The sequence below is a fragment of the Prionailurus viverrinus genome, chromosome B1 (assembly GCF_022837055.1).
Source record: "Prionailurus viverrinus isolate Anna chromosome B1, UM_Priviv_1.0, whole genome shotgun sequence".
In the NCBI taxonomy this organism is placed as follows: Eukaryota; Metazoa; Chordata; class Mammalia; order Carnivora; family Felidae; genus Prionailurus; species Prionailurus viverrinus.
In genome coordinates this window covers 165,443,622-166,360,338 of record NC_062564.1, presented here as the reverse complement: position 1 = coordinate 166,360,338, position 916,717 = coordinate 165,443,622, and the positions used below count along the sequence as shown (strand labels likewise).

Here is a 916,717-nt window from a genome sequence, read left to right as displayed (position 1 = left end):
AAACCAAGCGTCAGTCAACCAATTGAGCCACCCAGGTGCCCTGGAGAAGCATCTTAAAGAAAATGAAACAGAGTGATGTAATAGAGAGGGATGGTGGAAATACACTTTACATTGGTCAAGGAGTACGTTGCCAAGAAGTGGCATGTACATGCAGGCATAAAAGAGGAGGAGACATGAAGGCAAACATCTGGGAAATGAGAGTTGCTATTACAACGTAGAGGCCCTGAAGCAGGAGAAAACCTGCCTTATTTAAGATAATAAACAGGGGTGCCTGGGTGGTTCAGTTGGTTAAGTGTCTGACTTTGGCTCAGGTCGTGATCTCATGGTTCAGGAGTTCAAGCCCCACATCAGGACTTGCGCTGATAGTGAGGGGTCTGCTTGGGATTCTCTCTCCCTCTTTCTCTGCCCCTCCCTTGCTCACACTTTCTCTCTCTCTCTCTCTCTCTCTCTCTCTCTCTCTCTCCCAAAATAAATAAATTAATTAAAATAAAAAGATAATAACCAAAGCCTGTATAGCCAGACCATACGCAGTAAGCAAGGGAAGCGTAATGGAGATGATGTCAGAGATATTTTTAATCAGCAAATTGGCGTGAACTAGTCTGCGTTTTTAAATGGTTATACTCTGGAAAGCATTTAGACTTTGGAAAACCAGCTCTCGGGTGCAAGAGTGAAAGCAGGAGAATCAGTTTGGAGGATATTCCTTTTTTTTTTTTTTTTGATGTTTATTTATATACTTTGAGACAGAGAGAGCATGAGATGGGTAGGGGAAGAGAGAGGGAATCCCACACCATCAGTGCAGAGCCTAACGTGGAGCTCTATCCCATGAACAAACAATGAGATCATGAATGACCTGAGCCAAAATCAAGAGTCAGACACTCAACCAACTGAGCCACCTGGGTGCCTCCAGACTAATCCTAACTAATGTAGGCATTTAAGTTGATATGACCTAATTTGCACGCATAGACTATAGAAATCTAGGGGCTTCGATGATGAGTGGTGGGAACCACATACAAATGGAAAGACTCAAAAGATATTTTGGGTAATGCATAGAATTGTTGAATCCTTGTACACCTCAGACTAATATAACACTGAATGTTAATTACACTTCACTAAAACAAGAAAAAAAAGAAACATTTAAAATCACAAAAAAATATGTATCTTTGGAACTAAGATCTATGGAATTTATGGTGGGCTGGATGCTTTGGAAAGAGAAAGAGGATGTAGAAGTAAAATGCAAACTATATGACAGGGTAAGGCATCTGTCCTCTCAGCCAGCTGGAGGCTGGGGACTCTGACCAAGAGATAGAGTCATAAGCTAGAGCTACTGTGTTAGTGAAACTTTTTGAGGAATGATGTGGAACAGTGGCTCTAGAGTCAGAGTCCATTTATATCCCTGTCACTTAACAGCTGCATGACTTTGCGTAAAGTGCTTAAATTCTCTGTACCTCAGTTTCCTTGACTGAAGATAGGAATAAAACTACTACCCACATAATAAAGTGTCCGTGAATTTAAAATGAAATAATGCAGGGGTGCCTGGGTGGCTCAGTCGCTTAAGCGTCCGACTTCAGCTCAGGCCACGATCTCGCGGTCTGTGAATTCGAGCCCCGCATCGCTTCTGTGCTGACAGCTCAGAGCCTGGAGCCTGCTTCAGATTCTATGTCTCCATCTCTCTGCCGCTCCCCTGCTTGCACTCTGTCTCTTCTCTCCCCCCCCCCTTTCAAAAATAAATACACGTTAAAAAATTTTTTAATGAAATAATGCATACACTGTGTTTAGCATAGCATGTAGAATGTAGTTCACCCATAGTAAAGATTACCTATTATCTTTTGCCAATACTAGTATTACTTGGAGCGCAAGTAGTATGCAGTCCTGGGAACAAAGTGAGATACATTCACAAATGTACACACATGTACACACATGCCCTGTGCTAATGGGTCTGGTGAGGGGCCCAGATAAGGAAAGTTCCAGAGAAAACTGGAGTTGATTCATCCCGTGAATTCCCATAAGTAACTGACTCTGGCAAGGGTGGACATAGATTGTGCCGATCATTCAGACACAAGGTAGGCATTATGGCAGAGACTGCTGCTTTCCCCCCCAGTATGTATCTTCTCTTTTATGAGTTAAATTGTCCCCCTTAAAATTCGTCTGTTGAAGTCATAAGACCCATCTCAGAATGTGACTATTTGGAGATAGGTCTCTATAGAGATAATCAAGTTAAACTGAGGTTGTTATGGTGCATCACAATCCAATATGACTAATGCCCTTATGAAAAGGGGAAATTTGGACACAGATACAAATTGAGGGAAGGCTATGTGAAGAGACACAGGGAGATAGCTTGGCTCTCCAAGCTGAGGAGAGAGGGCTGGACAGATCCTTCTCTAACAGCTGTTAGAATGAACCAACCCTGCGAACACTTGAATTTTTAATTTCTAGTCTTTAAATTTTTTAATGTTTATTTATTTTTGAGACAGAGAGACAGAGAATTAATGGGGGGAGGGTCAGAGAGAGAGAGAGACACGGAATCTGAAACAGGCTCCAGGCTCTGAGCTGTCAGAACAGAGCCTGACACGGGGCTCGCACTCATGGACCGCGAGATCATGACCTGAGCTGAAGTCGGACACTTAACTGACTGAGCCACCCAGGCACCCCTTAATTTCTAGTCTTTAGATCTGTGAGAATAAATCTCTTGTTTAAGCCCCCCATCTCAAGAGACTGATAAACCAGAATGTCCTGGGATAAGAATTGTTTCTCCTTAGGGCACTCTTTCTTGACCCACAAGTTCTTTAACCAAATCGTGGATTAGAAAGATGCTTAGTGAATGTAGGACTAAATGAATGAAAATGGAATACATCTAAAATACTTCCTTAAAATTGTAATGAACTCTAGTCTTTTTTCATTCCAGGAATGGGTAGGGTGAAAACAAAGCATCCTTTCCTCTTGACTAAAGAAAAAACTTGTTTCTTTGACTAGATACCGTACCCTTGTAGTTGCTTTATACAGACTCTTGACCAAGATTTAAGAAATACTTCTGTTCCAGAGGGTTACCCTGGGAATTCCTATTCCCCATCATTGTGGGTTGTCTTCCTAGTTAATTTCAAATGATTACTTTTTCCTTGTCCCTAAATTCTGGGGCTCCCTAGTTTTACTACCCATGAACTGACAACATTGGCTTCAGTAATTACAATTTCTGACAAATGTTCTAGGAATCAAAAGCTATTAACTCATTATTCAGAATTTATGGCACCCTTTAATAATAAAAAAATTGTCTGTAGCTTTCCACATCTATTTTCCCAGTTCAAACCTGCTTTTCCAGTTATCCTCTGACTTGAAGTTGACTAATTTGTTCATCATAATTAGATGTGTTGCAATGCAGATGTGCTTAGTGATTTGCATTGCAATCTATTTAAAATTATTCCTGTCCATAAATTGTTGAGAGGAAAGGGCCTTCCAAGTTTAAATGACTTTAATTATTATAACTGTACAGGAAATATTTAAATGTTATATTGGCATTGATTCTATTGCATTAGAAAAAGTTATGAATAGCTAATTTGTAAAGATTTGGGGGGTTCTGGGTTCAGTCTTGTCTGTATCAACTCAGATTTGGCTGCCTAGAGAAACAGTGTCTTAGAGGTCACTTGGATAAATGCCTCATCCTGGTGAATAAACATAATGAACTGAAGGTCTTTTGTTTTTTGAGCTTTGTACATAGTTAAGAAATGCTTTTAATATCTCCTTATTCCATTATTCTTTATCAAAAAATATTCTTGTAGCTTAAGGTATCTGAGTTCTCCATTAAAATGATCTTTGAAACAAATAGACATTTTGATTTAAAAAGGGCAATAGAGATCATACATAAGTTATTTCAGTGTAGCACTAAAAGATACAATATATTAAAAGCTCTGAAATTGCTCTGTGAAAGTGAAATACCTGGGTGAACTGCAATTTTGGACCTTAGATGGAATGCATTGTAATCCACACTACATCCTTAGGAGTGGCAGTCTTTTAGAATGGCATGTCAAGTGCTCAATTAGTCTTTCTGATGAAGATTCTATGCCTATAAGACCTCTCATTTCTCAGTTGGCACCTCCTTTAATCACTGTACGAAAATTCTCCACGTCTGTGAGCTCTTAGAATTTTAGCCAGTGCTTCTTAATCAAGATAGCACATTAGGGTCACTCCAGGGAATTTTTGAGTGATTGATTTTTCACTTAAAATGTGTCCAATTTTATTTTGTTTTGTTTTTGAAATAGCTTGGTAATTTACATACCAAAAAGCCCCACCATTTGAAGAACAGTTCAGGGAGGTTTACTGAATTTATACAGCTGTACAACCATTCCCACAATTTAGCTTGAGAAACTGCCATGGTCCTGCAAAATGTCCATTGTGTCTGTTTGTAGGCAATCATGTGGGAGCTTAAAAAAAAATAATATCCAGACCTCACCCCTTCTGCCAATAATAAAAGAATGTTACTGCAGGTAAAGCACCAGTATTATTTTGACAAAACACCCCGTGTGATTTAATGTAAACCAGTATTGAGATCCACTGATTTGGAAAAAAATTTGTAGAAAAGGTGAAGATTTGGAAAGCGAAGATGTAAACCCTTCGTAACCAAGAGATCTGGTCAGTCTAGACCAATGTTGTCACAACAACAGCACGATAAGAAAGACCTTTAGCACATTTAGAGAATGGTGGGTTTTGATCACTCTGCTATTCCTATTGCTTAGAATAGATTTTTCTAACTTTGAGTAGAATCTGCTCTCCTTTCTCCTGCAGCTCGCTCCATGTACACCTAGTTGGCCTAATGAATTCAAACGCATCCCCCAGAGAATTTTCATTACTGCCTCACTTGTGTTTCCATAACTCTGAACAAACTATCACAGTCCTTATTGCATTGCATGGCAGCTATTGGTTTATATTCTGGCTCTCCCATTTTTCTGAGACCTCCTTGAAAAGGAGAGGCCATGACACATTCATTTTAGCATTCTGGACAGCATCTGGCAGGAAGGAGGTTCCCCATAACTGTTTATTGAATTCAGAAAAGAAGTAAGTAATTTAAAAAAAAAAAAACAACAACACTGTAGGGAGCATAGGTAATGATTCACAACCTTGACTACAAATTAGAGTCAACTGAGGAGTTTTGCAGAATCCCTACAACCGATCAAATCACACCTAGAACAATGAAGTGAGAATTTCTAGGGATGGAACCCAGCAATATTTTTTTTCCAATGTGTAGCTGAACTTGAGAACCATGAGCTTAAAGCCTTAGAGGATGGTCCAAAATTACCTCTTTGACCAAAAATATCTCTGCCCCATTGTCTAAAATATATAAATTATTTGCTGTTACATTGACTGAAAAGAGCTCAGAAATACTTGTGGCTTAACAAATATCTGTTTAAAATATTACAAAGCCCTTAAGAGTCTCAAGAATGAGGGGGCACGTGGGTGGCTCAATCTGCTAAGGGTCCGACTTCAGTTCAGGTCACGATCTCACAGTTTGTGAGTCCGGGCCCTGCATCTTCCCTTTCATGGAAACAGAGATAGGGCTATCCTTTGGTGATTACATTTCAGAAACATAAATCACAAATTCTTGAGAAAGATATTCCTAAAGTGTAAAACTGGCAAGAGACTTTTCAAAAGATTTCCATCTCAAAGGGGAAAAGTAATTATAATTACAAGTTTTCCCAAAGAGAATGTTCTAGGAAAGTGGAAGTCAGGAGTTCAGTCAGGAAGAAGCCTCTCTATAACGTTTAGGCAAGCTGGAAAATGTTAAAATAGTCTTGGTCAAAGTCAAAATAAAACTGAAACTCTGAGACTGGTAAATAAGGTCAGGTCCAGAAGAGCTGCCAAAGAAATGCCTCAGCAAAGAGTTTTCAGCAGCGAAGTTTAGCATAAGGGGATTGGATATGCAGAAGAACCAAAGAGGAAAGCTAGCAAAGGGCTTGAGGAATTTCTGGAGATGATTAGAATATTTTGCAGCTTTCCCTGCACAGCCTGGTTGGTATCCAGCAAATGAGATGGAAGTGCATCCTTCAGCACGCTCTTCTTCCTTCAGGAACGCTCAGGTCCGTGTACCACCCTACCCTTCAGCGACTGAGGAAAATGCCCGCAGCTGCAATCCCCAACTGGCCTGAAAAGGTCCTTCTAACCCCCTAATCCGTCTGTTGGGGGAGGTCCATTTGAATGCAACTTCTGGCTCTCTATCCTGTAAATGTATTATCATCCCAAGCCTGTTACAACAGTAGAGGAAGGCACAGAGACATTTACGCTGCACTGGTTCCAACAAGGAGTGTGAGTTACAACTTGCTGGAATTGGGGGAGGTTTCTTTTGGTTTTGCCCTGGAATCACAGGAGTACTTTTTTTCTTTTCTGCATATTATGGTTCTTTTCCACCTTCTATCTGGCAGCTTCCCCTCCCTCATGGTTTCCACTCCTTCTGCTTCAGCACTTGAGTTTTTACCTTTAATCAGCTTGACTCAGCAAGTCTTAACCTCAGATCTGTGTCTTCAGGTATATATTTTCCGGTTTCTGCCAATTTACCATTCTTTTCATTGGCATTTAAAGATATTTTCTCATTGTATTTATTCTATTTTTGTGGTTCTTCCTGGGCAAAAGGTTATTTTAAAAATATCTTTGAAACTCAAGGAATTCTTTTTTTTTTTTTTTTTTTTTTTTTTTTAATTTTTTTTTTTTTTCAACTTTTTTAATTTATTTTTGGGACAGAGAGAGACAGAGCATGAACGGGGGAGGGGCAGAGAGAGAGGGAGACACAGAATCGGAAACAGGCTCCAGGCTCTGAGCCATCAGCCCAGAGCCCGACGCGGGGCTCGAACTCCCGGACCGCGAGATGGTGACCTGGCTGAAGTCGGACGCTTAACCGACTGCGCCACCCAGGCGCCCCATGAAACTCAAGGAATTCTAATGTCATAGGGGAGATATATTTTGTGAACCAGTTACCACAATATGAAGGGCATCCATATGATAGCATTCCATCAATAAAAGAATTATAAATGAAATAAGGTACGGTCATGTAATTGAGCACTGTAAAACGCTGCTTTTAAATAAACTTACTTACTATATCAGTGAGAATAGAACTAGATCTTAAAAATATAATGTTCAAAGAAACAACAGTGTTGGCCAGAGAAAGGGGACCCCTCGTGCACTGTTGGTGGGAATGCAAACTGGTGAGGCAGACAGTATGGAGCTTCCTCAAAACATTAAAGTAGAACTATCCTGTGATCCGTAGCTGCACTACTGGGTGTTTACCCAAAGAATACAAAAACACTAATTCAAAGGGATTTATGCACCCTGATGTTTATTCCAACATTATTTACAATAGCTAAACTGTGGAAGCAGCCCAAGTATCCATCAACTGATGAATGGATAAAGAAGATATGGCATATGTGCACAAAGAAATAAAAGAACAAATATTTCCAAAATATTTGGAAGAACAAAATATTTCCATTTGCAACAACATGGATGGATCTAGAGAGTATGATGGTAAGTGAAATAAGCCAGAGAAAGACAAGTACCAGATTATTTCACCTATAAGTGAACTTTAAGAAACAAAACAAATGAACAAAGGGAAAAAAAGAGAGAGACAAACCAAGAAACATACTCTTAACTATAGAGAAGGAATAGATGCTTACCAGAGGGGAGGTGGGTGAAATAGGGGAAGGGGATTAAGAGTACACTTATCTTGGGGCATCTGGGTGGCCCAGTCAGTTAAGCGTCCAACTCTTGATTTAGGCTCAGGTCATGATCTCAGGAACAGAGATCAAGCCCTGTGTTGGGCTTTATGCTGACAGTGCAGAGCCTGCTTGGAATTCTTTATCTTCCTCTTTCTCTGCCCCTCCCCATCTCAGGCTCTCCCTCTCTCTTTCTCCAAATAAATAAATAAACATTAAAAAAAAGAGCATACTTACCTTGATGAGCATTGAGTAATATATGGAACTGTTGAATCACTGTATGGTACCCCTGAAATTAATATAATATTGTATGTTAATTATACTGGAATTAAAATAAAAATATACACATAATGTTCAGTTAAAAAACAAGATGTGCAACTAAATACTGGCACACCATATAATAGTCATGTACATTAGTTAAAATACAAAAAGTAGCAGAGCATCATATAAATGTGTATTTTTTATGAAAGGATCTTGGAAGGTTATACAACATAAACATATAGCTTCTAGAAGCAGGACTTGGAGTAGTATTGAAGGGGACTTCAGTGATATCTTTAATATTTCATTAAAGAAATAAGAAATTAGAGGCCCATAATCCAAAATGATAACTATAATTCTGAAAAATAGAATATTGTAAGTTTGTTTTATGTTCTTTTTACTTGTCTAGATCATTTAAAATTACAAAAACAAAGCAATAATAAGGTCCATGACAGGTACAAGCCAGGAGTTAAGAAGAAAGAGAACTATCAGGGTGATCAGAGTCATTCTATTAAGGGAATAAGAAGGATTTGGGAGTTGGGTTGAATATTCATAGGCAGAAATGAATGAGCATAGCAATTTAATTGGAAGGAATCACACAAACCAAACAGGCAGATAATAAAATTCAATGTCAGAATATATCCAAAATAAGTACATTTTTAAATCAAAATTTGAGGCCAAGAATGAAGAAATTTCTATATATAGCATTGTGAGCAATATTCAGATCATAGTGAAGTGAGTATATTTCTCTAAGATAGCTCTTCTGTTGGTATTGTTAAGTTATGGAACAGAGCAAGAGGAAACAAGAACTGGGTCAGATAGTTACCATGGTAGAAGCCAAACTAACTTAGAAAGCATCTAATCTAACTTCCTCTTACAAAAGAAGAAATGGAGGCCCAGAAGTTAAAGTCACCATTGGTCAAATCCAATCCAGACTCTGACTATAATGCCAATGTCATCAGAACACAATAATACTAGTCATGTCTTGTTTTTCTACTGTAGTAAAACATTTATTTACTTTACATGCTGAAATGTAAGAAGAATGATACATAGAAATTATAATGTCTGCTCTAGACAGTGTTTTTAAAATTTCCAGGTAAAGCTGATACTTTCCTAATTCACTTTTGTTAAATCTGTTTTATTTTAATCTACTTTTATGCAAATAAATATTATTTTAAAAAACCAAAGAAATTTTAGCATGGATTAAACTATGTAAATTGAGAGCATATAAAAGAATAGCATAAGACCTCTGTCTTAGCATCTGTAAAAGCTGGCTTAACGGAATGTACACACACAAAAAATATTGTTAAGAATTCTTATAAAATCCCTATGGCAATGATAGCAAGTCAATTTTATGCACCCATTAATATTGAGGGGCCTCGTGAAGGACCACTCAGAAACTAGCAGGACTGCATAGAACATTAAACATCATTAGGGCCCTCTTTCAAGAAAAACAAACATAACAGAATTTGAAATTATAAAAGGATGCTCTACCAGACTCCTTTAATAAAGAATTTCACTAGGGCATTTGAAATAAAATTTGATTTATGGAACTTTGACAAAGACATAATGTTTAAGAAACATCACTTTGAGGGCACCTGGGTGGTTCAGTCGGTAAAGCCTCTGACTTCAGCTCAGTCATGATCTTGCAGTTTATGAGTTGGAGCCCTGCGTTGGGTTCTGTGCTGACAGCCAGAGCCTGGAGCCTGCTTCAGATTCTGTGTCTCCCTCTCTCTCTACCCCTCCCCTGCTCATGCTGTGAGTGTGTCTCTCTCTTTCAAAAATAAATAAACATTTATTAAAAAATAATTTAAAAAAAGAAACATCACTTTGGTAAACAGAGAAATAAATATTTATCTTGCTCCATACTCACTGTGGGTTGAGTAAATGTGTCTCCTAGATGACAGATGGTCCCAATTAATCTGAACATTAAACATTATACCCTGGGTAGATTTAAGCAATAACAGTTTTCAGAGGAATAGTCAATGCCAGCATGTGGTAGCAGAAACAGTTTTGGGCACAGCAAGGGATTCAGCTTGTTGGAGGTGTAACCAGCCCTCTTTCCCACCTCTCAATTCTATCTGATTGACAAGGGCAAGATATTTTCTAGATTCTTCCCTTCAGGTCTCAACTAATGATTCAGCAAATGCCCTGAATTTCCAATTGGAAGCTTCCAAATCAGTGGGAGATTTTTAATGTGGCCTGGGACCAAGTAAGTGAGAACAGGAAAGGCCTGCCTATACCTTGCCCTTCTGTTTTGGTAGTCCTTGTTAATAAAGATGATTCCCTTGGATTCCAAAGGGCCCTGGTTTGGCTGGGTGGTTTTTTTTGTTTGTTTGTTTGTTTGCTTTTTTTTTTTTTTTTTATTTGCTTACCAGAGCTTTCACAACTGTTTTAGCTGACCTTGGGATCTTATATTCCAAATTGTACTCTCAGCTTCCAAGATGAAGACATTGATCTTTTTTTTTTTAATTTTTAATGTATCTTAATGAAAGGGCGGGCCTACGCCAGCCGACTCCATCTTGTTCTGTGTCCTTCACCTTGACCACACCTCCTCCCCTTGAGTAAACCCTCCCTCACCTGCCAGACCCTTCCCCGGGACCCCTCCCCAGCCAATCGGCTGAGGCCATAGCCATTACCTCACCAACTGCCCCCAGGCCCCAATAAAACCTTTGTCCTTTTGAAACTCGCTCTCTTTCCCTGGTATCTCACCGCTGCGTCGGTGCAGGTAGGGGATTGAGCTCGAGCTAGCTCGAATAAAGGCTCTTTGCTTTTGCATCGGACTCGGCTCCCTAGTGGTCTTTGGGGATCACGAATTCTGGGCATAACATTAACAGTTTAAAAACAATGATAAAAGGAAGTTGTGATGGCTAATTTTATGTGCCAATTTGACTAGGCCACAGCACCCAGATATTTGGTCAAGCATTATTCTACATGTTTCTGCAAAAGTATTTTTAAAATAAGGTTAACTTTAAATCAGCAGATCTTGATTTAAAGAAATTAACCTCCATAATGAGGGTGGATCTCATTCAATCAGCTGAAAGCCTTAACAGAAAAAGACTGAGGGAGAATTCTGGCAGCAGATAACCTTTGCACTCACACTGCAAAATCAATTCTTCCATTGGTTTCCAGCCTGCTGCTGCAGGTTTTGGATCTCCACCACCCCACCCCCCCCACCACCAATTGTGTGAGCTATTTCCTTAAAATTTCTGTCTCCCAATATATATTTATACCATCATATTGGTTCTGTTCTCTGTAGAATCCTGACTATATTATACCACCATAGAGCTTGATAATAAACATCCCCAGCACCTTTGAAGTCCACTGTGTGCTCCTCTCTGGTCATGCTGACTTTCTATTGTGATTTGTTTCCTGGCACAGTAATTACCCCTTAACTGAGATTTGCTTTCCATGGTGTCAGTTACCTGCAGTCAACCATGGTCCGGTAGCAGAAGCTCCTCCTTCTGATGTATGGTCAGAAGGTCACTAGTAGCCTAACGCTATGTCATAGTGCCTCTGTCATTCACCTCACTTCATCTCATCACATAGACATTTTGTCATCTTACATCAACACAGGAAGAAGAAGAGTGAGTACAGTGCAATGATATTATGAGAGAGACCACGTTCACATAACTTGTTTTACAGTATAATTCTATTTTATTATTAGTTATGGTTGTTAACCTCTTACTGTTCCTATGTTATAAATTAAGCTTTATTGTAGGTCTGTATATATTGGAAAAAACATAGTATACATAGGGTTCAATACTATCTGCCCTTCCAGGCATTTCCTGGGGAGCCCAGAACATATCCCCCCACAGATAAGGGGAGGCTATTATTCAAAGAAGAGATTTGGTACAGAAAACAAACTGAGGGTCATTGGAAGGGTTGTGGGTGGGGTAAGAGACATTAAGGAAGACACTTGTTGGGATGAGCACTGGGTGTTATACGTAGGGGATGAATCACTGGATTCTACTCCTGAAATCATTATTGTACTATATGCTAACTAACTTGGATATAAATTAAAAAATAATTAAATTAAGTATTAAGTTAAATTTAAAAAAAGAAGAGATTTGGTACTTCACCCAATAGATGGCAGGAATGTCACTACATTCAGCATGAAAACTTGCACTGGGCTTAATGAAGTACCTAACTTAATGGTACTTCCTATCACCATTTAAGTCATGTACCATGTATAAGACCAAAAAAACAAAAAACAAAAACAAAACAACCAACTAGGATTCTGCTTATCAGCCTATCCAGGTCAGGGCTCTTCTGCAGAGCACAGGATCCTCTGACCAACCCCACTACTGCAGAGCAATAACATTCCTACTGGCCATGCAACCTACATTGTTGGATGGAGCTCATTTTTCTTCTCAAGGAAGATTTGACCTTGCAAAGACTCTTGAATGCATCCCTTCCTTTCCACACCACTGCCAGACCCTTGTTTCAGGCCTTTATTTCATCTCTCTCACACTGCAATGTCTATCCTGTCCAGTGTGTTTAATTTTTATTTATTTATTTATTTATTTATTTATTTATTTATTTATTTATTTTTGGGACAGAGAGAGACAGAGCATGAACGGGGGAGGGGCAGAGAGAGAGAGGGAGACACAGAATCGGAAACAGGCTCCAGGCTCTGAGCCATCAGCCCAGAGCCTGACGCGGGGCTCGAACTCACGGACCGCGAGATCGTGACCTGGCTGAAGTCGGACGCTTAACCGACTGCGCCACCCAGGCGCCCCCAGTGTGTTTAATTTGTTATGGCACAGAACCAACCACAACTCTTTTGCTCAAAAACCTTCACACTGGAGTCCTAATACTCTTTGTCTCCTCTACTCTGCACTGGTTTGACAAAAAGGTAAACAATTCTCAAACATGCCATATACTCCAATGCATTTGCATTTTCCTTCTTATTTGTCTGTTGTTTTGTATTTAGCCAGAGGCTTGACCCTTATTTTTCCATCAGTGCATTCCTACACATATCAGAAGCCCCACTCAAATCACAACCCCATATGAAACTTTTGCTAGTTCCGCTGTCCCATGAGAATTCCCTGTCTTTTACACTCCTATAACACCTGTTCCATACCTCTATAGTAAAGATATTTGTATACATTACATACAGTAAATGTATTAGTATTTCACAAACTGGTATTAAGGTTCTGTGGTGATATTTAAAGGGAGATGGGGAAGATAATTCTAATGAAAAGCACTCTCCTTGAGAGTCATCCAACCCCTACAAGGATTAAGATTTTTGCTAGGCCAGTCAAATCGGCCTGGAATTTCATCTTAGAATAACTAAATCCCAAGTTCTTCCTAGGTCTCCCATGGCAATAAATGTCTGCTGTGCTGCCCCACTCGTTTGCCAGACCTGCCTAGGCATGACCGAGCCGAGCCCCAGCTGTGGCCACAGCAGAGCCTGGTGGGGAAATAGAAAGGAGAAAAGGGAGGAGCAAGTGTAGAGAGAAGGGCACACTGCATTGGAGGTATCAAGGTGACATTGCTATCAGGAAGAGGTGGGGGGCAGACAACTGGAAATGCACACCTGCAGCTCAGCAAAGGGCAGAAAGCTTGGAAGTCCTCAGGCTGGAAACCATAACTACATTATCACAATGAATGAGCTACCAGGGCAGATCTTGGGAGAATTCATACACCTGAGGTAGAGAAGAAAGCAGATGAACCAGACAAGGGTCTTTATAAAAATCTTTTTTATCTAGGGGCGCCTGGGTGGCTCAGTTGGTTGAACATCCAACTTCACCACAGGTCATGATCTCAGGGTTTGTTGAGTTTGAGCCCCATGTCGGGCTCTGTGCTGACAGCTCGGAGCCTGGAGCCTGCTTCAGATTCTGTGTCTCCCTCTCTCTCTTCCCCTCCCCTACTCACACTCTGTCACTCTCCCTCTCTCAAAAATAAATGAACATTAAAATTTTTTAATGTTTTATTTAAAAAATGATTTAAAAAAAAAAAGAAGAAGAGAACCAGGAAGAACCACAGAACTCCCCCAAAGAACAGTTCCTAGTAGCAGGGAGTGGCTATCAAAGCCAGTTGTGACAATGGAGAATGGGAGAGATACAACTGAGTTTGACAATTGGAATTGTGACCATTGATAAGTTCAGGGGAGAAAAGAGTGAAATCAGATTGCAGGGGCTCAAGGAGTCAGGAAGCGATTAAGATATGTTCCAGTGAATCTTGGTAATGCGGAGAGAGAAAAAAAAAAAAACAGTTTGATCTGAAAGAATAGCAAGATCAAAAGAGAGCCTTCTCTATCATTTTCTCTTCTTTCTTCTCCTTCCTTCTCCCTTTCTCTCCCTTCCTACCTTCTTTCTCCTCCTCCTCTTCTTTGGTGTGGAGAACATATATATTCATCTCTAAATTAAATATACGTAGGTTGAAGGTCCAGTGAAAAGAAACAAGTTAATGATATAAAGAGGCAATAATGGGTACCATAAAGTTGTGGAAGGGGCAAGAGCCGGTGGCCAGAGATACCAACTTCGGAGAGAAATGAGCTTTTTTAGAGAAGGGAGAACCACTTACACAGAAATGCAGGAATGGAGAAAGAGTGAGAGGGAAGAGAAATAATGAGATTTATACATTGTGGTGCTTGGATCCACGTCAGCATGCTGTGGACTCCCTTCTAGTGAGTGGAGGTGGTGAGTTCAGGCTGTCATTTGGTGGGTGCTCAGTTAAGTGTTTGTCAGAAGAGGGGAGCTTGGCTGATAATGATAAGGAATCACTTAGGAATAAACAGAAAGTTTATCAAGAGTGTGGACTCCATTAACTTTTCAATTAGCTTACTTTCATAACATTCTGCTAACACAACCTGGAAACGTAAGAGGGGAGAAACAGCCGGTAGAGTCTCTGCATGGCTGGGAATTGATGGGATAGACTAGTAGTAGAAAAAGGGATGGAAGTGAGGGTTGACCATGATCAGGTAGAACACCCTTGAAATATGGAACCAGAAATATAAAAACATCATAGAGCTGGGCAACCTACACAGGCCAAAGCCACCAATATCCTGTGAAAATCTCCATGCTAGTAAAATGAATATGACCTATAAATCCCCAATGTGAAAGCTATTCCACCTCTAGCATGTTTCCTCTATCTGCAATGGTCTTACCCTTATTCATCCTTTCATTTGCCTGACTTCTCTTCATCCTTCACACTTTGGCTTGCTCTAACTTTGGCTGACAAGAGGATCAAGTGAGGTGATAGATGTAAACTACTAGAATAGTGCCTAACATAGAAATGTTTTACTGATGCTCAGTAAACGTCCAGGAAAGAAAAAAAAGAGACAAAAAATGCAGGATGATATTACTAAAACGCAGGATGATATTACCTACAAGAGATATGCCCTTATTGCTTGAGGCATTGACCTCTCCTTTTTTTTGTCCAGCAGTTAGTCAGGAAACCAATCCTGGGAAACATCATGATCTGTGCTTAAGTCACTCTCTGTTAATAAGTATAGAGAAAAAGAAATGGTGGTTTATGAATCCTAAAATCCGCTTGTGTATCACTTCAGGAAACATTGTTATATGTAGAATGTTTTGAGGCAAACAAACAAAAAACACCCTTATATATGTTCTATGCTAAAGCAGTGACCTGAAAGAATGAATGTTTCTCTTTCGCCTATATAACTGGATAAGAAGTATCAATGGTCATAGAAAAAATCATACTATTTTATAAAAATGTTTCCTGATAAATTCTTAGTCTACTGCTGCCATGCTAATCTTTGAATGTTTAAGAAAAAATAGGACAATAGAAGTCAGTGGATTAATAGCTATCACTTATTAAGCACCTATTACATGATGTGGTGTAGTCTTAATAACACTGTTGTAGATATTATTGGATTCATTTTACCTGTGGGGTTTAGAGATTGTACCTTAGATCATTTATCTAAAAATATGCAAAGCTAACATTTAAAGCCAGGTCAAACCTAGGCACTTGATTACTATGCCATGTTTCCTATTGGGAATTAATTATGAAGCCATTAGTTTTTTTGGTAATGTTTATTTATTTATTTTTTAGGGAGAGAGTGTGAGCAGGAGTGGAGCAGAGAGAGAAAGACAGAGAATCCCTAACAGGCCCCATGCTGCCAGCACAGAGCCCAAAGCAGGACTCAAACTCATGAACCATGAGATCATGACCTAAGCTGAAATCAAGAGTTGGATGCTGGGGCGCCTGGGTGGCGCAGTTGGTTAAGCGTCCGACTTCAGCCAGGTCACGATCTCGAGGTCCGTGAGTTCGAGCCCCGCGTCGAGCCCCGCGTCGAGCCCCGCGTCGAGCCCCGCGTCGAGCCCCGCGTCGAGCCCCGCGTCGAGCCCCGCGTCGAGCCCCGCGTCGAGCCCCGCGTCGAGCCCCGCGTCGAGCCCCGCGTCGGGCTCTGGGCTGATGGCTCAGAGCCTGGAGCCTGTTTCCGATTCTGTGTCTCCCTCTCTCTCTGCCCCTCCCCCGTTCATGCTCTGTCTCTCTCTGTCCCAAAAATAAATAAACGTTGAAAAAAGAGTTGGATGCTTAATCGACTGAGCCATACAAGTGCCCCGAAACCATTAGTTTTGAGATACTAATTACAAATAATTTGGAAAAGGTGAAATTTCCTTACATTTATATTGTATACTTTGAATATTAGTTTAAAAAAATCATCAGATGATGGGTACATTATATGAATTATAAGGAAGTAAATATATTGTTTGGCAATTAGCTAATGTGTTAAAGAAACTATGGATTTTTTCTTTCTTTCCTTTTACAAAATGGAAAGAACCCTTAAAAAAGTTATATATTAGAGGAACATTTGCAAAAACAAACTGAAGTCCACTTTAATAGTGGCCATTTGCAATGACATTCATAAATATTAATTTTTTAAACTTGACTGGATCTATTTAAATCATAAACAGGGTACATGTACCTTTCCTTGTCAAATGACACAGACATGAATAGAAAGCTAATAATTTCCCCACTCTTCAATCCTTCCCTTCTGAGTAAACAATTTTGATGTGTATCTCACCACATATTTTCTGTATTTACATAAAAATATACAAATATGTAAAGAGTACATGAGGACAAGTAATATTACCAAATGTTTCACATTATTCTGCAAAAATTTACCTAATTTTTTACTTTACTTTTACTTACAAAATATCACATTTTTAACTTAAATATTGCGTCAAATTGTCTCTAATCATTTAAATCTGAGCCAGTGATTCTCACCCTTGTTGCAGATTAGAGTCCCTCAGGGAACTTGAAAGAAAGGAATTGCCGGAGCCCCACCCCTATAGATTCCAGTTTAATTGGGCTGGGTTGAGCCTTGGCATCAAGCTCCCCTGTTGACTCTGAGGTGTAGCTAGTTAGAACCACTGATTTAAGCAATCCAAACAGGCGGCAAATACCAGCGGCCTGCCTGAATTGTCCTGGTATGCATCCTCCCAGGAAGGCCCTTCACGGAGCTTATAGCATGGGTGCTGACTGGGGAAACTCTGGGAGGCCCATCTTAAATTTCAAGTCTCCTCTGGAAGGTTGGCTATCAGATAGAAAATGTAATTTTAAGTTTAATCCTAAATCCTGTTAGGGACACTCACATGACTGCAAAAAGTGCTACCAAGGTTAGGAATTTTCAGAGGCCGCATAAATGCCAGTCTTCTTGAATCAACTGAATTTATTCCCAGGGTTGACTACACTCTATAGAGATTTGCCCTTGCCTGCAGAAGTTGCTTTCCAAGTTCTGCCATCACAGGAAGCCACACCCAGAACTTGTTTCTCCCCTCCGGGAGAGGCACGTTCCCAGTGAATGTAGGAACTTGTTTGGCCTCTCCAGTCTGGTCTGGGAGAGTCTGCAAACCTCCCAAGTGGCTCCACGGGTCTGCCCTGGAGAGCTCTTCCCTGTTAGTGAAACATTTGAAGGATCGTTAGTTTTCTTCACTTTGGCTGCGCATTTGAGCAACAGTTAAGAGAATGTAAGATAGATATACAAATGAGCTGTGGAGGTTTTGGCTCCTTTTGTTTCAGTGGGATAAAACAATTGGCAGTGATTATTAGTTTTTAGTCTGAATTATTGCCATTATTGGCTGTCTTTTCCCAAATCCCTTTTTTCCTTTCTCAAAGCAGTTAGTTGGTCAGAAGTTTTGAGGGACCAAATGGGTTGCTGGAATTTATTTAGGAGAAAAATATTTTTGCTTAAAGCCACAGACCATGGCAGGTATACGGACAAAGTACATTACACTGAGCGAGGCCAAATCAGAATTGTAGTCTTTTTCTCAATTCCTTTCCCAGTTATAAAACAATAACATTAAAAGTTTAGATTTGTTCCTTTTACCCCTCCAAAAAAATAACTGCCAAGCGCTTCAAGTCTGGATAAACGGCCGGGGTGGGACTGTAAAAGCTCTGGACCACCGGGGCCCGGGCCCTCTGCGGGCTGGCAGCTCCATGCTACAGCTGAGGCCGGGAAGCCAGCCTCCGCCACGCCACGCCCCCCTGCGTCACGGGAGGCGGGGCTGCCGGCGATTGGCTGTTCGCGGAAGCTCAGCTGCTCGGGATCCAGGCCAGGAGGGCTGGAGGAGCAAGGGGAGGAGGAGGAGGAGGTCGCGGCTTTGGCTCAGGCTTCAGCCGAGCGGTTTGCGGGCTGTCTTCTGAGAAGTGGTTTTTTTTTGTTTGTTGTTTTTTGTTTCCCCAAAAAGCAAATGGCTGGCAGAGACGCATAACCCGCCTCCACTCTTCGGATTTGTGTTGGGTTTTCTCTTGCACCTTGAGAGTCGTGATCGTCATGCTGTGATGTGTGCGGATGGAGGAATTGGTAAGGGTGAACGTGCGAACTCCTAGGTCTGTTTCCTTGACTTCTGTTTCACTTCTCACCCTGCTCCCCCTTCCCTTTCCCTCTTCCTCTCCCGCTTCCCCAATAATTGCTTTCAGGTTTGATGCAGTGCCTCAAAACTAGACTTTAGGTCTGTTGTTGAACTTAAAAAACAAAACAAAACCAAAACGGAGAGACCCCGTTTTCAGTTACTTGATTTTGATTGCAAAAGAGGAATTATTTTATCTATTCTGAATGCTGGGTTTTGTGATAAGGTAAATTATGCGCGCACACACTTGTCATCTCATTGTGAAATCCAGCAGTCTAAAGGCAATTTTGGCTTTGTCTCAAGGGTAAGGAAGACAATGGGGGTTGAAGTTGTAACCCAGTAGAAAAGCCGGGTTTATTCCTTAGGAAGGTGTTGTGTTGGAGTTTGCTCAGAAATGGTTTTAAAGGAGCGCTGCAGAAAAGCCCGCGTTCGTCCCCGCACACATTAACTTTGCAGAACTTAATGGTTTGAGGCATCCTTCCTCTTACGTTTTAAAACATAGTCATACTTTCCTATGTACAGCAGAGAGACATCAACTTGGTTAATGAAACCCTCCAGTTTGGAGAGTCAAGCCTTTCTGCTTTTAAAGGATATATTTAAACTATTCTTAATCATAAGGGCATGCTAACTCAGGTGTTTAGAATGTTATCTCAATAAGACCACAAAGTTTCTTGTTGCTTCTTTTCATGCTAGTTCTTTGCAAGGAGAAACAGTTCTGTAGTCTGAGAGCAAGCTTCTGAGTCTCATCAGCTCTAGAAGATTGATCCACAAGAATGGGGGCTCTTTGTCTACCAACTGATTGCTGTACTAGAAAAGTAACTATAGAGGAGAGAGTAATTTTTATATTGGGCTAGGTCAAATATCTGAAGAGTGCCATCATAAAAAAAAAAATCTTTGGCTTAAGAACAGGTGTGTGACATATGATCGTTGTAACACTGTAAACTCCTTCAGTGCCCCAGCGTGAGTCCTCACTCCACTCTACCCCAAGGGGTACTGTCTGCTCCTTCTGGACTCTCTTCTGTTCTCATTACAAATACATATTACATACTTATATTGGGATGATTTGTTTTTATGAAAATGTGGTCATACTACATATATTGAAAAGCAAATTGGCAACATGCAAAAAGTTTTAGGGAGTTAAAAAAAATAACACTAGCTGCTAATTTTTTAAATATTTATTTGAGAGAGAGAAAAAAAAACACGAGTGGGGGAGGGGCAAAGAGAGGGGGAGACAGAGAAATTGGAAGCAAGCTCCCCACTGTCAGCTCAGAGCCCAAAGCGGGGCTTGAACTCACCACGATGAGATCATGACCTGAACCAAAGTTGGAGGCTTAGCGGACTGAGCCACCAAGGTGCCCCAGCACTAGCTGCTAATTTAATTTGTTAAATTGTATACATAAATGGATAATCTACGCAGTCTAAAACCTGATTTCGGGAATGCTTGACCTTTGGATGGCAAGAATCAAATACTTTTTTAATACAATTACTTAATGATTAAATAGAAATTGAATAGGATATTGTTTATTTTGATGTCTGTAAAACGAAGGAAATGACTTATTGGCTAGACAAATAAACTTGTTAGAATCTATTTTTAAATTAAGAGGTCAAGAATGTTCACATACTGCAGGCTTCAGTACATGTCTCAGTTGTTGTCTGATCTAATTAGACATAGCCTTTTTGATGAAGGAAAATCAGAGAAAATGCTACAAGCAAAATCGCTTGGGAATAGCCCAAACCCAATGCAATGGTGAAGATACATTGAATAGTTTGTGCTTGTGAGAAGGAGAATCTGTGGATCAACTCTTGGAACAATAGTGTGTGTGCTGTCTCTATTCCTGGTCGTAGTTATAGCAGCTGAACAGCTTTCCTCATCACTTAAGAAGAGGTTTGATGTGAATGTACTCTCTTAAAGACGTTATTCCCTTCCTATTACCTTAGATGGATTTCTTTCACTTCAGAAACCATCTTAGCCATAGAAACGACACTTTTCATGGAGCTAGTGCCACCATTAGAGTAAGAAGTAACAGTGACACTAGTTTTGTTAAAGAGTTGTGACCTTCATGGAATCTTCTTTTGTGCTTCTAAATGAAGGGTATGTTCATGCAATGATATAAGCTGATAAAATGAGAGTATGTATTAAAACCTGTAAATCCTTTCAGGCTTTGACTCAGTCATACTGGGTCTAGAAATATATACCAAGGTAATCCTCTGAATTTTATATGAAGATTTATAAATATGTTCATTACAGTGAACATGAATGTAATACGAAAAAGAAGAATAAACCCTGCAATAGCAAAATACCGAAATTATCGTACTATATATCTATATTGATGCAATTCAGTTTCCAAAATAGTTTTGAAAAAAATTTCATTACTTAGAAAGTATTCTAAAAAGATAAAATATCATTTACTCACATATTCAGCTCTTACTATATATTAGGCATTGTTCTAAATTAAACATTGAACAAGACTGTTGTACTTCCTGTTTGTATACAAGTTCCTGTTTATATCAATGGATGTATTCACTGACATATATGAAAAAAAATTGGATTTCTAGGTGGTAGAGTTGTGGCTCTTTGAAAATATTCTTCTTCACATTCCCAAATCTTCTATAGTTACTATTATTTTAATAATCACAAAAATACTGTTTTGAAAAATGTTGCCAAGAGATACCAAAACCGAAATTAAAACTCTGAGGTCTATATTTTATATACTAGTAAACCCTTTTCAAAGGCTATTATAAACTGCAGTGAGACATAAATGAACACCCATGTGAAAAATTATGCCCAATGAAAAATAGACATAAATGGGCAATTCACAGGGGGAAAAAATGGACTTTTTTCAGGTCAGGAGGAGAGGGATGTTTACTAAGCACACTTTCACACATCACATCAGTAAACTTGGAAAGCAAATTAAAATGTGTGAAGTTGTTGGGAAGGAAGACTTTTTAATGATATGGAAATATGTTTAGGATAGGAGGAATGAAAAGTTACAGAATCTTACTTTTGAAAAAATCCAGTTTAATGCACAGAAACTACTTTATTGGTGGAGAGTAAACCAAATGGTGATGTTACTTATGTTTGGGTGATGGGATTATGGGTGATTTCTGTTTTTCTCATGGTATTCATCTGTAGTTTCTAAAATTTCTACAGTAAATATATTTTGGTTATCAGGGGAAAAAATTGCTATCCTAATAAATCAGTTTGTTCTAGAACGAAGAGTACATGGACGATATTCTCTTTGTTTTCTTTCACAAAGCCTATATAGTCTCAGGGTGTAATTCCGTGTCAAGTGTCATTGTTTCCGGATTATATTTGATGGTGAGAACATGTGAAATTAAAGGGAAATCTCAAGATAAAACTTATTCTAGTCACATTCACTCTAGTGCCCTCAGCTGTTTTCTGAAATAATAAGCGGTGTTGGACTGATGAAAGCTTTATTCCTATTCATGTCCGGTTGATCACATCTTCTTGGGGCCCAAGCTACTAGGCCTTAATTAAACACTTCTTAATTTCTTTTTCTAAAATCTACTCATTTCATTCAAGGCCTTTCTGAATGAGGAAGAGGAGTACATGTCTATATTTCTGTCAGCAACACAAATTTATAAAATTTCAACTCTGTATGTAGGAAAGGTAATAAAAAAATCATAATAGCTTAGTTATGAGAAAGAAGGTCAAAATCAGTTTTAAATTATCCAAAAATTTGGTGAAGTCTTTTTCTTCAAGGTATAGTTTTCATAACTAGCACTATTTAAAAACATTGTCATTTCCCTTACAGGCTATAATGATACCCTGAAGGTTATTGTTAAAAATCTTAATTTATAATATCTTTTCTTCACTAAAGTCTTTCCAAGACAGGTGTTCTCATATATTCTCTCTACTTACCTGTGATGCCCTTCAGCTAACAAATCAACATTTCTACCTTGTCAGGTTAGAAAAATGCCTGATTCTGAACTATTATTATACTTAAAAAAATTTTTTTTTTTTTTTTTTTTAAATTTTTTTTTTCAACGTTTTTTAATTTATTTTTGGGACAGAGAGAGACAGAGCATGAACGGGGGAGGGGCAGAGAGAGAGGGAGACACAGAATTGGAAACAGGCTCCAGGCTCCGAGCCGTCAGCCCAGAGCCTGACGCGGGGCTCGAACTCACGGACCGCAAGATCGTGACCTGGCTGAAGTCGGACGCTTAACCGACTGCGCCACCCAGGCGCCCCAAAAAAATTTTTTTAAATGTTTATTTTTGAGAGACAGACAGAGTGCAGGAGCGAGACACACACACAATCCAAAGCAGGCTCCAGCCTCTGAGCTGTCAGCACAGAGCCCGATGTGGGGCTCAAACCCATGAACCATGAAATCATGACCTAAGCTGAAGTCTGATGATGCTCAACCAACTGAGCCACCCAGGTGCCCCTGAACTATTATTATACTTTTAAGATTCCTAAACCAAGGACCTAGAGAAAAGTGAAATGTTTTCAGTAGGGCAGTGGTATTTTTTTTTAAATTTTTTTTAATGTTTATTTATTTCTGAGACAAAGAGAGACAGAGCATGAGTGAGGGAAGGGCAGAGAGAGAGGGAAACACAGAATCAGAAGCAGGCTCCAGGCTCTGAGCTGTCAGCACAGAGCCCGACCCGGGGCTCGAACTCACAAACCATGAGATCATGACCTGAGCCCAAGTCCGTCTCTCAACCGGCTGAGCCACCCAGGCGCCCCAAGGGCAGTGGTATTTTAAAAAACAATTCTTACTCAGAGTCCTAAGCTGTCTTTCCTCTCTCAAATTGTAACATTTCATTTGAGCTAAGTAATGCAAAAGAGAGTGAGTGTATTGTGGTCCCCAGTGCCCAATTAGTCACATTTTTTGCCTGCTTGATTTGGGTCATGGTCCAGATGGATGGGGTGATGGTAGGAATGTGTGGACAGAGTATGTCCTGTTAAGGAAGCAGTGTTGGTAACAGGCAGAGGACAGGAGGTATAGTGGGGAATATGAGCGTGGTTTCTGCCAGGTTGTTGGGGTGTCCTCGCCAGCCATTGGTGCTGCTGATGTCACGAATGTGCACTCCGAGATGCCTCTGGAAAGCTCTAGTAATCCCACTCCTTGTTAGGTTACTAGTCAACTGTGTTCGGAAGCACATTTTTTTCCTTTTTTCAGTCTAGCCTCCCTGCCTTTTCTCCCCCATTCCAATGTGCTTTCAACTTCTTGCAAAGAAATCCTTTAAATGTCCATGTCGTATCACATCCTCTTTTTTTTTTTAATTTTATTTTTAATTTTTTTAAATTTACATCTAAATTAGTTAGCATATAGTGCAACACTGATTTCAGGAGTAGATTCCTTAGTGCCCCCTACCCATTTAGCCCATCCCTCCTCCCACAACCCCTCCAGTAACCCTCAGTTTGTTCTCCATATTTGAGTCTCTTCTGTTTTGCCCCCCTCCCTGTTTTTATATTATTTTTGTTTCCCTTCCCTTATGTTCATCTGTTTTGTCTCTTAAAGTCCTCATATGAGTGAAGTCATATGGTTTTTGTCTTTCTCTGACTAATTTCACTTAGCATAATACCCTCCAGTTCCATCGTGTAGTTGCAAATGGCAAGATTTCTTCTTTTTGATTGCTGAGTAATACTCCATTGTATATATATACCACATCTTCTTTATCCATTCATCCATCGATGGACATTTGGGCTCTTTCCATACTTTGGCTATTGTTGATAGTGCTGCTATAAACATGGGGGTGCATGTGTCCCTTTGAAACAGCACACCTGTATCCCTAGGATAAATGCCTAGTAGTGCAATTGCTGGGTCATAGGGTAGTTCTATTTTTAGTTTTTTGAGGAACCTCCATACTGTTTTCCAGAGTGGCTGCACCAGCTTGCATTCCCATCGTATATCCTCTTCATATCTTCGATGATTTCCCATTTCCTTCAAAATAAGTATAAATTTTTCATCTTAGTAAGTAAGGACTTACATGGTCCTAACCTAGATTTCCATCTTTATTTTCCCTCACTCCTTAATGTGTACTTGCAACTCCAGCCATATTGAACTACTCACTGTTACTTAAATGAACACAGGGCTTTTCAGTCTCCTAGCCTTCATTCATAATATTTCTAAAATCTACAAATCTCTCCTGTCATTTCCCAGAGTTCATTTAACATGCCCTCTCTTCCCAGAAGTCTACCCTCCACTCCCTTTCTGTCTTCCAGCCTCATGTCATGTCCTCTCCTAGGACTTTCTGTTTTCTAAATTTATATACTGTATGATTACACTAGTGTTATCTTTTTGTTGTTGTTGTTGTTGTTGTTGAATTGAGTATGTTGACCTGCTCTGGGTACTTTTATTCATTCTCAAAGTACCCAGCACCGTGCCTAAGACAAGGTAAAATAAAGGAACACTAGAAGGTAAGCTCCTAGGAAGCAGAGATTTTTGTCTTTTGTTCCCTGATTTATTTCTGCTATCTGTAACATTGTTTGGCATATACTCGAAGCTCAGCAAACATTAGTTGGAAGAATGAAGTTATTCAGTATGTTAGACATAGTGCATTATTTAATAAACCTCTTTACAAAACTCTGTGAGGTAGGTAATGATTATTTCTACTTTACAGATATGGAAACTGAGACTCAGGAGCTAAGAGCTTGTGCTAAGTGGCAGACTGTCAATCTGAGCATCAGTGACACTTGAACTTGTTAGAGCTTGTGTTTTTCTACTAGCTGCAGATTGTTGCTGCACTTATTGCTGGTTTGAAAACAGCTAATTATATCATCACTTCTTGTTCAAGATGAATGTGCTTTAAAGGGTCAGTAGCATTGTGTTGATTGTTGGAGTTGACCATTTATTATGAATTCATTTTATAATCCCATTGAATATCATTAATTTCTTTTCAATACCGTTTACAGCTTTCATCTGTCCTTTATTGGTGTTTATATGCTATACCTTGTAATATAGGCATAAACGACAATTTATTGTATTAATTTTATTTTTCTGAAATGTTTATTTTGAGAGAGACAGAACTGAGCAGGGGAGGGGCAGAGAGAGAGAGAGAGAGAGGAGAGAGGAGAGAGACAGAATCCCAAGCAGTCTCCCCGCTGCCAGCACAGTCTTATGTGGGGCTCGATCCCATGAACCGTGAGATCAGCCAACACCAAGAGCAGGATGCCCAGCCAACTGAGCCACCCAGGTACCCCAAAGACAATTTAAATATACATGTCAAGACAATTAAAATTCAGGTATACCTCACTTTATTGTACTTGAACTTATCATGCTTCTCAGATGCTGAATTTTTTACAAATGGAAGGTTTATGGCAGTCCTGTGTCGAACAAGTCTGTCAGTGCCATTTTTCTAATAGCATTTGCTCATTTCATGTCTCTGTGTCACATTTTAGTAATTCTTGCCATATTTAAAACTTTTTCATTATTATAATATTTCATTACTATTGTATTTGTTATGGTGATCAGTGATCAGTAGTTTCTGGAGATGGAATCTACTGGCGAAGATGCTGTGAAGATAATTGAAATGACAACAAAGGATTTAGAATATTACATACACTTAGTTGATAAAGCAGTGGCAGAGTTTGAGAGGATTGATTCTAATTTTGAAAGAAGCCCTTCTTTGGGCAAAATGTTGACAAATAGCATTGCGTGCTACAGAGAAACATTTGTGAAAGGAAGAGTCAGTCGATACAGCAAATGTCATTGTTATATTAAGAAATTGCCACAGTCACTTTAACCTTCAGCCACTACTGCCCTGATCAGTCAGCAGCCATCAACATTGAGGCAAGACCCTTGACCAGCAAAAAGATGACAGCTTGGCTGGAAACTCAGATAATGGTTAGCATAATTTTAGCAATAAATCAGTTTTTAATTAAGACAGGCATTAAGGTATGTACATTGTTTATTTAAGGTATTTACATTCTTTTTGAGACATAATGCTATTTTGTACTTAATGGACTACAGTGTAATAAAAACATAACTTTTGAATACGCTGAGAAATCAAAAAATTCATTGGCTTACTGTACTGTAGTGTGTGGAACCAAACTGGAATATCTCCAAGGTATACTTGTAGTTGATGTATGTGATCTGTGCGTTCATTACATTAAGTCATGTGCTGAAGTCATTTTTAACCATTGTAAACTAATACTTCTCTGAAATACTTGTAACATATTTTAAGTCACCCAGCACTTCCAGAAGTGAATCTTTAAATAGTTTTTAGAAATTAATTAAATCTCATCCATTATACTGAAATCTCCTTTCTACAGTTCAGCTAAAGAAATGCCTGTCTTCATATATCCAGTGATACCATATACTTTTAGAGGAAACTATGTCTTAAAATTTTAGTCTTTTTTTTAAAAAAAAGTTTATTTATTTTGAGAGAGGAGCAGGAGAGGAGGAGAGAGGGAGAGGAGAGAATCCCAAGCAGGATTCATGCTGCCAGCATAGGGCCCCATGTGGGGCTCGATCCTACAAGCTGTGAGATCATGACCTGAGTCAAAATCAAGAGTCAGATGCCCAATGAACTGAGCCACCCAGACACTCCCAAATTTTAGTCTTTGATGTGTTTATTTGGTCTGTATTTATAACTCAAGTTAATAATCTGCAAAAAACCTTTGGAAAACAATTTAATGTAGTCAATTAACTTAACCTTTAGTTTTATAAGTATATACCATCTTTCAGAGTTAAATTCTTTCCATTTTAGCTACAAATAACTCCCTTCCCTATCCATTAATTTTTTCTCTTATTCCTCATTCTTTTATTTTCTTTGCCTTGATAAAATTTTCTGTGGTTACACATCCAGAAAATATTCCATTTCTTGTGTATAAAAGAGTAGTTTCACTAATTATTTGAACGACAGTAACATATACACTATTGGGCTAGAAATGATTAGTTGCATAAAAATATTTAGTCATAATGAATCTATGGAGAAAATATATTTATAAATTATAAATAAGTTTTTCCAGAGCAGATTTGAGCTGCCTAGGTCAATGATTTTCAGATTCTGGTACCCAGAATTGGCATCACTTAAACTTGTTAGAAATACAAATTCTCAGGCCCCACTGCAAACCTTTTGAATCTGAAACTGGAGAGTGTGTGTGTGTGTGTGTGTGTGTGTGTGTGTGTGCGCGCGCGCACGCACGTGCGTGCACAGGGGAAGAAGCCATGTTTTCACAAATTTCAGGTGATTCTGATCTGTGATAGTTTGAGAATACAGGCTTAGGGTAAGATCCTTAATGAGCAGGCCATAGTCACTGGGTTTTGGTGGACAGGTGCCTGGTCTGGTTTAAAAGGTCTTTGAAAAAGACAATTCCATGGACTCCTGTGTGCCATTTCAAATACTTGTGTGCTACTTGTGAGCTAGCTTCAAAAGATATAATTAAACATTTTTGTGTTTCATAAGACAAAAAGAGGGGGACATTTTTCTCATCCTTTGATCTTGGGTATATTTTTGGAGGATGATTAAAGAAAGAAAATATGAATCCTTATGACTCTCAGTAGGGAGTTTGTGCCTAGGGAATCAAGATTTCTTACCAGAGGTCCTGAGTGTCTTTGTGGAGGTGAGGAATGATATAGGTACCTACTTTGATCATTAAAGTTGTAATTAATTAATTATATATAGAGTCTCCACATAAAAGTATTTTCATAGTGCATCTTTACTGGCTGTATTCTTTTATTTATTTATTTTTTTTACGTTTATATATTTTGAGAGCGAGAGCAAGCCTGGGGAGGGGTGGGGTAGAGAGAGAGGCAGAGAATCCCAAGTAGGCTCCGTGCCATCAGCACAGACCCCGATGTGGGGCTTGAACCTACAAATTATGAGATTATGACCTGAGCCAAAACCAAGACTTGGACGCTCAACCGACTGAGCCACCAGGCACCCCATCCCTGATCTTAAATGTAGAAGCAAAGCGTTAACTTACTTGTATGCTTTTCTCTACCATAAGCATTTGGCTTTGTGATTAAAGTTGGGACATGTTTTGTGGGATTAGTTTGTATTCAGTGAATAGTTTTTCACTGAAATGAAGATATATTTTCTAATGATAAAGTGAGTATATATTTTCATGGATATGGACAGTTACAAAACATATTTAAAAGTTATCTATTAATATACTACCTCAAAATAACCAGTGTTTATGTTTTAAAAATATTTTATTCCAAATTTATGTATATAAAGAGTGTATGTGTGTGTGTGTGTGTGTATATATATATATATATATATATATTCATTCCACTTGAGTTCATAGTGATATACAGGTGTAAATAATGGATTAAAACCTTATAAACTTATAAAACCTTATAAACTTCAAAAATTCATTTGAATATTTTTTAAATATTATATTTCCATTTAGATACACCACAATTTAACAATTTCTCTTTTTCTCGGCTTTTGAATTCGTGCCCTTTCCAGTGCTGAGTTGATCATCTTTCTACTCAGGGCCGAGGACGATGAGCATTTTAAGGCGTATTACCTCTTGGCTCCAGAGAAGTGAAAAAGTGGGCTAGATTACCCCAGAACTGTATGAAAGCTTGCTTTCATTGAGCATTATGAATAAAGAAATTCTTTGCTACATTCAGTGCAAAAAATACTCTGTTTTAATTGCTTTTTTAAGGTTACTGGTGAAGTTGGAAATACTTTTTTCCTATGTATTTGCAGTTTGTCAGTGTCTACGTGTTTGTTCATGCCCTTCTAGCAAATATTTAAACCAGAAGTGAATAATTTTTTATATTGCTTTTATAAAATATCAATGTAAAAAGTAGGCCATTGTGAGTGCTAATAGGAAAATTTCATTTTCATTAGGATGAAAATGAAATAAGGCAGAGCTCACAAATTAGCTGTGAAAATTTTAAGGTAGATACAAATGTGAATAAATCAGTAATTTTAAACATAGGGTAAGCACACTATCATACAAAATTTTAGCAGGCATAAAATCTTATAGTCAAACTATGACTTAAATAACTTACGACATATTTATAAGTGTGCAATTTAGGAATTAATAAAAACCTACCTATATATGAATGAGTAATTAAACGGTAGTGGAGAGGATGGCTGGATTATTTTATGTGACTGCCACTAACTTGATGTATAATAATGGGTGAGTCAGTGTCTCTGAACCTCAGTTTTCTTGTGTATGAAGTATTTAGTTGGATATTTAAGATCTTTTCTAGCTTTAAATTATGAATTTTTTAAGTTGCTAAGTCTTATCACCTTTAAATGCTTTTCCTACTTAGTGAAATGTTGCCATCAAATGATTAATAAGTGCTCCATAATAGTAAGAATAGCTGCCACTTACTGATCAGGATTTGACCCCATGATTGCCTGAAAAGCTCTTTTTTCCACTCTGCTACTTTCCTCTCTCTCGAACAAATGTGATGGCTTGCTCTAGACGTGTATTCAGCAGTAACATTATTGGCATTTTAGGCCAATAATTCTTTGTTGTCGTAGGGGCTGTCCTGTGATTATAGTGGCATCCACGGCACCTATCCATTAGCACCCCCTCAGTTGTGACAACCGAAAATGCTTCCCGATACTGCAAATGTCCCCTGGGGAGGCAAAATTGTTCCTAGTTGAGAACCCCTAGTTTAATACAACCTAAGTCATCAATAGGACAAATATAATTATCTCAAGCAGAGGTAAGTGGCTTTAGGTCGTCTTGGATTACAGAAGACAAGGTAGAATAGACCAAGTAGGATCCCATCATTCAGTAATACTTATTGCACACTTACTGATTGCTTGACCTTTATCTTCTTGAGATTTTTCTTCTTTGGAGAACACTCATTTCTGGGATGCATAGTATATGACCATGAACCTTATTAGAGATTAGTTAATTTATTTAAAATATTTACTTAAAATACTTATTTAATTTATTTAAAAATATTCATTGGGGCGCCTGGGCGTCTGACTTTGTCTCAAGTCATGATCTCACGGTCCATAGGTTCGAGCCCCACATCGAGCTCTGTGCTGACAGCTTGGAGCCTGGAGCCTGCTTTGGATTCTGTGTCTCCCTCTCTCTCTGCCCCTCCCCTGCTCATGCTCTGTCTCTCTCTGTCACAAAAATAAACATTAACAATTTTTTTTTTAATATTCATTGAGTACTTGTCATGTGGTAGGCATTGTCTGGTTATTGGTTCAAACTGTAAATAGGATGGTCTTAATGGGGAAGCAGCTATTAAATAATTACAGTTCATTCCCCTCTTTCTTACTAACAGTCTTTTACAGCATGTATTTAGAATCACAATCCAGTGTGTTTATTATGTTTTACACACACAGCTTGTCACATAGAGCTAGAATTTGTTGTCCTTTGTGTGATGAATAAAGATACCACGCCATGAAATTTGTGTTCTGCTGTTTAGGAAGGTATTTTGGCTCTTGTTTTCAAAATGGGCACTTATCTGGGTGCTAACTTCATATCATAACTTACTTGTTTATTGATTAGGTTAGTGTTTTAATGTTCTTTGTATTTACCACTCTGAAACCTGGCCATAAACATGTCAAGGTTTGTCTCATGGAGGTTAATCTCTGAAGTATTTCAGGGAATGAGGGAATCTCATGAAGTTCATGCCTGATCCCTCTTCTGGGCTCTTTGTTCCTTGAGGGCAGGAATCATGGAATTTACATAGGACTTTTCATTATTGTGGTTGCAGTCCAGGAAAAGTGCCAGACTGGCACAGGGAACCCTTGGTGCCTGTTTATTAAACAGATAGAAGGAAAAGTGATCTCTGAACAGTGAAAATAGGTTTCACTAAATAAGCCATAAGTTTCTGTGTTCTGCTTCCTGAAGACCATTGAGGTCATTATTAATTCAATATTTAAGCATATTGATTTTCTAAGAGAGTTGGGAGTATGAGTTAAATTTTGATGAAGTCAGATATTTGGGCACCCAAGGGAGAAACCTATAAAGTCAGACATGAGCATTCAAAACAAGGAGGCCTTCAACTACTGAAAGAGAACTTATGGATGTGTTTCCAAACATCCTGAAGGCATCACTATATAGAACACTTTGCTGTAATGGTGCTTAGAATATTGGAACTGAATTCTCAGAAGAAAATTTACTTAAACTGTGTAAAATATAGGAAAATTCATTTATTTATTTTTGTTTTATTAAAACATTTTTTAATGTTTATTTTTGAGAGAGAGAGAGAAAGAGAGAGAGAGCACAGACAGGGGAGGGACAGAGAGAGGGAGACAGAATCCAAAGCAGGCTCCAGGCTCTGAGCTGTCAGCACAGAGCCCGATGCGAGGCTTGAACCCACGAACCGTGAGATCATGACCTGAGCCAAAGTCGGATGGTTAACTGACTGAGCCACCCAGGCACCCCTATTTTATTCTTTTTAAGTACAATGTTGTGAAAGCATGATTCTTCTTTGACAAAGTTGAATTGTTCAGTATAAATCCTGGGAAGCACTAACACGAACAAGGCAAAAATAAAGATGATCTGGAAGGGGATACAGTTTCTGAATACCAGATGTTACATAACAGAGGGAAAAACCATAAGTCTGTGTAGGATCAAACCTTGATTATCCAAAGTAGTGGTATATAAGAATGCACATAAATTCCAAAATAGTAATCAAGAAACAATTTATATTTAATTTTAAAAGGCAGTCACACACAGGGACTACACACACACACACACACACACACACACACACACACACTTATACTCCCCTGGTTTTAACACTCTTCACACTTCATCCTATTGTTTTTTTTCCCACTTTGTGTTTTTTCTAATTTTATTTTTTTAATTTTTTATTTAGTTATTTTTTTTTAAATATAATTTATTGTCAAGTTAGCTAACATACAGTGTATACAGTGTGTGCTCCTGGCTTTGGGAATAGATTCCCATGATTTATCGTTTACAGACAACACTCAGCGCTCATGCCAACAAGTGCTGTTCTCAATGCCCATAACCCATTCCCCCTACCCCCAGCCCCCATCAACCCTCAGTTTTCTCTCTGTATTTAAGAGTCTCTTATGGTTTGCCTCCCTCTCTGTTTGAAACTATTTTTCTCCCTTCCCTTCCCCCATGGTCTTCTGTTAAGTTTCTCAAATACCACATATGAGTGAAACATACGATATCTGTGTTTCTCTGACTGACTTATTTCACTTAGCATAATACCTTCCGGTTCCATCCACGTTGCTGCAAATGGCATGATTTCATTCTTTCTCATTGCCAAATAGTATTCCATTGTATATGTAAACCACATCTTCTTTATCCATTCATCAGTTGATGGACACTTGAGCTCTTTCCATAATTTGGCTATTGTTGATAGTGCTGCTGTAAACATTGTAGGTACATCAGCACTCCTATATCCTTGGGATAAATTCCTAGTAGTGCTATTGCTAGGTCATAGGGTAGTTCTATTTTTAATTTTTTGAGGAACCTCCACACTGTTTTCCAGAGAGGCTGTAACCAGTTTGCATTCCCACCAACAGTGCAACTGGGTTCCTGTTTCTCCACATCCTTGCCAACATCTGTTGTTTCGGAGTTGTTGATTTCAGCCACTCTGACTGGTGTGAGGTGGTATCTGAGTGTCATTTTGATTTGTATTTCCTTGATGATGGACAGTGTTGAGCATCTTTTCAAGTGTCTGTTGGCCATCTGGATGTCTTCTTTGGAAAAGTGTCTATTCATGTCTTTTGCCCATTTCTTCACTGGATTATTTATTTTTTTGGGTGTTGATTTTGATAAGTTCTTTATAGATTTTGGATACTAACCCTTTACCCAATAGGTCATTTGCACATGTCTTCTCCCATTCCTTTGGTTGCTTTTTAGTTATGCTGATTGTTCCTTTTGCTGTGCAGAAGCTTTTTATCTTGATGAGGTCCCAATAGTTGATTTTTGTTTTTGTTTCCCTTGCCTCTGGAGACATGTTGAGTACAAAGTTGCTGTAGCTGAGGTCAAAGAGGTTGCTGCCTGTTTTGTCCTATAGGGCTTTGATGGTTTCCTGTCTTACATTTAGGTCTTTCATCCATTTTGAGTTTATTTGTGTATGGTGTAAGAGAGTAGTCCAGTTTCATTCTTTTACATGTTGCTGTTTCATCCCAGATAAAATTGTTTTGGTACTTAAAGGGATAAACCTTAAGCTATGTGAAAAAAAATAGGTATTCAGAAAACTTCCTCCCTGAGAGTTTCACAACAAAGAAATTCAAATACCTGAGTAATTTTTAAAAATACGGTCTCCTTGTTTTATTTCCCTTTTTATGTCTACCTGTTGCAGAGTCTTGTTAGTGGTCATTTTAGGGTTACATGCCATAAATCTAAATCTGAAACTCTAATAACTTTAGCATGCACAATAAAAGATACAATGAGATCATGGAATAACTTATATACCTTATGGAAATGGTGTATACAAGATTGTCACAGATATTCCTCTTTTTGCTAAGTATGAGAGGTGGTACCTGATTCTTATGTTCATTCCACAGATATGCATTGAAATCTACTCTGTGCCTGGTACTTTGCAGGACTAGTCTGTATGAGTGAACAAAAAAGATAGAAATCCCTCCTCTAATGGAGAGGAGAGACAAGAGCTAAAATACAAAAATAATTTTATGATGTTGGAAATTGATGCAAAAGTTCTATGAAAAATAAAACTGGGAAGGAGAACAGGGATGGCTGAGGTGAGCCTGTGGCAGGTGGCATGAAGGAGGGGAGGAGCAATAGATTGGAGAGAACTGTGGCACCCGGGTGGCTCAGTCAGTTAAACATCTGGTTTTTGATATTGGCTCCGGTTAGGATCTTCCATTGGGGAGTTTTAGCCCCACGTTGGGCTCTGTGCTGGCAGCATGGAGTCCGCTTGGGATTCTATCTCTCCCTCCCTCCCTCCTTCTCTCTCTCTCTCTCTCTCTCTCTCTCTCTCTCTTCCCCTCCCCTGCTCATCTGTGCTCTGTCTCTCAAATAAACACTAAAAAAATAAATTGGAGAGGAGTTTGGGAGGCAGATACACGTGATGCTGACAGCTATTGTCATAATTAAGATGAGAGCCTCTAGAGAGTTTTAAATTGTAGAAAATTCAGGATGTAACTTAGGGTTTAGTGGTAGAGGTGATGCCATGTGGTGAGATTCTGGATTCAGCTGAATTTGCTGACTGACTATATGTGGGTTTTGAGGAAAGGACAGGACCCCAGGCTGAGGATCCGGAAGGATGGAGCTGCCATCAACTGATAGGGCTAATCTGCAGAGGAGGCAGAAGAGCACAGTTCTGTACATGTTACCATCTAGAGATGGGCTGCCTCGTTGGCAGGCAGATACAGGAGTCTGGAGTTTGGGGGAAGAGGTCTGAGCTGGAGGGCAGTTACATGGGGGGAACCTGTAGAAGTTCTGGTTTGATGGCCCTGGTTTCTCAGTACAGTAGAAACAAGGTCATCAGCAGGAAGAAAGTTAGGAGGGAGATATGGAAAGTTAGAGGAGAAGGTATGAAACAGTTGTCTATGAAAGTGGGAAAGTGAAGAGTTTGCAAATGCTGTGTGATTACCATCAGCAGGTGTGGCTGGCTGGTGGTCCATGGTCAGTAATTTAAAGTGACACCAGTGAGGGATGTTACACGTTTCTCTCTGACACTTTCAACTTGGAGGTACTAACTAGAACAGAGTATAACAGGGATCTGGATATAACTGATTTGAATAGAACTAGGATAAGAGTTTTGCCAAGAGAGGAAAGAAGAGCTAAGGGGTAGAGAGACTACAGAAGGAAATGATAACAGGGTTGACCACGAAATTGAATTTGGATGAGCAGGGAAGTGAGGCCATGCATGAAGGAGCAACAGTGAAAGACTGCAGTTTAGCTGCTTACAGGTCCCTGTGGGGGCAGATGATACTGAAGTCAGGTTAAAAATGAATCATTTAAAAGCAAATTTTATTTGTGTGTACTGAATCACGTTTCAAACATATGTAAAGATTGTTCTATTGAATGCATCAATAGAATGTTTTAAAATTAAATACAAATATTTGAACTTGTTAACTTTAGTTTTTCAAATGAAGTGTGTCTTTAGTTCTTTTTTTTTCCCTAAACGACGTTAAGTTCAGATTTTTTATACTCATCGTCTTCTTTCTTCCAACCCTCATGTTCTTTGGATTACGCTTGGGTAACCAACCACTCACCAAGCTATGTCCCTTGGGTAAATTTCTCAATCGCTCTGAGCCTCAGTTTTCTCATCCTAACATGGGGATAATTGTATGTCCTTTGTTGTAAGGATTAAAGTTACTGTATATTTATCCCCAGCACAGAACTTGGCATGTCTTTCTAAGTGGCAGATATTGTTATGATCTTAGGTTTATTGAATTAATATTTTATTAGAGTTGAATAACCAAATCTCAAAAACATGCTTTTCTGTCATCTTAATATTTAGGAGTACTATCTAGAATTACCAATGTCAAAACATAGTATTAAAAATTGTTATTAACTTTTAATATATGTTTTTTCAGCTTTAAGAATAGACAAAGACATATTAGGAACTAACCATGAGTATGGGTGAGCTTTTTTTTGGTTCCTAGTACCAGAGAGACATTCATACAACTGCAGCATTTTCCCTGCCCTTTTGCTAGCTTAAACCAGTTTTGAAGTCCAAGCATCAGCAAATGTAACTCATTTGGATGTGTGGTCCTTTCAAGAGAAAGTTGAGATACATCGAAGATGAGAGATGGTAAAGCTTTCAGAGTCTGAATGGATGAAAAAATATATATATATATATATATGCACACTCACATAAGAGAATTAAAGAATGTCTTATACTTAATGTATTTGGAAACATTAAGAATGAATAACTCTTCCCAGTATAAAACTATGCATCTAGGTACCACAGTCATATTTTGTATCTGTCTTCTTTTAAAATAAACATGTTGTCTTTGAAAATTCAACTGCAATGATATTAAACATGAGGACCCTCCATTGCTCTGGAGGGTTCCTTCCCTCAGTCTGATTTAGAGGCTGCTTCTGTGATGTAGAACAGTATTTTTTGTTTCTCTCCCCCTCCATCAGCCAGTGTCTGGTTTTCAGGTCATGGACTGAGTAAACGTGGCTTAAGCACTCCTTGTTTTTCTTAAAAAATTTTTTTTAAATGTTTGTGTGTGTGTGTGTGTGTGTGTGTGTGAGAGAGAGAGAGAGAGAGAGGGAGGGAGGGAGAGAGAGAGAGAGAGAGAGCGAGCAAGCTTGAGAGGGGCAGAGAGAGAGGGAGAGACAGAATCTTAAGCAGGCTCCAGACTCTGAGCTGTCAGCACAGAGCCCGACATGGGGCTCGAAACCACAGACCACAAGATCATGACCTGACCCGAAGTTGCATGCTTAATTGACTGAGCTACCCAGGTGCCCCTTTAAGCACTCTTTTCTAAAGATGCCTAAGGGCTATGTGCTTGAGTAGAGTTGACCTTTTCCTATTTAGGGTCCTAAAAAATGACAAAGCTCTCACAAAGATTTCTTCGTTAGTGGTAGAAGTGAAAGATACTATAAGTTAGTTTTTTATACTCCTATGTAGCACTTCCTCCCATGATAATAATCAGCAGTTATCGAAAGTAATTACTTCAGTTCATTGTTTTTGGTGACATATTCTCCTTGCCTGGCCTCTTGCATACATCTAAAAGAATATATACTTCGACTGGGGATTTAGTTCAAGAAGTTAAATTAATAGAGAATATTAAAGAGCACACGGAACTCCAAAATGACTTTATTTGGCAAATCTGATTCCTCTCACCTGGAGAGCACAGAGGATTATGGGACTTCATTATTCAAGATCCAGTTTTCCCACTAAATAAATTGACCCTTGTCATCACCAAACTTGTATTAGATCCATCTATGACTGTTCATATTTTTTCCAGTGATTATGTGGGGTGATGATCTCCTTTTGTAGATCACAGGATAGTAGTTACTAAAGGAGCCCTGCCAACCTGTCACTTTGGCCCCTGATATGACAAAGAAACCAGCAAAGATCTTACCAGCAAATGATCTTACTGCCATTGTTATTACCTGTCAGAGAGAATTGATCTCCTTGAGGGCAATAGGGCTCTTACAGAGAGAATTGAATAAGTTAGTCAGGGATGACCCAGATTGGAACAAGCCCAAGTTTTATCAGGGCTCATTGTGCTTCAGAGAGGGCTACCTGACACATCAAGGTCAAGGAGACTTTCATAGCTTGTAAGTTTCTACTGTGAACAGTTCCTATCTTATTCTCGGAAACTGATAGCTATAAAATTACTCTGTATTTTTTATTGACCCTACTAGATAACTTGACTTTCTTCCAAGATCTTGAACATGTAACAACTTTGATATTTTGTTAGGGTTTTCTTCTCTTAGTCGAGAAGAAGATTAGAAGTCTGTCAAGGCCGGGACTTACTGTTCTCCCTTGCTGAGCTTTTGGAAATGTTGGTTGAAACTGACTGTAACTATATTAAATCTGTAGAAAGAATTGATCCTGCAGGCCTCACCACCAACTTCTGTTTGTGCAGGTTGTCAAGTCACTGGTCATAGCCTTGGTCTATACAGTTAAAGGTGATGGGCTTGCTGGTAACAGGAGTGGTACCTAATAAACTGTTCACTCTTAATTTAAACTTCACATTTTGAAATAAACTGATTTAGCATAGAGTAGTGGTTCCCAAAGTATGGTTCAGGACCAGCAGCATCAACACTACCTGGAAATGTGTTAGACATGCAAATACTTGAACCCTCACCCCAGACCTGTGGAATCAGAAAGTCAGGGATGTGGTTCAGGACACTCTGATGCATGCTGGAGTTTGACAGCCACAAACAGAGCATCTTGACATGACTATACATAGGAATGTTTTTCTCTTTCAGGCAAGTGAGCTTATGTGTGTAATTCAAGTTGTTTGTTGGGTGGTGATGACCTCAGAAAGTTTTAAATGCTAACTGGGCCCAAGGGAATTCATTACTGCATATTTACCTTTGGTAATCTGCCTTGCTACAAACTTTTCATTAAGCATTCATTAAGGGAAACAGGGTTTTTGAGAACTGTTTGCTTTCAAGTACATTTGTATTCAAGAAGGAGCATAGTGCGATATGTTATTTTAGGTACGCTCTGTTATGAAGGATTTTTGTTTTTAATATCTTCTAGAAAAAATTTTATAATTAGAAATAATATAGTTTTAAATGATAATATTTGACTTTAAATTTTCTATAAAAGTAGTATTGTATAGTTGGAAAGGCATGACTTTGGAGTTAAAATTGCATGCCTTGAGTTATTATAAACCCTTCTTTGACTTTTTGTTTCTTACTTTGAAAAATAGAAGTCATAAATGACACTGGTAAATGTATTTCATAAAGAGTAGCCATGATAGAAATGTTAGTACTTATTTTATAAGCAATGCTTGGTTTACATTTCTTTCTTTCTTTCTTTCTTTCTTTCTTTCTTTCTTTCTTTCTGGGACAGCATGAGTGACTGTGAGCAGGGGAGAGAGAGAGAGAGAGAGAGAGAGAGAGAGAGAGAGAGAGAGAGAGAGAATCTTAAACAGACTCCATGCTTAGCACAGAGCCCGATGTGGGGCTCAATCCCAGGACCCTGGGATCACGACCTGAGCCGAAATCAAGAGTCGGATGCTCAACCGACTGAGCCACCCAGGCATCCCTATATTCCTTTATTGCTAATCTTAATTGGTTTTGTGCATAATGATCTCTTGTAGATTTTAGAACTTTATTGGTTTTTTCAGCTTCTGTGACTGAATGGAATATTGGATCATGTAGCATCACTCAGACCTAATGCTTAGGGCAACATTAGACGTTTGTAGCTATTAATTATAAATTCTCCCTTCAAAAACTTTATTTAAAAAATTATAAATCAATACATCTTCATTGTGCCAAAGATAAGAAAGAAGAGTTCATCTTCTATTCCCTTTGTATTCTCACTATCGATAACCGATAGTCATAGCCCTGTGTAAATAATTCTATACTTTTATCCATGTTCTTGCAAATGTATGTGAACATACACACAGTTTGTGTTATTAAGTGAAGCAAACCAAGGCCAGGCCAGTTGTGGATTCAACAGTGCATTAAGAAATACAAGCTAGGGGGGCGCCTGGGTGGCGCAGTCGTTTAAGCGTCCGACTTCAGCCAGGTCACGATCTCGCGGTCCGGGAGTTCGAGCCCCGCGTCAGGCTCTGGGCTGATGGCTCAGAGCCTGGAGCCTGTTTCTGATTCTGTGTCTCCCTCTCTCTCTGCCCCTCCCCCGTTCATGCTCTGTCTCTCGCTGTCCCAAAAATAAATAAATGTTGGAAAAAAAAAAAAAAGAAATACAAGCTAGGTCTGTGGAGCTGCAGTACACTAAGATAGCCCTTGATTCTCTAATCAAGGCTTGATAATATAATCTGTAGACCCTCATGTGCTGATGTGGCCCTTCTTCCAGCCTAAGAATTTGAAAAGGCAGTGGACTTCTGTTCCAGCATCTTGTGAACTGGCAGGCTCCACATTCCTTACAGCCGACAGCACTGCTAAACGGTCTTGTCTTCATGAGGAACTAAGGAGGTGACAAGAGCTGCACCGGCTTATGTGCATCCTAGATCTATGTATACCTTTGCCTATTTTGGTAGGTGGTAACTAAAGTGAAACTTCAACTGTGCCCACGTTTTTATTCTTACCATTCTTTGAATCCAGATCGGTCATTTTGGTCTGTACTTCATTCATGTTTATTAATTTTTGGTTTTGATCATTTCTATTTGCAGGTCTCCATTATTTCCTTTTTTTTTCCCTAACTATACATAATAGTCATTCGTTCAGGTCAATGGATGGATATATATAATTTTAAATAAATGTGTAATGTTCTGTAATGTGGATGTGTCCTAGTGTATGTATCGGCTCTTCCATAATTGAAGGACTCTCATGATATTTCCAAAACTGTTACTACAAAAAACAAACAAACCCCCAAAACTACAGTATACATTCTTGTACATATACCTATACCTATAGGTAAGACTCCCCAAAATGGAATTGCTGTGTCAATAGTTACATGTATTTTCAATTTTACTAGATATTGTTACTTTTTTTTTTTTTTTTGGTGGAGGGGAGATTTTAAGCAATTCATTTCCCATTGCCAGAGGATTTGTTTCCCCGTATCCTCACCAGCACTGACTACAAGAGAACTTTCCTAACCAAGAGAGAAGTTAACAATTTTGCCCAGCTAACAATAAGTGTTCTGAATTTTCTTCCAGTAAATTTACTATAATTTTTACATTTAAGTTTTAATCTACCTAGAGATTTTTTAAATCAAAAATTTATTAAAATATTTTGAAATAAAAATTTATTTATTTATTTATTTATTTATTTATTTATTTACGTTTATTTATTTTTGGGACAGAGAGAGACAGAGCATGAACAGGGGAGGGGCAGAGAGAGAGGGAGACACAGAATTGGAAACAGGCTCCAGGCTCTGAGCCATCAGCCCAGAGCCCGACGCGGGGCTCGAACTCACGGACCACAAGATCGTGACCTGGCTGAAGTCGGACGCTTAACCGACTGCACCACCCAGGCGCCCCTAAAAATTTATTTTTAAATGAGGTATAAAGGATTTTAGCTTTCTGGCTTTCAAGATGGATAACCATTTATTCAGGTATGTTAAGTCACCATTTTCCCACTGATTTGAAATCCCACAATTGGGATATTTGCCATATATTATCTTTCTGTTTATACAAGGATCTACTTTTGGGCCCTCTGCGCTAATTTTGTCTTGCCATTATAACAACCACAATTTAGTGGCTTAGTCCATGCCACTCATAAACGCTGGTTTATGAGTATAGTTCTGTTGATGAAAAGTCCAGGTATGGTGAGACTTGGTTCTTTGCTCAGGTTCTCAAAGGTTGAAATTAGTATGTCATCGAGGCTGAGTTCTTAACTGAAAACCCAGGAAGAATCTACTTCCAACTTTACTCAGGTTGTTGGCAGACCTTGGTTCTTTGCAGTAGTAGGACCTATGTCTCCATTTTCTTGCTGGCCGTCACTGGAAGGCTGCTCTCAACCCCTAGAGACAACCAGCAGCCATCCTTTTGCATTGTATTTAATTTGCTAGATTTTTATGAGTTTTTCCATCAATATTCCTAAGTAAAAGTGGTTTATAATTTTTTGTGGCAATTATAAAAAAGTTTGCACATGTTTTTAATATGTATAGATATTTATATTCTGGTGATAAATGGTTATTCACAGTGAAACTTTTTTATTTTTATTTTTTTTTACCATATAATTGCCTTGCTGTGAAGGAGTGTTGCAAGTTGGGTGTATATAGCATTTGGTTCATGTTAATCTCATACCCAGTCCTTCTCTCCCAGTATTCACGTGCGTTAAGAATCTTGACCTTTAGGGGGTGCCTGGGTGGCTCAGTTGGTTAAGTGGCTGACGACTTCTGCTGAGGCTCAGGTCATGATCTCCAGGTTGGTGGATTTGAGCCCCCTGTGGGGCTCTGCTGACAGCTCGGAGCCTGGAGCCTGATTCAGATTCTGTGTCTCCCTCTCTCTCTCCTCTCCCTCCCCACTCACACTCTACCTCTCTGTCTCTAAAAAATAAATAAACATTAAAAAAAAAAGCATCTTGACCTTTAGGCTCTATGATCATATTAATTAATTTTTAAATTCTAGATAAAATGCTAATGTCCGTTAGTGAAAGCAAAGTGTCCAGAGTCAGGTGTTTTTTGACATTGCATAATTTGGGTAATGTTGGGCTTCAAGTTTCCATGCTTAGCCTGGGAACATGCAGGCCTTTTCATATAGTTAATCTTTAATGGTATTTTTCCATCACTAACCAGCAGCAAGTTTGTTGTAACCCAAATTTTCACAAGTAGTAGTTTACTCCTAAAGTAAAAATGATGTTAGGCATGGAGACTTTAATAAAACCTAGGTAAATGTGTTTTTTTCCTTTTAAACGAAATACTAAATCTCCCTACCTTTAGGGACAGTAGCTCACTCACAAGTCAAGTATCTAGATCTGAAAATTCTTTCTGTTTCTAAGTGATGATAATTGAACTTTTAGCCTTTGGTTCTTTATATGTGTGTGTGTGTGTGTGTGTGTGTTTAATTTTGCTGTTAATTCTGAAGGCAGTGTTTCAATCAGTGGCAGAGTATTAGTCAAATAAAGCATGGGACCATTTTATGTATTAGCAGAACACCATGACAAATCAACTCTCTTTGGAGTGGGCTAAATCTTGGAATGATGAATGATGTTTTGAAAAATAGTAAAAATGCTTCATAGCACGTTGTTCTTTAGAGTTTTGTCTACTAGGTTACTCTGTTTACCCCTGGGAACAGCTGAGAAGAAGGTATTGCTATCGTCACATGGTTGGTTGCCTGGCAAACTCTCCAATTAAATGAAATGCAAAGTTGCTAAAGCTGAGTGTGAGTTATATACAGTTTAAGAAATTAAATATAGATCAATAATTGGGTATAGTTGTTACTGTCAACACTGTGCATATAAATTCTCAATATTTATGAATAAATGCTATAATTGAGAGAACATTTTCCAGATAATCACTACATTTTTTTTGCTTTACTTAGCTCTTAATTATGGTTCACACACCATTGTAAGGGCTTTACGTATATTAACTCAATTAATCCTCAGAACAACCCTTTGATCAAGGTTAGCTGGCAAGTGAAGGTGCCAGGAATTGATGTCAGCGTCTGGCTTTGGAGTCTATGCTCTTAATCACTACTATACTGCTTACTGGTCTTATAAAGCCAGTAGGAAAGAAAACGATGATTTTCTGCAAGAGTCTTTCAGGCTTGGAGAAGCAGATTCCTTCTATTAATAAAGGTAGAAGGAATGCAGTCACAAACTGACTGCTTCTGTTTTCTCAAACTTAAATCTTATTACTCCTGCTTCTAATGGAAGGAAAGCCCGGCTGAACCATGAAAGAGGAAATGGGGTGTTTCGTCTCCTTTCCCCATACTTCCTCGTTTCTATAAAATTCAATGATCAACAGTCATTTGTTGATCATCTAACTTTGGCCAAGCATTAGACTCTGTTGTGGAGTCTGGAAACAATTAGATGCGTTGCCGGACTTTGAAGAAAGAAGCTACCTGCTGCACCCTGAAACAAGTGGGGTGAATGAGCCAGGCTCAGCATTGTAATGGGAGCAGAGCAGGGAATGCCTTACTGTATCTCCTGTGTGGACCCTCCTCAGTTTCCCCCACTCCACAGTCAAACTAAAACGATGAATAGGGGCTGGTGCAGTGAGTGGATGAAATGATTGACCAGCCCTCCAGAAAGCAGCATTTGCAGAGATATGAGGTATAACCTGTGCTTTGCAACCTCCCTGATAAGTCATTTGGGTACTAGATTCCACATTCAGGGCTCCATTCTAGTTTCTTTTAATCAGGATATCCAGGGAAGGGGCCTAGGGAACTGTTACGACAGAAGCTTGGGAAACACCAAACAAGTGGAATACAGTTTGTTCGTGAACATAGTTTGAATTTTGGATAGAATGGTTGAGGATGAGATCGGGTGGTGTGGGGGTCATTTTATGTCATGCCTGTATTTTGTTAATGTTTGTTCTTCTATATGTATCCTACTTAGTGCTGGTTACTTGTCACGTATCTACAGGTGTATTGGACTGAGCATTTACTTAGAGTTGGACGACTATTTAATTTGAAAAGCAATATATTGAAAGATTGGATCTCAGCCCAATTTACAGGGTTTACAACCTTGATTCTGTATAACCTGAGAAATAGCCAAAGTGGAGAGTGAGAGTGGGGAATAGAATGAACAATGTTTGTCAACAGTGTGCCCCATGATTCTTCATGGTGTCTCATTTTTTTCATTGGCAAGCTGAGGTGCAGAGGTTAATTACATAGGTCACATACCTAATAAGTTATACAACTGATATATGAGCTGGAGTCTATAGAGCAGGAAGAATTTGATTTGTCAAAAAGTGGTAAACATTGTGCTTATTCACTCAATTAAAATAGATGAACCAGAAAATGCAGGGTTAGGGTCAGGGGTTATAGTAAAAAGGCTTCTGACAGTTGTTATCATGTGAAAATATGTGCCCGATATTTTGTTGTTTTTTTTTTTTATTTAAGAGAAACTAAATATCAGTATTTTTATGTGAATTTATATCTATTTGCAAAGGTTGGTCCTGTATCAGAAAACAAATTCTAATAATGTGTTTACCGACACCATGAATCAAGATACATCACTGGGTAGAATTTTGCTTAAAGGCCACTGGTTTGTGACCTCTAGATTAAATAATCTCTAAAGTCTAAGCTTTAAAATACTATGATTCATGCTGATTCTTAATGAGGTATGACTTACTCTGATTTGCTTTCCTTTTGATATCTTAAGTTTTGCTGTAGATTTATATGAACTATTATTAATAACAACCTTCTTTAAGCAATAATGTATTTTTAGCTTTGCTGGGATAAAGAAAGATTAAAAGGCTACCTTCTCCTGGCCATGATAGGAAGTGTTGCCATCCCTGAACATTCTAGTTCAGCTGCTGTTTTCCCCTGCCTTTCTGCCATAACAGAAAGTAGGTCTGTTCACTTCCGTGTAGACCTTCGACCCATTGTGGAGTCACATTCAATCATTGTCTTTCCAAAGTGTGTATAGCAACATACTAGTTAATCTCGAGACCAATTCAGTGCATTTTGACCAGTATTAAAATGGGAGAGAGACCAAACGAGAGTGAAAATAGAGTAGAATAGAACATGCATTGCAAGTAATAAGGATAAGAATTGTTTTATAACTTCTGTTTCAGCTGTGTTTGTATTTGTCTGTGTGGAGGTTCTAGGTTACATCACAGAACGTATTTCTCACCAGTCTGACAGTTGACAAATTTTGAAAATGCTCGAGCTAGAATGTCTAAGTAGATCCTTGGTCATTCCTGCTCGATATAAAGTGGTTTAAATTCTAAACTGGAAATTTGAAAGGATATTAACCACATCTTAATTACCTCTGCATCTGGTCTTTTTGCAATCCCATGAAGATGCTATTAGTGTCTCTGTCTTGTGTAGATCAGTCCTTTGATCCAGTATTCACTCTTCAGGAGAGAATGGCAGTGCTGAGGGGAAGGCATTACAAGATGAGTCACCTGGCCTTGGAGAGAAGGACAGAGATTCAATGGCTGAGGAGGATGCTGGGGAGGGCAACAGGCAGCCCCAATTCAGTCCTCACTAAAATTCCCTGGGATTGAGAACGGGGGAAGGGGAAACACAATACATGAGTAAATAGAGCCCCTAATGAAAGTGTTCTCATACCATTTATACCTTCAGCGGTTGGGTCATGTGTTTGTTTGATATGGAAAAAATTTAAACTTTACTATCCTTCCTGTTCTTTAAGACTTTCCAGAAGTTTATGAGGAGTGTTTCAGTGGGTGTCTGTTTGTTTTGCTAGATCACCTACACCTCCTGGATCTCAGCGCGTTTTGGACATGACTGAGTGTCTTCAGTGGGCCAGGTATCGCTGGCAGCGGCTGATGGGCAGCACACGCAGGGACGACGAGGAGAGGCCGTACAACTATTCCTCTCTGCTCGCCTGTGGGAGTGTGCCCTCTCACACTCCCAAACTGGCAGCAAAGCACCGCGTTGTTGTCCCCCACCTTCGGCCCTTCAAGGATGAGTATGAAAAGTTCTCTGGTACCTACGTCAATAACCGAATACGAACAACAAAGTACACACTTCTAAATTTTGTGCCAAGAAACTTATTTGAACAATTTCACAGGTACTTTTATTCTGTTTTTGAAAAAGAAGATTTTACGTTCTTTGTCATTCTGGTTGATACAAGAATTTTCATTTCTATAACGTAGGTTACCTAAGCCTGCGACTTGGGACATTTCCTTTGATGACTCTGGTAGAGTCTATTGTGAAAAGATGACCCCTCACGTTTACACAGCGCTTTACAATTGGTAAAATGCTTTCTCTTGACCAGGGAAGATACTGTTGTGTTCATATTCTAGATTAGGAAACAAAGTTCGATGCTGGGGTTTACCCATGGTCATGCCAGTGATAAGGAGCAGACCAGGAGCCATAGCTCTGAGTCTTTTCACACTTGCTTCCATGTTCTTTCCATTAGACCAAGCTGCATTTTATTTTCGCTTTTTCTTACTTGATTATAGGGGGAAATAGAGCTCTGAAGCAAATGCAGATATAAGATGTTACTAGGTGAAGCAACGACATAGTTCAGTTTAATATGTATTTATTGAAGCTCTCCTGTGAGTTTAGGCATTGAAGGAAATGTCTAAATGGTGCTCCTTTCCTAATGGAGTTTGCCATTCAGCCGAGGAAACAGGAGATGTATACAATGAAAAGACACAGTGGATGTGATGAGTGTTATAAAGTCCTACCAAGTAGGATGGAAGCCTCAAAATGAGCAATAGTAGAACAATAGAAGACGAAATGGCGTTGAAATTTAATTGTGGAGAGTGGGTGAGATTTTCAAGGCAAAGGTGTCGGCAAAGCACATTTCAGATGCAGGAAGGAATAGGAGTAAAAGCAGAAAGGCAGTAGCATAGATTTAACTGAGGCCTGGAATGTGGACCCTTCTGCCTGACACCCTTAGAAGCAAATAAAGGCAGAGAGAACATTTAGGAAGATTCCGTATATACTCTGGTGAGTGGTAAGACCTGAGCTTAGAAAAATGCGGGAATGAAAAGAATGATCTATTACAGATATTATGGGTTAGATACGGAGAATTAAGTAAAAAGATGGTGTGAACATTTTGATCTGAGTTAACCAGAAGGATTAGCAGAAGACAGGAATGAAAAGAAAGTTGGTTTGATTATTTTGTTTTTATAAATGTTGAGTTTGAGATGCTAATGTGTGAATAGAGAGATTCTCAGCATTCATTATTCATTCTACACATATTCATTTTCATTATTCACTCTACTTCGGTTCCACATGCATTTATTGAACGGTGGGTATGTTTACAGTATAGATGTGAATTTGTTGAATTAATGGCTTTAAATGCTATGGGTGAGTCTGTCTTTTATGAAGTTCATAATCTAGTACACTTGATGGAGCTAGAATCTGGAACTTGAACAGAGTCCAGGGCCAGTGTTGTAAGTTTGGATGCAGTCCACATGAAAACAATAGAAGCCAAAAAAGTAGCAAAAAGAGTTAAGAAAGAAATTTTCAGAGCAGAAGGAGTTAGAGGCGAGGAAGGGAGAAATGTGGGGAAATTATTTTGAGAAGTTTAATGGTTAATGGAGAAAATTCATGGTAAAAACTCAAGGGGCTATGCAGGATTGAGATTTTAAGGAAATGAGCCACTTGAATTTACCTTAGGGACCAGTGGAGAAGTATTTGAATATGTAAAATAAAGGAGTGGAGGAAGTTCCTGAAAAAGTGCATAGCCGAAGAGCTGAGATAGAAGGGTAGGTCTCCAGGGGAAAAAAACCCTCTCGGGCTTCTCTGTTTATTTTGAGCCTTGTTTGAATTTAATGTTCAGACTTGCAAAGTAACTTCTGAAGGCTAGAGAATTGGAGTTTTAAAAAATTTATTTCTACTATGTGTTAAACACTGAATTTCCTCTAAATTTCTAGAGCCTTTAAAATGAAAATAGTGTCTTCTGTTATGCTTTATGTCATGTTTTACACAACCCAAGACTATCCTGCTCCAATATTCACTATTATGTATTTAATAAAAACTACCTCCTATTTATTGAAGTAATGCCCTGAGCTGGATGTCTGCAGGAGTGACACATTGCTCAGATCCGTCAGGTTGTGCTAGTTATCTATTTCGTAGCATCGAAAATGAAACAGTAGAAATTCGTTGGAAGGCACCCTGTGGTATTGTTGCCTCTCTTGCTTTAAACTTGTATGTGATTTGTTAACACCTGCTTGTGTGTGTTTGGATTTGCAGAGCTGCCAATTTATATTTCCTGTTTCTAGCTGTCTTGAACTGGGTGCCTTTGGTCGAAGCCTTCCAAAAGGAAATTACGATGCTGCCTTTGGTGGTAGTCCTTACGATTATCGCAATTAAAGATGGTTTGGAAGATTACCGAAAATACAAGATTGACAAACAGATCAATAATTTAGTAACTAAAGTTTACAGTAGGTAAGTGGAACAGGAGCTGTGCTAGGGAATACCCATGTCTTAGAAATGTTACTTTTTTCCCCCTTAGATGTGTTCCCCCTTAGAATGTTACTTTTTTCCCCCTTAGATGTGATCAGGACCCTTTTTGGTGATGGTGGTGGTGGTGCTGTTTTCACCTAATATTTGTTGAAGACCTGCAGTGAGTTTAGTTCAGGTGTCATAGCAGAACCAAAATGTGTAAGATGGTCCTGATTTAGGATGGTCTGATTTAGGATTCTTTGACTTTACTGTGATACAAGGCAGTATGCATTCAGATTTCAAATTTAGACAGTTTCCCTGGGTGAGTGATGCGGTAGGATACTTTCATGATGCTGGACAGTAGCAGGGAGCCTCAGTTCCCAGTCAGCCCTGTGATCAGGGGGGGTACATAATTATTTTGTACCCATACAACATTCTGTTTTTCACTTTCAGTACTGTAGTCAATAAATTATGTGAGATATTCAACACTTCATTATATTTTAGTATATGTGCTGCCGAAGCGAGCACTAACACTTCATTATAAAATAGGCTTTGTGTTAGATGATTTTGCCCAACCATAGGCTCATAGGTAAGCATTCTGAGCACGTTTAAGGTAGGCTAGGTTAAACTATGATGTTCTGTAGGCTAGGGGTATTACATGCATTTTCAACCTACAGTATTTTCAACTTGCAATAGGTTTTTTGGGATGTAACCCTTTCATAAGTCAAGGAAGAGCTCTAAAAGTTGTTGTCAACCCAGGAGTTGATAAAGCAAAAGCTTCTATAATTTATTATAAGTGGAATTGAAAGCATTAAACTTCAAACCATAAGAAAGAAAGCAAGCAGATAGTTTTTAATACTGGATGTTATAATTTGGGATTAAGAAGAGGATGGAATAAGAAAAATATGAACGGATATGAAAACAAGATGGGATATGGAAGAAAAGACCAGAAGTACCTGTTGAGGAAAGGAATACTGAAAAATGGGGAAGAGTGGGGTTTTTTTGTTTGTTTGTTTGTTTTTAAAGATTTTATTTTTTTTTTTTTATTTTTTTTTTTATTTTTTTTAAACATTTTTTTAAAATTTTTTTTTCAAAGTTTATTTATTTTTTGGGGGACAGAGAGAGACAGAGCATGAACGGGGGAGGGGCAGAGAGAGAGGGAGACACAGAATCGGAAACAGGCTCCAGGCTCCGAGCCGTCAGCCCGGAGCCTGACGCGGGGCTCGAACTCACGGACCGCGAGATCGTGACCTGGCTGAAGTCGGACGCTTAACCGACTGCGCCACCCAGGCGCCCCAAAGATTTTATTTTTAAGTAATCTGTATAGCCAACGTGGGGCTCAAAATCACAACCCTGAAATCAAGAGTTGCATGCTGTACTGAATGAGTTAGCCAGGCACCCCAAGAGTGTTCTTTTTTGTACACAAAACTAGAGGCTTATAAAAGTCTTCCCACTGCAGCAGCAAAAGGTATTCATAATAGGTCTTTTCAGAAGCATATATGCTCTGTTGGAGACGTGTATCTCCAGTATTTATTAAACTGAAAGACTGTGTAGCTAAGAATAAAGTCTGTAAAGATGAGTTTTGAACTGTGCTGTATGTTGTAAATCTACATCTACAAATTATACCTACGATACTGGTATCCAGAGATAACTATAACACAGCTGTATATTCCTTTAAGTCCTGTGCTCATTGTGTACATGTGTTTTACAAAATTAAGATTGTGTTGCATATATTTTTATCCTAGTTGTTTTAGCTTAATACTGTACCACAAACATTTCCCATGTCTTTGTGAAGATGAAATTTTCATATTCCATACTTTTATGAAAATGAATTACAAAGTTGATAATATTCTCTGGCATTATGTTTCATGAGAAATGTATCTACTTTTTATTTTAAAATGCTCTTTTTAAAATTTTTTAATGTTTGTTTATTTGAGAGAGAGAGAGAGCATGAGCAGGGGGAGGGCCAGAGAGAAGGGGACGGAGGATCCAAAGCAGGCTCTGTACTGTCAGCACAGAGCCCGATGTGGGGCTTGAACTCATGAACTGTGAGATCATGACCTGAGTCAAAGCCAGACACTTAATTGACTGAGCCACCCAGGTGCCCCTGTATCTACTTTTTAAAAAGTCATCTTTAGGGGTGCCTGGGTGGCTGAGTCGGTTAAGTGTCTGACTCTTGATTTTGGCTCTGGCCATGATCTCCTGGTTCATAAGATCGAGCCCCATGTCAGGCTCTGCACTGACAGTGCAGAACCTGCTTGGGATTCTCTCTCTCCCTCTTTGTTTGCCTCTCTCTCTCTCACGTGTACATGCTCACTCTCTCTCGAAAATAAAATAAATAAACTTTAAAAAGTCATCACTAGAACAGATTTGTGAAATTCTGAATCTAATATGTTAATAGCTTTACAAACAAGTTTATAATGTTATTTATTTATTTATTCATTCATTCATTCATTCATTCATTCATTCTCGGGTAGGAGTGTTCTGAGGAAACAGAATATATTTTTTTTTTATTAAAAAAAAATTTTTTTTTAACGTTTATTTATTTTTGAGACAGAGAGAGACAGAGCATGAATGGGGGAGGGGCAGAGAGAGAGGGAGACACAGAATCTGAAACAGGCTCCAGGCTCTGAGCAGTCAGCACAGAGCCCAACGTGGGGCTCGAACTCACGGACCGCGAGATCGTGACCTGAGCTGAAGTCGGATGCTTAACCGACTGAGCCACCCAGGCGCCCCGGAAACAGAGTATATTAACTTGGCCTGAGGTAACCCACTAAAGGAGCCGTGATGAGAAATGAAGAGAGGGAGTGTTAGGCCTACTGTGAAGGGACTTTACCACCAGGCCACTGCTTGGACATTGCACTAGCCAGGGTTGTCCGGAGAAATAGAACAAATAGGAATGAGATTTATTATAAGGAATTCGCTCCTGTGATAAAAGAGGCCAAGAAACGCCAGCATCCACAAGCTGGAGTTTCTGGAAGGCCAGCAGCGCACTATGAAGGGCTGAGAGCCAGAGAATTGATAATGTAGATTATAGTGCAAGTCTGAAGGCCTGAGAACCAGGAATGCTGAGGTCAGACTATCAGTGTCCCAGCTCAAGCATCAGAAAGGCAGATAGTAAATTCAACCTTTCTCTGCCTTTTTGTTCTCAAGGGATTGGGTGAGGGCCATCTGCTTTACTCAGTTCACCAATTCAAATGCTATTTTCTCCCAGAAACACTCTCACAGACACACCCAGAAATAGTGTTCAACCAGTTTCTGGGCATCACTAGTGAAGTTGACATGTAAAATTAACCATCAGAGATGTTTTCCTTTAGTGGCAGAGAATTCATCTCTCTCTCTCTCTTTTTTAAAGTTTTTATTTAAATTCCAGTTAACATACAGTGTAATATTAGTTTTAGGTATACAATATAATGATTCAATAATTCCATAGATCACCTGGTGCTCAGCACAACACGTACCCTCCTTAACCCCCATCAGCTATTTAACCCATCCCCCTACCTACCTTCCCTCAGGGGTAACCATCATTTCTCTATAGTTAAAAGTCTGTTTCTTGGCTTGCCTGCTTCTCTCTTCCCCCCACTCCCTTCACCCCCTTTTGAGCAGAGAAGGAATGGGTGAAAGCTATGCTTTAGGAATATTGGTCTACTCAAGTCCTGGGAATAGCCTCTCCTAATAGAGTAGATCTGCCTCTGCAAATCATTCCAGAGCACTGCTGGGAGTAGATGCAAAGTACAGGAAGGGGTGCATACAGAGGTACTGTGAAGAAGAACCCAATTGAATTTGGTGAACTTCTGTGATTTTTGAGTAGAAGTACCGCTGATAGAAGTAGGGAGCATTACATTCACCTTAGGGGTAGGATGAGCTGGAAATGAGAGCAAGACAGGCATCCAAGTGGAAATGCCCCCCAGGCAAACAGGAACGTAGTGCAGAAGTTCTGGAAGGAAGGAAAAGCTATGATAAGAAATGTCAAAGTCATCAGTCTGTGTAGAGATGATTTTGAAGTGAGGAGTTGGACTTAAAGCCCTAAGGGAAAACAGATGAAGAGCTGAAAGGCTGAGCTTTGAGCCCAGAGGTAGGCAGGCACTTCTCAGCCCCTTGAGCAGACTTTCCAGGTTCCTTCGGGCAGATGTTGCCACTCCTTCTTCTGACATCTCAGAGCATTTGGTACATTTCTTGGATTGACGTTAGTGTTCTTATGTCGACTCTAAATTTTTAGATTGTAATTCTAAATTTGTCAGACTAGAGATTCTGTTCTAGTTACCAAGTCTGAATAAGAGACATGTAGGTTCAAAAGTCTAGTTTTATAATAAAAAGCAGTACATTTTGAACAAATTTTAGGCTCTTTTGGCTGACCAAAAGTTCAACCAGATGACATAATTTTTGTTGTTGTTGTTATTTAGTTTCAGGAGAAAAAGAACTCAAAGACTTGTCCTCATGGAATTGTCTTTAATTTTTTGTGAGCCACAGAGGAAATAGTTAGGCTGCTCTGATAAAGTGATACTTAAGCTAAAACCTGTGGGATTCTGAATTGCGTTCGTTATTAGAATTCTCCAGTGACTTTCTCAATATTTGTTTTAAAGATCTAGAAACAAAACAAAACAAATAACTTTTTTTTTCTCCTTTGTAAGATGATGTGACTTGTACTTAGATAAGGGAAAATTTGGTCTGTGTTTTTTTGTTTTTCTTATACTCTTGTCTATTTAAAGCGAACCAGGAAAAACTGTTGTATTGTGTAGAAAACTGAGAATAACAGTAAAAGCTCATGGTTTTTATTTTAAAGTTATGAGCGTTTTACTGAAACATTGGTATGAATCATTTGATGGTATTTGAGTCTTTATCATATGCCAAGGATAGGTGGTGTTGATACAACCTTACCCTTAAAAACTAACTGCAAGAAACAGTATTTTAGAATGATTATGCAATGAATCGAGATTTTGACCAATTTTAAGATTACCCAGAGTACCAAATTTAGCAAACAGGAAGAATGCTTCTTATAAGTATTTTTTAAATACAAGTTATTGTATATAAATAATTACTGACTTTTAGTGGTAGTTTAAAGTTGATAACATGTGTTTGTTTGCTTTTCTTTTAAAAAAAATTTTTTTAATGTTTATTTTTGAGAGAGGGAGACAGAGAGCAAGCAAGGAAGGGGCAGAGAGAGAGGGAGACACAGAATTCAAAGCAGGCTCCAGGCTCTGAGCTGTCAACACAGAGCCTGACGTGGGGCTTGAACTCATGAACTATGAGACCATGACCTGGGCTGAAGTTGGATGCTCAACTGACTGAGCCACCAGGCACCCCTGTTTGCTTTTCTAACTTGTTCTAAATAAACTGTAATTCTGATTTTCTCAGTTAGTAGCTGGATTACCTTAGGCACACTCCATAAGCTAGCGGAGCCCCAGTTCCCTTCATTAGGAATCTAATAGTAATAAAACAGTAAGCAATAAACTCAGCCCTTTCTAAGTCCTAAGTAAAGGTTTGCCATTATGATCATTTTTGTAGGCTAGTAGTAACTACTAGCTACAGTTGTCACATTATTAAGTCATTTAATCAACATCTGAGAACTCCTTAGGACACTGTTTTGTAAATATTAAAATTGCCTAGTGGGAGACCTGGTATGATTTTTTTCTAAGGTGTCCTTTTGGACATATTTTAGATATTTTCATACAAATTTAAAGATAAGATGCAGTATTCTATTTAATTGTTTATAGTCTATCTCAAGATGCCATTTTGTGATTGCATTTCAAAGTAGAATTAGGTAATTGTCTTTTTGTCTATTATTTTATGTAATTTTATTTTGTTTGGTGTTGCAGAAGAAATACTGCTTACCTTTTCCCCCCTCCCCTCACATTGTTCTTGGAACAAATTATAAGGATATAAAGAAATAAAAGTAGGCTCTAAGATCATGCCTTGTTGATTTAAACATGCTAACAACTTAAATTCCAATGAAATACAAAGGCATCACTTTAGAGAACAAATTATTCCTCAGCAAAATTAAGGTGAAGGTGGGAGCCATTAAATTGTACAAGCTTCTGGAAGAAGCATATTAACATTTTTGTGCAGATAATTTGATTCTTGTTTGTAATATGTGGTCTTTCACATGGTGCTTGTCTTTGGGCAAGTATCTTGGGAAATAACAAACACTAATATAGAAATTAAACATTTAAACTTTATTATACCTCAATTAAGTTGGAATTAGCTATTATGGAAAACCTAACTTTCTTAAGATTGCCTTTAAAATAGCAGCCATGTATAAGGTATTAAGATTTGTTTCAAGAGAATAGAAGTGTGTCAAAAACAAAACTACTGAAACCCAAGTGTTCAGGTGCCCAAGCTAGACCCCTGGAAATTGCCCCGGAGTCTCCCCCATTTCAGCTAGTCAGCAGCAGTCCTGAGGACCTGCTCTCTAGTGATTTCTTCTGACTTGAGCCTACAGTGTGCTTTGAGAAATCTGCCACCAGATTATCTCGGCTTGGTCTCCGGGAACCACCCAATAGTGACCATCACAAATTGCAGGGCCACGGAGCTGTTGGTGGTAAAATCTGTCATGATCCTGTGGAAGACTGTGCAATCCGAGGAGCTGCCTGACTGCTTATTTTCTTACATCACAATTAAAAATGCTATCATGAAGATGGCAGCATAGGAGGATGCTGGGCTCACCGCGTCCTGCTGATCGCTTAAATTCCACCCACATCTTCCTAAATTGCCCAGAAAACCGCCAGAAGACTAGCAGAATGGACTCTCCGGAGCCAAGCGTAGACAAGAGGCCCATGGAGGAGGGTCTGCCTCCCTCCCGGTGCTACAGGGCCCCTCCCGCAAGGGATCACCGACAGCAAAGCAAGCTAAGCCTGCCCCTCCCGCCCTTGTGCACCTTGCAGATCCACCCCAGCTAATATGCCAGATCCCCAGCACCACAAGCCTGGCAGTGTGCAAGTAGCCCAGACAGGGGCCACACCACTCCACAGTGAGTCCTGCCCCTGGGAGAGGAGAAGGTAAGGTACACACCAGTCTGACGATGGCCCCAGCGGTGGGCTGGGGGCAGACATCAAGTCTGACTGCGGCCCTGCCCACCAACACAAGTTACTCTGGACAGTACAGGGGAAGTGCCCTGCAGTTTGGAGCCATCTCAGAGACTACCCAAAATGACGAAATGAAAGAACTCTCCTCAAAAGAAACTCCAGAAACTCCAGCTAACAAATTGATCAAAAACAATTCAAGCAATATAACAGAACCAGAATTTAGACTAATAGTCATAAAATTAATCACTGGGCTTGAAAAAAGTATAGAGGACAGCAGAGAATCTATTGCTACAGAGATCAAGGGACTAAGGAATAGTCAGGAGGAGCTAAAAATGCTATAAATGAGGTGCAAAATAAAATGGAGGCGACCACAGCTCTTATTGAAGAGGCAGAGGAGAGAATAGGTGAATTAGAAGATAAAATTATGGAAAAAGAGGAAGCTGAGAAAAAGAGATAAAAAAAATTCAGGAGTATGAGGGGAGAATTAGAGAACTAAGTGATGCAATCAAATGGAACAATACCCATATAATAGGAATTCCACAAGAGGAAGAGAGAGAGAAAGGGGCTGAAGGTGTACTTGAATAAGTCATAGTTGAGAACTTCCCTGATCTGGGGAAGGAAAAAGGCATTGAAATCCAAGAGGCACAGAGAACTCCTTTCAGACGTAACTTGAATCGATCTTCTGCACAATATATCATAGTGAAACTGGCAAAATATAAGGATAAAGAGAAAATTCTGAAAGCAGCTAGGGTTAAACAGACTCTAACCTACAAAGGGGGACCCATAAGACTAGTGGCAGACCTATCTACTGAAACTTGGCAGGCCAGAAAGGAATGGCAGGAATTCTTCAGTGTGATGCACAGAAAAAATATGCAGCCAAGAATCCTTTATCCAGCAACTTTGTCACTCAGAATAGAAGGAGAGATAAAGGTCTTCCCAAACAAACAAAAACTGAAGGAATTTATCACCACTAAACCAGCCCTACAAGAGATCCTAAGGGGGATCCTGTGAGACAAAGTACCAGAGACATCACTACAAGCATGAAACCTACAGACATCACAATGACTCTAAACTCATATCTTTCAATAATAACACTGAATGTAAATGTACTAAATGCGCCAACCAAAAGACACAGGGTATCAGAATGGATAAAAACAAGACCCATCTGTTTGCTGTCTACAAGAGACTCATTTTAGACCTGAGGACACCTTCAGATTGAAAGTGAGGGGATGGAGAACTATCTATCATGCTACTGGAAGTCAAAAGAAAGCTGGAGTAGCCATACTTATATCAGACAAACTAGACTTTAAATTAAAGGCTGTATCCTGGGGCGCCTGGGTGGTGCAGTCGGTTAAGCGTCCGACTTCAGCCAGGTCACGATCTCGCGGTCCGTGAGTTCGAGCCCCGCCTCGGGCTCTGGGCTGATGGCTCAGAGCCTGGAGCCTGTTTCCAATTCTGTGTCTCCCTCTCTCTCTGCCCCTCCCCCGTTCATGCTCTGTCTCTCTCTGTCCCCAAAATAAATAAACGTTGAAAAAAAAAAAATTAAAAAAAAAAAAAAGGCTGTAACGAGATAGAGAAGGGCATTATATAATAATTACAGGGACTGCCCATTAGGAAGAGCTAACAATTGTAAATGTCTATGTGCCGAATACGGGAACCCCCAAATATATAAAACAATCACAAACATAAGCAACCTTATTGATAAGAATGTGGCAATTGCAGGGTACTTTAATACCCCACTTACAACAATGGATAGATCATCTAGACACAGGATCAATAAAAAAACAAGGGCCCTGTTGGAATGAGCACTGGGTGTTGTATGGAAACCAATTTGACAATAAATTTCATATATTGAAGAAAAAAAACAAAACAAGGGCCCTGAATGATACATTGGATCAGATGGACTTGACAGATATATTTAGAACTCTGCATCCCAAAGCAACAGAATGTACTTTCTTCTCAAGTGCACATGGAACATTCTCAAAGATAGGTCACATACTGGGTCACAAAAGAGCTCTTTATAAGTATAAAAGAATTGAGATCATACCATGCACACTTTCAGACCACAATGCTATGAAACTTGAAATCAACCATAGGAAAAAGTCTGGAAAACCTCCAAAAGCATGGAGGTTAAAGAACACCCTACTAAAGAATGAATGGGTCAACCAGGCAATTAGAGAAGAAATTAAAAAATATATAGAAACAAATGAAAATGAAAATACAACAATCCAAATGCTTTGGGATGCAATGAAGGCAGTCCTGAGAGGAAAATACATTGCAATCCAGGCCTATCTCAAGAAACAAGAAAAATCCCAAATACAAAATCTAACAGCACACCTAAAGGAAATAGAAGCAGAACAGCAAATACACCCTAAACCCAGCAGAAGAAGAGAAATAATAAAGACCAGAGCAGAAATAAACAATATAGAATCTAAAAAAACTGTAGAGCAGATCAACGAAACCAAGAGTTGGTTTTTTGAAAAAATAAACAAAATTGATAAACCTCTAGCCAGGCTTCTCAAAAAGAAAAGGGAGATGGCCCAAATAGATAAAATCATGAATTAAAATGGAATTATTACAACCAATCCCTCAGAAATATAAGCGATTATCAGGGAATACTTGAAAAATTATATGCCAACAAACTGGACAACCTGGAAGAAATGGACAAATTCCTAAACACCCACACCCTTCCAAAACTCAATCAGGAGGAAATAGAAAGCTTGAACAGACCCATAACCAGTGAAGAAATTGAATCAGTCATCAAAAATCTCCCAACAAATAAGAGTCCAGGACCAGATGGCTTCCCAGGGGAATTCTACCAGACGTTTAAAGCAGAGATAATACCTATCCTTCTTAAGCTGTTCCAAGAAATAGAAAGGGAAGGAAAACTTCCAGACTCATTCTATGAAGCCAGCATTACTTTGATTCCTAAACCAGACAGAGACCCAGCAAAAAAAGAGAACTACAGGCCAATATCCCTGATGAATATGGATGCAAAACTTCTCAATAAGATACTAGCAAATCGCATTCAACAGCATGTAAAAAGAATTATTCACCATGATCAAGTGGGATTCATTCCTGGGCTGCAGGGCTGGTTCAACATTGGCAAATCAATCAATGTGATACATCACATTAATAGAAGATAAGAACCATATGATCCTGTCAATCAATGCAGAAAAAGCATTTGACAAAATTCAGCATCCTTTCTTAATACAAACCCTCAAGAAAGTCGGGATAGAAGGAACCTACTTAAACATCATAAAAGCCATTTATGAAAGGCCCACAGCTAATATCATCCTCAATGGGGAAAAACTGAGAGCTTTCCCCCTGAGATCAGGGACACGACAGGGATGCCGACTCTCACCGCTGTTGTTTAACATAGTGTTGGAAGTTCTAGCATCAGCAATCAGACAACAAAAGGAAATCAAAGGCATCAAAATTGTCAAAGATGAAGTTAAGCTTTCACTTTTTGCAGATGACATGATATTATATGTGGAAAACCTGATAGACTCCACCAAAAGTCTGCTAGAACTGATACATGAATTCAGCAAAGTCGCAGGATACAAAATCAATGTACAGAAATCAGTTGCATTCTTATACACTAATAATAAAGCAACAGAAAGACAAATAAGGAAACTGATCCCATTCACAATTGCACCAAGAATCCTAAAATACCTAGGAATAAACCTAACCAAAGATGTAAAAGATCTGTATGCTGAAAACTATGGAAAGCTTATGAAGGAAATTGAAGAAGATATAAAGAAATGGGAAAACATTCCATGCTCATGGTTTGGAAGAATAAATATTGTTAAAATGTCAATACTATCCAAAGCTATCTACACATTCGATGCAATCCCAATCAAAATTGCACCAGCATTCTTCTTGAAACTAGAACAAGCAATCCTAAAATTTGTATGGAACCACAAAAGATCCTGAATAGCCAAAGTAATATTGAAGAAGACCAAAGCAGGAGGCATCACAATCCCAGACTTTAGCCTCTACTACAGAGCTGTAATCATCAAGACAGCATGGTATTGGCACAAAAACAGACACATAGACCAGTGGAATAGAATAGAGACTCCAGAATTGGACCCACAAAAGTATGGCCACCTAATCTTTGACAAAGCAGGAAAGAATATCCAATGGAAAAAGTCTGTTTAACAAATGGTGCTGTGAGAACTGGACGGCAACATGCAGAAGAATGAAACTAGACCACTTTCTCACACCATTCACAAAAATAAACTCAAAATGGATAAAGGACCTGAATGTGAGACAGGAAACCATCAAAACCCTAGAGGAGAAAGCAGGAAAAAACCTCTCTGACCTCAGCCACAGCAATTTCTTACTTGACACATCTCCAAAGGCAAGGGAATTAAAAGCAAAAATGAACTATTGGGACCTCATAAAGATAGAAGCTTCTGCACTACAAAGGAAACAATCAACAAAACTAAAAGGCAACCAATGGAATGGGAAAAGATATTTGCAAATGACACATCGGACAAAGGGCTAGTGTCCACAATCTATGAAGAACTCACCAAACTCCACACCCAAAAAGCAAATAATCCAGTGAAGAAATGGGCAGAAAACATGAATAGACACTTCTCTAACGAAGACATCCAGATGGCCAAGAGGCACATGAAAAGATGCTCAACGTCGTTCCTCATCAGGGAAATAGAAATCAAAACCACACTCAGATACCACCTCATGCCAGTCAGAGTGGCTAAAATGAACAAATCAAGAGATGATAGATGCTGGAGAGGATGTGGAGAAACGGGAACCCTCTTGCACTGGTGGTGGGAATGCAAACTGGTGCAGCCACTCTGGAAAACAGTGTGGAGGTTCCTCAAAAAATAGATCTATCCTATGACCCAGCAATAGCACTGCTAGGAATTTACCCTAGGGATACAGGAGTGCTGAGCATATAGGGGCACTTGTACCCCAATGTTTATAGCAGCACTTTCAACAATGGCCAAATTATGGAAAGAGCCTAAATGTCTATCAACTGACGAATGGATAAAGAAATTGTGGTTTATGTACACAATGGAATACTACGTGGCAATGAGAAAGAATGAAATATGGCTCTTGTAGCAACGTGGATGGAACTGGAGAGTGTTATGCTAAGTGAAATAAGTCATACAGAGAAAGACAGAGACCATATGTTTTCACTCCTATGTGGATCCTGAGAAACTTAAGACCATGGGGGAGGGGAAGGAAAAAAAAAAGTTAGGGAGGGATCCAAACCATAAGAGACTCTTAAAAGCTGAGAATAATCTGAGGGTTGGTGGGAGGTGGGAGAGAGGGGAGGGTGGGTGATGGGCACTGAATGAGGAGGGCACCTGTTGGGATGAGCACTGGGTGTTGTATGGAAACCAATTTGACAATAAATTTCATAGTAAAAAAATAAAAAAATAAAAATATTATGAAAAAAACCTAATCACTCAACAAATTTGAATGCCTACTCATTGTAAGCACTGAGAGATTTAGAGATTTAAACAAAAAATGGAAAAAAAGGTAAATACAATACCTTTCTTCCAGGAACCTACATTATTTTCTGATTTTGACAAATCACTGTGTTGGGACAAATGGGTGGCTCAGTCAGTTAAGCATCTGACTTCGGCTCAGATCATGGTCCCATGGTTTGTGAGTTCAAGCCCCACATCAGGCTCTCTGCTGTCAGCACAGAGCCTGCTTTGGATTCTCTGTCTCCCTCTCTCTCTGCCCCTCCCCTACATGCTCTCTCTCTCCCTCAAAAATAAATAAGCATTAAAAAATATATAATAAGAATCACTGTGTTGATTTTAGGAGTTTCAAAATAGTAATGTTAACATTTTAGGATTATCTCATAAATTCATAGGATTGCAGCAGTCTTAAAATGAGACTAAATATCAGTGACCTTCTAAAGTAATCTTTTGTGTGATATTTTCTAAAGTGATGGTTCTTGAAATTCACTTTCTAAACCGTTTTTTATTTGGCAGTCCTCAGTAAGTGACTATATATGTGGAGTGAATTCTCCTTCTTGAGAGGTGGGCCCTGGACCTATGGACCTTGTTTTAAGTCCCAGGACAAGTTTAGGAGCTGGGGGATCTTGAGAAGGTTACTTAACTTACCAAAACCAGTTTTTTCTAATTTGTAAAAGGTAGGGTAGGGGGCAGGGATCGTAATTCCTTCATAGTACTAACCACATAACATTGATACAAAAATTAAATCAGTTGGTGTGTATAAAGCATCTGATAAATTTTAGCTGCTGTTTATACAGTGATTATTATTTGATTATTGTAAATTTTTTAGTATTTTATGGGAAAAATGCTACATCAAAGAGAAATACTCAGAATCCTCTGTTCAAATTTGTTAAAGTAAGAAATAGAAGTTTACATCCTCCACTCTTTCTTCTTATGTCTCCCCTTCCTCCCAACCCCCACTCCAGTGTAATCACTGCTAATAGTCCAGTGTGTTCTTCCCCACGTTTCCCATGCTTATGTAGCAGAGCTGTTTGATCTTGAACTCTTAGAGAAGCAGAATTGGGTCTAGGAGTTTGCCTGAAGGAGGGATTGTGAAGGCTATGTCCTGTCCAGTGACAGTGGTTCAGGAGCACAAGCAAATAACTAGATGCAATAAATTCTACTTGTGTATTCAGGCTGTGGGAGAAGAAGAAGTTCCTTTTACTAGTTTTAATTCTTGATTGGGTAAGGAAATACAGCCTCGTTTTGAGTCTCCCATGATGATAAATCTTCAGAGCTAGTTAAATGTGGCAGTGAGCATTGTCACCAGCTTGCAGTTGGTTTCTCACACTGTGTTCTCTTGCCCTATGTCTTTGTACTCTGCCTAAGTACCCTGACTGATACACTGTTCCACTGTCTTCACCTCAGTCAGTCTTGATCATCCTATAAGACTCACCTCCTCCAGGACTAAACGCCCCAATGGTTGGCTTCCATAGTAGTAGTAGTAACCTGTACCTACAGACCTCTCTCTTAAGAAAGTACTGTTTGTGTCTCTTTTTCAAATTTCAACCATAACTTCAATAGGGTGGTGAACATATATTAACCATTTGTGTATTCTTAGCACCTAATATGGTAACTGGCATAAATTAACATCAGTATATGTTTATTGATCTGAATGAGCTAGCTGTTGGGCAAATTAGCTATTTTTTTTTTTTTTGAAATCCTGGTGTTTACTCCAAATAGGGGACAATGAAGTTAATTCAGTTATGAAATTGGCTTCATTTGAATTTCGTTCCAATGTAGAATAAATAAACTTGTCCTTCATAGGAATCCTACTTTTTATGTTTGAAAGAAAAATAAAATTCTTAACCCTAAGATTCAAGTCTGTCTTCTCTTCCTATCATCACACTTCACAAATTCTTAGCAAATTTTCCTCATAGCTTTCCTCATAGAAAAAGTAGAGGTCATTAAGCATGAATGTATGTATCCCAGATTCCTTTGTGCATCATTCACATTTATACCTACTTTCTTCTGACCTGAGATGAAGAACTAACTCCTTTCATTATAATAGTAACCCTTCATCTGTGTTCTTTTTTCCCTTTTTTTTCAGTTTTTTAAAATGTTTTATTTATTTTTGAGAGAGAGAGCATGCGTGCATGCAAGCGTGGGAGGGGCAGAGAGAGGGAAACACAGAATTCAAAGAGGGCTCTGGGCTCTTAGCTGTCAGCAGAGTCCAATCTGGGGCTTGAACCCACGGACTATAACCTGACCTGAGCCGAAGTTGTTTGACTGACCTACCCAGGTACCCCCTTTCATTTGTGTTCTTAATCCTATTCCTTGTTGTTTGTTTGTTTGTTTGTTTGTTTGTTTCTTTCTTTCTTTCTTTCTCTTCCTTTCTTTCTTTCTCTTTCTTCCTTTCTTTCTCTTTCTTTCTTTCTTTCTTTCTTTCTTTCTTTCTTTCATTTTTGAGGGAAAAAGCATGCATGCATGTGCTGTAGGGGGGGAGAGAGAGAGAATCTTAAGCAGGCTCCAGTGTGGAGCCCAACAGGGCCTTGATCTCACAACCATGAGATCCTGACCTGAGTCAAAATCAAGAGTCAAGCATTTGACTGACTGAGCCACCCAGGCACTTCTGTTTCTTGTTGTTTCTTCAAAACCTCAACCACCTTTCTTACTCTGTGTTCTATCTTCTACCTTGCCTTTTCCATAGACTCCTTCCCAACAGCCCATGTTCATGTCCAATTCTCTCATCCTTTGTCCTTTGACTTACCTTTCATTGCAGTGGCTACTTTTACCCCTTATTCCTTTCAGAGGCTAAACGTGACATGCTCTACTTCTTCAACCTTCAGGCATTCTTAGGTTCATGGAGGTCTTACTTTCTAATTCACACTCCCCAGCAACAATTTTACACCATCAGCCTTTTCCATAGTCAACAGACATCATAATAAATAAATGCTGTAGGAATGGCCCCTTTGCAGCTTCTTTTACTATGATGACTCCCTTTTTGAACTTTCCTTCTCCCTAGATTTCTGTGATATTGTTTTCTCTTGGGTCTCCTTCCAATTCTCTATCACCTTGACGTCTCTTTTCCTGAGGAATCTCATGTCCTTACCTGGTGTCTGACATAGGTGTCTCTGTACCTAGGACTTCCAAACTCACATCTGGAAATTCAGATCAGAACCCTCAAATTGCTGCACATCTTCAATTTATATCCCATTTCAGATAAAACCTTTCCAGTCTGAGTTTTTATTATCTGCCCTCTCATGTGACCAGTTGCTTCTAAAATTTGACACATGGCGAAAGGCACCATTCCTCATCCCATCAGGCAAGTTAGAAACCATAATGTCATCTTCTATAACTTCTTTACATGTAGTAAGTCATGAAATATGGTGTACTAAGTCGTAAAACATGTACTAAGTAGAAAAACCCAAACATGTCTTGATTTAATCTTGTATTTATCTCTGTTGCTATTGCCTTAATTTTGATCATCTTCATTCTTCTCCTGAATTATTTCAATAACTTTACATTGTTGTTTTGTTTTGTTTTGTTTTGTTTTGTTTTGGCCATTCCTACTCCAAATTAGCCTGACACCCAAAATCCATCCATTACTCTGTCACAGGAGTTAGCAAGTAGAGATAGTATCAAATCCTTCTGGTAAACCTTGTGGCTCCCCATTTTCTATGGAATGAAATCACTACTCTTAGAGTTGTAGGACTGAACCTTTGAAATATGACCCATGCCTGTGTTTTTGATCTTCTCTCTTACTTCCTTCCATGAAGAGTGAACTGGTGTATACAAACAGTAGGAAAAAAGGATGGTACAAACCATTGATTTGCCTTTCTCCTTACACTAACCAACTCTTTAGGTAATTGAGGATTTTCTTTTACTTGGATTCAACCTGGTGCATTAGGTATTTGGGGGAAAAGCGTCCTGAAAACGTACTTCTTAGGTATCCTTTTAAACTAAATATTTCTTGAGATAACGGATATAATTCCCTATAGCAGAAAGTGTACAAGCATTGGCCTAAGGTGGCATTTCTATTTGATTTGATGCATAATTTAGAATATAGCTGTCGCTCAGGCTTCTTTGACAATGAATTTGAATATTTAGCTCTATAAATGTAATTGAAGAGAAATCTATACTTTGGAAATAAGTGTATTTTTGTGACAATTACCAGTTGCATTGGTAGGCAATGGAGGAATGAGACAGACCTTCCTAATATTTGTTGATAGCTTTGTATATGAAATGCTGCTGAACTAGTCGATATGATGTTCTTTGATACAGATTTCCTCATTCTACTCTAAGGAAAATGCTTTGTGAAGCGTCATTCATGCTGGTTAGTATGAAAAGGCATGAGAAAAACTTTAACATAAAGCAGGGTATTTAAGGCAGACAATCTCAAACGATGTCTCTTTCCTTTAAAATGAATATATAAATGGGAAAACTACACTTTTGAAAAGACTTAAAATTTGCCATTGTTCTTTCTAATGATCAGCTACAGCAGACTCATGACTGTTTATCAGTATTTCCATTAAGTGATAGAGGCGTTAATAGCAGTATAATGATTTTTAAAACGCTGAGTATTTTATTTATTTCATTTTATTTTTTATTTCATTTCCTCGATGTTTTCTTTCATTATTCATCCTCTCCAAAGGATGGGAAGCTCCTTGAAAGTAGGTGGTATGTCTTGTGCACTTGTGAGTTCTTGATACCTGACCACAGGGCAGCACACAGTAATTGCCTTATGCGTGAATAAACTTATCAAACGTTAGTTTTATTCCAGAATTACTCTCAAGCAGCTTAATAGTTCAAAAATGTCAAGGACTAAAGAGCTGAAAAATGTGTTTTAGTAACTAAATAACTAAATTTTCAGGTGAAGCAAATTCTGGAATTTAGGTTTTCTCTGGCTTCCGTTTTAGCATTTAATGGATTAAAATTCACCCCAAGTGCTTAAAACATGCCTCAAATTATACACAAAACCTAAAAAATAAGATTATCTGTGTTTCTGTCTTAATATTCTCTTTACACTTCCTCTCCTCCCCCAATGTTAGGAAAGAGAAAAAATATGTCGACCAATGCTGGAAAGACGTTGCTGTTGGGGACTTCATTCGCCTTTCCTGTAATGAGGTTATTCCTGCAGACATGGTCTTACTCTTTTCCACCGATCCAGATGGAATCTGTCACATTGAGACTTCGGGTCTCGATGGAGAGAGCAATTTAAAACAGAGGCAGGTGGTTCGGGGATATGCAGAGCAGGTAAATACTGTGTTCTCACTTGGTGACTTATTAACATTTTTCCTTTCAGAAGATGACCGAGCTCATTTTTCACAGAGACAGAAAATGAGATTTTTAAATTTATTTTTACCATTACAAAATAGAAGCCCAGAGGGCTTAATCCATTTACAGATATCCCTGGTAGTGTTTTATAGATAATAGGCTGTAATGACTTTGAAGTTCACACATTTTAGTCTGGCGATCCTATATTTTTTGGAACTGAATTAAAGGAAACTAACAGAATTATTTTGCAATTTGGAAAATTATTTTGCAATGGAAACGATCACCTTCTGTTCCTACAATGTATAATTGCATACATACCCAGACCTTTTGAGACTTGTGTAGTTTCTCATGCCACAGGGCTTCTAGACTCTTCACCACACTGTGGCGAGGGAAACAAGAACTGTGAAGTTCTGTGAACATGAGTTTGAATGAATTCTAGCTCTCCTATTACATTATTGTGTGGCCTTGGGCAAGTCACTTATTTTGTGCCTCAGTTTATCTTAAAATAGAAATGACGATGCCTGTCTCATAGCATTGCTGTGAGATGTAAATGAAGTAATGTATGTAAAAATATCATGTACACTGCTTAAATATTAGTTTCCCTTCCCTGTCTCTGGAAGCACTTGAGATGAAGTTTTAAAAATTTAATAGTCTTTTTAAAACTGAACCATTAAGTCAGGTAACTGACTTAAACTGAACCATTAAGTTCGTAAACTAAAAAATGTTTTAGCCAAATAAATGCCCTGATCTTTAGTAAGTTTCATGATATGGTGTAACGTTGGGCCGTCTTTCTATCTATGGATTTAATTTAGATCCTGTGATTGATAAGCCTCTCAGCTTCGCATTGTCACTTTTGTGAACATTTATATTACTAAGACGTTTGTAAAAATCTTGTACAACTTGAGATTCCATTATATACTACTAAGTACCTATTCTGAAGGTAACACAGTTGATTAATCAGTACACTTTGGGATCAATTAAGGGTGAGTGCTCTGGAATCCCATGACCTAGATTATAATCCTGTTTCTAAACACCTCTTGTGTGGAGACCTAGAGCAAATTACTGATCTTCTCTCTGTGTCTCTTTCTTTATCTGTTAATTAGACCTAATTATAGCACCTACCTCATATTAAGAAACTAATATGTTTAAAGTACATAATAGAGATTCTACTACATCAAAAGAACTAAAAAAATAATGATTAGCAAATCAAATCATCTAATTATATAACTCATTTTCCATATGTTTTGCTGTGATACGTTAATACTTGATGAGATATATCAATACTAGTTTTTTTTTACTAGGCAAACATTCATATGAAAACAAGGGAATGAGATAAGGTTCCCCTGGCTTATTCTTAGTGAATCCATCCCTGTGTTCTATAAAAACATTTTGTTTATTTGCTCACGGGTTTCATAAAGCATACTAAAATTACCATTTAATCCATTAGAGAATTTTGTAAGATGCTGACGTCCAGCTTATTTTTAAATTTTTAAAGAAAATTTGCTGGGATAAATGCATAATGTGCTCTGAGTGTTCGCATACACATTTAATCTCCGAAAATCCCTACATGATAACAGAATAACAACAAAGTATTTTCAGCTTTTCAGTGATTTCTGCATAAAGGAGTGTTTGCTGTATGGATAGAAGGTCTTCTCTGCAGAGAGTCCTGCATGGATTCTAGTGTATGAACAAGACCTATAGATGTTTGTTAATGCTCCAGGACCGTCCCCATTCCACATATTCATTTATGATTATGCCTGTACTGTTCTTCATTTTCTTTATTTGGGCAATTTGTGACCTAAATTTTGTAGCAAGAATGCATTAGTTTTATCTTAAGAGCTGGTGAAAGGATAAACACTTAAATATCAAGGGTTTAACTTTGAATTTTTCTTGTGTCATGATTTTAAAATATGTAGATATGTGTGTGTGTGTATATATATGTATATATATATTTTTTGTTTGTTTTTAGGACTCTGAAGTTGATCCAGAGAAATTCTCCAGTAAGATAGAATGTGAAAGTCCAAACAATGACCTCAACAGATTCCGAGGCTACCTGTGAGTGATACATGACTTAACCTTCATTGGTATAAGTAGAATTATGTGTTGCAATTATATTTAACGCAATAATATTTTTTTGTGTGTATATCCAAATTAAATCACCAAAGGCCATGTGTTTAGTCACCTATTAATTTGTCTTTATTTTAATAATCTGGTAAATATTATTAACTGGGTGTTGTATGAAAGCCAATTTGACAATAAATTATATTTAAAAAAATAGGGGCGCCTGGGTGGCGCAGTCGGTTAAGCGTCCAACTTCAGCCAGGTCACTATCTCGCGGTCCGTGAGTTCGAGCCCCGTGTCAGGCTCTGGGCTGATGGCTCAGAGCCTGGAGCCTGTTTCCGATTCTGTGTCTCCCTCTCTCTCTGCCCCTCCCCCGTTCATGCTCTGTCTCTCTCTGTCCCAAAAATAAATAAACGTTGAAAAAAATAATAATAAAATAAAAACCATAACAAAAGCTTGTTCTTAAAATAATCACAAAATCTCGGTCAGTGGTGTAAGAATGTTTTACATGAGCTCTGTATTAAGCTTAAGACATGTTGTTTGGAAGGAGGGGCCTTCACAGAACTGGCAACCTAGGTGACATGATAGGATAGTGTCCTCCTGCAGAATTAGAGTATCAAGTGGATATTTCTGGTTGGCAAAAGTTAGCCAACGAATTGAAATGTGTAAGAAAAAGTATGGGAAGTCACAGCAGTGTTCATTCTGGAGCCCTCGAGGCATCTATATCCCTTTTGCAAGAGCAGCTAGAATTTGGTGTCTTACCTAATTTCAGCTACTTAAGTGCTTTATGCCTTGAACCAAGTTATTTACTCTTTTTGATCCTCAGTTCCCTGATTTTTAAGAGGAGAGGAGACAATCAGATCTACTTCATAGTAGTGATCTTATGAGAGAATGGTAAAGAAAATTTCCAACTCATTTTGGAGACCAGGATTATCCTGATACCATAAACATACAAAGACACTTATGGAAAGATCAGTGTCCTGCATGAACACAGATGCAAAATTATGGCAAATCAAATCCAACGATATATAAGAAGGATAATATATCATGACCCAGTGGGACCTATCCCAAAACTGCAGGTTGGTTTAATATTAGAAAAGCAGAGTGCTTGAGTGGCTCAGTCGGTTGAGTGTCCAACTCTTGATTTCAGCTCAGGTCATGATCCCAGGGTTGTGGGATTGAGCCCTGCGTCAGGCTCCACCCTGAGTGTGGAGCCTGCGTAAGATTTTCCCTCTCTTCCCCTCTTCCCCTGTCCCTTATTCTCATGCTCGCTCTCTCTCTCTCTCTCAAAAAAACAAACAAAAAACAACTTAATATTAGAAAGTCAAATGATGTAATCCACCATATTAACAAGCCTCAATTAACAAATTAAAAAAGAAAAACCCAAGTGATCATCTCATGAATGTAGACAAAGCATTTGACAAAATCTAACTTCTGTTCTTGCAAACTGGAACTAGAAAGGAACTCTCTCAACCTGGTACTGGCATATATGAAGAACCTACAGTTAGAATCATACTTAGTGGTGCAAGACTAAATGCTTTTAAATGTTTTTTTCCCTAAGATCAGGAACAAGACAAGGATATTTACTCTCACCACTTTTATTCAAGATTTCACTAGAGATTCTAGATTAGTGTAGTCAGGCAAGAAAAGGAAATAAAAGATTTCAACTAAAAAAGAAGTAAAACTGTTTATTATTCATAGATGGCTTGATGCTCTTTGTGGAAAAGCTGATAAAATCTATAAGAATTTAACAATTGGGCTTAACAATGTTGTAGGAAACAGATCAATATACAGAAATCCATTGTATTTCTATATACTAGCAATGAGCAATCAGATATTGAAATTTTTCAAAATACAACTTATGATAGCATCAGAAAAAATGAAATACCTGAGGCTAATCCTGACAAAAGTTGTGAAACACCTGCACACTCAAAACCATTGAACACTGCGGAAAGAAATGAAAGACCTAAATAAATGGAGCAATGTATGCTGTTCATGGGTTGAAAGACTCAGTATTGTTATGATTCAGTTTTTTTCCAAATCGATCTGTAGATTCAATGTAATCCTAATCAAAATCCCAGCATGTTTTTTTTAAAGAAATTGGCACGTTTATTTTAATTTTTTTTCCAAATCGATCTGTAGATTCAGTGTAATCCTAATCAAAATCCCAGCAGGGTTTTATTTTTTTTAAAGAAATTGACAAGTTTATTCTAAAATTTATATGGGGTTGCGAAGAACCTATATTACCTCAAAACAGCACTGAAACAGAACAGAGTGGGAGAGCCAACACCACCTGATTTCAAGACTTCTAGTAAAGTACAGTAATCAAATTAGCATCATTTTGGCATAAAGATAGACCAGCAGATCAGAAAAGATTAAAAGATTATAGAATCCAGAAATTGACCCACACATTTATGGACGATTGGTTTTTGTTGTCCATAAATGTGCCTTTGACAAAGGTACACACAAGCAATTTAGTGAAGCAAGGTTTTTCTTTTCAACAAATGATGCTAAAACGATTGGATATCCATATTGTAAAAAATAAACTTCAAGCCATACCTCTCACTGTTTAAAAAACTGAACTAAAAATGGCTTCTATAGTTTAATGTAAACCTAAGATTTGAAACTCCTTAAACATGGAGGAAACATAACAGAAATCTTTGCTATCTTCAGTTAGGCAAAGACTTCTCAGAACACCCAAAGCACAATAAAAGGACAAAAAAATACATAAAAGAACTTCAGAATCAAAATTAAAACCTTTTTCTCTTCAATGACACTATTAAGTGAATGAAAAGATAAGTAACAGATTGGAAGAAAATATTCTCAATGCGTGTAACTGATGTGTTCAGATTATACAAAGACATCTTAAAACCTGGTAATAAGGGGCGCCTGGGTGGCTCAGTTGGTTAAGTGTCCACCTTCAGCTCAGGTCATGATCTCATGGTTGCTAAGTTCAAGCCTTACATCCTCTGTCTGCTGTCAGTGCAGAGCCCGCTTTGGATCTTCTGTTTCCCTTTCTCTCTGCCCCTACCCTCTTGCGAGCATGTGTGCATGCTCTCTCTCTCCCTCAAAAATAAATAAACATTAAAAAAAAACCCTCAGTAATAAGAAAACAAACAATAAGTTTTAAAATAGTCCAAGTAATTTGAACAGACACTTCACCAAAAAACGTATATAGGTGACAAATAGCTGTATAGAAAGATACAAGTTAAAACCACAGAGCTACAACTACTAACAGTTCAAAAGACCCAACTATACCCAGTGCTGGTGAGTAAGTAGGAGAACTGGAGTGCCCACTTACTGCTTGTGGGAATATAAAGCAATTCAGCCACTTTAAAAAACAACTTGGAAGTTTCTTAAAAAGTTAAACATATGCCCACTGTATGATCTGGGTGTTCCACTCCTAGGTAGTTACCCATGAGAAAATAAAACATTTCTCGGTAGAGTAGTCTGTACACAAATATTCATAGCAGCTTTGTTTGTAATAGTCCAAAACTGGAAACAAGCCAAATACCATCAACAAGAGCATGGATGAACAAATTGTATATCCATACAGTGTATGGAATTCATTGCAGGGGGAATTCAGCAAAAGGAATTCACTGGTGCTACATGCTAAAATATGGATGCATCTCTGAATGTCATGTTCAGTGAAACAAGCCAGGCAGGAAAGAATATATACTCTATGGTTTGATTTATATAATTTCTTGAAAATAAACCTAATTTAAAGCAATAGAAAGCAGATAAGTGAGTGCCTTAACTAAATTTCTGGAACTGGACTCCTAGTCTACCTTGTCAGCCTCTCTCTTCATCCCCCTTGGACATATTTTTTTTTTCTTAATAGACACATTGGAACATCGTTTGCTGTTGTGAGTACTCAGTCTTGCCCTAGAACCCTTACCTACTTCTAAGGCCCCACTAGCCTCTTGGCTGTCCTAATTATCACTTGCCTCTGGATTCTCTGATGCCACGTTCACCTGCTCTTTGGTTTTTCCATTCGTGATGGGCTCCTCTGATGTCTGTCTGCTTCAACTGTGCTGCCTTACTTTCTGATTAGTCTGATCTGACCACTGGAATTGCCTTTCTCTTGGAATCCACAACTAAAGCTGCTCTCTGCTTCTTTTCCCTCCCTCAGATTCTGTCTTCCTCAGTAATTAGATTTTCCTGGGTCTGCTCTGTTGAAGCTTCTATTAAGCTGGCTTCAGCAACTTGCAAGGAAGCATTGAATGATAGAGTCAGCCCAGGTAGATAGAGTGATTTTTCTGTGGAATTATTTTTATCCACTAAGCTAACTCCTTATCCTTTACCTGCTTTGTGGTCTGTTTTCTAAAATCAACAAAAATTGAGATGCTCAGGCTCACTTTCTATATGGTGCCTTCTCTGATCTTACTCTCAGGTAGAGCTTTCTCCCTATTTGTGTCCACAGTGCATGTTGAATATCAAGTTTCTATTATAATATCTATAATTATTACACTTACATATTTCTGTATCAGTCACTTCCCCTTAGACCACAGGAGGCAAGACTATGTGTGTTTTTCTATTCCCAGCATCTGAGTGGGAATGCTGGGCCTGTAATAGATGTTGCCTAGTGATTTCAGGGGATGAGAGCTCTATGTGGACAGTCAGTGCTTCATATAGAGTCCAGAGGTCTCACATCATAAGTGCCAAATATCATATACCTGTCAAATGCAGGACCTGTTTAATATTTGGGCAGATGCTATTATGATAGAAGTTAGGCTTTGCTCTAATAACTAGTAACCTAGAGTGATGTAATGGTGAAAAATAAGGATCTGGTGGGGGGGGGTAGGAATTTTTAATCTTACTGAGGAACTTTGGAAATGGTTTCTATGTTGAATCTGTTCCTATAAAGGCTCTAGGGATAATGAATGTTATATTGATGAGGATTGTGTGGGGCTTGCCTGGGAACACTACATAGAAATGTTACTGTTGAACTTAAATTCTTCATCTGCGGGGGTGCTTGGGTGGCTCAGTTGGTTAAGCATCCGACTTCGGTTCAGGTCACGATCTCGCCATTTGTGAGTTCGAGCCCTGCGTTGGGCTCTGTGCTAACTGCTCAGAGCCTGGAAACTGCTTTGGATTCTGTGTCTCCTTCTGTCTCTGTCCCTCCCATCCTCATGCTCTGTCTCTCTCTGTCTCTCAATAATAAAATAAACGTTAAAAAATTTTTTTTATATAAAAAATTTTTCATCTGCAAAACCAGGAAGCAGAATTAAATTAAACCCAAGGACACTACACTATAGTTGTCTCTTTGTACCTAAAACCACATATGTGAAAGCATATAAACATAGATCTCCTAGAATAAGGTGTTTGCAAATTATAGGAGTGAAATGACACATCTGTTTCTTCCTCCTTTGTGGTATCCTTCTTTGAAGAGTTTTCCTTAGTAATTGCAGGTAGCAAGGATACCAGATAACAATTACAGTTCTCCTATATTTAAGAAAGAAGAAACAACTTATCAACTGAAGTATATTGCTTAGAAAGCAACCTAATTTTAATGCTGAAGTTAAGAGGGCATTTTCAAAATAGGTGAAATACATTACTTTTGCTTATTTAAAAAAAAAAGTCCAATTATTTTGCTCTTTATCTTTGCCACTGTTGTAACTTGATCAAGTAATTGCTTTGATAATCTTTAAACCATTTATTACAGAAACTTTCCAACAGGCAAAAGCAAAAAGAAAAATATAATGAACACTCATGGGCTTTCACCCAGATTTAACTATTTCATAATTTTGCCAGTTTTGTGTCCCCCCCCCCCCCCCCCCCCGGGCCCCATCACAGTTTACCACATTTACCAGGCTGCATCCTCGTGGTGGTAGTGAACATTGTTTTCTGGCCATCTGATTTCCTATAAACTGTCCAGGGACACTTTCAAATCTGATGAAGGACATAATTTCTTTTTCTACAAAATGATACACACACACACACACACACACACACACACTTACATGCAGGAAATATTGCATACAATTTCAAAGGCTTCATGGATCTCTTGATCTCCACCCCAGGTGGATTTGCTGTTAGAGATGCTTCATTAGGTACCTGTGGAAATAGGTACTTGCTATTGTGTATCATCTGGAGGCCTGTGATGTCCTCTGTCCCATTGGTGGTTCTATTAAGATTGGTGTTGTCAGCCATGCTCTTTCATTATAAAATCCTCAGGCTGTCACCTAGTGGGTTTAGCAGCCACAAATTACCATTCCCTAGAACAGTCCTTGATTCCATCCAGGTTGAAAATGGAATTTTTCTAATTCTATCAAGAACTTTTCCCTTGTCCGTTACTAAGTTACCTGAAACACAGTTTGTACTAGCAGTAGGTTCCTTATTTGGAATTTTTTTTTTTTTGAGGTTTTGTAGTATGAGAAGTTGACAAACGGGAATGATAGAAAATGATGGTAGTTGAGACTTGTTGCATCTTTTATCAAGCCAAAGCAAGATAAGAAAATCAAAGGCCCCAGAGATTTGAAACCTTTCTTGTGACCTGCTTGACTTAATACTCCAGTCAAGAAAACTCAGAATGCATGATTTTTATTTTTACATCCCCACTTTTGCTATTTAAAGATGAATCTCTATGCTATCTTTCTTATAGAGAACATTCCAACAGAGAACGCGTGGGTCTCAGTAAAGAAAATTTATTACTTAGAGGATGCACCATTAGGAACACAGAGGCTGTTGTGGGCATCGTGGTTTATGCAGGTTAGTTACACTTCTGATTTTCACTGTTGTCTCCTCTGTGTTTTTCTTCAAGTTAACATTTTTCATTTATTCAAAATGCAGTCTACAAAAGCAGAAAGGAAATTTTGTCTTCGTAAACTTAATCCTCGGTCTCTTTTTCTAAATGGATCACAAAAGCAAACTAAATTAACAAAATCTATTGTGCAATTACTCTTTATTAAATTATCTGCCACAGAGATTTAAAAATATGCTATTTGCTATCTGGCTTTAATTTGCAAATTTTCTGACATGTTACCTACGTAGGCCATGAAACCAAAGCAATGCTGAACAACAGTGGTCCAAGGTATAAGCGCAGCAAATTAGAAAGAAGAGCAAATACAGATGTCCTCTGGTGTGTCCTACTTTTGCTTGTGATGTGTTTAACTGGTGCATTGGGTAGGTAAATTTGATTTTTTTGCTGACGTCTTTTCAGCAAGGTATTTCTTTAAAAGTATTTTATTTTCAAAATATTGATGAATATTTGACTTCTGTAAAGGAGGTTTCATTCGCTATTCATTTTTTTTTCCTCACATCTTTATCTTTCTCAATCTCTGATCTGAAAAACATGAATGTTGATTATATCCAGTTACATGGGGCCACAGTAGTAAAGGGACCTGGCAAGAGATTTAAAGAGAGACCGAGACAGGAGAATTTGGAGCCTTTTGAATTTTAATTTGTTTTAAAAAATAAACAATGGGTCTTCAACCAAAATAAATACTTTTATTCCTCTTTAGGAATGAAGTTCTATATTTACATAGTGTATATGTAGCCTTCTTTTGATGTCTGTGTGTTTTTTGAAAGGTCATGGAATCTGGTTGAGTAGATATGAAAACATAATATTTTTTAATATCCCGGAGCCTGATGGACATGTCATATCACCAGTGTTGGCAGGATTCTATATGTTTTGGACCATGATCATTTTGTTACAGGTAATTTATGTTGAGTTCATCATAGACTTTTGAGGACTTTGTTACTTAATCCAACTACATTTGGTTTCTCACCCGTTATTTTCCCTCTCTAATATTTTTTAAATTGCTTGGTTCCTCTTAGGTCTTGATTCCCATTTCTCTCTATGTTTCCATTGAAATTGTGAAGCTTGGGCAGATATATTTTATTCAAAGTGATGTGGATTTCTACAATGAGAAAATGGATTCTACTATTCAGTGCCGGTCGCTGAACATCACCGAGGACCTTGGGCAGATTCAGTACCTCTTTTCTGATAAGACGGGAACTCTCACTGAGAATAAGATGGTTTTTCGAAGATGTAGTGTGGCAGGTTTTGATTATTGCCATGAAGAAAATGGTAAGTGTGGGTTTCTGTGAAAACCAACCTGAAGATTGGGCTTTTTGGCACCCACTTAAGTTTGATAATTCTAGGGACACCTGGGTGGCCCAGTCGGTTAAGCATCCGACTTCAGCTCAGGTCGTGATCCCACTGTTCAAGCCCCGTATCGGGCTCTGTGCAGACAGTGCAAGGTCTGCCTGACATTCCCTCTCTCTGCCCCTCCTCTGCTCTCTGTGTCTCTCAAAATAAATCAACTTAAAAAAAATTTTTTTTTAAATACATTGTATTTTCTCTTAGGCACATACATTTTTAAGCCAGGTTTTATTGTTACCTGTGAATGCAAGGGATAAAATGTTGAATGTTTATCACATAATCACTACACAAATGTAAAAAAATAGCTAGTCATACTGGATATGATGATACTCTGCCTTGTATTATCTTCTTTATTGCATTTTTGTTACAAAAACAATATTTTATAAAATCTCAGATAAGCTAAATGAGGAAAAATATAAAAGCCATAAGTAATCCCCACCAGAGTAGACCGCTGTTAACATTTCGTACATTTCTTTTGATTCTTCTTCTTGTACGCTTTATGTTTTTTAAACAAAAATGAAATTACAGTGTGCTTTTGCGTTTACAACCATTTTTCTGAAGACTTCGTCGTGACTGCCTTTCTGTTCTCTCCTTACTCTTCTAGAGGCTATGCTATATTGCACTGTAATAATTGCCAAAATTTATGTAAATAATCCACCATTAATTTTGGTTGTCAACATTTACTGTGGTAAGCAATGCTGCAGTGAACCTCACTAGCTAAACTTTCACACCTGTTTGTGAGAGGAGTGTCTTCCAAAATAGTTGACTATGTAGATCCCTATTTTCAAGTAACTTATGTAGTGTTTCACAAAATATGTGATGAGGAGCATCGCATCTTTTTTTTGTATTCGTAGCATTTCAAATTTTGTGTTTGTAGCATTTAAAAGGGCTGATATCAGCCCTTTCCCGCCACAGTTCCTGAGCACACACTTGGGCCCAGTGAGTGCTTCTCTTCTATAGCCCTTTATGCAGAGAAGGTACCAAGAGACTGAGAATCACGTGCTATCATGACTGAACTGTCTGTGGACCATGGAGTGTTGCACTGCTTCTGTAGGTACCAACATCGCCTGTAAACACTTCTCTACTACACATACATACAGAGATCCTGCTCTCTTTTCTGTAATAGTTTAAAAATAAGGACATGTATACACACTCTGATCGATGAAGGAGGGAGTAGTGGGGGCTACTTCTCTCCAGGATTTAACCCTAAGATATATTATTTTTACTGAAATTAAAGCTAGTTAACCCTTCAGGATTTGGGGGCAAAATCACTGCCTAGGAGATCTGTCCATAAAAAACATCACTGCTAGGAAATAGCCCCGTGCACATATGCATTTGAACTAAACACATCTGATGACACCATTTTATGTTTTAAAACCTTGCAACTTAGGAGCACCTGGTTGGCTCAGTTGGAAGAGTTTATGACTCTTGATCTTGAGGTTGTGAGTTCAAGCCCCACACTGAGTGTAGAGGTTACTTAAATAAATAAACTTAAAAAAAAAAATAAAACCCTGCAACTTAGAAATTTGGTTAATGAACTAAGTAGCATCAGCAACGCCTCAGTGTGTATTAAAAACACAGAATCTCAGGCTCCTCTTTAAAACTTCAATTAAAATCTTCATTTAACAATATTCCCAGGTGATTTATGTGTATATTAAAATTTTAAAGCAATCCTTTAAAAAATTACTGAAAGAGAATGTCTTTTTTAATAGTAATCTTTTTAGTTTAGAATAGCATTAGATTTATAGAAAAGTTGCAAAGATGCTTTTGAGGGTTCCGTTATGCACCCCTATCTTGTTTCCTCTGTCATTAACATCTTACATTAGTTGTATAATACATTTATGATAAGTAATAAACTAATATTGATATCATTATTAACTGAAATCCATACTTTATTCAGATTTCTTTAGTTTATACCTTTTTCTGTCTGAGGATCCCATCCAGACGACCATGTGACAGTCCTCATTTAGACTGCTCTAGATTTGAAAGCTTCTAAGGCTTTCTGTTTCTCGATGACCCTAGTTCTGAAGGGCACTATTCAGGGATTTTGTAGAATGTTTCTCAATTTGGGTTTGTCTAGAGAGTGCCTTTATGATGCGGTTTGTGAATCTGATCTACATGGTGAGAGCATTTAGTAGTTTTCAAGAACAAAGATTTTGGAATCAGGCCTCCTGAATCTGATTCCCATCTTTATTGCCTATGGGCTGTATGACTCTGGGCCAGTTACATAATTTCTCTGGGTCTCACTAAAAAGGATCCATAATAGTATTCATGAAGATAATTCATGAAAAGCCACTCAAAGCATGGCACAGAATAAATTCTTTGTAAGTATGAGCTGCCATTATTTTTGTCATTACAGTTGTCAAAGTAAGAAATAGATTTATCTTTTGAGGAGTTCATGGTCCGATATGGAAAACAGGCATGGAAACGTAAAAATATCTTACTTCGTCTCATAGGATGAAAATCTGGTGTTTTGGAGGTGATTTTAGCATTGATCAAGGTTTGGGACCTAGAAGGATATTGGGCAAGAAATTTTTGGAATGCTGGAAATGCGTAAGGAATCAGTTTAGAATAAAATATTTGTGTGTATCAAGGATACATGGATGATACAGTTGGCCGAAGCTTAGCTGAGCGTGCTGTTTATGAGCAGGTGAAAGTCGGGATGCTGGAAATGTTTGGGGGATTAGTTCATAGCAAAATGCTTGGAGGATAGGGGGATGATACAGTTGGGAGAAATCCATGTGCACATTGTGCTGTTCACCCTTGTTTTGGGCCCTTTGAGGAGCACATTGAAAAGTATGATCAACTTTTTGTTCCACAGATTTTTGCTCACTTCTTCCAAATATCAAATAAATGTAAGTAATAGGGCCTGAACAGGTTACTAGATATTTGAAGGAGGATTCAAAAGAGAAGATTAGGGATTAAATAAGAAAGAGAATTAAAGTAGTTAACCTAGCATCTAATCAGTACCTACCTTGATAGAAAGAATACATACTTTGCGTTTTCTCCTGTGAATTGGAAAGCAAGAATTCCTGCCCCACTCTGAGGCATTTATGGAACTAATTGAAACCTGTTTTAAGAGACATATGAAAAGTCTGCATGATCAGCTGGATAGATTAAAAAAATTTTTTTTAATGTTTACTTATTTTTGAAAGAGAGAGAGAGAGAGAGAGAGAGAGAGAGAGAGAGAGCGCGCGCGCCTGAGTGGGGGAGGGGCAGGGAGCGAAGAAGACACAGAATCTGAAACAGTCTCCAGGCTCCAAGCTGTCAGCACAGAGCCCGACACAGGGCTTGAACTCACCAACTCTGAGATCATGACCTAACCTGAAGTCAAAGGCTCAACCGACTGAGCCACCCAGGCGCCCCGGATAAATTTTTGTTTATCAGTATAGTAATAAGCTTTTCTTTCTCATACCCAATTTTTGATTTTTTTTAAGTTTATTTATTTCGAGAGAGAGACAGCATGCAAGCAGGGGAGGGCCAGTGAGAGAGAGGGAAAGAGAGAGAATCCCAAGCAGGCTCCATACTGTCAACACAGAGTCCGATACAGGGCTCAAACTTACAAAACTGTGTGGTCATGACCTGAGCCAAAACCAAGAGTTGGACGCTTAACTGACTGAGCCATCTCATACCCAATTTTTGAAAAACCTTCACTGAGTCTACAAGTATTACACCTATAGTTTTGTTTTCTGAATCAAATTATAGCTTTACTGTTCTGTTTCCTTCCCATAGCTTTTTACAAAATGATTAAAGGTTGCTGCATGTGTTCTTGAGTCCACTCTTCCAGAGTTATTTATTGAGCAAGTTTGTCCTGTCCTAAGGGCTGAGCTGTCTGGCATTATAGTAATTACACAGTTGCATGAGGACTGATTTCCCTAATGATGTACAGGAGAAATTCCTGAAGTATAAGCCTTTATGTTTCTATAGGTTTTGTAATATTGTAATTATTTATTTTTAAAATGGTATCACATCACCAATAAGTTTCTTTAGCTACTCAAGGATTTATCAACCTCAGCACTATTGCCATTTGGGGCTGCATTATTCTTTGAGATGGGTGCTGTTCTGTGCATTCCAAGATGTTTAGATGCCTCCATGGGCTCTGACCACTGAATGCCAATTGCACTCCTCCCCCAGTTATAACAACCAGACTGTGTACAGGCATTGCCAGATGTTCGCTGGGGGACAAATTCACCCATAGTTGAGAATGACTGAACTAACCTATACAGGTAACTGCCAAGGAGATATAACATAGTGGATACATGTACTGGCTTCAGGGTCAGGAAGACCTACATTTAAATCCCAACTCTACCCCCAACTAGCTGTTTAACCATGGTCAAAGTACTTAATCTCTCTGGCTCTTAGCCTCTCTTACCTGCAAAGTGAAACAGTGATAGTTCCTAACTGGTAGCATTATTTTTAAGATGAAAAGGGAAGATCTAGATACAGATATTTACATAAAGACCTAAACAGATGATTGATGAACAGGAAGTACTCAATAAATTTTTTTTTAATGTTTATTTATTTCTGAGACAGAGACAAAGCATGAGTGGGGGAGGGGAAGAGAGAGAGAGAGAGAGAGAGAGAGAGACAGAGACAGAATCAGAAGCAGGCTCCAGGCTCTGAGCTGTCAGCACAGAGCCTGACGCGGGGCTCGAACTCACAAACCATGAGATCGTGACCTGAGCCGAAGTCGGTCGCTCAACTGACTGAGCCACCCAGGCGCCCCAGGAAGTACTCAATAAATGTCAAGTCCCTACCCCACAACATTCCCTTGATTCTACGGATATTCCATTTATGTGTCTATTCAAACATGCATTCATTATTCATTTGATACATGTTTAAACTACAATACATGGACTCATTGAAATCAAGCAGGGAATATTGGTGTAAAATTATAAGGAATATCATGTTAACATGATTCAGAACATAACATTCTGAGCACTGTCTGTGAACTTTCTAGAACTGGATGTAAGACCGATGAATATTACTTTTGTGAAATGGGGAAAATTCATTTGATTTCTTTATTACTAAAATTGACGTATTAATAGTATCTGCCACAGAGGGTTGTCCTAGTTATTAAATGAGACAGATGCCTGGTGCATAGTAACATTCAGTACATTCAGTAGATAGAAGCTTTAAAGGCCCAGGGAGTGAGGGCCAGTATAGTTACAGAGGTCACCATTGAGGAACTGGCCTTTGAACTAAGCCTTCAAAGATGTTGAGGATTTATGTAAGCATAGAAAAAGAGAATGGATATTCTGGACAAGGGCACAGGTGAAAATGGAGAACTTCAGTATGTTTGGGATTCAGTAAGTGGATGGGTTTTTGAAGCTGAAAGGCCATACAGGGAAGCATTCTGTATTATTTAGTCAGAGAATATATTGAAACTTGCAGAACTGGAAAGGATCTTAAAGTCATTAAATCCAAATTGTTCATTCGGCCAGTAAGAAAACAGAGGCCCGGGAAGAGTTAAGTGATTTCCTAGAAAACACTGAGTCTTTGGAAGAGTTGGTTCTAGAACTCTGGATCACAACATTGCCTCTTAGCTTCTCTTTGTCCTTGAAAAATACAGATACAAACTATTGAACAGAATATGAAAATATTTTTTATTTTGAAATTAACTTGCCAAAAGCCATACTCTAAGTAGCTAGACTTGGCTTGAATGCAGCTAGCAATTCAGCAAGCACACATTGACTGATTGTTTACTCTGTACTCCTGGACATAATGATTAACAAGGCAGACAGGGGCCCTCTCACAGAGCTTCTGTTGAATAGTCACAAATTAATTCTTAAATCAAGAAAAATAAATAATGAAAAGTGCTTTTCAGAGAATTAAAATGAGATGATATGATATAGAATGATTGGAAGGCATTTTGGATTGGGTAGGGGAGCAAGGCCTTTCTAAGGGTTACAGCTTAGATCTGAATAACATAATCTTGAAGTTCAGATGCGAAAACCTACCAGTTACAGGCAGCAGCTAGTATAGAGGCTCTCAGGCTGAAATGAGCTTGGCAATTTTCAAAGTAAGAAAAGAAGGCCAGTGAGGCTGGATTTTAGTGGACATGTGGAGGAGGAAGGGGCAAGAAACTTCGAGAAGATCAGCAAAGGTCAGATCATTTTGAGCTATGTAAGCCAACATAAGGAAAATTTTGTGCAGGAGTAATGTGATCAGCTTTATATTTTAGGAAGATCACTGTAGCTACTGGTTAAGGAATGGAATGCCGAGGGGTAAGGAGACCAGTTATGAGGCTGTTAGCACTGGTCCAGTTGAGAGATGATGGTAGCTTGGGTTAAGGTAATGAAGATGGAGAGAATTCGAGATACTAGAGATATTTTGGATAAATAATGGACAGCTATTGGTGATGCTTTACAGCAAAACAAAACAGACAAACCAAAACAGACAAAACTCTCTGCATTTTTGGAGTTTATATTCTACTCGATGATTCAAAAAATAAATAAGATCTATAGTGTGTAGATGGTGGTAAGCTCTGAAGTGGTTATATCTGCAAAGTCTGCTGACAAGGGACATGCTAAGAGACTTGAGAAAGGTAAAGGAGTTAGCCATGCAGATAATCTGCTTGAAGAACCGAATAGACATCTAACTAGAAGTATCAAGTGGAGAGTTGGATATATATAGGAGTCTGGATTCCAGTTAGAAGTTGGAGTTGAAGATACAGGTTTAAAATCATGTGCACAGAGTTGGCATTTCAAATGTGGGACCAGGTGATATCACCAAGGAAGAGTGTATAGGTGGAGAAGGGAAGGAGCTCCTGCAGCAACCCAGTATTTGATTGAGGAGAAGATAGCAGGAGAAAATAAGAAGGAATAGCCACTGAAGTAGGAGGAAAAACAGGTACACATGGTGTCAGAGAAACCAAAAGAGCCATTTCAAGCAGAGAACGGTCACCTCTGTTGGATGTTGCTAAGGATGCATATACGATATGGACAGATGCAGTAATGGGATTTGATAATGTGGAACTCATGGGCAACCTTGCCAAAAGCAGTGTCAGTGGACAGACAGGGACAGAAAGCCATGAGATTGGTTGAGAGGAGCTTGGTGTAAGTGAAGGAGGGGAAAGTTGTAAACGTGAAGTCCTTGAGAAGGCCAGAGGAGTGGGAGGCAGATCATGAGTGGAGAGCTTGGCATTTGAAACTTTATCCATAGTAGTAGGAGGGTTTAGATACAGATGTGGATAGGTTGGTAGACTTGACGATAGGATAAGAAGGGAGTTGCTGTCTGATTGCTTTTACTTTTCCCAACGAGGTAAGTTCATGAAGGGAATCTGGAGAGGGGAGTTTGGAGGGCAGTTTTTGAAAAGGGAGGAGATGGTGTGGAATAGCTGTTTAAGTAAATGTCTGACATATTCAGTTTGCAAATGGTTCTTCTCAGGTAATGACCCAGTATGATTTTTTATCGCTCAGCCAAGAGGTTAGAGTCCTACCTGGAAGCTGCCTCTGAAGATGAAGATTCCATGGACACTCCCAGCGGCTCCCTCACCAATATGACAAAACCGAGGACCCCCAGCTGCAGGACAGTTCATAATGGGCCCTTGGGAAGTAAATCCTTGAATCATCTTGCTGGGAGCTGTTTAGCTGTGGGAAGTGGAGAAGGAACCAGTGAAGTGCCTCACTCCAGACAGGCTGCTTTCAGTAGCCCCATTGTAAGTGTGAATATGTGACTTGAATCTTGTATATCTATAATGAATAATGAAAGAACATCCCCCTAATTATGACAGAGCCAAACACTGTTGTCTTTTCTACCTGAGAAGAGACTACATAACTGTGGTTCAGTGTAGTTGCCCACACAAAATTAGAAATGTAAGCAAACAGTATCATAGCTTCCTAATTTGTGGGATACTTCAGTGTTGAGAGATAGTGTATCATTTCTGAAATAGCATAGTATTTCTGATCAGGGCCAATGGCGTCTAAGCCTAAAGAAGGCTGCCTTGGGGCGGCTCAGTTGGCTAAGTGTCCAACTCTTGATTTTGTCTCAGGTCATGATCTCAGGGTTGTGAAATCAAGCCCCGCATTGGGCTCTGCACTGAGCCTGGAACCTGGTTACCATTCTCTTCCCCCCCCCCGCCCCCGACTCTCTTCCCCCATGCTCATGCTCTCGTTCTCTCTCTCTCTCTCTGTCTCTGTCTCTGTTTCTGTCTCTCTGGAAAAACAAAAACAAAAACAGCTGCCTTGGGTTACAGACCATGACTCACTCTCAGAACCAGCAAAGGTTTCCAGAGTTATCTCATAGATAGCTAAGTATGTCTGAATGACATACGTACTGTCATTACCCTCCAAGGCCTTTTTTTTCTGCATTTTTCCCCCCAGTCCCACCAGACCTGTGTCCTCTTCCCCATTCTGAGTCCTCAGAATGACATTTTATGATATTTCTATTTTAGAGCTCATCTGGGTATCACTTGAGTTCCTGAGGGAAGTTTTGGAAGCTGTTTAGTTATACCCATTGACAAACCCATTTTGCTGAAGAAAAATCTAGAGGGCCATGTGGAAGATGAGAAAGAGGAATGATACTTACATGAAAGAATCAGAGTTCAAAAGTTTTGCTGTACTTAGAATTGTTTCTGTAAACCTTCAGCTGCCCTTTCTGCCTTCCACATCTCATTAACTCTGTGGTTTACCAAGACGAGGATTCCCCAGGCTTGAGACTGGCAACTGGTCTAAAGTAGGTGGCGTAACAAGAACAAATCCACTTTGGGGGAACTTTGTGTGTCTGCACTGAATTTATTGTATGGTTTTCGTAGCAGAGATGTGATCTGAGTAGATGCCAGTGGTCTCTTTTGTTCTGGAAAGGCCTTGAAGGGAATCTCCTGGCTCTTTTCAAAGTTGCCAGTAAAAATTTCAGGAGTGAGGGTAATCATTTCCGTGCAACTCATTTAGTTCATTCCTGTGGCACTGAAGATATAGCACCTGTCATATTGTATCTTGGCCACATGTCAGACTATCCCAAACATCTAGGCTTAATTTTTTTCCTCCAACTTCTGAAAGGAAAATAGGAAAAGAATGCATACAGCCTCTTCTGTGCATTCACTATAAGGCTGTATCAGAAATAGATATATATTTTTTTCTCTTTTTACCTATTCCTGTACTGATCTTTTACATTTTCCACCCACGCAGAGTTAACCACATGTTGACCCATGTTTACTTGGAAATAGGACATTGGTGACCCAGTGGGGTTGTGCCCTACCCACCCTCTCAGTTTCCTGATTTAGCCTCATCTCCTTGGAAAACAAGTGATGTTTCTTAAAGTCTGTTCTATTATCTGTACCATTTTCTCCATCTAACATTTTTTTCTTCCCATTGGCAACCTACCTCTGTCTACCAAATCTAACGAAACACTTATTTCTTATAAGACTATGTTAAATACTCTCTTCTGAAGACTTCCCAGACTCTCTTTTCTCAGCTTCTGAGTTCTGTGTACCCATTCCCTCCCTTCCTTAGTTCTCATTACGCAGGCCTTATTTATGCCCCTGAAATATGCCAATAGCTCCTTAAGAGCAAGAACTTAACATCTTGAATTCTCAAGATCTGTCTCAGGGACTCATGTGTCCATTCTCAATAAAGTAGTTTTGAAGGTTGTTAAGTGAAGGCTGCTTAACAGGCTCAGCCTCCCCACTCAGTGCATTTTGTTTTCACTTGCCCTTTACTTCAATGCCATGTGCCATTTTGATTGTAAAGATGCACTGGGGGTGTTTTGTGTTTTCAAAACCACACCATTATATATAGGATAAAGAGGTCTTCCTTGAAATATGAGATCATCTCACTCTTGCTCTAGACAAGTTGATTTTATCCTTTTGAGACTAAAGATTATTTTGAGAAAGCTATCGGTTCTTTGACCTGAAAAATTAGCATCTGTTAAATTTTTGCATCCAGTTCCAGAAGCCTGTCAGTGGAGCCCAGGTTAAGAGCACCAGCTTGAGAGCACACTGAGAGCTGTGATGTCTAGAAATGGAAAATTGTAAGCTAGCACCTTGCATGGAGATGCAAGTTAAGAGCCAGGGAGTAAGGATCCTAGGCGGGCTGCTGGCAAAAATATTCCAAGCTTTGGGAATTAACCTGTCATTGAAGCCCCAGGCTCCTGGGTTCATACTACCTACTTAGAAATAGAAACCTTTTCTTTGTAAGCCAAGGTTGTTTATGCTTCTTTCATCCTCTTTATGTTTTTGTTCAACAGGAGTGCTGTTTGTTCTACCCAGGTGACTATTCTCTTAGATCTCTATGTGGCTTTCCTTTCTGTCACTGAGATCTCAGCTTTAGTGTCACCTCTTCAGTAAACCTTCCCTACCACCTAATCCAGAGTTCTTTCCACTCCTCCTGTCTCTCTCTGTCTCAATCTAGAAGCATCTTATTTGTTAGTTTTGGTTTATAGGTTGTTTTATAGGTTAGTTTTTATATCTGCTATCTCCCCTAACTAGAATGTGAGCTGCACGCAAGCCAGGATCATATCTGTCCTATGCATCCCTCTGTCCTTGAGGAGTGCCTGATGCCATAGATGCAACAATGAATATTTATGGGATGAATGAATGAATGAATGAATGAATAGATTAATGAAAAACAATGGCAAAATACTAGACACAGGGATGTAAAATGAGTAAGACATGTCCTTATCCTTCAGTTTTGTTTCTAGGCAGAGGAGGCAGACATAAAAATAAATAAAAACAATCCTATATTAAAGATGCAGTAATAGTGGGTGAACCCAAAGTATAGTGAGGGCACAAAGAATGGAGTGTTCAACTCTCAAGGGAGGAGGAGGGATCAAGAAGGGCTGCAGAAAAGAGGTAAAACTTGAGTTAGGATTAAACTAATAAGGAGGGATTTACAGAGCAGAAAAGAAAGCAACCTCAAGCCCAAAAGACCTAGACTTTGCAGCAATAAAAATGAAAATTGGGGTAAGAGAAATGGACCTGAAGAGAGAGGGTCAGTAATTGATAAACATAGGTGGGAAATAAAGCCAGAAAAGGTGGGGGAGGTGGCCGAGAATTACTAAACAGGAAGCATGATTCGAAGGAAAGCCACTAAGTTTAAATTGATATTTAAACATGTCTTAGAGAGGGGCGCCTGGGTGGCTCAGTTGGTTAAGTGTCTGGCTTTGGCTCAGGTCATGATCTTGTGGTTCTTGAGTTCGAGCCCCGCATCAGCTCTGTGCTGACAGCTCAGAGCCTAGAGCCTGCTTCAGATTCTGTGTCTTTCTGTCTGTCTCCCTCCCTCCCTCTCTCTCTCTCTCTCTCTCTCTCTCTCTCTTTCTTTCTCAAAAATAAATAAATATTAGAAAAAAATTTTTAAACATTTCTTAAGAGTTCCACTCTGTAATGTTTTTTTGTTTTTTGTTTTGTTTTGTTTTTGTTTTTGACTTAGTGCACATTAGCATTCTGAGATGCCTCTGGAAATATTTTCTAACTCATGGGATCTCACAAGCAATAGATGACAGTATATTTGCCAAATATCATGTGACGAGTTTCCCAAGCATCCCTTGCTGACTAAGCATTGAGTAAGAAAGAAGTCTCTCAAACATTACCACTGTCTTCTATTGACTTTGGCAAGGAGGTCCTGAGGAAAGGATTATTCTCTGAGTAACTGAGGGCCCAGACACTGGCTCAGTGTTACTGTGTACGTGAGATGCATGAGGAAATATGGCTGACTCACTAGTGAACAGCCATCAGGATATTAGTGCCTATGAACTCCACCAAGCTATGTCTCATATCACAGGATAGTAGATGTTGATGTATTTAAATAGAAATTTGAGAATGCTTTGTGACAGCATATAGTTTGGACCCATTGTGAGCCTGGTGATCTGCCTATAGGTTCCTGTTGTACGGGTATCACCTCACTCATTATCTCATTGACTTTATACAGCCACCCTGTGAGGTAGGTGTTATTTTTACCATTACTCAGAAGAAGAAAATGAAGCTCGGGGAGTGAAGCACGCTGCCTGAGGATAGCAGCGACTATGCAGTGAGTCCAGGATCTAAACTCAAACTCATGCGATTTTTCAGCCTGTGCTGTTTTCTTATTAAGCCTACGCTAGTTCTCCCCAAACTAAGCATAAAATACAAGCCATGGTCTTTTGAGCCTAATATCACACGTCTCACATCTCCACCGTTTTCTCCTATCTCTAAATCACCTCTCCTGGCTTCCTGCAGTCAGTATGCCAACCGACTACATGCACGACTTCTCTAGAATACAATGGCATTTTAGTGAAATTTGATTTGTAGTTGATGAACCCTCTTTTGATTCATCTGAAAAATTTCTAAAGCAGTTGTCTACATGTGACTGTTTTATAAACCATTTTCTAGCACAACTTTCTTTTGTTAAAACTAGTACTCTTCAGTAAATGTGAGAAGCACTGTGTTAAAATGGATATGTAGTTTTTTCAATAGCAGAACTTCTTAGAGCTAATTTGTACTAAGAATATTTTTTTAAAATTTTTTTTAATTAAAAAAAAATTTTTTTTAACGTTTTTATTTTTGAGACAGAGAGAGACAGAGCATGAATGGGGGAGGGTCAGAAAGAGAGGGAGACACAGCATCTGAAACAGGCTCCAGGCTCTGAGCTGTGCTGACAGCTCACGGACTGTGAGATCATGACCTAAGCCGAAGTTGGACGCTTAACCGACTGAGCCACCCAGGCGCCCCTTTTTTTTACTTTTTTAATATTTATTTTAGGGAGAAAGAGAGCGAGCGAGCACAAGTAGGGGAAGGGCAGAGAGAGGGGGACAGAGGATCTGAAACAGGCTCCATGCTGTTAGCAGAGAGCCAGATGTGGAGCTCAGACTCAAGAACCGTGAGATCATGACCTGAGCTGAAGTCAAGAGTTGGACGCTTAACCGACTGAACCACCCTATGCTAAGAATCTTTAAGAGGAGGGCACAGGGCATATATTGCCAATATATTTGATGATCAGAAATATCTTGGAGGGGCTCCTGGGTGGCTCAGTCAGTTGAGCATCCAACTTTGGCTTAGGTCACAATCTCACATTCGTGGGTTCAAGTCCCTGCATCGGGCTCTGTGCTAACAGCTCAGAACCTGGTGCCTGCTTTGGGATTCTGTGTCTTCCTCTCTCTCTGCCCCTCCCGTGCTCATGCTCTCTTTCTTTCTCAAAAAATAAAATGAAAATGTTAAAAAAAAGAGAAAAATCTCTTGGAGGAACCCTCATTATTGTCATGTATATTACTAGGTAATATTCTTTATATATGTTTGCCTGCTCATACTAGTGTTTATTTTGGAGAGGTTCTTTTGTTTGTTTCTGTTTTTGTTTTTATTATAGTAATGATTTGAACTATAAAATTTTTTGTATTAACCATAAAATAACATGGTATGAATAATGTCCTCACTTTTAAAAGAGGTGGTACTCATCAGTTGTTAGATGAATCATCAGTTGCTGTTGGATGCTCTGGAAACTGTATTTTTTTTTTCTTTTCAAATTTTTATTTAAATTCTAATTAGTTGATATACAATGCAATGTTGGTTTCAGGAGTAGAATTCAGTGATTCATTACTTACATACACCATCCAGTGTTCATCATAACTAAGTGCCCTTCTTAATGCCCACCACCTATCTAGCTCACCCCCCACCCAACCCCCCTCCGTCAACCCTCAGTTTGTTCTCTATCAACAAAAATCTCTTATGGTTTATTTCCCTCTCTTCCTTTCCCCCTTCCCATATGTTTATCTGTTTTGTTTCTTAAATTCCACATATGACTGAAGTCATACAGTATTTGTCTTTTCCTGACTGACTTATTTTGCTTAGCATTATATACTCCAGCTTCATCCATGCTGTTGCAAATGGCAAGATTTCATTCTTTTTGATGGCTGAATAATATCCCATTGTTTATATATACCACCTCTTCTTTATCCATTCATCAGTCAGTGGACATTTGGGCTCTCTCCATAGTTTGGCTATTGTTGATAGTACTGCTGTAAGTATTGGGGTGCATATACTCCTCCAAATCTGTATTTTTGTATCCTTTGGATAAATACCTGGTAGTGCAATTGCTATGTCATAGGGTAGTTCTGTTTTTAACTTTTTGAGGAACCTTGATACTGTTTTGCAGAGCGGCTGCACCAGTTTGCATTCCCACCAACGGTGCAATAGAATTCCCCTTTCTCCACATCCTTACCAACACCTGTTGTTTCTTGTGTTAATTTTAGTCATTCTGACAGGCGTGAGGGGGTGTCTCATTGTAGTTTTGATTTGTATTTCCTTGATGATGAGTGATGTTGAGCATCTTTTCATGTGTCTGTTAGCCATCTGGATGTCTTCTTTGGAAAAGTGTCTATTCATGTCTTTTGCTCCTTTCTTCACTGGATTATTTTTTTTTTTTGAATGTTGAGTTTGATAAGTTCTTTATAGATTGTGGATACTAATCCTTTATCTGATATGTCGTTTGCAAATATCTTCTCCCATTCCGTCGGTTGTCTTTTAGTTTTGTTGATTTTTTTTTTCCTTCTCTGTGCAGAAGCTTTTTATCTTGATGAACTCCCAATAGTTCACTTTTGTCAACTATGTATTTCAAAATAGAAAAACAGTCAACTAGATTTTGGTGGAAGGCATTGTTCCTATCTCCTTTTGAATTTTTTTTTTTAATTTTTTTTTTCAACGTTTATTTATTTTTGGGACAGAGAGAGACAGAGCATGAACGGGGGAGGGGCAGACAGAGAGGGAGACACAGAATCGGAAACAGGCTCCAGGCTCTGAGCCATCAGCCCAGAGCCTGACGCGGGGCTCGAACTCATGGACCGCGAGATCGTGACCTGGCTGAAGTCGGACGCTCAACCGACTGCGCCACATAGGCGCCCCTCTCCTTTTGAATTTAAGTTAATAGTCAAGGTGTTCTCCATCAGTATTGTGCATTCTGGATTTTCCTTTTTTTTTTTTTTTTTTTTTTTTTGGTCTGTTATTTTCCTATTCTCACTTCCCATGATGCCATGTTAAATGTTTTTTAGAAGAGTAAAGTTTACTATCTCATTGTGCATAGAGTGTGGTTATAAAAGCTACTTCTCATGTAAATTTAAAGCTCTCATTTTTAGATACTTAACATAACAACACTTTTTCTAATTGGGTTTTCAGGAAACAGATGTGGTACCAGACACCAGGCTTTTGGACAAATTTAATCAGATTACACCTCAACTTTTTACACCACTAGATGAGACTGCCCCAAATCCACCACTGGAGACTTTGTATATCATTGACTTCTTTATTGCATTGGCAATTTGCAACACTGTAGTGGTTTCTGCTCCTAACCAACCACGACAAAAGGTAAAGTCTCTAATGCAAACAAGTATCACCTTCTAGAAGAGAACTTTGGGTTTAAATGTACTTGTACTGGCCTTGTTATGTAGATAATAATTAACACTATTACTAATGATAATAATAATAGCAGTTAACACACACCACTTAATCTGTGTTCCGGACATATGTTCTAAGTGATTTACTGGTATTAACATGTGCAATCCTCCGAACAACTTCCTAAGTTGGGTAATATTACTCCACTATTCCATTTTGCCATTGAGGTTAAGTAACTATCCTGGGGTCACAGAGCCAGTATGTGGGGGAAGCAGGATTTGAACCCATGAAATAGGACTCAGTGCTGCTCTACTATTTTGCCTCTAGAAGGATAGCTGATGAGAACAGTTCTTCTGGAATGTGGCTGTGCTCATTTTGCAGTTTCCTTACCCAATCAAAGCTTCTTTGAGGCTTCTGAGACCTCCAACGTCATATGCACTACATCAGGCAAAATTTAAAGTATTAGATTCATTATCATGTTTCACGATGGGGTACCTTTTTCATGTACCAGTTGGGTTAGTTCTAACTCAATTTAAAATCCAGCACATTTATAGTGTACCAAGATTCTGCAGTTCCCACAAAAGCTAGATTTAAAAGGCCTATTTGTAGCTTAGAATTTATGGAAAAATTCACTTTCAATTAAAAAGAAAAACTTGTTTTAAAGACTGGTGATTCACCACATGCTGTGCTGTGTTCCTCGTGCGAAGAACTCTCTTCCCTTTTGCACACACCCACTTAAATTCAGTTTGCAGCACAACCCAGTTACATTTTAATTTCCCATCAGATCATCTTTTTTTGGCAAATTCAGAGGTGGTCAACTTTACCATAAAAATAACTTATTTCCAATTAAGCTTTTATCAGAAAACTGTTTTTAATAACGTTTTCAATTAGAGAGTTGCTCTTTGGAGCATTTTTTCCTCCTCGTGTAACAGTTTTTCTCGTGCATCTGTATCCAAAGTAGGCATCTTCTGGTGTTTTTTTGTTTGAAAATGTTGTTGCCTTATCCCCAAAGAATAGGATATGCTGTTGTCTGCAAGAAAATCTCTAGAGCTATAAAAGCCTAAGCTTTATGATATTTTGAGGTAATGAGAGGCCATGACTAATAAGTTAATCAGAATCTGTCAGGAATATGAAAACCTCATCTGTGGTTGTTTCTCTTCATTTCTGAGTTGCTGATAAGTCTGAAAATTGACCAGCATAGGTGTCTCCAACTATCCAAAGATTAATAATGTTTAGGAAAACACTTCCATATTTTGGGCTTTTCAGAATGAGAAAATTTTAGGGTTTAATTGGCCTTCATAATTAATATTAAACTCTAAGTTTAATCACTGATAAAAGTTGAGAGCTAGAAAAGAAAATAAGTCTACAAATTAGAAAAAAATATGTAATAGAAATTCACATTCACTGTGAATTTCTGCTAATAAGCTAATAATTTCTGCTGATAACACTTTAAGTGACTTTGTTCACTGGCCTTTTTAAAACAACAGAAAAAGTCATGGTAACAATCTTATAGAATCTGAAAAATAAAAGAGGAAAACAACCCATTTTGTTAATCTTTTAGCTTTCTTTCAATGTTTTAAATGCATATTATCACTCATTTGTTCTTATGTTCATACAATTTTCATTTTTATGTTGTTCACATGAATTTTATATTTTAAAGCTTTACCAATTTTACCCCATAGGCTTTATAAACTTTATTTTGTAACGACTGTATAACATTTCAGGAAGATTTTTCCGCTTTGCTATTTTTGAATACTTAATTCGCTTATAATTTTTAAATTGCTATTGCTAGGATGTACATGATAAAGATTATGGATCACCTATATTTTAAGTTATTCATTAGGAAAAATTGCTTTAATATGCCCACTGCTGGCAATATTGGCATTTTATATCTTTTGCTATTATTTGCCAAATTTATTTCTAAATGGTTGTAGAAATTTTTAGTGCCATCAACGTTAGCACATCTTTTTCATTATGGCCATTTTAATTTTTGTTAATGTTTTCTGGGACAGTTTTTTTTTTAATGTTTATTTATTTTGAGAGAGAGAGAGAGAGAGAGAGAGAGAGAGAGAGAGAGAGAGAGAAAGAACATGAGGAGGGAAGGGGCAGACAAAGGCAGAGAGAGAATCCCAAGCAGGCTCTGTGCTGCCAGCATGAAGCCTGATGCGGGGCTCAACCTCCCAAACCTTGAGATCATGACCTGGGCTGAAATCAAGAGTCGGACACTTAACCAACTGCGCCACCCAGGCACCCCTTTTCTGGGGCAGTTTTAAGTATGAAGAAGCAGGCTGCTAGTTATTTAAGGAGGGGTAATTCTTACCTACTTTTTTCCTGGTTTGACTTCAACATGGTTATGAACTGCTTTTGACTATATGATGGAGACCCTCCCAAATTGTCTTCCCTAGATTGGACTCTCATCACTGAGTGGAATGCCTATCAAGTCCTTGGAAGAGATTAAAAACCTCTTCCAGAGATTGTCTGTGCGAAGATCAAGTTCGCCGTCACTTGCCAGTGGGAAAGAGCCATCTTCTGGGATCCCAAGTGCCTTTGTGAGCAGACTCTCTCTCTTTAGTCGAATGAAACTGGCTTCACCTGTGGAGGAAGAGGTCTCCCAAACTAGCGAGAGCCCTCGGGACTCTAGTAATTCTGCTCGCCCTACAGAGACTGAGAAACAGAACTGTGATGCAGGCCTCACCGATGGCAAGGTGGAATGCTCCCCTGGACAGCCGTTGGCCTCCAGCCTGTGTTATGAGGCTGAGAGTCCAGACGAAGCGGCCTTGGTGTATGCCGCCCGGGCTTACCAATGCACTTTACGGTCCCGGACACCAGAGCAGGTCATGGTGGACTTCGCTGCTTTGGGGCCATTAACGTTTCAACTCCTGCACATCCTGCCCTTCGACTCAGTAAGAAAAAGAATGTCTGTTGTTGTTCGACACCCCCTTTCCAACCAAGTCGTGGTATACACAAAGGGTGCGGATTCTGTAATCATGGAGTTGCTCTCTGTGGCTTCCCCGGGTGAGTTCATACAGAACTGAAAGCGGGGATATGAAGGGCTCAGAAATTCAAAGGCCACTCCAGATGGTTTTATAAAGACAAGCAAGTGGATATTTGGGGGATCAGCTGCACTTGGCAAAGTAGGGGAAGCTGCCTAGGATTTGGTGAGAAAGCATGTTAAGTCTGGGGGCTATACAGACCTGGGTGCAGATCTGACCTACGTCTTGGTAAAGTTACCTACTACTCTGTGCCTAAGTGTTCAATAAATGGGGATTGTAGTACCTTTTTTGTAGGTTCCTCAGAGGTTTAATGACACGCCATATCCAGTATATGGAGAGCCTTTGTCCAGTGCCTACCAAATGGCAGGTGTTCAGTGAATGGCAGATAGCATTATTATAGTTACTGTTACTACTGTTATTGATGGTGTGGGAATGGTGTTTGTATTAAGTTCATGGTGCTTTTCCCCAGGGAGGAAGGAACAAGGGAAAGCTTTATTCTGAGGGTCCCTTTAATAAATGCACAGTTGGGACTCAAAACTACAAGGTCTTTTGTTTGTTGTGGGGTAAGCCACCATTGTTTGTAAAACTTTGTCTTTAATTGGGCAGCCTGGAGGGAATACTTGTGTTTTGTTAATTATTTCAGATGGAGCAAGTCTGGAAAAACAACAGATGATAATAAGAGAGAAAACCCAGAAACACTTGGACGACTATGCCAAACGAGGCCTACGCACGTTATGTATAGCGAAGAAGGTGAGGCTCTCAGGCGCATCTTCTTTATTCTTCCACCGTGTAGCCATCGTTTAATGACGAGCATGTGTCAAACCCTGGTCCGGATAATTGGCAAAGCCCCTGGATCATGGGCTTTCTGTTCACAGCTTCTCCCTTCCATATGTATTGGCTGCTTGGAGTTTGTTCTCCAAAGTAGTGTTTTGCTTGGAGAACAAGCCACAAGGGTACCTAAAAGTTCTGTTCTCTGAGTTCTCATGTGCTGTGTTAGAAACCAGAGTATCAATTTCCGTGTGTCATTCTGGGCTCTAGCGAGTATGAAAGACAGGGATGTACAGGTAGATCAAAGTATCAGTGCATTAGTTGCCATCCATTATAATTTTTAAATACGAGGCTCTCCAGGAAGCCTGAATTGGAGACTGTAGCGAGCACCTAAGACAAATGTAGGGATCGCTCATTTCTGTAGAAATTTATAGTGCCATCAACGTTAGCACATCTTTCAAATTCTAGTTCTGACGAGCTGCATTAGGGAAGCTGGGATCCATTGCAGACTCTTAGTCATTATTTAGTCACCCAGCTGCATATAGAATCAAAAGCCTGCTCCACACAAAGTTGTAAGAAAAATGGAGAGTTTCAAGATGAAAGCAAAAGGAGAGAATGCTGCCTTTTCAAGTGGAATGATCCTGTCCCTGATAAAAATGCAGCCCAATAGATGTCAGATTTTTCCTAAGTCAGATTACCTTGTGAGTGAGAATAAGTAGATAGAGAAGTTGCCTCACCCCCTCCACCTCACGTTGCTTTTTGAGAACCGAAATGTGGATTTCTCCCTCTATGGCAACCTGAAGAAAGAGGAAAATGTATCATTGGTTCCTTCTCCAGGAATTTCATTTAATATTTTTGGAAGAGTACTTCCTTGCTCCACTCATACAGCTCCCTCTCTCTTTTCACCTTTACAAATAACTAACTCCACAAACTAACCGTCAAAAGATATTAGCGGTGCTGTTGGCTATGTAATACCTCAAACTGAGCAGTCCTGACACCACTTTCTCAACTGCACCATTAGAATCTTTCTAGATTTAACTGCCACGTGGAGACCTCTTCCAACTGCGTACCCCCTGGGTTAATTAAAGAAATTAACCCACTCTCATCATGTATGATGCCTAGAATTTCCAAGAACTACTGAGCTATCGTGTCCATCCATTATCAGTGTTAAAGAAGTCTGACCATAGAGCTTGGGAAGGTTGTGACCAGGTGGTGTGAGAACCTGGCATAAGTATGTCTAGAGAGAGGAATACCGAAAACAGGTTGATGGCTTGGTATTCAGCTAGTGGTCAGTCCTGGTGGGATCCCACAAGATGATCTGGCCTGTCTCATAGCTCTTTTTACCCCCCTAGGTCATGAGTGACACTGAATACGCAGAGTGGCTGAGGAACCACTTTTTAGCAGAAACCAGCATTGACCACAGGGAAGAGTTACTCCTTGAATCTGCCATGAGGTTGGAGAACAAGCTAACTTTACTTGGTAGGTAGACTCTTGTGTTGTCTGAACGGACAATTTTGAAAAACACTGGCTCTCTCTAAGTAAGTTAGTCACCAGTGGTTTTTTCCCCCCTACTTTGATCTAATAGAGCACATAGTTCTGTCTACCGTGTCCAGTCTGATCTCTACCCGGTTTCCAATTCTTTTCATTCTGTTTTCCGCTGCAGTGAACTAGACTCCATTTATGGTGGGATCAGGGTGGTCGTCCTTAAGAAGATCATTTAAAACCTTATCACTTTAACTTAGAATACCAAGTCAAATAAATATCCTGGTTCCCCCTGGTTCAAGAGGACTTCCAGCTTTAAGTTTCTTGCCAGGCCTTGGATAAGGTACTTAATATGTGTTGTCTCTTTGAACCTTCACAACAAATCTCTAAATTATTTGGAGGAAACTTGGGGCACAGAGCAGCTCATTGACTTGTTCCAAGTCACACTAACGGCTGATAGAGCTGCGGAGAAACTCGGGTCTACCTAGCAACAGGGCCTGTGTGCTTTGTATGTACCTGCAACTGGACCAATGAAATTTTCTCTCTTCTCTTACTTCCTGATTGCTGGTAAAAGTTGCACAAACGACACCTCTTGTCTCAGACTGAGCTGTGCCTTGAAATCATCTGGGGCACTTTAAGATACTAGTGCAGGACACCTGGGTGGTGCAATCGGTTAAGCATCCCACCTTGGCTCAGGTCATGATCTCAGTTTGTGAGTTTGAGCCCCCGTGTCAGGCTCTCTGCTGACAGCACAGTACCTGCTTCAGAGCCTCCCTCTCCTCTCTCTCTGCCCCTCACCCGCACTCATGCACTCTCTCTCTCTATCAAAAATAAATAAACATTTAAAAAAGTTAAAAAAGGGCACCTGGGTGGCTCAGTTGGTTAAGTGTCCGACTTTAGCTCAGGTCATGATCTCACAGTTCATAGGTATGAGCCCCGCATTGGGCTCTATGCTGACAGCTCAGAACCTGGAACCTGCCTCAGATTCTGTGTCTCCCTCTCTCTGCCCCTCCCCACTAGCACTCTGTCTCTCTCTCTCTCAAAAATATATAAACATTAAGAAAAATTTTTTAATAAAAAAACCTGCATCCTATTCTCAGGGATTCTGATTCAGTTGGTCTGATGTGTGACTGGGACATTGGAATTTTCAAAAGATCCCCAAGGAATGCTGAGCCAGCCAAGGTTGAGAACCACTGTCTCCGAGTCTGGACATCTAGATTCTAATCTAAGTGCTAACATAGCAAGAGACCAGCATCGGAGCTCCATTCCTCTGGTTCAGAGAAAAACAATGATCCCACTTTGTGTCGAGTCACTAGAGTAATAGTGCTGTCCTACGTCATTTCTTTGTGACAGCATCAGTTGTATGGGTCTACCTCTCCTTGTCTGAAATTCCAAACTCAAAAACGCTCTGTGGGTTTAGTGCCAGAACTCATTTGGCTATAAAAATCAGGTCTGGTCTGATAAACTTTTGTAAGTCTTTATTTTCCTAACTAGTGTGAACATTTGAAAGTTTTCCACAGAAATATTAATATGTTTGGTTATCAGATACTTCAAAATATGATAGATGCACTATATTACCTTCATAAAATATGAAAAAATTTGAATTCCAAAACTTACCTGGCCCCGGTTGTTTTAGCAAAAGGAATTATGGACTTCTAATATCTATTTTTAATGCTGTTTCATAATATAAGCCACTTATTGGCAAGAACATTCTTTGAAAGCCTGTCCTTACCCTTGGGAGTGTCACAGAATTACAAAATCTTAGAGAAAGGTTGCATAAGTAACTGAAACGAGTCCCCCTCAATTTACGGAGAGGAAAGCTAGCCACAAGGAAAACAAGTAAGTTTAATAAGCTCATTGATTCCTAAGGCTTCCCTCCCAGAATATTACTTTGTATATGATTTTGGTCTGGGTCCACACTTCTTTGAATCTCTGGAAGCTGCTGGCACAGTTCGGGTAGTTCAGGATTGGGTTGACAAACAGATACAGTTCACTTATAGCCTAGGTGAGCTCCTACTGGCTTCAGTTTCTCACAGGCTCTGTTGCACTTTGGCTATCTTTTAGGTGCTACTGGCATTGAAGACCGTCTGCAGGAGGGAGTCCCCGAGTCTATAGAAGCCCTTCAAAAAGCTGGCATCAAGATCTGGATGCTGACAGGGGACAAGCAGGAGACAGCTGTCAACATAGCTTATGCATGCAAACTACTGGAGCCAGATGACAAGCTCTTTATCCTCAATACCCAGAGTAAAGTATGTGTAATGAGATTGAGTCTTTTTTTTTTTTTTTTCATAGCCAAGGGAGCATTTGTGATTTGATGAATGGAAGGAGGAAAAAAAAACCAATAATCATTAGCTCCTTGATAATTACTTCTTCTATCCAGCAACCTAGCTTGTGCTTGGGAAGGTACCATAGTTCTTCTAAAGGCTTCATGGTTTAACATGATTCAAAGAAATTGTTGCTATAAAAGTTGCCTTTTTGTTTTCTATCTGCTTTCCCTTACCCCCCATTGGATTTCCAGGGATCTGATAAGATTTAGCCCATAATGAAAAACTATGTAAAATTCTTGGACAGGAATATACCTCTGTTTCAAGTTGAGGGGAAGTGATGATTTCTGTCAGAATTAGGTGAGTAAATTGGTATTTTTATGGTTAATTCCAAAAATAGACTCTCGGGATAATTATGCCCTCTAGTGGTAATTCTTAGATAGTACCGTTGAGAATGTCAAGTTTGTAGAACTGTTTTAAGGAAAGGGAATTTTTTTTTTTTTTCCTTAAGGAGTTTAAGAGGTTTGGATACAGCTTATTTTTTTTTTTTTTTTATAATTGTCCCTGCCCCACCTCCCATTAAATTCTAACACAAATTTCTAATGAGTTGAATGGGGTTTTTTTTTTGTTTGTTTTTAATTTTCCAGTATAGTAATAACCTCTGAGATTTGTGCATGCCGCTTAATTAGCTTGGAAAACCTTTCTCCCTCCTTCCTCAAAGTCAGACTTCATCAGTGGCATCCATACTCTGCCAGCAACCCGCCTCTCAGAAATCCTCTGGAGCTTCTCATCTGGATCACATCTTGGGGCTGTCACGGGCTGCCATGTTTGGTTAGCCATGTTATTATGGTCGGGCCTCAGTCAATACCTAACCAGATCATATATTTTAAGGAAAGAGAACTTTCCTTTTCAACACAGGGTGGGTTCTCCTTGGCAGTTGGCTGTGATCCAGAGACCCATAACCACAACCTCCAGCCAGCTCCTAGTACCAGCCAGGTCTGAGCACAAGAAAATTGTCATTAGTCATTTTGGCCACTAAAATGGATGTGCCCTAAGGCTGGTAAGACCCTGGTTCATTTACTTGGTCTGCCAGTGATCAGGTATGTGACCTTGGAGAGTTTTCTTCTGGACCTTTTCCCTAACCTGTGATGTGAGAGTAACATCTATTTCATAGGGTCATTGTAGGCATTAAATGAGAAAATATAAACTATAAATTAAACATGTAGTACCTGTCAGAAAGGGTTCAATTACCATTGAAAAGGAAGTCAGTTCTTTTTATTTGATTTCAACTTTGACTTTTTTTTTTTTTTTTTTTTTTTTTCAACGTTTATTTATTTTTGGGACAGAGAGAGACAGAGCATGAACGGGGGAGGGGCAGAGAGAGAGGGAGACACAGAATCGGAAACAGGCTCCAGGCTCTGAGCCATCAGCCCAGAGCCTGACGCGGGGCTCGAACTCCCGGACCGCGAGATCGTGACCTGGCTGAAGTCGGACGCTTAACCGACTGCGCCACCCAGGCGCCCCTCAACTTTGACATTTTTATGAGCAGTAAAATCCATAGGATCATAGAGCTTATTTGTAAATACACAATTATAGTTGAAGATATTTAAAGTTACCAATTCAAGAAGTCTTTATAGAGTAGCCACCGTGGACTGTTCTAAATGCAAAAAATACATTTTTTTTTTTAATTATCAAAAGCTGTTCCACCTATGTGAATTTTCCAGGTAACTAACAGAGCACAGTGAACACAATTTAGTTTTATGGTGACTCAAGTCCATCCATATAAAATGCCAGGCACATAGTAGGGGCTAAGTCACTATATTATTTTCATTTTTCCCCCCATTCTCCTCTATTCATCAGGAGATGCTAAGAATTAAAAAAGAAAGATCACGGAACCTGGTTGGCCAGTTAGTGAAGAAATTGCTTCTGTGACATTCTAAGTGAGCCACCTGGAAACCAGTAGAATATCTGGTCATTTCTGTAGTGTAGTACTTCAGCTTTACAAATTTCTATCAACTCTTGTTCCTAAATCTGCAAGTTAGATTACAGTAAATGTCGCCACTTATAAACTTTACGTAGTTTCCATTCTCATAAAAGTCCTGGGTCTGTTTTTTTGGGGGGGAAAGGTTAATATAACTATATATTGGATTCTTTATTGCCTTTTGATATATAAAGGCCTTTCAGGATTCATCATTTAATTTTTAAGTTTTGTTTTTATTATTTCACTTATAATTTTTTCCTGAGATAGTAACTTTATTTTCATGCTGGTTAGAATCCATAGAAGGCTTTCTTATTCGTGATCTTACTTGACAGTTACAACAAGGACACAGATCAGGTAAAATTATCCTCATTTTTATAGCCTGAAACTCCAAAAGGTTGTGGTTTGTCTACTCACAGCTGATTACTTGTCAAGCATACATTTTGTATTGAATTACATATTATATAATCTATATCTATCTGTAGTTATTCTCATTATTCGTGGAGTTAAGTTCTATACAGTTGCTGCAAATGCTGTATTAGTGAATACTGAACCAAACGTAGTATTAGGTTGCCATAAGCCTCTGGTCACAACATTGTATCAACCAATCAATATAGAACCTTGTTCCGTGCGTGTTTCTGTTTAAAAACAATTTATTGTATGTATTATAACATTGAATTTATGGCCAATCACAACCTAGGGGTACATAGGACCCCTAGACAGCACTGTGCACTTCAGCAGCGCTATGCTTGGAGGCCATTTTATTTTTAAAAAAAATTTTTTTTTTCAACATTTATTTATTTTTGGGACAGAGAGAGACAGAGCATGAACGGGGGAGGGGCAGAGAGAGAGGGAGACACAGAATCGGAAACAGGCTCCAGGCTCTGAGCCATCAGCCCGGAGCCTGACGTGGGGCTCGAACTCACGGACTGCGAGATCGTGACCTGGTTGAAGTCGGACGCTTAACCGACTGCGCCACCCAGGCGCCCCTTGGAGGCCATTTTAAACAGTGAAATTAACAAGAAGCACAAACATACAGAAAATGTGTCACCAAACAGTGAAAAGGACACTTATTTACAGTACAGGAGCTGACATAAGATAGAGCATCACCTTGTTCAGTTTCGGCTGGAGTCATATCACGTGACTCAAAAAATTTCTATCTGTGCATGTTTACCAATGACCATGAAAGCACTACAAGTATTGATTGTGGGATTACAGATAAATTTTAGCAAGTAGGTGAATTCACAGATATGGAATCTGCAAATAATGAAAATTGAGTGTATATATGTATTTCTATAACGAAAATGTAATTTATAGAACTAAATGCATGCTCAAATAAGAGGATAAAAATGTCTATAATCATTCTATAAACATAAAACTACAGATAATTTATGTTCATATTTTAGAAGGCTTCCACTCAAGCCTGTATTCTGTGCACCCTGAGCATACAAGGACTGTCGTTATGTATCGTATAGTATTGTAATTGTATTTTTTCACTTAACAAATGCCATTAAGTATCATCTCATGTTAATAGACTCGCTGATTTTCAGTGACTCAAGGGTATGTTACCATCTGAATATATCGTTTTAATGTAACCAAAGTCTAGAAGGTTTTTTAAAATAACTTTTTACTATTATATGTTGAGCCTATAAAGGGCATATTTGATTCACCTTTGTATACTTTTCCTCAGAAGCTTTTGACATGTATGGGACCTGTGAGTGAGGGGATCTCTTACGAATGAACTCTTTCAGTCTTTTTTTTTTTTTCTTTTTCTTTCAGTCTTAATGTCTAAACTTAAATGCAGTGCTCGTGGATTTTGTTAGGCTCTGTCCTTAGTGGTCACTTGACACAATAATTTCTGGGTAATTTTATTGTCAGTCTTCTTGAGTAGAATCCATCCAATGAGTATTTATTGAGTGTCTGATGTGACCCTCTCTCAGGCATTGTGAAGGCTTCAAAAGTAAATTAAAAATGATATCTGTCTTCATGGTACTTCTTAACTATGTGGGGTGAAGAGAGTGGAGGGATGTACACAGACCAAACGTGACAAGCACCACTGAAAACATCCCAACCAGAACATAAGCTCGATGAGGGCAGGGGTCTTCTTGTGCTCATTGGCCAATCCCCAGTGCCTAGGATGTTTTCTAGTACAAAGTGGTTTCTCAATAAACCACTGTGAATGAATGAATGTTGAGTCCAAAAGAAGATAAAAATAGTAACTATTATTTTTTAAATTCTGTGTCATGCCTTACACTAGGAACTTTGCACACATTATTTCACTTCTTCTTGACAATGATGTTATAATGTGTAGACATTTGCATTTTCTGATGAGAAAGCTGAGGTTCAGAGAGGTTACATAATTTTCCTAATGTCAAGCAGATAGTAAATGGTAGAAAAAGACCAAAGAACTCTCGGGAGTCACTGTTTGAGAAGGTAAATTGTACAAATAAATAAATTCTCAGCTATTTTTAGTTGCAGAATTGGGGATGAGAGGTCTCTTCCATCCTATTAACTGATCTCCTCCCTCCTCCCTCCTCCCCCCCCACCCCCCGATCTCTGTGGAAAAGCTGGGAGGTCTTCAAAAGTAACGGGTTGAGGAAGTACCTGGGGTTGCCTTTATACAGCAGTTGCTAAAGAATGACAATGATAAATTTAGCTGGGTATGGCCACCAAGGGAGCCCTAAGGCCAAGTGTCTTTGCCTCTTGTTTCAAGGATGCCTGTGAGATGCTGATGAGCACAATTTTGAAGGAACTTCAGAAGAAGAATCCAGCCTGTCCAGAGCAAGCATTGTTAAGTGAGGGCTTACACCAGTCCCCAGCCACACAGGACTCAGGGCTGCGGGCTGGACTCATCATCAATGGGAAGACCCTGGAGTTCGCCCTGCAGGAGAGTCTGCAGAAGCAGTTCCTGGAGCTGACTGCCTGCTGTCAAGCTGTGGTCTGCTGCCGAGCCACCCCCCTGCAGAAAAGCGAGGTAGTGAAGTTGGTGCGCAACCATCTCCAGGTGATGACGCTGGCCATCGGTGAGTGGGGATGGAACCGGCCGCGTGCTCCTCACTTTCATGCCACGCTAGGGGCTGATCCTTCTGTTCCATCCTTCCTTCTGTACTTCTGTCTACCCTTCTGTCTGTCTGTCCTTTCCCTCCCCCACTTTCCTTCTCCCTTTCCTCTCTGCTTCCTCCCTATCCTCCACTCCTTCCCTTCTTGCCTTCATCACCTTTTTGACCACTTGCTTCGAACCACATGGTAGGGATGTGATGCGGAAAACAACATAGTAGGACTTTGGGTTACATGTGAGATCCCCAAATCAACTAAGTTAAGGAGGGTAAATGTACTGAATTATAAAACTGGAAAATCTAGGGGTTCTACCTTCAGAAAAGTTAAATTTAGGGACATGAACAAATCATTTATTTATTCATTCAACAAATATTTATCGAGTGCCTTCTGTGTACCAGACATTTTTCTAGGCACTGGAGATAAAGGAGTATATAAATTGACAAAGTACTTTTTCCTAAGGAGCTTATATCCACTAGAAGGCATATGGTAAAAAATGAAACAAAACAAAAAAGCCATACATATATATCAGATAGTGACAAACTATTAAAAAAAATAAAGCAGAGCCGGGAGACGTAGAGCACTAGGGGAGGGAGAGGGGTTGCTAGCTTAAATGTTTTTCAGAGACAATCTCTGAAGTTTGCAGGTGGGCAGAGACTTGAAGAGAATGATCAGGGAGCCGCGGAGATCTGAGGGGAGAACATTCCTGGTGAGGGTAGTGAAAGTGAAGACTGTGGGCTAAATTTGGGGTGCCTCAAGACCCAAGCAGGTTGAGCAAAGGGAAGAGTTTTCTAGGTGAGTGATGGGCAGAGAGGTGGCAGGTGGCCAAATCACGTAGGGTCCTGGAGGCCATTATACGTTTTTGGCTTTTATCTGAGGAGGTAGGGAGTCTTGGGAGAACTTTGAACAGAGAAGGAAAATGATCTGCTTTAAATTTAAGAGGATCACATGGCTACTGTGTTGAGAGTAACTGTTGGATGCAAGGACATAGGTAAAGAGGCTACTGGAATGGAGAGTTGGGAGGCTACTGGAATAATTCAGGCAATTCAGGTGGTGGTGGCTTGAGCCCAGATGAGACATGAAACACGGTCAGCTAATAGACATGGTTTGGAAAAAGAGCTGGTGACACATGCTGATGAATTTCATGTGTTGTATGATAGAAGGCGTTAAAGGAAACAAGAAGATTTTTGTCTCTGAGAGCAGAGGGATGGAACCAGGAGGGCAGGGGAATCAGGAACTGGGACACACGCATCTGAAATTTGAACAGGTCCATAGAGATCTGAGCAGGGATGTGTCAGGTGGGCAGCTCGATAGGAAGTCTGGAATTTAGAAGTCTGGAATTTAGCAGTGAGGGATTGGCTGGAGATACAAACTGGGGAATTATAAGCCTAGATGATACTTAATGTCTGGCTAGTAGATGCGACCCCCAAAATATGAGTATAGATGGAAGAGAGAAGCTGTGTGAGATTAAGCTCTGAGATACCGCAGTGTTCAGAAATGGCAAGATGAGGACTCAGCCATCTCTTGTAGCCTCTGTTTTTACCTGGATTGCTTTCAGTCTCAGGTAGCTTCTCCCCTCAGCGTGCTTGCTGATACAGCTGCCCAAAATTCCTAGGTTTACATCCTATCCTGTTAGCAACCTGAGTGAAAAGATAGCAACTCTTTTCAAGTTGCTGGAGTAAAGAATCAGGATGAGAGTGGAATTTTGTTCAGCTGTCTTATTGAATGAACATAAAAATGAATGAATTGTTCAAGCCCCTGGATCCAGATGTTCCTGAGGCTAGAACTTCTGGATATGTCAATTACATCATTGGAGTCAGGTGCCCATCTCTGAGCCAATCACCAAGGCCAGGAAACAGATGATGCTAATTGTCTAGATCTGGGTGACTTGCCGTCCTACATCTGGGGTTTTTGGTTCATCCCTAATAAATCACATGGACTCAGAGTTCCCAAGCAAAATCAGGATACTGTTACCAGAAAACAGTGAATGATCAGTGGGCATTTGGGGACAACAAATGGTCATTACCAACAGGAATGTAATACTTCCCCTAAGAAGCTGCCAGTGTGTGGGGCGCCTGGGTGGCTCAGTCGGTTGAGCGTCCGACTTCAGCTCAGGTCATGATCTCGCGGTCTGTGACTTCAAGCCCCGCGTCGGGCTCTGTGCTGACCGCTCAGAGCCTGGAGCCTGTTTCAGATTCTGTGTCTCCCTCTCTCTTTGACCCTCCCCCCGTTCATGCTGTCTCTCCCTGTCTCAAAAATAAATAAACGTCAAAAAAAATTTTTAAAAAAAAGAAGCTGCCAGTGTGTTGGGGAGACCAAGAAATATGTAGCAGTCGTAATATCATATGATAGAGAAACGCAGGGTGGTGCCGGAGTCTAAGGAAGAGGCATCTGACCTAAAGGGAGGATGAGAAGGATCTCCCAGAGGAACTGACCTCTAAGCTGAGGGCAAGAGCAATTGAAATCCAGCCACATGAGGTGGGGTGGTGAAGGCAGTGTTACAGGATACGGAAACTGCATGAGCAGTGGCTGGAAGGAGCCAATTTTCCAATATCTGGAAAATTGAAAGTAAAGTGAGTGGCACGGAAAAAGGGGAGATAAGTCCAGAAAGGTTGCCTTAGCGGGAAGGATTTTTAAGGATTTTAAGTGTCGAATTTGGAATCCTTCCTCATGGCAGTGGGATGCCGCGCTTCATTTCTCTTTAACTGGCTTCCAGGTCATTTGCAGACCTAGGATCAACGTTGAAGGATTTGTTTGCTTGGGTGGTCGCTGTTGCTTTGCAAAAAGTCTGTATCTTTTCTTTACCCTTCATACGTTTCTCAGCTTTTCTTCTGTCTCCTGAAGGTGATGGTGCCAATGATGTCAGCATGATACAGGTGGCAGACATTGGGATGGGGATCTCCGGTCAAGAAGGCATGCAGGTGAGTGGACGCCGTCCACCCATGTGCCACAGACTTCACCTGCCTACTCCAGGGCAACGTCTTTTCACAGTAAAATCTCTGTTGTAGAGTGAGGCTGGCTGTGACTAGATCAGGAGTGGGAGGCTGGAAGACAGGGAGTTGGTCTCTGCATTCATTCATTATCTACTGTGTGGGTGTTGGGGTATTTTCCTGGGTAATTTTAACCATGTGGTTCCCTTGTTCAGTTTAAAACATATATCTCATCGGGGCGCCTGGGTGGCTCAGTGGGTCAAACGTCCGACTTCAGCTCAGGTCATGATCTCGTGGCCTGTGAGTTTGAGCCTGTCGTCGGGCTCTGTGCTGACATCTTGGAGCCTGGAGCCTGCTTCGGATTCTGTGTCTCCCCGTCTCCCTGCCCCTCCCATGCTCATGCTCTGTCTTTCAATAATAAATAAATGTTAAAAAATTTTTTTTAAATATTGTTCATCTAGAACATAAAAATATATATATTTAGTCCTGCAATAGCTGTGTGGCTTTTTTTTTTTAATTTTAAAGATATTTTCTTATGGTTTTATTTTATTTTTTTAATTTAAATTCAAGTTAATCAGCATGCACTGTAGTCTTGGCCTCAAGAGTAGAACCCAGTGATTCGTCTCTTATATATGACACCCAGTGTGTATCCCCAAAATTGCCCTCCTTAATGCCCATCACCCCATTAGCTTATCCCCCCACTCACCTCCCCTCCAGCAGCCCTCAGTTTATTCTAGCTGTGTGACTTTTGACACTGGTGAGAGCTACTAAGGATTTGAATAAAAGACCTACAGACCTAAAGAGGAAAGGAGGGAGATAATATTTGAGAGGGAGGGGGGTGCTCTTTGTGTGTGTGTGTGTGTGTGTGTGTGTGTGTGTGTGTGTGTGTGTATGTGTGTGTGTACACGTGTGAATATTAGATCGTGTTTTAGGCACAAAATTCAGATAAAAGCTTGTCCAAAGACTGCTTTTCATGTATAGAGCAAATGCTGTTAGAGAAAGATAGGATAGAGGCTTAGGGTTTCCAGAGAATTGTAAATTATGACATTCTCTCCAACAGTTGAGAAATTCAGTGATCTCTTTGCCTGGCACATTCTACATTGTTACATAGTGTCAAGACTACAATACTTTTAATATTCTTCCCAGTGAGGGAGAAGCAGATGCATATTGTGATGCATGGCATTCTTGCTACGGGAGCTCCTTTCCAGAAAAGTACATTTGCTGAAATTGGGTCGAGTGGTAACCAAAGAGAAGTCTTGTTTCATGTGACCAGACTGGAAAGCTGAATAGTAACTCCAGGCAGACCATCAAGTCTCTGTGTTCATGAGTTTTGTTTGTTTCGGTTTGGTTTGGCTTCGTCTGGTCTTCGTGTAACGTTTAAACAACAGATCGGACCAGTTGGAGCCTGCCTGATGATGGTCAGGCTGTCATGCTGTGTCTGTTTTAACACATTTGATTGCTCAGGGTGGCATTCTCTCCCCCTTGTCTCTGCAGGCTGTGATGGCCAGTGATTTTGCCATTTCTCAGTTCAAGCATCTCAGCAAGCTCCTCCTTGTCCACGGGCACTGGTGCTATACACGGCTTTCCAACATGATTCTGTATTTTTTCTACAAGAACGTGGTACGTAGCTCCAGACAATCTGTCCCTTCCCCCTTTACACTTTCTTATTCTGCTAGCATAAGGGATGAGGAGGAAATGCCCCCACGTTAAGCGGCTCTGCTTGCTGATGTTTGGGGAGCAGCCAGGAGCACTCCTGCTGCCTTACCAGAAATAATCTGCAAATGTGCTCCGTTTCAGCTGCTGACAGCAAATTGCTAGCCTTGTCCGTCTGCTGGCGTTTTCTATTCCCTATGCTTCTAAATTCAATTAAGTCCTGTCTGGTTCATTTAAGACCTAATTTTTGACCTTCCATGAAAAGGTAGTGACAAGCAGAATTATGAAATGTTTAGTGCCGTCTGTCAGTAGAGAATGAAAATGTTTTCTTCCATTTTACAGAAGATACCAAAAAATACCTGGGGTCCTCAAACCGATGTCCCATGTTGTATGTGGAAGACACAGATGCCAGGGACAACCCAGTTATCATGCCTTAGCCTGTAGCTGGCTAACACTCAGAAATGAAGAATTCTCTGGCAAACCTGTAAAATGTATTTGTGGTTGAGAGTTATTTGATGGCCAAGGAACTTAATTTTGATTATATAGTTCCTAAAGGGGCAGAATTTGATGAGAATCCGAGCTTCTGATCTTTGACATACCATTTAAATTTCAGTCTCCTCCTTTATAAGATCGTGGTGACCTCAGATTGCTTCGCTTCACTTAAGTTCCTTCCAGGCAGAGTGATTATGTAAATATGTCATGATTTTTAGACTAAATTTATTCCCAGCCTTCAAAAAGTCCATAGGCAGTGCATTAATAGTAAACATAAATTTACATCACTCTATTGAAATACCACCTTTAGGAAAAAAATAACTTCAGTAGGTCATTTTTCAGATACTCCAGATGTGTAATTTAGATCCATGTATCTGTGTGTGTGTGTCTGTCTGTCTGTTGGTCAGCAGAACATTTTTTTTTTCTTTTGTCCTGTAGCACAATTAGCTTTTTTAAAATTCTGGGGCTTAATGCTCACTGACTTCTAGGGAGGAACTGCCTTCCCAAGTTTTTTTTTTTAAATACTTTTGCATTTTTTTTGCTCGGAGCTTGGAGCCTGCTTCGGGTTCTGTGTCTCCTTTGCTCTCTGCCCCTCCCCTGCTTGTGCTCTCACTCTGTGTCTCAAAAATAAATAAATGTAAAAAAAAAATTGTAAATACTTTTGCATTTTCCTACCTTCTCCTCTTGTGGTGCAGCTCCTCTTTCCCCATAAAGCCCAGATTAAACCCAAGGGTTAAGAAACACTACTGTCAGAAAGAGAGGTGACGTATATTTTCAGAGAGTGGGGCAGTGTTTATTAGTAGAGACTGTCACCAGGGAACAAAGATGGAACAGAGACGGAAAGGCGGCTTTCTGCTGTGGAACCCTTGATGGCCATTCCCACTGATAACCTCACAATTTGTCTCTACCTCTTTTGTACCTAGCAAAACAGTGAATGCTTTGTAAACTACAGAGAAAAAGGCCCAGTACCAGAAGCCATTCAAGTAATGTATGTTTCTGAGACTGTGGTTCTTGGATCTGAGAAAACTTTTGAGATACTGATGAAGACTATGAATTCACTCCCCAAAACACATGCACCAAATTAATACATTTTCAGGAGCAGGGTGTGGTGTATGTGCATAGACCCTAGACTTAAGGATTATTCTAAGGATTGTGGCCCCTACCCTAAAGTATTCTAGTGTGTCTAGAATGCCAACAATAACATCTCAATATGTTTAAGGCACTCTACAGGTCATGGGCACTTTCTGAGTTGATCTTGATATCAAGCTTTGAGGTGGTATAATTCTCATTTTTCAGATGAGGAAACCAAAAATTCAGAGGGGTTGGGAAAATGGCTTAAAGTGAAAAAAGCAATATGAAGTGTCCTCAGGCCTTGAAGAGGACCCCTAAATCTCGGTCCAGTGCCCTTTCCTGTGGCCTGCCTTGCTTGAGGGCGTGGAACTTTTGCCATAGTGGTCTTTAGTTCATTTGAGAAAAATATTGGAGGAAACACCGTAGGATGTATGTGTCTCGCCTCTAGGGTGACGACCTGTCCTGATTTGCCAGGGGCTATGTCAGTTTTAGCAGTGAGAGTCCCTGTCCTGGGAAACTCCTCAGTCCAAAACTAAGTGGGATGGTTGGCTACCCTGCTGGCACCACTAAACACATAATTTTAAACCATGAAAGCAAGAGAATGAATATTTGTTGTGTGCATGCTTCATACCAGGCACTGGGCTAGGGTCTCTTCGTGTAGAAGAGATTCCTCAGTTTGAAAACTGGCTCTGCTGCTTACCAGCCAGGTAACTCTGTGCAGATTCCTCAGCCTCTCTCTGCCTCAGTTTCCTCGTCCGTAAAATAGGACACCGATAATTCCCAAGTTGTTAGGAAGCTTGAGCAAATCATTTGTAAAGCTCTTAGAACAGTGCTAGGACCACACAGTAAGTGGCATGTGTGTGTTCATGTGTGTATGTAAGTACGTGTGCGTGTGTATGTGTTTCACTTAAACATTTACCTAAAAGGGACGCCAAGGTAAGTTGTGGTCTTCCATTCTGTAAGTGAGGGAACTACACCGAGGGAGAGGCGGAGATTACACAGCTGAAAATGGCAGCATGTGGCTGGTGCGGTGACGGCACACGTTGCTGTTTCTAAGATGCAAATGTCGCTCTTTGTGTCCGTAGGCCTATGTGAACCTCCTTTTCTGGTACCAGTTCTTTTGTGGATTTTCAGGAACATCCATGACTGACTACTGGGTTTTGATCTTGTTCAACCTCCTTTTCACTTCCGCTCCTCCTGTCATTTATGGTGTTTTGGAGAAAGATGTGTCTGCAGAGACCCTCATGCAACTGCCCGAACTTTACAAGAGTGGTCAGAAATCAGAGGTAGGTGCTAAAGCAAAAATGCTTGGACCAGCGCACATCCATTGTCAAAGCCAGGGCATTTTCCAGTCAGCGCAGCTCAAATATTGTGGTACATTCAGGACTATTTAAAACAATTTGAATTAGGGGGCGCCTGGGTGGCTCAGCCGGTTGAGCATCCAACTCTTGATTTTGGCTCATGTCATGATCTCACGGTTTGTGGGATCCAGGCCCACGTAAGGTTCTGTGCTGACAGCATGGAGCCTGCTTAGGATTCTCTCTCCCTCTCTCTCTGCCCCTCCCCCGATTGTGCACATGCCTGTGTGCTTTCTCTCTCTCTCTCTCTCTCTCTCTCTCTCTCAAACGTTATTTAATGTTTAAATAAACATTAAAAAAAACCTATTTGGATTATATGGTTGTTTCAGAAGATCTCTGTTAACAGAGATAACAGGAAGATATTAAGTTACTTGCTTCTGAGATGAACAGAGGTAAAACTATGAAAAGCCTTAGGTACTTCTATGAAGAAATCTGGTGTTTAGACCTCACAGCTAATAATGTCTAGTATTTGTGGGGCGACTGGTGTCTCGGTTGGTTGAGTGGCCGACGTTGACTCAGGTCATGATCTTGTGGTCCGTGAGTTCGAGCCCCACGTCGGGCTCTGTGCTGTCAGCCTGAAGCCTGCTTTGGATTCTGTGTCTCCCTCTCTCTCTGCTCCTCCCCTGCTTGTGCTCTATCTCTCTCTGTCTCTCAAAAATAAATAAATGTTAAAAAAAATTTTTTTTTTAAATAATGTCTAGTATTTGCTAAACCTCACTGTGCCATCTCTTGTGCAAGCTACTGAACATTCCATCTCATTTATCTCCACAAAACATGTTGAGGGAGAACCTCAAAAATCTTGCAGCTGGACAAATGGCAGAGCCAGGATGTGACTCCTTCTTAGTCTGGTTCCAAAGCCAAAATCAAATTCTTCATGTTCTACTGTCATGCAAAATAGTGGCTTGTTCTGACTGGCTCCCTCTACTTAAAACCATGCCCCGCCTCTACTTACTTGATCTTCGTGCTGTCAGTCTACCGATGGATCATTTATGTATGTCCCCACTTTCCAGTCTTCTCTCACTGCCCTCATTGCCTCCCACCCAGAATATTGTGGTTGCTGATTAACTGGGCTAGCTGTCTCAGAACTCTTTTCTTTCTTTTTTCTTTTTTATTTGAGAGAGAGAGAGTGCATGAGCAGGGAAGAGGGGCGGAGGGAGAGAGAGAATCTTTTTTTTTTTTAAGTGTATTTATTTATTTTGAGAGAGCACAAACTGGGGAGGGGCAGAGAGAGAGGGAGAGAGAGAATCCCAAGCAGGCTCCACACTGTCAGCGTGGAGCTCAGTGGCGGGGCTCGATCCCACTACCCTGGGATCATGACCTGAGCTTAGATCAAGAGTCAGGTGCTCAACCAACCAAGCCTCCCAGGCCCCCCAAAACTCTTTTCTTTCTAATTTCTCTTCTACAAAATTAATAGTAATTAATGTAGCACTTATGAACATTTTTGTAAATGCCTCCTATATGCCAGGCACTAAGTCCTTAATATACATAAATCTAACCTCAAAATGACCCTATAAGTAAGTGCTATCTTTATCCACACTGTAGGTGAGGAAGGTCAGGCACAAGAAGGTCCCTTCAGTAATCTGCCATGTCACAGTGTTCATGAGCGGTACAGGTGAACTCTGGATCTCTAGCCCTTCCTGTCCACCATTATGCTATGTGGCAGAAAGAACACTGATGCTGTCTTCAGTCCTTGGGTCACCCCCTGCCTCCACATGCTATTTAATGCCAAGAATCCAAAGTGCTTTCACAGGTGCATTGTTGGGATCACAGGGACTGAGGCCGGCCAGGAGCCTGTAGACACCTGTAAGTGGACAAAGCTGAGGGGTCCGTGTAGTCAGATAGTCTGTCTTGAAAGAAGACTCTGTTACTCAAGACTCTTTCAGTTGCAAGTGACAGAAACCAACTCGAACTGGCTTAATAAAAAAGGGAAGTTTATTGGCTTAATAAACTTTTGCATAGCTGCAAAATCCACAGGTAATGATGACAGAACACTGTTACTCTTGAAGCAACTCTAAATGTCCAGGTTAGGACTCACTGGCCTAGCTTGAGTCTCATGCCTTTTCGTTTTCTCCTTGACCAAGGCTGGGACAGTTATCATTTGTGAGGACAGAGCTGAATCACATGGACAGGATTGGAAAGAAGGGTGTCCTATAGAAGTACTGGACAGACAAAAATCAGACCCACCATAAGAAATCTCTGTGTTGTGCTTCACCCACTGTTCTAAAGACACTGACCCAGATCAGTTAAAAATAATGCTGAGTTTATGTTTAAATTCTGAGTGTTTAAATTCTGGTTCTGTGCTGTGTGACCGTGGTAAATTGTTTAACTTGCTTGCATTTCTGTTTCTTTATAGAGATGGTATGAGGATTGAGGAAGATAAAAAGTTCCATCCACATGAAGCTCTCAGTATTGTTATTTTTACTCTCCAGAATTAACCAGAAATTTGAGGAAATCTCAAATGTAAAATATGTTTATTTTCCTCAGTCTAACTTTATCCTGACTTGAACTTCCTTTCCAGGCTGGGGAGTAAGTTAATGTCCACAGGCTACCTGCAGTAGGCAACACAGAGAAGTCACACGTTCATCTTTCAGGGGAGAAGAAATCCTCATAATCCTTTAATACCATCCAATCCATTTGGATCAAGGAGCTAAATAGGGTTTTCCTAAAGGAATCCAGTCTGACTTAAAGTTGAAGGCCAGGATGCAGGAATGTATGGTTGATATTAATGAAGCTTGTCCTGTACCCCTTACCTAAATGAAATTCCAAGTCCATTGGGGAAAGAGAGTTGAGGGGGGAACGTTCAAAATTTTTGTAGCTGGCATTTTAAAAGCCCATTTGTACAGACTTTGGTTGGTTCTTACCCTTGGAAGAGTTGAGGTCATTGTTTCCTATTGTTGAACCCTGTTATCAATCCTTTGCACACATTGTTCTATTGAGTTGGCCAGTTTTATAATACATGGTAATAGCAAGAGGATTCCCAGCATGTGGCTATTGATAGAAGGTCATTGATTTCATTGAGTTTACCTTCCAGAGGAGTTGTCCTTTCTTTGAACTTGGTCTTCAAATGAATTCTGTTTTATGCTTGAGCCAGTTCCTGCCTTCAGCATCATGAAACATACTCTCCGAGGTTTCAGAATCTTCCCCTGAGGGAGATGATGTGGAGGGCTGTAGCAGAGGCTTCCCTTCCAAGAAACAATCATCTGTTAACCATCTCTCATCACCCACACAGTCATCTTTTCTGGCTTGGACTTCATGTCCACATTTTCCCTTTCGGTTTCCAAGAGATCCGATGAGTTCATCTCTTTAGCCTCTCATTCATCTTTTACCCTTCTCTACTTCCCAAGTCCCCTTACTCACGTAACTGCTGTGGAGTAATTGTGCTTTTACCTTATTTGAGCTAGGATTTTTGAGCAACTTCCATTCATCCAGAAGCATGAAGTTACATTTTAGCTTATCCCCAAATTGTTTTCTCTTGTCTAGTGGCATTTTGGTTGCCCCTTTGGTTCTGCTGCATTCTCTTCTATCATTTGATTGTGCTTCTGCTTAGATTTTATGGACATTTGGATGATGAAAGGCTGGTAAAATATCCTATCATTTTTAAGGAGGAAATAGTAAAAGACACACAAGAAAAAGGAACAGGACAGTGTAATAAAAGGAACAATAATAGTAATAAGATCAGAAACAATAAATCCTCATTGTTTTGATTTTCCGGAGGACAAAGAGATCCTTTTAAAAAAGGATAGATTTTAAAACTCTAAGTGTAGTCTATTGAAGAATAAAAGAGTGTATATGGAGAATTTGTGTATTTCTAAAACTTTGTTATTTAGAAGACATTGGTTATTTTCAAGGAAATTTCAGCCTTTTCGTATTTGGAAGGAAATGAGAATGAGAACATGATAAGAAAAGAGAAGACTAGGGCAGGGATATAATACATGTGTTGCCATTTTTATCCATGGCAGACATCACCGATGGACCATAGCACTCTATTGTTCCTCCTGGGTCTGAATGCAGCCTCAGAATCGTTCTGCACACACATCAACATTCAGTCAGAGGTGGCTCTTGTTTGAAAAAGTGTTTTCAAGTAGAGATTAGTGTCTCTGCTTGAACTTTTTTGTTATAAGCTTTTGGTAAGAAGCAGTTTAACACATGCAAAACTATATAGGAATAGTTTATTAATCCAGCAAATATTTACTGAGTACTTGATAGGTACCAGGTACTGTTTTAATCACTTGAATAAAAAAAAAATCAAAGCCCCACTGTATGTAGTTTGCATTTTGTTGAATGACCCATTAGGTACACAAATATAGTTATCGCCAATGGTGATGAGAGATGTTTCTTGTTGGAGAAAAAGAGTGCGTGCACACACCCAAGCGGGAGAGGGAGAGAATCTTAAGCAGACTCTGTGCTAAGCACGGAGCCCACTGTGGGGCTTGCCCAAGGTTGATCAAAAGATATGAGTGACATGAGCGGAACAGAGTTCCTTTATGGATTTTTTTCACCTAGGAATTTATTCAACTGTCACACCTTATTTGTTCACCACTGTTTACAAATTCCCATGAAGGGAATATAGTCTTCTTAGAGAAGCAAAAGTAAGTATTGGCTTGTGTTGTTCCTTGACTTTGCTTTGACCCATTTTAATCTTGATCCCTCCACAATATCTGTTTCCTTTTCAGGCATACTTACCCCTTACCTTCTGGATCACCTTGTTGGATGCCTTTTATCAAAGCCTGGTCTGCTTCTTTGTGCCTTATTATGTGAGTCCCCGTTCACTCAAAGAATATGCTATTAATGAATCAACGAGGCTTCTTTGTTGCCAGTATAAACACACAGGATGGATATATTAGGGTAGATTGCTCATATAATCAAGTTGATTATTAGCTGACTAAATTATAATGTCCCCCCGAAAATGTTAGATAATGGATTAAGTTTGGAGATAAGTACCTAGTTGACTCCTCTTGTGTCTCCTTTTTAGCCCTGTACTGCTTGATCAGTTTTGCAAATGACCTGAATAAAATTGAGAGTCCAGGCATATAATGAGATGAGTCAAAATCAGAAAGGCAAAGTCAGAATATGAGATTTATTATTAGTGCTGGGCTGATGATATTCATAGTATTAAATTTAAGTTCTTATTCATAGTCTCTTCAAAACTAAAAAACCTGTTTCACAGGTGAGGAATAGAAGAAATGTGACTAAGGAAAGAACGTGTAAAAATGAACTTTAAAATTTTGCCAGCACCAAGCACAAAACATGATGTAACTGCCCACCCATACACAGCCCTACCCAGAAGAAAACACTAGTTTGATCATAGATTGGTGTTAACAAAACACACAGTGTTAAGAATGAGAAAGGTTATAGTCTCTAAGTTAACAACTTCTATTCTTTAGTTATTTATTTAAATAAAATGACTTGAATTTGCCCAGCTAGAATATTCCAGGTTTACGGCATTTCAAGGGAATACAGATAAGGCAATCTGAAGTGTAAAGCAGAGGAGAACAATTATGAAATGCCAGAAATTGTGAAATGTCAGAAAATAGTGTCATTCAAAGAATACTTTAAGGACTTGAGGACATATACGTAGGAGAGGAGGGGATATTTACTTAGCAGAGATATATACTCAAGATAGCCTTAATAGCTGCCTCAGAGGCTTGCAGCTCTGTTCAATGGGACATATTTCCTATATTTCTATACTTCAAAGAGCTGGGAGAGTAAGTACAAGGTTCTGGGAGGATGAATTATGACTCAGGATAAAGAGGCATTCCAACTGAAAAGTTCAGAGATTAGACGGCCTAGCTAAGAGTCAGTCTCTCTCTTCTGGAAATGTTCGAGTTTATCCTAAATGACCCGTTGTTGAAGAAGGGACCCATTCACAGTTGAGCTATACAATAAAGGAATGGTATTCACACCACTGAATGTGACAACTCTCCTGCATCACCGCCTGTTGTCCTTTTTGTAGACCTACCAGGGCTCAGACATTGACATCTTTGCATTTGGAAACCCCCTGAACACAGCTGCTCTGTTCATCATTATCCTCCACCTGGTGATTGAAAGCAACAGTTTGGTGAGTGGTTTTCCTGCCTCTGAATTGGGCTGAAACTGTGCTTGGGGAAGTGTCTTCTATTAGCAGTGACCCTACTTAAACCCTTCATGCCTAGAAGACACATGTTAACAAGAGTAATGATTCCCAATAAGAGGGGTGATTCATGGCTACTCTTGTTGACTGTTGAGTGCCATTATGTTGAGCTCAATATATAGCCAGGGAAAGTGGGAGATACCTACCTGGTCCCCTTGGTGGTAGCCATGATGGATGGTTCATGGAGGCTTGAATCCGGCTGGAGAAATAATTGATGGCCAATACTCTTCAAGATGGCCAACATTATTAGATATTGCTGATGTCTTGCAACTCAACTAAAAAGAGGGGTTGTGCCATAATCCTGGTATACTGACTTTAGTAAGTGATGATTTTATCATAACAAAATTTCTCATGATACAGGAACATATTATCTTTCCTCCAGAATTTTTACTGTTCATTTAAATCTAGGTCTTTTTTATCTTATTTGCTGACTTAATGATAAAGTTAGGTCTCTTCATCAAAATGATTGTACTGTAGCTCTCTGCAGCAAAGCTAATGTGTATGATTCAGATCATGAGAGCTTGGTTATAAACCTTCCTTTGCAGGTGAACATTTTACCCAACTCTGAAGAATAAACTGCCTCTGTGATTATTGATGCCAGTTCCTCATTTCCGTTGGCATCATCTTTGCTATAGTCTAAGCCACTATCATCTCTTCCTGGACTATTGTACAGCCTCCTTAGTCTTCCCACCAACCTCTACTCTTGACTCCTCTAGCCGTCCTCTGCAAAACAACCAGAATCATCCTTTTGGAACACAAACCATGTCTTGTTGCTGTCCTTTGGGTAAAACCCCTCAGTGATTTCCTACTGTACTTGGAATAAAATTGAAAAGCCCTAAGATGGCCTACAAGACTTCATGCAGTGATACCTCTCCTTTTCTCTCCAATCACATTTCCACTGGAAACACACTGTCCCTTTTCAGTGGCTCCGATACAGTGAGCTCCTTACCTTATTGGGTCCTTAGCATTCACCATACCTCCTGAGGGGAGTATTCTTATTCCCTTGGTTCCCCACACTTTTCCCAGCTCAAATATTATTTTGGGTCTCAGCAAAAATGCTGCTTTCCCCAGGGGCCCTTCCCTAACCATCCATTGTCTCATGCCATCCGTTTGCTTTTATCCATGACCCTAATAATAATTTCTTACTATTCAGCAGTTACGTGATTGTCTGATTCATGTTTACCTTCTGCCTTAAACTATAATCTCTGTGAGGACAGAGTTCATATTTATTTTGTTGACCACTGTATACCAGAATCTAGGACAAGACTGGCATATCGTAGGTGCTTAAAAATATTTGAATGGATAAACAAATAATTAAATCACTAACCAGTATTTAGAGTGTTTTTACCACCCTGGTAGTGAATGCATTTCACACAGGAATAGCTGAATGAGGTTATAGTTGAAATGTTATGTGCAGTTATATTGTAAAATTATTTATAATAAATTCTAAAGTAGAGCTGAATATTTCTGGCATCACTTCCTTTGCTTACAACCTTCTATAATCAAACTGTACAAGCCCAAAGTATAGTAAAAGGTTAATATCTGAAAATACCAGGTAGGGAGACTAAAGGGAATTCTAGAACTAAAATATTTGGCATTGTTTTAGTATCTATTTGATTTCATTTTTAAACAATTTTGTAGGCACTCTTAGTTACTACCCAAGGGATTGTCATAGGTTCTAGCATTTATTAGCGTTTCAAAGGATCTAATGGATCAAGTGTGTCCGTTTGAGTTCACTGGTTATGAACAGCAACCTGAGCAAATAGAAAAGTTATTAAAAATATACTGAAGAACGATGATAAAATCAAACCAAACCATCCTGAGAAACGAGAGTGGCTCCAGACATCCAGGAAACAAACTAACGGACAAGATTGCTCTGCTCTGAATTGGCTATAGTCATTTTCTTTCTGCTCTTGCCTCACTGTGCTCCAAGTTTAGTCCCTGGTGACAGAATTCTGTTTCCTTAGCTTCAGTCCTAGACTTTGGCTAGAGGAGGGATATCGTGCCAAGACTGTGCACAATGTCGGGCTGAGAAGGAAGAAAGTGAAAGCCAGGCGCCAAGAAAAACAGTGTTTGCTATTCATATAGCAAATAGTGTCCTTTATAGGACGCATCATTAAACTTTTTTCTCATGCCAGGGGACGCTAGAGCTCACAGCCTTGGAGAGTCCCTTGTCAGTAAGAGTCAGCCATTGGGAGGGTGTGAAGCACCCTCATCTCATTGTCACCCCCCACCTCCCTGTTTTCACCCAGTGTCTCTTGACTCTAACTGTATCAACTTCTGTAAATGTGCCAACCATCAAGTTGCTGTCTCACTTGCCAAACGCACATCCTTAGGGAAAAAAATTCAGGCAGTAGCGTTCAGTGGGAAGGAAAGACATCTGAGAAAGAAAGACAAAAGATAACAAATCATTGCCTCAGAGGCATGATGACCATCAGGATGTAGCCAACACTTTCTGAGCAGTTTGTACATTTTACACAAAATGAGCAGTCTTTGCGATGCGTGTGAAGATGTCTACCTTGGGGAAATACTTTGCAGAATTAAGAGAGAAAAGGAGAAAATTATAGCCTTAGAAAATATTACTGAAGGCAGTGCTTCCCCGCAAAAGCATAACCTTTTCCACCATGGTATACACTATGATCTTAGGTGGTAGTATCTACTGCACTAAATAACACTGAATACCCCACCGTGGCAATTTCCCTTTGTAACAAAGGTCAGACTGTAGACTCGGCAGTTATGATAATACGTAATGGCGACATTGCATTTAAGGAAGTCATCTACTTGTTTTTCGAAATGAAGTTACTTAAATAGTAAGCCAGTTTAAGGGAAATACTAAGAGGGGCACCTGGATGGTTCAGTGGGTTAAGCCTCCGACCTCGGCTCAGTTCATGAGTTTGAGCCCTGCGTCGGCTCTGTGCTGATGAGGTGGAGCCTGCTTGGGATTCTCTGTCTCCCTCTGTCTCTGCCTCTACCCCACTCTCACTCTCTCTCTCAAAATAAATAAATAAACTTAAAAAAAAATATATATATATATATTAAGAAAAATTCCAAGCTATCCACAGATACAAAGGTGGCTAGGTTACAGTGTGAAGAAAAAGATTTGTTTCTTGTTCATATAAAGTCAGCTGAGGTTCCAGATAGCTCTAGAGTACTTGTTCTCTGAGTGGGGGGCTGAGTGCCCTGGCTATGTCTTGTAGCTTTACCATCTGGAATTGTCCCCAAGAGGGGGATCTTCTTGATCAACATGGAAGGAAAGGAGACCGCATGGGAAATTGCACACCAGCTCTTCCATGCCTCTAACCTGGACATTTTGCATCTCTCTTCCATTCACATTTCATTGGTCAAAGCAGGATATATGGCCATACTTAATTTCAAGGGGATGAGGAAATGCAATCCTTCCACGTGCTTATGATGGGAAGAAATTCGAATATTGGTGAGGAACAGTAATGTCTGCCAGCCCTGTGAATGGGTAAAGTTTGAGGACTGAAGTATAACTTAATGAAGAAACAGACCAATTAGTGACTGTATTAAAAAGAGAGAGAGAGAATGCGACACCTTATGGTGCGTGGACAATATAAAATAGTCATCAGAATCAACCTGTTGGCATTTGACTTAGCTTTACAGAATTTCAACAGTGATATGAACTGTTCACAAAAGATGCTCTCATCTCTTTGGTATTTTGTGTTTTGTTCTCTAAGGTTTGTGACGCTTATTCATTGCTCAGACATGTTGTCTCTTCAGCAGAACAGAGTGCATCGGGGTGCAAAACCCTGTCAGTGAGAGAGTGTTCATTTCCCCTGCTTTTCATGTCTTGCAGACCTGGATCCACATGCTGGTCATCGTTGGTAGTGTCTTGTCTTATTTTCTCTTTGCCTTGGCGTTTGGAGCCATGTGTGTGACTTGCAACCCGCCATCCAACCCCCACTGGATCATGCAGGAGCACATGCTGGATCCAGTGTTCTACTTGGTTTGTGTCCTCGCAACCTGCGTCGCCCTTCTGCCAAGGTATGGTGTCTTATCATCAAGAGAGTAAGTGAGATCACAGGCTGAGAATTCTTCAGGCAACTGCTGAGAATGGATGGCAGACCGTCCTGTTTACTAGTGGAGAGGTCAGCCTGTGTACTAGTTAAAACATTGGTGTGTTAGCTCCTTTACCAGAGAACAAATATGGTTTAAGCGAACTGGAAGGGATAGGTCTCTCTCGTGGAAAATTCTGACTGGTTGACAGTCCCCAAAGATGGGGCAGCTTCACCCACAAGGTTATATGAGGATCCTTTCCTCTGTCCTTTTGTTCTGCCAACCCCCACGGGTGTTGCCCTTATCTGCATGATTGAAGGTGACTCACCCTCAGCCCATTCACCTCCCTGCCTGCAGGAGGGAGAAAGAGAGAAAATGGAGTGCGAGCAGCTTTCTTCTTCTTCCTTTTTTTTTTTTTTTTTTTTTTTATGCAGAAGTGACCCAGAAGTTGCTCATATCCCCTTAACTAGAACTTAAGTATCTGGACTCTGAGTGACTAAAATCTGAGTGTTTTTAAAAGGAAAAAGGGGAGAATGCATACTGAGGGACAGCATTGGTCTTTCTACAGCCTATAACTGCTGAAAACTTAATCTGAGTTAGTTACCTTTCCCATTTTAGTTTAAATGGAATTTCTAATAATGTACAGGATGGAACTGGCTAAGAAGTATACGTGGGTTTTTAATCTATAGCTCTTTCTCTTTATATTTTTATAAAATTTATCTGTTTAGCTGGAAACACTTTGCCAAATAGTTGTTCTACCTTTGTAAACATGGTGTGAGAGTCAAATGGTGATTTCAGATGATTCTTTAAGAGAGCTGACAAACTGACTCCCAGGCCAAATCTGACCCGCTGCCTGGTTTTAAAAGTAAATAAAGTTTCGTTGGAACATAGACATACTTATTTATGAGTTATCTATGGCTGATTTCGCACTACGGTAGCAGAGTCCAGTAGTTCCAACAGAGACCGTCTGGCTTGCAAAGCCTGAAATATTACTATCTGGCCCGGCGGAAGAAAGTTGGCCACCCCAAGTTTGTAACACCAATGTAAGACAGCATGAGCACAAACTCTGTTACTGATGGGCATTCCTTCTAGAAATGCGTAAGAAAAGCCCTCTTGAGTCCTTCTATGGTGTTTACGATTGTGTACTTGACAGTATTACTGCTCAACTGAGATGCTTCCATGCTACTCACTGTGATTACCAGCTTTCAGATCAAAAACTAACAAGGTGATTCCCACCAACAGTGCAAGAGGGTTCCCGTTTCTTCACATCCTCTCCAGCATCTATAATCTCCTGATCTGTTCATTTTAGCCACTCTGACTGGCGCCAGGTGCACTGTTGGTGGGAACGCAAACTGGTACAGCCACTCTGGAAAACAGTGTGGTGGTTCCTCAAAAAATTATAAATAGATCTACCCTATAACCCAGCAATAGCACTGCTAGGAATTTACCCAAGGGATACAGGAGTGCTGATGCAGAGGGGCGCTTGTACCCCAGTGTTTATAGCAGCACTTTCAACAATAGCCAAATTATGGAAAGAGCCTAAATGTCCATCAACTGTCCATAAAGAAGATGTGGTTTATATATACAGTGGAATACTCTTTGGCAATGAGAAAGAATGAGAGAGAGAAAGAATGGCCATTTGTAGCAACATGGATGGAACTGGAGAGTGTTGTGCTAAGTGAAATAAGTCAGGCAGAGAAAGATACCGTATGTTTTCACTTATATGTAGATCCTGAGAAACTTAACAGAGAACTATGGGGGAGGGGAAGGGGGGGGAAATTACAAAGAGGGAAGGAGGCAAACCGTAAGATACTCTAAAATGCTGAGAATAAACTGAGGGTCGATGGGGGGCGCGGGGGAGGGGAAAGTGGGTGATGGCCATTGAGGAAGGCACCTGTTGGGATGAGCACTGGGTGTTGTATGGAAACCAATTTGACAATAAATTTCATATAAAAAAATAAATAAAAGAAGAAACAAAACAAAACTAAAATGAAAAAATAAATAAATAGAATAAAAACTAACAAGATGAGCTTGTAGAATTTACGAGGACACAATTCCTAAAAAGTTATAGCCCGAAAAGAAAAATCCTCCCAATTGTACCACTAAGAGTACAATTCTATCTGACATTGTCGTGGTAGGCTGAAAAAAGTGACCCCTAAAATATACCCATGCCCTAATCCCTGGAACCTGTGAATGTTGAGTTTTTTGCTTATGCAGATGTGATTAAGGATACTGAGATGGGGAGATTATCCTGTATCATCTGGGTGGGCCCTAAATGGGGAGATTATCCCGTATTATCTGGGTGGGCCCTAAATGCAGTCGTAAGTATCCTTATGAGAGAGAGGCAGAGGACAATTTGACACAAGCAGTTATGAGAAAGCACTCCAGCCAGAGTGGCAGAGATTCCTTGGCTACAGGCTAAGGAATGCCAGCACTTATCAGAAGCTGGAAGAGACAAGGACTGGATTCCCCTCTAGAACCTTTATAAGTTGCATGGCCTTTCCTCCACCTAGATTTTGGTTCAGTGAACCAATGCCAGAATTTTTGGCCTCCAGCGGGTACATGGGTAGCTCAGTAGGTTAAGCATCCAACTTTTGATTTTGGCTCAGGTCAGGATCTCATGGTTCATGAGTTTGAGCCCTGAGTCAGGCTCAGTGCTGACAGCACGAAGCCTACTTGGGATTCTCTCTCCCTCTGTCTCTGCCCTCCCCAGTTGTGCTCTCTCTTTCAAAATAAATAAACTTAAAACAAAAACAAAAACTCTTGGCCTTCAGAACTGTGGGAAGAAAGTTTGGTCGTTCTAAGCCATCAAGTTGATGGTAATTGGTTACAACGGCCCTAGGAAACTAACAGACTTTGATATGGGGAAGATGGGTGTTGCTATCACAAATACCTAAACATGTGAAGGTGGCTTGGAAACTGGAGAATGGGCAGAGACTGGAAGAATTTAGAGGTACCTGATAGAAAAATGCTAGACTTCTTTAAACAGACTGTAGATAATCAGGGACATTAAAGTTCCTGCTGGTGGAGATTCAGAAGCAAGTGAGAAGCACGGGTTGAAAAAACCATATCATCTTAGAAAATACATAGACGGTCTTAAACAGAATGTTCCTAGAAATGTGGGTGTTAAAGGCACTGGTGAGGAGTTAGAAAGAAATGAGGAACATGGTATTGGAAGTTTGAGGGAAGGGGATCTTTGCAATGTAGTGGCAGAAAACGTACCCAAAGTGTGTTCTGTTATGTAGAAAAGAGAATTGCTGAACTATGAACTTGGATATTTAGTGTCGAAGATTTGGCCTGGTTTCTGCATGCTGCTTTGAGTAAAATATGAGAGAAAATAGACTGAGGGAAGGCCTGTTAAACCCAGAGAAGCTAGATTTAGAAAATTCTCAGCCTATCCAGATTTTAAAAGTTGTTACAATTAAGAGATTGGCTTTGGGGAATATGCTCTAGAGAAAAGGGGAACTGTGGCCGGACAACCTTTTGCTGGTGCTGAAGAGATCAGGTCTGTGACTTCTGGATCCCTTCAGCCATCTTGACAGCCACCAGGAAAGGAGATGGGGTTATATAGGAAAGATCTGTGGAGGACCCTCAATTAATGGCGTAACTCTGCATGACATATATATTGGAGACCCACAAGGTTTATGAGACTCCTGTACCAGCATAAACACTGCCAGCTTGGACTGAAAGGGACAAGTTTGTAGCAATGTGTCATAGTACTCACGGGAAACTAAGTAAGAGCTAGCATTTTTTGAATGCTTACTATGTGCCAACACTCTGTCTGCTTTCCATGTATTAACTTATCTAACAGCCTATGATCTAGCAGTGTCGGCACCTCTCCTGCTAAGATTTTATTTTTTTATTGATTTGACAAGCACTTTTAGGGCACTCACTGTTTTCCAAGTGCTTTTACAAATATCAACTTATTTAATATTGTTAGTGCCTCCATTTTATAGTTTGCTTATCTTTTCCTTTTACCTCAGGAAGACAAATGGCCACCAGACCCTTTTACTTTTTCTAATTGGTGACTATTTTTTGTGTCCCTGTGCTACATTTGAGGTGAATGTAACTCTGTGGTGCTTTTTTGTAACCTAGGTTTGTATACCGAGTTCTTCAGGGATCCCTATTTCCATCTCCAGTTCTAAGGGCGAAGCACTTTGACAGACTGACTCCAGAGGAGAGGACTAAAGCTCTCAAGAAGTGGGCAGAGGCTGGAAAGATGGGCCAAGTGACACCCAAGAATGCTGAACACTCAGACTCCAAGTCAGAGAAAAGAGCTAAGTCTGGCCCTGCTGACAGCTTTGCAATGATGTCAGCACCTTCTCGTCCTGTTGACCAGGGAGACTTCTCTGTCCATGAAACTGCTTTGGACTCAGACTACTGTGAAACCAAGGCCTCAGGGATGGCTGGGCCCCCAAAGGGTTAAAAAAAAAAAAAGCATTGTAGCCTCCTTGGAGTTGCAAGTATTCCCTCAGATTTGGAAGAGGGACCTTGAAGAGGCACCTCTATCAAGAATGAAATGGATTTTTCCCTAAGGGACATGAACATTCATTCTACTGTGCTTGGAAAAGCCAATGTGATGACCTTTATCATATGTTTGTAGATACATTTGTAAAAGGACTTGGAGTGTGACCTGAACAGAGTTTAGGGAAGTGAAATACTTAATTCAGAATCAAATGCTTTTATGAAACTTTTTGGACTTTGTAAAAGCTCTTTTATTGTCTTACAAGTGCAGACATTCTTAAGGGATTCCTTTGAGATGTATTTATTTAATTGGGAGATCTCCGATTCCAGGGAAGTGTTTTCAATGAGCAGACTCCAATCTGAATTGTTTTAAATGAAGAAAAAGTAGTTTTCAGATCAGTTAGAACTCCAAAGAGAAAAAAATGTTACATATAAATGGTTCACTTCCAGAAACAAAATTCAAAGAACCTTCTAATGACAGTGTACCTAAAATAGGGTAATAGCTATACTATTTGAAATGGAGTTAGTGATTATTAGTAGCTTATTTCATGCAGGAAGATGCCTTTGGTCGCCTGCAGATGTTAGGCATATCTTTCTGCTCATGTCAGTGTTCTCTTGAGGGGGAGTCTTCATTGGGAAAGGGCAGAGGGATGCCAGGGTTCCGTAGGAATGTGTTTCTCTCTCAGCTTTCAGTCAAAAGACAACCTTTTATGAGGTCTGCCTCTATGCAGCTGTTGTCAGTTGGGACACAGACCATAGGTAGGGGCAGACAGAATCAGCTGAGTCTCTAGCCTATTTGGCAATTTCTTGTATTCTAAAACTTACAATCGAAAGCCTGATCAAAATGAGACAATCAATTTCAAAACAGTCTTTCAGAGACCATTTGAGGGTTCATGGTCCTTACAGAATCCTACAAATTCTCTGGTGTTACAACTTTTAAAAGTGATTTACTGTGAATTGGGACTGATACAGGTGGTTCTCAGAAGGATTTCATGAGGTTCTTAGAAAACTTCATTTTTTAAATATATTTTAGGACAGGAATGTCCATAGCAAGTTACTTGCTGTTGCAAATCATGTATGCTGGCTTTAGTTGGAACAAAGTGTAGTTTACCAAGTAAGCCCAGGTATTATAAGATCATCTATTCTTGTTGAGTTCTTTTTAAAATTCAGTATCTATTCATCTGAACATTGTCAGCCACTAGTCACCCAGAATCTCCTTCCTGAAATCTCCATGCTAATATTCTCTGTCTGTATCAAGGTCTTATGACTATTAATCTGTTATTCTCAGGGCTTGATATTTTCCTGATACCTACTTTCCTGGTCTGACATTTTTTTTTTTTTATAACTGTCTGATGCTACTACAAATAGTCTTTTATACAGACTGATTTCTAGAACTTTCAAAATCCCACATGGATATTAGAGGTTGCTTTCTGCTTTCTTAATGATTTTTTTAAAATTGTTTAATAAATAATTTGTACAAAAAACTGTCATCATTCCTGTAGATACCACTGAACCTAATAGTAATTGTTACCTGAGCTTAGAAGGAAGCTCTTAAAGCACACCTTTTACCAGAATATTGTAGTGACCTTTTCTTATATGGAAAAATCAGTAATGTCATAGCAGCTGGCATTCATTCTCTGAATATAAATAAAGGGTTAGAATGTAAAGAGAAAAGAATAAGCCAAGAAGACTAAGAAAAAAAGTTAAGTTTCCAGATGTCAAGTATCCGTACGTAAGAGTAGAAGAAACTCGAGTGTTCATGTTATGTGTCCGCAATCTCTTATCCACAATTCTAAAATCCCAAGAGGTCTGAAACGTGAGGGTTTTTTCATAAGTTAGGCACAAATTAAATGTACCAGACAGATGTAAAACTATTTATTCAGTATAATTATTCAGGTGTTTTGCTACAAAAATGTATAACTGGGTGCTAAACTGTATTGTATCTTTTAGATTCTGAAAAATTCAGGATTCTGTCACACAGCTAGCCCTCAGGCAAAAAAAGATTTGGGATCCATATCAAGCCCTTAACAGGCCTCATTTACAAGTGAGTAACCTTTACACAAAGTTACTGCATTTTGGTGTTCAATATATTTTCCCAAATTTGAGGGATCATTGTTCTTTATAGCCAGAAAAAAATGGTTAATAATGTGTATTTTGAGGTATAATTTTATCCCAAAAGATTTATAAAAGAATTATTCCAGGCTCCCAAAATGTACTCTGTAGACATGAAAGATCCTTGGACTCTTACCAGGATCAAAGTTTTCTTTGGACACTTAAGTAACCTGAGACTATTAGCAACCTTTCACTTCAAAAAGCCATCCGTTACCTAAAATAAAAGAGCACGTTCCTGTGAGAGGGAGTCCAAGACAGGTAAATTCAGGTTGGTAGGCGGCTGGGGCCAACAATTATGGTGGGAGACACAGTTTCCTGGGACTTTCCATCCATGTTCTATGTCCAATAAAAAAATAAAAAAAAAAAAAAAGGATTGTACCACTTTATTTGTATTGCAGGTTATTTAAAATAAGTACAACAGGTACACTTGACTGAACAGAAGTTGAGCAAGGCTAAAAGTTATTACATTAAGTATGCACCTACAACTATAACAAAACTGACATAATGTTCTTAAACTTTCATACAATTGTGACTGCAATTCCGTTGCTGGATTTCACATTCTGAGTAGGTTCACACAAACTAGAGACTAGGAGAGGAATAACACGGAACGTGTCAAGACAACTTTTTGAAACTGAAATATGTGGGCACATAGAAAAGAGTAGAAAAATACATGTATAAAATAGCAGGTAGTGTCTGCTGAGGCAGTCCGGGTTGCTTGCTGGTGAAGGTTAGTAGGGAACCCTACTTGCTCAAAAGGCATTTGGATGTTGCAAAATGAACGCCTAACTAAATTACTTCCGTGTGAAAATCTATATTTTGGAGCTTTTTAGTGGGGAGAGATTGATGTGCATAAAGTGGCCTAGTGCTTAAAAGCAGTAAAAAAAATTTTGTTTTAATCATCAACAGGAGGAAATGGCAACAACACCAGATAGGAAACATGTTTCAAGGACAAAATGTGGTACTCCAGGCAAACTTTCACCGTGCTTTGAGATGCGGTTCTGCGACTCTATTGTTATGGGTGAACACAGGACAATTGGAAAATATGGAATTGGAGGTCGGGTGCAATTTAATTTTCCTCTTCCAAAATTGAATCTCTCCAGTCTAAAGCGAGTTCTCCTTTGGCAAGCTTTAATCTCCATTCATTGTCACACAGGCAAAACAAAATGTTTTCCACGAATATGCTTCTAGTTGTTAAAATCTCAGTCAGCCGATACACAATGAACAAACCCCAGCTCTGGAGAAGCTTTTGTGGAGACTTTTCTATAAAGCAACATCCTTGATTTGAGTTCAGAGCGTGCAGTCCTCTATGGGAGTGCTAATGTTGATGTCTGAAGAACTTTGTGTTCAAAATGTCCTTCCATTTCAGCTACCGCAGTGGATGCTACTTGTCTTTTATATCTGTCCGTCATAGGTTCTCAGAATTATGCAAACTTGAGAAGAGTAACAGTAAATCATTTAAGCTTGTAAATTATCCTGGCTTTTTAATAAATCAAAAGCAAGTCTCCAGCATTAATATTGCAATTTGCCACTGTGCTCAAGAAACAAAAACCGGCAAAGATTAATCATCCTGGATCTCAAGGTCCTCTTTGTGACTGAAAGAGAATTTTCCATAACCTGCTCCCCTAGCACCTGTCATATTCCAGGGCTGATAAATTTTGTGCTAAGGTCAAGGTTAGGCCTGGCAAGAGAACAAAATCTGCTTTTCTTTTTTTTTTTTTTTTTTTTTAAGACTTCATTAAACTTGAAATAAGAGAAAACTAAAGTTGAAAAAAAAACTGAATAAAATTAGACCAAAACAAACATGAAAATTTGCAGTGCACTGCCGAGCATCCCGGTCCACGGAAAGTGCTTCCATTCAGCTGTCTGCGGGAAGCACTCCACAGTCAAAAAGGCCATTTTCTTTGAATGTAGCTGGCAAAAGTCTCTGATCATCTTTGGGATTAGTTTAGGAGGAAGGTATGGATGTATATTTGTCTTTCAATCCACTCGACGAAGTAGGACACATTGCTATAAACCCCAGGCCCCAGGACTTTGGAAAAGCACACGGAGCCCCATGAGGTTAAACCAAATAATGTCCACCGTCCTCCAGGCCGCTCACAAACAAGTGGCCCGCCGCTGTCACCCTGTAATGAATAGCAGTGCACATTAGTCACTGGTATTTCGGAACCCTCATGGCGTCTGTGTTATCCTGAGGGTGCAATAAAGCCAAACCCAGCTTAACCAACTTCTTGGAAAGTTCTAACAAAGCTTTCATTGCCAACTGGTGGAGGGAGCGTGCTTTCGACCTACGCAAGTGGAACTTGCACTTCCACTCTGATCTTGAAAAAAACGGAGGTGCCTTGGGAAAGGACTACATTCTTTTTTTTCCCCCAAGAAATCAGAAGATTTCTCAGTTATTTCCTGTGCTAAATTCAAATAGGTCATAATTTCTTTTTAAATGGGTGTATCAGAACTAATATTCTGCTAGTTTGATCTCATTCTTTAACTTTGAGTCATTTTATAAATGTGGAAAGTACCCAAATGGGACATTCAAAGATGTGATTTTCTCCACAAAGCATTACTAGAAAAATACTCCAGAATAACCCTATTTTCAAGATTCATGCTCCATTAATGTGTGCATTCAGTAAAAGACACTGACAACTTGCTTGATTTCTTAATAGTTTTTAGGACCGTTCCAATTAGTATGCTTGAATGGAAAACACCACATAAGAATTATTTCCGGCAAGGTATTTTGTGGATAGCTTGTATTCTCTTTCACGTGCGTGGGGATTTTCGTTCTTGACATCTAACTTCAGGTGTTGCAGTTCTTCTGCCCACATGTAATTAAGACACTATGACTTTATAAATGTTACTATTTGTTACATCTGAAAAGATCAGAGATTAAGTGCATTCCACACTGCCTCAAAAGAGAGGGATGGATACCTTGTAAAATAAGGAAGTAAGTGTGGAAATTCATAGTGGGAGTTTACCAATAATCCTTGCCCTGTAAAAATTTCAGACTTAGAATTACCTAGATGGTCTTCCCGCTCGGGTCATGTTGGAGAAAAACAATAATTATGTTTATTGATGCCTCCTCTAAACCCTTGCCCTCGGATTAGCTCATTTAATCCTCATGAAACCCCTATGAGTTGACAATAATTATAATATGCGTGTTGGAGGCAATGAGCCTGAAGCATAGGTGTGTAACGTGTGCGTTGGCAGAGTTAGCGTTAGACGCAGGCGTCCTGACACCATGACTCCAGCTCCATAACTACTTCTCAGAAGTGTCAGCAACCACTACTGCTATTGGAAATAGAGTTTTGACTGTGCTGTGGGCTTTTGTGGCAATGGCGATCCTTACGTTCCTAACTTAGCAATGCCGTAAGCCTGAATAGTAAGGATAGACCTTGCAAGAGGCTGAATAAACCGTTCTGCCTGGAAGCCTCATGGAGTTTTTTAAAGCAAAATTTACTAGAAAAATTTTATCAAATTCCACAATTGTTTTATCTCCCCTTAGGTAAAGGCAAGAGTAAAATGCTGACTTATTTAGGATAAGCTGTTTATTATGCCAGAGTGTTATTAAAGTTGGACGTGCCTACGTTGCCTCTAAAAAAGAAGCCTCTGCAGAGAAGAGAATGGAAAGGGGTACGCGGTAACTTGGGAATTCGGTATACTGAAAGATGCTGCCAATAAAATCAAATGTAACTAGCATTTCTAAAAAAAATGAGACGTGTACAGATCAGCATCTCTGTACTTTCAGATCAGGAATTTAGCCAAATAACTATTCAACATCTACTCTGCAAGATTCTGTGCTAGGGTATATGCAGACGAAGAAGGCATGATTTTTTTTGTCCCAGAGAGGTCACAAGTCTGCTTGGGTACCAAGCATAACTCTACTTGAAAGCCAGGACTAAGGACCATGACGAAGGAGTCTTCAAAGGAGTGAGCGATTACTGCCAGCTGGAGAAGAACAAAAGTGCCTTCCCAAGATGTGGATTTTGAGTTAAGCGTCATGAGGCAAATAAACAAGTGTCAGGTGGAAAGCAAGAGAGGAGAAAGAAGCAATTCAAATACAAGGGATTATACAGCAAAAAGGCATAATTTGCTCTTTTTTGGTCCTCTTCCTTTTCATAATATTGGGCGTTAGGCCAAAGTTTATGTTTGGCTTCAGTATTGATCCCCATGATTTATTTCTAGACCTTAACAGAAGGGTCTAACAGCTTCCAATGTATGCTATGGATGTAATTGAGGAAGATAACGAGAGGTTCTGGTAAATAATCTTGCTCCAGACCTGGGGGAAAAGTAGCTTTTGATTATTTGTTTTGTTCTGTATGCTCCCTGGGGATGTATTATAGAGTATCTGGTATGCATTTAAGATACCCACAGTGTTGAACTCCTAGGACCTAGTTCCTACCAGGCGACATGATATGAACATGCCTGTGCCTGTGCTTGGGCTTCAATTCTCTTTCAAAGAACACCTCCCTTCTTCTCCTTTAGCAATTACCAAGGGATGAAGAGGCACTAATTTGGGGTGGGTCTCCGAATGGTGTTGGGAACAGGGAGAAATGTATACACACTCATCACTGTTACCAGGAGAGTGTAGCGGTTGAGCACTTAGACCCTGAAGCTGGACTTCCTGAGTTCATATCCTCACTCTGTCACCTTCATGCTGGGTGATATGGGGTCAATTACTTAACCTCTCTGCTCCCTTGTCGTCTTGATTTGTAAAATAGCAAAAACAATGATAGTGCCCCAAGCGTTGATTGTGAGGATTAAATGAGTTATTAAAAAGCACTTGGAAGAGATACTGGAACACAACAAGCACCAACCAATAGATACTGATGCTAAAGGTACAATTCATTGAGTGAGTTGGACATCACACACAGATAGGTGAAAGGGCTTTCACATACATGGACGTGGGTAATCATCAAACACCCTGAATATTAGAATCAGCCCCATCTTATGAGAAAACTTTCTAGAGAAACTTCTCCAGGTCACTTTGTTCTTACAGGCAGAGATAGGACCCAACCCAAAACTTTCAGGTTGCACATTCTGTGTCCCAAGACCCACACCAAGCTGCCTTCCCAAACACTTTTTTTTTTTTTGGCTTGGGAAATCAAACCTGGGCCTCTCGTATGAAGGTAGGAATTCTTCCACTGCTGCCCGCCTCATTTGGACAATTCGTGGTCAGGAAGCAGAAGAGACTGTGGCCTTGGTGAAACTCCAGAGGAGGTGCCTGCCTCCCTCTTTCCCATGACAACTAAAGAATCACCACTGGGCCATTTCCAGTCCCCTGATTTGCCCGTTTTGAAATAGGCCACTGAGAATGTCCTTTTGTTATGTCGTGTGAGTGGTAATGACATTGTTGATCTCTTGTCAATTCTAAAATGTGAGGGGCAATCTGATTTACTGAACAGCAGTGAAATAACAAAGGTCTTCCATAGCAGTTGCACTCTGTTGTAAACTTCTTTGAAGCAGAAAGAGAAATTCACAATCCAATTTACAACTGCACCGAAAATTGTAAGATACCAGGAATAAACTTAACCAGAGAGGTGAAAGACCTATACTCTGAAAACTATAAAACATTGATGAAAGAAATTGAAGATGACACAAAGAAATGGAAAGATGTTCCACGATCTTGGATTGAAAGAACAAATATTATTAAAATGTCCATACCACCTACAGCAGTCTACAGATTTAATGCAATCTCTATCAAAATACCAACAGCATTTTTCACAAAACCAGAACAAACAATCCTAAAATTTATATGGAACCACAAAAGACCTTGAATAACCAATGCAATTTTGAAAAAGAAAAACAAACCTGAAAGTTTCACAATTTCAGACTTCAAGTTATATTTCAAAGCTGTAGTGATCAAAACAGTATGGTCCTGGCACAAAAACAGACACATTTATCAATAGAACAGAATAGAAAACGCAGAAATAAACCCACAATTATATGGTCAATAAATCTTCAACAAAACAGGAAAGAATATCCAATGGGAAAAAGTCTCTTCAACAAATGGTGCTGGGAAAACTAGTCAGCATGTACATGCCCAGGCAGTAATGTTTCTGACATTGGCCACAGCAACATTTTTCTAGATATGTCTCTTGAGGGAAAGGAAATAAAAGCAAAAATAAAAATGAACTATTAGAGCCACATCAAAATAAAAAGCTTCTGCACAGCGAAGGAAACAATCAACAAAACTAAAAAACCGCCTATGGAATGGGAGAAGATATTTGCAAACGACAAATCCAATAAAGGGTTAGTATCCAAAATATATAAAGAACTGATACAACTCAACACCCACAACACAAATAACCCAATTGAAAAATAGGCAGAAGACATGAACAGACATTTTTCCAAAGAACACATCCAGATGGCCAACAGACACATGAAAAGATGTTCAACATCCTTCATCATCAGGAAAACACAAATCAAAACTACAGTGAGGATATTGAACCAGCCCTGCATCCCAGGTATAAATCCCACTTGGTTGTGGTGAATAATTCTTTTAATGTATTGTTGGATCTGGTTGGCTAGTATCTTGTTGAGGATTTTTGCATCCATGTTCACCAGGGAAATTGGTCTGTAGTTTTCCTTTTTAGTGGGGTTTTTGTCTGGTTTTGGAATCAAGGTAATGCTCGCTTCACAGAATAGTTTGGAAGTTTTCCTTCCATTTCTATTTTTTTGGAATAGCCTCAAAAGAATAGGTGTTAACTTTTCTTATGTCAATAAAAGAAAGGACAAGAAACACATGATCCTCTCAATAGATGCAGAGAAAGAATTTGACAAAATACAGCATACTTTCTTGATAAAAACCCTCAAGAAAGTAGAGATGGTAGGCTCAAACTTCAAGATCATAAAAGCCATATATGAAAGACCCACTGCTAATATCATCATCAATGGGGAAACACTGAGAGCTTTCCTCTTATGGTCAGGAATACGACAAGAATGTCTACTATCACCACTGTTATTCAACATAGTATTGGAGTCTTAGCCTCAGCAATAAGACAACACAAAGGAATAAAAGGCATCCAAGTCAGCCAGGAGGAAGTCAAACTTTCACTCTTCGCAGATAACATGATACTCTATATAGAAAACCCAAAAGATTCCACCAAAAAACTGCTAGAACTGATCCATGAGTTCAGCAAAGTCACAGGATATGAAATCAGTGCACAGAAATCAGTACCATTCCTATACACCAATAATGAAGCAACAGAAAGAGAAATCACTGAATCGATTCCATTTACAATTGCACCAAAAACCATAAAATACCTAGGAATAAACATAAGCAAAGAGGCAAAAAACCTGTATACTGAAAATTATAGACAGCTTATGAAAGAAGTTGAAGAAGACACAAAAAAATGGAAAAAGATTCCATTCTCCTGATTGGAAGAACAAATATTGTTAAAATGTCGATACTACCCAAAGCAATCTACATATTCAATGCAATCCCTATCAAAATGACACCAGCATTCTGCACAGAGCTAGAACAAACAATCCTAAAATTTGTATGGACTCAGAAAAGATCCTGAATAGCCAAAGCAATCTTGAAAAAGAAAACCAAAGCAGGAGGCATCACAATCCCAGACTTTAAGCTATACTAGAAAGCTGTAATCATCAAGACAGTATGATACTGGCACAAGAACAGACACTCAGATCAATGGAACAGAATAGAGAACCCAGAAATTTACCCAAAAACCTACGGTCAACTAATCTTTGACAAAGCAGGGAAGAATATCCAATGGAATAAAGACAGTCTAGTCTCTTCAGCAAGTGGTGCTGGGAAAACTGGACAGCGACATGCAGAAAAATTAACCTGGACCACTTTCTTACACCATATACAAAAATAAACTCAAAATGGATGAAAGACCTAAACGTAAGACAGGAAGCCATCAAAATCCTAGAGGAGAAAGCAGGCAAAAACTTCTTTGACTCGCCCACAGCAACTTCTTAATACGTCTCCAGAGGCAAGGGAAAAAAAAGCAAAAATGAATTATTGGGACCTCATCAAAATAAAAAGCTTCTACACAGCAAAGGAAACAATCAGCAAAACTAAAAGGCAACTGATGGAATGGGAGATGACATATCAGATAAAGGGTTAGTATCCAAAATCTATAAAGAACTTATTAAACTCAACCCCCCCAAAACAAATAATCCAGTGAAGAAATGGGCAAAAGACATGAATAGACACTTCTCCAAAGACATCCAGATGGCCAACCGACACATAAAAAATGCTCAACATCACTCATCATCAGGGGAATACAAATCAAAACCACAAAGTGATACCACCTCACACCAGTCAGAATGGAAAATATTAACAACTCAGGCAACAACAGGTGTTGGCGAGGATGTGGAGAAAGAGGATCTCTTTTGCGTTGTTGATGGGAATGCAAACTGGTGCAGCCACTCTGGAAAACAGTATGGTGATTCCTCAAAAACTTAAAACAGAACTTCCCTACGACCCAGCAATTGAACTACTAGGTATATATTCAATGGATACAGGTGTGCTGTTTTGAAGAGGCACATGCACCCCCATGTTTATAGCAGCACTATCGACCATAGCCAAAGTATGGAAAGAGCCCAAATATCCATTGATAGATGAATGGATAAAGAAGATGTAGTATACACACACACACACACACACACACACACACACACACACACAATGGAGTATTACTCGGCAATAAAAAAGAATGAAATCTTGCCATTTGCAACTACGTGGATGGGACTAGAGGGTTTCAATGTGAGCGAAATTAGAGAAAGACAAATATCATATGACTTCAATCATATGAGGAATTTAAGATACAAAACAGATGAACATAAGGGAAGGGAACAAAAATAATATAAAAATAGGGAGAAGGACAAAACATAAGACAAAACATTAAATATGGAGAACAAATAGAGGGTGGCTGGAGGGGTTGTGGGAGGGGGGATGGGCTAAATGCGTAAGAAGCATTAAGGAATCTATTCTTGAAATCACTGTTGCACTATATGCTAACTAACTTGGATGTAAATTTAAAAATTAATTAATTAATTAATTTTTAAAAAACTACAGGGGTGCCAGCGTGGCTCAGTCGGTTAAACGTCTGACTTTGGCTCAGGTCATGATCTCACGGTTTGTGAGTTTGAGCCCCGCGTTGGGCTCTGTGCTGTCAGTTCGGAGCCTGGAGCCTGCTTTGGATTCTGTGTCTCCCTCTCTCTCTCTGGCCCTCCGCCACTCACACTCTGCCTCTCAAAAAATGAATAAACATTAAAAAATTTTTTTAAAAACTACAACGAGGTATCACCTTACACCTGTCAGAATGGCTAAAATCAAAAACACAAGAAACGAGTTAGTGAGGATATGGAGAAAAAGGGACACTCTTGCACTGTTGGTGGGAATGCAAACTGATGCAACCATTGTGGAAAGCAATATGGGGGTTCCTCAAAATGGTAAAAATAGAACTATCCTAAGTTCCAGTAATAGCACTACTGAGTATTTATCCAAAGAATAAAAAACACTAATTCAAAGGGATGCATTCACCCTGATGTTTATAACAGCATTATTTGCAATAGCCAAGTTGTGGAAGCAGTCCAAGTGTTCACTGATTGATGAATGGATAAAGAAGATATGGTATTTATCTTGGAATATGGATATCTTGGAATATGGAATATCATTCAGCCATAAAAAGCATGAAATCTTGCCTTTTGCAATGACCCGGATGGAGCAAGAGAGTATAATGCTAAGCAAGGTAACTCAGTCAGAGAAAGACAGATACCATATGATTTCACTCATATGTGAAATATAAGAAACAACACAAACAAAGGGGAAAAAAAGACAAGTCAAGAAAGAGACTCTTAATTATAAAGAATAAACTGATGAGGGGAGGTGGGGAGGGGGATGGGTGAAATCAGTGGTGGAGATTAAGGAGTGCACATGTGATGAGCCCAGGGTGATGAATGGAATTGTTGAATCACTTGTACACTTGAAACTAGTATAACATTGTATGTTAACTATGCTGGAATTAAAATTTTTAAATGGAAAGAAAAAAATTAACTCTTTTGTCCTTCCCTGGTTTCTAGTTCAACATAATATTCAATGAATGTTTATTATATAGAAATAAAAACGCCTCCCTGTATTGCTAAGATAGCATGCTCAGGAAACTACTGCGACCAGGAATCCTGGGTGTCGAAAGCAATCAACTCAGGAGCAATCAACTCTTGAGACAAAGGTAGTTCTCTCACACAGCCTGGAAGGTGGGATGTGGTGTGTGCTTTAACGCCGTCACCCTGATGGCTGAAAACATCCTTTGGTGCTCCTCTGCTGTGGGCAGGGAGGGGAGGTGGGGAGGGGCAGCCTGGTTGGAGCCATGATTACCACTAGCTCCTCACAGAACCTTGTTTGCGCTAGCTGCTGAGATGGGCCAGACAACTGCTTTTCTTCGTTTTGCCGACCCAGGGTGCTGTTCCCCATGCAGTAGATGAGAAAGCTGAGGGCAACCTGAGTGAAGGGCATGGAGGTAGTTAGGGGGATCACTCGGGTACTGGATAAAGTACATACTGTGAATAATTAAACATTTGGTAATAAGCAATCTTCAAAAAGCATTCCCAAAGGGCCACAAATGAATCATAACAAGTTTATATGGACCCATCGACATTACTGCTGAACTGAATCTCCTCAGTAACCAGAAAGCAATTTACCATGCACGAGTCGACTGTGCCGGACTCATAGCCGGCACATATCATCCGGGTGGTGATGGTCTTCATGTCAAAGTAGGACTGGCATTGCTCCAGAGAGATGATGCGGACTTCTCCCTCTTGCAGCTTAAAAGGCACTAGATTTTTTTAAAAAGAAGAAACACAATATATAAGAGGGTAAAATGACTCAAAGATGAGGCTAGCCATATATGAAATGATTACATCTGTATACCAAGAGAACCATAATCTTTACTTAAAGTGTCATCTCAAAGACAAGTCTTGTTTGGCGTCAGAATCTTCCAATTAGAAGTGTTGACAGCAATCATCTCATCAAACCCCTTTATTTTACCAATGGGAAAACTGAGGTACAGACTGGTCAAGTAACTTGCTTAGGTAACTTGGCTCGTGCTTCCCACCCTCCCTTAATATATCCTGCAACAAGAACAACAACTACTAAAATGAAAAGGGAAATAATCAAGCCAAAGCACTGCCCCCAGATGCGAGGCTGCTGGATCAGTGTCAGCGGAGCATGCCAGCCCCCTTCTGCTAAGGTACAGAACACCATCTGGTCTAACAGGGGAATGATTGCTCTATCTTAGGTTTACAGAATACGTCTCATCATGTACTGCCATAGCCATTACTGGAGGTAAGAACCTTTAATCCTAGAGGAGATGACAGGGAGATGTCGAAAGGGACAAAGCCATCCCTACTGTCAGCAGAGGGAACATGTGAATTCCATCTTGTTTCTACATTGTCACAGAATAATAACGGATTTCTTGGAGCATAATCTTTTGTTGTTTAGACCTTCTACCAAATTATACACATTGTTCTCCTTTTAGATAGTGATGGTAAAGCAGTGCCTATGTACAGGACAGCTTATAGGAAGAAAGAGTCATGTATGGGAAAAATCAGTGTGACGGGAACAGTTTCAATGAATTGTGCAAAGAATAGTGATAAGAACCAACACCAACATTTACTGGGTACAGGCCAGGACCTGATCTCGGCATTTTCTGGGCCTCTTGTCTTTAATCTTTGCAATAATCCTGTAAAATAGACAGTTGCTATTATTTTTTTCCATTTTAGAGTAAGCTAGAAAGTCAGGGTCAATCAAACCTTTCTAACTGAATTTGGACCCCTGGTCTTCATGCCATGCCATATATGTGGTCTGTGTGATGCTACATGATTGCTGTGAGTTTGATGTGGATATTGTGGAAACACAAGTAGACGCAATATAAAGCATATTCTGCTGCTATATCACATCACGGTACTAATTATAGCTTTGAAAAACCAAGAGCCACAGGGATCATGACATCGTATGTCTGACACTGCCTTCAAAGGTCTTCCATGGGAGCTCTTCCGATGGCATTGACTCATTTCTATCGTTTGACTTTTTCTTTCTGTCCTCAAGTGATCACATAGAAAAGAAACTCAACTTAGCCCATAACTTTTCTGACTAAATTTTGAGGAGAAGAAAAAAACTGTCATTCAAATCGGCAGTTGCTAACATAGATAACAGGATATCAATATACATCGCATTCCCGAGAGCCGTGCTGGTGTTCTTGATACAGTTGGGGTGGCCAGCACTTACTGTAAAGCAAATGCCTCACTGATTACATTCTTATTCTAAACTTTTAACAGGTCCAACAAAATGAGAGAATCCGTTATGGGGGCTGGGAGTAGGCAGTACCAATTGCTTAATTTTTGTGTTTTGTAGGTTTCAAGAATCTAGAGAGCCCAACTATTTTAATCAATTTAAACAGGCAAATGGCAAATCAGGTTTCCTTCTGGAAGGACTTACAGCTTGTTATGGATGTTGACAAGACCATGTCATAACAGAGAATTGGAAACGTGACCATGCAGCCTGACCGCAAGACTGAAACTGCCTGATCTCCAGAGAGGGGGCTCCCAGTGAGAGTGAGTTGGCCTGCAGAGTGCAAATCAACGGTAGAGACGGTCTGAAGCCAGGAAGATAAGCCTTATCTCACAGGGCATCCCCAGGGCATCGGCAGCGGCTCCCTGGAGAAAGAATCTGGGGTGCAGAGAAGGATTTTGGAGGCTGCATGTGAGCCTGGCAGGTTCAACTACCATGAGGTGCTGACACCTCCATGTGCGTGGCAGGTGGGTGTGACACGTGCACCTCGTCTTTGCTATTTGTGGTTACGCTTTTAGAAGTGAAAATGGGAAACTGGTGCCAATGGCTGGGCGGTAATACAGTGTTTTCCAGGGACAAACTGAAAGGCAAGTGCTCCTGAGGACGGTGGCTTACTTTTGTTGCCCATATGCCCCCAGCCTGTGATGTAGCAGTATGTATCCGGTTCCAAGGACTGCTCCGTGCCGGGTAAGCAGACCGGCCGCACGTAGATGGTTTCATTGATGTCTTCGCTTAGCTCCACTATGCTGATGTCGTAGTCGACCACAGCTCGACTGTAGCGAGGGTGCAGGATGATGGTCCTCACCAGGCGCGTCTGCATAAATGTCGACGGGTGGTCTAGGTTGTTGATGCCAAAAACCACTTTCCAGACGGCAGCGCTCTCTCTCCTAAAATGATGAATTCAAGAGCTATTGGCTTAAACTCAAATTTACATTTTAAAATGTACATGCAAATTTTTTTAAAAAATTATTTTGAGGGGCGCCTGGGTGGCGCAGTCGGTTAAGCGTCCGACTTCAGCCAGGTCACGATCTCGCGGTCTGGGAGTTCGAGCCCCGCGTCAGGCTCTGGGCTGATGGCTCAGAGCCTGGAGCCTGTTTCCGATTCTGTGTCTCCCTCTCTCTCTGCCCCTCCCCCGTTCATGCTCTGTCTCTGTCCCAAAAATAAATAAACGTTGAAAAAAAAATTAAAAAAAAATTATTTATTTTGACAGAGAAAGAGAGAGAGAGAGAGTGAGGAGGGACAGGGAGAGAAGGAGAAAGATAGAATCCCAAGCAGGCTCCGTGCTGTCAGCACAGAGCCCGACATGGGGCTCGAACTCATGAACCTTGAGATCATGACCTGAGCTGAAACCAAGAGCCAGACGCTTAACGGACTGAGCCACCCAGATACCCCTAAAATGTACATGTGATTTTTAAAAATATTTTGTTTATGTAAATAATGGCTCTTTCCCTGCACCTCTATAATGGCCTGAGTTAATTTGTAAATAGGTATTCTTGTAGAAAGAAAAGCTCGTGTTTCTAGAATGGGGCTGTTTTGGAAAGCAAAATTTGTTCAATTTGGAAGGCAGCCAGGGTGGTTTCTTGCTTCAATGAGTGGGAGAAATAATAAAAAGACATGAAGAAGAAAGAGGAAATTCTGGGGCATGGAGAGTCCTGAAAGGTAAGTGAGTAAAGTGTTTTAAGGTGGGAGTTGACTAGAATAATCCCAGCAAGTGCTCAAAAACAATGCAGTCTTGTGAGCCTGACCACCGGAAGTTATGGTAACCTTTTTAAGCCTTTGGCTTGAAATTTTCAAAAGGTTCTTCCAAAAACTTGCCATGTCTTGGAGGCACTTGCTGCTTCTTGGAGGAATTTCTTAGTCTTGGCTTTTTATTCTCCTCCCTTTTTATTTTACCTCTTGTCTCCTCTTCTTCTCTGCTCTCAAGTCTATGTCAAAATGCCCCAGGGCTCTACTGTCAGTCTTCTTATTTCATACTCATCCCCTTGAAGATTTCATCTAGTCCAATGGTTTTAAATGCCACCAAATCCTGGTAACTCCCAAACATGTATCTCTAGCTCTCCCCTCCCCCATGAGCTACAAATTTGAATAGAGAATCATCTACTCAACACATTTGCTTGTATATTCAACAATAGCTAAGATTTTTTTAGTGCTTACCACATTTTTGACAGTGTTCTAAGCATTCAGAATGCATTTTACAGGTATTTAGTACTTATAACCATGTGACACAGTTGAAATGTCTTTCTCTTATCTCAACATCCTCTGCATCAGCAAATCTTCACCATTTCACTTTCAAATATACCCTGAATCTTGATGTTTCTCCCTCTTCCACAATCTATCTTAATGTAACCACTGCCAAGTGCTTGGACCACTGCAATGGCCTCCCAAAAGAAGGCCCTTCTACCCTTAGCCCCCTGAGCTCATTCTCCTCATGGCAGCAGAGTGATCTTTTTAAAAACAACATTAGAGGGGCACCTGGGTGGCTTACTCAGTTAAGTGTCTCACTCTTGATTTGGGTTCTGGTCATGATCTCACAGTTCATGAGTTCAAGCCAGTGCAGGGATCACTTGGGGTTCTCTCTCTCTGCTCCTCCCCTGCTCTCTCTCACTCTCTCTCTCTAAAAATAAATAAATAAATATTTTAAAAATTTATATTGAGTCCATCTCATGCTCATAATTCTCCAGGGAAATTGAATCACACTGGAGACCTTGTAGACTTCTCCCCATGGCCCCTGAGCTGACTTGCTCCATTCCAACCCCAAGAACTTTCTAGTTTCAGACATGCTGAGGATATCCTCAACTCAGAGGCTCTTCCCTTTCTGTTCTCTCAGCTCCCATATGGTTCCCACCTTAACTCCTCTTCTTTGAGGTCTCAGCTCAAACACCACCTTCTCATAGCTGTCCTCCTTGGCCACCCAGTCTAAGCTCTATTCTGTCTCCATCACTCTCTACTCTTGACCCTGCTTTAATTTTTATCTCATTGGTATCAATGACATCAACACAGCTGTTTGTCTATCCTCTGCCTTGCACCCAGCATAGAAGTTCCATGAGGCCAGGGACTTGGTTGGTCTTATTCAGTGCTGTATTCACAGGCCCCATGAGCTAGTATGTAGCAGGTTCTCAACAAGTATTTGCTTAATGGTGGCTCAATGCACGTAAACACTAGTAAAAACATTTACTAATGGCCATCTAGGCAAAGTCTATTCTTCGTCAACCCTTCCCCACCCTCTCTACCTTTCCCAGTCCCTCCTCCTCCAGAATAGGCCAGGAGCAGAGGAGTGGAGAGGACCACAGTGCTAGCAGAGCTTTCCTAGTGGACACCCCCTTACATGGTGTTAGCATAAGTGAGCCATGTCAACTGTCCCCACTTGGGAGCTTGCTCAACTAAAGCAGGTTGATTTGACCCACTAGAGAGTTGTTTTTCAATCCAGGCTGAACGCTGAATCATGTGGGGAACTCTTAAATACTGATTTTCTGGGCATCACCCCACATCAGTTGAAAGCTTTAGGCTAGGTGGGGCATGGGAATCAATATTTTTAAGAGCTCTCAATGGACTCTCTGACAAAAACTCACCCACATTCCTTCTTTCCTTTGCATGCTTTTCTTTACTGTGTTTTCACGCATGGCAAAGATTCAAAGAGTTGGTATTTCAGGAGGGTTAGGAAAGAAGTGGCCAAGGTCAGCATTCAAACTGTTTACAGCTTTGCTGGATTCTTGGAGTACACTCTACTAAATGACTCTTCTAAAAAACGTAGTCCATGAGTTCTATCCTTTTACCATTGTAAAGAAAAATAATTTTAGGCTATATGAACAGGAATTGATGTCATTCTTCGAATGCAGATATAGATATTAGCTATCAACATGTAGATAGGTATAGATATATAGATAGTTATAGACATATAGCACTCCTCCATGCCAAACATGGTGCTAGGGATTACAATAAGCAAGATATGATTCCTGCTCGACAAACTTCAGAATTGAGTGAAGATGAACAATTAAAGAAACAATCATAGTAAAATGTAGGAAGTGATACCTCATGAGCATTTCAAGATGATATTACAGAAGAATTATTTTTCATTAAAGAAGGCTATCACTCAAAGAATATGTCTTTCTTTCTCTTCCTCCCTCCCTCCCTTCCTTCCTCCTCTCCATCCTCCCTCCTTTCCTCCCTTCCCTCTCCCTCCCTCCTTACCTTCTTTTCTTCTTTCTTTCCTCCCTCCTTTTCTTCTTCCCTCTCTCCTTTCCTTTCCCCCTCTCCCTCCCTTCTTTCCTTCCTTCCTTCCTTCCTTCCTTCCTTCCTTCCTTCCCTCTCCCCACTTTTCTCTCTCCCTCCTTTCCTTCTTTCTCTTTCTCTCTCCTCCTTCCCCCTCCCCTTCCTTTCCTCCCTTCTGTCCCTCTTTCACTTCCTCCCTTCCTTTCCTCCTTCCCTTGTTCCTTCCATTTTTCCATCCTACAGAAGTAAGTGCATGACCATTTGAGAAATTCAATATTCCTTTGAGATTCTATCATTTAAGGCATCTGAAATCAAGCAACAATTTATTTCAAATTTATGCTTAGTTAATAGCTCCTTGCCCTTGATTCAGAGCTACTAAATTTTGTTTATAACAAATACTCATCCATTTGCTTAAATCATAAGCAGTATTTCAAATAATTGAACACTGCAAATTATTTGTAACAAGATGAAGTAGCATCAATTTCAGACTTAATTACTGTATTGTGCTTAATATAATTCTAACAGTGAAAAGTAAAACTGCTAAATTTTATTAACCCGTATCTAGTAGTTTCTTGCTACATAAGTTACGGTCTTTTTGGCATTAACATCCACCAAAAACAAACAGAGTAACACAGGAAATTCACATAATTTTTGTAATCTGTGAGATATTGTTCTTTTTACTTTTTGTTATGAGTGTGATGGAAAAAAATAAAGTCTCTTTTAATGTTTTTTTTTTTCCCCAAGGCTGGAAAAAAACAGGAAAATCACAAGCTGTTGTTTGAAATGGACATGTGAAGTGAGGGAATTGTGTATAAATGGTAAATGGGCATATTAAACACATGCTGGAAAGAATGAGTCAGGAATAATAGCAGAGACAACCCCGTGTTGGTGGAAGCAAAAAGAGGAAAGAAAATTTAGAGTTTCATGAATGCCACGGGAGTCTAGTTTCAGTTCAAAATTACCCTGTGGAGAAACACATAAGAACAAGGAGGTTCTTGGGGCGCCTGGGTGGCGCAGTCGGTTAAGCTTCCGACTTCAGCCAGGTCACGATCTTGCACTCCGTGAGTTCGAGCCCCGCGTCAGGCTCTGGGCTGATGGCTCAGAGCCTGGAGCCTGTTTCCGATTCTGTGTCTCTCTCTCTCTCTCTGTCCCTCCCCGGTTCATGCTCTGTCTCTCTCAGTCCCAAAAATAAATAAACGTTGAAAAAAAAAAATTAAAAAGAACAAGGAGGTTCACCTGGGCGGTTTAGTGAAGCATTTGAATGACAAAAGAAAAAAAGCCAATTATAGAAGCTGAAAATCTTCAGCAAAAGGAGGATTTTTTTCAAACTGAGCTGTCAGACATCAAAGCATCAGTACAGAGAGCTGGTGCATCCTTAAAGAAGTTTCTGCAGAGACCCGTCATGTTCTGGGAGGGATGAAGCAGGCAGAGAGGAAGCCCAGTGAAAATCCACCAATCAAATGAAAATGGCAGATGGGGCACCTGGGTGGCTCAGTCGGTTAAGCTCCAACTCTTGATTTAGGCTCAGGTCAGGATCTCAGGGTCTTGAGACCTAGCCCCATGATGAGCCCCACACTGGGCTTTGTGCTGGGCATGGAGCCTGCTTAAGACTCTCTCTCTCTCTCTCTCTCTCTCTCTCTCTCTCTCTCTCTTTCTGTCTGTCTCTCTCTCTCCCCTCTCATTGCCCCTCCCCCAACCCATGCATGTGTGCACTCTCACTTTCTCTTAAAAAAATGGCTGAGGAAGACATTAAGAGACCCCTTTTCTCCTTTCATTCTTGCCCCAGATGTTATTTCCTTGTCTGAAATTCATATTTAAGGTCTAATTTGCTTCATGCCTATATGACTGCTTTAATAATGGATACACTCTACAGAGAACATTGAGATGATATGATTTTCACCTAGAATTCTTCAAACATCAGCTCTAGAGAGAAAGCCCAGCTTTGTACACATCTCAGATGACATTCAGGAAAATTTACACGAAATTGCAGGCACAATGTCTCTGGTCATCAGAACTGGTCACTTTGGTTTATAATTTGCCACCCTGAATTCTAGTTTAGACACAAAAATGCCACATTTTTACTTAATTCAGCTAGCCAGCTTTAGAGATTTTCTAACTTCTTCTCTTAAGAGCACAACATTTCCCTTTCTTTCACCCTTTCTGATTTTGCTTTAATATCTTATATTTAATATTTACCATTTTAAGAAAAGAAAGCTAATATTTATAATTAACACCTGTGATAGAAGTCACCCTAGTTTTACAAGTCTTACTACAGAAATAGCACAGCTAAGTGGTGATTTTGGAGGTAGTTTGAAGGGGACCAAATTTGCACTAAGTAAAGAAATATCACACGATGGCATCATTGTTGTTCTACATATCTTACAAACCTCTTTTAATATTGTACTCTGTCCTTGGTATTTCTAAAGAATTCTCTGCAACACTCCTGGTAAACAGACTTTAGACTAGGGTGATCGCAGAGTGAATGTGTGAAGGGACTGGATACAGGTCATAAGTACAGTGTGTCAATCATAGGCTCTGTCTACCGTCCACATCTCAGCTCCTGCTTATTGCTGTCATGTTGGAATGCTTGGTGTAACCTGACCTTTTATTTTTTTGAATGTTCAAGGGAAGCCAGAGTGCTGGATTCCTTTTATGGAATCCACAGTTTTAAATGCTGGCCAAACAACAGCAATACAATAGGCAAAAAAAAAAAAAACCCAACAACCTGGATTTTATTAGTGTAAGAGTTCTACTTTATAGCTTTCCAAGTATTTCTATACACAATGTTTCAAGCTATCTTCTTACCAACTGCGAGATGTAAATAGGAATTCGAATTCCATTTTAGAGAAGAGAAAGCAGTGACTCACAGCAGATGAGTGACTCATCTAAAGTCACAGAGATAGTAAATGATGGTGATAGACCAGGATGCTGGTCCTTTAAACCCCTAGAGCACACCCTTTCTACCAAACTTCTCTGAAACAAAGAGAAAGATCTACAGGCATCTACATAGGAATCAGGTACTGGCCACAGGAAAGCATGTAACATGGTGGAGACTCACTGGTGAGATAGCAGGAAGATACCTTCTTTTTCCTGAACATATCATCCCGCCATGATGGGGAGCTAGCCACCAGCGGTAAAATTACAGAAGGTGAAAAATCCTGTTATCCCAGGGTCCAAAAAAGCAAGAGAAGGGGGAAGTCAGATACATATCATAGACATTCAAGAATCAGATTTCAGAATGTTTTGGAAAAAAAAGGCAGACATGATAGTGTGCCCTGGGACTCTTAAAACAAGTATAACTCAGGAGACATGAGAGAATTAAAGCGCCAAATTCTGATGCTACTGTCACAAGTGACTGCAGTAAGAAAATGAAGAGTCATCTAAAAAGCAAATGTGACTGCACACGGATCCCAGAGCTTTGCAACTGGAAACTATCACAAAAGACTGGCATGAAAGCATAGTAACTACTGGAAAGTCTTTGTCATAGGCTGAGCAGTGGTTTGTTTAAGTAGGAAAAAAGTAGGAAAATAAAAATGGCTTCTCTGCAAAATAATGTGCAAGAACAAGGAAAGGGGAAAATTTCTGTCTGTGGCAAATAATATTACTAAAGAACTAAGACAAAACAGAACTACTGGAAGTTTCCTTTGCTTCCAGTTTCTCCATTCAAAGAGAATGTTCTTCAGACAATATGCAGAAGATTCATCTTTCCATTTGATAAAACATACAGGGGCTTAATACATTACAATGTTGAACAGATGTGTGGTCTAAGATTTGGGAGGACTCAGTGAGATGTCATTGACCTTCTGTGAGATATATTAACATTTCTAGTTCCACACAAGTTATAGTCCTAACTACTCAAACAATTGCATCTTTGAAACATCTAGAAGATGAGTGGCTGAAAGAAATGAAAACACAAGGATGAGGAAGACAGTTCATGCCCTCATGGAGCTTTTATTCTACTTAAAGAATATATAAAGAAGTAAGATTATCTCAGGCACTTAAAAGTGACAAAATAGGAGAACTTGACAGATGACTGAAGGGGGTGGGGGTTCACTGTATCCAAGATGGTTAGGGAAGGCCTTTGACAGAGCCATACTTAAATAGAGACTTTAATAACCAGAAGGAGGTAGCTTTGTGGCTCTAACTGTGAAAACAGCAAGTTCAAGTGTCCTAAGGTGGATATGAGCTTGGAGGATTTCAGGGACACGAAGAAGGCTAGATGTCTGCAGCCCAGTGAACCATGGGAGTATAGGGGAAGATGTAGTCCAAGAAGTAGGACTAGATCTTGAAAGGCTATGATGAGAAGATTTTAGTCTTGCTACAATGGGAAGCCATTGTGAAATTTTAAGTAGGGGGAGCGACATGGTCTGATTTACATTTTAGAAAGATCACTATCTCACTGTGTGGATGATAGACAATAAGGGAACAAGAGACCAGTCCAAAAGACCAGACAGGAAACTGTTTTAATTGTTGTTATGGATTGATTGTGTTTCTCTCTCAAATCCATATGTTGAAGTCTTAACCATGGGTACATCAGAATATGACCTTTTTGGAGATAAGGTCTTTACAGAGATAATCAAGTTAAAATGAGGTCATTAGGATGGGCCCTAATCCAATGACTGCTGCCGTTATAAAAAGGGGAAACTGTAGATAGGGATGCACACCAAGGGAACACTATGTGAAGACAAAGGCAGAGATTTGTGTGATGCTTCCACAAACCAAAGGATACCAGAGATTGACAGCAACCACCAGGATCTAGGTGAGAGGCATTCTCTCCCAGCCTTCAGAAAGGACCAACCCTTCTCATATCTTGATCTTGGACTTCTAGCCTTCAGCACTGTTAGACAATAAACATCTGTTGCTCAAACCACCCAGTTTATGGTATTTGGTTATGGCAGCCCTAGAAAACTAATACAATAGTGAAGACCTGCTATGATAATGACTTGGACTAGGAATATAGGGTGAAGATGGTGAGAAATGGGTGGGTTAGAGATATTTTGGAAGAAGAGCCTACAGAAATTATTATTAGAGTAAATGTGAGAGGAATTAAGGATAATTCCTAGGTATGGTGAACCAATGGATCATGATGATTTTTACTGAGATGGGGTAAGTTTGTGAAGCACACAATTATTTGATCAGTGGGAGAGGCAAGAAATCAAGTTTTGTTTTGGCCTCGTAAAGCAGGATGTTTATTACATATTCAAATGGACATCTCATCTAAGCAGTTAGTTATACATGTTTAAAGTCAATGGGTAGTAGTGAGGGGTGGGAAGAATCTGGGCTGGGATGGAGATATATGTTTGGAAGTCATGAACAAATATGTGATATTCATATTTTATATTAAAATGTGATATTCAAAATGATATTCATGTCAATACTTGATCTTCATATTTGCTCACATATGAACACATATTTAAACCATATTATTAGATGAGCGTAGATGGATAAGAAAGCCAAAAATTGGGCCCTTGTCTTAGCTTGGGATGGTATAATAAATTACCGTAGACTGACTGACTTAAATAATACACATTTACTTCTCATAATTCTAAAGGCCAGAAGTCTGAGATCAAGGGGATAGCATGGTTAGCTCCTGGTGAAGACCCTCTTCCTACTTTATAGACAGCAGTCTTCTTGTAACCTCATATGGCAGAAAAAGGTGGCAAGCTCACTTTCTTTTCCTGTAAGGACATTATTCCTATTATGGGGCTTCTACTTTCATGATTTAATTATCTCCCAACAACCCCACCTCCTAACTTCATCTAATTAGTTTCAACATATGAATTTGGAGGGGAAACAAAGCCTGAGGTCCATAATAGCTCAGGAGCACTAAAGCACTCAGTGGCCTAAAAAAGGAAGAGATGGAAAAAGAGAAATAGGTAGGTCAGTGAAATAAGAGGAAAACAAGAACATTTTTGTTATTCTAAAATAAAAGTGAAGAAAGTATTTCAAGAAAGATGTAGTGATGAAATACTAGGGAGGGTTCCAATAAGTTGGAAACTGAAAAGTCACCATTGAATATGGCAAGATGGAAGTCATCAAAGACTTTGATAAGTGCCATTTTTGTGGTGACCCTGATGAGAACTCTACCAGTGTGGGTTGAGGAGAAAATGAAAAGTGAAAAAGGGGAGATAGTGACTGTGCCGAAGTCTTTTAGGAGTTTTACTGTGAACAGTAGCCAAAATGGCCAGTAGTTGAAGAGAGATGGAAAGTCAAGAGAAGGGGGCTCAAGTTAGAGATATCAAGGCATGTTTGTCGAAGAGAATGACCCAGCAAAAAAGGGAGAAACTGATGATACAAAACAGAAATGATGATTTTAAAAATAAAGTCTTGAAAAAGATGAAGGAGGACATGATTGTCTTAAACAGAAATAGACACATCTTCCACCATAACTCAGGGGAGAGTAGGGGATATGGCCATATTTACAGGCAATTTGTTGGGATTAAGGATGAGGCAAGGTGGACTATATGGCAGTGTCTGTTCTCTCCATGAAGCATGAGGTGAGACCAATGGAGGGTGAAGAGGATTTGGGGAGAGAGGAGAACATGTCAGATAGTTGTCTCTGAGGGTAGAAAAGTGATCTTACTATGGAAGTAGATTAGAAGTGTCCCACATTGTTAGATGCTCATTTGAGACTCATGATTACACATTTTATGTGAACTCAGCAGTTGGGCGTGTGATATTCTTCAGCAATGTGGTTAGCTGTTCAGGTGCAGATGCAGAGTACATAGTAGGTGGCACGACTAGAAGAAACAAGTAAGTAACTACAAAGCTTAAGAGAGGAGGAGCTCCCATTTTCAGTGAGCCCCAGAAACTATGAGGTTTGGCCCATATTTTAAGCCCACTTCTGACTACATCCTAGACCCAGATATTTTCCACTGGAGAGAAGAGGGGAGAGAATATCTCCATAGGAGGCAGCACAGTGGCAAGAATGGAGTCAGGTCCTTGTCACCAAGGACTTTTCAAAACTACACTTGCTTATTCTTCAGTGACACTGGAAAACAGCACCCCAGGGGACATATGGATCCAAAATGGAGAATTTCTGCTTTACTGGGCACTATTACTGATGGGAGTGGATAAAATTCCTCAAGGGAATAGAACAGAAAAAAAAACTGTGAATTACTGGCACAGTTCATAGGCACCTAGAGATAAAGAGGGAATCATGAGGACACAACATGATTTAACTTTTAATAAAAAGTCAGACCAAACCTCTCACTTCCTTTTCTGAGTGCAGGAACAGACTGTTAGATTAGGAGACCTGGGTGAGCACAGTGACTTTGTTCTATGGAGAATGAGAGAGGGAGCTCTCCAGAAGGATGTAGAAAGATGACAGAGTAATATTAAAAGTCTAGCTGACGTTGAATGTCAGGGATGGTGCTGATCTCCACTCTTGGGTAATGTCCCCCCTCAATTCCGAAAAGCAAGAATATTAGGATCAGAAGATGAGGTATTTGCATTGACTCAGTTTTGGATATCTGCCTGGTCTGAATGGCAGGCAAATCCAGGGACAAAGACATTGAAAGTCTGGGTGAGAGGACTGAAGTGATTAGCCTGGCACACAAAGTTAACTGTGAAGAGGAGGGCATGAGAAGACTAGGGGACTGAAATCACTGGGGAACACGTGCAGACTAGCAGCCACAGTCCTGTTGGACAGAAGAGTTGGTTGGGTGAAATCACAGCATGGGTAACGTGGTGGGGTTAAGGGTTTTGGTCATCCAGTGAGGTGACCATTTTTTATGCGCATTTCCTGGTGAGCAATTAGATGCTTCTGACAATTGCCACTTGTGTGCCAGCCTAGGAAGTCCAGCCTTAAGTCTTTCAGAGGCAAGAGAAGGCAAGAACAATGCATGTGAAATTACTCCTGAAAGTCAAAGTCTTTCTTGTTCAGAACTGTTGAAGTTGAGTTGTTATTAGGGCATACGGGCCTTGGTCTGATCAGCTTAGTAACTCATGTTTTTAATTTTCATTTGGGATTTTTAAATACTTTTTCATAAAAGAGAAAAACAAACCTGTCTTTTTGGTTTTTTTCTTTCTACCAATATAATTTAAAAAGACAGGCTTGATAAGACCTACAGATGGATCATGCTGGGCCTTGCCAAAGTATGGGATCACAGTGTGAAGTAAAGCCCATTAATTGCAGCAGTTGATGACTCCAGCAGGGAATAGGGCTTACAATGAGACGTTCTCAAAGCTTGCCGGCCACTGGAGAGATTGTAAAATTGAATCAGTTATTAGCACATATTCAGGAGAAGGCTTATTTGAAGTTGGGCAATTTCTAGCTTTTTATGGACAGACCAGATCCCTCTTGAGAGTTGTGTTAAGTCTAGTGTTCCATGAAATTTCACCAAGACCTTTGATATTATATCCATTTCCTTAATTGTAAACACATATTTCTTTTCGAATGCAAGGTTTCTTCTTAACTTTGCAGAGCTGTCAATGACAGAGGAAGCTTGGATACCACATATGGAAATGACAAAAGTGGTTTATGAACCTGGTTTAGCTAGCACGTAAAGAGTACTGTTGGATTTGTTTAGGTGATCATCTTTTGATGAATGTAATCTTGCTAGTACCATCTTCTGCTTATCACGGAGCTATACACCAAAACTGGGAAAGGCATCTGGAAACATCTGGCCCCTTCCAAAGCAATAACATTGTAGTGTATTTTCCTGACATACTACACAGACTTTTCCAATTGCTTTGGGTCTTACACACTAAAAGTTCTCAAGAGGAGGTACTGGTTTGATTTTTTTTATATTTTCTTTTCCCCAAACGAGCAATCAACTGGAAATACACGTTTCCATTTTACAATTGTACTCTAATTACTCGTTTAAATGTCTGTCTCCTTACTAGGTTAGCACTTCAAGGAAGGAAACATGTATTCATCTCTGTAACCCCCATGTAGAGCTGAATATATATGCTGGGACTGTAGCCCATAGCAACAAGGACCAGTAGGTGAGTAGCTGTGCTTGAGAAGGTGTATTGCAGTATTGCTAAAATGGTAGCAAAGTGGGACTAACCTGAACGTCCATCGACTAGGGGATAATGGAAAAAGTTATGGTAAATCTATATAATGGAATATCATTTAGGTTTGAAAAAGAGTGAGGGAGAGCCACGTCTATTAACCTAGAAAAAGAGTGAGGGAGAGCCACGTCTATTAACCTAGAGGGAGGTCCATGATATATTATCAAATGAGAAAAACAACTTAACAAACAAAAGCACAGAGTATGATTCCAAATCGTAGAAGTAAACAGTGGCACCCTGCGAAAAGTCTATGTGTTCACAGCTGTGAAGGAACACTCCCTCGGCTATCACAGGGGTTACTGTGGAAGACGATGAGAAGGGAGAAGACAAAAATACAGCAAATCTGTAAAATACACAAAAATACACAAAATGTAAAGATACTCATGCGATACTGCAAAGGGAAAAGGTAGAATGCACGTTTTCAGCAGTAATTTTTTAAAAGAACAGTTGACCTTTATCGAGAGCTTACTGATCAATGTCAGGCATGGTTCTCAAGGCTTTGCATAAGACTATTTCACTTACTGCCCGCACCAGCCCTGTGAGGTAGGGACTATTATTTCCCTCATGTCATAAGTGAAAAAACTGTGGCCCAGAGAGGTTAATGAATTGACCCGTGACGACACAGCAAGTGGCAATGCTAAGAAAAAATATGAATAAGCAAAAAAAAAAAAAAAAAGAGAGAGAGAGAGAGAGAAGAAATTGCATTTTTTTTTCTAGAAATTAAGCTGATCAAATGAAAAGAATCAATTTGGTCAGGTGATAGAACTATGAGTTATTTTGTCTTGAATATTTGCTATTATTTAATATTTAATTTTACTTTGGAGTAAAGTAAAATTATTAAAAATAAATAGAAAAAAGGTGTGGTGATTTTAAAACATGCCGTCAAATCTTCCTCCTACTGAGAGGAGAGTTCCTTGCTTCTTCCCTTTGGAGCTGAGCGGGGCTTGTGGGGGCTCCGACCAACCACAGAGGTGAGGTACCTGCCTCTTTGTGTGTTTTTGGAGGCTAGGTCAAAAAAGGCAACACACCTTCCTCCCAGCTCCCTTTCTGAGCAGCTGGTTCTGGGGGACCAGCCACCATGGTGTTGAGTCCCACATGGAGATAGATGTACTAAGGCCCCAGCCAACAGGCAGCATCGACTGCCTGCCTTCTAGCCCTCAGCCTTAGAATCTTTCAACCAAGGCCCCAGACATTGATGATCAGAGACAAACTGCGCTGGCTATGTCAGCTCCAAACGTCTGACCCCCAGAATTGGATTTTTTGTTTGTTTGTTGTTGTTACTGTTTGATTTGGGGTGTTTTTTTTTGTTCTTTTTCTTTCTTTGTTTTTTTTTTTTTTTTTTTTTTTTGTTTTGTTTTGTTTTTTGGTTTTTTGGCTCCTAAAATACACAGTCGATAGAACAGGTGCAGTGGTATTTGTCAATTTAGGGTAGGGTTCCCCTTTATCTTATTTTTCTAGTCCCTTCAGGCATCTTGTGATGATGAATTTTATATGCCAATGAAATTTGGGCCATGGTGCCCAAATATTTGGTGAAACATTGTTCTGGATGCTTTCGTGAAGGTATCTTGGGCAAGATTAACATTTAAATTGGTGGACTTTGGGGGCGCCTGGGTGGCGCAGTCGGTTAAGCGTCCGACTTCAGCCAGGTCACGATCTCGCGGTCCGTGAGTTCGAGCCCCACGTCAGTCTCTGGGCTGATGGCTCAGAGCCTGGAGCCTGTTTCTGATTCTGTGTCTCCCTCTCTCTCTGCCCCTCCCCTGTTCATGCTCTGTCTCTCTCTGTCCCAAAAATAAATAAACGTTGAAAAAAAAATAAATAAATTGGTGGACTTTGAATAAAGCAGATTACCCTCCATAATATGATTATCCTCATCCCATAAACTGGAGACTTTAAGAGAACAAAGACAGGTCTCCCCTGAGCAAGAAGAAATTCAGCCAGCAGTCTGCCTTCGCATTCAAACTGAACCTCTCCCTGAGACTCTAGGCTGCCAATCTACACCATTAGGTTTTGGACCCACCAGCACCCGCACAATCATATGAGACAATTTCTTAAAATAATTTTACCCCTCCTCTCTCATTCTCTGAGAACCCTAATACACATATTGGGGGTACCTTTAACTCTGCTTCTCAAACTCCTCACAAATCCTTCCAGCTAACCTCACTATAGGAAACATAAATCCCCTCTGTTGAACTTCAGATGTAGTTGACATATTTAAGGGGGCTGGAAAAGAGACTAATGCTAGCTGGAGGGCTAACCTTCTAAACCTCTTTCTTCCACTTCCCCCCTCTTTAGGGAAAAATCATAAACAATATGATTGCCAGTAAGTGATCAGCACATACATAGGATGACAACATCAAGGATAGGAAAATCTAAGCAGATCAAGGAAGTAAATCAACTGTGGCTTCTGCACTGAAGTGGCTTCGCAGAATTATATAAGACACTAAGAATGCCCGAGTGACAGAATGATCAGGTTGAGGCAAAGCCGAAGGATGGAGCTTACCCCTCAAAGCAGTGGGCAACCGTCAGGACCCACTTCTTGGCAATGAGGACACAGCCACAAATGTGTCCACTGGGTTCACTCTGCAGGGAACACTGCCATGGCCATCTTCCAGGACGACTCGTTCGACCCCCAAGGATCCTCTTGTTCATTCGGGCAGCAGGGCGGCGCCCACAGTCTACCAGGGAGCAGGAAAGACAGCGGGTGATTCACCAACAAGCCCAGCTCCATGCTTGGATCTTTGCTGTTAAGTGCAAGTTATTGTTTTTGCCCTGAGCCAACCCAGTTAAGTTCGTATTCCATTGCTACACCACTAATTCTCTCACCTTGTTTAGTACACAGAAGAGAGATCTTACTTCCGCTATGACAAGGCTGCCTAGATTTGGAAACATAAAATGGCATAGTGTTAAGTCACATATTTATCACTCACTTCAAACACTTTACCACCGAAAAGCAAGACATAGGTTCTACTGTTCCCAGAGGTTGTATTCTTTGAGTAATGATTATCTGTACTGGTGCAGGAATTCTTGAGGCAGGGCTATTGTCAAATACCATCTTGGAAATGACAGCATATGGAGGATGTTTACTTTTTTTTTTTTTTTTAGTTTATTTAATATCATCATAATATATTTTCACATGTGTGGGAAAAGAAACTACTTTTAGCAAAGTCTCCCACATCATCTTGGTTGGTGGCACCGCCCAGAATATTGACTCAGACCATAATTTTCTTTTTTTTTCTTTTTTTTTAATATGAAATTTATTGTCAAATTGGTTTCCATAAAACACTCAGTGCTCATCCCAACAGGTGCCCTCCTCAATGCCCATCACCCAATTTCCCCTCCCTGCCACCCCCTTCAGCCCTCAGTTTATTCTCAGTTTTTAAGAGTCTTATGTCAAACCATAATTTTCAAAGTAAGGAGAGGAAGGCAAGGGAATTGGGTGATTTCTTAGAATCTCTAGTGAGAAAGGAGCATGTCAGATTTTTATGCTTAGGGAGAGGGTGTGGATGTTCAAAACAAGTTGCAAATAGTTTAGAAAGATAAAATATTACTTCAGAAAGTTAGAGAACAGATAAAGGAATTGAATATTTAGACTGGAAAAGATTCATGAAGATACTTGTAATAATAAAATGTGGATCTAGGGCACCTGCCTGGGTGACTCAGTTGGTTGAACATCCAACTCGGTTTTGGCTCAGGTCATGATCTCACAGTTTCGTGGGTTCGAACCCCACATCAGGCTCTGTGCTGGCAGTGAGAAGCCTGCTTGGGATTCTCTCTCTCCCTCTCTCTCTCTGGCTCTCTCTCTCTCTTTCTCTCAAAATAAGTAAACTTAAAATAAAATTTTAATGTGGATCTATGATTGGCTGACAAGAAGAAGGGAGTTAAATTTATTCCATGTAACTCTAGATGGCAGGATCAGAACCAGTCAGTAGAATTACAGGAATAATGGGTTCAGTAAAGAAAGACTTTTCTAAAAACCAGGGTTAACCTTTAAAGGTAAGAACATGGGCCATGTTTAAGCATCTATCAATGTGACTGCACAAGAGAATTCAGTGTAGGGAATATTAAGTTTCAATCACAGAGTTTTCTTTCAACCATGAAGCATTTATTCACAGTATACATTTAAAAAAACAAAAGATACTTTGAGACTGTCAATGGGGCGCCTCGGTGGTTCAGTCAGTTAAGCAGTTAGGCTACTGACTCAGTTTTGACGGTTTTTGCTTTAGTATATATGATCTCATGGTTTCATAAGTTTAAGCCCCGCATCGAGCTCTGTACTGGGGGCATGGAGCCTGTTTGGCATTCTCTCTCTCTTGCTCTCTCTCTGCCCCTCCCCCACTATGTCTCTGTCTCTTTCAAAACTAAATAAACTTTAAAAAATTAAAAAAAAATACCGTGACATGCTTAGAATCCTAGACCTCTCAGAAAAAAAGAAGTATCCCTAAATATGCCATGTCCACATTCCCTTTTGAGGATCTGCTATATTTTCATTTCTTGGTAAATTTGCATGGGGATATGTGTAATTATTTGTATCAATGAGTTATATAATTCAGAAAACACATGTTTGCTTTTTGCCTTCCCACAACCTGAAGTCCTGTCTCCTACTTACTCTCTATCTTGTTATCTTTAATTTCTTTGTAGTATTTCCAAATATCTGAAATTTATTTTGTTTACTAGCTTATAGTTTCTCTGTCTACCTATACAATGTAGGTTTTTTAAGACCAGAGCAAGTGGACTTTCAAGGCTACTCGATTATAATTTCATTTTGTGTCAATTTTTCCCTCAGACTCTCCAAGTTTGATCAGTTCTCATCACTTCAGTTCCCTCCTAACTAGTTCCATGTAGCATCTGTAGGATATTAGACATGAGAATTTACTTTGGATAGGATTTGAAAAAGCTCCAAAATTAGAATCTAAGTTCCTCTTCCTTCACCATAATAGTTTCTGTAATCTTCATTAAAGAAAAATGTAATTAGCAAGAGAAAAGAATCTGTGTCTAGAAAGAAGAGATAAAGCAAAACAATGTTGAAATATGAAGGCCAATCACCATTCTATGGAAGTTCTTTATTGATGTGATACATTTGGATTATGCTAAATTAGAAACAGGAGAAAGCCCCTGATGATAGATTCCTGCTCCATAATCCACTCTACACAGCTCTTGTGAAGACTGTCTTACCCTTTTACCAGCAGTTCATGCAAAGTGGTCCCATTGAGGCTCTCCCAGTTGGAGTGTAACGTCAGCCACTCCTGGTCTTGCTCCTGTCCCTGTACCAATTTAGTCACAGATGGTTCTCTAATAGAAGGACAAATAACAATGAAATATTCAAAGCACAGTGATCTTTGACAGGCCATATCATTATTTAACACTCATTCTCTTTCAAAAAGAAACATTACAGGGGCGCCTGGGTGGCTCAGTTGGTTGACAGACCGACTTCGGCTCAGGTCATGATCTCATGGTTTGTGAGTTCGAGCCCCGCGTCGGGCTCTGTTCTGACAGCTCAGAGCCTGGAGCCTGCTTCTGATTCTGTGTCTCCTTCTCTCTCTGCCCCTCCCTCACTCATGCTCTGTCTCTCTCTGTCTCAGAAATAAACATTAAAAAATTTTTTTTAAAACAAACAAAAAAACCTAAAAAGAAACATTACATTATAAGTCAATATTTCAAGAGGGGGGGGGGGTTGTATTAGAAATTTGGCACGGAATGTGATCAATAGAAGAGGAAGCTACTAAAAGTATATACTAAAGCAATAAAAATCTCAACTGTTACAGCTGTTTTAATCATGCTCTCCACTGACATGTACTTGAACTTTGTGAGGTGTTCGAATTCTAACGTATATGACATAAAAGTTCCAATATCTCAAAAACAAGAGCAACTTCGGGCAGGGATCAAAAAAAGCAAGATAAAATTTATCTTCCTGGGATTTTTTTCTCCTCTCTTCTTGCCCAATGTAATCCTGCAATGCAGCGATACCTTAAAATGAAGTAAATACAGTAAAAACTAAAGAAGTAAATAAGTAAATTGATTGCTATGTAATATCTATTCAGACAGCACAAAACTGTAATGATTTTTCTCAACATACTATAAAATCTTTATGCACCAAAAGTCAGGAAAAACTCTGGAAAATAGAAATGGGAGTTAAACACTATTATTTTCCTCTTTACCTGTCTTCTTAATCAACTTCTATGAATCCTTTTCTGTGAATGTCTTATTCAATCATTCAAGTACATATGGTTACACCACATCCAAGATTGAAAACCTTGGGTTTTCAATCCAAAGATTGAAAATTGGGGTTCAAAAGTATGCAGGTTTTATGTAAAATATTCTATTCTTCATGAAATAATTGGCTCTTTTAGGCCATCTGTATTTGCCGAAAACCTTTTGCAGTTCCATCACCTGAAGCCCCAGGGTAGATGAGGTGGAGGAATGAATTTAGACAGGAGGAAGGAGGGCTGCTTCTAAACCTGGAAGGAAGATGATACTTTGCTGAAGTTGGAGGGGAGTAGAGACTTCAAATCAGATAGCCTCTATCTTTCTTTCCAAGTAAAAGGTGAGCTCCTCAGATGAAAGTTGGGGATGTCAGGGGCTCATGATGACAAGGAAAGTGACAGGTATATGGATTCGTTCCCTGGTGGAAGTGTTTGAAGAAACACATCAAAGATAACTGAGGACAATGGCAACAGCACTGAGGGTTCAAATGAACCTGGAAATCCTGAAATTGTGCCAGCATCAAGTCTTCATGCTTAGTGACTTTCTTTTCCAATAACAGATGGATGACACTTTTTGAAAAAAAAGAGGGGGTGGTGTAGAGGGCACAAAAGGGAAGCAAAGTTCGGTTCAGTGGCATTGAAAGGGAAATGAACATTGCAGCTGATTATTATTTAAAAATTATTTCTAAAATTTTCACTTTATGAGATTTAACTAATCTCATCATAGAAAACAAAAGGAACAAAACCTTCCCCAAATCCTGTTACTTTTAAAAAGAGGGAAACCCTCTAAAGAGAACTGATGACAGAATAAGAGCCAAAGAAAAAAACAAAACAGAGCCCTTAATAATGAATGGATTCTAATCACTGGATGTTAAAGCAAAGAGCATGCACCCTGACCACACTTTAAGAAGAGTTCCACCAGATTTAAATTTAGTTAGAAACTTGAATGAACTGTGAGGTCGTTGAAGAGTTCACAAAACCTACTGCAAAATGAGGGTTTTCCTTGTCCTTGACCAAAATGAGAGTATGGCTTTCTGTTAATCTCAGAAGTTGCGTATGTGGAGGCATAGTGAGAGGGAAACTTTCAATGTCAGACAGAGGTCACAAATACCACTGACAGTATTTCTCCTGATACCTGCATCCTGAGAATTATGTTCTGTGGTAGAACAACTTGGGAGCCTCCTAACTCCAGGCATTTTACTGGCCAAAAGACAAAGGAAGATAAGCATCAGATTAAATTTGTTGTTTAAGTCATTCTTTAGGCAGGTATTTATAAGGCAAAAGGGATTTGCACAGGGAGGTCTATTCAGCATAGGATTTGCACCGATGGTGGATAGAAAAATCATTGCAAAGGAAACTTCAGTCTTTCAATCTGCAAGGCAACTTCAGTTACCCTGAAAAAAGGTCTCCACAGAGCAAGGCACATGGGATGTTTCTGCATTTCATTCATTAATCTCCAACAAGAAAGGCAATTTAGTCTGAATCTCTCACTTACATCAAGTGGAAAATATAAGAAATTCATCATCAAGGAGAGGGGAATGTCATTACAAAAATTAGTTTCCCATGAAATTCTTAAATACTAGAATGCTTTTCATACACAAAAAACAAATCTTTCAGCCCCAGAAATGCCATTCTATGGCTCATTAAAAAAAATATCAGGAAATCCATATGGTTGTATTTCTGCCATCATACAGAATCTGAGCATCTGTGTGATTTCAATTTTTAAAATTTTTTCTTTAGATAATTTTTAAAATTAAAAAATACTTATACCTGGAAAAAATAATACAAATTATACAGTGAAAAAATATTCTTCCCATTCCAGATGTATAGAAACAACCTCCATAAGTAGCATCTGAGAGTATCCTTGCCAAGCTTTAGCTGTAATTCATGTATATATACATAGATTTTTTTAGTCCATACACCTTGTTTTCTGTTGTATTTTTTTTTAATCTACACACCTTGTTCTGTGTTGTACTGATGATATTTTTATTTAGTGATTTATCTTGGAAGGCTTTCCGTAAAAATAGTTAACGTTTGTCAACTGCACTATTTTATCTTCTTTAATCCTCTCAACAATGTTGGAAAGGAGGCATCATTATTCCCTTTTTCGGAGATGAAAAAATTCAGGTAAAAAGAGAGTAAGTACCTTGCCCAAGGTCACACAGTGACTAGATGGCAGAACTGGGATTTGAATCCTGGTGGTCTGATGACAGAGGACCACTCCTAACACTTCGAACACCACGTGGTCCCTCTTCATTAACAACACATGCTGTGTTCTTTTTACAGCTGCAGAGTTTTACCATTATATGGATGTACATACATTTACTTACCCAGCCCACTATTAACCCACAGGTAGGCTGTTTCCAATTTTTTTTACAACAAAAAACAGCAGTTAACCCTTTTAACTGTTCACCTTTGCCTACATGCACAGTTTCCCAAAATAAAAATAATTTCCTAGATATAAAAGTATCAAATCAAAATGGAAATCTTTGCCTCGCAGTATGGATTTTCCCTTCAAACACTAATGGCAATTTACATACTCATCAAGAATATATGTGTAAGGACTTTTTAACTTTTATAACTATGCACAAAGTGTAAATCATGCTATTAAAAGGTATCTGGAACTTAGCTGCTCAAATTTGGCTTGACAGTCGGTAGTGATTTTGACTTACCTTTTTCCATATTTTACCAAATTAAAGAAAGTCTGTTGGGTAGACAGCGAAAGAGCAAAACCCATTTTACTAGTAATTAGGCATCAAAGTCACTGTATCCTAAGAAAGTGTGTGCAGGGAATATAATCAACCCTGAATGTTTCTATAGCAGCCATGAAATCATATACAGAGAAAGAAAATAAGGGACAATCTAATCCAGTGCCCTCATTTGACAGCCTGACAGTCTGAGAAAACTGAGACACAGATACAGACCCATCCCAAACATTCGTGGGGGCCAAACATTTGTGAGTAAGGGTACAAATGGAGGCCCACATAAGATATGTCTACATATTTAGATGTTATAAATCAAATTCACAAGTTGTTAAAGAACATGTCTTCTATCTTCCCTTTTTTTTTCCCCCAAGATTTTATTTAAATTCAAGTTACTGAACATATAGTGTAGTATTAGTTTCAGGAATAGAATTTAATGAGTCGTGGTTCACATATAACACCCAGCACTCATGACAAGTGCCCTCCATAATGCCCATCCCCCATTTAGCCTCACTATCCTCCCCTCCAGTAACCCTCGGTTTGTTCTCTATATTTAAGAGTTTCTTATGGTTTGCCTCCCTCTCTGTTTTTTACCTTATTTTACTTTTCCTTCCCTTCCCCTGTGTTCACCTGTTTCTATCTTGCCATCTTGACCAACGTATCTTTTAGGCTCGGAATATAGGATTTTGGCCTCTTTGGAACAGTGGTTTCAAACCTTGGCATTCATCATCACCTGGAGGACCCGTTACAACAAAGCTTGCTGGCCCCACTCCCAGATTCCCTGATTCAGTAAGTCTGAGATGGGGCCACAAAGGCTACCCTTCTAACAAGATCCCAGGTGATGCGGCCGCCGCTGGTCTGGGACCACACTTTGAAGACATTGCTTCAGATAGCAGACCAGGCTCCAGGTGGGCAAGACAGACTCCTTGCCCCATGGGGTGAGGCATGGCTGGGGAGGAAGGCCGGAGTGTTCACTCTAAATCAGGGTTTCTTATCCTCGACACTGTTGACATTTTAGACCAGATAATTACTCACTGTGCGGAGTCGTCTGGTGCTCTTTAGGATGTTTAGTGTCATCCCTGGCTTCTACCCACGAGATGCTAGTAGCCACCCCTGGACTGACAATTAAAAGGGTCTTACAGACGTTTCCAAATGCTGCTTGAGGGGCAAAGTTAAGCCTGGTGGAGAACCACTGATCTAAATCATGGAGCCCAGGGCCAGGGCCCTCTGCTTTGGGTCGAGGGGCAGTACTGCACAGAAAAGCAAAAGGATTTCCAAATTTGCTTCTTGAATTGTGTGGCCATAAGACATATATATATTTAAAAATGTATAATTCTTCCTCTGCCCCCAAAAATGAGAAGATAGAACTTCTCCAGAATTCTAAAACATCTTGACATTTTGAAAGGAATGACACATGGATGCATTTCAAGGCTTAGGTGAGCAACCAGATCTCTAGATAGTCGGACCTGTCCTCCCACACTGAAGACACCCAGTGTTCAGTAATAAGGCATTCAATGCTTGTGTTATCCTTATGTTGGGGTTGCTTACTTAAACAATGAAGGTCAGCACAAATTCCCAGAAACCAAGGGCTTCTTCACTTTTGGCAGCAAGAGAACAGGGGAGGAATTACCTAGAAAGGTTACACATTTCAGTAGCAGGGCAAAGTTTGTTCTCTTGTGGCTACTGCTGGGGAAAAATAATCTGAGTTTTCATCTTCAATACTAACAGTTGGTCTTGAAATATAAATGTCTAGTGTAGTAGACAAAATATGTTATTTGCTCTTCTAAATATCCTGTTCAGAACTTGGAACGTCTCCACTAAACATTTAGCTCTCTGAATTCAGGAATATTTTCATGAACACTGTCACATTATTATCTCTGTTTGGTTTCTATAGACTAGACATGTTATTAAAAAATTAGGGGCGCCTGGGTGGCGCAGTCGGTTAAGCGTCCGACTTCAGCCAGGTCACGATCTCGCGGTCCGGGAGTTCGAGCCCCACGTCAGGCTCTGGGCTGACGGCTCAGAGCCTGGAGCCTGTTTCCGATTCTGTGTCTCCTTCTCTCTCTGCCCCTCCCCCGTTCATGCTCTGTCTCTCTCTTTCCCAAAAATAAATAAACGTTGAAAAAAAAATTAGTTAAATTATTTTGTCAAATAGAAAGATGACCTGGAAATTCTGACAAGAAAGCATAATAGGTTTAAAACAAAGCAGGAATGAGTATCACTATAGAGTCATTTGTCTGGTAAGTTAGCTCAGCTTATGCTTTATACAGGAAAACTTCCCCCTGGTAGTAATGTTTAAAGGACAGCATAAAGTCTGAGTTAATTTTTCCAGTAAACTCAGTATTTCTAAAAATATTTTTGTTGAAATCCTAACTGAAGACATATCATTTTATTCATTGGTCTGTCTCAGAGGTAGAGTATAAGAACTGTATGAGGCAATGAGCTATAGGTCCAAGTGACAAAAACTATCCCCAAGCAGAGAGGAGAATGTTATGAATTTAAATTAAATCACAGTATTGATATTTCATAAAATTTAAACATCAATAAAACTAGGTATTTAATCCATATTTATCTAAAATTATAACATGAAGTAAAATATAAGTTTATAAAATATAACTATTAACTATACATTATTCTAACATAAGTTAGAAAATAAAATTAATATCGAATGCCTGGGTGGCTCAGATTCTCTCTCTCTCTCTGCCCCTTCCTTGCTCTTGCATGTGTGTGCACTCTCTAAGTTAAATTAAGTTAAATTAAATTAATTTTAAAAAGTATTGTTGAAAATAAACACATCATTAAAAGTGAAACCATCAACCAATCATAAAAATTTTTAATTAAAATGTCATTAGATCGTTTTTAAAATTCAATCTTATGAAGCAAACGGAGTACATGGGGTCAAGTGGTAAGTACACTTTTGAGCAAAAGTGTCTGCCTCTTTCAGAATGCACACTAGCCCAGGGCACTTGCATGGCTCAGTTGGTTAAGCATCCAACTTTGGCTCAGGTCATGATCTCACAGCTTGTGAGTTTGAGTCCTGTGTCAGGCTCTGTGCCGACAGCCTGGAGCCTCCTTCAGATTTTGTGCGCATCTCTCTCTGCCCCTCTCTGGCTCATGCACTCTCTCTCTTTCTCTCTCAAATATAAATAAACATTAAAAAAATAAATTATTTAAACAGAAAGAATCTACACTATCCAACTCTTTCCTTCGGTCCTTTGGTCTATTTTATGCAGAAATTTCCATGGCTTTTTTGATAACTTGCAGAAAACCTTTGGAAAATTTTTTAAACTCTTTTTAAGAAACAGATTCAACATTTTATTGAGAGTGGCTTGAGTTTAGTTTCAAAGAAAGTGTTTCCTCTTTGTCTCCACTTTTCAGTTGATCAATATAAAAGCAGAGATTACCAATTTCAACTACAATACGCCATTTTTTTGTTCCGTTAATTCAGAAAGACTGTGAGCCAGAGTAGGATTAATTTTTCTAACAGAAGTCTTGCTTTGTCAAGTGCCTGTTTCTTCCGCCTCTTGAAAACTATAGAAGTATAGAAAATACCCCTTTATTCAATTAAGACAGACTATGTCTCTGGATAGAAGATAAAATAATACAAACTTCAGGGATTTAAGTATATATATATATATATACACACACACACACACACACACACACACATACACTGAGGTTTTTATATGTATATTATATATACATATTTATTTTATATATACATATTATATATACATATATACATGTGTGTATAAGTGTACGCTTACATATGTATATGTATATATATACATATATATTAAGTATATATATGTACATATTTTTTTTTCATGTATATATTCAGTTACTAGTTTTACACAAACAAACAAACAAACAAAAAACCTCAGGATTTTAGCCCCTAAAATACCACTGGAATATCTGAGTATGAAAACCTAGAAATGTAATCAATTTCTAAGGAGATGTGGATGGTCTTCAGAAAAGTGGGTGCCAGAGAACCAAGAGCCCTCAGGACCCTCTACCTCTCATCTACCCTCTTCTGTGAGAAGAAGCAGGAGGTGACGTGAGGGTGGCTTTATTGTCTCCATGTGACTTTCCACAAACCAGAGGACAGCTTGCCTGCTCTTCTAAACCCAAATTCATTCATCTTCGTGAACAAAAAGGAAAGAAGTCTCTTCTTCTAGCTCAACCAAAACCAAATCTCGTTGAAGAACTTTAAGTATCCCAAATCCAATCACTGTGACCTAGAAGTGAAGTCCTTTGATTGGTTCAGCTTGGGTTAGGTCCCTCCCCCTCAACCAGTCACTGAGGCCAAGAAGAGTGGTTCATGTACAAAATGGCAGCTCCCATTTGGATCCCAAGGATAGAATGAGGAGTGAAGCAAGTCCCCGAAAGGAAGGGATACAGGGAAGCAACTTAATAAATGTCTGCTACAAGTGATTTTAATTGAAATTTTTTACTTAAAAGATGATTATGCCTCAGAGTCAAGATTCTACATGTTCCTTTGTTACTGTTTAGAAGAGGTAGGAAGGATAAAAACTTGGGTAGAAATTAGATTTGACTTATGTTCATAAATGAAATACTGGGTTACTCCGTAAGTGTTCAAGCTGATAATGTTGTAAGGTGAATTGGATCTCAGGAGGAACATTATCCTGGCAGAATTAAACAAATGATGCAGTCAGATGGACAAAGGCTAAACCTGATGACTATGGGGTTAATAAGGTGTAATGCGAATGGAGACAACACAAGGGTGTTGTATTTAGACGCAGTCCCTTCCTCAAGGGGCTATTATTTTAGTTAGAGAAACAAATAACAAACATGTTAAAAATAATTTCTAATACTGTGCTTTGAAGAAAGCAAAATAAGCAGAGAGTGACTTGGTGTGGGTGAAAGCTGCTTCAACTAGGGTTGCTAAGGAAGGCCTAAGTGTTTGATGTACGAGCTAAGACGACATGAATGATGAGAGGGAGGTGACCACATAAAGGTCTACAGATCAGCATTCCAAGCAGGAAGAACAATGAGGGCAAAAGCCCCTGAGGTGGAAATGGGTTTTCAGTTTGAACATCAGTAATAAGGTCATCGTGTCTAAAGTTCACGGACACGCGGAGAATGCTAGAAAAGAGGGAGGGAGGGGCCAGTGTCTTACAGGCCAGAGTAAGAATTGGATTTTGAGCCCAAACTATATAAATAATAAGAAAAGACTAGTGGGTTTGCCATGCAGATAATGTCATTGCTGATTGTCAGTCTTGTCTTGGAGGTAAAAGCCGGTCAAACTGCAGTAAGTTTGAAAGACACTATGAAAAAGGTAACAGATCTAAAGTTAGTCATCACCAGGAGTCTTCTGGTAAAAGTTCCAAAATGAGTAAGCTGCCAGATAAGGACTTCTAACAGAAAGAATACAGGCCTCTTTGGTCAATTATTGATGGATTATCTTAAATCACGTTCTTAACTTCCCAGAACTCACTCATATTTATGTCCAATGGCAATGCTATATTCATTATGATGACTGGGGAATCCAAGTCCCCCAGAGACATTATGGAGATGCATTTTTTCCATTCTAGAATCTTCTGGCTCACATCAGCCCTGGTATTTTTGGCTAAAAGCTGAGTCTTGACAGTACTTAATTCTGGAGAACCATCTGTTGGTTTTAAAAATCAGGATATGAGTCCATTCTCCACTGATAAACTCTTCACCACAAAATGGAATGTAAGAGAGTAAAAAACAATCTGATTAATTCAGAATTTCACATAGTTCCATTCTAATTAATAACGGCAAATTTCTCTATACCACTGAGAAGTTTCCTTTTAAGTTCATAAAATATTCATTAACTCTACCAACACAGTTTGAGATTCAGTTTGCTAGATTTTTTTTTTTAACGTTTATTTATTTTTGAGACAGAGAGAGACAGAGCATGAATGGGGGAGGGTCACAGAGAGAGAGAGGGAGACACAGAATCTGAAACAGGCTCCAGGCTCTGAGCTGTCAGCACAGAGCCCGACGCGGGGCTCAAACTCACGGACCGGGAGATCATGACCTGAGCCGAAGTGGGCCGCTCAACCGACTGAGCCACCCAGGCACCCCGAGATTCAGTTTTCTAACAAATATCTAAATTCTTGGTAGAGCCTGCTGTTGGCGATCATACAGCAATGCTTTCAGGACAACTGATAGACTTCCCTTGCTTTGTTTATTAAAGCCTCATACCCAGTAGTCTCATGGAAGAACTTAAAAAAACACTTTTACTTCCTTTAGGATACAGCACTTCTTCGCGAAATTATTCCTCATCCTCACTCCAGAATAACACGTTCCAGGGAACGATACACTCACACTCTGGACTATCTGATTTTCTTCTCACCCAGGCAGTCACTTAACCAGCTTCTTGGAAATGTGTAGGATTGAATTCCCTGTGCCCAAGCTACGTGCCTGCCAGAAAAACCGTGAAGCTGCTGTGTGAAAGAAAACAACTTTTTATGGATGTGCTTCAGCTAACTTCTACTCAGAATATGCCTACCATCTACTTATTACTATAAGTGGCTTTTTGAAAACCGAAAAGCACTTACATTGTTGTCCTGCATGCATGATGAATTTTCTCCACTGCTGCACCTCCTCACTACTATCTACTTAAAAATCCCACAATGGGGGCGTCTAGGTGGCTCAATCAGTTAAGTGGCTGATTCTTGATTTTGGCTCAGGTTTGTGAGATCCAGCCCTGTGTCAGGCTCCACGCTGACAGCATAGAGTCTGCTTGGGATTCTCTCTCTCCCTCTCTCTCTGCTCCTCCCCTGCTCACACTTGCTCGCTCTCTCTCTCAAAATAAATAAATCGACTTTTAAAAAAATGCCACAATGATAAGATCATTAGGTGGTATGGTACTAAGACTTGCACCAAAAATCCTGAAGGGAGCAATACTAAAAGGGATTTATGTTTAAGAAGCTGGTTGGCCACATCAATCGGGTCACGTTTATTGATTAACTGGATGTACAGAGGATCTACTCCCCACGAGGCCCTTTGCCTTTGCTTGGAATTGCATCCCGGCACCATATTTTTCTGTGACCTAGCAAAGTTCCTTGATCTAAGCCTCAGTTTCCTCATACATAAAGTAGAAATAATAATGCTATGTCTACTGCGAGATTATAGTGTGGATAAATTGGGTTGATATATATCAAGGACTCAGAGCAGCCTGGCACACAATGAAAATTAGCCATTACTATTTTGTATAACCTTTCTGGGAAATAAGATAAAGAATAAAAAAATAAAAGTAAAATGGTATGGCATTGTAGAATTAAGAGGGAAATTGTGTAATACCAATTCTTATGTACCACAGAAAGTATAGAGAGGAAAAAAAGACATGCAGATGAGAAAGTCTTCACAGATGTCATGGGGCTTGAGTGAGGCCCTGAGAATTTGGAGAGGAAATGTATGGACATTTATGGACAAAGACACAGAAGCAGGAAAGAATGTGCCCGTGGAACACGGATAAAAGACAAGTCAGTCTTGAAAGAGAAGGAGCGTATAAAGGGGTCCAAAGTTAAAGACAGATGAAATAGTTTATGGTGAGTCCACTAATTGGGGAAAATAGTCCAAACATTTTGGTTAAAAAAAAAAATATGTGAAATGAAAGATTTTTCCAGAGAAATTATTTATTTCTACCTTCATCTATTCAGTCTTCTATAACAAATTACCATAGCCTGGGTGGCTTGCAAACAACAGAAATTTATTTTCCACAGTTCTGGAAGTTGAGAAATCCAAGACCAAGGTCTTGGCAGATTTGGTGTCTGGTAAATACCCACTTCCTTGTTTATAATAAGATGGCCATCTTCTTGCTGGGTCATCACATGGTGGAAGGGGTGAAAGAGCTCTCTGGGGTTTCTTTTACAAGGACACTAATTCCATTCATGTGGGCTCCACTCTCATGACCCAAACACTTCCCAAAGGCCCCACCTCCTAATACCATTACTTGACATTAGGAATTAACATATGAATTTGGAGGAACACAAACATACAACAGCAATTGAACATGATGTTCCTACTATGGCAGGTAGGTCCCTATTAATAATTTATCCACGGGATACTGAGTGCTTCCCAGGAAATGGAGGCACCAAACATTTCCTAATCCTACTTCCACCACCAACCACTACTCACATTTCTATGCTCCTCTTTACAACAAAATCCCTCCAAAAAGTTCTTTTTTAAAAAAAAAAAAATTTAATGTTTATTTATTTCTGAGACAGAGAGAGACAGAGCATGAGTGGGGGAGGGGCAGAGAGAGAGGGGACACAGAATCTGAAGCAGGCTCCAGGCTCTGAGCTGTCAGCACAGAGCCCGACGCGGGGCTCGAACTCACAAACCGAGAGATCATGACCTGAGCCGAAGCCGGACGCTCAACCGGCTGAGACACCCAGGTGGCCCCCTCCAAAAAGTTCTATACTATCTTTTATTTCTCTCCTTTCACTATCTTATGTTTTTGCCCCACCCACTCCGCTAAAACTACTCATGCCAATGACATGCACATTGCTGAAACCAAAAGTCAGTTTTCAGCCCTCATTTTACTTGACTTCTCAGCAACTTTTAACACAACTGACCGTTGCTTCTGCCTTGATACACTTTCTTCCCTTGGTTTCCAGGATATCACATCCTCCTACCCCTGGGTTGTCCTCTCTCATCTCCTTTGGCTTTACTACTTCTCTTCTCCCACCCTCTTAATGTTAGGGCTCAGCTCTTGGTCTTATCTTCTCTATCTAAACTCGCTCTTAGGGCATCAGGGTGGCTCAGTCAGGTAAGCATCAGACTTCAGGTCAGGTCATGATCTCGCTATTTGTGACTTTGAGGCCTGCATCAGGCTCTGTGCTGACAGCTCAGAGCCTGGAACCTGCTTCAGGTTCTGTGTCTCCTTCTCTCTCTCTGCCCCTCCCCCACTCACGCTCTATCTCTCTCTCTATCAAAAATAAATATGCATTAAGAAAAATTAAAAAATAAATACATAAATTCACTCTCTTGATTATGTCACCAGTCCCATAAATTTATACTGTCTGTATCCAGGTGACTTTCAAATATATAGCTCTAGCTCAAACATCTCTAATAAACTCCAGACTTGAGGGGCACCTGGATGGCTCAGTCAGGTAAGCATTAAACTTCAGCTGAGATCATGATCTCATGGTTCGTGAGTTACAGAGCTCCATATTGGACTCTGTGCTGTCAGCACAGAACCTGCTTTGGATCCTCTGTCTCCCTCTCTCTCTCTCTGCCCCTCCCCAGTCTGCATTCTCTCTCTCACTCTCAAAAGTAAGTAAAACTTAAAAACAAAGAAACAAACAAACAAACAAAAACTTCAGATGGCTTTCCAGGGGAATTCTACCAAACATTTAAGGAAGAGTTAACACCTATTCTGTTCCAAAAGATAGAAATGGAAGGAAAACTTCTAAACTCTTTCCATGAAGCCAGCATTACCTTGATTCCAAAACCAGACAGAGACCCCAAGTGGGATTTATACCTGGGATGCAGGGCTGGTTCAATATCCGCAAAACAATTAACATGGTTTATCACATCAATAAAAGAAAGTACAAGAACCGTATGATCCTCCAATAGATGCAGAGAAAGCATTTGACAAAATACAGCATCGTTTCTTGATAAAAACCCTCAAGAAAGTGGGGATAGAAGGAGCATACCTCGAGATCATAAAAGCCATATATGAACGACCCAACACTAATATCATCCTCAATGGGGAAAAACTGAGAGCTTTCCCCGTAAGGTCAGGAACAAGACAGGGATGTCCATTCTCGCCACTGTTATTCAACATACTATTGGAAGTCTTACCCTCTGCAATCAGACAACACAAAGAAATAAAAGGCATTCAAATCGGCCGGGAGGAGGTCAAATTGTCACTCTTCGCAGATGACGTGATATTCTACATGGAAAACCCAAAAGATTCCACCAAAAAACTGTTAGAACTGGTTCATGAATTCATCACAGTTATAGGATATAAAATCAATGCACAGAAATGCATTGCATTCCTATTCACCAACAATGAAGCAACAGAAAGAGAAATCAAGGAATCGATCCCATTTACAATTGCACCAAAGACCATAAAATACCCAGGAATAAATCTAACCAAAGACGTGAAAACTCTATACACTGAAAACTATAGAAAGCATATGAAAGAAATTGAAGAATACACACACAAAAAAAGGAAAAAAAGATTCCATGATCCTGAATAGGAAGAATATTTTAAGTAAAACTTAAATATTGTTAAAATGTCGATACTACCCAAACAATCTACATATTCAATGCAATCCCTATCAAAGTAACACCAGCATTCTGCACAGAGTTAGAACAAATAATCCTAAAATTTGTATGGACCCAGAAAAGACCCTAAATAGCCAAAGCAATCTTGAAAAAGAAAACCAAAGCAGGAGGCATCACAATCCCGGACTTCAAGCTATACTAGAAAGCTGTAATCATCAAGACAGTATGGTACTGGCACAAGAACAGACACTCAGATCAATGGAACAGAATAGAGAACCCAGAAATGAACCCACAAACCTAATCTTTGACAAAGATTAATCTAATCTTTGACAAAGCAGGGAAGAATATCCAATGGAATAAAGACAGTCTCTTCAGCAAGTGGTACTGGGAAAACTGGACAGCAACATGCAGAAAAATTAACCTGGACTACTTTCTTACACCATACACAAAAATAAACTCAAAACGGATGAAAGACCTGAATGTAAGACAGGAAGCCATGAAAATCCTAGAGGAGAAAGCAGGCAAAACTTCTTTGATCTTGGCCACAGCAACATCTTACTCAACATGTCTCCGGGGGCAAGTGAAACAAAAGCAAAAATGAACTACTGGGACCTCATCAAAATAAAAAGCTTCTGCACAGTGAAGAAAACAATCAGCAAAACTAAAAGGCAACTGACAGAACAGGAGAAGATATTTGCAAACGACATATCAGATAACGGGTTAGTATCCAAAATCTATAAAGAACTTACCAGATTCAACCCCCAAAATACAAATAATCCAGTGAAGAAATGGGCAAAAGACATGAATAGACACTTCTCTAGAGAAGGCATCCAGATGGCCAACCAACACATTAAAATGCTCAACATCACTCATCATCAGGGAAATATAAATCAAAACCACAATGAGATACCACCTTACACCTGTCAGAATGGCTAACATTAACAATTCAGGCAACAACAGATGTTGGCAAGGATGTGGAGAAAGAGGATCTCTTTTGCATTGTTGGTGGGAATGCAAGCTGGTGCAGCCACTCTGGAAAATAGTATGATGGTTCCTCAAAAACATAAAATAGAACTACCCTACAACCCAGCAATTGCACTACTAGGTATTTATCCAAGGGATACAGGTGTGGGGTTTCAAAGGGACATATGCACCCCAATGTTTATAGCAGCACTATCAACAATAGCCAAAGTATGGAAAGAACCCCAATGTCCATCGATGGATAAATGGGTAAAGAAGATGTGGTATATATATATATATATATATATATATATATACACAATGGAGTATTACTCAGCAATCAAAAAGAATGAAATCTTGCCATTTGCAACCACATGGATGGAACTGGAGGGTATTATGTTAAGCGAAATTAGTCAGAGAAAGACAAATATCATATGACTTCACTCATATGAGGACTTTAAGAGACAAAACAGATGAACATGAGGGAAGGGAAACAAAAATAGTATAAAAACAAGGAGGGGGACAAAACATAAGAGACTCTTAAATATGGAGAACAAACTGAGGGTTATTGGAGGGGTTGTGGGAGGAGGGATGGGCTAAATGGGTAAGGGGCACTAAGGAATCTACTCTTGAAATCATTGTTGCACTATATGCTAACTAATTTGGATGCAAATTTTTAAAAAATTTTTAAAAAGCAACTTTAAACTCCAGACTAGAGTCCATTTGGCTAATAGACATCCCAAATTTCACAAGATCACAGAACTGATCTTTCTCCCCAGACCTGCTCCATCTACAGTCTTCCCCATCTCAGTTTACCACAATACTATCTTTACAGTTGCTTGAGTCAAAAAAAAAAACTTTTCAGTCATTCGTGACTCTTCTCAATCTCCAATCAATATCCAATCTGTCAGGGAGTCCTGTTGGCTCCACTTTTTAAAATATATCCAGGATTAAATCATTTATCACCATGTTCTCTGCTACCATTCTGATCTGAGCCACCCAAATGTCTTACTTGGATGACTTCAGTGGCCTCCTAACTAGTCTTGCTGCTTCTACTCTTGCCTTCCTACGGCATATTCTCAATAACAACCAGAGTGATACCTTTTAGTCATAAAATGGCTAAAATAAAAAGTAAATAATAACAAGTATTGACACGGATATGGAGAAATTGGAACCCTCATGCAGTGCTGGGAAAAGTATAATGTGGTGCAGCCCTTTTGGAAGACAGTTTGGCAGTTCTTCAAAAAATTAAAAATCTGACCTAGCAATTTTAGTCCTGAGTCTACACCCAGGAGAAACCAAAAACATACATTCACACAAAACTTGTACATCAATGTTCTTAGCAACATTTTCAAGCCAAAAAAATGGAAACAACCCAAATATCCATCGATTGAGGAATGGATAATCAAAGTGTGGATATGTCTACACAATGGAATATTAGTCAGCCATAGATAGGAATGAAGCACTGATACATATTATAAAACATAGATAAACCTTGAAAACATTATGCCAAGTGAAAGAGACCAGACAAAAAAAGGCATATATTAGATGATTCTGTTTTTATGAAACGTGCACAATGGGCAAGTCTCTAGAAGCAGAAAGTCGTGTTTGTCAGGGGTTTAGGGAGGAGAAACGGGGAATGACTGTTAGAGGCATGGGGTTTCTTTTCCAAGTGATGAAATGTTTAGGAATCAGTGGTGATGACTGCACAATATTGTGAATATATTAAAAATGACTGAATTGTACACTTTTAAAGAGTGAATTTTATGGTATATGAATTATATTGTATATTTTTAAAAAAGACCATAAGGATTCAAGCTTCTTTTCCATGGTTTCCTTGTACAGGACCAGCAGCCTGGGCTGAATCTACTACCACACAGGATTTAGTCTTGTCTTTGAGCTTCACGAGTTTCATGGAAGTCAATCAATAAGGAAACCATCCTTATGTGACAAATGGAATCTGAAGTTAGAAGATTTTCCCTGGAAGTACACTTCCGGGAAAAATTTCGATATAAATCCTTTTATCAGCGACTCTCAGGTAATACAATTGAGGCTATCTTTGTGGTTTAGCCCAAAATAAAGAAATATTCTTTGGAAGCCTGGTGCTTCTATTGACCAACTCTAAAACATTAGGACACAAAATCAAACTTCAACCAATCCCACATAGGAATTTTTGTCAAAGTAGAATAGCCTATTTCCAGATGATCTGGTTTTATATAAAGTTTATGAAGCCAAGGGACACCGAGAATCACATTCTCTTAGACCAACTTTCTCAAATACCAGATGTCTGAGCTGAACATTTGGCAAGTATTAGAGGGCAGTCTAAATTCTGATTTGTATTGTTGATTAAATAAATGTCCATATGTTTCTAATACTGGGCATGTAGGTAGCAAAGTCAATATACTGTCATGAGAATTAGGGGCTGATTTATATCCTTGTCTAATCAAATAGTCATCATACTTCCAGGCTGGGGTGAACTCATGATATCTGCAGATGGGCGTAAAAAGTTGTACAGATTCAGCAAAGAACTCTCAATCTTCTCATTTGGGCAAGCACTTAGTTGAGAGCTGAGCATTTGTGCTGTTAGACATGGAAGGTGTAATTTGCATCTGAAAAACTCCAAGTGTAGGTTTTTTAATCAACTGCCTCTATCATGAAAGTATTTCAATAGAAGCCCTGCAAAACATGTAATTCGGTCTAGACTTACATTTTGATAAACTAACTCCAACCTGTACCCTCCCTGCATTTGGAGTTAAAGTATATTAGTTTGGGACACTACACTACAACGTTATTCTCTATAAATGTTTACTGAATGACTAAATGAATGACTTAATAAATGTATATTATAATATCAAGACAATGATAGAGTTGAATATTTTTCTTACATACTTCTAATAGGTATGCCAGGTGCTATGCTGTACATGAACCATTCTCAGATGACAAAGAGTCTGGAAGTTTTTTCCAACAACTTTATGTTCTAGGTTGTTTCCTTATGTGTCTTCCCCACTACATGGTAAGCTCTTTGATGATATTTTCACCCCTGCATCCTCCACATAATGCCTACTCTAGTTCAAGGCCCATAAGCAGATTCTCAAAACAACAACAACAACAACAACAACAAAACAAAACAAAACAAAAACCCAATAGGAAAGACATACTGAATAGAACTAATTGGGGTTGTGCTTTAAGCTTCAAGTTTCTGGGTGTAAAGCATGTTTGAAGGTATAAAGACAGACCTACTCCACTCCAGAAGCTTAAAGAGGACAGCTATAATGTTTTCCCTTCCTTTGGCAGCTGGAGTGTAGGTCAATGACTAATCATGGCCAGACAGACCTTTCTGTAGGGACTTTGAATCTAGAGGAAATGACTCAGATGCAGGGTTACTTAGAGTTTGAGGCATCAGTGGCAGAACTGTGAATTCACAGTACAGCTGCGACTCACCAGAGACAGTGGGAACAGAGCAGATTCCTAAGTAGCCCATTCCTACTGTAGGAATCAATGGCCTCTTCTTGCCCATTATCTTCATTCCTGCCCCAGCCTGGCTCTCCAGACTTCTGTCAATTCACGATCTACCCAAGAAAACTGAAGAGTTCTCTTGACGGCAATCAGAAAGTACAAAAATACTAAGGTTACCCTTCCTACTCATTTCCTTCAAAGACTTATCACTACTTACCCATTAACTCACTCAAATAATGCTTATGGTTTTCCAGCCACACTGCTCTCTCAGACTTTCCTAGCCTTTCTGTGAAATAAAGGTATGTTTAAAAAAAAATCTAAATGTCTTTTTCCATTTTAAATATCTAATATATTGAAATAACATTTTCCCACTATTTTAAGGAAATGAAGAAAGTAGCGTAAGAAATGTAAAAAAAAAAATCCAATATGCATACAATAGCCAAAGATGGCAACCACCAAAATGTGCCTCGTTGGATGAACAGATTTAAAAATGTGGTGTATCCATGCAATGTAATATTTTTTCAGCCATAAACAGCAATGAAATGCTGGTCCATAGTTGTATAAAAACACTATGCTAAGTGAAAGAAGCCAGATAATGGAGATGGTTGCATAGCATTGTGAATACACTAAATGCCACTGAATTTACCCTTTAAAATGGTTAAGATGGTGAGTTATGTTATATGTATCTCATCAAAACAAAAAACGAAAATCCAATATACAAAAAAATTAGAAGAGATATCAAAGAGAATATTTAAAACAAGATCCCTTCTGTTTATAATAGAGCAGGGTGGCCTGTCGGAAGAATTTTTCGGCTGGCAAAATCTTTGCGGTTGCGACTTTTCCTCAGAACTCTCAACAGAGTTATCGATCATTATGTTAATCCAGTTTTCATATTAAGAAATAACCTATGTTTTGGTGAGAGGAAAATAAAGCTCATTCAAAAGGCTTTTCACTTATCTCTGATCACAGTCACATACCATTTCATTTAGATATCCGTAAGGATGTTGTGAAAATGAAGTATAATTTAATGGATCTTGATGGATATAATTTTTCCGCTCTGGCAAAGTTGAAAGTTCTTTCTTACATAGTAGCATCAGTTACTCAACTTTCCAAAGATGTAAGACTTTACATGGGGAAAATAGGCTGAAGATACTGGGATTTATGTCACTCTTCAAACTGAGATAACAAAAATGCGCTGCTAGTTTCTATCCCATAATTCATAGCTCATTATTGAAAAATTGTTTCAAGTTTGTTCAGTGGAATCCTGGGAAATGACATTTACTCAATTTTTTATTCTAGAATTTTAATATTTGTTTGTCTTTTATTTCCATCATTTCCACATTTCCCCCCAAATCTCACATACAGCAGGGGTAAAAAAATATATATGTGAATACATATCCTCACATATACATCTAAGACCCTCAGTTATTGCTTTCCATCCCCAACAGAACTGAAAAAGAAAACCCCACAACATAGCAAGTATCCAACTTTCAAAGTATAGGTTTCAGTCTATTTGTATCAAAGCCAGAGTTAGTGTCTTTTCATTCTACTAAGGAGCCAAAATGGCAAATTATTTCCTGATTTACGTTTCCTAATTACTACTGAGGGTAAAGTGAAATGCCGTCAACTTTAAGTTCTATTTCTCAACTTATTAAAAAATGTGTGTTGCTTAAAAAGAAATTTTCAGTACCTCTTGGGAGAAAAACCTCAATATTTCCCCATCCAGGTTGCTTGGAGGAAACCGTCTTAATGCTTTTGCAAACACTCAAAGTGTTTCCTTTCAGAAGTTGTTAAAATACAATTACTGCATTTACATGTAGTGAGAGGCTTCATCAAAGTGGCTTTTCACCGCAGCCTCTTCAGAGCAGGTGCCTGTCATTAAATATGGTTCTCTCACCTGATTCATTTCCCATGCTCTGGAGGGCTCTATGTGAGAACACTAACTCACTCTGCATTCATAAGGAAGATGTTATTGCCAATTCCACGAAGCCTTCTGAGAAACTCATCAGTGCTACAAACTACTGACCTTACCCTAAACCCATCTGTTTGCAGGCTAGCTGACTCAACGTCTCCTGCCAGCCATCCGCACACACGTGGTGTTCTTTGGCAGATCTGTGAGCCGTCAGGAATGAGGAGGAGCTCACATTTTTAGAGAGGGTCACTGCAGAGAAAAAAAAGAAAGGGAAAACCCTAATTAGAAACATTTCTGCTCAGGAAACCAAAGGCTAACTTAACATGCTTTTGCTTTGCTTGCGTTTGTGTTTCATTGTTTTAATTAAGAACCACTTGATGAGTGCTTGCCCTGTGCTTAGCACTGCTCTCAGTGTTGTGGAAGACTGCAAAAAGTGAATTAGAAATGTTCTCTGCCCTCCAGGAACCACAGGCTCTAGTGAAAGACATGGGCAGTTCTTAACTTTTCTTTACGACTTACAAGACGACCAGAGGCAGCACTCAAATCCCTTGAGTTTATCCAGTGATTTGCACAGCTATCAGGGGTTAGTTGTCACTTTGTTCATTTCATTTCCTTTCAAGAGAGTATGTGAGAAGGCAAGGGTAGGCAAGCGATGTTAAGTTAGGACTAATTTGGTATATGCTCTAATTCCTATTTTACAATAGAGCATCCTCTCTACTTCCTACGCCATAGATTACTTGTGAAACACTGTGCAATTAATCACAGCACAAATGATGATCATGGTGTGGCCAGATGATGCAAAAGACTGAAATAAGAGCTCAGTGAATGGAAGGATGATGAGTATGGAACAACAGAATTAATCAAACCCAAGATTACAAACTGCAACACTGGATACTGGTGGGAGATGCCTTTAGGTCCTGTCCATGTAAGGAGCTAGGTAGATATCTATTTCCTTTGGATCTAGAGCAAGAGCACAGGGAAGACGGAAGACCCGCTTTTTTAAAAATAATCAATAATAATTTATTTCAAAACTTTGAATATAGTTTGTTGGATTTTCCATTAGCATTTTACATTTTTTTCTCTTTATTTTCCTCCAAGATTTTATTTAAATTCAACTTAGTTAACATACAGTGTGGTATTAGTTTTAGGAGTAGAATCTAGTGATTCATCACTTACATGCAACACTCAGTGCTCATCACAAGAAGCACCCTCCTTAATGCCCATCACCCACTTAGCCCATCCCCCCACCACCTCCCCTCCATCAGCCCTCAGTGTGTTCTCTATCATTAAGTCTCTTATGGTTTGTCTCCCTCTCTGTTTTTATAGTATTTTAATTTTCCGTCCCTTCCCCTGTGTTCATCTGTTTTGTTCCTTCAACTCCACATGAGTGAAATCATACGATATTTGTCTTTTCCTGACTTATTTCACTTAGCGTAACACATTCTAGCTCCATCCACTTTGTTGCAAACGGCAAGATTTCATTCTTTCTGATTGCCAAGTAATACTCCATTGTATATACATACCAGCTCTTCTTTATCCATTCATCGGTCAATGGACATTTGGGCTTTTTCTATAATTTGGCTATTATTGATAAAGCTGCTATAAACATTGGGGTGCCTGTGCCCCTCTGAATCAGTACTTTTGTATCCTTTGGATAAATACCTAGTAGTGCAATCGCTGCATTGTAGGGTAGTTCTATTTTTAACTTTTTGAAGAACCTCCATATTGTTTTCCAGAGTGGCTGTACCAGTCTGCATTCCTACCAACCAGTGTTAAGAAGGTTCCCCTTTCTCCGCATCCTTGTCAACATCTGTTGTTTCCTGAGTTGTTAATTTTAGCCATTCTGACAGGTGTAAGGTAGTATCTCATAGTTTTGATTTGTATTTCCCGGATGATGAGTGATGTTGAGCATTTTTTCATGTGCCTTAGCCATTTGTATGTATTCTTTGGAGAAATGTCTATTCATGTGGAAGACCCACTCTAATACCCTATTCCAGGAGGTGTCCGTGATATCAGAATGACAGAATATTAATAATTGTTGAAGCTGGGTGATAATAAAGAGTCTAAAAATTGTATTCTAGCAGCTATATGGTCATAACAATTTAAACCCAGATGTTTTTACATATAATATGGACATTTCAAATAACAAAATAACTTAGGGGGAAATGTTCTGTGTGTTGGAAATAACATCTCTGAATCACTACTGCCAGCTGTTATCATAGTAAAACAAAACAGATGAAATTGGTCAGTAAATTCTGTGAAGTCACTTAGGACTTATTAAGCTTAAATAGCTGATAGGTGTTCCAGTGAGTGGCCAATGGCAGAAACACACAGCTCACCACAGTCCCACTCATCAGAACTGTCCAAGCAGTCGGCTTCACCATCGCACCAGCGCTCACGGGACACACACTCATGGTTCGCGCATTCGAGTTCATCGTCTTGGCAAAATGCTGGCATGGGGAACAAGAAGCGAGACGATGGAAACATTAAACAAGTGTGATCATCATTCACATGCACATTATCATCTGTCAGCAGGAGCAGGGAAGGAAGAAAAGCTGCGGGTCCCTGAGGCCTCCAAACAGGTTTCAGGACAGAATAACTGAATTGGTAAAAACTCCTATCACAGATGCCAATCCATGCAAATAGCGAGCATTTAAATGATACTACCATCTCCAAGTCACTAAATTGTCTAGTTCTGACACCAGGATTGTAAAAGTGGTACCCAGAGCAGCAGAACTTCCAAAGATTGAGAGAACAGCATTAAAATCTGCTGTGGCATGAGGCCAGCACTGGGGATGAGAATGAAGTGACCACAAGATGGAAACCAGCTCTGTCCACATACATGGATAATGTTTATTCTTTAAAAATCTCTACTATTAAATGACTCCCTGAATCACATACTAATTCTGCTGGGTTTTTAAATCATAGTGACACTCCTTGATTGCCCGCCTGCCTAACATCCATTTCCTTTCTTCCTCCTTTTTTAAGGGAACCTGATTCTGTTCAGCTTCCCACAGCTCCAGAAGATCCTGACTAGTGTAAGTGGGACATTGCATTTTCTAGCTACAACTATTTTTTTTCTGAGTATAGTTACTAACCCAATGGAAAAGATGGGACCCAAGATCAGAGTTCTGGCCTACCATTTCTTGGGTTGTGCTTTCCAAGATAGTTCCTACCCAAACCCTGCTGGCCAGATCATGCATCCCAACCTGGGACAGGGGCAGCCTGAAGGAAACAGCACTTTTTCTAATTGGTTTTCACTAAGGGGTGCTTCTTTTTGCAATCCAGCTATTTAGGTGGTATCTTTTCTAATTCACACAAAGACCCCTGAATGCTAGCTGGAACCTTGTTCAAAGTTGGCCAATCTGAGTGAACGCTTAAGTGATATTCCAGAGATGAGGGCAAGGTCATCATCACTCCTTCTCACTGGATATGATCAAGAAAGCATGGCATCTCAGTTGCTCTTGGCAGCCATCTTTTGACTCTCGCAGATCTAGTCTGAAGTCAAGCTGAACTTAAAGAATCTAAGAAGAGGTGCTGAACTCCAACATCTAGCCTCAAGAATCCTTCCTGTACTTGACTTTGAAAATGATAATACAAGACAGTGATACATATGATATAAAATAAAATAAAATAAAATAAAATAAAAGTCTTCACTGTTTAAGTCAGCCTGAGCTGGGCTTTCTGTTACTAGTAGATAAAATATCTTGAGAGATCATTTTTTTCTGGTTCTAAAACTAGTGGCCATTCATTTAGAAAATGTAGAAAAGACAGAAAAGCAAAAACACTTAATAATCCCACCACCTAGAGATAAGAACTGTAAACTGTTTCTTGTGACTTTCTGATCTTTTCCTATATGTGGGTATCAGCACTTTAAAAATTCACGACAATAGTGCACATAATACTTTATATTTTGTTTTATTTGCCTAATGACATGTAATGAACCCAGGAGAAATTATTCTTTCCATTTGATTTTCCAAATGCATATTATTGCATTTTAGGGTTGTATTTTCTGTCCCCTTTTTTTATATAGTTGGATAAAATTATAATTTTTCCATATGATAAATAATACTAGAATAATATCACTGTGCATATAATTTACACGTTATGTTCTTGCATATATTTTTATAAGTGGAGATTTGTTCGTAAGATCTGAACATACTAAAAGCTTTTGATACATATTTCCAAATTTCTAGATTATATTCAAAATTAGAGGTAATCAGTGTTTAACATATAAAAAGTTGTGTTGGTCAATTCAAGGTAAGCACTTACAACAGTTTTTCTCATCCATGGCATCAGGGCAGTCTGGGAACCCATCACAGATAACTGTGTGCTTCAAACATTGTTTATTGGATGGACATTCCCAAAGATCTCTCTCTTTACAACCTGAAGACAGAAGAAAAGGTTATTTGCAATAGATGTGGAGATAAAAATACTGATGGATTTGATGAAGCAACGTAGAAAAATTATAGCACAAAGTCATGATTTCTTTCTTCTTAAAAAGTCTTGACTTCTGGGGGTGCCTGGGTGGCTCAGTCAGTTAAGTGTCTGACTCTTGATTTTGGCTCAGGTCATGATCTCACGGTTCGTGAGATGGAGCCCCACGTCAGGCTCTGCGCTGGCAGCATGGAGCCTGCTTGGGATTCTCTCTCTCCCTCTCTCTCTGCCCCTCCCCCACTCACATGCTCATTCTCTCTCTCCTCTCTTTCTCTCTCAAAATAAATAAATAAACATTTTTTAAAAAGGCTTGGCTTGACTTCTGTATACCATGAAAACTGTAATTTTTAGAGCAGAAATATTCGATAATCTCCATGCTGCAATATAAATAGGACAGCTTTCCTAAGAGAAGATCAAAAGTGACATATGGGAAAAGGGGGAAAAAATGGAAAAACAGCTATACACTGACACTCATCTTTAGCTATTCTTTTTGCCTTTGGAGTCCATTTGCCAATGCATTAGACTCAACTATGAAATGATAACTTATGCTTTAAGTAAATATGCTAACACCTAGTGATTTAGATGCATATTATCTTAAAAATGTAATTTCAGTCAACAAATAGAAAGGCCATCTGTGTGTTTAGTAAGAGGCACCTCCTATGCCAAATAGCAACAAAATTAATTTATTTTTATTTTTTAAAATTTTTAATGTTTATTTATTTATTCATTTATTTTAAATATATGAAATTTATTGTCAAATTGGTTTCCATACAACACCCAGTGCTCATCCCAAAAAGTGCCCTCTTCAATATCCATCACCCACCCACCCCTCCCTCCCACCCCCCATCAGCCCTCAGTTTGTTCTCAGTTTTTAAGAGTCTCTTATGCTTTGGCTTTCTCCCACTCTAACCTCTCTTTTTTTTTTTCCTTCCTCTCCCCCATGGGTTCCTGTTAAGTTTCTCAGGATCCACATAAGAGTGAAACCATATGGTATCTGTCTTTCTCTGTATGGCTTATTTCACTTAGCATCACACTCTCCATTTCCGTCCACGTTGCTACAAAGGGCCATATTTCATTCTTTCTCATTGCCACATAGTACTCCATTGTGTATGTAAACCACAATTTCTTTATCCATTCATCAGTCCAACAAAATTCATTTAAAAGCCAGGTACAAAAGCTGTTACCTCAGTAACATAGTCTAAGAGATCTAAGGATGTCAACTTCATCAATTAATAGGAGAGATGAACGTAATTTGCACAAGATCAGGACCATAAGCTTGAACTGTAATTTGCCTATTTAATAGCAAGAACTTGCAATGAACTTTAAAAATGCCATTTGCATCAAAGGCAGTGCGTTTCATTCATCTGCTGAAACATGCCAAGAGTCTAATGCATTCTTGTCACTCCAGTGGGATCCATGGTCCTTACTAGGCTGCCAGGTCCACGAAGGAGGAGTCCCCATGCTGTTCATCTTTGGCTTCCCGCCGCCCCCCCCCCCCCCCCCCCCCCCGCCCCACATATCACAATAGCCCTTGGCAGGCCTTCAACACATGTGCATTTTAAATGATGGGGGTTGGGAGGGAGGAGAGGGTGGGTGATGGGCACTGAGGAGGGCACCTGTTGGGATGAGCACTGGGTGTTGTATGGAAACCAATTTGACAATAAATTTCATATTAAAATAAATAAACAAACAAACAAACAAATGTAGGGAACAGAAAGTCTCTTCACTTCCCAGGAAAAGATCATTTAGTTTAAGGTGAGTGAAATGCAAAGCAGCGATCAAATAAGGACTTTCTTAAAAGAGACTATTTCCTGTTTGACCTACTACAAATAATTCAGAGAAATTTTGTGGGTGATTGACTCAGCTTTCTTGGAATCTGTTATAAGAAAAAAAAATCTGCTCTTATCAAAATTTTCATTGAAAACAGTAACCAAAATAAGTCACTAGAAGAGAAATTTTTATTATGAGCTACAATTAGATTTAAAGTGTTTCACCATTCAAAACTCTAGGAAATGAACAGTGAGGGTGTTTCACTAGCGGTACATCTGGAACAGTCTTAGGCCCAGAGATGTCTATTCTAGGAACTCATGGGTATATTATGGAGTTTCAGCTAGCAGAGGATACAGACATCATCTGGAGTGTTCTGACAATAACAGTCTCATCAGTCTCATTACAAACGTCACCACTTGCCAGCAGAGGATGAGAGAAAACAGCATGAGCCTTTCTGATTATTCACAAGGTACCCTTCCTAAAAGTCCGGAGAATGTGGACTTTTGGAATGGGCCATGAACGACCACAGAAGTAGATTTTCTGGGACATCCATAAGGCCTGAATTCTTAACAGTAATAATAATAATAATGATAGAATTCATTATCCACTACATATACACATTATAAATATTCGTTTTTTAAAAAAATATTCAGGGCTCAAATTTCTTTCTTTCTTTCTTTCTTTCTTTCTTTCTTTCTTTCCTATTCTTTTTTAGAGAGAGAGAGAGCTCAAGAAGGGCAGAGAAAGAGAGAGAAAGAGACAGCAAATCTCAAGCAGGCTCCATGCTCAGCAGGGAGCCTGACACGGGGCTCAATCCCATGACTCTGGGATCATGACCTGAGCTGAAATCAAGAGTCGGATGCTGAACCAATCGAGCGACCCAGGCTCCCCAGTTTTATTTCTTATAATAACACCACAATATCAGTATGTCAGGTGATGATCATTGTTTTATAAGTGAGAAAAATGACATTTAGAGAAAATAAACCAACTGTTCCAAATCACAGCCTTACAGAGAAAGATCCAGTTGGGATCTAGGTGCAAGTCTTTAGCTGTAGTCCTCTGTAAAATGAGAATGTACCATACACATAAGGGGTAGAAAGCAATTTGAGTCCTACCTCTAATTTCACTAGCTGTGTGACTTTGGATAGGTTACTTAACCTCTCTGAACCTCAGTTTCAATATCTATAAAATAGTAATAATAATGCCTGCTACGTAGGGTTGCTATACAGATTAAATGAGTATGAGCATTATCCTCTGTATCGTCTCTTTTCTCATAGAAGTTTGTGTGGCCTAATACCTCTTTTGTGGAGTTATGATGAGCATAAATGAAGTAGGATGAACAGGTCAAGACATTAGTCACATGGAAGATAGTATTCTTATTTTGCAAAGAAACCACTCTTTTTAAAGTGATGTTTTTGGTGTAATTATGTTTTAAACGTATGCTTTAAAATGAAGAGTGTGCCTCCACTAAAAATTAAAGACATTATGGGGGTGCTTGGGTGACTCAGTCGGTTAAGCATCGGACTTCAGCTCAGGTCATGATCTCATGGTTTGTGGGTTCGAGTCCAGTGCTGGGCTCTGTGCTGATAGCTCAGAGCCTGGAGCCTGCTTCGGATTCTGTGTCCCGTCTCTCTCTGCCCCTCCCCTGCTCATGCTCTGTCTCTCTTTCTCTCTCAAAAACAAATGAGCATTTAAAAAATTTAAAAAATATATAGACAGATATGGATGGAGTGGGATGTTTAATGGAGTTTCAGGTCATGAAACCAAATAATTATTTATGTCAGAATGCTCACCACCACCACAGAGATCATGACAACACCCACTCCTGGAGGCCATGGTGTGTGGCTAAAGTAACCAAGCCATCCCAGCTTACCCAAGACCTCCTGTTCTGAGCACTAACTGTCCCTCAGTCCAAAAACCTCCCCTGGTCCCAGGCAAACCAGATGCTTCTTTGCCCTACGTGTGCTAAGTTTGCGCTGTGTCGTTCGCTTACTCTAGCTTTCGTCTTCACAAAGACTCTGTGAAGCAGCAGGCTTCCCTGCCAGAGGCAGGTCCCACCTGAACTAGAGCACCGTTGGTTTTTTGGTCTCTCTACCGAAAACGTTGTCATCATCAATAAAGGCAGCAAACCACCTTAAAGTGGATGCTTCTTATATTGGAAGGATGCCCCAGGCAAATATAAGGTGAGTAGGTGGGCTCATTAGGTCTGCTAAGTTGAACTGTAAGAAGTAAAACCTAACATCAGGGAGGGCCGCCTGGGTGGCTCAGTTGGTTAAGCGTCCCAATTGCGCTCAGGTCATAATCTCACAGTTTGTGGGTCCGGGCTCCACATCGGACTCTGGGTTGACAGCTCAGAGACTGGAGCTTGCTTCGGATTCTGAGTGTCTCTCCCTCCCCGTTCGCACTTTCTCTCTCTCTCTCAAAAATAAATGAACATTAAAATTTTTTATTTTTTAAAAAGATGAGGCAGGTGAATCTGGGTCCTGGAGCTGCTGGGGCTGGGACAGTCTGGATGCAGCCATGTTGGGCTGGCATCGGAAGCTGCAGCGGCGAGGCTCAAGGTCCCTACAGAGCATGCAACACTGGGATATGGAAACCTGGGAGATGGAACACTGGGAGATGCAACCCTGGGAGATGGAACCCTGGGAGATGGAACCCTGGGAGATGCAACCCTGGGAGATGGAACTCTGGGAGATGGAACCCTGGGAGATGCAACCCTGGGAGATGCAACCCTGGGAGATGGAACCCTGGGAGATGCAACCCTGGGAGATGGAACTCTGGGAGATGGAACCCTGGGAGATGCAACCCTGGGAGATGGAACCCTGGGAGATGCAACCCTGGGAGATGGAACCCTGGGAGATGCAACCCTGGGAGATGGAACCCTGGGAGATGCAACCCTGGGAGATGGAACCCTGGGAGATGCAACCCTGGGAGATGGAACCCTGGGAGATGGAACCCTGGGAGATGCAACCCTGGGAGATGGAACTCTGGGAGATGGAACCCTGGGAGATGCAACCCTGGGAGATGCAACCCTGGGAGATGCCACCCTGGGAGATGGAACCCTGGGAGATGCCACCCTGGGAGATGGAACCCTGGGAGATGGAACCCTGGGAGATGCAACCCTGGGAGATGGAACTCTGGGAGATGGAACCCTGGGAGATGCCACCCTGGGAGATGCAACCCTGGGAGATGGAACCCTGGGAGATGCAACCCTGGGAGATGGAACCCTGGGAGATGCAACCCTGGGAGATGGAACCCTGGGAGATGCCACCCTGGGAGATGGAACCCTGGGAGATGGAACCCTGGGAGATGCAACCCTGGGAGATGCCACCCTGGGAGATGGAACCCTGGGAGATGGAACCCTGGGAGATGCAACCCTGGGAGATGGAACCCTGGGAGATGCAACCCTGGGAGATGGAACTCTGGGAGATGGAACCCTGGGAGATGCAACCCTGGGAGATGGAACCCTGGGAGATGCAACCCTGGGAGATGGAACCCTGGGAGATGCAACCCTGGGAGATGGAACCCTGGGAGATGCCACCCTGGGAGATGGAACCCTGGGAGATGGAACCCTGGGAGATGCAACCCTGGGAGATGCCACCCTGGGAGATGGAACCCTGGGAGATGCCACCCTGGGAGATGGAACCCTGGGAGATGGAACCCTGGGAGATGCAACCCTGGGAGATGCCACCCTGGGAGATGCAACCCTGGGAGATGGAACCCTGGGAGATGGAACCCTGGGAGATGGAACCCTGGGAGATGGAACTGCAATCTCAAGGACCAGCGGCAGCACCTGTAGAACAGCAACACCAGCACAAACCATAGGGCTCATGGTTCCTCATCAGCTCCTCCCAACTCCTCCCCCATTTAGGGGTGACATCCCCATGTCACCTTCTTCAACATATGCTGGCTTAGGACCCTCTGAGGAGGCAGGATGGGGGAATGGAAAGGCTTTAAACTGCAGGCTGGGGGCCCCCTTCCATGACTCATCCTGGAGGGAGATGGGGACATCTGCCTCCAGGTAAGTCTACCTCCAGGATGAGACAGCTCCCTGCTGCTGGTGTTTACGATGCGAACCAGCGGCTCTGCCCAGCTCGCACTTCGGACATGACATGCCAGCCTCATCTCCTCTGCCATAAACAAGACCTTGGTCCGTCTGAAACAAGACCAAGCAAGACAGGACTCCTCCCCTCCAGGGAAATCCCCCGGGTGACCTTTGAGTTGCCCCCTGGATATGCTAGCACCATGGCAGATGGGTGCTTGGTTATTGCCTTCTGAGGAATGAATAAAGGCACAGAATAAACATTCCAAGCTCTGGAGGATAAAGTGGGCATTCTCTACGTTTTGCAGGTGAGGAAACTGAGGCCCAGAGAAATTAAGTGACTGGCCAAAAGTCACATAGTCTCTAGGAGCTGAGCTGGAATTTAAATTTCACTCTTATGTGGAGCCTGAGAAATTTAACAGAAGACCATGAGGGAGGGGAAGAAAAAAAAGGGGGGGGTTAGAGAGGGAGGGAACCAAAGCATAAGAGACTCTTAAAAACTGAGAATAAACTGAGGGTTGATGGGGGGGTAGGACGGAGGGGAGGGTGGGTGATGCGTACTGAGGAGGGCACCTGTTGGGATGAGCACTGGGTGTTGTATGCGAACAACATAAATTTCATATTAATAAAAAAAATCCAAGTCTAGGTCTACACAGAGCACCCCCGAAATTTTAGGCTGCCTGTCCAAGATGCCAAATGAAATAAATAGCTAAACAGTGAACCAAGTAGCAAAATATCAAAAGAGAAAGCCATTTGTGAGTATCCAACATGATACAGACATAGTGACTCGAACTCTCTTTCGGCCAGTTACAGAGCACAGTCGGGGTCATCCACAAGCAAAGAGAAAGAGAGGCCTGGAGACTACTATTTGCTAAAAATGCCACGCAAGCCATTCTCTTTGAGAAGTCATAGAAATACTATTAAAGAATCCAAATGGATAGGAAAATAGGTCTTTTGGAAAACTTTAAAAATCAAGCTGTACACCCCACAAATATCAGAGTCAGAGGCTTTGATTGCAGCACAAAGGGGTTTTGATCCCAAGAAAAGATTATATTTGAAGATTTTATTTTATTTGAGCCCAGTGATTTTTTTTTAAGATTTCTTTAAAGGTTTATTCATTTTTCAGAGCCAGAACATGAGGTGGGGAGGGGCAGAGAGAGAGGGAGACACAGAATCTGAAGCAGGCTCCAGGCTCTGAGCTGTCAACACGGCCCGACACAGGGCTTGAACCCACAGACCGTGAGATCATGAACTGAGCTAAAGTCACATGCCTAACCGACTGAGCCACCCAGGCGCCCCATTGAGCCCAGTGATTTTCAATCACTTGAAGATAAACAGGAAGGCACTTAATGACACCTGAGTATTTGTATTGTCGTCAGTCTTTCTGCATATGGTGTATATCCTTATACACAGAACAGCGATCAATTAGTAATCGTGATGCTGTATTTATGTCATAAAGGGTTTTATGTCTACAGTATACATAATGAAACTGTCTTAGCCGTATTCCCATTTAACTGCCCCATTGAGAAGACATGCTGCCCCCATCACAGACCAGGTACCACCTGGCTCCTGCTGGTTGGTAGCCCAGCCAAAGCATGGACATAGGCTTAGCAAACTCTAACCTCAGTCTCACGAACTCAAATCTATGCATGAAGGCAAAACCCAGAAATGCAATCCATTGTTATTTCCCTCAGCTCTCTTTTATGCCATTCCTGTTCATTTCTTTGCCCAGATCGTCACCTTTTTCTTCATGGCTTAGATATCAGTGCTTGGAAAAGGTTATGCTGAAAATCAACTTATTTCAAGTTGCTAGTTTAACAGACAGTTCCGTCCACATGGCGGACAGTGTTTTCACAGTGTTTCACAGTGTTTTCAACGGTTGTTTACATTAGCAATTACACAACCAAAACAAACTTTAACGGGGCGTCTGGGTGGCTCAGTCGATTGAGCGTGAGACTTGGGCTCAGGCCATGATCTCCTGGTCTGTGAGTTCGAGCCCCGCATCGGGCTCTGGTCTGACAGCTCAGAGCCCGGAGCCTGCTTCGGATTCTGTGTCTCCCTGTCTCTCTGCCCCTCCCCCACTCATGCCCTGTCTCTCTCTGTCAAAAAATAAACAAACATTAAAAAAAATTTTTTTGAAAAAAAAAAAAAACTATAACAAAAATTTACCACCAGAGCAGATGACACTTCAGAGCAACACTGGTCGTTGCTAAATTCTAACGCATGTACAGGTACCCCCCCCTTTTTCGAAAGTTCACATCACACCACTTCGCTTTTAGGAAAAGATCTACATTAGCAACTGTTTTTACTGACCCCGAGCAATCTGAAGAGGATTGTGCCTTTCACGAGAAACAGCGGAAAGGAAAACAGGAAAACAGCTTCAGCGAGTGAAAAAGGAAAAGAGCTTCAGCATTGGTTTTGCCGCCAGGCTTTACGCAGGCAGCGTGCAGGCCGAGCAGCGAGTAGCGCCCCCCAGCTCCTTCCCTGGGAACTACACTCAGCCTCTCAGCGTCAAGCCACGGAAGCTTTGATGTTTCTCTCTCTGCTTTGTCCTGATTTATTTTGTATACCCACTAGCAAGATGTGTGGTGGGTATTAGAAAGCCTAAGGGAGGATATTTTTAGGCTCTGGGAATACTCAAAATTTTTTTCTACATAAATTAATGGCAATTGCTTCTTCACTTCACACAATTTTGGCTTAGGAAAGTTTTTATAGGAATGCTGTACTTCCGGATCGCAGGGGAAGTCTGTATTTTAAAAGCATAGTTATAAATGGTGTGCTTCGGCTACCATGTTTTCCTCCTGCGGATTTGCCAAAGAAACACAAAATAAATTTCCAACGCGTCAATTATTTTGTAAATAAATAAATCCTGTTTTGAGAGGAAAACCCTACAGTGTTTTTAGAAGTTCTGGAGGATCCGCAGTGTGTGCCAGTGAATGGTTGTCACATTATTCAGTAAAGCCCAAGCCATTAAGTGCGTTAAGCTTCACAATGGACAGAATAAATCAAAACCGCCTGAAGCTTGAGGTGAAACCCGGCTTCACTGGGGCTGGTGTTTGCATTGCTGGATGGTGACATGCATGGCCATGGAACCAGAGGGCCAGACTGAGAAGATGAGAAATGGAAGCTGGGTGGTAGTGCTTCATCGGGCCCTCCTCCACAGGACTTCTTTATTTCATCTTAAGTGTCTTATTCTCTCAGAGTAACGGACATGCCCATTCAAGTGTGTACATACATCCCAAAGGGAAATAAATATATGCAAAATTTCTGTCATTGGTCACTTTGAAAAACTTAGTAAGAGCTTTCTCATAACTAACTACTGTTGGAGCAATTAATGTAAATCCGAATGTATTAATTTCTCTCCCATTTTTAACTTTCCTTACCTAGAGCTCTCAGTAGTGCCATCAATATATTGAGTGCTGATAGAGAGATTCGACAACAGATTGTATCATTCTGGTGTGAATTGACTGCCTTTAATTGAGTGAATAAAGTTTTGATAAAAACTCCTTGCTAAACTAGAAACCTGGCAGTTTAGGGTCATTTAAACCCTACAGAGCTTTGAATTTCTTTTTGCAAAACATATTCTAGGACTCAGACCATTTAAAACTAAGTTTTTACATTTCTCAAAGATTTAGTCCCCTACTGATACATTTAGTCCCCTACTTAGATTTAGGTCGAGCCACCCCAGTAGAGTGCCATGTAACCTCTTTAAGTCATCAAAGCTAATCTAGTTTAAATTGCATCTCATAATACCATAACACACTGAAGTCATAGTTTAGCAAACAAATCCAATAGATTCTCGACAAATGACTTATATAAGGGATATTCAATGAGTTTGGATTTATTTCTCCACATAAAGACCACAAACAAGCAAACAACAGTAGCTTCTCTCTAAGAGAATTACCCCTGGTCATTGGATCATCATCCTGACAGCCCTAATTATCTAGAAGATGCACTTGTCCATATTTATAACAACTGATAGGATTTCAGTTTATTGCTTGTGACATTTGTCTAGACCAGAAGGACAACGTCTACTACAGAAAATTCATTTTGGGAAGCCAGGCAATAGCTCGTATTTCAAAGGCCAAAAGAATAAAATGAATTCAAAAGATGTATTGCCTCGTGTGGTTTAGTGACAGAAAGTGTCAATTCATTCTTAAGCAGAACAAGGTAAATAATCATAGCCAAACTATTCTTTGGATAGCTTTTCAATCATTTTGCTTTATTCTAGAATATTGCTTAGTAAAGAGTATTGCCCGCTTTCTATTGCCTGACACATTCTGAGGTTACAAGTACAGAGGTTTGCAGGGAAATAAAATGGGAATTAGCTTCACTCAAATTACCATTGGCATTTCTGGCCTTTCCACTGGTGATTTTGGAACTCCACGAAGAAACGTCAGAAAGAGTTTTATCCTTTGCCGACAGAAACAAAATCAGAGAGGGCATGGAAACGAATTCCAATTAAATTTGAACGTTGGAGCCTGAACTCTGTCTGTGTACCTTAGATGCCTCTTTAGCAACATGGAAATCATATGCAAAGACACTGTTATTCTGACTTTTAAACAGAGGACAACTGCTTTAACGTTTCTAATCATAAAAATAATCCCTTGCATTTGTGAAGTGCTTCTCCTTTTACTAGGGACATATATCAGCAAGGTCATAAACGGAAGTATAATTTAGGGAAAATCAATAGAGTTAACAGGAAAAATACCTACTGAGTCATACCTTGCCATTTGGTAATATTAAAAGTAAATGCATTAGCATTCGATCCTTATCCCTGCCCATGACTATCAGAACAGCTCACATTTTTAAATACAGGCCTTTATCCTAGCCAGGCATTAACGTATATTCCAGAAAAGTGTCATCTCACACGCATACCGCAGTTTTCTTCATCACTGTCATCGTCACAGTCAGCCTGGCCATCACACCTTCTAGAAGCCAGAACACACCGTCCAGAGCCACACTTGAAGTGACTAGGTGAGCATTCTGTTAAAAACAATAAGCCACTTTATTGTCGCTGGACAGAAAACCTGGAAGCATCAACTGATCTATCCATTTACGGGTGGGCTATTGCCAAGGAGCTATTCCTGAAGAGAAGATGGTCTTCCACAAAGCTGAGCCAACCAAAGGTAGCTTGGCTTTCTCTGCTTGCTGATGGGGATCTTTTTCCTTCACCCTTGGCATCGTCTCTCCCGTCAGTTGTTTAGTGTCTTTATGCTTTCCAGCAATTAACTACCTTCCCGAATGGACAACCATGTCCATTCCACGGATTGTCAGAGCCTGAAATAGCCCATGGAGCCAATGCTTCTAATGACACCTTGATGTGTCCAACTGTTTCCAGTTCTAATCCTTCCACCAGGTGGGCAGGTCCCGGATTCCCTTTCTCTACCTGATGATCCTATGTTGCCAAGGTCTCTAAAAACTTTAAAGTAACCAAGGCTCGATGTTCACCATTACCTACAGGAACCCTAGTATAAAAGCCGCCTATAATGGGCTCTGTGAGTTGAGTATGGTCAAGATAAATACCTGGAATATTACATACATCTCTGCAATTTGTTTTTAAAATGAAGACAGCGTTTAACAGATCAGCACCACATTCTTCAACGAATCAAGTTCATAGACTCACTCACCCATGCCGCCTGATCGACAACTAAATAAAACACAGCAAGAACAATAACAACCGGGAAACTCAAGAAGGGAGCTGATCTATTCGTCCATGTTAGATACCCGGCAGTAATTGATTTAAAAATTAACCTTCCACATCTTCATCAGGCATTAGGCAAGTTTGGTTGTCTGAATTTTCCTCTGGAAATTGACTGCAATCTGTGTCTTCAGGCCACTGCAGGCCCACGATCCCAAGAACAGACTCACAGTGTTCTTTGGAGTGCTCACACAGTGCTCTGAAAGAGAAAGAAAGAGTAAACATGAGTAACAGAAATAGCTACGTCTGAAATGGTATGTCAGGAATATACGTAGGGTTCTAATTCTGCACAAGTGTGGGTCTATGTGTGTATCTGGTGTGTGTATATACCAGTATAGATGCACAGATACGTAACAGATATTTGGGAAAACAAAAAGAGTAATACCTCCACAAGGGAAATGCATGCCAGCAACACAATTTCACCAAAAGAAACTTCGTTGCAGAAATAGAAATAAATGTTTGCTGTGTGTGTTTTTATTGAAATGTATTTCACATATAACATGATGTATATTTAAGGTGTAAAACATGTTGATTTGATAACATTTATATACTACAATGTGATGATAGAACCTCTATCACATCACATAATTACCATTTCTCTTTAGTGGTTGAAAAATTAAGATCCAGATTCTTAGGAAGCTTGATGATTATAATACAATACTGTTGTCTATATTCGCTATATTGTGCATAAGATCTCCAGGATCTATATATCAACTAGTCGCAAGTTTACGTGCTTGAACAGCATCCAGAACACAGATACCCTTCTGTTCTCTCTTCTGTCTTCCAAGAAGACACATTCTCCAATGCTTTTATTCCGAGTCAGGAAGTTCCCAGCATCGGTTTGGAGAGTCGGCCACCAAGGGTCATGGCATCTATACCATACCCTCAACCGCAGAGTTCTCTCCCTTTGGCGAACAGCCATGGGAGCCATTCCATGTGCCAGCTTGGCTTACCCAAGGCACTGTCATCATCACTTCAACTTGGATCAGTGGTGTTGACAAGTTTGGCACCTCCCCCCAAACCCATCTACACTGAGCTCAAGTTGGCTAAAATAAAATGTGTTCATTTCTTTTTGAAAGAAAACATACACTAAGCATTGTGCTAGGTGCTTCCATTTGTGTTATCACATTTGTACAAAGCATATATATATGTGTATATATATATATATTTTTTTTCTTCTTTTGAGGGGGGGGAGAGAGAGAGAGAGAGAGAGAGAGAGAGAGAGCACGTGTGTGCCAGTGGGGGAGGGGCAGAGGGAGAGGAAGAGAATCCTAAGCAGCCTCCACGCCCAGTGCTGAACCCTTCTCAGGACTCAGTCTCACAACCATGATCGTGACCTGAGCCAAAATCAAGAGTCCGATGCCCAACCTACTGAGCCACCCACGCGCCCCTGTACAAAGTGAGGTATCAGCCTGTCTCACAGGAGATTTCTTTACTTCCGGTGGGGGAAGAATGGTCTTGCCTCACTACATTACCAAGAAATGAGTTACATAATTAAAAAAGAAAAAGAAACATAACCAAAGAAGTTTCAGGCAAATTTTTTATTTCCTTTCCAATGTATTATTTATTTTCAGAAGTTTTCAACTTTAAACTATTAATTTCAACAAAGGTCTTGGTCTCTCCCTCAATAAAATGGGGCAGGCCTTCTAGAAGGGTCAGCTCCAGTCTGGCCAGAAACTGGTAGGGAAAGGTTGACAATAGAATGGGGTAAAATTTCAGAGAAAACTCTGTCTACATTTACTCTTGCACAAGGCAGAGCATAATTTAATGCTGGTTTAGCCTCAGAATTTGGGGCAACAACAGAGCCATGGCATTTCCACATTAGTTTTGCAAAAATGGGAAATTCAAAAGTGTCCAATAACCCTCTGTTAGACTGAAGAGTGTTATTGTAGATTTATAAAAAATGTATATGACTTAATTGCTGCGATTTTAAATTAGCCATAGGATACCTAATTACATGGAACATTGTCTAGTGCCTGACTCTACCACTTCCTACTTTTTCCATAAAATGGAAATAACACAAGAATACATTAAAATAAAACAACAGTAGTGCAATAAGACAATACAATCAAAATAAGACAATGCAGCCACAGGCAGCAGCCTTGATGGTAGGGCCCTCTCTCAGGACATTTTGAGAAGGAGACAGCAGAAGTACCCTAACATATTTAACACGTTGTAAGGACTCGAAAATGTTAAGTTTTTCAGGCTCGAAAGATTTTTTTAAGAATTAAAATGTTAATTTTTAATATTTAGTATTTTTAATATTTATTCATTTTTGAGAGAGAGAGGGAGACAGAGGGTGCGTGGAGGTGGGGCAGAGAGAGAGAGAGACATGGAATCTGAAGCAGGCTCCAGGCTCCGAGCTGTCAGCACAGAGCCTGATGGGGTGGGGGTGGGGCTCAAATCTACAAATCCTAAGATCATGACCTGAGCGGAAGTCCTGACACTTCACCGATGAGCCACCCAGGTCCCCTTTAAAGACTTTTTTTAATGTTTACTTTGGAAAGAGAGAGAGAGAAGGAGTGCATGCATGCGTAGAAGGGGAGGGGTAGAGAGAGAGGGGGACAGAGGATCCCAAACAGGCTCTGCACTGACAGCAAAGAGCCTGATGAGGGACTGGAACCCACGAATGGTGAGATCATGATCTGAGCCGAGGTCAGACGCTGAACTGACTGAGCCACCCAGGCGCCCCTTAAAATTTTATTTTTTAATTATGAGTCAGGGGGCGCCTGGGTGGCTCAGTCAGTTAGGCGTCTGACCTTGGCTCAGGTCATGATCTCATAGTTCATGGGTTCGAGCCCCGCATCAGGCTGACTGCTGTCAGTCAGTCAGTGCAGAGCCTGGAGCCTGCTTCCGACTCTATGTCTCCCTCTCTCTGCCCCTCCCCTACTCGCTCTCTCTCTCAGAAATAAATAAACGTTAAAAAATTTTTTCATGAAATTTTAAGATCAATAAACAAGATTGGCAAAAGCAACGTTGCTTCATGAACATATCAGTATATTATTCTTGAACGAACATAAAAAAATCTTACGAACAAATAACCAAAATGCAAAAGTCATTTTGAAAGCCACTGAAAATGACAGATGTACTTGTAGATACGAGAAACAGAACGAAAGTGTCTGAAGAAAGTTCACTAAAATGTTGATTGAATAACATTTCAGTCTCATCTTGGGCGTTTTAATATGAAACATAAGCCCTGAAATTATAAATCATATGTGCATGTTAATTTGTTCCAGAGAATACTGCATTAGGGACATTTTTTACACATATGAAAAGAAAATCAAGGCAAACATTTTTAACGTATCATCAGAAGTGATTATTCACTATCCTTGACCTTGCTTAGCAAAAGTGGAATAAAATTGAGAAATAAATTTTTCACATAAAATGGGTAGACGTTTTATTAGCGATACTTTAAAAGGCATTTTCCAGAAGTTTCCAGAATTATGTCTGCACAAGGCAACATTAACTTTTACTCTGGTTATCTAGTTCCCCAACTCATTTTGAAATTTTATTGCTTCCTGTCCTCTATAGATGCCCCCTCCTTGTCATCGCTTGATATTGGGTATTTAACTTATTGTTTTCCCATCTGTCCACTATATTGATATCACTGCTTTTTCTTAAAGTTCTAAGCGACTTCTGATCCCAGCATAGAGCTTCCGTAGTTACCACTCACATTTGGACAAGCACATCTGTATATTCACCCCTGATGGAAAACAGTGCGAGGAGTGCAGTGGCCCGCCTGTGTGACCACCTCTTGGAAGGGCGCCATCTCTGACGACGTCACAACCTACGGCACAGGACAGGAACTGCCTGCCACCAGACAGTAGTGTTCCTCTCCTGCCATCAGAGCTGGTGTTCATCAGATCTGCCAGTCAGAAGGTGCCACCCTGATGCACGTTCATTTACTCTCCCAACGACCCTACCCAACAACCTACTCTCTTGATTTCACAGACAGGAGTAGAAGAGCCAACGCTGAGAGAGACGGGGAAATCTGTCCCCGGCCACGGGGCAGCGAAGGAGAGCCAGGACGTGGCCCAGACAGTGGACTGCAGAGTAGTGCTCTTACCCCGAAGTGGGGTATCGCTCGTTCTCAATCCAAGCCGCAAGCTTGAAATTCTGCCCCTTATTTCATCCCAGCAAGCAGGAAAACGTCAGCAACGTGCGTCCCTTGTCCAACCTTCAGGCCACTCCTTATGTAATGTCCCTAACTTTTTTTTTTAATTTTTATTTATTTATTTTTTTTTTAATTTTTTTTTTCAACGTTTATTTATTTTTGGGACAGAGAGAGACAGAGCATGAGCGGGGGAGGGGCAGAGAGAGAGGGAGACACAGAATCGGAAACAGGCTCCAGGCTCTGAGCCATCAGCCCAGAGCCCGACGCGGGGCTCGAACTCACGGACCGCGAGATCGTGACCTGGCTGAAGTCGGACGCTTAACCGACTGCGCCACCCAGGCGCCCCAATTTTTATTTATTTTTGAGAGAGAGAGAGTGCAAGCAGGGGAGGGGCAGAGAGAGGAACGGAGGATCCGAAGCAGGCTCTGCCATGATAGCAGTGAGCCCGACGTGAGGCTTGAACTCACAAATCGCGAGATGATCATGTTCCACTGACTGTGCCATCCGGGTGCCCCTATGTCTCTAACTTTTGAGTGCTATCAGGAGGGCGCATTTTGCTTATTTACTTTTAATGTAACTTATTGTCAAGTTAGCTAACATACAGTGCACACACTGTGCTCTTGGTTTCGGGGGTAGATTCCCGTGATTCATCACTTATATACAACACCCAATGCTCATCCCAACAAGTACCCTCCTCAATGCCCATCACCCATTCTCCCCACTCCCTTAGCATCTCCCCCCAATCAACCCTCAAGTTTGTTCTCTGTATTTAAGAGTCTCTAATGGTCTGCCTCCCTCACACTCTGTTTGTAACTATTTTTCCCCCTTTCCCTCCCCCATGGTCTTCTTTTCAGTTTCTCAAGTTCCACATATGAGTGAAAACTTTTGATATCTGTCTTTCTCCAACTGACTTATTTCACTTAGCATAATACTCTCCAGTTCCACCCACATTGTTGCAAATGGCCAGATTTCATTCTTTCTCATTGCCAAATAGTATTCCCTTGAATACATAAACCACATCTACTTTATCCATTCATCAGTTGATGAACACTTGGGCTCTTTCCATGATTTGGCTATTGTTGCAAACGCTGCTGTAAACATTGGGGTACATGTGAGGAGGCAGCATTTTATTTTATTTTATTTTATTTTATTTTCTTAAATGTTTATTTATTTTTGAGAGAGACACAGAGCACAAGCAGGGGAGGGGCAGAGAGAGAGGGAGACACAGAATCCGAAGCAGGCTCCAGGCTCCGAGCTGCCAGCACAGAGCCCAACGTGGGCCTCAAACCCACTGACCGCGAGATCATGACCTGAGCCAAAGTTGGACACTTGACTGACTGAGCCACCCAGGCGCCCTAGGAGGCAGCATTTTAAATACATCCACGTTGCCAGAGAAAGAGGCAGATACACTCCATCTTCCGTTAACTCACATTTTAGAACACTTCTTGATCCACCAAAATGAAACGTGGATGATCTTATTGGATTAAAGTCTGTGAACTACTATCAAAGGTAGTTCATGCCTCCGCTGTGTGGTACTTCAGCAGTTACTTCTTACTCAAATATTCATTTTAGAATTCCTACTTCTTTACCATTTAAATGTATAATTTGTTAAATACAGAGCTCCTTAGCAACATAGACTTTGTCTAAACTCAAACTTAGTCTCTGCTCCCTTGGTTCTCCCTGAGGGGAAGTGAGGGTGCTTGGGGGAGACCCCACTGTGTTACCTGCAAGGTGGAATACGCTGGCTTGTGTTCACATCACACTTTGGTACCAAGATGGTGCAAGCAAAGAACATGAGGTATTTGTAACAGTTGGTTTGAACAAGTGCAGGGAAAAGAGAGGACTCCCAGCTGATGGAGGCTTCTTTTTGAGTCCTGTGGCCAAGGTAATTTGGATAATTTGTATGGTTGTAGGGCAAATTCATGCAGAGTTCCAACGTAATTGGTTCACATTGACCTAACAAGAAAACAAAACACACATATAGGTATGTATCTATATATCTATGTCTACATCTATACCTATAGTAAATTTCATATGTAAAACAATTTCTTAAAAACTTACAAAATTGAAATATATCTTACCTTCTTTAAAAAAAAAAAAACCAAGACTGGAATGCAAACAGTATATAACTTGCATCAAAAGGTAAATCATTTGGTTGAAGAACTCCCAAACCAGGAATCATTTCTGTATAGGCAGCTGCTAGCACAGTGCCCAGTATGCATGTCATAGAAAGTCTTTTTTCATTTTTCCCTTGGCTCAATCTATCTGAAGGTGACACTCTTTTTTTTTTAAATTTTTTTTAACGTTTATTTATTTTTGAGACAGAGAGAGACAGAGCATGAACGGGGGAGGGTCAGAGAGAGGGAGACACAGAATCCGAAACAGGCTCCAGGCTCTGAGCTGTCAGCACAAAGCCTGACATGGGGCTCGAACTCATGGACCACGAGATCATGACCTGAGCCGAAATCGGCCGCTTAACCGACTGAGACACCCTGGCGCCCCAAGGTGACGTTCTTTTAGGTTTCCTTTTACCCATTTTGTCTTCTGATTTATTACTTCCTTTTTTGTTTTGTCTTTTTTTTTTTTTTTTTTTTTTTTTTTTCAACGTTTATTTATTTTTGGGACAGAGAGAGACAGAGCATGAACGGGGGAGGGGCAGAGAGAGAGGGAGACACAGAATCGGAAACAGGTTCCAGGCTCTGAGCCATCAGCCCAGAGCCCGACGCGGGGCTCGAACTCACAGACCGCGAGATCGTGACCTGGCTGAAGTCGGACGCTTAACCGACTGCGCCACCCAGGCGCCCCTTTTGTTTTGTCTTTAAGTAGATTTCATGACCAGTGCAGAGCCCTACGTGGGGCTTGAACTCATGACCCTGAGATTCCAAACCTGAACTGGGATCTGTAAGATCAAGACTTGAGCTGAGATCAAGCGTTGGACACTTAACCAACTGAGCCACCCAGGACCAAAGTGTAATGCTGTAAAGTTGGCATGAGAATGAATACAGGGTGGAGAGAAGAGAAAGACACAGAGGAGGTGTGGGGCTGGTTCAGTTTATCATGTCCATTGATTTATAAAGAGGGGTAACATTAAATATTTGGATTTCATATTACAAAAGATGAATATTCCTCATAACAATAAAAACAATGCAAGATGTGCAAACAAAAAGTTCATGGTCTCCCTGCCCTCCTTCCTCTCACTGACCCTCAAAGCCAACAGACTGGGTTTGAGCCTTCCATGCCTTTCACTGGCTCGTACAAGCAGTTACATACAAGCATTTACATACAGGCATTTACATACAGCATTTACATACATGCATTTACATACAAGCATTTACATAGAAGCATTTACACACATAGAAAGAGGTTGCTTGCTTGCTTCTGCCAGAGTGGAATTATACCATTCCTATGATTCCTCAATTCACTTTTGTTGCTTAATTATTAATCATGACCATCATATAAGTCAGTAGATGCAACTCGAACCATATTTTTCCTAATTTCTTTAGTGTAATTTTACAAAAATGGGATGACTCACATGAATTTTTGATGCAGTCTTTTTCTTTTCTTGTGTAAACCTTTCTAGCTTTTCCTCTACCGCCCTATCAAGTTTTAACTTTTTATTGGTATATTTTATTATATGACTAGCAGACCTTTCACATGGATATTTTTTTCTTTTCTGTATGTGGAAACTATATCGCTAATGATTTGAGATGAGATAGAAGCTTTCGGTGTTTCCGAGCCAAGGAAGATGAAAGGGTGAAGTTGTGATCATACATTATTCTGGAGATCTCTACTGAACGTGGTAAGGGCAACCGAATCTTGTTAAGGAATTCTCCATAGAGTGCTAAGCAATATAAACTCTCAAAATATCTATCAACCTCACGTTCTATGATTTACAGCATCAATAAGCTTTTTTATCTTAAGGATTATTCACTCTCACTAGTTTGATTTATGACAGCCACTAGAGGGCAGTCGTGTCACAAACGTGAAGACGTTTAATCCTGCAGGACTGTTTTCAATGCGAGTTTGATGCCGTGCTCATTAGCACATTTTCCTGAACATAGATGAGATTTAATAAATACCTGTTGAAAAAAAAATTGATCCTAACTGAGTCTTAATGATATCCCACTTTTCAAAGTCTGAAAACATGTTTGTTAAATTCAACCTAAAGAGGGGATTGTTAACTAAATGATGTTACATCCTTGCCACGATGAAGCCATTGGAAATCGTGTATTTTTTTAATGTTTATTTTCGAGAGAGAGAGAGACAGAGTGGGGGCGGGGAGGGGCAGACACACAATCTGAAGCAGCCTCCAGGCTCTGAGCTGTCAGCACAGAGCCTGATGCAGGGCTCAAACTCAGGAACTGAGATCGTGACTTGAGTGAAGTGAACCGCGTAACTGACTGAGCCACCGAGGCGCCCATGGAAATCATGTATTAAATGGTCATTTACATGAGAAAAACGGCACTTTCAACGTCTACTGGCATATACAATATTCTAAGATTCATCTTTGCCTCAAACTCTATATTTATTTTTATCATTATTTTTAGTGGTTTGATGAGTTTTATAAGGTGAACATCCGTGTACCTACCACCCAAATCAAGAAATTGAACTTTGCCAGACATCCCAGATGACCCTCCATATACCCTATCTTCTATCAAGCTTCTCCTTTCTCCGCAGAGTAGCAACTGAGTTCATAGTTGTCACCTTAGTCTTCTTACAGTTTTATTACCTAAGTGTGCACTTCACCCTAAATACTAGAGTTAAGCCTTGCTCATTTTTTAAAACTTGTTTTGTCTTCCCCTCCATCCTTTAATTTTGTTCAAATTTTTTAAATATTTTTTTTTTTATTTTGAGAGAAGAGAGAGTGTGCACTGGTGAGCAGGGAAGGGACAGAGGAAGGAAAGAGAGAGAGAGAGAGAGAGAGAGAGAGAGAATCCCAAGCAGGCTCCATGCTCAGCACAGGATGAGATCACAACTCTGAGATCACAACCTGAGCTGAAATCAAGAGTCAGATGCTTAGTCGACTGACCCATCTGGACGCCCATCCTTTATTTTTAATTAAAGTTTAACTATGGAAGAACCCAGAGATTCGAACTGTAGAGTGTCCCAGAGTTTGACTTTGCTGACTACTCAGTCCTGGTGAAGTTAAATATATTCCTCTGCTACTCTTATTTCCAGAACATGGGCAGCTGAATGCAGAGGGCTGATCAGGCTTCATCCCTTAGGTAACGCTATAGGTGCTATGGTGTTCTTTCATCAGAAGGCAAAGTATAACTGATTTCTCTCCTTTTGTGACGTCAGCAGCTGTAGATGCTCAATGCCTTGACCCATTAATTCACTGATTAATGTTGCCAAATAGTAACCAATCAGTGTCACTATATGGTAATATTCTAATTTAATCATTTAGTTTTCACTCATTAGTTGAGAATACTTTTAGAAAGAGACCATTCCTCTCATCTACCATTTGCTCCCAAGGACTAAAGTCCTTAACCCTTATGGTGTTTGGTTCCTTTACCACATCCCTATACTATCTGTTCCTTCCAACTGGAGATTGCAAGGAGAGGACAGTAAATTGGGAGGTCAGTAGGAAGCTATGTAAAGAACAAAGCGGTCCATTGCTTCTTCAGCATTGGAGGGGAAAAAAGGCATGAGTAAACATGTAGAAGTAACAGTTGATGGAACACTATGGGGAACCTGAGAGTCCCTGGGCTATGACAGTCATACCTGGCTTCATACAGCCATGGTGCTCATGGGCACAGAGAGTGGGAGGAAGGACACATGCCCAGGAGCTGCTCTTTCCACAGGGTTCCCCGGCTGTCTGGATTGCACACCACCACGTGGAAGTGAGGATTAGTATCCCACACCCTGCTCCTACCCCCTAAGGAAGAATGTGTCTGTATTTTGCCTCAAGGAGGTATTAAAGGTTTGGGATTGTGAGTGGATGTGGGAATACTGTGATACTTCAAGCCTCTCCGTAAACAATATCATCAGAGATGTGGGTTTTAGGGTTTTTTTTTTAACTGTAGGTATTTCTGGGAGTCTGAGATAAGCCATGGACTTCTCCACTGAAAACTTTGAAAACTATGAAGACTTTTTTATATTCAGTTTCAGGGATGTCCCATACCCTTGCAGCCTAGCCATGGACAAACCACTAAGCTAATAATTCTCAACCTTGGCTGCCTATTGGAGTCACCAGGAAATTTAAAAAATACTGATGCCCGGGTCCCAGTTAGTATATCTTCAGAGACCATTAGTAAGTTATATATTATGGGATAGCAAGAACAAGTGTCTTCAAGAACCAGAATCCCAGCAACTCCAGTAACAGGCTGACTCCATCAGACAGAATATCCACATTCTTCAAACTCATACTTCCATTAGTATGGAGCTAGAGAAAGACAGTGCTGTGTAGTTGTGCCTCAGAATCTAGGTAACTATAGTCTCTCTAGCGGTAAAGATCTTCAAATAACTAATCACATATTCAAATGCATGACGTTTTCTGAGAGAAGATGCTCCTCGACCAACTTTACAGACATCATGAAGCTCTTTGAAAAATGAGAAAAAAAACATCTTTACTTTCAATTGGAAGTTAGGGATATAAACTATTTTTAATAACAGAGAAGGAGTGAGGGACCAATGACCAGCCCAGTGCCTGGAACTCAGAAGAGGGGATGATCAAATGTCTGCTGAATATATATGGAAGAAGCTGGCGAGAATATTTGTGGTGAGTGAAGAAGCTGATGAGACCGTGAAGTGCTAAGGACATTGTATTTAAGGAACATGAAGAGAAGGGTGCCTGGGTGACTCAGTGAGTTAAGCATCCCTTGATTTTAATTCTGGTCACGATCTCACAGTTCATAGGATCAAGCCCCACCTCAGGCTTCACACTAAGGCTTCAGCACAGAGCCTGCTTGGGATTCTCTCTCTCCCTTTTTCTCTCTGCTCCTCCCCCACACTTGCTCTCTCTCTCTCTCAAAAAAATAATAAATAAGCATCCAAAAAAGAACATAAAGATAAAACTCACACAGTATACCTGAGTGGAAAGATGGCACTATGTTCTCCCATACTGAAAAGTTGTCTCCAGGAAGGCAGAAATCATGTCGCCCTTCTTCACCATTAAAGTGCCTGGTGCCCATCCCAGAGCCTGGAACATTGTCTGCACGCTATAAATACCAGTAGGCTATGAGCCAGAGTTATCTAGTGCCCTTCTTTCCACTTCTCTTTTTGACAGGTGTAACATATTTTTAAATTTTATATTTTGACACATTTCAAAAATGGAGAAAATAGGACAACATACGCTCAATTCCTCCCCACCCAAATTTGACACAGGCTCACAGTGCCCTTTCAACTTTTTTTGAATCTAACACAAAGTGCCATTCCATGTCGGACAACCCCCAAAACCAATAATAAACACATATCTTTGAGATGACACTGTCATTGTTTAAAATTACTTACACCAAGGTAAAGGTGTAGTAAAGAAACAATCCTGAAAAAGTTCCAGAGCAGATTGGGAGATAAAGCAACGTGAAATGGACCCAGCACATACAGATACAGATACAGATACAGATACAGATACAGATACAGATACATACATGCATATGAACACACACTTATTTACATCAGTTTAGAGTGAGGAAAATGGCAGTATGTCTTAATGGTTACATTAATATCTATCTCAACCGTTCTCTCATATGGAAATGGAAATGGAAAAGGCTTGGGGATTGTGCTTTTCCCCAAACAGGTATTAAGTGCTCATGAAAATAAACAAAAACTCCTCAGTCTGGGTTTTTCACTGGCTGCCTCCCTCACATCCCTGTGGGTACAGGAGCAGCCCCTATAAGCTCTACAGTGACGCAGAAAGGTCACTGCGTAAAACTAGAACCTGAACTTTTCGGCCTTTCGTCTGGGAGATAACCTTTATACTTTCTTGTAAACGAACAGCTGACAGACCTGCTTCTAAACCTCAAGCCCCAAGCTGAAGATGAGGCCACAAGTTGATTATAAAAAGTGAAAAAAGCAGAATATGAAAGCGGAGCCCACAAATAAGAGTTCATTGCTAGAAATCAGAGTCTTTTGGGGTTTTCTGATTCATTTTCAATTTCCCACGAGAGTCTATACAGCCGTCTGCAATCCCTGCCCCTTCTCTCTTCCCCAGGAGTTCCCTCTCCTGAAAGCTTCTTTTGAGAAAGCCACCTGTTTCCACCATTCGGCACCAAAGCAAATTTACATAACAGCCTCAAGATCATTACAGGCCAGCAAAGTTCCCGGAAAGGTGAGAATACATCTTATTAGGAGAACAGACCCGCCACGGTTTTAGGTGGCTGTTTAGATGAACTTCACATTCCCTTCTTGGATAAAGTTTCTATTTTTGAAGCTGTGCTTTCAAACGGACGAAAGATAGCATCTGCCCATAGATGGAGCCAAGAACGTAATACATAGGAGCTGATGTTGAATCGAAAATAATGGTAATGATATTAAGCAAGGTGGATTTATAGGCCGTTCACAATGACACATTTGTTTCTGATTTAAGTTAACTAAGACCATTTTGTTTCTTTTCCGCTACCACATGCAACCTTTAAAAAAGAAATATGTATATAAATGTACACACACACACACACACACACACACACTTGGAGGGATTCCAGATTTCAACATTTTAATGTCAATTCAGAAGAAAACAGCCAAAGGCACATCCTGACATGATGATCGCATTTGTCAGCTGCTGTACTCACTACAGTTATTTAGACTGTTGTTCGGGTCACAAAGGGAGCTACCGCCACATGAATCAAGGCAGGAATTGTAGAGGCATCTTTGGTCGCCTTCTTGACATGGAGTCTGACCTACAGAGGGGGGGGAAAGGCACATTTGCTTTCATCATCTGTAAAGTCCTGACACGGGGATAGAAAGTATCAAGAACGTCTGGTGGAGCGGAGGAATGACACAACTTTAATTCCCTTCCAATTTCTCCAAAAATATTGAACACATGTTAAATATGTAACTTCTGGATTAATTGTCCTGGCAACTAAATACAACACTGTTACTCCAAAAAGGATTCTGTAGGAATGAAGAAATAAGAGGCAACCTAGCCTACAAAACAGGTGGTTGTTACTTTTAACGGGGGGAAAAGGTGTTTTATGTTTACATGGGTGAATAAACTTGATTACAGAATAAAATTTAGATGGTTGGAGAGAAAGTCCAAGATAATGATCTTGGAATTTTGAGTATCAAATGCTATTATTTTAAGGACTCATTTGCACCCAACTCTATTCTTCCCTGTAAGGAAAATGCTTTCCCTAAAAATAAATAGGGCATCAACACCAATACAGTAAGGATACTTTATCATGGTGCAAATCTTATGCAGCTGCTATCCATATTTTCTGTATGTCTTTGGAAAGTATCACTGGCCTAGCTATGATGACCTGAGCATTGGGTTTCTTGTTTCCAAATGAATGAAAGCAGTAACATCAGCCTAATGGCTTTTCCTTAAGGTTTGCAGAAAGGAAACTGCTTTTCCCATTGATTTCCTGGTCATTTGTAGGTTAAATGGATAGGGTAATAAATTACTACCCATTCTCTCTCTACCTCTTGCTCATTATGGTCAGTTACTTTCATATATGTCATCTAGAATCTAGAAAATCTTGCAAGGCATTTTTAAGTATAAATAACAGTATATGTGTACATAAAATCATTCTTATCTATAATTCTCAGATAATGTTTATTATATTGGACTCTTTCCTTCCCATTAATGTGCAACAGTATATATCACAGCCTTCAAAGAAAACAGATACCACTCCTTTTTTTTTTTTTTTTAATATCATCAGGGTCAAACCACTTTTGCAAGGTAAGCCAGGCTAATATCAATGCATCCAGTCTCTTAAAGAATTTTAATAAGACAACCTGCATTCATTATTTCAGCTGATATTGAGCGTCTGCTATGTGACAAGCTTAGGTGACAGGCTAGGCATGAGGCATTAAAAAATAAAAGAAGTGAAATGGCTTATACTCCACCTAAGCATGTGGCCATGAATAGAACCTTACACACACAGCTAAGCCGTGTGATCACTGTGTATGTAAGGTATATGTAAGGCAGTAGAAGCAAACTAGGACAATAAGGAGAGAGCTTCTCAAAGGAGTTTTTAAGGCAGGTGGGTTAAGTTGGCATAAGAAGGTAGAATGGGGTGGGGCGCCTGGGTGGCTCAGTCGGTTAAGCGTCCGACTTCGGCTCAGGTCATGATCTCACAGTTCAATTCGTGAGTTTGAGCTCTATATCGGGCTCTGTGCTGACAGCTCGGAGCCTGGAGCCTGCTTTGGATTCTGTGTCTCTGTCTCTCTCTGCCCCTCCCCCACTTGCGCGCATGCTCTCTCTCTCTCTCTCTCTCTCTCTCTCAAAAATAAATAAAAATTTAAAAATAAAAAATAAATAAAAGAAAGAAGGTAGAATGGTTTCCCAAGCAGAAAGCAGAAGACACAAAGGCTGGAGTGGGGAGGGCACAGGTTGGCATCACTGGAGCTTCGGGGAGACTAGACAACAGGGCTGAGAAGGGAGCCTGAGGGCTGTAGAGGCCTGAATCTTGAATGGGGCCCAAAGGCCTGGGCGGCTTCTACTTCCCTCCCCAGTCTTCCTAGCAGAGCCGGCCTGGGATACTGGTGACAACATTCTGGAGTAGCACCTTCCCCCTTCACTCCTGGCTCTAATCATAGTGGCCTTCTCCTGGTATCTACATATATGCCTTGTTCCTCTCCTCCCTGGGACCTTCGGACAAGCGGATCCCCGTGTCCAAAGTGCTTTCTCCAGTCCCACCTTACTTCATTAAGTCAGCTCCACTCATTCCTCACATCTCAGCTCCAACGTCTCTTCCTCAGGGAAACTTCCCTAAGGCCCTGTCCCAGCGCATGCATCCCATATACAGCACAAAGCTCCCTGAACTTTCCCTCCTGGCCCATGTCACTCCATGGTAGACACTGACTTACACAATTGTTTGTGTCATGCCAGTCTTCCCCAGGGGCCTGCAGACTCCATGACCTATTTCGCCTGCCACCAGATTCCCAGTGGTTGACCACATATTAGCACCACAATATACATGTATTAAGTCAGATTCATTAGATTAAGTAATATGAAGATGGTAAAAATGTTACTTTTGATCCACTGTATTGCATGACTTTCTTACATCTCACATGTGCTAGGAAATAGTTTATAAATCTTGCCATTGCATAGTAAAGAATCCAAAATTGTCTCAAAGACAGATGAATTATGTCGAAAGAAAGAACAATTTGATCCAAAGGGAGGTGCTTGGCTGATATGCACATCATAACTCATGGCTAGAAAAGAATCTGCTTCTGAATGCTAAAATTGGTAAAATGAAGTACTCGTTACCTGATTTCTTAGGTACTACATCTGTGATTAAAAGTACCTCTTTTTAGGCCTGGAATGCTTTTTCATTGAAGTTATTCTAAGGATCAATATTCATTATGACAAAATTAATTTAGCTACATGTGACCAACCTCATTGGCCAATTTGTGATATACGCAGCCCAAGACATGTTTTAACACAACAGTCGTGTGATAATAATAGCTCATGTTTATTGAGTGTTCACGATGTGCCAGCCCTCTGAGTAGGTATTACTCTGAGTTTACAGGCACAGAGGCTGAGACACAACAGAGTTCAGTTACCAGCCCGAAGTCACCTACAGCCACATTCTTTTTTTTTTTTTTTTTTTTTTAAGTAGGCTTCACACCCAGAATGGAGCCCAATGCAGGGCTTGAACTCACGACCCTCAGAACAAGACCTGAGTCCCCCAGAGCTGAGATCAAGAGTCAGATGCTCAACTGAGCCACCCAGGCATCCCATCCAGCAGCCACATTGTTAATGACTAGGCTATGCCGGTGAGTGGCAAGGACATTACAAACAAATGTAGTGATTTTTAAGTCAAGGGCTCTTCTTTTCTGACAGAAATAGACACAGTTTAAAAACCAACTTATTTGATTTTCTTTTCGAGTTTCACAGAAGACATCAGTGACCCTTTTCAAGTGTAGTTGAGTATGTTACTTGTTAATGTGAGGTATGGAACTGCTTCTCTGTGATCGATCACTGAATTCTACTCCTGAAAACAATATTACACTATATGTTAATTAACTAGAATTTAAATAACGACTCGAAATAAAAAAATAAATGAAAATAAAATGACACGGCAGGGCACACAAAAAAAGAGAGAGAAACTGTTTCTCTGCACATAGTTATTTTAGAAGGCAATCACATTTTTTATTTGTTTGTTTGTTTTTACTTATTTATTTTTGAGATAGGGAAAGAGAGAAAATCTCAAGCAGGCTTGGAACTGTCAGCACAGAACCCAACATGGGGCTCAATCTTGTGAACCACGAGATCGTAAATCTCAGCGGAAATCAAGAGTTGGGCGCTTAACCAACTGAGCCACCGAGGCACCCGGGGAGGCTGTCACGTTTGATTTCAGAAGCCAGCTCCTCCTAATTGTAACCTAATGTAATTTAACAGAATACTACAGACTCAACTTTTCTTTGATCATCGTGTTGACTTTCCCCATAAGACAGATCACTGAATCTCCCATGCTGTTTAAGTGTTCAACCTCCACCGTCTATCCTGAGGGAGGACTGTTCAGTGCAAGATGCTGGGGAATTATACTGACCACAAGGAAGGGTTTTACGGCCAGCCAGTGCTGTGAGCCATGCTGAGCCGGGCAATCTGGAATTGTTTATGTGGAAATCCTACGTAAGCATTAGGTAACTCCCAACTCTTTGCTCCGTTCCCAGGGAAAAGTCCGCGGGTGAGGAATGCTCTCACACTTACTGTCGCCGCAGTTCTCCTCATCAGAGCCGTCCCTGCAGTCCTCGTCTCCGTCACACTGGAAAGAGCTAGGGATACACTGTCCGCTCCTGCACTCCATCAGACCCTGGCTGTGACAAGCTGCGGAGGCCAGAATAATATTCGCTGCACTGATTTGTACTTCTGTCTGCGGATCGTAGATAGGATTCCCGCTTATCTGGCATTACCAAGAAATGAAACGTTCTATCTGCATGTTCCACATAAATGAACGAATGTGTCATTAATTTGTTTCATTCCACGTGTTTTGGGAATGGGAAGTTTTCTTTTGAGGCTCTCTCTTGCCGTGTGAAATAGCACTTACTAAAAACTAACGTTTTCTTGATAAGGGCAGGGTGAGAAATTGTCTTAAGGATGATAGTAACTTTATTACAAATATAAAAGCTATAATTTATTAAAGGCTTAGCAGATGGCAATAACTGTGCTAGCAGTATCATGTATCTAATCTCAGATCCTCATAACAGACTTGCAAAGTAGATATTATCAACCTTGTATAGAATAAGGAAACTAAAGTCTAGAGAGGTTAGCGTCCGTCTCAGAGCCACAAGGCTGTTGAAAGCTGGTGCCGGAATGTGAAGGCAAGCTTCTCTGACTCAAAGCCCAAACATTTCATTTTATTCCAATCTCACCTAATGGGCCAACGAAGTGACGTATGTGAAAGAATTTGCATAGTACCCCGCACATAATAAACGCCTTATTTCAAAACTGCTTATAACATCTGATGTTTGATAGGGATGGTCTAGTGGCTACTAACCTTCCAGTTCCTGAAGGCTGTCTAAATTCTATCCCTATTGTCTTTTCGAGCATCAGAAACCCATTCATGTAACCTCAGCCTTCACTGAGTTACTGTCTAATATTAAAGCTCCATATGCTTGAACTGAGGCTGAACACCAGAATCGGTAGACCTGAGTACCATGTCCTTGCTTTCCCAGGATCCATCGAGATACTGTCCACTCTGTTTGACTATGTCCACCAGCAAGGACTCAGTTCCAAGTCAATTCAGGGAAAGGGAAAGCTGGGTATTGCATTTGTTAATTAATTCAGATGGCTTTTCTTCTGTCAAAATAAAACCCATATGACCCATATTTCTATTTTTGCCTCAAATTATAGGCAAATTAAATATTCAATCTTATATGTATCCATTTGCCTATTTTTATTAGACAGCAAAAGATGGAATAAAAACTTTAATTGGTTTGAACATGCACCAAATGCATCATATTAACTCCTTCAGGTCAATACTATTCTCGTTTAACATCTAGCTTCTACTATTCCAGACTGTCTACTCACCCAGAAACACAACAGCCCGTAAAGTTGTAGTTATTATCATGTGCTCTATGTAACCCTAGGAACACTGAAGGCTTTCTTCTCTCTGGCAATCCTCTCCATGTTCTCCCACAAATAGTGACTGAGAGCATGTTTGGAGGTTCCTTCAGGGAAGCTTAGTCACTCAAACATAGCTTGCAGAAAAGGAGTCCCCCAGTCTTTGGGAAGAACATCCTCTTTGACAAAGTTACAGATGCAGAAAGGAGATGCGTGGCCAGTGAGACAGAAAGCAGACACCGGCCTGGCCAGAGCAGCCAAATTAAGCTTGGAGTTCTGGGGAGACACATGTGGAAGCCAGATACGTGACACTGTTATTGCCATCACACCGCTCAATTATTATCTTCATAGATTAGAAGCAAAGTACAGCGATCTTCCCTTCGAGTGCTGGACACTATATTTGTCTAAACAGGCAGAAAGGAAAAAATCAGCAAATGGAAATCCGCAGGGCACTTACAGCAATTGACCTCGTCGGACTTATCCACACAGTCATGGTCACCGTCACAAACCCACTCTATTGCAATGCAGCGCCCATCTCCACAGCGATGCTCCTTTGTGGGATTACAATCTGGAGGAAACAAAAACTCAGGGGGATGTAGAGAACCAGCACGACAAAGACTTAGAGCTGAATGACTCATGATTCCAGCTGAAGAGAGTCTGTTCCAATTGTTCAGATACCTTCAATGCTTTCTCTATGGTGGCTCCGGCACAATTAAAATGCCACCTCCTACCCAAGCATGTGACCCACTGGCCACCATCACTGTCTGTTTTTCAAATGAGTAACAACCGGGCAGCTTTCTCAGGACCCATGGGTTGTTCCTGTTTTTGTTTTGTTGTTGTTTTCTTTCCTTATGAAAAATTTTTATTTTTACATTGGCTAACATAAACAGACCTGTGATGCGGGTTTCACAATGTAGATAGCTGATTTGATTTGTGAGGACTCTACCATGTATCTAAGAATTGTAACCTACCTCTCTCTAATAAATTGGGAAGGCAAATATCTCCTGTCATCTTTCCTGATGCTAAGCTTAGGCTTTTTATTAAACTATCTTAATATATAATTCATATTGGGAAAAAAAACTCCTGGGTAAGAAATGCAGAATATTTATATTTTTTTCATGATCCTTTTTAGCCTAGATTTAACCTCTTCCCTAAACTATACATTCCTGAAGAAAAAAAAGAGAGGGAATTAAGTCAAGTTTCTTCTCACAGAGAGCAGACTCTGTGGGATTCCTTACCATGAGATGTGGAAAATATAATACTTAATATAAGTAACCACTTAACAGATGTGTGTGGATTCGTGGATAACAGATTCAATAACGAGGAACAATTATGAGTATCCACTGAGAGAGTACCATTGTCGTTGCCAGACTCATGGAGCAACCATGGATCTGAAAGGTCATACTGCAGCAATAAAGTAAGGTATAGTATATGGAAGATGAAGTGCTGAGAAAAGAAGAAAGACACAATAGATGGGATACATGTGCAGAAACCAGAAGAAGCACCACGTGCTCAGCTTGCTAATAATGATGGGCAAGTGGGGCAAAGACTGGTCTAAGGGAAAGTTGTAATTATTACCGTTACAGAGGCACAAAGTCACCCTAAGAGCACAAACTTCATGATATCCTACTATCTTCAGAGGAATTATGTTGAGTGGTTACGACCATTCTTTTTCACACAGTAACTATATTCCCTGGTCCTCTCCATTGACCTGTCCAACTACTCAAGCCCTCCACCCCACCCCCCACCTACCCCCCCCCCCCGTTTTCTCCAGTTATCTCACTGTAAAAGGAGGGTTTGGATTACGTCATCTATAAGACCTTTCCCAACTGTAAATTCTATGATGTACACACAACAATACATCTGTCTGTGAAGTTTTGTTCAAGAGCTCAAAGTCTAAATATGGGCCACTGGCCCTAACCAGAGAAGAAATACAACACTTTCGGGGCGCCTGGGTGGCGCAGTCGGTTAAGCGTCCGACTTCAGCCAGGTCACGATCTCGCGGTCCGTGAGTTCGAGCCCCGCGTCAGGCTCTGGGCTGATGGCTCGGAGCCTGGAGCCTGTTTCCGATTCTGTGTCTCCCTCTCTCTCTGCCCCTCCCCCGTTCATGCTCTGTCTCTCTCTGTCCCAAAAATAAATAAACGTTGGGAAAAAAAATTAAAAAAAAAAGAAATACAACACTTTCAAGGAGAAAATTTTAACATATTAACAACCGTTACCCATCTTTCCACTCTACTTCTTAAGCACTTCGTTATTGTGACTTTAAGAAATATTACATTGACACATAAGACATGACTGAGACGAGTAATTGAGAAAAACCTCCTCTTTCTAAAAATAAGGAAACCAGCCATTTTGCAAGTTAACCTGCTAATCACGTGAACAAACAATGAGCTACGAATTCTGGACTATGCACGTCTGTCATTTTAAATGAAAACCTTCAGGGAAACAATACTACTTACCACAGTTCTGCTCCTCACTCAGGTCCCCACAGTCATCATATCCATCACACACAAGGCTATAATTAAGGCACTTGCCCGTGTGACAGTGAAACAAATCCTCACTGCAATCTGTATATAAGAGAAGCCGCTGATATGTCATCCGAGCAGAACAGGATGTTCATTTAACAAAAGCATATCACGGGAGGGAAATTATAATGGTAACCAGGTCCACATCTACTGTTTTACCAGTGAGGAGACTGTGATGCAGAGACATCCAAGGTCTTGTTCAAGATCACTTACCAAGTTCCTGCAGAGCGAGGACTAGAACCTTCTGGCTCCCAAACCAATGCTTCTAACACTTTCTGAAAGTCTTTATCTGCGATCCACTTTATGTTACCTGAAAGCTCTTTTATAGTCAAATACGAGCACAGACACTCTCAACTCAACAAAGTTCCTAATGAAATTCATGTTCATGCAGAATGAATGACTTTTAATACAGGCTGAGTAGTTATTTCCTTAAAACATCTCCTTTAAAATGAAAGTCTAGGGGCACTTGGGTGGCACAGTTGGTAGAGTGTCCAACTCTAGATTCAGCTCAGGTCATGATCTCATGGTTTGTCAGATCAAATTCCATGTCGGGCTCTGCACTGACAGCACAGAGCCTGCTTGGGATTCTCTCTCTCTCTCTCTCTCTCTCTCTCTCTCTCTCTGCCTCTCCCCACTTGCACTCTCTCTCTCTCAAACTAACTAAACTTTAAAAAATAAAATAAAATGAAAGTCTAGTTTTGTCTGTGATAAGCATGAACAGAATGGAGAGAAAATGTTATTTAGATTATAAGGTTGTTATTTTCACACACACAGTATCATTTAAGTCAACTCAGTGTTTCATAACATGACCCTCAAATAATCAGTACTGGACTAGATTATGGTGACAAGATAAGATTAAGTGCTACGTAACCTCTGGAAGCTTAAAGTTTAATGTTGAAATAAGTAATATGGAAGGACTTGGACTTGGTCCTTGTACTAGATCTTATACTTGGGTGAACCAGATACTTGGGCACCCTGGTTCTGCCATCTACTACTAGCTGTGAGAACTTGAATAACTGGAGTGGTTAAAGTCTATGAATCTGTAAACTGATTTATGAAACTAGGATAATATCAATTACTTAATAGGGTTTAAGGAAGAGATTAATAAATATGTGTAATGTAAATCAGTATGTGTAAGATGTCAGTACAATTCAATGCAAAAATAATACTCTTCAACAAATGGTGTTGGGCCAATTGCAAAATTGAAGTCTAGCTTTTCCCTCAAACCGTATACAAAAACTGTCTCAAAGTGGATCACAGACCTCAATGTAAGAGCTAAAATCATGAAGTTTCTAGAAAAAAAAAACAGGAAACAATCTTTTTGACCTTGGAAGAATTCTTAGGTATAACAACAAAAGCACAAGCCATTACAAAAATAATAATAACAAATGGACTTCATTAAAGGCTTGTGCTTCAAAAGATGCTACTAAGAAAATGAAAAGACAAACCACATACTGGAATAAGTAGTTGCAAGTCATGTATCAGATAAAGGACTTACATCCAGAATATATATAGAACTTCTAGATTCGATAATAAAACAACCCAATTTCAAATACGTGAAAGAATTGAATAGAAAATCTTCACAAAAGACATACGAAGGAGACATAAAAAAAGTGCTGAATATAATTAGTCATTAGGGAAAGGCAAATTAAAACCACAATAAGCTACCATTACATATCCCCTAAGATGGTAATTAATAATAATAACAATAACAATAAACAGAAAATACCAAGTATTGGCAAGGATTTTGAGAAACTGAAGCTCTCATATATACTTGCTGGGGATGTAAAATAATAATGCTACATTAGAAAGCAGTACGGCAGCTTTTCATAAAGTTAACTATAAACCTTATCATATGATTCATGATTTCCATCCTTAGAAATCTACCCAAGAAAAATGAAACATACATCTACACAAAGACTTGTATGCAAATGTCTGTGGCAGCATTATTTATAATAGCCAAAGACTAGAAACCAAACGCTCACCAGCTGGTGAATGAATACTCAAAATATAGAATACTCAAATGATGAAATACTATCCAGCAATTAAAAATATCATACTATTGATACATGTGACAGTACAGATGAATCTCAAAACCATTATGCTAAATAAAAGAATTCAGATACAAAGACTACATATTGTATGACCCATTTATGAAATTCCCAGAAAAAGAAAACTTACAGAGACAGAGATCAGAGCAGTGGTTACCTGTGGCTGAAGGGGTGGGAATGAGGACTGACTACAAATAGGTGGGAGGGAAATCTGAGGGGAGATGAAGAAGTTCTAGAAGTGGATTGTGGTGGTGGTCACACAACTCCATAAATTTACTAAAAATCAATGGGATACCATATGGTATGGAAATTGTACCTCAATAAAGTTATAAAAATGTTTTAAATCAATATCTGTTAAGAAGCCTGCATTTAATAGAAATGAGATTTCTTAAAAGTATTTTCTCTTATTTAAAGTGAATTACGTTCAAAATACAGATTCTTTTTTTTTAAATTTGTTTAAATGTTTATTTTTGAGAGAGAGAGAGAGAGAGAGAGACACACAGACTGTGAGTGGGAGAGGGGCAGAGAGAGAGGGAGACACAGATTTTGAAGCAGGCTCCAGGCTCTGAGCTGTCAGCACAGAGCCCTGCGCCGGGCTCAAACTCACAGACCATGACACCATGACCTGAGCTGAAGTCGGACGCTTAACCCACTGAGCCACCCGGTGCCCCCAAAATACAGATTCTTAAAGCTGGAGAGGGATCATGGAAGACAGGATCTCAGTAGAGTGGATGGGATGAAAGTTTCAGCATGATTCAAGCAGAAGGAATAGCAAGAACAAAGGGGACACGTTTGAGGACAAGTCTACTTGGCTGATGAAGACCAAGAATCTAATTGTCTCCTAAATTCTACCTGATTGCTTCTCCTCAAGCATAAGTCTGCATCTCACACGACTGGCGATGAGTACCTCTTCACTGTAAACATCCCAGACTCTATAATAATTCCTTACCAAAACTCTTGGGCATGGATCAGTTAAACTGTTGACCACATACATCAAAATATTATACTTGTTACATGAATTATAAGTTTCTATTTCACGAAGCGTTCTTTGAAGAAGCTACTTACATACTTGTAGGGTCATATCGTTTAAAAAATGTAATGTTCCTTAGGGACCATCTATCTGTTCAGTGCCTACATTAAGAGGGTGCATATGTGGACAACACACACACGTGTCTACATACATGCTCCCACTTCTACACACACAGAACTCTGGAAGTGCTTTTTATTTATTTTGCCCAGGCTGAATAAGTTTAATAACAAGGATGACCATCATAAAGGAAAATAATTAAAAAGAGGTCCCAGTTTTCACCTGACAGGACTATTTCCTCCCATTCAACAGAGGGCACTAAATCCCCACCCTGCACTCCATGCTGCATGTAACCACTGCCTACATGCTGAGTCAAGAAAGGTTACAAACTTTGATTCTCCTGCCCACTCTGCAAAGTTAGGGAATTTGTGCATCAAAATATATACATTTCCCTGGGAAATTTGAAAAAAATCTTTCTTATTATTGTTTTGGTTTTGTTTTTGTTTTTAATCTAAATTACTCTTGTAGCAGGTTTTGAATCAGTATGCTAGAATCAGCAATAACCAGGGGCCTCAATTTGACCATCGCGCAAAAGTATTTGCATTCCCCAGAGGAGGGAGTGGGGTGGACAGGGTGACATATTTTAAAGGATATGAGTTAATTTTCTTTTTTTTTTAAGCAGTACATTTCACTTTTTTTTTTTTTTTGATGGTAAGACTGGGGAATCAAATACTTCTTTTAGAATCTGATTAACCTTGGAACACGCCAAAAATTTCCAATGATTCATGCATCCCTTCTGTGAGGCCCATTCTAAAAACGTTGCATATTAAAACACCTTGCTGTAGATATTTTTTTAAATTAATGCTGTCATCTATTAAATTGTTTCATAAAAATAAACATTTATTTCATAAATGGAGATGACTCAAGCATTTTTTTTTTAATTCCTCATTATTCACACAGGTGCAGATTGAACTTTCCACTGTTACCACTTCCTTGGTTAGAAGCCATTTTCAGAGGATAGATACAAAATGAGCTGCATTTGGAAAACAACTTGTTACCTCCCTGAAGTCTGCGTGATTAGTAAACACACAGAACCTTAACCAGAGGCGCTGCGCAGCCAGAAATGCATAGCAAACAGCAAAGATCACAGTGCCTCCTTTTATTGGAATAAATGTTTATTTGGACTGAAAAGAGATGCCAGCACCATTTAGGGCCAACAAATCAAAATTTTCAAAAGCTTCTTGCTATGATTTTCTTGCTCAATACAAGCATAACTTTACATAACCTAAGGTAGATGTTTTTCTAGATACAGATTTTTTTCTTTAATGAGTACCTGATACAAAATGTTACTTCTGCAGTTCTTCCATGTTGATATTTATTTCAGTTTGGCATCTTACTCTAGTAACTTTCATCCCTCAAAATTATCATTAAATTAAAGGAGAAAACTAAGGAACAGAAAAGTTTTTATCAAGAGCTTCATTCACTTTTCTCAATCTCTACAAGTCTATGAACATAATTGTGTTGCCTCAATTCAAGATTCAAGTATGGATGCTCAATTTCCACCCAGAGGCGCCCTCATTTTGAGACGACCAGAGAGGTTAAATAGTTTGCCTGTAGTTGCCCAGCTCATTACAGTTACCCAGGTTTCTTGACTCCTGGGGTTTCTGACTATTGGTTTTTAGCTCTCAAGGAGGACTTCTCAATAGCAGTACTATTGACAAATCGGGAGTGGGTAATTCCTTGATTGTGGGGACGATCCTGTGCATTGTAGGATGCTGACCAGCATCTCTGGCCTCTACCTACTAAATGCCAGTAGCACCTCCTCCAAACTCCATACTCGTGAGTATGTCTCCAAACATTGCAAAATGTCCCCTCAGAAGGGGGAGGTGGGGGCAAAACTGCCCTCTCTTGAGAATCACTGAACTAGATTTTCCAAACATCACCTGTGTCCAAGGCCTGGTTTCAATCCCATCTTTTCATCAGCTTTCTCCACACTAATCTTACTCCTAATGATCTTGCCCTTGTCATATAGTCATAGAACCTACGGCCCCTGCCTTTTTGTTTGCACCAGTCTTCTTTCCCTTTGTGACAGACATCTCTTCTACTGTATTGCTCTAAAGTACCATATTCAATGATCTCCGTATTCATGTTACTCTTCTGATTAGACTCAAAGACTCCTGAAGAAAGAAACCGTGTCTTAACGGTCTTTATACCTCGTGGGTGTCTACAACATGCTTCGCACATGGCAGGAATTCAAGACTATTCAATACTCTTACTGATTTGTATAATCAGATTGCTACTAAACCGAAGCGAATTTTCCAGACATCTGAAGCTTCCTCCTTCAGTGTACAGAGTAATATTTTCCTTTTTATTATTTTGATGGAAACAGTTCTAGTATGTACTTGCATCCCTGCCTTTTAAGAAACAGAATATGGTCAATGTGGTCATTGTTGGTGATTCAGAAACATCATATGGAACACCAGTTTTTCTTTTGTGCTTCTTTTCTAAAATAGTTTCACGTGGTGCTGGTTTTAAAGTTGGGGTGGATGTTTTCATGTTTCTGTTTCCTCTTCAATGTACCCCCCTGACCTTTATGAGCTGCCTTCATGGCTTCCGGTAACCATCCTTTACAGCTTGGAGGTGAGAGGTGGTGGGCAGAGGTGGAGGTGAGCTGGCGTGGGGAGCAAAGATGTGGTGAATAAAAACGCAATAACCACAATAGCAACCAGAAGTCCTATCACTCTTGAAAGGGTTATAGCAGGCCAGACAGACAATGGGCTATGTGCTTTCTAGCCAAGGATTCGGCATTCTGCACAATAGTTCTAGAGATAGTTACTGTTAATGTTTCCATCTCACTGATGAGGGCACTGAGGACCAGAGAGATTGAGTGACTTCCCCAAGTTCACAGAAGCAGGAAATGGCAAAGCAGAGATAGGAACCCAGGCAGCCTGACTCCAGAACGTCCACCACGAGTAATCACTACACGTTGTGATCATTAGTGTAATTAATTTTACTTAGAATAAGTAGTTAACACAGCATAATTAGCGTATAGTATAATTAGTATAGCTTAGAGTATAATTATACTAAAATATAAGTCAACCAATTTTACTCTAAATTCCGAGCAAATGATTTCCAAAGGTATTTGACGGTGATTGTAGGTGGCATAAAGTGTGTGGACTTTGTGGCCGCTATTTTCCTTGTGACAACCGTTTTTCTTGAAGCTTTCTTATTCATTTGCTAAGCACTAGTTATCTACCAGACACTGTTCTAGAGCTGGTTATACAATCAAAAGATTATAGAATGTGAGCAACAAAAGAGACACCAGACACCCTCTAGTCCAGTGGTTTCATATCTGGCTGTATATTAGAGTTACCCTGGAAGTTTTGCAAAGGTCTGCTGGGCTCCGCCTCCAGACCCACTGGATTAGGATCCCTGCAGGTGGGGCTTCTTGCACTGCTAAAGTGCAGCCAGCCTCAGTGACAAAGAAACCCAGGAACAGAGAGGTAGGTAGCCTGCCTAAAGTCACAGAGTTAGACATTTCTTTTTAAAAATTTTTTTTTCAACGTTTATTTATTTTTGGGACAGAGAGAGACAGAGCATGAACGGGGGAGGGGCAGAGAGAGAGGGAGACACAGAATCGGAAACAGGCTCCAGGCTCTGAGCCATCAGCCCAGAGCCTGACGCGGGGCTCGAACTCACGGACCGCGAGATCGTGACCTGGCTGAAGTCGGACGCTTAACCGACTGCGCCACCCAGGCGCCCCAGAGTTAGAAATTTCTAAAAGAAAACTTTCCTTAATTTTTGAAAATATTTTCACTACCCCACTAAAATTATTCCAGGTGGTTGGCAATCTATTGATTCTACAAATACTTAGGAAGAGACTGAAGGACATGACAAAATTAGTTAGTGGAGAAAGTCCGTAAGCAGTCCCAGATACCTGGCACGCCGATGTAATAGACAATCATCACCCAAAGTATAATGGAGCATCCAAAATAAACATTTTCCTGTCATATAGGTGATCAGAATATAATTGTTCACCAAGTCTGAACTTACACGGACAAGAGCAAGTGAAAGGCAGCACACTTTGGGAAAAACAACAATTAGATTTGGACCCATTCAAAGCTGGATTCAGACACATAGATCAATGGAACAGGATAGACAGCCCAGAAATAAACCCACGTTTATATGGTCAATTACTCCACAACAAAGGAGGCAAGCATTTATAATGGAGAGACAGTCTCTTCAATAAATGGTATTGAGAACACTGGACAGCCACATGCAAAAGAATGAAACAGGACCACTTTCTTACACCATACACAAAAATGAACTCAAGATGGATGAAAGACCTAAATGTGAGACCTGAAACCTCAAAACTCCTAAAAGAAAATACCCGCAGTTATGCCTTGGACATCAGCCTTAGCAACACATTTATGGATAGGTCTCCCCAGGCAAAAGAAACAAAAGCAAAAATAAACTGTTGGGACGTCACCAAATAAAAAGCTTTTGCACAGTGAAGGAAACCATCAACAAAACAAGAAGGCAACCTATGGAATGGGAGAAGATATTTGCAAATGACATAGCCAATAAAGAGCTAGTATATAAAATATATAAAGAACTCATACAACTCCATACCAAAAACCCCAAATAATCTGAATAAAAATTGGGTAAAGGACCTGAAGAGACATTTTTCCAAAGAAGACATACAGATGGCCAACAGACACATAAGATGCCCCACATCACTCATCATCAGGGAAATGCAAATCAAAACCACATTGAGATTATCACCTCACACCTGTCAGAATAGCTGGTTCCTAAAAGACAAGAAACAACAAGTGTTAGCGAAGACGTGGAGAAAAAGGAAACCTTGTGCCCTGTTGATGGGAATGTAAATTGGTTCAACTACTGTGGAAAACAGTATGGAGGTTCCTCAAAGAAAATTAAAAATAGGAATATCATATGATCCAGTAATTCTACTACTGGGTATTTACTCCCCCCAAAATGAAAACACTAATTCAAAAAGATATGTGCACCCCTATGCTTACTGCAGTATTATTTACAATAGCCAAGATGTGGAGGCAACCTAAGCGTCCATTGATAGATGAATGGATAAAAAAGGATGTGGTGTGTGTGTGTGTGTGTGTGTGTGTGTGTGTATAATGGAATATTTGGGGCCATAAAAAAGAATGAGATCTTGCCATTTGTGACAACATGGGCAGACCTTGAGGGTATTATGCTAAGTGAAATAAGTCAGAGAAGGACAAATGTCATTATGGTTTCATATATACATGGAATCTAGAACACAAACCAAAACAGAAACAGACTCATAAATACGAAGTAAAACTTGATGATTGCCAGAGGGGAGGGGACTGGGGGGATGGGTGAAATAAGGGAAGGGGATTAAGAGATACAAACTTCCAGTTATAAAATAAATCAGTCATGGGGATGAAAAGTACAACATAGGAAATGTGGTCAGTAATATTGTAAGGTAACACATGGTGAATACACTTGTGATAAGCACTGAGTACCGTACAGAATTGTTGAATTACTATGTTGTACACCTAAAACTAATATGACATTTGTGTATCAACTACACTTCAATAAAAACAAACAAACAAATAGTAGAGAACCAGGTTCAAATCTAGCACTTTGAACAAGTGGCAAATTTGTTCATCACTGTCAACCTCAGCACTGCATCTGGACAAAAAGGGATAATACCTCCTCTGCTAAAAATGCAATCACATCATGTAAATAAATGCTACCAGCATAGTTGATTAGCATAGAGGAGGAGTCCTCCTCCTCCTATACCTGCCAGCGCCCTGGGAACCGGCACATCTTTCTGCTCATTCATTAGGAATGCCCAGCCAAACCGTCTTCTCCCTTCAGGAGTATGCAGGCTGCATTCACGCTCTGATTTGCATCCATGCCCTATTTCAGACTTAGCACTCCTCCTTCACCACAGGGTGGTGGACAGCGGGAGGGTGGCACCCTCAGTGAACGCACTGAAATGCCACAAGCACTGAAGGTTAAAACTCAGAATCAAATGTCCTCGTGAGTCCGGAAACAACTACATGCAAAAGCTTTCAATGTCTAACTAAGCATTTTCATAGACAAATATTCTGAAGGGATGTATTTTATTTCCTCAACTGACCAAGCCACATGGGTTTTGAAGTATGCTCATGAGGAAAGCCCGTATCTTCCTTCATAAACTTTCAGTTCCTAGGACATTGCTATATACCTTATAGAATAGTAATACCTTCCTTGTTCAGTCACTGACTAGAAAATTCGCTCCTTCAAAATCAATTGCAACCAATGCAGCAGAAAGCTCTTACTGTATTAAGTGCAATGCTCACTGCAGTGGAGGAACAGAATGATGGGCCAGTGTGAGCCCACACCGGGAGTAGAGGCACATGCAGAATTTTAATAATGCCCACATGGGCCGTATTGGGAGATAAGGAAAAGATTCCACCACAATTTCCATAATTTCCATAATTCTATTGAATCATTTTAAATTCCCTACTGTGGGCGCTCTATAAAATATTGCCTTCTAATTCTACAGCAGTACTCCCTAATGTAAGTATACATCCTGTGAAAATGTTTTTCATGTAAAATCACGTGCCACAGGTTTTTCTGAACAGGTAATTCCAAAATATAAAAACAAATGTCATAGTGAAAATATTTCCAAAATATGGGTGGCATATCTGAAGTTCCATAGGATGCTAGATATTACACAAAATAAATAAAAGAATGCATGAAAAATAAAGAAATAAAAGTGGGGGTATAAATGAACAAATAATTTTGAGAAAATACGAAGCTAAGCAAAATTAATAAGTATTTATTTATTTATTTACTTATTTGTTTAATGTTTATTATTTTTGAGAGAAAGAGAGAGACAGGAGCACAATCTGAGCTGTCAGCACAGAGCCCAACGCAGGGCTCGAAACCACGAACCGTGAGATCATGACTTGAGCCAAAGTCAGGCGCTCAACTAACTGAGCCACCCAGGCACCCCAGTAAGTCTTTTTTTTAACTGCATTTCTCAGATCTTGCAATGTGTATGTGTTGCAACTCTCTAAAAAGTAGATTTGGCAGAATGTCTCAAATTTATTTTTTTTTTCTCATGCAGTTTTCAAGACTGAGGAACTACGGAACATGAGTTAGGGAAACGCTGACCTGAAATATTATCATAATATACTGCCTTCAACACTTATGATAAATAAGCATCCTAATCCTTCAGAGAAACAAAAGGTGGTCCACCTGGCAAAGAGACCACAAGAACCTCTCAATTAAGGTCAACAGTGATGAGCTCTCATACAGCCTTGGCAACTCCTACAGGGAGTAAAACACAGCTTTTCCCGTGGTAACTTTTGCTGGTCGTATAACCATTAAAAAGCAATTAGAACACTACATATGGTTCTGCTTTGGATGCAAATCCTGCAATGTATTATTGAGATGAATTTTTCTTTTTCATCTGTTGCATAAGTGCAAAACAACTTGAAAGTTGGAATGTGTGTGTGTGTGTGTGTGTATATATATATATATATATATATACATATATATATATATATATATACATATATATATATATGTAGGACCAGAATGTTTATGTCCTCTCAAAATGAGTATGTTAAAGCCTTAACCCCCAAATAACTATTTGGAGACAGAACCTGTAAGAAGGTGATAAAGCTTAGATGTGGCTATAAAAGTGGGGCCCTAATCTAAGTACCCTTATAAGAGGATGAGGCACCAGAGCCCTCTCTCTCTCTCTCTCTCTCACCCTCTCCCATCTTCTCCCCCTCCCTCTCTGCCTCCAAAGAGGTCACGTGAGCACATAGGAAGCTGGAAGCTGCCTGCAAGCCAAGAGAACTGTCACCAGACACTGAACTTGGTTGGCCTTGATCTTAGACTCTCCGGCCTCCAAAACTGGGAGAGAATAAATAAATTTCTCCTATTGAAACCATGAAGTCTGCAGTATTTTGAACGGCAGCCCAAGCAGACTACTACAATATTAGACAAGCCACCCAGCAATCGAGTCAAAACAAGCAATCAAATCAATAGCCAACAAATTGACGATGTTTATGGCTGAATCTATCAATGCATGGATTCAAAACAGTTAACACCATGGTCTCTCGCCAGGTTTCGAGAAAACCTAAACAAGAGGTTTTGCCTCTGCTGGACCTGGAATGTTAAGCATCACAAGGGTGAAAATTTTCCCTATTAAAAACGTCCTTTTCCAAAAAGCTGACCTTTATAGCTCATTAAACTTTAAAAACAAAAACAAAATCCTCCCCCAAACAAAATAAACAAAAAAGCCTTCTTGCAATTTTGAGCACTTGAGGCAACACAACGCCCCAGTCCTTGAGCAGCTCCATTGCGGCCGCCCGCTCCTGCCCTGCTAAGGGCATCAGGCCTTTGAAAGGCGCGCAAACCCCGTACCCGTTGGCTCACTTTAGAAAGGCAAACTAGCAGTGGTCTACGCAAGGGCCGGTGGTCGGCAGGCTCTGACAATGCAATGGCTGTGGTCTGTAGGCGCCTGACTAGCACCCGGCCGCCCGCACAACCCCCAGGGCCCCGCGCCTACTGCAATGCTCCTCATCGCTCCAGTCGTTACAGTCGTTGTGGCCGTTGCACTGCAGCTTCCGGGGCACGCAGTGCCCGCTGGCGCACAGAAAGCTCTCGCCCCCTCCGCACAGCGCTGAAATACAAGGGTGGGAACACAGCGTCAGAAGGGTTTTCCCAGCAAAAGTGGGAGAAATGAGGAACAGAGGGAAAACCTTCCCTTGCTCTCCAACGGATTTGTGTCCACATTCCCTCACCGGGTTTCCTTTGGCCCTCTAGAACATGAATGGTGAAATTGCCTGGGAATAATACAAACAGTGTTTGCCTGAGAAACGCAAAAGAAAACTCAGCACTAGGCTTGCGGGGTGAGAGGTCTCCGTGTTCAGAGCACAAGAGGGTAGGTAGCCTTATCAATTGCACGATTTATGTGGGGAAAATACCAGATGTGAATATTTTTCTTAATAACTGCAAATTATTTAAAAATGAAGTGCTGTTAGTTGAACAAACATTAAAAAAAAAAAACAAACAAGAAACAAACACGCAAACAAACAAAAACCCCCAACCCTCTCCTTCTAAATTGCTGCACCAAGCGTCTGGGTGGCTCAGCCGATTGTCTGACTTCGGCTCAGGTCATGAACTCAACGTTGGTGAGTTGAAGGTCTGTGCTGACAGCTCAGAGCCTGGAGGCTGCTTGGGATTCTGGGTCTCCCTCTCTCAATGCCCCTCTTCCACTCACGCTCCACCTTCCTTTCTCTCTCCCTCTCTCAAAAATAAATAAACATTAAAAAAAATTAAAATGCTACACAATGCTGCACAGTAAAGTTACAGTAAAAAGAGTCCATCGTTGTGTGCTTGAACCAGGCCTAGAGACACCCTGATCTGTAGTGAAATATATTTACTTGCCTTAAAAGGATGTCAGTTGACTATATCAGAGTCTATTTTGGCATAAGGAATGTGAAACACGACCTAATGATTTTTTCATTCTTTTCTTCAGCATAGTTACATTTTAATATTTTTTGCTTAGTATTATGGTACTCTTTTTTTTAATCAATATTCAATTGCTTCAAAATTACAGTAGACAAGTGTAAGACAAAAAGCTAGAGAGATTTTTTTTAAGGAAAATCATTAACAAAAGGCAAAATCAGTTCCTTTTCAAAATAAAATGGGTGTTAAAATAGGCTTAAATATTTGGTAATGTGCATCAAATGCCTTTCAAATGTGCATGACCTTTCACCAAGCGCCTTATTTCTTGGACTTCATACAAAGGAAATCATTATAAATAAGTGCAAGTTTTTATTTTTAAGGCTATTTGTACAATCATGATTTATAATGAGGAAATGATAGAAAAGAACTATGCAATAGTAGGAGGCTGGTTAAATAAATTTTGTTACCTTCATAATAAGAAATACTGTTAGAGCCATTGAAACGTATACTGCAGAAAATACTTGATGTCTTAGGACAAAGTTCAAGATAATTTAAGTGGAAAAACACTGGTACGGAAAAAAAGCATAATATAATTTGGCCTAGAAAGAAGTAAATCAATGGTTACTGTGATTATCCCTAGTATTGGGATTAAAAGCAATTTTTATTTTCTTCATTTTACTTTCCTCTGTATTTTACAAATGTTCTTATAATGATGGTGTCTGTTTTTATTCAAGTATAATTGACACATAACGTTATATTAGTTTCAGGTGCACGGCATAATAATTCAATGTTTGTATACACAGCCAAATGATCACTTCAGTCATTCTAGTTACCATCCATCACCAGTGAAAGTTACAGATTTTTTTTCTTGTGATGGGAACTTTTAAGAGTTACTCTCTTGGCAACTTACAAATATGCACCATAATGTTATTGACTACTGTATATTTCATCCCCATGACTTATTTATTTTGTAACTAAGTTTGTACCTCTTGACCCCCATTTGCTCCCATTTCATTCACACCCAACCTCCCTCCCCTCTAGAAACCATCATTCTGTTTCTGTATCTCCATGTTTTGTTTTGTCTTCTTTGTTCCTTTGTTTTGTTTTTTAGATTCCACACATAATTGAGATCATATGGTATTTGTCTTTCTCTGTCCAACTTATTTCAGTTGGCATAATACCTCCAAGGTCCACCCATCTTGTTACAAATGGCAAAATGTCATTCTTTTTTCCTTTGGCTGAGTAGTATTCCTTTGTGTATGTGTATATCACACTTTCTTTATCCTTTCATCTATCAATAGAAACTTAGGCTGTTTACATATCTTGGTTTGTGTAAATAATGCTCAATGAATATAGGGATGCATATATCTTTTCAATTTAATGTTTTCCTTTTCTTCAGATAAATATCCAGAAGTGGAATTACTACATCAGTGTGGTAGCTCTATTTTAATTTTTTGAGGAACCTCCATATTATTTTCCATAGTGGCTGCACCGATTTACATTTGCACCAACAGTGCATGAAGTTTCTCTTTTCTCCATATCCTTGTCAGCATTTGCTATTCCTTGTCTTTTTGATAATAACCATCAAACACCTGGGAAGCAATATCTCATAGTGCTTTTGATTTGCATTTCCTTGATGATCAGTGGTGTTGAGCATCTTTTCATGTGCTTGTTGGCCAACTGTATGTCTTCTTTGGAAAAAATGTCTATTCAGATCCTCTGCCCAATTTTTAAATCAGGTTGTGTTTTGTTGTTGTTTTGCTATAGAGTTGTATGAGTTCTTCATATATTTTGGATATTGATCCCTTATCAGTTACATCATTTGCAAATATCTTCTCCCATTAGTAGCTTGCCTTTCATTTTGTTGATGGTTTCCTTTGCTGTGCAGAAGGTTTTTAGTTCCAAGTAGTCCCAATTGTTTATTTTTGCTTTTGTTTTTGGAATTTGATTCAAATATTCATCACTAAGACTGATGTCAAGGAGCTTGCCACCTATGTTTTCTCCTATAAATTTTATGGTTTCAGGTCTCACATTCAAGTCTTTAATCCATTTTGAGTTTATTTTTGTGTATGGTGTAAGAGAGTAGTCCAGTTTCATTCTTGAGCATATGGCTGTCCAGTTTTCCCAACACCATTTTTTAAAGAGTGTGTCCTTTCCCCGTTGTATATTCTTGTCTCCTTTGCTGTAAATTAATTGACCATATACGCACGGGTTTATTTCTGGACTCTCTATTCCTTTCCATGGATCCATGTGTCTGTTTTTATGCCTATACCGTACTGTTTTGATTACTATAGCTTTATAATATAGTTTGAAACCAGGGAGCATTATACCTCCAGTTTCATTCTCTTTCTTCAAGATTGCTTTTGCTATTCAGGATCTTTTGTGGTTTATACGAATTTTAGGATTGTTTTATTTCTGTGAAAAATGTCATGGATTTTTGCATCTATGTTCATTAGAGATATTGGCCTATTGCTTTCCTTTGGTTTCTTCTCTTTTTCTTTTCTTTTCTTTTCTTTTCTTTTCTTTTCTTTTCCTTTTTCTTTTTCTTTTCTTCCTTTCTTATGATGTCCTAGTCTGGTTTTGGTTTCAGGGTAATGCTGGCCTTGTAAAATGAGCTTTGAAGTGTCCTTTCTTCTTCAATTTTTTGGAAGAGTCTGAAAAGGATATATATAAAATCTTCAAATGTGGGGTAGAATTCACCAGTGAAGCCATCTGATCCTGGACTTCTGTTTGTTGTTGGTAGGTTTTTGAGTACTGATTAATCTCCTTACCAGTAATTGGTCTATTCAGCCTTTTTATTTCTTCATTATTCAATCTTGAAAGATTATATGTTTCTAGGAATTTATCCATTCCTTCTAGGTTATCCAATTTTCTGGCACAGAATTGTTCATAGTTTCTCAAGATGTTTTATATTTCTGTGGTATCAGTTGTAACTTCTCTTCTTCCATTTCTTATTTTATTTATTTGAGCCCTCTCTCTTTTTTTCTTGGTGAGCGTAAAGATTTTTCAATGTTGCTTATCTTCTCAAAGATCAAGTTCTTGGTTACAAGCTCAAATTACTTAGTTACTATTATCTTTTCAGTCTCTATTTCATTTACTTCTGCGTTGATCTTTGTTATTTCCTTACTTCTACTAACTTTGAGCTTTGCTTCTTTGTCTTTTTCTAGTTCTTTAGGTATAAGGTTAGATTGCTATTTGGGATTTTTTTTGTTGCTTGTGGTAGGCCCACATTGCTATGAACCTCCCTCTTAGAAACTACTTTTATTGCATCTCAAAGATTTGTATTTCCATTTTTATTGTCTCAAGGTATTTTTTGATTTCTCCTTTGATCTTGTCATTGACTCATTATATATTTATGTATATATTTATGTGGAGTTATTTAACCTCCACATATTTGTGACCTTTCCAGTTTTCTTCTTTGATTCCTAGTTTCATACTGTTGTGGTCAGAAAAGATGCTTGATATGATTTCAGTCTTCTTTAATTTATGAAGACCTGTTTTGGGGCCTAACATATAATCTATCTTGGAGAATGTTCCATGTGCATTTGAGAAGAATGTGTATTTTTTTGCTTTTGGATAAAATGTTCTGTAAATATCTATTAAGTCCATCTGGTCTAATATATCATTTAAGACCAATGTTTTTTTATTGATTTTTTTGTCTAGATAATCTATCCATTGATGTAAATGGGGTATTAAAGGCCTCTACTATTTTGTATTCCTGTCAATTTTTCCCTTTAGGTCTGTTAATATTTGCTTTATATATTTAGGTACTCCTATGTTACATGCATAATATTTACAAAAATTATTATCCTCTCATTGGATCGACCCCTTTATCATTATATAATGCCCTTCTTTGCCTTTTATTACAGTGTTTGTTTTAAAGTCTATTTTGTTGCGTATAAACATAGCTACCCCAGCTTTCTTTCGGGTTCTGTTTGCATGGAACATCTTTTTCCATATCTTCACCTGCAGTCTTTGAGTGCCATTACATCTGAAGTGAGTCTCTTGTAGGTACAAAAAAATGGATTTTATTATAATTTTTTTTGAATCCAGCCACTCCATGTTTTTTGGTGGGAGAATTTAGTCAATTTACATTTATTTTTTTTTTAATCTTCAGTGATACTTTATTTTTTTTTTAACTATAAATGATATATTTGGGGGTATTTTTAGTTATTTATAAATGTTAGCATGCCAGTAAAGAAAAGTTAGAGTAGTAGCAAAACTAAAAGGCAACCGACAGAATGGGAGAAGATATTTGCAAATGACATATCAGATAAAGGGTTAGTATCCAAAATCTAAGAACTTTGTTTGATAAAAGAACTTATCAAACTCAACACCCAAAAAACAAATAATCCCGTGAAGAAATGGGCAAAAGACATGAATAGACACTTCTCCAGAGAAGACCTCCAGATGGCCAACTGACACATGAAAAAATGCTCAACATCACTCATCATCAGGGAAATACAAATCAAAACCACCATGAGATACCACCTTACACCTGTCAGAATGGCTCACATTAACAACTCAGGCAACAACAGATGTTGGCAAGGACGCGGAGAAAGAGGATCTCTTTTGCATTGTTGGTGGGAATGCAAGCTGGTGCAGCCACTCTGGAAAACAGTATGGAGGTTCCTCAAAAAACTAAAAATAGAACTACCCTACAACCCAGCAATTGCATTACTAGGCAGCTATCCATGGAATACAGATGTGCTGTTTCGAAGGGACACATGCACCCCCATGTTTATAGCAGCACTATCAACAATAGCCAAAGTATGGAAAGGACCTAAATGTCCATCGATGGATGAATGGATAAAGAAGATGTGGTATACACACACACACACACACACACACACACACACACAATGGAGTATTACTCGGCAATCAAAAAGAATGAAATCTTGCCATTTGCAACTACGTGAATGGAACTGGAGGGTATTATGCTAAGTGAAATTAGTCAGAGAAAGACAAATATCATATGACTTCACTCATATGAAGACTTTAAGAGACAAAGCAGATGAACATAAAGGAAGGGAAACAAAAATAATATAAAAACAGGGAGGGGGACAAAACAGAAGAGACTCATAAACCGGAGAACAAACTGAGGGGTACTGGAATGGTTGTGAGAGGGGGGATGGGCTAAATGGGTAAGGGACATTAAGGAATCTACTCCTGAAATCATTGTTGCACTATATGCTGGCTAATTTGGATGTAAATTTAAAAAATAAAAAACAAAAAGTTACAGTAGTAATCTCATTGAAAAAAAAAAACTATTTGGCAATAAGTTTGACCAATCATAAAGAAATTATATGATCAATTAACCCCTTCTGGAACTCTATCCAAAGGAATCCACAACCTTCAACTTGATTAACTGTTAAAGGTAAAATCATGCTATACCTTAAGTGTGCCATACATTTAAAATGGTTTGATAATGACTGGCCCCAGGCTATTTCTTAAGCATCATCTCTGACCATACCTTCCCTGCCTCCTGCTTTCTGCCCTGACAATAATGAATTGGTTACTTGGGTTTTTTCAATGCATTGTGCTGTTTGTTTACACTTACTGTGTTTGTTCAAGCTGTACCTTTTGACTGAATTCTACCCACTTCCCCCAGAAAACCTTCCTTGTAGGCCCTCTGCATATTTTTGGCACAATCACAATAACTCTTAAGTATTATCCAATTAAGTTGAAGTATTAAACTCTTAAGTATTATCCAATTTCTGTCCCTATTCTCCCCACATAAAACACAAACAATAACTGAAGCAAATACCACTGAGATAGTATCTCAAAGCTGTCTGCTGTCTCATTCTCTCACTTGGACATTGTTGACGGTCTCTCATCAAAGCTCTCTACTTGGCTTCTGACACTGCTGATCTTCTCCCACCTCCTCTCTTGGCTCCTCCTCCAATTCTCTAACTGGGTGCATTTCTTAAGGCTCAGTCCAATTGGTTATTTCTGTAGTGAATTAATATTACAGGTGAATCACCAAGAATAATTTGTAAGCTAGGATCCCAAATCCTCCAGGAGGTAAGATTGGTAGGAAAGGGGTCCTACAAAAGAAATGTAAAATTCGTCTAATCTTTATTTATTTTTGAGAGAGAGAGGGAGCGTGAACAGGGGAGGAACAGAGAGAGAAGGAGACACAGAATCCAAAGCAGGCTCCAGGCTCTGAGCTGTCAGCACAGAGCCTGACGTGGGGCTCGAACCCACGAGCTGAGAGATCATGACCTGAGCCGAAGTTGAACGCTTAACCGACCGAGCCACCCAGGAGCCCCATGTTAGACAGTATTTTTAAAAGATTTTCTTTTCTCATTATCAAAGTAACATGCTCAGCATAAATTAGAAATATACATGTATAGGAGCATTCAAAAGAAAAACCTTCCATCATACCACCCAGAGAAAATCCCAGTTAAAATGGATTACTTTTGGGGCGCCTGGGTGGCGCAGTCGGTTAAGCGTCTGACTTCAGCCAGGTCACGATCTCGCGGTCCGTGAGTTTGAGCCCCGCGTCAGGCTCTGGGCTGATGGCTCAGAGCCTGGAGCCTGTTTCCGATTCTGTGTCTCCCTCTCTCTCTGCCCCTCCCCCGTTCATGCTCTGTCTCTCTCTGTCCCAAAAATAAATAAACGTTGAAAAAAAAAATTTTTTTAATAAATAAATAAATAAAATGGATTACATTTCCTTCAGGATTTCTTACATACCTCCTATGTCAGTCTTATCATCCATGCTGATTAAGAAGTAGTTAAGAACACAGACTCTGGAGCCCGACTGCCTGAGTTTGTGTCCTAACTCCATCACTTCCTAACTCTGTGGCCTTGGGCAAACTCTTTAACCTCTGTTTCAGTTTCTTCATCTGTAAAATGGGGACAATAATAACTATATTCTTGTTTATAAAGAATTGAAAATATTTATAGCATACTTAAGAGAGTACCTGGCACAAAATCAATATTATATAATTACTGGTATTATTTTGAAAGCTAACCATTTTTATATATTACTAATAAAATTACAGGTGAGTTACTTAAAAGCAATAAAATAATAGTTATGAATAATGCTCATGTATATTAAGAAAAAAAAAACTCCCTCTGATTTTGAAATTTAGGTGAGAGATTAGTAATCTAGAAACAGGAACATACAGACAGACCTTCTCACCCTCTAGAGGCTACTACCTAGAAATCAGTGTTCCAATCTGAAGTTTTTTAAAAGTATGTTTTCACTTTTATTTTTTTAATATTTATTTTTGAGAGAGAGCACTAGTGGGGGAGACAGAGAGAGAGGGGGAGAGAGAACCCCAAGCAGGCTCTGTGCTGTCAGCCCAGAGCCCCATAAAGGGCTCGATCCCACAAACCAGGAGATCATGACATGAGTTGGTTGAGTCAGACACTCAACCAACTAAGCCACCCAGGGGCTCCTAAAAGTATGTTTTTAAACTGGTTAAGGGCAGAAAGATCTAGAAAGACACATTCCACCTTTAATTAAGCTAAGGAGACAATTACTTGAGCTACTTACCAAGAATGTTAAGTAAACAGATTTTAGTTGATCTTTCCTGGAGTTTATAAGGAATATATACTTTACATTGTATATTCTTAGTTCATCTTTTATGATGAATATTTGTTCTTTAATGGTAGTTACGTCATGGTTTTCACCATATGAGCTACAGGACATTTGGTGAAGCAGATTTAGAAACCAGAAATAAGTACATTCTAAGACATTCTTCCAGAAGGATACCAACTCCGTTGATTCTCGTTATGCATTCACATTGGGAACCAATCAGTTTGTCGATTTTGTCATCCTGTTGTTCCTGTATGCTGTGCACCACATGAAGCAGGTCCCTGTCTGTTTCTGACAGGATAATATTAATCTTATTTTCCTAAGGGAGCACCCAGCATATCTTGAAGATCAGAAAGAAAGCTTCACTCGATGTTGCTGTGTTGACAGGATGACATTTATTCCTTGGGGTGCAGCATACAGAGCATCACGACGGGACATCTCACTTGTGAGGGAAAGGTCGGCCACTGCCAACCTGCAGCACAGTGCTCCTAGAACCAGTGCACAGGGTCACAGCTTTGACTGGAGACACCAAGGTCCTTCTTACCTCAAGAGCAAGACCATGAGATAGTTTAAAGTGACTTTTGATTCACACAATCATGGCTGCCAAGGCAACAGACACATCCACCGTGCACAACTGTCCCATTCCAGCATGTGGGAGCCGAGGCTTCCCCAGTGACAAAATTTCAGTCTTCTGATAAAATGTCTGCTCTTACAAAGAACAGCCACCACCTGCATCAAATCCCCCTGACTACAATTCAGACTAATCCACGTTTGTTCTTCATCACCAGTCCTAGTAGAAGAAGTGACAGAAACACGCACAATTCCTTTCACTGCAGAAATGACTTTGGCCGGTCCGTGGGTGCAGTTAACACTGAATTCTACCCTGTACATTCCCCTCGTGGGGTAGTTGGGAGCTTTGGAAGGATGTATGGGCCTGGAGGTGCAAATTCCAAGCCCTTAAGCCAACTGGCTGCTGACTTCTTGAGGCGTGGCATCCTGGGCTGTGTGAGGAGAATAAATATGGACGGTTTCCCAGAGCCAGGAGCACCAGGCATTCCTTCCAGGTTTTCCAGGTTATGTGCTTCAAGGGTCAGAAAATAGGCGGATGGTAGGAGAGAGTGAGACCTGCCTTCTTCTGCAGCGCCTCCTGCATCAAGTTATTGGTAAGGAAGAGTGTGTTCACAGTGTGTTGTGGGATTGGTTCCACCATAATCCAACAGTGTCCCAACTTTCAGCAAGTAAGAGGGATGCAAAGTTATTCAAGGAGGAAAGCAGAGCCTTCAAATCCATGAAGGAATGGGGATTTGCAGATCAGGGAACGGACAAGCCGGACTATTGTGGGAATGAGGTGTACACGAGATGATAACATACAGAGATCAGGGAACACGGAGTCCCTCTCATTTCAGTCCCACGTCAGACCTTTTCCAGGACCGTGAAGAGACCAGGCATGGCCAGAAGCTCCTGAGTCAGGACCCCTGCCCTACTCATGCCCTATGCTCTTGTGGGACAAACCAGTTTTCTGCCCCATCTCCTCGTCTGCCTCCTTTCGCAGCAGCACCTCCCACAGCCACCACAACATGAGTCCTAGTCCATTTACATTTAAAGTAATTATTAGGTAGGTACTTACTGCCATTCGGTTCATTGCCTCCTGGCTGCTTTCTAGTTCTTTGTTCCTTCTTCTCTTGCTCTCTTCCCTTATGGTTTGATGAGTTTGTTTTTTGGGGTTTTTTTTTAGATATGGATTTTTTTTTTGGAAATAAGGTCTTTTATTTGTTTTTTTTTTTTTTCAACGTTTATTTATTTTTGGGACAGAGAGAGACAGAGCATGAATGGGGGAGGGGCAGAGAGAGAGGGAGACACAGAATCGGAAACAGGCTCCAGGCTCTGAGCCATCAGCCCAGAGCCCGACGCGGGGCTCGAACTCACGGACCGCGAGATCGTGACCTGGCTGAAGTCAGACGCTTAACCGACTGCGCCACCCAGGCGCCCCTTTATTTGTTTTTTAAAAATCTTTTATTCAATTTATTTAAACGAACACAGACAAAAACCAATATTTACCCATTTCTTCCACCTCCCCCTAGACTCTGCCTCTTGCAAACACCAATCTGTTCTCTGTGTCCATGAGTTTGGTGTTTTGTTTTGCTTTTGTTTGTTTTTAAGATTCCACCTATAAGAGGGATCATGTGGTATTTGTCTTTCTTTGACTTTTCCCTTGGCATAATGCCTTTGAGGTCCATATATGTTGTCACAAATGGTAAAATTTCCTTTTTTTTATGGTTCTTTTTTAATGGTTCAGTAATATTCCATTGCGTGTATACACATACACACACACACACACACATACACACACACACACACATATGTATATACCATTCATCCATTGATGGACACTTTGGTTGTTTCCATATCTTGACTATTATAAACGATGCTGCAATGAATGTGTGAATGCATATATAATTTTGAATTAGTGTTTCCCTTTTCTTCAGATAAACTCCCAGAACTGGAATTACTAGACCACATGGTAGTTCTACTTTTAATTTTTTGAGGAAAGTCCATTCTGTTTTCCATAGGGGTTGAGGCACCATTTCCACTTCTACCCACAGTGTACAAGGTTCTCTTTTTGCCACACCCTCACCAACAGTTGTTGTCTTTCTTTTTTATTTCTTGTCTTTTTGATAATAGCCATTCTAACAGAGGTGGGGTGGTATCTCATTGTGCTTTTGATTTACATTTCCCTGATTGTCAGTGATGTTGAGCATCATTTCAGTTATCTTTTGGCCATCTGCATGTCTTTGGAAAAATGTCTATTCAGATCTCCTATCCATTTTAATTAATTATTTAATTATTATTTTAATTCCAGTATAGTTTACATGCGGTTAATTATTTTATATGTATTAATTATTTATATTAATTAATTATATTACCTTCGGATATAATATAATGATTCAACAATTCTGTACATTACTCAGTGCTCATCATGATAAGTGTACTCTTAATCCCCATTGCCTATTTCACCCATCCTCCCACCGGCCTCCTCTCTGGCAACCACCAATTTAGTCCCCATATTACAGAGTCTGGTTTTTTGTTTGTCTCTTTTTTTCTTTGTTCATTTGTTTTGTTTCTTAATTTCCACATATAAATGAACGCATATGGTATCTGTCTTTGTCTGACTTATTTCACTTAGCATTATACTCTGTAGATCCATCCATGTTGTTGCAAACGGCAAGATTTCATTCTTTATTATGGCTGAGTAATATTCAATTGTGTATGTATATACTTCATCTTTTGTATCCATTCATCTGCTGATGGACACTTCGGTTGCTTCCATATCTTGGTTTTTACAACTAATGCTGCAGTAAACATAAGGGTGCATATATCTAGCCTGCCAAGAACTGTCTCTCCAATAGTTACAATCCTGTGGTACCCAGAAATACCCCCCCTCGCCACCAGAGCCAGGTGATTAAGGAGCATCCCCTATGCGGACTATGTGCACCTGCTGGCTTTAGCAACGCAGTGGGAGAGTGCAGGACTGGATCGTGCCCACTTCCTTTCACGGGACTAAGAGCTTTGGGCTGGGGCATACCACTGGCTTTCATGATGTCTGACTTTTTTAATCAGAAAAGAAAAAAGCTAAGTTTTTCACGAGTTTTCAATTCAGAGTAACAGTAAATAAACGCAACCCTTGAAAACTTCTGTCTCTCTTTGTCTCTGTCCCTCCACAAAAGATAGTGTGATCATTCGTGTGGTCAGTTGCCTGCTTGCTGTCACTGCTCCCAGAACGGTATATTCCTTGATGAGATGAACTTTGTTGACTAACTAAAGAGAACTAGGAAATAACAGAATATTTTAACTCAGAATTAGAAATACAGAAAAGTATCTCTTAAGAGAGTGGCTGGCACTCAGAAGGTTCTTAGTTAATATATGATGAGAAAAAGTCACCTCAATCTCAATGAAGCACAGTATATTACCAAAAAAGCAAAGAAAAAAAATGCAATTACTTAATTATTTTCCAATGGTATCAAGGAAATCAGAATTTTGATTTGCTGAACATTAATTACCATTTGATTGATTTAAGTTTCTTATGATATTACTTTACATATAATCGTCAAAAGATCAGCAACAAATGTCTGGTTTTCCTTTACATGCTACCATTTCAGTATCAATACAAATTACATCTATGGACCTCAACTACTAAAATATGAAACATGTTTATATTTTGAATAGTCTTAGAGGACTCAGCACGGGACTGCGTTCCTATACCTACAAACACAGACTTCTAAAAGGTACACAGGAAACCAGATATAAAAGGAGAACCCAAAACACTAAGATTTTACTGGCCGGTCTATACAATATCCTCTCTCTAGGGTTAAGAGAACATTTTCAAGGCATAAGTGTTTATCCTATTGTTGGGATTGTTTCTGTGTTATATTAGAGACTGCAGAAATTCCATCTGTCTGCATTTCAGCAGCTGCAATGTTTCAGAAGAATTATTGCATTCCCCACCTTAGGGCTCCGATGATTCCTCCAGAAATGTAGCTGAAAGTTCACCCGTAAATAGCTCCTAACATCTAGATTTCATCGTTAAGACCCTAAATATTTTACTCCAGTAAAGCCATCTCTTGTGTATGGTTATATCAAATCTGGATCAAATTTAAAACATAACATTGCTTGCATTGTTTTGATTATTGATATCCCCCTGTCTTGGCTGATTCAGCAGACACTGACTTCTTTTGTGTGGTTCCACAGTGGGAGGTGTGATTGCCCTTGGTTTTACATTGTAAGTTGTTTGTTTATTCTTATTCTTTCTTTAGAAGTTCATAGTTTCATTAATCAATACTATTTTTGTAAACTCAGAATAACTTTTGTTTATTTTCTGTTTGATTTCTCCTTAACTTGTATTCAGCACTTCCACTTCTGGTGTGTAAAACTCTTCAACTAGCAAAGTACTTCAAACACATCTTCTTTGGAATTTCCAAGCAGCCTCATAAAGTAGACAGGCAGGCATTCTATTCACCTTCCTTAGGGGAAACGGTGATTTACAAATACAGAAATTGGAGTGTCATGTGGTTAAGACAACAATTGCCCAAAGTCATATAGCCAGGTAGACACAGAATCATGAGGTCTGAGCTTCAGGCTCAGTCCTCCATACCACACACGCGCCTGGTTTCTTGTCCAGAGCAGTTGTGTGGTCACCTTATTTGTGGTCAGTTCAAAGACATCAGTTCCAAGTAAAAGTTCAAGTATGTCTTTATTTTTCTATCTAAACAAAAGATAAATGTCTGCCCTTCAGGTGATTGGGACCAGGTGAGATGACATTCCATCTCAGCTCTGGGTTTTTTAGAGAACACCCTGAGAGAGCTCGTAACAAATCTGTGTCGAAATTTTTCAACCATAAATTTCACTTTCTTATACCAATTATCTTCATTCAAATAACCTTTTGACTTAGCCCTTAAGGTGAAAAAGAAAGATCCCATGAGGAGAAGTCATGCTATACAATCTTGACATGCTATACAATCATCTATGATTCTAAGAGGTGCATGTTGGACTTTAAATCAATGGCAAATTGATCAACAGAAGATTCGTTTGTTAATCAGTTACTGGATGTTTACTATGTGCTAGGCATTATTCTAGCATCTAGGGACACAGCAGTGAAGAAAACAAAAATAATCCCCTACCTTTGGTAGCATATATTCTACTGATGGTCATCTGATAAAGATAATTTTACCAAGTAAAGGTACTTCACCACCAAAGTTGATTTCCATTTAGACACCTGGCAACTGATTAATATTAATGCAATAATAGCAGCATACAAAGGAATATTGCCTAAGACACTAGTTTACATGTCCAGATGATGGGGATAATTATGAACCACCTGATTTCAGAATTCTCTGGATACTGAAGAGTATATACCCATGAAGATGATCAACTCCTCAGTATTTTGGTCTCTGATAACAGCCTGCTGAAATAACATCCATATCCTGAAATGACCTTTAGATTTTCTAGAGCCGCTTCCAGGTTTCTCAGTTTGCTCTGCTAGTGTATTATGGGAGGCATTTATATTGGCAAATGCTCTCAATACTTTGATTGTTAATTTTTGGAGTCCTTTTCGGAAACTACCTACCAATCACTGACTGTATAATGTCCTCATTCACTCAGTCTTTGAGCCTTTGTATAAAGTCTGAAGCTCAGGTTCAACTCAACGTCTGAAAAGAAAGCTGACCTGGCAGAGACTCTTATCACCTGAGCCTGTACTGAGAGCCTGTTAGCCCTTCATACTACATGGTTTTTGAAATTAAGTTACTGTCAACCTCTATCGCTCTTACCTTTTACGAGAGTATTTGATTAGACGAAAAAGAACATGTCTAATCTTTTAGCAGCTGATACAAGAATTCCTCTTGTGGAGAGCACTGTATCTTTGGGTAGATAAAAGGATTGAGGTGAAAGATAAAAGATGAGAAAGGAGAAAGAAAACCTAACGATATGCTCAAGTGAGTCAACTCGTTCTTACCCAGCTTTCCACGCCATACTCACTAGCACACCCTTCTTTTTGTTGAACATTAACATGGGTAGGTATGCATGGGTATCAGAGGGCTCTGTGTATGAACGAGTAAAGCATCCCCATGGGGAAAGAGAGGAGCCAGTGCTATGCCTCACTAAAAGTTGACATTTAAGTAACAATTTCAAAGAGGTGAAGGAATTAACCAACTTTCAGGGGAAGATTTCAGCAGAAGGAGGTCTCAGTGCAAAGACTCTCAGGCAGGAGCATGTCTGGCGGGGGTGTGGGGTATGGGGAAAGCAAAGAAACCCGTGTGGCCACAGTAGAGCAAGTGGTGGAGAATGTAGCAAGACAGGAAGGACAGTAGAGGGGAGGGGTCAACTACCTAGGGCTTTGCAAAGACTTAAAATAAAAGTAAAGTCATTACAAGGTTTCAGTAAAATGTGGTATGATCTGACCTATGTTTACAAGGATCTCTGCCTGTGGTGTTGGAAATACTCTAGAGGGGCAAAGAAACCAGTGGGAACTAGTGTTAGGAGCCTATCGGAGCTGTCCAGAAAGAGTGATGGCGGCTTCATGGGGGCAGCAGTGAGGGTGCCGAGACCTGACTGGATGCTAGATGTGTTTTCAAAGTAGAGCCAGGAGGGTTTTCTGGCCCACACAATGAGAATTGTGAGGGAAAGACAAGAGCCAATGAGGACTTCAAGTTTCCCGCCAGCCAGAAGACTGGAATTGCCATCTCCTGAGGTGGAGAAGCCTACTGGAGGAGCAAGACTGTGGGGAAAAAAGATCAAGAGTTGCATTTTGGACTTGTTGCATCTGACATATACAGTGGGCACCCAAGTAGAGATATTAAGTAGACAACTGGATATGTAAGGTCAACGCCTGGGAAAGAAGATAGGAGTAAAATACAAATAGGAACAATATTAATATTAATGTGTGAGTTGTCAGCATATCGATTTGACACCACTGTGCCCAGATGAGATTTTGGCAATGTGAGGTCAGTGGGGACTCTAATAAGAGCAGTTTATCAATGGAGTTCGAAGGACAAAAGTCTATGTTTAAGAGAGAATAAAAGAGGAGGAAGTAGCTCAGAAAGGCAGGACAACTTTGCTGCTGCAGAAGCGAATAAATGGGTGGTAGATATCAAAGGAAGTGGGGTGTTTTTTTAAGGCATTTTCAAGTGATTTTGTATGAGTATGTTCTTTGTGGGGAGCAGAGTGGTACTCAGTTTTGCCTACCGGTTGGCATGAATCAAATAAACAATGATCAGTCTTGAAGATAGAGGGGGCTGGGGATGAAGAATCACCAACATCAGGAATATATTTACCATCCAAACATGAAGCCAGTCTTATTCTGTCTCTCTCTCTAATCCTATCACTAAAATGCAGCTTCCTCAGGAAAAGTATCTGTCTTCCAAGGTGAGAAATGCTCTCATTCTCTTCTTTACCTTCTTGCACATCTACTAGGCCTCTATTAAACATGGTGCACCATGCTAATCACTTCTAATAGTGCTGATGCTCAAAACCATCAGAACTACAGCCTGCTTTAAAAAAGACTGTTTTATGATTCTCATAATTTATATTAGCAGAGGGTATTTGTTTGTTTATTGTCTCCCTCTCTCTCCCTTCTAGAATGTAAGCTCCGTGAGAGAAAGCACTGTATCAGTTTCTCTCATTCCTGAGTCTAGGATAGAATTAAATAGTTGTTAAATAATTAAGTAAAGACAGAGCGAAAGGTGCCTAGCAGAACTAAATGATCATTCCTTTGGGGGGAGATGTTCAAAGGCAATACATATGTTACAACTTTCTTCTTTTAATTGGCAGGGAAATAAGGTGCTGATGAAATGTTAAAAATCCCTCTGTGTTAGTGTGGCATACTCACTCAAACCTGCTGGCAAGCCGGCCTTCTGAGGAGCATTTGCTTGTGTGGTAGGACAATGGGTATAAAGGACACTTCTCCCTAAAATAATCTTCCCCGCTGGCCTGTGGAGATGTGTCTACCACTCCCCCCAAACCTACACCCACACTACTCATTCCTTAGGTTAAAATGAATGGTGGTTTTCCGATGAACTCTAGGAGACCAAGGGAAGGGGCTCTGGGGCCACATCATGGGTTGGAGGGGTGTCTCCAGTCCCCTCCCCACTTTAGCCAGGGAGTGCCACAAATTTCGCTTTACAAATTGTCCGCTTTACAAATTTCGGTCCGTGGAAAATTTCCTTTGAAAATGGGGTTTTGCTGCCCAAACAAGTTTGACGACCCTTCACCCTGAAGATTTTAAGTGTTTACTTACAGTCTCAGAGAGATTACACTTTAATTACACTTTTTTGGGGGGGCTATGAATACTTAGTTCTGAATTTAATTACAGGCTGTTGTGCTTCTCCTTATATCTAGACTTGGAAGAATGAGCTATCGGACGAGTAGCTTTCGAGGTGGGAGTAGGAGAGTTCAGGGAAGTTTCATGACTTGAGAAGTGACGATGAGAAGTAGACACGGAAGGAAGCGCCAGGAGCTCAGAAGTGGGTGTGGACCTAACTCTGTCACACTACAGTATGAGAAACGCCACATCGCTTTATTTTTCTAAATGAAATGAACGCATCCTTCCCCACTCAAAAAGGTGAAAAGAAATCTTATTCAGACATGTGTTTCAGGGATTTCAGCCTTCGTAGGGCGCTGTGAGGATCCAAGGGGCTTACATGGTACCTGGAAGAACCGAGGAAGGGACTCTGGTTTTCAGTTCCTCAGAGAATTGCTGAGGGACTCGTGGTTCTACGCCCTTAAGGTTTGTACTGAATAGACTACTCCACTATGTCTGATCCATCCCAGGGTGCAGTGTCATGGTCCCCAGAGTCAAGCTTTCTAGGTTGCCCCACACAGCCACTCTGTGGGATCCTGAGGATGTCTGAGATCCTGCCTCTTTCCCTGCTACGTGAGGGACATGGCAAAACTCAGCCCCCTTCTGAGCCTTGGGTAATGTCTCCTACATCCCCTGCTCCACTTTTACACCTCCAAACATTCCCCCCGCCCTGTGCCACCCCACTCTGGGTGATGCCACACGATCTCTGCTCAGTCCTTCCCTCCCCAGAGCTGGTCTCTCTCTTCTGAAAATGCAGAGCTGGTAACACAGATCCTGTTTGTTTTCTTTTCTTTTTTTTTTTTTTTAATGTTTATTTTTGAGAGAGAGAGAGAGAGACAGAGCATGAGTTGGGGAGGGGCAGAGAGAGAGGAGGACACAGAATCTGAAACAGGCTCCAGGCTCTTGAGCACAGAGCCCGACGCGGGGCTCGAACCCACGGACCGTGGGATCATGACCTGAGCCGAAGACAGACGCTCAACTGACTGAGCCACCCAGGCGCCCCCTGTTTGTTTTCTTAGTAGATTGCTCTATTACACAGATATTTTGTTCATGACCAAGGGAGCAAAGCACTCTGTTACCAGCTTTTAACATACAGATCTTTGTTCCAAAGCAGAATATGGTAAGTGGTCAGTAAATGCCATTGAATAAATGCACTTAGGGACTTCTTAACTTAGATAGTCTAACAGCAGAAGTACCATGGTGACTTTCTCTTTTATTTTCTGTGGTGCTCCTACACCTGCTGCCGAGACCAGGTCAAACGAGTTCCCTTACACAGTGCAACTCGTTAGTTGCAAGTCCCTCAGCGACTGGTATATAACATGTTTCAATTAGTGAGAAACTATCATTGTCAAATAAATGGCCAAAGAAAATCCAAAACAACTCCCAATTAAATGTCCTCAAGATTAAGTTACTTCTTGACTCATTTTTCTCTCTCTCTCTCTCTCTCTGAAATAAAGCTATGCTTTGATTCGATGGAAACTTTGCCATCTGGCCTTCAGCTTAAAATCCTGAAAATAAGAACTAAGTATATGTATCGCCTGACAGCATGATGGAGGGAGGATCTATCATTCTATAGAAAAACCAGTCATTGTGAAATTATCTAAAAATCATTAGCAGGAAACAAAAATAGTTCTGTGACTGGTGGCACTCTGATAGAAGAGAGAATATAGAGTTTGGAGAGCAGTTCCAGGTCAGCATTCAATGTCTCAAGTAAAATCGCAGTATAAAATAGAGTTAGACAAAATCCAGCTCAGATTTTAAATCTAATTAGACAGAGGAGAAGGTAGAGACAGAGCAGGAGAAAACGGAGGACGTTGGCTTTACGATCAGAGACTGACAGAAATAGACTGCCAAGCAGAAGTCTAAACAAAACTTAAAAAAAAAAATGTGTTCATTCATCATTGCAGAAGGAAGGGAGGGAGGGAGGAAAGAAGGGAAAACTTCCAAACAGGAATTGTCCAGTTAAAAGGATGTACTAATCTACTACCCCAAGCTTTAGTGTCTAAAAGTCCCAAATAGGGGCGCCTGGGTGGTGCAGTCGGTTAAGCATCCGACTTCAGCCAGGTCACGATCTCGCGGTCCGTGAGTTCGAGCCCCGCGTCAGGCTCTGGGCTGATGGCTCGGAGCCTGGAGCCTGTTTCCGATTCTGTGTCTCCCTCTCTCTCTGCCCCTCCCCCGTTCATGCTCTGTCTCTCTCTGTCCCAAAAATAAATAAAAACGTTGAGAAAAAAAAATTAAGAAAAAAAATAAAAGTCCCAAATAGAACCCTAAAACAATTTTATCAAAAACCACTGGAAAATAAGATGCCTACAATGATTGTGTTATTTATTATTCCCTGCACGTAAGTGCAATAACGTAACTTCAGCTTTCTAGAGAACGCAGACAATTTAGAAACTATATGCCTAAGCCAGTCTACCCTCTTGACAAGGCAGGTAGAGATTCCTACTCAAACATTTAGGTTTTACAGAGGGGGGAGGGGTGCTACTTTCTGAGTTTGCTTTAAGAAATAAACAGTTTATTTTCCAAACAAGAATGATCATTTCATGGTGCTTTAGAACATTTTTGAGATTTTCTCCAAACATAAGTCTGTCTCATATGACATTTTGCAATTATTGATTATGAATCATGAAATGAAAATGATGGAACAATATGTACATTACATTGACAATTTCAAACAAATGTAGGGTGTTTTTTAGAAAATAATTATATGTCTGCATATAAATCTAGGAGAACTAAAAGAGATACATATTATTTGGAAAGAAAGTAACAGTCTCTTGCATTCACAGGGTAGTATCTGAAAAATTATACATACTAGCATTTTTCCTGACCTTTATTACATGTGAAAGTCGGTCACAACACCTATGGAAAGACTTAAGAGAAAGATAAACAGACAAAAAATAATAATAAGCTTGAAGAGCTATTCCATGTTATTTTTCTTACTTGTTAAGCTATACAAATTGGACTGATTTCATTTTATAAGTTAATAGTTCATGGATTTAATTTTCAACTCACCCAAACTTATTTTTAATCCTGGTTTCTTTTACTTCAGCTCATTTTATGTGTTTTATATAATGACAATCTAAAAGCTGGAATAAATTGCTTATGATGCAATACTATTGTGGCCTGAGACCCAGACATAGAATAGACATATATATTTAGAATTTACCCTAAGAACTTAGAGGAAACGTCTTTCAAGAAGAGATAACAGTTCTATCTTATTGTCTAAAAATTCACCTCAAATCCCATTTAGATGGCTTTGTATCATTTTCCCACCTACTCCCTATTGTTAATTATTATAATTTACAGTATCCCAAAGTACTCTCATCTTTAAAAAGTCACTAATCTTCAGGATACTGTAGGATCTCACTTATCTTCCACATCAGATAGCCAGTACTGAGTGCTGAGATTCTCAAGCCCTCAATTAGAGCTCTGCCCCAGACCTTCTCCAATCTCCTTCCTCTTAACAGATGGCAACAAACCCCACTCACTTGCCCTCGGACAGTAGCCCGTGGAGACAGCACACATTCCATTGCTTAGGTCAGGGCAGGGGTGGGAAAGCCTAGACACTTCCAGTTATCCGACCCTTCAAGCTTAAACCACCCCACAATGATCAGGAAACTTCAATCCTAAATGGTATCGTGATTAGAAGAAAATAAATTAATGGTTAGTTCAAAACACTCACTCTAATAACCATACTGATAGTGACTGGATCTAGAGGCCAGAAAAGTAACTATTCACGATAATGAACCTGATATGAAAATAAAAGTAATCGTGGAGAAAAAGTATGAACTTGGATTTAAATTAAGCGATTCATGCTAGTTTGGGTGACTTATGTAACCTTTCTGAGCTTCAGTTTCCTTATCTGAATCCTACCTGCTTTGGTATGGCCTTTAAGAATATAGATCAGTAATGGATAGAAAGCACCTGGAATGACCAGCATGCTCTGTTTACTAAGGTTGCGAAATGCGTAACTCACTTCCGGAAGATGGTCATCACCGAGTGTCGAAAAACGCCTTGCGCTTCAAGGGTTAACCTGTGAGTAACTAGAGGGTCCCCTTTCCCAACTTTAAAGGGATATAGCACTGCCTCCTTGGAGCTGGGAGGTGGGGGCACTGGATTCTTTGTAACAACCAAGATAACTGGAAAAGAGCCTGCTTCTGAAGAGATGACACACACAGGAACCAATATAACAGCATCTAGGGATAGAATTCCTAACTTTTCTTTGGCTCAGAGACAGAAAAGGAAGTCAATTGCTCCAGGAAAGTTGACTTTGACTGTTAAAGCATTTGTGTTCTGCTAGATGATTTACATACTGGTGGAACACAGAGGTCCCTGAGTTCTCTCTCCCACTGCATGCCTTTCACAGCACAGCCACATAAAATTTCTCCTAGTATCCCTAGTTACCAGGATTGTATATCGCAAAGCCACACAGACTAAACCTAACACAGAAAAAAAAAAAAATCAACCTTGCCTAAAACTAAATATAAGCACCATTTAATTAACTTGCATTCCAGAGTCGTAGCTGCTAGTGCACTGAGACTAGAAGATTGGGTACACAGCACCCAAGGGCTCAGAGGGATGGGGGAAAAATAAAACCTGCTAACTTTTTTTTTCCAACATTTTCATAGGATTCACATGTTTCTTTGTACAGGTAAACAGGAAGAATGTCTCTGTGAACAAGATATAGTGATCCAATTGGAATGAGCCAAGGAAAGGAAGAAGTGAGAGGCTGGAATGAGGCTGCAGTTTCAGGAAAGCCATACAGGGACTAGAAATGGATGGCAAATAATTTGTCATTAAGATCGGCCCTGAGTCAAATAGGAAAAGCTCTATGTTATCCCTGAGAGGAGGAAAGACCTTAGAGCAGATAATGGAAAGTCACAAACTACGTGTCTATCACTATAAACTCTCAACACCGCAGTCTGAGCAGTAATGTAGTCTCATCTAGAAATATTCCACTGATCAATCTGATGTGCTTAAATTAATCCTGGGAAACTTTATGCCACAGGGATCAGCTAACGGTAGATGGGTTGGGGGACCGAGCTGAGCAAGGGGGTGAATACCGTTGGAAAAAGGTCCATTTGCTGCCACTTGCCAAAAGGGTAGGGAATGTGCAGTTTCCAAGCAGGCATACTCAGCACACAGGCTCTGGGCAGTGCTACAGGGAAGTCTGCCCGAGACCCCCACTATGCAAGAGGTTGTAAGGATGCACAGGGAATTCTAGCTGGGAGATGGCTCTTTTCCAATGGGCACCCTTGCTTGTGTCTTTAACCAGGTAAATGTGATATCATGAAATCCCACTTCTGCCAATTATTTTTTCTATTGGTTTTCTTCCTTGTTGATTTATTGGAGCCCTTTTTGTTCCATTTTTTCTTTGTTTTTAAAAAGCTTTTAAATGTTCATTTATTTTGAGAGAGAGAGCATGAGCAGGGGAAGGGCAGAAAAAGGGAGGGAGAGAAAAAGAATCCTAAGTAGGCTCCAGAGCCTGACGTGGGGCTCGAACTCCCAACTGTAAGATCATGACCTGAGCCGAAATCAAGAAGTGGACACTTAACTGACTGAACCACCCAGGAGCCCCTATTTGCCTTTTAAATTCATAGTCCCTTGAGCTATACAAATGTTTCACAGGTGAAGCCAAAAATCTTTATAAAATGTATGTATTTGTAAACCATATCTATATGCATCACAGAACGGAAACTCTAGGAGGGCAGTAATTTTTGTCTGATTCCTGCTATGCCATGGGTCATGGAAAAGTGATGGACACACAGGTGGGCTGAATAAATGTGGTATTCAACTCAGAGCCTTTTCTAAAGCAAATGGAAAACATCCCGGCCAAATCAAGAGACGTTTTGGGGTCAAAATATGCCAAAAATAGGCCACAGAGACAGAAAATCCAGGTTAGCTTTCCTAATAGTCAAAACTGATTTTGACACGGTCATAGGGGGTGGGCTACAGGCTGACTGACTTCTGTTCAAATAAGAAAGCTTCCCATATTGTTGAAATGGTCAAAATACAAAATATTTAGCCTGGTCTGTATTTAACAGAATAGGAGAAAGGAACTCTTGAGTCGCTTTCCAGATTTAAGTGTCAGCCAAACACCAAGGGGAATAAATCCGGTGACTGCTTTCAAGCCGGTACCTTCCTTAACACCAACCACCAGAGGGAGACCCCACCACCAAGCAAACTACAGAGCCTGCCCTATACTTGCGGGAAGTGGCCAGGTGTGTGAAAGTATTTGAAAACAACAGTCTTTTATGGGTTCTCAGCATTTCTATTAAACATCAAATCACAGTGTAATTTTGCATTTTAACTACAGACGCCAAAAATACGGAAACCTCGTAGACCTGTGCGTATGGAACACTAACACGTACTTTGTGCATTTGTTTTGGAATTGACATTTTCCATTCTCATAACAACCAAGAACTTTAGAGATCCAGTTTTGACTCCGACGGTTTTCTTTCAAATGGCTTTGTATACATTTTTAGGATTGTAATCTATCCATAATACGATTTTTATGGAACTGAAACGGATTTTTTAGCAGGCGATCTCATTACAAGATAATCAATCTCATTACAAATGCCTGTTAGAACGTCTCACCGCGGCATCCAGATCGAAATGAAACTTCGCAGCTGTAGCAAAGTTCTTCTGAAATGTTAGCATCATCAGCTCCAACCCCTCTGCTCTAAGAACTCTGAAGAAAAACTGCCAATTTTACTCAGCAAATACCCTCCTAAGAAACTTTTGTGACAGCCATTCCAGAGCTGTTTACAAGTAGACAGAAAACGAGGCCAAATGTTTATGAAAGTTGGCTTGATTCGAAGGGCTCCTGGGAGGTCTCTCTCCCTAAAATATTTCCCAACTGAAATTCTTCAGTTTGGATTTCACTCATTTAACATAAGCCAAAAGTCCTCAATTAAAAGGCAGTTCCTTGGGACTCCTCATTTATTCAACCACCAAGAATTCCACGAGGCTGTCTGCAGAAGGCATAGTGCAGGACATGGCAGAAATCATAAGGCCTTGCAGAGACCATAAAAGATGAAGGCAATATCAGTGACTAGTACCTCTGGAGATAGTACTTTATATATTTATCTTGTGTATTTATTTTTCTTTAAGAGATATTGGAAACTTAACATGAAATATAGGAAACGGTGGAATCTAAAGATTGTGACTCCATCAAGGACATACCTGGGTAAGAGCCCTAGAGGACCAAGAGTCAAATGGGATCTTCAGGAACCAAAGATGTCAGGGAGGGGAGTAGCAGTGAATGACATGGGAATAGATGAGGAAGAAAGTCTTTTGCCTTGCTGAAAACTCCGTCCAGGATCAGACCCCCATGACTTTGTTTAAACTAACACTTACCAAGAACTTTCTATTTACCAGGCAAGGTCTTAAAGGATTTACCTTCATTTTTCCTTAGAACACAGCCATGATGGTGATAACCTCATTTATCAGAGGATGAAACCAAGGCTTGGAAAAGTTAGGAAATTTCCCCCATAACACAGCTAATAAGTAGCACAGCTCCTCACTAAAACCCATGCAGTCTGACTCAGGAGCCTGTACCCTTAATATAAACACTCAAGGGTGCTGTGTTAGTTTCCTATTACAGTCATCAACAATGATCACAAACTGGGTGGCTTAAAACAATGGAAATGTATTCTCCCACTGGTCTGCAGGTCGAAGTCTGACATAGGTCTCATTGGGCTAGGATCAAAGTGCCAGCAGGCTGTCTTTCTTTTGGGAGGTTCTTAGGGGAGAATGATGCCTTCCTTTTCCATCTTCTGGTGGCTGCCCCCATTCCTTGGCTTGTGGCCCCTTCTTCCATAAGGAAAGCCAGCCACATAGCATCTCTTTGCTCTTGTGTGTGCTTCACATCTCTTTGTCTGACTCTTCTCTTCTGCCTCTCTCTTCAACTGTTAAGGACTCCTGTGATTACAATGGGGCCGCCCACATAATCCAGAAGAATCTCCCTGTTTTAAGGTCAGATGGGTAGAACCCTTACTTCCATTCTTCAACTTTAATTCCCCGTCGCCACGTAACCTAACATCTTCACAGGTTCCAGGGATTAGGATATGGACCTCTTTGGGGAGCCATTATTTGGCCTACCACAGATGCCTTAACATCTTACTCTATTTGTGTGCCCCGTACATATGAACAGCCACCTGCAAATGACTGGCTCAAACAGATGTGCCTTCTGTCCCACCTGCTGACTGCCCTCCTCTTCCTCCTTCCCATTCCCTGTGTCAGAGATGCCCTGGTCTGGAATCTCTAGTCTCAGTCCTTGACTCCAGCCTGATTCAGTCAATTCTAGTGTAAGAGGAGCCCAGGGTAGCAGGCATCTTGGCTGCACAAAATCACTAGGTGGATAATTGCTGTTTGATTCTATTCCTGTAATAAGAGTGTTCGAAAGACTCAGGGATGATACTCTAAAATGTAAATGAATCTTCTATCGGGCTTTGGTGCAATCAAGAGCTATATCTGTGCTTTTGTAGCCATCAGTTACATGTGTTTCTTACTTTCTGAGTAGCCAAGCGCCAAGCAAAAGGCCTGAGGAGGAGCATGGCCTTGACTCTTCTCACTGTTTCATTCATCATTAGTAACCAAAATCCTTTAAAACCTGCAAAAGAACTATACGTAGCAGGCATAGAAAAGGCAGAAAAGAAAGCTAAGCAGATAAACTAGTCCCCCAACCTGTACAAACTACATAATGTGCAGGGCCCAGTGGAAACTGAAGACACAGAGGCCCTTGCAGGGAAAAAAAAAGTGCTTCAAGGACACTAAAATACATATTTTCCTTTAAAAATACTTTATTACTTATAAAACATAATATCAATAATAGTGATATATGAAGAACAACATAAACTTACAAGTAGCACAAAACATATTTTTGTGTCATAATTTAATATGATACAATAAATAACAAAACACTATTGGGGCGCCTGGGTGGCTCAGTCGGTTAAGCATCCGACTTCAGCTCAGGTCATGATCTCATGGTTTGTGGGTTCGAGCCCTGCATCGGACTCTGTACTGACAGCTCAGAGCCTGGAGCCTTCTTTGGATTCTGGGTCTCCCTTGCTCTCTGCCCCTCCCTGCCTCGCACTCTCTCTCTCTCTCTCTCTCAAAAAAAAAAATAAACAAACATTAAAAAAAATCTTTTTTAAATAGCAATACCCTATTAATGTGATTTTTCTGGCTCACTTTTCTGCAAATTCATGTATTAATTTAATGTTTAGCAACATTATTTTTAGTCTACATAAATTAAAATAGATTCAGTAAGTAGCTCAACAAAAAAGCAAGATTGCAAATGATTTTTGTTCGTTCTTAATTTTGACAAGAATCTTTGGTGCAAATTTTACTCTTTCTGTTTGCAGTATTTATAGGCTGTGACAACATTAGGATAGATGTCTGATAAACCGTTCGGAAATACAAATTTTAGCATATCTAGAGCTGATGATTCTCCAGGAGCAATTTTAATAAAAAGATTTAACTCTTCATATGAATCAGTTTCATGGAAGTCTGAATTTTATTTTAAATGTAAATTTATACAATGATATTTTGATGATTCTTCTGATATTCCCTGTAAATTGTGGAGATCATAAAAGAAATCAAAAAGGGCTTTAAAATGTATATACAATTCAAAATGCCTGTTTATACATTCTATAGCCGTATTGCCAATTTTATGTAAAATTCTCATTTTCAGTTATCTTCCTTGTTAACAAATGGTTCATCCAAAGTTCATATGAAAATAGTGTTCTTTTCCAATGACAATAGTTAAATGTGATTTCTATTTATAAGCCTGTGGATATGTATTTTGCAATGTTTCAGCATTCAAAACCAAGGATTTTTAAATCCTTGAAGAATCCTAATAACTCTGATTAATGCTTTATTGCAATGTTCATGTGTACGCTTTTATTGTGTGATAATTTATTACAAAGCCAGCTGCCCAAGCACCAGAAGTTTCCGTCTCAAGGTTCAGGCTGTAGAGTTAATACTTATGCAGATGCCCCAGGGACAGGCTCCAGGGACAGTCAGCCCGGCTGACCTCCCACAGGTTCTTGGGTGGAGCCCCTCTTCTAGCCCAGGGCCAAGGCTACCACTACACCCTCAAAACCTGCTTTGTTGTGTTTCTGTTGTTGTGGCTGTATCATGGCCACCAATGGGGACCCAGGTCCTGACCCGGCCACCTCCAGATGATCCTCAGGCATATGCATGTGCTTTGAGGCACCAGGCCAATTGCTCAGCACCCACACCGTTCACTCGCCATGCCTGTTGGCATATGCCCACATGTGCACACACTACTACCTAGCATATCTCTGCCACTCACACCCCTGCTCCATTGTCCCATCCAACCTCATCACAAAGCACAAGTATAAATATAAAGTTATTAGCAATTTCAAGACGGTGACAGCATAGCCTAAAACCAAGCCTGGAACCCTTCTGACCTTAGGGTCCTGTGCCACTCACTGCACAGATCACCAGCCATGAAACCAGCCCTGCCTTCAGCCTTCCAAGGGAAAAAGAAAGGCAGGAGGTGAAATGGAGATGAAAATCTGCAACGAGTTCTTCCAAGAAGTTACAATGGCAAGGGGCCCAGCGTCCCACTCACCCCAAAACCTACCCTGTGTTACTCGCTGTATCCAACCTCTACCCACATCTCTTCTGCCACAGGCACCAAATTCAATCCCGCCAGAGTTCCTGTCTAGACGTGGGTACCACCACCAGGATATGGCAAAGACTGCTGGTTGTTCATCCTAAAACACCTCCACCTTTGTTGTAGTAATGGAGTTTGAGGTGCCCCTATGGCTGACCAGCTAAAGACTACATATCTTAGCTCATTTGTGGCTCAGTGTGGTCATGTTACTAAGTTCTCAGCAATATATTATAAGCAGATGATTCTTCTATTTTGCAGGCTTAAACGTGACTGGCTGCCATGTGCTTCTTCTCTTTGCCTTCCCATAAGATGGAACACAGCTACATGGCTCAGCCAGCTTCAATCACTCAGATAAGGACCATAATCTAGGAACTGGAGAAGCAAAAAAAAAAAAAAAAAAAGAAAAAGAAAGAAAACTGGATGGACCTCAAGTCTTTGGATGAGTTCACAGAGGAAGTGTGTGCTTACAAACTGGAAAATTCATCTTGGTTCTACTGCTTAACAGAGAAACAAAGTGTTGTTTCCTTTAAGCCACTGTATTTCAAGATCTCTTTTGTTACAGCAGGTTAGTTTTTCTATAACTGATATGAACGGTTTGAATCTGGGGGGGTTTCGTTCCCACTGTCCATAAGGAAGATCTGAGAATAAAGCCAAGTCTCTTGTAATAAATATAGGATCCAAGGAAGAAGGTGGGCCCACTGCATCCCAATGAGGACTCAGGGCGTACCTTCCCACACAGACATTCATTTACACATGTTGGCTATGAGTCCAATAGACTTCGTAATCCAGTTCAAACTAGAGATGTACCCACAACAGAGCTTCTATGAGAAAATATCTTTCATGTTTGAAACAACTAATCTGCAAGTATATCTTTGAAATATAGCCCATTTATTAGCTGAAGACTGCCAGTAATTCTGTATCTGCCTTATAGTGAAGATTAATGGACATATTACATGCAAACCATTATGCATAGCATCTGCCTTCAAATGAGCTTTTAACATATTTAGCAGACTATTACTGACATTATTAAATCAATATCATAATATAGGCAGCAAGGAAAGGAGGAATTTACTCTAAGGAAGTATAGTGCCTCAGGCTTTTGGTATGACCCTCACAGTCAGAGGTATGAGGGATGAATGATTTAAATATTTCCAGATCTCTTAACTTCCACAAGTAATTCCAGCGCATTTTCCCCAAACTAAATAGCATCAAATATTACCTCAAAAAATGTTTGAGGTTTTAAAACATTTCCCAAAGTAGACAATTAGAAATGATGGGTTAGAAAATCAACATGGCCGGAAATGCCTACACGTCAGGAAGAAGAAACCAAGAACTGAATACAAGAGAGAAACATAAAAGGAAGGGCCACCATCCACTCCCCCCACCTCTGCAAGAGCCTGCCAGTAGAAGAAATGTTTACCTTCTGCAAATTCACTTTACAGTCAATAATACGCAATGGATCAAAGCAAGATGGTTTTTAGAAACCAAAGTCTCTACTTTGGAAAAAATGAAAACAATAAAAGGAAAACAATAAGACCTTCTTTAGAGCCATAGGGAATAAAAAGAGGTAGTGGGAACATGTAAGACTGAATGAGGTGTGGAGAAAATCTGGTAATACACGAAACTGAAAAGTCAGACTTTTAATTACTTCTCTCTAGAGCCCTGTTTTCAGAGTGTGAACACTGACTAAGGCAATAACAAAGAGCAGAAAAGTGAGATGAAATCGGTGAAAATCTGGAGAAAGATTTCTCAAATACTCGGGACTCGGCAGTATTTTGTTTGCTGAGCACTTTGAAGGAAGGAAATATTCCACATAGTGAGAAATTCAAATAACTGAAGCGTTATCTATTTGAGATTCCTAATATCCTTCAACATTGTATTAAAGTTTCATGAAATAGAGCACTCTTTCTCCACCTTCTTAAATCGAGTGTGCTAATTTTAAACATTTCCCTGCTGCTCCAGGGTCTTTGCGATGAGAAGCAAAAATTTTTCAGTGCCCCTGGGAGTTTCCTGTGGTAAATTTGTCCCTAGACTAAGCTGCCAAGGATTGCCACCTGCTTTAGGCTCTTGCCATTTAGGATTAATCCTTCTTACATTATCCATAGTCTCCACCATCACCATCTCTACTAAAGATAACCCGCACCTGTGGTTTTACCCATCTCTGATTCCAATTGGTTTGCCATTAATTATAGAGGTTTGGGAAACAAACAAACAAAAAGCAAGTTTTTATATTTGTTCAAAAGTAAAAGTGAATAAGGGCGCCTGGGTGGCTCAGTTAAGCGTCTGACTTCGGCTCAGGTCATGATCTCATGGTTCACGACTTCAAGCCCTACATTGGGCTCTTTGCTGACAGCTCAGAGCCTGGAGCCTGCTTTGGATTCTCTGTCTCCCTCTCCCTCTTGCCCCTCCCCCACTCATGCTGTCTCTCTCTCTCTCTCTCTCTCTCTCTCCCTCAAAATAAACATTTTTTTTTAAAGTAAAAGTGAACAGGCTATAAAAGAGGACCTTGGGAAATACTTTTAGTGGTTAAAAGAGACCGTCTTTTCGGTTAATCTAATCTTTTTGTTTTTTTACTTTTTAATTATTGATTGTGTTCTGAATAATTTAAGTGGCAACCCCTGGATAAATGAGATACTACCATTTATGCAAATGACAATAACAATAGAGGAGGCATATGAAAAGAGACCGTGGAAAGGGCAGGGAGCTTCACCATGAGAACTGAGTTCAAGTCCTGGCTCTGCCTCTTACAGCTGTGGGAACATTCACATCCACTCTAGACAGGCATTTTATTTTTATTTTTTATTTTTTTTAATTTTTTTTTAATGTTTATTTATTTTTGAGAGAGAGAGAGAGACAAAGTGTGAGTGGGGGAGGTGCAGAGAGGGAGGAAGACACACAGAATCTGAAGCAGGCTCCAGGCTCCGAGCTGTCAGCACAGAGCCCGATGCGGGGCTCGAACCCACAAACCATGAGATCATGACCTGAGCCGAAGTCGGATGCTCAACCAACTACCCAGGCGCCCCTAGACAGGCGTTTTAAAGATTAAAAGAGATAAAGTAAAATGCCCACCTTCATACTTGGCACATATGGAGCTCATATAGGCAAGCTATATTATTATTTTTAAATCATTGAATACGTATGGAAATTTGGATGTGTGTCTAATATGCTCAAGAAGGATTGTAAAAAACCCAAAAATCTGTAAGAAAAAAATCAACTTCAAGTTACTTTAAGTAAAATAGTGTTAATCAGATTTCTGAAAATTTCAAGCAGAAAGACTGGCGATCATACAGTTCTGCCTGCCCAATCTATGAATGAGGAAACATAGGCCGGAGAATCAACATCAGTGGACTAATAAGAATGTAGAGACAGGACTGGAATCCGGTTTTCTCATGTCCTTTCCAACGCTCTTAAGCACATATGAATTAATCTAGAATAGAGGTTGGCAAACTTTTTCTACAAAGGGGCAGATAGCAAATTAAAAAAAAATTTTTTTAATGTTTATTTACTTTTGAGAGACAGAGGGAGGGAGGGAGGTGCGAGTTGGGGAGGGTCAGAGAGAGGGAGACACAGAATCTGAAACAGGATCCAGGTTCTGAGCTATCAGCACAGAGCCCCATGCAGGGCTCGAACTTACAGACTGTGAGATCATGACCTGAGCTGAAGTCACACGCTTAACCAACTGAGCTACCCAGGCGCCCCCAGATAGTAAATTTTTTACACTTTGCAGTGATATAGTCTCTGTTGTAAACTATATTCAACTATGCCATTGTGCAGCAAAAGCAGTCATAGGGAATGCATAAATGAATGGGCATGGCTGTGTTTCAGTAAAAGTTTATTTACAAAACAGGCTACAGGCTCTAGTTGGCTTCATGGGCTGTCGTTTGCTGACCCTGATCTTGAACAAGATGGCAGACTCTAGCTAAATGAAAATGATCAATATAATTTCAAATCAACAAACCTATTGTCAATACAGTAAAAAACTGAATAACAGTAACAGAACTCAGGAGAGTGATTATATATATTTTAAATGTTGCCAGTGTGACATTTTTAAATGATGTTGGGTAAGGATTAATCCTGGCCTCAAGACCATTATATTCTTTGGTAATATTGAGAAAATGCAAGAAAACAACTCTGAGAAAGCAGAGGATTCTTAAGAGAATTGGAATTCTAAATTATCTTGGCTAAATAAGAATGGCGAAGAGAACTAAAATATTAGTATGCATTAAGTGATACAACTTACTTAATTAAAATAACTAAAATGCAAGGCATCAGGGGTTTTGTGTAAGCAAAGTATTCTAACCTAAAGAAATAAGTAAGAGTGCTATCAAAATCTACTAGTTACCACAAACTGAAAACACATCACCCTCTCACCAAGGGAGCATCCTTCATATCAGAATCAATGAGTCTGATCACGGAACCATGAATAATCTCCCCGCAACAAAAACATGCCCAAAGTGCATTTGGCCTGTGTCAGGAGCCCTTGATGATACTGGTGCAATGATCATAATCTTCATGATATTCTCCAGACACACAAAGAGAGATTTCATGGAAGAAAGTGCCCAAATGCCTTTTCTTCTCCATGAAGGATTAATGCAGAAAAAAGGAGGAAGAGGAGGAGGAGGAGGAGGAGGAGGAGGAAGAAGAGGAGGAAAAGGAGGGGAAGGGGGAGGGGAAAGGGGAGGGGAAGGGGGAGGGGAAGGAGGAGGAAAAGAGGAAAAAGCTTCTTTTTCCTGCAATCTGAGGCAGGGACAAATTTCCTCTTCCTAACAAATATGACAGATTGGGATGAGTTTGCCAAGGAACACTTCAAATTTCCTCTAGGGAGCTTTTGAGAGAATTCGAAACTTTGCATCTGTTTGGCATGAGGTACCCTCCCTGAAGAGAAAGGAAAGAAGTACAAGACTTTTCAACATCTGAATTTTAAGAGAACTATACAAATTGTCATTTGACATACTCAATTGAACTAAATGTAGTACTCTATTTTCCCTAATGTTTATGTTGCTCCCTAGTAGTAAATTGGTTGTTTAAAAAGCACATCTACCCTTGGAGGCACTAAAAAGTAACCCAATGATATATGATGAGAATGAGGTTCATTACTTTGTGCCAACTTGCTCCCAACATCTGTTCAGTTTATACAATGACTCATTCAGCGTATTCAGGGCTTAGTGCAAACAACCATCATCTTCCAATATTTGATTTACCCTTGGGCTTTCACACACCTCAACTTTGGTTTCACTGCATGGCTTTGGAAGCAGAAAGGCACAAAATGAAGCTCTATCAATGAACGAGAGATCGGGTTATAAATGATTATAACTATTTAAGTTGTATGGATACAACGTCTGCAACTCAAAGGGCTATGAGTCAACATGATGATGTTATAGCCAAAAAGCATTGAGACACCTTTGCTGTCTGTCCGAAACACGATCAGAGCTGTTACTTGAGTACTGTAGTTCACTGTCATTTCCTATACCTTTTTCTTTAGATAGCAAAGAAAAATGTTCTTAATAGATGAAGGATCACACTCCATCACAATGTGAAATCACACAGAACAAATAGTAGTTTTCATATATATACATAAAATACATAAAATACTCTCTACTCATATGTGTTCACTTGCAATGCAATTATAATTTATAGCCAAAAACCTCAGTTTTTCAATATAGATGATAGGCATTTTATTTTTATGCATCAACTAAAAAAATTAAGACGGCTTCAACTAACACAAATGTTGACGCTTTACAAATATTACTAAAAAGCGAATAAAAATTAAGCCCCTTTCACACTTGTTAAAAAGTACATGCGAACTGAAAGAATACTGTGTTGGAAAAAATGCAGAAGGAATATATTCATTATGGTGTAAGGTATGGAGATGCTCGTTAGTTGTAGCTGACATTGTATACAAAATTCCTACAGAAATAATACTCTGAAAATTGGAACTAAAGGGTATTTTTAAGAAACTGTCAAGACCAAAAAGATGCCTGCCCCCTGGAACAAGAAAAGTTGCGTTTGATTTGCTTAACGGAAAAGTAATGTTTTGTGTAGCAACTCGGACATCTCAGAACTGTGGATTCTCCGCATTTATTTTCCATCGTAATGTCCTTCAGAGTTTTTCACAACAACAATGGATCTAACAGACGACTCAGGCATGCAAAACCAGTATATACTCAATTTTACCAGTTGGTAAAAAATGTTTTTTCTCACCCACAGCTTTGACCAGGTCACCCCTCCCAGCCAGTGGCCTCGCTATTGTTCTCCTTATCAAATGCAGACTCCTCATTCTTAGCTTCAAAGGCCCCCTCCAGTTTTCCCAGCCTTCATTTCCTCTCTAACCAGCCTGTATTCTTCCAGCCAAGAAATCCTTCATTCAGCTCTTTCATTCACTGACCCCAATCCTTCCCCCCCCCCCCCCCCGACCTCTCACACGTCCACGCTCTGCACCCTCAACTCGCACCACTTTCAACAACCTGCCTCTCCCCCAAAATGTGATTAAGCCTAAACTTGATAGGTTAAATGACCTAAGCTTTTGTTTGCTTGTTTTTCTTTTTAAAATCTGACGACATTGGCCCTATACACAAGAGACTCTTAAACGGGACCGGGACACCAGTAACAAATTTCTGGTGTTTTAGTTATTCACGTTCAATCTGTTAGAGGCATGACACAGAATAAAAAATAAAGCAGCTGCATTACATTTAAATATAGGGAAAAAAGAGACACTCTATTACATGACTGCTGGATATAGGAACTTCAGCTGATACAGCTTCGGGGACCCTGCCAGGCCTGGAAGAAACTGGAAAGGTTAGCCACTAGCTGAGAGAGGAACAAAGGCATGGATAGCCTCATATCGAACCATGAAAGTGACAAGCTGAGAAGGAGGGACAGAGACAGGATACTGAAGGGGGAACTAGGCAGCAGAAGAGCACGGCATCCCAAGTAGGAATGAAAATAGACCGCAATCCAGCCTGCCAGGCAGAACTGCCTTTGGGCATCTGATCGGGCCAAATGCCAACAGGGACACACATTAGTGATCTGAATCACTATCTCCTTAGCCTTAGTTTTTGAAAGTTCATTCCCTTTTCTGCAATAAACATGACTACGAGCTTGCTTCTTTTGTTGCTCCTAATACTCACCCCAATGAGATTCTCTAGTTGCGATGCAAACGGTTGGATTAATTTAGTACCCCTTAAATTAGTATTCTTTTTTTCATTGCTGAAAGCCCCTTCATTCGCTCTCTCATTCAAAAAGGCACTGAGTATCAAGGTTATTCTGTCAGGAAATATCCTAAAGTGATAAGCTTCCGTTTCCTCACTTGTAAAATAAGGATGATATTATGTACCCAGTACACTGTATAGAAAATTAAATGAAACAGAATGTAAAAAGCACTTAACACAAGTGGCACCCAGCACGCATGCAATCAAAGTAACTTATCATTACCGTTGTTGCTGTTATTGTTATTATTGCTCTAAGGACCTTGTTTTTAGCTGTCGCCTAACTTGAGCTAAAAACCAATAGAAACTCATTTTTAAGCAAAACAATGTTTATTTATATACATTTTTTATCTTCTCACAGAATACAATGAGTCACATCTTTTTCCAATTTTCCCGAGTCCCAGTGCCTCCATCCCAATCCTCCTGGGTCCAGCAGGGCACCAGCCTGTTTCATAATCAACTGGGGGAAACACACGAGAGAGGAAGGAGAAATACCGGAATAGAAGATTTAGTATTCCTTAGTCTGTGATACAGTCAAGAGATGAGTCGGTGAGCCATTTCCCACAACTCCGGTGGGTCTCAGAGGGGGACAGATATCAAAACTGCTTTTGCAAGCTGCCCTTTACATGTCCTGAACTTTCGAGCTCATTCCTCTTTGTCTCCTTTGCACTTCACCTTCACCCTCTATGAGCTCATCCACTTTGCTTTCAGCCCGGTATCTATACAGACAACTCCCAAGCTCTTGTTGCCCTGTTCAAACCTGTCTCCTGAGCTTCAGGTACCTACACCCAACTGATACGATCTGGAAAGTCACAGCCCAAATGGTTCTTTCCTCCTAAACTGTTCTCTTCCCTGTGGTTTCTACTGTGGCCAGTGGTACAACCACCACCCTCCATCTTCTCCCAACCAAACACCTTCCGTCTTTTCCTCTCCCACGAGAATCATCAAATTCTCCAATGTGTGAGTCCTTCGGAACAGGGACTTTGTTTTGTATGCTCCTGAATCCCCAGTGGCCGAAACAACCCCAGTGACAATAGGCACTCCATACACATTTGCTGTATGCATGAATGGTCCGTAGCTGCTTTTCCATACCTGCTGAAGGAAGGGGTGAATGCGTTTCTTTAAGCTGGGTTCTCAAAAAACAAGAACATAAAAATAGTTCCCTTTTACTTAAATCTTTCTAATAATTTGTTCATTTAAACACGGCTGTTAAATCATATGAAACAATTTTGTTTTCTATCAGAACAAGATACTATTTGTTTTGTTATAATGTTCAAATGTTAATCCTCTGGCTGTTGAGTTTCCCGGATAAGCAAGACATTTTCTAGTCTTCAGATTTTGTCTTATAAAAATCTGTAAAAATCCTCTATTCAAAAGTTATACTTAGCAGGGAGTCTTCTGAAATCCAAACTGAGAAAATTGGAAACAGCTTAACAACCCCAAAGAATAATATTTCATAAAATCCTATGGAGTAAAAAGCCAGATCCTGTGGGGCCACTGGCTGTGTGTATTGGGCAATCTCAGAAAACATTAACTCTTTCGAACCCTCTAGATGTTACTTAGTGGACAGAAGTAACTTGTCAAGTGTTCCCCAAGATTTTTGAGTGAAGATCTTTTCATATTTCATCTAAAACGTCATACCCATTTGAACTGATTTTAGTAGGACAAGGTTCTGAACGATACATGTTGCTTTATTGCTAGAAGTATGTGGCCTTGCATTTTACTTTGTCAAGTGTCCAGTCAGATCAATTTGCATTGCCTGCTTCATAAAAATAGCAACAATGTGCTACAAATCACAGAAATAAATAAAAGGTCAGTACATTCATGTCTGCATCTGCATTCGACTTGCAAAATAAGGAGACTTCATGAGATAAAAATATGTCAAGACTCTTATTTTTATCACTACTATTCTACACCGGGCAGATCTGAACATTACATGTTTTCTTCAATTATAAGACTGCCAGCAGGCAGACTTATTTTCAGTGCAAAGCCTTAGCCTAAATTAAGCCACGCATTTCTGACATCTTGTCCGAAGAGACTGAAAGCAAAACTCCACACTTCTTACCCGTCAACATCAACAGTTCTAAGCTAAATGGCCACTTTTTTTGTCCCATGTTGAGATTTATTTGAACTACAAACCATGAAAAAAAAAAATAGGAACATTCTCATGAAGAAGAAAAGAAGCCAACTGGAGTATGTGCAGGTGACCGCTGCTTGCGTATCTAATCACAAAATATAAGGCAAATGAACAGTACTTGGTGTATATATATAAAACCATGTGCTGTATACATATACATAGAAATTTCCTTATGCAACATGAAGTTTTTGTATGGAATAAACCCCTCCCTTCCTTTGTGGGCCTAATGCCATAGTTCTAATCTTTAATCCATTCTAATTAAGTGCTTCCAATGAATGATTTTTAAATAAGTAGTCTTTGCACACAGAAATCACCATTTGGAGCTAATTTTGAAGGTCATTAAGTTAAATATACACAGAAATCTTCTTTCCTCCTTTTAAAATGTGTGTGTTTCGTTTACAACAGTGATATACTAAATCTGTGAGCTCTACCCGGCCCGGGTTCAAATGGGTTCAAATCACAGCTTGCGTCGTCCTAACTCGATAACCTTGAGCAAATGATAGAATCTAAGTATCTGTCCTCTCATCTACAAAAGGAGAAGTGTCTCAGTCAGTTTTGGCTGTAGCAACAATACCATAGACTGGGTGGTAACACAAAACATTCATTTCTCACAGTTCTGGAGGCTGGAAGTCTAAAGTCGGGGTGCTAGCATGGTCTAGTTCTTGGTGAGGGCTCTCTTCCTGGTTATGTCCTCACATGGCCTTCCTTGATACATACCACAGACAGCAAGCTCCAGTCTCTTTTCTTATCCCATCATGGGACTCTACCCTCATGGAAACCTAATTACCTCCCAAAGGCTCTATATCCTAATACCATTCCTTTGGGAGTTCAGGTTCCAACATATGAATTTTTGGGGAGACACAATATATAGCCCCAAATGGGAAGAATTGCTATGATACAGTGCATCTGTGAGCAGTAAATAAGATAGTATCTCTAAACGCCTGGCATGGCATTTAGTATATAACAAATGTTCAGCAAGTGTTATATATTATTATTATTATACTATTGTTGAAACTATTATTTGGATTAAAAAGTTCTTCTGCATTTTTTTTTCCAGTTCTGTAATTGCCTTACCCACATTCACCAGAGAAGAACTTAAACTAAAAGTCATTGATCTTCCCTTCTGCAAATCTCTAGCCAAAGTAACGCTCGCACGGACTAGCACCACCAGCCTCTAACATGTAGCTATCTGTCCTCACAGTTAGTCAGCATTTTTCTGTTCTTAATATTTATCCCATGTATTAATGTAATCACTTGTGTACGTGCCTATGAGTTTCTGTCATGTGTGATTCATTTTGACACCGTATGTGCCCGTTTTCAACTTTATCACTAAAGAAATAGAACTGGGATCAAAGCCAAGTCTGAAGGATTCCACAGTAGCCCTGGGCATAAGCAAAGATTTTCCAAGGCTACACACAGGTAGAAATAGTTTTAAAGGAATCAATGCCCTCTTTTTTATAACTGCCCTACTTAATTGCCCTACCTGTCCAAGGCTGGAGTTGTCAGTTTTCCCTTCCCCATCTCATGAAGTCTCTTTTTTTTTAATTGACAAAATAAAGACATGTCTCTTATCCATTCCAAACCTGCTCCAGTGCCTCATCGTGAGGTGCAAAATATCTGAAATTCCAAACATGTAGACATTTCAAAATACCTTCAGTTTAGCTATCTTGCATCTTCATTCCCCAAATGTCAGATAATATATTGTTCCCAGGGAAACCCCTTGAAGGGCAAAGTCAAAAGAGCACCGACAAAAAACACAGAAGGACAGGGAACTCATTTCATTACAACAAACTTGAGTCCAGCCATTGGGTTTTGTCTGACGGACTGTCCTCCTAAATATATACACTAAAATTAAAAGTGCAAATGAGGTTAGACGCTACCAGTTCCAGTTAAGATGGCATAAGAATATTTCATCTTATCTCCTCCTTTGGTTACAACTAAAAATCACAAACAAAACACATAAAGCAACTATCTATGGGATCTGAAAAGTTAAGAATAGCAGGCAGCTTGGGAAGGGATATCAAGACTTAAAAAAGAGTAATACAAATATCAAATCATTATATTGTACACCTGAAACTAACACAATGTTATGCCAATTGTACCTCATTCATTTAAAAAAAGAAAAAGACTAATTAGGAAGTGAGTTTTCTGGCATTTTCCTTTTTCACCCATATTTCCCAACATAGAGTCTGGGCAGCAAAATCATAGAACTGAGCTACAGGCATGGCCAGTAGAACCTCTCTCCCTGGTCAGAGGGATGGGAGGGAGGAATCGTGCAAAACAAAGAGTGGGGAGGCAATCCTCCAAGCTGTTTTCTCTCTTGACCCTCCTCTAGAGGGAGGTCTAAGTTCTGAAGCTGTACTCACACAACAATGGGAACAGCTATGGGCTGGGCTGCCTGTTTGCCCTGGAGGAGGATATGACAGTGAAAGATGCTGAAACTACAGCTTTGTGGACACAAAGGACCAGGAAGAAGAGTCCCTGGGAGTCAGAGAGTTTGGAGAGATCACAGAGAGAAGAGAGCTTGAGGAGAAAATCCCATAGAATTGTGTATTGAGTCCTGGACTTAGCCCCCAGAGATACATGCATGAAAATCACTTGAAACAGAATACAAGTCTTTGAGAACTGAACTACAATGTATTCCATGGCCCAACAGTCACTGGGAGGCGAATATGTGTGGAGGATCCAAGTAACACCACAAAATCTTTGAAAAGTAAGCTGACACATTGGAACTAAAGACCACAGAAAGCATATTGGGACTTGTGACCTAAACCCAACTGGCTCAGTTGACTATAAAGAAAAACAAATACACAAAAATTAACATTATCCAGAGATTTTTAACAGGACCCAGAATTTCATAATATATTCAAAACACCCAGGATGTAATCCAAAATTAGTTGACATACCAAGAAGCAGGACACTTTCAGCAACCCCCAGGTGAAAAGATAATCAGTAGACACAATTCGTGAGAAGACCTAGATACTGGAATTATTTGTCAGGCCTTTGCAGCAGCTATTACACCCATGCTCCATGAAGTAAGGGTGAACAAATTTGAAATGAATGGAAGGGTAGAAGTTCTCAGTAGAGAAACAGCAGTTATAAGAATCAAATGGAAATTTTAGAATTAAAAAATAAGATAATTTATTTAAAAGGCTACTGAATGGAAGAATGACGATGACAATGAAAAGAATCAATGAGCTTGAATATAGATTAATAGGCATTGCCCAACTTGAACAATAGAGAGAAAAAAGATTAAAAAAAATGAACATAACTTCAGGGACCTATTAGATACTATAAAAAGGTCTAATGCTGATGTCATTAAAATCCAAGAAAAGAAAGAAGAATGAGATTTTTACAAAAAATTATTTAAAAATTAATGACTCAACTTCTGAAATCCAGTGAAGACTATAAATTTAGACTTGAGCTCAGCACAACCCAAACAGGACTAACTCAAGGAAAATCATATATGTACACAAAATACTCAAACAAATAGGGTTTATTCTGGGAATGCAAGACTAGCTCTACATTGAAAAAGTAATAAATGTAAACTCCACATTAACAAACTAAAAAAACCCCCACATAATCATGCCAACATATGTGGGAAAACATTTGATAGAATTCTACATCTTTCACGACAACTCTTCAGGAAACCAGGAGGAGAGATTCAGTTTAAGGAATTATCTGATTATGTCAGCCCTGCCAAAAATATCCTACCTTTCTTGAAGTCAACTGTGGCATATAACATAACTAATCACAGGAGTGACCATCCCATTATACTCAGATTTCATACCCACATTCAAAAATGGGGAGATTATATACCAGAAGACTAGAATCTTGGAGACAGACCATCTCAGAAATCTGTTTACCATAATAAGCAATGAACAGTATGAAGCCAATATTCTGAAAACAGTACCTTGCACAATAGCTCTAAAAACATCTAACAAAATATGTGCAAGATATATAAATGAAAATTATAAAATGCTGATAAAAGAACCATGGCAGACCTAATAAATGGAGAGATAAACAGAGTTCATTGTTTGAAAGATTCATTATGTTTAAGATATCATACTGGTATCTCCCTAAATTGATCTAGAGCTTTAACATAATTCCAGTCAAAATCTTTGAAGGAGTTTTGACAAGCTGATTTTAAAACTCACATAGAAAGGCAAAGTACTAGAGCAGAAAAATAAATTTGGAGCAAGAACACAGTTGAAAAACTCATACTACCATATGTTAAGACAACATAAAGATATCATAATCAAGACAGAGTGTTTTTGGTTTGGGGATAGACACAAAGATCAATGGAACAAAATAGAGTCCAGAAATAGACTTACATGAATATGGTCAATTACTTTTTAACAAAGTTGCAAAAGCAATTCAATCTTTTCAGCAAATGGTCCTAGAAAATTGGACATCCATGTGCAAAAAGAAAAAAATACTACTTGACCTATACTTTATGCAAAAATTAACTCACTATAAATCATAATAAAATGAAAACTAAAAAAGTCTTGGGAGACATTATAGAGAAAATCTGTGTGTGTGAATAAGGCAAAGAGTTCTTATAGGACACCAAAGTATGTTCCATGCAAGGCAAAATTAATAAATTAGATGTCATCAAAATTAAAAACATTTGCTCTGTGAAAGCCAATGTGAAGAAAATAATAAGACAAGTTACGGACTGGGAGAAACTATTTCCAAATCACATATTTCACAAAGGACTTGCACCAGAATACATAAAGGAGTCTCAAATAAGAAATCACACAATGTAAGGGAAAAAATGGGCAAAAGATATGAACAGACACTTCACCAAAGTAGATATACTGACAGCAAATATGTTAAAAGATGCTTATCATTAGTCATTAGGCAAATGCAAATTAAAACTGCAATGAGATACTGCTACACCCTTATTGGAATGACTAACACAAAACAACAACACAATTCAACCTGGCAATACCAAATACTGATGAGCTTGTGAAGCAACTTGAACTCATATACATTGTTGAAGGAGAAGCCAAATAACATAGCCATTCTGGAAAACAGTTTGGCAGTTTCTGAAAAAGCAACACATACATTTACCAATCTAGGTATTTATTCTAGAGAAATTTGCTTACAAATCCTATAATCAAATGTTTAGCAATAATTTTCATAACTACCAAAAACTGGAAACAAAAAATGACTTTCAACAAATGAATGAATAAGCAGATTGGGGTACATCCATAAAATGAAATACTATTAAAAAGTAAAATGAAAAAAATTGATCCATGTAACAACATGGATGAATCTTAAAGGTATTATGCTAAGTGAAAGAAGTCAGTCTCAAAAGATAATGAAGCATAGTATTCTATTGTGGGAAAAGCATGACTGTAGGTTTGGAGAGCAGATCATCGGTTTCCAGAGGTTTGAGGTGGGAATGTAGATTTGACTACAAAGAGTAATATGAGGATATATTTGGGGGGATGGAACTGTTTTATCCTGATTGTGTTGGTGGTTATACAAATCTATGCCTGTGTTAAAACTCATAGAACTATACACAAGGGGGAAAAAGTGAATATTGTATAACTTAATAAGTAAAAGAAATAAATAACAGAAAGATTCTTATTATGGGAACACATATCGACACACTAATATAAACTGAAAAATAAAGTCAGCCTCTTTCTGTCAAAAAGTAACTCTAATTTGGCCAATTAACTTAACATTGGAAAGTGACTTTACCAGTAAGGTAAATTCTCTATAAACTGAAGGAATCAAATCAATGGCTCCAAAGTTTTAAAACATATATTTAAAGCACACAATAATATGATAAGTTATTGATTGATTGATTGATTGATTGATTGATTTAAATTCAATTTAGTTAACATACAGTGTAGTATTGGTTTCAGGGGTACAACCCATTGATTCATTACTTACACATAACACCCAGTGCTCATCCCAACAAGTGCCCTCCTTAATGCCCATCACCATTTAGCCCATCCCCCACCCACCTCCCATCATATCAAAAATATTGTGTCATTGGGATGCCTAGGTGGCTTAGTGGGTTAAGCGTCCGACTTCAGCTCAGGTCATGATCTCGTGGTTTCTGAGTTGAAGCCCCACATGGGGCTTTGCACTGACAGTGTGAAGCCTGCCTGGGATTCTCTCTTTCCCACCCCCTCTCTCTGCCCCTCCCCTCCCCCCAAATAAATAAACTTAAAAAAATAATAATTAATTGAAATTAACAATACATCTGTTTTCCAAATTCTTTCTGAGTATACAGGATTAAATAAAGTGCCTCTAAGTGAAAAAGCCATACGTCGACCATTGATAAAACCTGGTAAAGGTCTAAGAAATTAAGATCATGAAGACTCTACTGATGGAATAACAAATTCAGATGCAAGTACAGTTCTTTCCAACTCTGTGCTTTCAAAAATGGAAGGAGAATCTAATAAAGTTGTCATATAATCATTAGAAATAATTTTTAATGATAGGTTATTATAATGTGGATTTTGACATTAAACTGGGAAGTTGTTCAAATAAGTGAATGCCATTACTCTAATAAAATTCTTTCTATTCCCTGTACTTAATTATGTGAATAAGTTCTAAAGCACAATCATCTAGAAGAAAAAATACAGGAACGGAATATATCACAAACTCTGTTACACTGTACACAAACCAGTTTTAAAAGAAAACCAACCATTCCTCTAACACATCAAGAGAGGAATCTCCAGGGGCACCTGTGTGGCTCAGTCAGTTAAGCATCAGACTCTTGATTTTGGTCATGGTCATGGGATCCGGTCATGGGATCTCACAGTCATGGGGTCAAGTCCCATGTCAGACTCCACACTAAGTGTGGAGACTGCTGAAGATTCTCTCTCTCTCTGCCTCTACCCCACTTGTGCTTTCTCTCTCTCAAAATACGTAAATAAATAAACATTTTTTAAAAAGAGATGAACCTCCAGCAAATGTCACATTTAGTAATTACAAAAGCTTGTAATAGATTTAAATCATAATTTTTATGATAAATTAATCAAAAAAGAAGTTGTTGACACTCAGAATCTCATGACTGAGGGAAAATGTTTCGAAGTAATACAGGGTTTAGTTCTAGAGATGTATGGTAGTGTGATAGAAAATAATTCACAGCATTCAAAGAGATTACACTAGAATGAAATTTTATAGAAGGAAAATAGAAATAAGAGTTCAGGGAGAAAGAGAATCAATGTAATGTCCATTGACTGTGAAAAGAAGAGCTTGTAATTTTTGAATGGTTGGTGAAACCCCCTCACTATGGTATTTAAATTCCTTTGGACACATTTAAAAAAGGAATACAATGGTTTCATTGTAAAATGTCAATTATTGTGATATATTTTAAATTATACTCTTTGCCAACTACATTCATGATTTAAAATTTTTAGACAGTAACTTCAAATTGTGCAAGGGGTGTATCGTTTTTCAAAATCCTTTCAGGGTTCCACAGGCAAAAATATTTAGAAGACCACAGCTTTAAAACACTGTCTTACACTGCCTCCTCAATTAAAATTTAGCTCATGGGGTGCCTGGTTGGCTCAGTCGGTTTAAACGTCCAACTTCGGCTCAGGTCAGATATCAGGGTTTGTGGGTTCGAGCCCCATGTCGGGCTCTGTGCTGACAGCTCAGAGCCTGGAGCCTGCTTGGGATTCTGTGTCTCCCTCTCTCTCTGCCCCTCCCCCATTCACACTCTGTCTCTGTCTCTCCCTCAAAAATAAATAAACGTTAAGCAAAAAAGAATTCAGCTCATTTTGTTTCAATGGGTGCAGGGCTTCAGACACAAAATAAACATACAGATTGAACAGATGAAAAGGGAGACTGCAATTACTTCCCAACTGCTGAGCTCAATGGAATTGAGGTTATGAAGATGGCAGTGCTATTTGGCATAATGAAATTGCAATTTCAAAAGAGATTCACAGATTTTGATGTGCCGATCCCGAATCACACATTAGTTTCAGCGGGCGGCCTAGAGTTCAGACCCTTGGATGGCTGAGTTACTAGGCAATTACTACATCATTCTAGTTCAATTTCAGGGAGAACTGATTGAGCTTAAGAAACTATATCCACCAAAAAGACATTAACAGGTATCCCTTCTTGGGAATTTTTGAAGACAAATACAAAACTTAGAACTAAGCTAACATTTCAATCATGTGAAGGGGAAAAAAAAAATCCCAGCAATTTCTTTCAGCTACCTGGTTCTGTTATGATGAAATTGACCACCCTTGGGGGATATAAAGCTGAATTTAGAATTAAAATAAAGGATGCTTTGAATGGTTCAGGGTGTGACAGAGGGGCATTCTTGTTGCAGTGATCAAAGTGATTACTGACCAGAAACGCTTAGAGGTATGTACTTATATATGTTGAAAACATCAGACCTTTCCTTTGTAGCTAAACATTTCTGTATTTGATCATAATCTGTAAGTCCACAGATGGGGATTTCTGATTGTGAGGCACGATACTGAACAAAATGTGGATGCCCTTGGTCTTGAGCCACTGAACAAAATAATACAGGGCTCAGTCTGTGCTCTTGGGCTTCTGAGTCATCAACCTCTAAGCTGTGAGACCAACTTGTAGAGAGAGTAAGAAGAACGAAATGCAAGTGAGGGCAGGCACCTCCTTATTTCTGTTTGAGGAACCACTGTGCTGCCTCGAGCAAAGCAGTGTTTGGCAGAGAATAGAAACCTAATCTCAAATGATCTATAAACAAAAATTACTGAGCCCAAAGAGAACAGGTAGTATTTAGGCTCAATGAGAAGTCTATTTTGTTTGGCACTGCTTCTTCTGGCTGGGTATGTGGCATAGAGAAATCGAAACGAGACTGTGGTTCTCACAGAAAAACAGTGGGAACCCACCAGATGAGCATTTCTTACGGTTCAATAGATAGAAAGAAGTTGTTAGGGACTTTAAATAATTTAAAACAAAAACAAAAACCTTCAAGGTTCAATTCATAGCAGAATGAAATTCAAGTTGATCATGAATTTTATTAAGAATTCTTCCATGTCCTTGAGTCTCTCACTACCCCAATGACAAGGATAATAATAGCTGTTACTGGTATAGCTTCTCTTTCGTACCTTGTCTTTGGCTACTCACCCTAACGGTCTTACAGACAAGTGTTTAAAAGAACGGGGAGGAGATATCTGGGGGAACAGCATGGCAGGCAGATAGAACAGAATAGCTAGAACCTAAGAAGCAAAAAGGAAAGTATTAAGAGAGGCATCAGGGGGGTAAGGCAGCCAGATAATGTAGGGCCGGATGTATGTTGCTCTGAGAAGCACTAGTTATATTGAATTCTGTATGACCGGTGCTCCCCTGGAGTTGTCCAATGCAATACTGACGGGTGGCCCTGAAGGTTGTAAGGATGGTGGCTCTTAAACTGAATGAGATGGGAAACCTTTAGAAACCTTGGAGAGTAGAGAGGTGAACATTTAAGTAGCAAAAAAGAACATTTTGTTTCTGTGTGGAAAATAGCAAACAGGAGCAAAAGAAGGAAGCAAAGAACTAATAAGGAGTTGGAAGGAGAGTCCAGGAACAAGTTGAAGTGGCTTGGGTCAAGTGGTGGTTATGGAGGTGGTGAGCACTGGTTGGATTATGTATATATTTTGACAACAGAGCCAATGGAATTTGCTGATAGATCAGCTATGGTATGAGAGAGAGAGAATAGGGTCAAGGATGACCTAAAATTTTTGGCTGGAGCAACTGGAATAGAAAAATTGTTATTTATTAAGATGGGGGAAGCTGGGAGAGGAGCAGGTGTGGGGGCAACATCAGATCAGTTTTGTATGTGTTATGTTTAACATGCCTTTCAGACACTCAAGTGGAAATAAATAGAAGGCTGTGTGTGTGTGTGTGTGTGTGTGTGTGTGTGTGTGTGTGTATGTGTACGAGAGAGAGAGAGAGAGAATGAGAGAGAGTCCTAAATATGCATGCAGTCCCAAAGTTCAGAGAAGATTCAGGCTTGAGACTCACATTGGTAGTTTGTGCATGAAGCCACAGCCCAAATCAGATCACTAAAACAGGAAAGATCCAAAGACTAAGCTGTAGGGCACTCCAATGTTTAGAGGTGATAGAAATGAGGAGACACATCAGAGGAGGCTGAAAATAAGTGGCTTCTCCCTGGAATCCAAGGGAAGAGAGATTATCAGGGAGGAGGGAGTAATTAAATGTGGCAAATGCTGCAGGAGGTCAAGTCAGAAGAGAACTGAGAACTTTCCATGGGATTTAGCAACATGGATGAAAATCCCTGGAGACATGGAGAAAATAGCTTTGTTTGATAAATGGAAGCGAGGACATTGGAATATGAGTATGAAGCTTGGGGACGTAGAATAAAATTTGGGGTGAAATATAGATTTAAGAGTCATCAGTACTTACATGGCCACAAGCAAGAGATTTCCTAGAGGAAACATACAAAATGTTAAGGAAAGAAGGTTGAGAGTAGAATCCGATAAATGCCAAAATGTAAGGAGTCTGTAGAGGAAAAGGAAAGAGTTCAGAGAGTGGCCTGTGTGGTGGGAAGCAGATCAAACAGAGCATTGGTATAGAAATCAAAGGCAAAGAGAGTGCTACAAATGGAGAAGTCAATGGGACAAAAGCCTTCCCAGGCTTTTTGTAGGGCACAGGCAAATTGTATACATCCTCCCCCACTATCCCTTGTCTCTGCCATTACAAGACATAATACTTATAGTAGATACTATCAGTTTCCAAAGCTAAAGCAAGTAAGTGCACACTCCAGCCACCTCACTCTTCTAGTGGGATAATTCTGAGCCATATGTTGTACACTATTGCCCAGATTTTCCCAAGAGATTAAGCTCTCCAGTTGCCCACTATGGTAGCTGGTTTAATAATTTACTTTTGTTGGCCATCTTCCCTTCCCTAAATCACATCTACCCTCCCTCACTGTCCCATGCCTCTCTCAAATACACCATTTATGCTCCAACTCTAGTCTCAGGCTCTGCTCCTGTGTTTAGATTCTATTTCTCCACTGGTCTATAAGCTCTTTTAAAAGTGTGCAGGTAATCTTTCCTTTTCCAGTTCCTGGCAAACTGCCTGGCATGCAGAATATACTTCTAAATATCTGTTTAATTGAAGCATTCATATTTGCATAGGGTGTTATGGTTGGCAGAATTCTTTCAGATACATTCTCTCCTTTTGCCCATAAAACAGTTATACCACCCAGATGTATAATAATAAGTATTCCTATTAAAAAGGGAGGAGGGGCACCTGGGTGGCTCAGTCAGTTGAGCATCCAGCTCCTGGTTTCAGCTCAGGTCATGATCTCACCATTTGTGAGTTCAAGCCCCATGTCGGGCTCTGTGCTGACAGTGCAGAGCCTGCTTGGGATTCTCTCTCTCTCTCTCTCTGTCTCTCTCTCTCTCTCTCTCTGCTCTTCCTATGCTCTTTCTCTCTCAAAATAAGTAAATAAACTTAAAAATCAATGGTGAGAAAAGAGGGGATAAAAGAGTTTAAGAAACTTTCTCAAACCCACATAATTCGTAAGTAGATAGTCAGGACTTGAACACCATTCTTCAGACCTAAGTTTGGTGCCTTTAAAAGAAACATCTACATATGAAAGAAAGAAAATGTTTCCTTAGTTTAAATTTGAATAATTTAAAACTGTAAATGTAGGAAAATTTGAAGTTCTAAGAAAACCCCATTTTGTTTGACTATTCATTGTAACAAAAAGTTCCTGGCTAGCTCTTAGTAACTTCATGACGCTACCTATAATCAAACTTTTGCCAGTGTCTCTGGCAAAACACTGACACTAAGTACCTCAGAGAAACAGTATTGCATTATTTATCCCAGATGAATCCACATGTCAACAGGAGAAATCCAGAGTGTGAGTTTTACCAAGATCCCAAAACTACCCTTTTGCTGCTACTGGGCTGAAATGGTTGTTCTCAGGGACCAAAGCTAAAAAAGGCAAATAAGAGAGGAGGAAAAGGAAAAGGACAAGGAAAAAAATAAATAGCTGAAGTTCTTTCATGGCCGGGGAGATTTCTCTAGACCTACAGAAATACCATTTAAAAAAGGCTTTTCATATGTGATCACAGAGAAGGTAGAGTAAAGGATTAGTCAGAAAGCTCAGAATGATTGATGGGCCTTGACCTTTGGCCCCTGAGTTCTCACAACTCAACTACGGAAACGCACACAAGTGTTTATTTTGAAACCTCTGAAGAACACTTCCCACGGCGTTGTCATTTAGCACATGACTTACTTTACAGGATGTAGCATGGCTAAAAGACAGAAAGGACGAGACAACCGTGTATCCTTCTATATGACAACAAAATATCTTCAGTGGTGACTGAAGGATGCTAAAATAAGAATGAAATTCACAGAGCTGTGCCTTGGGAAAAGCAGCTGTTACAAGTCATGGGTTTCGGTTTAATTCAGTCTGAAAAGACATTCAGAAAGCTCCTCTGAGTAGGGGGCTGTAACAGAGGGTAGTGCTCAAGGATTAATAATTGAATCTCGGGATAGTCCCATGATGGTGGACTACTGGGAAGATGATAGGGCGGGCGGGGGGGGGGGGGGCGCTAGATTTAAAATAACCTTGAAACGATATCCCTGACCCTTTGTTTCCTAATTAATTAAATGAAGATGATAATACCTCAGAGATCTACTCTGGAAGCAAGTGAGCTAACAGCTATGAAGGCATTCTGGAAAGGAGAACGGGGTCCATAACATAAGGGGGGGAAATTACTATTTTCTTGGGGCAAATTATTCACAAGTGGGAAAGAGAAGACTAAAATGGTAATTAACTTTTAATGACCCTTCATTTCATGGGTTGAATAGGAGCCTGATGCCCAACACAAGTCCACAGGGCTGAATGCCTACAGAATAGCTTTTCTCTTCATCTTTGCAGGTGGGATCCTTCTCTTTTTCGGATACTCAGAATTCCTTTATGCAGTTGGTTCCCCTCTACTCCACTGACATTTAACCTGCGTCCCTTTGTAGTTTCTGTGTGACAGCATGTATAAATGTAGTCACTCATTCTCTTCTTACATTGGTTCTCACATAAGGGTGGACCAGATTAGGCTTAACACTCCTTAAAAGTAGGAAGCATGGAAATTATTATCATTGATATTATTAAATACTTTGCAAAAGATAAAACATTAAACCAAGGCTTCTCAAAAGCAGCCCTTTTGATACTTTGGGCCACATAGTTCTTTTGTTGTGATGAGCTGTTTGTGCGTCGTAGGAGGTTACGTAGCATACCTGGTGGCTACTCACTAGATGCTGGTACCAACTTCTTTCTGTATGTAGAGTTGTAACAACCAAAATGTCTACAGAAATTGCCAAATGTTCCTCAGTGGGGCTACAAAGTGACTCTTGGTTGAGAACTCCTGCACTAAATGGGTATAAACTAATATTATGATTATTGTGATTACTTTTATTTTTTCAGATTCCCTGGATGATGCTCAAAACAGAGCAGGTACTCAACTGGTATTTGTCAAATAAATGAAAAAATGAGAAAAGGACTTCATTAGTTGTATTTATAAGTGGCCCTATAGCATAAACCCTTATATGATTAAGACTATATTATATAACAAAGACTTTTCTAGTTGTATTCATATTCTTAGTACGTGAACACATATTTAGTAACCATGTGTGTGTATGCTAGAAATTATGTTCTTAGGCACACACAAAGATCATAGCTAGCAGTAGCTCTCTCCCTAGGACATGTATCATGAACATATCTAGGATTGCTACATCCTATTTATCCATTAAGCACGAGACAGAACAATTATTTTAAATTCTAGGAAAATATTGCATCAAACACTTTTTTATCAGGTTTATTTTCAGAGAATCAATTCTACGCAGAGAAAATATTACAACAAGAATTCTAAAAAGACTATGACAAGCAGAGGATCTCAGATCCTCGTAGGAAATTTCTGTCTCTTTAAGCATATGTTTTTGGATGTAAATGCTTCATCAAACTTCTAAGGTACTTTTTGAGATTAGAAAATTTATATTTTCTGATATCTGGAGAACCTATCTATATTCAGTTGGCATTTCAGTCTGAGCTATTAAATAATATTGATAATCTTACTTTGATTTTCAAGAAACCCTTTAACCATCAGCGTTAAGGAACACTGATGATGTTTTGATTCTTAAATTTTCTCTATGGATTCTTAAATCCTGTACCAATGGGCTACATTTTCCAAATGACTTCTAATAAAGACAACTAATAAAGTGTTCTTATCAAAACAGGGGCAAATGTAGCTACACAAGATAAGATGTGAGGGACTTCTCTTTCAGATACACTCATCCTTCTTATGGTTTATTGCTATATACCATCTTTTGGATGGAAACCCAGCTTAACATCAGACTTCTACTAAACATTGTGTCAAAAAAAATAAAATAAAACAAACTTCTACTCCTGGCTTCAGTGTAGTAACTTCCAGCAGGTCTATGCCCTCATCAAGTAAAGCTAGAAAAGCCAGATAAAACAGAAGAAACATCTGTATCAAGGCATCTTATAGCTCTCGAGACTGTTAGGACGTGAGTGGCCAAGATCCTGGAGAGAAAATAACTGTAGAACAAAGAGTGTGCATTCTGTGGATATGTTTTCCCCTTATGGAACTTTCCAGTTATTGGCATGGTGCTATAAACTGAGAATCTGGACATAGCACAGCTGCAAAGAGGCAGAGAAACCAGTAGACATCTTGGCATTCCCACAGGTATAGAGAGACACAAGTTAGAGTTTGGATACTGCCAAAGGGATGAGGTATTAAGGGGCCATGTATGTGGTGAGAAAGGAGACAGAGACAAGTAGGCCTATCACTTGGAAGGATTTTCCCCTTTCATTTTCCACAAAGAGGAAGAGGCTAAAGACCTCTGCAACATAAAATGGAAATTCCAGCAATCTTATTGTTCTGAGAAGGGAAAAATAGAATTTGGGATTGCCCAAGGAAGAACAGAACACAGTAAAAACCCAGTTTCTCATTTGGGACCACAGGCGAAGTGCACCCTCAGACTTAGGACAAACCAGAGGTAGGTAGATGGAGCCTTATTAAAACAGCAAAGTCAGTCAGTCTCTGTTGGATCCAGGTGATCTGTTCCACTATGTGTCTAGCCCTCAAGAAAGTCCTTGTTGCCCCAACTGTCAGCCAACAGTCTTTATCTCCTTCAGATTTTGCTCCAACCGCAGAGAGCTGCCTCACCCAAAGGTACACCCTACCCAGAAAGGACCACATCAATGACTGAGATGGGGATGTAAAGAACCAGCTATTTGGGCCTAATATGGAACACCTTTCTCAGATCACATATACTCCAGAGCTTTGCATGGATTTAGCAAGAGACTTTGAAGGGCCTGGATCAAATTTCAATTTCTTCTTCTGCTCAATCCTGTTTACTCTCCCTCCTTTACACAAGTGCTGATACCTAATGAATATCCTGTACAACAAACTCCATCTCAATGACTGCTTCTGAAAAACTCAACTTGTTTGTGACAGTCTCAGGAGTGATCCAAGAGAGCATGTTGTAACATAGGGTTATTGATCTGGATTACTCACTGCTGTGAAAGTGTTGTCATTCCTGGTAGTTAGGGCAGACATTCCCCGACACAATCAGGGAGTCCAATTGTTAAAACCCTCATCAGAGGTGAATTGGAATAATGTACCTATGCAAAGGAATGCACTGAATGGGGTTTGAGAAGTGAAAAAAAAAGTAACTATAAGGACAGTGAACTGGATGCCTTACTGCTAAGCATCAATGACCTAGAAAACAATAACTCAAAGCTACAGATAATTGTAACTCATGTGTGAAAGCCAAAAAGCCTCTGCAGTAGCTTAGAAAGAGGCTCTTACAACACCGTAGCTGGAGAGTCTAGAAAACTGAGGACCAAGCCCAAGAATTAATAGTCAGAGTGTTCAAGCTCTACTGAAGGATAAGCAGCGAATGAAAGCAGATCTTTTTGGCAATGTAAAGCCTGAATTAGGGAGTTTAGAAAGAAAGAAAGAAAGAAAGAAAGAAAGAAAGAAAGAAAAAACGAATGCTGACACTTGGAATAAGAACAGCTGGGAATATCCCTCTGATGTCTTACCTCTAGCTGACATTGAGGCTCTACATAAGTAGGAATTGAAGGCTAAGGCAGAGTTGTAAATTGCCAGAGTGTTTAAGTCCTACCACAGTATACACACAGAACCCATTGGAAAAGGGTGGGAGACTTATTGGTTCAAGGCATTTTAAAAAATATCTCTCCAATCAACAGCTCACCACTGAGCTGCTATCTGGGTAAAACTTTCAATGGCCAGACATGACAAAGAATACAAATGTTACAATACAAAGTTAGTTTAGGGAAATCACTAAACAAGTAACTAGTAACAACACCAACTAGTAACAACAACAAATCCTGGGGAGAGGGAAATTTTGATTTGCAGAGTTGTACATTATATTATTTAAAATATCCAATTTTCAACAACAGCAACAAAATATGACAAAGAGACAAGAAAGTATGACTGATATGTAAGGAAAAAAAACAGTCAATAGAAACTGTCACCGAGGAGGCTCAGATATTGGACTTACAGACAAATAATTTATATCAGCTATGTTAAATATATTCAAAGAATTAGAGAAACCCATTTCAAAAGAACTAAAGTATAATAACAATGTTTCAACAAATAGAGCATTAACAAAGAGATATAAATTAGTTTTTTTCTTTAAAAAAATGAACCAAATAGAAATTCAGTAGTTGAAAAGTACAACAATAAAATGAAAATTTCACCAGAGATGCTTAACAAGCAGGGTTGTGGGATCAAGCCCCATGTTGGGCTTTGCACTGGACGTGAAACCTGCTTAAGATTCTTTCTCTCTACCCTTCTCTCCAGCGCTCTCTCTCTCTCTCTCTCTCTCTCTAAAAAAAAAAGAAAAGAAAAAAGAAAAAAAAGAAAACAAATAGCACAACAGAAGATGTAGATCCTCTCTTATTAGTAATTACATTAAATGTAAATGAATTGAACACTATAGTCAAAAGGCAAGGATTTGCCTAGTGCATAAAAAACACTATTCAACTCATATTCAGAGACACAAATAGGTTGAAAGTTAAAAAATTAAAAATTTGAGGGGAGACTAGATGGCTCAGTCAGTTAAGCCTCTGACTCTTGATTTGGCTCAGGTCATGATCTCACGGTTCATAAGTTTGAGTCCTGCATTGGGCTCTGCACTGATAGTGCAGAGTCTGCGAGCCTGCCTGGGATTCTCTCTCTCTCTCTCTCTCTCTCTCTCTCTCTCTGACCATCTCCCACTCAGGCTCAGTCTTTCTCTCAAAAATTAATAAATAAAAACATTAAAAAAAAGAAAAATTTGAGATGCATACATGCTTACATATATTTTGCTGTTGTTAGATGTAATGTTCTACAGATGGCTAGTAAATCAAGTTGGCTTATAATGTTTTTCAATTCTTCTTCCTTATAGATCTTCCACCTAGTTTTTCTATCCACTACTGAAAGGGGAGTATTAACTGTTATCTATTTTTCCCTTTAATTCTATAAGTTTTTGCTTCATATATTTCTGAGCTCTGACATTAGGTTATGGCTTCTTGATGCATTGATTCTTGTATCATTTTTAAATGTCCTTCTGTGCTTCCAGTAATAATCTTACTGCAAAGCTATAATAATACGGTGGATACTCACATAAGAATAGACATATCAATAAATGGAATAGAATTGAGATTTCATACATAAACCCATACATCTGTGGCCAAATGATTTTTGACAAGGATACCAAGTCCATTCAATGGGGAAAGAATTGTCTCTTCAATAGTTGGTCCTGAGATAACTGGATGAGGTTAGACCCCTACCTCATACCATATACGAAAATTAATTCAAAATGAATTGATGACCTACATATGAGAGCTAAAATCTTAAAACTCTTAGAAGGAAACAGGAGTAAATATTAGCAACCTTGGGTTAGACTAAAACTTTCTAGACATGACATTAAAAGCAGAAGTGACAAAAGATAGATAAGTTGAACTTCCTTCAAAGTTAAAAAAAAAAAAAACTTATGTGCTTCAAAGGACACAACCAAGAAAAGTCACTTGAGGGGTGCCTGGGTGGCTCAGTTAAGCATCCAACTCCTGACTTTGACTCAGGTCATGATCTCATGGTTGTGAAATCCAGCCCTGCATCAGGCTTCATGTTGACAGCGTGGAGCCTGCTTAGGATTCTCTCTCTCCCTCTCTCTCTGCCCCTCTCATGCTTGTGCTCTCTCTAGCTCTTTCTCAAAATAAATAAATAAACATTAAAAAACAAAAGAAAAGTCACTTGAAAATCACTTGGAGAAAAAAAAAGAAACAGGAAAATCATTTGAAAAGACACTCCACAGAACATACGAAAATATTTGCAAATAATATATCTGATAATGGGCTTGTATCCAGAGTGGATGAAGAATTCTTACAATTCAACAATTTATTTTATTTTTGTATTATTTTTTTTAATGTTTATTCATTTTTGAGAGACAGAGAGAGAGACAGAGCATGAGTGGGGAAGGGGCAGAGAGAGAAGGAGACACAGAATCCGAAGCAGGCTCCAGGCTCCGAGCTGTCAGCACAGAGCCTGACACAGGGCTCGAACTCACAAACCGGGAGATCATGACCTGAGCCGAAGTCAGGTGCTCAACCCACTGAGCCACCCAGGCACCCCTAATTCAACAATTTAAAGACAAATTACCTAGTTTTAAAATGGACCTCATATTTGAAAATATATTTCTAAAAAGACATACAAATGGCTAACAAGCTCATGAAATGTTGAATTAACTCCATAATTAGTCATTAGCAACATGTAAAACAAAACCACAATGAGATATCACTTCCTACCCACCAGGATGGTTACAATCAAAAAGGATAAAAAGTGTTGGTGAAGATGCAGAGAAACTGGAACCCTTCTACACTGCTGGTGAGACTGGCATTTCCTCAAAATGTTAAACAGTTATTACTAGTCACAGCAATTCTACTCCAAGATACATACCCAAGGGAATTGAAAACATATACTCACATAAAACTTGCACATGAAAGTCTACTGTAGCATCATCATTCATAATAAACAAAAAGTAGAAACAACCTAAATGTTCCTCAATTAATGTATGGGTTAAAAAAAAATAGTATAATCGGGTGCCTGGGTGGCTCAGACGGTTAAGCGCCGGACTTCGGTTCAGGTCATGATCTCACAGATTGTGGGTTCAAGCCCCGTGTCAGGCTCTGTGCTGACAGCTCAGAGCCTGGAACCTGCTTCGGGTTCTGTGTCTCCCCCTCTCTGCCTTTCCCCCACTTGCCCTCTGTCTCTCTCTGTCTCTCAAAAATAAATAAAAGCTAAAAAAAATGTTTAAATAGTATGTTCATACAAAGTAATAGTAATTGACAATAAAAATGCATGAAGTACTGATACATACTGCAACATGGATAAACCTTGAAAACTGCCAAATGAAGGCAGCAAATCACCAGAGGTCCCATATCGTCTGATTCCATTTATGCGAAATGGCCAAAATAGGCAAATCCATAGAATCAGAAAGTAGATTAGTGGTTTCCAGGGAGTAGGAGAGGAGAAAATGGCACTACTGATAATGGGTATGGGGTTTCTTTTTTGGGTGATAAAAATATTTTGGAATTAGATGGCTGTGATGGTTGCACAACTCTCCAAGTATACAAAAAAACAGTTAATTATACATGTTAGAGAGTGAATGTTATGGCATATGCATTATATATCACTAAATATTATGTTTTTAACATAATATAGAGAAAATCGTATCATCTCACAAGTGTAGAAAATGCATTTGATAAAATTCAAAAACTACTCATGATTTTTTTTTTTTTTAGGTTTATTTATTTTTGACAGAGACAGAGTGCGAGCATGAGCTGGGGAGGGGCAGAGAGAGAGGGAGACACAGAATCCGAAGCAGGCTCCAGGCTCTAAGCTGTCAGCACAGAGCCCGATGCAGGGCTTGAACCCATGAACTGTGAGATCATGACCTGGGCCGAAGTTGGACGCTTAACTGACAGAGCTACCCAGGTGCCCCGTGATTTAAAATTAAAAAAAAAACCTTAGCAAACCAAAAATAGAAAGGACTTCCTTAATCTGACACAGATATCCATAAAGTCTTCCTGCAAACAATATAATTAAAGGTAAAATATTGAAACCCTTCTCTGACAGAGGAAAAACAGAAAGCACGATTAGAAAGGAGAAAATAAACTGCCATTTGTAGATGACATAATGTGTACTTAGAAAATCCAAATGAGAGTTATAAAAATCCATATGTGATTTATTTCTACACAAACAGAAAAAAAATTTTTTTGAGTTTCTATTTACAATGACATCAAAAATATCAAATACCCATGAATAAATCTAAGGGAAGATGTGTAATATCTTTCTGGTTGAAATTACCAAACATTTTTGACAAAATTTAAGGAGTAAATCATTAAAATACTTAATTAAAGATTACCATAGTATATCATTTTGATGGTTTGGAGGCCTCAGTGTTGTAAAGCAATTCTCCCCAGTTTGATTTATGGATTTAATACAATCCCAATTCAAAACAAAACAAAAGAAAACAAAAGGCATTTGTGGCAACTGCAAGGTGATTTGAAAATTTACATAAAATGGAAGGGCCAAGAATAGGCAAACCATCTTTAAGAAGAAAAAGGCTGAAAGACTTATACTATTAAAGACTTATTATAAAATTACAGTGGTCCAGACAGAGTGGTATTGGCTTAATTCTATGTCAAATGGAGGGTCTAGATATATATGTACATATAATCAATCACTTGACTGATAACAAAGGTGACATGACAGTGCAGAGGGGAAAGACAGTACTCCAAATAAATAAAGGGCAGTGGGGTCAATTAAATATATGTGCAGGAAAAAAAAAGTTAATCCATAGCTCACACCATACACAAAAATTAGTTCCAGAATATTTTAGGTATAAACGTTAACACTGAAACAATAAAGCTCCAAGAAGAAAACATGGGGGGTGGGGTGGGGGAAAGCTTCTATGTTTTGATGTAGGCAAAGATGTCTTATATAAGATATCAAAAATGAATCACAAAATAAAGGGTTGATAATATGGACCCATTAAAATTACAACCTTCTATTCCACAATAGACACTAATAAGAAAAGCAAGCCAACCAAGTGGGAGATAGTCACAATACATATTCCCAAGAGTTGACATATCCAGAATGCATAATGAAATGAAAATCAAGAACAAAAAGGGAGACTTCCCAGTCAAAGAATGGACAAAATACTTGGACAGACACTTCACAAAAAGGAATATTCACACAACTAAAAGTTTCAGAAAAATCAATCTAACTCATCAGGAAAATGCAACTTAAAACCACAAAAGATCACAGCACCATGAGAATTGCTAAAATGAAAAAGACAGCAACAAGTGCTGGGGAGGATTTGGGGCAACTGCAACTTTTAAACATAGCTGGTAGGAGGATGAATGGGTACAACCACTTTAAAAAACTCTGCTGAATAAACATATGAGCATGTTCAAAGACATGTACAAGAATAGTCATGGCTCCACTATTCATAATAGCTAGAAACAACTCAAACATCTATCAACAACTGAATAGAAAAAATATATTGGGATATAACCATATATTAGAATACTATACAACAATGAGAATGAAGGAACCATGAGGTGAAAACATAACGAATCTCTCAAACATAATGTTGAGCAAATGAAGCTAGATACAAAAGGAGTCCATCCTGCTCAATTCCAGTGACATGAATCTCAAAAGTAGGCAAGCCTATCTAAGATGGCAGAAGTCACCTTAGATTGCTTCTCTTAGAAGAGAGGTTTCTTTTGGGTTTCTTTCAGACGACTGAAAGGGGGCTTGAGAGATTTTTCTGGGATGCTGGACCTTTTGTGATTTGCTTCTTCCACTTACCTAATATTTTCAAGGTTAATCCGTGTTGTAGCATGTATCAGTACTTCGTGCATTTTTACTGTCAATTACTATTCCGCTGTATGAATATACTATTTTTTTTAAATCCATACATTAGTTGAAGAACATTTGGGTTGTTTCCACTTTTTGGTTACCATAAACAATGCCACTTATGAACATTTATGTATAAGTTTGGTGTGATCTATTTCTTTAAATTTTTTTTTCAACGTTTATTTATTTTTGGGACAGAGAGAGACAGAGCATGAACGGGGGAGGGGCAGAGAGAGAGGGAGACACAGAATCGGAAACAGGCTCCAGGCTCTGAGCCATCAGCCCAGAGCCCGACGCCGGGCTCGAACTCACGGACCACGAGATCGTGACCTGGCTGAAGTCGGACGCTTAACCGACTGCGCCACCCAGGCGCCCCGGTGTGATCTATTTCTTAATCTGGGTGCTGCTTATAAGGATCTGATCACTTTCATAAAATGTATTGAAGTATATATTATTTGTATATGTGCTTGTATGAATAGCATTTTTCAATAAAATTTTGTTTAATGAAATGAAACACAGACACCTACATTGCTTTCCTTTCTCCTGTTGTGGTGAGAAGCAAATCCTGCTGACGTTGCTGCTTTCGTTTTGGACTCTAAACTGGGAGCATGTGAGGAAATCCGGCCAGGAGGCATTCACCATCCCTAGGACTGATTCACAGCCCTCTTTTGCAGCCTCACAGAAGGACCTACAGGGCAGGAGTCCATGACTAGAAGGAAAGAAAAGATGAAAATTAATGTTTTTATAGACTACTTCCTGAAATAACAATGAAATTAAAGAAAAGCTGGCCGCCAGTGCTGAGACATCATCTGAATCTATATTTAGTGTAGTCAACAATTTAAATTTCCACATTAAGTCCTAAAACAAGGATTTCAGCCACCCTATTATCATGATTCTAGGGACAGGAAGCTAGTTCCATAACATATCAGCTCACTATCTCTTGTAGAAGTATTTATCCCAAATGATTTTTTTCCCTCAATTTCGTGTGCTGAAGTAAAACTGTCAAAAAAAAAAAAAGGAGCTCTAGTTAATCTCAAATGGAGTAAATTAACATAGAAATGAAGGTCCCCAAATTGGAAAAGCAGAAGTAGGTCACAAAATAGGTTAATCTCATTTCTTCATCTTCCCTTTGAGAAATTAAAAGTATCTTTGAGAGGCAGACAGAAAGCTGTGCCTTAACCTCCACAGCCTCCCCAGAAAAAAAAGCAGAGACAAGTGGAAACTCAGTTATTTGTCTACAGTAAGAAACTATTTATCTTCGGTTTTTAAAGTTTTTTATCTTCTCAGATTTCTCTTTTATCTTTGGCAAAACAGAAAAATGCAAACAACTGTCTGCTGTTGGTAAGGGTAATGATGCTCTGGGAGCCTGTCTCTACTCAACCGCCAGGCAATCGAACACTTCTGGATCAGAATGCTACAACACGAAGGCCAGGGACTTGTTCCCTTCCAGACACAGGTGGCGTTTCCTACTTTGCAGCAATAAAATGTATCTATCTCTCACCCTGGCTGGTGATCGGGCTAAGCCATTTCAAGTGGTTTCAAGGAAACTGGGGAAAAAAATATACATGTCAGTCAAGGCAAAGCACACACTGTGACAACCTTAAACAATATCTGGTTCAAACCCTTATTGGAGATGGGCCTAAGAAGATTCTGGGACACGCTCAAGAGCACAATCTTCTTAATGGCAGAAGCGGGAAGAGAATCCAGGTGTTTGAAATTTCAGTTCATGCTCTATCTACTCTTCCATATTGTCTATTCCCACATAAGGATGGAATAATTCAGCTTTAAAAATCCTTTGATGAAACAAGAACATTAAAATTCCCCATTGATACTTCTATGGATTGCAGAAACATGTACCAGCCACTGATAGAGTGATAGAGTCTGATAGAATCTATAAAAGAATCTCGGGAGAGAGATCTTATTATATATAAAAACATGGGGGCGCCTGGGTGGCTCAGTCAGTTGAGTGTCCGACTGTTGATTTTTGGCTCAGGTCATGACATCACGGTTGGTTCGTGAGTTCAAGACCTATTTTGGATTCTGTGCTAACAGCACGGAGCCTACTTGGGATTCTCCCTCTCTCTCTGACCCTCCCTTGCTCAAACTCTCTCTGTCTCCCCCCAAATAAATAAACTTTAAAAAGAACAACAAAAGTATGGAAACGGGGTCCTCAACAATTACACTCAAATGCAAATGCTTTTGGCCTTCGTCTCAGGAATTTGTCTTAAAACTGAGTATCTTTTAGGGGTGCCTGGGTGGCTCAGTCGGTTAAACCTCCGACTTCAGCTCAGGTCGCGATCTCACGGTCCGTGAGTTCGAGCGCCGCGTCGGGCTCTGGGCTGATGGCTCAGAGCCTGGAGCCTGCTTCCAATTCTGTGTCTCCCTCTCTCTCTGCCCCTCCCCCGTTCATGCTCTGTCTCTCTCTGTCTCAAAAATAAATAAACGTTAAAAAAAATTAAAAAAAAACCTGAGTATCTTTTAGAATCCTGATCTCCATATAATTATCTACCTACATTAAAATGTAACTAAATTTATTAATGAAGATGCAGAAAGAGAGGTTTTGCATTTGAAAGATTAGGTTTGGGACATAAAATTATGAATCGGTTCAGGCAAGTTTCTTGGTATAAAGAAGACACTTGACTGCCATCGTGATGTTTATAGGACTTGAGAAAGCATCACTTAAATAGCATTTTAAAATCATATTCCAGAGAAGTTAGAGACTGTATTTTCTCAAATAAAACCGAAGGACATGGTTGAGGAAATCTGGAAAACACAGAATTCTTATGCGATTCCTTTGCGACACTTTGCTAGGTTCTGTTCTAAGTGCTTCATGTGCATTAACTCATTCATTTCTCATTATGGCCCCAAATATACAAATAAAAAAGTTGAAGCACAGGACAAATAAGAAGACACTTGCCCAAGATCACTGAGGTAGTGAGTGTCAGAGCCAAGATTCAGACCCAGGCAGATTGATCCCAGGACACGCTCAGTCAAACTCTATTTATGTGAGTCTATACTTCAAGAACGCATGTTCCAAAAGCACCACTCAAGGTTAGTTCAAAACTTGATACAGGCTCCAGACCACCACAATAAAGAGAAGTCACAACAAAGCAAATCAACTGCATTTTTTGGTTTCCCATTGCATTTATAAAAGTTATGTTAACACTACACTATAGTCTATTCAGTGTGCAATAGCATCATGTCTAAAAAAGTGGTGTCCATACCTTAATTAAAAAAATACTTTATTGCTAAAAAATGCTACTCATCATCTGAGCTTTCAGCGAGTTATAATCTTTCTGCTGGGGTGCAGGGTCTTGCTGCTGACTCATCAGGACCCTGGGGTACAGGGTCCTGCTGCTGGGGTGCAGGTGGTGGTTGCTGAAGGTCGGGGTGGCTGTAGCAATTTCTTAATATAAGACAACAATGAAGTTTGCCTCATCCACGGATTCTTCCTTTCATGAACAATTCCTCTGTAGCACATGATGCTGTGTGATAGCATCTTACCCACAGTAGAACTTTCAAAATTGGAATCAATCTTCTCAAACCTTGCTGCTGCTTTATAAACTAAGCTTATGTAGTATTCTAAATTCTTGTTGTCATTTCAATAATTTTCGCAGCATCTTCCCAGGAGTAGATTCCAACTCCAGATACCACTTTCTTTGCTCATCCATAAGAAGCAGCCCATCATCTGTTCATGTTTTGTCCTGAGATTGCGGTAATTCGGTCACATCGTCAGGCCCCACTTGTCGTTCTAGTTCTCTTACTATTTCCACCACATTTGCAGTGACTTCCTCCACTCAAGTCCTGAACCCCTCCCTGTTATCCATGAGGCTCGGAATCAACTTCTTCCAAGCTCCTCTTAATGTTAATATTTTGGCCACTTCCCACGAATCACAAATGTCTTTAAGGCATTTGAATGGTTAATCCGATCCAGAAGGTTTTGATTTACTCTTCCCGGATCCATCAAAGGAATCACTATCTATGGCAGCTATAGCCTTACAAAACACATTTCTTAAATAGTAAAGACTTCAAAATTAAAATTACTCCTTGACCCATGGGCTACAGAATGGATGCTGTGTTAACAGGCATGAAAACAACATTAACCTCATGGTTCACCTCCATCAGAGCTCTTGGGTGACTAGGTGCATTGTCAATGAGCAGCAATATTTTGAAAGATTTTTTTTTTCTGAGCAGTAGATCTAGCTTAAAATATTCAGTAAATCATGGTTGTAAACAGATGTGCTATTATCCAGGCTTTGCGTTCCATCTATAGAGCACAAGTAGAGTAGATTTGGCATAATTCATAAGGGCTCTAGAGATTTTGGAAGAGTGTAGAAACACTGGCTTCCATTTCAAGTCAACCACTGCCTTAGCCCCTTATAGAGTCAGCCTGTTCTTTGAAGTTTTGAAGCCAGGCCTTGACTTCTCCTCTCTAACTATGAAAGCCCTAGGTGGCATTTTCTTCCAATAGAAGGCTGTTTCATTTATGCTGAAAATCTGTTGTTTAGTGCAGCCACCTTCATTAAGTACCTAACCTAGATCTCTGGGTAACTTGCTGCAGCTTCTACGTCAGCACTTGCTGCCTCCCCTTGCACCTTTATGTTCTAGAGATGGCTTCTTTTCTTAAACCTCATGAACCAACTTCTGCTAGCCTCGCCCTTTTCTTTTGCAGCTTTTCCACTTCTCTCAGCCTTCACAGAATTGAAGAGAGTTAGGGCCTTGCTCTGGATGAGGCTTTGGCTCACGGGAATGTTGTGGCTGGTTTGATCTTCTATCCAGACCTCTCAAACTTTCTCCCTATCAGCAACAAGGCTGTTTAGCTTTCTTATCATTCATGTGTTCACTGGAGTGGCACTTTTAATTTCCTTAGCACTTTTCCTTTGCATTCACAATTTGGGTGTTTCGCACAAGAGGCCTAGCTTTCGGCCTCTCTTCGCTTTTGATACACCTTCCTCACTGAGCTCAATCATTTCTAGCTTTTGATTTCACGTGAGACACGTGGCTCTTCCTTTCACTTGAACACTTACAGGTCATTGTAGGGTTATTCATGGGCCTGATTTTAATATTGTTGCATCTCATGGAAAAGGGAGAACTGAGGAGAGGGAGAGAGACAGGGGAATGGCCAGCTTGTGGAGCAGTCAGAACCCACACAACACTTACTAAGTTCGTTCTCTTATATGGGTGTGGCTCATGACCCTCGAAAACAAATACAATAGTACATCAAAGATCACTGATCACAGATCATCATAACAAATATAGTAACAATAAAAAAATGTGAAATACTTCAAGAATTACCAAATGTGACATAGAGACATGAAGTGAGCAAATGCTGTTGGAAAAATGGCGCTGATAGACTTGCTCGACACAGAGTTGCCACAAATCTCCAATTTGCAAAACATGAAACATCTGTGAAGCACAATAATGGAAAGTGCAATTAAACAAGGTATGCTTGTATACACTTTCAGTGGACCAGCCGTATACACGGGGTTGGGCTCTCCCTTCACTCCACAAACTCCTAGTTAACTTGCAATGAATCGGTATTTGCCCAAGGGGCTAAGGAGCACAAAGGAAGGGTAAAGTGATTTCTCTTTCTTTTCCAGGTGTGAGACAGCCCCCAGTCATGGTACAAGCCAGGCTTGTCTTCAGCATTCTTTCTTTGCCTTCTAGTTCCTGACCTTCCCAGTTTCTGACATGATCCTGGCCACCCTCACTCCAGCGTCCCACTTAGATAACCGCCCCCCCCCCCCAGACCATTACTCACTCTTAAACATTTCCTTCCCTTCCTACAATCAAAACTACATTCCTCAAATGATCAGATCCCAATTAGGCTGCCAAAGAAGAAAAGAGATGAAAATAGTACAGAGTAATTCATAATAACCGAGGGACACTTAACCTTCCCAAGGTTTTTGCATCATTAGAAGATGGTTGGAGCAAAGGAATCGCTAGTTGATGGAATGCCAGGTGCCATTTACCAGGGAAACATTCATCCAATAGAGTGGGGTGGGGGAGATCCATGCAAAGCTGTCGAACACGCAGAGCCCAATTCTCTCGAGAGGTTCACGGACTTTTCCTCACTTTTGAGCCCACGTATTTTTGGATGACTCAACATCTATTCTCAGAATCTTGTAGAAGAGCATTAAAATTTCACGCAAGCACCTAGCAGATTGTTTTCATGTTCTAAAGCTGAGTCTTACCTCAGATAAGACCGTTACGGACTCTGATCAAGATCGTTTTCTGTAGGAAAGCATACGTCTACCATTCTAAAACTTCCACACAGCCACTCCTCACTGTCTGATCCTGGGCCAACAATTCACTCACACGAAGACTCACACTTTCCTCATTCGAAAAGTGAGGGGTTTGGATGGGCTGGTTTCTCACGGTCCTTTTCCTACTAACATTCTATAAATCAAAATTCATTCTTTAACACAATACTTCTCAGAGGAGCAGTGCTAAACCTACCAGCTTTGCTAAATTTCGAAAGGTAACAGACATTTTTTTTTTTTCCTTAAGATTTGTTCTGGGAATATATAGAGACATTAAAATACCATTAGGCCTTCCATTCTAAAAATAGGACTTAAGAAAAATGTCCAGAGTGTTTCCAAATAGCTCTCTTAAGAGGGGTAACCGACAGAGACCTGTTAGAGCAGGACATGTGAATGGTGATGAGTATTTATAACAAGCAGCCCTTTTAAACAGGGAGCAAAACGAGGAGCCATTTGTTCTTGCTTTGCACAAAATCCAACTGCCTACGAGGGCTTGAAGTATTTGGCTTTTCATCACATGGAACAGTGTGGTGAGACAGGCCACACTATTTTGGATTAGGAGTGTCTATACCCAAGCAGTAAGCAGACTGACATCTGAAAACAGTGCACCGCACAGGCGAAGAGTCAGATTTGGCTATGAGAATACTATTTTAGCACAGGCGATTATTTTAAATTGATGTGGGAAGTGCATTTGGTGTTGTGCCCAAGTCCCTAACACATTTCAACTAAAGTTCAAGCAGAAAACCTGTTGCATCACCTCTGTAACTATTTGTTGAAACAAAGACATATAAAGAAATACATAAATAATTCCACTATATAATGATAGTGAAGCTTTTATTTTCACGAGCAGGGACATTCTAAAATAATTTACCTAAAAAATGGGAGATTTTACCAATATAATTTTTAGTGAACTTATCTACCAGAATTGTTAGCTTTATTTACAGTTTTTTTTTTTTTTTTTTTACTGTGCCCTTTAACCAACATCTCATGTCTCCCCAAATCTGTGCATGTTATTTGCAAAAAAAAAAAAAAAAAAAAAAGTTCTGATAAAGAGATAAATTTTAAAGTTCCTGAACAAGGTCACAAAGTAAGCTTACATAGCTATGGGTTTTAAATTTGACAAATCATTTATTTTTTCAATTTCTTTACTTTGGCCTACTTTTTGACTTACAGACAAGTTATAGGAATATTACAAAAAGTTTCCATATATCCTTCATCCAGCCTCCCCCAAGGCAAACATCTTATATAACTACAGTATAACCATCAGAACCAGAAAATTAATATTGGTACAATACCTTTAACGAAGAACTCTATTCCAATCTTCCCAAGACCTCCATTCGGGATCTCACACTGCATTTTGTTGCCACTTTTTATTTTTGGCAAAGAAACCAACCTTTCAATATATTAGAAGAGCTTAGGATTTAAAACTCTTTTACCATTTAAAAAAAAAAAAAGAGTCTCTCTGTGACAGGCAGACTCTAAGATGGTCCCTAATGATCCTCACCTCCTGTTATTCATGCCTGTTGAAGTCCCTCTCTCTCCTTGAGACTCCTTACAACCAATACAAGGTAATGGGATGTCATTCCATCATTATGATACATAAGATTATGACTTCTCTATTGCTAGCACACTCTTCCTTATTGGATTTGGTGAAGCAAGTTGCCATATTGGGGGGCTCATGTGACAAGAACTTAACAGTGACCTCTGGGGGTGCCTGGGTGGCTCAGCCGGTTGAGCATGCGACTTCAGCTCAGGTTGTGATCTCATGGTTCGTGGGTTCGAGCCCCACGTTGGACCCTGTGCTGACAGTTCAGGACCTGCAGCCTGCTTCTGATTCTGTCTCCCTCTCTCTCTGCTCCTCCCCCACTCATGCTCTGTCTCTCTCTCAAAAATAAATAAACATTAAAAAAAAAATTTAAGAGTGACCTCTGGTCAACAGCCAGCTAGAAATAGGTCATCAGTCCAATAACTCTTGAGGAACTGAAATTCTTCCAATTGTATGATTCAAATAAGACCCCAGCCCTGGCCAATACCTTGATTGTACCCATATGACAGACCCTAAAGCAGAGGATCCAGGTAAGTCATTCCCAGGTTACAGACACCAGAAACTGTGAGATAATAGATGTGTAATGTTTTCTTTCTTTCTTCTTTCTTTCTTTCTTTCTTTCTTTCTGCTGTATTATTAAGTATAAAGATTTCTTTTTTCCAGTAGATTTTATTTTATTTTTTAAATTTATATGCCAATTAGTTAGCATATAGTGCAACAATGATTTCAGGAGTAGATTCCTTAATGCCCCTTACCCATTTAGCCCATCCCCCCTCCCACAACCCCTTCAGTAACCCTCTGTTTGTTCTCCATATTTAAGAGTCTCTTATGTTTGTCCCCTTCCTTGTTTTTATATTATTTTTGCTTCCCTTCCCTTCCCTTATGTTCATCAGTTCTGTCTTAGAGTCTTCATATGGTTGAAGTCCTATGATATTTGTCTTTCTCTGACTAATTTCACTTAGCATAATACCCTCCAGTTCCATCCACATAGTCGCAAATGGCAAGATTTCATTCTTTTTGATTGCTGAGTAATACTCCATTGTGTATATATATATATATATATATATACACACATACATATATACACGTATATATGTGTATCTATACACGTGTATATATATGCGTATATATACACGTGTATGTATATGCATATATATATACACGTGTATATATATATACACGTGTATGTATATACGTGTATATATATATATACACGTGTATGTATACATGTGTATATATATATATATACACGTGTATGTAAATGCATATATATATACACGTGTATATATACACGTATATATGTGTGTGTGTGTATACACACACACACACACACACACACACACACACATATATATATATATACACACACATACCACATCTTCTTTATCCATTCATCCATCGATGGACATTTAGGTCCTTTCCATACTTTGGCTATTGTTGATAGTGCTGCTATAAACATGGGGGTGCATGTGTCCCTTCGAAACAGCACATCTGTATTCCATGGATAGCTGCCTAGTAGTGCAATTGCTGGGTTGTAGGGTAGTTCTATTTTTAGTTTTTTGAGGAACCTCCATACTGTTTTCCAGAGTGGCTGCACCAGCTTGCATTCCCACCAACAGTGCAAAAGAGATCCTCTTTCTCCGCGTCCTTGCCAACATCTGTTGTTGCCTGAGTTGTGAATGTAAGCCATTCTGACAGGTGTGAGGTGGTATCTCATGGTGGTTTTGATTTGTATTTCCCTGATGATGAGTGATGTTGAGCATTTTTTCATGTGTCGGTTGGCCATCTGGAAGTCTTCTCTGGAGAAGTGTCTATTCATGTCTTTTGCCCATTTCTTCACGGGATTATTTGTTTTTTGGGTGTTGAGTTTGATAAGTTCTTTATAGATTTTGGATACTAACCCTTCATCTGATATGTCATTTGCAAATATCTTCTCCCATTCTGTCGGTTGCCTTTTAGTTTTACTGATTGTTTCCTTTGTCGTGCAGAAGCTTTGTATTATGATGAGGTCCTAATAGTTCATTTTTTGCTTTTGTTTCCCTTGCCTCCGGAGACGTGTTGAGTAATAAGTTGCTGCGGCCAAGATCAAAGAGGTTTGTGCCTGCTGTATCCTCAAGGATTTTGATGGCTTCCTGTCTTACATTGAGGTCTTTCAAACATTTTGAGTTTGTTATTGTGTATGGTGTAAGAAAGTGGTCCAGGTTCATTCTTCTGCATGTCGCTGTCCAGTTTTCCCAGCACCACTTGCTGAAGAGACTGTCTTTATTCCATTGGATATTCTTTCCTGCTGTCAAACATTAGTTGGCCATAGGTTTGTGGGTCCATTTCTGGGTTCTCTATTCTGTTCCATTGATCAGAGTGTCTATTTTTGTGCCATAAAGTATGAAGATTTCTAATTACACCACCTAGAGACAATTTTATCCAGTGCTCTGTTTGGCTGCCAGTCTCTTGTCTCTCTCTTCAACAATGGTGAGGTGGATGTACTTTCCACAGGGAAGAGAAATCCATGGTTTATTGCCTTTGCTAATAACAAAAATGTTGGACACAGCCGTGTGGCAAAGCTGTTGCCATTGGCAAATCAGGATGTTTCTCTCTGTTGGTGATCACACCAACTCTTCCCAGGTTAGCACCCTCTGGTCACCATACATAGATTACCAGTGTCAAACTTGATGAAAGCAGTCATCTTTCCAGTCTCCAGTTTCTGAATGGTCATTCACCTTGAGGAGGGGATTAGGATAACAGATGATGCAAGCATCATGGGTCATCGGATGAGGGATTCCTTTTGTCCCCACAAAACACGCTTCTCACTTTGCATAACCTACATGTGGCTTCCTCAGGTATAATCCAATGAACAGCAAAGCGACTCTTGGTGGCACCCTTGTCTCACATCAGAAGAGAAATAATGGGGAATGTCAGGGTATTTTTTGGTCACATTGGTCTGAAGGTCTTTAAAACCAAGGAGAATTTAGACAGAAATTCTCCCCAGCCTTTGTCAATGCTGATGACATCCATAAAAACATCAGGGGAGGTTATATCAGTTCAGACCTTGCCATCAATCTTCATAAAACACTACGTACAGATATTCTTTACTTCATCTCCTGTTAGGGCATACTTAAGTCTGTTCCTTAGGAAAATAATAAGAGGGAGACATTCTCTCATTTTATGGGGACTAGTAGATGGGCGAGGGGCAAACATACCGGTCAGTTTATCCAGCATCCAAAGCTTTGGAGCTGCTACACGCTTTCAATGCTTCTTGGGACCATGAGCCATGGCTGTGCTAGGCATGAAAAGAGTTCGATGTGCGTTGTTTTAAGCTGCTACATTTGTGGTAATTTGTTATGCAGTAGTATGTAAATAATATACTTTTCTTTGATATATCGCTTGGTCAGAGACTGCTACTGAGTTAGATGTGCCACTCATTGATGAGACTCATACAGTCATTTTTGAAAACCATATTCCTAAATTTTCTGTTAGGGTGAGCTATTCCGTCAACAATGCTCACAGAGTCCTCGTCACAGGCAGCTCCCAGAGCTGCAGACCTTAGCATGAAAAGAATGTTAATGCTGGAAATGTCTTACAAGATAATTGGCTCCTATTTCCTCCTTTTACATTGTGAGGAACATGAAAACTAAAAAAAAAAGAGTTCTCATAGTCAGATAGTATGACTCCAGCCAGGGCTCCAAAATGCATCACCTAGCTGGTCTCTTCTCACAGACGTGAGCCACAGGTAAGTAACATAGGAGTAAACCTACAAATGACACAGGAGCATGATTTCATCACCACTGCTGGAAAACACAAAACAACAGATGGCTTGTTCTCTCTTTGATGAACCAACCACATCAGCTTCCTATGCCAGCACATTCTGTTGGCTTCAAGAGACCTCATAAGAGGTATGGCTTAGATGGGGTATGACAGAGGTAGGAAAGAGGTTTCCTTGGTTCCCAGCTTCACTAGCTATGGAGATGGAAAAGTGCACAAGAGAATGTTTTATGTCATTGTCCCACATCAGAGGAGAAATAATGGGAAATGTCAGGATGTTTTTTGGTCACATTGGTCTGAAGCGCTTTAAAAACAAAGACCATGTCTGTCTTATTTTTCCTTTGAAATAGCCACGGTTCCAGAGGGAAAGCAAGTAGGATCACTGCAGAGCGTTTAGTGAAAGAGCCACTTAACAAAGGCGCTGGCAGGGTTTAGAAAAATCAACAAGGGGTAGTACAGTATGCTGAGACAGGTTACTGTTAGCATCCCAGTCTTAAGGAACAAGGGAAGGAGCAGTCATTGGAACCTAGAGAAAGCCATATGGAGAAGGCTTCCTGTACCAGCCACAGATTCTCGTGGTGGAATGCAAGCCAACCACGCAATCTGGCAAAGAAAGAAGTACGGGATTACTACACACCCTGACTCTTCCCATATGCTGATGTCCTGTTGGTGGCTCCCGCTGGCTGAGCCCCACAGCAAGGGAGAAAGTAGCATGATTGAAAGCCCCCTGGGGACAAGAGTGAAGTGGAGGATGGTGGCAAGTGGACATCGAGAAGCAAATGAGAGGGGAGCGCCAGGGTGGCTCAGTCTGTTAAGTGTCCAACTCTTGATTTTGGCTCAGGTCATAATCTCAAGGTTCATGAGATTGAGTCCTGCTTCAGGCTCTGTGCTGACAGCATGGAGCCTGCTTGGGACTTTCTCTCCTACACGTGCTCTCTCTGCAAATAAATAAGTAAACTTAAAAAAACAAAAAAAAGAAGTGGTAAATGAGAAATAGCCAGCATGCTGCCGTGTGCCCTGTATCTAGTGGGAGCTCGGCAAGGGATAAAACACAATGTGGGGTGTGATTAGATTGTTAAACTATTATTAGCTTGAAATCTGGGGGTATTTATACCACAGAAATCAGCCAGTGCCACGAATGATTGTTTTGTTTCGTTTTTTGGTTCAGGGAGCCAGTTTACTAGCAAACCACTAGATGAAAATATCAATCATGTCATCTCTTACAGAAGAGAAAATGCTCTTATCTCCTCTGAAAGGAAAAGTACTATCATGCACTTCTCGAACCAGGTAAAGACATTACGCCAATATTAACTCACTATCCACTAACACCCCCCCCCCCACCACCACCACAGCCACGACTTCTCCCTTGATATACATGGTTTTCTTGGTGGTAATACTGTCCACCTAAGTCTGCAAGCCCAAAAGCCTTTGCCTCACCCTCAACCTCACCGTTCATATGCAACTAATCACTACATGCTATTAATTCTACTTCTTAAAATTCCCTAAAATATGTTTGTTCTCTCCCCACTTTATATCCTAGCAAAATTGAACTAGTTGTAGTTCCCCTAATATATCCTAGATCTAGACAGTTGCTGTACCTGAAACGTCTTCTTTTTCTACCTTGTCCACATGGCGAACTTCTATTTATCCTGCAAAACCAATTCAGCCGTTGCTTCCTCCCTGGGAGAAGCCTTCTCTAACAATGCAGGATGGAAAGAGGGCTTCCTTTGTCTGTCTGTAACCCCCACACTTTGTGAACTGATCGCATTGTACAATTTGATTGTTTTCATGTCTGGTCCCCTATTATGCTGAGTTCCTTGAAGGCAGAACTGTATTTTATTCATTTCCACATCCCCAACATCAAACTATGCACCTGGCACATTGTAGGTGCCAACAAATGCTTGCTAAAGGCATAAATAAATTGGAAACACCAACAGATGTCCAGGTCTCCCTCATCTCCTAGATTCTCATATCCTCACAGATCTCAGTGAAGTTCTCCTAAACAAGGCTCTGCTTAAAATTACACATCTTGGGGTGCCTGGGTGGCGCAGTCGGTTAAGCGTCCGACTTCAGCCAGGTCACGATCTTGCGGTCCGTGAGTTCAAGCCCCGCGTCGGGCTCTGGGCTGATGGCTCAGAGCCTGGAGCCTGTTTCCGATTCTGTGTCTCCCTCTCTCTCTGCCCCTCCCCCGTTCATGCTCTGTCTCTCTCTGTCCCAAAAATAAATAAAAACGTTGAAAAAAAATTAAAAAAAAAAAAAATTACACATCTTGCCACCAAAGCCCATTCTCCCAAAGCTCTCCAATTCCTTGCTGGATTTTTTTTCCATCGCACTTTTCACTATGTGATATACTACTATCTATTTATTTATTTAGTTTTTTTTATTATCTATTTATTTGCTTATTGCTTATTTCCCTTCACTGTAATAAAAGTCCCGCGAGGTCAAGGATCTATTTTGTTTGCGGCTATATACCCAGTATGTACAGTCAGCAAATATTTTTTGAAAAAACAAATGAGTCACATGCAGGGGATAATTTAGTGTCCTGCTTGGAATAAAGCTGTCAGTACCAAAGTTGGGAGCAAACCATAACTACCTAACTCCCAACTACAGATTATACAAGAACTCATGCCGGTCTTGCTCATATGATTTCCTCCCCATTAGGTCAGCAAATTTTACACGTGCTGTTCAATCTCGAAATAATTCTCGTGTAAGAGGAAAACGCTCTTAAAATGTTAATAAAATTGCTAAGGATGAAAACTCTACAGATTAAGTGTCTTGTTAATATGCCAGCAGTAGGGGGTCACCCTTAAAATAGAAGAACAAGGAAATACTAACAGATAAACACAGCTTGAATTAAGATAAGTGTGAATAATGTAAAACCACACAACCACCCCTGAAAGGGAATATAAAATTCCACTCAACTTCTAACTGACAGGATCCTGATTCTCATTAATACTTGGCATATTTACCAGGGCCCATGGAATAGAGGATTAACGAATCACACAAGAAACTTGCAATTGTTAAATTATTTTTGCAGCTGTTTTGATTTTTGTACATCATGAAATGACGCCTTACATATGGATCTTCAAATGAATTGAATCAAAAAGATTAAATCTAAATTCTAGTCACAGCCACGTAATACCAATGAGCTTTTGAGGAGAAGAGTAAACAAATGATTCCACAGAGCTTCATAAAATATGTGTGCTTGAGACACCATCAGTGATGTGACAGGACACAATCACAAGGAGCCGAGCTATCATGGCCGGATTGTCTAGCTTTATGTCTTTGTAAAATAAAAATAATATGAGTTATTCGACTATATCTCACCCACATTTGGGGCCATTTTGGCTCATAAAATGGAAGCTTACTTACCATTTAATCTTTTATGTCTAATGCTGAAAAGCAGACAACATCAACTGTGTTGCCTGAAGTTGAAAAGCAAACAGACACAATTGACCATCTGAACAGCCATGTAGTCAACACTGGTATGGCTGAAAAGACTGCTGCTTCCAAGTTAGTTGGTACAATCAGGGAAGCAAGTGGCAAATGGCTTTCAAGATATTTACTTGGTAATAGCAACAAAGTTTATTTATTTGACTACTGACCTATATAAAATTTTAAAATTATAATTATTAAAAAATGTCAATCTGTAATATTTCCATTTATTCCCAAATGTGACATAATAGAGTTCTTGGGACATAGAAAAAATCTTTAATAAAATAAATTAGCAGTATGTAATTACTTTCCACTTAGAAAAAATTAATACAATAAGCTTATGCTGACTTTATATAATTTATGAATACTTCAAAAAAAATGTTAAGTCTATTTATTTGTTTTGAGAGACAGAGAGAGAGAGTGGGGAAGTGGCAGAGAGAGGAGGGGGGAGAGATAATCCCAAGCAGGCTCCGCACTGTTAGCACAGAACCTGATCTGGAGCTTGATCTCACAACCCTAGGTCTATGACCTGAGCCAAAACCAAGAGTCAGATGCTCAACTGACTGAGCCACCCAGGAGCCCCCCAAAAATGGTTTTAAAACAAATTATATTTTCTAATAGCTTTCAAGATGACTTCAGGGTTGCATTTACATAGGAGATTGGCCCATGCTGTCTTATAAAATAACACATTTAAGAATACAGTAAGCTCTCCAAAATTACATTAGAAGCAGACAAATGTTAATTTCTTATTAAAACATTATCAGTAAAATTTAACTCAGAAATGGTGTAGCAATATAATGATGTGCAGTAGTAGGAATTGTGAGTATAAATTTGGTGATGAGGGAGAGGCTTGATAATTCTAGTATAGCAAATATTTTTTTAATCATTCCGGTAATCAACATACTTCAACATAATAAAGGGCATATATAAAAAACCCACAGCCAACAACATATTCAATGATTAAAAAAAAAAACTGAGAGTTTTTCCTACAAGAGCAGGAACAAGACAAAGATATCCACCCTCACTACTATTATTGAACGTAATACTGGAAATCCTAGCCACAACAATCAGAAAAGAAAAAGAAATAAGAAGCATCCATAACTTCTATCCAAGGTAGAAGTTAAACTGTTGCTATCTGCAGATGACCTGGTACTATATACAGAAAATCCTAAAGAGTCCACCAAAAAACTATTACAAGTAATAAGTCAAGTCAGAAAAGTTGAAGGATACAAAATTAATCCTCATAAATCAGCCGTATTGCTATACATTAATAACAAAATAGCAGAAAGAGAAATTAAGAAAACAATTCCATTTACAATTGCACTGAAAACAATAAAATACCTAGGAATAAATTTAACCAAGGAGGTGAAAGACTTGTACTCTGAAAACTATAAAACATTGATGAAAGAACTGAAGACAACACCAGCAAATGGAACAATGTTTCACACCGATAGGTGGAAGAATTAATATTGTTAAAATGTCCATACCCCTCAAAGCGATCTATAGATTCAATACAGTCTCTATCAAAATACCAAGACATTTTTCACAGAGCCAGAACAAATGATACTAAAATTTACATGGACCCACAGAAGACCTCAAATAGCCAAAGAAATCTTGAGAAATGAGAACAAAGCAGAGGTACCACAATCCCAGACCTCACGATATATTACAAAGCTTCAGTAACCAAAACAGTACAGCAGCAGCACAAAGAATAGACACAGAGAGTCTAGAAATAAACCCACAATTTTATGGTCAATTAATTTACGACAAAGGAGGCAAGAATATATAATGGAGAAAAGTCTCTTCAACAAATACTGTTGGGAATACAGGGCAGATAAATGCAAAAGAATGAAACTAGACCACTTTCTTACACTATACACAAAAATAAACCCAAAATGGATTAAAGACCTAAATGTGAGACCTGAAACCATAAAATTCCTAGAAGCAAACATAGTAATTTCTCCAATATCAGCCATATAAACATTTTCCTTGATATGTCTCCTGAGGCAAGGGAAATGAATGCAAAATTAAACTATTGGGACCACACCAAAATAAAAAGCTTTTGCACAGTGACAGAAACCATCAACCAAACAAAATGGAAACTTACTGAATGGGAGAAGATATTTGCGAATAATACATCAGATAAGGGGTTATTATGCAAAGTACATAAAGAACTTACACAACTGAACAACAACAAAAAAAAATCCAATTAAAAAATGGGCAGAGGACCTGATGGATATTTTCCCAAAGAAGACATATAGATGTCCAACAGACACATGAAATGATGCTCAATATCACTAATCAGATTTAGAAGGTGAGAAGAATGAGAAAAAAAAAATTGCAAATCTTGCATCTCTAAAGGAGGTGATGAAGTTTATATACTCCCAGAAAATCACATATCATCTTGGACTACCATATCAATAATACTAAGTTATTATATATGGAGAAGTTACTGCGCACCAGGTAGGGGAAACCATGTATGGGCACTTTGCATAAATCATTCTGTCGAATACACACAAACACAGCCTATAAAGGGGGTATAATCACCCTCATCATAGAAATGAGTAAACCATGGGCTCACAAGACTAACTAATATGTCCAAGGCCCTTTAACTGGCAATTGACAGAGCTACAGATTGAGTCAGTATTCATCTGCCCCCAAACTTTAAGTGCTTTCTCCGTAGTTACCAGATTAAATTTTCTAACTTCCAGCAAACATAGTTATTTGGGAAAAAGCACAATAGTTCTTTTGAGGAAGCTCATTCAAGGAAATTCATTTGGTCCTTACCACAATCCTACAGGGACTGAGTACACTACAGAAAACTGTCCTGTAGTCCTAGGTTTGAGATATAATCTTTAATCTCAACTAATCCAGGTAGATAAAGATTATTTCATCTCCACGGATATTAAGAATTTCTACAAAGGACCTAGTGACAAATTAATACTCCAGAGGGGGGAAAGAATCAATAGCAAGCATGTCCAGTTTTTAATGTTAAGGACTCATTCCATGAGCACAGAGTTTCTCTACAAAGTATTAGAAGATGTGAGTGGAGTGACCATCATCCCACATCAGCAGGTCTCCTGGGTGTCTTCTACAAGCAAAGCTGGACCTTCCAAGGCAAACTGACTTCCCTACAGCTTTGATAATGTTATAGGCTGATTATTTAAACAAGGTTGGAATGAGAGATAGTTACACATAGAAAGCATGTGGATGGTTTCTCTTCCAGACACCTTAATTGTATCTTGTGTATCAAAAAGCCATCCAGAAACAACTGTTATTCTCCTGGCCCAGAAATTGTGAATTTCTCTCTAGTTACTTGCTGATATTTTTAAGCTAGTCCTTCTAACTCATATTTTTATGACTACCCATATCATTTTATGATACACATATTTATTCATAGCAATCTTAGTGTAAATAGAAATTATTAAAGTTCATTGTTATATATGTAGTTAATGAGCATCTGAGGGGGCAGGTTAAAAATTACTATTTATATATCCCACTAGATCTTTTTAAACTAAATTTTAAATATTACCAAATAGCTATTTTGTCTATAATAGAATATAAGCAATGCTCCATTATTTGAACAGTAGAAAAAATTAGTATAATGGATGATATTATGTGAAAAAGAAGAAAAATGTTTGAACTATTTTCTAAAATACATTTTACCTTTATTAACTTGTTTTGCTTATTAAATCTAGCTACCTGGGTCTATGCACACACTAAATGACAGCAGGAAGCACTGGTCTGAAAGCGTAATTATAAAGTTAAGTATAATAATAAATGTAATAATAAAAAATAGGATAAGTCTCCAAAGTATACCTGAAAAGTGACTATAAATTATTATCCATTATAACAGAAAATGGAAAACACTTACATTAGAGCATTTCTCAGGATGAACCGGGTCAGAAGAGAAACAAATTTTACCTAAAAGTGTCTGGAAGGCTATGAGTAGCATCACTAAAATTTCACAGTTGATTGAAGTGAGAGTGGAGGTTGAGTTACAATAAGGATGACCAAAGGGAATTCAGAGTCTCCAGGAAGCTGAATGCACTCTCTTTCATTGTTTTATCTACGTACAAGATAAGGCTGAGACGTGTGGCTTTGTGCCCTGCTTCCTCACCGGCTGCAGTGTGTTGAATGGATGGTCCCAAAATGATGTGTCCACGTCCTAACTTCTGGAACCTGTGAACGTTGCCTTATTTGGATAAAAGGTCTTTGTGGGTGTAATTAGAACCTTGAGATGATGAGACCCTCTTGGGCTACCTAAACCAATGACAAGTGTCCTCATAAGAGAAGAGAGACACACAGAGCGGGCTGTGTGAAAATGGAGGCAGAGAGTAGAGTGATGTGGCCACAGGTCAAGGAAAGCCTGAAACTACCAGAAGCTGACAAAGGGAGACAACGTCCCCTGCCCCCCTCAGAATCTCCAGAGGGAGCATGGCCCTGTCAGCTTTTAGACTTCTCGTTTCTAGAACTGTGAGAGAATAAATGTGTAAGCCACTCAGCTTGTAGTAATTTATTATGGCAGCTCTAGAAAACTAATCCAACCATCATGTCACGCTCCCACTGCTTCACTCTTATCACCATGAAAGCCTGCTCTGCATAGGGTTCTTTCGAGTGAAATGTTTTCCTGAACACAGTATCTGATCATAGCTCTTTACTTATTTCTACAATAATCTACTGTTTCTGTTTTACCCAGATTTTATTCTGTGGCCATTCAGGCATTTTCCAGTTAAAACAATAAACGCCTGTGTCCTGTTCCAAACACATTTTATACACTAATTAAATTAGTACAAATAGGGGCGCCTGGGTGGCTCAGTGTTAAGCATCTGACGTCAGTTCAGGTCATGATCTCGCGGTCTGTGAGCTCAAGCCCTGCATGGGGCTCTGTGCTGACAGCCCAGAGCCTGCAGCCTGCCTCAGATTCTGTGTCTCCCTCTCTCTCTGCCCCTCCCCCACTCACACTCTATCTCCCTCCCTCTCTCTCTCTCCCTCTCTCTCTCTCTCTCTCAAAAATAAACATTAAAAAAAATACTGCAAATAATATGCAATCTATTTACACTTGAAAATGCATCTCATTCTAACATTACTATTCCAAAGATACCTTAACATTTTAATTCAGAAAACAACTGATGTTCCATGTAATTTTGTATTTAGTACATGCTTTGAAAAATTTTTTAAGATGTATACCTAGTAAATTTAAAATATTCCATAACATACTTTTAATTGATTTACTCTTATTGAAAATTATTTCAATATAATAATGTAATATTGAAGTTATGCTATTTCAGTAAGGTGAAGGTGGTCAAATTAATGTACAAATTTCCAGTTATAAACTAAATAATTTATGGAGATGTAATATACAGCATAGTGACTATAGTTAATAATACTCTATTGTATTTAAAAGTTGCTAAGAGAGTTGATTTTAAAATTTCTCATTCTAGGGGCACCTGGGTGGTTCTGTCAGTTAAACGTCCAACTTCAGCTCAGGTCATGATCTTGTGGTCTGTGAGTTCGAGCCCCACATCGGGCTCTGTGCTGACAGCTCAGATCCTGGAACCTGCTTCAGATTCTACGTCTCCCTCTCTCTCTGCCCCTCCCCTATTCACGCTTTGTCTCTCTGTCTCTCTGTCTCCGAAAAATGAATAAACCTTAAAAAAATAAGCAAAATAAACTTCTCATTCTAAGAAAAAGAAAATTTGCCACCGTGTGGTGCTGCATGTTAACTAGACTTACTGAGGTGGTCATTTGGCAATATATGCAAATGTTGAATCATTATGTGGTATGCCTGAAACCAATATAATGGTTGTATCAATTTTATATCTCAAAAAAAAAAAAAAGAAATGAGGTTACAAGACACATACACAAGCATGCTCACTCACAAATGCTTCCCCACACCCAAAATAAGAAAATTCTTTCCAATCTTATTTGATAGAGCACTAGACAGTCTCTGTTTGTCCTTCTGCATCTACCCCACACCCTCCTCACCTGCTATGGGTTCCAGTGTTGACCATAAGAACCACCTAGTGTCTCACCTTTACCTGATTTAGAGGATGAGATTTGGCACTTAGGACCTGATGATATTTAGACGAGATTTGGGATCTCATCCATTGTGCTCACATCAATAACACACCCTTGCCCAATAGCTGTGGGTGAGTTGATCTGCTGGGAGGTCCTGGCAGGGGAGAGGGCAGGAGAGTGAGGTTGGGGTATTTATTTCTTCTTCTCTGTCCTGCAGGGCTGAAGGGCTGGCAGTGGCTGTGCTCCTCTGTCTCGGGTCACAGCACTTGGCTTGTTGGAAGACCTCTTACCCGCAGCTCTAATTCTCTCCAGGTGCTGTCCGCCCTTCTCCCCTTCCAAGTCCTGGGTGGTGGAACTGCATCCCCCTATCATGAGACCCTAGTGCCTCTCATCATTTATTTGTTCTCTTAACCTGTCCACACCTCCATAAATCTTCTCTTCAATAAACTCTTTTCAGTCACCCCTTTGAGTGTGCTGTCTTCTGCCAGACCCTCACTGAAACAGCTACTCAGTATCCCAGCTGATCGCCTCAACCTAACATCCTGACTAATTTCTTCCCAGAAATAAAACTACTGTAGGTTTAAAAAAAAAAAAACCTAGAGTTTTTCTAGTTTAAAAGAATCGCAACTGGCTATGACTGGCATGAGATATTTTCTCCTTTAACAAAAATATACGGTGGTGGCTTGGGATGATCTCATTCCCCCTCAGTCACTTCTGCTACAACTGACTCTTATCACTGAATGATTTTGGTTCCAAAATACCTGTCATCGCCATCACCGACGCACTCAGGGAAGGCGAGGCTACAGCCAAAAAGCATGATATGTTGATAGCAACTGAGACGATGGAGGTACATGAAGAACTTGAGGAACTTCTCCATTTCCATGTTTTTGACAAATGAGAAGACAGGTGTTAGCGTGGTGTGGTAGGGCAGCATCTGACACTGGCTGTGGGTGATGTTCATACAGGCACCTGGGAAGTCAAGATATTTATATTTAGGAGCAGGCACGACAGAATCATATGTTTGCAAACTCATTTGACACGATAGACTGACAATGTTAATAATATAAAATACATTCTGCAAATAAGAATGACTCTAGATTCTAGATTGTAGACACCCACATACATACAAATAAATGTGTGTGTGTGTGTGTGTGCGTGCGTGTGCACGTGCCTACATGCACATGATAATGAAATCAAGCTACTAATATTCACAAAGGGGTAGCATCTGTGTCCTGGGCAAATGTATAGAAAAATACACTCTCACAGCCAGCTGATGGGCATATAAGTTGGCAAATACTGTTTTGGATTACAGCTAGGCAGGACAATATGTATCCAAAAAAAAAAAAAGTTTTAAATGCATACCCTTTGACACTGTGATATTTCTAATACTTTTATCCTAAGGAAATAATCATGGTTGTGAACATGGATTTATCTACATGGATCTTCATCTCTGCATAGTTTATAATTTTTTTTAACATTTTTAAAGTTTATTTATTTATTTTTTGAGAGAGAGGACAAGCTGGATACAGGCAGAGAGAGAGAGGAAAGAGAGGATCCCAAGCAGTCTCTCCACCGTCAGCACATTGGGCTCAAACCCATGAACTGTGAGATCATGACCTGAGCCAGAGGCAGACGCTTAATTGACTGAGCCCTACTGGTGCCCCCTATAATAAAAAGATAGCAATCACCTAAACATTCACCAATGGGAGTTGCTTAAAAATACTATGAAACAAACAACAGAATACTTAACTATATGAAAGATGCTTTAGAAGACTATTTAATCACATAGAACGGTGCTTGTAGTAAATAAAAATAGCAAGTCACAAAACAATTTGCATACCATGATCCTATTTTTAAAAATATATGGTTACTCAAAGGTTTCCAATATTGTCCATGCTAACAGTTCAGGGTCAGCTCAGAGCCTCCGATTTAATTTTCCTCCATAATTGGCTCACTACCACCTCCATAGCCTCTCTTTCTCCTTCAGTCCCTAAATTTGCATGGTTGGTGTCATATAAATAAAAATATTAATATGAATCCAGGTGATGGGATATTAGGAGACTATTCTATTTTGCTCTTTGAATTCTGTATTCTCTTATTGGTTTATATAAAGATTTATTACTTTTCATTTAAGAAGGTGATAATTAAAATTTTGGTTATTATTTAAGCAAGTTGCTACTTGAACCCAGAGTCTTCAGGTTTCGGAAACACAGTGGAAGAATTAATTCTAATTATGTTGAGGAGGATAAAGGCAAGGGAACAGAGCTCAACAAGAAAGGAAACATCTCTTCTGATATATAACTCCCAGTCAAAGAAATAAAGGGAAAAACCTCTCCAAACCTAAGGCCAATTTCATTTTAATAAAAACAATGTTTAACAATAATTCTGCATCTCTGACAAAATGGCCGAACAAACCCTTTGATCTGTAATACAGAGCAAATACAGCCTATCACAGAAGGATTCCAGACCTCCTCTTCTGCTTGTTTCCTTCACATAGGTCACCTCAGAGACTTCACTTCTTATCATCTCACTGCCCTTCCTAGTCTCCTAAGTACACTGCCTAATGTCACGTCTCTTTCAAACCTCTCTGAAAACTGCCCAAACCGTGTAAGAAGTCTTTCCCCCAAATGACCAGATTGTAGCCATTAGCTCAGAGTCTCATTCTTCATGAAAACACACACTTCACCACTGTTTTTATTATCTAACCCAAAATGCGCTGAGCTCAGTGGGGCAGGATCAAAACATGATTTTCTTTTTCAAAGCCAATCGATGACATGTGGAATTTCTCTCATCCTAGAACATAGAGGAGACACGGCCAAAAACTTAAGGGCACAACACTTTTTTCGACCTCCTCAAACTCAAAATACAAAATGGGAAAGACAGGAGTCAGAGAAGAAGAAAATCCAAGTCAAAATAATACTCAGACAGAACACAAACAGACACATAAACACATAAATTCAGCCTCACGTGAGTGCTAAGGTCAGGGGTTCCGGGCATGTTGCATGAATATGACCGTCATGTCATTTGGTGCGGGAGGTTAAAACACATTTCAGTGTGGGAGATAAGCACAGGCAGAGTGATCATACAGACAGTAAACTTCAAAATGACACAACTGTATGTATTGTGCTACAAGCAGAGATGCTTACTTAAAAGACCTGAGAGTAAGAGTTTGACTCCACCAAAAAAGGTGAAAAAAAATTGGTGGAAAATTCAGTCTCAGGAAGACATGTATTGAAAACCAGCAGGTGCCAAGCACCAAACCAGGTACTCAGAGGCCCTCGTTCACAATGATCTCATTTTCACAACCTGCTAAAGTGGTATCACATCTATAGTATACATGAGAAAACTCAATTGCAGAAAGGCTAAGACATCTGCCTGGCTATGCAGAGCCATTCTGTGAAAATTCCAGATCTTCAAACTTAGGTCTTCTGAATAACTTCTGTTTGGAACCACCCTAGGCTAACACCAAAGGGGTTATTATGTTAAAAACATATCTTAAAGAATATAATTCCTAATGGCCCATGAAAGGAAAAGACTAAAAAGCATGTAATGCCATGTCATCGATCTGAATTTATATTCATAGATAATGCACCCATGTATACTGACCAGTATCATTCATTTTATATTACATTATTTTCTGTAGGGCTCACAGCTTTGGGGTTTATACACTTGATGATAAACTAAATTTGAAGTGAGGAGATGATCAAAAGGCTAATTTATCCTCACCTAGCCAAAGAATATTGAGAATCAATATTGAGAATACTGAGAAATGAATTTTAAGAAATCATTTGAAAAGTACAAAATAGTAAGGTAACTCACATTTGGTGTGCTACTGTGTTATGGCATTGTGAGCTGCACACACACACATGCACAAAAGGTATTTCCTTCTCAGAGGACAGCAAGAGTTCCCATAAGCATATCATCCAAAGTGCTCCTATATCCCTCAATAACATCATCCTATTTTATTTTCATTATAGTATTAGAACTACCTCATACAATCTTGTCTGTCTATCTATCTATTTACTCCCAGCGTTCTTCCACAATGATAGAAACCACTGGGATACCAAAGAGTAGACAATAGTTATTCACTGCATGAATGCAAAGATTCAATGGAACAGATTGTCCCCACTAAAAGATTTCTTCCTGAAAAAGATAGTAGATGTGAATGAGCCAGTATATCTCAGACCCAAAGGCACCAATGTTGATGGCTAATACTGCAACTATTGTTTTTAATTATCTGTTCCCTAGAACTTACCATGACCTAGGGAGTCATCCCATCCTGTTTCTTTCACTAGATTAATTTTTATCTTGGACTCCCCTCTGGACTATACAGTGCAGCAGTTGGAAGTAAGAGACAAAGGGCTGCCCTCCCTTTCCAGTAAAAGGTATACCTTCTGTTACCCTTACGCATGCTCAATTGCTTGTAGCATGAGACCTCACCATAGCAGAGAAAACAGAAATCATCATACTGCTGATGTTCAACTATCATTTCAACAGTGTTGGTACCTTCAGCAAGAAAAACATACAATTCAGAGAGGACAGGCTGAGATAGGTTTACAGTAAAAGCCTAAATAAATTATTAGTATCTATTCAAGTTGTCTCTTGTTATTAAATATACTTAAAATTTCCCTTCCACTTATTGTTTTGTATTAACTAAAACAACTTAAAGGTAAGAAAATAGACAAAAGATCCTTGAGTACCTTCTAGGCTGGATTTATGATTCTAGGTACGTTATATACATTATATATGTTATATACAATATATACGTTATATACAATATATACGTTATATATATTCTAGGTACGTTACAATCCTATGAGAAAGATTTTTTATTCCTATTTTATATATGATGAGATAGATTCAGTGAGGGTAAGAAAGTGCTCAATGGCACAAAAACAGACACATAGACCAATGGAATAGAATAGAAACCCCAGAACTAGACCCACAAACGTATGGCCAACTCATCTTTGACAAAGCAGGAAAGAACATCCAATGGAAAAAAGACAGCCTCTTTAACAAATGGTGCTGGGAGAACTGGACAGCAACATGCAGAAGGTTGAAACTAGACCACTTTCTCACACCATTCACAAAAATAAACTCAAAATGGATAAAGGACCTAAATGTGAGACAGGAAACCATCAAAACCTTAGAGGAGAAAGCAGGAAAAGACCTCTCTGACCTCAGCCGTAGCAATCTCTTACTCGACACATCCCCAAAGGCAAGGGAATTAAAAGCAAAAGTGAATTACTGGGACCTTATGAAGATAAAAAGCTTCTGCACAGCAAAGGAAACAACCAACAAAACTAAAAGGCAACCAACGGAATGGGAAAAGATATTCGCAAATGACATATCGGACAAAGGGCTAGTATCTAAAATCTATAAAGAGCTCACCAAACTCCACACCCGAAAAACAAATAACCCAGTGAAGAAATGGGCAGAAAACATGAATAGACACTTCTCTAAAGAAGACATCCGGATGGCCAACAGGCACATGAAAAGATGTTCAGCGTCACTCCTTATCAGGGAAATACAAATCAAAACCACACTCAGGTATCACCTCACGCCAGTCAGAGTGGCCAAAATGAACAAATCAGGAGACTATAGATGCTGGAGAGGATGTGGAGAAATGGGAACCCTCTTGCACTGTTGGTGGGAATGCAAACTGGTGCAGCCGCTCTGGAAAGCAGTGTGGAGGTTCCTCAGAAAATTAAAAATAGACCTACCCTATGACCCAGCAATAGCACTGCTAGGAATTTATCCAAGGGATACAAGAGTACTGATGCATAGGGCCACTTGTACCCCAATGTTCATAGCAGCACTCTCAACAATAGCCAAATTATGGAAAGAGCCTAAATGTCCATCAACTGATGAATGGATAAAGAAATTGTGGTTTATATACACAATGGAATATTACGTGGCAATGAGAAAAAATGAAATATGGCCTTTTGTAGCAACGTGGATGGAACTGGAGAGTGTGATGCTAAGTGAAATAAGCCATACAGAGAAAGACAGATACCATATGGTTTCACTCTTACGTGGATCCTGAGAAACTTAACAGGAACCCATGGGGGAGGGGAAGGAAAAAAAAAAAAAAAGAGGTTAGGATGGGAGAGAGCCAAAGCATAAGAGACTGTTAAAAACTGAGAACAAACTGAGGGTTGATGGGGGTTGGGAGGGAGGGGAGGTGGTGATGGGCATTGAGGAGGGCATCTGTTGGGATGAGCACTGGGTGTTGTATGGAAACCAATTTGTCAATAAATTTCATAAAAACAAAACAAAACAAAACAAAACAAAACAAAAAAGAAAGTGCTCAAAATTACACAGATGTTAACTTGTAGAATCGAAACCAGGTTTTTCTGATCCCATAACCTATTCTTTTCCTCCGTGCAATTCTGCCAAAGATACTATTCCATTTTAAACATGGTAAATTCACTTCATTCACTGTAGAATATTTTGATGACTCTCCTTGGATTTAGCAACAGAGCTGCTTCTCTACGATTGGCAAAAATTAAACGTTCTCAAAGGAAACAGTGAATTTGCTATTAAAAGTAGTTCACCTGTCCTTACTAAGAGTCCATTTGGATTGGGAACGCTTAGTATCTATTCCTGGCTGTACTACAAAGTCAACACAGGTCAGGACTACATCACCAGAATGGAATAATGAAAGCCATTCTCTATTCTAGATAACTGATGGGGACAGTTACATCTTGTCAGAATAATTTCTGGCACAAACCAATATGAAAGGACTTCGTGTACTTAGGAAGATCCGTAAAAGGGTTACAGTAAGATAAGAAGGAACAGAGAGTTAAAGACAGGTCCTTCTGTGAAGATCCTGGCCTCCTAACCAACTCTGTAAACATCTTTGAATCCAAATATGGTAACTATTTTATTTCTCATAAAAGAAAATCAATGAGGGGCGCCTGGGTGGCGCAGTCGGTTAAGTGTCCGACTTCAGCCAGGTCACGATCTCGCGGTCCGTGAGTTCGAGCCCTGCATCAGGCTCTGGGCTGATGGCTCAGAGCCTGGAGCCTGTTTCCGATTCTGTGTCTCCCTCTCTCTCTGCCCCTCCCCCGTTCATGCTCTGTCTCTCTCTGTCCCAAAAAAATAAATAAACGTTGAAAAAAAGAATTTAAAAAAAAAAAGAAAATCAATGAGACAAAGTAAAACACATGAGTCAACTGTGGCATTTGTAAAAAGTCTTTACAGACATAGTCAAGGGCATTGGTAACTCAATGTCTTGCCAATTTTTGCACATGCAAAAAATGTAAGTGCCTGGCTGGTACAACACTAATTATCAGAGTTATGTATGAGCTACCAAATTTTGCCAGGAGAAGCATGAGGATTGGGATTTAACATTTTCTATATAATTATATCTATTGGTCTGATTCAAATCCTGCTCTTATTATTCCACATTTATGTGGCTTTTCACAAGTTACTGAACTTTTCTATTTATGTTTCTTCATCTGCAAATTACTATATTTGGGGTTATTATAAGGATTAAGTGATGTTACATAATGCCTTTCATTAGCACATATGGTAAGTTATAAAACTTTTCACTATTATGATTAACTCATTTGTGACTCACAAAAACTCTGTAGACTAGAAAGGAGAAATACTTGTATCCATGGTGTATGGGTAGAAAAACCGAGACTGAAACATTAAGCTTTCATCAGCCGTTTTCTTCTAAATTCTGTGATTATATTCCATTACACACACACACACACACAAACACACACACACACACATATGGTCAAAATTCAAAGTTTCATTAATTAGTTTGCTTACTTGAAAAAGAAACAAATGTTGGGTGTTATATTTAAAAAACATTAGTTATTCATTGAGAAAATATGTATTCTCTATTAAATATAGGCATTAGTCTTGGTGCTAAAGAATTTAAAAATAAGAATTTGAAATTAGACCACATTTTATTTATTTACCCAAAATGTACTTTAACACACATGAAAATTGTTTGGTTTTTAATGCCACTAATGGCAAAAATAAGTTCTAAAATGACGAGAGTATAAGAAACTACTTAGTTCTCTGCCCCTCCCCCGTTCATGCTCTGTCTCTCTCTGTCCCAAAAATAAATAAACGTTGAAAAAAAAAAATTAAAAAAAAAAAAAAGAAACTACTTACTGACACATCATGTTCATGGAGGGTAGGGTTTATTATAAAATCAGTGCCTCACTTGAGGTTAGTTTTAAACTTCACTGTTCACGAAGGCAATGAGATCTAAGAGGACTTTCCAACATGTGTAGTTTTATTGGGAACTCCATTTCACAGTCAACATTGAAATACTGGAAGAATATGTGAGAGGGCAGATCTGTAATACCAAGGTCTGCATTATACCAGCTAAGTACTGTGGTTCTTAATGTGTTTGTACAACACCCATTCAGATAACCATCTCTCACTCAGAATTCTCTAACTTTAAATTTTTTTTTAACCTTTATTTATTTTTGAGACAGAGAGAGACAGAGCATGAACGGGGGAGAGGCAGAGAGAGGGAGACACAGAATCTGAAACAGGCTCTAGGCTCTGAGCTGTCAGCACAGAGCCCGACGCGGGGCTCAAACTCAAGGGCCGTGAGATCACGACCTGAGCTGAAGTCGGAGGCTTAACTGACTGAGCCACCCAGGCGCCCCCAGAATTCTCTATCTTTAAAATCAGTAACAAGTCAGCCTCAAGCTGAGCTGATATTTACCTTTTTACTCTCTGAATTTACAAAGGAAGACTTTACGGAGAATACAATTGTAAAGGGAGTAAGATTGTAAAGGGAATCTCAAAAGGGAATATTTAAAATTTTAGTTTTGGGGATGCATATGATACACTTTTTCTTTTTAACAAATATACCTTTTATCTTATTACAAGGCAATGTAAGATTAGAAAGTAAAAGTAAAACATAAGCAACCACTCAACAACAAGGAGGAAGAATGGACTAGTTCTTATTGGTTGTATCCTCAGTATCAACTTCCTCATCTCTAATTGGAATATCAGCCATGAAGTTTAGGAGACCTCTCCCTCTCCCTAGCTCCAGGCAGGGATCCTGACAGGCCAATGACTGTTAACTCATGACATTGCTTGGCACTGTCCTTAATTCAAGGGCAAATAAGAGACTGAAGTTGGTCCAATCACAGTAAAACCCAGGGACAGAATGGGCTACCTAATTTAGGGCACTCAGGGTAAATAGCGAATATAGGGCCCCTTGTTCAAAAATTATTTTATATTATTTATATCATATTGTCTGTAATATTTATGTTATCGTTAATAATTTCAACAAAGCAACAGCAGAACATTAAACAATGGGTGGAGCCCTGTGCTCAGAGTTCTGTGCAACCATACAGGTCAGCATGTTTATGAAGCTGGTCAATGATTAGAAAAGGAGTTCTCCCTCCACAAAACTCCATCACTCTCCACGTAGGGATATTTGAGCAGCAGTCCCAGGATTTCTGTATGACATTAGGTAAGAACTAAAGGTGACAGTTTAAGAGCTGTAGGGGCCTCCAACTTAGTCAGAGGACTTCTATCTTTTTCTAAGATTTTAAGGTGTCAGAGGCAGAGATATCCAAACACACAGCATCCCTGGCTTTGTCCACCCACTCAAACATCGCATGAAAGTAGTGTCTCCTCTTGGGAAACTGGATGTATGTGCAAACTACATTTCAACTCCAGCTTGAGAGAGTCATACATCTCTCCAGGGAAGCTGCCTACACAGGACCGGTGAGGAGCCCATTCCCTGCCATTGTTAAGTGGCCTCTTTTCTCTCACGTTTAGCCGGGAGAGAAAACGTGGTCTAATTCTGCTGATCCAATGTTCCAAACGTTGTGCTGAAATATTTGCGGCTTTATACCTGCTTCTAAATTACAGTGCACATAGTAAAGCCCACCCATCATGAGTCAGTCATTTTGAGCCCTTGACTCACAGGGAATTTCTCAAGAAAATATTAATGGCTATACTGTATCCTTACTATGGACACATTAGATGAATTTGGCCAAACTGTAACTGAAGAGATTTGTAGAACATTAAGAAAAGTGTTTCTTCTTTATCGAGAAGATATTAACAGGAAACTGGGAGTACTTTTCTCCTACTTGTCACCAACAATAGTAGGTAATGTCAATTCACTTGTCAGATGACAAAAAACAGGACTCTGTAAAATGTGACCTTAGAAAAAATGTAAATTCTGAAACTTCTCTACTCTCTGCCTTTTCACATTAGGGTGAAGATGGAAGTAACTGGAGTAGAGGGCCCTGGGATAATAAAGCCAAAAAAGAGAAACACAGGAAGCTTAAACATGTACACGAATGAATGAAGTTGAAATAGCAAAGAAACGGAGTCAAAAATCAGTGAGATTGGGGGCACCTGGGTGGCTCAGTCGGTTGAGCGTCTGACTTCGGCTCAGGTCATGATCTCACAGTTGGCGAGTTTGAGCCCCATGTCGGGCTCCATGCTGACAGCTCAGAGCCTGGAGCCTGTTTTGGATTCTATCTCCTTCTCTCTCTGCCCCTCCCCACTTGTGCTCTCTCTGTCTCTCAAAAATAAATAAATGAAAAAAAAATTTTTTTTTAAATTAGTGAGATTGGCCCAAATTCAAATGGGGTAGAATACAAACAAAGAGAGGCAGAGATCTGAATGGTGCAGTGAAAGCCCTGGAGTACCCAACACAAAAACTCCAAGGGGGAACATCAATTCAATTTTGTGTCTGTGTAGGGACATTGTAAGTTTCCTATAATTGGAAAATGTTGGAATGTGAATTTTAATAACGATGAATTAAGTATTTAATATTAGGTTTAACATACTGCTATATAAAGCCTTTGCTTTCTCTAGGTGATTTCTTAAAACTATGAAACATAGTATTGTAATTAAAAACTAGTTAATGTCAAAATTCCTCTGTGTAATTACAGGAGAAAGTTTAACTCTGCTACAAAAGTCACTAGGAAAAAAATGCTTTAAGAAAGATCCTGACAGGGGCGCCTGGGTGGCTCAGTCGGTTGAGCGTCCGACTTCGGCTCAGGTCGTGATCTCACGGTCTGTGGGTTCGAGCCCCGCATCGGGCTCTGTGCTGACATCTCAGAACCTGGAGCCTGTTTCGGATTCTGTGTCTCCCTCTCTCTCTGACCCTCCCCTGTTCATGCTCTGTCTCTCTCTGTCTCAAAAATAAATAAACATTAAAAAAATTAAAAAAAAAAAAAGAAAGATCCTGACAAAATTGACACAATATTGGTAAGCTGGGAGACAGCATATTGAGATTCATTGTACTATTCTCTCTACTTTTGTGTGTGACTAAAAATTTTTGTGTACATTGATTTTTTTAAAGAATGAATTCTGAAATATTAGAAAATAATCTAAAAGCCCACCCATGATAAACATTGAGAAATATTTTGTAAACTAAAACAAATTTCTTTCATGTGAACAGTTGAACTCTCCATCAAGAAAAGGAACTCTCAGGATTCCAGAAAGACAGTAGGAAACTGACAACAAAAGCAGTGAGTACATGAGATGACATCACATGAATGAATATCACATGAGCCAATATTACAATGGCCTTGTCTTGAAGGAAGCTATCATTTTCAATAAAGAAATGAAACCTTGCAGGGGTGCCTGGGTGGCTCAGTCGGTTGAGCGTCCGACTCCTCGTTTCAGCTCAGGTCATGATCTCACGGTTTCGTGAGTTTGAGCCCCGCATCGGGCTCTGCACTGATGGTACGGAGACTGCTTGGAAGTCTCTCTCTTCCTCTTTCTCTGCCCCTGCTCTGTTCACACTGTCTCTGTCTCTCTCAAAATAAATAAATAAACTTAATTTAAAAAATTAAAAAAAAAAAGAAATGAAGTCTTGTATCCATAAGAAGCACAAAGAGGAACAAAGATCCCCCCAACGAAAAACAAGGACTCAGTTAGCTCAGGCATAGTATGAGGATGCCTGTCTGACTCTGCCTAGGTTCTGGTTGGAAACAAAGCATTTCTTTGGGCACTTTTTACCACAGTTCTAGCCTTTCCAAGCGTTTGAAATTACAACTATGCATGTGATCCAAGAACCACAAAAAATGAAATATTAACATAAAAATTGGCCCCAGGACAGTATTACCTTGGGGTGCCTGGTCAAACTGAACACAAAATTGTCCTAGAGTGCCATGACCTGAATCCAAGGAAGTTTATAACCTAAAGTCATAAACCCATAAACCCATAAACCCAATCCATTAAGAGAAAGAATAATGAATCATTAGCCATAACCAGCAGCAGTATTAAAAGTCTGAGAACTTCAGACAATTGAACAATCAGTGGAGGCTACTGAACAAGTGTGAATGGGGGCACCTGGGTGGCTCAGTCAGTTAAGCATCTGACTGCAGCTCAGGTCATGATCTCACAGTTCATGAGTTCGAGCCCCAAGTCAGGCTCAGTGCTGACAGCATGGAGCCTGGAGCCTACTTCAGATTCTGTGTCTCCCTCTTTCTATGCCCCTCCCCCACTCAGGCTGTGTCTCTCTCTCTCTCAAAAATAAATAAACATTAAAAATTAAAAAAAACAAGTATGAATGAAACAACTAAAGACAAAAATGTAGTCATTTGAATGACACACTATAAATTTAAAAAAACTGGACAATCTGAAAAGAAACCAAACAGAACCTCTAGAAATGAAAAATACATATAAACAATAAAATTTAAAAGTCAGTGAATAGAGTAAAATAGAAGATTAGATACTGCTGAAGACAGAACTAAAGAACTAGAAGACAAACCTGAGAAATATACCAGAATTTAGCACAAAGATTAATAAAGGATGGATGAGAGTGTCCAACCTAAGTGTAATTAGAGTTCCAGAAAGACAGAATAGAAACATCAGGAGGGAGGTTATATTCATAGCATTAAAAGCTGAGAACTCTCCCAAACTGAAAAAATATCTGAATATTTTTTCCCAAATTCAAGAAGTGCATCTTCCAGACAAGATATATAAAAAGAAATACAGGGGCACCTGGGTGGCTCAGATGATTGAGCATATCGCTCTTGATTTCAGCTCAAGTCATGATCCTAGGGTCATGGGATCAAGCCCTGCATCAGGCTCCGTGCTAAGTGTGGAGCCTGCTTAAGATTCTCTCTCTCTCTCTCTCTCTCTCTCTCTCTCTCTCTCTCTCCTTCTGCCCCTCTCCCCTGTGCACATTCTCTCTCTCTAAAATAGATAGATAGATAGATGATAGATAGATAGATAGATAGATGATAAATAGAAAGAAAGATACCCACATTCTATCCATTGTAATATAACCAGTTTATTTTAAAAACACACACACAAAACTTCAAACATCCAAAGACAATATTCCAATTGCCTACAAGGAAACAAAATTTAAGTTGGCACTAAAGTTTCTGATAGCATTGAAGAATCCAGATAAATGTGAAATAAAATTCTTAGATTGATGAGAGGAAAAAAATTGCCAACCTAGCTAAACAGTCATGCCATTTTGAGGGGGAAATAGAGACATTTGAAGATAAACCAAAACTGAAATAGTTCCCACTGGTCAAACCTCCAAGGAGTATTTTCAATTAAGAAGAGAATTTAACACAGAAGGAAGAAGCAGGAAGCAAGAAGCAATGGTGATTATTATGTATACTTGAAATCCTTCATCACATTGAAAAAGAGTGCAAGAGGCTTCTTTGTAAAGACTTCTTTAAATTGCCTAAAAATTTGCGAGGTTGAGTAGCACTGGCTATGGTACTTATTTATTACCATAAAAATCAGAAACCTGGGGCTTATTGCTTTGCTTGCTCACAAACATAGAGGAAAATAAGAGTATTCCTCATATTTTAAAGTTTGAAAAAAAAATGAAAGTCTGTACCTTGGATGCAGAAAGGAACTAAGAAAGAAAATGATGTATTTTAAGTTAAATCAGATTATTGAATTATTTTGATTTTGGAACGTTACACTATATATCTGTTGCCTGTATTTCCATATCCTATGTAAACTTTAATTCAATCCCTACTATTAGAAGATGTGGAAAATAACCTATGTAACTATCAATGAAATGAGGCAAGCATAAGTAGAAATCTATTTTAAATTATTATTGTATTTGCTGATATAGTCACTAAATATTAATAGTGCCTATGTAATAGAGCTTTCATGTAATCAAGTATATAGCATAATACTGAGCACACAATAAATTTGACATTATTTTGCTAGTCTTTTTTTCTTTCAAAAGATATATTGTATATTACTTAACATAATATGAATATATATAATGTTGCAATGCATCACAATGCTCTGTATATATGCAAAGTATATTATTTAGTCTACTTATTCGCTCACTAACCTATCTTGAACATTTCCACGTATCAGTATGTATTCTTCCACAACATTGTTTTTAATGGTTGTACATTTATTCATACAATGAATCAAAAGGAAGGGATGGGGAGAAGAACAAAAGACTGATTAAAAACCCATTAAAAAATATAACCCAGAAACAAACAAACAAACAAACCCAAATATTTATAAATGCTATGTATTATAAGGAAACACTAAGAAAAGAGTTTAATAAAACAACAGCTCAAATGATCCAATTAAAAAATAGGCAGAAGATGTGAACAGACATTTCTCCCCCCCCCCAAAAAAAAAGACATGCAGATGACCAACAGATACATGAAAAGATGCTCATCATCACTTACCATCAGGGAAATGCTAATCAAAACTACAGTGAGATATCACCTCACACGTGCAGAATGGCTAAAATCAACAACACAAGACACAACAGGTGCTGGTGAAGATGTGGAGAAAAAGGAACCCTTGTTCACTGTTGTTGAGGAAGACAAACTGGTGTGGCCACTGTGGAAAACAGTATGGAGCCTCCTCAAAAAGTTAAAAATAGAACCACCCTATGATCCAGCAATAATGCTACTGGGTATTTACCCAAAGAATACAAAAACACTAATCAAAAGCACACATACACCGTTATGTTTTATAGCAGCATCATTTATAGTAGCCAACATATGGAACTAGCCCAAGTGTCTATCAACTGATGAATGGATAAAGAAGATGGGATACACACACACACACACACACACACACACACACACACACTTGAATACTACTCATGCATTAAAAAGAATAAAGTCTCGCCATTTGCAAGGACATGGATGGAGCTACTGAGTATAAGGCTAAACAAAAAACATCAGTGAGAGAAAGACAAATACCATATGATTTCACTTATGTGTGGAATTTAAGAAACAAAACAAATGAGCAAAGGGAAAAAAGAGAGAGATAGAGAGACAAACCAAAACCAAAACAAAACAAACAAAAAAAAGACTCTTAATTATAAGTACAAATTGATGGTTACCAGAGGGGGGGTGCTAGGTTAATTAGGTGATGGGGATTAAGGAGGGCACTTGTCATGATGATCACAGAGTGATGTATGGAATTGTTGCATTACTATATTGTATGCTGGAAACTGACATAACACAATATGTAAACTAACTGGAATTAAAATATATATATATACATATATATATATATATGCATAAAATATATGTTTACCAAAAAAAATACAGCTCAAAGACAAAAGAAAAAATTGTAATAAAAGAAAACTAAGAAAATTGCGGCTATAAGACTAATAATAGTAATTTAACACTGAAAATGTTTACAAGTAATAAATCAAAATTGACAAGTCTTAGGATAATCACTATAAGCACATTTAAGAGGATGCACATGTAAGGAAAATAGCAAGTCAACAAAAAATATCCTTCTAAATCCAAGAACCCAGAAGTGGAAGAGAAAAGTCCTGAAAATGTTAGTAAGAAAAATTTTTCCTGAGGCCCCTGGATGGCTCAGTCAGTCAAGCATCTGACCTTGGCTCAGGTCATGATCTCACAGTTTGTGAGCTCGGCCCGTGTCAGGCTCCGTGCTGACAGATCAGAGTCTGGAGCCTGCTTTGGATTCTCTGTCTCCTTCTCTCTCTGCCCTGCCCCTTCTTGTGCTCTGTATCTCTTTCTCTCAAAAATAAACATCTTTAAAAAATATAACAAATAGGGGCGCCTGGGTGGCGCAGTCGGTTAAGCGTCCGACTTCAGCCAGGTCACGATCTCGCGGTCCAGGAGTTTGAGCCCCAGGTCGGGCTCTGGGCTGATGGCTCAGAGCCTGGAGCCTGTTTCTGATTCTGTGTCTCCCTCTCTCTCTGCCCCTCCCCCGTTCATGCTCTGTCTCTCTCTGTCCCAAAAATAAATAAACGTTGAAAAAAAAAATTTTTTTAAAAATATAACAAATAGGGGCGCCTGGGTGGCGCAGTCGGTTAAGCGTCGGACTTCAGCCAGGTCACGATCTCGCGGTCCGTGAGTTCGAGCCCCGCGTCAGGCTCTGGGCTGATGGCTCAGAGCCTGGAGCCTGTTTCCGATTCTGTGTCTCCCTCTCTCTCTGCCCCTCCCCCGTTCGTGCTCTGTCTCTCTCTGTCCCAAAAATAAATAAACGTTGAAAAAAAAATTAAAAAAAAAAAAAAAAAAAATATAACAAATAAAAGAAAATTTTTTCCTAAAATGAAGGAATAAATGAATCTGCATATGAAAAAGGCAACCATATTTCGTTATGACATCAGAATGATGGACATCAAGATACAAACAGTTTAAGTTAATAAACTTAATAGAAGAATTCTTCAAGAACTTTGTCAGGAAGTAAGGGCCAAATTTGTTCATTGTCCTTGAGTTGTCACTTCTTTCGCTTTATGTTGAACAGAGACAACTATTATGTATTTAAAAAAAAATTTTTTTTACATTTACTTATTTTTGAAAGACAGAGAGAGACAGAGCACTAGTCGGGGAGGGATAGAGAGAGAGGGAGACACAGAATCTGAAGCAGGCTCCAGTCTCTGAGCTGTCAGCACAGACCCCGACGCGGGGCTTGAACTCACAAATTGTGAGATCATGACCTGAGCCGAAGTCATAGGCTCGACTGACTGAGCCACCCAGGTGCCCCAACTACTATGTATTTTCAAAGAAGGAAAAAATATTTTCCTTTTCAATTCAAAATTAAGATTACAGTGTTTTACTTATTTTTGTATCTGTATCTCTTTTCTCTTATGTTGAAAATGTTGGTTCCTGACAACATGAATGTAAATACTTACTCACTTTCTCCTGTAATGTGCAAACAACGCTTTCAAAATAACAACCCCAATATAACAATAAGACTGCCTAATGGAAACTTGAAATGAATTAAAGATTTAAATATAACACCTAAAACCATAAAATTCCTAAAAGAAAACAGGAGAGGGGGGAGCTTCCAAACATTGATCTTAGCAATGGTTTTTTTGATAAGATACCAAAAGTACAGGCAACAAAAGTTAAGTAAATAAGTGGAACCACATAAAACTAAAAAACTTGAAAACGCAACCTCTGAAATGAAAAATCATTTGTAAATCATATCTCCAATCAGTGGTTAGTAGTCAAAATATATAAGGAACTCACACAACTCGGTAGCAAAAAAACAAATAATCCTAATTTTAAAATGGGCAAAGGACCTGAATAGATAGCTTCCCAAAAAAGACATACAAACTGCTAAAAATAATATGAAAAGATGCTCAACATCTCTAATCATCAAGAAATGCCAATCAAAACCACAATGAAATATCATTTCACACCTGTTAGGATAGCTATTATCAAAAAGACAAGAGATAACAAGTGTTGACGAGGATGCAGAGAAAGGAGAACCCTTGAACAGTGTTGATGGGAATGTAAATTGGTGCAGCCACTATGAAAAACAGTGTGGAGATTCCACACAAAAATAAAAATAGAACTACCATATGACCCAGACATGCCACTTCTGGGAAAGCACAATTTCTTTTTTATCTGCAAAAAAAAAAAAATGAGAACACCAATTCACAAAGATACATGCACCCCGTGTTCACTGCAGCATGATTTACAACAGCCAAGACATGAACAACATCAACGCCCATTGATGGATGAATGGATAAAGAAAATGTAATGGAATATCATTTGGTCATAAGAAGAAATCCTGTCAATTGCAACAACATGGATAAACCCAGAGAAAGACAAATACTGCATGGTATCATTTATATGTGGAATCTTAAAAAAAAAAAAAAAGGGATTTCACTGAAACAGAGAACAGACTTGTGATTGCTAGGGGCTGAGGGGAAATAGACAGATGTAGATCAAATGGTACAAATTTTCAGTCACAAGATCAATAAGCTCTGAGGATCTAATGTACAACAGGGTGACTATAGTTAATGACACTGTGTGATAGACTTGAATTTGCTGAGAGCAGAAGTGTTCTCAGCACTCACACACAAAGAGTTAACTACATGAAATCATGGATGCATCAATTACCTTGATCTCGGCAAACATGTCAAAATGTATATGTATATCAAATCATCGCATTTTCCACTGAAAATATATGCAATTATATTGGTCAATTTTTCCTCAGTAAAGTTGGGAGGAAAACAATACTACTTGTTGAAGTTTAAGCTTTCTTTGCAATTCTTTAGGTGCTTAGAGTACCTCCACTAGGGATGAACAATCAAAATATTCTAAGTTCAGTGGAGATAATTCGTTTATTTTAGACGGTCAAGTCACTAGCTTGGTATACAGTTAGATAACTTGTTGCCTTGTTTTCAATTTTTAATGAATTTCTTCCTTTGGTATAATTGTTCATTAAGTAAGTCGTTTACCTGATTCTAAATCAAAGCTACATGAATGGTACATATGAACATGTTTTATTTGCAGCTCTGTCACTTCCTTCCTGCCTCTCTTCACCAATAAGAAACATTTTTATTAGTTTCTGGTGTATCCTCTGTTTATTTTTTAATGTAAATAAATAATTTTCCCTTTCCATTTATCACACAAAAGGTGACATTTTATACACTGTTCTGCACCGTGACTTACTGATTCACTATTTAGTCCAGAAATCATTATGTATATAATATATTATACATTATATATACATAATATATATATATGTGTGTAGCATTCTACCTCATTATCTTCCCAGATGTATCTTACACTATTACTTGGCTAAACCATATTTTGTTTTGTTTTTAACAGTTCCCTCTTAATGGACATTTAGAGTATTTCCATTCTTTTGTAATTGCAAATAATGTCAAAGCATCCAGGTTTTTGAGGGATATTCTTTTTAGAATTAAAGAAATTTTCTTTCTTTTTTACTGTCAAATTTTAACAAATGTGTTTGCTTCAGCAATTGAGATGATCAATAAAAGAAATCTACTGTATTAATTAAATCTGGAGACATACGAATAAAGTGTCTAATACTAAGCCATCCTTGCATTTTTATAAAGCCTTTTTTGTTAAGATGCAATATATTTTTTCGTATTAATAGATTTGGTTGCTGATATTCTATTTAATAGCTTCACATTTTACAAGTGAGATTTGCATTAGTCTACCCAGGCTGTTATAACAGAATACTATAGACTGGGTGGCTTAAAGAACAGAAATTTATTTTTCTCACAGTTCTGGAACTGGAAGTCTAAGATCAAGGTGACAGCATGGTGTGTTTCTAATGAAACCTCTCCCCTTGGGTTACAGAGGATGTCTTCTGGCTGTGTGTTCACATGACCTCTTTTTGGGGTGAAAACAGAGAGAGGGAGAGCAAGTTTTCCTCTGCCTCTTCTTATAAGGGCACTAATCCCATCATGATGGTCCCCCCTCATGACCTGCTTTAGCCCTAATTACCTCCCAAAGTCCCCATCTCCAAGTGCCATCACACTGGGTGTCAGAGCTTCAACATACGGATTTTAGAGGGATACAAACATTCAGTCCATAACATTCCACCCTTTGCCCCTCCCGAATTCATGTCCTTCTTAACGCAAAATATATTTATTCTATCCCCAAAGCCCTAAAAGTCTTAAGTCAATCCAGCATCAACTCCAAAGTCTGAAGTCCAAAGTCTTATCTAAATACTATCCACATCAGATATGGGTGGGACTCAAGGTACAGTTCATCCTGAGGCAAAATTCCTCTCCAGCTGTGAAACTGAAAACGGACTTGTTATGTGCTTCCAAAATGCAATGGTGGGATAGGCATAAGATAGACATCTCCATTTCCAAAGGGAGAAACAGGAAATAAGGAAAGGGTGGCCGGTCCTCACCTGAACACTGACAGAACTTGATGTGTCCCCACACATTACTTGCTTCACTGCATCTCATGATTGGCTATAACATGGCCACTTGGCCAATCCCCAAACTATAAAACTAGCAGAGACTTTTTGATTTAAAGTGTTCATTTCTGGGGCACCTGGGTGGTTCAGTTGGTTAAGCATCCGACTTCGGCTCAGGTCACGATCTCACAGTTCATGAGTTCGAGCCCCGCGTCGGGCTCTGTGCTGACAGCTCAGAGCCTGGAGCCTGTTTCAGATTCTGTGTCTCCCTCTCTCTGACCCTCCCCCGTTCATGCTCTGTCTCTCTCTGTCTCAAAAATAAATAAACGTTAAAAAAAAAAAAAGTGTCCATTTCTTTTTCATGGCAGCACTCTCGTGTTATTTATGTTTAAACTTTTCTGTTGACTTTAAAGGATACATAATATGGTAACATACTGTGGCTTAATAGCCATCGAGTTAACATAAATCAGTTTCTTAATGTATATCCATTGTCAGAACATATTTCTAAACATACAACCAAAGCAGAAACAAACTCTCTGAGTTGATTACTTAATAAACAATGAAATTTGTAAAGAAATTTCAAGAAGGGAATTGTATAATTCTAGACCTCCCACTTCCTGAGGTGATCAAATTCTCAGTAGTACCTATAAAAGCAAGGTTGGCCTTCCCATAAAATTGAAAACTATTGTTCAATTTATCTAAGATAATTATATGATAAATAAGTTTTTAAATTTAATAATGAAACAGTATAATCTCACCAAAAATTAAAATTCCAGGTCAAACCTTTAAACTAAAATTTACCTTTATAATTATAAATAAAACTTTATTGTTTGGGAAAATGTATTTCTTACAGCATATAAGTGGTATGAATTAGAAACCTTATCTTTTAAAGAAATAAGAAGAATTGAAATAGACCATGTTTTCCTCTGTCATTGAAACTCCTATAGAATTTCTCAGGTTGTAAATATGTTCATTATCTTAAGGCAGTGACCAGACAGCAGCTACAACTTGGGGACAGGATTTCTATCTGACTCACCCTTATAGTCTGCACAGCCAAACCCCAGAGCATGGCACCCAATAAACAGTTGCTGATGAATAAACGGTGCTTCCCAGAATATCCTAAACTCTCAGAAATTGAGACGCCTCATAAAGCCTGGAAGAGTACGTACACATCAGAGTGAATTCACACCAACTAACATAATTATAAACAAGTACAAGTTTTATCAATTCAAACACCACATACAAATATTAGATTAATGATGCAGTGGAGAAAAATATAAGCATAAAATATGTTAACAATAAAAGACAAGGAGTGGTTTATATCAAATGTAAATTGGTACAAAGCTTTTGGCTTACAAAACTTATTATCATATTCATTTCAACTACAAGTAAGTGAAAAGACATATTCTCCAAAGGCATAAATAACAGCAAACAGATTCCCACTGATGGTTTTTTTTTTGCTTTCAACACAGAATTGTACAAAGACCAAAAACCTAAGACAGTCAGCAAATTGAATGATTCAGGCAAAAGAATATACACAATGCCAATTTTCTTTCAGAACCAGAGAGTAGAATAATTTACACAGTTGTTTTTGTTTGTTTGTTTGTTTGTTTAGTTTTATCTGAGAATTTGTCTTTTAAAAGATGATTTGTAACCTTGAATTGTTATTGGGACTGTGATTGTAATGCAGTATTACCTTGTTATTATTATTTTTTTCTTTATACGGATCAAAGATATTGGGCTGTTCTTTCAGAAAAGGAAATTGATAATAAATCTGGAGAGGAAAATTTTGAACCACAGGCCTTTGACATAACTACCTAAACTCTGACTCACTTGCCTTAGTAATGTGTTACAGGAACATGCTTTTGGGGGGAGAATGTCACCTGTGGAATGTGGGGGAATATGTCACCTGTGGAAGGATTCCTTTTGGAAAGAAGGTCAGAAAGTCTTACCCAGAGATCTTTGAGAAGGGAAGACTGGGACTGTAGTCAAAGGAGAGTGAGCCAGTCACCAATCCATTACCCCTTTCAAAAGCCTACCTCTGCAAGTTTGCTCTCTCTGGGAGAGACCCAATACTTCCCAGTCATCTAAAGATGAAATGAGGAGAAAAAAGGAAGAGTGGGGGGAAAAAAAGAGAGTCCAGTGTTACATTCAAATTTCCTTTCTCTCTCTCCCAAGAAGTGTGCCAGTCTTCACTAGAATGCTACCATGCGAACTGGAAGAACATGAAGCAATTATTCAAATGCTTTGCTGGCTCTTGCTTAGATGTTGATGCTAGCCAGAAGCCCATGTCTGAATCTCATAAGTATTCTTTAAGCCTGAAGAATATGATTAATATACAGTGGAGGGCAACCAACTGGACGTGAACATTGGTGTGGAACACTGGGGGTTAGCAGAGTACATAAGCGATGGTGTCCAGGATCATGACTGTGTTACGGAAACTGGTCTGGATCACCCAGCAGAAGAACCAAGTGGCACTCAGAGATCTTGGAAGGCAGGAGGTTTATTTTACACCAGGGGGCTCAGAGGAGATCGTTCTCCAGAGGACTGAGCCCAGGGCCGAGATCGTTCTCCAGAGGTCTGAGTGCAAGGCATCAACAGAGGGGACAATTTATAGTCTGTTACTTCCGCATTCCTCATTAGGAGTAATTTGGTGCTCACGGCAAGCAGGGTGGGAAGAAGAACCCGGAAATGGAAGTCTTTAGGCAGGGACTGAAATTCCCCTATCAGTCCTGTCGGCCATTTTATAACAGATTTTTCCCTATCAGCTACAGTAAATTTTGTAGTAGCAAATTCCTAATGAAGCAGCTTAAACAGGCCTTCAACTCTCTTAGCTACCAAAAAGTACTTTTTTCATCTGGAATATGTGTCCTTACTCATAATTCAAAGGCCCCAAAAGTGCCTATACATAGAATTTTTACTGTCTATGAAGAATCTGATTTGGAGAAAAATAGCATTTCTATTTCCATTAATCTCCTACTGAAATTGAGCATACTTAAATTATCAATGCAGGTAACAAATGTAGGAGAACAAATTAAAAGTTATATCTGGTATTTTCATATCAACCTGGAATTATTATAGACATTTCAAATTATTATTTATGCTCATCCCTGTTATAAAATTATAGTTATTGGCCTATAGCTAGATACCATTGTTTAATGCATTAATAGACACGTGAATTACTGTACCATGAATTTGTATTTCTAATATTTTGGTAACTGAATTGTAATAAAATTGCCTCCTTTGTGATTCTGTGTAATTTTTTTTTAAGCACCAAAACAATACTCTGAGAAGGTACCCAGAGGCCTCATCAGATTTCAGAACGAGCCCTGGGCACAAAAAATTTAAGAAACTCTGCCATAGGGATAGGGTGGGGGTGGGGTCAAAAAAGAAGAAGAAGAAGAAGCAACTTTGCCCTAGAGCATCGCTGCTTTTCCTGGGGATGTGACAAAACAGCTAGCGTTCTGTCACCCTAAAGCAGTATTTTGCAAGCTGAAAATTGTATAGGCATTTTTACGGGAAGAAAGTTATGGAAGTATATATACAATTAGATATAAAACACTTTATGCCTATAGATCTAACACAACTACAAAATTAGTATGTATAAATTAAATTGAAACAAAACTACAAAACTAATGAAATTTAAGTTAATTACATTAATGAATAATATTAACATTATTCTCTGAAAAGCATGATGCTGAGGCACAATTTCTTCTGTCTTTACAACACTTATACTACAGTGTATTCCAGCTGAGTAAGTGGGTCACCATTTTTCTCCATCTGAGTTGCCCTGAAGGTGCCCTTTGCACAAGAAGATGGTATGTACTTTAGATCTGCAATTGAGAAGAATATCAAGTCTGCCTCTGTTCCTTTCTTGATGCGTGGCAAATGTCTAAGCAATGCAGCTTAGCAGCAACATAAATCATAAATAGAAGCTCAAATACAGGCATCAAAAGTCCATGTAAATACTTGTTATAAGATGGTTATCCAGGTTATCGAGATCAGGCTTACATTAGCTATTTTATATTGTCGTTGAAATGAAAGCATATACTTAAGAAATTGTTACAGAGAATTCTTGGATCCCCAGAATACATCTGAGGTCTCTCAGACCCCAGATGGAGATGTACTATCCAACAACAGAGGAATGCTAAGGATACAATTCTCAGATGCATTTAATCCATTCACTCATCTACATTTACACATGTAAGAACAGATAAGCACAGATTCCTACTCCAAACGGCACAATAATCCACAGTCAGCAATCTACAGAGGTGTGTATCTTACTCTGAGGACAGCAGAACTGAGTTTTGAAAAATATAATAAAGACATCTAGGGTTCTATTGTTAATAGCATTAGAAAACGTCAGGATAAAAGAAAGATTTCTGATGTCTAATTAGACTCCCTCTCCCAAGTACTCCCTTGGATAGTTGCCTGATGAATAGTACTCCTGGCAAAACTTCAAAAGATGCTCTCTAATCCTCTTAGCCTCATATTCTTGCAGAACTCATTTTCAAGCTAATAGAAATACTATGTAACAAACAGAAAACCAGGAAGAAAGAATAACCTTAGGGTTTTTGATTGGTATATAAGCTTTCTACACTCAGCAAATTTTGAGCATGTGGTTAGGGCACTTTTGGTAAAAAGTTATCAGTGCTAATAAATCTCTGCTTTTTAGACAGCTTCACTGTTCTGATCCAAGTCATTTTATATTCAGAAGACTCTATATAGTTCCTTGAAGAAAAAAAAAAAAAAGTAAACATAAGGTGAATGTCCACTGTTAGGAGAATCGTTGAAATAAAGTATGGCCTAATGACAATATGGATTGCTATTCAGTCATCGTAATAATGAATTAAAGCTAAATTGTTGTCTTGGAGACATTTATTCAAAGTATTCTTGAATGAAGAAAACATTTTATGTAATAAATGTGATCCCATTTTTTGAAAAACAATGACAAGAAAACCTGTACGTATGTTCTTCTATATACAGGTATGTGCATATATGTTTGTGTATGATTATATGAGCATGGGGAAAACTATAAAATCATATACACTAAGTAGTCAACGTGGGTTAACCATGGGCAGATTGGGGGTAATATAATGCAAAAGGAAGGAGAGGGCATGAAGAGATTTATGCAAAAAAAAAAAAAAAGAAAAGAAAAATACTTCCATTTAAGCATAATATGTATAATATGAACATAGTTGTGCATTATAAAAAAGAAGAAAACAAGCTCCCAATGTAGGAGGAGATGAAAAACAAGCACTAAAGTAGATAAGGAAGATAAAAATGATTGAGGGGTAGGAAGCAATTCCCGAACAGCACAGTAAGATCCTCCAGAAATATGCTCCTATGTAAAAGCAGTGAAAACACTGGGAAAAAAAATTATCAGAATCAAATTTCTCAAAACTGTGGAATTTAACCAAAGGCTTGCATCAATCAGAGGAACATTTATTCAAGAAAAATGACTGAACCATAGTGAGAACTCTGAGCTTTGTAGCATTTCATCTTGCCCTATTTCCATCACCATCTCCTCAGTTCTGCGGTAACCTTGAAAACCAATGGCTTTGCATTTTGCAACTGAGGGGGGAGGCAATGGAGAAGAAAGAATGGGTTTGAAGCTATCCAAAAAGCCGTCCCCAGAAAACTGTCATTATTCAACCTGTCTGGAAGATCCCTGGAAAGAATCCATTCTCAGAGCTTCTCCTTACTTGACCTGACTCAGAACTTTTTGTTGTTGTTGTTTCTGACTCAGAACTGTCTATATGCAAACAGCCCTATCCCCAGGGCACTTGACAAAAACAATGTGTGGCGATTGCTAAACTTCACAGCTACCTAAGGCAAAGACGCCCTTGGAAATAAGAGGCTGACCCAAAACACTTAAAAAGGAAAAACTGGAGAATAAGATAGCCAAGGGGGCCTTAGAATGGCTCTGATATATTCTCCGGGACCTAGAAGGCCAGACTGTGCACATATTCAAGAAAGCTATGAGGAGCCAGTCCCAAAGCCACATAATTATTATATAATGCTGTTTATATGAAGTGTTCAGAATAAGCAAATCCATAAAGACGGAAAGTGTAGGAGTTTTGGACACAGGATGGGAGAATGGGGAAATGAGGAATAATGGATACAACATTTCTTTTTTCTTTTCTTTTTTTTTTTTAATGTTCATCCATTTTTGAGAGAGAGCGAGCGCACATGCACATGAGTGGGGGAGGGGCAGAAAGAGAGACACACAATCTGAAGCAGGCTCCAGGCTCTGAACTGTCAGCACAGAGCCTGAGGCAGGGCTCGAACTCACAGACTGTGAGATCTGAGCCGAAGTCACATGGCCAAAACCAAGTGAGCCATCCAGGTGCCCCCAACACTTTTTTGCATGGAGGAAAATGTTCTGAAATTAGATAGTTGTGGTGGTTGCACAACTCTGTGAATACATTCTTAAAATCTTGTATTTTACGTATTAGAGGGTAAATTTTATAGTAGGTGGATAATAACTCAAAAAGTGTTCTTTTGATTAAAGTGAATGATAGATACGATGCATTCTCATCTGATGCAGAGATTACGGATCTGATTATCAAACAACATGATGAAAAAAAGGAACATCTTAAGCTTTTAGCACATTACCCCACTCTTTTGTCACTTCAATTCCTGATCAGTTTCCAGGTTATTCCATTGGCCACCATATTATTTTTAACCCAAATGCTTTTGGTTGGTCAAAGAGTTTTTTTTTTTTCTTTCCTTAAAATTCAGTTTATGCTTCAATACATATACAAGGAGAAAAGGTGAAAATACAAAAGGCAACCTAGAAAAATGCCTTGCTAAAATATAACAGGCGAGCTATCAACCTTTTCCCTTTCCGTATCACAGCTGGGTTTCAAAATGCAGCTCATGGAAGTCCAGCAGTAACAGATGTCACATAAAACCTACTTTATACATTTACAAAGCTCTGTCACACAGTGTCATACAGGGAGGATTCTGATTAAGACTTTACAAACTAAGGTATTCTATGCTTTGGCTTGATATTAAGGATGCCCAGGGGCAAATGTGTTAAGGAGAGGCTACTTCCTGGTACCTTTTGCCAGAAGGTTAGTCCTCGGTTTCCTACCCAGGATATTTGGATGGAACAGAATGTCTGGCCACTGTATTTTTGGACTGAAGTGGACTTAAATAGCTTTTACATATGCCAGGAATTTAAAATGACATTTTAATTAGAGAGCAATTTTTTCAGAGGGACAAAAGCAAATTCTCTCCTAGGTGTTAGTAGTGATACAAGGCACTACATGATGCTTTAAATAAAACTGGTTAAGTAACTACTAAGTGCAGAAGTGTGATCAGACATTATTAATGAGAAGTGATAAAGCAGATATTAAAATTTTGAAATGTCTGCAGTTTGTTTACTTATTCATTCAATAAATATTTTCTTGTGCACTGGCTATACAGCAGCAAACAAAACAGACGACTCTCCTGGAGCTTAAAATTTGCTCTGCTCCTGCAATGAAAGCAATAAAACTAAATGAAGAAGCATGCAAAACTTGAAAGAGCACTGGTCTACAAGTCCCAGGATCTGAATTCCAATTTCATGTCTATCACGTACTAGACAAGCAATTTGGGATATGTCAGCTAAGCCTCAGTTCCATAACTTGAAATGGTATGTGTCGCCTGTCCTGCATACGTCATCAGTTAGTTATATATAAGGAGAAAAGAATTTAAATATGCCCTAAAAATGACCAAAAGCTCTACAATCACAGGCTAGCAATATTACTGAAATGTATGAAAAACTATCGAATCCCTTGCAATGAACAATTTTAGTTAAGATAGTGTATTGAAGGTCTATGTGGTTAGCAGTAAAGCTCAATGCTGTCAAGTACATGAACAACACGGAATGACATATATTCAAAGGTGTTGACCTTTCTCCATTTAACCGTGCTAATTTCACCTGGATTTCCTTTACATGTCAAATTACATTCCTAGTCTCACGCAATGTTCCAGTCATAGGAAGAGAAAACGAGTCGAACAGACCTTCATCAAGCTTCCAAACTGAGTAACAAATACCATATGTTTCTTTACTCTTCACAGTATGTGTTTGCCACTTCTACTTGAATCTTAACAAATGACAAAACTTTCAAAAGGGAGAAAAATCCACTTAGCAAAAGAAAATAACAACCGCTATAATTGCAAACACATTAATGGGACTGAGCTTTTGCTTAAATTACCTCTGCACTTCTGATGAAAAACACTGTCCTCAAGAAAAATGAAGGGCTTAAAACATGACGAAAACATTAAAAACTTCAAAGTAAAACTCATGAGGAAAGCAAATTTTACTTGTCATACTTTGGGTTTGCAGTTATTACCGTCAGGTAATAAACACAAATCCGTATTAATCACCGGTAAACACCAAGCATCAGAAACAGTTAATATGTAGGTGCTGTGTGAAACAGTGGAATCCAAACAGTCTGTCTCTTTGGGTCTAGAGCAATAGAATAACCCTACTTTTCTTCAGACACTGTCAAATATATACCATGATCGCTAAAATTTAGCTTCCTCCTTCCCTGCCTGGTTCAGGATGAAAATCAATACTCTGTCCTAGACCTAGGATGTGATTCCCTTTGTGGGTTTTCATGAAAGAGGGAGGAACAAACAAGGAAATGACCCCAGATGGATGAGTTTTGTGTAATTTTCAATCACATGACCTTGTTTGGGGAAGCAGAAAATAAGAATGAAGACAACTACAGAGAAAGTTCTTACAGTGACTGCGCTCTGATTATGTTTGCCAGAGCTGACTGGATCAGAGCTGAGGCTCTCAGGCGCTTGCCCCCAACTCTAATCCCACCGGCAATCTGGAAGCTTAGTGACCTTACTAAAAATTTGAGGGATATTGAGGAATAAAATCATGTTCCACAGCATACCGTCTGCCACTATCTACCTGGTTGCATCTCCACACTTTCTGTCCTCTCTCTCTCCCAGCTCTTGTTCTGGAATAGCTGGCATTGGTCCTCAAGCAGGGTTTCATACACACCATTTACCTTAAGGTGTGATTGTCAGTCATCAACACATAAAATAAATTGCACAGCCAATAAAGGGGGGAGAAGAGGGAAGTAAGGAAAGAAGAACGCATGAGCACCTCAAAAGTAAATGGGGGGGGGATAGTTCCCATTAAATCATTGACATTCTATTATAGGACCGAGATCCTTCCCACAAGGCACCAATAACAAAATAAGTAACTTCACTTACATATTCATTTATCTATCTCAAAACAAGTAACTTCAAAACTTCAAAACAGAAGCACAAACTTTCAGAGATGAACCACCATAAAAATCACTACCATTCTATCGGGGCAAGCAGTGTGCCTCAGAAATGTTGAATGACATTCATACATTTTCCTTTCCCACCCTTATCCCTCCCTATCTGGATGGCTGAGCCGATGGCATTTCATGTTTAGGAACAGAACCCTCAGTTAGGTTTGCTGGATAAGTGAGTGCAACGTGGCCTCTGTGGCCAGTTCGTGGTCACACTTGGTTGCCACACTTAAAATCCACCTGTAGGTTCTACAAACATTAAAGGGCATGGGTGTTCAGTACCTTCAGACTTACTTGTGTTCCTGTGATTCTGCTTCCCTGGGAGAGAAGCGTCCGTGGTCCAGGCTGGAACGTGCTGGTTGGGATGCGTGGCAGATGTCACAGTGCTCTTGTTACAAATCGTATTTGTAAGAACAATATCAGACACTGGGACTTCACCATCGGTGACCAAAGGTTCAGTCCCATTTGATTTAAAATAGGCCTTTTTTAATGTTCCTGAAAGACAAAAAAAAAAAAAAAAATTCTGATACATAACTAGAAGTGTTTATTTTTAAAAACATATTGAGAAAATTCTCAAACTACTTTCCCAAGTCTCATTCTATCCTGGCTAACCCAAAGAGGAAGATGATGGCTCACAAAACTACCCACTTCATTGGAACAACCAAGAGAGTTTCTTTTCTACCACAAATAACCTAATCCTGTGAAGAAACCACTGCTTTCTCAAAAGCTTCAGGCATAGAAACTGAGCCTCCCATCTAGGGTTCCCGGTGCCCAAAGAATGCAGGGCAATTCCATTTTGCCAGAGACTCACAACAAATAAATGAAATGTGGTGAATCTTGGTGTTTCCTTCTGGCTTTCTCAGTTTCTCAATTTCATCCACCATTTTATGCTACTTAGTACCCAGGACACAAGCTCTTCATATCTCTATATCTGCCACCAAAGGACAACAGTGCCTGCTTAGGTTCAGCCTTTATTTCTCCACATTTTCCACTAAGTTTCAGTGACCTGCGCATAACAAATAAATAAAAATAATAGGGCTCATATATTTACCAAGCCTAGCTTGGAAAACCCGCCCAAAAGTAAACTCTAATTCTAGAAAAACTAAGAGAAGGAACTAAATTACCTTCATCTTTGACCAGAACCATAAATATGACTAGAAGATACAGGCATTAAAACTAAGATTATCAACTGGTCACTTTCTCAAGGTATTCATTCATCGACAAAATAGTCAAACCTAAGATTACTGGAAATCACCTCACTTTGGCTTTAGGCCGAAACTCCTGAAAACCTTGAAAGACATCATGTATTTTTAACTTAGTAAAAATAGACAACAGATTGTTTCCAGAATATAGCACTGCAATTGAGTATGTCACTAAAATAAACAAATGTGATATTGATTCATTATAGAAATACCCAAGGGAGATTTTTTTTCTAGAAGAATTTACAGCGAATGCTCTAATTGGCTCTCACTTTTCCAAACAGTCCACGGACCATTAAAAATAAAAGAAATATAAATAAAATGTTTAATATCAGTCTATGGAAAAAATCTCCCTACATGTGCTTGACACTTGGAAAACATTAACTACAAATCAAAATAGAAAAGCAGCTGTTTTCTAGCTAACTAAGGTCAACAGTTTCATCTGCTAAAGGATTCTAAATAAAACGTCGGAGCATAAAAACTCAATCGTGACCATGTGGTGCAGGTAACATACTCTCCAAACTGTCTGTATGATTATGAGTAAGTATTAAATGCAGTAAGTAAAATGAATTTATGTAATTGTTTTTTTATTTTGAAAATGATTGAGATCAAAATAAATGTATTTGATAGACTTGATGACTATGTAATACAGATTTCATTCATACAGGAAAATTTACCAATCAATTAGATATAATTTTATTTTCATCCATTTATTAGTTGCTCTCACCGTTCCTTATTTTGGCATAAATAGACTTTTCACAATAACATGTTAATTCCATTAACGTGGCCACGATGAGCTTTTAAAGTCCATGAAGTTGACTTACTTAGCAGGCTAACCCTCTGAGTCAGCATCCAGCTCTGTCAACACACATTTAGCAAATGCAAACTCCTCACAGTTACATCCCTGAGTAATCCATTCAAAAGGAGTTGCTTTCCATATGAAATATTTCAACAGTTGTTCTCAACATTTTGCTTGTAATAATTAACCATATTACTAATCTTTCCTTTATCTTTTTCATCAAACCACAGGGGTGAAAGTGTTAATAACATCTGCTTAGGGAGGCAAACCGGAAGAGACGCTTAAATATAGAGAACAAACTGAGGGTTGATGGTGGGACAGGGAGAGGGGAAAATGGGCGAGGGGCACTGAGGAGGACACTTGTTGGGATGAGCACTGGGTGTTGCATGTAAGTGATGAACCACAGGAATCTACCCCCAAAACCAAAAGTATACTTTACATACTGCATGTTAGCCAGTTTGACGATAAATTATATTTAAAAAATTAGCTAAATGAATTACCAGAAGAAGAAGAAGAAGAGGAAGAAGAAGGGGGTCATCTTCTGAAACACTGACTGGAAACACTGAGATAATAACTTTCTAAAAAATTCAGCTTCCTTGCTCTTAAATTCTACATATGAAAACAAGCTGGCAAAATAGATAGAAAGGGACAGGTAATATATGATACATGGTAGTTGCTGTAGTTAATGTCCCTAAAGTATATATTTTTTTCAACGTTTTTATTTATTTTTGGGACAGAGAGAGACAGAGCATGAACGGGGGAGGGGCAGAGAGAGAGGGAGACACAGAATCGGAAACAGGCTCCAGGCTCCGAGCCATCAGCCCAGAGCCTGACGCGGGGCTCGAACTCACGGACCGCAAGATCGTGACCTGGCTGAAGTCGGACGCTTAACCGACTGCGCCACCCAGGCGCCCCTAAAGTATATTTTTAAGAGACAGACAGATGGACCAACCGACAAAGAAGGAGAGAGAATAAACCTAAAGACCTGTCTTTAAAAGCCTGAACTCACTAGACAATTTCTTTTCAAGCAGCTCTGGAAACCGACCAACTCCCACCTCACAGTTGGTCATTTTTTAAAACGTACAAACATTAGAACTCGATAAGACTAAATACCCTCAAGCTACACCACGGTGAGCTATAAAAATGCTGAGAGTGATTAGCCCACAATCGAGGGTTCACTCTTCCAATTTCGCCCCAGAATTTTCTACACTCTTATTTTTACAGTGCTGTGGTTAAAAGTACAGGTTCTATAGCCTGACCACGTGGGTTTAAATCCCATCTCTGGTGCTCACTAGCCCTGAAACTGGGCAGAGTCTCAACTGCCATTAAATAAGGAAAATAAAAGTCCCTCCCCTCATGGGACTGGCTGTTAAGATCAAATTAGTCAATATATATATAAACATTTGGAACAGTTCCTGGCACATAGTAAGTTCTCAATAACTGTTAGTCATTAGTACATAATGATAGTAATGAAAGTAAAACTGTCTTCCTTAGGGCTATTTAGGTACTTTTAAATAACTATCAATTTCCATTTACTCTAAGTGCATCCCACATAACAAAATGGCTAAGGAAAATTTCAAAAGTGAATCACCTAACCTACTTTTGGAGTAAAAGAAGTGTGGCTCTTTCACGCCCAGTTAATAATACAAGGCCCCACCAATCAAGGTTGTTTGGCTCAAGAGTGTATCAGCTCTGGAACACAGCTCTGTTTAATTAACAATGTTTAAGGAGGGGCACCTGGGTGGCTCAGTTGGTTAAGCGTCCGACTTCGGTTCAGGTCATGATCTCATGGTTCGTGGGTTCGAGCCCCACGTCAGGCTCTGTGCTGACAGCTCGGAGCCTGGAGCCTGCTTCGGATTCTGTGTCACCCTCTCTCTCTCTGCCCCTTCCTGCCCACCCCCCCCCCCCCCGCCTCTCTCAAAAATAAATAAAACATTAAAAATAAAAAAAAAATGTTTAAGGAAAAGTCTATAATTCCAATGATAATATCTGAACTTCACTGGTCACTTATAATGAACGTATCGAGCACTGTGGTAGGCAAAATTAACGTTCCTCCAGAGACATCCACCTCCTAAGTCCCAGAACCTGTGAATATGCTACCCTACATACCTTAAATGGCAAAAGAGATGTTGCCAATGTGAATTAGTTAAGGAATTTGAGATGGGGAAATTACCCTGGATTATTCATGTGAGCCCAAGATGGTCACAGGGTTTTTACAAGCAGAAGAGGGCGGTGAGAGGTTTTGTGTATCAGAGGCACGCAGTGTGAGAAGGTCTTAATGGACCATTGCTCATTTTAAAGATGGAAAGAGGCCACAAGGAACACATGAAGCCTCCAAAAGCTGGGAAAGACAGGAAACAGACCATCCCCTAGAGTCTCCAGAAGGAATACAGCACTGCCAACACCTTAATTTAGCTCATTGAGACCTATTTCGACTTCTGCCCTCTACAACTCCACGGTAAGGTATTTGCATTGTACCGAGTAATCAATTTGTTACAGCAGCAATAGGAAACAAACACAAGCACCTTGCTAAGGATCTTCACTATAAGCATCTACTGAGTTAGTCTTCCAACAATCTTTTGAAACAGATGCTATAATTAACTCTCATTTACAGAGTTTCAGGGAGGAGGAAACTGAAGCTTTCAAGAGTTATTTAATGCACCCAGGAATGGAGTCAGGACATGACACACACACACACACACACACACACACACACACACACATATACACCCATATACACTTCTCACTTTGGACAAAGTCTGCAGGTTTTAAAAAATCAACCATCATACGCATGTAAAAAAATTATCTTCCTATGATGGGAGCTTAAAAGTAATTCCTCATCTTTACATCTCTAGCCATGCGGTAATACATTCACTGGGCATTTTCTATGTGCCAGGAATGCTGTATTTACTCTCTGCTGAAACCACGACATTTTGTAAAAGCTCCTTATCATCAAGACGTTTACAGATTAGTTGAGGGAAATAGGCATGTAGTCTAAAAATACAAACCATGATACAAGTGCTTTGAGAATGGTAAGCATAAGACAATCTGATGACAGAAAGCAGAGAGGTAGCTGTCATTCCATTTGAGAAAGCCAGGAAAGGGGCGCCTGGGTGGCTCAGTCGGTTAAGCGTCCGACTTCAGCTCAGGTCATGATCTCACGGTCTGTGAGTTCGAGCCCCATGTCGGGCTCTGTGCTCATAACTCAGAGCCCAGAGCCTGTTTCAGATTCTGTGTCTCCCTCTCTCTGACCCTCCCCCCTTCAAACTCTGTCTCTGTCTCACAAACAAATAAACATTAAAAAAATCTTTAAAAAAAAAAAAAAAGAAAGAAACATTGGCCTCATATACAGGCTTTCTGTTTAAAAAAAAAAAAGAGAAAGCCAGGAAAGGTTTCCTAGGAGGAGATCATACTCAATATAAATCTTAAAGGATAATTAAGGATTGTCGAGGTTTGAGCAAAGCATCTGTGGGGAAGAAGAAGGAGGTATAGTAATAGGGAATGGAGAACTTTCTAGTTGGAGCAAAGGGAGAAAGATACTGAAAACCTAGCGGCAAGTAACTAAACATAGCTAGCACATGGGGGCCTGGCAAGAGGAAAGGCTAAAGAGAGAGAAGAAGCCAGACTATGACAAGGAGTTCCTGTTAAAGGCTTGGAGTTGTTCTTGTGATGAAGAACTTTTGAAGGATCTTAAAAAGGGTGGCACATTAGAATGATCACTGTGGCAGCAGCATGGTGATGGAAAGGGGTCAAGTCCAAGTGAGAAAAGAGGAAGGTCTGATCCAAGACAAAAGCAGTGAGGACTCAGGTAACATTTGGAAGAGGCAAAAATTATGGGCTCATCAGGGAAAGAGTCAGAGGTCACTTCAAGGTTTCTGGTTTGAATTACTGTGTGTATGAAGGGTTCTTCCACTGAGATAAGGGTCATAGTCATTAAGGCTGTTCATCAAATATTTTCAAGTCCCTCGCATTCACTAAGACATATGCTTGGGTCACATTCTCTGTCTCTGGACATTTCTGATGTTGTGCTCAAAGGGCACAAGCTTCCAGTTATAAGTTGAATAAGCTCTGGGTATCTAATGTACAGCATGGCGATTATAGTTAATAATACCGTATCATACCCCTTTGAGGAAAAGAAAAGAATCTCCAGTGCTCTTTTTCTTTCTCGTTGGCACAATAACTACACAGGTGCCAGATGATGGCTGGGTGATCAGTTTAGTCCCTGAATGAGCATAGCCCCCATGTCATTCACAAAGGACATGCAGCATGAGTGAGAAATTGACCTTTGCTGTTTTTAAGCCACTATTATTTTAGGGTTATTTTTGTTACACGGTATTGCATAGCCTATCCTGACTAATACAGAGAATGAAAAATAGAATTAGTAGGAGCTGGCTTTCGTTATTGTTATTGTTATAATTCACTGAGTATAAAATCTAGAGCAATCTAAGCATTTCCTCCAGAATGCCTTGTCAGACCCCCACAAATCTGATCTTTGTGGTCCCAGCGCACACACTGTTTGTATCACACAAATACTCAAGAGCAATTGTCTGTTTTCTTGTCTGCCTTCTTGAAGGTAGGAAGGTGTTCTATGCATGTCTGCATCTCAAGTGCCCAGCAGAATGCTTGGCACCAGTGTAGGCCTTAAAGAATATTTGTTGCATGTGTGAATGATGAAGCAACTCATGGATGGGCATGGATGACACTTCCAAGAGAGTCATGGGTGTAAGGTGAGAAGAGAGAGAGCCTAGGGCAGAAACCCCAACCATTTAATGGCTAGGTAAAGAAAGATAAGCTCCAGGAGACGGAGAAAGAAAAGTCAGAAATAGAAGAAAAATCAGAAATGATAATATGCAGGCCAAACAGAAGAGCATTTTGGGAAGAGAGTCAAAACTGGGCAAGATTATACCTGGTCACGTGACCCTACTTGAATGAAAGACAGTGTTGCTGGCACCAACTAACAATGAACATGCTCTTTGTGAGCTGGTGTAAACAAACACAGAGAGAAAGCATGCATTCTTCATTTCAGAGTCTTGTTCAAACACACATCAGTTTCAAATGCTGTGCATTGGATAAAAAGTCACCGCCTCAGTGAGGCCACCATACAATGCACTCAGTGCCTCAGTAAGAATATTTAGTAGTAGGACAAGAAGAGAAAGAGGGGAAGACCAGATTGCAGTGGGTTGAGGACTGGATCAAGCACAGAAATCACCTGGGGATCTTGCTGGAAGGCAAAGGCAGGAGGTGGGCGTGGAATCTGCATTTCACACAAACTCTCAAGTGATGTTGATGTTGCCAGCCCATGGACCACACTCGAGTGTAAGGCTTTAGACTCCCATTTCAAAAAGCTTTAGACGTTACATATAACCTCAGACCTGAGCGGTTAAAGAAAACTATTCTCAAGTTTGGAAGCTTTATGTCCCTGAATCTGTACCAGAAGGCCAGGGTTATTAAAGGAATTTGGGGGCTCAATTAAGTAAAATGCGGAGTCAAGTCATAAAGGATCGTAGAGGATCTTAAATTTTTTGGTGTAAGGAAATAAGGATCTGGGAGGTTTTTCCAGGTTAAAGTGATAGTCAAAATGCAACATTATAAATTAGGAAGTTAAAATTCTTATAATTGCAAATTCTCGTAAAAGCCACAAGCTGCAAAGATATTTGCTAAGAGAAAAACTCTAAGTTTAATCAATGATCTTTAGCTGATCTAGCATTTTTGTAAGGAATATTTCTCTTGAGTTCAAGAAAAATGGCCTATTTACCATACTTGCGACAATCTTCACCACTATCATTTTTCTTTCTTCTTCATCGCATGACAAAAAACAAACAAACAAACAAACAAACCACATAGTCCTTTCATAGTATTAGGAAAATTAGGAATGTTACCTTATACCACTCATAATAAGCTTATGCCTAAAACAAAATGTACTTTTGATGTGGATGTATGGAACAGCCTTTGAAACCAAGGCTTCAACAGCCTGGGAAAGAAGATAGAGAGCATCCTAATGAGATTTTTTTGGACCATAACTTTGATGAAATTAAATTAAGATGAACAATGGTTTGCAAAACTCAGCGCAAACCAAAACCCAAAGCACCACACTTGTAGGAATGTTGCAATACCCCCCCTCATTTTTTCTCCCTGACACATACTCTACCCACTTCAACCTTCTCTCCCTATACCTGCCAAAGGCACCTTTGAAAAGCCTCTACCAGATCAAACATGTCACTCCTTTACTCCAACACCCTTATTGTCCCCATTGTGGAGTTCAAGATTAAAGTGCCACTCCATCAGAAAAGTCTGCTCTCAACTCAAACTAGCTTTGGGCCCCTGTCATAAGCTCTCCTAGCAACTGTTTCTTCCCACATCAGTTACCTCTGTTGGCATTAATTAATTGAGTGATCATTTTTTAATGCCTTCCTCTCTCATTGAACTGTGGGGTCCAGTACCCAGGAGGGTACGTTTATTCAATGCCAAGTTTATTCAATGCCAAGTTTATTCAAGGAAGATTGCCTTGCACTCAATAAATGTTTGTTAAAGGACTGAATAATTCAGTATCAAATATAGCCACAATTCTATCTCTTTCAAATGTTTCCCAACATAGCAAAATAAATATTGCATATATATGTTTAGATATTATTTATACATTTACATATAATTTCAAGCAGATATCAGCTCAATCTCTAATAAAGTACTCCAGGGCATAAACTCACTCTTCTAAGGATGTGATGGCAATATAACCTGCCCCCATTTTAGTTCTGATAAGAAATGAATAACCTCTGAAATTAACACTCGGGTCTAAGCATAAAGGTTTCATGTGAAACCTGCCATCACATTGCAAATCCAACAACGAGTCAATTTTATTCCTTCCTAGCAACTATACTCGTAACTGAAATACACTGTGGCAATGGCTGGGTAATAGGGTTATGGGGTTATGGATTATGGGATTACTATGACACTGGATCATTGCACAAAGATTCTAGGTCTTATGGATAGAGTTTAAAAAAGATAAGCCCATTTTTAGTCAATTTTTGAGTATAGTAAAAACTAATTCTTTCCTTTAATAATGAATTTGGTCATTTATAAAAACACTTTCACAAATTTTTTCACTTGACTTTTGTAACAATGCTGCGAAATGAATACAAATTATATTCCTCCGCTGACAGAGAAGTTAAAGCATCTGACCAAAACTCACACATCTAGTAAATGGAAGAGGAAGACATTAAACCCCAGCTTCCCAGTGACATTATAAATTACAGTTCTATGTCACATGGCCCTTCATTATTAGGTTATAACTAAAGAAATAAAAATCTAGGGAGAATATTGTAACTTTCCGACTCTTCAATTTTCCTTTCAATGTCTTTCAAAAACCTAAATCTTAAAAAAAAAAATGTTTAGTGTAATTGACATACAGTGTCACATTAGTTTCAGCTGTGCAACGTAGTGCAACTTCTCTCTGTTATGCTGTGCTCACCACAAATGTAGCTACCATCTGTCACCATACAATGCTACTACAATATCATTGACTATATTCCCTATGCTGTGCCTTTTATTCCTGTGACTTAGTAACAGGAAGCCTCCCAATCCCATTCACCCATTTTGCCCATCCTCCCACCCACTTCCCTCTGGCAACCATCAGTCTGTCCTCTGTATTTAGAGTCTCATTCCACTTTTAGTTTGCTTGTTTGTTTATTCACTTTTTTGTGTGTTTTTAGATTCCACTTACAAGTAAAATCATATGGTATTTATCTTTCCTAGTCTGACCTATCTCACTTAGCATAACAGACTCTAGGTCTATCCATGCCATCACAAATGGCAAGATCTCATCCTTTTTTATGGCTGCATAATATCCCGTTGTGTACATATATCACACCATCTTATCCAATTGTCTATTGATGGACGACTGGGTTGCTTCCATATCTGGACTATTGCAAATAATGCTGCAATAAACATAGGGGTACGTACACCTTTTTAAATTAGTGTTTTCATTTTCTTTGAGTAAATACCCATAGTGAAACTGCTGGATGATATGGTAATTCTATTTTTTTTTTCATTTTTTGAGGAATACCCACATTGCTTTCCACAGGGGCTGCACCAGTTTGCATTCCCACCAACAGTGTAGGAAGGTTCCTTTTTCTCCACATCTTCACCAACACTTAGTGTTTCTTGTGTTCTTGATTTTAGCCATTCTGACAGCTGTAAAGTGATGTATCATTGTGTTATAATTTGCATTTCCTTGATGATTGGTGATGTTGAGCATCTTTTCATGTGTCTGTATGTCTTCTTTGGAAAAATATAATTCAGGTCCTCTGCCCTTTTTTTTTTTTTTTTTTTTTTGCTTACAGTTTTTTTTTAATTGTTTTATTTATTTATTTTAAGTAACATCCAAATTAGTTAGTATACAGTGCAACAATGATTTCAGGAGTAGATTCCTTAATGCCCCTTACCCGTTTAGCCCATCCCCCCTCCCACAACCCCTCCAGTAACCCTCTGTTTGTTCTCCATATTTAAGAGTCTTTTATGTTTTGTCCCCCTCCCTGTTTTTATATTATTTTTGCTTCCCTTCCCCAATGTTCATCTGTTTGTCTTTTAAAGTCCTCATATGAGTGAAGCCATATGATATTTGTCTTTCTCTGACTGACTAATTTCACTTAGCATAATACCCTCCAGTTCTATTCACGTAGTTGCAAATGGCAAGATTTCATTCTTTTTGATTGCCGAGCAATACTCCATTGAATATATATGCCACATCTTCTTTATCCATTCCATCGATGGACATTGGGGTCCTTTTCATTCTTTGGCTATTGTTGATAGTGCTGCTATAAACATGGGGGTGCATGTGTCCCTTCGAAACAGCACACCTGTATCCCTTGGATAAATGCCTAGTAGTGCAATTGCTGGGTCGTAGGGTAGTTCTATTTTTAGTTTTTTCAGGAAACTCCATACTGTTTTCCAGAGTGGCTGTACCAGCTTGCTTTCCCATTCTGCCCATTTTTTAATTGGATTTCTGTGGGGGGTTGGTGTTAAGTTGTATAAATTCTTTATGTATTTTGGATATTAACCCCTTATCAGGTATATCATTTGTGTATATCTTCTCCCATTCAGTAAGTTATCTTTTTGTTTTGTTAATGGTTTCCTTCACTGTGCAGAAACTTTTTATTTTGGTGTAGCCCAACAGTTTAATTTTGTTTGTGTTTCCCTTGCTTCAGGAGACACACAAGGAAAATATTTCTATGGCTGATCTCAAAGAAATCACTACCTATGTTTTCTTCTAGGAATTTTATGGTATCAGTGCCACATTTAGATCTTTAATCCATTTTGAGTTTATTTTTGCATATCCTGTAAGTAAGTGGTCCACTTTCACGCTTTTGCATGCAGCTGTCATTTTCCCAGCACCAGTTGTCGAAGAGACTTTTTCCCATTATATATTCCGGACTTCTTTGTCATAAATTGACTCTATAAGTATGGGTTTATTTCTGAACTCCATTCTGTTTCATTGATCTATGTGTCAATTTTTGTGCTAGCACTATGCTGTTTTTATTACTATAGCTTTGTTGTATATCTTGAAATCTGGGATTGTGGTACCTCCAACTTTGTTCTGATTTCTCAAGTTGGCTATGGCTACTTGGGGTCTTATGGGTTCTATACAAATTTTAGTATTATTTCTGCTAGTTCTAGGTGAAATGCTCTTAGTATTCTCAGAGTAGTTGCATTGAATCTGTAGATTGCTTTGGATAATATGGACATTTTAACAATATTAATTCTTCCCATTCATGAGTATGGAATATCTTTCCATTTGTTTGTGTCATCTTCAATTCTTTCATCAATGTTTTCCAGTTTTCAGAGTAAAGATCTTCCACTGCCTTGGTTAAGTTTATTCCTAGGTATTTTATTCTTTTCGGTGCAATTCTAAATGGATTGTTTTGTTAATTTCTCCTATTGATGCTACTTCATTAGTGTATAGAAATACTATTGATTTCTGGGGGTTAATTTTGTATCCTGCAGATTTACCAGTTATTTATTTCCTCTAATAGCTTTCTGGTGGAGGATTTAAGATTTTCTATGTATAGTATCATGCCATCAGCAAATAGTGACAGCTTAACTTCTTTCCTTACCAATATGGGTTCCTTTTATTTCTTTTCTTTTCTGATTACCATGAATAGGACTTCCAGTACAATGCTGAATAAAGGTAGTGAGAGTTCCTAATCTTATAGGAAAGGCTCTCAGTTTTTCACCATTGAGTATGATGTTAGTGGTGACTTTTTTTACATGTGGCATTTATTATGCCGAGGTATGTTCCCTCTAAACCCACTTTGTTGAGAGTGTTTATCATAAACAGATGTTGAATTTTGTCAAATGGTTTTTTGCATCTATTAAGATGATCACATGATTTTTATTCTTCATTTTGTTGATGTGGTTGATCATATTGATTGATTTGCAAATATTGAACCATCCTTGCAACCTCAGAATAAATTCCACTTGATTCTGGTGAATGATCCTTTTAACGTATTATTGAATAGTTTGCTATTCTGTTAAGAGTTTTTGCATCTGTGTTCATCAGGGATACTGGCTTATCATTTTCTTTTTTTGTGTGGTGTCTTTGTCTGGTTTTGGCATCAGAGTAATGCTGGCCTCAAAGAATGTCTTTGTAAGCTCTTCTTCCTCTTCTGTTGTTTGGAATAGTTTGAAGAGAATACATATTAACTCTTCTTTATTTTTTTATTATTATTTTTTAATGTTTATTTATTATTAGAGAGAGAGAGAGAGAGAGAGAGAGAGAGAGAGCAGGGAAGGGGCAGAGAGAGAGGGAGACACAGAATCTGAAACAGGCTCCAGGCTCTGAGCTGTCAGCACAGAGGCCAACGCGGGGCTCAAACTCACGGACAGTGAGATCATGACCTGAGCCAAAGTCGGAAGCTTAACTGACTGAGCCACCCAGGTGCCCCAGTTCTTCTTTAAATGTTTGGTAAAATCCACCTTGAAATCCATCTGATCCTGGACTTTCACTTTTTAAAAACCTAAATCTTTATTTTAGAGTCCAAATTTTTGGAACCATATGGACAGCTCAGACTATCCAATAATTTTAGAAATACTAAACTGGGGCACCTGGGTGGCTTAGTCAGTTAAGAATCCGACTCTTGATTTCAGCTCATGATCTCACAGTTTCATGAGTTCAAGCCCTGCTTTAGGCTCTGTGTACTGATCACACACAGCCCAAATGGGATTCTCCCTCTCTCCATCTTTCTTCCCCTTCTCAACTCATACTCTCTCTCTTGTCTCTCTCAAAATAAACAAACTTTCAAAAAAAAAAAAGAAGAAGAAGAAAGAAAGAAAAAAAGAAATACTAAACTAAACCTTTGTAGCTCCAGCTTCAGGTTTATGGGTTGAGGAGAGAAATAATTTGCTACTGCTCTCCTGTATATCCTGCTCCTGAAATAATTATTTAGAAAGTCCAACTCCCTTATCTTCCAGAATCTCTTTACTAACTTGACTTTTTGCATGAGAGAAGCCCAAAGGGACAAAACACTACTACACAGAGTGCATCTGTATTAGCATAAGGCTTTTATTATCTTTTCCTAATTCATAATCCTCTCGCTATTATTGTTGTCTTTTGAAGCTACAGCTCCTGTTATTTATACAAAATTGGCATCCCAGCATCCCACAGCAACACTTATGGACCCATAAATAAATAAATAACTTTGAAAGAGCATGCAGTTAAAAACTCAAACCAAACAGAACATTTTTTAAAGTAAGCAGAATAATTTAATGAGGTTATTTTTAAAAACAAAAATATAAAACTGTTTTATTGCTTATCACAAAAACAAACATGTCAGTTATAAAATAGAAAATATTTATTTGAGCAGATACTACTTAACATATCCATATCAAATCATCTGGGGCAGAATCTATGAAAAGAATGTTTTTGAAGAAACTGTCCAGGAAACTCTCACTTTCTAAAGGTTACTTAAATATAAGCCAAAATCGTACTCAAAAGTGGTTATAAATGGTACATTTCCTAATCCCATATATAGTGATAAAAAAAATTGTACTCGTAGGTATAACCCAAGAGTAATGGAAACAGGTTCACACAAAAACTTGTACATGAATATTCAGAGAAACATTATTCATAATAACCAAAAGATGGAAACAACTAAAATGTCCATCAACTGGCAAATGGATTTTAAAAATGTGGTAAATCAATACAATAGAACATTATTTGGCCATAAGAAAGAGTGGGGTACTGATACATAATACAACATGGATGAATCTTGAAAATATTATCCCAAGTAAAAAATTCCAGTTACAAAAACCACATATGCTCATATGAAATATCCAGACTAGGGACATCTATAGAGATAGAACATAGATTAGTGGCTGCAAGAGGAGGATGGAAATATAGAGGACTAACAGTAAAAAGTATAGAGTGTCTTCTTAAAGTGATAAAAATGTTCCACAATTGATTGTAGGGATGGTGACACTTATCTGTGAATATACTAAAAATTGTTCAATATCCACTTTAAATAGGTATGTGAATTATATTTCAATAAAGCTGTACAAAAATTAGAATCTAATAAATAAAGAAGCAAACAAACAAATTTAACCCGATTAAAGCACTGCTTTAATAGCATCTCACCTCCGTGCAGAGGCCTCTAAGCCCTGAGGTACTTTTTTTTTTTTTTCAATATATGAAGTTTATTGTCAAATTGGTTTCCATACAACACCCAGTGCTCATCCCAAAAGGTGCCCTCCTCAATACCCATCACCCACCCTCCCCCCCCTCCCACCCCCCATCAACCCCTGAGGTACTTAAAAATGTGTTTAAAACTTACATTTAGCATTCTACCCTGAGAATGAAAGGAAATAGTCTTCAGTGTGTGTGAGCCTCTGAACCTCTTAGAAGAATTAGACCTTTAAAAATGACAGTGGTCTGACTGAGGAAGCTCCTATCAGACAGACCCTCGGAAAGATAACAACTATAAATCTGGACAAAACACACCAAAAAAGTACCCGAAGGCCCAGGAAAGGAAACAGAAGCTGGCCAATTCTGGAGGAGAGTTGAGTCTTGGAAGAAAAGAGTGGCAGAGAAGAGTTTCAGAGTTTTGTCCTGTCTCTGGCCTGAGAGCAGACCACAGTTGGTACCATGTGGGGGCAGGGCGACTAAACCTCCAGTAGATAACCTAAAGTCTTCCTGGGCTGAGCCACTTCCCGTTTCCTCTTCTAACTTGTCACTTTGTAACCTCTGCAGTGTCTCTCCTCTCTTGGGTATGAAGCCCAGCACTTCGGGTTCTTTTCCTTCTTCTCTGACCATTCTTCCTGTATCTCTTGATTCCTTCTTTTTCTTTATCTTCCCCTTAAATACTCCAGGGCTTTTGCCCTCAGCTTTTGATCAGTACACTTTCTGTTTATGGTTCATCTATTTCTATTGCTTCAACTGCCAGTGACACTCACACCTTCATAACTGGTCAGACTCGGCTTCCCTTCTGGATACTTCTAGCTTCAAACCAGTAACAGTGGGGTGAGAGTTAAGTTCTTTTTTTTTTTAATGTTTATTTATTTATTGGGGGGGGGGGGAGCACGGTGCTGAGAGGGAGGGAGAGAGAGAATCCCAAGCAGCCTCCAAGCCTAGCACAGAGCCCAACTTGGGGCTTGATCTCATGACCATGGGATCAGGAGTTGAACTGAAATTAAGAGTCAGCACTCAACCAAGACACTCAGGCACCCTAAGTTCTAAAGTGAACACGAAAGCCAAAAATCATGTGTAGTCACAATTTCCCTTGAAATTTCCTTAGGAAAGCAACATGTTCTTCTATACCTACATTCATTTCTTTTTTTTTTTTTAATTTTTTTTTAATATTTATTTATTTTTGAGAGAGACAGAAACAGAGAGAGAGAGAGAGACAGCATGAGCAGGGGAGGGGTTAGAGAGAGAGGGAGGCACAGAATCTGAAGCAGGCTCCAGACTCTGAGCTGTCAGCACAGAGCCCGACGCGGGGCTTGAACTCACAAACTGTGAGATCATGACCTGAGCAGAAGTCAGTCGCCTAGCCGACTGAGCCACCCAGGTGCCCCTATACCTACATTCATTTCTTAGTCTTGTCTACACTGTTGAATTTGATCAAGATAAATGCACTTAAACTATGATGCCAATATATTTTGTTTTCCCACAAGTATCTCTAAGTTAACATGTCCAAACTAAACTTCCAACCTGCCTTCCATCTACCTACATCACACTCTTCCACTTTTATTTCCTCCTTGAACAAATGGTACCAAAATCACCCTGGTTGCCTAAGCCAAAAATTCAGAGGTCAACATTGATACCTCTTTTCCTTCACAGCAAAATCCAATCAGTCCTGGGGCGCCTGGGTGGCGCAGTCGGTTAAGCGTCCGACTTCAGCCAGGTCACGATCTCGCGGTCCAGGAGTTCGAGCCCCGCATCGGGCTCTGGGCTGATGGCTCGGAGCCTGGAGCCTGTTTCCGATTCTGTGTCTCCCTCTGTCTCTGCCCCTCCCCCATTCATGCTCTGTCTCTCTCTGTCCCAAAAATAAATAAATGTTGAAAAAAAAAAATTAAAAAAAAAAATCCAATCAGTCCTGATTTCTGATTTTAATGCACCAAATGCCTTAATTCAAGCCCTTATCATTTTTTTACTTAGACCATAGCCAGAGCCTCAAAAAGGCCTCCTGACTTTCTGCCTCCAATCCTCTGTGGTTTATCTAGACCTACTGTCTTTTGCAGATGCAAATATGATCAGATTTATCCCTGTTTGGAAAGATCCTCTAATGGTAAACTCATAGCAGCGGTTCCCAAGCATTTTTCTAGAAAATAAATACTATTTTCAAATTAATACTATATAAGTTCCTAATATCTACAAATAGAAGCTGTATTTTATTAGGATTAATTTACTGTATAAGTTATAAGTGTATAACTTATTAAAAAACAATTAGAAAATAATAGGTAGTTTTGATGAAATATAAAAATTCAAAATTGTTGGTAAGCAATTTGATCAAAATCATCTTGCTATTTACTTCTCTATTTCATTTGAATGCACATGATCAAAAAAATCCTGATTCATAGCAATAGGTAACTACCAAAAGTAGTATTTTGGGGTTTCTCCCCACTAACAGTTCACCTTTTAAGTTTAGCATTTGATTCATTTACAGAGATAGCAAGATCCAAATACAAATGAATTAATCTGTCAGCACAAATTACTTGGTTGTTGGTCTCCACTCGGTTAAAAATTGGTGTGTAATATTTAGTTTGAGTATGTGTTTAAGATTTCTTTTATAAATTGAAAGCCAAAACAAACATTTGCAGGGAGGCTGGGTGGCTCAGTTGGTTGAGGCTCTGACTCTTGATTTCAGCTCAGGGCATGATCCCAGGCTAGTGGGATTGAGCCCCATGTCAAGCTCCACACTCAGTGTGGAGCCAACTTAAGATTCTCTTTCTCTCTCTCTCTCTCTCTCTCTCCTGGGGCATCTGGGTGGCTCATGGGTTAAGCATCCGACTTCATCTCAGGTCATGATCTCGTGGTTCATGAGTTCGAGCCCCAAATTGGGCTTTGAGCCTGCTTCAGATCCTCTGTCCCCTTCTCTCTGCCTCTCTCCCTCTCTCTGGCCCTTCCCCCCGCCTCAAAAATAAATAAACATTTTTTAAAAATTCTCTCTTTCTCCCTTTGCCCCTCTTTCCAGCTCTCCCCCCTCTCTCTCTCAAATTAAAAAAAAGGGGGGCACCTGGGTGACATAGTTGGTTAAGCATATTCCTCTTGAGCTTGGCTCAGGTTATGATCTCAAGGTTTGTGAGTCTGGGCCCACACTGGGTTCTGCGCTAACCGCATGGAGCCTGCATGGGATTCTGTCTCTCCTCTCTGCCCCTCCCCTGCTTGTGTGTGCTCTCTCTCTCTCACACACAAAAATAAATAATAAACTTAAAACAATTTTTTTTAAAAAGAAAGAAAAAAGAAAACATTTGTGTAATCCTTGGAATTCTTCCTCAGAACCTTGGTTTCATGGAATAGAGTTTGAAAACCAATTACCTAGGAGCTTAAGCCCAATTCCCTTAGGGCGACATGCAAGGGCCTGTGTCATTTGGACTTTTATCTATCAATCTAACTGCATTTACTCCCACTGCCAAAATTCTACCCAATCTCCTAAGTCTACCTCCATCTAGCACAAGGTTATACTTTTGCACTTGCTATTTTCTCGGCCAAACCCTGTACTTGTACTATGGCCTTCTTACCTAAATTGCTATGAACTCTCCAAAAGTTAAAATGTTAATGCCTCATGAACCCTTCTTCGATTTCCCCCAAAGTACCTAGGGTAAACCTCCATCATCAACTTGTGTTGCCTTGTGTAGTAATCATCTCTTCCTCTCCCCCATGAGTTCCTAAGAAAGAAGGACTTAAAGTTAACCATCCCTAAGTTCTCAGGAACTTTCAAAGTGCCTGGTACCTGGTAATCACACCTTAAGTGCTTTTAATTAATTACTTCATTAATTTATATTGATAATAATCACTAGCAGAGTCATTACACTGGCAGAAACTTCAGATTTGCATTAGATAGTCAACAGGTAACCTTTTCACCAAGTTGACACTTCAGGTTAAATAAGTACTAAGTAGAAATGACGGTTATGCTCATTTTCATTTTGACTTCATTTTTCTTTAATAGTGGCATCACTCACCAACAAAGGAGAGCAGGATCACGAGCAGGACAATGAGGGCACAGATACACGGAATCAAGACCAGCAACAGGAAGCGGAGAATATTCGCAGTTGCCAGCTTCTGAGAGCAGCCATCACCCATGTTATTGTCAACAGCTCCCAAGACCTAACGTAAAAGAGGAATATGAAACATGGTTTTAATATTACAAGGCAACGCAATACACGGTATGAAATTATAGAGTACAGCTGTCCATTCAGAGAAGCAGCATACCTGAGAGATTCTAGTGCGTGTGCTTTAGGGCATGAAAATGAACTTAGGCATTAAATCACACTATTAAGTGAACAAATAACTATACAACCACATTCAAGGCAGATAAAATCATCTGTTTCTGAAGTGTTTTTCAGGAGTACATGAACTTTTAACGATATCCCATCTTGAATTTTTTAACATATTTGCCAATTTGGTATTATTTCAAAGGCCTCTGAGTTTCCATGGCAAGGACTTATCTTGGCCCAGAGCTACAAGCAAAGACTACCTAGTACAGTGATAAAATATTGGTGAGTAGGTGTAGACAGGACATTATCCAGATTTCATTGTTGTTTGTCCCCTCAGTCCTAAGCCCAATCTGCATGAATCTGGATAAAATTAATTTTCAGCCATTTATAAGTCAGCAAGATTAAATATTACTGACCATGTATTTAGTGACAAGCTGAACAATGAAAAAGAGAGCCTGTCCTGTTGACCAGTTAAACACTGACAACCCCTGAGGATACCTTCCACTGTCCAGGCTGCCCCTGCAGTCTATTTGTGAAAGCATTATGAGATGGTTCTGACAACATTCTTATCTTAAAGTACTTTAAATTTTGCTAATTTAAATTAAAATTAAATACCCTAATTTTTAGTTCAGTCTCTTGCCAGAAATGATGTCTGGAAGTTCATTTCTTGCAAATGGCTAGTTTAGGGCACTGAAATTTTCAACAGGAGTCTGAGATGAAATTAAAAGTTATTTGAGTCCCTCACTATGAGCAATTCTTCCAATCCCATGTGAAGGTGTTTCTCACGGCTTCCTCTTAGACTTTTGACTCTCCTAGCATTTTCTTCTGTGACAGTTTCAGAGCTTGAACGATAACCTCTGCATGAGTGACTCCTGAACCTTTCTCGAGTCTCCAACTTCCTTCCAAGTTGTATCATATATTTCCAATGCCTGGTGCTCAGCAGCATCTCTTCTCAACAAGTCCAAAACCAAATTAATCTCTTTCTCTGTCTCTACCTTCAAACTAGTTCTTCTCTTGACTTCCATATTTTTGCTAATAGACATTCCACTACTCCAGTACCCCAAGACTCCTCACTTCTCCATCATCCCCCCATGCCACGCATTATCAGGTTTTGTTGGTTCTTCCCTTATAACGAATGTCTAATTTTGAAAAATGAATGGCCTTTGAGATAGACCTTTATCCTAATCAAGAAGTTCCTAATAGAATGGTCCTGTACTTGATCGTTTACAGCATATAACAAGTACTTGAAAATTTCTCATGGATAAAAAGGCAACTTGGATACACTCTTCTGGATTGCAAGGCATATGTGATATTCCATTTCTGCTTTATTCCCCCTAAATCAGAATCAATTCTTATTCGCTAACATATATTGCAGGCAGTGTTCACTACATGTACTGTGATGTAATGACACCCTCTGTAATTTTAAGCATACCCCATGAGACATATTATTTGAAAGAACCTATGATGTTAGCTTGAGAATGGCTTGATCTGCTAGGTTAATGTCTTTACTGACCCATTCCCTCTGCACCTGGCTTAATCCACCAGCCAAAGTGAGATCAGAGTGAATTTACAATTTGATCTGCACGAAGACATGGCATTGTGTTAGAGGAGACCATAAAAAGAATGTGACCACCCATCGACCTGTGAGCGGGACCCAGGCAATCAGAGGCTCCTCACCCCCTCCCCCGTCCTTGAAATGTACCACTGTTCCCACAGCCAGAGCCATTTTCAAGAATGCAGCCTTGAGAGAGCAATGTGTTGTTGAGACCATCTGGACAATACACATGACTAAACCTAGTTAAGGCCTCTATATAAACTTTTATGATTCAGGCAGGCAGGTGTGGAAATTCACTCATCTTGTCTGCCTAAGACAAGCCTCATAGTAAGTTACCTTGCTTCTTAAACCTACATCTACCAATCTGAAGTGGTCTGTCTTTTTCTTCAGTATCTCCTTGCACTCTGTGTGTAAAAGCCAGTTTCGAATTTTACCCAGGAAGCTCCTAAGTTTGCAAACCAACACACTGACACAATTTAATATAAGATCTGCAATAGCACAATAATTACAACACCAGCATTGGACGGGTGGTGTCCTTTCAGGCATGGAAATAAGCAAGTGTGGGACTACAGCCCAACAGAGACAGTAGGAGAATCTATTGACTTACTTCATTTACTCAGCAATTAGTTATTGAAAACCTAAGATTGGGGTGCCTGGGTGGCGCAGTCAGTTGAGCGTCCGACTTCAGCCAGGTCACGATCTTGCGGCCCGTGAGTTCGAGCCCCGCGTCGGGCTCTGGGCTGATGGCTCAGAGCCTGGAGCCTGTTTCTGATTCTGTGTCTCCCTCTCTCTCTGCCCCTCCCCCGTTCATGCTCTGTCTCTCTCTCTGTCCCAAAAATAAATAAACGTTGGAAAAAAAAATTAAAAAAAAAAAAAAAAAGAAAACCTAAGATTATCATCAGCATGGTGATGGATGTAACTATGATTTCAGACTAACTGTCCCTCAAAAGCTCACAGTCTTATAGGAGAGATAAGTCCATAAACGATATATCTACATGTCAAGGTAGCAAATGTTAAGCACCATGACACTTACAGCTAAAGTGCCGTAAGAATTCAAAAGATAGGAATACAGTTTCTTGCTGCAGGATCAGGTAAAGCATTACAGAGAACCAGCACTTGAGGCAAACATAATTCCGAGAAAAGTACCCCTGAAAAGTCCTACTATAGTTTTAAAGAGTGGTAAGATACAATCAGAGAGGTAAGGAAGTTATGAACTTTCTTTGGCTTCTATAACAGTAGAAAAGGTTTCTTTGTTAAGATGGTCACGGGAGGTTACAGAGATCATCTTCTTAGGTAGCAAATTCACAATGGCCTCAGCACTGCCTGGAATCTTGTAGCCAAGCACATCCTATTTAGTATTGATCCATGAAGAGTCAGCGGAGAAAGTGCTAGAAGCTCATTCTGATATCTCCTATGGATATAGGAGTCAAGTCAACAAGTCAACAAGTACTTGACCTCCAGAAACCATATTCAGGATTTGTGCAAATATGTTCTCCAGTGTCTAGGAAATTGTTTGCTCTTATCAAGGGGAGAAGAGAAAGAAATACTTAGAAGAAAGCCAGCACTATTGTCAATTTCATAACTGTCCTCCTGTACTCATGACCACTTAGGACTATAGCTATAAGTGCTGCATTACTCAGAGGCCAGAGGAGTTTCCCCTGGGCATAACATAACTCTTAGACTCTCTTGTTGAGTTAATAACACCAGATGAGATAACCTGCTGGGGAAATTCCTAAGCTTTGTTTCAGTGGACTACAACCCTCTCTCCAGAGGGCACCCTCTTCCAGAAACTACCTCCATGGGCTTGAAACTGTAAGACAAGCACAAGCACAGCATTCCATGGCACAGGCGGGCAAGACTGCATCTGATTGACCTGCACATACTTCAAATATGTCCTTCTTGTGTTTTGTTAATCCTGCTAGTAAAAACTCATTTCTTATATCTTAAGAGCTACATTTCTTTTAAAAGCTGCCATGTTGGTTTATACCACATGTACGGATACAATCTGTCTAACTAGGATATTTTCTTGAGTCAACTTGATTCCGTGTGGGAGACCTTCTCATCCCTCTCCTTTCATATTTTTAACTCTCTCATGCTCACCCCTGAACTTGCTGACTCAACCATTTTCATGACAGCCATCCTCTGACTCTTTGGAGACCGGCTGTCCATGGATGCCTCTATCTTGTTCCAGTCTATCAGCTCTCTCTTTTTTTCATTTCCCTACATATCTTCTTTAAAATCTTTGTGCCATTAATGCAACAATACTCTTGCTAATGACCTCAGCCCACAGTTTGGAAATCATGGTTCCACACTATTTCTCCAACATCTACCTGCCTAAGTCCGAATCCTCGGAGAAGTAATTCATATTTAACCTCATTCAGAAAGTTTCCCTTGATACCCTAGCTATAAATAATCTCCCTCTGCCTTATTTGAATTTTTTGGTAGGTGGCAGAGACTAATTGACTGCTAGCATCTATTCTTTCCTTTAATCTTAGAAACAGAATCCTAAATTTTGTTTGGGTCAATATTTAATGGCCACTAAGAATAGAGACAACATTTCCCAGCCTCGCTTGCAGCTATGTAAGGCCATGTGGCTGAGTTCTTGCTCATGAAATGAAACTAGAAGTAGTAAATGTGACTTACAGGAACGGTCTTCAAAGAGAGGGGTATTGTCTTTCCTCTTTCCTGCTGGTGGGAATATGAATGTAATAGCTGGAGCTCAAGCAACCATTTTAGACTCTGAAGTAAAAACTATATGCAGAAGGCAGCCGAGTAGCAAGAAAGAAGGAAATTGAATCCCTGATAGATTTGTGAAGCTAATCTATCAGTCCTGAACTGCTTATTTTCCAGACTACATTCACATGAGAAAAGAATAAATTCTTGATAAATCACTGTCAGTCTGAATATTCCATCACTTGCAGTTGAAGCAATTTTAACTGACCTATGCACTTATCACTTTCTACTTTGGATCATGGTCATGTATGTACAAACTAAAATTATCAATCTACAATCTCAGTACTAGGTAGGAGTACTAGTACATAGTACATAGTGCATAGTAGGATCAATTAAATATACGTTTTCTCAGTTGAATAAATGACTCACAATTAAAACTCAAAACATGTCCCAAGAAATATTTGGGGTTTTTAATTTACTTACTGTGTATGGGATGGAGATAAAAATCATAAGAGACTTTTTGATAAATAATAGAAATGTCAAGTGTGTTTGCCTTTGACCAGAATAACAGAAACTCGGTGTGGCCACAGTAGATTATCTCCTGCTACTCAGGAGCTAGGTGCCTTTTATGTCTTCAACAAGGATAAATTCAGAAGAAAAAATTTACAACATAGTAAAATATAGCTTATCAATTTTCAATTAAAAATTTCTGGGGCACCTGGGTAGTTCAGTCAGTTACGCATCCAACTCTTGATTTGGGCTCAGGTCATGATCTCATAATTCCTGAGATCAAGCCCCAAGTAGGGCTTTGTGCTGACGGTGCGAAGCCTGCTTAGGATTCCCTCTTCCTCTCTCTCTGCACTCCCCTGTTTGCACTCTCTCTCTCTCTCTCTCAAAATAAATAAATAAACTTCTAAAAAATTTCTAAAGGGGCACCTGGGTGGCTCAGACAGTTGAGCGTCCAACTTCAGCTCGGGTCATGATCTCAAGGTCCATGAGTTTGAGCCCCACATCAGGCTCGCTGCTGTCATCCTATCAGTACAGAGCCCACTTCAGATCCCCTGTCCCCCTCTCTCCACCTCTCCCCCACTTACACTCTCCCAAAAATAAATATACATATTTTTTTAATTTCTAAATACAGTGTAGTAGCCAAAATGTTTCATCAGGAGTAAATAGGGAGCAAGCAATAAAACGTGAGGTTGGTTAAAATGCAGGCAATTAGTGGACTAGGTCATCTCGCAATCCCATTGGAAACCCCACATTCTCTCCCAACTTCAGCAATCTCCTACCTGGTTTCCCCCTATCCTCACCTGTCCCCTTCCAACCTCACATTGTAGCCCTGCTTAAAACCCTCCAGAAACAAAGGCAAACTTCTTTCACGTGGCGTAGAAGACAGTGTTTGTCAGACTTCGATGTACATGTGAAACATGCAGGAGGAGTCTGAGCCAGCAGGTCTGGGGTGGAGCCTGAGACTGTGCATTCCTCCCCAGCTCCCAGGTAACGCTGATGCTAGTGGTCTGAGAACCACACTTTGCAGTAGCAGGATCTAGGGACCCTTCTGGGTCTGCACCGCCAATGCTAGCCTCTTTGGACACGTCTCATGGCCTCCCTCTCTACCTTCTGCCACCTGGCTCTTCCAGATGCTCAGAACTCTCTGCCTAGAACGGCCTCCCTCCATCTCCCAACCAGCCTCTGTCCCTCAAGACTCACCCTTCCTACATCCACTCATGACCATGATTAGTTCTCATCTTTCTGCTCTTTATCCCAGTTGCAATTTACATATATGTGTGTGCTCATTAGATTCTGTTGGTTATTCCTGCCACACTGTAGGCGCCATAAAGTCAGGGACCATGTTGGCTTTTGCTCGCCAGTGTAGCCCTATACGTGAAAAGGGCCTTGACTGTAGTAGACACTTCATAAAAGTATTAAAATGATGAATCAATAAATTCATCTAAATCTTCCCTTCCACTGTCAGAAGAGTCCTGGAAACACAAGGAGTAAAATGTTGTTCCATGTTGGAATAATTACTACCGTCATAATAATAACAGAAATAATAACAATACAGCAAAAAATCAATTGGGCATTTCCTGTGAGCCAGGCACTGCTCTCAGTGTTTTGCATATAAAAATGCTCTTAATCCTCAAAAAACTCTACTAGGTGGTTGCTATTACCATACCCATTTATAGATGAGTGTGAGGCTCTTTGTGAATAACTTATAAAAATAATTCAAAGCAACTGACAAAAAGGCAGAATCCAAAGCAATATTCAGTCATTCAGTTCCTTTTTCTAAAGCTCAGTAGAAAGACCAGAGATCTCATGATTTTTTAATTTGATCGAATTCTATGGCTTTCGGAACTTTTTAGAACACACTGTCCACACTCCAGCTCTGTCCCTGCGAAGACAGACTAAGCTTTTACCCTGAGTCATGCAGAGCTGGATCCAGATGTCCTATGAAGGACCAGATCTCATGGCCCTCATCCTAAAAGACTCAAAACCACCCATTCCTGAGTACAGCTCGTCCTTTGGAGGTAGGAAATAGACCTTTTCCTGAGTCTCCATGTTTCTGCCCCTCCTCCCAGGTCAGATATGGCATAATGGAGGTTACCACAGCCAGCCATTAAGAGATACATTTTAGAAGTGGCCTGTCTGTGGTATTTTTCAATTTCTTTCTAGAGCTCACATTTCAAAATTACCTTTATAACCTTGATCTAATTATCTAGTGAAACCTTAATTACCTGGAATCTTTAAGTGCATAAGTTTTCTATTCTCTATCTTTTAGATATGAGAGATGGAAAAATCATAAGAAAATAAGTAAACTGTCAAGAATTAAATTTATAAAATATTGCCAGAGAATGACTTGAAATTCTGGAAAATATGGAATCTTCTACAGTTTCTATAGTGTAGAATATTTTGCCCTGAGAATGCAGGGCATTGGCCCTAATGATCAGTTTTCAAAGATAGGGATATTGTTCTGCCTAGCACAGTGTAAGTAACATCATTTCAACAGTAAAAAGTCAGAATAGAAAGGAGGTTCAGGTTCATATGTAATATGTGAAAAACCTAATTAACAACAACAAAAACCCTATTTCCTGACCATTCCAAGGTTTTGTCAAACATATGCTCTCCTTGGCCTACAATAGCTCCAAAAGTGGCATGCACACCCAAAGACACTGTTTATAAAAGACTAGTATCAGCTTGCTACTTCTTAAGGTACAATATCATATGTAGAGATATGTTGATTATTTTTATTTCAAATAGGATTTGCTTAAATTACAACCAAAGATTAGACAAACTTGAGGTAGTATACAAACTGTTCCAGATTAACAGAGTATTTTGAAACGTGGAGGTTAATTCTACCTTTATAACATGATACTATACTATGGATTTTCTTAAAAATCAAAATGACTATATATTTTTTAATGTGTATTTTTTATTTTTGAGAGAGAGACAGAGAGACAGAGAGACAGAGCATGAGCAGGGGAAGGGCAGAGACAGAGACACAGAATCGGAAGCAGGCTCCAGGCTCTGAACTGTCAGCACAGAGCTGGACATGGGGCTCGAACCCACAAACCATGAGATCACAACCTGAGCCGAAGTCGAGTGCTTAACCAACTGAGCCACCCAGGTGCCCCAAAATGATTATATTCTTAAATACAATTATGAAATTATGTAGACTTAGTTAAGATGGGCTGGTTAGTCAATAGCCTGTTAATTTTAGCCATGTACAAATATTCCTACCTACTACCCACAAGTTATCCTAACTCATAGATCTAGTAAAATTCTATGTATCGCTTTGCGGTTTATGATACAAGCAAGTCAAATATCAAAAACATTCCTAAGCCAAAATGACAGCACACATTTTGGTGGATGGGATTTTATGCAAAACTATGGCAGAATTCAATACCCATCTGTCCTACCAAACAAGATTTGCTTACAATGTTAGAAACAATTCACAAGAACAATTTCATCCCACCGCCAAACTATGTGTTGGCTCGAGACCAACCTAGCACCTTAGTCTGCTGAGCAGAAAGCTGATAAACTGTCAATATATTCTGTACTCTGCTGCTTCCGTGATGCAGGGAGCAGCCTGCAAGAAGGACAAGGTCACTCTGCCTGCTGTGGCCTGAACAGGACGTAGAAGCTCCCTTAAACTCTGTGGGAATATTATGCTATCATGTGTTAATGTAATTACAGTCCCGAAAATATGCAGACACCCAAGACTCCACTTGCTGCTCGATATTCAGCATGGAACATGGTCCTATACGATCATCACTCCAAAATGTGATTTGAAACGTGCTTTCAGTACCCAAGAAAGAGCTTCTCCAATCCCCTTCCACTGTCTATCCACTGACAAAAAACAAGCCAACTGTTACCCCATATTTGAGAAGAAAACCTGCCAGCGCTAGATGCTTTCTCCACTCTGGTCTCAATGAGCTGTGGAAGCGTTCCCTATATGAATTAAAAGTAGATTTACTGAATAAGAGATTAGTGATTTAGATACACTCAGACCAGACATCTGTTAATTCTTCAAATATTAGCTCCCACTCTACCACTAAGCAAAATGCCTCCAAAATCATCCATCAGTGAATTATGCCAAACCCAAATGTCTATTGTTGTGATGTTTGTTTTTAATATTCCAAGAGGCATGAAAAACAAGCATCTGGTTTTCAGTAAGTCTTTTCATCCCATTTTCTGGTATTTAATTGAAGCATAAAAAGTTCAAAGAACTCATGAGCTCTCTCAAAATGAAATTACTCAGTTCACACCAGAACACATGGTTCTGCAAGGCAACCAGGCTCACATTTTCTCCTTTGAAAATTAACTTAACAGCAGCACCAGATAGTACCCCCAACCCAAGTTCCATATCCCCACATCCCAGAAGGTATGCTCAATACAGACACTAAATGCCGACAAATATTTTTCCTGCCGAGGAGACTAATAATAATAATCCAGTACCCAGGCAGCATATCACTTCATTGTTTCTGTTTTGAGGGTAGCATTGTTTAGCCGAAGTCTGAAATATGAGAGGGAAGATTGGAATGTTTCAGAGACAACTTGTACAATATTGTCTCCACCACTGACAATCTAGGTGACCTTAATAAGCCATCACCGTGTCCTAACCATATTTCCTTCCATATGTGTAAAGTAAGGGTTGAAAAATAAATGTCTGGTGCCAACCACAAATATTCCAAAAATAAAATGAAATTGGTAAAGCAAAAGAAAAGGAGAATAACAATGTCTCTTTCAAGTTCAAAAAGCTCTAAGAGCCTTGATTTCTCTCCAACACATTGTGTTGAGTTTGTTCAATTCAGTCTCTGGGGGAAAGTTATAATAATCTTTATTCAAGTGAGGCGATGTCTTCAGGGGCAACAGGAAAATCTTTTAAGGTAAATCTCATTTTCTTCAGAGCAAGGTGGGAGGGTCATATTTCTGTTACAGTTACAGAAGATGATCTCAGAACGAAACAGCAGGCAACTCCCCATCTAGACAAGATAGATAAATGGGGCCCTGCGTCCTTGTTGTGAGATGACTTTGCCCCCAATCTCAAACATGTTGATGTTACCATTTTATGACAGCCACAAATCGTAAAGTAATAAAAGATTCCTTTTAAAGTAGATACAATATCAGAAGTCTTTCTGCATGTATTACAGAGTCTTAAAGCCTTTTCAGTATGTTTCTTTGGAAACAATGGAGGCTGGGGAGGGGGGGAGCAGGAAAGGGGGAAGAGGGTTGGGTTATCTGTCCCTCAGGAAATTAAATATTTGACATCCATTCATTAAAATGTTTTAAATTTCACATCCTGACTATAAGTTACTATATTTCTAAGGATGCTACAGCAAAATCCAGAGGAGCCTAACGTATTGTCAAATGAAGCCAAACCTATTTTTCATGGAGCACTAAGGAAGCTGTTGACTTCGTGCAAATTTGAGACCTAATTGACTTGCTGATCCTATAACAATGGAAATGTTGTGACTTTAAAAAATTCAAACAGATTGGGAAAGTGAGTACAGAACTAAAATATTGACTCCCTACAGCTGAAAATAATCAGGGAATGCATACAAGACAAAATGGATTTTATGCTCTACAACAATCCATTTCAGGCATTTCAATGCAAAGTAAAACATAAACAGATGTCGAAAACAGTTAACCTACTGAACCTACCTGAAAGGGATCTTGCAGCAAAAAAAAAAAAAAAAAAAAGTACAAGTTAGGATTTTATGTGTTAGATGAAGCAGCAATTTCTTTCTGAATACCTGTAGCAAAGGGTTGTATTCCAAACTTCACAGTCATCATTTGTTTTGCTATATTTCATGAGTATTCTAGTTGGAAAATTCAGAGAAGTCCTGTCTTGTGTTCCATTACAAAACATGTCTATGCTACATGCTAAAACATTAATTTGGCTTGTTCCACTGATGCTTATTTAGCACCTATTCTCTGTGCAGCTGAGCTCTAAGGATACAAAGGTGAGAAAGACATAGCCCCTGCCCTCCGGGAGTGGACAGTCTACCTCCCAGGAGATGCACACCTTAATGAGTAACTTCAATAGCCCATGATCCGGCAGTAAAACTATGCAGAAAGGACAGCAAGTCAACCATAAAGGCGAAGTGAACTAGGGCACAGTCAGTCCACACTGCTATGTTTTTAAAAATATGTAAGTTTTCACTTTTGCCCCAAGATTAAACAACAGTATTTCTCCAGCCTTCATTCTGATGGGGCTAGGAGCATGTGTGTGTTGGTTGAGGGAGGAGGGAAGCCAAGGGAAATCAACATAATTGATATTTTTGCAGGGCAATTTTTCACTGATGGGACTCTCACACATATTTCAGGACATTTGGCATCCCTGGCCACCACCTAATAAATGCCAGCAGCAATTCTCCTCACCCTGCCCAGGCATTGTGACCAACAGCACATCCTCCATTATTTCTAAGTGTTCCCAGGGTACTATGTTTTCTGGTTAAGAAACATTTGGGGCTGTTCAGCCGGCATCTATTGAACACATATTGCACGGTAAGCTCTATGCTCTGGATGCAAGGCAAAGTCCTAGGTTAGCAAATTTCTCCCACATTCTATAGGCATTAACTAGCACTGAGAGTTAATGCCTTCAGGTAAATGATGAGTGTTTATACCTTTTTGTCCACAGAGAGATGGTACACTTTTCTTTTTTTATTTTATTTTATTTTATTTTTTTTATTTTTATTTTTATTTATTTATTTTTATACATATGAAATTTATTGACAAATTGGTTTCCATACAACACCCAGTGCTCATCCCAAAAGGTGCCCTCCTCAATACCCATCACCCACCCTCCCCTCCCTCCCATCCCCCATCAACCCTCAGTTTGTTCTCAGTTTTTAACAGTCTCTTATGCTTTGGCTCTCTCCCACTCTAACCTCTTTTTTTTTTTTCCTTCCCCTCCCCCATGGGTTCCTGTTAAGTTTCTCAGGATCCACATAAGAGTGAAACCATATGGTATCTGTCTTTCTCTGTATGGCTTATTTCACTTAGCATCACACTCTCCAGTTCCATCCACGTTGCTACAAAAGGCCATATTTCATTTTTTCTCATTGCCACGTAATATTCCATTGTGTATATAAACCACAATTTCTTTATCCATTCATCAGTTGATGGACATTTAGGCTCTTTCCATAATTTGGCTATTGTTGAGAGTGCTGCTATGAACATTGGGGTACAAGTGGCCCTATGCATCAGTACTCCTGTATCCCTTGGATAAATTCCTAGCAGTGCTATTGCTGGGTCATAGGGTAGGTCTATTTTTAATTTTCTGAGGAACCTCCACACTGCTTTCCAGAGCGGCTGCACCAATTTGCATTCCCACCAACAGTGCAAGAGGGTTCCCGTTTCTCCACATCCTCTCCAGCATCTATAGTCTCCTGATTTGTTCATTTTGGCCACTCTGACTGGCGTGAGGTGATACCTGAGTGTGGTTTTGATTTGTATTTCCCTGATAAGGAGCGACGCTGAACATCTTTTCATGTGCCTGTTGGCCATCTGGATGTCTTCTTTAGAGAAGTGTCTATTCCTGTTTTCTGCCCATTTCTTCACTGGGTTATTTGTTTTTCGGGTGTGGAGTTTGGTGAGCTCTTTATAGATTTTAGATACTAGCCCTTTGTCCGATATGTCATTTGCGAATATCTTTTCCCATTCCGTTGGTTGCCTTTTAGTTTTGTTGGTTGTTTCCTTTGCTGTGCAGAAGCTTTTTATCTTCATAAGGTCCCAGTAATTCACTTTTGCTTTTAATTCCCTTGCCTTTGGGGATGTGTCGAGTAAGAGATTGCTACGGCTGAGGTCAGAGAGGTCTTTTCCTGCTTTCTCCTCTAGGGTTTTGATGGTTTCCTGTCTCACATTCAGGTCCTTTATCCATTTTGAGTTTATTTTTGTGAATGGTGTGAGAAAGTGGTCTAGTTTCAACCTTCTGCATGTTGCTGTCCAGTTCTCCCAGCACCATTTGTTAAAGAGGCTGTCTTTTTTCCATTGGATGTTCTTTCCTGCTTTGTCAAAGATGAGTTGGCCATGCGTTTGTGGGTCTAGTTCTGGGGTTTCTATTCTATTCCATTGGTCTGTGTGTCTGTTTTTGTGCCAGATGGTACACTTTTCGAGATCAAACATTTTATCATTTCATTGCGACCATCACCGTACTTGGCATATAAAACACACACACACACACACACACACACACACACACACACACACATAGACTCTTAATGTCAACATTAATTAATTAAAGAAGAGAGGCATAATTTATTAGGTCCTTTGAAACCTAACATCTACTACATTAAACTAGGAATACTGAGTAAGAGTGAGTTGTACTGGGGGGAAAATATACATGGAGTGATTATTTCTTGGGTAGACAGGGCATGAGGTTTTAAGCTCTGGTGGATCCATACCAAGTATGAGCCATGAAGGATTTTAGACTTTGGACCATCTTTGCAGGCTCTGCCCCCAGGCTACCCAGGTGTAGCTTGGTCCAATGTTTCCAATGAGGAAGAGGTAGGACCAAGCCTTTGTAGTCCTAGAGGTGAACAGATCCAAATGTGCTTCTGAGAAACTACAAAGCAACTGAGATCCTTTGGCTTTCCAGGAGTAGATGTGAACTTCTAGTTTTGACTATTTGTGTCAGTCTTAGAACAGATATGGAAGGAAGGCTTCCCCAGATGCCATTTCTCATGATGTTGTTTTAAATTATAGTCAGATCCATGGAAATAAACCAACAAGTGGAGGTACCCAAATGCATGGGCTTGTTCACAACTTTTAGCCATCCTCCACCACATGGTCCTAATTCACTCTGGATTTGTTAATTAAATAACCTCTAGCCCTGGCTTTAGATTTTAGAGACTAATTCATGGATTCTGTCAGGGAAAAGTGGCAGATTTTGTTTCAAAACAAAGAGGAATAGACAGCTTTATCATTTTGTATTTCATCTTCCTGAGGTGAACTAGGAACACAACTCAATAAAATTTTTGTAAATGCAATCCTAAAAAGACATTTTAAAAGGCCTGTGCATTGAACAATCTGTCTTGACAAAATCAACTTAACTCAGAGAGTCAAAGGAGATGTGGAATGGTTTAAAAAACACACTTCAGTCTTATTTCCCTAACAACAAACTAATGAAGCTAGAGGAAGAAAGAGATTTCCTTAAGAGAAAGGCTGAGCCTTGAGCCAACAGGCTGAGCAGATAGGAAGAAGAAAACATGACTCTGAAGGTCTAGATAGAGAATGGCAAAGTTTCACCCAGGTCTACTACTCTTAGGGAGGCTATTAGAAGAGGGAAGATAGTTTTGGCAGTTATTAGACAATAATACATGGCTGGAACCCAAAGAAGTCAAACAGAGAAGGAGGGGCAAGGCAAAATCTCAAAGAACAAATAAATTGATTGCCCCCAAGGAGGAAAGAATTGGAGAAATTACTGAAAACTGGCTTCTTAAAGCTGCCAGTAGACAGTTCACTGCAAGAACAATTTGGAAACCATGCTTTCAAGATTGTACATCTATGTCAAGTGGCTACTGAAAACGATATTCATGAAACACACAATCTGTCAGAGGAGAAAGAGTATATAGTTATTCAAATATTCATTTCATTATAATTGCATTAAGTGCTATACAGAGTAACTACTGGGTAAATAATATGTGGTAATGTGAAAAAGGAACATACAAAACTAATTACCACTTTTTCATTAAAACTTAACATGTTGTTTTAACTACAACAGGGAATAGTCTAATATTGAAAATACTTCAGTGACAAGGACTTCTAATGAATACTTGCTTATTAGCACTCAAAACTGAATTACTAGAATTATTTCATCCATAATTAAATAATTTAGCTTCCCAATTTCTTTCCAATGAGGGTTTCAAATGTTTTTAATATGTTAATCACATTTATTTTTTAAATTTTTTTTAATGTTTATTTATCTCTGAGAGACAGAGAGAGACAGAGCACAAGCAGGGAGGGGCAGAGAGAGAGGGAGACACAGAATCTGAAGAGGCTCAACGCTCTAAGCTGTCAGTCCAGAGCCCAACACAGGGCTTGAACCCATGAACTATGAGATCATGACCTGAGCCGAAGTTCGACGCCCAACTGACTGAGCCACCGAATAGCCCCTATGTTAATCATATTTACAACATAAACTGTGCTGTTTAATATTTATGATCAGAGTCCAAAGTATTAAGAATTGTATAACATTTCCTAAAATTATAAGAGGCTGATGATTAAAAGAAGACTTTTCAGACTATAAGCCTCATCAGCCCATCCGTCATATTTTTTTTTAATTTTTTAAAAATGTTTTTATTCATTTTTGAGACAGAGAGAGACAGGGCATGAGCAGGGGAGGGGCAGAGAGAGAAGGGGACACAGAATCTGAAGCAGGCTCCAGCTCTGAGCTATCAGCACAGAGCCCGATGCAGGGCTCAAACTCACCAACCGCGAGATCATGACCTGAGCTGAAGTCAGATGCTTAACCGACTGAGCCACCCAGGCATCCCCCCATCCATCATATTTTTAAATACCGTTTTAATGTCTTTACAGTTAGTATTCCCAAGGAATAGAACATTTTAAAAATCAGTTTAGGGGCACCTGGGTGGCTTAGTCGGTTAAGCGTCTGACTTCAGCTCAGGTCATGATCTCACGTTCCGTGAGTTCAAGCCCCATGTCGGGCTCTATGTTGACAGCTCAGAGCCTGGAGCCTGTTCAGATTCTGTGTCTCCCTCTTTCTCTCTCCTGCTCTGCTCATGCTCTCTCTCTCTCTTCTCAAAAATAAATAAACGTTAAAAAAATTTTTTAATAAATAAATAAATAAAAATCAGTTTATGATTATACCAAAAATAAATAAATAAAATACCTAGGAATAAATTTAGCCAAGTAAGTAAAAGACGTATATTCTGAAAACAGTAACACATTGATGAAATAAATTAAAGATGACACAAACAAATGTAAAGATATACCATTCTCATGGATTGGAAGAATTAGTATTGCTAACATGTCCATACTACCCAAAGCAATTTACAGATTCAGTGCAATCCCTATAAAAAAACCAAGTGCATTTTCACAGAGCTAAAATAATCCTAAAATTTGTAGGGGACCACAAAAGACCTGGAATAGCCACAGCAATCTTGAGAAAGAAGAACAAGGCTGGAGGTATCCCAATCCCAGATTTCAAGATATACTACAAACCTATAGTAATCAAAACAGTATGGTTCTGGCACAAAGACAGACACATAGATCAATGGAACAAATTGGAGAGCCCAGAAATAAGCCCACATTGATATCATCAATTAATCTATGGCAAAACAGGCAAGAATATACATTAAGAAAAAGTCTTCTCAATAAATGGTTTTAGGAAAATCAGATAGCTACAGGCAAAAGAATGAAAACCACATTCTTAAACCACCTTCTTATACCATACACAGAAGTGAACTAAAAATGAATGAAAGACCTAAATGTGACACCTTAAACCATAAAACTCCTAAAAGAAAACATAGGCAATAATCTCTTTGACATCAGCTTTAACAACACTTTTAAAAATATGTCTCAAAAGCAAAAGCAAAATTAAACTGTTGGGACTACACCAAAATAAAAATGTTTTGCATAGCAAAGGAAACTATCAACAAACCAAAGAGGCAGCCTACAGAAGAGAGAAGATATTTGCAAATGATATATCCAATAAGGGACTAATATCCAAAATATATAAAGAAGTTATACAACTGAATGCCAACCCCCCCCTCTCCGCCCGCAATAATCCAATTAAAGCATGGGCAGAGGACCTGAATACACATTTTTCCAAAGAAGACATACAGATATCCAACAGACACATGAAAAGATGATTGACATCACTAATCATTAGGGAAATGCAAATCAAAACTGCAATAAGATATCATCTTATACCTGTGAGAATGGCTAGTATAAAATGACAAGAAATAACAAGTGTTGGTGAGGATGTGGAGAAAAAGGAATCTTTGTGCACTCTTGGTGGGAATATAAATTCATGCAACCCCAGTAGAAAGCAGTATGGAGATTCCTCAAAAATTAAAAATAGAAATACCATATTATCTAGTAATTCCACTTTGGGGCAATTTCCTAAAGAAAATGAAAACACTAATTTGAAAAGAAAAATGAACCTCTATGTTTATTGCAGCATTATTTATAATAGCCAAAATATGGAAGCAACTCAAGTGTCTGTCAATAGATGAGTGGATAAAAAAGATGTGGTGCATATGTACAGTGGAAAACTCAGCCATAAAAAAGAATAAAGATCTTGCTATTTGTAACAACATGGATGGATCTAGAGGCTATTATGCTAAGTGAAATAAGTCAGACAGAGAAGACCAATGCCATATGATTTCACTTATATGTGGAATCTAAAAAACAAAACAAATGAACAAACGGACTTAAATACAGAGGACAAACTGGTGGTTACCAGAAGGGAGGTGGATGGAGGTGGATGGGCAAATAGGTGAAAGGGAAATTTTTAAAAATGATAATATAGTATTTTGCAAAGAATAACATCTGTTAACTCTCCTGAGGTTTTTTTTTTTGCCAGTGCCAAAGTTTTCTACACCTTGAGACAAAACCAAATGTATAAATGATAAATGTTTTAAAATGCATAGTATGTATCTACTGGATGTATCTAATTTGCTTATGAGAAGGCAAACTCCTGAATCCAAATTAAGAGACTAAACTAATACGAAAAAGTTATCTTTCAACGTTTAATAATTGCATAAACTTGGTGCATTGACTCATCTTCTACATAAAAAATTAAAAATATGATTGTGAACTAAGTGATTATAAATAATCCTGTTTTCATATGAAGAAGTTAGAAGAAATTCTCCTTTTGGAAATATAAGATTAAATTGTGTATTAACAGTATACTTTTTGTTTACTGCTTTCCAAAAAAATAAATAAATAGGTTGCCGTGACTATAAATAAACTTAGTGTAGAGACAAACATAAAAAGTTTTAAAATCTCTTAAAATTATCAAATGAAACTCATTTACCTTTTTCTCCTTTTTTTAAAAATTCAAAACAACCACCTATTTATAGAAAAGGTAGAAGGTACAAAACAACGATTTTTCTGAACCATTTCATAGGTTGCTAACCAGATGCCCTATCACTCTGGAACCTGTTAGTGGGTATTTCTTACAAACAAGGACATTCTCCTACATAACCACAGTACAACCATCAAAAGTAGAACATTGCTACCATCTAATTCTCAGAATTCGCTCAAGTTTTGCCAACAGTCTCAATAATACCCCTTACACCAAAAGAGTCTAATTTAGAGTCAGATATTACACTTAGTTTTTGTTTTGTTTTGTTTTGTTTTGAGAGAGAACAATCAGGAGAGGGACAAACAGAGAGAAAATCTAACTGACTGAACCACCCAGGTGCCCCAGTTTTTTTCATGTTTCTTTGGTCTCCTTCAGTCTTCCTTTGACTTCCATGACTTTGACGCTTTGGGGAATTACAGACCAGTTATTCTGTGGGATGTTTAGCTGTGGTTTAGGATTAAATTTAGATACCTGTAGCAGAAATATCACAAGTGGGGTGCCTGGGTGGCTCAGTCGGTTAAGCATCAGACTCTTGATTTCCGCTCAGGTCAAGATCTCACAGTTTGCAGGATGGAGCCTGTGTCAGGCTCTGTGCTGACAGCATGGAGCCTGCTTGGGATTCTCTCTCTCCCTCTCGCTCTGCTCCTCTCCTGCTCCCTCCCTCTCTTTCTCTCTCTCTCTAAATAAAAATAAACTTAAAAAAAAAAAAGAAATATCACAAAAGTGATACTATATTCTTCTCATGGGAATCCTATCAATGTATTTCTCTACTGGTACAATTACATCAATCACATGGTGTGTGCCACGCCTCCCTGTTAGAATATTACCCCCTTCCTCCCCATCTCATTTGTGTAATCAAGAAGCATTTTGTGGTGAGGTATTGAAATTATGAAACTATCTCATCCCTTCAAATTTTCAGTTTATTCTTTTATTGACATGTGAACTCTTGGTTTCCTATTTTATTGAATGGTTTATAATCTGTTACCACCATTATTTATTTCATGCTAAATTGCCCCCCATTTGGTCAGTGGGAGCCACGTCAGTCTGGTTTCAGTGTCCTTTTCACATGCACCCGTCATTCTTTGAGCCCTTCCTTGCTTTCTGGAACAAGATGTTTTAGCCTCTTTTCTTGCTTCACCCTTGGAATCAATCATTTCTCCAAGAACCTTGGTTCCTTTTGGTAACAAATGGTATTTTAAACCTAGCTCTGGCTCTCCCTTGGAACTCACAGGGTGTGCTCATCGCTCTTAGGTTGTTGCTGTGCCCAGTCTCTTTCAGCAGACAGAGCTAGAGGGGAAAATGTATTTATACGGCATGTGCACTCGTGTATCCACATATCCACACACATTACTTCTATATTTATCTAACTTTATATGTTGAAACATACATTTACACAAGTATCTCCAATTCCAATCCCATATCACAGGGTTCTAGATTTAGCTTTCTGCCTCTCTCTGTCTTTAACTCCTTTTTCCAATACCAAGAATGTGGCTTATTCTTAATATGTGTAATTATTTGATCAGTCCTGCAGTCTACAAGGAGTGTCCCGGCCCCATGTCGTATGGATGCCACGCTCACATTGTCCAAGCTCTGATGCCCTGCCTCGGCTGCCCCACGCTTGGACCTTCATCCCACTCGAGCTCTGACCCTCAACCCACGCCAACCCCACACATGCCCTCCTTTCCCCTACACCCCACAGGGCAGCCCTCCACAGCCAGGTCTTGGGCACTGCACTGCCCCTCCTGGGACCAGAGAGCTTGCTTTTCTCTACCCATAAAACAGATTCAGGACTTGATCACTAAGGGGCAAGAAAAGGGAGATCCAAACAAAGGTCTGAAATCTACAGGGGGCAATCAGGTTCTTCCTCTGTTCACTGGCTTCTCACTGAAACATACACAAAAGAGGAATAAAAGGACAAGATCTAGATCCTCCAACCTTCTCCCCTACCTGTCAGTCAGGAGGTTGTGAGTGTATGCATTGTGTGTGTCCCGTTTTATGCTCCAGCAGCCAGACCACCACCGAAGCTCTGTGTTCACTGCTTCCTACCCGATCTGACCAATTTCCCAGCCACAGGGCAGAACATCCAGCACTCCATGAAGGAGGGAAAGGCCAAATTGGATAATTTATTACATTTTTCCTTTGTCTTTGAGAAATGTGAGTGGAGAAACAACAAACTTTTTAAAAAGAAAGCCTGCTTTTAAAAATTAAAAAAAGCAATAAACAATTTAAAGAAATTTTGTTTTAATTACAAATTTGTTCTAATAAAAATTACAGTAGCTATCCCATGAGTTTTGCTTACTTCCATTAGGGGGAATATATAATTTTTCTGAAACGAAGATATTTTTTCACCTGTTGGGAAAACTCTCTTCAAGGAAGAAAGGGAGAGAGTTGCCTGCTTATAGGAGTTTCTGACACAAAATGATTGGAGAATATTATTAGTTAGGAATATTTATCCCTTATCTAGGGAGAATTTTTGTTTCTCTTACTGACATTGAGCTGATAGAGGTAAAGTCAAAACAATCCAGACAAAAGGGTCAGTGCGGTCAGGAGGGAGCCGAGCAGGCAAGCTGAGGTGGTCACAGGATGATGCAGTCTGCTGACCTTGACACATAAATCAGCTCTCACAGGTCCTTCCAAGGGCCCACTTGACTTTCTCACCAAGGACACCTTCGGAAAGGCTCACCTCTAGAGTGGGAAGCTCAGCTTTATTCTTTTTTTTTTTTTAATGTTTATTTATTTTGAGAGAGACAAAGTGTCAGCGGGGGGAGGGGCAGAGAGAGAGGGAGACACAGAATTTGAAGCAGGCTCCAGGCTCTGAGCTGTCAGCACAGAGCCTGATGTGGGGCTCAAACTCATGAACCGTGAGATCATGACCTGAGCAGAAGGTGGCGCTTAACCAACTGAGCCACCCAGGTGCCCCTCAGCTTTATTCTTATGCAGAAGAAGGCAGCATAAAAATCACCACAAGCCAGGTTGAGGACCATAGTTACCAAGTCCAGAATTTACATTAAACACACACACACACACACACACACACACATCAGAAAAGAGGGAGCTAGTCTCTAAAATTTGCCCTAACTCTTCTACACAATGACACTGGGCTTCAGTTATTCTTGGCTTAATTCTTCTACCTGCCCCCTTGCCCGGAACTGGTCACCTGGAGGGAGCAGCTGGGTGTGAGAGCTTTGTGGGGCCTCCCCAGGGCTATTTTTAACCTGGTATTTTCTGCTTATAGCCTTTCCACTGGGGCAGCCCCAGGGCTGGGCGATTCACTCCAGCTGGGAAATCTGAGAAGTCAGCTCAGGCCTGTGTGGCAAAGGAGATATTTTTAGCTGAGACTTGGGGATGTCAGGATTGTCATCTACTTTTGACCTCAGGGAGGGAGACACAAAAGAGCCACGCAAGACAAGGGATTCCGACTCTGAGGTTCCTTAGCAACAGCCGCCACGGAGCTTATTGTTGGAAGAAGATTCCGTGTCTACTCTGGTGGGGGTTGGGCAGGCCGGCCTGGGGGCCTTCCCAGCAATAGTGATGCACCCTCCCCACAGAAGCCAGGCCTGGGACATCCTCCTGCAGGCAGAGTATTCCCAGGGGCTCTCCCAGCGCCCACCTACTCACCTCTGCCGCCCACCTGCCGTATCTGCATCACCTGGAACTTGTTGGCAATGCAAATCCCGGGGCCCCACCCCAGATCTACTACATTGGAAATTGTGGCAGTGGGACCCAGTGACCCAGGTTATATCAGGCCCTTTGGGTGATTCCCATGCTGTTGAGAAGCAGTGGTCCAATCACATTCATTAACATTCAGAGATAAAAGGTCATAAGAGTAAACCTTTAGGGGCGCCTGGGTGGCTCAGTCGGTTAAGCCCCACCTTCCACTCAGGTCATGATCTCGCGGTCCGTGAGTTCGAGGCCCGCATCAGGCTCTGTGCTGACAGCTCGGAGCCTGGAGCCTGTTTTAGATTCTGTGTCTCCCTCTCTCTGACCCTCCCCCATTCATGCTCTGTCTCTCTCTGTCTCAAAAATAAGTAAACGTTAAAAAAATAAAAATAAAAAAAATAAAGAGTAAACCTTTACTCATACCAAATCCACATGGCAGTACATTTTTGCAAACTAAGAGACATTAATTCTTTGTACATTTTTAGATGTAGGAAAACATTGAGCAAATGGTAGAGAGAGCTAGTAACTTTTTTTGAACACCTTTTTTCCTCCTGTGTACTGTATACCCTAATGTGAAAAACCTCTCTCCGCTGTTCATTCTCAAGGACAATGACAAGACATCAACTGAGTTTTGCCATCAAGGGCTGCAACCGAGTCAGAGTCAGAAACAGACCCCACTGCTCGGGGAGAATGGCCATGATGCATGCCAACCCTAAGAATGAATGACTGTGCATAGGTACCCTAGACTGGGCCGCGATAAAGCCAATAATTCTAATTGTGTAAGGTGATGTAGCCGTTCTGAAAGCGGTCTTAGAAATGATGTTACTGTTAGGCTACTAGTAAGGAATTCGTTTCCTATGGCTGCTGTAACAAACTACCACAGTGGCTTGCAACAACACAAACTTATTTCCCTATAAATCTGGAGGTCGGAAGTCTGCAATCAGTTTCACTGGGCCAAAGTCAAGGTGTTATCAGAGCCACTTCATATGGAAGGCTCTCGGGGGAGAATCTGTTTCCTTGCCTTTTTCAGCTTTTAGTGGCTCCCTGTCTGTAGGGCATGGCTGGTAGGCCTTCCTGCATCTTTAAAGCACCTCTCTCCAATCTCCACATCCACCATCTCATTGCTTCCTCTTATGATGGACCCTCCTGTCCAAGAACTTGTTGATTACAGCAGGTCCTCCCAGATAATGCAGGATAATCTCCCCATCTCAGAATCTTAACAAATCACATCTGCAAAGTCCCTGTTGCCATATAAGGTGGTATGCACAGATCCCAGGGATTAAGACGTGGAGGGGGGGGGGGGCACCATTCAACCTATCATACTCCATATGGTTCTACACTATCCAAACACTAGCCCCTAGCCACATGTGGTTATTGAGCATTTGAAATGTGACCCATCTGAATTGGGATGTGCTGTAAGAGTATTGAAATTTGAAGGCTTGTTATAAACAAAAAGTAATATAGGGGTGCCTGGTTGGCTCAGTCGGTTGAGCATCTGACTCTCGGTGTTGGCTCCAGTCATGATCCCAGAGGTGTGGGATCAAGCCTGGCATCAGGCTCTGCACAGAACTTGGAGCATGCTTAAGATTCTCTCTCTCTCTCTCTCTCTCTCTCTCTCTCTCTCTCTCTCTTTCTTTCCCTGCCCCACTCAAAAAAAAAAAAAAGGAATAGATTTCATCAATAATTTTTATATTGATTCCATGTTAAAATTATAAAATTCCAGATACAGTGAGTTAAATAAAATACATTACTAAAATTAATCTGTTTCTTTTTGCTTTTTCAAATGTAGCTACTAGACGGTTTTAAATTACACATGTGGCCGACATTGTATTTCTAAGGGACAGTGCTGCTATAGACCACAAAGGAAGCAAGGTAGTGGTAAATTGCAATTGCTTTATTTTTGTCATACTCATACTTAGAAGGGAGCCCAGATGTAGAGAGCAACATTTCTTCTTTCAACCTTCTCTAGGAAGAGCAACTGAACACTGAATTGAGATTTCAAATCAAGACGGATATCATCTAGGGCCATGCACAACAGTAACTAAAAAACAGTAACTGAAAAAAATATATATATCTCTATATATTTAGGTATGTGTAGAGACATATATATCTCTAGCAACTTGTGTTCTTACAAAGCACCTCCACAAAGCATTATTTCACTGAATCCTCCATCATAATCCTGTGAGAGGGACCTTGTTCCCATTTTTCAGAGAAAGAAACTGAGCCTAAGGAAAACGTACTTGCTGGAGGCACAACCAGCTCCTAAGTGACCAGCAAGAGTCTGACCCAGGTCTGCAAGCATGAGCACCCAGGGCTGCCCTGAGCCTATTTCCAGGCTTGGGTTGAACAGTTTAATCAGGTTCACTCTACTTCCTGAGTTATTTTACAACCAAGCTTCCTAACTTTCAGAGATCCAACAATTCTTCCTTTTTCCAAAAAAAAATTTATTCCTTTTTGCTACTCTGAACACTTTATTATTATTATTATTATTATTATTATTATTTCTTAACTGAATACAGACGGATGCATGTCCTACCTAGCCATTTAAGGAAGATGATTTTTCTCCTGTGTCAAACTGCTCCTCAGCTACACCCAGAGGCACACCTGGCTCCCAACTTGGTCCCGGGTCATCTGTTGGAAGACCCCAACACCCATGACTGTCTCGCCCCACTTTCCACCACCCGCAAGCCACATGCATTGGTGAAATGCTCAGCTCTGACTTCTGGCCAAAAAAGATATCCCAGACAGATGGGACCTCTGGTGATCGGATTTCCCCTGATCAGTCTTCCTTGGGGTTGAACAGGCAATTCTGCACTTTGGCAGATGGTCACCGTAAGAAGAATCAGCAAAAAGAGCCACAAAGAGGGAAGCAGACGTTAAGGTCTGCTAGGATGCTTCTTCCCCAGATAGCACTTCTCAAAGGTTGGAAAGAGAGGAAGGAAAGAAAAAAAAAAAATGGTACAATGTGCTGCTCATTTTCTCTGCCACATTAACACTTCAGCTTTTAGACCGAGAAAGCTTGGAGAGCATCTAGTCCAACTACCTCATTTTACACATGAGGACACCAGGATCAGATTAAGTGACTTGTGTAAAGTCTCAGAGCAACTTAGTATCAGATGAAGACTAGAATGCCCATTTGCGATTTCCTGTTTTTGTTCAACTTGGACCAAAATTGTTCTGAATGATCACAGAGAAATACGTGAAGTAAACTCAGGGAGCATCTTGCTTTCAGGATGAGGCTCTGAAATGGGCACACAAAGGTGAAAATCGTGGGCAGTCAAAATAATCCTTGAAAGTCCTTAGGAGAAGTGCCACACTGGAGACCAATATAACTTCCGTAAACAAATTCCACGTGCTCAGTTTTTCCAGAGATGGAGCAAGCTCGTCAGTTTAGCACCAGATTAACGAACTGGCTTGAGGTCAGAGGACCAGAAGGCACAGAATCACATGTAGACCTGCAACACGAACACATAGAAAGGCACCAGTGTTCTGACACTAACGGTAGACCCCCCTTCTCATATCTCGGGTTCTCATTCTGGGGCACTAGGTAGAATGACCAGCAATGTGATTCATACCACTTAAACAGTTAGCTCTCTCCCCTGCACTCTTGATAAAGTGGCCATTGCTTAGTTGAAAACTAAAGCTCCCGAGGCGCATGAATCTTTGTGTTCTGTTCACTGGTGTAGCCCAGTGACTAGTACTGTGCCTGGCATACAAGTGTTTGTTGAGCAAATGGATGGATCTACTCCTCCTTCTGTCCAGGCTGTGTGGCTGGCTTCTCATAAGCTGAAGCAATTTGGGTCTAGCACAAGACTCAACCTCTCAGGGTATTATAGCCAGAAAAATTCACATGGAACTGTTCATAGAGATTTTTCACCACCTGTGGGGTTCAGGGACCCCCCAATCAAGATTTCCTGGTGCTACTGTGACACTTTAGCAGAATGACCTTCGTGGCTTTGGAGGTGCACTTTCATAGCTGCACAAAGACCTTTCTTTAAAAGCCTCCCAACTGCTGGAAATAAAAGGTGCCCTTCAGCCAAAAGGCTCCCAGCGGTGCCAGGCTAAGCACAGCTAGTGGCACCAAAACGTTCTTCACCACCCACCCCAATATTTTTTGCCCACTCCTAAGCCAGACCTTTGGCTGCCTGGCCTTTCTCCACAGATGTCCTCCTGAGCTGCTGACAGAGTTTCAACACCGATATTGAATGGCAAGATGGATCACCTACAGGACCACCCTGGATCCGCACTGAGCACTGAAACGTCGCTTGTCACCACCAGCTCTGATGGCTTGATTGTGTAGAAACGTACTGCAGGAGAATATTCAAACAGCTGCTGTAAGGTGAGCTAATGGAGGCAACTGCCAGCAGGCTGAGAGGAAAACATAATTTATAGGCATCCTTCAGCAGAGCTCAGAGCTGAGCAAACACCCCTGCAGAAAGGCTCACGGATGAGGCGGGCAGACAAGCTAGTGCTCTCAGAACACAGTGGCTCCACCTGAGCCAAGAGATATTAGAGGCCAGGGACAGGGCTGGGAACAGTGACAGGCTCAGGAAGGGGCTGTGGACAGCACACATAACCTCCCAACCCGTGTGGTGATTCTTTGTAAGAATAACAAACGCTGCGGACTGTATTTGGAACAAAGCAGATCCAGCAAAGTCCAGAAACAAAATCAACCTCTAGGGAGTTGGGAATCCAAGCAGGGAAAAGATTGTCTATCTATGCTTCTGTGCTGGCTAGAATAGTGTCCCCCAAAACTCACGTCCACTGGAAACTCAGAATGTGAGCTTACTTAGAAATAGGGTCTTTACACCATAGGTTAGCTAACTTGGATTTAAATAATTAAAAAGAATACGAGAAAAGAAAGAAAGAAAGAAAGAAAGAAAGAAAGAAAGAAAGAAAGAAGGTCCATCTTTGTAATTGGTTAGGGTGAGGTCATACTGGATTAGGGTTAGCCCTTAATCAAATATAACCAGTGTTTTTATAATAAGAGAAAAGATGGCACAAGAACAGACTCTCAGGTCAATGGAACAGAATAGAGAACCCAGAAATGGACCCACAAACATATGGCCAAATAATCTTTGACAAAGCAGGAAAGAACATCCAATGGAATAAAGACAGTCTCTTCAGCAAGTGGTGCTGGGAAAACTGGACAGCGACATGCAGAAGAATGAACCCGGACCACTTTCTTACACCATACACAATAACGAACTCAAAATGGATGAAAGACCTCAATGTAAGACAGGAAGCCATCAAAATCCTCGAGGATACAGCAGGCACAAACCTCTTTGATCTTGGCCGCAGCAACTTCTTACTCAACACGTCTCCAGAGGCAAGGAAAACAAAAGCAAAAATGAACTATTAGGACTTCATCATAATAAAAAGCTTCTGCACAGCAAAGGAAACAATCAGCAAAACTAAAAGGCAACTGAAAGAATTGGAGAAGATATTTGCAAATGACATATCAGATGAAGGGTTAGTATCCAAAATCTATAAAGAACTTATCAAACTCAACACCCAAAAAACAAATAATCCAGTGAAGAAATGGACAAAAGACATGAATAGACACTTCTCCAGAGAAGACATCCAGATGGCCAACCGACGCATGAAAAAGTGCTCAACATCACTCATCATCAGGGAAATACAAATCAAAACCACAATGAGATACCACCTCACACCTGTCAGAATGGCTCACATTAACAACTCAGGCAACAACAGATGTTGGCGAGGACGCGGAGAAAGAGGATCTCTTTTGCATTATTGGTGGGAATGCAAGCTGGTGCAGCCACTCTGGAAAACAGTATGGAGGTTCCTCAAAAAGCTAAAAATAGAACTACCCTATGACCCAGCAATTGCACTACTACGCATTTATCCAAGGGATACAGGTGTGCTGTTTCAAAGGGACACATGCACCCCCATGTTTATAGCAGCACTATCAACAATAGCCAAAGTATGGAAAGAGCCCAAATGTCCATTGTCCATTGATGGATAAATGGATAAAGAAGATGTGGTATATATATATATATACACACACACACACAATGGAGTATTACTCGGCAATCAAAAAGAATGAAATCTTGCCATTTGCAACTACGTGGATGGAACTGGAGGGTATTATGCTAAGCAAAATTAGTCAGTCAGAGAAAGACAAAAAGCATATGACTTCTCTCATATGAGGACTTTAAGAGACAAAACAGATGAACATAAGGGAAGGGAAACAAAAATAATATAAAAACAGGGAGGGGGCCAAAACATAAGAGACTCTTAAATATGGAGAACAAACAGAGGGTTACTAGAGGGGTTGTGGGAGGGGGGATGGGCTAAATGGGTAAGGGGCATTAAGGAATCTACTCCTGAAATCACTGTTGCACTATATGCTAACTAACTTGTATGTAAATTAAAAAAAAAAAAAAGAAGAAAGAACATGGAGACACAGGGAAGAAGGACTATGGAGGTGGAGCCTGGGGTGATACAGCTATGAGCCAAGGATTGCCAACAGCCACCAGAAGCTAGGATGAGGGGAGGAAGGATTCTTCCCTAGAACTTTCAAGGGACATGGCCCTGCTGACATCTTGATTTTGGAACAGTAAGCGAATACATTTCTATTGTGTTAAGCCACCCAGTTTGTGGTTATTTGTTACAGAGCCCTTGGAACCACCTAGCTAGTTCCAAATACACCTCTGTACAGTCGTTCATTCACAAATAATTAATAAGTACCCACTATGTACCAGGCGCTCTTCTAGCAATGAATGCAAACACAGAAAAATCTCTGCCTTCTCAGCGTAGGAGCTTCTCAGTGTAGGAGGACACAGAAAATAATCAGAATAAAGAAGTAAAAAATGGTCTGTCAAAGGGTAGTGAGTTCAGGAAGGGGTCCTACAGAATAAGGCAGAGGTATTAGTTTCAAATCTAAATAAATCGAACACTCCCAGTAAATTTCGATGCAAACATTGAACCTAGTATTCTAGAACTGTCATTCGTGTAAAAAAATGGTACAACATGGGAGGGCATAAGGGAGAGAGAAGAGCGTTCCTCTATTATGTCAGAGTTTCTGCTCTAAAACTAGGAAAACCATCAGCCATAAGGCTCATTGTGAAGGGAAAAGAATACATTAGCAAAAACCATCAAGGCTGAGAGGGGATGCCCAAGGACTTTGTGGCTAATTCACACTTGTTGGTTGATTTATAAAGGAGTCTAGCCATTTACCATTCAACAAGTGCCCCGTGTCAAAGACCTCAACAAAACAGAAGTGATTTAGCTATACAAAACCACTCTTTGGGAAGAAAAGAAGCAAAAGGAGGCAACTGAACAGAAAAACTGTATCATCCAAGAGCCTCATTAAATTATCACTCAAGTAAAAGAAAGCTCAAGAGAACATTCCACATTGAAGATGTTCTATCAACATCATACGGTAGCCACTAGTCACGTGGGATTAGTGAACACTTGAAAAATGTCTGGTGAGACTGAAGAATGGAATTTTTCATTTGATTTAATTTTGATGAATTTAAACAATGACACTAATTAAATAACAATGTGTGACCAGCAGCTACTCTATTGGAGAGCACGGGTTTAGAATCACAGAAGCCTGGCTGTGCAGAAAAGCCTGCAGACTCATTGGATCTGAGATGGGACCAGCTCTGTAAGTAAAAACAGGTTAGGGAGACTTCATAGAATGTACAACTATCATGGATAGTCTTTCCGGGACATATTTATTTCCTTAATTCTCACAGCGTTCTTATAAATGGCCAACAGTATCATCTCCATTTGCTGGATCCAGGTGGAACATCAAGGTTCAACAGGAGTATCTGACTTGCCCAGGGCTTTGTAGCTTTCAAGGGGTAAAGCCAGAGATTTGAACTTAGACACCAAAACCCATACTCTACTCTCCAAGGCACCCCAGCTAACAGCACCTTTCACCCTTGTGATTTTTTTTCCATTCCTACTCTCAATAAACAGTCTCAAACACAAAAGCATGTATGTGTGTGCACTTTGCATGTCCGGGTAGATTTTGTGGAACAGGTTAAGTCTGGAGGTTGCTTGAGCGCTTCCTGCGGATCGAGTGTTCTGTACTGGTCAGTATTCCTTTAGCCAAGCAGCCCCATTTTCCGCTTGGCCAGGGAAAGTGGAATGCCTAAGACAGTGATGGGGCAAACGGGATGCATGGGTGCAATTCTCCTCATGCTCTCCGGGTCATGCCAAAAAATTAACGTTTTGCAGCATCTTTAATTTCAACACCGCCAGCTAAAGTGTGTGTTCTTGGATAATGATCCCGCCTTCGTCAGTACATCCTGAACTTGGCTCCCTTTCTGGTAGCAGTCGGGCATTCCTTCGCAGAGTTCTGTTTCCACCAGCAAACCAGTCTACAAAGACAAAAACCTAAAAACTACAAATGTGTACCCAGAAGCCGTCGGAGGCTTAGCCAAGAATTGGTCTTTGCCGCTCATTGTTCTCAGAGGTTCCCCGCGGGAGGAAAGCTCCACTTTCTGAACTGCGAGGACAGCTTCCCTGGGAATGCCCAGCCCGGCTGCTTTCCTGTCGGACTCGCAGCTCCGAGCGCCAGGGGCTCGGTCTGGGATTGACCAGCAGTGCTAAAAGTGCCTACACCGCCATCCACCGGCCCCAAGCTGGTGGCACCGGGGGTGGGGCGCCCGCCACGGGAGCTGGGGCAGAGTCCCCACAGGATCCGACACGACACCACCCTCCTCCCGCCCGCCTAGCCCTCGGTCTCCGCTCGCACAGAGCGGTCACTGGTCCCCGACTCCGTGCAGCCGGCACCGCCTGGCAGTGAGCGGATTCTGCGACCCTCCTGACCCCGAAAAAGAAGGGCGGTCGCAAATCAGACCCTGTTCCTGGGGGCTCAGGCCAGTGCGAGCCGTCTGTGACGCCCTTCCCTCCCTTCCGTCTCCCGAAGTAGGGGCAGCTTGGTCCCTTCCCAAGACAGGATCGGAGCCCGCCAAACCCAGAGCAGCTCCGAGCCTGCGCCCCCCGGAGGCCGGCGCCCGTTGTGTCCAGGCGGACTTGCGCCAGAGACAGTCGGCGCGCAGGGGACGCGGGAGGTCGCGGCACGCTGCAAGCGGGGCGGGTTCTGGGATAAGCCAACGCTCAGAATGGGCCGGCTGTCCGCGGGGGGAGCGAGCGCGAGCCCCGGCTCTGCGAGGGACGGAGACCGAGGGGCGCGCAGTCGGAAAGCAGGCTTACGTCTGGGGCCGGCCGGGCTGCTGCGCAGTGCTTCCGGGGCCGGGGCGTCCCGGGGGTCCGCGGCGCTGGCGCGGAGGGGAAGCCGGGGATCCCCGAGGGGCTCGTGCCGACGGCTCCTGCTGCCGCCTGCCCCGGCGGCCGCGCGCCGCCCAGTCCACTTGCCGCGTGCAGGGCGCCCGGCCGAGGAGGGACTCTGCGGGAGACGTGCCGACGCCCCTGCCGAGGAGATCTGGGTCTCCGGACCGACGCGACTTGGACGTTGAAGGAAAGTCTGCTCATGACCTTGCGAGGGTCGCGGACGCTGGGCGACCCGTGGAGGATCGTGCGCCCCGAGGACTGGTTGCTGGGAGCTCAACGCCGCCGGGCAAGCCGGAGCTCACCGACGGCGGGGGAGGAAGGTGGCACCGAGGGGAGGAGGACGCAGGGGAAGGAGGGGTCGACCCCGAATTCATCTGCACTGAGAGGTCATCCGACCAGTTTGCGGGCAAGCGCAATTCGTGGATCTTACCTGCTCCGGGGCTCCGGCTGGGCGGTAGCGCTCTTCCCGAGCCAGGGCTGGGGACTGTTTCCTGGAGCACATGACTCGCTTTTTCCTCTGCCCACTCTTAACCTGGTCGCTTTTCTTTCCCCGTTGTGCCCCTTGGGGGGGGGGGGGGGGAGCGTACTACGGACGACTTGCTCCTCACTCAGGAAGAGACAAGTTGAACTTCAAGGGACAGGGGCCCCACATTTTGTCTGCTCCACAGATCCCACCCGCGGACCACTCCCTCCCTTCACTGCCGTCTCTGGGTCCCACCCATACGAGCCCTTAAGGACAGATCCTCCGCAACCCCACCTCTTTTGCATTCAAAGAAGTTACTCTTCAGGGGCAGAGGGGGAGGCCAAGCAGACTGCTGGCTCCCCACCCCCCCAGACTTACACCCCGCGAGGACGGCAAGAAAAGAAGACCTGAAATTTGGGGCCCTGGGAGACAGAATAGTTGGGAGCAAGAGTTACTTCTCGGCGCCCCAAAATCTCCTTATCACATCCTACACCATTTTCTTTTAGCCAGAGCTTAGCCAAGTAAAAATCGAAATAACTGCGGGCACTGGCAATAAAAGGCCAACTTTGTTTTCTCAAAAAAAAGATGTAACGTTTTGAAGGCGAGCATTATTTGCATTAGACAAATAGAAACTTGCCTTCTGTTACATATTCGGTGAAGAAACTGCTTTTGCAAAACTGCCTGAGACTTTGCTGAGCTTTGCAGGCATGTGGGGGAACCTCAGGCTGCTTCCCTAATAAGCCCACGTGGCAATTTCCTAGGGAGGGATCCACAGGCTGCCCCCGAGGGGTCCGGCAACCCTGCTTTTCTGTCATTCGCTATCATCCGCTCTTCTGCAGACAGCAAGGGGGGCACTGCCGGTATTTACAAGGGTAAAGATTCCTTTCTCATGTGAAGGCCAAGACAGTTGTCATCTGTCCGGGGGTGTGGGGGGCAGGGAGACTACATTGCATTTTTTTCTGAAAAATGAGTTTTTATCCGACTTCGGTCAAGATCTTAATGGAAATTTCAAAAATGATTCATGAGGTCATGGAATACACCCATCTCCATTTTTCTGGTGGAGGCCATGCATAGTCAACAAAGTATGCACCAGGCACCTGTTCCTTGAATAATATTGCTGAGGGAAACTGTCTACCTTTGTACAACTGGGGGGAAATCTGTATTTTGTTTCTGAAATGAAATGAAACAGTAAAAAATATATAGTAAAATAGTTGAAACGCTGATTTCATCAGTGTTCCAAACATCAGATTTGAAATCCAGTATCTGACAAGTTTACCATCATTCAAAAAATTAAGCTCTTAGTATCTGAGGCAAGCTTTGTGCTAAGCACTGTACACGGATTCTCTCTTTTGGGTCTATCAACCCCTTTATGAAGTAGGTACTCTTACTGTTTTAGAGATGAGGAAGATTTCGGGAGCTGAAGTGGCCGAGGTTACACGGCTAGACAAGTGCTGAGCTGGGATGCCCCCGAAGCCTTGTAACTTGAGGACTGTGTTCTTATTGAAATACTGCCTCATCAGAAGTTATTACTGCAGGGACACCAGTCTGAAAACGAAGAGCCTAGGGGATTCTTCAGCCGGCTCTACCTTGAGCAAATCACGTGGCCTTCCTGAGCCACAGTTCACTCCGTTTGCGAAAGGAGGGTTGGATTCAGTCCTCAAGGGTTCTACAGGCATTCCCAAGGCTGGTATGGATTTGTGTACCCTCCTTTCTCTTCCACTTTCTGCCCTCTGGTGGAGGTGCTGCAGGAACTGTGAAAGCAAAGTAGATAAATCAGTGGATTGGAGAGAGCTGGTGTGGACGGGTGTCCCTCTCTCTTCCACACCAGCTGTGTTCTGAGAACTAACACTGCTTGCATTGCTGGTGTCAGATAAGAATTCCTTAAACTTCTTTCCAGAAAAAAAAAAAAAAAAAAAAAAAAAAAAAACCCAACCAGTTCTGGTTACCAATGGTACCAGAGTGAATACTTGAGGTCTTGGTGGCATGACAGGAAACATCTATTTTTATATACTTTGTACGAAGGGTTTATAATGTAAGAAATCACAAAAATGTGAGAAGTCTCATAACATCTGAAGTACTTCGAATGTGCAGAGAGCCCACAGTAATCTTCAATGCCCCGAGTTATTCCTTTTTAAAAATTTGCCACATTTGCTTTTCAACTTAAAATAACAACCACCGGCTAGTCTCTTAAAATGCTTTAATTTTACAAGAGAAACATTTGGAGCCTTTTGAAATTTTTGTCTAGTACTTCCAGTGTATGTTCAACTAGTTAGATCATTTAAAAGAAATAAGACAAACCTTAAAGAGGTTGGTGGGAAAGATTAACTTCTTAAACATACTGAATGTATCTCTGCAAAGGATAATTTTACAGATGAAACTTTGGTCACATATATGACAGACCTCCTTAATGCTTAGTACTACAAATGAAGGCAGTTTGAGAACAAGAAAAAGATATTTTAAAGCTGCAGCCAGGCTCCGAGGACGGTAATAGGCAAGCAGTGGCTAAGACAGATATGCTACCCCCACGACCTATCTATTTAGCTATTCATTCAACTAATACTCATTTAGGATTTGCTAGCCACCAGGTGAACAAAATAAGGGCTCCTGCCCTCAGAGAACTGTCAGTCTAGTAGAAGAGATGCATTAAACATACACAAAGAATAAGCTATGTAAAAATACTTGAAAATAATGTGAGGCTGGCTTTAGGGGATTTAGAACGTGGCAGTTTTAGCTGAGATCTAAAGATGCAAAGATTTTTTTACACTGTTAAAGAGCAAGAAATAGGTGGACTGGAAATTTACCTGTTGCAGGGGAGAGTTTAATTAAAAAGACAAAATCAACATACCCTTATCAGCACACTGAAATATTGTGCATATGTTAAGAGTAGCATGGGTAGACCTTCTGCTTTGCTGTACATATTATTACTAGTGTATCAGTCCCCTCCTCTACTATACCAGAGCAGTCATTCGGGGAAAAGGAATAAGAATTGGCCCAGGAAAATTTCCAAAGGAATTTTTATTTTTAGCGCCCTTGCCCACCTAGTGCTGTTTCCTCACCAACAGGGCCCCTTCCTGCAATTTGTCCAAACGCCCCTACCTTTGGCCAGCATTCTGCCTGCTCTTCAGAGGGATAGTGCCCACCTCATTGACAGTGACCACATGAGCAAAAGCTGAGGTGCCTCAGTTCACGACAGACTTTTCCCCCTCTGATTTGTGAATCCATTTGTAACAGAGGTCTTGAAGTTATGAGATTAAGTCACACTTACCTATATTATTATAGCTAAGATTTTTGTTAAAGTTTTTTTTTTTTTAATGTTTACTTATTTTTGAGAGAGAGCGTGAGCCGGAGAGGAACAGAGAGAGAGGGAGACACAGAACCCAAAGCAGGCTCCAGGCTCTGAGCTGTCAGCACAGTGCCCAATGCAGGGCTCGAACCCATGAGCTGTGAGATCATGACCTGAGCTGAAGTTGGACTCTTAACCGACTGAGCCACCCAGGTGAGTGGCTAAGATTTTCTAACCACTATGTGACCAAGTACTTCACAAAGGGACATATCTATTTTGTTTTTGATCCTTGAAACAAACCTACTTTCCTTTGCTGTAAAAGGAGAATGCATAGGCTGTCATGGCAATTTTTAAAACGTAAACTGCTTTAAAATAGTTGCAGACATATAATAATAGCTAATGCTTGTCACTATTTTACAAAAGGAAATTGAGGCTTACAGAAGTTAAACAATAAGTGTTGCAGTGTGAATAGCATCCCTCCCAAAACCAATGTCCATTTGGAGCCTGAGAATGTCACCTTCCACATTTGGAAATAGGGTCCTTTGAGATGTAATTAATTAAAATGAGATTATACCGGCTGAGTGGACCTTAAATATACAGAGGAGACAGAAAAGGACACAGACCCAGAGAAGAAGGTCATGCGAAGACAGAGATGAGACTGGAGTGATTATGTCCACAAGCCAAGGACTGATGCCCACAACCAGAAGCTGAGAGAGGGGCATGGAATAGTTTTCGGTCTCCAGAAGCAGCCAATCAATCCCACTGTCACTTTGATTTTGGACTTCTGGACTCCTGAACTGTGAGAGAATAAATTTCTGTCATTTCAAGCTACTCCGTTTGTGGCCATTTGCTATGGCAGCCCCAGAAAACTAATGCCAGCATCTACTCTGTGGCGAGGCGTGCCCCCTCTGAGGTTACAGCGGCAAACAAAACTGCACTCCTGCCCTCATGGAACTTATGTTCTAGTGAAGCAGGTGAGACAACAAGCAAATCCATGATACAATGACAGGTACTGTTTGGTGCTAGGAGGAAAAAATATTGTAAGGTAGAGGATGGCCAGATGATGATGAAAAGGGAATGTCTCTCTGAAAGTGTTTTAACTCAAATGAATCTGGACTGTGGAATTTCAGGCTGTATGTGGGTAACTCTTCACAGTTCTACATAAGTACATGTTGCACATTAACTGAAATTGAAGCTTAGAAATAAGAGAAGCACAGCAAATAAGAGCCCTAAGCTTACCCCAATAGACCAAGATTCTGCAATACCTGGAAATGGTTTTCCAGGTGGATGCCTGGTCTCTCTTGTCCGCAGAAGCGTTCGAAGCTCCCCCTCCCAAATTTGCATCTCTTCTAGGGGGTGCTTCTTCCCTCTACGAAGCTCACCGACTTATAAGTAGACTCTAAGCCCCAAGGATTAGGTGGTCTAATCACTGCCACTCAATACAGAGGACAACTTCCAAAGACCAGAGAGGAGACATAGCTGCCCTACATCAATTCTGACTCCAGAGCTTAAACATCTGCCTCACTAACACCCAAGGACGGGCAAAGGTAACACCTGGAGGAGTCACCTGGGTCATGTGAAATAACATGAAGAGCCAAAAAAGCTTTAGGTCATCTTGAAACACTACCACAGATACTTACCTGCGTTTAAAATTTTTAACAAAAATCGCGGCACCTGGGGGGTTCAGTCAGTTAGGCCTCCGTCTCTTGATGTCAGCTCAGTTCGTGAGATCGACTCTGGGTCAGGCCCCATATTGGGCTCTGTGCTGACAGCGCTTGGGATTCTGTCTGTCTGTCTCTCTCTGCCCCTTCCCTGCTCATGGGCTTTCATTCTTTCTCAAAATAAATAAATAAACATTTAAAAAATAAGTAAGTAGGGGCACCTGGGTGTTGGTTAAGCATCCCCTATCTTGGTTTTGTCTCAGGTCAGGTCATGATCTTGACGTGAGTTTGAGCCCGGCATCGGGCTCTGCACTGGCAGTATGGAGCCTGCTTCTCCTCTCTCTCTGTCCCTCTCCCACTCACTCTCTCTCTCAAAAATAAACACTTAATTAATAAGTAAATAAATAAAATCTTTAACATTAATAGCCATGAAGTTCAAGCATCAGACTTCTTTGCAAAAAGCAAATGTTTTCAATGTTTTGCTTCAATCAAGTTCCTCTGGCAATTTCAGCAAAGATTATATCAATTTATTTGAAATTTGAATTTAATTTGGACTTGACTAAAGTAATTGAAATACAAACACTAGGTTCTGAACACTCCCTAAAAGTTTAAGCCGAAAAACTAAAATTTCCACAAATTTCAAATAGTAAGCTACTAAACTTTTACAATGACACAGAGTGAATAGGAAAGTAAGGCCATGACATTCACAATTTTATCTGTGTCCTTTCCAGTGGCTATTTGATAACTCTTCCATTCCTTCTCTGGTTCAGACTGAAGCAAAAAAAGGTCCATATGTACTGCTTTATTTCCCTCCAAACCAGTAGTTAGGCCAAACTGAACTTCACGTTGACCTTAAAGAACTATCCTATCTCATTCATTCCCCTTCCATTCATCATGCAGCAGTTTTGGCAACTTCCTCGTGCTCGCCACTCTTTCAAGGGCAATGGGGAACTGGGGCGAGGCATCACCAGCACCTCCAGCCTAGGCTGCCTCCCAGCCCATCCCCTCCCTTGCTCCCTTCTAGTCTTTTCTCCACCAGCAGCCAGCAGCCAGCAGCCAGCCAGTCACCTTAACAACAGTAACTATTCCCCACTTACAGCCTTCCAACACTGCCCTTTGCGAATGGACTAAACCCCAATTCCTCACCATGGTCTATGGGGCTCAGAGACTTAGTACTTGCTACTTTTCCTCCCTCATGGATTTTTCCCTCATGTCTTCAAGTGAAGGTCATTCAGGGCACAGCTCAGATGTCTCCATCTCAGAGGGACTTTCCCAGAATAGAACAGCTAGTCCCCACTTACCCCCATTTTCATGACTTTTCATTTTTTAATACCACCTATCACACATGAAAGGACGTTCATTTTATTGTGTATCTATTTCCTTCCTGTCCCCTTCCACTCCTTAGTCACTCCCTAAGAGGAAGGATCACTCTCATCTCCAGTACCTACAAAGTACCTGTAACACAGGAAACACATCTGTTGATTGAATAAATAAATAATTGTGTGACTTTGGGTAAATTAACAAAGCTCTGAACTACTAGCCAAGCAATTACAAAATAATAAACAGCTTAATTATTATTATTCTAATCAGTCTCATTTCTCAGCTCACTAAATTCTTCCCCACAAATGCGAAAGAAAACTAGCAAGAACAGAAGCCCAACAAACAGATAGGAAATAGGCTTTAGGCTCATTTATTAGGCCAAGATTCTGAGATACATGAAAAATAGCTCCTCAGGTAGACACCTAGTTGCTCACAGTCTTTAATATTCACCTTTTAGAGTCAGGAAATGACATAAGTGTAGCAGCTCTAACTTAGAGCTCCTGAAAACACTAACCCAGTTACTCTAACATGGAGAAAGGCAAAAAAGAAAAAAAGTCTAAAATCAAAACACAAATACCATAATGAAAAGAATGACTGCCCTTTCATTTTAGACACTAGCTAATACTAGACGAATGCATATAACATTAAAAATTTTTGAATTCAGGTCAGCAAAGTGTAAAAATCCTTCTTTGTATTTCTGTTTAAAACATACTTCTGCATTTTTCAGTATCTACCAATTAACTATGTTTTGCATCAAGTATTAGAGCTTTTATACATTGATACTAATACCTAACCTAAAATTACTGGCTCCTGAATCTTCTAGATAATAGTAAATATTCTAGGTTACAAATTTGGTATGAAAAAGTTTAATGAAAACATTAATCATACAAAAATTAAATAGCAAAACCATTTAAAATGACAATTCAAACAGATTTGGCTTACTGATAGTTCTCTATCAGAGTGTTTTTTTCATAAGAACTGATGATTTCCAGCTGAAATCTACTTACAGGATCATGGTAAAAAGAAATGAGAGTAAGTATAGAAAGCTCATAAGCCCTGTGCTCAAGCATTTATTGCTCATAAATATCAGTTTTTCTTTTATTGTTACTTTGAGAAGACACGTACAAGTTTTACAAAACATGCCAAACTTCAGTTAAGTGCTTCTTACACAAGAAATAGCCACATGTGAGAAATCTAGCCTGACATTTTTTAAAAACAATTATATTTTCCTCTGAGAAACCCACCACATAAAAACTTATTTCAATAACTGATAAAAATTCCTCACTAATAAGCCAATTTCTGGAATCTAATTACACCTAATTATAGCTTCATGTTACAATTTAAGAGGTCTTTTAGAGAATAGTTTTTTTTTTTAAAGTACAAAGTTACATGATCAAGAAAAGTACCTTTTAATAAGTAACCAAAACATTGTGAAATATTCCTTTTACCGCACATATGGCTCAGTTTCATCTTAATTTTGCAAAAGAAAGAAAGAAAGGAAAAAGAAAAGAGAAAAGAAAAGAAAGTTGGTTTGAAATAGTCAATGAAACAACTGTGTTAACACAAGGAAGCGCACTGAACAACTGATGTGCTACCCTGCCACTGGCTATGACTTATGAAAGATTTCACAATTTCGGTCATGCTTTTACTAGTGAACAATGTTACCCTACCACTTCCGGTATGCTCATCAGGAGAAAGCTTAGCATTCCGTCCTTCTAACAACAGCCAGAAGAGAACACAGAGACGAATGTGAATATATATGTTCTACAGTATACACTTCCTAACGTTCCAGACTTGACTTCTCTAAATCCAGTCTGAGGTATGTGAACAGATCACAACTTCTATGCCACGTCACGGGCTATGTACCAGGCAAACACTAAAACCACCAGCGCACATGCGGGAAGGAGAGAGTATTTGTATTTCTGCCATAGCGTCAGCTCCACTGCCACTTCATCTCTTTTCCTGCTCTTCTTCCGACGACCTTTCAGTCTGTTTTCAAAAGCCTCCAGTTCAGCCTAAGTCAAAAACAAAACAGCATCATTTTTATTAGATTCGACACGTACGCTGATTTGAAATTCTCCACTTGGATGAAAATCAATTTGTGAAATGTTTTAATAGTAATGGTATAAAATAAATATATTGATTTGATTTTTTTAAAAAAACTCTCTCCACTACAGATTGCATTCAACACATTCAGAGTTTAGGTAAGCAGAAAGGGAAATGGGGAGTCACAGATTATTTCAGACCATGGGCCTGACTTTGACACAAAATACAGAAATATCTGATTAAAAAAGGGTGCCCTAAATATAGACATTAGTTTTATACTTCAACACCATTAACCTACTGGGTTTTGACAACAATTTCTGGCAAGTGATAAGAGATGCCCAGTGAGAATAAAAATACCTGTAATTCTAGCTTTTTACAATGCTAGTAATAAACATTAATGGCTTTATGAAGGAAATTCAAGTGAGTAGAGAAAAAAAACTGCCAGAAATTGAGTCTTCTCTTTATCAAATACATTTAAAAACAGAGTAGAAATTCTTCAGGGGAAAAATGCTTCATGCTTTAAGTCAAAATAACTATTTTAGAAAGTAGAATATAAAAACTGGTTCTAAAAAAAGGATAACTGGATGATACTCATGAAATGCGGATTTTTATTCTACTGTTAAGAACTTAACTTTATACATGATAACGTAACATGATACACTACAGTGCACTGTAACTAAACCACGATAGTCATTAACTAAAATATGTATGTAATCGCCGTGCAAGATTCTGTAATTGTTTATTTATCTAAAGGAAATACAAGTTAACCCTTAAACAATGCAGAAGTCAGGGGTGCTGACCCCACAGTCAAAAATCCATATACAACTTTTGACTCCCCCAAAACTTAACTGCTAATACACAGCCTTCTGTTGACTGGAACCCTTACCGAACAGTTGATGAACACATATTTTGTATGTTGTATTATATACTGTATTCTTACAATAAAGTAAGCTAAAGAAAAGAAAATGTTACTAAGAAAATCATAAGTAAGGGGCGCCTGGGTGGCGTAGTCGGTTAAGCGTCCGACTTCAGCCAGGTCACGATCTCGCGGTCCGTGAGTTCGAGCCCCGCGTCAGGCTCTGGGTTGATGGCTCACAGCCTGGAGCCTGTTTCCGATTCTGTGTCTCCCTCTCTCTCTGCCCCTCCCCCGTTCATGCTCTGTCTCTCTCTGTCCCAAAAATAAATAAACGTTGAAAAAAAAAATTAAAAAAAAAAAAAAAAGAAAATCATAAGTAAGAGAAAACACATTTACAGTACTGTGCTGTAGCTATCAAAAAGAAGCCTCAATTAAGTGGACCCTTGTAGCTTAAACCTGTGTTGTTCGAGAGTCAACTGTACAAACTTCAGTTAACACATCCATTACTTCACCCGTAAACCACATGTGAAGATGAGCTACTCCTGGACTTAATTTAACACAAAGTAGCATTCTTCAAGGAATCAAAATGTCAGAATATTTTTCGTGGTGGTTGAAATAGAGAACAAGATCAATATACATGAAAAGGAGCCAAACTTGGGAACTGACACAGTAAAATAATTGATGCTTTAATGATGACCCACATTCATCATGCAGAATTTAAACAATGTTCTATACACTCTGTTGAAAAGGTCAGTAAAGGGGCGCCTGGGTGGCGCAGTCGGTTAAGCGTCCGACTTCAGCCAGGTCACGATCTCGCGGTCCGTGAGTTCGAGCCCCGCGTCAGGCTCTGTGCTGACCGCTCAGAGCCTGGAGCCTGTTTCCGATTCTGTGTCTCCCTCTCTCTCTGCCCCTCCCCCGTTCATGCTCTGTCTCGCTCTGTCCCCCAAAAAAATAAATAAACGTTGGAAAAAAAAAATTTTTTTAAAAAGAAAAGGTCAGTAAATAGTGAATATATTAAAAATTTCCGTCCACAATCGTTTATAAAAAGGGAAAGAAGATTCACCCTCAACTATTCCTAATAAATTAACCTCCCAGGATTCTAGTCAATCCACGTTTTACTGTAAGAGCTTTGATAACTTATTTCGGAATATTAGGCAAACCAACTTTTAGAACCATTTAACATCAGAGGTCATTTTAGCCCACTTTTATTTGCTACCTGAATTGTTTCCAATGCCCTCCCCTCAAGTCATATAAATTTCAATCTCCTCATTCAAAAGGCAGCAGTTTGCATATAATATACCCTTTTTGCTAAGTATGGAGCATCTCAAAATGCAAACTGAAAAACAATCATGTCACTATTAGAAACTTAAGCCACTCTTTGGAGTATACAATCAAGATAGTATTTGAGCAAATGTACAGAAATGTAGTTGTTATCTGCTATAGAACAAAGAGCAGATAATAATCCTGCATTTATGAAAATAAAGGAGAAATAAGGGAATGTATTATTAAAATAAGTGCATTGGTTAGTAAACAACACTGACTTTTACAGACAATTTACAACCCAGTAAAATAGAACTCAAATAATTTTAGGTAAGTGAAGACAAGTGCTCCAAGAGGTACTTTAAAATGGATGCTGCCAGGGGCCTGGGTGGCTCAGTCATTTAAGTGTCTGACTTTGGCTCAGGTTATGATCTCATTTGTGGGTTAGAGCCCCGCAGTTCATGAGTTCAAGCCCTGCATCGGGCTTGCTGCTGTCAGCGCAGAGCCTGCTTAGGATTCTTTGTCCCCTTCTCTCATTGCTTCTACCTGGCTCAAGCATGTTCTCTCTCGTTCTCGCTCAAGAAAAAAAAAAAAAAAAAAAAAAACATTTAAAAAAATTATTATTTTTGAGAGAGAGAAGGGAGACAGAGTGTGAGCAGGGGAGGGGCAGAGAGAGAAAGACACAAAATCCGGAGCAGGCTCCAGCTCCGAGCTGTCAGCACAGAGCCCGACATGGGGCTCATGAACTGTGAGATTATGACCTGAGCCAAATTCGGACACTTAACTCACTGAGCCATCCAGGCACCCGTAAAAAAATTTTTAATAAAAAAAAATGGATGCTGCCACACCCCACCAACACCCACCAACCTAAAGAGGAGTTAAAATTCTTATCACTAGAGAATGGATGAGCCTGGCAAGGAAGTAAATTTGGGAATATACAAAATATCTGGGAATATACAAGATTTCATGCTTCTTGAGAGGTTCAGGATAGCTGGACTGAAGTGAGGGAATGGCTAATTTCTGTTTTGTAGGAAATGTATTATTTTCAGTCCAGAAAACAGTAGACCAGCCCCTAGTTTGTATGTGGAATATACCTTGTGTTTCTCTAAAAACTAACAACGATACAAAAAGACATAAATCTAGGTATTTTGTTTAGTTACCTGTTGTCTTCGTTTTTCCTCTTCAAGAGCAGCTTTGGCTTCTGCTTCTTTTATCTGTTTTATAGACATTTAAAAGTATACTACCATCATAACCATCAAATTTTATTCAGAATTTCCCACCCAGGATCCCACCCAGGATCCACTAACCCAGAATGACTTCTAGGAACTTTATATTGGAAGTTACTTAATGACATGTAAAGGTTATACTGAGAAGTGTTACCAAGGTTCTGTCTAACCGACTGGAAGGGGAGGGGAGGGATAGTGTTACACAGTATATAAACATTTCAGTTTAACAATTATAATAGATATTAGATCACAATTCAAAGAGTCACAAAACTGCAAAATGAAGTATTTTTAAAGCTGATTTTTTTCTCTTGAGTTATCATACTAAATCTATAATAAATTATTCAATACCACTCTTTTTCTAGAGTTGAAATTGACCATTTTCTGCAAATGTTCCATCTGGAAGGGAATCCTTAGTATCAAACAAAATCAAGAGTTTATTCATTGAATGCATTAATGGAGGCAAATGATGACCCTAGAGGTAACCCAAACAGCAAAGAATTCCAAAACCTTATTTTGTATTATTTTAACCTAGATTTCAGGAGGCTTAGACTAACATTAAAATGAAAAACTATGTCCCATTCCAGAGCATTATACACTAACTGGTATGGAAAAATCTAGTACACACTGAAGAATACACCTGGGGATTGAAAATAGGCCTACAAAACTAGGCTTTTATTACAAAAGCAAAAAGAGATGAGATTTGTTTGTAATAAGCACATAAAGTAATCCACAAAATATGAAAAGGCTATTAATTAGCAAATTAGAATTGACATTTAACGTAACATTACCTCAGATGCTTTCCGTTTCATTTCCTTGCATGTTGTGTCGCATTCTATTGAAATCTGATTTTCACGTACTTTGTTACACTGTAGTTCCTACAAATAATATTTTTAAAAATTTGATTTTAAAAGCTTTTTCCCTCAAAGTCCTAACTGTATGCCACAAAAAAGCAAAATTTCTCTAACAGCTTAAGGTTATGCATATTAAGAGTCACTTCATGAATATTTAATGATATGGTTACAAGCATTAAATGTCTTAATTCAAAGAGGGATCATTCTTTTATTGCCTCATAATTGAAAAAAAGTAAAGAACATAAAATTCAAAGCATCCATTTAATAATTATTTACTAGAGCCACTACGAACTTAGCTTTAATTTCATTTTTATTCTTTATTTTTATTGTTTGTTATATTTCTAAGGCTTCCAGGGGATAAAATGCTCTAGAGTAGTGGCATCCAACACAGTTTTCTGAGATCATGAAAATGTTCTAAATCTGCACTACCCAACAGAGTAACACTAACTACATATGGCTACTGAAACTCAAAATGTGTCTAGTGAAACGGAAGAACTGGAGGTTTACTATTATTTAATGTTAATTCGTTAAAATTCAAATTTTAAATACCCATATGTGCCAACAGGTATACGCAAATGGGCTCAATATCATTAATCACCAGGAAAATGCAAATCTAAACCACAATGACATAATCAACTCACAACTGTTAAAATAACTATAATTGATATGCCAATAAATAACAAGTTATGGCAAGACTACAGAAAAAAAAAAGAAAGAAACCTTGCGCTGTGTTGGCAGGAATATAAATTTGTATAGCCAGTATGAAAAACAGTGTGGAAGCTTCTTTAAAAACTTAAAAGAGATGTAGTATAGGTTTTAGCAGTCTTACTTCTGGCTATACAGGGAATGAAAATAGTATCTAAGAGATATCTGTGCTCCAATATTCACTGCATCATTATTCACAATAGCCAATATATGGTAACAAGACATGTGTCCATCAATGGATAAGTGAATGAAAAAAAATGTGATCTGCCTACCTACCTATAATGCAGTATTATTCAGCCATAAAAAAGAAGGAAATCCTGTTATTTAGAGAACATGGATGAACATGGAGACAATCATGCTAAGTAAAGTAAGTCAGATACAGACAAATATTGTATGATCTTACTTACATGTGGAATCTAAAAAATTAAAGCTGAGAAGAACTTAGAAAAGCTGAGAAGAGAATGGAAATTTCTAGGAGCTATGGACTAGGTAGAATATGAAGAAATTGGTCACTGGCTACAAATTTTCAGTGATAAGATGAATAAGTTCTAAGGAACCTAATACACCACATGCTGGCTATAGTTACTAATACTGTATTATATATTTTAAATATGCTCTGTAAGTATTCTCTCCACAAAGAAACAGTAACTGTGAGGTAAAATGTTAATTAGCTTTATTGCTGTAATCATTTCACAGTGTATATGTGTGGACAATCATCATGTGTGCACTTTAAATACGTATAATTTTTGTCAACTGTGCATCAATAAAGCTAAAAAATATTCAAATAAATAAACAGCCATATGTGGCCAATGGCTACCAACTCATTCAGTTCTAGAGAATTTTCTGGAGAGCTACAAATTTCCCTCTCAACCACTTAATCTTTTTTAAAAAAGTTTTAAAATTTTGGTGAGGCGCTTGGGTGGCTCACTTGGTTAAGTGTCTGACTCTTGGTTTCGGCTCAGGTCATGAGCTCAGAGTTTTGTGAGTTCAAGCCCCATGTCTGCCTCTGCACTGGCAGCACAGAGCCTACTTGGGATTCTCTCTTTCCCTCTCTCTGCCCCTCCCCTGTGTGTGCTCTCTCACGTTCTCTCTCTCTCTCTCTCTCTCAAAATAAATAAAATTTAAAAGAAAAAAAAAAGGTACTTACAGAGTACCTATTACATGCCAAGCACTGTATGAGGGACAGGGACACAATAAGGAAAAGAATGGAATAATATGACAAGTGGTTAACTAATAATAACAGCAGCTATTTATTAAACATAGCAATCACTGTACTAAATGCTATATAAGCATTACCTCTTTTATTCTTTTCAATAAATCTAAGTATAAATTCTCTTTTATGGATGAGAAAACAAGGTTGCAGACGTCCCTAGGATCATCAAGCTCTTAGTCATGAACCTAGGATAAAGGAAACCAAGGGAAAACAGCATCTAAGTCTTCCTAAGGGAGTCAGGACAAGGAAGAGCTTCCCAAACAAGGAAATGCTTGCACTGAATACTAGAGGCAGGATTCTAGTGGACGGAATGGTAAAGGGAAAAAACTTTGCATTTTACACAAAAGGAAGAATGTATACATCGCCACAGATTAAAGCGTAAGGTAGCATATATGTTAGGACACCTAAGTAACAGATTCACAGAGATGGCTGCTAGAGGATGAGACTGGAGATAAGCAGGCAAACCTTCACCATCACAGATTCACTTGAATGCCAAGATAGTATGTACATAGATGTTTCTTCTAAATGTATATTATTTTCCCATAGTGATGAAGAACCACTGAAGAACTTAGATTAAGGAAGTACTAGACTTGGAGGCAGGGAAATCTGCTATGAAGCTGTTATCAGAGTCCAAGAATGAGCTGTTGCCAAAGTTCTTCTAGTGGGTGGCGAACTATATTTGGACAGTAACAGGACATGAGAGAGACATCGCAGATGAAAAGTGACTTGACTAAGCACTGATTTTCACATAAAGCGGTCCAATTTAAATATCTAAAACTTAGGGATTCAACTTCAGAAAAGGTCAGGCTTCTAAATTTAAATTCAGAAGCTACCTATCCCAGGAAGTGATGGTAGGAACTGTGAAAAAAAGTAAAAAGCAAATATCCTCAATAAAAGCAGAAGATTCTCAATAAATATTTGTTGAATGAATTTAAAGAAAAGAAAAAGACTAACCTTAGGGGATGACCATAAGAATATGAAGGAAAAAAGGAGTTACAACTGTAACCAAGATAGCAAAAATCAGAGGTCAACAGCGTGAACAGGCAAGTCAAGGAAAAGGAGGCTGAAAACAAGACAACCCAGCTGCTGACACTGGAGACCAGTGAGACTCTTCCATGTAAGCTTAGTTTAGCTGAATGGTGTATAGTTTGCTTCCACTGAGCTTTCCAGTTCTTAGTTTTGCCCTTTCAGAGGCTCCTGGGTGGCTCAGTGGGTTAAGCGTCTGACTTCGGCTCAGATTATGATCTTGTGGTCTGTGAATCTGAGCCCCACATTGGGCTCTGTGCTGATAGCTCAGAGCCTGGAGCCCACTTTGGATTCTGTGTCTCCCTCTCTCTCTGCCCCTCCCCGCTCAAGACTCTCTCTCGCTCTCTTTCAAAAATAAACAAACATTACAAAAAAAAAAAAAAAAAGTTTTGCCCTTTACTCCTCCATTACCACTATTTTATCTTAAAATGAATTCTCTCCCAGTTTGTTATAAGGCTGTGCATGTGAAGTCTTTTTAAGGCTGTGTTTTCACAACATGATACTGATGGCAAAAACTATTTCATAAATAAGAGCAACAAAGGTTAAATTCCAGACCATTTCTTAAGCCATGAAACTCACTCTATTACTCATTCCATGTTCCTTGTACAAAGACCTCAAATCTAGAGCATATTAAATTTTTTTTAATCTTTATTTTTGAGAGAGAGAGAGAGACAGAGACAGAGACAGAACATGAGTGGGGGAGGGGCAGAGAGAGAGGGAGACACAGAATCCGAAACAGTCTCCAGGCTCTGAGCTGTCAGCACAGAGCCCAACGCAGGGCTTGAACTCACAAACTGCGAGATCATGACCTGAGCTGAAGTCGGACGCTTAACCAACTGAGCCACCCAGGCACCCCTCAAATCTAGAGCATACTGATTCTACCCAAAAAAAGGGCACTGAACTTAGTTCCAACATAAAACAAAGTTCTTTTATGAGTAAATTACAGAAAACTAAATTGCCAAACAAAGCTGATTTTAAAAATAAGTACCTACAGAAATAGGCTAACAATAAAGATTCTAAAAGGTAAGACCTTAAAATTAAAAGGCAAAAAGTAAAGCCAAAAACTACCAAAACAGAGACCAAAAAAAATTTTTTTACACAGAAAAGTATATTCAATAACTTAAAATACTTACCTTTTTTATTCTTTTACAAGGGCATCTAAGTTTTACCTTCTGGTTGCAATTAAAGGGACATTCACCAGGATGACACATTTCTTTGCATCTGTGACCACAAGGAAGCTAAAATAAAACGAAAATAAAGCAATTTTTATTGCTATTTATATTTATATTCTAGTATTTATATTATTTATATTCTATTATATTCATATTTATATTCTAGTCATACTCTACAAACTCCCCTTCCTCCAACAGCTATTTTAAGAGAGTCTATCACAGTAGGGTCGGTCAATCAACCCTGGATAATGATGTAATTTTCCAACTTTTTCTTTTAGATATACATTACTTTACACATAAATGTTAAATATTCTCCCCAGTTCCACTCCAAGAGTGTATCTTACATCAGGGTTGCTGCTAGTTATAGCCATGTGACTACGTTCTGGCCAATGAAATGTAAGCAAAAGTGCTTTTGTGCCTTCAAGCTTTTCAAGAGCATACACCCATGTTCTTCCCTTCCCAATGTGCTGTAAATGATGACATTTAGAGCACGAATGGAAACCATGTGTCAAGATGAAGCAGAGCTGCCTGACTTATTTGGGTTCCTGGATGAATACATGGAGCACAGTGATAACACATCTACCTTCCCTATATGGTTATATAAGAAAGAAAGAAAACTTTCTTGTCCTTAAGGCACTGTGTTGTAATACAACTGCTTAGCCTTTTACTCTAAATCATTTCTCTTTGCCGCTATGTATTAAAACATATTATATAGGTAGCCAAACCACCTAAGCAATTGCCATGATGTCTACATGGCTCCTTGTCTTTAGTTATTTACTATCTTCTTATCACAGTCAAGCTTTCAGATGAAACATTGTGATCTTCTTTGTATTCAAATCTTATCCAGACTTCAATATATGGCTTAGATCACCATAGTAACATGATAGAAATTTGCCTATATTTGAACAAATAATAGTAATTATGTAAGAAATCTACTTTTAAACTATTGTGACACTGTTTGTGTGGTCTTCAAAAAAATTGTGGGCGCCTGGGTAGCTCAGTCTGTTGAGTGTCTGACTTCAGCTCAGGTCATGATCTCATGGTTCATGGGTTCAAGTCCCACGATGGGCTCTGTGCTGACAGCTCAGAGCCTAGAGCCTGCTTCAGAGTCTGTGTCTCCCTCTCTATCTGCCCCTCCCCCGCTTGTGCTCTGTCTCTCTCAAAAATGAATAAAAACATTCAAAATTTTTAAAAATTTAGACACTTCATAGATTCCTGTCTCTCCAACCAGACTGTGAATAAAAGACACCATTAGTTAGTGGTTAAATTCCAAAGTCAAGCTGCCTGGAATTGAATTTCAGCTTCCCTGTTCACCAACTGTGAAATCTTGGGCAAACCTCCTGACTTTTCTGTGCCTCACGTATAAAACTGGGAAGGGAAACAGAACTTTGTAAGGCTGTCGTGAGGATTAAATGTTCTCGATATATTTAGCTATTATAATAAAAGGTATTATAATGAGGGCAATGGTCTTCTATTTCTTTGTGTCTCTTATATTCATTAACAAAGACACCTTAATAAACATTGAATTCTCCAACTTCTGATCTTTATATTTCACCAGATTGATTCTTTAAACTATTATCTCTACTGACTTTAAAACATTCAGAAGTCTTTTCCATTGCCTTTAGTCTCTCTCTGGTGTGCAACTAAATTTCTTGTTTTTTCATTTTTAGCTGAGACGTTCGCACCAAAACTAAATATGGATCACTCAGACTACATTTTCATCGGTCCCACCATAGGGCTGAGCTGCTGAAATGAGTTCCACACTAGCATTCCTGGACCACTTCAGTTTTGTTTTTCTCTCTACCTAACTACAGGCCTTGAACACTGCTTACTAAGCTCAAAAGTTCATACTTTTGAACTATCAAATATCTGCCTCACAGGGTCGTTTAAAGTCTTTGTCCTCCTCAACTTCTTCCTCACTTCCATTCCTGCCAGTGCCTCTAGCCTGACTTCATGAAGAAGACAAACATTTGGCATCAACTTACCACCCATCCTCTCTCCTTCTCCAAACAGGTCTCTGTAGCCTCTTGCTCTTTCCTTCATTGAGGTAATGACATCGGTCATCCTCTCTAAAAGTAACTAACCACTCTACTTCAACTTTAAATCAACAACTCTAATGGGGAAAGTGAATAGGGAAGCTTTTCAGAATCAATATAGACTTTCTGAAGTTACTCAGAATTGTGACTATAGTATTCTATATTTTCAACGTGTTGGGGTTTGATGAAAAGCTAAAAACCGGATGTCATATCTTTCTGGATGTCCTATCTTTCTGCCTTAGTCCTAAAAGACCCCATGGTCACTCTCCACAATTTCACTACCATCTTAAAAGTCTCTTTTCTCTGGCTTGGTCTTCTACCTTTAAAATGTACCTCTTTTCTCTAAATACTGTATTGATCCTGTTACCCCCATCTCACAATTCTTCCATGAATCTCCCTGCCTTTCACCTTCTCTGCTGGTAGAAGAAACAGGAGACATAAATTGGGAAGACTGCCTGGTTTACCACAGTTCTCCCAGGAGCCATGGCCATGACTGTACCACCCATTCCAGTTCCCTGTCTGTTGCTGCCTGTGCCAAGGGAGCCCCCATACCTAAGGGGACCAATCAGATTTTCTCTCCTGATACCTGAAAACTAAAAAGAAAGACATGGTGGTTTGAATAGTCATCTCACTACAGAGCCCTCAAGCCCCTGCTGGCAAGCCCCTGGGGGCTGCCCAGGTCCTGCCCTTCCCAAAGTTTGCTGTAACAGCATTTCCTTCAAAATCTATGAACTGAAAAAAAAAATAAAAATTAAAAAATTAAAAAAATAAAATAAAATAAATAAAAAAAGGGGCGCCTGGGTGGCGCAATCGGTTAAGCGTCCGACTTCAGCCAGGTCACGATCTCGCGGTCCGTGAGTTCGAGCCCCGCGTCAGGCTCTGTGCTGACCGCTCAGAGCCTGGAGCCTGTTTCCGATTCTGTGTCTCCCTCTCTCTCTGCCCCTCCCCCGTTCATGCTCTGTCTCGCTCTGTCCCAAAAATAAATAAAAAACGTTGAAAAAAAAATTAAAAAAACAAAAACAAAAACAAAAACAAAATCTATGAACTGGCCTCCAATATCCTCCAAATATGTCTTTTTGTGTGTGTGCTAAGTTAACCAAACTGATTTCTGTAGCTTGCAAGGAGAACTGAAACTCATCCAGAAGTCTGCTGTGCTGGTATCCAACATATGCCCCACAGACAAAAGTAATGTCATTAATCCTGAAAAAGTATTAAAAACCACTAGTAATCAGGAAAATGTAATTTAAAATCACCAGATGCCATAGAATTGGCAAAACTTAAAAATTATGACAATACCAAGTATGGTGGTAACTGGAAATTAAAATACTGGAACTTTAAAATACTGGTAGTAAACAGGAAAATTTACTGATAGTAAATTGTACAACTATTTTGGAAATCAATATGACTTTAAGTTGAAATTATACATCCCCTATGAATAAGCAATGGCACATAGAGAAACCTATATCCACATATATTAATTAGAAGGTACAAACAAGAATGTTCATAGCAGTATTTTTAGCAACTCAAATATCTACCCACAGTAAAGAAAACACAGTGAACTATAGTCTACTCATATAATGGAATAAAGACTGTGGCAACATGTAATAAACGTGACAAACATAACATAAAGCACAGTAAGTAGGTCACATAAGTTCATACTTTTGAATTTTTAATATAAAATTAGGCAAGCAATATTGTTTCCAGATGAAAACTATAAACAAAAGCAAGTAAATTACTATAAAAGGGAGATGGAGATAACATATAGGATAGAAAGAGGAAACCACAGTCAGACAGGGACTTTAGTAGACTTCTGAGATGCAGTCACACTGTAATTTTTAACCTGGGTGGAGTTATACGGTCTTGACTTTTTAACCATTTGTTAAACTGTCCATATGTATTACGTATTTCTGACTAGGTAATAATTTCATTGTTTAAAAAAATCAGATGTACAAGTATGTGTTATCTTAAAAGCCAGCTTATATTCTAAAAGAGCTGAAAAGCAGTTTCAAAGGAAGCTGATTAAAATGCATAATATATAAAGACTGTATCTTCATTACAGACTTCACACCAAAATACTGAGGTTTTTCTAAAACATCTAACCTTCACATTCATTTAAAGCAGAGATAGCCTACTCTACTCAATGTGGAATGGTTTTCTTCTACTCAGTCCCTAACATCATTCTGCTAACATTTGCATATGTCATATCCAACACCTCATCAATAACCAATACTGTCTACTTCAAAATGTTCCATTTTAATCACAACAATTAAAAAAGCTCTTTAAGGGGCGCCTGGGTGGCGCAGTCGGTTAAGCGTCCGACTTCAACCAGGTCATGATCTCGCGGTCCGTGAGTTCGAGCCCCGCGTCAGGCTCTGGGTTGATGGCTCAGAGCCTGGAGCCTGTTTCCGATTCTGCTCCCTCTCTCTCTCTGCCCCTCCCCCGTTCATGCTCTGTCTCTCTCTGTCCCAAAAATAAATAAACGTTGAAAAAAAAAATTAAAAAAAAAAAAAGCTCTTTAAAAATAATTAAGGAAAGCTTGCAAAACAATGTTTGTGGATAAATACCCACATATATCATCATCACTACAGCAAGCACATATAAGGCACTTACCATATACTAAGACATTTACATGTTATTAACTCATTAATACTCAGCGCTCAGAAGTGAGTATTATTTCTCCCATTGTATACATGAACAATTTGAGTTACAGAGACATTAAATAATTTTCCCAAGCAAAAAGTAAAAAAGCTTGCATGGGGATGATAAAACCAAATTCAGAAATATGTTTTAAAAGCAGAATTGTGTATGTGGGGCAGTTTAAAGGTGTAGTTAGTTCTTCATGGTATCTTTATATTTTCTTTTAGTTAAACTCAAACCAGTCCAGAAGACACAGAGTGTGTATATCTAGAATGATATGCCTATATCACTCCCACGGTTCAGTTTAATTCACATTCAACAACATTTACCAACTGCCTAATACACACAAACAGGGAACAAAGGACTGGATGCAAGGACAAATATGACATAGTCGCTGCCCCCAAGAAATCCATAGTATGGGGAGGGGAAGAGAAAGTGAACAGGAATCTATTGGTACATCAGAATTTACCATCATCCTATACCTTAACTCTGAGTACAGGATATCTGCTGCAGATGCAAAGTGACACAGTTCTTGGTTGATCCCAAGTATGACTTGATTCTATGGCTTAGTGAGTCTCAAACTGTGGTGCCAGACCAACAATATCACTATTATATATAAGCTTATTAGAAATGCAAATTCTTGGACCCCCAAAACCAGAAACTCTGGGGCAGGGCCCATTAATCCATTTCAAGAAGCTCTTAAACTGACTGTTTGAGAAGTATTGCTGTAGCCTTACCAATGTTGAGAGGCCATAAACTAGAGTAAGTTCTATTAGACACCTGTCCGCTCCTAGACTGTTTCAAACTATAACAGCCACCTGGATTGTTCCCAAACTAAGGCTATATTTTTCAAGAGAGCCCAAGGAGACTCTGGAAATACTCGGGGCTCCAGAATGATCTAGAATCCAAATAATCATGAGCATGGAAAACAAATTTTTAAACAGTGACCATCCATCTAGCCCCACCAAATGTCATAACAGTATCACAAACGAATCACAGCCAAGGAGATGTTAAACTGCAAATTAGCAATCCCTAAATTTAATTTTGTTATTTCTAACTACAATCTCATACCAAGTTACTGAGTCAGATTAAAAATAAAACATTCTCAACCACTTATTACCTGGAATCTGAATTTGGACAGAAGAAAATTTATTTTAAAAAGGAAAAATTCAGAATTTGAAGAATTCAGAAAATTAAATTTGAAATATCCCAATGCCCCCCTTAGTTTTGCTTGTATGACAAAGACAGGTTATTAAAATAATCATTTATTGCTTGAAATGTCTGTTTATAATCTCACATAACTTTTAAAATACACAGGTTCAACTTCCAATAGTTCTTAAACAGAAATCCATAAAAAGAACCCAGTTTTAGTTAAAAGGAAATATTGCTAACAAAAAGGCATATCAGGCATTAATTTCTTTTTATTTAATTAAAGAGAATGACTTCTATACTTGTCATTAAGGCTTTGTTGTCATCTCTCCCTGACTATAAAGAGGACGAGAAACAGGTAAATACATAAAGACAGAATTAAAATAAAAGTGGTACAATGAGTATATCTGTAAGTCAAAGGGACTCCTTTATAAATGTCCAACCAAATCAAGTAACTATTACTGCCCTACCTCCAACAACAAAAAAGGGAATACTCTGACTTTTAAGTTAACCAACTGTAGACGGACCACTTTGGTTTCTCAAATTATCACCAAGAAAAATCACTGGTGACTTTTAACCTTTACACTCTGAATAATTTTTCTGAACTATTTTTAATACTTTCAGTTGGGATACAATGCACATACAAGAATCAGAATATTTAAAAATAAAACTTTAACATAAGTACTTTGTATGAATTAATTCAAAATAATAATGAACTTTAAAGTTCATACATACGTGCATGCACACGCGCGCACACACACACACACACAAATCTGCTTCTTAAATAACCTACTATGGATTTACTGTCTCACAGCCTATGACTCACACAGTTCTTCACCTATTTAATATTTTAAGGAGGGGCAAAGCATTAGGTCAATACTCTATCATATAAAGTATATAAGCTGTCTTTAAAACTGCTTTTAGAAAAAAATCTTCGAAGGGTCAGTCTTCGTCCTAATAGCCCCAAAATTTCATAAAGAGATGTGCATCCACAGTTAGTAGGTATTACATTTTTACAGACCTCAATCACATCTTCCTTTCTGGACCCACATGTCTAGCAGGTTCAGAAAGGACCTGAAATAAGACCAAACGAGAAAAGAGAAAATCCAAGAGAAACAAGGCCATAGAAATACAACTTAAAAGTTTCTATTAAAGCTTACCTCTTTAGGACACTGATTTTTGCAACAACTAAGGAGATTCTTTTCATCTATATCAGCAGTGGTTATTTTTCTAAAAATAAAAGAGGAAATTTTGATGCCATTCAAACCGAAGTCCATTTTATAACATAATTTCTCTAAAAGTAATTCACAATTTCAAACATATCCATAAAATTACCCTACTTCATTTTTTTCTTGAAAACTATTTTGTGTACCATCTGTAATAATTATCTCAAATTACTTACCTGGTCTGATAACTGAAAACTTCTATTACCAATAAATCAAATGCCAAAAAGTCAATCGCTGCAAAAAGGGAGTATAAAACACATACAAAATATGATCTCTTTAATAGTTCCTGCTATTATCTTTCCCTGTTGATAGGCCAACCATTATATTACCATATAATTATCATTTTCCTAATACTTCTATGAACAGTTAAAAACTGATGGCTCAATATATTACTTTAAAATTGATCCTGAGAAAATGCTCACCCAGATTTCTTTTTTTTAAGTTTTTATTTAAATTCCAATTAGTTAACATAAATTGTAATTTAGTTTCAAGTGTACAATACAGTAATTCAATACCTCCATACAATACCCAGAGCTCTAATCACAACAAGTGCACCCCTTAACCCCCATCACCTATTTAACCCATTCCCCCATCCACGTCCCCTCTAGCAACCATCAGTTTGTTCTCTGTAGTTGAGTCTGTTTCTTGATTTGCCTCCCTGTCTCTCTCTTTTCCCCCCCTTTGCTTGTTTTTTCTTAAAGAGAAAAAAAAAAACCCTACTTCAAATTGAAGAATTTAGTAAGCTTGTTTTACGAAATCTTTTTAAGTTGTTTTGGTAACTTATTTACTAATATTAGAAATTCATTCATTTTAGATTCAATCATTTTAGAGCAGTCTGTGTGCTTTTATATTTGACTTGGTGGGTAATTCAGGAAAAGTCATGAGCACCAGGGAATAACTGGTGCTTTAACTACTTTCTAATCTAGTTGAATACAACCACAACTCAGACATCGCATGAGTCAGTTAACTAGTGATACTCTTAAAATCCCTACCATATGAATCTTATTTTCTCTTCCCATTACCTTTCTTCTCCTTTTTATTGTTTCTTTCTTTTCCTTCTTTTCCTATTTCCTTTTAGTATACATAATTGCCAAAATATACCATAAATTTAGCCTCATGTCAAAACTATTATCTTAAATATGTGTTATCAAATTAGTATAAATGTACTCTAAGGTAACATATGCAATTTTCTTAGCAAAAATTCACTTAATAATATCACTTAATAATTTCTGGCTCTCCCAGAAGTTGTACGTTTTCATCCTTTCAAGTATGGTGCTCACCTCTGAACTTAAGAATTAATATCATTTTGTTCCTGTCATTTCACAGTTAGTAATAAACTAATTTTTCATCTCTCTCTCAAAACTAAATACACATTAAAAAAATTTTTTTGAAAAGCTGCTTCGGATTCTGTGTCTCCCTCTCTCTGTCCCTCCCCCACTTGCACTATCTCGCTCTCTCAAAAATAAATAAACATTAAAAAAAAAAAAAAAAACAGAGGGAGGTGCCTGGGTGGCTCAGTTGGTTAAGCGGCCGACTTTGGCTCAGGTCATGATCTCACATCTCTTGGGTTCAAACCCTGCATAGGGCTCCGTATTGACAGCTCAGAGCCTGGAGCCTGCTTCGGATTCTGTGTCTCCCTCTCTCCATCCCTCCCCCACTCGCACTGTCTCTCTCTCTTTCTCTCTCTCAAAAATAAACAAACATTAAAAAAATTTATAATTAGTAATAAACTAATTTTTCAACACCTGTCAATCTTTTATCTTTTGAATTCTAACAGGTGTGTAGTTGTATCTCATTGTGATTTTAAGTTTTTATTTAAATTCCAATTGGTGTAAGGAAATGGAACAGATTTCTGTGCATTGATTTTGTATCCTATAACTTTGCTGAATTTGTGTATCAGTTCTAGCAGTTTTTTTTGGTGGACTCTTTCAGGTTTTCCATATATAGTTATCATGCCATAGTGAAAGTTTTACTTCTTCCTTGCCGGTTTGAATGGCTTTTATTTCTTTTTCTTGTCTGATTGTGTGGCTAGGACTTCCATTACTATGTTAAATAACAGTGGTGAGAGTGGACATCCCTGTCTTGTTCCTGACCATAAAGGAAAAGCTCTGTTTTTCCCCCTTGAGGATGATATTAGCTATGGGGTTGTTATATATAGCCTTTGCCATTTTGAGGTGTGTTCCCTCTAAATCTGCTTTGTTGGGGTTTTTATCATAAACAGATATTATACTTTGTAAAATGCTTTTTCTGTATCTATTGAAAGGATCATATGGTTCATATCCTTTCTTTTATTAATGTGGTGTATCACGTTGATTGATTTGTGAATACCGAACCACACCTGCAACTCAGGAATAAATCCCACTTGATGGTGGTGAATAACTTTTTTAATACATTGTTGGATTTCGTTTGCTAGTATTTTATTGAGAATTTCTGCATCTATGTTCATCAGGGATATTGGCCTGTAGTTCTTTCTTAGTGGTAGCTTCTTTTGGTACCAAGGTAATGCTAGCCCCATAGAATGAAATTGGAAGTTTTCCTTCCTTTTCTATTTTTTTGAATTATTTGAGAACAGTTATTAACTCTTCTCTAAATGTTTGGTAGAATCTGGTCACGGACTTTTGTTTGTTGGGAGTTGGACTACTGATTCAATTTCTTTGCTGGTTACCAGTGTGTTCAAGTTTTTTATTTCTTCCTGTTTCAGTTTTGGTCATTTACATGTTTCTAGGAATTTACCCATTTCTTCTAGGTTGTCAAATTTGTTGGCATACAGGGGCACCTGGATGGCTCAGTTGGTTAAGCATCTGGCTCTTGGTTTTAGCTCAGGTCATGATCTCACAGTTCATGAGTTTGAGCCCTGCACTGGGCTTCACACTGACAGTGTGGTGCCTGCTTGGAGTTTTCTCTCCATCTCTCTCTGCCCCTTCCCCTCCCCCCACTTCAAAATAAATAAACTTTAAAAAATTTGTTGGCATACAATTTTTCATAACTTTCTCTTATAATTTTTTGTATTCCTATGGTGTTGGTTGCTATTTATCTTCTCATTTGTGATTTTATTTATTGGAGTCCTTTGTCTTTTGCTTTTGATAAGTCTGGCTTGAGGTTTATCACATTTTATTAATTTTTTTTTCAAAGGATCAGTTCCTGGTTTCACTGATCTGTTCTATTTTTCTAGTTTCTATAACATTTATTTCTGCTCTAATTTTTATTACTTCCTTCCTGTTGCTGGCTTTGGGTTTTGTTTGATATTCATTTTCTAGCTCCTTTAGTATAAGATTAGGTTGTTTGATTATTTTTCTTGCTTCCTGAGGTAGGCCTATGTTGCTATATACTTCTTACGACCGCTTTTGCTGCATCCCAAAGGTTTTGGACCACTGTGTTTTCATTTTCATTTATTTCCATGTAATTTTTTATTTCTTCTCTCATTTCCTGGTTGAGCTGTTCAATGTTTAGTAGCATGTTGTTTAACCTCCATATATTTGTGGTCTTTCCAATTTTTTTCTTGTAGTTGGACTTTTAGTTTCATAGCGTTGTAGTCAGAAAAGGTACATGGTGAGGCTTTAATCTTTTGGCATTTGTTGAGGCCTCTTTTGTGAACTACTGTGTGATCTATTCTGGAGAATGTTCCATGTACACTTGAAAAGAATGTATATTCTGCTGAAAATCATACACTTTAAATATACATTCAAGGAAAGGGAAAAGGAACTCCAGATAACTGTAGTAATGGAAGCCAACTCAATCCAAATATATCTATCTACATATCCTCCCCACAAAATCATTCAGCTCATTAATAATAAAATCACTCAAATCCCATGACCTGCATATAACCAGAAGATACAAATTTCTACAAATTTCAAATTATAGGCAAGTAGAAAAATAAATACCAATTCATAGTGAAACTATTTCTCAAGCTCCCAAAGCATATCATTTCAGAGAACTAGTAGGGTTCTGGAAAAACTGAGCAGAAAAGAGAAGAGGGCAACTGAGCTAACATCACACCAGAAAGAGAAAGTCCACCCTAAATGTGAAAAAGTACTGGTAGATACGAACACTAACTAAAAGGAAGAAACTTTAAAAAGTACACAAGAATCAAGGAGTCAATCTTGGAAAGGCAACCACTCTGGACAAGAAGGTAAAAAGGCAAAGTCACACTTTGGAGACTACATAACAAAGGGAAAAAGAAGTAAGAAAAGGAAATTTACACCCTATAAGACCAAAGAAAATCTCCTTTCTTTAGTATCACTAATTACTAAAGCAAAGTTGCCCTCTTCACTCTACAAACAAAACTCTAAAGCTAAAAATTATAATAGTTCATTCTTAAAAGTTCAACAAAATAATTTTAATATATAAAAAGAATAAAATTTAACTTTTCCAATTTAAAAAAACAGTACTCTATAGTATAAATGACAAAAGCAAATTTAAGATACTACTAACAGGCATTTTTCAAAAAGTGTTTATGTTAAAAAAATGAGAAACAAAGTCATATCCCCAACTTTAACTTGAGTCAAATACACTTACACACAGCCCACTTTACAAACTTGGGTGAAATGAAGCTAAACAAGTTAGATAAATTATGTTAGATTGTGATTAAATAGGAAAAAAATGGTAATTTTTTCCCCTCCACATAATTGATAAGCAAAAATATACATACTATTAAGTGTGCATTTTTTTAAGTAAAGGAAATATAGAAGTCATAGCCTAGTATGGCATATGCCATAACAGCTACACTTGTAATAAACAAAAGTCTAGAATTTAAATTTTTTTTTTTTAATGTTTATTTATTTTTGAGACAGAGAGAGACAGAGCATGAACAGGGAAGGGTCAGAGACAGAGGGAGACACAGAATCTGAAACAGGCTCCGGGCTCTGAGCTGTCAGCACAGAGCCTGATGTGGGGCTTGAACCCACGGACCGCGAGATCATGACCTGGGCTGAAGTCGGACGGCTGACCTGGGCTGAACCGACTGAGCCACCCAGGCGCCCCATAGAATTTAAAAATTATGCCTTAGTAACTATGTGCACATCAAGTTTTGATCCAACAAAATTCTAGTTTGACACAGTTGCTTGACAATCCACTATAGGAATATTTCTATTTATTTTTAAGCAGTGATTGATGGAACTTTTTCCCTTAAAAACTCTTACACAGAATTCCCAAATGGAAAAAGCAGAATTGCCCTTGAAACCAGGACTAAGTATCTAGAAGGTGAGGGATTCTACATGTCTTTCTTCAGGTCTCTACTGGAAGGAAAGTCTAGGCTTCTAGTGTCTATGGGCAACAATGAATAATGTTTCCTAAAGAATACTGTATAGGGTTCTGAATTACAAAGAGATACTGGTTAAAATAATTATAGTAAATACTTCTTCAGTCCACTTACCTACATTCCACATAAAGGCTTGTGATCTTGCAGTGACATTTTATTCTAAGCATCTGAACACAAGGAGGACATTCTCCAGGGTGACATGGCAAAACACATGGATGGGGACAACCCAGAGGCCGTGATTTAGAGCACCCTTCTTCACACTGAAGGCATTCTGGGCCAGCCTGATGGGTAGTAAGGAAATAAATCATCTAAGTACAGAAGTTGAACATTTCTATACATTAAAACTACAAAATTCACATATCCCATTAAAAAAAAGCACTTTTGCAGCTCTTGAGAATATAGTTAATAAAATGCTGCATGCTTTCACTCTTTAAAATTATTCAAAATGAAAAAATATATATTAAAAATGAAGAATAGGAAAATTATCAATATCACCACTATTCACAAACTGTTATGTCTACAAACTTCATTAAATCAAACTGCGTCATCTGAAATTGTACTTGATTACATGAGGTATTCCTACTAAAAATTTAAATTACTTCCTAAAGAATAGTTTGTAGCAGAAAAAAAATAAAGAGTAAAACATTATCAATTCATTTCCACCCAACAAGCACGATCACCATCAAACTAAAGAAATCAACACCCTGTTAATACACAAATAACAATTCCCAAAGCATTCAGTGTTCTGAAGTTACTGATCGCATCTAGCCAAAATGAAACATGTATAGAGGGGAAAAAGAATGACCAGAAGTTTATGTTTTAATGCACTTCAGTGAACCAAGATTACATTACATTTTCAAGTAAATGTACTTCAGAGCATCTGGGTGGCTCAGTTGGTTAAGCTTAAGGGTAGAATTCTTGGTTTCTCCTCAGGTAATGATCTTACAGTTCTGAGATCAAGCCACCCATCAGGCTCTGTGCTGATGGTATGAAGCGTGCTTGGTGTTCTCTCTCTCCCTCTCTCTCTGCACCTCCCCAACTCACACATACACACACGTGTGATCTCCCTCTCTCTCAAAATAAACAAACTTGAAAAAAAATATGAAAAAAATAAATGTACTTGAATGTAACTCAAGAAGGCACCTTTCTCCTCTAGTAATTTAATAATTTAACTTTTATCTACAAAAGAAGGTTAAAAATTGTTATTACAAGATAGTATTTATTTTCATATGTCATACACGAAATAAAATAAGAGAGCTATAGACATGGGTAGTGTCTTAAAGTTTAAAAACGTTTTATCATTCCTAAGTAAAGCTATGATTACAAATGAGTTATTATGTCAATAAAAACCCAAGCTACTTTTAACATACATGATTAAAAAGAAAAAGTATCTCGTGGGAGGGGGGAGGGGCTAAGTGGGTAAGGGGCATTAAGGAATCTACCCCTTAAATCATTGTTGCACTATATGCTAACTAACTTGGATGTAAATTAAAAAAAAAGAAAAAGTGTCTCAATTATGAAACATTCTTCTATAAATAATTTCTATTTTTTAATTTAAAAATTATATTAATTTATTCACACTTATTCAGCGTTATGTGCCAGGAATCATTCACACACTGGGAATATGCAAAATGGGAGAGATCCCTGACCTAAGAAACTTAAATTTAAATGGGGGAGATAAAGAACATAACAGAATGTCTTCATAAATATTCTGAAAAAAGATAAAGCAGGATAAGAGAGGGTAACAGGAGCAACATGAAGAAATTCCTGTTCATATTTGAACAGGAATTAAGTTAAATAAGGGAGAAAGCCACAAGAATATAGAGTTCCAGAGGGGAAAAAAAACTAAGTGCAAAAGCTCTGACAGAAGAACAAATGTGGAATATTCAAAGAATAGCAACAAAAGTAGAAGGGAACAAGTGAGCGATGAATGAAAAGGTAGGAAATGTCATCAGAAGTTAGATCAGTATAAAGCCTTATTGGGCTATCATAAGGCCATCTGCATTTTATCCTGGGAGCAACTGAAAGCTACTGATGGGTTTTGAGCAGGGAGATGACACATGACTTATTTTGTTTTCTTACATTTTTTTAAATTTTTTTTTCAACGTTTATTTATTTTTTGGGGGACAGAGAGAGACAGAGCATGAACGGGGGAGGGGCAGAGAGAGAGGGAGACACAGAATCGGAAACAGGCTCCAGGCTCTGAGCCATCAGCCCAGAGCCTGACGCGGGGCTCGAACTCCCGGACCGCGAGATCGTGACCTGGCTGAAGTCGGACGCTTAACCGACTTGCGCCACCCAGGCGCCCCTGTTTTCTTACATTTTTAAAAGATGAATTTGGCTAATGCAGTAAGACAAACGTGGGAGTGGACAGCCTGGCTAGGAAAATACTGCAGAAATCTAGGGAAGAGGTGATGGTGGCTTGAATGAGAAGGTTAGTGTCAGAGGTTATAAGAAATAGATTCAGGGATCTACTCTGAAGATAATAAACCTAACAAGATTTGTTGTGAGACAAGGAAAGGAAGATAAGAAAGAAATCAAGCAATGTTCCTGTCTTTGATCTGCAGAATGGTGTAAAACTGATAAAACAACTTTCTGAAATGGGAAAGACTGGGAAAAGAGAAGCAGTGAATCTCAAAATATGCAAACATAACCAAAGATGACACACATAGTCTATCTCATTTGTTTCTTCCTGGCTATGTGGTACATGTGTAATAATCTTTCATTTAAATAAATAGAAGACCATACTGGGCTGGAAGTTAATATCAGGTACTATCAGGGATACTACCTTCTTATTACTACTCTCTTGCTTATATGATCATGAACAAGTCACTTGAAAACCTTCAGTTTCCCTATCTGCAAAAGAAGAATTATACAGATGGTATGGGGCTCCTTTGTTCCAGTTATGAAAAAAAAAAAAATTACTGAATCTATACTTGCTAAGCTATCTTCCTGGATCACTTCCAATATCAAGTTCTATCTTCCAGAAGAATCTACCTTAATTCAGAAATACAGCAAGACTGGCTGTCAAATATCTTACACAGTTCTTATTTTAAAAAGGGGAGACACTGGGGCGCTTGGGTGGTTCAGTCAGTTAAGCATCCGAGTTTGGCTCAGGTCATGATCTCATGGTTCACAGGTTCATGCACCGTGTCAGGCTCTGTACTGACAGCTCAGAGCCTGGAGCCTGCTTCAGATTCTGTGTCTCCCTCTCTCCCTGCCCCTCTCCTGCTCACGCTCTGTCTCTGGCTCAAAAATAAACATTAAAAAAAAATTTTTTTTTAAAGGGAGACAGGAATTTTAACCAAGGGAGCAATATTGGGATAATCTACAATAATTCCCCAATTAGTCATACCATCTTTTTTAAATGAGTTTTTCCTGATTCATCTGATGTCTAGAAATCCCAGAAGGATAGCAATCCCAATTATAAGCAAGGAGATGATGAGAAGGAAGGCAGAATAAACATGTGCATTATTATTACAAATTGGAAAATGAATCTTGAGAAGTAAAATTTTTCTTTCCCATTTGACATTTCATAAATTTAAGGTGTTCGACATTTATATACTATGATTATCATCGTAGCAAAAACTAGAACCTCTATCACATTACAGAATTATCCTTTGTTTTTAATGGCTGAAATAATTAAGTTCCAATCTCTTACAAAGTCTGATGATTATAACAAAATTCTTTTTTTTAAATCAATGAAACATGACACATCATACACACTTGCTTGTAGCAGTGATTTTCAAACACTTTTGTGCATGATCAATCACTTGGCAATCGTTAAATGCTGAGGTACGACCTGAGATTCTGTGTTTCCAACAAGATTACAGGTGATGCCAATGCTGCGTGGCAAGGGTCTACCATATACATAAGCGTATAGGAAATGTATGTGTCTATGTGTGATTATGTACCGATATATTTTTTCTTTTTCATTTATTTTTGGTACAGATTTTCCCCAAAGATTATCCTCATTATTTCTTCCTCTTCTTCTTTTCTTTTTTCTTTTTTTGTATTTTTGAGGTTTTATTTTTTATGTTAATACATCAAAATCACTCTCTAAGAAAGTATTCTTAGAGAGTATGTTCTCTTCAAGTAGAAGAAACGGAAATACTTATTTCTTCTTTCAGTCACTCTAAAAATTATTTGTGCCCAGGTTTGCTTGGGAAATACACTCACTTCAATTGCATCAATCTCACACCTTTCCCCAATTAATCACAGTTCCACTCACTGCAGCCACTGAATTAGACAATAGAGATATATCTGTTGCTAATTGTAGCAATCAGAGCCATAGCCTATAAGAACAGCTTTGACTGGACTGAGAGATCTACAGCAAAACCAGGGAAAGAGACCAGAACAGAGATAAGAAACAAAAGACTTTTGATTCCAGTCAATAAACGCTTTTTAAATACCCGATATTTAATATTTATTAATTTAATATTTTTAGGGGGCGCCTGGGTGGCGCAGTCGGTTAAGCGTCCGACTTCAGCCAGGTCACGATCTCGCGGTCCGTGAGTTCGAGCCCCACGTCAGGCTCTGGGCTGATGGCTCAGAGCCTGGAGCCTGTTTCCGATTCTGTGTCTCCCTCTCTCTCTGCCCCTCCCCTGTTCATGCTCTGTCTCTCTCTGTCCCAAAAATAAATAAAAATGTTGAAAAAAATATATATTTTTAGTATGTTGTAAGCTCTGTGCTACAACTCAAGGTAGAAGCTGAATTAACAATTCCTGAGCCATTTGGGTCAAGACAGACATACAAGGAGATCATCTCCAGTGGGTCTCAACTGAGATGTTACAGTAAGGAATTTTAAAGAGTTCATGATATATTTCATGTTTAATATATACATTAGAATGATTGCAAAGTTATCCCCTAAATAATGTAATTTTCATTCACTTGCACTGTAGTAGCCTTCCTTGACTGGGAGACAAAGGTGGACTTGTAGCTAAATTGAGATGAATTGCATGTAAGTTATAACCCAAACTTTACCACAGCCATTGCCCATGGAGCAATGCTGGGATAATCCAAGATAATTCCCCAATTGGTGTCTTATCAGCTCTTAAAATGAGTTTTTCCAACCCATTTGATGTTCTGGAAATCTAGAGAAGATATAGCAGCTGTACTCTGACTAAAGCGATTTTGAATTATTATATTTATGTTAGTATGATTTTATAATTCCACTCTCTTTTTCATTTTATCATGAGAACATTTTTATTAAGGATCAAAGCACAGATCAATGAAGAAATTATAGGCAATATATCTACATATATGTCTGCACATGAGCAAGAATGATACTATGGACATTTATATTATCAGGCTTTACAACCACTGAATCAAAGACAAAAAAAAAAAAAGTAACAATGCAAGTGAATTTTTCAATAGCATACAATTCATATTAATAATTTAAACATTTGAAAATTTAATGTTATTTAATAAAATGAATCTTAAAATCTTTGGCTTACTTCTCATTACACACACTTGCTAATAATATTATGATTCCCTATAGAATGGAAGTCTTTGAAAAAACATTAAATATTTTAAAAATATATAATTTTTTATATAACAAAGTTTATTTTTTATTCACACATGTCAAATGTAGTCTGGCAGGGGACTTCAGCAAATCAATGATTCTGGGATACAGGATGATGGGGAGTTTGCTAGCTTTTACCTGTATCACAAGAGACATACAACCTCCTCCATCATGGAAACAGAGAAAGAATGGTTAATGATAAATTAAGATTTCTCTAACTATTCCTGAAGTTGAATAACATTTCTGCCTATGTTTTATTGGCCAGAACCTTGCATATGGCCTAGGAAATTCAGAGCAGGAGACTGACTATCTGTATTGTGTTTCAACAGGAATCTGGTATATTTTATTGCTATTGTAAATGATTTTGCTGGGTTTTGTTAGTTTTATTTGTTGATGAATTTAAACGTTTAAAAATAAAATTTAATAGGGGTGTCTGAGTGGCTCAATCAGTTGAGTGTCCGACTCTTGATTTTAGCTTAGATCATGATCCCAGGGTCGTGGGATGAAGGCCTGCATCAGGCTTCATGCTGAGCATGGAGCCTTCTTAAGATTCTCTCTCTCTCCCTCTGTCCTTCTCCCTGGCTCATACTCTCCCACTCTAAATATATATACTTATATATATATTTATGTTTTATGTTATTTATATATTATATACAAAAAATTTAGTATCATTTAAAATTTTATTGGCTATATTTATTTTTCCTTGTAAAATGGCAATTTTTAGAGATCTTTTGATGACTGACTTATATGATTTGTAAAATGCTTTTAGGGAATTTCACACACACATACCCTACATCTGTGATGCTATTTACTTTATTCCCAACAAAAGATTAGAAATTTGGGGCGCCTGGGTGGCGCAGTCGGTTAAGCGTCCGACTTCAGCCAGGTCACAATCTCACGGTCCGTGAGTTCGAGCCCCGCGTCAGGCTCTGGGCTGATGGCTCGGAGCCTGGAGACTGTTTCCCATTCTGTGTCTCCCTCTCTCTCTGCCCCTCCCCCGTTCATGCTCTGTCTCTCTCTGTCCCAAAAATAAAAATAAATAAAAAAAAAAACGTTGAAAAAAGAAATTTATTAAAATTGTGGACATTGTCTATCATACATGTTAGGTTTAAAAAACAACTAAGAAAAAATGTTCCAGAATTAAACTCAGAGATATAAACGGACAGAAGTGGAAGTGATATTGCTATCTACTATCTAAATAGATACGTAATTTCTGTACTTTTATCATAAAACGAAAGCCTATGTATTAACACAGGTACAGTATGTAAAGAGTACATTAAAAGGCATATCATGAGCTAGCACAAAGATACAGAGAAATGTACACCAAGCTGTTAAAGCTGCTTGTATTAAGAAAGGCAAGGAAGGAGAAGAGATGAGGGCAAGAAAAAGGAAAATAGTTATAACAAAATGGAAAAATATTTATGGCATAATTATCCAAAAGAATGTTTCAAGCATACTATAAGCACATATATATTCAACCTAAGGATATTACCTTGTTTTTGCCAATGAAGGCATCAATTTCAGTTACTTTGTGGCATTCTTTCATACATGTATGATTCTGACAATTTAAGGTTCGTCCACAGACTCTCTTACAAGAGTAGGGTCCTACAGTATGGCATGGTAGTGGACTCACCTTAAAAAAAAAGGAAAAGAAAATATTAGCAACACACACACAAAAACCTTCTGACCCATATGTCTGAAATGACTCTGTTATCATTTAAGAACAAGTTTCATAAAGGTCTAACACGTTTTCATTAATAATAGTTATCATCAAAATCAAAGTAACCTGTCAAAAAATCCTAAAAAACGAATGCCAAGAAGCAAAACATTCTATTCCTAAAAAGGGAAATTCAATATAATGATGCTATAGTGACCACATAGACATACGCTAATTCTCAAAAGCACTGTATATTTTAAAAATCAGCAAAAATTCTTGTACTTTTTAGAGCACTAAAAAAAAAACCACAGAAAACAATACTTTGACTTTGTCATTTCTAACAATCCCTATACAGTAGCATAGATTATAAGCTTTACTTAAAACTTGTACCTATAACTCACCTCATGCTTCCCAAGACATTCTCTGCAAGAAAAAAAATAAAATGAAAACATTATAAATTCTTCAAAAAGATTACCTAAAGCAAAGGTGCTAACGCCACTAGTTTTACTACATAAAAAAAGCACATATGGAATAAGTGATTATAAAGACTGCAGGCTACAAAATTAACATACAAAAGCCAACTGCTCCCCCATATACCAGAAATAAACAATTCGAATTTGAAACTAAAAACACACCACCATTTACATTAGCACAAAAAAATGAAATAGATACAAATCTAACAAAATATATACGTGATCTAGATGAGCAAAACTACAAAACGCTAATGAAAGAAATCAAAGACAATATATATTTCATGTTCATTGATAGAAGGGCACAATATTGTTAAAATGTTGATTCTTTCCCAACTTGATCTAGATTCAATGTAATTCCCATCAAAATCCCAGCAAGTTATTAATAGTGGACACCAACAAACTGATTTTAAGGTCTATATAGAAAAACAAAAAAACCCAGGATAGTCAACACAGTATTGAAGAACAACACAGTGCTAACACTACCCAACTTAGAGACATCCTATAAAGCTACCGTGATCAAAACAGTATGGTACTGGTAACAGTAAACAGACAAATAGATCAGTGGAACAGAATACTGAGCCCAGAAACAGACCTACACAAATATATACTCAATTGGTTTCTGATGAAGGAAAAATGCAACTGAATAGAGAAGGGATAGTCTTTTCAACAAATGGTTGGTACTGGAATAAAGACATCTACATGGGAAAAAAAAAAAAAATCCAAACAGGCATTATACCTTTCACAACAGACAACTCAAAAAGGATCACAGACCTAAATGTGAAATGTGAAATTATGAACATAGGAGAAAATCTAGGTGACCTTGTGTGTGGGGATGACTTTTTAGGTACGACACCAAAGGCGTGATCTCCGAGAGAAAAATGGTTAAGCTATACTTTATTAAACTAAAACATCTGCCCTGTGAAAAACACTTAAAAGCCACAGACTTTGGGAAAAAAACGTATCTGGTAAAGGGTTTGTATCCAAACTGTAAGACAAATTCTTAAAACTTAATAATAATAAAGCAAACAATCCAATTAAGAAAAATGATCAAGATGTGAACAGAGAACAGACACCTCACCCTCTAAAGAAAACATACAGGTGGCAAACAAACCTAAGATGCTGAACATCATGTCATTACAAAACTGCCAATTAAAATGAGATGCCACTGCATACCTGTTAGAATGACTAAAACCCAAAACACTGACAAGCAGATGCTGGCAAGAATACAGGGCACCAGGAACTCTTGTTGCTGATAAGAATGCAAAATTGGTACAGTCACTTTGTCAGAGAGTTCGGCAGTGTCTTACAAAGCTAAGCTAGACTTACCATATGATCCAGCAAAACCTACACGTGAATGTTTAAGCAGCTTTCTTCGTAACTGCCAAAATTTGGAAGCAACCAAAATGTCCTTCAATAGGTGAATGGATAAACAAACTGTGGTACATTCATACAATGGAATATTATTCAGCAATAAAAAGAAATGAACTACCAAGACATAAAAAGACATAGAGAAAATTTAAATGCATAGAGAAGACTGTAAACCATCTGATTCCAACTATATAACATTCTGATAGGCAAAATGATAGAGACATTAAAAAGATCAGTGGTCACCAGGGACTTGAGGAAGAAGGTGAGGGATAAACAAGAATAGTACACGATGTTTTTAGGGCAGTGGCTATAGTATATGATATTGTAATTAGCGGATACACGAGATCAGGCATTTATCAAAACTCATAAAACCATCCAACACAAAATATAAACCCTAGTATAAACTATGAACTTTAGTTTATAATATTATCATTATTCAATATCAGTTCCTCAAATGTAAAAAAATATATATATATATGCCACACTAAATGTTAACAAGAGAAACTGTGTCGCAGGACCACATGGGAATTCTTTACTTTCTGGGTAATTTTTCTGTAAACCTGAAAATCATCTAAAAAAAGATAAAGTCTATTTAAAAAAAAACTAAAAAATAAACATTTCATTTCCCTTTCCAGAGACAGTTTCTAAACTGTCTTGTGATCCTACTCTGGCCAATGAAATGTGAAAGGAGTTTTGCTATGGGGCTTCTGGAAAAGGCTTCTCACTCTTTAAAAATAGAAGATGATGGTGAAGACATAAACAGTTTGTTTCTCTCTTTGGAAGGCTTCCTGTCTGGATGGGAAGTTTAACAGAAAGCCAAATAGCCTGAGAGCAAAGATGCCACACTGAGGATAAAACAGAAAGAATCTGGACCCCTGATGATGCAGAACTACATTAATCAGCTTAACCAACCACAGAGCTGCTCTACCTCCAGTCTAACTGCACAAGGCAAAACCGTTGTTATTATGTCACTTTTTATGTAGGTTCTTTGTAACTTGAAGCCAAAGGCACCATAATGATACAGCACGTATTTTATGTTCAGAATTCTTTTACCACACAGCCAAATTATTAAAAGTCAGGTTATGTTTAAAAATGGTAGGCAAGGAAAAAAAAAAAAAAGAAAAAAAAATTAAAAAAAAAAAAAAGGGGGGGGGGCACCTGGGTGGCGCAGTCGGTTAAGCGTCCGACTTCAGCCAGGTCACGATCTCGCGGTCCGTGAGTTCGAGCCCCGCGTTGGGCTCTGGGCTGATGGCTCGGAGCCTGGAGCCTGTTTCCGATTCTGTGTCTCCCTCTCTCTCTGCCCCTCCCCCGTTCATGCTCTGTCTCTCTCTGTCCCAAAAATAAATAAATGTTGAAAAAAAAAATTTTTAAATGGTAGGCAAGGGACAAGAAGACATGAACATTCTACTCTAAGAAAAAATTATACTACCTCACTGTTCATGTGACAAGTAATATTTTTAACATATACTTTATACTAATTTTATTACACCTGCCACTGAAAAATCATTATATCAGAATAACAAAGACCTTTACATGTTTGTCTCCTCTTTAAAACTGAGATAAGATTTATACTTTTAAAAAAAGTACAATTAAGGGGCTCCTGAGTGGCTCAGTCAGTTAAGCCTCTGACTTGGGCTCAGGTCATGATCTCACAGCTCGTGGAATCGAGTCCCGCATCTGGCTCTGTGTTGACAGCTCAGAGCCTGGGGCATACTTCATATTCTGCGTCTCCGTCTCTCTCTCTCTGCCCTTCCCCCGCTCATGCTCTCTCTCTCTCTCTCTCTCTCTCTCAAAAATAAACATTAAAAAAAATTTTTTTAAAGCACAATTCAGTGGTTTTTAGTATATTCACGAGGTTGTGTAACCATCACCAGTATTAAGCATATTTTCACTACCAACAGAGAAACCCTGTAACTCTTAGAAATCACTCCACAGCCCCTGGCAACCACTAATCTACTTTCTGGTTCTATGCATATGCCTATTCTGGACATTTCACATAAATGGAATCAAACATTATGTGGCCTTTTATGTCTGGCCTCTTCCACTTAGCATACTGTTTTCAAGGTTCGTCCACGATACAGCACGTATCAGTTAATTCATGCATTTTTATAGCTGAATGATATTCCATTGCTAGTTATACCACATTTTATCCACTCATCAGTTGACAGACGTTTGAGTTGTTTCCACTTTTTGGCTATTAATAATAATGCTATTATTGTCACACTCATGTACAGGTTTTTTATAAACACATATTTTCAATTCTCTTAGGTATATACCTAAAATTGGTAACTCCAAGTTTAGTTTCCTGAGAAACTACCAAACTGCTTTGCAAAGTAGTGGCACCACTTTACATTCCCATCAGCAATGTAAGAGGATTCCAACTATTCCATAGTTTCACCAACACTTATGTCTTCTTTATTTTAGTCATTCTAGTGGGTATAAATTGACATCTTAATGTGGTTTTGACTTGAATTTCCCTAATAATTACTTGAGCATCTTTTCACGTTTACTGGCCATGTGTAGATCTTCTCTAGAGAAATGTCTATTCAAAGATTTTGCCCATTTTTTTTTTTAATTTTTTTTTCAACATTTATTTATTTTTTGGGACAGAGAGAGACAGAGCATGAACGGGGGAGGGGCAGAGAGAGAGGGAGACACAGAATCGGAAGCAGGTTCCAGGCTCTGAGCCATCAGCCCAGAGCCCGACGCGGGGCTCGAACTCACAGACCGCGAGATCGTGACCTGGCTGAAGTCGGACGCTCAACCGACTGCGCCACCCAGGCGCCCCTTTGCCCATTTTTTAAAACAGATTGGGGGCGCCTGGGTGGCGCAGTCGGTTAAGCGTCCAACTTCAGCCAGGTCACGATCTCGTGGTCCGTGAGTTCGAGCCCCGCGTCAGGCTCTGGGCTGATGGCTGGGAGCCTGGAGCCTGTTTCCGATTCTGTGTCTCCCTCTCTCTCTGCCCCTCCTCCGTTCATGCTCTGTCTCTCTCTGTCCCCAAAATAAATAAACGTTGAAAAAAAAATAAAAAATAAAAATAAAAATAAAACAGACTGCCTTTTTGCTTCTCAGTTTAAGAATTCTTTACATATTCTGGGACACCTGGGTGGCTCAGTTGCTTAAGCATCTGACTCTTGGTTTCAGCTCAGGTCATGATCTCATGGTTCGTGAGTTCAAGCCTTGCTTGAAGGCTCTGCACAGAGCCTGCTTGGGATTCTTTCTCTCTGCCCCCTCCCCTGCTTGTGCTCTCTTTCTCAGAATAAGTAAATAAACTTGAAAAAAAAAAAAAGAAATCTTTATATATTCTGGATAATACTCTTATAGAATATATGATCTACGAACATCTTCCCCCATTCTGCAGGTGACGTTTTCAATTTTTTTATTGTGTCCTTGAAGCACAATTTCTTAATAATGTCCTGACTTTATTTTTTCTTGTGTTGCTTATGCTTTAGGTGGCAGCAATATGTAACAAGCCACTGCCTAACCCAAGGACACAAGGAGTTACACCTGTTTTCTTCTAAGAGTTTAAAACCTCACTTTTAGACCTTTGACCCATTTTAAGATTTATATATGTTGTGCAGTAGAGTTCCAATTTCATTTTTTTCCGTGTGAATATCTAGTTCTCTCAGCACCCACTATATTTTTTTGACACTCTTGTGAAAAATCAACTGACCATAAACATATGGGTTTCTTTCTGGACTCTCAATTCTATTCCATTGATCAATATGTCCGTCGTTACAATACCACAGATTCTTGATTGTTAAAATTTTGTAATTTAAATTTTTTTAAAATTTTTTTTTAACGTTTATCCATTTTTGAGACAGAGAGAGACAGAGCATGAATGGGGAAGGTCATATAGAGAGGGAGACACAGAATCTGAAACAGGCTGCAGGCTCTGAGCTGTCAGCACATAGCCCGACGCGGGGCTCAAACTCACGGACCGCGAGATCATGACCCGAGCCGAAGTCGGACGCCCAACCGACTGAGCCACCCAGGCGCCCCTTAAGTTTTGTAATTTAAAATAAGGAAGTATGAGTTCTCTAAATCTGTTCTTCACTTTCAAGACTGTTCTGGCTATTCTGTGTCCTTACATTTCCATATGAATTTTGGAAAAAAGCCAGCTGTGATTTTGACAAGGAGTATGTTAAATTTGTAGATTACTTTGGGTAGTAGTGTCTTTAACAATATTGTCTTCCCATCCATAAAAGTGGGATATCTTGCCACTTACTAAATAATTATCTTAATACCCTTGTTAAAAACTGGCCATTAAGTGTATGAATTTATTTCTAGACTCTCAATTCTATTCCCTTGATCTATATGTATGTATGCCAGTACCAGAGCCTTTGGTCTTCTTTAATTTCTCTCAACAATGTTCTGCAGTTTTCAGTGCATAAAACCTTAGATTTCTTTCATTAAATTTGTTGAATAAACAAGTTTGTTTTCTAATTTTTTAATTTTTTAGATAGAGAGTGGGGGAGAGGGGCAGAGGGAGAGAGGCAGATAATCTTAAACAGGCTCCACACTCAGCATGAAGTCTGATGTGAGGCTCAATCCCACGACCCTGGAATCATGACCTGAACTGAAATCAAGAGTCAGACATTCAACCGACTGAACCACCCAAGTTGCTTTTTTAGGGCTACTGGAGGTGGAAATGTTTTTTTTAATTTCATTTCAGATGGTTCATTGCTAGTGTATAGAATCGACTTTTGTATATCAATGTTGCTTATATAGCGTTACTAAACTCATTCAATATCTCTAATAACTTATGTAAAGATTCCTTAGGATTTTTCATATACAAGATCACATCATCTAACAATACAAATAGTATGAATACATCTTTTATTTCTTTTTCTAGTCTAATAGGTCTGGCTAGCACCTCTAATACAATGTAAACATAAATAGGAGCAAGAGCAGACATCCTAGTCTTGTTCCTGTTCTTAACAGGAAAGCTTTCAGTCTTTCACTACTAAGTATGATTAAGGGCTTTTCATACATGCCCTTTATCAGGTTGAGGGAGGTTGTTTATTCCAAGTTTGCTGAGTTTTTTTTATCAAGAAAGTGTGTAGAATTTTGTCAAATGTTTTTCTGAATCTATCAATTGTCCTTTATTCTAGTGATAAAATATTACTTTGATATTTTGATTTTCATATGTTGAATCAACCTCATATTTCTGGGATACATCCACTTGGTCATATGCATAATCCTTTTTACATGTTGCTGGATTCAGTTTGTTAGTATTTTGTTGAGAATTTTTGTTATCTATATACAAAAGGGATATTGGTCTATAGTTTTCTTATGAGGTCCTTCTCTGCTTTTAGTATCAGGGAAATACCAGCTTCATTGAATGAATCAGGAAATGTCTCCCCACAGTGAAATATTGGTGTTAATTCTTTAAATGTTTGGTAGAATTTAGCAGTAAAGTCACCCATCCTCAGCTTCTCCTTACGGTAAGCTTTTGGTTACTACTTTAATCTCTTTACTAGGTATAGTTTTATTCAGATTTTCTACTTCTGAGTCAGCTTCAGTTGTTTTTGTGTTTCTAAGAATCTGTCTATCCCTCCATGTAAACTGTAACCAAAGGAGGGTATAAGTAGCTATACTAATATCAGAAAAAATAGACTTTAGAAAAAAATTGTTATTAGACACAATGAATAGATTTTGATAAGGACCTCCAAAAATTTTCTCTTCCACACTGACATTTTTGTAGATATCTTGAATTTCCTTATTTTACAAACAGAGAAGGGATATGACTTATTCATAGTAGTAGTTAGCAGGAAGCACAACACTGGGCTCAAAAGTTCTTACTCTAAAACACAATTTTAATATACATATCCAAAAAAACTTCCAGCAGCACATTCAAGTGCAAAGGAAAGACTTTTAAATTAATTTTTTAAACCTCTAGTAAACATGACTTAGTAATTCCAGGCAGTTTTTCTATTGTCATAAAATATTTTTTTTCAACGTTTTTTTTTTTTTATTTATTTTAGGGACAGAGACAGAGCATGAGCGGGGGAGGGGCAGAGAGAGAGGGAGACACAGAATTGGAAACAGGCTCCAGGCTCCGAGCCATCAGCCCAGAGCCTGACGCGGGGCTCGAACTCACGGACCGTGAGATCGTGACCTGGCTGAAGTCGGACGCTCAACCGACTGCGCCACCCAGGCGCCCCTTGTCATAAAATATTTAATCCAACCTAAGATTTCAAGAAAATTAATTGAATGAATGAAGATAGGCATATCTGTTAAATAATCCTCCTGTAAGATAAACTAAGGAATTCAAAGATAACTGACTACAAAGATTTATGAATCTTTCACTAATATCCAGACTAAAATCACTCTGTAGGTATAGCTCCCAGCAACACTTTGCCTCCGAACCTGACTCCATAACCAATATACAAAAATATACATGCTACTTAAACAGAAAAGAAAGATGTGGAGGGACAAAATGAGAGAGAGCTTTTAAAAATAAACAAGAAGCCCCTCTGGAAAAGGTTGATACATAAGACGTACCAATATTCAATTTGGAACCTTAATGGTGATTTTCTGTTGCTTCCCAGAATTCTATGCTTCCTCTTCTTCTATATTCCATAACCTCTACTGAAAGTATGAACCATTCCAAGATTCTATTATTACCTTAGGTTTGGCTCCTTACAACTCAGTCCAGGTCATTTTCTGGTCCCTCCAGAAAACTACCTACTTTCATTTTCAATGTTTCCTTCAATTACGTCTTACCTAAAACCTGGCTTTCCTCCATCCTAAAGGAACTCAAAGACTAGCATGGGAATCAGTCAGAAAAACTAACAGAGGATGATCTCTTGGATGAATTATTGTAATAAGAAGAGCTGCTATGGAAACTAATAAGGATATTAAACTCCAGCTGGGGGAAAGGCTGAAAAAATGTATACATAGGAGAGGTTTTCAAGCAGTATGTAAAATATATTTAGAAAGGAATAAGGCTGAAAAAGAGAGACTGGTTTATGGACTAGGCCTGAAAGAATGATAAACTCAACAAAGAAAAAGGGGAGTAGGTGGCCTAAGACACACTTCAAATTAAAGTGTCAAAAGATTTTTTTTATTTAAAAAAAAAATTTCTTTATGTTTGTTTATTTTTGAGAGACTATGAGCAGAAGAAGAGGAGAGAGAGAGGGAGACACAGAATCCGAAGCAGGCTCCAAGCTCTGAGCTGTCAGTGCAGAGCCCGACACAGGGTTCGAACTCACGGACCATGAGATCATAACCTGAGCCGAAGTCAGACGCTTGACCAATTGAGCCACCCAGGTGCCCCAGATTTTTTTTTTAAGTTAAAATTCTAAAATATTGGAGTGCCTGGGTGGCTCAGTCAGTTAAGTGTCTGACTCATGTCTTGATCTCATGTCACGATCTCATGGTCAGTGGGTTCGAGCCCTGCGTCAGATGCTATGCTAACAGCTCAGAGCCTGAAGCCTGCTTTGGATTCTGTGTCTCCCTCTCTCTCTGCCTCTCCCCTCCATGTTCTCTCTCTCTCTCTCTCTCAAAAATAAATAAATAAACATTTTAAAATTGTAAAATACTTACGTAGGAATAGGAACTTGACATGGAGGACAAGGTAATGCAGTCTGAATAAATGCTGGTTCAGAAGGCTGTTCCCAAGGGCCTGTAGGCTGGTGCTACAAGTAAAATACATTAACAATTTTAAGGCAGAGGAATTAAATCATAGGGCCATTGTAAGACTCGAATAGTTCCACATATCCTCTGCTCAAGCAGATTGAAATTTTTTCAAGTCATCAACAAATTGTGCTTAGTGAAATATTTTATTCCATCAGATTGTCATTATCAGATTGTTCCCCTCTACACACATTTGACAATAAAAATTGAGGCAGACCCCAGTTTTTAAATGGCAGAACAAAGGCAACGTAGCCTCCTTCACTTCTCGTTAGCCAAAAGAAGAATGACAAACAGAACTGTAAAATCCAACTTCCACCAGTAGAATGTAATCTCCATTATTTTGTTCACTGTTGTCTCCCCAGCACCTCGAAGAACGCTTATCACACAGTACGGACTTAACAAATATTCACTAAGTGAATGAATCTTTGAGGAAACCAAAAGATATCTTTAACCCTGAACCACAATATATGAAGGAAGACTGCCAAACTCTTGTGTATCACGATTACAACATGACTATCACACAGTATTAGCGAACATTTGTTTACTGGTTTCTCGCTTTTTCTATACTGTGAGCTTAAGACAAAAGATCAAGTCTTATTTACCTTGTACCCCAACTCCTATCACAGTGCTTAACACCCAGTAGGTACTTAATCATTGCTTGTTGAATGACTAAGTAAAATTAAGAAAATATGACCCACAGCAATGCACTACCTCTTAATAATATATTCCCTTACCCTGCCAGTTTGCTTTATTAATGCTTGATCATGACATGGAGCAGGACACAAGTGACCACATTTCTCCAAAACTTTTTGGCAAGGTTGATGACATGGAGGACAAGAGCCAAAGTGACAGCGATGTTTTTCTTGACTTGTATGATGGCAAGTTGGTGGTCGACTAAATCATAAAGTACAATTTTTTTAATTACTTTTGATCATTAAACAATTACATCTAAAGTGCAATTATCTATTTATCTTCTGACTCCATACAGAACAAGAATATTGTGAATATCAGTATTTTAGAACATTAAAGAAAAATTAAAGATACTAACAATATTAAAAGTCAGTATGAATTTAAATTCGTAAGAAAGCAGATGTAAGTTTGTGCAGAACTTCATACTAACCTGCACTGCTCTTTGCACTTGGGTGGTCTTGTGGTACGTTCCCGGCCACAGGGCACTGTCACCTTTGTACTACCACAATTGCACTTCACATCTACAGTTTCCGGGCAGGGATAACAACTACCTGAAAAAAAAGTCTGAAACTTAAAAAGGACTATGACTACTCAAATGCCCCTCAACAGTAGAATCAATGAGGTTAGCATTCACACAACTGGATGTTCCACAATGAGAATAAAGGAACTACATGAATGAACCTCACACACATAACAGTGAGCAAAAGAGTCAGACACAAAGAGTATGTAGTATATGATTCCATTTACACAAAACAAACGCAAAAAACTAATCTATACTGTTTGCAATCAGGATGATGGTTACAAAGGATACAAGGAGGGTTTTGGAAATATTGGTAATGTTCTGTTTAATCATCTTGAGTTCTGGTTACCTGGTTATGATCAGTTTGTAAAGGTTCATCAACCTATACACTTAAGATTTGTATACTTTTTATATCTACACTGGTAATTCCATTAAAAAGTTTTAGGATTTTCTTTAAAAATTCCTAAAAGTTCTACTCTAAATAACAAATTTAACACTCTACTAATTTAATTGCCGCTACATAAGCAAAATGGATCTAAGTCTTGGAAAATCTAAAGTTGCCAATAGTCTTTCTGGCTTATTTTCACACATACTGCTTATTCAAGTGTATCATTTTTAGATAAATTCCCCAGCAAGAGATAAATTTAGATAAACTTACTTAAATTTATTCAAGTATATTATTTTTAGATAAATTCCCCAGTAAGAATAACATCTCTCTTCAGGTTATTAACAAGAATACTCAATTTTCTATTACTCGTGCTTTGTGAAGGACTCATTCTCAACCCTTATTTTAGGTTATACCCTTATTACCCTTCTAATTCCAAATATTTCTTTTCTAAACATTTCCAAAAAACGGTATTTGGGTTTCAGCTTTCTACCTTCTTTTGTTGTATGTTGGTAAGGATACATAAAAACAAAATCAAAGAAACTCTTTTAAACAGGCTATAACATTCTCCCCACGGTTCCAACATCATCTTCTTCCCACTCGAGTGTTCTCAGTAACTAAGGCTCCTCACTAGAACTGAAATAGCAAGAAGGGAATAAGAGTCTTCAACTAAGGAGTGAGGATCGTAAGAGACTGCCGCCTTTGTGTCAAGACCAAGCAAAATACTGAATAGCAGTTAACCTGATAACAGATAAATGATGAAAAGCATCCTGGATAAAGCCTCTTAAAACAGCTCTTAAAAGGAACAGAAGTTGGGGCGCCTGGGTGGCGCAGTCGGTTAAGCGTCCGACTTCAGCCAGGTCACGATCTCGCGGTCCGGGAGTTCGAGCCCCGCGTCAGGCTCTGGGCTGATGGCTCAGAGCCTGGAGCCTGTTTCCGATTCTGTGTCTCCCTCTCTCTCTGCCCCTCCCCTGTTCATGCTCTGTCTCTCTCTGTCCCAAAAATAAATAAAACGTTGAAAAAAAAATTAAAAAAAAAAAAAAAAAGGAACAGAAGTTAAGAATTCTGGTTGAAATAATGAACACAGAATAAGGAAATGAGAGTAAAAAGTACAATAGGGAAAAATATAAATATATATGGATTATACAAATTACCAAATTTATATTTCAGTGTTTTGATAAGTGTAATCCATGAAGTATTTCCCTGATGGTAACACAAGCCAAGTTATCCTGATCCACATGATAAATTTTAATCTTTCCAAAAGAATGACTAGATGTCAAATGTTCTAAAAGTTAATAATGACCTTTAACTCTTCTCATTCAGCATATTATATCATTTTCTCCTTAACAATGATAATTTTCAATCACTTTCAGCAATTCAAAGAGAAAACTCATCAAACATAACACCTTTTTTGCCACGCTAACCTACAGCATCACTTTTCCTTTTATGAAAATTAAATCTTGAGAAAAATAAGCAATAATTTCTGTGAACAGTCTTCCTACTGATCAACAGAATTTGTTACAGATACCTGTACAACATGACAAATTAAAATAGCTTCAGAGAGATTTTTAAAATGAAAAAGCAGCATACAGAAGGTAACTACAGTGACCAGTGGGTCAACGGCCAAAATGGGTACTCATGCAGAATGTTCTGGAACCATAAACACAGATAACCTTGAACTTAAAGAAGTGTAAGTCAAATTTTCCTATGTTCACAGTGCAAACATCCAGTTAGCATCCTCTTCCTAAGAATCACAGTATAACCTTGATTATGAAGGTATCTAGAATGATGAAAAACGGTATGGAATAATGGTTCTATATGTCTTCTATAACTGTAGATGGTGAAAGTTACACAATAGTATCTTCCACATACTTTCCATTAAAGTAATTTTTGTTAGGGTCTAATAAGCTTCTTTTTTAAATAAAAAAAAAAAAAAAAGAAGAAGAAGAAGAACCTGGATCTGATCAAACCTCTACATCCCACTAATAATGTAATAATTTATAGGAAATACAGAAGAAAATGTCAAATAATACCACAGAGATACAATCTGTAATATGTAGACTTTGTGACTAAATAAAGCAACCTAGTTTCTTAAATAAGTGACAAGGGGTAAAAAAAAAAAAAAGGAGATGGAGGAGGGAAAGTATAGATTCATAGACTTTAGAGACATCAACCAATTGCAATATGTCAATCTTATCAGGTTGTTGATTCTTACAAACTAAAGTAAAAAATGAAGACATTTATGAGACAAGATATCTAAACAGCTGATATTTGCTGATGTTACATATATTAACTATTTTCAGGTTAAGAATCCACATTTTAGAAATGAATACTGAAGGATTTATGGGATTTGCGTCAAAATAAACAAGAGTGGGATATGTTTTCAACACTCCTCTACTAAATATGATGCTTGCTCTACCTTTTTTTTTTTTTTTACAGATAACTCTGTATCAGGCTAAGGATGTTCCCTTCTATTTCCAGTTAAGTTTCCATCAAATATGGATATTGAATTTCATCAACTGTTTTTTAGACATTTACTTAGTTTCATTTTTCCTTTAAACTACTAATGTGGTAAATCACATTATTAGATTTACTAAAGTTTAACCAATCATATACATTATTGGAATAAACCCAACTTGGTTATGAAAGATTAAGGTTTTAGACAGCTAATACTTAATACTGGATAGCTGGATTTGACTAGCTGAAACTTTAATATTTTACAAATATTTACGAGTTACAGAGTTTATGAGTTAGATTGGCTGATCATTTTCTCTTAGTTTCCTTGTCAGATGATATAATCGGACATCTTCCTTTTTTACATATACTCTCGAACAGTTTATAAAGAGATTGAATATATGTATCTTAAATTTTGTTAATGTGCAAAAATCAACTAAGCCTGGTGTTTTCTTGGCAATTCTAAACTACTGATCCAATTCCTTTAATGGTAATATAACTAGATAGGTTTTCTAATTGTAGTAAAGGCCAGCATTTTAGTAACGGTCAACAAGGTCCTATACATATTCTTTCTCCAGCACCCTTCATCCCAACATCTCTTTGACCTCATCTCCTACTCTTTGTCCCTTGAGCACTTACTACAGTCCTCTTTGCAATTCCTTCAAATGCTCCTGTCTCAATGCCTTTGCAATTACTGCTTTCTTGCCCAAAACACTATTCCACCCTCTTTTTCACATGGCTTATATCCCTTACTTCTTTTAGGATTCCTCTCAAATGTCACCTTTCTAGAGTCCTCCCCGATCACACTATATTTTCTTTCTATACTTGTCACTACCTGATATTCTATATTTATTTATTTATTTATATTCTAACTGAGGGGAAGTAATTAAAAAAAAAAAAAATGTTCCATAAGAGCAGAAGGCACTTTGTCAATATCGTTCAATTATATATTCCCAGTGCCTGGTACTTAGTAGACACTCAAAAACACTTTTTTAATTGAATTAATGAGTAACATTAGAAAAGTTAATGAAATCTGGGGCACCTGAGTGGCTCAGTTGGTTAAGCATCTAACTTCATTCAGCTCAAGTCATGATCTTGCAGTCCATGAGTTTGAGCCCCATGTCAAGCTCTAACCTAACAGCTCAGAACCTGGAACCCGCTTTGTATTCTGTGTCTCCCTCTCTCTCTGCCCCTCCCCTGCTCATGCTCTGTCTCTCTCTCAAAATAATAAACATTAAAACAATTTTTCTTAAAGTTAATGAAATCTAATGAATCAATGATGTCATATGACTATATAAAAATAAAATTCTTTCAGTAATGGTGAAAACTGAAAAACTAGTCCTAAACTTCACAATTTGAAGACACTAACACTATGAGTAGTCCCATGAGAGAACACTCATAGGAAAATGTCTATGGGATTAATAGAATCTGCCACTTTTCCTAACAGGGAGGCAATGTGATATAATGTAAAGATCATTAAAGTTTGAGTTCCCATCTGACCTGCCTGCAACTAGTTCTATGACCTTGGGCCAATAGTCTTTTTGCCTATTTCCTTACTATACAAAATAACAGCAGCACAACATATTTTTTGAGGTTTTTGAGGACTAAGAGATTAAGGAAGGTATCAAGCATCCACCCAATCCCACAGTATAGTTTGTCCCAGGTCATAACATTACTAAGTGGCAAAGTCCAGACTTGAACCAGGACCTCTTACCCTAAAGTCCATCCCTTCCTACTACCCTATACAATCAGTGTTCCTTTTTTATATCATCCTACTCCAAATGGGTAAAGTTAACTCAGTTTTTCTTTTTTAAAAGTTTATTTATTTGAGAGAGACAAAGACAGCATGAGTGGGGGAGGGGCAGAGAAAGGGAGAGAGAATCCCAAGCAAGCTCTGCCCTGCCAGCACAGAGCCCGACTTGGGGCTCGAACTCACAAAACCGTGAGATCCTGACCAGAACTGAAACCAAGAGTCAGATGCTTAACTGACTGAGCCACCCAGGCAGTTTTCATTGTCTAATAACTTCAGCAACCCTAAGACCTGTTCAGGAGGTCTGCAAGGTCCCACGTGCTTAGAGTAGTTTTCCAGGTGCTATGGGTCAAGCGGTATAACAACAGACTGAATGCAGAAGCACACATGTGAATGTAGCCTATCTTCTATCAAGCTGAACAGTAAAGACATTTACAGAAATGTAAAATACCATTCTTCTCACTACATTTGTTTCAGAAAACAGTCATTTTTCACCAAAAAAATGTTACTGTATTAAGATGTGATGGGTTTATTACTGTTATTTTTAAATTAAATAATAAATATTATTACATTGTATTTTAACTTCAAATACAATAAATATCAATAGAAGAAACTAACATTAACAAAAGGTCTTTGGGTACAAAAAGAATGTAAAAGGATCTTGGGACCAAAAAGGCTGAGAACACTGGCTTAGGATACATCCAATCCCTTACTAGACGTCTATTCCATATAAATGTCTAATATTCAAAATAATGCTGAAAAACCTAAGAACATAATAACTAATTTAAAAACTGTGGGGGAGATGCTGGGAAGAAGTAAGGAAACAACATGGCATTATGGAAAGAACTTTTATATGTAGAAAGCCTGTGTTCAAATCTTAGCCATATTTCTTTACTAGGTATTTCCCTGAGTAAGTCACTGAAGTATCTTTGGCTTCAATCTCCTTGTCCATAAAATAGGGATACTGGTGCTGCCCTACGTTCTCAAGGTTGTTAAGAGTAAGATAATGAATATAAAACTCTATCAACTATAAAGCACTATATAAATACAAACAAAAAGTACAGCTATTATTAAATTTTACCTCTATGGCAGACAGATGGACATTTATGGTTCCTACATCCTAAAGTCCGTCCACAGTTTTGATCACAAGGTGGACAGTTTCCAGGACAACACTGAAGGGAAAGCAATATACAGAGAACAGGTCACTTGAAAACCACACATAATATGAATGTCATTATTCTCAGAACTTATGAAAAGCAAAAGAACTTTTCACCATAAGAATAAAAGCATTCAAGAGTATCCACATTCTTCTAAGTAGACAGACTGTATTAAGAACTTATAAATGTAAATAGACAATGACCTAATTTAATGAAATTAAGCTAAGGTTTCTTTGCCCTTCAGTTAATTATTCTGTGACTAACAACAGTCCCATTAGATAATTTCATTTCTACTTATCTATGCAGAGATTGCCAGCATTAACCAAAGGAACGGATCTGGTCAACTCCTAGTGTCAATTTAGGCAATTAGTCTATTTTTTAAATTTAATGAAAATAAATCAATGTATAGTTCAATGTATAGATTAGTTTGGCAGTTATTTTCTTAAAGTTTATTTGTTTATCTTTAGAGAGAGAGAGAGAGTAGGGGAAGGGCAGGGAGGGAGAGAGAGAATCCCAAGCAGGCTGCTCACCGGCAGCACAGAGCCTGATGTGGGGCTCAAACTGACGAACCACAAGACCATGACCTGAGTTGGACGCTTAACCAACTGAGCCACCCAGGCACCCCAGCAGTTATTTTCAAACCATGGAATCAAAGACTAAAGGAGAGAAAAAGAGAAAGGCTAATTGTTTCTAACTTTGTTTTGTCACCTCTCTGTTTTCCAATCCATTCGTGCAAACTTCTCCCAATTTTCATTCATGAACACAAAGCAACTAACTACTTAAAGCCCATCTTGCCATGCTAACTCCTTCCTTGGCCTCTCATATATCCAAACTTTGGAGAAAAAAATACTACAACTGTCTTAAAGAAACTTAGGGTTGTAACCTACTTAAGAACAAGTTGCAGTATATAAAAATAACTCAGAACACACAGTATTGAAAAACAATTAAAAGTCAAAATAGTTCATTCAATTAGACAAATATTTACCAAGTAAAACTATGTGCCTATCATTCTGCCAGTTAACAGTGGGAGAAAAGAAAGTTATGTGGTCCATGACTTAATAAGACTCTTGACATTTGTGTTTTTGACCATGGAGGAATAACAATCAGATTTACTCTATCTTAAACAACTAGAATATCATACAAAATATATGAAACAACAGACTATGGACATTAGACAATTAGACAGCATAAGACACCAACCCTAAAAGAAGAGAAACAAACAATGTGAGTCTTCTGATAGCACTTGCTCAGACCTGGAGGCTACAGGACAAGGAAGAAGATCACAAGCAGAGTCTGGTGGTCTCACCAAGCTGAGAAAACAAAATTCATAGTTCAGAGAGGTCAGCGTGGCTTGAATTTGTGAAGAAGTGGTAGCAGTACAGAGAAAGCTCTGTAGAACTTACAAAAGGACCTCTCAAGTCTTTGGCTAAGTACTGGTCTTTACATGTGTGAAGCAGAAACTATTCAAAATCTGAGAAAGAACCAGTGGAAGAAGGTACAACTGTTTCCAGAGATTATTCAAGACTAGAAATAGGTTGTGCTCCCTATGGCCAGAATGGAAGAACTTCGTAACACACAGGCATCACCTAGAGTACTTACAAGAATTATTGCCTCAGTAGCGACACCAAATTAGTCCTAACTAAAAGGGTGGCCTCAAAACACCCAATAAAATTAAACCTCAAAAGAACCAAATGATTTCTAAATAACTTGACTTCAAAACAGAATAAAGCTTAAAAATATTTAAAGACATACAAAACAAACCCCCAGCATCCAAAAATGTAAAGTTCACAATGTCTGAAAACTAATCAAAAATTACCAATCAGAAAAATATAATCCAAAAGAAGAAAAGTCAATCAATAGAAATAGGCCCAAACATGATAGATGACAGAATTAGAAGGCAAAGACATTAAAATGGGCATTGTAAGTATAGCCCATCCATATATTCAAGAAGATAGAGGAAAGCATGAGCATGGTAAGGACAGACATGGGAGATATAAAAAAGACCCAACTCCAACTCTCAGAGATGAAAAAATACTATATCCGAGATGAAAAAACACAGGCAGATATAAATATCAAATTAGATAATGTAGAAGAAAATAAGTGAACTTGAAGACAAAGTTACATAAACTAAAATAAAACACATAAATTACAAGGACTAAATAATAAATGGAGCATCAGTGAGCTGTAGGACTTCAAGCTGCATAACATACATGTCTTTGGAGTCTCAGAAGGCAGTGCACGTGGGAAAAATATTTGAAGAAACAAAGACTGAAAATTTCACAATTTGATAAAAACTATAAACAGATCCAAAGAAGCTCAACAAAAACTAAGCTAAAGAAACACAAAGAAAGCCATACGAAGGAACACCGCAAATAAACTGCTGAAAACCAACAGTATAGAGAAAAATATCTAAAAATACCCAAAGGAAAGAAGAGGCATTACGTGCAGAGGAAGAAAGATAACAATCACAGCACACTCTTTGTCGGGGGGAAAAAAAAATGCAAGCTAAATGATAATGGAGCAACATCTTTAAAGAATGGGAGAAAAGTTACCAAACTAGAATTTTACCATAGAACTATGTTTCACAAAGGCTAAAGGTAGTTTATAAAAGTTGAAAGACGTCATGACCAACATTACAAAAAACGTTAGAAGTCCGCTGACAGAAAAAAAATGAAAACAGAAACCCCAATCTATGTAAAAGGATGAAAAGCACCAGAAGTAGTGAGTTTGATGATAAATATAAAAGACTACTTTTCTTATTTTTTCAAACTCTTTAAAATATATCTATTTAAAGCAAAAGTAAAATTAATGTATTTGGAGTTTATAAAATACATGTATATAAAATGTGTGAGAATCCAATAAAAGAGGTAAAATGTAATCATGGAAAAACGATACTCAATTAAACAGAAAACAAAAAGATGGTAAAAGAAAAAACAACAGATGGACAAATAGAAAATAAATAGCAAATGACAGATTTAAATACTACCATACTAAAGATCACATTAAAAGTGTATTTTGGGCAGGGGGAGGGGCATCTGGGTGGCTCAGTCAGACGAGCATCCGACTTCACCTCAGGTCATGATCTTGCAGTTCATGAGTTCGAGACCCACACTGGGCTTGCTGCTGTCAGCAAAAATAAACTTAAAAAAACTTTTTTTGAAGTTTGTTTTTGAGAGCGAGGAAGAGACAGAGTATGAGCATGAGTGACAGAGGGACAGAAAGAGAGGGAAGAGAATCCCAAGCAGGCTCTGCGCTGTCAGCTCGGGGGTGGGGCTCAATCTCATGAACTGTGAGATCATGACGTGAGCTGAAATCAAGAGTCAGACACTTAACCAACTGACCTACCCACGTGCCCCAAAGATCATATTAAATGTCAATGATTTACAGCCAAATTAAATGACAAAGACTGTCAATGTTTAAAGTGGAAGATATTATAAAATAAAATCTATATGTGATCTATAAGAAATCTACTTTATTTTGAGAGAGAGAGAGTACATGTGCATGTGAGCAGGGGAGAGGGGAGAGATAGAGGGGGAGTGAGAGAATCTTAAGCAGGCTCCACACACAGCGCAGAGCCCTATTCGGGGCTTGATCTCATGACCCTGAGATCCTGACCTGAGGTGAAATCAAGAGTTGGTTGCTTAAATGACTGAGCCACCCAGGCACCCCAGGAAATCTACTTTAAAGACATGAATAAGTTAAAAGTAAAAGAATGGGAAAAGATACCCATGTTAACGTTAAACAAAACAAAGTTGGTATCACTATATCTAAATGGATTTAGGCACAAGAAAACCTTACCAGAAGGGTAAGGGATAATTCACAATGATAAACAGGACTCAAAAAAAACCACAAATCTACAGACTCAATAAAATACTCCAGTCAACCTTACATAAAACCAAGTGTTTATAAATAAGATTTGAACACTAAAAGTTAAGCCTCTACCACCAAATGAACTATCACGCTAACACTGCTATGATGATTTAAAATCCAGGGAACAGGGGCGCCTGGGTGGCTCAGTCAGTTAAGCGTCCGACTTTGGCTCAGGTCATGATCTCGCGGCTCGTGAGTTCAAGCCCTGCGTCGGGCTCTGTGCTGACAGCTCAGAGCCTGGAGCCTGTTTCGGATTCTGTGTCTCCCTCTCTCTCACTGACCCTCCCCTGTTCATGCTCTGCCTCTCTCTGTCTCAAAAATAAATAAACGTTAAAAAAAAAAAAAAAAAAAAAGATTTAAAATCCAGGGAACAGAAGCAGCCCGGGAACCAAGTTGAAAGGCTTATGTCCAGGACCAAAAAGACCCATCATTTAAACAACTTGATAAGATTTCCCACTGATATAAACAATTAAGATTAATCTAAGACAGAGCCGCCTGAGTGGCTCAGTTGGCTGAGCATCCAACTCCTGATTTTGGCTCAGGTCATAATCCCAGGGTTGTGGGATCAAGCCCTGCAGTCAGGCTCCACACTGAGCGTGGAGTGGGCTTAAGATTCTTTCTCTCTCCCCCTCTGCCTCTCTCCCCCCTGCTCTCTCTCTCTCTCAAATAAAAAAAATTAATCTAGAACCTTTATTAGTATTTCATATGGAAAGCAAAGAGTATGCTTGAACATCTGAAGAACAAATCATGATAACACTTATCACAGGCACAAAAAGGACAAATTCAAGACGGTTTTTCGAACAGTTTCCCAAGCTTCCTACACATACCTTTCTCCTACACTGATGCTTCTGACAGTCCCGCATCTTAACACACTTAGTTTCACACAGATAAGGTTTATGACATGGCATTCGTTTTGTATGCTTTCCACAGCGACACTGCTTTTCCACTTCCTGGAAATATCGAATAAACGCTATTAAAACCAACTTTTGTTGACTTTTTTTCCACATTGCAATCTCTATAATCAGTAAAAAATGAAGAAAAGTTTCATAAAAATTTCATACAAAGGCTTTACCAAAAATAAAGCTAAATTTCCTTAAAATATTGTTTGTATCTTACTTTGCTCCAACAAAGATTTCATAGAATTTCATTATAGTAAAAATTGGATATTAAATAGTAAAACAATACCACACATTAAAATCACATCTAGTTACACCATACCATCTGTACATCTTGTCTCAGTATAATAAAAGAAATTAGATTATCTAGTAATATGGTCAAAACCAAAATGACATATATAACTTTAACATCTCACTTCTAGGCATTTATTTCTTTCATTATCATTAGATCAACTTTATCAGTGCCTTGAGTGTCTTCTGAAAACAACCAACCCCGAGCTGGATTATGAAAATAACAACATACAAACTTTTACCAAATACAATCAAACAAAAGGTAATTTTTAGATTTGATTGTTGGCATACTCTCTTGCTTCTCCATCATAAATATTAGGTCACTAAACTCATACAGATCATGACATAGATATTTATATAAATAATGGAAAACAATTACAGAATAATCTCACTTGACATATTATGCTAGGTGATTCTTAAAATTAATTACTACAGGAGATGACTAACTTGTCTACATGTTTCACAAGGACCTCGGTGACAACGCTGTGAACATCTATGGATTCCACATTCAAGTACTTTGTCACAACTGTCTCCACAAGTTGGCACATCTTCTGTACAAGGCAAAGAAAACTCTAAGAGCAGACAAAAAGTCAAAGTTAATAAGATACATTACTATAAAGCACAAATAACATGCCATATTCTTTTGACTTCCTAAAGAATGACAACCCTTTCAGACTATGAATTTTTGTTATGTACATAATTTTTAGAAAGTTAAAAATTTTTTATTTCTTTTTTGAGACAGAAAGAGAGACAGAGAGAGTAAGCAGAGGAGGGGAAGAGAGAGAGGGAGACACAGACTCTGAAGCAGGCCCCAGGCTCCGAGCTGTCAGCACAGAGCCCGACAATGGGGCTCGAACCCACAGACCATGAGATCATGATCTGAGCCAAAGCTGGAGGCTTAACCAACTGAGCCACACAGGTGCCCAGCAACAGTTACATTTAATAAAAATAATCCCTAGTAAAAAAGTTTGTTTTTTAAAAAGAATGTGACACATGACAAGTTACCATCCTCAAAAAGCATGTGTTTATGAGCTAACTATTTCAGAAATACTTATCTCAATAAAAGAGTAAGACCATGTACACCTCTATGAAGAATTAGACAATCTATAGAATTATAAAAGGAAAATTTGCTCTTAACCTCACAGGATTAGAAAAAAAAGGAAAGATGTAGACTTGAAAACATTATGAAACTAATCTTTAACATAAACATAGTAAGACAAATATTGCCAATAATCTTATAAACACGTGTGCTGGTACAGCTGGTACAGAGTCAAAGACTCAAACTACAACCTTCTGTGCCTTATCTCAAAGCAGCCAAAAGTTAAATTCACCTGTAACCTAATACATAATAATGACAAGTCTCTGATCATGAGGTTTCCTTTATTGCCAGGCACTACATCAAATACTTTATGTGCATTTTATCATTCCATTCTCTTTATTTTATAAGGAAGGTACTATTACTGTGCCCATTTAACTTTAGAAAACTATTATTTCATGAACGTGGGTTTTGAACCAGGACATGCCGGACTCCAAAGTCTGAGTTCTTAACCCACCAAGTTATATTGTCCTTTCACCAAACGTAAAGAAATCTAGTATCATATTTGTATTATTACCAAAACTACATTATGAACTCCCAGAGAAGTCTAATTAGGAAAGTACTCTAATAAACATGATAATCATATTCCGTTAAAGGTTTAAAAAAAGGCTTACTTGACTTCTGACATGGACAGAACCTTTTCCCAGATCGAGGACATTCTCCACAAGCACCAACATGGCAAACTTGCTCACATGTATGATGACCACATGGCAGTGTTTTTCCACACACCTAAAATAAAATGCAACAAGCAATAGTGAAGGACTTAAAAGTTACAAAGCCTTTGTGCACGACATAACTCATTTTTTGATCATTAGCAACTTATGTTCTTCCTATTATGCTTTGTATCTGAACACGTGTCATACACATGTAAACATATACATACATACATATACACACACACATACATACACACACGTTTCCTATGTACCAAAGGGTATATTCTAAAAATAAAAGGAAAAAAGTACATATAGCTTCACATGGCCATCTACCAAAGAATTCCAAATGGTACGAAAACCATGTCAATTCTTGGACAATCTACAAAATCAATCCTACTTCCTCAACTGGATGAAGTTAAGAAGAGAGTGGTGTCAGTTCAAGAGAAGGGAAAGACAAGGAAGGTGGGAGAGACAGCAAGAAGCAGAGCACATATGTACTAAATCCAAAATTCAACAAATAGCTATTAATTTGAAAAAGAAAATTTCTCCCAGTCATTAAAATTGTATTAAATTGGAAAACAGTTTCCTGAAACATGAAAGTAATTCATTTGAGTCACCATTCTTCTCCTTTTATCCAACTAAACCTAACTAGCACCTCTAACTGCTTATGCTCTCTGCAGTCTTTACTTCCCAGCCCTCCAAATGCACATGCACTTACTTGATCACAGTGCCACAGTGGACTGGCGCAGCTTCTTTCAGCGGCTTGTTTCCCACAGACACACTTTTGTCTACTGACTCGTGGACAGGGAGGACAATTTCCTAAAGTCACAATGATAAATTAGCATAGAAATGTTATAAAAACAATGAACACTGCTTTGATTTAAAAAAAATTTTTAATGTTTATTTATTTTTGAAAGAGAGAGAGACAGCACAGCAGGGGAGGGGCAGAGAGAGAGGGAGACACAGAATCTGAAGCAGACTCCAGGCTCTGAGCTGTCAGCACGGCGCCTGATGCAGGGCTCGACTCACAGACCGCAAGCTCATGACCTGAGCCGAAGTTGGACACGTTAATCAACTGAGCCACCCAGGTGCCCCAACGCTGCTTTGATTTTTACCTAAAAAGTCAAAACACCTTAGAGGTATGACCTTTTACCTGCATGACAAGAACTTTCACATTTATGTTGTCCACAAAGCAACTTGCGCCCACACGGAAGCTGACAGGACCATTCTTTGGCACTGCACCTACGAGGGATCGGTTTTGCTTTCTTACAGTAACAAGTAGTTGTGACCATCTTTGGACAAGGAGGGCAGGGACCTAGGATCCAATGAAAGGAAAAACAAAATCGTAAATCAAAATTTAAAACTTTCAATTCCTACACCTACCAGTAATTTGTAAAGCTGTCTTTAGTGATACCTTAAAAACCACTCCCTTCTGATACCTTCTTACGTACATGTAAGCTCGGAATTAAACCTTCACAATTTTTTTTTTTTTGCCTCAACATAAGAAATAACCACCCACGAATAATCAGAAATGTGATATATAGCTCACCTGGATGACAGAGGAGCAAACACTTATGGCCACAAGGAGGTTTAAATTCTCTCTCACATACTTGGCCACATGAATGAGGCACGAGCCATGGATCCAAAGGTGGATCTTCTACTTTTCCACAGTAGCAGTAGTACCTACTAGGTGTGTCGGATCGCTTGTATTCAAATCTACATTTTGGACTACAAAAAAATAATCATAATAAAATTATGAAATGAATTTCATTTTTTAAAAGTGACACGAGGGAAAGGAATATAAATACACTGAGTACAAAATACTCAATTTTACGTTAATGTACCACCCACTCCATCTTTATGTTAGTATGAAATAAGATTTCACAAAAGCCGTTTTCAACAATCTAGAACAGCTCTGTCCAATATGATTTCTTGAGATGATAGAACTGTTCTACTACCTGCCATGTCCAGGACAGTAGACATTAGCCACATATGACCAATGAGCACTTAAAATGTGGCTGATACATACAATTAAGGAAGAAACAGAAATTTTCATAATTTTTCAAAATTTAAATAACCACATGTGACTAGTTGGTGCTATATGAAACACAGTTAGAATGAAGCTACAAAAAGAAAGGCACATTAGCTTTCTACTAAGCAGATGAACTTTATTCCTGAGGTATTCACTCTAATTTTTATAAAGCTCAATGTTTTAAAAGTTTGGTTGGGTGATGTGCAAATAAGTAAAATATACTGGCAACTGTGAACAGAAGAGAGAAACCAGATTATAGGCAGGCAATGCAGCAGCAAGAAACCTGCCTAAAATCCACAATTAAAGGGGAAAATCCTTTAAAGAAAGAATGTTTCTACATCTAATACAAAGTAGATATATTCCAAATGTGCTTCAAAGAAAGTTCAAATATTGTCTCATATCCTCTGTTAAAGCAGATTCTTACCTAGTAAGATTTTTAAAAAGCACTGTTAACCTTAAGCTCTATCAAATTCACTTGTAGATCATAGATCACTTCATTCAAAAAAGATGCTCTAACCCTTACTATCCTGCAGACAAATGAATACAGTTAGTACACTATACTGGAAAAAGTCATGTCATCACTTTCTCTTGTATCATATATATTCTCGTTGTCCTGAGAACATGTTCTGTTTCCAAAATAATATTTTTTCACAAAAATATTCAGAATGACAGATATTTGTTCTTGTAACCAAAAGTCAAAAACAAAATACCATGTCTCATCTAAACATTCATTTAGACGCTCCTCTAGAATTTTGCTGGAAGAGTTATAATTTTCCTTTACTAAAGGACAAATGGCTACATTCCTCTAAGCTAGTGTGGAGGGGGATGTGTACTTTAAATAAGGCTAGATATGGATGACTAAAACGCAACTCACAAAACCCTAATACTGCCTGCCCAACAGTGAGGCTGAATTGCTCCAAGAGACTGGGAGAGATAAGGATATTATGTGCAAATGCATGTGTTATTTAAAATAATGGCATGCAATAATGAAATGTAATTAGGCCATATCTTATTTATAAACAAGCAATATCTTAGTAGAAACATATATTTTAAATGTTTGAATTCCACAAAAACAACCAATTTAAAACCATTAATATTTTTATCAAGTTCTAGCTCCATCTTGATAAGGATTAAACAAAATCCAGACTGGTCATTGATTTTCCTTCTTAAGAAAGGTGAAGTACAGAATGCAAGATTACTACTACACGGTTGATTCAATTTTTTGTTCCTTTTAGATTTAAGTGAAGAGTAGCAGTTCATTCATCTCTTAACTGGTTACTTCCCAGCACTGTGGCAAAATGACCTCTTAAAAAAGAAGTGAGAAGAGCAAGGGTGATAAAAAGTATACACAAAGTTTAGATCTCTAAAACTAAGCCAGAGTATCTAGTTCAATTCTGTACCTATTGAACACTGAAATTCTCCCACAAATAAATAAGATGGAGTAGCAAAACAAATATAGACCGAAATTTTAAAATGTTTCAGAGAAGCTAATATTCATTGAAGAGAAAACAAATAATATCTCTAAAAGTAGTACTACAAGCAAGAACTCAGTAGAATAGAGAAAGCACTGAATTTAGAAGTCAGAAATCCTAGGTTTCAAATGCTGGCTTCACCATTTAAGAGTAAGAGAAGGCTGAACATTATCAATTTGCTTTATCAACTTCAATATCCCCATTATTAACATGGGAATATAAACCCTCACAGAATGCTGAGAATTATTTTTAAAGTAACTAGCGTGTCTAAATGTTTTTTAAAAACTACACTACCACAATTTTACAAATGTATCAGTATTTGTAGTAAAAAGGGGAGGTCCAATATGGATCCAGATTTTCTGAGGTCTGAATCTTACACAATTTGGGCGCCTCTGTTAAGAAAAAGAACATAAAATTACAAATATAAGTTACAAAAGTGAATATTTATATGAACACAGAATCCCTTAAGTTTATGCTTCATTACCCTGACAGTAAATCTACCCTCTGAGCTGCCAGTATGGATTAATTTTTTATTATCTTTATTTAGCAGAGATATAAATTCTCCACACCCCAATTCTTTCTGGAAATGTAACAGAAGTTCACAAATACTCATCAACAATAAGCATACTAATAAATAAATGTGGAGAAACTGGTAAGGCTGGATAACATACACCTGCAGTTTGAGAGATTTCAGAGATAAACCCGGGAAGGCTATGATCAAAATACATTAGATGACCATCTTCTACAATGTGATACTAATTAATGTATACTAACAGTAACTCCAGAAAAGAAGTACCAGAATTATGAAGGATTCTAGTCCTATAGAATTTTAAAGAAATGAAAGTTCTTTAAAAAGGATAATTAAGGAGTCGTTTTGCAGAAGAAAAAGTCTGAACGCTTTATTAGTTTTTGAAAGGAACAAGTAGTTACACGAATTAAAAAAAAAAAAAAAAAGAAAGAAAAAGCCATTACCGAAGTTCCTTAACTTCACAAACCAAATGACTAATTGAAAACCCAACATGGATCCTGAAACTGCCAATAAAGCAACTTTTGAGCTACAATTTTCATTTATTTTACAACTTACTGTTCCAACTAAATTAGCAAAAAGTTACCATGGCCAAGGATAATCTCTTTTTCCAAAATCGTCATCTGTCAAAGGAGAAGATACTAGAAACTGGCTATCTTTAGCCCACTTCTGGATACAGGGCATGTGAAATATACAGAAACATCCTGAACAGCTCCAAACCTAAGAAAAAGGTATCAGAAATTAACACGCATGTCATGATTTTCTTTGATAATTCCGCAATACTTTAAAATGAGCATCCCATTAAATTATTTTGAAGGGCTACCGAAGTATAAAGGAAAAAAATTTTTCCTTCCATTCTAATAGAAGAAATGTTCTTCATAACTATTTATTTAAGCGTAAAACACTTTGAATAAAAAGTGTTTTTACCCCGATTCATTTAGCTAGAAATAACTACTACTAACATTCTGAATGATCTCCAATGCTTTTGGTATATATTACAAACTTTTCTAAAAATAAGGTTATGCTGTACTGATATGTATAAATATTTACTGTTATTAAATACGTTCATACATGATATTTACAGCTATACAGTGTATCATGTAGATTTACATATTGCCATTTATTTAACCGATTTCTTTTTAGACATTTAGGTATTTCCAATCATAAATAATGCCACCGAGGAATCCTGAAATATAATATGTACATATATTCTCTACATAGCCCCTTTGTTATGTAAAATCTTGTAACCTAGCATTTAATGTTAAATTCCAAAAATTAAGTGAGCAAAAAGCTTAAGTGTATATATATATATATATATATATATATACATATATATATACATATATATATACACACACACTAAAACTTGAAGAATAATAGTAAAGTAGTTTAATTTTTAAAACCTGCCAACATTTCAATGACAAAAATCAATTCTGCTTTCATTTTAACATTCGGCAACTATTCAATACAATCAGACAAGTAGCATAATGCATAAACTGCAATAGAATTAAAAAGATAAGGCAATTTCTTAGTTTGAGTTAGCCCTAAAGCAGTGCCTGAATAAAGAACTGGTATGCAGCAATGAGGGGACAAGGTGGGGAAGAGGAAATGTTAATAAATAGTAAATTGTTGAGCTGATTAGCACTAAGGGCCAAAGTTCAGTCCTGTTAGGGACCCTGTGGAGAACCATGTAAAACACATCTCAATTACCCAGGCCCCAACCCCTAGCAGAGAGGATGTTGGGACATTCATCCACCAATTAATTCCATGTGGAAGAATGTTGCCCCAAGGGGCATTAACTCCCCTGTGCTTGTGCACAATGCCTGTGTACTACCTGAGTCAGTTCCCAAGAAGAAAGGACTAAGGTTAAAAAAAAAAAATCTACATACACAGCAAGTGTTTAAGGTGGGACTATAACCATACACGGAAAAACTATTCACCCACCGCACTTGAGATCAGAGTAAGTCACCAGATGTGACACCAAAGGCACATGCCATCTATATCTATCCTATCCAATGCATGTTAAATTTCTGATTCACTCTACACAACCAACTCAATTGATCTGGCCTGATTTTCTGTGTCTAGGCAATGCTGCTGTAACAGCAGATTAATCTGAATCTAAACACTGAGTCTACTATATTCAGTCATCACTTCCCCTTAACTGCTTCTTTAATGCCCTTTTAATTTATGCCCTTATTTATTTATGGATAACTTCACCATTAGACCATAGCAGCACCTCTGAGTCCATGAGTTTTATCTGAATCCATCTCTCCCCAGTGACCCTAGTCATTTTCTACAGTGTCTTCAACACAAGAGAAGCTCACTCCAGGCTCTACTTCCTTGAAGGCAGGGACCATATCTACCTTTTTTTTTTCAACCCTGCTGAAAGTAGTGAAACACAGTGCATTTTAACATTTTAGTATTTGTGGGAATCTCTAAAGTACAGATGCTATGCTTTATCAAACTGAGATGTACATTAAAACTGAAGATACTTGCTTCACTTATTAAGAGTGCTAAAAATACTGGATGCTCCTTTAGGGGTAATTTTTTCAAATTCAGATTCACAAAATGAAAATCAATTCATAAACAAAAATCACAAATGAAGCATTTTTTAACAAAAATAAGCAAAAGAATAATAATAAATAAAATAAAATAAAATAAAATAATAAATAACTATAAATGCAAAATAAGATATTTTGGGAAGATACATTAATATAGGTAAAGAGAAAAACTTACTGCTTGGTTTCTCTTCACTGAAGCAATACAAATTAAGCAAGTCATGGCCCCTGCTTGGAAAGCTTCATGTACGTACTGTTTGGTTCTCTCTAATTCACGCATATCTCCATCTTGAAATTTAAAAATTGAAAATTTCATGTTAAGCAACATCTGAAAATAACACAAACTCACTAATAGCATCACATTGAGGACTGAAGCCATATCAATTGCTTGAAATACAGTTGAAAAATGAGAAGTTAAAAAAAAAAAAGCAACCAATGAGCTGCCAAAAGGTCACAAAGTACATGCATTAAATCTTAAGTACTTGATTTAAAAACAGTACATCCGCCCTCTCAGAACATACTTGCTTTTACTGCTATTACCGTCCTTAGCAAATTTGGTGGGGGCAGAGCCATAGGCAAGAGCTCCAAGATATCCAGTAACTAAGGAAAAGCACACCTAAAAGCAAAGTGAAAGAAGCTGGAAAGTCAAAGCTCAGCAGAGCCATTTAGCCTAAATATAAGTGTGTGTGCTGAGACACAGTATATTCTTAATAAAACGTGTTAAATGAAGTGATCCCAAGGTCGTTACACTATGATAACCTTGTTTCATTAAATTATGTTCACAACTTTACTTAAAAGGGGAACATGAACTTCTTAGAAAATACTACCAAACTGTATTTTCTGTAAGCAATTATTGAGCATTTATTTGATAGGCACTATACTATTTGTATTTTAGTGGGATTAAATAAGCTATTTTTATCTTCATTTTACAGATGAGAAAACTGATGTGAGAACAATTAAGTAACTTCAGTCTGACTAAACGTGAGCCTTACCTGACCACTATGCTATGCTGCCTCTAAATGTTACTACAAGAGATCCAAGAAGTAACAGGCTGAAAAGCTACCTCAAAGCATACGATCTCTAATAATCTGAGTCACTTTAGTGTAAGAGAAATAAAACTACATGCCCTTGGTACAATAAAGATTCCTCAATAGAGGTTAACTGAATCTCGAAGAAAAGTAGACAAATGGCATAAACTATCACGGCAATACAATGGTTCAAACCAAAACTTAAGTCACCAAAGAGAAAAGTCAAATAAAAAGGACACGTGGCTAATTCTTTACTTTCTGAAATCACCCAAGTAAACACAGCACTTTACAAAAACTTGCTCTACCTTGCTAACTTGCTCTATAAACAAATATAATTTAGAATATTAAACAAAATATACATAAATTCACTCCCATAACTATAAATTATAAAATTATTAAAGACAATTGCTTTATTTTAAATAAACATTGAAGTTTAAAGAGTATCCTTAAAGGCAGACTTAATGATCATATTCTGTGAGCTTCCTTTGCTTTTCAACATAGTTGGCTTTAACAAATGGACAGCTGACCCCTGAACAACCATGCAGTCAAAAATCTGGGTATATAGCTTGTGACTCCCTAGAACTTAACTACTAGTAGCCAACTGCTGACCAGAAGCCTTACTGATAACATAATCAATTAACACATATTTCATATGTTGTGTATGTATTACAGGCTGTATTCTCAAGTTAGCAAATAGGAAATGTTATTAACAAAATCACAAGGAAGAGAAAATGCATTTACAATACTGTACATAAATTTATTTTTTAAAAAAACATATATAAGTGGACCCACAGCTCAAGCCCATGTTGTTCAAGGGTCAACTGTAAAACATTTTATTATTTTTTTTAATGTTTATTTATTTTTGAGAGAGCAAGTGAGCACGCGCGCACAAGTGGAGAGGGGCAGAGAGAGAGGGAGACACAGAATCCAAAGCAGACTTCAGGCTCTGAGCTGTCAGCGCAGAGCCCGATGCGGGGCTTGAACCCACAAACCGCGAGATCATGACCTGAGCTGAAGTCAGACGCTCAACCAACTGAGCCACCCAGGCGCCCCAACTGTAAAACATTTTAAATTTCACCTAATTTAACAGCTCACATGTAAAACAGAATTTGAGAACATGATGGAACAGGTTTTAACAAAATAAAGTCCAACCTTGTATTTATAAAATTTATTTAAGATTTCTTTGAAAAGTGTATTGAAGTTTGGCTGTGGGATTAGGTATACTGTCCAAGATGTCATAGGGGATAGCCTGGCATTTGAAGTCATGCATTTTAAAAAGATCACTCTGGCAACAGAAGAAAGAGGAGTCTAAGGAGGCCAAGACCAGAAGCCTCAAGTACCAGTTAAGAGGCAGTTGCAGCAGATAAAGCAAAAAATGACTTTCAACAACTTACCTGTTTCTGTCTGTTTTCTCATCTTTAAAACAGTAATGATAGCAATAGTAGTATCTATCTCATAGAGTTATACAGATTTAATCCACATATTAAACAGCTGTAGGGGACTGAATTAGGCAATTACGGCATGTGGGGAGAAAAAGGGTGGAGTTGAGAAATATAGGAAGTAAAACTCAGCAGGGCTTGGTGACAATTAGATCGTGCTGCTTTTAAACGCCAACATTCAAAGGAAAGGGTACTGTGTTTGATGAGATGTCTGACATGGGCAGAGGGGAGGAATGGTACTGGATGAGACACACTCATATCATGTCTATGCCATCACTGTGCCCAGATTTCTGGCTTGGGTGAAAAAATTCTGGTGTTGAAGTAAACAAAACAAGAGAAGAAATAAGTTATCTTTCAACAGATGTTCAGTATGTCCATGGGTCAACAAGATAGAGACATCCATCGGGAAGGTGACCATGCAACTCTGAAATTTGAGAGAAGCGTCATGAAAATACAAAGGCAGGACTCAGACAAAAAGAATGAACTTCTTTGGCAAAGTTCTGCCATTTAATTCACTAAAGTGAGATGGGAAAACCTCATTACTCTAACATTTATTGTTCTTAAATCAAGTAGTAAGATTTCCCTCCTTTGATATAGGTAGAGAACACAAAGGAACAAGAATCAAAATATTTATGGATTTGACAAAAAACAATGTAAGAAAAATTGCCTTAACACTTTAAGACGAAAGCCAGACCAAAAATTAGTAACTTATACATAAAAAATGTTTTTTCAACACTACAAAGAAATACTGAGTTAAAGTACTGAATTTTCTATTTAAAATAAAACTTCTCTCTATCTAGACTATTTTAAGTAAGGTCTTCTTAAGGCAGGAAACTTCTTAAGGTTGCTTCCTATAATGTCCTCCAGAAGAAAGAAACTTACTAAACTCAAATTACCTCTTCACCAACTAACCTGGCTGAGCCAGTTGATAAAGGTCACACTTTATCAACCTACATTGGCTGAGCCAGACTTTAAAGAAGCTTCCTGATCTCAATTCTTTAACAGGGTAAAATCTACCTGACAACATGTGCCCTCATGATGCCATCGAACACTCAGGCGACTAACTAATGTTGGTAACACATGCAAGCATCTTTCCAATAATGTCTTTAAGTATAAAATGTTAAAGCACTTAAATTTAAAATAATCTGTTTTTATGCTTAGTACCGAATCCTTCAGAGCAGCACACACAGCACACACAGGCCCTCTTCTCTCATAAACAAATGTGGTATTAAGAGTAAACCAGGGGGTGCCTGGGAAGCTCAGTTGGTTAAACTTCTGACTCTTTTTTTCTTTTTTTAAAAATGTTTTTATTTATTTTTGAGAGAGAGAGAGAGAGAGAGCACGTGAGCAGGGGAGGGGCAGAGAGAGAGGGAGACAGAGGATCGAAACGGGCTCTGTGCTGACAGCAGAGAGCCTGATGCAGGACTTGAACTTAAGCTTCCGAATCTTGATTTTGGCTCAGGTCATCTCACAATTCATGGGACTGAGCTCTGAGACGGGCTCGGCACTGACAGCACAGAGTCTGCTAAGGATTCTCAATCTCTCTCTCTCTCTCTCTCTCTCTCATTCTCTCTCTCTCTCTGTCCCTCCTCCATTTGTGGTCCCTCTCAAACTAAACAAACATTTTTGTTTTTTTTAAAGAGGGTAAACCAGATACATACAACATTTAATGTGACTGTACACATCAAATATGAGAAGACTTAACTCTAAAAAAAGTATAAAATCAGTTTTTTAAGATATAAAGGAATAAAGTCAAGAAATGAAATTGACTTCAAAACACATTTAACACAATGAAAAACAGAAAAATGAAGAATAGATTTAAGGGAATAAAGTACTCCAGCCCAACCAAATCATAACTGGGGACAACTTGATCCCATGCATTTCAGAGAACTTTGACATCCCCCTCCAGAATCTAATGAACTGCCAATTACACATACAGGAGAACTTCTAAGCCTATAAGGGACACTGCCATTCTATTTGGTCTATGGAAAGATTAGTGTTCTAGAACATGTAACTCAAATAATAAAATGCACAAAATGATACAAAATGCTCATTCTTAAAAGGCAACAACTGGGGCGCCTAGGTGGCTCAGTCAGTTGAGCGGCCGACTTCGGCTCAGGTCATGATCTCTCGGTCCGTGGGTTCGAGCCCCGCGTTGGGCTCTGTGCTGACAGCTCAGGGCCTGGAGCCTGTTTCAGATTCTGTGTCTCCCTCTCTCTGACCCTCCCCTGTTCATGCTCTGTCTCTCCCTGTCTCAAAAATAAAGGAAACGTTAAAAAAAAGAAAAAAAATTAAAATGCAACAACTATTCCATATAGACTAGTTTTTTGAAAGTCAGAAATATAGAGTGCTTGGATGGCTCAGTGTTGAGCCTCTGACTTCGGCTCAGGTCATGATCTCACAGCGCCTGAATTCGAGCCCCGCATGGGGCTCTGTGCTGACAGCTCATAGCCTAGAGCCTGCTTTGGATTCTGAGTCTCCCCCTCTGCCTGCCCCTCCCGAACTCATACTCTGTGTGTCTCTCTCTCTCTAAAATAAAAATTAAAAACATTTTTTTAACGTATAAACATCAGAAATATATTTTCATTGATGTCAAAAAAGTCAATTTAGGGTGAACTAAGACAGCGACAGAGTACCCTAGGCTCGTCTCTTCCCTCAAACGTGACTAGATACTATCAAATCTTCTAAATACCCCAGAAATCAACCTGAAGACTGACAAAACAAATGCCATAATTAAAGGGAAAGAAGAAGCCACACTAAAGAATAGGCAGTGTGGAGACATGGTTTAGGGGAGAAACGGATCACAAGTACTGAGGAGGAGAGGGAGCCCTGGTCCCAGAGAAAGTCAAGGGAGAGGAGCACATAGCAGAATGCACTAGAACTGTCCCCAAAACCACTGGCTGGGAAAACAAGAAGGGCTGATCTTCATGAGTTCTTGTAACCAGTAGGGATTAAACACTAGAGTTTTAAAGGTCATAGGGCTTGGCTGGCACAGAGCCCTGACAGCACTGCACTGTTCTCGGAGAGAACATGCACTGTTCTCAGAGAGAAGGCAGGCAAACGGCTTGGGGTCAGGCAGCATGGAAACAGTGATCTGAAAAACACCTGGGGCACACAAGGAGGAGATTATTCACTCCTCCTGGAGTGTATTCCTGAGAGGCAGTGTTCAGAGATGTCTCCCTAGGGACAAAGGAGCCAGCTCATGCCATTTCCCTCCCCCACCCCCCAGTATAAACACAGAGCCACCTGTGGTAAAGCAGCGCAGCACCAACACTGACTGCCTAACCTGCTTATACAAAGTCCCACACCCTTGTGCTCTGGCAGGACTGCAGGCAAGCTTGCTTCAGTCCTAGCACAGCAGGCTCCTTCCCCCAGAAGACCAGAAGAAACCCCGCCCATACCACATCTCCTAACCAGAGTTCTCAGAGCTTCAGTCTAGTGGAAGTAGTATCAGATCTCACTTAACAAGCAGACCAGAGCACACCTAGTTAAAACTTGCCACATTCTGGCTAAGGTCCAAACACTGTCCACTGCAGGCAAGGACAGCCTCTGTAGATGACTGGCCTGAAGAATAGAGCAACCAAAACACAATAGCAGGGTGCAGGCGGCACACACCAGAGACACTCCCTGAGGTACCAGGCCCTGGATACTTACATGACCTCTTCTTCATAAAGCCATTACTCTCAGAAGCAGGAAACACACAGCCTTTTCTAACACAAAGAAGAAGGCAGAGACTTAGAATGCCAAGATGTTGGAATTCATCCCAAATGAAAGAACAAGATAAAGTCACAGCCAGAGATCTAAGCGAAACAGATATGTGTAACATGCCTGATGGAGAATTTAAAGCAACAATCGTAAGGATAATCACTGGGCTTGAGAAAAGAATGGGAGACATCAGGGAGACCCTTACTGCAGGGATGAAAGAGTTAAAAAAAAAGAGTCAGTCAGAAATTAAAAATATAATAACTGAGATTGGTAACAGGCTTAATACAATGAACACAAGGCTGGAAGAGGCAGAGCAATGAATAAATGACATAGAAGACAATATAATGGAAATAATGAAGCTGAACAAAAAGAAGAATTATGGATCACGAGATAAGACTGAGGGAACTCAGTGCCTCCATCAGATGTAATAACATTCATATTAAAGGAGTCCCAGAAGAAGAAGAGAGAGAACAGGGGGCAGAAAATTTATTTGAGGAAATCATAGCTGAAACCTTTCCTAATCTGGAGAAAAAAACACCCATCCAGATCCCGGAGGCAGAAAGAACTCCCATCAAAATCATCAAAAGCAGGCCAAATTTGCAAAATACAGTGATAAAGAAAAAAATCTTAAAAGCAGGAAAAGAAGTCCTTAACTTACAAGGGAAGACCTATACGGCTAGCTGCAGATTTCTTAACTGAAACTTGGCAAGCCAGAAGGGAGTCGCATGATATACTCAAAGTGCTGAATGGCAAAAATCTGCAGCCATGAATACTCTATCCAGCAGAGCTATCAGAATAGAAGGAAAAGATAAAGAGTTTCCCAGACAAACAAAAACTAAAGGAGTTCTTGAGCATAAAACCAGCCCTGCAAGAAATATTAAAGAGGACTCTTTGAGTGAAACGGAAAGACCTAAAGTGACAAAGACAAGAAAGGATCAGAGAAAATCTCCAGAAACAATGACAAAACAAATAATAAAATGGGACTGAATACATATCAATAATTACTCTGAATATAAATGCACTAAATGTGCCAATCAAAAGACACAGAGTATCAAAATGGATTAAAAAAACAAGACCCATCTATATGCTGCCTACAAGAGACTCATTTTAGACCTAAAGACACCTGCAGATTGACAGCAAGAGGTGGAGAAACATCTATCATGCAAATAGAAATCAAAAGAAAGTCACAGTAGCAATACTTACATTGGAAAAACTACACTTTAAACCAAAGACTATAACAAGACATGAAAATGGCACTGTTTCATAATAAAAAGGACAATTCAACAAGAAGATCTACCAATTGTAAATATTTATGCACCCAAAATGTGGAAGCACCCAAATATATAAAATGGTACAAATATAAAGGAACCCATTGATAATAATACAGTAATATGAGGGGACTTTAACATCCCACATACATCAATGAACAGATCATCTAACAGAAAATCAACAAGAAAACAATGGCTTTGAATGACACACAGACCAAATGGACTTAACAGTTGATATATTCAGAACATTCTACCCTAAAACAGCAGAATACACATTCTTTTCAAGTGCGCTTCGGACATTCCCCAGAACAGATCATATACTAGGTCACAAATCAAGCCTCGACAAGCACAAAAAGGCTGAGATCATGCCATGCATATTTTCTGACCACAACGATAAGAAACTTGAAATCAACCGCAAGAAAAAAATCTGGAAAGACCACAGATACATGGAGGTTAAAGAACATCCTACTAAAGAATGAATGAGTCAACCAGGAAATTAAAGAAGAAATAAAGAATATATGTGGAAACAAAGGAAAATGAAAACACATTGGTCCAAAACTTTTGGGATGCAGCAAAAGTAGTGCTAAGAGGGAAGTATATAGCAATACAAGCCCACCATAAGGAAAATCTCAAATAAACAACCTAACTTTACATCTAAAGGAGCTAGAAAAAGAACAAACAAAGCCAAAAGCCAGCAAAAGACAGGAAATAAGAGAGGCTGGAGCAGAAATAAGTGATAAAAACTAAAAAAGTAATATAACAGATCAATGAAAGAAGGAGCTGGTTCCTTGAAAAAAAAAAAATAATAAAATTGATAAACCTCAAGCCAGACATACCAAAAAGAGAAAGGACCCAAATAAATAAAATCATAAATGAGGAGGAGAGATCTCAGCCAAAACCACAGAAATGCAAAAATTATAGCAGAATATTATGAAAAACTATATGCCAACAAATTGGACAATCTGGAAGAAATGGATAAATTCCTAGAAACATATAAACTACCAAAACTGAAACAGGAATAGAAAACTTGAACAGACAGATAACCAGCAAAGAAATTCAACGGTAATAAAAAATCTCCCAAGAAACAAAAGTCCACAGGCAAATTTTACCAGTATCTAATGAAGAGTTAATACCTATTCTTCTCAAACTATTTCAAAAATAGAAAAGGAAGGAAAACTTCCAAATTCATACTCTGAGGTCAGCATTACTCTGATACCAAAACCAGATAAAGACTCCACTAAAAAAAAAAAAAAATACAGGCCAGTTATCCCTGATAAATATGGATGCAAAAATTCTCAATAAAATACTAGCAAACCAAACCCAACATTACATTAGAATCATTCACCCTGACCAAGAAGAATGTATTCCTAGGCTGCAAAGGTGGTTCCATATTGCAAATCAATCTATATGATACACCACATTAATAAAAGAAAGGATATGAACCATATGATCCTTTCAATAGATGCAGAAAAAGCATTTGACAAAATACAACACACAACACAAAATACGATAAAAATCCTCAACAAAGTAGGTTTAGAAGGAATATACCTCAGCATAAAGGCCATATACGAAAAACTCACAGCTAAGATCATCCTCCATGGGGAAAAACTGAGAGCTTTTCCTCTATGGTTAGGAACGAAACAATCTCACCACCACCATGTTATTTAACATAGTAATGGAAGTCCTAGCCACAGCAATCAAACAAAAAGGAATAAAAGGCATCCAAACTGGCAAGGAAGAAGTAAAACTTTCACTCTTCACAGAAAAAATGATACTATATATAAAAACCTGAGAGACTCCACCAAAAAACTGCTAGAACTGATACATGAATTCATTAAAGTAACAGGATACAAAACCAACATACAGAAATCTGCTGCATTTTTATAACCAATAATGAAGCATCAAAAAGAAATCAAGGAATCAATCTCATTTACAATTGCACCAAAAACCATAATATAACTAGGAATAAACCTAACCTAGAGGTGAAAGATCTGTACTCTGACAACTATAAAATGCTGAGGAAAGAAGTTGAAGATGACACAAAGAATGGAAAGACATTCCACGCTCATGGATTGGAAGAACAAAAATTGTTAAAATGCCTATATTACCCAAAGCAATCTGTGCATTTAAAGCAATCCCTATCAAAATACCACCAGCATTTTTTGCAGACATTTCTGTTTTCACAAACAATCCTAAAATTTGTACGGAACCCCAATAGCTGAAGCAACCTTGAAAAAGCAAAGCAAAGATGGAGGCATCACAATTCTGGACTTCAAGTTATATTACAAAGCTGTAGTGATCAAAACAGTATGGTCCTGGCACAAAAATAGACACATAGATCAACAGAACAGAATAGAAAACCCAGAAATGAACCCACAACTATATGGTCAATTAATCTTCAACAAAGCAGGAAAGAATATCCAATGGGAAAAAGACAGTCTCTTCACCAAATAGTGTTGGGAAAACTGGACAGCAACACCCAAAAGAATGAAACTGGACCACTTTCTCACACTATACACAAAAATGAATTCAAAATGGATTAAAGACCTAAATGTGAGACAGGAAACCATAAAAATCCTAGAGGATAAAGCAGGCAGTAACTTCTTTGACATCAGCCATAGTAACTTCCTACTAGGTATGTCTCCTGAGGCCAGGGAAACAAAAGCAAAAAATGAACTATTGGGCCTTCATCAAAATAAAAAGCTTCAGCACAGCAAAGGAAACAATCGAAAAAACTAAAAGACAAGGTAGAGAATGAGAGAAGATATCTTCAAATGACATATCTGATAAAGGCCTAGTATCTAAAATAAAAAGATCTTATAAAACTCAACACCCAGAAAAAAAAAAAATCCAATTAAAAAACAGGCAGAAGACGGGGCGGGCGCCTGGGTAGCTCAGTCGGTTGAGTGTCCGACTTCAGCTCACGTCATGATCTCGCAGTCCGTGAGTTCGAGTCCCACGTTGAACTCTGTACTGACAGCGCAGAGCCTGGAGCCCGCTTCAGATTCTGTTGCCTTCTCTCTGCCCCTCCCCCGCTTGCGCTCTCTCTCGTTCTCAAAAATAAACATTAAAAATAAATAAAAATAAGTAAATAAAAAACAGGCAGAAGACATGAACAGACATTTCTCCAAAGACATTCAGATGGCCAACAGACACATAAAAAGATGTTCAGCATCACTTACCATCAGAGAAACACAAATCAAAACTACAATGAGATATTACCTCACGCCTGTCAGAATGGCTAAAATCAACAACACAAGAAACAACAGGTGTTGGCGAGGATGTGGAGAAAGGGGAACCCTCTTGCACTGTTGGTGGGGACACAAACTGGTGCAGCCACTCTTGAAAATAGTATGGAGGTTCCACAAAAAGTTAAAAATAGAACTACCCTACGATCCAACAACTGCACTACTAGGCATTTTCCCAAAAAACACAAAATTACTAACTCGAAGACATACATCCACCCCAGTATTTGCAGCAGCACTATCTACAATAGCCAAATTACTGAAAGAGCCCAAATGTCCATGACTGATGAATGGATAAAGAAGTTGTGGTTTATATATACGATGGGATATTACTGGGCCATAAAAATGAATGAAACCTTGCCATTTGCAATGACATGAATAGAGCTAGAGAGTATTATGCTAAGTGAAGTCAGTCAGAGGAAGACAAATACTGTATGATTTCACTCATATGTGGAATTTTCTAAACAAAACAAATGATCATAGGGGAATAAAAGCGAGAGGCAAACCAAGAAACAGACTCTTAACTACAGAGAACAAGTTGATGGTTACTAGGAGATGGATGGGGGGAAGGGCTAAATAGGTGACAGGAGTGCACGTGCTGTGATGAGTCCCGGTTTTTGTATGTAAGTGCTGAATCACTAAATTGTACACATAAAACTAGTATTACACTGTATGTTAACTGGAATTTAAATAAAAACTATAAAAAATCAAAATTTAAAAGACCATACAGCACCTGTCTGAGTAGTGTAAGTTGTAAATGTATTAGCAACTATTTTTCCCTGTTTTCCTTCAAAATCTTCATCTCCTTCTTCTTCAGAGGAAGAGCTAAAGTGTTCTTCAACAAGTTTTTTGGCTGCAGCTTGATTGGCCTTCTTGATTTCCTCAAATTTCCTTTGAGACATTAGCTCTGTTTAAAAGAAAAAAAATTAGTTTCATTTCTTCAAAACAATCTCTAAAAGCACAGATTTAAAAGTCACCCTTGGAGCATTCTGTTTTGCTTTATGCACAAAAAAAGTATTTTCAAGTTTCTTGTCATATAACTAAAGAGAATACCACCATTGGAGCATTTGGGTGGCTGAGTCAGTTGAGCAAGCCACTCTTGATTTCGGCCTAGGTCATGATCCCAGAGTCATGGGATCTAGCCCTGCATCAGGCTCCTCGCTGAGCATGGACCCTGCTTAAGATTCTCTCTCCCTCTGCCCCTCTCCCTCTGCCCCTCTCCCTCCAATTCACGCTCATGCACTCTCTCTCTCAAATAAAAAATAAAATATTAAAATAAAGAGAATACTACAATGAAAACTTTCACTTTTGTTAAATATCCTAAATGCAGCAAATTGTTCTAGAAACAGAGTGACTAACAAATCGATTAAAAAATTATAAAGATATGATAAAACCATCAAAAAACTGTAATCAATCCCAAAATAAGGACATTAAAAAATTAAAAATGGGATGTTTAAAAACAAATCATACACAGTGATTTTTAAGAGGTGGGAATCATGCCAACTGGGAACACATCAGAATCAGTTAAAATGGATGCTTTCTCAAACAATCCTCTTCCACACTACAGCCCAGCCTTACCTAGCCCACCGAAGATTTTGCACAAACAATATTCACTGCATACCTGTTATTTTATCATCTGTTCTTAGAAAGCTCAAGGACATTTTGCCTTTATTAAAATGTGGTCACAAAATATATATATTTAACATTAATCTACCCGAATGTTGCCAATACAGAAAATGTGGTTCTTACAACAGCTTCATTCCAAAAAGAAATGTTAAATAAATTGATCAGTTCTTCCACCATTCTATCACTGACTATACTTCTCATTTTGTTACTTGGTTAAGTAATAACACAAAAAGAATTAGATTACTTCATAGTGTATTCCCAACTACTTAAGGGCAAGGACCAGGGGAAATTTCTTTAAGCACTAAGTAACTATTAATAAAGTCTTATGGACAACAACCACAGTTTTAGGAAATAAGTCCCAAACATACTGAATTGATATGAACTTATTAATGCCCATATTGAGAGGATTTTAATTTTACTTATTTAAAATTATGAATCACTAATTTAAAATTAAACTTTATGCTTGAAACTGATGAGCCCCTACCAGGATAAACTTTCTTAATCTGGGTTGTGTATGTGTACTTAATGGTGTTTTATCTTTTGTTCCGTCATGAAATCAAAATTTACATTTTAAAGCCAGTTTAGGTGGGGATTATTTCAGTATTTCAAATAAAACTGAAAGAAATGTATACAGTGCCTTTATAAGAATCTTTGTGTGTTAGGAAAAAAGTAATGGCTATGAGCTATATGACCCAAAACTTGATGTGCAATAAGAGAGATGATAAATGTCATTAATTGTGGGAAAAGACCACTTAAGGATCCTTTTTTTATTTTTTTTTTTAATAAGTTTATTTATTTATTTTGAGAGAGACAGAGATAGCACACATAGGGAAGGGGCAGAGAGAGGGAGGGAGAGAAAGAATCCCAAGCAGGCTGCCTGTTCGGAGCCCAGTGTGGGGCTCGAACTCATGAAACCACAAGATCATGACCTGAGCTGAAACCAAGAGTCAGTTGCTTAACCGACTGAGCCACCCAGGCACCCCAAGGATACATTTTTTAAGGCTGAATTAGAAGATATAATAAAAACGTCCATAACCCGATCAAGGTATCCACATAAGATCCTCTCAAGGAAAGGTGACAAAACAAACTTCCGATATATATTATTTCTTACAGTCAAATCTCATATATACAGGTAAAGAATGCTTGCTTTTCTACTATCCACAAAGTCCAAGAAACATTACCAAAACTGTTCTTGGTCTCCAACTTACACATTTCACCACCACCACCACTATCATAAACTCCTAAGGACTACCAGAGGGGAGGGGATAGGGGAATGGGTGAAAGAGATAACAGGGATTAAGGAGGGCACTTGTGATGAGCACCGGGTGTTGTATGGAACTGAATCACTATTATTGTACACCTGAAACTAACATAACATTGTATGTTAACTATTAACTATACTGGAATTAAAATAAACTCAGTAACTGCAAGCTTTGAGAATAACTTTAAAAGTAGCTCAGGAAAGGGGCACCTGGGTGGCTCAAACAACTGACTTCAGCTCAGGTCATGATCTCACCGTTCACAAGTTCGAGCCAGGCGTCAGGGTCTGTGCAGACAGCTCAGAGCCTGGAGCCTGCATGGGATTCTGTGTCTCCCTCTCTCTCTGCCCCTCCCCTGCTCGCGCGTGCGTGCATGCTCTCTCTCTCTCTCTCTCAAAAATAAATATATTTTTTAAATTTTTTTAAAAAGTAGCTTAGGAAAAAAAGCATTCAAGCTTAACTTGCTCCTCCCCTCAAAAAATATATTCTGAAAAATAAATTCCAAACATAAAAGTGAAATGATTTGGGGGATTATTCCTTTAGCTTCATGCAATCCTCCATTAGCATGGACAATTCAGTTGCCTGTGTGTTCTCAGGCTCCACTCAAATAGCCTTGGATGAAGGATACTGACATTCCAGGTGCGGCCACATCAGACATCCGGAAAAGGACATGAAATTTGTGAATAGCAACCAAAGTTGAGGAAAACACCTCAAGCTCAAGTGCTTACGGGGCATAGACCATTTAAGTTACTAAACTAAGGCAATCTTGCAAAGGTGGAAAATGACAACTGCCCCCAAGGTAGGAGAGACCACGTGAAATGGAGTGCCTAAACGGAATTTCTGCAAGTTGACTCTTACCATGAACAAAGGTAATGAAGCCACACGACCCTATTTTACAAGAAAACTTATTAACCAGATTTTTATGAGATTTTTAAAAAGAAAAACAAAAAAACCTGCTGGCAACCAATTCAGATTCAAAGGACTGTGTTAACCAAACCAAACTATAGGCTAAATCAGAACCCCGGACCACAGTTTGCAACTTTTGGTCTAGGGATTCAGTAAGCAAAAACGAATAAAGAAAAGAACACCGGACAAAGAGGAGACGCTGATTAACGTCCATTAAAATTAAAGGTATGCTGGGAATCTGCCTAGAATGCCGAAATGAGTAGCTTCCTTGCAGAGTTTGAGATGTAGGGGCCATAATAAACTCGAAGGAGAAGAAAATCAGTGAACGAGAGCAAGGGCAGGGAGGCAGTTCTGGGCAGTAAGTGCCTTAATAGGTATCCAGGTGAAACCGAGGACGGAGTGTTTCTCACCACAGGCTACGGAGGTCTGCAGTGCCTCAGATCCCGCGGGGCTGCGCCCGGCCGAACTACCTGCAGCCGCAGGGGTCGCGGCTCCTCTGGGGCTGGGGCCAGGACCCACAGCGCCCACTGACCCCTTCTCTCGCCCCCCTCCGGCGCCGCGAAGATGGAGTCCATTTCCCGAAGAGGGGGCCGCAGTGGCCCGTCCTCGGGCTCGGCCTCGGCCACCGGCCACCTGGCGCCAGGAAGCTTCCATCCCTGCAGAGGAAGGGGGGAAAAAAAATAAGTGGAAGGAGAGTGAGCGCAGCGGGTGCCGAGGCGGGGAAAGGGGCAGTGGGGGAAGCCAGTGCGAGGAGCAGAATGAGGAGGGTCCCCGCGGGGCGAGGACCTGGTGTGAGAAGGTCGCGGCCCTGTCACTAGGAGGGCCAGTCCCCGCTAAGCCCAGGTTTAGGAGATGGACCAGGGAGAGAGAGGACTAGACAGAGAAATGGACCTCAGGGCAAGGAGCATCCAGTACCGCAGAGGGAGAGCCCGGGAGAAGGGAAGCGCCTCCTCGGCCTCAGAGGGAGCGTAGTGCGGATAAAAGTACAGACTGACCCCTCGGCTCCCGCGGGAGACCAACTGTAGTAGCGGACCCCAAGGAAAGCTACGTCTCCTTACCGACGGCGCCCGCCCCGGGCGACTACAACTCCCAGAAGCCCAGATCGACTGCCCGCAGAACGCGTGGCATCACTGGCCACTTCCTTATCCGGGAGCGTTTCTGGGAGGGAGAGTTGCTCAAAGCGCGTGCGCTGACTTGCACCGAGCCTTCGGAAACTACAATTCCCGGCGTGCTCTGGGTTTTGCGTGGGATCGTCGCCCAGAGAGGGCGGAAGATTGGGAGGTGGGCGGGCCCTAAGCGCTCTCAACTCCAGAGGATGCTAAGGCTTCCCCAACGGTACCTAAAACCCAGTTGGGTATCAGGGTTCTGTCAGAGTGGCTGTAATTGACTATTCTCCAGCCTTAGCCTTGACTCCGCGCTTTCAGGCGGCAGGAGAATTCTCACTGACGGAAATAAACAATGAAAACACTTGGGCGTAGAGGAAGAAGGAAGGAAAGCTGGGAGTATTGAGAGAAAGTGGATGGAATACAGACAAGCGCCCTTCTGACTTGCTATAGCGATATAAAAGATAAGTCTCATAGTTTTTTATAGTTTATAGTTTACAGTAAGGTACTGAAGGAGGCTGATTTTTACCTTCATGACAGCTCCCTAAAGTATATTTTATTAAGGAAAGTAATTGAAAGCCATGACATGACTTTGCTGACTTTTCCAGTAAGATATACTGCGCTGAGCGCTGAACAGGGAGCCTGCTTGGGATTCTCTTTTTCCCTCTTTCTCTGCGCCTCTCCCCACTCTCAGAATAAATAAACATCAAAAAAACATAAACGTCAAAAAATTGGGGGTCTGACTGGGACTGAGGAATATGTTGATTGCTGTTTGGAACTACTGTCTTTATACAACTCTTCAACCTCAATTCTCTACAGTAATAATAAATACCTAACGTTTAAATGGCATTTGTTAAGTGCCAGACACTATTCAAAGTGTCTTATGATATATGTATTAATGAATTCTTCACAATAACCCTATTTATTCCCAGTTTACAGCTGAGAACACCGAGGCACAGAGAGGTTAAGTAATCTGCCTTTGCTGATAGAACTAGGTATTGTTATCATGGATACCATTTTTTAAATTAGGAAACAAACACAACATTTTCTTATTCAAAATCCTAGCGGAATCAAAATCGCAACAGAGTAGCGTGATTCCTGACCTATATTCTTAAACACCATGCCATATGATTACTGTATAAACGTATTTAATGTTTACATAGAAATTCCAGTTACTTTTAGAGGGCCTAATCAAGTGAAAAAATCCTCACATAACGAGAATTTTTCCCCTGCCATATGACAAAATAAAAATTTATAATCATAATTATTTTGGAATCAGAATCATATGTGTTATCTGTGTTAGGAAACTATTACAGAATGATAGTAAAGTTTTGCAGTGAAGAATTGTATACCATGTGGAAGCATATGTCAGTTGAGAACCTGTTTACAAAGTGACCATTGCTGTTATTTTTACTTTGGAATTTCAGATAATATTTGGGAGAAACAAGATTTTTTTGTGTGTTTATGGGAAATATAATTAAAAATTATAAATATAATTAAAATTATATTATTTAGTATATATCCTATGTATTAAATTATTAATTTATTATCATATTATGTTATTATATAGTATATATTAAATTATTATATAATAGGGGAGCCTGGGTGGCTCAGTCGGTTGAGCGTCCGACTTCGGCTCAGGTCATGATCTCACAGTTTGTGAGTTCGAGCCCCGCATGGGGCTCTCTGCTGACAGCTCAGAGCCTGGAGCCTGCTTCGGATTCTGTGCCTCCCTCTCTCTCTGCCCCTTCCCTGCTCATACTCTGTCTCTCAAAAATGAATAAACGTTAAAATTTTTTAAAAATTATTATATAATGAATATAATTAAATATAAGTAAACACAATTAAAATTATAAAATATAATTAAAATTATAAAGATCGATAACTATAATTGTGCAGGTCCAATTAATTTTAATTATTGGAAATAGTACCCAGAAGAATAGCTAAAAAGAGGCTGACAATACAAAGTGTTGGCAACAATGTGGAGTAACTGGAACTCTAATACTGGTGGAAGTGGAAATTGGTTGAAACCCTTTCAAAAAATGTTTGGCAATATCTACTGAAATATGACTTAGTACTATAACACCATAACCAAACAATTCCACTTCTGTATATACCCCTAAAAGATATGAGTGCATATGTCCAGAAAACTCACATTTAGAGCAGCTTTATTCATAGCAACCAAAAGCTAGAAACAATCCTAATGTCCAGAATAGAAAAATAAATGTGGTGTAGTCATATAATGGACACACACACAAATGTGTGTGTGTGTATGTGTATATATATATATATATATATATATGTGTGTGTGTGTGTATATATATATATATACATATACACACACACATATATGAATATAACATGAATATATATGAATATGTATACACACACATATATATGAATATAACATGAATATATATGAATACACATACACACACATATATGAATATAACATGATGGGTGATCTCAAAGATATCATATTAAGCAAAAGAAGCCAGACACAGGAGAGTACTTACGTATGGTTCCAATTTCATAAAGTTTCTGAACTAGAAATAGAAGCCAAATTAGTGATTACCTCTGATGGGGGTAGAAGGATTTTAACTGAGAAGAGGAGTGAGGTAGCCACCTAAGTGGTGGAAAACTTCTATCTTGATCTGGGTGGTAGTTTCATGTGTGTGTATACGCACAAAAACAAAAAATATATACATGTATGACTTGTGCAATTTACGATATGTGTGATACCCCTCAATTCTGAAAAGAATTATAAAATATAGAAAAAATAATATATCTGAATACATCTATTGTCCAGCCCCTTGAAAAATGTAATTTAATTATATTTATTTGTCCATTACTGGTACATTATCCTGATGTGGATTCTTTTTGCCAGAGTACCCATACAGAGCCCCCAAATACATTTATCCTTGACAGATACATATATATTTATGTAAACACTATGCCAGTTATCAATTTATTGCCTCTCAGCTCCAATTCACCCTTCAATATATGCTCTATAATAATGGACAGCACTCTTAAGCACCTCGTCTGAGAGCACCACCTTAAGTTTTCTCAGCAGAGGGCGCTGGAGAGACATCGTGGGAAAGAACTTTTCCAGTGTTTCCTGCTACCGCACGTAGGGTCAGCAACCTTGCAGTCTCTGCCTGGCCTGCAGGTAACCTTCAAAACAGACTCAACATGGAAACTGGCCCAGGGCCCCCTGCTCACTCTCTCTTAAATTAAAAAAAAATTTTTTTTTAAGGAAATTAGGAATACGACATAAAGTGCAAAAATATACCAGCCAAAATAAGTAAAAAAGATTTTCTGCCATACATAGGGCAGAGGAAAACTAGAATATTAACAATCAGGTTGTTTCCATAGTCACATTAAAATAACTTTCAAAATATAACTTTAGGGGACTTATTCTTTTTTTCCTTTAGTTAGTAATATTCAGAATTGAATGATAAAAATAGCTCTGTATAACGTAAATTTTATGAAAATGAAACTAAAATTTGTTTTGACTTTATCATTTTACTTTGTCGAGGAAAACCACAAGAGAAACAAAAATCAAACAAACATTTATTCATATTTAATGTAAACTGTTTTCAAATATTCAGCTTAATCACCCATCCATCAATCAATAATGGAGTCTAGCAGCTATCTAATATGATCAGGCACTGGACATAATGTACTCAGAGATGAGAGAGATTCATGATAGGTAAAGTACTAGGATTAGGATGAAGAGACTCATGAAGACGCCAGGGGCAGGGTTAGATTTGGATAGAATGGAAAGGTGCAATCTGAGTGGTAAGCCAAGGTTTGGAAGAAAAAATAAACATGGCACGTGTTTGAACCAGAAAAGAGAAAATTCCGTTGAATCCCAAGGCAAAGGTCATAAAGAAAGTTGGAGAGCATCTTGAAAACAGAAGTAGAAAAATTCGTTCTCAATGATGGAACTAAGTAATCACTATGAGGTTCAAGAAAGGGGAAACAATATCCTAAAAGGAAGCCTTAGGTTTTTTTTTTTTTTTGTATCTGATTTTGCTTCTGAAAGATCACAGTGGCAACTCCGTGGAAATGGACTGTTGAGGTAAGAAGAGTAAAAGTGGAATTAGATGCTGGGTACAGGCTACCGTAGGAATCTAGGTGAAAGACGGTAGTTTAGATGAGCAATGGATGTGACAGATTACCCTCACACTCGGGGTATATCTTGAAGGTTGAGCTCACAACATTCACTGACAGCTTAGATAACAGGTATGAGATTAAGAGTCAAGAAAATAAGACTCAAAGTTTTTCACCAGAGGAACTGGGTCAATGGTAGTGTCATTTTCTGACATAGGACAGGGAAAGAAACAGGCTTGAGAAAAAAGTCATGAGTTCTGCCTAGGACACATCAAATTCTCACTATAAACAAACAAACAAGATCACCAGCTTGCACAACAATGCTTCTGGCACTAGATGTATAGCTTCTTCCAAACAAAACAATTCAATTTGCAGAATTGACATTTAACTCAGTTCTGACACTTAACTCAGTTCTGACACTAACTGCCTGGAGAGTACAGACCCCATAGGTTAAGGGCTCAGTCCCCCGAAACTGCCCTCACACACATTTCATACGCCCAGTCACAAGTCTCATGTTGTCACATGTGCTACTAGCCAACTAGTTATAAATCATGTCCCCCTCCTCGTGTTCTATAATTTTCTAGAATGGCTCACAGGAGCCAGAGCCAGAGTTTACTTTTTCTTACTGATTTATCATAAATGATACAACTCAGGACCAGGCACATGGAAGATATTCATAGGGCAAGGAATGTGGGAAGGGGTAAGGAGCTTCCATAACTCTGAGGGCACTACCCTCCCGGTACCTCAATGTGTTTAGCAAGTCAGAAGCCCTCCAAACCTCTTGGGTTAAGGATTTTTTATTGGAGTCTCATTACATAAGCCTAATGGATTAGATCATTGGGTGTTAGTGATTGACTCAACCAGCAGTCCCTCTCCCCTTCCCAAGGTCAGGGGGTAGGGCTGAAAGTTCCAATTATCTAATCCCATGGTTTATTCCCCTGGCAACCAGCCCCCATCCTTAGGGGCTTTCCAAAAGTTACCTCGTCAACAGAAACTCAGATGTGGTTGAAAGAGGCATGTTATGCAAAACAAAAAAAAAAAATGCTTTTTAAAATTTTTTCACTCTGGAGCTGGCTTCAGGAGTCAGTGACAAAAACCAAATCTTAAAAAGATATTCCTATAGCTCTTATCACTTAGGGAACTACAACGGTTTTAGGAGCTTGGGCCAGGAACCAGAAACAAAGACCAAAATTTATATTTCTTATTAAAGTACATTTAGCAAAGAAAATACCATGTGCCCAGTTCGCTATACAAGTCTGGAGTTCGGAGGAGAGGCTGCAGATACAAATTTGGGAGTTTTCAGCACATAGATGTTGTAAAATGCTATGGGATATATGAGCTCACTTAGGGAGTGATTATGGTGGCCACGGGACACTTTGGCCTTTAAAGATTCAATGAGGAGGGGAACCAAGGGAGATGGAAATCCAGTCAGAGAAGTGACTGGAAGCCAAGTATCTCGAAAGGCAAGTGAAGAAAAGCATTTCCAGAAAGGAAGTGATCATTTCTACCTAACACCACTGAGAGATCTGGTGAGTTTTGGACTCAGGACTGACCACGAGATTTGGCAAAGCAGGGGTCATTGATATTTGGTCACCTTGACAAGAGATTTCAGTGGAGTGATAGCAGCAAAACTTCATCGTGTCAGGTTCAAGGAAGAACAGAGAGAGAGGAACTCTCTCCGTTGGCAAAGACAAATTCTACAGAAGTTTTACAGTCAAGGAGAGCAGAATGCAGTGTTGGCTGGAAGCAGATACAGGGCCAAGCATCAGGTAGATGTTCTTTTAAGATTTGAGCCATTGCACATTGAAGGGGACAATCCACAGGAGGTGAGGGGATGGTAAAGCATGATGGGGGGGGGGGCAAGGGGGAGATGATTGTAACAACAAAGTCCTTGAGTACAAGAGAGGGTCTAGAAACCTGTGCGCAAGTAGAAGATATAGTTTCTCAGACAGGAACTTAGGGTGCTTGTCCATTGTAAGAGACTTGTCTCAGACATTCTTCAGGCTTGCTCCCATGCCCGATGCTGTGGTGGCAAGACCCTAACGTGTGCGGTCTCAGTGCACTACTTGGGGCATGAGACTCTTTTAGAGGCTAGGGACTCCAGGTCTAGGATCCAGCCTTCCCCATGTTCAACTTGGTTGTTTCCTTTGAGGGCCTACTATAGCCTTGGGGAGCACCCAAGGAACCAACAGGTTTTTTTTTTTTTCCTTCCCCCAGCTCAGAGTTAAAGTCTAGCAGAAATCCTACTTCTGAGTAAATGCAACACACTTTGTAAAATGTTCATGCCGTTCATCTGTGATCTAGTAAAAGATTCACTATTTCTCTGAATATGTTGAAAGGAAATTCTCTAAAACTAGAAGAGAAAGCCCTGGAAGTAGGGTTGACATTCAGATATCACCTTAAAAAAAAAAAAAAAAAAAAAAAAAAAGATAGGCTGGGAGCAGGATAACTCATGAGTACATAATGGTCTCAAGAAACAACAGATTTATTTGGGCAGATATTCCAAATATGAGATATATATAAATTCAGGGGTTCCATTGCTAAAAGAAGAAGACAGGTATTTCTGCTAGACTTTAATATTATATATAATGTATATTATACACTATTATATGTTATTTATATTTATATTATTATGTATTGTATATGATATGTTATATTATTATTTTACATATATTTTATACGGAATATATCATGTATGTAATATTATATATTAATATAAAGACTATGCCGTGTCGGCCTCTCCTGCTTTTAGGTGTAACCACACAACTAAGTTTTTGCCAGTGAGATGTGAGTGGAAACGGAAAAGTGTCCTAAAGGAAAGAAATGCCCTCCCCCTTTCTCATTCCAGATGCCTAATGTGTAAATAGGATGGCAGAAGCTGAATTAGCCATCTCAGACCATGAGGCGATCTTGGGAGAGGAGACCTACAGGATGAAAGGCAGATCTGTTGAGACATCCAGATAGAAGCTAGTATCCCGGGGAACTTCTCTGAGAAATGTCATGGCAGGCCTGTCCTGCTTCTATCCGGACTTCAGCATGAGAAGTAGAGATCAATCATGTTTAAACGACAGTTCCTGAATTCTTCTAAGCCGTTACTATCCTCTGCTTGCATCTGAACCCACAATACACAAATAATCCAGTTTTGTGAGGGGAAGCTGATAATTCGATTTCAATAAATTTGCTACAGACCTTTAATCAAAAGTCATTACAAGAATTTGAAAAACATTCCAACAGAAATGAGATGGCTGTCAGAGAACACAGTCATCAACTTAAAAGAGGTGATAAATTTTTAATTCCTTGAGGCTTTTGAAAGTGCTTAGATATTATTCCATTAGATATTACTCAGATGAGCTGAACAATAGTTAACTTGACATTGGAATATCCTTTCCAGGCTTGTTATTGGAATATTCTGTTGTGTTTGTTTTTCCAGGGTTGGCATCAAGACTATGATACTAGAGGGGCACCTCAGTGGCGCAGTCAGTAAAGCGTCCGACTTCGACTCAGGTCACGATCTCACCACTCATGAGTTCGAGCCCCGCGTCGGGCTCTGTGCTGACAGCTCGGAGCCTGGAGCCCATTTCAGATTCAGTCTCTGTCCCTCCCCTGCTCTCATCTGTCTGTCTGTCTCTCTCTCTCTAAAATAAATAAAACATTAAAAAAAAAAAACATGATACTAGAAACATGTTAGTTCCTAATATGGCGTGACAGTGTGCCAAACAGTGCCTAATGCTTCTAAAGTTAGTAGGAGCCTTCATTTCCACAATTACTGCCTTCTCTTGAAGAGAAAAATAAAATCTGAGAAACCCTAGTTCTGAGGAGATTCAAGGCACCTTACAAAACATTACAAACATTCTTGCCACTTCTAGGTGATCTAGAAAAAGACTCACTATTTCTCTGAATGTGCTGAAAGAAAATCTTCTAAAAACTAGAAGCAACTCCTGCAAATGAGGTTGACATTCATATATCACTTTTTAAAAATGATGGAACCATCTGGCAACAAGGTGATTCATTATCACAGTTTGCTCTCAAGAAATAACAGGCAACCACTCCAAATAAGCTATTTTTCATTCCTAGTGACAGCACTGTGAGGAGTTATACTCTTAATGTTTTGTATGAAGAGACTTCCAGAACCTCCACCATTACACATGTTTCCCTCCCCTTTCCCATTACGTGATTTTCCTCATCTCTGCCTAGTTTAAAGTGAGTTCGTTCCTCTTCCAAGCAATCCTACTTATTCTCTGAAAGAGAGCTTATTTTTTTTCCAAATTGCCAGTGGTGGTCCATTAATTAATCACGATATCAATTTAGTAATTTGCAACAAGCATTTTTTCAAAAGAACTAAAATAGAATAGATAAAAGAGAAAGTCCTTGAGTACATTGCACGTTATAAGGGGAAGTCTTCTTTTCTGAAAGGTTTGTTACAGCTATGTGTTTTCTAGATCGCAATCAAAATGCATGTTATATGGGTTATTTATCATGGGTCATAACCAAGGAAGTTTGAACAGACTGCCCTGGAAACAGTTGCCCTCATTATCCCACCTGACCTTTCTCAGCTCAGAAATATTTTTTCTTTGCCTCAACATTCTGCTTAAATTACACTTCTAAGGATCATTTGTTCCCCAATGAGAATAGCCTTCCTTTGGTACCATGTTGTCATGTGTCTTACAAGTGCAGCACTCAGGGAAGTCCAATCAGTGAAGCAAAATCCGAAGCTGCTGGATCTCTCTGTTTTTCTTACGTTTGGCTTTAGGAGTAGATGATGAGCTTTGAGGCCTCTTTCCACAGTAAGACTAGATATTCCTTTTCTCTTAGTCCTCAGAGACAAGTAGGGGAATAATCAGCTTCTGAAGGCACTTTATAGATGAATTAGTCAATGTTAAGTCTTTCCATTCTCTTAATAGTCATCTAGGTATCTTTTTTTTTTTTTTAATTTTTTTTTTCAATGTTTATTTATTTTTGGGACAGAGGGAGACAGAGCATGAACGGGGGAGGGGCAGAGAGAGAGGGAGACACAGAATCGGAAACTGGCTCCAGGCTCTGAGCCATCAGCCCAGAGCCTGACGCGGGGCTCGAACTCCCGGACCGCGAGATCGTGACCTGGCTGAAGTCGGACGCTTAACCGACTGCGCCACCCAGGCGCCCCTAGGTATCTTTACTGTTGCTGTTGCTGTTTTTTTTTAAGCCATTTCTCCCAGCCTTTGTCTTTCTGTACTGGAGTCCTGTGTTCTCTCCCGCACCACCATTAATCCATGTGTCACCTTTCCACTCATTCTCCAGACCCCACCCAGCTCTAATAAAATATATTCGGGGTTCATTAAACAGAAGAGCACACAATTTCCTAAGTTTGGATGCTCATGATTTTCTACAAAGGCAGGAAAATTTCTTCTTAAAACTTCCTAACAAAACCCAAACTTTTCGTGATTTTTTTTGTAAGTACTGCCTGGAACATTACAGGCTACAAAACTCCTTATCTAGGCCTTTACTGTATTCTTTACTGTATTTGATTGCTTAAAGCCAATTACTTAAAAATTATAATTTGAATTATTTTACTTGGGGTACTCCAGTGGAACTTATCTATACTGAAGCTCATCCATTGATTTTAAGATCATATTTAAACATGTTAGGTGTAACTGGTCCTATCAGGATCAGTAAGCCAAGAATCTATTTAAACTTACCACTTGTTGTATGATCTTACTCTAAACGTCATATATAATTGAAACAATAGTAAGCATCCTTATGATAAATTTTTGAAAGTTCAAATAAGTGATATTTACTTATTTCCTTTGTCCACAAACCTATTTACAGCTCAACTAAGTGATTTAGTTATGGCTTCCTGTTCTCAAGGACCATTTAATTTGAAGAGCGTGATCTTAACCGGACTCAGCAAACTCTCAATCCACATGGTCAATACCTTTGGCATACTATATTTGATTGCAGATAAGTGTTTGAAATATGGTTAAGCTATATTATGTATTTTTTTTTAATTTTTTTAACGTTTATTTATTTTTGAGACAGAGAGAGACAGAGCATGAACAGGGGAGGGTCAGAGAGAGAGGGAGACGCAGAATCGGAAATAGGCTCCAGGCTCTGAGCTGTCAGCACAGAGCCCGACGCGGGGCTCGAACTCACGGACCGTGAGATCATGACCTGAGCCGAAGTTGGACGTTTAACCGACTGAGCCACCCAGGAGCCCTATATTATGTATTTTTAGATCCTTTGTGATTTATTTTTGACCATCCTTTCTGAGCTGCAAAGAAGCAAAGTCTTTCTGGTTTGGCATGGAGGCCAGAAGAGCAGTCTCCCTCGCCAGGTAAGAGATAGAAATGAAACTAGGTCACTGGTGTTAAACCAAGAGGTCTATGTTAAGAGATTTAGTACCAAAATGTGAAAAAAGAATTTCTAAAAAGGGAGGAAATAACCATTATTGCAGTTCAGTGAAAAACAACTCTCAGTTTTCTGTCACCAAAGAGTCTTGCCTCTCTTTAATCAAAAAGTTTCGAATGCCCAATTATTTTAGATATAAAAATAAAAGAAATATAATTGAAGTAAATTTCATATTACGTTATTGTGGTATGCTTCCGTAGTAATTTTATATATTTTGTGCTCTTTGGGCATTTTGAAATTATATCTGAATGGAACAATGGAAATATCTGTAATATAAATCTATTTATTATCAGTAATTTTGGCAAATGAAGGAACTAGGGACAGTGACTTATTACATTCAAAAATGAATGGACAAAAAATACATCTGTGTTCTAGAGACTCCTGATAATGGTAGGCAAATGTTCATCCCTTGTGCCCTGAGTGGCTGGCTCATTGGTCCCCCTTTCTGCAGAGAGAAAGCAATGAGACCACTGAAGGAAAGCATGGAACATCATGGATTTTGGTGCCATAACGGTACTGTGCTCCTGGGCATCATCAATCTTTGTGACAAACCCAGGAAACAGGCTCCATGATCTCTAAAGAACTAACTCAAGTAGCTTTTTGGACCACATCCAACTAGCTAAAGCTCAACCCAGATAAAACAAAAATGAATCTAACTAAAAAGAGAAATTGGCAATCTGACAAGAAATCCAATATCAACTCTTTTTAAGGGCCAACATTGTCAGGCCGATGAGTAATTTTGTGGTAAATTGCTATTTTCAGAACCCCAAAGGAATACATTGGTTAAAAATGCATTCTTTCACCTCTAACTCATCAGGAAACCAAGAGCCAGACATGAAATGTAATTCTAGAAGGTATTGTCTCGAATTTACTCAATATGCAGTCTGACTAGCTTAAAGTGGAAACATACAGGTAACAGACATGTTATCACCAAGTAGAACCCCATAAAGCACTCAACTTGGTCTGTGTAGAGAGCAATCAAGGGCAACCTCACAGTGAAATAAACACTGAACCAAGGGTCAAAAGTCCAGGCTTTGTCACTAAACTAACTGTGTGAATTCATACTCACCTCTTCTCCTCTTGTCTCTTCCATTTGAAATAGTTCACATATACCAAAAATTATAGACAGAATACATGTATTTGTACCTAGGTTCATCAGATCTTAACATTTGAACGTATGTCTTTCAGATTGTTTTTAAAAATATAAAACATCACGGACTGTTGAAGTCCTCTGAATTTTTCACTCTCCCCCCACCCCCGTCTCATTCTCTCCAGCCCCACAAGTGTAAATGCTGTTCCGATTTCTGCTATCGAATATTCCCATGCCTGTTATTAAACTGTGACATCAGAGGTGCAGATCCATGCACACTACTGAGTATTGTGTTGTGTGTTTGTAAATTTTGTATAGGTGATATTTTGTGCACATGAAAGTCGGCTCATGAATGCAAGGGTGAAGAGCAGGAGCCCTGAAGCCTCACTGTCCGGGTTCAAAGAGCAGTTATACCACTCCCTTCCTGTGGGCCTTGGGCAAATTACTTACACTCTCTGTGCCTCCCTTTCCTCATCTTTCAAACAGAACACATAGTGGAACCTAACTTACAAGCTATCACGAAGATTAAATGCACTGAAATCTAGAAAGTACTTGAACAGTGCCAGCACAAACTAAACACTAGGTTAAGTGTTGGTATCTGTTACTATTCAAGCATGTTGTATGGTATTCCATTATGGGGCTATATTCCAATTCATGTATCTGGCTTCCTTTTGATGGACATTTAGGTTGTTTCCAACCTTTAACTATTATAAGCATTCTTTGACATGTCTTATGGTGCATACGTGGCCAATTTTCTGTAGTGACTATACCTAACAATGAAATTGCTGGCTTTTAGATCAGCCTGACCCTGGCTTTAGAAGATATTAGCACATGGCTCTCCAACATAAGGTAAAAATTCCCACTGCGACTCCAAGTTCCTGACACTCTATACCCTCACCAACTGTAGTGTTGCCTCATCATCATTTCTGTACTTGTAAAACGAGGAGGGGTGAATTAGACGATCTCTGGAACCTTTTTGCATTTTCTATGTGCTCCAATTTCCTTTCCGTGAATTTCCTGCTTTCTTCCTTCACCTAGAGATAAACTAGTCCAGGGAATAGCAACCTTTTCTTTTGAGTCTATAGGCCTGTTGTTTGGTATTTTATATTCTGAACGGTCTATAAACAAAGGCATCCCATAATACAATTTCTGTAGTCATAAGGTAGAATATTAACCACATTGACAGTGTTTTAGCCAGGCATACTTCCAACACTGTTAAAACATATCAATAGTTTCCGAACTTTTTAAAGCAATGGATATTTTTTAATAAAAATATAAAGTGAATTTCAATATAAATGCTGCTCGCTCCTTTTTTGTGTGTGCTTACCTCTAATACATAGCTCACAGATTGGTAAAAAGCTTCTTGTAATGTAATTGTCATTATTGCATTGGTGAGCTTTCCGAAATTAAGAAATACTAAAATGCTTCAATTTATCTTGTTGCTGTATCCATTAAATTTGCATATTAAATTTTATTTGATCACGCTTTAATTTTAGACTGGCATATAGTTTGCTATGCTAAAATCTTCTGGAAATATTCATGTTAGGAAAAAAAATGCCCATTATTGCCAAAGAGCTCTGATTTTACTACCTATAATTTCTGTGAAGAAAAATGTAGTTTCAGGCTTTGGAGGTTGTGATTGTAGACCAACATTGCCACCTAATGGTAAGAAGTTTAACTATATCATATTTCAAGTTGGAAAAGTTGGCGTTTTTTTAAGATATATGCAAAACTCTGAAGTAATCTATTCCTATGGAAACATTACATTATACTAGAGTTGGGCAGGAAATGCAGAGTAAACACTCATCAGACACACTGGCAAGACTAGCTGATTGGGCTTCTGCTCCCTCCTTGATCTGCCATCTATGAGTTCTAGAATTCTCTCTCATGTGCTCTCAGATTAGTTACTAAACAACTTCAAATTTCAACCACTTCTCCCTTGTCCTTATCTAGACCCTGTCCTAGTCTTAATATGTTAAGACAGGCAAGTGGAGTCTGGAATCAATCTAGAATAAGGGTGGTTTCTTGTATTAGCAAAAGGTGAGTTCCTGCTTTGGCATCTATCTGTACCCAGGTCAGCATCCTTACCATGAGTCTCCCAAAGCCACATATTTCCTGTCTTTTTAAAAGATTTCTGTATGAAGCCAGAATCCAGTTGTGAACCTCTGCACTGCACTCCAGGTGTCTAAAGTGGAACTTTGCCACTACCTGTCAGAGCCTCCACCTGGAAGAGTCATGGAAAAGGAATTGGCTTAGCCCTCCTGACTCAAGTCTTTGTACCAAGAATCTGCCACCTGTCCAATAGAAGCATCAGAAAGACTTACAGAGCTTTGGGTCCGAAGTCATCAAATCAGAATGGATGTCTCTAGCCCAGATCAGACTCAATGTACCCACCCTCCTGGATGCTGTGACTGGAGCTGCTTCTCCTTGGGAACCAGACCCTGAGCCATATATATATATTTTTTTTTAATCTTTATTTTTGAGAGAGCGAGAGAGAGACAGAGTGTGAGTGGTGGGGGAACAGAGAGAGGGAGACACAGAATCCGAAGCAGGCTCCAGGCTCTGAGCTGTCAGCACAGAGCCCGATGCAGGGCTCAAACTCACAAACCGTGAGATCATGACCTGAGCTGAAGTCGGATGCTTAACCGACTGAGCCTCCCAAGCACCCCAGCCCTGAGTCATCTTATCTTACTAAATCAAGTCTCTTTGCAATGCCTTAGAGGTTTTTATAACAGGCACCAAGGAGCACAAAGAATAAAATGTGTGTGAAGGAGAAGGAGTATTAAAAATAAGGAAAAAGAGAGAGTAAAAAGAGTACTTGTCTCAGTCAGAAACCATATTACATTTTAATTACAACCCACCCACTCCAGAACCAGCCACTTCCTCTGTAGTGAAGAAACACTTGGTGAGTGATATTGAACAAATAACATGTAAAATGGCAACATAAGACTGCAAATACCATGCATAGTTCAATGAATACTCTTTTTGGTAGAACAGAATAAACTCTACCATAGACATACACTGATCAAGGTCCATATAAGTATTTGAAATGTCAAATTAACAAGATGTCATGTCAAGCCATATTATTATAGGCAGAGATAGAAATTTTATATCAATTCCAGACATCTGTGTTAAGAAGAACTTTTGAACCACATGGGTTAAGCAATAGAGAGCTGTATGACTGATTAGCAATGTCTTCCACAACCACACACTTCTCATACAGTTCCCTCTTCTGAAATTTCTAAAACAATCCCATTAACTCCTTCCTGGTTGTCTAATTAGGTGCTTCTCAAGCTTTTTTTTTTTTTTCAACGTTTATTTATTTTTGGGACAGAGAGAGACAGAGCATGAACGGGGGAGGGGCTGAGAGAGAGGGAGACACAGAATCGGAAACAGGCTCCAGGCTCCGAACCATCAGCCCAGAGCCCAACGCGGGGCTCGAACTCACGGACCGCGAGATCATGACCTGGCTGAAGTCGGACGCTTAACCGACTGCGCCACCCAGGCGCCCCTCAAGCTTTAATGTAGGTATGAATCACCCAAGGGTCTTGCTAAAAAGTAGATTCTAATCCAGTAGGTCTAGGGTAGGGCCTGAGATTCTGAATTTCTAAGAAGCTGCCATTGACCTTTCAGATCTCCTTTTCTAACATTACAACAATTTCCTTTGTTAATCACCCAGCAATAGAATTATTTTTATCCCTTTTTTATTGCTGGCCAGTCAGATGAGGAAGATAGTAGTCATTGCTGTCAGGCCTTAAGAATCAGAGAAATTTTGGGGCGCCTGGGTTGCTCAGTCGGTTGAGCGTCCGATTTCGGCTCAGGTCATGATCTCATGGCTCTGAGTTCGAGCACTGTGTCGGGCTTGAGCCTGGAGCCTGCTTCGGATTCTGTGTCTCCCTCTCTCTCTGCCCCTCCCCCATTCATGCTCTGTCTCTCACTCTCTCTCTCTCAAAAGTAAACATTCAAAAAAATTTTTTTAATTAAAAAAAAAGAATCAGAGAAATTTTAAAAAATTTATTATAAAAGATTCCTACATTTTATGATTTTAATGTTACATATTTATATATAAGCATATATATGTGAAGTCTAATTTGTCATGTTTTTATCGTAAGAAGTTTCTCTTAACTACGCTTCCCAAGTCCAAAAGTACAATTATTACTACCCTTAAAATGACTCTGAAGGTCTGTAAGATCCTAAACTCCCTACTAAATGATCCTTAAAATGACTCTGATGCTCTATAAGATCCTAAACTCCCTACTAAATGATCAGATAAAGAGTATTCATTTTAGGATTTATTTTACTTTACTGCCTTGTAATTCTTTTCAAAATGGTACCCTGAACATGATGTACATGGTAATTCCCAGCTGCTCCTCAGTGATCCAAAAATGCCTGAAAGTGAAGGATACTTATTCACTTTTATAAAGCATATTACACAAAAGGAACATACATGAAAAAGATCAGAAGATATAGAGACTGACAATCATTCTATATCTTTGCACACTATCCATTCTGAAAAATCCTAAGTACGATGATTCTTTAATCACAGTACCTCGCAAGTGAGTATGTGGGCCTTGTGCCCTGCACCAAAGCACATTTTCCTTATGGAAAAATCCCCCAGCTGAATCTTCCTCTTCTTCCAAATTAGGGTGGCCTAATAACATCACCAAAAGGATCATGAGGCATGTCCTTGTTAACAACCAGGTTTTCAGTCCTGGGTGGAGTCCATGGGCCCACTTTCAACTCCAGATCCTTCAAGAGCTGAAAATTCTGTGTCAATAAGTGGTTTCAGAAATCGCTCGACCTTAGTGAGTCTTTGCTTCAGTTTCTGCTGCATTGACTCATACTCCGCCAGGATCCGAGCAAACCTCGTTTGCAAGAGGTCTACGGACCCCTCCATTCGGGTGACCTTCTCCTCAAGATCCTTAGGATCACTTCCAGCATTTGCGACATTTATATCCAGCAGGCCATCTTTCATCAGGATTTGCCTTCCTTTCTCTTCTAACATAGTTTTGGCATCTGGGTACTCAGTCAGAGCTTCCATGAGGTCATCTTTTGAGAGACAGAAGAGATCTGAGTAGCCAATGCTTTTAATATTGGCTGTTCTTCGATTGCCAGCTTTGCTACCTTTAATGTTAAGGATACTGATCTCACCAAAGTAGCTACCATCACTCAATACCACAAACTGAGTGATTCCATCATCTGCCACCACAGCCAGTTTCCCCTCCTTGATGATGTACATCTCTCGCCCGATATCCCCTTTCTTGCAAATGTAATCTCCAGGACTGTAGACTTGGGGCTGTAATTTCAAGACCAACTCCACCAATAGACCAGCTTCACAGTCCGCAAAAATACGCACTTTTTTTAATGTGTCTAAGTGAACGTTGATGGCGATCTCTGCTCTCAGCTTATCAGGTAGATACTTCAAGACTTCTCTCTCATCAACCGTTTTTTGGTTGGTCCACAGATAGTCAAACCATTTAATAACTCTCTTTTCCATATCTTTGCTTACATTTCGAAAATGCATATATTGCTTGATTGCATCAATTCTTGCTTGAAATTCTGCTCTGGCAGCATTCATGTTGGAAATCATAGAACCTATGTTACCAACGATGGTAGCAAAAATTAACACTCCGATTAAGAAATCAACCACCACAAAGACAAACTCAGAATCCCTCACAGGAGGTGGTGTTTCACCAATTGTGGTCAAAGTCAGTGTAGACCAGTAAAGGCTGTACACATATTTTCTAGCCAAACGGCCAAATTCAGGATCATTAACATCAGGATACACCCATGTGTCATTTCCAAATCCAATAGCTTTGGAAATAGAGAAGTACACGCATGCATTCCAGTGGATAATGATGACAATATACATAACAAGATTAGAAATCCTGAAGATGTTTGGGTAGTTTGTTCTCGTTTCTGTTCTCTGGAAGAATTCAAACATCCTAGAGATCCTTAACAGTCTGTTCAATCTAATTTCTGGATAGTTCCACCCTAGCTTAAAATACAGCAGATCGGTTGGTATCAGTGATATAAAATCAAGTTTAAATTGCAAGTTTGATTTATATTTCTCTATGAGTTTAACCTCTTCCTTTACCAGCAGTCCTTGTTCCAAGTAACCTAAAATAGAAAAAAAAATTTTTTTAATGTTTTTCACTTTTATGCCATTAGGAATTTTTTCTAAAATAACCCTCAGTGAACTTCACTGAGTGCAAAACAAGACTTCATTTCCAGTAAAAATGCTTTTAGCAATGCAATCAGATATGACTACCAATCAACATATGGCTACGGAAAATATTATTTTGCAGAAATAAAAAATAAAACTTTGTAAGTGCAAAGTGAGAGATTCCATACAATGTATATCTGCAATTCTCTCTAGATCCAGCCTGTCTATGCACATAAAGCCAAGAACAGTGTTCTTGGGAAGTTTTCTAAAACACCCCAGCTCTTGTGCCTAAAGCCATACACCACTCTCTTCCCAGAATCCTAGCCCCACCCTTGAAATTTGGGTACCTGCCTTACTGTGTATTATGTGTATTCTTGCTTGTGCCACCAATGTGAAGAATAAATGTCTTTCAAAGATTCATTTTCTCTAGCCTTCTTATCCCTCAGGCTTCCTTACACATCTGGGATCTTCCCTTCTCCAATGTTAACACAGTAGGCCGTGACTTTTAGCATTCTGATACATTTTATCAAGGAAAGAATTTGTTCCCCTTTCTATACTGGCCACCAGAGCTGTGACTAGGACAGAATAACAGGAACATTGCTCCAGCACACTGGGATTTACAACACGTCCCTATTTTACATAATGATTCTTAAATGCTATTCTCTGTACAGTGGTTACCTTTGAATGTAGACAGCAGTGTAGAAACAGTAAGCTTATACCTACTTAAAAAGCATATTTAAATGGGAAGCTATCAGATCCTGCTCCCTGGTCAGTAATGCCTCATGATGACCACAAAGTTGAGTTAAGGATGTGTGTACTGTTAGAAAGAGAAATCAAGAAACTGATCCCATTCAGAATTGCACCAAGAACCATAAAATACCTAGGAATAAACCTAACCAAAGATGTAAAAGATCTGTATGCTGAAAACTATAGAAAGTTTATGAAGGGAATTGAAGAAGACACAAAGAAATGGAAAAGCATTCCATGCTCATGGTATTAAAAGACAAAGATGAGCCTTCCAAGGAACCAGATGCTAGCCATGTTTGTAAGAATTCTGTCTCTGTAGGAGCACAAAAGAGTCTTTGGGTTGCTAGAATTTCACTGCTGCTTACCTTCATTGCTTCGGGAGAAGCAAAACTCAACAAATTCACTTAAAACCCCAAATCAAGAATAACTCCCCTACACAAACTTTCAGTAAAGAGTTCATCAAGACAAAACTCATCTCCTGCAATGATGAAAATTAGAAAATAAACCAGTACAAGGAATTCTTCTACAAAGATCCTCTAAGGAAAAAAAAAGTGAAACAAGGCACCCAACGCTGTGCTGTGTTGTTAAAATGTCAATCCTACCCAAAGCTATCTACACATTCAATGCAATCCCAATCAAAATTGCACAAGCATTCTTCTCGAAGCTAGAACAAGCAATCCTAAAATTTGTATGGAACCACAAAAGACCCCAAATAGCCAAAGTAATGTTGAAAAAGAAAACCAAAGTGGGAGGCATCACAATCCCAGACTTTAGCCTCTACTACAAAGCTGTAATCATCAAGATAGTACGGTATTGGCACAAAAACAGACCAATGGAATAGAATAGAGAACCCAGAGTTGGACCCACAAACATATGGCCAAATAAGCTTTGACAAAGAGGAAAGAGTATCCAATGGAAAAAAAGACAGTCTCTTTAGCAAATGGTGCTGTGAGAACTGGACAGCAACATGCAGAAGAATGAAACTAGACCACTTTCTTTCACCACACACACAAATAAACTCAAAATGGATGAAAGACCTAAATGTGAGACAGGAAACCATCAAAACCCTAGATGAGAAAGCAGGAAAAAACCTCTTTGACCTCAGCCGCAGCAATTTCTTGCGCGACACATCTCCAAAGGCAAAGGAATTAAAAGCAAAAATGAACTATTGGGACCTCATCAAGATAAAAGCTTCTTCACTGCACAGGAAACAATCAACAAAACTAAAAGGCAACCAATGGAATGGGAAAAGATATTTGCAAATGACATATCGGATAAAGGGTTAGTATCCAAAATCAATAAAGAACTTACCAAACTCAACACCTGAAAAACAAATAATCCAGTGAAGAAACAGGCAAAAGACATGAATAGACACTTTTCCAAAGAAGACATCCAGATGGCCAAGAGACACATGAAAAGATGCTCAACATCATTCATCATCAGGGAAATACAAATCAAAACCACACTGATACCACCTCACCACAGAGTGGCTAACATGAACAAACCAGGAAACTATAGATGCTGGTGAGGATGTGGAGAAATGGGAACCCTCTTGCATTGCTGGTGGGAATGCAAACTGGTGCAGCCACTCTGGAAAACAGTGTGGAGTTTCCTCAAAAAATTAAAAATAGAACTACCCAATGACCCAGCAATAGCACTACTAGGAATTTACCCAATGGGAATTTACCCATACAGGAGTGCTGATGCATAGGGGCACTTGTACCCCAATGTTTATAGCAGCACTTTCAACAATAGCCAAATTATGGATAAAACCTAAATGTCCATCAACTGATGAATGGATAAAGAAGATGTGGTTTATATATATAATGGAATACTACTTGGCAATGAGAAAGAATGAAATCATGCCATTTGTAGCAATGTGGATGGAATTGGAAGGTGTTATGCTGAATGAAATAAGTCACTCACACAAAGATAGGTATCATATGTTTTCACTCATATGTGGATCTTGAGAAACTTAACAGAAGACCATGGGGGAAGGGGAGGGGGAAAAATTAGTTACAAACAGAGAGGGAGGGAAGCAAAGCATAAGAGACTATTAAATACAGAAAACAAACTGAGGGTTGATGGGGGGGAGAGGGGAAAATGGGTAATGAGGAGGTCACTTGTTGGGATGACCAATGGTTATTGTATATAAGAAATGAACCACGGGACTCTACCCCAAAAACCAAGAGCACACTTTACACACTGCATGTTAGCCAATTTGACAATAAATTATATTTTTTAAAAAAAGGATGGGGGGAAAGATGGCAGTGTAAGAGGACGCTGGGCTCACCACGTCCTGCTGATCACTCAGATTCCACCTACACGTACCTGAATAACCCAGAAAACGGCCAGAAGACTAGCAGAACGGAGTCTCCGGAGCCAAGTGCAGACGAGAGGCCCACAGAAGAGGGTAGGAAGGGCGGAGAGGCGGTGTGCGCTACAAGGACTGGCGGGAGGGAGCCTGGGCAGAGGGGCAGAGGGGCGGCCCGCTGGCCAAGCAGAGGCCCCGAGTCTAGCTTGCAAAAGCAGAGGGGCCGGACAGAGTGTGTTCGGACAGTAAGCGGGACTTAACAGCTGGAAGGTTATAAGTTAACAGCTTTGCTCGGAGAGCGGGAGGGCTGGAGGACAACGGGAGGGAGAGTTGTTGAGCCCCTGACGACAGAACGCAGCTTGGCGGGGAACAAAGGCACTCCCCAGTGCCATCTCCCTCGCCCACCCCCAGCCAAAATCCCAAAGGGAACTGGTTCCTGCCAGGGAACTTGCTTACACCACGCAAACACCCAACACGGTGCTTCTGCGGATCCATCCCTCCAGCGGGTCTGACTCCCTCTCGGTGCCACAGGGCCCCTCCCAAAGCAGATCTCCAAAGGAAAAGTGAGCTAAGGCTGCCCCTCCTGCCCCCGTGCACCTTGCCTACCCACCCCAGCTAATACATCAGATCCCCAGCACCATAAGCCTGGCAGTGTACAAGTAGCCCAGATGGGCCACGCCACCCCACAGTGAATCCTGCCCCTAGGAGAGGGGAAGAGAAGGCAACACCAGTCTGACTGTGGCCCCAGCAGTGGGCTGGGGGCAGACATCAGGTCTGACTGCGGCCCCGCCCACCAACACAAGTTATCCAAGACAACACAGGGGAAGTGCCCTGCAGTCCCGCACCACTCCAGGGACAATCCAAAATGATGAAATGGAAGAATTCCCCTCAAAAAAACCTCCAGGAAATAACGACAGCTAACGAACTGATCAAAAATGATTTAAACTATATAACAGAAACTGAATTTAGAATAATAGTCATAAAATTAATCGCTGGGCTTGAAAACAGTATAAAGGACAGCAGAGAATCTCTTGCTACAGAGATCAAGGGTCTAAGGAACAGCCAGGAGGAGCTAAAAAATGCTATTAATGAACTGCAAAATAAAATGGAGACAACCACGGCTCGGATTGAAGAGACAGAGGAGAGAATAGGTGAACTAGAAGATAAATTATAGAAAAAGAAGAAGCTGAGAAAAAGAGAGATAAAAAAATCCAGGAGTATAAGGGGAAAATTATAGAACTAAGTGATGCACTAAAGAGAAATAATCTATGCATAATTGGTATTCCAGAGGAGGAAGAGAGAGGGAGAGGTGCTGAAGGGGTACTTGAAGAAATCATAGCTGAGAACTTCCCTGAACTGGGGAAGGAAAAAGGCATTGAAATCCAAGAGGCACAGAGAACTCCCTTCAGACGTAACTTGAATCGATCTTCTGCACAACATATCATAGTGAAACTGGCAAAATTCAAGGATAAAGAGAAAATTCTGAAAGCAGCTAGAGATAAACGTGCTCTAACATATAAAGGGAGACCTATAAGACTCGTGACTGATCTCTCTACTGAAACCTGGCAGGCCAGAAAGGAATGGCAGGAAATCTTCAATGTGAGGAACAGAAAAAATATGCAGCCAAGAATCCTTTATCCAGCAAGTCTGTCATTTAGAATAGAAGGAGAGATAAAGGCCTTCCCAAACAAACAAAAACTGAAGGAATTCGTCACCACTAAAACAGCCCTACAAGAGATCCTAAGGGGGATCCTGTGAGACAAAATATCAGAGACATCACTACAAGCATGAAACCTACGGACATCACAATGACTCTAAACCCATATCTTTCTATAATAATATTGAATGTAAATGGACTAAATGCACCAACCAAAAGACACAGGGTATCAGAATGGATAAAAAAACAAGACCCATCTATTTGCTGTCTACAGGAGACTCATTTTAGACCTGAGGACACCTTCAGATTGAGAGTGAGGGGATGGAGAACTATTTATCATGCCACTGGAAGTCAGAAGAAAGCTGGAATAGCCATACTTCTATCAGACAAACTAGACTTTAAATTAAAGGCTGTAACAAGAGATGAAGGGCATTATATAATAATCACAGGGTCTATCCATCAGGAAGAGCTAACAATTATAAATGTCTATGTGCTGAATACAGGAGCCCCCAAATATATAAAAGAATTACTCACAAACATAAGCAACCTTATTGATAAGAATGTGGTAATTGCAGGGGACTTTAACACTCCACTTACAGAAATGGATAGATCATCTAGACACATGGTCAATAAAGAAACAAGGGCCCTGAATGATACATTGGATCAGATGGACTTGACAGATATATTTAGAACTCTGCATCCCAAAGCAACAGAATATACTTTCTTCTTGAGTGCACATGGAACATTCTCCAAGATAGATCACACACTGGGTCACAAAACAGCCCTTCATAAGTATACAAGAATTGAAATCATACCATGCATACTTTCAGACCACAATGCTATGAAGCTTGAAATCAGCCACAGGAAAAAGTCTGGAAAACCTCCAAAAGCATGAAGGTTAAAGAACACTCTACTAAAGAATGAGTGGGTCAACCAGGCAATTGGAGAAGAAATTAAAAAATATATGGAAACAAATGAAAATGAAAATACAACAATCCAAACGCTTTGGGATGCAGCGAAGGCAGTCCTGAGAGGAAAATACACTGCAATCCAGGCCTATCTCAAGAAACAAGAAAAATCCCAAATACAAAATCTAACAGCACACCTAAAGGAACTAGAAGCAGAACAGCAAAGGCAGCCTAAACCCAGCAGAAGAAGAGAAATAATAAAGATCAGAGCAGAAATAAACAATATAGAATCTAAAAAAACTGTAGAGCAGATCAACGAAACCAAGAGTTGGTGTTTTGAAAAAATAAACAAAATTGGTATACCTCTAGCCAGGCTTCTCAAAAAGAAAAGGGAGATGACCCAAATAGATAAAATCATGAATGAAAATGGAATTATTAAAACCAATCCCTCAGAAATACAAGCAATTATCAGGGAATACTATGAAAAATTATATGCCAACAAACTGGACAACCTGGAAGAAATGGACAAATTCCTAAACACCCACACACTTCCAAAGGTCAATCAGGAGGAAATAGAAAGCTTGAACAGACCCATAACCAGTGAAGACATTGAATCAGTCATCAAAAATCTCCCAACAAATAAGAGTCCAGGACCAGATGGCTTCCCAGGGGAGTTCTACCAGACGTTTAAAGCAGAGATATTACCTATCCGTCTCAAGCTATTCCAAGAAATAGAAAGGGAAGGAAAACTTCCAGACTCATTCTATGATGCCAGTATTACTTTGATTCCTAAACCAGAGAGAGACCCAGTAGAAAAAGAGAACTACAGGCCAATATCCCTGATGAATATGGATGCAAAAATTCTCAATAAGATACTAGCAAATCGAATTCAGCAGCATATAAAAAGAATTATTCACCATGATCAAGTGGGATTCATTCCTGGGATGCAGGGCTGGTTCAACATTCACAAATCAATCAACATGATACATCACATTAATAAAAGAAAAGATAAAAACCATATGATCCTGTCAATCGATGCAGAAAAGGCCTTTGACAAAATTCAGCAACCTTTCTTAGTAAAAACCCTCGAGAAAGTCGGGATAGAAGGAACATACTTAAAGATCATAAAAGCCATTTATGAAAAGCCCACAGCTAACATCATACTCAATGGGGAAAAACTGAGAGCTTTTTCCTTGAGATCAGGAACACAACAGGGATGTCCACTCTCACCGCTGTTGTTTAACATAGTGTTGGAAGTTCTAGCATCAGCAATCAGACAACAAAAGGAAATCAAAGGCATCAAAATTGGCAAAGATGAAGTTAAGCTTTCACTTTTTGCAGATGACATGATATTATACGTGGAAAACCTGATAGACTCCACCAAAAGTCTGCTAGGACTGGTACATGAATTTAGCAAAGTTGCAGGATACAAAATCAATGTACAGAAATCAGTTGCATTCTTATACTCTAATAATGAAGCAACAGAAAGATAAATAAAGAAACTGATCCCATTCACAATTGCACCAAGAACCATAAAATACCTAGGAATGAATCTAACCAAAGATGTAAAAGATCTGTATGCTGAAAACTATAGAAAGCTTATGAAGGAAATTGAAGAAGATATAAAGAAATGGAAAAACATTCCATGCTCATGGATTGGAAGAATAAATATTGTTAAAATGTCAATACTACCCAAAGCTATCTACACATTCAATGCAATCCCAATCAAAATTGCACCAGCATTCTTCTCGAAACTAGAACAAGCAATCCTAAAATTCATATGGAACCACAAAAGGCCCCGAATAGCCAAAGTAACTTTGAAGAAGACCAAAGCAGGAGGCATCACAATCCCAGACTTTAGCCTCTACTACAAAGCTGTCATCATCAAGACAGCATGGTATTGGCACCAAAACAGACACACAGACCAATGGAATAGAATAGAAACCCCAGAACTAGACCCACAAATGTATGGCCAACCAATCTTTGACAAAGCAGGAAAGAACATCCAATGGAAAAAAGACAGTCTCTTTAACAAATGGTGCTGGGAGAACTGGACAGCTACATGCAGAAGATTGAAACTAGACCACTTTCTCATACCATTCACAAAAAATAAACTCAAAATGGATAAAGGACCTGAATGTGAGACAGGAAACCATCAAAACGCTAGAGGAGAAAGCAGGAAAAGACCCCTCTGACCTCAGCTGCAGCAATTTCTTACTTGACACATCCCCAAAGGCAAGGGGATTAAAAGCAAAAATGAACTACTGGGACCTCATCAAGATAAAAAGCTTCTGCACAGCAAAGGAAACAACCAACAAAACTAAAAGGAAACCAACGGAATGGGAAAAGATATTTGCAAATGACATATTGGACAAAGGGCTAGTATCCAAAATCTATAAAGAGCTCACCAAATTCCACACCTGAAAAACAAATAACCCAGTGAAGAAATGGGCAGAAAACATGAATAGACACTTCTCTAAAGAAGACATCCGGATGGCCAACAGGCACATGAAAAGATGCTCAACGTCACTCCTCATCAGGGAAATACAAATCAAAACCACACTCAGATATCACCTCACACCAGTCAGAGTGGCCAAAATGAACAAATCAGGAGACTATAGATGCTGGAGAGCATGTGGAGAAATGGGAACCCTCTTGCACTGTTGGTGGGAATGCAAACTGGTGCAGCCACTCTGGAAAACAGTGTGGAGGTTCCTCAAAAAACTGAAAATAGACCTACCCTATGACCCAGCAGTAGCACTGCTAGGAATTTACCCAAGGGATACAGGAGTGCTGATGCATAGGGGCACTTGTACCCCAATGTTTATAGCAGCACTTTCAACAATAGCCAAATTATGGAAAGAGCCTAAATGTCCATCAACTGATGAATGGATAAAGAAATTGTGGTTTATATACACAATGGAGTACTACGTGGCAATGAGAAAGAATGAAATATAGCCCTTTGTAGCAACGTGGATGGAACTGGAGAGTGTGATGCTAAGTGAAATAAGTCATACAGAGAAAGACAGATACCATATGTTTCACACTTAGGTGGATCCTGAGAAACTTAACAGAAACCCATGGGGGAGGGGAAGAAAAAAAAAGGAGGTTAGAGTGGGAGAGAGCCAAAGCATAAGAGACTCTTAAAAACTGAGAACAGGGGCGCCTGGGTGGCGCAGTCGGTTAAGCGTCCGACTTCAGCCAGGTCACGATCTCGCGGTCCGTGAGTTCGAGCCCCGCGTCAGGCTCTGGGCTGATGGCTCAGAGCCTGGAGCCTGTTTCCGATTCTGTGTCTCCCTCTCTCTCTGCCCCTCCCCCGTTCATGCTCTGTCTCTCTCTGTCCCAAAAATTAAAAAAAAAAAAACCGTTGAAAAAAAAAACTGAGAACAAACTGAGGGTTGATGGGGGGTGGGAGGGAGGGGAGGTTGGGTGAGGGGTATTGAGGAGGGCACCTTTTGCGATGAGCACTGGGGGTTGTATGGAAACAAATTTGACAATAAATTTCATATATTGAAAAAAAATAAAAATAAAATAAAATAAAATAAAATAAGGATGTGTGTACTGTTATAAAATGTCTAGTACAGCTATGCCGGATACACTGATTTCTCCCCATGCCTCTTCATGGAATCTCCTGTGAGGTAGCAATTACCTTTTCACCATAGAGCTGGCACAATATTTCTGTTCTCTCTATTCCTCCCACTGGCATAAAACCCATGAACAAGATAATGGAGGAAAGCCACCAATCCACATTCAAAATGTTGCCAAGTAACCTGAATCCGTTGGAGTAGCCTAAGCTTGTGGGTGAATATATGGTATTCTTGTTTCCAACGGTGCTTTTTCTTCTAAAGTAGATCTGTGAGCTTATTTTGAAGAAGACTTGAATTAAAAAATTTCAAATTTTACTATAGAGCTAAAAGCACAACATTGCAAAATATCCAAAGCTGAACGTATTTACCTGTCCTCGTTCGTACAAACATATCAAGAAGATAGACTATGTCTGATAGGTAATCAAAAATGAGCCAATATTCTAAGTAATCAGACTGAAGTTCATCAAAACATGCTCTGTAAAAGAAAAACATGTAAATAAAATGAACTGGGAGCCAGTTTAAGTAAAAGTCTTCTCTGTATACTTTTTATCGTGGTAAGAGGTATAATGCACTAAGGCTGAGAGGGTCCTTAGAGTTCATTTAATCAACCACAGCTTTTCCGGATCTGAATGGTTTGATTTATTTTTCTCATGCGTCTGAATTCCAACATTCTTTCGATTACACTAGTTCGCTTTGTGGAAACATCAAATAAGAATAAATGGCCTCAAGCTAATGTCAAAATATATTGGCTTATACACATTGATAAACAGGTTCTTATTGACTATCTGTACCCAAAATGCTTCCAGGAATTGTGCTTGGTCCTGGGTTGCTGAGATGTTTACTATCTAAAAGACAGAGAACCGTAGACATACCTGAGAAACAGATCTTGCTCTAAAACAACCTAAATTTTTTTTATCTTTTTCCACTCCTGGCAATGTTTTTTTCTTAGGCCACAAAAATAAAGTTTCTCCCAAAATTCTAATAAAATGACTCAGCAATCAAAAGTTTAAAACTATCCCCCCACACTTCACTCCAGTACTGGATTTCCAAGTATACTGGGAACCAATACATCTTCTCCTGATGTCAGGAAAACACATTGAGAATAACATAACCTCTCTTTACAACCTGAGGTGGAGAAAGGATGTATGTCCTGAAGAGCTCTGGACCAAACCATTAAGTCAGTTAACTCAGAAACTAGAAGCAAATTGAGATCCACAAAAATATATAGATACCTTGCAATAATCATAGTCCAGTTGTACATGACAGGTAAGGTGATGCAAAACAGCCAGTTGTAGTATGTGTTTCCTGAGGGATCAATAACTGTGACTTCTTTCTTCTCCCTAGCAGCAATTTGAAATGAAGTAGAAGGTACCAAGAAACAAGAAAATTTTTATTTCACATATTAAATATGGTTATGTCCATTATCCACAATTAATGAAACAGAACTAAGCTGGAGAAGCTCACCCTCCAGGGAGAAGATTAGCTTGGCATGAGTGTATTAGACATCAGCAATTGCCTAGTGAGGGCTGGATAGATGGTTAAATTATTAGTCTTACATTAAACCTTACGTTAGACTTTTATTAAAGCCCTGTTTTACTGCCATGCTGCAGATACTTCCATCAATTCAGCCACTGAAAAGGAATAATGGCACAGATCATGCCAGATTCTGAATATTCCATAGACTTCTTTGGTAGGTTGTAGGTGGTGAGAGAATGGTGGTGTTACCACTTTTCCTACCAGGTAACAAAATAATCAGGAACTACACTGTGAGAGGGAGCTCTCATCTGTGTGGAAAGAAGACTATAACACAATCTAATAAAAGGCACTTGTTCATAAGCATCTATGAAGGATGAAGAGGCAATAGGAGGTGGAAGGAAGGAAGGAAGGAAGGAAGGAAATATATCGTCAAATGGAAAATTTTTTTTAATTGCCTAGTATCAAGCCTCTATTGGGTTTGGGGAGAGGGGTTGGGTTTTTTTTTGTTTTTAAAGATATTATTTTTAAATAATCTCTACACCCAAGTTCAAGCTCCACACTGGAGCTTGAACTTAACAACCCGAGAGGAAGAGTCGCCCCCTCTGCTGACTGAGCCAGCCAGGCACCCCAAGCCTATATTGCAAAGGACTTTTTCCTTTGTAAGAACTTCAATGACTTTCTAGCAGGCACAAATAAGTGAATATTATCTGGTAAAGAAAAAGAGTTTTCTTTAAGCTTAGAAAAGAATTTCCCCTTTAATAAAAAGTAAAAAGATAGTTTTGAAAATATCATTCGGCCTCACCCTTATGAAATTCTAACCCTCAAATGTTTGCTTACAAAAGATCTTGCAAATGGTTGGAGTTTTAATAAGCATTTATACTGAGCTCAGAATTTTTTTTAATGTTTTGATTTTTTGAGAGAGAGAGAGAGAGACAGAGAGAGAAAGAAACACAGAGTCAGAAGCAGGGTCCAGGCTCTGACCTGTCAGCACAGAACCCAATGCGGGCTGGAACTCAAAGTCTGCGAGATCATGACCCAAGTGCAAGTCAGACCCTTAATTGACTGAGCCACCCAGGCACCCTGTCCTGCTCTCAGAATTAAGCATGGCTTTTGCAAGGAGACTAGCTTACTTTGGAGTATTTGCCATACAGTATTTATTACTCAAAAATGTTAGTAAAATTATTAAATTTTTATTTCAATTTAAAAAAATTAATGGTAAGACCCTAGAAACCTAATTCTCTTGAAATCCAAATATCTCCGAATGGTAAATTTATCTTCACCAGGACTTGAGGAAGTCAGTTAACCATAACATTGAAAAGTCTTGATGAGAAAAGTAAGAATAAAACTACCATTGGTCACTTTAAGGAAAAAAGAAAAAAAATTAATTCCCATTAGATAACAATCTATTTAGTCTTTTACACAAGGTTTCATAATTATAAACTTTTAGGAAATTATCCTTGCATCCAAAATCCATTACAAATTAATTCCTAAGTTCAATGCCAGTAAAAACACTTACTCTTCTTTCTTATCTTTGCCTTTCTCCTCTTTCTTTTTCTTCTCTTTTTCCTTTTCTTTCTTCTTTTTCTTCTCTGAGTCCTTTTTATCTACATTTTTATCATCTGACTTGCTGAAAAGTGAGAGATGTAGTCAGTAATAAAATATGAAAATGTTATGGGCCGAAAAATCTGGGATCATTCATGCCAAAGCCTAACTTACCTCTTCTTTTCTTTCTTCTTTTTCTTTTTTTCTTTTGGTTCTCTAAAGAAGAAATAATATCTAAGTCACACAATCAAATTACATCCTGACTTCCATTCTTATTTACTTCCCTCTCTATTGAGCAAGAAATCTGAACCTTGTCTTCAGAGACCTGCCCGCGTGCTAAGAACTAGAAATCTGGTCTTCTAATGGAGAGTTATACAAAAATAGACCTACACCTAGATAATAAAACAAGCAAACAAACAAACAAACAAACAAACATTCCTGGGTTAGTACACATGGAAAATTGAAGACAAGGGAGGTGGATAAAGGCATAAATCCAACAAGGGAAATTTAGAAAACAACAACCCCCAAGAGTGCACTTTCAAAAAGTCTCCATGTGTACAAAAAAAAATTATTATTTAAAATGTAAGCTTCTTGGGGCGCCTGGGTGGCTCGGTCGGTTAAGCGTCCGACTTCGGCTCAGGTCATGATCTCGCGGTCCGTGAGTTCGAGCCCCGCGTCGGGCTCTGTGCTGACAGCTCAGAGCCTGGAGCCTGTTTCAGATTCTGTGTCTCCCTCTCTTTGACCCTCCCCCGTTCATGCTCTGTCTCTCTCTGTCTCAAAAATAAAAAAAACGTTAAAAAAAATTAAAAAAAAAAAAAATGTAAGCTTCTTGATATCACTTATATTTATTATTGAGTAAGAGCTTGGAGAATTTCAAGAAAATGCCATCAATTTTCTTTAGAAGGGCAATCCTGACTGAAGCAATTTTTTATGAGTAGTCAAAAAATTCCACACAGTGGAATCCCAATTCTTAGAATCATTCACTGAATTTGAGATCACCTTTTCTCTATATACAATTTCTTCTGCAGTGGAGATTATGCGATTTGAGGCTCCTTCCTACAGTTGGTTCTATTAGCTGAAGAATGGATTCTGGAGTCAGGCAGACCTACGGTCAAAACAGGTTGCCATTGTTGGCTCAGATGTCTTGGGAAAGTTTATTATTCAGACATGAATGGACAGGCATTGACTACCACTAGGGTAGTCAGAGAGGATGTTAAAGGGAGATAGGGCTAGGCCTCAAAGCATGGGTAAGAGTTGGAGTGGTTGAGAAGAGTGAGGACACTAAAAGGAAGAAAATTTTCAGGTGCAAATTTACAAGTGAATTTAGTCTGCATATCAATAGCCCAGGAAAAGTAGAATGCTGCTATTGAGGAGAAATATGAAATAAATTAGATAAAGACATGGGGCTTGGCACCTAAGACTGTCACGTACAAAGGGGAACAGAACATAAAACTGGACAAGGGAGAATTTATTGCCATGACAGCATATTCTTGTGTTATAGGCTTCAACACCCTAGCCCAGATCCATGGAAATGGTGCCAACACACTGCTGGGATGGCTCTCAGAAGCTCAGAAAAAATGATGATTTGTGCTAAGTGTAATAGAAATTACAAAGTGCCATGACAGACGGTGGAGGAAGGTATCAGGAAGACTGAGAGAAGTGATGTGCTGAAGTGGACATACCAAGTAAGGAAGATAACCCACCAACTGACTATGGTCCCTAAGAGGGCTCAGAGGACACAAAAATGATAAGGAATATGCTGGTGAGAGGTGCACCAGCATCATTAAGAAACTCAGTGGTATTGTCCTCTATAAGCCAGAGCTAGTAGTGGGAGATGCTGAACTGGGTGCACAACTGGGTTCCCTGAGAGCAATTGAGATGACAGAACCTGGGAATAAGAGATCGGTGGCAGTGCTTACACATCAGAGGAGAGATGGGTCCAATAACTATAATTACCATGAAGGTGAGCATGGTAGCCAGAGGGTTTAACTCATAGACAGCTATAGAAGAAGTTAATTGTATACTGGATTCCTAGATAGATGGGCATCCTTTTGGTTTGTTGGGGTACTGTTTAATGTATACAATGAAAACCTATCAGGTATGGATGATTAAGAGGTTGAAGGCAACTTAACTGGATAAAAAGTCACAACCTTATGAGTAGTTTCTAAACCTGAGCCAGTTCTCAGAAATGAAACCACTGACTGAAGAGGGAGCCAAGCCCCCATGAAGAAAGACTCTGCAAACACCATGACCAGTATACTCAGTAATGATTTCCCCAGTCTTTCCCCAGAGAAAACCCATGGTCACTTACATAGGTGACTATACGCTGGGAGAAGAGGGAGTACCTAGATACATTAAAGACTGTTTGGCAAAAGACCCAAGCTGTTATTGAGACCCAGGGATTGAAGCGTCATCATGCCTCCCATTAAAGTGGGGGGCAGCATATGGTGACCTACTAATAACAGAATCCTGTATGATTTACAACTTAGGGGGTTTCCGCTGGATCTAAGGACCCCTATTGTGGTCATTTCTCCAGTTCCTCAATGTTAACTGGAATGTAAGTGGATGCATATATTTGGTCATTGGCAGAACCCTATCCCTACTAGTTCCTTAACTTGTAGAGTAAGAGCTATCATAAGGGGGAGGGCCAAGTGGAAGCTCTCAAGCTGCCTCCTACCTGCTGGCCGAAAAAAATATTGCATCCTAAACAGGAGGGAAAGAAAATGAGACCCTTAAAGACCTAATGCATGCAGGGGTGGTAGTCCCCTCACATTTAATTCAATGTCTTGTCCCTACAAAATTCACATGGATACTCATGAACAGCAGTAGACTATTGAAAATCAAGCACATAGCAGCCCCAATTGTGGCTCCTGTGGCAAATGTGAAAAACAATGCATTTGTGCTATCTAAACCATATACCTAAAGTTCTGGGCCAGTCACAGTGACTGTGTTATTTTTTTTTTATCACTATCAGAGAAGAGGATCTGAAATAGTTATGGGATGGAAAATGGCACATTTATAGTCTCTTCCAGGGCTATGTTATCTGTCCTGCTTAATGTCATGACACAGCCTAGAGGGACCTGGACTATCTGGACATTCCTTGGAGCGTCACATTGGTCCACTATATCAATGGCATCATGTTAATAGGGCCTCGAAAGAGGACTGACTAACCATGGAACAGAAGATGACTGTTGACCATGAGTTGGATTCTGTCAGAACTAACAAGTCATGAGGTTGTACAGCAATCTATCACATGATGAAGTGGTATATCTGGGATTGAGCAGGTGCTCACTACCCTTCCGTCATGTCATCTACCACCGTTGCATCAGCTCCTACTCTTCAACTCTCCACCAGGGTCATTGTGTGGGTCTTACAGGACAGGTCATCATCAATGATCTGGTCGATGAATGGGTCAGCTTGACATCAGGATACAAGCCAAAATGGGCTATGTCTATACCATAGCCCTCCTTAGAAGTGACCTTGAAAGACAATGGTAAAGTTAATCTTTCTAATGTCACAGCTCCAAGCAGTGCCCAGTCATCCCTTTTGTGTGGAAAAGGAAATGGCCATGCATGGGTCTGGGAACCAAGGAGTTGAAGTAGGAGTGATTCACATAGGAAATGTGTGCTTATCCCCGCAACTTTCTGCTCTGTGGATCTAAAGGCTTCCAGATAGGTCACGTGTCTTCCAGGGAACACAGTAGGTGTCCCATTAAACATTAAGCTATGACTGCTCCCCAGTCACTTTAGGCCCCTCATGCAAGGCATGAAGCAAGTTCTTTAATCAGAACTAGATAGTGTTGCTGTGTTAGAGTGGGTGAGGGGGATGTATTTGGCACATAGATGATCCACTCTGGTGCCTTTGGTGTTCTCCAGCCCAGTTTTAGTGGTAAATGGACAAATACGGCAGCTATAACTCAAGAAAGGCACAGTGACAAGGGGCTGAAATCCATCAGGAATAAGGGTGACTATGACTACAGTGTGCATGAGGGTAAAGGCCCGGTCCTACTGCCTAACTAGGACACAACTCTGAAGGGCCATCCCTGCTCTAGAGTTTCCCATGGGATCGTATGGCATATCAACTCTATTCTCTGAAGTTCATCTTCTCCCTCTGCCCCGTTCTGCTCCTCTAACTCCCTTCTCAGAGATCGTCTCCTGAGGAATTGACCTAAGGCACACTGGCTCAGAATGGAAAGGATTACTGATATTTCATTTATTTTTGTCCACCAGGTGGGGCAACTGCATTTACACAGGAGACATGGTTTTCTATATGTATTTAAACACACATACATACCTAAATACATGCTGCTTTTAATATGGGTAGCCACATTTTTCAGAAGTAAATAACCACATGACAAAATAATAGAATACCATTGCCATTGCATTAAATAGAGTTTTCCTAATAAAGTTCTCCTCTATAGCAGATTCAGATATATTCCTACATTTGACAGGTGTTCTTTAACAGCAAAGCTTTGGTTTTCTATTGTAAATGTACTTACTGCTCCTTATTGCTGCTGTTGTTAACGTTGAAAAGTGCAATGGTACCAGGCAGGTAGTGCTCCCTGGAAAATGAAAAAGTACAGTAAAATCATAATAGTTACCATCTGCATAATGCCATTAAAGAACAGTCTTTTTTAAAAAATTGTTTTTTTAATGTTTATTTATTTTAAGAGAGAGAGAGAGCATGAGCAGGGGAGGGACAGAGATAGAGGGAGAGAGAGAGAATCCCATGCAGGCTCCATGCCTTCAGTGCAGAGCCTGACGTAGGGCTTGAACTCACAAACCATGAGATCATGACCTGAGCCAAAATCAAGAGTCAGATGCTTAACTGACTGAGCCACCCAGGTGCCCCAAGAAGTCTTAAAGAACAAAGTATCAGGGCATCTGGGTGGCTCAGTCAGTGTAGCAGGCGACTTTGGCTCAGGTCATGATCTCTCTGCTCACGATCTTGCAGTTCATGACCTTGCGGTTGGTGAATTCGAGCCCTGTGTTGGGCTCTGTGCACACAGCCCAGAGCCTGGAGCCTGCTTGGGATTCTGCATCTCCCTCTCTCTATGCCCCTCCCCCATTCGTGCTCTGTCTCTCTCTCTCTCTCAAAAATAAATAAACATTACAAAAATTTTTTTCAAGAAAAAATTATCTTCAGTTACTAACTATTGTCTAGACAAATTTTGAAAATATAGAGCCTCCATGAAGCTTGAATTGCTAAATATCAATGCGATGAACCAAAGTGATTAGTAAACACCTATCAATCAATACTAGCACCAAAAATTAGCATCCTCCATGGCCTCAAGTGAGGCAACTTGGATGCCAGCAAGACATCTAAGACTTAGATTGTCAGAGAAGATTGGAAGAGAAGAAAAGACAAATAAAAAACACTGGGGAAACTGAAGGTTGTTGGTGGAAGCAGAAATAAGAGAGAGGAAAAAAGGAGGGAGAAAAAGCAAAGAAAAAGTAAATGTGTCCCACAATATGGGAACTCCTGGTCCACACCAAAATCACATTCGTGCCCACACCCTTAGAGGCACGTGTGTGAAGTTCTCATGAGTGCTTCATTTCCTACTAAGGATTTTTAGCTTTTCTGTTCTAGCTACTCACTCCTGTGCTCAACTTCCCTGAAAGTAGGGGCAAATGGGATACAGCATTTCAGAGGATGACAGCCAACCCTTCCCACATACCATTGCCTCAGGGCCCTGAAAGAAGGATCAGAAAGGCGGAGGAAGTCAGAGAGGACTGAGGCATCAGGTTCTAAAGGGGCAGAGACCAGTCTCAGGGGAAATGATCAGCAAGAGTGTTTGTGACTCAAAGCCCCGTGGGCATCTATAATCATCAGCCTGTGCTTTCCACGAGAGGAAAAGAATAAGTAGCAAGTTACTCCTGAGATCCTGCACAGTGGCTGGGTAGCAGGAGCATTGACAAGCCCACTAAATGGAGGAGTAGAATACCTTTCTTTCCTCTAAATAATAGTTTAGAAAGAGATACGGAGGGATAGATTATACTGCTCACCTCTGTGTTGGTCCCCTTCTGCGTGAGTTATTTCTAAAGGAATCCCCTGCATGGGGGGTTTCATTCTCTGACTCTTCAAACATGGAGGCACTGTCGTCATCATCATCATCATCAGAAAAGGAGCTACGGTCCAATAGGAGGCAGAGGTGAATTAGATCAATGTTTTAAATTATTATGAAGGAATAATGTTTCTCATTAGGAGGACCACTGCCTCATCTTTTCTCCTTCCCTCTCAAACTAACATATGACACTTTTTCTTTTTTTTTAAGTGGGCCTCACACCCAGCACGAAGCCCAATGTGGGGCTGTATCCCATGACCCTGAAATCAAGACCTGAGCCAAAATCAAGAGTCGGATGCTCAACCAACTGAGTCACCCGAGTGCCCCTACCCCCATTTTAATTAGAGGGAAATGAGAACTTCTAGAATACATGGAATTAGATAGAATATATGCATAATTCAGTGCATACTACTGAATTGTAGTTCAGAAACCACTTTCTAGGTCTTCCATATTTCTATTACTTGACGCATTGATTAACGTTAATATTTATCAAATAGAAAGTATGATATCTATGTTTTTAGGTCACATTATACATTTGTATGGACTAACCTGTAATAACATTTCTTTCCACGAAAAATAAATATGTGTATAAATGTCTATGCATTCATGGGGTAGCCACTTTAAATTATACTTCCAAAACATTCAGCATATCACACTTTCTATTATTTTCACATTCACCTATGGCAATGCCACCCCTTTAGATTTGAAATGTCCCATGAGAAAAGGCCTGGCCTAAGTGCTTCTAAATAATCACCCCAATAATATCTCTGTTCACTTGTGAGACAAGTTATGCTGTTCCAAAGTATAAACACATTCACAAAATCAAATAAATTACCAAGGGTAAAGTCACAAATTAAAAGTTAAACTGAAACCAAGCCTAGTTAAATTTATTAGCGGTGGCTGGTATTATCAATGCATGGATTTACCTGCATGCTCCATTTTCCATCCTTCTTATTTCCTTTTCAATATCTGGAACAATCACATTGGGAACGTTTATAAAAGAGAACCGTGTATTGATAATATTTTTCTTCATGGTTAGTTTAATACCTGGGGAGAAAAAAAGTCTTCTTAGTAGAAAGACTATATATTTACATATACAATCAAAAGTTTCACTCTACCATTCATCTAAGGCTCTCATCATAATTTTATTTCCAGTTATATATAGGACTTATCCTCTAATAGGATATAGATGTGGCCTAAGCCCTTCATTACCACTAGCCAGGTTTTTTGTGTATTTTTTTAATTCAAGAATATATCAGAGGTGTAAACTTTTTTTTCTTAATTTTGGGTTTACCACAGCTTTTTCTTTTAATGTTTATTTTTATTTTTGAGAGAGAGACAGAGCACAAGCAGGGGAGGGGCAGAGAGAGAGAGAGAGAGAGAGAGAGACAGAATCCGAAGCAGGCCCCAGGCTCTGAGCTGTCAGCACAGAGCCCCCCCACACGTGGCTCGAACTCACCACCTGTGAGATCATGACCTGGCTTAACCCACGGAGCCACCCAGGTGCCCCTGAATTTACCCCAGCTTTAAAATATTCAGGCAATGTTGTCAGAGAACAAAACTATAGGGACCTCACATACAGATCAAACAAGTAATAAAAAGCAGTAAAATAAAATACCAAAATGACTGTAATCAGCTATGAATTTCTACAAGCATTCCAAAAAAACAGAGCGGGGGCGGGCGGGGGAGGGGGGGTTCTTGAGTGGTATTTAAACTTCGGAGGAAAAACTGGATGTGACACATTTAGCAAGGCCTCTAAATGATTACATATAGTGCTCGGCTGCTCGTGCAACCATCTCAGGCATCAGGAGAATGCCCAGAACGAAGGGATTCTGAATTCCCCCAGGTACGTTCTACCCCGCGGCAGTTGGCAGTTCGAGACCAACCTCTGGCTCTTGGACAGACGCGCTGAATGGAGCGCAGGCGCGCTGCGCATCACCTTCCAGGCGAGGCTCTGCAGTCACCCAGAGACCACGCCACTGCCCTTAGCGACCTCTCACGGTCGTCTGCTGGCCTCCGGTGTGCTGCAACCACGTCGCCTGGAACCTCGGAGAAGTTCCTGGTGGGCACGAACGGTGTGCCTGTGGGGAGATACAGCCGCTGCTTTGCGACCATTGACTTGGAAGCCCAGCCGGGCCACAGGGCCCAGCTGGCGCCTCCCCTCCACCCCGCTTGCTTGACAGTTACCGCGCTGCCCTCTGGGCTTTTCATCCACGGTGGTGTTTCCTCCAAATCTGCCTGGAGGCAAATCCCTCAAGATGGGTGCTGGGTGTCCATCCCAGCCTCCCCTCTCCCAGACCAAGTTTCCTCACTCTAAAAGCTCCCAGTGTCGGCAGGAAAAAAAAAAACCCAAAAAACCAATATCTGGTCACTCCAAGAAAAATGCCACTGTTGACCGGCTCTTGTATTGAAGGTGTGTGCCATGGTCTGGGGATGAAGACCCAAAAAAGGTCAAGGCGGTGAGAGGAGGACTGTGGGGTGCTAGACAACTTCAATACCTCCCATACCTCTACCTTCCCAAGATGGCGGGTCATCTATCCATCCCCTACACCACAACACACACCTAGCCTGCACTCCCAAGTTTTTATTGTATGACTTGGGGAGATTTCCTTTGTTATTTTTCTACCACTGAGTTCTAGGTTTGGGCAACAAATTTGCCTTTGTTATTAATAACATAGAAAAGCAAAAATAAAGAGAGAGAGAGAGAGAGAGAAGGAATCATTTGATATGGAAAAAAATGTATAAAACACTTCATTCTTTATAGTAAAATATGTTAAGGAATGATTTGCTTTTGGGGGCGCCTGGGTGGCTCAGCTGGTGAAGCATCGGACTTGATTTCGACCCAGGTCATGATCGTAGGGTTCATGAATTCAAGCCCCACATTAGGGGCTTATTTATTTTGAGAGACACAGAAACAGCATGAGGGGCGAGGGGCAGAGAGACAGGGGAAGAGAGAGAGGTGCAGAGCTGGACATGGGACTCAAACTCACCAAACTATGAGATCATAACCTGAGCCAAAACCAAGAGACAGCTGCTTAACTGACTGAGCCACCCAGGTGGCTAATTATCTTGACTAAAAAGTTCCAGAACATAATACGTATCTTGATATCAACATTGTCTTAACAGATACCTAAGTGTGGTTTGGGCTTTATACAAATATTTTTAGCATTGGGGCGCCTGGGTGGCTCAGTGGGTTCAGCGACCGACTTCGGCTCAGGTCATGATCTCACGGTCTGTGGGTTCGAGCTCTGCATTGGGCTCTGTGCTGACAGCTCAGAGCCTGGAGCGTGCTTCTGATTCTGTGTTTCCCTCTCTCTGCCCCTCCCCAACTCATGCTCTGTCTCTCTCTGTCTCAGAAATAAATAAACATTAAAAAAAAATTAAAAAAACAATACAAATATTTTCAGCATTTTACCCTCAAGCATGGTGACAACACTTGGTTTGAGAGAAATGTTTGATTCGTGTTAAGGAAGTCTCCATTCAATCTTATTTTATCAATTTTTTAAAATTAGAAATAGGAATGAATATTGATTTTTCTTAAAGAATCTCTTACTTTTATAGAAATAGTATTTTTCCTTTTAATTTTTTTCTATTAACATGATGAACTGTATTAATGAATTATTTTAATAGTTATGAAATAAACTCTTCTTGATTATGGTAAATTCCTCTTTTCGTATGCTATTGGAACCTCGCTGCTAATACTGTATTTTATTTTGCATTTTTACATTAAAATGTTTTGCATTGTATTAAAACACAAAATTAGTCTGTTGCTTGGGAAAGGGTTTTTAACAGTAAATGTTGACGTTTTTCATATACTTTTCAACTCTTTTTGGTATCATAGGATTGTTAAGAAGGCATCTAAAAAGAACGAAAAGATTCTTCTTTTAGAGAATTCATTGCTTTGCTGGTTTTCCCGAATATGAATTTTAAATCAAAATTTGTGAATCAAAGAGAAACAGCTGCTTTTAAAAATAAGTTTCAGGGGTGTCTGGGTGGCTCAGTTGGTTGAGCATCCAACTTCAGTTCAGGTCCTGATCTCACAATTCCTGAACCCGAGCCCTGTGCCGGGCTCTGTGCTTTGGATTCTGTGTTTTCTTGTCTCTCTTCCCCTCCCCGAGCCGTGCTCTGTCTTTCTCCCTTTCAAAACTAAATAAACTTTTTTTTTAACTTTTCAAAAAATAAAGTAAGGTTCAGTTTTCATGTTTAGCTGAATCACAAAAATTTCTCACTTAAATGAGGATGTAAAAACCCGAACAAAGATAAAGCAAAGCAAATGACAGGGAAAATCTTATGGAGAGTTCAGGAAAAATTAATTTGGAATATAAACTATGAATTCCCAGGAAGTCATCTATTCTATTGATTGACATCAGGCTCTAACTTGGGTTCAAATCCTGACTCTCTCACTACCTGAATGAACTCAAGTGAGTTTTTTTTAACCTTACTGAACCTCAATTTTATCATGTATAAAATCAGAATAATAAAATCTCTTTTATATCCAATAAAGATGTTGTGAACCCCCAATCTCAAATCCACACATCCAAACATAATTTAGTATGCAGCAGTAAATTCTAAATTTAGTAGGAAGGATACCTGTGAAACTTGTTTAAAATGCAGATATCACAGCCCTGCTCTCAGGGTACGAATGAAGTATGAATTCGAGCAGACACGAATCTACAATTTCATCAAGCACCATAAGTAATTCTGTTTCGAGGGGTTCCTGAGTCACACTTAAAGGAACATTACTCTATGCTATTGATCTTGGTGCACTACCCCAGTCATATCTGTATTTCTGATTATAGTAGCGAGAGACACGAATTAACTATCAGGAAAGGCTTCAACATCGCTGTTACTTCTCTGACATTTCAGATCTACAAATCTGAAAACTTTAGAATCAATTCCTGAAGACAAATTTCACAAACAACTATTGTAACAAGAAGTCAATTTCATAACAGAATATAAAAAATATAGACTTTGATTTGAAAAATGGTCTGTAAAATTCGCTATGTTAATAGAAGAAAGATGAGAAAAGTCATATGATAATTTCAACAGATGAAGAAAAGGCATTGACAAAATTCAACACCTATTCATAATACAAAATCTCAGCAAATTCAGAATAGAAAGGAACTTCCTCAACCCAATAAAGAACATGTACAAAAAACCTATAATTAATAACATACTTAATGATAAAAGACTGAACATGTTCTCCCTAAAGTCAAGAACAAGGCAAGGATATTTTAGAGGTGTTCAACATTGTGCTGTCTCTTGCAACAAGCCCCCCAAAATATTTAAATATAAAAAAATAAAAGATATCCATACAGTGAAGAAATTAAACTATCTTTATTTGCAGATGACATAATAGTGTATTCGACAACCCTAAAGAATCTACAAAAAAGGAAATTGAACAAATTAGTAAACTTGGCAAGGTCTCAGGATAAAAATCAATATAAAAGTTTCATTTTCTTTCTGTATGTTAGCAATGAATTGAATATATACATAACAAGCAAGTAATGTCTACGTCCAATTCAATAAATAAGTACTGTATACAAAGTTCTCTGCCAGATGCTGTAAAAAAGAAGCCCAAAGAGGGGCACCTGGGTGGCTCAGTCGGTTAAGCGCCCAACTTCAGCTCGGGTCATGATCTCGCTGCTCGTGTGTTCGAGCCCCATATCAGGCTGTGTGCTGACAGTTCAGAGCCTGGAGCCTGCTTCAGATTCTGTGTCTCCCTCTATCTCTGCCTCTCCCCTGCTCATGCTCTCTCTCTCTCTCTCTCTCTCTCTCAAAAATAAATAAACATTAAAAATAGTTTTTTAATAAGAAGACACTTCTATATGAACAGGTATTGAAAGTCCTCAAAGATATAATATAGTACCATGTGCAGGGAAAAAGGATATATAATTTCCTGTGTGTGTGTGTGTGTGTGTGTGTGTGCACGTGTGCGCACACATGTGTAGACAGAGGGAGAGATGCCACAAGAAATTGGTACCAGTGATTACCTTCCTCTAAGAAGAGGAACTATGGATGGGACTAGATGATAGGAGAGGAAGAGGGAATATTTTGTACCTTTTAAATTTTGTATCATATAAATTAAGTACTTAGTGGATACACGTAGTGACCCTTATTTCAAAATGCAAAACAGTACAAAAATGATATCATCCATAGTTCTACCACCGAGAATTATCATTACCTTTTGCCTTTTGTCAAATTTGCATCCACACCTTTTATGGTAAGTGAAAAACAATAAAACTTTTTGCCTAAAGTTACAGCCCTTTAAGAAATTGCTACCTCCCAGTGCTGTTCTTACTGTCCCGTTCCCTACCTCCCAGAAGCAACCACTACTGTAAATTTGGGGTGTGTTCCTCCAGACCATTCTCCCTCCTACCGCATGCCTACATATGCATCCATCAGTGTATAGTTTTGGACATGTTGTTTAAGCATGTAAAGCTTCACCTGTGTATAATTTTGCAACTTGCTTTTTTCACTCAAAATTATGTTTTTAAAAGTATGCTAATATACAGAGCTTTTTCCTTTTATAATATTGTTTATAAATATTGCAGTCTACGTGTATCGTATTGTGTTCCTTTTCTCTATGTGTATTTCTTCTCTCTAATAACGAAAGATTGGTTCTTTCTAGTGTTATGCAATTGTGAGCAGTGCTGTAGCAAAATTAAAATTCCTCTGCATGTCTCCTTAGACACATGTGCGAGAGTGGTTCTTATGTACATATCCAAATATGGAATGGCTAGTTCTAGTTTTAGGTTACTAGAGCCAGCCAAATCACTGTCCGAAGTGGAATATCATTTTATGTATCCTGCCAACCCTATACAAATGTGCTATATCCCCAACATCCTCACCAACCCTTCCTGCCGCCAAATTTTAAGGTTTTCCCCAATTTGATGAGTAAAAACTTTTTTGATTTGCATTTACTAGCAAAGTTGCAAAAGTCGCATGTGTCCATTGGTCACTTGGATTTCTTCTTTGTGAATTAGATGTTCATATTCTTGGCTAATTTTTCTTCAGTTGGATTCTTTCACCCATTCAACATGTAACATGTGTTTAATAAATGCCTGCTAGGCATCAGACATTATTACTATCCCCTACGTGAATATGCACCCTGATTCTCTATTAATTGTACTTTACTTTGCTAAAATAAACATAAAATTCTGCCATCAACTAATGTCATTTGTGTACTTTACTAATCTGTAAGTCCCTTCAATTACATAGCAATACGTGTTTACCGGTATATGGCTTACAAAGCAATCTGACTCCTCTAATCTCAGTTAACTATTATCTCTACTATGTCGTGATCCATAATGCGCTGTATTATGTCACCCAAGCACTTTTATACAACTTCTGGATAAAACTGAAAACTGACCTGAGAAATTCATTTTGCAAGGCCGGCATAGTACGCAGACTTTGAAGCATCATCTTTACTTTTCTTTTTTTGAGAGAAAGGAAGAGAGAGCATGTGGGCACACAGGGGCAGAGCAGAGGGAGAGGGAGAGAGAATCTTAAGCAGGCTCCATGACCAGTGTAGAGCCCAACGAGGGGCTTGATCCCATGACCCTGGAATCATGCCCTGAGTCAAAATCAAGAGTCAGATGCTCAACTGACTAAGCTCCCCCCGGCACCCAAAAACATTATCTTTAAAAGAGGATAGTTACATATTAAGCAGGTCAGAGCACCCACACCACCTAATGATTTGAAGAGGGCCAAGGATGATTCAGCTTGTATAAATAAGGATTGCTGTGTGCCAGTGCTTTCTGGAGTAGATTTCTTTGTGAATGTTCCAAATGATTATTATAAATGATGTGTTTGTTTTTCGGACATTGTTACATTGGCTCTAATAAGTAAAATATGTACCTTCTAAAATAAATGATGTACCCTTCTCCAACAGGGCAAAGCTTTTCTAAAGAAGGCACTCTCATCTGCCAAGGCAACCAGTAAAATTCAGCCTCATAGAAGAGTGCAGAACTATATGCACTACACTGTAAACAACAGTTTTGGAGCACTCTCTATTGTTCTCTGTATTATTCAAGTTTTATACAATGGGCATGTATTAACTTAATAATAAAAGGATAAATTTTGATATTTTTTTCTCTAAAGAGCATAACTTAACAACTTGTAGAAATGTTCACGCTACTGTGTCAAGCAGGAAAAAACCGATTGTTCAGCAATATTTATAATATCATCCCATTTTATTAAAAATTGTGTATATGTGCATACAAAGGGTAAGCACTTAAATGGTAAACATGTTAAGTTTTCAGTGGTGAGATCATTAGTGTTTTCACTTTCTTCTTTGCGCGCTTCTGCATTTTCTCCTAATTTATTTTTTTTTAATGGGAAAAAAGGTAGTATTCTTAAATGGAATTTTGTTTCATAACAAGAATAATTAGTGTCAGCACTTTTTCTTTAAAATAATGTTTCCCAGCCCTTGCCCAATCTCAGTATTCAGTTGCAGAGTTAAGGTTGTTGCTTAATATTTAATAATCCTCCCAGAGTTGTGTAACCATCCAGAACAGGCTTTGCTGGCTGTACCAGAGACAGGCAGCCAGTGCCTGGAAACAGCCACCACCTGCTTGGCAATGATGTTGGTTCTGGCCCCAGCTCTTCCCCAAATTGCCGGTGAGATCTTGGCAGAGAGATCTCTCTGAGCTTCAGTCGCCTCTGCTGTAAAGTGGAGATGATAATACTTGCCCTGTCCAAGGTGATGATTGATTCTCTATAGGGGGCTAATGAAAAAACTCACATAAATACCTCGAAAGCAATATTGAAGGGCTATATAAATGCAAATTGATGATATTCTTATGTAATCCCCAAGCTCAGAGAAGCGACCATCAACTTTCTCATGGAGACAAAGAGAGTTAAATGATTAAAATAATCTTTCTTTAAACCCTTCCCCCTTGAACTATCACTTTAAGAGGTCAAATTGGTCAGAGCAACTATTTAATAATTATCTTTATAGGATTATAAACAACCTGTAATTCCCGTGAAAATGAAAACAGAGCTGGCACAACACTGTTGCTCTATCTGCCTTTAACAAACATTGGGACCCGACAGGCTTGCTAAGTCACTTGTTACCAACTTATGAAGAAAACACGATTCTTTCTCAGGAAGAAACAATTTCACCAAGGAGTCGTAATTATTATAATCATTACCATCCCCTTCAAAATCCACAGAAAATTTATAGAGTGACCATCATAGAATAAAATCTTGATTGATCAAAAGCCAATGAACAAAACCAGCAAGTAACCAAATAAATACATCTTCCAATATTCCCTTTTTCTTGGCTAAAACATTTTACAAGAAAACACAGTAATAGAGAGTGGTTTAAATGTCAGAAAATGTAAGCGCATTAGAGCAAAAAATTGTGTCTTGTTCACTCCTACATTCCCACTGACTAGAGATCTTTTTCAAATAAATTTAAAGAATTGATTTTAACTATAAAGTCATATATATTATGACATTGGGGTATTGCAAAACCTTATATCATTGAAGAAAGTTTTCTTTAAAATCAATACATTCTATTGATCAAGGGTAAGAACAAGGAATTTTTTGCAATGGTCGGAGGCTTTAATGTGTTATCTTTCTACTTTCTCCTTTAAATCAGAAAGCAGTCAGAATTCTAAAAACTGACCCCCCCCCAAATTAATAAATATATTAATAAATTATGAATTATATATATTATACATAGAGAGGGAGAGAGAGAGATGAAGGGAGAGAGAGAGGGAGAGAGAGACAGAGAGAGACTATATATTAAATCATTTCTTTAGCCCTAAGCATTTACTTCTTGGTACGTACATCTATGGTTGCGTGTGAATGTCCCACTTTTCCAATATTCTCTAAGCTACTTAAGGACAGAGAACTTCCTTTTTCTCTGTATATGCCCTGGGACAACACAAATACAAACTTTATGGAAATAACAAAATTGAGGAAACATATAAAAGTCAAAAAATACTTAGAACTCAGCACTTGAGGTCCCCTGGACTCTAATTATATGGCGATTTTGTCAGTCACAACGAGTATTTGAGATTTAGGATAATTTTTTTCCTGCTTTTCTTACAAATTTATACCTGTACCCAAAAGAAACACCTTAACAGTACTGATATTTTTACTTGCAAACCATTTGCAGAGAACGTAATCCAATCTGCACTCAATATTTTTGCTTCTCAACATTTGGTGAGCACAGGCCGTGTAAACAGCAGCACCACGTAACTCGCTGAGGTGCGAAGGCGAGAAAGAAAAGAGGATGGCTGTTGATGAAGACAGGCTCCCGGGCCAAGAAAAGTTAGTAAGAGAACCAGGTACGTAATAAAAATCCAGTGGGACAATTTTGTGTGTGTGCAACACCGTACAGCAGGGAGATTCACAAAAAGCTTTCCAAAGCAGGGGATATGCACCTGGATTTTGAAGGATGAGTAGTTTGCCAGACAGGAGAGGAAATGAGCATTCTTGGCAGAGCAACCAGCATGTGAAAAAGGTAAGAGCAAGTATTTCTAATGGCAGGAAGAAGATGCCTGGGTGTGTGTGGTTCCCCTGAACACTCAGATAATGGGGAGCACTTATTATCAGAGCGTGGATCTTTTATGATGATCCCTTTATAGTGGTGTCTTTCCCACCAGCCTTGAGAGCAGGTACCAGTGAGCTCTGATTTTTATGTCTGCAGCACTTTACATAATATCTGGCTCATAATAAACAACCAAAAAAATTGTTTTACTTTCGTTACTTATTGTATTGCACAAACACCACATCTACACTACATGTAGAGGTAATAAACATCTACACCCCATCATCGTGTTAAAGACTGCACTTAAGTAACTATTTCTACGTCACTACAACATGTACATTTATTATTCCCAGTTGCCTTTAGAATAATGTTCCCTGGAACACAATATGTTTTAAAAAGATATTTCATTAAATGTATGAACGAATTTTGGGAGAATCAACATGCTTAATATATTAAAACTTTTAAAATTACATGACAAGGGGGGCACTTGGGTGGCTCAGTCAGTTAAAGGGCCAACTTCGGCTCAGGTCACGATCTTGAGGTTTGTGAGTTCAAGCCCTGCATCGGGCTCTGTGCTGACAGCTCAGAGCCTGGAGCCTATTTCGGATTCTGTGTCTCCCTCTCTCTCTCTGCCCCTCCCCTGCTTGCTCTCTGTCTCTCTGTCTCTCTCTCTCACTCATAAACATTAAAAAAATAATAAGAAAATAAAATCACATGACAAGGGACATCTCATTTATCGATGGCTTTAAAAATCTACTTTGTAAGTCTTTATAATTTTCTTTCTTTTTTTTAAATTTTATTTTTAAGTAATCTCTACATCCAACATGCGGCTCGAACTCACAACCCCGAGATCAAGAGTAGCATGCTTTTCCAACTGAGCTAGCCAAGCGCCCCAAGTCTTTATTATTTCCTTTAAATAAGCATGTACATTTCCTATTAAATGCATTATACGTAGTTAAATGTTTATTTGTAAATAAGATCTATTTTTATTGTATTGATTGGGAACTATTAATTTACATATTTGTTTTGTAGCCTATTATCTTATTGACATTTTTATTAGTTTTAATAGTCTTAAATTGATCCTTTGGAGTACTCTGAGTAGACAATTATATCATCCATAGGTAATGATAATTTTATCTCTGAAAACTGTATTTATTTATTTTTCCTGTCTTATTGTGTTGAATACAAGTCACTGAACAATGTTAAATAATAGATACCCCGGCACTCCTTGTTTTATTTCAGACTTTGGAGCTTCTCCTATTTTTGCCCGTTGATTTCGGATAAATTATTTATTGTGTTAAAGAGTTTTATTTTATTATTAATTTGCTATCATATCAAAAATAGATGTTGAATTTTATCAGTTACCTTTTTATCAACTAAAACTATATGAATTAAAGCTAAATTTGTGTACCATGGAACGTTTGTTCATGTGAGAACAATTAGGCATAAATATAACTATTTGTCCCCCGTGTAGAGTGGACAGAGAATGTAGCCTGTATGCTTTTTTTTGCCTATATTAGCATAGTTCATAGCATAGTTCAAAATCTTCGCACAACAGTTGTCTGCTGAAGGGAAGGTACGTTATATTTCTCCTTTAAGGGGATGTAGCTGTGGGAAGTTTGGTTAGTGCCATAGCCAAAACCTAAAATATGCTATCCAAATTCTCGTGTACTTTTACCCAAGGTGAAAGGTTCTGGCATTATGTGGATTTATTCCTTAGACCTATTGATGAGGACACAGTAAGAAACAAACCAAAGTTTCTGGCTAAGACAATGCCTTTCACATAATAGGTACTAATTAAACATTTGTTGAATAAATTATTGAGTAAAAAATTTTAAGTTACAAGTGGCGTTTTTTTGGAAGAAGTTCTTGGACTCTTCTCACTTTTGCCCATAATTTTTCATCAATTGAATTTTTACTTCCTAAATTCAATGTACATTGAATTTGTTTTTTTTACATTTGTTTTTATAGAAAATAATCTATTTTATCCAGATCTTTTACACATATTAACATCACAGCCTAAAAAATTACCTCCATGAAAAGGAAAATCTATAATTGCTGTTTTTCTATCTTCAATTAAAGAAGTTTTTGATGATTCTTCCCCCACCCCCAAGTTTACCCTCAGTATTTTTTTTTTTATTCCTAAGGGTAGGGTCTTTAATATAAACTTTACTTATTAACTTCTAACTTTGACTGTTGGCAGAGATTATAGCCTGTATGCTTTTTTGCCTTACCGAGATCATTTTGTGACCAATTTATAAACATTCCAAGTGTAGAGAAAAGAGGGTGTACCCTCTATGATATATAAAGTGTAATCAGTAACTGTTAGGGCTTTTATTTACAGTTTCTCTCTGATGCTTCCCCCCCCCCCCACACACACCATCCTGTTTCGTTTGCCTGCTTGATCTAACAAAGACATGAGTGAAAGATGTTTATGGAAAGAATGTTAAGCAAAAAAATGAATGTAATTAAACGAATCAATTAAGGGTTATATAAATGAAAAAAACCAAAATGTCAGAAACCGTGTGTTTATTAATAAGAACATTTTAAAAGCTTAGTTTAACAACACCTTGCTTTGTAATACAGAATGAAATGACAAGTATTTATAATTTTGTATTCTTGACACAATAAAAGTGATAAAGAGTAGTTTTTAAATTTATAAAAATAAAACATGACAGTAAATAATAATAGTTTTTAAAAGTCTAATTAAAATATACTGACTATCATGGAGAATTAAAAGAAGGCAAGGTGATTTCAGTTCTGTCTCCATCACACGACAATAATATTTTACCTTGAGGAACCCTCTTAATCTCCTTAGAACACTTATTTATCTCTAAAAGGAAGTGTGCAGGTTGCTATAATAATGCTTAGAAGTATCTAACACTTAAGAAGCTCTCAATGAGTTAAAGCTCATGTTTTCAGGAATTAATTTTTTATTAAGATATATACGAATTTAATGGTGTTCAATCTTCAAACATTTTAAAGAGAAAGAAAACCCGGCATAAGACACTTCCTTTGAAAAAAGACACATCTGCCAAAGTTATTGTTTCTGGCTTCTAAAAATGAACTTGAAATTTGCAAAAAGCAAATTGTGATATTCCGATTAACAGAATCATATTACCAGGTATTTATTTATTATTACTTTTAACTAAAAATGTATTTTAGTGTAATATTCATTTATCTGACAAAACTACAGAGAAGTCAATAAAGATACAAGCAATCATTGCTGTAAATAGAAAGCACGTAACAGAGAACAAAGCAAATGCTGATACTTTAATAAATCAAAACAGAGGTGTAAACATATGTGAAAATACAACAGTAATTACTACTGGGTTCTTACCTTTGGTTGCTTAAGCAATGTATCTGTGTCTTCTAGAAACAGAAGTCAGTAGTATATCCAAAACAAACAGGGAGATAGTGCAAATCTTGACATTGTCAAAAGCCACGTCCTAATTTTTTTAAATAATAAATATACAGATCTTTTTCCTTTCTTTAAACATGTGAAAACGGCTAGTTTTCTTAATCATTCCCAAAGAAAGAAACAATTCTGTGGCATTGCCAAAGGAGGATTTTCATGAGTCGGTATTGGATTTGCGGATTTATATACGGATGAAAATAACAGCAACCAAATCACCATTATCCTTAGCTGGAGCTGGAGCTCATTAATATGTATAAGAGTGAGGGATAAAAGGAGGTTTCTCAGAACTACATGCACCTCTTAACAAATCTGAAAGTAAAGTTAGCCAAAGGTAATACTGCCTAATGGATTTTATTAAAATGACACTATCAATTCATCCAGGGTGAATTCTTGAAAGAATTGTTTAGGTTTTTACAAAGTATGATTACATTTCTAAATACAGTGCCATCATATTAAAAACTATTAAACTATAAATAGGGTGCATTTATTCATTCATTGATCTGTTTATTGTGTATTTTGCGAAATAATTGCATGTGTGAAATACACCTGGGCAAGAGATAAAAATAGGGTAAGTCTGAACTTGCCTGAAAGAGTAATTCATACTTCAGCTATGAAAAAACATTAAGATATGCCAGTTAGCATCTAAATGTTATTCTAATGACCCCAAAATAAATTTCCTTAAGAATTTTTAGTGCGACATTTGACAGTTTACACAGTTACAAAACTTTGGCTTTTGACTGAAAATAGAACAGCATGAAATAAATACTGTCTCTATTTACTTATTTTTAAAAAAAAATTTTTTTTTCAATGTTTATTTATTTTTTGGGACAGAGAGAGACAGAGCATGAACGGGGGAGGGGCAGAGAGAGAGGGAGACACAGAATCGGAAACAGGCTCCAGGCTCCGAGCCATCAGCCCAGAGCCCGACGCGGGGCTCGAACTCACGGACCACGAGATGGTGACCTGGCTGAAGTCGGACGCTTAACCCACTGCGCCACCCAGGCGCCCCAATACTGTCTCTATTTAGCAAAACTGCTTTCATTTCAAACTATCAGCTCCAAAAATACATCATTCTTTTTCCAGTACTTGAACTATTTGTCCTGCTGACTAATTAGCCATCGAACAACCCAGTAATGTTTATTGTTTCAGTTAAATGGCCTCAGCACCCAACGGACTGCAAGGCTCCCAAAAGGGGAAATACCCCACGATGCTGAGCAGAGAAAATGAGGCCAGTACTGAGTACTCTTTTCTTTTGGAAAGTTGACTTTTGGGTTTCAGGATTTTTTAAATAATATTTAATTTCTAATCATAAAATAACATGTTTCATAAGATTTGGATATTATAGAAAGGAAGAAAAAATACTGAAATATATTCTTACCCTACTCCTATTGTTATCATAATCAATATTAACATTTTCGTTTAGACATTCATATAGACAGTTTTTATATAAAATCATTCTGGTTTTCTTTAATATTATATTGTTGTCATTTTTATATTACTAAGTATGTCCTACAGCATCCTTTAGAAGACTGCATAATATTTTATCTTCCATTATTCCATAATTTATTGACTGATTTCCCTTTCATTGGACATATTTCCTCTAGTCTAAATTTTTCAAAGTGAATGTCTTTATTTTTATTTTATTTAACTTAATTTATTTATTTTATTTTATTTTTATTTTTATTTTATTTTATTTTATTTTTATATTTATTTTATTTTATTTTTATTTTATTTTTTATTTTTATATTTATTTTATTTTATTTTTATTTTATTTTATTTTATTTTATTTATTTTTTATTTTATTTTAAAATATTTATATTTTATTTTATTTTATTTTATTTTATTTTATGTTATGTTATTTTATTTATTTATTTATTTTTAATTTACATCCAAGTTAGTTAGCATATAGTGCAATAATGATTTCAGGAGTAGAATCCAGTAATTCATCCCCTACATATAACACCCACCCCAACAAGTGTCTTCCTTAATGTCCCTTGCCCATTTAGCCCAGCCCTCCAACCACAACCCCCCCAAAAACCCTCAGTTTGTTCTCTATATTTAGGAGTCTTTTATGTTTTGTCCCCACCCTGTTTTTATATTATTTTTGCTTCCCTTCCCTTATGTTCATTCGTCTTGTATCTTAAATTCCATATATGAGTGAAGTCATATGACATTTGTCTTTCTCTGACTAATTTCGCTTAGCATAACACCCTCTAATCCCATCCACATAGTTGCAAATAGCAAGATTCCATTCTTTTTCATTGCCAAGTAGTACTCCATTGTGTGTGTGTGTGTGTGTGTGTGTGTGTGTGTGTGTATGTGTGTATACCACATATTCTTTATCCATTTATCTGTTGATGGATATTTGGGCTCTTTCCATACTTTGGCTATTGTCGATAGCGCTGCTATAAACATTGGGGTGCATGTGTCCCTTTGAAACAGCACACTTGTATCCTTTGGATAAATACCTAGTAGTACAATTGGTAGGTAGTAGGGTAGCTCTATTTTTAATTTTTGAGGAACCTCCATACTGCTTTCCAGCGTGCCTGCACCAGTCTGCATTCCTACCAGCAATGAAAAAGAATCCCTCTTTCTCCGCATCCTCACCAGCATCTGTCGTTGCCTGAGTTGTTAATGTTAGCCATTCTTACTGGTGTGAGGTGGTATCTCATTGTGGTTTTGATTTGTATTTATCTGATGATGAGTGATGTTGAGCATTTCTTCATGTGTCTGTTAGCCATCTGGATGTCTTCTTTGGAAAAGTGTCCATTTGTGTCTTTTGCCCATTTCTTCACTGGATTGTTTATATTTCTTGGTGTTGAATTTGATAAGTTCTTTATAGATTTTGGATACTAGCCTTTTATCTGATATGTCATTTGCAAATATCTTCTCCCATTCCGTTGGTTGCTTTTAGTTTTGCTGATTGTTTCCTTTGCTGTGCAGAAGCTTTTTATCTTGATTAGATCCCAATAGTTCATTTTTGCTTTTGTTTCCCTTGCCTCTGGAGAGGTGTTGAGTAAGAAGTTGCTGCGGGCCAGGTCAAAGAGGTTTTTGCCTGCTTTCTCCTCTAGCATTTTTAAAATTTTTTTTTAACATTTCTTTATAATTGAGAGACAGAGAGACAGAGCATGAGCAGGGGAGGGGCAGAGAGCAGAAGAGACACAGAATCCAAAGCAGGCTCCAGGCTCTGAGCTGTCAGCACAGAGCCCGACACGGGGCTCGAACTCACAAACCACGAGACCATGACCTCAGCCCAAGTCGGATGTTCAACCTACTGAGCTACCCAGGCACCCCGTCTCCTCTAGTATTTTTATGGTTTCCTGTCTCACAGTTAGGTCTTTCATCCATTTTGAGTGAATGTTTTTATTTTTAAATCATTGTATATACCTGTGATTACTATTTTCTTAGAAATGAGATTACTAGATTAAACTGTATTACCATTCTTATTACTTCCAATTTGTATTGCCATTATAATTTCCAGAAAATCTGTTTACCTGTTTGACCTCACAACATTAAGTAAAAGATTATCATTTGTAATTTGACTTCCTTCAATTTTTCAATCAATGTGTTACCAAATATACTATTTTAACTTACGTGTTTGCCATCTTGTAGTTAAAAACATACCCTTTAAACTGCTAGAATGGGTGTGTTTGATAAATCCACTCTGTTATAAACTTCCTCCAAACTAATCAATGTAGCCACTTTGGTCACAATTTGGCTTTATGCTAAAATGTTATTGTGTCAGTCTCTTTAAGTAGAGTTACATAATCTCCTTAGGAAAATAAGCCCCTTCTTTGAATAATATGGCAGTATCTCAAACCCATCTCAATGAAATTAATTGTAAACATTTCAAAAAGCATGAAATGGTAATAAATGTTAAAATCACCCATATAAAGGATAGTAAGTAATGAAGAGACCCACAAAGGGAAATTCTCAAGACAGAAAGGAATTTAACTTTTCTCAGTGGTAAATAAATGTTTTAAAACTTAACAATCCTGTGGGGTAGGTACTGTATCAACTTCATTTTACAGAGGAAGAAAGGAAGGCTGGGAGGTGAAGTAATGTCCTCAGGGACAAAATAGCTAGTATTATGCCAGAGTTAGCTGGAATTTACATCCTGATAGGGTTCCCAGATTCAGCAAATAAAAATACAATATAAGTATAGCCCACATATTACTTGAGACAGACTTATACTAAAAAACTATTTGATGTTTGTCGGAAATTAGAATTTAACTGGGTGTTCTGTTTTTTATCTGTCAAGCCTGCAGCAAGTCCTATCTGACTCCAGAGCACCACACTGCCCTAATATCTGGAAGGTATGAGCACTAAAAATCAAACCAGGCCACCCATATCAGCAATGTGTCTCTAACAGCAACAGCGAAAAGCATTGCATATGAGAAAACACTATCATCTGCATGCACCTATAAACCCCTTAGCATTTTATCTGCAGGTAAGTGCTCAAAAATTATAGTTTTTAACTATCGTTTTTGTATTATCAGTCTGCTCTTCACATCTAAGAAATTTTCTCCTTGAAGTATTTTAAATGTCTTAATCAGCCAGTTTGGATCTATCATTCAGGAAAGGAGTCAGACCCTTTGTGGACTTTCTTCATATTCTCAGCTAGATCTTACTTCTTGGGACTAAGGGTTTTCAGAAAATTGCTACTCGTTGTCTAATACAGAAGACTCTTTCAGCCTTTTTTAAAAATTTTTTTAAGGTTTATTCATTTTTCAGAGACAGAGAGACAGTGTGAGTGGGGGAGGGGCAGAGAGAGAGGGAGACACAGAATCTGAAACAGGCTCCAGGCTCTGAGCTGTCAGCACAGAGCCTGCCCAGGGGCCCCAACTCATGGATGGCGAGATCATGACCTGAGCGGAAGTCGGATGCTTAACTGACTGAGCCACCCAGGCACTCCAAGACTCTTTCAGTCTTAACGCTAGTGTTGACTTTGCCTCTGCCTGTCTTATGCCAATTATTGTTCCCCCGTTTGGGGGGAAGGTGGTTTCTATGACACTGTGCTAGATTTACGTGCAGAGGATTAGAGTCCCCGGCCTGAGTTTGCATCTCAGCTCCATGGTTCACTAGTTCTGGGACTTGGAGCATGGTAAGTGAACCTTCTGGGCCCCAGTTTCAGTATTCATGGAATGGACATGATAATATCTGATAAATTTGTTATAAGGATTAAAAGGAACTATATTAATATGAAGAATTTGTTTTACAGTCCCAAAAGTATAGTAAACAATTGACAGTGGCTAGTATTCTAATTTTTAAAAGACAAATAGCAGAGTTAAGCTTCATTTATAATGAAATAAATTTGCCTGGTTTCATTATTGTTTAATTAAAAAAATTTTTTTTGAGAGAGAGAGCAAGTGGAGGAGAGGAGCAGGAGGAGAGAGAGAGAGAAACTTAAGCAAGATCCACACTCAGCACTGAGCCTGACGGGGGGCTTGATCCCAAGGCCCTAGGATCATGACTCGAGCCAAAATCAAAAGTCAGACACTCGGGGCGCCTGGGTGGCTCAGTCGGTTAAGCGGCCAAATTCAGCTCAGGTCACGATCAGGCGGTCTGTGAGTTCGAGCCCCGTGTAGGGCTCTGGGCTGGTGGCTCAGAGCCTGGAGCCTGCTTCCGATTCTGTGTCTCCCTCTCTCTCTGCCCCTCCCCCGTTCATGCTCTGTCTCTCTGTCTCAAAAATAAATAAAATGTTAAAGAAAAAAAATTAAAAAAAAAAAAAAAAAGTCAGACACTAAACCAACTGAGCCACCCAGGCGCCCCTGCCTGGTTTCTTTTAAAAGTTAAAAATGCATGTTTTGGTTAAGAAATATACTAGGTTTAATTAGAGCAATCTTTTTCTAATCCTATCTCACATGTGAAAGACATAACTAAAATAAATATACCTAAAAATAAAACAAGATGAGCAGATTGGGAATTTGTTCCCATGTATCTCCACAGAATATTCATTTTCTTATGGATTGTTTCTTACTTGAAACTTTATCAAATGACTTAATGAACTAAATAGTTGGAACAATCATTCTAACAAACCTTTCTTCCTCCTGCCAGCTTAACTCCTGGTTGACATCATGAAACTTCATAGAATTTGTTATAATTATAAAATAGCTCTTGCCCCAGTGAATCTTAACGTGAGGTCATTGAGGGCAACAATCACAAACAATTCTTGAGACATTTATGGCTCAACTTAGTAAGTTTATTTAAGTAGTACAGGGACAGGACTTTTCGCTGTGTGAGGTTGGTGGTTATATACTTACTTAGTAACCAAAGGGAAGGAGGCAAGCAAAGAGTATCAGATTACAAAAATGTCTTCAAATTTCTTTGCATTTCTACTCCTAAAACTACTTTTGTAAGATTCCTCTGGCGCTTATCACTCAGTTCAATATTAACTATTGGTGAGGCAGTGGTGAGACCCTTAAAGAATGTAGCAAACAGAACATATTTGATCCTCATCCGAACTATGCAGGCTTTAGGTCAGCCTTCTGGGCAAAGGGTAAACATTTTCCTGCTTCTGTCCTCCTCAAATGTCTCTCTCTCTCCCTGTCCCTCTCCCTCTCCTTCTTTCTCCTCTCTCCCTCCCCCTCCCCCCACACAAAATTCTTTACTCCTTGGAATGATTCATTTGTTTCATCTTCAATGCACCTTTCTTTTCACCAGCTCTTACACTTCCTTCTTGTACCTTTCCACTCCAAAACTATAATTAAGGATGAAATGAATGTTACTGATTCTTGGGATAATGCGTAGTAGCTGCGTAGAGAAAATGACTTCATCTTTCTGAGCTTCAATTCCCTTATCTGTAAAATGAAAGTGTAATGCCTACTCCATTAGGTTTTTGTGAAGATAAATGGAGCATGGTTATAGAGCATACACCCATTTGGTATACGCAATAAATGTGTGCTCCCGCTCTTTCCCTTTCCTCTAAGCCCTCGGACTGCACCTAAGTGGGAGCTTTGAAGCATTTTGCTTAAGCCTCACCTGTCCTCCATATGTTGTAATGGGACTTCGATAGCAAGGTACACGCAGCCATTAAATAACTGCCTTATTGAAAGCTGTAGAGCTATTATTTATACCTTCTCTCTAAATAATTTATTATATAATTCTAGTAAGTGTGACCAAATAAGTAATTCATTTTTTTTAAGTTTATTTATTTACTTGTTTTGAAAGAGAGATAGAGGGTGAGCAGGGGAGGGGCAGAGAGAGAGAGGGAGACAGAGAATCCCAAGCAGGCTCAACACTGATGCGGGACTTGAACTCACAAACTGTGAGATCATGATCTGAGCCAAAACCAAAAGTCGAACGCTTAACTGACTGAGCCACCCAGGCGCCCCATTCATTTTTTTTTTAATAAAAAAAACTGTATTTTATGTGTAGAGCACTTAACAATGTGAAATAATAATCCTTCATAAAGGCATAGAATTAGTCCAGGTGTTTATTCGTTCATTGAACATGTAATTTCTAAGCACCACACTGTGCTGGGCACTGTTCTAAGGTTTGGGAGCATAATAAACAAGACTTTTTCCTGGAGACAGTACACAGGAGAGAGATAGGCAAAAGAAGAGATGCTTATAATACAAGGTGCTCAGGAGCTGAGGAAGCACTTACAAGGAGCCCTAAGATTTGGGGAGAAAAGGAGCTAGACTGGAAGGCTGCCAGGGGAAAATTATCTCTGCTGAAATGGAAGGTAAGTAGGAATGTTGTTTTCATATATAAAACATACATACTAGGATATTTTTCCAGGCTAAAAAGGGTAAGAGTGTGTTTGATTTTATTTTGTTTTGTTTCTCCCTCCAATGTGATTAGCCTGACCTAGTCTATCAATGGATTTCTCTTCCTGGGACCCGCAGTAACCTTGACTGGTGGAAAGAACATAGCCACATTGGATTATCTGTTTTAGTAGGCTACTTTTAGTTTGGTTCCCAGTCTTGCTTTGTCAGCTCCCTCTAATCTTTATAATCCTATTTAAACTGCCTCTAACCACAGCTGCTCATTTGCATGACATTGACTCTGGTATTTTCATCTCAAAAATCATGTGATTTGAGGGATTCTGGCTCTTGACCCCAAATTATTAAATATTTCATAGTCTGTCTTCCAGCACACCAAGGCTTTTAGCCAGAGTGGTCAGTGATGTCTCTTCAACGTTTATAACCCTATACATTAAATGTCATGTAATTCATTGTTTAATGTGTGTCTTCCAAGAACTGCAAATTCCATGGTGGCAGGCACTGTCTGTGCTTTTCTTTACTGTGTGTCTACTGTCTACCCTCCTTCTATAGTAACTGAAATTACAAAATCCCCTCATAAATAATTATGCGATTTAAAATAAAGAAAATGTTTATTTTCTTTATGTTGTGTTTTATCAGCGGAATGGGAGGGATTCTTTTTACCAGGTTATGCTAATTTGAGGTAATCGCATTAAGACTTCCCACAATGTCTGGCATAAATAAGGTCCTCAATTATATAATTATTAAGATTGTTATTATTTTACTGACAAATAGCTCCTGATGCTCACTGTTAATTAGTACTGTCAGAGTGTCAAATTTCTAGGTAAACGACATAATTAGATATGGAAAGGCTCAAAGAATTCAGAGTAGGAATGAATCTATCCTGGAAAAGTGTATGGTTGTACCAGAGGATTTTAAGTCTTCTAGGTAAATATGAAAACATTTCATATTTTGTAACTTTGTGCTTTAAATACATCGGGATTTTTGCAGATGCTACAGAGGAAATATGGTTGCTTATTGCCCTTCCCATAACTGGCTTTGGATTCAGCTTTCTCAGATAAACCAAATCATCTATATGACACCTAACTTTCTTTTTAAAGACTTTTTTCCTTATTTTATTTTTGAGAGAGAGAGGGAGAGTGTGAGCAGGGGAGGGGCAGAGAGAAAAGGAAACAGAGGATCCGAAGCTGGCTCTGCACTGACAGCAAAGAGCCCGATGTGGGGCTCGAGCCCACAAACCATGAGACCATGACCTGAGGTGACCTGAGCCGACCTGAGGTGACCTGAACCGACCTGAGCCGACCTGAGCCCAGGTCAGATGCTTAACCATCTGGCTTAAGCCACCCAGGCGCCCCTGATACCTAACTTTTTTAATTTGGTTGCTTCTCCCACAGGCCCACCACTACCATCAGCAGGACTGAGGAAAGAGAAGAAATAGAGGCCTACATACCACATGCCTAAGTATCAAGTTAATGAAGTATTAAATAAAATGTGTTTTGTTTTCACCTTGAAAAATATACCTTTGTAACAAAAATCAAATCCATAGGGGCGCCTGGGTAGCTCAGTCGGTTGAGCATCTGACTTCAGCTCAGGTCATGCATGGTCTCATGGTTCGTGGGTTCGAGCCCTGCATCGGGTTCTGTGCTGAATGCTTGCTCAGAGCCTGGAGCCTAATTCAGATTCTGTGTGTCCTTCTCTCTCTGCCCCTCCCCAGCTCGCACTCTGTCTCACTCCCTCAAAAAAATAAATAAATGTAAACAAAATTTTTTTAATTTGAAAAAAAATCAAATCTATAAAATGATTGTTATAATGTTATTGAAACTTGGCAAAATTTCAAAGACAACTAGATTTAATTATTGCACGTGTCTGGGTCGATCTATTGATGGGCCAGGGATGTTGATATCAGTAATAAAATAAAGATACACCTAAATGATAAGTTATTATATATTACACATAATTTATTTTCCTGCCTTTTCAGAAAAATTACTAAGTGCCTTATAACAATCAAGATTTTACATTATTTGTGTTCTATTGACAGTATGGCCAAATGAAATAACACACTTTTTTTTTCTTTCTTTCTTACTTTGAGGTATGATGGACAAATCTTACAGGTACACAAGGAAAAGTAAGACATGATCGCAGTGAAAAGTGAAGACAATCTAACCAGAAAGCTTTCAGCTAATGTGGAAGCTGAAGTTCTGAGTGGGACATGCTTCAGGGCTGAAAGGAATGGTAATTAATGTTCCTCCCCTTCTTCTTCACTCTCTCCTTCCACAAAATCCACACCCACTTCATAATCCTTCTCAGGGGCAGCAGTGTCCTCACAGGTCTCAGAAAACTCTCCTTCCTTCATACTCTCACCCGTATACCACTGAACAAAAACACGCTTGGCATACATCAGGTCAAACTTGTGGTCCGGACAATATCAGACCTCAGCAATGGCTCTGGTGTTGCTCAGCGTGCACACAGCTCTCTGTACTTTGGCCAGGTCTCCACCAGGTACCACAGGCTGGTAATTAATGCCAACTTGGAAGCCAGTGCTGCACCAGCCCACAAACCGGATGGAATGCTTGGTCTTGATGGTGGCAATGGCAGCATTGACACCTTTGGGAACACATTGCCATGGTACAACAGGCAGAAAGCCATGTAGTTACCATGCCAGAGGGCACATTTCACCTGGTTGGCTGGTTCGAAGCATGCATTGTTGATCTCTGCTACAGAAAACTGTTCATTGTAGGCTTTCTCAGCAGAGATGACAGGAGTATTTGTGGGTAGGGGAAGTGGATGCGAGGATAGGGCACCAGGTTGGTCTGGAATGTTGTCAGATCAACATTCAGGGCTCCATCTAATCTGAGGGAAGCAGTGATGGAAACACACTCTGGCTAATAAGGCAACGAAGTTAGTGTAGGTTGGGTGTTCAATATTGCACTTTCTATGGCAGATGTCATACACGGCCTCATTGTCTACCATGAAGGCACAATCAGAGTGCTGCAGGGTGGTATGAGTAGTGAGAATGGAGTTATAGGGCTCAACTACAGCTATGGAAAATTCAGGGGCTGGGTAAATGGAGAAATCCAGCTTGAATTTGTTTCCATAATTGACAAACAGATGTTCCATCATCAGGGAGATGAACCCAGAGCCAGTTCCCCCTCCAAAGCTGTGGAAAACCAAGAAGCCTTGAAGACCTGGGCACTGGCCAGCTGATTTCCCAATTCGGTCCAAGACAAGGTCAATGTTCTCCTTGTCAGTGGTGTAGTTCCCTTGGGTGTAGCTATAGGCAGCATTATCCTTACCTGTGATGAACTACTTTGGGTGGAAAACCTGGTGGGAGGTGCCAGTGCAAACTTCATCAATGACTGTGGGTTCCAGGTCTACAAACACTGCCCTGGGCACGTGCTTTCCAGCACCTGTCTCACTGAACAAATGTTAAACGAGTCATCTCCTCCTCCCCACAATGGTCTTGTCACTTAGCATCTGGCCATTGAGTTGGATGCTGTGTTCCAGGCAATAGAGTTACCAGCAAGCATTACCAATCTGGACACCAGCCTGACCAATGTCGATGGAAATATAGTCATGCATAGTGGCTATGGGTTAGCAGGTTCAGGCAACAAGAGCAGATACCAGGTCCCAGTTACAGCCCCCAACAAGCTAAGAGTCGAGGTAAGTAATGCACTCAAGTTAGATAATACTTTTTGAGTCATGGTAGAGTTTAGATCATTTTGTTAATTTCTTATGTGAGCAATCTTTGTACTGTTTGTCAACACAACTCATAATATGTTACTTAGATTCAGAAAGAAATAATAAATTTAAATATCATGTTCCAACATTGCATTTGGCTCCTACAAATCACCTATACTATAGATCTTAGTTTTTGCTCATGAAAAAGTAGCTTGACTCCAAACTGGACAAAAGATATGAAACAACTATCTTCAAAATACTGGACAACAGGCAGCACAGGAGTGTGATACTTGAGAGAAGCGGGGGTTGGGGGGGGGATGAGTTGAACCCTGCCCAGAGGCAATTTCAGAATTGTGACATGAGAAAAAGGAAATCAGGCACAGCCCAATGCTCTTGCTTAATTGAGGAGTCTGAATTACGATCTTGGAGACCAAAGTGTCTAGAATATGCAAGACAGAGTACCAGTGAGAAGGAAGTTGTGCAGAGAAAAAGCTCCAGAAATTTGCAAAGGGGTCTTCTCAAGTCTTTGGTAGAATAAAATAAAATGCATCTTTATGTCATTTATAAACAATGTTTTTTTTTTAAGTTTATTTATTTACTTTGAGAAAGAGAGAACACATGCAAGCTGGTGAAGGGACAGGGGGAGAAAGAGAATCTCAAGCAGGCTCTCAAGCAGAATCTCAAGCAGGCACGTTGTCAGTGGGGCTCAATATCACTTAACCCACTGAGCCACCCAGGCACCCTCTAACTTATCTTTATATTTAAAACATTTCTTTGGGCGCCTGGGTGGCTCAGTAGGTTAAATGCCGAAGTATTGATTTTGGCTGGGGCCATGATCCCAGGGTCATGAGATTGAGCCCCGAGAGGGGTTCCATGCTGACAACGTGGAGCCTGCTTGAGATTCTCTTTCTCCCTCTGCCCCCTCACCCCACCCGCATGCTCTCTCTCTTTCTCTAAATACATACATACATACATACATACATGCATACATACATACCTCCTCTGAGCTTAGTGTGGAACCTGCTTGAGCTTCTCTCTCTCTCTCTCTCTGCCCCCCCTTCCTCTCTCCCACTCATACATGTGCACTCTCTCTCTCTCTCTTAAAAGTTAAAAAAAAAAATTAACAATAAGTTAGAGATAAAGAGGCAGAAAAATATATAACATGTAAATTCTAGTAATAAAACTGTTTAGCTATATTAATATCAAACAAAGTAAATTCAAATCAAAAATATTACTAGAGGGGTGCCTGGGTGGCGCAGTCGGTTAAGCATCCGACTTCAGCCAGGTCACGATCTCGCGGTCCGTGAGTTCGAGCCCCGCGTCAGGCTCTGGGCTGATGGCTCGGAGCCTGGAGCCTGTTTCCAATTCTGTGTCTCCCTCTCTCTCTGCCCCTCCCCCGTTCATGCTCTGTCTCTCTCTGTCCCAAAAATAAATAAAAAACGTTGAAAAAAAAATTACTAGAAAAGACTGCTAGAATTGATTCATGAATTCAGCAAAGTTGCAGGACATAAAATTAATGCACAGAAATCGGTTGCATTCTTATACACGAACAGTGAAGCGACAGAGAGAGAAATCAAGGGATCAATCCCATTTACAATTGCACAAAAAATCATAAAATAACTGGGAATAAATCTAACCAAAGAGGTGAAAAATCTATACACTGAAAACTATCAAAAGCTTATGAAAGAAATTGAAGAAGACACAAAAAAATGGAAAAATATTCCATGCTCCTGGATAGGAAGAACAAATATTGTTAAAATGTCGATACTACCCAAAGCAATCCACGTATTCAATGCAATCCCTATCAAAATAACACCAGCATTCTTCACAGAGCAAGAACAAGCAATCCTAAAATTTGTATGGAACCCGAAAAGACCCCAAAGAGCCAAAGCAATCTTGAAAAAGAAAACCAAAGCAGGAGGCATCACAATCCTGGACTTCAAGCTATACTACAAAGCTTTAATCATGAAGACAGTATGGTACGGGCACAAGAACACACACTCAGACCAATGGAACAGAATAGAGAACCCAGAAATGGACCCACAAACATATGGCCAAATAATCTTTGACACAAAGCAGTTAAGAATCCAATAGAATAAAGACAGTCTCTTCAACAAGTGGTGTTGGGAAAACTGGACAGTGACATGCAGAAAAATTAACCTGGACCACTTTCTTACACCATACACAAAAATAAACTCAAAATGGATGAAAGACCTCAATGCAAGACAGGAAGCCATCAAAATCCTCGATCAGAAAGCAGGCAAAAACCTCTTTGATCTTGGCCACAGCAACTTCTTACTCAACACATCTCTGGAGGCAAGGGAAACAAAAGCAAAAATGAACTACTGGGACCTCATCAAAATAAAAAGCTTCTGCACAGGGAAGGAAACAATCAGCAAAACTAAAAGGCAACTGACCGAATGGGAGAAGATATTTGCAAATGACATATCAGATAAAGGGTTAGTATCCAAAATCTATAAAGAACTTACCAAACTCAACACCCAAAAAACAAATAATCCAGTGAAGAAATAGGCAAAAGACATGAATAGACACTTCTCCAAAGAAGACATCCAGATGGCCAACTAACACATGAAAAAGTGCTCAACATCACTCATCATCAGGGAAATACAAATCAAAACCACAATGAGATACCACCTCACACCTGTCAGAATGGCTAACATTAACAACTCAGGCAACAACAGATGTTGGCGAGGACGCGGAGAAAGAGGATCTCTTTTGCATTGTTGGTGGGAATGCAAGCTGGTGCAGCCACTCTGGAAAGAGTATGGAGGTTCCTCAAAAAACTAAAAATAGAACTACCCTATGACCCAGCAATTGCACTACTAGGCATTTATCCACGGGATACAGGTGTGCTGTTTCGAAGGGACACATGCACCCCCATGTTTATAGCAGCACTATCAACAATAGCCAAAGCATGGAAAGAGCCCAAATGTCTATCAATGGATGAATGGATAAAGAAGATGTGGTTTATATATACAATGGAGTATTACTCGGCAATCAAAAAGAATGAAATCTTGCCATTTGCAACTACGTGGATGGGACTGGAGGGTATTATGCTAAGTGAAATTAGTCAGTCAGAGAAAGACAAAAATCATATGACTTCACTCATATGAGGACTTTAAGAGACAAAACAGATGAACATAAGGGAAGGGAAACAAAATATAAAAACAGGGAGGGTGACAAAACAGAAGAGACTCATAAATATGGAAAACAAACTGAGGGTTGCTGGAGGGGTTGTGGGAGGGGGGATGGGCTAAATGGGTAAGGGGCATTAAGGAATCTACTCCTGAAATCATTGTTGCACTATATGCTAATTTGGATGTAAATTTTTAAAAATTAAAAATAAAATTAAAAAAAAAGTATTACTAGAAATAAACAAGAACATTTAATAATGATAAAAGTGTCAATTTATTAAGAAAGCATAATAATCCTACTTATATGTGCACCTAATGACAATACTTCAAAAATTCATAAAACAAAAAGTGACATCACTAAATTTATAGCCAAGTTCACAATTACAGGTGGTTTTAACACTTCTTTCTCAGTAATTGATAGAAAAAAATGTAAAAAGCCATAATAAACTAGATTTTGAGCAACCAATTTAACCTAATTGACATTTATGTAACACTATATCCAACAACTGCAGAATACAAAATCTTTTTTAATCTTACTTGGAACATTTACCAACATAGGCTGTATGCTGAGCCATAAACCAAATCTTAATAAATTTCAGAGGACTGTAAGTATACTGAATATATTCTGTGTCCAAAACAGAATTAAATCAGAAATCAATAATAGAAGGATGTCTGGAAAATCTCCAAATATTTGGAAATCAAGCAACACACTCTTAAATACCCAATGGTCAAAGAAGAAATCACTAGGAAAGTTTTAAAATACTTTGAACTAAAAGGGCACCTGGGTAGTTCAGTTGGTTGAGCCTCTGACTCCTGATTTCAGCTCAGGTCACGATCTCAAGGTTTGTGGGTTTGAGGCGCACATTAGGCTTTGAGCTGACGGCTCAGAGCCTGCTTGAGATTCTCTGTTTCCGTCTCTCTCTGCCTCTTCCCTGCTCTCTCTCTCTCTCTCAAAAATAAAATAAACATTAAATAAATACATACATACATAATACTTTGAACTAAATGATAAAAACACAACATACCAAAATTTGCTGCATGCAGCTAAACCAGTATTTGGAGGCAAATTAGTTTTAAATGCTTAAATTAGAAGGAATAAAGGTTTAAAATAAACGATCTATGTTTCCACCCTAGAAACTAGGGGAGGAACAGCAGATTAAAGTCAGTGTCGAAGGAAAGAAGTAAAAATAATAAATATATATAATAAATACAATATGAATATATAATAATAATAAAAGCAGAAACCAATGAAATTTTTTTTAAATTTTTTTTAACGTTTTATTTATTTTTGAGACAGGGAGAGACAGAGCATGAACAGGGGAGCGTCAGAGACAGGGAGACGCAGAATCTGAAACAGGCTCCAGGCTCTGAGCAGTCAGCACAGAGCCCGACACAGGGCTCGAACTCACGGACCGTGAGATCATGACCTGAGCCGAAGTCGGCCGCTTAACCAACTGAGCCACCCAGGCGCCCGCCAATGAAACTTTAAAAATCAGTAAAGAAAACCAATAAAAGTAGCAGTTGGTTCTTAGAATGATTAATAAAATTGAAAACCTCCTAGATAGACTAATTGAGAAAAAAAAAAAGGGACCACGAATTCTCAACTGTAGGCTTGGCACAGTGCTAGGCAAGACATAACATTACTGCAGATAGTTGCAAGCCCCTGCAGGGACACCATTCTTCCAGCCTGTCATGCCTTCCCTGCTCCAGAAACTTCAGATCTCTCCACAATGTAGCAGCTGAGAGGTTAAAGCTTCACAGGATAGGAACCCTCTCAGCCCCTGCTGCTCACAGAACCTGTGTCCTTGTCTCTGGAAGCCTTGAGGCTCTACTGATGACTCATTATTTTGACCATCACTACTGAATCTAAGCAACTTAGCACAAAGGTCAGTAACACAGGGGCGCCTGGGTGGCTCAGTCAGTTGAGCGTCCAAATTCTACTCAGGTCATGATCTCCTGGTTTGTGGGTTTGAGCCTCATATCGATCCCGGATCAGCCCACGCTGACAGCTGGGGGCCTGGAGCCTGCTTCAGATTCTGTGCCTCCCTCTCTGCCCCTCCCCTGCTCGCCCTCTGTCTCTGTCTTTCTCTGTCTCTCTCAAAAATAAATAAACATTTAAAAATAGTGGGGGTTTTTTCCATTTAAAACAAAGACCAATAATAACACAGGAGCTGACATTTTAGAGGATCTCATTTTCTTAAGTTTTGAGTTAGAAGAGGAATTTTCCCAGAGTTCTCCAGTGGGCCAGTTGGAGACTTTTTTGATGTTCTTCTTTTGGTTACATAAACACCATGTTTTTTGTTGAGAATAAAAATCCCCAAAGTTAATGTCACTCAGGACAGTCCATGGTGCTGTAACTGCATAAATCCAAAATCATCTGGAAACAGGCAGTGAAGAAAAATATAAAGTTCTGCTAGGTAACAATTAAGCTGAGAAAACAAGGATCTTTAATAAGGTTAAATTTTTTTTTTTTTCTGAGTGTTTTTCTCCTTATTTTCAGAACTGAAAAGCGAGAAGTACAGCAAAGTGCCTCCTATCTAAAATAGACCTTAATAAGAAACGAGAGGGGCGCCTGGGTGGTTGAGTTGGCTAGGCATCCAACTCTTGATTTCAGCTCAGGTCATAATCTCACAGTTCTGGAGATTGAACCCGGGGTGGGGCTCTGCACTGACTGCACAGAGCCTGCTTGGGATTCTCTTTCCCTCTCTCTCTGCCCCTTTCCTGTTCACTCTCTTTCTTAAAATAAATAAATAAATATTTTTTTTTTTAAATAAGAAACTGGATTTGATTTTCATAAGAAATCATCTTGGGCACACTTGGGTGGCTCAGTCAGCTGAGGGACCGACTTGATTTCACCTCAGGTCATGATCCCAGGGTCATGGGATCGATACCCATGTCCAGCTTCACGCTGAGCATGGAGCCTACTTAGGATTCTCTCTCTCTGTCTCCCCCTCTGCCCCTCTCCCTCCCTCACATGCTTTCTCTCTCTCTCTCTCTCTCTCTCAAAGAAAAAAAAAAATCTCAATGATACATTTTTCAGTGTTTTTTTTTTTCAAAAAATATCCAATGAGCAAATGGGTTAAGAGCATAGGTTCTAAAGCCAGACTTCATTAGTTAGCATCTCATCTCTACCACTTATCAGTTACATATCCATAAGCAAGTTATTTAATTTCTATGTGCCTCCCTTTCCTTATCTATAATGTAGGGATTCATAATAGTATCTATGCATTGTGATCATTTAAAAAGCAAATATTTATAAATGCTTAGAATAGTGCTTGTTCACATAAATGCTATATTGGTGCTAGTTAAATAAATAATAAGTAGTATTCTAGATAACAGTTACTATTATCATCAATAAAGGCAAGTTTTTCAATCTTATGTTCAAACAAAATGTTTAAATTAAAATTTTTTTTTAACATTTATTCATTTTTGAGGGCCAGAGCATGAGTGGGGGAGGGGCAGAGAGAGACGGAGACAGAATTCGAAGCAGGCGTCAGGCTCTGAGCTGTTAGGTAGCACAGAGCCCAAGGTGGGGCTCAAACTCACAGACGTGGAGATCATGACTTGAGCTGAAGTCAAAAGCTTGACTGAGCCACCCAGGCACCCCCAATACATATAAAACAATACGTTTAAATAGAAATCTAAGCTTTAAGGCTTGTTCTCCAAATTTGGCATAAATGTCCTTCCCTTCCGACTTTCCCCTATTCCCCTCCCTATGCTATTCCTTCTCCACTAAGCCATCCACATGTGAAAGTGTGGGCCCTGTGTTGATAAACTGATTGTTCTTAACTCTTCGTTCATCAGCCTAAGAACAAGAAAAGCAAGATTGAGGCCGATGCTATAAAACTCTGAGTCAATAAAAATAATAGTGCTGTTTACACTACCTAGGGCAAAGGCAAGGTAAGCAGACAAAAAGGACTTTTCTTCATTGCTGAAGTCCCCGAGCACAGAGGCACCCCATATCTGTGGTGAGGGCTCTAGCAGGAATTATATCCATTTGGTGTTGCATAATGACTTGCTACCAAGCCTTCCAGTAACTAGTTGGTTAAGTTACTTAACTTCGCTCTTTGCATCTGATCCCACATCAGTAAAAGCTAGGCATTAATAGACTAGGTTGTGAGATATAATGAGTTAATGTATACACATGCATGGTAAAACAAGAATATCATAAATGTTAGCTATTACTATTTTGTGGGAATAAGTCTTTTCAGTTGGAACATTGCTTCTTCTTCTTTAGCGTTTACTGCAAATAACTACACGACTTAGAAAACGGTGTTGGGGGGACCAGGAGTTTGTAGCCGAGGGACCGCAGGGAGAATTTGATAGCACCACAAGGGCAAAATCTACTAGAATCAACTTTAGCATGGTGATTAGAGCAGAATCCCAGTGGCCAGCAACTTCCTTACAAAGCCTCTAACGTCCGAAGCAGGGCCCTCAAAAAGACATCTGTATCGCCTAGGCGGCCAGAAGGGGCCCTCCGCACAGCCTTTTCTCCACTAAATTCCGGGAGAGTTGGCTCGGCGGCCTCCACGCTCCCAGAGACGTCTTTACCCTGTGAGGTGTGTCTGTGCTTGCCGGCTGCGCGGCCCCAGCCTCCGACCACAGCGGCAGGTGGCGTTCCCGCCAGCCACAGGGACCAGGATCTGCAAGCTAGGAGCCGCCTCCTAGCCTCATATCTCGGGGGCGTGGCTCGCGAGGAGGCTCCAGTCACATTGGCTGAGGCTGCCCGGGGGCGGAGTCAGTGCGCGCGAATTCCAGACCCTGCAGCTCCGCCCCATCGCGGGTCCCGGGGGAGGAGGAGAAGCCCAGGTGGAGGAGGAGCGACGCCTGCTCCGGGAAGCCCCGTCTGGGGGCCATGGGGGCACAGGTGAGGCTGCCGCCTGGAGAGCCCTGCCGGGAAGGTGAGTGTCTGTCCCCGAGCCGAGGGATCTGGCATCTGGGTAGCGATGAGACCGGGTGGGCGGTCCCGGGTGCTTGTGGGGAAGACACACGAATACACCCGCTCGTAATGCATTCATTCTTGAGTTTACGCATTCGGTCTTTCAGCCAGTCAGCCAGTCAATAAATATTTATTGGTGCCTATAATAAGCCAGGCTCTGGGAAAGCCTGAGTCGAAAAAGACATAAACTTGGCTCTCCCTCTGGTCCAGGAGGCAGAACCCACGTAAATTACAGCGTGCCGAGTGTCGGGACGGGGAAATTCAGGGTGCTGTGGGAAGATTCTCGAGTCTCGTCTGAGAAAGACTCTTCCAGAGTCCGCGGTCGAAGTCACCCGGTGGGCAGAGGGCGTGCCCGGGGACGGGACGGGAGTCTGGTGTGGCGCCCTGCGCTGGCTCCGAGAGGGTCACACACGGTGGAAGGTCAGGCGCCCTGGACCTCGGGGCAGGGCGCCGGACCCGCCTGGGCCGTCCACCTCTCTCCTCTGTCTTCGAGATGAACACTTCTGCAACCCTGCTAGCCTCGCGTCTGGCTCGCTGTGCAGCCACCTCTTGGCTGCCTAAGGCGAGAGCCCAACAGAAGAGGAGACCGGGGACCGGGCGCAGTGATTTGTATAGGCTTGTTACTGCTGGGGTTTCAGCCCCCACTCGAATCCTGAAAAATCGCTGGGCGAGGACGCCACTTGCCCTTTGCCAGCTGTTTACAACACTGGCAGGCTTTCTGAAGTCTCAGTACAGAAGGCGCGTGTGAGCTGGGACAGAAGTAGGGACCGGAATACCTGAGGGCATGCCACAGGACAGGAAGGGTGTGCCTCAACCGACGTGACAGCTTTCAAGGTGTCTAGGGGAACGCGGATTTCTAAATTACCTGGTATGGACAGGAAGGGGGAGGATTGAAGGGCGTGGTAAGAATACCTTCCCAAAGTTACTGAGCATTTCCCGGTTTTTCTCTCCTCTGGGCTCCTCCGGAGTATCTTTGATGTGGGAAGTTTGAACTAAAAAGACGTTGGGTGGGGGGAATTGGAGGGGGAGACACTGAGCTAATCAAAACTATGCCCAGCAAGAGAGAGAAGGGACACAAAGAGAAAACGCCTGAACAATTCAGGAATTACTCAAAAGGTGAGATTTTGGAAGTGGTTACTAAAGCAGCCGGATCTGGAATTATTTCCTAGATAGTCAGGTTGTGTGACCTTTGTCTGAATAATTCCTAAACCAGTAAGTCAGACTGTTAATAACACATCCACCCTTGTTTACCCAAGGATCTGTAAGTAAGAAGGGTATGTGAATTACACTTGCTCTAGGAACAGGTGTTTTTCCTGCTTTGCTCACGCCTTTAGTTCCAACAAGAAATACTCAAGCTCAATGCTTAATACCTGTGATGAATTCTATTTGTGTGGGAAAGACAAGAGAAATCAGAATCCTTGTCAATGGTGGGAAAAGATTGGGCTCTGGCATGAGTCTTCTGCGCTATGACTTAACCTCCTTGAGTCTTCATCAATAAATTGGGAATAATTCATACAGTTTACAGTTGTGAGATTACATAGGAAACACACAGTTCAGGGCCTGAAATGGAGTAGAGTCTCAATTTTTCATTCATTCATTCATTCAGTCAGTCATCCAAATAACAAGAGTCCCATGTGCCAGGCACTGACCTAGGTGCTGGTATGAAGGGATTCACAAGACAGTCTAGTCCTAGACTCTAGTTATTTTTTTTGTTGTTTTTATGTATTTATTTATTTATTTTTATTATATGAAATTTATTGTCAAATTAGTTTCCATACAACACCCAGTGCTCATCCCAAAAGATGCCCTCTTCAATACCCATCACCTACCCTACCCTCCCTCCCACCCCCCATCAGCCTTCAGTTTGTTCTCAGTTTTTAAGTCTAGACTCTAGTTAAAGCCTTGCATGCAGCTTACTGTGTACAAGGCTGATACTATGCAAGAAGCAAATGAATAAAAAAGGACATTACAAGAGTGGTAAGTGTTATGGATAATGTCTTGAGAGAGTAGGGGGTGTTTAGATTGGGTACTCAGGGAACACCCCTTAGAAAAAGTTGTATTTGAGCTGAGGCCTGAATGACAAAGAGTCCATCATGAGATCTGAGGTTAGAATATTCCATTTGGGCTTCCATGAAGAAAAAGTTGACCCCATGTCTTGGTTTTGACTCTTAAAACCATAGACGCTTCAAAAAACCTTCTAAGCCAAAATTACCTATAAATAATAAGTAAGTACATAATAAGTAAATAAATAATACATATGAAGGTTTTTTTTTTATTTAGGTTTTTGATATTATGTCACATATTCCACAGATCTCAATTTCAGTCCAACAGCCAATAGGAGCTTATTACTATGAAAATATGACACCATGAAAATAGAATGTAAGAAATATACCTGTCACCTATGAAGCACCAACTGCATGAAGATTGTGTACCATGGGACTGTAGAAGGTGATAAAGGAAACAAAGGACAGAAAGACTGGGCTGTAAGGAGGACAAACCATATATTCCAGGGCCTCTGCTTGAGAATTCTGAGCTGGTTTGGCAGTAGGGACAATAAGCTGGAGATAGAGAGGACCCAATGGTTTTCAAAGTTTTTACCAAGTGGACTACTTTTCCAGGGTGCAGCCAGCTAGCAGAATAAAAAATGACATAGATGGTTTTTAAGGCTAATTTAGTTTGTCATGGTTCTGAGAAGAAGAAATTAAGGAACTGTATTCTTTGAGGACTGGCTGTATCTCTCTTGTACTGATTAGGATATGTCCCGTATTCGTGTATATAATCTCAAATTTTCAAAACGGGTTTGCATAAAGATGTATCAGTTGATCTTCACGCATAATTAAATTCTATGAATTTTATTACGTAGTCATTTTCTCCTTTTTACAGATACAGAAACCAAGGCCCAGCCAATTGAATAATGTTTCATAATTAGTGATCAAACCAGGCACAAAATTATTTGGGCCTTTGTTTTTCTGTAGGTGCCCAACCCCATTTTCTGGCTCTGTTGGATGCAGTGGTATTCATTTTAATGATTCTGAAATCTTACTCTAAAAAAATTCTTTGTTATAAACATTTCTCAAAATTTCACCAAGTGGGGGCGCCTGGGTGTGTCAGTTGGTTAAGCATCCAACTGGCTCAGGTCATGATCTCATGGTCCATGAATTCGAGCCCCACATCGGGCTTTGTGCTGACAGCTGGGAGCCTGGAGCCTGCTTCAGATTCTGTGTCTCCCTCTCTCTGCCCCTCCCCCACTCACACGCTGTCTCTGTCTCTCTGTGTCTCTCTCTCAAAAATAAATAAACATTTACAAATTTTTTAAAAATTTCACCAAGTGAACACAACGTTTATTATCAGGAAAATTATTTTTTGTGTAATAGATAGCTGCTTTTCTACTGCACTAAAAAAGATTGCCTCCAGATTTTTACAGGTTGGTTTTCCAGCCTTCCATAGATTTCCCAAGTGCTGAAATTCAAGAGTGCTTAAAGGTAGTTAAAATTCTCAACTAAACGTTTTCCAGGAAACAGTATGCTCAAAATTGTTTAGTCTAATATTTAATATGGGCTATACATAATTGTTTTTATTTTTGTAATTTTTTATTTTAATTCCAGTTAGTTAACATACAGTGTAATATTAGTTTCAGGTTTACAATATAGTGATTCAACACTTCCATGTATCACTTAGTACTCATCACAAGTGCCCTCCTTAATCCCCATCACCTATTTCATCCATCTGCCCACTCCTCTCCCCTCTGATAACCATCAGTTCTCTATACTTAAGAGTCTGTTTCTTGATTCGTCCCTCTCTCTTTTTTGCCCCCTTTGCTTGTTTGTTTCTGAAATTCCACATATGAGTGACGTCATATGGTATTTGTCTTTCTCTGACTTATTTCACTTAGCATTATACTCCCTAGCTCCATCCATGTCATTGCAATTGGCAAGATTTCATTTGTTTTTATGGCTGAGTAATATTATACACACACACACACACCACATCTTCTTTATCCATGCATCAATCGATTGACAATTGGGCTGCTTCCACAATTTGGCTATTGTAAATAATGCTTCTATAAACATAGGGGTGCATGTATCCCTTTGAATCAGTGTTTTTGTATTCTGGATGGTAGGGTAATTCTATTTTTAACTTTTTGAGGCACTTCCATACTGTGTTTCACAGTGGCTGCACCTGTTTGCATTCCCACCAACAGTACATAAGGGTTTCTTTTTCTCCCCATCCTCACCAACACCTGTTGTTTCTTATGTTGTTGATTTTAGCCATTCTGACAGTTCTGATATCTCATTGTAGTTTTGATTTGCATTTCCCTGATGGTAAGTGATAATGAACATCTTTTCATGTATCTGTTGATGATCTGTGTATCTTCTTTGGAGAAGTATCTGTTCATGTCTTCTGCCTGTTTTTTAATTGGATTATTTGTTTGGGGAGTGTTGAGTTTTATAAGTTCTTTATATATTTTGGATACTAGCCCTTTATCAGATATGTCATTGCAAATATCATCCCTCATTCTGTAGGTTGTTCTTTTTTAATGGTTATTTATTTATTTTGAAAGAGAGAGTGTGCATGCTCATGCTGAGTGAGGGAGGGATAGTGAGAGGGAGGGAGAGAGGGAAAGAGAGAGAGAGAATCCCAAGCAGGCTCCATGCTCAGTGTGGAACTCAATGTGGGGCTCCATCTCAGGAGCATGAGATCATGACCTGAGCCTAAATCAAGAGTCAGTTGCTTCACTGACTGAGCCATCCAGGTGCCCTTCTGTAGGTTATCTTTTAGTTTTTTTGACTGTTTATTTTGCTGTGCAGATTTTTATTTTAATGAAGTCCCAATAGTTTATTTTTGCTTTTCTTTCCCTTGCCTCAGAAGACATATCTAGAAAGAACTTTCTATGACCAATGTCAAAGAAGTTACTACTTGTGTTCTTTTCTAAGATTTTTATGGTTTCACAGCTCACATTTGGGGTTTTAATTCCATTTTGATTTATTTTTGTGTATGGGTAAGAAAGTGATCCAGTTTTCCCAACACCATTTGTTGAAGGGACAGTCTTTTTCCCATTGCATATTTTTCCGGGTTTGTCAAAAACTGATTAACTATATAATTGTGCATTTATTTCTGGGTTTCTATTCAGTTCTATTGACTATGTGTCTATTTTTGTGCCAGCACCATACTGTTTTGATCACTGTAACTTTGCAGTATAACTTGAAGTCCAGAACTGTGATACCTCTAGCTTTGCTTTGCTTTGCTTTGCTTTTTCAAGGTTACTTTGGCTATTTGGGGTCTTTTGTGGTTCCATACAAATTTTTGGATTGTTCTAGTTCTTAAAAAATGGTGTTGGTATTTTGATAGAGATTGCATTAAATGTGTAGAGTGCTTTGGGTAGGATTGACATTTTAACAATCTTTGTTCTTCTAATCCACGAGCATGCAATGTCTTTCCATTTCTTCGTGTCCTTTTAAATTTCTTTCATCAGTGTTTTACAGTTTTCAGAGTACAGATCTTTCCCCTCTTTGCTTAGGTTTATTCCTGGCATCTTACTATTTTGGTACAATTGTAAATGGGATTCTTTTCTTGATTTTTCTTTTTGCTGCTTCATTATTGGTGTGTAGAAATACAACAGATTTCTGTATGTTGATTTTGTAACCTACGACCTCACTGAATGAATTTGATTATCAGTTCTAGTAGTTTCTTTGGTAGAGTCTTTGGAGCTTTCTATATACAGTATCATGTCATCTGCAAATAGTGAAAGTTTTACTTCTTCCTTACCAATTTGGATGCCTTTTGTTTCCTTTTGTTGTCTGATATAAATGTACCTTATTGCAATATTGTCCTTTAAGTTCCTTTCCTACATCTTCATTCTTTAAGCCTTTTTTTAATTTCTGGAGGATTTTATCTTTAGTGCTTTAGTACCTTTAGTAATATACAGATTGTAAGGTGTGAAAAGAACAGCGGGTTATGTAGGAGATTTGATGGGCAACAGTCCTCCTACAGTACTTGGCTTCCAAACACACCGATGGTGGTAAGATCTCGGTTAATTTTTTTTCTTTCATCAAGAGTGTCTTCTCAATTTTACTTTGGTTAATTGAAATCATGGTCTTCTTACCCAGCCTTAACGGAGTTTATATGTAGATATATTACTATGACTTGCTTTCCATATCTGCTCAAAATAATTTCTCCTTCTTATTCTGTGCCAAATTATTTCTCATTCCTATTCTGCTCCCCTTGTTCTTGTCTGATAGTTCTCTCTCACTAAAGTTGTCAGCTTCAGGGGAACAGAGACCTGTTCACCTGTTTTGTTGATCACTATCTCACCTGTTCTTAGAGCAGGGCCTGGAACACAGGAATTGCTTAATAAGAATTTGCAAAGTGTTGAATAAATGAATACCTAACATAATGCCTTGCATGGTAGGTGTTCAACAATTATTTTGTTGAGTAAATAAAAAGCGGTGCCTGGATGGCTCAGTCGGTTGAGCATCCAACTCTTGATTTTTTATTCAGGTCATGATTTCATGGTTCATGAGTTTGAGCCCTGCGTCAATCTCTACACCAACAGTGTGCAGTCTGCTTGTGATTCTCTGTCTCCCTCTCTCTCTGCCCCTCCCCTGCTTGCTCACTCGCTCTCTCAAAAATAAATAACATTAAACAAAAAAAGAATTTTTTTTTCAATGTTTTTATTTATTTTTGGGACAGAGAGAGACAGAGCATGAACGGGGGAGGGGCAGAGAGAGAGGGAGACACAGAATCGGAAACAGGCTCCAGGCTCCGAGCCATCAGCCCAGAGCCCGACGCGGGGCTCGAACTCACGGACCGCGAGATCGTGACCTGGCTGAAGTCGGACACTTAACCGACTGCGCCACCCAGGCGCCCTAAGAAAAGAATTTTTAAAAAAGAAATAGATATATGAATTTACAAGGCTGCTATAAAGCCATAATGAAGCTGTGAGAAGAAGTTTGTTTCATGGGCAGTAAGGTGATATGATGGAAAGTGAGAAGTTTCTTTAGAGTGGGTAGGCAGGAAGGCCTTTCTAAGGAAGTACCATTTTCAAGTAAGAGCTCAATGAGGAGTAGTTAGCTTGCCAGCCACTACCCAGGCTAAGGCACACGTCACAAAGCTTTAAGGTGAGAAGGAATTTAGTTTATGAAAGAAACAGGACCAAAAAAAATTGTAGGGAATGTGGTTAGCGAGATAACAGGAGGCAGCATCCTGTTAGCCCTGATAGACTATGGTGGGGATTTTGGAGAAAGGAAGCCATTGTAGAATTTTACAGGGAGAATGACAAGTTTGGACCTACTAATCTAAAGACTCATTTCACCTGATGTTGCCCCCACCACACTTTCACCTCATCTCTTGCCATCTCCCTTCCATCATCCCAGTCAGCCTCAAGCACATCACTGCCTCAAGATTGTTGCATTTATACATAGCAGAAAGGTTTGTCCACTTCATTAAAAAAAAAAAATTCCTTATTCTAATTTTACTGCTTCCCATGGAACTCAAGATATGTAGTTATTAGTTTACTTGTTTGTTTCCCCTCATTAGAATAAACATGAGAGCAGGAATTCTATGTTATTCATCATTGTATCCCCAGCTTCTAGAAAATGCCTCACGGACAGTAGATACTCAATAACTGCTGAATTAATGATTGAAAAGACAGCTAGTGTTATTTCAGAGAATGAATGAGAGAGAGAGATGCAATATAATGTCAGAGCATGTAAAGCTTTTAAAGAGTCCAGGATGAGAAGTTTAGATTTTGTTATAATAACAATGAAAAGTCATGGGGTGGGAGAGGGAAATTAAGCAGAGGAATGACATAATCTGATTCACACTGGCTGATATTTGGAGAATAAATTGTAGGGAATATAAAGAGATTCATTTATTTATTTATTTTTGTATGCTAATAGGAATAGACAAGTGTATCAGTCAGCTATTGCTATGTAATATATAGCCCCAAACTCAACGGCTGAAAACAACAATCATATACTCTTGCCAATGTGTCTGTAGATCAGCTGATGGTTGATTGAACTAACCTGTGTTCACTTGGGTGTCTCTGCATCAGGCTACATGTCCGTGCAGGCTTGGCTCCTTCCTGTGGGATGAACTTAGATCTGCTCCATGTATTTTCATTCTGGGGCTCAGGCTGAAGGGGCAGCAGTTCCTTAGGGAAGCTCTATTCCTGACCAATACAGAGGTAAAAGAGAGTAAACCTAAGCACATAAGTGCATTTGAAGCCTGTCTTCATATCACCTCTGCTGTTGTCCCATTGACCACCAACTCACTTTCAGCCTGACCTCAGGGGAAGAACGCTCTGCCCACATCAGGAGGTACGAGGGAGTAAATATTTGCTGAATAATAAGCCAAACTAACACATAATATAGATGGTGAGACAATGATTTCCTCAAACTGGAAATATCTTGTAGTGATTAAAAATGCAGTTTTATGCAATCATTGACTTCTTAGGAACCAACTTCCTACTGTATGTAATAAACTGGACAATTTTAATTATTACTCTCCATAGGCAAATTGTACCTGAAAAAAATTATTCAAAGTATTTCATCTTTGTATAAACATTAATAACTTTCAACTGGCTTTATTTTTACTTTATGTTTTTACTTTTCTGAAATAAGAATACTGGCCTGGAAATTGGCCAGCCAAATACTTGGCTGTGATTTAGGCAATTACATGGCTTTGGCAAGTCACTTAATAATCTTGGCATCGGTTTCTTTAAAATGTCTTTCAACTCCAAGTGCCTGTGAATTTAAAGCTGGTGTATCAGCAACATTTATGAGCCACTGGGATTGTAAGTAAATTACTCTGGGAACAAAGATAGGTTATGATCAAATCACAAATTATAGAAGGCATCTTCAGAATCATTGAGTCAAACTCCCTCATTTTAGAGATGAGGAAATTGAAGTCAAGAGTGAATACTTAACTTGTCCATGTTTATAGATAGCAACAGAGCTCAAGGTGAGGAAAGGTATACAATCCTACAGACAATTTAACTTTGTTTTTAAATTTTTAAGTTGTATGTGTATAAGTGAACTTTCACACTTGTACATAGAACATACATATCAAGTTCAACAATATGAAACTGCTATTTTCATGGGGTCAAAAATTGTCAGATATCATTAATTATATGTTTCAACATAACTACAAACGTTAGCAGTACTGTTTGGAGAGCAAAAATGTTGTACATTACCCAAATGTCCACCAACTGTAAAATAGAAAAATTGTGAGATAATCATATAGTGAAATTCGGTAGAACTAGGCAAAAACAAACCCTAAAGCCAGGTGCATCAACACTGATAAATCTCAAAAACAAGCAAGTCTCCAAAGAACCTACTGTATGACTATATTTTATAAGGTGCAAGAGGTAAAACTAAATAATTTATGTTTTAAAGATATAGTCATATAAGGGAAATCTTTTTTTTTTTTTTTGGTAAAGAATAGGGATCTTTTGCAGGAAGTCAGAGATAATGTTAGAGATAATATTTTATTTCTTAAATTGGGTGGTTGACACATTGATGCATATTGAATTATTTTTCTTTATAACTGACACATATTTTCTAAATATTAATTACTCAATATTTACACAAATTAATAATAACAGTACCAAAGAATTAATGCATGCTCCCTGCTTGTAGGAGTATGAGTTGGTTCCATCATTTTAGAGGCTATTATAGTGTCTATTAAAATAAAATACAACGATGGGTGCCTGGGTGGCTCAATTGATTAAGCATCTGACTTTGGCTCAGGTCATGATTCCTCAGTTGGGTTTGTGGGTTCCAGCCCGATGTTGCTGCTCTGTGCTGACAGCTCAGAGCCTGGAGTCTGCTTCAGATTCTGTGTCTCCCTCTTTTTCTGTCCCTCCCCCGCTTGCACACGTGTGCACGCTCTCTCTCGCTCTCTCTCTCTCTCAAAAATAAACATTTAAAAAATAAAATATAATGAATGTAATAGATTTTCTCTGTGTTGAATAAAGTTTAGATTAAACTTACTTTGTTTACTAGAATCTTCAGAAGCCAACTCAGATATCTGATCCCTCTGAAATACTCCACAGACTCTCTGCCCACACACTGTACTTCACCCATCTGTCTCCTTCTGCCCTACACCACTCCACACCCACCAACCCACCCTTCACCCCCCCCCCCCCCACTTCCTGCTTCAGTCACATCTGCTGTAGGCTCCTCTCATCAACATGCACCCAAAACATAAAGCCATTTCTCGAAGGTCAGAAACTAGACAAGATTTTTATTATTGTTCCTGCCGTAAAACTTGCACATTAATATCTACTGTTCACAATAAGAACTTATAAAATACAACAAAGATTATTTGCTTTCCCTTATTGCCCTCTGCCCCCACACCCCCCTAAAATGTCAGAAACATTTTGCTGTGTCAACAGCTTAGAAAGAATATTGTTTCACTGGAATGAGACCTGCCCACACTGTTTTCCCAGATGAAGTTTTGGAATGGTTATGTTAATTACATAGTAAGTAACACCACTGCAGCCATGGAATTCACTGGAAAGTCAAGTCAGATGTTTCCTCTCTCAGGAATTAATGGAATGGAAACTCTTACTATGAAAATCATTTTCCATTCTTGAGGTTTAGATGAGATGAACAGTGACTGGAACAAGATTGCTAAGGGCTAGCTTGTTTGAAAATTTGTAGCAATTCTTATTAAAACAACCTGCCTGAAAATTCCTCAATGTTATAGACTATACCTATAGCCATAGAATTCTTCTTGGAATATTTAGCAATTTTGACTTAGAATTTATGCTGTATCTTTGAAACAGTTTATTCATTTTCAAATGATAAGAAATAAGTGAAATAATAATCATGAAAGGCTTGAATTCAATTATTTTACCTTTTTAAGGCCTGAATTTTATAGTTGTTTCCTAACTTTGTAAGTGGTAAATTCAGATAACTGCATAATGTCAGAGAGGCATTAATACAGTTACCAAAGTTTTATCCCTAAGACATCATTTGGTCAAACTGTTTTGCCTTCTTAAGATTTCTGAGATGTAAAAAAAAAAAAAAAAAAAAAAAAAAAAAAAAAAAAAAATTGAGATGTAAAACTAATTTTTTTCATTGAACTCTAATATTGTAGTTGATTCATTTAGCTTTGCCTTCTTTGTTAGAACGGAAAAAATATGCTTTTTAAAGACAAAAATGAAACTAACATAATACTGTATGTTAACGATACTTAAAATAAAATAAAAATAAAAGGAAAAAAGTTAGAAGAGAGTCAGAAAATCTAGTCACAATGTCACTTTGTTCGCAGCTAGCTTTTCAAGTGGAGAACAGATTAAAAGTTTTTTACAGGGGCAGCTGGGTGGCTCAGACGGTTGGCTGTCCTACTTTGGCTCATGAGTTGGATCCCTACATTGGGCCCTCTGCTGTCAGCCTGGAGTCTGCTTGGGATCCTCTGTCCCCTGTCTCTCCACCCCACCCTCACTCATGTGCAGGTGCTTTCTGTCTCTCTCTCAAAAACAATCGGGGCACCTGGGTGGCGCAGTCGGTTAAGCGTCCGACTTCAGCCAGGTCACGATCTTGCGGTCCGTGAGTTCGAGCCCCGCGTCGGGCTCTGGGCTGATGGCTCAGAGCCTGGAGCCTGTTTCCGATTCTGTGTCTCCCTCTCTCTCTGACCCTCCCCGGTTCATGCTCTGTCTCTCTCTGTCCCAAAAATAAATAAACGTTGAAAAAAAATTAAAAAAAAATAAAACACAATCATTTAAAAATAAATAAATAAATAAATAAAAGTTTCTTACATTGTCTATCGTGGGTTCATTTGTGTTTTTGCATTTAGCTTTCAAATTCCAAGGCACTTCTAATACCGAGTCTGGTTCAGTAGATTTACATGTTTATTTGAATCCCATTCTAAGAAAAGCTTACTGAGGTTTAATTCATTTTTTTATTAGATTCTATTTAATTTAGGAGAAGGGAGAGGAGTAGACCTGAAAAATCATTCTCTTCAGGGAAAGTAGTACAGAACCCTAAACCCACTTTTAAATACGTTTTCTGAAAGGCACAGTTCACACCCCACAGAATGGGTTAGCTGCATTTCCTATAACATTCTGACCGATGGATTCCCCTGCCCGTCCCTATGCCCAGGCATCATAAACACTGCTCTCCAGGAGCCATGCTGATCATGAGGAGTGAGGTGCGTGTGGGGGACAGTGATGGATTAATGAGCACAAGTCACGTTGCTGTTTTGCTAGAACGAAGAACCAAGCAAATGTTGTCCAGATTCTCCAATTTATAAGATTCACCAGACTTTCAGGTGAAATCTCTCATTTTTAAATGATGACAACTAAACAATTTCAAAACATTTTTAAGAACCTGTGTGAGTCAAACGGAACGTGTCCACAGGACTGGGAACCACCTCCCGGAGACTTCCCTTCATGCAGTAAGAAACAGAGTTTCAGTACCATCCACTTGGGTTTCTCTTTCTTTTTACAGAAAAGGGGTAAACATTAATGTATCTCCTTTTTGTGTTTGTTGACATTTCCTTCTTTCCTTTTTTCCAGGCTACATGCTATCTCTAGTCTGTGCAAACTCCTCCCAGGCCTGGTGTGAGATCACAAATGTGTCACGACTGCTGGCTTCTCCTGTCCTCTACAGGGACCTGAATTCCAGCTACAGGGACCTGAATTCCAGCATAAGCAACTTGATCATTTCTGCAAATGTAGAAAACAGATACAGTCTGTATGTAGGCCTAATGCTGGCAGTAAGTTCCAGTATTTTTATTGGCTCCAGCTTCATACTGAAAAAGAAGGGCCTCTTGCAACTGGCAAAGAAGGGCATTACCAGAGCTGGTAAGAAACGGATGCAACTAGAGAATTCAAGTTTCTGCAGAAATAATCCTATTGTAAGACCTTAGTGCTACAGCAGTAATATTTTACTGTCTCTATCTTATTCCCTGTCTCTGTGCTTAGCAAATCTCCTCTGTGGTGTCCAGGATTGAGCCTGCTGTGTCTCCTTCAGGGTAAAACTAAAATTCTTGTTTCCAGAGGTTTAGAATGTGGAATGGATTCTTCTTTCATAGCTGTTGTGTGTGATTTCAGTGTTCAAAGTCAGATGCTGCTTTCCTGCTTAACACATGTCAGTGGCTTTTCTTTGCACTCAGAATAAAATCCAGACACCTTTCCACAGTCTTTGACCTCCTGCGTAAACTGGCCCTTGCAGACTCTGCAGCTTTATCTTCTGCTACTGTCCCTATCCCTTACTTTTCTCTGGTTCCTGGAATAGACCAAGTTCTTTGCCACCTCAAGGTCTTTTCCTTTTGCATGGAACGCTCTTCTCCCTGCTTTTCATTTGGCTGACTCATCCTTCGGACTTCAGCTTAAATATCATCACCTTCCCTGGTCTTCCTCTCTGGGAGATGTCCCTTACCACCTTCATCCCGCCCTGTTACTCTCTATCATTGCCCTAAGGGTTTCTTTCATTGTACCTAAAAAATCTGTCACTGTACATTTTATGTTTATTTACTTGTTTATTGATAGTAGATTCACAAGAGCGGGAACCTTCCCTAGCATAGTGTTTGACACCCAATAAGTATTTGTTAAATCAGTAAATGGATAGCAGAATTAGGTTGCTGTTACTATAGTGATATTTCACATGCTAAGTAACTTAGCTTGACTACCCTCCATTAACCATGAATTTCTATTCTTTCTTATCAAGAATATCATAGAAGAGCTAAATAATATTCTAAGGTTCATATGGAAAAATGACTACAAATTGCACAAATAGGTTCATAAAAGTACTATTGGAGATTTGCACTATCAGAAATAAAACATACTATAATGCTATAGTAATTAAAACAGTTTGGTACTGGCACTAAAAAAGATAGACAAAAAAATGAAAGATAATTGAAAACTTATAAAGGGACCCAAGTACGTATAACAATTTAACATATGATTTTTTAAAGTGGCATTTCAATTCACTGGAGAAAGGATGGCTTATTCAATCAAAAGTGTTAATGGGGCACCTGGGTGGCTCAGTAGATTAAGCATACGACTCACGACTCATGACGATGTCATGATCTCACGGTTAGTGAGACTGAGCCCCGCATCAGGCGCTGCACTGACAGCATGCAGAGCCTGCTTGGGATTCTCTCTCTCTCTCTCTTTTTGCCCTACCCTGGCTTGCATGAGAGTGGGTGCGTGCACTCTCTCCCTCTCTCTCAAAATAAATAAACATTTTTTTTTAAAGTGTTGAGACAATCGGCAAAAATTAGAGGAGAAAAATGTAAGAGTTTTACTTCATACTATTCAGCAATTTAAAATGAAATGATTTTTTTCAAAAAACCTCAAAGAAGGTCTTTCTAACCATACAGATAAAGGAAGAAGCTATTCTATATGAAAGAAGAGATTACCTAAATTGATTTTTTAAAAAATCCTACATGGAAACACCTTAACTGAAACTAAAAACCAAATGACATGGGAGGGGGGGCATGTTTCCAAAATATATGACAGACAAATGATATTAAGATCCATAATATATAAAGAGTGACTATAGGTGATAAGAAAAAGATTAGTACCCTAAGGTAAAATAGGCAAAGTACATAAATAAGAAACTCACAAAGCAAGAAATGCAAGTGGTCAATAAACAGATAGAAGTAAATATTATTTCACTAGTACCCAAAGAGACACCAACTATATAACAATGAGCTCCTGGGTTGTTGTCTACCATTTTAACAAGATTTCGTTTTTTCGTTAAAAGGCCTTATGCTGGTAAGGGAATTTGGAAAATAAATAGCCCTCCCAAACATTGCTGGAGGCAGCATATATGGGTACAAACTTTCCTAAGAGAAATTTGGTAAAGCTTAAAAATGTTAATGTCTTAAAACCTAATAATTTCACTTCTGGAAATGTATCCTAAGAAGTGAACAAGAATGACACCTATAGTTACATAACAGGATATTTATTTAAAGGTTTTATGTAATGAGAACAAAACTAGAAACTCGGTGTGTGTGTGTGTGTGTGTGTGTGTGTGTGTGTGTAGTTGCACACAGGTTAAGTAAATAATGATACGCCAGATTTTGAAGTAATATTAAGCCATTAAATAAGGACATGAGAAAAATATTTGCAATATATTATTAAGTTTTTTAAAGATAGATTATGAAATCATATTGTAATATTCCAGTTTAATCACTTGCACATTTTATAAGAAGAAAATCCTAAATAAATAAACTACCTTGCAAGATAATCTTCACAGCTAATATACTCTGTTTCATTTAATTGTAACAAAATCTGGTCAAAGACACAGGATTAAGTATGTTGAATTGGTGAGAAAATTCCATTTTCTATAGCAAACATAGCAATGACTTTAGGTCACAGATTACAGTAAAGAAAAGATAACCCTTTGAATATCTCACGAAAGCTTCTTATCCTTTTCAGTAAACTAGAGAGAAACTCAGTTTCATGATGCCAAGGTAAAGAATAAGGAGAGTCCTACTGGCTAATACTTGTTGTTCTCTGATTGACTATCCAAAATCTCAAAAGCTTGTATGTTAACCATCTTTTTCCCTTCTAGGTCCTCATTAGGTACTGATGTAATTTACAATATACAGTTTTTGTCTTTAATTTTAACTGTGGGTGAAGCAAAGTATTTAGAGTCTATGTCCACATCTCTGGCAGGCATAAATACACTAAACATAATGATTAAATAAGATTTTCTTGCAAATGTAAAAACTTACTTTCTATAAAAATCAAAAGTGACATAATCAAAACCAATAGAAGTGACCAAGTAAATAAGCTAAAGACTAGCTATGCTGAGTTGGCCTTACATCTTGCCTCTTCCAACCGTTTTCCATTACTTTTCCCAGCAGTCAGTTCTTTCGAACTTCTTCCTCCAGTTCCGAACTAAATTTTAATTGTTCTTATTTTCTTAGGACAAGGTGGACATTCTTACCTCAAGGAATGGCTCTGGTGGGCAGGATTACTCTCAAGTAAGTCCTTACTGCTGAGAATAGTGCATGCTTGTAAAATGATAAATAAATTACATGGGATTGCTCAAAAATGATTAGTTTATCTTCTTGGTAAGGATGGCATAAAGGTCTAGAAATTTTCGTGTGGGTATATGTTGTCTTACATACAAAGTAAGTCATATATATTTAGAATTAATTTTTCCTCTCCTCTCCCTGCACCCCCCCATGTTCTCAGTACTGTCATAGAAAAAAGTTAACATCTGAAACTACTATATTTTATCACAAGCTTCCCCTTCTGTTATATTTTATTCCCCAGAACAATTGAGGAAAATGCCTTCTTCCCACATTTCCCTGCTCCTAATTCAAATCTGTGACTGTTCTAGCTGCATGTTGACTAACGAATGGCTGCATTTTCCTGGTCAGGCCCAAAATATGGGCAAATTAAAGTCCCCTCTGGGTGCTAAGCATGGAAGGAATGGAAAGAAGATGAAGGCTGTCAGCACCCCCCTCCCCCCAGACTTGCTCTGAGGACTACATGAGACTGTTGGATGGGAGAGCACCTTGTAGATGCTCATATGCTGTGCAAATAGAAGGCAGTGTTGATGCTCACAGGCACGTTTGCAGATTTCTATCTCCTCCCCTAACTTCTCTGAAATCCCAACCCTAAAACTTCCAAAGATAGGAGCTCATAAACTGTAGTTTCATACCTCCTGCTTGTCATCTCCCTCTGCAGCAAGAAGCCTTAAACTTCCATTTATTAGACCTGGACCGAGAAGATGGCAGTGTAGGAGGACGGTGGGCTCACTGCATGCTGCTGATCATTTAGATTCCACCCACATCTGCCTAAATAACCCAGAAAACCACCAGACTAGCAGAATGGACTCTGCAGAGCCAAGCGTAGACAAGAGGCCCACGGGAGAGGGTAGGAATGGTGGAGAGGCAGTGCATGCTACATGGACTGGCGGGAGGGAGGCGGGAGGGGGGGTCATGGAGGGGCGGCCCGCCCGGCAAGGCAGAGCCCCCAAAGTCTGGCTTGCAAAGGCGGAAGGGCTGGACTCCATGAGTTCTGACAGCCAGCAGGACTTAACATGTGCAATGTTAAAAGTGAACAGCTCTGCCCTCGGAGAGCAGTGAGGGCGAGAGGACATTGGGAAAGAGAGTTATTGAGCCCCAGAAGACAGAGCTCAGCTCAGTGGAGAACAAAGGCACTGGCAAGCGCCATCTCTCTCTCTCCCATCCCCCAGCCGAAATCCCAAAGGGAACCAGTTTCTGTCACTGAACTTGCTTGCACTGTGCAAACACCCAACGCTGTGCTTCAGTGGATCCATCCCTCTGACAGGTCTGCCTCTCTCCTGGTGCTGCAGGGCCCCTCCTGCAGGGGACCACCTACAGCAAAGCGAGCTAAGCCTGCCCCTCCCACCCCTGTGCACCTTGCGATTCCATCCCAGCTAATAGGCCAGATCCCATCAAAGCATCACCACAAGCCTGGCAGTGTGCAAGTAGCCCAGACGGGGGCCACACCATCCACAGTGAGTCCTGCCCCCGGGAGAGGGGAAAATAAGGTACACACCAGTCTGACTGTGGCCCCAGCAGTGGGCAGGAGACAGACATCAGGTCTGACTGCAGCCCCACCCACCAACACAAGTTACTCCAGACAGCACAGGGAAAGTGCCCTGCAGTTCTGCGCCACCCAAGGGACTATCCAAAATGACGAAACGAAAGAATTCTCAAAAGAAACTCCGGGAAGTAGCAACAGCTAATGAATCAATCAAAAACGATTTAAGCAATATAATGGAACAAGAATTCAGAATAATAGTCATAAAATTAATCACTGGGCTTGAAAAAAGTATAGAGGACAGCAGAGAATCTATTGCTATAGAGATCAAGGGACTAAGGAATAGTCAGGAGGAGCTAAAAATGCTATAAATGAGGTGCAAAATAAAATGGAGGCGACCACAGCTCAGATTGAAGAGGCAGAGGAGAGAATAGGTGAATTAGAAGATAAAATTATGGAAAAAAAGGAAGCTGAGGAAAAGAGAGATAAAAAAATCCAGGAGTATGAGGGGAGAATTAGAGAACTAAGTGATGTAATCAAACGGAACAACATCCATATAATAGAAATTCCAGAAGAGCTGAAGAGAGAGAAAAAGGGGCTGAAGGTGTACTTGAACAAATCATAGCTGAGAACTTCCCTGATCTGGGGAAGGAGAAAGGCATTGAAATCCAAGAGGCACAGAGAACTCAATTCAGACGTACCTTGAATCGATCTTCTGCACGACATATCATAGTGAAATTGGAAAAATACAAGGATAAAGAGAGAATTTTGAAAGCAGCTAGGGATAAACATGCTCTAACATATAAAGGGAGACCGATAAGACTAGTGACGGATCTATCTACTGAAACTTGGCAGGCCAGAAAGGAATGGCAGGAAATCTTCAATGTGATGAACAGAAAAAAATATGCAGCCGAGAATCCTTTACCCAGAAAGTCTGTCATTCAGCTTAGGAGAGATAAAGGTCTTCCCAAACAAACAAAAACTGAAGGAATTCATCACCACTAAACCAGCCCTACAAGAGATACTAAGGGGGACTCTGTGAGTGAAATGTTCCAAGGACCACAGAGTACCAGAGACACCACTACAAGCATGAAACTCACAGACATCACAATGACTCCAAACCCATATCTTTCTGTAATAACACTGAATGTAAATGGACTAAATGCGCCAACCAAAAGACATAGAGTATCAGAATGGATAAAAAAACAAGACCCATCTATTTGCTGTCTACAAGAGACTCATTTTAGACCTGAGGACACCTTCTGATTGAAAGTGAGGGGATGGAGCACTATCTATCATGCTACTGGAAGTCAAAAGAAAGCTGGAGTAGCCATACTTATATCAGACAAGCTAGACTTTAAATTAAAGGCTGTAACAAGAGATGAAGAAGGGCATTATATAATAATCATAGGGTCTATCCATCAGGAAGAGCTAACAATTATAAATGTCTATGTGCTGAATACGGGAGCCCCCAAATATATAAAACAATTAATCACAAACATAAGCAACCTTATTGATAAGAATGTGGTAATTGCAGGGGCTTTAATACTCCACTTACAACAATGGATAGATTATCTAGACACAGGATCAATAAAGAAACAAGGGCCCTGAATGATACATTGGATCAGATGGACTTGACAGATATATTTAGAACTCTGCATCCCAAAGCAACAGAATATACTTTCTTCTCGAATGCACATGAAACATTCTCCAAGATAGATCACATACTGGGTCACAAAACAGCCCTTAATAAGTATAAAAGAATTGAGATCATACCATGCACACTTTCAGACCACAATGCTATGAAGCTTGAAATCAGCCACAGGAAAAAGTCTGGAAAACCTCCAAAAGCATGGAGGTTAAAGAACACTCTACTAAAGAATGAGTGGGTCAACCAGGCAATTGGAGAAGAAATTAAAAAATATATGGAAACAAATGAAAATGAAAATACAACAATCCAAACGCTTTGGGATGCAGCGAAGGCAGTCCTGAGAGGAAAATACATTGCAATCCAGGCCTACCTCAAGAAACAAGAAAAATCCCAAATACAAAATCTAACAGCACACCTAAAGGAAATAGAAGCAGAACAGCAAAGGCAGCCTAAACCCAGCAGAAGAGAAATAATAAAGGTCAGAGCAGAAATAAACAATATAGAATCTAAAAAAACTGTAGAGCAGATCAATGAAACCAAGAGTTGGTGTTTTGAAAAAATAAACAAAATTGGTAAACCTCTAGCCAGGCTTCTCAAAAAGAAAAGGGAGATGACCCAAATAGATAAAATCATGAATGAAAATGGAATTATTAAAACCAATCCCTCAGAAATACAAGCAATTATCAGGGAATAATATGAAAAATTATATGCCAACAAACTGGACAACCTGGAAGAAATGGACAAATTCCTAAACACCCACATGCTTCCAAAATTCAAACAGGAAGAAATAGAAAACTTGAACAGACCCATACCAGCGAAGAAATTGAATCAGTCATCAAAAATCTCCCAACAAATAAGACTCCAGGATCAGATAGCTTCCCAGGGGAATTCTACCAGACATTTAAAGCAGAGAAAATACCTATCCTTCTCAAGCTGTTCCAAAAAAATAGAATGGGAAGGAAAACTTCTAGACTCATTTTATGAAGCCAGCATCACTTTGATTCCTAAACCAGACAGAGACCCAGCACAAAAAAAGAGAACTACAGGCCCATATCCCTGATGAATATGGATGCAAAACTTCTCAATAAGATACTAGCAAATTGAATTCAACAGCATATAAAAATAATTATTCACCATGATCAAATGGGATTCATTCCTGGTCTGCAGGGCTGGTTCAACATTTGCAAATCAATCAATGTGATACATCACATTAATAAAAGAAAAGAATGATATGATCCTGTCAATCGATGCAGAAAAAGCATTTGACAAAATTCAGCATCCTTTCTTAATAAAAAACCCTTGAGAAAGTCAGAATAGAAGAAACATACTTAAACATCATAAAAGCCATTTATGAAAAGCCCACAGCTAATATCATCCTCAATGGGGAAAAACTGAGAGGTTTCTCCCTGAGATCAGGAACATGACAGGGATGTTCACTCTCACCGCTGTTGTTTAACATAGTGTTGGAAGTTCTAGCATCAGCAGTCAGACAACAAAAGGAAATCAAGGCATCAAAATTGGCAGCGATGAAATCACGCTTTCACTTTATGCAGGTGACATGATATTATACATGGAAAATCCGATAGACTCCACCAAAAGTCTGCTAGAACTGATACATGAATTCAGCAAAGCCGCAGGATACAAAATCAATGTACAGAAATCAGTTGCATTCTTATACACTAACAATGAAGCAACAGAAAGACAAATAAAGAAACTGATCCCATTCACAATTACACCAAGAAGCATAAAATACCTAGGAATAAACCTAACCAAAGATGTAAAAGATCTGTATGCTGAAAACTATAGAAAGCTTATGAAGGAAATTGAAGACAACACAACGAAATGGAAAAGCATTCCATGCTCATGGATTCAAGAATAAATATTGTTAAAATGTCAATACTACCCAAAGAAATCTACACATTCAATGAAATCCCAATCAAAATTGCAGCATTCTTCTCAAAGCTAGAACAAGCAATCCTAAAATTTGTATGGAATAGCCAAAGTAATTTTGAAGAAGAAGACCAAAGCGGGAGGCATCACAATCCCAGACTTTAGCCTCTACTACAAAGCTGTCATCATCAAGACAGCATGGTATTGGCACAAAAACAGACACGTAGACCAATGGAATAGAATAGAAACCCCAGAACTAGACCCACAAAAGTATGGCCAACTAATCTTTGACAAAGCAGGAAAGAACATCCAATGGAAAAAAGACAGTCTCTAACAAATGGTGCTGGGAGAGGTGGACAGCAACATGCAGAAGAAACTGGACCACTTTCTTACACCATTTACAAAAATAAACTCAAAATGGATAAAGGACCTGAACGTGAGACAGGAAACCATCAAAACCCTAGAGGAGAAAGCAGGAAAACCATCAAAACCCTCTCTGACCTCAGCTGCAGCAATTTCTTACTTGACACATACACAAAGGCAAGGGGATTAAAAGCAAAAATGAACTACTGGGACCTCATCAAGATAAAAAGCTTCTGCACTGCAAAGGAAACAATCAACAAACCAGAAGGCAACCAACGGAATGGGAAAAGATATTTGCAAATGACATATTGGACAAAGGGCTAGTATCCAAGATCTATAAAGAGCTCACCAAACTCCACACCCCAAAAACAAATAATCCAGTGAAGAAATGGGCAGAAATCGTGAATAGATACTTCTCTAAAGAAAACATCCAGATGGCCAACAGGCACATGAAAAGATGCTCAACGTTGCTCCTCATCAGGGAAATACAAATCAAAACCACACTCAGATACCACCTCACGGTAGTCAGAGTGGCTAAAATGAACAAATCAGGAGACTATAGATGCTGGCAAGGATGTGGAGAAACGGGAACCCTCTTGCACTGTTGGTGGGAATGCAAACTGGTGCAGCCACTCTGGAAAACAGTGTGGAGGTTCCTCAAAAAATTAAAAATAGATCTACCCTATGACCCAGCAATAGCACTGCTAGGAATTTACTCAAGGGATACAGGAGTGCTGATGCATAGGGGCACTTGTACCCCAATGTTTATAGCAGCACTCTCAACAATAGCCAAATTATGGAAAGAGCCTAAATGTCCATCAACTGATGAATGGATAAAGAAATTGTGGTTTATATACACAATGGAGTACTAGGTGGCAATGAGAAAGAATGAAATGTGGCCTTTTGTAGCAATGTGGATGGAACTGGAGAGTGTTATGCTAAGTGAAATAAGTCATACAGAGAGAGACAGATACCATATGTTTTCACTCTTATGTGGATCCTGAGAAACTTAACAGAAGACTGTGGGGGAGGGGAAGAAAAAAAAAAAAAAAGAGGTTAGAGAGGGAGGGAGCCAAAAAATAAGAGACTCTTAAAAACTGAGAATAAACTGATGGGTATTGAGGAGAGTACCTGTTGGGATGAGCACTGGGTGTTGTATGGAATCCAATTTGACAATAAATTTCATATTAAAAACAAAAAAACAAAAAAACTTCCATTTATTTTCCAATACCAACCAACACATTTCAGTACTTGTGTGGGCCTCCTATGCAAAGGAATTGGATAACTTTCCTTTAGTGTTAGAATCTAAAAAGATGATACATAAAAATCATTTCAATGTGTCTATAGCCCTTTCAGTTCTGTTTTCTTACTTCATTTGAACAAAAGTTGACCAGGACATACTGGGGAGATTTCAGAGATTTGGATTCTTTTTTTCTCCTTCTCTCTCTCTCCTACTTGTGTCTCCCCACCCCTCTACCCACACAGTAGGATGAAAATATAAGGAGAATGTTATGTGGCTACATTTACAATTTTATTCTCATCATGTACAAAGTTCATGCTAGTTTTGAAGAGAGAAAAGCAGATGTCTACAGCATTAGAGATTTTATCTATTGACAAACATACAGCACTTCAATTATGAAATTAATATTTTCCTGGAAAGCTGTCTATAAGAGATACAAATATAAATAATATCAAGTATTCAAGAAAGCTTAATTTTTGAAGAAAACTGCCATGCCTTTTCCTAGAAGAGCAGTCTCCTAATTTATCTGTTCTGGAATTTTCTATGTGTTTTATGATAGTTTCCCTAAAGCTGAGTACTCCTGAAGTTTTGCCTGGGGTATAGAGGGGGAAGGCCGGGGACATAGCAGCAGATGGAAAAATAAAAAGTATTCTGGTGTCTTTTATCTGTTCCAGAAGCTCTGTCTACAATATAAGTGTTTTCTTGGCTTAGTTTGCCCTTGTGAAATACTGGCTTCTGTTGGCAAATGTTCACGTGTGACCCCTAAGAATAATTTGGCTCCCAGACAAGAGTGTAGTTCTTAGAGGGATTTCCTCTCACTATAGAAATCATTTCACAGAGATCTAGAGTTCCTCAGATGAGAGAAAGATTGCAGGAGCACATCCTTATGACTTTAAAACAGCCCTCTGGATCTCCTCGAGCTTCTAAGATCCTGTGAAAGTGTTTTTGGATCTTGTGCAACTCAGACACCCCTGGCTACCTGGGCCTGTGGTAGGCATTTCTGGCTATCCCCTGCCCAGTCAGTAAATCTCTGCAAAGCACTCTAATTTGCCACATTGCTTTTTGTTCATTTGCGTAACAGTAGGTATTGTTAAACAAATAGAAAAATTCTTTGCTTAGGTTAAAGCTACCTCTAATTAGATTTTATCAGAGTGACCGAATATGTTCTTGGTAGTGACGTAACTAAAATCCCTATTGGAAGTCACTTAAAATGTGTAATCATCTGTTACCACTTTTTGCATTGAGTTCATATCACCAGGTATTCACAGTTTATCTGCATCCCTTAATACCAATCCTCCCCCCAACCTCCATTAAAAAAGTTAAATTGTTCCTTTTAGCTAGATCCGTCAGTACCCTTGGCATAGAAGTCTACCATTTTGTTTGTGTCCTTGGTTTGTCTCTTCTGACAAGTCCATCTCTCATATGAATACTACGGCTTGCTTTCCAGTGGGAGCCGGAGAAGCGGCGAATTTTGCAGCTTATGCTTTTGCACCGGCCACCTTGGTCACCCCGCTGGGTGCTCTGAGCGTGCTCGTAAGGTATGTGAGAAATGAGCTTGGCTTCTGTAGAGATGTCAATAGCATGATGAGCTTAAACCACAAGAAATATATTGCTAGGCATATCTCAAAACAAAATATCACGCAACTAATTTGAGAAGACACAATCAAGCGCAATAGAAATGAGAAATAAATTATGTTATTGTTGTTATTTAGAAAAACATGAGAGGGGGCCCAATTTCTTGCTAACATAAAATAATCACGTGTTATGTTTGTGTTTATTCAGTGAAGCCTAGGGGATTTTTTTCTCTCTCTTACCTGAACACATTGCCACGGCCCTTTTAGTCCTTTCTGTTGTCATAGTGGTTAATGACCACAATTATCAGAGGGTTTAAAAGCAGAGTGTTTGGGTTAAACTTCAACTCTCACTTAAAGTCTTACATTATTTGCAGGATAGTTATGTTTGGAGACCTCTGAGTTTCTTTTAGTAATGGAAACGGGTAATTTTCATGTTCCTAGAATGTCCATCTCATTTTTCTGAGTTGGTCTTTATCATGATCCCAGATGAATGTGCTCAACGGGCACGTGAACTCTTACAGTTAGGCCACAGTTTTGTTGCGCTTGTCTGTTCCTTTTATCTAACCACCTCTAGTAGAAAGCTTACGGCTAGGCCTACCCATTTCTTTTCACCTTCTTTGTAGGACTGTTGTGAGAAGTAAATGAGTCAGTACACAGAGAGCACTAGAACACTGTCTGTGCAAGGAGCGGTAATCAGTAGTAGCAGCAGTGTTTTGGCTGAGGCTGCAGTCCTCACAAGTGGCCACATGACCACGACTCTAAGAAGGCACCGAGTAACGGTGCCACGGTCTTGCATGCAAATTGGTACAGATACAACCGTGATGGGAGTGCCAGGGCGTCAAGGGGAGGCTGGTGTGCAGGAATCACAACAGACCTGCTGGTGGAGCATCAGGATCCACTGTCTGGTGTCTGTGGTGAGGCCGACAGGACTTCCGGAGGCCATGACAACCAAAGCAGTGGGACTATTGGATAAGTGGAAGTATCAGGGCAGTAGCAGCCGGTAAGGAAATATTTCAATATTTTGGCAACCCATATGGTTGTACTTGTGCATACTAGCCAAACATCAGCCCTGAGCAGAGTGATTCTTCTTTAGGCATGTATCTGTCTTTGAACCTTTCGTGAGCACAGATCTCCTGAATGTATCAAGCCAGTATGATGTAAAAGATCTTCTATGTTGTTTGGCATTATAGGAGAAGATGGGGAAATTGAAAATGACTTCTCATAGGAAGATTACACAGATATAGAATGTCCCTGAAAACTCTTTAGGTACAAAAGCAATTAAGCAGATTTGATTGACGATCATTTCTGAGTTTTAAAATTAATCAGGTTTTTCAGCGTCACGTAGCATATTCAGATCAGTTGATTGGTGACTGGGATACAGGGTGCAACATGCCACAGTGTGACTTCTGAGCTGCTATGGGATCAAAAGCTAATTGAACGAGTGCTTTTGTTTTTCTTCTCCTAACAGTGCAATATTGTCTTCCTATTTTTTAAATGAGCAACTGAACATTCATGGCAAAATAGGCTGCATATTAAGTATATTGGGGTCAACTGTGATGGTTATCCATGCCCCACAAGAAGAGGAAGTCACTTCTTTGCATGAAATGGAAATGAAATTGAGAGACCCAGGTCTGTGATTCAACCGAAAGAAACTCTTACTCAATATTTGGTTCCATTTTCTCTCCTCCTCAAGTGAATTTGGGATAATACTGTAAAAGGCTGCAAGCCTCATGGTGGGTTGTGAGATACAGTAAGGTTTGACTGTATTACAAGTCTTCTGTAAAGGTGACACAACGTATTGTTCTGTCCATGCTTCCTCTCTATACCTGAAAGGAGGAGATGGGGATAGGAGAGGCAAAAGGCATATATTCCAACCCCAATTTTGGCTACTTTCCCTCTCTGAAAATAAAAAGTCAGTCAGACAATAGCTGCCATGCCCCATAGTGTTAGCTATGAAATTCAAAAGATATGTTTGTCATAGTCCATTGTAAAATATTGAGAGCCATGCAGTAAAATGTTGTTTTGGTTTTGTTGTTTTAATCTCACTTCCCTTTCTGAAACACCTATGCTCCTACACTCCTAACAAGCTTTCATAAAGATATGATCCTATCAGCATTTTCTGAATTCTAATTCTTTTTTTCTTCCAAACAGGATTTATTTCCTTTGCTGTGATCATAACTGTGATCTCGTTGGTGCTGATTTTGATCGTGGCTCCCAGGAAAGGACAGACCAATATATTGGTCTACATTTCAATCTGTTCATTGATTGGAGCATTTTCAGTTTCTTCCGTCAAGGGCCTGGGAATTGCCATTAAGGAACTATTGGAATGGAAGCCAGTTTATAAGCACCCGCTGGTCTTTGTTTTGTTAGGTGTACTCGTGCTTTCGGTGACGACACAGATTAACTATCTCAACAAGGCACTGGACACCTTTAACACATCTCTTGTGACTCCCATTTATTATGTGTTCTTCACGTCCATGGTAGTAACTTGCTCCGCCATCTTATTCCAAGAATGGTATGGCATGAAAGCCGGAGATATCATCGGGACCCTGAGTGGGTTCTTCACCATCATCAATGGCATCTTTCTTCTACATGCTTTTAAAAACACTGACATTACCTGGAATGACCTGACATCCACCACACAGAAAGAAGTCCTCTCGCTGAATGGCAGTGAAGACAAATATGTCTTACTGGAGCACACAGAATATTCAACCCCAGGATACAATGATGACATTACTTTGTTTAGCAGGATTGACGATCAAAGTCTCTAGAAACCCCAAACTTTAACCAATGTAAGACACTTGGAGAGGACAAGAAATACCTAATTCTTAGAAGAACTATTAGGAAAGCTGACGTTTTTAAAGTTCTAACTAATAGTTTAGAGGTGAGCCTCCCCCCCACTCCCCCCAAAAAAGCCTCGATTTTAGCCATCAAATTTGAAAACCAAGGTTTGGATCCTCCTCCAGAGGACTTCCAGTGTTTTTCATTTCTACAAACTTGAAACATTCCCTGAGCACAAAAGAAGTTCAAGAGTTACATGGGTCTCTGAGTTACTCTTCTGGTCACAATATATTTGTCTGTGCCAGGTGGCTCTTCATTTCTTTGGCTGTTCATAGTAATTCATAGTTCATAGTAATTCATCATAGTAATTGATGCTGTTCATTCAATTCATTAGCTATGTGCTGATAAGCAGAACATCAGCCATCATTCTCTGATGAGTCATCGTTTCAAATTATTAAAACTGAGACGCGAGATCACTGATGCTCCCCCCACCCCTTCCATAACTTCTTTCTTTCTAAACTAGATGGCTGAAGAGGGGAATGTGGAAGAAAAAATAGGCCTGCTTTGGAAATCTGCTCCTTGGTGGGTTAGAATGCACAAGACACAGTCCATGAAGAGCTTATGAATTGTAATTTATTAGCAGATCATAAAAACTTACTACCAATTCAAAAGGGGAGAATAGAGGAAGGAGAGAAATACTTAAGTGAAACAGTGTTTTCTCTTTTCACAAAAACAAATGCAAATGATTAGTTTCAAGGGTTCTTTTAACTCAAACCTGAACAACGTGAGACAAAATTGAGTTTCTGGAGAAGACCAAATGATTTAAGCTTTGGAGTTCCTTATATTCATGTTGTCCCTTTCTCTTACTATTATCCCAAAGGTCATTTTCCCTGTTGACATAGAGACTTTTGTAAAGTCTGTAAATGTAAATTGGCACATTATTTTAATATTATATTGCACACTTAGGTTTTTCTCAACTGTCTGATTCCCAAAGGGTAAGCTTTTGGAAACAACTAGAAAAATCTTTGTAAAAACCTGAATGAGTTATCATAATTATTCCCTTGAAATTTGGCACTTTCATGCTTATCAAGAAAATTATAATTAGTTACTAATCTTTACAAAAATATGCATATCCTATCACAATAAGTGGCAGACTGTCTTTTTCTGTTGAATTTCATCCTGACCATGTTTTCCATTCATTTTGTTGACAAGTGTTTTGGGAGACTAGGAAAGGAAGTTAACTTCCTAGAAAACAAAATATTAAGACCTCAGGGACTACTACAGGAAAATACCTTTTGCTTATTAAAACTTACAATTTTCCTGTCTCTAAGCACACAGCAGGAATAACATTTTTGGTAGCCTTTAATGTGTATGGACATGTATCTTATCACTTATTGATTTCATGGGAAAGAAATTACCTATTTCTAGACTAAACTTATTTCCATCCAAAACAAAACAAAAATCCTAACTAAAAAGTTACGATATTAGAGGGGAAAAAAAGAACAAAAACCCTTCAGGTTGATTGGATTTTTCTGTTCCAACAGAATGTTTCATTTGTTCGTAACCTAGCTCAAGTCCACTCTGGGTCATAATGATAAGTTCTATTATTTAGAATTCTATTAGACGGACTTCAGCATTTCCCAGTTCTATTAGCTATGACTAATGTTCCCAGGGATGTCCAGAGAGGACTGCGAAGTTGTAAAGGGCCGTCACCTTCTCTTCAGCACTTTTCAGTGTTGAGTGCAACTCAGTGCATTCTAATTTTTGAAAACTGATAATCCATGGAAGACACATGGGTTGATACCTCAGGTCAAGTACGTGTTTACTCTGTTGATTGCTGTTTCACTTTAACTGTAGATCAGATGTATAAGCTATGAACAGAAGTTCGCAGGAAAAGTATTTTCTGAAAAGGTCGTGTTTAAAAATTGTAAAAATTCTTTTAAAGTGTTTTTCCCCCCCTGTTGAAAAACTGTATTGGTTTCTCTAGGACACTTTCTTAGTGAGGAAATGAAAGACATCCACCCGAGGCTATGGTGGTTCTCTGCTCTAGTGAAATTCAGTGTCAGGTATTTCTTAATGCCACCTGTTGCAAAGCTTTGCCCTTCGTGTATTGTGCCCAGGCTAAAGATTTTTGGAACGCAAGAACCCACGTGGATCTTGGATTGGAAAATGAACTGGTACTGCACATACACCCAGGAGAAAGGCTGAGAAAGATTTAATAAGTTGAAGTATGTTGAGAACCATTGAAATATTTTAAAAACTCTTAAATAATCCCTGGTGGGCACTTGCATCAAAAAACTAAAATGTTATTGCCAATCTAAAACTAAGAATAATTTTCCCAAATAGGAAGATATTGTCTAAGAAGGAATAAAATGCTGGCAGCCTATATTCAGACTATGTTAGTCTTGACTGGTAGTTTCATGTATGTATATATCTTCATATTTATACTTTATCTCACATAGATATCTTAAGATTAATTATATAACTATCGGCACATGGGTCATTAAGGATTACAGAGCTGTCTTCATGCAGCCAAATTGAAAGCTTTCCAGAATTCTGAAAATGTAATAGTTTCATTTTATTTTTTGACTCCTCGTTTTATTCTTAGGCAATGGTTAGTGACTTTATTTTTAGTTCAGATTGCAGAATGTTCATAAGACCCTTTAGATTTAGCAGCATAAAATTAAATTAATGCCTTTGTTTTTTAAGAGTATTAAATGAAATACTTGGAACGCACTCAGCATTGTGCCTGATGTATGAGGCATTTAATAGGATTTAGTTCTCTCTGAATCAACATTTTGATTGTTGGAGTCGTATTACCAGATAGTTAAGTACCAGTCATTGCCAATTCTCATACATTCTTCAACTTTTCTTAATTTGTGTCACATTATCTTGTTTTACGTAATCCAAATGAAAATGAATTCCATCATTATACTATCTCAACACCAATACAAAATTATTCCAACAAAAATATTTTTTCTTAGAGCCACTAAAACTGAACTAAGTGCACTGCTCACATTCTAACAAAATTTTGTGGAAAAGTAATTTGTCTGAATTTATATGAAATGTTCTGAAATATTTTGAATCAACTCTATAGCCCTGAAATTTTCTATTTTTCAAATGTTTATACGTACTGTTCATTTCAGAAAGTTTACAAATGTTAATGTTTCTGTATATTTTTCATTTGCAATAAAATGCATTTTAATTATGTTTGTTAGACTTCAATTTGTAGTTAATTGAAGTTAAGTGTATGTTAATGGCAAAAATACCCCCATTTAGATTTGAGACTTTTTTTTTCAAGTTTTGAGGTTAAAAGAAAAATCTGCACTTAGGTTAACTTTGTTTTGTCGTTTTCCTTGAAACTGAAGTCTGTTTTTTAGAAGAAGGCTCTCCATAGAACCATTTCCTGTATAATTGATTTGACACCTGAACCAAAGGTAGGAGAAACTGTCTTATCTTTCAATAACTGTATTGAACAAGATAGGAGTACAAAGCAGTCAGTATAATGAAATTGCTCAGGTCAGCAATTTAGAAGGAGAAAGCATTTTAAAAATACTTAGTAGCATTGCATTATAGTAAGTTCACATTTGCAAACTCAGCAAATTAAAGAAACAGAGGAAGAGGGAGAAAGCATTATAAAAATATTTGGTACCATTGCGTTACACTACGAGTTGCATTTACAAACCCTGAGCAAATTTCCTTCTGGCCCCTGTAGGACTAAATCTTCGCTTCATGGGGGTGTCTGGCTGGCTCAGTCCAAAGAGCAAGTAACTCTTGATCCCTGCACCATGAGTTTGAGCCCCAGGTTTGGGATAGAGTTTACTTACAAAAATATTTTTACATGCATTGACCACATCACTATGACTTTATCAATTTGCCCTGTTTGGATTTGAACTCATGTTTGAGGACAACTCTCTCAGTTGTTTCTATGGAAATGAATTGTCTAGGATACCAAAGGCCTCTTTTTACAGTATCCCCTGCCCCCCCCCCTTCCCTGCCATTGTATAAACAAAGAAACAATACGCAATTCCTTAAATCACATGGTTACCAACACCTCAAAGTACTCAATCCACTGACTGTAAGAGATCCTAAGGAGGGCTTGGTGGAGTACATCATGTATAGAAGCAGTTAGAACGCATTTTTCACAGCAAGCTGTGTCTGTGCTTAAACATTTCAGCCTCCTGGCTGCCGTATGTAGGAAGCCTCTAAGAGGTTAAGCATAGGTTACAAAGAGGATTAAATTTCATTTATAACAATGAGCAACATATTTTTCCCAACTGAAAGCTTTGATTGGTTGCAAAAAAACCAAAAAAACAAAAAAACACCAAAAAAGCCTTTTGAGGGAGCTGACTGCCCGAGCCACCCTTTCACCCCTTCAGTTACAAATCATGACAAACCCTTCTTCTGGAGGGAAAACTGAATCTCTATAAATGCCATCGGTACAGGAGAAAATCTTTGAGTTGGAAGGCATTCTAGTTTCTTTTTTTAAACAATTTTTTTAACGTTTTTTTTTTAATTTTTTTTTTCAACGTTTATTTATTTTTGGGACAGAGAGAGACAGAGCATGAACGGGGGAGGGGCAGAGAGAGAGGGAGACACAGAATCGGAAACAGGCTCTAGGCTCTGAGCCATCAGCCCAGAGCCTGACGCGGGGCTCGAACTCACGGACCGCGAGATCGTGACCTGGCTGAAGTCGGACGCTTAACCGACTGCGCCACCCAAGCGCCCCTAGTTTCTTTTTATGTAGAACCTCCCCTGTGGCTGAGAAGAGAGTAGAATTTTTGCAGGCCAAGCTCTACCAGCCTCAAGAGCTTTTCTGGCCCTCAGAAGACGAGTCCTGACACCAGTTTCCTGTACTGGGACACTCATAAGACCATGTGGACCTCCCTCCCACTCAGTCCTAAATAAGCCCCAGGAACTACTTGGGGGAGGGGGCGAGGAAGCAGATAGAGTTGGTAGTGTAGATAAAGGAGCCATGCTCTGAATACCCTGTTCCCAGAATCCCCTTCCATTTTCTGCCTTCCGTGATCCAGTCCGTAATTCCTGGCTGCCACTAAACAGCCATCAACTCATCCTGGCCCAAAAGCTCGTGGGCTGCTTTGCAAATGCCTTCTCCAGGGACTCACGGACCATAGAAAGCAAATTCGTCCCAATGGAGAAAGCCTCTGGATCTCCCCTAGAATAGATTCGGGGCAATGACATGCGGCTCCTCCTAGAGTTAAGTGTACTTAACAAACGTCCGGATAGTACACTCAAAGACATCCACAGTCTAAGCTCAATAAAACAGATTGTTTCCTAGACCAGGAATGGGCAAAATAGCCCTCTGACTCAGAAAGTCTCTCCCTCTATCAATTAACTTTCGCCTTTGTTTTTACCACTAACATCTATCTCATCGTATCACTGCAAGAGTTTTAAATAAAAGACATTGGAATAAAAGAGATTACTCTTCTCCTTAACTCATGAAACTATAAAGCTGGGTTATAATGGGCAAGCCTTAGAGGAGACAGAAAAATTCCTATTGGTAGAATTGGGTTTTATTTACCCCCGTCACCCTACTTGAACTTAATTCCTTCTGAGTAGTCTTGCATGCACAGAAAAAAAGGGCAAGTCTGTCCACCAGTTTGGAGAGACTGCTTTCAGGATCATAGTGTGGAGACTTTGTAATGCGGCGATTCAATCTTTCCAGAAAGCTGAGACAGACTCAGCAAAGGGAAGCTGCCGGATTAAGTTTACACAGGCAGAAAGGACAGTCAACATCAACGGCACCATGATGTTGTCTTACTGTGAGAACCAAACTGGTTTAGAATCAGACTTAAGGAATTCAATGCAATTTAAGTCACACAGCGCAGGTCCCCTTACGGGGAGGTGCCTGCTGATTGAAGATTAGCCCGAAGCAAAAGGAAAAATAAAAAGCTTGGAGGAACTGGTCAAACAGGATCAAGTGTTATGCTTGTTTTGCCCGCACAGTGCGCAGAGTAGCTGGGGCTGGCTGAAGCCGGTACCCACAATATGAGCACATGATCTATTTTCATAACATCGGGACGATTTACAGTCCAGCAGAATGAGATTAACTAGAGTCCAATGTCTCTGAAAGGCCATAACTCCAGAATGGTGAATGAGACATCAAGGATGAGATCTAATATCTGTAGCCACGCAGAAACACGTTCAATTTTGTTACCAAGCAGACAAGAAAGAGAGGCTTGCTTCAAAGTCAGAGGTAAGCTCAGCTGACTTTCATCTCTGCCATTTAAGGAGCAGGCTCCACAACAAACAGCAAACTCCTTTTTAAAACATTCGAACCTCTGGCTCTTTCCTGGGGTTTCATGGAATTCAGCATGTAGGGTGGCCCCCTTCAGTGAGATGTACAGAGGAGCATCCCACCCGTTTCTGGCACCTTTAAATTCTTCTCCAGCGACCCGCTAGGGTTGAAATCTAGTGAGGAGATGCTACCAAGCTCCCTGCCTTGGGTTTCTGGCTCCTTGTAAAAAGGCCCTGTGTTTCCTCCACTCTCCTTAGCTATGAATAGCATAGCTATTCTGATGGCTGGCGGGCAGGTTAGCTAAAGCATTTGTCAAGTTAGCAAGGGGACAGCTTAGTCATCAGGCATTGAGGGGACAGCTTTCTTTGTTCCAACTTTTAAAAAACTTCATAAGAAGCCTTGATGCAGACTGAACATGTCTACACATACATGAAGTATTTTATCCGGTGCAATGATTTTTGGCCCTGGTTGCACATTACATTCACTGAGGGAGCTTTTTAAAATTATCATGCCTGGGCGCAGCCCCAGACCAATTAAATAAAACTTCTGAGGGTGGATAGAGGCAGCAGCGTTTGTTAAAAGCTCCCCAGATGACTTTAATATGCAGCCAGGGCTGAGCACCACCTAGATCTAAATCTAAGGCCCCACCTATTAGAAGTCACATCCCAATTTCACAGTTGTTTTGTTGTTTTTTTTTTTGAGTGCTGAAATATAACATCTTCATATTCTATGGTTGTTTTCAATTCCTTAGACAGGTTTCAACAATCTTTGCAATAAGTTACATAATCCGTACCTAAGAAGAAGTACATAGTTCAATAGCTGCCAACAGAAGAGTCAGCATCATTTAGGACTGGGCTCGGCTTCAAGTCATTGAACAGCTAATAGTGGCTTAAATAAATGGGGGCTCATTCGTGTCATATAACAAGCATCTGGAAGTGGGCCGTTCCGAGTTGGAGCAGTAGTAGCCCCACAATCCTAGGAGGGACCCAGGCCATTCTTTCTGCTCCTCAGAGAGGCCCGCCAGATTTAACAGCAACAACAAAAATACAAGACAAGCAGTTAAATTTGAATTTCTGACAAACGCATTTAGTAGAAGTACGTCGCATGCAATACTTGGAAATACTCACTGCAACAATCTAACTCCAAGTTTGATGCTTGCCAACAGCTTTCAAGGTCCTTTCTGCCCCACACCTGAGCAAGCTGATAAGAAAGGTTGTCTGCCTCCTCCCTGGTACCAGCTGGGAGTTCAAACTCCGCACCCGCAGCCCCCTCATCTCAGCCCTACCCCCTCATCACCACGAAACTCCAAGGCAGTCGCCCCATCTGGATCCCCTGGGGATGTGCCCAGCAGATGTCTGCAGAAACCCTCATTTTGTGAGTCATAAACCTCTCGTACCTTCTTGCTATGTATTTGGTGTCAAGTCTCAACCTCTGAACCAAATTTGGGATGGGTCTCCACCCACTTCTGGGGCTGACCACCACAGGAGCGGTGACCACAGCACTTAACTCTAAAAACTTATTTGTTGTTTATCGGAAATTTAAACTTAACCGGATAGCCTATATTTTATCTAGCAACCCTATCTATGGGCCCTCCTCTTCGTGTCTGTTTCCCTCAGGTCTCAAAGCCATGCTCCAACAGGCAAGAGGCAAAAGAGTTCTCTTTCTGGTGAGTCTCAGCTTTTTATTTGGGAAGGGAAGCTCCCCTCAGGTGCTTCTGGCTGCATTTCATTATGTGGAATTTGCTGGGTACGCGCACGCTTGCTGCAAGTGAGCCTTGAAAGCTGAGTATTTCAACTTTGCATGAAAAGAAGAACAAAGGATTGTAGCTGCCTTTTGGAAGATTAACCCACAGCATCAACTATGAAGTTGTCTGTTGCCACATGTAATGGGGATATTTTCAAAATACCTGTACTTACCCACAAGTCCATTTCCTTCTCTCTGAATCCTGTTAGCCTGCTGGGTATGGGGATGCAAAAGTCACCTGGGAGGAAGGACATCTCCAAGGACCTGCACCTTTGACATCAGCTGGGAGCTTTAAAAATGCAGAATGTAAGGTCCCACTTAGGACCTACTGAATCAGAATCTGCATTTTAACAAAGTCTGCAGGCGATTGTATGTACATTAAAGTTTGAGAAGAACGGAGATAGAAGAACACTGAAGAAGTGAAGAACATTTTCTGAGCTATGCTCAGTCCCCTTGTGATACGGCTGGGACTCAGAAGTTTCCATATGTGCTCAAGTTGGGAGCAGGAAGAAGCTGAATCAAGCACCGGAAATGCTGTCATGGCGCCCGCCATATGAGAAGCTGGATGACCAGCTGCACCAGCAGCCCAGCCCAGCCCAAGGGCAAGTGGAAGCTATGGTGGAGCCTACAGTGCCAGCAAGCGCTGGGGTGAGGTCGAGTCAGCCAGGAAGGGCTTCTGTGCCCTGATCAAGTCAGGAGAGACCAACCCACACAGCCACCAACTTGGTCTGCAAATGCCAGCAGGGTGAGCCAGCCAAGTAGGTTGATAAGAAATATTGTTGAGACCAGAGGTGCCAGGGGACCCTGTTCCAATCCAAGCAGCCCTCCCAGTCACGTCACCACTTCAAGGTCACCTTGCGGGGGCTGATGGTCACAGTCTGCATCGGAAGGGCTGGACTGATTACTGCCAGTCAGCTTCTGATTGGTCTGTGCCTGTGCCAAATCAGTTGTTAAATATTTTGAATATCACCCCTGGATAAAGTCACCCCTCTCCCTTCTATATCCAGATACTACCTTGGCAGAAACAGAGGGATGGAAAGGGAAAATCTGAATGACTACCCTATTGACTTGTGAAGAATGTTTTCATTTTTTTGTCCTGGGCAGAAGTTACGAGATTAAGCTAAATTGGATTTTCCCAGCATTGGCAAGTGGGAAAACATGAGGAAAATAGGATAGTTACAGATGAAGTAAATTAGCTACAGGTTGCCTGCATCTGGCAGTGGAGTGGCGAAATTTCCATTCTTGGTATAGACGCAAGGATACTCTACTTCCTCTATTAAACATTTATCTATCTATGTGAATTTATATTTTTCTATGGACTTATTCAGGCATCTTTTTTTCTATTAATATGGTGTCAGTCTTTAACGTGATGTATTTTTCTCTACGTAAGTAGGGAAAGGGAGATATAGAAAATCATGTGTATGTCAAATTTTTCTGGAAAAGGTGAGATCTCTACCAAAAAGAACTGGTAACTACCTGAGGTTAGACAATACAACCAGAAGAAAAACAATCCACCATTGTGTGGAAATGTTACTGAAACCCAGGTTCAGAGGCCCACAGCTGGAAAGGGCAATACTCAAGAGACAGGTTTTTGATTAGAAAGGAATATGAGCTTTACTCAGGAGGCTGGCCACCTGGGGAGGAGGTGGAGTCTTGTCCAAAAGCCAACTCCAAGGTTTCTGCCTGGCCCAGAAATGTTTAAAGGGGTTTAATCAGTTAAGGGAGTACAGTGGTCTGTGACATTTCTTGATTATATGCATACTCTCCCTCCCCCCCTTCCCCTTTCTACTTCTCCTCTCCCGCTTTCCCCCTCCTCTTCCCCCTTGCCTCCCTTCCCCCTCTTCCTCCTTCTCCTTCTTCTTCTTTTGAGAGAGAGAAAATGAGAATCTTAAGCAGGCTCCAGCCCAACGCAGAGCCCCATATGGGGCTCAATCTCGTGAACCGTGAGATCATGACCTGAGCCAAAATTAAGAGTCTGATGCTTAACTGACTGAGCCACCCAGGTTCCCCTCAGCTTCTACTTAAGAGTCTCATATACTGCTAAAGCTCTCTCTTTAATTGTGAGAAAGCTTACTCCAGATCACTTCCAAAACGTTCAGGTGCTGGAGAAAACTGGACCTAGCCAACTGTCACTTAATACAGAAAAATTCCCCAATTTACTAATTATGTTTGAGCTAATCTGCATTAAAGAAGCATGGATCATAGCTGAGCGCCTCCAACTGGTTACTAGAAAAGATAGCAGATCACATGCTAAAGGGCCAGAAAGCAAGAGGAATTAGGAAGAGTAGAGCAGTGCATATTTGTTGATTATCATTCCAGCATCTGTTACTACCCTCCCTTCCCTGCCTCTCTAGAGCTCACCATTTCTATTTCCAAGTGGTTGTGGGTAAATGGGTTCCATCCCTGGCTCCTGTGAGAACATGTGACCAAGGCTAAGCCAATCAAAGCATTCCATACCTGAGCCTGCTGAGATTTGTTCAAGGAAGTATGTGGCTCTGATCCAGTAAGAGAGAATATCAGGACTCTGGTACAAACGCTGGGACAAAGATGTCTTCTCCCTTTGGATGATATGAAGTGCCAAGGTGAGGTATGTGGCTACAGCAGCCACTTTTCATATGAGGATGAAGTGGGGAGGAAGAGGAGGCAGCCTAAGGACCAAGAAAAGGAGCTGGAACTATAATCACAGGGTGAATTTCTGCACCCCTCAACTTAACAGTCATATGGTCCAATAATACCTGATTCAACCTCAGCGCTATTGACCTGGGGCTGGATAATTCTTCCCTTGTGAGGGAATGTGCTGTGTATTATAGGATGTTTACCAACATCATTGGTCCCTAGTCACTAGATGCCAGTAGCACCTCCCTACCGGGGGTGATGGTCAAAAATGTTTATCTGAATTTGGCTTTTTTTTTTTTCTGCCTTCTTGTTTTGGAAGTGGAATGGAGCCACCCTGGAATCCCGCGAGACTTGACTCATCCCCTTCTCTCCCTCCAGCTAGCTAGGTGTGAGAGCTCCAGAGGAGAAGAGAGCCAGGAATACCCATCTGGGGTTGGACTCCATGCAGGTTGGAGGGTCTGATTACCATCCAGCCTCCCTCTCTGCTGCCACACGTGGGGTCAGACTCATTGCACCCGCATCACACTCACCATGGGGGCAGAAGGTGGGTGAGAGAGAGGCCGTGCAAACCAGAACTGAGGACCATCCTTGGCAATGGTGACCAGCCACAGAGATGGCTCTGGGGACGGAAAGGGCCTGGATGGATCTTCCATTGGAGAATCTGCCTGCAGCACTGGCCACACTAAATCCTCAAGGGGTTTCTGTTAATACCACAATAAGCAGCTGTTCATTGGTGTAGTCCAACAAAGACCTTTCCAGATTCAGAAGTTCTGTTCAACATGGAGGTTCTTAATTTTTTTCATGCTACAGATCACTTTGGAAATCTGGTGAAGCCTTTATATACCCCTTCTCAGAATAAGGCCCTTAAATACATAAAACAAAATATACAGAATAAGGTAAGCAATCATCTTGAAAAAGGTTATCAAAATATTTTAAAGACACGTGTGCCTTAAGTAATACGTCTTTTTTTTTATTTAGTAAAATGAAAAGATCTAGTGGCAGTTCTAAAAGTTTCATGTCTTTGAAGTAGTGATAAATGTCGATTTTTCTCCCCCAAAAAGCTGAAACAACTGTCACATGATATGAAAATAAGTTTTTCACAATGCAACAAAGTCACAGAAACTGCTAATATAAAATACTGGATTCTATTGTTGTTTTGTTTTACCTGTATTTGGAATTACAGAATATACTGAATTTCAGTTAAAGATCCATAAAAATAGATATGTGATTTGTTGTTGTTGTTGTTGCTCAAGTTTATGGATCTCTTTAATCCCAGGTCAAGAAGCTTTTGTAACTAGATCCGTGGTTCTCAACCAAGGGCTATTCTGCCCCCCAGGGGTCATTTGGCAAAGTTCCTGAGACATTTTTTTGTTGTCATACTATTGGGGCTGGGGTGTGCTGCTGGCTTAGTGAGTACAGGGCAAGGATGCCACTGAATACCCTACCAAGACACAACACATCTTTCTTTTTTTTTTTTTAATTTTTTTTTTAACGTTTATTTATTTTTGAGACAGAGAGAGAGCATGAACGGGGGAAGGGCAGGGAAAGAGGGAGACACAGAATCGGAAACAGGCTCCAGACTCTGAGCCATCAGCCCAGAGCCCGATGCGGGGCTCGAACTCACGGACCACGAGATCGTGACCCTGGTGAAGTCGGACGCTTAACTGACTGAGCCACCCAGGCGCCCCAACACATCTTTCTACAATAAAGAATTATCCAGCCCTGGGGCACCTGAGTGGCTCAGGCAGTTAAGTGTCTGACTCTTGATTTTGGCTCAGGTCATGATCTCATAATTTGTGGGCTTGAGCCCTGCTTGGGGTTCTCTGTCCCCTTCTCTCTCTGCCCTTCCTGCCCCTCCATAAATAAACTTAAAAAAAAAAAGAATTATCCAGCCCAACATGTCAGTAGCACCGAGACTGAGAAACGCTAAACTAGTGGAAGAATACTAGGCCTAGAAAAACTATGGTCAGGATGAAGAAGACTTTGTAGAGGCAGGTGGGAAGTCTGCCCCTTGCCCAAACCACATAGTCCTTAGGAAGCCTGGAAAGTATATCATCCCCCAACTTTATCCTAAGTTCTGTCGTGTTTAGAAGAAGCTTCCCATGGGGCGCCTGGGTGGCTCAGTCGGTTGAGCATCCGACTTCGGCTCAGGTCACGATCTCGCGGTATGTGAGTTCGAGCCCCACGTCAGGCTCTGTGCTGACTGCTCAAAGCCTGGAGCCTGTTTCGGATTCTGTGTCTCCCTCTCTCTCTGACCCTCCCCTGTTCATGCTCTGTCTCTCTCTGTCTCAAAAATAAATAAACGTTAAAAAAAAAAAAAAGTTTAAAAAAAAAAAGAAGCTTCCCAGGAAACACAATTCAGGGCAGACACAAAGAAAGAGCAGGACAGTATGGGCAAGGGAGCAAGGTGGGAAAGGCAACCGACTGGTGTAAGGCATTCATGCTCTGATTTTGTTTTGGTTGGTTTCCTATAGGAAAGTCCTTGCTCCCCGACTCTCATCCCAGGAGAAAGAGACAGGATTGTGATTCTAAAGGCATGTGCTCCATAGGACACCCAGACTTCCTGGGATGAAAGTAAATAGCATTTGAGGCTTAGATCAATGAGGGCCATTACGCCAGATGGAACAAAAGGAGAGGAAGGAGAGGCTGGCGCCTAGAGATGAGGTATGGAAATGGGCTGTTCTGGGACTGAGAGGCTGAATTCCCAACACTGGGGCTAATGTGATAGGTGGCAACAGAGTTCCTCCTTGACCAAACTTCAGTCCAGCTCCTCTGAGCCCTCTTCTTGTCTAGGCCTCATCATCGGGCCCATCCATGGTCTACCCTTAGTAAGAATCCTGTCAAGCCAGTTTAGCAAGAATCCCCCTACCCCTGATATCTCCATTTGGTAACTGTCCATCTACTGAGCCCCTCACTCTGGCTGTACATCCCAACTGTCTTTGCTGTATTTGGAGTTGAATTCCGTCTCTCTTCCCTATCGCAATAGTCTTGAATAAAGTCTTCCTTACTGTTTTGACACGTTAAAATATCTTTTCTCTAATAGTCAAGGCCCAAGCTCTGCAGTGCTGAGAATGGGGGAGTGGCCACACGATATGGAGGGAGCTGAGCACTAATGAAAATGGCCCCCGTAGAGAGCGGGCTGAGGTTCTCTGTGGCCAAGCCCATGTGAGCAGGGAGGACTCCTACAAGGGGAATCTGTATGCCTGACAGGAGCAGAGGACCAGGGACAGCTACAACTTGAAAGAGGAACCACTGAACACGTAGGGCTCAGGACAGCCCTCCCTCTATGCCCACCCCTCATCTCTATTTTCCATGTAGTACATAAGCTTCCACGGTCCCCATACTGCCTTGGGGAGTCAGGCACAGTGTCTTCTCACATAAGACATTTCTCACCAACCACAGCAAGGGAGAGACCCCAAATCAGGCTTAATTTGATTCAGAAAAATAATGTTATGCTTCTTACACTGAGTGTTGGGCAGTGTATTTACAGTGGCTATGTGTGAACATGTGTGTGTGTTATGAGGTCCTCTGTTTAACATCCAGTTCTTCTCTGGGCGTGGCTCAGGGACACGGCTCCACCCTGGTCCATACTTTCCTTCTTCCATTGTGTCACTGGCTGATACTCTTCTGTTACACATTCCCTTCTGTTTCCCATACTATTTATATTGGATTTTTCCGCTAACGGAGCTATCAACCAGAGAAGAACTACTTGATTCTGCCAGTTATCCAGATTGTGATGAAGTCACATGTCTGTAGCCCAGATGTTAGGGGAGGTTCTTTTTATCTTCAAAACCAAGTTAAATCCTCAGTGTAGCTGTTGTACAACTGTACACAACCAAAGTCTTTCCCAAGATTTAGACAAATTCTCTGCAGGCTTATATGCTTAGAGTTTCTTCTGCCTCCCAGTTTCTTCTTCCCAGGCATGTTCCATATGGTCCCTGCCCTGCACCATGCGAAATTCACACACACACACACACACACACACACACTAAAATCCAAACAGCCTTCATGAGGCCAATTGACTTTAAGGAATAGCTGGGGTTGTAGGGATGGGGTGGGACAAACATAAGAAAACAAATGTTCCTGCTCCCCCAAGTCTCTTACTGCCATCAGGCAATGTCCTCCTCCCTCTAGCTCTTTGATCTGCTTCTGTCCTCCCCTTCCTTTCTCCAGTTTCTCTCCAGGTCAAGCAATGCATCTGGCTCTGATGCCTACACCCAAACTTATTTAGACAAACCTATCAAAGTTCTCACCAAATCATGGACTTCCATTTAATAAGACCCCCACTCCCTGGAAAGAAATACGTGTGTGTGTGTGTGTGTGTGTGTGTGTGTACGTATTCATCCCACACATGGTGAGACACCCAGATCTTCAAAATATCTCCAGATACAAGTTCTTGCTTCTATCAAATTCCCCTTCTCTGCATTTCATCTCTAATATTATCCTTTTGTATCACCCCAAATCACTTCCAGCCTCTCAAATACTATTTACTTACGGCTGTGCACGGGGCATCCTGCTATGCTGACCACAAAGAGTAGGGGGCTCAGATTACTGCAGCTCAACAAACAAAAGTTAAGACGAGACATCCTTGCCCATACAAATCCTTTGGCCGTTGTAATGAGAAAGACAACTCCAAATACCATTGAGGGTGTGAAGCGACTAGAACGTTCATACACAGCGGCTGGTTGTGTCCTTGGTAATGTCCATTTAGAACGCTGCTTGGCACTATTTCCAAAAGCTGAACGTACACATACTTGTTGGTCCTGCAACTCCACCCTTAGGCATCCACAGAACAGATACACATACATATTTTCACCGTAAGACATGTAGGATAATGTTCATAGCAGCACCGACCCTAAGAGCCAAACTGGAAACAACCCAAAAGTCCATCAAGAGTAGAACAAATAATCAGCAGTATAATTATACAGTGGGAGACTCTACAGAAATACGAATTGATGAAACACAACTACACACAACATGGATGGGCCAAATGAATATATCGAGTGGAAGAAGCCAGGCACAAGAGAGTACATATCATAGGATTCCATTTACATAAAATTCCGAAAAGCCCATACCAATCCACGGTGTTGGAAATCAGGATATTGATTACTGTTGGATGAATGACTCGAATAGGGAATGAGAATGGATTCTGAAATTCTGGAATGTACCATTTCTTCATCTGAGGGCTAGTTACACGGATATATTCACTTTATGAAAACTAAGCTATGTACACATGACTTGTGTACCTTATGTACGTGAACAAGGTGTTAACAGCAGACCTGTACTCTTTTTATCCCAGACCTAGATCTGTCTGGATTTTAGGTTTGTGTTCTCCCAGCACTTGGATGGCAAATGAATGGCACAGTGCCTTCAATATGTCCCAAGATACATTTGGAATGTTGGGTCCCAGGGCCAGACATATGTTTTGTATGCTGCGAAAATCTCTGCTCTGTGAGAAAGCACGTGGGCTGGGAAACCTGAGAATTGTAGGCCTACATGACAGATGGGAAACTGAGACAGAACCTTCTTTGCCTAAGGACAAACTCCACACACCATGGCCTTATCACCAGCAATCATACACACTCTCTAGGTGGGTGAGGAGGGACCCAAGCATCTGTGCACACAGGCAGTTGATAGGCTCCCCTTGAAACAGAAGGGTTGTGGGGCACCTGGGTGGCTCAGTCGGTTAAGCGTCATGATCTCACTGTTCAGGAGGTCGAGCCCCGCGTCGGGCTCTGTGCTGACAGCTCAGAGCCTGGAGCCTGCTTCGGATTCTGTGTCTCCCTCTCTCTCTGCCCCTCCCCTGCTCATGCTCCGCATGTCTCTCTCTATCTCTCTCTCTCTCTCTCTCAAAAATAAATAAGCTTAAAAAAAGAACAAAAGAAACAGAAGGGCTGTGCATGCTCTTCCCTGCCCTTAATCCATCTTAAAAACTGAGCATAGTGCTGAATGAAATGCTATCAGGTTGTGTGAGTTTGTGGGTGGAGCATGTTACCCACACAATAGTACAACCATGTATTGTACTTCAGTAAAAAGTTTACTAAAGAAAAAAAAAAGCCCTTTGGCTACTCTTGCCCAATGAGTATTTACACTGAACATATTTTGTGCTTGGCCTGCAGATTCCGTCTGTTTCAGAGCTTCCCTCACTCCTTTGAGCTCCTGTCTTTTCTTGTTTAGGGCTCTCATCGGCGACCAAGCCCTAACCTGCCTATTCATTTGTTATGCAGAGTTGTTTATTGCGCTGTCTCACCCCAAACTATTTAAGCTATCCACAGAGAACTCCTCACAAGAACAAATACTAGCATTGTTTACAAAACGGGGTTCCTTTCTAAGAGAAGTTCTGTGACTTCTTTAAAGAAATTTTTTCTTTCTTTTTTTTTTTTTTTAAGAAATTTTTTCTTTTGCTAGACAAAGAACGATGAATCTCTGTCTAAAAACATTCCAAATTCAGGGCAGCTGGGTGGCTCAGTTGGTTAAGCCTCCAACTTTGGCTCAGGTCATGATCTCATGGTTGGCGAGTTCCAGGCCCACATCGGGCTCTGTGCTGCCAGCTCGGAGCCTGGAGCCTGCTTGGGATTCTGTGTCTCCCTCTCTGCCTGCCCCTCCCCTGCTCACCCACTGTCTCTCTCTTTCTCAAAAGTGAATAAACATTAAAAACAAAAAGACATTCCAAATTCACCCACTATCTGGCACCTCAGTTACATACATATTATCTCCAGTTACTTCTGTTTCTTAGTATCTCACGTTCTGATGAAGTGTTAAAAGGAATAGAGCTTGCCTACCACCACCAATGATTGCTCATAGGAGAGCTGGCGGCTGCCATCACACCTCCAGGAAGGACTCCTCTCTGGACTCACTCCCGCTCTGAACTCCGTCTCCCTGCATCGCAGTGATCGTGACGGCGGGATGCCCTGTGGTCAATCCTAACTCTTCAGCATTGGGATGTCCTGTTCTGTTGCCATAACATTAACCTTCCCCCCGGCCTTGGCTTTTGCTGGTTTGATAGTCTCATGCCCTCTTGCACGCAACTTCTGCGTATCTTATTTGACCTAAGATCTCAGTAGTGGGAGCCCTGTCTCGCCTCCCATATCATGAGGAAAAAGGGTCTGATAGTCTCAGAAACACCACGGGATCTCATACAAGTATTTCCGACCACCACTTGAATTATCAAAGTTGGCCATTCTCGCGTCGGATGCTCAGCATTTCAGTGCACTGACCAAGTACCACTGATACTCAAATACATCATTCTTGGAACAGGGAAATAGGACTTAAAAGTCACAGCTGCTGCCACACGGCAACTTACAATCTACTGGGAATCCTAACGCAGAACCACGACGCAGGGTAGGGCGGTATCAGACGACAGACTCCCAGCGCGAAACCTCACGATGACAACACGTGTGCCTTCTGCCACACCCTTCTTCCTACGCTAATTCTGAAACGCTCGCAATGATCAAGACACATTTCCAATCATTCCTACAAACAGCGCCCAAGGAATTAAGATTTAATTATGACCGTGGTTATTTTTATCTTGAATCCAAAACCCCGGGCTTCAGAAATAATGGAGTTGGAGGTGACGCTTGGCTCTCTTGTGTTTGCCTCCTCTTGTTCTTATGAGAAAAGCAAGCCGTCTTCTAGAGAGGTACTGGAGGAATTTCCTATGACAAAATGAGGCTTCTTACAGAAGCCCTATAAATACAGAGAACAAACGGATGGTTGCTGGAGAGAGGGGGTGGGGGTGGGAGACACAGGCTTCCAGTTGTAGAATCAATAAGTCACAGGAATAAAAGGCGGAGCATATGAAATATTGTCAGTGATATAGTAATAACAATGTATGGGGACAGATGGCAGCCGCACTTGTGCTGAGCACAGCATAACATACAGAGACATTGAATCACTATGCTGTCTACCTGAAACGAATATAATGTCAACTATACACCAAAGAAATTGAGAATTTCACTCAGAAAAGATATGAAATCTTCAAAATGTGTCACTTTTCTTTACCCAACTTTGCAATAAGCATTCTTTGACACTGTAGGGAAAAGAAAAGAAAATAGATCCATTACCCGTTTTAAAAGGAGGCTTCTTAAGTCATCCAATTTCACATGGACAAAGCGTGAAACTGCAGAATTCAAATTCAAGTTCTCAACTGACCCTGACAATGGATATTACTGGAAACAGAAATGCCACCGGGACCTGTTCAAAGAACTTTGCCTTCACAGTGTTTAAAACTGGAATACAAGAAACTGTCTCCAAAATAATCAGGTATGTGCAAAACCAAGTCCTTAAATAACATAGGGGAGATTATAAAAGACAGTTTAAGAATGTTCACATTCATGTGTCTTGTAAAGGTGCATCTTCCACAAAGGTCAGTCCAGCTCAAAAGGGTTGAATTCTGCAGGGGAGGCTCCTTTATTCCATGAGTTGGCAGAGTTTTTCACTCTCAGGGGCTCCCAGGGCTCTTCTCGGGAAGAGCAGCCACTATGAAGACCGCTATGGAGCATTTTCCCCCTCTTCACATGGGACACGGAGAACAACACAGAAAAATGAGAGTCGGAAAGTCCCTTTCAAAGACATCCCTGTAGAAAATATGACTGTCAGAGTATTTTTAAATTTTAAAGTTTGAAAAGCCTGTGATCTTTGCACTGTTTCCAAGAGTCAGCAACTCTAAAGGAAGGTGTTCATCATCAGTGACCCCGAACAGGATTTCCTTTTGTGATAATTTTGCAAGATGATCCTCTGGGTTGGCCTCCCATTCGTGTCACCAGGTCTCCGCGATCTCTGTGAGAACCTGCAGCAACTCAGTGAACGTCGGGCGGCCTTTGGGTTTCTGGAAGAGGGAAATAAAGATGGTCAGCTCAGCCTAGAATTCACTCAGATACCGGCTCTGGAACGGGCTGGCAGGGACCTGGATCTAGGCTGGTTCTCCACGAATGGAAGAGAACGACACCTTGGCTGACGCAAAGGACAAGACTGGTAGTTGAATGAAGCATGAGTGTGAAAATATAAGAGTAGAGGGCTGCAAAAATAAAATAGCCTGAGCTGCCGACACCAGCCACAGGTGGCTATTTAAATTTAAATTAATTAAAATTAAATATATTTTGGAATTCAATTCTCAGTCACACTAGCCACTTTCCAATTTTTCAAGAGCCAGGCATGGGTACCATATTGGAGAGGGCAGACATAACACATTTCCACCATCACAGAAAGTCCCACTGGACAGCACTGCCCTAGAGATCTTTTCGGGTGACATGATGTGCATGGGGTAAAAAAAAAAAAAAAAAAGGGCTGGGAGAGAATGGGCATCCAGAGTACCAGGCTATCGCACTCTGCCCCAGTTATTTACTACATTTGGTCCCCTGTAGAAGGAAAGATTTCAGTCAGAAAGCACAAGCCATGTTTTCATAAAGGACTTTGCAGGTCCTGGGGCATAGACTGTGCAGTCTTAAGGCTCAGTCAACAAAATCCACGGTCATGGAGACAAGGTCTGGAACATTTTTCCTATTTTCACCAGGGGATGTGATTTGGCTTTGGCTCCACGAGGGTAGAAAAGATGACACTGTTGGCATCTTTGAAATCCATGGGAAACAGAACTACTCACGGTAGCCACATTCTCACAAAGATCGCTGGCAACTGGGTTCATGGGGAGCCCCCACTCTTAGTGGTTTATAAACACATGGCATCGATAAAAAGGATCAAGCAGAAGGATACGTAAGCACACGTTCAAGTCCTCCTGGAGATTTCAGGAATAATTTGTGGAGTTTTTTGAGGAGGCTGACGTTCTGCAGGTAGTAGAGCCTATGAAACAGTTATGTGTGTATCAGTGTGTGCGTATCAGTACTAACATAATCATATTTGAATTTAAAGGGACCTAAGCACTTAGGACCTAAGCACTTAAACTTGAATTTAAAGGGAACTAAGGTGGTATTTAGACCACCTTAAAGAGTTGTAGGTAAATCACCTTTTGCAAACAAGTAAATCAGCATAACTAAAAACGTTGTTTTAATCAATGTTCTGACTACAATGTGAAACTGACATCATTACGGGGTTCTCCTGCCAGCCTCGGATTTACTCTCCTTTTTCCTCTCCACCGATAAATAAAATCTGAATAAGAGTTATATTTTATGCCATGTACCTGTATATTGTTCCACATACGATATAGGTTTCTGAGCTATTTACATTGTTATTGCAGAGAAGCTCTTAAGACCGCCATTGGCTACTAATAGCTCATTTAACATTTTCCGATGTTTTTCAAGATTCCTTGCAGAGCAGCTCATCATATGCATAATATTTTCATACATCAAGGATCTTTATAAAACTAATACATCTCTGGAATGTGAACAACATCACTCTTGACATACTGAGTTTTTCAGTCATCATGGTTTCTCAGCCAGGAGAAAACTCCTCATTTAGCTGCGGTTTTTCTTGACTAACACTGTCAGAAAGCTGTCAAAAATCACAGAGGAGTCTGATATGAAGGAGAGAGGTGTGTTGAGTTTGTGCCCAGAAAAGATAGAATACGCCTGGCTTTATTTTTAAGCTCAGCATTTCAAGAAAAAGAAAACCTGGACCCCCACGCCCCCAGAGAGAATTTCCTGACTCGAAGTTTCTGACACACTTTCTGTCTTTTTTTTTTTTTTCCAACGTTTATTTATTTTTGGGATAGAGAGAGACAGAGCATGAATGGGGGAGGGGCAGAGAGAGAGGGAGACACAGAACCGGAAACAGGCTCCAGGCTCTGAGCCGTCGGGCCAGAGCCCGACTCGGGGCTCGAACTCACGGACCGAGAGATCGTGACCTGGCTGAAGTCGGACGCTTAACCGGCTGTGCCACCCAGGCGCCCCTCATTTGCCCTTTTCAGGAATCATATGCTTGATATGATCCTTTCTCCAACTAATTTCTTAGGTTGGCCATTCCTCAATCGCAAGTTTGGTGTATATTGAGCCTTTTTAAAAAAATTCTTATTTCTTTAAAAAAAATTTTTTTTTTTTTTATAAAGAGGGAATTTTTTTTTTTTCAACGTTTGTTTATTTTTGGGACAAAGAGAGACAGAGCATGAACGGGCGAGGGGCAGAGAGAGAGGGAGACACAGAATCAGACACAGGCTCCGAGCCATCAGCTCAGAGCCCGAGGTGGGGCTCGAACTCCCAGACCGCGAGATCGTGACCTGGCTGAAGTCGGACGCTTAACCGACTGCGCCACCCAGGCGCCCCACACGCTTTCTGTCTTGATTCCTATTCTGGCTTAATCTATCAGGAGTCTTGAGTGCCCAAAAAAAGAGCTGAAACCCATTAGCCTGGGGAAAACAAGACACATTGCAGGAGACTGAAGTAAATAAAAACACCCTCCTTCTCTTTCAATGTGGAAATTTACCAAACCTGATTCTACTCTCAGTTTCCACCCACCAGTTCTTAAAGGAGTAAAACACCTCATCGCTTAAGTTCTAGTAGCATCGAGAGTTTCTGCAGGAGCCAATCTGAGAAAAATAAGACTTGAAAAATGCACTGGCACTGAATTCTCCAGATGAAAGGCTGTTGCTAAAAACAAAATGGACTTGGGGCTCCTGGGTGGCTTAGTTGGTTAAGCGTCTGACTTCAGCTCAGGTCATGATCTTGCAGTTCGTGGGTTCGAGCCCTGGGTCGGGCTCTGTACTGACAGCTCAGAGCCTGGAGCCTGCTTCAAGTTCTGTGTCTCCCTCTCTCTGCCCTTCCCTCACTCATGCTCTGTCTCTCTCTCTCAAAAATAAATAAACATTAAAAATAATAATAGTAATAAATAAAAACAAAATGGACTAACGACCTTATGGTGGCAGCTTCACATAGAAATAGTACTCCTGGGGGCGCCTGGGTGGCTCAATCGCTTAAGCGTCCGACTTCAGCTCAGGTCATGATCTCGTGGCCCCGCATCGGGCTCTGTGCTGACAGTTCGGATTCTGTGTCTCCCTCTGTCTCTCTGCCCCTCTCCTGCTCGTGTGCTCTCTATTGTTCTCTCTCTCAAAAAGTACAGAAACGTTAAAAATTTTTTTAATTAAAAAAAAAAGAAATAGTACTTCTGGCTCTTAGGGATCATTATCAGGAAACAACCCCTCTTCCTGCCATGCTGGAGTCCTCAGGTAACGCTTGTGACACTCAGGTCTGTTCTCAGATGCTGGGAATGCCAACTTCGTAGGAAATCAGGGGACACTCACCTCATGCCAGCAGCCGTACATGACTTCATATATGGACATTGGTGCCAGTTGAGGACGGTACAGCCTGAAGCCTTTAGAAATGGCTTCCACAACTTGCAAATTTGACTTATTTTCAAAAGGCATTTTTCCTTCTGTAAAAACTTCCCACATCAAAACTCCTACACATAAAATGCACGTAAACAAGAGGTTACTTGAAACGGCAAGAACTGTTTCCAACCACAAGGCCTCCTTTCCCTCTTCCAGCCTCTGAATTATAATCATCCAGAATGAGAACGGTTCTGGCTAGGAATCAGACTATGTGTACTGGAGTTTTCGAACAGGCCTCTCATCTGAAAACATTCCAAGTAAAAACAATGCCTTTCTTTCCCGTTGGTCTTGACTTGCCTCCCTAGTGAAAGCCAAGTGCTGCCAGCACTTTTGTTTCGAAGTATGCTCATGTCTTCACACCCTGAAATCAACATTCTGCCATTCCCTCTGCCATTCGATGGAAAATGACAGAATTGTGGGAGCCTCTGCTGCCTGCTAAGGCCAAGAGTTTCCCGACCAGTAGATGGCGCATGTTCCCCTCTTCCCACTGAAAGATGAGGCTGCTGGGTAGGGTGGAATATCTAGCAGGGGCTTGGTACCTAAGCAGATATTCTATAATCACCAATTGATTGATTGATTGATCAGTGAAACTCCTTCAGTGCTCTCATCTGGACTTCATTTAATTATTCACTTATTCTAAGAATATGTATTATGCATTGATTAGGGGCCAGGAGTCTGCTAGAGCCAGAAGATTCTAAGAATGAGACCAGTCCGTGTGCTCAAGAAGCTCACTGTCCAGTGGGAAGTAGAGACAAGTGGTCAGGTAAAGCTCAGAAATTCTAACTGTTCTGCAGCCACTTGATGAGGTCCTTGTGTTTCTATCCATGAATCTCACAACTTAACTGCTCTCCTGCAGAGCTTAAAATGTCACCTGCCAAAACGACCACAAGTCAGTCGACAGCTAAAGAGATCAATGATACAAGCTTAACCTTATGTGGACAATAAAATTCACACCCTTCTGAGGGTTCAGATGTCTTTCCAAACCCAAGAAGCTATCGGGAGAGGTCTGGGCTAAAGAGAATAGCTTATTGCACATTTATTGCCACTTCTTGAAAACCAACTTGAAGCACAAACTCTACTGGACACGGTCTACAGTGTCTCCTCCTCAGTGAAGAACGTTACACAACATAAATTCCAGTTGACAGTTCCCAAGGAGGCCAACATCTAAATTCCACCAAGTTTGAAGGTAATGGAATAAATGAGGTGGAGTTGCTTCGTAGTCAGACAATGAAGTGTATCAATTACACTCAAAATTCAGTGACACCTTAAGAGACTTTTCCTTGCAAGTCTCTGTGGTGTAGAAAAGTTGGCTGAGTTTGTTTTCTAGATCAGTAGACTCTTTGTTATAGTTTTACAGCAAGTGCTCAATGGGAAAGGAAAAGATCCAAAAGTAGACTTCTGTAAGAAGGTGCATGACACAAGTTGCCAAAGACAGCCTGGATGTGTTTAGAACACCTAAGATAGAAGCACAGTTGCAAAAAGACCTTTTTCAAATGCCACATCATATTAAAAACTCAAACCTTAAAAAAGACTGGCCTTGTATTAAATCAGCCACCATCAAATGAATATCAAATTTACTCACCAAACGACCAGACGTCAGATTTGCTGCTGTACTTGTTGAAGTGGAAAACTTCAGGAGGGGACCACTTGACGGGGAACTTGGCCCCAGAAGAACTGATATACTCATCATCCAAAACGTACCTAAGGTTATTAGATCCAAAGGTTATTAGATCCAAAACACCTTGTGCTAAATACCTCCAAGTTCAGTTTAGTTCAACCCCCCTTAGTCTACTTCAAGTTCTAAAAGAGAAAGCATTTTACCCCAGAAATGTTCTGCATACCTTCTCTTGTTTACCAAAGTGGGAAAGTATCCTATACAGTGATTCCTCCCCAAACCAAGCCTCAATTCTGTTTATTTTATTTGGGTTTCAGAAAACCAGAGCAATTCTTCAAAATTGATTGGAATTGGTAACCCACTGACTACCTTAGTTACGACAAACTCTTAATTCTGCAAAGGAGCATGCTGATGCTCTAATAACCAAAGTTATAAAATGAAAAGTAACAAATAGGGGCGCCTGGGTGACTCAGTTGGCTAAGTGTCCGACTTCAGCTCAGGCCATGATCTCATGGTTTCTGGGTTCGAGCCTCGCATCCGGCTCTGTGCTGACAGCTCAGAGCCTGAAGCCTGCTTCAGATTCTGTGTCTCCCTCTCTCTCTTTGCCCCTCCTCTGCTCACGCTCTGTTTCTCTCTCTCTCAAAAAGTAAATAAACATTAAAAAAATTATATATATATATATATATATATATATATATGGCAAAGAACAAATTCAAGGTTAGGTGCCTTATTTTCTTTCCTCATGCATAGATGTTTTGTGAGGCAGAGGAGGGGGAAAATAAAATATTGAATATAATACATCTGTTGTAAAAAATTGCCAATGCGTTAAAATGGCCCTATATGAAATCAATAATAACTACCACCTCCTTTTAAAAACTACAAAAATATTAAACTTCTCTCTTTTTTGAGAATTGTAGGCAGGAGCATCCAAGTATGGGAACGTGGAGAGAAGAGATGATAACTAAGTCGTGCTGTGTAGCCCCTGGAGTGGGCAGCATAGTATTTTTGAATTATTTATTACTGCTTCCTCGCACTCTCTTTTTTTTCCCCACATACCCTACTTCAGCCCACCTTTAAGTGCTTTCTTGAGCCAGAGGTCATTCCACTAAGGGAAAGAGTGGGTAATAGAAAACAAAAGGGAAAGAGCCATTTTTCATAGCTTTGGAGTTTCCAAGTTCTAAGCATTCTGGAGAAGGAGAAGGACTGAGTTGTTAACAAAATATTTGGCAGAATGGCCCATAAATAAGAGTGATATCTCACCACCACCACCCATCCCTCCAGAAAAAGACCCCTGCAGCTGGGAGGTGAGAGAGAATAAAGGGAAAGGGAAGGCGTATTAGACATCAGGGGGCGGCAGAGACAGGGTCCTGTACCCTGCACCCTACAAGGGCTTCCCGGATACACTGCATGAGAAAAAGGCCCCACTTCCCACAATAGGTTGGTGGGATTCAAGAGCAAAACAGAGCCTGGGCCTCTTCCCCAGGTCAAGCCCCAGGAAAAGCAAAAAGAGTCCAGAAAATAAAGAGCTGTGGATGTGCTTAGGTAAATAGGGCCTTGGATAGATAGCTCCACGGGGTTTTCTAATCATGGCGAATTGCAGTATGATAGCCTCTTGCAGACAGAAATTTGGGATGAATCGACAGCCACCTGTGCAGATGTTCAGCCAAGGACAAAGCAGGAGGACAGTGGCTGCAAGGACGCCATTGCCAATGGATAACAAGGAGCAGACATGTCCTCTCTAATATGTGGCCCCAGGAAACATACAGAATTTGAATTTGACCTTGGAATCAGAGAGAATCCTGAATTCACAGGAATTAAGTTTTTAGCAACCTGAAGGAAAGGGGGCTCAAAATATAAATTGCATTGAGTTGTAGAAAATAAGGTTAGATTTTCTACACTTGAGTCGCAGTCTTTTAAAGTCAGCTACTACATTGGATAATAGAAATACATGATGGGGGTGCCTGGGTGGCTCAATGGGTTAAGCGCCTGGCTCTTGATTTCGGCGCAGGTCACGATCTCAGAGTTCATGAGTTCAAGCCCCACATCAGGCTCTGTGCTGACAGTGCAGAGCCTGCTTGGGATTCTCTCTCTCCCTCTGTCTCTCTCTCTCTTCCTCTCTCTCTCTGTCCCTCCCCTGCTGTCTCTCTGGAAAAATAAATAAACTAACAACAACAACAACAAAAAGAAATGCATGATGATGACACAGAAAAATCAGAGCTAAACAAATTTATTCTTTTTTTCTTTCAGAAATATACATATATCAGAAAAGCTTTTTTTTAAATTTTTTTTAACGTTTTATTTATTTTTGAGACAGAGAGAGACAGAGCATGAATGGGGGAGGGGCAGAGAGAGAGGGAGACACAGAATCGGAAGCAGGCTCCAGGCTCTGAGCCATCAGCCCAGAGCCCGACGCAGGGCTCGAACCCACGGACCGCGAGATCGTGACCTGAGCTGAAGTCGGCCACTCAACCGACTGAGCCACCCAGGCGCCCCAGAAAAGCTTTTTTTTAACCTTTTTATGATGATGAATAGATTGAGAAATATTATAAATTTTAAGATATGCCTGAAAATGACCTGAAAAAATATAAAAATAGTCCAAAATATCCATTTAACTCACAGCTAAAATTGGTTTATGTCCTAAAATTCAAAGCAGGGCAACAGGCCTAACAACCACATCAATACTTTCCTCACAGGAAAAAAAAAATGCTATTAACATTTTCAGTTTGTCAGTAGACAGATATAAGATTCCCTCTTATGAGTAAACAAACAAACAAACAAAAAATATATATATATCACGTACCTCGTCATTCCAAAGTCCGATATTTTCACTATACTTGCAGCACTGACCAAACAATTCCTTGCTGCCTATAAAAAGAAGAAAGGAATCCAAGTTTGAAGATAGTTTTTTCTTTCAAGAGTTTCTACTCTCCTTTTTCTTAGTTTATTTGGACCCCTACACTACTTTCCTGTATGAGCAGCCATTTTATTTTTATGGTGACACCTGTCAATGCCACATATGACTCAATATATCTGCCCTTACGTGATGGATTTTAATGATGCTTCAAAGAAACAACAAAAAGAAAAATTTTAATACTTTTTCTTCTAAAAGTTTTTAATTATTCGCAAGAAGTATCTTTGATAAATGGGGAGACTAAATCAAAGAGATGTTAAACTATGAATCCTGGCATTAAAATTAATGTGTATTTTTAGGGGCGCCTGGGTGGCGCAGTCGGTTAAGCGTCCGACTTCAGCCAGGTCACGATCTCGCGGTCCGGGAGTTCGAGCCCCACGTCAGGCTCTGGGCTGATGGCTCGGAGCCTGGAGCCAGTTTCAGATTCTGTGTCTCCCTCTCTCTCTGCCCCTCCCCCGTTCATGCTCTGTCTCTCTCTGTCCCAAAAATAAATAAACGTTGAAAAAAAAATTAAAAAAATAAAATAAAATAAAATAAAATTAATGTGTATTTTTAAATAATGCAGAGACAATGTATTTGATGCCAAAATAATCCATTTTCAGAGAGCTTAGTCAAAGAAAATCACTGATTTGGTATTTAGCCTCATGTAAATCAATCACTGTTTGATCTTTTTTTTTTTTTTCTCTTCTAAGCTCATATGTGGGTCAGCTAGTCCAAAAACAAAGGCAAGGAACTAAAAATGGTAAGCTAGGAGGAGTCAATTTGGAAGAGTTTCACAAATACCAGCAAGGATCTCAAAGCCAAACCACAAGGCAAGCCCTTGACAGGGAAAAGACTCCTGGTTAACTGATACATTTTAACTGGCATGAAGGTAAGTGGAATAGAACACAAAAGAAAGCAATCGAGGAAGAAAGCAAGGATAGGAGGACCTGAGAGAAGCCACTTTGGAACAAACAGAGTGACTGAGTTTTGAATTCTACTCCCTGTCAGAAAAGACCAACCTGCAGAGACTAGGAAAGTAAGCTAGGCGGAATTCATGCTATATCCATCCATTCAAAAATTTGCTCGATAGCTACTACGTACTGAAGATGGGGAAATGCGCCACGAGGGATACAGAATGATAATGTAGCTCTGGAATAGCAATAGTTAGCATTGCTGAGCTCGCTCTATGCCAGGAGCAGGTGGAAGGGCCTACACATATTAATGCATATAATTCCCCCAACAAGCCCATAGGAGGAAGCTGCTATAATTAATACCACTGTACTAGTTAACGAGTTTGCCCAACCTCACACAGCTAGTAAGAAACAAAGGTGAGATATTAACCCAGGCAGTCTAGCTCTAGAGCACTGGTTGTGAATCTTGGCTACGCACTGAGCTCACCAGGGAAATTTTCAAAAAATATTTATGGCTAGATTCTACCCCCAGAGGGTCTGATTTAATTGGTCTGGGGCATGGCCTGGGTATCGTGATGTTTTAGAAGTTCCCAGGTGATTCTAAGGCACAGCTAAATCTGAGAAAATTGCTCTGTACTCTGTGTTCTCATCACAGCTCAGAAGTCTAGGCATTGATATCAGGGAAATTAGAGTCTAATAGTTGTATAAACAATGTGAACAATTAACTATTATAGGAAGTGGTAAATAATAAATGCCATGAGAATGCTTCGTCACCTGTAAGTCCAGCAATAAGTGTGCTAAGGCCAATGAAGTTATGCCTCCTTTCTCTCCCTAGAATGCTCTAGCCTGAATGATAGATAATAAAGTCCCCCTGGTCACAGGAGGAAGTACAGGATGACCCCCTCGGTGATGATACCAGTGACATCTCACAGATTCTCAAGTTCTCGTTGGGGTTAATTTTTGGACTTAGAAATGAGACATGGAAAGGCAGAGGAGGAATAGTGTGAACATCATGAATAAATATGGAGTGGATACAAAATGTTTTTCCAGGCAAGGTAGCAAGGCAGGAAAGCAGAGCCATTAGCATTTGGGGCAAGACAAGCTTTCATTTTTTGTTTGTTTGTTTTTTTAGGACATAATGTTCCGAGTATCACAGAACAGAATGATTTGGCATTTCTCATCCTCCTCAGTCGTGCCGGCAATGCCACTGCGATACTGTGACAACCAAAGCACCTCCACATGGGGGCAGTTTCATCCCTGGCTGTTCTCCAGTGCCCGGCCGCGGGCCTGGCATATACTGCCATTCAATCCGTATTTGATCATTGGTTGAAAGGAAGAAAAGTGGAAGCAATGGAAGAAGACAGGGAAGGCGACAGGAAAGAAAAGTAAATTCGCTTTGGTTGGTTGGTCAGTGTGGTAGTTCATCAGTTCCAGGCATATTTAGAGTAACACCTTACTTACTTACTTACTTACTTACTTACTTACTTACTGCTGCAGCATTAATGAGTAATTAAAAAGAAAGCCACAAGTCCCAGAGAATTACATGAATAGGAAAGCATTTAGAAATGAAGCCAAAGGTATTTTATCGAAAACATTCAAAGTCCTTGGGGAGCCTGGGTGGCTCAGTTGGTTAAGCATCCAACTTTTGATTTCGGGCTCAGGTCATGACCTCAGGGTTCATGGGTTCAAGCCCCGCAGGGCTCTCTGTGCTGACAGTGCGGGGGCTACTTGGGATTCTCTCTCTCCCTCTCTCTCTCTCTGCCCCCCCCCCCCCCCAGTAATGTTCTCTCTCTCTCTCTCTCTCTCTCTCTCTCTCTCTCAAAATAAATAAATACATATTTAAAGATAAATAAGTAAAATTAAATATTGAAAGTCCTCAAGTGTCCTGATCTTCTGAAAGGCCACACGTAAAACATCAGCGAGTTTGCGGGGTACTTACTAAATCCCGATGAATAAAGCGGCTCCTCTCCAGATACTCCATTCCCTCACAGACATCCTGGCACATGCTCAGCAGCATTTCCTTCCGCAGCGCTCCCCTCCTCTCTCGGAGATAGCTCAGCAGGCAGCCGTTCTCCATGAACTCCGTCACGATGTAGAGGGGCTTCTGCTGAACGCACACTCCGTACAGCTGGACCAGCCTTGAGTGCGATAATTTCCTGGTGAGGAAGAGCACACACGCGCCCGTGAGCGGATTCGTGTCCGATTCGAAGCGCTTAGACTCCGTTGGTGAAATGTACCAACTCTGCATTATTGTCAACAACGAGATACGCGAAAAACCCAGCCCCAGAGAACGTGGAAGTTTCCTTTCCACCGTGCGCGCTGGATAAGTGGGGTCAAGAGTTCAAGCGGTACTTCCCAAGTCCCTACAGAATATTACGTGCTCCCATATTGTTTTTTTTCTGCTTTCCATCCTGTAAGCCCCTTGCCTCCTCGTTGCTACTTTTCCTTGCTCAGGTCTTCGCAAGAGTTCCTGTTCCTGAGGTTTCAACTTTTCTAACTGCGGCTGCTCAGGCAAAATTTCCATACAGACAGAAGGGAGGAAACAGTGATTGATGCGTAAGAAAGAAAGAAGAAAGAAAAAGAAAGAAAGAAAGAGAGGGAGGGAGGGAGGAAAGAAGGAAAGAAGGAAGGGAGGAAGGAGGAAAGAAGGAAGGAAGGAAGGAAGGAAGGAAAGAGAGAAGGAAAGAAAGAAGGAAAGAAAGAAAAGGAAGAAGGGAAAGAAAGAAAATTAAATGATAAAGAATAAAGGCATTTAAAAAAAAAGAAAATTTCAGACAAAGTTGGAGACTGAAAAATACCTACCAACATGAAACCCTTCTCTGTATTCAGCAATCCAATCACCACACACACACACACACACACACACACACACACACCCTTGAAAGTTGCCTATTAAAATACATACAGGAAAAATAAAATAAAATAAAATACAGAATTCTTTAGTTATCTAAACTTCAAAAGTTTACTGTTTCTTCTGGAGTATGTAGCATTCAATCATGGAAAATAATGTTCAAGTTAATGTTTATAATTTTAGAAGATGTGTAACAAGCCAATTTCTCTGTCACTCAGAAATAACTTGAAATGTTACCCCTTTTCATTTATAGAGGTAAAATAAAATCAATGACTTGGGAGGATTATTTACCTTAAAATAATGTATGTGAGTGATTAATTGACATCTTACCATATAAGTAGCATGCAAAAACACTTCCAGTCAGTAGAAAAAAGACATTCAGAGAATCTATACATGATTTTCATCTGTAGATATGTATCTTAAATACGTATATTTTGTCTGATTTATCTTTCTAATTCATAAAGTATACTTTCAGTTAAGGGATGCAATTTACATGTATGCAGAATAATGGCGGGAAAGTCATTCTTAAAATGGAACATTAACTTGCCATAAGAAAACCACCACACTGACACCCACATACAAACATCTGAGAATTGAAACATTACACTATGTTTGTTTAGCAAGATCACTGGAGCAGCAACAAATACATTGATGAACTAACACAGGTGATATAGTAGAAAGCCAATCAAACATGGCAGAGGAGACATCCTGGAGGAGGTGACATTTAAACTACACACTTACAAAAAGGAGGTACTACTATATTACCAAGATGTGTATGCTTCACAGAGCTCAATGCGTGTCAGTATATACTTTTTTAAAGATGACTGTATTTGCAACAGGATGTTAGAAGGAAATTTTTCTGCCTCACTTTAAAAACATCAGGAAAAAACAGACTGTTCAAACCCAACAGTACATTATGTTCACCTGAACTGACTTAAAAATAAGCCCTTAGCTTCATTCCTGCCTCTGTAAACTTCCTGGAGCTATCGTTATTTCCCCCACTCCATGGATCTTCCACTGTCTTCAAAACATCTTCCCCAACAACCTTAACCCCAAATGCCCAGTAGGGCTTGAACCTTTCAAGAATCCTCTCAACGTGACATTGGACATCTCTAATTCTTACATTTCCTAGGAATTCCAGTATAGGCTTCGACTTCCCCTGAACCACATGTCTCCCAGTCTTTCTTTTCTTATCACACCTATCTAATCAACACAGAGGAATATAATGTTTTGTCTCTCCTTCAGATACAGGAAAACTAGGGTCTGATGCCAATGGTATCAGGGAACACATTCCAGACAGATAGCTGCCTGGGGTAATCTAGGGGCACGAAATCATCTTTGGGGAGCTGCTATGACTGGAAAATGTGTTTAATATAACTTCTCCTGAAATTAATTTTACTATAAGTGGATGGGAAGAATATTTCGATAGGACACTTGGGGTATGGGTTGAGAGCTCCAAGAGGCAGCATTGCTCTGTCTTTAAAGGAGAATGGGTCCAGTTATCGATTCTGGTTTCTTTGTTTGTTTGCTTGTTTTCCATTGAGGTCTGCAAGTTTAGAACAGAACGTAATTGCTTTGGAGAACAGAATCGAGGTGACACCATCTGGGGTTTTCATTTTTCACCACAATGCTACTCCCCATTGTTGAACAAATACTTTCTTTATACCAAATTATCGGCTTGTCCTGATCCAACCCAGATTACAGATGTAAGACACATATTCAACTAAGTCAAAATGCTGATCTGAGAAATCACAGAAGTCAGGAACAGTGTCCAGGGGGCCACAAAGAGCCACTTCTGTTAGAGCTCAGGATTCTTAAATTCTCTGAAAGCAAATACTTTACCCTTATATTACCATTTAGACAAAATCAACATTTTTGCTTCCAGGAAAAGCAAAAAAGAAAGTCCTGTAAAGACTTGTCACTTTCATGGATTATCTCACTTAATTCACATGTTGATGCAGTAACGAAGGTATTGTTATCCCCATTTTACAGGTGAAGAAACTGAGGCTCGGAAAGGTGAAATAACTCACTCAGGTCACACAGAGGTCAAATAATTTGCTCAGGTCACACAACTAGCTTGGGCAGAGTTGTGACACAAATCCAGGTGTAACTGCTCCAAACTCCGTGTTCTTTCCATAACACCAGAATGTTGCATGAAATTGATCTGGGTGTTGCTTGTACTTACGTCATCACTTTAGCCTCTTCAATGAAGTCTTCTTCAGACATGGAGCCTTCGCTGATGGCCTTGATAGCTACCTGGATGTGTGCTCGCCATTGCCCCAAATGGACTACTCCAAACTGACCGCTTCCAATCTCCTTCACAAGCGCCAATTCAGCGGGATCTATCTCCCACTTTTCTAGAAAAGTAAAACATCCATGTTATAAGTAGGGGAAATTTTTAGAGCTGGAAAAGATTTAGGAATTATCTAGACCTATTCTATTCTTTTACAAAGAGGTTAAAAATGTTATAAATGAGTGGAACAGAACAGTAACCATTTTTAATACCCTCACTGTGGTTTTCATGTGTAATTCCAGAATTCAAGCTTCAAGATATAAACTTGACTTACTTAAAGAGGAATTATGGATATCAAAACATACGTTCTCTTTCCAGAGGGACACAGGATGAAATGCAACACTTTGCCTTTCTAAAACAAACCTACCAAAACTACACCTGGGCCCTAAGATATGTATGTCCCCATCTGGTTTTGTCCTGCTGAGTAAACTTGTGAGGCACATAACATTTGGTCCCCCCCCAGTCCCCCCCATTTCACCTCCTTCTGTTGTTCCTCTGCCCACTCCCACCCCCAAAGGGCTTTTCTGCCTTGGTGTTTTCTCCTTAGGAAAAAGTCTAACAAATTCATCTAATAAATAAGGCCAGTGTTTAGGATTCTAACTCACATGTATCTATGTTTGAAGTGAAATTTGTGGTATGGTATATTTGACTTCCATAGAAGTAAATGAAGAAAAAAGAACTGTTTTTAAATTAACCCACTTATGGGTGATGGGCATTGAGGAGGGCACTTGTTGGGATGAGCACTGGGTGTTGTATGTAAGCCAATTTGACAATAAATTATATTTAAAAAAATAAATAAAAATAAAAATAATCTCAAAAAAATAAAAAAATAAAGTGAAGAAAACACACACACACACACACACACACAAATTTCGTTATCAAGTAACAAAAAATAAAAATAAAACAACCCTCTTGACAATCCGTTTTAGTATCTCCTTTTATATTGCAACACCGCCATCTGCTGGAAATTTAGAATAATGCAGTTTAAAGAGTTGTAAAGGCCAACTTTGCAAAGTGCTCTCCCTCCGGATAGCAGGTGTTTTATTTATTTTTTATTTTATTTTATTTTATTTTATTTTTTTATATATGAAATTTATTGTCAAACTGGCTTCCATACAACACCCAGTGCTCATCCCAAAAGGTGCCCTCCTCAATACCCATCACCCACCCTCTCCTCCCTCCCACCCCTCATCAACCTTCAGTTTGTTCTCAGTAGCAGGTGTTTTAAAAGTAACATGAGAAAAAAAAATTTTTAATAAATAAATAAAAGCAACATGGGAGAATATATTTATGACCTTGATATTGGCAAGAATTTATTCAACATAATATAACCATAAAGGAAAATATTGACAAATTACACTTCATAAAAATTCTATCAAATACACCCCATTAAGAGAGTGAAAAGGAATGGGGCACCTGGGTGGCTCAGTCGGTTGAGCATCCAACTTCAGCTCAGGTCATGATCTCTCAGTTCCTGAGCTCAAGCCCCTCATCGGGCTCTGTGCTGACAGCTCAGAGCCTGGAGCCGACTTCGGATTCTGTGTCTCCCTCTCTCTCTCTCTGCCCCTGCCCCTGCCCCTCTCTCTCTTAAAAATAAATAAGTATTTTAATTTTTTTTTTCAACGTTTATTTATTTTTGGGACAGAGAGATACAGGGCATGAGTGGGGGAGGGGCAGAGAGAGAGGGAGACACAGAATCGGAAACAGGCTCCAGGCTCTGAGCCATCAGCCCAGAGCCCGATGCGGGGCTCGAACTCACGGACCGCAAGATCATGACCTGGCTGAAGTCGGACGCTTAACCGACTGCGCCACCCAGGCGCCCCAATAAATAAGTATTTTAAAAATTTTTTAAAAAGAGAGTGAAAAGGAAAGCCACATATTGGGAGAAGATATTTCTAAAATGCATAGCCAGTAAGGAATTCGTATTCAGAATATGAAAAAAAAATCAGAAAAAGGCAGATAATTATATTTCTAAGAGTTAAAAAACTTGAATAGAGTATGCTCTCACAAGAGGGTATACCCAAATGGCCACTAAATTGATCAAAATAATTAGTCATCAGGGAAATGCAAATTTAAACCACAATGAAATACGATTACTACACATGCCAGATTGGCTAACGTGAAAACCAAAGAAAAGAATCCACAGGAATGACTAAACATTAGCAAGGGCAAAGGTGTGGAGCACCTGGAACTCCCATATGCTATTGATTGAAGTGTAGTTTGGTATAAGCTGTTTGGAAAACTAACTAAATCTGAATGGGTACACGCTCTATGACCCAGTAATTCCACTCTTAAGTATATATCCAACATTGGTGGAGCTTACATGACTACTGAACCTCATCAAAAGACATGCAAGAATGTTCATAATGATATTATTTATGTGGTAAAAATTGGTTACAAGCCAAATGGTCATCTAAAGAAGGATGGGTAAATCCACTGTGGTATAGTCACGCAATGTCATACCGCACCACCACGGAGATGAGCCAACCACACCCAACACCATGGGTGAAGAGGAAGAAGCCAGACACAATACACGGTACTGTGTATTATTGTGTATGGTGCCTTATTCCATTTAGATAAAGTAATCAAAACCAGGCAAAGCTAAGTGAGCTATAGAGTTATGAGTTGTGCACTGTTCTATATGTTAAAAAAATTTTTGAAAAGTTTATTTTTTAAAAATTAAAACTTAATGCTTAACTTAAATAAATTGCTAATGGCACAGAACTTTTATTATGTACATTGCATTTAGGGACAGAGAATAACCTAGGCATCCCTAATACCCTGAAATCACTCTCCCATCCCAATTAAAATAGAGACCCTGGGTCCTGGTTACCCGTTACGTGATATAATTATCTTACCGGCTTCTCAGTACATTCTGATTCACACTAATGAGAGGAATGTAAGGGAACATTGGGTCACCAAATTACAAAACAGAATTCTTTGGCTCTTATTTATTCTCAACAGATTTGCAAATACTCATTTGCTAGAAAATGGTTCGAATCAAACTTTCTACAAGTTCTATTTTTAAAAGGGGAAGAGGAGACATTTAGCAGGTCTTTTTAGCAGGTTCTCTTGGGGAGCAGTCATTTCCCAGCCACGCTTGTACCCAGAGAGCAATAACTCAAACACCCAAATAAAAAGAATTCTAATGTACCAAAAGAGCGCCTGCTAATGTACAGTGAAATTTGAAGCAATATCGAAACGGTTCTTGCCAAAGTTCAAGTTGCTCTTAGGAGATGCATATACTTCACTATCTCAGAAGGAGGATTCCAACTTTGAGAAGAAACCTATCTAGGTATCTCAGAAAAGCTAAGAATTTAAAGAACGCCGAGGGAACTTGGGGGAGATTCTTTCCCAGATTTGAGGCTGCACTTGAGTCCACGTGCATACATTACCATAGCTGAAACCCGCTGTGGCTGGCAAACAGCTGCCCATCAGTCCAACTGGGTAGCGGAGACGGGTCATGAGACCTGGGGAGGAAGAGGAATCAGTATTTCAAGTCTAGTTACTAATATAAAAGAAAAAAAGAAAGCAAATACAATAGAAGACAGTGCCATTCTTCAAATAAATTAGGCCAAAATTTAAAAAAAAACAGTATTTACATCGATCTATTTGTTTATTTTCCCCATTTTCACAAAATAATATTTGGACACACATTATACATGATATACCAGAGCTACATCATTATCATTCTGGTGAACACCTTTGCAAAAACCTCCAAATTTGTATTTGAAAGCATATATGCACCCAATGTTTCACAGAAAAGTGAATGTTTTGCTATAAGCTGTAAAAACACTCAATATGTCATTGATATATATTAATAACTATAAACAGAGCTTTTTCTAAAATTTCACTATTGTAAAAGACGCTGTATGTTTTGAACATAAATTTTTATGTACCTCTCAAATTATCATCTTAGAATAAATTCCTGAAAATGTGACTTCTTGATCAAAGCATGTATAAAAAAAAAAACGCACTAATTCATTCAACCACCAGTAGTATTGAAGTGGACCCATTTCCCAACCCTACTTTTCAAGAATTGTTTTTTTCTAAAAAAAAAAAAAAAAAAAAATGGTAGAGTAAATGAGACTTCTTTTGATTGGGTCCGTATGTAGTATTCTGTATCATCAATTTCATTTAGTTCAACAAGCATTAATTATTTCTTTAATATTTCTTTGGGGCCTGCTTTGCACCAACCATTAACTAACTGGTAGGAGACAGCAGTGACTAAGACAGTGATGTTCTTTGCTCCCACAGAGCCTACATTGTAGTGGGGGAAGAGAAAATAAACAAATGCATGCACACACAAGAGAAAGCAGAAGATGAGTACACGCAGAGTACCTGCAACAGAGCTTCTATCGAATGGGTGCTCAGGGAAGGCCCTTCTGACAAGATGGCAGCTATGCTGACATTCATTGACAAGGAACCGTCTTACAAAGATTAGGAGGAAAAACATTCCAGGCAGATGGAACAGCATGTGCAAAGGCTAAAAGAAACAAACTTGGCCAGTATAAGAACAGAAAGAAGCATCACTCAGTGCCTACTGTGTGCAAGACACTCTTCTAGGTCGACCTCAAAGACAGACGGTAGCTAGATTTATTATGGTGATCACTTTGTTATTTATACAAATGTTCAATCACTACGTTACATAATCGAATATACTACTGTATGGCAACCACACTTCAATAAAACAAGCTTTCTAATGACTGAGAAGAAAGAGAAGGAGGAGAAGGAGGAGGAAGGGGAGGAGGAGGAGGAGGAGAAAGAGCTATCTATCAAGGAGAATGCAAGCATCTCTTGAGACTCCTATGTTTCCAGCCCCTGTAATGGACAGAATGATGACAGCATCATCTGAGACAGACAACAGGAAGCGGAGCAGGTTTGGAGGGAAAGCAGTGATTAAGATGACAAGTTCCATCTCATCACTGAAGTTCAGGGCCTGTGGGATTGCAAGTGCCTAGGACTACCAGGCAGAAGAATTCTGCCAAGGGAAATGTCTAGGGTGAGAAGAGAAGTGATTGGGGACAGATCCCTGCAGACACCAATGTTTAAAGAAGAGTAGAATTAAGACTCATTGGGAAGACCTCTAAGGAATATCTGAGTTCAAGAACAAGAAAGTGCAGGGTCAAAGTATCTGGGAAGTAGGGAATTTCAAGGGGTGACACTGCCAAATATAGCAGAGAGGGCTTGAAAATACAAGAACTAAAAAGCATCACCCTATAGGTCAATACGGGCATCACTGGTAAAACATAGGGCAATGGAAGCAGAAGCTACATTGCACGTGTTTAAAAAGCAAATGGAGGGGCACCTGGGTGGCTCAGTCTATTGAGCGTCCAACTCTTGATTTCGATTCAGGTCATGATCTCTGGTCATGAGATTGAGCCCCACGTGGGACTCCACCCTGGGTGTGGAGCCTGCTTCACATTCTCTCTCTCCCTCTGCCTTCGGCCCCTCCCCTGCTCACACTGTTGCACTCTCTTTCTCAATCGCTCTCTCTCAAAAAAAAAAAAGCAAATGGAAATGAGCAAGTGGAGACGGTAGATGTGGACATATTTTTCCAAAAAGCATGACTTAGAAGAGTAATGTCGAAAAGAAGAAGAAAGGACCAAGGGAGGGCTTGGGGTTTTTTGCTTTTTGAATAATAAAGCCTTAAGCACGTTTCCAGTCTAAAGGGAGAAGTTCAGAGGAAATGTAAGAGATACAGGAGAGAAAGGAAGGGGAGACGGTGGTTGGTCCCAGCAGGAGAGGAATGGAGGGAACAGGGGCACAGGCTTGTCCCAACCACTCCTGGAGGGAGTGAGGGGAGGAGGGTAAGCCTGAGGGAGCTCCTGTCTGCTGGCTTCAGTTTTCTTAATGAAGTGGACAGCTAGGGATTTGCTGACAGGGCAGTGGATAATATTGGAGAAGGAGTCTAGAGGAGAACGGTAGAAGTTTGAAGAGAAAGCTGGAAAGGATATTAACCAGTGACTTTGAAGACCTAATTGAGGTTAGAGCCCTCATCAAGCTGGGACTCTATAACACATTGTCCAAATAAGGAACATAATGAGGAATTTCTTTGCGATCCTAACACTTCCCTCTAATTTCAAGATTCTTATTTGCTAAACATTTTTATTCTGTGATTTACTACCAGTGGTTTAATGATAGTCTCTCTCTTTGACAGCAAGAAGTCTGTCACTCTCGTGGCATTGTCCCTGCTTCTGGCAAAGAGACAGATTGTCATGAACCAAATTGACCAGAAGTCAACAAGTAGACAGGATAGTCATGGGCTCTGATTCACAGCCTTTTCTGAAACTGGCCCTCCAAAGTACCCTCCAATGGTATGGTTCGTCTCTTTCTGGAGGATACAGCAGTCATTTAGTGCAGACTGTGGAGCCAGGGGGTTCGATGGTTCCAACTGTTTCAAAGATTTTTTTTTGAGTTCAAATCTCAGCACAATTATTAACTATGCAATCTTGAGTACAACTCATCCCTCCATTTCCTCATCTGTAAGATCGAGATACTGACAGAACCTACTTCATAGGGTTGTTCTGAAGATTAAATAAATAAATACACATGAAAGCACTCAGAACAGGGTCGGGTCCAAATTAAGTCTTCAGTAAATGCCAGCTATGTCTGCGTTCCCAGGGCTCTCCTCTTATCATCCTTCTTTTCTTGTTTTCTTATATCTTTTTTGCTTTCTTTTCTCTCTAATAAGCAGCAGCCATAGTTGTAAGTGTTGCTTTTCTTGATGTTTCGCTTGATCTTTTAAAGATGATCCGTGTGGTATTTGATACATTATAAGAATAATTTATGTCCATTCAAACGAAAATACCAAACCTTAAAGCCATCTATACGGCAGAAAATCAAAGCTGTCCTTACCCCCAGTGTCATTCCCCAGAGGTAAGCATTAAGTTTGTAGTCTGTTATAATCTTGTTAGTTTGAAAATTATTACATAAAATTTAACAGAATTTTTCTACGCATACATATTTTTAAATCTTCTGTTACAAAAGTGGCACTATATTCTCATAGACTGCTTTGCACTTTTTTTCTCTTTACTAAACAACTTATCACTAACATCTTCTCATGTCAGCACATCCTGAGCTACCTTAGTATCTTTCTTTTAACCTCACCACCATAACCACTCTGTTTCTCAAATTTTGTCTTTGAAGGGAAGGGAAAGAGGAGTATGAAGAAAAAAAACTCAGAACTGATCTCCTTATTCTAAGGGTTTCCATCTCTAGACACAAATATGTCCTCCCTCGCCCCACTCAGCCTCGCTGCTACTTCCTCTCTAACCAAACCCCCAATGACCATCTGGAATATCCATGCAGACTCATCCCATAAATGGATAAAAATTTCCTTGGACTTATTCTTGGTATTTAGAACTAGTGTCAAGGAAAAGTGGCCACTTTCCAAAAGGGATTTTTTTGTGTGTGTGTCAACACAACTTTTCATGAGAGAAATCTTAAAAAGTATTGTAAGACCAGAAGTCAAAACAACATGAAAAGTTACAGTGGGTTCCAAATTCCATAACGTTGAGGTAAGAAGATCCCCCTATGAGTTCAAAGTGGTCCAATACAGGTTGAGTGAGGGCTGAAGGCCAGAGCTGTGATTGAAATTGTGGTGGAACTTACTGGAATCCTGTATCTTTCCATTGATGATATGTTTGCAAAAATAGCAACTACTGCAAAGAACACCTGGGGACGGGGGTTCCATGATGCTTCTGCCTATTTAAGCCACGTTGTAATTTAAGGGCTGCATCCTATATAATTTTTTTCTGTCCTCCAAATAAGAAAGAACAGAGAATGAGCCATTTAAGGGTAATTGTCTATACAACTGAAGTAGAGAGCAAACTTATGGGGGCAAAGAGAAGGAAGCATGATTATTTAGGATATTTGAAATTCTATTACATTTAGCCGTGTGTAAATTTCAGAAACAAATGCACTGATAATTAAATTGCCTTTTGCTTCTCTGCCATCTATCATTTTTCTAACCTGGCAGAAATGTAAAGAATCAACTTACCTCTTGTCGCCTGACTATGAAAACAAAGAAGCATCAATAAGGAGAATTGTTCAGAATACCGGTTGTATTTCAGGCTCTCACATATTTCTGCAGGGGCATTTGCTCCTGTTAAGTGTCTGAGACCACAGATGCATTGCCTGTCTGGGGCCTGGCTCGCTGACTCTCCCAGCCTGTTGCCCCTGACTTACCTGCTGCATTGTGTTGGTGATACCAGATCAACTCGGGGATTGACTGAAAGAGGTGTCTTTCAGCCACATACCACTGTCCTGAGTCGTTCTTTTTAATCTGATAATGTTTGATGGTAGCCTCCATATTTCTACAATCAATAAAATGTGAATTGGTAAATAAGCAAAAGATCCGTTTGGAACGAAGTCAGTTCATTAAGCAACAGGGACTCCGCCTGTAAAACTTTTATCTTACAAACACTATACACTGCAGAGTGGGTTGGATTCAACAGATGCCTCACTACCCCTGGGTAAATGCCTTAGCTATCTTATTGGGGCCTTAGATTCGAACATAACTTCAGCCAAAGTTGTCTGATTGACAACTCCAATGTCCGAAAAAGTAGAGCCCACTAGGGACACTTATACACATTTGCTGAATATCAAGTATCAGTTCAATAAATGAATGAACGCACTGTGAGGGATGCAAGGATATAGGAAACAAAGAAAGGGGGAAAGCCGATAGAGGGTGTATTGATGAGCAAGTTTACGATGAGTTCCTAGGGCTCTGGAAAGCTATGAGAGACTGTGGAACACATCTGAGAGTTGCCCCACTAAAGTGCAAAGCAGCTGAGGAGCTAATCTTCCATTCCTCATTGATAGAGGGGCACTCCTAGGATGCTAACTCTCAGGCACTTCCCGTCTACCCATGGGGACCACGAGTTCCCACAGCCAGAGAACATCCTCAGGCAGAAAGGCATGGGAGGCGAGCTGAGTGCAGAACTCTCTACAGGTAAACGCAAGGTAAACCAGTGGATATGAGGAAAGCATCACCAGTGTCTGCTACAACTAAGCCAACTTCCTCACGGTTGAGAAAAAGAGATGGGAGAAGTCACATAACTTATCCAATGTCATACACAGAGCTGGTTAGGGATGCAACTTGAATAGATTGGTTGTACTAACTTCCAAGCCATCAAGCTTCTATACCAAGATTTCACTTTCTCCATGTGACAGTGTCTCCGTAAGACAGAGTGTCCCAAGGACTGTTATCTCTAAAGTGAACAAAATCACACTTGCTTCCCTTCCAGCTCTAGGGCGCCTGGGTGGCTCAGTTGGTTACGCGTCTGACTCTTGATTTTGGCTCAGATCATGATATCAGAATTCGTAAGTTTGAGCCCCACATCAGGCTCCGTATTGATAGCACGGAACCTTCTGGGCATTCTCTCTCTCCCTCTCTCTCTGCCCCATCCCCCGCACACATGCATGTGTATGAACTCTCCCCCCACTCTCTCAAAATACATAATTCAACATCAAACAAAAATTGCTTACCTTCTGTCTCTTATAAACACAGAAATCGTGTAGGATCCCAAATGTCTCGAATCTCTGACAATAAATGCACCTTCTTTAGACTGCAAAACAAGACATTGTGTGTACAAATTTATTCCTCACTAAGAAGAAAGACAAACGTACATCTCAGGAACAAAATCCAAACTGTACCGACTTAGTGTAAGTGGATGAGATTGTTTTCACAAATATATGCAATCTTATCTCCCTTATATGTGAAGAAGTCACACCTATAAAATAATTTATATTGTATACAAATACATACATCACCCCTATATAATTGGGACAAGAATTTGTAAAGTATGAGTGTTTTTACAAGTTTGCTCCTGATTGCTCTGAGAAAAATTCTGCATTTGACAACCTTGTACCCCACCATTTAGTTATTTTTTGTTATATTGGTCAAGATAATAGATAATTGGTCAAGATAATAGCTGATGAATAGGAAGCACTCAAAGACAGATTGACAGGTGGTATTTTGGAAGAAAAAGAACAAGATGGCTGATGGAGTGAAGGAAGCAGGGAGAAATACATCTGGAAAGGCAGGGAATGGGCAAAGTGAGCAGAATTCATGATAGGGATGGAAAGAGAATAAACTTTGAGGGAGTCTGGAAAGAAGGGCAGGGGAGCCATTTTAGTTGCTGCCAGAGAGAAGCAACTCTCATGGGAGAGACGAGAAGAGAATCAGCAGGAGAGAAGAATATCGTAAGGTTGATGTTAGGTTATGAATTGGATTCCACCTGACAGACATCCTCTGGGAAACTCCAATACAGCTGTAAATTGGTTTTCAATGACTTTGAATGTTGCACTGTTTGGTTTGGGCTGTTTGTTTGATATCGTAAAGAGTTTTCACCTTTACCGAGTGTTACCCTGGCGGAGGGGGAAATATCTCAGAAGCTTGCCAAACCTGTGAAAGTTTACACTTATGAAGTGTCAATACGTTGCTTGAGACCTGCCCAAACCAAACACAATGGTGTGACCCCCAAGGTGAACACAATACATCAAACAGAGTCTCCTCTTCCTTCCAGATGCTTACCAAGGAACAAGCCTCATTTTCTGGCCAAAAGTTTCAAACCAAAAACTCTCATAACCATTTAAAAGAATCAAAATCTAGGGGCGCCTGGGTGGCTCAGTCAGTTAAGTGTCCGACTTCAGCTCAAGTCATGATCTTATGGTTTGTGAGTTTGAGGCCCGCGTCGGGCTCTGGGCTGACAGCTCAGAGCCTGGAGCCTGCTTCAGATTCTGTGTCTCCTTCTCTCTCTGGGCACTCATGCTCTGTCTCTGTCTCTGTCTCTGTCTCTGTCTCTCTCTCAAAAATAAATAAACATTTAAAAACTTTTTAAATAATAAAAATCTAGCTTTTATTGAATTCCTACCATGTCCAAGGATTGTGTTCCATACCATAGGGGACACAAATGGAAAAGACTAAGAGGTAAAAAGCAAAGTTGTATGTACAGTATATATATGCATATATAATACGCATATAATAAAGTTGTATATGTAGTGACCTCTTCTTCAAAGTGAAAAGAGAACAAACAGCAACCATGGCAACAAAGCAATAAAAGTAGGAATTCATAACAAGCTCCAAAGGAGAAAGCTACTACTAGGTAAAGTTCTCTTTGATATAACTCAACGAAATCCAAATAAAAATGAAAACATCTAGAAAACAATAAGGGGACGCCACATATCGGAACCTCTGCTATTCAAATAGTACTCAGTCTAATTATTTATATCAATAAATGAAGGAAATACAAAAATAAATGTACCCACCTTAAGCATTTAGGATAAGAACCAAGTAAAGTAAAAGAAGAAAGTGAATAAAGACAAAGCAGAAAGGAACAAATTATAAAGGCAACAGTGTAATTAAGATAGTAATTAAATACAAAATCTGGTTATATAGGGAAAAACAATGAAATACATAAATTGTTAACCAACCCAACCAATAAATAATGGGGAAAATCTATCAAAAACTAAGCCACAAGGATCCAGAAAAAATAAAATAAAATAAAAGAATCATCTTGACTCCACACATTTGAACTTGAACGAAATGAGTAATTAAGTAGCAAAACACAAAATTTATCAAAATTGATTTCAGACTATCTAGAAATGTTAATAGACCTACTGAACGGGAAAACAGATGAGGTTTTAAAAGAGCTGCAATATTAAAAACATCACAGTGACACATTGTAATATTACATGATCCCAGAGCACGTGGAAAGAAAGACTTCTAAATTTTTATATAAAGTGGGTTTACCATCAACACCAACAACACAGCAAAGACTGTGCACCAAAAGGGAAAATTACTAACAAGTCTCACTCGTGTCCACACAAAAATCCTAGCCGAATACTAAGAAACTGAGTCCAATCACACGGGGAAAGAATAACATACCATGACCAAGAGGGATTGCATACAGGAATACAAGAGTACTTGAATATCAGGGATTTTATTCATATAATTCAGCCTATTAATAGATCTGAGGATAAAAATCCCATAAACATCACCGTAGATGTTGAAAGGGCATTTGAAAAATTTCCATTTCTAGTATCAGCTGTCTTTATTTTATTTTATTTTTAATTTTTTTAACGTTTATTTATTTTTGAGATAGAGAGAGACAGAGCACGAATGGGGGAGGGTCAGAGAGAGGGAGACACAGAATCCGAAACAGGCTCCAGGCTCTGAGCTGTCAGCACAGAGCCCGACGCGGGGCTTGAACTCACGGACCGCGAGATCATGACCTGAGCCGAAGTCGGCCCCCCAACCGACTGAGCCACCCAGGCGCCCCTCAGCTGTCTTTAAATTCTCAGTAAAATAGTAATATATATGCACTTCCTTACCATAGCCCTTATTTACATTAGTCCCAAGTCCAGCATTAAGCTTTCTGTGCAAATCATTCCAACTAAAATCAGGAAAAAGAAACACCCCACTGTCAGCACTGGTGTTTAATGTTGCTCTGAGATACCAGCTAATGCGATTAAATGAGAGACAAAAAAAAAAAAAAAAACAAAAAAACAAACCAGACAAGATATACTGGATTAAATTGTAAAAGAGGAAGGGCACATAGGTGGCTCATTTGGTTGAGAGTCCGCCTCTTGATTTCAGCTCAGGTCGTAATCCCAGAATCATGGGATCAAGCCTTGTGTCAGGCTCGGACCCGAGCGTGTAGCCTGCTTAAGATCCTCTCTCTCTCCTTCTTCCCCTCCCCTGCTCGCTCACACATGCTTTCTCTCTCTCTCTCTCAAAAAAATTGTTTTAATTAAAGTAAATTGTACAAGAGGGTTTGAAATTATCACTGTTTGCTGTTGATAAGATTCTCTACCTGAAACCCGGGAGAATCAACTAAAAAACTACTACAAACATTTTTTTTTTAATTCACCAAAGTCATCAGTTACAAAATTAACACAAAACTCAAGTTTTTTCACAGGTTAAAAAAAAAAAAAGATACACTCATTTACAGTAGCAACAACAACAAAAAATACCTTAAAATAAACTTAAAAATTTGCGAGAGCTAAATGAAGAAAAATTTTATTTTATTTAATTTTTAAAATATTTTTATTTATTTTTGAGACAGAGAGAGACAGAGCATGAGCAGGGGAGGGGCAGAGAGAGAGGGAGACGCAGAACCCGAGGCAGGCTCCAGGCTCTGAGCTAATCAGCACGGAGTCTGACGCGGGGCTCGAACCCACAGACTGTGAGATCATGACCTGCGCTGAAGTTGGACGCCCAACCGACTGAGCCACCCAGGCACCCCAATGAAGAAAAATTTTAAACGCTCCTAAAGAATACAAAGATGTTTCCTCCTCTCATTGGTTTTCAATCCACCAAGATTTATTTTTGCTTGAAGTAGGGACCTAGTTTTAATTTTTTCTATATGAATAATTAATATGTGGGTCCCAGAACAAATTGGTCCCCAAACTGTACTGATTTGTAATGCCCAAACAATTTTCCCTAAATTACTCTGTAAATTTAGTGCACCAGTAGGAAGCTTTTATAAACTGGGCAAAGTAATTGTGAAGTTCATATGTATAAAATGTATCTTCAGAATATTTCTGAAAAAGAATAATGAGGGAGGTGAGCCACACTAAAGAAAGCCTCAGTATTTAAAACAGATAAAGGCATCACATAAATAGACAAGAGGATCAACGAAAGCAAGTAGTAAGTCCAGATGTAGTGCAACATAGGAGTTGTGTTTCTAAGGAAAGTGGCGTCTCAAATCAATGCAGAAAAGATAGACACTTGGTAACCATCTAGAAAAACAATAAAATCGGATCCATACCTCACTCTGTGTCAGGAATAACTACAAATTATTCAAACATGCATACATTAAAAATAAGACCACTAAGGCAATCAAGAAACATGGGGAAAATTTTTACAATATTTTTATAATATTTTTTATAAGACAATTCTAACTTGACACTAAAGCTTTGCAAAAAATCGTCTGATAAATTCAAACACAAAAAATTCAAGTACCATTCATGGAAAAAGGTAGTATTAGAACTGAAAAATTAGGGGCGCCTGGGTGGCGCGGTCGGTTAGGCGTCCGACTTCAGCCAGGTCACGATCTCGCGGTCCGGGAGTTCGAGCCCCGCGTCAGGCTCTGGGCTGATGGCTCAGAGCCTGGAGCCTGTTTCCGATTCTGTGTCTCCCTCTCTCTCTGCCCCTCCCCCGTTCATGCTCTGTCTCTCTCTGTCCCAAAAATAAATAAACGTTGAAAAAAAAAAAAATTAAAAAAAAAAAAAAAGAACTGAAAAATTGGGAAGAGTATTGCCACATATCACAAAGAGCTAATTTCCTTAATATAGCTGCAGAGGTCCTACAAATTGTGAGGAAAGCATTTTTTAAAAAGCCCACTGAAAATTTTGCAAAGGATATGAACAGACCGCTTCCAGAAAAGGAGAGACAAATATATAAAATTTCATATATACGGAGATGCTTAACATTCCCAGGATAAGAGAAATGTAGCTGAGGGGCGCCTGAGTGGCTCAATCAGTCAAGCGTCTGACTTTCACTCAGGTCATGATCCCATGGTTGACGGGTTTGAGCCCCATGTCGTCCGGCTCTGTGCTGACAGCTCAGGGCCTAGAGCCTGCTTCCAATTCTGTGTCTCCCTCTCTCTCTCTGCCCTTCCCCTGCTCATGCTCTGTCTCTCTCTCAAAAATAAATAGATGTTAAAAAGAGTTTTTTAATAAAAATAAGTTTTTAAAAAGAGAAATGTAGCTGAAACCTACACTGATATGAGATGTCAGAGAGCAAAGATCCATGTGTTTCATTAAACACTTGCTGGGAAGGTTGTGGGGCAAATAAGCACTCTCTTACGTTTCTAGTAGAAATATTAATTGTACAACTATAGAGGGTAATTTAATGTCCACCAAAATTAGAAATGTACATTCCCTTTGACCCAGAATTTCTATCTTGGGTGATTTATCCTACATATATACTCATAAAAGTAGTATAGTACTTAGATTTCCGTTAAAATTTTTAAATAATTTGTGATACATCCAAAGTAAGAAATACTATGCATGTGTAGAATGAATGAGGACACTTTTTGTGTGCTGATGTGAAAAGATTCCTTCCCAATATATATTGTTAAATGAAACAAGTAATGTACACAAGAGTATATATATTACTATTTGTGTAAAAATAACACTATAAGAAAACATGTTTCTATTTGTGTACGTATTAAATATTTCTGAAAAAGCACAGAATAAACTAATAATAGAAGTTTGTCTATGGAGAAGGGAATTGGTGGCCTGGGGACAAGGATGGAAGAAAACTTTAGAGTCTTTTGATTTTTAAACCATATGAACATACCGACTATTGAAATATGACATAAATAAAATTATAAGGTACCTCTATAAAAATGTATGCAATAAATTTGAAAATAAATATAAAATAGGCAATTCTCCACATAACTATAAATTATCAAACATCTCAAAAAAGAAAAGGAAATTAAATCAGTAGTTGAATATCTGAAAAAGCAGCATGTCCAAACTATTTCATGAGAGATATATGCAACTTCAAGAACAAATAACCTGCATTCAATATACACTATTTTCAAGACTGGAAAAAGAGACAAAACCTCATGTCCTACTTCATTTTATGATGCTAGCATAGCCTTTATACTGAAACTAGGCAAAGAGAGTGGGAAATTGGGAGCCAGGCTCCCTTGTGAACATAACAGGACAAATGCTAAATAAAGTATTAGGAAACCCAAACCAGAAATATAAATGTGGTAGGGTCCCCTTCCTAAGGAAAGGAAAAAAACCTCAACCTGGCTATATGCATACATGTCAACATCCCTCACGACCTTGTAACATGAGGCCACTTGATCAGACTGCATGTTTGTATGTTGCCATATATAGGAGACAAAGAATTTTTAAAAATACATTAAAAAACTACGCCACGTGGTGCTCGGGGCTCAGTTCTTCGGGTATGAACCCAACGGAGCGGTGCCGGCAGGAATAAAGTTGTTTCCAGGAAAGAAAAGCCTCAGTGTCACGACTCTCTGTGTGAGAATCCTGCCACATATATATTTTTTAAATGCCTCGTGACCGGAGCACCTCAGTGGCTCAATCAAGCATCCGTCTCTCGGCTTCGTGACTTTGAGCTCCATGTTAGGCCGCGTGCTGATGGTGCAAAGCCTACTTCGGATTCTCTCTCTCCCTCCCTCCCTCTCTCTCTCTCTCTCTCTCTCTGCCTCTATCTCTGCCCCTCCCCTGCTCACCCTGGCTCTGTCTCTCTCGAAATAAATTAATAAACATAAAAAAATTTAAATGCCTCATGACCATTAGGTTTTAATCCAGGTACTTTAAAAAAACAGAAAATAAAGGGGCGCCTGGGTGGCTCAGTTGGTTAGGCAACTGACTTTTGCTGAGGTCATGATCTCACGGGGCTCTGTGCTGACAGCTTAGAGCCTGGAGCCTGCTTCAGATTCTGTATCCCCCTCTCTCTCTGTCCCTCCCCTGCTCGTTCTCTGTCTCTCTCTGTCTCTCAAAAATAAATAAACGTTAAAAATTTTTTTTTTCATAGAAAATATGTAAATTACAAAAATATTTTAAGATACATTTTAAAATATCCACACACATAGCACACATAAACACACATTTTAGATTAAGACCTAAGAACGAACAGCAAATCTTTAAGGCATTTAAAAGAAAATATAAACTTCCTTTATTACTTCAGAAGAGAGAAGGATTTATTATACTAAAAAAGGAAAAAAAAGGAGAGAGATCATAAAAACTGAAAAATTTGACATTAACATCTTTTAAAGTGTAAAAATAAGAGCATGAAAAAATTTTAAGCCAGAAATGAGAAGAATATGGTGGTAACCTAAAAGACAGGTTTTCAGAATATACTTTTTAAATACATATTAATCAGTTAAAAAGGCAAACAGCACTGCAATATAGAAAAATGAGCAAAGGATATTAGCAGTCATGTAACAGCAGAGGAAGCCCAACTCGCCAACACACACATAAAAAGTCATTCAATTGAACTGTCGATCAAGGAAATGCACATTTTAAAATACATGCACAGGGGGCCCCTGGGTGGCTCAGTCGGTTAAGCGTCCAACTTCAGCTCGGGTCATGATCGCGCACAGCTCGTGAGTTCGAGCCCCACGTCTGGCTCTGAGCTGTCAGCACAGCTGGAGCCTGCTTCAGATTCTGTGCCTCCCCCTCTCTCTCTGCCCCTCTCCCATTTGCACTCTGTCTCTCTGTCTCTCTCTCTCTCTCAAAAATAAACAGACATTTTAAAAAATTGTATTAGGAAAATAAAACATATATACAATTTCTCAGTGAATTGAAAAAAAGTATGAAGTTACCAACTGTTGGCCAGAATGTAAGGGGCCAGTTTTCTCATTCGTTGTGAGAGCGTAACTTAGGACAAGCACTTTGAATCATGATTCCAAAACATCTTTAATGTTAAATCCACACGTAGACTCTGATCAGGTCATTTCTGGGCATAACAAGAAAAATCCTTGCCCATGGGTACAAGATGACCTGTACAAGAAAGTTCTTGGCAGGCTGTTGGTAATACTAAGAAGTTAGAAACAATTTGAATGTTTATAAATACATTTTGGTATACTCATAATGAAATAGTATACAGCAGTTAAAGGAATGTGCTTGATCTTTATATACCCATGTGAATAAAACTGAAATACAATGTTTCATTAAAAATTGGGGCTCCTGGGGGCGCCTGGGTGGCGCAGTCGGTTAAGCGTCCGACTTCAGCCAGGTCACGATCTCGCGGTCCAGGAGTTCGAGCCCCGCGTCAGGCTCTGGGCTGATGGCTCGGAGCCTGGAGCCTGCTTCCGATTCTGTGTCTCCCTCTCTCTCTGCCCCTCCCCTGTTCATGCTCTGTCTCTCTCTGTCCCAAAAATAAATAAACGTTGAAAAAAAAAATTGGGGCTCCTGGGTGGCTCAGTGGGTTAAGCATCTGACTTCAGCTCAGGTCATGACCTCAGTTTGTGAGTTCAAGCCCCACATCAGGCACTGTGCTGACAGCTCAGAGCCTGGAGCCTGCTTCAGATTCTGTCTCCTCTCTCTCCGCCCCTCCCCCGTTCATGCTCTGTCTCTGTCTCTCAAAAAAACAAATAAATAAACGTTAAAAAAATTTTTTTAATCAACATACATATGATCTCCTTATGTGAAATGTTAAAACACATAACATGCACATATATATGATAAAATATAATGTGCACATATATATACACATATATATGATAAAAATATAAGCACATGGACACAATGGGATCACACCCTTCTATTGTGATTGCCTCTGGAGAATGGGCGGCATGAAACAGATGAGAGAAGGGATAGGTTTCAATTGTATCTGCTGTGTTTTATTTTGTTAAAGAATGTTCCTGCCCAATGTTGCTATTTGTGATATCTGGGTTTTAGGTACATGGGGGTTTGTGCAATTTGCTCTTCTAGTCTTTGTAGGGCGGTGCGCCCCTGGCTCTGTTGTGACTTCCTCTCAGCTGCAGAACCTCTCAGGCTGACCCTGCACAGCCCATGTGATCTTGTGGCCATATCGCCTGTGACTAACTTGCTTGCCATGGGCCTGTTTGAGACCTTGCCTGCTCCAGTTCTGCCTACGTGTCTATTCTAGACCTACTAACATCTCTTTACAGAAGTCCACCTGCTGTCACCATGCCGGATGAATACTACATTTGCTGCCACACCCCACTTCCTCCTAGCTAGAGAAGCCAGGCCTGACCTCCAACCTCTGTCCCCATCACCAGCTGAGACTGGGTCTGTGTCCCTCAAACTCTGTCTATCCCCCTGCTAGTTAACTGGACCTTCTCTGTGTCCTGAGCCATTCCTGGCATTGACTTTTTAGTTACAGAACTGATTCTTTCTCACTCACATTTCTAGATTTCCTCAACATCCGACAGCAGTATAAAATGACACACACATCTTCCCTAGTTTCTAGGTTTGACTACTTTTACCCACAGTTCACACTTACCGTCCGTTGGAAACTGCATGCAGTTCTGTTTTGTTTTGACCTAAAAGTGCAGTTTTGATCTGAGTTTGATATTTTGGTTCCCCCACTCTTCCTTTTGTTCCCAAAGAACAAAGAAAGTGCAGCACTGTGTATTTTTCTATATTTGTGTTTTTAAGAAGCCTTAGCTAAGCTCATAAAGACAGTGTATATTTTGCTGCCTGATATGCAGAGGCATATAGGCAATTCAAATATAGACTCTTCTAGCAGAACGCACTTTGAAGTGAATGAGCAGTTTCAGTACGGTGGAATTGAAATCATTTCAGGAAAAAAACATTTCTCAAATGACAGTGAAAGTCCATGAAAAACATGATCTGATACAAATACATCTGCTTTCCAACGTATCAGACAATGTGCAGTAGACATAAAGTTGTAATAATATTTTAGAGCTATAAAGAACAGGAAGAAAAAACTTTCTAGTTGGGTCACGTCTTCATAATGCCCATCTCTCAGAAATTCTGAAAATATTCACAAGCTATTTGTTAATACATTGAGTTACCTCTTGTCTCAAAATACGTTCTGCCTGATTTCTGGTGATGTTTCTGTGGTACCACCTGTAAAAGCGATAAAAATACTTTAAAATTTTTATATTCCATTTTTTTTTTACCGAAAAAAAATCCCTTCATTTCCTTCATTACTAAGAACTTTACTCCAGAACTGATTTTAGAGAGTTAATTCCAATAAACAACAATGTACTGTTATGTGTCATTGATTTAAGGTAATATAGTTCTACTAATTGTAAGCCAAAATCTAATTTCTTCTACCACATCTTAATTCCACTTTCGGAGGGGTATATGGTTTTGGGTGATTTAATCTCCTGAAAATTTCCTTGAAAGGTATGTGATTAAGAAGGCATCATTTTTGGGGCGCCTGGGTGGCTCAGTCGGTTAAGCAGCCGACTTCAGCTCAGGTCATGATCTCGCGGTCCGTGAGTTCGAGCCCCATGTCGGGCTCTGTGCTGACAGCTCGGAGCCTGGAGCCTGTTTCAGATTCTGTGTCTCCCTCTCTCTGACCCTCCCCCGTTCATGCTCTGTCTCTCTCTGTCTCAAAAATAAATAAAGTTCTAAAAAAAAAAAAAAGAAAAAGAAGAAGGCATCATCTTCAATAAACATTTACTGAGCTTTAATAGACAAACTAAAAAATACCCATTTCTTTCTTTGTTCTCAGGAACTTCCTATTTGCACGCTTTTATATGTGCTATGTTCCCTTTCCCAAATTAAAACTAACTCTGACCCAGTTGTTATGTTAACTGTATGTTAACTCGTAGTGAAGTTAGTGGTTTAATAACGTAAACAGAACAACTAGTATGTTGCCCTATTTCACACACCCTCTTGTTCCCCTCTCATACAAAGATTCGGCCACACTGGGATTCTTGCCTTCCTCACCAAGCCCCTTTCTGCCTCCTGTCTTGCTGTTTCCTCTGTATGAAACACTACCACTAAATACATAAGAACCACTCACAGGAACATAATTAAGTAAGAGTATACATTGAGTCACAGTGGGTAGGCCAAATGGTGGCCACATGAAACTCCTATATCTGACTTTGAGGATGGAACCTACCATATCGTGGGACTTCCCCTGACCTGCAGTAATAAAAAGCTGCCACTAAATTAGAATGGTCAGGCATTAAAAATACTAACAGCCTTAAGTTGAAAATGAACTTTAAAAAAGATGAAGCATAGAGAATAGAGGATGATTACAGGTGATTCTAGACAAAGTAATTGGGCTACTTATCACCAGCGGGAACAAAAGGTAATTGTGATGTTAAACTGTGAATATCATTCAGTACTTTTCAATGAATATTCATATTAGGGGAGGGAATTTCAGGATGAGTCTGAGCCCTCTTTTTGTAGAAAGAAGAAATTCTCTCAAAATAAATGAGACAGAGTTAAAGACACAGGGGACTAGTTTAAAGGTGCTCCCATTTGCTAATTCATGAAATTTGGGTGCTAAACGGAAAATAATGATTATCGCTCACTAAAATACATTGAGGCTATGAAAAGCCAAGACTGTGTAATGACACTCCAAAAGGGAAAATTTTATAGAAATTATTTTTTTCTACATGTTTCTCACCTGCTATCACATTGGTGTTAATTTTGTTGTTTCATACTTATTTATTATAGTGAGAAATATAAGCAAATATATTAATTTTGCTTAAATATAAATTAAAAATCCATCCATGTGTGGATGTCATTAGAATGACTTCAGGGCGCCTGGGTGGCTCAGTCGATTGAGCGTACAAGTTCAGCTCAGGTCATGATCTTGTGGTTTGTGAGTTCCAGCCCTGCGTCGGGCTCTGTGCTGACAGCTCGGAGCCTGGAGCCTGCTTCAGATTCTATGTTCCTTCTATCTCTACTCCTCCCCCACTTGTGCTCTGTCTCTGTCTATCAAAAATAAATAAACCCAATAAAAATTAAAAAAAAAAAAAAAAAAGAATGACTTCAAAGAGGGGCACATGGGTGGCTCAGTTGGTTAAGCATGTGACTTCAGCTCAGGTCATGATCTTTTGGTTCAGGAGTTAAAGCCCTGCATCAGGCTCTGCACTGACAGCTCAGAGCCTGGAGCCTGCTTCAGATTCTGTGTCTCCCTCTCTCTTTGTCCCTCCCCTACTCACGCTCTCTCTCTCTCTCTCAATAATAAAATAAACATTAAATTTTAATTAAAAAAAAAAAAAGAATGACTTCGAAGCAGTAATAGAAGAGCCAGATAGAAGTATATGATGAATTTAAGATCCTTTAAAATAATGCCGAATTTTATCTGTCAGAAAAAAGATTAGATGGATGTGACATAGGAGAAGCAGGGGCATGGTATTTCAGAATTTCATCTGGTTAAATCAGACAGTGAAACAAGAGTTTTGTGGAGTGTTTTTAATAGGTAAGTTTGCAACTCATATACCAAGACGACACTGATTGTAAAACTCATACTGAATGATGTGGACAGAGAGCTTGGGGTGGGGCTTCTACCAACATACAAAACCCATCCAAAAATAAAAAAATAAAAGCCATCCAGCAGGTCCAACTGTTGCTGATTACAAACATCTTGTATACATGTAAGCCTCGTGTACCCCATTCCAATCTCTGAATCAACAAGTAACAGTGTTGTAGTCTTGAGTTTTCAACCTAGAAACCCTATTAGACCTAAGAAGGGAAACCTGCTTCTCTTTAGCGATTTTTTAACCCTAAGAAGAGTAAGCATTCAGGTTAGAGATGATGAGATAAATCAGACTCATACTTCTGTTAAAATTCAGGATAAGCAATATGTTTGATATTTAAAGTACCTATAATTTTAAGGGGTACTGGGGTGGCTCAGTTGATTAAGCATCCAACACTTGATTTCAGCCCATGTCATGATCTCACAGTTCATGAGTTCGAGCCCCACTTTGTCAGGCTCCACACGGATAGCCCAAAGCCTGTTTGGAATTCTCTCTCTCCCTCTGTCTGTCTGCACCTCCCCCACTCTCACATACACACACACACACACACACACACACACACACGACTCTGCCTCTCTCTCAAAGTAAATAAATAAACATTAAAAAAAGTTAAAGTAGGGACACCTGGGTGGCTCAGTCGGTTAAGCGTCCGACTTCGGCTCAGGGCATGATCTCACTGTCTGTGAGTTCGAGCCCCGCGTCGGGCTCTGTGCTGACAGCTCAGAGCCTGGAGCCTGTTTCGGATTCTGTGTCTCCCTCTCTCTCTGACCCTCCCCCGTTCATGCTCTGTCTCTCCCTGTCTCAAAAATAAATAAAACGTTAAAAAAAAAAATTAAAGTATCTATAACGTTAAGAGAATCTGACATTATTAGGTTTTTGCCTCTAGTTTTAAAAGCATAATTAATTTTAAACTTACAATTTGAAATTTATGGGAATTTGACTTTTTAAATGATGTTTGTATGGTTAAGAGGACTTGGCTTACCACATTTAAGTTTAATTTATTAGATTTCCAGGGTCGTATATGGACTTACAAAGGGCTATTAAAAATTGCAAATTTGCCCTGTCTGGCATGTAAAATATTTAATCAGAAAATTGAATTTATTTAGTCTATTAATGCAAGTGAAATGTTTCGGGAAATTTCATTAACTGAACTTATAAAAGGGCTGATTGTTGAAGGACACTGTGTGTTGAGTTTGAATTAAAGTGATTGTTCTTATTGTTTTAGATCTGTAAACAGTATATCAAGACCTGCAAGTTAAATTTGAGGGCTTACTGAAAACCAGGTTTTCACATTGTAATGTTGGTAATTTGGATATTAAGTTAAAACCAAAGCAGCCATAAATATTTCAAAGTATAAAGATTCCTGAGATGTCAAAAACCCACACTAACATGAGCATTCCTTCTCCCCTCCACCCCTAAGTACCTCCTACTACCTTTGGACCTCAAGCCACTTCCTTACAAGGTTTTCCCAATCCCACACTCTCATCTAAATTATATCCCCTTTACCACTGATTTCTCCCAGTGTCCATACTGTTCCTTACTAAGACCACAATTTAAAATTTTATACTTATTTGTGAATCTGAGATTGGTTAATGTCTATTTCCCCCATAAAGCTGTAAGTTCTGTGAACACATGGACTGCCTCTCCGTCTTCCCTGGGCCTAGAACAGCTAACATCTGGTACATCAGAAGTGTACAATCAGGAAAGATTGAATAGGGTGAAGTGATTCAGGGCCTAAAGTAACTACGAAATGTACTACATCTGTGATAGCCGGCAACCTGAAAATTCACTTCCTGTCGGCTTCACAGTTCTAGAATGTTTCAAATATTTACTATTCCTGTATGAGATAGGCATTAGGCAGTTTTCATATCATGTAGAGGTTTATAGATGTTCAGTAACTTTGCCCAGAGGCCAAGCACTAGTCAGTGGTGATGTCAGTATTTGAGCCGAAATTTCCCCAATTTAATTTCTTTTAACATTTATTCATTTTTGCGAGTAAGCAGGGGAGGGGCAGAGAGAGAGGGAGACACAGACTCTGAAGCAGGCTCCAGTCTCTGAGCTGTCTGCACAGAGCCCAGCCTGACACCAGGCTCAAACCCATGAACCGTGAGATCATGACCTGAGCTGAAGTTGGACACTCAACAGACTGAGCCACCCAGGTGCCCCATAGATTTCTCCAATTTCTAAACCCACACTACATTATTTCAAACTAAAGCAGTAATTTCTACACACTTATTAGAACAGTGCTTGGCCCTTAGTAAGTAGTTGATATATTTTAATGACTTATATTGATAATTATTATATCTACATTTTAATAAACTCCTTTAAAAAGAAACAAATAGGGGCGCCTGGGTGGCTCAGTTGGTTAAGCGTCCGACTTTGGCTCAGGTCATGATCTCGTGGTCTGTGAGTTCGAGCCCCTCATCGGGCTCTGTGCTGACAGCTCAGAGCCTGGAGCCTGTTTCAGATTCTGTGTCTCCCTCTCTCTCTGCCCCTCCCCTGTTCATGCTCTGTCTCTCTCTGTCTCAAAAATAAATAAACATTAAAAAATTAAAAAAAAAAACAAATAAAATTAATTTTCTCACAATTGGAGTAGAGAACAAAACTTTTAAAGACACATGAATCAAAGCCAAGAAAATGAGATGACTATTCTAAGTTCAGAGTGGTTTAATTCAAATAACCCAATATCTATAGCATAAACAAGCTGCAGACTCCAAGCCTTGTGTAAGGAAGCAGCAAGCACATTTGTTAATCATTAAAAGGAAGGAAACTCACATTGTTGGTTACTGACTGTCCATTCACTAACTATCCGTTACTGTGTTAAGTACCTCCACACATAACTCCTTTAATCTCCTGGAAGGTCTGAACTGAGTTTACAATATGGAAAGAAAATCTTATTTTTTCTAATTTTTCTTGACAGGAGATTTACAAACAGAACTTCCCCTGACCTGGCCTTTCAAGAGACCTAATGTGTTGGGACGCTGCCCCCTGAGGGGTAGGCTGGACTGACAGTAGACAGCTGTGGAACTGTTTTCCTAGGACAGGTGTTCAGCCACCTGAGGGCTCTGTCCTACCGAGTGGAGACTAGAATTTCTGTGCAGAGCTACATGACTCAGGTCAAGAGAGGGGGCGTGACAAGCTGAGTGAAGGACGGAGAAGAGAGATCTGTGATGGCAGTAAGGAGGCTGACTTGCGAGAGAGAATAGAGGTAGCTAATAGGCCTGGTCAAGTCACGTTGATGAGTCATGTGTCCTGTAGTCATCCCTTTCTCCCTCTAATGAAGTCTACGTTGTTCACCGATGTTTTTAGAGTTGGATTTGCTTTAGGGGAGAGAGAGATGCTGGGTCTGGCCTCCAGGTGGGTTTAAATTAGTAGCAAGGCAGACACCCTAGGAGCTGGGGCGGGGGCTGTCGTTCAATTTATATTTGCTGCCCCATTCTTGGAGAAGCACCAGCCTCAATGTCTCAACTCACATCCCCTACTGCCACCTGCTGGAAGCATGTGCTAATTATAAAGCGAGTATTTCGGTTGTGGGGAGGGCAGTCAAGGGTAAAATGCAAACCTGAAGTTATAAAGGACCAACACTACTCTCTACCTGTAAATTACTTTTGCAACCTCAGTTTCTGATCTGCAGAATGAGGGGCTAGAAAAGTGATTCCTAAGATCTCCATCTTCCAAATCTATCATTGTAACAAAAATAGATTTCTTTTTTTTTTAAATTTTTTTTTCAACGTTTATTTATTTTTGGGACAGAGAGAGACAGAGCATGGACGGGGGAGGGGCAGAGAGAGAGGGAGACACAGAATCGGAAACAGGCTCCAGGCTCTGAGCCATCAGCCCAGAGCCTGACGCGGGGCTCGAACTCCCGGACCGCGAGATCGTGACCTGGCTGAAGTCGGACGCTTAACCGACTGCGCCACCCAGGCGCCCCATCATTGTAACAAAAATAGATTTCTAAGCAGAACCCTAGTGAACACGCCAAAAGCTTCCCCCCAAACTACAGCATTAGCCTACTTCTCGTCTTCAGCTATTTCTAAAATGTTTCCCAACATGAGCCAAAATGTAGTTATGTGTCTCTAAGTTAGGTTCAATTCACCACTCATTAAACAATGAATGTCATTTTTGAGATCATTATTTTTCCATTTAGGACATATAATAAGAACAAGATGAGTGCTTGCTTTCCATGCTGTCACTGTTAAAACAAACCAAAAAAAGTGGTCATACAAAACAAAACTGAAAAAGAAATTTAGGCAAAATAAGTTTCTGAATCAACCATTAAAAGGATCGAACATCGGGCAACTGGGTGGCTCAATCCGTTAAGTGACCGACTTCAGCTCAGGTCATGATCTCACAGTTGCATCTGGCTCTGTGCTGACAGCTCAGAGCTTGGAGCCTGCTTTGGATTCTGTGTCTCAGTCTCTCTGCCCCTCCCCCCACTCACACTCTGTCTCTCTCAAAAAATGAATAAACATGAAAAAAAACTAAAAAAAAAAAAAAAAGCATCAAAGATCTCTCAAGCTAAAAGCAGCCAGATGTGTTCTTTAACTTTTGTAGACCAAAATCAGCATCGATACTCGTAAACTGCCCAAATGTACCTGATTTTCGTAGATTAACCATAGCGCACATTTTGGAGGAGACTTACTCATATATTTCTAAATTGGTTGGTTTGTTTTCAGTCACATAGTTGCTTGGGATTAAGCCTTCATTCCTACAACAAAAGACAAGGCAACCATCAAAATGCTTGGCACGTGTGTGGCATTATGCGACGACAATCCTTTCAAAACCTCAAGGACATAGGGGGAAATCAAACTTGTTTTACTGATTAAATTGCTAACAGAGGGGCGCCTGGGTGGCGCAGTCGGTTAAGCGTCCGACTTCAGCCAGGTCACGATCTCGCGGTCCGTGAGTTCGAGCCCCGCGTCAGGCTCTGGGCTGATGGCTCGGAGCCTGGAGCCTGTTTCCGATTCTGTGTCTCTCTCTGCCCCTCCCCCGTTCATGCTCTGTCTCTCTCTGTCCCAAAAATAAATAAACGTTGAAAAAAAAAAAAATTTTAAAAATAAATTGCTAACAGAAAAAAAAAAGGGGGGGTTTTCATTTCCACATTCAACCAAAATCTCTGTATGATAAATACTAGGATTCTGACTTACAATGTAAGTAGTCATGTGTTTTATGACGCAAAAATTCTTCAAAGAGGAAAAGCGGCACTTATGCGACCACTGGGATGTCATATGACTCGATTTAAAACACAGCAATTACAGGGGCGCCTGGGTGGCTTGGTTGGTTAAGCGTCCGACTTCAGCTCAGGTCATGATCTCACGGTCTGTGAGTTCCAGCCCCTCGTCGGGCTCTGTGCTGACAGCTCAGAGCCTGGAGCCTGTATCAGATTCCGTGTCTCCCTCTCTCTCTCTGCCCCTTCCCTGTTCATTCTCTGTCTCTCTCTGTCTCAGAAATAAATAAATGTTAAAAAAAAAAACTTAAAAAAAAAATAAAACACAGCAATTACAAAGATATCAACTTAATTCTTTTTAATTGCTGCAGAATAGATAGAATGGATATTCCAGTTTAGCCATGTCTGTATCACAACAATGCTGTACAGAAACACATACACATGACTTCTTGTGCACCCGTAAAAGTATTTGTCTAAGACAGATACCAAGCAGGGAAACTGCTGAGTCACCAAGTACGTGCATCTCCCAGTAGATACAGCAAACTGCTGTTGAAAGAAAATATACCAATTTACACACCCATCAGGAGGGCACGGGTTTCTCTTTTTCTATACCTTCACCAAAAAAATTTGAAATTATAAAATTACAAAAAGATCTCCGTGACATTATTGGGAAACACAAGCAATGCATAGAACAACGAATAAAGCAGGGTAAGGAATTAGGTAAACTAAGTCTGCAAACAATAACATATGTTTCAATATGTGCATGAAAGTGCACTGAAATCATCTGGAAGGGCACTCACTGAGTTAATAATGGTGCTTGGGTTTGGAGGTGTGGCAAAGCAGGAATTTGCCATTATTTATCATGGATGCGTATTATAAAAAAACTATTCACTTATTAAGTTTGAAATTAAAAATTAATTAGTTCATTTTTATTTTTATTTATTTTTTTAATATAATTCATTTTCACATTGGTTTCCATACAACACCCAGTGCTCATCCCAACAAGTGCCCTCCTCCCTGCCCATCACCCACTTTCCCCTCTCCCCCACCCCCATCTACCCTTAGTTTGTTTTCAGTCCTTAAGAGTCTCTTATGGTTTGCCTCCCTCCCTCTCTGTAACTTTTCCCCCCTCCCCTCCCCCATGGTCTTCTGTTAAGTTTCTCAATATCTACATATGAGTGAATCACACCAATGTCCACCTGCTGGAGGGCTAACTACACTATCCTGAACCTACTCATACCTTTTTTCCCAGTGAAAAGTCTCCATCACATGTTGAGTCTAAACTAAAAACTGGTAAGAGCCAAATCATCAGGAAAATACAATTAGAGCAGAGGTATATAATATAGATATTTCTAATACTTATATACTTATGGTCTCCAAATCATGACAAAGAATAGAATTCAAAGCCAGCACTCTCTCCCAGGCAGCCCAGATACCCCTCAGAATTGTGTACCTCAGGCTCCAGTCAGGCATGAACAATCTATGAACCCCCCCATGTTCTTTGCAGCATTATGTATCATAGTCAAGATATGGAAACAACCTAAGTGTCCAATGACGGATGAATGGATAAAAGAAAATATTATTCAGTCATAAAATAGGAGAAAATCTTGCTATTTGCAACAACACGATGGACCTCAAGAGCATTATGCTAAGTAGAATAAATCAGATGGAAAAAGGCAAATACTGTATAGTCTCACTTATATGTGGAATCTAAAAAAAAAATTTAGTTAAAAAAAAAAACCTCATAGATACAGAGAACAGATTGGTGGTTGCCAGAGGCAGGTGGGTGAAGTAGGTGAAGGGGGTCAAAAGATACAAAGTTTCAGTTATAAGATAAATAAGCCATAGGGATGTATTAAACCACATAGTGACTATAGTTAATAATACTATATTGCATATTTGAAAGTCGCTAAGAGAGTAAATCTTAAAAGTTCTCATCACCAGAAAAAAAATTTGTAACTATGCATGGTGACAGATGTTAACTACACATATTGTGATCATTCCACAAATAAATGTTGAATTATTATGCTGTACACCTGAGACCAATATAATGTTATATGTCAGTGATACCTTAATTTAAAAAAGGAAGGAAGGAAGGAAGGAAGGAAGGAAGGAAGGAAGGAAGGAAGGAAGGAAAACTCAGAAAGGGAAACTCAGAGAGGGTAAGTGATTGCCAAAGGACACACAATAGTAAGTGACAGCGTCAGGATGTGAAGCCAGGCGTATGAAGTCCTGTGACTCTGCCTGAAATCCCAGTGCTGTAATGCTCTCTCATACAGGTAAGAGGTGTGGGGACGTGTTCTACTTCATGCAGAAGGAAATAAACCTAAAGAAAATGAGCCACAAAACAGTTTTTATGTTTCAGGAGTCTTCAGAGGATAAAAGAAGAATTTGGTAAGGACCATGGCATCAGTCTTACCCCAAACGGTCTCTTGCCTTCCACCAGTGAGGATTATACTTCTCCAATATCACGTACTCCTCTGCTCTCTTTAAGGCTAAATCACACGGCTCTCTGGGCACAAAATCATACAGGGCTTTTACTTGGATCTTCTCTTCAGTAACCTCAGAGGGTGGGAGGGGAGGCAGTGGCTTGCGTTTTGATGGTTGCATGTGGCCTCTGTTGGCCTGCAAAAACCAAGGAGTGATTTGTTGTACTCTTGTTTTAGTCATGTGTACTAAAAAAGAATAGGGCTATAATACTTTTGTGTGCTGCCCCAATTCTCCCATCCGGTTGCATCAAAGCAAAAACCGGGGTGGGGTAAACATAGGAAATGATTATAAGACAACCTTTAAATCCGGCAACACACTCACCCTTTTGTAAATTTTCAAGATCATAAGTTCTCTTGCCAGAATTGCATTGGATATTTTTCTTTTTAAAAAAATTAGCTCTATGCTCAACATGGGGCTCGAATTCACGACCCTGAAATCAAGAGTCGTGTGCCCTGTGGACCGAACCAGCCAGGCACCCCTGGACATTTTTTAAGCCACAATTCTTAAAATTTGAATTCCACCCCAATAGTTCCACTTTGTTTATGGGTTTTTCTCTCTTGAAAAAAAGAAAAACAGCCCATCCCTTTCACATGCTATAACCTTGTGTTTGGATTTGTCACACTGCGTAAGAACGCTATTTCCCCCAACACCGAACGAAAAATTAATCCTGGGTTCACAAACGGCAATAGCCAGAACACGTTTTTCCCCATTCACCGTCCAGTTTCAAGCCCTGCCGAAACATAGCTGCATAGGCTATTTTAACTGGTCTTTTTTCCTTTGGCTTTCTTCTAAGACATTCACTCATGAAGCACTTGTTATGAGCTGAGCACTATACTAGATTCTGGGCATGGCAGCAAACAGTGTCTTGAGGACCATGGACCCCGAAACGCAAGCTTCCTCTCTTCTTTCTTCCTCAGCAAGATGATACTCACTCGCTTCTTACTTGGCAATTCGCTGAACCACAGCCTGCGACGCGGAGTGTATCTTTCTGAAAATTCTTCATCTTTGCTTAGGCTTATTTGTGTTCTTACTTGTCTGAGATTGAAAAACAACCAAGTTACAAATGATTGTTTGCATTCAGGTGATATTCACTAGATTTTTCTCAAAATTAGTAGGAAACTCCAGGTCTTTTTGCAACTTTTTTCTTACTTAGAAGACTTCCCAGCTCCATTTCCATGGGCGAGTGACTACCTCTCAGAACCGCATTTTCCTTATTGAGCTAGAGATGCTAAAAGCATATAGAGTTGCCATAGAATAAAACTCAAGAAAGCAGAGTCTGGTGCATATTAAGGACATAAAAAGATAATCGTGATAATGAAAAACTTACTCCGCATCAGGCACAGTGTTTATCATTTTACACGCATTACCTCATTTGATGGTATGCATTGTTCTAAATGGACACGGTGCTATGATTAAGAATAGGGGTTTGGATCCCAGCTTTACCATTTCATAGTGTGGCCTTGGGGAAGCAACAGAATCTCTCTAAGCCTCAACTCCCTCATCTGTAAAACGGAAATTGTAAAAACTATAGGTGTTTTGGAGAGTTACTTGAGCTAATAAATGCAAACCTCTTAGCACAGTCTCACATAGAGGACCTCCCGTTAAATGCTAGCTATTACTATTATTAAGCTACCTTGGGTTTATTCTATACAATCATTTGCTGGGCATCAAAGCGTAAGACACCCTGATCATTTTGGGGAGATAGTCAAATAAATAAGACAATATTCTTGTCCTTAATGTGTAAAAATTACAGAGTGGAACACAGGTATGTAAACAGCATACACGAAATAAATATTCAGTATGGAACCAAGGCATGCTGTGGGAATGCAAGGGAAGAAGCAACTAAAGTCAAAGGGATCCAGGACGGATCATGGAAGACCCAAAATTGGAGTTGTGCCTTTAAATCAGCGGGCACTCAACGGGGAGGAAATGGGAGAGGGGTTTCCCAGGCAAAGGGAACATCAGATACAAAGAGACAAGGAGGCTTAATAGACAATAAAGAAACAGAATGAGTTAATTTCCAAGAAGTTGCTCCCAGAAGTAGACTTACCGCTTCTGCACGGAACAGCAGCAACAGCAACAGAAAATCGACTGGATGGTATTATCTGAAAAGCAGATCATTGTGAGAGAGCCCTTAGTCCATGATATTGAATAGATGAGTCAGGTGGAGGAAATTCCCAAGGGCAGGAGGGATATGAATTCTTATAAAGCATGTGCTAAGTCTTGACTATGCCCTCCTTTACTAGTGGAAGGGTGAGAAACTGTCACTAAAGCAAAAAAGAAGTTACTGGCACCCTGGCCAGTGTGGTTTCCCTTCTCAGGCTCTTCTCCCCGTTCTGGTTTATGCATTTCCTCAGTCTGTGAATGATAAGTGACCACTGTATTCTACTTGATCAGGCTAATGACAGCTAATAAGTGTAAAAAAGAATGATTCAAAAAGCAGTGTTCTCCTAGAAAATATTAGCAGGGATTTTTCAATCAGATCCATCAGGTTTCTTTTAAAAATAGTTTTTAATAGTTTATTATTTAATATCTTATGTCCATGGAACCTAAATTTCCCAGTCATCTCCTTCTCAGATTGACACCTTAAGATGAAGTATTAAAGAGCAGAATATGTTAGACAGGAGTTTTGAGGTTAGACAGACCTGGGTTTGAACCCTCACTGTGGGGCTGACCATATCTGGATGAGTCCCTTTGTTTACTCTTCTAAGTCTTTGCTTTCCTGTCTGCAAAAGCAAGATAATCATACCTAGCCCCTTTGAGAAAGCTTACAAGGCAGAGGTTAATCTCTAACTGTGGGTTTGGGGAAGTTACTGAACCGTTCTTTGCTTAAGTTTCCTCATCTGCAAGATGGGAGTAATAGGATACTCAGCACGAAAAACCTACTGTGAGGATTAATTGAATCCATTAATTGAATTGATTGAATTGAATCAATTCATGGAAAGCGCCTGGAACAATGCCAGGTATATAGGAAGAGGGTAATCGAGAAGATCTATTATTACTATAGGGTTGTTGAGAAGATTAAAGTAGCCATCATCCTGGGAAAATAGACAAGGGGTACAAACAGAAGACACCAAGTATAGTCTACCCCCCAGCATCTGCTCTGTGCCCCCAGAACAGGGGATGCAATGGGGTCCCATAAGTCATCATGTTATCACCAGGTGATGTCAGCGTGGTCATATTTCCACCCGAAACTTAGCACGCTAACCATTAGGATTCTTTTTTTTTTTTTAATTTTTTTTTAATGTTTATTTTCGAGAGAGAGACAGAGAACATGGGTGGGGGAGGGGCAGAGAGAGGGAGACACAGTATCTGAAGAAGGCTCCAAGCTCCGAGCTGTCAGCACACAGCCCGACAGGGGGCTCAAACCCATAAACCATGAGATCATGACCTAAGCTAAAGTTGGACATTTAACCAACTGAGCTACCCAGGTGTCTCAACCATTAGGACTCTTTAAGTGAGGCAGGGAACAAAATAAGGAGAGAAGAAGAGTAACATAAAACACAGCTGCTACAATTCCCACATCCATAGTTGTGCTGTCCTAAGTTGATCGTAGATACCCCCTATCACCATCCATTCCATGTTTCCCTTTGCCTCAGTCAACACTTTGGCTGAAATAGGTACTTTATCTGATGGAATAACCCAAATGTTCATTCCTGTGGGACTTGGGTCCTTAGTTGGTCTTGTCTTTATGGGCTGTTATAATTCTCCAATGACCAGGAATATAGTCCAATGACTATGAATATTGGGAAATGACACTAGTAAATTCCTTGAGTTTTGAAGTCCTCTTTGTCTTCTCTGTGAAGCACCAACCCAATTTCTTCCTGGTAGTCAGGATATTCTTCTCAGCTACATTGACCCCTTTCTGTGCCTATCAATTCCGTGACACGAGGAATCCAAAAGTGCCAGACGGCAGTCTCAACTTTCAGGCTTCCCTAAGAAAGAGATGCTTCTCTTGGGCACTGAAATCTCCAAACCCACCAACTCAAGATCACAGATAAAGAGAACAATATTCCAGTGGGTTATTAGGTAAAATGGTGAAAAGGGCCACTCATACCCCCCTTCTTACTTCCCTGACTCATGCATCCTGGCTACACATTTGTTGTGATTTAAGACATTTATTGCACCCTGTAGGATACCACTCCAACATTGTAAGATGTTATCTTCCAGATGTCAGAGTAACTGGCCCTTTAGTAGGCCATTCCTCTGTCCCATAAGCCAGCTGCTTCTGAATCATGGGACATGACGCTTAAGAGTATGCAGAGCACCACTGAACAAATGCAAACAAAACTGACAAAAGGCAGCAGAGTATGTTAGACATGGATCATTTTCTGGACCTCTGATTTTATCTTTCCATTCTGTCCTCATTCCAAGAGTTTCAGCCATAATCCTCTCCCCCAGATCTTGTCACAAATCTCCCGACCTTGTTCTTTCCATGTTCCTGACTAGTTTTCTGCCATTGCCCATTAGTTATTGCAGATCAGTGTCTCATACGATCTCTTCCTAATGAAGTAAACAAATGGATGTACTTTTTGAGGTGCTGGGAGGATTTTATTTCAGCACTATCTTTCAGGAGTCCTCTGAACGTGGCTATAGCACAACGGCTGTTTATTTCCCCTTTCATATATGCTTAGGATGCAGATGTATCTAGAAGTAAGTCTCGATGACTACCTCCTCTAGGGGCCTCTCATGTGATTGAAGGAGAAGCAGAAAGAACAGGTACTATGGAAATATAAGTCATCTGCTCATGAAGCTATCTTGAGCCTTCTGGATCTACCGGGGCCCACTTGCAATATATCACTTCCATATTATGATGGAATGTTAGGCTATTCATGCCTAACTTTATGGTTCAATGAATCAGGTAACACTAAGCTCATGATAGGCAGTTTGAATCACCTAAATATCTCATGATCCATGGTTGACTGTTCAGCCTTCACCAGGAGCAAGCCAGCAGCTATTTTCTTTCTTTTTTAAAAAAAAATTTTATGTTTATTTATTTTTGAGAGAAAGAGAGACAGAGTGCAAGGGGGGAGGTGCAGAGAAAATGGGAGAGACAGAATCTGAAGCAGGCTCCAGGCTCTGAGCTGTCAGCACAGAGCCCGACATGGGGCTTGAACCCACAGACCACGAGATCATGACCAGAGCTGAAGTCGGAAGCTTAACCGACTGAGCCACCCAGGCGCCCCTAGTCAGCAGCTATTTTCAAATTAAAAATCAGCACAGTGTCAAGGCATTGCTCCAAACCCCTGGGGGATTGCTGATTTTCATCCTGAGACTTTACAGAAGCTCCATATAGCTAGCATTTTGCACTGCATTCCAGGCTACTGCCAATGATAATTCAAGTAACTGATAATTGAGTTATTTCCCCCAGCTATAAGGCTATCCTTGGACCTCTAAATATATGACCAAATAAATCTCAGATCCAATTTTGACTCTTTCCTGGAGCCACTTCTCATATCTATTACTGTATTAGTCAGGGTTCCGATATGAAACATGACATATTTAAATTAGAATAATTTTAGAAGTGTTCATTCACAAAGTCACTAATTACAAACGTGTGGATGGGAGTAAGGGAACTATAAAGGATGTACAGGAAACTGGGTCCAACAGTACTGGAACTGTCACTAACCCTAGGTGCAAAAGGACCAGGAAAAGTGAGAGAGATTTAAGTACAACAGAGACCTCTTTGATTGGGGCAATGATCTGCTGTTGAGGAACATATCCAGCTCAAAGCAACCTCACCACAACTTCCTTCCATTAGTGTAATCCAACCAGAAACTGGGGCTTGGAAGCATATTGATCCAACCTCTACAGAATACATTTCCAGGATAAAGTGCAAGGTGAAGAATGAATACCAAGAAGTTGGGCTCCCTGAGCCATCAAAAAGGCTGGCCACCATATTTAATCCCTAGAGATCATCCTTCCAGGGTAATAAGGTGGATAAGAATAAGGATATTCAGTACAGTAATAGGTATATATTAGTCCCTTTTCTTTCACAGAATTTGACCTTCCAAACCTAGATTCATGCATTAGTTGTTTGCCTTTCTCTGATTTGGACATTACCATTACTCAGTCTTTGGGCTCCTGACACTTTGTGGTCCAGTGGTAACCATTTCGTTTCACCATGGTGACATAGTTCCAGTCCAAGCCCAGGCAAAAACTCATCTTTGCTCCCACTGCTATTTTATCACTCACTCCCAACTTAATAACTTTCTCTCTTCCTTTGCCTGCACCCAGAAACCATCCATTTTCCAAGGACCATTCCAACGTTCACTTCTAGACACTACAATAAAATAAATTAGTGAGTCCCCCAAATCTGCATGATATTGTGTATTAATAAGATTTTGCATTTCAACTGCTTCTGACTGTCAATTTTCTGGCAGTGTCTGCATGAACAAATGGCCAAAAACACTCCTGAGAAAGAAGGTACTTTAGCACATGGGGGCTACCTGTCTGTCTGCTGGCAGGACTAGGTCTAATTTACATCCTTGCCAATTGATTCCAGTGTTGTTTTAGAGCTCCACGTAGGTCTATATCTATCCAGGCCAAGAGATGAAAAGTCAAATGTAGGTTATACAAATGAGTGAATAGGTCAGAGTATGGTTTAGAAAGTGGCAAAAACTGTGGTCCCACGTAGAGGTATTCGTTTTCAAAATTTTTAAAATGCTCCTTCCCTCACCTGCATCACCTGTTTCCCCTCTCCACTGGATCACTGCCATTAGCATACAAATATACCATTATCTTCCCCATTAAAAACAAAAGAAATTACCCTTGATCTTCTTTCCTTGACCAGCTTTGCTCCCCATTTACAGTATAATCTAGACATGAGTAGTCTTTACTTATTGCTTTCAATTCTTCTCCTCTCATTTTCTCTTAACCATTCCAACCAAGCTTTTGTCCCCACCACCTCCCCAAACCTTCTCTTTTTAGGGTCATGGGATACAGGTGCACACCCCTGTATCCCATGGTTAATTCTGTATCCTCTTACTTGGCCTCTCCGCAGCATTCAATACTCTTCTCTGGCTTTTCTTTCTTCTCTATTTCACAGTTTTCTTCTCTCCCTCTCCAACCTCTTAGACTGGGGCCAAGGATAGCCTACCCCAAAGCGTTTGATCTCTTCTTTTCTCGGTCTCATCCAATCATTTGATTGATTGTCTCATTCCTTTCTGTGTCTTAAAAACCATCTATCTGCTGATGACATCCAAATGTATACCTCCACCCAGTTCCAGTGAGAATTCCAGACTTGCATACCCAAATGCATTCTCAAATTCTCCATTTGGATGCCTAGTGGACACTTCCAATTCACATGAGGAAATCTGACCTCCTTCTCTTCCTTCCTCCCCAGACGTGCTACACTCATCCTCTCCATCTTGTCCATAGCAATTCCATTTTTCCAGTTGCTCAGGTCAATGATCTTGGAGTTGTCTTTGATTCTTCTCTTTCTCTCACATCCCAGTCCAATTTGTCAGAAAGCATTCTGACTCTGCCTTAAACATGTATCCAAGAGTTTCAGTTTGGGATGATGAAAATGTGCTGGAGATGGACAGTGGGGAGGGATGGTTGTACAAGAATTCAAATGCACTTAATGCCACCGGACTGTACACTTACAGTTAAACTCGTAAATTTTATCTTATGTATATTTCACGATGGTTAAAAACTCACTCAGACACACACACACACACACACACACAATCTTATTGCTTTCCCCTACCCTTCTGTTCCTACCATGGACTAAGCCACCAGCATTCATCTGGATTATATCAACAGCCTTCTGACTTCTTCCTGCCTCTACCCTAAACTCCCTATAGTTTCTTCTCAGCATAGCAGCCAGAGTAATTAATTTAAAACCTGAGTTGGGGGCACTTGGGTGGCTCAGTCAGTTAAGCATCCAACTTCAACTCAAGTCATGATCTCACGGTTTGTGAGTTTGAGACCCACATCAGGCTCTGTGTTGACAGCCCAGAGCCTGGAGCCTGCTTCGGATTCTGTGTCTCCCTCTTTCTTTGCCCCTTCCCCACTTGCATGCTGTCTCTCCCTCTCTCTCAAAAATAATTAAACATTAAAAAATTAAAAAAAATTTTTTTTAATGTTTATTCATTTTTGAGAGACAGAGACAGACAGAGCATGAGCAGGGGAGGGGCAGAGAGAGAGGGAGACACAGAATCCGAAGCAGGCTCCAGGCCCTGAGCTGTCAGCACAGAGCATGACGCGGGGCTTGAACTCACACACCGTGAGATCATGACCTGAGCTGAAGTTGGACGCTTGTCCGACTGAGCCACCCAGGCGCCCCAAAAACATTTTTAATAAATAAAACCTGAGTTGGATCATTTTGCTCCTTGTCTCCAAACCCCACAATGGCTCCCCATTTCACCAACAGTGATAGCCAAATTTCTCACACTAGCCTATAAAACCCTCCAAGATCTGGCCTCCTTATTGCCTCTCACTTCTGTCCAATATGCTTTTACACATGTCACCCAGCCACATTGCCCTCCTCACTGTTTCTGAAGCGCACCAGGCCTGCTCTCTCCGTAGCTTCTATGCTTTTGTTTCACTCTCCCCTCCAGGTGTCAACATTCTTTTTTCAAATAATTTTAAAACTGAAGTATAGTTGACATAAAATATTATATTAGTTTCGGGTATACAACATAGTGATTCAACAATGACACACATTATGTAATGTTCACCACAATAAGTGTAGTTACCATCCGTCACCATACAAAGTTATTACAATATTATTGACTATATTCTCTATGGTGTACTTTTCATCCCTGTGACTTATTTCTTTTATAACTGGAAGTTTATACCTCTTAATCCCGTTCACCTGCTTTGCCCATCCCCCCCCCCCCCCATCTCCCTCCCTTCTGGCAACTAGTAGTTTGTTCTCTGTATGTATGAGTCTGTTTCTGTTTTTGTTTGTTCATTTATTTTTTAGATTCTACCTGTAAGTGAAATCAGATGGTATTTGTCTTTTCTGTCTGACTTATATCACTTAGGTCCACCTTCTAGGTCACCCATGTTATTGTGAACACAAAGATTTCATTCTTTCTCATGGCTGAGCAATATTCCATTTTGTGTATATATATATATAATATAAAAATATATTATATATAATACACACACACACACACACACACACACACACACACAAACACCACATCTTCTTTACCCAGTCACCTATCAATGGACACTTAGGTTGCTTCCATATCTTGGCTATTGTAAATAATGCTGCAGTAAACATAGGGGTGCATATATCTTTTCAAATCAGTGGTTTTGTTTTCTATCAGGTAAGTACCCAGAAGTGGAATTACTGGGTCATATGGTCTAAGGAAATGACCAAAAAAAAGAAAAAAAAGTAGATCACTGGAACTGTATCAAACTAAAAAGTTTTTTCACAGCAAAGGAAACCATTAACAAAATGAAAAGGCGATCTACCTTTTGAGAGAAGATTATTTGTTAATAATATATTGGATAAGGGGTTAATATCCAAAATATATTAAGAATTCATATATTCAATATCAAAAAAACCCCACATAATCCAATTTAAAAATTGGCAGAGGACATGGATAGGCATTTTTCCAAAGACACATGGAAAGTTGCTCAGCATCACTAATCACCATGGAAATGCAAATCAAAACTACAATGACATATCATATCACACCTGTCAGAATGGTTAATATCAAAAAAGACAAGAAATAACAAGTGTTGGCGAGGATGTTGAGAAAAGGGACCGTTTGTGCCCTGTTGGTGGGAATGTGAATTCGGGCAGCTGTCGTGGAAAACAGTATGGAGGCTTCTCAAAAAATTTAAAAGATGAAATTAACATCCAACCTTCTTAACTGTCCCCAATCCTTAAAGTCTTTGTTCAAAATCTTAACCCTCCCAATGAAGAGTAGCTTGACTAATTATTGCTGCCTCCTGCACTCCCTGACTTGGGTATTTCTCACTTTATTTTTTTCTTTTCTTTTCTTTCTTTCTTTTTTTTTTTTTTTATGGCATGTCTCACCTTCTAACATACTATGTGATTGACTGATTTTATTATTATTTTTTAATGTCTGTCTCCTCTACTCGAATGTAAACAGGGATCTTTGTCTTTTCTGTTCAGTTATATCTCAAGAGGCTAGAACAGTTGTTGACATATAATATCCACTCAGTAAATATTTGTTGAGTGGATGGTACATGAATAAATTAGTTTGAAGGAGCATCAAATTATAAACCTTTCCAGAACACCCACCTGTCTTTATTCAGTCCTAATGGGAAAACAAAAGCTGTATTTGAGGACAGAATAAGCAGGTACAATAGGAAGCAGTGAACAATGAGAGTGGTGACATAGGAATAGATTATGAAAGTCCTTGAAATAAAGGAAGATAAGACCTTGAGTGTCTATGTAGTAGGAGGTCTTATTAGATACCGAAGATGAGAACAATTTGGTCACAGGCCAGAGCAAACTCTGTACTTAGTCTACAAACCTTTGTAAGATGGTCCAGCAAGGTGAGCAATGACCATCTATGGCCTCATGTTTGTTTGTGTTTTAATTTTTATTTTAACGTTTATCTATTTTTGAGACAGAGAGAGACAGAGCATGAACGGGGGAGAGTCAGAGAGAGAGGGAGACACAGAATCTGAAACAGGCTCCAGGCTCTGAGCTGTCAGCACAGAGCCCGACGCGGGGCTCAGACTCATGGACCGCGAGATCATGACCTGAGCCGAAGTCGGACGCTTAACCTACTGAGCCACCCAGGCGCCCCCGGCCTCATGTTTTAATATAAACTAAAGCCATTTAATATTGTCGAGGCCAAGAAGTGTCTATAATGGTCTCTTTACTCCTTGAATGATCACTAGCATGTTATATTATTCTCTATATTTTTCCAAATGCTGGAAACACATCAAAATTAGAATTTATAGATTAAAAAAAAGGAAACCCCCAGAAAATCAGGTAGGCCTGTGGTTAGCTAGTTAAGTGCCTATTCTCGGACTGACAACTTTTTACATGTACCTGATTTTTAGTGAGAGTTGCAAAAGGCTTTTTATTTCTCTGATTCAGCCGCTGACTTCCCTTTTGCCTAACCAGAATTTTCGTCTTCCTCACGAGCCCCAACCTGTCTTCTCGGCACTGGGTGCAGATCTTCTGCCACAGGCCCTCACCCCCTGAAAATTTATGCCTGTGCAAAGCTCATCTCCACCCCCTTCCTGGTCAGGAGCACCGCTCAGCTGTTGAGCAGATCACGGTCTGCAGTGTCACTAAAACCACCGGAGACACTGACAGATGAGAGCCTCAGCAGCTGGGCAGCCCCATGTGCCCTGACCTCGCTTATTTTTATCTGCAGCTTCCAAACCGGTGTCATTTCAAGGGACACCGACGCAGCAGCCAAGGTCACTGTGGGGCTGGGACTGCCATGGTAGGGGTGGCTGGCCCTGGGGCTGGAATTGGGACTGTGTCTGGGAGCCTCAACATTGGCTAGGCCAACGAAGCAACAGCTCTTCGCCTGTGCCATTCTGGCCTTTGCCCTCTTGGAGGCCATGGGGCTCTTTTGCCTGATGGCGGCCTTTCTCATCCTCTTCACCAGGTGACAGAACCGTCTCGACGTCCCACGGGTCTTTCTCCCATGTCTCGCCTGTCCTGTATGTTCTTTTTCCCATACCTCCCCAGGCAGCCTGAGGAAAGTGGTTGGCTCAGGGTTTGACAGAAGGAAGACAAATAAATACTGTATTAATAAGAAGAAAGAAAGAAAGAAAGAAAGAAAGAAAGAAAGAGAAAGAAAGAAAGAAAGAAAGAAAGAAAGAAAGAAAGAAAGAAAAAAGAAAGAAAGAAAGAAGAAAGAAAGAAAGAAAGAAAGAAAGAAAGAAAGAAAGAAAGAAAGAAAACTATCCTATCGGTTCCCCTCTCTAATTTTTCCTTGTCTGTGGATGATTCCACCACAGGCATCTTGGATTCTTCCTGAGCCCTATCCTTTGTATCCAATCTGCCATTAATCTGTTCAAATTGTTTAGTTTTTTACTTCTTATTTCCCTTGCTACCAATATAGTCCAAGCCCTCATCAGCCCACACCTATATGCCTACAATAACTCCTGTATTCCTCACAACCACCCTATGAAGTAGGTGCCACTTCACAGGTGAAGAATCTGAACCACAGAGGGGGTCCTCCCTGCTGAGAGTCAGAGGGCCTTTAAGTTGAGAGCCAGGATTGGAATGCGGGCAGAGCGACTCCAGAGTCTCTGCTCTCAACCTCTAGGGACCGTGTTCGCTCAGTGATCGAATGAACTGGCCCACGTCCCTGCCTCTGTTCTCTCCTTCAATCCATCCTCAAAGTTCATTTCCCTAAAAGTCCATCTCAGCCAACTGCTCTCCATCCTCAGCTCCTAAAAAGACTCTCAGCACAGATGGCATCAAGATTATACCCTCCCTCTGTTCATTGCCTTCCATAACTTGGCCAACTCCATGCCAACTCTCCAGGTTCACCACTCGTATTACACCAGCTTCTTCCACTTGCTCTGATGTCACAAACATCCTGAACATTTCTGCCTCCAGACTGAGAAGGACTTCCACTGCAATCCACTCCCATCCAGTGGTCCTCCGGGCTCCCAGAGCACAAGGGATCTGTCCTGCCCCATGGCTCATAACTGGGCACCATGTTAGATGGCCATGTGCACGACAATCTTTGTGTAGGCGCCATCTCTCAAAGGGTTTCTCTGTCATACCACAATTGACATTTTAGATCGGGTGATTCTTGGGGGGATGGGGGCACTGTCCTGTGCATTGTAGGACATTTTTAGCAGCACGTCTGTGCACTAGGTGTCAGCAGAAACCCCTCACCCCTTCACACACATCTCCCCTTCTGGGTCAGGAAAACCAAAAATCTTCCAGGCATTGTCAAATATCCCTCCCCACCCATCCGCCCACCACCGGGAGACACAAAATCACTTGATTTTGAGAACCACTGAGCTACGTTGTAAACTCTTCAATTTCAGGGACTGGGTTTGCACCTTGTTGTCTTCTTCAGAGCACCCAGTGTCGGTGCCTGGCACACAGCGAGAACTCAATAAATGGGCCTCACCCATACCTACACCCTCACAATACACCTGGGCTCTACTTTTCTGTAATTTGTTCTACTGCGTGATATCTCACACCTCAATGTTGGCTGCACAGAAAGCTAGGTTGACCACAACCTTTTGAATAAGTAGAACAGCAAAGTTGAAGAAAATAGCTTCCGGACCTTCGGCTAGTATTTGTAGGTCGTGAGTCTAACCTTCTGTTCCAGATGCATTAAAAAAAAAAAAGAAGTCACGTGTCCAAAATCAAGCATAAATGCATGAGATGCTAAATGAAATAGTTAAAATCTCTCTGGTGTTCAAATGTTTTATCCATATTAGGACGGCATATGGGGGTTGGGAAGGTTTTAGTGTCAGACCAGCCTGCAGTCAAACCACGGCTCCGTTTTCTTGTGGCGACAATGAGATTCTGGACATTCAGCAGCCTTATCTGGAAAATACAGAAATGAAACCTATCTTCTAGGAAAGGCAGTTCCCCCGTCCTACTGACACAGCCCTTACTGGTAACAGACACTCTACTAACATCTTACTATACTAACTTACTCCCTAAACATTGAAATAGGTCCTGTCAGTACCCCATTTTACAGAGTAAAAACACTAACAGAGAGGTTCAGTCATTTGTCCAAAGCCACAGAATTAAAAAGCCACTGAGTCAGCATTTGAGCCTAGAGAGTTTGGCTCAGAGTCCAGGAGCGAAACAAGACTATCGTTATGGATGAGATTAAATACAATAGCAGAGGTGAAGCACCAAGAACATAAAACAATTACTCATTTATATTCCCAACTTTCTCCCTCACCCAGTTCCCTAGAACTAACTCAGCAAGTATTTTCTAGGTACTCACAGACTATGTCTAAGGTAAACAGACGTAAGCAGATGGGATTCTCCCTCTGAAGACAAAACAGGGGAATAAAGCCAAGCAAGCAAACCTGATCTTCAGTCCCCCAAGTCCCTTGTCCTGAGCCCATTCTCTACTCCTGACTCAAAGGCAAATGTTCCCTCCATTCCGGACTCTAAGGGGTTCTCTCCCTATTATCAAAACAGCTCTCGGGAGAGGCTCTGAAACTTCTTTTTGGTATAAATGGTGTAATAAACAGATATAATAGTAAACATGTAGTACTGCAGTGCTTTTTTTTTTAATGTTTATTTATTTTTGAGAGAGACAGACTGTGAGCGGGGGAGGGGCAGAGGGAGAGGGAGATACAGGATCCAAAGCAGGCTCCAGGCTCCGAGCTGTCAGCACAGAGCCCGACGTGGGGCTCATGGGATCATGACCTGAGCTGAAGTCAGACACTTAACCAACTGAGCCACCCAGGCACTCCCCCCCACCCTTTTTTTTGCAATGCTTCTTTCAAAGGCATTTCCTTATTTGTAAACATTCCGCCTGTATTAAGGTGAACAGACAGATTAATTTTTAAGGAATTGGTTCACATGACTGTGGGGACTGGCATGTCCAAAATCTAATGGGGTGGGCTGGCAGGTTGGAAACTCAGAGAAGAGCTGTGTTCAAGTCCAAAGGCAGTCTGCTGGCAGAATGGACTTCAACTGATTAGATAAAGCCCACCTGCATTGTGGATAGTCATCTGTTTTACTCAAAGATCACTGATTTATTGTGTTTAAAAATTTTTTTAAAACATTTATTTCCTTTTGAGAGAGAGAGAGAGAGAGAGAGAGAGCATGAGCAGGGAAGGGGCAGAGGAAGAGGGAAACACAGAATCTCCAAAGCAGGTTCCGTGCTCTGGGCTGTCAGCACAGAGCCCAACATGGGGCTTGAACTCACAAACTGCAAGATCATGACCTGAGCCAAAGTCAGACTTAGTAGGACACAGTTGGTGGCTTAACCGACTGAGCCATCCAGGTACCCCAAAGACCACCGATTTAAATCTTGATTTAAATCCTCATCCCCCAAACACCTTCACAGAAATATCCAGAATAATATTTAACCAAACATCTGTGCAACATGACCCAGCCAAGTTGACCCATAAAAGTACCTATCATAATACCTTAAATTCGAATACCTTTTCCAGAGGAATTCCGGTATCAGTTAGCAGGCGGGAAAGATATCTGGACACTAGGGAAAGGCCTTCTGCTACTCACTTGAAGGACTACATGCCAGCAGAGTGGATTATAAACCTGACAATACCCCCTGGGTTACCTTTGATGTCTCCCGCAGACTGGGATTTAGGAGGAAGTATTTTCAAAGATACTTATTTTTCCTGAGTCAATAGCAAAGACAATTACCTCCAAAAAAAGGTACGACCTATGCCACCACTGCCTCAAGCGTAATAAAGTTTTTCTTCTCCCCTGAAGAGAAGCCACGGGCAGGCAGGCCCGTTTCCGGCTTGTTTATGGTTCCATCCCTTTCTGCCTGGCGCCGCTGCCCGAGAAATAATTGTTGAGCAAATGAAAAACAACTTGTGATCGCCGAGCAGCAGTCCGCTGGTGTTCCCTTGTTTGGCATGACTTCCCCAGACACCAGGCATCTTTATTTATAGACTGAAATACTGATTCCCTCCAAAGCAGATATCAATGATGATGAGATTTGTGGTCATTTTCAATTTACAGCATTACAGGACTTCCAGCGAGTGAACAGATGGAGAGTCACTCCCACCTGCATTCTGTGATTATAGAAACTATATATTCGCTGATTAACCTGCAGAGAGAAAGTTCTCCTGTGCCTTTGGAAAATTTCCAGCTTAGGCAGAAGCTCGTGCATATCAAAGGCCTTTGCCAGAGAGACTTAAAATGCCCCAGAGATGGGCCATGACTATTTGCCTGCTGGCAGGGTTGAGGATTATCTCAGGAAGGAGCTTCCTCTCCCAGGCTGATCTTTTCACCTGCTTCTTATTCCCCAGCAAGTATCTTTAATTATATATCAGGCACCAGCAAATCAGGAAAAAGGCACCCTATCCCAGCGTAATCTCCATGACCTTTAGCCATGGCACGTCTCTCAGGGGGAAGGTTGAACCTCTCATTTTTATTTGGTGTTCATGTTCTTCCCTGGGAACGCCTTCTCCCCTTTCTGTCACCCGCGCAAGGCGCCTGGAGCCCCCAGACGCGTGTGGGTGGCCACAGCAGGGCTGCGGGGGAACAGGTTTCCCCAGGGGGCACTGGAAGGGAGTGAATGTAAGAAGCACCACTTCTCGGAGCACCTCCGAGGCCACCTTCCTGCACACAAACACTTGTCAGGTGAAAAGCGGTGGCCCCAGCTGTCTGGGAAGCAAAGCTGGTGCCCTTCCCTCCTTTTCTCCTGTTTTGAGGTTTACATCAGCATAACCTGGCAATCATCCCCTGGCATTTCTGATATCAGTGTTTCATTTTGAATCAGAGCCTCAGGTGAAATTCATTCCTCCTGAATTTGGTCATAATAACTGGCAGAGGGCTGCTGATGTGTACTTGAAAACATGAGTAACTGGCTTCGTTTCAAGAGCTGCCTTGAACCAAAGACCAGGCTGATCTCCCAACTCACCCATTCCAGGTTGTGGTTTTAAGGCAAGGAATTCTGGTGCCAGCTGTATGTGCAGCTGAAGGGTGTGGAGGCAACCCCTGAAAACTTGGGTGATGGATTGATTAGTGAGTCTCTGCATGCACTACAAGATATGCCTAATTTTTTCCAGAAATTCCCAGAAAGGCCAAATGACTATCATAAATTCCTGCCACTAGATCTATTTCTTAAGGGCCTTTTGAAGACAGGCACGTTGTAATTGACTTAACGGATGTTATCTGGGAGGTGCGACACACAGCTAGCTTTTCTTTAGCATGAAATTCGACCTCTGATCAGGCATCAGAAGAGGCTCTCACCAATGAGGGTAAGAGAAGGAGAAGGAAGGGGGTACAGAGGGAAAGAGGGAGGGAGGGACAGACCCGAATGAGGAAGGGAGGCAGAGAGGGAGGGAAGAAGTAACACACTGATTTTTCACAGAGATGTGTGTTCAATTTAGAAAGCTCTCCTTTATTCTGAGTTTATGCTCTTTATATATTTGAGGTGTTAACTTATCGTTTTGTGTATATGCCTTCTTTTGATATTAAAAAGATACTCCTTCTGAGAGGAATGCTACGAGAACACTCCAGTGTGTGTTTCCTCTTGATGGTAAAATGTCCATGCATCTAAGAAATGGTAGCCACCAGAGAGGTCAGTCTTTTTGAATGGATTGACAAAAGACGTAAACAACCGTGATAAATCCCAAACTGGTTTCTTGACATCATCTTGGTCTTACCTTAAACTAAGTGAAATAACAACTTTAGGGGATGCGTTGGCCACTAACAGATATCTAACTAATAGATACTAACAGGTATCTAGCTCATGTGACAGGAAACTGATAAATTTGGTGGAGGACAAAAATGGCGCTTGGCCTGGCTGGAGCCTGAAGGGATGCCAGCTGTGGGGAAGGGGTGAAGAGGTTCTAGAAGCCTGAGGAGCTGGATGGGGTAGTGGGCACCAGGGGAGATAGTATCCGGGGAGTAAAGGATGCTGTGAGGGAACACAGGCTCCCTGAAGACTGCCCATCACAGCCCTGGCCAGGGCGCACCCCCAGGCACCAGACATTCCTGAAGCCATTGTTTGCTCTACGCAGGAATGCTGATTTCTTCCCAGTAATGAGCTTTGGTGAGCTGGACAGGGCAGTCACCTTGCACACCATTCCTCTCTGCCGCCAGGTCTCAGAGCAGTGTTTCTGAGAAGACTGAGGTCTGTGACCTCAAAATTCATGACGAGCTCACAAAGATCACACCCAAGACATTGAGCCAGCTTGTGACGCGAAGTGTGTGGCCACAAGACCTGCTGGCAGGGCTGACGGTGTGCGGGAAGCCGCGTCCACTGACCCTCGGTGGGCAGGAAGTGCACAGGTGGTGCTGGCCAGGTGGGCTTCACTGAGGAACAACAAGCCTCCCGGGCAGCGCTACAAATGGCGGTTGCAGTCATCATTATTGTGACAGAGTCTGGGAAGTCATAGGGGGAGCAAAGTGAACTGACGTAAAAGCCAAAGACGCATCTCCTAGTGTCCATATTGAGAAATACTCTATTTTTGATAAAGAGGACCAACTCCAGCCTGAGGCAAACTAGTGGCGGAAGTGGCCAAGTTTGATTTTGGTCCACGGTTCTCCCAGTGCCTTCTGCCACTGAATTCATTATGTGTTGTTGGAAACAAATCATCTCCATGCCTGGAAGCTTAAAAACTTTAGTATCTCACAGCTTCTGTGGGGCGGCAGTCCAGGCACAGCTCAGCTGGGTGCCTGCAGCTAGAGGTCAACAAGTTCGCGAAGCTCATGAAAATGTCGTCAGGTTGCGTTGATCCACTTCCACGTTCACTTCCACGGCTGTCGGCAGGCCTTGGTGCGTTAGTGCCTCATGATAGGGATTCTCCATTGGCTACCTGAGAATGCTCACGGCATCGCAGCCGGTAATCCAAGAGACAAAGAACCCAAGTGCCCTAAATCAGAAGCCCCAGTCTTTTTACAACCTAATCTCAGAGATAACACTACTGCTTTTATCATATTCTGCTCATGAGAAGTGAGTTACTGGGTCCAATTCAGACTCAAGGAGAGAGATTGCACAAGGGTGTGAGTGCCAGGAGGTGGAGGCCATTGGGGGCCATCTGAGAGGTGGCTATGCAGCTACCCACTTTATCTTTATATTAATAATAACAGTAATGATAGAAGATATTAACTTGATAGGGTTTGGTGTGGAAATCGAAAACAACAAGGTTTGAGAGAGGGCTTTAAAAATAAGGTCACGATCTCGCGGTCCGTGAGTTCAAGCCCCGCGTCAGGCTCTGGGCTGATGGCTCAGAGCCTGGAGCCTGTTTCCGATTCTGTGTCTCCCTCTCTCTCTGCCCCTCCCCCGTTCATGCTCTGTCTCTCTCTGTCCCAAAAATAAATAAAAACGTTGAAAAAAAAATTTTAAAAATAGAGGCCCTACGCCTGGGTGGCTCAGTCAGTTAAGCATCCTACTCTTGGTTTTGGCTCACGTCATGATCTCATGGTCATGGGATGGAGCCCCGCGTTGGGCTCTGTGTTGACGGCATAGAACCTGCTTGGGATTCTCTCTCTCCCTCTCTCTGCCCTTCCCCCACTCATACTTTCTCTCTCTCTCTCTCTCTCAAAATAAATAAACTGGTTTTTAAATTAAAAAAAAAAAAAATAGAAGCCCCAGAAAGGCAATGTAATCAAGTGTCCTTAACTCACCCCCAGATCCAACTATGGAGGTAAGTCTGGAAATCTACATTTTAACAGTATCCCGTGCATACTTCAGGCCCACTAAGACTTAAGCATCACTCCTATACGTCATTATATTTTTCCCTTCTACTGTCTAAGTTGGGAAGAAAAGAAAGGCAGAGAAATTAGGTTAAAATGAGGTGGAGGGGAAGGGAAGAGTTGACTTTTTCAAACCCCTCCTTGGCTCTTCTCCCTGGGCTTTGTCCTCTAAGTGACTTTACTAGGCTGGGTCTGTCCTCGGAGCCACTGCTTGCGGGTAGAAACCTTAGCAATACCCAGTTACGTTTCACCAAATGAGTTGCACTCCAGCAGTGCCCTGATACCCCACTCAGTCTCTCCCCACCATTCAGTATGACCAATATCTCACCTTCTACAATTATTTCCTCCTACCCTACAGCAGCCTATCAGGCCAGACTTCTAAGACAGCTCTTAAGACAACAAACGTATTTGGCAAATGCCTCTGGCCTCGCAAACACATACACATATTTTTGATTAGCAGTAACACACCTTGAGGCATCTCTTGGCTTCCTCTTATCAACAGAAAACGCTTATTGTTTTACCCAGAAGCACATAGAGCCATGTCTACACGTGGTTTGTGGCAGAAATACATAGGCGACTTTTACCATCAAACAAATCACCAGAAGCTGGAAGAGACGGTGAACGTTCGTCAAATCCATGCCCTTCCAGGCCAGCCAGGACGATTCACAAAATAGCACCACCAACACCTAATCCTGTCTCAACCCTCAGCATTATTTATTTTATTTATATGTCACTAAATCTTTCCTGTTATCATTTATAGCCTTTTCGCTAGTTCTGACCTCAGGAGAAATGAACAACAGGTGCTCACATCGCTTTTAATAAAAAGGTTAAGTCACTGCTCATCTTTGTCCTACCGTTGGGGGAGGCGGGGACATAAATTGTTGCCTCTCAGCTCTTTCTGCTTCGCTCCGGTTCATGTGCATTTCTGATAACAAGCAAGCCCCGTTTTGTCTAGGAGTGGATCAAGATGGTAAGTTATATTGGGGTCAGCCCAACTGGAATAGCCTCGTTTGCTTTTTACAAATTCTCCCCACGGGTGTTGGGTCCTGTGAGGTGATCTGGTTGCAACAGATGACATGTAAAAACTGCAATCAATCAATTTTTCCCAGTGCCACTTAAGAATCAGAGATGTAAAAACTTCGTTAGCTGCTCTTTGATTGCTTTCCTCTGGTAGGACTGAGCTTTGTTAAGACTAGGTTCTATAGTCATTCTGAAGGAAAATCAAAGATAGTATTTGCCTTCCTTACTTTTTAATTATTTGCATGAGAAGGCCCTTGTGGAGCTAAATTCATAAGAGTTTTCAAAATGCACCACAGTCTTCCAAACCAACCCCAAAATTAAGATCACGAAGGCCCTGTTATTTTTAGCTGCTGTTTATGAACTCTTGTGGCGAGGTGGGCAGATGGAGGGTACCATTTTACAGACAGGGACCCAACCTAAGAAGTTGCCAAAGGTGACCTAGCAAAGCTGCAGCAAATCCGGACGCTACAACTTGGTCTCCTGGTCTTCAGCTCTGAGTTCTTGACACGACACATCACTCTAAAAGCAAACACTTTTCAGGGGCGCCTGGGTGGCTCAATCAGTTAAGTGTCCGGCTTCGGCGCAGGTCACGACCTCATGGTTTGTGGGTTTGAGCCCTGCTTTGGGCGCTGTGCTGTCAGCTCGGAGTCTGGAGCCTGTTTCAGATTCTGCGTCTCCCTCTCTACTCTTTGCCCTTCCCCTGCTCATGCTCTCTGTCTCTCGCTCTGTCTCAAAAATAAATAAACATTGAAAAAACTTAAAGAAAAAAAAAACACTTTTCAAACTGCATTTCCATACATGCATGTACATTTAAGGCCAGTAGTCGGTTTCCCTTTGCAGTCTCAATAAGTAACCTTTACCGAAGTTACATCACTACGATGGTTATTTAAATAACGCACAAAACCCCATCACAACATCTGGGGACACGATCCTCCAAATTTCACAAGCTTTATGCCGTCTGCCAGAGTTCGAGAATAAGTAACACGCCCAGTACAAGCCCTGCTGATGACTGCAAAGCCATCGTACTTACAGGTGGAAAGAATCATGGTTGTACTTCTGCAGGGAGTATACAAAGCAGCATTCAGTTCTTCAGCGGTGGTTCGGTCACAAAAACACATCTTTTAACTGAAATCATAGCTCACCCAAGATGTTTCTCACGAGCAAAGCTAACCCCACCTATTTTCCTGTTCTAAAAACCTCAGAGAAAAGTGTGTGAATGACAACCAAATGGCCTATATACGAAAGTTCAATAATCTACATCCAGATCTCTGAGGGTAGCTGCAATGGGTTCCTCATTCCCAACTGTGTGGGCGATTCCAGAAAACAACATTTTCAAGAAGTCAACAACATTTTTGTAAAAGAGACCTTAAAAAGCATCAAATCAAGCTGCCTTCTCTGGACACAGAAGGAGATGGATGCACAGATAGGACAAGGGACACAGTGGTAGAAAGAGAATTAGATTCTAGGTATCGAAGTATAAAGTCTAGAATGTTCTGTCCTCCCACTCAGTACTGACACCTCAAGGCCCATATTACGAAACTTCATTTTTTTGTGGGGATGGAAAGCCAATTCAGTAAGGTACCTAAAAGGTGACCGAGCCATGGCTGAGAAATATAAAAATGATGTCAATTAAGAAATGCACTTAGGAATTCTACTTCATCCCCTTGGAAAATATAACCAAGAATTAAAACTAAAAGGAACGATTCTAATGAAGACACAGCATATTCACATTGCCTTTCCTATTTCCTGCTTTATAGATTAAGATCTCGTTAAGCATTCTGGGTGGATTCTTCTATTTTTACTTCACTTTTTGCTTTACTTATGCTTTTATACAAAAACTTCTTTTAAGTTCCGGTGAAAATTTTGAAGATTGTTGAAGAAAAGGTTCCCAAATATTGTCAGGTGTTACCCATCTTGTTTTCCACATCAACAGTATACGTAACGATTAGCACAAGGATTATACTCTGTCCTCACTTTCTTCAACACCATCCAGCACTTTGAACATAGCTCCTCCAGGTGAACAGGGAAGTGTGGGAAGGGACAGGGAGGGGTGGGAGGGGTCAAGGTGAAGGAGAAAGGAAGGAGAAAGACAGAAAAACCATACTCAAACCCGAGTATAACGAATATGGTCAACTCCTTGAATGAGTTACAATTCAGTTAAAAGGTACGTATGTGTTTGTGATGGGGGTACAGGTAAACAGGAAGATGAGGAGGAAGGTGGCAAACAGACAGTGACAAGACTTAAGATCATTTTTTTTCCATTATAAGGAGGGTACGGAAGGACAGCTCTCAGTGGATGGACAGACCCAAAGGGAAAGAGATGGCCCCCCAGGGTCTTAGGGAGGCACTACTCAAGACAGCCAGCAACAGTTCTGTGTTCACACAACACCTGTGGCACAGGGGACGCCATGGCAGTCCCCAGAGTGATCGGAACTCCTTAAAGAAAGGCCCTGGGGGCGCCTGGGTGGCGCAGTCGGTTAAGTGTCCGACTTCAGCCAGGTCACGATCTCGCGCTCCGTGAGTTCGAGCCCCGCGTCAGGCTCTGGGCTGATGGCTCGGAGCCTGGAGCCTGTTTCCGATTCTGTGTCTCCCTCTCTCTCTGCCCCTCCCCCGTTCATGCTCTCTCTCTCTCTGTCCCAAAAATAAATAAAAGTTGAAAAAAAAAATTTTTAAGAAAGGCCCTGTGTGTTGGGTGTTTCTCAGCTTTCTACCCCCGTAAAACCAAGAAAAATGTATGGGGCAATACATGGCCTCTGCTACTGATAAGAAACTGTTTCTCTTCCCTGGGCTCATGAGCGAAAATGAAGTTTCCACCTCAGCTGGTGTCTTAGTCAGAGATTGTTAACAGTCAAAAACCCACTCAAACAAACTTGATCACAGGGTCTACCATGAGGCTATCTCACTGAGATAACTGTCTCACTGGGACAAACTCACTGATCCAGGAATCCAAGTCCAACCAGGTCTCCTGAAAACCATCTGGGAGATGGCTCAATATACCATTCTCTTCATTTTTCCTGGTTTCTCCGCCAGAAGTTGAACTTGCTCCTGGGTCTTGCTTGCAGTGGGGGTAGGCTTTGTTGTGAACATCACATTCTCATCATTCTCCCCCAGAGCCCAGCACCTCCACTTACAGCATCTATGTCCTGGGGCAGATTCTTAAGCCATAAAAAGTGATTGATTACCCCTAGTTCAACTTTTACCTAACCCCTTTTAGTGATAGATACCATGGGCAGGGTCAATCAGCCCAAACATGGGCCTGGTTAGGGGCTTAAATTAGACAGGTACCCCCAAACATGTCTGCCTAAATGGAGAGGGAATATTAATGGCAGACTTTTTTCTCTTCGATAAGGAATATTTGATCCCTGGGGGAAAAGAAATTGACAGCTGCAAGGCACAGTCCCTAGTCCTAAAAAGGAAAGCTCATGTGTTACAGAATTGAACGTGCTAATTAAAAGACAACTCATGTTTCTTATAAATATATATCTTTATATATTATATATTTACAATATATACAGCATACAAATCTTTTTAATGTAATACTAATCGCAGTCTTGAAAACAGAGGTTTTCAAAACAAAAGAAGGGTACTTATCCAAGATGGGTTCCTGATTCTTCCAGAACCCACATTCCAGACAATGCCTCAGGCCCAGATTTCCACAGACGTCAAAGGAAAGAGAAGGGTTGCTGGAACAAGGCTCTAATTCCCTATCTCTTCCCAGATATCCTGACCTTCACTGGCACCAGCTAACATGGCCCCATGTACACCCCTAAAAAGGGCAAACCTTGGGGTCTGGGCATGGTACCTCGCACGTGGTAGGCACTCAAATACCTGTGGAATGGATAAAAGTGAGTGCTTTCCATCGCCATCTCTAAGGCAGCATTTCCATAATCTGAAAGGTTCAGTGCCAGAGCTCAGGCTGGTCTAGAAGCAAATGCTTTAGGTGTTTCCACTTTATAAGTAAAACAATCTACACATCCGAGTGCTAAATAAATTAAAAGTTAGCCACAAAGTGCCATTTCTTCCTCATGCTTTGGAATCTGGAAGTCACAGATCACACCATCACTTATCTTCCAAAAGTTTCTTCACATTCGACTAGTTCATCTATCGTGCGCAGCAAATCTTCAAAGGAAGGCCTTCCCTCCGGTTTCTACAACGAAAAATCAAAGAGAAGCTGTGGGTTCCAGAATCCATTCCAAAACTAATTTCTCACTGCTCAAACTCAAATAACTGCAAGATACTGATCGTCTGGTACTAGAACATGCAGGCATCTCCAAATGGGACTTCTCTATTCTACACATACTATTGCTAGACAAACCTTTCTCCTACACTGCTTTTGTGTTCCCACTCAAGAAGCTAAGAGAGCTCTTTATTGCCTGCAAAATCAAGTCCTGCTAATTCGCAGTGCCCTCTATACCCTTCCCCTCCCCCACCCTCTTGCTATCCAGTTTCATTTCCCACAAAAACTCTCACATGGGCTTTCTACTCTATCAGACCAATCTCTATCCTCAGGTACACACACCACACTCATTACCACCACCTTACCTTTGCTCACACTGTCCTCTCCCACCCCCAGCAGCCCTTCCTGCCCAGGCCACTCCCATGCCAATCAGTGCTCTTTGGAGGCATCATAGTAAGTGACCACGAGCATAGGCTCCACCTCTCTGTAGCAAAGTGGCCTTGGACAAGTGTCAACTTCGTGGGCCCTGGTCTTCTCATCCACAAAGTGGTCACAGTAAAAGTCTCTGTACCTCAAAAGGTTATTTTGAGAACTAAATCTAAAACACTTGGTACCGTGCCTAGCACACAATATATGTGAGTTAATACTATCTTTCAAAAGTCATTTTAGTGCCTAATCTCTTCTATGAGGTGACATTTTAATACATGGGGAAGGAACCCTTCCAAAGACTATGAGTAAAGAGATCTGGGGAAGTCGAGGTTTGGAGAAAGAAACCCTCTCTCATGAAAGAGTAATAGTTCAACACTACAAGAAGTCCGCGGAAAGAAGAGCTACTTCTCCAGGATTATTCCCTGAGTCCCTAACTCAGGCAACTGGGACAGGATTTCTACTTGGGAGTGGGGTGGCAGCCTGCATTTATTATCTTATTTTCATCTTCCATGTCTTCACATTCTTCTTCCCGTTACTCAGACCTGATTTGAGAGGGCTGGCTTTCCACCTAGAGTTTGGAATCATACAAAACGTGCACTGACTCACTAGGCTGTGAAGACTATACGTTACTAATCTACCAAGCCCAGATCCCTACATGTTTTCAGGATTCAGGAAGAAAGCACACAAAAAATCGTTACCTCCTGCCAACACCTCAGCATCATCTCGTACACGTATTTGGATGCCAACTTCGGCCTATAGAGTCGGTGGCCACGAGTAACCATGGTTACCACTTCATAGTTGGTGTTTTTCTCAAACGGCATTCTGCCTTCGGTGAATATTTCCCACATTAAAACACCTGGAAAAAGAAAGAGAAGGATCACCCACGGATGCGCCCACTTCCTCTTCAGAGCAGAGCCGAGGAAAAAGAGACCATGTTCTTACCAAATGACCAGACGTCTGATTTGCTGCTAAAGCGGCTGTAATTAAACACCTCCGGTGGACACCACTTCACTGGAAATTTTGCACCAGAAGAACTTGTGTACTGATCATCCAAAACATACCTAAAGTAAGACACGCCATAGGTTTATGCCTCTGAGCTATGATCTACATTTTGTACATGCTCTTCAATTTTTTTTTTCTTTCCTCTTAGAATCAAAAACACAGTTGACTGAAGTCCAACAAGCATCCGGTTGAAGCTAAATGTTTGCCTCAGTGGCCACGCCTGGTGATTTCCATCTTCCTCTGAGCTTCATTTATGTGCTTGAGATGGGCACGTTGTAACATTAGTACCTGCCCTTTTGTGTTTCTGTGTTGTGTTTGTTTTTTATAATAGAGGCAGAACACAATAAAAGAGTTAGCAAACTTTTTCGGGGGGGGGGGGGTTAGCAACTTTGTTCTTTAAACAAAATTTAACCCGAAGGGCCCACATGTAAAACATCTAAAGCAGAGCTGCTCTAAAGGAAGTGGTGCAGAGCATTTGGAGACGCATGTGCTTTTAGCCCCCACAATTCCACAGAGTGCAATTTAAACCTCCAGCAAATGAAAACAGCAAATTGCAAAATGACATATGTAAATGGTGGAGTATATATTTATATGCCATGACATCTGCCCCCCCCCCCACACACACAATTACACACTCAAAACAATACTATGTAATTTTTGCTATGCAAGCTTACTTATGTTCTTCTGGATAGACACACACAAACTGGTAACTCTGGCTGGGGGGAGGACCTTTGATCGGGGCGGTGAATATGGGGACTTCAGCCCTTTCCGTTATGTGTTCTATATGTATTTACAAAAGGAATGCATTTATGTATCACATGAACACATCAAGTTAATTTCTAAAAGCTCCATGAGAAAACATTCACATAATTGCACAAAATTCCTTTGCTGCATGGACAAGGATGGTAACAATGCCACCATGGGCTGGATCAAGTTGCCAATCAGGGGAGTCGGAATTCAGTGTTTAATGAGGACTTTAGAGGGGCTGATGCGAAAGCACAGATTTTCTGAAAGCCAAACCTGTGAAAATCAAACATGTGAAACTGGAGGACTGCCCCTCAGAGAAAATCTTCATAAAAAGCATATAAAGAGCAGGGGTAAGTACTGCCCAGGCAGGCAGCAGTCCTGTTCTCATTAGGAACTAAACATGGCCTGTATGACCTGTTCCTTCTGTGGCTTCATACCTGCTCCTTGTGCTGGCCCTGGGCTAACCACCCTGGCCCTCTTTTGATTCCTTCAGCAGGCCAAGCTTGTCCCAGATTTCAAGCTTTTATATTTGCTGTTTCTTCCACCTGGAATATTTTAGCCTCAGATTTCCACCTAATTGGCTATTTCTGCCTTTTTGGTCTCAGTTCAAATATCCTGGTCTCAAAGAGGTCTTGCGACATGAGTAGGCATTTTCCAAAGAAGACATTCAGATGGCTAACAGACACATGAAAAGATGCTCAACGTCACTCATCATCAGGGAAATGCAAATCAAAACCACACTGAGATACCACCTCACACCTCACATCAGAATGGCTGAAATCAACAACACAAGAAACAACAACAAACAACAGGTGTTGGCGAGGATGCAGAGAAAGGGCAACCCTCTTGCACTGTTGGTGGCAATGCAAACTGGTGTAGCTGCTCTGGGAAACAGGGTGGAGGTTCCTCAACAAACTGAAAATAGAACTACCCTATGATCCAGCAGTCGCACTACTAGGTATTTACCTAAAGGATACAAAAATACAGATTCAAAGGGGTACGTGCACCCCAGCATAGCAAAACTATCAACAATAGCCCAACTAAGGAGACAACCCAAGCGTCCATTGACTGATAAATGGATAAAGAAGACGTGGTACATATATACAATGGAACATTACTCGGGCATCAAAAAGAATGAAATCTTGCCATTTGCAATGATGTGGATGGAGCTGGAGTATATTATGCTAAGCAAAGTAAGTCGGTCAGAAAAAGACAAATACCATATGATCTCACTCATACGGCTTAAGAAACAAAACGGATGAACATATGGGGGAGGTGGAGACAGGGAAACAAACCATAAGACACTCTTAATGACAGAGAATGAACAGGGCTGATAGAGGGAGGTGGGTGGGAGATGGGCTACATAGGTGATGGGGATTAAGGAGGATACTTGTGATGAGCGCTGGGTATTGTATGTAAATGATGAATCACTGAATTCTGTTCCTGAAACCAATATTGTGCTGTATGTTAACCAGAATGGAAATACAAATGTGAGAAGAAAACAAACAAAAAACAAAAAGAAAAAAACACAAAGAGGTCTGTCTTCCAAAGCACCACAGCTACTATGACCCCGCCCCACACCATCACTGCCCCCACTAGCCCCAAGTGACCTCTATCTTAGGGATGAGCAAACTTCTTCTGTAATGGGTCACGTGATAAATATTTCAGGTTTTTCAGGTGATACAGCCTCTGCCACCACTATCCAACTCTGCCTTTGTAGTGTGAAAGCAGCCACAGACAACACGTAAGTATTTACGCACACTGACATCTGAATTTCAGATAATTTTCACGTGTCACGAACTTCTTTTAAGTTTTGCCAATCATTTAAAATTTGGAAAACCACTGTTGGCCCACAAGCTGAATAAAGAGGTGTTGGGTCACATCTGGGCCAGAGGCCATGGTGTGCTGATCCCTGCTCTGTCACACCACTGTGTTTTCCCTTCTCCATGATTGTCTCAGGTCTATGTCTCTCTCTCTCCTCCTGAATATAAGCCACATGCGGGCAAGGACCCATATGCCTTATTCTCTGCTCTGGTTCAGCCTAACACCCTGGTACACAGTAGACACCTAATTTCTTTACGGATGGATGTACGGATGAGTGAATGGACAGAGAGGAGGAAAAGGACAAACAGTATGTTTTCAAGGTCTTTTCTAACACACCATTAAAATTACAAAAATTATGAGAATAAAACACAACAGATTTGGGTATTCTAAGAACTTTACCCCTAAATACATTTTCTGTGAAAACAAAAGATTCTAGAAATCTAACCCAAACCAAGAAAAAAATGAAAGTAACATATTTAACATGCTATACTACCACCTAGTGGAGAGAATTATTAACATTGCAATGTACGCTTTTTTAATGAATTCATTTATCACAGAACCGTGAACAAGATTTCCTTTCTCCTTCGTCAGTGCAGATTATTCCCATGCTTATTAATTCTACAAGCTAATGTGACTATCACCTGAAGCCACATAATAAAGCATGAAGAAGTCATAATTTCTCCACAATTTGTTGACCTGAGAAAAAGCCCAAGGTAGCAGTAAAATGGATACATTCAGCAAAGAAATTTTTCAAAATACAGATAATCTAATTTATTTTATTTCCTTATATCAAAACACACTAAAAAGCAGAAAAAACAATTAGTCTGCCTATGAAAATGATGAGTACTACAGATATTTTGCTAATAGAACAAAAGATGTGGTTTAAAAACAGCTCTTAAATAGGCCTCAGAGAAAGAAGCTGACACAGTCAAACTGCAAAGAAAAAGCCAGGCTTTCTGTACCTTCAAAGGTCACCGTCTCATATTAATTTAATCCAAAACTGATAGAAAACGTTCACATAGACTCAGCCTTACCTGGCCATTCCAAAATCAGATACTTTCACAACTCCCGCCTCATTTACTAGACAATTTCTGGCAGCCTGGAAAATAACGTTTCAATGGTATAAGAGTTACAAAGTTCTACAAAGTAAAAAAATATAAATTCTGTTTATATTAAACTTAATATAGCCCAGTCAACATTTACAGAAGGTGGAAATGTCTCTTCATAAATTGTTTTTATCCCCGTGGAATTGTCTCCAACATATATTTGAAAAAATGGGTAGGAAGACAGGTCAGCAGGTCGTATGTGCAATAGAGCATTATTACATGACGTCACCAATTGTCAGACCCAAATGAGGACTAACCAGATCAACCTACTTCCCCCCCTCCCATTCCTATTTTTATTAAACTGTGAGATTTTCTTACTGATAACATCTCTCTTTTTTTAAGCTTATTTATTTTGAGAGAGAGAGAGAGACATTGAGAGAGCGCAAGCATGCACATGCACATGAATGGGCGAGGGACAGAGAGCGAGAAACCCAAGCAGGCTCTGCACTGTCAGCACCCGAGGTGGGGCTCCATCTCATGAACTGTGAGATCATGACCTGAGCCGAAACTAAGAGTCAGACACCTAACCGACTGAGCCACCCAGGTGCCCTGATAATGACATCTCTCGAAGTCCTTAATCTAGGTTCTCACTAGGTGGGTTTAATGACAAACAACAAAGGTAACTGATAGGTAATTAATCTTTTACCCAATAGTTTTGCTCAATGACTGGTTGTCCTGTTCTCAGTCAAAAGAAAAAAAAAACAAAAAAAACCCAGCCATGTGCAAAATAGTTTGCCTTGTCGTTCATAATGTTTCCAGTATATTGTAGTATGATACATGAAATTGGTCAAAAACAATTCTGGATTATTTAATTTGTATTCTCTTGCCCATTCTTTAAATTTCAAGAAAACAGTTTTGTAAAAAGATAGTACTTCTCCGAAGGGAAACATGGTAACAATATTTTTAATGCCATAACCTGTGGGCTAAGATGCATTTTCTTTTTTGAGAGAAAGGGGACAAGTGAGTGAGGGGCAGAGAGAGAGGGAGAGAGACAGAATCCCATGAGAGCAGAGACAGAGAGAGGGAGAGAGAGAGACGCAGGGCTCAAGCTCACCTATGTGGGGCTTGAGCTCACCTGATGGTGAGCAAACCATGAAATCATGACCTGAGCCAAAGTCCAAGGCTTAACTGATTGAGCCACCCAGGTGCATTTTTATTCCTGATACTTCTAGCATTTTATTCTCTGTATGTGGCAGCCACTTATATGAAATTATTCCTGCTGAATGCATTTTAAGAGTCTCTTCTAAAGTTCCCCAGATTTCCCCCTTTTCCTACGGAGATGCCTTCTAATGCCTTCACTTCATGGTCAACAGCATTCTTTGCTCAAAAGACAGGAGCATCAGAATCTTCCCTTCAGGGGTGACACAAAACTACCACAGTGATGTCAATATCATAAGCACAAAATTATCAAAATTGCTTTCACCAAGATATGGCCTGTGTGGACAGATGTAGTCTGCCATACTCCTGTAGGCATTCAATTTTCATCAGTTTTGAAAGTACAAAAAAAGAGGAAGGTGCTTAATTCACAACTTTCAATATGACAAAGAGAAGTTCTTTATTATTGCTAAGCATAATAAGAACAAGGAATGTTTTACATATATAGATATAGATATAATATCTATATCTATATCTATATATACATATCACATCTTCTATTTTACAGAGTCCTTTGCCCCAATCATATGTTGTAATCTTGAAAACAGTCTTGTAAAAGAAAAGCCCAGGACCAGAAGGCTTCACTGGTGAATTTTACAAAACATTTTTTTTTTAATGTTTATTTCCTTTTGAGAGACAGAGAGAGACAGAGCATGAGCAGGAGAGGGGCAGAGAGAGAGAGGGAGACACAGAATCCAAAGCAGGCTCCAGTCTCTGAGCTGTCAGCACACAGCCCGACGCAGGGCTCGAACTCACAGACCGTGAGATCATGACCTGAGCTGAAGTCGGATGCTCAGCCGACTGAGCCACCCAGGCGCCCTGAATTTTACAAAACATGTGAAGAAAAACTAACACATATCCTTCTCAAACTCTTCCAAAATATTGAAGAGGAGAGAATACTTCCAAACTCATTTTATGAGGTAAGCATTTCCCTGACACCAAAGCCAGACAAGGACACTATAAGAAGAGAAAATTATAGGTCAATATCCCTGATGAACACAGATATTTAAAAGATCATCAACAAAATATTAGCAAACAGAACTCAACAATACATTAAAAGGATCATACGCCATGATCAAAAGGGATTCATCCCCAGGATGCAGGGATGGTTCAACATATGCAAATCAATAAATGTGGTATATGTATATGTATATATCACATTATCAGAATGAAGGATAAAAATCATATGACTATCTCAACAGATGCAGAAAAAGCATTTGTCAAAAGTTAATACCCATTTATCATAAAGAGTTTTATGATAAAAACTCTCAACAAGTTAGTATAAAAGGAATATACCTCAACATAATAAAGGTCATATATGACCAACCCACAGCTAATATCATACTCAACAATGAAAAGCTAAAAGCTTTTCCTCTAATATCAGGAACAGACAATGGTGTCCACTCACCACATCTATTCAACATAGTACTAAAAGACCTAGCCAGGGTAATTAAGCAAGAAAAAGAAAAGGCATTCAAATTGGAAAGCAAAATTAAAATTGTCTTTGTTTGCAGTTGACATGATCTTATATGTAGAAAATTCTAAAAAAAACAAAAACATATTAGCACTAATAAATAATTTCAATAAAGTTGTATCATACAAAATCAATACACAAAAATCAGTTGCATTTCTATACACTAACAATGAAACATCTGAAAGAAATTAAGAAAACAAATGCATTTATAATAACACCAAATACAATAACATAGTTAGGAATAAATAAATAAATTTAACCAAAAAGGCAAAAATCCAAAAACTCATAAACTTTTGATGAAAAAAAAAAAACAATACAAACAAATGGAATGCTACCCCCTGTCCATGGGTTGCAAGAATTAATATTGTTTAAAAGTCCATACCACCCAAAGCAATCTACATTTGATGTAATCCCTTTCAAAATTCCATTGGTACAATTCACAGAAATAGAAAAACAATCCTAAAATTCATATGTAACTACAAAAGACATAAAGTAGCCAAAACAACCTTGAGAAAGAAGAAAAAAACTAGAGGCACCACATGTTCTGATTTAAAGCTATATTACAAAGCTATAGTAATCAAAACAGTATGATACTAGCACAAAAATATATAGACCAACGGAAAAGGATATAGAGTCCAGAAATAAATCCATACATATATGGTCAACTAATCTCTGGCAAAGGGGCCAAGAACACACAGTGGGGAAAACACAGTCTCTTTAATAAATGGTGCTGGCAAAATTGGGTATCTATATGCAAAATAATGAAATTGGACCTCTATCTTACACCATACACAAAAACTGACCTGAAATGGATTAAAGACTTAAACGTAAGTCCTGAATCCAGGTCTAGAAGAAAACAGGGGAAAGCCCCTTGACATGATCTTGGCAATGAATTTTTGGATATGGCACCAAAAGCACAAGCAACAAAAGCAGAAATAAATAACTAGGCTACATCAAACTAAAAACCTTTGCATAGCAAGGGAAATAGTCAACAAAATAGAAAGGAAAACTACAGACTGGGAGAAAGTATTTGCAAAACCATATAACCAATAGAGGTTTATATAAAATATATAAAGAAATCATACAACTCAGTACCAAATAAAAGGAAATAATCAATTTTTTAAAGGGGCAAAGAACCTGAATACACATTTTTTTCAAAAAAAAAAACCCATACAAATGGCCAACAGGTATATGAAAGGGGACTCAACATCATCAATCATCAGGGAAATGCAAATCAAAAGCACAGTAAGATATCATTCCACATCTATCAGGATGGCTAGTATCAAAAACACGAGAGATAACAAAAGTTGGCAAGGAGGAAACAGAGGAGAAAGTGGAACCCCTGTATATGATTCGTGGGAATGTAAATTGGTACGGCCATTATGGAAAACAGTATTGGAGTCTACTCAAAAAATTATAAGTAGAACTACCATATGATCCAGGAATTCCATTTCTAAATATATACAAAAGGAAATGAAATCAGTACTTCAAAGAGATGTCTGTACCCCCATATGCACAGGAGCATTACAATAGCTAAGATATGAAACAATCTAACTGTTCATCAATGGCGAGTGAATAAAGTTGATGTGGGGTATATGCACACACATACACACACACACACACAGAGGAATACGCCATAAAAAAACATCTTGTTATTGTGGCAACAGAGATGAACATAGAGGGCATTATCCGAAGTGAAATGAGCCAGACAGAAAGACAAATACTGTATGACATTATTTATATAAGGAATCTTAAGAAAAAATGTGAAACTCATTATGTTCTGAGGACCTCATGTATAGCACAATAACTATAATTAATAACACTGTATTATTTAATCGCAATTTACTAAAAGAATAAATATTAAGCATTCTTAACCACATGTGAGATATGGATATAATTAACTTGACTGTGATAATCATTTTACAATGTGTACACATATCAAGTCATTATGCTCTATACTTTAAATTTATACAATTTTGTCAATTATACTTCAGTAAAGCTGGGGGTGGGGGTGGAAGCAGTCTTGTGAGCAAACCAGTATTCTAACCCACCCACAATTTACAGATGTAGAAACAGAATCTAAGTCTTCCATATACAAATCTTCAGCTCTTTATTATAATCTAAGACTACAGATGGCATTGCACAGTGGCCACAGTATGGACTCCAGAGCCAAACTCCCCGGGTTCAAATCCCAACTCCACAGTTTCCTTGATCATTGGTAAGTTATTTTATCCTATTTGCGCTTCAGTTTCCTCATCTGTAAAGTGAGAATAATAATAGTACCTACTTCTTAGAGTTGTTATAATGATTAAATGAGTCAACATGTGTTAAATACCTATTAAAGCAATGCCTGTTTAAGGTGATTGTTAAATTTTTGTAAACGCTTTACTGTTACTCTGGAAGAAATGCATCCATGCTTTATGACAAAAAAGTTAAAACTAAAATGTGAAGGGGCCCTTGACTGGCTCAGTTGGTTAAGTTTCCAACTCCTGATCTCAGTTCAAGTCCTGATCTCAGGGTATTGAGTTCAAACCCCACATTGGGCTCTGTGCTGGGCATGAAGCCAGCACTACTTAAAAACAACAACAACTAAAATATGGAAAAAAGTCCCAGGTGGAAAATCACATTCTTTTTGATGAAAGAATCACCTTTAAGGTTTAACAGGAACTGATAGGTCCATCAACAAGCTGAAAATAGATACATTTGAGAAGAATAGGCAGACAAGAAAAAAACGAAAGAAAAAATGGAGGAGGTAGGGAGAGAGAGAGAGAGAGAGAGAGGAGAAATTAAGAAGTATCTCCATCACAATAATTTAGAACCAGTAATAGATTCCTTTTTCTAGTATTTTGAGGAGTTAACATGGGCTTCCATCTTTTCCCAGTGATTTGAGAAATAAGGAAAATAACCCAAGGGTTTCTGTTGTAGCTTCTGTTCTAGCTTACAGTGTATGCGGTGGGAAAGAGCTGGGGATTTAGTGACAGTCAGCCCTTAACTTCCCCACGTTATCACCTTATGCAAGTCATTTCCTGTCTCTCAAGCTAATTTTCTTACGTATCAATGACAATCAGAAAGACTAGCTGTCACCTGAGATTCTTAACGGGGCTCAAGTACTTAATACATGGTAAGTTGCTTAGAAATAATTACCTATGTAATTACATATTATTTATACAATTGTCTACGTAATTATGTATTAGATGTATTAGATTTACTAAAGATCTTTCTGTTAAAATTATGAGGCAAGTCAAACTGACCAAGTTTAAAGATAATGATGGGACACTGTTGAGAACAGAAAGTGGGTATTAATACATCATTGCTCATGTGCTGCCCCAGTGTCACAAAGGAACTGGGCCACCGAATGGGAACACAGATGGTTTCTGATTACCAGATCTCTGTGGATGAAGCTGTTTCTCTCCAGGTACTCCATCCCTTCACACACATCTTGACACATGCTCAGCAGCATATCTCTACTAAAATGACCTTGTCTCTGCCGGAGGAAATTCAGAAGACAGCCCCTTTCCATGAACTCCGTAACAATGTAAATTGGTTTCTGCTGGGTGCATACGCCATAAAGCTGTACCAGCTTCGGGTGTGTGAGCTTCCTGGGAGGGAAGTCATGCATACATATGGTTACTATAGGAAAAGAAACCAGCAGGGCTATTAGCTGGAGCCAGGCTAAAAGAGCAATGGGAAAGAACAGAGTAACTTACATCATCACTTTAGCTTCCTCTATAAAGTCTTCCTCACACATGGCACCTTCCCTAATAGCTTTGATTGCAACTTTGTATTGAGCTCTCCACTTGCCAAGCCTCACGACTCCAAACAGTCCGCTCCCCAGTTCCCTCATAAAGGTCAGCTCTGAAGGGTTGATCTCCCATTTTTCTGTGAGACAGAGGGAGAAAGTGATAACATTTAATAAGGAGAACACAGCATGAATCCGCGGGAAACAAAGAAACTACAACCAAGGTCAATGTCAAAGTTACAGGCTTGTACAACTGCCAGTAAAACATACAGCAGACTTGCAATGTGCATCTAAACTACAAAAGGTGGCTTTCCACCCTCTGGGGGATGATGGACTGCCTTCCGAGCCGTCACAATACAAGCAACGTGAACTGCAGAAAGCAAGAAGATGATGAACAATATGCTAATAATAATAGAGCTTAAAAGTGCTTAGAAAAAAAAAAAAAAGCTTCCTCCTTTAGCATTCTTCCCCCTCAGTTTCGTTTTTTGTTTTTTTCCCCCAATTACATCAGGTTGGAAAGAATTTAATCTTCTGTTTAAAGGGCTTTTGCTGGAAGCAACAAAGACCTCAAGTGGATGCCTTCTTTATTACCCCCATCCTTAACTTCCTGTGAGTAACCAACAAGGCTAGTGAGAACCAGGGAAGGATTTGGTTTATTTTAGAAATAACATGGCAGGGCTTATTTTTCACCAACAGGAAGTTTTCTGAATTATGAATAATGATGAAAACAGAAAATCGAGGGTTACCATAGCTATGAGTACAATCATCTAAAAACCCATACTATAAAACTATGAAAACAGTTCTACTATGTGGAATCCTAAACATCTAAACTGGTCTTGGGGTGGTGGATTTTTTTCAAGGAAAGTTAGCCAGTGCAACTATGAAATGAGTTACCATAGCTGAATCCTGCAGTGGTCGGTGCATTCTTCTCCCTCACATTCACTGGGTACCGCAGCCTTGTGACGAGTCCTGGAGGTCAGAGAGAGCAGTGCAGTTGAATTCATTCTTAATCACTCCGCATGGTAAAGCACAAACCTCAGAAACTCCTGTACAAAGTCCATTCATTTTCCACTAAGTGCTCATCATCTGTGGGTACATACAGTACCCTGCTATATGCTAGCGAAAAATAAAACCAGAGGAAGGCAGGCAGGAAGAAGATAATCCTATACTTTGAGTTGACCATTTCATATTTTTACAGAACATAAAAAAACTTTTAAAGATAGAAATGCTTTTATTCACTCAACAAACACTGCCTTTTAAATATTACCGTGTTCTGGGGCACCTGGGTGGCTCAGTTGGTTAAGTGTCCAACTCTTGATTTTGGCTCAGGTCATGATCTCGCAGTTCATGAGTTCGAGTACCGGGTCGGGCTCTGTGCTGACAGTATGGAGCCTGCTTGGGATTCTATCTCTCTTCCTCTCTCTCTGCCCCTCCCTGCCTTACTTTCTCTCAGAAATAAATAAATAAATAAATTTAAATAAATAAATAAATAAATAACTATTACAGGGTTTATCAAGCTCTCTGCTAGCATATTTGCTTCTCAAACATTTTTGAAAATGTTAAAAGGTTTCTAACAGTTACTATCACTTATTATTTCATGTTGTTTTCCAATGAGATCCGAACTATGAAAGGGATTTAAGGTAGTCTATTAAAAATTAAAGTGATTCACCTTGCTAACTCAATACAAGTAACCTTAGCATAAATAGAGGCTCTAAAATATCAACAACTGGAAGAGAAACTACTGGAAGTCAGTGAGGTGGGGTAAACCCTTTAACGTAAGTTGCTTCCAGCACTAAATGAGAAGAAATGGCACAGGTATTGAAAGGGCGGGCCTACGCCAGCCGACTCCATCTTGTTCTGTGTCCTTCACCTTGACCACACCTCCTCCCCTCGACTCCATCTTGTTCTGTGTCCTTCACCTTGACCACACCTCCTCCCCTTGAGTAAACCCTCCCTCACCGGACCCTTCCCCAGGACCCCTCCCCAGCCAATCGGCTGAGGCCATAGCCATTACCTCACCAACTGCCCCCAGGCCCCAATAAAACCTTTGTCCTTTTGAAACTCGCTCTCTTTCCCTGGTATCTCACCGCTGTGTCGGTGCAGGTAGGGGATTGAGCTCGAGCTAGCTCGAATAAAGGCTCTTTGCTTTTGCATCGGACTCGGCTCCCTAGTGGTCTTTGGGGATCACGAATTCTGGGCATAACAGTATCTCTCCTATAAGCACCCATTTTCCTCTGTATTTCTTCAGTTACAGCGTATCTCATAGTAACTTTAAAGTGTTACATACTTCTCTGTCTCCCCCACCAGACAGTAAGTTCGGAGAGACACAGGGTCAATGACTATCTCTAGTCCACCACAGACTCCCTAGAACCAGGCACAATGCCTGGCACGTAACAGACACTTAATACATGTTTGCTAAATGACTGAATTGAGGTAACGGTTGTTATACAAGGAGATGAAAGAAATAGGGAATGTGATCCCTGAAAAAGAAAGTAACAGAATAAGAGATAAGAAAAAGTTCTTGGGGGATAAATCGATAACGAAAATAGCTCCTCGCGTGTTAGACACAGACTTAACATATAACCCAGCAAATTCACTCTAAACACACTAATGACCACTCACCTGTATACTTAAATGGGCGAATTTCATGCTATTTAAATTATCTCTCAATAACTGTTCCTATCATTATCTGAGAAAACGGGCATCAATGTAGTTTCTGGTTCTGGTGTTTGGTTTGTTCCCACTCCGGTGGTAAGTATAGCAGAGATTCAGCAAGATGGAAAACTCATTCAGGACACAATTACTCTAGTCTTTAGAAGCCCCTAGCATAGTCCTAAACCCTGGGCTTGTCTGACGGCTTCTGTGACAGCCCTGACATAGACATATCTTAGGTTTTAGTTTAATACTGTTAAAAAAAGAAACTATCCAATGACACTTCTAAAGGTGGTAAGGTAGACTTTATTCGGGACCATTGTGATTGGTATAGGAACCACTGCAATATGATTTTAGAGTTCGACAGAGACTGGGTTCAACTCCAAATATAGCATGGACAAGCAGGAATTTACAGCCAAGGAGCAGGGGGGCAGTCAGTGGATGGAAAATTACTAAGAGGAACTCTAGGCAGGGAGGGGGTTGGGATACGCCAATCAACAGGATCTTGCTGAATATAAGCCAGGGTGACCGAACATCACCCAGTGGGAAATAAGGAACCTGATCAGATACTGAGTGCGAGTGGATATCAAGGGTGGGAGTTCCGGGGAAACTGACTTAGCAGGGTTCTTGCTAAAACTGGATCTTACAAGAAAGTGCATAAATAAATGGGTCTAAAAGATGGTTTAGGAGCCTGACTAATGCTTAGTCAAGCAAGGAGTCTTTGCTAATACCAAGGGTATAAGCGACAGAAATGTGAACATTCATCATATACAGTAAGAGTAACTCATGAGCTGAGGTCAAATCAGCTTTTTTTAAAAAAAACTTAAGGTTTATTTATTCTAAGAGGGAGAGAGTGGGAGAGCAGGGGAGGGGCAGAGAGAGGAGAGAGAGAATCCCAAGCAGGCTCCAGGCTTTCAGTGCAGAGCCCAACATGGGGCTCGATCTCATGAACTGTGAGATCATGACCTAAGCGGAACCAACAGTCAGATACTTAACCGACTGAGCCACCCAGACGCCCCAAGACAGCCTTTTACGAGACTTAATATTATTTCCCATTTTTCTTTGTATATATCACATCCTTAATATGCAATAATTTTATTTTATTTTATTTTATTTTTTTCAACGTTTATTTATTTTTGGGACAGAGAGAGACAGAGCATGAATGGGAGAGGGGCAGAGAGAGAGGGAGACACAGAATCGGAAACAGGCTCCAGGCTCTGAGCCATCAGCCCAGAGCCTGACGCGGGGCTTGAACTCACGGACCGTGAGATCGTGACCTGGCTGAAGTCGGACGCTTAACCGACTGCGCCACCCAGGCGCCCCTGCAATAATTTTAAATCAATCACACTCTACAATTAACTACAAACTGAAACTGTTCAAGGAAGAATTCATCACAATGTCTGACCATGTAGCCGTGGGGTCCCCGTAGTGGAGTGGTTATCACGTTCGCCTGACAATGTCTGACCACTGTAATCCCTACCCTATATTTGAAAAATGTTTTAACAGATCATGTACCTGCTGCATTGTGCTTATGATATTCAATAATCTCAGGAATTGAACCAAATGCATGTTTTTCTGCGAGATAATACTTCTTTGGGGATGTTGTTGTTTCCTTTATATGATAATGCCTGAAACCCGACGAGCCTTCTCTGAAACAAAAATCAAATTGTGTTAGCACCAAATTGTAATAACGTAACATCACTCTTAAGATGTTTTCCACCAAGAAACCACAGGTCCCTACATATGGCCCCTTCTAGTCTCTGCACAACTTTTATTTTTTCCCCACGTTCTTCTTAGCTTCACCTGTCACATTAACAGGTGGAAGTTTTTAAAGTGGTCACTGGTAATGTACTTGGCCCTTGCATGAGATTGTGAAAGAGAAAATTTACCAACTCCATTTACCAACACGTAAAAGTCTTAAAATACCTCTTAGCTGGCTACTGTTTTTTGTCCCTGCTATTAATGTAAATGTGCAAATGTCTACAAGACTTATACTTCTAAAAGTGAACCAACCCACTTCTAAAAAATGTATAAATTCTATTTTAGATATCTTTCTAGAACACAGATCTTCTCGAGTCATGTCTTGCTAAAAATTCTTTCAAGAGAATTCCCTCTGCTCTTAAAATAAAGCTCCTTGACACTGGCGTGACCTGACCTCTACTTTTATCTCTTAGGGTTCTCTTTCCTCCCTTCACCGCCCCCTTCCATTCTGGCTAAAATACTCTTTTGTCAGTTCCTGGAACTCATCATATCCTCCCTCAATTCTGGGTCCAGTTTCCTAAGTCAGAAACACTCTTTCCCTTCCCCCCACCTTCTGCCTGCATTACCCACCAGGTCTGTCTAGATGTCCCTAGAAAACACTGGTGACTAACTTGGATGTGTCTGGGCCATGTACTCCCCTCCCCCCCCCCCCCCCCCCCATACACACATTGCTCTCCGAGCATAATACTTACTCACATGCTACCACAACTGCCTGGTTGCTTGTCTGAATCCCCCACTAAGCTATAGGAAGGCAGGGTCTGTGTCTACTTTGTTCGCTGTGCCACCTTAGTGCTTAGTGCAGTGCACGGTACTCATTTCTTGAATGTTGCTAACGTTTCCATAGACATTCTCAATGGATATATATGGAAAACCATAAGGAAGATTACCAAGTACAGGAAATATGGATATAAAGAAATATGAACACAAAAAATAGGATAGATTTTAGAAATCAAGTGCAGATTTTCTTGTTTCATGCTGAAATGCAGCATAATGTTTGAACATTAGGAATCCATAAAAACTACACAGGAACTTCATATAAAAACTCTTAAAGAGAGAGAGAGAGCTTGATCGATTGATTACTTACCCTCCGAACTTTGTATAAAGGGAGACCGTGTACATGCCCGGCTGACTGGAATCTCTTACCATAAAACCACCTTCTTTATCCTAAAATCCAAGTTAAGAAAATGTTTCCAATCTAATAGCAAGTATCAATGCCATAGAGAAGATTCAAGAAACCCATCTTGTAATTTCATGTTTATTATCCTTTGCTTAGAAAATCTGCTTTGGAGAAGCACAGCTTAAAAAAAACAGGGTGTAACTACCTGACTTTCCCCTTCACATTACTGGGCTATGAGATTAGTTGAAGAAAGTACACTCACAATTCCCCCGATCACAAATCACCACACACAACAGCATGAGATATTTCAACAAGATATCTCGAAGCGTCCTTTCAGAACCGATACACAAGGTTTTGCAATTTCTAGAAGTGCTAGACATGTGGGGAAACAGTTACTGAAAAACGTGTTTCTTAATAATTGGGTTTCATAGCATACACTTCTCCTATTTGCTAGAAGCTTTGGATCCTGACTCAATATCATCTTCTATCCACAGCATTTTTCCTGTAAATATCTCAGTGCTCTTTATAAGGACATTCTTTAAGATCCCCAATTCCCCGGGAAATTGATGTTAAATATCACTGTTCACAAAAGGAGAGCTGCAAGCACAAGTAAATCAGGCAGAGAAAACCAAAAAGCAAAACAATACAGAATGACTAAAAAATAAGTTCTCAAGTTTTCAGCGAAACAGCAAGAAACAGAAGCTAGGAATGTCAAATACCTCTCTGCCGATAACCCGCCCCCCCCAGTCTCTAGCTTTAAGATGAGAGTGTGTTTAATAGTCAAAAAACAGGCTCTGTGATATTAGCACAGAGCCTGCTTGGGATTCTCTCTCTCCTTTTCTCTCTGCCCCTACCCCCGCATGCACACACGCTGTCTCTTTCTTTCAAAAATAAATAAAACTTTAAAAAAATGGAGAACCATTACAAAATAGAATAACTGGATCATAAATGTGGAGAATTGTACAGATCATCTTCTAATCCAACCTTCTTATCTTACAGATGTGCAAAACAGACTAGAGAAGTTACAGCTAGACTCAGGTCTCCTTACTTGGTCTACTGCAGTTCCCTCTATACTACATTTTACCCTTCTGTTTTATTGCTTTTTAAAGTGTAAGAATTTTAGCACACTTATTACTTACTATTATTTGGCTTCTTTATTTCTAAAGGCAACTAAATACTTAATCAAACTTCATTTATGGGGTGCCTGGGTGGCTCAGTCAGTTAAGCATCCGACTTCAGCTCAGGTCATGATCTCGTGGTTCATGGGTTCCAGCCCCGCATCGGGCTCTGTGCTGACAGCTCAGAGCCTGGAGGCCGCTTCAGATTCTGTGTCTCCCTCTCTCTCTGCCCTCCCCCCACCTCTCTCTCTCTCAAAAATAAACATTAAAAAATAAATAAATAAATAAATAAATAAATAAATAAATAAATAAAAACTTCATTTAAAATAGATATCATGTAATACTGATATAAATTATTTTAAAACAAATAACTTCAAGCAAAAAGGAAAAACACATTTAAGTACTAAAATCAAGGTAGCAAATAATAAATTAGTGAGAAAGGAAGTAAAGAAAATGTTACCCATGTACTAGTTGTTACCTATTGGTATGGATTTAATTGTCTCCTACTCAAAAAAGATACGTTGGAGTCCTAACCATATTTAGAGATTTACAGAGGGAACTGAACTGAAATGAGATCAATAGACTGGGCCCTAATATAATATGATGGAGTCCTTATATGAAAGGGAAATCTGGGGGGCACCTGGGTGGCTTAGTTGGTTACGTGTCTGACTTTGGCTCAGGTCATGATCTCATGGCTTATGAGTTCGAGCCCCACATCAGGCTCTGTGCTGACAGCTCAGAGCCTGGAGCCTGCTTCGAATTCTGTGTCTCCCTCTCTCTCTGCCTCTCTCCCACTCAATCTCTCTCTGTGTCAAAAATAAATAAATGTTAAAAAAAAAAAAAAAAGAAAGGGAAATTTGGACACAGAGACGGATATGCATGAAGGATGGAACAGAGGGAAAAAAAGGTGGAAGGCCTGAAACAGATCCCTCCCTCACAGCCCTCAGAAGGAGCCAACCCTGCTGGCCTCTGGATTCCAGACTTCCATCTAACCTCTAGAATCATGCAACAATGCATTTCTGTTGTTTAAACCGCTCAGTTTGTGGTACCTTGTTTTGGTGGCCCCAAGAAACTAACAGTACACAAATACTCAATTTTAAATGATTAAGAAGGACCACTTACATCACAGTATTTTTTAGCCTTTAGAAACAGATACGTGAAATCACTTCTCAGAGATTTGTTACAATTAATTTGCGCTGAAACCAAACTCACAAAACAAGTACAAAAACTTACTTCACTTCTAAGGAGTTGCTCTGCTTTGCTTCTATTCGTATTTCTGCAATACCATCTGAACAGAAAAGAAAGTACATTTAAGGCCTCAGCTTTTTATAATTCTCTAGGATTATTCTCTCTAGGCTTAACCAGGTAACACTGCTCATCAATAATAAATACAATAAGCGACAACAAGACACTACTCATAATCTCAATGATATAGACAATCGCTAGTAACATTTGGGTATATATACTTTCAGACTTTCCCTACCCATGTTATTATATGTATGATGCCATATATGGCATCGATATGTATATATGCCATGTATATGTATATGTATATGCCATATATATATGTATATGCCATATATATACATATATATGCCATATATATGTACATATATATGTATATGCCATATATATACATATATATGTATATGCCATATATATACATATATATGTATATGCCATATATATACATATATATGTATATGCCATATATACATGGCATATACATATGCCATGTATATGTATATGTATATGCCATACGTATATGCCATGTATATGCCATATATGGCATACGATATGTACATATGCCAACATTCATATTTTGTTATTAAAGTGGGATCAAGCTATACTTGCTATATCATAACCAGAACTTTTTATATAATAGTGTATGGACAGACATCTTTGCAAAGCAATATAGTTCTAGGCACCGTGGTATGGCTATGCCGTAATTTATTTAAACTGTTCTTCGTTATTTAACATAAAAATCATTTCCAATTTTTCTGTAATAATAACAAGAATGAATTTTACTCCACAGATTCAAACATGCAGGAAACATCATCCTACTTTCACTACTGTATTTAATTCAAATTAAAAGTTACCCCAAGCCCCTATCCCACCAATAGGTAGATTTCATTGCAAGTCATAATGGAGGCTCTCCCACTGAATTTCACAAAGGCCCCAAGTGTCAAAAGAAAGACAGCAAAACAGAAGAATAGGCCTCCTGAGTTTTCTAGACTTACTAGTTGTAGCACAGCCCCACACCCTGGCGGTCACCTGAGTCTCTGCCGTAGGAATACTGCTATTGCCAAGCAGCGACGCCAGCCCTCCCACCAGGTTCTGTCACCACTCTGTGCAATGACCCCAAACCCCTGCAGATCAGTGCCCCTTCTTAACCCCTGGGGAATCTTTCCCAAGGAAAGATGGAAACTGCCATCTCCCATCTCATCCTCTGAGATACTCTCTCCTCTCCCGGCTTCCCCCAGCCCAATCTCTCCATGAGAGAGGCCAAAGAACATGAACTCAGACCATTTCCTTTGGCGTTCGTTTTTAAACTTCTGTTGTTTGTTTTGATCTGTTTGTTTTAGATGCCCTTCAGTGAGCAGAGAACCCTCCACCACAGTCTTATTTCCTGAGGCTTCTAATGTTATGAAACCAGACAGGCCCCTCTGGACATCTGGATTTTCTACCGCTGGTTCAGCTTGATTATAAAAGAACCAGCACCTGCTTTTGACGCAGGAAGTACCCTGAGACAAGTGAACATAAAGGGAAAAATACAGAGACCAAAATATAATACAAGATCCTTTTTTTGGTCTGGATGCTTTTATGCACTCGTAGCAGCCTCACTACAATCTCAGTACAAGCTGATGGCTCTTATTTTATTTGGAGCCTGGGGTGATTAACCAGAATTATGGGCATTAAGATCTCATTGCCGTGGACCCCATTTTATGAGCTGAGACCAAGTTTAACGAAATTGCAGTTGTAATCAATCAACTTCCGTAAAGCAATAGAGAGATACAATAAATGAGGAGAACATAATGGATTCTGTCCCTGAGCTTTTCCACTGATACAAGAAACATTCATCAGAATGCCAAAAAAGTCAAAAATTAATTAAGGAAAGGCAACTGGAGTTCTCATGGCATATATTATAAACGAGCAGAACCTGAAAGATTGGGAAAAAAAATTTCCTTTGTAAATAACAAAGATTCAAACCCACATCTGCACAGCAAGAGTAAGCAACGGAGAGTTAGTCTCACATTCAGATGCAAGAAAACAGTTAAGGCTAACTTGTGGCTCTCAGGAGGAAACAGAGAAAGAAAGAGTCCTTTCTTCATCTAGTACATTCAACTCCCGGGAAGGGAAAAAGGAAATAAGGAAGAAAAGGAATCCATGGTACAAAGGGCAGGCAGGCTTTTTGGAATCCTGCCCTAAGCAGTGCTTTTTTCTGGCATTTGCGGATTCCCCAGAAAGGACATTTCTCCTCCCTAGGATGTAAACTCAGACCTTTAAGAATATGTTGAAGGAAGGAAAGGAGGAAGGAGTGAGGAACAAACTGATGAATCAATTAGTGGTATTTCCCAATGGCCCATTGTAGCTTCTCTCTCTCTTCTATGATGCTTATCACCAGGCGAGACAGGAAGGCCACTGATGGCTCTGCTGAACTCATCCTGGCAAGAGGAACTCTGCACACGGGTAAACGTGAAGGAGCCCACATGGTGAGCAAAAGTGCTGGGGCAGATGCTGGCCCACGTACATCTGTCCTAGCCGGTCACACAAATGTCTCTGTGAAAGGGAGGCGCCTGGTTGGCTCAGCTGGTTAAGCATCCAGCTCTCGATTTCAGCTCAGGTCAAGCTCTCACGGTTTGTGAGATCGAGCCCCGTGTCAGCATGGAGCCTGCTCGGGCTTCTCTCGCTCCGTCTCTCTCTGCTGCTCTCCCACTTGTGGTTTCTCTCTCTCCTTCTCTCTCTCAAAAAGTAAATAAACAAACTTAACAAAAAGAAAAAAGACAACCAGTGTAAATGATGGAAAACCAGAAACAAACCAACCAGCTATGATTCTTTGCTGGTTCTGTAATTTGACCCTTTTCCCCTGAGCCACCCACTCAAAGCCTTTTATCCTAGACTTTGCCCTATTCTAAGGGCCCTTTCATTTCTATCACCTTCTTCCTTTAACATCCTTCCACCAAGAACTTGTCATGACCATCACCACGAACCCACTTTCTTTTCTGCAGCAGCTCCTTTGACTCTCTCCTCTTCAAACTGTTACCTGGATGTGGAGGTCAGAACTAAGTTCTGCTGGCCCTGGGAGCCTCGGGCCTGGCAATCCTGAGTCCAGCCCCATGGGCTATCTGGGCCTGGGACTCCTGGGCCCCCCAAAACAGCAGGAGAACTCTTGATTCAATAGCTGGCAAAAGGCTTTTTTAAACCCTGGGAACATTTGAGATGTGTTACAGCATGGGCTGTAGCAGAGAACAACACAAATCTTGGTGTGGGAAAACAGAGGGAGAAGAGGGGGGATCTCTGATTGTCTACACTGGAAACAGGTTTTGTTCTTGTTGAGCGAGGCATGGCGCATGCCATGTGGAATCCTTGACCCTGGGCAGAGGGCTGAGGGGATTCCCATACCAGAGACCGTACATGGCAAATTCATTTAGTCACACAGAGTAGGAGGAGAGTCCCTTAGAAGAGAGGGTATTTCCAAACTAAGATAAATCCAAAAACTTCATGGCAATGAATCACAACCTTCATAAAATCCTTATTTGTAATCCCAAGAATCAGGGGAGTTCTCACAATTAGACAAGGACTATCTGGCTTCCAAGCATAACCCTCTTCAAATCATCAGTTATGTCTCAGTCAGATCACTTTATTTATTCATTTTTCTAAATATAATTTATTGCCAACTATATACAGTATGCTCTTGGTTTCGGGGGTAGATTCCTGTGGTGCATCGCTTACATATCACACCCAGTGCCCTCCTCAATGCCCATCACCCACTTTCCCCTCTCCCCCACCCTCCATCAACCCTCAGTTTGTTATCTCTATTTAAGAGTCTCTTTTGGTTTGCCTCCCTCCCTCTCTGCTTGTAACTATTTTTCCCTTTCCCTTCCCCCATGGTCTTCTGTTAAGTTTCTTGAGTTCCACATATGAGGGAAAACATATGATATCTGTCTTTCACTGACTGTCAGTCAGATCACTTTACAGTAGGGTCCAAGGGCGCCTGGGTGGCTCAGTCGGTTAAGCAGCCAACTATTGATTTCGGCTCAAGTCATGATCTCACGATTGGTGGGATGAGGTCCTGCATTGGGCTCTGCATTGTTAGCACAGAGCCTGCTTGGGATTCTCGTTCTCCCTCTCTCTCTCTGCCCCTCCCCCACTTGTGCGCATGCTCTATCAAAATAAATAAATAAATTTAAAAAAAAAGAAAAAGAAAATAAGGTCCAAGTTTTCACTGTTTAGTACCTTCCCTAATTCTAAAGATTTTGGTATTTTTTCCTAGAATTTATTTAAGAACAGAAACACTATTTATTTTACATATTTTTTATACCTTATCTACTTCTAAAACAACTTTGGGGGATCACACCACCGAGGGCTATTAATCCTTTTCTAGATTTTAAGGTACATCCACCTTACGGGCACTGATACGGACAGAGGAGACAGCTTTTTGTTGGTGGTGGTGATGGTGGTGTTTTTAAATAAGTGAATGAAGCATCAGAATGACCCCCTCAGAATGACCACGGAAGAGTATCTGGTATATATGAGCTTCTCATTAAAACCTGGCCACGTACTGCTATAGTGGGCTTATAAATAGTATGCCCATTGCCTTCTCTGGAAAGCAATTTGACAGCATGCATTAGGAGTCCTAACAAGTTCATCACTACCCTTTAGACCAGTACATAAATTTTTAGAGACCTCGTTGAAGACAATAAGCAAAAAGAGGTTATCCCAGTTAACGTTACGGAGCAAAGATGCTACACAGCACAGTGCCTTACAAATAAGGCAATGGTTATATAAAATATCACACATCTATGTGGCATGTGCCTCGTTGTATGCGCTAAGGCCTAGCACAGTGCCTCATACATGCTAGGATCTCAGTAAATATCTGATGAATTTGTGACTGAATGAAACATAATGCAGTTATGAAAATGTTTTTGAAGAACACCTAACGGCATGAGGAAAATTCAATTCATAATATACTGTGAAGTAGAACAAAAAGGATACAAAACATACACAGCATGATTCTGCTCCTTAAATAACAGTTAAAAAAAAAAAAACTGAATGGAAATATGCTAATGTTAACACGGGCCAACTCTAGTTGATTTATGAGTAATTTTTATTAACATTTTTTGTATTTTAAACATATTGCTATCATATTGCTATGATCATATTGCTATCATAGCAAGAGAAAAGAAACAAACATTTTTTTTTTTTAAGGCCACTCTTGGAAACTGTATTCTGATTTCCTGAATGAATGAACAATGATCTGTACTTCAAAGTCAGCTAAGCTGTGATTTGTTTAAAATAAATTCAATTATATTTGCCCGTGTAACTGCATTCATACATAGTACCTTCAGGTAAAGCCTATTTAGAGAAACTAATTCTCACAACATCCACTCTGCACAACTGACTTCAGGAAAGATATCTATTCATGTCCAAAATGCCTTACATAACTAGGAAAATGAAAACATTTTCTGGTTCTCCACATTCACAAAAAAACCATTTACTTACTCATATTGGTCTAAGTTGTTCGATTTCTTTCCCGTTACATAATTACTTGGGATGTATCCTTCACTCCTGGAAGGAAGGAAAATACTTTTAAGTAAACTGAAATTATTTTACTGAGAAGTTATTAAAAGAAAGATTATTGCCTTTATGAAATCATTAAAGCACTATATTGCCTAAAGCTTCAAGAAAAACTAGCTAACCCCCAATAATTCAATATACCTATAGCATTTGATGCTTTACAAAGTACTTCCTCGTTTGGCCTTCCCTAAAATTGTGAGGTAGGCAGGCACTACCTTCCTGGGTAGGCAGGTACCCCCTTCCTGGTGGGGAAAATGAAGCTTAGAAAGATTAAGGGATTTTCTTCAGGTCCCAAAGCTAGTCAGTAACAGGGTCAGAACTTAAAATCTGAACTTGTGACTAGGTTCAGAGCCCTTCCTAACATTTCACGATGCTTCCCTTGAATTCTTGGGATGTTTTAAAGAAATCTCTATTTGAGAAAAGTGAAAATGTTGGATAAAAACAGCCATCTTGTCCATAGTCCCAAACATCTGTGGAGAGCATTGTTGCACAGTAGTCCCTGACCTCTATATCAACATCACCTGGGCCACTTGTTACAAAGGCAAATTCTTGGGTCATACCCCAAAGGAACTGAATGAGAAGGCCTATGTGAGGCCAAGGAAATTTCATTTTTACCCCTCATAACTCTTACACATTACAGCTGAAGAAGACCTCATACCTGAAATCTGTTAGAGAAAATCTCAAATGCTCACGAAGAGGTAACTATGTGAGATGATGGGTCTTCTAATTTGATTGTGGAAATCACTTCACAATGCATACATATATTACAACACTGTGTTGTACACCTTAAATATATGTAATTTTCACTTATCAATCATACTTCAATAAAACTGGGAAATTTTTTTTTAATTTAAAAAATTTAATTAAAAAAAATTTTAGCCAAAAAAACCCACTCATAATAGGTACACTCTTGGTAGGAGCCCAGATTATCAGTGTAAGATAAAAGGCATACATGTATACAATTTTAAAAATTGAGTAAAACCCTAGTAATCTTAAATTTGAATTTGGGGGCGCCCGGGTGGCTCGGTCGGTTAAGTGTCCAACTTCGGCTCAGGTCACGATCTCACGGTCCGTGAGTTCGAGCCCTGCGTCGGACTCTGTGCTGACAGCTCAGAGCCCGGAGCCTGTTTCAGATTCTATGTCTCCCTCTCTCTATGCCCCTCCCCTGTTCATGCTCTGTTCTCTCTGTCTCAAAATAAATAAACGTTAAAAAAAAATTTTTTTTTTAAATTTGAACTATTACTAAGAACTCATAATACACACACACACACACACACACGTAGCTCTGTTGCACTGAAAAGGCCTAGAAACAATGACAATCAAGTAGTAATTAGAATCCTAGCACTCTGATTATTGTCCAAAGATTAACTCACTAAGAGGCAGCATTCCTCAGGAAAATGGCAAATTGCAGGTTTGGCCAGGAAAAATACAAGATGAACTTGAGCTGTTTTATTTTACCCAGAAAGCAAGGAATCTAAGAAAGATTAAAGTGATCCCAACCAGGAGCACCTGGGTGACTCAGTCGGTTGAGCGTCTGACTTTGGCTCAGGTCATGATCTCACAGTTCAGTAGTTTGAGCCCCATGTCAGGCTCTGTGCTGACAGCTCAGAGCCTGGAGCCTGCTTAGGATTCTGTGTCTCCCTCTCTCTCTGCCCCTCCCCTGCTCTCTCTCTCTCTCTCAAATATAAAATAAAACATAAAAAAAAATTTTTTTAAGTGATCCCAACCCAAAACAGCTACCACTCACCTATGATGGGACAATTCAAGCAAAAAGAATAGTGACTGCAATGGTTGCAATATGCATGCATAATAATACTTAAAAAAAAATAATTGGGTACCATTGTTATCACTAGAGGAAGCTCAGTTATCAACGCACTAAAATTGGTAAAAGGAAAGAATCAAACATTTCTCTTGCCTTTGCTGCACAAACTAAATGAACTGGCTGATGAGGCAGTTCTTCTTTAGAGAATTAATAAATGTAGACGGAATGAAGAGTCAGAAAATTATCATTTTACAATCCCTAATGAAATAATGGATCTAAGCAGTACTCACTAATGAATGCCAAATCATTAGGTGCAATCCTGATGAGTTTTTTCATCACCTGAACCACTGAGTAATCTTCACATCATTAGAAGTGGGACAACCAGATATCAACTTCTAATGTGATCAAGCCTCTAGATTACAATTTGCAGGAAATACAGGACACAGAGACATATTAGATGACGCCATGTGAAAGCATTTAGTTTAATCTAGATTGTGGCTCATTTCATAGGGTAAATGACCTGGTTTCATCAATAAATCAAAAAAAAAAAAAAAAAAAGGATGGGGGCTGTTGTAGAACAAAAGAGAGACCTATCAGCCCAAGTGCAGTATGTGGAGCTTGTTTTAGTCTTACTTAAACTGTATAAATACATATTAGAGCTACTCAGGGAAAAATGGAATTACATAATTGGTACTATCCTTAGACCTTGATCAGAGAGGTCCCTGTCGTGGTCTCACACTTCTAAGAGCATGCTAAAGTCCATGTTCCCTCAGTCCTCCTCTAGACCATCATCTGGGTAACTAGGACCCCCAAACTCTCTGTCCATTGCTAAGGCCAACACAGACCTTTCACCTTGCAGACTCTGAAAAGTAAATTATGCTAGTTATGTGCAACTCCTTCAGCCCAGGTCCAAGGGTGGCCAAGTTGGGGAGTGGCTCTTGTAAACTACGTGGACAGAGCTTAGACGTATGGCTGGGAGATCCATATGGTACACGTGAGACAGAACTGAGGTAGAAGGGAAGAGGAAAGGAAGGTACCCCAGGGAGTCAGCCCTCCATGCACTGTCACCTTCTGGCATGGGACTCTTAATTCAAACCTTGCCTCCTTGCCATTTTGAAGGTACGTTTGTCAGGTTAGAGGATAAATGATATTTTATTGACCAGTTTGTCGGCTTGACTTATAACTTCAAAATACTTAGATACATGATATATGGGCTTTCATTTGTACTCTTCTTTCAGTCCTGAAAATGCCAGGGGAAAGTCTACAGATGGTATTTTTTTAAATTATCACGAAGTATGATAACGACATGGTAGTTGTTCAAAAACATCTTTAGCAGTTAGACGTAGGGATGAAATTGACAAAATGATTTGAATTTACTTTTAAATACTCTAGAAAAAAAACAATTGGGAAGATTGGTAAATCAGTCCACAAGTGAAGTGAGGAATAGAGAACTGGAATTGAGAATGGGGCAAGGAGGTGAGAAAGTAGATTTGGAGGGAGGGTATGCTCTGTCCCGGGCAAAAAGTCCTCCTTTTTTTATCCACAAGAACTCAGAATATAAACAGGATTATATTTCAGAGGCAAGCAAAGGATAGAGTTTCCTTAATGAAGCCTAAAGGATGCTCATCCTCTACATTTATCCAGATCTATTCATTACTTACCAATAATAAAGTTGAAAGGATGGTTCCTTTAAATCCAAAATTATCTTGTATAAATAATGCTTGGTTTTAAATTTCTTGCATATATGTGTATACATGTATTTTATACCTACACACATGCACGCATGCACAAGCACACACACACATTCTCCCTCTTGGAAAAATGTAAGATTACTTACCTCAGAGGAGAAAAGCCTAAAATATCATTCCCCCAAGATAAAAGTTATCTAATTAAACATCTAATGAATGAGAAAGAGACCAATGTGATGCATTCTAATTTCTGGAAAGAAGTGGTTGATCCATTTACATTTATTGAGTCATTACTGAGACTACATTTTGTTACTGCAAAGTAACGATGTGTACTTCCATTACTTGCTGGCTGAACCAGTCTCATTACGTGATTGTTACAGACGATTCTCTTCTTGCTCAGCACTTCACCCCCACCCCGACCCCTGCTTTGTGTGTCATGCACAGAGAGGAAGCACTTACCCGTATTTATCTCTTGCTCTCCACCAATGAACATCATTCTTTTCTAATATAATATACTCTTGGCCTCTCTCTAATCTGAGATCATGTGCTTCTGTCGCTTGGAAATCATACATGGCTACAACGATTTCTTCACTATTATCTTCTTCCTCAGGTGGAATTGGTGGGGGAGGCCTTCGCTAAGAAGAGGAGACAACATCTGAAAATTTAGTCATTCTGCTTGAAACTGGGTATGGAATCAAACACTAAGTGATCCACACAGCACCGGAGGATAAAGCAGAAACCTCAAGTCTAAGTAATGCAACCCGGGGAACTTTCCCATGAGTTTAATGATATTGATGCTACTGGACCTCTCATGAGTTTCAGAATATAGGACACGAGCAAAACCCCTCTTTAAACATCAAACAGCCTCCTCTTGGTGTCAAGCCTGGCCTTCCAGGGAGAGCTAAGGATAACATGGGAGTAGAAACCAAAGGACTAACGGTGGACCCACCATTCAAATGGCCTGCAATGGGGAAAAGGCACACTAGGGAGCGAGTCTTTTACCAGGTATCCTCTCAGTCAGAGGAATTTGCACTTCTTCGTCCCTACTATGTGCAAGGCACGCACTTAGTACCTAACACACTTTTTCTCCTTTATTCTTAATACTGATCCCATGAAATAAGAGTATAAAACTCCCATTTTACAACTGAGGAAACATGGTTTAAGGAATCCACCCAAAGTCACTCGTACCAGATTCACATTGGGTCAGGTATCGTCTGGGTCCAAAGTATCCCGTATGGTGTTTTCCACCTCACCCACTCTTCAAAAGCATATCATTAAATCACCTCACCCACTCTTCAAAAGCATATCATTAAATCACTGAAGTCACTTCCTCGGCATAGTACTGTGGTCTTAAGACTGAAATAGTCCTTTAACGTCCCACAGCCCTTATACAAATCTTGAGGCCAAAATAAAAGCAAAATGCCACATGAGGAAGGGTCCCCGGTGATAATATCTGATATAATTAAATTAATGATAATATCTGATATAATTAAATTAATGTTATTTGACACCAAAAAAATTCAAAAATCCATAGTATATCTGTTTGTGATATGATACTGGGTGGCGGGGGAGGGGGGGCAAAGGGGCAGAATCACGTGAATGAATATAAACTTACTTAACAAACTGCAAATGCTTCCAAAAGGCAAAGTCCACCTACCTTCTTTGTTTCTGGTGCTGGAGGTAGTGCTTTTTTTATACCTGCAAATGACAACAACAAAAATAGGTCCAAATGCCATTTACCAATGATTGATAGTTTTAACAAAAAGTGAAGATGAACAGAGACCAGAAATCTACCTGGACTCTCTCACTCTGGTGCATGCGGCTTGTATCACTATTTCCGAAAAGACCTTAAAATGCTATCAAAGCTGGCTTGTTTTTTTGCCTTCCTGAACAAACTACAGACATGCCGTAGGGATCGGGGCCATGACTTATTCTTTGTAAACAAGTAGGAATATGACAAGTTAAGAAGCTTCTGCTCAGCAAGGGAGACCATCAACAGAATGAAAGGCAGCCTACAGAAGGGGAGACAATGTTTGCAAACCACATATCAGATAAAGGGTTAATATCTAAAATATACAAGGAGCTCCTAGAACTCCATAGCGAAAAAATTCAATTAAAGACGCTACAAAGGACCTGAATAGACATTTGTCTAAAGAAGACATACAGAAGACATACAGGCCAACAGGTCCATCTCACATCTGTTAGAACGACTATTATCAAAAACACAAGAGAGAACAAATGCTGGTGAGGGTGTGGAGAAAAGGAAACCCTCGTGCACCGTCGGTGGGAACGCAAACTGGCACAGCCACTCTGGAAAACAGCATGGAGGTTCCTCAAGAAATTAAAAACAGAACTAGCATATGACCCAGCAATCCCACTTCTGGGTACATACACAAAGGGAAGGAAATCAGTACCTTGAAGAGATAGCTGCATTCCCATATTCATAGCAGTGTTATTCACAGTAGCCAAGGTATGAAAACAACCTAAATGTCCAGCAACAGATGAATGAATTTAAAAAAAAAAATGTGCTGTGTATGTATGTACGTACACAATGGAACCTTATTCAGCTTTTACAAAGAAGGAAATCTTGCCTTTTGCGACAACGTAGATGAACCTGGAGGGCGTTATACTAAGTGAAGTAAGTCCAGACAGGTAAAAAAGACAAGTATCATGTGGTATCAATTATATGCGGAATTTTTTTAAAAAAGTCAAACTCATGGTAACAGAGAGTAGAGAAAGTGGTTGCCAGGGGATGAGGGTTGGGGGGAAGGAGATAGAGATATTGGTAGAGGGCACATATTTTCACTTAGAAGATAAATAAGGTCTGAGTGTCTAATCTATAACATATGTTATATATATATATATAACATATAACATATAACATATAACATATAACATTTGGGGACTACACTTGATAACACTGTAATGTAGAACTGAAATGTACTAAGAGAGTATGTGCAACTTAAATACTGTCACACATACACATAAAAAGGTATACATGTAAGATAATAAATGTCTTAATTAACTCAATGGGAAGGATCTATTCATAATGCAGAAGTACATCAAATCATCACACTGTATGCTTTAAATATCTTACAATATTATTTGCCAATTATACCTCAATAAAGTTGAAGGAAAAAAACCTGGGGCACCTGGGTGGTTCAGTCAGTTAAGCTTCTGACTCTTGATTTCAGCTCAGACCATAGCCCCTGGACAAATTCCATGCTGGGTGTGGAGCCTGCTTAAGATTCTCTCTCTCCTTCTCCCTCTGCCCCTCCCCTGATCATGTTCTCTTTCTCTCTCAAAAGAAAAGAAAAGAAAAGAAAAGAAAAGAAAAGAAAAGAAAAGAAAAAAGAAACAAGAGGGGTGGCTGGGTGGCTCAGTCGGTTGAGCGACCGACTTTGGCTCAAGTCGTGATCTCATAGCTCATGAGTTTGAGCCCCACATCGGGCTCTGTGCTGACAGCTCGAAGCCTGGAGCCTGCTTCGGATTCTGTGTCTCCCTCTCCCTCTGCCCCTAACCCACTCGCATTCTGTCCCTCTCTCAAAAATAAATAAACATTAAAAAAAAAAAAAAAGAAAGAAAAGCTGCTGATGGTGCCACATTAGGCTTAAGCTTTTAATAGAGTCATTTTAAGTAGGCTTCCTTATTATGATAAAAGTTCTCAAAAATAGACCTTTTGATTCCATGATATGGCCTCCCTGCTGACTAAATATAATTATTCTTACAAAATACACTGTGCTAGAAAATGTAAAGGCCATTCAAGATGGCCTTTCCAAAATCAAAATCAAAAATCAAAATCAAGTCACTGTTTCACTATCCCAATAGCATGTACATCCTACATACAATATAATTATAAAATAAAATAAATACTTACTACTCTCAAAAAGATTGTATTTTTCACATCCGGGTGCTAGTTTTTCAGTTTGTCTACAACACTGGTAACTTCCATCTGCCCAAAATTTAGGATGATATTTAATCATAATATTATTGTTGTTCTTTATTTCTGTAATTCATAGACACATTAAATGATCAGTGAAATAAAGCAGAGATGGTAGAATGTTTTGTAAATAACACTGTTGATCATTCTTTATTTCTCAGATACTATGTTTACTATAAAAACACCTTCACAGCATCATACAACCCAGCATTCAGAAAATCCATATGGTTCTCTTTCACCTTTTTTTTGGTGAAGCACCTTTGTTAGCAGAAGTGACCTCTGCTATACCATGATGGATAAACACAAAAGTCAGCCCACAACCAAAAGAAGGGATGAGGACTGTCCAGTGTAAATCACCCATTTAAATACTTATTCACAAGTCAGTTCATCCATACCAAATGTTGACTAAATAGGCAATTTCTTAGCAGATCAAATCCTGTTATCCTAAAAGCCCAGATGCTTTATCATCTTTAAATGCATTAGGCATTAAATGAAAGTGTGTGTATATATACATACACACACTATGTATATACCACTAGAAGGAATCAGATTATAAAAAAGGAAGCTCTCTTCAGCATGAATCACAGTAACAGAATGTCCTTGGAGAAACACTTACTGTAGCTTAAAAGATTATAAATGCAAGATACATTAGCTGTATTTCTTTTTTAGTGATAACACCCTAAAATTATTTAGAGCTAATACGACATGAGTTTTACCTTCTTTTAACTTCTTCACCCACCGGTCCCTGCTTTGTGCACTAGGTGCAAAAATGTAAAGTGTGTTAGCATCATGAACAACCTAAAATAAAACAAAATGTGGATGAGGTGAGAAACACTTAGGCACAGCACTTCTGCCTAGCACAGAGCCTTTGGTACCACAGGCGCCAATGAATGATTCTGAAATGATCAAATAAAAGTCAATCACTTCGGATCCAAAGAACCCACATTTCTTTCTTACAAAAGCATACCTATTTCTTCATGTCGACATCAAGTGGGACACATATTTTGCAAAGGACTGTGTTTTCATAGAAGAAAAAATATACGGAGGCCAAGATGCTTCACTAATCTTATTTCTCACAATCTAATTAACTGAAGATCCCGAAGTAAATTTGGTGTCTCGGGGATTATTCTAATCTAGTATTTTTCTGAATAATATTTTACATGAATGGACTACTCTCTCAGTTTCACTCCTACACCTTCCTTTTGCCACTATGAATAACAGCAGTACCTAACTTTATTAAATACTACCCCAACTCTATACTATGTGCTTTACAGACATTAACTCAATTAATCCGACCATCAAGGCATCAGTATTTACATTTTATAGAGGAGGAGACTAAAGGGCTGATCTCCAGACCCTCCACTCCTATGTAACTCCAGGAAGCACCATTCATATAGAACATGCTGCACATGGTATCCCCCCAGTGTTGTGCTCCTTAACCTACCCATTGCCATTTGGCTAATCATCCAGAAAATAGGATCTGACCTCAGAGTCCAAACCTTGAACCACAGTGCCTCTTTTACAGGAAACTCCTGGTGAGCAATTAAAAGTCTTATTCTTAGTATTTTTAATATAGTAATAAAATTCAGCCTGGGAAACTAACCCAAGAATTTTGTCTTTGGTCTGTTGTCACTTTACCCTTGATCACAGTCACAAGGCAAAAACATCTTGATGGGCTACAAATAAATACAAGGCTAGAAATCTCCCTTCCGACACAGAAAGACAAATGCCACATGATCTCACTCTATGCAAAATCTAAAATAGTCAAATTCATAGAAGCAGAGGGTAGAGGAGTAGTTGCCAGGGACAGGGAGGAGGGGGACATGGGGAGATGTTGGTCAAAGGGTACAAAGTTTCAGTTAAGCAAGATGAATGTTCTGGAAATCTAACATACAGCATGGTAATTACAGTTAATACTACTGGATGCTTTACCTGAAGTTTGCTAAGAGGGCAGGTCTTAAGTGCTCACATACAAAAGAAAAGAAAAAAGAAAAGAAAAGAGAAAAGAGAGGGAAGGGAAGAGAAGAGAAGGTAAAGAAAGGAAGGGAAACAGAGGGAAACAAAGGGGAGAGAAGGGAAGTGGAGGGGAGGGGAGGGAAGTGAAAGGAAAGGAAAGGAAAGGAAAGGAAAGGAAAGGAAAGGAAAGGAAGAAAATGGTAACTATGTCAAATGACGGATGTTAATTAGTTTGACTGTGATCATTTCACAATGTACACAGACACCAAAACATCAAGTGGTACCCCTTAAATATACACAACTCCTATGTGTCAATTGTCCCTTAAAAAAGCTGAAAAAATTTTTTTTAATCAACGACCACAGCAATGCCAGGAAACTGTAGTAGTAAGCATGACTAAAAACCCAGAATTACACTTTGGCAAACACATGGCAACTCACCTGAAATGGATATTTGTTTTGGCAGGGAACAACAGCATCATCATTCTTCACTATTTCCACACACTTGATTTTTGAAACATCAATAAATCCCTTTCTGTATTTTTTCTGTTGAAAGATAAAAAGGAGGGTGGGGAGGGAGAACCATTACAATTATAAGATACAAGACAAGAGGTTAATAGTAATATCTGTTAATGAAATCACTGATTCAAAATATTACTACTTCCTTAATAATTACCTAAATCAGGTTTCCATTTATTGTCAAAACATTTCAAACTACTAACACTGTGAGAATTGTAATAAAAGTAATTATTTCCATTTATTTCTAAAGATGAAGTTTTCTTATCCTTGCCCCCAACACTCTAGAACACATAAATGGACTCCCCCCGCCTTTTTTTTTTTGTCACCCTCCCCTCTCAGACTTAGATCTTTTCAATTTCTTCAGCAGCTTGAGGTCAGCACTCCACCCCCACACCCTCACCCTGCCAGAATAGCATCAAAGACCAAATCAAGCAAAACTCCAGGGAGCTGATGACAGATGCAAAACTCCAGCCAGTTCCATTTTCCCCTGCAGCACACAGAACCAGGAGGGTGGGAGGTGGATTTAAGGTATTCCCATAAAGCTTCCATTCTCATTCTATTGTTGGATGGGCTATTTAGTTTCTCTACTGCCCTCTCTCTGCTCACTGCAATTCTGGCTGCAGCAATTAAGTAAGGACATTTCGAGACCTCCCTCCACCCTTATGTTTAGTAACCTCACACCTGAGAATTTGTCAAGGGGGGGGGGGGGGGGAAGAGTACAAAGTAGTATATGTGAACATAAGTTGATATAATACACCCATTAAAAACCACTACAAACTCAATGTAGAAATAAAAAAATGCTTCCTGAATGATATTAATAATTGATATACTCCACAGAAAAAGCTGTATAAAGACTAAAAGTTACCTTTGGGAAGAGGAGGGTAGATATTCGTATGATGAGGAATAGAAGAAAAAGTAGAGAAGTGAAGAACACTGTAATATTTGGGGTGACCTCACCACTCCCTGGCACTGGTCATTCTAAACTGCTTCATTAAATATTCTGGAATTGCCCTCTGGTCACAACCTTTGGGCCCTCTATCCTCCTCCAAGGAATCTGCTCTGCATTTTTACTGTCACCATAAGACTTTTAAGACCTACCCACTGTCCCAGACCACCAGCTCCCATCTGATAGATGACTAGACTCTTGTGGCGGTCATTTCATCATAGTAGCCTCTTTCTCTCTTTCCTCTCTCCCCCAACCCCTGCACACATGCCATATATCCTTCGGCATTTTTATCAGCCCCCAGTTCTATCCACACCCTCCCTATTCCTTTCTACCTGGCTGCAGAAGGTTAATAATCCTGATTTTCCTCTCCATGCCTGCCCAGGCCTTCACTGCTGCTCCTTCGTTCCTCTGTGTGTCTCTAATGGAGAGAACCTGGTGGGCTCCATGATGACCACCGGTCTTATCAGAACTACAAACCCGTCCCACTCCCTTGGTCCTGGAAGACTGCTTTATGGAGAAGACAGCAGCTATCCCATGAGTATACCTTCCAACTTCCTCCCTTTGTAGATCAAAGGCACTCCAAGATTTGTCCTTTTTTCTTCTCTTTTCTTCCGTCTCTTGGAGACGATGAGGAAAGTACAGCTCAGACAAGTTAAATATATCAATTACCCAAAGACCCCAAAGTCCACTAGACCCTGGGATACCCCACAGTTGCAAACAAGTAACAGCGTTAATGAAGCCAAGTCCCCAGGGGGGGCAACAAGGATTCTGAGCATGGGCTGAGCTTTCGCCGGGGTAGAGAGAGGACATTCTCCCTGGTCGTGCTTTTCTGAGGGTCCTACTTCTACCGATAGACACATTCGGACCTCTCCCATCCACACCAAGAACCCTTCTTCTAGCCCCTGCTACTGACCTCACTTTTCCCTTCCTGAAAGAGATGATGACTACCCCCTCGGCCCCCATTTCCTTCCCACCCACTCCTCCTGCTTAGCCACTTGCAGTCTACCTCCCACCTCACCACAGCCTGCTCGGCCGGTCTCAAAAACATCACCAAACCCAACAGTCCGTGCTCAACTGCCATCCACTCAGCCCTTTGTAAGGCATTTGCAAGTGCCAACACTCTCTTCTCTCTGAGCAGCCTTGACTTTGGGCCGTCCTGGTTTTTCCTTCTCTCCCTGCCCTTCAGCATCCTCCAAAACAACACCTGTCCTGTGTCAGCAACTGTGTCAAGAAGTACACAGTCAAGATCAGCGAAGCTCACTCCCTGAGCAGGTAGCTCAAACCCTGTGCCATTTAATCCTCACAGCTACTCTGTGCGGTAAATCTTACTAGGCACATTTTACGGAGGGAGGAAACTAAAATTACGTGACTTGCCCAAGTTTGCCTGTAGGAGAGACAGACACGGTATTTATTATACAATGCTGTCATAATTATTACAAAAGATTATCTTTTGTAATAAAGAAGATGCTCAGGGACACAGAGGAGCTGAGGCTTAAATTCAATGACAGTTCTGGAAGAGAAATTCTGATACATGATAGGGAAGGAGTAAACAGCACCCACAAAGAAAAACATAATCCAGAATGGGCTCAGTCGTTTCGCATGTGAAATGGGAATAATAACGGCTGTGAGAATCAAAGGAGTAGGTATTTCAAAGTGCTTAGAATAGTGTCTGGCCTATGATACGATATCTGGAAGTGTCTGCTACATAAATAAGTAACAAAAAAAGATCAATGCAGCAGAAGCACAGGGTGCGTGAGACAAGACAGAAAGGTGAGCAGGGGCCAGCTTGTATATAGAACCCAGTGCACAAGTGTCAAGAGGTCTGGTCAGACACAGCCACCCATCCTCCTCCTGGGGCCTGGGCCAGTCGATGGGAGGAAGAAATTGCCACGGTACCAGCCTCCTTTTAATAAGTCACACATGCTCAATGTAGAAACTGTAGTAAATGCTAATAGCACAGAGAGAGTCAAATGACCCTTAATCTCCCAACGCTGCAGAAAAATCACTGACATTGCTCACAGGGGTCATTTATCACCTGCCAGCTCTCTCAGCCCTTGAGCGATAGGCTATATATGGTCTGTTTCCAAGACACCCATCTCCACCCACCACCTGCCCCTGCTACTAAATACAGCTGTTAAATGCAGGTCAATCTATGCAGGAAAATTTAGGATGGCTTATATACTGGGTTGACTTATACCCCCTCAACTCATAGTCTGTGATATATAATAATATATAGATTATATAGATTATATATATTTGCGATCTACAATCTACTCACGTACCGTATTAATATTTGGGTTTGCAGATAAAGGTTCGAATTTAAGTTGCTCACGCATGATTTTATCTATCCCACCAGAAAACACGGATCAGACACCAAGCACACATCGTGTGCTGCAGCTGCAAAGTTACAGAGGGGGGTAAGGGTCTCCCCGAGAGGAGTTCACAATACTATCTTGGGTGAAAGGAGAAGAGGAGGGTGATTCATAATCAAATAATGAAGAAGTCAAGTGAACGCATGGTGTATTATGGAATGGGGCAGTGACTGGGCCAGGAGGAGTGAGGAAGTTTCAGGGAGGAAGTACGGCTTTGATTTGGTTTCTAAAGGATAAGTAGGAGTTTTCCTATAGAGAAAGTAGAGAAAAAAGTTCCAAGCAGCAGAAGCAGCAAAGGACTCATTTAGGGACCAGAAAGAAATTCACTGTGGCTCAGAGTGGTTCAGGGGAAGTACAGGAAATGACATCAAAAAGGTTATTTGGGACCAAATTAGGAAGATGCCTATATGCCAGGCTTAAGAGTTTGGAATGAAGAGTGCTATATTGAGGTTTGTTTTTGAAATACTGATTATTAATGGCAGGGTGACAAATGGATAGACACAGGGAGGCTAGCCAGGAGCCTGTTACGGTAGTTCAGGTGAGGGATGGCAAGGTCATGAACCAGTCAATGGCAGTACGTCATGTGAGGAAAGCAGGGACACTGGAGCGTTAGAAGATAAAGTCCACGTAACGCTGGCATCAATTAGATGTGGGGATTAAGAGAGAGGAAGGAGTTAGGAAGCCTCAGCAATTTTGAGTCTGAGTGACGAGTAGACTCCAATACCATGAACTGCCATAAAGAACACAGGAGAATCAGGGTTGAAAAGACAATGTTGGGAAATGTTGTTTGAGTTGACTATTGGACAACCCACTGGAAATGTTTAGAGGGAATTGAAAATATGAGGCTCAGCAGCACCTGGGTGGCTCAGTCGGTTAAGCGTCCGACTTCGGCTCAGGTCATGATCTCACGGTTTGTGAGTTCAAGCCCTGCGTTGGGCTCTGTGCCATCAGCTGGGAGCCCAGAGCCTGCTTCAGATTTTGTGTCTTCCTCTCTCTGCCCTCCCCTGCTCTCATTCTGCCTCTCTCTCTCTCAAAAATAAATAAACATTTAAAAAAAGAAAATATGAGGCTCGTACTCATCAATGCTTATCGCTTTCTTTATAGTAAAGAGAATTCTGCTTTTCTCAACACGTATATGGGATATATAGTAGAACCTTATTCTAAACACACCTCAGGGAACCCTAGGAGATTAGGCAAGGTTGAGGAAGAAAAGGTTTGGAAGGATTAAGAGACTTGCTATAGGGATCCCTAAGAGTTACTGAAAGAGCCATGTGCCCTCTTAATACCTGGTCTTTGTACTCTGGTGAACAGAGTCAACACAGAGAAGGCACATACCCAGTTTTTTTTCTCCATTCAGACTATTTATCATTTCTTCAATAAAAAAATTACTTCATGACTACTGAAGTATGCTATCCATTATTGTTACTATTGTGGCCCAAGAAGAAATATCCAAGGTCATTCCATTTCTCATGTGAAGCTGCCCTTTTATTTATATGGCCTTCACCCTGCCCACCAGACTGAAAATCACGAAAAGGCTGAGACAATTTTGAATCATCCAAGCTGAAAAATCTGCCTGGCACTTAGCAGATGTTTATTAAACAGTGTGCTGAGCCAGTCTGCAAAGAAGTATGCGTGACACGGTGTGTGTGTGTGTGTGTGTGTGTGTGTGTGTGTGTGTGTGTGTATACACAGGATATATATATCTCTTCTCTTGCACATCGTCTATATACTTTACTGAACTTGAAAATGAGTTATTCAAAAGCCATTTTACACATTTTCAAACCAGCATAAATGGCGAAACTAGACCTAGAGATGAATGATACTTGCTTAAAACCACACATCAACTGACTGGCAGAACTGGGAGGTAGACGCAAGAGATCCTGTCCCCCAGCAAGTCTTACAAGCTACCCTGTTTTCCTTTAATTTCCAGAATACTCAGTATTTTAAAAATATCAATATCAATCCTAAATTAACGAAATAAAAAAAAAATTTTTAACGTATACAAGCATCCAGGCCGGCCACAGGTAAATTTGGAAAGTCAGCCATTTATCTTCAGGAGACTATCTCCTCCTTCTGACCCTACTTCCCAGGCATCCTGAGTCCCCATTAAGCACTGTGAAAGATCTAGCAGAATTTTCCTCCAATGTCACAAATGATCCCTTCCTTTTCCCCCATCACGGCTTTTATTCCTAATGTGACTATTCCCAGCAGCATGCCGCAGAAGAAATTTGCTGGATGAATCACCCTTGCATTGCAATAGGATCTCAGGTAGAGGGTATGTGCTGTGGAGACTGGGAGACCCTGAGTCACCCCTCTGCTTTGCCACTTAGAAGTCGTATGGCCTAGGGTTAGCTCTGCCCCCTCTCAGTTCCCTTATCTATAGGAATAGGCTTTTAGCAGGAATAAAGATAATGCACATAGGGGCCTAGCACAGGGTCTGGCATACAAAGTCACTCCCTAAACACAGCATTTCCCATCAATTAGTTTTCACAACAACGCTGGGAAGTTGTTATGAAACTGAGCATCTGAGCGGTTACAAGATTGGCTAAGAGGCTGAGCCACAATTGAACCCAGAGTTCTCAAAAACACTGAAGCATTTACCTGACTCCAGGTCTCTCAAACTGGATATTTTTACAATCTTATTATAAGAAATAAAATTATCAAAATCGAACAACTGTGGAGCACTCACTATGAATCAGGAACCGTGTTAACCTCTTCACATGGATGACTCAATGACTCTTCACAGCATTATATGAGAACTGTTGTCATCCCATATAACAGATGAAGAAATCAAGGCTTAGAGGGTATAATTCATTGCCACACGTCACACAATAAACCAGGATTTGAACCCTTGTCTAATTCCAATCTTGACTTCTTAAGTGCTACACATACCTGACTAACTTGATATCGTTTGACTAAGTCCAAACATGAAATAAGTGGAAATTTCTTATGCTTATAGCTCATAACCCCTCTGAGACCAAGGCTAGTTCACAAATTAAACAGAAACAAAACTATACCAAAAATACAATTTAAATTAATACTACTTGAATGTGATGAATGGGTGTTCACTGGAGTTGGATGTCTCTCCCAAAGCCAGTTCTTTCAGCATCACAGGCTTGCATTCCTTTGGGCCTTATGGCAACCAGTTCCAGCTTTTCTCTCAATTCCAACTACAGGGAACCTCTGCATGTACGCTCGCTGCCATCCTAGCATTAGGCCTCCATTGGGCACTACTAAATTGCTTAGTGTTTGATCAGCCACTGTTCTTTCTCAATAGGCCACAACAATTAAAACATCATCATAGATATAAACTCAAAGATGGGCTGCTGGCAAGGCACGTTCAATTGACAAGGGAACCACCCAAAACATGCAGACAAAAAGTATATTTTATATACATATATGTATGCGTGTAATATCATATATATGTATGTGCACACATGTTATATTGCTGGGAGAGTTGTATAAAATATTGCCATGGAATTAAGAACACATTTAAAATTCCTAGAACACACAGTCCTCGGCAGACGGGTCACATCAAAATTTACTGTTCATATTCACTGCATTCCATCAGGATGATTCCTTCATTCAGCCACAGTCCTTAAAGATGGACTCCAGCTTCCTCCTACCACCGGCAAGACACAGATACCAAAGAAACACCATGATGGAGATAAGCAAGTACGAAATTTCTTAGTCTTAAGCAGTTTACTACCAGACATTTGCTAAGGTTAAGGAGAAGAACAGTAATTGTTTATAATGAAAGTTCAGATGGGTCAATACTACATAGCTAAAGAGTTGCAGTCAACTCTTGAAAAGGAAAGAAAGAAAATGACGCATTCTACTAAAAATCTCCAATGAGTCAAAAGGCCTGTTCTATTCATGTGGATAGTTCCTTCCCCTTTCCACTCAGGACAGAGTTCAAAGAATGGGCCTAAGTGCAGCAGGCCATGTTATTCACAAGAAACAAGAAAAACCTCAGGATGGATTTGGCACTTTGTGCGTGTGTGTGGATACCGAGAGCAATACTGATGTAGACCATTCTGGCATCAGAAGTAGAACAAATAGAATTTAAAGTCATTTCCCATTTTATAATCCTATGATAAAATGTCCCCTCTTTACCACAGACTGAATTCTAGTGAAAAATGAAAGGAAATAAAAACAAAAACTTGGCATCTTAACATTCTTTCCTCCCTTTTAACCAACTTATAGTAATAACTGACGTAGGTGCTTTACATTTTATAGAGTGATTTTACACACAAAAAGAGCCATCAACAACAACAACAACAACAACAACAACACCCCAGCACTTTTACCTAAAGCAGCCAGTCATTACATACATAAGCATGGTTTAATTATGGTTTTGAACATAACATCCAGCATAAAAACAGGATGGTGAAAGACTGCTATAAATTATAAGGAATTTGAAGGCAGAAAGTTCCATTTCTGAATTTACAGAGTAATCTTCATATAAGATAATGCTGATGTAGGCAATTATAAGGTTTCTAGAGGTACTTTTTCACTGTATTTAAAAAGGTTTCTTTCTTGAGTAGTCATTCCCTCTTAGGACTTTTCTATACTTCTGGCAATTTTCTCCCCAAATCCTCTTTGTGGTCCAAGAGCACTTCTAAAAACTGTGACCAAGTATTTTTATTATAGTTGAAAGCAAAACTTACTAACATGTGTTTTCAAGTAAGTCTAAAAGTGATTTACTTAGTTTAATTCTTAAAATTGGTAAAAATTAGAATGAGTGAGGTAGAGATAAATGTATACGGATCCTTTACTTCATAAATTTCATGTAAACAGACTTCCAAATTCAAGCAATTCCAGACCTAATAAATTCAATCCAAACGTTGAAAATCCCCTGGGGCAGAGAAGATGCCAATGATCTCAGATTGCCACATTTTCTTCTTCTTCCTGGGTGCCCAACTAAACTGCATTGTCTCATCTTCATGCATTTAGATGAGGGCATAGGACTGAGCTCTGGCCAAGACAGTGTAGGCAGCAGTGATGTAAGACCACTTCCTGCCCTCTAAAACCTTGCATACCATCCTCCATGTTCCATCTCCTCCTTTGTGCCCCCGTAAGATGAGAAAATCCAGTGGAAGATTCTAAGGACCACAAGACAATGGAGTGTAATGGGTATAAGGTTTCTTTTGTGGGGTGATGAATATGTTCTATAATTGACTGCAGTGACAGTTGCACAACTCTGTGAACATATTAAAAATCACTGAATTACACAATTTAAGTGGGTGAACTATATGGTATGTGCATTATATCTCAATAAAGCTGTTCTCCAAAATGAACAAAAAAGACACAATGGAGTCACTACCTGGAAGACACATGGATCCCTGAATCACCAAGTGGAGGGTAGTTGTTATAATGTAAGCAAGAAATAAAATTTCTGTTGTGCCTAGGCATTGGGTTTTGGGGGACTGCGTGTTATAGCAGTTAGCTACCTTTTACAGTACTTTCTAGAATAAGAAGATCTCACATCTCAGCTACTTAATACTTCAGATTCCGCATCCATAAAGGAAACAAGTGAACCAAGTCAGTGTTTCCCAAAGTATGGTATGGTGGTAACTGAGGTGGTTTTAGGTGGAACTTGGACAAACATTTGTTTTTATTGTTTTTAGTTTCATGGTTACCATTTATTAATGGTTTTCCGTTTACTGAGTGATACAGCTGCCTTTCAAAGTTAAGTGTATTTAAGGAAAAAGAACACGGAAGTATTTAGAGGAAACATTAAGTCAATAACAGCACTATACAGATGGCACATATATATGCCAAAATCACGTAAGTAGCAGGCACAATGGCTGAAGTTTGGGCAACACTGGGTTAAATGACCTCTTCACGTCCAATGTTAACGTTCCTCGATTTTTGTTATTTTGTACTTGTCACTGTATTCCTCCAATACCTGGCCTGCCCGGTATACCTCCCATGCCATGAGTTAAGAGTACACTGGGGTTACTGACATGCGTGTGACAAGAGTCAATCCACAGGTGTACATTCGGCTAAAACACCATGAATGTGACACATCATAATTCTCGGCTACCTCTCTCCTCAGAGACATGCATTCCTGCACTATTCCCAAATGCCTACTTGTACCTAGTTCACCAAGTTTCAATATTCCTTACTGATAAGCTACAGAAGATGCACAAATAGAGAATGGGTTTTTAAAGCAACATTTGAATTCTGGGCCAGACTTTCACTTGGACACATTTCCTGCCGAAGGTGCCGTATAGGTACATGTTTTACTGAAAAATGAGAAGTTATATGAAACTTGGTGTTCGGATTTGAGCTCTGAATCTGGCGGCGTAGGTACAAAATGATGAGACTCCCTGGGTGAATTTAAATATACTAAATCAGAGCATCTGATTTAGTCCATATTTGAATAATAAACACAATAATAGGTTAACACTTACACAGCACCATGTGCCGGGTACTATCCCATGAGTTTACATAAACTGACTCACTTAAGCCTTCTAATAACCATTATATGACTCCATCTCTCCAAAAATGTCAAGAGCAAAAACACTGGAAAATCTGCAACGGGGTCTCAGTGGCAGGAAGGGCCCTCACGTGGCAGATCTGTCAGGGAGGACAGCCCATGGCCAGGATGTAGTATAGGTAATGCCACATGCTCAGCATGCTGAGTTAGATATCATCGGTTTCTGGGTGGTCACAATCACTACCTACCTTAATATTTATGTTTATAAGCACAATATCGTGGAAATACTTCATTTCTCTTGACTATTATAATTTGAGTATGTATGTTGATACCTGGAGCTTGGTTCGTATCATCTAAAACAACAGGTGTTTATCAGATTGTAAGCACAAATTATAGAGTTCTTAAAACATAAATTAATTCTGTTAATTGTTATACCTAAACATTCATCTTTCATGGAGCCTCCTTTGAAAGAGACAGAAGCCCACAAAATCACCTTCTATACTAGATTCTGATTAACTTTGTAACTTTATCACCCCAGGTTTTTATATTTTTTTATATTTATTTATTTATTTGAGAGAGAGAGAGAGAGAGAGAGAGAAAGACAGAGCATGGGGGGCGGGGGGACAGAGAGAGAGGGAGACATAGAATCCAAAGCAGGCTCCAGGCTCTGAGCTATCAGCACAAGGGCCCCATGTGGGGCTTGAACTCACAAACTGCAAGATCATGACCTGAGCTGAAGTTGGACACCCAACTGACTGAGCCACTCAGGCACCCCAATCCCAGGTTTAACAAAGCTGTCTTAATCCTCACACATTTACTACAGTCTTCCCAGGTTCACATGAAATCTTACTGGGAGACAAATTTCTCTGTAACTCCAGGATTTCCAGCTAGAATGATGTCAGATGCCTCTTTAGCAAGAATTTAGAAATATGGGCTATACTTCCTACCTGCTGAGACCTATAATCTAGGGAGTAAATAAGACACACACACACACACACACACACACACACACACACACCCTTTGTTGTCTAACAGGACTAACGAGGGTTCCCAGCCAATACTTATTTTAAATTTGGGGCAAGAAATAGAAGAGTAATCACAGAGAAAGCATTATCTTGGGTCTGCTGGGTCTCCAGGGTGCCAGGCAATCACAAGTCCAGAGACAATGTGGCGGATCCACTGCTAGAGAAAAGGGCTGGATATTTCTGTCCACCTGAGAACTCTGCCTAAAAGAAGGTGAGATCAGAAACAGACTGACCAATGACAGTGATGAGAAGAGGCTAAAAACTGACTTTAAATATAGGGGTGCGTGGGTGGCTCAACTGGTTAAGCATCTGACTTCAGGTCAGGTAATGATCTCGTGGTTTGTGAGTTCGAGCCCTCTATTGGGCTGTCTGCGGTCGGCAAGGAGCCCACTTCGGATCCTCTGAATCCCCTTCTCTCTGCCCCTCCCCCGTTTGCGATCTCTCTCCCTCCCTCTCTCTCTCTCAAAAATAAACACTTTTTTTTTTAATTTTTTTTTTCAACGTTTATTTATTTTTGGGACAGAGAGAGACAGAGCATGAACAGGGGAGGGGCAGAGAGAGAGGGAGACACAGAATCGGAAACACGCTCCAGGCTCTGAGCCATCAGCCCAGAGCCCGACACGGGGCTCGAACTCCGGGACCGCGAGATCGTGACCTGGCTGAAGTCGGATGCTTAACCGACTGCGCCACCCAGGCGCCCCAATAAACACTTTTTTAAAGTGACTTTAAATATAAAGTCAGAAATTTTTAGGGAAGAAACTTGCAAGTTGATCAACTTCCAGAAAAAATTATGTGAATTATGCGCACAACAATTAACAATATTGCTAGAATCTCTTTATTAACTTACTGAACATGCCACAATATTTTGAGTCCTGTTTTAATGTTTTAACATAGCACAGTCGATGCATCATAACAGTGGAGAGCACAGACAGTTTCAGTGTCAGGCAGGCCTGTGTTTAAATGCCAGATCCGTGGCCCTGTGCAAATTAACTGACCTCTTTTAGTCTCCATTTCCTCATCTGTAAAATGGGGATATTAAAATAACCTAACCTAGATTATCATGAGGATTAATTTTGATATGCTCATAAAGCACTCAGCACAATATCTGGCCCATCGCCATCACCAATATGTTATTTTAGCATAATTATTTTTGCCATTAAAAATAAGATTTCTACAATTTTTCAACATTTAAACTTTTCTCCCCCACATATAGTCTCTAATTTTGTTATAGAATTCAAGAAAAAAAAAGACTTAACAGAAATCTTTTGAATATTTTATATTATTTCTTTAGGTAACATACCAGTATTTCTTCACTTTCTCTGTTGAGGAATCCATAAATATTCCAAGAACTCAAAAAATAGAGGAGTATGCAATTAAGCTTGACCACAGTGCATAAAATATCACAAAGCACACTAGGAAAAGAGGATAATAGCAGAAATACTTTTTTGCCTTAAGCAAAATAATATTTTAAGTAATTTTAAAAGTAAGTTAGTCTTGGGGGCACCTGGGTGGCTCAGTAGGTTGACTGTCTTGACTTCTCAGCTCGGGTCATGATCTCACGGTTCATGAGTTCAAGCCCCACATCGGGCTCACTGCTGTCAGCCTGTCAGTGCAGAGCCTGCTGAGATCCTCTATCCCCCCTCCCTGCCCCTCCTCCGCTTGCATTTCCTCAAAATTAAAAAGTAACTATTCAAAAAAAGTAAGTTAGTCTTACATATCAATTACTATAAAAATGTAGAAAAAGTCCAGCAACTACTTAGGATAATATTTGCTGAGCATTTACTTACTACATGCTAGATAATGTGCGAAGCACAAGAGATACAGAGATTTAAAAATACGCCATTGTATTTACCCAAGATAAATGAAAGGTATCTGACCATACAAAGACATGTACAAGTATATTCATAGCAGCTTCTTTCTAATAGCTGAAAACCGGAAACAACCCAAATGTCCATCAACAGGTGAATGGATACACAAATAGTGATATATCCATACAGTGGAATACTACTCAGTAATAAAAAAATACACTATTGATACAACCAAATAGATGTATTTAAAAATAATATGCTAAGTGAAAGAAGCTAGTTTAAAAAAAATACATGCTATATGAGTTTATTCTAGAATACTAGTAAACATGCAAACTAATCTATAGTGTCAAAGATCAGATCAGTGATAACTAGGGATGGTGGGAATGAAAAGGGAGGTATGAATTACAAAAAGGCACGAGGAAGATTTTGGGGGTGATGGATGTGTTCATTTTATCATAGTGATGGTTTCACTGGTGTGTACATATATTAAAACTCATCAAATAATACAATTTAAATGTATGCAGTTTACTGTGTATTGATTATACCTCAATAAAACTAAAGAAAATATGGCCCCTGCCCTCATGGAACTTGAAATTGATTAGACTTGGAAACTATGAAATTCTTTGCTAATAATTTTGTGTTCTAAATCATAGACTTAAAAAAGAAAAACCAACAAATCCAACAAAAGAGAAAAATAGGTATAAAGATTAAGCAAAATGGCACCTGAGTGGTTCAGTTGGTGAAGCATCTGACTCTTGATTTTGGCTCAGGTCATGATCTCACGGTTTGTGAGTCTGAGTCCTGCATCTGGCTCTGCGCTGACAGCACGGAGCCTCCTTGGGATTCTGTCTCCCTCTCTCTCTGCCCCTTTTTCATGCTGGCATGCACATGCGCTCTTATGCCCTCTCTGATAGATAGATAGATAGATAGATAGATTTTTTTTTTAATTTTTTTTTCAACGTTTATTTATTTTTTGGGGGACAGAGAGAGACAGAGCATGAACGGGGGAGGGGCAGAGAGAGAGGGAGACACAGAATCGGACACAGGCTCCAGGCTCTGAGCCATCAGCCCAGAGCCCGACGCGGGGCTCGAACTCACGGACCGCGAGATCGTGACCTGGCTGAAGTTGGACGCTTAACCGACTGCGCCACCCAGGCGCCCCAATAGATATTTAAATTAAGCAAAACAACTTCACTTTACAAAGGGCTGCAAGTAGGTAATCAATCAGCTCTCATTTCAGTGAAGGTTATACCTTAGTATTTGTCCCAATTTAGAAACAACTCATCCATCCATCCAATTCATCCAGCATTAAATTAATTTCTGGTAGAGAAATAAAATTAATTTTACACCTTCCCCTAAAGTTGGTACCTGCTCCTACCCTCTTCTTTCTTCCGGTCTCATTACTCCCTTTCTCAAGGCAAGCATGATGAAGGCCACCTACTGGAAGCTCAGTGAGCACAGACGTACTGCCTCTCCAGCACCTACAACAGTGCTGGCATGTCATAGCCTGGCACAGGGCAGGTGCTCAATGACTTGGTTGAGTAAGTCAATGAATGGACGAGGACATGCGTGAATAGGAGGGGCTTCGGCTAAGTGGACAGGAGGCCTTCCTTAGGTTTAATTTCATATTATCCAGTCAGAGCCACCATGTGACTATTTCAGAGAAGAAGTTGGCTGCTTTCATTTTTGCCATTGCTCTCTCAGATATCTGCCACAACGGTGGGTCCAGGCATGCCAAGAACTGCCAGGATCCAAGAGGAACTCTCCGGATCCAAGAGGCCCTGCTTCCTCGGTCCCCTGTTCAACTGAAGTGTCCTGCCACATGTGAACACCCAACTCACAGAGTAATGGTCATGTTACGAGCCTCCGAGATACTCTGAACTACTGCCAGGGGATCCCTCCTCAACCACAGATGGGAATCATTGGGTCTGACCCTGCAAATCTGTTTACCTTCTGGTTTTTTTAAGCAGCCAAAGAGAAGGAAGGCCCTCAGACCAAGGTTTCAGTTCTTGCATCTCTATGGTTAACACCGACTAGTAGCGCTCTGCTACGGTACCAGGGATTCTGAGAGCCACGTGTATGTGTGTGTGCGTGCATGTATGTCCGAGGCTCTCCAGTGGACACGTCATGTGTGCAGGGGTTTTTTAGTGCCACTTTATCTTCAAGAAAGCCGAAATACCTAGAATCACACAAACAAGAGGAACTTGGGAGACATAAACTTTGTGAGTTTCGGGGTGGGTGAGAGTTACAGACAGCTAACAGAGCAGGACAGAAAGTGCAATTTCCAGGATGGGTGGTGGGGGGCAGTGTCACCCGGTGAGCACACAGTGGCCTGCTCTGTGGCTTTTGCATGCGCAAGGGACCTACAACTTCAGCACTGGGGGTACAATTCCCACCCCACCCCCAGGAATGCCACCATGGCCAAATGGACTGATGAAGTGGTATTGCAGAAAAACAGCAGCCCTGGGAGAGGGAAGCCCCTGTGGCCACCACCCCACAGGCTCCCCCAGGAGGCCAGCCTGTGACCTGGAGGCAGGACTGAGTTTCTGGACAGGCGAAAAGTTGCGGGGCTCACGGGCCTTCAAGAACCTTACCTCCACCTTGCCCACACTTGACCAGTTCCTCCACTAAGAAAAACCCCTCTCTCTGCTTATGTGACGTGAGTGGAGGGCAAAGATGCATGCGTGCAAGTATAAACTGTAAATCTGTATTTTCTAAAAATGAATGGAGCTTCGCTAGGATACTGCAAAAGCGGAACATTCACTTGGTCTTTACATAACTGTCTGCAGGACCCCTATATATTTCTCCAGTTCTCTCTAGTGTTAAGAGGATCACACTGCAGTCTGTTTTCTCAATACCTCCAAAATATTAAGCTGCAAATAATGGCAGCTTCTCCAGACCAGCATGCTGCCTTTAGGGAAGCAACATCCCTTCCTTTTTCTTCTCCCCCAGTGAAGACAATCAGCCAGCAGTGCTGGGAACAATGCCTTCCTTTTGCTTCTGTTCAAGCCTGGGGGTGGGAAAGGGAGTGAGAGAGGGTGAAGAGATCAAGGAAGATGGGGAAGGGGGAGGGAGAAGGAATCACCGCGAGAACACTGGCAAGAAAGACAAAATGTGAGTCTTAACGCAAGATGTCTAGTAAGAGAAGAGGAATCACCCTTCAGAAGAGGAACTCTCCCTTCAGAAAGATATTCAAAGAAAAACACACAGATGGCCTCATATGTGTTCCATGGGTTTCTGTGGGTCTGATGGGTACTAATCATTCCTTTACTATGGTTTCTATAGGAATAGCCACTTTGTGTTGCAAATAATCAACAGAAAACTTTTGTAATAAAACCTGTCAACTGGGAAACTTCTATAGATAAAATGATTTTAAAAACAATTTCTTCTGGGGCACCTGGGTAGCTCAGTTGGTTAAGGTCCGACTTCGGCTCAGGTCACGATCTCACGGTTCATGGGTTCCAGCCCCGCGTCGGGCTCTGGGCTGATAGCTCAGAGCCTGGAGCCTGCTTCAGATTCTGTCTCCCTCTCTTTCTGTCTCTCTCAAAAATAAATAAATATATTTTTTTAATTTTTTAAAAAACAAAACAATTTTTTCCAAGTGTGCCTGGGTGGCTCAGTCGGTTAAGCCTCTGACTCTTGATTTCAACTCAGGTCATGATCTCATGGTTTGTGAGATCAAGCCCCACATCAGGCCCTGTGCAGAGCATGGAGCCTGCTTAGAATTCTCTCTCTCTCTCTCTTTCTCTTTCTCTCTCTCTCTCTCTGCCTCTCCCCTGTTTGTTCTTTCTCTCTCTCTCTCAAAATAAATAAATAAATATTACAACAAAACAAAACAATTTCTTCTACTGACTGGATGCTTGACGACATCATGGAAGCTCTCTTGATATGTTTAGGGGTGAGAGCATTAAGGCTCTACGTAAGATGAGTACTCCCTATCTTCTGCAGATGGACACTAAAGCAACTGTAGAGGAAAGGACAGGACTTCTACTGGGTAACGGGAGTGGGAGGGATTTGCTACATGACCACGGACGTGGAAGGAAGTGTGAGTCAGGGTTAGGTAGCTGGGTGCTGGGTACATGGAGGTCACCTGACTACCCTGTCCACTCTTGAGTATGTTTGAAACTTTCTGTAATAAAAGGCTAAAAAATACTTCTCTCCATCACATTTTTTTAATTTTTTTTTTAATTTATTTATTTTGAGAGAGACAGACACAGCCAAGTGGGGAAGGGGCAGAAGGAGAGAGTCCTAAGCAGGCTCCACGTTACCAGTGCAGAGCCCCACACGGGGCTCGAACTCACAAAACCCTGAGATCATGACCTGAGCCAACACCAAGAGTCGGATGCTCAACCAACTGAGCCACCCAGGCGCCCCTAATGTCTATATATTTTTGAGAAGGGGTGGGGGGAGAGAGGGAGAGAGAGAGAGAGAGAGAGAGAGAGAGAGAGAGAGAGAGAGAACTACGGGGGAGGGGCAGAGAGAGACAGGGACAGAGGATCTGAAGCAGGCTCCACACTGACAGCAGAGAGCCCAATGTGGAACTCGAACTCACAAACCATGAGATCATGATCTGAGCTGAAGTCAGATGCTTAACTGAATGAGCCAACCAGGTGCCCCTCTCCATCACATTTTTCAAAATCCTGATCAAAGTTATAGGATCTACTTATAAAAAAATTTTTGTGAGAATATAAGAAGTGTCCATTACAAATTGGAAAAAAAGTAGATTTGATCACTTTACTTAATTGCCACTAATAAAGCTTTGGTTATACTTGTGGTAATGTCTCCACCAGATTCAGAAGAAGAAACGATCCCAGATGTTAACACAACTGCTCTTAGTGGTCACATTCACACAGCTTCTTGCATCCGTCAATCTCAAAATGCTCAGTAATTAATTACAGAACCGCTGACCCTGTTGAAGTAGTGAGTTATTTAGCATCTGCATTTTATAATTGAGTAAATGGAGCACTGAGGTCAAACAACTGACCAAGGGCAAACGAAGATACAGAAGTCCAGGCTGTACTGCTATGCTCTTTATTGGCGATCACAGCTGAGGGCCATAGTGAAACTATTCATCCCCTCTTAGTTTACGATCACTAATGCAATGAACTTTTTAATACTCTGGCAAAAGTTAATCTGTGTTGCAGAATACATTCTAAGAGACGCCCCCAATGCCAAATACAAAATCCCCATGGCCCAGAGAGCAAGGCCACGCCCTGTGAGCCCACCAGCACTTGCAATGGGGACAAGGTCTGTTTGGTTTTCTCTTCCTCATTCCCTCACTTCCCTTCTGGAGGGTGTGATGCTTCACTCCACCTAGACAGCCACCAGCCTTGGAAGGCTTTCGAGGAACATGTAGGAGTTATTGTAGTAAGTACAGTGAGTACATCTGAAACCTCCATATTACCAGGCACAGGCTTTAAAGTGGATTCCGAAAGAGAGGTGGCTTTTTTCATCAATCACTAAGGTAATATCATGTCAAACCATAAGAAATTGTAAGTCCAAAATGATCAAATATTGGTGATTTCTGATCAACGGAATACATTTTGTATATTTAGTGCACTTTCATCCTACTCACACACTTCATCTGAAATACAAACCATTTGTACTTTTCCTAACTTCTGCTTAATTATAACCACAGTTATGATTTGTGAGGCTCTTGTTACATAGCGGATGCCTGAAACAGACTGAACATTGCATGAGAATGGGAACGGTGCCCATTCTCTGGTGTGATTACCAACAGCACCCAGCATGGTCAGAACCCAGTCAACGAATGGTATTGACGACCCAGGAAACTGTTGGAATTTGTATTAGATTTAACTTAACCAGATTTTAAAAGTCTGACAGTTGGGACGCGTGGGTGGCTCAGTCGGTTAAGTGTCTGACTCTTCATTTCAGCTCAGGTCATGATCTCATAGTCGTGAGATCGAGCCCAATGCAAAGCATGGAGCCTGCGTGGGATTCTCTCTCTACCTCCCTTTGCCCCTCCCCTGCTTGCACTCTCTCTCTCTCTCAAAAAAAAAAAAAAAATCAGTTAATCTAGAATAATAGCAGCTCTTTTAAATCATACACTATTTTGATCGCTAACCTGATAGCTGTTTTCTTGTTGACAGAGGTTTCCGTGTGAACGTCACAATCTGGAAATTTTTCATTCCTGGTTATGAAAGAAAGCAGGTCACACTGAATAGTTTACGTCCCCAAATCAAAAAGTCTTATATAGTCCACAGACAAGATAACAGACAAGGCTAGGAATTAACTGAAATATCCTCACGCCTTTCTATCGTCTCTCTCATGCCACCTCAGCCCTTCACTCTTTTAGTCAATATTTCTGCAGTGTCTGCTCTCCTCCCCAGGAATTTCCACCTGAGTGGCAAGAAATGATTACTCATAAGGCAATACGGAAAGTTCTTCACTGAGCAAAACGCAGTGGGACATAAAGGAAGAAGAGGTTAATTCTTCCAGAAAAAGAGTCTGAGAAGGCCGCACAGATGAGCTGCCTCTTCGAGCAGAGCCTTGAATCGCGAATGAGAGCTTTCCCAGCAAAGAAAGGAGAGATGTTTTTACATAGGAAACCTCACAAGCGAAGGTCGGTCACTACAAAAGAACATGGCAGGGCAAGCCTGGTTGTGTGTAGTATTTTCCAACGAATGGAGGGATGGGCGGAAGAGGCAGGAGACGAGATTGGGAAGGTGAGTCAGGATCAGGTTATGAATGGCTCTGCATGGAGTGCTGAGGAGTTGCGTCATTAATCTTCCAGGCAATGAGGAACTGTGGCCTCAAGGGATTATATTTTAACATGCAAAGGTCCCCGCCGCTGAAGACAGAAAGCTGAGCCTGGTTCTGTCACTGGGTGGGACTGTTCTTCGGGGAAAGAAAAAGTGGGTAGCTTTTTGACAAATAAAAGGATGAACCACTATCCTTTGCTTTATCTCCTTAGACTAAGAGCCAGCAGGATTCCACAACAAAGTTCTCATTGCTCAAGAGCAAAGACGCTGCAGCCAGACTGCCTGAGTTTGGATCCCGGCTCTGCCACTTACTTGCTGTATCCCCTTGAACAAGTCACTTAACTTCTCTGGGCTTCAGTTTCTCTAGCTATACAAGGGGATGAGTACTAGCAAACAACTTCATACAGTTGCTGTAAACTTAAAAAGTCAAGTCATATTGGGGCGCCTGGGTGGCTCGGTCGGTTAAGCCTCCAACTTCGGCTCACAGTTCGTGAGTTCGAGCCCCACATTGGGCTCTGTGCTGACAGCTCGGAGCCTGGAGCCTGCTTCAGATTCTGTGTCTCCCTCTCTCTCTGCCCCTCCAATGCCCATGCTCTGTCTCTCTCTGTCTCTCAATAATAAATAAACGTTTAAAAAAAAAAAAAAAGTCAAGTCATAGGAAGCTCTTGGAATAAAACTGACAAGTGGTAAGTGCTCAATAAGTTTAGCTATTAATGTTCTTTTTCAAAACCATATTACCCCTTAGGGAAAATAAAAGCAAAAGCCACTAGCTCTTTTTAAGAAAAGTCCCTCCTACCTACCTTCTAGACTCCAGAGAATGATGCCAAATTTGACTTATAAAATAAACTGGCATGAACGAGATTCTTCCTTGGGTCTTAACAGCATCAATACCCTAAAATTACAGAGGGACACAATAGAACAGACAAGTGTCTACCCATATCTACTCTCTCCAACCAGAAAAAAAAAGAGATTAACCTTTACTTCATGGGTTTTACAACCCATGTTTTTAAATCCTGTTTTTAAAAAGGACGGTTGACGCTTCATGTGACTGTACTATTTTTATTCTTTGAGGCTGTTATTTTAGTTCTGTCTTATAGTATGAAACCAATACTGAATCAGCAAGCAACTATATTAGCACTTCCTTTTTACGTTAGAAACAGTTAATCTCTGGCAACTCACAGCCTTCACACACAGTAGCAGAGAGCACACTTGGTCAAAATTTGGTCAAAGTCTCTTTTCTTTCAGGGCAGAAGAGTAATGTTACAAAGACACACTTTTACCAGTTTGTTAGGCTTTCTTAAAGGCTAATTCATGGTCTGGTTAATATAAAGATCAAATACAGGTCTGATCCCGAGGTTAACACACAATTTAGCCAGCCAGAAAGTCTCACAAAATTACCCAGAAGCAGTGCAGAGTAATGGTTCAGAGCTTGAGAATCAGACAGTCTGGGCTGGGATCCTGGCTTTGCCGTGGTGGCTGGCTCTGTAACCTTGAGCAAGCTGTAAAACAGGAATGGAAACGGTATCTTCCTTACAAAGTTAAGAGGATTAAAGTTAATGATTATGAAGCATGTAAGACCTTGCATAATATAAGGTAAGCACTATGCAAGTTTAGTAAATTTAAAAAAAGGGGGGGGGGGACCTGAGTGGTTCAGTCAGTTAAGCGTCCTACTTCAGCTCAGGTCATAATCATGCGGTTTGTGGGTTCAAGCCCCACGTCAAGCTCTGTGCTGACAGCTTGGAGCCTGGAGCTTGCTTCAGATTCTGTGTCTCCCTCTCTGTCCCTCACCCACTCGTGCTCTGTCTCTCTCGAAAATAAACATTTTAAATAAATAATCGGGGGGAAAAAAAAGGCTTACAAAAGGTTCCAAAGCCCTTCTGTTCCCGAGACCAAAACGCAATCTTTATTTTCATTATGCAAAAAGATGTGTACCCAGAATGACCTGGAAGTGACAGGAAGAACGTTCTCCATTGTCTCTGCTTTTAAAGTAGAAATTAGCTTCCTTCTTAAGGTGTTTTTTGACCCATCAGATACAATAATTTGTAATATTCCATTTGCCAGATACTCATAAACAAATAGCCTTGCAGGGTAAGTGTTTCCTCCATTTCCAGAGAAAGAAAATGTGACTCAGAGTTTTATTAATTGCCTGATGTCACAGCTGGTAAATGACAGATCAGGATTCAGAGCAGATCTATCTGGCTTCAAAGCCCACTACACGGTCCCTTAGGAAGCTGCCTCCCTAGAAGATAAACAGTCCTAACTGGACCAGATTTGATGATTTCAGATTTACTTCTTACTAATCCCAACTTCTTACTCACACCTGATCCTGAGTATCTGACTACATAGCGAGATACCTGTCTTTATGTCTTTCTTTTATATCTCTCTTTAACATGATTTGGAATAAATCCATCATATACATCCTTGAACCTGGATCCCATTCACTCATTTACTAATCATTTATTATTTGCCACAGGTTGCTAAGCAATGCCTTCACCTGCCTTGCGAAGTTTAGAGATTAGAGAAAGACTGAAAAAATAATTGCACCAATAATTTATTACATGGAGATAGGAGATACAAAGTAAAAGTGAAAGGGGCACTTGGGTGGCTCAGTCCGTTAAGCATCTGACTCTTGGCTTAGGTTCAGGTCACGATCTTGAAGTTCATGGGTTCGAGTCCCAAGTCTGGCTTCGTGCTAATAGTGTGGGCCTGCTTGGGATTCTCTCTCCCTCTCTCTGCCTCTCTCTCTCTCTCTCTCTCTCTCTGACTCAAAATAAATAAATAAACTTTAAAAAAGGTAAAAGTGAAAGATGATATTATACAGGGAACATTAATCTAACCTGGGGAATCAGAGAGTTTGTACTGAGTAAGTGATATTTAAGCTGAAAGCTGAAGGAGATGTTAGCCAGTTAAGGGAGGGAAAATATGGATTCTAGACAGAGGACACAGCAAACGTATAAGCTGTAAAGGTGGAAAGGAGCTGGGTGCCTTCAAGGAACAGAAAGACTGGTGAGCTGGAACGCTAGAGTGAGGAACAGAAGGAATTGCAGATTAATGTAGACAGGCAGGCAGGCTGCTTGACCATAGGCCATACTGAGGATTTTTAAGATTTGAATTGGGGAAACAAGAAGCTCCTAAAGGGCTTGAAGCAGGAGAGGGACATGGCTATATTTGTGTTTTTAAAGATCACTATGGCCTTCAGGTACAACAGACTGGAGAGGGCACAACATGAAAAGAGGAGTACAGTAGAACATGGCAGAGATCCCTAGTTGTCTGCCCATCGTATCCATTTCTCATCAGTAACAGAACCCTTTTACTTGGGTACATTGATACTGAGTCTAAAAGACTATTTCTCAGCACCCTCTGCAGCCAGGTATGGCCATGCGGCTACATTCTAGTCAATGAGATCTAGGTGGAAATCCTATGTGGAGCATAAGGGAAAACTGTTAAAGGGACTTAACTCAGATAGGAAAAGTCCTTTCTTGCTTTTCTGTCTTTCTTCCTTCTTCCAGCCTGCAATGCAGTCAAGATGGCTGGAACTCCAGCAGTCATCTTGGGCCAAAATGAAAGATAGAAGCTAAGACAATGGAAGGGAAAGCCAGGATCCAAGGTGCCTGGGTTGGATCCACCACACCCATTCAGGACAGCCTGCTTCCTTCTGGTCTTTTTCCACCCCCACATTGAAAAAAAAAGTTCTGTTTTGTTTAAGCTACTATTACTTAGGTGTCCTATGTGATATATGGCCTATGTTAATTCTAACTGATACAAGGGCTACTGTATTTATCCAAGAAGAGGCAGTGACAGCTTGGATCCTGGTGGTATAGAGACAGGGAAAAGGGCAAGACTGAGATATATTTAGAAAGCAGAATTAGCAAACCCTGTTGGGAGTCCAGACATGAGAGAGGGTGAGGGAGAGGGGTAACTTCAGACCAACTCCCAGGTTTCTGGCACCAGCAACTGGGTAGACCATGGTACAATTACTGAGTTAGAGTGATGGGGACATCCTGAACATCTTTTCATACACTTTGGAGTTGAGATGCCTGAGGAAACTCTTAGACCACAGGATAGACATCAGGCTGGGAAATATAGATTGGAGAAGTCATCAGGAAGCACACAGATGCTAACCGAAGCCACTGGAATGGACAATGCCTTTTAGGACAAGTACAGAATGGGAAAAAAGGCCCTAGAATAGAACCTCGAGGAGTACCAACTCTTGAAGGGGACAAGAACGAGCAGCCAGAAAGGAAGTTCACATGAGGAAATAAATGCCAATTATTCACTGCATGAACAAGAAGGGCTTGGAGGTTATCACAGGGGCAGGGAGGTCACTTCTAGCTGGTGATGTAAGAACAAGTCAGCAGGATCTAAGAAACACAAGCAGGCCACAAGAAGGAAAAGGAAAGAGGAGAAAGGAACAGGGGAACCAGAATGTTCTCAGAATCCGGCCTGGCAGAAGGAGGCTGTGAGACTCGAGACTTGGACGGGGCTGCATTCCAAGGGAAGAAGAGAAGTAGTCTCCTTTCCCCCCAGAAAAACCAAGAGCCCGGTCAGTGGTTCGTCAGCTCTCAAAGTCAGAGTCACAGGCGCATTCCTGGGCTATCTGATTCCAGCATATTCCAGGCTTGTTTTATGGTGAACAGGCTTTTATTCTCCATACTGGAACTTGTTTCAAACAGTTATCCTAAAATTTCCATTGTTAATTAAATAAAGTTTTAAAGGAGTACGGGGTAGAGGGTAAGGAATTTAATTTACTCAAAGCAGCATAAACAGTCAAAAAGAGAGAACAGAGTTTTACATACACTGAGGGTTTAACAGTAAGGGCAATATTACGAACTTTTCTTCAAGGCTCACTATATGGCAGACTTTGCTTTAAATTCGTTTAGTGCAAGTTTTAGATATCTCAATTGAGTCTCACTACAAGCCTATGAGGTAGTAACTACTATCGTTCCTGTTTTACAGATGACAAAACTGAGGTGCAAAGTGGCTAGGTTCACTTTAATCTAGCACCATATAAACTGGTGAGTAACAGAATCTGGGATTTGGACACTAGCCGTCTAACATCATAACCAATGCTTCTTGTTTTATTCAGAAAATTTGCTTTTCTTAACTCTAAATAAAGAACATTTCCAGTCATGACATTAACACAATTAGTGGAAAAATAATTATGCAAAACCATGGGCAGGAAAATAATTTCAACTTCACTTGAAAACTGAGAGAGCAGGCCAAAGAGAAGGTAAGCTTTCTTTTCTTTAACTGGTCTGTCTGGTAACCCAGAAAAAAAGGAACCTGGGTTTTAGTCAGCTCACGGTATCCTGACCAGCTCTTTCCCAGAACTGTTCCTCTTCTGCAAAGCCCCTTTGAATGTGCTTGAGACAACGGGATAGCATGCAGAAAATTCAGTCAGCCCTTGCTCGTGAGAACAAAGCAAGGAGTGACCCCAACACAGGACCCAGACACAGAGGAGATCAGGTGGAGGAAACTGTTCCATTTTTAGTCAAAGTTCACTGATGTAAAAGTGAGTCTGAAGTCTGGGGCCACTGGAACAAAAGAAACAATATTTCCACTCGAGACACGAATGGCAAACCTCGGTATTTCAAATGAAGGTCTTTCAGGAGAGAAAAGCCACCGAGAATTCAGAGTAGGGTGATGAGCTACAGTGAGACGTCTGGGCTAAGCAGTCGTAATTAATCATGATTTAGGTCAACGCAGAACCTTTTAAGCACCGAGGCTTTACAGACAGCACACACGCGCACACACATACACACAGAAGCCGCGTATCAAAACGAGGATGTGCACAACTCAGTGAGCCATTATTAGAAACCTACCATATATCAATTCTATACAAGCGCTAGGAGGCAAAGGCAGATATAATAAGATACAAGCAGGCATAGTCTCTGGACTTTCTCAATTTTCTCTCCTGTTTTTGCATTTAGTTAGTGTGCGGAGAAGAGTTAACAGAGCAGGCTTGAGACTGCTATTCTTTTTTCTTTTTCTTTTTTTTTTTTCCTTTTTTTTTTAATGTTTATTTTTGAGACAGAGAGAGACAGAGCATGAATGGGGGAGGGGCAGAGAGAGAGGGAGACACAGAATCCGAAGCAGGCTCCAGGCTCTGAGCCATCAGCCCAGAGCCCAACGCGGGGCTCAAACTCACGGACCGTGAGATCGTGACCTGAGCTGAGCTCGGACCCTTAAACCGACTGAGCCACCCAGGCGCCCCTCGAGACTGCTATTCTTAGAAAGGTCCACTTGCCTTTCTACAGTTGGCCACTGGCTGGCTTCTGGGAACTTGGACTTTGGGAAGATCCCACCATTCCCAGCACTGGTAAGAATAGCTCTTTGTGCCTAAACTATTCGTACAAACAATATGGTTTATGCTGAGCATCTGCTTTGCCTTCTGGAGTCTGCAATGTGGTACATGCTAGACAGACGGTGCCTATATCCCCAACCAGTCCCCAATAAAAAAAAAACAAAAACAAAAAAACAAAAAAAGCTTGGGCACTGGGTCTCTAATGAGCTTCCTGGTAGACAACTCACTGATGGGAGTTTTTAAGCAGGTCCTGTGGGACTCCACTGAGAAAAGGGGTCTTGCAAGCTTGTGCCTGGTCTCCTCTGGACTTTACCCCATGTGCCTTTTCCTTCTGCTGATTTTGCTTTGTACCCTTTTGCTGTGACAAATGATAGTAATGAGTACAATAATATGCTTTGTACTCAAATGTCTACACTTTGACATTCATAGCTGTGAATCACTGAGTTCCTTCCTATGTTCTCTAAACCTTGGATTTCTCTGAAAATAAGATAGTAACACCTGCCTCAGAAGACTGTGGTGAACATTCGATAGGTGCTAGACCCTCAATAACATTATATTCTTTCCTCTTCAGGCTAACAGGTGAACGGCAGCCCTCCAGCCATACAGCAGCCACGTTGCACAATGCCAGGCAGCCCTAAATGAGGCTCCCTTTGCCCACTCTCTCCTTCCATTGATGCCACAGAGTCAGCCCATGGCAGTTCGTGAGAGCCTACTGTGCACACCGTTTCCCTGCTCCACTTTCAGTGGCACCTTGGTGGCTGGAAATCTGCCTTGGTGGGAGTACTTACACGACAGAAACTGGCAAGTGCTGAAAAGCAGGGCTTCTCCCTCGCTTCCCAATCGCTAAACATTTACTAGGACCCCAGTGTCTACTTCATAAAAAAAAAAGACAAAAAAGACAAAAAAAGATGGAGTTCCTGTCAAACAGGTTTTTCTGCCTAACCAAAAACAGCAAGCACATCTGCATTTTAAAAAGAAATAGGCTACATGAAAAGATGTTCGACACTATTAGCCATAAAGGAAATGCAAATCAAAACCACAATGAGTTACCTCTTCACACTAAGTAGCATGGCTAGAATCAACAACACAGATAATAACAAGTGGCTTAGTGAGGATGTAGAGAAATTAGAACCCCCATACATGCCTGGGGGGGGGGGGAGTGATACAAAAAAATTGCAGCCCCTTTGGAAAATCGGCTAGCAGTTCCTAAAAATGTTAAACATAGTTATCCAATGACCCAGCAAGAGAAATGAAAATGTAGGTCTACACAAAAACTTGTACGTGAATATGCAGAGCAGCTCTATTCACAGTAGCCAAAAGGTGAAAACAACCTAAATACCCATGAACAGATGAATGAATAAACAAAATGTGGTATATCCATATAATAGAATATTATTTAGATATAAAAACGAATGAGGTACTGATACATGCTGCAATATGAATGAACCTAGAAAACATTATGCTAAGTGAAAGAAGCCAGACACAAAAAGTAACATATGATTCTATTTATATGAAATACCCAGAATAGGTAAATCCATAGAGACAGAAGGCAGGTTACTGGTTGCCAGGGGCTAGGGGTGGGGGTGGGGAGGTGGGGCTGGGAGGGAGAAATCGGGATTGACTGCCTAATGGGTATGATCTTTCTTTCTTTCTTTCTTTCTTTCTTTCTTTCTTTCTTTCTTTCTTCTTTCTTCCTTAAGATCCATTGCTTTCCTCTCATGGCCTTCCTTGTATCAGTCTTTAGGGTTCTATGTTTAGTCTAGTTGTTTACACTGACAGCCCTTCCCTTTGAATATTTTAGTGACCCTTTTGATACCTTCCAGCTGCTTTTTTCCCCCTTCTTTTTGTTTTGAGGAATGATCAAAGCTATATACAGTTTTTCAAGTGTTAATTATGTAGTTTTGTGCCATCTGGATTTATTTTTTTTAAGTTTGTTTTTATTTATTTGGAGAGAGAGATAGACAACAAGCAGGGGAGGGGCAGAGAGAGAGGGAGATAGAATGCCAAGCAGGATCCAAGCTGTCGGCACAGAACCTGATGCGGGGCTTGAACTCAAGAACCGTGAGATCATGACCTGAGCCAAAACCAAGAGCCAGATGCTTAACCGACTGAGCCACCCAGGTGCTTCAGTGCCATCTGGATTTATATGATCTAATACTTTCTGACTTTTCAGATGATCGATAGATAAAAGCAATCAAATGAGCATTAAGTAATAACAATAACTATTTTTTTTAAGATGCAGAATGTTTTCACTACCATTTTTTAATAAGATTTTCACAACTGTATGAAATAGGTAAGGCAGATACTACTCCCCACCCCCACCCACCCCCTGCCCCTGCCCTTTAGGCACAAGATTAGTAAGGTTCAGAGTAATTACATGACTCCCTGGTCCCAAAGACCAAACCAGCACTAGACCCTCGGTTTGTCGACTCCTTATTCCTACATTTGATAGTCATAGATGGTGTAGAAAATGTTGGGGTTCACAGCCAATAGCCAAGAAAGAATTCCTGTGACATCTTTGGTGCAAAAAGGTGGTTTTATTAAAACCTTGGGACAGGGCCTAAGGGCAGAAAAATCTGCACTGAGGTTGTGACAAGTGACTGATTAAAATACCTTCACGTTGGGAGGGGGTTAGGGATAGCTTAAAGCCATGTAAGTCTCTAAGGAATTTTGGAAGCAAGGTTTCCAAGACCTTGAGGGGGCTAGCTGCTGTCAGGAAAAGGTCATTTATTACTGTTTAGTAAAGACTCAGTCATGAGACCCTTCAGATGTATATCAGTGGGCCATATGCTTGGAGTATGATTGCCAACATATATCTTGGGGGAGTAGAGATAAAGGAAGTTTCCAAAGGAATTTTTGGTAGCCTGCAGGGATTGGGCTAAGATTGTCTTTTGCCCTTAGCAAAGTGCCATCACAGAGGCAGCCGAGCTCCTAGGGGAAGGTCCCTCTGGACTTATCTATGGGTTGTTAAGTTGTAAGGAAATTTAATTTTTTCTTTTGCCTTTGTTTCCCACATCAATAGAGACCATCAAAAGCTAAAGACAGAAGTGCAGAATGTTAATGTGTAGAATTTAGTAATTTAAATTTATGGACTAGAAACTATTAACAAAGAATCTAATTGAACTTCTTTCTAAATAAAAACAAACAAAACAAAAAATATTTCTAGTGATGCTTAGGTGTCCATGAAAACTACGTGTTGACATGCTAAGGAAGCCTCATTTACTTGCATGTAATGTTTTGAACCTTAATGCTGAGAAAATGTGATTGCAATTTAGGAACCAATGGATTATCTCAGAATGTATAGGAAGCAGCTCATTTTTACTTTCAAAAGATGCTTTAAAGAGTTTTTTATGTAAAATACGGGAAACTGTGAAGTCTAAGTTTTGTTGTGATTTTTTTTTCTTTTGCTGATTACTTTAGTTTTAAACTATTTTAAATATTTTAGCCTCTGCCTCCCTTCACCTTTTCTCCCACCCCAATTCTGGCAACCACTAATCTGTTCTCTATATCCATAAACTTGGTGTTCTTGTATTGTTGTTGTTGGGGGGGGGGGGTTGTTTTGTTTCTGTTGTTTTTGTTTGCTCTTTACATTCCACATAGAAGAGAGCTCAAGCAGTATTTGTCTTGCTGTGACTGATTTATTTCACTTAGCATAATGCCCTTGAGGTCCATCCATGCTGTCACAAATGACAAGATTTCATTCTTTTTTTATGGCTCAATAATATTTCACTGTACATACATACAATCCTCTTGATTCATTCATCCATTGATGAATACTTAGGTTGTTTCCTTATCTTTTGTTAATAATGCTGCAATAAACATAGGGACACATATACCTCTTTGAGTTAGTGTTTTTGTTTCCTTGAGATAAATACCCTGGAATTGCTGGATCATATGGTAGTTCTATTTTTAATGTTGTAAGGAACCTCCATATTATTTTCCGTAGTGTCTGTACCAATTGACATTCCCACCAACAAAGCACCCCACATCCTCAGCAATGCCTGTTCTTGTCTCTTTGATAACAGCCATTCTAACAGGTGTGAAGCAGTATCTCATTGTGATTTTGGTTTGCATCTCCCTGAATATTAGTGATGTTGAGCATCTTTTCATTTACCTGTTGGCCATCTGTATGTCTTCTTTGGAAAAATATCTATTCAGATATTCTGTCCTTTTTTAAAAATTTATTTATTTAAATCCAAGTTAGTTAACATACAGTGTAACATTGGTTTCAGGAGTAAAACCCAGTGATTTATCACTTAACATATAACACCCAGTGCTCATCCCAACAAGTGCCTATCTTAATGCCCATCACCAATTTAGCCCAACCCCTAACCAACTCCCTTCCAGCAACCCTCAGTTTGGTCTCTGCATTTAAGAGTCTCTTGTGGTTTGCCTCCCTCTCTGTTTTTATCTTCTTTTTCCTTCCCTTCCTCTATGTTCATCTGCTGTGTTTCTTAAATTCCACATATGAGTGAAATCATATATTTGTCTTTCTCCAACTGACTTATTTCACTTAGCATAATACACTCTAGTTACATCTACATTGGTGTAAATGGCAAGATTCCATTCTTTTTTGATCACCAAGTAGTATTCAATTGTGTATATATATATATATATATATATATGACATCTTCTTTATCCATTCACCAGTCAGTGGACATTTGGACTCTTTCCATAATTTGTATCCTGCCCTTTTTTTAATCAGATTGTTTTTTTGCTATTGACTTGTATGAATTATTTATATATTTTTGGATATTAACCCCTCATTAAATATATGATTTGCAAATATTTTCTCCCATTCAGTAGGTTGCCTTTTCATTTTGTTGATGGCTCCCTTTGATGAGCAAAAGTCCTTTAGTTTGATGTGGTCTCCTTTATTTTTGGTTTTGTTGCATTTACTCATGGTGTCATATCCAAAAAATCGTCACCAAGCCTAAATCAAGGAGATTGCTGCCTATGTTTCCTTCTAGGATTTTTATAGTTTCAGGTCTTATGTTCAAGTCTTTTGTCCATTTTGAGTTAATTTTTGTGTATGGTGTAAGATAGTGGTCCAATTTCATTCTTTTGCATGTGGCTGTCCAGTTTTCCAAACACCATTAAAGAGACTGTCCTTTCCCCATTGTGCATTCTTGGTTCCTTTTCATAAATTAATTGGCTGTAGAAGCATCGGTTTATTTTGGGGCTCCTATTCTGCTCTATCAATCTATATGTCTGTTTTTATACTAATACCATACTGTTTTGATTACTATAGCTTTGTAATAAGTTTGGAATCAGGGAGTGTGATGTCTCCAACTTTGTTCTTTCTCAAGATTGCTTTGGCTATTTGGAGTCTTTTGGGTTTCCGCACAAATTTTATGATTGTTCCATTTCTGTGAAGAATGTCATCGGAATTTTGATAGGAATTGCACTGAATCTGTAGATCATTTTGGGTAGAATAGACATTTTAATAATATTAATTCCTCCAATTCATGAGCATGGGATATCTTTCCATTTGTGTCTTCCTCAATTTCTTTCATTAATGTCTTGTAGTTTTTAGCAAAGGTCTTTACCTTTTACAGATCCTTTACCTCCTTGGTGACATTGATTCCTAGGAATTTTATTCTTTTTGATGTAATTTAAATGAGATTGTTTTCTTAATGTCTCTGACAGTTTGCTATTGGTCTGTAGAAATACAACAGATTTTGTGTGTGTGTGTGTATGTGTGTGTGTGTGTGTGTGTGTGTGTGTATGTGTGTGTGTGTGATTTTGTGTCCTACAATTTTACTGAATTCATTTATTAGTTCTAACAGTTTTTTCATGGTCTCTTTAGAGTTTTTAACATATAATGTCATGTCATCTGCAAATAGTGAGTTTTATTTCTTCCTTTCCAATTTGCATGCCTTTTATTTCTTTTTCTTGCTTAACTGATCGGGCTAGGAATTCCAATACTATGTAATAGTGGTGAGAGTGGACATCCTTCCCCTGTTCCTGATCTTAGATGGAAAGCTTTCAGCTTTTCACTATTGAGTATGATGTTAGCTGTGGGCTTGTCATATATAGCTTTTATTATGTTAGGTACATTCCCCATATATTTGCTTTGTTGAGAAGTTTTTATCATCAATGGATGTTGAATTCTTTCAAATGTTTTTTTCTGTATATATTGAGATGATCATATGATTTTTATCCATCATTTTGCTAATGTAGTATATCACATCAACTGCTTCTCAAATGTTGAGCCATCTCTGAATCCCTAGAATACATTCCACTTGATCATGGTGTATAAAATTTTAATGTATTATTAAATTCAGTGTACTGATATTTTGTTTAGGATTTTTGCATCTATTTTCATAGGGATATTGCCCTGTAATTTTCTTTTCTTGTGACATTCTTGTCTGGTTTTGGTATCAGGGTAATGCTGGTCTCACAAAATGAGTTTGGAAGAATTCCTTCCTCTTCTATATTTGTAAGAGTTTGAGAAGCATTGGTATTAATTCTTCTTTGAGCATCTGGTAGAATTCACCATTAAAGGCATCTGGTCCTGGGTTTTTGTTTGTTGGCAGGGTTTTTTTGTTTGTTTGTTTTTTTGTTTTTGTTTTTAATTTTTTTTTAACATTTATTTACTTTTGAGAGACAGAGAGAGACAGAGCATGAGCAGAGGAAGGGGGTGGGGGGGAGACACAGAATCCGAAGCAGGCTCCAGGCTCTGAGCTGTTTGTTAGCACAGAGCCCGATGTGGGGCTCAAACTCATGAACTGCGAGACTGTGACCTGAGCTGAAGTCGGACACTCAACCGACTGAGCCACCAGGCGCCCCTGTTGGCAGGTTTTTGGTTCCAATTCAATCTTCTTGCTAGTAATTGGTCTGTTCAGATTTTTTATTTCATCATGATTCAGTCCTGGTAGGTTGTATGCTTCTAAGAATTTATTAATTTCTTCTAAGTTGCTCAATTTGTTAGTGTATAATTGTTCATAGTAATTTCTTATGACCCCCTGTATTTCTGTGATCTCAGTTTTAACAGCCCTTTTATTTCTGATTTTATTTGAGTCTTCTTTTTTCTTAATGAGTTTAGTTAAAGCTTTGCTGATTTCATTTATGTTTTCAAAGAAACAGCTCTTAACTTCATTGATCTTTTCTATTGTTTTTTAGTTTCTATTTCTTTTACTTTTGGTTTAATCTTTGCTACTTCCTTCCTTCTAACTTTGGGCTTCATTTGTTCTTCTTTTTCTAGTTCTTTGAGGTACAAAGTTAGGTTGTTTATTTCAGACCTTTCTTGTTTCTTGAAGTATGCATTTATCACTATGTATTCCCTCTCAGAACTGTTTTTGCTGCATTCCACAGATTTTGGAATTTTTTGTATTTTTATTTTCACTTGTCTAAAGGTGTTTTTTAATTTCTCTTTTGACCCATTGGATGTCCAGTAGCATGTTGTTTAATCTCCTTATATTTGTGAATTTTCCATTTTCTTCACATAACTGATTACTACTTTCATGCCACTGTGGTCAGAAAAGGTGCTTGATACAATTTTAATTCTCTTAAATTTATTCAGACTTGTTTCTACCATATGATCTATCCCAGAAGAAAACTTCTCCAAGAAAATAGCTTATATACTCATCTGGAGCCCCAGTTTTTGCAACTTCTGCCCAAAGGAAGCCTCCAGATAGCCTGGCTCTGGTGGCCAGTGGGGTTTATGCTTGTGGTCCAAAAGAACTGTATATATTTGCATACTTTTAAAAGTTGTTGTCTATGGGTCTGGCTTCCAATCAGCCTGAATCTAGGTGCTAAGATCTTCTCCCCCTTTGAGATACTGACAGGTCTTGGCATAATCTCAACTACTGGGAGCTATGAAAAATATAATAGGCTGCTTGGAGAAGCACAAACAAGATTTGGGGCAGGGTTGAATGACAAGGTTCATGTCCTATGTGAGGCCACTCCTTCAGAATTGGGGGCGGAGGGGTTCACCTACTGCATAGAAACCAAAACAGAGACCGCAAAAAAATGAAGAAACAGAGGAATTTGTTCCCAATTGAAGAACAAGATAAAACCTAAGAAAAAAGCCTTAATGAAATGGAGATAAGTAATTTACCTGATAAAGAGTTCAGAGTAATGGTCATAAAGATGCTCACTGAACTGGGAACAGAATGGATGAACCCAGTGAGAACCTCAACAAAGAAATAAGAAGCTGGAAGTCACAGAGTTGAAGAATACAATAACTGAACTGAGAAATACACTGGAGGGGTTCAACAGCAGACTAGATGAAGCAGAAGAAAAGATCAGTGAATTCAAAGACAAAAAAGTGAAAGTCACCCTATCAGAGCAGCTAAAAGAAAAAAGAATCTTAAAAAAGTGAAGATAGCTCAAGGGACTTATGGGACAACATCAAACGGACTATCATTCACATTATAGGAATCCCAGAAGGAAAAGAAAGGGAAAAAGGGGCAGAAATCTTGTTTAAAGAAATAACGACTGAAAACTTCCCTAATATGGGAAGTGAAACAGAAATCCAAAGCCAGGAAGACCAGAGTTTAATAAGATGAATCCAAAGAGACTAACACCAAGACATATTATAATTAAAATATCAAAAGTTAAAGACAGGGAAAGAATCTTAAAAGCAGCAAAAAAAAATTTTTTTGTTTCAGCAGAAACTTTACAGGCCATAAGGAAGTGGCACAATAAAATCAAAGAGCTGAAAGAAAAAAAAAATTCCAACCAAGAATATTCTAGCCAACAAAGTTATCATTTACAATTAAAGGAGAGAGAGAGTTTTCCAGATAAGCAAAAGCCAAAGGATTTCACCACCACTAACTGGCCCTAGAAATGTTAAACGATCTTCTTTAAGCTGAAAAGAAAGGACACTAATTAGGAACAAGAAAACATATGAAAGAATAAATCTCACTGGAAAGGAAAATATATAGTAAAGGTAGTGGGTTTATCACTTAACAAAGGTGGTGTATAGATTAAAAGACAAGAGTAGTGAAAGTGACTATGATTACAATTATTAGTAAAGGATATACAAGATTAAGAGTAAAATGTGACATCAAAAACATAAAGCATGGGGGGAGAGTAAAAATGTAGAGTTTTAGAATGTGATCAAACTTAAGTTGTTATCAACTTCAAACAGGCTGTTATAAGCTGTAACATGTAAGCTTCATGATAATCACAATGCAAAAACCTATAGTAAATACATAAAAGATAAAGAGAAAAGAATGTAAATATGCCATTAAAGTCATCAAATCACAAAGAGCAAGAGAAGAAAGAAGGAACAGAAAGGAACTACAAAAACAGCCAGAAAACAATTAACAAAATGGCAATAAGTATGTATCTATCAATGATTACTTTACGTATAAATGAACTAAACTCTCCAATCAAAAGACCCAGAGTGGCTATATGGATAAGGGGAAAAAAAAAAAAAAAAAGACCCATTTATATGCTGCCTATAAGAGATTCAGTCTTTTTTTTTTTTCTTTTTGGCTCTTTTCAGTTCATTGCATGAAGGAGTAACACTAGTCCACGTTAAAAGTGGATCCGAAATGGTTACATTACATAAGCTGTGATATTTTTAAACTGGTGACAAGGGACAGAAGGCAAATTCTACTCATTGTGAGGAAATCCTCACTAACAGCCATGAACCTTCAGCTGGTCGTCCTCAGCCAGTCCAATCTCTATGAATTGGCATACGTCCTCGTGCTGGTCACCCTGTAGCTGAATTACTTCTCCGTGTTCTGGATGCTCAATTATAGTACTATTACAGGCAAATTTCTTCTTAAAGACCTTCACTAGTTTCTTTTTATCATAAGCATCAGCAATCCCATGGATTTTTCTGCTGCTATTCTCCGATGAATGCTTATGGATATAATCTTTAGCAGGAAACAGATTATCACCCTTACTTGCATCAGCAAAGGGGCCAAAAGAGTGGAGATTCCAGATAGCAGACATAAGATACAATCCCTTTTCCTTGGTGGAAACGGCCCACGGAAGGTGGTGGTGAGAGAAGGTTGGCACGCGGGACAGAGCACTGGGAAGCAAGGGGGCTCAAGGGTGGTGCTGCTGAGTCCTCAGAGGTGGGTCAGTGACTAGGGCCAAAAGATTCATTTTTTTGTTGTTTATTTATTTATTTATTTTGAGAGAAAGAGAGAGAGAACAGGGGAGGGGCAGAGAGAGAGGGAGAGAGAGAATCCCAAGCAGGCTCCTTGCTGTCAGTGCAGAGCCCAATGCAGGGCTCGATCCCACAAACCATGAGATCATGACCTGAACAGAAATCAAGAGTCAGATGCTCAACTACCCAGGTGCCCTGAGACTCCTTTAGATGTAAAAGGCACAAACAGACTAAAAGTGAAGGAATAGAAAAAGATATTCCATGCAAATGGAAACCAAAAGAATGTTGGGGTAGCTATACACACATCAGAAAAAATAGACTTTTTAAAAATGTTTATTTATTTTTGAGAAAGAGAGTGCAAGCAGGGCAGGGCCGAGAGATGGGGACAGAGGGTCCAAAGCAGGCTCTGTGTTGATAGCAGCGAGCCCGATGTGGGGCCTGAAATCGAGAACTGTGAGATCATGACTTGAGCCAAAGTCAGTCGTTCAATCGATGGAGCCACCCAGGTGCCCCAGAAAAAACAGAGTTTAAAACAAAAACTGTAATAAGAATCCAAAAAGGGCATTACATCATGACAAAGGGGTCATTCCAACAAAAGGATATAACATTTGTAAAGATTCATGCACCCAACATAGAAGCACCTAAATATAGAAAGCAAACATTAACAGACCTAAAGGTAGAAATATACAGAAATACAATAATAATAGGGGTCTTTAATACCCTACCTGCATCCAGACAGAAAATCAATAAGAGAACATCAGCCTTAAATAGACCAAATAAACTTAACAGATATTTACAGAACATTCCATCCAAAAGCACCAGAATACACATTCTTCTTAAGTGCACACAGAACTTTCTCAAGGTTCCTGTTAGGGGTGATGAAAAGCTTTGGAACCAGACAGTGGTAATTGTTGCACAACATGACGAATGTACTTACTGCCACTGATCCGTACAATTTAAAATGGTTACAATGGTAAATTTTATGTGTATTTTACCACCATAATTTAAAAAAAAAAAAAAAAAGACAAGCCACCAAGTACAAACAAGTATCTGCAAAGCATATAGGGACAATGAGTTTGATTCAGAATATATGTATCTTTTAAAAATAAGTAAGAAATTTTTCTAATTGGGGAAAGAAGGAAAAATATCCAAACAGGCACTTCAACAGAGAGTAAATGCCAATGGACAATGTGAATACACAGACTTGCTCATCTACTGTAGTAACCCGAGAAATGCAGGTTGAAAAGACAGTGAAACACCACTATACACACACCTACTCAGAGGCAGGGGTGAGGCTCAGGGGAAAGGCTCAGGGCGGAGACAGGGAAGTTCCAAAGTCTGAGCAGAAAGTGGGAAGGGGAGGGTCTCCTCTTCCCCGTAGTCAACAACTGCTGCCAATACATGTGGATGTTTAATAACTATTTTAAGATCTGAGAATCATAATTGGCCATGAAAACGATTCTAGTGAATTACTCACATAATCCAATTTCTTCATTTTAGAGTAGAAACTGGGGCACTGACTGGGTAAATGACCTCCCCAGGGTCAAACTGGCTGGCACAGCCAATTCTCTCTGCCAATTCATGTTCCACTGTGCCCCAGTGCCTTGAAGTACACGAACAGAAGGGCCAAATTTTGTCACTCCCCACTCATAACCCTCCAAAATCTCCCATCACATTAAAAAACAAAAAATCCAAAGTCTTCTCCATGGCCCCCAAAGATCTCTGGCCTCCCCCACCACTACACCCCACTCCATTCCATTTCAGCCCCTTAGCCTCTCTGCTGTTCGCTGAGCAGGGCACGGAAACACCACCTGCCTTTCCTGACACCCTGCAGTCCCGGTTCCCCTCCCCAAGGACTTCCCCTCCCCCCTGCCTGTCTTTTCTTAAGATCTCTATTCCCTGACCACTGACCAAAGAGAGAAAGAAAGAACAGAAAGAAAGAAAAGAAAAGAAAGAAAACCCACAAGCATGCAAGTCCCCACCCCTCCCATCCTGCTTTGCTTTTTTTCAAGGTGGGAGATATTTATTGGTTTATCTGTATGCTGCCTTTCTCCTCTAGAATGTAAGTTCCATGACAGCAGGACATTTGCTTTGTATATGTTTTTGTGTCCTCAGAGCTTGGAACATTATCCACCACAAAATAATTGACTGTAGTAATTTTGTAATTGATTCAAGTAAAAAGAGGCATGGTTTTTTTGTTTGTTTTTGTTTGTTTGTTTGCTTATTTGGCTAGAAAATTAAGGTAGAGATGTCTGGGGAACTTCTAAGTCAAATGGCCTACGTTTGAATCTCCTCACTCCACCAATTGGTAGTGATTATGAATTACAAACTCAGACTTCCCTGCTTTTAAATTTTATATTTCAGTACAATTCAGAAAGTTTGCTGTTATTATGTACATTCCTCCACCATCAATACTTCCCTCCAGCACACAGTTTAAAATTTCCTCAGCAAAGAAATATTTAATCCTACCCTTTTGAGTATTCCTACTTAGAACTGAAAATGCTTTAATTTTTGCTAACTTTTAAAAAATTAGCAAATTTATCCATTATTTGGATTAAATTTAATAGAAAATAATCCTTTTTATAGCAAAGTTGGTATAGAAAATTGTGCCTCTATGTAATATTTAGAAATAGCATGGTATACTGGTAAGTTACAAAGTAGATTTATAATGATCAAGAGCTTGATTATATATTAACAGCACCTAATTACAACAAACATACAATGAAAAATAACTTATTCACAAGAGGAACTATAACCATAACACGCTCAGGAATTCATTTAACAAGAAAAGTATGGTACTTCGGGGCACCTGGATGGCTCAGTCAGTTAACCATCTGACTCTTGATTTTGGCTCAGGCGATGATCTCACGGTTCGTGAGTTTGAGCCCCATGTCAGGCTCTGTACTGACAGCAAGGAGCCTACTTGGGATTCTCTCTCTCCCTCTGCCCCTCCCCCACTAGCACATTTTCTCTCTCTCTCTCTCAAAATAAATAAACAAACTTAAAAAGAATGTATGGTACTTTAAAAAACAACTCTGAAAGTATTAGAGATAAATTTAACAGATTAAAGTAGACATATAACACTTTGTTCTTGAAAGGAAGACTTCTAAGGACAGAAACCAATTATAGATGCGATGGTTTACAATGGAGGTGCTTGGGAGTATTTCACTGGCAGAATTTATAGTGTCAGGTATTAGGACAAATAAAGTCTTTACGCTCTGTAGAAACAGATCAAGGTTTTGAGTGGCCTGAAGCTATATGCTTTAAGAAGAAGACTTTTTTTTTTAAGTGCAAAATTATGAATACAAAACTGCTAGGGTGCCTCCCGGAACCTTAGAAAGGGCTCTGGAATGAAAAGTCTCTAATGCTTGCTTTTCTTTAACTTCAGGGCAGACCCACCTCTGGTGTATGAAAATGTCACACTGAAGCAGCACATTTATCACAGCCAGGATCCCATCACGCTCTCCACTCACAAACATCCAGAGGAAAACATTCAGAGGAGACAGTCCCAGTGAGAGCTCTACCAACACAGGCTCAGAGATGCCAGGATGTGAACTAGCCTTACTCTGAGGCATGCATTTCCACCGGTTACCAGAACCCCCAAGTGCAGCTGACTGCAAGCAACAGAGATGAATTCAAAGAGTGGATCCCCTGCGATCCTAGGAGAATGACCCAGTTATGCTTAGCGCAAAAACGTCTAGATCTGAGAAAAGCCAGACCCAAGAGCAAAAACCTTGAAATACATACATAACAAAGACAAAAGTGGGTGAGAGTGCAACATATCTCATGTGTAGAGCTAGAACAGAAACTGCCGGTGCTTATATGGTACCTGCTCTATGCCAGGAACTGCCCTGGTCCCTTCACATACAGCGACCCATTTACTCCTTACCAGAACCTAGAAGGGTAGTCCTGCTTTCTCCCCAGTTTGAAGATGAAAAAATGAGGTGTAGAGATTAAGTAACTTGTCCAAGGTCACACAGCAAAAAGTAACAAATTTAGGATCTGAACCCAGGTAATCTGGCTCCAGAGTCCACAGTGTTAATCTCTCACGCTCTAATGCACAGAAACCCTATTAATTTGGAAATGAGCCTTAGACCACAACTGCAGTTCCCTATGATTAAGGGAGAGCAGACAACTGCTGATAAATTGATTCGAGAACCTCATGAAATACACTATCTCATCCAGTGGATTTGGGTTTTGTTTCCTACAGATGTTTCAGTCATCACATCCGTGCTTAAAAAGTGATCAAATAATGGGGCGCCTGGGTGGCTCAGTCGGTTGGGCGTCTGACTTCGGCTCAGGTCGCGATCTCACAGTCCGTGGGTTCGAGCCCCACATCGGGCTCTGGGCTGATGGCTCAGAGCCTGGAGCCTGCTTCCGATTCTGTGTGTCCCTCTCTCTCTGCCCCTCCCCTGTTCATGCTCTGTCTCTCTCTGTCTCAAAAATAAAAAAATAAAAAAATAAAAATTAAAAAAACGTTAAAAATAAAAAAAATTTAAAAAAAGTGATCAAATGGGACATCTGAAAATAAAGAAATGACCCAGTAAAAAAAATAAATAAAAATAAAACGGGGCACCTGGCTGGCTCAGTCAGAAGAGCATGCGTCTCTTGATCTCGGGTCATGAGTTCAAGCCCCATGTCGGGTGTAGAGATTACTTAAATAAATAAAACTTAAAAATAAAATTCTGGGGTGCCTGGGTGGCTCAGTCGGTTAAGCGTCTGACTCTTGATTTCAGCTCAGATCATGATCACACGGCTCACGAGATCAAGCCCCGCATTGGGCTCTGTGCTGACAGTGTGGTGCCTGCTTGGGACCCTCTCTCTCTCAGAAATAAACATTTTCTTTAAGAAAAGAAAAATTCTGAATTACATATTTGATCTTTAGCATGAAGCTACTCACCTTTTTCCACGACAATTCAAATCTATACCATTTATTTTGATGTTGTACTGTAATCAATCCTAGTCGGGACTGAATCGACCTAAAACTCCATTTGCTTAACTCATAAAAAATGTTAAACAAACTTAATATATTATGGTAGATTCATAGGGCATCCTTTCCAGCTCTGACACTGTTCTCTCCTGTTGGGATTGACTATGAGTGATTAAATTCACATTTAATTGAGTTACTTGTGAGTTTTTTCTGTGAAGAATCGAGTATTTACGAAATGAACTATTTAACCAAACTCACCTTAAAGTTCTTAAGGGTTACCATCTAAGCATAACCCTTTTCAACCTCTTTCACACAACCATTCACAGAAATCTTTTCTCTCTGTAGGTGTCTCTTCCACAAACTCTAATTTACTTGTATGCATGGGACTCCCACTTCACAGGGGGGCAGTGAGGAAAAAAAGAAACACAAACCATCAAGGTTAAAAGAACTGCCTTTTGAAGGTCTGATACACAGAGCCAAAGCAGGGAAGGAGGAAGGAAACTATGTATACAGGTGGTCAGTGAAGTTATGTTTAAGGAAGTCAGGCCCCCTTTGCGGTCATTAGCACAATGTGGTTTAACAGACAGCACATTAGCCAGAAAGATAAGACATCTTGGTTCATCTAGTCAGATGGGATGTCAATTCAGAGAAGGTGACCTGGCTTTCTTCCCTAGTTTCTTCACTTGCAAAGTAAACAGTGCAAACATTTGTTGGTTATCTGCAGATACGCCTCACAGAGATGCTAGCGAGTACACAGTATTGCAATATGTATGCAAAACACTTGCACTTTTGTGAAATCTAAGCCAACTAAAATTTAACAACAGAAGGAAACCTTGAAATCCTGTCTGTGCCACCACCCCCTATCACCCCTGGAAACCCAAGGGCAAGTGAAGTGTAAGAGTCCCAGATACTCCAGAAATACACAGGCGAGGGCAAACAGTGGGGTGTGAGGATGGGAACTCCAGCTTCACAGCCCAGTGGATGCAGTGGAATAAAGTCTGTCATTACGAGCCCGCGAAAGCAGAACTATAACTTAAGCAGCCTGTAAGCTTAACGGAGCCAGAGTCCTGCACCCTTTAATTCCTCCACCCCTAGCACACTGTACGTACTCGAAATCCTTCAAATAATGAGCAAGACAAATGACGTGAGGCCCGTGTAACAAATAAAAGTGTATGGACTGGGGCGCCTGGGTGGCTCAGTCGGCTGAGTGTCCAACTTCGGCTCAGGTCATGACCTCGAGGTCTGTGGGTTCTAGCCCCGCGTCGGGCTCTGTGCTGACAGCTGGGAGCCTGGAGCCTGCTTCAGATTCTGTGTCTCCCTCGCTCTCTGCCCCTCCCCTGCTTGTGCTCTGTCTCTCTCTCTCAAAAATAAATAAACATTAAAAAAAATTTTTTTAAAGTGTATGGGCTTATGACCTCTCTTCTGCCAGATAATTAACATATTAATATAGATTTAGTAAATATATACAATACTTTAAGATTTATACATTCTATAACTTATAAATATATAATGTATATATACCATTTATAAATAAACAATTATATATAATATATGTGTTTCTCTAAAATGAAAAAAAATTCACATGTTACAATCTCACGAGCAGGGAATTATAACTTTCATGTTCCTTTTTGCTGTGGCAAATAAAATTAAAGAACAGCTATACCTATGTGATTATGTGGAATAAAGATAGAATGGAAAAAAGTTTTCTCATACGACTAGGATAATTGGGGGAAGGGGGAATTCCCTTCCCAAAATCTATTAAAAATCACTGAGAGATTTCATTTAAGTCTCTTATTCATTTAGTTTTATACAACAAACAACTATTTTGGGTGCAATTTTTCATTTTAGGTGTTCAGTAATGTGGAAGGGTGCAAGTATTATAGACAATTCTCCATGATTAAAAATTTTAAAGGCACCTGGGTGGCTCAGTCGGTTAAGCGTCTGACTTCGGCTCAGGTCATGATCTTGTGGTTTGTGGGTTTGAGCCCCACGTTGGACTCTGTGCTGACAGCTCAGAGCCTGGAGCCTGCTTCAGATCCTGTGTCTCCCCTTCTCTGTCCCTCCCTTGGTCACACGCTGGTTCTCTCTCTCTCTCTCTCTCTCCAAAATAAATAAACATAAAACATTTTTTTTCAAAACTTAAAAAGGTAAATGAGCTTTAGTAATAAGACTACACCGTTTTCAATTATCTGAAGTAGTAATCGTCAAAGTTTAATATTTCATCTCAGAAGTACAGTATATTCACAAAATTCAAAGGACATTAATGGCAGGAGTTCTAAGAGTCACAGAATGAATTGCTGAACAACACAGGTGTTTCTACGCTCCCTTTTATAGATAATTCCCTGTGTGTGCCTGACCAGTTTCAACCATGCTAAGATGCAGCATGTCCTAAACAACCTAGAAACAACTCAAAATGGAGTTTCACTTTCTCAAACTGCTGTAGGACTTCTGACAGTTCAGACTCCTGTAGTTGAAAATAACGTCCACATTTTAGTTTGGAGAAATGCAGCTTTGTTTCTAAACTTAAATAATGTATCTCCTAAAAAAAAAATAAAATGAAACAAAATTGCAAGAGAAATAATTACCACAATGTCTCTAAAGACCTTTCTGCTCCCCCCCAAAACACTATCACCATCGTAATTATTGTCAACAAAACCTTTTTTGAGATCCTAATGGGTGCGAGGCATTGTGTGATAGGTTTCTCCTTTGCCCTCAAGGAGATTATTATGTAGTTTGTGAGGGAAAAGGCTATAATACTACTACTGATTATTATTATAATAATAGTAATTTTAAAAGGGCAAGGCATTTATAACCTTTGAGGGCAGGGGAGGACTAGAGATAAAGGAAAGGAACTATTAGGTGCAAAAAGAGCAAAACTTCAAAGGCCGAGAAGAGATTAGTATTTTTAAGCAAAGGTATCCTAAGAGTCACTAGATAGTGCCCATTCTGTGTACAAGCTCGTAAGTACTCTCAAGCAACCTACCTGAGCACCCCAAATACTACATCCTTCCCAGAACTAGGATTATACAATCAGAGGCTAACACAGGAACATTCAGGTCTGAGTTTTGGTCCAGGCTTAGCAACTAGCTTACTAGGTGAACTCAAGCAGATCATTTCCTTACCCTCAGTTCCCACAAGTGAAAAATTGGGGGGTCATTCTTTAAAACACCTCTAGGGACACATGGGTGGCCCAGTCAGCTGAGCGTCCAACTTTGGCTCAGGTCATGATCTCACGGTTCATGAGTTCCAGCCCTGCTTCAGGTGAGCTCAAGCCCCACTCTGGGCTCCGCACTCTCTCTCCCTCTCCCTCTCCCTCTCTGCACATGGTGGGATTCTCTCTCCCTCTCTGTCTCTGCCCACCTCACCCTCACCCACCCATGCTCTCATAAATAAATAAATAAATAAATAAATAAATAAAAATTTTAAAAATGCCTCCCAGCTCTAAAATTGTATAATTATTCTTTCTTACTAACAAATCAATTATCCACGTGTACCGGTAATTATCAGTTATATAAATCTATACAGGTCTAGTTGGTTAAGCATCCAACTCTTGATTCTGGTTCAGGTCATGATCTCAGGGTCATGAGATCAAGCCCTGAGTTGGGCTTCACTCTGAGAGTGGGTTTCTCTCTCTCTTCTTCTCTCTCTGCCCCTCCCCCATCTCAAAATTTAAAAAAAAAATTTTTTTTTTAAAGCCTATATAGGTCTAGAACAGAACGGTTCCACAAATATAGCAAACCCCCTTCCATGCCCATGGTATCTGCACGTGCTGTCCCCTCTGTACGGAAGGGGCACTCCCTGACCCACGTTGCTCCTACTCCAACCCTTGGCCAAGTGGATGCCTCCAACCCCTCCAACCTCCACCACCCCCCAAAATCCACAGAATCTATACTTTTGCCACCAAATCTTCCTCTGCTCATGTAATTTGATCTCTTCTTTAACAGTCCCTCGGGATAAGTGCTATCATACCTATCTTCATCAACAAACACTTACTAGAAACTACTAATTACAAAAGTAGCTTCAAAGATTTCTAAGAATCCCCAACCCAGTAGGTCATGATGCAACAGGGAAAAATAAAACTCATGTTACAAAAATCATGATTGTCAAACACAGTTCTTTTAAAAAAAAAAAAAACTGCAACAAGTTACACACATTTCCAATTAAGAGAAGTTTCTTTCAAGATAGGCAGGTGGGAAAAGAGAGGTGGGGAGAAACACTATATTTATTTCAACTATAATGCCATTTCCAAACATTGTGGGGATTGTTCCTTTCATAATTGGTTTCAGTGCCTATGGCACAGTCTTTTGAATATATTCAGTGGAAAAACTGTTAAATAAAACTTTGAGGGAAATTTGACTTTTTGATGTCACTAAAAATTGCTGAGAGCTAAGTCTTATGAATAAGATAAACTGGGTAACCATTTCTGAACAAAAATATTGATTTTCCTTATACTTCTTGTCTCATTGTAATACAAATACTCAAGGGAATGAACCACAGCTATCATAGCCTGATCCTTAGCAACTGTTTAACATGAGAGAATAAAAGTTAAAACTGAAGGTGGGAGGACATGGAAACTGGAATAAGTGATTTTTACTCATCCTAGTGGACCAGGCTACAATAATTTCTTTGGGAGGAGGGGGATCTCCCCACTCCTAATGATGACCATGAGAATGAGAGAAAGGGAATAGACTGCAAAGGTTTTTAAATCTGATTTCACGTTTGTAGGCATTCACACACAATCACTGAGTAGTCATATGATAGCTGGCATGTTATAGGCTGTAACAAAAAAAACCAGCATCTCTTCTATACATTTCTCCTCCTCTCACCACGGACATTTAAAAACTTTACATCTTGACCAACAAAATGCAACATGTAACCCAGGATTCTATCCAGGACTTGGCAAGAGGAGGAAGTGAAGTAGCAATGCAGTCATCCGTGGCATGATGAATGAATTTGACCACGGACTCTGGATTTGATGATAGTATTGTATCAGTGTTAAATGTCTGGACTTTGATCATTATGCTGTGGTTATAAAACAGAATGGACCTAGTTCCTAGACAATACACAAAGACCTTTCAAGTGGTAAAAGGGGCAATGTCTACAACTTTCTCTCAAATGGTTCAGAGAACAACATGCATTTAAAGAGAAAGACAGAGGGACACCAGGGTGGCTCAGTCAGTTAAACGTCAAACTTTGGCTCAGGCCACGATCTCATGGTCCATGAGTTCGATCGAGCCTCTCGTTGGGCTACTGACAGCTCAGAGCCTGGAGCCTGTTTTGGATATTATGTCTCCCTCTCTCTCTGTCCCTCCCCTTTAAAAATAAATAAACATTAAAAATAAAATTAAATTAAAAAATAAAGAGAAAGACAGCGACCAAGAGAATTATAGAGCAAATGGGGCAACTAGAGACAATTTGTGAATCTGAATAAAGGTTACTTGAGAATCCCTTATACTATTCTTCCAACTTTTCTGTAAGTTGAAACTACAGCAAAATTAAAAGTTACCCCCCCCCCGCAATGGGGCGCCTGGGTGGCGCAGTCGGTTAGGCGTCCGACTTCAGCCAGGTCACGATCTCGCGGTCCGTGAGTTCGAGCCCCGCGTCAGGCTCTGGGCTGATGGCTCGGAGCCTGGAGCCTGTTTCCGATTCTGTGTCTCCCTCTCTCTCTGCCCCTCCCCCGTTCATGCTCTGTCTCTCTCTGTCCCCAAAATAAATAAAACGTTGAAAAAAAAAAATTAAAAAAAAAAAAAAAAAGTTACCCCCCCCCAAATTTTAGGAATGGTATTCTCCCCCTCTTCTGTCTTAAATAGGTTTCTGCTTCCTAGAGAAAAAAAAAAAAAAATGGGGCGCCTGGGTGGCGCAGTCGGTTAAGCGTCTGACTTCAGCCAGGTCACGATCTCGCGGTCTGTGAGTTTGAGCCCCGCATCAGGCTCTGGGCTGATGGCTCGGAGCCTGGAGCCTGTTTCCGATTCTGTGTCTCCCTCTCTCTCTGCCCCTCCCCCGTTCATGCTCTGTCTCTCTCTGTCCCAAAAATAAATAAACGTTGAAAAAAAAAATTAAAAAAAAAAAATGAATAGCATTAAATGAAAATAGATTAACTTGGCAAATTAAGGGAATAAATCAGATCGTAGGACTTCAGACCCGGATCTTGGCCCTTTAAAGTGACTAATGATGAGGAAAGTCAGATCCAGGACAGTAGAATAAGAAAACAGATATGAATGAAAAGTGGGAGAAGAGATATAAGAAAGGAAACTGAGACACAAGACAAGAAGCTGATACAATCTAATTTCCAAAACAAGGAAACTCAACTGCCAACCAGAAAATGAGTTTTCATGGGTTAACATAGTTGAGACCTCTCAGAGCAAAACAAATAAAACCCCTAGGACACTAACCACTGTTCTGTCTGTGGAGTATTTAGAGCTGTCTCACTGTCTTACTTTTTACAAGCTGGTGAACTACACGGTAACCTCTAGAGTCTGATGTAAATGCTTCCAATTGACTTGTAAAAGCAACTGTTTTTTCCAGTCCACATCCATTCCCCAGAATCCTAACAAGTGCTGAAAATTATACATGTTCAGATAGTGATTAGCAGGGCCTTGTGAACCTATGCTTCCCACTGGGAGGTCTACCTAGTCTAAAGATACAACTAAAAGACAAACATCACATCATCTCAGAACCTTAATAGGCTCTTATGTCTAGATCACTAAGAATCTCCAGGTTCCCAGGGGTGGTCAAGAGAACAACCCTATAAGACCCAGAAGACCCTAGAGAAATATAGGAGGCTACCCAGAGTATTCAAGAAACATGCGCCATTATACTTAAGAACTGATTGCTTCACCATCCTGACAATTAACCTGGGTAAAAGATTATAATATCAAGCATCTCATTACAAAGAATGTTAGAATAAAATAAGGAAAGCACCTGTAGCATTATAGGAGGGACTCAAATCCTGGCTCTTCTACATATAAGCAGTGTGACAACCTCTCTGGTTGTTTACGATGTATGTTTAAGATAAACCTGTCCTGCCTGCTTCTGAAGTTTGAGGTCTGCCCATCTCTCCTTTGATCCATGCAGCCATCCAACATGTACTGAATCTTCAACTCTGCACTAGACTTTTGGAAATACAAAGATGGAAAAGCTATGAGCCCTGCCCTCAAAGAGCTTAAAGTCCACTGGGGGACACATTTATGCAGTTAAAGCTGGGTAACCAAGGTGCCACCAACAAAGACATGCACAGAACACAGAGGGCTGGGGTGGGGTGGGGGGGATTCTACCTTTGGTGGGATGGATACAGGGAAGGCTTCAGAGAAGGTAGGCATTGGGGTGAGTCAGAAAAGATGAGCATTTGCTAGGCACTCAACACATTTTTGATGGATAATATAGAAGGCGGGATGGACAGATGGATCCTCACAGGCTGACAGAGGAACGTATCATGCCAAGTAGACTGAAAAAAATTAAGAAAGGCATAATGTGAAAGAGCAGGTAGAAGATGCAGCAGGAGGTGGAAGGAGGAAAGAGGGAAGACAAGGAAAAATGGCATCAAGGACCTTGCATTCCAAGCTCAGGAGTTTTTACTTGATCCTAAAGAAGATACAAAGCTATAGGTTTTAAATATCCCTATGATGGCCGCATAAATAAAAGATTAAGGACCAAGAATAGAATCAAATAGGGCAGTAAATCGACCAAGAGAATGGAGTTGGGAACTGCAATAAGGTTGTGATGAATGAAGGCAAGGAGAATTCATAGCATTTGGTAAAAGATCGAATGCGTGTTGGGTTGAAATAGAGATGACAAAAGAGGAGTTGAGAGCGTAAAGAGATATATGGGTTGAAGAATATTGTTTCATGAAGTCCAATTAGATAGTGGCAGAGCCAGGACAAAAACCCTGACTAGTGCTGACTTTCTTCTACCAAAAAGACGATTTAAATATAAAATCATAACTGAAAGTAGTAAACAAAAATAGTGTCGAAAAGCTTTAACATAAAATTTCATCTGTGTTACAGAGAGATTTAATAGATTTTTTTTTCTAATTTTCCCCAGACTATCAAGGTTCTTTCAAAAATAGGCTTTCAAGAAACAACCCTGCAACTCATTAGTGTATGACCTCATACAAGTTTTTAAGCTTTCTAAGCCTCACTCATTTTTTAAGTAGGGGGAACTAATAAAACATCTATTTTGAGGAATAAAGGAAATAATGTATGTAAAGTACCCAGCACCGTGCCTCGTCTGTATGTGGTACTCAATAATTTGTGTCACTATTACTACTAATGTGCAGAAAAGAGTTAACACAATAGTCCTAGAGACCTAGCGGCTTAGAGAAAGGCCTCTTTACCAGGTTGGCCCTTGGCTGGCATCTGGGAACCTGGACTCTGAGAGGGTCCTACCATTCCCAGCACTGATAAACATAGCTCATTGTGCCTAAACTGTTTGAACAAACAACATGGTTTAATGCTGAGCACCTACTTTCCTTGCGGAGTCTGGAATTTTGGTACATGCTAGACAAAGGGTGCCTATGTAACCAGCTTCCAATGAAAAGGTGCTAAGTCTCCAATGCGCTTCCCTGGTAGACAACATTTCATTATTGCCACAAGTGAGTGCTAGAAGAATTATGCACACACTTTGAAGACTCCACTGAGAAAAGACTCTTGCAAACTTGTGTCTGGTTTCCTATAGATTTGCCCCACGTGTCTTTTCCCTTTGATAATTTAGCTCTATCTCCTTCCACGGTCAAAATTCATAGCCATAAAGCGGTGCCTGGGTGGCTCAGCAAATTAAGTGTCAACTTTGACTCAGATCATGATCTCACAGCTCATGAGTTCGAGCCCCACCTGGGGCTCTGTGCTGGCAGCTCAGAGCCTGGAGCCTGCGCCACGTTCTGTGTAGGTCTCTCTCTGCTCCTCCCCCACTCACACCCTGTCTCTCTCTATCTCTCAAATACATACATTAAAAAAAAATTTTTTTTTTAATCATAGCCATAAAGACAACTATATGCCAAGTACTGTGTGTTTTCCTAGTGAATCACCAAACCTGGGGACAGCCTTGGGGATCCCTGACACAACCAGTGACCTTACTCTTTGACTTTATAAACTATTTGCCAGTTTCCATATTGGAACAGTATTACAGACAACAAACCAGCCAAATTAGTACCTTGGTACCAAGGTCCAATTGTAACAAGTTCCTGATGTCTTAGCTAATGATAACTGTAGATTTAGACACTACTTGAATTTTTCTTGTCATTCCAAATCTCCACATCTAGAGATCTCTCCTCTCCTTTTCTCACCAGAGACCTTTTTCCTGTTTAAGCTCCAGCCCTGCTCTTCCTTGAATCCCATCTCAATTCCACATGGAGGCTCCCCTGGCATGTCAGGGGGTCTAGCCCATGTGTCATGTGGTTCCGTGACCAGAGAACAAGATCACTTATGAGAACCCCAAGGACCTATGTTTTATGTCATAATGAATAAGAGCAAAGAATATAAATTGCCAAGAAGATCTCTTCTCAGTTCACTAGAATGCACAGAAACACGAGCTAACTGAGGGCAATGAGAACAAGGGAGGACAAACCAAGGAATAGCCCACAGCAGAAACTGAAACCCAACTCTGCCAATATCAGACTTGGAAGAAACAGCAGGACTAAATTTCTCATCATTCTAGAACAGAATTTCTTAGCATACTTCAAAAAGCACAATAAACTGCATTTAATAGGAAGAAAAGCTTGTTGCCTTCATGTTGGAGGAGCTGGGGTTCACAGACCCAGGGGAAGATGGACATCTGAGTCACATTATGATTAACTGAGGATTTTAATAAAACATTAATGGCCTTTAACTGCCATGAAGACTCTAGGAATCATAGTGACTAGGTCAATCAAAAGCCTACCCACTGTTTTTCTTTTAAAAACAGAATTATGAACCACTAAAATAAATATCTCTAGGGCTATTTATCCTAACCCCTGAATGGTCCCTATGGTTTTTCTAATTCACCTCTAGTCTTAGATTTTGACTATATATATATATATATATATATATATATATATATATGTAATCAATATAATATATAATTATTATATAATAATATATATTATATATTATAATATAATTATATCGATATAATCAATAGGTATTATATACATATATTTAAACATATAATATTGATACCTATTGATTCTTATGAGTTACCCAAGTCACAGACATTTTTGGATCAGTGCTTCTAGGACTGGGGAGATGGAAACTGGAATATTTACCCATAGAAAACAGAGAACTGAGCACATTAACCGAAACAGGGAAGAAACACAAAAGTGGGGCACTCTCGGGCTTACCTAGAAACCAGGCAGAGAGTTGTCATGCAGAAACTCAGCCCAGTATTGTCAGACTTTTATTTTTACAAAAATTCAGATTCTTCTCTTAAAATTCCCAGATTTTTAATATGGACAGTGATTTATTTTTAACTGTGAGAGGCAAACAAATCTGCAACCATGTTTCAAGCTGAAAGTCCTACATATGCTAGTGAACGTCTGTCCCTGAGAAAAAGAATCCAGGAGGGATTAACATGCCCAGCTCATCAGAGTGGAGGTTAAAGCAGGACTAGGCTCCCTGGACTAGTTAGCAGCCAGAAAGGAGGTGGACCCTGATGCTGAATGCCCAAAGCTGAGTATTTAAGTGTTGTGACAACTTCCTCATTCTGTCCTTTCTGGTTCTCATAGTGGCTGAGGCTGCTCCCAGACAAGACATGGGCCAGGTTCTGAAATAAAAAGGGTTCCACTCTTCTCTTTACTCCACTTAATCTAAAATAATTAGGGCACTTTTAACCTTGTATATTTATCATCTTCAAAGTGACTTAATAAGTGCAACATGTTTCAATTGTATCAGTCCATATTTCTAAGCAGATAATACTGGCTCTGAGGCTTTTTTTTTGTTTAAGAAACTACCATGTTTTACCACTTTCACAGTTCTATTTCTGTTCTTTTTGTAGACTTATTACATTACGTTCAAATTATAACAAGTAATTACTATACAGCAAAAATTTGTTGTTTTCCCTTAAAATCTATTTTAGGGGCACCTGGGTGGCTCAGTCGGTTAAGCGGTGGGACTCTCGATTTCAGCTCAGGTCATGATCTCACAGTTCATGGGTTCCAGCCCCGTGTCAGGCTCTGCACTGAGAGTGCAGGGCCTGCTTAGATTTCTCTCTCTCCCTCTCTCTCTGCCCCTCCTCTGCTCACTCTCTCTCTCAATATAAATAAACTTTTAAAAAAGGTATATTTTAAAAATCTATTGTAGACTTTATATTTTTTTTTTTTTTTTTCAGGGCACCTGGGTGGCTCAGTTAAAGTGACTGATTCTTGATTTCAGCTCAGGTCATGATCTCACTGTTCATGAGTTTGAGCCTGCATCAGGCTCTGCTCTGACAGCACAGAGGCTGCTTGGGATTCTTCCTTCCTCTCTCTCTGCCCCTCTCCCACTTGTGCTTGGGCGTGTGTGCATACTTTCTTTGTCTCAAGATAAATAAATAAGCTTTAAATATAAAAATAAAATAAAATAAAATAAAATAAAATAAAATAAAATAAAATAAAATAAATAAAATAAAATAAAAATTCTTATTTCTGGTCTTACTTGAAACCCTTTGGAATTGTAAATTTTTCAGATTTAATAAATGAAATATAGCACGTATACCATACAAAAATAAAAACATTAATATTTCTGCACACACATATGCAAAAAAAAAAATCACACTAACTAGGACAAACAAAGACTAAAAATAACTTCATCTCAGGCCAAGTTTTACCACTAGAAGAGTTTTTCAAGTTTGGGTCTTGAGCATTTCAGGGATTTAAGAAGGTGGATAAAGGACTTTAGTCCTATATTACATGAACCTGCAGAATTCCACAAGTCGCCATGACAAGCCACAACAGAAATTAACAGAGTTAAAGACAACCAGTAAGAAACAATGCCGTTCTCTCTGAATTAGGGGAACAAAAACACAGAGACATCAGTGGGAGTAAACAAACAAACAAACAAAAACACACAAGACAAACAACCAAAAACAGTAAATCAATCAATCTAAGAGAGGCACTCTAGGTGAAAAAGAAGAATTAAATAAAATAAAACCAAACAACAAGATCACCAGCAAACTACTGTAACCAACTAGTTAACAGATGTGGTCAACAAGGGCAATACGGTCTCCATCCACTTCCTGGAATCCAAGAGTGCTTCTACTAGAGGAGCATGGCTGGACTGGCAGTACTAGATAACGCATTCCCAAGATGCCAGGGGAAAAATGGTCGGCCAGAGGCAACTATACATTCACATGCCTCATCTGGTGGTAAACCCAGAGGCTAAAGCAACTGATAAGACCTCACTATGCCACATGCTCACTGACCAGGTTTTTAGCAAGCCACTTCTCCTTCCTCTCATAAAAGGCACTTTGCAGTAGCTGCTTATCACACACAAAAAAAGTTGAGCAGTTCTGCTTTAGGTCAACTTCAGCAATATGCTGGATCCACGAAATCACTAACGAGTCTTAAATAATTTCCACTTAATAACGAAGAACTATTCATATAAAGCAAGGGGCAAAGACACGGTGTATACGAGCTAAAGCAGATTTTGATACACAATACAGTAGGTTATAGGATGGATCCATGAATACAATATATTTAATGGATTTCATAAGGAATAATGTGGTGGGGCGCCTGAGTGGCTTGAGTGGGTTGAGCGTCCGACTCTTGATTTCTAGGTCACAATCTCACAGTATGTGGGATCAAGCTCTGCATCAGGCTCCACACTGACAGCACAGAGCCTGCTTGGGATTCTCTCTCTTCCTCTCTCCCTGCCCTTCCCCTGCACATGTGCTTGCATGCATTCTCTCTCTGTCTCAAAATAAATAAATAAACTTAAAAATATATATATAAAACCATTGTAGAAATGTTTTCTTGAAAGGACTAATACAGTAGGCTGATATGAAAAGTATATCCATATACACGAAACCATAATGAAGAGACTTTCTCACCATATTCTAAACTTTATATTCAGATCCAAATGATAAAAAATTATTACTTAAACTTCACTAACCTAAAATGTATTCCATACGATTTTGGGGTGGGGGGAAATAATATTATAAAATATTATCAATGCAGAAAGCAGAATGAATTTTTATTGTCTCCTACCTCTGCTCGACCCTCATAGTAGGTTAACATGGACTTCGTTAGCACAAAAAGTCTCTCTTTGTAGTTTAAGGGCGATGTCTTCTTTTTCTGCTGTGACCTTTTAATAAGAATCTCTTCTAGAATAGTGTTAAAATTCATCTCGGGCTTCTGATCACTCTGTCTCCTGCCATTGAAGATCCCAGGATTCTAAAATGAGAAGATAAACAGTTGAAATAAAAGGGGACATCTTAATTTTCCAAAGATGGTCTCATTCCAAATTACCAAAATAGCACTTACCCTCACCATGGCTGTAGCCGGTGAACGTTAGTCTATGCAACTGGACTGAAACTACCCAGGGCACAAAAGCTCAACCTCCTCTTCTTCCCCCGCCTCCTCCCAGCATTTCATAAGAAAATCTAATCAAGATTTGCCATGATGATGATTCATTCCTTTTGTGCCTCCCCAGCATCCCATAGGTTTCTGGCACATTCTTCTGCTATCTGATTGCAGAGAAACAAATATCTCAGATGAAAAAGTGCATTTCATCACATGCATGGATGATTTAGGCTGGTATTTAAGTTGCCTCAGGATCCTGGTGTACAAAACAGATGCATACACAGCTCTGGTGGATTTGCGAACAAAATGAATTACCACAGTGATGGATAGGAGTCAATCTCCAGCTCTGATAAGGATGTAATCCTGATTAAACATCCTAGTTACCCCAGCCGTGAGGATATTCTCCAATGTTTACACCAGGACCCATAATTCTCTTCCCTATGGCTCCTGTCTCAACCACAAGAGAAAAGGAAATCTACCTGGTCACAGCTAACCTACATCTGGATAAGGTCAGCCCTGTACGTGGATCCCCCACACCTAGACTAAGCCTTCTAAAATTCAATAAAATTTAACTATCTGAAAACCAAAAATACTCAGAAAATACATTAAAATTCTTATTTGATGGAAGTTGAATGGACAACAGCCTTTTATTCCCTTCCCTTCACCACACATTTATAAAAAGTCATTGCACATCAAACCACAGAGGCAACGGAAGTCAATGTGAAGAACATAAGGAGGTACCTGAGAGCACAGCCAGAGCCTTGACACTGAGTTAGCCACTAGGAATTCTACTACGTCCACATCCAACATGATGCCCCAGAAGAGCCCCTGCAACCCCCTATTACTTCTCTGTCGTCATCCAGTTAGGACCCGCATTTCAGTAAGGTTACTTTACCACAATTTAACCTCTGTATACCAGTTCCTTCATTTACAAAATATTTACAAAATACACCAAGGTTATTGTGAATTTTAATGAGACGTGAGAACTTGCTGATTATGAAAACTCCATACAAATGTTTACTATCATTATTTTTTAAATTCCACTGCCTTTTTCCTAGCTCAGAGCATTATAATCTGGATGATGATAGCAGCTTTCCAACTGGTCTTTCTTTCCACGGGCTCTTGTCTCACTTTGTTCAAATGACACACCCCTCACTGCCATCGGATCCATCTTCAAAGACACCAAGTTCTCATGCCTTTTTTATCCACCAGAAGTCCTCAGTGACTCCTCAAAAGCCTTCCTACCACCTGCAGGATAAAGTCAAAATCCCCATATGGACACCGGACAATCACAACCTGGCTACAACCTAACATCCAATCTGTCCTTCCCACTGCTCTTCAAATAGTCCACACCCTGTCAAAGTAGTTGGTATTAAAACTCCACTGGCTCAAAACTCAGCTCTTCAATGCCTCCCTGATGACTCCAGTTAATTAAATGCCTTCCAATTCATGCACCCATGATCTCTATATCACTCATCATAGACTTCCGTGTTCTATAGCAATTAATGTATAGTTTTTAACTTTCGCCTGGATTTCAAGCTCCTAAGGAAATAGTTCTCAACCTTAAGCACGCATTAAAATCACCTGGGGGGGGGGGGTGCCTGGATGGCTCATTTGGTTAAGCGTCCAACTCTTGATTTCGGCTCAGGTCATGATCTCATGGTTTGTGGGCTCGAGCCCTGAGTCAGGCTCTGCGCTGACAGCATGGAACCTGCCTGGGATTCTCTCTTTCCCTCTCTCTCTGCCCCTCCTCCCTCCTCAAAATAAATAATAAACATTTTTTTTTAATGCATAGGAAGATGTTTTTAAATGTCCGGGCCCTACACCCAAATATTTTTATTCAATTGGTCTGAGGTAGGGCCCAGGGCTTCATGATTTAACATGCAGGTAGATTTGAGAGTCACTATCCTAAAGGAAGAGATTGGGCTCTTACACTAACTACAGCACTCTTGGTGTTTATGGCAGCCTCTCAATAAACAGCTGGGTGATGGATCCAATTAACCCATTAGTTATTCTAAGTTAAGAAGTCAAAGAAAAAGCTCTTGCTCCTTTTGCATCTCAGTTGGTCCTCCTTCTTCTAAAGTAAAATTTTAGTACTCTCGTTTTTTTTCCCTTAGAAACTGTTGACATGTCAATAGCACTTCCTCAGAAATCATCTCTTCGTCGTTGTGCAACACATTTTCAATGCAGGGTAAAAATGACAACTTAGGGGTGCCTGGGTGGTTCAGTCAGTTAAGTGTCCAACTCTTGATTTCGGCTCTGGTCATGACCTCACAGTTTGTGAGACTGAGCCCCCAGTTGGGTTCTGCACTGACAGCATGGACCCTGCTTGAGATTCTCTCTCTCTCTCTGCCCTTCCCCCGGTCATGAGCCTACATGCGCGTGCGCTCTCTCAAAATAAATAAATAAACGTGAAAAAAAGAAAAGAAAATGACAACTTAAACAATGGATTGTAAGGGAAAAGCAGGCGATGCCCTGGAAAACAGGCCATATGCAAACGTATAGTTCCCAGGCTAGTGAGTAATAACATAGTTACCGACTGGAAGGTACATTTTCGGAAGGCCCAGAAGGATGAATGGGGTGTGGCTCACCTGTAGTTCTAGACACAAAAGGTCTCAACATGGGGGGCAGTAGAAAATATGTTAAATGCATTTTATAGGATTTATAAGGGAGATGTTTTATAGATTTATATGGTTTATGGGAGGTATTAATAGCCTTACACAGAAACATACCATTTGAGTTGAAATAAATGCTAGCTGGGGTGGGAGGGAAGGGAAAGTGGGTGATGGGCATTGAGGAGGGCACCTGTTGGGATGAGCACTGGGTGTTGTATGGAAACCAATTTGACATTTCATATAGAAAGAAAGAAAGAAAGAAAGAAAGAAAGAAAGAAAGAAATGCTAGTCATCATCTATCTCACTCATTTTACAAATTAAGAAGCTGAGGTTCAGAAAAGTTTAATGACTTGCCCGAAGGCACACAAGCCAAGACTAGACGAAGTATCCTGACTCCAAGTGAAGGGCTCCCTCCACCATTCCACACCATACAATTAAAAGTTCTCTGTTGTTTCAATACTTCGTTGGTTAATGGGAAAGCTTGGCCAAAGAAAACTACTAAAGTTCCACAGAGATACAAATGAAGGAAAATTCTCCTCACGTAGACTTCCAGCTGAAGACAGAATGTAACTCAATGATCTCACGGTTCATGGGTTCGAGCCACACATCAGGCTCCACCCTGGCAGGGCAGAGCCTGCTTGGGATGCTCTCTCTGCCTCTCTCCCACTTGTGTTCTCTATCTCAAAATAAATAAAACTTAAATAAATAAATAAAGTTTGGAAAACTTAACACATTAGTCTTTGAACACCAATATTCTGAAGTAGGTAACGGAAACTGTCACTGTTTCACAAATGAGAAACCCAAACCACTAAGAAGCTACATTCTCTGTCCAGTGTTGCAAATCTGAGTACCAGACTAATGGTACTCTAAGTTTTGAGTACTTTCCTGCTGACCTATTGAAGCTGGACCAATGAGGAATCCAACCATCAAGATACCTAGTAAAGCCATAATCACTTACCACTAATAATATCGGAAGAGAAAGGGAAGGGGAGGGGAGGGGAGAGGAGGGAAGGGAAGGGAAGGGAAGGGAAGGGAAGGGAAGGGAAGGGAAGGGAAGGGGAGGGGAGGGGAGGGGAGGGAAGGGAAGGGAAGGGAAGGGAAGGGAAGGGAAAGGAAGGGAAAGGAAGAAGAGAAGACTTCCTGGGTCAAAGGGCAAAAGTTGCAGAGGCCAGTTGACTTGCCTCATCTCTCCTGGTCATGTATGCCCTACCCGAGCCCACTGCCATATGGTGGATGATTAAGGCACTGAACTGGGGGCAAGGGAACCTAGAAATAGACTGAGCAGGGCTGCACTAAGGACACTTGTTTCTGTTTGTCCATGGAACACAGCTATATGCACTGATTTAACATGTACTCTTTAAGACAGGTTTCGGTGTCACACTGCAGGACCCCCTGCGGTCTTTGGCTGTGATTGAGGGTGGGGTCTCCCCACTGGTTAAAGAGAGAGAGAGAGAGAGAGAGAGAGAGAGAGAGAGAGAAATGAATGGAGAAAAGTTTTGAGAAAAGCAACCAACTATATGCAATACCTCTAAGCACTGACAAATTTAATTACTATCCGGGAGATTCATAGGGACATTCATAGTTCAGTGGTTCTAGAGAGAAGCAAAAGTTGTTGGAACATGAAAATATTCATTAATCACTGATCGCATAGGCCTCAATCAAATATTCCTTCCACATTACTGGGTTCTGCTTCTTTGCTGGTCATTCCCTATTGCTGAACGAGGCGATGCAACAGTCAATAATATGAAACATTCAAGAGATGAGGGTCTTCAGGAAGTCAGGAATGAGAGTAATGTTGGAGAATTGCTTCAGTCATACTCAGTGCCACTGGTAAATGAAGACCTTGCAGTTTGTAAAAACAATAAAATAACCCAACAGAAGTATCAAAACACGATTTACAACTAAGATGCTAAGATACACTGTGGCTGACTGTTTTTTGCTTCCTCCCTGCCCCCTGACCTGCCCCATCATGCTATCCTTCTTCCTGGACATATCAGCTAGACATATTTCCCAACCTTCCCTGTAGTTAGGCGCAGCCATCTAAGTTAAAGCCAAAGGGATGTGTGAAGAAGTGATATGTGGACCATCTTCAATTTAAAGACAAGCTACTTTCCCTGGATTTGGGGCATTTTCCACGTGACTACCAGCTGGGAAGTATACATAACAGACTCAACTTTCCTTATGCATTCAAGGTATCACCATGGCCCCTGAAAGACTTCATGGAACAGAGCTGCCCCACCAACCTAGACTCACTAACCTACTTGATGAGAGAGAAATATACTTCTGTTTTATTTTAGAAACTTCATATAATGGTTTCTGTGTTGTAGTGGTTTAACCTTTATCCTACCAAACAGATACACCTTTGTAGAAACTGATAAAAGCTTTCTAATGCTTTTGCGGGGGAGGGGGGGGGACCCTCTTTAGAACTGTGCTAACAAATTCAAATATAGAGTAAAGGCAGTCAATTTTTTTGCCATGCATTTTCATCAGAAAACTTCTCTCAAGGAAACAACTAATATTTGGTTCATACTTTAAGAGTTAGCAATTATAATCTAAATGGTGCTATATATGAGATAGAATAAACATGTTTTCACTTTATTTTTCAGGAAAATGTCTGAATCAGGTTTTTTTTTCCCCCTTTCACTACTTACTATGAAATGTAAGTAAATTCACTTTAAGTGATAATATCCTGGCAGTAACTCTCCTGCCACGAGGGATGTGCTGATGTCCAGCAAGTATTTCCCTTTCTGCTTCTTGCTCCTTCGGAGGAAAATAATAACTAGTGAAAACAAGACGTGAATAACAAGCTTCTCAAGTGGGTAAATGATTTCTCATCTTTTGCTAGGAGAAAACATGAGAATTTTTTAAAAAGTAATTTGGAAATTATATATAAAATAATCAAATACCAATATGTGTTCCTAGGCTACAGTATTCTAAATTGTTTTTAATATGAAGCCTTCATCTAGGTCCACATATTCTTTTTTTTTTTTAATTTTTTTTTCTCAACTTTTTTATTTATTTTTGGGACAGAGAGAGACAGAGCATGAACGGGGGAGGGGCAGAGAGAGAGGGAGACACAGAATCCGAAGCAGGCTCCAGGCTCTGAGCCATCAGCCCAGAGCCCGACGCGGGGCTCAAACTCACGGACCGCAAGATCGTGACCTGGCTGAAGTCGGACGCTTAACCAACTGCGCCACCCAGGCGCCCCACATATTCTTTTTTTATTGTTTTAAAATAGGAATAAAGAATCCAATTCATCATTGCATTCGTTGTTTTTTTTTTGTTTTTTTGTTTTTTTTTTTTACAGAGAAAGTTTCTTCAAAAAAAGCTTCAAGAACAAAAACAGAGAGAGATTAAGGAGGACCCAATGTCTGTACATTTAAGGTGGTTTGTTACATACCAATAGTAACTGAAACATATAATGTACTATATCATTCTTGACCACCCCTTTTTCATTTCATTCATCTCTAATCTCTGCCAACCTTTTTCCTTCCCTTCAGTGTTTCCTCTTCTGCACTCATCCATCTTTTCACCATTTTCAGTTCATGAGCTAATTTGCCCACAGGAACAGCTTCAGACATTCATGTAACAATGTGCTCTGACATTTATTACATAGCCATAATGTATGAGGAACTATGTATCACAAAGATGAACAGGATATGATCTTTGCTCTAGGGAGGCATGGGAACAAGTAACTTAAAAACAAAGAGCCACAATATAATCTATTAAGAGGCTATAAAAGTGGTATGGGCAAAGTGTTTTGGAACACTAGTAGCCTCTAGAAACTGCTAGTATGTGACCACTAAAGAGGAAATAATTACCTCTCTTCAAAGTGTTGTGGACTACTTCAGTGAAGAAATGACATATGAATGGAATTTGACAGATGGCTTAGAGATATACCAACATATTTATGAAAGTTGGTATTAATGTTCTGGCCTTTATAATGACTTCCACATAGGGGCGCCTGGGTGGCTCAGTCGGTTAAGCGTCCGACTTCGGCTCAGGTCATGATCTCGCGGTCCGTGAGTTCGAGCCCCGCGTTGGGCTCTGGGCTGACGGCTCAGAGCCTGGAGCCTGCTTCGGATTCTGTGTCTCCCTCTCTCTCTGCCCCTCCCACACTCATGCTCTGTCTCTCTCTTTCTAAAAAATAAACACTAAAAAAAAATTAAAACAAAATTTATAATGACTTCCACATATAAAGCATATGAAAATTCTTTCTTAAAAGTTGCTTGACATTAAGGGCACCTGGCTTGCTCGGTCAGTAAAGCATGGTGACTCGATCTTGGGATTGTAGGTTCAAGCCCCATATTGGGTGTAGAGATTACTTTAAAAAATTTTTTTTAAGTTGTTTGATTTTAATCAGAATTGTAAACAGAAAATAAAAGTTAAAAATGGCATGTGTTCAATATGTCATTTTCAAGTTTTATAGTGGCTCTCCACCATGAGTTTTAATTTTCAGTATTTCATTAGTGTAAAAAAGAAGTTAGACCAGAAAATAGCCTTAGTTATGGAAGAATGACTTTCTTTCTGGGTATAATTGGAACACAATGTTACATTAGTTTCAGGTATACAACATATACAACATAGTGATTTGACAAGTTTCTACATTATGCTAAATTCACCATAAGTATAGCTACCATCTGTCATCATACATCACTATGACAATATCACTGATTATATTCCTTACACTGAGCCTTTTATTCCTGTGACTAATTCACTCCATAAGTAGAAGCCTGTATCTCCCACCCCCTTTCACCCAGTATGCCCAACCCCCTACTTCTCTCCCCTCTGGCAACCATCAGATTGTTCTCTGTATTTACAAGTCTGATTTGTTTTTTTGCTTGTTTATTCAATTTTTTTTTTTTTTTTAGGGATTTTGCTTTTTTTTTTACATTTATCACTGCTTTTTATTTTTTTATTTTTTTAATATGAAATTTATTGTCAAATTGGTTTCCATACAACACCCAGTGCTCATCCCAACAGGTGCCCTCCTCAATGCCCATCACCACCTCCCCTCCCTCCCAACCCCCATCAACCCTCAGTTTGTTCTCAGTTTTTAAGAGTCTCTTATGCTTTGGCTCTCTCCAACTTTTTTTTTTTCTTCTCCTCCCCCACGGTCTTCTGTTAAGTGTCTCAGGATCCACATAAGAGTGAAAACATATGGTATCTGTCTTTCTCTGTATGACTTATTTCACTTAGCATAACACTCTCCAGTTCCATCCATGTTGCTACAAAGGGCCATATTTCATTCTTTCTAATTGCCACGTAGGATTCCATTGTGTATATAAACCACAATTTCTTTATCCATTCGTCAACAGATGGACATTTAGGCTCTTTCCATGATTTTTTAGGAATTTTGCTTTATTTTTTTAAACTAATTTCAATATCCAGTGTGGGGCTCGAACTCACAAACCTGAGATCAAGAGTCATATGTTCCACCAACTGAGCCAGCCAGGTTACCACATTGGTTTTTGGGGGGTGTTTTGTTTTGTTTTGTTTTGTTTTAGGCTCCACTTATGAGTGAAATCATAGGGTATTTGTCTTTCTCAGCCTGACTTATTTCACTTAGTATAATACCGTCTAGGCTCATCCATGTTAATTCAAATGGCAGGATCTCATCCTTTTTAATGGATGAATAAGGAATGACTCTTTTAATTACACATATTCTTCACTTCACAGACCAGATGCATTCCAAATATATGGCTTAAAGATTAAAATAAAGTTTAACTAGAATTATTTTTCTATTTGTATTCGAAATTAAAGAGCATTTCCATGGGGAAAAAAAATATTTATTCAGTACACATGGTACAAACCTTTGGAAAGAAAAGAGTGAATGATGTCGGAATCCAGGCCACGCTAAGTGTTAGAGAATTGAGGAATGGTTTCAGAGAACCTCCAGTATTTGTCTGAGGTTTAAACTGAAATTTAGTATTTTATAGGAATTTCACTTCACTATGATCCTACACTGTCCATCACATTCTCCAGAACAAAGAAATGTTTCTCACTCATAAACATCCCCTAACCACACAACGTTTTTCAAGCTAGATACTTCTTTAGGAGTGATACTTAGCAATTCATCTCAATATCATGTTTTGTCAACAGATGATCGTATATTTCAGTGAGCCTGGAAATTCCATTACTTGGGAGATCAAACCCATATAAAAAAAAAAAAAAATCAATGCCTGATTTTTTTTCCAGTGCTATATGAAACTCTGCAAATCCAGTTTTCTTCAATAAGCAATACAGACATTTAGATGGCCCACAACACAATTAGCTAACATGCAGGTGTAAGTATGTACATACAAGTGCTATATATACATATGTATCATTCTGTTTAACAGAAATTTCTCAAAAACCTATTTCCAAGTTTTTTTTCCCCTCTGAATACTCTTACACAAATCAAGCACAAGAAAATACAATATTTGGCAAGATCTAGCAACCACGTATTGTATCATATTCAACATGTATTAGAGGACTTAATGAGTTCACTTAATTTAAGCCTTAATGGTATTGACTTCAGAAGCCAAACCTCAAAGGCAATGAAAGGATCTACTTCAGACCTTCACTGTTTTTAGTCGCCCTTACTGTCACTGGATAGACTTGAAAGAAAAACCTCTTATATCAAAAGTACATTCATCTGCATTTTAAATCAGCAGGGTCTTAGAATCACAAATCATCATACAACCAACAGGATCCTTTTTTGCTCTGAGATGCTCGTGAGGATTAATTCTGTCCCAGTGCAAGAGGTTTTTTTTTTTTTTCTGCAGGGGCTGACAGCTTAGAGCTCACACACCATGGAGGCCCAGGCCAGAGTCTCATCCATCTGTCATGTGTGAAGTGACAGTGTTTCCAGCAAGCTCCCCTGCTCTTGTCTCTTTTCATGTGACAGGTCTTTGTCCATCCCTATCCTGAATCCCGTTAAAATACACGAGTGAACCTCATAGCATAGAGGAAGTTTCTCTGCCCTAACCAAAAACGGAACTGTGATCAACCTCACACACTGAGGGCCCTGCAACGTCGTCTGTAAGATTAATACACTGAAGCTGATATCTGTAACGTAATCTGTAACCCTAAAATTCTAGTAGCTTCACATTCTAGAAACCCACTTGTTCCCCATATTACTGTCTGAAAAACAGAAAATTCAACCATTTAGAAAGCACGCCCATACCTTTTGATACATTAAACTACGAAAACTGTAATCTGTCTCCTGACGGAGCTGCAAAAGACATAAATAACGGTTCTTTCAACATTAACCTAAAGATTTCTTTCCCTATGTCAACCTCCACGATCTTATTTCACCAATTACTTAACATTGGAACTCCTGGTTAAGCAGCATGATTTAATAGAAGGAACCTGAACCTACAGTCTGACTGGCCTGGCTCTAAACTGTAGCTTTGCCATTTATTAGCTGTTTAATGTTATGCACGGTGCTTAACTCCCTGAGACTACTTCTTTATCTGTAAAATAAAGACAATAATAGCAACCTTAAAGGAGTATCATGAGGCATAAATCAGAAAATGCACATAAAATTTCCTACACATAGAAAACACTCAGGAAACAGTTGGTCAGTTGGTTGTTCCCTACCTTTGTTCTGAGCTGATACACATTTACGCATTCAAGAACTGTTAACTGGGAATCTGCTAAGTGCTAGATATGCTATCAGGCTCTGGGACACAGCATAAAGCATAAGACGCAGCCAGTAAGGTGCTCTCAGTCTAGGAGAAGGGGCAGATATCACAGAAGCTAACAATTTCATTACCATGTGATAAATCCTATACCGTATATGGATAAAGCTTCAACTCTGCCTGGAGACGGAAGATGGAAAAGTAATCAGAAGATGATGTCTGAGTTGGGCTAAAAGGCTGAGGTAGTTGTCACGCATGGAAGATGGCGGGGCAAGGGCACATCACAGACCAATGGCTCATTCACAAAATGCAAGGTGAATTTGAGGACGAACAGTAAAAACAGCTTCTATTAAGTGTACGTGACTTCAATAATCCATCCCCTTTCCCACACCCACCCAAATCCACACACATACTCTGAAAAGAGAGAATGCTATTTTCACTATTAAAAAGAATTAAGACACCAAAATTCTTCAGTTCCAGCCTTGTGTTTACTCATTCTTTCATTTTTCAGTCGTTTATTTATAATCTACTCGATACCAGGCACTGTGACAGAGATACAACAGTGCAACGGAAAACACAGGCTCTGCCTTCATGACACATACATTCCAGTGGGTTTTCGATCTGATGCCTTGAAGAACCTTCCCCTGCAACATGCTTCTTCCCAACCACCACACAGAGGACAGGGGAATGTATCGAATCCGGGTAATGTGATTACAGAAAATGAGGGCTGGGCACTCTAGCAATTAGAGATCACTGGCTCCAAACCTCTCGGTTGAGAGATGGAAAAATTAAAGCCCAAAACAACTGACTTGACAAATATTACCACCCTCTCTTTGTTCATTAATACTATTATCAATATCTTACTTTTAAAAAATTAACTGTTCACTGTAGCTATTTTTTGAGAACTATAGGTTAACATTATGTTTTTTGGGGGGGTGCCTGGATGGCTCAGTTGGTTATGTGCCCGACTTCAGCTCAGGTCATGATCTCATGGTTTGTGGGTTCAAGCCCCACATTGGGCTCTGTGCTGACAGCCTGGAACCTGCTTCGGATTCTGTGTCTCCCTCTCTCTCTGCCCCTCCCCTGCTCACGCTCTGTCTCTCTCTCAAAAATAAATAAACATTAAAAAATTTTTTAATAAATGAATAAAATAATAAAAGAAAAGAAAATTATGTTTTTTCTCCAAAATGTCACTCAAAAGGTAAGATTTCACATACACACACAATCGCACAATCCTTTAACTTTTAAAACTATGCCCCACTCAGTATTTAATTTTACTAAATCAGTTAATAAACATAAAACACACAGAACAGTACCTGGTACACAAGTGCATGTAAGTATTTGCTATCAGCCTTATTATTTTAATTTCCAGAGTGTCTCTATTAATCACTAAGGAATTAAAATGTGAAGGAGCATATGGTCCCTTGGTAGGTACCATTTTAGAAATGAATAAATAAAGCAAAGAGAATGTAACCAAAATAACAATAATAATACATTTGAGACTAGAAATCTAATATCCTTACTCCCAGACTTATGGAATAAAAGTAAGGCTACATTAAATACCTGAAGAATTACATTAAAAACATTTTTGGGGGGTGCCTAGGTATCTCAGTTGGTTAAACATATGGCTCCTGATTTCAGCTCAGGTTATGATCTCACAGTTCATAAGTTCAAGCCCTGCCTCAGGCTTCATGCTGACAGTGCAGACCCCGCTTGGGATTCTCTCTCTCCCTCTCTTTGCCCCTCCTCTGCTTGCTCTCTCTCTCTCTCTCTCTCTCAAAATAAATAAATAAACATTAAAAATTTTTAAATTATTTTTATCAATATATAATTGTACTTTGTATACATCCAAAGAGAAACTGAAACATATTACAATAAAAAAATACATGAACAAAATTTACCCAAGAAAGTGTAAGATTTGTGCATTGAAAACTGCAAAACATTGTTGAAAGAAATTAAAGACCTAAACAGATAGAAAGATATCCATGTTCATGGATTGAAAGATTTAGCATTGCTAAAATGTCAATCTTTTCCAAATGGATCTACAGATTCAACACAATCTCTATCAAAATCCCAACTGACTTTTTCCTGTAGAAATGGACAAGCTGATCCCAAAATTCATACAGTAATGATAAATAGCCAAATCAATCTTGAAAAAAAAAAAAAAAGAACAAAATTGGAGGACTCACACTCCCAATTTCAAAACTTACTACAATATTACAGAAAGTCTGACATGATGCTGCATAAGGGTGGACGTATAGACCAAGAATACAGAATTGAGAGTCCAGGAATAAACCCATATGTCTATGCTCAGTTGATTTTTGATAATGGTGCCAAGACCATTCAATGAGGAAAGAATAGCCTTTCAACAAATGGTGCTGGGACAATTGGATATGAATGATTTTGGACCCCTACTTCACACCATACACAAAAAATGATCTCAAAATGGATCAAAGACCTAATGTAAGAACTAAAATTACAAAACCCTTAGAAGGAAACATAGCTGTAAATTTTCATGACCTTAGATTAGAGAATGGTTTCTTACATATGGCATCAAGAGCATAAACAACAAAAGAAAACAGATAAGTTGGACTCCATCAACTTAAAAACCTTTGTATGTTAAAGGACACTATGAAAGAAGTGAACCGATAACCCACAGAATGGGAGAAAATATTTGCAAATGATATATTTGTAAGGGTCTAATATCCAGAATACATAAAGAACATTTACAACTGAACAACAAAAAATAATCCAATTTAAAAATGGGAAAGAACTTAAATAGACATTTCTCCAAAGAAGATGTACAAATGGCCGATAAACACATGAAAAGACGCTTAATATCATTAGTCATTAGGAAAATGTAAATCAAAACCACATGAGATACCACTTCACACATACTAGAATGGCTAGAATTTTTTTTTTTTTGTAAAGGGAAAATAAGTATTGGCAAGAATGTGGAGAAATCATAACCTTCATATATTGCTGGTGAGAATGTAAAATGGCATAGCCAGGGGCGCATGGGTGGCTCCGTAGGTTGGGCGGCCGACTTCGGCTGGGGTCATGATCTTGCGGTCTGTGAGTTCAAGCCCCCCCTCGGGCTCTGTGCTCTCAGCTTGGAGCCTGGAATCTGCTTCAGATTCTGTGTCTCCCTCTCTCTCTGCCCCTCCCCCCATTCGCACTCTGTCTCTCTCTCTCTCTTTCAAAAATGAGTAAATGTTAAAAAAAAATTAAAATGAAATAAAATAAAATGGTATAGCCACTGTGAAGAATAGTTTGGCAGGTACTCAAAAGTTGACATATGACCCAGCATTTCCTTCCACTCCTAAGTATATACCCAAGACACCTGAAAACACATAGTCACACAAAAACTCACACATGAATGCTTACAGTGGTATTACTCATTATAGCCAAAAAGTGAAAATAACCAAGATGTCCACCAACTGATGAATGGATACATATATCCATACAATGGAATGTTATTCCACCATAAAAGGGAATGAGGTACTGGTACACGCTACACTGTGGATGAACTTCGAAAACTTTATACTAAGTAAAAGAAGCCAGATACAAAAGGCCACATGTAGTGTTAATTCCATATACCTAAAATGTGCAGAATAGGCAAATCCATACAGACACAAAGTAGAGAACTGTTTGGATGGGATGAGGGGACAACTGGGTATATGGAGTTTCTTTTAAGAGTGACAGAAATCTTCTGGAATTTGCGGTGATGGTTGCACAACATTGTAAATATACTAAAAACCGCTGTGTTGTACTCTTTAAAACTGGTTTATGTGGTGAATTTTATTCTTAACAAAAGAAATTTAAGAAGAAACACATGTACAACATGCAAATGATATACAGATAAGAATTAAAAGTAAAAGGAGAAATCAGAAACAAAAAAGCAGGAAAAGGGGTGCCTGGGTGGCTCAGTGGGTTAAGCGTCCCACTTCAGCTCAGGTCATGATCTCACAGTTCAAGAGTTCAAGCCCTACATCGGGCTCTGTGCTAACAGCTCAGAGCCTGGAGCCTGTTTCGGATTCTGTGTCTCCCTCTCTCTCTGCCCCTCCCCTGCTCTTTCTCTCTCTCTCTCTCAAAAATAAATAAACATTAAAAAATTAAAAAAAAAAAAAAAAAAAAAAAAAGGCAGGAAAAAACCAGAGTAGAAGCAAAGCTTATGTAGGTGTTGATTCTCACATAAGCACATATGGCAATAACTGAATATTGTCAAAATTGGCCTTGACTATTCCACGGAAGACATAGCCACCCTGGAGACTGACCCACTGTCTCTGGAGATGTCCTACAGCATCAGTAGAAAGGTCTACCAGCCCTGGAAGTTGTATCAGTTGCTTTTTTATAGAAAAACAACAACAGCCCAAAACCCCAACTCCATAATTAGTAGCACCAAAACAATAAAAATGTATTATTTCTCATGATTCTGTAGGTTGGGTGGGCAGTTCTAACCCACGTGCCTAGGATGGCACCTAGGATGGCACATTTCTGGCACTTACAGGCTATCAGCCAGGGCACCTCACTTCCCATTCATGTGGCTTTTCGATGAGACAACGTGGGTTATTCGTACGGTTCTCAGGATTCCATGAGCAGTAAGAGAAAGCAAGCCCCGGTACACAACACATTTCACGTCTCTGAATGCTTTGCCTTTGCTATTGTCTCATCAGCCAAAGCAAGTCACATGGCCAAGTCCAGAGTCAGTGTTACAGGTGACTACACAAGATGGAGTACACACGAGAAGGGGAGTTATAGAGGCCTTTTTGCAAACAATCTAGCACAAAGAAAAATAGATTTGGGGGCTTGGAGTTTAGCATTGGATAAATTAGCTGGTTTGTGTGTGACAGTTTGTGTGAAAAAGGGGACAGGTTGGGTGAAAAAGTACTTATCTCTAATTACTGAAATCACCTTCAGCACCACAAATTACTCATGGAAAAACCTTTGCAAACTGAGACAGAGGAGAGAACCATTAGTGCACACATCTTGCAATGCTCACTGAAGAGAATAGAATCATCTGCCTTCTTCAAATTGCTACTTTTCTCTCTTTCCTTTGTTGGCTCACAGAAAGTTGAATTCTCCTAAGTCAAATGCACATATGCTACACTTCTACCACTGGTAACCAGAACCCTGAGACATTTATGCAATTGTGCATTAAATTAGGAGCTTTTCAAAATCCAGGGTGCAAAGAATAACATAATGCCTCGTGGAAGAGTAATTTTTTATAAGAGATACACCAATCTACTAAAAGAAAAACTTTTCCTGTCATTCAATTCCGAAAAGACACTAGTTTATGGCATCATAAAGGATAATGAAAGATATGACATATCTTCAATAGAAGTTTGGACAGAAATTATAAAAACATTCCTCACCTGACCATTTCTAATATTAACACTTGACAATAGCCTAGTAAATAAATCCTTGTAAAAGCATTTCTTTGTGGGGTGAGCTAACAAGGTTATTTCCTTGTTAACCCAAGAAATAAAAATAAAGTATAGAAACAGGTAAATAAGTAATATGACCCTTGGTCCGTATCTGTTAAGTATTATCTTCGGCTCATTTTTAGCAAAAGTTGAATGAAGTTCAGTTTAAAATCTATTCTCTATTATCTGATAGGAATCCAAGTATTATGTCAAGAATAGAATAGAAGAGAAACAATATATTTGTTGTAAAATGTTTTTAAGATTAATATATATCTTGCTGATAGGCCAAGTATTTTCAGATGTACCGTCCTGAATGACTCACGATAACAGAAAATACCAACAGTCCCAAAGACATAGCTTCACACTGGGCTCATTTACATTTTGAGATTCCAACTGTATCTGATTTAAGCGCTCCTTCTTGATTCCAGGATATTTCTGTGAACGCTAACATTCCTCAGATTGCTATATATAAGAATTATTAAGACCCTGGCAGGTGTCCTTTTCAGTATTTCTGCCAAGTCAGAAAGCTCTAAAAGGCAGAGAGGCAACAGATGTGGTTTGCAGTTCACAATATGAATTTCACAAGTTGATACTAATATTTCAAATGAGTGAAATAGCAAAGCAGATTTCAAGCAACTGAACAAAAGTCTTCCAAAGCTGTTAAAGCACTCTAAGACAGGGCAGAGCTCTTTTTCACACCACCATCCTCACCCTCTACACACAGAGCACATACTCTGTTGCTGCTGAAAATAGTTGCTTAAATACCACCAAACGTAGTCTTGCACTTACACAAAATTCATTTCAAATTGCCATTTATTTAGTACATTTGCTTTACATTACACTTTAAAGTTGAAACTACACTGGCTTAAAAAGCATAAAAAGCAAAATTTCTATCATTCAGCTAGATTCCAGGATGCATGCCTTGTCTATGATCAACTGCATTAGCCAATCGCCCTAAAGTCTGCTGGTTTATGCAAAAATGGTAAGACCTATATTGCTGGGTGTAAATGGTTCTTTATATTGATCAGAACATCAAGTCATACTGGTAGAAGAACCTGGACGAGGAAGTGACACATTAAGTCACATTCCCTTCTTAGCTCTGCCCAGGACCTGCTTAACTTGCTACCCATCTCAAAATCTAAGGAAGTGAATTGATCAGCTTCACCATCATTATAAGAAACACTGAGCACCACCTACAGAGACAGAATAATTCCAAAGAGGTCTCTCCTCTACAATGGTAGCTGAGTGAGTCTAACACAGAAGTATTTGATCCGCCCGGGGTAACAACAAAACTCATACTTCCCTACCCTGGCTGATAGTTGAAACTTTTCCAATAGTAGATATACCTTTCCATTCCACATCAGAAATAAAATACAGAATCCAAATACCCCTGAAGAAGCTTAACACATGGACTAAAGTTTATTATAATTCTTAATCGTATCCTCTCTTGCCATCTTCAACATTTCTGGGCTGCAGTTACCCATCTCTGCAGTGAACCTGATCCCCTCTGTGGATCACCCCCTTCGGCCCTGTGGCATCATTTATGTTCCCAAACATAAGCCATTCCCAAGACCCACATTTACCTCCAACCACCACATCACTTCTAAGTCCCTTTACAGCAGTTCTTGAAAGATGGTATTAGGATTGCTCTCACATCGTGCACTTACCTCAAACCACTGTAGTTGGGCTTCTGTCTCCATCATTCCACTAAGACTGCATTTGTCAAGATCACCAAGGACCTCCTTGCTACCACACCCAGTGGTCACGTCTCACTTCTTATCTTACCTCCCAGCAGTGTGCAACACAGCTGACCATTCTCTCCTTGAAATGCTTAGTTTCTCTTGGTTCTCTGTAACGCCAAAGTTTCCTGGACTTTTTTCCTCAATCTTAGAGGCTGTACCTTCTCAGTATCCTTTGCTGGCTTCTATTTTTCCATTTTACTTCTAGACACTGGTATATACCAGAGCTTGCTTTCCTTCTCCCTCCATATGTTCTCAACAGAGGTGGCCTCATCCAGCTGCATACCTGAAAGATGGTCTACACGTTGCTAACTCCAGAATCTACATCTTCAAGCCTATCCCTAGGGACCTCAGACTTACTTAGCCAACTGCAAACCTGACGTCCTTATTTGAATATCTAACGGGTATCTCAAACATAACATAACTAAAACAGAACTCGAGATACTCCCCTAAAACTTACTCTTTACCTAGTCTTTACCACCTAAAATAGTAATATAGTAAGATAGTCTTTACTATCTAAGAAAATGGCTTCACCATCTCCCCAGATGCTCAGTCAAAAATCTAAGAGTTATCTTTGATTCATTCCCCTGTCTCATACGTCAAAATTAATCCAGAACAATGTTCTTTGGACTGTACCTCCAAAATATCCTAAATCTGAATATTCAAGTCTTTATCCTTCTCTCATTGGCTCAATCTATTGTACTAATGGCCCCTATTTTTCATACCTCTCTGTACCTTTTCACACCCCTCTGTATCCCTGCCCTTTGGCACTGTCCTCCCAGACTAACTGTGGGTGTACCCGTGGAAGTTGCCTTGACCAGTGGGACAGTAGCAAACTTGGCACAAGCTAAAGCATAAAAATCTGCTTGCTTGTTTCTACTCCCTTCCGTTTCTTTGCAACCACTATGAGATTATGACAGGGCCAGCCTGAGAATAAGCCCAGGCGAGCCTACTAGAGGGACATAATATGAACACAGGGGAGAGCAGGGTTGTTCCAGCCATCTCTGCTGAGGCTATCCCAGACAGCCGACAGTCAGCTGGCCCTTCCAAACACATCAGAGAACCAAGGTCACACTGCAGAGTTGCCTAGGTGACTCAGCTGATCACAGATCGGCTGAGCCTGACCCACATCAGAACTACCCAGCTATCCAAATCACCTCATGAGCAAAAATAAAACCGTATTCCTGTATGCCACTGAGTGTATGGGATGTTTGTTACATGGCGTTACTGTGGCAATAACCGATACAGCCACCACCACCCCTTGTCAAGGGTGCTGCAATATCCTCCTACTTCCTTCCATATCTTCTTATAATCCTTTCTCCATTTACCAATCCACACGAACTTTTAAAAAATAATAAAAAATTAAATTAAAAAATAAAGACGTAAATCAGTTCATGTCCTCAGTCCTACTTAAAACGCTCCAATGGCTTCCCCACCCTTAAACGAAAAACCCATCTCTTTAACCTAGCTTATCACCTACTTGTCCAACTGCACTGGTACCACTTCCCCCTGACCCACTATTATTCAACCACACGAGCCTTGTTCCTGTTCCTCAAACACAGCAAAATCGTGGTGTGGTGGGGTCTTTGCACATGATGTTCCCTCTACCTAGAAAATCATTCCACCTGTTCTCTGTTACTCTCTCCCTAGTCAACGACGTCTTATAACTCCAATTTCAGCCTGTATGTCACTTTTTGCAGAAAGGCCTTCCCTTGACCACTCAATCTAAAGTAGATAACCAGTCACTCTCGGGTCTCTATTTTAATGACTTAAATGATTCTTACCATGTCGACTGTGCTCAAATGAACGACTGAGTGAAAAAATAAATAAAACATCACCACATGACATTCTTTTCTTGATTTTTTAAAATTGTGTGCTCTCCCCACTGATTATAAGTTCCATACAAGCAGGAACCTAGTCTGTGTATTCACTACTGGACCCTCAGCATCTAAGACAATTCCTTCACATAGTAGGTACTCATTAAATATGTGATGAATGCTATCTGACTTACAGAAAAAAAGGAATGATCAGATCCTTTCTGAGATCATGTTTTTACACAGGAGAAGATAGGGCACCGGGTGGCTCAGTCGGTTAAGCATCTGACTTTGGCTCAGGTCATGATCTCACAGTTTGTGGGTTCAAACCCCACATCTGAGTCTGCTTCAGATTCTGTGTCTCTCTCTTTCTCTGTCAGGTCTCTCTCTCAAAAATAAATAAAACATGTAAAAAATTAAAAAAAAAAAAAAAAGAGAAACAGATCCATAAATACAGAGAACAAACTAGTGGTTGTCAGATAGGACAGGGGTGGGAAAATGGGCAAAATGGGTGAAGGGGAGTGGGAGGTACAGGCTTCCAGGTATGGAACGAATAAGTCACGGGGATGAAAGGTACAGCACAGGGGACATAGTCAATGGTAATAGTGTCATATGGTGACAGATGATAGCTATACCTGTAGTGAGCAGAGCATAACATACAGAGTTGTCAAATCACTACACTGTACCCCTGAAACTAATGTAACACTGTGTGTCACCTACACTTTAGTTAAATAAAACATAAAAATACATGTATTTAAACCAAAAACAAAACAGAACGTACTATCTTAAGACGTGCTTACCACAGGCTTGTTGAATGAATGAATGAATGAATGAATGAACGAACGAATATATTTGGGGAAGACTGTATTACACAATATCAAACTGGTTTCTTATGTGCGTTCTTCAGAGCCCTTTCTACACGAACAGGCTCTGTGAATCATACAGAACGCTGGCCTTCCCAGCCTTATTTGATCATAGACCTCACTCTATGTCCCTTAAACCTTAACATCTCCCAGAGTTGGAGGAGTCTATAAAATAGTTTGCGAAACATGTTAAGCTTAGATAATTTCAGTCATTTTCACCATCATAAAAGAGACAAGTTCTCTTACTCTTTACACATTAGTGTAATGAAAGGCCAACTAATTTGATTCATATCTGGTCTGAGCTGTTTCCCTCCACCTTGAAATCTTGCACCACCAGGCAGGGCCTCCGCTGTCCTGTCATGCAGCACACGTCTTGCGTGGTTTCTCTGCCCTGCTCCCTGTCTCCTCATAACCAGTCTGCTCTGCAAATCCTTCCAGTTTTTCTTCTACTGTCTCTTCTCTCTACATCCCTAGTCTTCTCATGAACTTTCTTCAACTGCTTTAATTACTCCTCTTCCCTTTCTCCAGCCAGCCCAACATCTCAGCCTGGCAATTCACAGTATCATACCACTCCCGCAACTTTTCAAAATACTTCTTCTTCCTTTTATAATCAAGGCTGTTCCTTCTCTTATGCTCTCTACACTGGACTCTCTTTAAAGCCATTCCCTAATCTCAAGTAAATATAATCATGTAAGATCCAATCTGGGTTCCCCCTTCCCTTCCTACCGTTTATTTCCAAGTGCTTAAGAAAGTAAATACACCTTTTCATATCCCCACGCCTGGGCTTGAGTTGTTCTCTCTGCCTAAAAGAGCACCTGTTGAAATGCTATTAACTTTTTTAAGGTCCCGATCACAGGTCATATCTTTCATGAAGCCTCCCTTATTTTCTACTCCTGCCACAATTAACTACTCCCTTTAACCAGCCCAAGGCAATTGGATAACTCATCGCAGATGTATCAAGTTAGTTGTGTATACGAATGCAGACGTTGCAAGTCTGGAGAGAAGACGGTGAACCAGCTGAATCCATCAGGGGGAATGACCAAGAGGTTGGTGGCAAAAGGAGAGACCAGCAGGGTATTTGCATGGAGGGCTTTACCTCCAGAGGAGGAAACAGCAAAGGGAAGCCAGAAGGCTACAGCCGAGAGAGCTACAGAGAAGGGAATGTTCTCATCATGTGAGGAGGCTGGGGTGTGGGAGTGTTGATTCACAATGGAACAATGCCCTCGGAGGACCGCCGGAAAGATTGGGAAGGAAGCCAGCAGAAGAATGGAAGTTCAGAATCATAGGGGAGTTGAGAGTATTTAGGAGAGAGCTGATCAGAAAGGCTAGGAGCCAAGAAACTGGGGATAACAGGCAAAGCCTAAGCCTCAGCTGGCTGAGATCCCAGATAGTGTCAGAGGCCAGATGAGTTAACCATTCAACAATCTTTGATCAGCATTCAAAAGTAGGTTGGTGAGTAATTTTGTAATGTCTACGAAGAACAGATTTCTCCAATTCTGTACTCATAGCATAATACTTATCCCTGTGTGTGGGCTCTGCCATGGGGGAAGAGATGGGGCGAGTGGTGAGGAGGGGTTGGGTGTGGCATCTCCCTTCCTAAGGGCAGGGCTCAGAGACCTAAAAGAGAACAAGCAAGCTGAACATGTACAGAGTCTCCAGGGAGCAAAGGTTTCCAGGCAAGATGCAGGCAACAGTAGGCACCAAGGCCCAAGAAGTAGGGGACTCATCCAAAGGGTAGATACAGAATGGTAATGAGGAATCCAAAACAAAAATATTCACTTTCTGGAAAGTCTGGATATCAGGCAGGGCTCTTTCAACTGCAAATAACTTGATTTAAGCTGACAACAGCAACGAAAGGAATGGACTGGCTCATAAAACCAAACAGTCTTGGGCTGCTTCAGGCACATCTGAATCCTGGGGTTTAAATGGTGCTGTCTGCGCTCCCACCACTGCTCAGTGCTATGTCTCAGCATGCTGGCCTCGTTCATTCTCTCCTACTTCAAACAGCTTCCTCCATATAGCAGGAAAAGATGGTCATCAGGAGTTCCGGGTTACATTACACTAGCAGAGGAAAAAAAAAAAACAAAACAAAAAAAAACAAACAAACAAAAAAAAAAAAAAAAAAAAAAAAAAACCAAACAAGTCCCAGGGGACAAGAATGCCTCCTTTCCTAACTGGAGCAGAAAAGGAGCCTGACAGGGCAAACTGCGTTAAGCTCTGAGCCAATCACTTGGTCAGGTGGAGACACTTCTCAGATTGGCCAAAGCTAAGTCACATGACCGTCCCTGGGGTTAGTGTCCATCCCACCCAAACCACACGAGCTTCCTTCCCCAAAGGAAGGAAATTTGGGCAAATAAGTAGTAAGTCCACTATAATGTAGCCACTGGTCAGGCCCCAGGTACCAAAAGAGAAGCCCTATGCTTACAGCATAGAAGGGCTTTGAAGTCAGACAGAACTGGTTTTAAATTTCAGCTTGGACACTTACTAGCTGTGTGACCTCAGGTAAATTACTTAACTTCTCAGTGCCTCAGTTCCTCCTTATAAAATGGAGATAATGATAGCACCCACCTCCTAGAGATGTGTGGAAAGGGTAAATGAAATAAGGCACATAAATGACTAGACACAAAGCTTGACACAAAGTGATCAATAAATGGTAGCTTATTAGTAATAATAACAATGATGACAATTATTATTACTTAGAACATGACCACATGAATGGTGAGCTGTGACTCGGTGAAAGAGAGAGCCATGTCAGCACTTGGATAAAGCAGCCCTGGGTCAAGGTTCATTAAGGGCAACTCAGGACACAACACAGGGGCCTAAGTGAACACTGAGAAAACAGTTTAAATCAATAAATGTCTTGGGCACCTGCTGCATGCAGCGAGGCACGGAAGATACAATCATGAATGAGGCACATATAGCTCCAAGGTAAACTACCATGAAGAGTGACGATAGCTTTGTGGCATTATTTGGGGGCTGGAGAGGTTGACTGAAGCCACTTCACTACTTTCAGCCACAGGGTGTGGGCACTGGGAAGGCGCTGAGCATACAAGAGAACAACGCCTGGGCCAAACTGTTAGAATGCTAAGAAGGAACAGAACTATAATCACCGCCCCCAAAATGCCTTTGCATGAAAAGAAAAAGTGTCTCTGCCTTTAAAAACTTTACTTCCACCCAGGGGCACCTGGGTGGTTCAGTCAGCTAAGCATCCGACTTCGGCTCAGGTCACGATCTCACAGGTTCAGGAGTTCGAGCCCCACGTCAGGCTCTGTGCTGACAGCTCGGAGCCTGGAGCCTGCTTCAGATTCTGTGTCTCCCTCTCTCTCTGCCACTCCCCTGCTGGCTCTCTCTCTCTCTCTCTCTCTCTCTCTCTCTCTCTCTCTCTTTCGCCCTCTTTCTCAAAAATAAACATTAAAAAAAAATTTTTTTAACTTTACTTCCACCTTCCAAAACCCTGTTACAGTAAATAAAAGAAGCCCACTATATCTACAATGTGAATGCCATCTCAGATTGTACAGTGCATAACTGCACAACTGTACATGACGGCTCTAGGCAGAGGCAAGGAAGCTGAACTGGGGGCTGGGAGGGGTCAGGATCTAGGGGTGGAGATGGAGGATCCGGGAGTCCCTGGGCCTTTGGAGACAGAGAATAACTTTTGCTGCACCACTCAGTATGGTAGCCATTTGCCACAAATAGCCGTTGAGCCCTTGAAATGTGGCTACTGCAAGTGAGGAACTAAATCTTTAATTTTATTTAATTTTAATTCAAAATTTAAAACGGAAGCAGTATAAAATGTTTCTCCATTAGCCAAAACTTGATTGTTTGGTAGGACATTTTACTTTATCTACTGCACTACATAAGATATTGTATTGCACTGGGGCGCCTGTGGCTCAGTCGGTTGAGGGTCCGACTTTGGCTCAGGTCATGATCTCACGGCCCATGAGTTCAAGCCCCGCGTCGGGCTCTGTGCTGACAGCTCGGAGCCCGGAGCCTGCTTTGGATTCTGTATCTTCTTCTCTCTCTGCCCCTAACCCACTTGCATTCTGTCTCCATCTGTCTCAAAAATAAATAAATATTTTTTTAAAAATTAAAAAAAAAGATACTGTATTGCATTGCAGTGTCCTGCACGTTATTGCTCTTAATCAAGCTCCTGAGTTATTTCTGGTACCTTATTAATAATTAACAATCATTATGTGATTACATGGTGAAATTATAATGTTTCTTATAGATTGGGCCACATAAAATATACTATTAAAATAAATTTCACCTAGTGTGTTTCGCTTGTTTAATGTAGCCAACAGGAACTTTCAAATTATCTGGCTCACAGAATATTTCCATCCAATGGCGCTGCTATAAAGACATCTTAGGATATTCAGGATTCAGGGGCTTGGAGTGATACCCAGAAGAACTGGTTGCTTTCATTTCGTTTGAAGCAGGCCTTCATGGTTTCTTCTAGGTTGTCCATTTCTCTTTACCAGGACAGAAAGTAACAAGAGGAGAAGAGTGTAGCTCAGCGTGTATACTCAGTAGAGCTATAAAAGTACCCTCTGGAGTCAGACTGCATTGTTCTCATGTCTGGTTCCACTGCTAAAACCACATCTCCCTGAACCTCTGAGCTCCAGGCTCTTCATCTGAAGAATGTTGGGAATGACCTTGCCCACTCATTGGGTTGTAGCCTGGGTTAAATGAGCTAAGACATGTAAAGAGCTCCACATGGAGCCTGGCACATCATCTGTGATCAAAAACATTAACTATTGGGGGCAGGTGGGGTATTATTTGGGAATAAAGAAGGTGCAAATGAATGGCCTCCCTGTATCACCGAGCTATAAGAGGGCATGCCCTTGTCCACACATCTCCTCAGCTTTTATCTTTCTCGACCGAAGAAATCAATGGGGATATTTTACTCAATAGTCCGTGCCACCGATAGATACATTTGCTTTTCTCTAGGTCTTATGTCTTTAAGGTACGCTGATGAAACTATCTTAGATGCTGAAACATGAAAATGGGTAAAATGACATTTCTGAATTATCTGTAACAACACCTAAGATTTAGTTAGCTTTTTTTGTTCCAGGTTGTACACTTAGTGAATCTCTTCGGTTAAGAGTTTACAGGGGCACCTGGCTGGCTCTGTCGGAACAGCATGCAACTCCTGATCTCAGGGGTCCTGAGTTCTGAATCTTTCTTGAGTAAAAAAACTGGAATGTCCATCTGCATATACACATGGACTCATTTTACCTAAATGCACTCATCACCACTGCATAGACCCGAGACCAGCAGTTCGGCCTTTTAATGTCCCAGTATGTTCATGTTGACTGTAAATTTGGAGTTTACACTGTGCACTCCCTCTTCTACATCATTTATTTAAAAAAAATAATAATAATTAGGGGCGCCTGGGTGGTGCAGTCGGTTAAGCGTCCGACTTCAGCCAGGTCACGATCTCGTGGTCCAGGAGTTCGAGCCCCGCGTCGGGCTCTGGGCTGATGGCTCGGAGCCTGGAGCCTGTTTCCGATTCTGTGTCTCCCTCTCTCTCTCTGCCCCTCCCCCGTTCATGCTCTGTCTCTCTCTGTCCCAAAAATAAATAAACGTTGAAAAAAAAAATAATTAGACTAGTTTACTCACATTTGCGTTCTAGGAAATGTTCATCTACGCCAAGCCTTTATTCTGTCTTTACCGACCCCACCTGTTTTGGGGACAAAGCATTTCTCCCAAACTCCCCCTGACTCAATTTATTTAACCGACTGTGTGTGGAGACTTTTCCACATTACTTTGAAAATCACAGTTTATCCCTAGCTTCCATAATTATTCCATGCCCTTCAAGAACTCCACTGAATGTCAAACACAATTCCCCCTTACAAAGGAGTAGCCTATGCCTACCCCCACAAAGGTTGTATTTGCTTAAAAACTGTAATACCCACTTTTCCAACACATGCATGCTCATGTAGAATTTATTTTAGACTCCACTAGTTCCACAAAATCCAAGAAAAATTCTGTAGAAGGTACATTAAATTTACCCTCCGATTCTCAGCAAGCTATTATCCTCTATGAGGCTCACTTTTCTCATCTTTAAAACAGGCATAATATAGATGCCCTTTGCTACACAGAGCAAGCCATGTCATCATACATGAATGTGTATAAAACACTCTGAAAAGCTCAAAGTCCTTTATAAGCATTGGGCCATGAATCTTTCTGAAGCAGACTGTTAATTATGTGTCATTATGCTTTGCTTAATAGGTGGAAAACCTGAGGCCTGGGAACATAACGCCAGTTAATAGCTGACTTACAATTCTAGCCCAGGCTTTAGACATTAGACAGGAAGATGTCAAGGGAAAAACCTGAATAGGATTGTCCTCTACCCCGAGTTCTTTACCCAGAAAAGATATTAATGCAAAATTCCCTAATGTTGCTCATTGCCCTGCCCCTCCTACTTCCTCTTGCAGTCCAAGAATGGGGAAATGGGTGGGAGGGTTGGAACTCCTTATAGGTGTGTAATGCCTTCCCCTGCTTACAGAAAGGTTCATGAACCCTAGACCAGGCACTGAGGACAAATGTTGTTTCACAGATACCATAACAACCTCTCCACCTTTTGTTACTGATCCCTAGACACTTTTCCTACCACATCCAACAAGATCAAAGGAGGCCATAGACGTTACCACCCAGAACACAGCCTCTGCAAGTGGACCCGTTGGGTTACTCTGGCTTTGTTATCTGACCTACAACCTAGTACATAACATGGCCTCAATGACTCCAGCTAAACCTTGTGCCTTCACACAAAGTAGATACTGTTGATCTAAAAGTTCAAAATAGAGGATAACGGAAACTTTAGATAACTTGATGCAGCTAGTGAACTTTTTCACATTATCATTTTGTGTCCTCCTGACAATGATTAACAGAAGCTAGAAATCCTCAATCCCAGAGTGAAATTTTGAGAAATACTCCCCAAGAAAATAATCCCCAAAAGGGGATAGTATAGCAACACTACTTAGAAAAAAAAAAAAAGAAAACAACCCCAATTGTACAATTGGAAAGTGCTTCAAAATACCGTTGTATATTCATAGGACAGACTATCACCTACTTATTAAAAATGATAATTATTCCTACAAAAATACCTATATGAAATAATGTTACCCAAAGAACTTTATGTATGAACTAATTATAACCTCATAAATAATTGTATGTATGTGTCTGTATGTATATACATGTGTGTATATACATGTATGTATGTGTATTTATATATGTATATACATACACACACATATATAAAAATTACAGAATTTAGAGTTACATAAACAGTTGCACACAATGCTCCTTAAGCTAATTATTTTCTAGAAAGTTGCTGAAGATCTTTAAAAAGTCAAATGATGATAGAGATGACGAAGGGGTGTTCACCAAGATTCTGTCTGGAATGGTTTGGGGTCATTTTTAATTTCTTTATAAGCTTCAGCACTGTTTATATTTTTTAACAATGAATATATGAAACTCTATAAAACAACAAAAAAAAATGTTTAATGATGGCAGGGAGAATCCAAAGAGCATACTGGGAGTTGAGGAATCCCTGTGGCATCCAGAGATTTATCCTTAGTCTACGTGAGGCAGGAGGACGCATCACCAGCTGAGCTCAAAAAGCTCTTTCAGCTACAACCCCAGACCCTATGAATAAGAATTCTTTAATGCAAGACTCCTATAACTGATCTAAATATGTGACAAATAAGTTGACAATCTTTTAAAAAAATTAAAAAGCATTCATACTTAAATTTATATGCCTAACTACATTCATAACTCAGTTAAATTGTATTTCTATTTATCTGCATGGTTAAAGGATCAGGCATTTTTGTCAGTCAAGGCAGGAAAATAAAAAGAAAGCCAACTGCCTTCTTTGGACCCAAAATAACCCCAATGGTCAAAACTAACTTTACTGCACACTTAAATTATATCTGCAGAAAAATAAACGTTTAAATCACTCCTTTGTAGGGAAAAGAAAAGCCACAATTTCATTTTGGGGGCAGTCATGTGAAGATTCCACATGTTGTGGTTGAAACATAATATTGGGGGATACATGAGGACATAGAGTTTCCAAGGAAATAGTAACAGGAAGACATTGTTGGAACTCTATTCAGGATAAAGAGAAGAAGCTAAAATCTTTTCCTATGCAATCAGGCTAGGGTTTCACAAAAATTAAAGATAAAGGGAGTAGGATATTTGACAGTTCATTAGAAGTATCTCATACAGTAGAAGACAATTTAAAGTCTGTCACTTTGATAACCTATAGCTAATCATTTCAAAAGCTTTTAACCTTCAAGGGGCACCTGGGTGGTTTGGTTAGTTAAGCATCTGACTCTTGATTTTGGCTCAGGTCATGGTCTCGTGGTCTGTGAGTTCGAGCTCCATGTCAGGTTCTGCACTGACAAGTGTGGAGCCTTCTTGGCATTCTCTCTCTCTCTCTCTCTCTCTCTCTCTCTCTGTCCCTCCCTTGCTCTCCCCCTCAAAACAAATAAATAAACTTAAAAAAAAAAAGCTTTAACTTTCAAAAACAAATGCCATGTAGTTACGTGTCTCTCAAAATTAAATAAACATTTAAATTTTTAAAAAATGTTTCCAATGAGAAATATTTCTAAATAATACAAAAAACAATACACTTGGGGAAACTTAAATGGAATGCTCTATGTTTCAGTCTAGACAGAGTGAAGTGAGAGTCTAATCAAGAATTTAATGGGGCGTCTGAGTGGCTCAGTTGGTTAAGTGTCTGACTTCAGCCCAGGTCATGATCTCACAGTTCATGGGTTCCAGCCCCACACTGGGCTCTCTGCTGACAGCTCGGAGCCTGGATTCTGCTTTGGATTCTGTGTCTCCCTCTCTGCCCCTCCCCTACTCATGCTCTGTCTCTCAAAAATAAATAAATATTAAAAAAAAAATTTTTTTTTAAGTTCATGAATTTAGGTTATTGGGTCCAACTTGAATAATTATGACCAAACATCTTTTTTTGTCCCCTAACTGCCAAGTGTCCACAATTATCTGGAAAAAAATTCATTTGGTACATTCATCAAGTATTTGTTAGGCATTGCACTCTTCCCTAGGAGAGTTTACAAATTAGCTAAGAAGACGAAAAGAAGTTCAGAGAAGCACTTAACACATTAGAGAAAAACTCTACTGCGTGGGAAGAGAGGTTGCAATGGCTTCCAAGGTTCTACTTAGAAAAGGGAAGGATAGCTGTGGAAGCACAGATGGAAGAATGAGCACTGTAGCTATTCCCACCGGCCAAGTTTTCATTCACAATGGTACCTGGTGGGCTCCAGGTGAATGGTGTTTCCTAACCATTTTATCCTTTACTGCCATCCCCCAGAGAGCAAATCACTCCTGTACCCACTCCAATTAGCAATTGCTAGCATTGGTGTTTTCTGTATTCCCAGTGCAGAGACGCCATCTTGGGAGTACAGAGTTTTGCTTTTTCTGCACAGATAAGATGGTCTGGGAACGATGCTCTTCCTCCTTTAGTGGAAGTTGACTTGTCATCGTTCCTCTGTGTTAAGCATAAAGTCATGCTGATGCTGTCAAGCTACTGGGACAGAAGGCTGCACACTGAATTAAAGCCTAAGGAATGACTCAGTTGGTAAAAGGGGGTTAGGGAAGTTGTGACCATCCATGAGGCACTGCACAGATCAGTCATCTCTGATCAGCCCAGCCAGAAACAGGAACTGGGTGCACATTCCAAGAAAGACATGAGCTTTGAAAGAGGAAATGAGGATGCTTCTGCTAGTAAGGCAACTGTGTGATAAACTGGCCTCCAGAAGGAAATGATGACTTCCATCGAGGCCACATGGCCACCAATGACACCAGGCTTGCCTTTCAGATTAAAACATCTGAAGAGGAGTTTCACTGAAAGGTAATCAGAGGCCAAGGGGATAGAATGAGTCCTCAACAAAGTGAATTGGAGAAATGGAAACAAGGGCTTTATGACCAGTACACTATATATCACCCAAGCTAGGTCTAGAGGGAGATCTTGCCTCCCATGACAACTGTGATTAGTTGGTGGTGGACGCTTAGAGTGGCAGAAGAAGAAATCTGAGGTCTAAACGGGGTTCAGTGAAAGAATACAACTGGACTGGTCAAGGAACGTTTACTGTTGGTAAAGGCAGGAAAACAGCAGCATAACGTCATGGCTGAACCACACTAGTCTCTCAGTGGAGATTGCTGAAGGCACCAATGGCAGATTGAACAAGACCTTCCACCTTCTCTCCCTCCTGAAAACTCAATAAAATGACCAAAAAAAAAAAAATCATTTTTTTTTCTTTAATGCATAAACCCACAAAGATGGAGGGAACAGAAGAGAAAATAATAAAACATTTTGGTGGGGTGAAGGGAAGTCAAGAAACAACCCGAATGTACGACAGAATCTTCAAAATGCTACATAATGCAAGGCAGTTAGACCCTCTGCGGGGAGAGAGGTGGGCTAAAATAAAGACAACTGAACTTTAAAAAGCAGTTGGATGTCCCATATCCCTTCAGCCTTTCTGAGCAGTTAGGTGATCTCCGCCTGCCTACCCTTGCAAAAACACCTGGAGTGTCTTCCCCACCTCCTCTCCCAGAGAGGGTAAAAGAGGGGGTCTCTGGAATGGGGTACATCAGGCATGGCTCAGATGTTCTGGAAACACCAAGGAGGGGTTATATAAACATGTGGATGCTGAGACTTCCAGCCTTCTTCTCCACCTAGTTCCCAGATCACTGGCAGCCAAGCTCTCCATCACTGTCCAGGAAAAGAGTGGAAGAGCCTTTTCTGAGGACTCTCAGTGGCCCAAGAGGTAATGACATCAGTTTTGCCAAATAAAACCCCAGCCAGATCACCTGACAGTGAAATTCCCGGTCAACAAGCCCACACACAACTTCAGCTCCTAATCCCCGACTCAAATGTGAGCAGACAACAAAAGGGTATGAGGAATATGAGGAAAGTCTCTAACAGGAAAGACAGAGACTTAAATCAACAGACAAAGGCAACATGGGGAAACTGAGTCTGTGAAGGAAGGAAAAAACTTTCAAAAAAATTAAACTCCGCAGAGAGATAAGACAGATAAGACACTGAAATCATAAAATAAAAGCAAGAAATAGATATGGAAGGGGCCAAGGGCAGGCCACCTCCAAATATGCCACTTTGGCATGTTGATTATTTTAAATAAAAGTTACTTAGGAGACAGCCTATGCAGCAAGAACACCAGACCCTCCTCTGTCCCTTGAAAGCGGGAAATAAATCTCCCAAGTGAAAGGTACACTCCCTGCATCAGGAGGTAAAAAGACTACCTTAATTCCAGAGATGGGAAATTTAGAGCCTAGAAGGTTCTATAAACAACCCTGGTTACTTTTTACTCACTTACTACCACAGCCCAAATTCTGTTTAGAATTCTTTACTAATTGGAGTTCCCAAATTTTCTTTGTCCTGTTAATTCCTCACAGATTGTCTCTATGTCTAAAAAATATAAAAAACCTACCTGCCTGCCTCAACATCTCTTTAGGTCTCAATTTCATAATTGGGCCTCTGTGCATATGGAATAAAACTGTTTTTTTTTCTCTTGTTAATCTGTCTGATTTAAATTTAATTCTTAGTCCAGCTAGAAGATCTTGAGGGTACAGAAGAATTTTTCCTTCCTTTCAATGTACCACACACACACACACACACACACACACACACACACGCCCTCAGAAAACAAAGAGCTTTTAATTTAAAATATTAAAAATATGATTATACTTATTAAAAACTCAGTGGAAGGATGAGATGATAAAATTGAAAAAAAAAATCACCCCAAAAGCAGAACCAAGAAATTAAAAGACACATATTAGGAAAGAAAATTAGAGGCCTAGTCCAAAATATCTAATATATAAACAATAAGAGTTTTTGAAAGACACATCTCAGAAAATGGAGAGGAGGAAATTATCAATGAGTTAATTCAAGAAAACTTCCCAAATTGAAGGGTATAAGTTTCAGGATTCAAAGAGCCCAGCACAATGGATGAAAGCAGACCCATACTAAGGAGGAGCATCATGAAATTTCAGGATCATGGAGGCCAAGAGAAAATTCTATGAACTTCCATGAAGGACTCAGTAGGTTTGTAAACTGTACAGCAAATTACAGCAAAAATTAAGGAATCAGAACAGTTCCGAATTTCTCAATAGCAACACCACAACCTAGAAGGCAATGAAACAATGCTTTCAAATTTTCCACCCTAAAATTCTAAACTATCAATTGTCAGTAGAAAACAGCTATTTAGAGGCATTCACCATCAAGAAAAAAATACATATCCATCCATCTTTTCCAAGAAGCTCCTTGAGAACGTGCTCTATCAAAAAAAGGACTCTACCAAGACAGAGAGGACATGCACTACAGGTTAAGAGGAGAGAAATGATGGGGATCCCCAGGATGATGACAAAAGGAAGTCCTCAGGGTGACAACTGTGTCCCATGTGTAGAGGTGAACTGGTCCATATTAGGGCAAGCCAGGAGGCTCAGGGACAACTTCAGGAAAGTGAAATTGGCAGAATACCTGATGCATCTGAGGCAAGTTTCAGAAATCTGGCCAAGAGATTTCTTGGCCAGAGAATTAACGATGAAGACGTAAGAAACTAAGTAAATGAACAAACAAAGCAATGATGAACTCCAAAGAAAACAAAAAGCTGTGCTCTGCTTAGCTATGTACATTGATCTAACCAAAATTACTGTTTAACCACTGCAAGGATGGAAAATTAGGGAAGCTGTGGTTGGGTGGGGGTGGGGGGGTGAGAGGAAAAAAGGGAGCCACGTCATCCTCTTCCATAGTGGGAAGTCAACAGATAAAGCCTCAAACTGCAAAACTCAAGAAGTAGCAACTACAAGCAACAAATACCAAAATAACCAGCTCAAAGAATTACATGTGGTTGTTTCTAGAAAGAGAGAAATCTAATTTAGATTAAAAGTTTAAAACTGGGGTGCCTGGGTGGCTCAGTCCAGTTAAGCATCCGACTCTTGATTTCAGCTCAGCTCATGATCTCACTTCGTGGTTTGAGCCTGCATCAGGCTCTGCACTGAGAGCATAGCACCTGCTTGGGATTCTCTCTGCCCCTCCCCCACTCATGCTTGCTCACTCTCTCTGTCTCTCTCTCTCTCTCAAAACTAATAAACATTTTTAAAAAGCTTAAATGTATATACATATATATACGTATGTATACATATATGTATACATATGTACACATGTATACATATATGTATACATATATGTATATATACGTGTATGTGTATATGTGTATGTATATATGTATATGTATGTATATGTATATATACATATATACATACACATATATATATTCCATATATATTCCATATATATACATGGAATTTGGCAAAATGCCATCCTTGTTTTTCCCAAACAATAGAAAATGTAATTTTCTACATCTAGGCCACAATAGCTGTGGTCATCTGAGCTCTAAACAACCAAATGCGGTGGGAAAGGTAATAGTTATAATCCAACCAAGGAAGGAGTGGTTGATCTAGGGCAGAGACAAAAAGGCAAGTCCAGGTGGAGGTAACTAATAAGCCCCCTCTTCTGGGATTCTTTTCAACAAAGCTATTCTCATGGCATAATCACATAGTACAGGATAATCTTACAATTGCCAACAACCATGAGCTAATTTCACTAACAGACTCCAATGTCCCCTTTACTACACTAATCTGACCAAGGCAACTGGCCCCTAAAATGATTGATCTGCATTCAACCTCACTCCTTTTCACCTCTGTAGACTAAATAACAAGAGAGAATAAGGACTCTAAAACAAGTGACGTTGTCCTCAACAGATATTTACTAAACATCCTCGGGGGACCCAGCACTAGGCTGAGGGTCAACACCCCTGTGCAAACTATGTGGACTTAGTCTCTCTGCCCTGAACAATAAGGTAATTCTCCCTAAGGGTAGGAATCCAGGGAGGGGTGGAGTGGGGTGGAAGCATAAAACCGGAAGAGCCAGGCAGGGGGAGGAGGCACCAACCCAGCCAACCTGGAGGAACCTGTAAGCAGAGGTGTACTTAGAGACCCAAGGCTCAGTCTCCTAGCACTCTGGATATGCAGAGCAAGGCAGGGAGACCAACAATTCTTCTCCAAGCATAACCCTTCCAACCACCCTGTCAAGGGTCAACTTTACAGAGCAAAGGTTACCATTCTCTGAACTTGACCATGATTTGATAAAACATAGCCCCTGCCCTTGAGTAACCATCTGCTGAAATAACATGATGACTGGCTTAGTACAGAATAAGTAAACAGGTTAAACGTGCTAGAGCATACATTAGTATTCTGTATTCGTTTCTATTTGGGGAGTTGTGAAAATTTTAGTTCAAAGACCTATGTGGAGCAAAGGTTTTGCCAACTAGAGCACAGCACTGATTTGCATGTGTTTCCAACACTTGCCCTAGACAGTTCCAAAAAGCAAACATACACACCCTTATGAGAAGACTCAAACTCACTAACATAAATACACTGCAGTAAGCATCATGAATTGCCAAGAATAGTGATATATCGATCAGATTAATTGAGGCATGGGGAAAATATAGGTCTTTCCTAAACCCTGAAAATGTAACTGAACTAAAAAATACTTTCCCATACATGATGAGAAAATTACAACATACTTTCTTTTCTCCCTATAAATCATGATATTCCATCCCCCATGTGATTCTTGCCGACTAAGGAACTACCAGGGTCACAAACCAACCTGTTACATCCTAAACTTAATTGGGAAACCCACTGGTTTGTTGAGGTTGTTTTTTCCACCTCAGATCTTTAGGGGAGACTCATCTCAAAGAGATTAAATTCTCGGAATTTCCTAAAAGGAAAATGGGCACTCACTGGAAAAATACAGGGTATATGCTCAAAACGCTCAACTATTTTGGATAACCTTCAAACTCAGCCACCAGCCCATCCTGTTCCCAGTTGACACTGAGGTCAACTCTTCTAATCAAATATTCCAGTTTCCAAAGAATGGCAACAGATGAGAGTGTTTCTGAACCTGGTACACAGAAACACATTATTATTCTTCCTTGAAAAAAAATTTCAGATCAAAAGGAAATTTAGGATCCAAGAAAAGCGCACACTCCCAGGTTAAGATCCTAGTTTTTCCAATACTTGTAGTCACCGAACCCCTGTTTTCAAGATTCAAACAATTTCCCAGATTTAAAAAAAAAAAAAAAAAAAAAAAAGTGAATTTGGTGGGGTGAGGCACTCGGACACGTACAACTGTGGAATGTCTCCGTCGATGGTGCCAACTTTCAATGGAGGCTGTGCTGCCACCCAGAGAGGACGAACCAACCTGGCTGCGCAGCTGGGAAGCGAACCCAACGCTGAACTTGCCGCGGGGCGGCCTGAGCCCTGGGACCCGAAAAGAAAGGGGGCGGGGGCTCCTCCGGAGAGGCCAGCGCCTGAACTCGAGAGGCCGGGAGGCGCGGACCGCCGGGAAGGTGCGACTCCGCGGGAGCGCGCACCTGTCCCTTCTTCCCGGACCCAAGGGGACCGGGTCCCTCACCTGGCGTGGCGGGCCCGCGCTCACCACGCCGCGTGAGGGATAAAATCTTCCTCATCCCAGGAAGGCCAGTCTTTGGGCTCGTGGAAGCCACCTCTCGCCTCGCGCCGGTCCCGACCCTTTCCTGCCCGGGTCCCCGCAGCCCCGGGGCCGGCCCGGCCAACCCGCGCGCGCGGCGTCCTTACCTGGCTGGAGCCCGCGGGGTGCGCGGAGCCGCCGACAGTGTGAAGTCCCGCGGGCGCCGCGGAGTTCGGAGCTCGGGGCCCGCAGGCCCCACCCCCGCCCCGCCCCGCCCCGCCCCGCTCGCTCCGCCCCCGCTCGCTTCTGCCCGCAGCAACCGGTTCCCACGAGCCCTGGGGCGGTTTTGAGACTGGAGGCGGGAGTGGGTTGGACGCGCGTCCCGGCTCCTGAGACCCAGCTGGAGTTTCAGGTAAGTCGGAGGAGCGTCCCTTGTGTCCCCAGCGCGGCGCTGGGCTTCCCTAGGCCCAGACTTCCTACCCCGGGAGAAACGCCCCGCGAGGTTTGGGACATCCCCGGCCCCGGGAGAACCCCGAGCAGTGCCACCTGTGGGTGACTGGGGACTCTGTCGGAACTAGGAACCGCACCTCCCCTTCCGCTAAGCGGTGGCGGGCCAGGTGGATGGCACGGTGCAGTAGAGCGAAGCAAGAGTTTTATGAAAAGAGTAAGTCTTTTTCTGTCAAACCTGAGGCATCGGAGCACATCTGATACACTTACAAGGTCACGTGCATTGACTGTTAATGTATTAACACTTGCCTCACTCACTGAAAAGTAGAAAACAGCACCTATGTAAGACTTACGGTGTGCCAGGCTCTGTTTTGGTACTTTACATGTATTAACATTTCTATAAAGTATATGCTATATCAGAATCCCCCATCTTACAAGTGAGGCACAGAGAAGTTACATAATCAACCTCATGTCGCTCAACATAGTAAGCTGAAAAGCTGGGATCTAAATCCAGATCGTCCTCCTCTGGAGTCTGCCCTCTAAACCACTGCCATCCTGACACCAGAATCTGAGTGTCCACTGTGTGCAGGGAACTGTTACAGGCCCGGGGAAAACAAGAGGAGGGCTCTTCCCTCAAAGGAGCTTGTATTCTAGTTTGGGGGGAGAAAAGACAAGAAGCAAGTTCAAAATGAAACCACTGCACATATGAGATGTGTTGACTATAGTCATACAGCAGGGTGGTGGCATTGAGAGTGATGGGGAGAGGGAGGCTACTTTCCACCTGGTCGTCCTGGAGACTCCTCTGGGAAGGTGACAGTGGAGCTGGGCGCTGAACAAGGGGACAGGCAGACAACCCTGAAGATGAAGCTAAGGGAAGGCAAGTACATTAATAGTTACAAGCTCATGCTTATCTGGGACTCTCCTTCAAGCATTCAATAAACCCTAAGAAGTCTGACAAGATTTCATTTTACAGGGGGAAAAAAAAATACAAAAAAACCTAAAGGTTGGGAAGATTAATAACTCGGCTAAGTCATTAGTTAGGAAAGGGGAGGGATGGGAAGAGAGCACAAGGCCTTCTGGTTCCAAATCCTCCCTCCCTCTTGTGGGGCCCTTGAGCATAATGACCTGCACTCAGAATGAATCTAGTAAAATTTCTCTTTTGTGATCCACTGTTTCGTCCCAGCCCCCATCTCTCCTGCCTCTTACCCACTCAGAAACTACTGTTGACTAGTCAACATAATTTCCTCCAGAGCAGGTGTTCTTTGAGGGAGCAGACGTAAGGAACCTTCTGAAATTGTATGCAAAACAAAGCAGAACAAAAAAATTGTGTGTGTGTGTGTGTGTGTGTGTGTGTGGAAAGAGAGTTATAATTATTTGTTATAGTAATAAGGTTGGTTTTCTCCAATAAAAACTCATACACACACACACACACACACACACACACACACACACACACTTAACACTTCCATCAAATGGACTGACGCCCAAAGGTAGGAAAGCCACTGTCTTAAGGGGTTAACTGATGTCGTGGTGACCAAATAAACTGATTTCCAAATCACTTTGCCTGTGCTCGCCAGGTGACTCTGTTGGCTCCTATTTCTGACTTAATGGAAATGAGATTTTCAAAGTTGATGAACTCTGACTGAAAGGGCAACAAACCCAGAACCTTCTTACCCCTTCATAAAGTTTAAAAATAAAAAAGACAGTAAAATGTCTATATTACCCGTCTTAATTCTCAAAACCAGGGAGAACTGATCTGTGAACAGAATATCCCAGTAACAGAATTCATTATCAGTGATAGTTGGGGTAGTTTCCATAATGTTTTGCTGTTGCCTAAAAAAAGACACTCATTACGTTCTCAATTTAGGTAGGTGGCTGCCACAGGTATATCATACCCAAAGCATGTAGTATAGAGTACTGGCAGTTGTTTTCAGTGGAGTGTTGATAAAAAGAAACAGAGATAAAGACAGCAAGAGAGGCTTTTATAGAACTTTAGCTATACTGATGAAAAGGTGTAAAACTGAACTCAGGATGTGGTGGGCTAAAAAAAAAAAAAGTTTAATCTCTATTATTTCTTATGTGAAAAGTTCAGTAGTTTTAATAGAAAACAGAAAACAAAGTTGAAGCCTATATAACTCAGACTTCCTCCTTCTGTTTCCAAACAGAAGATTCCAACCGCATCATTACTGTCTTCTTTATTTTAAAATAATGCTGAGGTACAAAAAAAAAAACAAAGGCATTTATGTAGACTTCTTACAGCCAAGGACTTCCTTCTTACAAGATATCCCCATGACTTCTATAAAATTTGTATGTTTGGATGACCAGTATCGGGTTGACATAATTTTAGTTCCTTGAGTGAAGAAAATACCTCTTTTTAACTTGCACAAAGATTCCACACTGTGCATTAAAAGACACTGAATTGGAAGGTTTATAAATAAAATGTTTGTATTTGGAGCTCATCACTCTTTTTTTTAAGTCTCTGGCTTTCTTTTATAACTTTCTTCCTACCCACAAGGGACCTGACCCACCCTACATGAATAACACATGTTTGTTGAATGAATGAATGATGAAAACAATGATGATAATACTATAGACCTTATCAGTTCTTTATCAGGAGTCTGTTCCTACATGAAAATGACTTCACTGTGGTAATATGATATGTCTGCTTCTCTTTCCATCACGTACTGAAAGTAGTTGCTTCTTTGGAACTATGTAGAAGGAAAGAAAGAGTTTTGTGGGGTTTTTGTTTGTATTTTGTATTTAAGTATGCTCCACACCCAACATGGAGCTTGAACTCACAACCCTGAGATCAAGAGTTGCACGCTCTAGCTACTGAGCCATTGAGACATCTCCTGTAAGAAGGAGTTTTAAGTTTATTTATTAATTGGGGGGGGGGGAGGGGTGTAGGGGCAGAGAGAGAGAGAGAGAGAGAGAGAGAGAGAATCCCAAGCAGGCTCCATGCTGTCAATGCAGAGCCCAACATGGGGCTCCATCTGCCGAACCATGAGATCATGACCTGAGCTGAAATCAAGAGTTGAACACTTAACCAACTGAGCCACTCAGGCGCCCCATGGAGTTTTAAATGTTGGACACAAAATCAAGAATTATACTCCTAGGAACAGTTGCTAAATGAATCATTCAAAAGAAAGAAAAAGCATCGTATACAAAGCATGATTTTGAGATCGTAACTAAAAATAATACAATAACTAAATGCCCAATAACAAGGAAATGTTTAAGCCAAAACTACCGACAGTATGGAATGTCAGGCTGTCACTAAAAATAGTATCTAGGTTAGGGGCACCTGGGTGGCTCACTCTGTTAAGTGTCCAACTCTTGGTTTCGGCTCAGGTCATGATCTCATGGCTTCGTGGGACCAAGCCCGGCATCGGACTCTGTGCTGGTAGTGCAAAGCCTGCTTGGGATTCTCTCTCTCCCTCTCTCTCTTCCCCTCCCTCACTTGTGCTGTCTCTTTCTCTCTCAAAATAAATAAATGGATAAAAATTTTTTTAAAAAGTATCTAAGTTAATAATATAGGAATGTAGAGGAAAACTTATGAACATTAAATGAAAAAAGTAGAATACAGTGCTTTATGTATCCTATGATTGTTTTATGTTTTATTATTGCAATTAAATAAAAATTATGTGCATAGAAAATTGTTGGGTTGAAAATAAGAAAAGTGACTAATAGTTTTTGAGGGGTTCCTGTGTGCCAGGATCCGTTTTCAGTACATTAGATTAATTCATCTAATTTTCACAACAGCTGTGTGAGGTAGGTACAGTTGTTATTTCTGCTTTACAGATGAGGAGACTGAAGCAGAGAAGATCTAAGTAATTTGCCCAAAGTCACACAGCTAGTGAGTGGCAAAGCTAGGATGTGAATATAAGGCAGTAGGACTCTGGATTTTGCACGCTTAAACCATGCAAGTGTGCCAGAGAAAATAAAGGTTTAATCATGGATCATGGGTTTAAAAACAAAAAACAATTCCTTGTATAATGTTTTTATGTTGATTTAATAGTAAGCAAAAACTTTTTAAATTGCAGAGTCAGAAAAGAAGGCACAGATGTAAAACCAGTTTACATTCAGAAGAAACAGAATCAAAGATAAAGATGAGAAACATATGGAGTGAAACCCTCAGGGTTTGACCAGTTTGTGTTTTGGATTAGGATCTAAATAGTGTTTCAAATGGGTACAGTACAGGAGCACCTGGGTGGCTCAGTCGGTTAAGCCTCCAACTTCAGTTCACAGTTCGTGAGTTTGAGCCCCGCGTCGGGCTCTGTGCTGACACCTCAGAGCCTGGGGCCTGCTTCAGATTCTGTGTCTCCCTCTCTCTCTGCCCCTCCCCTGCTCACTCTGTCTCTGTCTCTGTCTCTGTCTCTCTCTCTCTCAAAAATAAACATAAAATAATTCAAAATAAATAAACATTTTTAAAAATTTTTAATTGAAAAATGGGTACAGTGTATCCATGACTTGATAGTTCATGAGAATTGAGATAAAATGAGCTATGTCATATCAAATGTTATGTTATTATAAGTATGAATAAAAAGTATACTTTTCCCTGATGCCTTGCACTTGCTGTTTCTTCTGCCTAGAATGCTCTCTACCTAGCTGCCTCCTCAACAGTGACAGTCGGGAAAATGTGACCATCACTGCGTCAGCAGAAAGCCGAGAAACCATTGGTGAACCGTCCTGACAAACTCCATGTTATGGTGGAGCTTACATTCTGGTGAAAAGGTCAGTCCTTTAAAATTTTAGTTTTAAAATGTTAACTGCAAATTAACAGCATCCCCTCTTGGTAGGTGAATAACGACCCCCAGAGATGTCCACATCTTAAATCCCCAGAACCCAGGAATCTGTTAACCTATATGATAAAAGGAACATTGTAGATGTGAGTAAGTGAAGGATCTTAAAATAGGTAGATTATTGTGGACTATCCAGATGAGCCCAGTGTAGGACTCACAAGAGTCCTACAAGAGGGAAGCAGGAGCTTCAGAGTCAGAAAAGGGGACGTGATGAGAGAAACAGAGGACAGAGAGCAGGGGAGAGGTTGGAAGATGCTACACGGCTTGCTTTGAAGATGAAGGGACTGCAAGCCAAGGAATGCAGACAGCTTCGAGAAGCTGACAAAGGCAAGGAAACAGATTCTGCCCTAGAGCCTCCAGAGGGAACCAGCCCTACTGACAACTTGATGTTAGCCCAGTGAAACTGCTTTCGGACTGCTGACCTCTAGAGCTGTACGAGAACACATTTGTGTTGTTGTAAAGCAGTAAGTTTGTGATAATATGTTCCAGCAGCAGTAGGAAACTAATAGAGCCCTTAGTAGGAGTTTACTTTTCCCTTGTCTATAAAAAGTCAGTGTCACACTGGCATGATGTCCATAGCGTCAGGGCCCCAGCTCCTTCTGTCTTTTCATGTAGGTGAAACAACCTGGGCAGAAATAGGAATATCTCCAGAGACTCCTGATTTGAGCATCAGGCCATGTTATCACCCACGTCAGTGTTTCTCAAACTGGAGTAAAGTAGAAAGCCCTTATAAACAAAACATTTTTTTTTTAACTTTATTTAAGTCCAAGTTAGTTGGGGCACCTGGGTGGCTCAGTCAGTTAAGCGTCTGACTTGGGCTCGGGTCATGATCTCACAGTTCGTGAGTTCAAGCCCCCACATCAGACTCTGTGCAGACCGCTCAGAGCCTGCAGCCTGCTTTGGATTCTGTGTCTCCCTCTCTGTCTGCCCCCTCCACCATTCGCGCTCTGTCTCTCAAAAATGAATAAACGTTAATAAATAAATAAATCTAAGTTAATTAACATATAGGGTAATAATGGTTTCGTGAGTAGAATTTAGTGACTCATCACTTACATATAACATCCAGTGCTCATCACAAGTGCCCTCCTTAGTACCCATCACCCGTTTTGCCCATCCCCCACCCACCACCCCTCCAAAAACCCTCAGTTTGTTCTCTGCATTCAAAAGTCTCTTATGGTTGCCTCCCTCTCTGTTTTTTTTATCTTATTTTTCCTTCCCTTCCCCTATGTTCATCTGTTTTGTTTCTTAAATTCCACATATGAGTGAAATTATGTCGTATTTATCTTTCTCTGACTGACTCATTTCGTTTAGCGTAATATACTCTAGTTCCATCCATGTTGTTGCAAATGGCAAGATTTCATTCTTTTTCATCTCTGAGTAATATTTCATTGTATATATATATATATACCACATCTTCTTTATCTATTCATCAGTTGGTGGACATTTGGGCTCTGTCCATAATTTGCCTATTGTTGATAGTGCTGCTATAAACATTGGGGTGCCTGGGCCACTTCGAATCAGCATTTTTGCATCCTTGGATAAATACCTAGTAGTGCAATCGCTGGGTTGTAGGGTCCTCTGTTTTTAATTTTTTGAGGAATCTCCATACTGTTTTCCAGAGTGACTGCACCAGTTTGCATTCCCACCAGCAGTTCAAAAGTGTTCCCCTTTCTGCATATCCTTGCCAACATTATTGTTTCCTGATCTGTTAATTTTAGCCATTCTGACTGGTGTGAGGTGACATCTCATTTTGGTTTTGATTTGTATTTCTCTGTTGATGAGTGATGTTGAGCATCTGTTCATGCTGAGAGTCTTTAATGTTAGCCATCTGGATGTCTTCTATGGAAAAGCGTCTGTTGGGACTCCTGGGTGGCTCAGTTGATTAAAGCTCAGGTCATGATCTCACAGTTCGTGGGTTTGAGCCCCATGTCAGGCTCTGTGCTGACAGCTCAGAGCCTGGAGTCTGCTTCCGATTCTGTGTCTCCCTCTCTATCTGCCCCTCCCCCATTCATGCTCTGTCTCTCTGTGTCTCAAAAATAAATAAAAACATTTAAAAAGAAAAAGAAATGTGTCTGTTCATGTCTTTGCCCAGTTTGTCACTATAAACAAAACATTTTCATCCTAATTTACTTAACTATATGTAAATATAAAACTTGTTATACATTATTCATGTATATAGTATTTTATACATATTTAAAACCAAAATGGATTTACACAATAAATTCAAACAAGAATACAAAACCAATTATTGAGACCACACATATCCCCACACTGTAGTGTCACTGGAAGTCATGTGGGGAGCAGTAACAGGAAATTCCTATCCCTCTCAGCCAGGGAGGTGTCACTGAAAACCAGGAGAGAAGTAGAACTTCCAACCCCACCTAGCAGTAATGGGAAGCACCTCCCTTGATTGTCAATGGAGGAAGAGTGGGAAACCCGAACTTCTAACTCCAACTGGTAGCTGGTAGAGACAGTGCCCCTCCACCTTCCTCTGCCAAAGTAGTGTCAGAAGAAGCCAGATAAAACAAAGGCTTAAATACAATCCAGAATCTCATAACATAATTCCCCAAATGTCCTGGTTTCAATTGAAATAACTTACTATATCAAGAAACAAGATCTCAAACTGAATTTTAAAAAAAAGGTAATTAATAGACACCAACACCAAGATTACAGAGAGGTTAGAATTTTGTGAAAAAGATTTTAAAGCACCCATCATAAAATTGATTCAATGAGCAGTTACACATACACTTGAAACAAATTTTTTTTTATATAGAAGATCTCAGCAAAGAAGTAGAAGACCTAAAAATTCACCAAATGGAAATTTTAGAACTGAAAATACAAAACCTAAAGTTTCAAAACTCCATGGATAGACTTCAGCAGGATGCATGAAATATAGGAATTCAGTGAACTGGAGAGAGCAATAGAAGTTACTCAGTCTGAACAAACAAAAACAAAACAAAGCAAATCCATGAACAATCCTCTGGGACCATAACAAAAGATCTTCCACTTGTGTCTTCAGAGTATTAGTAGAGGAGAAAGAGAGCAGGGCTGAAAAAGCACTGAAAAAATAATAGCTGAAAACTTTCCATATTTTACAAAATCTGTAAACCTACAGATCGAGAAGTTAAGCAAACTTCACACAGGATAAAGGCAAAGAAATCCATGCTAAGACACATCATAGTCAAACTTCTTAAAACTAAAGACAAGGGGCACCTGGGTGGCTCAGTCGGTTAAGCGTCCGACTTCAGCTCAGGTCATGATCTCACGGTTCGTGAGTTCAAGCCCCGCGTCAGGCTCTGTGCTGATGGCTCAGAGCCTGGAGCTTGTTTCAGATTTTGTGTCTCCCTCTCTCCCTGACTCTCCCCCGGTCATGCTGTCTCTCTCTGTCTCAAAAATAAATAAACATTAAAAAAAAAAAAACTAAAGACAAAAAAAAATCTTAAAACCAGTGAGTCATAACATCTTACCTATGGAAGGAAAACAATTCGAATGGCAGCTGATTTCTTAACAGAAACCGTGAAGAAGGAAGTAGCACAACAGTTTTCAGTGTTAAAGTAAAATAATGGCCAGCCAGCCTACAATCCTATACCCACCAAAAATATCCTTCAAAAATGAAGGAGAGGGGTGCCTGGCTGGCTCAGTTGGAAGAGCATTCAACTCTTGATCTCAGGGTTGTGAGATTGAAACCCATGTTGGGTGTAGAGATTACTAAAAAAATAAATAAACAAACTTTTAAAAAAGTGAATCAAGTCGTTCTCAGATAGTGGAAAATTAAGATAACTTGTCATCAGCCAACTCACCCTAAAAGAATGGCTAATGGAAGTTCTCCAAACAAAAAGGAATCAGAAAAAGAAGACATCTTGGAATATCAGTGATGAAGAGAGAACACAGTAAGTAAAAATATTGGTAAAGATAATAGATTTTCCCTCTCCTCTTCCTTTTTCTAAATTATAATGGATAGTTGAAGCAAAAATTGTAACATTGTCCAAATGGTTCTAAAAGTATATGAAAGAAATATTTAGGACAATTTTAAATTTTTTTTTCAACGTTTTTTATTTATTTTTGGGACAGAGAGAGACAGAGCATGAACGGGGGAGGGGCAGAGAGAGAGGGAGACACAGAATCGGAAACAGGCTCCAGGCTCTGAGCCATCAGCCCAGAGCCTGACGCGGGGCTTGAACTCACGGACCGCGAGATCGGACCGCGAGATCGTGACCTGGCTGAAGCCGGACGCTTAACCGACTGCGCCACCCAGGCGCCCCTAGGACAATTTTAAATAAAAGAGGGTAAATGTACGTAAAGGGAGCTAAAGTTTATTTTATTTTTTTATGTTTATTTATTTTGAGAGAGAATGCGTGTGAAAGAGGGGGTAGGGAAGAGAGAGAGAGAATCCCAAGCAGGCTCTGCACTGTCAGCATGGAGCCTGGTATGGGGCTCGAACTCACAAACTGAGATCATGACCTGAGCCAAAATAAAGAATCAGATGCTTAACCAATTGAACAGCGTCCCAGGGAGATAAAGTTTCTATATTTTCTTCAAACTGATAATGATACCAGTAGAAGCTGGTATGTATATATATATAAACATATGTGTGTGTGTGTGTGTATATATATATATATATATATATACACACACATGTATATATATAATGTACATACACACATAATGTATATATAATGTATATATATATAATGTGTGTATATATATATATAATGTAAAACCTAGAGCACCCACTAAAAAAAAGCTATACAAAGAAATTTATACTCAAAATTACTATATTTTTTAAAATTTTTTATGATAGGTGGTTTTTTTTTAAGTTTTATTTATTTAAGTAGTCTTTATACCCAACATGGGGCTCAAACTCAGAACCCTGAGATCAAGAGTTACACGCTTCTCCAACTGAGCCAGCTAGGTGCCCCTCAAAATTACTATATTTAAATTGGAATTGTAAAGACACCTCTTTCTCAACAATTGATAGAACAAGTAGACAGAAAACCAGCAAGGATATAGAAAAATTCCCAACAACACCATCAACCTACAGGATCTAATTGACACTTGGCAGGATTCTCCACCCTATAGTGGAATACACATCCTTTTCAAGTGTCCATGGAACATGTACCAAGGTAGATCATATCCTGGGCCATAAAACAAACCACAACAAATTCAAAACAATTGAATTCATACAGAATATGTTCTGAACACTATAAAATTAAACCAGAAATCAGTATCAGAAAGATACCAGGCAAATCTCCAAACAAACAGGAAACTAAACAATGCATTTGTGAATAATTCATGTATCAAAGAGGAAATCGTAAGGGAAAACAAAAAATGATCTAAGTGGAATAAAACAACATATCAAAATTTGTGGAACAACATTTCAAAATTTGTGGGACACAGCTAAACAGTGCAGACAGAGAAATTTATAGCAGTAAATGCATCCATTAGGAAATAGGAAAATTCTCAAATCAATAATCTAAGTTCCCATTTTAAGAACCTAGAAAAAGAAGAGCAATATAAATCCAAAGCAAACGGAAGCAAATAATAAAAACAAAAGTAGAAATCAATGCAATTGAAAACCAAAAACCAATGGAGAAAATCAATGAAAGAGCTGGTTCTTTAGAAAGATTATAAAATTGACAAACACCTAGGAAAACTCAAAGATAAATAGAAAAGATGGAAGTTACCAGTATCAGGAATGAAACAGGGCAGAATCATTACACAGCATTCCAACATCAAAAAGATGGTACCCCACGCCAGGCACCATGCTGTGTGGAGCCTGCTTGGGATTCTCTCTCTCTCTCTCTCTCTCTCTCTCTCTCTGTGTGTCTCCCTCTCCTTCTCTTTCTGCTCCTCTCCCCTGTCTCTCTCTCTCAACACAAAATTTTCAAAAAAATTAAAAATTAAAAAATGATAAATGAACATTACAAACAAATCTATACGTATAATTTTTCGTTGAAAAATAATTGAATGTTTGTTGCAGGTACACAACAGAATGACTCGGTATTTGTATATATTGTAAAATTATCACCACAAAAAGTCTAATTAACATCCATCACCATTACATAATTACAAATTTTTTTTCAACGCACATAAATTTGACAATTTATTTGAAATAGACTAATCCTTAAAAAGTACAAATGACTACAACTCACCCAGTATGAAATAAGTGGGAAAACCTGTAACTGTTAAGGACTGAAGACGTAATTTAAAAAAAATTTTTTTTAATGTTTATTTATTTTTGAGACAGAGAGAGATAAAGCATGAACGGGGGAGGGTCAGAGAGAGGGAGACACAGAATCTGAAACAGGCTCCAGGCTCTGAGCTGTCAGCACAGAGCCCAACGTGGGGCTCGAACTCACAGACCGCGAGATCATGACCTGGGCCGAAGTCAGCCGCTTAACCGACTGAGCCACCCAGGCGCCCCTGAAGATGTAATTTTAGAACTCCCTAAACACCTGGGTGCCTCAGTCATTTAAACATCTGACTTTGGCGGAGGTCATGATCTCAGGTTCCTGAGCACCAGCCCACTTTGGGTGAGCCCCGCTTTTCTCTCCCTCTCCCTCTCTCTCTCTCTCTCTCTCTCTCTCCCTCAGGGAATTGTCTCTCTCTCTCCCTTTCTCTCTTCACCCTCACTTACTGCGCCCTCTCTCTCTCTCTCTCAAAAATAAGTTAATTAATTAATTAAAAATAAAACTCCCCCAAATGAAATCTTCAGACTAAATGGTTTTGCTGGAAAATTCTAACAAATGTTTAAAGAATTAACATTTAATTCTTCACAATGTCCACCAGAAAATAGAAGAAGAAAGGACCCTTCCCAATTCATTTTATAAAGCTAGTATTACCCTAATGCCAAAACCAGAGAACAACAGTCCCAGAAAGGAAAACTGCAGACCAATATTCTTCATGAATATAGACATAAATTTTTTTTAATTTTTTTTTTAATTTATTCTGAGAATGAGAGAGACACAGGGTGGAGGGGCAGAGAGAGAGGGAGAGAGAATCCCAAGCAGGCTCTACACTGCAGCACAGAGCCCATCATGGGGCTTGAACCCATGAACCATGAGACCATGACCTGAGCCAAAACCAAGAGTTGATGCTCAACCAACTGAGCCACCAGGTGCCCCTGACATTAAAATTTTTAGCAAAATAATATTAAATAGAACTCAGTTAAAAAGAATTATACACTATGACCAAGTGGGGTTTGTTCCAGAACTGTAAGACTGCTTCAGTATTTGAAAAACAAGGGCAAAAATTTTGTACTGTGCAAAACATTTTAAAGTGAAAAAGTTGGACATATAATTAAGATATGAGACAGCAGTTCCACTCCTAGGTGTATACCCCAAAGAATTGAGAACAAGTACTCAAATACATGTCTACAAATGCTCATTGCAGTATTATTCAAATAGCGAAAAAATGAACACCACCAAAATGTCCATCAGCTGATAAACAGATAAACAAAAAATATATACACACACACACACACACACACACACACACACACAGTGGATTATTATTCTACCATTAAAAGAAATGAAGTACTGATATACACTACAACATGGATGAACCTTGAAAACATGATGCTAAGTGAAAGAAGCCAGGCACAGAAGGCCACATGCTGTACTCATTTCATTTATATGAAATGTCCAGCATAGGGAAACCCATAGAGACAGAAAAGAGATTAGTGCTTGCCAGGGGATAGAGGGAGGAAGGGATTTTAGGGCTAACTGCTAATAGGAATGGGGTTTCTTTTCGGGGTGATGGAAATGTTGGGGAATTAGATGGTCGTAATGGTTATACAACCATCGTGTATACAATTTTAAAGAACCCTGAAGTCTACAGTTTAAAATGGTGATTTTTTTTTTATTTTATTTTTTTAACGTTTATTTATTTTTGAGACAGGGAGAGACAGCATGAATGGGGAAGGGTCAGAGAGAGAGGGAGACACAGAATCTGAAACAGGCTCCAGGCTCCGAGCTGTCAGCACAGAATCCGACGTGGGGCTCAAACTCACGGACCGTGAGATCATGACCTGAGCCGAAGTCAGATGCTCAACCGACTGAGCCACCCAAGTGCCCCTAAAATGGTGAATTTTAAGTTATGTGAATTATGTCTCAATTAAATAAAACTTCTGCTTTGTGAAAGTCCCTGTTAAGAGGATAAAAAGACAGGCTGCAGACTGAGAGAAATTATGTACAAACTATGTATCTGATAAAGACTAGTATCTAGTATCTAGGCTATATAAAGAGCTCTCAAAACTCAACAGCACAACAAAAAAAAAACAATCCAATTAGAAAAATGGAGGGGCGCCTGGGTGGCACAGTGGGTTCAGCGTCCAACTTCTACTCAGGTCATGATGTCATGGCTCATGAGTTTAAGCCCTGCATCAGGCTCTATGCTAACAGCTCAGAGTCTGGAGCCTGCTTCAGATTCTGTGTCTCCCTTTCTCCGATCCCCTCCCCTGCTCGTACTCTGTCTCTCCTTAAAAAAGAAAAAATGGGCAAAAGACATGAAGAGATATTTCACTGAACAGCATATACAGATAGCAAATAAACACATGAAAAGATCTTCAAAATGATTCAATGCTTGGTAAATGCAAATAAAAATTACAATGAGATATCACTAAACAACTATCAGAATGGCTGAAATAAAACATAATGACAACATCAAATGCAAGTAACGATGGAGAGAAATTTGATCACTCATACACTGTGATTGGGAATGTAAAATGTTAGAGCTATTCAGGAAAATGGTCTGGCAGCTCCTTTAAAAATCAAACCTTCAACTATCCTATGACCCAACAATTGTTCTTAGGCGTTTGTCCTAGAGAAATGAGAACTTAAGTTCACACAAAAACCTATACTCAAAGTTTATAGTAGCTTTCTTTATAATAGTCAAAACCTGGGAAAACCCTATGTCCTTCAGCAGGTAAAAATAGTTAAACTGTAGTTCATCATACTAACAGCAACAAAAAGAAACCAATGATACACTCAACTGATACACCCAACAATCTGGATAAATCTCCAGAAAATTATGCGGAGTGAAAAGAGCCAATAAAAATGATTACATAGTATATAATTCCATTTATATAACATTCTAGAAATAACAAAATTGTAGAAATGGAGAGCGGATTAGTGGTTACTAGGTATTAATAAGGGAGATGGGCAGAACACCATAGATATGGCTATAAAGGGACAATACTAGGGATCCTCATGGAGATGGAAATACTGTATTGATTGTATCAACATCAGAATCCTGCTTGTGATATTTTACTATACAGTTTTGCAAGATGTTACCAATGGAGGAAACTGGGAAATATGAAATCTCTTTATAGTTTTGTCCCATAACTACATGTGAATCTATAATTAACTCAAAATTAAAAGTTGAATTAAAATCTTAATTAACAGCTGATAATGACAGTAGCCAACAATTATTGAGCATTTAATGCTAAGTATGGTTCTCAGCACTCGATCCATTTAATCCTGCCAACAACCCTGTGTTGTAAACATTACTGATCTCAAGAGAGAGGTAAACCCTGACACGCTGACCACTGATGCCACCTCCTGCTGAAATCCCTAGGGAGCCGGACAAGGTGAAAACAGCTCCTGGCTAGATTTGCCAACACTATTGCCGAACAAACTTGGATAAACTCATCACAAGAGATAAATCAAAAGATGAGGGTTTGGAAAAGAGAAAGAGAGAAATTTATTTAGGGTGCCAGCAGCCAAGGGAGGTGGCAGATTCAAGCTTTAGCAACTGACCTCTCTGCCTGCAAGATGGACACCTAGAGTTTTATAGGGAGAAGTCGAAGGGGTACGTGCAAAAGAACACACAGAGACAGGTGATCATGGGTGGGAGGTGGTATGTGTTCAGCAGTGATCAATGGACAGGGAAGGGGGTGTGGTCTTCTAAAGCATTCCGTTGGTGTCAGGACTTTTTTGGCCTGGAGGTTGGAAAGATCCAATCATTGCCAAACCTCCTCAATGCCTCAAGAAAGTGTGATGAGAATTTAGAACAATGGGTTTCTTTTTTTTTTTTTTTTAATTTTTTTTTCAACGTTTTTTATTTATTTTTGGGACAGAGAGAGACAGAGCATGAACAGGGGAGGGGCAGAGAGAGAGGGAGACACAGAATCGGAAACAGGCTCCAGGCTCCAAGCCATCAGCCCAGAGCCTGACGCGGGGCTCGAACTCACGGACCGCGAGATCGTGACCTGGCTGAAGTCGGACGCTTAACCGACTGCGCCACCCAGGCGCCCCTAGAACAATGGGTTTCAATTAGAGCGTGAGTTAAGCAATCTTGTCTATTTCTGGTTTTAGTTCAATCTTTAGTCCCATTCAAGAGATGAAAAAACTGAGGGTTCAAGAATAGTTGAATAACTTGCCCAAAGTTACGTAACTGGTAAAACTGTGATTCACCTTCAGAGTCTATGATCTTAACCACCACGCTAATAATCAGGCAACTTGGCATATTCTGGCTTCTCAGCTTTCCTTGAAATCATATCCTCATTCCTACTCTGCAGCAGTTGCCTGAGGATCAGTAGCTGCTGCCCCCTTCAGGCAGAGCATTGTTGTGCATTTATCACAATGCCCCCTACTCTCTTTTCAATAGACTCCATTTTATTACTCTCAGCTCACTTCACCCATGGATGTTACCACCAGGTCCTGTAGACATTTAAGTTTTAGAGGCTGGCATACAGCATTATTCTGTGCCTGCAAAATGAAAAAGCCATGGAAAGAGGGAAAATATAGTAAAATTACATTGATTTAAACCTAACAAAGAAGAACCATTAGAATTAACATGGCGTTTGAATTGTAGAATATTGTTTTCTTTTTTTTTTTTAATGTTTATTTATTTTTGAAAGAGAGAGTGTGCGAGCAGGGCAGGTGCAGAGAAAGGATCCAAAGCAGGCTCTGTGCTGACAGCAGAGAGCCTGATGTGGGGCTCGAACTCAAAACTGTGAAATCGTGACCTGAGCCAAAGTTAGATGCTTAACCCACTGAGCCACCCAGGTGCCCCTGAATTGTAGAATATTTTTAAAGTAACTATAACAAAGCAAATAAAGATAGGTACTGCTAATATTGCAGCATATTTATTGATTTTTTAAAAAATAAAATCTTTCTCTGGGCCAGTTCTGCTGAATTACTTAGTTCGTCCCTCTTACAAACTACCTGCTGTCACTCTACTTTCCCTGCCTCACCCCACTGTAGTAGCTGTCAGTGTCCCTCATATATCCCCTGCCCTTTCCTCTAGAAGAACAAGGTCACTGTCAGGCACCTTCTGCCTAAGAGCTTTTTCTTGGCTCTTCTATAGGGAGCAGGCCAGAAATGCCAGGTCAGGTAACATCCCCAGGGAGCTGCCACCAACCAGTGATGAATGAGAAGTGGAGGAAAAAATACCCCAGTTCCCCTGCCCTTGGATGGGACAACTCTGGGTCATGTTCACCATGGATCCCAACAGGATTGAGGCCCAGTTACCCTCAGTGATAATCTGCTCACTAATAACTCTTTAATCATGCAAACTTTCATGCCTCTTTCTTTATGAGTGCTTTCTGGAATCCCCTCCCAAATAAACCATTGGCACTAAAATCTTTGTCTTCAGTCTGATGAATATCCACCCTATCCTACGACACCCATCCCAGGAAGGAAGGAAGGAAGGAAGGAAGGAAGGAAGGAAGGGAGGAAGGGAGGAAGGGAGGGGAGGCGGTGAGAAGGGAAAAGAAGGGAAAGGAAAAAGTCTTTAAAAACACAGAAAACACAGAATCACTTGAGAGAAAAGTGAAAATTGGCTGTGTTTCTGGCTGGTTGAAAAGGATTAACCTAGCTGGCTTTAGATGGAGAGATATGATCCAGCTTTGAATTAAGAAGGAAGAAGGTGAAAGCAGAAACCTCTCAGATCCCAGTTCACACCCTTTCCTCCTCACCTCTGAATTCATCCAAGTCTGAATTCCCAATCCCTTTACACTAACCCCTGGGCCTCCAGTTAACTCCTTCAAGGGCAACTGTTATGGACTAAATTGTGTCTTTTCCTCCTCCCCAAAATTCATAGGTTGGAGTCCTAACCCCCAACGTGACTGTATTTGGAATTAGGGCCTATAAGAAAGTAATTAAGTTTTGGTCATAAATGTCTTTTTTTTTTTTTTTTTAACATTTATTCACTTTTGAGACTGAGAGAGACAGAGTGTGAGTGGGGGAGGGGCAGAGAAAGTGGGAGACACAGAATCAGAAGCAGGCTCCAGGCTCTGAGCTGTCAGCACAGAGCCCGACCCAGGGATTGAACTCACAGATGGCGAGATTATGACCTGAGCTGAAGTCGGACGCTCAACTGATTGAGCCACCCAGGCGCCCCATAAATGTAGTCTTAATCCAGTGGGACTGGTGTCCTTGTAAGAAGAGGAAGAAACTAGGAGCATGTGTGCACAGAGAGTAGACCAGATGGAGACACAGCGAGAAGGTGCTTGTGGATAAGCCAAGGAGAGAGGCCTCAGGAGAAACCATGCTAACTCTCACCTTGATGTTAGACGTCCAGCCTCCAGAACTGTGAGAAGAGGTATTTCTGTTGTTTAAGCCACCCAGTCTGTAGTATTTTTTGTCAGCCCAAATAGACTAATAAAGCAATTCTCAACAAATGGGGGACAATATCTGATGTCTATATGAATTTTTCAACCTCCAATCCTTTGAATGGACAGTGGGAATGAAGTCAATATCCAAGGACTAAGTATAGGCCTCCTCTCAAAGTGGGGCAGTGTTAGCCTGTGATTCTTGTATGATTCTGTGGAAGGGAGGACAAGGGCTTGAATAGTAGCTGAGATTTGATATCCTGCTAGGTACATGGATGAGAGCTCAAAGCTGATGACATTTGGTTTAGAAAAATAAGGACTATGATGTCTTATGCCCTGGTGTCATGGGGTCCCTAATAGCTGCAACTGGTTATATAAGAAACTGAGATCAAGGCATGTCCTACACCATCTCCCAGAGGTTTCCTCTCAGAGGTGCTCCGCCAAATGAGTTCCACACTAAAAGGATTTTGTACTACACGTATTAATAAAATAGGAGAAACATTTTTGCCTCATCTGTTCCCTTTTCCCCAAGAACTGGTTTAAATACAGAAATAAAGCAGTTATAAAGAACTCCCTTTTACTGTACTTGTTTTTCTAACATTGTGTGTTATTTCATAACATTGATAACACAACATGATGACTGAAAACAAGCTAGGCTTTTTCAGTTCAACTTAATTCTTGGCTTCTAAACAATAGCGGGAACAAAGCCCATAGGAAAATTTGGCCAGGCAGGCACATTGTTGTTACTTATTAGGGAGTCTGCTCGAATTGATAGCAGACCTCTTGATCTTTTCTAAGAGATAAAAAGAAACATCTTTCTCCTTTAAGAGAAATTTCTTTCCTTCTTTGCTAATTTTGAGGTTCTTCGTTTTGAAATTTTCAGATACATACTAGAAGCTGTCCCGTTTCCTCTTCTTATTTATTGTTATAATGAACATATAACATTATACCAAGGTTTCTTCTTAACTGCTTGCAAGATTAGCAACTACTGTATACCTTCAATTTGCACCTAGCTGGGTGCAAATGACCAAGCAAGTGAATAAAAAACTTCTCTTGGTGGAAGATGGTTAATGAACTCAGCTGTTTTCAAAACTGCCTTCTTTCTCAGGCTGTTTTTCTGCCCTTTAAATTATAATTTCCTGCATTGTGAACTTTAACAGAAAAAAAAAATCTTTAGTAGAATTCTTGTACCCTTTTTAATTTTTTTAAATGTTTTGTTATTCTTGAGAGAGAGAGAGAGGGGGGGGGGGGAGGGGCAGAGAGAGGAAGACACAGAATCCGAAGCAGGTTCCAGGCGCTGAGCTGTCAGCACAGAGCCTGATGCAGGACTTGAACCCACGACCAGTGAGATCATAACCTGAGTCGAAGTTGGGCACTTAACTGACTGAGCCACCCCGGTGCCCCTCTTGTACCCTACGGGAAGTTCTTAAACACCTTTCATAATAATGCAACTGGAGTCCTCAGGGGCTGATAGAAACATTGAAAAGTACAGCTTGGCATACATATTACCAACTCCTCACACAGGTCCTAAGTGCAGGCACTTTGATTACGAGTCCAAGGAATGCAACCGGAGAATGTGACTGCTGTTACATATAATGTTAGAGATAATGTTAGAGAAAAACAGTGTGGGACAGCCTAGTTAACTAGCTCCTCTCCTTCCTTGAATGGCCCAAAGCTAGCTTCTCCTGATGTGATGGAGATAATGAACCCCATGCTGTATGAAATAGAAAAGTTAAGAATTCACAATAAAAACCAGCAAATAATAATAATTATATATATGTGTGTGTGTGTGTGTGTGTGTGTGTGTGTGTGTGTATCAATGCTTTTATTCAAAGAATCTTAAGTAAACAGTCACCTTGATGTAAAAAACAAACTTCAGTGGCCATATACACACATCCACAGACCTAATTGTACTGACATGGTTTTGTTTTTTTTTTTTTTAATTTACTCGCTGAGATAAATCTACTTAAGGAAACAAAGTGCAAAGATGTGTTATTTTCTCCCTCTATTTCATCTGCTCTCAGCCCCAGACTCAACCGGAGCACCCAGCACTGGGCTTTCCCCCTGCTGTTGGCCATCAGATAAATTCTCTTCATTCTACCTGAGCCAGAGCCTTCTCTAGTGGTCCCAGGTACAACTCCCAGCATGCTGTGGGAGTGGAAAGTTGGGATGGACAGGAGCTTTTGCAGGTGCTGTCTGTCCAGAGCAGCATGGTCAGGGGGAAATATAATGTACACCACAAATGTAGACCACACATAAAGGAAAATGTTTTAATAGCCTCTTCGAAAGACGGTGAAAAGAAATAGGCAAAGTTGAGGTTAATAATATATCTCATTTCTTCACTGAAGTATAATTAATATACAATGTTATATAAGTTTCAGGTGTACAACATGATTCAACATGTCTATACATTACCCAGTGCTCACTCACCATAAATGTAGATACCACCTGTCACCATGTGACATTATTACAGTATGACTGATTATATTTCTTGTGCTGTACTTTTCATCTCTGAGACTTATTTATTTTATAACTGGAAATTTGTACCTCTTAGTTCCCTTCTTCTATTTTCCCCATCCCCCCATCTCCTCTTTGACAACCACCAGCTTGATTTGTTTCTAAGGGTCTGTTTTTCACTTGTTTATTCATTTGTTCTGTTTTTTAGATTCTACATATAAGTGAAATCATGTGGTGTCTTCTTTCTCTGCCTGACTTATTTCACTTAGCATAATACCAGGTCCACCTATGTTGTCACAAAGGACAATATCTCATTCTTTTTTTATGGCTGAGTAGCATTCCTGTGTGTATGTGTGTCTTATTTAACTGAGTTTATCCACAATATGGTCATTTATACATATAATTATACAAAAAAGTATTAGTGAGATATTTTACATTATTTTTTGGTTTTTTTAAATATGAAATTTATTGTCAAATTGGTTTCCATACACATTATTTTTTGTACTAAGCTTTCAAAATTCGGTGTTTATTTTACACTTACAGAACATCCAGTTTGGATTAGCCAGTTACAGGTAATCAGTAGCCATATGTACTTAATGGCCACATATTGGACAGCATGGGACCAGAGCATACCATGGTAGTACATTCACAGAGAAGTGGGCAGGGAAAATGGCATTACTTTAAATACACTAGCCATTACACTTTGGGAAATACTGCCATTGAATTTTTTACAACCTGAGCTCATAATATTAAGGGAACTTTAGTCATCTTAGACTGAATGAGATTCCGTAGTTGACCCTAAAACTACCCACAACCTGCTCAGGGATATTTCAGGAACTCCAGACTAGGGGTTGATTACCCCCACTTTAAAACAGAGACTTCAAATTGGAACAGACCTGGTGGGATTCACTTTGGTCTGAATTGCTACTTCTTTGGGCCATTGCTTGAAACTACACAAAATTCTGGACCAGAGGCTGAAAAGCACTTTGCTTGATAATGGATTTTATTTTTTCCTCCTTCTCCAGGTAAATTCTGTGATTTTACAATCCAAGATTTCAAAGTTGTTGATTGTCAATGAGCTGCCCTGTAGTATTTCTACCATACTCTAATTCTATTTTATTTCAAGCCATGTGCACAGTCAATATGGAGTGTGAAAAGACTGTTTAAAGCATAAAGCTGTTTTTTAAAAAATTATCCTTTCTACATGTAAAAATAGACTCCATTCTGTCATGTTGAGCGAGGATTGTTTAGTCACACAGCTCTGCTGTCTGAATCTGCTCAGCTCTGTTCCCATTGAAAATATAGGTCTGGGGTCGCCTGGGTGGCTCAGTCGGTTAAGTGTCCGACTTCGGCTCAGGTCATGATCTCGCGGTACGTGAGTTCGAGCCCCGTGTCGGGCTCTGTGCTGACCGCTCAGAGCCTGGAGCCTGTTTCAGATTCTGTGTCTCCCTCTCTTCTGACCCTCCCCCGTTCATGCTCTGTCTCTCTCTGTCTCAAAAATAAATAAATGTTAAAAAAAAAAATAAAAAAAAAAAAAAAGAAAATATAGGTCTGGCCTAACTATGCCAGTTCTTTTTTTATTTTTTAATATGTTTTTCTTAAAATAAAGGAAACAATATTTAAAAATGAAAAATAACTAGTTTTGAATATTTTGGCATTTATAGTCCAATGAGTCATAAAATTGGAGAATTATACACTTTAATAGACGGTGAAAGACTTAGAGGCCGTCCAGGCAAAACCCCTTCTATTGTAGTTGAGGATAATTTTCTTCAAAAATATCTAATGAAAGTCTTGATCTGGATTTTTCCAGAGATTTTTCAAAAATCAAGGTATTTCTGATCATTTATATATATATATATATTTTTTTTAATGTTCATTTATTATTGAGAGACAGAGAGAGACAGAGCATAAACATGGGAGGGGCAGAGAGAGGAGGAGACACAGAATCCGAAGCAGGCTCCAGGGTCTGAGCTGTCAGCACAGAGCCCGAGGCGGGGCTGGAACCCACCAACTGTGAGATTATGACCTGAGCTGAAGTCGGACGCCTAACCGACTGAGCCACCCAGGCGCCCCCACCCCCGATCATTTATATTCTGAGGAAATGATCATAACTTAAATTTTTTTTAATTTAATCCGTTGATTTAACAATCCTTTGTTGGGAGTCCCTCTTATGTGCTGTAAGTCTGGTAGATGCTGAGAACACACAGATAAGTGATTTCATTCCTGCTCACATTTATTCCACTATATTATGATACGTTATGACAGACGTTTACACAGTTTGTAATGCTTTCAATAAACAACGAATAGTTTAACCAACATACTGTTACATATAATACATAAAGACACTTTTCTTTTGTGGTTAACCATGGTGGTAACATTAGCTAAACAACAAACTCCAACTTTATTTTAGCCAGAGACACTATAATAATAATTATCATAATGTAGCAGAAAACATTCAATGACAGATAGAAGGAAAACTTCTAACCAAGAAGATTATTAAAACACTACAGTAGCTTACCACAGGAGGATGGGATCTTTATGTATAAATGTAGATTATTTCTTGATCATGCAAGGTCCATTCAAGGAAATGTACCAGCAAGCAATGAAAGACATTTCTCTATTTGTTTTGGTAAATTTATTTTTTCCTATTTATCAAAGTGATTACAAGCATTTTGGCTAATATAGAGATAAAATCTCATGCATAATCCCAGAGCTCTAGAGGTAACCAAGATTAGCAATTTAGTATTCCTCATCTTGTCTTATTTCCTATACAGACACTGTAATTTCATATAGCTTTAGGCATGGGGAAAATACATTTTCCTATTATTTTCACTTATTACAACATAACCATTTCATCCTGCGAAACGTAATATTCATGAGCTCTGTGGTGGGATGATTCTGTGAGGTGTTAGTCTATGTATTTTATTCCCCACACCATTACCTACGATCTCTCTCTTCCAAGGGCTGCAAGACAAGAGCCACCTTCTGGAAAGTGTCAAAGCAGTGGTCAGTTCTGGATGTGAGAATAAAGATGCTAAATTATAGCTTTCTAAGTTTAAAAGGAATGTCCAGATGTGAGCTCCCCACTACCCCACCCAAAAAGTGAATTAGAAAGCAAATGCATTCAGAGAAGCCAGTTCCTTCCCCATCACCAAAATCCAACATAGAAACACTCATCAAACCTAGAGAGGGTGCAGAAAAAGTATAGGAGAACCCATGGAGCTTAGAAGTTGGTCAACCTCCCTCACTCATATTCCAGCTCCTGTGTGTGTTGCATGTAGGGAACAAATATTGGCAATGGAGCTCCCTCCCAGGGAAATTTAAGACCTAGAGTAACGTACAAGGAGGCTTAAAGATCCTGCCTGGAATTCTGCTAGTTCCACCCAGACACGGAGGAATTTATGAGAAACTTAAGAGAAGGAGTTTCATTTTGAGAGTTTAAGGGAGGGGATGGGGCAAACCTGTTGGATCCAAGATTTTCACAGGCCTTGAAAATGTTTACTTAAATATTGCCGGGCAAAAGGCCCTGAGAAGCATCAGTGGTATCACCTGGAGCAAGCAGGCATTCCAGGTAGAAGGGTCAGCAGGTAGATGGGTCAACCTTGCTAACGCATTCTAAAAAGAGACATGCCCGGGGCGCCTGGGTGGCCCAGTCGGTTAAGCCTCCAACCCTTGATTTTAGCTCAGGTCAGGACCTTGTGGCTCTGGGTTGGGGCCCTCTCTGCACTGAGAACACAGGGCCTGCTTGGGATTCTTCTGTCTCTCCCTCTCTCTGCCCTTCCCCCACAGGCAGGCTCGCCCCCTCGCGCTCACTCTCGCTCTCTCTCGCTCAAAATAAACATTTAAAAAGAGACATACCTATGGGGCTCCTGGGGGGCTCAGCCAGTTAAGCATCTGACTTCAGCTCAGGTCATGATCTCGTGGTTTGTGAGTTCGAGCCCACATCGGGCTCTGTGCTGATAGCTCAGGGCCTGGAACCTGCTTTGGATTCTGAGTCCCCCTCTTTCTGCTCCTCCCCTGCTCGCACTCTGTTTCTCTCTCTCTCTCTCTCTCAAAAATAAACAAACATTAAAAAAAAAAACAAAAAAACAACTTACCTGTAAGAAAGTAAAAAATAAGGGTTAAAATACTTCGAAATGCATAAATTACGTAAGTTTTAACAGGGGAAATTTTAGAGTGAATATGAAAAGCCCTAAAAATTTGTGTACCATTTGATTGAGCAATTCCATTGTGGGGCTAACCTAAAGAAATATTCATGGACCTGCGTTGAAAGTTATTAAGAATGAGGGGCGCCTGGGTGGTTCAGTCAGTTAAGCCTCCAACTCTTCATTTCGGTTCAGGTCATGATCTCACGTTTTCATGGGTTCAAGACTTCCATCAGGCTCTGTGATGGGGTTTTGTAGTGATGGAGGTTCGGAGCTGATGGCCAAGAAAGAATCCTTGAGCCATCTTTGGTGCAAAAAAAGGTGATTTTCTAAAGGCACAGGGAAAGGACCTGTGGGCAGTAAGAGCTGCACTGGGGTTGTGAGGAGTGACTGGTTATATACTATGGAGTTGGGGGAGGTAAAGGCAGAAGGGAGGTCTCCAGAAGGACTTTGATATGCTAAAGAAGACTCAAAGGATGTCAGAAGCCTCCCTAAAGTTGTTTTCCCTCAAGTAAGGCATTAACATTATGACAGTATGGGGTTCCTGGAGAAATGTTATGTTCTGTATTTGCCTCAAGTATTTATCAGTGGGCTGCAGGTTGTAAATTTAATTTTACCTGCCGTTTCCTTCTTGCCTTTGTCCCTCACATCACTATGCAGGGAAGGTGATGTTGGGGCTCCAGGAAACTGAGTCTATACATTTCTGGAGATTTGGCTATTGATAAGATTGCCTTTTTCTTGTGATTTACCAAGATCTATGTAAACTGATGGAGACTCATGTCCTGCACGACTGTGATCTCTATCAGTTAACCACTTATTTTCTTTCCTTTCCTTTGTTCTTGGGCAGCTAGAAGTGCCTGAGGAATATCATACATATCCCACCTGGGGCGGGGGGGAGGGGGAGAGGTGGTGGGAGAGGGGGTGTACTGTTTGCAGGGTATTAATTAGTTTGCCTTATGCTCCCCCATCAGCCCCCATGGGATTCTCTCTCTCCCTCTCTCTCTGCTCCTCCCCCACTCACACATGCTCTATCTCTTTCTCAAAGTAAATAAACTTTAAAAACAGTTATTAAAAATGAGCTGCATCAGGGGCACCTGCGTGGCTCAGTTGGTTAGGCGACTGACTTCGGCTCAGGTCATATCTTGCCGTTTGTGAGTTCAAACCCTGCGTCGGGCTCTGTGCTGACAGCTCAGAGCCTGGAGCCTGCTTCGGATTCTGTGTCTCCCCCTCTCTCTCTGCCCCCTCCCCTGCTCACACTCTGTTTCTCTCTGTCTCTCAATAAGAAATTAACGTTAGAGGGGCGCCTGGGTGGCGCAGTCGGTTAAGCCTCCGACTTCAGCCAGGTCACGATCTCGCGGTCCCTGAGTTTGAGCCCCGCGTCAGGCTCTGGGCTGATGTCTCAGAACCTGGAGCCTGTTTCCGATTCTGTGTCTCCCTCTCTCTCTGCCCCTGCCCCGTTCATGCTCTGTCTCTCTCTGTCCCAAAAATAAAAACGTTGAAAAAAAAATTTTTTAAAAAAGGAAATAAACGTTAGAAAAATTTATAAAAAAAAAAAAAAATGAGCTGCATCATCATTCTTAAAACCCATAACATAAAAAGAAATGATTGGGTATATTTACATATATTATGACCCAACCCTATGATAGAATATTATTCATATTTTATATGCATATAAATATAAGAATGTCTTAAATATGATAATATTTTAGAAGAATATTTAGTAATATAGTAAAATGTTAAACCAAAAAAGAATAGGGAAAAATAAATCTATAAAACAGATGGACTTGATGATCTCATCTTTGGTTAAAATGTACAGATATATGCACAGAAAAAAGACTGAAATCATGATATAAAATATTAATAGTTGTTATCTCTGGCTGCTATGCTTGTAGATTTTTATATTCTTTTTTGGTATTTTTTCCATGTTCTACGATTAGTATGTATCCTTTCTATGATCAGCTTTTCAAAGTTATTTTTTTTTTAAAAACTATCCTTGTTAACTCTTTTACTGAATTTAAAGTAATGATTTTACAAAAAATAAAATAAAAACTCAATCGTTTAAGAATAAAAACAGTCCTGGGGCGCCTGGGTGGCGCAGTGGGTTGAGCGTCCGACTTCAGCCAGGTCACGATCTCGCGGTCCGTGAGTTCGAGCCCCGCGTCGGGCTCTGGGCTAATGGCTCAGAGCCTGGAGCCTGTTTCCGATTCTGTGTCTCCCTCTCTTTCTGCCCCTCCCCCGTTCATGCTCTGTCTCTCTCTGTCCCAAGAATAAATAAACGTTGAAAAAAAAAAAATTAAAAAAAATTAAAAAAAAAAAAGAATAAAAACAGTCCTTAGTACAGGCTAGACAGAGTATTGTAAAAAACGAGTAAAGCATCACTTATAAACGTGAAAGAAAGCATTGTAAAGCAGTGATCCTCTCAGCCCCGCCTCTCTGGGAGTTAAATATCTGTGGAGAATCAGTGAAGTAAGGGTATAATTTTTAGTATTGGTGATGATTAATAGGTTGTTCTTTAATTTTGCTTTAAAACAGTTTATATAATGAGGAAAATTCACTGAAGCTTTTAAAACTTGGTTTGATTCACACAACTAGTCTTGGGGAGAAAGCAACTTTTCTAGTTCTCACAGTCAGTAAAAAGGAAGCTATGCTACGTTTTTCTCCCTGGTGGAAAAAAGATAGGCAGTGTATCATCTTTGTATATACATCCTACTATTCAAGCGTTCGGCAAGGCAGAGTTGGGGATGAGTGGAGTTTCATTATGGATAGGAAAAGTAGCTACTCATCTAATCCTTCCAGGAAAGAGATTTTCTTAACAAATGGCGTAGCCTTAGACATCAGGTGTTACAAAATCCCAGCTGTGATCCACAGAACTAGTACCTCACCATGAGAGAGATCTTGGCAACTCCCATGCAGTAATGCGACTAACGACCTCATATTTCTTTGTTAAGTTTTTCTTTTTTAAAGAGTATCATATTCCAGGTTGCCTGGGTGGCTCAGTGGGTTAAGCATCCAACTTCAACTCAGGGCATGATCTTGCAGTTTGTGAGTTCAAGCCCCACCTCAGGCTCTGTGCTGACAGCACGGAGCCTGGAGCCTGCCTTCAATTCTGTGTCTCTCTCTCTGCCTCTTCCCTGCTCATGCTCTATCTATCTCTCAAAAGATAAATAAACACTAAAAAGTTTTTTTTAATAAAGAAAATAAGGAGTATCATATTCCAGATTATTAATACTCCCCATTTGCATCAAAAAATATTTTTTTAGGAATAATGTGAACGATAATCATTGTTAGAGAACAAAAGCCCATCTATCTGGTTCAGCTCCTGCCCTCCCCCAAACAAAACAAAAGCTGGTACTGTTACCAAGGAGACCCCAAGACCTGACCATTACTACTCACTTGCTTAAACCCACTGACCTTTGTCCCACATTTTTCCTTAAGCTCTTTTTTCCAGCTTTATCTCTTACTCAGGCAAAAGACCCGACTGGCTTCCCATGATGGAAACCAAAAACACTCCTCAAACAATAATAACGGCCCAGATGAAGAGCTCCAGCAGCCCAGACCACCCAGACCAGTTTGAGCTTCACTCCTGACTCACACCTGCACAGATGGACCATGGAGTTACCCATGAAATGACGAAGAGTACCTTTGCCTCATAATGTTTTACAGATTTTTTTTAACTGTTTGTCTATTTTTTAGAGAGATAGAGAGGCAGAGAGGAAGGGAGACACAGAACTCAAAGCAGACTCCAGGCTCCACACTGTCAGCACAGAGCCCAATGCAGGGCTCAAACTCAGCAAACTGCGAGATCATGTTCTGAACCAAAATCAGATGCTTAACCGGCTGAGCCACCCAGGTGCCCCACCTTTACCTCATTATAATACTAAAATCTCCACCCAAGGAGAAGCACAGGCCTCATTTACATAACATACAATGTATGTATAGGCATGTTTCCTGAAGGCGTATGTGCAACCTTATGCCCACCTCTACATGCAATGACAAGACTCTCCATTCTAAATATTTATCCTACGGGCTCTGGGCTGATGGCTCGGAGCCTGGAGCCTGTTTCCGATTCTGTGTCTCCCTCTCTCTCTGCCCCTCCCCCATTCATGCTCTGTCTCTCTCTGTCCCAAAAATAAATAAACGTTGAAAAAAAAAATTCTCTAAATATTTATCCTAACCATAAATAAAAATAACCCATTCACCCTTGCTTGGGAGTCACAGCTTTGGAAGTTACCCCCCCGTGATCTCCTTAATTTGCTGCAAATAAATTTCCTTTGATATCTCCACCTGGTTTAGTTTCTATCTGTGACTCACCAAGGAGAAAACTCTCATCAGTTGAGTTACGATGTGTACTAAAACTGTGAGTTGGTGAGAACCAACTTCATTTAGCCCAGGGAAGACATTTGCCTAAAGTGCAGCTTCTCATGGCCAGTCTTAAGATTACCAACTAGCTCTGGGGCACCTAGGTGGTTTAGTTGGTTGAGCATCCACCTTCGGCTAAGGTCATGATCTCGTGGTTCATGAGTTCAAGCCCCACATTAGGCTAGCTGCTGTCAGGGCAGAGCCCACTTTGGATCCTCTGTCCCCCTCTCTCTGCCCCTCCCCTACTTGAGCTTTCTCAAAAATAAATACACATTAAAAAAAATAAAGATTACTATCTTCAAATTCTAAGAATTTTTCTCAGTTTCTTCTATTTCCATAGACATTTAAGGGATATAGAACCAGGGAATGTATAAAACAGACAAACAGGTCTCATCCAGGTAAATTCTGTAAGTACTATGCTAATTGTCTGTTGTTGTTGTTTCTTTAATGTTTGTTTATTTTTGAGAGAGAGAGACAGTGTGAGCGAGGGAGATGCAGAGAGAGAGGGAGACACAGTCCGAAGCAGGCTCCAGGCTCTGAGCTCTCAGTGCAGAGCCTGATGCAGGGCTCAAACCCATGGACTGCGAGATCATGACCTGAGCCAAAGTCGGACGCTTAACCGACTGAGCCACCCAGGCACCAGCAATTGTCTGGTTTTTAAGACACAAAACAAGAGAAATTATATGATTAATAATTGTAGCCACATTAAACTTAAAATCTCTATTTATCTAGAACCTTATAAACAAAGTGACCAATTTTAAAGGAGGGAGAAAGTGTTTGCAAGGCATAGAACAAAGATTAAGCTCCATAATAAATAAAGAACTCTTACAAAGAATGTGACAACCCAAACGAAAACGAGCAAAGATATAAACAGGTATATTACAGAGAAAGAAGACCCAATAGCAAAAAACATGAAAAAGAAGCTCTTCCACCACAAATTAAGAGATGTAAATGGTGCAACCACTGTGGAAAACAGTATGGAGTTCCTTCCAAAAATTGGAAATAGAAATACTATACGATCCAGTAATTCCAATACTACGTATTTACCCAAGGAAAATGAAAACATTAATTTGAAAAGATATATGCACCTCTGTTTTTTTGTAGCATTATTTACAATAGCCAAGGTATGGAAGTAACCCAAGTGTCCGCTGGCTGGTGAATGGATAAAGAAGATGGAATGTTACTCAGCCATAGAAAAGAATAAGATCTTGACATTTGCAACAAAATGGATGGATCTAGGGGATATTATGCTAAGTGAAATAAGTCAGGCAAAGAAAGATGGATATCATATGCTTTCCCTTATATGTGAAATCTAAAAAACAAACAATTAAAAAACATAGAATCATAAATGCAGAGAACAAACTGGTGGTTGTCAGAGGGGAAGGGGTTAGGAGGATGGCTGGAATAGGTGGCAGAGATTAAGAGGTACAATAAATAAGTCACTGGGATGAAAAGTACAACATAGAGAATGTTATCAATATTGTCATAACATCGTATGGTGACAGGTGGTAACTGTACTTATAGTGAGCTAGAATAATGTATAGAATTGTCAAATCACTATGTTGTAGACCTGAAACTAATCAAACATTGTATGCCAACTATACTTCAATTAAAAAAGGGAATGCAAATTTAAGTTATAAAGTGATCATTCTTATCCTTCCAGTTGGAAACAAAGTATAAAATCTGACAACACAAGTGTAGGAAAGGATGTGAGTTGCTGATAAGAGTTTAAATTGGTACAGCCATGATGCATAGGGGCACTTGTACCCCAATGTTCATAGCAGCACTCTCAACAATAGCCAAATTATGGAAAGAGCCTAAATGTCCATCAACTGATGAATGGATAAAGAAATTGTGGTTTATATACACAATGGAATACTACGTGGCAATGAGAAAGAATGAAATATGGCCTTTTGTAGCAACGTGGATGGAACTGGAGAGTGTGATGCTAAGTGAAATAAGCCATACAGAGAAAGACAGATACCATATGGTTTCACTCTTATGTGGATCCTGAGAAACTTAACAGGAACCCATGGGGGAGGGGAAGGAAAAAAAAAAAAAGAGGTTAGAGTGGGAGAGAGCCAAAGCATAAGAGACTGTTAAAAACTGAGAACAAACTGAGGGTTGATGGGGGGTGGGAGGGAGGGGAGGGTAGGTGATGGGTATTGAGGAGGGCACCTTTTGGGATGAGCACTGGGTGTTGTATGGAAACCAATTTGTCAATAAATTTCATATATAAAAAAAAAATTGGTACAGCCATTTGGAAACCCATTTGGCAATATCTAGGAAAACTCAAGATGTGGTTGCACCATGACTCAGGGCTATTTTTTTGTTTGTTTACTACAGAGAAACTTGCCCAATGTATACACAAAGAACATATAAGGATATTTATTACACCTTTTGAAACAGCAACAAGTAAAAAAATAAAAACAGTCTAGTTATCAGCTGGGAAATGAATAAAAAATATGTTATTCACACAGTAGATTTCCATAAGTAGTTAAAATAAGTAAATCATATCTACATGTATTAAGGTAGATAAATTTCAAAAATATTATTTTAAGTAAAAATGAAAGTAAATAGTGATAGGATATATTTAATATGATACAACTTGCATATAATGTAACATGCAGAAAAAAATGTTAGGTATGTATATTTATTATAATATGACTTTTTATTTAGAGAAAAAGCATTTTTTTTTTAAATTTTTTTTTTCAACGTTTATTTATTTTTGGGACAGAGAGAGACAGAGCATGAACGGGGGAGGGGCAGAGAGAGAGGGAGACACAGAATCGGAAACTGGCTCTAGGCTCTGAGCCATCAGCCCAGAGCCCGACGCGGGGCTCGAACTCACGGACCGCGAGATCGTGACCTGGCTGAAGTCGGACGTTTAACCGACTGCGCCACCCAGGCGCCCCTAGAGAAAAAGCATTCTTAAGCAAAGATGGTAAAATATAAATATTTAAATTGAGAGTGATGAGTAAATGGTTGTTTGTAATATTATTTCCTGTATGTTTTAAATATTCATTAATTAAATAATTTTGCTTAAGTTATCAATAAGGAAAACACTCGAATTTATTTGGACAAATACAAAAGCAAGCCATATGGAAGCAGTCTTATCAGGCTTGAATTCGTAAGTAGAGTTAATTTCATCCCTGTGATAAGTTCTTGATGGGACAGTAGTTTCCAGTTAAGCCCACAAACATCCTTTTTCAAGTTCACATTGGGTGGGGAGACCCTTTTCATTATATCCCAAGACATGTCTGACAAAATTTAAAGGGTTTCTCAAGTTCTTTCACCTTACGGTTACTGATCAAAAGACAGGTGTAGGCAATGCGAGACTTGCTTATTCTTACTTCTCATCAGTGTTTGTTATTTGCACAAATTTTTATTTGTCTTTGCCACTTCACAGCCTCTTTGGATTGCTGATTTGAGCTGTGTGATTTTCTCTGGCATTGTATACATTTTATAAACATGTAAACAAATATATTTTAAAGAAATCCAAACTAAAAAAATATCTTTATGCCACCGTTTGTAACCATCACAATAATATTGGTTCAGTCAAGAATTATGAATGGATGGGGTGCCTGGGTGGCTCAGTTGGTTGAGCGTCCGACTTTGGCTCAGGTCATGATCTCACAGCTCATGAGTTCAAGCCCCGTGTCGGGCTCTGCGCTGACAGCTCAGAGCCTGGAGCCTGCTTCAGATTCTGTGTCTCCCTCTCTCCTTGCTCCTCCCACACTCGCATTCTGTCTCTCTCTCAAAAGTAAATAAAACAAAAAAAAAATTATAAAAAAAATAATCATCAATGGATGACTGCGTAAATGAAAATTTGATGAGAAACAAGATGCAATTTCAAAATATCTCCCCACAAATTACTTTTTAATTACGAAGAAAAAATACAGTAACTTTAAAGTGGAGAAACCATACAGACATTTCCTCAACACAAGAGCTGCAGTTAACATAATGACTGCTGGGACACATCAACATATGTGACAGGATGCATTGAGAACATCACTTCTATTTTTTTCCTGCTCCAAACACATGACCTGAGTCTAAGGATGAGGGACCATCAGACAAATACAAATTGAGGGACATTCTGTAAAGCAACCAGCCTGGTGCTCCAAAAATGTCAAAGTCACACACACACACACACACACACACACACACACACACACACACAAGTCTGAGGAATTATTCAGATGAAAGAAGAACCAAGTAATGTGGCAACTCAATGCGGTATGAAATCCCAGATTGCACAGGATCCTGGACCAAAAAATTATTTTTCTTTTGCTCTGAATGATATTGTTGGAGAGTTGGTGATTTTGAATAATTTGTTCCATCTTGTTGCTTTTGTTAAGAAGCCTCAGGATGCAAATTTAATATAAAATACTTTAAGTATCCGCACCATATAATAAGAATAGAACTGTAAAACCATTGCAGTCACATCTTGCCACTCCATAAGAATGATCCAACTCAAAAGGATAGTTCTCCAGGGGCTCCTGGGTGGCTCAGTCAGTTGAGCATCCAACTTTGGCTCAGGTCATGATCTCACGGTTTGTGAGTTCGAGCCCCCCGTCGGGCTCTGTGCTGACAGCTCAGAGCCTGGAGCTCCCTTCTGACTCTGTGTCTCCCTCTCTCTCTGCCCCTCCCCCACTCATGCTTTGTCTCTCAAAAATAAATAAACATTAAAAAAATTTTTTTAAAAGTATTTCTCCATACTCTGTTCTCAAGAATTACAAACAGGCACCTGGGTGGCTCAGTCAGTTAAGCATCCGACTCTTGAATTCGGCTCAGGTCATGATCTCAAGGTTCATGAGATCGAGACCCATATTGGGCTCTTTGATGACAAGGAGGATCCTGCTTGGGATTCTCTCTTCTCATGCACTGCCCCTCCCCCGCTCACTTATATATATATATATATATATATATATATATATATATATATATATACATACACACACATATGCGTGTGTGTGTGCATGTGCACATGTGCTCTCCCTCTCTCTCAAAATAAATAAACATATAAAAAAAAGAATTACAAACAAATCCGTCAAAGTAAGATTGACAGAAAAATTTCTAATATTTATAGGGCTTATCTACAGTTTCCAAATCATAAATTTGGGGGCTACTGGCAGGAAGCCCACTAGTTGATCCATTCTGTGAAGCTGAAAACAGAGAAAGATAATGAATGAGGCTGTCAGAACCAAATGACATTGGATTTCACAGCTTCTTTCAGCTGCACATAGAAACACAGCAGCAGTCAGTCCAGTGCCTTGGCTTTGATGCAGTGATTTCCACTTCCTGTATCATTTAAACATGGTGGAATTGTTATGAAGACGTGTGCTATGCATCCCAGTTTCTTGGATAGTGTTCTTCATAGTTTTTATATACTGATTGTAATATATGAAGTGGATTTTTAGCTTTAGTTAAAAGTGAGCTTAGGGGTGTCTGGCTGGCTCAGTTGGGAGAGCCAACTCTTGATCTCAGGGTCATGAGTTCAAACCCTTCTGAGTTCAAGCCCCACATTGGGCATGGAGCCTATTTAAGTTAAAAAAAAAAAAAAAAGAAATCAAGCAGGGGCACCTGGGTGGCTCAGTGAATTAAGCATCCGACCTCCGTTCAGGTCATGATCCCACACTTCATGAGTTGGAGCCCCACATCGGGCTCTGTGCTGACAGCTCTGAACCTGGAGCCTGCTTCAGATTCTGTCCCTCCCTCTCTCTTTCAGCCCCTCCCCCACTTGGGCTCTGTCTCTCAAAAATAAATAACAACAAAAAAGTGAGCTGATTTTTCATTTATCACGTGACTTGAAGTTAATTACTTAAGAGCTTTCATTTGCTAAATGATACGATCAGAAATTTCTTGCCTCTGAGATTCTTTCCAGTTATGGTTGTGGATTATTCCAATTCTTTAGTTAAAGTGGTATATTTCTGGGGCGCCTGGGTGGCTCACTTGGTTAAGTGTCCAACTTCGGCTCAGGTCATGATCCCACAGTTCATGAGTTCGAGCCCCATGTTGGGCTCTGTGCTGACAGCTCAGAGCCTGCAGCCTCCTTCAGATTCTGTATCTCCCTTTACCCCTTGCCCACTCACACTTTGTCTCTCTCTATCTCTCAAAAACAAACAAACATTAAAAAATTTTTAAGTGGCGTATTTCTTCTAAGACCAAAATAGAAAACCTATTTTCTTTCTTTTTTTTTTTAATGTTTATTCATTTTTGAGAGACAGAGATGGACAGAGCATGAGCAGGGGAGGGGCAGAGAGAGAGGAAGACACAGAATCAGAAGCAGGGTCCCGGCTCTGAATTGTCAGCACAGAGCCCAATGCAGGGCTGGAACTCCTGGAGTGTGAGCCTGAAGGGGATGGGGCGGCGGTTCAGATCCACAAACCATGAGATCATGACCTGAGCTGAAGTCGGATGCTTAACTAACTGAACCACCCAGGTGCCCCAAAAACGTATTTTCTTTAAAAGAAATTTGTGTGGTAGCTTATTTTATGAAATATGTTAGATGCGTGAAATGTATAATTAAGAATAGAACAAAATTCCACGTACCCACCATCCAACTAAAATTTAGAACATTACAGTTTTTCATCTATCCTGTTGGCAAAATCCTTAAGTTTGACAAAATCTTATTGGCAAGTCTGCAGGGAAATAGGCATTTTCATACATTGCTGGTGGGAGTGCAGAAATGGTATGAGAATTTAACAATATCTAGCAAAATTACATATGCATTTAACATTGAACAGCATATAACTATAACTGTATCTCAAAGATATATAGGCAGAAATATGAAATGATGTATGCATAAGGTTATTCATTATAGTAGTATTTTTACCAAAGTTTCTAAACCATCTAATGTCCATTAATAAGGGATTGGTTTAAGAAATAATGGTACATCCAGAGGCACCTGGTGGCTCAGTTGGTTAAGCGTCTGATTTCAGTTCGGGTCATGATCTCACGGTCTGTGGGTTTGAGCCCCACGTCGGGCTCTGTGCTGGCAGCTCAGAGCCTGGAGCCTGTTTCGGATTCTGTGTCTTCCTCTCTCTCTGCACCTCCCCTGCTTGCTCTCTGTCTCTCTTTCTTTCAGAAATAAGCATTAAAAATTAAAAATAAATAAATAAATAATGGTACATCCATATAATGCGATCCTATACCCAGGTTAAAAAAAAAAAAAAACCTCCATAAAATGCTATGGAATATGTACACTATGCTAGCCTCTGTGTAAGAAAGAGGGACTATGAATGTGTGTGTGTTATTTTTTAAAGTAACAATAGAAGGATAAACCAAAAGCCAATATAAAGTGGTTACCGATAGAAGGAAAAAAACAGGAAGCAGATGTCAAATAAACTTATGAAAAGGTGCTCAACATTATATGTCATTAGGGAATTGCAAATTAAAACCAATGGGTTGCCACTACATACACATTAGAATGGCTAAAATCCAAAACGCTGATAGTACCCAATATTGGCAAGGATGTGGTATAACAGGAACTCTCCTTCATTTCTTGTAGAAATACAAAGTGGTGCAAGCCACTTTGGAAAACGGTTTGGCGGTTTCTTACAAAACTAAATGTATTTTTTTTACCCTATGATCCAGGAATCACACCCCTTGGTACTTACCCAGATGAGTTGAAAACGTATCTGCCCAAACACCTGCACATGGACGTCTATAGCAGCTTTATTCATAATTGTTAAAACTTTGAAGCAACAAGATGTCCTTCAGTAGGTGAACGGGATAAACAGCTGTGGTCCATCCAGACAGTGGAGTATTATTCAGTTCCATAAAAAGAAATGAGCTATCAGAGGGCAAAAAGACACAGAGGAATCTTAAATGCATATGGCTAAGTGAAAGAAGCAAATATGGAAAGGCTATATACTGTAGGATTCCAACTATATGACATTCTGGAAAAGGGGGAAAAAACACTATGGAGACAGTAAAGAGACCAGTGATCTCCAGGAGTTCTGAGGGAGGAGGGATGAAAGAAGGGAGGGATGAATAAATGGAGCATAGGGGATTTTTAGGGTTATGAAACTACTCTGTATCCTATTGTAATGGGGGATACATATTATCATATGTGTATCAAACCCTATAGAATGTACAACACAAAGAATGAACCTTAACATAAAACACAGTCTTTAGTTAATAATAACGTATCAATATTGGCTCATCAATTGTAACAAACATGCCACACTAATGCAAGATGTTAATAAAGCAGAGGGGAACCTGGGTGGTTCAGTCAGTTAAATGTCTGACTCTGTTTTTGGCTCAGATCATGATCTTATGATTTCATGTGTTTGAGCCCCACGTCCGGCTCTGTGCTGACAGTGTGGAGCCTGCTTGGGGTTCTCTCTCTCCCTTCCCTCTGCCCCTCCCCTGTTCATGCTGTCTCTGTCTCTCTCAAAATAAATAAATAAACTTAAACACATTAAAAAAAAAGACATTAATAAAGGGAAAAGCGTGGGGGGGGGGGTTGGGGGGTATATGGGAACTCTGTTCTTTCTGTCCATTTTTCTGTAAACCTAAAATTGCCTTCAAAAGATAATATCTATTAAATAAGAGCTGGAAATAAACCTTTCGGAATGAAATTTGTCAGGATGGTATTGATCTGGAACCATGCAGATGTGGTTATAAAATGACTTAAAAACATAAAATTAACTTTAAAAAAAAAAAGGAACAAAGCAATCCCTAAAACTCCCAATCAGATTGAAACAATTGAACTTAGTTCTACATCAAGTTGATGGCACGACCAGAGAAGAACTATTTTAGGTGACTGTGAAAGCAATATTTCGACTACATTTTTTTGTGGGATATATTCTAAGGACTGAAAGAATGACAAAGAAATATTAACCTGTATTTAGTCATTTTATTGTTAATTAAAATACTATGATTGCTCTTTGAAACTATTATTTTAAAATACATATGCACAGGGATGCCTGGCTCAGTCGGTTAAGCGTCCAACTTCAGCTCAGGTCATGATTGTGGTTCATGAGTTCGAGCCCTGCGTCGGGCTTTATGCTGACAGCTCAGAGCCTGGATCCTGCTTCGGATTCTGCGTCTCCCTCTCTTTCTGCCCCTCCCCTGCTTTCTCTCTCTCTCTCTCTCTCTCTCTCTCTCTCTCTCAAAAATAGATAAAACATTAAAAAAAGAACATATATACATATATCCTGTTGTAAATATTAATTAACCGTGTATTTGCTTTTTCCTACCGTGTATGTTTTAATCATGTATTTTGATCCTCCAGGAAAGCAAATATTTATGCTAATGTTGTAAAACCAGAATTGTTAGCTTAAGAGAACAGAGATAAAATATAAAATTAAAAATTAGGTGAAATTTCTATCTTTAAATAGAAAATATCAGTATGAACTCATTATTTACTTTTCTCTTTCTAAAAAAATGGCTATTTCCTTGTTCTGCCAACTGGAAAGTTCTGGAAGTAATAATAACTTTACTTATTCACAAGTTAATAACTTGGTAGGGATGCAATAAGCAATTCTAGTGCCCAGATTGTTGTCTCAAAATACCAAGGAAGCAAATTCTTTATTTATTTATTTTTTTTATTTATTTTTGGGACAGAGAGAGACAGAGCATGAACGGGGGAGGGGCAGAGAGAGAGGGAGACACAGAATCGGAAACAGGCTCCAGGCTCCGAGCCATCAGCCCAGAGCCTGACGCGGGGCTCGAACTCACGGACCACGAGATCGTGACCTGGCTGAAGTCGGACGCTTAACCGACTGCGCCACCCAGGCGCCCCGCAAATTCTTTATTGAAATAGCTTATTTCAGGGGTGCCTGGGTGGTCCAGCTGGTTAAGCATCCGGCTTCTGCTCAGGTCATGATCTTGCAGTCAGTGAGTTCAAGCCACGCATCGGGCTCTGTGCTGACAGCTCAGAGCCTGGAGCCTGCTTCAGATTCTGTGTCTCCCTCTCTCTCTGGTCCTCCCCTGCTCGTGCTCTGTCTCTCTCTGTTTCTCAAAAATGAATAAATGTTAAGAAAAAAAGAGAGAAAGAAAGAAAGAAAGAAAGAAAGAAAAGAAAGAAAGAGCTCATTTCAGATCTAGAATAGGAAACATCCTGGTGAATCTGGGGCCTGAAAAGCAGGAAGCTATCAAACACTACACGGGGCTATGTTAAAATGACCAAAGAGCCAAACTGAAGAAGCTCCACTGGCTAAAATTGGCAACAATGCGAGCATCAGAAAGAATAATAAGACACCCACCATATGGTCTAATCGAGCAAAGGGATTCAGAGAAATGATTTCATTTTAGGAATTTCTAGAAAAATCAACCCAAATCCATAGGGACAGAAAGCAGATCAGTGGTTGCTTAGGGCCAGGGATGGGGTAGGACTGACTGACTACATAAAGGGGCACAAAGGAACTGTTTTGATGATGGAAATGTTTTGTACCCTGATTGTAGTGGTGGTTAATGGGTGTATACATTTTTCAAAACTCATTCAATTGTACTTTTTAAATGGGTGAATTTTGTTGGTATGAGTTATACTTGAAAGGTAATGTGTTTTTTAATGTTTATTTATTTTGAGAGAGAGAGCGAGTATGCATGAGTGTGGGAGGGGCAGAGAGAGAGAGAGAGAGAGAGAGAGAGAGAATCCCAAGCAGCTCCCAGCTGTCAGCATAGAGCCTGACTCAGTGCTCAAACTCATGAACTGTGAGATCATGACCTGAGCCAAAATCAAGAGTTGGAGGCTTAACCAACTGAGCCACCCAAGCACTCCAAAGATAATGTGTTTTTTTTTAATTTTTTTAACATTTTTATTTATTTTTGAGACAGGGAGAGACAGAGCATGAAGAGGGGAGGGTCAGAGAGAGGGAGACACAGAATCTGAAACAGACTCCAGGCTCTGAGCTGTCTGCACAGAGCCCGATGCGGGGCTCGAACTCACGGACCACGAGATCATGACCGGAGCCGAAGTCAGCCGCTCAACTGACTGAGCCACCCACACGCCCCAAGATAATGTGTTTTTATAGAAATAACCATGGCAGTGGATAAAAACCAAATATATAAAAATCCAGGAGTCCTTAATAATCCTTAAAAAAAAAAAAACCCTTTTGGTCATCAAATTCCTAGGTTACCAGCTCATTACTTAAAAACTGATAAATGGAAATTATCAACCATATACCTCTTTTCCTTTATGGGCTGGACTTCAAGGGACCTACTCATTGATGAGGTAAAGTTCTTTATAGAATTGCAGTTAATAAATGCAGAAGGAATGATAAAGTTGGATTACCACTTTTGAATCTTTTATGAAATGATGGATCTAAGCAATGATTATTAATGGTTGCTAAAACCATGAGGTGAAAGGCTGATGAGGGACCTTATTATTACATGTATTGATGGATGAGGTGGGCCACATTTGAACTGATTGCCAACCAGACATTATGTGCCTCTTAATGTGATACAATAGATAGTATATAGCCATCATGTGGGAAGAAGCCTTGCCTCAACAAATAAACCTGTGTCTAAAGCAAATCTCTTAATCTAACTTTGTTTACAGGACATACAATTCTATACTCATTAAAATGATAAAGCTTGAAAAGTCTGATCTTAGCAAGCTTGATGAAGACGTGCAACCTAGGGAATTATCACATCCTACTGGTAGGAGAAGTGCAGTTTGGCCCAAGCCCTTTGAGTTTGACAATCTTTTACTCATGGGGGAAAATCACCTTCCTGCCACTAGATGGTGCTTATTGGCTTTTGAGTAGTTGATTGCCTTGTCTTCTATTACATTGCTTCATTTCTCTTATTACTTCTGGTGGATCTCTGGAGGAAAAGACTAGAGTCTCACCAAGCAGTTGTAATCTAGATCCAGGCAGCCAGATCAGCCATATCTGCTTTCTGGCTGTTGCACAATGTTGGCCCTGGAGACATATCACTGAGACTTGCTGTCTCCCCAAGACACTTACTTTATTCAGTTTCTTAGCAGTATCTACCTTTAATACCGTGTTGAGGGTATTTTTCTCAAGAGTATGTCTTTTCAATATGTTCTTATTATCTGCAATAAGACTGTAATAGGAATAGCTACAGTCCCTATGTTAAGAGCATTTCAAAGTTACAGAAAAGGATACAAAGAAATCCTGTATACTCTTCACCCAGGACCCACGTTCCCTACTTATTAATATTCTCCCATTCTCTCCCTGTCCCTTTCTCCCTTCCTTCCCCCTGCCTCCACCCTCTCATTATCTCTCATATATTAATATATAAAATATAATCATATTTAATTTTCTAAACCATTCAAGAGTAACTTGCAGACATGATGCACCATTGGTTTTCTAAACAAGGACACATGCTACAAAATTACAGCATACCTATCAAAATCAGGAAATTAGCATTGATATAGTACTATCTAACCCACAGACCTCATCCATATTTCATCAATTACCCCAACACTGTCCTTGATAGCAAACATAAAACAAAACAAGGAAAAAACAAAACAAATAATTTTTTTAAAACCTGCCTATTTTCCCCTTTCCTTTTTGTTCTAGGGCCCAACCCAGAATCATGCACAGCACTTAATGGTCTTGTGTATTCTTCAATCGGGCTTTTCTTGTCTTTAAGATCTTGACATTTCTGAAGGCCAGACATTTTGTATAACCTTCAGTTTATATTTTTCTATTGTTTCCTCATGATTAGATTCAGGTTATAGTTCGGGGGGGGGGGGGCAGGAGTATCACAAATGTGATGCTATGTTCTTAGTGCATCGTATCTGGAGATATACAATGTCAATTTGTCTTGCAACAGGTAATATGGACTCTTCTTATTGTGTTTTTCCACCGCAAAGCTAATTAATTAGTTTTTAATCTAAAAATCATTTCTAAGTATTTTATGGGGAGATACTTTGGGATTATGTAAATATCCTTTTTCTCATCAAACTTTCACCCACTATTTTTTTTCCCACTATTTTGTCTGAATCAATAATTACTAGGGTGTTACCATGTGCTGATTTTCTAATTACATCATTCATTCTGCATTAGTTAGTTGGCATTCTACCATAAGGTAGAACTCTATTCATTTCTTTGTATCAGTGTAAACTTATGGATTCCTATTTTATTCAGTAGTTTATAATACATTACTAATATTATTTATTTTGATGCTCAGTTATTTATTTTGATGCTCAGTTTCATATTTGGCCAGTGAGAGCCCCTCCAGATTGAATCCCGTGTCCTTTAACATGTTCTCAATATTTTTTGAGAGCTTCCTTATTTTCTGGAGCAGATTGATGTTTCAGACTCATCTTGTGTTTTCCTTGGAACAGCCATGGAATTGGCAACTTATGAACCTTCTTTCCTTTAAGGAAGGTGTTTAGAAACAAAGATCTGGGTGCTAAGTTGCTCTTTGCTGTAAGAGTGCCATTGGTTTCAGGCCTCTTGGCTAAAAGAGCCAGGAAATGCTCTATGCCTGTCCAACATTTACATCTACCTATACATCAAAACAACTATGAGTTCACATAGTTGTTTATACATCCAGTCCAATCCCACAGAGTTTATTCCAGTCCTCCCCTTTCTATATTGTACTCCTTCTCCGATGATGAGAACAGTGTCTCCCATCATCAATAATATACTTATTTTCCCTGTAAGTAACCAATATCCAGATCAAGGGAACCATCTCCTCCATCTCCTTGGTTGACGCCACCAGACCAAACCCACAGGCCACCTTCTCAGTCCCATCTTTGCCATACCTGCCAGTTACACTATTTAGTCCCTGTGACCCCAAACAGTCCCCGATCATTTGTGATTCCTCCCACCCCTTCACTGTGCACCCAAGATCAACCCCAAAGCCCTGATTATCCTGCCTCCTAAATATTTCCAGAATCTGTCTCCTTCTGTCAACTCTTTCCACGGATAGCTGGGAAAATTGTACCAACTGCCTAGCAAATCATTAATGTAACTGAGGGAGCTAGTAGATTCTTTCTCCCTCTCCCTCTAATGTTTTTTGGCTGGTGACCAATTATTAAGAGCCTTATTAGCCATTAGGAGGCACCTGGGGGCTCAGTCAATTAAAGAGTCTGACTTCGGCTCAGGTCATGATCTCATGGCTCGTGAGTTCAAGCCCGGCATCGGGCTTTGTGCTGATAGCTCAGAGCCTGGAGCCTGTTTTGGATTCTGTGTCTCCGTCTGTCTCTGCCCCTTCCCTGCTCATGCTCTGTCTCTGTCTCTCTCTCTCTCTCTCTCTCTCTCTCTCTCTCTCTCTCTCAGAAATAAATAAACATTAAAAAAAAAAAAAAAAAGCCTTGTTAGCCATTAGGAGCAACATGTTCCCAGGCCATGCTTGCGCTCTTCCTGATAATTATTCAGAGCCAGGCATTGGGTGGGAGGCGTTTAGCCTTGGTCCTGGCCCAGTAGGTGGAAAGCTCAGATGGCAGAGCTGCTCTGTTTGAAGGATGAAGGAAGTGGCAGAAGGTGAGAGGCCATCTCTGTTAGTTCAGCCCCACTGGTGGCTTGGTATCTTCTAGCTTCCAATCCTAACCTCTAAAGGGCAAAATTCGAAAGCTCAGCTCTTCTCTGTAATTCTGGCAGGTATGTAATGCAACATTCATCAGCTACTAACTAATCGCTGAGCCTCTATGGGTAGGTAAGGGCAGCTGAGCTTGAGACACACCTCTTTTCTGTGAATTTGCTCCAGGGGTAGAGTTGACTCACCTGCCTTTTAACTATCTCACATTGTCACTGACCTTGCCTTATCAGCCCAGAGTTGATCTAAGAGGTGGTGGTGGGGTAGGGTTGGGAAAAATGCCTTTTCTTCTGATTATGAAAGAAATCATTCCTTTCCAAAAATTTGGGGAAGATGAAAAGAAAATAAGGAAAACAAGAGTCATCCATAATCACACAACTATCTGATGTAATCTCTTCCAGTTTTTTCTGTGCTCTTATAAGACAACTTGGTATTACAATAGGTATTCACTTTTATATCTTGTTTTTCCTAAACATTCTATCAGTATTCTTCCATGGTCACTTAACACCCTTTGAAAATATTATGCATCCTAACAATACCTGAATTTTTACATTGAGGTTTTTCCCAGTTATTTTAAGATCATAAAGATTGCTGGAATAAGCATTTTTGTACATAATTTTGTCCATCGATAATTCTTTTCTTATGTTAGATTACCAGATGTAGAATTATCTGGCCAAAGTCTATGAACATAGCTAAGTTCTTGGAACATACTGCTGGTTTGTTTCCCAAAAGGCTTGCTGGATCGTACACTTTGATCAGCCATGTGGGAAAGTCAGTGCTCTTCTCACTCCCACACCACTGCACCATAAAGCATAGAAGAAGAAGTAAGATAGGATGATAAAAAAGGAAGATACATGGAAAAGAGAGATCAAGTAGTCACTTGAGGAAGAACGTTCACACCTGACCTCTGTCCTTTTACACGAGGATTTGATGGTGAGATGTAGTCATTCCGATTTTCCTGGGAGCTGTTAGCCTTGTCCTATGTACACATCAAGGGAAAGAGAAGATTCTAAATTGTAAGGTGTTTTGATGGTGCTGGATGTTCAGCTTTATCATTTGGTAGGGAGGTAAAAAAAAAACACTGAATTGCCCAGGCTGGACATTTTAGAGCATCCCCTCTCTCCTTTCACATCTGATCAATCAACACCGCCAGTCACTCTGCCTCCTCTGTGTCTCCATATCTTTACCCCATTAGCTTCTCTGGTTCAGGCTGTCATCATTCTTCACCCGAACAAATGCAATAGCCTCCTAACAGATCTCTCCCAAATCATCCTTCACTTCTAGCAATCTAAAGCATAAATCTAGCCATCCCATCTTCCTCTGTAAATACCCTCAAAGATGCCTAATTGACTACTGAATAAGGATCAAGCTCTTTTCTCTGAAGACAAGGGTCTTGATTATTCCCCATCACTATTGCTTCATCTTTTACTGTCTCCTGCCTTGAGCCTTGTACTTCATTAACAGCATACTATTTATAGTCACTGCCCAAACATCATTCTCTTTCTTGCCTGTACTTTGCTCATTCCCACTACCTAACATACCTTTTTCCCCTCCCTGATAATGGCTGGGATACGCCTTATTCTCAAAAATAGTAATTTCCCCTCCTTGGGATCATATTGCTTTGGTCAGGCTTGGCTCCACGATTCACTTTGGCCATAACATGTGAGCAGAAGTTGTGTTTTTCACCTCCAAGGGTAAACTTAGAGAGTCAGAGTGTGGCTTGCTATGCTCTCCTCCCTGACCTGACCTCTGCCACAGTAAGATCAGCACTGTTCCAAGTCCCATCAACTTGGGACCTAAAGTGAAGATAGTATGAACAATCTTCAGTGGACATGAGGGAGGAATAAACCTTTGCTGCTGTGAGCCACTGAGATTTTGTAGTCACTTGTCACTGCAGCATGATGAATCCTATTTTGACTGATCCAATGGACACGTCCTAATCATCCTTCCCACAAGGTACTGCGGCTAGTGAGGTCCTATAGTACGTGTAAGGCTGCATATCTCATGATGCAAATAGACTGCTTACTTGGGAACCATCATTGCATGACTGTGGGCAGGAGGCAGTTTCTGCCTCTCACCAAGGAAGCCAAAAAGAACCAATACTTGCTCTCCTCACAGCTAGGGAATAGGCATGTGACCCAAGGTCAGCCATTTGGAAACTCCCTAGTCAGGACTTTGAGTCTTGATACAAAGAAGTAAGAATGGCATATCACAGTGTTAATTCTGTTGCTGGTGGCAGCATCTGCTGTCCAGTGGAGCGACAGCATTGAGAGCAGAGTTAAGGGGATGCAGAGTCACAGTGAATGTCCAGTAGCGACGAGATAAGCAGACTGTTCCGGTGGTATGACCCAGCTGTATTCCAGGCTGCCTAGTCTCCCTGGTTTCTGCTCACTTTCTGAGCCTGCTTTGTCAGTGTTCCTACCAATTCTTTGATGCACCTAATATGCTTCCAATCAATCAATTTGCTCAAATTATTCAGAGCTGTTTTCCTATTGTCTGCAAGACAGTAGATCCAACTAATCCCCAGGGCTTGAAGTGACCTAGTCTCCACATGGAGTCACATTTTAAAAGGCCAGTCCTGCATCCAAAAAGACCTTTAAAAAAAAGTGCCAATATGTATCTAATTTCTCTGAAGAACGTTAAGAGGAATGCCATTTCTAGGGGCGCCTGGGTGGCGCAGTTGGTTAAGCGTCCGACTTCAGCTCAGGTCACGATCTCGCGGTCCGTGAGTTCGAGCCCTGCGTTGGGCTCTGGGCTGATGGCTCAGAGCCTGGAGCCTGCTTCCGATTCTGTATCTCCCTCTCTCTCTGCCCCTCCCCCGTTCATGCTCTGTCTCTCTCTGTCTCAAAAATAAATAAACGTTAAAAAAAAAATTAAAAAAAAAAAAAGAGGAATGCCATTTCTGATTTGTATTCACCCACACTTATTCCTGCTCTTTCCTCACCCACCTCCACCTGAGAGGGTTCTCCCTCTTAGAGCTTCTCTGGAGCCTCAAACTCCCAACCCACCTGCCTCTCCACCTCCGGACTGCCCAACTCTGGGACCTCTTTTCCTCTCGCCATCTGTCTCTCCTGGATCTTTGTTAGCTAGATCATCTTACCTAGTCTGTTTTGGTCCTTTTGTATTTTATTTCACCTCCTAGACCTTTTACCTCTCTACTCATTTTCTCAATTCTGCGTCATCAACTCTGCAAAAACCCTGGGAGTGAAACTGGCCAAGACAAAATTCTCCTTAAAGTAGAGGTGGCAAAATGGCAGCCCCCAAGCCACAACCAGCCCTCCAACAACTTAGTTTCAGAGTGTTGCTCAAGTTGTTCAAGTGCGTTGCTGTTGTCTTTATCGAGTTCGTGGCCCACATTTAACAGTGGGAGAATTTTCAACAACAACAACAACAAAAAAACCCCTGGATTTCCAGGTCTTCTGAAAAAATCACAAGACCTGGCAACATTAGGATCTCATTTTTCCACTGTAAGAGTCAACTGAAATTCGGTAGCAGCTGCCCCCTTTTACGGAGTATCACTCCAGTTCTCCGTGACCCCTCCCCAGTCTTCCCCACTCAAATTCTCTTTCTGGATCCTACAAGCATTTGAATTTGCTATCCCTGCTGTATAATTGTCCACCAGGAAGGGCAGGAAGCATCTATGTGATGAAAGAGTGTATTTTCTTTAGGGATGAGGGCTGAGAGTGAAGGGAAAGACAAAAGAAGGGAATATTTTGCATATTGTAAATCCAGTCCTGTTTAAAAAAAAAAGACTGATGGAAAAAAAAATAATGCACAAGAGAGAGTAAGACAGCTTCAGGGAGAACCAGGGGGCCAGGAGGCAAGACAAATGGATTAAGGTGGCTTGCTGGTGAGAACAAAGTAAGTATAATGTTTACAACCTTCCATGAGCTTATGTTTTGTTTTGTTTTCATTTTTTTAATTAAGTTTCTAAGTTTAATTCCAGTATAGTTAACATACAGTGTTATATTAGTTTCAGGTGTACAATACAGTGATTCAACAGTTCCATACAGTACTCAGTGCTCATCATGGTAAGTGTTCTCTTTAATCCCCATCACCTAGTTCACCAATCCTCTCCCCTTCCCCTGCCACACTCCTCCGGTAACTATCAGTTTGTTCTCTATAATTAAGAGTTTGTTTCAGGGCACTTCAGTCAGTTAAGCATCTGACTTCAGCCCAGGTCATGATCTTTCAGTTCTTGGGTTCAAGCCCCTCTTCGGGCTCTGTGCTGACGACTCAGAGCCTGGAGCCTGCTTTGAATTCTCTATCTGTCCCTCTCTGCCCCTCCCCCCGCTTGTGCTCTGTCTCTGTTTCTCTCTCTCTCTCAAAAATAAGTAATACATTTTTTAAAAATTTAAAAAAAGAGTCTTTCTTATTTTCTTTCTCTCTCTCTCCCTCCCTCCCTCTCTCTTTTCACGAGCTTATATTTTGAAGGCTCTCTCTCTCCTCCCATCCTCCACCCCTACCAACCCCAACCCCTTCTCTATACCTGAAAGGCATAATCCTTGATGTTCCTCCAAGCTGCAGAGGAAGATATATAGTGCTGATAATTTAGTAGCAAACTACATTTGATTCCATGTTAAATGCAGAGTAACAGTGAATGGAAAGTTTTTGAAAGGAATCATAAGATCAAATATTTCCAAAGGGATACTTATTTTCCAAAGTTTGCTCATATGTCTTTTAATCCTAATTTACATATGCAGTGTTAGGTTTGTTTAAAGTTAGATGCCTCTAAATTATCAAACAAGTGGCACCAAAATTCCTTATACCAAGCTTATTGTCTTCTTACAACTTTGTCATAGTTCTTCACTGAAAGAACTTATCTGACATCTGTAGCTCTATATTATATCTGTATTTATATTTGAAACAGAGTTTCAACTCTTTTATACCCCATGGTTGTGAGTAGAAATAATATAGTAAGGTGCAGGCTGGTAGAGGAGAAACCTATGGTCACATTTAAGGAAGAGAGGGTCAGTGAAATACTGGATTATTAAGGAACTCCGCCTTAACATGATTCACCCTTGTAGAATTCAGGGGTTTTAATATTTATAAATAACATATTACATTCATGCTTTTCACGGGAGTTCTGAGAGTTGACTACAGCTTAGAAGGAAAGGAGAAAGAGAGGTAAGTTGGGAGTAGAGAAATGCTGTTTCATGTTTGCTGAATATATTTAAAAGAGAGAAGTTGTAAATGGCGGATTTGGGTTACTTTACTGTTCTGTGTTAGCTTCCGTTTCTTGTCACTTTAGCCTCTCGTAACGTTTGGTTATTTCACATATTGTAACCATGGACAGCAGAATTTTTTTTTACAAACTGATTCCTTGAAAGTAAAATGATGTAACCATTTTGGAGAATAGTTGGGAATATCTAGTTAACGTGAAGATACATATACCATGTGAGCCAGAAATTCCTCCTGTAGGATATATACCGTAGAGAAAACTCTTACATCTGTGTACAAGGAGACCTGTACAAGAATATACTTGCAGTATTGTTGGATATGATATCGATTAACAGTAGAATGGAGAAAGGAATTGTAACCTATTCATTAAACTGACTACCATACAGTAAAAAAGAATGAACTAGGGCTACCTGTATAATTATGGAGGGACCTCACAAATATAACGTTGTGGGGAAAAGCAGACTGCAAGAGAACACAGTACGACAATACAAAAGCATTTAAAACTGTGTCTCATGGTCACACAGATGCTCTAGAGTTAGAACGAACTCCAACCCACCGCTGCTACTTACTAGTTGTGTGGTCTTAATAAGTCACTTATCTCCACTGGCCTCAGTTTCCTTATCTGTAAAGCAGGGATAATAGCTGTTTGTACTTTGTATGGTTATTGGAAAAGTGAAAATGGTCAGCACTGAAGTACTAAGAAAAATACGTGGTATCATTATTTTTCACACAGTGTATGTTGAGTCTAAAATCATGTAAAACATTGTTGTATATTATGTACAAATGTATCTATGTTAGTAAAAGTAAATATACATGAAGGAAAATAAAAATACAAATTCCTGATAGTGGTTATCTCCTGGACAGAGAGATGTTTCTTGAGCTGTGATACCCATCACAGTTGTGATACCCAACAAATACATGAGTATCTGTTACTATACTTCCTATGCCTTTGTGTATGATTGAACTATTTCATGATACAATTTAAGTCAAATGAATGAAATCTACGTTTAAAACTGTGTACACGGTGTACCCAAATTTCTGACAGTTTGGAAAATAGAGGGAAAATCAAATTATACCATCTTAACCTTCAATTTAAAATATTAAGTAGTTCTTTCAACATCTGAGTGATTTGGGTGAATACAACTATTATTTCCGCAACGTTCGTAATAGCCAAAATCAACCCAGATGGCTATCAATGAGAGAATGAATAAACAAAATGTGGTATATCCATACAATGGAAGGAAATTCAGCAATAAAAAAGGAATGAAATGATAGTATATGATACAACTTGGATGCAGTTCAAAAACTTTAAGCTCAGTAAAAAGAGCCAGACACAAACAAAATATCACATGTTGTATAATTTCATTTACATGAAATATCTAGAAAAAGCCAAAAAAAAGTGCCAAGAATAGATTAGTGGTTACCTAGATTTGCAGGGGAGGGAACAAGGGGTGACTGCAGATGAGCACAAACGTAGTTTAGAGGATGATGGAAATATTCTACAATTTAATGGTGGTGATGGTTGCACAATTTTGTATATTTACTAAAATTCATCACGGGTAAAATGGGTGAATGTTATGGTATGTAATTTATATGTCAAAAAAGCTGTTTTAAAAAACAGACTTTTGGGGATGCCTGGGTGGCTCAGTCGGTTAAGCGTCCAATTTCGGCTCAGGTCATGATCTTGCAGTTCACGGGTTCCAGCCCCGCATCAGGCTCTGTGCTGACAGCTCAGAGCCTGGAGCCTGCTTCAGATTCTGTGTCTCCCTCGTTCTCTGCCCCTCCCCGACTCATGCTCTGTCTCTCTCTGTCTCAAAAAAAAATTTTTTTTAATGTTTATTTATTTATTTTGAGAGAGAGAGAGAGTGAGCAATGGTGGGGGGACAGAGAGAGAGGGAGAGAGAGAAAATCCCAAGCAACGTCCACACTGTCAGCAGAGAGGCTTATGGGAGGGCTTGATTTCATGAACCATGAGATCATGACCTGAGCCAAAATCAAGAGTCAGGTAACTGACTGAGCCACCCAGGCACCCCAACAGTCTCTTTTCTTTTTTTTCCTTTTTTTTTTTTTTTTAAGACAGAGCAGGGGAGAGGGGCAGAGGAAAAAAAGAGAGAGAGAGAGAATCTCAAACAAGCTGTACACTCAGTGCCGAACCCCATGCAGGACTCCATCTCACAAGTGTAAGATCTTAATCCCAGCCAAAATCAAGAGTCAGACACTTAACCTACTGTACCACCCAGGTGCCCCTAAAAAAATAGTCTTTTATGGAAGAAACAGGTATGCTTGAAGAAGGAGGGAGGGCATGTAATTTCAGTTTATAGACATGAATGTGGTAGAATATAAACCTGAAAAAGGACCCTGAAACCTAGCCAATTAAACTATGTCAGTTGAAACCTTCCAGGTAGGTAAAGGTGGAGACTGAAAGCAAAGCTTCCTTTCAGTCACAGTCTCTGGAAAGAGGCCACCTTGTTGGAAGACCCTTACCAACATGGAACAGCCCTAGCAGAAAAAAAAATAGTAATGGTAGCACATTAGGTAGAGAGAAATCTGGAGATGATGATACCCCATGTTCTCTGGTTTGCCAGAGATTCAGAAGTTCCTGCGTACCCTGAATTGGGGAAGGTGGGCACCACAGCCTGAAAAAGAGAATAAACTGAAAGCTTAGGACCCTGGAACCAAATAGTGTGTACATATTGATGTTCCCCAATATAACTTGGATCTGACATCTAACTCAAGGCTCCCATCTTCAATAGCCAACTTCATATCTACCCTTAGGTACTTCACACACATATCAAACTAAACATTGCCCTGAATGGCACTTCTGATTTCTAGAGCCCCTCATCTCCCCCCACCCCACCACTCTCCCAGGTTGCCACTCCCACCCACGTCCACTGTCGCAGCCTCTTCAGGACACAGGATCCACTGTCCCTATCTCCACTGCCACAACCTGGTCTTGGCCACCATCTTTTCTCTCCTGAACAAAGTACCCACCTCTTAACTGGCCTCTCCATTTCCATTTTCGCTTTCCTCCAACTATCCTCCACACAACAGCAAAAACTCTCACTTTTCTTTTTTTTTAAAGCTTATTTTTTAAAATAATCTCTACACCCAACGTGTAGCTCAAATCCACGACCCTGAGATCAAGAGTCATAGGCTCTTCTGACTGAGCCAGCCAGACACCCCGTAAAAGTCATTTTTGTAATGTTAACGTGGGTCCTGTCACTCCAGGGCTTAAAACTCTTCAATAGTTTCCCATTGTACACAGAATAAACCCAAACTCCTTTTGTTGGATGGTTGGGCCCTGAAGAATCTGGTTCCTGCCTAAATCCGCTGCCCCCCCTGTATGCCCATCCCCGTACCACCGGCATACTCCTCTTACTTGTGCTTCTTTGCATTTGTTTTTCTCTCAATTTTCACATTTCCTAAGCTTTTCCCATCTCAAGGCACTTATTGTTTCTTGAGTTTGTACTATCTTCTGCCTTCTTATCTGCCACATTTCAGCTTAACGATGCTCTCTCAAAGTCACCTTCTCCAATGACTGTGAGTTAGCCTCCCTTTTTACTCTCTGCCTTTGTCCCGTTTTGTTTTCTTTATAGCACTTTTCACAATTTGTAATGATTTTGTGTCGGCTTGCTTATATCTGGGCTGTGCCTCTTACGAGGATTGGAACTATGAACAATATGTTGCTTACTATTGTAGCCCCAGCATCCAGCACACTAGGTGGAATGTTGTAGCAACTCAACAAAGATTAGCTGAATGGAACCACTTAGAAAACTACTTGAATATTTCCTCCTATTGTTCAGTTTTCAGAAAGAAACATTTTCTTGGCTGGATCAGGACTGTTTTGATTATAAGGAATGGGAGCCCATTTAAGCCTAAGTAAAAGGGAGATTTATTGTGCAGACACAGGGTTCTCTCAGGAAGCTGGAGGACAAAGGTACCGGTGTGTCTTAGGAAAGAACTCAAAGCAGAAACTGGGGTAATGTAGGAAACCTACAGATTTTCCCCATTAGCAAGTTACCAAGTTAGCCTGCCACTGTTTCATAGATTCTGGCAGAAGACACAAGGTCCTTGCATTAGAGAGAAAGAACAATGTATCATTTATACCAACAATATTGTCCAGAGTATCAGCATTTGCACTGGTTCCAAGTTCTGATTCCTACAGGGTGGGACATGAAGAGAGCCAAGTGATGCTTACATACCCAGCAGGTTGTATAACAGGTGAAAAACCCCGGCTTAGGGGAGCCAAATTTTTTATAATGGGCAATATGCATGCCTGACCTTGGCTCTGGGGAGACAACATCTTTATCGTGTTGGATAGTAAACAAACCTGCTCTTTGCTCCAGAGAGACACATTATCTCTCTATTCCAAGGCTGCTTGCTGTGTAAACATTCTTGAAAAGATCATCCCAGAAGAAGGGGAGCCAGTACCTCACTCACAAGATATGAAGAAATGCAAGAGATCCATGAAGAAATGTCTCCCACCAATCAGGTGGGTGGGGGAACAGGAATAGGATGAGGTAGACAGAAAAAAATGATGGAATCCTCAATATATACATCTCTGGAATATGGTAGCTTTTAGAATGGTTAAGGGGATAAGTGTAACACTTTTTACAAATGAATTTAGGGAATATTACAAATTTATATCTTACAAAACCTCTATCATTAGATCTATTTTTCTTGAGAAAAAACATTGGTATCTTTTTCTAACAGGCAGTGAATATTTTGAAAACAATATTGTGTTTTCACAACAATTGGTATGGAGGAGAACAATTTAAACTCCTTGCAGTGATGCATTTGAAATAATTCTTTAAAAATGGTGTCTCTTTTTTAAATTTTCTGTTTTGTTATTTAAAGAGCAGATTGTGTCAAAGGATCAAGGTGGGTATTGTTTCATGTTTTTCCTGCTTAAGGGAATGTGACCTATTTTGATATTGTATGAATAAGAGCAAAACTTGAAACATTTATAACTATCTTTAAAATAAATCCAAGGCAATGCTAAGGGAGATAAGTGTTCCCATTTAATTCCCCCTAACCATTTCAGATAACTTTTAAATTGTATGTGTATATGAATTTAAAATTCTGGTTACCCAGAATTCTTGGATAAAGAAAGTCATATAACCTTGGGAAATGAACCAATAGTCAAGGTTTGCTGCTACCAGAATAATCTTATTCTATGATTTCTCTCTGTTCAATGATCGAAGAGTGGTAGTTTGTATATAACTATGATTTTATTAGTTCTTCACTTACACTGGTTGGTACATTTGTCTTAGATGATTAAACCATAAAAAACTGGGTTTAAATCAGTTTAATTCACAGTATAGATAACTTAGCATAGCAATGACATGTAAATACGCATTTGCTAAATTAAGAAGATAGTCCTCAAGTCAACTACAGAATCAGGCTTTTAAATCTTTATGGAAGATTAGAAACAGCCTTCCCTCTAATTCAGTGTGAACACTTTCTCTTTCTGTCTCTGAGATTTAAGAAAGGTAACTCCTTCGTCCCCTTGCTTCTTCCACTTCAAATGCAAGAGAAAATCATATCTACTTTAGGCATATTTAGGACTAGAGCTAATCCATAATAGCAAATCTAAATATAACAAATTTACATTGTCTTTCACGTGACGAGAAATGTCCTTAAGCTAGGGTAATATTTCAGTCAACAAGGATTCATTAGAAACTACCTGCAGGACACCAACTTATTTAATGAATGAGGACAGTAAGAACAACAACATAACCGGATTCTTTACCATGTTCATTCAGAATGTGAAATGCCATTCACCTGCTTTGGTGATTGCAAAATTTAGATACTAATTAAATAAATGAGTGTGCTATTTAAAGTGTGGGGCTGTTTGTGACTAGTGCATGGTCAGTACAGAAATGGAGACTAAGCCTTTAGAAACTTATGCGGCAACTTGACAGAGTAATTTTCTGTGTGTTGAATCTAACAGTAAAACATTAGGCTTTTAATTCTGTGTATCTTTTTAAATTGAATTTTTTTTAGAATTCGTTTTTCTTATATTTTACAAAAGCATCATTCTCCTACAGAAGGGAAGGAAAAGTAAGTAAACACAGAGGGAGGCAAAGCATAAGAGACTCAAATACAGAGAACAAATTGAGGGTTGCTGGGGGGGAGGGCAGAGTGGGCGATGGGTTAAATGGGTGAGGGGCATTAAAGAGGGCGCTTTTCAGGATGAGCACTGGGTGTCATATGTGAGAGACGAATCACTGGGTTCTACTCCTGAAGCCAATACTTACATACATTGTATGTTAACTAATTTGCAAGTAAATTAAAAAAAAAAAAATCTCTCAAGCTAAAAAAAAAAAAAAGTATCATTCTCCTACCATTTGAAAATAAAATAAGAAAACTGCTCCTTACCATAAATAGTTTTAGAAGCTGTGTTAGTATACAGTATTATAAAGTCATCTATTATTACTACCAACCTGACGGGGTACCTGAACACTACATCAGTATGATGTGATTATAGGTTTTGTTTGTCTGTCTGTTTGTTTGTTTTTGCTAAATAAGCTGGATTTATTGACTGTTACTTATGTACCGAGAACCGAAAGTATTTGAGTTCCCGGATGAAGTTGATGTGCTAGCCTATGTACCTCTCTGTGCCTAATCCCTTCTTGGAAATGTTGCAAGATCCCGTTCACCTCTGAGAGCTGGCCTCAGCTTGTTCTACCACAGTGGGCTAATATTAGTGAGCCGAAATCATATGTGAGTCTGACATTATGTCACCCAAGAATCTGGAATCGGGACACTGAGAGACTGAGTGATTAGGTCACAGTTGGGCACATGAACTGAAATGTCAACAGTTGTTACAACACCAAACCACACGGAAGCTGATGTTATGAAGGGAACACAGAAGCCATGAGTAAGCAGAAGTTTTGAGACAGAATCAGGAGAATGAGAAACTGGCGAACGTGCAAGAAGCAGAGAAGAGAAGGATCCTATTAAAACATAAGTCGGGTCACGTCACTTTTTGGCTCAAAATCTCCCCTCTTCCTCTCATTTTACTGTAAAAGTCAGTCTTTATAATTACCTACTCGGTCCTGTAGAATCTTTCCTTCATCTCTCTGACTTTATCTCCCATGATTCGCTCCTTCATTCACTCCAGTTTAGCCACACCGACCTTGTTCTCCTTTGAAGCCAGCACATTATTGCCTCGGGGCCTTTGCACTTGCTGTTCTGCTTGGTATGTTCTTCCCTAGTTACCTGCATGTCTTGCTCTCTCACCTCCTTCAGAACTTTGCTCAAGTGTCATCTTCTCAGTGACACTTTCCTTGACCACTCTCTTTAAAATTACGATCCCAACCCCACCCACACCCCTAATCCTCTCCCTGATTCATTTTTCTCCATAGCACCATCATCATAAGGCATACTGTACATTGTACTTATGTGTTTACTGTCTGTCATTCATCACTAAAATGTAAGCTCCATGAGGTCAGGTCTTTTTTCCCTGTTTGGTTCTTCGCTATATGCCCAATTTCTGTGCCTAGTTCCTGGTACGTGGTAAGTGCTCAATAAATATGCGGAATAAATAAATGAATAAATCACTAATGGAAATGGAGGACATTGCATTGGTTCCTTGCTTTGTAGTTCTAGTCCTCAAGTGGTCTTGTCACATTCTGTTACCTATCATCAGATGTTATCATACTACCTTTTAATAACTCTTTTTTGGTTTTTTTTTAATCTTTATTTTTGAGAGAGACAGAGAGAGACAGAGTGTGAGTGGGGGAGGGGCAGACAGAGGGAGAGACACAGAATCTGAAGCAGGCTCCAGGCTCTGAGCTGTCGGCACAGAGCCCAATGCAGGGCTCGAACTCATGAACTGTGAGATCATGACCTGAGCCAAAGTCAGATGCTTAACTGACTAATCCACACAGGTGCCCCAATTGTACTGTGTTTTTTTTTTTTTTACAGATAAAAGCATATATGTATATATTTTACATTCCTCCTTGCTTCTTACACTAAGCACGGTTCTGCATCAGTTATCCTGGAGACAGGGAGATCTCCCTCTTTTTATTGAGACATAATTCTCCATTGTGTGGATGTATTATAATTTTTTCAACTGTTACCATTCTGATAACATTTGGGTTGCTCTCAATCTTTTGCTATTACAAATAACGGTGTAGTAAATAGCCTTATGCATAGATCTGTTCATACGTTTGCCGGTTCACTTTTGGTATCCATTCTTTGAAGTGAGAGAGTGGATAACTCCCTCTTTTTATTGAGATGATTCAAGTGGTTTCTCTTCCTTGAAACCAACAAATCAAGATTAAGAGAACTGCCTATCCCTGAAGGCCCATCTTAAATCACACTCCTTCTGGGAAAAATCTTATTTTCCCAGGCAGAAGGAATATATTTCTATTCTCCTAATACTCTCTAGAAAAAAAAAAGTCATAGGAAAAAAGAACCAGAGGAAAAAATACAAAAAAGCCCTTGGATTCTCTTTTCTGTATGGATCACATGGCACTTTCCCATGCTGCTTTGTATATATATAGTTACCTATGTGTACATCTCATCTCCTCAAACAGATGATAAGCCGCAGCAGAACAAGGAGCACATTCCTGAGGATCTTTATCATCTCTGGCCCCAAATAGTGTACCTTGAACTAGTAACAACAACCAGATGAATAAATGTTAACCCAGTACATGATAGGGCCCTATATAAACATGCCCATTTAGAGTCATGCCTCACATAACACACTAGAATAAATCTCAGATGAACTAAAGAGTTGAATGTAAGAATTACAAGAAAATATAAAAAAAAAAGAAGTGATATCTGCCATTTGGAGGTTAGAAAAAGGACTGTCTGAACTTTATGCCTTTAAACTAGACTGACCCAATAAAAATATGCCTGGAGCCCTCTCACGCTTCATTTTGGATCCTTTCACATATTCTCCTACCCATATTCTCTGTTCATGGTACTAATCCTGGCTGGTGCCACTGTTAGGCTGGCCCTGAAAGGGACGATTGAATGCTCTTGCCCACATCTAAGGCTCCAGAGTCAAGCCCATTGCTATAGTCATATGGAAGATCTGGAAACTACATTATTGTGTTCAGTGAGCACATCAGGTTCTGTGTGAAGGTGGTGGCCTTTCTTAGCCTGTTGACGAAGTGTAGGAGGAGTTGTTTTTTTCTGCGTGTGCTCTCATAGGCGGTGCCCACACTTGGAGGGTGCCTTGTGCAACATTATGATGTAGCTCTGAATGCATCTAAGGTGGAGAAGTGGAAAGGCCTCTCGTTTATCCTGCCTATCGGAGAGGTTGGAGAAATTCATTGCCTTCCATGCAGCCTGCAATCCCATCTTTGAAAACAGTCAGACTGTCCTACAGTATACATACCCTCACCCTGCCAGGATGATCCCAGTAAACACCGGGAGCTATCTGCCCTGCTGCCAGCGCACAGCAAAATGTTGGTAGTTTTTCCCAGAGCTGTCTGTAAACGATGCCACATCACACTTAGAGGATGCTTAAGCAGCACTGCTAACTGATCGCTACGTGTGACTGAAAGTTCCCTGAATACCTGGCCGCATCTCCCGACTGACTGACCAGGGCCACGAAAACAAGCAATTCGGGAGCATGGTGTCGTTCGAAAAGAGAAACAAGCCTTCCAGCAATGCTAGTGGACAAGCACGCCAACATCCGGAGCAGCTCTGTTCCAACTGTGAGCCTCCACATTGTGTACAGGTGCCCCATCTGAAGTCGACCGTCCCCGCTGATAACAGGAGCACCACCTGTGCCATGCCCTACTACTCATCTCTTCCCTGCTCTGCCCAACAGCCTGCCCTCCTTTCTCTCGACCAGAGCGCAGATGTGACATGAGGGGTATCTGGTTTCCAGGACCTTTGGGGAGATGGAATCTGTTTACACACAGACACAATGGTGGACTCTTGTGCATCAGGGAGCTTCGCAGATTGGGCCCTAGTCCAGCATATCTGGTTACCAGTTTGTCCCAAGGCTAGACACTCACAGTTCTGCCAGACAACAGCATCACTGGCCCTTTAAATGCAACTGTTTCTCCCACATAACTTGCTACAAAGGCCACAGAAAGGCAACTGCTCGAAACCGGTTAGTTTCAGCATTTGCCAAGAATCACTCTCTTATCTACGGTTGAGACCACTGCTCCTTGCTCTTCTCTTTGACCCTGGTTCTGTACTTTTTCTTTTGGTATCTGTTTCAGGACCTGTTCAAATTTTCCTTCTCTCATTTATAGACCTCGGACTCTTGCCACTAAATTCCCTTAAATCTTCATGTTTTGTTGATTTACATGTACTGCCCTGGGTAGGAGCCTCCCCCTACTAACTACTTCCCCATAAAACCCCTACATGATGGACTACCAGCTTTGTCAATGAGAAGCCCATATGCTGAAGCTTCATCTCAGCAAATTGCTGACTAGGGGGTCTTGAGGACTCCTGCATCTACTTCTCAAGTCCCTGGAATACCGTCGAAGTAAATGGCCTACTAGGAAGTCTTTTGAGCAAGACACAGAAGAATTGCCTCCCTCTCTAAGGAACAGATTGTTTCAATGTGTTATGTCCCAGATGTGCTGAGACTTCAAAGTTGGAAAACTTGCTCTTAGAGCAAGAGTATTGAGTCATTGGTTACCATAAAAGCAATAACCCTTGCCCCCAAATCTCACTCCCCCCCCCCTCAAGTAGCTGATTGAGATATCAATACTTGTATAAGGAAAGCATGGAGAACCCACTTGGTCATGGACTATTGGAGATTGTAAAGTCAGTCTACCTGAGTTCAAATCCAGCTCTACTACTCCCTGGTCATGGGCCTTTGGAAATTATTTAGCCTCTCTGTCTCAAGTTTCCTTATTCTGGAACTAGTATCCTTAAAACTAGTATCCTTAAAATGGATACTAATAACAGCTACCTCAAAGGACTATTGTGAGTTTTAAGTCAATTACTACATATCTTAAAAGTGGTCGATGATTGTTAGCTATTATTATTATTGGGCCAATTCAGAAAGACCTGGATATTTACAGAATTAATATTCCAGGGTACATACAACTGTGTTTACATATCATTGATGATAAATAAGAAAGTAACCTCCTAGACATACTTGGACAAATTGAATGGTTGATGATGTCTTTCAGTCTGTGTAATATTCCTGGAGTATCACAAAGACTCAGGAATGGAATTCTCTACAACTTCCTAGTAGAAGAATATATATATATATATATATATATCTCAATGACAGCTTAATTTACTTTAAGACAAACCGTTATTCATAGTCCACTGTCTCCATAACATCTCTAAGTCAGTACTCAGAATAATCTATTTTAGATCCTAGATCAGATTATATTATCGACTTGGAGATTTGGATGATTCTCAATCAGTTTTCTCCTATCCTTGAATGGTAGGTTTTCTAGATCACAGATATTTAGTAGTTCAAATCCCCCTTTTCTAACTATGCTGTCCTGCTGATATACTACTTAGAGAGGATGTAATAAATGTTATTTAGCAATCTTATCTCCTCACTTGCTACCACAAAAAAGGGTGAGAGATAAGGTATTGTTTCATTTGGGGCTAAGATAGCAGGCTCTTGAGAGTTTAAGAACATGTTCATATCTGCCCTGATCATTAACCTCCACACCCCTGCATCAATATAATACATGCCCCCAACCATATGATAGGGGGCCACCCTCTGACTAGAGGACCTCTGCAAGGAAGGGATGCCTACCATTATGGCCACTTTTGAGGCATCCCATAATGGTAAGATCTGATCAGTGGGGACTAGAAAAATTCTAGGTTCAAATCTTGGACTTCTGTTCTTTTTGCCCTAGGATTTTAATTCAGAATCTCTTATATAGTCAGCTTTTGGAGTTCCCGAGCTTCCTTCTTAAATTTGCACGTGCCAAGATAGTGAAGAAGAGACCAGAGAAGGTACATCTGGGAGAAAGATGCTAGTGAAGACTAAGTGAGAGAGGATACATGGGGAATGACTAACCAAGCAGGTACGTGTGAGGATAAAATGGGTGTGCTGGATAGTAAAGGTTTCTTTGAAAAATTTGAGCATCTTTTAAACAAATGCAAATATTTCTCTAAGTGTCTTGCAATTTCTAAACTACTTTTGGGCATGTGCTCAGGGACACACACACACACGCACGCATACATATCTTGATTTAGGATTTTAGGACTGCTGAATACCTTTAAGCTATGGAGTAATAGTTTTTCATTGTAAGTACTTATAGTGGTTTGTAATATTTTTCACTTTGTCAGGAGTTTCGGCAGGAGCTAACAGGCAAGTAGGAGCAAGTTCCGGAAAGGGCCACACCTGCTAAGAAAAGGAGCAACTCCTTCATCCGGGAACAAAGCAAGCTTATCATAAAAGACAACATCTGCAAAGCTAGTTGAGGTAACCGTGAGGCATACGGCAGACACCCACCAGCTTTACTTCTCCTATCTCCATAAGAGAGTCACTTTTAGAGGGACTTTTAAAAAACATGCTCTAACACTTCTGAGTCATCAGAGAAGACAGTATTAGAGTTAACCCGAAAGAGAAGAATCCTTGCAACATTTAGGATACAATGGCAATATTCTTGTCCTCATACTTCTAAGTGAGAACCTGAGACTTTCTCTCCTCAGCAGTTCTTAAGGGCTGTTGGCACTCAGGAGGTGGGGAATGACCTAGTTTTGAGGATGACATACATAGTGTGACATGTTGCTCTTTTGGAAGAGAAATATATAATTAAAAAAAAACCATTCGGGGCGCCTGGGTGGCTTGGTCGGTTAAGCGTCCGACTTCGGCTCAGGTCATGATCTCACGGTCCGTGAGTTCGAGCCCCGTGCCGGGCTCTGTGCTGACAGCTCAGAGCCTGCAGCCTGTTTCAGATTCTGTGTCTCCCTCTCTCTCTGCCCCTCCCCTGTTCATGCTCTGTCTCTCTCTGTCTCAAAAATAAATAAATGTTAAAAAAAAATTAAAAAAAAATAAAAAACCATTCAACATTATCAGGAACTTCCATTTTAATGATTGCAGATATAACAAACACATTTATCTGAAATTCTGTTAGGAGACTTCACTTAACCTAAATCCATCTCCATTCATTTATTGAACACCTACCATATAGTAGGTACCGTTCTAGGCACCAGGAATACTGCAGTGAACGCTGTTTTCACATAGTTCATATTCTACTGGGGAGAGATTGGCAATAAACAAAGAAGGAAATAGATGATGTGTCAAAGGCAAAGGTGGGGAATGATAGGGATACTATTTTATGAGGGCCGTAATAATGAGGATAGTGAACTTAGGGGGTGATATTTGAGCTGAGACCTGAATGGAGAGAGTAATGTGACAAGGTGGAGGAAGAATGGATCCTAGATAGAAGGTACAGCAAGGTACATGCTTGGCATGTTTAAAGAACATGAAAAGACCAGCGTGGCTACAGTGGAGTAATAGAGGGGAAGAGTGGTTCGTAGTCAATGAGATACTTGCACAAGTTGCCAAGTATTCAGTCTCACAGCTAAGAAGAGGACTTCATATTTTAAGTATGTTGACCCGATCTGACTAAACAAAGGATCATCTGGTTGCTGTGTGCATCATAGATTGTAAACAGCAAAGGGGTAGAGCCCATTAAGAGAGTACCACAGTAAGCTAGGCAAGACAAGATGGCCACTTGAACTACAGTATTACCAGTGGCGGTACGAGGAAGTATTCCGATGTATTTTGAACATACAGAGCCAGTATGACTTGCTTCAGGATCAGAGATTAAGGTCAAGCATCACATTCGTGATATAGCTAGAATCAGCCATCGGGCCTTCTGATTCTCCACTCATTGCTCCATATCACACCCACTTCTTGTTGCCTCCGTGAAATACTAGCATGCAACTTCACAATGTCATACGAACTATTCTTTTCAAGAAATGTATGTGAAGTGTTCTCATTACAGAACTTGGCTCGTTGGAATCTATTTCGCAAACTGTTAACTGCAAGTGAAAAGTGCTATATGTGAAGCAGTCATGATGTTGAACTCTCCGGCAACTAGTTCAGACGCGTCAGAGATAGCTTTGGTACTCAGACATGCATCATACAGATAATGTATATTAGTTCACAGTTATTGTGTTACCAAAGACACCCTTTGACCAGGTATACAGACCTATGAAAATACATATTTATAGGTAGTCAGCAAACTTTGAATTGCTTTTCTTGCTATGAATCAACATCTCTCTAGTCCTTGATGTGTCAGAATTTACATTCTTCTCAAATTTCAACAAACCAGATATTTCAACAAACCGCTGTGTCAGACAGTGGACATGAAAAACACAAATAAATAGTTCCTTGTCATCAGGTATATAGCCAAAACCAACAAAAAAGAAGAAAAAAACTTAGAGTGTCAACACCTGTTGAAAACTATTGATCAGGTGATGCTAGAGAACAACTAGGTATTTGTGGAACTGTCAGGAAAAGTTTTCCTGGGTAGGTGAGCATGGATTTTAAGAAAGGGAATCAGACCTGGCAGGTAGAATATTCTAGGCAAGGAAAATACAGCACAGAGAGGCGGAAAGATACAAGTAAGCCCTGGCATATTAGTCCACACCCAGGTGGAATAGGGCTGGATCATTAGCAGCTAAGGGTGGAGGAAGCAATTAGAGGAAAGCTGCAAACAGAAGCCAAGTACACAGCTGACATCTGAAAAATAATGAATGCGATCAAGAGAAAGTATTTAACTGGGTTTTGGTTTGTTTCGCTGTTACTAGTACACATTATAAACGGGCGTCACTGAAAAAATTTTACATTCTTATATCTCTCAGCATTCATCGCTATATGTCAACATGTTTATCACGTTCTTTTAATACACTCGTTAGGGGCACCTGGGTGGCTCCGTCGGTTATGTGCTGGACTCTTGATTTTGGCTCAGATCCGGATTTCCCATTTCGTGAGTTCAAGTTCCGCATCTGGCTCTATGCTGACAACTCAGATCCTGCTTGGGATTGTCTCTCTGCCCGTCCCCAGCTCTCTCTCTATCAAAAATAAATAAACTTAAAAAAATACACTTTAAAAAAATATAAAGTCAAGACACACTATAGCAAAGTTTTTTCCAAGAAACGATCCAAAGAGCAGATTAGGCGTCAATTAATAGACAAAGGGGAGGAGGGGGCGGTTTTATATCCCCGCTTCCAAACCAGTGTGCAATAAACTTTTAAGTCGGGAGAACTTTTAATGGATAAGATGCCTTTAAATTGCTTAGTACAGTGTCTGGGCCATAGTATGCATTCAGCAACTTGTGGTTCTTATTTTGATCTTAGACGTCTCAATGATTTGGGATTCTGTTTTCTCATTTTCAGAGGAAGAAACAGGTCACCGATGGACCCCGAGGCTCCTGCCAGCCCTGACAATCTCCTATTTCAAGCAGGCATCGAATAAATATTTGCTGAACAAACAGACAAAATAAACTCTCTGTCCAAGGGGCCCGGCCAAGCGCCCACCAGAGAGCCAGCCAGGACACAGGTCACAGTCGGGCGCAGGTTCCACACGCCAGTGTTTGGGGGTGGGGAGCACACCACACTCCCCATCCAAGACCAACAGGCGCAGCTGAGTGCGAGTTGTGAGTTTGCGATCTTAGCTCCTCCCGCAGTCAAGCCCTCATCACTCCTCTCCGGCCTCGGCCAGCTTATCTCTCCGCCCGGGCCCCGCCTGCCGCCGGAATCGCTCTCCCCAGCCAGCCCGGCGGCTTCCCACCTCCACCGACGCCCACCCCGCCCCTTCCGGCCGAGGCCCCGCCCACCGGCTTCGCCCGCGGCCCCGCCCCTCCGCGAGCTCGGCGCGCGGTCCTCTCAGCGCTCGCCGGCGGCCGCGTCCACCCCCGACGCTCTGAGGTCACCGACGGGGCCGGGCTGCGGGGGGCGGAGGGACGGAGGGAAGATGGCGGCCGAGGCCGGATATTGGCGCCGCCTCCCCCAATCCTGGAGCCGGCGCAGATGAGGCGGCTCGGCTGGGGCCAGCGGCGCTTCGGAACCGGAGCTGGGGGGACCCTGGCGGTGGGGCCTGGCCCTGCTGTATGCCGGCGCCTCGGCTAGAGTGAGCGGCGGCGGCGGCGACGCCTCTTTCCCCCCGGCCCTCTCCCCGGCGCTGAGTCTGAGCGGGTGGCAGGCGGCACAGGCGGCGGGGCCGGGATGGAGGACGTTAACTCCAACGTGAATGCGGACCAGGAGGTGCGGAAGCTGCAGGAGCTGGTGAAGAAGCTGGAGAAGCAGAACGAACAGCTGAGGAGCCGCTCGGGGGCCGTGCAGGGCGTCGGCTCCCTCGGGCCCGGCAGCCCGGTTCGGGCCGGCGCGTCCACTCCCTCCTCCGGCACGGCGTCCCCTCGGGGCTTCCCCTTGGGCCTCAACGCCAAGTCGGGCGGCGGGGTCGGGTCGGGCCCGAGGCGGACGAGTAGCGAGGAGCTGCGGGACGCCACCTCCTTGCTGGCCGCGGGCGAGGGCGGCTTGCTGGACGAGGTGGAGCCGCTGCGGCCCGAGGAGCTGGAGCGGCTGTCAGGCTGGGAGGAGGAGGAGGAGAGCTGGTGAGCGCGGGCCGCCTGGCCGGGGCTGGGCGGGGACGGGCCCGGGGGCGGAGAGCGTCCTCCGCGGGTAGCCCTGGTGAGACACCTCGCTTTGTGTAGCGGGATCCGCTCTCGGACGGGGACTCGTGCTTGGCTTGCTTTGGCTGCGGAGAGGTCGACTGGAGTTGGGGCATTCGAGGCGTGCTGGAGGAACAGGATTTGTAGCTGGCTGTCCCCCTGGCTTGTGCACTCTCTGGGTTCTGGACCCCGTTGCGGGGTCTGTGGTTTGGCACGGCCCGGGAAGGGGGCTGCTCGCCGTGGGAGGAGTGGGGGGGGGGTGGGAAACCGCTTTGTAAGGAAGGGATCTCGCTTTGTGTGAAATACTGGCTTTCGGAAGGTGGCCTGAGCATTTTGGATGTCGGGGAGGGGTCTGTTCGATGAGGTGTCGCCGGACGCGGGGTGGGGGTGGGGAGGGCAGACCGAAGCGGTCTAAGCGCGGTGGTCAGTGTTTCGGACCGCTGGGAGATGGGTACGTTTCTGGCGGCGACGGGGAGACCATGTGAATCAGCACTCCCCTTTGGGTAGTGGGGTAAAGCTTGCTTTGTGTGAAGAGGGCAGAGGATGGTACTGCTTTGTGTGGAAAGTCAAGGGGTGGAACAAGAGCCCGGCTCTTATTTTTTAAACAAGAATTGGGGCTGGCAGTTTTCGGAGCTGGGAGGTGACAGTTACCACATCCCTCCTTAATTTTCCATGTCATCCTCGGAGCAGAGAAAAGGAGCCCTATTTAAAAATCTAAACCAAAGCTGTATTCTCACAAGCCACTTCTTGGTAGGATTGTGACCCACACCATAATATCACATAAATAGAAAGGACATCGGAGGCGTTCTCCCTCTTTTTTTATTGCAACCCCATAAAGATGTCTATAAGAAATTCTTTTCTTAATTTAAAGTTTTGATGTGTAGCTACAATGTCTCAACTCGGTTGAAATTGAAACTTGTAACTCAGTGAAGTGGAAATTCTTCATGGACTCTGATATTGCAGGGGTGCAACTTTACAGTTACTTAGTTAAGAGCTTTGCTTGGGATTCAGGCCCTGGCTCTGCCACACTAGCTGTATGACCTTGGGCAAGTTAAGTCTGAGCCTCACTTTCTTCCTCTGTTTGATGGAGAAAAGAATAGTGCTTATTTCTGCGGAGTGGTGAAGATTACATGAGCTAATCCGGGTATACTTTTAGCACTGGTTCTGGCATACAGTAAACTCTCCAAAACTATTACTCTTGAGCCTAGTTATTTAAGTCACAAAGTATTCAGTGAGCTCTTAAGGATTTGTGGGAAAGTCTGAAGATTCTTAATATGTTGATCCCTGTTCATTAAGGCAGTTACAGTCTTGGTGGGAGCCAAGTTTTATGCAGCTGAATAAACTAGGAGATAAACAGTGAGTTGCAAACAAACAAACAAACAAACAAAAAACCCAAAACAAAACGAGAGGAGCAAAAATACTGAGAATGCTCAGAAATTGGGAAAAAATAATGGTTCAAAGTAGTTGAGGAAAACTTTGGAGCCTGGGGTGGGGAAAGAGTGGGAAGGGCCTTTTATGCTCTGACAACTGCTAGAGCAGAGTCAGATATTTGTAACTCCCAATTAGGAAGGTTTGAATTACAGAGAAACTCTTGAATATGTGATATCAAGCCATTATTTTATTTCCAAGTAATACCAAATATTATTAGAACTGATTATGGTAGTGACAGTTTTTCATATTAGTGTGAGATCACGCCCTCCCAAAGGAATTCTGGGTGTGTGTACACTATAAAAGAATCCAGAATCATCTATCCTCACTTGCCTCTTCCAAGTGATGGTGATAATGATGCTCTTAATAATGAGTGTTAGCTGCACTCATGAGCCCATTTTAGATTATGTATTATTAGAACATTGACTCCTCTTGGAGAAACTGAATACGTACTCTGCTACTTTGCTTTCTGAGCACAGACTTTGTTCAGGTAAAGCAAGACATCTTAAATACTATGGCAGACTTTTCTTTTGAGCAGATAGTTCCTTACTGCTTTAATCCTGGCAACGTATCTTGATCCTGTCCTTTTTCTGAAAAGATTTGTGTGAACTGAAAGTTTTATAAGTTGTACTTAAAGTGCTTTAGAGTGTGTTTTTGGAGTATAAGTGGTAAGGGGGCAGGTGTTAGTGGCAGGGGGAGGAAGATTCAAAGAATCGAGAGTCTTTTCTTAGCAAACTGGAAATCTACTTTCTGTAACTTATACCCATTGTACCTTCTCTTCCATCTAGAGGAATGTTTTCCCTCCTTCATAAAATGCTAGTTATGAAAGGGTTAATAGATACTGTGTGAAAAAATAATGGTGGGTCTAAGGTTAAATATATGTGGGGGAAGAAAGTTTAACAAAAAGAGGCTTCTTTAATATTGGACTTGTTTGATACACTGATGCATATTGAATATAGTACATTTCTAAGTGGTAAATGTTTTTTGAGCTCCCAAGGAACACAATTAGAAAACAGTGCTTCAGAGCAGTGACTTTCAGAGACATTTTTTTTTTTTTTTGGACCCACCTTCATGATAAAGAAAAACATTTTATATCATAGACTAGTACATGGATATATGAATAATTGAAACAGAAGTTTCACAGAACTGTAGTTTTGTGGCAAACTCTAATATTTTCTATTCTATTCTGTTTCTTTAGGGGAAAAATGCTAGTTACAACCCATTAAGCTGATTTTGTGACCCATTAATGAATTAACGGGTTGTTTCTCAGTTTGGAAAGCACTGTTCTAGAACAGATTGGAAAAGTCTAGAGAAGGGAACTAACATCATTGTATGTCACAGTGTATCAGGCTATGCCAGGTAGCTTAAAAACATTTTTACATTTAATTTTCATCCATTTGTGAGGTAAGTATCATTTCCTAGGTAAGGAAATGTGGTCTTTCTAAGCATCAAATAACACACAGTTTTAATGTTGGAGTTGGGATTTGAATCCAGGACTTTATGACATCAAAGCCTATGCTGTTCCCATTGTATTTTGCATTTTCTAAGTATAATACCTTTTCCACGTGAATGGCCCCTTAAAATATTTGAAGACCGCTATCATGATCTGGCTGACCTCTTCTACCCACCACACACTCTGAGCATTCTCCTCTCTTCTGTGGAGCAAAACAATCCCAATTTATTTTATTATTCCTAAGGTAATATCATTCTCTGATCCTTCAACCATGATCATTTTTCTCTTAATGAATTCTAGTTGCTCATTGTCATTAAACATGTTACTCAGAGTTGTACTCAGCATTTTATTTTATTTGAAGATTTTATTTTTTAAAGGACTCTCTACACCCGGTGTGGGGCTTGAACTCACAACCCTGGGCTCAAAAGTCACATGCTCTACTGACTGAGCCAGCTAGGCTCCCCTGTACTCAGTATTTTAGACGATATCTGACCAGACAGTGTGGTGGATACACCTTGCTTGAGCTAAATGCTATTGTTTTGAAACCAAATATTTCATTAACAGTTTTGGTTTCTGTTATTTATGGTTAATATGAGCCAGTAGTGTCGATTGCACTCGGTATCTTTTATATACAAGTTGTTAAACTAAATCTCCCTAACCCTGTTTTTGTGTAATGATTTTTTTTTTCTTTTTTTGGTATTTGCGTGTGTGTGTGTGTATACATTAGGCTTTTATATTTAAATCAGGCTTTTATATTTCATTTCGTTAATCTTGATTTAGGCATTTATTACAATTTTTTTTTGTCATTTTCATATTTGGTAGGCATATCTACGTGGTCCTCAAGTTGTTGATAAAAATGTTAGAATGACAGAATAAAGGGCTCTGAAAAGTGCAGCTCAGCTAGAATCCCTTCAGATTAACATCAGTCCATTAATCAACACACATTGTGGTTGTTCGATAACTGTTAGTGTCACTTGTTATTATCAAGCCCATACGCCATTTTGTATGGATATCATGAAACATTTTGCCAAATTGCTTGCTGTAATTAAGTTATACTATGCCTACAGGGTTCTTACCTGCACTGAAGCAAACATATGAAAATAGAAATTACATTTTATTTGGTTTGAATTGTCCGTGGTGAATCCTCTGGCTTTTTCCTTTTCTAACTTTACAAACATTTTGTTTAATTCAGTTTTAAATTTTGCAAGGAATTAGTTTGGCCTGGAATTTCTTTTTTTTTTTTTAATTTTTAATGTTTATTTTTGAGAGAGAGACAGAGCTCGAGCAGAGGAGGGGCAGAGGTAGAGATGGAGACACAGAATCCAAAGCAGGCTTCAGGCTCTGAGCTGTCAGCACAGAGCCCGACATGGGCCTCGAGCCCATGAGCCATGACATCATGACCTGGGCCAAAGTTGGATGCCTAACCGACTGAGCCACCCAAGCACCCCAGTCTGGAATTTCTAGACCTACTTATTTTTCTCTTTAGAAATTATCATATTTCCTCTTATCCACACTTTGACCCTGACATGTTATTTTTGTTTTCCCTGACATGTCGTTTTATTTTTATTTTTACTTATTTTTAAAGTTTATTTATTTTGACACAGAGAGTACAAGTTGGGGAGGGACAGAGAGAGAGAAGAGAGAGAGAGAGAGAGAGACAGAGAGAGAGAGAATCTCAAGCAGCCTCTGCACCATCAGCATGGAGCCCAATGCGGGGCTCACACCCATGAACCACGAGATCGTGACCTGAGCCAAAGTCAGACACTTAACCTACTGAGCCACCCAGGCACTGCCCCCCCCACCCCATTTTTTTATTTTTTAACGTGTACGTCTTTTGAGACAGAGACTGAAAGTGAGAGTGCAAGTGCATGGGTATGCAGGAGAGGCAGAGAGGGAGAGAGAGAGAGAGAAAGAATCTTAAGCAGACACTGTGCTGACAGCGCAGAACCCAGTGTGGGACTCTATCATGAGATCATGACCAGAGCTGAAATCAAGAGTCAGATGCTTAACTGAGCCATCCCCACACCCTGACATGTTATTTTAGATTGATATATTTTGAATCAGTAATAATTCAATGACAGAATTTCAGTTCTTTTACATTATTTAGAGGGGCAGGCCTAAACCTTTTTCAAGCTACATTCTGGCTTACACTCTGACTTACTGTCTACCACCCTGCCTCATTTGAAAATTCAGTTTCCTTTGAAGAATGTTTATTCAGATTGTGCATTTGAACCAAGTATTGGCAGAAAAACAGAAGGTAAAGAAGAATCTTTCTGCCCACTCTTTGTCATGTGGTAGCAGTGCATATTTTGCTCTTGTATTATAGGCTATCTCTTTTTTAATATTAATGTTCTCGATATACTTTTTATTCTCCATAAGTATTTGTTGACTATAATTCACATACAATAAAACTTTCCCTTATAAAGTGTGTAATTTAGTGACTTTTTTAGTATATTCACAAAGTTGTGCAGCTGCCACCACTCTCTAATTCCAGAACATTTTCATTAGTACCTTCCTCCCCTAAAAAAATAAAACAAAAACAAAAAAAACCTCTCCAAACTCATGATCAGTCACTTCCCATATCCCCCTCAACCCAGCTCTGCTTACATACTTTCTGTGTCTATGGGATTTTCTATTCTGGTCATTTCATATAAATGAAATTATGTAATATGTAGCAGTTTGTTTCTGGTTTCTTTCATTTAACATGTTTTCAAGGTTCATGTTGTAACATGTATCAGAACATTTCCCTTTTTTTTTCATTCCTTTTTATGTCTGAATAATATTACCACATGTTGTTTATCCATTCATCAGTTGATGAGAATTTGAATTGTTTCCACTTTTTGGTATTTATGAAAAGTGTTGCTGTGACCATTTTTTTTTAATGTTTAAGAGAGGGGGAGGGAGAGAGCAAGCAGGGGAGGGATGAGAGGGAGACACAGACTCTGAAGCAGGTCCAGGCTGTGAGCTGACAGCACAGAGCCCGACATGGGGCTCGAACCCACAAAATGCAAGATCATGACCTGATCTGAAGTTGGAAGCTTAACCGACTGAGCCATCTAGGTGCCCTTGACCAAATTTTTATATGGACATGTTTTCATTTTTTCTTGAGTATATACCTAGGAGTAGAATTACGAGGTCAAATGGTAACTCCATGTTTAACTTTTTGAGTAACTGCCAGACTGTTTTCCATGGCTGTACCATTTTACATTTCCATCATCAGTACACAAGAGTTCCAATTTTGCCACATTCTCTCCAACACTTGTTATTGTCTGTCTGTCTGTCTTTTTTGTTATATAGCCATTCTACTAGTATCTCATTGTGGTTCTGATTTGCGTTTCCCTAATGACTAATGGCATTGAGCATCTTTTCATCTATTTATTGGCCATTTGGCTATCTTTGGAGATGTCTATTCAAACCATTTACCCATTTTCTAATTGGGTGACTTTACGTTGTAAGAATTCTTTAAATATACTGGATACTAATCCTTCATGAGATACATGATTTGCAAATATTTTCTTTCATTGTATGTTGTTTTTTTTTTTTTTTACTTTCTTGATGGAGTCCTTTGAAGGATAAAGTTTTTAATGTTGTGAAGTCTTATTTATTCTTTTGTTGCTTGTGCTTTTGATGTCATGTCAAAACTGTGCCTAATCCAAGATTACAAGATTTTTCTTAAAATTTTACCTCTTACATTTAGGTCTTTAATCCATTTTTTAAATTGTGGTAAAATATACATAATATCAAACTTACCATGTTAAGTATTTTTTTTTTTTTAATTTTTTTTTTTTCAATGTTTATTTATTTTTGGGACAGAGAGAGACAGAGCATGAACGGGGGAGGGGCAGAGAGAGAGGGAGACACAGAATTGGAAACAGGCTCCAGGCTCTGAGCCATCAGCCCAGAGCCTGACGCGGGGCTCGAACTCACGGACCGCGAGATCGTGACCTGGCTGAAGTCGGACGCCTAACCGACTGCGCCACCCAGGCGCCCCAAGTATTTTTAAGTGTATAGTTCAGTGACATTAAGTACATTTCTATTGTTGTGCAACCATCACCACCATCCATCTCTAGAACTTTTTGTCTTCCCAAAGTGGAATTAAATACTAATTAAACAGTAACTCCCCTTCCCTCCCCAGCCCCTGACAACCCTTCTTTCTTTCTCAATGAATTTGACTATTCTTTGTAACTAATACATGTGGAATCATACAATATTTGTGTTTTTGTGCCTGTTTTATTTCACTTACCACAATGTCTTCAAGATTCATTTGTTGTAGAATGCCTCAGAATTTTCTTCCTTTGGGGGAGGGAACATGTCTCTAAAGCTGTATTTAATCTTATAATCCCCAATGGGCAAAAGAAAACAATACTTAAATCTTTCTATCCCAAACCTGAGCTTGTGTGATTATTTTCATATTTAAATATGGAGTTTACGTATATGCTATTTTGGGGGACAAAACCCAAACAAAACCATAAAAGTCAGCCTTCAAACAATTTCCAGGCATCTAGTTCATTATTGTCAACCACATTCACATTGTTGTGCAACAGATCCACAGAATTCTTCCATCCTACATGACTGAAACTACACCCACAGAACAAAAACTCCTTACCTCCCTCAGCTCCTGGCAACCACCATCTTTGTTTCTATGAGTTTAGATGCCTCCTAAGTTGAATCATGTCCTCAAGTTTCATTCATGTTGTAGCATGTGATGTGATTTCCTTTTTTTTAAGACTGAATAATATTCTATTGTATGTACCATATTTTCTCTATCCATTCATCTCTCGATGGACGTTTGGATCGCCTCCACCTCTTGGCTATTGTGAATAACCCTGCTATGAACGTGAGTGCACAAATATCTGCTCAAGTCCTTGCTTTCACTTCTTTTGGGTATATACCCAGAAGTGGAATTGCTGGATCAAATGGTAATTCTGTGTTTAATTTTTTGAGGAGCCACTATACTGTTTTCCATAGTAGCTGCACCATTTTACATTCTGATGAGCGTAACAAAAGGATTCCAGTTTTTCTGCTTCCTTGCCAACATTTGCTTTGATCCATTTTGAGTTTTTAAATAGTGGGAGGTAGGGGTCCAACTTCATTCTTTTTTTGTCATTGTACTGTTTGAAGACTTTCCTGTCCCCATTATATTGTCGAAATCAGTTGTCCATAAATGCATGGATTTATTTCTGAACTCTCAGTTCTATTGGTCTTTGTCCTTATGCCAGTACCAGACAGTAGTGATTACTGTAGCTTTTTAATAAGTTTTGAAGTTGGAAAGTGTGAGCCTTAAAATTTTGTTCCTTTTCAAGATTGTTTTGGCTATTCAGGGTCTCCTGTATTTCCATATGAACATTAGGATCAACTTATAAATTTCAAAAAACAGCTGCAATTTTGACAGGGATTATATTGAGTCTATAGATGAATTTGTAGAACAGTGTGTAGATTAATCTGTTTTGAGATTTTAACAGTGTTTATTCTTTCAATCCATGGGCATTGGATGTCTTTCCACTCACTTAGGTCTTTAATTTCTTTCAACTTATGTTTTGTAATTTTCAGGTTATAGGTCTTGCATTTATCCTATTTTATTCCTAGTTATTTTATTCTTCTTGATGCCATTGTAGATGGAATTGTTCTTCTTCACTTCACTTTTGGATTGTTCATTACTACCGGATAGAAATATCATTGATTTATTTTTATTGATGGCATTGTATTCTGCAGCTTGCTGAAGTAATTTATTAGCTGTAATTTGTGTGTGTGTGTGTGTGTGTGTGTGTGTGTGTGTGTGTGTATTTCTCAGGATTTTTTATATATAAGATCACATCATCTGCTAATAGAGATAACTTTACTACCTCATTTCCAATCTGAGTGCTGTTTGTATTCTTGCTTAATTGCCCTGACTAGAACATCCAGTGTAATGTTGGATACAGGAGGTGAAAGTGGACATTTTTCAATGTGATTTTTTAAGTTGTTTATTTATTTTGAGAGTGAGCAGGGGAGGGGGAGAGAAAGAATCCCAGGCGGTTTCCATGCTGTCAGCACAGAGACCCACGTGGAGCTTGACTTCACAAACCATGAGATCATGACCTGAGCCAAAATCAAGGGTCAGACGCTTAACCATCTGAGCCACCCAGGCGCCCCCTTCAATGTGACTTTTGTTGCTCTTTTTAAAAATGTTTATTTTGAGAGCAAGAGAGCATGCATACATTCGTGTGTATGCAAATGGAATGGGAGGGGCAGAGAGAGAAGAGAGAGAGAATCCCGAGCTGATGAGCAGGCTCCATCAGCGCAGAGCCGGATGCACGGCTCAATCCCACAAACCATGAGATCATGACCTGGGCCGAAATCAAGAGTTGGACATCTAGCCACCTGAGCCATCCAGGTGCCCCTTGCTGTTTTATTTTTAATTATAGCTAACAGTTATTTATTGCATTAACATGTGACAGATACTATGTTAAGCACCTTATATTTTATCTTTCCTAATAATCCAATATGGTCTGACTATTCTTATTAGCCCCCATTTTAAAGATTGGGAAATTAAAACTTAAATAATTTGCATATAGTCACTCAAGTATATGGCTGAGAGATAGGATTGGAACTCAGTCTGACTCTGTATTTAAAAATTTTCAATCCTTACCCAGTTGTGATTGTCTATATTTTTATGTTATTTTTAATAGATTTATACTGTTATTTAGTTTGGGGTATTACATGTCCTCCCCACTCTGTCTTTTGATCATTTGTCTTTAATAGCTTGAGCTCTGTATACATTTTTAATTTCTTTATATAAGAACCTCTTTTTATACTCATTATTCTAGTGCTGAATTGGCCTTTGGAGCTCTTCGGAGTCAGATGACATAGTAGCTAAGAGTGATGACTCAAACTAGATAGCCTGAGTTGAAATCCCTGCTCCCCGTCTTCTTAGCCGTGGGACCTTGAGCAAGTCACTTACTCTTTGTACATGAACCTCTTAATTTTTTCCAAAATAGAGATAATTATTATAGCAACCATATAGAATTTAATGTATGTAACATGTGAAGAACAGTTCCTGGGACAACTTAAAGAAATAAATGATAGTTTTCATCATTGTCCTCTTCCTCCTCATTGCTTGTTTTATTATTTTAGTTTCAGATTTGCCTGTCTTTGCATTGAACATTAAAAAAACAACTTTTTATTTTGGAAAATTTCAAACATGTAGAAAAATAGAGTGAAGAGTAAAATGAACCTCAGCTTATCCATCTTTAACACTTACCAACTCATGGCATTCTTATTTCATCTGTGCCACTCAAACCTCAGCATCCTGGACTATTTTGAAGCAGATTCCATCCAGACACCATATTATTCAATTACTAAATATTGCAATAGAAGATAAGGACTTGTTTAAGCATAAGCACAATACTACTTTCGCTCTCATTAGAAATAATTCTTTGGCATCATCAGATGTGCACTGAATGTTTTTAGATCAAATTTTCTAAAAATTAGTTTGTATATCTATGTTTAGAATTTTCTTTTTATTCTATTATAAATTCTAAAATGAGATGTTCTCTTTTTCCAAGCATTTTGGTCATTTTCATATCCAGTTAATTTATTGGTGATGGTCAGGACAGATAACAGTTCTTATTTCTTTCCCAGCTTTTTGAGAAATTAAATTGTTGAGGCAAATCAAGAATTTCTTAGGTTTTCTGCTGTGTTCAGGTTGAAGTTTTCAGCAGATGTGTAAATACCTGAAGTGGTCCCAAATCTTTTTTTCTTTGTAGTAGAATTGAAATTTGTTTTAAGTAACATTCATATCTTCCCGTGACCTTTTGGCCTATAATCAATTCCCATAATATCATCCCTATTTTTACATGGACAGTTAGTTAACATTTTTATTTATTTTTATTAGAGAGTGTGCAAGTGGGGGAGGGGGGCAGAGGGAGAGAGAGACAGAATCTTAAGCAGGCTCCATGCTAAGCATGGAGGCCCTGATGTGGGCCTTGATCCCACAACCCTGGGATCATTATCTGAGCCAAAATCAAGAGTCAGACTCTCGACTGAGCCATCCAGGTGCCCCTATTTAACATTTTAATTTAATTATAGTTTTAGCATTCCTGTGCTTTAATTCCATGTACCTGTACCTCTTAGGCTCCCGCATTTTTATAAAACAAAATAATTTCACTCTAATTCGCCATAAATCCACATTTTCTTCATTAAATTTACCTAGAGTGGTATACCTTTATTAAGGAAAGAAACAGCCATGGGTCTCAAAGAAAGGAGCCTTTACTAATGGTCTTTATTAGAATTTTTAAAGGGCCTCAAAATAAAAGAATGAACAAGTACATGTAATATATAAAAATCTTTACATTATCATTTTAAATGTTTATTGTTGGAGCACCTGGGTGGCTCAGTTGGTTGAGCATCCAGCTTTGGCTCAGGTCATGATCTCATGGTTCATGAGTTCAAGCCCCACGTCAGGCTTTGGGCTGATAGTGCCAAGCCTGTTTCAGATTCTCTGTTTCCCTCTATCTCTGCCCTTCCCCCACTCACACGTACCCTTACGTGCACTCTCTCACTCTCTTAAAAAACATTAAAAAAATTTTTGTTTTTAATATTGTTGAGGAGGAGAGTTAGGAACTACTTTTCCAGCTCTTCAAGTTTCTTAAGATTATTTTCTCCATCCCTACTGTGAATTTTGCTAATTGAAAAGGAATTTATCTGTAGGCAAAAGAGGAGTGTAGGTGTGAAATACTTTCTAAAATAAGTTTTAGACTTTTTATTTACCTACTCTGCTGCACTTCTGTAGATGATCGTTTAATATTGCATATATATTCATAGTGACTGCATTACCTATTCACTACTTGTTAGTTAAAATTAGTTCTTGGTATCTAGAAGTTTGTCATTATATTATTTTCTCCCTTTTTTCTTTACTTTGAGAATTCTTTTATTATTGACATAAACCCCCTGCATCTGTAGTGGAGAGAACAGATTGAGAATAGAGATGTTAGGGAAAATTGATAAAGTTGCCAGGCTCTTTGCAGGGCCCGTAGGAACTTTGTAGAACATATAATCATAGAAAATGAAATTAAAATGGACTTTGAGATCAGGTGGTCTTGCCTCTTGTTTTTAAGCTGTTTAATATTCAAACTGGTGGAGGCAAATAGTTATTTCTTCTTAAAAATGTTTGTGATTGGAAATTGAATAAGTTCTTCATATCCTATTAAATCCATTTTACTTTAAATCAATTTTCCCTCAAGTTTTTGAAGACATTTTAAACTCAGACTGACTTCTCATCAATAAATTGTATTGATGAACTTCTCTAACTTCTAGATAGTAGGTGGTTTTTACTTACTGTATTTTTTTTCTCATAGTCCGTCACATCTAAGAATGAACCTTATTACATGACCTCTTTGTTTTATGTATGCTTTTCATGGGGGAAACCATTGGTACAATTTGTCTGTAATTTCATATGATAAGTCTAGGTTAATAAGGTGGTTTAATTTGTATAATTATTACTTATCTAAAATAGTTTGGCAGTTATTTGCTGATTAACATCCTGAAGTTAGTTTTCTAGACGTCTAAATACCATGAAGAGGTTAAAGTAATGCAGCTCGTGTGTGTGTTTTAAATGAATTAAGAAGTTATGCATAGTGATTTTCCGGTGATACTGATGTGGACTTATCTTTTTTTTTCTTCCAAAAGTTTATTCATTTATTTTGAGAGAAAAAGCGTGAGTTGGGGAGGGAGCCAAGAGAGCATCCCACACAAGCTCTGAGCTGCCTTCACAGAGCCCGATTCGGGTCTCAATCGGACTAAGCATGAGGTCATGACCTGAGCCAAAATCAATAGTTGGACACTTACCTGACTGACCTCCCCAGGCTTCCCTAGTTTTTTTTTTTTTTTTTTTTTTAATAGAACAAATACTTAGAGTCCCATGTATGAACAGCACAGTGTTGGGAACACTGAGAGACAAGATAATGCAGGTTCTTACTTTCTTAAAAAATAGAGTTTGGCCAAGAAGGGCCAAATAATTGGTAAAATATGTTGCAGTCACTATTGTTGAATTATGTTCTGCATACAAAGTATTGTATAAGGCATTTTATGCATGGCAAGTCATTTAATCTGTACAATTTTGAGTTATCTCCATTTTTTATTGTGGTAAAATATACAAAATAAAAAATTTACCATTTTAACCATTTTTAAGTGTACAATTCAGTGGCATATACATTGTTATGCAATCATCACCACCATCCATCTCCGGAAGTTTTTATCTTTCCACGTTGACATTCTGTATAAACAATAACTCCCCATTTCCCTATTCTCTGTGCCCCCAGCCCTTGGCAACTACCATTCAACTTTCCGTGTCCATGAATTTGACCTTCTAGGTACCTCATATAAGTGAAATCCTATGGTATTTGCCCTTTTCTGTCTGGCTTATTTAATTCAAAGTTCCATCTATGTTGTAGGATGTGTCATGTACCATTTTGCACATAAAACAGTTAAAGTCACATAGCTAATATAATGAATTGAGATTCATGCTAAGTCTGAAAATCATGTCTAGTGAGAAACATTTTATCTTGGCTTATTTAACCTACAGGTATTTAGCTTTGGGAAGAGAATGATTTTTAAACATTTTAAAAATGTTTTTGAAGGACTATAATGAGTATTATTAGATTTATTCTGTATAACTCTGGAGATCATTACTAGAACAATAGGTGTAAGAGGCAGGCAAATTTTTATTTAATGTAAGGTAGAATTTTCAAATAGAGCTGTTTTTAGATGGTACGGGCTGTCTTTAAAGAGTGTAGCCCCCTTCAGGGTCACCTGGCCGGCTCAGTCGGTGGAGCATGAGACTCTTGATCCCAGGGTTGTGAATCTGAGCCCCACACTGAGGATAAAGATTACATTTAATAAAAATCTTTAAAAAAAAAAAAAAAACCATAAATAACCTTCAACGGCGAAGACTGCTGAATGGTCCTGTGACAAAGGATGTTACAAAGAGGTAAAAATTGGTTGAATTATGTTACTTCTAAGTGTTCTTTTAACTCTGTTTCTGTGATTAAAATATTGCAATCTCTTTGGGAGCATAAGATACCTTCAAGACAAAGTGCTAAGTTTAAATGTGGGAGAGATCTTAAGCAATGGAAGCATCATAGATTCCCCCCCACCCCACCCCAAATCTGTGGTACATTTCTCTGAATATCCTCAGTAATGGAAGATTCTTTTCCTCTTGAGGGTAGGTATGAGTTTTGAAAACGGTCGAAAGTCATTATTACACTAGTGAATAAAAATGGGTTCGCAAGGTATTTGAAGTCCTCAGCAATCCAATTCCAGTTCACCTTTTCCCCATATTTACTTACTGTTGCCAGCAAACTTTATGGACATTCATGCTTGGTGGCATGCTCTGATGTTCATTCTACAGCAGAGCACCTTTTTCTTTCCTTTGTGAAATTCTGAATATCCTGCTTGGTTTACATCCTCTTCAGTGTTACCTGTTTATATATCCTTTTTAGAGCATATGTAACACAACAGCCTTGTACTTTGGTCTCTCTAGTCTAGGTTGTGAGCAGTTTAAGGAGAAGGACTGTATCATATTCATCTTCATGGGCCTGAACAGGCTCTCAGTACCTTGTGTGTAGTCAGAGTTCAGTTACATTAAATTAAATTGAATCAATCTGATTGTCAGTGATGTTAGATTGAAGTGCGGTGCAGCTGTAAAATAGTAAGACCAAATTTCTTGGCTGACTTTAATGACCCCATGCCAGTTTCACACACATTCTGAATACTGGCAGTATTGAATCCGTACTCTTCCATGATAAACTAAAGAAGGAAATGCTGTCTAGATGTAGTGTCTGTTGTTAAAAATCATTTTTAAAATTAATCAAAATAGTGGTGTCTCTTTGTTAGGATAACAGATGCACCTTGTTTTAAACTTGTTTGTACTTGTCATTTCTAAATTTCCTGTTACGAACACAAAATGCTTTTATAATTTAAAAAATCCTATTTATAGGATTTAAGTCAGTTTCATTACTTTGTGGTCACATAGGTAGGGATCATAATAAAATATGATACATTGAAAAGCCATTGATGCTTTTCTTATTACTTAATGGTAGTAAGATTACATATCAATGATGAAGAAATCTTGGTTCCCATAAGTTTATTTTTGTTTTTTAATGTTTATTAATTTTGAGAGTTGGGGGGAGGGACAAACAGAGGGAGGGAAAGAGAGAACCCGAAGCAGGCTCTATACCATCATCACAGAGCCTGGTGTGGGGAATGCAGGGCTCGATCTCATAAACCCTAAGATCAAGACCTGAGCTGAAATCAAGAGTCAGACATTTACCAACTGAGCCTTCCAGGCACCCCAGTTCCAGTAAATGTAGACATGTGTTTTTGATAGAACTGGAGCCCAAGTCAGCTGATGTGTATGATTTTGTCAACTACTCTTGTTTTTAACTTTGCATTTTAAAAATAAAATTACCTGAGTGTAAATATTAATGTCTACCAGATTTACCTTTAAATAAAGTATGTAATCTGTTTTTGTTGAGGTGGGGAAACTCTGATTCTTTTTTATTGTCCAGGAATGTCAGATAACCCCAAAGTTGTGTGTAGCTCACATCTTGCGAGCCTTCTGGTTAAAGAAATATGCCAAACTTCCAGGGAAACTGGTACTGATGCCCTTGTGGCTCAAAAGGGCTTCTTCCCTTTTCCCTCCACTTACCAAGGCTCTTGCCTCCTTGCCCTTTTGCTAGGGACATTTCTAGAACTGTATCTGTAAACTAATTTTGACTTTTTTTTTTTAATAAGTGACTTAATGTAAATCGATTGAGTTACGATAATAATATACTGTTCCTTATGGTAAGGAGTCATACTAGCCAAAGCACACTGCATGCTGACTGTTGTGCTAGTTTAGTAGCAAAAATGAACATGTAAAAAGTATGTAAGTTTTAAGACTTCAGGCAATATAAGTTCTTATTTTGCCTGCTCCATTTAACTCAAAATCACATCCTCTGGGGTCTTTCATTTAGAAATCTAAATTATGGAGGAAATGGACACCTTTAGGAACAAACTAGCTTATTTAAGAGGAAGGTTTTTTAAAACTAGGCCTTTAAACTAGGTGTGGCTCAAAAAAATGCAAAACATACAGTTTGCTTTGACTTTGAAAAGGCTCAAATGCTGGAATAAAGGTGAAATTTCTTAAAAGTGTTAAAGGACTATAGGTAGGAAAAGAAAAAGTGACTGTATCTCCTTGAAATGTGAAAAATATTAAGAACAAGATAATACCATAATATCAGATTTGAAATTTGTGAAAATATTTGGAAAGATAAGGTAAAGAGGGAGATAGTGCTTAGTTAAAAATTAGAGGTTTAGAATTCATGAGGATGAATCAAACCATATCCTACTTCTGTAGTTTACTAGAAGGAAACCCCTCCCACACACAGCCCTCCATTCTAGAGCTTTTGCTGTTTCTCTGTGAGAGAGTGAAAAAGCACCCATTTTCTGTGGCTGTAAAGGGTTGTTTTGTTTGATTTGAAAGGTATGAGTAAGGAGCTGGGGTGGGCCAGGCTAAGTTTGTAAGTGGACTGTAAGTCTGATAACATTGAGGAATGGAATTTAACAGATGTTATTGAGTTAGTGAGGAAGTTTTAAGTATGTATTTAGTGCCTAATTATTACTGTATTTTGTAAATATAATGCAGTTAGAATGTTTGTCTTTATTAATATTGGAAAGAATTTAGTAACTTTAGGATGTGAATATCTTTTGAGTAGGCCTGCTAATTTCCTCTCTGAGAGGGAGATAATGGGTCTTGTGTTGACTTGTCATAGTAAAATTCTTGTTTGCCACTGGTTATTCTTAGCTAGGGCTGCTCTGGAGAGGATTAAAAAACAAAATTAAAAAAAAATTGATGAATCCTAGAAACCTGAGTCTAGAGGTTTGGAACTTGACAAGCAGACATTATAGGCCTCAATGGTTTAGAGCAAATGAATGAGAGAGGCTAGCAAACAGCACTATGTATAATCTAGCCTTGTCCTAATTCATCTTTGAATTCCTGTCTGACACCATGCCTGGCCATTGATGGCCGCTACATTAATATTTGATTAAATGACAAGGTGGAAGTTAATACTAAGCCTTCAAGGTACTTACAGTTTAGCTTGGAGACAGAACGAACTTGGAATTTGGTTCTCTCTGAAACCAACAATGAGAGTTCATAGAAGAAAGGCTTATTATGGACTTGAATGTGACAGCTGGGACATAGGATTTAGGTACAGGTGGAAGGGTATTTCTTGCTATTCTGGCAGAATCAAACAGTGCAGGGAAAAGGATGAATGCTATATTTGAGTAGGATAAAGAGAAAGCCTGTGAAGATACTTCAGTGAAGTTTGTTGGGGAACAAGTGAGAAATAAAGTTGAATCATTGGGTTAGAGACCATATTGTGGGCGTCCCGTGAAATGTAGGAGGAGATTTTTTTGAGTGTTGGAATATTCTTAGCAAAATGGTGTTTCAGAAAGATTAGTACAGAGATAGTATATAGGTGGGAACAGAAGGCACAGCTATGCTTAAGGGCTAGAAAACTAAGCCTCTGAGTTTTCTCAACCTCTTGTGCCCAGAAGCACATGGTAAAAACTTAATACTTCAAACCGAAGTATTGAGTCGAGTGATATTCTTTCCATTTCATCCCAACTATTTATAACTTCATAAAAATCACCATATCAAACCAAATGATTAAAGATCAGATTTGTTCCTTTTATAAGATATCTACATTGTTTAAAAATAGTATTTTGGTCTAACTAGCTTTCTTCTATGAGGATATTGACATTTTGGGCCAGATAATTCTTTGTTGTGGAGGCTGTCCTGTGCATTGTAGGGTGTTTAGCAGACAAAAAATGCCTCCAGACATTGCCACATGTCTCCTGGGGGCAAAATCACCCCAAGTATTGCCTTACAGCATACTTGTGATACAGTGTCAACTTAACCAGGAATATTGCAGGAGTAAGTATTTCATTCTGATAACTGTGTTCCGTTTACATTTCTAAATCATAAAATAGTAATGTTTGAAATTTAACAAAACTAAATTGTACAAACCTGGACACTTGGAGAGTCAAGGGAGTGCTGGGATGCCAGAACAACAGGCTTGAGGACTTCCCTGTACAAAGTGGATAAACGATCACCCTTCCAGTTAATCACCAAATATACATTGTATACTTACTATGAGTAGAGTACTGTGTTAAGATGATAAGAAGTAGGGATAAGAACTGTAGTTGTTGGAAAGCCTCATAAAAGAGGCAAGTCTTGAATTGGTCTTTAAGTAAGGCTGAGATTAGATAAGGAAAATGGAAAGAAAATTCTGCACCCTCCCCAGCCCCCATAGTAAAAAGAACTATGAACAAAGACATCTGTGGTTTAACTGTCCAAGATAATGAAGTGAACATTTATTTGGCCAGTTTGGCTGGACAGGAGTGTTTTGTTTTGTTTACTCTTATTTATTTTTTTTTTACTGGAGTATATGGGAGAGAAGATCAGAGGATGTAGTTTTGGATCAGATAAAAGGATCTTGAAAATTAAGCTGGGGACTCTTGCCGATGCGGACGTTTTTTGACCTGTGAAACAATGTTATACTGAACTGTATTTTAGCTAAATGGTAGTGGGTAGAGGATAGCTTGGGAAGTCTAGTAGGTATGGGGAAACCACTTGAGACTATTATAATAGTTTATGTTGGGTGAGATGAGGGTTTAGGCTTGGGTGAAGTTAGTGGAAATGAAAAGGAAGGGATGGATTTTAGGGGCATTAATGAATGGATAGAAAGTGTTGATTGAACACATTGAATACGGGGAGAGAGAAAATAGTCAAGGTTAGCATAAAATTTTTCATTCGTTGACTGTTGCCATTTTGTGTTTGTTTGGAGGTATCTGATTTTGGGGGATGTTATAGTTAACCTCCGGAGCTCTATGACACCCATGAAAAAAATTAGGACTAGAATTGTTTGAAATTGAAAATGATATATGTCCAAAGAATGATAGTTGGTTATGATGAAACATAAGACTTCTTCAAATTAAAAAAGTATCCAGTAAATATAGAATAAAATAGTAGGAACAAATTTATAGTTGTATCCTCTGAGATGGCAGTTGATAGAATAATAAAAATCCTGTGATGTAGAAAATGTGTGAAGAAATAGAAGAGCTCAGTTTTTACACTTGTAACATGTATTTTCAGACCCTTGTGTCATGACTTCTAGCTTTGGTAGTTAAACTTTAGTTAGTGATATGCGAAAAAACTGATGGGAAAAGAAGAAAGTTAAGGGACCAGAGAATAAGTTAAATTTATCCTCTTAAAGACCCTGGGATAATTTGATTACTGCCACTTGGGAGAGATCCTGATTAATTGTTGTGGGTATTTTGAAAGGAACAAATGAGGTAGAATGGACATAAATTGAAATAGAAAGAATTTAGTTCTGCCCGTCCAACAACTGGAGTTACTGAGTAGTACAGTCAAGAATAACTATAGATTCTATGTATAATTTTTCAAGAAAAAGTGCATTCTTTTTATGCACTTATTATGGATTCTTTATAATTATTTCCTTTGTTTCATTCTGCAATATCGAATTCCTTTTTTACTCTGTGCCAGACAGGTTTCTTTGAGGTTGAAGGTAGAGCATAAGAGTTGATGGGAAATATTATTCCTGTCCTTGAGGTGCTTGGAGTCTCATATGAAAGACAGTTATATAATTATATATAAATTGTATAGACACACAACTACAAATGTTAATAATGGAGGACTAGATTGGATTTTCTTTCTAGGACAATGCCAGTTCTAAAAACACTGTCCCTCTTGCCTCTCAAAATATTTTATGCATTCTAACCATTTCGATATACAGTATATGTCAGGAATTCTCACATACCCACTCTCACCTTTCTTTTTATATAACTCCAAAGAAAAAGAAAAGAGAATGTCTGAGCTGGTCCTAATATTAACTTTAGTTCTATGAACAGAGTACAGTGTACCCTTCTCTCTTACCTCTACTCTGGCATGTAACATAAGAATATTGCCAAGTTTTCTGTAGCACTTCAGTTACCTGTAATTTTAGGCTAACCCAGTGTTGATGATAAACACATATATTTAAATACAAATATTTAAACATATATGTATCTAAATACATGTATTTAGATTCCTCCTATTCTTCGTATTTTCACAAAGTGGATAAAATATTTTAATTTCATAATTTAAGAAACTAAGTTTAGAACCTTTAAGAGCACTGCAAATAGAAAATTCTCTGATAGAACAGTTGTTTAGTCTTTATTGTATTAATAAACCTGTGTTTCCAGTTTTTTGTGGATTCTAACTTTATGCTCTCATACCTTTTCTCAGATATTTGTGCAGAAACTTTCTTAAGAAAAATATATTAATTTAGGGGCGCCTGGGTGGCGCAGTCGGTTAAGCGTCCGACTTCAGCCAGGTCACGATCTCGCGGTCCGTGAGTTCAAGCCCCGCGTCAGGCTCTGGGCTGATGGCTCAGAGCCTGGAGCCTGTTTCCAATTCTGTGTCTCCCTCTCTCTCTGCCCCTCCCCGTTCATGCTCTGTCTCTCTCTGTCCCAAAAATAAATAAACGTTGAAAAAAAATTTTTTTTAAATAAAAAATAAAAAAAATATATTAATTTAAAAATTTTTAACGTTTATTTATTTTGAGAGGGTGAGAGCGAGCATGAGTGGGAGCACAGAGAGAGGGGGGAGAGAGGATCTGAAGCAGGCTCTGTGATGACAGCAGACAGCCCGATGGAGGGCTCGAATTTGTAAACTGTAAGATCATGACCTGAGCTGAAATCAAGAGTTGGACGCTTAAATGATTGAGCCACCCAAGCACCCCTATTAATTTTTAAAACCAAACCTTAATGGGCAAACTGCTAAAAGTCATTAGAGTATGCATTATTATCTGGGATTTGAAGGGTATGTCATTGGCTAAAAGTTACAACTTGTTAGCCGTAAGTTGTATGGCTTCTACAGATAAAATTCCTGTTTAAGGCATTTCACCAATAAAGTTAGCTATTAACAAGCAAGGTACTCCAAAAGAATACATGTTGGGGTGCCTGGGTGGCTCAGTCATTTAAGCATCTGACTCTTGGTTTCAGCTCAGGTCACGATCTCATGGTTGGTGAGTTTGAGCCCCCACATCAGGCTCTCTGCTGTCAGCACGGAGCCCACTTCAGATCCTCTCCGCGCCCCCCCCCCCCCCCCCCCCGTCCCTCTCTGGCATTCTCTCTCTTTCTTTCAAAATACATAAATAAAAGTTAAAAAAATGTACATGTTTTTTACATATACATGTAACCTACGTATCTGTATGTAAATATGTATAAACCTATAACCATGTATGTTCTCTGTGGACTAAAAAATACTATGAGTAGTAATTAGTAATTGTTATCTATGTATGTGATGGTGGCTGAAAAATCTGTGTTTAGTCAGTATACATAAGGATTGTCTTGCTTTACAGCTATTGTCAAAATTTGCACAGTCTGGTGGTATAGTTTGAGACTCCCAGCCTTCCTGATGTCTTTTGTCAAAAACAAAACAGAAGAACCCCAAAAACCAAACAGTTCAATTTTTGATTGCTGCACTCTAGGTTGGTCCCACCGTAACTATTGTTCCCAGCAGTATGTGGCTATGCCTCAAGAGTAGAAGATTGTCTTTTTAAAGAGGTAATTTCCAACCTCACTTTTGTAGAATTCCAGGGAATATCAAAATTCTTTTCATTTTCTTAAAAAAAACTCTTGCCATACTGGAATGAGAATCGAGATTTGTGAAATGAAAATGGAAACGTAGAGTATCACTGTCTAAAACTTTAGAATTCACTACTTTAAAGCTTTTCTTCATTCTTTTCTGTTTGCTTGCTCTGCCTTGTGTTTTGGTAACCACGTTGTATTCTGCTGTCATACCTTCTGTTTATATATGTATCCTACCCTGCAGCTAATGTCACTTCAGTGCTTGTAAACTGGTGTAAGAATTTCTTAATGAATTTGCCTTGCTAATAATTACCATTATAATTAGTAATACTGATGACAGTCCTCTGAAAACCAGAAGAGTATTTTATATTTCTTCATATAAATGTAGTATATATGCCTGCAAGTCAGCTAATAGACTAAATATAATAGTTAATGGCATAATTAATCTAAAATTTCAAAAAGTCCCTTATTACATATATGAAATGAAGATTGAGTTGTGATTTTTCAGTTGAGTTGTGATTTTTTTTTATTATAATAGTGGGATCGATTACAACTTTATACTTTATGGTTGGTAGGGCTTAGGAAAAGAGAACAGGGAACAGCAGGAACCATTAGAATGACTACTATGTTGAAGTCTTTTTTTTTTTTTTTTTTGTTAAGTAAATTCTACCCCCTAATGTGGGTTGAACTCAGGACCCTGAGATCAAGCGTTCCATGCTCTACTGACTGAGCCAGCCAGGGGCCTCCTTAGGCACTAAAGCATAATACTTAAGAAAGTAGGTTCTGGAGTAATCCTAGTTTTGTCACTTAATAACTATGTCACTTTGGACATTTATATCTCTGTCATTTATCTCATTGTGCCTTGGTGACCTTATCTGTATAATGGGGATTATGATAGCATCTATTCATGGCTTTGTTGTGAAGATTGAGTTAGTATATTTATTTTTATTTTTTTTTAATTTTATTTTTTTTAATTTACATCCAAATTAGTTAGCATATAGTGCAACAATGACTTCAGGAGTAGATTCTTTAGTACCCCTTACCCATTTAGCCTGTCCCCCCTCCCACAACCCCTCCAGTAATCCTCAGTTTGCTCTCCATATTTATGAGTCTCTTCTGTTTTGTCCCTCTCCCTGTTTTTATATTATTTTTGTTTCCCTTCCCTTATGTTCATCTGTTTTGTCTCTTTTTTTTAAAATTTTTTTTTTTTTCAACGTTTATTTATTTTGGGACAGAGAGAGACAGAGCATGAACGGGGGAGGGGCAGAGAGAGAGGGAGACACAGAATCGGAAACAGGCTCCAGGCTCTGAGCCATCAGCCCAGAGCCCGACGCGGGGCTCGAACTCACGGACCGCGAGATCGTGACCTGGCTGAAGTCGGACGCTTAACCGACTGCGCCACCCAGGCGCCCCTGTTTTGTCTCTTAAAGTCCTCATGTGAGTGAAGTCATATGATTTTTGTCTTTCTCTGACTGACTAATTTCACTTAGCATAATACTCTCCAGTTCCATCCATGTAACTGCAAATAGTAAGATTTCATTCTTTTTGATTGCTGAGTAATACTCTATTGTGTGTGTGTGTGTGTGTGTGTGTGTGTGTGTATACACACACACACACACACACATCTTCTTTATCCATTCATCCATCGATGGACATTTGGGCTCTTTCCATACTTTGGCTATTGTTGATAGTGCGGCTATAAACATGGAGGTGCATGTGTACCTTTGAAACAGCACACCTGTATCCCGTGGATAAATGCCTAGTAGTGCAATTGCTGGGTCGTAGGGTAGTTCTATTTTTAATTTTTTGAGGGACCTCCATACTGTTTTCCAGAGTGGCTGCACCAGCTTACATTCCCAGAGTTAGTATATTTAAAATATTGAAATCATTCCTGGCATGTAATAAACATTTAATAAAATACAAATAATAATAATAGCACTTATTATTGCCTTACTGATTGAGAAAGCTTAGTAAATCTTTATAAAGCAATGTATCCTAAGAGTTTAGAATTACTAAATTATTTTTAGTTGTGGGTGAAACCAAAGATACTTCTATTAATGAAAGTTTTACAAAATCATAAAATTATAAAAATAGAAACAAAATTACAATCTCAAAATAGTCACCTTGATCTTACTTTGGTATGTTTCCTTTATCTTTTTTTCATATACATTTTTAAATATTGTAATCATGGTTGTTTTATTCAGTCTTCATTCAGATGCAAATATTTGGCCATCTCTAAATGTCAGTCACTGTGCCAGGGATTGTGCATTGAAACTGTGAAGACAGAGGCTCTGTTTTTTTGTTTTTTGGGTTTTTTTTTGTTTTTGTTTTTTGTCTTGAATATGCCATAATAAATAGAGAAGTTTGATTTTGAGGTATTAAAATCTGATTATTTTTCTTGGCCTGTAGAAAGTTGACTAATTATTAAAGACATAGATTTCAATAATAATTTTAATATAATTTTATTTTTACCTTAAAATTAAATCTTTGTTGTTCTTAGCTTCACTACTTTGCTTTCAGCTAACTATAGTATGAAAAGTGATTACTGTGGTTACCATAAATTCAGCAAAGTAACTCCAGTTTCCCTTCCTATCATTTAATCAACTCCAGTTTCCCTTCCTATCATTTAATTATATGTCTATTATATATTCATTGGAAAGTCAGGAGAGACATATTCCAAACTGCAAATAATTTGAGGGGATAGAATTGGTAGGGGGAGGAGGGTTGTTATCACTCCTTACATTTATACATTCCTATATTACTGAAAGTTGTTACATCTTTTAAAAAATAATAAAGTTGCATTCTTAGTTCTTATCAGTCATATTATACAGGCATGTGTGGCATATGGGCCAAAATGTGAATTATTACTGTCAGTTTCATAATATTAATATTCTTATATTCCTACTAGTTCTCTCAGTATTTAACAATATACATAAATTATATTTAATGATTTTTAATTCTTCTGTAATGATCTAAGGGAAAAAGTAATATCTCGAGGGCCAATTTCTTTTTTTTAATGTTCTCGCTCTCTTTTTCTTTTTTAAGTTTATTTATTTTGAGAGAGAGTGCACAAGCTGGGTAGGGTCAGAGGGAGAGGGAGAGGGAGAATCCCAAGCAGGCTCTTTGCTGTCAGTGCAGAGCCTGATGCAGGGCTCAACCCCATGAACCATGAGATCATGGCCTGAGCTGAAATCAAGAGTCAGACACTTAACCAACTAAGCCACCCAGGTGCCCCAAGGGCCAATTAATTTATAAACTATAACTTACATAGTATAAGATTCACCTATTTAAAGTGTACTGTGGTTTTTAGTATTCATTGGTTTCTAATATATTTACAAAATGGTACAACCATTATCATAGTCTTGTTTCAGAATATTTTTAACATTCCCCAAAGAAACCATGTACCCATTAGCAGTCACTTCCCATTTCTCTTCTCCCTACCCCCTCTCCTATCCCTCGGCAACCATTAATCTACTTTTTGTCTCCTAGTTTGGCCTATCCAGACATTCCATGTAGATGATCTCATATAGTACATGGTCTTTTGTGGCTAGCTACTACTTAGCGTAATGTTTTTGAGGTTCACCCAATGTTTTAGCATTTTTGTCACTAGTACATTTTTTTTAAATGTCTTTTTTCAACTTATAAATACCAACTGAAAAACTTCAAAAAGACAAAAATGAACGAAGTATAAAGCTAAATCTTTTGTAACTAGAGTGGATGTTAGAGGTGAAATTTCCTTTTTAACAAGGCATATTTAGGTGGCTGCAAAGATGCTTTGTTAAAACACCTTCACTATTTATTACTAGTTGTTTTTTGTTTTTGTTTTTTTAGTTTAGTTTACTTATTTTGAAAGAGAGAGAGAGAGGGAGAGACAGAATCCCAACAGGCTCTGCACTGACAATGAGGAGCTCAAACTTATAAACCATGAGATCGTGACGTGAGCTAAAATCAAGCAGGTCACTTAACTGACTGAGCCATCCAGGCACACCTATAGTACTAGTCTTATGAGAGGTGGTTAGGAAAGTTTCCCTGATTAAGTGACATTTAAGCTGAGACACAGTCAAAAGTAGGAATGGTCTGACCAAGGTTGGGCAAGGGAGGATGAGATAAGCAAAAAGAATTGAGCTTGTTTCAGGCAGAGGGAACAACATGCATGTGTGACCTAGAAGCAAAAGTGTTGGGCTTTCCAGGAATAGAAATTAGTACCATATGGTTGCTATTAAAATTTGGGTGGTGGATGAAAGTGAGAAATGCAGCTTTTTAAAAAAGTACTGAAACAGATCACCGCTGATGCCTGAAAGGGCTGTGGGGGCCTTTTTTTTTTTTTTTTTTTTGGATAAGACTCTGTCATAAGGGCAAAAGGAAACTGGCACAGAATTTTTAGCACAGGTATGTTAATACACTCAAATTCATATTTTAGAGAACAACCAAGCGTCATTATATAGAAGGGATAAGAAGAAAGCAAGACCAGAGATTTTCAGGGCTTTTTTTTTTTTAAGGGTTTTTCTTTTTCAAAATTGTTTTGACATTCTTTGCTCTTTACATTTTCATATAACTTTAAGAATTAGCTTGTCAATATCTGTAAAAGAGGCCTGCTGAGATTTGTTTTTAGAGATTGTGTTGTGTAGATCAGTTTGGAAATACTGACGTCTTGACAATATTGAGTCTTCAGGTCTATGAACATAGTACATCTTTCATTTATTGAAGTTTTCTTTAATTTATCTCAGTGTTTTACTGTTTTTAGTGTACAACTCTTATACTTCATTTGTTATTTCATATTTGAAATAATATATAGATATACAAATGATTGTTTTGCCTGTCAATCCCGTATCCTACAACCTTACTAAATACATTTATTCTAGTTGGGTGTTTTTGGTTTTGGTAGATTCCTGCGAAGGCATTTCTATATACAGGATCATGTTGGCTGTGAATAAAGAGTGTTTTGCTTCCTTCTTTCATATGATGTCTTTAATTACTTTTCCTTGCCTTGTGAAACTGGTGAGACACTCTAGTGTAGCATTGTATAGAAATGATGAGAGCTTGCATCCTTAACTTTATTCCCAGTCCTAGAAGAAGAATTCATTCTTTCACCATTAGATCTATTTTTCTGAAAGAGTTTGTGTAGGATTTGGTATTATTTTTTCCTTGGTGATGATAACATTAATAGGTAAAGGCATTTGGGCATGGGTTGTTTTTCTTTACAGGAAGATTTCTAATTACTGATTCAATTTCTTTTTGTAAATCTCTTCACATTCTCTGTTTCTCTGTGAGTCCCATTTGGTAACTTGTATCTTTCTAGGAATTTGTATATCCTATCTAACCTGTTTGCATAAACTGTTCATAATATTCCCTTATAATCCTGTTTGTAGCAGTGTTCACTCTTTATTTCTAATTTTTGTAATTAGTGTTTTCTCACTTTTTTTTTTTGGTAAATCTAAGATACTGCATTTTGAGAGTCTTTTCAAAGAACCATATTTGGTTTCTTTTTTTTTTTCCCTCTATTTTTCTATTTCACTGATTACTACTAATATTTATATTTTCCTCCCTTCTGACTGCCTTGAGTTTAATTTGCTCTTCTTATTTTTTATGATTAGATTGTTGATTCAAGACCTCTTTTCTTTCCTAATATGTGCTAAAAATTATAAATTTTCCTCTAAGTACTTCACTGTCTTCATCACATAATTAGTGGTATGTTTTATTTTTGTTTTTTTCAGTTAAAGATATTTTCTAATTTCCCTTGTGATCTATTATTTGACCTGTGGTTCTTTTTAAGTGTGTTGTTTAATTTCCAAATATTTGGAATTTACTACATTTCTTTCTGTTGATTTCTAATGTAATTCCATTGTGGTCCGAGAACAAACTTTGAAGAATTTCAGTTATTTTAAATTCAGAAAGACTTTTTCATGGTCAATTTGATCTGACCTGAAGAATGTCCCGTGTGTACTTAAAAAGAACATCTGTTCTTTTATTGATGGGTAGAGTGCCCCATAATTGTCAGTTAAGTAAAATTGCTTGATAATGTTCAAGACTTCTAAATTCTTACTGATTTTTCCATGTAGCTCTTTTTTCAGCTCTTAAGAGGGTGCTATTGAAAACTCCAAATAAAATTTCTCAGTTGTCTCTTTTTCTTTTTATTCTACTACTGTTATTAGGTATCTTTTTATTTGATTGTTATATCTTCCTGATGTATTGATCTCTCTTTGTCTCCAGTGATATTTCTTAAGTTCCAGCTCTTTTATGGTTACTATTTTCATGGTATATCTTCCCGTCTTTTAGTTTCAACCTACTTGTGACTTTGAATCTAAGGTGTTTCTTCTACAGAAAAATATAGTTAGGTCTTGTTTTATTGTTTGTTTTTTCAAAATTTATTTATTTTGAGAGAGAGAGTGTTGGGGGGAGAGAGGGGGAGAGAGAGAAAGAGAGTGCAGAGCCTGATGCGGGGCTCGAACTCATGAGCCATGAAATTATGACCTGAGCCTATGTTGGATGCTTAACCAACTGAGCCATCCAAGTGCCTGGGTCTTTTTTTTTTTTTTTTTTTCTTTTTTATTCAGTCCGACCATCTCTGCCTTTTGAATAGATTGCTTATAGTCTATTCAATTTAGTGTAATTATTGGTGTGGTTGGATTTATGTCTGCCATTTTGGTTTTTGTTTTCAGTTTGACTTCATTGTTTCTGTTCTTCATCCCACCTTTAACTGTTTTCTTGGTATGGTGAATGATTTCCAGTTGTATCCCTGATATTCTGTGTATTATATTGTGAGACTCCTAATCATATTTCTTCTTTTTTAGTAAGCAGTTTTGTCTAGGTATAGTGCATGGGATAGACGTTCAGCTCTCTGCCAGGTCATGCTGACATCATGTCAGCAAGAGTGGGGCCCTGGCTCACACTATCTTCTTCCAGATGGATGGGGTGTAAAATCAACTCTATACTGGGCCCTACTGACATGTAGAGAACTGGTAAAGGGAGATGAGATGCTCACTCCACACTGCCTCCTGCCTTGTTGATGCTGGGGAGGAGTGGAGGCTCAGCTCCCCACTGGGCCTCTATGACTTAATTTTAGCAGAATTAGGGTAATGAAGTTATACATTTCAAGTTTTCTTGGCAGGTGAAAGCTTGACAAATCCCAACCCTTGTAAGTTGTATTAGCCACCTATGTACTGGCTGTGCCCATCAGAAATAAGTCCCTTGTGATTCAACATTATTATTAAGTTATTAAATATTAAAAACTTCAAAAGCACCAGTGAGAAAAATGTTTTTAGCTCATGAAATAGTTATTTTGAAGAAGTCTATGTGTTTGTAAGAAACAAACAAAGGAGATGATATGTATTCAAATATTTTTGTTTAGGATTTTCTTTAAAAATTCAGGGACTGAAACATCTTGGTCTTGCTAAAAGAGGATCCACTTACATGCCACAACCCAGTTCACATGTCCTCTGTCAGGTTTAGAAATACTTTGAAACCTCAACCAAAGGTTCCTTGACCAAAGAATAATTTTTTGCCAATGCCATTTGGGCCATAGGCCTCCATTTTTAGACTTGAGGGTAGTAATGGGGCACTGAAATAAGAAGATAGAGTGATAAGAGATAGTTGGCATACTCGGGTTATTGAATCAGTCTCCCTCTTTTCATCACTCTAGGAATGTACAGGTTACTACATTAACTTTTATCTGTTAATGGAAGGAAGGTGCATTCTCTGTTGCCAGTTAGGGAAGTAAATATAGGAATGGTGGGGGGAAAGGTAAGTTTGTACATGTAGGATCAGCAAGACTTGGTGATAGATTATTGGTGAAGGTAGGAAATAAAACAGATGGAGGAACCCAAAATTTGAGTTTTTAGCTTTTGTAACTGAAGGAATTATGGTGCCATTGACAAAAACAGGAGAGCTACCATTCATAGGGTATAGGAGATATGATGGCTTAGTGTAACTGATTTTGAATTATTGTTTTATTTAGTTTATAGTACATTCTCTATTTTTAAAGATTCTAAAAGCACCTTATAATTTTTTAATAAAAACTTTATCAGGATATAATTTATATAATATAGAATTTACCCATATCTCTATAATATATATATGCAATAAAATACATCATAAGATTCAAGAATTTAGTATATTTACAGTCATGACATTGTTACCACAGCCATCACCACCATGTAATTTTAGAACATTTGTTTCACTCTAAAAGAAATCTCTTCCCCATTCCTACCTCTTCTAGTCCTAGACAATGACTAATCTACTTTCTGGTGTGTCCTTTTCTAGACATTTTGTATAAATGGAATCATACAGTATGTGTGTTTTTTGTGTCTGGTTACTTTGAGCATATTTTTGAGGCTCATTCCTGATCCTTGAACTTTTTACAGTTAGTTTTACAGCTAACAGTAGAGGAACATACTAAGCACACGTGAGTCATGTGATTAAATTGTGTGAAACCAGTAGTGTAGGGAAAAGTTATATGTTGAAAGAGTAACGATCATAAAGTGATTTTGTTAATGTTTATTCATCTATAGTTTCGTTTGCTATATATTTCTAACCTAAAATACCTATATATGATAGTTATCACAATTAAAATGGAATGCTGAGGTAGAGATTTATTATGAAACATTTGTAGTATTTAAGATGGAAAGAGAATGAACCCCATTGGTTTCGTTTTCTTTTTGAACTGTTATTAAGGTATTTCATAAATTGAGATTTTATTTCATTTTTATCCAAATGAACATGGATTGTTGACTAGAGAAATGATTATTTACCCTATTAGTTTTGATTATCTTGATCAGAGCTAACTAGTTGATGTGAGTGAATTAATTTATAGATAGGGGAGATGAGAAAAGGGATGGAAAATGTACTTTGGGTCACTAGAAAGTAGTTTGTCAATTCTGGTACTATAGAGATATATTTAAATGTTTATACCAGAACACATTTTATTTGATTGCCCTAACTTGATTAATATAAAATGTGAAAGTACTAACTCCTAGTCTTATGGAGACATTTAACTATGTAGATAAAGCATACTGTTGTTTACTTCATAAATTCCACTCAAAGTGTCTTAATTTGGAAACCATTCTGATTAGAATTTAAGTAACTTCACATTTTTCATATGGTATCACATTTGAAATAAATTAATATCAATTGACATAATCTGGACCAATCTGAGGAAAAAACTATGAAGTAGGAAATTCAAGGGTATCACTCTCCTGTCTTCTGCCCACATTGTCTTTTTGTATACCTTCCCCAGGAGCTTATAAAGTGTACTGTCCTATTCTTTTTCCTGAGACTGAAGTAAATTTCATAAATGCATTCATATTAAGTTATTCAGGATTTAAAGTATTGCTTTTTTCTGATGTGTCATGGTTTGAAAAGAAGGCTACAAGAGTGGGTACTGCTTAACTAAAGGGAATGGATTGCTAATGGGAGATTTTTGTGTGGTTTGTGGTAGGAAGTGAACTGGCAGGTGGGAAACAAGGTATTTATCTCATACTGTCTCCAAGACAGTACTTAATGATATGGTTATATTAGGGAGTTGATCAAGTACTACTGAAAACAGACCGAACTATTGTAAAGACAGATGTTTCCTCATAGTTTTTGTAATGAGACTAAAAGAAAAAGAAGACCTATTTTAGAATTAGACAGTTGGCTTCATTTGGGTTTATTTAACATTTGAAATATGGGTTAATATTGATGGTTGTAGTGTCATTTTCTTTTTATACACAAAGTAAAATGTAGGTGATTTTAAAGACATTCCGTGATACCTACAACACCCCCCTCTTAATTTAAATCTGTCCAAAAGGATCCCTGTCTTATAACTTGTGCTTAATAATAATGAATGTTAACCTTTTATTTTTGTTTTTGTTTTTGTTTTCTTCTAGGCTGTATTCATCACCAAAGAAAAAACTTACACCAATGCAGAAATCAGTTAGTCCACTAGTTTGGTGCAGGCAAGTTTTGGATTACCCAAGTCCTGACGTCGAATGTGCTAAAAAGTCTCTTATCCACAAACTTGATCAAACTATGTCAGGTATGTCTATAATTTTACTTGCAAGTTCATCTCCTTGCTTTCTTTAATCAAAAAACAGATAGATGTTGAGTTGGTATGTTTTTAGGAAGGCAGTTTTTTGCTTGGTGGTTTCTTAATCTCGTGCATGCCATCACGGGTTTTTACCATATGCACATAACCTTGTTTACTTAATAGCTTGTTAAATTACATAATACCCTGTTAAATTTACTTAATAGCTTTTTGCCCCAATCTTCTCATTTTTATTTCACTTCATCCTAAAGAATAATATCCATGAAATAATGGGGTTTATATAATAGGGCTTTTTTTTTTCTAATATAAGTTAAAACAAATAACTATTAAAAATATGTTTGGTATCATCTAAAGTTCTCTCACCACCCTTGGGAAATTCTGATGTGGTGGAAACATACAGGCTGGGAACCAAAGAGACCCCATTCTCATTCTAGCACTTAGTTACTCTGTGACTCTGTGCATTATTTAACTTCTGTGAGCTTTTTCCTTGTGTATATGTAACTTCTGTGTTACTTTTTCCTTGTGTATAGAGGATCCTTTTTGGAAAAGCAGTAGCCTTTATGCAATTAAAAAAATTTTTTTTTCTGAATAGTAAGTGTTTTTAGAATTGTATCCTGGAGCTTGATTTAAATTCTATTCATAAGAGTTTTTTTTTAATGTTTGTTTATTTTTGAGAGAGAGAGAGAGAGTGCAAGTAGGGGAGGGGTAGAGAGAGAGGGAGACACAGAATCTGAAGTAGGCTCCAGGCTCTGAGCTGTCAGCACTGAGCCCGACGTGGGGCTTGAACCCATGAACCACGAGATCATGACCTGAACCCAAGTTAGATAGTTAACTGACTGAGCCACTCAGGCGCCTCCAAATTATTAAAAGTATCTAGACAAGGTAGTAGACAATTCAAAATAACTGGAAAATTTCTAACTCATTCCAGTTAGGTGATATTATTTAGATGTTTATTAAAAATATCTTTAGGAACAACTTTCCATTACTGTATCTCACCTTAGAAATAAGGTAAGTATATTTTACAGTTAGGAGTTGTCATTATTCAGCAGTATAGGTTCATAACCGACTTTGTGCTAGGTGTTGTTCTCAACTCTGAGGATATTACAATGAATAAAATAGACGAAAAAGTCCCTTACTTCCCAGAGCTTATATTCTAACGGGGGTGGCAGACAGTCGATAAATAAACATATAAACGCATTGGCAAACTTTTTCTGTAAATAGCCAGATAGTAAACATCTTAGGCTTTGTGGGCCATGAGGTCTCTGTTGCAGTTACTCCCCTTTGCCCTTCTTAGACGCAAGCAGCCATAGATAATACGTAAATGAATGGGCATGGCTCTGTTCCAGGGAAGCTTTATTTACAAAAAGAAGTGGTGGGCTGGAATTGGCTCACAGGCTGCAGTTTACCAAACCTTGGTTTAAAACATCCTAAAAAATAGGAACTATTAGCAATTGGCAATTAGTCAATTGGACTTGGGGAAAACCAAAATAACACCTCAAAAATAGCAATTTGAGTGAAGTAGCTTTTTGCTTTATTATAACAAGGTATTAAAGGTAGTGGGAGTGTGTAAGAGAAACTGTTACTCTTGAACCAAAACTAGGTGTAATCAGGTACTGGATTTGTTTGACAGTGTTTAGATTTTATAGCTATATGCACAGAGCAGTAGGTACAGCTATAAATGTAATATATAGTCAAAGGAAAAGGGGCACCTGGATGGCTCAGTCGGTTAAGCCTCTGATGCTTGATTCCCTCTCAGGTCATGATCTCATGGGTTCGTGAGTTCGAGCCCCGCTTCGGGCTCTGTGCTGACAGTGTGGAGCCTGCTTGGGGTCCTCTCCCTCTCTTTCTGCCTCTCTGTGCCTCTCCTTCCCACCCCTCAGTGGATAGATAAACTTAAAAAAATAAAAAGAAAAAACAACTATTTGGCTATTCCAAATTTCAACCTTAGTCCTAAATCCCCCCTTTTCCAAGTTGGTGAGGAGATATTAGATGTATTTCTGTGATAAGGCAGAGCTTCCTGGGAATACAGCTATTGTATTCTAAGAGAATGGTTTCTGTTCAGTCCCGCTCAGCTTCCTTGCAGTGCTCTACTACTTGTCCTGAAGATGTTCTTCTCTTATTGTTTATGATAGTGCATTGTATTTTTTTAAATGTTTTTTTTTAATATTTATTATTTTTGAGAGACGGAGCGAGACACAGCACGAGTTGGGGGGGCCGGGCGCAGAGAGTGGGGGAGACACAGAATCCAAAGCAGGCTCCAGGCTTTGAGCTGTTAGCACAGAGCCCAACACGGGGCTTGAACTCAAGAGCCGCAAGATCATGACCTGAGCCGAAGTCAGATGCTTAACTGACTGAGCCACCCAGGCGCCCCATGATGGTGCATTGTATTTTTTACCCTGTCTCACCCTCCCTACTGTTTTCTTTGAAGCCGTCTTTGAAGGTTCTTCCTTCTTTGTCCATCTTTTTTTTTAATTGGAAACTTTACATAGCTTAAAATTTACCACTTTAACCATTTTTAAAAATTGTTTTTTTAAGTGTATTTGAGAGAGAATGCGTGCTGCCCAGGTCGGGAAGGGGCAGAGAGAGAGAGAGAGGGAGAGAGAATCCTCTTAATCCCATGAACTGGGGATCATGAGCTGAGCCGAAATCAATAATCAGACGCTTAATTAACTGAGCCACCCAGGCGCCCCAACCATTTTTTATTTTTACTTTTTATTTTTTTAACCATTTTTTAAATCTACAGTTAAGTGGCATTGAGTACAGTCACATTGCTGTGCAGCCATCACCACTGACCATCTCCAGAACTTTTTCATCATCCCATACTGTACAATTCTGTATCCATTAAATGTCCCATTTCCCCAACCCCCATCTGTCCACCTTTTAAGTTTAGGGTGACAGAGGTCTCTTTTGCCTGGCTTCTGTCTGTTTTCATTATTTCATCCATTCATATGGTATCCAGCGGCCTCTCTTCAATTTAATCTCATTCATTCATACATATATTCAGTTAATATTTACTGAGAGCCTGATATATTTCAGACTTTGGGGAGAGGGTAGAGGATACATGATAAAAACTAACAGCATACCTGAGCTCATGGAGTTTATCATCTACTAGGGGAAATATACTAATACAAATAGTTTTTATAACTGGTGATACATAATAAAAGAATGGTACAAAGTGCTTTGCTTTGAGAAATGGGGATTTTACTTCAGGAAACAATGTTTGACCTGAGTCCTAAAGATTTAGAAAAATTTGAGTGGTTTAAGGGGGAAGGCGAAAGAGGGAATAAGGGTATTCCAGGTAGAGAACACAGTGTGTACAGAGGCTCTGTGGGAGGCCTGTGCAAGCATGCGGGGAGAGTATGGCACACACGAGACCTGGAAAAAGCCAAGTTGGTGGCTGGAGAAGAGTAGGGGAGGGAGAGATGTGAGAAAGATATGTAGGAGCCAGACTTTGCAAGCCCTTATAGATTATGCTAAAGGTTTTGGACTTGGGGCATCTGGATGACTCAGTCAGTTAAGCCTCTGACTCTTGGTTTCAGCTCAGGCCATGATCTAAGGGTTTGTGGTGTTGGGCCCCATGTTGAGCTTGTGTCGGGCTTGGTGCTGACAGGATGGAGACTGCTTGGGATTTCTCTCTCTCCCTTTGCCCCTTCCCTGTTCTCTCTCTTTCTCAAAATAAGTAAATATTTTTTTTTAAGAAAAGGTTTTGGGCCTTATTCTAAAAGCAATGGAAAGGGGCATCCGGGTGGCTCAGTTGGTTCAGCATCTGACTCTTGATTTCAGCACAAATCATGATTCTCGGGTTGTGGGATCAAGTCCCACAGCGGGCTCCATGCTGAGCGTGGAGCTTGCTTAAAATTCTCTCTGTCTCTGTCTCCTGCCCCTCTCCCCTGCTCATGCTCGCTCGCTTGCTCACTCTCTAAAAAAAAATAAAAATAAAAGCAATAGAAAGATTGGAGGGTGTTGTTCAAGGGTGTGGTATGTATGAGCAGGAAGACGTGATTAGGTTTGCATTTTGGTTAAGGTCATGCTTAGCTGGAGTATGGAGAGTAGATTGGAGAAGGCTAGAAGTGAATGAGTGTAGGGTGCTTTTGCGGGGGGGCGAGGGGGGGGCGTTGATAATGATAGCTGGGCAGTGTGTGTTGATGGTAGTGGAGATGAAGGGATGTGGATGGAAAACTGAATGAGCCAAATTTGAGGAAGTAAGGGAGAAGTATCAATGATCTAGGTTTCCAGCTTGTGTGACAGGATGAATGTTATTAATCATTTTGAGGTCAGAACCCCAGGAAGAGAGTTAAATTTTAGCGGGAAAATCATGACTTTGAATGTGGAAATGTTGGCTCTGAGGAGCCAGTGGCTCCATAGAGGAGACATTAAATGGGCAGCACATATGGGACTGAAGCCCAGGAAAACTTGGGACTGGAGATACAAATAATGGGGAGTTTTTGGACTATAGATAATAACTGATGTGATAGATATGAATGAGATTTCTTAGGAAAAGGAATATAGTATAGAGTGAGGACATAAAGGGGTGAGGACTTGAAATGCTAGTGATTAAATAAATAACCACCGGGAAGAGAATAAGCTTCAGAGGAGATCAGAAAGTAAAGAGGAAGAAATTAGCACCCCAGTTTCTGCTCAGGTCGGTATTTCTGAGATACTACATTCTAAATATGTTTAAAGTGTGGCATCTTATCTCTTGGGGAATACAGACAAAACTACACTGTCCAACTTACTACATCATCAAACTAAACAGAAAAACAACAAAAAACGTATCTTCTTCCACCCCAAACCATTTCTCTGCCCAGTAGGCAAACCAGAAACTTCAGAGTCACCTTATTTTTTTTTCTTTTGTAATCCTTCTAGTTTTTAATATCTATCCTTCTTTTTTGTATTTGTCACCTCTACTGCCTAGTTCAGTCTCATCTATTCTATATAAAAATGTCCATCAATTTTCTTCTGAAACTGATTGGATCATATATCACCCTTACTCAGAATTCACTGATAGTGAATAACGTTCATTCTCCTGAGCACAGTTTCCAGGACTTCCACGACCTGGCCCGGCTACGTCTTCCTGTTTTGTCCCTCACGCATCTGCTTTACCTTTCTACAGCACTCACTCTTATTCCCTGAACCTAATATACATTTTCAAGACCCTGCTTTTGTTCCTGTGATAAACACAGATGGAAGCACACGCTTTCCCCATTCTCAGTGGCCTGTCAGATTGCCGCTCATCCTCTCAGGACTGCTCCAATGCCTCTTTCCAAAAAGCTGTGCCTAGTTTTTCTCATTTGTAATGAATTATCCTGTCTCATCATTCCACAGCCCTTTGCACCTTTATGATAGTGCTCATTTCATTTTGCCCTAAAATCATTGTTTTTTCCTGCCTGCACTACTTGGTTGTAAGCCCCTTGAGAAATAGTACGATGTCACATTTGTCTGTATGTTCTACACCTTGCTTTGCCAATGGTCAGAAATACTGAGTTAAGCTATGGATTTTAGAAGAGTGTAGAAGAAAGAAATACTATTTTAAGTAGTAATTTCTCTCTACGTATGTACTTGATATCTTAGTTCTACTTTTGTACTGTTTCTATAATCTTACATGCATCGCACATTTTTTCTTCCTTTTCTTGGGACAGAAGACTGGGGGAAAGGGAGGGAGGCTTTTTTCTTTTTAAAAAGAGAATTCGCACATGTTTGACCTTAACCTGGCCTAAGTAGTCAATATTGCTTTATTTTTACAAAAAATCCAAACTTTGGAAAGGCTGTTTTTAAAACTCACTATTTCATACTTTTTTCTCCCCTTTTCTTTGCAGTAAATGTTTGTTATAGAAAACTGAAAAAACACAGGGGCTCCTGGGTGGTTCGGTCAATTAAGCACCCGGCTTTGGCTCAGGAGATGATCTCAGGTTCCTGAGTTCAAGCCCCACATCGGGCTCTCTGCTGTCTGTGCAGAGCCTGCTTTGGATCCTCTGTCTCCCCTCATTCTCTGTCCCTCCCCTGTGCTCTCTCTCTCTCTCTCTCAAAAATAAATACACTTTTTTTTTTTAATGAGAAGACACAAATATACTTTTCATTCATTTTATTTTTTAAGGCCATTCAGAGTTAATACAGTTGGAACAAACTTCCCGACAAGATGAAGTAAATTAATTTAATGGCTAATAATTTGTTGAGAAGATATTCTTCCTATGGTATTATTTTTGATGTTTGGTGTGGCTACTGTTTTATTTGCACAGTGCAATTTAAGATAATGGAACTATTTTGTTGGGATTATTAATGTGTATTTTCTCTTGCTACTCTAAGAATGTTTCTGTATTTAAATTGAGATAATGACTTAATAAATTTCCCAGTAGGAAAAAATTTTGAATGGTTAACCTTTTCTGTTATTATGTTGATTTCTCCCCTTCTCATTAACACAGCTCTCAAGAGGCAGAATTTATATAACAATCCTTTCAACTCCATGAGTTACACAAGTCCTTATAGTCCAAGTGCAAGTAGCCCATACAGCAGTGGTTTCAATTCTCCATCTTCAACTCCAGTGCGACCTCCTATAGTCAAACAGCTAATACTTCCTGGAAATTCAGGTAAGGAGAATTTGAAATGGAATAATCAAGGTATAGCTTTTAACTTACTGCCCTACCTCAGAAAATAACTCAATCATCAATAGTTCGAGTTCTTGTGCCTATGAGACTTTTAAGTGGTTAAAGAAAATATCAGTGAGGAGCTATTTAGTACCTGGTACTGATAAACCAGGGTACATCTGTAAAGTTTTCTTTAGCATGTACTTAAAAGTTTTTAGATGTGGCTTGATTAGAGTAACAAGCTTGATTCTTTTAACTAATAGATGCTTTCTTTTACTGAATAGATTGATCGGGCTATAAAAGCTAAAAATAAAAGCTCTTATTAAACCACTTAAACTTTATTTAATAAGCTTTGATATTACACTCAAATAATAGTATAAGCTATATGTGTATGTGCCAAAAGAGTGGAGTCCAAAATGATATGGGAGGGTAGACTGCTGTAAATTGGGGAAAGAATGTTTTGCTGTGGTTCTGTGACTGAAATAGTTACTCTGTAGCTTACTGTTCTTTAGGATTCACTGTTAACTCTTATTGTTGCTGTTGTTACAGCTAATTATTGTAGCTTCCTTAAAAATTAAGGTTATTGTTAACCACCTCAAATTTTTGACTCCCTAGTCTAATAACTTCTCTCGCCCCTGCTGTTAGCTTTGTGCATAAGTTGTTACTTGCTATTTATGTCACCCATGACTGTCATACTAAAAAGTTTAATCTGCTATATTTGTTTAACAAGAATATTATTTGGGCACTATTTGAACCTGACCTTGTGTAGTACTTTTCCTATCATATGCACTATGTTCTTCTTGATAATATAAACATCAACTATTTTGCTCTTAATATGCCTTTCACATGGGAGCTGACTTCTATGGTAAAGAATTCTGGGAAACAAATGTTTCAAATAAGTCTGTATTAGATACATTAGTGACAGTGTTAGGATTTTATTCTTCACTAGAAGTTGATGATCTGATGGAAGGATTTCCTTAGAAACAAGTTAGACTCTTGGATATGTATGTCCTTTATTCTTCTGACCTGCCTTCTATCCCCCTTTTTGCTTTCAGCAATGAAATACTTTATCTCATTATTTTCTCTGTTCCATGTTTGTGCTTCACTCCTACACTTCAGAGAACTCCTTGGATCCCTATTACTAGTTTGACAAAGAATTTTGTAAACATGGCATAACGTAGGAAAAATGACCCTAGTGTTCTTTTTTTGGTTTGTTCCTAAATCTCTAAGGAATTTTGATTTTCCTCAAATTATAGTTTTCTTGCTTAGGAAAAGTAGAAGCTTTTATTCAGGGAAAAAGATGATGGTATTGGCTAAGACTGTGAATTTGGGAGGAGAAAACACATTATAAATTCATTTGTTTATGAGGTGTTTCATTGGCTGTCTTGTAAAAGTTGGAATCCTCTAACATTTATTGAACACCACCTACTTACCAGGCACCGTGGTGAAAGCTTAATTGTTTCATAAGAGAATAGATAAGTTATGATTGAAATGAAAATGTGATTTGCTTTTATGCCATAACATATGACATAGCCCTCTTTATTCTTAATAAAGTCAATTTTTATTTTCAATATTTGGGAATTTCATGAACAGAAAAGACAAAATAATGGTGAACTGAATCAAAGAATTAATATCAAGTTATTACAACAGATGCTTATTCAGTTTTTGTTATACCAAAGTTCAAATCTTTTTTTTTTTTAAGGTAATTTGAAAAGTTCATCAGACAGAAATCCTCCACTCAGTCCTCAATCCTCTATAGACAGTGAGTTAAGTGCTTCAGAATTAGATGAAGATTCAATTGGATCCAATTATAAGCTAAATGATGTAACTGATGTACAGATTCTAGCTCGGATGCAAGAAGAAAGTAAGTATTTTAATTGTTCAAGTTGAGTCTAGTTCAGGTATAATTTTGTTGTGGATATTTAATAGATCTTAAGGTGTTGTGGGATAGTAATGTATGAGTAGAAATGTTAAATTTTAGAGGCTTATTCAACATATAGACTTACTTGTTCATTAACTTGTTTTCAGAGTGCATTTTATGTAAAACAGTTTGCTGTGTGAGGAGCAAAGAAAGGCAGATAATGACTAGTAACCATGCCCTGCATGTTACTCTGCGCTGGAACTTGCTAGAGTAGTTATTACTCTATTACACTGCGTTTTCTTAGTAGACCATTGTTTCTCAACCTTTTTTCCATTATTACCCCTTCCCAACCACCTTTTTAGACTTTTTTTCCTTTTTTTGCCTATCACCTCACCATGAAATTTTAATACCACAGACATACCCTGCATCTCTTTATGTACTATGAGGATCACAAATTAGTATGATATCTGGGTTTTTTTCATACCCCAAGAGCCAATTTTCTCCCTATGGGGGCAGATATCACCACTCTTAGAATATGTGGTATAGACTACAGAAAAAAAAAAAAAAAAGACCTTTATGGGAAAATTGAAATTATGACATTAAATGAGGTGAGCATGCGATACTGCTTTACAGAATGGTCTTTGCAACTTTTTAGGTCACAGATACCTTTGAGAATCCAATAAAAATTATATCCCCTGTCATCCCCAAAGTATATGTATGCACAAAATTTGTCATACTATTTCAAAGGTTTGTGGATCTTCTGGCTCTCTTTGTAAAATGGTGGTGATAGTATTATTCTTGCCTATATTTTTTTTTTTAATTTTTTTTAACGTTTATTTATTTTTGAGACAGAGAGAGACAGAGCATGAACGGGGGAGGGTCAGAGAGAGGGAGACACAGAATCTGAAACAGGCTCCAGGCTCTGAGCTGTCAGCACAGAGCCCAACGCGGGGCTCGAACTCACGGACCGCGAGATCATGACCTGAGCTGAAGTCGGACGCTTAACCGACCGAGCCACCCAGGCGCCCCTCTTGCCTATATTTTAAAAAAAATATATTTTAATTTGTACTTTTCAATTTGTGCGTAAAATATTTGAAAAAAACATTTTAGCACATAAAGCAAGTACATAAAGAGGAATGAAAACAGTAAGTGAAAATAATCAGGCTAAAAACAGTATCATCCTCAGGAGATCATAAAAGGATTCTCAACCAGAAGAAACAGGAAAATTTGAACATGGAAGTATCCTCACCTAACTATACTGATAATGGTACCTATTTTTAAAAGGCTTTTAGAGAGGATGGAAATGTTTTATTAGATATTCAGTAGAGTACTATGGTTTGCCTATACATTTTATCGTAAGATACCACAAGCTTAACTGTGAAGTAAGCAATCTCTCTAAAGTGACCCATTCAATCTTTACAATGAAAAGATTCTTGAAGCACACGTTTCAGTCTTGACAATCAGCTGAGGGTAATGGAGCATCAAAATAATTTAGTTTAAAAACTTTCTGTTTTAGGCCCTTTTATGTAGATATATGGTAGGTTTTATTAAGCTATAACACTTACTAAGAAACTGCAGAATGTTATTCTGCTGAATCATTTCCCATTTTCCAACAGCTTTGCATAGAAAAGTAGAAAGACTTGGTTCTTGCTTTACTTATCTTTAGCTCACGGAACTAACAATATGGTACCCTTTTCTTCTGTAATTTTGTGTAACTCCTCATTGAGACTGGTTATTGTCAGCTAGTGAGGAGCTATTGTCAGCTAGTCAGGGATGTGAAAGGAGAATAGAGTGCTTCCTCACTATAACTTAGAGTAAATTCTCTCAGTTCTTTGAACTGTGACTTTTCAGACCCCAGTATTTTGTTAGAAACTCAACCAGCTTTTTGCTGTCATTTTTATATTGTGTTTTGGTAACAAGTAAAAGAAATTCTAGCCTTACTTTAATTATTCTTTTTAAGCCATCCACATGCACAGATAGGGTCTTTTTCTAGTGAATAAAAAAAAAAGATGCTAAAAATGTCTGCCTCCTCGAAAATGCCAGGTTTTTTTAAGAAAATGATTTTTATTTTATTTTTTTATTATTTTTTTTAACGTTTTATTTATTTTTGAGACAGAGACAGAGCATGAACGGGGGAGGGGCAGAGAGAGAGGGAGACACAGAATCAGAAGCAGGCTCCAGGCTCTGAGCCATCAGCCCAGAGCCCGATGCGGGGCTCGAACTCACGGACCGTGAGATCGTGACCTGAGCCGAAGTCAGACGCCCAACCGACTGAGCCACCTAGGCGCCCCTGATTTTTGTTTTAAAACATTGTTTCTTTAGTTTTGTTTGTTTTTAACAGAGATGTAGAATTACAGATTTTGGCTGTTTCCTGGTTAAGCCCTCTTATTTCTAATAGGAGAAATACATAGTCCCATAGTGATTGTTGCTTCCTTAGGATCCCCCTAGTACTGCAGGGCCTACTTTGGGATCTGTGTTTTTCTTTGCTAAAACAGTGCTATTCACTGATCTGTTGTCTTTTGTTAGGTGACTTTAGTACTGTGTTTGCTGTAACGAGACACTATCTTGCTTGTTACTAGAGTGGTTCCGAAATTTGAGTGAAGGGTTAGATAGGCCCCAGGAATCTGTAGTTTTATAGATACCCTGCTATGATTCTCACCCATTACTTTGGGGACCATATCGATAGCACTATCTGTGTATGAGCATATTTTTTAAATTTTTTAATGTTTATTTTTGAGAGAGAGAGAGAGCACAAGTGGTAAAGAGGCAGAGAGAGAGGGAGACACAGAATCTGAAGCATACTTCAGGCTCTGAGCTGTCAGCACAGAGCCTGACGCAGGTTTCAAACCCACGAACTGTGAGATCATGACCTGAGCCGAAGTCGGATGCTTAACCAACTGAGCCACACAGTCGCCCCAGTAGTAGAGAATTTTTAAACTAGATTGTCAGTAGTTAGCAGGACTTGATCAAAATATTGGCCTAAATTCTGTACTTTTCTTGAATAGTAATTTTATACTTAATTGAATATATACCAACATTTGTTTTTGTTCTAGAAGTTTTTATACTTTTTTTTTAAATATTTTTTTAACATTTATTTATTTTTGAGACAGAGAGAGACAGAGCATGAACGGGGTAGGGTCAGAGAGAGGGAGACACAGAATCTGAAACAGGCTCCAGGCTCTGAGCGGTCAGCACAGAGCCTGACGCGGGGCTCGAACTCACTGACCGCGAGATCATGACCTGAGCCGAAGTCGGCCGCTCAACCGACTGAGCCACCCAGGCGCCCCAAAGTTTTTATACTTTTTGAAGGGCCTAAGTTTGCTTGGATGTTTCTGGAGGTGTCAAGATACATAGGGGACTCCTCTGAAAATTTTTACTTGATAGCTTAGAATTTAAGTTTGTTTTACTGATGAAGTCTCTTGGGTCATGAAGGAACTAAAATTTCATTTATGCCCAAGTATTGAATTCCTGAGGGTGGGAAAGAAATTTCCTTCATCAATAAATCAATTCCAAGAATTCAGTATCCAGGGAGTTTATTTATACACTGGTGTATTCTTCTCATTGGTTGAACAATAATTGTTTTCCCTCAGTATTTTTGAAATGTTGATCTCAAATTTGGATTTTTGTCTTTAGGAGTAGAAATATTTTTAAATTTATGGTTCTACCTCTAATACAGATTTCAGAATCATGAAGAAAACGTTGGATTGGGCAAAGGTTTATAGAATTTCATTCAATTCAAAAATAATCTTTTAAAATATTTTAGGCATCATTATATGGGAGGATGTCTAAGATGATTCAAGTGGAAAGGGAGTTTTCCTTTACACTTTATACCCTATTGGAATTTCTCAATGATATTCTTTTGCTTTTAAGCCTCAAGAATATATAAATGTTTAAAAATGTAACTAAAGAAATGAAATAACACATTCATTATTGTCAGGTCTCCGGCAAGAATATGCAGCCACCACATCTCGGCGCAGTTCTGGTTCATCTTGCAATTCTACAAGACGGGGTACTTTTAGCGATCAGGAACTTGATGCGCAAAGTTTAGATGATGAAGATGACAATATGCATCATGCAGTATACCCTGCTGTTAACAGGTTTTCACCATCACCACGCAATTCACCTCGACCATCACCTAAGCAGTCACCCAGAAATTCACCTCGTTCACGATCTCCTGCTCGGGGAATAGAATATAGTAGAGTGTCCCCACAGCCTATGATTAGCCGCTTACAACAACCTCGCCTTTCACTTCAAGGTCATCCCGCGGATTTACAGACAAGCAATGTTAAAAATGAAGGTAATTAGGATGATTCTGGCAAAGCAGTTGTCCTTAATATTTCGATATGAAAGTAACACAATTTTTTACCAAGGTTTTGTATTTTAGAAAAGTAGATCAAGAATTTAGGTAGTTTACTGTTTTATTACTAGTGCATCAATACAAAACTAAAGGAGAGAGTGAATTTAATTTTACTTGATTATGTTACTACTATTCATGAAGTGGTCCGTATATAGATTTTGATTTAATTAATTTATGGCTCTTTTTAAAGGTTCTCTTCTACTGATTTCTAGGACCTGGGTTAAGTTATTTTTTATAAGACATGTACTTTCTGTTAACTCCTCTAAAATGTAGAATGCTTAAAGAATTTGATTTGTGAATGCCAGTTAATATTTTAATTCTTTATCTAAAAGAATGTTTTGATTTTTTTTCTTTAAATTCTGTTGTCATAGAAAAACTAAGACGCAGTCTTCCAAACCTGTCCCGAACATCTAATACACAAGTTGACTCAGTGAAAAGCAGCAGAAGTGACTCAAATTTTCAAGTGCCAAATGGAGGAATACCTCGCATGCAACCTCAGGCTTCAGCCAGTAAGTATCTTTTATGTGTCAGTTATTTAAGGGAAAATGAAAATTATAGATAGTAATTTTGTGCTGAATAGCTGTTTTAAGCTATCTATACTAAAATGTAGTGATTGCCGCTTGCTATAAGATAATCATAGCTGTATTAAAATTTAAAATTTGTTCCTATAAGGTACCCAATTGTATCAGTACTTGTTTCTGTATGAAACTCTAGTCTCTCCAGATTGAAAAAAAATTTTTAATGTTTATTTTTGAGAGAGACGGAGACAGAATGCAAGTGGGTTAGGGGCAGAGAGAGAGGGAGACACAGAATCCGAAGCAGGCTCCAGGCTCCGAGCTGTCAGCACAGAGCCAGACGCGGGGCTCGAACTCACTAACTATGAGATTATGACCTGAGCCAAAGTCAGATGCTTAACTGACTGAGCCACCCAGGATCCCCTCTCCAGAATTTTTAAATGAGCAAAGTCTACCTATTAATTATACAGATATATATTCATTAAAAACCTCGCATTCTGCAGTACTATACATTAAAAATGACAAGATTTTTGTGGGAAATAGTCCTGAAACAGACAACTTAAAACTCAAGCAACTTTCTTAGTAGAACATTTAAAAAAACAAAACAAAACCATAATGATCTTGCAAAAAATACTAGCATAATTAAAAGCATGTTAAATTTTCAATGAATAAAATAAATACAACTGGCAAATCTAGGGGAAAAAAAAAGTTGAAATTAACTTGATGAAAAGAAAAGATTGAATCTGTTGAATGAAGGAGAGACAAAGGTAACATAAACAAAGATCAGAAAGAATCATACAGAACTTCTGAAACAAAGTAGCCAACTGAGCCAAGTAGTGATGTGGGAATAGATGGATACTGTGTACTTTAGTGTACAAGGTGACTGAAAAGGAACACTTCCCAAAGAGTATTATCTATTAACTAGAGTAGATACAAACATGTAATCAAACCAATTTTAAACAAACTGTCACAGTTATTTCTATAAATTTAGAAGTGCTCAATATGCACCCCTTGTAACCCATGGCTCGCATCAGTCCTGTGGTCTGATCGACTCAGTTTCTTTGTAGCGTATTACAGCGCCTGTTGAGATGGTGCCTGCCACGTGTTTCTTCATTTCCTTAAAGCTATGAAGAAGCGCCACAAACACAAGGTTACTGATCATTTATAACTTGTTTATTGGGTAATACAACTGTAGACATTCGATTGTTTCTTAATTCCCTTGCATTCTTCCTTGGCTCTGTTGTGTTTAGCTGACTTTGTGTATTTTATGTTAAGCTGCTGTTAACTTGGTGGCTCAAAAAGACCAGGAAAAAATACATTTGAACCCAAATGACTTTTGTGATAACAATGATAAATTTTCCTTGCTTTCAGTTGTATGTGATATTATTTATATTAGAGAGACTCATATTGTGCTGTACCATACATGCATAATCCTGTTTAATCTTCAGAACAATTCTATGAAGTAGGTACAATTATTAACACATTTTTCAAATTATGTAATTGAAGCTTTGAATAACTTAACCTTCAATCATACATACATACATAGGTGGCAAGTTAGGATTCAAACCCATGTTGATTCTGCTCAGGAACCCAAGTCCACCTGGAGATGTCTGTCATATCTATGGTTTAGTACTAAGATACAAAAGTATCCAGAAATATTATTTCTGATTTTTTTCTAAGATGAACCGTAAAATTTAAGGCACTGTGGAAAATTGTTGCCTAGAGATTTGTGTACCTCATTTATTTAGCTGGATATATGCAACAACATGATTTTGAACCAAGTTAAATTTTAAATTTAGAATTCCAAGTCTTGCAAACTATGTAATTAAGAGTGCCATTATGATACTCATATGGTGTACTCATAAATGGTATAGAAAGTAGGGAATCACAGAACTTTAAAAATAAAGTTACACTTTGAACTCTAAGCTATCTTGAAATGGTGAATGATAACTTTTGTGCCTTTAAATCTGTAAATTAAGTTCATTTGACCCTTGAAAATACCGTGTTTCTGAGTTTTTTCTCCCTTAGTGTATTTTTGCCTGAAAGAAGAAGCAATCCACAATGTTAATACAATAGGAAAGAAAATTTTATAGCACTAAGGAGATTAAATAATAAAAATCAGGCATATTATAAGCTGCACATTTACAGCCTATGCACAGATAATCCAAAACATTATTTGTACTTGTGCTTTTATGCATAGTTTGAAATGAGTTCTGAATTTCTCAAAACTTTATATGATTATATCTTCAGACATCTTCCCTGTTCTTTGCTAAAACCAGCTATATCTATATTCTCTTTATTCCATCATTATTAGTACCAACTTTTTACTCAGGGTTATTTCCTTATGCCCTCATATATGCTCTTCATTTGAACTATTGTAGCACCTCAGAGCTGTATGGAAATGAAAAAGACTCTTGACAAAATTCTAGAAGAAAAAAGAAAAGGTTGAGAATCTATAATAAAAATGTTAATAGAGAAATATATGACCATATCTTAAATTTTGTGATAATTACTTGAGTTCTCTAGTAGAATTAGCATTGTGTAATCACCTTAACACAATTGCCGATTCCCTAGAAATTTTTTCTGTAGGTGAATTTTTCTTTTTCCCCAGAAATTGATAATTAAGGAAAATATAAAGAGAAATATAATGAGATTCTAATCACTAATTTACTTTTAAGTGGAAAATATGTATGCAGTTTCATAGTGGTCTATCTCAGTATTTGAACAGTGTATAGGCAAAAGAGAAAGTAAGAGACAGTCCTTTGTATTTTCAATTGTATATACTTGTTTATTTTTATATTTGTAGCTATAGTGAAGCTTATTTGCAATTAAAATGCCACAAACATTTATTTTAGGGTAAAATCACACTAGTCACAAAAAAAGTTTTGGAAAATGGTAAGTCTGGAATATTATCAAGTTTAAAACTTAATAAAGTTTATTTTATAAAAATATTTTAAGCCTTTTAAGTTAACATATTTTACTTCGTAATGTATTATCTATTTTCTTAAAATTTTACATGTATCTTTGATCTATAGAAATGTATGTATGTAACTGTTCTTTTGATTACTATGTGTGTGTGTATATATGTATATATATTACATATATATACTGTTTTCATGATAGCCTTTTCATTTTGATATAGAATTATATATAAATATAATAGTAAGTTTTATCTATTTTATACATGAATTAGTATTCTTTATTTTTTGTATAAACCAGTTAGTATAATAGATGTTGCATTTTGTTTTCTTTTAAGTATTTATTTTTCCAGCCCTTAAGTGGTAAAGCTTTGGTTCTTACTTGCTGGTCTGCATGAACCTAACTTTGCAAGGTTGCTATTACTTCCACCCTCGGGACCACTTCTTTTGCCTTGTACTATGCCAATCACTGTTTTTTATATGCTTATTTGCTGTGGCTGCATTATTGTGGATGCTGGCATTCAAATATGAATATTATGAGAGTTCTAATATATTTTCATTTTTATAGCTGTTACCAATTTCTGACTTTTATATTTGGAAAATGTGAGTAACTTAAAAAGTTTAAGAAAACCAGAGCATTGCAGAGGTCATGGATATATGCCATTTTCTCTGTTTCTCCAGTTAAAGGAAAGATTGTTTGTCAGGGACAGTTTTTCAGAAGACTAGTGCTACTTTCTAAGACTACTAGAGGTTCAGTAGAAAATTTAGTTTTCAGAAAGCTATAGGAATATTGGTTCAGAAATAAGAGGGAGAAAAACCCGAGACAATCTGCTTGTTTAAAAAAGTTAAAATAATACTCAGACTCTGGTTAGTATTTTTAAATGTTTACTTTCACATGTATTATCTCATTTGAACTTCACAAAAGCCCATTTCTTATTTTTTATAGAGAGGAAACAGAGATACATATATATTACATGTGCAATGGCATATAACTAGAAAAGTGCAAAACTACTCCCTCCTTCCAACTCCTCTCTGAGTTTCCTGATTTCCTCCCAATATTTGTTTGCATTACATCATGCTGACTTAACTGCAAATTCTTGGATGACTCTATTGGAGCATAATTGAATTACAAATACTTTGTAGTATTTAGAATTACTTAATTGTAGAATTACTACAAAAGAGTAAGATAACCCAGTGTAATATTTATCCACTTACTTACATTTCGTCAAATAGAGGAATAATTTTGCATGGGATACAGAGTATTCCCGCAGAGAAGAGATGTATGGTCAGTATTTTACTCTGGACTTTTCACTGAAGGGGGTGCGGTATCCAGCTTATGCATAACCAGACTTTCTGAGGCCCATGGGGAAGGAATCTTCATCCAGATACTGTTTAGAACCAAACACTGAAAGATTATACTTGAATTTTACATAATTATGAAACATAAATTCAAAGAAATAAGTCATGAATAACCTGTGTAATGGGCTAATACAAGAATGAGTGACATTTGTAGATTTTTTTTTTAATAAGGAACATAATGATGAGTCAGTTATATAATAACAGAGAGGTTTTACAAATGTAGTTTTTCTGGCACTTCTGTAAATTTTGATTGAATACATCTGGGATGGGTACCTGGAATCTATTTTTTTAGAAGTGTCTCACCTGACTCTAGGGCATACTCAAGTTTGAGAACCACTCGATTAGGAGGATCTAGAATGCTTAGTTAAGATCTCTGGGTTTTATCCACTCATGTGTTCCTTAGTCATTCAACAGGTATTTGTTGGGTGTATATTATGTTCTAAGCTCTGAGGTTATAAATATAAATGAGACAGCACGTGCCCTTCAGTAGCAGGAAGTGATTGGCAAGAACTTCTGTGGGAACAGAACAAAGGCATTAAACTCAGCAGTGTAAAGAGGTTTTCAGGAAAGATATTGAAGCTATCTCTCAGCTAGCTCAGGAAGAGCTTATGAGACCACATGAAGAAAAGAAAGACAGGTTTACCCGACAGTATGATTGGTAATGAAGTCTTAAGAATAGCATCCTGATTATAGTGGTTTTGTAGGACTGAAGTGTAGGATGCAAGATGGTTAGTGGATGCAGTGATGTAGGATGGGAGAGATACCTACCAGGGACAGATTGGGAGGTTTTTAATAAGGAATTTGGATTTCATCCTGTAAGTGTGGAGAGCCCATGATAGGCTTTTAATCAAGGTTACTACTTCTTAGAAAATCCATTCCGGTAGCAGTGTGAAGAATGGATTAAAGTGGAGGAGAGACTAGAAACATTTAGAAGCCTGTTTATTGCATAAACCTGGCAAGAAATGAGTATCTGAACAAAGGCAGTGGTGCAGGAGGTGATAGGATCTGGATGAACTTTAAAAAATGAAGTTAGAAGAGATGTAACTTGGCAACACTGAGAAGATGAGAGGTGGGGAGTAAGAGAGGATTGAAGGGTTACTCTGAGAATTTGTAAGCAATAAAAGTTTCAAAACAAACTGTCATTGCAGGGTTAGGGGGAACAGTGGTCATTTTACTTAGCAGTAATTAACATCTTTTATAGTGACTTATGTTTATTTAGTATTTCATACTTGGAGATTATTTTTAGCATCTCCCCATGTGACAAAATTATGTTCAATAATAATTAAATAGAATGAGTTATAATAATAATGGCTGGGGGAAATGCAGGCAATGAAAATATTTTTATTGAACTTTATAACTGTTAGTAAATAAATCATAATGTCAGCATTATAATGGAAAAAAGATAACGGGTTAGTATTTTTTAATCATTTCTAAAGGAAAGTATGTTTTTATGTATTAGTCTTTCACAGTAATGAATATTACAGGTTTAGTTTCTATAAATTTGTCAATAACTGATCTTTGTCAGAATTGATCTTGCATATTGAAGCTCAAAGCAACACTATACAGTCAGATTTATCAATTTATCATCACTCATTTTGACTGAAGAATAGTCTTCAATTTTTAAACCTGGGAAGGTTCCCCTCCCCTCACCAGGCAACTGTTATACAAATAGGGAAATATTCAACATAATGATAAGCATGGCAGTATTTCATAAAATTCCATTTTATAATACATTTCAGAAATTGTCCTCTTGTCTGTGTCTTAGTTCCTTTGGGGATCAAATCTAATGCCTTCACAGTTGAAATATCTTAAATAATACCCAGTCACATACAATGACAATATTGAAGTAACTCATATTCTGTTTCACTGACTTTATAATCACTGTACCATCATTGTTTATTTCTAATCTGTCTAAATATAAGAATGTATTATTGTACCACAGGGAGTTGAAGGCACATTCTGTGCTAAGTGAACTTGATTTCAAATCTCTATGAACTTTTTGAAAGAAACATGTAGTGGAATCCACCTGTTTTAAAGAAGACTATATAATTGGGAGTTGTAATTATTTTTCATGTGAAATGCAATATATATTAAAACATAAGTATTAAAATATGTTCATTTAAATCTTACATATATGCTATTAAAAGGCAACAGTAACTGCAGCAAATGTTTATAACTTAGGCCAACAAACTGTTTTCTTCAGGGAGGAGCATTTTATTACTGACATTGATTATTAATCCGGGGACATGATGATGATAAAAAACCAGATCAAGCTGGGATATTTTTGTTGTTGTTGTTCTGAATTCCTTACAGACCATTCACTCACTTACTGCCTACACTGGAGTTGGGGGGTGGGACAGCACTTTCAATGTCCTTCCCTCAATGCACATGCACAAAGTGGAGACCCAAAAAGCCACTGTTCTCATTCAAAAATAGGGTGATGAAGGTCTGAATTAAATGTGTAGGAGACAGTAGAGATGTAAAGGAAGAGATCTACAGAACTGCATGGATGACTAAATGGAAATAAAGTAAGAAAACTTTGAGCTAGAATGACTCGGAAAATGGTGGTGTATGTTTAACACAAATACAAAGGTTTTTGGAACTGGTCAGTGGAGGAAGACTTTAACCTAAATAATGGTAACATGAGAGAATGATATTTTAACTGTACCGTCTTTACTTTTCACGGTGGAGTCTTGCTGATTGGAATTATATAAATATTAAGAGAGAAACCAAGGAAACCGTAAGAATTTTTAAACAGCTAACACACTGAATTCTATTATTTTAGAAGGATTTGGAGACTTTCAATTTACTACACTTTGTCATTTAAAAATAATTTTGTCTTTAGAAGACTGATCAAGTTAAGATTGATAATTCAGATAAAAATTTGGTTTTCTTATTTAAGGGTAATACAAGGCTATGTAGTATCTTAGGAAAATCACTCATTTCCTTCTGTCAGATTTGTATCAGACAAATTTAGAGTACACTGCCTGATTCTATTTGCAATCTTATTCTTCAAATTCCCATTGGATAGTTTTCATGTTGTGACCCATGAAACTTGAGGGATAAATAAAGTTCATTGGAGTTATCATAGCTATTAATTTAAGTATGACCTTTCCAAAACAAATTATAGATTCTATTTGATGTTAAGCTCTCATTTAAAAAATTTCAGTTGTTGATAGGTATTGTGGATTGCCAGCGTAAGTACAGTCGGTGACCTTTTGCCCTTATTTACTCTATTCCAATCCTAGTGGCCTACTTCCTGTTCCTGGGCACACTCTTACCTCAGGTACTCTACCATGGCTTTTCCTTCTATCTGCAATGCTTTCCCCAGATATCTATATGGCTTGCTTCCTGCCTTCCTTCAGATCTTTGAGCAAATGTCATCTCAGGGAACTCTTTCCTGATCACCCTATTTATGATCACAACTTATATCTCCCATTTCCTCTCTGCCTTCCCTACTTAGTTTTCTCCTTAGCAGCTATCACTATATGACTGTTTGACTCTTTGTTTATTATTTATTTCTCCTTTCCTTCCAGAATGTTAGTTCCATGAAAGTAGGAATTTTGTCTTTCTAGTTGGCTATTAAATGAATCTATTGTACCTAAAACAGTACCAGAAATAAAGTAGATAATTAAATATTTGAAAGAATGAAAAACAGCAGTGAATGAATGAGTAAATGAATGACCCTATGAATGATTGAAAGGATATATGAATAAATATGTAAGAATATTCAATGATGATGGCATCCTGTATTTCTGTGGGGTAGATATGAGGTAATTATAAAACTGACTTTTTTTAAGGTTTTGAGAAATTTTTACTAGTCTTCCTGGGAATATTTAAGCTAAATTGGTGTCTTATTTAACTACAGTAACATGTGGAGTGCTGTAAATTTGAAATCACATACATTTATTACTCTTTAAAAATATTCTCAGACAGTAGGGAAACAATAGCTTTTCAGCATTGATAGGGTTAAGCAATAGAGCAAAAGAGAAATTCTCCTTAATTCTCTTTGATGGTATTATCAAGTATTCCCTTATCAACCCAGTGATTGTTTAAATGCTGGCCAGATTTATTGTGGGATCTCTCTCTCTCTCTCTCTCTCTCTCTCTCTCTCTGGCATATAAATCCCAGAGGTATATGAAGTCCAACTTTCAAATCAGTAGTGACATTTTAGAACCACTTAAATAGGTGACTATACTGGTAGGTTTGGGACTTTTCAGTTCAGTCCTTTTAACTCTTAACTTTTAACTCTGGATGGCTCTGAGCTGCTACTTTTGAGAGTTTCATTACAGTTAATAGATTAGGAGTTTTGAAGAAAGCTTAGAACTTCTCATTGATCACTTTAAGAAGGAGATGCTTTGACTCTTCCAAACCCATCAATCCCACCAACACACACTGTGCAACCCCCCTCATATACCCCTCCCCACCCCACATACATATGTGCACAGACCAGATATGTTGCTACCCAAAGTCTAAAGTATAAATTAGTTTTATTCTACAGCAAGATGATGTTAAATGTGTTAAAGCCACTGGATTTTGACTCCCTTGAGTACCTGCCTGGTTCTGAGTTTTCTTCTCCTTTTTGAGTATGGAGATTACTGTTTATGGTAGGGCAATTCATCTAACAATAACTGCTTCGCCAAAGTCTGCTTTTTTGCATTGAACAAGTACTACTTTTATTTTATTCTATACTGTGTGCTTGTGTTCATCACTTTTACTTAATTAGCTTTATATTCTTTGCATCCTGTAGCATGTTTGCCGGTGGTTTGTTTTCTCTTTAATATTTTGATTGGCTTACAGTATTGTAGATTTTCTCATCTATAGGAAACTGTTTCTGAAAGTATGCACTTTGCACTAAGATTTCCATCCCTATTTCTTTCCAACTTAATGCACTAAGCATCACTTTCAGATTCCTCTGCTTCTAGGAGTCTAACATATTTTCACCTTACGGTTTCTGTTCCTTGATAAATTTTCAAGTATGTATTAAAATATTCACGTTTACAGAATCTATAGCCTTTATCTTGTCCTTTCAGGCAAATATTACAGTTCCTTATTTTTCAACAGCTTCGCAAAGGCTGAAAAATTTGCCTCGTACTTCCCTCAAAGCCAAACAGTTGCTTCAAACTTCATCTACAAAAAGAGGTAACTACGGCCTCTTACTGAGTTTTACATTTCAGCAAATGGTCTAACAGTTAGTTAAATCTCATATCTTTTGGCATACTGAGTCAGTGATGTTTATAGGGCACGTTTTAGTCTTTTTTTTTTTTTTTTAAATAAACTAATGTGGATTTATTCTCTGTTACTCGGATAAATCCAGAAGAAACTGATTTTCTCCAGAGGTATGTATTGGGTTGCTCTACTGAAAGGAATAAATGATATGTAATATTTTCTATTAGAGAATTTATCATGTTTCTTACCAATCTAAAACTGAAGGTCATTGTTTAACTTAATATAGATGAACTAATAAATGCTTAAAATGAACCAAATGCCAGACATTTTGTGTGTAAATTTCTTTCTTCTGACTTTTGGATATACGTATCTATAGGGTGAAATGGGAATGCTTTCACATTAGAAGTTGGTAAATGTTAAATCACAAGTTGTTGCAGTGAACTGATAATGTTTGAACTGTTTATGGGAGTAGTAGCTTTTTTCGAACTGAGAGTTAAAGGTTGGACGCCAAAGCTATCATATTGGTTTGAAGAGATTATTAGATCTATGGGCAGCTAGAAAGAAGTAGAATTGGAGAAATACCGTGGAATTGCATAGACCAGCAGTAATAAAAATGAACAGAATCCTCAGAGGAAATGGGTCATAACAGATACAAGCAGTGGGGATAGTATTTCCCCTGTCCAGAACATGTAGGTTTCCTGACCGCTTCAAAACTCAATAAATAACAAAGATATATGAGGAGGATAAAGTATTAAAGGACATTATGTGGAAAGAGGAGGTTTGAGATTTTATTTGTTAAAGAAAAAGATTTGGTTAATATGGGTATTGAAGTACTGAAATAGATATTTTAGCAAGTTCATTAGTGTGTAAGTGTTTTGGTAATCATTTGGATTAAATATGACTTAAGGAAATCATTTTAGATAATAGAATCTGAAGGAAAGAGAATAGTCAAGTGGAAATGTTGGATACGTGAATATTTGTGTTTTGAATACCAGAAGTTGGTCAGAGCCCTCCAATATAGATGTCTTTTGGTACTGTCAGATATAACCGACTGGATATTATATGTTCTTTTGATAGAAAAGGTGACTTACTAGGAATCATTATAGAAAAGGGTCTTTATAGAAATTATTTGAGGACCTTATGCTTCTTTGTTTTTGAGACTTCTAGATATTTTTGAGTACTTCTGGGGCGTGAGAAATAGGTGAAAACAAGAGCATGAAAGGATTGTGGTATCTAAAACAGCACAAATCATTACTATACCATAATAAAACAGGATTTTAATTTTGTATAAATTTTGTTGTATGTCTCTGTAAGCTGCTTTATAATTTTGAGGGGCATCAGGTAGATTTAAATAATTTTCGGTTTTTACTTAAGGAGTTTTTGCTATTTATTAGGTTAATAAGATCAAAACTTCTGGCCAATTTTGTTTCTTTTTTGCTTTTGCTCGTGGAGGTTATGTATTTTTGTGACTCTAAGCCACCAAACTCTCACCCTCTATGAAAAGATGGACAGGAAAACCCAATCTCATAATTCCTGGTACCTTTACCTACCTAGTTGACTTAGTAAAGGGAAAGTTTGTATGTGTGTGTGTTGGGTTTTGTTGTTTTGTTTCATTTTTTAAAAATTTCTTATTTAACTTAATCCAGACTCATATTTTTTGGTTGGTATTATGGCTTTGGGATGATCATTTTATACTACTAGAAATTCTGAATCAATTGAAAAACAGACACAGATATACAATAGGATTTGAAATATTAGGTTAATAGTGCCTGGCTGGCTCAGTTGGTAGAGCATGAGACTCTTGAGTCTTGAGTACAAGCCCCATGAAAAAAAGAAAATATTAGGTTAATTACTGGAAACGTTGAATCGGAGAATACCTCCTGGATCCAAGGCCAAGTGGATTTTCTAATTTTTCCTCATACCTAGATTTTGAAAAAGAGGAGTCTGCATTGGACTGTGTGGTATTCTCTATAAGAATAGGGATGTGAGGCAGACGGATTCAGATACCGTATGTTCATAGGTACCTTTGGTACATTAAACCTGGACTAAAGACACATGGACTAGATAGTAAATTGTCACATAAATCAATTGTTCCATCATGGTGATGAGCCTATAACATCTTCTAGAAAGTTCGTGTACCTATTTTAAGGACTCACAGGATCATGGGAAGAGGGAGAAGGTGGTTCCCTTAACAATTGGAAATATGATCACTTTGATTTTAATTGTGTTTAGTAGTAGCTGGAGTTTGAATATGGGAAGGGAAGTAAAAGTGTATTGCTTGGCACAAGGAGACACGTCATGAACATTTGTTGAATGAACACAGTCATGCCACTAACTCAAGGAAGCCTGGACACATTCCTCCGCATTTTCTTCTTGCAAGGTTTTTTTGTTTGTTTCTTCAGCCTATTTCTCTCTTTGAAGAAAAGAAAAACTCCATTGTGTATTGTTAAGTCTTCATAGGCATGACTGCTTAAACTGCTTTGACAAAGAGATATTATTCATTCCTCCTGGTTGGGAACACAGCGAAGAGGAAATAAACAAAGTAGAGACTTCACCAAGTCAGAAGGAAAAAGTGAAGACTAGTTAGAAAAAGTGAACGTATAGATCAGGACAAATTCATATGTAGAAACGTACTTTAGAAGGAGAGAGGCAACTAAGGACGGAATGTTGGTTGTCCAGCACTGCTTTAATTCACTATATTTTGAATATTTAAAGTGAAATAAGCAGTGTTTATAAGAGGCCATATTGATAGGCGTTTAAAATGCTGTTATCAGACTATCTGAAAATGGAGAACCTAGGAATTTTGCCATTAACTTGGATCCAAAATCTAAAATTTCTTGTATTCCCTTTTCATCAACTCACAAGTGTTTATTGAATCTGTATCATAAACAAGATGTACTCATTATATGCTTTTCTTCCCCCCGCCTTTCTCATCCTTCTTTACTTTTTTGTCTGTTATAGTTGTAGTCAAAGCCAGCCTCTGCTGTACAGAGTTTTTAGATACAGTTAAAATGATAGGAGTAGCTCCCCTTCCCATGATTTTGCTACATAAAATTGAGAGAATGGGAAGAGAGAGGGTGCAGGGCTCCCTCCAAACATACAAATTCCTGTTAGTCATTTCATGCTATTTTTGGAATGATAATTGAATAGATTTTACTTATATTTAGAGTTGATAAGTTTTTCTGTGATTTTCCAAGATTATATTTTCTTCTTTAGTTATGTCTTGACTACATGTTTTTTTTTGCTGAGAAAACCTAGGTCAGAATTTTCTTTTCTCTGAAATTTGTGCCTTTATTTTTCTCATTAAATATTGACTGCATTTTAGAATATTTAAGTTACAGTCTGATTAACCTCATTATATTTTGATTTCTCCTAGCCCCCAAGTTTATAGGTAAGGCAAAAATGCTGCTACCATGAGAGGAAACACTTTTTTATAATAGTAAAACTATAACTTAGTGCACTTCTTTACTTTCTAGTTTTTCCTCAGGTTATACATTAACCCTTTTAAAATATTTCTCTCCATATTCTGAGATTATAGAACTTTTTGACTTGTCCTTTCATATACTCTAGTACATTTTTCTAAGAACTTAAGATTTATAAATTTAAAAGGATTTCTAATTTACAAATCTGTTTATTTAAATTTGTGCTATTTTAAAGTATAACTCAAATTCAGAAAACCACATAATATATACAGAGTTTAATGAAGTATTATAAGGCAACCCCCTTGTGACCACCATTCATACCAGGAGACTCTAACTTGCTGCTTCAGAAACTGCTTCCAAACACAGTCCTCTCTTGACCCGCTCCCCCAGAGTAGCCTTTCTTCTGAATTTTTATAGCAATCACTTCCTTACTTCTCTGTATGATTTTTATCATCCAGTAATGAAACTGTAGTTTTGCATCTTTAATATATGTCTTTTTAAGTTTCTCTTAATTTATAGTTTTCCTCCAACTCTTTACTCCCCCTTGTTAAGTTCATTTGAAGAAGCCGCTAGGTCATTTGTCCTGGAGATGTGGATGTAGATACACAGGCTGGATTTTGCTGATATCTTTCCATGTCATTTAGCAGATTTTTCTGTATTTCCCATAAATTGGTAATTGGATTTAGATGCTTAACTGGATTCAGTTTTGCTATTTTAGGGCAAGAGGTGTTGCCCTAAGGTGTTGGTGCTGCTTTAGCCACAGGTGCATAAAGAAAGATCGCCTCCTTTTTGTGATATTAGCAGTCATTGATACTTAATGCCGATATCCTTACTTCATTAGGTATTGCAGAATTGGTTTATTTCAATTCTAACATTCCTTTTTTTTTTTTTTTTAATGTATATATAAAGAGAAATTTTTTCTTTGGGCAGTAAGAGAGAATCCTAAGCAGGCCCTGCCCTTAGCACAGCAGTATACTTTCATTAGAAAATTCCGAATAGGGGCGCCTGGGTGGCGCAGTCGGTTAAGCGTCCGACTTCAGCCAGGTCACGATCTCGCGGTCCGGGAGTTCGAGCCCCCGCGTCAGGCCCTGGGCTGATGGCTTGGAGCCTGGAGCCTGTTTCCGATTCTGTGTCTCCCTCTCTCTCTGCCCCTCCCCCGTTCATGCTCTGTCTCTCTCTGTCCCAAAAATAAATAAAAAACGTTGAAAAAAAAATTAAAAAAAAAAAAAGAAAATTCCGAATAAATGCATATTCTTTCTCACTGTTTTACCAGTTACAAAATAAATTGGCAATTTACCATCTTCCAAAGGTGACCAATATTTTTCTTAAGTATTTATCATTATGAACTTACAGATTTAAATATTTTTTATGTGTTTTGATTCATTTTGGATATTTTCCCAACTTTGGTTCTTCAAGTTGGCTCTCAAGTCTTTTTTGACACAGCCCTAGTAGTCTTTGATAAATTCTTGCCAACTGGTATGGCACATTTGTACATGTCCTGCCATAGACCTGTATTTAGTTGTTTTTTTTTACAAACTCCTGATTTCCTTTGGTAGGAAATGGTATTTCAAAACCAAAATTTGAGGGGATATATATATATATATTTTGTTTTGTTTTGTTTTGTTTTTGTTTTTTTAATGTTTATTTTTGAGAGAGAGAGTGCGAGCAGGGGAGGGCCAGAGGAGAGAGGGAGACACAATTCAAAGCAGGCTCCAGGCTCTGAGCTGTCTGCACAGAGCCCAATGAGGGGCTCGAGCTCACAAACCCGTGAAATCATGACCTGAGCTGAAGTCAGACGCTTAACTGACTGAGCCACCCAGGCACCCCCAAAATTTGAGTTTTTAGTTGTACTAATTGCTACTAGCTTGATCATTGTTTCTAGATCTTTTCAGTTACTAGAGCTAATAAATGTATGTGTTTACTTGTGTTTGCATAGTTTTTAAGATTGAATACCTTCATGAGTCCATGCTAATACTTCATATTCAAATTCAGGGCTTAAGGGTAATTACTTAATCTCTTCATTTGCATCTGTATCTTTATCTTGCCCTGAGAATCCTGTCTCTCGTCAACACGTAGAATATCATTCATTCATTCATTCATTCATTTTAGAGAGAGAGCCCACAAGCTGAGGAAAAGGGCAGTAAGAGAGAGAATCCTAAGCAGGCTCTGCCCTTAGCACAGAGCCCCACACGGGGCTCAGTCCCACTACCCTGGGATCATGACCTGAGTCAAAGTCAAGAGTTGGATGTTCAACCAACTGAGCCACCCAGGTGCCCCTAGAATATCTTTTAACAATTTGTTTTATCCTATATTATACACAAAATCTGGGGAAAATAGTAGCATAGTACCGTACAATATGATTACTGAAAATAGTCTATAAAGCCTTTTGCATATGCTCACTCCTTTTTTTTAAATGGCTACACTGTATAACATTATCAAGTTAAATAGTTATTTGTACTCTTTTATGTATCTCATTTAGTCTTAGCTCTACATTTAAATATATATTTGATGCTTACTGCTAGTCTGTACATTATTGTGCCACCAATCATTTTTCTTGTTTGAAACTCATTCTCTAGTAGATTCCTTAAAAAATGATAGGAACAGTATCCACTCCCTCAGTTTTTGTTGATGAAAGTTTGTCTGCCCTTTTTATATTTGAAATTAATGAGCTAGATATGAAATCTTTGGCTCATAATTTCTTTTCTTGAATGTCTTAAATATATTACTCCATTTTTGTCAGGAATAAAAAGTTGTTTCTGTTACATCTATTTGTTTTTTTTTTTTTCTGGATTTCCAAAGGATGTTTTCTTCTCCTTTAAAGTTCAATAATTTATGAGAATATTTCTTAATGTTGGTCATTCTGAGTTGATTTCCCCAGATATGTGGTATATTCTTTCACTGTGGAGTTGCACATATATTTAAATTTCAGACATGGTCTTTGAATTATAGTTTTTAATGCTCTTTTCTCTTGCATTGGCTTTCTTTTTTGTGGGCACTCTTGTGGACATATGTCAGATGTTCTTTGCCTGTCCTCTGTATCTGTTGCCTTCTCTTGAATCCTTTTCCATCTTTCTTATTTCTCTTGTTCTATAAAAGTTGCTTTTCATTGTCTATTTCTCTTTTTTTTTTTTTTTAATTTTTTTTTTCAACGTTTATTTATTTTTGGGACAGAGAGAGACAGAGCATGAACGGGGGAGGGGCAGAGAGAGAGGGAGACACAGAATCGGAAACAGGCTCCAGGCTCTGAGCCATCAGCCCAGAGCCCGATGCGGGGCTCAAACTCCCGGACCGCGAGATCATGACCTGGCTGAAGCCGGACGCTTAACCGACTGCGCCACCCAGGCGCCCCTGTCTATTTCTCTTAAAGTATAACCTATCACATATGGTGACTCTTGTGTTCTTACTGTCTTAGACTTCATTTTGGAATGATTTATGTCCAATTCTTTTCTTTTTTTTTCTTTTTTTTTTTTTATCGTTTATTTATTTTTGAGACAGAGAGACACAGAGCATGAACGGGGGAGGGTCAGAGACAGAGGGAGACAGAATCGGAAGCAGGCTCCAGGCTCTGAGCCATCAGCCCAGAGCCCGACGCGGGGCTCGAACTCACGGACCGCGAGATCATGACCTGAGCTGAAGTCGGACACCCAACCGACTGAGCCACCCAGGCGCCCCTGTCCAATTCTTTTCTGAGCTGAAGTCAGACACTCAACCCGCTGAGCCACTCAGGCACCCCGAGATATATTATTTATAAAAAAAATCTCTGAATATTTATCAAGAAGCTAAAAACAGTACATAGTTTACTCAGTTACTCCCATTCTAAAGTGCCTGTTGTGGTTTTTAAACCTCAGAAGACTTAACATTTTTATTAAATGCTTATTAAAAGACAAAAATTAATGTTTTAAAAAATATGAATCCTCACATCACCCACCATTTCATTTTAGAGGTGACTTAAATACCGAGGTTAGCATTCTCAGTCATATGTCAGTTTTATAAATAGAGTTCTAATTCTTGCTCTGAGTAGATAACATGCCTTCTTCATCTGATGCTTTGATTTAAGTATCCAGAATTAGTAAAGAGAAATTATAACCTGTTGTCATAATTTGGGCAATAGAGCCTAACTTGATCCTTGTGTTTTAGTTAATTTATAAGGATGGCCTAGGAAACTGTCTTGAGTGGCATTGTTGAATATCTTTCCAGAGAACTCAGTTGCAACAGGTTGAAAGGCACTAATATTCCTTAGATAAGGAAGGCACAGACATAGTATGCCTTACAGTTTGTGTAATATTTTACATTTTACCAACTATTTATATACCTATTGCTCATTTGATTTTCACAGCTAACCTGTGATATTTGCTGAGATTTCTTTGCTGAGCTTTTTTAAATTATTATTATTTTTATTAGATTTACTCTAAGTATTTCTTTTTGGGGGGAGCAATGCAAGTGTTACTGCATTTTTAGTTTTGATTTCTGTAATTCATTACTGTTACTACATACAGTCAATTATTATATGTTAATCTTCTATCCTGTGACTTTACTGAATTCAGTATTTCTGGAAATTGCGTTCTTTTTGTATATTCCTTGGGATTTTTGATGTAACAGTCATAGAGAATGTTTCTTTCAAACCTATATGCCTTTTATTTTCTTTCCTTGCTTATTGCACTGGCTAGAACTTGCAGCACTATGAATAAGAGTGGTAAGAGCATATATTTTTGCTTTGTTCCTGATCTTAGAAGGGAAGCAGTCTTTCACAATTAAGTACAGTGGTATTTGTAGATTTTTTGTAAATGCTCTTTATCAAGTTCAAGTTCCCCCATTCCTGTTTTTGTCAGAATTTTTATCATGAATATATATGTGTTGAATTTTGTCAGATGCTTTTTTGCATCAATAGACAGGATCATGTGACTTTCCTTTAGCCTGTTAGTGTGGTGGATTATATTGATTGATTAAACCCCATTTGATCATGGGGTTTGATATATATATATATATATATATATATATATATATATATATATATATATTTGATATATATATATATAATTTGATATATATATCATTTGATATGTATATATCATTTGATATATATATCACTTGATATATATGTGTGTGTGTGTGTGTGTATATATATATATATCTCACTGAGTATCACTGATACTGTATTTCTAGTTTTTTTTTTTTCTGGTTTTATGTCTCTTTCTCTGACACCACTCATGCATTGGTGGATGAGGCTTGGGGGCATTTCATTACAGGTAGGTGGGAATAGAAGCCCAGTTTTTCTACTCAGTGTTTGTTGGCACCCAAGAGGGAGAAGCCAGGTGGGTGGAGGTTGGAGTTCTGGCTCCCCACTCAGTCTCCACTCACACTATGATGGAGGTAGTCTTGTTACCACTGAGCAATCATCAGAGTCCTGACTCTCCACTGGACCTCCTCTGACTCCTACCCATGAGGAGAGGAGAGAATATCTGGTTACTATCTTGTCTGACACCTTCCTGGAAAAGGTGTTGTGGCACCTTGGTAAACCTCACAAGAAGGTGGAACCTCACAAGAAGATAGAAGTCTAGATACCTCACCAGCCTTTGCTGATGGGGATGAGAGTAGGGCTACAGTTTGTGGTGTTTGGCTGCAGTAGAACAGTTACCATCTAAAAGTTTTCTTTCCCAGTTCTTTGGCTAGAGAGAGTAGGCTTTTATTTTGTCTGTCACATCTGATGGCTTTTCCAGGTTGCCAGCTTTTTCAGCTCCAATCTGGGATATATGAAGCAAAAAGAAAACCCTAGCAACTCATTACCGTATCATTCGTCTCATCCCAAAGTCCCAAGGCAATCTTCCTTTTTCCTCTCCACATCACAGTTTTATTATGGCTGTTCTGTAATATCATGCCCAGGGTTTTAAATTATACTTAAGTGGGAGAAATAGGGAAAAATACATCTATCCCATTTTTCCCAAGTGGAAGTCTGAGATTCACATTTTTAAAAAATTTCAGGAAATAATCATTTCCCTGGTATAACTATTAACAGAAGTTTTGCCAGAGGAAAAGATGCTTTTCACAAAGCCTATTTTTAATATAAGGTTTGGGTAAGACATTCAAAGCATTATAGATGTATTCCAGTGCATACAAGGCTATCCTGTAGAAATGAAACACTCTTAACTTCATTGTAACAGTTGCCATTAAGGAAGCCCAGGGGTGCCTGGGTGGCTTGGTCGGTTGGGCGTCCGACTTCGGCTCGGGTCATGATCTCACGGTCCGTGAGTTCGAGCCCCGCGTCGGGTTCTGTGCTGACAGCTCAGAGCCTGGAGCCTGTTTCGGATTCTGTGTTTCCCTCTCTCTCTGCTCCTCCCCTGTTCATGCTCTGTCTCTCTCTGTCTCAAAAAAATAAATAAATGTTTAAAAAAAAATTAAAAAAAAAAAAAGAAGGAAGCCTAGAACTCTTCAGTCAGCCCTCATTTAACAGATTGTCATTCACAGTGTTTTAGTGCATTTTTTAATCTGACCTCCTTGCCATCCTTCCCCAACTGCTCAGACTTTTCCAGAATGCTCTTTGAAACTTATGATCCTCTGAACTTTATTCTTGCTCCTATCTGAAACCTGCATCCCCACCAAAACAAAACCCTGGTTGAAAGACTCCCAACTATGGGAAAAGCTAGGACTAAAGATGGCTTTTATGGAGTTGGTACTAGGGAGCAGGTCTAGGCCCATCCTTAGGTAGTGACTAGATGAATTAGAGCCTTGGTTACTCAGTAATCCTCCAGGAAGGCACTGAAACAACATGGGTAGAGACTAGTCTGGCAAGGGAGACAAAGGTGGGATTGAAGAGAATGGAACTGTGAAAATGTTTTTATAGTCACTATCTATAGAAAGGGGAATATGGATTTTGTAAAGTAAAAAAAAAAAATCTTCTATGAAGATCATGAAATTTGCTGTTCAGGGGTACTCAAGGCCCTGTGGTCATCTTCAGTTTTCTGCCAGAGGAGACTGTAACAGTTGTTGGGGACCAGGACATGATTGATTCGAGAGACATTCTTCTCAGCTATGCTGTACTGTGGAGTCCCTTTTGGAGTTTTTTTAAAGTCAGCTGTATTCAGATGGAATTTTAAACACAAAATTTGAATTTCAGCAAAAATACACATTCATGTAACCACCAGTATTGTAAAGTTCTAGAACATTTCCATCATCCCCAAAAGTTTCCTTGTACTCCTTCCCAGTCAGTCCTCCCAACCTCAAGCAAATATCTGATCTGCTGTTGCCATAAACTATATTTGCCTTTTCTAGAATTTTATATGAATGGAGTCCTTCAGTGTGTACTGTTTTGTGTCTGGCACTTAATTCACTCAGCATAATTTTTAGAGTCATCCTTTGTATCAGCGGTCTACTCCTTTTCATTGCTGGGTAGTATTTTAATGTGTGGATATACCACAATTTGTTTACTCATTCACCTGCTGATGAATATTTGAACTGTGATCAGTTGAGTAGACTGTTCTGTAGATGTCAAGCCAGTTCGTCTTCTGTGTCCTTTCTGATTTTCTATTTGTTTTATCAGTTACCGAGAGTTGTGGTGTTGAAATATCTAACCATAGACTTTTCCCCCCATCTTTCAGTTATATCTGTTTGTTTCATGTGTTTTGTGCATCTGGTTTTGGATATACACAGAATTTTTATGCTCTCATCTGAATCAACTTTAATGTATGAACTCTATCTCTGATGGTAATCTTTTTTTCTGATAGTATAGACATTGCAGCTTTTTCATGATCAATTTGATCTGTTGTTATCTTTGTCCTTTTTCTTAAATTTTTTTTTTCAACGTTTATTTATTTTTGGGACAGAGAGAGACAGAGCATGAACGGGGGAGGGGCAGAAAGAGAGGGAGACACAGAATCAGAAACAGGCTCCAGGCTCTGAGCCATCAGCCCAGAGCCTGACGCGGGGCTCGAACTCACAGACCACGAGATCGTGACCTGGCTGAAGTCGGACGCTTAACCAACTGCGCCACCCAGGCGCCCCTGTCCTTTTTCTTATAACTTACATTTTTATGTCTAAAATGTGTTTCTTTTTAGAGAGCATGTTGCTCTTTTTTGTGCATACCAACAACAATCACTACTTTTTCATTGGAGTGATTACTATTCATATTTACTGCACTTAATTATCAATATGGTTGGTGTAAAGTCTCCCGGGGCGCCTGGGTGGTTCAGTCAGTTAAGCATCTGACTTTGGCTCAAGTCATGATCTCACAGTTCGTGAGTTCAAACCCCACATCAAGCTCTGTGCTGACAGCTCAGAGCCTGGAGACTGCTTCAGATTTTGTGTCTCCCTCTCTCTTTGTCCCTCCCCTACTCTCACACACACACACACACACACACACACACACACTCTCTCTCTCTCTCTCTCTCTCTCTCTCTCTCAAAAACAACCAAACATTTAAAAAACAATAAAAATTTTTAAAAAATCTGTCTCACAATTTGTTTTATCTTTGTCCCTTCAGATCTTTGTTCCTTTATCCCTACTTTGTAATTTTTTTGGAATAGCTAAGTACCTTTTAACATTACACTTTATGGGGCACTGGGTGGCTCAGTCGGTTAAGCGTCCAACTTCGGCTCAGGTCATGATCTCATGGTCTGTGAGTTTGAGCCCCGCGGCGGGCTCTGTGCTGACCGCTCAGAGCCTGGAGCCTGCTTCAGATTCTGTGTCTCCCTCTCTCTCTGACCCTCCCCCGTTCATGCTCTGTCTCTCTCTGTCTCAAAAATAAATAAACATTAAAAAAAAATTTTAAAAACAAAACAAAAAAAACCATTACACTTTATTTTTATTGTTGACTTCTCATACATCACTTTTTTGCATATTTAACTTATTACAGTTTATTTTCTTTTTTTTTTTTTTTTTTTTTTTTTTTTTTTAATTTTTTTTCGACATTTTTATTTATTTTTGGGACAGAGAGAGACAGAGCATGAACGGGGGAGGGGCAGAGAGAGAGGGAGACACAGAATCGGAAACAGGCTCCAGGCTCTGAGCCATCAGCCCAGAGCCCGATGCGGAGCTCGAACTCACGGACCGCGAGATCGTGACCTGGCTGAAGTCGGACGCTTAACCGACTGCGCCACCCAGGCGCCCCTACAGTTTATTTTCAAGCAGTATCCCACTTCCTTATAATGTAAGAGTCTTTTTTTTTTTTTTTTTTTTTTTTTGAAAGAGAGAAAGAGTATGGGGCAGACAGGGAGAGAGAAAGAATCCCAAGCAGGCTCAGCACTGTCAGTGCAGAGCCTGACACAGGGCTCCAGCTCACAAACTGTCATGACCTGACTCAGATGCTTAACCAACTGAGCCACCCAGGCTCCCCATAATGTATTCTTAAAACTGTATATTTTCATTCCTTCCCATTCCTTTTTGCCACTTTTGTCATTTATTTTAATTCTATGTGTGTATTAAATCCGAGTATGTTTTTATTTTTATTTTAAATTGTTATCTTTTAGTGAAACTTAAATATGATTTTTTTAAAGATCTTTATATTTCCTAATGTATTTCCCATTATTGGCACTATTGCTTTATACAGATCAGGGTTACCATTTGGTATCATTTTTCTTGTACTGAAGAACTTCCTTTAACATTTCTTTTAGTAAATGGTTGCTGGCAATAACTTTTCTCAACTTCTGTCTTTAAAAGTCTTTGGTTTGACTTTAATTTTGAAAAATAGTTTTGCATACATGCACCCCAATGTTTATAACAGCATTATCTACAGTAGCCAAATTATGGGAACAGCCCAAGTTGTCCATCAGCTGATGAATGAAGAAGGTGTGGTATATGTATACAATGGAGTACTATTTGGTCATAATAAAGGATGAAATCTTACCTTTTGCAATGACCTGGATGGAGCCAGAGAGTATTATGCTAAGCAAAATAAGCCAATCAGACAAAGACAAGTACCATATGATTTCATTTATGGAATTAAAGAAACAAAACAAATGAGCAAAGGGGGGAAAAAGAGAGAGAGGCAAACCAAGAAATAGACTCTTAACTACAGAGAACAAACTGATGGTTACTGGAGGGGAGGTGGGTGGGGAACGGGTTAAATAGGAAATGGAGATTAAGGAGTGCACTTGTTTTGATGGCACTGGTGCTGTATGGAAGTGTTGAATTACTATATTGTACACCCGAAACTAATATTACATTGTATGTTAGCTAACTGGAAGGTAAATAAAAATTTTAAAAAGTAATTTTTCTGGATATAGAAGTCTAAATTGACAGGCTTTTAATCACTTTAAACAATGTTTTTCTATTGTCTTTTGGCTTACTTCATTTCTTTTGAGAAGTCTGTGTTATTTTATCTTGGTTCCTCTGTTTTTTTAAAAAAGGTATTCTAATATTTTTAAATTTATTATTCATCTTAGAAGCTTGGCAACAATGTTCCTTGATGTGGTGTTCTCTGTTTGCTATGCTTGGAGTGTTTTTGAACATATTTAAATATGTGATATTATAGTTTCCATTAAATTTGAAAGATTTCAGCCATTCTTCAACTATTTTCCATCCCTCTTATACCCCCCTCCATTTGGAACCTCAGTTGCGTATGTTAGACTATATAATCTTGACCTGTTGTACACTGAAGGTTTATCATTGTATTTTTTGGAGTCTTTTTATTTTCTGTATGCTTTTGTTTAGGTAATTCTTTTTTTTTTTTTTTTTAATTTTTTTTTTTTCAACGTTTATTTATTTTTGGGACAGAGAGAGACAGAGCATGAACGGGGGAGGGGCAGAGAGAGAGGGAGACACAGAATTGGAAACTAGGTAATTCTTAATTGTATCTTCAGGCACCTCTTCTGTACAATCTAAAATGCTATTAATTCCCATCTAATAAACTTAGCATTTTGGATGTAAGCTTTTCATCTTTAAAAATTCTAATTCTTTTAAAAATCTTTTATTTCTCTTTATGTTTATATTTCTCTTTATATCTTTAAAAATATATCTGTAATAGTTGTTCTTTAAAATGTTTATGCTGAAAACTTATTTATTTATTTTAATATTCATTTATTGGGGGGGGGGATATAAAAGTGTTTTAACTTACCACATAGTAGAATCAACATTCCAGAAGAATGTACTATCTTTATCCTCTGACTTCATACACATCTTGATATGCCCCTAGACTTAGAACTTCTCTACTTGGTGAAACACACCAATAGGGGCAGTTTTATTTTGCTTTTAATGTTTTATTTCCAAATCTTAAGTTACGCTGTAGGTGATACAGGACTTACTTGATACATGTTTACATGAATGTTTTTTTGAAGGGAGAGTATGTTCCAAATTCTAGCAACCATGTGGAGTCACCTTTTTTTTTTTTTTTTCCATTTCCAGAATGTGGCCCAGGTTAGCTGCTACAGTGACCTCAAATCCTTCAGTGCCTTTTCTGTTTGGTATTGTGGATTCCTAGCTGGCGTAGTTAAAACACGGTTGTGAAGGGCAGTTGCAGTCCTCTGAGTAAGGACTTGGTTGTTTAGGACTTGCCAGTTGTTCTGTTAGCCCACAAATATTCTTTAGTCCTTGCATTTGTGTCAAATGAGTTGTTGTGAATACAGATGTACTGATGTTATCAAGTGTAACATAAAGCACTGATTTCACTTACATTTGGTTTCTACTAAAAGCATTGATTTTTCTTTGCCATTTTGCAGTACCTTCTCCAGGCAAATTCCGCTCCCCTGCAGCACCGTCTCCTTTGGCTCTCCGGCAACCAGTGAAAGCATTTAGTAACCATGGCTCTGGTTCTCCTGGTAGCCAAGAAACAACACAGCTCACACAAAACACCTCTTCACCTGGGCCGCCCATGGTTCAGAACACAGTCCCAGCAAATCCTCCCCACAATATCAACAGCACTACTTTAACCAGACCTGCAGGGACAACAGCGATGAGAAGCGGCTTGCCCAGACCCAGTGCCCCTTCTGCTGGGGGTATACCAGTGCCTCGCAGCAAACTTGCACAGCCTGTGCGCAGGTAAGCAGCAGATGTTCTGTTCCAGCAGTCTTGAGCATAGGAAAGTGGGTAGACTGGAATCACTCCCCTCACCGCTTGTGGTAGCAAACTTAGAGTCCTACTAGGTTCCCATTAGAGTCTTCATAGAATTTGAATAAAACATTACTTTATTGTTTTAAAGAAATCCTCACTTAAGACATCGGGGTATCATACCACTTTGGTTCAGATCAGATTTGTTCAGATACCTAACATGATTAGGCATCTCCAAAAACTCCTAGAAAAAAAAAAATGTTAGAACCACTCAATTTGGTTGTGATATTTGTTCATTTTGAATATAACGTTTCTCAGTAAAGATAAAGAAGCATATTAGAGCCTAGAGCGAGATTTAAGACAAAACTTATAGCTACCAAATCTGAGTATAATTCAGGAGGGTGGTTTTCAAACTTTGAAAAGGCTTTCATCTTGTAAGCATTTAAACTGAGTTACCCACATCTTTGTCACTGTCAGATAAATTACATTTCTGAATTCAGTAGTAGAGTGCAACAGCTACACTGCTAAATAACTTCTGTGGACCTTAATGCACTTTTACAATAGCATGAACATTGAACTGTGGCTATCCTTATTTTTCAGAGGAGAATATAGAAATTTAATGAGGTGAAGTAATTTGCCTGAGACTACACAATAAAAAGGCTTTCGGTTCTAAGTATGTCTGACTGAAAAGTCCATTTAAGCACGGTGCCATTTTACCTCTCTAATCATGGTGATGCTAAGTCTCTCCTATCACAGTCATCACTCTGCCCCCCACCCCTTTAATTAATTAATTAATTAAAAGTTGGTGATCCATGCTGTTGGAAGAAATGAGAGTCTTCCTTTCTTTTACTGTAGTGGCTGTGTTAACAAAAAGATGTTAGTGAAGTCACCTGACAGCCAGTAAAACTTGAAAGTTGTAGAAATGCCAAGGGTGGGACTTGCGTGATGCGAATAAGCTGTTTAGACTTTTGACCTCAGTGATCCCCTGGAACAACCTTCGTGGATCAGGGTGCCTCCTACAAAGTAATGAATATATATGGTAACATTTCATGAAGCCTTTTAAATCACTTAATGAAATTGCTTTATTTCAGATCCTTGCCAGCTCCTAAAACCTATGGTAGCATGAAAGATGACAGTTGGAAAGATGGCTGTTACTGACCAGCAGAGATGAGAATGCAGAGGTCCACAGCTTCATGGATACCCCTTCACCAGGCTAAAAGACAACTTTTATATGCAGACTGTTCAGATAAGACTCTGGGGATTGATAAATCCCAGCCCTCTCTGTCTTAATTAGCACAAACTGACAGAGATGATCAAGCAGCACTTTAATGACATTTAACATCAGATGTGTTTGGTAATCATGCAATCACTCTCCATGGAATCACATTTAGTTTTGTTTAATAGAAACTAAGTTGATTTTTTAATATTTGACAGAGGCCAATATCTGGGCAAAAAACTAACGGATGCCAAAGAGAAATGCCCATTTGTAAATGAGAGAATACCTTTGTGCACAAGAAAATGGTGAATTCAAGCTATCCAAAACTTCACGTTCAACCTAATTTACTGTATAAATAGTATCAATAAATATTTGTGTTAATGAGAACTAATATCCTGACTAATTATGTAAAATGTTTCACTAGTACTCCAAGAAACTAGATTGAGATAGAAGGGAGGGTGGGGGTAGGAAGAAATCTAGGCTAGGGATTTCAAACGTGATACCTAAATTTGTGAGAATTCTATAAATTATTTTTTGCAGATTCACTGGAAAAACTGTCATTTTGTTTAACCTTACGTTTTGGATGTAGCTCACGTATCACCGCCGCGAGATAATGTTACACCGTGCATCCACCACGTTGCATTGACACATCGGACTTCTGTGTGTTTGTTTTGATTGCCAAAAGGGCTTAATATCAGTTGTACAATCTTTCTAAACTTTATAGCTCCTGGCTCAGGAAAGATAGCCTTTGCTATTGAAGCCAACTTCTTCACATGCTATTATATCTGTTAGAGAACTAAGAGATCATGTTTTTATTAACAGGTTACCATGATAGGAAAGAGCAAGTAGTATGTGTCTTGAATCTTGATATAAACACCACCGCCTCAGTGCTTACAACCTGGAACAAAACCATACAATGAGAGAGAGGGGGAAAAAAAAATCTATGCACTTAACTTACAAAATCTCTGGTAATGACAGTTGTATTGTTACTATTGACACAACGGTCTGTTATGTGGTAGGAAAGTATAGTCTGCTGAATCCTACTTGAGTTGATCCACTTTAAACTAGGTAACTGTATAAAACATCCTTGAAAATACTGTCCCTTTTGACTTAGATTCTGCCTTACGTTAATTTTTACATTTTTCGTAACAAAGGAAACCCACTATATATGACTCTAACCTGTTAAATACCTGCTGTCTAGTGGCCCTTAGGTATATCCTGGAAATCACTTATTTTGGTTTTCCTAGACAATTACCAGACTAAAACTTTCTTCAGCAGACTTCTCCTTTTTCATGGTGAGGTCTGTTTTGAAATATTTAATTTAAATGGCTCTGAAATATTGGCTGTCAGGTCACCTAAAGGATTTGAGCGATTTGAACGAAAGTTCATTTCCTGTTAGTCAAAGACATTCTGTAAGTTGGCAAAAGATATTGAGAGAGAAATGAGAAACTTGATATTCAGGATAGCGTTGAGGTTGATAGGTTGAGAAATTGATAAAACTTTTAAAACCAAGACCCCCATTCTGCCATGACACCTTGGTATTTTTTATTAGCTTGACCAATAGGGAGTCATTCAGTTAGCCCAGCAGCTGGAGATTGAAACTGCCAGTGCTAATGTATTTTGGTGTACAATGCAAGGAAGAAATTTTATCCTTGACTATGAGGGTGATGGGTGTGGGTCAGGAAAGGATGGCGCCAGAATTCCACATGATGATGTACTAAAAAAATGTTGCTTTTCAGAGGAAGATAAAGAAAGCATCTGCTTCGGGTGGGGGGTATCTCATATAAAAAATCTTAAGTAAAGCGACTAGCCACTGTCTCTTTTTAAAATCATATATACACAAAACAAAATAGGTCTCAGTTTCAGTGCAACATTGCAAAAGAAAAATATGCTGCAATCTAATAATTACAAGGAATTTTAACTCTATTTGAAATACCCATTACATTAAGTTAGATTATCTGTTTCAAAAGGAGTATTCAGGTTATTTAACTTTGTTTTTAAATGGCTGCATCAGAAAAAAAGTCTTTTTTTTTTATTAAAATATTTCATCACTCGTTAAAAATGTATTTGGATCTGAGTTGGGTAAAACATTATTTTACCTGCCGTCGCACTACCACAGACTATTGGCTTTTAGGTTCCTAAAGAGAAAAATTGCCTTTTTACTAGAAAGCCTTTGTGTATTGCCAATTTTTCTGTTTGGGAAAATCTAAGGATTCACTGTGGTTAGTCTTACAGAAGAAATGTGGATTTGATAAACTAGTGCCTATGATTTTAACTTATGTTTGATATATAGTAGTAAAGGTTTTATGAATGTTGATTATTTTTCTGTGCCAACAGCCCAGAATTGTCACTTATATGTAAGCAGAAGGCTATGAGCTCTGCTTCCAAAGTTATTTAATTTTCTCAGTGTTTGAATGTTATTTTTTTGTAAGTGTGTTAATAAAAGTGTAAAAAAATTGGAAAAAATATAAATATTCTTAACTCAAGCATTTGCTGGATCATTTTTCTACAGAACTTGTTTGTATAATATAAAACACTCTCTGAAGAGTTGACTTTTTTCAGTTTTCATGCCCTGGAAATCACATTTTGTAAAACTGGGGACCATTCATAATTGTCAGATACTTTTTAAAACTATCTCAATACATCACTTTTATAAAAAAAAAAAAGTTTTTTTGACAGGAAATTAGATACATATTTGTCCCCAGACATTTGTATAACTCTAGAATGATCTAGACTATGTATGTTTAAATTTTTATTGAATGTACAGACGTCCATTTTTGACATTACGCATGGTCCTTTTTAGATCACATGAAGTTTGATTTGCAAACATTTCTATAGCTGAACTTGTATGTGTGGTTGCCTCCTTAATAAACAGCCTGACCATAATGTTTATTATTAAATTTATACTTGTTTTTTCAAGTGTTTTATTAATTTCTGGATATGGTAAGATTCCCCACCCCCAGTTACCTACAATCGGT

General features: G+C 39.5%; 9 protein-coding genes, 2 long non-coding RNA genes and 4 pseudogenes across 35 annotated transcripts; 6 read left to right on the top strand and 9 right to left on the bottom strand.

The window, feature by feature from the left end:
• Positions 1 to 18,493: 18,493 nt before the first annotated feature.
• ATP10D (ATPase phospholipid transporting 10D (putative)) lies at positions 18,494 to 129,030 on the top strand. Of its 4 annotated transcripts, none has more exons than XM_047857493.1 (23): positions 18,494 to 18,723; positions 46,053 to 46,379; positions 48,518 to 48,712; positions 66,221 to 66,425; positions 68,416 to 68,501; positions 75,112 to 75,218; positions 75,501 to 75,632; positions 76,038 to 76,165; positions 76,287 to 76,539; positions 84,036 to 84,274; positions 91,691 to 91,879; positions 94,312 to 94,921; positions 95,543 to 95,649; positions 97,020 to 97,146; positions 99,214 to 99,398; positions 104,105 to 104,414; positions 107,290 to 107,366; positions 108,870 to 108,995; positions 111,677 to 111,877; positions 116,623 to 116,703; positions 117,903 to 118,007; positions 121,897 to 122,084; positions 126,192 to 129,030. In XM_047857493.1, exons 2-23 carry the CDS (start codon positions 46,090 to 46,092, stop codon positions 126,520 to 126,522), a joined length of 4,272 nt encoding a protein of 1,423 aa, XP_047713449.1. In that variant the 5' UTR covers positions 18,494 to 18,723; positions 46,053 to 46,089; the 3' UTR covers positions 126,523 to 129,030. The 4 variants fall into 4 exon arrangements, with proteins under 4 accessions (XP_047713449.1, XP_047713450.1, XP_047713452.1 ...); XM_047857494.1 differs by lacking the exon at positions 18,494 to 18,723 and adding an exon at positions 27,570 to 27,576 and having other exon boundaries at positions 46,129 to 46,379; XM_047857495.1 differs by lacking the exon at positions 18,494 to 18,723 and adding an exon at positions 46,465 to 46,563 and having other exon boundaries at positions 46,261 to 46,379.
• Positions 129,031 to 129,040: 10 nt separating this feature from the next.
• Positions 129,041 to 388,324, bottom strand: CORIN (corin, serine peptidase). Of its 11 annotated transcripts, none has more exons than XM_047857505.1 (22): positions 387,772 to 388,321; positions 356,371 to 356,515; positions 337,999 to 338,199; positions 309,094 to 309,301; positions 287,836 to 288,017; positions 228,091 to 228,204; positions 216,369 to 216,476; positions 214,367 to 214,477; positions 212,557 to 212,673; positions 208,469 to 208,576; positions 201,464 to 201,695; positions 195,679 to 195,824; positions 194,803 to 194,910; positions 183,948 to 184,061; positions 182,015 to 182,125; positions 179,795 to 179,924; positions 159,385 to 159,501; positions 157,036 to 157,085; positions 156,713 to 156,887; positions 141,601 to 141,872; positions 139,338 to 139,471; positions 129,041 to 130,795 (listed from the first exon to the last, which is right to left on the bottom strand). In XM_047857505.1, the coding sequence occupies exons 1-22, from the start codon at positions 387,841 to 387,843 to the stop codon at positions 130,613 to 130,615; spliced, it is 3,138 nt and encodes a 1,045-aa protein (XP_047713461.1). In that variant the 5' UTR covers positions 387,844 to 388,321; the 3' UTR covers positions 129,041 to 130,612. The 11 variants fall into 11 exon arrangements, with proteins under 11 accessions (XP_047713461.1, XP_047713454.1, XP_047713463.1 ...); XM_047857498.1 differs by lacking the exon at positions 387,772 to 388,321 and adding an exon at positions 387,264 to 387,747; XM_047857497.1 differs by lacking the exons at positions 129,041 to 130,795; positions 387,772 to 388,321 and adding exons at positions 138,760 to 139,137; positions 387,264 to 387,748.
• LOC125164669 (uncharacterized) lies at positions 228,211 to 256,438 on the top strand. 2 transcript variants are annotated; one of them, XR_007151852.1, is made up of 5 exons: positions 228,211 to 228,465; positions 245,428 to 245,650; positions 249,345 to 249,424; positions 250,041 to 250,110; positions 256,296 to 256,438. It is a non-coding gene; the product is annotated as an uncharacterized LOC125164669 (long non-coding RNA). The 2 variants fall into 2 exon arrangements; XR_007151851.1 differs by lacking the exon at positions 250,041 to 250,110.
• On the bottom strand, positions 236,928 to 237,907 carry LOC125164667 (NIF3-like protein 1; annotated as a pseudogene).
• On the bottom strand, positions 297,530 to 298,387 carry LOC125164668 (40S ribosomal protein S4, X isoform-like; annotated as a pseudogene).
• A 6,098-nt stretch (positions 388,325 to 394,422) lies between the features above and the next one.
• Positions 394,423 to 469,368, bottom strand: NFXL1 (nuclear transcription factor, X-box binding like 1). 3 transcript variants are annotated; one of them, XM_047856635.1, is made up of 23 exons: positions 469,279 to 469,368; positions 468,631 to 468,876; positions 465,163 to 465,336; positions 453,923 to 454,032; positions 451,773 to 451,906; positions 448,706 to 448,884; positions 448,310 to 448,471; positions 447,875 to 447,975; positions 447,115 to 447,229; positions 445,852 to 445,976; positions 445,045 to 445,167; positions 440,272 to 440,362; positions 434,512 to 434,632; positions 434,126 to 434,285; positions 433,302 to 433,393; positions 424,311 to 424,332; positions 423,745 to 423,885; positions 416,843 to 417,009; positions 411,406 to 411,475; positions 404,385 to 404,489; positions 400,245 to 400,331; positions 399,391 to 399,444; positions 394,423 to 396,083 (listed from the first exon to the last, which is right to left on the bottom strand). In XM_047856635.1, the coding sequence occupies exons 2-23, from the start codon at positions 468,872 to 468,874 to the stop codon at positions 395,910 to 395,912; spliced, it is 2,751 nt and encodes a 916-aa protein (XP_047712591.1). In that variant the 5' UTR covers positions 468,875 to 468,876; positions 469,279 to 469,368; the 3' UTR covers positions 394,423 to 395,909. The 3 variants fall into 3 exon arrangements, with proteins under 3 accessions (XP_047712591.1, XP_047712590.1, XP_047712592.1); XM_047856634.1 differs by having other exon boundaries at positions 469,216 to 469,292; XM_047856636.1 differs by lacking the exon at positions 469,279 to 469,368 and adding an exon at positions 469,136 to 469,220.
• A 15,581-nt stretch (positions 469,369 to 484,949) lies between these two features.
• CNGA1 (cyclic nucleotide gated channel subunit alpha 1) lies at positions 484,950 to 519,578 on the bottom strand. Its single transcript, XM_047856290.1, has 9 exons — positions 519,219 to 519,578; positions 506,301 to 506,421; positions 505,316 to 505,438; positions 503,809 to 503,871; positions 499,485 to 499,526; positions 499,285 to 499,395; positions 497,525 to 497,632; positions 496,661 to 496,767; positions 484,950 to 487,033 (listed from the first exon to the last, which is right to left on the bottom strand). The coding sequence occupies exons 2-9, from the start codon at positions 506,405 to 506,407 to the stop codon at positions 485,619 to 485,621; spliced, it is 2,076 nt and encodes a 691-aa protein (XP_047712246.1). The 5' UTR covers positions 506,408 to 506,421; positions 519,219 to 519,578; the 3' UTR covers positions 484,950 to 485,618.
• A 9,681-nt stretch (positions 519,579 to 529,259) lies between these two features.
• Positions 529,260 to 530,602, bottom strand: LOC125164497 (tubulin alpha-1B chain-like; annotated as a pseudogene).
• Positions 530,603 to 538,649: 8,047 nt separating this feature from the next.
• NIPAL1 (NIPA like domain containing 1) lies at positions 538,650 to 595,549 on the top strand. Of its 5 annotated transcripts, none has more exons than XR_007151613.1 (9): positions 538,650 to 538,757; positions 551,319 to 551,606; positions 554,684 to 554,740; positions 562,866 to 562,956; positions 564,461 to 564,621; positions 565,144 to 567,587; positions 569,142 to 569,210; positions 593,881 to 594,059; positions 595,214 to 595,549. XR_007151613.1 is itself a non-coding variant. In XM_047856406.1 (6 exons), exons 1-6 carry the CDS (start codon positions 538,712 to 538,714, stop codon positions 565,761 to 565,763), a joined length of 1,263 nt encoding a protein of 420 aa, XP_047712362.1. In that variant the 5' UTR covers positions 538,650 to 538,711; the 3' UTR covers positions 565,764 to 568,901. The 5 variants fall into 5 exon arrangements, 1 of the variants encoding a protein (XP_047712362.1); XR_007151612.1 differs by lacking the exons at positions 593,881 to 594,059; positions 595,214 to 595,549 and adding exons at positions 571,868 to 571,990; positions 572,784 to 574,496; XR_007151615.1 differs by lacking the exons at positions 593,881 to 594,059; positions 595,214 to 595,549 and adding exons at positions 571,868 to 571,990; positions 573,198 to 574,495.
• Positions 583,862 to 645,026, bottom strand: TXK (TXK tyrosine kinase). Of its 2 annotated transcripts, XR_007151611.1 has the most exons (18): positions 645,015 to 645,026; positions 641,637 to 641,642; positions 635,831 to 635,836; positions 630,868 to 631,153; positions 629,750 to 629,852; positions 628,747 to 628,952; positions 625,803 to 625,868; positions 618,728 to 618,782; positions 608,718 to 608,797; positions 607,416 to 607,543; positions 602,621 to 602,695; positions 599,118 to 599,289; positions 596,021 to 596,237; positions 593,078 to 593,142; positions 590,245 to 590,363; positions 588,576 to 588,733; positions 585,990 to 586,186; positions 583,862 to 585,218 (listed from the first exon to the last, which is right to left on the bottom strand). XR_007151611.1 is itself a non-coding variant. In XM_047856405.1 (14 exons), exons 1-14 carry the CDS (start codon positions 630,936 to 630,938, stop codon positions 585,150 to 585,152), a joined length of 1,584 nt encoding a protein of 527 aa, XP_047712361.1. In that variant the 5' UTR covers positions 630,939 to 631,682; the 3' UTR covers positions 583,862 to 585,149. The 2 variants fall into 2 exon arrangements, 1 of the variants encoding a protein (XP_047712361.1); XM_047856405.1 differs by lacking the exons at positions 585,990 to 586,186; positions 635,831 to 635,836; positions 641,637 to 641,642; positions 645,015 to 645,026 and having other exon boundaries at positions 630,868 to 631,682.
• On the top strand, positions 639,293 to 640,385 carry LOC125164898 (ATP synthase F(0) complex subunit C2, mitochondrial-like; annotated as a pseudogene).
• A 7,573-nt stretch (positions 645,027 to 652,599) lies between the features above and the next one.
• TEC (tec protein tyrosine kinase) lies at positions 652,600 to 778,052 on the bottom strand. Of its 3 annotated transcripts, none has more exons than XM_047856560.1 (18): positions 777,972 to 778,052; positions 741,873 to 742,058; positions 688,018 to 688,122; positions 686,340 to 686,421; positions 685,561 to 685,689; positions 683,341 to 683,381; positions 682,143 to 682,318; positions 678,159 to 678,224; positions 672,669 to 672,723; positions 670,285 to 670,364; positions 668,955 to 669,088; positions 665,682 to 665,756; positions 664,756 to 664,927; positions 664,431 to 664,647; positions 658,348 to 658,412; positions 654,683 to 654,801; positions 654,439 to 654,596; positions 652,600 to 653,281 (listed from the first exon to the last, which is right to left on the bottom strand). In XM_047856560.1, exons 2-18 carry the CDS (start codon positions 742,008 to 742,010, stop codon positions 653,198 to 653,200), a joined length of 1,896 nt encoding a protein of 631 aa, XP_047712516.1. In that variant the 5' UTR covers positions 742,011 to 742,058; positions 777,972 to 778,052; the 3' UTR covers positions 652,600 to 653,197. The 3 variants fall into 3 exon arrangements, with proteins under 3 accessions (XP_047712516.1, XP_047712517.1, XP_047712518.1); XM_047856561.1 differs by having other exon boundaries at positions 685,561 to 685,635; XM_047856562.1 differs by lacking the exon at positions 777,972 to 778,052 and adding an exon at positions 708,812 to 708,912 and having other exon boundaries at positions 741,873 to 742,001.
• LOC125163758 (eukaryotic translation initiation factor 1-like) lies at positions 723,309 to 723,629 on the bottom strand. The gene has a single exon (XM_047855919.1). The coding sequence runs from the start codon at positions 723,627 to 723,629 to the stop codon at positions 723,309 to 723,311; it is 321 nt and encodes a 106-aa protein (XP_047711875.1).
• A 50-nt stretch (positions 778,053 to 778,102) lies between the features above and the next one.
• LOC125163830 (uncharacterized) lies at positions 778,103 to 841,604 on the top strand. Its single transcript, XR_007151563.1, has 5 exons — positions 778,103 to 778,216; positions 782,841 to 782,982; positions 838,046 to 838,189; positions 838,455 to 838,590; positions 841,518 to 841,604. It is a non-coding gene; the product is annotated as an uncharacterized LOC125163830 (long non-coding RNA).
• A 456-nt stretch (positions 841,605 to 842,060) lies between these two features.
• SLAIN2 (SLAIN motif family member 2) lies at positions 842,061 to 916,225 on the top strand. Of its 2 annotated transcripts, XM_047856038.1 has the most exons (9): positions 842,061 to 842,734; positions 874,211 to 874,359; positions 880,788 to 880,952; positions 882,652 to 882,813; positions 886,748 to 887,107; positions 887,539 to 887,676; positions 897,024 to 897,101; positions 912,196 to 912,514; positions 913,615 to 916,225. In XM_047856038.1, the coding sequence occupies exons 1-9, from the start codon at positions 842,346 to 842,348 to the stop codon at positions 913,679 to 913,681; spliced, it is 1,827 nt and encodes a 608-aa protein (XP_047711994.1). In that variant the 5' UTR covers positions 842,061 to 842,345; the 3' UTR covers positions 913,682 to 916,225. The 2 variants fall into 2 exon arrangements, with proteins under 2 accessions (XP_047711994.1, XP_047711995.1); XM_047856039.1 differs by lacking the exon at positions 897,024 to 897,101.
• The last annotated feature ends 492 nt before the right edge of the window (positions 916,226 to 916,717 follow it).

Excerpts from the sequence above, each read along its gene's own strand:
- ATP10D (XM_047857493.1), top strand. The coding sequence starts at position 46,090 with ATGACTGAGTGTCTTCAGTGGGCCAGGTATCGCTGGCAGCGGCTGATG. Across the intron at positions 75,219-75,500 it reads GGGCATCGTGGTTTATGCAG|GCCATGAAACCAAAGCAATG; the intron begins GTTAGTTACACT and ends TTACCTACGTAG. Across the intron at positions 111,878-116,622 it reads AGAGTGGTCAGAAATCAGAG|GCATACTTACCCCTTACCTT; the intron begins GTAGGTGCTAAA and ends TTTCCTTTTCAG.
- CORIN (XM_047857497.1), bottom strand. The coding sequence starts at position 387,542 with ATGAGCAGACTTTCCTTCAACGTCCAAGTCGCGTCGGTCCGGAGACCC. Across the intron at positions 212,674-214,366 it reads GTCCGACGAGGTCAATTGCT|CTTGTCACAGCCAGGGTCTG; the intron begins GTAAGTGCCCTG and ends TGGCCTCCGCAG. Across the intron at positions 208,577-212,556 it reads TGAGGAGAACTGCGGCGACA|GTCAGACTCCATGTCAAGAA; the intron begins GTAAGTGTGAGA and ends CCCCCTCTGTAG.
- NFXL1 (XM_047856635.1), bottom strand. The coding sequence starts at position 468,874 with ATGGAAGCTTCCTGGCGCCAGGTGGCCGGTGGCCGAGGCCGAGCCCGA. Across the intron at positions 448,885-451,772 it reads AGAGATTATCCTTGGCCATG|TCCAAAATGTAGATTTGAAT; the intron begins GTAACTTTTTGC and ends ATTTTTTTGTAG. Across the intron at positions 434,286-434,511 it reads AAGTGCAAAGAGCAGTGCAG|TCGACCACCAACTTGCCATC; the intron begins GTTAGTATGAAG and ends TTTATGATTTAG.
- CNGA1 (XM_047856290.1), bottom strand. The coding sequence starts at position 506,407 with ATGAAGAAAAATATTATCAATACACGGTTCTCTTTTATAAACGTTCCC. Across the intron at positions 497,633-499,284 it reads GGCAAAGATAAGAAAGAAGA|GGAGAAGAAAGAAGTCACAG; the intron begins GTAAGTGTTTTT and ends AATTGCTGCTAG. Across the intron at positions 487,034-496,660 it reads GTTTGTACGAACGAGGACAG|GTTACTTGGAACAAGGACTG; the intron begins GTAAATACGTTC and ends TTTCTATTTTAG.
- NIPAL1 (XM_047856406.1), top strand. The coding sequence starts at position 538,712 with ATGGGGGCACAGGTGAGGCTGCCGCCTGGAGAGCCCTGCCGGGAAG. Across the intron at positions 551,607-554,683 it reads GAAGGGCATTACCAGAGCTG|GACAAGGTGGACATTCTTAC; the intron begins GTAAGAAACGGA and ends TTATTTTCTTAG. Across the intron at positions 562,957-564,460 it reads GCTCTGAGCGTGCTCGTAAG|TGCAATATTGTCTTCCTATT; the intron begins GTATGTGAGAAA and ends TTCTCCTAACAG.
- TXK (XM_047856405.1), bottom strand. The coding sequence starts at position 630,938 with ATGATCTGCTTTTCAGATAATACCATCCAGTCGATTTTCTGTTGCTGT. Across the intron at positions 629,853-630,867 it reads TGCTGTTCCGTGCAGAAGCG|ACAAGTAAGAACACAAATAA; the intron begins GTAAGTCTACTT and ends TTTCAATCTCAG. Across the intron at positions 585,219-588,575 it reads TGTACGGCTGCTGGCATGAG|AAACCCAAAGGCCGCCCGAC; the intron begins GTGAGTGTCCCC and ends TCCCTCTTCCAG.
- LOC125163758 (XM_047855919.1), bottom strand. The coding sequence starts at position 723,629 with ATGTCTGCTATCTGGAATCTCCACTCTTTTGGCCCCTTTGCTGATGCA.
- TEC (XM_047856560.1), bottom strand. The coding sequence starts at position 742,010 with ATGAATTTTAACACTATTCTAGAAGAGATTCTTATTAAAAGGTCACAG. Across the intron at positions 678,225-682,142 it reads AGAGCAAGAGATAAATACGG|GAGTGAAGGATACATCCCAA; the intron begins GTAAGTGCTTCC and ends CCTTCCTTCCAG. Across the intron at positions 670,365-672,668 it reads AGCAACTCCTTAGAAGTGAA|GATAAAGAAGGTGGTTTTAT; the intron begins GTAAGTTTTTGT and ends CTTGGATTTTAG.
- SLAIN2 (XM_047856038.1), top strand. The coding sequence starts at position 842,346 with ATGGAGGACGTTAACTCCAACGTGAATGCGGACCAGGAGGTGCGGAAG. Across the intron at positions 842,735-874,210 it reads GAGGAGGAGGAGGAGAGCTG|GCTGTATTCATCACCAAAGA; the intron begins GTGAGCGCGGGC and ends GTTTTCTTCTAG. Across the intron at positions 887,677-897,023 it reads GCAACCTCAGGCTTCAGCCA|CTTCGCAAAGGCTGAAAAAT; the intron begins GTAAGTATCTTT and ends ATTTTTCAACAG.